Source organism: Chiloscyllium plagiosum, unplaced genomic scaffold, assembly GCF_037043375.1.
Source record: "Chiloscyllium plagiosum isolate Xiang-an unplaced genomic scaffold, Cpla_swu_hap1 HiC_scaffold_26, whole genome shotgun sequence".
Classification (NCBI taxonomy): domain Eukaryota; kingdom Metazoa; phylum Chordata; class Chondrichthyes; order Orectolobiformes; family Hemiscylliidae; genus Chiloscyllium; species Chiloscyllium plagiosum.
Genome location: NW_028270164.1, coordinates 36,745,605 through 37,899,037, shown reverse-complemented (window position 1 = coordinate 37,899,037; position 1,153,433 = coordinate 36,745,605). Strand labels below are relative to the sequence as shown.

Here is a 1,153,433-nt window from a genome sequence, read left to right as displayed (position 1 = left end):
GAAGAAAACATTTACATAAACCCATGCTCATTCATTGTAAATCCACATGTTCGTATGTTTCTGCTGAAATTATTTTAATTCAAACCTTTTGCTCAGAGCGTTTTTATTTATCTGAAACTTTAATACTTCTCAATTCAATAGTGAGAAATTGGAATCCACACCTACGGATTATGGCAGTGATATTAAAGTAATGTTTATACCTCATTGTCAGTCAATGACTGGATTAGAACACAAACACTTTCAACCGGCAGCATCAATTGGCCAGACAGGAGGTTGCTAAAATGAAGGTGAAAGCCCAGAGCAGCAGGAAAACAGTACAGGCTTTGTTTTCATGGATATTGCATAATCTGTCAGGACATCCATTAGGTTGGCAGCACCATTAACCAAATATTGGCCAAAACAGCACAAAAGATTGGGAAATTCCACAAGCAAACCAAAACCAGTGCAAAACAAATTTCCTTTGCACCAGTTCAAAAACAAAACTATGATAGAAGATGGTCCTAAATACAAAATCGATCATTTTGTGAGACTAGCTAAGTCACAATGGTAAATTTCTGTCAAATTCATCCAATGAGGACTTTGAGGGGACTCTTCAAATTAAGATTTTTATTTTGATATAAGGATACAATTAAGAGCATGGCATTTTCTTGTAATTCATGAAAAAACTGATGTTTTTAAAAATCATTTCCAATTGTTTAGAATCAGGTTACTCACAGGCAGTTAAAATTGTCTGTTTTATGGATGCACTTTCAGCTGTTTTACTAAAACTGCACAATGTTGCCAATCTTAACTAAATGAAGGAATTTTTAAAAATTATGTTCTAAGTCATTGCCTGATTAATGAAAGGTGTTTTATGTTTTGTGAAATGTAAGTGAATTCGAATGAAAACTTGAGCAAAAATGCTCTGAAATTGGGTGCAATTTTGAGCACACTTGGGGCAAGATTACAAATTGCATGTAGAGCTGAAGGTTTTGCTCCTCGAGGTTCTGGATAATTTTTACCACAGTAATTTAATCGATCCAGGAGGATCAATCATAGAAATAGAAAATGAAAGAGGGGAAATATTTGAATCAACATGATTTGACTTGGGCTGCAGGAGTTATGGATCTGAGAGCAAATCCACTCAGATCAGGGTGTTCAATGCTAGCACATCTTTGCAGGCTCTAAACTAAGTAAATGAGTCTGTCTCTAGATAAAGCCTTGGGCAAGGAAAGGTGTCTGATTTAGTCTACTATATGAACTATTGACAGAATGAAGCATCATGCATTTACCAGATTCTATTGATAAATCTCATATTGCCATGTCTTTTTGCACTTTACAAATAGTAATCCTTGCAAAAACTAACAACTTTCACCATTACATTTTGAAACGTTAAAAAAAGTAACTATTTTCAGTTTGATGAGGCATGAACTCATCACACATGGTTTAACTAAATCTATGGCATTTGTGACTTCAATCTCACACTGACATGCTCGACATCAATACAGGCCGAGAATGTATATCAGAGATTTAAATGCAGATTTTGCCATGGTGTGATTTGAGGACATTGCTTACTTATTAGGGTCAATAATGTGTTAACCTCATCTCAGGCACAGAAGTTGTGAGTTCACACTTCAGTACAAAGTCAAAGAGTATAATATAGGCTGGCGTTTCAGTGCATTCATGATGGGTTATTTCAGTGATGAGTTAACGGCACAAATCATCGTGAATGAACATGATTTGGTAGCCATCACGGAGACTTGGTTGCACAATGGTCATGACTGGGAATTAAATATCCAGGGGTACCAGATAACTTGGAATGACAGACAGGAATGCAAGGGAGGTGGTGTAGCTCTATTATTCAAGGACAACATCAGGGCAGTGCTGAGAAATTATAGAGGTTTGTTGGAGCATGAGGCCGAACCCATCTGGGTAGAAATTAGAATTCCAAGAAGAAAATGTCACCATTAGGTGTTGTCTATAGGCCACCAAATAATAATATCACATTGGGGCAGGCAATAAACATGGAAATAACTAAAGCCTGCAACCAGTCCACACCGCCCCTCCGAAGAGTAACCCACCCAGACCCACTTCCTTCTGACTAATGCACCTATCACTATGGGCAATTTAGCATGGCCAATTCACATGACCGGCACATCTTTGGATTGTGGGAGGAAACCAGAGCACCCGGAGGAAACCCACGCAGACACAGGGAGAATGTGCAAACTTCACACAGACAGTCAGCCGAGGCTGGAATCGAATCTGGGACCCTGGTGCTGTGAGGCAGCAGTGCTAACCACTCTCTAATCTACAGGTCGATTGGTTGAACCAGCTCGGTCAAGGTAGCCTTGAGGAGGAGTTCATTGAGTGTATCCGTGATAGTTTTCTTGAACAGTATGTAATGGAACCGATGAAGGAGCAAGCTATCCTAAATCTGGTCCTATATAATCAGACAGGAATAATTACTGACCTCATAGTCAGGGATCTTCTTGGAAGGAGTAACCACAGTATGGTTGAATTTAGAATACAGATGGAGAGTGTGAAGGTAAAATCCAATACCAGGGTCCTGTGCTTGAATAAGGGGGAACATGATAGAATGAGGGAGGACCTTGGCTAAAGTAGACTGGAAATAGAGACTTTATGGTGCACCAAGCAGTGGAGGACCTGCAAAGAATTTTTTCAAAATGCTCAGAAAAAATATATTCCTGTGAGAAGGAAGGATGTAAGAGGAGGGGTAATCTGCCATAGTTGTCTAAGGAAATAAGGCAGGTTATCAAAGTGAAAGAGAAGACGTACAAAGTAGCCAAAAACAGCAGGAACCTAGAAGATTGGGAAAACTTTAAAAGTCAACAGAAAGCCACAAAAAGAGCTACAAAGAAAAATAAGATAGAGTATGAGAAAAAAACTAGCACCGAATATAAAGACAGACCATAAAAGTTTCTATAATTATATAAAATGAAGAAGAGTGGCTAAAGTAAATATTGGTTCTTTAGAGGATGAGAAGGGGTGGTTAGTGGTTAGGGTTGGTTCAAAGAGGTGAAGGTAGGTGAGGACCTGGAAATAATAATTATTATGGAAGAGTTATTGTGGGGTAAGCTAATGGAGCTAAGGATAGATAAGTCTCCTGGCCCTGATGGGAATGCAGCCCAGGGTACTAAAAAAGATGGCAGGAGAAACAGCAGGTGGACTGGCGGTAATTTTCCAAAATTCGCTGGACTTTGGGGCAGTCCCAGTAGATTGGAAAATAGCAAATGTGATGCCACTGTTTTAACAAAGTACGTAGACAAACGGCGGGGAATTATAGACCAGTGAGCTTAACCTCTGAAGTAGGGAAGATGCTTGAGTCTATTATCAAGAAAGAAATAGCAGGGCATCTCAAAAGAAATTGTCCCGTTGTGCAGACATGGCATGTGTTGATGAAGAGCAAGTCATGCTTCACAAATCTTTTGGAATTCTATGAAGACATTTCAAGCAAGGTGAACAATGGGGAACCCTTTGGATGTGGTGTACCTAGATTTCCAAAAGGCCTTTGGCAAGGTGCTGCACAAGAGGCTGCTGCATAAGATAAGGATGCATGGTGTTAGAGGTAGAGTATTAGCGTGGATAGGGGATTGGTTGACTGACAGGAAGCAAAGAGTGGGGATAAATGAGTGCTATTCCGTCTGGCAATCAGTGACTAGTAGTGTGCCTTAGGGATCGGTGTTGGGACCACAATTATTTACAATTAATACAGATGATTTGGAGTTGGGGACCATGTGTATGGTGTCAAAATTTCCCAATGACACTAAGATGAGTGGCTGAGCAATGTGTGCAGAGGACTGTGAAACTTTGCAGAAGAACATAGATACACTGAGTGAGTGGGCAAAGGTCTGGCAGATGGAATACAATGTTAATAAATGTGAAATCTTACATTTTGGTAGGTGTAACAGCAAAATAGATTATTACTTGAATGGTAAAAAGTTGCAGCATGTTGCTATGCAGAGGGACCTGGGTGTCCCTTGTGCATGAATCGCAGAAGGATGGTCTGCAAGGTACAACAAGTAATTAGGAAGGCAAATGGAATTTTGTCCTTCATTGCTAAATGGGTTGCACTTAAAAGCAGAGAGGTAATGTTGCAACTATATAGGGCACTGGTGAGGCCACACCTGGAGTACTTTCAGCAGATTTGGTCTCCTTACTTAAGAAGGGATGTACTGGCGCTTGTGGGGGGGAGGTGGGTGGGTGCAGAGTAAGTTCACTAGGTTGATTCTGGAGATGAGGGGATTGGTTTATGAGGAGAGGCTGAGTAAATTGGAATTATATTCATTGGAGTTCAGAAGAATGAGGTGGGGGGTTGATCTTATAGAAACATATAACATTATTTCTATCTTATTAATTCCCTTCATAGAGAGGATGTTTCCACTCATTAGTGAAGCCTGGAGAAGAGGGCATGGCTGAAAATGTGTTGCTGGAAAAGCGCAGCAGGTCAGGCAGCATCCAAGGAAGAGGAGAATCGACGTTTCGGGCATAAGCCCTTCTTCAGGAAACCTCAAGATTAGAGGAAGCAGGTTGAGAACTAAACTGAGAAAGAACTTCTTTACCCAGAGGGTTGTTAATCTGTGGAATTCCTTGCCCAGGGAAGTAGTTGACGCTACTTCAGTAATCATTTTTAAAGCTAAAGTAGAAATTTATTTTGAAAAATAAAGGAATTAAGGAAAATATGGGTAAGTGGAGCTGAGTCCATGAGAAGATTGGCCATGATCTTATTGAGTGACAGAGCAGGTTCAAAGGACCAGATGGCTTACTTCTACTCCTAGTTTATATGTTCTTATGTTCTTATGCATTATGAGGGTGGGTAACTGTAAAAAGTGCTACTTTTCAGTCTAGATGTTAAATCAAGCCTGTATTCCTTGATGAAAGTAAAAATTTCCATCTTCTTATTTGACAAATAGAGGGTTTCCCATTGTCCTGGTCATCGCTTATAGTTCAACCAACATCCTTCAGAGTATTGTCTGGCCATCAATCTCACTACTGTTTAAGGGATCTTAGTAAGTGATAATATACCAACTCAATTTGCATATATTACAACAGGGGGCACATTTCAAAAGTGCTGTTGTGAAAAATCTTGTGGTATCCTTAGGATATTCAAGCAATGTGTTGTATCTTAATAGAAATCAGCTCAGTGTTATTTTTGTTGAGTTTGATGCAGGGTTTCTCTTTGCAAGGACTAGTGAGTTTTCTCACAGTATTCACCTCATGAACAAGTTACCAGCCTCACTCATCTGATAAGTCTGATTCTCCTACTCACCATAAATGGAAGTACAGAGTTAAGACAGATTATGGGATGTCTGACTTTCAGCTCCTCCACCCTGTGAGGAGAAGAACCTGACTATAACCACCTCAAGAGGCGGACTGTCACTGCTCAGGCCCCTGGACTGATACTGGACACTTTCACTTGACTTGCAGTGCCTGGAATCTCTGCTTGAAGGGTATTTCCTTTGACCTGGTGAAGTCTTTGAGACATTGAGACATGCCCATTTCATTGATGCACATGCACTCTGCTGGCACATGGTGCAGCTATGAAATTGGTGTAGCATGGCAGTGTACTGAAACATCCCCATACCACCACACCGCCCTCCCCCCTCCCTTTGACTAATGATTCCTGATGATGATGAGAACCTGTCTAGCTTAGTGGTTTCGGTTTCATGGATTAATAACTGCAATGAGCAGATTGCCTCATGAGAAATGGCTAGACATTCTAAGCCTGCATCCTCTAGAGTTTAGAAGATTCAGCGGACACTTAATTGGAACTTACAAGAACCTGAGGGCACTTGACTTGGTGGATATTGGAAGGAAGTTTCCTCTTGTGGGAGAGTCTAGAACTAGATGTCATAGTTTAAAAACAAGGAGTCACCCATTTAAATCAGAGATGAAGAAACATTTTTCTAATCTCTGAGGGCTGAGTCTTTGGAATTCCCTTCCTTAACAGGCAGTGGATGCAGAATCTTTAAATATTTTTAAGACAGAGTTAGATTCTTGGTTATCAAGGTGATGAAAGATTATTGGGAATGCAGGAATGTGGAGTTGAAGCTAAAATCAAATCAGGCTTGATCTTGTTGAGTGGTGGAGCATGCTTAAAGGGTTCTCCTTGTTCCTTGCTCTTCGGTTTGCATTATCATATGCTCTAAAGGCAAGTCAGGACAGGAGTACTGTGAGCCTGCTAGCTCTGAGTGAGAGGACAAAGCACAAAACTGAAACACAAAGGAAGACAAGGCAGGACAGAGATGCTGTGAGCATCAAAGTGGGCACAAAGTAAGTGAGTGCTAAGAGAAGAAGCAAGCAATATTAAGATAGGACCTGGTCCAATCCATGAACTGAGCACCTATTTTGTCCTTGCAGTGGCAATCCAATGACAGCTGTCACTCACCCTTTTCCTTCTCTCCCTCATTTTTTGACCCTACCAGTCTCCACATTCAAGGCAAAATGGCACCACCAAATGCATCTTGCCCGCTTGTCCACTGTCAGTCCTGCACGGGGGCCATTCCCTCTGTGACACCCTGGTCCACTCCTCCATCACTCTTACTACTCCCTTGTTCCACCATAGCAACTTCCCATGTAATCTCAGAAGTTGTAACATTTGTTCATTCACCTCTTCCCTCCCCACTGTCCAAAACCTTAAACACACCTTCCAGGTGAAGTAGAGTTTAACTCTTACAACTTTCAATCTTGTCTATTGTATTAGCTGCTCACAATGCAGAGTCCTTTGTGTTGGTGGAGTCACATGCAGACTGGGTGACTGCTTGTAGGAATGATCCAAACCTTCCATTGTTTGTCATTTCAATACACCGTCTTGATCTCATTCTAACATTTCCATCCTGGGTCTGTGACAGTGTTCGGATGAAGCTCCACACAAGGTGGAGGAATAAAACTAGAATTGAAAACTCTGTTTCAAAACTTCAGAGCATAACCTCAGTCATCCATTTTTCTTATATCCAACACCCTCCCCCAGTTATATGCTGTTCGTATCTTATTAACGTTGGTCTGAGCAGGGAGAACCCATTTTTTGCCTTTTCATGCTTTTATTTTGCCAGCTTTATCTCTCCCTTACCACCACAATCACTCCCTTTGTATTTTGCTATGGGGCAGCCTCACAGTTTCACTTACTCCTTCCCTCCCTCTGTCAGCAGCATAACAAATATCATTTTCAGCTCTGTTCAATTCTGAAGAATCACATTGAACTCAAAGCATCAACTCTCTGTGTCTCTCCGCAGCTGCTGCCAGATCTGCTATGTTTCTCCAGCATTTTTGTTTTTATTTCAGATTTTCAGCATTTTGCTCCAGATGCTATGCAATCCTTTACATTTACCTTATCCACCTTTTGCCTAGTTTAGGAAAATCTATCCACCAGAATCTAAAGAAATCTACAGTTTCACTGACTGATTTGGCAGTTACTGTGTTATGAGAGATCACTAAACAGTTTGCATATTAATGGTCAGAACTTTAGATAATAGTAACATTTGAGGTTTTCAGAGCTCACCTGTACATAGAGTAAGTTAGACAACAATTTCTGGTGGTGGAACATGAACTGTTAAACAGTTTACTTGGGACAGTGTGAGGTTATGCACTGTGGTAGGGAAAATAGAGAAAGACTCTTTTCTCAATGAGGAAAGGCTTTGAAAAGATGAAGTGCAAAGCAATTAGGCCCTAGTTCAGGATTTCCGCAAGGTTAGCATGCAGATTCAGTTGGTAATTAGGAAGGCAAATGCACTGTTGACATTCATTTCCAGACGGCTAGAACACAAGAGCAGAGATGTACCACTGGAGCTGTATAAGGAGAAAATGAGGACTGCAGATGCTGGAGATCAGAGTCGAGAGTGTGGTGTTGGAAAAGCACAGCAGGGCAGGCAGCATCCGAAGAGCAGGACAATTGATGTTTTGGGCATAAGTCTTTCATCAGGAATGAAGCTTGTGGGCCAGGGGGGCTGAGAGATAAATAGGGCGGGTGGGTGGGAAGCGGGATGGGAGAAAGGTAGCTGAGAATGCAATAGATAGATGAAGGTGGGGAAGAAGGTGACAGATTGGAGAGGAGGGTGGAGCGAATAGATGGGAATGACAATGGACAGGTTAAGAGGGTGGTGCCAAATTGGAGGTTTGGGACTGGGATAAGGTGGCGGGGGGGGGGGGGGGGGGGGGAGGAGAAATGAGGAAACTGGTGAAATCCACATTAATTCTGCATGGTTGCAGGGTCCCAAGGTGGAAGATGAGGTATTCTTCGTCCAGACATCTGGTGGTAAGAGTTTGGAGATGGAGGAGGCCAAGGTCCTACCTATTCTTGGTGGAGTGGGAGGGGGAGTTAAAGTGTTCAGCCACGGGGCAGTGGGGTTGGAGGGTGCGGATGCCCCAGAAATGTTCTCTGAAACAATCCGCAAGTTGGTGTCCTGTCTCCCCGAAGTAGAGGAGACCATATTGGGTGCAACAGATACAGTAGATGACATTGGTGGAAGTACAGGTGTATTTCTGTCGGTGCAAGGGTCCATTGGGACCTTGGATGCAGGTGAGGGGAGAGGTGTGGGTGCAGATTTTACACTTCCTGTGGTGGCAGGGGAAGTTGCTGGGAGTAGGGTGTGGGCTGGTAGGGGGAGTGGACCTGACAAGGGAGTCATAGAGGGTATGGTCTCTCCGAAATGTTGATAGGGATGGGGAGGGAAATATATCCCTAGTGGTGGGGTTTGTTTGTGGGTGGTGGAAGTGGCGGAGGATGATGCAATATATATGGAGGTTGGTCAGGTGGAAGGTGAGGACCGGGGTGTTCTGTCCTTGTTGCATTGGGAGGGGTATGGTTCAAGGGCAGAGGTGCGGAAAATGGAGGAGTTGTGCTGAAGGGCATCGTCGACCATGTGGGAGGGGTAATTGCGGTCTTTAGAGAAGGAGGCCATCTGGCATTTTCAATGGTAGAATTGGTCATCTGGGGAACAGATGTCGTGGAGGTGGAGGAGTTGGGAATAAGGCATGGTGATTCTACAGGATGCAAGGTGGGAGGAGGTATAGCCCAGGTAGCTATAGGAGTCGGTGGGTTTGTAGTAGATGTTCGTGGTTAGTCAGTCATAGGAGATGGAGATGGAGAGGTCCAGGAAGGGGAGGGAGTTGTCCGAAATGATCTGGGAGAATTTGAGGTTGGAATGAAAGGTGTTGATGAAATTGATGAACTGTTCAACCTCCTCATGGGAGCACGAGGTAATGCCAATACAGTCATCAATGTAACAGAGGAAAAGGTGGGGGCTGATGCCTGTGTAGCGGCGAAACATGGACTGTTCCACATACCCGACAAAGACCCAGGCATAGCTGGGTCCCATGAGGGTGCCCATGGCTACCCCTTTGGTTTGGAGGAAGTGGGAGGATTGGAAGGGGAAGTTATTAAGAGTGAGGACCAGTTCAGCCAGGCAGATGAGGGTGTCAGTGGAAGGGTACTGGTTGGGACAGCGTGAGAGGAGGAAATGGAGGGCTTAGAGGCGTTTATCATGGCAGATAGATGTATATCGGGACTGGATGTCTATCGTGAAGATAAGGCAGAGGGGACTGAGGAAACAAAAGTCTTGGAGGAGGTGAAAGGCATGGGAAATGTCCTGAATATAGGTGGGGAGTTGCTGGATTAAGGAGAACAGGATGGTGTCAAAGTATGCAGAGGTGTGTTCAGTGGGACAGGTGCAGGCTGAGACAATGAGTCAACCGGGGAAGTCTGGTTTGTGAATCTTGGGTAGGAGGTAGAATCAGGTGGTGTAGGGTTCCCGGACTATGAGGTTGGAGGCTATGTATGGGAGATCCCTAGAGGTGATGAAGTTGTGGATGGTTTGGGAGATGATAGTTTGGTAATGAGAGGTGAAGTTGTGTCGAGGGGGCAGTAGGAGGAGGTGACTGCGAGCTGGCACCTGGCTTCAATGATGTAGTAGTGGACAGTGTGCCAAATTACCACAGCACTCCCTTTGTCTGCTGATTTGCTGGTGATGTTGGGGTTGAAGTGGAGGGAATGCAGGGCTGCGCATTGTGAGGGTGGGAGGTTGGAGTGGGTGAGGAGGGTGGACAGGTTGAGGCAGTCTATGTCATGGTGGCAGTTAGAAATGAAGAGGTCAAGGGTGGGTAATAGGCCAGCAGGGGATATCCAGGTGGATGGGGTGCATTGGAGGTGAGAGAAGGGGTCCTCAGCGGGTGGCTCGGAGTCTTGATTGAAAAACTAGGCCTGGAGGCAGAGGCAGCAGAAGAAATATTGCAACGTGTGTCAAATCCATTAATTTGGAAGCGTAGAGGGATGAAGGTGAGACATTTGCTGAGGACTGATTGTTCATTCTCAGTAAGGGGGAGGTTGGGGGGCATCAAAAAACACAGCAAAGCTGGGAACTGGGACCTGGGTTGGGCTGGAGTTGGGAGTGGGGGTGGAAACTGCCACTGGAGTGGGCGTGGTTATAGGATCCGGAGTGACATCACCAACGGAAGTGACGTTCAACATGGGGGTGAAAGTGGAGTCTATGATGATGCCTGAGGGGGCAGAAGTGATGTAACGTGTGACTTCAGCAATGTTGCCGGCTGAGTTCTGGTGAGTAACATCACTAGTCCCACAAGTGACCTTAGCAATGGGTATTCCATGTTCCTGTGAGTGACATCTCTGGGGGGTGGAAGTGGCTGTGGCAGCGGCATCTGCGGGTGCGGAAGTGACGTACAGGGTAGGTATTATGTTGGTGCTGGCAGCAGTGGATCCTGCGGCAGTCGCAGTGGCGATGGATCCTATGGTGGTTGTGGAGGTGGTCATCTTCCCAGTGACCATGGAGGTGATTGTCTGGCTGGCGATTGTGGAGGTGGTATGGTCGGCAGTGGCTGCGGTCTGTGGGACGGCGGGGGTGGAAGTGATGTCATAATTCACTACGGCGGACATGGCTGGAGAGGCAGTGTGGCTAATGGCATTGGAGCAGTTCCAGATGCCGGGAGAAGGTTCTGGAATGGTCGAGGAAACCCGTGTATTGAGGTAAATATATGTAAGTTTGTTTAACCTACATTCTTTTATGTCTGATATGGTGGAGAAAAAACATTTGTTGAGCGTGTGTGAAATCTTCTGAGGATGTAAAACAGAAGAGGATCTTTGTAAGTCTGGATGAGTGTGGCACTGAGCTGTGGCAGGGCTGACTGCAGGGAGAGTAGGTGGCAGAGCATGGCTGCAAGGGTGGAGCAGAGGATCCAGAAGGAGAACCATTTCTGAAGATTTCAGATTTGTAGTAGGTACTGGTTGTCCTGTTCAGGTCCAAATTGTGTTAGTCTGAATGTAGTCTGGAGTTCATGTGGGATCAGTAGGTTCCGTGACAGGCAGTGAAGAAGGGGATGTGGCTGTGGGAGCTTTGGTCAGACTAAATTTGGAACATTGTGAGCATTCTTTGGCCCCTTATCTAAGGAAGGTTGTGCTGGTCTTGGAGGGGGTCCAAAAGAATTTCACAAGGTCCTGTGAATGAAGGGCTTATCATATGAGGAACAGTTGGTGACTGTGTCTGCACTCGATGGACCTTAGAAGGATGAGAGGGGATCTGATTGGAACTGACAGAATACTGGGAGGCCTAGATAGAACGTGCGTAAAGATGTTTCCACTTGTTGGAGAGACAAGTACCCGAGGGCACAGCCTTAGAGTGAAGGGTCGACACTTTAGAACTGAGATAAGGAAGAATGTCTGTGGAATCTGTGAAACTCGTTGTCGCAGAACGATGTGGAAGCCAAATCACTGAGTGTATTTAAGAGAGAGATGCATAAGTTCTCAGTTAGTAAAGGGATCAAGGGTTACAAGGAGAAACATATCAGCCATGATCCTATGGCAAATCAGTTTCAATGGGCCAAAAGGCCTAATCCTGCTCCTATAACTTATGGTCCTAATCATGAATTTGCACTCGGAATTACCCTGCTCCTCCACAAGCTTTGTTAAAGTGGGACCTTGCATAGACAATTAACATTGAAATGTATGTCCTTACTCACTAAATACTCCTTAAAACATCCCAGAAAATCTTACGGCTTGGCCATTCAAGTGAAAATGAATTTTTAATAGTGTGATAAGTTAACTACTGTCTAAAAACATCTCTGAGTCTGAAAATTAACTTTTATTAATATGGAATCTTATTCATTTATGTTTTAATTATTGTTGGCCTTCCAAAATACACAATTTTTGTTTCAGTCTAAATACTCTCCTAATCTCCTTCTCTTTTCCATCACTTTATTCATGTTTCCTGCACATGACTTTATATTGAATTCAATATTCTAACGTACTTCTCCTGATTTAGGCTTTTTGAGTGAATTTTAACATGGATGTGTGCACAGATCGGGTGTAAGTGTTTAATGGAGACAGGACAGTAAGTGGGCAATCAAACAGGAGGTGGTTTGAGATTTTAAATATTTATAATGGAGCTAACAATTTCTAACTTAACCTACTTAATCTAAGTGTGCATAAACTATTAGGAATTTACATTCGAGGTGATTACTTAAGTGTGTGAAATGTTTAAAAGACCAAATGGAAGACTTTACATAATGCATCTTCTCAGGCATATCTCAAATTTACTCTGTTTAATAGTTACATTAGATCCCTTGTTGACTGTGCAGCACCTGCTTAGAATGCTGAACTTTGCAAATAGCATGTCAATAAACTGCAAGCCACAAACATTGAAACTAATGTTATGGACCAGGCCAGACCCCTTCAAAACATTTTAAGAAGGTAGCCCAGACCCTAGCTTTTTTAATTGTTTTAGGGAGATGTAAGATGGATATCCTAGGAGTGATGCAGTTGGTCAAACCACTTGGCTTCAAGTAAATCAATTTATTTACACACCACTGAATGAAACACAAGCAAAACAAAACAGAATTTAGAATAACAACGATTTGAAATCCCAGCCAACATGATATCCCTGCAACTTAACAAGGGAGCTGTTCCAATTTCCTGCAACATTCCCATAAATACATCCCTTGGCAAAAAAGAAGTAAGTTCTCACACAGATTCTTACAGGAGAGATGTTAGAGAGAGAGTCAGCCAGAAACGTCTGGTGAATCAGGAAATCATTCTTTTCCCCAACAGCTTTCTTTGACTTGCAGCTTCATACAGACTGCTGCAACCAAAACAAACCAAACCAAACCAAATCCGGGGGGGGGGGGGGGGGGATCCCTGAACTGGGAGAACTGGCCGCTCCCTTTTCATTGTACAACTGTTTTTAAAAAGAACCTAAAAGCCTTTTCCCTGATTGTTGCCCTAGGCAGCATCAGTTAAACCATTTGCAAAGTCACTAATTCCAGACAAATTGGTACCTCTGTCAGAGTGGCACGGTGGCCCAGTGATTAGCACTGCTGCCTCACAGCACCAAGGACCTGTGTTCAATTCTAGCCTCGGGTAACTGTCTGTGTGGAGTTTGCACATTCTCCCTTAGTCTGTGTGGATTTCACCCCACAATCCAAAGATGTGCAGGTCAGGTGAATTGGCCATGCCTGGTCCTCACCTTCCACCGCAACATTTCCGCCACCTACAAACGGGCCCCACCACCAGGGATATACTTCTTTCCCCACCCCTCTCTGCAAGGACTGTTCCCTCCATGAATATCTGGTCAAGTCCATGCCCTCCAACAACCCACCTTCCCCTGCCACCACAAGAATTACAAAACCTGTGCCCTCACCTCCATCCAAGGCCCCAAAGGAGCCTTCCACATCCACAAATGTCATTTATTGTATCCATTATTCCCGATATGATCTCCTTTATATTGGTGAAACTGGACACCTTCTCGCAGAGCGCTTTAGGGAACACCTCTGGGACACCCACACCAATCAATCCCACTGTCCTGTAGCTGAACATTTCAACTCACTCCCACTCTGCCGAGGACATGCAGGTCCTGGGCCTCCTCCACCACGACTCCCTCACCACCCGACACCCGGAGGAAGAACGCCTCATCTTCCGCCTTGGAACACTTCAACCCCAGGGCATCAATGTGGACTTCACCAGTTTCCCATTTCCCCTCCCCCTACCTTACCCCAGTTCCAACCTTCCAACTCAGCACCATCCCCATGACCTATCCTACCTGTCAATCTTCCTTCCCACCTATCTTCTCCACCCTCTTCTCCGACCTATCACCCTCATCCTCACCTCCATCCACCTATCGCACTCTTAACTATCTTCTCTCCAGATCCACCCCCTTCTATTTATCTCTCCATCCCGTAGGCTCCCTGCCTCATTCCTGATGAAGGACATTTGCCCGAAACGTCGATTTTCCTGCTCTTCGGATGCTGCCTGGCATGCTGTGCTTTTCCAGCACCACTCTAATCTTAACTCTGATCTCCAGCATCTGCAGTCCTCACTTTCACCAAATTGCCTATAGCGTTAGGTACATTAGTCAGAGAGAAATAGGTCTGAGTGGGTTACTCTTCGGAGGATCAGTGTGGACTTGTTGGGTTAAATGGCCTGTTCCACACTGTAGAGAATCTAATCTAAAAAAAACCATAACCTTGTCAAAGGAGCAGCACTGTCACACTAATCTTAGATAACATATAGCAAAACAATTTCATATAATCAAAAAAAAAACTGTCCCTTGCTGAAAGTCGGATAAAGCTCTGACTGGATTTTGGTACAAAACTCTTGAGTCTCTACTCCCATTGCCATGATCTCTTGCCATAACATCTTAAAGTCAATACATTTAGTACAATTATATTTCTTTTTATATATTCACTTATGGGATGTTAACATTGCTGATAAGGCCAACATATATTGCCCATCTCAAATTACTGAGAGGACAGTTAAGTATTCACCACATTGCAGTGGATCTGCAGTCACATTTAGGCCAGACCAGGTAAATTTCCTTCCTTAATAATAGGTGAAGCAGGGCAGTTTTGTATGACAATCAACAATAGTTTTTTTTCCAGAATTTATTGAATTCAAATTTTACCATGATAGGATTCAAACCTATGACACTGAAGCATTGGTATAGATTTCTGAATTACCAGCCCTGTGACATTACCGCTACACCATCACCTTTCCCTAAGTCCCATACTGAAGAGAAAAGACAACATTGTGGCAAAAAGATGCAGAACGAGTAGACTACAAAGTAGTCCAATCCTCCATTTTATAAAACTTATAAATGGTTTGTTAATTGAGAATTTACTTGACCCAATCTAACAAAATATGTTCTATGGACTTTACAAAATGCAGACTATAGTATATCTTTCATTTTATTTGAAGTTAAGGAGAGGTGCATGCTGCAACATATTGTAATCATTTTTGCACAGAAGTGATCTTTGTTGTAATTCATATGAAGCGCACTACATATGTAATGATCCTTTTAACACTATATTTTGTTTTCATTTTTAATTTAATAATTGTCTACAACTGTATTATGAATTATGATTACTTGTTTCATCGCATTGTTATCGTGGTTGGGTATATGCCAGCATGATAGTTTTTCAGTAAATTATCTATCGTTCTACATTACAGGTTTTAAAGTGGATGGTCAGTTTTGCCAATTCTCAAGAAACTGGAGAGCTTCTGTAAGACAAGAATAGTTTCAGGAAATAGGTAATGGCTTTTACAGCACTATAACATAGAACATTACAGTGCAGTATAGGCCCTTCGGCCCCCGATGTTACGCTGACCTGTCATACCAATCTGAAGCCCATCTAACCTACACTATTCCATGTACGTCCATATGCTTGTCCAATGATGAGTTAATTGTACTTAAAGTTGGCGAATCTACTATCGTTGCAGGCAAAGCATTCCACACCCTTACTACTCTCCGAGTAAAGAAACTATCTCTGACTTCTGTCCTATATCTATTACCCCTCAATTTAAAGCTATGCCCCCTTGTGCTCGCCGTCACCATTCTTGGAAAAAGGCTCTCCCTGTCCACCCTATCTAACCCTCTGATTATCTTATATGTCTCCATTAAGTCACCTCTCCACCTTCTTCTCTCTAATGAAAACAGCCTCAAGTCCCTCAGCCTTTCCTCGTAAGGCCTTCCCTCCATACCAGGCAACATCCTAGTAAATCTCCTCTGCATCCTTTCCAAATCTTCCACATCCTTCTTGTAATGCGGTGACCAGAACTGTACACAATACTCCAAATGTGGCCGCACCAGAGTTTTGTACAGCTATAGCATAACCTCATGGTTCCGGAACTCAATCCTCTATTAATAAAAGCTAAAACACTGTATGCCTTCTTATCAACCTTGTCAACCTGGGTGACAACTTTCAAGGATCTGTGTACCTGGACACCGAGATCTCTCTGCTCATCTACACTCAAGAATCTTACCATTAGCCCAGTACTTTGGATTCCGGTTACTCTGACCAAAGTGAATCACCTCTCACTTGTCTGCATTAAACTCCATTTGCCACCTCTCAGCCCAACTCTGCAGCTTATCTATGTCTCTCTGTAACCTACAATATCTTTCATCACTATCCACAACTCCACTGACCTTAATGTTGTCTGCAAATTTACTAACCCACCCTTCTAAGCCCTCAACCAGATTGTTCATAAAAATGATGAACAGCAGTGGACCCAACACCGACCCTTGTGGTACACCATTAGTAACTGGACTCCAGGATGAACATTTCCCACCCATGAACCACCACCCTCTGTCTTCTTTCAGCAAGCCAATTACTGATCCAAACTGCTATATCTCCCACAATCCCATTCTTCCGCATTTTGTACAATGGCCTACTGTGGGGAACCTTATTGAACGCCTTGCTGAAATCCATTTACACCACATCAATCGGTTTACTCTCATCTACCTGTTTGGTCACCTTCTCAAAGAACTCAATAAGGTTTGTGAGGCACGACCTACCCTTCACAAAACCGTGCTGACTATCCGTAATCAAATTAATATTTTCTAGATGATTATAAATCCTATCTCTTATAACTTTTTCCAACACTTTACCAACAACTGAAGTAAGGCTCACTGGTCTATAATTACCAGGGTTTCTTTACTCCCTTTTCTGAACAGAGGAACCACATTTGCTATCCTCCAGTCTTCTGGCACTATTCCTGTAGACAATGACGATTTAAAGATCAATCCCAAAAGCTCGGCAATCTCCTCCGTGGCTTCTCAGAGGATCCTAGGATAAATCCCATCTGGCCCAGGGGACTTATCTATTTTCACACTCTGCAGGATTTCTAATACCTCTTCCTTGTGAACCTCAATCCCACCCAGTCTTGTAGCCTGTATCTCAGTACTCTCCTCAACAACATTGTCGTTTTCTAGAGTGAGTACTGTCGAAAAATATTCATTTAGTGCTTCCCCTATCTCCTCTGACTCCACACGTAACTTCCCACTACTATCCTTGATTGGCCCTAATCCTCTCTCATCATTCTTTTATTCCTTAAATACCTATAGAAAGCCTTAGGGTTTACCCTGATCCTATCTGCCAACAACTTCTCATGTCTCCTCCTGGCTCTTCTGAGCTCTTTCTTTAGGTCTTTCCTGGCTACCTTGTAACCCTCAAGCGCCCTAACTGAGCCTTCACATCTCATCCTAACATAAGCCTTCTGCTTCCTCTTGACCAGAGATTCCACTTCCTTCGTAAACCACAGCTCCCGCGCTCTACAGCTTCCTCCCTGCCTGACAGGTACATACTTATCTAGGACACTCAGGATCTTTTAGAGTCATAGAGTCATAGAGATATACAGCATGGAAACAGACCCTTCGGTCCAACCCGTCTATGCCGACCAGATATCCCAACCCAATCTAGTCCCACCTGCCAGCACCCGGCCCATATCCCTCCAAACCCTTCCTATTCATATACCCATCCAAATGCCTCTTAAATGTTGCAATTGTACCAGCCTCCACCACATCCTCCAGCAGCTCATTCCATACACGTACCACCCTCTGCGTGAAAAAGTTGCCCCTGAGGTCTCTTTTATATCTTTCCCCTCTCACCCTAAACCTATGCCCTCTAGTTCTGGACTCCCCGATCCCAGGGAAAAGTCTTTGCCTATTTATCCTATCCATGCCCCTCATAATTTTGTAAACCTCTATAAGGTCACCCCTCAGCCTCGATGCTCCAGGGAAAACAGCCTCAGCCTGTTCAGCCTCTCCCTGTAGCTCAAATCCTCCAACCCTGGCAACATCCTTGTAAATCTTTTCTGAACCCTTTCAAGTTTCACAACATCTTTCTGATAGGAAGGAGACCAGAATTGCGCGCCATATTCCAACAGTGGCCTAACCAATATCCTGTACAGCCGCAACATGACCTCCCAACTCCTGTACTCAATACTCTGACCAGTAAAGGAAAGCATACCAAACGCCTTCTTCACTATCCTGTCTACCTGCGACTCCATTTTCAAGGAGCTATGAACCTGCACTCCAAGGTTTCTTTGTTCAGCAACACTCCCTAGGACCTTACCATTAAGTGTATAAGTCCTGCTAAGACTTGCTTTCCCAAAATACAGCACCTCACATTTATCTGAATTAAACTCGATCTGTCACTTCTCAGCCCATTGGCCCATCTGGTCCAGATCCTGTTGTAATCTGAGGTAACCTTCTTTGCTGTCCACTATACCTCCAATTTTGGTGTCATCTGCAAACTTACTAACTGTACCTCTTATGCTCGCATCCAAATCATTTATGTAAATAACAAATAAGCTCCTTGAATAAGCTCCACATTTCTAATGTGCCCATCCCCTGCAGTTTCCTTCCCCATCCTATGCTTCCTAAATCTTGCCTAATTGCCTCGTAATTGCCTTTCCCCCAGCTGTAATTCTTGCCCAGTAGTATACACCTAACCCTTTCTATCACTAAAGTAAACATAACAGAATTGTGATCGCTATCACCAAAGTGCTCACCTACTTCCAAGTCCAACACCTGGCCAGGCTCATTACCCAGTACCAAATCTAATGTGGCTTCACCCCTTGTTGGCCTGTCTACATACTGTCAGGAAGCCCTCCTGCACATACTGGACAAAAACTGACCCATCTACAGTACTCGTACTATAGTGTTCCCAGTCAATATTTGGAAAGTTGAAGTCCCCCATGACAACTACCCTGTCTCTCTCACTCCTATCGAGAATCATATTTGCTATCCTTTCCTATACATCTCTGGAACTATTTGGAGGCCTATAGAAAACTCCCAACAGGGTGACCTCTCCTTTCCTGTTTCTAACCTCAGCCCACACTACCTCAGTTGACGAGTCCTTTCTACAACTGTAATACTGCCCTTGACCAAAAATGCCACACCTCCCCCTCTTTTACCATCTTCTCTGTTCTTACTGAAACATCTAAATCCTGGAACCTGCAACAACCATTCCTGTCCCTGGTTGAACCAGGAGGAGCATCCTTAATCTCCACCACCTGACATCTCTCCTTCATTCATTCACTAAATTACAACCTGACCGCTTGAATCATGAGAAATGAACATAATATTTTAGGTTCATGCTCTGGCAGCCTTCTTTGTATTGCTCCTCCCCACAATGCCTGTTATTCCTCATTTATGAAGAAGCTATCAAAGCCAAAAGACACATGCTGTGGAGCTTAAACTCCCACAGAATGGACAGAATTCAGGAGTACTTCTTGATATCCAGTGGACACTCTCTGTAACCCATCCTTTAACATATGTGTTCCCATGAGCATTCTCCGTTCTGACTGTTTGAGGAAATATACTGTTCCTTGTTCTGTTCAAAAGTGTCATAGACTCCCTGCACATGACATTGTTATCAGTGAGTGCTCAAAATATCCATAAACATCTACAGGAGTAATGAATTGTAATAGCTGCTCAAATCCACACTATTACCTCTATAACGCATTATTAAGACATCAGTTCTGTTCTGTTCTGTTCCTTCCTTTATCCATCCACAGAATGATGGTGTCGCTGTCTAGCCAGCATTTATTGCCCATTCCAGAGGGTATTTAGGAGTCAGCCACATTGCTGTGAGTCAGGAGTGTCACATGTTGACTAGACCAGGTAAAGATAGCAGGTTTCTTACCTAAAGAGAATGAGTGAAACAGATGGGAGTTTCTGACAACCGATAATGGTTTTATGGTGATCATTAGATTCTTAATTCCAGACTTTTATTGAATATTTATTCCACTATCTGCCATGGTGGGAATGAAACCCAGGTCCCCAGAAAATTAACCAAGTACTCTAGATTAACCCTCATTGATAATGCCACTGGGCCAACACCTCCCAAAGTACACTTATTCTTCCAAGAGCTGAAAAATGTGTTGATGAAAAAGCGTAGCAGGTCAGGCAGCATCCAAGGAGCAGGAGAATTGATGTTTCGGGCATAACCCCTTCTTCAGGAATTCCTGAAGAAGGGCTTATGCCCAAAAAGTCGATTCTCCTGCTCCTTGGATGCTGCCTGACCTGCTGCACTTTTCCAGCAACACATTTTTCAGCTCTGATCTCCAGCATCTGCGGTCCTCACTTTCTCCTATTCTTCTAAGAATCAACATCTCTCTACAGATCTTGGGGGAAACATGTGAATTACTTTGGGCACTTTGCATTTTACCACATGGGTATGCTTTTAAAGGTTCTTCCTGGTACTCCCAGTGAAATAACTGCTCAAACATTTGCAAAAGGATTTGTAATATTCACTCGCAGAATAGCAAGGGTGAGTGGAAAGTGTCGGTTGCTGTTCTCTTTATTGTCCATATATTGTCTCTGGATTAATTTGCTGGTTATTTACAAATGAATACTAAGTAATGTATTGCAGCTGAGTTACTGGAAGGTGAGTGCTTGGCGAGAGGAGTCAGATTCATTTCAGAACGTATTAATGAAGGAGCTGAATTTTACCTGAAATTGGCTAGGTGTCAATTTCGGTGACTTTCTTGGGGAGTTTCTCTCCATGAACCCTAATGAGATTTCTCACAGTATTTTCTGAAACTTACCTCATTTGCTATGCGTTATGTCCCTAGTCATATCTTTTATTTCATAATAGGATAGTCACTATTTTTGGGACTCAGGATTCCAAGCAGCATTTCCACATCGAAAATGCAGTTGTGCGGCAGGCTAAGTGTTAGCAGTCTGTAGCTGCCCTGCACAGTTCCTCATATCTAGAATTGGCCTGGGTATGGTGGATAGAGGAAACCTGGCAACCCTACTTTGCAGAGGGTGACCTGGAGGCCCAAGCTAAGTGGGTGGTGCAGAGGAGAGCTGTCTTCTCCCTTCAGGGCCATGTGAGTAAGTGATATTTCCATGGATCAGAAGAACACACAGCAATGCAAAAAGAAAGTTAATGATCTTATGTGCTCCACAGAGCTAAGGCCTGCCATCTTCTCTCTACTACCTCACAATTGTCTAACTCTGCTAATGCACCTATCTCCCCCCAGGGCGCATGTGCTACCATCCTCACTCTTGTATGCAAGACCTTGCCTCACTCATCTTCATCCACCATACCCCTACTGACTAACTCTGCATGGCTTCTGTGTTTTCCAGTTACTCACTTTCATGATATGCACCAGCACCAATGGCTATGGCACCCACTTTCACCACACTCACTCCCTTCTTTTGTCTCATTCCAGAAGAAAACAGTCCACTGGCAGAAAGGGCCAAGGCAGATGATGGGGTACCTGATGAGGAGAGGATCCATACACTAGGTGATGAAGTCTGTGACCATTCCTGTGGTAATATTGAAATCATTCTCCCAATAATCAAGTAAGAATCATTTTCCTTCTCTGTGCTGTTGTCCCATACTGACACTGTGAATGCACTCCTAACATGCTTGAACTTGTAGTAAAGTCATCATCGGCTTAACGGACCATTCGAGAGAGATAATTGGTGGTGGTGGGCCAGCAGAGCTCAGGCAAGGGGAAAGGTTGCAAAGAAGAGTCTTTCGTGGTAACCTCAGCCACTACAGGGATTGAACCCTCATTGTTGCATCGTAAATAAGCAGTCAACAAATTCTCCCTTTGCCTCCTGTGGAATTTAAATTCTCTCTGCCATTAGGAGAGCAAGCCCACAAGACATCTCCTCCCTCTAAAGAAGAAGCTGCAGATCCTTCATGAGGATGAACCAACAAGGCTCCTGTATCCTTTACTGGCTCAAATTATAGTATTGCAGGTCAATTATGGTTGGGAGCACAGGCTGGTGAGCACATCACTGCTTCATCTCATGCAGGTGGCCAAGGAGAAAGAAGCCTCTCAGTCACTGGCACACCGAGGACTGCCAGAGAGCAGGCAAAGAGGACCCCATGGTGTTCATAGACTCGCACAAACAGACACAGGAGCAGCAGACAGGATTGTCAGAGGCACTGGGCAATCTGACTTCAAAAGCTGCAGGATTCCACAAATGCTGGCATGCTTCTGTGGACAGGGAGCTGCCATGGAGAATTGGTCCAGCAGTCTCAGTGCCTGCTGGATATATGCTCAGACCTGGACCTGATTGCTTTAACCATCGGTGCTCAGCATCAACCCCTGACCTCAGTCCGGATGCCTCTTCCTCACATGGAGACAAAGGCATGTCAATAGCCACCAAGCAAGAGGAGGAACTGCATAAAGACTGTCCACCAGTCTCCACTCAGGACACCTCAAAGATGGCTGGGCGTTCATCCTCACCCTGCCTGCCACCCTCAGCCCTGAGGTGCACCTACCTCTGCGTAGGACACACTCAGCAAATCTAGGCCCTTTAGTCACAAATTCTTCTCGGGTGGGAGGGGGGGTCACCTGACCAAAACGCTCCAGTGCAAGAAAGGCTCCCTGCACACCAACTGCGAAATCTGGCACTGCCCTGTAATACTGAGGAAGGGAAAGAGGGAAGAAGTCCTTCTCAGGTGGCATGGGTGAAACGCCCATTATCAATACGTACTCACGTGTATAAATATACATTCACTTTTCATGATTGGCTGCATAAACAAAATGTCACTCTAGCTGTAGCTACAAGAATGAAGTCACAGAGCCAAGCTATTCTTCATGCTGCACAATGTTTTATAGTCCAAGATTTGAAGTGATCAGGCTATGGGACTTTAGTAAGTGTTCACTACTTTGGTAATTAGTGGGAATCTTTCCAGGCCACAATACATTGCTAATAGTGGGATTGATTCATGTTGTGAAGTTGCCTCCCTTCATGATTGCTATCCCTCTACATACCAGTCACCACAATAATGTTCTCCAGCTTATCTGCAACAACACTGGCCCCTGATCAACCTCTTCCCTTTGGCTTTTAATGGGCAGACCCTTAGGGTTGATAGTAGCCGGTTTCCGTCACTGACTCAGACAGCACCAACTGATAACTGACCAGACTCCTTGCCTTTTCTCTGTGCAGCTTCCTGGCTGATGTTCTGTGGCTCCCTTGATTGGTTGCACTGGAACTGCAGGACTGATAGTGTCACATATCCTGTACCGAAGACGTAACAATCCCTGATCCTGACCATCCCAAGTGGGCAACTGACCATGTCCAAGCCTATGCATTGAGATTGGGCTTCCGACACTGTGTGAAGTATGTCTTCCTTGATGGGCTATCATTTGATCTCTTTAGACTTTGAGACATGGCTATTTGGTTGATGTACATACAGTATGTTTACTGCATAACCTACTGGCACGTAGTGAGATTTATGTAGCCTGGTAATGTACAGCAACATGACCATTCCTTGATTGATGACTGTGGATCTCCATGAGAAGCTGCTTGGATTTGTGTCCATGCAAAAAGGTAAGTCATAACAATTATATCATGAGTCCTTAAGCTCTAGCTGAAGGGCTAAAACAGCAAAGTAAGGCTAGGCAGAGATGGTGTGAGTACCCAGGCAGTCACAAAATGGGTAAGCATTAAGAGAGCAAGCGATGATTTTACCACATTTCACCTCAGGGCTCAATGTGATGTGTATCTCTCCCTGTCAACAAAGCGACCTGACAGCAGTGTCACAATGAAAGGTGCTGCTCCAAAGTGCAGCATTAAAGTGCAGAGCCATATTGGAGTGGGTCAGAGATGTGTCATGAAGGCACAAGATGCCACCTGACTTCTCAATGTGTGGTTGCGCCTTGTTTCTCAGACCCATACCCACAAAATGTCAAACAGGCCGTTATCGTGAAGAAGGGAATGCCACACAGCGCTAGGCTGCCATAGCCTATCATAGTTTAGAGTTTTAATGAAAGTGGAGAGTGTTTCAACTTCCTGTTTTTTGGCATCAAATGTTGCAGAAAAAAGTAGAGGAGAATTTTTAAAAAGTATGAAACCCTCTGCACCCATCATTGAGTTGCCAAGTGCATGATAAATTCTGTCACAAATATGTCACAAATTTCTGACTGTTTTTACAACCTTCAAGGTTGGGGACTAGTCTATACAATTATGATTTTTGTCAGGCCTAAAACTGAGAGTACAATATTTATTGCAATAGCTTTGCAATTATCTCTGTGAAGTACTACTTTTCATACAAATGCATGATAAAAATCCTAGATCCTCCACAGAGGCTAATGTGTGCAAGTCTGAGTGAAACTGAGTGAAACTGAGTGCTACTGGATAGGTTAACAGGTAATTAAATACTTGGTAGTGATAAGCAATTGACCTAAAAAAATCTTTAGTGGTAATATGTGCCATAGGGGGTAAAATGGTACAGACTCTGCAAAATAGAAGGGATAATAATTTGAAATGGAAAGGATTATAATTGGCATGAATGTTATTGAAGAGTCCTGAAATCCAGCATGTGAACTAACAGCTCAGCACAGAGAATGCTGCTGCCTTAAAGTACTGCAATGCAGTACTTCCAAAATTCCAGCATAGTGCCCAGCCCTCTTACAAATGTTCCACTGATTAAAGAATACAGTCCAATTCTGATAAAAATCACCTTCAGTAATAGATAAAATAATTTTGATATTGATGAGTAACAAATAATAAAACAGATGAAGGATACATATTGAATGTATTTTTGCTTCTCAACAAGGTGACCTTGAGTGTATTTGGCATTAGCAAGGAACTTAGGTAAATGAAAATAAAAATTCTTTTTTTGCAACTGTTCTGTCAGTTTCTGGTACTTATCTTGTTCTGTTATGGTCTTCAAAATAAAGAACATTTCCCTCCTAAATAAATAATGAACTGCAATAATTAACTGTTATTGGAAAACAAGGTACAGTAAACAAGGTCACATTAAAAGCGAGTTTAATTTTGATGTGTTTGCTTTAACTTGCGACCCTTTAACTTTTATGGTATGTTTTGTTTGGGAAATGTCTCCAAAATCCCATAGCACAGACTTAGTATATGTTTTTTATGAGAAAAGAAAACACTACTGGCTATGATCAGAAGGAGGAAATTCCAAATAGTTTTCCTTTAAAGTATTAAAGAAAGGAGAAGCCAGTGACCGCTTTCTGCCTTCCAAATGATGGTAGTTTATTTCCCAGAGAGAGGGACAGATAAAATAAACATTATGCTGGGAGGAAAATTAGTGCATCTCTCTAGCATATGCTTCAGTTTTTAACATCAAAGCTTGATTGCTCTGGTTTACTGCCAATTAAACCACAATAATTATAAAACCAAAATACCACGCATGGTGAAAGCCTGGAATGGAAAGAAAAACATGTTGGAAATGTTTAAAAGGTTGGCTACAATGCTGGGAGAGAGAAACAGTGTTAATGGTTCCAAGCCAATGATCTTTAAACAGAGCTAACTCTTCTAGTTATTTACAATTGCTAGACTAGATACGCTGATTATTTTTGTGATAAACATACCTTTAGCTGTGCTAACTAAACTGCATCAAGTAATCACTGTTAGTGCTGGCTCGAACAGAGACCTTCAATTTACTTCAAGGAGAAGATTTGATCATATATCTAGGTTAGAAAATGGGAGCAGCAGGTACTGTATTAGTCGAAGGTCTAATCCCCACACTGAACAGACAACGTTTGAATATATTATGTAAAGCATATATTATGCAAAAGATGTGTTAAGTAATGGTCCCACCAGCAAAGGACCTACAAAATTACTACCAAGGTTTGTTTCCTAGATCCACAGATTAAATCTAACAAATAGGTACAACCCACCTGCATCAAGCACTGATGAAGGTAACGGTATGCCTGTTGACCCTGCAAAGCACCCCTTGCAAAAATCTGTCCGAAAACTGAGTGAGTTGTCACACAGACTAGTTAGGCAACAGTCTGATATGATCATTCTCATGGAATCATACCTTGGAGATGATGTCCCAAAACAACACTGTCACCATTCTTAGGTATGTCTCATCCCATCAGCAAGAATGACACACTAGAGGTAGTGACACAGTGATATGCAATGGGGAGGAAGTTGCCCTGTGAGTAGTCATTATTGACATTAGATCCTGTGAGATTTCATGGCATTCAACCATGGGTGGCCAAAGAAGCCTCCTGCTGGTTAAATCTTTTGTTATCCTTTCTGCCCCATCTTTCCCCACCCATGAATCAATTTGTGTCCATGTTGAACATCATACAAGCAAGAAGACACTGTGCCCCCCAACACACTGACCACCCTACCCTACATTAGAAACATCTCAGAACTAACAATCAGATTTCTGTGTGCTCTGGGAATAATGACAGCACACAAAACCATCAGGCAAACACTTCGCCAGCTACTATCCAGTGCAAAAGACCCCATAACCCACAGTACGCAGGATAAATGTGATATATAAAATACCTTGCAGCAACTGCGAGAAACATTACGTAGGATAAATGGTCAGGAAACACGCCACCAGAATACACAAGCACCAAAAACAACACAACCAGTTCTTCCTCATATCAATACACACTGATAATGAAAGACACCAATTCAACTGGGACAACATTACGTCACTGAAACAGGCTAAACAAAAACAAGCTTGGAAATTCCTGGAGGAGCTGGTATTCATCCACTGGTTCCACAAACAAACACATTGCTATAGACCCCATCTGCAGACAATTACAGTACAAAACCAGAAGTCAATCCACCCATTACAGCAGACAGAACAGTGTAAATTTGTGGCAGATCACAATGACAATGCTTCTTCCGGAGGCTACACAACACTGAAGATGTCACCCAGGAGGGAGACAAAATGTTTGCAAGAAAATCAACTGGCTCGGTAAACCAACCAACAACTTCAACCACAACCCAAGCTACAGATTTTTACTAAAACCGTAAATCATGGGAAGGAAGCACTGAAGGTGACATTGAACATACTCTGGCTTGGGGGACTTCAATGTCTACAATTAGGAAAGGCTCACGAGCACCACTACTAACAAATCTTGTCAAGTCCCAAAGCACGTTGTTGGTCTGCACCTCCTGTAGTTGATTAGTGAAACAACAAGAGGGAATGATATCTTGACCTTGTCCTCATCAATCCACTTGTAGTAGAGACGTCTGACCATTACAGTATCATTAGGAGAGACCACCAGCTAGTCCTTACAGATGTTATGAAGGTATAGAAGTGAACTGTACCTTTAAGAGAGTTAAGGACTTGGCAAGCACACAGAGTGTTGGAGAATTTACAATGTAACATTTGGTTCAAAACAGATAGCACATGCTGAGTTGCTATGAGACAAAAAATAAATTCGAATTCAGGCGATCAGTTTAAAATATACCCCAAAAATACCAAATTCCAATCAAGTTTGAATTTATTATATTGACAACCTTAAGAGCCAATGCCACAATCTGACGCTTTGGGGGTATAAGAATGGGGGAAATTGAACAGTTGGGAGGAAAACTGCCAAGCCAGCACGTAGAGACTGCCCAAAAAAAATCTCTCTTAAAGGTACCTTCATCAATCAGTAACCTGTGAAGCAGAATCCCCAAGAAGAAGAACAGAAGACCGGAATACAGAGAACCGAAAGCTGCCTGGTTTTGAGATAAAAAGTTTTGTTTTGTAAATCTTAATCGGTATTTTTTATCAGACCAGTATTGTAAAATGGAAAGTAAAGGATAGGTTAGAGGAAGAAGTTGTAAATAGTTAATTCATCTCTGTTATATTTCAAGAAATAAAGTTGTTAATTCAAAGATTACTGCTCGGGATAAATCTTTTCTGTGTTACTGGTTTAAATTGAGCTGGAGAATTTACTCCATGTCATAACGCAGATCAAAAATCACATCTTCATATCGAGTATACACTCCGTCATGTTGTGTGGCACCATCACTGTGCTAAATGGGATAGATATCAAACAAATTTAGTACTGGGCGTTCATGAGGCACTAACATTCACTTTAGACTGTTGCGTTATTTTATATAAAAAAAGAAAATCTTCAGCTCATTTCAAGAAGAAATGTGGAAACTACTGCCTACTCTAATTTCCAAACAAATACACTTGTGGAGACAAATTCACAATTGGCCCACTTGTTTCTGCAGATCCATTTGATGCTGAATAAATGGAGGAATGAAAGTGCGTTCAACTCTGTTGTTAGTGGCTATTATTTGCAATGTTTCTGATTAAAACTATGAATCATTATCTGACACCAATACCTTTAGCTGCCCATAAATCACAAACTTCTCGAAGCACCAAGAATTTTGGCTCTTGTGGTATTGGTTATGGATTCAAGATTTGTCCACTTATTATAAGTATTGACAGCACACTAATTCTGAATAATAATCACATCAGGCTCAAAATGTTAACTCTGCTTCCCTCTCAGATGCTGCCAGACCTGCTGAGTTTCTCCAGCAATCTTTGTAGTTTCCTTTAGATTTCCAGCAACCACAATATTTTACCTTAATTACACTACTTGACTTCGACCTCAAAGAAATCAACAGGCACTTAGAGTCATACAGCAGGGAAACAGACTCTTCAGTCCAAACAGTCCATGCCAACCATGTTCCCAAACTAAGGTAGTCCCACCTTCCTGCACTTGGCCTATATCTTTCCAAGGCAAAAGTGAGGCAAAAGTGAGGACTGCAGATGCTGGAAACCAGAGATTCCTGATGAAGGGCTTTTGCCCAAAACGTTGATTTTCCTGTTCCTCGGATGCTGCCTGACCTGCTGTGCTTTTCCAGTACCACTCTGATCCTATATCCTTCCAAACCTTTCCTAATCATGAACTTATCCAAATATCTTTTAAATGTTGTATCTGTACCTGTATTCATCACTTTCTCTGGCAGTACATTCCACACATGCACCACGGTGTGCAAACAACTTGCCCCTCATGCCCTTTTAAAATCTTTCTCCTCTCACCTTGAAAATATACCCCCTAGGTTGGAATTACACCATTCTCGGGAAAATAACCTAGTCATTCACCGTATTTATGCCACTAATAATTTTATAAACTTCAATAAGGTCATCACTCAACCTTTTACCCTCCAGTGAAAGAAGTCCCAGCCTTTCCAATCTATTTTTATGAAGGATGAGAAAGTGTTGACTGCAGATGCTGGAGATCAGAGTCGAGAGTGTGGTGCTGGAAGAGCACAGCAGGTCAGGCATCATCCGAGGAGCAGGAGAAACAACATTTTAGACGTAAGCACTTCATCAGGAGTGAGACTTGTGGGCTGGGGAGCTGAGAATGCAATAGGTAGATGAAGGTGAGGGAGAAGGTGATAAGTTGGAAAAGAGGGTGGAGCGGACAGATGGGAAAGGTGATGGACCGGTCAGGAGGCCGGTGCCGAGTTGGAGGCTTGGGACTGGGATAATGTGGGGGGGGGGGAGGATAAATGAGGAAACTGTTGAAATCCACATTGACCCCATGTGGTTGCAGGGTCCCAAGGTGGAATATGAGGCGTTCTTCCTCCAGATGTCGGCTGGTAAGGGTTTAGCGATGGAGGAGGTCCAGGACCTGCATGCCCTTGACGGATCGGGAGGGGGAGTTGAAATGTTCGGCCATGGGGCAGTGGTGTTGGTGGGTGCAGGTGTCCCACAGATGTTCTTTGAAATGATCCACAAGTAAGCATCGTATCTCACCAATGTAGAGGAGACCACATCAGGTGCTACTTATACAGTAGATGACATTGGTGGAGACACTGGTAAATTTCTGTTGGATGTGGAAGGATTCTTTGAGGCCTTGGATGGAGGTGCGGGTAGTGGTGTGGGCACATGTTTTCCATTTCCTCCAGTGGTAGAGAGTGCAACCTACATTCGGGACACCACCTATGCTCTTCACCTCCAAGATTTTCGTTTCCCCAGCCCCAGTGCCTCATCTTCATCATGGACATCCAGTCCCTGTACACATCCATCTGTCATGATGAAGGCCACCAAGCCCTCCATTTCTTCCTCTTATGCCGTCCCAACCAGTACCCTTCCACTGACACCCTCATCCGCCTGGCTGAACTGGTCCTCACCCTTAACAACTTCTACTTTCAATCCTTCCACTTTTTCCAAACCAAAGGGGTATCCATGGGCACCTGCTTGGGCCCCATCTATGCCTGCGACTTTGTCAGCAATGTGGACAGGCTATCTTCTGCTGTTACACTGGTACCACACCCCACCTGATCTCCGCCACATTGATGACTGTATTGGCATGGCCTCATGCTCCCACGGGGTAGATGAACAGTTCACCAACTTCACCAACACCTTTCACCCCAAATTCAATTTCACCCAGACCATCTCGGACACCTCCCTCCTCTTCCTGGACCTCTCCATCTCCATCTCCGGCGACCGACCATCCATGGACATCTACTACAAGCCCACAGACTCCAACAGCTATCTACATTATACCTTCTTCCAATCCACCTCCTGTAAAAATGCCATCCCCTATTCCCAATTCCTCCGCCTCCGCCTCATCCAGCATAATAATATCCTTCCTGGATGTAAGTTTTCTCACGGATTTGTTTTCAGGTGTTTCATCATCATACTAGGTAACATCATCAATGTGCTTCCAGTGAAGTGCTGATGTTATATCCCACTTTCTATTTATATGTTAGGTTTCTTTGGGCTGATGATGTCATTTCCTGTTGGTTTTTTTTCTCTCAGACGGTGTTCAAATCAATGTATTTCTTGTTAGAGTTCTGTTTGGAATGTCACGCTTCTAGGAATTCTCATGCATGTCTCTGTTTGGTTAGGCCTCGGATGGATGTGTTGTCCCAGTCAAAGTGGTGTCCTTCTTCGTCTGTATGTAAGGATACTAGAGAGAGAGGGTCATATTGTTTTGTGGCTAATTGATGTTCATGTATCCTGGTGGCTTATTTACTGCCTGTTTGTCTAATTTAGTGTTTTTTTACAGGTCTTGCAATTTACTTTGTAAATGACGTTCTTTTTACTTGTTGTCTGTATAGGATCTTTTAAGTTCATTAGCTGCTGTTTTAGTGTGTTAGTGGGTTTGTGGACTACCATGATGCCAAGGGGTCTGAGTATTCTGGCAGTCATTTCTGAGATGTCTTTGATGTACAGGAGAGCAGCTAGTGTTTCTGGACATGTTTTGTCTGCTTGTTTGGGTTTGTTGCTGAGAAATTGGCAGACTGCGTTCATTGGGTTCCCATTCTTTTTGAATACACTGTTTTAGGTGATTTCCCTCTGGTCTTCCTCTGTGCTACAGTGTGTGGTGGCTCATTGAAATAATGTTCTAATGCAGCTTCGTTTGTGGGTGTTGGGATGATTGCTTCTGTAGTTCAGTATTTGGTCCTTATGTGTTGTTTTCCTGTAGACTCTGGTTTGAAGTTCCTCATTGACAGTTCGCTCTACTGCAGCATCTAGGAATGGCAGTTTGTTGTTGTTTTCCTCCACTTTTATGAATGTTATGCCAGTAAGGGCATTATTGATGGTCTTGAGGTTTCCTCTAATTTGTTTTGTTTAGTGATGACAAAGGTCCTTCCTATAACAGGGGACCAGAATAGCACATAGTACAGCAGAAGGGGCCTCAACAATGTCCTGTGCAACCTCATCATGACACCTTAAGGATCTGAGCAATAAAGGCAAGCATGCTTAATGCCTTCTTAAGCACCCTATCTATCTGTAATGGAAATTTCAAAGAATTATGTACTTGACTCCCCCTACCGCTGTTCTATGACATTACCAAGGCCCCACCATTAATTGGATAACACCTGCCCTTGTTTGTTTTATCAAAATGTAATACCTCACATTTATCCAAGTTAAATTCCATCTGCCACTTCTCAGCCCATTGAACCAATTGAACAAGATCTCTTTGTAATCTCAGATAACCTTCTTCATTATCCACTATATCACCAATTTCAGTGTCATCTGCAAGCCTACTAATCAGGACTCCTGTATTCTCATCCAAATCATTCATATAAATGACAAATAAAAGTGGACTCAGTACTGATCCCTGTGGAACTGCTGGTCACAGGCCTCCAGTCTGAAAAACAAACTTTCATCACCAAGGGCCTGTTCTGTGCTGTACTTTTCTACCTTCAATCTAATTATCCAAATGTAACCAATTAGCAAGCTCAACTTGATTTCCATGTGATTTTATTTTACCAATTAGTGTAACATGTGGACCCTTGTCAAAGGCTTTACTGAAGTCCAAGTAGCAAATGTTTACTGCTCTGCTCTCATTAATCCTTTTGGTTACTTCATTAAAAAACTCAATTTTGAGACACAATTTCCCTCACACAAAACCATGCTGACTGTCCCTGCTCAACCCTTGCCTCTCAAAATGCATGTAAATTTTTACCTTTCAAAATCACTTCCAACAACTTCCCTACCACTGATGTCAGACTCAGGTCTTTGGTTTGCAAGTTTCTCCATACAGCCGCCAGTCCTCTGGTATTTCACCTGTGCTTATAGAGAAACAAATATTTCTGCTGGGGCCCTGCAATTTCCTCCCTAGCTTCCCAAAAGATCCTGGAGTCCTAGAAATTTATCTACCTGTATATTTTCTAAGACCTATAGCACTTCCTCTTCTGTAATGTGAACAGTTTTTAAAACCTCAGTACTTATTTCCCTGAGTTCTCTAGCCTCCATTCTTTCTCAACAGCAAAAACTGACCCAAAATATTGATTTAATATCTCTTCCCATCTCTTCAGGTTCAACACAAAGACAACATTGTTGATCTTTAAGGAGACCTACTCTCTCTCTACTTGTTCTCCTGCTCTTAATGTATTTATAGAATCTGTTTGGATTATCTTTAAACTTATTTACCAAGGATATCTGATATCTCTTTGCCGTCCTGATTTCCTTCTCCTTGCGTTTCTCTATGGAATGAAAGCAACTTGGTTGGATGATTTCTCATTCTGAGACACACTTCACAACTTTTTAACAAATTCTTCATATTTTTTATTTCTCTCAGGTGGCATGTGTCACCAAAAATTAAAGCACAGACACAGCATGTAATTAGCATGGCTAGTAAATGCACATAAATATAAAAATGTTTTGTTCTATCTATACAAGGCGTTGATGAGACCACAGCCTGAATAATGTGTGCAACATCAGTCTCCTTAGTTAGGGAAGGTTGTGAATACATTGAACAGAATTCAGAGGAGATAAAATGTGTTGATACCAGAGATATGTAGAGTCAAGATTAGAGTAGTGCTGGAAAAGCAGCAGGTCAGTCAGCATCCGAGGAGCAGGAAAATCGGTGTTTCAGGCAAAAACCCTTCTCGAAGGGCTTTTGCCCAAAACGTCAATTTTCCTGCTCCTCGGATGTTGCCTGACCTGCTGTGCTTTTCCAGCACCACTCTAATCTCCAGCATCTGCAGTACCCAGTTTTGCTTTCGATCAGAGATATGTAGACTGTCTTATGATAATCGTTTGGAAAGACTGGGCTTGTTTCAACTTGTTTTTAAGAGGACAGAGGGGTGACTTAATTGAGGTATATAATATCCTGATTGCTCTTGACGAGGTGGACATGGAGCGGGTGCTTCCCCCTATGGATCACTCCCGATCCAGGAGACACTGTTTTAAAATTAGCGGGAGGCAGCTTTCAGGACAAAGATGAGGAGAATTTTGTCTCTCCAACATTTGTGAGACTTTGGAACCCAGATGGCAGTGGAGGCAGAGCCATTGAATATTTATGAGATAAAGGTGGATGGCTTCTTTGCAGGCCCAAGAATCAGGGAATCCTATCAGGAATAGGTGGGAATGTGGATTTCAAAACACAACAGATCAGCCGTGATTTTATTGAATGGTGGCACAGGTTCAAGGGACTGAATGGTGTATTTCTGCTCTTATTTTTTATACTTGCATGTCCAAATGTTTTTAAAATCCTTCAGTATGTCTACCTGACTTTACATATCTATCCCAAAAATAATACCTTGCTGTAGCTTTTGTATCGTCAATCCCTGTACACTCTTGGTGAAATTCCTTTTAACAATCTTTCTCAAAACCTGGTGGAATAATGACTCTTAAACTCCATGGGAGGCATCCTTGATTTACACTCACTTTATCCCTACATGTGAATTATTTCTGTAATTTCTCATCATCATCACACTTTTTAGGCCAGAGACTCATGATAAAATGTGTTCTTTCCAGAGCAATACATCCTAATAAGTATTTTTTTCACTAATTTCGCTTGAAGGCATTATATGTCATTTAAAGCAACTCACACGTAATTAAGTAGCCAGAGGTGAATCAGTATTCATGGAAAGTCTGAAAGCTTGTTCCATTTGCACAATCTCCTAATCTATGATGTTTAATATCATATTAATGGTTAATTTTATCATTCAATCCTTTTTTCTCAAAGAAAATGTTCTGCTCTCTTGACATCCCCATACCATCAGATATATGCTTACTGATACCTACAGTAAATATTAATACACAGGACACTATTCTTTGCAAACAGGAAGTACATATACACATACTGTGCTTTTTTCAACTCAACGAAATAGGTGACAGCAATTTGTCTGCTCATATCTGAGCGCAATATCCTGACAATCAGCATCCCCCGGCCTGGTGTAAAAGTTAAACAAATTTAACGGTCAATCAGCATCAATGAGTGCATTCTTCATGGCAGTTCCTCTATCAGATACAGTTCACTTGCCAATCAATCAGCTATCACCAAAGCTTTCACTGAGTTGATGGTCCACTAGGTGCAGTTGATGTTTGTCTTGGGGTGTGTCTAAGGAACAGACAGTATAGCACAGAGTCCTGCGTCACGGAGCTGCTCAGTACAAACTTCGACACAAACCACTGCATCTCTCTCCAGAATTCCTTTAAAAAGCACATTCCAGAGGAGATGTGTTACAGTGTCTACCACTGCCCCCGCCCTGCAGCCACTTCAAGGGTGGCATGTGGTGGCACAGAAGTAGGATCTGACAAATAGAGCCCCTCTCACCACCGGTCAAGTGATGTCTTGTTGCTTGTTGGAAAGCTCTGGTGATGAGGCATTCTGCCAAATGATTTTGACCGTCTGCTCAGGAAACCACCCACAAGGTGTCAAGGAAACTGTGCTGGCCACGCTCTGATGAACTAGTGGTCTAAGGTGTTTTTCTTTCCAAATTTCTCCACAAGGACAGATGACATGGAACGATTCAACTACTTGGAGCATTCCATGCCAATGAGACCAATCCCATCCTTCACAACACTGGTAGAACCTCAGTACCTAGTGACACTTGGTGTTTGCGTACTGAGGGTCTGCATACAGCTAATGCAGGCACACACATAGGTGGCCATCAGGATGACAGCAGCATTGGGTATGTTCTGATGACCAAGTTTTTACCCACAATGGAGAGGGAGCAGTGCTCCCAAAAACTCAGTTTCTGCCTCACTTTGTCAATACACTCCTGTAACAAAATGTTCAGGTCTCACATACATGCTACTTTCTGACTATTTTGTCAGAGAACTTCATAATTATTTTAGTCAAGGTGAAAACAGGAGCCAACTGAAAAATACTAAAAAGACAAGTCTCAATTTAGCACACAATCAACCCTGATAATTGATCACTATAACTTGAATTTGTTTTGAGGTGTAAAACCAAAAACAAAGGTTTAGCAACCAAATGCTGATTAGATGCAGATTTTATTGATGAGTATATTTGCATTTCTTACACCTGTTTCCATTGGAGATAAGGAGTATATTTGTTGATATACAGATTCATGTTGCAGGTTGACTCAGCGACTGATTGAAAGAAGCAGAGTTTTTAAATAAGGAACTGGGCAAGGTCAGGAAGAGGTGGCAATGTCCCATCACAGTGAAAGAAATTAGGAGACAAGGACAATGTTCACCCTGTTATCTCTCTCTGTTGCAGTAACTCATATTATACAACCTGATTTCATATAAATTTCTCTCTACTCCTACAGACCAAGGAGGCTCTCTATGAAGATGTTTATAACCAAATACTCACTTTCCCCTGATGGTTCATATAGTGTGCTTTTTTTTCTTCTCAGGATGTCCTTCATGATCAAGGATACCTTGCTTTTACTCTGATTCTGAGATGTCTATTAACTCCAATACATGATCTGCATACTCTGCTCTTATGGAGCAGATTTTATTAGTCTTGACGTTTGTCTTCACTTCTGTAAGTTTCCAATTATGTCTCTCATTACGTTTCCCAAATGAAGCATCTCCACTTTTGAAATAAAAACAGAACGTGCTGGAGAAAGTCAGCATGTCTGGCATCATTTGTGGAGAGAGCAACAAAGTTCCATTGTGCATCCATTGATGCCGATTGAGAGTTAGTAGCTAGGCTTTGTTCTGAAGATAAGTCATATCTGACTAGAAACAAATGTTAACTCCGTTTCTCTTTCCAGACCTGAAGTATTTCTCCATGATCTCAGTAGTATTGCAGGCACGCTATGATATCTGACAGAACTTAACCATAATAAGACCACAGTCTTGACTCAAGTTGAGTTTGGAAAATTTTGAGACAGGGCTGAGAGTGGGTCATGGATTGAGTTTTGTAGAGTAGGCAATAGAAAGGAAAGAAAGATACCAACATTGGGCGTTTCCTGCTTCCCACATACTTCCTGATATTTTATAAACTTCTTTTCACAGTGAGCCCATTTCTCACTACACATATTGCTTTCGATATTTTTAATCAATCTGTGCAGTTATGCTATAACACACCTTTAGAGGAGGCAGTTCTTGAACCCAGGCCTTGTGAACTACAAGTAGGACAGTACCATTGCACTACTAGAGTGATGTGTGAATTGCTTTATGATGTAGCAAAATATTATCAGTGCCAATTGAGCTGTCAGCGAGCTCAGTTGAACCTTATTTATTTATGACAGGCAGGTTGACAATTTCCATATTATGAGTACGAGTTCAGGGCTGGGAGAGATGCTGATGGGCTGAGCACCCAATTACGTTACATGGTCATGATATCCTGCCCCATGATTGCCTTGTTCAGAAGATGGTTCCATGCTGTAGGAAAGTGCGCAGGTTTCCAGGATACTGCAGTCGCTCTTAATTAAGAGTGAGGTGTTGTTATGTGAGAGGTGATTAGTAGATGATCTGAAATTTTTAGGTGTTTAATTGAAGCACTGAACTCAAAGAAATGCTGTACAGCCTCTTCCTAAATGCTAGGATGTGACAGACTACCCCTTAATGAGCTTTTTCAAGTACAGGTTTCAACACCTTTGCTAAATTGGTGTCCTGCCTGACATGAAATAAACCACCACTGCCTCAGAGTTTTTTTTTAACACTTTCATAATTTTGACAAATTACTCCCTCCTGTCAAACCTGCTCTTTCATTCAGATAAGATGCATGCTTCAGGAGGGAGACAAATAATAAAGGAAATTAATGTCACACAGGTAAATTGCATTAAATGTATTAGAATCTATTAAGGTATCTTGTTTACAAAGAGCCAACCATTTTAAAGTGTTTGTTTACAAATCTCACAAAATTGATTTATTCCGAAATGTTGACAACTCGCGTACTCATGAAGTTAAAAAAACTAACTGCTTATGTCTGCTACAAATAACCTAATAATTAGCTTATTGACTGGTTCTGTAATTTGAAGGAACATGCAGTGACTTTCTGTTGACAAGTTTCCAGATCTTGATAACTAAATAGCAGGTGAACAATCTTCTGTATAATCCAGTCAGCAAGTCATTAAAACAACAAAACTGCTGAAATTGATTAAGAACAACTTGTTGATATAAGTGCTTTGTGAGAAAGAGGCAATTAGTGCCGGATATTGCTTTATTCTTCAGAAGGAACTACATAATTTAAGAGAGAAGTCATTGGAAATACATAAGGCATTACAATGAACTCCTATAAAGGGGTATCGAGAGTGTGGTGCTGGAAAAGCACAGCTGGTCAGGCAGCATCTGAGGAGTAAGAGAATCGATGTTTCAAACATAAGATCTTCATCAGAATGAAGAGCTTATGCTCGAAACATCGACTCTCCTGCTCCTCAGATGCTGCCTGACTGGCTGTGGTTTTCCAACACCACACTCTCGACTCTGATCTCCAGCATCTGCAGACCTCACTTTCTCCCTACTATAAAGGGGAACTGATCTTCATAGTATCTCAATTAACAAGCTCTGTGATTGGCGTTAAATATTCAAGTTCAGGATTATGTCAATAGGTTGCTGGACAACACTAAAAGTAATAACTAAAAATTATTATTGACTACAAAAATTAAGACCAAATTATCCTTCTGCCAAACTTGACAATGCAACACCAAGCGGGACAACAGATATGTAAAACAGTGTGGAGCACTAAAGAAGACTGACCGACTAGGCAAAAGTGAGGACTGCAGATGCTGGAAATCTGCCTAGCTTTATGATTGAGGTTGAAGAACTAGATTTGTTATGAGGTGCTAAGATGGTTCACCTTGCTCTTTAGATAATTTGCAAGCAGATGCATACCAAATACAATCAAAGAACTGCAGATGTTGGAAATCTGAAACCAAAACAGAACGTGCTGGAGGAGCTCAGCAGGTCTGGCAGCATCTGTAGAAAGAACCAGTGTTAACATTTCAAGTTCATTGACCCTTCATTAGAATTGATGATTTTTTCACTCTACAGATGGTGCCAGACCTGCTGAGTTTCTCCAGCTGTTTCTGTTTTTATACCATATCAGATAAGATGGCCTCATCTGGACCAGCTTACCATGCAATATTTGCTGCAAACCTGCATAATTGTAGCAGACTTACTTTGCCAGTATACTTGTGTAACCTTGGAAGGACCTATAGTTTATCTCTTAATGAATTGTGTTGAAACTCTTTTGACTTAGGTAACTGTAGTATGTTTCATTAAAAATGACTATGCACTCCGTTTCATATAAATACCTGTGCCCCTTGCATAAATTTGTCTGTGATGTACATTCTGTACTTGCTAATAAAAAAAAGTGAGCTTGCTCCAGCTCGATACAAAATAAGGAAAGACTGCTGCAAAGAAAATTAAGCACATGTCACTTTAAGTTAGTGGCTGTTCATTGGAATCCAATGACTATGTATAAAACTAAGAGATAAAGAACCACTGATCAGACTTGTGTGGCATTTTCTTTTTGATATGGATGCTCTAATATTTGTCCAAAGCTGCATTTGAATTATTGGCTTAAGGTAAGGAAGCAAAGAACATTTGATGGAACACAAATTTGTGATTTATTTAATTAACTGCATAATAGTGAATTAAGTTAAATATTGTTATTATCTCAATCAATATTTATCCCTGAACCAACACCTCAAAAATAGATTACCTTGTGATTTATCAGATTGTTGTTTTTGGGAACTTACTGTGTGCAAACCTATTACCATGAGTCCAGGATTACAATACTGACTATACTTTAAACATATTCATTAGCTGTAAATTACTTTGGAACAGTCTGAAGTGGGGACGCAACAGCTTAGTGTTATTATCACTAGACTTTTAATCTAGAGACCCAGGTAATGTCTGGGGACCTGGGTTTGAATCCTGCCAGGGCAGAAGGTGGAGTGATAAAAAGAAAATCTGAAATTAAGAGTCTCATGATGGCGACGATTATTGTCGATTATCGGAAAGACCAATCTGGTTCACTAATGGTCTTTAGGAAAGGAAACTGCCATCCTTAACTGGTCTGGCCTGCATGGACTCCAGATCCACAGCAATGTGGTTGATTCTTAACTGGCTTCTGGGAAACTAGAGATGGGCAATAAATGCTGGCCTAGCCATCAATGTCCTCAACCCATGAATTAATAAATAAAGTTCTGAAAGGTGCAATATAAATGTACGTCTGTTTCCATCACAAAATCAGACATAAAATTTCTTATGTACTTCTTCGTCTCCAACAAGGTGGAATCTGTTTATTGCCTCTGTATGTTCATCATTGAATCTCTCATTATCCACATCCTGAATATTACGATTGACCAGAAGCTGAACTGCACTAGCCATGTAAATATCACGGTTACTAAAGCAAATCAGAGGCTAGGACATCTGCAGGAATCATCTCACCTCATAATGCCCTAAGGCCTGTCCATCACCTACAAAATACAAGTCAGGACAGTGATGGAATACTCTTGACCTGCCTGGATGGGTGCGGCTCCAACATTGCTTAAGAAACCTGATGCCATCTGCTTCATTAGGACCTCATCCATCACCTTAAATATTCTCTCCCTTCACTTCTAACACACAATGTTAGTCATATTTACAACAGAGTACCTCTCCAAGTATCCTTTGAAAGTACATTCCAAAGCTGCAATCTTTACTATCTAGAAGGCCAAGGCTGGCAGCTGTTGCCTGGGTTTGCAGTAGTTCAAGAAGCCAGCTCACCACCACCTTCTTAAGGACAATTAGGGCTGGACAACAAATGCTGGTCCAGCCAATAATGCAAGTATTCCATGAGTGAATTAAAACAAAACACTTTGCACAAGCCTAATTCCATGTCTGCAGCTCAAATAATGCTCTTCCACATTTGAGGACTGAAGTGAAAACTTACAGCAATATCAGACAATAATTAATTGCGATCAGACAAGGTATGATTTTAATTTTTGAGTACATTATGGAAACTCTACACAGATTTCAAGACAAGAATAAAGATTCTTGAAGAAATCGGCTTGTGCTTATGAATGTGATCCAAAGTGCAGAAGCTGTAATCATTTTGGTTAGAACAACAAAAAAGACCCAAAACTAAATTCTATTAAAACTGAACATTTAGGAACATTCCAAAATAATTATTTTACACCCAAGCACAATCAAAAAGAATTTCCATGTGACATAAATTCTATGTGGCTATGCTTCCTTTTTTATCTATTCAACATAAAAGCATTTCCAAGCACTTGCCCGGAATTTAACAGGTGTTAATTTCTGGGTCTTTTTGATATTTTGACCATAGTCCATCATATTCAAAAGCATATCCATGTTCTCTGTACCTTTAAGGATCATTTTCCTTATCTTGAAATCTTGATATATATTTTTCAGTCCTTATTCAGGACAAGCATGAAAGATATTGTATAATATACGATGTAATTTAACTAAACAAGTACACTTGTGCTATTTTGCAAGAATTAATTTGATAATTATTTTAATCAACCTGCTCAGATGTGTTGAAAAGGTTCAGAAAAGACTTACAAGGATGTTGCCAGGGTTTGAGCTATAGGGTGAGGCTGAATAGGCTGGGCTGTTTTCCCAGGAGCACTGGAGACTGAGGGGTGATCTTATAGAGGTTTATGAAATCATGAGAGGCATGGATTGAGTAAATAGACAAGGTCTTTTGCCTGGGGTGGGGAAGCCCAGAACTAGAGGACATAGGTGAGAGGGGAAATATTTAAAAATGACCTAAGGGGCAACTTTTTCATGCAAAGGGTGATGCGTGTATGGAATGAGCTGCCAGAGGAAGTGGTAGAAGCTAGTACAATTATAACATTCAAAAGGCACTTGGATGGGTATATGAATAGGAAAGGTTTAGAGGGATATGGGCCAATTGCTGGCAAATAGAACTAGATTAGGTTAGGCTCTCTGGTCGGCATGGACACGTTGGACTGAAGGGTCCATTTTCGTGCTGTATGTCTCTATGACTCTATGTTCCTCTGACATAAGTGAGATTTGAACACAAACCTGCTGAACCCAAGGTATGAACCATTCTGCCACAAGACTACAACAGATAATTTGCTATCCTTTTGACCAAAGAAACAGCTCCAACCTGACCCATTGTACTGATGATGTACAATGTGAAAGTGAACTGAGGTAATGGTGTTCATCTCTCTGACATTGTGAATTATACCCACCCTAATAATAATTCTACCAATTACATGGTGTTTCAAAACAAAGATCCCAGATTTTTTATTCCTTTTATATTACGTTAGGATTTGCAGCATCCGCTATAGGAGTGTATCCTGTAACAATCTAAAATCTTTGGCTTCTAAGTATTGGATTAGAATGAAGGATGTATGTAATTGAAAGAAAAGAAATGTGACTGATGATGATAGGCAGTGGTGCTGTGATTTGTAATCCATTAGTGTGGTATTGTGGGGAGCATTGCATGATGGGAAAAAGGGCAAACTCTCGATAGATTTGCAAGTTAAACAGGATTGTGGCAAAAGGTCAGAAACAGCTTTCAGAACCAGCTGAATGTAAACAAATTCTACAAGCTTGATAAAACTTCAGTAATCTTCTTAATGGCTCCTTGTATATTTTGAACTGCAGATTTTAGCCTAAACAAAATGTCCGTACAACAGAAATAGATTTATGGAATGACGCAAATGATTAATGTTTTGAAAAACCAATAAGACAAAGGTTCAGTGCTACAGATGATGTACATTTTATGATAATCTGTAATTTCTCAGCATATTCTGAAGTATATAATGTTACTGTTTTCTTTGTAAAGGCGCAAACAAAACTTGGAGTGTGCTGGGATCCTTTGGTTTCCCCCTCTTTTATGTTTTTTAGCCAAAAAATAGCATGTGGTGTTTCTTTTAATAAAGACTGAACATCTTTCAGTTCAAAGTTGTTTTTGAATCTTTGTCTAACATTTTGAGTTTTCTCTTACAGATCCCTGCTAATTAAAATCCGATTTGACATCAGTAGATAAGTCAGGAGAGTGATATAATAAGCCGAAGTCTAATTTGAGCACTTTTTGTATAGACTGTCTATGTAGCAATCGATAGTGATAGGGAGCACTATGATCTCCTGAATGCCAGCTGAATATATGTTTATATGACCCAAAGTCCTGAAGAAGGGCTCATGCCCGAAATGTCAATTCTCCGGCTCCTTGGATGCTGCCTGACCTGCTGCGCTTTTCTAGCAACACATTTTCAGCTCCTTATATGACCCAAAGCCTGGCATAAATTATTCCTTGATATAATAAAGTCACACAGAACCACAACTTGAAGGACACAGTGAGAGCTTCAAAGCATTATGCTCTCAAGACTCATATTTATCTCAAGAGAATAACAGTTAACTATGTGAATTGTTTTAGTTAATTTACAAATGCTGCTCAGAAGGAGGATCAATCTGAAAAATAGAACCTGCTGGAAATGTTGTTTATCTTTCAGATACTCTGAAGTCCAACTTGTTGCAACATTTATTTAAAATCATTACAGTTTCATAGCAACCTGTTAATCTGTGCCCACAATATAAAATGTACCACAAGATTGAAATAGAGGAAATATGGAAGAAATTATTTTTTAATAGTTCAAGAAAATACTATGGATGCTAAAAATCCAAAATAAGAACAAAAAGTGCTGGAAAACCTCTTTTCCCAATGTTGTTTTTCTTTATTTTTGTTATGTTCTTCTTTTCCAGTGCCATCAAATCTAGTGCAGCGACATCATGTGCCATATTCCACAGCATTGAACAATTAAAACAGAAACTTCCAGAAACACGGTAAGAAGGCATAGGCCCTATTTTGCTTCCTTCATGGAAAACCCATTGAATTAAGTAGCAGTCAGGCATTACATGGCCAGTACCAGGCCCTATCTGAGATCAAAGATACATGAGATGGAAATGTCGGTATTTCTGGCCAATGTAGTTCATTTCCACCACCCAGAGAGCAATGGTAGATGACAGCAATGTCTGTGCCAGTTGCCCAGGATCAGCGAAGAATCCAGGCCACACGTGAGTGAGATTAGGATTAGGATCATGGAGAGGGATTATGGACTGGGACTGGGGCAGTGTTTCAGCAGAAATGGCAGGGGAATGGCTCACAGCAGACCCCTCTTCTTCTGAATTTTGGGTCTGTCAGTCTGACAAGTGTCCAGTGTCTATCAGGGAACCCCCATTCTCTATATCTCTCAAAGCATCGTCTTACCACATCCCTTTATCCCCAGAGAGGTTTGCTGATGATGCACCTCAGGGAGCATCTATTTTGCCTTATTCGATCACCTGATGGCCTCAACTGGCATTGAGACAAGAAGGCAATTTCTATGTTCTCCTGCCCCAGACCTAATCAAAGTAGAGGTGGGAAAATGATCTGATCCCCATCTGGCATCCTTTCAGGCAACAAAATGTCCAAATTTACTTGAGAGAAGAGCTACAGCACTTTATTAAAGTCACCCTTTGCATTTTACCTTCTGCCTTCTAACCCTGACCCTAACCCTATCTTCTGGATGACTGGAGATGTCCCATATGGAGCAGCAATTAAATATTTGTCTCAGTGACCTGTAAAAAAGTGCCCATGTGCTCAGTTAATCCATAGCTAAGGAAAGGAAAGCACTTACCTCAATGTTGCAGGTGAAAAACGTCACATGAGTGGTACCTTCGGAGTTGTTACTCTTCTGCTTGGATGATCTGAGACTTAATAATCTTTCAACTAACTCCGCAATTTTCTATGCACCTTTCAGCAACAGCCATTAATTTACAGACTATCACAGATCAATCATGGATCAACACAAGATCAGTGCATCTCATCCACGAGAATCCTCTCTCGACTCTTCTAATCATCTGATATTACATAATAACTCCAACATAATCACTTAGCTGCATTCGGTGAATCTATTATTTCACATTATACCCCACTGTTAGATTGGGGTCAATCTCAGCAACAACGTTCCAAGAGAAATATGTCACCAGAGTTGCTTATTTATTTTTGGCAGGAAGTTCAAATGTAATTGATGTCCCTGTCTCAATTTCACTCTTGAACATTCATTCTCAAGTTTCAGAGTCAACAGCTATTTAGGTTTGAGAGGAAATTTTATATATCCTTTGGAAATGGAGAACTCTTTTGTTCTGTATGCACCCATTAAAAGGACACTGGTTTTGGTGAATTGTATATATTAATGAGATAAGAATTTCTGGAGGAATGGGTAGAACTGGGATGAGGCAGAATCTGAACTACTTTAAACTTCGTACATAAAATAACCCTTTAATTTTTCACTTACACTGGTGCCTCATCAGAGGGTTGTTTGATTTCCAGTAGTAAAATCAAGAACTTTTACTGTGCTTGGTGTACAGCCATGATCTAAACTAACCAACTTGGCAGTGTTAATACTGCAGTGCTTAAAAGATGGCCACCTTCTTAAATTCTAATTATCATCCTTTTTTTCAAAAGTAATAGCACTGTATTGAAACTTTAATTTCTTTTTAGCAGGTTTGCTGCTAAATTTCTCAATCTAACTGTGACAATTATAAAATAGCCTTGATACCATGATGCAAGATTAAAATTGAGCTGTATCTTAAAAAGGCAAACAGAAATTCGAGCTGATACCTTTACTCAGCAAGGAATTAAATTTAAGGATTGCTTTCAAATTAAATGAATACACTGAGAAATGTAGCATCAAATCTGGAATTATAAAAATGTATTTACTTTGTAAGTTTGTAACGTGCAACTATAATACATGTCTGAACTACAGAAACCATTTACACACTGCTTAACTACATTCTGGCAGGTGAATCATAATTGCATTCGCTCGGTATCCTGTCCCCAAGAATTGTTTTTAAATGCTTCCTTGCTGAATATGGATAGAGATGAACTGAGTTTAAAATTAAACACTGCAGCTTTTGCATTAAATAATCCCAATTTGGTTTATCCTTGAAAGGTTTAGATGTGCTGGGCTCTTATCTAATCCACATTATCAGGTGCTCAAAGTATGAGTCAGCATCAGTCTAAAAATAGCCATCTCCTCACATATGTCACCATAAAATTGATGAGTTTGCACTCAAAGCTGGAACCCAAGCCTGTCCTGTGATTGAAAATGATTTTTTTCCATTTTGTTCAAATAAATTAGTTCTGATCAATATGTTTCCTGGATCCTACTTTCAAAAGTTAGCAATTGCTGCCAAATGTTATTATAAGGATGTTTGAAAAAAAAGAAAAAAAATTAGTGATGACTTGGATAAAAAAAAATCAAAACCATTTAGTGAAAGAATCAATTATAATTTATTAAAGTGAATAAAAAATGCTGTAGTTCTACATTACTGTAGAAGAATTCAAAAGCACAGGATATCTTGACTCATTGATTGGAGATCCAAGGTAAGTCCTATTTTTTGAGTCAGGTTTGTAAGGTTACATCTCAGCTGATGCTTGCTCAGATATCTGCCTTATTGAAATAATTAGCTATTACTAATTTTCATGATCCTTCCTATAACTGGGACACTTGAGCTGCAGCAACATGTGAACATTGGTGTAAACCCTAAGCCATTGCTTTTCCATCAAAACAATAATCTGGAGAAACCCAATGGAAAGCCACTCGCTTTAAGCTTTGGTGCCAATAATAATTTCGTTCAATCCAAGATTGAGTCTGTGTGCTGTGGCTCACGTATGGAAATAATTATAATTTAAGTAGCTCCACTACTGACAGAGTCTGGAGTAATATTATCCCCTTAATTCTTTTCTGCATGAAATATATCTCAAAATGTTTCAGTGGAAATTGGTACTTTGGTAGAGTATGGCCCAAGGAAGAACTGATTAGTATTTTGACCAAAATCTGGTTACAGAGCCACAAAACCAAGATGGAATGTTCTAAAGAAAAAGCTGAACCAGAATTAGAACAGTGAAGTAAGGTTGCTCTGATATTATGCCTTCCACAATCTTAGGAGCTCACAAATTATATAACAGTCAATGAAGCCTTTTTGACAAGCCTATAGCGAATGATATATGGTAGCTATTTATGAATAGCATGATCCAACACATGTGAGATAAGTAAATAGACAATGGCCCACATTTTCCAATTACTGTTAAAATAGATTCAGGTTACTCATGACTTTTCTGGTCAAAAGTCAATGTCCGATCTGTCCTGAATGTACCCAGCAGAGGAAACTGGGGAAAAATCTACACAGTAGCATTGAGGGCTAAAACATGCCCCCTATTCTACAGGACTTTTTGCTAGAATTTAAGAAGTTAAGTTGTTTAAAGATTTCAGAGGCACTTTTGACAACTACTGAAGAAAGTTAACTGTGTAGTCTAAGTGAGCGATATGGGAGAGTGAGGGTGTGAATTTAGGGTAGCAGTGAGTCTGTAAGAGGCTAGTATGCCAGCTGCATAAGGTGGTAGAATGCCAGATGGATGGGGGAATAGTGCAATAAATATGTTAAGGATGGAACGGAAAGTGGGTGAAGGATGACACAGCTGGAGTTGGAGGGAGTAGGCTGCCAGATGCCTTGGGGCATGGTTTGAGGATGCTATATGAATCAGGGGGTAGGTTGATAGTTAAGTGGAGGAGTGCTTATGGTAGATCTGGGCAATCGTGTCAGGGAAGGGGGCTGATTTAGGTCTGCAGCTCAAAAGGTGGATGGAGGGTGTTGGGTAAGACGAGCCCATTCTCCCACTGCGGGTTTGGCAAATGTCTGATGACAATGTACATGGATGAAGGCTGTGTGCTGTGAATTGTGCTTGGAGGTATTGTGTGGTGCTGAGCAATATGGAGACGCTTCATCTTATCATTGTCTGTGAGGTCTCCAGGAACTGACTTCTATGTTGAGAATTCTCCACATCCAGCTTGTTCAGGTCTTCGGGAAGTTGGGAAACAGAATCTTTATAATGGCCTAAATCACCTGATTAAGATGTTTTACAAGCAAAAATCCTTCTAAATTGGTAACTTGCCACTGCCGAGCTAAGAAGTCACCTGCTGGGTGCTTGAAAGATGCAACGTTTGCTGCCAACGTCAAGGTAAGCCTCACACGATTCTGATACATTGCTCAGGCCCCTCTAACATTCTGCTCAGTGTGAATGTTTTACATTGGATATGACTCTTCAGAAATACAAGAAATTTTGTCTTGCAGAAGTGTCAATGCTTTACAAAGTTCTGCTTTGTCACTGAATTGGACATATTTAATGCGCTTAGGTCAACACTGGCTGAAGATTTTGTGATTAACAATGCGAAGATTGTTTTGAATTTATTAATCTTTGAGACTATTTCATTTAATTTTTAGTAAGATGCAGTTGCAGGATATTTTTTCATACATGGCAATATCCTTTATAATGGCAACTTGGAAAGGGATTGGTGCAACCTGGAAACAAAATGCTCGATAGTAAGCAGGGAAGAGCCACTATCAACTACATTAAAAATAATTAACCAGTGAGCAAAGGACAACAAATATGGTTCATGCAATATCTGTCCTTATGTGTAAATGGATAGAGAACCAACAGTTACAAAGAAGGGTATTCCATCTTTGAAGACTTTTAGCAACCTGATTTAAAACATAAGGTTATTATTCTGTCAGCTAAAGCCTGATTTCAAGGTGTTATACCTAAACATAATCCCCACCTCACTGAGGGAATGAAAACTGGCCCCAGATGGATTTCCCAGTGGAAATCTATTTTAATAGTTTCTCCAGGTTTCTTGCAGTTTTTACCTGTGTCAGAGTCCTTAACACAAAGAGAGTGAAAAATTCCACTTGCAGCAGCTTGATGTCATTTTATGTGGGTCTCAGAAAAAGAAATGTAAAAGTAGTGCCTCCAAGTGTGTTAATCTATACATGATCAAATGCAGGGACAGAATGATTCTCAACAATTACATTGACTATAACGAAGCTAAATGCCAGTATGTCATTACTAGTACCCAGTGTTACTGAGATGATAAGCATGAAAAGAAAATATTTTAAGGAATTATGTTGTATAGAGTCTTCCACAATCTGGAAAGGTGTCCTTTGGCTTTTTTCAATGACTGGTCACTAGGAAATAAACAAGAATAGTTCAGTGATCTCTCCTTCTCCATCTCCTTTTTCCTCTTCATCAAGAAGCTTCAGAAGCCTCCAGAAAAGACCATTTCCTATTCTTTCATTGATTGGTCTTTGCTAATGACACACACAATGTTTGTTGTCCATGCTTATTTGCCTATTGACCACTGCAGTCCATGTCTTTGATAGACACCCACTGTGTTGTTAGAAAGGGAGTTTGGGATATTGATACAGTGACAATGAAGGAACAATGTTAAAGTTCCCAGTCAGAATAGGAAGTGGCTTGGAGGGGAACTTGCAGCTGGTGGTTACTCACCACATAATTCCCTGTCTCTGATCTGCTCTTGTACCAAAGTGTTGAAATGGCTGGTCCAGTTCAATGGAAAACCTCAAGATGTGTTCAGAAATGGAAATGGAAAGGGGAGATGGTTAAAATATATGTTTTGTTGTAGATGTCGTCTGGTCTTGAGACATACAAACCTGGACTGTTTCAGTATCTGAAGAGGTGCAAATTGTAATGAAACTTTCATATTTGTGAACATTTGAGCTTGCAAACACTGATACTGGGGTTTCTAGGAGGAGACTGAGTTAGATCAGCTGCTTGTACTTCTGACCAAAGATGCATGCATTGACCATTGCAATGTTGAACTTGTCTCTCATTGGGGATGGAAATGTTTGTGCAGCTTCTTCCTCCTCATGTCAACTGTTTAATTTTCCACTGCTCTTCAAGGCTGTATGTAGTAGGACTTCAGTCCTTTGCTTTGATTTAAATTGTACCAGACTTTTGAATAGCATTTGCAAAACTAATTATGCAATTTGAAATTGTTGAATTATATCATGGCATGCAGATATATCCTAGATTTTATTTATTTTTCTTAATTCATCAGATTTTAACTATGATTAGATAAATTTGCGGTAATTACTTCATGGTTCAACATGAACCTCAATTACATGGGCACACTGACAAGTATCAGTCACAGATATTATAAGGAAATGCAAGGACCACAACCAAGATAAAATACATATCATAGGTATTTCTTTCTATAGCATTCAGTTTCTCCATCATAGGCACAGTAGCAGCAATGTGTACCACCTACAAAGGTGCAGTGCAGCATTAAGTTGAATCTTCTTCAACAGCACTTTCAAAACCCATGACCTCCAAGAACTAGTACAAGGGTTGCAATTGCACAGCACACTAGCAGCTCCAGCTTTCTCCCCAACCCTCCAATCATTCTGACTCAGAACTACATCATCATTGCTTTACTGTTGCTGGGTCAGAATCCGGGAACTCCTTGCCTACGAGAGTTTTGGATGTACCTACACGACAAGGACTGCTGTAGTTCAAGATGACGATTCATCATTACTTTCTCAAGGAATGAACAGCAAATGTTTGCCTTACCAGCAATACTTGTACTTCATGAGTGAATACTATGTATATCAATAAACAAAATATCCTTGGAGAGCTAGCCAACCAATAGTATTTTTGTCATCGTACAAACTCCGTAATAAAATGTTTGTCTAGTGATCACTTTCTGCTAACATTCAAAACAATCCGAATTTTAATGAAACAAAATCAATTACAATGGCCAGCTGCTCTATATGTAGTTAGTTTGATGCAGACACTGCAGAATTGAGAGGGATTCCTACTTGTGTATTTTTCTCTGAAATGAAATCATAATATTCATCTCTACAGATTTATTGTTCACCATTCTCCACAGAAATGAGCATTTTAAAGACTTCACTAAGCAAGGTTTTGAGTAAAAATGGTTATTTACTCAGCAGTACTCCCCAGCACTCTATCAGCAATCCCAATCCACGGAAGTATTCTTGGACATCTGCAGTGCAGTACTAGCAGCAGGATGAGAATTATGTTACACTAGGGAGCTCTTTCCGAGACTGATGATTCAACAGAGGAGTTCCAAGATAACATAGAAAAATACTGCATAATGCTATGGATAGGAAGCTGGGATAAATCAACACTAAACCCTCTCCATCTTTACCAATACTGACCTATGCCTGTGTGGTGTTAACAAAATGCTGTTTACGTTGCATTAAATACAAGTTTAAATGTCAGTCATGTAGCACATCAATACAGAAATGCTTTCTGCATTAGCTGTACTTCACCAGACCAGTGAGTGGAATCTATTAAACCCAAACACCTGTAACAGAAATTCTGATAATCACTTAGACATCAGCCTGTTATTTTAGTACATGAAGTCTGGCACCTCAAGCTACACTTAACTTGCTCAAATTGTTGTTTTCTGAGCCTTCAGTTTCAAATAGGGCTAAGTCTTGTCATGTCAATCATGCCTGACTTACATTTCAACTTGCTTTGATACAATTGATGTCAATCTTATAATATTCCAGTTCCAAAAGAGATGAACATCATGTCAAAAACATTTGAAGGAATGACAATTTTATTTGACTCAATTTGCACTCTGTCATTGTAATAACATTGGAAAGTTTAACTTTTGTAATGTGGTTTCAGCTAGTTTCTTTCTAAGAATGTTGTCAGGTAGTGACTTTTATAGTGAAAGAGTTCACATTTATTCAGGCATCCTTCTGTTCAGCTGGTAATGTTTGTACTACCCTTTTTCCAGCCAACACAGTAAATCCTCTACTTCCTTTCTCGATTAAAATTTGATTCCGTTCAGACCAGTGCATTGCAGGATGATAGGAATATACAGTTAAGATTTAGAGGAAGGCCAGAATAATTCGTCTATGAAAAAAATCTCATAAACAAGGACAATGAGCCGAGAAGAAAACATATGCTTCATTTCCATTCTTACAGAGATGTTATAATTCAATGATATTCCACAAGGATTCTGTGAGTTTGAAGTTATTTGTATTGCTGGTTAGCAATCTGTTTAATGCAATGCTGGTAGTTCTTTTATGTATTTCAGAGTTAGATACTCATGTTCCAGCGAACTCACTAATCAGAGAGGGCTACTGATTACATAATGAAAATAAAGAAATTAATGATATTGTTATATTATTAAAATGGGTGGCACGGTGAATCAATAGTCAGCATTGCTACCTCACAGCACAAGGGACCCTGGTTCTATTCTACCCTCGGGTGACTGTCCTTTGCACATTCTCCCAGTGTCTGCATGGGTTTCCTCTGGATGCTCCAGTTACCTCCCACAGTCCAAAGATGTCCAGGTTAGGTGAGTTGGCCATGCTAAATTGTGCAGGGTGTGCAGATGAGGTGGATTAGACATGGAAAATGTATGGTTACGGGGGCGGTGGGTGGGTCTGGGTGGGATGCTCTTCGGAGGGTTGGTGTAAACCTCAATGGGCCAAATGGGATTCTATACACTAAAGATAGTGCATCTATATAGGGAAATGTTGTGCAATGAAGTAAGCATATTCCAGATAACTAATAAGTGTTTTGTACTGGGTATAGTGAGATTTTTGTTCCATTTATAATCAAGAAACAACTGCAATGTTGAGAGGTCAATGATGCATTGAAACAACTATATTTTCAGAGGTGAAACCCAACTTTTGTTTTTTGTAAGCTGATTTTCCACTTTGGTACTTTTTTTAAAACAGTTTTATGTTTTCAACAGACAGGATCTGACAGCCTTGACTGGGAACATCACAGATTTTCATAAGTACTGAGGTTTCAAATGTAGTTCCCAATCAAGACTCCCATTTACAACCATCACTGTAATTTCAGCCTTTACATTTTATGTGACAAAAGAATAAAATAAAAACATCCATTCATTTAGAGACTCTCAGAGAGAAGAATGTCTGAAGAATGGTCCATAACATAGGGAAAAATTGCTGATCAGGACAGAAAGGATTGATTGATCCACCAAAATCTGGAGGCATTCAATGTACAGAGGCAAATCATAATCAAGGGGACATGGCCAGCTCTCTAGCTGGGCAGGTCAATTCAGTCTGGGGGTTATTTGAGTCAGGGTCACAGTTGAAACTGGACACTACCCCACCCCCCACCCCCTCCCTCCACCTCCTTCTGCCCCCCTGACTTTGTAACCTGTTGACTTTTTGTGTCATTTACTTCATTTATTTCCAATAAGTAGAGATTTAGTAACTAATTGCTGTATGGAGAAAGAGCAGAAATGTCCAGACTTTGAGGAGCAGAGCTTGTTGCTTACCAATTAAGAGGTATAAAACAGTTAATACCAAGGTCAATAATTGATGAACTCCGATATATTTGTCTATGGTTTAAACAATCAACCTTAAAAAAAATGCTTTTCATTGATGCTAGTTATTCTGAGCTCATCACAAGCTGAACTTTCACTTATACAGTTCAAAAGAGGTATACATAATACATGGGATGGATAAAGAGCTTCAAAGGACCAAATACTGTGCATTGAAATACTGCTATGCTTCTTCTTTTTGAGATAGCGTGCAGAGCTTACAAGAAACCAGTTCAGATCATAAACTATTTATTATAGATCACATGTCTTGCATTAGTCAGTGCTTTCCATAAATCAATGCTGTATTGCTTAGATAAACAGTACATCTTGTCCAAACACTCCTCATTCAAATCATTCTAAAGAATTATTTTGTATTAAACTTACCTGAACTAATTAGTACATTGTTTTATTAGTGCATTCTACACTAGTAGCATGTTCTTGGCATATTAAAAATAGTGGAGCATTTCAATCTTCACTTTATTGACTGCTGTCTTTGGTGCAATTTGTTGTTCCATCATTTCTCCCTTCACCACAAATTGATGTGTACATTATTTTCAGTATCCAACCTTACCTCATACTATTACACAGGTCAAATCTATTATGCTAGATGAAAGACAAGAAATGGCCTCATTTTCTGCATGTTACTCATACTTTCTGATACTTAAATCTTGTGGGAATTATCATAATTATACTACATGCACTTACTTTCAATTAGAGATTTAAAAGAATTTAGTGTGATTTAGACAAGACCAAGTAAATGCTAATGGTGTGTAGCAGAATGACCCATATAGCTACTGAAAGGCAGAAGCATAATTTTGAACATTATATTGTTACAATGTGACACCCAATGCTATCATGCAGGAATATGTCTCAAAAACCTATGAAAGTTAGTTGAGATGTGCAATGTTGTGTAAATGTTTTAGTTTTAAAGAAAGCTCTGACAGTTTTTTTTAAAACACTTACCGAGACTGTCTATATTATTATCTGATTTAATTTTGAACTCAGTGGGTAGGATATTAGGCTGTGAGCAATGATCATTAAAGGACCTATGTCTCGTGTAACTGAATGACATTCACACTGATATTGTACCAAGTCAGGTAAACCTTGCTCAGATGTTTCCTTTCATAATCTCAATAGAAAATTACATTCTAAAACTGTAGTCTGAGCAGATTAGTCTTTTTGGTCTGGACCCTTTGCTCACAGGCTATTTATGGAGCTAAACCAAAAAACAATAATTATTTATAAAGTAGTAAAGTTAATGTGAATTGTCACAAAGCTGGTCCTTTTCCATGGTTATGTTGTCCTTGATTTTTTTGTTTCAGAGAGGTTCTAAATGACCCATAGTTCCATCATGTCTGAAGTTTGACTGATTCACTGACGCCCTTTGGTTTATACAGAACATATAATGTTTCAGGCAGAAAGCTTTCAAGTCTTTCTTTTTAAAAAATAGCTGGTTCTCTACCTGGGCTGGTCAATTCAGTTCAGGGGTTAGTTGAGTCAGGGTCACAGTTGAAACTGGACATTAACCCCCGCTCCCCCCCAGCCCTTCTGACTTTGTAACCTAGAGGTTTTTTGTGTCATTTCTACTCTTTGTGCTAAGGGGTTTGTTTATTGGAATTATTGCAAGTATTTCAGAACAGCACCATTAAGTCGGGATAGCCTGTTGGGTTTGGATAGGATAAGTTATTCTGGTATTCTATTATTGGTTTGTTGCGTTTCATTTTGTAATTTTGTGAATAAGTTCTATTTGTTTAAAACTCTGCAGTCTGACCAGCTGATTCACATCAGGAATATCCACTTTCCACTTACCTGTAACAAATAGCAAAGTTACAGTCTGGGCTACCTGCTTATAAATGTTTTGAGGGGTCAGGCCTGGTCCATAACAGAATATAACTGTAGGACAAAAAGTTAGTAGAGATCTTTCAGAGTGCAGGATCCTTCTGTGAAGAGAGATTAATTTAAAGATATTCCATGAATTCACAAATTGCTTTTTTGGAAGATCTGAGGACATTCCGTTTTAAGAGAAACTGGAAGAACAAAGAATGGACTGAGAAGGAAAGAAGGTAGGTCTCAAATTATTTTGATTCTTCATGGACGACAATAACAACATTCTATGATTTCCATGTTTACATCCTAATTAAACATTTTGCTCATGTTTGGTTTAGTCTTTTGTGTCTCTCATTACTGCCCACGTAACCAGTCAAATGATATCTTGGCCCTGCACCTTTCAGTTCAAAACAGATTTGTCCATGAAGTTTCTGAAAGTGTGAGTGAATTATAGCATAGCAAAGGAAACAGGGCAACTAGGATCTGACCAAACAGGCTAAGGAGAGAGTGTCTCTCTTTAACACTAAGGTTTAAGACATCTGAAATAAAGAGTAGAAAGACAGAAGAAGTACTGATTGGATTGGTTAAATTATTCTTCCATAATAGAATGATTATTTCTTTATCTTATCAGTATATTTTAACAAAAAATGGGTTTGAATAAGTATACATGACCCATAAAAAATTTGGTGTTGCTTATTTTGGAACAGAGAGAGGATGGAAAGAGAAACACAGAAAGGGAAATGGAAAAAAAGCACAAGCAAAATATATACTTATTAATAAATATTTTATGCTTGCACTTTCATTTCCAATAGCAACTAATAGCTGAAGCAGTGAGACCCCACACTTTGAATAGTGATTTGTTAGTAAGAGAGAGGTTAATTAGCAGTGATGAACAATTATCACATCATTAAAAGTGTACCTATGCTCATAGTGACAAGGTTTAACATTCAGCGGGGAGAATAAAGGCATATTTATGTAGCATCTTTCAAAACATTAAGATATTCCAAAGTATTTTACAGCCAATTATGTACATTTGAAGTATAGCCACTGTTGTAATGTAGGAAAAGTGGCAGCGAACAAATTCCCATGAATTGCAATGTGATAATGATTGGATAAAATGTATTTTATTGAGATGTAAATATCAGTCAGGATATTGGAGAAAAGTCTCTGTTGCTCCTCTGAAATTGTATCATGGGAAGCATTTGATAAAGCCTTAATTTTATGTCTCCTCCAAAACACAGCACCTCCAATAATACAGAATCCCATCAGTACTTTTGAACACAGCAGACTCGAAATGTAAACTCTGTTTCTCTCTCCACAGATGCCACCAGATTTGTTGGGTTTCTCCAGTATTCTCTGTGTTTATTCGAACAAAATCACGCCAGTCAACACTTGCCTAAATGTTGCAGCTGTTCCACTCCCCAGGCCACCCCTAGCTTTTCTTGCCAGTCCTTTTGTTTTTTTCTTTCCTGATCAACCTCCTAACTATTTAGATGTGGGCCTCTTCTTGTTGGTTTGAAGAACAAATAATGAGTGCACCTCAGGATTCATTGTTCAGATACAGAGATTATCTCTGTGATTTCAGCAATCCCTCTCTATGTTCCAAAATAAACAACACCAAATTTTTAATGGGTCATGTATACTTATTCAAACTCATTTTTTGTTAAAATATACTGATAAGATAAAGAAAGAATCATTCTATTGTGGAAGAATAATATTAATTTGAAGGCTTTGGCTTCTGGAAATGAAGTTTTACTCGAGGAGAAGGTAATGTCACCATAGTTCTACTCTTTCATTAGAGAGACAACTGGTGGTGGTTTAACCTAGAGATCACCACGCATCATACAAGAAGGGAGGTTCCTTCATAATAACCTCAGGCATGCAGGTATTGAACCCACTCTATTGGTATCACTCTGATTTGAACCAATTGAGTTAACTGATCCCTGAGTTGTCCTCTGGCAAACACAGTTGAACGGGTCTTTTTTTGTGAAATCATTTATTAGGATTGGGGATTGTTTAGACCTGTTTGAAAATGAAGATCTTAATGTTTTGGCCTGTAGAGGTAAAGAGCATAAGCTTCAAAATATACAGTTGTGCAATGGTTGAGCACTGCTACCTCACATTGCCATGGACCTGGGTTCAGTTCCAGCCTTGGGTTACTGTCTGTGTGGACTTTGTTTATTTTCCCTGTGTCTGTGTGGGTTTCTGCCAAGTGCTCCATTTTGCTTCCACAGTCCAAAGATGTGCAGTTAGGAGGACTGGCCATGCTAAATTGCCCTGTAGTTTCCACAGATGGGCACTCTGGATTCACCATGGTAAATTGAGGTATGTCTGGGTAAGGATGTCCTTCAGAGGATCAGTGCAAATTTGATGGGTCAAATGGCCTTTCTCTGCACTTTAGGGATTCTCTAATTCACAGTAAAACAAAGAAAAATGCCGGTGAGGTTGATGATGTTTCTTTTGCAGCAAAGTTCTGTTTTTCCAGAAAGTCTCCAAGATTGCTGAGATGAAAAGTTAGTTGAACAACATATGATGCGCAATGAGCAACTGGACAAACATCTTCATGTAACCTCTGTAATTCTTTCAATATTTATAGCATTAGTTCACTATTTATGCACATCAATGAATACCTGTGCTGAGAATGGAAAATATTTCTACTTAAATATTCAACATCAGCATTGTATGGCCCCAGGTCAGGCATTTCAGTTTATTACAGTCAAAAATTACTTAATGACACCGAGCAGAGCTGCAAGGTAAGAGCCTGATTATCACTGTATATATATTCCTTTGACATGCTATTTAAGAATCCATATCTGATGTTCCATCAAGATGGTGATAATTCAAGCAGACAAGATCAAATTCAAGGGATTGGGATTGTATGCACGTGGCATTTTTTTTCAAGTAATTGCTCACCATGAATGTTCTTCCACATATGTGCATAATAGATAGTGAAATTGCTCACCTTCTTTAAGTTCAATAAAGTGCACATAGAGGCCATTCAGCCCATAAAGTCTGCACCAACTCTCTGAAGAGCATCCCACCAGGCATCAACTCTACCCCCATATGTCCCATGGCTAATCCACCTAGCCTACAAATCCCTGGATGCCATGGACAATTTAGCATGACTAATCCACTTAACCTGTATATCTTTGGACTGTGGGAGGAAACAAGACCATCCAGAGGAAACCCATGCAGACACAGGAAGAACATGCAAACTCCACGCAGATGGTTACTCAAGGGTGGAATTGAACCTGGCTCCCTGGTACTTTGAGGCAGCCATGCTAATCAAGCAGCCCATTTACTTTCCTGATAGGTATTGACTTGAGAGCACTTCTTGCTGCTCAGGCAAATGCATAAGTGTTACACAGTTATTGAAAAGCAGGCTGTATTTGCACATGCATTTTTCAAGCAGTACACTGAAAGTTATTAATTTTCTGCTGGAAGAGCAGGTTCATAATGGCCCCAGGAGCACAATATCTTCTCATTAATGTTTGCAAGAACGAGTAGGTTTTATACATTCTGAAGGTGGTGATTAGTCAGTTTGAGGAGGCAGAGCATGTGGGTCACAGGTGAAGAGAAGCAAGCGCTATTAGCACAGAGGGCTTTGAGCCAAAATGGCCACATGCACAATATCAATAATATCCTGATCTATGGGCAAGTTGTCACACAGTTAAAGTGCAGCCCTTTTCCATATTGATGGCAATATTCCACAAGAAAGAAAATAAAAGATTTGGCATTGATATTTCTCTCTCCAGCAACGGTCAACTACTACTTGTGATATTCCCTGTTATTCTTGGAATAAACCAGTTGTATAGTCAATCAGACTAGTGGTCAGCTTAACAGCCAGTAACATTCAGTCTCTGGGTAACTCTGCCTAAATTCTTCCTTTCCTAGTGATTTGTAAGTGATAGAAAAGTATTTGCTCCCAAGTATGCAAGCGAGTGGATTTGTGTCTCTAAGCATGGATGATTGGGTATTGACAGATATGTTAGGACTACCTCAGGTGTGATTGAATGCCTTCTTCACATACCATCTCCATAAAGCTGCACACAGTAAAGGTACAATATTTGGTTTCCTCATCCACATATTCTGGCTGTAGCAGCTGAAATTACAGCAGTAGTAACAAGAAAACAATTAGAAAACAGAGGTCAACAATTAAAATGAAATGTAACTATCAAAAAAATCCATCAGAAAGCACTATGAAAATGTACACATTAACTCATATTAGCAGTAAGTGCTCAAATAAAGTAATTGAAGAAATGATAAATAGATTCTTCATTAAATCCTGTGATATTTAGATTGATGTAAGTGCTTTAATTGCTGCATTCATTGTAAATGTATGCTCAAAATCTACAGTGTATTCCTAACAAAAATGTATAGGATGCTGACTTGAGTATATTCACATAATGCTCCCTATGAAAACAAAAACTAGTGGCACAATAGAAAATCATTCTTTTATGGTATTAGAGAACTGAAATAGCTCACTGTGACTGAGCAGGTATCCTAGCGACTGATGATCCAGACTGGGAATTGGGCACAGCATACACCTGACTCAATGATCCCCCTTCAATTGAGCATTGCCAGTGCTGCTGAAGCACACAATCACATGATCATCTCTAGTGTGTCCTGTTGGTGTCATTGTGAACTGCACTTGACGAATTCACCAGCATGAGAGCGCTGAACTAATACCAACTGAAACTAACCTTGCTTGAGCTACAATTGATCTAAGCCATTTACAATAAGGATCCTGATGATAGAATTCTAAAGTTAACAACACACACAATATCTTAAGAACATAAGGAACATCCCTATAAAATTTGACACCAGAGACCACAGAAACATATACAAGGACATATTATGCTTATGCATTCACAGAATATATGTATCACTGGTTCGGAAAACATTTATTGGCCATTTCTAATTGCCTTGAGAAGGTGGTAATGAGCTGCTTTCTTGAACTGCTGCAGCCCATTTTACACGTACCATGTTGTTTCAAGATTTTGACCCAGCAATGCTAAAGGAAAATAGATACATTTCCAAGTCTGGATGATGTGTAGTTTGGCAAAGAATTTGTAGGTGGGTGTGTTCCACACATCTGCTACCCTTGTCCTTCTAGGGAATAGATGTTGTGAGTTTGGATGATGCTGTCACCTAAATGTTTGGATAAACAAATTGGTTTTAAAGCATTCCAGAGAGGGGGAAAACTAGCTATTCAGACACATGGAATGGGAAGGGGTTGGAAATTTGAGTGCTTGGGGTCTAGATAGATGAAGATCACTAATGTTTGAATAGTGAGTCAGAGACATCATCAGAGAACCAGATTGGTTTTCCTAACAATTGACATGGTCATCATTAAACTTATAATTCCAGATTTTTAGTGAATTCAAACTTCACCATCTGCCATCATGTGACTTGAACCCTGGTTCACCTGACCATTAGATGGGCTTTCTGAATTAGTAGCTTGGTGATAATACAACTTAGGCCAACACCTGCATTTCAAAATGTGGCAGCTGATTGCTTTGGAAAAGGGACATATTTAACCTTTCCCCAAAGGTTTTGCACTACAAGAGATCTGTCAGAATGGAAGTAGGGCTCCATATTTCTGAAGGTATCCTGACCAGAATTTTCCAGAAAGGTGGAGCTCATGCCTTTCATTCAAATCAAGGGGCAAAGCAGCAATCTGCATGTGATTGTCAATCCTCAGAAATTTCTGGCCTTTGATTCTATTCATTCCAAACCTAAATAATATGGAATCAGCACAGCACATTTAAACACCAGAATAGTCCTTCCTTCTTTTCTTTATATGTTTTCCTTTGAAGAAACCAATTAGACCACGAGGAGTCTCCAAAAGAATCATACAACAAAAGCTTAATTAGTATACACACTGCTCTAGTGTACCGAAACCAATACAAAACCAAATATGAATGTAGTGCATCATTAAACACATTTCTTATCTCTTATTGTGTTTTTTTCAGATATAAAGAAAGTCTGTGGACTCAAGAGATGTAGCTTGTATCACCCTATAGCCTTGAATGTTCTCTGCTCTGAATTTCACATGCTGCTGATTTCCATATCAAAAGCTTGTTTGAAATTAGTTATAATACACCTGGTTTTACAGATAAGTCTTAAAGTCAGTTTTGTGGATTACTAAAACATTAATTAGAAGCAGTTCTGGAAGAAGACAATAAATATCATTTTTAAATGTTGATTTATTAATTATTTTCATGAGTGCTTTAATGAATTTCCTTGCCTCAAACCTTCAGAAGCTTCAAACTAGAATTTTACAGGTCATGCAATGATCAAAGTACTGTAATCCCAATTTTCTCCAAACCTCCCTGGCATTCTGTAACCCAAAACATCAATTCAAGTAATTTCATTTTCAAAACAATCCCACCCCAACCATCATTTGTGTGTCATACCCTCCACTCCTTCATTAGATTAGATTAGATTACATTACATTACAGTGTGGAAACAGGCCCTTCGGCCCAACAAGTCCACACCGACCCGCCGAAGCGCAACCCACCCATACCCCTACATTTACCCCTTACCTAACACTATGGGCAATTTAACATGGCCAATTCACCTAACCTGCACATCTTTGGACTGTGGGAGGAAACCCACGCAGACACGGGGAGAACGTGCAAACTCCACACAGTCGCCTGAGGCGGGAATTAAACCCGGGTCTCTGGCGCTGTGAGGCAGCAGTGCTAACCACTGTGCCACCGTGCCGCCCACTATTTTTTAATGACTTGCTATCGTAACTTACTTCAGTTCTGGGATTTTCTTTGTTCTCTACTCCCTCTTAAGTACTGACAGAAGTTTGTGAGTTTATTATCCTGCCATGGCTTTTGGCTCTACTCCATTACTTTTAAACTTCGTCTCTATTTCCAAAATATTTTTAGAAAGTCCCTGCGGAGTTTTGCCAAAGAAAGTGACCTTGAGGTGCAGGTTCATAACTCCCTTGAAAGTGGAGTCACAGACAGACAGGGTAGTGAAGAAGGCATTTGGTACACTTGCCTTAATTGGGCAGTACATTTAGCATAGAAGTTGGAATATCACATTGTAGCTTGGTTAGAACACTTTTGGAATACGACATTCAATTCTGATCCCTCTGCTCTATGAAAGATGTTAATAAACTTAAAAAGGTGCAGAAACAATGTACAAGGATGTTGCTAGGGTTGGAGGGTTTCCGTTATAGGGAGAGGCTGAATAAGCTGGGTAGATTTTCCCTGGAATATGGGAGGCTGAGGGGTGACCTTATAAAATCGTGAGGAGCATGGACAGGGTGAACAGCCAAGCTCTTTTTCCCAGAGGAAGGAAGTCCAAAACGAGAGGGCATAGGTTTGAGATAAGAGGGGAAAGGTTTAAAAGGGACCCAAGGGGCAATTTTTTTCATGCAGAGGATGGTGTGCATATGGAATAAGTTCGAGGAGAGAGTGAGGACTGCAGATGCTGGAGATCAGAGCTGAAAATGTGTTGCTGGAAAAGCGCAGCAGGTGAGGCAGCATCCAAGGAACAGGAGAATCGACGTTTCTGAAGAAGGGCTTATGCCCGAAACGTCGATTCTCCTGTTCCTTGGATGCTGCCTGACCTGCTACGCTTTTCCAGCAACACATTTTCAGATATGGAATAAGTTGCCAGAGGAAGTGGTGGAGGCTGGTACAATAACAACATTTAAAAAGCATCTGGATGAGTTCATGAATAGGAACACTTGAGAGGGAAATGGGCCAATTGCTGGAAAGACTAGATTAACTTAGAATATCTCTTCAGTGTGGATGAGTTAGACCACAGGGTCTGTTTCCATACTGTACAACCCTGACTCTCTAATTATAATTTGCTCTAAAGTGATTAGCTCTGGTGTGAGGAGCACTACAATAGGAAAAATATAAATGGTTAGAAAGCTCAGGCCCCATTGTGGGGAAAAGCACTTGTCATATCCCATTAGTAAATATATTTGTTAATCTTTCAAATTCACCTTTCATCAAACTGGAAATTCCGTTTCTCTTTCTACTGATGCTGCCTGATCTGCTGAGTGTTTCCAGCATATTCTGTTTTAATTTTATTCAGATGAATCCTACTCTTCACAAATCAATGCTGACTCCTTTTGATCAGCTCATTCCTTTTGTGGTCCTCATGGCCCTGTTTCTGATGACACATGCTGTTACCTTTGCGCATTACTAATACAAACTAGAGGGATTCCAGATATGGGAGTTGAGAAGAGCGTGTGTACAGTCTCAGAGGCATTGTCAATTGCTAGCACAGTGGTGGAAATCTCCAAATAAGTCAGTGCAAAAACCAAGGTAGATTTAGAGCCCAAATCTCTGCCTTTCTGATTAATCACAGAGCAATCCAGGCAGAATAACACAGGCAATAAGAAGGTGAAACTTCCTGTCTAAGTATTGCAGTTGTGATAGATATGGACACTTCCTCAGGGTCCCAATGTACATCAGCAATAGAAGTTGTGTCCAAAGCTTCTTCCTGTATTGGAAGATCTGGGCCTTTACGCGTCAGTTTCATTGTAATTATTATTTTCTAAGTTAATTTTGTCCAGAATTTTTGTAATCCTTGTAATTCAGAATAATCACTGAAAATGACTCAACTGAAGTTGACATCTCATTTACACTGGTCCAGCTTTAATGTTTACACAGTTGTTGTTTAAACTATTTAAAGTAGCCACACAAACAGGAAGTCCAAAATAATAATAAATAATTTTCTTTTAATTCAATTTTCATGATTTCGTTCATCACTTTTGGAAAGGTTTGAATTAAACCTGTATATCATTTAATTTCCCTGCACAAAATGCAGCATTGCATTTGAAACAAATATTTAAGTTGAAAGATTATTCTTTGGAGCAATTTATTTAAGGTGCTTTCATGAATCACAATGTATCTAAACCTAATAACAGTTGTGAATAAATTATTTCATGTTTTATCCTAACTCTCAAGTTTACTGAAAATAATGACTTAGCTACAATCACATGCTGTGAACAGAAAAAGGTTCATTCTTAGTGGTTTATTTATATATATGTTGTTGATTCCTGTAGCTTCCATTTTATGCCTCATGCTGTGATTGCCAATAATTCTAAAATCATTTTTGAAGCCAAGGTTGCAAAGTCAGCCAACAGAAAATGGAGATGCTTTTTTTCAAAATTACATTTTCTATTCTCAGTCAATATCAGCTCAGTCCTATAATTCTCCACGGATTTGGATCCTCTGTTAACTTTTACTCACACCTGCAGAATATCCAGCCAACAGTGACAGAGTCAGCCTTTGTGTGTGCATTTTTTTCTCCCTATTGAGTTCATCTCATTTACTAACAATGGCATGTCATTTATTCTTTGATAGAGAAGCAGTTTGGAGTCTCAGTCATTACTGGGGCTTGAATTTGCAATCAAGGACTTGTGAGATGAACCTTAATATGCAGCTGTAGGAATGTTATGTAGCCTAATGCTACCAAATGGAAAACATCATTTGTGATAATAGACAAAAACTGTTTCAAAACTGAAACCCTTTGTACTGACCAATAAAGGCAAGTGTACCATACGCCTTCTTCACTACCCTGTCTATCTGTGACTCCACTTTCAAGGAACTATGAAACTGCACCCCAAGGTCTCTTTGTTTGGCAACACTCCCCAGGACCTTTTTAAAAACCTTTTGGAAATAGCAAGTTTAAAAGTTGTGGAGTAGAGCTGGGAGCAATAGCAGGAAAATAAACTCATAAGCTACCGTCAGTATTTAAGAGGGAGTGTGGAACAAGGAAAAGCCCAGACCTGAAAGTGACTTTTTGTTGCACTTCAGGAATAAAAACTGTACATTAATCAAGTAGATTGAGTTCTGAAACTGACAATTGACATATTCTGAATTCTGAGCTGTTCTCAGCACCTAATTATTGTAATGTATAAAGTGCAACTAATTCTAGAATACCTTTTTGCAATGGTATTTTAATAGGTTCAGTTAGAGTGCAGATCAATTTTCCTTTTGTGCTGCATACAAATGAAGTTCTTTTATGTAATAGGAGAGGGCACTTTCCTCAAAATCGTCAAACTTAGGTTTCACCTTACTATTCTGCTAAAGCAAATGGATTATTCTTTTTCAAGATTTAAAAGTTAAGTAAAAGATGGCGACACTGAGAATGTAATTTCATCTCAATTTTTCAATGAACTCACAGACAATACAAAAAAGGTCAAGTAAGTACTAACTATAAGAATTATATTTAGTGACTCATTAAAGCTTTCTGTAGAATCCGATTTATTTTCTCCTTGGAGGACTGCATTATCAGTCATCTCTGGTTGCCATGTGATTCTCTGTAACCCTAGTACTGAGGCTTGTTCTGTATTCCTCCTTCAACCCTTTCACTAAGATGTCATATATGTAGTAATTGCCAGAATTTTGTCTAGTTTTGATTAAGGAAGGCAAAATATGTGCAAGTCAGCATAGTGCGTGATGTGGAGAGCAACCTGGAAGTAGACGTGCTCCCAGATCAAGCTGCTCTTTTTCTTTGAGTTAAAGGTTGTAAGGCTGAAAGGTGTTGCCAAAGTATCTATGGTTATTTGCTTCAGTATATCTATTTGAGTCTATATACTATTGTCATAATTTGTCAATACTCAAGGGCATAAATATTGAGTGAAGTGTCCAGAGTCCTAATAAAACTGACCATTTTGTTCTAGATCATGTCAAGTTTTTTTTTGCAGTATAGCTATCACTGCATCCATCCAAGTAATAGGTGAGAATTTTACTAAGTGTGACTTTTAATCCTAGAGTTGATGTCTGAGATTTGAATAACCCAGCAGTGAACTGTTCATTATAAAGCAGCCAGGCTCTGTCTTGCTGTTGTGACTTTATTGTTGATGAGGCAGTTCCAAGATAGTGTCATTGAAGATATTGCTGATTGAGGCACTCATTCATAGTGGAAAGGTCAAAGTCAGCAGGTGAGCTATTTCTTATTCTCTTTGTGGCCTCCTATATAACAAATTTTGTCTTTAATACCTTCATTAAAGAGGGTTAGCAAATAGAGTTGCTAATCTAATCAGTACTTCCAGCACACCCTTGCCTCACCCAAAGTGGCGCCTTGAAATACTACTCCATTTTATGAGATAACACAATACAAGAAATAAGTCCAAATGTAGGCCATTCAGCCCTTTAGATCTGCATCACCATCATGACTAATCTGATGGTAGTTTCAAGTCCACTCCCCTTTATCTTTAATTTTAGTGCAGATCAAGCTCATCATTGAAAATAATATAAATGACCTATACTAAATATAGTGAGTAGCTAAGACCCCTATGCAAGTCCTGCAGGGCATCATTAACAACACCTTGTACCTGTCTACTACCCATACTACTCTTTTTACTGCTTCTCATTTTACAAATGGGGTCAACAATATTCAAAGTACTATACATTAACAGTCTGTTATAAAGGACATTGCCTTCCATAACATGTACAGACATTTCCCCCATCAAATACTTTAATTGTCTTTGCATAAAGTTCCATCTGCTTTGATTAGTATGAATTGAGAGTGTGGTGCTGAAAAAGCACAGCTGGTCAGTTAGCGTCCGAGGAACAAGATAATCAATGTTTCAGACATGCTCTTCATCAGGATTAACATGACCTTATCCTTTACAAATCCATGTAGCTCTGAGTAACTAACAAATTGAGGCATTCAGTCACCCTAAAGTTCATATTAGATTCCAGTGATTTCCATGCAATAAATGTTCTGTGATTTCTTGACTTATGTTTTTAAAAATATTTCTTGCTGAAAACAGCAGGAACTAACTCAGCACAATGATTCATAGGAAAATTTAATGACCCAGATATTGCTGCAGGAATAATAGTGAGGTTATCATGCTCAATATTATTATGGAGTAAATCAGACAGCAACTGCGTGTCCATTCTATTAGAGTTTAATGGAGAAGGGAGGAAGCATGCTCTGTTCCTCAACAGGCTGCATTACCCCAGTATCTTACTAGGGGACATGATATTAAAGCAGATAAAAAGGCATGAAATTGCTATAGTTACCCCAACATACCCACTAATTGCATCAAAATGTTATCCATTTAAATATAAGTGAATTTTTAACACCACGAGTAATAATTGCTGAACAACCATTCTGGTACTAAACAACTCTTACATAAATGCACAGTCCAATTCATTCATTCAGATTTTAATTTTGGAGATTTTAAAATGTTGAAAATATTTCATCTCTCATTTGTAATCTCATCTTTCTTTCATTCTTTATTTCACTTCCAATATAGATTTTATATTTGAATGTTCAATTCAACTTACATTTCTTGATTCAATGCTAGAGAGTAAAACTGGGTTTTGCCTGTTTCTTGGACCTCCATAGGGCTGTAATTTATAACCAGGACATACTCAATCCAAGATAGGTGGTCAGTAAGAATGGTTGGTGCTTCTACCTCATCCCCATAATTCATAAAATAAGACTGAGTGGAATCTGTGCTCTTGGCTACACATTGACAGCATATGGCTCAATAACCATTCTCTCCTCAAAGGCAATCTGTCGCTCTGAAGGGAACAGGTGACCAGAAAGTCAATTCCTAGCACTTGGATCGGAGGACCTGGCAGCAGTGTAGCAAGAAATCTAATGATGTTACAGGTGGTTACATTTCCATATAAAAATCACCTACCGACTGCAACACCAGTAAATAAGATGGTTTAATGCAACCCCATTTATAGCACTCCTCCCCCTCACTCATCCATCAATACCTCTTGGCAGTCAGGACAAATGTCTTAGATCCAAAAATTCAACTTACCCTCATACAATTAACTATCTTACAGATTTCTTCACCAGTCCCACACTCCTTCAGCTACTCAGTTAAAGCAGGTGCTTCACACAATTACCAAGACTTTTCCCTCTCTTTTGTAATATAATGCAGTATGCAGTAGAAGACAGCCATTCTGGAGAAGATACATCACACGGGTCCAGCAGGACACAATGATTCAGCATGCCTGGCAAAGTGGTGACAGAATGAAATTCACAGTACAAAACATAGAAATGGGGATAAAATTCATGCCCTCCATATCTCAGTAAGAAATTTCAATCTGCTTTGTTAAGACATGGTTGCCTGCTCTGTTCAAAGAGGTCCCATATCCCCTGTAGTAGGAGTTGCCTGGATAATACGCACCTGAGCTTCTACTGGAATATACATGAAACAGCCCATGGACAGCTAAAAATATAATCAATAGTGAAATAACCGCGCAGAAGCTGGTATCTGGTCTCCAAGTCACCCTTTATTTACTTGTGCACAGTACTGTGGCTGTGGCCAGCCAGCTCAGAGTCAGTCCCCGGAACTGAGGAGATTCTAATCTTCTGGTGATACTGTTTTACTAAACAGTACAAAATACAAAATCAACAATAAACAGAAAGCAGCAGTTCACAAAAAACATTTATACAGGGGAAAGGGCAGCAAAGCAAATCCCAAACCCCACCATTCAACCAGATTTCAGGGAGAGGAGGACAAACCTCAAATTCAACCTTCAGTCATCACAAAGATAACAGTAACAAACCTAGGCAAGACTGTGCTATCAAATGAGAAACAGTGCATAAAACACAGACCCAGTATAGCATCAAAATGTTATCCATTTAAATATAAGTGAATTTTTAACAACACGAGTAATAATTGCTGAACAACCATTCTGATACTAAACAACTCATCCTCACCACATACTGACCAGACCATCCTTGGTTATCCTTCCTGCAGGACAATCGTCAGCCTCCCAGTCTCTGGCCACCCTTTGTACTGACCGACCCTCCCCAGCCCCCTTTCCTCCAGGATGGCGTCAGCCACCGGCTCCCAATCACCCCACGTACTAACTAACCCATCCTCGACCTGCTTTCCTGCAGTCATGCTGTCGGCCTTCCAGCACCCGGCCGCCCCACATACTGACTGACCCTTTCTCCTGGTCAGCGTTCCTATAGACCAGCAATTGGCTGTCCAGCTCCCAGCTTCCCTGTGTACTGACCAGCCTGCCCTATACTGGCTTTCCTGCGAGGACGCTATCGGTTGCCTGGCACCACCTACTCCACGTACTGACAGGCTCCTCCCAGTCTGCTTTCCTGCAGGCTGATAATCAACCCTTTGACCCCAGCCAGCTTGCGTACTGGCTACCCCTCCCTGACCAGCTTTTCAACAGGCACACTGTCAGCTGCGTCCCCCAGCCTCCCTGCATACTAACAGAGCCCCACCCCCGCAACCCCAGCCCGCTTCCCCCAGGCCAATCATTGACCCTCCAGCTTCTGGCTGCCCCATGTACTGACTAGCCCACTCTGTCCTGTTCTCAATGCAATTAATTACAAAATCCACATACATTAACAGAATTCACAAAATTCTCACAATATGTTTCCAGCACCAAGGTAGAATCCACACCCAAAGGCAGAGTCCATGCCTGAAGGCAGCAAGTGCACACCCCACAGCACACACATTAGTGTTCAGTCTCCATAGAGGCCTGTTTATTCACAAACAACCAGACCCACTCACAGGAACGTAGTACATTGTGAAGGTGCAGTTAATTCACAGGGGTTTGGTCCACTCCCAAAAGGCAGAGTCCACTCCAACAAATGCTCACCTCCCAGCACACACACACACACACACACACGTTCAGTCTTTTGAGGCCTAGTCCACCAACAAAGTGCCAGGCCTACCCACAGGACAAGTTCATCTGGAAAGGTGCATTTTCTCACAAGTGCTCAGCCCAAACACCAAAAAAAGTGAAAACATCATATATAAAAAAGAAAGAAAACCAGAGTGCAAGGGCTAAGCTTTACCACAAAATCAACATATGTCTCTTTGGCAAAAGGACAAAGAGTAACACACAGGCTGTAACCAGCTAGCAAAACAACAGTTCCCTAATGAGAGCTGAGTTACACCTGAAACACATCGACTGTGTAGATCAGGCAGTTTAAAAATCAATCCTTAATGAAAAATGGAATACTAGTTAACAAACTGGCTATATAATTCAGCCAGTTCAGAAATCAGGTTTCCCCCAAAAAAGAAGCAGAAACCAATAGCAGCAGTAACACACTGATTGTGGCCCAGTCAACACAGAGTCAGTCCCCTAAAACTAAGGAGATTCTAAATCTCATGGTGATTTTTTTTTAAAACATATTTTCTCTTTTTCTTTTTTTTTAACACCCACGCTACTGCCTATCTGTGGTAGTGTTTATATTTTCTCCTAGTGATATCGGTCAGCCAGGGCTTTCCTGATTGGTGCAGGTTAACAATCCCAATCAACAATCTCATAGTCAACTACAAGATCACTACAAATAGCAAGTGCCATTCCTTTGGCTGTAGCTGGCTACAAAACATTTGATTGGAAGACAGGCTGCATTTCAATGGTTAGCTTTGTTTTTGGTCTTGATTTGGCTTCCGTCTTCAACAGCTACTTCTGCAAGCTGGTACTTAACCCTTGGTGAAGACATTTTAATGTAAATATAATCCATTAACATAAATTGTACCCAATCCTGTGGTAAAATAGTTGAGATCCCTGAATTGACAACAATCAGACTATAAATGAATATGAAACATTCACTACAAAGTTAAGCCAGTGTGTGTTGTAACAATCACTTATCTTGGTAGTCAGTATGAGAAATATTGGGATTCAGAAAGACATAATTTATTTATCTCAGGGATACTATAGAAACAATAATCCTTACTGGATATATGAGAAACTATGAAGTCACTGGAAAGAACACAAAAAAGACCACCAGGCACAGAATATGATCAAAAATCACTGAGCTTTGAGAAATATCTAAGGCTCGCATTATAAGCAAAGTGATTAGGAAAAATGTAATTAAGTTCTTAATGTCATGAAAGGAATCATTATATTTAACTCAATCAGTTGCGTTGTGTTGGGAGATGTAAGTACTAGCTGAGGAATCTTTGAATGAAATGTACCTTCAATAACAACAAATGATAAGAGAAGCTATAATGGAAGCTATAAAAGAATAAACATCCAACTCATCTTTTCTCGACATGGAAGCAAATGCAGGCAAAAAATCATGGGAATACAATTAACATCATTCTTACACTTTTAAGGTAATGACACTGGAGAAAATCTTGGTCTTAATGGCATCTGCCCTCCTGAAAAGCATTTGTAAATGAGAGAACTGAATGAGAAGAAAGCAAATGGAATGCTGGCCTTTAAACCTAGAGAACTGGAGTACAAGGATGAAGAAGTTATGCTGCAGTTATACAAAACCCAGTTGGACCCCCCACTTGGCACACTGTGAGCAAATATGGACACCACACCTTAAGAAGGATATATTGACCTTGAAGGGGATACAATATAGATTTACAAAGGATGAAAACTGGGCTTTAGGGGTGAAGTTGTAAGGAGAGATTAAACAAATTAGGCCTTTTTTATCTAGCGTTTATAAAAATTGATCTGATCTTACAGAAATTAACAGGAAAGGACTCAGATGAAGATAAACAATTTCTAGAACTTAGGAGCACAGTCTCAGAATTAGGGCAGACCAGTCAGGAGAGATGTTAGGAAGCACTTTTACACACAAAGGATAGTAGATATTTGAAACTCGCTTCCACTAATGTCAGTCAAAGTTAATCAAATGTATTAAGGCATATGGTCCAAAGGCAGACATATGGAGTTAGGCCAGAGATCAACCGTGATCTCATTGACTGTTGGAACAGAGTTGAGGGGCTGAATGGTCTACTCCTATTCCTAGGTTCCTAATGTTTTTCTTGCTTGCTTTTGTTTTTATTTATCCATTTGTTCTTTATTCATTCCATTTTGAGATAACCCACATTTCTGATAAGTTTTTATGATTCTCAGCAGGCACAGTTGAGGTCAACCATTCTGCACATTTGCTAGTTAGATGGAAAAGTTGTGCAATAGTTGGACTAAACCAGTCAGCTGTCAATCCTGACAAGTTTGGCTAAGGCTGATAAGAAGCATGAACATGAGCCAAAAATTGACACCTCACCTTTCATAAAATACAAAATAAAATTTCTCAGAATTCTTATCTAAACAGTCACATTGCATCCTTAGCTTTCAATGGGCATCTTTCCCTCATTCGGTTAAAGCTGCAGTTCAGTCCAAATGAAGTCAACCACCTGACCCTGTTTAATCCAAATGCTGTTGAGGATAATTTCTTGCTCCTGTTTGTAATCATTCCAGCTTCATTGTACATTGAATAAGAACTTGTTTTAATTATAAATAATAAGGCCTAGTATCATCTTCTCCATTGAGACTTATGCTAATTCAACAACACTCACTGATTTTGATTTCTGAGCCAAAACCCACAGGCCTGAGAGCTCCGTGGGGCTCAGCTTATTAACAAGACGACTTTTCCATTTTCTGCCTGACTTCACAATGCTTTGCTTTCAACTAAATATTTACTTTTAAATTGCAAAACCAGAAATCAGATATTACAAATTGAGCTATTTATAGCTTGCTTGTATTACCTAATATGAAATGAAAGGTGGGATTGTGCATTAAAGGGGGTGATGTGATTTTGTTCAATTATGTAAAATGGGTGAAAACAAATCAGTGAAGCTTACTTATTTTCATTTGATTCTATTTTCAATAACAGTCCTCTCCCTCCCGTGCCCTGGGAGAGGTTGAGCATGACATAGCGGGTAGAATGACGTGGATAATTGGTGTGTAAGCCCCTTAGTCACCATTTTAGTCCATTTGCCCTGAGTAAACTCAATTCAAATATAGGTTTATATCTCTGTTGTTTACTTACCTTGCTTATTTGTTGCAATGATGTTCTAATTTTTTTGGCTCATTTTTATTTGATGATTCACTCCATTGACATGAAACTTATGAAAAAAAAACCTATCAAATACTTCTAGATTAAATATCATGTTTAAATACAGTTTCATAAACTGTTGTCAACACATGTTTAAGAGAATTCTATTGATTTTTCTCTTTTGATTAAAACTGTGGGGCAATGGTACATGCAGTATGTGACATGAGATTTCAACACATTGACAGTCCAAGGATCATGAAGCAGGGATTCTCTATTCAACTGGTATCTGGTCATTGCAATTATTTAGGGAAATTAAGGTTAATTGTGGAAGATACATAATTTACAAGGAATTAAGCCTGTGGTTTACAACTGGTCGAGGAAATCTGTTTTTTCTCTCGATGAGGCCGACTTCTCCCAAAGAGACCCTTTCCCCCAGAAAAAGTCCATTCCCCTTTTCCTGCTCAGCATCCTCCTTCATCATTATCACTTGATTCAAAAGGCTTCAGTGTAGGTATTTAGAACTGGACTGATTCTAATACATTTGTTTCTCTTCCTAATGTTTGTCCTCACCAAATATCTTGTGGTTTCTATAAATCTCTATTATAATATAAATTCAAAGATTATGACCATATTTCAGAGTGACACTGAATTTATTTTTCTGTCAAACCAAGTATCAGACCAGTAGTTTTATGCTATGAAATAAAGTTAATTTGTTAAATCAAAGCTAATTTATGTGTTGTACTCTTAACAGTTTTCCCTTAACATTTAAATGGCAAAGAAAGGAAAGCAAAAGACAATTCTGCTTTTAATAGAAATGCACTTGAGAACATACTTTGTAAAAATGCACGTCAGTGAAACGGACTCGTAACACAGTTGACTAATTTTTTTTAGTCTGAATTCTACAGACGTTTATAGACTTGGTAGCCTAACATAATTCAGTCTTCGATGGCAAGGCAGATGTGAACTGTTTTTATGGCTTATCATCGAAAGATTCTTGACGATTTAATAGACCTGAGCAAAAAGGATAAGCTGTAAGCCAGGTGTTTCTCGATGATGCTTTTGCTTATGAAGGTCAATGATTCGAGCAGCTGAGCACTTGATTCCTAACCTCGAGGTTACAGATTGAACTTTACTGATACACTGCAGCGGAGGCTGTACATGAAGTGCATGAAAGAAAGGATACAATGAGCTTCACGAAATAGCAATTAGGTATCCTATTAAGGAATCCTTATGTGGTCACTTCTCTTATTCTTTACATTTAATGTCAGCACCAACTGGCTCAGTTAGCTGGAAATGTCACGTTGAGTTTGAGTTCTCCACCTAGTCAGGAAATAGTATGGGCAGAAAGCATCCTCAACCTGTCGGAGAAATAAAGGTCAAAAGTGGAACTGGAACTAAAGTAAAATGTGAATTCATTAGAAGTGCACTGAGCTTGAGTGACTGCATTAATGAGGATTATTTTTGAAATTATAGAACAGTAACCAACTTATCGCAGCATCAGTACTTACATTTATGGTTATTCATTTAATTAAAAATCCACATACAGAACCATAATTGGAAGCCAATTTCCTGAAGCAACTAACTCAGTAAGCTGACACTGATTAAATAAAATCCCATTTTGCTGTTGGTTAAGTAATATGATTTTCCTGAATGCATAATGGTCTTTAAATTGCATTCAATTTTACCTTTCTACATATTGCATTGTGTGGAGAGAAATATTTCCTTTTGAAGATATTTTTTGACCGATAGATACCCTGTAACATTCTCTGACATGACAATATCTTTGAATGTGTAGTTTTGCAAATTACTAAATGGAAAATAAAACATATCAAACATGCTTCTCATTACAGACTATGTGTTGTGTTAAATCCAAAAAAAAGGGTCTTTCATATTTGATTGGGAGAAATGGGTATAGATTTGAAAGGTTTCAAGGATCTCTCTCCAGAACAAACAATTAAGACCGAGCGGTACGACACACCTTTGTATAATAATAATTAAAAAAAAGATCATGTATTTTCCTACATCAGTAGTTTGTTTATCTGGTATATAAGAAAAATAACCTCTGCCTATTCTCTGCATTCTAACTTTTTTTTATTGACTTTCCAGAAACTGATTGCTTTCACGGCTTTTTATCAAACTGATTTACAGCCTTTGCTGGCCTTGAATGACTAATGTTTTCACATCATTCTCTGCAAATACAGCGAAAGCACCAAAATGCATCCCAACTGAATGTATGTGAGGTGTTGATCATATGCTAAGATAGGCAAAGGTAAATCGCTGATATGTGTATAATTAGCTTTAATGCATTTTAGTTGAATCACACAGAATATTGCATCAACAATAACCATGACCCCTGCTCACGTTCACATCATATTTCATGTGTTTGCCTCAAGCTTGGGAGGATTCAGAAGTAATTTATCAGGATGTTGCTGGGTATGGAAGGTTTGAATTATAAAGAAAGGCTGGGACGTTTTTCACTGGAGCATAGGATGTTCAGAAGCAACCTTATAGAAGTTTGTAAAATAATGAGGGGTATAGGAAGAGTTAATGGTAGTTGTCTTTTCCCTAGGATGGGGGATTTCATGACAAGGGGACATTTTTTTAAGCTGAGAGGAGAAAGCTTCAAAAAAGAAATGCAAACCACAGAGAGTGGTTTGCATGTGGAATGAACTTCCTGAGGAAGTGGTGGAGGTGGGTACAATAACAATGTTTTAAAAATATTTGGATAAGTTGTGATGATGTTTCTCCTTTAACAAGGTTATGTTGTCCTTTTTTTTCAGAGGGATCTTAAAGGCAGAGGTTCTGATATGTTTGGAAATATCTACTTGAAAAAGCTTTGAAGTATTTTATTTTAAACCTTTTGTATAATGAAAGGGGAATGGCCAGTTGTCCGAGTTCAGGGTTTGGTTTAGTTTGGTTTTAGAAAGCTGTTTTGTTTTTAGTGCTGATCAAGTTTTAGCTCGGAACCCAGAGATGCTTCTGGGTATCCAAAGAAGCAACTCCATGCTGATGCCCTTTCTCTCTCTGCAATCTCTCTCCTGTAAGAACCTGTGTTTGAATTTACCCTTTTGCCAAGGGTGTGTTATGGGATGTTGCAGGAAATTAAAACAGCTCTTTGTTACATAGTGTTTCTGTATTGGTTAGGTTTTCTGATAAGTTATGTTATTCTAAATTTGGTTCTCTTTAGTTCATGTTACACTTAGAAGTTTGTAAATAAATTCTGTTTTGTTTAAAACTGAGTAGTTGGGCCACCTGCATCACTCCTGGAATATCCACTTTCCACTTGCTTAATACAACTAGCAACATTAAGGTCTGAGCTACCTTCTTGAAATGTTTTGAGGGGGTCTGGCATGATCCATAACAAAGTGCATGAATGAGAAAGGTTTGGAGGAATATGGGCCTGGAGCAGGTAGGTGGGACCAACTTAATTTGGGATTATGTTCAGCATGCATTGGTTAGACCGAAGGTTCTGTTTCCCTGCTATATGACTCTGTGACTCTTCAAATTGACCTAAGATTGAGACAGTTTTCATGTTTATCATTCAGGCTGAATCTCAGGGCATTTCTTTGGCAACGCTATGTGAAACAAAGATCATGAAGACTGTTTTTGTATTGAACTTCAGGTGATGGGAGAGATACTAAATTAATATTTCCCATCAGTTCTTACTGTGGAGATAGAAATGGAACCCAGAGAACTCGGGAAATAAACTGTTTTGAACACAGTTCACATTACAGAAAAGGAAATGCTGGTGGTCTTAGAAATCTCCAGGACTTGATCAGGGGTATTCCAGGATGTTGTCTTATGTTAGGGAAGGAATTGAAATATTTGATTCATTAATAATCACGGGAGAGGTGCCAGAGGACTGGAGGATGGCTAATGTTGTGCCTTTATTTACAAAAGACTGTAAGGAGAAGTCTGAGAACCATTAACCTGTGAGTCTGACATTGGTGTGGGTAAGTTGTTGAAGGAGATTCTGAAAGATAGTATTGATATGCATTTGGAAAGGCAGGAGTGATTAGAGATAGTTAGCATGGCTTTGTGCAAGGGAAATCATGTCTCACAAACATGATTGTGTTTTTGAGGAAGTAACCAAAAAGATTGATGGGGGCAGAATGGTAGACATCTATGTGGACGTTAGTAAAGCCTTTGATAATGTTCTGCATGGTAGACTAATTAGTAAAGTTAGATCACATGGGATTCAGAGTGAGCTTGCCAATTGGATACAAAATTGGCTTGACAGCAGGAGACAGAGGGTGATGCTGGAAGATTGTTTTCCAGACTGGAGGCTTGTGATCAACAGTGTTCCATGGAGATCAATACTGGGTCCAATTTTGGTTATCATTTTTATAAATGATTTGGATGAGAATATGGGAGGCATGTCAGTAAGTTTGCAGATGATACCAAAAAGGAAAAAGGTTATCTAAAATTACAAGAGATCTTGATCAATTGGGTCAATGGGCTGAGGAGTGGCAGATGGAGTTTTATTTGGATAAATGCAAGATATTGTATTTGGGCAAAACAAACATACAATTAATGGTAGGGTCATGGGTAGTGTTGTAGAACAGAGAGGTCTAGGGGTTCAGACATATAAATTTTTGAAATTTGCAAAGGTTTAGATTCCCTACAGTGTGGAAACAGGCCCTTTGGCCCAACTAGTCCACACCAACCCTCCGAACAGTAACCCACCCAGACCCTTTCCCCTACCACTATGGGCAATTTAGCATGGCCAATTCACCTGACCTCCACATCTTTGGATTGTGGGAAGAAACCAGAGCACCCGGAGGAAACCTATGCAGACACGGGGAGAATGTACAAACTCCATACAGACAGTTGCCCGAGGCTGGAATTGAACCTGGGTCCCTGGTGCTGTGAGGCAGCAGTGCTAACCACTTTCAGACTATTGAGTATAGGAGTTGGCACCTTGGGTTGACGTTATACAGGACATTGGTGAGGTATCTTCTGGAGTACCTTATACAGTATTAGTCACAGTGCTATAGGAAAGATATTATTAAATTGGAGAGACTTCAGAAGAAACTTACCAGAATGTTGCTAGTAATGGAGGGTTTGCATTATAATGATAGGCTGGGTTTTTTTTTTCATGGAACATCGGAGGTTAAGAGGTAACCTAATAGAGGTTTACAAAATCATGAGGGACATAGATAAGGTGAATAATGAGGATATTTTCCCTAAGGTTGGGGAATACAAAACTAAGGGGGGTGGGGCACTTTTTAAGGTGAGAGGGGAAAGTTTTCAAAAGGACATGAGGGGCAGCTTTTTCACACAGAGAGTGATGTGTGTGTGGAATGAACTATCAGAAGAAGTGATGGATGCAGGTACAGTGACTACATTTAAAAGACATTTTGGGTAAGTACATAAATAAGAAAGGTTTGGAGGGAAATAGACCAAATACAGGCAAGTGAGACTAGTTTAGTTTGGGAACATGGTCAACATGGACTACTTGAATCTAAGGGTCTGTTTCCATGCTGTATGATGCTATAAGTCTATTATTCTACAGGTAGTTCTGGGATAACACGCGTTCTGGCAGCGCGATTTGGCTATAGCGTTGCTGAAGAATTGGGGGTGGTGTTTTGGAGAATACTTACCTCTGTTCGCAATACTTTGATTTCAGCAGTGATTGGTTCACATGCTTGACTCTGTGGACAGGCTGATGTGTGCGCTGAAATCTCCACGCCATTCAGCACATGCGCTGGTGTCCGCGCAGGTCTTTATACTATTCTGTGTATGCGCTAATGTCAGCTGCTGACAGAGCAGGTTTCTGTGAGAGGTACTGTACAGGAAGTAGATTTGCTACATTTTTAAGATGTACTGTGTTAATTTTTTGTTTCATTAATAAATATGATTTCAATCTCCATGACTGTGAGTGATTTTTTTGCTGGTCTGCCCCTAACCCCAGTTTTCCCATTGGCCCCATTATTTCTAATAAGTGATTCTCTGTTAAGCGAGATTTCCCTGGAATGTAACTATGACATTATAGGAGAACGACCTGTATTTCAAGTTTAGTTAAGCATTCTTGCCATAAGACCAAATACATTTTCTCACATCACATCTTATCAAACTCACAACATTATTCAATGCTTAAGCCATCACACACAATTTTCATCCCATCCTGACATGCACCGATCAAAGAGCAACTCGTCATTCACTGGGGATCTCAGTATTGACCAGCATCCCTGGTGTCAGTACCATCCATCTTACATCCAGACAACCAGTGTCAGTCTGGAGCTCCTCGGCACGATTCCTGACATTTACCCTGAATATGGCAGCTGGAGGAAATCAATCCCTCACTTTGTGGGCATGATCTTGGAGTTCCTGCTGGAAAGAGTGATGCACAGATGGGACTTCCTCTTCCCCCATTATAGGCCCAAACTGCCTGCCTGGTCTAGCATTGCCACCCAGGTTAGAGACATTTCAGCTGTCTAAAGGAATGCCCAGCACTGTTAGAAAGATCAATGCTCTTCTCCAGTCCACCAGTGTAAGTGCTGCCATCTTCTCCCCAACACCTTTATCTCTGCTTCTGGACAGACCTCCCACCAAATCCCATGGTCTATCTGCAAGAGCCAACATCACCAACCCTGCATTCCCTGTGTGCTCCCTGCTCACTTGGCCAGGACAACTTCCCAATTACACATGTACCTCCCAATTTCAATTTTGTAATACCTGCCTTTCTCTCATCCCAGAAAGAAATCAACCACAATAGACAACAGTGTCAAGATGGGAAATGTGTTACTTGTCATTTGGGTCCTCACTACTCCTTTGGAAAGCACGACTGATCACTTTGATTGAGGCCTGGACTAATATCAGAGACCACCTTTGACTTCCTGTGCTAGGATGCCCTGAGTAAATGCTATCCCGCTTGACTTGATTGAAGTCTGTTAACAATTATGGCAAGCTGTCTGGCTTTCTGCCTCTGCTAAATGGTACAGTAAGATTGTAGTAACGTGAATCCAGTCTTTCTAGCTGAGGGGGGACAGCGCAAAAGACTGGCAGGGGAAATCAAGCATATTGTGAGCATCCAGGTAGGTTCAGAATAAGTGATCACTATCATAGCAAACGAAGAGACCAGAAATGCAACCTGGTCCTGTCCCTGAGCTGTGTCTGTGCCTCTGAGCATATAGTGTCCTTTTTGCAACATTACAATGCTAGTTGCTGGTGCAACAAAACATGAAGCATTGAAGTACAGAACGGTTCTGTTAGTGGGTCAGAGTTGCGTTATGAGAGTACTTAAAGGCTCGCACATGTCAGATGCCAACATCTGTGAAAGTGGGGTTTGTGTGTGGTGTGTGCCCAGGAACTATGCCCGAACTGTTGGCTTCTGGCATTCATCCTGGAGGTCATTTGATAAAGTTGAACTCACCATGAACCTGCTTTGGTTAGCATGTTGATTTTTTCTGATAGCAAATTTGTGTGGTAAGATGGAAAAGATTGCAATCTGTGGTGAGTTGGGCTACAAACAAGGTATTTATAAAATAATAATGAGTGTAAATTGGGAAGTTACATTTACCCTGTGAGAATCTTGCCTTACCATTTGAGAAAAGTGAGCAAGATAAGGTGGTGAAATGATGTCAGCATCAAGATGGGCCTCACCAAATATTTTATCCCATTCTACCATTTCTCATCTCTCCATAGCCCACATCACTCAAGCTTAATAGGATTCCTCCCCAAGTTTTCCTGCTCTTTCATCTTGTCATGATGGAGATATCTCAATGAATCTGCTTAAAATCTACGGCAGAAAATTTGGCTTCCCTATCGGAAATTGTTTTATTGAGGTATTCTACTACCTCGATGGAAGATGAACAGACAGCTATCTACAGATAAATGCTGCCTTTCTTGTTGAATAAATCATTGGATCTACCTTGTCAGAGTCAGTGAGATAGAACAGACACTATTATGAGTTTCAGCAGATTTTTCTCTTCCCTTGAACCAATCATGTAGTTTTGTATGTTATCTTATTTGACCACCATATGGCTTATTGAACACACTCTGCATTTCCTAATGTCTCGCTCCACACTAAATATTATTCCTAATGTCAGCAGCAGCATCAAAGTAGTAATCATTAAATGGATACATTGTCAAAAAATCAACTCACATTACACTGATAATTCATTTTTTTTAAGTTCAGTATGATAAAATGCATTCCTTTCAGGCAGGATTTTTAATCAGACTGTAATTTGCCATGAAGCAGACATGGTTACATTTTGACCCAGAATTTGTTGACAATTTTCAGTGGGAGAACTTAACATTGGAATTGAGCCATTTCTCGTCGTCCAGGAAATTTGCAAAAACTGAATTTCACTAGCTTTGTACTAAAGCATGCACAATTTCCCTCAAAAGGTTGCAAAGTTTTCTTTGATGCCCTAAGTTCCTAATATCCAAAGCCTTATCCTCAAAGTAAAAGAAGACGTGAAAATCGATTGCTTTTATGACAGTTACACTCAGGAGATAGAGGCCCGGTAAATGTTTCAGCCAATCTTAAATGTCCTGATAAGGCCATAAATCCAATAAAGCAGATTTCATGATAGAACCATTCGTGACTGGTCAGAGTCTCTGAATTTCACCAGAAATCGACAAATTGTCAATTTTTGCTTAGAATCGTGGAAAGATTCTCTGTGAACCCTAACATAGTATCTCACATTAGTTTCTGAAACTCATCTCATTAGATCTGCACAATACCCCCAGAGTTATACCTTCCATTTTGCCACATGGATATGCTCATCACTCTCTGATACTTGCCAAGTACCTGTGTTTTATTTATATAGTGTATCCATTTGTGACACTAATTCAAGCACCCTCAGTCTGGAACTCCCCTGCACAGTTTGTGTAAATTTCTCAGGATGTGGTAGATGAATGAAGGGAAGTGCTGTTCTCTTCCCTCAAGACTAACAGATGATATCAAATTGGTCCAAGGTTGCCATCGAGGTCCATAAAACCATAAACCATATGCTGTTTCTGTGCTCTGACGGAATGGCCAGACAGGAGATGGTCCCCCTGCATGTGAGCAATTAATAACTTCATTGAAATGCATAAGTAGACACAGGAAGATAGGTTTAAAGGCAGCACTGGCAAAATGACTCACGGTTGGAGGATTCCACCAATGTTGCCTATGGCATATATGCATCTGGCGGGCTTCATGGACAAATTGGTGGAAACCATGGAGAGCCAGATCCAATACACTCCATTGCTCCAGTTGTTGGTACTCAGCATCACTGGCTCAGAGCTTGAGACTCTAGATGCTGCAGACATCTCAACTCATTGAGTCCATGAGAATTGGACAATTGCTCTCTAGAATCCTCCAAAGGAACAAGGACACCTGTCAAACGTCAGAAACTTCGGACACTTCTATTTACCTAAATATTTGACCAAGAAATGTTAAACAGAAAAATCCTCATCTAGATCCCACCCGCCCCAACTACACTGATTTCCCCAACATCCGTCTGAACACCCCACTGAATGCAACTTCCCGTTAGCCGCAGCCCCCTACCCCACTGTGCCCCTATTCCTTCACCCAACCTGATTAACCTTGACCCGATGAAGGGCTTTTGCCCAAAATGTCGATTTTCCTGCTCTTCAGATGTTGCCTGACCTGCTGTGCTTTTCCATCACCACTCTAATCTTGACTCTAATCTCCAGCATCTGCAGTACCCACTTCTACCTAGCCTTGACCTGACAACCAGGCTATTTGTTCGCTTTCAGGTATACTCAAATTTCTGAAGAAGCCAGCAACAAAGGGACCGAACAGGAAGGTGGAGATTGGTCGTGACTCAGAAAAGTAAGAGCACTGCAGCATTACAATCGTTACTGCCACTTTACAGCAGTCCTGGGCCAATTAATTTGTGAAATTTGTCCAAAATGTTTTACATGAAATTCACATGGGGTGAAATGACTGTAGATTGTGTTAATTTCTCTGAATTTACTGTCGGATATTAGTTGGCCTGACCCAGCTGATCCTGTGAGGTTACCATTTGGTACCCAACCCACCTGCTGTCCTACCCACCTCCACAGCTATACATTTACTCATGCTCACAATGAAAAGCTGCTTAAATGTGAGGTAAATTCATTACAGTCTTACCAGACCATAATGCTGCTCTCTCATTTGTTTATCCCAAAGATCACCAAACCTCAGGTGAGGGGGGAGGTTGAGAAGGACAGTCCTTCTCAGCTGGTGTGGGAATTAAACCCACACTGTTAGCATCATGCTGCACTGCAAACCAGCCATCTGAGCTCACCAACCTTCACTTTTCAGTCTGTTCCTGAACACTTACCAAAATAACAGCTATTAGTGCTACAAGATAAAAGAGTGAGCGGCTTGTTTTCCATCAACAACTGAGTGCTGCAAAAAACCTTTTCAGGTACTCTCCACAGTTCTGTAGTAGTTGAGATTAGACGCATTAGTCAGAAATATGGAGCTCAATTAAAGTGTAGAAAATGAAGAGCAGAGGAGCACTCCATTCGCGATTGTCACTACCCAGAAAGTCCGGAACATAGTAATTTGTGAAAAAGTTATTGCATATTTGCCTTGGCACTAAGCTATTAAAGTATAGAGATAATTTCTGTGGTTCCACAGAATTTCAGTTGGTTTCTACTGTGAAGTTGTTACCATAATGCACTCACTGATGTTGGAAAGTCATAATAACTGCCAATCCTTGTGACAATCTTGAAAATAATTCAAATGTTCAGGTGCAATCTCTCGCTTGAATAGCTTCTTTCTGTTTGATTTATTCCACACAAGAATGCATGATCTCACAGCTTATAAAATTGCCCTGACTGACTCCCCTTTCCAGCACAGCTATTCTCCAACAGGAAGTCAAATTGGATTTTAGTTATGAATGTCGGCCTTTGTTTACAGACAGCTTTACTTCACATATTGGCCTTATTATAAAGGATATTTTGGCTGGGATACTTTTCTAACCTACTGAGATTTATACTTGCTTTCCTATCTGTCATGTTTCTAAAGTCATTTATTGACAGCTTCACATTGTCTTCCTTGCAAGTTAGTCCTTTTTCAATGTAAGGTCAGGACCAAGATGAAGATCTCATAACTTTCCATTCCATTTGCTAACTTTAGTCTCCTCAAGATTTTATCATGCACTGAATCATAGACTGCATGTAATGAGACCATTCAGTGAAATTAGCTGAGGGCAATGTTAGCTCCTAAACTGGAGTGGTCAACTCTATACCCAGTACCTTTAACTTTCTTTATATTCTTTAACCTTAAGTACTCCCCATTAAGTTAGTGTCAGAGCACAAACTGAGCACAAGTGATGTCAAAGCAGGCTTTACCAGGAGGAGCATGGCTGGAGCAGGAATGGAGGAGGATAAAAAGCATTGTGGCAAAGATAGCTCCTCCAGAATGTGACCCATTGTTGTTTGGGATTTGAGAAGTGTCCTGTAATTCTTATCCAGAGGAGGATGTAAATCACCTTGCGACAGAAGGGAAGACAAGAGTGAGAAAACTGAGTACAACTGAAAGAGTGAAGTCAGAATCAGTGTAACAAGAAAGGAGAGGCACAATGTAAGAATCTAACATTGTGATTGAGGGGAAATATTGAGTTAAGAAGGCAGAGTAATCAGATATTTAAAGCTTTAAAAACTTTAGTTTAATTTTTGAAAACTTCAGTTGCAACGTGAATAACACATTGGCAGGGCAGAGCACATCGGTCCTATATGAGAACTCCAGGACTCTTCACATAGCCTAGATGATATTATGTGCAGCCTGTCATGGGTGGACCCAGCCCATTGTGGGACAGGCCCAGCGTCAATCTCCCACTGGCAACAAGCCGTGCCTAATTAAATTGGACAGAGGAAGGGACAAGAGTGGAATGCGTTGGAAAATAAGGTGAGGATGATCAAATGTGCCCCAGCTCCCATATCTATACTGGAGTTTCCTTAGGTTGTGAATTTATACAGAAAATTCATACTTAACCTGGCACCCTTGCCTTTCCTATTGACAAATGGTCAGCTATGGAAATGGCATTCTCTGCTACTAGCTGTGGGTTATCAATTAGGTCCTGATTTAAGATTGTCCTAATATTTGTACTTTTGCTCCATTTTCCATTTTTTTTCCTCATAATGCCCAATGCCTTTCAATTTGAAATCACTTTGCTTAAGAGCCCTATTTTTGACTTCTTTTAAAACCCAGGCTAGAAAGGTGAAAAGATGGTTAGCTAGAGCATTTCAGGACTGAGCCTCCACCTTTTGACGTTACATTCCAAAAATTCATTGGCATGAAGCTTCCTCCCTGTGTATCTTTAATTGACATAACACGCATCAACAGGCAGCAATAAAGAGGACAGATGTCTCACAAAAACTGATATTGCTAGATCCTAAAAGCACAGAAGGACACAAGAAACTTGTGTTGGTGCCAATATATTAGCTAAACATCTTTCTATGGCCCAATAAATAATCAAGAGACCGTGTTTCAGTAAGTAATGATTAATACATTTTGAAGTTCTGTAAACTGGCTGCTCTGTCTAGTAGGCAGCTCTAGGCACTGGACAAATGGCAAAAATCAAAAGCATTGATCTTTCCAAGTGACCTCTTTGATTAAAGTGGAATACTGCTGTATAGTTATTGCAATTCTCAATATCATGGCAGATATTATTCCAGGCAGAAAATAGTCAAAACCACTGAACAAAATTTCATATAAGGACAATCAAAGGTGAAACAGTTGAATTTTTCTGTGAAAATCAAGGTGTATAATTCAAATTACAAATCACAGTCCATATTTGGAAAGATCAGGGAAATGCAACTGTTGTTATTGGAATGGTGTCAGCCAGATGGATCTCGTAGAATATCAATTCCTTGGTTAGGGCTATTAATATGGTCCAATCATACTGGCTGGCTGACAGTACTGGCTGACAAATATAAACAGGAGTATCAATGTTTCTATTCGCTGTAGGAGCCAGCTCTGAGCTAGCTGGGTCAGTGTCATGTGAACTGCACGTGTAAATAAAGGGTGACTTGGTGACAGGATACTGGTCTTCATGGAGTTTTTTCAGTGATGACGAGAGTAGGATGCATTGGAAGATAAGGTGATGGTGACCAAATGTGCCCTGGTTCCCATGTCTGTACTGGAGTTTAAGACTTTCCTTAGGTTGTAAATTTATGCAGAAAATTCATACTTAACCTGGCATCCTTACCTTTCCTATTGAAAAATGGTCAGCTATGGAAATGGTCTCATAGCTGAGATGTAGCCTTTGTTTGCCCCGTTGGCCAGATCAATGCACGAGAACCACTTATGGTCAGGGGTCAGCACAGACACCTTTCGGAAAGTGAAGAAGCAGCTATCGTCGTTTAATGTGTTGGGGCATTAGGGTGACTTGATGACAGGATACTGGTCTTCTTGGAGTTATATCAGCAATCAACATTTTTGGTTGGTGGTACTATATCTTGTTTGGCTTCAGAATATTTTGTGTGAGACTAATTATGGTTTGATTTCTAGAGTCTGACTATATAATGATGTTTCCATTGTTGGGGAAACTTTAAAAGGACCATTTCTTGTACCTTGCTTTTCAAAGCAGCACAAACGTTTTGAGTACTATGGGGTGTTTTTTTTCAGTCAACCAATGACATTGGATAGGGATGCCTGGCCAGTAACTTTCTACTCCTGACATCTGTGCAATGTGCATTGTAAATGAGGATATTTATTTCAAATCTCATTTGAAAGTCCTCGTTAATACGTGGGAGGAATTTTAAGGAAATGAGCTTGATTCCTTCTCTATTTGTTTAATTGTAATGTCCTTCTTACCATTTGGCAGCTGGCAGCCATATTTTGCATTACTTATTTCTGATTTATAATTGGATGATGGTAATGGGTATGAAAGAGGTGACATGAAGTAATTTGATGTTTCCAGGAGAGGTGTAATTAGTGCTGAGAATTAAGAATAATGTATTTGAGCTTTTCCAAGATAGTTATTGATGAAGGTTATCTATTTCTCTATTACATTGTCACAGTTTGTATGTTAATTAATTTATTCTTTTCCCATTCTTTTCAAATGAAATTTGCAGGTTTGTTTTGGCTTACATGCAGAGTGGTATCTCAGCATGAAATAACTTCATGCAGTGCAACAGCAAGTTCTCAATGACTAAAAGTAGTCAAAATAAAATCAGTAGAACACTACGCTGGAAGTTCTGTACAATCCGAGTTAAGGTACATTAAGTTCTTTCTCTTATGGGCTCAGTTTTACTGTCACCTTTTCATTCTTCCACTCAAAAATGTTCAAAAATCATAGTTCAGCCTACCAATTGCAACCTTGCATTTTTCTTTGTTTTAAACTTTTTCCCTGCTATCTGTGATTAAAACAATTTTTTTTTCCTCTGCGTGCTTGTACGCGTTCTGAGGTTGGAAACCTCAGGTTTCCAGGTTGGAAACTTCCAGGTTGGAAGTATCCTAATTTTCAGGGAGAGCAGTGTTGCAGTGATTCAGTTCATATCCTGCCTCCTAACAAGAAAGATTTTCAATCAGTCACTCAAGATGTTTCGAGGACCATTGAAGAATTAGTTTTTAGTCAGTTGTTTGGACATGGTTGAGGCAGAAGGTTACTACATTCAAGCTACTGGTTAGTCAGGTGGTTGGCAGCAAAAAGATCAGGCTTCATCACATTTAGGTGCTCCTACAGCAGGCTTTGGGTAGTTTGGTAGCTGAGAATTCTTGGGAGCCAGTAGGTACAACTAAGAGATGGAGTGAGGGCATAGGAAAAGCTTTTGGTACCTGTCTAGAATATTGAGGGCTCATATTAAACCGACACGACCTTTACAGTTCAGTGCAGCTGATGTGAGGGTTCAAGAAGTCCCCAAGTAGTATTTGCTTGGTGCAACTGAGAAAAGATTGATTAGATTAGATTAGATTAGATTAGATTACTTACAGTGTGGAAACAGGCCCTTCGGCCCAACAAGTCCACACCGACCCGCCGAAGCGCAACTCACCCACACCCCTACCTTTACCCCTTTAACCTAACACTACGGGCAATTGGATACTGGGCAAATTTAGGAGTAGTTCTAGCTTGGTGAAACTAGCTGTCAGTGAAAGAACTGGAGTTGTGACCGTGATTAGATTACTAAAGTACAATATCTGTAATCCAGTAATATGCAGTGTGCCATGGGACGAGATTGAATTACCAGGACATGAGCAATCATTGAGGCAGTCCATGATGAATCAGCTTTTGAGGGAGTTTCAAGGCTAGATCTTTTAATGTGAAATGATGACCCACGGAAAGACTAACGTCTGTGGGCATTGCTGAAAAATCCATGGGATCAGTCTTGATTGAATTACTTATTTGATGTGCTCTATGGCAGTTTAAGTACAGTTTGCTAATCTGTAGCTACCTCTTGATAATTATGAACATCTTATTATATATTATAGAGTGTTTTATATTCCAACTTTGTCCAATGAAATCTATTTTGTTTGTTCAAAAGTATGAAATCTTGTGGCTATATTTTCTTAGTCAGTGCTTGGTATCTTACACTTTGTCTACTTTCAAGAACAATAAACTATTTTTCCTTAGCCAGTCTGTAATACAAATTTGACACACTCATCAGGGATCACATTTATTGCTTGTTTCCATACTGGAATGTTGAATTTTACTTTGCACAATACTGTTGTAACAATGTAAAGTGTATTTATACCCAATATCTGTAAACTCAAACAATTAAAGCATATTTTTAAAAATCTCTAGTACAGGCTACTACCAAACGGTAACATATCAAGTCTGGCGTAATTTTGTTTTAAGTGATGTTCTCTTTGTTGGTTATTTATTGCTAGTAACAGTTCTCTTAGATCATGACTTATATGGAAAGAAATAGATGATCTGGCAATTTATCAGTGAAAGTTGGAGTAAAGCACAATTCCTGCATTGTCAAGATATGCTGTAGAGGAATAAAATGCACTGAGATGGTGCCTGAGTCATTGACCTTCTGTTATGTCTAAGCCCGTTTCTTGGTCTGTTAGGCTTTGCATCGCTGTTCACTGTTCTAATGTCCTTCCAGTCAGTCTCCAGAAGCCATGGCCATCAATGACTGTCTCCCAGTTATCAATGTTGGTGTCTGCCACCTTCATATCTCACTTAAGCTTAGATTGTTTTCACTGGAAAGAGGTCTACAAAATAATGATAGGTAGTATAGATAGTCAGAGGCTTTGTCCCAGGGTGGAAAGATCAATGACAAGACGGCACAGGTTCCAGGTGAGAAAGGGAGACGTGTGGGGAAACGTTTTCACCCAGAGGGTGGTAGGTGCCTGGAATGCACTGTCAGTGGAGGTGGAAGCAGGCACGTTAGCAACGTTTAAGGCATATCTTGATAGACACATGAATGTGAGGCAAAGAGAGAGTTAGATACCATGTATGTGCAATAGGCAGTGGGTCTAATTAACGATTAGGAGTCAGTGCAGACTTGGTAGGCCAAAGGCCTGTTCCTATGCTGTTTTGTTGATAGCTTTGTGGAAGAGGTATGGAAACTAAGCAGGTCGTAACCCAGTGATCACTAGCTGTCATCATCCTGTTTCTGTAAAAGCATCGTGAGCTGAGCAATAACATTTCTCCCACAGTACATCAATTGGAGTTTGATAAGGGAAACTTCAGGTTCTGCTCTTTTCCTAATTTTGTCTAATACACAACTGTGAAGTACCACCGAATCACAGATTTCTTGTCACCCAGCTTGGTAGCAGAAGTAGGAAAAACAGGCTTCATGTTTTATTCCTGATGAAGGGCTTTTGCTTCGAAGCTCCTTGGATGCTGCCTGAACTGCTGTGCTCTTCCAGCACCAGATTCATGCATATCCGCTTCCCCTACGGGTAATGCCAGCTCCAAAGACTGGATTTTCATTGTTGAGGGCTGAGTGCAAGCTGAAGTCAGGGTAGCCAACCCTGAGAAATGTTTGAACACAGCCACAGGGCCTGTCAGTTGTAGAGACGATCTATTTAAAAAGCTTGCCTTGGTGGTTTGGGACTTTATCCCAGCAACAAAAACAAAATCTGTACAAAGCCTTGCAGTCCTCAACTCTCGCATCCCATCCATGCCCCATCCACTCTACCTCTTTCCATTAATGTCAATGTATGGCATTCATGTCCATTTACCCACATACTGCCATGTATAAAAGCAGTGAACGCATGGTGAGGGGCAGTGGGTATGGTGGGTGAGGGTTTGTGAGTACAGGGTGTTGACAGTAGCAGGGCAGAAGGGAAGACTGGGAGAAGAGGCATCCCCTGGTATGGGGTCATGAGGATGATCCTTGAAAAGGTTCCCTAGTGAAGACTATGTATTCCAACTCCTCTGTGCAGCCAACTGTTACCCTTTAATGAGTTGGCCCAGCTCCCTGAAGATTGTGGATGACTAAAACAGATCTTCTTCCACAATGGAGCCAGTTAATTCCGTTATGCTGGGTGTGCTTTCATGTGTCAAGTTTATCTGAAACCTTCAAAGGCCCTCATTTTAATTAGAAAGCCTAGAATTGGGGTCAGGAATCCTGGAGTCGCAGCTCCCATTTTTAAACGACTCCCAAGACCAGCTGACAAGGTGAAATTCCAGCCCTCAAGGTTCAAATAAAAGGTATGTAACGTAGACTGCAGTTCACTATTGCATTGAAGATTATATAAGTAGATTTAACATGTAAATTGACAATGGAATAGAATAGTATACAGTACTACCCCTTTCCTACATGCTGTAGGAAAGAAAATGGATAAATGTAGATTTGTATTTTAGTTAAACAGATAAATCAGCAGATTTTCCCTGATCAGAGAAGATTGATGTATTCCCTTCAGAACTTTGGAGCAACTAACCAAGGAAGTGAACTGACAAGTTACCTCCTGCCAGATATTCAAACAGATACAAAAAAACTCCAATCCTCATTTCACAATAAAAACTTGCTTCACATGACAAAAGTTCTCTCTACACATTAACAACAACTTAATTAACCTTAAGATTCTCCCAGAAAGCTATTAACCATTTTCTTTCATCAATTTGTTGATTCAGTGATGTTTCAGTATGCCAAATGGCAAACTAGTCAAAATCCTTATTTTCAACTTCCTCAATGCTTTATCTGTCTTATCATTTGTTTCACTTTTTAAAACACTTTAAATTGATTGATTGAAAACCTTATATTAAAAAAAATAATCTTCAAAATTGCCTAAAAAGAATTCTCAGAAATACACACAAGCTGAGAGAAGTATACCTTTCCAGTCAGATAATTGCATACATCTAAAGGTCATTCTATAAATAACCCCAGAGATCAGATTTCATCCCTGAGTTGTTTTGTCTTTCGTCCACTGCAATGTGTGAAGTTACTGAAAGGACATTTAGCAAATGCATTTTCAATGTTATGTTTTCATGTAAATAGCTGTTGGCTTCTAATGTACATGTTGTAAACTTGACATCAGTGCAGTAAAGTAATGTGAGTCCATCATGTAAAAAATGATTTACTATTTCAGTCTGCTTTCATTTGCTCTGAACACTCAGAAATGTTGCATTGTCCTTTTACAAAAAACATTTTTGGTATATTGATATCACTGAGTGTGTGACATTCTGTAGATCAGGGGTTTCCAAGCATTCTATTTCTGAGCCCATGCCATTTTCCACAAATCCTCTTGACCCAACAGATGTATTTCTTCTCTATGGATACCCCATTAAACAGATCTATTTATGATTGCTTTCATTTTACAAAACAAAAAGCTTGTTATGAATGATGAGTAAATGTTCTAGAAGGAAATGAAGATCTCGTTGACAAATGCAATAACTAAATGGGAAATTATTAATGAGAAAGTCAAAAGATGCATATAGAGAACAAGTCCAAATACAAAATGATGAAACAAAAAAAGGGAAGTGATTAACAAATAAGTAAAAAATAATGGGTTGGATTCCGAGAAGTGGCAATCTCACACAGATCACCATTTAGCCCCTTCATTTTTACAAAGCAAAAGAGATCCACATTTCTGATTAGAATTTCTGATCAGAACTCCTTCAGAAATGCAGAGCTGTATTTCCATTCAGACTGGTCTCTTGCAATATTGAACTGTCAGGGGGAGATGAGCCATGCACTTTTGTTCACAGCAGTTGGCAGCTGTATTCTGACACTTAAAGGCCCAGAGTCACAGACTGCCATTTTAACAGATCCTGACAAATGGTAGATACATAAAATAAGTGAGGTCAGGGCACCAAATGAGAAGCAAAAGGGTGCCTGATACATTGGGTGCTAGTTGGGTAGAGGGGAGAATGCCAGGTGGGTAGGATGTCAAGTTGACAGGGGTCGGGTGCCAGGGACAAGGCTGCCATATGAGTAGGGTGCAAGGTGGGAAGGGGACCGAGTATGTGATGCAGTGTTTAGGGTAGGTCAGGGTGAATGGGAGATATCAATCCTGCAGGGGAGGATGGATGTCAGGTCCTACAGCGGGAAAGGTGAGGGCCAGGGTTAGGTCAGAGGTGAAGAAAAGTGGAAGCAGATTGGATCTGGAGCATTGGCAGAGGGATGGTAATTGGTATAGAATAGGGAAGAATAGTGGAGGCGGGTTGGATCTGGAACAATGGAATGGGGAGTGGTGGTGGATCTAGAACAGGGGAAGGGGATTACATCTGGAGGGAGGAGTGGGGAAGGGGGTAATAGAACATTCAGAGCAAAGGCTCCATGCTAGGTGTCAGGTGAGAGGGGGATATGAGGCCAGGAGTCTGGGGTTTTAAGGGGTCTGGAGGAGGTGTAGCAGGGGCATGTTAAATAAGAATAGGGTCAATTGAAAAGTTACACAGAAGTTAGATTATCCATTTAATAATCTAATTTTTCATGAGTAATTATTTAATTTACTTAATTTAATTGGAGTCCTACAAATTGTTTGATTTAAGTTGAGACTTCCGAAGGTTCCAGGCACAGATGAATTGTCTAGCAGAATCTTCAATTGCCCTGGCAATTCCTTTGCAGTTTGCTATGATGGGGTTTCCACAGGGTCACAATTCCCTAATAATGCTGGAATAACAATTGTTTGGCAGTGGAAAGTCCAAGCCAATGTTCGGAGAATAGATCTGAAAAGGGAAAGGGAAACTGAAGTGAAACAAGAAACCAGAAGCTGCAATAGGTAGTAGATTTTTGGGCATCTTTTACAAAAAGTCAGAAAATACCTCCAGAAATCAAGTCAGAACAAGGATGCAATGGTTAACGGCAAGTCCAAAATATATTTCAGATGCTAAATATACAGTTTAATTTAATACGTTGGGACTGGAAAATTGGTTGCAACCACTCAGTGACCATTTCTGGAAGGTCGGATGGGATTTAATCTCAACCAGTCACCTATCTAGAAAGCATCAGTGTTCCGGCTCCCTGGAAGTGCTGGTTTGAAATCAATATCCTACCTCCTTGAACTGCTAACAAACCAGGAACTGGCAACTCTGTAGTAACAAGAGCATCACTGGCAATCATGCTCATTGTCCGGACTGCAATGCAGTCTACACTTGGGCTCAACACTGGAGCCCAGTGGTGAGTGGGACAGATTTACAGGGGGTTGGGGGGCTTTGGCAATGATGTCAATTTAAAGGGCAGAGCAAGTTCTTATTCTGCACCCCTTCTTCACCAATATGAGTAGCTTAATTGAGTACAGAGTGGCTGACTAGGAGAGACCACACCTTACTGAGTTATAGATGTACAGTCCTGCAATAAATCAATAGGAGGGAGAAATTCCATAACTCTCCCATCTCCAAACCCATTCTTGGAAGTGACATTAAATTCTGCCCCATGTTCCGAGAATAGGAAATTATCCAGTGTCCTTCAGAAAGGCAAGTGCTGTCCTCTGCTGGTAGCACCTGGAGTGGTCTAAATAATGATTTTTTGTACTATCATTTCTCCCCAAATTCATTTGGCCAGATTTAAACTGGGTGAGTATTTTGGGAAAGCCAGGGTGATGGAGAATCTAGTATTATCAGAACTGATCTGGTTAGCCACTGGGAAGCTGGTTCCCAAAACCTATTAGGTCAAATCTATTAAAATGTCAGTATTGGGACTATCATTTGGGAGGGCACCAGACATCTTGCTGCAATTATTGATTTTTCAGTTCACCAGCTAGAACCTCCCAGGTGCTCTGGTCAGATATATCTTCATCTTAAGTCCTGAGACTGATCTGGCAGGTCACTCAGCACCTTCTCACTGGCAAGTCTCTGGCTGAATATCCCTACATTAATTAATATACCATTTCATTTGTATCAGTGGTACAGGGGAGTGGATGTATGGGCCATTCAATGTGGTTTGGGGGTGGAGAGGTGATAGTTAAAGCATTTTGAAAAATTGCCTTTTTACGTTGTGGCAGGAAAGGCCACTCAAAATGAAGGATTTATGAAAAGTGGACAATAAATGAGGCATGCTGGGAAATTGAGATGGGCCTTGACCAAAAGTGACTGTGCTCAGAGACACTGGAATAAACATGCTACAGAATAAACAGGCTGCAGTTACAGACAGACAGTATGCACCTGACCCAGCAGCTGCAGACAATACGATATACACTTGAATTAGAATTGAATAGAATCGAGTTGAATGCCATCCCCAGGACAATTGGAAACATCGGGTTGTTCAACAGACAGCGGGGCAACTTGCACCCTTGTTTGGAGAGGGCTACCTGACCTAGATGCACCTAACAACTCCATTCCTGGCAAAACCATCCTCAGGAGCGGTAACTCACGGCCAGCTACCATGAAGAGAAGATACCCCTGAGACCATCAGGAGAAGAAGATCAAATGGATCCATCGCCACATGGATCAAGGCCAAAATTTAGTGTGATGGTATATGATCATTCAGAGTTAAGTTAAAGTACAAGATAGTTGATTAGGTTTATCGTGTAACTTGTTAGTTTATGGTGTATTTTGTTATTATAACATTAATTGTATTAAATAAATATTATCAGTTATTACTAAGAGCCAACTCACAGTTTCTTTGCTAGATATAAGAGTTAAAATGCACTGTGTGGCAGGGGCAAAATTTTGGCCTTGATCCATGTGGTGATGGATCCATTTGATCTTCTTCTCCTGATGGTCTCAGGGGTATCTTCTCTTCATGGTCATGAGTTACCGCTCCTGAGGGTGGTTTTGCCAGGAATGGAGTTGTTAGGTGCATCTAGGTCAGGTAGCCCTCTCCAAATAAGGGTGCAAGTTGTCCCGGTGTCTGTTGAACAACTCGGTGTTTCCGATTGTCCTGGGGATGGCTGCTGGGTCAGGTGCATACTGTCTGTCTGTAACTGCAGCCTGTTTATTCTGTAGCATGTTTATTCCAGTGTCTTTGAGCACAGTCACTTTTGGTCAAGGCCCATCTCAATTTCCCAGCATACCTCATTTATTGTCCACTTTTCATAAATCCTTCATTTTGAGTGGCATTTCCTGCCACAATGTAAAACGTAAATGAATAGCACCATATGCAAAATATTATGAAATCAGTCTTTGCTTTGCAATTTATTTGACAATTATTTAAAGCAGTTTATTTTTATTATGTATTTCAGATGAAATGTAAGTTCCATAAACCATGTTCATTGATTATTGTCAGTCTAAATGATAAAAAAAACACCTTTTATCTAACACCCTTTATTGGCCCATGTCACAGTTAATTGGAACTGTTAATGTACTGTACATTTATGAAGCTTATGTTGACAGAGATCTCAATGACTCTAACTTCTACAATTAAAAATTGTAGTTTGTGTGAAGATCTATTTTGTCCTAAATTTAAAATGCTTACTCAATAAGCTATGTAATTTTAACATATGTTTTATATATGTTTTACATTGGGAGATAGAAGTTTTACTTCTGAAAGGTTATACATAAAATATGTATTTTGAAATTTAACATTGTGCAACATCCAAGGGTGATATGAATTCCACTTTATTTTTCTCTTCTGTTTGCAGTCATTCCGTTCAGTGCCTCTCCATGCTTTACTTGTCAAAGTACAGGTCAAAGGTGCTGTGCTCCAGTTTAGGAGCACAGTCAAAAGAATTCTCTATTGGCCTTGTTCTCTTCATTCATGACTTCTTGCCTTCATTTACTTGACTTTGGCCCAGTTTTGTCCTTGCAGAACTCTGCCTCAGTCTCCCCACCATTGACCTCTCCTGTATCATTGCCTAAAGGAAGTGCTGCTATTTAAATTACATGTAAGTACATGCCAAACCACTTCTCTCAAGCCTACTCTTGGATTTTCTCTCAAAATGTTCAGAGTAGGCCAAGAACAGACTGCTCTTGGAAATAAAAAAGGTACTACAGCTTCCTGGTCTGCTGTTTATGTTGTTACAATCTCTGTGGATACTGTTAATGTTTAAAGAGTAATTTGGACACAAAGTGATTGACTAAAATAACAAGGTTTCATGTTTTATAACAAAAATAAGCTCTACTGTTTGCAAAAAATCCAAAGAAAACTACTAACTTAACATAGTTTGCAAGCAGTTGTTCTATACATTTTACTCCACCTTATTCCATCCAAGAATTCCCAACCCTGTCAAACTTGTGAATAACATATAATGGTCCAACTCATCTTGTAAATCACTAAATGGAGGCCCAGTAGAACCATTACATTCATTTCCAAGTGTTGTTCTTTTTTTTAAAACTGTCTTTTACTTCTGGAAATTATCCTTCACAATAATCTCGATACTTAATTTGCTTCTTCCAATAAAAATCCATGGTGTGCTCTCCAGAATACTTTTCTTCAAGATCTCATATAGTCTCCTCAGTTCAACGTTGGGCATCATTGTGTCTGTGCTCAGGGATCTAAAAACCAGAAATGCCCAATGTTGTAAATAGTCTACCAATCCCTGCCTTTGGTCTGGCGCAGACTCCTTTCTCCCAGTCTGTTTTTGGGGGTTGGTTAGCTGAGTTGAGTATGATGCTAACAGTGTGGTATCAATTCCTGCTTCAGTTGAGGTTACCATGAAGGACTCTCCATCTCAACCTCTCCCTTTGTCTGTGGTAACCCTCAGATTATGCCACCCCCTATCATGTCTCTCTAATGAGAGAGTAACCTTATACTTATTCTCTTTGATAGTTATTATAGATCTCTCTGATAAGCATGGAAACCTTCCAGGCTCTTTTTCCCACATGAATACTATCTCCAAACTGAGTATGTGTTCCTACTGCATTTTATGCTGTGAACAATAAAGTTAGTACTTTCTCTGCATAAGACACTAGCCTGTCTAGTACTTTGAAGCAAATTACCGCACATGCTAGAATCTGTACTGAAAATAACTAATGCTGGATATCACAGCAGGTCAGACAGCATCCATGGAGAGACAGCAAGCTAACATTTCAAGTTTTCCTCCCTGTTTCATCTGAATTGCTTGTTTCTATACAAAGAACATACAATATAAAACACAACACAAAAAAGTACTCCCTGTATAGCCTATGACAAATAATATAGCAAGGTTAATCCCAATAGAAATATAAATTAATTAACTCCTACTTTAAAAACAAACCGTTAATCTTCGGAATCACATGGATAATTTATATTTTTAATGGAGTTGTTGGCACTCTTTCCAGTCTTTGTGTTATTAGTTTCTTTGATCTAGGAATTACGTGAATAATTTAATTCCTTTTAAAGTAACTAGAGTGGTAATCCAGACGCCCCGTCTAATGATACGGGAGACTGGATTTGAATGCCATACAGGCAGACGGTGAAAATTGAATTCAATTACTAAAATCTGGAATTAAAAGCTACTCTAATCATGACCATCAAACCATTATCAATTGTTGTAAAAACTCATCCACTTCAATAATTTCCTATAGGGAGGAACATCTGTCATCCTCCTAGTCTGTTTTATGTGTGATTCCAAATCTGCAGTATTGTGGCTAACTTTTCAATGCTCTCTGAAATGGCCTAGCAAGTCACTTGGGTGCATCAAGCTGCTACAGATTCTGATAAAGGGAAGGAAACCGAATAGATCATATCATATCAACCAAGACATCTGAAATAACAATCACATTATAATCCAATTAATCCAGTGAAGACATCCTCACTCACAACTGAGCTCTTGACCCAAAATTAGGAGAAGTGTCCCACATGCTAGACAAGCAATAACCTGACACTACCTGCAGAATCATCGAGTCATACAGCACAGAGACAGACTCTTCAGCCTAACCAGTACATGCTGAACATAATCCCAAACTCAACTAGACCCACCTGCCTACTCTTGGCCCACCTGTAAGGTGTAATTTTTTGAATGGGAGTAGTACCAGGCACCATTATCATTACTCCTGAGTATGCATTGTCCTACTAGCACAACAGACCAATTTTGATGGAAATATACCAATATACAGTTAGGAGGGAGTTGCTTTAGGAGACTTCAACATTGATTCCAGATTCCCATGAAATCTCATGGCATCAGGTCAAGCATAAGCAAGGAAATGTCCTGTTAATCATCATCACCCACACCTCATCATCATCTCCCACTCACCCCACCCTCAGTGAATACATTATCCCACATGTTGAACACCACTTGGAGGAAGCACTCTGTGGGATTGTGGATTTGGAATGGAATTAGGCAAACTGCCTACCAAGATACAGATTAGAGGTGCGATCGGGGCTGCTGGGTTCTGAGAAATGCTGTTTAAAAGGCCTGCCTTGGTTCTCTGGGACTTCATTTCAATTGTTTCTGTACAGTTTAGATCCTCTAGCCCTGATCTCCATGTCACCTTGATGCCTCCATTCCAGTCTTGCCCCCATCTCATCTGACCCATTATAGTCCCATGCCAACTTAATGTCAATTTATTCCAAACCATATCTTTTGTCTTTATACAATGTCAACTCATCCAGGATCCACCATGAGTAGATTTCAGGAACCACATTGTCAATAGACTAAATGTATAAATATCCATTACAACTTTTAATCTCATTAGAAAAGAAGCATTTCATTCATGAAAACACATTTAAATCCTTTAACTTTCCATTATTATGTCAAACATTACAAAAGCAGACCTGCATTCCCCATGTCAAAGAAAGCAAAACCTTTGATAACAACTTTGGATTGTCAATCAAATTGTCAATTGTTTTAACAGGCCTGCACTTTGATCTGTTCTGCACTGGTTCATAGCTCACAAACTCTATTGTGATCTTAATATGAACGTGAAAAGACAAAAATGACGTGAAATTATGCATGGGTTGAGTATGCATCTTGTGAGCAATGAAAGCACATGTCAGATTTCTCAAACCCAAAGAAGATAAGTACACAATCAGGAAAGTTTTGGAGGGATATGGGCCAGGACCAGGCAGGTGGGATGAGTTTATTTTGGGATAATGTTTAGCATGGACTGATAGGACCGTAGGGTTTGTTTCTGTTCTGTTGGACTATATAAGAATTTGATCTAGACTCCAAAAGGAAAAACCCATAAAACTGAACCCTATCTACTGACTGGTAAGGATAGTCTGGTATATCTGTCAATGACAACTGATGCTGTCTTATGTTAACCTCTTTTAAAGAGACAAAAAAACTGCAGCTGCTGGAATCCAAAGTACACGAGCATGAGGCTGAAAGAACATAGCAAGTTAGGCAATATCAGGAGGTGGAGAAGTCAACGTTTTGGGTATAACCCTTCTTCAGGACTGAATGTCGGACTACAGGGAGCTACAGATAAACAGAGAGAGGGAGGTGGGGTGGGGGGAGTAGCAGAATAGTGAGGTAGTGATAGGGGAGCACAGGTAGTGGGTACAACCTGCTTGGTCGATAGGAGGGATGAATCCTCCTCCCCTCCATTGCACCTACTGACCCTTCCTTCCAGCTACCAACTGGACTCATCTTTCCCATCCATCGACCAGGTTAGACCCATTACCTGTGTTCACCTATCACAAAATCACCATTCTGCTACTCTGCTCACCCCAAACTGGCAGCCTCCCCCCCAACCCCCACACCATATCGGGAGCTCCCCCTCCCCCCACATCCATTCCTGAAGAAGGGTTATACCCGAAAAGTTGATTTCTCCACCTCCTAATGCTGCCTGGCTTGCTGTATTTTTACAGGCTCCTGTTTGTCTCCTTGAGACCTTTTTTAAAAGCTTCTTTCACTTTAATGTCTATACTTAGGAACCACAATTCAGTTCCGTGGTGGGTTTTGATTTTCACTCATGTTTAAGGCCAATCTGAGAGGAAATATTGCTCAATCCTGCAGCTCCACTGAGTCCACTATATGCTCACCACCTAGCATGGCAATTTGAGTGGTGGATAGATGCTGATGCAGCTATCACTACTCAAATTGTGCATTTGATTTCTGCTGCTTGGAGCTTTGGTTCCTTCTTCTAAATGTATTGCGTCTAGCTACATCATTTGTCTTGGATCTCTGTTGAGTTACAACACTATTGACTTCCTGAGCAATCTCTTTGTGGACTCATCTGGAGCCACGATTTTTGATCTTTAAGTAGCAGCATTATTAAATCCAGAGTCGATAGTTAACCATTGTTTCACAGGAAATCGAAACAGCAAAATTGGGAAGACACAGTGGTCTGGCAGCACCTGTGGAGAGAGAGAGAAAGGTAAACCAGAAATGTTAACTTCCTTTCTTTCTCCACAAATGGTGCTTAACCTGCTAGGGATTTGCAGAGAATGCGTTTTCCAACTTCGGTAGATTTTGCTGTTCAAGCATTTCATAAACATGGACTTTCAATTATCAGTTAACTGGATCCTATATACAGCACATACAGTGGAAGGAAATGTTTCTGGTTAATTAACACAATATTGTAAATTGTTGAATAAAAATATACGGGGGAAATCCTTGCACAACCCTATAATTTCCAATGCTTCCGATTCAAATTTTGATTTCACCAGAATAAAGTTGACCCTACATCTCTGTAACATGGGCTAAATAGAAAACATGGAAACAGTAACCAACTATGTCTTGAAGAAAGCATATTTTGGATATATTATTTGGGACTTTAAGATTGTGGATCGCATTGACATTCTTAAATTTCCACTGTTAATGATATTAGGTGAAAAATAATAAGTAATGATATTATTCTTGCATTGCTTCTGACCAAGGTGTCTAACAAATGTTTCAAACGATAGCTTGTGCTCCCAAAAATGGTCTTGCTTTCACACAAATATATAATTCTCATACCTGGGTGACAAACATATTGACAATTAGAACATCATGTCAATCAAAACAAATTGTTTTCTCTGCTGCTCATATTTCAAAATAAAAGGGCTGAACTTTTTGGCATAATAGAATGTCTTTTTGGCATAATAGAATTGGGACAAAGGTGATGAATGAGCCTGGAAATTACAAGTCCAGCACTTCCCATTTTCAAGTGAACTGTTATATTTCCCATACATGCAGTCCATGGAGGTGGTTGGCTAAGTGCCTGCATTAAGTTGGATTGTTGTAGCCCAGGGGTGTGCAGAATACACCTGGGTTAGAATAGTTCTGAACTTTGTACATTTTTTGGATAGCAGGTATAAAGTGCTCAGAACATGTGTTAAAATTGGGAAATCTATCTCAAAGACAAGACAAGCAAATGCCTGACACACATTACCTCTTGTAAACAATGACACGGTCACCATCTTTACCATTCCCGGGTAAGTCCTTTCTTATCAGTGGCCTAGAACAATCAGATGTGATGGCACAGTGTTTACACTGGAGAAGGAATTATGCTGGGAGTCATTACGGTTGAATCTAGGTTGTATAAAATCTCATAACATCAAGTCAAACATGAATAAAGACATCTCCTGCTGGTTACTCCTACCATCCATACCCTCTTGGCGGATGAATCAGTACTCCTTAATGTTGAGAACAAATTGAAAGAAGCGTAGATGGTAATAGGGACACAGGTATACACTGAGAAGAGTCTTCAATGTCCATCACCAAGAGTAACTTAGTAACACTACTACTGGCTGAGCTGACTCAGTCCTGAAGGACATAACTGCTACTCTAGCTCAATGCCAGGAGATCAGGCCAATGTTGTCTTTAATCTGTGCAGCTACTCTGAGGGTCCGTACATGGCTGGAGACCCCGACAAAATTCCAACAAGAGCACTCAACAAGAGTTCCAGAATTAATTAAGCCACAGCCAAGATGTTCTAGCGCAGTTACAACACTGACATCTTTCTGACGATGAATAAAATTGACCAGGTACATCCTGTCCAAATTCCAACCCAGCCAATTATCACCTTAATGTGTCTATTCCTAATCATCAGCAATGTGATGGAAGGGGATACTCATATTGCTATGACATGCTGAGGATAGTGCAGCACAGAGGGAGTGTGGCACACCATGACCACAGATGTCATTGTGGGAGTAACTACAAGAAGCAACATCAATTGATATTTAAAGCATAATGATACAGAACTTTATTTTCTTTCATCTCGGCAAGGATGCTGAGCTCTGTCCATGATGGATTCTGGGTGAATTAGCAGATAAGGTAAAAGTGGTATGTGGGGGCCTTGGGTCTCTGTGAATTGGCATTAAGTTGGTATGTGGCAATAAAGGAGCATGGGGGTTTATACAAGGACATAGGTTGACTTGAAGAGTGTGACGCACTATGGGGTGATCAAAAGGACATCAGGTGGCATGGGTTAGTATGAATTAGGGATGGGGAGTAAGTGGCGTTGAAAACATGTGACAGTAAGAGCTAGAGGGATTTTTATCTTTAGCCCAAAGCAGGCCTTCTGATCTACCTCCCTCTGTACTTAGCATCTGCCTTATTACTTTGAGGGACTCTGGGCCTAATGTATAACTAACCATTTCTGCCCAGACCAAAATTTTGATGTCAGAACAATTATTTTTGAAAGTTTGGTTCACGGGGCCAAAAATCTTCCAACTCTGAATGACTGACAGAAATCTAAACTAAAGACTATATCTTTCGGACTTCACACTTATTAATAAACATAAGATTTGGAAAACAGGTTTGAATTTTCTGAGAAGTGGAAATCACACACAGTTGGCCTCGCTTTTTTATGCAATGAGAAAATTCTGTATTGCTCACAGGAGATTCTGATCAGAGTTCCTTCAGAAGTGTGGAGCTGTATTTTCATTCTGCCATGTCTTTTGAAATGCAGAATAGTTGGTTGAAGACTAAATCTCATAGGTTTTTATTGCCATCAATTGCTGCATTGTGTGACATAAAGGTCCAGTATCAAAAACAGCCTCCTTGACAGCCCCTGTGAAATTACAATTTTATAAGGTAAGTGTGAACTTAGGGTGCTATGGGAGAAAACTGCCAGGTGGGTAGAGGGTTGTGTGCGAGGTAAGTAGGGCACCAGGTGGTTAGGGTGCCAGCTGCACAGGGAGCCAGATGGGCAGAGCGTAGATTGCCATGTGGACAAGGTTCCAGGTGGGTAGGGTGCCAAATTAGGATCCCATGGGTGTAAGTGTGCTTGGGTTGAAAGGTGACAAAGTAGAAATGGGTATTTCAGGATAGGTGGGAGATATTGGATCTGGTGAGGGGTTGATGTGTAGGGTCTGGTGGTGAAGAAAGGGGTATTGGGTCCCAGGCGGCTTTGAGAAGGACTTTCCAGTCATGGGGCTGGGATGCATGTCAGGTACTGGGATGTGGGCAGCACGTCTGGTGGCATGGGAAGAGAGGTTGGGCAGGGTCACTTGGCAAAAGGGTTTCAGACCTTGGTGGAGGGGTGGTTTGGTTTGGTCATCAGGAACTAAGGAGTCTGGGGAAAGTATAGTTGTGAGTGTGTCAGATATGTCGGGGGTGAGTTAGAGCGAGTATTTAATTTGTTGAACTTGTTCTGAGCAAAATTTACTTAAGTGCAGTAGAATCATCTGAATTCTCTGATTAAAATGGATATTTTTGTATAATTGCAGACCTAAGAGACTTTCTTTCCAATCTCCCAGGCAATTCCTTTAAAATCTGTTATGTTTGGGATGGCACAGGGTCCCAATATGCAACTCCCAATGATACTACAGAAATGATTGCCTGGCCATCAGATAATCTGAGTCATAGGATCTCTCAATTCTAAAGAGGGGACTCACCACCTGGAATTAACCAAAGAAATTGGGCAAAACATCTACCTTAAGGAAATAAACATATAACACCTCCATGGTAAATTACAAGTCAGAACATAAAGGACAAAAGAAAATGACGTAAGGTCAATCAGAAGGAAGAAATTAAAGCACAAGAGAATAATGTGAATAGAAAGAGTATCTACAAGTAGCTAAAAAGGAAAAGAGAAAGTAAAGTCTGAGCCAGTCCCCTAAGAAGTGAGACTGGAGAGTTAATAATAGATGATATGGGGAGTTGACAGTTTAGTAGCCCTGGGATTGCACTTTCATCCAAAGATCCAAGAATAGTTCTGGAGACTCAGGGTTAGAATCCCACCATGGCCTGTCATCTTCCCATCTTCTTAATTACCAATAAACCAAGGGATCAATCCTGGTTCAATGAAGAGTCCAGGATGGCATGCTTGGCTTAGAACAAGGCATCATTAAAAATGAAATGTCAACCGAGTGAAGCTACAACTCAGCACTGACTATCTGTGTGCCAAACAACACAAATAACAAGTAATAGACAAGGCAAAGTGAAGCCACAACCAGATTCATGATCAGATGTTGGATGACAGTCCTGCCCCATCTAGTCATGAATGGTGGTGGACAATACACAACTCTCTGGAGGAGGAGACTCACAAATATCTCCATCCTCAGTGATGAAGTTTCCCAATAAATCAATGCAAAACATGAAGCTCACATATTTGAAATGATCTTCAGCCTGAAGTGCCAAGCAGATGATCTGTCTTGGCCTCCTCCAGATGTCCTCAATGGCATGAATGCCAGTCTTTGGCTATTTGATTTACTCCGCATGATATCATGGAACAGCTGAAGGCACTGGATACCACAAAGGCCATGGGTCCTGACAACATTTGGCAATAGTACTGAATATATCTGTCCCTAGCCAAGCTGTTACTGTACAACTAAACATTGGTAGCTACACAACAATGCAGAACATTTCCCAGCTATTCCTGTACACCAGCTGCAGGACAAATCCAACCAGATCAATGGCTGTCTCAATCCATCTGCTCTCAAATATTAGACATGTGATGGAAGGGGCATCAATAATGTTAGCAAGCAGCACTAACTTAGCAATTATCCACTCATTGACATTCAGAGTTTGTGTTCTGTCAGGGCCACCCAGCTCCTGATATTATTAATTCTTGGAATTAGGAAAGCAAATGGTATGTTAGCCTTCATTGCAAGAAGATTTGAGTTCAGAAGTAGGGATGTCTTATTGAAGTTATACTGAATCTTGGTGAGAAAAAACTGAGTATTTCGTGTGCATGTTTAGTGTCTTTACGAAAGAAAGGATATACATTCAACACAAATAGTGCAGCAGAGGTATGGAAGGAAAGTGGGAATATGGCATTGAGATGGAGGATCATCCATGATCATAATGAATGGCTGTGTATGTTCCAAGGGCTGAATGGCCTACCCCTCTTTGTAGTTTTTCTGTTTCTCCCAATACATGATTATATCTGCACATTAAGGGCAGGTATTATTACCACTTCATTGCTGATTTCCAAACTGATACTGTGCTTTATGTATAGTTAGCTACCTCTAAAGCTGCTTACACTAAGTTATATTTTGTAATTTTCTGCATATTATGTTTTAACTGGCTACCTTTCTGAAGATATGTATCATATGCCTGCATATTTCATTGTTTATTTTTGGAGTGTCCATCGATACCATCAGCAGACAATGAATATTTCCCAGACACATCCTTTGTTGGTTTCTAGCCTATTGTCAGCAGGTGGGTAATGTCATATACGCAACTGAAGTTGACTTGGCTTGACATCTGGAATAAAACAGAAAAGGCTGGAGAAACTCAACAAGTCTGGCAGCATCTGTGGAGAGAGAGAGGATTAAAGTTTGGAGTCTTAAATGACTCTTTTTCAGAACTAGCCTGAAAATTGCTTTGATTGGTACAATATGGTTTTCACTTGATGTTTGTCTGAAAGATATAGCTTTGCTGCTTACTTACGACATCTGCTCATGACATCAAGCTTGAATGCTTCAGTCAGTTCTGGAAATTCATCAAAATGTACATTATGTTTTTCTAGGCTCCGTGGTACCTTTCTCGGTTTCTTGTTTTGATTTAAAGAAATTAGTGAAATTAGATTTTGCTCCTTGTTTTAAAATTATCCACTGATTTATGTTTTGTATAATGTAGCCCATCAAAATATGGTTATATGAATGTCTTGTGTTTAGCATCAGGGCAAAATGATCAGTTGGAGCATTCCTGAGACCTTATTACTAGTAGAATTCTATTGTTATTGTAGACAAATATAAATAAATGGGACATCCTAGATATATTGTTATTGACTCATTGCAGACATACACCAGCGTACAGCTAAATGAAGCATGGGTTAGTTACAGTAATTAATCATATTTATACCCATGAACTTATGTTTAGCTCCCTCTAAATTGTTAATGATACTGTTGTGAATTTTCTCAAATAATCTTAATTACCAAACTGTTGTAATTATAAATCACTGATTATCCATTTGCATGAAAGTCATTGCTTATTACAAGAAATACCACAGTGTGGTTTTTGTTTTACAGAAAACTCCTTACCCCCTCACTTGTGACTGGATGATGACAGTAAACTTGGTATTAGTCCAGCACGTTTACGTAATAGAGAAAGTAAGGTTTCCTCAGCAGAGATGTGTTTGTCTTCAACTTGTATTATTTTTCTTAAGGCACAAGTGATCAAGGAGTACATCATACATGATACAGGGGCTACGTGACCAATGTAGAACCACAGAACAGTTACAACATAGAAAGAAGTCTTATAGATAAAAGAGGAATAACAGCTTGTTCATAACCTGATTTAAGAAAATCATGTATATAGTATGCAAAATAAAAGAATATAAGTGTTGGTAACATAGGTTTCATTTCAGACATCTTTCAGTGTTGTCAGGTAAGATGCAGTCAAGTCAAATAACAGTGCATTAGAATACCTCATGGCAGAGGAAAGGGAATGTAATACAAATTGTATCAGTTTTCAGCTACTTGTTTCAAGTGGATAAATTTGTAATAATAACAAGCTGATCATGACAAAATTCACCTTTAATATAAGCGAGGCTTTTGCCATCTCACAATAGATTATGAAATTTGGTCTTGGCAAATTTCTTCATCCTTGTCGCTCTGTTGCAGATTTTAAAATATTTACAATAGGGTAAGGAGCTATATGGAAATCAGAAGATAGGGTTGAAATAGAAGTTTCAAATCATTTCAATTTTCATTCAATTTCAAGCAAGTGAAAGGATCTCAATAACCATTATGTTCAGCGCCCAAACGTAGCTTTTCTCCCCTACCAGTCATCAAGTAGTTGGAAACCAGTTCCATCATGAGATGAAAACAATTTTCAAGAAAACATTCTTTCTTCTGGACTGTGTGGCAAATCAGTCAAAAGGAATGGAATAAAAATCTTTTTGGTGAATGTAGTTCAGTGATCCTGTGTTAAATAAGCATGGCCAGTTTAATTCCACTTTTCAGAAAAAAGCACGTAACTGCACTCACGTTTTGTTATCACTGTATTAAGCAGCTTTGATCAAGCAGATCCGATTGGCAAAGAACATAGAAAGCAAATTTTCAAGAAGTTGAGCTTTGTTAGTTCATAAAGGCAATCAAGATGAAGCTCAGAATTGCATCTGCCTCATGCCACACTTGATTTAATGGTCTACTTAACAGAAAGTGAGATAAAAAGCTGCCTGATACTCAGCATGAATAAATAATTGTTTTGTATTTAAATAAAACAATACATTGCACCTTCCTGGTCCCTGACAAGTTTAAAGGAAGGACATTTTGTAGCTACTACAATTTATCATGCCTGCAACAAAGTGATTTGCTGTGGCATGTAATTTGTTATCGCTCAAATCCAGTCTTAAAGATGCATTTCACTGACACCAGTACTTGTGCAAAATTATGTTAATTGCACAGCCAATCATTGTACTTATAGTTGGTCCAAAAGCTGTAGGATTTGTCACAGTGCCAGTGCATTATATACTTGCTCTAACCATAATATTATCAAATCTCATTAATGATTCCTCAAGTATATTTTCAAATGGTAACACTTATTTCGTAGATACAATTCTAAACTGATGCCTCACTTTAGAATTGAAACAATATCATGATAAACTGAAAGTGACTAACAATTATGATATGTGGCAGATTATAAGAACAGAAGTTCTAATTCTTTCTAGACTGTGGCCTAAGCAGACACGTCAAAGGGTTTTGTGATCTGGTTGTTTCTTCAATCAAAAGAAAAAAATTCTGTTATATCTTCAGTTGAGTTTTCCTACTTTATACTCACATTAATGTAGTATCTCTAATGTAATGAAATGTTTCTAGTTGTTTCTCAAAAGCAACATATAACAAAATATTACATTAAACCACATAGGGAGATATGAGATCAGATGACCAAAGGCTTTGTCCCAAGGGCGGGTTTTAAGGAATGTCTTAGGATAAGAATTTGAATTAGAAAGGCAGAGAGGTGGCAAAGGATATTCCAGGACTTTGTTCACAACTGAAGATATGGCTACCAATGATGGAACAATTACAATTGAGTATATACAAGAGTCCAGGATTAGATAAGTGCAGATATATCACAGAATTCTGGATCTGAGAAATAAAAAAAAAGAGAGACAGGAGTGAGACCATGGATGGATTTGATTAGGGATGAGAGTCTTAAAAAAAAGATGTTACTTGACCAGAAGCCAATGTATGTCAGTTATCACAGGTATAATAGAGTATACAAGACTTGCTGCAAGTTAAGACACATGTGATAGAGGTTTGGAAGAGGTCCAATTTATTGATAACAGAATGTGGAATATTAGCCAAGAGTGTTTTGAAATTGTCAAACTGTCAGGGTTTCAGCAATAGATGTGTTCAGATAGGACAAAGTTGAGAATGTTATGGAGATAGAAATAGATGGTTTTACTAATGACTTGAAAATGAAGTTCATCAGGGTGTCAGATGTGACATAAAGTTACAAACAAAGCAAGTTAATGTAAAACTATTGCCATGGAGATGGATGGACTTGGTCATTAAGGAACAGAGTTTGGAATGGACACTAAAACAATGGCTCAAGTCTTACCGAAAAGCAATATGTTCACAAACCAGGAGAGGAAATTAATGAATAATTAAATAGCAAATTGGTGGAAATCAAAACAAAAACAGAAACCATTACATGGAGCAGGTGTGTTCCCTCCACTGAGCTGCCTGGACTGCATGAACTACCACTGCTCCATTTGTAGCTTCCTTTATCTTCTAACAGTAAATGCTGTGAAATACCTGGACATGTGTCTGCTTCCAACCCTCTATAATTTAAACAAATATGAAGAAAACCAGTGAATAGTGGCCTGTGTATGTGACTAGCAATTTGATACAATTTTCCATCCCTTTTCTTTCACAAGCCAAGCCATTTTAATTAATCTGTCCAGTCTTGATCAAACCTCAAAATATTATTTTCCTAGTTCGAATCAATGTTCTCTTGTCCTAATCTTGAAACTTCAGGTAAAATTCTGGAATTTTTTTCCATACTTGCATAGATCTCTGAAGGCAGAAGAGCATGATGGTAGAGTGGTGAAAAGGCATATGGAACATTTGCCTTTATCAATCAAGACATTGATTAGAAAAGCAGATAAATCATGTTGGAGTTGCATAGAACTTTGATGAGACCACAGCTGAAGTACTGTGTGCAGTTCTAATCACCAGATTACAGGAAGAGGGGGTCAGAGGAGATTTGCCAGGATGCTGCCTGAGTTGGAAAATGTATGTTATAAAAATGGTCAGATAGGGTTGCATTGTTTTTGTTGGAGCAGGGAAGACAGAGGGGAAATCTGATTGAGGTGTACAAGTTTATGAAGGACATGGACAGAGTGGATAAGGGACAACAGTTCCCCTCAACTGAAGGGTCAGTCACGAAGGGACTCTGGTTAAAGATGTGGGGAAGGAGGTTTAGGGAGGTTGTGCGGAAACACTTTTCTACCCAGAGAACTTTGACAGTTTGGAATGTGTTGCCTGGTGGGGGGGGGGGTGGTGGTAGAGCAAATTGCCTTTAAAAACGCCTGGATGAGCATTTGGCACATCATAACGTTCAAGGCTATGAGCCATGTGCTGGTGCATGGGATTAGTCTGAAGATCATGTATTTCTCACGTGTCAGTACAGGCTCAATGGGCCAAAGGACCTCTTCTGCACTGTATGATTCTATGATTCTTTGAACATACCTCAATAAGATTATCACTCAGATTTCCTTTTTGTTCACAAAGAATGCCAAGCCCATGAATGTCTCTGTGGTGGCCTGCAAGTGAAGTTTCAGCATAGTTAAAGAAGGACAATATTTATTAAAGTACCTTCTAAACTTCCACCCTATCGCTGAGATGGAACATTGGTAGTGGCCCGATTAAATCAATAGAATTAGCACAACATATGAATTGTTCCAAACATAAAGGCAATTTCTGCTCATGAGTTTTATTTTTTTAAACACATACATGCTCCAAACTTCCTGTTGGACTACACTGACATTACAAAGGATGTTTCTTTAAATAAAAATATAAAACCTTCACAGGAAAGAACTGAAACATGCAACACATTACTATTTCTCATCTGGCTCCCATTTGTAGAAATAGAATGGCATACTGAAAAGGAAAAGAAAATGAGACGAGTGAGCATTTTAAATACAAAACACAAATCCTTGCATCAACTCCTCTGTGATATTTAGTGCTCAGTCAAGATCTCCACTATAGAAAACCAATTGCTTATTTTGATGTATATGTGCATTTCAACTGGAAACTTTGGCTGTTTGCTTGACAATTCTGCTACAAGAAAGTGTTTTGAATTATAAATAGGCAATACCTGCTGAAATAATGATACAAAATTCAGACACTGTATAGAGAGGAGCATTGGGTTGTATTTAACACAGTCTATTAGAGTACAAACAGTGGTGACCAGGTCTACTTAACAATGGGAGAAGGCCAATGCCAGTCTCTTGATGTTGGGAGAATCTATCCTTGATATAGAGGGAAGGGACTGATGTGGAATTTCTTGACATCAAAGAGAATTCTCTGATGCTCATTAATGACCCAATTGACACCCAACATCTCTGAAACCACTGTAGTTTAGAGTTGCCTCGGGGATTTAGAAGGAACCGTATGTTTTTCCTACCTTGTCAGAGGATGGTTCATAACAACCCACTATTACCATGCATTTACCTGCAATTGCCTCCAAACTCCTTGCTCCTAACCTCACCCTCATATAACTTTGGTCTGGGATCCCACAATGTTTCTGGGTCTTTTCTGGGTGCAGTGCCAGAAAAAGCTGTCACTACTCCCTCTGGTGCTAGCCAAGACAGGCATTTGGCGAGCAAAACTTTCACTACTGGGGTCTTAATCAGATGGCAGGCCTGACACTAGCCACTTAAGTGCCTGTAGGACTCTTGATGTGGGCCTCCTCCATTTAAATAATGGAGTCCATTCTGGTTCTCCGACCAGTGGATGAAATTCCTACCTGCCTGACAAAAAAAAATCCTGCTGAATAACTTATGCTCGAAACATCAACTCTCCTACTCCTCAGGTGCAGCCTGACTGGCTGTGTTTTTCCAGTACCACACTTTTTGCCTCTGATCTCCAGCATCTGCAGTCCTCACTTTCTCCTAGTCGATTATAACCTCACTGTGAAGCCTCTTTCAAGGATGCCCACCTCGAAGAAGTTATTCTCCTTCCTCTACAAGGATCTAAGTGAGTCCGTCTTTCATGGCAAGTCCCAGGTCACCTCCTCTGCTCTGAAGCTCTTCAGCCATGCACTGAAATAGACCCGCTACCATAGCCACATCTCCATCCTCAGCGCCTGCCTATGCAATCAATTGATCCTGCATGGACTCTAGAGTACAATCAGACCATCACAATTTGGACCTGACCAGTATGACCACTACCTACAGCAAATCCAAAGTCTCCAGAAAAACATTCCTGATGAAGAGCTTCTGCTCAAAATGTTGACTCTCCTGCTCCTTGGATGCTGCCTGACTGGCTGTGCTTTTCCAGTACCACACTGTTTGACTCAAAAAGAAAATCAACCTCTTAAATAACTTTATCAATGGAACAAATGGCCAAATCCAGCACCGGATTAAAATCGCTGATATCTGTATAACAAATAAATAATTAGATACATTCCTGCAACCATTGTGTGTAAATTGATTTGAAACATCAGGCTGATTAAGCAATACTAAGAAAACTTTAAAATAAAGGTTGGGAATGATCAGAGCAATTAAAACAGTAGAATCTATAGAAAGAGATAGTCTTTCTGTTGGGTGCTTATATAAGTAACCAATTTATTGTAAATTGCCACTTGAATTTGACTTACAATAAAGTTCCAGAATTAAATATCTCAAGGAGTGTGACTTACAACAGAGTACGTAGGTTGAGAGCGGCAAGGAGTGCCCCTAACAATAGAATGCTTGAGTTGAGCATCTTGAGGTGTTCAGTGGAGGTAGAAGAGAGGTACTTGGTAGTTTTTGTCTGAACAAAGCAGTGATTGGTGAGTAGGATTGGTGAGTAGTTTTAGTCTTTAAAAGTAGAATCATTTGTTTATGTTTAGATCTTTAGCATTTTTCCCTTTTAGAAAAAAAAGCTTGTTAGGTATACAATTGATGATTAGGCTTAAAAATAAAGAAATAAAAATACATGAAAATGTTCAGAGTGGAGATTCTTCAAGCGTAAAGAGTAGGGATAAGAGAGTAATTTAATTAATAACTGGAATTTGAAAAAAAAGCGATGGTAGGCCAGACCAGGTGCCACATGTGGGAGCTGCTGGTCACCAAGGTGATCCACAGAGAGCACGACTGTAGCGAGTATGTACAGCTCGAGGAAATTTGGATTCAAGTTGGCGATCTGGGTCTGAGCTGCAGACATTGAAACACTTCAGGAAGGAAGGACCTTACTTGGACACTTTGTTCCAGGATGTGGTTACACACCTGAGACTAGGTAATTCAAAAGTGCTCTTTAATAAAAGGCCAGGAAGGTGTGATTTAAGATGAGACAGGTAGGGGGACCCAAAGGGCAGCTTTAATGGGGCTTCTGTGCCTGCAGTTGTCCAAGAGTTATACGGTTCTTACAAGCTGTGTGGGCGAGAGTGGGGGCTGCAGGGAGGATGAGTGAATTGATCATGACATAATGGTAGAATTACCTTTTCAAGTGGGATGATAGAGGAACATAGAGTAGTGATAAGAACAATCTAACCAAAAGGATGATGCTGTTCCCTATAGCAGTGAGTCCAAAGGTTCTGTCACCTGCCTTGTGCTAGCTGCAGGATATCTCCTTAGGGCTGGAAATGAGGGGAGAGATCAAATTGTCATCATCCACATTGGTACTAATAAGATTGATAGGACTGGAAAGGGTGTTCTGCTGAAAGAATTTGAACGATTAGGAGTTAAGCTTAAAAACAGAACTTCCAAAACATTAATTTTATGTTTACTACACGAACCCCAGGCAATGCCCATAGGACAAATTAAGTCAAGAAAGGCAAAAGTATGGTTGAAAGATTGATGTGGGAAGAACAGGTTTCAGTTCATGAGGCAACAACACCATTACTCGGGGGTAGAAATGAACTGTGCCAATGGTTAATCATCTGATTTACTGGGAATCTTAGCCAAATTGTATGATTTTTCTGTTAATTCCTTCATTTCCCAGGTTAACTATGGTTGGTTTAGACCCTCTTTCCTTACCATGCTGTACCTTTGTTGTGAGCCATGAACTAGCTTTCATTCTTCATCAACCACTTGTTCTGCTAAACTCCTTTCCAGTCCAGTCCAATGATCTCTGTTCTCATCTGTTTAAAGTTACTTAAAGTTAACATGGTTGTTTCAGACCCAAGTTTCTCACTTTGAAATGCATTCTCATTCAACCATACCATTGTCACCTTTTCAATAGAGATCTTTTACACTGATATTTATTAACCCTGCCTTCATTATGCATCACTGAATCCAAAGTGGCCCGATCCATATTTGGATGACAATATATTGTTCTTGCAAATTGTCCCAAATATATTTTATGAGCTTTTCCTCATAGCTACGTCTGCCAATTTGATTTTTCCAGTCTACATGAAGATTAAAGTTATCCCTGGTTAATGTAGTGCTTCTACATCTTCCAATCCAGGATCATTTCTTATCATTATGTTTATGTAATCTTATATTAAAAAAAATTCCTCCTCCACCTTTTCCTTCCTATCCATCCTTTCAAAAGATCAGATACCTTTGAATATTTAGCTCCCAGCTTTGATCTCTTTGAAATCATGTCTCTGTAATAGCTAAAAAATCTTACCCATTACCTCTCTTTATGCTATTGTTTTATTTCATTCTGAATACAAATGCATTTAAGTAAAGAACCATTAATTTTGGATTTTTACATCATTTTTCCCATTTGATTCTATTTGCTGTATTTTTCGAATGTTTGTATACTCTGTCCCTTCCAATTTTATTCTGGGTATCATTATCGAAGTAGTTTCCTGCAATGCCTTCAGATCCATTTTCTTTATAAGCCTACATATCCCCTCTCCAGAACTCTTCCTCCATCTATTTAGTTTAAAACTCTCTTTGCCACCCTGGTTTTTAGATTTGACAGGGCACTAGTCCAAGCATGGTTCAATTAAAGCCTATCCCAACAAACCAGCTCCCTTTCACTGCAGTATTGATGCCAGTGACCCATGAAACCCATTCAGCCTACACCAGTTTTTGAGTTATGCAATTAATTCCTTGACTTTACCCTGGGTCAATTTCACTGTGACTCAGGCGGTAATCCCATGGTTAATACCTCAAAGGTTCTGCTTTTCAATTTATTTCCTAACTGTTCAACTGAAAATCCTTTAAAGAACCAATCAGTGTTACAGGTATCAACATGGGCGAGAACAATTGGACCCCTCCCCTCCCTCACCAAGTTCCTCTCCAGACCCAAGGTGATGTTTGGTTACACCTACTTCATAAGTCTTGGATAACTGCTGAGAGCAAGGTTCCTGGTTGTTGTACCTGCCTCATCTGCAGCCATGTGCTCCTGTCCCTTAGCACAGACCAATTTTGAATGGCTGAGTCGGAGGTGTATATTTGCATCCTGGAGCAAAGTATCCAGCTAACTTTCCACCTTCCTGATGTGGTGCAATGACTATAGCGTGGACTCTGGTTCCTCAACATGGATCCGAAGCTCTTTGAAAGGCAAGTAATTACTATAGATGTCTTTAGCCTGGATCGTCTTGGTGTCCAGGAGCTCCCACATGCCGCAGTAGCTACACATTTCTCTTTCTACCATTACAAACACATTTAATTTATTGACTAGTGCTCCTGCTCTTCATACTTAAAGGATGCTCTATCATTTACACTTTATTAAATGATTTGTTTTCACACGAGTATTAATCAGCTGTCTTTTTTAAGTAAAAGGGAGAGAGAAAAAGACTGGGGACCTTAACACAAATTGAAAATCTGACCTTTACTTTAAAGACTAGAAATGCACACTAATCCTAGTCACAAACTAGCTGCTTTCCCTGCACACAGGTCATGTCGTGGTTTGTGACATCATTCTGCTGCTAGTCTCACTGGTGATCATCCTTTTACCCTCTCCACTGATCTCTCACTCTGGAGACTTGACTTCTCGCAATAAAACTTAATTAAGGCAACTCTTCCTTCCTTTCCACTAAATTTGCACTTTGAATCAAGTTTGCAGATACACACATTCAGTTTCTGTCTCACCCAGGCAAAGGTTCCCTCACACTGACCATGTTCCTTAGTTTCATATTTCACTACCTTATCCTCCCAATTTAAGATATGCCTTAAAGATCGCTTTTTTGACCAAATGTTTGGTTATCTGTCCTAAGACATCCTTATTTTATCTGAGAATGTTTTGTTGAAGCGCCTTGGACTGTGTTAGGTGCTTTGTAAACAGATGCGGTTGTTGAAATTCACCTGGATCTACTTTATTTCTTTGAAAATGGGTACCATGTATACCAATTCAATGCAGCAGCTCCTTCTCAATGTTCCTTGTCTTAGTCATAACTGTCAGTGCTACATAAATTTCTACCCTCGTAACAATTGCTGGATCAAAGACGAAGTTCCACTGTTTGCAGATACATTTATATAAATCTGATTTGCATATCCTATTTATTACCGAATAATGAATTGCTGTGAGATTCACGTCTGTAATTTCCTCCTGTGAATGAAGCATGCCAAAGCAATTGGCCATTGATTTACAGCAAACCCAAGCAGATGTTACATCTGATGTGTGCCCAACATGGAGAGTGAGTGCGCATGGAGAGGCATTACGTCAGTAGCTATCCAGAAAAAAACCCCACAGTAATGGGTAGTGTGCAGATACATCTTTTGACATACTTATTTGCTAAAATTATAGTTAATCACTTGATTGAATGAAATCGATGGATTAGAGGTGAGCACAAAAAAAAATTTTCTGAAATATAGATCAAACAGATTTTCCACATGATATGGCAAATTACTTTGTAACACCTTTACTTGTCCAGGTTTGTCATGCTCTAGTTAAATAATTATCAGCAGCATAAGTGGATATTTCTGCCAGATATAAGAAATCTATGCCTGGTCACGTCAAAGTTGCAGGTATTGTTTTATGATCATTTGTGTTTATTATGTGCATCCCTACAAAGCACAAAGAAGAAGTTGCATGCAATCCTGATTTTAATTAAACATCTTAGATTTAGAACCTCAGAATAATAATGAGAGCTGAACCTTCACTGATTCTTACAGAGCTGCAAATGATTGAGATTAAATTCATGACAGCAACCCTGCAGAGTGTGTGGTATATCTCTATATCATACGAAACAATGTTGATTTCTCTCTGGAAGGCTGCGAATATTTCATATCTATTTCATTTTCCACTCTGCCGGGGTGACTCAAACAAAACACTGCAGTGATATGAGATCTGGTTCAAATCTGTAGCACAAATACATTTTTGTTTTCCTGTCAGTGCTTAAACGTTCATTGCAAACATCTGTTTGGCACAATTTTTCATTTTGGTCTCAAGGTTATTTCTTTTGTCAGTGTCACAGGGGGCTTCCAAATATCCCTTCACTGCAGAACTTTGTCTTGCAGTGTATTTTATGACCACAGCATGGCATCATATCCCAGCCCTGGGATATGATTGCAGTTCAGCTCCACGATCCCTGCCTTGCTGAAGCCCCAATGCTCCAGGAATATTACTGCGACAAACATGCTCTGCAGTGAATTGATGACAGCTCTGATAAATGAGAGCTTGGGACTGCATTACATGCTGCAGTGCTTCTCTTGAATCTGAATTTATTTCCTCCAATTTTTTTTAGACCTCCGCTGTTGTTGACATTTACTCACTTTGTAACTCAGTCACTTGCAGCAGTGATTTTCTAAATATGCCATCTACTTTGCACAGGTGAACGGATTCAAGTGGTCATAAACTGGAAATTTGGAACTGAATTAGAGTACAATGTTCAATTTAAACACTCGAATGTTTCGAAATCATATTTGCAATATTCCATGGCTTTTGTTTTTGGAGTCTTTGAGACCTGAAATTAGGCAACACTTTACTGGCGAGCAGAATTTCACTGGTTTTCACATTAAAGCTAGAACAAATCATCATTGCAGTACAGAACCTGAGGATTGTTGAAAGAAAATGCATTCTGTTGAAGCTTTGATTAAACCAGCCTTATTTTAGCAACGATAGAATACAGGAATTTCTATTTGACCTGACTCCCATTTCTTTCACATGGTTCCTGGGCATCTAATTAATACATATATCAAAAAAAGTATTAAAGCAGTGTAATTCCGGAATTTATTCTCATAATGCACTGAGCCTGTTAGACTGTGAAATGTAAGGTGTAACTCTTGCTAAGTTGCAATCCACAACCTGCTCGTGAGATTCACTGATAACTGCACTGAATGTTTCGAACTTAAACAGCTTAGACTTTACAAATGAACACATACAAAACCCATTCCCTAACAAAATGGAGGCTTCTCAGTAGCAGCTCCAGCATTCTTTATTGGTATATTTCATACTATATTGTCATATAGGAGAGTAAATTGTATGTGCATGAGAGAATGATGGAAGGAGGATGCTCTTCCATGGACTCTTGCACATACATAGCATATAAAGAAAAGTACAATGTATCTTATGAACAACACAGCGATTGTGTGGGCAATGAGTGTACTTCAGTGAAGATACAATAGAGGAGTTGCATGAGCTTATGCATAAGGTTTTGAGTCACATTCACTTGCCCGCATTGTTTTCTCTGTGGCTACTGAGGCCAGAACTGCACTCAACATTTATTGTGCAGACTTCCTTCAGATAGCCATGGTGGTTTACATGGCACCAGCCAGACTGCAGGACATACCTGAAAACAACAAATGCTGGAAATCACAATGGGCCAGGCAGCATCCATGGAGAGAGAGCAAGTTAATTTTTTGAGCATAGATGTCTCTTCATCAAGACTCGAAACGTTAGCTTGCTGTCCGTCCACAGATGCTGCCTGACCCACTGGGATTTCCAGCACTTTTTGCCTTTAGTACAGATTCCAGCAGCTGCAGTCATTTGCTCCTGCGGGACAGATCTGCAGATACCAGAGAACTGACACATATTTCTATAGAGCTGGGAATCCATGTGGTTTGCTATGAAAGCAGTGATGAGAAAAGACCATTCCTGTTTTTGGGGTTACTTTGGAAGCCCCGCTTTGGGATATGTAAGCAGATAATAGTGTGCACGTTTGTCACCGTATGCTACAGTTAATCCAGTGACTGTGCTGACATGTATCATCTAATCTGATGCCAGTGACTGTGGTATCAATCTCATCACCTCCTACAGCTGAAGCAGAGTGCCTGCTAAGCAGCTTCCTGGACTGGGTGGTTAGAGGAAACAAGTTCCTTAATATGAGGTATGACCTGTTTCATCTCTGCTTCCCACATGTACTGTGTCTCAAAACTAAATTGGAGGAGTCAGTTAGAGGAAGGTTTTGCAATTACGGGCTGTCTCTCAGGAGGCATCAGACAGCTAATGTAGACGACCTGGTGATATTGATTTGTTAAAGTGGAAGAAAGATTGTTACAGTTCTGTACGCAATTAATTGCTTTTAGGGAATGTAATGTCATTTAAAAGGTCAAATTTAACTCTCGCCAGAAGGAAACAGCAATCTGCGTGGAAGTTTTCATTGGAGCTCCTGGTGATTTTAACTGGATAAGGTTCAATGGTCCACAGGCTGCCCACCTGCACCAAGAGGAGGGAGTGAGTCATTTTGGTATCGACCATATTAAGTGTGAGGGCTTGGAGTCCAGGAAAGCATATCTCCAGGCTTTCTTATGGGATTCACACCAGCAATCATGTCTCTACTTGAGGAAATTTGTTATGTAAACACCCAGCAACTTCAACTAGAGGCACTGCCAATCCAGGTTCTATACTCAGGTGAAGTTTAAAAATCGTGAGATATCCATCAGAGTCAGCAAGATCTTCATCCGTTGTCAAACCTGCTGTGGTAAAATGTGGTAAAAGTAAAATACTGCATATTCTGTAAATCTGAAACAAACAGAGTGCTGGAGAAATTCAGCTGGAAATTCAGTAGGTCTGGCAACATCAGTAGAGAGAGAGAGAGAGAGATAATGTTTCAAGTCAAGTATAAGTCTTCTTTAGAACTCAAGAAGGGTCGCTAGACATGAAATATTAACTCTTTTTCTCTCTCCATGGATGCTGCCAGATCTGCTAAGTTTCTCCAGCATTCTCTACATTTGATGTGGTAAAATGGGGAACAGATAACAACTGGACAATAAATTGAGGGGTTTTATTTCAAGTGTGCATGTACCCTTTACCACCTGATTGAGGAAGGACCAAATTCCTCATACTGTAAGAATCCTGAGTTACTGGCACTCCAGTTAAAGTATGCAGTGTAAGAGTTACTTGCACAGCCCTTAGTTTTAGAGTATGTTACATTTCTTGGCACTCAAGAAATAAAAGAGGTAATGACCAATATGTTACGATGTCTGCCTTGGAGTATTGATACACAGTTTTTTTGTTATTTGTTAAAGGAATGTGGTCATCGTTAGTTGGATGGACATTTATTGGCCACACCTAACTGCCCTGGAGAAATTGGTGATGAGCTGAAGAGATAACAACACATCAGGTGTTTGTTATCCACCCTTCATAACCCGAACTCTGATTTTATATTATGTCTGGGGGGGGGGGGGTTGGTGATGGTCTAGTGGTATTATCTCTGGGCTGTTAATGTTCTAGGGACCCAGGTTTAAATCCTACTACAGTAGAGAGTGGAATTTGAATTCAATTTTTAAAAATCTGAGATTAATAGTCTAATGATGGCCACAAATCCATTGTCAATTCTTGGTAAAAACCCTTCTCGTTCACTATTACCTGTTAGGGGAGGAAACTGCTATCTTTACATTGTCTGGCCTACATGTGTCTTCAGACCCACAGCAATGTCGTTGACTCTTAATTACCTGACCTCTTCCTGACCTCTCCGCCCCCACCCCACTCCGGCCTATCACCCTCACCTTGACCTCCCTCCACCTATCGCAATTCCAACGCCCCTCCCCCAAGTCCCTCCTCCCTACCTTTTATCTTAGCCTGCTGGACACACTTTCCTCATTCCTGAAGAAGGGCTTATGCCCGAAATGTCGATTCTCCTGTTCCTTGGATGCTGCCTGACCTGCTGCGCTTTTCCAGCAACACATTTTCAGCTCTGATCTCCAGCATCTGCAGTCCTCACTTTCTCCTCGAAGACTCTTAATTACCCTCTAGGTAATTAAGAATGGGTAATAAATGCCGCCTAGATAGTGTTGCACTTTTCCCATGAACAAATAACAAAAAAGACTCACACATATCAAAGGAGATATGTCTTTGTTATCAACATTTCACAATTGTCTTGCCATGCGGTTATGCTAATACTTGGAGGATAATCTGGAAGCAAAGTTTAGCCATAGGAGCCTCTTAAATTGTCTCTTATGTCACATCAATTAATTGCTTGTTCACAAATGTGTCAAATATGTAACATAGTATGACAATGCTCTCACTTTAAGAAGGTTATGTCCTTGGTTTTTTTTGAAGAAAGGTTATAAAGGCAGAGGTGCCAAAGCATGTACGGTATTTAACAGTTTAATAACGGCAGGGAAGTGGCCAGTTCTTCTCGTTCAGGCTTTTTTCTAGTTTTGTTAGCTGTAGCAGTCACAAGGTGTGTGAGCCCAGAAGAGTTGCAAGCTTCCGTAAAGAATTCCTCTGACTTTCTCCGAAATCTCTCTCTGGATGTTGTTCCCTTCTGTCTGCAAGAATCTGTGTTTGAATTTACCTTGTTGTTAAAGGGTATTTTTATGGGATGTTACTGTCTTGGAACAGTTCATTTGTAATAGTTACTGTATTGGGTCGGTTAAGTTTTCTAATAGTTAATTTCCCTTTTTTTGTTTGTGTTTCAACTGTATTGTATAAATAAATTCTGTTTTGCTTCAAGCCGAGTGGTTCGACCAATTGCATCATGCCTGGAACCCCCCCACCTCCACTTCACGTCTGCCTTTAAAATACGAAAACATTAGGATCTAAGCTACCTTCTTGAAATATTTTAAGGTGGTCTGGCTTGGTCCATTGCAGTAGTCCTCTTTAACATTGACAACATCTCCATTAAAAGCTCTGCATAATGATGCCATCTCCTCAATGGGGAAAACGTTTGTTTCTTGATTTCAGTGTTCCAAATGTCAGAGCAAAGCATGCTCAGTACAGTTTTTCAATCTTGCATATTAGGACTAATATTTGCACTTGTTTCATGCTAACCAAAGGTTTTACTCTAACCCACTGTGGCTCAATCAGCACTACTTTTTTTTATTGCCTGAATTTTACTTGCAGTAGATATGACATCTATAAAATTTGCATTCAATTTGCAGTTGTTGAATTATAATGAGTTCTGGAGCATTTTATTTGTTATTCCTTGGAACCAAATGTTGGCTGAAGACATACTACAGGAAAAAAGAAGTTGCTGATTTCCTGCAACTGAGCAATAGGCAGACTATTTATATTAAAATCACAGCATTGCTCTAACAAATGACAGTAAATCTCCTGGTCTTGCAAATTATTTTGCTTGCTTCTCAGCAGTCATTCCTCCTCCCTTCGAGTCAACAGGCTTGACCTACTCTTAATGTTTTAAGGCCATTACTCTTCAATAATTTCATTGACAGTAATATATTGACCAGGCAGCTTTTGAAAATTTACAAACACATTTCTTGGGAAAAGTTTACTGATTATTATGTTTTGTATTGAATGATACATCCATGTTTCTTTGAAGCCAGCCACTAGTAAATGAATAGAAATAGATCAAGACAACTCTGAGCTTTCTGACCCTTCATAACAACAACAATTAACATATGGTAAGGCAGACATGTTAAAGGAATATTATTGACAAAGTAAGAGTTTGTCCTGCCACCAAAAGTTGGGAACTGATAGTGCAGTAAATCATAGTTGCAGAACTGTCTACCAAACATCCTGCACTATTTAAATATGCTAACTTGTTTTTTAATGTATTAAAATAAAATCTGGTCCACTGACCTCTTTAATTTTTTCATCAGATAAAACTGTTACAAAGGATGATAGTACAAGATATGATCAAGATATTCATTTGCTTGTGTACATCAAAATTAGTTTGTCTTTTAAAATACTTTGTCTTGTCTCTTCCTCCTTTATGTATCTGAGCTTTATAATAAATCCATTTCTCCCATCAATTGGGAGAAAGGGTGACTGTCAGTTCTGTGCAGTGTTTAATTTCTATATTCAATTATGATTATTCTGTAAAAGGTTTGCTGTCATAGATTGGAAAACGTAATATACAGTCTCCACAGAAGTTGCTTGTTGGGAATAACTGGGACCATGTCATATGATTCTAGCAGTAAATTTGTTTCGTTATAATTGTTCCAATGTTATAGAGATAAGGAAGAATGTTTTCTCAGACAGTCGTGAGCCTTTGGAAATTTCCACCTTGAAAGGCGATGGGAGCAGAGCCATTGAATATTTTTCAGGCAGAGGTAGTTAGATTCTTGGTAAGCATGGGGGTGAAAGGTTATCAAGGTTAGGCAGGAATGTGGATCAATCAGATCAGTCAGGATCTTACTGAATAGCTGAGCTGATTCAAGGGGCCAAGTGGCTACTCCTGCTCCTAATATGTATGTTCTATATCAGATTATTACAAGTTACATAAAGTAAAAATTTACTTAGCAAACAAAATTTGTAGAAATGTTATGTTTAACAGCGACAGCCACAGGTATATTTTATCAGGTGCTCTTAGTCATGAACAATACTGTGACAGCTAAACTTAATGTAAAACTGAATATATCAGATAAAAGAAAGTGTACTGCTTGCTTTTCCTACAGTTTCTTTCCTATTTGATACATTGAAAGCTCATGTGTTTGTCTAACTCCAAACTGTTAGGCCACAAGTTTAAAGTCTTAAACTTGCCATGTCAATCACAACAGTTAACTTGTTGAGTTGACTAAGTTTAGTTGGTTCTTCCACTGGATGCATCATGGATTATTGCATTCGGGTTGAAAGTTATTTCTTTCAACCTACTTTTAACAATCCCAAAGAGCACTTGACCTCACTCAAAGAACATTTGTTCTCTCCCTGACTGAATGATGTAAAAGCAGGAGTAGGCAATTCAGGCCATCAAGTCTGCACCTTCATTCCTGATGAAGGGTTTTTGCCTGAACGTTGATTTTCCTGTTTCTCGGATGCTGCCTGACTTGCTGTGCTTTTCCAGCACCAATTTAATCTACTATCAATTAATGAGATTGTGGCTGATCTGCTAATCTTCAATTCTTCTTTCTTGCGCTTTCTGATGACTTTTTATTCTCTTTCTGTTTATATCTTAGCCTTGAATATATTTAATGACACAGCCTTAAAAGCTCACTGTGGTAAAAAACAAAATTCCATCTATTTGCTGCACTCAAAGAAGAAATTTCTCCTGATCTCTGTCTTAAATGGGTGAGTACCTTACTCTGAGATTAGCTCTCCAGTCCTAGTTTCTCCCATAAGGGGAAACACCTATCTTTGCATCTACCTCATCAAGAGCACTATAAGTGTTGTATGTTTCAATAAGACCAATTTTTATTCTTCAAAATTCCAAAGAGTGCAGACTCAACCCACTCAGCCTTCTCTCGTAAGACATTCTGTCCATACCAGGATCAGCCCCGTGAACATTGTCTGGAATACCTCCAATACCAGCATATCTTTCCTTAAATAAAGAGACCAAAGCTGTTCAGTTTTCTAGATGTGGTCTAATGAGTGCTTTTATAGGTTTAGCACAACTTTTCAATTGTTGTGCTGCAATTCCCTTGAAATAAAGGCCAACATCCCTTTAGCCTCCCTTTTATCTGCTGAACTTTGTATTAGTTTTTTTCCCAATTCTCTCTGTGCTGTAGCTTTCTGCAGTTTTTCTCCATTTTAGTAACACTCAGCTCCACTGTCCTTTCTGCCATTTTCACACATTTTATTCCATTTACCAAGTTCTTGCCCAGTCACTCAACCTATCTGTTCCTTGTCTCATCCTCACTACTTGCCTTCTCCATCTATTTTTGTTTCATCTACAAAACTTGGCAATAGTACATTCACTTCTTCTTATCCTAGTCATTGGCAAATTTTGAAAATGATTGTGGCCTAAGCACTGTTCCCTGTGGCTCTTCATTATTTTCCATCCTGAACAGGTTGCCATCCTGAAAATGCCTTCTTTGTGACCAGATTTTTTTCCTTCTTCTATTTTCCTTCTATTTTAACTAGAGTCTGGCAACTACCTCCGGGTTTGCAGAAACTGTCATTATAAATAATAGAAGTAATGTTTCGAATCCAATATTGAACTTAAATGTTAACCCTGTTTCTGAAGACACCAAGAGACTTCTGAGTTCCTCTAATATTTTCTATATTTGTTTCAGTTGTCCAGGATCTGCAGTATTTTGCATTTATTATCAATATAGATGTATGAATCTCAAAAGTGTTGCTCATTGGGGTACTTGAACATGGAGCATTCTACTGTTGAGTTAAGTCTCATCCATATCTGCTGTCAACCACCAGGACTTCAAGTGGGAATTGTTGGATAATATTCAGGAATAACAATACGGGTCATTTGTCTTGACTTATAAGGTATTTAGGTCAACTGAAGTAATACCATTATGCCTGAGGTGAGACCTTTAACAGGTCATTTGAGAGACCAAATGTGGGGTTGCATGGCTAAGAAATTGACTAAATAAGCAAGTTTACGCTATCAGGAGAACCATAGAATTGCTACAGTGTGGAAACAGGCCCTTGAGCCCAACAAGTCCACACCAATCCTCTGAAGAGTAATCCACCCAGATCTATTCCCCCAGCCCTATATGTGCCCCTGACTAATGCACCTAACCTACACATTCCTGAACACTATGGGTAATTTAGCATGGTCAATTCACCTAACCTGCACATCTTTGGACTGTGGGAGGAAACTGGAGCACCTGGAGGAAACCCACACAGACACAGGGAGAATGTGCAAACTCCACATAGACAGTCACCCGAGGCTGGAATTGAACCCAGGTCCCTGGCGCTGTGAGGCAGCAATGCTAACCATTGAACCACCGTACCGCCTCGACTGTGTTTATTTACATTTAAAGTGAGCAGCCCTGAAATAGCTATTCTCAACATTCTCTTTTGGAATGGTTACCACTTCAGTTTTCTCACAAGTTGAGAAAAAATAGGTACTTTTCCTTTAAGTTGGTTTGCAATATGCATGGGTGTGAACATGATGACAGTTCACCAATCCTTCTGTAATATATACTGTATGGGTGCTTGGAGGAAGACAACAGCAATGAACTATTACCTCAAGTACTGTAGGAGCAGCTTATAGTGTATGCAAGATAGAGTCAAAGCGATTTAGTGAAGTCTTAGCAGAGCTTATTAACAGCCTTACCAAAATAACCTATAAATGTTTGCATCATATTTTAATGTGTTAAGTTTGAGAACAAATTGTTTCAATCAAATTAGAACTTGGAAAATGTACTCAGTCAATATTTACTGAGAATATTTGATAATATTGCAATCAAGATACACATCACTCAGAGTGTTTCAAGTGCCTATCATTTCCATTGATTCATTTTGTTAGAAATGTTGTGGCATCTACTCGATTTCACTGACATTTAAGCATTTTCATTTCCATCTTACAAATGGAGCATAAAGACCAGCATAGTCCAGTTGGGCAGAATGATCTACATGCATGCAAGAAATTCTATCTAAGAGTTATATACATTTCTGTTGTGATGGATATGGAACCATTTCCAGGGTTTGACATTGTGATATTGTTAGACCTAAAGGCAAAGCATCCAAGCTTGTTACTGGTTCATGAATAACAGTCTCTTTCCAGATTCCCAGACAAATCCACCATCCAAATCTATCACATGGAGAGATGTACAGCTCCCTGCAAAAGTATTGAATGCAGAGAGCCCAATGCTCTTCCGCCTCCTCCCCATAATCTTTCCCCCCCAGTGTCTACCTCAAGTTGAAAGTACCTGGAAGATGTGACATTGAATGGCATTTGCCATTTGCTGCGTTTATACAAGTGATCTCAAAATCTGTCCATCAAAAGAGTGTCAGCTCATTGAAATCTTAACATGTTTGGAACATGAAACAAATACCTAACAAAATGGTTTGAATAGTGTAAAAAGAAATTGATGAAGAAGCCTGCAGAGAAATTAACATAAAAAAGGGAACAAACCGTTCTCATGAACTGACAACTATAAGAAAGTTGTGGGACAAAGAAAATTCACTTTCCTTCCATACATGCAATCCACCTTTTTAGGAATTATTATTTATGCACATCAGTAATACCAATTTTAACTTACCAGTTAGTTCTATATCATAATGTTGATTACAGTCCCTGAACTGACATTTTGCTTTGTGTTTGTACTAACTATCAATCATTGTTTATTTCTGTGACTATTTCTGTGACTATGACTATGACTCCCAAATTCATTAATCTATGTCACTAGTCTCAAGTCACTTTATATCAAGTACATTGAGATCCTTTAAAACATGATTGCTTCACAATGATTCTTTCTATCTCTCTTGCTTGCTGAAGCAACTCTGTATCTTTATTTCAACATGAGGACTGAGTGAAGCTGTTGGCTTATTTTGTTGTTTGCCCGCTATTTATTTGTTTATTTACTCTGCCGTCTAAAATTCCAGCACAACCATTACCATTAAGCCAATCCTGGTTTAAAGGCGAGTGCAGGAGGACATGCCAGGAATAGCACCAGGCATACCTGGTGAAGCCACCAAACAGGACTACTTGCATGCCATGCCAAGCAGCATAAGCGACAAGTGACAGACAGAGCTAAGTGACTCCACAAACAACAGATCAGACCTAAGCTCTGCAGCCCTGCCATGAATTGTGGCGGGCGATTAAACAATTCACTAAAGGAGGAGGCTCTGCAAATATCCCCATTCTCAATGATGGAGGGGCCCTGCACATCAGTGCAAAAGATAAGGCTGAAGTTTTTGCAGCAATCTTCAGCCAGAAGTGCTGAGTGGATGATACATCTTGGCCTCCTCCAGTGGCCCCTAGCATTACAGATACCAGTATTCAGCCAATTTAATTCACTCCATATGATATCAAGAAACAGCAGGAGTCACTGCAAAGGCTATGGGCCCTATAACGTTTCAGCAATTGTGCTGAAGACTTGTGCTCCAGAAATTGCCATTCCCTGAGACAAGCTGTTCTAATTGGCATCTACCCAACAATGTCCTGTGCATAAAAAGCAGGACAAATCCAATCCGATCAATTAATGTCCCATCGGTCTACTTTTGATCATCAGTAAAGCAATGGAAGGTCTCAGCAGTGCTATCAAGCAGCACCTGCTCAGCAATAACCTGATCAGTGACGCCCAGTTTGGGTTCTAGCAGGGCCACTCAGCTCCTGACCTCATTACAGCCTTGGGTCAAACATGGACAAAACAGCTGAATTCCAGAGGGGAGGGGAGAGGGACAGCCGTTGATATCAAGGCAGCATTCAACCGAATGTGGCAACAAGAAGCCCTGGCAAAACTAAAATCAATGGGTATTAGGGGACAAAATCTCCAGTGGTTAAAATCATACCTGACACATAGGAAGATGGAAAAAGTGAGGACTGCAGATGCTGGAGATCAGAGTCGAGAGTGTAGTGCTGAAAAAGCACAGCAGGTCAGGCAACATCCAAGGAGCATGAGAATCAACGTTTTGGGCATAAGCCCTTCATCAGGAATGAAGATGGTCATATTTGTTGGATGTCAACCATTTCAACTCTAGGGAGTTCCTCAGGCTTAGGCCCAACCATCTTCAGCTGCTTCATCCATGACCTTCCCTCCATCATAATGTCAGAAGAGGTGATGTTTGTCGATGATTGCACAATGTTCAGCACCGTTCATGACTCCTCAGATACTGAAGCAGTCCATGTTCAAATGCAACGAGGTCTGGATAATATCCAGGCTTGGGCTGACAAGTAGCAAATAACATTCACACAAATGCCAGTCTATGGCCATCACCAATAAGAGACAATGTAACCACTGTCCCTTGATATTTAGTGGTGTTACCATCACTGTATTCCCCACTTTCAGCATCCTGGAGGGGTTACCATTGACCTGAATCTCAACCGGACTCAGGACATGTGATGGAATACTCCCCATCTGCCTGGGTGAATGCAGCCCCAACAATACTCAAGAAGCTTAACACCATCCAGGACAAAGCAGCCCTCTTGATTGGCACTACATCCACAAGTGTCCACTCCCTCCACCATTGATGCTCAGTAGCAGCAATGTTTACTATCTACAAGAGGCACTGCAGAAATTCACCAAAGATTCTCAGACAGAATTTTCTGAATTCATCACCACTTCCATCTGGAAAGACAAGGGCAACACCACCTTCAAGTTCCTCTCCAAGCCACTCTGATTTGGAAATATATCGCTGTTCCTTCACTGACATTGGGTCAAAGTCCTGGAATACCCTCCCTAATGGCATTGTCGGTCAGGTGTACTACAGTGGTTCAAGAAGGCAACTCATTGCCACCTTCTCAAGTAACTGGGGACAGGCAATCAACGCTGCTTCAGGCAGTGATGCCTATATCCCACAAATAAATAAATAAAACAAAAATGATTACCTATAACTTTACCAATAATACCCACTCTCCAAGTGCCATTGTAATACTCACTGTTAGTTCTATCTTTTGTAATCTTCTGCGCATAGTTTCTATGATATTAATGTCAAGTCTCTGCATAATCGTCTAATTCCAAAGGCATACTCAAATGCTTCTTGCATTAATTTAAAATCATTTAAACTCATCCTTTAACACCTCCTTTTCTTTATTCGATTCTTTTATTGGCTTTCATCTTTGTAACTGGATACCATAATTTTCATCTCATCAGATACAGTTATACATTATATCGTAATTATTAAAACCATGTTAAATAATCATAAATGCAAATCTGATTTATTAATCAAGTATCAACCTCATGAATATTGAAGGAATATTCTTACTTGATTAGTCAAGTAAGAAAGATTATTTGACTTCAAACATTTCATCTATATATTCTCAAGGTATGTCAGAAACTCTTCAGTCTTCAGGAAAGCATTCAGTCAACCCATTGGTCTGCTTCAATGGCCTTCACCCTTAATTTACTCTGTTAAGCTATTGTACTTTAGGGAATAGCATTCCATTTTACTTTTGTGAACCACTACATTGAAAAATGGGATCTTCAATACTTGAGCCACTCAAAACTATGACCAATTTTGTTAACTCTCTGCAACTTTATTGCAATTATGTCATGCCAAAGAAACAAGACCTTCATTTTTATCTTTCTTTTAAATTTCTGAACTTCGAACCATCCAGTTTGTTCCCTACATAGGCAACTTATTCAACTGCTACATTGAAAACAGCAATATCATTTCTTCAGATTAGCATCTTTTTTGCAAATGTAATCCAGCATGTCAAGGGTTTTATTGATGGAAAACTAAGCACTTCTACTTGTTTCCTGTTTAATCACGGTGTTTGAAAATTTGTATAAGACATAGGGTGAATAAAGCGATACAGGTGTTTGAGGTGGCAGTGGGACAACATTTTACTGATGGCCATCCCAATACAGTGGTTATAGAAAAGAAATGGTCTGTAGAAATGGGTTGTGGATTGAGGAAGGCAACATTTATTCAAATAAGGCAGAATGTGGCCAAAGTAGACCAGGAACAGCTACTGCTGGGTAAATCTACAGCAGAACAGTGGGGTGGGGAGTCCCAAAATGCAATTGCAAAGACCACAGGCCAATATGCTCCATTTAGAGTGAAATGCTGGAATAACAAACCCTGGAAACACTGGATACCTAGGAAAATTCAGAACTAAACAAGAAAGTCAAGAAACCTTTTTAACAGGCACAAAGGAAGGAAATCAACAGAGGCCCCACTGGAACAGTGAAGGATTTAAGAAAGCAATTTGAAGTGTAAAAAGGGATATGAAAGAAACATTGATGACTAAAATTAGAGAGAATTGCAAGATATTCTATAAATATATCAAGGGGAAGTGGATAACCAGGGAAAGAGGAGGGCCCATTTTGGACCCAGATGGAAATCTGTACGTAGAGCCAGAGGACATTGGTAGAGTGTTGGAAGAGTAGCTTACACCTGCCTTCATTTTGGAGAAGGAGGATTTAGGTTCAGAATTTGGGAAAAGGGATTGTGAGATTCTTGAGCAGTTTGACATAGGAAGTGAGGAGGTATTGGAAGTTTTGGCAGACTGAGAAGTGGACAAATCCTCAGGTCCAGATGAGTTGTATCCTGGACTGCTTTGGGAGACAAGACGGAAAAGTTCAGAGGGTGTGACCCAAATTTTTAATTCATCTCTGGTCGCAGAGGAGGTCCCAGAGGACTGGAGGACAACTAATGTGACTCCAGTTTTCAAGAGTGATGGGATAAATCAGCAAATTACAGGCTAGTGAGTCTCACATTAGTGATAGGAAAAATATTGGAGAAAATTCTGAAGGAGAGGATTAATGTCCACTTGGAGAGGCAAAGTTTCATCAGGGATAGCCAGCATGGGTTGTCCAAGGGAGATCTTGCCTAAAAAACTTCATTGAATTTTCGAAGAGAAGATCAGTTGAAGGTAATGCAATTAATGTAGTTTATATGGATTTCAGCAAACCTCTGACAAGGTTCCACATGGGAAATTGATAAAGAAGGTAAAAGAACATGGGATCCAGGGTAACTTAGCAAGTTGGATACAAAATTGTCTTACTAGTAAGAGTCAGACAGTGGTGGTAGAAGACTGTTTGTGCGACTGGAGAATGGGTTCCAATGGCGTACCGCAGAATTAGTGCTGGGTCCCTTATAGTTTGTGATTTTTATAAACAATATAGAAGAAAATATGGGTAGGTGGTGATAAGTAAATTTGTTAATAACACAGAGGTTAGCTGGGTGGTTGACAATGGGGAAAAAGTCTTAGATTACAGGAGGATATAGATGGATTGGTCAGATGGACAGTTAAATGTAAATTGGAAGTTAACCCTAATGAGTGTGAGGTGATGCACTTTGAGATAAGTAACAAGCCAAGGGAACACTCAATGAATGGCAGGACATGAGGAAACTTCCAGTTCTGAAGAAGGGTCATTGGACTCAAATCATTAAACCTGTTTTCTCTCCATAAATGCACCACAGATGCTGGAGTTTTTCCAGCAATTTCTGTTTTTTATTTAAAAAGCTTAGTTGGAATTATTTGTCTCTGGGATTGAGTCATTGTAATTGATGATATGGTTAACAAGATGAAATTTGGATTTGATACTTGCTTTTAGCTCTTTCCAAAACTCTTCTCTAAGCATTGATAGCTCTGTTTGTTTGTTTCTTCTTTTATGTAACAAACACGTGTTCTTAAAGGACATCAGTGGCTACATATTAATCTGTTTTAATGCTTAAAATTGTGTGTCAAGCTAGGTCTCATTCTGGGCTTTGATTTATCTAATACAACCACTCTCTGGGATTGTAAAATTTAATTAAGATGGTCATTACCTGGAACATCTGTGATGTGTAAATTCCTTCCCACTTGTCATCACAAACCTGGCTATTGGTCTTGCTGCACATCGATGTTGGCGCTTTCATTGTCTGAGGAATTGTGAATCAAACTGAACAATCATCAGCCCATAGCCTCACTTCCTACCTTACAATGGAGAGATGAAGCAACTGAAGATAGTTGTGCCTGGGAAACTGCCAAAAGACTCCTGCAGTGATGTCCTGACCACATCACTGGTGAATGGTGGTGAAAATCTTGACCTCCATTAACCATAACCACTTTCCTTTGTTCTAGGCATTACCTCTTTGTAGTGTTTGCCCTGTAAGTGCTATTGACCCCTTGATACCATATTCAGTCTAATGCTGCTTTCATGTGAAGACCAGTCAACAACATTTCCCAGGACCTTACCATTAAGTGTATAAGTCCTGCCATGATTTGCCTTTCCAAAAAGCAGCACATCACATTTATTTAAATTAAACCCCATCTGCCATTCCTCGATGCATTGGCCCATCTGATTGTATTCTGAGATAACCTTCTTCGCTGTCCACTACACCTCCAATTTTGGTGTCACCTGCAAACTTACTAACTATACCTCCTATGTTCACATACAAATCTTTTCTATCAATAATGAAAAGCAGTGGACCCAGCACCAATTCTTGTGGCACACAACTGGTCACAGACCTCGAGTCTGAAAGGTAACCAACCACGACCACCTTCAAGCTATTGAGGGTTCGAGCAATAAGGTGAGCATGAATAGGCTGGGGCTATTTTCCCTGAAGCGTCGGAAGCTGAGGGGACCTTAAAGAGGTTTATAAAATCATGAAGGGCATGGATGGGGTAAATAGACAAGGAATGTTTACCTGGAGTGGGGGAGTCCAGAACTAGAAGGCATAGCTTTAGGGTGACAGGGCATAAGATTTATAAGGGACCTAAGGGACAACTTTTTCATGCAGACAGTGGTGCGTATATGGAATCAGTTGCCAGAGGAAGTGGTAGAGGCTGGTACAATTGCAACATTTAAAAGGCATCTGGATGGGTATATGAATAGGATGGCTTTAGAGGGATATGGGCCAAATGCTGGCAAATGGGACTAGATTAATTTAGGATATCCAATCGGCATGGGCAAGCTGGACTGAAGGGTCTGTTTCCGTGCTGCACATCTGTATGACTCTATGACCAGTCACTTACCTCACTGAGGTTCCATTCTTGTCTTAGGGCCATGTTTGTAATGGAGCCTGATTCTAAATTGCTCTGATGAAATCTAATTCAGGAGACAGTGAGCAGGTTATTGCTGAGCCAAATACTGATTCATAACACTGTCAATAACCCTTTCCATCACTTTGTCATTGATCGAGAGTAGAATGTTGGAGCAGTAATTGGCTAGTTTGGATTTGCCTTTTTTGTGCAGGTCATAGTTAGGACATTTTACACATTGTTTGGTAGATGTTAATGTTGTTACTGTAGAGGAACCCTATGGTTAGTTCAAATACACAAGTCTCGAGAATTATTGCCAAAGTATTGTCAGGGCCCACAGTCTTTGCAGTACCTAGTCTGTGTCGAAAAGTGTGGCTCTGGAAAAGCACAGCAGGTTAGACAGCATCCCAGGAGCCTGATGAAGGGTTAATGCCCAAACATTGATTCTCCTGTTCCTTGGATGCTGTCTGACCTGCTGTGCTTTTCAAGTGATACACTTTTCAACTTTGATCTCCAGCATCTATAGTCCTCACTTTCTTGCAGTATCTAGTCGCTCTAGCTATTTCTTCACAGAATGTGGGGTGAATTTAATTGGCTGAAGATTGACATTTGTGATGTTAGGATCCTCGTGAGGAGGCAGAGATGGATTATCCATTCCACACCTCCTGTTGAAGATGAATGCAAATGCTTCAGCCTTGTCTTTTATACTGATGTACTGAACTCCTCCATCATTGCAGATGGGATATTTGTGGAGACTCCACTTCCTGCTATTTGCTTAAGTGACCACCATCATTCATCACAGGATGTGGCAGCACAAAGAGCTTAAATCAGAACTATTAATTGTGACATTGTTCAGCCATATCTATCACATGTTGCTTTAGCTATTTGGCATCATCCCAAAAGCCTCCAGACAGAGGAAGACGTGTGGTCTTGTCTATCCAAACGACTTGCTGAATGATCTGCATCATGAACTGCTTTCAATGCCATTAATTCTACTTCATAATTATGAAACATGGCAGGGACTTAAATTTGTATTTCATTACATAGATTAACATTTTAGATGAAAACGTGTCCTCATTCAAACACAAATACTTTATTTGTACAAATTATTTTACTAACTGAAACAGAGATTCAAAAATCTCATGAAAGTAACATCCATTTTGTTACTCTGCATGGAATTAGAGGCATAGACACACAGAGTTGTGCAACACAATAACAGACCCTTCAGTCCATCTTGTCTATGCTGACCAGATATCCTAAATTAATCTCGTCCCATTTGGCCCATTTCCCTCCAAACCCTCCCTATTTATATACCCATCCATTTGCTTTTTAAATGTGTAATTGTCCCAGCCTCCACCACTTCCTCTGGCAGCTCATTCCATACACATACCACCCAGTTAATTTATTAAGTAAGTTCCAAAATTTTTACGAAGTTTTTTTTTAAACCTCTTTGGAGATATAAAAACAATATATTTACATGTACACAACTAATTAATTAAAGACTGATTTGGTTTAATCTTCTGTCCTGATTACTCAGAAAAATGTATTAATGTAAAAACTGTTTACTATGGTATTTGCAGAAGAGTTACCATCATTATGTATAGTTATGGCCATATATTTTCCAACTGATATTATTTTAACATCAGTAATGATTAATTTCCAACTGTAAAATCTGGAGGATGATTTATCTATGGCTGCCCAGATGAAATCAGGCAGATTGCATCTAAACTTGAACCAATTTCATAGACTCAGTCATAGAACCATAGTTGTAGAGTCGTACAGCATGGAAACAGACCCTTTGGTCCAACCAGTCCATGCCTACCATAACCCTAAACCAAACTTAGTCCCACCTGCCTGCGCTTGGCCAATATTCCTCCAAACATTCCTTGTTTATATACTTATCCAAATGTCTTTTAAACATTGTAATTGTACCCATATTTATCACTTCTTCTGGAAGTTCATTTCACACAGGAACTACTCTCTGTGTAAAACAGTTGCCCCTCATGTGTTTTTTTAAACCTTTCTCCTCTCACCTTAAAAGTATGTCCTTAATTTTGAAATCCCCTATTTTAGGGAAAAGACACTTGCCATTCACCTTATCTATGTCCATCATGATTTTATAAACCACTATAAGGTCATCCCCCAAACTCCTACGCTCCATTGAAAAAAGTCCCAGCCTATCCAGTCTCTCCTTATAACTCAAGCCCTCCATTCCCAGCAACGTCATGGTAAATCTTTTCTGAACCCTTTCCAAACTCCCTGAAGATACTGTGAATGTAAAGCTCCCAATGTTAGTCAGCTCAACTGAACAGGAGCCAGGATTTTGCTTTTCTTTAAGCTACATTTATCTTTAGTCTACATGAGTATTTATTCTACAGAATTAAAGTTCCAGTAGAAAAAACTATAAGTTAAAAAAAATTATTTTACTGGTCAGACCAGAACCATTTCTTCGGGCAACATAAGAAATTTTCAGGTTTTCTCCTGCAGCAAGAGTATCCCATCTCTCTTCCAAATCTCATGATTTCTGCAGGAAGGGATTTTGCCCGAAACGTCGATTTTACTGCTCCTCAGATGCTGCTTGAACAGCTGTGCTTTTCCAGCACCACTCTAATCCAGAACCCAAACAATCAATTTTGCCATCTGCCTGGTCTGGGAATGTGTCCTATTTTTGTGATACTGTACACTCTTTTCCACTGTAACTGCCAGTGGAATCAAATACTTCCACCTGGATCATAGCTAAAATTGATCACTCCCAGTCAAGTTCTCATTACTGAACTGCTAACCAGCTCAGTTTGGCAGAAGCTATTTCTCTCGACTATGCCCTGCTCACAATAATGAGAGTTAATATGATATTTAGCACAATTGGCTTCATTGCTCAGATCATTGTATGTAAGAGTTAGGATGTCATGCTGAGATTGTACAAGATGCTGGTGAGGCCACTTTTAGAGTATGTGTACAGTTCTGGTTGCCCTTCTACAGGAAGGATATAATTAAATTTGAGAGGGGGTTCAGAAAGATTTATCAAGACGTTGCTGGGACTGGAGGGTTTGAGTTGTAAGGACAGGCTGGATAGGCTGGGACATTTTTCACTGGGGCATACAATGTTGAGGGGTGACCTTATAGAGGTTTATAAAATCATATTGGACATAGACAAAGGGAACTGCAAATGTCTTTTCCCTAAGATAGGGGAGTTCAAAACTAGTGTGCATAATTTTGAGTTGAGAGGAGAAAGATTCAAAAGGGACCTGAAGGGAAATTTTTCCACACAGAGACTGGTTCCCATGTGGAATGAAATACCAAAGGAAATGGTGGATGTAGGTACAGTTACAAAATTTAAAAGACATTTGAATAAGTACATGAGTAAGAAAGGTTTAAGAGGGATATAGGCCAAATGCAGGCAAGTAGAACTAGTTTTGTTCGGGAAACTTGGTCAGCCTGAACAAATTGGACTGAAGGGTCTGTTTCTGTGTTGTAGGACTCGGTGACTCGAAGATTTCACTTTCCCAGTAGTATTTTCTGCAGGATAATACTTGCAGAATGCAAACATTTAAAATCCATTTATGTAAAATATTAAAGATCTTTACCAGTAATATCTGTTTCAGCTTTTCCAAGTTGGTGTTTATACTATTTGTGTGAAATTTCCATGGATGCTCTATTGAAGTTACTGCAGACAATTGGAGGGCTTCAGGGAAATTTAGTTCCCTTTTGTCTGCATGTACCACAAGTCCCATTAAAGTAAATCTTCACTAAACTGACCATTTCAGAAAATTCTCACCCAAAATGTTCAAATTTGGATAGTGACCAGTTTAATCATTTAAAACTCACTCCACATAATGTCATTCTCAGTCCTGCGACAACAAATGAATAACATACCATGTGGTTATTTGAAATCGTCTCGTGAATTACTATTTTGTGGGGCAGAGGATCGGAGACTTTGGAGAGCCATGCAATGTGATGAATACCAAGTTCATCTACCTTTTGAAAATATTTTTGAATGGTCAGGAAGGCAGGTTAAACAGTGAAGGAGGGAACCAAAACAGTAATATTTTTAGCACATGGGTTTCAGGTTAGTTGAGTGGCCCTCAGTTTTTAAATGGAATATTCAACTGACTCTATTATAACCTAATGGAATGATCACGTTCAATTCAACAACTGGTGACAAGAAGTCTTAAATGTACAGCTACTTCCTTAAGTTTTAATCAGTTTTGTCCACTATTCCGGTGCAAAAATGAGGCCTTCATATGTTTGCATATTATATAGCATTCAGATATATTTAGACTGTGATTCTGTAGGTTGGATCAGAAATCGATTTATTGAATTAAAACCTTGGAAGCTTTCATAAAATATAAAGATTTTGGAATGAAGCTGATCAACAATTAATGCTTTCTTGAAAGATCACAAAATTTCTGTCATTGATTTGCTGTTATTTTATCTAATTTCCAGGAAGACATTTCCTACAACTGCTTGTTGAGCTAGAAAATTTTCAACAGAGCATACTTCCAAAAAAACAATTGCTCATGAAATTTAAAAGGCAAAAGATTTGTTTTAAAAATGTAATTTTCCTTAGGAAGCATTTAATCTTTGATAAGGAGATTATACTGACCTGGTTAATGAAAATAAATGGATTATCAGTTACGAAGCAAATCTATCAATTATCAAGGCCTTAGTATGCTTATTGTGCATGCAGATTAAAAAAATCATACTCTTAGATTACCCTTTACTTTGCAGCTAAAAAAATTTCAGTTGAAATAAATGTGTTCTTTTATGAAATCTAGATCACAGCAAATCTTGCAAGGACTACATCATAGCAACATATAAAAGGAGGGAGACCATGAAACATAATGAGAATTACTAAAAAAGGGCTTAAATTGTAGGCAGATTAAATATTTTTCAATGTAACTTAAATTTTTAGCATTAAACTATTTCTAATAGGTTAATATTTCAACAAAAGAGAAGTAATTAATAAAGGTAAAATGATTTTGATGCACATGACCCTGTATTGATCCAAGGTAGAGAAGCGCTGAATTTACTTCAGTCATAAAAAAAAAATCCATCTAGGTCTTACCTTACCAGTAATTTCTATGAGCCCTTAGTCAATTCCATTGCATGTTTTATTCAGTAACCATCCATGTACAAAAGCCTTCATTAGGAGTATTACTGTACTGAATATTAAAACAAATCTCTAATCCCTAACTTCCTCTCCTCTGGCTGACCATTCAGACAAACATCAATATTTCTGTTGATCAACTCCACAATTCGCTTCCATTTCTGATGCCCTCATCGCTACCCGATCCCGGATGCTTTCAGCAGCTACCTTCCTGCTCTTGGGAGCTCTCTCTGAATATGCTTTTAACCTTGAAATCACTTTCCTTGCTGTCATAAAAATAGCATGAATTTCCTTGGAGCTTCTCCTGCTTCGCTGCATTAACTTGGGCCAAACCTCTGCTCTATGCATAAATGAAGCTATAGCAATACTTCAGCCTTTGGCTTAAATTTAACACTCACTGCAGGAGAGAACAATTTGCCCCAGCATTATGACTTGTACTCATGTGTGTGCATCTGTGTGTGTATCTGTGTCTGTATGTTTGCATTCCAGATTCTCAAAGTGAGATATATTTTCTAGCGAGCTATTAAAGTGGAGACAACACCAAGAGAATCACACTCCAGCATCAATGAGGAAAGCCAAGTGGTGAAATCAAACATTCGAAAAAAGGTAATCGTGCCAGTGAAAGATATAAAAGTTGAATTTTATCTCTTATTTACCTATTTTTCTCTCAGAAAAAAGCACGGTAATAATTTGGAAAAACTCCATCCAGTTTTCCAATCAAATAATATGGAATCTTCAACGTATGGAAATATGGTCACTTTAAAATTAAAACAGTTTCCTGACCTTTCAACCACAGTATTATCAATTTCTGTCACTTTTTAATTTTTTTACCATGAGATGTAGGTGGCCAGCTCTGGTTGCACTTGAACTGAATGACTTGCTAGATCATTTCAGAGAGCAGTTAAGAGTCAAACACAAACTGTTAGTCTGGGGCCACCTATAAGCTTGACCAGGTAAGGACAATAGTTTTCCTTTTATGGACAGGATTGGTGAACCAGATGAACTTTGCTACAAATGACCGGGTAGCTTCGTGGTTACCATTATGTGGCATCAATGTGGACTTCACCAGTTTTCTCATTTCCTCTCTCCCCCACCTTATTCCAGTTCCAACCTTCCACCTCGGCACCGCCCTCATGATCTGTCCATCTTCCTTCCCACCTATCCGCTCCATCCTCCTCTCTGACCTATCATCATTAGCCCCACCTCCATCTACTTATTGCACTCTCAGCTACCTTCCCCCCAGCCCCATCTGCCTCCCATTTATCTCTCCACCCCCTCAGCTTACAAGCCTCAATCCTGATGAAGGGTTTTTGCCCGATACGTCAATTCTACTGCTCCTCAGATGCTGCCTGACCTGCTGTGCTTTTCCAGCATCACTTCCCGACTGATGGTTACCATTACTGAGGCTGCTTTTTAATTTGAGATTTATTGATGAGATTCAAATGTCACTGGCTGCTGGAGTGAAGTTTGAATCCCCATCCCCAGTCATAAACCCCGGCCTTTAGCTGAACATTCAAACAAATATCAATAGCTCTGTTGATATATGCCACAACTCACCTCCATTTCAGTGATATTGCCTGTTTATCATTGCCTCCCTTTGTTGCTTCCACTATGAATTAGTAACTGCACCCTCAAGTATAGAATATCTATTGCTATTACACATGGTCTCCAATTGTATTACGTGGTTATACAAGTTTTGCAAGTGAGATTTTTGCACTCAGGCTACAGACCTCCATCTTCATCAGAGTTCATCTTTGAGCCAAATCCTTGGAGGAAGAGGGGAAGGGAACAGACTTCCAACAAGACTAAGAGACAATTTGCTTTTCTACTGGAAATTATCATCCTTTGAAAAATTGAGAGGCACAAAATAAGAAAGCACTCCATGGCTATCTGCAGAGGTCTAATACCATGTACCAAACCCCATATATGGAGGTACTGGACTCCACCATAATAGTTAACATATGTAGTGGAAGTGAACAGCAATCTTAGAGATTACAGCAAGGTTATAGGTATTACTTAAATGAATCACACAATAGCACATGAAATTTAATGCAGATAATATGCAGTTCTACAGACTATCAGGAAAAATAAGAAACAAATATGCTTTATGAAAAATGTGTAATGAGCTAAGACTGACATTGAAACTAACCTCAGTCTTGGTAGACTGACCATTTAGATGTGTATCCAATACAGATATGGAATTGAACAAGACTAATTGTATGTGAAATTACACAGCAAAAACAGTAAAGTAGAAGTCAGTGGGGGCAAATATATTATGCAGTCTTGGAGCTTTCCTGCTGAAGTATTCCAGCAGTAATGAAAATGTATTGATTGTCAAGGACATAGCTCCAGGTCTTTCGATTCTTCCTTTACACCTATAGACCAAAGTGCTATCCTTTGGGAATGGGCCGACATCAGTAGCCACCATTCTCCTGATGCCAGATGAAACAAATAGCCTGAGACATGAAAATAATACATCTCTCCTTTCATAAATTCAACCCACCGTGAAGGCTTTGCAGATCCCCCTCATGGAAGATTGTTTCTAATGAGCAAAAACCAAGCACCAGCATCTTCAAATCTAGAATAAATACATTTGCAGGTCCAGCCTTGCTTTACTATGCTTGCATCATTTTTTAAAGTAATACAAATGAAGCCATTCGATGGACAAAGCAACCAGGTGAAACAATGCTGATTATTTTACAACAGAGACATCTGTAACCTTACTATAAGTGGAGGTCTTGCTAGCTATGAATTATAAATGTGGCATTTCAAAATTTAGATTTGGGTTTGGTGAATTAATAAATATTGTCACGAACAACTAAGTCATTATGCCAGACTGACACACTTTCCTTGGGCAAGATGAGAGGTTTCTGCTGAGATTGCTGCTGATGGTACAGCTGGAGGAGGTGGAGACAGTAGGTGGGACAAGTCAACCTTGACCCTTCTTGCATGGAAACATTATTCATGCTTTCAGCAAAGAAAACTGAAAAAGAATGGATGGAATATTTTATTCAAATACAAACCAATGCAAGCAACTTTTAAGGTAGTACACTGGGGATCATTAGTTGGAGACAGCAATATAGTAAAAATATAACTGGATTAATACTAATGCAGCCCTAATTCTTTATGGACAGGGGCTCAAATCCCACCATGGCAGCTAATAGAATTCAAATTCAATTAATGAACTCTGGAGATGAAGTTAGTCTCAGTAATGGTGACCATGAATCCATCAGCAATTATTGTAAAAATCCATCTGGTTCACAAATCACAGATGCCCTTCAGGGAAGTGAATCAAAATCGTTAAGTGGTCAAAATGTAACTCCAGACCCAACATCAGTGTGGCTGACTATTAATTACCCTCTAAGTGACAGACCTTGGGTGAGGTCAAGCCCATGAGTGAGGAAGGATCTACCAGCTCAGCATTTTTACATACATGCCTCCTCAGCTGCTCACAAATGAACATTTTTAAAAAAATCTCTTCCCTTTTTCCTGCAATAAATGAATTCATGTTTTAAAATGAATTCTAGTAACTATAGGCTGGTGAGTCTCACTTCTGTTGTGGGCAAAGTCTTAGAGAGAATTGTAAGGGATAGGATTTATGAACATCTGGATAGGAATAATGTGATCAAGGATAGTCAGCATGGTTTTGTGAAGGGCAGGTCGTGCCTCACAAACCTTATTGAATTCTTTGAGAAGGTGACTAAGGAGGTAGACGAGGGTAAAGCGGTAGATGTGGTGTATATGGATTTTAGTAAGGCGTTTGATAAGGTTCCCCATGGTAGGCTACTGTAAAAAATACAGACATATGGCATTGAGGGTGAGTTGGAGGTTTGGATTAGGAATTGGCTGGCTGGAAGAAGACAGAGGGTAGTAGTTGATGGTAAAGTTTCATCTTGGAGTGCAGTTACTAGCGGTGTTCCGCAAGGATCTGTTTTGGGACCATTGCTGTTTGTCATTTTAATAAATGACCTGGAGGAGGGGCTAGAAGGTTGGGTGAGCAAGTTTGCGGATGATACGAAAGTCGGTGGAGTTGTTGACAGTGAGGAAGGATGTGTCAGGTTACAGTGGGATATAGATAAGTTGCAGAGCTGGGCAGAAAAGTGGCAAATGGAGTTCAAGTGTGAGGTGATTCACTTTGGTAAGAGTAACAAAAAGATGGGGTACTGGGCTAATGGTTGGATACTTGGTAGTGTGGATGAGCAGAGGGATCTTGGTGTCCGTGTACACAGATCTCTGAAAGTTGCCACCCAGGTAAATAGTGCGGTGAAGAAGGTATATGGCGTACTGGCTTTTATTGGTAGAGGAATTGAGTTCCGGAGCCCTGAGGTCATGTTGCAGTTGTATAAGACTCTGGTGCGGCCGCATCTAGAGTATTGTGTGCAGTTTTTGTCGCCATACTATAGGAAGGATGTGGAGGCACTGGAATGGGTGCAGAGGAGGTTTACCAGGATGTTGCCTGGTATGGTAGGAAGATCGTATGAGGAAAGGCTGAGGCACTTGGGGCTGTTTTCATTGGAGAAAAGAAGGTTTAGGGGTGACTTGATAGAGGTGTACTAGATGATTAGGGGTTTAGATAGGGTTGACCATGAGAACCTTTTTCCACGTATAGAGTCAGCTATTACAAGGGGGCATAGCTTTAAATTAAGGGGTGGTAGGTATAGGACAGATGTTAGGGGTAGATTCTTACTCAGCGAGTCGTGAGTTCATGGAATGCCCTGCCAGTAGCAGTAGTGGACTCTCCCTCTTTATGGGCATTTAAACGGGCATTGAATAGGCATATGGAGGATAGTGGGCTAGTGTAGGTTAGATGGGCTTGGATCGGCGCAACATCGAGGGCCAAAGGGCCTGTACTGCGCTGTATTCTTCTATGTTCTATGTTCTATGTTCTATGAATCAACTTAAGCAGGCTTGAGTTAATAAAAGATTGGGTTTATTATAGAAATCATAATGTAACACGTGCATTAACAGATTAGAAATGAAAGATTATCCCAAAAAAGATAATTTTTTAAAAAGATCTACTGATCAGTTCCTTGAAGAGTAGATGACAGGATGTTACAACCTTTATATTGGCTGATACTGGTAGCACTGATATTGGGAGATGGGCAGTTGATTTCAAGATTTTAGTTTTGCAGGTCAACTGAATGGCCTTTCTCCTATTTCCTTTTTGATTGCGGTTTTACTCGTTCTCTGGCTTCTCGCAAATACAATGATAAAATTCTTTTCTTTCTGTCTGCAGCACAAGAATAGAGAGGGTTTTTTTTAAACTGTTCCCCTCTCACATGCAATGTTGCCCACTGCAACATAGACCAGGCCTGAAATTGGTTTTTAGTCTCTGTTAAAGTGGGAAAGTACATACTTGTCTCTTGCACAGACTCATCTCTTTTCTTTCAAGACGACAAGAAATAGGAAGAGAAACAGGCTGTTCAGCCCCTCAAGCCTGGTCTGCCATTCAAGAGGATTATTGCTGATCTGATACTCACCATGTCTGCTTTTCCATCCTTTCCCCATTACCCTTGATTCCCGAATCTATCTATCACAGCCTTAAAAATACATAAAGGCACTAACTTCTCAGCTCTTTGTGACAAAGCGTTTCAAAGACTCACTTCCATCTGAAAGATGTAATTCTTCTTAATCTCATTTTTAAATTATGCATCTTTATCTTGAAACTGTGTCCTCTGGTCATAGACTGTTCCATAAGAGGAGTTGAACACGTAGCTACAGGGATGGTGCAGGAGGGAGGGCTTTGGATTCCTGGATAATTGGAGCTCTTTCTGGGGTAGGTGGGACTTCTACAAACAGGATGGTCTTCACCTGAACCACAGGGGTACCAATATCCTGGGGGGTAAATTTGCTAATACTCTTCGGGTCTGTTTAAACTAATTCAGCACGGGACAGGAACCTAAATTGTAGTTCGAGTATGGAGGAGGTTGAGAGTAGGGAGGTCCCAAATAAGGACTCAAGGTCATAAGAGGGCACCAGCATGCAAAACGTTGGTTTGAAATGTGTCTATTTTAATGCCAGGAGCATTTGGAATAAGGTGTGTGAACTTGCAGCATGGGTCTGTACCTGGAATTTCAGTGTTGTGGCCATTTCAGAGACATGGATAGAGCAAGGACAGGAATGGTTGTTGCAGGTTCTGAGATTTAGATGCTTCAGTAACAACAGAGAAGATGGTAAAACATGTGGGGGTGTGGCATTGTTAGTCAAGGATAGTATTACAACTGCAGAAAAGACGTTTGAGGACTCTTCAGTATGGGCTGAAATTAGAAACAGGAAAGGAGAGGTCACCCAGTTGGGAATTTTCTATAGGTCTCCAAACAATTCTAGAGATTTAAAGGAAAGGATAGCAAAGATGATTCTCGAAAGCAGCGAGAGTGACAGGGTGGTTGTTATCGGGGACTTCAACTTCACAAATATTTACTGGGAATACTATAGTTCAAATACTTTCGATGGGTCAGTTTTTGTCCACTGTGTGCAGGAGGGTTTCCTGACACAATATGTAGGCAGGCTAACAAGGGGCAAGGCCACATTGGATTTGATACTGGGTAATGAACCCAGCCAGTTGTCAGATTTGGTGGTAGGTGAGCACTTTGGTGATAGTGACCACAATTCAGTTATGTTTACTTTAGCAATGGAAAGGGATAGGTATACACCGGAGGGCAAGAGCTATAGCTGGAGGAAAGGCAATTACAATGCGATTAGACAAGCTTTAGGGTGCATAGGATAGGGAAGGAAACTGCAGGGCATGGGCACAATAGAAATATGGAGCATGTTCAAGGAACAGCTACTGTGTGTCCTTGATAAGAATATATCTGTCAGATAGGAAGGAAGTTGTTGAGCACAGGAGCCATGGTTTACTAAGGAAGTTGAATCTCTTGTCAAGAGGAAGAAGAAGACTTATGTTAGGATGAGATGTGAAGGCTCAGTTAGGGAAATTGAGAGTTCCAAGGTAGCCAGGAAAGACCTGAAGAGGGAGCTGAGATGAGCAAGGAGGGGACATGAGAAATTATTAGTGGATAAGATCAGGGGAAACCCTAAAGCTTCTTATAGGTATAAAAGGGATAAAAGAATGGCTAGAGTAAGATTAGGGCCAATCATGGACAGTAGTGGGAAGCTGTGCGTGGAGTCAGAGGAGATGGGAAAGCGCGAAATGAATATTTTTCGTCAGTATTCACACTGGAAAAAGACAATGTTGTTGAGGAAAATACTGAGGAACAGACTACTAGACTAGCTGGAATTGAGGTTCATAAGGAGGAGGTGTTATAAATTCTGGAAAGTGTGAAAATAGATAAGTCCCTGGGCCAGATGGGATTTATCCTAGGATTCTCTGGGAAGGCAGCGAGGAGATTGCAGAGCCTTTGGCTATGATCTTTATGTTGTCATTGTCTACAGGAAAAGTACCAGAAGACTGGAGAATAGCAAATGCTGTTCACTTGTTCAAGAAGGGGAGGAGAGACAATGCTCGTAATCATAGACCAGTGAGCCTTACTTCGGTTGTGGATAAAGTGTTGGAAAAAGTTATAAAAGATAGGATTTATAATCATCTTGATAGGAATAAGTTGATTAAGGATAGTAAACACGGTTTTGTGAAGGGTAGGTCACGTCTCACAAACCTTATTGAGTTCTTTGAGAAGGTGACCAAACAGGTGGATGAGGGTAAAGCGGTTCATATGGTGTATATAGATTTCAGTAAGGTATTTGATAAGTTCCCCAGAGTAGGCTACTGCACAAAATACAGAGGCATGGAATTGAGGGAGACTTGGTGGTTTGGATCAGAAATTGGCTAGCTGAAAGAAGACAGAGGGCGGTGGTTGATGGGAAATGTTCATCATGGAGTTCAGTAACCGGTGGTGCACTGCAAGAATCTGATTTGGATCCACTGCTGTTTGTCATATAAATGACCTGGTTGAGGGCGTAGAAGGACAGGTTAGTAAATTTGTGGACGACACTAAGGTCGGTACAGTTGTGGATATTGCTGAAGGATGTTGTAGGTTACAGAGGGACATAGACAAGCTGCAGAGCTGGGCTGAGAGGTGGAAAATGGAGTTTAATGCAGAAAAGTGTGAGGTGATTCACTTTGGAATGAGTAGCAGGAATGCAGAGTACTGGCCGAATGGTAAGATCTTTGGTAGTGTAGTTGAGCAGAGAGATCTTGGTGTCCATGTACATAGATCTCTCAAAGTTGCCACCCAGGTTGATAGGGCTATTAAGAAGGCATATGGTGTTTTAGCTTTTATTGATAGAGGAATTGAGTTTCGGAACTATGAGGTCATGCTGCAGCTGTGCAAGTCTCTGGTGCAGCCGCACTTGGCGTATTGCGTGCAGCTCTGGTCACTACATTATAGGAAGGATGTAGAAGCTTTGGAGGGAAGGTCTTATGAGGGAGCTGAGGCTACTTTCATTTAGAGAGAAGAAGGTTGAGAGGTGACTTGATTCAGACAAATAAGATAATCAGAGGGTTAGATTGGGTGGACAATGAGAGCCTTTTTCCTTGGATGATGACAGCTAGCACGAAGGGACATAGCTTGAGGGGTAATAGATATAAGACAGATGTCAGAGGTAGTGTCTTTACTCAGAGAGTAGTCAGGGCATGAAACGCATTGCTTGCAACAGTTGTAGTCTCGCCAACTTTACAGGCATTTAAATGGAAAGGCAGATTGATGAGAATGAAAGAGTATAGGAGAGATGGGCTTCAGATTGATTTCACAGGGCGGGGCAACATCGAGGCCAAAGGGCCTGTACTGTAATGTTCTATCTTCTATCTTCTACCTTCTATTTTCTCAGGATTTCCCTGTCAAGGTCTTTAAGAATCCTATATGTTTCAATGAGATCACCTCTCATTTTTCCAAATGTCAGTGAGTAGAGTTACAATTTGTTTGGCCTTTGATTGTCAGATAACCCCTCCATACGAGGGATCATCCTACTGAATCTTCTCTGAACTGTCTACTATGAAATGATATATCTTCTTAAATAAGGGGACCAAAACTGTTCACAGCACTCCAGATGTGGTCTGACCATTACCCCTTGTACAGTTGCAATGAGATTTCCCTACTGTTACACTTCAACCCACTTGAAATAAGAGATAACATTCCATTTGCTTCCTGATTACCTGTAATTGAATGAGAGGCAAGATGTAAAAAACTTGATCTGTTGCTATTTATCTGTAAAACAGTCACACATCAGTCTTAGTATTCTTACAATTAATCACAACCCAGTGAAGCTCTGAAGTAGATTTACAGCACTCATAATAAATATCTTTGCATGACTAACAATAGTACCTGCTAAAATGATCCTTTAATAGGCCACAAGTCCAAACAAATATTGAAAATTTTCTTTTCCCTAAGTTACCCATCTTATGTATTGAATTTAAAATACTAGGATTACAGCATTGAATTACTTTCTTGCATCACTCCCATGATGCACCATTATGGATTAATAGTGCATCTCAGCCTCCTTGACAAACAACCTCCTTTCTTTTGCCTAGTCATCCATGGTCTTCAGAAAACCACAGTATTATTGACAATCAAGGATCCCGACCTAAAGCAAAATTTACAGCATTGTGATTGCATGCAAGCATTTTAAAAAAGCCCTTACTCTATATACATGTTTGATTAAGTACAGACTGTAAGGTATGTTGGTGTTTATATGTTGTTCACAACTTTGCAACCATCACAGCCATCCTGTATGGGGTGCTGGGAGCTCACACTCTTCAAGATATTACCTCACCATGATAAATTGTTAAACTGAGTTCAATAAATGTGTTCATTTATGAACCGGCATCGGAATAAAAGATGATTGAGTTACTGAATTGCTGTGGTAATCCAACTAGCCCAGTAATGCTCTTTCAGGTTATGTCAATAACTCGGTCTCATTTGGCCCACATGTAACTCCAGTCTCAAATTATCTTTTGAGATCGAATGCCTTTAGTGAAAAAATAGGATATTAAAATGTGCATCGCTACAAATTTAAAAAGGCCTCGATGAGTCAGTTTGATAATCCAGGATGTTTGAAACCGTGCTCCTGCTGATAAAACAACTACAGTAATCACATGACAGAGAACTGACAGGAACATTTTTAGAAAGTTCCCCGAGAACATCTTTTCAGTTTGTGTGGGAGTATTTGTTGTTAAATGTGATATTTACTATAAAATATGGAATCTACTGAACTGTACATCATCAAAGAACATAGAATGGATTTAATTAGAAATTTTTGTAATGCACCTGTACAATACAGAGCACCAGTTAATTTGCTTTGGCAAGTGCTATTGTAAACAAGTCCGATAAAACCCATTTCGATACAGAAATTCAAATGATTACAATCTGTCTGAAGCTTGCACAGTTTGAATAGAATTGGGATTAGATTGCATGAGGGAAAATATACACAGTTCAAACAAATTAATCATAAGTACAGTATATAATATATGCTGTTTTGCAATGTCTTAAGTGAAAAGCTGAGATATCCTTGTTTTAGCATTTAATTAAGGGCAGCATGGTGGCTCAGTGGTTAGCATTGCTCCCTCACGGCACCAGGGACCTGGGTTTGATTTCAGCCTTGGGCGACTGTCTGTGTGGAGTTAGTACGTTCTTCCTGTGTCTGTATGCATTCCTTCCGGGTGCTCTGGTTTCCTCCCGCAGTCCAAAGATGTGCAGGTTAGGTGGTTTGCCCATAGTATTCAGGGATGTGTAGGCTATGTCATACAGTCATAGAGACGTAGAGCTGTACAGCATGGAAACAGACCCTTCGGTCCAACCCGTCCATGCCGACCAGATATCCCAACCCAATCTAGTCCCACCTGCCAGCACCCGGCCCAAACCCTTCCTATTCATATACCCATCCAAATACCGCTTAAATGTTGCAGTTGTATCAGCCCCACCACATCCTCTGGCAGCTCATTCCATACACGTACCACCCTCTGCGTGAAAAGGTTGCCCCTTAGAACTCTTCTCCCTCTCATCCTAAACCTATGCCCTCTACTTCTGGACCCCCCGACCTCAGGGAAAAGACTTTGTCTATTTATCCTATCCATGCCCCACATAATTTTGTAAACGTCTATAAGGTCACCTCTCAGCCTCTGACGCTCCAGGGAAAATAGCCCCAGCCTGTTCAGCCTCTCCCTGTAGCTCAGACTCCCCGACCCCAGGGAAAAGACTTTGTCTATTTATCCTATCCATGCCCCTCATAATTTTGTAAACGTCTATAAGGTCACCTCTCAGCCTCCGACACTCCAGGGAAAACAGCCCCAGCCTGTTCAGCCTCTCCCTGTAGCTCAAATCCTCCAACCCTGGCAACATCCTTGTAAATCTTTTCTGAACCCTTTCAAGTTTCACAATATCTTTCCGATAGGAAGGAGACCAGAATGGCATGCAATATTCCAACAGTGGCCTAACCAACATCCTGTACAGCCGCAACATGACCTGCCAACTCCTGTACTCAATACTGACCAATAAAGGAAAGCATACCAAACGCCTTCTTCACTATCCTATCTACCTGCGACTCCACTTTCAAGGAGCTATGAACCTGCACTCCAAGGTCTCTTTGTTCAGCAACACTCCCTAGGACCTTACCATTAAGTGTATAAGTCCTGCTAAGATTTGCTTTCCCAAAATGCAGCACCTCGCATTTATCTGAATTAAACTCCATCTGCCACTTCTCAGCCCATTTGCCCATCTGGTCCAGATCTTGTTGTAATCTGAGGTAACCCTCTTCGCTGTCCACTACACCTCCAATTTTGATGTCATCTGCAAACTCATTAACTGTACCTCTTACGCTCACATCCAAATCATTTATGTAAATGACAAAAAGTAGAGGACCCAGCACTGATCCTTGTGGCACTCCACTGGTCGCAGGCCTCTAGTCTGAAAAACAACCCTCCACCACCACCACCCTCTGTCTTCTACCTTTGAGCCAGTTCTATATCCAAATGGCTAATTTTCCCTGTATTCCATGATATCTAACCTTGCTAATCAGTCTCCCATGGGGAACCTTGTCAAATGCCTTACTGAAGTCCATATAGATCACATCTACTGCTCTGCTCTCATCAATGTTCTTTGTTACTTCTTCAAAAAACTCAATCAAGTTTGTGAGACATGATTTCCCACGCACAAAGCCATGTTGACTATCCCGAATCAGTCCTTGCCTTTCCAAATACATGTACATCCTGTCCCACAGGATTCCCTCCAACAACTTGCCCACCACCGAGGTCAGGCTCACCAGTCTATAGTTCCATGCCTTGTCTTTACCACCTTTTTAAACAGTGGCACCACGTTTACCAACCTCCAGTTTTCCGGCACCTCACCTGTGACTATCGATGATACAAATATCTCAGCAAGAGGCCCAGCAATCATTTCTCTAGCTGCCCACAGAGTTCTCAGGTACACTTGATCAGGTCCTGGGGATTTATCCACCTTTAATCGTTTCAAGACATCTAGCACTTCCTTCTCTGTAATTTGGACATTTTGCAAGATGTCACCATCTATTTCCCTCCAGTCTATAGCTTCCATATCCTTTTCCACAGTAAATACTGATGCAAAATATTCATTTAGTATCTCCCCCATTTTCTGTCACTCCACACAAAGGCTGCCTTGCTGATCTTTGAGGGGCCCTATTGTCTCCCTAGTTACCCTTTTGTCCCTAATATATTTGTAAAACCCCTTTGGATTCTCCTTAATTCTATTTGCCAACGCTATCTCATGTCCCCGTTTTGCCCTTCTGATTTCCCTCTTAAGTATATTCCGATTTTCTTTATATTCTTCTAAGGATTCACTCGATCTATCCTGTCTGTACCTGACATATGTTTCCTTCTTTTTCTTAACCAAACCCTCAATTTCTTTAGTCATCCAGCATTCCCTATACCTATCAGCCTTCCCTTTCACCCTGATAGGAATATACTTTCTCTGGATTCTTGTTATCTCATTTCTGAAGGCTTCCCCATTTTCCAGCCGTCCATTTACCTGCAAACATCTGCCTCCAATCAGCTTTTGAAAGTTCTTGCCTAATACTGTCAAAATTGGCCTTTCTCCAATTTAGAACTTCAACTTTTAGATATGATCTATCCTTTTCCATCACTATTTTATAACGAATAAAAGTATGGTCGCTGGCCCCAAAGTGCTCCTCCACTGTCACCTCAGTCACCTGCCCTGCCTTATTTCCCAAGAGTAGGTCAAGTTTTGCAACTTCTCTAGTAGGTACATCCACATACTGAATCAGAAAATTCTCTTGTACGCACTAAAGAAATTCCTCTCCATCTAAACCTTTAACACTATGGCAGTCCCAGTCGATGTTTGGAAAGTTAAAATCCCCTACCATAACTACCCTATTATTCTTACAGATAGCTGAGATCTCCTTACAAGTTTGTTTCTCAATTTACCTCTGACTATTGGGGGGTCTGTAATACAACCCCAATAAGGTGATCATCCCTTTCTTATTTCTCAGTTCCACCCAAATAACTTCCCTGGATGTATTTCCAGGAATATCCTCCCTTAGCACAGCTGTAATGCTATCCCTTATCAAAAATGCCACTCCTCCTCCTCTCTTGCCTCCCTTTCTATCCTTCCTGTAGCATTTGTATCCTGGAACATTAAGCTGCCAGTCCTGCCCATCCCTGAGCCATGTCTCTGTAATTGCTATGATATCCCAGTCCCATGTTCCTAACCATGCCCTGAGTTCATCTGCCTTCCCTATTAGGCCCCTTGCATTGACATAAATGCAGTTCAATTTATTCGTCCTACCTTGTCCCTGCCTGCCCTGACTGTTTGACTCACTTCTGTTCTCAGCTGTACCCGTCTCAGATCAATCTCTTTCCTCACTAACTCCCCGGGTCCCACCACCCCCCATCTTTCTCGTTTAAATTTTCCCAAGCAGTTCTAGCAAATTTCCCTGCCAGTATATTAGTCCCCTTCCAATTTAGGTGCAATCCGTCCTTCTTGTACAGGTCACTTCTACCCCAAAAGAGATTCCAATGATCCAAAAATGTGAATCCTTCTCCCATACACCAGCTCCTCAGCCATGCATTCATCTGCTCTATCCTCCTATTGCTGCCCTCATTAGCTCGTAGCACTGGGTGTAATCCAAATATTGCTACCCTTGAGGACCTCCTTTTTAAATTTCTGTCTAACTCATAATAAACACTAAAGAAAAAATTCTAAAACTGTTGGAATAGTCTATTAATTCAATATTTTGATACCTCTGATTTTTGACGATACCTTTTATTTGCATAGTGTCTAGCAAGTATTTAAATATCTGAAGGCACTTCCAAGAGCATTAGAAATCAAAGCCTGACACTGAACCATCTAAGGAGATATTCAGTTAGATGACCAAAAGCTTTGTTCCTGGGGAATGTTTTGAACAGTGTTGTAATGGATAAAAATGAGGTCAAAACGTGAAGTTTAAAGAGGGTATGTCAGAAGGTGGGTCGAAGCACTTGAAGGTAGAATCACCAATGTGAAGCAAGTAATATCCGTGATTCTCAATGATAAGAGAATTAGATCAGAATTAGATCAGCGCCGATATAAAACATAGAACATAGAAAAGTACAGCACAAAACAGGCCCTTTGGCCCACGATGTTGTGCCGAGGTCTAATCCTAATGTAAAATATAGTAACTTAACCTACGCACCCCTCAACTCACTGCTATTCATGTGCATGTCCAGCAGTCACTTAAATGTTCCCAATGACTCTGCTTCCACCACCACAGCTGGCAACGCATTCCATGCATTCACAACTCTCTGCGTAAAGAACCTACCTCTGACATCTCCTCTATACCATCCCCCTAATATCTTCAAACTATGACTCCTCGTACCAGTCATGCCTGCCCTGGGGAAAAGTCTCTGGCTATTGACAATTCCACTCATTAATTTTTATACCTCGATCAGGTCTCCTCACTTCCTCCTTCTCTCCAAAGTGAAAAGTCCAAGCTTATTCAACCTTTCTTCATAAGGCAAGCCCTCCAGTCCAGGCAGCATCCTGGTAAACCCTTTTTGCATCCTCTCCAAACCTCTGTATCTTTCCTATAGTGGGGCGACCAGAACTGGACACAATACTCTAAGTGTGGTCTCACCAGGGATTTGTAAAGCTGCAGCATAACCTCACGGCTCTTAAACTTGATTCCCCTGTTAATGAAAGCCAAAACACCATATACGTTCTTAACAACCTTATCCACTTGGCTGGCAACTTTGAGGGATCTATGTTCTTGCACATCCACATCCCTCTGTTCCTCCACACTGCCAAGAATCCTGTCTTTAATCCTATATTCAGCATTTGAGTTCGACCTTCCAAAATGCATTACTTCGCATTTATCCAGGTTGAACTCCATACCTCAGACAGTTGTGTGGTGCTAGAAGAGGTTATAGAAGTAACAAAGGGCTAGATCATCAAATGAATCAACACATGGATAAGATTTGTAAAATCAAGATGTTATTTGATTGAGGATAATGTAGGTCAGCCAGCACTGGCATGAAAGAGAGCAGGATTTGATGCAGACAAGAGATTGGCAGTAGAGTTTCAAATGACTTTCAAACCTGAAGACTAGCTTAATAAATAATTAAAACTGAAAGTGCTGGAGAAACTCAAAAGGTCTGGCAGCATCTGTGTAGTAGAAACAGAGTTAGCATTTCAAGTCCAGCATGAATCTTCTTTGAAACTGAAAGGAGCTGAAAAATGTTGGTTTTTATACGACAAACAGGGGGAGATCCATTATTTTCCAGCTTCTTTCAGTGCCAAAGAAGAATTGCACTGGACTTGAATTGTTAATGGTGTTTCTCTCTCCAGCTAACAAACAATTGCTGATAAATTCCCAAGATGTCTTATTAGCGTTACTGTGAAGCCATTCATTGTTAGCCAGTTTAGTGAACCCAGTTGGTAAAGGTCTAAAAACATGCCAATAAATTGATTACTGTCTTATGACTTCAATTATATACAGATAGTTCAAAAACTGGTCAAGATGTTTACAAATCTACACCTTAATTTGGGTTGATAAATTAGTTTGTAAAGAAATTCAGTTTTTTAAAAATTTTCCTATTAATTGTCTTTTTTTTTAATAAGGTGAAGAGATATATGGCAACATCTCCAGATTCACTATCACAGGGAACTGATACAAAGCAAACATGAGAAGGGGGTGAGAATTTCTAGAGTATTATCAAATAAAAGTTAAAAAAACTGCAGATGCTGGAAATTTGAAATAAAAGAACAGACAGTGCTGGAGAAAGTCAACCATCTGGCAGCATCTATGGAAAGAGAAACAGAATTAAAATTTCAAGTCCAGTGTGACTCTGGCACTGAAAGAAGCTGGAAAATAATGGATCTTTGCTGTTTACTGCTTAAAAACTAATATTTTTCAGCTCCTTTCAGTATTAAAGAAGATTCATGTTGGACCCAAAACGTTAACACTAAATCTCCTGCACAGATGCTGCCAGAGTTTCTCCAGAACTTTATGTTTTTATTCTAGAGCATATAATTCATCATTTATAATAAGAGATAAACCCCATTTTAAAGAGTAGCTTTGTGATATAACTTTATATACTGTACAGAGGAAAACTACCATTACGATAAATAGATTCGCACCATAGAATGTCCACAGTTGTAAAATGCTGTAACTGTACAAATGCTGCAGCCACATGAGAAAGGGATGAACCAGTTCTCCACATTTTAGCATCCTTGATTGATCATAACAACCATTTTAGTTCCTTTCAATGTGAGACAAGACCTTTCTCCAAATACTGTATAGTTCCCTAGATGTTACAGTAAGTAATAAAGAGTTACTAACAAGGTTTTCTTAAGAAAAAGGAAGAGCAATTTTATTACTTGCTAATTCAGAGAAAAATAATAAACACCCTATGTCAAGCATATGGTCTTTATGCAACAACATGAGCCCTCATATATGCACACAAGGACAAAGTTAAAAGAGAAAGGTGTGTGAAATAATTCCACAGAGGCCAATATCCCATTACCAAGTCACCTTTATTGATACGTGGAAAGTCCTTGACAGTGATCCAACTCCCTCAGAGCCAGTCCCAGAGTGAACAGAACCTCTGACAGTCCTGATCTTATCTGTCAGCCAAAGCTCCTTGATTGGACCGGTTTAACAGTCCCAGTCAGGAAATTCATAAACTATACAGTCAAGTCAGCTGACCTCACCACAGAGCATCCAACAGAAAGGAAGAAAAATAACGTACAGTTTAGAGTCTTTTGGCTGAACTTGAGTTGCAGGTTTGGACCTGAGACTGCATTTGATTTTTTATCTCTCCACCCTGGAGGCTCCCTGCCTCCGTTCCTGATGAAGGGTTTTTGCCCGAAACATCGATTTTCTTGATCCTCGGATGCTGCCTGACCTGCTATGCTTTTCCAGCACCACTCTAATCTAGACTCTGGTTTCCAGCATCTGCAGTCCTCACTTTTGCCTGCATTTTGATTGGTTGATTTGTTGGCTCGTTAATTATCTGCATAATGAATATTGCTTTTTTTGCCTCTCTGAAGCATCTATCCAGTCAGTGCTGTCAAACTGGTCACGTTTACTCATGAGAGAGAGGGCATTCATAGCTTGTGTTCAGTCCTGCAATTTAATTAATCTCTTTTAGACTACCAAAGGTGTCCATTGAAATAGAAGGCATTTGTATATTCCATCTCTGCTGAGGTCATTGTTTCCAGGCTTGTTAATTACAGGCAATGTTTCATTTCCAACATGTGAAGATGGTCATAATGGTGGGAATCAAGAAGAAAATGAAGACCTTTTGATATTCCCTATGGGGCCTGACTAATGTATGTAATGGCCTTTGAAATCGCTAATTTCATCTTTGACTGCCTTTCATATAATTCATAGTGGTTTAACAAAACTTGGCCAGTTTGTGTGGGTCACATGATTGATGTGGCCATTTTAAGCTGGTGCTTTTGTCTCCTTTTAGAGGCTTTTTCAGTCCACGAAAGCCCACAACATTAACAAACCAATGGAATGCAAAGTCCATGTTTTACATTATTGCAACAGTAACTGTGAGGGCTCTGAATTAAGTTTACCTTGAAATTAACCCTAATTAGGGCCAAACACTTGCTGTTCCATAGAATATTTGACAAAAACAAATAAATATTAACGCACCAAAAGATGGATTATCATAAAGTGATGTCCTGAATATGTTAACTCAATCGAACAACAACAAATCAGTATGCAATTGATACTAATGTGCTCTCTATTATTTATAATTGAAAATAAATTCAACATAATTCAGCATGTATTTTGAAGGACCTGGGAAATTAACTCCCTTTTCACTCCTTGAATCAACAGGGTTTAGTTGACACTAGTACAGTCATCAGTTCTGAACTTCTAATTGAAAAGAATAAACCGCTATGCTATATAATTCACAAAGGTTTGGTCACAGAGTGGAGAAGATTTGGTCACAAAAATACTCAGTAATACCATTCTGTGTGTGTGTTGTTTTTAGATGTTATACAATCACAAAGCACAGCACCAGGGATCTAGGTTTAATTGCACCCTCATGTGACTGTCTATGTGGAGGTTGCACATTCTCCCTGATTCTTCCCTCAATACACAGGTATGCAGATTTGGTGGATTGGCCACGCTAAATTGTCCATAGTGTCCAGGGATGTGCAGGTTAGCTGGATTAGCCATTAGGGTTACAGGGATTGGATGGGATGCTCTTCGGAGGATTTGTGTAGATGTGATGGGCCAAATGGCCTGCCCTCACACTGTGGGGATTCTATGAACATTTGAATGTGTTTTTGGTTATCCACAAATCAGACAGCACTCTTTGGATTGGGTTATATAAAGGCATGTACTTAAAGGGATCTGAAAGATGATATTTCAGCTTACGTTTAAGAAGTTGAATTATGTTGTAAACATTGGAATGATATCTGTACTCTGAAAGCAGAAATATATTCAGTCAATGACAAGCTGTACCCATTAATGGATGTAGTGAACACAGATTTCTGCACTTATCTTCTTGCCTGTACATTATCTCTCTTTATCTTGCCTCCCATCTCTTCATCATCTACATCCTCTGGTTTTACACTGGAGCCTGCAGACCTGCTTGTTATGCTGCTGCAGGCTCATTCCTCATTGGGTGTCAAAATAATATGGAGAGGAAAAGTTTTTAAGTTATTGGCTTTACTCATTGGGGGCATGTTGGCTCAATGGTTATCACTGCTGCCTCATAGCACTAGGGATCTGGGATTGATTCCACCCCTGGGTGACTGCCTGTGTGGAGTTTGCACATTCTCCCTGTGTCTGTGTGGGTTTCCTCCAGGTGCTTCAGTTTCCGTCCACAGTTCAAAGATGTGCAGGTCTGGTAGATTGACCAGGTAAATTGCTCAATAGTGTCCATCAATGTACAGACTGGGTGGATTAGCCATGGGAAATACAGGATTACAAGGAGTCTGGCTGGGATGCTCTTACGAGGGTTGGTGTGGACTTGATGGGCTGAATGGCCTGCTTCCACAGATTCTATGATTCTACTATAGAGAAGCACAGCCCATCCTTCCTCTACAGCAGTCCAAAACATCAAGTGATTGTTTCAGCATTCCTATGGGATACTCTGGAGTGTGTTTAGAGGAGGTTCATGAGAGTGGTCCCAGGAATGAAAAGCTTAACATATGAGGAATGTTTGAGGACTTTGGGTTTAAACTTGATGGAGTTTAGAAGGATGAGGGGGGGATCTAAATTGAAACATATAAAACACTGAATAGCCTTGACAGAGTGGATGTTGGGAAGATATTTCCACTGGGGGAGAGACTAGGTCCCAAGAGCATAGCCTTAGAGTAAAGGGAAGACCTTTTTGAGTGGAGATAAGGAGAAACTTCTTCAGCCAGAGAGTGATGAATCTATGGAATTCATTGCCACAGCAAGCTGTGGAGGCCAGGTCATTGAGTATATTTAAGACTGAGATAGATAGGTTCTTGAATATCAAAGAGCTGAAAGATTCTGGGAAGAAAGCGGGAGAATGGGGTTGAGAAACCTATCAGCCATGATTGAATGGCAGAGTAAACTCGATGGGTGGAATGGCCTAATTTCTGCTCCTATGTCCTACAGTCTTATGGTCTTAACATAGATTTGAGAGGCCTGGATAGAGTGGACATACAGAAGATGTTTCCGTTAGTAGAAAAGACTAAGTTCTGAGGGCACAGCCTCAAAGCGAAGGGATAACTATTTCAAACTGAGATGAGGAGGTGCTGGTGTTGGACTGGGGTGTACAAAGTTAACAATCACAACACCAGGTTACAGTCCAACAGGTTTATTTACAAGTACCAGCTTTCGGAGCGCTGCTCCTTCATCAGGTGGTTGTGGAGTATAAGATCGTAAGGCACAAAATTCATAGCAAAAGTTTACAGTGTGATGTAACTGAAATTATATATTGAAAAAGACGCGGATTGTTTGTTAAGTCTCTCCTCTTTTAGAATGGACATGTTGGTTTCAGTTCTTTCATTTGTAAATCCCAGAACGTTTTATTTAAAGTTACATTCTCAAGTGAACTTTAACAATAGGTACCATGTCAGCTCAGATAATGCATTGAAGATGTGAGGTGCCCTGTGTGAGGCTGTCTCTGCCCCAGTGTTCAGACTGGTGCTATTTCTAAAAATGGGATTTACAGAATCTTTCATGGATTCATGCAGTTTTTGAGCGAAATAAAATGTAATTCTATAATCTGGTATTGTGTGATTTTTAACTTTGAGATGAGGAGGAGTTTCTTCAATCAGGGTATGGTGAATCTGTTATGAAGTGATATCCTTTCCCATTCACATGCATCTTTGTGTTAACATACAGAAATGACCACTTGGATTACATCCATAACATTCCAGATTCTTTGGAAGCTTGTGAGTTGGGAAATGGGTCTCAATTCCTAGGGTGTTATCTCTTCCAACATTTTATCAATTAATTTTTTTAAACATACATGGACAGCAAGCCAGTAGGTCTGACAGCTGTCACTGGTGAATTAGTCTGATAAGATCCCATTGCACGGATTACTACTGTTATGGCTTTCACAGATATAGGCAGAGTCATCTTAACCCTTAAACCTTAAGAGTTGAAAGTGTCATAATTTGATTACAGCCTCAGCACTGGAGCAAAAATGAATTCATACTCAGAAGATTGTAAATACATATTAAGATCGATGTGGATGAATGATCACTCCAAAGAGATGCCACACCAATGCTAATTGAAATACATAGAGCATTGCTTTAGGAATGACTCCAGAACTGGACAGCTCCATCAAGATGCTGTTCCCTTAGTCTGTGTTAATTAAGTTTGATGTTTCATCTTTTTTCAATAATTCTAGGTATGTAAATATGGAGTTGGCTTGTCATTAGTTGTCCTACTTTTCTAATTACAAAACAATACCGCCCAAAATTGAGGATCCTTCAAGTCTATTTTATAATTTACCATCATCATGGCTTGTCTCGATTTCACTACAGTGACATGTTCAGCTCATGAGTTACCCTATCACCAGCTGCCTCCCATCTACTAGGGCAGCTGGCCATACTTGTCTCTATGCCCGATTACTGAACTTGTTTCATTCTTTGGTTCTCTCCTATCTCCCCTCAAACCCTCGACAAATTCATCTTGTTCATAAAATACATCCAGTTCGCTCTCCACCCTGCTCCCAAAAAGTGTACTGTCAACTCAACTTCCTTTCTTGATGACAAGGGTAGCTGATATTGTTAATGCTTTTCTCTCTTCAGTGTCCTCCTCCATTGAATTATCCCACAGAATCTCATTCTTTTCTCATTATTTTACTGTCCTCTAATATCATCCAAAAGAGTAGTATCAATCACATAAATGGCTTGTATTTTCTCAATACCCAGCTCTATCGCAGTAAAATCGCTTTTGACTCCTTCACTGTGATGTCCTAGTGGTGTTAAACTATTAATCCAGAGACCCAGGCAATTTTCTAAGACCTGGGCTTGAATCCCACATGGCAGATGGTGAAATTTGAAATCATTAAAAAAAAATCTGGAATTAAGAGTATGAAACTATTGGCATTTGCCAGAAAAATCCATCTGGTTCACGAATTAGGCAAGGAAATGCTGTCCTTATATGGTCTTGTCTACATGTGACCCCAGACCCACAGCAATGTGGTTGTCTCTGAACGTCCCTCTGAGACGGGCAATAAATGCTGGTTTGGCTGGCAATGCCTACATCTAGGAAATGAGTAAAAGAATCAAACAGCATATCCAATATCCAAATCTGATTTCTCCAATTCATTTTAAGAAGACTAAGTCCACAGTCCCATTACAAATTCAATTCCCTCTCCACCAATTCCATTGTTCTTCTTGACACGTGCCAATAATCTGCGCCAGATTGCTCACAAGTTCAATGTCATATTTGACCTGCAATGACCTTGCAATGATATACAATTGTTCCAGTCACTAAGAACACAGATTTCTACTTCTAAGTGTTATGAAGGTGTAGAGATGTTGTACCTTAAATAGAGTCAAAAAACTAGCAAGGACAAAGCACGCAGAGTCTGGAACAAGGTAACAATGTAACACTAGGTCAAAACAAATAGCTGGAGTTGGGTTGCTATGAAACAAAAACAAATTCAAATTAAGCCAATCAGTTTAAATGATGCTTTATTGCTGGAACAGCACAGCAGGTCAGGCAGCATCCAGGGAACAGGAGATTCGACGTTTCGGGCATAGGCCCTTCTTCAGGAATGGCCTGTGCCCGAAACGTCGAATCTCCTGTTCCCTGGATGCTGCCTGACCTGCTGTGCTGTTCCAGCAATAAAGTTTCAACTTTGATCTCCAGCATCTGCAGACCTCACTTTCTCCCCAGTTTAAATGATGCTCCAAGATACCAAAATCCAATCAAATTTGTATTTAGTATTTTGGTGATATTAAAACCAATGAAACAATCTGATGTTTTGGGGTATAACACCAGACATTTTGAACAGTTAGGGTGCCAAGCCACCAACAAGTACAGACTGCCTGCAGAACAGCTCTCTGAAAGGTAAGTTTGCGCAGCAGAACATCAAAAAGACGACATAGGAAAATCTGCAGAGGAAGATACAAAGATGAGATTCAGCAGCTGACTGGCTTTGAAAGTTGATTGTTTTTGTAAATCTTAATCAGGATTTTTTTATCGGATTACTATGGTAAAAAATAGGTTGGTTTCATTGTTTCATTGGAGGTAAAAGATAGGTTTAAGAGAAAGGAGTTGTAAATAGTTGTTGATTTTAATATTCTCTGTTGGACTTAAAGAATAAAGTTATTAATTTTTACTTCAAATAGTGACCTCTGGGAATAGTTCTTTGCCTCTCGAATTTTAACAGATTACAACACGAGGTGAATCTTTTCTGTGTGGCTGGGTTTAACTAGCAGAGGGATTTACCCCATGCCGTAATATCAGAAATTGCCTAAGGCAGTTCAATGACACTTGGCCTGAGCACTTCTGTTGCCAAAATCCTTATCCATGCATATGTTTGCTCCAGATTTGATTTATCTGATACACTTCAGTTCACCCTTGCACATTCTGTCTTTCACAGCCTTGAGGTGATCCAAAACTCTCCTGCATGTCTCCTAATTTGCTCCAAATTACATTGACCCATCACTACTATGCTCACAATCTATACATGCCACCAATTAACCTCAATGTTGACATTCTCGTCCTTGTTTTGGAATCCCTTCCTGTCCTCTCTCTGCTCCTAGTTCCCCATCTCTGTAATCTCCTCCAGCCATGCAGGACTCGATAATGTCTGCAGTCCTTGATTTCAAGCTCTTGAGCAGCCTTGATTTTAATTGCTTCAACAATAGTGTTTAACCTTCAGCTGCCCAGTACCCAAGCTTTAGAATTTCCTTTCTAAGCCTTTATTTATTTTCCTCACTTGTCAGTTCTATAATCCCCTTAAATCACTTAGGGACATATTTCTGATTTATAATGCCTTTCTGAGGCACCTTAAGATTACATTAAAGACCAAAAATGTACATAGTTATTTTCATAATAGGTCTTTGGGATCAGATTTTTGTACACAATTTCCCAGTAAATTGAAACATGACTTACAAGTTGAAATTACAATATGCTAAACTATTGCACTCTCAGTCTTTCCCTGAAGTTTCTAACAACACAAATCTAAATAATTCTTACAACACATACGGATGGTATTTTTTGAAAAGGCTTTGTTTTGCTTTGATGACTCAAATAATAATGTTTTTAATTTATCAAAGCCCTTATCTACAAGTAGAGAGTAATCAAAAACAAAAGGCTACCACATAATTTTTAAGAAGAAAATAAGCACAGGTGAATTTCACAGTCCACATATTTCAAAAATCTTCAGCTTGGTTTGCTTAATAAATTTAGCAAAACTACAGATTGTACAGCCAGCTGCAGGGCAGAATTGTGATGAATGTTATATAATAAAATATTAGCATCTGTCTTCCAATTCCTTTATGGTATGAGTGCACGCCAATCACCCACTTGGTCGAGCGTGCCAGAAATATTTTAACAATTGTTTATGAAGTGTTAAACACTGACGCACAAATTTTGATTGTGTTACCTCAGCAGATTGAGTTAATGAGCAGAACCTCATTCTGAATTGAGGTCATCTGAGCAATGTGCAAAACGCAGCACACAGGCTTGAACCATTGAGAAGGATTCAATGCAATGCATACATCAACTTTTGAAATGATTAATGTTGAAAACAAATTACTTTTTATAAGAATTCCATAAAATTTGCTTCAATAACTTCACTGTCCTGTTATTGCTCATGGGAATGTAGCAACATTATACAAAATCACTGTCTATTATCTGTCTTCGACAAATGACTCCAGGTAGCTAATCTAGGACATTTTTGTATACTCCTTTGATGATTGTACAATTTCTTCCATCTGTTAGGAGCCAGATGTCCTTTTGTTTGATGATAAGGTTGCATGTAAAGTGTGGCTTATGTAAAATAGCTGTAGGTGACATTTTTGTGGAGGTGAAAAAAATTCATAAGAAATAAAGAAGCTTCCACAATACTAATTTAAACCAACCATATAAACAAGAACTTCTGAGCATCCGCAATAACAAAGCATTGAAGCATTGTGAGATGATGATTAGGTGACCTCTTCAGACTCTTACCAATTGGAAAAGCTATTGCCATATGGATTCAACTGCAAGATCAACATCCCTTCCTGCATTTTAGTAAGGTGTACAGTCACTGTTTTTTTTTTGCATACATTTTCTTGTGACTCCTCGAGTATTAGAAGTGCGAACTAAGAGTTTCTGTCATGGGTGCAAACAGCTATCTGGGTGCAAATTGAACTCAGAATTGAATAGACTTCCAGAAATTTCATTTTGCTCAAGATTCTGCTTAACCACATTTGCACGTCACCAAGTGCAAAGTCCTCCACAAACCAGTTGAATCAGGAACCACTTTAGAACACAATTGCTGTAAAAAATTTACACCAAAAGTTATTCCTTGATTTATCCAAAAACAATGACTTGGTGTAACTTTGCTACTTCTCTGCCAAATGGTTTATTACACAAAAACTTAATCAATGATGTTTAGTCTAACATCTGTGAGTAACCAGATTGAAAATAATTTTGAATAACAACTGTGCTGAGCTGTTTGCTCATTACACTGGTGCACAGTAGACAATTCTATGATAAATTATAAAAGAAAGAAGGTTTCAAAATAAAAATGCCAATCTGTTCCCTAATAGCCTTCTGGAAAGCGCTCAACAGGTGGCACAGTGACTCAGTGGTTAGCACTGCTGCCTCACAGCACCAGTGTCTGAGATTCGATTCTAGCCTCGGGCAACTGTCTGTGTGGAGTTTGCACATTCTCCCCATGTCTGCATGGGTTTCCTCTGGGTGCTCCGGTTTCATCCCACAGTCCAAAGATGTGTAGGCCAGGTAAATTGGCCCTAATGAATTGCCTATAGTGTTAGGTACATTAGTGTCAGAGGGTTTGGGTGGGTTACTTTTTAGAGGGTTGGTGTGGACTTGTTGGGCTGAAGGGCCTGTTTTCACACTGTAGGTAATCGAAGTGTAAAAATGGTGTTATTAGCGATTGGCTCTCCATGGTGATTATCTTGAGATCAATTTTGCAGGGAGGTATGTTTCCTTCCAGTGTGTTTTAAACTATTGCAAAAGGAAGTGGCAACTGCATTTGCACTGGATATAATTTACACTTAAATTGAACTTTAAAGGGAGGCAACAGCCTAGTGGCAATATTGCTGGACTGTTAATCCTGAGCTTCAGGTAATGTTCTGGGCACCTGCGTTTGAATCCTGCCATGACAAGAATATGAATTCAATTTGAAAAAAATATCCTTACCAAGTCTGGCCTACATGACCCAGAACAGTGTGGTCTACTCTTAACTGCCTTTGGGGCAATTAGGGATGGGCAATAAATACTGGTCTAACCAGTGACACCCTCATTCCATGAATGATTTTTGGAAAATTGCCTGGAAATAGCAATGCCATGTAATAAAAACTGCTGCCATGCTATTTTTTGATGGACACTCACATTCATATTCCATGGCAACCACCAGGCATTCACTGCAAAGCGGATAAGTAACTTTCCAATTCCAAGCTAAGCCTTTTTTTCTCCATCATCCTCAGTAGTCTTTCTTTTACACTAAATGTTTTTCATGTGGCTAAGTTATTGATTGATCTGATGAAATGCAAGAAATTTGAAATCACAACAGCAAGCACTAAATTCCAAATGACAGTAGGCCATCTGTTTGCAGATGTGAATTTTTTTTCTGTAAAACTGTAAAATTCTAACAGGACTAGACAGTGTTAAAAGAAGAAAGAAGTTCACAATGATCAGGGAGTCTAGAACAACGGGTCACCATCTCAGGATATAGGGTAGGCCATTTAGGACTGACATAAGGAGAAATTTCTTCGCCCAGAGAGTGGTAAGCCTTCTACTACAGAAAGTGCCTGAGGCCAACACATTGAATATTTTCCAGATGCAGTTAGATATAGTTCATGGGGCTGAAGGGTATGGAGAGAAAGAGGAAACAGAATACTGAGTTGAATGATCAGCCATGATCATATTGATTGATAGAGGACAGCTCGAAGGGCCAACTCTTGTTTCAAATTTCTATGTTTCGAATGCAGAAGACTGTGGGCCAGTGGATAAACGAGATCTTTCTAAAAGGTTGGAAAAAGCAAAGCAGTGAAGCAGAAGGAAGGAATTGTCAGAGAGGGACGAAATGACTTGTAAACTGCTCAAAGGACACAGTTAGATATCTTAGACCATCACAATGATATTGAACTGGGGGAAGGAATCTAAGAATGATAGGAGTAAATGATAACAAAGAGAAAACCACTACAGTTTTATATGAAATGAAATGAAAAGAAGTACACACAAAATTCAGTGGGTTTAGTAGACAGGTGTGGAGGAAAAGAGTGGGTCAGCATGAAGGGATTAGAATCATTTATTGCTGTGTTCTGCAGAAGGAAAGTTATTTAGGAGAGAAAAACACTAGGTCAGAGAGGAAATGGGAGGAAAAAGGAATGTGAAAAATGCAATCATCGTTGGTTGTTATAATGTTTAGTAGTTGTAGAAGCTGATGTAATTAATGCAGGCACTGATAGAAAGTAAATAATTCTGTTGTTGAAGAGCATGGAGATTTAGGATGGGAATTTGATGCAGAAAATACACAGTGGATCTGGAAGCTCATTCCAACACACAAATTCCAAATGCTTCAGAGTGCAAAGTGCTTTTTGGCCTTAGTACTAAACCATTTCCAGACAGTTGTGATAGTAAAGTGAATACTTAAATCAGTAAGTTCAAAATATAGTTTTGCCTGAAACTTAAATTTAAGATGCAGGTTTTCCTTGGAATTGCCATTGATGCCGAGGTGAGAAAACTGAGAAACCCTCAGTATTTAAGTCTCTAGATCCTTCTAGAAAGCTGCTGGAGACATAGCCAGAACCCCAATGAGGGAACATGCAAATAAATGTTATATGGCACTTCGTAGAGTACACTGTGGAAGCAGGCCATTCAGCCCATTGAGTCTGCACCGACCCATCGAAGAGCATCCCACCGAAACATACCATATCCTTGTAACCCTGCATTTCCATCTAACATAGATAGACAAGCAGGAGGCTGGAAAAACACAGCAAGCCAGGCAACATTAGGAGGTGGAGAAGTCAATATTTCAGGTATAACCCTTCTCCAGGACCGGAAACATTAACTTCTCTACCTCCTGATGCTGCCTGGCTTTCTGTGTTCTTCCAGCCATCCTGCTTGACTACCTTGGATTCCAGTGTCTGCAGTTTTCTTGTTTCTAATCCATCTAACCTAGACATCCCTGGATACAATGGGCAATTTTACACAGACACAGACACAGTGAGAATTTGCAAACTCCATACAGACAATCACCAAACGGTGGAATTGAACCCAGATCCCTGGTGCTGTGAGGTGGCAGTGCTAACCACTGAGCCACTGTGACATCCTCAATGGTCATCAGTGAACTGTTTGCCAATGCTAGCAATTATGACAAATTCCCAGCCGATAATGCCTGTCAAATGAACAGGCATTGAGTGTACATTGCTGGCTGGTCTCTCAGAATGACAGACTCGACAACCTGCACAAACTTGACAACCTGAAGATCAAACAGAAATTTTGGTAAATCACAAGGGATTCTATTCCAAGTGCTCAATCCTCCTGAATGGTGGACAAATACTTCCTATATTTTGCTTATTATTGAGTTTTAATGAGGTGAAACAAAAACACTCAATAAAGTGGATTTGGATTTATCAGTAAAATGGAACTTTATTATATGAAATAAAACAAAGCAAACTTTTTATATATAACACAAGTTCAAAAAATTCAAAATACATGGGAAAATGCAATCCCATTAATTCCAAAGGTACTCCTTTACCATACGCCACACCAGAAAGAATTTCCTTCTCTATTTCACCAATGACTTAATTCAACTGCAGCTTTAATTCTCAGTCCTAATAATCTGATAGCCTCTTGATTGAGCAACCATACAGTTGAGCTCAGATTTTCTCAGCTTCAAATAATTTCTTCAAGGTTATGACCATCCACTTCTGGTCTGGAACTTTGAAACTAACCTTCTAACACTGAGAAACATATTTCTTAACAGTTCTAAACCATCCCTTAACATCAGGATCAACTGTTTTATCTACCCAGCAAAGACATTTGCAAAACTGTAACTTATAAGCTTTTTTCAAGCTATGGGCATTTCCCCTTTTCAAGGGAAAGAAATCAATCTCTGATATAAACTGAAACCCCAATACACAACTGTTTACTTGCTTGTAAAAAAGAACTCTCCCCAATGACAACAAAATGCCATTACACACCTGGACATCTGCTTTTGAGACTCTGCTTTTCTTTCAACTTTGAATTTATTTGTTAACCCTCTCAGTTTAGCTTTATTCAAAGATTTCAATTAATATATTGTTATACCTTCCACTTCCTGAAAACCCTTAGCAACATTAGAGCAATCTTCAAATTTAATGTGATAGACCTCACGACAACATAACATTTTTACATCCAGAAAAACCCTGAGATTGTGAAATAACCATGCATATTCATTTCTTTGCTTTTAACCTTTCTATCTTGCCTGCATCTTAGAGTGTGGAATAATAGCTTCAATTGTTGGATATCAAGTCACAAATACTAAAGGTGATGTGCAACTTTCAGTACGTATGCATTTTACTAAGGATCTGGCACTGTTTTAGACTGTAACCTCTCACAAAAGTAAAGAAAAAGTACTACAACCTTGCATAACAAACCCTCAAGAACACTCACATTCGTTACATGCTTCTGTGCTAATGCTGCAGTTATCCCACATTCAGAGATTAGAATCAGCTGCCCCTCTCTGCAGAAGAGTAAACCTGCTGGGTCTGTCAAATGAAGCAGATATATCCTGGTTCATACTCTGAATATGGACAACTTCTATTGAAGGATCAGTAGCACTCTGCATTTAGTTGGACAGGTGAAATGACAAGTCTTAAAAAGCAGATATCTATACTAGTATAAATTCAATAACTTTGGTTGAAGATTCAGTTCATTACTCAACCCAACAGTCATTCTTTTTTCCAATTATACTTTACATTAACGGCCTGATTCTCGTTAGTTTTGTTCTGTTGAATGTGCATTCACGTTTTGATAGACTTGTACAAATTACACTATTAAAAATGAAACTTTCAAATATAATTGGTTTTCATAATAGCTATTGCAGAGTAATAGCTTCCAGCAGCTACCTTTTTCATTATGGACTTTCTAATCTATCATCAAATATGCATGGAAAGCGATTGCTGTAAGGTAGAATTTCCAATATTAAGTTGAGGTTTTGTTTGGGTGAACACAATGGATTTAGAAAGTGTGATATTAAAATGTCAATTGTACCTATAATTCAGAAATTGGCTTATGTCCAATTTGATCTAAATTTCTGGTAAGACACAGTTCCACAATGAGGGAAGGAAATGTGTTGGATCCATCATTGCATCATATGGGTTAATCCCCTAGCAATTGGCTAAGAACTGGCATTTGCAAAAGACAGGAATTAAGTTGGCAGCCCGTTCAAATCATAGAGATCTCTAAGGGGAGGTAATAGAGAGAAAAAAACTTCAGATAGGGTTACACAAACAAAAATAAGGATTCATATCTTTTGCAACTTCAGGGTGCCCCAAAGAACATTGTAGCCAATTTTGAATTGTAATCATTATTTAAATACAAGAAACACAAAGATTAATTTGCACATAGTGAAGTCCCACAGTAGTAATGATAATGGCCAGATTTATATTTTTTAGGATTGAGGGATAAATATTGACAAGAACAACGGGATTACTCAAAAGCAGAAATTGCTGAAAAACTCTATTTTTCCAAAGAAGGATCACTGGACCCGAAACATTAACTCTGCTTTCTTTCCACAGATTCTGCCAGAATCGTTGAATTTTTCCAGCAGTATCTATTTTTATTTCTGATTTCCAGATGCTGCAGTTCTTTTTTTTTAACAGAGATAGCTTTTCTGCTTTGCCTTGAAATAGTGTCATGGGATCTTTTACATGTTTGAAGAGAGGCAGTGTCTTCGGTGTCAGTATAGTTTGATTTATGAGACATCTAGGTTGCAATCCCTGGAAAGGTCTTATCCGCTTGGCTGGACAGACCCAGTACAGATGGCAGCACTGTGGTATGAGAGGGAATTGCCCTGGGAATCTTCAACATGACTCTAGATTACATATCGTTTCATGGCATCAGGTCTAACATGGGCTACTTCCACTGACTACCCAACCCCACTTTGTCTGATGAATCAGTGCTCCTGGCAGAAGTGCTGTGGGCTGCAAAGTTGCAGAATATAACTTCATGTCTATCACTGAGAGTGGTTTGGCTGGACCACCGATGACACTGATGGCATTTTCATTCATATTTTGTAGATTATAACTCTTTGTAGATATCTAGGTTACATGAGTATTTAAAGAGTAATTTGAATCTAGAAACTTGTTTATCTGCATTGCATTAACAACCCCATTTTTTTAAAAGGTAGCCTCATCTGCCATTGTTGTAAAATCATTAAGGAAGGAAGAAAATAAACTCATTAAAACCCTCTCTAACAGGAAGCCCTAGGTGCTGCGTTACAGACTGTGAACTTCTCATTAAACTGATCCAAGCTTCACCCAATGTGTGAAATTGTAAAAGTATTAAATTAAAACTTATCAATAATTCTACCATCTAAAGTTGTCAAGAAGTAGGGAAAGTCTCACTTGAGGAGCGGTTTTTGTTTTAGGGTATGCTCTCGTTAAGGGAAGTGAATTTAGTATTCAGATAAGAGTCAAGGCCAACAGTTATAATAAGGATTATGCCCTCCCTTGTTTACATATTGTTGGCACTAACTGTGGTAACTCTAAGTCTGAATTGTAATCATGCCGAATCTCTAATCCAGCCATTCAAATTAAAATGCTTTGACAGCACAGGTGGGCACATCTGCATTTCTGAAACATTTACAAAAAACTGCAGATAGATTGAAAGTACCTCGTTGTTCAAACAATCCCATATGTTTCTTATCCAGGCATTATACCACAATGTTGTGTTCAAACCATAAAGACAAAAACCAATTAATACATGATTCATTCCTCAAGAACGGGCTGACTCTGGATCCATTTCTGTCACAAAACAAGTTAGTTTTTCCTAACTGATGATGTATTATTCAATATTTAATTTAGTACCAGTAAAGGAATTGGAATTGAACCACAGGGGAACACTAACATTTCAATATTAATATATCCTTACTAAAGATAAAAATTACATGGATTTAATTTTCCAACATAGCAAAACAACGTAGAAAAATATTTTGAAATAGTTGATGGAGACATGAGAAATGCGACAGTGTTGCATTGTTAAATGTAAAATGTTACTGCTAAGTATGTATAGACAGTAAAGTTGATAAAATTGTGAATTGGAATAAATTGCTTTGTTAAATTTAATCCTAGAAAGAAAATTTGAAGGAACTGCCAATCTTTGATACTGTATGCATGTTCTGTCACTAGGTTACAGAATGAATCAAGAGAGATTATAATGCAGAGTAGCAGACTGTATAAAGATGGTACATAAAACTGGCGTAAATAGTGAGGAAGACAAAGTTGAATAGGTGTGGGTGGGTTAAGAAAGAGAAAACAAAAACCTTAATAGTATTGGGCATCAAATTCAAATTCATTCATGATTGAGAAATTAGTGTGGAAAGGATGATTCATTAATTAAAATGTGTGTTCATGATTCAACTTGGATCACAACAAGAATCATAAGTGTTTGGACTAATTGACATAGTGTTTCATGTAGACTTCCTGTTTTAAAATTCATTGCAGTTGTTATAGTTACAACTCAGTTAAATATTAATGAAATAATGCACAATACATAATATCTGTGTACATGATGAGAAGATATAAATCAAAAGAAAACATGTTACAAATAGTGCTTCATGCATAAGGTTTAGCTGAGGCAAGATCCAAAAACATTTGTACCACTGGAGTTCATGGAAGAAGTTGATTACCAATCATTAGGTTTACAACTCCATGTTGTAAATGCGTTTAATATAAATACAGTGTACTTTGTGTATGGCTTCTGTTTGGATTTTACAGCTGTGACCTCTGTAGTATTAATTTTTTGATGTGATTTTTGATACTTGGGCAGAATCTAATGGGACCTTTAGGAACAGAACGGGGAATGAGGGAGCATTGCAGCCAGAGAAACATGAGGGAAAGTGTCAGAGAAATTAGCCCAATAAATTAGAGATCACCAAGCACAGTTTGAAGTGAAATTAACAAACAGTTAATTAGTACGGCGATATCGCAGAAGAGAAATTGACTACGCTGAAACAGTAGAGATAGTCTGTCCAGGTAGTTGAGAATTCTCTTCCTCGAGCTGAGGATGAAGCCAGGTTTTATCGGAACCTTGTGAATGAGGTTAATTAAAATGAGGAAAGATATAATGTACTTAGAAAGTAAATAATCCAGTTACAATGATGATAATTGAAAAACAGTTATCGGATGAATGTCCTGATTGTTGACACAATGTAACATCCTTACAGTATCAATGAGTTCTTGATGGGATCAGGAGATTCAGCTCTCTTTGCAGGTAGGTGAGAATGCCTCTTTTGTAACAATAAGATGCTCTCATTGTTCCTGTCTGGGAGCAAGGTCTTTGGTGGTGCCTTTCCATCTGACTTGTCCTTTGTGTGGCTTTGGTATTGCTGTGTTATGAGACTGTCTTCGGGGCTTTGGGACAGTTGTGTTGACTGGGTATTGTTAGTGTGTTTTGGGATGTGTATTCCCTTGTCTGTGAGTGACCTCTAGTTCTGTCTGGTTTTACTTGTGAGCCTGTTTGGTCACTGCTGTGGCATTCTGGACATTTCTGGTATAGTTTGGCCAAGTTTACTTTCCTATGTTCTGTGTGGGCCTACTATGGGTAGGTTGGGTGGCAGATCTTTTCCCACAGAAAGCAAGGCTCAAATGCGTGCCATTTTCCCATGCCATGGAATTTTCTTAGTGATTGGAAAGGTGGATTATGATCATTGTCATATTCCTATCTTTAGGAGTCTGCTGAATGCAGTGAATGATTACTTAGCGGTCTGGAGAAATCTATAGTCTGGTAGCCACAATGTATCAATATTGTGACTGCTACAGTATGTAATCAATGACTCTGGGTCTGTTAGCTCAATTGGCTAGGTGATTAGATTGTAATGCACAGTAAAGCCAACAACATGGGTGAGTTCAATCCCTGTGCTGGTTGTGAAAGAGCTTGGCAGCCTACCTCCTCTCTTCATCCCAGGTTGTGGGTTGGTTACAATCAAGATGTATGTATCCAATTCTCTCTTTCTAATGGAGAGATGTCTATGTTCCCTATGGAATATGGGTCCAAACATACAAGTCAATGACCTGGACTTGGGTTGAGTGAACTAAATTTCAAAGTTGATAGATGAAACAAAACTTGTAAATAGTATAATAGATAGTAACAGACTTCAGAAGGACATAGACATGTCAAATTAAATAAATATAAAGAAGAAACAATTGTAACTTCCATAAAGCAGTAAGTACTTAACATGAAATGTTCAACTTATAGGGCAGTGTGGTAATTGCAGCAAAGTGGAACTAATTTGATACCTTTTCAAAACGTTTCAACAGAACTCGATTGGGCCAAAAGCCTCCTTTTTGTACGATTCCATTATTAAGACAAAATTATTTAATTTTACACCATCCTAAAGATAAAAGAATAGCTTAAAATGGGAATAGACTAAGGTATGTACACACCAACTTGATAGAGATGGTAATATAGGAGAAAGTGAGGACTGCAGATGCTGGGGATCAGAACTTAAAAATGTGTTGCTGGAAAAGCGCAGCAGGTCATAGATGGTAAGAGATGGTAATATAGACAGTCCCAGGTTTGTGAGTAGGTTCCATTCTTAAGTCTGTTTACAAGTCGATTTGTTTGCAAATCACAACACAACACATGACAATGTAACATAGCAATTTGCACATATGAGGAAACGCTCACATGTTGGATGATTAAAATTGATATCGACATTAATACATCCTTGTATGGGATTACACCTGTAACTTTAAGCGTTTGTAAGTGGGATATTGGAGTAAGACCATAAGAAATACAAACAGGAGTGGACTGTTCAGCCCCTTGAACATTTTCTGTCTATAGGATCATGGCTAATCTAACATTCCTCATATCCACATTCCTCATTTTTCCCCATAACCCTTAATTCCCTGACTGATCAAAAATTTATCCATCTCAGCCTTAAATATACACAAGGACTCTGCCCTCAAAGCTCTCTGTGAGTTCCTTCTCATTTTGTTTGGATGTCAGTGAGTGGAGTATAATCCTGTTTAGCCTTTGCTCTTAAAACAATCCCTCCATATCAGGAATCATCCTAGTGAACCTTCTCTGAACTGCCACCAATGAAATGATATCCTTTCTCAAATAAGAAGACCAAAACTACACACAGTACTCCAGATGTGGTCTCACCTGCACAGTGTACAATTGCAGTAAGACCTCCCTACTCTGATTCAGCAATCCCTTTTAAATAAGAGCTAGCATTCCATTAGCTTTCCTGACTATCTGCAGCACCTGTGTGCTAACTTCCCGTGTTTCATGCACAAATAATACTCTATTCTGTTACTCTCCTTTCCAAAATAAGCAACTTTACATTTTCCCATATTATACTCCATTTAAATCAAAATTCATAAATTATAATGTTTAAGTACTCCATTCATAAATTGGGGACCATTTGCAGTGCACTGAATTCAATCAGATATCGATTCATTTTCATGAAGGATTTCTCTCCATGGTTCCTCATGCTATTCTCTGCAACTCTGCCACATAAGCTACACACCACATCTCTGTGGTGGCCTATTTTCCACTCAGCAGTGGCAGAAGTACTCACCATTACAAGGACTTTCCCAGGATTCCTGGAGCCAGCACAATTTTTAAAACAAAGACGATCAGAATGATAAAGAAATGTTTTGAGGGCACTTAGGTGGCACCAGTTGACAATATATTGCAAATATAAGTGCACGTTCGTAAACGTATTGCTATTTAACAACCAAGTGACATTTTGTACCATCCCTGTGTAAGGGTGTGCTACACTTTGCTTGTTGCCAAGCTGGCCTAACGTTTTCTCACTGTTCAGTGTAGAAGCATTACACACTGGAAATCCCTCAAAGGGTTGAGAAAATTCTATTTTATTTAGCGACAGCTAAATAATAAAAATGCACATAGAAACTGCATTTGTCTCTCCGAGCAGAGATGGACAGCTTGTCTTTAGGTCACCAACAAGTGTGCAGTCAATGATGGCTGACTGCAGCAAGCGCCACCTACTGGTTCTAGATTGCAGCACATCTCACTGGAAAATGAGATAAAGTGTTGTAACTGGGCACAAATTACCTCAGTGAAAGCCTTGATACATTGTGGGCACGGGTTTTGAGATCACACACTGGTCCCTCATGGAATCTTGGATAAAAATCTTAGCTATCACCAGATTAGGATGGCTGCTCATTCATTCAGGTTGCAGTTCCTTCTCCAGAAGTTGGAATAGTCCTGTGCCAGTGTCCCAGACATCTACAGCTTGTACAATGTGCCACATTCATCTGGAAGAAATGGCACACAGGATGATAGATTCTAAATCTCCTGGAACTCTTGCCCCTCCTGAGAAGACCTCCAGCTGCAAATTCTTCATGTGGAGGCTGCTCCATAGTCACTGGAAGTTGTTGCTGTTCCTGGGCTTTCTGACACTTCTGTGCCCCCTCTATTTCTCTACGTCTTTATTGTGCCATAGCAACAATGATAACCCCTGCTATGGTTGGATTTGTTGGCCATGGATCCAATGAACCTATGTGTGGAATATCAGAAACAGAACAGAACCTTCGTAATGTGAGCAGTTAACATTCCCATCACACACAAATAACAGCTTAGCATACTCTTCCATTTAGTGGGACATGGGTCCATGAGGCCATAAAACATAGGAGCCTATGCTCTGCCATTCAATCATGGCTGGTAAGTTTGTCAACCCTATTCTCCTGCTTTCTCCCCGTAATCTTCGATCCCTTTGATACTCAAGAACATATCTATCTCAGTCTTAAATTTCGTCAATGACCTGACCTCCACAGCCTTCTGTGGCAATGAATTCCACAGATTCACCACTCTCTGGCTGAAGAAGTTTCTCCTTATCTCCATTCTAAAAAGCCTTCCCTTGACTCTAAGGCTGTGTCCTCGGGTTCGAGACTCTCCGACTAATGAAAACATCTTCCCAACATCTACTCTGTTCTGGCCGTTCAGTATTCTGTGTGTTTCAACTAGATCAAGGCAAGTAGCACAAATACAGTAAAAGATTGGAAGAACTGAATGATTACTGATACCTTGCCAGACTATTCCAACCCCATCCTTACATCATCCAAGAAAGGCAGCATCATATGTGAGAGCATGTTGGCAATACTAACAGTTCAAGGCAAGAGGAAACCATTTCCATGCACTGGTGCAGCCATTGAAACCTTTGACTGTTTTTGTGAATTGTGGTCTGCAGATGACACTTTTAGGGTTTACCTGTGATTACACCTGCTTCACAGGGGTGACTATATTCATTCTGTAATGACCAATAAAATGGTCAAGATTGCCTGCAGGCAGGATTTAAATCCCACATCCATTTGACCTGCAGGGTACGATCATTACAGATGTCTCCAACCTTTACTGTGAAAATATCTGTTTTTTTAAAAAAGCACTTATTCTGCTCCCTTCAACTATGATTACTGCCATTTTTTGCTTTCATTGCACGCTTGCATGAACAGAGAAGGTAACACAGGTCACGCTTGACACAATGAGTCACAGGACCAAAGAGCCCCCCCCCCATCCCCCAAGAAACCTACATGTTTCCTTCTTCCTTGCAATCCCCATTGAGCCTATCAGTACTGAGCTATCATACATTCTCACATTCCTCTTTCAATTCAGACTTCATCTGCCAACATTCCAACATTCTCCCTAAGCTCTGGCCCTACAGACTAGTCATGCGAAGCCCATTGTGCTGCGCTGTCCCTTCATCAAAGCCAGGATGGTGATGACTGTAAATGACCACCCTTCTACAGTAACCCATGTCCTCCATTGCACTATTGTCTCTGCCCCCATATTTTTCAATTAATCTGTTCAGACGGAAACCTGAGGGACAGGATGTACATGTATTTGGAAAGGCAAGGACTGATTTGGGATAGTCAACATGGCTTTGTGCATGGAAAATCATGTCTCACAAACTTGATTGAGTTTTTTGATGAAGTAACAAAGAAGATTGATGAGAGAAGAGCAGTAGGTGTGATCTATATGGACTTCAGTAAGGCGTTCGACAAAGTTCCCCATGGGAGACTGATTAGCAAGGTTAGATCTCATGGAATACAGGGAGAACTAGCCATTTGGATACAGAACTGGCTCAAAGGTAGAAGACAGAGAGTGATGGTGGACAGTTGTTTTTCAGACTGGAGGCCTGTGACCAGTGGAGTGCCACAAGGATCGGTGCTGGACCCTCTACTTTTTGTCATTTACATAAATGATCTAGATGCGAGCATAAGATGTACAGTTAGTAAGTTTGCAGATGACATCAAAATTGGAGGTGTAGTGGACAGCGAAGCGGGTTACCTCAGATTACAACAGGATCTGGACCAGATGGGCAAATGGGCTGAGAAGTGGCAGATGGAGTTTAATTCAGATAAATGCGAGGTGCTGCATTTTGGGAAAACAAATCTTAGCAGGACTTATACACTTAATGGTAAGGTCCTAAGGAGTGTTGCTGAACAAAGAGATCTTGGAGTGCAGGTTCATAGCTCCTTGAAAGTGGAGTCGCAGGTAGATAGGATAGTGAAGAAGGCGTTTGGTATGCTTTCCTTTATTGGTCAGAGTATTGAGTACAGGAGTTGGGAGGTCATGTTGCAGCTGTACATGGAATTGGTTAGGCCACTGTTGGAATATTGCGTGCATTTCTGGTCTCCTTCCTATTGGAAAGATGTTGTGAAACTTGAAAGGGTTCAGAAAAGATTTACAAGGATGTTACCAGGGTTGGAGGATCTGAGCTACAGGGAGAGGCTGAACAGGCTGGGGTTGTTTTCCCTGGAGCGTCGGAGGCTGAGGGGTGACCTTACAGAGGTTTACAAAATTATGAGGGGCATGGATAGGATAAATAGGCAAAGTCTTTTCCCTGGGGTCGGGGAGTCCAGAACTAGAGGGCATAGGTTTAGGGTGAGAGGGGAAAGATATAAAAGAGACCTAAGGGGCAACTTTTTCATGCAGAGGGTGGTACCGTGTATGGAATGAGCTGCCAGAGGATGTGGTGGAGGCTGGTACAATTGCAACATTTAAGAGGCATTTGGATGGGTATATGAATAGGAAGGGTTTGGAGGGATATGGGCCGGGTGCTGGTAGGTGGGACTAGATTGGGTTGGGATATCTGGTCGGCATGGACGAGTTGGACTGAAGGGTCTGTTTCCATGCTGTACATCTCTATGACTCTATGACTCTATGACATACATCTGAAGCAGGTGGGACTTGAACCCATGCCTTCAGGTCCCAATGTAGACATGCAGCCATTATACAAAAATGCACCAAATTATTATCCCCTTTGCATCATAGCATGTTCCTCTTATGCCCGAAATTGACCTCCCCAAATTCCCGATCTATGGCCGCTGATAAAGCCCCCTGACTTTCATTGAGCTGAAGCCCCAGCTGACTGTGAGCCACCCCTGACTTGGACGAACAGCTCCATCTGATGGGTGAATAGGACCCTAATTAATTTGTACAGCTCCCAGACTAACTGAGGTGAATCTCAGTGTGGTTGCACTGGCCCACTCCCCAAGCTGGAGAGATATGGACCCCCTGACCCTGATTATCCCAAGTGGCTGACTGGCTTTAGCCTGCTGAGTTTCTCAAGTGAATTCTGTTTTTAATCTGCAATTCTTTAATTTATTGCCACATTGTTTGCAGCTATGTTTGTAAATAACCAAACACTTTTTAAAAAATCCTTTTCAGAATTGAGCTAGGTTGTTTTTAAGCATTGCCCCTACATTTATTATTTTGATTTATCTATGCTGATGAACTCAGCTATAAAGAAAATGACTTCTAATACACCTGGTATATTATATTTTAAATATACTATTTGTCAGTGCACTGTTATACTGTATGAGTCTCCATGTTTTCTTGCAAATAAAAACATTAATAAAGTTGAAAATAATAATTCTGAGTACTTTTTCAAAGCTCAAATACTTTTGTAACTTTTCCCTTAATTATATATCTAATTACATTGTACAGTATTCAGAGTATATTTATTGGGATTATCAACGATGATGGATGTGGAATATCAAATTAGCATAACAAAGAGAACTATCTGTAGAAATTCCAAACTCCTGAGTGAACTGAACTTGTAGCTGAGGTGTACTATACAGGATGGCCTATAAATGTCATATTTTAAAAAAAGCTTTACGCAGTCATCCATCATTCTTCCAATCAGTCATTTCATCTGTGCTGATTGCAATCAGTTGTAATGCTGGCATTAGCTTGCAAAATAGCCATGTCTTTATTGGCAGAGAGTGGGTGGATAATAAGATAGGACAGAGCAAATCATATTCAATTTTCAATCAACAGATAATATGATTTGAATTCACTTTACAGGTGAATCCTTCATATTTATATCCCAATTTCATACTTTGCTACGAATTTTCACAAATCATCACTCATGTCATCCATTTCAATACTATTAAGATGTAACTTATCCATAAACTTTAACATGCTTTAAAACATCAAGACAAAAGAAACTTACATCACAGCAAATAACTAAATGACTTTCAGACAATTTTAAGGCAGAAAGCTAACATAACTCATATTAACATTTATTTTCAGGCGTACAGTTAACAAAAAAAATCAATCAACCTGCAAATTCTTACACACATTGGACTTTGCCTTTTAACAGTCACCAATAGGGCCACAATTATTTATAATATATATTAATGATTTGGATGAGGAAAGTGAATGTACTGTAGCTAAGTTTGCAAATACCGCAAAAATCGATGGGAAGGCAAGTGGTGAGGATGACACAAAGAGACTGCAGAGGGATGTAGAAGGTTAAGCGAGCAGACAAAAACTTGACAGATGAATTATAATGTGGGAAAATGCAATGTTATGTTCTTTGGCAGGAAGAATAGAGGAGCTGAATATTATTTAAATGGAGAAAGAATGGAGAAAGCTGTGGAAAAGTGTTTTTTTTCATTTATTCATTTTGTGGGATGTGGGCATCGCTGATTGGCCAGCATTTATTGACTAGTTGCTGTTGAGAAGGTTGTGGCGAGCTGCTTTCTTGAACCGCTGCAATCCACCTGCTGTGGGTTGACCCACAATGCCACGAGAGAGGGAATTCCAGGATTTTGACCCAGTAACAATGAAGGAACTGGAATATATTTCCAAGTCAGGCTGGTGAGTCATTTGGAGGGGAACTTGAAGGTGATGGTGTCCCCATAAATCTGCTGCCGTTGTCCTTCGAGAAAGAAGTGATCAGTTCTGAGGAAGGGACACGACACCAAAATGTTCACTCTAATCTTCCTTCACAGATGCTGCTAGACCTGCTGAGCTTTTCTAGCAACTTCTGCTTTTGTTTTTGGGCTTTTACTTGTTGCAACATAGAAAAATGAGAGGTGACTTTATTGAAACATGCAAGATTCTTAGGAAAAAACACATTCAAAAATAGCTGTAGAAAGCATATGTGGAGAAACAACAGAGTTAACATTTCAAAACCAGTGACTCTGTTTCAGAACTACTTTGGAAAATATGGTATTTATACTGATGATAGGGGTGAGGTGGGAGAAGGAGTTAGTGGATAAATAGAGACAAAGCTCAGGTAGACAGAGCAATGGTTGATAATAAGCCAAGGAAGACAAGAAGCTACACAGGTGATAATGGGCACAATGTGAAAATTAGTTAGCTTTGCTGAAAGGTATTCATTTCATGACAGGACCTGGGATTGTGGGGGTATGTAATAGATAAGAAAAGAGATTTTCATGCTCTGAAATTGTTAAACTCCATTTTGAGTCCTGAAGGCCGTAAGGTACCTAAAATGGAAGATGAGGTGTTGTTCTTCCATCTTGCACTGAGCTTCACTGGATCACTGAAGCAAGCCTGAGACGAATTTTGTCCAGAAAGCATGGTGCTGTGTTGAGAGCAACTAGAAGCATGGGATTATTTTTATGGACAGAATGTTGGTGTTCCATAAAGTAGTCATCCAGTCTACATTTCATTCCAATGTAGAGGAGACCACATTGTGAGTAGCGAATACAATAGACTAGGTTGGGTAATATGCAGTTCAAATGTTATGGGGAAAAGACAAAAAAATGCAGTTGAGGATGATCAGACCAGCCATGATCTTATTGAATGGTGGAGCAGACTCACTGGGCTGATTGGCCGACTCCTACATATTATGGTCATATGGCCTGACAGCCTTGCATTCAAATCAAACAGAACATTTATGATCAAGTCCCCCAGTCCTGCAAAATTGGTTATTGTTTTTCTGCCTCATAATTACAAACATTTTGCAAAAGAGTGTTAGATAGGCAAAAGAATGATCAGAAGACCAAACATGTTTTACAGATTTAAAGTTTTAATGATTTAAAATGAAAAACTCAAGAATGAATTCCAACGTGTATATATAATCTGCAAATGCAGGTATGAGTCTCACAATAGACTGTGGGCTGTGACATTCTACTGATTGATGCCATGCCTACACAATTATACATTTTGATCTACTTCATCCTGTTTAGATAAATGAATCTAATCGTATGTTATTGCTATGATCACAAGTCCATTGGATAATGCATTGGATGTAAGAAGCATTGATGTATATTTTAAATTAGGTACAATAACTTTGATTTCCATACCACTTTACAAGATAATAAAGAGTTCACACTAAGTTGGGGAGAAAGATGTCAAACAAAGGAAAACTTAAACAGAAACAGCCTAAAATTAAGGCTTTGACAATAAGGAGGTGAAATATTTGTGTTGTTAAGGAAGGGAGATATGGAAGGTGATGGCAAGGTGGCTGAAGTAACCCATGCAATGGGACAAAATGAGGAGGGGATAAATCAACTAGATTACTGTCAAAAAAGTTTTTTTTTCTTAGCCACAGAGGAAACCACAGAGCTATAAAAAAGGGATGAGAAGAAAATTATGTTGGAAGTTTACTCTGTGATATGGGTAGTATGTTTCTTGAAAAAGTTAGGTGTTTGTGGCAGATGTTGTAAGATGAATTGTACATTCATAAGTTGATAATAAAGCCATGAAACAGCTTACACCTTTAAAGTAATAAATGAACACAGAGTGCTTCATGACCATATATGCAACTATGTATGATACTGAGCTACATAAACTGATATTAAGATAAGTGATCAAAAGCTTGGCAAATGATGTAAGTTATAAGGAACACCTTAAAGGAGGTCAAGAGTTTTAAAGGGGAGAATTCTGGTTAGCACCAGGTACAGTGACATAGTTTTTTAGAATGTGGATGCACAAGAGGCTGGAATTGGAGGAGGGTCATGATCTCTGGTGAGTTGCAATGTTGGAAGAGGTTACAGTAATTGGGAGGGGAGAGGTCATAGAAAGACTTGCAGCAGAGGATGAATGTATTTTAACACAAACATTGACAGGCAATGAACCACATTACCTGTTCCTTAATTGAAAGTAGCATGAACCGATAAGTGTAACAGCGCTACAAATTTCCAGCATTCTCACATGTAAAGTAGCACCAAACAATCTATATAGCTAAAGTTCAAATTTGACAAATAAGACACTCTGAAATATTTTTCCATTCCAAATCTGCCAACAGAAGGGATTTGACTCATGCTGGTAAATTAATTGCCTAGATTTCAATTGCTTTGTGTTATTTCTAACATTATGCTCCACACTTCTTTTTGAGACACTGGTCTGAAGTTGTAAATGTGTGTAGATTGTATGTCAATCAGCATACACTGGTGTTGCAGTCATAAAATTAATGCTATTGGAATTCCAGCACTAAATTAGCTGTCTCACAGCATGCATGACTTCAAATATTGTGCAGTCATAAAAGATTGTCTGAAGTATTGAGCTATCTCCAGTTGTGTTTCATACATTTACATATTTAAGTAGATTACTGCACAAAAACATTGAAGGACAATCAAGTGGAAGTGAATCCTGGAAAACTTAAAGTACTGCAGCATGCTGCTGACAGTGACAGAGCAAGAGTTTTTTCAAACGCATAAGGAGTTTTAAATTTTTTTTGCATACTGTTAAAACTGTTGTTACTCTCTTAGCTTTGCATTTTGCTAGGTTCCCCAAGTAAAGAAAAAGTTAATGTATAGAATAAAATAAAATCCAAGTTTTCTTTGTAATTTGTTCTCCAACTTAAAAGACAGCACATTAGCCAGCTATTTTTCTTTAAGTTTTCCATCATTGTTCTAAAGGTATAGAGAATCTTTGAGAGTAATCTGTTGCTTTTAAAAACTATGAACCAATTCAAAACCAGAAAAGATAGTAAGAAAATGTTATCAAAACAGAGCCTCAGATTTGTTTTCCAGATAATTACAAGAAAGCTCAGATAAGCATGCTGAATTGATCAGTATGAAAACAGTTTTAGTGACTTCTAATATGTAGTTGAACAATATTGTTGAAGCACCATACAATTTTCCAACATAATTGCTACGTGTCACTGCTGATTGCAACAGCAATTTGTATCAACAAGCCACTAAAATGTATTTCATTTAGCAGCACACTATGAAATGTGCATTGTTAATGTTATGTGCAAGGGTATCTTATTCTCACATCCTTCCTTTGCAAGGATCAATTACTTTACCATGGCTCACTCACAGTTTTACTTCCCTCTGGCACTGGAATTAGAGCAGAGAACTGCATTCAGGACCCAATCTGACAACAGTCTGAAAGAAGTGAGAATTTCTGAGAAGGAGAAAATCTCAATACATTTGCTCAAAGTCAGCATATATCTTAACTTTCAATACTTGCTTAACAGAAACTTCTTCACATCAGCTAAAATTTATCATTTCAAAGTGTTGCATAATTGTTTGCATGTTAATTTACCTTATTCACATGCTAATTCTATGACTGACCGCATTCTCCCCATAGATAAATAGCCCAGTACTCCACTACTGCACCCAAGTAAATATCACATATGCATTCAAATATGGAACTAATCTATGATTGTTTGAGACTGTTGCTCAGTCTCAGTGAAAGGTAATGCCAAGATATCAGAGATTCAGAGTGAAACTTGTTTTGTTAACGATAATGGTCTAAAAATCAACAATAATGCTTAATTGATTAAGTCCACAGGTTAATTTATTTCAAACAGTAAAACACATGACAAGTTATGAAGCAGACACTACAGTAAATCAATGGATTTCTGTCAATATGTGTAGGCTCACAGCAGACTAACTGCAAGACAAAGTGATATCATTGTATATACACAGTACATGGTATCCTGAGAGGTGAAATCACTTAAAGACAAGATACACATACAACATCACGATCTTTTCCAAGAAAATATCTACAATAACAAGTGAGCTCATGAGTCTCTATGATGCATAGTTAATTAGCTGATACATCCAGATTTCATGACGGTCACTTTGACTTCAAATGCTGTGGATCTACACAGTCATCAGTGATATTGGCTATCATTCTTATTTGAGTTTTCATCTTTTTCCCTCATGGGCAGCAGTTACTGTTCAGAGTTTGTTTATCCTAATGCCAAGTTTTGTTCCTGATTAGCTGCTGACTGGTCTCATTCCTTGAGCAATTTTGAGTCGTTCAAGCCTTCTTGAAATTTGCTGTTTTGTTCAGTAAGAGCTTCCAGCTATTTTGAAACTCTTGGTTTTATGCCCTGGGTGCTTCTGATTCGATCAAAGATTTAATCCTTTGTATGTCCACTTCATTTTCCCCTTTATAACATGCTCCAATAATTGTCCAGACTTTTATTTCTTTGAAGCCTGGATCTTTTTGACATGCTGCTTCAATTGATGTTTGGCTTCATATGTTCTGCTTTAACTCTTTCACTGGAGCACTATGGATTGCCTTGTCAATGATTTTCAGCTCTTGCTGTGTACCTGTGCACTTCCATGTGTTCTTCAAGGTTTTTCAATTTTTCCAGCATTGCTTTGAACTCAAACCAATGTCTTTATGGCTGTTTTCGATCTGTATTTTGTGAGAGTTGCTCCTAAGCTTTCTGTAAATGAACAATTTTTTCAGTTGATTATTGATTCAGAACTTGATTCAGAACAGTTCATCCTGTTTACTTTCTTTCACTTCCAGCTCTTCATTCGTTTTCATGAGCTGAGCAGAGGTATCCCCTAGACTTTATCATTGCAAAGATGGGATTCTTGTGTTTGGATTTATTCTGAGTGTTCACCTCCATTCCTCTCGAACTTTCCTTTTCCTCTACACATCAGAAAGCTGAGATTTTAGTTCTACTAATTGACATGAAAGTGGAGTGTTCCCAACTGCTTTCATATTCAGTTCAGTTCTTGAATAGTGTATTGTGGCTCTGATGTTTGTCTGATCCCGTGGATTGTGACTAGTATGAACTCCTATTATGCTGATATACGTTCAATTGCTTGTCCAGCAATACCTATGACATAGATCATCGGTGATGTCCAAGTGAATTGATTGTATTTATTCTCTAGCACTATTGGTCGTGCACATGGAATCAGTGGACCAATTGTAAGCTGAAAGTTTTACAATCATACATTTCGTCATGATTTCTCATGTCTGTGGATTCAGATCATTTAGAATTTTGCAGAAATATTGGTACTTGCCCTGTGTCAATCCCAGCCAATAATAAATAGTCACCAGTGTTTTGAGGAGAGATCATTTGGATTTTTGCAAACACTTTAAATGTTGTGGTGACATTGTTGGTTTCCACAAGATTGGAAGTGTAAACAGACATACACTATTTTTTGTCTCATTGTCTACATAGTTAGATTCTGGTTTGTTGATCACTTCACACATTTGCCTCTGGTAGGATATCAGTTGATCTTCATTGTAATATGAAGGTACATCTTGTAAATGGTCTTGTTTTAGTCGATGAAAGGCTCTTTAAAACTGCATCAGCCTTTGCTCCAGTGCAGTGCCTCCGCTAATAGTCTTTTTTGCCACTTGCAAAATTGATTGAAAGCTAAGTGTTTTCTTTGTGTTTGCACAAGGCCACACCTTCCCCATTTTAATTTGTTCGGATGTTCCAGTGATTGTGTCAAACATTGAGCTTGGTATTAGGACCTGTAAGCTCAATCAACCTGCGAGGATCACTTCATACTTACATCCGTAATCGTGCTTCCACACCACCAGTCCTTGGTTTGTCTCACAGAATTTTCTAGAAATTTTTCATGGGGTTGGATGTAGTCACAAACTCAACAATTCTGCTTGCTAGCTCACCATCTGAAAATTCACACAATGAGTTCTCTATTGTACACTTTCTCATAAAACACTCTACAGCTTGAGCCAATTTCTGTCAAAATCTCGTGAATTATTTTCAATGAATACAGAAGGTTTTGTTTCTGATTTTCAGTTGGTCTTTTAATGTGGCCCATATCTTTTATAGATCTTTTACTTTTTTGGCTGTTAAACCTGAAATGCTCAGTCTGTGCAGATCTCGATTCCTAATTGCTAAACAAAGCTAAACAGCTTGCTTTTCTGTATCAGCCACACCTGAATCTAGAAACAATACCTATGAACACTTTAAAAATTTTTAATTATTTTGGGAGATCTGCTGCATGTCAATTTAAACCAGGAAATTTTATGGACTTCTTAGCAATATGCCTTTGACCTTGAAAGTTACAAATCACACAACACCAGGTTATAGTCCAACAGGTTTAATTGGGAGCACTAGCTTCCAATTAAACCTGTTGGACTATAATCTGGTGTTGTGTGATTTGTAACTTTGTACACCCCAGTCCAACACCAGCATCTCCAATTTTTGACCTTTAATCCCTAGTTATCAATCATACACACACTCCAAATCACTTGCCTTTCTCCACTGTTTTAAACTGGCCTCTCAGTGAGGAGTTGTCTGTTTAAAGTCATTTATTTTGTTAACAGTCATGAACAAAGATGTTGAGGGTTGACTCATGCACTGATTTAAGACAATTGACTATGCGTCCTTCCTGTAGGTTGACTTGTTTGTTGACTGTTCAAGCACAGTAGGTATTTTCAGCAAAATGTTTTCTACCACTGTTCACCATGTCAAATTGCTGATAATGGTCTGATAATCAGTCACTCATCAGGGTTACGTTAACTCTATAGGTTAGTTTATTTAATCCAGTAAAGCACATTACAAGTTATGAAAGAGACATTACAGTAAACCAATGGACTTCTGTCAGCATATGCAGACCCACAGCTGACTAACTGGTAGGCATAGTCACAACATTATATGCAAACATCACATACAGTCTTTAAAGATGAACTCCCTTTAAGGCAAGGTACACATACAACAGAACTCGTCAATAACTCTGAACCATGGACAATGTAATGCAATCATCTTTATATTAGATCAGAGAGAATATGCCTGTCCTTAACCACTCTGTAACATTACATGGTAAGCAGTTTGCATTATTATATTGAGCCTGTATTTTCCAGAGTCATAGAGTCTTACTGCCAAGAGGCAAGTACATCATGCTAATATTAATCATCCCATACTCAGAACCATGACACAAAATAGATGTAGTGAAAAGACTTTTAACAAAAGTGTGGCATATCTACTCAGAACCCATTCAGAGCTATTATTGATTATAAACTGGAAGCATAACTTTTGTTTTCTCTTTTTAAATGAAGCAAGGAAGGTTGCAGCAGAAGATCAGAATTTATTTGGAACATCACTGATGTCTGTACCCAATGACTTATGAAATTTTCATACTGCTTTCAGTTTAAAAGTGATCTCTCGTTGGACTTCTATCGATATTTCAAACCTAATTCAATTATATATTTTGAAATATGATATGAATTGTTTCACAATTTTATATTTTATCTATTCCTTGTAATCTGGCAGTTTATGTTTATGGAATAAGCAATGATTTCCAGTGAAGTAATTAAAGAATGCACTGATGATCTAATCAATATCCAGAAATATTAGCCATTGTCATGATAAACTCTAACTGATCAGATTGCATTTCATATATTTAAATAGTGATCCATCTAAAGCGCTTAAATTATATGAAGTTTAAGTATAAATTCTGCACTTATCTAATCAAAACCAAATTGTGCGCTTTTTTGGAACCATCCTTCCATCATGAATGGAGAAAAATCTAGAAGCTGATCAGTTGGCGAGAAAGTCCATGACCAAATCATATTATTTTCAACAGTTAAAAGATTCAAAGTGTTTACAATAAGTAGTTGTGAACCTCTATAGAAGTTTGGGGAGATGTGAATGTAAGGACGGGATGGTGGCACAGTGGTCAGCACTGCTACCCACAGCACCAGAGACCCACGTTCAATTCCTGTCTCGGCAACTGTCGGTGTGGAGTTTGCACAGTCTCCCTGTGTCTGTGTGGGTTTCATCCCACTGTCCAAAAATGTGCAGGGTGGGTAAATTGGCCATGCTAAATTGCCTGTAGTGTTAGATGTAGGGGAATGGGTCTGGGTGGGTTGCTCTTTGGAGGGTCAGTGTGGACTTGTTGGGCTGAAGGGCCTGTTTCCACACTGTAAGTAATCTTAAAAAAAACTAATCTAAAATACTTGAAAATCTAGTATTTTGAGCGCTTACACCAATATATCTACCCCTAATTTGACTGTGATTATATTGTAATGTACTGCAAAGCTTTGAAGTGTAGCCTCTTACAGTATTTTATTTACTTAAGATCTAACACTCTATACTCCAATTTGTCTATTCATCCAAAATTAGCAACAGCTGAGTAACAATTACATCACAACCATTGTAGTTATGTTCTCTTCCTACAGTGCTCTCTAAAAGCAAAAGGGCAACAAAATTACAATCCACGAAAGATTTTCACAACTTTAGCGATAAATGAAACATTCTCTAATGACGTTCTGTTTCTTAAGAAAAATCAAAGTTGAGCATTTGAAGCAAACTTAATTTCAAGTCATCTTCAGGTTTGTCCGGGCCACTTTTGAGTTTTTGTGCAGATTATTCATAGCTATCAACAAAATGCACAACCTGCCACAGATGTATCATAATGGGATGGACAAAATATTCAACCAATTGTTCAGTTTTCACTTATTTAATAAATTGACAGTATCAGAAATATTGAAATTATGATTATTTATTCAGCTCATGATTAAGCATCAGCAGTAATCATCTAAATACATACATCAGAGTCTAGTTTCAGTTAAATTAAACAATGCAGTAAAATATTGTTGTCAGCAACTCTACATTTCACTTAGTCTGATTTTAATGTTAGTAACATACAGAAGCTAATGTTTCATTCTATAGAATAACAGGAAATGTTTCACCTTTTAAAATTACAGAAGTATTGCTATGTTGGCTGTGCAGCTTCATCCAGCCTGAGAAACTACAACTATGAAGAGAAAGACAGTAGGATCTTATAATGTTAACACAGTCTATTTTTTCTAATCAGAAACTATATTTGAGGAGAAACAGTCCAGTTCAATTTTCTTTCTCCTTTTCAATCATTATGCTTGGCTTTCTCATATATGTCATGCATGTCAATGTGTTACAAAGGCATCAAACTCTTACCCAAATTATATTCAACAACACCAGGAGAACTGCAGCTTTGTATGATACTGGGAAACCTCTGGCTGCAGTGCAGTGCGGACTGAGACAGCAGCAGTCTGACAATGATGCATGCAATTGAGAGAAGTACTTTCAATCATCTATTGCAGATAGGCAGCCTTACCTTAGTCTGTGCTCCTTCTAGGGAAGTTCTTGTCAATAAGATTCTCAGGACAGTCTGTCAGACAGAGCAGAAAAAGAAAATAGCTTCCTAAAGACTTAGGACAACTTTACCCTTTTAAATGAAGACTGATCCACAACACACAAAAGGCAAGCTGAAGGAGAGAGAGAGAGAGAGAGAGAGAGAGAAGGAAATGAAAAGTGCTGAAATGTTTAGGTCAGCATCATAGTAAAAGCACTGCAGTTTCCCAGAAATCCCTCTAGTGATACATTGCTGTATTTCATAGTGCTGGCTACCGATTGGCTGCTGTGTTGTTCGGTAATGTCGAATCTCAGCATTAATTGGGGATGGTCCCTTTTGTGGTGCACTCTCCACCCCTGCATCAAGTATTGCTGGATCAGCACAATGAGGGAAAATCAAATACAACTGAACTGACAGCAGACACAAGCACTAGCATACGGTATAAGGAATCTATGTTTCAGTGGTAATGTTCTATGCGTAACTGATTCAGCAGGGCAGACAAACAGAACAGATCAATGGATAATGCAATTTGCACAGAAGCAGCATCTTGATTTTAAAAAATAGAACAAGAAACACATTTTGGCTGCTGTCAGCCTAACACAGTACATTATTAATTGTTCAGAAAAAGATGGGTTAAGCAGCTCACTAATTTGATGTATAGGTTTACATTTACTGTCATGAATTATACTACACAAGTATGGATTAAATAGAATGTAAATAAACATCATTATGTGATGATAAAATGATTAAATGAATTAATTGTTTTTCCTGTTTAGGAATACATATAGCGTATGCTTTCCATATATTACACTATTTATTATGGGTTTAAAGTTACAATTTTTATTCAACATGCAAATCATATTTCACTTAACTGTTTATGGAAAGAAAGCTTAACTAATCAATATGCCACATTATGTTGTGCTCAAGAAATGTAATCAGAACCAGCTCAGTGTACGATGAAGCATGAATTAGTTTATTTAGGAGCTCCCCTGTTCTCCCATAAAGCAGTCAAGTTTGTTTGAATCAGCAATCGCAGTGACAAACATCCAAAAATTAAATAGTAGTTACCTCAAATGAGTATGGTGTTACATACAAACATATGGCTGAGTCACCTTGCAAAATCTTTCACAAGCAAGCCAAATGACCAAGTCTATCCACATGTTTAGAGGAATAGAAATCCTGCAGGGAAATTGCTGTGAAGTAAATATTGAATCAACTAAATCAGTTAAACATCAAAAATTTAATAAACTTGTATTGGCTAAAGTTAAAGTTAGAGCCACTCTTCCAGAACAATATGATTAGATTAGATTCCCTACAAGTCCACACCAACCCTCCAAAGAGAAACCCACCCAGACCCATTTCCCTCTGACTAAAGCACCTAACACTATGGGCAATTTAGAATGACCAATTCACCTGGTCTGCGGGAGGAAACCCACACAGACACAGGAAGAATGTGCAAACTCCACACAGACAGTTGCCCGAGGCTGGAATCAAACCTGGGTCTCTAGGGCTATGAGGCAGCAGTACTGCAGCACTGAGCCACCATGCCGCCCCATATGTTGTTCCATTGAACCTGAAGAAGCATATTGTGGTTTGCATTAATTAGTTAATAATTAAAGGAACACATTACAATTATCACATTCACAAATGTGACTAGTTCGTCAATTGTTTTGGAAATTTATAAAGTATTAAACTGGGGGATCTTCAAGTACATTCCAGACCAGTTTTAACACCAATGATCATGCTTTACTTTTATTTAACTTAGTTTTATAAATATGAGGTTTCTGAATACCACAACAGTGGAGTGTCAATAACTTGAAATAATCTACTGGGACACCAAAAGCAGATGTTGAAAACCTATCTGAGACCTGATTGGCTGTGATCAGTGGTGACAGGAATGGTAATGCAGATGCTGCAAATTTGCAATAAGATTAGAAAATAGAGTATCTACTCATCAGGTCAGGCAGCATCTATGGAAAAAACAAAAAACAGAGTTAACCCCCAATGACCTTCAGAACATTACAGGAGACTATTTCAACTCCAAACCGACATGTCCTGTTTGAGAGGAGCAGCAATATTTAATGGGAAGAAGTTTCAACATAGAGGCAAGCTTTCACTAACTTACTTGGAAATTTTAAATAAAAAAATAGTGTTTGCAGCCAAGATACCCATTGTGCTCCTGGGCAGTGGGGGGAAGAGAGTGGTCATGGCTGGTTTGGGGATGGGGAGTGGAAGGGGAATTGTGAATGGGGTTGGGGGAGTACCTTTACAAGGTGGCATCTGGTACTGATGTATAAGTCAATTGGAACCTGAAAGGGTTAGCTGACATCACAAAATAGGCTCCACCCATATGGATGTTCCTGGGAAGAAGTAATCAGTTTCTGTTTTTTTCTATTAGTGTTAATAACATGCAGCTAAAATCGCATTGAACACTATGATTATAGATATAGCATTTGGATTTCAAATAGAGGCAGAAGAGTGTTGGTCTATCTTGCTAAAAGATGAGGTTAGAGATTCTAATAACCTGCAAGCGCAGGGAATGGGGGCTGCCGAGCCGTTGCATCTACTTGTTATATGAAAAGTGCTTGTGGTGGCTGGAAGTACTCAACTCAGGTCACTGTTACCAGCACAATGTACATTTGAAAAATGAACAGCTGGGACTGCTATTAAATACTGGTACACCTGGCTGCAATTGGTGATCTTGTCTTTATTGATAAGGTAACTCCCTTTCAATAAGCATCTAATCTATTACTCCCTTCCAATATTTAAAACCAATATTGTTTCTACTGTTTTGTACTGCTGTAGAAATTCTTCCTGAATATAATCTATGAGCATTTGCCCTCCACCACACTCTATACACAGCAACCATCCCAGTGTACATTTGGGTAGTTAATGTCCTCATTATAATTAGACTGTAATGCTGGCATCCCTTTGTAAGTTTCCTGCAGGTTTGTTCCTTCATCTCCTTCCTAATAGTTGGTAATCTATCTAACCACACCAAGCAATGTAAGCACACCATTTTTGATCCTTAGTTCTAGCCAGGATTCTGTCCTTGATATCTCTGGGATGGTACGGTTTCCCTGGCACTGCAATGTTTTTCTTCGCAAACACCATTACTCCACCTCTTTTCCTTTCTTTCCTATCTCTTCTGAACACCTTGTACCCAGCACTATTTAACATCCAGGCCTGACCTCCCTTGATCCAGGTCTCTTTTATCACCACACATCATACTTCCACATGGCAATATGTACCTGAAGCTCCCAATCTTATTTATTGCATTCTATACACTCAAACATGCACACAGTACCTCTGATTCAGACTTCATCATTTTCTCCCTTATTCCAACTTCATCTATTGACTTTCTACTTTCAATACTAGTGCTCTTCAAATTGGTTGTGCTCCCTCATATTCCTCTGTAATATTCTCTCTTGGTTCCAAAACCACTGCCAAGTTAGCTTGAAGACCTACCAGCAGCAATATATCATTCAAACAATTCAGACCTGAGCTCTGTTCAGGTACAAACTGTGCAGATTAACCAGTCACTACTTCCCCAAGTACCAGCCCCAGTGTATCAGGAATCTAAAGTTCTTTCTCCAGCACCTTTTTTCCAGTCATTCAACTAGCTTCTTATTCTATTTCAGTACTGCTTTACACTGGGGGTAATCTGGAGAATCCTCATTTGAGGTCATGCTTGCCAATTTTCTACCTAGTTCCTGAAGTCAGATTGCAAGATCATACCCTGCATCCTACCATTGTCATTGTACTAGTGTGGCTCAGAAACTCTAATGGCTCACCCTCCCCCCAGAAGAGTGCCCTACAGCTGCTCTGTGATATCTTTGACCTTGACACGAGGGGCATGATACTATCCTGGAATCATATGTGTGGCAATAGAAATGCCTACCTCTTCCTCTAACCAATGAATCCCCTTTCATTATTGTGCTTTCTTCCTCCCTTCCTGTACAGCTCTTTAGATTCCCTACAGGGTGGAAACCGGCCACCTAGTTCAACAAGTTCACACTCACCCTCCGAAGTGTAACCCACCCAGACCCATTCCCCAACATTTACCCTGACTAATGCACCGAACACTATGGGCAATTTAGCATGGCCAATTGATCTGATCTGCACATCTTTGTAACTGGGGGGAGGAAACCCATGCAAACATGGGGAGAATGTGCAAACTCTGCGCAGACAGTGGCCTGAGGCAGGAATCAAACCCGAGTCCCTGGTGCCGTGAGACAGCAGTGCTAACCACTGAGCCACCCATGCTAGTGTTTCTAGTGCTGTAAACTAATCTCTAACTGCACTCCATTGAGGAACAGCACGATGGCCAGCTTCCAAAAATGGACAACCGATTTGTGAGCAATAGCCCAGGGGTCTCTTAATTTAGCTGCCTGTTTCTTTTGGACTGCCTGGTGGTTACCCATCCCTTTCTACCTGCAGTCCACATCTCTGAACATCTTACCCACTGATAAATGGCTAATTTATGATTGGCCAATTGCATTGTAAAGATTGTCTTGAGATTTGACTCAAGTATGAACACAGAAGGATTATGTAATATAATCACTCTTCAAAACGTACCATAAAAATAGTCTGCTTCATTCCAAATTCATCTGGAAAACCCATTAGCAGGATCACCCATAGACAGGTGAAATTCACAAAAGGAAACAAGAAAGTACCTTGGAATATCAGATCATTAATGGATAACTCAGGACAACTTGAGAGATGAACAGGTGATACCAACTTACAGGATTTAACACTTAGACATTGACAAAATAGGCCAATGTGAGAAACATAAAGAAATCAAGGAACAAATCAAAGTGAATAAATAAATAAAAATGATTTTACTTTATTCCAGAAAGGAAAATCATAAGAAAACAGACTGAATGGGATTGCATTCATCATGAAAAACAAGTTCAATAAGAGTCTTCAACTAATATTCTATTTGTATCCAAAATGTGTTGTACAATACTTAGGGTGAAAGCTCATAGAGGTCTGGCCAATGTAGGCTATGGCAAGGTCTGTGGCTGAATCAAATGAGAGGTCTGGCAAGACCCATCTCAACAATGGGAGCACCTATACGATCTTCTATGCTTTTGACAACTGGTGAAGCAAGATTCTCACTGGGCAATGGTGAAATGTCATTTAAAGGGGAATTTGAAAGTTTGAACATTTTGTTGACACATCTCATTAATATTCAGTTTTCTATCAAATGTGGCAAACAAGCTTGATGTTAAGAAAACTCAACATGGAACTCTGAACAGGTATCAGGCAAATTCAACTCACCACTTGCTCTGAATGACCTCTGTGTTGGACACTAGGCACTAACATCTCAGTGTTCCTTTCATGAGGACCAGCAACATGCAGCCACATCTCCAAACTTTGACATTCCACATATGCCAGCGTCTAACAGTATTCAAGGCACATTTCTGAAATACTTACAGGATGCTCCTGCACTTCAATGCACACTTCAGACTGTACCAGCCCTATTATTGCAATGCTGCTGCAAGGACACTGTACACTCAGGAACATGCACCAAGCTCATGAACTGGACCAGGCTGTATCCCCTCTCTCTTTGCTCACTATCATAGAGCTCATTCACTCCCAGCCTGCTTGGAGCTCACAGCACTCCTGCATTGCCTTGTTGCACTTTACTCCCTCAGCCTATGATACTAGGTTCATGCTAATTGTGTCAAAAATTGCCACAAAATACAACATACAACCAGGAGGTTCATCATGGTTGTCAGGTGGCCTCAGTCCAGGAGGATAGCGTCCTGTCAAGGGTCCTGGTATATTACTAAAGGGAAGCCTCCAATAACAGACCCAGGGGCTTGAAAATGTGTCAATCAGCTGCTAGAGGTAATCAGACTCAGGATGCTGTCCGCACAAGGGATGAGGAAATCGGTGTTGAGCAGCTCACCACCTAGCCTCAATCTTCTTACTCTGTTGTGGGCTGTTTTCTTCCTGAATGAGAGACAGAGAGATAGAGAGAAAGGGAGACATGTATTAAGGGAGATGAAAGTGAGTGGTCCAACTGTTACGTTTGCTACAAATGAGTGAGTAGGCAGTGCAGAGGTCATGGTGTTGAAAATTGGGGTGGGTGAGAGGAGAGGTGAGAGTGGTAAAGGATGAGCAATAGTGGGAGGTAGATCCAATAGCAGAGAGAAAGTGAGTGCGAAGTCTTGGAGACATGATGGTGGCACTTATTGACTTTCTTCCTACATTGATGGGCATTCCTTTAGACAGCTGAGACTGAACTGATGCAGGTGGCACTCTCAGACCAGGCTGGCCTGGTCTGATATCATGGTTGGTTCTGGGAGATGATGAAGTCCATCCTCTGCATTATCCCTACCAGTAGCATATCAGCGTTCCTGCTCATAACATGGGTGGCAATGTCTTTCTGTCTGCTATATTTACAATGTGACAAACCATTCAGGGCAGCTCTGGCTGACAACATTTGGCAGGGTGCACTATGGTCTCTTAAAGATGGCGCATGGGCAAAGCATGTCAGTGAATTCCAGAATACTATGGAGTGGCGAATTGTTTTGGGATTGGTGTGCTGTGAGGTGGAGCCATAATTAGAAGTGATGGGGTGGATAGGTAGTTTGATGAGGTGCAAACAAACTCACTTGGCTCATGGCTAAATCCTTCTAAAATATTTGGTGCAACTCAGACTTTGCTAAAAAATGTAGTCAGTCTTAAATTCAAAAGCAATAAATCAGCCAGCCTTGTCAGTGAATCATAGAACCCCTGCAGTGTGAAAGCAGGCCATTCAATCAATGGGGCCCACTCTACCCCTTCGAAGACCACCCCACTTAGACCATTTCCCCTACCTCCCATAACCCTGTGATTCCCATGGCTAATCCACCTAACCTAAACATCCCTGGACACTATGGCGACTTAGCATGGTCAATAAACCTAACCTGCACACCTTTGGACTGTGGGAGGAAACCAGAGGCCCAGAAGAAATTTATGTAGATATAGACAGTTGCCCACAGCTGGAATCGAACCTGGATATCTGGCGCTGGGAGGCAGTATTGTGAGCCACTGAGTGTCTGCACTGCCCCAGTGCTTATGCACTTTCCTTAGACATCAAGAATAAAAGAAAACTTCTCTTTCAAACATGACCAAGCTCTCTCAGTTGTATCAAGATTATCAAAGACTATATTTCTCTGCATTCTCAGTGCTTAAGTAATGGACAACCATATACTTTGGATTCACCCCATCTTACAATGCTGTGGTCACTTACACCTTTTTCTGGGAACATCCAAGATCAGAGAGCATTGGCATTTAATAGACTATGTGATAGTCTAGACCAGAGACCTCAAAGAAATCCCTGTGGAGGGTGGCATCTGAAGGTAGCTAGGTAGCTGGGATGACTAATGTGACAGCAAATATGATCAAATTAAAGTGGATGATCGGGTTAACGTGGATGATTCAAGGGGCGTATGACAGCAAATGCTGTCAGACCTGTGAGAGTCATGCTGACTGTGTAAGGAAGATAGAATAAGTAAATTCTCTGTAAAGAAGACATCTGTAAATCATAGTCGGGACAAATAATGGCAAGATTGTATAAACTAGCTTTGCATGCAATTACCAGTTGCAGTGCTGTAAACTTAACTTAAGCTTGAAGATGTACTAAAAATGCTTTCAATAAAGACAACCTTTAAGACTCCTGCCTGGTCTCCTCACTCCTGTTCGCCAGCCTTGGAAAGCACCCAACATTACACATGGTATGGTTATGGCTGATGAATCCTGGATGGACTATTGACTTATTCATTCCAAATTGAACTGCTGGGAAGCAAACAGAGATGGTTTGAGGTTTCTGGCTGTCAGAAAAAACACCAAGTTCAATAGATTTCAAGTAAAAGATTAATCAGAATCTAAAAAAATGGATGTTCAATCACTGAAATATTTCTTCATTCATTTATGTCAAAAACTCCATGGATTCACCATCAAAACATATCAAGTCCCCTTAATGACTAAAATTGGGGAACAAAAAGGAAGCGGACCAATTAGATGCATACTAAGATTCTGTCCTCACAATGAAGAGCATTAATAACCCAAAAATGTTTAGTGAGAGGGAGGAACTGAAATAGATTAGTTTGAATCACAAAGTGGTTTTGCAGAAATTGATGGGATTAAAGGTCATATATCCTCAGGGCCTGATAATCCACATCCCAGAATGCATAAGAATGGGCCCTAGAAATAGTGGATGTATTGGTAGTCATCTTTCAGTTTTGTATAGACTCTGGAATGGTTTCTTTGGATTGAACTCTGCTATTTAAAAATGGAAACAGAGAAAACACAGGGAACTGTAGACTAGATGGCCTAGCATCAGTAATGGGGAGGATGCTATGGCTTATTATAAAAGGCTTATTGGATGTCAGTGATGGAGTCAGACAAAGTCAACATGCATTTATGAAAGGGAAATCATGCTTGACTGAGCTACTGGAATGTTTTGAAAATGTAACTAATAGAGTTGATCAAGGGAAGCCAGTGGAAGTGATTAACTGGAGCTTTCAGAAGACTTTTGATAAGATCCCAATAAAAGATTGCCATGTAAAATTAAAGCCCGTGGGATTAGGTGCAGTGTACTGACGTTGACCGAGAACTGCCTGGCACACAGGAAACAAACAGTAGGAATAAACAAATCTTTTTCTGAGTGGCAACCATTAACAATTGGGATGCTGCAATATCAGTGGTTGGAGCACAGGTAATCACATATATATTATTGACTTTGGTAAGGGAAGTGAATATAATATCTCCTAGTTTGCAAATGACACAAAGCTGGGTGGGAGGGTAAGCCTTGAGGAGGATGCAGAGATGCTTCAATGTAATTTGAACAAGTTGAGTGAGTGGGCAAATAAAACTAAAGATAAAGTCATCCATTAGGCTGCTATTTCGTTAGAGAGAGATAACTTGTGGTGGTTCAACCTAGGAGTTGCCATGCTCTCAGGCATGGGGAGAGGTTGAGAAAGAGAGGCCTTCATAATGACCTCAGTTAATGTGGGAATTGAACCCACATTGTTAGCTTCACTCGGTGTTACAAACTGTACAGGAGCTAGCTTGGTTTGCTGCAATTGTACAGGGCCTTGGTGAGACCACACCTGGTGTATTGTGTGCAGTTTTGGTCTCCTTATGTGTGGAAGGATGTTTTGGCATTGGATAAGTAGCAACAAAGATTTACTAGACTGAATCCTATGACTGACATATGAAGAATGATTGGATTAGTTTGGACTGTATTTATTGCAGTTTCAAAGAATGAGGAGGAATCTCATAGAAATTCATAAAATTCTAATAGGACTATACAGTTTAAATCCAGGAAGGACGTTCCATAATTGTTCCACAATAGTCCATCCACAATGTGCAAATCATACTATTATTTCTGGTGCTGACATAGCCCGACAGAAGCACTGGAACAAAATGGAGACATCTCTCAGATACATTGCCAATTTGAGAAGCTGTGATATGAAAAAAAAAGTCCAACTGATCATTAAAATGTCACATGATTACAAACTTTAAAAAGGAGTAAGGTCAAGTTGGGGCAATCACACAGCATAGTACAGTCCTGTACTGTTGTCAAAATCCTAACCAGATTGCTTCTTAATAATTCCTTGCCAATTGCAGAGGAGATTCTTTTAGATTCCTAGTGTGGGTGCTAACTTTGCTGAGAGATGACCAACATGATCTTGTAACAATGTCAGAGAATGTCAGAGAAATTGCAGTGAACAAACCCTCCTATTGCAAATGGCTTTCTTTGATCATATAAAAGTCTGTGACTCAGTGAATTGACTGCTTTTTGTAAGGTGCTACACCAATAAAGATGCCCAGATAAGTCTACAAACATCATTTGTCTTCTACACGACAATGTGCAAAGAACACTACCATGTGGCGGTTCCACCAAAGACACTTACTATGTCAAACAGGTGTGTATAACAAAAGCTGCAACTATCCCATTGCTGTAGTAATAACGTTGTGCACAAATGGCAAATTCTTCCACCTCAATTGGCAGAAGGCATTAACCAAGGTAATAATGATTGTATCTATTGACACTATGCTGATCACGTACAGGTTAGTGTGAATTTTGAAGAAGAACAGACATTCAATGGATTTGCCGAAGCTTTTGAGAACACACGATTTGTCCTGAGCACCAGGAAGAGGAAAAACCTTGATGTGTGAAAATTAATTATGTTCAATTCTGTATGATTCAAGAAAGTAAAGATTGTATTTGAGTTTATGCAAAAGAGAAGTTCATCTTGGTCAAACCCCACCACCACCCCCCCCCCCCCCCCCCCCCCCCCACAACTCCCCCATCACTAATTCAGTCCTCCAATTTGGAACTCTGGCCAGACTCAATCTTACTGAGGGAAAACTTGTATCTGAATCTGTACCCACCGATAGCTCCATGCATCCTGCTGGAGTTTGATGGGCTTCAAATGTTCTAATTTACAGTTCTCCTACAGTTTCCTCGAACCCAGATGATCAAGGCATGGGGCATGGCCTGAAACTGTCATCTCATTGGATAGCGAGATCTTTATTTTCATATTCCCTGGAGGGTGGTTTTGATTATGATGGATGACTGGGGTGTAATCTTTATTAGCCAGCATTCCCTGTGCACCACTGGGAATACCACCAGTCTCTAGTAACCATAAATGCAGAGTCTGACTAACAGGACTGAATTGGGCACAACAGTCTCTGCCCCTTTCCTACTCAGCTGCATGGAAACACAGAAAGTAGTAGCAGGAATAGTCCATTCAACTCATTCAATCCAATGAGTTTGCACCGCCATTCAACATGATCATGAGAAAAGATTTACCCATAGTCTTTGACATGTTTTCCCTGTAGAAATCTATTTATTTCTGTCTTAAATATAGTCAGTGATTTTGCCTCCACAGCATTCAAAGGCAGAAATTTCCATAGGTTCGTCACCATTTAAGTGTAGAAACGAATCCTCAGCTCAGTTTAAAATTATCTATAACATTCCTAAGATACCCCCACTTCTGGACCTCTTTGAAGGGAAACATCATATCCTTATATCTGTTATGTTCAGCTCTGTGGAATATTATATGTTGCAGTGAGATGTCCTCTCAATCTTCTAAACTGCAGCGATTACAGACCCAGTTAGTTCAATTTTTCCTCATACAACAAACTTGCCATTCTAGGAATCAGTCTGGTGAACATTCTCAGCACCCCCTTAATGGAAAGTATATCCTTTCTTAGGTAAGGAGATCAAAACTTCACACAATACTCCAGGAGTGGTCACACCAAGATTGTGTATACCTGCAGTAGGACTTCCTTGCTCTTTACACAATTTCTTGCAATGAATGGTAATATATCATTTGCATTCACAATTGTTTGCTGCATCTGCCTGTTTGCTTTCAGTGGCTGGTGTACAAGGATACCCAGTTCCCTTTGTACATCAGATTTTTCTAATCCATCCTTATTTAAATAATACTCCATCATTCAGCTTTTCTTACTGAGTAGGAAACTTCTATGTTGTACAGCATCTGCCTATTTACTCAACATGTTTGAATCACTCTCCTTGCCACTCAGAATCTTACCTAGTTTGGTGTCATCATCAAACTTGGAATTATCGCATTTGATCCCTTTATTGAAATTGTTTATATATATAGTGAATAGCTGGAACCCAAATACAGTATCCTGCAGTACCCCACTCATTGTTTCCTTCCACTTCAAAAATGACCTATTTATTCTTACTTCCTATTTTCTGAATACTAACCAATTCATAATCCATGCTATTATGTAGCCACTGATCTCAAGTACTTTGGTTTTGCATAATAGTCTCTTATGTGGGCCATTATCAAAAGCTTTCTGAAACTCTAATACACTACAACTATTGGTTCTCCCTCATCTCTTTTACTAGCTACATCCACAAAAGATATCATAGGCTTCTCAAGCATGACTTCTCTTTCATAAATCCATTTTGATTTTTGTAAATTCCATTGATATTTTTAAGAATCACATTATTATGTCCTTTAATTAACTTTCTAGGAAATTATTTGTGTCTGCTTCTGTGAAGAAAGAACTAATGTTGCTTTATTTTTTAAAATTTCGTTCATGGGATGTAGACTTCACTAGATCGGCCACCATTTATTACCCATCCGTCAATGCTCAAAGGGCAGTGAACAGTCAACCATATTGCTTTGGGTCTGCAGTCATGTACCAGCCACACCAGGGAAGATTGGCAGATTTCCTTCCCCAAAGAATATTAGTGAACTAGATGTGTTTTTAAAACAATTAGAAGTGATTACATGCCCATCCTTGAGGTAAAATTTCAGTAAACTCAAATTTTGCCATCTATCATAATGTTTCTAATCTAAATGACTCTTCTTCGGAGCACTAGCTTGCTCCCTCTCTCCACAGATGCTGCCTGACCCGCTGTGATCACCAACATTTGTTGTTTCCAGTACAGATTCCAGCATCTGCAGTAATGTGCTCCTTCATCATCCATCATGATGTGATTCAAAGCCATACACCCCTGAATATTAACCAGAGGTTCTGGATTACTAGTCCAGTGACATTGCCACTTTTCCACTGTCTTGTTATTTTGTTGGTCTCCCAATCAGACTCTAAGGGACCTATACTTATCCATGCTAATTTTTTCTACTTCCCGCCTATTAGACTACAGCCTTGCCATCTCGGCTCATTTATTAGCTGAGTGCTTCAATATGCTAACTACATCCTTGGTTTGGTCCGACTGCACCCTACCCTTCATAATTATTTAATAAACCTCTTGGTGGTGGCTTTACTCTTTCACCAAGACCTGAGGCATTCTTCTCTGGGCATTAATAATATTTACAGACCTTTCCACTATAGGGTGAACATCTGAGCCTGCCTACAAAATAAAACACCCTCACAGTAAAGTGGTCTATGGCGTATAAGCAGAACATGTGATTGTTGTCACACGTTAATCTGCATTGGAGGAATCACATCCTATAGAATCCCTACAGTGTGGAAACAGGCCATTTGGCCCAAAAGTCCATACTGACTCTCCAAAGAGTAACCCAACCAGTCCCATTCCTCTACATTTACCCCTGACTAATGCACCTAACTTACACATCCCTGAATACTATGAGCAATTTAGCATGGCCAATTCACCTGACCTGTACATCTTTGGATTGTGGGAGGAAACCAGGGCACCCAGAGGAAGCCCACGAAAACACAGGGAATATGTGCAAACTCCACACTGACAGTTGCCCAAGGCTAGAGTTGAACCCAAGTTCCTGGCGCTGTGAGGCAGCAGTAATAACCACTGAGCCACCATGCTGTCTCCTAGCACCCTATCTGTCAGAAGTATTACTACATAAGGAAAAGCATGGATTGCCTTAAATGCCTTTTCTGATTGATGTCATTATTGCAGAATTATCATTAATGGGTTTGGGTATTACAGGAGCAGATGATTATCCCTGAGATCCAATACAAAACACTTGTCAAAAGAGTACTATTTAAACCTGAAGTATTTTACTCCTAGGATCCTATACGTTATACCAACCATTCTTTTCCACTCACATTTATATCCTCCTGAATAAGTTGTCATTATTAAAACAATTTAATAAACACACAAGCTGCTCCTCAGATTTAATGTAAAATTGAAAGAAAGGTTTCTGATTGCTTTGCAAAATTTACTACTTTTCAATGTCAGTTCAGGGATCTCAATTACATTAATTGATCATAGTTGTAACATTTAGAGTATGGGCATCACACTGTCTATCTGTGACAAAAATGATCAATGGTGGAGGTCATGAAGTACTTTTTAACTCAGTGTCATTAAATGCCCATGAATGACTGAAATGATATTGCCTTTATGCATTAACTTGGAGCTTTTTGCAAAACTGAATGTGAACTATAATCAGCCAATGTATCTTATTGTAGCCACTAATTATAAATGTTTAACTACTCATTCTGAAATGTAAGCATTAACTTAGTCATTGCAAGATGAAAAGGATGTAACTAATAATGAGTGGAGTGTTAAGGTATCTTATCTTTTCCTGAAAAGATCAAGTCAGTAAGTAAGTGAAGAAAGTTTGATCATAATGTCAAACACACAAGAGAATGCTGGAGAAAGTTAGCAGATCTCACAGCATCAGTGGAGATAGAAACAGAATTAATGTGTCCAGTCTATTATGACTTCTTCAGAAAATCTTTGTATCATAATGTCACTCATCCATTCTCTAACATGGTATCAAGATCTCTTTAGTTAGGGATTTTTATTTCTTTACCTTATAATCATTTCCAAGTTGTACTGTGATTAATAAAAATTGCCAGGGTGGAGGAAATCTTCATAAAAAGTTTAGTAGTGCTAATTGCAATTGGTGAGGTTTGATGTCAATAACAAAGCTCCATTCACCCACTAAGAAAACAAACCTGATATGACATGTTGTGATAAGAACCCAGATCTCACTGCTGTATTTTGGTGCATTTTAGAACCATTAAATTTCAATAAACTGGTAAGAATCTTTTACTGTTTTTGAATTGTTTTTGTTTGTGCAAGGTTCCAAATAACACAACTTTTGCTGCACTTCAATCTTACATATTTTAACTCTGTACCGACCATCTTTGCTCCTTAAAATTCTTTACTACATCAAGTAACTGAAAGCAAGTCCAAGTCTGCCATCACCAAATGTTAACATGGGGCCTTTCCAAAGGGTTTGTAGCTATTAACCATAAATGGAAAATCTGTGACAATCAGAAATAATCTGCTGCTTAGTTTTAATATATGTTCCTTTATTATATTTTAAACATATAAATTGATTCTAGCTACTTGTTCTTTCACTTTGTTCAATGTAGAAATCAAAAATAATTGTTTTCTCCAGGAGTTCGAGGGTGTTTTATGATCCATGCACAGCGCACATTAAATTCTCAAGAAGATTGTAATGCAACAGTGCCTGAACAAACTTTCAGGTAGATACATATTGCGCTGACATTAACATTTATTATATTGCAAATATTTCACAACTTTACTTGCCAAAATTTTAGAAACAAGTTTAAAGAAATATACCCATATTAAAAATATTTTGCCTATATGCAGTTGCTGTCTATGAAACTTTATTTATTTTTGGCAACTGTTGAGAATATCAATCTCATATGACATTTAAAATGAAGTCAGGAGTCAAACGACACCTGGTTACAGTCCAACAGGTATATCTGAAATCACAAGCTTTCAGAGTGCTGGTGGTATGTGACTTCTGGAAGAAAGTGAGGACTGCAGATGCTGGAGATCAGAGCTGAAAATGTGTTGCTGGAAAAGCGCAGCAGGTCAGGCAGCATCCTGCTCCTTGGATGCTTCCTGACCTGCTGCGCTTTTCCAGCAACACATTTTCAGGTATGTGACTTCTGACCTTGTTTACCAGTCCAACACTGGCACGTCGACAGCACATTTAGAATGAAAATGGCTGAGATAAACTGAAACTGTAGTTATGATGAGATACTGTATTTGGCCTCAGTTTTGCATGTGTCAGCTCCTTAACCTCAATTTCAAAGGAATGACTATTATCTCACCAAGTCTAATCCTTTGCCTCAGAACCTGTATAACACTGACTGGTTAACTATGAATCTTGTGCAACTGAAGGGATGGGCAAATCAAGGACAAAATGTCTGATCAAAGAATGGGGATTAAATTACATCTGTGCACTGATCCAATTATTCCCTGTCCTCTAACATTACCTCACTTGAAGAACAACTAATGCCATTGGGAATGAGCTAGTAATGTATTAGAATTAGTATTTATGTCACGGTTTAAAGTTTAATAGATATGTCCTATTAGTTTTCCAAAGCTAAGGGTAATCACTTTTGAGCATTACAACTCCTTCTTGCTATGCTTTCAGGTAGATAACTCAAAATAATTTCTCACTGCTTAAGTGAACAACCATTAGCTGCATGTTTGTGCCAGAGACATAATGACCAGAGGCAGTTTCAAAGACCCACTCAACTCCTCCTCATCCAGACCACCATAACGTACTTCCAGAAGTTCCATAGTTCAACAAACTATACAGCCTCCTCATCTGAATAGAAGCAAATTCAAATGTGTTATTGAGTAGAACATAAATAATTTTAATTTATGAAGCATTGCCATTGCTTTGCAAATCATTCTTCAAAATTTTCTCAACTTTTGGCATCCAAGCCAATTTCTGTTAGATCTGTCTCCTATCAAACAAAGCTTTCCCATTTGGATTTTCATAGGCCGCCCCAATGATCACACACTCATGAGTAATTGATGATTTTGATATGTTTGGATTATTCCTAAAATCATAACCCAGGCCCCTCTCTTCCACTGTTTAAATCCTTTCCACTATAATATAAATCTTTCAAGTTTTTTTTATTTTAAGAGTTTTAAATCAAATTTTAATGATGTGCTCTCATTTGTACATTGATACTCACAAATGGTTCTTCTCCACATGATAATTGTTAAATTAATTTCAATTAATCAATCAATTTGCAATTGAATACATATTTAAACACTGCTCACTCAGAAATCATTTTAAAAAATACAACTTCTAACATCCCTCATTATGATGGATAACTGATTATTTTAATATTTTACTTAATGACATTTCATCATCGTTTCCACATTTAACTCAGTTACATGCATTAATTATGAATTTGATACTCAATGAGTGAGATTTGGTAAATAGTAATTCTTAGTTTTCCTTTATTCTAAACAGTATCTTTCACTATTTTATCAGGCATCTGATCAATAGTATAATAAGACTGGAGATTGCAAAGCAACAGGACAGCTTTGTAATGTGAATAACAGTGTGATACCTATGGAACAGGGACAATGCAATAAGATAGCAGACGCCATCAACAACTTCAGCAGGATGTCAGCTAAGCATGAATGACAGACTCTACCCTTCAACTCAGCATGGGTAAAGCCACAGCTGATTGCAGTTGTTTATTAAGTTTCAGTACAAAAATAACAATTTTGTTTCCTAAAATCTGGAAGGGCAGAGACAAAACGTTTCTTTCAAAATTTTGTAAGTGTAAATGAATGTATACTTTGTACAGGGCAGGGTGGGTCTGACTCTAAGTAAGGCAGATAAAGCAATGAAGAAAATAGAAGAGGAGGAGTCTCAGCCTTGCAGCTGACCAACAGTTTGGAGGTTCTTGAAGCTTGCATTGATGAAAATGGGTCTGCAGGATGCATGAGCAAACTCACCACGGCATTATGGTACATGATGCTATTTACATAGGGTGGTTAATAGGACTGTTGTATAGTATGGGATAATACAGCTAGTGGGGCAGATCATAGCTCTTAATGCTGACAGTGAGACCAAAAGGTTGTGTTGCCTGTGCAGGATCACTGTGTAGGCTATCAGCTCTTACTCGTGAGGAACTTGCAATGGGAAGGGGAGGATCCAACTGCTGGGATTCAAGTAGGTACCAATGGCAATAAATTAGAACCAGAACATCAGAGAGAATAATCTCTGAATTAATATCTGAGCCATGAGCAAACGGGCAGGGTCGATAAGATTAGAGAGGTAAATGTGTGCCTCAGAAATTGATATGGGAAAAATGGCATGTGAAAAATTGGTTTTTAATTCATTGGGAATTGGCACCCTGGTAAATAAATTACCCTACACTAAGAGCTTTTATTTTCTGCACTGTCCTCTTGAACTGTCCTACCTGTCCATCTACCTTCCCACTTATCTGCTCCATCCTCCACTCTGACCTATCACCATCACCCCCGAAATGCATCTATCTATGGTCTTCCCAGATACCTTCCCACCAGCCCCCCCTCCCCTTCTATTTAAGTCTCATCCCCCTTCCCCCATCCCCCCACCCCGACACTGACATTCCTAATGAAGGACTTGTGTCCAAAACGTTGATTCTCCTGCTCGTCAGATGCTGCCTGACCTGTTGTGCTTTTCCAGCACCACACTTTTCAACTCTGATCTCCAGCATCTGCTGCCCGCACTTTCTCCTAAGTTATCAAGCACCTACTTAAAGAACGAAGAAAAATTACAGCCCAGGAACGGGCCCTTCAGCCCTCCAAGCCTGTGCTGATCTAATCCACTGTCTAAATCTATTGCCCAATTCCTAAAGATCTGTATCCGTCTGCTCCCTATCTACTCATGCATCTGTCCAGATGCATCTTAAATGAATCTACCCTGCCTGCCTCTACTATCCCACTGGCAATGAATTCCACCTACCATCCTCTGTGTGAAGTACTTGCCGTGTGTATCCCCCTTAAAATTTTCACCTCTCAACTGAATGCGTGACCTCTCGTTATTGAATCCCTCACCCTGGGAAAAAGCTGATCTCTATCTACCCTGTCTATACCCTTCATGATTTTGCAGACAACAATCAGGATCCCCCCTCAATCTCCTTCCTTCTAATGAAAACAATCCTAACCTACTCAACCTCTCTTCATAGCTAGCACCTTCCACACCAGGCAACATCCTCATGAACATTCTCTGCACTCCCTCCAAAGCATCCACATCCTTTTGGTAATGTGGTAACCAAAACCTACACAATATTCTAAATGCAGCCAAACCAAAGTTTTGTACAATTATAACATGACCTGCCAGCTCTTACACGCAATACCCCGTCCGATGAACGTAAGCATACCATATGCCTTCTTGACCATTCTATCCACCTGTGCAGCCACCTTCAGGATACAATGGACCTGAACTCCTAGATCTCTCTGCTCATCAACTTTTCCCAATGCTCTTCCGTTTACAGAATAGTTCACTCTAGAATTAGACTTTCCAAAATGCATCTCCTCACATTTGCCCAGATTGAACTCCATCTAACACTTCTCCGCTCAGCTCTCCAATCTATCTATATTCTCCTTTATTCTTTGACAATCCCTTATGCTTTCTGCTACGCCACCAATCTTCGTGTCATCTGCAAACTTACTGATCAGACCAATAATGCCCTCTTCCAGATCATTTATGTATATTACAAACAACAGTGGCCCCAGCACTGACCTCTGTAGAACACCATTGGTTACCTTTCTCCATTTCGAGAAACTCCCTTCAACTACTACTCTCTGTCTCCTGTTGCTCAATCAGTTCTTTATCCACCTAGCTAGAACACCCTGCACACCATGTGATTTCACTTTCTCCATTAGTTTACCATGGGGAACCCTATTAAATGCCTTACCAAAGTCCATGTATATGACAACTATAGCTCTTCCTTCATCTATCAATTTGGTCACTTCCTCAAAGAATTCTATTAAGTTGGTAAGGCACAATCTCCACCGTGCAAAACCATTTTGCCTATCACTGATAAGTCCATTCTCTTCCAAATATAAATAGATCCTATCCATCAGTACCTTCTCCAACAACTTTCCCGTCACTGACATCAGACTCATTGGTCTATAGTTACCCGGAATATCCCTATTACCATTCTTGTACAGGGGGACAACATGAGCAACCCTCCAGTCCTCTGGCACCTCACCTGTGTTTAAGAATGCTCCAAAGATATCTATCACGGCCCCAGCTATTTTCTCTCTCGCCTCCCTCAGTAACCCGGGATAGATCCTATCCAGTCCTGGGGATTTGTTCACCTTAATATCCTTCCCTCCTTATGTCAATGTGATCCAGAGTAAACAAACTTCTATCTCTAATCTCAACATTCGTCATGTCCCTCTTCTCAGTGAACACTGATGCAAAGTAATCATTGAGAATCACACCCACTTTCTCAAGTTTGACACACAATCTTCCTTCCTTATCCTTTAGTGGACCAACCCTTTCTCTAGTTTCAACCTGTATGCCCTAAATATGGGACTCACTCTGTCAACCAGGATGTTTGTCATAACATTACACTCTAGTTATCTTCATAGATATTGCTTGCCTAGTCTTTCCAGAATTTTCTCTGCTTATTTCTAATGTCTGCCATCTGCAGTACTTAACTTTTGCACTGGTATTTAAATGTGGCTTTAAGCAAAGGTCAGTTATGATTAACTTGGAAACTGATAATGAAACCACCTACTGGACTGCCTGGAACTGTGACATCTCTTAAGGCCAATGAAAGAATTCTGCTTGAGGCTTCTACACTCTGGCATTTCAGAATAGAGTTGTTTTTCTCTCTTTACAAAAAGGGGGTCATGCTGAGCAGGAAAACTACACTGAACTTTGCTGATTCTATGATGGAATTACTTTGAATGCAGAGTGAACACTGTGGAATCCTTCAAAAAATCACAAAGAGCTAGATTGTGCAGTACATTTGTAAATGAATGCTGGGTATAACTTTATTCAAGATTGCAGAGTGCCGTAAGGAGACACCTATCTTGATTTCAGCAATTACAGTAAAACTTTTGATCTAACAGCTTATGGAGTATTTGCAACAAAGTTAGAAATAATGAAAGTACATGATTAAATTTTGATTTTTATCCATGAGGTGTATAGCTCCTCTAAAACATACGGATATTCAAATAAGAGTCTTTCATCTCTGAAAACACAAGTAAGAAAACTCTTATAAAGAGCTTGGGTTCACCAATCACTGGAGCTTGGGGTTGGGTTAGTTTCTGCCATTATTGCACCTTTCCATGTCATGTCTAATTATCAATAGTAGAGTCTTAACAAGACAGGATAATTGTCTTATGGACAAGGTGCAGTTTCGTTTTTGATAGCAATATGTAAAATTAACATTAGTTGAGTACATCATATGTATCTCCAAAAATACCTCTTGCACTTTTTTTTTCACCCAATGACTATGTGACATTATCATACTGGGTGGACCTTAATACACCTCCAGAATTAGCTCTTTCAGAAATTTATATAACATCTTTCCCAAGCTTTTATTTCCATAATAAACAATTATATATTCACATATATGGCCACATTTACAGTCACCAATATCCCATCTCCAACAATTCTCTAACTTCACAAGTGGAAGCAATCTGAAGGTCATACAATTTTTCCATAATGCACTTTCTGTTGACTTGAAGGAATGGTAAGTTTTAGCTTCAGGACAGTTGTCCTGATTCAAATTATCCAAAAACCATTTCTCGGATGGGGGGAGTCTTTAATTTTTTGGGTGCTTTTCATGGAAGGATGTCATTCTTGTTGTTATTGAGTTATGCTACCTACAGGTCTCTGAACCTTATGAATTCCCTCTAAATGTGAACTCTGCCCTCCTAACTCAGGTAGGTGCACTGTACATCAGAGGAAACTTTCATCTCATGAATGTCTGAGGATCCAGGGTGGACTATTTAGGACAGAGATGAGGAGACATTTCTTCACCCAAAGAGTAGTGGGCCTGTGGAATTCATTGCCACATCATGTCTAGATATAACACTTGGGGCAAATAGGATCAAAGGTTATGGGCAGAAAACAGTATTGAGCTTTTGAGTTGAATGATCAGCTATGATCATGATGAACAGTGGAGCAGGCTTGAAGGGCTGAATGGCCTACTCCTGCTCCTACCTTTCATGTTTCTATGAATGTCTTCCATTATATTATAGCAAGCACTTTCTTCCTTGTAGTAACCTGGATTTCTGGACGGGCCAACTGATTTTTGATTCAAACATGTACACAACTTTTTGCAGTATCCTGGATGTTCAAACCAGGTAATTTCCTCTTTTTGACCATCTCCTGAATTTGTGGATGTTGGTCTGGCTTCCATGGAGTCATTTCCATTGTGTTCAAATAAAATTTCATTCTCAGTCTGCTGATGCACCTGAGTTGAAATATATATGTTCTTTACTTAAAATTGTTGATTGGATTGGATTCTTCATTCAAGTTCTGTGGTTCTCACACTCAAGAACCATGCATTTAGATATTGTCAGTCATGTTATTGGGGGATTGCTGCTCACTTAGCATTACTGTTGTCATTGGCAATGACAGTTCTGCTTTGAGAGGCAATGGATTGCAATGATTTTGCTAACAGCAGGAAAGTAAAACATTTCTGTCAGTGTTGTAAAGTTTTCTCCTTGTTGACAGGGTGAAACAATTATCTCATGTCAACATAAGTAATCTCACCAGATTGTTTCTTCCTAATGGATTCTGCCAGGAGTTTAAGAAGCCTGATGAAATTATTTACCAATTGCTCTTTGACTGGTTGGTTGACAACAATCTAGTTCTAAACCAGTTGAGGTCTTGAAGCCAAAAGGACATTGAAGCCAAGACATGCGTGCAAGCTCAAAAGTGAGGAATGTTGACTGTGAACCACTTACATGATTTTCACCCTTCAATACTAATTGTGTTACCAATTAATTTGTAAACATTTAATTTTAGATATTATTTCAACTGGATCATGTGGTTTCATCTACAAAGTCTTTAACCTTTATACCTTCAGCCATCTTACCTGGACTGACAGAATAGTGACATTTGTTCCTATATCAAACTTAAAATGAACATTGACAGAAATAGGTCTATGAACCTTGAGTCAGATGTATCAGTGATTTTACTTGAATAACTGATTTCCATTAGAAATGTCTTTGTTACTTGCAATTCAGTAATATTTATTTACTGGGTATCTTGGTCTGAATGCTCAAAATCATACCAAAATGACAAGTTTAGTATGAGATATACCTGCACATGTGGGTATTTTTTTCTCATTAACAGGGTCTAAATGAAATAATCTCTTTGTAACAGGAAGCATTTTGCTTTAAACTGGTCATCTATGTCTGATCATCTTCTGGAAGTAAGCTACAGCCCCACAGGTGTAACATTCATTTATCTTGGCTGGGCATTACCTGTATCTGTGAGGCTTGTTTTTGACCTATAACACTGATATGACTCTTAGCATCTGCCATTTGGCTTAATCACTGTGTTACTTGTCACATACCTCTTTAGAATGTCTGTACTCTATAAAATTAATGGGTTCTGATAACCTCTTGAGTTGGGCTTGTTCTTGTGCTCTGAGAATCAGTCTGTGAATCCTCCTTGTTTCTGCTTCCAATACAATTTGTATTGCTTTATTTAAACTTAAATCTTTGTTACAAGGTAACATATCTGACAAAGACTTATTAATAATTCCAACAACAATTCTGTCTCTCAATTATGATTTCAAAACTCCAAAAGTACAGTTTCCACTGATAGACAGAGGCTCCCAAGCACTGAGGATGTCACCTAAAAACATCTGCAACACAAATTCCCAGCTCGGCGAACAGAACCACAACAGACAGAGGTCATTAATGGTCATCTACAGATAACTGTGGAAGCTGTACTCTTATGTCAAATTATTTCCTTTCAGATTGATGTAATGATAAAAGACTTTTAAAATTTTTCAAGAGTACCTGTGTTTTTGTGATATCTCAGTAATTATAATGCCATCTGCAGTATGAACAAATGGATAGAGTATTAATTAGTATAACTTCAGACAATGTTTATTTGCAAAACAATCCTGTATTCTCCAGGATATGAGTAGCATTCTTAAAAAGGTAAAAGCTCTTCTCTTCAAAAAATTGTTTCTTCAGGATTGAATGGTTTCTCTCTGCCTTCCGCTGCTCACCATGTTATCAAGTACTCTGGGCACCAACGACTTGTGGCTGGTGATTGGATAATTTACTGCCACCAGTTTTCTTTTCTATCTTTCATTTTAAAAAAAAACTGAAATGGTTTAGATATCTCCTAATCTTAGAATCCTCCTTTTTATGCTGAGTCTAAGGATCTAATTATCATAGCTGGAGGTTTGACCATTACAAAGTCTTAACAAGAAGAGATGCTTGTCCTACTTCCTCCCACAGTCCAAAGATGTGCAGGTTAGGTGAATTGGCCAAACTAAATTGCCCGTAGTGTTAAGTAAAGGGGTAGGTGAAGGGGGGTGGGTCTGGGTGGGTTGCTCTTTGGAGGGTCGGTGTGGACTTGTTGGGCCGAAGGGCCTGTTTCCACACTGTATGTAATCTAATCTAAAACAAGTTGTAGTTTATTGCATCATAGCAATTGATAAAATTAACTAGTTTGGCATAAATACAATAATACAATTGTAAAAACAAAAGTATGTCATGTCTGTTTCCATCAGGATCTTGTGCAAGACTGCTTTTCCACTGAAAAACTGTTTCATGATCGGATTGGTTACTGCTTAACACAACTTCAATATTTGCTATTTCAGAACCATTACATTGTATAAAACAACCCCTTTATCGAGTATCCTTTTTCACAATGGATGCTCCATAAAATTTTAAGGGAGTATCTGTACCTGACTCTTTTGATGTTTCATTCTATAAATGATGCTTGTTATTAGCAGACTCTCTCATAGATCATTAACATTTTACATTTAACATTTTGAGCAGAGGGCAAACAAATGGGATTTGTCGGTGGCTGCACTCAAGTATGGAATTGCTTAAAGAGTTCGAAGGGAAAAGGCTTCAACTGGAAGCTACAAGGGCTACTTGTCACAATTGTCATCTCACAGAAATCTGGAACTCCCAGTGGGTGTAACTTTCAGTGTCAGCTCAATCTTCCAAAGCTACAGTGAGAACAAGCAAACAGCATTTTCTGCATTTTTCATTATTCTCCAATTACAGCAGAAACTGAGTGCATGTTAAACTTGTGGCGTATGCATGGTCTCTTAAAAAAACACTTCAAAATGGTTCAGTGCTCATAGGGTTGCAAAGGAAGGGCTTTAGATTTGAGCAAACCACAGAACTACTTATTGAATGCTTCATTTGACATTTGTTGTTTTTGCATTAGATCTTTCATTGTTGTCTGTATGTAATAACTTCCAACAGTCAATTAGGGGTCAATTAGAATTCATAGCAATAGGCTCAGAATGAATTTAAAATATCTATAACCTTTCCAGAATAAATTACTTCTCGCAGACAAGTCACAACCACGCAAGACTCCAATTAAGGATGGAACATTTCCTGTGGGGAGAAATGACCCAGTCCCTCATTTTCAGCATAAATCTCTCTTCAGAGATGTTGAACTTGATCTCTGCAAAAATCATTATTTTGTATACTTCAGCCTTCCCCTGAACTCCAACAGATGGAGTATTGAGGAGACAGATTAATTTGCAATAAGGTCAAGTTCCAGTACAATGTTTTTTCTATATATTCTGCATGATATGGAAAGAAGCTTCTGCTTTTGATTTTCAAAGAAAAATAAAAATGGCCAACATTTAAAGTCAGATCCTAAATCAACAATAAAAGATGTGGTATTCTATGTTAACATTAAACTTAATATTCATAAATCATACAACACTTAGTATGAGATGTGTTCAGTACAGTTTTTGAGTTGTTGATTGTTTTATGGATCATCTGTGCCTCTGAAGCTATTTGTTGGATTTTAAGAATTTAAATGGTTTTAAATGCTAATATTGTGATAAACAAGATTTCACCGGTGTGTGGTTGGCAGTTCAATCCTTCAATACAGCTAGTTTTCATAATGTTATACCTAATTATAGAGTAACATAAGTCAGGCATGTTGTGTGCCCATTCAGTGTTTCGATCTGCAATTTTAAATTTGAAGGGAATTTGAGCTTAAGGCTGGATGGCAAATGTAATTCTCCAAGACATTCTCAACATGAGCTTGTCAGAAACTGCTGTTAATTACACCACAAAGGGAGAACTTGAGAAACCTGAAAGACAATGTGGGAGTCATTGTTACTTGACTGTTGCCATCATTAAAACTAAAAAGGATCTTTGTTTCTAAACAGAAAAAGCTGAGAGAACCATGGGCTCTTTCAGAAAATGCAATTAAAATTTTGTCTTATGCTTAAAGAGTTGCCAAGTTATTAACACCAGTAATATATGTCATTTGATTAGTAAACAAATACTCCTATACAACTCCTATTTAGACTGTGATTTCTGTAGCTGAATAAGTTAATGACCAAATAGAAATCCCTTCCAAATTGCTATGCACAATTTGCCTTTGTTTAGGTTCTTAATTAGAGTCGAATCACAGCAGGGTCTGGAATGGACTGTGCGTAAGAAACAGTCTTCCTGATTGTGAAGAATAAATCTGACTTCCAAAAAATTCTACACAGCATTCCACTAAGAAAATTATATAAATGTTCATATTGTGAGACCCTGACTAGGTTTGTCCCCTCTCATAGTCATGAATACAAAAGACAAATATAGCACTTTTATCACTGCCCTGGCTAATTGAGCAGAGACCTGCATGAACACAATAAAGCAAATAGCAGCTAAATGGTTTCAGGAGACCCTGCAGTTTTGTCTTAACTTTCTGCTTTGCTGTTATCCAGTTTGACCCCAATTGCTCCAGTACAATGACTCTGCATGTTATTCTGTAAGTTGATAATCACATTCACAGCCAGAGATCATCACAAACTGATTCATTAATAGATGTGCAATCACTCCTATATTAAACATCAGCATGCCAGACATGAAGATCTTTCACAAAAAACACTATTATGATTTGTAAAGATTATTTCCACATTTCAACCAAAGTAATGTATACCAATCTTCTGTCTTCAATAATTGTAATGGTGGATCAGTAATCACATTTCTCAAGAAAAGCTGATACCTGCTTACAAATACTCAATTTAATTTTCATGGAACATTTGAACTTAAAGATTACTATTGTGGCTGTGACTCAAATGATGACAACCTTATTTGGCACATTTGTTCTTATAAAATTGTGGATTGGCTGATTCCAGCATTAAATTAGCAAAGATACTTATCAGAGCAATGGGTTAAGTATGTACAGGTATTGCCAATTTGTAGTCCCAGTGTTATATTCGTGTTTACTTGCTGCAATTAAATTGTGTAGTTTTTAGCAAACACCAAATGGTTTCTTCATATGAAATCCTTTTCAGAAATGTATAGAACCACTCCAAAATCCATTCCATTGACAAAGCAAATGAGTGCCATTTTCAGATTAAATGGAAAATAGACTTTTAATGACAATTATGTGCCTGATTGAAAGAATAGATTCTGAATGCTTTCCTTGAATTAAAAGTCCTACATGCTAATTTAGAGTCGATCCAGAACACTAATTCAATTATTTGTTTACAAACATTCATAATTACATAATGGCTTAGGGTGTAAGTTTTGAGATTTGTAGCTCAGGTTGTGGCCAGCTTGTAAGTTTGTTCGCAAGCTGGAAGGTTTGTTTTCAGACTTTTCATCATCATGCTAGGTAACATCATCAGTGAACCTCCGGTGAAACACTGGTGTTCTGTCCCACTTTCTGTTTGTGTGTCTTGGTCTGTTACAGTGGGTGATATCACTTTCGGTTCTTTTCCTGAGAGGTTGGTAAATGGGGTCCAAATCAATGCGTTTGTCGATGGCGTTCTGGAATTCCCGTGTGTGTCTTTCTTTAACCTGTTTCAGGATAGATGTATTGTCCCAGTCGAACTGGTGTCCCTCTTCGTATGTGTATAAGGATACTAGTGATAATTGGTCTTGTCTTTTGGTGGCTAGTTGGTACTCATGCATCCTGGTGGCTAGTTTTATAAACACGAACAGGAAATTCCATGCCAAAAACTCTGTACACCAACATGACCGGCAAGGAATGGACGAGTACGCTTGAACGATCTATCAACACTAAACAACAGCAGACCAAGACAAATAAAAGACTAGCCCTACAAGAATAAAACTGGACAAGCTCTCACGCAACAATAACATAGATAATTCAGAGACCTGGATAAAGAATCTGTCAGACCAACCACTCACAGACACAGAAAAAGCTGTCTTAGCATGAGGGATGACCTACATCTACAGGAATGTGGACAAAAATGACTTCCTCGTAGCACTAGAATCAATCCTAAAGGACAACGGACTTACTGAAGAAACTCAGCAGGCCATCAGACAAAGGGTGCCTGACCGTCATCCTGCACAGAACACACAACATTGAAAAAGCAAACAGACTACTTGCAGATACTGACAACTACCAATAGGTGGCGCTGGACCTGACTCCACAGCTTGAAACCGCATTATAGCATCACTGAAGAAACTCCACAAGACAGACCTCCAAAGAATGAAACCTGATAGATCCAATGCACTCGTTTCTGCAGATTACCAAAGGTACATAGACCAGGGGTCCCCCCTCAGACCCATAGTCTCACAACCTGGCACACCACCAGGGAAGGAACTGCAACACAAACTGAAATCCCTAGTAGAAGACTCATGCCATTCCATCCACTTCAGGAATTCCTGAACATCATCAAAGACACCAAGGTAGAGGATGATGAGGTCATGGTTTCCTTCGATGTGATGGCCCTATTCACACAAATAAGCATCACCCTGGACAACGAACGCTGGCCTCACTGCTAGACATACCAAGGACACAAACACCAGACAGTATCAACTCCATCAGCAAGGACAGCATCCTCAAACTACTGGACATGTGCTTCACAACCTACTTCACCTTCAATGACAAGACCTACAAACAAATCAACAGGACACCCGTGGGATCACCAATATTAGCACGTATAGCAGAAGCAGTTATGCAGAGGTTAGATCTAACAGCCAGTCCCATGACCCAGCCCAAGCTTTGTGTCTACTATGTCGATTACACTTTTGTCATCACGAAATGGAACAAAATAGAAGAAACACAAAAACACATAAACAACATCCTTACTGACATAAAGTTCACCAGAGAGGAAGAATCAACAACAAACTACCCTTCCAAGATGTCACAGTAGAACAAACAGCGAATGGAAAGCTGCAGACAAGCATCTACCAGAAAGGACACACATAGACCGGATAATCAACTACAGCAGCAATCATGCTTCGGGCATAAGCCCTTCTTCAGGAAGCCCTTCGGCTTATGCCCGAAACGTCGATTCTCCTGTTCCTTTGATGCTGCCTGACCTGCTGCACTTTTCCAGCAACACATTTTCAGCTCTGATCTCCAGCATCTGCAGTCCTCACTTTCTCCCCTACAGCAGCAATCATCCCAACACCCACAAATGCAGCATCATCAGGACATTATTTAAATGAGCCACAACACACTGCAGCATTTAGGAACTATGAGAGGCCGAAGAAAACCACCTCTATGAGTCATAGAGTCATAGAAATGTACAGCACGGAAATAGACTCTCCAGTCCAACTCGTCCATGCTGACCAGATATCCCAATCCAATCTAATCTCAACTCTCAGCACCTGGCCCATATCCCTCCAACCCTTCCTACTCATATACCCATCCAGATGCCTTTTAAATGTTGCAATTGTATTCAAGAACAACATGTACCCGATAAGCCCAATCCGCTGATTCTTATAAACAAGCTTAAACAATAAGTCACAACACGCCCAGAGAATCTAACCACACTACTATACATTAAAGACATCTCAGAGATGACAACCAGACTACTCCAGCCCCTTGGCATCATGGTAGCCCACGAACCTACCAACATATTGAAGCAGCTACTGATGAATCTAAAGGACCCTGTACCAATAACCAGCAGAATGAATGTCAGATACAAAATACCCTGCAGACAGTCAGCAGGAAACTAGCCACCAGGATACACAAGCACTAACTAACCATCAAAGACATGACCAACTATCAGTAGCATCCTTACATACAGACAATGAGGGACATGAGTTCGACTGGGACAGGCACACATGGGAATTCGTATAGGCCTGTCATTCAAACCAGAATTCCATTAACAAACACATTGATTTGAACCCCACTTACCAATCTCGTAGGAAAAGAACCGGAAGTGATATCACCCACCACAACAGACCAAGACACATAAATAGAAAACCAGCGCTTCACCAGAAGCTCACTGATGATGTTACCTAGCATCATGACGAAACGTTTGAGACAAATCTACCAGCTCAGCGAGCAAACTTACAACCAGTAAGAAAGTATTTATGGAAGGGGAAATTATATTTGAAACATATATACTGACATATAGAAGGTTTTTCTGATCAGCATTAAAAATAATGCTTCTGAACAACATAATTACAAATTATGTCAACTCATAAATTAAATACATATTATATCTTGGTATTGATATTTTATGTCGTTAAGTCATCTCATAACACCAATACATTGGTGTTATGACATGACCTAATGACATGAAAAATCCATACCAAGATGCAATAAGTATTTTTTTGTTATGAATTGACAATGCATTGATATCAGTGATTACCACTGTATAACAATGATTGCTCAGCTTGTGCGTGTAAAAATTTTCAAAAATTCCTTCTAAAAACCAGTATAAGTTGTAAAAGGCTAGAGACTGATTCATTACTAATGTTCAACAATTTAATTTTCATGGAACATTTGAATCTAAAGATTACTATTCTGGCTATTTACTGATTCAAATGGAACAGCCTTATATTTTGTCCTGTTTAAGCTAATGCTAGCATTAAATTAGCAACGATAAATATTAACGGAATGAGTTAATTATGTATAAATATTGCAAATAACAGGGTTTAAATAGATGATGCGCTCAGAATGTGAGTCAAAGGGCTGAGATTTACATGAAATTGGGCTTCAGATTGCATCAACATCACTCTGGCAGATTGTCCAATCAAACACCCAAAGGTCACAATCTGGTGGTATGACCATTGATTATCAACAGTAAGAGCAAATGCTGAAAGGCTTGAGGACAGAGGGCATGAGAGAAAAATAGGTGGAGGGCAAGGTGCATTGATGGGTGGGAGGAAGGGAGATGACTGGGAAAAGAAAGGATGGAGAAAGGAATGAAAAGGTGTAAATGGCAAGGTCAAGAACAAGAAACAATGGATGGAGGAGGCAAGAGGGGCAGCTGGAACAATTGGGGGAGAGAAGGGGGAATTTATGAATGTGGAAGAAGGAGGGAGTGAGGGTGAAGAGAGGGGAAATATTTTAGGGCAGAATGGTTTTTTAGGTATACAGTGGATATTTTCTGGCTTTTCATGAAGGCAAATAATTTTTAAAAAGTTATCATTTCCTTGGTTAACATTATTTTCGCTGCATCAAACATAGAAAAGGTACAGAACATATCAAGCTTTGCTCAAAGTTGTTGAATTTTGGAGTCCATTAATAAGCATTAGGGGTTAACATAGAAATATGGATGATAGACTGGCTTTCTGATAAAAATAAAACACAGAGTTATGCATAAACAGGTTTTTGTCTGTTGGGAAGGATGTGACAAATGGAGTCCCACACAGGTCTGTGCTGAGGCCTCAACGTTTTGCAAGTGACTTAGATGAGGGAGTAAGTCAGAAACTGTGTTGTGAAAACAAATGGAGGCAACAGAGGGTATAGATAGTTTGACATAAATGGTAAATGGTTGAAGAAATCTGAGTTGCAGAGGGATTTAGTGCATGAGTCACAAAAAGTTATTATGCAGGTAGAACACAGAATCAGGAAATGTAATGGGATGCTATCCTTTATTAGGGGATGAATTGAACATACAAATAGGGGCATTAATTATTCAATTATGCAGGGTATTAATGAGACCACATCAAATTTTCTGATAGTTTTGGTTTCCTTATTGAAGGAAGATTGTATATACACGAGAGGCAGTTTACTATATCGATACTTAGAAAGAATGGGTTGTATCATGGAAATAGTTTGGACAAACTGGGCATGCTTTCACTACAAGCGTTAGAGTTGCCTTGATTGAAATGTAGAAGACCCTTAATGGTCTTGATAAGGAGGGTATGAGGTTACCATCCAGGTTAAAACCCTATGAGCTGAGGAATGCCTGGCATAGTAGGAAAGGCTTTTCCACTGGATGGCCAAACTCAGAACTAGGGTACGCAGTTATAAATCTAGATGTTGTCCTTTTAGGATAGAGATAAGGAGAATTATGCTTTCTCTTGTGTGACTTTGGAACTTGCAACCTCAGAAACTGATCAAAATGAGGTCATTGAATATTTTTAAGACAGAGCTATACAGATTTTTGTTAGACATGAATCAAAGCTTATCAGGAATGTAAAATTCACAAAACCACCAAATTAGAAGCGATCTTATTCAATGGTCAACCAGACCGAGAAACCAAATGGATCTATTTTGCTCCTTTTTTGTATGTTTGCATGTTGGTGTGTTCATATCAGACCTCCTCACATTGTTTGACATGAGGCTTAGAATGTTCTCTCACTTCCAGATAGCCAAGCTTGCTTCATCAATTACCTACCTCACCCCTCACATCTCTCATTTCCACTTTGCGCACTATCTTACAACATGCCATTCCCAGAACAACTCGATATTCAGTGGATACCCCAGAATTCACCAGCATCTCTTGCATCAATGCCATTTTTAAAAGCTTGATGTGCACCCAGACAAGCACTGTCAGTCTGAAGCTGGCATTTGCAGCTGGCAGGGCTGACCAAGGTGCAGGTGGGAGGGGAGAATTGTTGCCCTGCTTTCTGGATATGGTCCTGAATTTCTTCTTCCTCCAGCACCAAAAGGAGTCGACATGACAACAAACCATGTCAGCATGTTGTGAGATTGCCATCCAGTTTGAAACCCTCTCACCTGTCTTGAGGAATGCCTGGCACTGTAGGAAGCAGGTCAATTACCTTTTCCACTCCATTAGCATGTGCATGTGTCTCCATCTTTGCCTGACAACACATACTCACTCTATCTCTGCTACTGAACCCATATACCTAGCAAGGCTTGTGCTATACCACATTCAGCATTGCCTGCAGCATCTTCCCCTCATGCTATCACCAACCCCAATTCCTGGCCCCACTAACCCTGCATGCGCTTTGCACTGCCTACTCACTTGCTTAGATTACCTCCTGACTTCCACTGACTGCGAAAATGTGTCACTCATTTTCATCTTCTGTAATACTGCTCTCTCTCTTTTGCATAAGATAAACAGACCAAATCCAGCAGGAAGATCCAAGTAGGTGGTGCACTGCCCATCATTTGGGCTTCTCACCCTTTATGAGGGGAAAGTTCTGACCTGGCACAGCCCGATATGGTATCAGAGGTTGCCCTTGACTTTCTGTGCCGGAACCCCCTGAGTGAAGGCCACCTGGCCGATATGACAAGCTTATTGGCCTCATGTTAATTCTAAAGCTACAATACGAGCATGGAAACTCTGGTTGTGCTGCAAAATCCGTAAAGCAAAGGCAAGTTAGGGATGCATGCAAATAGGGTGAAAGACAGTGAATGCTATGGTCTAGTCCATGAGCTGGGTGCATGGCTCTGAGCAGTCTTCTTGATGCAGAGTACTGGTGCTGCCAAATATAAAGTATTCATGAGCAGATGCACAGAAGAAGCCAGAAGTAGATCAGAAATGTACCCTGAGAGTTCTTAGAGACTGGCACATGTCAGATGCCTCTGTTTGTGGATGTGAGGCACATGTAGCTGGTGCCCATGGACCATGCCCTGAGATGTTGGTTTCTAGCATGGAATTTGTTCACAGCAAGTGGTGAGCTGAGGTCGCCGACTGAGTCTTAATGAGTCTAGCTGGTTTGGCATTTTCGTAAAATGGAAGTGTAGATACTAATGAGGCAACTTTTAGCATTGACAAGGCATTTACAATCCCTGATGTTATGGACCAGGCCAGACCCCCTCAAAACATTTCAAGAAAGTAGTCCAGACCCTAACTTTGCACATTGTTTTATGCAGGCATACAGTCAATATTCCAAGAGAGATGCCACTAGTTAAACCAGTTAGCTTTAAAAAAAGCAAAATTTATTTACAAGATTACCAAATGACACACAAAAGAGAACAGAATACAGAATAACAACCTATCTGAAAACCTAATAGATTATCCCAACTTAATGATGCTGTTCACAATACTTGCAACAATCCTCATAAACACCCCTTGGCACAAAAGGTAAAATGAAACCTAGGGCCTTACAGGAGAGAAACCAGAGAGAGAGGAGGTACAGCCTAGACCTGCTTCTTTGGGGACCAACAGCTTTTTCAACACTACTGCTAAAAACCAAACCAAACCAGAGAAAAGCTGAGTTGGGAGAACTGGCCACTCCCCTTTCATTGTACAAGTATTTGCTTTCAAAAACTTGAAAGCCTGTTGCCTGAGGCAGAATCTGATAGTTATAATCAAACTGGCCCAAAACCCCATCAATTTAGACTTTTCAGACCTCTCCAAATAAAATCAAGGACAATATAACCTCGTTAAAAGGAGTGATGAGCATCAATCAGCATCTTCTGTGGTAGTGATAGAGAGCAGAGTATTACTGAGGCAAGTTGTGCTATTAAAAACATGTTTAATATGTGATAATTCCCCTTAACTGGCTGTTCTCCACTGTCTTCTGTGACCATAAAAGATGGAATGAGATTATCTTGATACCAAGATTGGCCTTGCCACACTTGTTGACTGATTCTCCACACATTTCACCATAACCCACATCACTCAGACCCCTATATGATTCCATCCATTGTTTCAGTTTGATATCAGCACATCGCAAATTTCAGAATACCACGATCGATTGAAGATAGCTGGCTGAATTCCTGACTATTATTCAGTTTCGACATGGTAATGCATGTTTTTCAGATGGCCTTGAGACGTGATGATTATCAGCACCATTTTACACCCGGGAATCTGAGAAACGAGGCCCATTTTCTCATTTTCTGATGAACTATGAGACAGAACATGCAAGGTTCACTCTCTGTTTTTAAAAAACCTAATTATTTCCTGCTAGTATGCTGACCTTCAGAAGGAACCAGGGATTTACAGTCGACAGAAAAAGAAACAATTTTCCTCTAATTGACCTCAGGATGTATTTTTCCACAGCTATTAGACCTAATGGCCAAAAGACATACAGTTCCAGGAGCAATTTTCATTATATATTATAATGCTCCTGCCTAATGTTAAATAAAACATTTTGGTAAATGCAGCAAAAACAATGTATATTTAATTCCAGGAACAATCACGTATCTTTCTCATGGGATATGGGTGTGACTGACAAGTTAATATTTATTGCCCATTCCGAACTGTTCTTGAAATGAGTTACATGGTCGGCCATTTCAGAAAGTAGTTAAGAGACAACCACGTTGCTATGGGCCGCTCATCACACCTGGTTCAGACAAAGTAAAATGGCAGGTTTCCTTCCCTGAGGACTTTAGTAAATCAGATAGTTACTCAAGACAAATGGTGACAGGTATCATGGTCATCAATACAAAGACTGGCTTTAAGTTCAAGGGTTTGTATTCTAATTTTAATTCCACCACCAGATAGATTAATTTACAAAAGGAGAAAATGTTGGAGAAACTCAGCAGGTCATAGAATCATAACAATGTGGAGGTAGGCCATTCATCCCACTGAGTCCAGACCAACCCTCTGAAGAGCATTCCACCCAGACCCACCCACACCCCCCGCCCCATGCCTGCATTTCCTAAGGCTAATCCACCTATCCTGCACACCCCTAAACACTATAGGCAAGTTAGCATGGGCAATCCACCTAAGCTGCACATCTTTGGACTGTGGGAGGAAACCGGAGCACCCGGAGGAAACCCACGCAGAAGATGTGCATCTCCACACAGACAGTCACTTGAGAGTGGAATCAAAATCAGATCTTTGCTGCTGTGAGGCATCAGTGCCAACCACTAAGCCACCAGGTCCGGCAGCATCTATGGAGAGTTAAAACAGGGTAAACCTTTCCAGTCCAGCATGATTCTTCTTTGGAAACCCAGAGCATTAGCTAAACATCTGGATAAGTAGTCCAGTGCAACAGGAGTATTGTGATTAAAGTAATTAAGTCTGTAATGTTGCCCTAAACATGCAGAGTGGCCAAACAGTCTAAACAACTTGGCCCAAGATAAAATTGGCTCAGCAGTTTCTGTAAGTTATGCCCTAATGGAATGAAAAGAGGCTAAGGATACAGCAGGCCCAAATCAAACAAGAATCAGCCCAGACCTGTATTGCACAATGAACAATGGGACTGTCATCATGACCTCAAACAGTACAGCCAGAATAGTAAGGAGAGATATTATGTTTGTGTATTCCCCATTTTTGGCCAGACCTCTTGGCACCATGGAATGATCATGTCTTGGAAAGGGGATGTGTACATCTAGGATGACCTGACCTAACCCCATTGGGTGCTGTGACCTGTTCCCTGAGAACCTATTGGCAGAAGTTACAGAATGTTCCAGAGTGGCTGAAAAAGAGGGGGCCGGGGTAAGAAGGTGGCCGTTCCCTCAGCGAAGATTCTGCCAGCGATTACTTCGTGTGAGACCAACCATTGTACCAACAAGACCCTGAGTACACCTGTCGAAAGAATTCAGTGAATTGTATCTCGCAGCTCAATCAAATTCACTAGAGCACGTAGTGTATGTGTTTCTCAGTCAGTCAACCTCATTTTGGGAAAAGTTAACTTAATTTGTTGTGTAAGATTTGTTTCTTTAACTTGCAAGTATTTTAATAAGACTAGGTGAGAACCACAGTCCTTTGTTTAGCTCATACAGTAACAGCATTTTGGCAACCACATGTTATGAGCAATAAACTGGCTAAAGTGTCTGTATAGAACATTTCACAGGCATCAGTTGCAGAGAAAGATTGAACAAAGAAAAAGAGGGAGAGAATGCATGAGAAAAGTCATTTTTTGTTTTTATTGTCATGTAAGCTACAGTAACCATTTACACACAGTAAAGGCCCATGAACATGCATGAGAAAGCGACCATTTAATCTGTTTTGGTGCTGATTAGGAGACAGATATTGATCAGGAAACAGGAAAGACTTAGAAAATGATGAGTTAAATGGCATCTATATAAGAGTGAATCACAGACAGGCAATTGCGTACAACTATCTGTCCTAGTCTGCTGTCTTCATGTGACCTCTCCAATGTGGCACACACACATTCTCGGCAGTAGATATCCTGAGTTCACTTCAATGAAGTTTTGAGTCAACACACTGCTGCTGGGCTGTACACTTGAACATGGTATTAGCAGAGCCAGTGAAATGAGTGTCCAAAGCTGAAATGAAAAGCACAGCCGCAGAACTGTGAGCACCACTGAAAAGATAACAAAGATCAATAAAGCCAGCCACAGTTCAACCACTGCTTAAAAGAAAATGACGGCAGCTTTTTTCCAAACAGCTCCTGTTTGAATGACAGGCAGTATGAAGTAAATTTGGAAGGTCCTCCATGCACAATAGCAGAATTATGCAGTAACATTGGATTTATTGAGCAAACAAGAACAGCTGCAATTTGTTTCAATATTATGACTGTTTGGAAGAGACTGTTTCAAAATATATTACATCATAAATCTATCTGAATGACAGAAAACGATAAAACCTTTGAAGACATGCTTTTAGCCCCAAATGTATGTCACTTATGAATAGTACATGTTCAATACAGGGATCAACCTTGGGGAAGGAAAAGACCATTGATCAATATATAATATCATTAACTGAGCTCCTTGAAACCATGAAGTTGTACAGCTAAAAAAAGAGACAGTGAGAGAAGGAATCGTCTCAGATGTAAGAAATTCTCCGACCACAGCACAACTGCTATGATAAGATAATTTGATTCTTGAAGAAGTTGGAGGCATGTGCAGAAGGTCTGAAATTGTAAAACAACAGCTATGGTACATATATGGGAGACAAGTGAACACGTGCATAGTGTGGAGAAACAGCTCAGACCTTTATACTATGTTGAAAAACAACCTACACTTTACACCTGAAGAAACATGGAGAAAAAGAACAATTATCTGCACAAAAGCTGACAAAAAGGGCAAACTGCAAATATTGCGGAGGTCATCCCATTAAGAAAAAAACATGTCCAGTTCAGACAAAATGGTGTTTTAACTGCAAGAAGATGAACCTTTTTTTAATGCAAGTGTTTAACTAGGCAGCAGATAAACAGCACCATAAAGACAATAAAGACGATTGTCACTACTAGAAAGATATCAAATGAAAGTTCGGATGATTCAATTTACACCTTAGAGCAGGTTGAGAACATCAAATATAAAGGTGAAAGGTGGTTTGCAACTATTGCAATGAAGACAGCAAAACAAGAACATCAAATGAATATTAAGTGCGAGACAGACACTGGTGCTTCCTGCATTTTATGAGCTTCACAGACCTGAGTAAAGCCTAGGATGGCAATCCTAAAGTGAAACCCTCAAAAGGCAAAGCTGAGACTCAGTGATAGAACAATATTCTCAGAGATCAAATTACTGTGACAGCCTAATGCTGTGGCAAATCTGAAGATCTAGAATTCCAGGTAATAGACATGAATCTACTCACCGCAAAACACAAGCCAAAAACTTGAGCTAATTATCTTAAACGCTGTGCAGTGTTTCACAGGCCACATTGACTGATGAACAAATGACACAAGTCAGAGAGGAGCTGACGACCTAAATACAAAAAAGCAACAATGCCAAAATCACAAGCTGAAAGAATTGCCTTGTCAGACGCAACTAATGAAACTAAAGCAAAGAGATGTCTGAGGCAACAGTTTAAGTTAGCAGAGTCAGCTGAGAATATTGTGAAAGTGAACAACCGAAAACATCTTTCCAACAAGAGCCATTGGAGAAAAAGCCAACAATCCACATTGTGTACTGCCATAAGGTATAAACACTTTAACAATCATATGTATCCTGCTTGTAAACAAACGGACAAAAGTAGGGCTAGTTGGAATTACAGTTTTTAATGCACAAGAACAGTCATGTATATAAATTCAGCTTGCAACTTCAGATCAACCTTGGACAGAGCGCCTGCATTTGCAGGGTGAGAAAGCCTCTAAATCTTTTAGTTGTACAAATCTAATGTAGCCTAATTTAGGTTGTAATTCGTCATTGACATTAAAGTAAAATCTGCAGTTTAAAACTCTATAGTCGTGAGCTTTGAGCAGGTTGATTGTCAGAGGGCGCCTTGAAAGAAAAACCACATTAAGAACCAGCTAAAACTGGATATCACTAAGTGAACAAGCTATACCCTTTGCCTTGGGAGCATGTAAAAATAACTTGAAAAGTGTAACTGAGCACTTGCGGGTAAGACTTACTGAGCCAGACTTAGCACCTCAATGTGGAAAGGAGAAAGGTGTTTGTTTCTTTTTCAAACAAAGCAACTGATCAGTGAATAGAATTGGTGATTATTTCTAGTCTTTAAACTAAAAACCAAGTTCTTTAGCTTGTGTTTAGATCTCTAGTTCTTTTCTCTCCTTTATCTTAAAAATGCCTTGCTAGGTATCAGATTGATAATAATGTGTTAAAAAGGATATAAAAGTACAATAAAGTTTTCAGAGTAATGATTCTTTGTTCATTAAGAACAAGAGTACTAGAATGATTTAAATAATTGAAATAAAATATGATAGAAATGGCAGGTCAGGTGATATGTTGCAGCTGGAGTATCTGGGAGCTGATATACAATAAGATGATCCACAGTGAGCACATCTGCAGCAAATATTTGCAGCTCAAACAACTTTGGATATGGGATGAGGAGCTGGCACCTGAGTTGCAAACACTGAACCATATCAGGGAGAGGGAAAGTCACCTGAATACTTTGTTCCTAGAGGCAGTCACACCCTTCAGTTTAGGTTAATTCAAATTTGATCTGTGTCAAGGACAGAAAGGTGTGATTGTAGCTGAGACATGCATGGGGACTAAAAGGGAAGCTCTTGGGGACTCACCATGCTGCAATTGTCCAAAGGCCATAAGCTGTGTGAGTGAGGATCATGATGCAAGGAGGATGAGCAAGTTGACCACGACACATTGGTAGAGGGAGCTATTCAATTTGGGCAGGATATAGTAGCAGTTGTAACAAACAATATCATGAGAGGAATAGATACTGTTCATTGCAGCCACGAGCAGAACTCTCAAAGGCTGTGTTGCCTGCCTGATGCTAAGCTTAAGGATATCTAATTGCAGCTAGACAGGAGCTTGGAATAGGAGGGGTGGGATCCAGGTATCATTATCCATGCTGGCACTAATGACACTGACAGGGCTGGATAGGTGTTCCTGTAAAATAAAATAAAAATTGAACAGTCAGGAGCTGAACTAAAAGCAGAATTTTCAAGGCAATAATCTCAGGAATGCTAACTGAGCCCCAAGCAAACTGGCACAAGGTAAATAAAGACAAGGAGTTAAATGTATGGCTTAAAGAATGGTGTGGGTCAAATGGGTTTCGGTTCATGGCATACTTATGGGATCGGCTTCATTTGAACTGTGCTGGGACCAGGGTCCTATTGAATCAAATAGAAAATAGTTAGAGGGAATACTAATTTTAAAAAGCAAAAGGATATGGTGGCATTGTACGTAACTGTTTTGATGATGTTACTCAGAGAAAGACAAGAAAGGACAGAGTGTAAAAACATATGAAACAGCAGCAAATAGGGTCAAAGGAAAATTAAAGTAGCAAAAGTAAAAGTTATTTTTAATTAAATGCACATAATATTCAGAACAAAATTAATTAATCATTGGCACAAATAGATTTGAATGGGTGTGTTATTACAACCTTTATAGAGTCATGATTAAAATGAGTTCAAAACTGGGAAATAAATATTCAGGGATTTCTGGATTTCTGAAAGGACAAGCAAAAAGGAAAGGATAGTAGAGTATCTTTGTCAGTATATGATGGAATAAGTGTGATAACAAGAAATGTATTTGAAACAGTTTTCCAGATGCAGATCTAGTTGCAGATCCAACTAGAGATCAGACTATTTTGGATCTGGATGTAATGACAGTATACAATGTGGCAAAGATTCAGAGTTTTGGAAACATTGTAATAGCCAATAAAAGATGAATAAAGAATCATAAAGGTGAAGAAAATAATTATGTGTGCAAATTAAAAGTAATATCAAAATAGACTGTAGGAGCTTGTTTAAATACATTCTAAGAAAGAGAGAGGGCAAAGTGGATGTAGGCCACAGTGAATGAGGTTAAAACCCTGCAATAAGCAACTCATATCCTGACTCCCCAAAGCCTGTTGACCATCTACAAGTTATAAGTCAGAGCGTGGTAGAGTATTCCTTACTTGCCTGGATAGGTGCAGCTCCATCAATACTCAAGATGCTTGACACCATCCAGGACAAAGCAAACCACTTATTGACACCAGATGCACATTCACTCCCACCACCACTGACATTCTGTAGTAGCAGGGTGTACCATCTACAAGACACAAGCAGAAATTTTCGAAGGCTTTTTAAATTGCACCTTCCAAACCCACAACCACTACCATCTAGAAGAACAGGGGAACATGGGAACACCAGCACCTGCCAGCTCCCCTCCAAGCCACACACCACCCTGATGTGGAAATATATCACTCGTCCTTTAGTGATGCTGAGTCACAAGGAGCAAGCATCCAAATTCAGTGGATGCAAATGGACAGTTAGCTTTCATTTCAAAGGGAATGGAAAGTCTTACTAAAATCATACCAGGCATTAGTCACACCACACCCAGAATACTGTTAACAGGTTTGATTTCTTTTTCTAAAAGACCAATCCATCCTTGATATCCTGCTCCCTTCCCCAGTTCCCCACCCCCCTCAACATCCCATTTGCTCTTGCTATTGCACCTTCCAGTGTAACTACAGGACGTATTGTCTAAGGCCTCAGACAACAGTTGCAATGAATTAATGATGTATGGTTTTTTTGAAAATTTGAGGGCCAAAAGGAGAGCTGGCACAAAAGTAGAATTTAGGTCAGGGCCAGATCAGCCATGATCTTATACAATGGCAGAGCTAAGTGGCCTACTCCTGCTTCTATTCCTTAAGTTCTTATAACATGGAATTATTTCAATCTAGGCTATGAATTCATTCTTCAATGTAGTATATTCTACACCGAGCAGACAAAACACAGGTTGCTTTACAGAAAAATTCTGTCCTGTTCACAAGCAACTGATCCTCAAGTTTGGGTGGCATATTATTTTAACAATCCATTTTGCTCTCGCTGACATTTCTGTTCTCAGCACAATGTACTGTTCTAGTGAGGTTCAGCTGAAGTGAGCTTCAGGACCAACACCTTCACTTTCAATTAAGCTTTGTGGACTCAAGGGTGTGTTCAATAATTTGAGGCTATTAATCCAGTGCTTTATTTAGTTGTGCCTTGTTTTCCTTGTTTTAGTTTTTTAAAAATTACAGATAATAACATACCTACCCTGGGCACAGTTCATACTTCTTTGTTTCTTTTTTTGCCCCATCCCCATTTCTTTCGGCCTTGAAATATTCATTTTGCTGACGCTCAATTTCTCCCATTTTCCATTTTGTCTTTTTCCCACCAATTTCTAGCTTAAAACCTATTAAATGTGAATGTTTTGCAGTTCTGATGAAAGGTCGCAGACCTAAAACATCTGTTAACACATAAACTTAAATAAAATGAACTTGAGACATGTGCCTAAAACATGTGAGCATCATGGTGGAGGTCAAGTGACAATGGCAGACTGGGATGGGTGTGAATACATAATTGCCTTTCAATCCAAATATCTATCTTTTTATACAAAAAGGGAAAAAAGATTGCATGCATTGTTATGCACATTTTGAGTTACCCAAGTTACCAAATAAGAAAATAAGGCACAGGTGCAGAAGAAGGCTATTGGCTCAACAAATCTGCTCCACCATTCAGAGCTGATCTGATAATCCTCAGCTCCACATTCCTGCCTTATTCCCATTAACCTTGATTCCCTTAATGATTAAAAACCTACTTTGAACGTTGAAAGCATTTAATGACCCAACCTCAATAATTCTCTGCGGCAAAGAATTCCACAGATCCACTATCCTCATAGAAATAATTTCTCTTCATTTGTATTTTAAATTTGTGAACCGCACATTGAGATTCTGCCCTCTTGTCTGTAACAGTCCATTCCATCCATCCCCCTTAGAATCTTCATTTTCAATAAGGTCTCTGCTCATTCTTCTAAACTCCAATGAGTACAAGTCTGATCTGGATTCATTGAAGCAAACTTAAACCATCCTGATAAGAAAAGGTAGTTGTATTTTTGAAGTCACTGTCATTCAGACTGCTGTAGCAGTGATGCTAAGCTAAACTATGATGGCTACATTCTTGTTGGTGGTACAAGGTTAACTGAACAATTAATCAACCAATCAGTAAGCTGTGATCCAGTGGGGAGAAAACTTGCTGTTTTGTCAGAAAGTGCTGGGTTGAAGGCCCAATCCCAAAACACAAGGAAAACCAAGGGCAATCGATCAATGCAGTGCTGTAAGGTGAGGCATTAAATCATCACCTCGTTTACCCTTTCAGGTGCATGTAAAATATCAAATACCACCATTCAATGGTAATTTCTCTCTGGTATTCCTCACCATAATTAGCCCTCAACCAACATCACTAAATCTGATGAACTAGTCGTTACTGATTGTGTTGGTGAGACCTTGATGCACTCAAAATCAGTTGCTATATTTCCAATTCTAAACCTGTGCCGAGCATTTCAAAGTTTCTCATTGGTTATAAAGTGCTTTGGGATGTTGCGAGGTCATGGAAAATCCTCTAAAAATGCAAATCTTTCTTTTTAGAAAGATGTTATTTAAAATGTCATTAACAGTAAAATGGTGAGTGTAACTTGATTAATTGATGTCATCTGAGTACAGAATACTAATATAAACCAGTTTGTACGCATGATGAATACCCTATGCAAGACCCTGTTCATTCAATACTTGGATCAAACAGCCTGGGAGTGGGTTTATGAGACTACTAAGTAATGAATTTGACAGTAAGAGATGCTGTGATTGATGATTTTCTTACTTTTGCAATTAGAGTCATAGATTGAAGGTTTAGTTTCTAACACCGATTAACTAAACCACGTGTTCAGATAACTGGAAAAAGAAGAACGAAAGGTGAAATCAGAACACCATTAAAGCAGTTGTTTTCCCAGGTGCAAATATTATACCTTTGTATGAAGTAACAGAATGTTCTGAAAGTACTATTTGGCAGATATGAAGAGCACAAATCACAGAGTTGACTTTTGATGTACAGTATACCTCCTGCAGAGAAGCAGCTTTTCTGCCTAAGCATAGTTCTCCAAGATCTCCAGCAAACATTTTGGTCTTTTTTTTTAAGTGACATCATGTAGGATATGATTCAGAATTCTGGAGAATCACAAGACTTTTTGATGACTAAATCTTAGCTTATTAATAGATAAATCATAAATTAGTATCACAAAATGTGTTTTAAATCACAACTTGAGAGATATTCAAATAAATTTCATCACAACCTGAAAATATCCATGGGATTCGTTGACATGGTGCTCAAAAGGCAAACTATCCATAGTTAGATATTCCTGATTGGGCTAACTATGCAATCTGGACACTGTGTTGTGCTAGTGAACTGTATGATTCTAGCTGAATAAATATCATGTCTTCATTTTTGTCAAGTCACACATGGGCTCTTGGCAAGTGGACTGAGTCCCTGCAATGAAAAAGTGGATACTTTATATTAGGCAAGCAAAAAGCAATAGACTTTGCTTACCAGTCTGATTTTGAAGTGTTTGCACAGTACATGAGTTTCTAATCAAGCTGGATTACCAACTGATCAAACAAAAGTACAAAACATTTTGTGCATAAATAAATTACAGACTAGCAGTTTACATACCTATATTAATGAGTAGTAGACAACTGAAGTGGCAGTTAGACTTTGCAAGTCAACTTAAGGAGCACTCTAAGAGCTAATGTAATTTACATGCAAGTCAAATTCTATACTGAGAACTAAATTATCTTTTGCTGCATTAGCATCTTACAGTATTTGTCTCACTCACAGCATCTGTCCCTTGAAAGGTGTCTTTAAAGTGAAAATGCTAGAGCTTCAAAGGAGAACAGCAAGAAAAATTAATGAAAGCAATGGTAGTAGAGTAAAAGGATCAAAAGCTGCTTTAATTATACTTGTACTGATTTCTGATTATCAGTAGAGTACATGGTCATGGATGGAGTGAGTAAAAGGCATTGAAGTGTTCAATCAGCTTTGATCATATTGAATGGTGAGACAGGTTACACGGGTTGAATGGTCCACTCTTGTTCCTCTGTTCTGAACAACAGGAATAAGCAGATAAACAAAGCATTAACTGCTTTTCTTCTGATATATTCTGAGAGCAGCCAATGCATTTCCATTTGGATAATCATGGCTGTTGTACAGTAGGGAAACAGACCCTTCAGTTCAACTTGTCCATGCCGACCAGATATCCCAAATGGATCCAGATATCCCTTTTGCCAACATTTGGTCCATTTCCCTCTAAACCCTTCTTATTCATATACCCATCCAGATGCCCTTTAAATGTTGTAATTGTATCAGCCTTCACCACTTCCTCTGGCAGCTCATTCCATATACGAACCACCCTCTGTGTTTTCTGAAAGTTTATTGATGAGCAAAATTGCCAGAAGATAAAATGTTGTCTTCACTATATACTTTCATTTGTAAGCAAACGTCTGTAATATTGGCATTTTTATATTTATAATATAATATTCATTATATATTAACATTGAATGCATGATTCTGGATAAATATTGTCAATATATTTTGTTGGAATAAATACGACAAAATCAATACAAAAGGTTCATGGCAGATAAGAATACATGCACTTGACTGTATTACATCAAAAGGTGAGGAGATATTTGAAAACCTACACTGATATTTCTAACCCTTACATGGCAAATAATCCTGAGCTTCTAGGTGATGAGTTTTAACATTTCCTTGGTTTAAAAATATTTATTATTATGATTATCTAGAATAATAATAAATTATTATTGACATTACCTAGAATTACACTATACTGCAGCTTCATGCATCAAGGCAACCTCTGTTGCCAGACGTACTATTGTAATACAGGAACCTACAGGCTATAACTGCTTTTCCTTTAATAGATCCCAGCAGTTTTACGCAGTTTATTTTGTACTGCTGCAATTTGTAGTTCACTGGCTCCGTAATAGAAAGATGAAATGAAAAAGAACTATGAATAAGTTAAGCTGGTAAACAGGGAAGAAAACCATCAGATTGAGGAGAGAATTGCACAAGGGAATGTTATATTCTCCTCAGAGGCAAACATTCTATACAGTCTGATGTGCTTGTAAATTACACAGCTCTCATCGTTGCACTACCTCCCTCCCTCCTTCCAATGAAAATTTGGTTTTGTATTTGAAGCATTTACATTTCTCTTCAAAAGAGTGACATGCCATAATGGATACCTTCTAGAAATCATAAATACAACTCCTCAAAATTGTAGACATGTTTGACATAAAGAATATTTTATGAACAGTTATGGAATACAATCACATTTATTCCTTTTCCCATTCCTGCCATAAAATCAAATGTATCATATCTCCCTGTTCCCAGGTAAAAAGGCTTGTTACATATTCTGAAAAGTTGTCATTTAGATAGATTCTTCATAATAGAAATCTTCCAACAATAAGACACACAGACACAGTGGTGGTGACATAACTAATAAATGTACAACGTGACTTTGCGCTGACAGAATCCTAAAGTACCAACTGAGAATCCCACTCAAGAAAGAGACCCCAATAGAAATGACTTTGAATAAATTAAACAGGCATTAACTTTTTGTATTCATGTGTGAATATCAGGATCACTGACTAGGCCAGCATTTGTTATACATCCCTAATTGCTCTTGACAAGGTGGTGTAGAACTGCCTTCTTCAACTGCTGCAGTCCATTTGGTGTAAGTACCTTCACAATGCTGTCCTTGAGAGAGTTCAAGATTTTGACGTAGTATCAAAGAAGGAATGATGATATATTTTCAAGTCAGTGGTTTGGAGGGAACTCGCAAGATTGACATTCCAATGTATCTGCTGCCCTTTGGTCTTGAAAGATGCTGTGTAAGAACGATTGAGGAATTTATGCAGTGCATCTTGCAGATAGTACCCAGCTGCTAGTGAGTGTCAGTGGTGGGGGGAGTGAATGCTTATGGATGTGGTGCCTATAAAGTGGAGTGCTTTGTGTTGGATGTTGTCAAACCCCTTGAGTGATGTTGGATCTGCACTCACCCAGGCAAATGGTGTTTATTCCATTGTACTCTTGACTTTGTGCTTTTAGGTGCTGGGCAGGTTTTGAGGATTCAACAGGTAAGCTACGAGCTGCAGGATCCCAAGCCACTGATCTGTTCCTGCAGTCATAGTGTTTATATGGTTAGTTTAGTTCAGTTTCTGGTCAATGGTAACCCTTGTTATGTTGATGGGGGTGGGGAATGGGAGAGGGTCAACATTCAGTGATTTTAATGGCACTAAATGTCAAGGGGCACTGACTGAATTCTCTTATGTTGGATATGGAAATAGCTGGCATTTGTGTAGCACAAATGTTATTTGCCATTTGTCATCCCTGTCTAGATCTTGTTGCATTTGAACATGGACTGCTTCAGTATCAAGGAGTCACAAATGGTGCTGAACATTGTGCAATTATCAACGAACATCCCCACTTCTGACTTTATGATGGAGGGAAGGTCATTGATGAAGCAACTGAAGATGATTGGGGCCTTGACACCATCCTGATGACCTCCTGCAGAGATATCCTGGAGGTGAAATGACTGACCTCCAAAAACAACAGCCAACTTACTTATGCTTGACTCCAACCAGCAGAGAGTTTTTCCTCCAATTCCCATTGGTTACAGTTTTGCTTGGGCTCCTTGATGTCACACTTGATAAAATGTAGCCTTGGTATCAAGAGCTATCGCTCTCACCTCACCTCTGGAATTCAGCTGTTTTGTCCATGTTTCAACCAAAGCTGTAATGAAGTCAGGAGCTAAGAGGCCTTGCCAGAACCCAAACTGGGCATCAGTGAGCAGGTTGATGTTGAGCAAGTGCTACTTAATAGCACTGTTGATGACACCTTCCATTACTTCACTAATGAAAACTTTACAAACTTCACAATCTTGGTCAATCCCATTCTGTATGGACTATATCACCACGGTAAATCTTCTGAGCTTTTCAAGATTGGAGATGAAATTAGACTTCAGTAAAACCTGCCAGCAGAGACAAAATGAGAATACAGTCTTGCTGGACATGCAAGTGTTAAATTATTTTACTGGCTGCATCTGAATCCAATGACGCTTGTTCAGAAATTAAAACATTTTAGTTTGAAGTAATTGGAAGAGGTCCGGCAGGCAATGTTATGTCCTTTCATTAATTACATACAAATTTAGATCCATATGCACTGAAAGTGAGGCAGTGAAATGTCTGCCAGCTCAAGCATTAGGACTATTGCTGTTGAGACAAAGAACATTAGAGGTCAGAGAAATGAGGTGTGTCACAATGTCTGTATATTTTCTTGTCCATGCATAATAATCTGGGGCTCTGTTCATGAAACTTTGCTTGGTTTTCCTAAATCCTGTTCACTGCAAGAAATTCAAACATAAGATCTCAAAATCACCGTTTGTATATAATAATTAAAAACGTGATGAGCAAATTGATGAAGGTTTTATGAATGGAGATTTGACATCTTAAACATATTCAAAGATTATATCCTCTCCATTGAACCTTTTGCAATAAGGCTGATTTTTGACTTATTGGGCTGGAGCTGGCTCCCAGTGTTTCTGTTACAGGGTCAGCAATCATAGTCCTGGACTCATTGGTGGTGGATTGTGTGGTGCTTCCTCCCTATCACTTTTGATTCAGTGGAAGCACTTTCATTTTGAATCAGAATACCATAATATAACATTATATCATAAATATACTATGACCTCCATTTTCACCTGGATACAGGGTACCTCCATCATGGAGAAGATGTCCAAATTTGTCTGGAATCACAAATCCCACTCCCCCATATCCCGGAACATCCTCCATAACAACGCTGAGTTTATTACGCCACAAGAATTGTAGTTGTTCAAGAATGCAGCTCACAATCACCTTCCAAAAGGGCAATTAGAGATGGGTAATAAATACTAGACCAGCTAGTGACACCCACAATGAGTGAATCAGTTAACCAAAAACTCAAGGGCAGTACTTTTCTCAATATAATGTGGTCTATAGGACAAAAACTTAAGTAATACACCTATTTTGTTGCTCCTATGAGTTTGGATACATGTGTTTGTTTTTGCTCATTCATAGGATATGGTATCACTGACTGGGTAAGGATGGTGACCTGCCTTTTTTGAACCATTACAGCCTTTGGTGTGTAAGTACATTCACAGTGCTGTTAGGGAAGGAGATCTTCATTTTTGAAGAAAATGTGAAGAAATAGCAAGATAGTTCCAACTCTGTATGGTGTGTGGCTTGGAGAGAAACTTGTTCCCATGTATCTGCTGTCCTTGTCCTTCTAAGAGATACAGCTTGTGGGTTTGGAAGGTGATGTCTACGGGGCATTCATGAATTGTTGCAATGCTTCCTGTCAATCATACATAATGTTGCAAATGTGTTGGAGGAAGTGAATGTTCAGGGTGTTAGATTTGGTGCCATTCAAGCAGCCTGCTTTATCCTAAATGGTAGAATTTTGTTGGAGCTGCAGTCATTCAGGTTACTTAATGAGTTGTCATGATAGGTGGAAGCAGAATGGGTGGTAGGTGAAAGTAGACACTAAATTGGTATGAAGGTATAAGGAGCCATGTGGAATAGGCATAGGGCATTGGTCCACATGGTTTGAAAGGATGGGGCATGAAGAATATGTTTGATGAAGGGGTGTGACAGATCAGTGCTAGAGAAATAGTTTCTATATCTTGACTATATCTTGTCCAGGGATATCTTTGTTAGAAGTAAGTCAGCTTTTGGAAATTGTAAAAAGCATATTTCTGTGCAAAAAAATTATGTCCAGCAAAGTTGTCAAGAAACTATCCGAAAAAAGTACAGTTGAAGAAAAACTGCTATGATGAGCAGCTCTGACTATTAATTCAAAGGAAATTCAGAGACATTGAGCACTTCAACAAAATGTTTAATTTCATAAGGGATTTGTTCTTCAATTTCACGATATTGAAAGTGTGTTTTGTATCAATGAGAGAGTGTGTTCTTCAATATTGATAAAAACAATAAACTAATAACTCTGATGCCTCCAGATTACTGTTTGATAGTAGTTGCATTGACATGGAGAGAAAAGGATAAAGGGCGATGGATGGGAGATAAGTTGGCACTATGATAGCACAGGAGCTGCAAGAGCCATGGAGATGGCAGGGAAAATAGAGGCTATGAGGCGGCCATAGCAGATGGTGCAGAGGTATGGGAGGGCCATGGGGAAAGGTTGAGAGGCATGGGTGGTGCATGATTACAAGGAGCCGTGGCTTTGTGTAGAGAGACATAAGTGGGTCTACAGGTGTCATTAGCATTGGGTGCACACCAATGGTTATACAAGGTGTACAGGTGGCCATGGTAGAGGGGTAGATGGTCATATGATGGATTGGCCAAGGGGATTGGTTCAGAGGAATAGTTGGAATGCGAAGGGCTATAGAGAGTAGGTACAATGGCAAAGGTTGATATAGTGAGTATGAGTGCCATTGTGGATTGGTAGATACACATTGATTGACATTTTGGGAATGGTTAGATGAGATCAGTGAGTCACAGTTGGCATGAAAAGACATGGGTCTGTCTACAGGGGCATAAGTTGGCATTACTAAGGCACAGAGAATGAGAGGGATGAGGAGGTGAAAGCAGACAGATGCTTTCCGGATATTGAATCTCAAGGCAGACCTTCTGCCCAGACCAGCTTAGGAACTGGACAGCCCCTTGGGCCATCCCAGTTGACCTGGCCTGACTCGTAAATTGGTTGTATAGGTTGAGGCCAAGGAGCCAGGATTCATCCTGATTGTCCCCTCTCCACCAGAAATCAAAACTGGGGCCAAACACTTCAGTGAAATGTTAAAGGTGTGGATAATTATCGGAAGTGCCTTATTTTCCAAATGAGATGTTAAGATCTGTTGGTTCAGGTGGATGAAAAACATACTACAGTTGATTGGAAGAACAGAAGAGTATTGCAGATAGCATTTATAATATCTCTCCCCCAACCAGTGACACCAAAATAGGCGAAGGGACCTTGTTGTTTATGGGATTTTGCTGTGCATTAATTGTGCTTGTATAAAATACACGTCAACAAGCAATTTGCTGATTCACTGCAAAGCATGTTGGGACACCCTGAGGTTGTAAGATGCACTATGTAAATTGCAAGATTTTTCTCTCTCCTCATCAATAAAATTTAAACGAGAGTCCTTGGAACAAGAGAGCTTCAAAGACAGTAAAGTGGACAGCTGCCATCCTGCTGAGATGTATGAGCCAATACATGACCTCTTGCTATTCATTTGTCCTAATTACATCACAGTATCAGATCCTCACTTGGTAGGTAGCAGGGGAGACAATTTCACAATTAAGAAAAACCTGTGAGTTGAGCAGCAGATATCTTTTTTAGCAGACTTTGGATGTTAGTTGTTTGGACCCAATCTGAATAATTCAGCCTTATTATGTTGCAAGACACATGGGCTCCAAGAAAAGCAAAGACTGCTCCTGACTACATGATTAAGTTGGGACACTACATAAGAGAAACGAGTCTTGTGTGCACAGTCAGAGCTGATTTGGATACTGTGATCTGAAATCTAGTCAGGTAGTGAAGGCAGGAACAGAGATGGATGGGCCTGAAAAATCCTACCGATGAGTGGCATGACTCTTCTGAGGCACTGCAATTTTGAAAACAGAGTCAGGAAACGATAAGTTGTGACTTCTGCATTTGAGATGAAAATGAGGTCATTATCAGCTCATTGAAGAGCACTTCACAATTTTTGGAGGAGGCAGGGATTACACGGAATATCTCCAATTCACCCAGGAAAAAGTAACAGCTTCATGGCAGGGAGCCAGCTGTCAATGTGGATGTTAGTCAGAATGGGGAAATGGCACAGGGATTACCCGATTCATTAACATACAATTACCTTTCATTGCTCCCGAGAGATTTCATGCTTCCTGGAGAAATGGTGAGACGGAGGCATAGTGAAAGAAGAAAGCAAGGATCATGTGGACTCAGTAGAGGTTCCAGGAGACTGTGATCAAAGACATAATATTCCATCAAATGGACATTAGTTTCTCTGAATTGGAGACAAACAATAGTAAGGAGGATCCCTCACAGCAGATGCATAATCTTGGTCATGATAAGAATGAAGGGCTGGGTAATAATTAAGGCAATACTCTGTGGCATGCTAAGCTAATGAGGAACAATTTCCTGAGGACTATCAGAGCATCAGTATCAGGAGGCTGCACTTATCTTGGTATTTGGTTTCTGATTTACCTGTCCTCATTGAGGATCATCTCATGCCTAAAAGTCTCTTGGGTACGCCCTGCCATTAGGTATGAAAGTCATTGTGGATCTGTACATCTGTATTTTGGATTTTTACAATGGTGGAGAGATGAAAATCATGGATGAGAAAGGCCAAAAATTAATGTGTGGAGAGTTCTCAGGAAGTTGTTGGGCTCATGAAGGTTACAAAGACAAGGATGTGTGCAAATGTGGAATAATTTCAAGTCACAATTTGTACGTGCAAGCTTATAGAATATCAGACAACATCAGGCAAATATAAAATGTGTTCATAAGCCAGTTTGTGACATCAGTCTGTGATGTGACACTCATAAATATCCCAGTTAATTGGATGATGACTTGCATCTCTGCCTATTACTGATAATTAGTCAGACATCCAGACAGTGTCACAGTGACCTTCAACTATGTTGTTTGCCATTTCAATGTAACACACAATTTTATTATAATATTGGAAATGTAAAAATTACTTGGGAGCTGGTCATTTTGATTGCCTGAGCTGAAAGCTTAGAAACACTAAGGTTTGTATATATTCACAAATCAACAGAACATTTTCTCATCAGAATAAACTGAGCATTCAATAGTTATGTGCAATTAAGTTTGTACGTTACACAACTCTCTTCAGATTCAGCATCACAAACAAGATCCATAAGCAACATCATGATCCTTGAATTGCCATATATCTGGGTAAATAAAGCAATATTGAGAGACCAAATGCAGAACAGAATTAATTGAATATATGATGAGATGTTATCTCCAAAAAAGCAGGAGCATAAACATTCACCAGACTCTGTATTCGAATGACAAACTAATAGATTAATATGAAATAGAAACTATGAAAAAAAACGAACAGAGCTCAGTTCATAGTATTTACAGTAATTTCAGACTTTGCTGTTCACCTCAATGTCACAACCAAAATTCTTATTCTGCAATAACTTTCAGCATTGAATTGATCCTTGAAACTCTGACGTCTCAATTCTTATATTGCAGTATATTACCACAAAGCAATTTTATTGACTGAGTCTCAGCTCTAGATGATCGAAGTCTTCAGTTGGAAACACTTGACTATCAATCAAACATCTCTAGCCCAACAATCTGACAATGGATGTTTCCAATGAATGTCTTAATTAATTTACAAAAAAACCATTCCTTCTCTTCCACTGTCCATCTCAGTAGAATTACACTCATTGGTTGTTCACTTAAATCAATCGCAGTAAAACAATTCTACCTGAGTCTTAGTGAAGGACAGTGGGCTGAATCTAAGCCAAAACTGTGTAAGTCTAAATTGCATCTGGCTTTTGGAGAGTTATTCTCCATGAAGCCTAATGAGTTATCTCACCGTATCTTACCAAAGCTGCATTATTAATTACCTATGAAATCCCTCACATCTCATTTCCATTCTATCTTAACACACTCCATTCATGCAACAACTCACCACTCAGAGGCTTTCTGCAGGAAGCCTGGCCTCCTTTGCACTCATGCCATCATTGAAAGGCTGCTGTGCACCCAGACAAGCATTGGCAATCTTGCACTGCAACTCACTGAGAATAACATGGCACATAAGTTTCAAAGACATGTTGCTTATGACACACAGCAGGCATGGCTGACAATCACTGGGACATACATCCCCACTCTCTCAGCCTAGTCACTAGTCTATTAGGTCACACACTTTAACAGTCTGTAGCCACATCCTGCCTAACTACTCACATTGGGTCACTGCTTCTATGTCTCCAATTCCACTGGGCACTCCGAGTTTGCCATTTCCCAGTTGGAGAATATCACATGTCCAATATCCTTGTCCCGCTCCTTGAAATACTGCTCCCATTACCCCGGTTCCACAATGTCCAGCACATTGCATCACTGCCACTCCAATTGTGAAGAACACAGCATGCCAAGATAAAGTGGCACCTTTGTTCTGGATATAGTGGCAGCTTCCCAGACTGGTCGAAGTAACAGAAACACCAGCAATTCCATTGCCCACTCCATCTTGGCCTTGGTTGAGACATAGACAGCATTTACGCTGTAATCTGCATTAGTCAGGGGATGCACAATGATATCATTAGCTATGGTCACAGTAGGTAGCCCTTGCCCCTCAGTAACAAGCCTTGTAAGGCACTCAGGTATGCAGAATGTATGAATCATGCTTCACCAATCATGGCTGATCATGCAACTCAATGTCCTGTTCCTGCTTTCTGCCCACAGCCAGGACTTGTTCTGTCTTTGGAAGAAGTGGATATTTTCTTTTTGCAGTTCTGATTACATTTCTAGATATAAAATGTTAACTTTTTAAAGCTTTCGGCAGATGCTGACAAAATATCTGAATTTCTATCATCTTGGGATTTTGTTTCAAATAACTCATACCTTAAGCACAACGAGTCTGCTTCTCAAGATATTTGTGGCAGCAAGGAATGAAACATCATCCATATAACTAAGAGATCTATGTACTATTTATAAGTGATACAGTGAGGATAGAAACTGGAGTTAGTATCCAGGAGGCAGCTCCTATACAGTAATAAGACACAGTAAAACACAACACAGTGGTATTTTTTGGCCTCTCTGTCAAATAACAGAGGACCACCACAATTTTCTTCATCACATTCTTCACCATATAGTAAAAGACTTCCTTTAGCACACAATGTCTTATCATGAGACACTGACAGATAATGCATTATGTATCAAAATTCAGGTGGTGTAAGTGTCTATCTTCTACCTATATCCTTCAGAGTATTGCAGAATTAGCCCACTGAAAAATATGAAGTTGTGTTGAGTTTATGATTCATGTGTTAACAGTTTTATGGTCAGAATCTTATAAGGCTGTAAGCAGCATGGGCTATTGTGAGATATGTGACAAAATTAGGCAACATTTGCAATGAGATCCATCTCAACATTGATATCAACTATCACTATTTTGTTTTGGAGATAAAGCAGAGTTAATATTTTGAGTCCAGCAATCCTACTTCACATCAGTTCTGAGGAAAGATCATGGACTTGAAATGTTAACTGTTTTCTCTCCATTAACACTGCCAAACCTGCAACTTCTGTTTTTGTGTGTTTCACAATGCTACTGTTTGGCTGGCTGTGTCGTGAGTGCAAGTTATCCGAGAGAAGATGGCAGCACTTACACTGTTGGAGTGAAGACGGTCATTGACTTTTTCTCCTACAGTACTTTGCATTCCTCCAGGGAATGGAAACTCCTTTAAACTGGATGGCAACCTCGGACCAGACTGGCATGGTTTTGCATCTTCGATTCCACTGCTGACCCTGGCAAACAGGAAGTCCTTATCACCTCATGCTGCAGGATCTCCAGGACTCTATTCACAAAGTGGGACATTGATTCCCCATGTTCTACCATGCTCGGGGCAAATGCCAGCGAGCTTGCAGGGCAGTTTCAGTCTGAAAATGCTTCTCTGGGTACACATCAGGCATTTAAAGATGGCACGAGCACAAGAAATGCCTGTAAATTCTGGGATATCCCCTGAGTGGTGAGTTGCTCCAGGCTCAGCATGTGTTGAGATGGGATGGAAATTGGATATGAGAGACACCTTAGTGGTGGGCCAGACATTGAATGAGGCGAGTTTGATAAGATAGGGTGAAAAATCTTGTTAGGTCTTGTGGCAAAAAAGCTTTCCAAGAAACTCAGCAAAACTCAGATTAGCCAAAAGAGTATAAGATTCAGCTCTGTTTTCCAAAGTCACAGTTTCAGGTCACAACAGCAACTCATGCAGGCTCCATATATATTATTAAAGTTGAATGATTTTCTAGTTGTCACAACCAAATTCAAAGAAGCAGAAGTGTTTCATTATCTCCAGCTGTCAGATGCCTTTTCTATTGAAGTTTCTTTGTGCACTGTAAACCTTAATATTTCAAGAACAGATTTTGACAAGACAATTATGGTGCAGGAGATTCAAGCTGCAAGATGGTAAGAAATATCAAATAAATACCAGTATCACATTTAATAGGTTTAAGAGTTCTGATGTAAAAACTATTTAGCACAGAACATCAAGAAGAAATTAGCATCTACATTTCACTCTGCATTTACTTTCATCTGCATCTCATATTATAATGACTTTTCTATACCATCATCAACAACTATTTTGTACGGATCACCAAACTGCACTTTTGGTGGCTCATCTTGTGAAGACAACAGTATAAAAACTTCATCTCCTGCCTTGAAATTTCTAATTGCCACATGTTTAGCTGCCCAGACTTTCTTTTTATTTGCAAGATTTACAAATGCTCCTGTGTATTGCTACACACACCGGCATCCATATTTATCTGGGTAAGATTGCAGTAAGGTATTGCATAGTTTTATAAATCATGTCGTACATGTCATATTATAGGTAAACCTCAACATGTAATTAAACCAACACCCCTGATTCCCAAATCACTTTGTGAGGAACCATTCAGTTGTATATTCATGAATGTGTTGGACCATTGCCTAAAGTGAAAACTGGAAGTAAATACATCCTTAACAATTATGCATATGACCACTCAATTCCCAAAATCATTCCCCGAAGGACAATTTAGAAATGTGGGCACGTATGCTAACTTTGAAGGTTCACTTCACTGGTTTAAAAATTCATCTCTAATTTCATGACCATAAACTAATTCAAGTGGAGTGCAGATTTATTTGGAGAATCTCTGATCGCAATAAGAGTAAGTTTAACCATTTGTCCCAATCCCTTGGACACTCATAACAATTGGCTTTGATCATAGTTTTTAAAAGTTCAGTAATATCTCTCCAAAGTGCTTTGGTTCTGTGGATTGTATGCAATCAATTTCAGTTGTTTAATCCCCAAACTACTGATGACACCCTGAAAGTGTTTTAATATTAAGTTTGATCCTTGATCATACTACACTTCTATTGCACACTATAATGGGTGACAAACTGTGTTAATTTTTCCACTGCTACCTCAGCTCTGATTGTCCTTCGGGGAATGATTTTGGGAATTGAGTGGTCATATGCATAATTGTAAGGATGTATTTACTTCCAGTTTTCACTTTAGGCAATGGTCCAACACTGAAGAAGGGCTAATGCCCGAAACGTCGATTCTCCTGTTCCCTAGATGCTGCCTGACCTGCTGCGCTTTTCCAGCAACACATTTCCATCAATGGTCCAACACATTCATGAATATACAACTGAATAGTTCCTCACAAAGTGATTTGCGAATCAGGGGTATTGGTTTAATTACATGTTGAGGTTTACCTATAATATGACATGTACGACATGATTTATAAAACTATGCAATACCTTAGTGCAATCTTACCCAGATAAATATGGATGCCAGAAGTTTTCAGATCCCCACATGTTCTGTCACGGGAATTTCATGTACTACTCACAATAACTCACTCTGATAGCTGGGTGGCACCACCATTTGGTGAACAACTGTCCACTCTTCATCTGTGGGTTTGTGAGAAGGGGTCTCGACTTTCTCATCAGCACTCCATTCTTCAAATAATAGCATTCCAGAATTCGTTTAGCCTCTACTTTATGACCTTTATTCCTACCATATCATTACTGTAAAGTAAGTCTTATCCATCAATAGGTTATATCTTTACTACTTCAATAATTACTTTGCCTAATAACAAATCACATTCCAGTTGTATTTTGTATAAAGGAACAGGAATATATTTTCAACAAATCCCATGTAATACCCTAGCTCCTACTGACCTCTCTCGAGGAAAACCTAAGTTTTTCGCCAGTAAAAGTGATTGCATTACTGCTGTATCTCTCAGTGTGGTTCTGGGTTCTGCTACCTCACCTGAAGAAAAAGGATCACATTCCCTTTCAATAAAACCCTGTGTACCTCTCATCTACCTTGCCTATTTTTACAGAATTGGACAAATAGGACCACAAAGTGGCTTATAAGAGTGGGCATTTTTTTTTAGAAGGAACCAAGTTAAATACAGTGGATGGCAAACAAGATTTGAGGATTCAGGTGCATAGCTCTTCAAAATGACACGAACAAGTGCAGAAAATAAACAAGAAGTCGAATGGAATGCTGATCTTCATACCTAAAGGGCTGGAATATTTGGGATGCAGACATTATGCTGCAGTTATAAGTAATCCAAGTTAGACTTCACTGAGAATATGAAGTTCTGCACCTTACAAAAGATGTTTTGGTCCTGGAGGGAGTTCAAAGCAGACTTACAAGAATGATGCCTGGACTTCAGGGGTTAAATTGTGAGGAGAGATTAGGCCTTTATTTTCTAGATTTTAGAAAGCTATGGGGTAATCTATTCAAGGTCTTCAGCATATTAACAGGGAAAGACAGGGCAGATAAAAATAAACTATTTCCACAGGTTGAAGATTCTCGAACCAGGGGGCACAGTCTAAGAATTAGGGCCAGATCATTCAGGAGAGATGTTAGAAAGCACTTCTACATGCAAAGAGTAATGGAGATTTGGAATTCTATTCTTCAAATGGTGGTCGATGCTAATTCAATTGTTAAATAGACATTTTTTTATTAAGCAAGGGTATCAAGGGATATGGGCCCAAGGCAAGTATATGGAGTTAGGCCGCTGATCAGCCATGAACTTGTTGAGTGAAAGAGCATGCTCAAGCGGCTGAATGATCTACTTCCTATGCTCCTTAAACATCTCCTGACTAAACCGTTGATTATGACTTGGCCTGTTCTCTTCCAAATGTCAGCTTTAGCTTGCCTAATCTGGATAATTTGTATTATATTCATTTTAGGAACAGGAATATTTACCAATTTCTAACAAACTGAAATTCTTTTCTCAGAATATCAACAATTCAATAACTGGAGAGAAAAGTAGAGACAGCAAAACAGAGCAGCCCACCTGAATGCTTCCCAAAGCATTCTGTCTCATGTAATAAAAAGCTCGGAACTAATTCTTTCTGTTTGTTTTTCTTTTTAATCAACATTCTCTTTGCTTGGCTAATTAGCAGCAGTTCTCCTTGATTGACCAATGTAATATCCAACCACCTGCCAGTCCTGCGTACAGCAACAATTTGGTGCCAATTCATCTACAGTTCTCTTAGATAAGTAATGAAGTTGAATTACTTCCCAGGCCAGTTCACAACAGATAACATCTGTGTTTGTTCTCTTCTCTTTCAAAGCAAGTAGTTAGTCCAAAGTTCAACTCTTAAGATCAACTCACAGTTCTAAACCAAAAACGTGAGAAAAGGAAAAGCGAAATAGTGATTTTCTTGTCAATATTGTATACCGTTGAATACTTGCAGAAAAATTTCTCTCTCTCTGCTTCTCAAGAACAAAAGTGTTTGGATAGAAACATCAGGAAGCCAAGAACCTGAAAGATAACTGTAATATCCTCTTTTGCTGACAGGCCAAGAAACCATCTAACCCAATGGTTAAAATCTTATATCTCAAGATAAGGGATAGCATTACGGCTGTACTTAGGGAGGTTATTCCTAAGAATACATCCAGGGAAGTTATTTGGGAGAAACTGAGAAATAAGAAAGAGATGATAACCTTATTGAGTTTGTACTATGAAAATTCAGGTTTTGGTCAAGAAAAAGAAGGAAGCATATGTCAGGTATAGACAGCAGAGATCGAGTGAACCCTTAGAAAAGGATAACGGCAGTAGGAACATACTTAAGAGGGAAATTTGGAGGGCAAAAGGGGGACATATGATAGCTTTGGCAAATAAGTTTAAGCAGAATCCAAAGGGATTTTATAAATACATTAAGGACAAAAGGGTAACTTGGGAGACAATTGGGTTCCTCAAAAATCAGCAAGGCAGCCTATGTCTGGAACTGCAGGAGGTGGAGGAGATACTAAACAAGTATTTTGCATCAGTGTTTACTGTAGAGAAGGACATGGAAAGTACAGAATGTGGGGAAATAGATGGTGACATCCTGAAAAATGTCCATATTACAAAGGGAGTGGTGCTGGATGTCTTAAAATGCATAAAGGTGGATAAATCCCCACGACCAGATCAGGTGTACCCTAGAACTCTGTAGAAGCTAGTGAAGTGATTTCTGGGCTGCTTGCTGAGATATTTATATCATCAATAGTCACAGGTGACGTGTCGGAAGGCTAGAGGTTCACTAAAATGGTGCCACTATTTAAGAAAGGTTGTAAAGAAAAGCCAGAGAACTATATACCAGTGAGCCTGATATCGGTATTGGGCAAATGGTTGGAGGAATCCTGAGGGATAGGATTTACATGTATTTGGAAAGGCAAGGACTGATTTGAGATAGTCAACATGGCTTTGTGGATGGGAAATCATGTCTCACTAACTTGACTGAGTTTTTTGAAAAGGTAACAAAGAGGATTGATGAGGGCAGAGTGGTGGATCTATATGGACTTCAGTAAGGCCAAGGACAAGGTTCCTCATTGTGGACTGGTTAGCAAGGTTATATCACATGGAATACAGGGAGAACTAGCCATTTGGATACTGAACTGGCTTGAAGGTAAAAGCCAGAGAATGGTGGTGGAAGATTGCTTTTCAGATTGAAGGCCTGTGACTAAGTGGTGTGCCACAAGGATCAATGTAGGGTCCACTGCTTTTCGTCATTTATATAAATGATCTGAATGCGAACATAGGAAGTATAGTTATTAAGTTTGCAGACAACACCAAAATTGGAGGTGTAGTGGACAGCAAAGAAGGTTGCATCAGAGTACAATGGGATCTTGATCAGATGGGCCAATGGGCTGAGGAGTGGCAGATGGAGTTTAATTTAGATAAATCTGAAGTGTTGCATTTTAGAAAGCTAAATCAAGGCAGGACTAATACATTTAATGGTAAGGTCCTGTGGAGTGTTGCTGAACAAAGAGGCCTTCATAGGTCCTTGAAAGTGGACTCTCAGATAGATAGGACAGTGAAGAAGGCGTTTGTTATGCTTTCCTTTATTGGCTAGATCATCGAGTGCAGGAGTTGGGAGGTCACATTGTGGCTGTATAGGACATTGGTTAGGCCATTTTTGGAATATTGTGCAATTCTGGTCTCCCTCCTATAGAAAGGATGTTGTAAAACTTGAAAGGGTTCAGAAAAGATTTACAAGGGTGTCACCAGATTTGGAGGATTTGAGCTGTAGGGAGAGGCTGAATAGGCTGGGGCTTTTTTTCCCTGGAGCATTGGAGGCTGAGGAGTGACCTTATAGAGATTTATAAAATCATGAGGACAAGGATAGGGTAAATAGACAAGGCCTTTTCCTTGGGTTGGGGGAGTCCAGAATTAGAGGGCATAGGTTTAGGGTGAGAGGGAAAAGATTTAAAAGGGACTAAAGGGGCAACTTTTTCATGCAGAGGGTGAATGGGCTGCCAGAGAAAGTGGTGGAGGCTTGTACAATTACAACATTTAAAAGGCATCTGGATGGATATATGTTTAGGAAGGGTTTAATGGGATATGGACCAAGTGCTGGCAAATGGGATTAGATTAGTTTAGGATATCTGGTCAGTATGGATGAGTTGGACTGAAGTGTCTATTTCCGTGCTGTACATCTCCATGACTCTAAGATCATGAGAAAGAGTTCTCAGCTCTATATTCTTTTGATCTTTCATTTCATCTTCCTTCTAAATTTGTCTTCATGTTTGTTTGATGTTGCTTTTTTATTATTTCGTTCTTAGGATGTGCAGGTAATCAACTTCCTTCACTTAAGAAAACCTTATAGATGGCTATTTATTGTTTGCTGAGAAACAGCTAACTACATTTTAATTGTGGAATCATGTAGACACCTGCTTAAAAATCTTAAAACTAACCCTAAAAGCATAAACCTTAGGGGCCTCTACTGGTGTAAAGGTAGTGTCCCTACTCCTAGACCAGAAGGCCTGGGTTCAAGTCGTACCTGCTCCAGAGGTGTGTAATAGCATCTCTGAATAAGATTGTTTAGGAAATAGATTAAACAAAATAAAACCTTAAACCTGAGGGGCCCTGTTGTGGAACAGTGGCAGTGTCCCTACCCCTGGACCAAGAGACCCACTCCAGAGGTGTGTAATCTCTGAACAGGTTGATTAGTAAACATAAGTTTAAAAGTAAATATACACTTAAAACTTTGCAACCAACTGGGGAGGGCGAAAAGGGAAGAGTAGAAACAACTTTCCTTATCTGGTTGAAATCCTTGTCTAACCTTCACTTTCTGATTTTAGGAATCTGTCTTATTCTCTTTGACTACATTAATATTTAGTATGCCAGGTGGTAGGCTAATCCATAAATTAGTCAAACTAATCTCTCAAATCTGTTCCCATCATTATATATTTTTCAAAATGTTCAGCATATAAATGACTCATCCCAAGAGTTATTATCTAGCTAATCATGTCAACATTAATATAAGAGGACTTTTTTGGCAAAAATAAGTTTTGAATGCTCATCCATCACATAGCTTTTTTTTTGTCTTTTGGCTGGGTCCGAATTGCTTTGAGATTTTTGGAGGGATCTCATTCCATATTTGAAAGGTCATCATGCATCCAGATAAACACTGTCAGCGTGGCGCTGCCCTATAAAGTTCCTGACATTTGTCATGGACATGGGGGACAAGGGAAAATTGGCACTCTGCTTTATAGCATGGTTCTGAAGCCCCTGCAGGGTGGAGGAGTTCCTATTGACAGATGCCAATGTTTGTGGACACAGGGTGCTTGTGGTCAGTACCCATAGAGTACACCTGAGACGGTGATATCCAGTTTCAAACATGGAGGTGTTTTGGATGACTCAGCAAGTTTTATAGAACTCACTCTGGTTTCCATGTTGTCTTGTCCCAACAGTCAGTTTGTATGTTGGGTTTGGTAAGATCACAACCAAAGATGAGCTAAGCTGTTAACAAGGCATTTAGCAGGCGACAATGAGCAACACATGGGAACTCACCACTGACTGGGGAGAATGTCATCAGGCCTGCTGAGAAAAATGTATGAAGTGCATCTCAGTGTTAAGATGGTGGATATAACACACACACACACACACACACTTGCATATCCATCCATATTATACTTACATAGATAGGTCGTTAAATTTTCAGCTTGTGTATCAAAGGGACTAGATTTTTGCCTCCCAAAGGAGGTAGGAATTGGATCTTGAAACACTAAAATAAATTTATTTTTGTTGGGGAAGCAACTTTCGTCTGCCATTCTGATCCCACAGCATTTTTGTTCATCTTTTTCATGTGTCTGAAAGGTCTCCAGCACCAGTGCACATCTCCCGATTCTGTAAGGGTATTGTTGTGATGACTCTACAATATTTGAGTTTTCTGCTCTGTACTATTATCATTCGTTGATGTGTATTCTAGATTGCTGCAGGTTATTACTGGGTGAGTGTTTGATTAAGATACATGGGGATTAGTACGAGGTTGCCTTGGAGATTGAGGAATGATGTTTAGGGACATAAGAACGATATTGGGAGCTGCTCTCAAAAATTGAGGTGGACCTCCTGACTAGTCCATATCAGTGCCCCACACTCCTCCCACAATGCATTGTGACTCGCAAACCACACATTATTTCTGTTTGTGCAATGGCAATGTGCAACCTTGTGCAAAATCTATCATGATTTGGGTGTGTGCTTGCAAAGCTACAAAGGGTCCATCTTTCATGTGGGAAGTTCAAAACGAAAATCCCGAGCCAAATGTTAATTCCAAGTAATATATGGAGACAAAAATGATAATAAATGAGTTACAAGTTTACGAGAACACACAATGTCATGTTTCTAACTGCAGAAACATTCTTCAGGAATCCTAGGCTCCAGTAATATATTCAATACCCCAAAAGCCAACAGTAACCTAAATAATCATTTATTGCTGCTTAACTTCAGCAATTGGTATTAAATGCAAAGTCTTTTTTTTCCCAATACCACATAAGTTTTGACCTCCTGAGGTTTACAAGTTTATATAGTGATAGTGAGGACTGCAGATGCTGGAAAGTTAAAGTTAATAAAATGTAGAGCTGGAAAAGACACAGCAGGTCAAGCAGCATCAGAAGAGCAGCAGAGTCCATGTTTCAGCATATGTGCCCAAGGTCACAGTCTATTAAATATTGTATGGTTGAAGCGTTTTCCAAACTACATTGGCATAACAAAGCAATTAAGCAAGGAGAATGTCAGTTTTATTGTACTGTCAATAAGTGTTTTTGAACAATTTTCAAGTTATCGAGAATTGTCTGGATAGATTGAAAGTTATGAGAATAGTTAGTGTCCTTTGCAGATAGAAACTGAGGTCCAATAATGTGTATAGATTCCCTATTATACACAAAGAAATGCAGATTTCCAGTGCTGTACTTATCTTGTATATAGACTATGTTTGTTCTTATGGGAGTAGGTTCATTTCACCCATCTCACCTGTAGTTGCTAAGAAACTCCCAGATTTTTTTCAATCTCAAATACATCTTATCAAGGCAGAATCTGCTATGTGTTTGTTTCTACTTAAACAGTAATGAAAATTTTTTTGGAGAATGAGTATTTGTATTGAACAGAGAAGTCTTTTCAAAATAGTACACATTTAAGTAATAGCTCAGGGAGGTGAGGGGAATGGAATTCAAATTTACACATGCTAGACTTGGGTTCTGTTTAAAATAGCCACATTTAACAATGCTCATTCATAGAAACCTACAATGCAAAAAGTGACCATCAAGTCTGCACTAACCCTCCGAAAAGCACCCATCTCCATAACCCTGCATTTATCCTGGATAATCCACCTAGTCTACACATAATTTAGCATGGCCAATCCACCTAACCTCTACATCATTGAACTATGGAAGGAAATCGGAACACCTGGAGGAAACCCTCATAGGCACAGAGAGAACATACAAACTCCACACAGACCATTGCCTGAAGCTGGAATTGTGATTAGCTCTCAGGGCTAACCACTGAGCCACTATGCTGCTATCATCCATAATCATTGGGTCATAATTCTAACCTATTAGATTCATATGTTTACTGACAGGAACAGTCAAAACTCTGGACAAGTTGGGCTTCCTTTAATGCAAGCAAATGTGATTTGGCCTTTAAAAATCACTTAACCTTATTTTTGGCCAAAAAATGTAAATCAAATTGTTTGTTTTTGCTTATGGACAACAATTAATGCAGATTCACTTCAGTTTTATCACATTCACACTTGACATTTTTTTTCCCATATAAAGAGGATTTTCAACCACTTAAGGCAATGTTGGAAGATATATCAAATGGTCTAGCAATTAGACCATTTAGAGTCCACTTTGAAAGGTGAGAAACAAATGCTGAAAAATTCAGAATGGCTTTCCTGCTATGTTCAAAACATTCACAAGTACCTGTACATTTCAATTCAAATCAAGCCCTCCTTTACCATATAGGTTTGCAAAGAGAGCACTTAGATTAATCTTCGCATTATTTTCACTAGTTTTACTGAGTGACCAAGTGCGTGCTCAAAAGAATTTAAGCCCATCAAAGTCTTGAAAGTAAATATTTGCTTTCCTTAAATGTGCAAGCATTTGTTTTGAAAAATCAACTTTTCATTCACGTAAAGTCCACTAATGGCAAATCTAATTACCCAGGATTGATATTTCAATAAATTTGCAAACCAGGAGTATATCCTAGTTAAAATATACATATGCATGCACAGAATTCCGGTATGATGACAAATGTTAACTGTAAATATTTAAAACCCTCTTCCTCACTTGATTAAGAGGTGGAAAAGGGCTTAAAATTCTGTTATTTGCTCAGCCAAGTGATAGTGCTTTCATATTATCTATTGATTTTGAACACTGAATAGATGAAAATATTCTGGCATGTCACTCACAATATATGAGGATTAGTCATGTAAAGCAAAGCATCTTATCATATAATGTGTATTGTGCTTTTGTTTTCAATTTGAATTTCCCCAACATTGAAATCTGTTCAAATAATCTCTGAAGAGAAAAGAAAATAGTAAGATTGATGGGCATCTTTGGTTAGTGCCTGTCTGGAAATTCAATTGAGGTAAAATAAAACCATTTTTTCAAGTGACAGCTATTGAAAAGCATAATGTCTCCATTTACTTTAACATCAGATCTATTGGCTAGTTCAAATCTGTAAAAAAGGTGGTTGACAAGATAAGGAAACCTCTTTTCTTTTCTCAATGGTCCAGTTTTATTTTAAGAAGTTGAAATAAGACCTGACACTGTCAGACTCCATATCAAGGAGAGGGAAGGTACGATAACAATCTTTACCAATCATCTAATAGCATTGTCTAATTCTGATAGAAATATTTTAATCAAAGTGAATTAAACGCTTCAGAAAGATTAGTAATACTAAATAGTGAATGTGATATAACTTATTTATCAATAAGTAAAACTTATTTATAGCAAAGAGCTTAAAAGCCGCAACCTCTTTACTATATTATATAATCAAAACAGATTTATTATCATAACTCACTCCTATCTTTTTCCCAAAACTTTCTTCACAGGCTTTTTAATACATGTGCTGCTGCACAGTATTTCAAATTCTGCTATCCAAAAATTAGCAATGTCTAAAACTGGGTAATTTTTAAACTTCCATGCATGAACTTAACTTATTGTTAGAAGAGATGCATTATTCACTAGATTGCTCAGTTATGTGCTGCACCAGATACTTAAAGGTAAATCGCATGTCACGTTTCCTATGGTCTTAGTGACCCTTGATCGCACCTCATTCATTCCAAAGACTCCGAAGATCTGAAATCCAGCATTGACTTGATCCTAAGTTTGCTAATCTTGAGACACAAAGAGAATCTGATTTAACTTAAAACATACAGAGGGCAGGAAAAATTTGAGTAGCCAAAAGGAAAAAGAAAGCACTTGCCTAACTGGAAGAACATAACTAATAGAAGCTGCAGTTGGCTTTTCAGCTGCTCGAGCCCACTCTGTCATTGAATGAGACTAGAACTTCTTCTTCAACACCATTTTCTGAAACTATCCTCATATCCCTTGATGCTTCAAATATCTAGAAATTTATAGATCTCAGTCTTGAACATAATCAATAACTGAGCCTCCACAGTTCTCTGGGGTAGAGAATTAAAAAGATTTGCATCCTATCAGTGAAGAAATTCCTTTTCATTTCTATCTTACGTGGCATAGCTCTTATTTTATGTTCTCTGATTCTAAAGATCCCACCAGGAGAAACATTTTGTATCCACTTTGTCAGTCCATAGAAGAGTATTGTATATTTGACTGAGATCACCTCTCCTTCCTCTCAACATGGTCAGATATGTATACTAGAGTAAAGGAGGGATTGTCAAAAGCTCAATAGTATTGCTACCAATAAATCTGAACAAAGCTATTCTTTTCTCCTTTGTGGCACAAATAGAACTTTGAAAGTTCCCTCAAAAGCTCTCAAATTATTAAATGAATGATAGTAACTCATGGAGCAGGAAGATTAGTTTGACACATTAATCTGGAGAGGTGATGGTCCAGTGGTGTTATTCCTGAACTACTAATACAAAAGGTCAGCTTATGTTCCGGGTTCAAATTCTGTCATGGAAGGTGATGGAATTTAAACTCAATAAAAAATATCTGGAATTACGAACCAATGAAGCCCTTGTTAATTGTTGGAAAACTCTATCTGGCTCACGAGTGATCTTCAGGGAAGGAAATCTGCCATCCTCACCTGGTCTGGCCCACATGTGACTTCAGACCCACAGCAGTGTGGTTGACTCTTTTGAGATGGCCTAGCCAGCCATTGAGTTGTACCAATCACTATGAAGTCTCAAAGAAATGAAACCTGATGAACCGCCTGGCATCGATCTACAGAAACAGCCCTATTGACGCTGCAAAGTCCTCTTTACTAGTGTCTGGGGGGCTAGTGCCAAATTGGGAGAGCTGTCTCATGAGCAAGTCAAGCAATGGCCTGATAAAAGTAATTCTCATGGAATCATGCCTTACAGAATATGTCCCAGACACCATCATCTCCGTCCTTGGATATGTCCTGTCCCATCGGCAGAACAGACCTAGCTGAAGTGGGGGCACAATGGTATACAGTTGGGAGGGAGTTGCCCTGGGAGTCCTCAACATTAACTTCAGACCCCATGATGTCTCATGGCTTCAGGTTAAACATAGGTGGGGAATAGGTGGGGTTACCACATACCATCCTTCCTCGGCTATTGAATCGGTACTCCGCCATGTTGAACAACAATTGGAGGAAGGGCAGCAAGGTCCAACATGTACTCTGGGTGGGTGCTTTCAACATCCATCACCAAGAGTGGCTCAGCAGCAGTACTACTGATCAAGCTGATCAGGTCCTAAAGGACATAGCTTCTGGACTGTATCTGCGGCAGGTGGTGAGGGAGCTAACAAGAGGAAGAAACATACTTGACCACATCCTTACCAATCTGCTGGCCGCAGATGCATCTGCCCATGACAGTACTGGTAAGAGTGAATGTCACGCAGTGAATGCACCAGTGGAGACAAAATCCTGCCTTCACATTGAGAACACCCTCCATCCTGTGTGCCACTATCACCGTACTAAATGAGACAGTCTTTGAACAGATCTAGCATCTCAAGACTGGCCATCCATGAGGCACTGTGGGTCATCAGTAGCAGCAGAACTGTACCCCCAGCACAATCTGCAACCTCATGGTTTTGCAAATCCCCCACTCAACCATTACCATCAGCCAGGGGATCAACCCTGGTTCAATGGAGAGTGCAGGAGGGCATGCCAGGAGCAGCACCATGCATAGCTAAAAATAAGGTGCCAGCCTGGTGAAGCTGCCATACAGAATAAGCAGCAAATGATAGACAGAGCTAAGGAAGCCCACAAACAATGGATCAGATATAAGCTCTGCAGTCCTGTCACATCCAGTCATGAATGCATAGATTTAGGGTGAGAGGGGGAAAGATATATAAAAGGGACCTAATGGGCAACTTTTTCACACAAAGTGGGGTGCGTGTATCAGCTGCCAGAGAAAGTGGTGGAGGCTGGTACAATTACAACATTTAAAAGATATCTGGGTGGGTATATGAATGTAATGGAAAATTAACAGAATTAACATTTACTGTGAGAGTTGTGGCTTAAGTAATCCTATACAGAGGCTCATTCTAAGAGAATAAATAAAGCAGGAAAAGGGTCCAGTGAACTCTCGCACAGTATTCAGGTAAAACCCAAGGGAAACCCAAACTCTAGGATGTTTAAGAGACAGCAAGTTTAAGGGTGGTTTTAGACTTGGAGCCACCACCGGCTGAGTTAGACTCACCAAAGATGTACTGGGTGTGTGGTTTCTTGGTTTACGAAGACCAAGGCACGAGGTGGAAGTGCCCAATGCAAGAGGGAACATCGAGAGGTAATAGTAAGTCAAAGCGAAAAGATAACAGTACCACAAGAGAGAGAGAGAGAGAGCTGAACACTTTTCCAGTAACGCTGAAAATGGGCTCTGGCAAGAGCAAACAAAAAGAGGGTCCACAGACGACTTGGAATGGCTAATCAAAAATACAATACATGCTAAATAATTACGGCCCAGAGTCTGTAAAGCAGTTGGAATTGTGGATTAAGGAATGTGGTTTTCTGGAGGGAGGAGGTTTTAGTAAAAGGCAGTTGGAAATATTGAGGTTGAGGTTGAAGGAGAGAGAGAAGGAGAAATGGAATGGAAAAATAGAACCCGTGAATTGGAGTGCTTATAACATGTGGAAAGCTGAGGCTGATATCAGGGAAAGGAAAACTCAAGTAAAAGATAGATCAAATACGCAAACAAACACTAGTGCACATGCAGACGCACACGGAAAACAACCTAACGAAGCTGTACAGTGTCTTAAGTCTGTTCCAGATCCGGACCTTGATGACTGCCCTCTGAGACCTACAGTCCCCCTACGAGACCCGCCTGGCAAAGGTTTCAAGTCAGCGGCCACTGCTTCAGGGTCTGCTGAATCACTGATAGCAAGTCATACCCGGAACCAATTGAAGCAAGAAGCCCAAAATGAGGACGGCCACTCCAAGACGGAAAGGCATCCAGGGCCTGCTTGCGATCTCCCCACAACAGATGATGAGTCAGACAGTGAGAGTATTGGCGTACGATCATCTAACCAGATAGTTCTGCAAGCACCAATGGTTGAGGTTGCAGGTCCAGAAGGGTGCCTAGTGCTGGTCCACCGACCATGGATCATGAAGGATTTGGAAAGTGCCTATGGGCAGTTGCCTGACCCACACGAGGTTGGAGGTAACAAGTTCGCCGAAGAAGTGACAAAGTTCTGTACCGAGTTCCATCCCACGTCACATGAGATGAGACATCACCTGGGGGGAAAACTGGGTGCCAATGTCACCAAAATCAAGTATACCTGGCCAGCCATAAACATCCATGCTGGTTCAACCGACTTGCAAGTGGAAGAGAACGGAGACTTTGATGCTTTTGTTGCAACGCTGGCAACCGCCTATAGGGAGGCATTCCCAGTGCGAATGGACATGACCAAAATTGCAATGTGTAAACAACAGGAAGGTGTGATAGTGTCCCAGTACCTTACTCACCTCACTGAAGTCCATAATGCCCATAGTGGACTGAGACCACCTGAAGACATAGCGGCGGCAGCAATTACGCCATATGAAGCACATCTGAGGAACAACTTCATCATTGGAATGAAGGATGAAATAGCAAAAAAGAATCAAGCGAAAACAGCACTACCCCAACTAGCAGAAGGGAAGCAGCATGATCTAGAACCTGGAGACTGGATAGTGGTGAAAGACTTCAGGAGGAAAAACTGGAAGGCAAAGAGGTGGCTGGGACCGTTTCAAGTGCTCCGTACAACACAGATAGCTGTTAAGATCGCCGAAAGAGCCACGTGGATACACGCCAGCCATTGCAAATGTGTAAATGGGCCTGATGAAACATCGGACAACACCGGAACCAATTAAGTGCAAGTAGTTGTGAGAAGCCTCATATAAATATGGGGCTGCCCCAGCGCAAGAGCCCTGGTAGGACTATTCATAAGGGCAGGGGCATCTGGGATACAGCTGCAGATGGTAATCTTAACTGAGGGTGCTAAGGGGACCTTCACATGCAACCCAGAGCCTTTTCGAAACCAGGACGACTATAGATAGGATAATAAATATTTAGGCAGGGATCCTTGCGGCGCCAGTGACTGGCACTTGTAGTAGCCACCACGGCCAAAGGGACACCTGACACGAGCAATAGATATTTTATGATCAAGGTAGGAGGTGCCAGGGCACAGGTGATAATATCCAAGACTCAGAAGAGCAATGAGGGAGCCTGATGGTGTGGAATAGATAGACCCTTCTCCGACATCGAGAGGCAGGAGAATATAGTGATATAGTTGTCCCCTCGAGATGCAGTGCAGAAGGTCCTACAGAAGATAGTAGCACCGGGGCATGGCAACCAACCAAACCAGATTATGGACCTAACCCCAAACAGGGCAGAGGGCATTAATGTCACGCCCGAACCTGAAGGAAGTCGGCCGGGGCTAGAGAGCGAGTCTAACTCGGTAGTGGAATTGGCCCTTCTGGAAATAAATGGCGTAAATGTGACGCCAGTAGGTTGGGAGGTGTGAAGGGCCATTGCTAGATGTGAAGGGAACAGAGCATGTGCTTTGGTCCTAATACAACACCGGAAATTAGACGTTGGCTACCCTTGTTGGATATGCTTGCACACAGCCCAATGGTGGACTGCCGAACCAATCACAGAGAGCCTGGTGAGAAATGCTAGCTGTCTGCTTCCACGGGTAGTGACTACCCTGACCCTGATAGGGGGAGCAATTAGGGCAAATCTTGCGCCACCACCCGAACCCAAGGCTAACTGCAGTCCCAATGCTGACACACTGCCGACCACAGCCTTCCACTTGAACAATGACTCATGCTCAGCAACCTATGCAAATGGTACGATCATAAACATTGCTTGTTCCTTTATCAATAATCAGACCATGATGGCAGGTATAATATGGGCCTGTGGAGAGAAAGGGTACAACCACCTTTCCCTGGGATGGAAGTGGTGCTGCTACCCCGCGATATCGTCCACTGTGAAGAAGATATGGCCAACAAGAGGTGAGGCCATACTGGATTTGGTTCTGGGTAACGAACCAGGCCAGGTGTTAGAATTAGAGGTAGGTGAGCACTTTGGGGATAGTGACCATAATTCGGTGATTTTTACACTCGTGATGGAGAGGGATAAGTGTGTACTACAGGGCAAGAATTATAGCTGGGGTAAGGGAAATTATGATGCGGTGAGGCATGACTTAGGATGTGTGGCTTGGAAAAGTAGACTCCAAGGCAAGAGTGTAAATGATATGTGGAACTTGTTCAAGGGGCAACTATTGAGTGTCCTTGATAATTATGTACCGGTCAGGCAGGTAGGAAAGGGTCGTGCGAGGGAGCCGTGGTTTAATAAGGAATTGGAATCCCTTGTTAAATGGAAGAGGGCGGCCTATCTCAAGATGAGACGTGAAGGTTCAATTGGGGCGATTGAGAGTTATAGGGTAGCCAGGAAGGACCTGAAGAGAGAGCTAAAAGCAGCAAGGAGGGGACATGAAAGGTCCTTAGTAGATAGGATTAGGGAAAACCCTAAGGCTTTCTATAGGTATGTTAGGAATAAAAGAATGACTAGGGTAGGAATAGGTCCAGTCAAGGATAGTAGGGGGAAGTTGCGTGTGGAGGCGGAAGAGATTGGGGAGACACTGAATGAATACTTTTCTTCAGTATTCACTCAGGAACAGGGCATTGTTGTCGATGAGAATACTGAGGCACAAATAAGTAGAATGGATGGCTTTGAGGTATGTAGAGAAGAGGTGTTGGAAATCCTGGAAAAGGTGAAAATAGATAAGTCCCCTGGGCCTGATGGCATTTATCCTAGGATTCTCTGGGAAGCAAGGGAGGAGATTGCAGAGCCATTGGCCTTGATTTTTATGTCCTCTTTGTCTACAGGAGTAGTCCCAGAAGACTGGAGGATAGCAAATGTGGTTCCCTTGTTCAAAAAGGGGAGTAGGGATAGCCCTAGTAACTATAGGCCGGTGAGTCTCACTTCTGTTGTGGGCAAAGTCTTAGAGAGAATTGTAAGGGATAGGATTTATGCACATCTAGATAGGAATAATGTGATCAAGGATAGTCAGCATGGTTTTGTGAAGGGCAAGTCGTGCCTCACAAACCTTATTGAATTCTTTGAAAAGGTGACGAAGGAGGTTGATGAGGGGAAAGCGGTAGATGTGGTATATATGGATTTTAGTAAGGCGTTTGATAAGGTTCCCCATGGTAGGCTACTGCAGAAAATACGGAGATATGGCATTGAGGGTGAGTTGGAGGTTTGGATTAGGAATTGGCTGGATGGAAGAAGACAGAGGGTAGTAGTTGATGGCAAAGTTTCTTCATGGAGTGCCGTCACTAGCGGTGTTCCGCAAGGATCTGTTTTGGGACCATTGCTGTTTGTCATTTTTATAAATGACCTGGAAGAGGGGTTAGAAGGTTGGGTGAGCAAGTTTGCGGATGACACGAAAGTCGGAGGAGTTGTTGACAGTGAGGAAGCATGTGGCAGGTTACAGCAGGATATAGAGAAGCTGCAGAGCTGGGCAGAAAGGTGGCAGATGGAATTCAATGTAGCTAAGTGCGAGGTGATTCACTTTGGGAAGAATAACAAAAAGATGGGGTACTGGGCTAATGGTCGGATACTTGGTAGTGTGGATGAGCAGAGGGATCTTGGTGTCCATGTACACAGATCTCTGAAAGTTGCCACCCAGGTAAATAGTGCGGTGAGGAAGGCATATGGCGTACTGGCTTTTATTGGTAGAGGAATTGAGTTCCGGAGTCCTGAGGTCATGATGCAGTTGTATAAGACTCTGGTACGGCCGCATCTGGAATATTGTGTGCAGTTTTGGTCGCCATACTATAGGAAGGATGTGGAGGCATTGGAACGGGTGCAGAGGAGGTTTACCAGGATGTTGCCTGGTATGGAAGGAAAATCGTATGAGGAAAGACTGAGGCACTTGGGGCTGTTTTCACTAGAGAAAAGAAGGTTTAGGGGTGACTTGATTGAGGTGTACAAGATGATTAGGGGGTTAGATAGGGTCGACAGTATGAACCTTTTCCCGCGTATTGAGTCGGGTATTACAAGGGGGCATAGCTTTAAATTAAGGGGGAGTAGATATAGGACTGATGTTAGGGGTAGGTTCTTCACTCAGCGAGTCGTTAGTTCATGGAATGCCCTGCCAGTAACAGTGGTGGACTCTCCCTCTTTATGGGCATTTAAGAGGGCATTGGATAGGTATATGGAGGATAGTGGGTTAGTGTAGTTTAGGTGGGCTTGGATCGGCGCAACATCGAGGGCCCAAGGGCCTGTACTGCGCTGTATTCTTCTATGTTCTATGTTCTATAAGATAGCACTGACAGGGAATACTTGCGGACACAGAGATGGGTTCAAGTGCGTATACTTCAACGCAAGGAGTATCAGAAATAAGGTCGGTGAACTTAAGGCGTGGATAGGTACCTGGGACTACGATGTTGTGGCCATCACGGAAACGTGGATAGAAGAGGGACAGGAATGGTTGTTGGAGGTTCCTGGTTACTGATGTTTCAGTAGGATTAGGGAGGGTGGTAAAAAAGGAGGGGGGGTGGCGTTGCTAATTAGAAATGGTATAACAGCTGCAGAAAGGCAGTTCGAGGGGGATCTGCCTTTAGAGGTAGTATGGGCTGAAGTCAGAAATAGGAAAGGTGCAGTCACCTTGTTGGGTGTTTACTATAGGCCCCCCAATAGCAGCAGAGATGTGGAGAAACAGATTGGGAAACAGATTTTGGAAAGGTGCAAAAGCCACAGGGTAGTAGTCATGGGCGATTTCAACTTCCCAAATATTGATTGGAAGCTCTTTAGATCAAGTAGATTGGATGGGGTGGTGTTTGTGCAGTGTGTCCAGGAAGCTTTTCTAACTCAGTATGTAGATTGTCCGACCAGAGAGGAGGCCATTTTGGATTTGGTACTCGGTAATGAACCGGGACAAGTGATGGGCTTGTTAGTGGGTGAACATTTTGGTGATGGTGACCACAATTCTGTGACTTTCACCTTGGTTATGGAGAGAGATAGGTGCGTGCAACAGGGTAGGTTTTACAATTGGGGGAAGGGTAATTACGATGCTGCAAGACAAGATCTGAGGAGCATAAGTTGGGAGCATAGGCTGTCGGGGAAGGATGTCGTGGAAATGTGGAACTTTTTCAAGGAACAGATACGATGTGTCCTTGATATGTATGTACCTGTCAGGCAGGAAAGAAATGGTCGTGTGAGGGAACTTTGGTTGACGAGGGAAGTTGAATGTCTTGTAAAGAGGAAGAAGAAGGCTTACATAAGGTTGAGGAAACAGGGTTCAGACAGAGCAGTGGAGGGATACAGGATAGCCAGAAGGGACCTGAAGAAAGGGATTAGGAGAGCCAAGAGAGGGCATGAAAAATCTCTGGCGGATAGGATCAAGGATAACCCAAAGGCATTTTATGCGTATGTGAGAAACATGAGAATGACGAGAACGAGGATAGGTCCAATTAAGGACAGTAGTGGGAGACTGTGCATTGAGTCGGAAGAGATAGGAGAGGTCTTGAATGAGTACTTTTCTTCAGTATTTACGAATGAGAGGAACCGTATTGTTGAAGAGGAGAGTGTGAAACGACTGGTAAGCTAGAGGAATACAAGTTAGGAAGGAAGATGTGTTGGACATTTTGAACAACTTGAGGATAGACAAGTCCCCCGGGCCTGATGGGATATATCCTAGGATTATGTGGGAAGCAAGAGAGGAAATTGCAGTACCGTGGGCAATGATCTTTTCATCTTCACTGTCAACGGGGGTGCTACCAGGGGACTGGAGAGTGGCGAATGTTGTGCCCCTGTTCAAAAAAGGGAATAGGGATAACCCCGGGAATTACAGGCCAGTTAGTCTTACTTCGGTGGTAGGTAAAGTAATGGAAAGGGTACTGAGGGATAGGATTTATGAGTATCTGGAAAGGCACTGCTTGATTAGGGACAGCCAGCACGGATTTGTGAAGGGTAGGTCTTGCCTTACAAGTCTTATTGAATTCTTTGAGGAGGTGACCAAGCATGTGGATGAGGGTAGAGCAGTGGATGTAGTATACATGGATTTTAGAAAGGCATTTGATAAGGTTCCCCATGGTAGGCTTATGCGGAAAGCCAGGAGGCATGGGATAGAGGGAAATTTGGCCAATTGGATAGAAAACTAGCTAACCGGTCGAAGTCAGAGAGTGGTGGTAGATGGTAAATATTCAGCCTGGAGCCCAGTTACAAGTGGAGTTCCGCAGGGGTCAGTTCTGGGTCCTCTGCTGTTCGTAATTTTTATTAATGACTTGGATGAGGGAGTCGAAGGGTGGGTCAGTAAATTTGCAGATGATACGAAGATTGGTGGAGTTGTGGATAGTGAGGAGGGCTCTTGTCGGCTGCAAAGGGACTTAGATATGATGCAGAGCTGGGCTGAGGAGTGGCAGATGGAGTTCAACCCTGCCAAGTGTGAGGTTGTCCATTTTGGAAGGACAAATAAGAATGCGGAATACAGGGTTAGCGGTAGGATTCTTAGTGAGGTGGAGGAACAGAGGGATCTTGGGGTCTATGTTCATAGGTCTTTGAAAGTTGCCACTCAGGTGGATAGAGCTTGTAAGAAGGCCTATGGTGTATTAGCGTTCATTAGCAGAGGGATTGAATTCAAGAGTCGTGAAGTGATGTTGCAACTGTACAGGACTTTGGTTAGGCCACATTTGGAGTACTGTGTGCAGTTCTGATCGCCTCACTTTAGGAAAGATGTGGAAACTTTGGAGAGGGTGCAGAGAAGATTTACCAGGATGTTGCCTGGAATGGAGAATAGGTCATACGAGGATAGGTTGAGAGTGCTAGGCCTTTTTTCATTGGAACGGCGAAGGATGAGGGGTGACTTGATAGAGGTTTATAAGATGATCAGAGGAATAGATAGAGTAGACAGTCAGAAACTTTTTCCCCGAGTACAACAGAGTGTTACAAGGGGACATAAATTTAAGGTGAAGGGTGGAAGGTATAGGGGGGATGTCAGGGGTGGGTTCTTTACCCAGAGAGTGGTGGGGGCATGGAATGCGCTGCCTGTGGGAGTGGTAGAGTCAGAATCTTTGGTGACCTTTAAGTGGCAATTGGATAGGTACATGGATGGGTGCTTAAGCTAGGACAAATATTCGGCACAACATCGTGGGCTGAAGGGCCTGTTCTGTGCTGTATTGTTCTATGTTCTAACAGTGTTTGTCCCAAGGGCCGGTAACGGACACACCTGAACGGACATCGCACGGCATTGGAATGGGTACACACTCGCAGACCCCTGGACTACACCAGGAGCGAATATTGGGTGGTCTATTCTCTTGGGAGCAGGGACAACGATGGCAATAAACAAGATTAATGGCCTCACATATAGTGTATTACTGTTAGCAAATGAGATGGAGGAAGGCCTAACACTCATGAACACTGAGTTAACGGCAGTTAGGGAAGCAGTGATACAAAATCGATTAATACTAGACATTTGGACAGCCGAGAGAGGGGGCGTTTGCAAAATGTTAGGTACCTCATGCTGTTTTAATATTCCTGATGAGTCCCAGAATATCACTAGTGTAATAAATCATACAAAGGCAGTGACATGACTGCCTCCCCCAGCAGATGACTCCTGGTTTTGATGGCTCACCTCCCTTTGGGGAGGATGGGGGTATTGGATCCTACACATCCTACTAGTTGTAGGACTAGTCTTACTCATAGTGCTTTGTATAGGACCCTGCTTGTGTACCTGCCTACGCCGCTTGCTTATGAGCCCAGTAGAATACCAAATGGTAAAACTATCAGTGGCCCTATGGTAGGAAGATCCGATTGCGTGGACCCCACCATACAGTGATGTTAATGAGTGTGAGGTGTGAGCATAGGCTGTGTACAGGACACACCAGAGCAAGTGACGATACCACCACAAAGCTGTACCACAGGTAGGTGGTGTCTGAGGAAAGGCGTGGTGCTCCCTAAGCATTTTTGATGTATAGCTATTCTGGCTCTGTTTTTATTTGGTGTTGTCTTTGTTGTCATAAAATGACAAAAAAAGGGGGGAAATGTAATGGAAAATTACAGAATTAACATTTACTGTGAAATCTGAAAGAGAATGCTTTGCTAAATGTAACACTTTTCTGAACTTTGCAAACACTTTGCTATATTCTGCAGTCAAGGAGACAGCTTGTCTTTGCTTAACTTTGTAAACACTCAACCTGGTCTTGCGAGCAGTCGAATTCAGCAAAGAAGCTAAGGAAAACATAAGACAGTTATGTCTATGGCAAGCGAATGAGAAAATATGAATTCAAATGTTTTCCAGCCCTTGTCCTTGAGAGTGTGATAAGAATGGTATAAAAGGAATATATGAATTTTGTTCATCACCCTTACATGAGGCATTTTTGCCAGGTGTATTGGTCCTGGGTTAAAAATAAAGCTTTTTCTTTGCTCTTGCTAACAGTTGAGTTGAGTCAATTTAATTTCCACAACAATGAACAGGAAGGATTTAGAGGGGTATGGACCAAGTGCTGGCAAATGGGACTAGATTAGGTTAGGATATCTGGTTAGCATAGATGAGTTGGACCAAAGGGTCTGTTTCAATGCTGCACATCTCTGTGACCCCATAACTCACTGGAGGAGGAGGCTCCACAAATATCTCCATCCTCAATGATGAAAAATTTGTTAAAAGTTTTTGTTTAGTGTTCACTATTAGAATTAGGAAAATAAATTGTTATTTTTCTTTAAACTGTGGAAATTAGGAGTTCTCCTTCACTCACACATTTTAACAGATTATGAGGCGAGATGAGCTTTTTCTGAGTGTTTGGTTTTAATTAACAGATAGGTTAGACTTACATGTCATGACAAATCCAAGCCTCCGTTTTTAACTAATGTCTCTCTGACCCCAATTCTATAAAAATGTTGCTCCAATAACAGAATTATTAAACATTACATTAACTTAATCTCGAGTCCACACAGTCTCTTATTCTGTCTTCTTTCTAGTCTTCCGATTCTGCTGTCTTTTCCCTGGGTCATCTTGGTTCTTATCGCTGTAAGTATTTTTACAGGGAAAGGTATCTTCTGAAATTTCTTTGAGAGCAAGATGGTCAATGGGCAGTTAGCTCTCTGGCTCTATGGCAGTTGTTCCGACGAATTTTCAAAATGCCCATGTTTTTTGGAGGCCTGCATTGTTCTCTTTCATTGTTCCAATGTTGCCAAAACAATGAATTCCATCTCAATTGGGTTTTAGAATGCTGGACATAAATTAATTGGTTGAATTTGAATTATTGTCAAAGTGGCAACTGGAACTCAGTTATCTTTTTAATAGCCAATTGTCACATGTATCTATTTTAGAAGTCTGCTTCTTAGCTGTTCTGTTCGGGCAGTTGTGGCTGTACTTTAGCTTCACTTTAAAATTCAGAAAAGACTTTCTATCTTCAACTTTGTAACACTAGGATAACATAAATGTGGACTCATATTTAGAACATAAATCATAGAACAGTACAGGCCCTTTGAACCTCGATGTTGTGGTGATCTTTTATCCTACTCTAAGATCAAACTAACCTACCTACCCTTCATTTTACTATCATCCATGTGCCTATCCAAGAGCCACTTAAATATCCCTAATGTATCTGACACTACTACCACTGCTGGGAGAGCATTCCACACATCCACCACTCTCTGTGAAAATAACCTATCTCTGGCATCTCCTCTAAACCTTGCTTCAACCATCTTAAAATTATGGCCTCTCATGATAGCCATTTCTGTCCTGGGAAAAAGTCTCTAGCTATCCACTCTATGTATGCCTCTCATCATCTTGTACACCTCTATCAAGTCACCTCTCATTCTTCTTCACTTCCAATGAGAAAAGCCCTAGTTCCCTCAATCTTTCTTCAGAAAACATGCCCTCCAGTCCAGGTAGCATCCTGGTAAATCTCCTCTGCACCTTCTCCAAAGCTTCTACATCCTTCCTATTATGAGGCGAGAAGAACGGAACACAATATTCCAAGTGTGGTCTAACCAGGGTTTTATAGAGCTGCAGCATAACCTACAGCTCTTACTCTCAATCCCCCTGCTAATGAAAATCAACACACCATACGTCTTCTTAACAACCCTATCACCTTGGGTGGCATCTTTGAGGGATCTATGGTCATGGATCCCAAGATTCCTCTGTTCCCCCACTACAAACCTCGAATCTGCATGCAAATTTGACCTTCCAAAATGAATCACTTCACACTTTTCCAGGTTGAACTCCATCTGCCAATTCTCAGCCCAGTTCTGCAACCTGTCAATGTCCCTTTGCAACTTACAATAGCCACCCACACTATCCACAACTCCACCAACCTTTGTGTCATCGGCTAACTTACTAACCCAAACTTCCACTTCCTCATCCAAGTCATTTATAAAAATCACAAAGAGCAGAGGTTCCAGAATAGATCCCTGCGGAACACGTCTGGTCACCAAGCTCCAGGCTGAATACTTTCTTTCTACTACCATCCTCTGTCTTCTATTCACCAGCCAATTCTGTATCCAGACAGCCAAATTTCCCCGTATCCCATGCCTCCTTACTTTCTGAATGAGTTACCATGGGGAAACTTATCAAACGTTTTGCTAAAATCCATATATACTGCTCGACCTTCATCAATGGGTTTTGTCATATCCTCAAAGAATTCAATAAGGTTTGTGAGGCATGACTTGCCTCTCGGAGAAAGTGAGGACTGCAGATGCTGGAGATCAGAGCTGAAAAATGTGTTGCTGGAAAAGCACAGCAGGTCAGGCAGCATCCAAGGAGCAGGAGAATCGACATTTCGGGCATAAGCCTGAAGAAGGGCTTATGCCCGAAATGTTGATTCTCCTGCTCCTTGAATGCTGCCTGACCCACATGACCTGCCTCTCACAAAGCCATACTGACTATCTCTAATCAAACAATGCTTTTCCAAATAATCATAAATCCTGTCTCTCAGATTTCTCTCCAATAATTTGCCGACCACCAATGTAAGACTGACTAGTATATAATTCCCAGGATTATGCCTATTATCTTTCTTGAACAAAAGAATAACATTTGCCACCCTCCAATCATCTGGTACTACTCTAGGGTAAAAACAATGACTGCAGATGCTGGAAACCAGATTCTGCAGTAGAGTGGTGCTGGAAAAACACAGCAGTTCGAACAGCATCCCAGGAGCAGGAAAATCGACATTTCGGGCAAAAGCCCTTCATCAGGAATACAGGCAGACTGCCTGAAGGGTGGAGAGATAAATGAGAGGAGGGTGGGGGTTGGAAGAAAGTAGCATAGAGTACAATAGGTGAATGGGGATGGGGATGAAGGCGCTAGGTCGGGGAGGAGGGTGGGGGAAGGTAGCAAAGAGTACACTGGGTGGATGGGGGTGGGGATGAAAGTGATAGGTCAGTGAGGAGGGTGGAGTGGAGAGGTGGAAAGGAAGATAGGCAGGTAGGACAAGTCATGGGGACAGTGCAGAGATGGAAATTTGGAGTTGGGGTGAGGTGGGGGAAGGGGAAGTGATGAAACTGGTGGAGTCCACATTGATGCCCTGTGGTTGAAGTGTTCTGAGGCGGAAGATGAGGCGTTCTTCTTCTAGGCGTTGGGTGGTGAGGGAGCAGCGGTGAAGGAGGCCCAGGACCTCCATGTCCTCGGCTGAGTGGGAGGGGGAGTTGAAATGTTGGACCACAGGGTGGTGTGGATGATTGCTGCGGGTGTTCCAGAGATGTTCCCTAAAGCGCTATGCTAGGAGGCTTCCAGTCTCCCCAGTGTAGAGGAGACCACATCGGGAGTGACGGATACAATAAATGATATGTGGATGTGCAGGTAAAACTTTGATGGATGTGGAAGGCTCCTTTAGGGCCTTGGATGGAGGTGAGGGAGGAGGTGTGGCCGCAGGTTTTGCAATTCCTGCGGTGGCAGGGGAAGGTGCCAGGAGGGAGGGTGGATTGTTGGGGGCGTGGATCTAACCAGGTAGTCACGGAGGGAACGGTCTTTGCGGAAGGCGGAAAGGGGTGGGCGGGAAGTATATCCCTGGTGGTGGGGTCCGTTTGGAGGTGGCAGAAATGTCGGCGGATGATTTGGTTTATGCGAAGGTTGGTAGGGTGGAAGGTGAGCACCAGGGGGGTTCTGTCCTTGTTAAGGTTGTAGGGGTGGGTCTGAGGGCAGAGGTGCGGGATGTGGTACTACACCAGTGAACAGTAAAGACGCAAAGATCATCGCCAAAGGCACAGCAATCTCTGCCCTCACTTCCCGTAGTAATCTTGGGTATATCCTGTCTGGCCCAGGGGACTATCTGTCCTCATGTTTTTCAAAATTTCCAGCACACCCTCCTTTGTTATGTCAACCTGTTCGAACATGTCAGCCAGTTTCACGTTGTCCTCACAAATGACAAGGTCCCTCTCACTCGTGAATACTGAAGCAAAGTATCCATTAAAGGCCTTCCATACCTCCTCCGATTCCAGGCACAAGTTCCCTCCAATATCCCTGATCGGCCCTACCCTCACTCTGTCCATCCTCTTTTTTCCTCACGTAAGTGTAGAACACCTTGGAGTTTTTCTTAATCCTATCCACCAAGGCATTTTCATACCCCCTTCTAGCTCTTGTAAGTGCATTCTTCAGTTCCTTCCGGGCTACCTTGTAATCCTCTAGAGCCCTATCTGATCTTGCTTCCTCAACCTTAAGTAAGTTTCCTTCTTCCTCTTGACTAGATGCTTCACATCTCTTGTCATCCAAGACTCCTTGACCCTACCATCCCTTCCTTGTCTCAGTGGGACAAACCAATCCAGCTCTCACAGCAAGTGCTCCCTAAACAACCTCCACATTTCTATTGTGCCCTTCCCTGAGAATATCTGCTCCCAATTTATGCTTCACAGTTCCTGCCTAATAGCATTGTAATTTCCCCTCACCAATTAAATACTTTCCTGTACTATCTGTTCCGATGCTTCTCCATGACTATAGTAAAGATCAGGGAATTGTGATCACTATGGTTCCCTACCAAGAGATCTGACACCTGACCTGGTTTGTTGCCAAGCATCAAATCCAATATGGCTTCCCCTCTAGTCAGCCTATCCACATATTGAGTCAGGAATCGTTCCTGGACACATCTAACAAAAACTGCTCCATCCAAACTACTTGCTCTAAGGAGATTCCATTATTAGGGATATATTTGTGGAGAAACCTTAACCAAAAAGGTCAGGAAGGAATTTTGTCAAGTTTGTGATTAGAAGTCAAATAGTTAAACCATTGTAGGTGAAGTAATTTGTGGAAAAAAATGGAAAGAGGTATCCAAAATTGTTAATGTAGTGACCATGTATCTATAAGTTAAAACACAGTCTGTTCCAGAGTAGCATGCCAAACAGTTTTCACTGCAGCCTTTGAATCCTCCTCAGACTCTTCCTACTTGTCTTGCTAACATGGTCTTAATATTGATTTAACTGGTAGAGTTTTGCAGCAGGCAAGTTTAGTTCATTTGTGTTGCATGAGGTCCATCCAAATATTAGACATAGCACTTTGATATTCCGGTGGCATGCTTGAAGATTACTCATGCCATGTCTCAAATGTTTTTGTTTAGTTTTGCTAGATGCAAAGGTTAACCTTCAATGACCAGGACAGAGTCAAGTAGTGATGGAATAGTGGATTATTTTATATAGTCCATTGTTAAAGGGAACTAGACAGTTATAGAATAAAGGCTTTATTACTCACTATATATTTTGGAACTCCGTCAATAATCTTGTTATTTTGTAAGCTCCACAGGTCTATCATATTGCACACAAAAGTTTTTTTTTATTCAACAAGAAGATGATAATTTGCTTTATTTAGCTGTTTGTGTCATGTTGTAGTGTGACAATGCTGTGGCTTTAAGAGGTTATGTTGTCTTGCTTTCTTTTAAAAGAGAGATTGAAGGAGAGATGCCAGGCTGGCTAGTTAAGACCAGTTGAGTAAACAGCCTTGCGAGGCCTTGGGTTTTTTTTTTAACAGTCTGAAAGGATGTGGCCAGCTCTCACAGGCCAGGAATCTGGGGTTTGGTTTTTCTATAGCATCGGTAGTATCAGTCTCAACAGAGTTGGAGGCTTCAGTAAGTGTCTTCTGACTGCTAGTCTCTGAATTTTCTCTCAAAGTATTTTCTTTCTGGTTTGAAGAATTGCATATGAAAATCTGTGCCTAAATTTACCTCTGATGAAGGGGTGTGTTTATGAGATGTTATTTTATTGGAACAGTTAATTATTTATTGTTACTGTATCTATTATTCTGTTATGTTTTTGAATAGAGTCAAGTTATTCTAAGTTCCTCTTTCTTTTGCTTGCATTTTAACTATAGTGCTTAAAGAAATTGTGCTCTTGCTTAATGTCATGTAGTTTGACCAGTCACATCACATCTGGAGCAGGGCACTTTGTATTTGCCTTTTAAATAAGAAAAAGTTTGGGTTTAGGCTGCCTTCTTAAAGTATTTTGAGGAAATCAGGTCTGGTCCATAACAGTAGGAGTCAATCTAAAACATAAAAGGTATAGAATTAAGCAATATCAACAGTTACAACATCACCATTTGATTGAAAAAGCTTGGAAATCATTAACGTAAAGCAATCAGCACCATATTTGTTGCTACTCATCTGATACGTTGTGGGATACAGTGGCTCAATGGTTAGCACTGTTGCTTCACAGCGCCAGGGACCCAGGCTTGGCTCCATCCTCAGGCGACTGTCTGTGTGGAGTTTGCACATTCTCCCGTGTCTGCATGGGTCTCCTCTGGGTGTTCCAAGTTTTCTCCCACAGTCCAAAGATTGCTGGTTATGTGGATTGGGAAATTGGGGTTGTGGGGATAAGGTGGGGGGTGTTCTGGGTGGGATGCTCTTCAGGGGGTCAGTGTGGACTCAATGGGCTGAATGGCCTGCTTCCACACTGTAGAGATTCAATGATTCTATGAAGCTGAGGTGCAGTGATTTCTTGTAGATGCAGACAGCACATTAAAATTAGATTAGATTAGATTAGATTAGATTAGACACATACAGTGTGGAAACAGGCCCTTCGGCCCAACAAGTCCACACTGACCCTCCGAAGGGCAACCCATCCAGACCCATTCCGCTACCCTACATTTTGCTTCACCCCTGACTAATGCACCTAACACTACGGGCAATTTAGCATGGCCAATTCACCTAATCTGCACATCTTTGGACTGTTGGAGAAAACCGGAGGAAACCCACGCAGACACGGAGAGAACGTGCAAACTCCACACAGACAGTTGCCCGAGGCAGGAATTGAACCGGGTCCCTGGCTAAACCAGTGCTAGCTACTGAGCCACCGTGCCTCTCATATAGTGTGCCTCTCATTTGCCCTACATTGTACCTCGTCTTTCAAAAACAAACATGCAAAAGATAAAATCCATTGTGGAATTTTGGTAATTGATGCAATCAAAGGATTCTTGTTGTAAAGTGGCAGAATCCCTACCTTTGGGTCAGGAGGCCCAGCTTCAGGTCCCACATGTTCTAGAGGTGTGTAATAATATCTCTGGTTGATTAGGAAATAGGTTAAAGAAAAAAACACAATCAGAGGATTCTTTTGGTGCAGCAGTAGTATCCCTTCTGTTGGGCCAGGAGACCTGGGTTCTAGTCCCAGCTGATGTGTCATAGTTTCACTGACCAGGTTGAATAGAGAATGGATATGTTTTAATAATAAATACATGCAAATTTAACAGTTTTACCAAAGGTTCTTTCTAACTCAAGTGCCTCCAAAAAGCCTCCAAAGGTTGCTTTTACACTCAAGGATTTTGAAGTTTCTCCAAGCATAGCAATATCTTCAATGATTATTTTCCATGAATAGGTACATAAGATATCACCATAACAGCATGGCAGCCTAGACACTGCATGCAAGGTGCAACAATTGCATTTGTTCATAATAAAAGAATAACTGCTTCAGGCACTCTTCTAACACAGGATGGAGAAATGGGTCAAGTTTGCAAATTCTTCCACGAGTTAATGGACAAGAATAAATGTAAAGAATAAGCAGCAACATTTTTCACACTCTGTCTTTTCCTCTCCCAGCTAGCTATAGTTCTTTTCCAGGTCATCCTGCTTGTGGCAAGTGTTTGAAAATCAATTTTCTGTGAAAGGCTACTTCAAAAAAGGAAACATGCTGAGTTTAATTTGTGTCATTTGTTTAAAAAAAAGAAAAGAAACACATTTACTGCTACAGGGTGAAGAAAGCAGGCTTCAAGTTGTTCTTTTGATGTTTGGTCAAATTAGTTGTTGATCTTGTTAAATTAATGTGACTCTTAACTGCACTCATTGTGCACCTTGTGAAAATTCCCAAGTGGAAGATTGCAGAGGGAAAACTTACCAAGTACCAGGAAAACCATTGATATATATTAGGATTTTTGCCCAGTGTCTGAACACAGATTATATGATGAGTTTGTGGGTTACAGTTTTTTAGGTTTTGATATCAACAAAACTCCAGCTATATCACAGGTCTTTAAGAGTTACCTACTTTGAATGTGTAATTAAATATAGAATCCTCTTGTGTCAGAACCACCTTTTATTTCAAACAGTACTCCTTGGACAATTCAAGTTCCACCTTTTAAAATTTACCTACAACAAAGTCAGACCAGGCAATATAAGTTCCAGCTCCCAAAACCCATTTTTTTAAATTGCTGATATGTTACTGAGCTTCTGTTAATGTCACCTGACTGGAGAAAGTCTCTTCCTAATTAACGTAAGCACGTAAGAAATAGGTTAAAAATCACACAACACCCGGTTAAAGTCCAACAGGTTTAATTGGAAGCACTAGTTTTCAGAGTGCTGCTCCTTCTTCAGATGGTTGTGGAGTACATGATTATAAGATACAGCATTTATAGCAAAAGTTTACAGTGTGATGTAACTGAAATTATACATTGAAAAATACCTTGATTGTTTGTTAAGTCTCTCATCTGTTAGAATGACCATGTTAGTTTCACTTCTTTCATATGTAAATCGCAAAACTTCTTTTAAAAGTTACATTCTCAAGTGAACTTTAACAATTGGTGTCAGCCCAGATAACGTATTGAAGGTCTAGATTAGAGTGGTACTGGAAAAGCACAGCAGGTCAGGCAGCATCCGAGGAGCAGGAAAGTCGATGTTTCAGGCAAAAGCCCTTCATCAGGAATTAAGCTCCTCATTCCTGACGAAGGGCTTTTGCTCGAAACATCAATTTTCCTGCTCCTCGGATGCTGCCTGATCTGCTGTGCTTTTCCAACACCACTCTAATCTAGACTCTGATCTCCAGCATCTGCAGTTCTCACTTTTGCCTAATGTATTGAAGGTGGTAGACCCCTGTATGCTGCTCTCTGTGCCATAATGTTTAGATTGATGCTAATCTAAAAATGAATTAACAGAATTTTACATGGATTCATGCAGTCTTTGAGCAAAGTACAATGTAACTCTGCAAGTACAAATTCTGTCAGTATCCCAGTCTTGAGTCAGACTGGTTCTATTTCCAAAGTAGGATTTTATAAGATGTTATATGGATTGACTGCCTGCATTGACTGCCTACAGGTTGTGTGCTTTTTGAGCAAAAATAGAATGTATCTGCAAATGCAAATTCACTCCATAGACTTATATCTGTGTGTGTGAATGTGAGAGAGAGAAAGCACAAGAGAGAGAGAGCAAGAGAGAGAGTGTGCATGTCAGTGTATGGGTGTGAGTGTGAATGTGCCTGAGAGAGTGTGTGTTTGCATGTGTGTGTGCTTGGTAGAATGTGTGCATGAGTGTGATGGAGTATAAGCCTGTGAGAGGGTGTGTGTGTGTGTCTATGTCTGAGAGTGAGCATGTGGATGAGAAAGGGTCTTGTGAGTGTGTGAGTATGTAAGTGTGCATGTGTATGTGAACTTATATGTATGTATAAGAGTGTATAGTGTAGTGGGTTCACCTGTAGTGTGACATGAACCCAAGGTCCCAGTTGAAGCCATCCTCATGGTTACTGAACTTAGCTATCAGCCTCTGCTCACCCACTCTGTGTTGTTGCGTATCCTGGAGTCCGCCTTGGAGGACAGTCACCCAAAGATCCAAGGCCGAATGTCCCTGATCACTGAAGTGTTCCCTGACTGGGAGGAAACAGCTTTGTCAGGCAATTGTTGTGCGGTGTCCATTCATCCATTGTCGTAGCATCTGCTTGTTTCACCAATGTACTGCGCCTCAGGGATTCCCTGCCTGCCTGCAGCGTATGACATAGGCAATGTTTGCTGAGTCACATGAGTACCTGCCGTATACATGGAACACAAGACCAAGCAGACACCGTGACAACTGATGAGTTATTTTGAGCCCATGCCCCCTAGTTCTAGTTTCACCTGCCTGTGGAAACAACCTTCCTGCTTCTATCTTATCTGTTTGCTTCAAAATTTTTATGCGTTTCAATAAGATCCTTCCCCCCCAACCATTTGTCTACATTCCAATGAGTATACTCCCAATCTCTCCTCATAAGTCATCTCTCTCAATTCCAGAATCAACCAATTGAACCTCCTCTGCACCCCCTCCAGTGTCAGTGCATCAGGTACAGTTACCTATAAAGAAGGGCTCCTTAAAGAAGCAGTATTTTTATTTTGGGCTCAGAACCCTCAATCTCCCTTTTGCACAAAATAGTTGCAACACAAGAGCAGATTCTCAAATAAACTTTCTTCCAAGGGAGAGTCAGGAAGTCACATGTAATTCTATACACTTTATAAAGAACCTCCTTTTAACATGATATAAATATTATTTTTAAATGTAAGTTTTCTGGTGAAAAATCAAACATGCTCACACCAAGGCTCAGAATATTGTGAGTTATTTGATGCATGTTGATTTTCCTTGGCTTTATTGTCAATTCTTATTAACTTTTCTTTATAGATCTGTAGTTTTATTGACCTACACGATAGAGTTTTTACAATTTTGTTTCTTGCGTATTGACAGAAGAATCACAGACATGTTACAGAACAGAAGGAAGCCATTCCGCCCACTGTGTCTCATTGGCACTCCAAATGAGCATCACAACACAGCACCAATCAGTCATCTTTTCCCCTTTCCTTTGGACATCATTTCTATTTAAATAATCTTCAATGTTCTTTGTAACTCAATTGAACTTGCAACTGCCATACCTCCCGACAGTCCATTCCAAATCCAAACCACTTCTTGTGTGAAAAAGACTTTCCCTCATCACATTTGCTTCTTTTGCAAATCACTTTAAATCTATGCCTGGTCATCCTTGATTTTTTACAAGCAGGAATAGTTTCTCCATATTTGCTATGTCCAGTCCCATCCTTCTTTGGAAATAATTTTTATCTGATCTCCTGCTAGTCTTCTTCCCTCCAAGGAGCATAATCACAGCCTCTCCAATCTAAATGCATATCTGAATTTTTTCAACATTCTCGTAGACTTCTTCTGCTCTGCCTCCAATTCATACCCTTCCTTTGGTGTGACACTCAGAACTGAAACACAGTACTTCAGCTGAGTTCTTACAGTGCCTTACACAAGTTCAGCATAACTGACTTGTTCTCGCACTCTATTCCTCTATTAATAAAGCCCAGGATACCGTTTGCTTTATTGCCTGCTTCCTTCGTGTGCCTCAACCTTCAGAGATTTGTGCACATATCTACCCAGGACTTTCTACTTCTGCATTCCCTTAAGTATTGTATATTGTCTGTCCACGTTGTTCCTACCAAAATGCATTACCTCACATATCTCCACATTGCACTTTGTGTCAAAAAGTGTGGTGCTGGAAAAGCACAGCAGGCCAGGCAGCATTCGCGAAGCAGGAGAGTCGATGTTTTGGGCATAAGCCCCAATACATTCCTGATGAAGGTCTTATGCCCGAAATGTCGACTCTCCTGCTCCTTGGATGCTGCCTGACCTGCTGTGCTTTTCCAATGCCACACTTTTCAACTGTGATCTTCAGCGTCTGCAGTCCTCACTTTCTCCTATTAAACTTTGTGTGCCCAGGGAAGGGAGCGACAGAGGTCACATAGAACATTTTGAAAATAAGGATGAGGTTTTAGAATGGAGGGATTGCTAGACTGGCACTCACTGGCACTTATCAAAAACATTGGTGACAGGTGAATAAGCTAGTGAATCTGGATATTGGAAGCAGAGTTTTGTGTTGAAATTTACTGAATATGATAGCTGGGGGCACTGATCAGGAGTGTGTTGGAGTATTCATTCTGTCTGCATAACTAGTCTAGAAGTAGCAATGGAATGGATGAACATTTCAGGAACAGCAAACCAAGATAAGCATGGACATGAGGGATGTTATGGAAATGGAATGGGAGAAAATGATATTTTACAATCCTGCCTTGCAAAGGAATTAAACCACCTATTTAAATTCTGCAGCTTTAATATATGTCTGTAACAACTGAAGAATCATAGCTTAACCCCTTAGTGAACCCTCGTAACTTTACCTTTCATATGTGCCCATGACTGCTTGAAACTGTACTGAACTAGTCAAAATTAGTACATAGCTGAAAATGTGTTGCTGGAAAAGTGCAGCAGATCAGACAGCATCCAAGGAGCAGGATTCCTGAAGAAGGGCTCATGCCTGAAACATCGATTCTCCTGTTCCTTGGATGCTGCCTGACCTGCTGCGCTTTTCCAGCAACACATTTTCAGCTCTGATCTCCAGCACCTGCAGTCCTCACTTTCTCCTAGAAAATTAGTACATAACCAAGTACATGTCTGGATTTATGAGAATTTTCAAATGTTATATATTAGAAACTGACAGCCAAGATAAGGGACTAATTAAAGCTCAATTACGTCTCTTGGTAATTGTGAAAGTTTGTAAAGAAGATGTCTACTTGGCTCTTTAGACTATAAGAGAAAAGGTTATACCATTTGATGCAGAGGAGAGGTAAAGGGAAGGGATCTGGAATGTGAGAATTGGAGAAGACTGAGAACTTTGCAGACAGTTTTAGCCAAAGATAACAAACATTGGTCTTTGACTGTAGTCTTGAAAAATAAATATTTGCCCCTTATCTACTAAAGAAAGGTAAAATCATCATAGTCTTACCAGACCAAAGGGCTGCTCTGTCATTAAAGAGAGACAAGTGATAGTGGTTTAACCTGAGGGTCACTATACCTGAGGTGAGGGAAGAGGTTGAGAAGGAATATCCTGCAAGGTAACCTCGGCTGGTGCGGGAATTGAACCCACGCTGTTGACATCACTCTTCATTTCAAACCAGCCATCCAACCAACTGAACTTTAACCACCACAGCTACAGAAACAAATAGCACATATTTCTGCAAATGAATATTCGGTGTGAGGATGCTGGTTAGTTGAAATGACTAGATAGCAACTCTGCGAAGAATATTGTCTCAAATTCTTGTGTTTTTTAGAATGTTAACTAATTAAAAATATTAACTGATTCAAACATAGTTTCATAACTTTAATCATTTTATAGTGAATTATACCATGTTGAGAAGGTATTACATTGGATAAATGCCAGTGAAACTGGCCATTTGGCCCAACCAGTCCATACTGCTGCATATGCTCCAATCAAGCTTTCTTCCATCTTCTTCCACATCAGAAGCAAAATCCAGTAAAAACTTGCGAATGAGACACTCTAGTCTGGCTCATCGAAAGGCAATTGTTTCTGCAACAATTATTGCAGCTGTCAGCAAGAACAGTAAACTGTTCAGGACGTGTATGAGATTTAGTCTGTCTCAACTGTCTTAAAACAACAGACCAGCTCTGCATGACACACGCAAGGTATATTCACCAAGAGGAAGGACATTTGGTAAACGTGCAAGAAATCCAAGTGCTTACTGAAATCCAAAGTGTAAAGCAATTCTTCACAGCAGCATGTGAAGAAAAGCCACCCAAGGAACAATGAGAAAATAAACTCTGAAATTCCATCCCTAGCACATAAAAATATGAACAAAGTCCAAGAGGTAAATGCTTACAGCTAACAGACTCCAGTCAGACAGTGTGTGTGATCAAATTGACATGCCATATGGAAGGCATTCAAGAAGCTGACACCTTTACCTCCTGCTCGGTATTGTACCCAAAAGGAACGGATAATCTATGCCAAATTTGACACTGGTGCAAGTGCAGGTGTCATCCCTTGAAAGTTCTTATACAAAATTAACTCAATAAACTGGTACAATGTGGTGCAGTCCACACATCGTAATCTAACTGCTTATAATAGGTCTGACATCACATGTATTGGCATTATTCTTCTTAAATGTCAAAATGGTTCCTCAAGACGGACACCTGAAAACTTTTAAATTGTGACACAGCAGGTCCTACCAGCATGCATTGATCTATGTACATCGTGATCCATGAGGTAATAAACACATTTGGTTCCAGCACCAAGATTCCAGACTACAACAGTGAGTCAAAAAGTGTGGTCTTGAAAAGCACAGCCAGTCAGGCAGCATCTGAGAAGCAGGAGGGCCGATGTTTCGAGCATAAACTCTTCATCGGGCAGGGGTGGGATGGGGGGAAATGGGGCAAGGGGGATGAGAGATAAATGGGAGGGGATGTAGCGCTGGGGGGATGGTAGCTGGGAATGCATTAGGTAGATGCAGGTGGGGGGTGATGGTGATAGGTTGGAGAGGAGAATGGAGCGGATAGGTGAGAAAGAAGATGGACAGAGCAGACAGTTCAAGCAGGAGGTGCTGAGTTAGAGAGCTTCATCTGGAATGAGGTGGGGGGAGGGGAGATGAGGAAACTGATAGAATCTCCATTGATTCCATGTGGTTGGAGGGTCCCAAAGTGGAAGATGAGGCATTCTTCCTCGAGGCGTTGGGTGGCTAGAATTTGGCGATGGAGGAAGCCCAGGATTTGCATGTCCTTGGCGGAGTGGGAAGAGAGTGTTCAGCCACAGGCAGTGGGTTTGTTTGGTGCGAGTGTCCCAGAAATGTTCTCTTAAATGTTCTACAAGTTGGCGTCCTGTCTCCCGAGTGTAGAGGAGATCATATTGAGAGCAATGGAGACAAAAGATGACATTTGTGGAGGGGCAGGAAAATCTCTGTTGGAGGTGGAAGGATCCTTTGGGGCCTTTAATGGAGGTGAGGGTGAGATGTGGGTGCAGATTGTATACCTGGTGTGGTGGCAGGGGAAGGTGTCAGGAGTGGAGGCTATGTTGGTGGGGGGCGTGGATCTAACAAGGGAGTCATGGAGGGAATACTCTCTGCAGAACGCTGATAGGGGTGGGAGGGAAATATATCTCTGGTGGTGAGGTCTGTTTGTAGATGACGGAAATAGCAGAGGATGATGCATTGTCTCCAGACATTAAGTCAATCCATGACTCAGCAAACATCTACCCTGAATGGTTTGATCTTATTGGTAACTTTAAAGGGAATGCAGTATTCTATCTAAAGCATGGTGCTCAACCAGCATCACCCCCTCCCCTGCAATAGTGCAATATTTATGTTCAGAATTAGCCCCAAGCTGGATCTGGATTCTGTGGTCCAAAACAATGTTAAGCATACAACTACTTTCCTGGCACTTTAAAGAAGTATGGTATTTTTCATGTATTCTTAGATCAAGGGACACTAAATAATACACTAAAGCTAAGTCCATGCAAGAATCCTACTCTGGAAGAAATTGAAAGTGTAGTGGACAGCAAAGGAGGTTACCTCAAAGTGCAGTGGGATCTTGATCAGATGGGCCGATTGGCCAATGGGCCAAGGAGTGTGTAACATGGGAATTCTCAGTTGTACCAAAAATCTCAGCAGTGCTAACCACTGAGCCAATGTGCTGCCCCTGAGTCCCCTGCATTGCAAGTAATAAAGGGACTTTGTGCGTAACAAGAAATGTATTTTGGAAAAGCAAATCAGAGCAGGGCTTATACATTCAATGGTAAGGTCCTAGGGAGTGTTGTTGAAAAAGAGACCTTGGAGTGCAGGTTTGTGGTTCTTTGAAAATAGAGTCACAAGTAGATAGGATAGTGAAGAAGGCATTTGGTATGCTTTCCTTTATTGATCAGAGCATTGAGTACAGGAGTTGGGAGGTCATTATGCAGCTGTACAGGACATTGGTTAGGCCACTTTTAGAATATGGCATGCAATTCTGGTCTGCTTCCTATCAGAAGAATTCAGAAAAGATTTACAAGGATGTTGCCAGGGTTGAAGGGTTTGAGCTACAGGGAGAGGCTGAACAGGCTGGGGCTGTTTTCCCTGGAGCATCGGAGGCTGAGGGGTGACCTTATAAATGTTTATAAAATCATGAGGGGCATGGATAGGATAAATAGACATGGTATTTTCTCTGGGATGGGGAACTAGAAGGCATCGGTTTAGGGTGAGAGAAAAAATATATAAAAGGGACCTAAGAGGCAAATCTTTCACACCGAGGATGGTGCATGTATGGAATGAGCTGCCAGAGAAAATGGTGGAGGCTGGCACATTTTCAACATTTAAAAGGCATCTGGATGGGGATATGAATAGGAGGGGTTTGGAGGGATATGGGCCAGGAGCTGGCAAATGGGACTAGATTAGGTTCAGATATCTGGTCGGCATGAACGAGTTGGACAGAAAGGTTTGTTTCCGTGCTGTACATCTCTATGACTCTATGAACTTAATCCCAAATTTTCAAGCATGAAGCATTCATCCAAGAATGATGTCCATAGTGAATACTGGTCTGTGTGTTCCTCTCCAATGTCATAGGAACTAACAACTTTTAGAACACCTTTCAGTAAATATTGGGGATTACCTGTTAGCCAGGATATATTCCAAGAACATATAAATTATGTCATTGAGAATCTATCAGGTTGTCACAGGTGACATTACAGCTCTCAGGAAAACTAAATCTGAGTATGACACAACTCCATCAGCAAATGGAAGCAGAATGGAAACAAGGCTTCGTTTAGATCAGCCAAAACTTCCAGCTCAATATGAACCAAATCAACTTCTTTGGATCCATATGCTCATTAATGTAATCCAACACCATAAGACCAAGGTGACTCACAAAGGTATCGTGGATTCTTCAACTTCTAATCCCAGAACATTCAAACTTTGTGACCAAAGTATTTTGAGAGTTGCTTTGCAACTATAGCAGCTCAAGAATAACATTGCCAGCAAGTGGCTCAAACTGGTCCCAAGGGAAGTACAGAAGGATTCAAACACAGGGCCAGGACATAAAAATAGATCTCCTAAGCCTATCGAGAGCAGGGACAGTAAATGTGCAGCAAAACACATGGACAAGGTAGGGTTAATCAGACTTGATTCCACTTAAGCAAAGAAACATTTAGCCAAGCATGTATGCGCAAGACAACAGGAAACTAAATCACATTGAAACTGTGTTGCAGAGGTTTGAGGTAAATGAGCTAATGCTAAATGCCATATACCCAAAGCTCAATGTGATAAGTCAATTATGTTGCCTTGACTTGAAGATCAATATTTAAATGGTCGATAAGAAGGAACTGATCCATGATTGATACTGAGTTGTGTATAACAATACGATTGTAACCCCTGAAAAGCAGTCTCTCGAGGCAAGGGTGACTATTGTCCTTTTAAGGCTTGATTAGATTAGATTCCCTACAGTATGGAAACAGGACAATTGGCCCAACAAGTCCACACTGACCCTCGGAAGAGCAACCCACCCAGACTGATTCCCCTGATTAATGCACCTATCACTGTTGGCAATGCAGCACGACTAATTCACCTTACCTGCACATCTTTAGATTGTGGGAGGAAACCGGAGCACCTGGAGAAAACTCATGCAGATAAGGGGAGAATGTGCAAACTCCACACAGACAGTCGCCCGAGGCTGGAATCAAACCCAGGTCCTTGGCCCTGTGAGGCAGCAGTGCTAACCACTGAGCCAATGTGCAGCCCCTGAGTCCCCTGCATTGCAAGTAATAAAGGCGCTTTGTGTGTAACAAGAATATTATCGTCTACCTGAAAGTCTTTCTGCGCAAGCATGTTCTTTCTAGACATTCAGAGATGAACCAGGACACTATAGAAATGTAATAATCAAAGGCAGATAAGGGATTATTCCACACGCTCTACACAAGATATGCTTAACTGAATACAGATAGGTCACATGGGAACAGGAAAAAACAAGAGATTAGCACACAAATCTATTTGCAGGCCTGGCTACCATAAGGACATTGATCAATGAATCAATCATGTGGAACAGATCAAATCCATCAATTTCAACAACAATAAAAACTTTTAATTTCTCACAAGATTTCTTCTAAAATTCAGCGCAACATTGCAACTGAGAATTTCCATGTCAAAGGATAAGAATGCTTCCTGACGACTGAGTATTTCATCAAACATCCTTTTATGACATAAATCAAAGATACACTGGTGCAAGACTTGTTGACACATTAACCATCATATTCAGTCTATTGGCTTCCTCAAAAGATTGTGCCCATTAACAGTCCTCAATGCACGAGTGGCTCTTCCAAGAGATGTGGAGAATTCAAAACATCACCATGTATTCACATTAACCTCAGTCTAGTGATATAACAGAGGGGTTTGAATGGTGAAGTCCATAATCATTACAAGTAAAGCTTGTTGCCAAGATTTTCAGATGGCTGTGATACTCCTCAAGCCAATGTTTATCCTCGCCAACAATTCTGATGCTTGGAAGACAGATATACACAGTCCTTCAATCACACATTTATGACTTAACTACATGCACATGATACATTGTTGAAGAAAAGGGACAAAATGGCACAAGAGATTGCAAAATGTAATCCCAACTTGAACTAGGAGGCTAGCTAACGTAATGCTTAGTATTTAATGTTTGGCTCTTGTATAGTAAATTTCTTCTGTCATAAACCAAAGAATCTTGTGGGCTTGGAGAGTTCTGAAAAAGGGTCACTGGACCTGAAATGTTAACTTTCTCTCCACAATTCCCAGCAATTTATATTTTTGTTTCTGATTTCCAGCTTCTGCAGTTCTTTGGGTATTTGTTTAATCTTTTAGTAAATAACTGGTTTATTCTTTTAATAAATAACTGGGATTTTGGATATCATTTTTCACGTAAAGATCAGTGACTGGTCCCGACTGAGGGTGTAGAACCATAAAAGCTTCTGGTTCTTGCCTCCTAGATCTTATTGAATGGAGCATCCATGCAACTTCTTTATTCAATAGACTGAAACAGTCCAATTGGCCCAACACGTCCACACCGACCCTCAGAAGAGCATTGAGTACAGGAGTTGGGACATCATGTTGAGGTTGTACAGGATGTTGGTGAGGCCACTTTTGGAGTTCTGTGTGCAGTTCTGGTCACCCTGCGATAGGAAGGATGCTATTAAATTGGAGAGGGTTAGAAAAGATTTACCAGCATGTTGCTTGCATTGAAGGGTTTGAGTTGTAAGGACAGACTGGAGAGGCTGGGACATTTTCCACCAGAGCATAGGAAGTTGAGGGGTGACCTTATAGAGATTAATAAAATCATTAGGTGAATAGCAAAGGTCTTTTTTCTAGTTTAGGAAAGTTCAGAACTAGAGGGTATATTTATAAGGTGAAAGGGGAAAGATTTAAAAGGCATCTGAGGGGCAATGTTTTCACACAGAGGGTGGTTCTTATATGGAATGAACTGTCAGGGGAAATGATAGATGGCAGGTACAGATGCAACATTTAAAAGACATTTGGACTGGTACATGAAAAGGAAAGAGTTAGAAGGATATAGGCCAGATGCAAGCAAATGGGACTAATTTAATTTGGGAAACTTGATCGGTGTGGACGAGTTGGACTGAAGACTCTGTTTCTGTGTTGTATGACTCTTGACTCAATGCATTTGTGAGGATCCTAACTGGTTCAGGTCAATGTCTCAACTGCACAAGAAAAAAGCAGCATTTAAATAGCAACTTGCTTTAACTCACATCCTACAAAATTCTTGTCAGGCAGGAAGGGAAATTATTCCAGTATATGAATATGAGAGTTATACAATGTAATACTTCTCTATTATTTTATGCTTGGGGCAAAGCAATATTAATTTAAGGCAAAATAGTTTCATTGTGTTAAATAAATACAGTTTTAGTTCAAGCTGAAATGTCCTTCAAATTTTGTTTATCCCTTTCCTAAAACTTGTGATTGGCACGAGTTGTGAGGAAACACAAATATTTGTGTTTCTGGTTTATTATATTGGCATGGCATTGCCATGGAAACTTGGTGCATTTTAGAATTAGAATTAGATTTTATTGTCATGTGTACTCAAGTACAGAAGTACCTGAGTACAGTGAAAAGTGCAAAGTATCACCATTCCTGTTTTCTTATGTACAAACGAACCTTGGTACAAAATCTTAGGCACAAAGTAGAAAAGTAAAGAAATGAAGTTAAAAGTTAAACAATATAGCACATCTTAATATAAAGTAGAAAATTAAAGAACTAAAGTTTAAAGATCAACAGTTTATCTTACGTGCTTAGCCATGCTGAGCTCGCACTCCCTACAAGGGTTCGAACTCCTCAGCTTTGGCTGCTTTCCGAGAGTCCTCCTGCTCTCGTCATCTCAGCAGATGCTGGAGGACTACCCTAACCGCCACATTAGGCTCGGTCTTCCCGCATTAGGCTCAATCTCTGACCATCCAAGATCTTATCCAAGCCCCCAGCAGCTGCCACACTCTGGATCCGACGACGCCATTGGGTCCACTGCCTCCATGATCAAGGTCTCTCCAGAAGGTAAGTTTGATCTCCACCACACTGACCACCACTGCAGATGCTGAAAGAGCTGGAGCTTTCTGTTCTTAATGCCACCCTGGATGTTGGTCTTGCTGTCCCAGCAATTGCTCAATCTTCCCCACACTGTGCTCACTCTCCTCTATGCTGCACCATTCACTGCCATCTTGGTGACATGTGCTTTTTAATAGTGTGACATAAACAGTGATATTAGAAACCAATTTATTGTTATAATCTTGTATTTCTAATTTCATTGTTTATGAAGAGTTCAGAGATAAGCGAGTGTGCAAGTGGAAGATGGATACACATTTCCAGTGAATAAACTTGAGAAAAAATGTTTAAGAGTCCTGCTAAAAGATGTTGAGTCACAAACCTTATTTTTCATTTGATGCCATTGGAAAGGAAAATCAGGGTCCACTTCAAAATGTATTTCTAATTCATTATTGCTCAATTTTCTTGAATACCTGAGATAAATTTCATTCTCATTAATTGTTATCTAAGCCAGATCAGGCAGATCGATCAAGGAATAAATGAAAACATCATGACACTCATGAATACGGAGCTTCAATGAGATGCAGTAACAATATCTAAATCAATAAGATGAAAATTACCTTGAAGTTCAGCAGTTTTAACAAAGCATATTGATCTTAACATCAAGTAACAGTCTCTTCTTCATCAAAAGCACAATCAAAACTGAATTGTATTGTATATCTGCAATATGTGGATCTTGTTCAGTTGTGGAACAAAGATATGTTGACTGCCTGAGAATAGCTAAAGGTGAGGAAGGTATAGTTTACAGTGTATATTTGTCACATTACTGCTAAATTTCCATTGGTAAGTGTGTTTCTTTGTGTGGTGACCATAAAGGTATACTGTATCTGGCTTTGAGTAGTGCATTTGTATTGTTGGGCAGCTTTGCCTTTCTGAGAGAGACTTTGACTTCTCTTTGAGGGACATCATCAGTGAGTCATCAGACAAGGTTATTATCTTCTATTCCTAGCTTTAGCTGATTTTGAAATATATATATGCACACTGTCTACTAGATGGCACTTTTATTTAATATCTGTAGTTATTCATTTAACCATTGTGGTGCATTTCCAACTCCCAACTCCAGTTTGGAACAAAACTGTAATGTTTATTAAACACTCCAAAGTGTTTGCTGTTAAAACCTCCATCTCTTAAAGATGTTGAGTTCATTACTGAACATTCAAACAATTTCTAAACACTTTCTCAAAGGAAATCACTCGAGTCACATCACAAGTGATGAGCAATAAGAATGCTAATTCAGTCACATTGAGCACTCTCCATGGTGGCATTAAACTAAACAGACTTGCTTCAGGAGCTGGAGCTGCTCAATTTTAATTTGTTTGAGGCAAAATATAAATAACAATCCCCAACTCTATTTTACTAGAGTTTGGGAGTTAAATTGGATAGCCCCTGAAAAAGAGCATGGAGAGCATGCTGTGCAATTAGCTCATGTTGATTGTTTGAATTGCAATCAGCATGCCATCTTGGTGTTGCCTGTGCGTTGGCATCATTGCTACATGCAGCTGGCATGAACTACGTTTTTCATCATCTGCACTCATCAGCGTAGGGCTTCAAATTCTAACTTGTTAGAACCAATTAAAGCTAATGGTCAAGGTCAGGCCTGTACATCCTAAAAGTAAAGTACATTAATAGCAGTTATCCGGAAGTGAGTTTTCCCTGGAGAACAGTTAAGCATCACACAACAATGGGAGGGAGTGAGCTCCAAACCTTCAGATGTTACATTGGAAGTTTTGGATGAGGAGATTATAGAAAGGTGCTCAGATGCTCTGAATATATTCTCGTTCACCGAAGATTGGGAGTAGTGGGAACACTTATAATGCACACTCACGCTTTAGCACAAAAGACCTTGATGTCGTGGTGAAAAATGATCACAGACAATAGTACAGAATCAATACTGTCATAATCTATGAGAGAACAAGATTAATTTGGGACTACTGTTTTAAGTTAAGAAAAAACATCAATGAAAAATCTTCAGCTTTGGTTCCATCATAGCACTTCTACCTCTGAGTCAGGATGTCTCACCTTATACTCCCAGTGAATTTAGCACTATTTGTAGGTTGACAATATAGCCAAACATTGAGTGAGCATAGCATTATAAGATATTAGCGAGTTTTGAGAAGATTTGTAGCTCAGGTTGAGGTTCTGGATGTAGGTTTGCTCACTGAGCTGGAAGGTTCCTTTTAAAGATGTTTCATCATCATACTAGATAACATCTTCAGTGGGCCTCCGAATGAACCACCAGTGCTTCATCCGGAGGCCCACTGAAGATGTTACCTAGTATGGTGATGAAACATCTGAAAATGAACCTTCCAGCTCAGCGAGCAAGCCTACATCCGTTGTAAGACATATTGCCTTTATATACTCCTGTCTACCATTCCTCCTAAGAAATTCATTAGTATTACTTGCAAAAGAGCAGAAATATTCTTCCAAAGTTTATCTTCAAAATTAGATGATCTATTTATCACATCACTGTTTATTGAACCCTATTTTGTGCAAGCTGGCTGCTATGTTTGCCTACAGCACAACGGTGATTACATCTTTTTCAAAAAGTATTTGATTGAATATAAAGTATTTTCAGACAGCTTGAGGTTGTCAAATACATAATCATGAAAGTTCTTTCCGTGAGGTAGTTATACATTTGTGCATGTCAGTTTTAGGGTTCTCTGGTGTCTTGAGCAAAACTGCAATGCACCTTTTGAATAAGTCAATTATTTTCTAGAAACAGTGGTATTATTATGCTTGTGTGCCGGGTCAGCTGATGTAACTATCAGAATAATTCATTCCCATTGATATTTCAGAAAATTAACAGATTTTTAGAATATTGAGACTTTTTAATGGGAATTAATGGGAATTATTTAGTAGAAGTCAGTCAACAAAAGTCAGTCAACAAAATATTAATGCTTTTTTTTTGCAATATTGTCTGGATGCTACATTTAAAGTGCTCATAGACAAAACATTTTTCTTAAATCCATCAGATTTCCTACTATCTGTGGAAGGTGTAGTGATTGGAATGAGGTCAGCTGGACAGACCTCATAGAATATGAGTTCCCTGATTGGATCAGGTTAATAGCCCCAATCAGGGGACTCATATTCTATGAGGTTCATCTGGCTGACTTTGTTCTAATCATTACAGAAGGCATTGCAGTACATAAAGGATATTAGAAATCACTGGACTGGCATTCACAGGAAATGTGGCTGTTTTCTTTACCAATCCGAGAGTATTAGGTGATGCCGCTGGCAAGCTATTTTCCTCACATACCAGGAAACAAAATGATATTTCAAGGTTTTCAGTGATTACTAGACAAAACCAACAACACGCGACTAAAATTAGTTTCAAAGAATGCATTGAATGCTAAAATGCTTCATAGTTAATTTCTCAATTTGGCAAAAAGATTTCTTTGCATATTTTGCACCATCTGTAGCCAACACAACATGTCGCCTAATCCTTCACAGACCTATTGCTGGCATGTGTTTCTTCCACTGGGAGGATAGAAAAGTTAATGCGAATTTTTTTTATTATTCTGCAGTTAAATGCTCAATTGCTGTTCTCCATCTCCCACAGCAATAAAGCTGAAAGCAGAAGTCACTGTGTTGTGAATCAATTATGTGGTATGAAGAATTGTTAACTCTTTTTGCATGGCAACCACATGCACTTACACAACCTACTTCAAAATAATTATCTGGAACAAATAGTCCAATTCATCACCAAATCCATAAGATCGGTTTGTTTGCATGGTGCCCATTCAAACGCAATGGAGAATGATCAGGCCTAATTAAATGTATAAATTACTCAACCAATCACAACTCCGATACCAATGAGGAAAGTTATTTCCGACACTTTGAACTGCGTTAGCAACTTTAAAAAATTGCCAAAAGATCCTTTAAAATAAGTCCAAAAAGTGTCAGAAACTAACTAACAGATAAGAGTGGTGCCTGTGCAACGTCTGAGAATAGAGAACTGGAGGAGTTAATGGAGTTGACCCCGAGTCGTGCCTTCAGACATCAACCTCTCTGCCCTCAATTTCCCAAGACTCTACCATCAGCCTTCTTTACTTCTTAACTAACTGTTCTGTTATCATCTCTGACTCAGGAGTGTATGAAATGAGAACTTGGCCAGTGCTGTCCATCCTGTCTGGACACACCACTGCAAATGAAATAAAACCTTGTGTATTTCAGGCCTTAATAGTATGATTTACCTTTCTCACTGTATGGTGCAGAGACTGTCTGTGCTGTTTCTCATCCATGATGCAGAGCCTGTACGTTTTGAAAGAATCTCCTTCCACATTCTTGCTTAGTTCCCTCTCCATTACCTGAAATTATTAGTATGCTTTACAGAAATCTTATAATAATGTTTTTTGTATTGACTGAGGCTGTAGCCAGTGATGGGACTGAAACCATCAATGGTAATTGCATCTTTATATCAAACCCACCTTTTAATAGCCCACTCAGCCCCTCCTATTTCAGAATGGCAGGCGGTGACCAGTGGGGTACCGCAGGGATCAGTGCTGGGACCGCGGCTTTGTACAATACATATTAGTGATATAGAAGATGGTATTAATAGTAACATTAACAAATTTGCTGATGATACAAAGCTGGGTGGCAGGGTGAAATGTGAGGAGGATGTTAGGAGATTACAGGGTGACCGGGACAGGTTAGGTGAGTGGACAGATGCATGGCAGATGCAGTTTAATGTGGATAAATGTATGGTTATCCACTATGGTGGCAAGAACAGGAAGGCAGATTACTACCTAAATGGAGTCAAGTTAGGTAAAGGGGCAGTACAAAGAGATCTGGGTGTTCTTGTACACCAGTCAATGAAGGCAAGCATGCAGGTACAGCAGGTAGTGAAAAAAGCTAATAGCATGCTGGCCTTCATAACAAGAGGGATTGAGTATAGAAGCAAAGAGGTTCTTCTGCAGCTGTACAGGGTCCTGGTGAGACCGCACCTGGAATATTATGCGCAGTTCTGGTCTCCAAATTTGAGGAAAGACATTCTGGCTATTGAGGGAGTGCAGCGTAGGTTCACGAGGTCAATTCCTGGAATGGCGGGACTATCTTAAGTTGAAAGACTGGAACGACAGGGCTTGTATACCCTTGAGTTTAGAAGACTGAGAGGGGATCTGATTGAGATGTATAAGATTATTAAAGGATTGGACACTCTGGAGGCAGGAAACATGTTTCCGCTGATGGGTGAGTCCCGAACCAGAGGACACAGCTTATAAATAAGGGGTAGGCCATTTAGAACAGAGGTGAGGAGAAACTTCTTCACCCAGAGAGTGGTGGGTGTGTGGAATGCTCTGCCCCAGGAGGCACTGGAGGCCCAGTCTCTGGATTCGTTTAAGAAAGAGTTGGATAGAGCTCTCAAGGATAGTGGAATCAAGGGTTATGGAGATAAGGCAGGAACAGGATACTGATTGAGGATGATCAGCCATGATCATAATGAATGGTGGTGCAGGTTCGAAGGGTAGAATGGCCTACTCCTGCATCTATTGTCTATTGCCTATTATAATTGCTTCTGATTTATAAACTGCAGGTGGTGAAAATGTGTGCCTCTTGATGTTTCCCAACCTAAAAGAACACCTAACTGCAAATTAAAACTCTATTTACTTCTATAAAATGCCATGTAGAGCAATTTACTTCATTTATTTAAGATAAAATAGCAACGATCTTACAATACAAAGGATTTCTTCAAATCTACTAGTTAGATTGGATAGAAAGGACCTTGATGAACTTTTTCATTCTTTCATTAGACTACTGCACTTAAGTCATCTGTGGAACACATAAAACTGTTCATTATAAATTGTATCAAAACTGGTTTCTTTAGTATACCACAACATTACAACCAATAAACCGGACAAAAGAGCTCTAAACTGCAAATGAAGACAGTGTGCTTGAATGATTCTGGCACAGATTCTCTGCTACAGTTGGAGCAGTATGGGGTCTTATGGACTTTTCAGAATTGAAATAGTTCAAAGGATGCCAAGAAAGCCATTATCCTAATGCTGTTCCCAGAAAAAAAGCCAAGAACTGGGCATCTTTGTCAAAGAGAAGATTTTTCTGTTGTAATTTGTATTTTGACAGAAGCTTATTATGCTGAGTCAAACATGGAGCTATCTCAGAAATGCACTTTAAATAGGCCATTATTTTTTTAAAAAGGACATTTTAATTTCAAAATTCATATACCATTGTTTTAATTAAGTTTTATTTTTATGATTTCCAATATGAAGCAAGGAGAGAATGGGAAACAAAGAGGAGGCAGAGTTGACTTCTTAGTTCACCCCTCATCTATTTTAAGGATGTATGCTATAGTTTTGAATTTTCTGAATATGATGTCTGCCAAAATTTGATTAATTTCATTGTTAATGCATCTAGAGAAAATTAACCCTGCAATTTCCTGAGAACTTCATTTACCTATACGCAAATAGTAAAAGTCAAGGTAAAACAAGCAGGAAGAGTACGAACATATGCTGCATATCTATTTTACGTCATCGAAACGCAAGACTCGGAAGGAGCTTAACTGAGAGGCAGTTACCCCTCAGTTTGCAGTTTAGAACATAAGAGCATTGTCTCATATTAAGGCATCAATCGTTTAGGACTGAAATGTGGAGACCTTTCTTTGTACATAGTCTTTGGAATTGTCTATCCCAAATGAGTGTCATGGTGCAGAGGTGCCAGTGTTGGACTGGGGTGGACAAGGTCAGAAGTCACATGACACCAAGTTATAGCCCAACTGTCCTGACGAAGGAGCAGCACTCTGAAAGCTTGTGATTTTAAATAAACCTGTTGGACTATAATCTGGTGTCATATGACTTCTTACCAGATGAGTGTGGATGCTTAATTGCTGGGATTGACAGATGTTCGGTCTCTCAGGGATGCAAGACATGCAGAGAGCAGGAGGGAAAGTGGACTCTAGGCTGACAAGCAGCCATGATCATAGAGAATGGTGGAACAGACTTGTGGGGCTGAATGGTCTCCTCCTGCTCCTCATTCTTACGTTCACATAAGTCTCCTATTCCTATTAATGCTACGAAAGTGAAACATGGAAGCCCGTTGAAACACTTCTACCCTGTGTTAACTGCAGGTTCCAATACTGCACAAAGGTCCTGAAAACTGTAGAAAAGCTGTGCAGGCCTGAGTACTGACAATATATCTACTTCAGTGGGTAGCTTAGAGGCAGGATCTATGTATGGTAAGAGAATGGATATGAAAAGCCTTCAGCCAGGGCATGAAACAAAGGAATACAGATTCCAGTTTGCCAGATGGAAAGGTCACACAGGGCACTCATGTGAGGATATTGATCACTTTAGAAGCAGATTACTTTTAATTCACAATGAAATTCTTGGTGCATTGGCAGCAATTCTCGAAATATATTCTGCCTTGTGCTGATCAGTGGCAACTAACATGTGTTTTGCCTCCAATGAGAGCAAATCTAACCATCTCCACCAGACAGTCAACTAGTCCTGTATCCAACCATTTCCAGCTGTTTCTTCAATCATCTCCTTCGAACCTAAGGTCAGAAGAGGGCATTGAATGATGTTCAGCACCATTCCCAACTTCTCAGATACAGCAGCAGTCCATGTCCAAATTCAGAAAGACTCGCACAACGACTGAATTTGGAGTGACATGTGTCGAATAATATTGCATGCCACACAAGTGCCATACTATGACCATTTCCAACAAGAAAGCATCTGACATCATTGCTTGACTTTCAATGGCATTGCTGTCACTGAACTTTTCACTACCAACATTTTGGGGTTACCGTTGACCAGAATTTGAACTTGACTAGCTACATAAATACTCTAGCTGCAGGAGCAGGTCAGGAGAAGAATCTTGCAGCAAGTAACTTACCTCCTGTCAGCCCAAGGCCTGTCCACCATGCATGAGGCAAAAAAACACGAGTGTGACAGAATATCCCATATTTGACTGGATAGGTGCAGCTCCAATAACACTCAAGAAGCTTAACACCATCTTGGACAAGCAGCTGCTTGATTGACACCTCATCCATAAATATCCACTCCCTTCCCCACTGATATTCAATAGCAGCACTCTGTACCATCTACAAGGTGTGCAGCAGAGGTTCACCAACCCTCCACAGATATCACAATTCCACAGCCATTACCAACCAGAAGGACAAGGGCAGCAGATACATGGGAACACCACCACCTGCAAATTCCCCTCCAAGCTACTCACCATTCTGACATGGAATTATATCACAATTCCTTCACTGTCACTGGGGCAAAATCCTGGAACTCCCTCCCTAACAGCATTGTGGATCTATTTACACCAAATGGACTACAGCAGTTCAAGAAGACAGTTCTCCACTATCTTCAAGATAGACAGCTAGGGATGGATAATAAAATCTGACCCAACTAGTGACACCACAGTTAGGAATGGAAATTAAATTCTTATAATCAAATATTCTCCCATTGATGTCCGGGGGGGTCACCATTGATAGAAATCTAACTGGTCCAAACCCATAAGAACTGTGACTGCAAGATCAAGTCAGAGTTTATGAACTGATTCCCCAAGGCTGTCAACATCAGGAGTGTGATCAGATACTCCCTATTTGCCTGAGTGAATACTACTCCTACAGAAGTCAAGAGATTCAACACCATCCAGAATAAAGCAGCCGATTTGATTGGCGATTTGTTCATTGGTTTAATTATTATTTCTCTCCACCACAGAGGCACAGTGGTGGTAGTGTGCAATGTCTAAAAGAAGCACTGGAGCAATTGCCAAGTCTCCTTCAGCAACCTTCCAGAACTGTGATAGTGCCAAATTGTTCAATGTTTAATTGTAAAAGGCTGTACACTATTGATGATCACTGTGCTTTATTGATCAAGCCTGGGTGTGGACTCAGGGAAGTAAATAAAATAAAGTAAGAACTGCCAACCAGACCTTGAGGATAGAGTAGACATCCTAAAGCACTGTGAATACAACCTAGTGACTCATTGAAGCTAACATCATCTCAAACCAGCTCGGAGAGCTGTAAAATATACAAGAGCTTAAGGTTTCCATCATGTGGAACAGAAGGGACAGGATTACCACTACCTGCCACCTCCTCTAAGCCACTATCCTGATCTGGAAGTACATCACTCTTCATTCACTATCACTGAACCAAAATCCTGGAACACCTTTCCTAACAGCACTATGGATGTACCCGCAGCACACAGATTACAGCGGTTCAAAAAGACAGCTGACCCAACTTTCTCGAGAGCAAGTAGAGATGAGCAAGTAAATTAGCCTTCCCAGTAATATCCATGTCCAGAGAATGAATTCACAAAAGGCCAGCCAGAAAGTGGCATGGTGGCTCAGTGGTTAAAACTGTTACCGCACAGTGTCAGGGACCCAGGTTTGATTCAACCCTTCGGTAACTGTCTGTGTGGAGTTTGCACATTCTTCCTATTCCTGCGTGGATTTCCTTCAGGAGTTCTAGTTTCCTCCCACAATCCAAAGATGTTCAGGCTGGATGGATTAGCAATTACAGGTTAAAAATCTGTCTATCTCATAATGTACTTAATCACCCATCTTCTATGCTCTCTGCGGTGAAGAATTCCACAGATTTACTAACCTTTGAGAGAAGAAATTTCTCCTCATCTCTGTTTTAAGTTGTCCCCTTAACTTGAGATCACGTCTTTTGATCCTAGACTCTCCCACAAGGGAAACAATCTTTCAGCATCTTTGCTCCCAATTAACCTGAGAACGTTATACGTTTCAATGAGGTGACCTTTCATTTTTTAAAATTCCAGTAAATACAGGCCTAACTTATTCAACTTCTCCTCATAAGACATCCTTCTATACCCAGGATCACGTAGTGAACCTTCAATGGACTGCCTCAATGCCAGTATATTTTTCTTATACAAGGCAACCAAAGGCGTTTACAAAATTCCAATTTTTATACTTCATTCCCTTTGAAAGTAAGGTGGAGAGTCCATTTGCCTTCCCTATTACCTACTGAACATACATGCTAGCTTTTGGTGACTTATACACAAAGACACTCAAATCCTTCTGTTCTTCAGCCTTTTGCAGTCTTTCTCTGTTTAAATAATATTCAGCTCTTCTATTCTTTCTGCCAAAATGCATAACTCACATTTCCCCACATTGTATTCTATCTTGTAAGTTTTTGTCCATCTTCCTAAGCCCTCTGCAGACTCTGTGTCATCTTTACCACTTGTCTTCCCACATATTTTTGTGTCATGTGCAAACTTGGTTATAGTACATTCACTTACCTCATCCAAGTCATTGACCAGCAGAGTCATAGAAATATACAGCAAAGACCAGAGAGCACAAGTTTAAGATGAGGAGTAAGTGGTTTGCAGGAGATCTAAGAATATTTTTTTAACCAAAGCGTGGTAGAAATATGGAATAGCATTCCCAAGAGAATGGTGGAGGCAAGTACACTCTCAACATTTAAGAAGAATCTGGATGAATACTTAAAATGCTGGGGCACATTTGGCTATGGACCAAGTGCAATGATCAGTTCATTAATATTTATTATAAATAATTGTAGTCAAGCACCAATTCCTGTGGCATTCCACTAGTTACAGCTTGCCATTCTGAAAATGCATCTCTGATTTCATCTCTCATTTTTTTTTTTTAATTAGACAGTCCTCTATCCATATTAAATAATTCCCCCCAACACCATGGTCTCTTATCTCATTATATAGCCTAATGGGTGGTGCACCATGTGAAAGACTCAGCAGGTCTGACTGGTCTATGGAGATAAAAAGAGAGTAAATATTTCAGTTCTGTGACATCTGATCAAACTTCCATCTCCTCACCACTGGCACACCGCCATTGCTATTGTTGCCCTCAGTTACCCAGCTCATGTATTACTAGAACCATTTGGTTGGAAAACATGGTGCCAAAAGAAAAAATAACAGATTTTTAAGCAGGCAAATATCACAGACCAAAGAAACAAAAGCACTTGGGCTTGCTATTAGTTATAAGATGCAGCAACCATCCATGTTCTAAGGAACAACATCATTTAGTCTGATTAAGGGCATGTTGCCAAGAAATGACAGTTAGAAACAGTAAAGAACATTAGATTATCAAGAGATGTTTGGAGTTAGGCAACTACAAGTTTTCAAATGTGTAAAATTAAGTGATTTCTTTCCAGAGCATAAAACAGCATGCTGAAAAAATTAATTCCAAAAGCACAAAATCATATATCAAGTTTGTGAGCTGTGTGGCAATGTTATAACTCATTGCTTTTCTTTAATAAAGTAAGCCTCGAGTTTACTCTTATTTGTCTTTCTCAATCAGATGTAAAGCAAGGTATGCATTTGAAACGATGCTTACCCCATTTCCTGGAACAATGTTAACTTCATTTCCAAGATGGGTTGAAAGCAGAAACCTCACTCATAATTAACTCAATGCCATAAAGACACAAAAGCGCAGTGCTGCTGCAGACATGTTAATTCACAAGAATTATTGAAGGAAGAACCACTTCTATGCTAACAGTACTGGCCCAAAATTTGCTGGTGCACGTGTGAAGGAAAAATGGACAGGTCTAGAAGGTGAAGGCTGGAGAACAAGCAAAGGTCCTACAGTTGGGTCATGGAGACAGGTGCCAAAGATTATGTGCTCTCTATCAGACACATGTGCCCACATACTCGTTAAAAATGTTTAATGATGTTATGAGGCTGACTAAGGTAAGTGATACACTCATATACACATGCCTGCATGCACACAGATAATTTTGGAATTATATGGGAGGGGAACAACCTTCACATGCTGCTTGAAAGAAGCTTGAAGTGTACAGAACTAACATTCGCCTTTCCGAACCTAACATTCAGTGTCTGGGACCATCTTTTAAGCTTCCACATTATTTGACTCCAGCAGAAGAGCTGGAGGCTCAAAATGAATGCCCCATTGCAGCTTAATTGTCAGCTTGTGTGAAAATGACAAAGTCATTTGGCTTCTACATAACCTGAAGGAAGATTAGATTAAGGATGGCAGGAAACAATCCTGGAGAAATGTCAGCACAATGGCAGTGAGTAATTGTATTTTTCTAAACAACAGAAGAACATTTTAACTTGACCCAGGCTTACAGAAATCCAAGAAAACAAAAACATTTGTGATCCTTGGCGTTTTCAAGTCACTCATCAGAAACTTCAGCACACACTCCAGACTGACAATATAGGAAAGTTGCTTGGGGGCAAATGTCACCTAATGGACATGAGGCCTTTCAAATGAATGTGAAAGATCCAATGGAAGTGAACAGGAGGACAGTTATTCCAGGTGTCCTTCTCAGTCTGGGTTCCTCAACCAACACTGAATTGGACTATCTGATCATTACAACATTGATTTTTGTCAGAGTTCAGTATACAAATTGGCCTCTTTATTTCCTACATTGCAACAGATAACACTTTACAAAATGCATTTCATTGATTGTGTTGCACTTTGGGTATAATATAATGCAATATTTCCTACTTCCTTTTGTATGGTAGCCTTCTTTATTCACCAACGTTTTGTGTTTATTCATTCATGGCATGTGGACATTACTGGCATTTATTGCCCAGAGGGCAATAGTTAGAGCCTGGAAGCACGTATAGACTAGACCAGGTAAGGATGGCAGTTTTTCTTCTCCAAAGAATGTTAGAAAACCAGGTGGGTTTTCCTGACAATCTGGAATAGAGTCATAGACTCATAGAGCTGTACAGCACAGAAACATTTCGGTCCAACTTGATCCATGCCGACCAGGTATCCAAAATTAATCTAGTTCAATTTGCCAGCACTTGGCCCATATCCCTCTGAACCCTCCCTATTATGTATCCATCCAGATGTCTTTTCAATGTTGCAATTGTACCAGTCTCCACCACTTCCTCTGGCTGCTCATTCCATACACATACAACCCTCTGCATGAAAAAGTAGCCCTGTAGGTCCCTTTTAAATCTTTCCCTTCTCACCCTAAACCTATGTCCTCTAGTCCTGGACACCCCAACTCAGAGAAAAGACCTTGTAGGCTTTCCTTATCCATGCCCCTCATGGTTTTATAAACCTCTCTAATGTCAGCCTATTTAGCCTCTCCCTACAGCTCAAACACTCCAACCCTGGCAACATCCTTATAAATCCTTTTTGAACCCGGTCAGGTTTCACAGCATCCTTCCTATAGGAGGGAGACCAGATTTGCATAGAATATTCCAAAAGTGGTCTACCAATGTCCTGTACAGCCACAATATGACCTCCCAACTCCTATATCAATGCACTGACCAATAAAGGCAAGCATATCAAACACCTTCTTCACTATCCTATTTACCTGAGACTCCACTTTCAAGGAACTATGAACCTGCACTCCAAGGTCTCTTTGTTCAGCAACATTCCCAGGATCTTACCAGTGAGTGTATAAGTCCTGCCCTGACTTGCCTTTCCAAAATGCAGCACTTGACATTTATCTAAATTAAACTCCATCTGTCACTCATTGGCCTACTGGCCCATTTGATGAAGATCCTGTTTTAATCTGAGGTAACAACCTTCACTGTCCAGTACACCTCCAATTCTGGTGTCATCTGCTAACTTACTAACTATACCTCCTACGTTCATATCCAAATCATTTATATAAACAATGAAAAGTAATGAACCCAGCACCGATCCTTGTGACATACCACTGGTCACAGGCCTGCAGTTTGAAAAACAACTCTCCATCATCACCCTCTGTCCTCTACCTTTGAGCCAGTTCTCTACCAATTGGTTAGTTCTCCCTGTATTCCATGTGATCTAACCTTGCTAACCAGTCTACCAGGAGGAACCATGTTGAATGCATCATTGAAGTCAATATAGATCACGTCCACCACTCTGCCTTCATCAATTCCCTTTATTATTTCTCCAAAAAACTCAATCAAGTTGGTGAGACATGATTTCCCATGCACAAAGCTATGTTGACTATTCCTAATCAGTCCTTGTCTTTCCAAATTTGTGCAATTCCTATCCCTCAGGATTCCTTCCAACAACTTGTCCACCATCGATGTCAGACTCACCGTTCTATAGTTCCCCAGCTTTTCCATACCACCTTTATGAAGTAGTGGCACCATGTTAGCCAACCTCCAGTCTTCCGGCACCTCACCTGTGACAATCAATGATCTAAATATCTCAGCAAGGGGCCCAGCAATTACTTTCCTAGCTTCACTCATACATCAAGGGTGGCATGGTGGCACAGTGGTTAGCACTGCTGCCTCACAGTGCCAGAGACCTGAGTTCAATTCCTGCCTCAGGGCAACTGTGTGTGTGGAGTTTGCACATTCTCTGGTTTCCTCCCACAGTCCAAAAAAAAAGTACAGGTTAGGTGAATTGGCCAAGCTAAGTTACCTGTAGTGTTAGGTGAAGGGGTAAATGTAGGGAATGAGTCTGGGTCGGTTGCTTTTTGGAGGGTCAGTGTGGACTTGTTGGGCTGAAGGGCCTGTAAGTAATCTAATCATACCTGATCAGGTTCTGGGGATTTATGTGTTTTAAGATATCCAGCCTCTCCTCCCCTGTAATATGGACATTTTTCAAGATGTCACCGTCTATTTCCCCACATTCTGTATCTTCCATGTCCTTCTCCACAGTAAACACCAAGGCAAAATACTCATTTAGTATCTCCCCCATCTCCTGCGGTTCCACATATAGGCTGCCTTGCTGATCTTTGAGGGGAGAAAGTGAGGTCTGCAGATGCTGGAGATCAAAGTTGAAACTTTATTGCTGGAACAGCACAGCAGGTCAGGCAGCATCCAGGGAACAGGAGATTCGACGTTTCGGGAAGAAGGGACTGTGCCCGAAACGTCGAATCTCCTGTTCCCTGGATGCTGCCTGACCTGCTGTGCTGTTCCAGCAATAAAGTTTGATCTTTGAGGGGTTCTCTTCTCTCCCTCGTTTTGTCCTTAATGTATTTATAAAATCCCTTTGGATTTTCTCTAACCCTACTTGCCAAAGCTATCTCATGTTCTCTTTTTGCCCTTCTGATTTCCCTTTTCCGTATACTCCTACTGCCTTTATACTCTTCGAAGGATTCACCTGATCTCTGCTGTCTATACCTGAAATATGCTTCCTTCTTTTTCTTGACCAAAACTTCAATTTCTCCAGTCATCCAGCATTCCCTACACCTACCAGCCTTGCCTTTCACCCTAACAGGAACATAATATCTCTGGACTCTCATTATCTCATTTTTTGAAGGTTTTGTCCTTTACCTGTGAACATCTGCACTCAATCAACTTTTGAAAGTTCTTGCCTAATGCCATTAAGATTGGTCTTCCTCCAATTTGGAACTTTAACTGTTAGAGCCTACTTATCCTTTTCCATCACTATTTTAAGACTAATAGAATTATGGTCACTGGCCCTAAAATGCTCCCTTGCTGACACCTCGGTCACATTTTAGTTTCATGATCATCATGAAAGTGTTATTTCCAGATTATTATTGAATTCAAATTCCACTATCTGCCATGGGTGGGATTCAAACCCAGAGCCTCACCTGAATTTCTAGTCTAGTGATAATGCCACTATGCCATCACCCACTGCTGACAGCAAAAGGGTAGCGATTGTGCACTATGTGCTCCATCATTTTATGCATCAAAATAACAATCTGGGACCTTAACAATAATGGGACCCTAATTTGGAGATTCTCTTCTTTAAGGCGACCCTGGTTCACCCCATGCTGCTCCCAGTTTGCCTTCCTGACCTTCAGTAAAATGGCTCAATACTGTAAATTTAAGACATTTTGTTTCTATTACAGCAGAGAGAATTCTAACAATTCTCCTGCGCAGTTGCTGAAGTTTCAACATCTGTGTGAATCATTTTTTAAAATAATGAAATGTATGACAAGCATCAGTGTTTTGTATTCACAAGCCATATTTTGGGAACTCAGTGAATTGAACTGCCTTCAGTGTCATCACTCCTCTCACTCTCTCCTGCTCCCCTCTCACTGCTTAAGCCATGAAGCCCCCTTTCCTCATTGTTAAAGAATGGAATATGAGGTTATCTTTCTTTCATGTAAAAATCAGCATTAAACTTGCGTGTTTTTATTGTGGATGGGAATACAAGATTTTCAATATATATATATTACCTGGATCACTACAAATAGCTGCAGAATCAGAAATTTCCTGTTGTTTCTCAGCTATACCTTCTCTGCATTGGTATTGCCAATAGCCTTCATCCTTTTGCCCAGTTACATTCTACATTGAGAGATCAATTCTCAAAGTCTGGCCTCAAGAACCTAGATACAGTGATGGAAAACCTTTAACAATTTCACAGGCGTGATCAAGGTCAGTTAACACAACTTCAAACGATAGTTTGTACCAATCATTCTACCAACATGTCACACTGCTCAACTGCACTACAATGCCATCACTGTCACGTTACCAATCTGCACTCTTGCCTAACTAGTTCTGATATACTCTCCCTTACTCTCACATACACCCCAATGCTACCAGTCTCACACACACTGGTGGTTCAGCTGCAGCAGCCAATTGACCCAAATACATCACAATATACACTCATAGTCATTTTCTCTCTCTCTTGTAGAATAAGGATGAACATAATTACAGGATGCCCAATCAGTGGGGCACAGGCACCCTTGTAACATTAAAAAATTTTAGGTTAACTACATGTTACTAAGTGCAACTCCTTCAATCCCACCTCATCCTCATGCTTTTGGACATGAAGTACAAGCTACAAACAATCATCACTCTTTCCTTCCACCTTCTCCCATTCCCTTATCCCAGTCTCTATTTCAGCATTCATGTTTTCAGCTCATAAGCTCTTCTGTGATACAGTCTTGAAGACAAATTGCCAATAAAGAAATCAGGCAGTTAACAAGAAAGGATGACGTGTTATGTGGTATTAAACAAGGAGGGGAAATTAAAATGTGGTTTCAGCCAGCTGTACTCGCCTAAGAGGGTTTCTTTACTTTCAAATCAGGAGTATCCAATGCAAGAACTGATGAGATCCATCAGTTTGTTCAATGAGAGTTGGCTCATCTCCTGTGTTGGTGACATTGCTCCTCCTCAGGAAATAATTAAGTTAAAAGGGCAATATAGCTCTTTAGATTTGGAGAAAGACATGAATTTATTATCTTGACATTATTATGTTATAGAGAAAGATAATTGGCCAGATTTTGCTGCAGAAAAGCATGTGATGACATTTTGTCAGTTACTTTGCCCTTGCAACTTTAGAATTTTAAGATTGAATTTTACCTAAAATCTGCCATGTATCAATTTTAAGGAGTTTCATGCAGGGTTTTCTTCCTTGAGCTCTAATGAGTTGTCTTGCACAATCTTCTGCTGCTCACCTCATTATGTATGCACCATGCCTCTGTCCCGCCATGCTTGCACTATCCTGGGCTCACTTGCAATGGAAATACTCACCTCTACTGGTCTCTACTGGGATTCCTGGTGCCATATTTCAAGTCCAACTGTGCATCAAGTCAAATGCTGCTAGCCACAAATGTTCCTTCACAATGTATGTAGTGGGAGGAAAATGGAAAAGGACTGCTTCTGAGGACACATATATTACACAGGTTACACTTCATTGCGAGCTGATGCTCACATTCATCAACAGATTCCTGTTTTGTATCATCACCTGCCTGACTGAGTGTAATTGTAACTGTAGCTATGGAATCAAGTGAAACAGGCTATTTTTCCTTAGTGCCTTAAAACGCCGTCTACGGGATTTGCCCAAAACCCAAGATAGCATAGCATCTTGTCGTCATTCAGTGTGGGGCCATGATATGCTGGAAAGCTTTAAAACAAGTGCAAGTGGTAAAATTTATTGAACCACAACATAAAAGCGAAGGAACAAACAAAAAGACGTGCATTTGCTTCTGGGAATAAACAGGGGCTGTTTGTCTTTTCAGCAACAGGTTTTGAACCAGTGAATGACCACTCAATTCACATCTGTTGGAATGTATTGAAGAAAGTGCAAAAGTGATTTACTAGAATGGTTCTAGGTGTGAGAAACTTCGGCTGTGTGGATAGATTGGAGAAATTGGGACTGTTGTCCCTGGAGAGAAGCAAGGTCAGAGGAGATCTGATTGAGGTTTTCAAAATCATGAATGGGCTGGACAGAACTGATAGGTTGTAGTTGTTTCCAATTCTAAAAGAAAGAAGAATGGGAAGGCATAGTCTTAAAGTCACATGTGAATGAAGGAAGTGTGATGTAAGCAAAATATTTTTCACACATTGAGTGATCAAGGTATGGATTATACTACCTGGAAATGTAGTGGAGACTGATTCAATTGAGGCATTCAAGAGGGCATTTTGTGTTTTCTTTTACAGTAATATGGTGCAGGGATGTAAGGAAAAGGCAAGAAATTGGCACTAGATACTAAAGTCAGATTAGATAATAGAGTTGGTGCAATCACAGTGGGCTGAATAGCCTCATTCAGTACCAGGGATCAGGGATAGTCAGCACTGATCTGTTAGAAGGATATCCTGTCTGATAAATTTAATTGTGTTTTTTGAAAACGTAATTAAATATATTGATGAGAGTGTTATAGTTGATGTGGTTTGACAAAGTGCCACATGGAAGGCTGGTCCAAAGGATTATAACCCATTGGATCCAAGGCAAGCTTGAAAACTGAATTTAAAGTTGGTTTGCAAATAGAAGGCAAAGAATGGGTGGTGGAAAGTTGCTTTTGTGTTTAGAAACCTGTGACCAGCGGTGTACCACAGATAACAGTGCTGGGCCCCTTGCCGTTTGCTATGTATAGTAATGACTTGGATGTGAATATAGCAGGATTAGTAGAATTCTTAGTAATATTACTAAGTTTGTAGATGTCACAAAATGAGTGCTGTTGTTGGTCGTGAGGAGAGTGGTCTCAGGTTACAATCTGACGTTGATCAGTTGGTAAATTGGGCAGAGCATTGGCAGATGGAATTTAATCCTGATAAGTGTAAGGTAATGCATTTTGGGAAGCATTTACTCAATGAACAGCAGGTCCCGAGGGAGTACTGATGGACAGAAGGATCTTGGTGTACATGTCAATAGATCCTGAATGTGTCAGCCAGGAAGACAGGGTGGTGGAGAAAGCACATGGGATTCCTGCCTTCATTAGCCAGGGCATCTGAACATAAGAGCAGAAAAGTCATTACAACTTTATAAAACATTAGTTAGGCCACTGATGAATACTGTGTGTAGTTTTTGGTCGCCACACCATCAGAAGGATATAATTGCATGGAGAGGATGCAGAGGAGATTCACCAGAATGTTGCCTGGGATTAAAAGTCTCTGTAATGAGGAGAGACTGGGTAGATTAGATTTGCTTTCCTTGGAGCAGAGAAGACTAGCAGGACCAGATTGAGGGATGAGAGGCACAATGAGAGGCACAGACAGGGTTGATTCTGAGCATTTTGTTTTTACCTTGGCAGACATGTCTAAGAGCAGAGGACATATGTTTAAGGTGACGAGTGAGTAGTTGAGAGGAAGTCTAAGGAAAAATCTTTTCACCAGGGAAAAGGTAGAAATATGGAGCATGCTACTTGAGAGGGTGGTAGAGAAAAGTACTTTTGCAACACTTAATAAGCATCTGGATGAGCACCTGAAATGCTAGGGCATGGTAGGCTAAGGACCAAGTGCAGGTAAGTGGGATTAGTGTAGTTTGGTGTTAGTTGGTCAGCATGGATATGGTGGGCTAAATGGCCTGTTTCTATGTTGTATGACACTATGACATAGAAATGTCATGGCACTGAACCAAACTTTCAATTGGGATTATACAGGGGATGTTGGCCTCAGCAACATCGGTTCATTTTCAGTAAGTGAGAGATGGCTTCACACAACTCGGTTCCAATGAACAATGTTCACAGGAATGTACTTCCTATTCTGCTTTGGCCAGTGGTTTGGAGCAGAGACTCCTATTCCAGTCTCTGGCTGGTACTAGCAATGAGCCCTAGATGTGATGTACATACAAACCTGGTGTGTTTAAGCTATCCTATGGCCTTCAGTAGCCCATATGGAAGAAGGTGTTGTATTGTAAAGTGAATAAGCACTAAGCAAGCAATCCAGAGCCCTGAGTGCATTCTAAATGACCACTGTTTTTTTTTATATGATGTCTGCTGTCACATAAACTGTTGTATTGTGAAGATCTACATTTATTTCATCCATAGGCCTCACCATATATCCTATGAAATAAATATCTTATTGTAAAGTTATTTGACCACTTCAGTCTATATGGAGAACATTATGGTTTTTCATGTATTAACAAAATTGATACTATACTGCAGTATATAATTAAAATTGTACATATATACGGTTATAGCTGGAATATAATGGACTGTGAGTTACCACTTCTAGGAGAGGTCAGGAAAACTGGGGAATATCTTACCTAATGACCAGTATATAATTTTTGCAATGAGGAGGTACTTGTTGGTCCTATGGCATGTTAACACAATCACATTGTATGTGAAGCTGTCAGCAAATTAGTCTGCTAACACAAACTGCTTCCCAGACATGAGGACAAAAAATCAAGCTGAGTGGAATCCCTGAACTGTAGCAATAACAAAAAGCTTTATGTAGCTTTAATAAAAATTCATTAAAAATCACTTGCCGAATTAACCAGTATCCTGAGATTATACAGAAACCCCATATACCCAAGACAATCACAAAGAGCTCTAAAGAACTAAGTCATATTTGAGGGACAATGGAGATTAGCAGTGCCACTCTCACATTGATCTGCAGTTCCAGTTTTTTTCTCTAGTTTTGAGTTTGATGATTTTATTCCACCAATAGCTACTTCTGAGTTCATATACTATCCGTGGCAATTTTATCAATTTTAATAATTTAAGGATTAGCGTCCAACCTGCTTGCTGAAATATCTGTCGCACATACAGATTATAATTGAATAATTCATTTTAAATATGAACTGAATTGCATTTGGAAACTATAAGCTTTTGGTGCCCTCTTCTGTATTAGATGCATAAATGCAACTTTGAAAAGTATTTTTACACTGAACTACACTTACCATCTTTAAAACCTTTTCTACCAACGCAAAATGAATTTCCAAAAGCTTAACTGATGGGTTACCCCGCTATGACCTGTGTGGGCTGTTTTTTTGTTCCACAATTCAGATTTACATATTCCAGTTCATTTGGACAAATGAATTTGAAATACCAGGGAAAACAAAATATTCATGTCGATGATATTACTTACTTTAATATGTGCTGTGTGGGAATTGAACTGAAACTGTCAGAGGCTGCAACAAATCCCTGGATTTAATTCTTCTTGGAATGATGGGCTAATATTAGGAAAGCCCAGTATTACATACACCTCAGTAGTTCAATAACTCTTTTCTAGCAAGTTTGGGGCAGAGAAATGTTGCTCATTTTGCAAATTGTTTACATTCATGTTTCTCTGAAAGGAGAGGGACAGCACAAAACACTGGCTTTGGGGAATAGAGTGAAACAGAAGATAACAAATCAATAGCCGCTTCACGCAATTTTCATTTATGTTTGAAGTAACTTACCCAATATTCTTAAGTCCAGCAGAACCCCACCACCAAACACATCTTTCCCTCAGTCCGTCATATGCACTTCATAGGGAATGTTCCTTCTAGGACACCCTAGTCCATCCATCGACCACTAACACCACCACCCCCTTCCCACGACACCTTCCCATGTAACTGCAGGAGGTGCAACACCTGTTGCTTCACCTCCTCCCTGCTCACCATCTAAGGGCCTAAACAGTCTTTCTAGGTGAAGCAGCATTTCAACTGTACCTCCTCCAATCTTCTGTATTGTGTTCGCTGCACTCAATGTGGCCTAATCTACATTGGAGAAACCAAATGCAGACTGGGTGACTGCTTTGTGAAACAGCTCAGGTCTGTGCGCAAGCAGGACCCTGACCCTCTTGTGGCTGGTCATTTTAACACAGCTTCCTGCTCGCATGCCCATGTGTCTGTCATCAGCACTTTGCAGTGCTCCAGTGAATCACAGCTCAAACTGGAGGAACAACATCTTTAAATTAGGCACTTTACAGCCTTCTGGACTTAATACTGAGTTCAACACCTTTAAATATTGAACCATATCCCATTCCTTCTCTTTCTTTCAGCTTTACTTGTTACATTCTCTGTCACTACATCCTCTCTTCCCTCTCCCCACCCCAGTGGGACTGCCTGCTCCTTCAAGTCTGACAGTTAGACAGACCATTGTTCAGCCATTCTCACATTCGATCACTTAATCTGAAGTATCAACACCTTTTCTCCATCGGCACTTTACACCCCACCACCCCCAAAACCCCTACCCCAAATTTTGCCTAAATCCTGCCCACTTCACTTCAGCCCTGATGAAGAGTCATCTAAGCTCGAAATGTTAGCTTACTGTCTCTCTCCATGGATGCAGTCTGACCCATTGTGATCTCCAGGAGTTGTTGTTTTCATTCCAGATTCCAGCATCTGCAGTAATTTGCTGCTGGCAAGTCTCTTGCACTGAGTGGGCAGGGGTTGGGGGCAGTGGTGAGGGGGTGTGACCAGGGGATGGGGGTGCGGGTGTCGGGCTCAGTACTTTATTACACCCAGTTTCTTTAACTGGAGATTTGCTTTCAGCCAGGGTCTTTTCCAGTTCTAACCAAATGGGTCCAGGAGGAGGCAACAAGAATGTGGGTTAGAATGCCAGATCCTGTCTCTCTGCTACCATCATGGGCTGGGGAGCAGTCATAGTAAGGATCTCTGTGGAATCAAGAGAAGGAAGGCTCCAGATCAAGGACAAGAGGCAGCATTACCTCCATCATCCTATTTGTTTTTTAACAGAATTACAGAGGTGATTCTGGCCTAAAATATCTCCTACTGTGTTGCATTTATTCGGATGGCTCCATAACTAAAAACCACAATGCTCAAGGCCAATAAATAGGAATGTCAAAACAAAGCTTTCAGCTACATGACAACCAATAATTAAGCTCACTAGTCTCAAATGCACCGGCACCAAGCAAAATCTAAAATAGGATACATAATAAAGAAATAGAAATGAAAAGATTCTCAACAAAATGACCAGCCACAAGAGGGTCAGGGTTCTGCTTGTATCACCACTTCACCATTTGTAATTTTGACAGCAGTTTATAAGATTTACTGCTGCAGGTCAGACTTACTGCGGCCTGCATGCAAGTGTAGAATAACAACAACTCTCAAAGTGAGCTGATATTCTTGTCAAAAAGTCTTGTAAGAATGAAACTAGCAATCATAGAATGAATATTAAAAGCAAATACTAAAACTGTTGAATTGTATTTGGTGCTGGGAGCTTTGAACCAACTTGAGGAAAATATGAGCAAAAAGTCTGAAAAAAATAAAGCTACCGGGTACTCTGAGGATATCAAAGGCTCTCGCTGCCATAAATGTGATTGTGAATGTGGAAGATGGATCCCAGAGGCCTGAAGAAGAAGGTTAGCTCTGACAAAGTGAGCTGTGTGTTTAAAAAATGTACAAATAAGAACAAGAAGGTGAGATATTCATAGCTTAATCAAATATCAGCTTTAATTTGAATCATACAACACAGTTTGTCAGGAGAAATAGAGGGAGAGGGATTGAAACAGGACAGGTATAAAATGTACATTATATTATAGTCACACAAAGAGCCCAGAGAAAAATGCATTAGGCCATTTGACGTGCAAGTCATTACCTAATAGATATTCCATTGTGATATTCCAGTCCAACTGACCACAGTACACACGGTACATGGCAGCTAAACTAACAGTTGCCAAAGTGAGGTGGGGAGCAGCAAGCAAGTATGTTTTCTTTGTGTACTTGAATATTGAGCAGATAGGACAAAGGGAATGTCTGTTAGTACTCATTTAAACTAACAGACACTACTCCCTCAATACACCGCCTCAACATTATCCACCCACTCCAAAATACCCTCTCTATTCTTCTCTCCCAGGACTCTACTATACATTTGAGGCACATCAGTATCAATCCCAGTAACTGATTTTCATCTTCTTGCCTTCGGTTTGCCCAGATCACACAAAAGGTCTAATTTTGCATTGTCTTCTTGATCATCAGCTTTTGTACATACCAGTCCATGAGACTTCAAACCAATTTTTAGATTGATAAGTCACGGATCTCTAAACTTTTCAATCAAGAAAAGTTACCTAATTAAACAGATTTGTGGATGATCACAGTGTTAATTTAGTAAGGTCATACTTCTGGTCTTTTGGATGCCAATTAAATTTCTAATTTATTGTAATGCGCCCATGCAATTAATCTGAGAGATTATGATTCACATTCTCTTCACCTCGCAAATAATTTAATATTATTGTTGTACTGGGACTTAGATTCTATGCTACAATCCAAAATGAGATATTTAGGTAGCTTACACAATTTATGCAGTTCCATACACTCCAAAAGTAGGTACTTTCCACCTAAGAAAATGTATGCTAAGATCTGTATGATGATCTAATTATATAAATTGGGATGATGTCATCATAGTTAAATCAAAATGCAATATTTTCTCTATTTCTGCTATAGAAGAGCTGCAGCATAACTTTCTGATTCATGCCTCACTGTTGCTTTGAATACTGCAATAACCTGACATGACTCCAAGCGAATCATAGAATTCCTACAATGCAGATAGAGGCTGTTTGGCCTATTGGGTCTGCACTGACCTACTGAAGAGCATCCTATTCTCCCACCATGTCTTAACCATGGCCAATCCACCTAACCTGCACATTTTTGGACTTTTAGAAGACACTAGGGCACCTGTCAGAAACCCATACAGACAGAGGAAGAATGTGCAAACTCCATGCAGACAGCAGTCCGAGGCTGGAATCAAACCTGAGCCCCTGGTGCTGTGAGGTAGCAATGTTAACCACTGGACCACTATGCTGTCCAAGAATTGGAAGTTAAAACCTTGAATCACTCAAGAGCAAGATAGAATACTACCTTCGACTTTTTCCTTTTCAGCAAGTGGTCCAAGGCAGATCCTCAAAAAGAACTGTCTTAATAATTACGTAACTCACTTGCTTTCTCCCTAAAGCTATTCACATGGGACAAGTCAGGGTCTTAACGGAAAACTTTTAATGTGCCTATAGCAGTGCAGCTCCAGCAAGATCCATAACAAAACAGCCCAATTAATGGCACCCCATCCCCATTAAATATTCAATAAGAATGGGGGAGATGACACATATGATGGAGATGATGAGAATGAATGGGAAGATGATGGAGATGATTAGAATGTAAGAGAACTGAGAAAGGAGTCGGAACCAGACTATTAGTTCATAGCTGTCTTTTTGAATTGTAATTTTCCTTCTATTTTAGATATCCTAACCCTTGCCACAGAAATGATTAACAGGATCAGAACCACTTTCATCCTAATATGTGGACTTGCCTTGGCCAGCATTAGTACACAAGAGAGGACCCTCTATCTGTGTGATTCTGAGCAACAGCAGACTGTATACCACCAGTGCCAGGATGTTGTCCTTGTATGCCAAGAGACGGATTCCTTCAATGTGCAGAACATTGGGCGGCACGGTGGCACAGTGGTTAGCACTGCTGCCTCACAGCGCCAGAGACCCGGGTTCAATTCCCGCCTCAGGCAACTGACTGTGTGGAGTTTGCACGTTCTCCCCGAGTCTGCGTGGGTTTCCTCCGGGTGCTCCGGTTTCCTCCCACAGTCCAAAGATGTGCAGGGTCAGGTGAATTGGCCATGCTAAATTGCCCGTAGTGTTAGGTAAGGGGTAAATGTAGGGGTATGGGTGGGTTTCGCTTCAGCAGGTCGGTGTGGACTTGTTGGGCCGAAGGGCCTGTTTCCACACTGTAATCTAATCTAATCTAATCATGTAATCTAATCTAATCTAATCCAAACATTACCCAAGATGATTGTTGTTACAGTCAACTATATCAACAAGATCGAACAGTCCATTTACAGAACAACACCCAATGGTCTTTACCTTGTCAAGGTGTTATATGTCAGTTTGATTTCAGTTGTACTATGGGCATCACTGGTAAGCCTTGTCCGCGTTCAGACAGATCACGTAGTAAAAGAGACAAAGAGGGGATATTATCCTTCACCAACAATTTGTTTCTAGAAACACATAATAAAATATTTGGAGAGGATGAAGTAGTTTGTTACGGTCTTACTTCAGCAAGAGACACATTGACCCCTTTTATCCTTCCAAATCCTAACATGGGAGTATGGAATAGTTCTAAAGTATTTGCAGGATGTAATATCTCTTTTGATTATTACCTATCCCCACCCGCTACTTGTTTATGGACTTCCTCCAATAAATCCATGATATCCTATCCAAATTGCTACAATGGTAAGGGATGGGGAGGGACTTATGTAAAAGTGCCAAAAATTATCCCCTGTGCTATGATTAAATGTATCAGTCTTCACTACTTCCCTGAAGGACCTCACATCTCATGCGTATGCCTTAAGGAGGAATGTGTCTCTATTACCACTGGTATTCAAGCCCTTTGTGGGGTGGGTAGCAACACCCACCTTCATAATGAAACCCCTAATGGCACTAATGTTTTCCCAATCATGGGATGGGTAGAACTAATTTGGGATGTTGACCACGTCTCATATCAAGAGACCCACCTCATTTGACTGAATGATTTTCACCCTTTACGTTCGGGACCAAACTATGTAATCATGGATTACCCGCTACTCCAGGAAGTCACAAAGATAGGCCCACTTCTTATTTGGAAGGTCCCCCCATTATCTATACTAAACCTGGATATTATTTTTTCAGTTATAATAAAGCATCTAACTACCTTGTCCTGAATAGAGCAAGTACTCCTCGTGTTATAGCTGTAGGAACACTATTTCCAACTACTATTCCCTGTCCAGTTACCTGGCAATGAGATTCAAATTCTCCTGTTAAACGTTCAGTTTCTCCTGACTTTTGTGCAGAATGGAAGAATCCAAAGGTTCTATCAAACAGTAAAACTCACACATTGGTATATGCAGCTCTTAGTGTTTTTTGTTTTCTGCAGGAGTTATTAGTCATCAAAACAGTAATTATCTCATTTATGGACTCACGATTTTGGGAAATGAGACAACTGCTGCTCTATTAGAAATAAGGGACATGCTTTCAGAATTGTCCCTAAATACCCAACAGAACCAATACGCCCTCGATTTCATACTTGCAAAGGAAGATGAAATTTGCACCATAGTTAAAGGTAAATGTATCATGGGGGTCACTGACTCATCAAAAACATTACTAGGCATATAGATAACATCTGTACCTTTGTCAATCAAATAAATGAAGGCACACAATGGGGAGATTGTGGATTCAGCTCATGGTACAACTGGTTAATCAATATGGCTATATTTGCCACTATTATTTTAGGTGGACTTTTTGTTGGTATTGCTGTTGTTAAATGTATTATTGCTATGACATTAGCTTCTATTGACAACATTGATTCCACCCTGAAAATGCTTCTTCTCCACTTCGATGAAGATGAAGAAGCACCATTGCCTGCCCCTGGTCCCTCTTCAGAGGGAGAGGAGGTATGGCAGTCTTTGGCTGCCATTGAATTAGATTAATTCAATCCATGCCTTCATATTTATGATGTGGTCATGGAATGACCAAAGGGGATTGATGAGGATTCAAATTTTGGATCATATGTTGTTGTCAGAAGCAACAAATATATGTAGGGTCTTTTTAATTAACAACAAAATGGCTTTTCAATTTAAAATAACACAACAAAATGATTTGACTTTGACTTTGTGAACCTGTACTGCTGCTTTGCTGAATGAGCTGAAATAGAAGATAAGGCAAACAATGGTGTTTTCATAAAATGAATACTGATACATTAATTGACCATTTGAACTAACCTTGAACTCTGAACATAAGATAATGATTTACACAAAACAAGAACCCTTTCCCAAGAAATATCATTGGATTAGCCTGCTGTCAATCATGTTACTATATTACAGTTGATTGGTCTTTTATTGTAGATTAGAGTGGTGCTGGAAAAGTGGTGATTTTGCTGCTTCTTGGATGATGCCTGACTGGCAGTGCTTTTGCAGCAACACTCTAATCTAGACTCTGATTTCCAGCATCTGCAGTCCTCACTTTTGCCTGTTCTTTTATTATAATTAAGGCTGTACTGTCTCTCAAAAAACATTAAAAATGTTTATTGTTCAATTGTAATTATGTAATTACACTATGGAGCACAGAAGCTTTAACCTCTGTGTTGCTGGACAGAATTGCACCAGGCTGCCTTACTTTATTAAACTGATAACCTTGCTTTGTACAGACCGCATTCTGTTGATTCTTTGACCGATCTCGAAGCTGAGGGGTCCCACTGGATTCCAGATCTTTACCTTCACCACCGACATAATAAGAGCAGTGTGTATCATGAATAAAATACACCACACAACTCTGGAAGCTTCCTTCAGCAACACCTTTCAAGCCCACAATATCCAGCAACTAGAAGTGGAAGCATGGAAGGTGAATAGGAACATCAAAACCTGCAAGTCCCCTCCAAATCACACACTATTCTATCTTGGAAATATATCTCTGTTCCTACATTGTCATTGGGTCAAAATCCTCTAATACACTCCCTGATAACACTGTAGGTATACCTGCATCAGATGGACTGCAACAGTTCAAGAAGATGGTCCACAACACATTAATGAGGGTAATTCGGGATGGGCAACAAATACTGGCCTAGCAGGTAAGGTCTATATCCTGTGAAAGAAGAAAGAAAACGTACAAAACAAAACTGAAATGAAAAATATGCAACTTCATTATATCACTGATGTCTTTAACAAGTTAAAGTATGCCAGTAATCACATTTTAGGTCATCTATCATGAGAGACATGATTACTTCCTGCCACTGTACTATTTTTTAAAAATCTGTTCAATGTTCTGTGTGTCTTTAAAATATAGTAATACAGTATTTATATTTCATTGGGTCACTCGTTTTTATTGCGTCTCAACGATTTATTCAGAGATGTAGCTTTATTTAAGCAAGTGAATTCTAGGATTACTGGAATTTAATTGAGAACTTCTGCTATTTCTTTCTGATAATAGACTGTAATTCATCTGTCAGTACTTCAGTGTTGAAGGTACAGGGTGCAGCATCATAAATAGAAATTATTCATTTAACTAATGAGAATTTTCCTGTTCAGCTTAATTTTTGTACTTCTGTCTGAAGTGGTTTTCTCAACACTTTTTCTTCACTCTGACGTTAATGAAAGGTTTTCAAGTCAGAGCCTTTTAAATATTCATACTAACCTACAATGTTTCAAGTATGTCTCCAGAAACTTTTAAATCATATTTGTTAACTCTTTGTTGCCACTGGATGTCTAGATGGTGCATGCATTTGGCTCATCTCATGGCTTCCATTGTCTACCACTCAGTATCAAACTGATTGTTAAACTGTGTCTCTTTGTCTGCAGACTGGGCTATTATAGAAATAAAAAAAATCAGTTTTCATTAGGTAATTAACCAGTAATTTGCCTGCAGCTCTCATCCAATCACTTGTTTAAGAAAAAGATTACATGTATACACAGGATACTGAACACCGCCTGTAATGCATGGCCAAAAATGTTAACAACAGGAAGGAAGATCTGTGGGCAGGAACTGGATATTAATGCATTATTTAAAGTGATACACCGTCAGTTGGCTCACCGTAATATCCCATACACAGCAATACAAAAAGTTACCTAATGTCTTTTTTGGCCATAACAGTTCAAAGATAATTATTTGTTGTTATAGCTGAATATGCATGAGTACAAGATAGAAAAAACGCATCATATAAAACAGCTGCACTGCGGAACGCTGACAACCAAATACAAAGTTAAGAAGACTTTTACATCCTTGTAATAGTATTTATAATATGTATTATAATAATATATTCTTTACTCAAAATTTTAAAAATGGCAGTTTATGACTGTGAAGTCTGTGCACTTGGAAGACTGACTCTCCCCAAAGTGTAGGAACCCCAAATGTGGGAGCATCTGTATCTCCCAAGCCCTTCATTTTTGACAACACACATAACAAGACAAGAAATAAGAGCATGACCAGGCCAATTGCTCCCTCAAGTCTAGCCAGTCATTCACAAAACCAGGGCTGATGTGCCCCAGGCTGTTTCATGCCTATTCCTTATGGTCCTCAATTCCCTTTCTAACAAAAATTATCTAAATCCTTTTCAAATACCTTCAGTGATCTAGCCTCCATAACCCTCTGGGGATAGAGAATTCATACATTCACTGCCTTTTGGGAGAAGAAATTCCTTGGCATCTCAATTTTAAATGAGTGTTCACTTATTTTGTATCTATGCTTCGAGTTCAAGATATCCCCAACAGACACCAAAAACAAATTTATAGGAGGCAGCCCTCTAGCTGATGCCCATTTAAGGATGGTGATTAGAATGTATGGCTGGCCAGCAGACCCATAGGATGCAGTATGTGCTTCTGAGACAGACAGAGATTGGGAGGAAGGGGCGTTCAGCAAAATGGAAGCGCTCATAAGCTGGACGGATGACTTGTTTAAAACTGAGGTCCAATGCTGTCAGTACAGAGAAGGACAACTCCACAAGAATGCATCTAGCCACAAATATATTGACTTGTTCCTTGTTGATCATTAGTCAGGGTATATGCATCAGCCCATAATTTTCCCTTTGACCTTCCCCCACAAGGCGGCCCCAAGTGTTACTGGTCTCTGAACACAGAGGGGAATCCCAGAAACCACACTTCTGATCCTTTCTGTAAATGGCTATTAATTGAGATCTTCTAAGTCCATATATAGATGCACTTATGGCAAACATGCTCCAATTCCAATGATAGTCTGTCTCTGGGAAGCACTCCCTTCATATGGATGAAGTGTGGGTTACATTCTGACAAAGTGTTTGAATAATATCCCTGGCTCCAGCCACCAAATTCATCTCTAACAGGCAGTGGAAATTTTCCCATTGAATTCACTAATTCCTTTTGTGTTTCAGTGTAAATAAGTGACATTGGTATTTAAGACTTGTCTACTTTGAATCGACAGGGCCATTAAAATTTAACAGATTGGGATCTGGAAACTGTTTACAAAATGTTATCCGTTATACAGACCCTCCAGCAGAATCAGCAGAAAAAGCCACATTTCCAGGTCAGCTCAACTCTGATCTCCAGGATCTGCAGACCTCACTTTCTCCTATGTTGTGATTAATGTCTAAAGATCCTCCTGACTCTATTGGGTTTCTTTGTTCTGATTCACTGGAGCCAATCTACCATTACCTTTTAAACAAAGATCCCTCCACTTGTTTATGTATAATCAAATGGACTTTCCATTGTAATGTATTCTCTGGTGATTGCATGATCTTTAAGTCTTCCTCAAACAGTGGAATTTGCCCTCATCAGCCCTCCACTGAATGATTATCCCCAAAAGAGTTCCTTTTTGTTTGCCTGGTATATTAGCACCCTTCTGAGGCTTCTTCCCTCAGCTCTTCTAGTCTAATTGCCAAATATGAGTCATTGGAAAAATTCAAAACTTTGGCAGGTAATGAAAAATAGGTCACTTTTTGCTCAGTAATGTTAGAATGGAGCATGGTGCAAATGTGGAGAAATAAATTACATCTCTACCATGATCAAATTGAATGGAGGAACAACTTCAGGGTGTCTGAATTACGTGTTCTCCATCTAATGTTTCTTACATTCTTCTGTGATAAGCACAAATCAATCAGTACCAAGAAATGTTATGCACCATTCAGTCTAATCACAAGTAAATAAAACCTGCTGCCTAATATGAGTGGATGATTAATTCATTCTTTTCCTTCATCTGCCTCACTAATTTATGTTTTTTTTTTAATGTGTCATCAGATTTCAAGTGTGCCAAAGTCTAGCATCTATGCTATCTATACTAATTATCAATAAATTGTAGGCAGAATGTCTAGACTGAGGACAGAGAATCCAAGTTTTAGAGCATTTTATGTTTGCAAATCTATCCATAATAATGTGCTGATTATGTGTCGATAGCACTCAAACACAGAAATATGTACAAGTACACTTTCTAATTGGCAAGAAGTTAGGGATGATGGATGAGCAGTGTTACAAGGACTTTTATTCTTTGAATCTTCCTTCCCTTACAAAAGATAGTCATTGAACAAAAAAAAACTCCAAGTTCCAAACACCATTTTGATGGATACACAAAGCCAGCCTGTTCAGTTCCTTCAATTCCTGTCTCTTTTAAACTTAGGTACCTCTAAACCTCCTTTCTCTTTGCTCTTCAGGTTTGGCTAAATTACCATCGAGGTGCCAATATCGTAAAGAGGAGTTTTTTAAAGTAGGCACTTCCTTATTTGAGGAATAGAGACCTCTTCCGCATGGGGGGGTAACAGTACAGCTAAATGTGCCCAGAATTGTGTGATGCCAGCCAGTGTGCCAGTTGGTCAACACCACCCTGTCCTCAACCCATTTTCAATAAGGCTGAGTTGCATGCAGTGGCTAGACCAACAATGTAGCTCAGGGGCATTTGAGGCTCTTGGCTCATGTCAAATTGAGTTTTACAGCCCCCAGAAATTGACTGGAACATGATGTCTGAAAGGAAACTGTTTCCAGGTAGTGGACAGGGTAGGGAAAACTTCATCTTCCATTCCCACTCCTTCCCTGAAGGCAGTGATGGAAGACAGCCAGGAGTGGTTGATGTCCAGTGTCGCAGGAGGTGCAAGATCCATGTAGTAGGACCACGTTCAGCTCGATGATGGCAGAAAACAAACACATCACCAGGACTGCAGGGACGATTCCAGACAGCAGTGATTGGATGAGTAGAGAGGGTAAAGTCTACGGAGAGGGAAAGATGAACTTTTGAACTGTTTCAGTTCCAGCAAAATCAATTTAATATCAATTTATTCAATATTCTATAATTTGTATAATTTATTCAGTCATTTATTCATTAATTTATTCTGAAATCCAAGATGGCAGTGCGTGGCAACATTATACACTTTTTACTGTACCTAAGTACAAATGACAATATTAAATAAATTAAATTAAATAAATTAGATCCTGCTGGGAACCTCTTATAGCTGCTCTGGTCATTGGCCACAACCGCAACCTCTAGCCAACCAATGAAGAGGCTTCCCCTTTGTAATCTCAGCCTGGCTACTTTTTCATTTTAACAGCAGGGGTGTCCCTGAAAAGCCACCTTACTACATCTCAAATGCAGAGCAAATCAACATTTCATTTCGCAGTTCAATCACAACAAAAATAATGAGAGCTTAACTGCATCTTACAAAGTGCAATTACAAAGGACAACTCCAGTATGATGGGCTAACATTCTCCCCTTAGTAGCAAAGTGACTCCCATCTCAGACTGTGCAGCTGTTGTGTCATTTCTGGAGAGCTTCTTGCTAGAGCTCAAGGTCAGAGAACCCACTCTCCATCCTTAACTGGTTGCTGAAACTGCTTTTTGGCTTCTAATCGTCCAACTCACTGAGCATTGTCATCAGATGATTGTTCCTAACACAGTGCAGGATCAGGATCCGCATTCAGTCCTGTCATTAAACAGAAAATCCAGTCTAGCACTCCTCAGATACTCTACTGCCATAGTAATAGTCCATGAAGTGAATCACTAAAAGCTAATGAAAAATATAATATAAAAGACTACTTTTATTTTGGATTTAATCTCAAGGGAACTACAATACAAAAAATGGAAATTATGATACAGATGTAAAGAGCCCTGGTTCAACCCTATACAGAATATACTATTCAGTTAATGGCACTGCAACACTGGAAAACCACATTAACCTTGGAAGCAGTGCAGTTCAAAGTTACCTGAATGATGCTGCAGCTATATAAATTATATGGACAGGTTTCATAGGCTAGGCTCATATTACATTATGAATAGAAGATTGAAGGACAATCTAACTAAAATGATTATGAATTTAATAAGAATTTAAAGAGAAATTATTTTCTCATGCAGCAGATTCCAGAACTGAGGGGCATATCCCTAAAATGAGAGACAGACTGTCTAAAGGATGAAGTCAGAAAGTACTTTTTCACACAGAGGCAAGTGGAAAGCTTCAATTCTCTCTCTCCAAAGCAGCAGTCGAAAGTAGGTCAATAGCAAATGCGAAACAAAGTTTCATAGCGTTTTGTTAGCCAAGGTTATGAAGTGTTATTGAATTAAGGTGGGTAGATGGAATTAAGACACAAATCAGTCATAATCTAATTTAATGGCAAGGCAGAGTCAAATCATTAATTTGTCTGCTCCTGTCCCTCTGTTTCATTTGACTGTGGTCAAAATATATTAAAAAAGTACGTGGCAAAAAAATCAACTAGGTCAGTTAAATGAAAGAAACTCTATTTTGCTTTCATCTGTTCGCACTGTTAAAATTAATTAGATAAAAAACCTTGTAAGATGCAATGAAGCTCTCATTATTTTTAATGTGATTGAACAGTGGAATAGGAATATTAATTTGTCCTGCACTCCACATGTTTTAAAGGTGGCTTTTTAGACACAACTGTGCTGTTAAATATTTGCGACAGCTGACCATCTTCTGCAGCATAAAATGCATCTCTTTTGGTTTTCCTGTCATTTATTTGCAGGTGCAGATTTTAGGAAGCTTGTAGTGACTGTTTGCAGGCCTGGTGGTGACTAGTCAGGCCTAACTGTGACTAGCAGACTCTTCCACAGTGGGTGCAGGTAAAGGCCAGTCACTGCTGGGGACAATTAGACCTATCCTTCACTTTTCCTCTTTCATGCTGCTTTTTCACTTGAAGTCAATGGTGCCTGTCGTTATAACATCTGCAGGTACCTTGTCAGTGAGCCCAGAATTAGGAGGGCATTTTTTAAAATTAACACTAAAGGTCACCCTTTCAGGATAGAGATGAGAATTTTTTTTATTTCTCTGAGGGTTATGTGACTTTGGGACTTCCTGCCTCAGAAAGCATTGGAGGCAGAATGGTTGAATAGTGGGTGGCACGGTGGCTCAGTGGTTAGCACTGCTGCCTCACAGCACCAGGGATCTGGGTTCAATTCCCACCTCGGGCAACTGTCTGTGTGGAGTTTGCACATTCTCCCCGTGTCTGCGTGGGTTTCCTCCGGGTGCTCAGGTTTCCTCTCACAGTCCAAAGATGTGCAGGTCAGGTGAATTGGCCATGCTAAATTGCCCCTAGTGTTAGGTGCATTAGTCAGGGGTGAATGTAGGGGAATGGGTCTGGGTGGGTTGCTTTTCAGAGGGTTGATGTGGACTTGTTGGGCTGAAGGGCCTGTTTCCACATTGGAGGGAATCTAATCTAATCTAATTTCAAAGACAGAGGTGGCCAGGTTCATGTTAGACAAGAGAATCAAGGATTATTGGAATGAGATGGGAATGTGGAGTTAAGAGCACAGACAGACTGCCATGATCTTATTGGTGGTACAACAGGTTTGCTCCTCCTTCATATGCTGATATGAAGAGGACTTTTTTCTGTCAGTCAATCTTTGCAATTTGCTTGCCCAGGTCGAAATATAGGCTGGGTCATTGAATGTGATTAAGGCTGAGTTAGAGAGGTCTTTAATCTATGAGGCAGATACGTTGTATGGAGTGCAGGCAGAAAAGTAGATTTCAGGCCAAAATCAGATCGGGTGTGATCTTTTAGAATTGTGAAGCAGACTCAAAGGGCAGAATGGCCTACTCCTGATTCTATTTCTTATGAACTCATGATGCCTTTGGTACTGAACCTGCAGTCAGTACTACTTCATCTCATTCATAAAAGGAAAATAAAACACTCATGTGCAAGGTAATAATTCCATCAGGTCATTTTTTCCTCAATGAGCATGTGCAGACATGTGGCCAACTATATCACACAGATGGCTGGTGACAAGAGAGCTCTCACTGCTATTATGATAAATCACAACATTTACACAGAGCTCCAGGTCTGCAGATGAACTGAAATTTTATACTATTACAACAGGATATTGAGTTAACTACAGGATGAAGTAGATTGCTTTACACAATGCACAGTAATAAAGACTGTCTGTTTCAATCTGAATTGGGCCAGGTCTCGTTTAAACATGCATTCGGTCTCTTTCTATTTTGGGTTTTAAGTGCAACCTATGCACACTAATCAAATATCCTGCGAGGTAAATATATTAACTATTGTTCTGATTCCATTTAGAAACTACCATTGTTAATGTCTCTCAAGGTCAACAGTAATGAATTCTAAACCTCTGACTGTAAAATGATAAAATACTGTTGGGAAACTAAAGGTTACTTTTCAGACACCTGCTCTCTGCCAATACAAGCCTTTTCTAATTGCCCAAAATTGAAAAGTAATTACCAAACGATAATAAATCTAATGTGTTTTTGAACATAATGTACTGTGTGTTCTGTTTTGTAATGACGAAGAAAAATACCAAGGGCAGAGAGTCGTATAGCAGTCTGATTGATGTAGAATATACGGAAATGTGTGGAAGAATCGGGAGAACATTGCAGCAAGACTCACCTTGATGTCAGGATTATCTCACTCCATCTTTTATGTTTTTCACAAGCAGTGTGATGAGATTCTCACTGGACAACATTGAGATGCCGCTGACCCTCATTATTAATTGTCAAACATCTTGTTAAAGCCATAATTCACCTCATTAATATTCAGACTCCTATTCGACCAAACTCAATAAATAAGTTAGATGTTGGGAAAACCCAATAAGGAAACAAGAAGGTGTGCCTGCTGGATTCAGCTCATCACTTGATCTGAATGAAAACCAAATTAGAAACTACTTGGTTTCTAACTAACTCCAACATCTCTGGGTAAACTCCATGGTCACCAACCGCCCAGACCCATCTCCACGAACAGTGGCATTGGACGTGTGCCAGCATCTATGGAATCTGATGGCAGATCTTTGATCCACTTACAGGACACTTTTGCATTTCAAAGCTGTCCAGGATAAATAAATGCCTGAATGATATTATCACTGAATTGTTAATGCAGAGACTCAAGAATGTTTCTGGAGACCAAGATTCAAATCCCGCCACAGCAAATGGTGGAATTTGAATTTAAAAAAGCTTGGAATCAAGAGTGGAAGGATGAACGTGAATCCATTGCCAATTGTTGTAAAAACCCTTCCGGTTCACTAATAAAATGGAAACTGCCATCCTTACCTGGTCTTCTCTGCCTTACATGTGACTCCAGATCCACTGCAATATGGTTGGCTCTTCACTCAATGGTCAATAAATGCTGGCCTAGCCAATGACACACTCATCCCATGAATAAATAATTTAAAAAAGGGTTGTACTAGCAACTGGCATTGTAACGTTGTGTACTCAGGGACATGTACCCAACTTATGAACTGCACCTACGAGCTCTTGGCTTGCTGTCATTGTGCTTACTACCTCTGAGACTACCTAAAGACTCACAGCAGTCCTGCCTTACATTGCTTTGTCTTGCCTTTTTGCATTTTCGTCCTCTTTCAGAGATACTATTGACCATACCCTTGCTGTTTAACCTGGACACAAAGCCAGGAAGCTTGTCATAGTTGTCAGCAGGCCTCAGGCAAGTAAAGGGGGATCACTTTTTCTTAAGGGGTCCCAGCACAGTAAGTCAAGGACATTGTCCTATATCAGACCTGTTCAATACACTCATCAGGGGTGAGGAGCTGAATGATTTTTGATTCTGTCAAAATAGTGAGAGTAGTCGAGCATGAGCCTTGGTGAGGAATGAATATAATAGCTAGGATAGAGTGAGTATATGGTATCAGCAAATCTGGTGGGCTTTACTCTGACAGAGGAGAAAGACAATGACTTTCTTCCTACCTTGGTGGGCAGTCCTCCAGATGGCTGAGACTGCTTTAACCCAGGTGGCTACCCTGGACCAAGCCATCATGGTCTGGTGTTGCAGCATCCAATGGCGGTCCTGGGGAGAGGAGGATATCCTACCTGTATGCCACCACCAGCATGACCTCTAGAACCTGTCCCAAGACGGGTGCCAATTTCTCCCTCTCTGCCATCATGCAACATTAGGCACCCTGTATATCTGCTGAGTAGCGAGTTGTTTTGGGAACAGCACGTGGTAAAATGGGGCAGAAATCAAAGGTGAGAGATGCAACTGATGGGCCAAGAGAACTTTCTAGGACTCAAAATAACAAACCCTCTAAATAATTTGACTCAGCATGGATTTAGCCAAAACAAATAGTAAAAATTAGCCCCAAGAGTTCTAGTGAACATGGCTAGGGTAAACAAACATCAAGGACTAGTACTTCATCTTTCAGTAGTTAGCACTGCTCCCTCACAGCGCCAAGGACCCAGGTTCGATTCCAGCCTCAAGTGACTGTCTGTGTGGAGTTTGTACATTCTTCCCATGTCTGCGTGGGTTTCCTCCAGGTGTTCCGGTTTCTTTCCACAGTCCAAAGGTGTGCAGGTTAGGTGGATTGGCCATGCTAAATTGAGCGTAGTGTTCAGGAATGTGCAGAGTAGGTAGATTAGCCATGAGAAATGCAGGGATACAGGGATGAGGGGAGTGGGTCTGGGTGGGATGCTCTTCGGAGGGGTGGTGTGGAGTCGATCAGCTAAACAGCCTGCTGTACACTGTAGGGATTCTATGATCCTAAAGTTTAGACAATTGTATGACAATACTTCCAAAAATATCCACAACATCAGTACTGCTCCCCTTTTTTTCAGATAGAATATGCTTGAACTGAATCAAAAAGTGAAAGTGCTAGAGAAACTTGGCAGGTGTGGCAACATCTGTGCAGATAAAGCAGAGTTAAAATTTTGAGTCCAGTGGCCCTTCTTCAGAACTGGTAATGCTGGTAATGAATATTCTATGACCCCTGCGAAGCAATCTATTTTCTGTCTTGTCCCATTACCATTTCTTTCTGCCTTCTGCCATCAACTCTTCTGTTGTTTAAAAGCCCTTGTCTTCGCCTTTTCATCAACCAGTTTGTTTTCCCTCTGTACTTGCTTGAAAATTATAATGATATTGACATTTTCTGCTGAAGCAGCATTGACTTGGAATTTTAAGTTTAGTTCTTTCTCTACAGATGCAGCCCAATCTTCATGATTTCCTAGTTTTAATATTGTCAGAAGGTTTATTAATTTTGTTGCAAATTCTCTAAATGTATATTGGAACCACAGAACTTGGATAAAACATGTGTCTGAACTGGGAAATGGACTAATGTTTGTAGAAACCATGCTCTCTTTTCTATGTTCAGTAAACCCCCAAACTTCAGCCTACAAGCTTCCAGAACCAACTTCAGTTTTTCCAACCTAGAACAATCACACAGAGTAACACTCAACTTCGGGAATGTTGACAGGAAGTATTGTTAGTGCCTGGCTGTATTTAAGCAGAAAGAATTGCACCAGTGTAAATTAAAATGTGTCACTGTATGGCATAAAGGATAATTTTGCATTGTATTTTAAAGTAATAACCAAAATCTCAGGAATGAGGGTTCTACATTGCTTCAATTTAGCAGAGAATGCTAGAAATATGCATGAAGCATCCATGAAGAAAGAAACATAGCAGTATGTACAGCCACCCCCTGCATTGATATGTTTGAAGTCAGAGGAATTGAAAAATGCAGTACCACATTACCATGCACCTTTACCTGGCTCCCATTTTACAAAGAGGCATTAGGGATACTACCAAAGTATGATCTACCTGTCGAGCATGCAAAACAACATTTTTAACTGTATCTCAGCACATGTTGCAAGAATAAATCAAATCAAATCAAATTAATGACTATTGAACTGCCCAATTCTATTTCTGCTGCTTTTTAGGAGGAGACATTTACAAAGTGGTTTGCCTGGCAACCTGTACTGCATGGTTTGACGTCAGGCAGGGGATTGACCTTCCTTTCCAGTTCCCTTGTGCCTACCAGAGCTACCCATCCCTTTAACTCTCTTCTTGTGGCCTCTTGATCCTGCACCCCCACCATCGTCACTGTTCCTCTCAATCCCGATTAGGAACTGGGAGGCAGCCTTGGTGATAGCTAGAAGTGCCTTTAAGGTCTTGGCTTTGTAGCTTCTCCAGTTGTTCGGATTCTGCCTGAAGTCCCAGCATAACCACTGCTCGAAATGGGTGCTGCTGAGACTGCAGTGCTGCCAGCCAATCAGACTGGCCAGGTCGGAGAAGACACCAAATTATCAGCACTTGGAAAAGGAAATTTTAAATCTCACGCAAGGCAAAGGCACATTCTTTTTTGGATCATGATGGGGACTAGAGGCAAATGGTTTGGAGAGAATAACTCCTTGATGAAACGTCTGGGTATACAAAATTTTATAACGTTTACCTGTGAAATCTCTAACCTCCTCAGTTTTTTGAACTTAGATTTGCTCCAAATTTTTATAGATTGTTAAAGGACTTCCTGAATGCTCTTATGATGTTAATAATACTATTGCTTTAACTTTAGTTTAATAGTTTTAGATTTAAGATTTTAGAATTTAAATTTTAATTGTTCTCCATTCTCCTAAATGAAACATAAACAGAAAAATCAAGTTCCTGCAACATCATCCCCATCAAACACTCCTAGGATATGGACTGAGGTGTGTTAATGCAGGGTAAAGCTCACTCTACCTTTTAAAAGTAAAAAATAAAGTTTCCTTGACTCTTTGGAACTCCAAATTCTTTCTACTCTTTTGAACTCAAAATAAAGTTCCTTTGACCTTTTAAGGTTCCCTCAACTTCATCACCATCAAATACTCATGGAATAGGGACAAGAAGGGGTTAATATACAGAGTAAACTTTTCTCTACTGATTTGAACTCAAAGTAAACTTAAAGTCCCCTTAACTCCAGCCCTATCAAACAACACCCAGGACAGGGACAACAGGGCCAGCTGTTCTCTCAGCTGGGATTGCCTTCTCAGATACTGGAGTAAACCTCAACCTTTGCAATGCAGAGTGACACCAACCAGGTGGGTTCAATTCCCGCAGAGACTAAGGGTGCCTGAAGAACATTCCTTCTCAATCTCTCCCTTCACCTGAGACGTAGTGGCCCTCAGGTTGAACCACCAACAGTCATCTCTTTCTAATAAGAGGTCAACTGTATGGCCCAGTTGGACAATCACGACTTTACCTTTCTTTTAGAGCACTCCCTTGATTATCTATCATGGAGTGACTCCTCCATGCTTCTTGGCAATGACATGGGGCTGTCTGGAAGCACTGGGTTGGCTGAATTGATTTTCAAAACCAGTTACTTCACATGAAAAGCTCATGTAAGTCTGTTAGAATAGACTCTATGACCAACCAGGATCCATTAGAAGTTCTATTTTCATGGATGCAATGCATCGCAAGTTGGCAAAGTATTGAATTGTGGACTGAATAACTTTGATGCAGTAAATGTTTGGTGCAGTCCATGAGTTGTACAACAATTCAACAGGAATTTCAGAAGTCTGGCTTTGTGACAAAAGTTATAAAATAAAATTTGATGTAACTGGCAGAATATAAAATGCTTCTGACAGGAAAACAATAAATGTTTGCTACATGGGCAAAAGCACATGACAGGTACTACTTTGCACCATGGTTAAAATTTTAATTTTTGAAAAATTAAAGCAAATCACTGGTGCTGAAGGGAAAATGAGCTGGGGACAGAAATATTGAGCCATTTGCTGAGGAGACTCTAAACAGCGAACACTGGCAGAATGCTGCCTAACCAGCAGGGAAAATTTAACAGCTAATCATCAATATTTAATAAAAATGAAACATTGACCTTCAATCTACAAACAGCTCTTGATGACCTACTCCATGCACATTTTTAAAACATAGAACTAGCATTGTCCTTGACGTTGACTATATTTATTTGACTTTTAGTTTCATAAGTCTTTTCTTCAACTGAATTGCAATGGTTAGATTAATACTTGATCAGCCTGCCCAGTATTTGTTACACGATTGGGAGTTTGAAGTCTTATTTGAGCAACTATAGAATGCAATATACAGTAGCAGGAAAAGGTGCTCCACCTGCTGTTCAATTAGGGTCCCTGCGAGACTTGCAAAGATAAATGCTTTGGTGGTACTGTAGTTAGATTAGAAGACAAGCATTTCAGAGGCCTGGACAAAAAATCTGACAGATGTGAGTTCAGCATCCCACCATGGCAGTTTATAGATTTAAATAAATCTGGAAAAAAATTCTAGAATCAGTACTAGCTATGAAACTGTCAGTTTGTCATGAAAATCTAACCAATCTATCAGGGAAGGAGTCATGTTATTTTTGATAATATTTGCTAATTAATCCTGAGCAAGTAAGGAATTATGCTCAAGGACATCCAATTTTAGATGGTCAGTCAAGCTCACAGTGCGGCCACTTGTGTGGACTAGAAGCTACATATAGAGAGAGAGCTGTACAGTACAGAAAGAGAGCGATAGAGTCATAGTCATAAAGGTGTACAGCATGGAAACAGACCCTTCGATCCAACCCGTCCATGCCGACCAGATATCCCAATCCAATCAAGTCCCACCTGCCACCACCCGGCCCATATCCCTCCAAACCCTTCCTATTCATACACCCATCCAAATGCCTCTTAAATGTTGCAATTGTACCAGCCTCCACCACTTCTTCTGGCAGCTCATTCCATACCCGTACCACCCTCTGTGTGAAATAGTTGCCCCTTAGGTCTCTTTTATATCTTTCCCCTCTCACCCTAAACCTATGCCCTCTAGTTCTGGACTCCCCGACCCCAGGGAAAAGATTTTGTCTATTTACCCTCGCCATGCCCCCCATAATTTTGTAAACCTCTCTAAGGTTACCCCTCAGCCTCCAACATTCCAGGGAAAACAGCCCCAGCCTGTTCAGCCTCTCCCTGTAGCTCAGATCCTCCAACCCTGGCAACATCCTTGTAAATTTTTTCTGAACCCTTTCAAGTTTCACAACATCTTTCCAATAGGAAGGAGGCCAGAATTGCACGCAATATTCCAACAGTGGCCTAACCAATGTCCTGAACAGACGCACCATGACCTCCTGAGCCTTCGCTCCAACTCATCCATGCTGACTATATATCCTAAATAACTCTCGTCTTATTTGCCAGCACTTGTCTCATATCCCTTTAAACCCTTCCTATTCATATACCTATCCAAATGCTTTTTATATACACTGATACACAAGGTCTGAACAGCCATTCTCTGATTCTTTTCACAGAGCAATGTCTGGATTAACTAAGTTAAAAATCACACAACACTGGGTTATCGTCCAACAGGTTGATTTTGAAGTACAAGCTTTCGGAGTGCTGCATCTTCCATCAGGTAGCTAGTGGGACAGGATTATGAGACATAAAATTTATTGAAAATGATTGAATTGCCATAGAACTGATGTGAAGTATGGATTAACTAGAGTCAACCTATCTGGTTTATATTTAAACAAAGCTTTGCAGTTAACTGTCAGTCATCATCTAACTCATGCATTCTCCATGGCAATACTTCTACCAAGCGAAGTCCACTTGCCAATTAATTAGCATTCTCTTTTCATAAAAAGATTGCACTTCCATTATGTAGATATGTCTTACAGGCTAAAGCGATTTGACAAAATGTGCCTTTTTCAGTCACACTTAGTACTGTATTTCCAAATGACTGGAACACTTCCACTAGCAGCATCGCATAGAATGCTGTTCAAAACTAGCTCAGCTGCTATTTCTCAAGTGCAGTTAGGGTTGGGCAATAAATGCTGGTCTGCCCAGCAACATTCCCTGAATGAATAAGTGAAACAGCGTCTGGCAAAAATTGGATGTGTAGTGGGTAAATTGATAGTGAAAGAAATGAAAGCAAAAGATTTATTTCAGGAAAAGATAAAGAACAGAATTCAAAAAGTACAAGGCTAATATTAAATAAACCCAATGTTATCAAATAAATTTAAAAGGTCATGTTGACGTATTGCATTATTGTACTAAAGATAAACACGATTGCAAACAGATTAATAATCAATGTCAATGGCAATTAATAGACAACCAACCACACTGGTAAAATATTAAATCAAAATGAAAAATGCCAGAGTATTCTACTTCAATGTAAATTTGCTCAGGCAGCCATAGCTGTAGCATTCAAGCAAAAGGTTAATGGAGCAGGCAACCATCAGCACCACTTGACTGAATGGTATCCTTTTCACTGGTGGTTTGTCCATAAAATGTCACACAGCTGCAGTTATTTATTATCTTTTCAAGCAGAGGCAGACAAGCATGCAAACTGAAATCCACATTTGTTCCTCTAAAGCCATAATATGACAAGGTTCAGTGTCACTTGAGATCATAAAAATATACACTTTTTATGTGTGAACCTCACCCCATAATGTACACTGCATGCCTAATTGATCTCTCAGAAGCTGTGCACAGTGAGCCTTCTAGCAGTAAGATTCTGCATGAATCTGGAAAGTCCGGCCCTTAGAATCCTGGCAGTCTGTAAAATTAAATGTATCAGCACATTCTTAATTCCTATCCAACAAAATGTACTTGTGCTTGATTACATCAGGAACAAGAGCCATTCTCCAAGTTTTCTGGAGCAGATATATTTTGCAGCTTCAAGATGACATGTTAAACTTCATGTCTTGATTTGCAACAGAACATAAACAGACATGCAATTACCTAAATGTGGGTATACTGCATCAGCAAACTTTGTGACAAAACAATAAACACTTTCAAAATCTGAACTGTTAGATTTTGCTCTATTTCTAAAGATTTCTGTATGTATCACAAGAGTAATATCATGCTCAGGAGACACACCAAACAGAATTTTCATTGTGAGGTGGAGTGGGGTTTGGAAGCAGGCAAGCCAGGCCAGCAATGATTTGGTTCCAACTGGCATGCTGCTGGCATATTCCTGCCCTGGCACATTTTCAAAGCAGCAATGTCAGTGGAGGTTAGAGCTAGCCATGATCCAGCAGCAGGCAGCCAATTAGGTCAATCAAAGTGCCATTTGAGAGTATTCTTTCAACACACGGGGGTCCCAGCAATCTGGGGCTAGAGTCAATGATGGCATGGTGGCTGGCCATAGTCATCATTCTTGGAGCTGTTGGGGACAGAGACATGACCTAAAAGGTAGCCCAGCCTGGAGACAGACATGATTGCAAAGCATCCTATAAAACAGTGTCCCTCAATATTGTTGGCTGGAAACTGTGTCACAATGTATCATGTATCATGAACAGGTCTTCGGAGGGTGTTTTATTTTGAAGTGTCTTTGTCAATTGTCCCTCCCCACCACTATCCCCAATCCAAAGCCTCAATAGCGACTCCTACTTCTCTCAGTGGGGCTGCTAACCACCCAGAGCCTCGTTCACTCTCATGGCTCTCCTGACAGTGTAGGGTACCCACAGTCCTGAAACGGAAAGGGATCCCAGAGGTAGCACTTCATTTGTAGCTGCTTCAACATGGGATACATAGTTGATTAATGGATTGGAACATAGAAACATAGAAGATAGGAGCAGGAGGAAGTCATTCAGCCCTTCAAGCCTGTTCTGCCATTCATCATGATCATGCCCAACTGAATAGCCTAATCCTGCTTTCTCCTCATAATCTTTGATCCCATTCACCCCCAAGTGCTATATCTGTCCGCCTCTTGAATACATTCAATATTTTGGCATCTACTACTTCCTGTGGTAATGAATTCCACAGGCTCACCACTCTTTGGATGAAGAAATGTCTGTAGTTGCAAAGTTACTGAAAAGTCTCCAGACTTTCTGTTGGATATGAACAATGGTCACTATGTAAGATTGATTGTATCAGACTTTATTGATTTAAAAGCTATTTTAGAGCTCAAAATCAATTGCATTGATTTCCAAGGGGCAAATTTGACATCTTTTTCAGCATTTTACTGTTTTGAAGCTCATTAAATCACATGTTTTCCACAAGGCATAGTATTAAGGGTGATAAAGAAAAATAAAATAATAAGAAGAAAATCAGGAAAACACAATTCAATATGATCAGTTTTAATGACAGGATTTAATTAATTGTTTTCTTTTCTTCCTTTCAATTCCTTTTAAGACTTTTGCCAATGATATGTGGTTATTTGAACACAGATGCTGTTTTTCATTTGCTGGTTGAGAATTTGTCCTCTCGCTGCATTTAAATGTATCCAATTTCTCTTTCAACAGGGAATTTGCAAAGAAAGTTGAAAGGAAGGCAGCTTGCAAATTAGAATCCCAACAGTATGGAAACAGGCCCTTCAGACCAACAAGCACACACCAACCTTCTGAAGAGTAACCCACTCAGACCCATTGCCCCTGAATGATGCAGCTAACCTACACGTCCCTGAACATGATCGGCAATTTAGTATGGCCAATTCACCTAACCAGCACATCTTTGGACTGTGGGAGGAAACTCATGCAGATACAGGGAGAATATGCAAACTCCACATAGACAGTTGCCCAAGGCTGTAATTGATCCTGGGTCGCTGGCGCTGTGAGGCAGCAGTGCTCACCACTGAGCCACCATACTGCCCCAACTACTGAAGACTTTCTGGTACCTCTATACAGGGGTAAGAAAAACAGAGACAGAGACATTTGGATGTTTTCTCTTTACACTTGGTCAGGAGCCAATCAGAACATTGTTGTCATGCAGTTTTCCCTTAATTCAGAATCCCTTGACTTTGCAGTGTCTGCCACAACATTCTATACAACTCACAACGTGCTCTGGTAAAACGGCAGCCATGCATTTGAACAGTCTCCTTGTTTTAAAGCAGTTCCCTTTTTTTTCAACCCACTGTCTGAAAATAAAGGAAACAAAGCAATGTGGCTTTTACACAACAAAGTTATTGAGCTAATAAATTTCACACCCATAGATGTTTCTTAGTGATTTCCATGCTTCCCTCTCCTTGGTGTTGAGGTTATGTGTTTGTCTTTTCCTTGTTATCAGAGGTACAATATTTTGTCTCACTGTTGAACTATGAAAGCAACCACCCCAACACACACAAAAGAAATTGCATCAAGACACTATTCAAAAGGGCCACAACACACAGCAGCACACCAGAACTGCAAAAAGAGGAAGAAGAACCCCCAAACAATGTATTCGCCAAAAACGGATACCCGCGCAATTTCGTCAACAGATGCCTAAGGGAAAGACAACGGAACGAGGACATGCCACAACCCAAAGGACTAGCCACACTATCATACATCAAGAGCATTTCCGAACTGACAGCCAGACTACTGCGACCACTAGGACTCATAACAGCACACAAACCAACAGCCACCCTCAGACAACAACTCACCAGAACGAAGGACCCGATATCCAGCATGAGCAAAACCAATGTAGTGTACAAAGTCCCATGCAAGGACTGCACAAAACACTACATAGGACAAATGGGAAGACAGCTAATGATCCGCATCCATGAACACCAACTAGCCACGAAACGACACGACCAGCTATCCTGAGTAGCCACACACGCAGATGACAAGCAACATGAATTCAACCGGGACAACACTACTTTTATAGGACAAGCCAAACAGAGACAAGCAAGAGAATTCCTAGAGGCATGGCACTCATTCACAGATTCAATCAATAAGCACATCAACCTGGACCCAATATACCGGCCAATGCAGCAGATAGCTGGAACTGACAACCGGAAGCGGCAGATTCAAACCACTATAAATGCCGGAGGAAAGATCACAGAAGTGCTTCACAGGAGGCTCCCAAGCACTGAGGATGTCACCTAGACAGGGGACGAAACGTCTGCAACACAAATTCCCAGCTCGGCATTCAATCATATGTGTTTCACTAGAAAATAGTAAATCTGTCCTTAACAGAAAGGGAACTGTATTAAACAGAAATATTGATTTGCTCCAAATTGTCTTGAATCAGTTGAATCCAGAATTAGACTTCAGGGAACAGGTTTCATGAATATTGATAATGAAAAATCCATGTCCTTTGTACAAAATTGAGCAATTCTGCAGTGTTGAAAGTTTTCAAGTACTGTATCTGAAAGTACACCTGAAATCTAACAATGTTCTTTACCCCTGACAATAACATGAGCCAACCTGGAAGAGCAGCAATAGCTTATATTCTAATGACTTCACCTCTGTCTCTTTCAGTTCATGGTTCTCTTCTTCCACTCCTTTATTCATTCTAACACTCTCTGACCACTCTTCAGTTCATGCTGATACAATCCTGACATTTTCTCAGATTATACAATCACCATTATTAGTTAATTTGATGATTTTCCACCCGTCTTCCTACAGCTGATTCTAACCTACTAAAAGGCATAAGTTGGTATAAGTCAAGACTTAATTCAGCATCAATAATCTTTACTAATAATTGAATATAATTAACAAGCTATTTATGGATGTGTGAGATCACTTTGTGACCCTAACCTAACCTTTCTATACTCCCCAATTGCTCTATTTGTTTCTTAAATGATCCATAGTTTTTTTTTGTATACAATATATTGCCTGTTTTAGTGACATTCCACAAGAATTAGAGTCTCTTGATGTCAGTCCTAATGTTAGTTTATACTAGATTGCACCTATGTTCTCTTGACCTACTCCACTCTCTTGCTTAATTTAAAGGAGTATTCTTCATTAATCTTTTTCATACTATTTATTATATTACATATCTGTATAAAGTTATCTTTGAGTTGCCACCTAATCTTTTTGAATATTCTCTTCGGGCTTTCCACATAATTTATTCCTGACACCAGAAAGGAGCATTTTCTTGAGTCCTTTCATTTACTTTCCTCAAAATTGATGGAGGAGCGACTAAAATCCTCCTTTATAGATGAGTGAGAAGATCTATTCTTCCCACTGTCTTCTGAGTTTGAATGCTTTCTTTGTTTCATGGACATTGGAACTGGACAATCACTTGTAAAGTATGGCCCAACCAGAGCATTGGGCAAATAAAAGCAAAATATTGCAGATATTGGCAATCTGAAATAAAAGAACAGAAATTGCTGGAGAAACTCAGAAGTGTGGCAGCAGCTGTAGAGAGGCTAAAAGAGTTGATATTTTGTGTCCAGTGTGACTCTACTTCAGAGCTAAAATGATGTTATAAAGGAGGTGTAGGAGCAAACAAACCAAATTGTGAGGTATTCAGAGTAAAAACAAATGCAGTTCCAATGGTTGTAAAGGAGAGAGACAGATGTAAAATGGTATCCATATTTTTACTGAAGACTCAAATTCATTTGAAAAGGTATTCTTCTAAGGTTGGTAACTAGATTGATTTGTAATATGTAGGCCAGCTGTGAGACATTACAAATTCAAAAAAACAATAATGTGAAAACTTGCATTTATATCTACCCAGTCTGCTGGTGTTGCTATAAGGACTCTGAATCTCAATGAAGATAAACCTGGTTTTCAGGTTTCTTCATATTCCGTCTAAATGTCTATCTGACTAAAATAACATGATTACAATCATGCAATCTTGTTCAAGACAAGAGCGTCTTCTCATTAGACTACCAAGTGACTGTCCTTTATCTCTTTAGATCATAGTCACCATATAAATCCAGTCAGAAAACAAGGATGGTAGTAACATGTTGGCAGTGCATGTTCATACAACAATAGGATACAACCTATACTCTGTAATCATTCTTTAAATGATATTTAGTCCTGTGAAAATCAGGGAATTGTGTGGTTAGTGAGCTTGCCAAGTCCTATATATATACTCCCCAACAGACACACCATTGTAACTTATCAATCAGATTTCATATTACAAGTGCTTGGTTTTGCAAATCTGTTACATGCCTCAAACTATTTTCTGATTTTTGAGTAGATCAGAAATCCCCTTATGCAAAGCTATCAAGGTTAAGGTGCAATCTCTCTTGAGGTTGTGTCTTTAAGAGATGTATTTTGTCTTGGTTTCTTTTTAGAGGGAGATTGAACGAGAGTTAGTGAGCAGTCTGTGGTAATGTAAACAGCTTGTGAGGCCTTTTCTTTTAAAAGTTTGAACAATAGAAGCTGCCAGGATGGGTGTGGCCAGCTCTCACAGATCTGGATTTCCAGCTTCTTTCTTAGCTTTTAGATTCAGCAGAAGCTGCAGGAGTCTTAATGAAGTAGAACATTTTTCTTTGCCTCACTCAGTTAATGAAGCTAGGGTTTCTCTTCCTATTGCAGGTATTGCATGTGAGAAATCTGATTTCTGAATTTGCCTCTTTGCCCAAGGGTATGCTTATGGGATGTTACTATATTGGAACAGTTAATTAGTAATAGTTACTGTATCCACTATTCAGTTAAATTTTCTAATAGAGTTATTCTAAGTTCTTCCTTCTTTTGCTGTATTTTAACAATAACGTTTGAATAAATTGTGTTTTGGTTAACATCAAGTAGTATGACCAGTTAAATTGCATTTGGACACAACAATTTTGCCTTTAAAATAAGAAAATGTTGGGATCTAGGCTACCTTTTAAAATGTTTTGAGGGAGACTGTTCTGATCAATAAGAAATCAGAAAGCTATTAAGGAAATTTTGCCATTTTAAATTAAGAATTTCCAATGGAATTTGAAACATTTTTGACAATATTTCTTTGGATCAAGAATACTGCAGGATATGTTGCTGTACAAAATTTCAAATGGTCATAATAATGGAAACTGAGGTATTGATTCAGACAAGTGTTCCAAAAAAAAGGAAGATCTTACAAGCAACTTTCACTGCAGAAACTGTGAGGATACCTAAGTGTGAGCTACGGAGTTCAATATGATATTGCACAAATCAACATGCAGTTAATGGGCATTATTTTGAAAGCACACCAGCCGTGGTTTTCTATGCTTAACATCCTACAAAGTGTTTGGTAGGAAACTATGAGCCATCAACCCTAAAGCTTCCTGCTGACAACACTTAAAATGATGTGACCACAATAATGCATCAGAGGATCACCTCAAATAGCTAAATGGGTATTACTTTAGGAAATTCAGCAATTCAATTGCAGTATGATGTTGGTGAGAACTTTGTGCGTTGGTAAGTAGATCAATTATTGTGTGACTAATATTGCTGCCTGTTCGGTAGGAGTTACTGATCACTAAATAAATATCAAATGTGTAGTATTTTGGACAAATCATGGGATGATTAAAAAGGCCTAGGCATGCGTATGTTTACAATTGTTCATGGGATGTAGATGCTGCTGCCTGGGCCAGCATTTATTGCTCATCTCTACTTGCACTGGAGAAGGTGGGGGGTCAGGCGCTTTCTTGAATCACTGCATTTGTTGGAAGCATAGGGACACCTACAGTCCTATTAGCAAAGGAGTCCAGGATTTTGACACAGTTACAGTGAAAGAATCCAATTTTGGATGATGTGTGGCTTGAAGGGGAACTTGCAGACCCCAGTGTTCCTACGTATTGATGCCTTCACCTATAGATGGCACAGGCTGTAGGTTTGGAATGTGCTATTGAAGGAGCCTTGGTAAGTTATCACAGTAGATCCTGTAGATGGTATGCACTGCTGCTGTGTATCAGTGGTGAACAGAATGAATACTGAAAGTGGTTGATGCTGTGTCAATTAATCAGGATGCTTTAGCCTGGATGGTGTTGAGCTTCTTGAATTTGTTAGAGCTGCACTGATCCAGGCAAGTGGGGAGTATTCCATCACACTTCTGACTTGTGTCTTGTGGACAGGCTTTGGAGAGACAGGAGGTGAGTTACTTGCCACAGAATTCCTAGTTTCTGACTTTTTCCTGGAGCCACAGTATTTATATGCTTCTGCTTGATGCTCCTTTTTTACACTTTGCTAAATAACTATTTAGCTATTTGCAATGTGTCTGTGAAAATGTGTGTTCACACAGATATAAAGGATTCTGTACAAGTAATTTAAATATAACAACCACTCCTGGTTCAGGATTTGGTAAAATTACATTTAAAAGTTTTGGATGTACATTCAGTTAAGTTGTTTTCCTCAATTACAGTCCATCTAGGTGAGGTTGGTATCCTGTTTCTATGCTGAACAATGGATCAATGATCAGATGAATGATAATTGTTGATCAGATTACCCAGACAACAGAAAATTTGTTAAACATGTCTGATTATTCAGAAGATTATTTTGTACTGAGTTGGAAACCTTTATTCGCAGCTATAGGGTAAAAAGAACCTCTTCAGAACATAGACAATTAAAGGGTTGAATGCATAATATGGGCTGAATTTAAAAATATGGGCAACAGGGGTCAGAACCATTCGCTGTCCAGCCATGGGAAGCCCTCATTGTGTGATTTAGGGAAGGCCTGGTGAATTAAATGTCTCTCAGGCACCTTAAGCAAGTTCAATAATGCAAGGGGCATTAGCCCTGTTAATCAAAGGCCAGCAGCTCTTTTGTGTCCAGCAGCACCACTTGGAGGTGGTGGCTGTTGCTGGTACTGCACCCACTTGAGACTTTTAGATTAGATTAGATTACTTACAGTGTGGAAACAGGCCCTTCGGCCCAACAAGTCCACACCGACCCGCCGAAGCGTAACCCACCCATACCCCTACATTTACCCCTTTACCTAACACTACGGGCAATTTAGCATGGCCAATTCACCTGACTTGCACATCTTTGGAGTGTGGGAGGAAACCGGAGCACCCGGAGGAAACCCACGCAGACACGGGGAGAATGTGCAAACTCCACACAGTCAGTCGCCTGAGGCGGGAATTGAACCCGGGTCTCTAGCGCTGCGAGGCAGCAGTGCTAACCACTGTGCCACCGTGCCGCCCACATCAAGTGAATCAAGTGAAACCAAAGTACAGGTGAGTGATGGCAGGAAGGGAGATGCAGGGTAGCGATTAGGGGTTTGGAATGAAGGCCAAGTGGCTGTCAGTATCTTCCCATTTCTGGATACCAGGACCCTTGTTTAGGCACCGAGCACCTTTGATTGAAGGATTTGCTCTGGGGTTCTGTAAGCAGAAATGCAGACATGGGGAGGTGATGGCCTAGTAGTATTATTGCTGGACTGCTAATCCAGAGATCCAGGTAACATCATGGGGACCTGTGTTTGAATCCCACCATGGCAGATGAAAATATCTGGAATTAAGAATCTAATGATGATCACAAATCCATTGCTGACTGTCGGACAAATCCATCTGGTTCTTTGATACCCTTCAGGAAAGGAAACTGCCATCCTTACCTACATGTGACTCCAGATCCACAGCAATGTGGTTGACTCTTGGGCAGTTAGGGATGGGTAATAAATACTGCCCAGCCAGTTATGCCTACAACCTATGAATGACTAAATTTAAAAAAAAAGCAAGAATATACTTATTGTGCTGGCAGCAGAGTAAGGAACCTCTTAAGTGGACTCTAATTGCTTACTCAATGTCAGGGCAGGAAGGCCATCCACAAGGCTTCTTGGTCTGCACTTAATCAAGGTGGATACGAGAAGGTGTCTGGGTCCCCAGGTGCTACTCTCCCACACAATTAAATACCCTCCCTGCCTCTAAGCCTGAGATGGAGAGAGGGCATTAAATTCTGCCTTACATAGAACATAGAACATAGAAAAATACAGCGCAGTACAGGCCCTTTGGCCCTCGATGTTGCGCTGATCCAAGCCCACCTAACCTACACTAGCCCACTATCCTCCATATGCCTATCCAATGCCGTTTAAATGCCCATAAAGAGGGAGAGTCCACCACTGCGACTGGCAGGGCATTCCATGAACTCACGACTGAGTAAACAATCTACCCCTAACATCTGTCCTATACCTACCATCCCTTAATTTAAAGCTATGCCCCCTCGTAATAGCTGACTCCATACGTGGAAAAAGGTTCTCATGGTCAACCCTATCTAAACCCCTAATCATCTTGTACACCTCTATCAAGTCACCCCTAAACCTTCTTTTCTCCAATGAAAACAGACCCAAGTGCCTCAACTTTTCCTCATACGATCTTCCTACCATACCAGGCAACATCCTGGTAAACCTCCTCTGCACCCGTTCCAGTGCCTCCACATCCTTCCTATAGTATTGCGACCAAAACTGCACACAATACTCCAGATGCGGCCGCACCAGAGTCTTATACAACTGCAACATGACCTCAGGGCTCCGGAACTCAATTCCTCTACCAATAAAAGCCAGTACGCCATATGCCTTCTTCACCGCACTATTTATCTGGGTGGCAACTTTCAGAAATCTGTGTACATGGACACCAAGATCCCTCTGCTCATCCACACTACCAAGTATCTGACCATTAGCCCAGTACTCCATCTTTTTGTTACTCTTACCAAAGTGAATCACCTCTCACTTACCTATATTGAACTCCATTTGCCCAGCTCTGCAACTTATCTATATCCCGCTGTAACCTGACACATCCTTCCTCACTGTCAACAACTCCACCCACTTGCGTATCATCCGCAAACTTGCTCACCCAACCTTCTAGCCCCTCCTCCAGGTCATTTATAAAAATGACAAACAGCAATGGTCCCAAAACAGATCCTTGCGGAACACTCCTAGTAACTGCACTCCAAGATGAACCTTTACCATCAACTACTACCCTCTGTCTTCTTCCAGCCAGCCAATTCCTAATCCAAACCTCCAACTCACCTTCAATGCCATACCTCCGTATTTTTTGCAGTAGCCTACCATGGGGAACCTTATCAAATGCCTTACTGAAATCCATATACACCATATCTACCACTTTACCCTCGTCTACCTCCTTAGTCACCTTCTCAAAGAATTCAATAAGGTTTGTGAGGCACGACCTGCCCTTCACAAAACCATGCTGACTATCCTTGATCTCATTATTCCTATCCAGATGTTCATAAATCCTATCCCTTACAATTCTCTCTAAGACTTTGCCCACAATAGAAGTGAGACTCACGGGCTTATAGTTACTAGGGTTATCCCTACTCCCCTTCTTGAACAAGGGAATCACATTTGCTATCCTCCAGTCTACTGGCACTATTCCTGTAGACAACGAGGACATAAAAATCAAGGCCAATGGCTCTGCAATCTCTTCCCTTGCTTCCCAGAGAATCCTAGGATAAATGCCATCAGGCCCAGGGGACTTATCTATTTTCACCCTTTCCAGAATTTCCAACACCTCTTCCCTACATACCTCAATGCCATCCATTCTAATTAATTGTGACTCAATATTCACATCGGCAACAATGTCCTGTTCCTGAGTGAATACTGACGAAAAGTATTCATTCAGTGTCTCCCCAATCTCTTCATCCTCCACATGCAACTTCCCACTACTATCCTTGACTGGACCTATTCCTACCCTAGTCATTCTTTTATTCCTGACATACCTATAGAAAGCCTTAGGGTTTTCCCTAATCCTACCAACTAAGGACTTTTCATGTCCCCTCCTTGCTGCTCTTAGCTCCCTCTTCAGATCCTTCCTGGCTACCTTATAACTCTCAATCGCCCCAATTGAACCTTCATGCCTCATCTTTACATAGGCCGCCATCTTCCATTTAACAAGGGATTCCAATTCCTTATTAAACCACGGCTCCCTCACACGACCCTTTCCTCCCTGCCTGACAGGTACATACTTATCAAGGACATTCAATAGTTGCTCCTTGAACAAGCTCCACATATCAATTGTGCCCATGCCTTGAAGCCTACTTTTCCAAGCCACGCATCCTAGGTCGTGCCTCACCCCATCATAATTTCCCTGCCCCCAGCTATAACTCTTGCCCTGCAGTGCACACTTATCCCTCTCCATCACTAGAGTAAAAGTCACCGAATTGTGGTCACTATCCCCAAAGTGCTCACCTACCTCCAATTCTAACACCTGGCCTGGTTCGTTACCCAGAACCAAATCCATTATGGCCTCATCTCTTGTTGGCCTGTCTACATATTGTGTCAGGGAAACCCTCCTGCACACATTGGACAAACACTGACCCATCTAACGAACTCGAGCTATAGCTTTCCCAGTCAATATCTGGAAAGTTAAAGACCCCCATAACAACCACCCTATTACTTTCACTCTTCTCCTGAATCATCCTCGCAATCCTTTCTTCTACATCTCTAGGACTATTAGGAGGCCTGTAGAAAACTCCTAACAGGGTGACCTCACCTTTCCTATTCCTAACCTCAGCCCAAACTACCTCAGTTGGCGAGTCTTCATCCATCGTCCTTTCCACCTCTGTAATACTATCTTTGACAAGCAATGCCACACCTCCCCCTCTTTTACCCCCACCTCTGACCCTACTAAAACATTTAAACCCTGGAACCTGCAACAGCCAATCCTGTCCCAGTTCTACCCATGTCTCCGTAATAGCCACAACATCGAAATCCCAGGTACCAACCCACGCTGCAAGTTCACCTACCTTATTTCGTATACTTCTTGCATTGAAGTATACACACTTCAAGCCACTTTCCTGTTTACAGGCACTCTCCTTTGTGATTGATGCCATGTTCCTAACCTCCCTACACTCCAGGTCCTGCACCCGAAAGCTACAGTCTAGGTTCCCATGCCCCTGCAGAGTTAGTTTAAACCCCCCCCCCAAGAGCACCAGCAAACCTCCCCCCAAGGATACTGGTGCCCCTCAGGTTCAGGTGTAGACCATCCTGTTTATAGAGGTCCCACCTTCCCCAGAAAGAACCCCAGTTATCCAGATACCGGAATCCCTCCCTCCTGCACCATCCCTGTAGCCACACATTTAACTGTTCTCTCTCCCTATTCCTCGACTCTCTATCACGTGGCACCGGTAACAAACCAGAGACAACAACTCTGTTTGTTCTAACTCTGAGCTTCCAACCTAGCTCCCTGAAAGCCTGCCTAACATCCTCAGCCCTCCTCCTACCTATGTCCTTGGTGCCAATGTGGACCACGACTTCGGGCTGCTCCCCCTCCCCCTGAAGGACCCGGAAAACACGATCAGAGACGTCACGTACCCTTGCACCTGGGAGGCAACATACCAAATGTGAGTCTCTCTCGCCCCCACAGAACCGCCTATCTGTGCCCCAAGTCCCCAATAACTATTGCTCTGCTCTTCTCCACCCTTCCCTTCTGAGCAACGGGGACAGGCTCCGTGCCAGAGGCCTGAACCCCATTGCTTGTGAGTTCAAAGATAGAAAGTGAGGGGTTTTACTTTGCTTTGATAACCCACTGGGTCATGCCAGGTCTGGCATGTTCTTTACTTCTTGTAAAAGCAGAATTTGCACCAATTACATCAGGTGACTTTCCAATCTCATGTTTGGTTTCTGGGCACTTTATCAACTGTGCACTAAAATGAAGGATTAGTGCACTGCGAGCTCAGGAGTTACATTGTTACACCCTTGAGACTGTACTTCACTAATAATAGCTAACAATTGGATTTAACTTTGACTAAAAATAGGAAGCCAAAGGACCTAGGGAGTGGGTAAAATTAAGTAGACAGATGTGGTAGATCTGCATTTGTAACAGATCAATTTTCAATATGAGCAGGTCTGTTCTAATGTTACTTGGGTCTGTCTAATGCTGAAATGTACAGAGAAATCTGTTCATGTGTTATTTCAGATTCTACTGATGGCGTTTTGGGAAAATAATAATTCTTGCTGAGTCTGAAATAATCTGCAGGTTTACTCTACTTGACAAAGATGGCGCTGTTTTGAGGTTGCTTTGACTTTTGCCAATTAAACACTGACATTTCTGAACTTGCTGTTGTGGGCTTATTCATGTTGCTCTCATTTAAACATATGAATCATTATGATGATAGCTATGATGGTAAAAGTTTGAGGGATAAATGCTAAAAGTCAAACTAAACCTTTTTGTGAACATCAGAAGCCTTCACTGGTTTTAGATCTAACCACCACAGAAATAAACATGATCTTCACAATCCTTTTGAAGAATTTTAATCTCCTGCTCCAGTGATCGCACTCCACATCTGAACTTCTAAGGGCTATAGCTAGACCCAAAGCACAAAATCCTGGCACGTGGTTGTGATAATCAAGTCTGGTGACAAATCATTGTTTCTACAAAGTCAAATCATCAGTTTTTCAAAACAATTAACTCATTCCCAGCTTTCCTTCAGCATCCCTATTCAGAAAGGTTTCACATAGATAGTGAACAGCAGAAGTTTTGTGAAAAATCAGACAGAAGTGGAACTGAAATAGTGAAAGAGAAACCATAGAGCTTCCATTAATCCAAGAGGAAAATGTCCTTTGGAACAGGTGAGTCTCATATGGAAGTTGTTTGCAAAAGGACAAATTAATGACCCTTGTGCCATTTCTTTTCTCTGACCGGTAAGTTATCATATGTTCCCTGCTTCCAATCGATTAAGTTACTTGCTCCATGTCTAGAAGTAGCCACTTTTTGCAGGGGTTAGCTCCAGTCGGGGAAAGGTTGATGCAAGTTTAGATTGCTTCTGTGTGTCAATCATTAGTGTATTTTGCAACTTTTAAACTTCCAAAGTTAATGTCTTTGCTGTTGTGAGTGATGCCAAAAATATTCACTTCTCCTTCATTTGTGCTTCCTTTCATTCTCACACTTTTATCTCTTCCTTTAAAAGCGTTTCTGGTTATGAAGCAGAACTGGCTGCCCTGTTCAGTTTCTGAGCTCACAGCAGAAATTCATCCCAAGGAAAAAGAAACTTCCTAAGGGCAGGAAAAGGCAACCATGCCTGACAAGGGAAGACAGGGAGAGCATAAAAGGAAAAGAAAAAGCACACAATGTGGTGAAGATTAGTCGGAAACCAGGAGATTGGAATGCCTTTAAAAACCAGCATACCCCAACTATAAAAAAGTATTAAGAGGGGGAGAAGATGAAAGATGGCCATAAAGGGGCAGTCATTTAAAAGAGGATTGCAAGAGCTTTTTTTTTTAGCTATATAAAAGGTAAGGAGAGTCAAGTGTGGACATTGGATCATTGAAAATGAGGCTAGAGAAGTAGTAATAGGGGACAAAGGAATAGCAGAGAAACTGGATAGGTACTTTGCATCAGACTTCACAGTGGAAGACACCAGCAGCATACTTCAAGAGAGTCGGGGGCAGAGGTGAGTGTATTAGCCATTAATAAGGAGATGGGGTTAGGTCTAAATGTTGAAAAATCACCCAGACTGGGTTGATTACACGCTAGGGTTCTGAAGGAGATATCTGAGAAGATTGTGGAGGAATTGATGGTGACCTTCCAGGAATCACTGGAGTCAGGAAGGTTCCCAGAGGATTGGAAAATGACTAATATAACACACCTGTTAAAGCAAGGAGGGAGGCAGAGGATGAGAAATGATAGATCGATTAGCCTGACCTTGGTCATCGATAAGATTTTAGAGTTCCATTGCCTGATCCACAACCGGAATTACAAATCTTCTCCAAAATCTCAAACATTTTACAGTCCATTATTAAAGATGAGATTGCAAAGTTCTTAGAAGTGCATAGTAAAATAGGGCTGAGTCAGCACGGCTTCGTCAAGCGGATATCATGCCTGACAAATCTGTCAGTATTCTTTGAGGGGGCAATGAGTAAGTTAGATAAAAGAGAGCCAGTGGACATAAAAATTCTTTGACAAGGTGCCGCACAGGAGGCTGCTAAATAGGATGAGTTCATGGTGTTAGGGGAAAGGTACCGGATGAATAAAGGATTGGCTGACTGGCAGTAGACAGACAGTGGGGATAAAGGGGTCTTTTTCAGGATGGCAGCTAATAAAGAGTGGAGTTCTGTAGGGGTCAGTGTTGGTACCCCAACTATTTGTGTTATGCATTAACAATTTGAAGAAAGGAATTGAGGGCATTATTGCTAAGTTTGCAGATAACACAAAGGGAGGTGGAGGGACAGGTAGTGTTGAGGAGGTTGCAGAAGCATTTGGACAGGCTAGGAGAGTGAGCAAATAAGTAGCAGATGGAATACAATCTGGGAAAGTGTGATGTTGTGCACTTTAGTAAGAAGATTAGAAGCTTAGACTATTTTTTAAATGATGGAAGGTTTTGGAAATTGAAAAAAGAAGACTTCAGAGCCCTAGTTCAGGATTCTCTTTAGACTAACATACAGGTTCACTTGGCAGCTAGGAAGGAAAATGCAATGTTAATATTCATTTTGAGAGGACCAGAATGCAAGAACAGTAAAGTTCTACTGAGGTGTATAAGGCTGAGATCAGAACAAAGTGATTGAGATCTCTGTGTCTGTACTTGATGGAGTTCAGAAAGATGAGGTGAATCTCATTGAAACATACAGAATACTGAGATGCCTGGATAAAGTGGATGTGGAGGAGATGTTTTCACTAGTAGGAAAGACTAGGATCCAAGCAGACAGCCGTAGAGTTAATGAATGCCCGTTTCAAACTGAGATGAGGAGGAATTACTTCAGCCAGAGGTGCTGAATACATGAAACTGTTTGCTGCAGAAAGCTGTGGAGGCCAACACTGTGTGTATTTAGGACAGAGACATTACATTCTTGATTAGTAAGGGGATCAAGGTTATGGAGAGAAGGCAGCAGAATAGGATTCAGAAACACATCATCCATGATCGAATGGCAGAGCAAACCTGATTGCTTAATTCTGTTCCTATCTCTCACGGTCTTATTGTTTTATATCAAGAAGCTACTTTTAATTTTAATTTAACAATTGCAACTACATTGTACATACAACATTAGAAAGTCCATCAAATGAAATAATAACATTTTTTTAAATTGTTTGTTATGGTCCCACAAGACACCAGAATGGTTCCCCATGGGAGACTGATTAGCAAAGTTAGATCTCATGGAATACAGGGAGAACTAGCCATTTGGATACAGAACTGGCTCAAAGGTAGAAGACAGAGGGTGGTGGTAGAGGGTTGTTTTTCAGACTGGAGGCCTGTGACCAGTGGAGTGCTACAAGGATCGGTGCTGGGCCCTCTACTTTTTGTCATTTACATAAATGATTTGGATGTGAGTGTAAGAGGTACAGTTAGTAAGTTTGCAGATGACACCAAAATTGGAGGTGTACTGGACAGTGAAGAGGGTTACCTCAGATTACAACAGGATCTGGACCAGATGGGCCAATGGGCTGAGAAGTGGCAGATGGAGTTTAATTCAGATAAATGCGAGGTGCTGCATTTTGAGAAAGCAGATCTTAGCAAGACTTATACACTTAATGGTAAGGTCCTAGGGAGTGTTGCTGAACAAAGAGACCTTGGAGTGCAGGTTCATAGCTCCTTGAAAGTGGAGTTGCAAGTAGATAGGATAGTGAAGAAGGCGTTGGTATGCTTTCCTTTATTGGTCAGAGTATTGAGTATAGGAGTTGGGAGATCATGTTGCGGCTGTACAGGACATTGGTTAGGCCACTCTTGGAATATACACAGACGGTAGTACATGTATGGAATGAGCTGCCAGAGGATGTGGTGGAGCCTGGTACAATTGCAACATTTAAGAGGTACATGAATAGAAAGGGCTTGGATGGATATGGGCTGGGTGCTGGCAGGTGGGATTAGATTGAGTTGGGATATCTGGTCAGCATGGAAGGGTCTGTTTCCATGCTGTACATCTCTATGATTCTATAAGTGCTTGTCATTGGCTAAGGGATCATTTGCTGTCCACCTTGAAGGTGTTCGAGAGATATCATCTTCAACCACTGCAATCCACATGGTATAAGTATACCCACTGTGCTATTATGAAGACATTTACAGGATTTTCACTGAGCAACTCTGAAGGAATGACAAATATTGCCAAATCAGTTGGTGAATGGCTTGGAAGAGAACTTGCAGGAGGCAGTGTTTCTATGTATCTGCTGCCTTTGTCCTTCCAGGTGTTGTGGGTTTAGATGGTGGTGTCAAAGGATTTCAGTGAGTTGCTACAGTGCATTCTGTATATGGTGCATACTGCTGCAATGGTGTTTCAGTGATGGAGGAATTGGATGTTTATGTTTATGGAAGGTGTGCCCATTAAGCCGGCTGGTTTGTCCTGGATGGCATCATGTTTCTTCAATGTATTTGGAGGTATATTGATCCAGGCAGTGGGGAGTATTTCATCACACATGTCACTTGCGATTTGTAGATTGCAGACAAGTTCTGCGGAGCCAGGAGGTGAGTCACTCACCTCAAAATTTCCAGCCTATGACCTGTTTTTGTAGCTACAGTATACAGATAGCATGTCTGGTCAATAGTATCCCATAGAATTTTCAAGTATTGACAAGAAAAATCAGGCAGCTGAATGTTCTAAGTATTCTATCACAAAAAGGCAGATATGCCATAATGGCTTCCAATCAAGCTGGTAAAAATAAAGATATTGAAAGACATTGGAGTAAGTCAGTCATGATGCTGGGTGATGATGCAATTTGTTGTCCAGAGGATTTAAAGAAGGAGAGAATATTAATTGGAGATATACAAAATAATATCATTAAAGAGAATTGAATTAAAGAGGTTTGTGGTAAATTGAGAAGTTGCAGTATGAATAGTGAAATCTTTCTAGAAGAAATTGACTTTATTCTGGGAAATGACCTGGCACTTCCAGAATATTGGATTCACCAAGGACAATTTGTGTTCTAAGTAAACAGTCTGCTGAGCAAATTAGATGGGTTAACTTGTCTATTTCTACGCTCATTGTCTGCTTTATTCTATTTTAATGTCATTCCTTAATAAACTTCTATCTTATTGTTAAAAGTAAATCTGCAACATTTTGTGTGTATGTTTCAGTGAGAGACCACCTCTTTAAAACCAAATACAAATCTGGTCTAAGACATGATTGGTTTGGTGCAAGGTTTGCTAGACATTTTACTTTGCCTGTTGCACAAAAACAGTAAAATCTAGCTCATGGATTTTCACAACTCTCTGCAACACTTTGAAGAACGTTTTGTCAGATGGACTTCCTTATACCACCTGATGACTATGCAGATTATATTATTTACTCTGGTGTAATATCCAGACTAATATTTCAATTAGGAAATATCAAAAGTGAGAAATGAAAACAGGCTCCTCTGAAAATTGATTAAGAAGGTCAAAACTGGACAGGAAAGAGAAGATTTATTAATTCTGAATGGATTCTTTCTCCTCAACAGGTGAAAAACATGCTAATATTATAGCTTGGCTTTCATAATGTTTTTTGTCTGATGTGACTTTAAAAGAATCAATTTTTTACTTCAAAAGAAAATAACAGGCTTTCATTCTCACAAAAAAGCATTATGCAGTGTTTTGACATTTTAATAAGAAAAAGAGAATAGGTGTTTAGTTCCAAACAATTGAGTTTATGTGGAATGGAAAAATGTGATCACATTGTTTATCTCCATTTCCCTGTTACACCATCATGGACGTAGATAGTTGTCTTTTGATCATATCTTCTAAATTATAAAGTCTCCAAGTGTGTTAAATTGTAAGGCAAATGTTTGCGAATTCTGATTTGAAACACATACACAAATAACTCCTGTTAGTTGTAGATTATAAAAGGTGGGCTGTATCACAATGGTATCGCAATTGCTTCCCCCTATCTTCATTCTATATTTGCTGAATGCTATACTTTCAATCAAACCCTGTAATTTTTAAAGTTTGCATGGTTCCATTACTGTATCCTGAAGATGTGCCTTAAAATCCCTGAAGGTGACTCGTGCTATTTTTGGTTTATTAAATAAAGCCACTTTTATAAAAATGAAAACCTATCTCAGAGATAAATTGAGGATTGACAGATTCACAGCATTTACCAGCATGCAGCTGGAAGTTTCAGCTGACTTGGATACCGTTCAGTATTGGTGGTATTGACCTTGCCATTGAAATGTAATGTTTACTGAGAGGTTATCATCCTTCTTAGAAAATAAGTAATTCTTGACCATTTAAAACTATTACGACTTTCTATATTCTTCACACAAGTAAAAAGCTTTTCTTGAGATGCTAGCTTAAATCAGTGGATGCCATTCTGCAATTATTTCTTTAATATAACACAGAGTGCCCATTCAGTATAGTCCTACCCATGGCCTGCAATAAATAATTCCTGAAGAAGGGCTAATGCCCGAAACGTCGATTCTCCTGTTCCCTAGATGCTGCCTGACCTGCTGCGCTTTTCCAGCAACACATTTCCATCTCTGATCTCCAGCATCTGCAGACCTCACTTTCTCCTGCAATAAATAATGTACTGAGTAGATGCTTTTGCTGTTCAAGTTTTAGAAGACACAAAGTTCAGCACATCAAGACATCAACCACTTCTTTAGTGCACTTCAAAGGAAAATTTGCCTCAGAAGAGACATTTTATAGTCAGTTGTAACATATCTAGAGTATCTGCTTCTAGTTTAGCTACTTTTTGAAGGATTTCGTATTTTTCATCACTTAAAAAAGTCTTGTAATTCAGCTTGAATGAATTCCTGGGTAGATCTATCTAGTTTACACCTACCCAGTGACAGATTGGTGACCCTGATTGTGTTTTTGGGGTCAATGTTCATTTTCCAAAATTTTCACTGTGTTTCCCTTCGCCACAAAGGCTAGCAATTGTGGGCCAATTACTTGGCAGGGTGGGGAATGGAGATTGGGTTAACGAAAAGTGATGGCTTTGGAGTTTGCATGATGCTGCAGGCCTTAAGATGATTAGGAATAAAAAAAAAACAAAAAGCTTTCCAATTTAATCAAATCTGCAAAATTTATATGAGGTGTAGTCCAGTTATGAACCAATATTGACCTCCAAGAAGAGTAACAGATCAACATTGAAAAGAGGTAGCCAGGGGATTGAGTATTGTAGCCAACTTCTTAGCACTGTAAGTTAAGTTATTTTAACATAAGTTGTTCAATCACTGACCATGATGACAAAGGTCAGCCCAATCTCTGGATAGCCAGAATTGAAGTTACTTTCCACTTTCTTCTGTGCTGGAATTTGAATCCAGATCCTTGGAGCATTAAACCAGGCCTCTGGATTGTTCATCCAGTATAATTATCACTGTGTCAACATCTCCCCAGTATTTGTGACGTGTAGCTTGGCGTGGATAAAATCAAGGGTTTAGATTAGAGTGGTGCTGGAAAAGCACAGTAGGTCAGGCAGCATCCAAGGAGCAGGAAAATTGACGTTCAGGCAAAAGCCCTTCATCAGGAACAGAGTCAGTTTTTCTATCTTGTTGGTTCCTTCAACACCTGCTGCAGACTCAGGATAGCAGTAACATCCTTGAGATCTCAGCCAGCTCTACTGAGCCACTTTTGGACACTGAAGACCCCCATCCAGAGTCCATTCTCACCATCATCACTGCTTCTTCCATGTGGTGTTCGAAATGAAGAAACACCGATTCATCAATATGGCGGAGGTGTTGGTGGTGTTCGGGTTGTGGCTGTTGGTCATTAGCAGAATGTTTCCTTGCCCACTTTTGACATGGCAGAGCGACAGTGGAATTTAACTTTAATTCTGGCTCTCCAGAGATTTGAGTTACCCTATACCGCTGTGGTCTGGTTCAGAACAATTTTTGCTAAAATAATTAAATTTTAAGTGATATTGAGTTGGCTATGTCAATGCTCAGTCCCCAGGCTATCTCCTGCCAATGCTGATCTGCTTAGCGGTCAACGCTGTTTCATGATCTTCCATTAGATTAGTTACAGTGTGGAAACAGGCCCTTCAGCCCAACAAGTCCACACTGACCCGCCGAAGCGCAACCCACCCCATTCTCCTACATTTACCCCTTCACCTAACACCACAGGCAATTTAACTCGGCCAATTCACCTAATCTGCACATTTTTTTTTGGACTGTGGGAGGAAACCAGAGCACCCGGAGGAACCCACGCAGACACGGGGAGAATGTGCAAACTCCACGCAGTCAGTCGCCTGAGGTGGGAATTGAACCTGGGTCCCTGGCACTGTGAGGCAGCAGTGCTAACCACTGTGCCACCGTGCCGCCCACCACGATGTAATTACTGTGCTTCAAATTGAACAATTTCTGCAGCTTTTTCAGAAAGCATGTCATGAGACCGGAAGGGGTCTGAAGTAAATGTTTAGGACTCCCGAGTCAACTCACTCCTCTCTATATATCATAGTGTCATCATCTCTGGGGGGTGGCCTGTCCTGGTCGTGAGGCAAGACACATCCAGGCATGATGATTATGCTGTCTTGGACAATGTTTTCCAGGTATGAATCTGTAAGTTGTCAGACTTTGGCTCAATCTGCCAACTTACTTTTTCTATGTGTGAGCCAAGTCCTGCGTGTTCTTTAAATGAAGCAATAGGAGAAGATATTTGGTCTCACACTCTTAATTTATTTTAAACAGTAAGTGGATAAAGCATTCAGAGCTCTGGGTCTAAACCTTTTTGTCCCTGACAAACCACAAAGTGTGCCAGTTCAAAAAGTAAGACCCCGTTCTGTCCCTGATCCAGTCTTTTTATATAATAAAAAACGTCATACAATCACTGAGGTGGAATTATCTTCTGATTGACTGTTGATCTGACTCCATTCTCCGCCTCCTTACGTACCCGGATGTCCGACCCCATGTGACCTTGTTTTGCCCGCGGAACAGAAAACCACGTGACCCCCTGCACGCCTCCGGCGCGTGAATCGGAGCATCACGTGACCCCGCTGCACGCCTCCGGCGCGTGAAACGGAGCATCACATGACCTTGTTCTGCGCGCGCGCATAACGGAGCACCCCCAAAGGCTTCCGAATACCGAGTATATTTACACTCGCAGCCAGCCATATATTTATAAGTAAGTCATATATTTACAAAGTGTGACTATGAATAGTCAATGCTTGACTAGTCTGTGGGACAACCCTCCCATTTTTAGCACAAGACTCCAGATGTTAGCAAGGAAAACTTGGAATTGGTTACAGCACTGAGGCTGCTGTCGCTTTTCCTGGTGTTTAGGTCAATACCAAGTGGTCCTATGAATTTCACTGGAAAGATTTTGAAACAACTATGCAGTTTGCTAGGCTTGGTCTGGAGTCCAACATAGGTTAGACCAAGTAACGATCTCAGATTTCATTCTCTAAAGGACATTAATGAACAAGATTCATTTTTACAAAAATCAACAATGTTTTCATAGTAACCATTAAGCTATCTTATAGAGTAGGGGGTGAGTCTGGTTGGGATCCTCTCCAGTGAGTCGACGTTGGGCCGAATGGGCCTGTTTCCACACTGTCAAGATTCTATAGTATTTTCTGTAGTTACTGTCATATGCTTCTTAAGTGCCATATGCCATTACACCAGTAGGTAGCAATGTTATACCACATATTCTCTGTCATGTAACATGTCTAATTTCTTATGAATAGAAGGTAACCTTGTGCCCCTAGCAATTTTTCACGAGAAAGGGTCAGAAAGGCTATCAGTCACAAATGGCAATTATATTGAGGGCAACTGTCAGAGGCTGACTAGAGGGAGCTAGCGGCATGTGAGCCTGCCTGACTGGCTGTTGTGGTCATTTTTCGAATGGAAACATGTCAAAGTACTTAATGATGGAGATGTCCTCTCTTTCAGCAGGATCATGCCCTGAGATCACTTTTTCTGTTAACCAGCATACTCTTTATAGCCAGTAGTAAACGGATGTTGCCAGGTATTTGTTCTGGTTTCCATGTTGAGAATTTGCAACATGTACCTTGTTTGGTGCCCTTCATAAGGTAGGAGGTTTAATATTTGTGAATTCTGGCATTAATAAAGCATTAGACAAGCGCTAATCCTTGAGTTACCAACTCCACCACTGTCTTATGAGCCACTCTGTAAACACATTAAAAATGCAGCAAATTGTTCGTGACATCAAGATTGGCTTCACAGACTTTTCTGCAACAAATCTCACCATAGCACATATCACTCAAGCTCCTATAAGATTCTAGGAAACAGTGAGATCTGCAGATGCTGGAGATCTGAGTTGAGAGGTTGTGTATGGTCTGGGAGATGATGGTTTGGTGATGAGGGGTGGGGTCATGGTCGAGGGGGCGGTAGGAGGAGATGTCTTCGAGGTGGCGCCTGGCTTCAGTGGTGTAGGGGTCAGTGTGCCACATGACCACTGCACCCCTTTGACCGCTGGTTTGATGGTGAGGTTGAGGTCGGAGCAGAGGGAATGGAGATCTGTGCATTATGAGGGCGAGAGGCTAGAGTGGGTGAAGCGGTTGGACAGGTTGAGGTCACAGCAGCAGTTTGAAATGAAGAGGTCAAGGGCGGGTAGCAGGCTAGCACAGGGTGTCCAGGTGGATGGGGTGTGTTGGAGGTGGGAGAAGGGGTCCTCAGTGAAGGGTGGTTGTCTTGGTTGTAAAGGTAGGCACGGAGGCGGAGGCGGTGGAAGACCTGTCCCACCTGCCAATCTTCCTGCTCACCTATCCACTCCACCCTCCTCTCCAACCTAACACCTTTATCCCCACCTCCATCCACCTATTGCACTCTTAGCTACCTTCTCCCCAGACCCACCCCCTCTCACATATCTCTTCACCCCCGAGGCTCCCAGTCTCATTCCTGATGAAGGGCTCTGGCCTGAAACATTGATTTTTCTGCTCCTTGCATGCTGCCTGACCTGCTGTGCTTTTCCAGCAACACACTCTCAACCCCTATAAGATTCTGTCCATTATGTTTGGTCATGTTTTTTTCTCCTGTTAAATGAAAGACCATTTAACATATTCCTTATTTAAATGGCTCAAGCCATTCATATGAAAGTTTTCTGATCATTAAGAGTTTCAGGCTGTTTTGTTTGAATGGTCGGCCTTGTGACTATAAGTTTCTCATGTGGGTGTTGCAGGTGAGTGAGCAGTGAAATCAGTAGCTACTTCATATCAACAGAAAGGTTGGACGATTCAGCAGGTCTGAAGTGAACATCTGTTTTCAATGTTCCGTGTTTGTTTAAAAATAGCAAACAGGAAGCATCTTAAATATTTTCAGATCTATAGAGTAGAAAATAATGGTCTGGAGTTATTGTAAAAGGCACCTTTTTGCACTGTATAGTAATCAATACCTGCTCTGTGAGTTGTTAAACTTGAGCTCCTTTCTACCGATGCAGCTGGATGTAGAATATTCTGTGGCACACAGCAAACATGATCAGGGAAATTGTGGAATTGTACTGGCCAACAGTTATGATTCAATATTTATTTCCAATTTATCATCTGTGGTGGGGTGTTGGGGGGGGGGCGGGGGGGGGGGGGTCGGTCAGTTAACAGGACAGTTGGTTTGCAATGTAGAATGACACCAACTGGTTCAATTGCTACACTAGTCGAGGTTACTGTGAAGGATTCTCCTTCTCAACCTTTCCCCTCATCTTGGGCATGGTGATCCTCAGGCTAAACCACTGCAACTCATTTCTCTCTAAGGAGAGAGCAATCCTATGTTCCGGTAATGCTATGGTGACTTTATAGTGTATTGCATGTCAGCAAAAGATATAATTAATATTAATGAGCTAGACATAATTACAACTATCAGGAGCTAGGTATGTCAGGTCTGCCTCTCACAGGACCTTGTTCAAGACTAACTGTTTCCCCATCCAAAGAATGAGAGATGTCAGGCTGGTTGGAGCTAATGTAATATCAACATTAACTCTTTAAGGACCATTGTGTTACACAACAACTAGAACAACTATCATTGATTCTTGCAAAAAATCCATTAGTTTAGTAATATTGTTTAAGGAAGGAAGTCCATCATCCTTGTTTGATCTACATGTGACATCAAACACACAACAATAGGGTTGATTCTTAGCTGTTTTCTGAAATGGTCTTGTAAACCACTCATGTCAAGAATAGTTGGAGTTAGGCAGGTAACAACTGATAGCTCAGATCTCTTGAAAGAATAAAGAGAATTAAAATATACTAATTAATACTTCAGGTCTTCTAAGTCCAAAGCTCAAATAGAACTGAGGCTTGATTCCTCATTCTCTATAGTAGTTCTTCCCAATCCTTCTCGTTTTCCTCTATTTAATATAAATCTTAACTTAATAACTATTTTCATACATTCTTTATAAATAAGGTTCAACATTTAAATGTTGAAGAATTTGTTGCATGTGGAAAATGTACTGGTCATACTCACAAAATAAGAAATGAGAAAATATTCACAAATAAATTTTACCTGTTTATCTTAAGAATATTTATAAAAATAGTCAAAACTTATTTGCAGAGAGTAAATGTAAATCAGAAGGCTTTGGGGTGATATTGATATGATTTATCACAGTAGTTTATGCTTTTAAATTTTAAAATAAGTACATAGTTTTCTCTGCATGGGTGTGTTCCCAACATGCTCTTTTTTTATAAAAAAGGTGACACCTGTTGGACAATCTTTTTGATGGTAAGGATGAGGGGAGTCGGAGGTGCTTGGGTAGGCTCACACGCTGTCCCTGCCAGGACCATAGAAAACATTGGTATCAGCCCCCATCTCCCACCTTAAATCTTCTCATAGTGGAGCACCTTTCTGCCTGAAACCATTCAACATTCTAGCCTCCATAAATATACTCAATTCATCAAGGTTAAGGAAGTGAAGATTCATTGTCCTTTATTACGTCCTCCAAGCCAGTCTCCCTGATTGGGCAAACAAGGCTGCTGCGATCCCAAATAAGGTAAGAGGAACATCCTGTGGAAATCTGGAGTCTATTGTTACATTTGATACCTGTTTCTCTTATTGAATTTCCAATTGAGTTACAGAAAGAACTTATTGAATTGGTCATACAGGTTTGTACCCGTTGTTGGTTAATAAGGCAATTATTAGTATTTGTGTTCCCTCATGTCAGTCACAATCCAAATGTTTGTGAATTCCCTCGAGCTGTAAATGACGGAAAATCAAAAAAAAATACAGCTTTTTCAACCCATAAGAAAAAATGGTTGCCAAGCAACTGAATGCAAAACCAATCGAAACTGTACCCTTATTGCTGCAGACTTAGATATGCAATCAAGATGTTGCAGTTTGAAACTGAAAATTTCACATCACTAGCATTGCATTTTTTGAGTATTTTATTTTTTCACAATCTTTTATTTCATTGCCTCTTCTCTTTACAATTCCTAATGTCCTTCTTAAAAAATACAGTTCTATTGTCGATTAAATTTTCTATTTTACGTTATTTTCATTCTTTCATTTCTATGGTTAGTGATCCAGTGATTTTCAAGCCTGTCTTTTGCTGTCTCCAAGCTCAGTTATGATGATATGCTCATTATTCCCTTCAATCAGTTTTGCCCACTTTATATTCAATACAATTAAAGTATTGATTCCACTAATATATTTTAACATACTAATGAATCCACCATTACCTTTCCTATTAAGAATGTCTAAAAATTCACTTACCTTTCATATTAATAATGTTTTAAAATTCACAATCTAAATCGTACTACTCTCTTTCCTCAGTGTTAAATATAATAGTTGGGGTGCACAATATCATCAAATCCTGGTCATTAGTTCTATTGACAAGGGGAATGAAAAAAACATCTAGGATCCACATTTAGGTCTTCAATGCATTCCTAATTCAATGTTTCCTTTATTGCCCGTGACCAGTATGTTTATGTGTAAAGGTGTGTGTTTTCTCATGCAGCTGTGGACCCTGATTTAAATAATCTCATCAGTTAGCTTTTATTCAGGTGCAATACGATGACTTAGCAGTTTCTTATCTTAGAACATAAGAGCAAAAGAACTAGGAGCAGGAGTAGGCCATCTGGCCCTTCGAGCCAGCTCCACCAATCAATAAGATCGTGGCTGACTTTTTTGTGGCCTTAGCTCCACTTACCCGCCCTCTCACCACAATCCTTAATTCCTTTATTGTTCAAAGAAAAACTGTATCTTAGCCTTGAAAACATTTATTGAAGTAATGCCAACTACTTCACCGGTCAGAGTATTCCATAACTCTCAGCCCTCTGGGTGAAGAAGGTCTTTCTCAATTCAGTCCTAAATCCGCTTCCCCTAATTCTGAGGCCATGCCCTCTTGTCCTACTTTCACCTGCCAGTGAAAACATCCTCTCCACATTTACCTTATCTATTCCCTTCATAATTTTGTATGTTTCTATAAGATCGCCCCCCTCATGCTTCTAAATTCCAATGAATATAATTCCAATCTACTCAGTCCCTCCTCACAAGCCAACCCCTTCAACTCCGGAATCAACCTTGTGAACCTCCCCTGCACCCCCTCTAATGCCAGTTCATCTTTTCTCAAGTAAAACTGCACGCAGTACTCCAGCTGTGGCCTCACCAGCACTTTGTACAGCTGCAACATAATCTTCCTGCTTTTAAACTCAACCCCTTTCATAATGAAGGACAAAATTTCATGTGCCTTCCTAATTATTTGCTGTACCTGCAGACTAGCCTTCTGTGATTCATGCACAAGGACATCCAGGTCTCTCTGCATAGCAGCATGCTGCAACTTTATAACCATTCAAGTAATAATCTTTTTTCCTGTTACTCCTACCAAATTGGATGACTTCATATTTATTAACATTGTATTCCATCTGCCAGACCTTTACCCACTCACTTAAAGTATCCATGTTCCTCTGCAAAGTTTCACAGTCCTCTGCACACTTTGCTCTGGCATTCATCTCAGTGTCACCTGCAAACTTTGATACACTACACGTGGTCCCCAACTCTAATTGGGAGTAATTGCAGTCCCAACACTGATCCCTGAGGCACACCACTATTTACTGATTGGCAACCAGAAGAGCACTCATGTATCCCCACTCTTTGCTTCCTGGACCAATCCTCTATCCATGCTAATACATTACCCATAATGCCATGCATCTTTATCATATGCAGCAGCCTTTTGTGCAGCACCTTGTCAAAGGCCTTTTGGAAATATAGGTACATCATACCTACTGGGTCCCCATTGTCCACCGTATTCATAAGGTCTTCATAGAATTCCAAAAGATTAGTTAAGCATGACCTGCCCTTCATGAACCCATGCTGCGTCTGCCCAATGGGACAATTTCTATCTAGATGCCTTGCTATTCCTTCCTTGATAATAGACTCAAGCATCTTCCCCACTACAAAAGTTAAGCTAATTGGTCTTTAATTCCCACCTTTTGTCTACCGCCCCTTTTAAACAGTAGTGTCACATTTGCTGATTTCCAATGTGCTGGAACTGCCCCAGAGTCCAGCGAATTTTGGAAAATCACTACACGTGTACTTGCTATTTCTCTTGCCATCTCTTTTTGTACCCTGGGATGCATTCCATCAAGGCCAGGAGACTTGTCTATCCCTAGCTCCATGATCTTGCCCAACACTACCTCTTCCGTGATTATAATTGTTTCCAGGTCCTCATCTACCTTCATCTCTTTGTCAATTACTGGCATGTTGTTCGTGTCCTCCACTGTCAAGACTGACACAAGATACCTGTTCAATGCCTCAGCCATTTGATCATATCCCATGACTAAATGTCCCTTCTTATCCTCTAAAGGACCAACATTTTTTACTTTAGCCTCTCTTTGTTATTTTATATATTTATAGAAACTTTTGCTATATTCTGAGTTAGATTTTTCTCATGTTCTATCTTACTTTTCTTTATAGCTCTTTTTGTGGCTTTCTGTTGACCTTTATAGCTTTCCCAATCTTCTCGTTCCCCACTGATCTTGGCCACTTTGTTTGCCTTCTCTTTTGATTTGATAGCCTCCCTTATTTCCTTAGGCACCCATGGCAGATTACACCTTTTCTGACAGCCATTCCTTTTCACTGGAATATACACTTTGAAAAATTGCTTTACAAGTCCTTCATTGCTCCAGTCCTTCATTCCTCTTGAAAGCTCAAATCAAAGTATTATGCTATTTCATAATTCAACTGTTGTATATCAAAGGAATATTTGCTTTGTATCCACTGCTATTTGAGCAGGAGCTGGTGAGGGAAAAGTTCCAGCCATTTTCCTTTAACTAATGTTTCAACCATCCTGGCTTCTTTGTTTTCCTTAGTGGCAGTTCACAGCTTTGCGTATACCTGTGTATCCCTATCAGTGTCTGTGTTTTCTAACAGCTGCATAACAGTCATATCAACGAAGCTTCTGAATTCATGTTGAGTGCACCAAGCAGCAGGGTTCAAGATGAGGTGTTTATTAAAGTAAATTGAAGACGACTGCCTACAGTTTGTCTTGTGGTAGAGGTCAAATTACAAGTGCAGACGAGGATGGCTTTTATCTTTGGCTTCCTTTTCAATCCAAACTGTTAACAAGGCACATCAAGGACATTTAGCGTCTGCCTGTAAAACAAGAAGTCACCGATTGTATCCCATGCAAGTTTCACTCTTCTCTGCTATCCAACAAGAGGTCTCTAAATACAGTTGGCTGTATTGGTGTTCAATACATTATATTCCTGAGATTGATTGGGCCTTCTCAAGCATACTGCGTTTCAACCTTATCTTTTGTTGGTGAGTTTCAAGGAGCCCAGTAAACCCATTAATGGACCATTAAATTTAAAAGTCAGTTGAAACATCATCTCAATTGAGCCATTAATGAAAGGTTAAGGGCCACTCATCTCACAGATAGGGTGCAAGCAGCTCATCACTCGCCAGTGAAGTGTAGAAGTTGGAAGGTTGGTGTTGCTTTACAGCATATGAATAGTTTTGCTGAGTCTACCCACCTGCTACTATTCCAGTCACCACATGCTCAAAATCACACACTCATTTGGGTTATGATTCTTCTCCTCAAATTTGAGGCAACAGCACAGGCTGATCTAGTATTGGTCTTAAATTACAATAATACCTGAGGTACATGATTTTCCTTCAGCTTTCATTAAAAGCTTTGCAGAGATTTGCAAGAATCTATTTGCTATTCTAATTTACAGTTTTTATGACTGCAATGCTAATTTATAGATAAAAAAATGAAAGCCATATTTTTCAGATGCTGGAAAGCTGATTAAAAACAGAAACTACTGGGGATTTTCAGCCGCTCTGGGAGCATCTGTGTAGAGAGGACCATTTCTTCCTCCTCTTTTGCCATTAAAGAAATTCTGCAGCATTACATGAATACATCACAATGACTAACCACCAAGTTTACGAACAAAAAAAAAACTCCATCAAGCCAGATTTTATTCAGAGATAATGCACTTTTAGTTGGCTGTATTGGTGTCTGATTTTATAAAATTAATTGAAAAAGAAAATTCCACAAGATATTTGGTTCAGAAATAGCTTTATCTCTTTTTGTTTTGTATAAAATACAAAAACCTGCAAACAGATTATGCTGGTATTAAAAACTTGGGGAAATAGTTCATGATATAAGGAAGTAAAGCATCCAAGGATGATGTTATGTACATTACTGCAGCAAAGTTGATTGGGTGGGTTATGCCACAATTAGCATCCAGCAAGCAGAGGCTACAATGAGTGAAATGAAATAGGCTGTACAACATGAAATGCAATTGTCTAGAATTATTGCATTGTTTTTAACATGTTCACCCTATCACATTTCCAAAGCAACCATTAATATTCCAGCATATTATGACCTTCAAATGCAGCCAGACAACTTGTCTACAAACACAATTCATATTAGAAAAACACAGTTGTTTTTCCATAATTGTAATGGCACATCATCCATTGGGAACCTCGTAATGAGAGAAGTATTCATTTTCTTCATGAAAGAAAGTAAAATGAAAATGGACAAGTGAATAAACTGGTACAGAATCCTGCTTTTCATCATAGGTTTACTCTCATTAACTACCACAACTAAATCAAATTTGAGGCAACAGCACAGGCTGATCTAGTATTGGTCTTACAGTACAATAATTCCTGAGGTACATGATTTTTCTTCAGCTTTCATAAAAAGCTTTACAGGGATTTGTAATAATCTATTTGCTATTCTAATTTACAGTTTTTATGACTGCTATGCTAACTTATAGATAAAGAAATTAAAGCCACAGTTTTCAGGATGCTGGAAAGCTGATTAAAAACAGAAACTACTAGGGATTTTTAGCCGCTCTGGGAGCATCTGTGTAGAGAGGACCATTTCTTCCTCCTCTTCTGCCATTAAAGAAATTCTGCAGCATTAAATGAATACGGCACAATGACTAACCACCATGTTTACTAACAAAACAAAACTCCATCCAGCCAGATATTATTCTGGGATCTCTATTATTCAATAGTACCATCAGCTGATATCATTACGGAAGATACAAACATAACTGTGACGTAGGATACTATTACTCTGTATTGCTGAGAAAAACACGATTTTCAGGCTCTTCCATTTGCAACACTAATGGAGAATGTGGGGAAATTCAAGAACAAAGACCCCAGTTTTCAACAAATCTACAATGGGAGACTAAAAGGGATCCCAAAAGACTTTCTGGTATTTTGTTTCCTTAAGGGCTTCCTCACATTTTACCATTTTGGAGGTTTTAAACATCATTAATATAGGTAATTTTAAGAATTTGAATTCTGAGTGAATGAAGGTCCATGGATAGGATAGAAATTTGTCAAATCAGTTTCACATAGAATCTAAAAGCCATAGTGCTTTCACTAGATTTTAAAAAAAACTTACCAATTCATCTCACTCCCCATTGTGTCTTTGAATTTATTCAAGACTGAGTTAGTTGGATTTATAGCAGACAAGTGAGTCAAGGATTATGTGGCAAAACAAGAAAATGGAGCTGAGCCCACTACAGGATCAGCCATGATCTTATCAAATGGACTTGAAGAGCCAACTTGTTCTCCTAAATTCATGCTCTTCATCTATTCCCATAGATTGGCAAACATTTACTTTTATAGTATCTACTTAATTGTCTTTTAAATGTTACTATTGAAGGCTTAGAACATAATTGATCACTGTATCAAATAATTCTGTTCATTTCCCTTTTGGTTCTTCTGTCAATATTTTGAATTTCTATTCTTTAATGCCTGACCTATCTGCCAGTAGAAACATTTTCTCTTTATATCCTTAAACCCCTCATGACTGTAACACATATATTATATCTCACTTTAATATTCTCTGTTTCAAAGAAAACAAAACCAGTTTTCTAATCTGCTTGTGTAATTCAGGATCTTCAACATAAAGATCTTAGTAGTTCTCAGTACTATCTCCAAGGTCATTTACATCATTTACTGTACTATTTTCAGTTGTCTGTTAAAATAATCTTCAGAAGCCTATCTTTAATGCTGATCTTTCACTGTCCTCTGTTGTCCAGTGCTCAAAGTCATTCAAGACTATTTGTTTAAAGTATTTTTCATTTGAATCTGAGATTCTAAACCTTCACAAGGACACACTGTGCTATTTTAAGCATTATTCTTGGCTGCTTCCATATATCCCGTGGCTATATAGTAACAAATCATTAGGTTAAAATGTACTTTGAAAGATTCCTTTGCTATAATCTAATTGTTTTCACTCTCACCTGGTTCTTATCTGAACTGTGCGATGTTGGTGAGTCATATATCGACCAATATTATAATCAATATTTCATAAAACTATTAAGAATTTTCTGGTACAGCCCTAAACCACTGAGTTATTTGATTTCTGTGTTACAGTAGTGACAGCCTCAAAATGTGAAGAGAAGCTTTATATGGGATTCATGGTCCTGACGCGAACGAGCTAGAAAAAGATTAACACCAAGATTCATGATCGTTGTACAGCAATGAATGTCACTTTGAAAAAGATAATTTAAACTTTGAATGGTGCACAGTTCATTATTTTATTTTCAGATAGAAATCATGGGTATGTAGCAGCTATCAGCTGGATGCTTGAATGATCAGTTGCCTCCAAACAAAATCAGACAGTGGAGTTTCTGGAAAGGAGAATGGAAACCAAACCCCATAACAGCAGGTTTGTTCTCATTGCCATTTTATTTGGCATGTTTCCAGGGTACCCCTGGATACCTTTTTTAGGTGGCAGGCTGTTCTCTGGTCAGGCATGCTTGTGTGTATAGAGGGTTATACATAATTTTTAAAATTTGTTCATGGGATGTAGGCATTGCACATTAGGCCAGCATTTATCAACGATCCCTCAAGATGGTGGAGAACATGAGCTGTTGTCTTCAACTGCTTCTATCCTTGGGGTCTAGGTGCACTGTATTAGAGAAAGAGTTCAAGGACTTTGACATCGTGACAGTGAAGGAACAGAAAAATATTCCCAAATGTGTGATTTGGAGGAGAACCTGCAGGATGGTAGTGGGTTTCATTCAGCTATTACTCTTAGTCCTTTGAAATGGCAACGGTCATGAACTGATACTGTGCTGCGGTACGATACTTGCTGCTGGAGTGCATTTTGTAGATAGTATGGCATCAATTCAAAGTAGCATCAGTGTGAAGAGAGCGAATGTTGAAAGTGGTGGATTGCATGTTAATCAATGGATTTGATCATCTGGAAGGTGTCAAGCTTCTCAAATGCTATCCAGGCAAGTAGAAAGCATTCAATCACCCATGATTTGTGCCTTGCAAATGGTGGACAAAGACTGCGGAGGCAGGAGAGCAGTTATTCACTGCAAAATTCTCATTCTCCAAGCTACTCTTGTAGCCATGTCCAACTCAGTTCCTGGCCAATGGTAACCACCAATATATTGATAATAGCGGATTCAGCACAAGTGCACCAATAATATTATTGGCACTTCACTGTGACCCCAGCACCCCCAATCATTTACCAAAATGTTGCCTAGATATTATCCAAGCTTGCTGCAGATGAACATAAGCTACTGCAGTATCTTGGATTGAAAGATAGACCTGAAGTGTGAAAGCATCAATAAAGATCCCTACTTCTGACCACTTCATGAAGCTATGGTAATTGACAAAGCAGCTGAAGATGGTTGAGCCTAAGACAGTACTCTAAGTAAAGAGATATCATCTGGTGCAATGCTCGTGTCCCTACTTCTCAGCCAGGAGGCCGACATATAAGTCCCATCTACTTTAGATGTATGTAACAACATCTCTGAATAGATTGATCAGAGGAAAGATATTCTAAGGAAAGAAGGGGCTGTTGTGGCACAACAGTAGTGTTCCCACCTTTCAGCCAGGTTCAAGACCCACGTACTTCAGAGGTTTGTGATAACATCTCCAAACAGGCTGATTAGAAAATATCTACCCTAAGGAAAGGAGGGCTGGTGTGATAGCATCCTTGCCTCTGAGCTAGGAGAGCCAGGTACAAATCCTATCTGCTCCAGAGGTGAGACTTTAGTTCATTTAAAAAATATCTACCTTAAAGAACTACAGGGTTCTGGTGGCACAATGATAGTGTCCCTTGGTTTGAACTAGAAGATCTAGGTTCACGTCCCACCTGTTTCAGAGAAGTGTAAAAACAAGTATGAATGAGTTAATCCAAAATATCTAGAAAGGAAAATGGGTGATAGCACTCTCCCCTGACCATAAGCCAACATTGATGCTACTGCAGCCTATCCTAAGGAACTCCTGTAGTAGCATTTTGGAATGAAGATGACTGACCTCCAACAATTGCCTTCTTCTGTTAGGTAGGACTCCAATCAGATAGGAGTGTTCCCATTCCTCACCCCAATGATCCCTATGGCTGTGGCAGAATTTAAACTGAGCATCACTGAGCAGATTGATACTAAGCAAGTGCTACTTAATAGCACTGTGGGTGACCCCTCCCATCACTTTGTGGGTGACTGACATGATGACTGACAGCTTTTGCAGTGCCAAGAAACTGTTCAATTAAAATATAGGATTTAAAAAATAACTGCTAAACAATGCAGGGTGCCTGATGACGTAAGCCATTATATATGTGTTGCATGACTGACTACTCAAGGTATTATCCATTGCTGCTTGAACTGGCTGGCTTGCTAGGGCGAATTAAGAGTCAACCACTTCACAGAATCTGGAACCACATATAGGCCACACCCAGTAAGGATGACAGACTTTCTTCCTTCAAGAATATTATGGGAGTTGGGAAAACATGTTGAAGTTGTACAGGTGATTGGTGAGACCTCTTCTGGAATACTGCATCCAGTCCTGTCAGAGGAAGGATACTAATAAGTTAGAGAGGGTTCAGGAGAGATTTACCAGGATGTTGCCGGGTATGGAAGGTTTGAATTATAAAGAAAGGCTGGAGAGGATGGGACTTTTTCACTGGAGATTTATAAAATTATGAGCAGTGTAGATAGGGTTATTGGTAGGTGTCTTTTACTTGGATGGGGAATGTCAAGATTCGAGGGCATATTTTTAAGTGAGAGGAGAGAAATTTTAAAAAGACATGAGTGGTAAATGCTTTTACACAGAAGATGGTTCGCATATGGAATGAACTTCCTGAGGAAGTGGTGGATGTGGGCACTGTTACAATGCTTAAAAGAAACTTAGTTTAAGTACATGAATAGGAAAGGTTTAGAGGGATATGCACCAGGAGCAGGCAAGTGGGACTAGTGTAGTTTGGGATTATGTACTGCTATGAAGTTGAAGGCATGTACTGTACCTTTAAGAGAAAGTGAATGCTGTTTTGCACTTACAGCTTACAAACACCTGTCATATGACTAACTAGCAGTCTCAGAGTATACTAGAAAATTGAAAATATGTAACATTTGGCTATGAAATAGACACCTGAATTGGTTGCTGTTTTGACAACAATTTGAATTTAACCAATTAAGTTAAATTAAGCGCCTGGATACTAAAGCCCAATCAAGTTTGAATTTCTTGTTTTGCCAACATCAAATCATTGACATAATTCGATGTTGGGGGTATAAAAAGGCTGATAATTTGAAAGTCAGACAGAGCAACTGCCATTTGAAACACTCTCTATCAAAGATACCTTTTCATATGAAACATCTTTGTAGTAAAAAGAAAGAAGATGACCCAGGGAGATCGTCAGCCAGAAGAAACATGACTCAGGGATGGGCAGGACTGGCAGCTTAATGGTCCAGGATACAAATGCTATAGGAAGGATAGAAAGGGAGGCAAGAGAGGAGGGGGGAGTGGCATTTTTGATAAGGGATAGCATTACAGCTGTGCTGAGAGAGGATATTCCCGGAAATACATCCAGGGAAGTTATTTGGGTGGAACTGAGAAATGAGAACGATCACATTATTGGGATTGTATTATAGACCCCCCAATAGTCAGAGGGAAATTGAGAAACAAACTTGTAAGGAGATCTCAGCTATCTGTAAGAATAATAGAGTAGTTATGGTAGGGGATTTTAACTTTCCAAACATCGACTGGGACTGCCATAGTGTTAAAGGTTTAGATGGAGAGGAATTTCTTAAGTGTGTACAAGACAATTTTCTAATTCAGTATGTGGCTGTACCTACTAGAGAAGGTGCAAACTTGACCTATTCTTGGGAAATAAGGCAGGGCAGGTGACTGAGGTGTCAGAAGGGGAGCACTTTGGGGCCAGTGACCATAATTCTATTTGTTTTAAAATAGTGATGGAAAAGGATAGACCAGATCTAAAAGTTGAAGTTCTAAATTGGAGAAAGGCCAATTTCGATGGCATTAGGCAAGAACTTTTGAAAGCTGATTGGAGGCAGATGTTCGCAGGTGAAGGGACGGCTGGAAAATGGGAAGCCTTCAGAAATGAGATAACAAGAATCCAGAGAAAGTATATTCCTGCCAGGGTGAAAGGGAAGGCTGGTAGGTATAGAGAATGCTGGATGACTAAAGAAATTGAGGGTTTGGTTAAGAAAAAGAAGGAAGCATATGTCAGGTATAGCCAGGATAGACCGAGTGAATCCTTAGAAGAGTATAAAGAAAGTAGGAGTATACTTAAGAGGGAAATCAGGAGGGCAAAAAGGGGACATGAGATAGCTTTGGCAAATAGAATTAAGTAGAATCCAAAGGGTTTTTACAAACATATTAAAGACAAAAGGGTAACTAGGGAGAGAATAGGGCCCCTCAAAGATCAGCAAGGCGGCCTTTGTGTGGATGCACGAAAAATGGGGGAGATACTAAATGAATATTTTGCATCAGTATTTACTGTAAAAAAGGATATGGAAGATATAGACTGTAGGGAAATGGATGGTGACATCTTGCAAAATGTCCAGATTACAGAGGAGGAAGTGCTGGATGTCTTGAAACGGTTAAAAGTGGATAAATCCCCGAGAACTCTGTGGGAAGCTAGAGAAGTGATTGCTGGGCCTCTTGCTGAGATATTTGTATCATCGATAGTCACAGGTGAGGTGTCGGAAGACTGGAGGTTGGTAAACGTGGTGCCACTGTTTAAGAAGCGCGGTAAAGACAAGCCAGGGAACTATAGACCGGTGAGCCTGATCTCGGTGGTGGGCAAGTTGTTGGAGGGAATCCTGAGGAACAGGATATACATGTATTTGGAAAGGCAAGGACTGATTCGGGATAGTCAACATGGCTTTGTGCGTGGGAAATCATGTCTCACAAACTTGATTGAGTTTTTTGAAGAAGTAACAAAGAAGATTGATGAGGGCAGAGCAGTAGATGTGATCGATATGGACTTCAGTAAGACGTTCCCCATGGGAGACTGATTAGCAAGGTTAGAACTCATGGAATACAGGGAGAACTAGCCATTTGGATACAGAACTCGCTCAAAGGTAGAAGACAGAGGGTGGTGGTGGAGGGTTGCTTTTCAGACTGGAGGCCTATGACCAGTGGATCGGTGCTAGGACCTCTACTTTTTGTCATTTATATAAATGATTTGGATGTGAGCATAAGACGTGCAGTTAGTAAGTTTGCAGATGACACCAAAATTGGAGGTGTAGTGGACAGCGAGGAAGGTTACCTCAGATTACAGCAGGATCTGGACCAGATGGGCCAATGGGCTGAGAAGTTTAATTCAGATAAATGTGATGTGCTGAATTTTGGGAAAGCAAATCTTAGCAGGACTTATACACTTAATGGTAAGGTCCTAGGGAGTGTTGCTGAACAAAGAGACCTTGGAGTGCAGGTTCATAGCTCCTTGAAAGTGGAGTCGCAGGTAGATAGGATAGTGAAGAAGGCGTTTGGTATGCTTTCCTTTATTGGTCAGAGTACGGAGTACAGGAGTTGGGAAGTCATGTTGCAACTGTACAGGATATTGGTTAGGCCACTGTTGGAATATTGCGTGCAATTCTGGTCTCCTTCCTATCGGAAAGATGTTGTGAAACTTGAAAGGGTTCAGAAAAAATTTACAAGGATGTTGCCAGGGTTGGAGGATCTGAACTACAAGGAGAGGCTGAACAGGCTGGGGCTGTTTTCCCTGGAGTGTCGGAGGCTGAGGAGTGACCTTATAGAGGTTTACAAAATTATGTGGGGCATGGATAGGATAAATAGACAAAGTCTTTTCCCTGGGGTCGGGGAGTCCAGATCGAGAGGACATAGGTTTAAGGTGAGAGGGGAATGATATAAAAGAGACCTAAGGGGCAACATTTTCACGCAGAGGGTGGTACGTGTATGGAATGAGCTGCCAGAGGAAGTGGTGGAGGCTGGTACAATTGCAACATTTAAGCGGCATTTGGATGGGTATATGAATAGAAAGGGTTTGGAGGGATTTGGGCTGGGTGCTGGTAGGTGGGACTAGATTGGGTTGGGATATCTGGTTGGCATGGGTTGGACTGAAGGGTCTGTTTCCATGCTGTACATCTCTATGAGTCTAAGAAGAGACACCGGAGACGACAGCCGCTATACGGTTTTGAAATTAAGTTGATGTAATTTTAATAAGTGTTTTATTGGAACAGTATATTTTTATAGAATTGGAGGCATGTAATAACTAGTTAAAAGGAAGGAGGGGCAGAGAATTGTGAAGTTTTTAATGTTCACTTTTAGCATTAAAGAATACATTGATATTATTTTCTTCAGATGGTGGAATTTGGGAGTACTCAGTCACTCATATTTTAACAGATTATAAGGCAAGGTGAGCTTTTCTGGGTGCTTGATTTAATTAACACAAGGGTTTACTGCTGTCTTGTAACAGTACAGCATGGACTCGTTGGGCCGAAGGGTCTGTTTCCATGCTGTTTGACTCTAGAGAACCACACTTTTTTTTTTCAAAACAGCAATGGTCATATGGTTACCACTTGATGGCTTTTAATTCTAGATATTCATCGATTCAAATCTCTCCAGCTGTCCTGCTGGAATTTGAATTTATGTCACTAGTACATTAGCCTGGGTCTCTGGATTATTATTCCAGTGACAACACCATTACGCTACCAACACTCATCTCTGAGGTTTCAACACATCGCTCCAACTACTTACAAAATGGAAATGCCTATTTCCATAAGGGGTTAGCTGAAGGAATTTCAGTGTATTGAAATGTTTGTACTGAGAGGGAAGGGCAAAGTGTTACAAGTGGAAATAGAATCAATATAAGGCGATAAAAAGGCAATCGGGCTAATTGGATGTGACGGACTGTGGTGATGGGCATGAGAGGTATAATTGACCATGAGAGATGAGACCACAGGTTGCATAAGAGGTTTGATGGGCAATACCTGGCACAGAGGTACAAGAGACTAGGGCTAGGGGAATAGGTCCATAGGTTGGCATTAGGTGGGCATAGTTGGCACAAATGGGCATGGGAAGTGAATGGCAGATAGCTAGAGGGATTGATTATGCTTTAATCTTAATTTTTCAACTTTGAACAGAGCCAGGGCTATGGCGACTTCTGCCCTGCCCATCCAGGAGCCAAACTTCACTTTTCCTTGGGTGACCTCCCACACCCGCTACTGAAATTGCAAAGTCCATGTGGCTAGTTTGTGGAGCAGGCATATTCATATTACTATTGTCAGTAACAGGAATATAGTCAGACATATGAAAGTGCACCATATCATACCTTAAAACACATTCATCTATTCAAATTAAATTAGCTGTCCGCTTTAAAGGAATAAACAAATGCCATATAAAAGCATTGCATAGTCATGAATAACCCAAACAATTACTTCCAGCCTCATATCTGACTGATTATTTCCATGCTGAGTTTCCAATGCTTATATTAAATATACTGATTGATAAGAAACACTCATCATCACTAACAAATTGTCCAATAGTTCATTTTAGGCTTTGTTGAGGCACATGCTGCAGTTAGATTTTCAGTCGAATGGTCTCTAACGATCAAAATTATATTTTCTGCTTATGTCAGCTTTTATGTTCCTTTAATATTAGTTGTATTTAAGCATCTTAGGTTTATAGGGATTATGCTGAGAGAGAGTGAGGGAGAGAGAGAAGTTCACAAGTTCATGGTTCTAGATTTCTAGAAAGACAAGTGTGAGCAACTATGAAGCTGGTTCTAGCTGCTCCATACAACTTTGCAATAAAGTGCTGTAGATCAGCAAAATACAGTATTTCATAGATTATTTTATACTAATCTATACTGGCTGCATTTATTTGCATCTTTAAGTTTGTCTTCATGACATGCAACATAGAATTGAAATGTAAATAGCCCAATTTAACTTCAAATTGATAGCAGAAAAAAACCCAACAGACAGCTATGTAGCATCACTTTAATGGACAGAAGGTTAGACAGATGATAATTTTGTTGTCGAAGAAACATGCTTCAGGTTGGTATTAGGCCAAGAGCAAGGGTGGTCAATAACTTACTCTGGCACAAAATACAGAATCCATTAGTTTCTCTGAAAGACTACAGACATTTTAAATGATTGCTGTCGCTGACATTGCTTATTTACATTGTATACATTATAATGTACAAAATATAAAGCGAGTTTACAAAGAACTGCTTTGCAAAACTTGTTCATAAAAAGTAACTGAAAACTGAGCACCTAGGCAAACATAATAACATGCTAACATGGGAGTCTATGACTTCACAGTTTAGTAAACATTGTAATGTTAATGCTTTTAAATTCTAGCAAATCCAATTTAATGGCATATAAACAAGACCATTCAGCAATCTGTATTGGCTGTGCTGCTCCACTTTCAGTGGTTGGGGTAGAAACTGAATCATACATGTGTTCTTTTATGATCCGACACAGATGTATTTCTGGGATTAGAGAAACATCGATCTTTCCAATTCAGATTATCAAATCAGTTTACATTTTAGAGGACTCTCCCAGTGGATATTATTTCACTTTAGCTGTTTTAACAAATAAAATCACACGTTAATTCTGTGTTTAAGTAAATATCAATGTATATGGGTTGTAAAATTAAAACTGACTTATCTTTAATTGTTAAAATGGATAAAAGAGGAAACAACATCCTTTCTGTGTGGCCTACAAAGGGTTTGAAAACTATTAAAATATTATCATATTTGTTGATATTTCCAGTCTTAAGATATTTCTAATTTCTTTTGGATTTTAATATATCACTTTAAGGCTGAGGCATTACAGCAAAATTGCATAGAGTTTTGGATACTCATCTTACTAAAGTTTAAACATTACACCCAAGTCTATGTATAACTAAAGAATAAAGGATGTTGTGCATTAAACAGTCCATCACTGACTGAACATACTTCTAATATCTGATGAAAGAGAATAATGCCTGACACATACCTCTTTAAATCTCTTACCCTTATATCCAATATGTTCATTGAAGAAGATGAGAACATTTGAGTTTTATCGGACCACAAATCATCCAATCAAAATTAGTATTTCAGCTATCTAATTGAATACAATTAAACCAAAGGGAAATGACTCCACTAATTTAGTTAATTCCTTAAATATTTGCTTACAAATTCTAAGGGTTTATCAAAAAGGAGCTTTATGAGCAATCTAATAAAATAGGTTTCCAATCATCTATGTGGAGCGGATCTTTAAAATGCCAATAGAAATTGTTGCCTAGCCTCTCACAATAAATCATTGCTTCTGTTTAGCACATTAATCCACACACACTATCAGAAATAACCATTAGAAGCACATCACATAGGCTTGATTGAAAGTGGTAGTCCAAACTCTATACGTACAGAAAAAACCTCTTCAAATATATCCTACAACTCCAAAAACATGACACAAGAGAAACCTGTAAAAAATTCTATACTGTAAAAGGCAGTTTTCTTTTTAATTACCTAACCAGTAACTGTGCAAATACTCTGATAATAAATTCAGAGTAACTGTTCACCTCTACATTTGTATAAAGAACCTTTTGAATTATAAAAGTAACACAAGTAAAATTAAGAGTTTAACTTCATTAATAACATTTCTAGTTACATTGAATAACATTCAAAAGAAATTAAATAGCAAAATATTACGATGCCATGACATATTATCATGCTTAACAGATAGTTACTGTTTATATGATTTCAGCTTTCTTTAAAATTCTGCTCAATTGTCTTCTTATACATAAACACAAAGGAACACCCGCTGGTCCACAACTGCTTCACATAAATTATTTATAGTGCATCTATCAAGCACACTGTCTAAATATCACAGATACCTTCCAATACCAGAAGGTATCAATTAAGAAAAATAATGAAATTACTTGCATGTAAAGAGCCTTGATATTCATCTCTATCAATTGCCATGACCTTGTTTCACTAGTTATCATTTAGACAAGGTCATCTGCACTAAAAAGAAACAGCTGTGAGAGACGAATTTTTCTTTTAAATGCCAGAAATGCAAGTTATTTGTGGACAACATTTGAGGGCAACAACAGACCATTGTCAATGAGTTTTTCCATACTGCATATTTACACAGTTGACCAGGATTAAACATTTCAATTTTTGGTTGCTGCAGTGTATATTTACATGAAGAAACAAGCACCAAATATATGTTTATATAATTGAAAACTGTGGCACAATGGTGAATACTTAATCTGCATTTTACTTTTTTTTTGCTTTTATAAGAAGTTTCATGTTGCTGTAGCAACAAATATTATAAACTGATGCAGATACGTTTCACATGAATAAGGTTCAAAATTAACTTGAGGAATATGCTCAAAATTTAATTAATTCAACTAAATTACTTTATTAGATAAGATTGCATTCTGCAACATTTTGCTCAAAAATAGTATTTTTTTAAATATATGACCAGAAAATGTAAAGGTACTGCCAGCAGATTCAACCATAGGAAACACAATTTGTAAACATTTGCCATCTTTTAAAATTTGAATCTTACTTTGATTATTTCATTGGTAATATTTAATCACTTCTAAATGGCAGCCACTCATTACCTGTAGGCATTTTGCACAAAATGTTTTTAAAGTTATAGTAAATTTCCACTTAGTGACCGGTTCAAAGAACTGTTTTCACTCTTAACAGAACATATTAACATGAATAATAGAGGAAGAAAATTAGTTCTATTACACATTGGAAAACATATCAGAGTGCAAAAAACAACAAAAAAAAATTACACGCTTAAACATAAATGATTGAAAAAAAGGTCAGAACTGAAATCATATGTATATCAGATGTGGTAGGGAAGGAAGCTCCCTTTTCTTCTACGACATTACAAAGTCAATTGGGCATTTATGGTACTAGATATATGTATTAAAAAATGTTTCCATGGTCATTTTGTAGTGTCACAAATGAACAGATCTGCAGAAATCAATTTTCAACCATTTACCATGGTTTCAAATGAACTCAGAACTTTTTTTGTTGTAAATTCCATAATCATTCTATAACTACAAGTCTTAAGACAATGTAAAATAATTTTTGGTAATTAAATAAAAATAATTTGGGCCAGACTAACGGATTACAAATCAGAAGAATTCTCCAAACTTGCTCATTTAGAATTTGTTGGTGTTTATTTGTGGAAGTGGTGCCAATTTTATATGGTTGGATATTTGAATATGATGTTAAAATTTCAGTGCTGAAATGTGTAAGATTTTAAGAGAGTTACAGAAATCCCTTAAACAACAGGTTTGTATAATTTCCTCTAAGATTACCTTTGCTTATAATTTATTTGATGGCTAGTTTGACAATGGTGTGTCTAAAAATATACAACCAGAAGACATAATACGTCTTGAATGGTAGTAGAAAGTGAACAGTATTGGACCAGCCACTGATATGTGCAGTATCTGGTATTTGATTCCATTAGCTGTAATTAAACTCAGTATTAGGCATCTGTATCATGAATGGACAATCAATCATGGCCCTTTATGTACCACTGTCCAAAACAAATTATTACTGTGTGACTTTCTGAATAAACAATTTTGAGTGACTATTGAGTAGGAACACACCTAAGACACAAATAACATTTGCATTAGAAACAGAAAACAACTCAAAACTAACCATACCTTTATCGTCCTAGATGCTAATTTACTATGCATTCCAAATTGAGAGAGATATATTTTGTCTTGATTCACATGAATGCATTCTTATCTCCCACCCAAATATCAAACAATGTATATGCAGGAAGGAAAAATATTTGGATTTTCTAAAGTGCATTTCAGTCAACAATGGTTCAAGAAGGAAACCCCCAAAGTTATCATTTTAAAAGTAGTTACACTGTGAAAGCCAGGGAAAAAAAACAGCATTCAAGTCATCCCCAGCCATCCACAAAAAAAAATCTGGTATTGGTGATCATTGTCAAACATCCAGGTTTATAACTTCCAATTGTTTGATTTTCAGTGAAAACAACTGTCAGCAATCGGATATTATCCATATGAATCCAAAGATATACTTTGGAGTAAATATAACTCTCGACTCCAAATTTCTTCTATTTGGACTGTAAAGTTTCTTTGTATTCCAGCTGCATAATGAATTATGATGCTGTTACCCATTTTATTTAACATCATATTCACAAAGTTTTCCATTAAAGTTTGCACCACGTTCAAGGTATATATCAAAAACCATTGAAATTTAAACTAAAATTACCACTCTGCTGCTAGCCAATTGCAAGGAAACTAAAAGCTTTTTCCTTCCCTCACTGCATGGCAAGACCCAGATGACCAGATAATGCAGTGTATTAGATGTTGATGATAAGTAGCATGGGAAACATCTAACCACCACCTGGTGCAAATGTGACTTATTGGAATTCATAGTAATAGGTGGATTTCAGTGTGCTCAGCCAGGTTGAGTGATGTGTAAAACTTTTGTGCTTTGATTCATATTTGCATGTGCTTGTTCACTATGAGGTTGAAGAATTGAGAGCAGCATAGTAAGACATCGATATGAAATTACGTGTGCATGTAGTGACACACTACAAGACCTTGTGTAATAGTCCTACAGAATATGTAATCGAATGTATGCACCTGGCCAATCCTACGGAGTGAAAACTTGAGAATTAATAAAACACCAAAAATTAAAATAATTATTGTCAGTCAACTATTGTCATCTTTGCCTTGATTTGGTGTCACTATTAAACAAAAAGCTTCCACATCAAGGAAACTAAATAATGCTATGGAATTACAATTACTGATATCATCCCTTTCTCTAGATTTGTATTTGATTTTACAACATTCCCCTTCACCCTTTTAAAAGCAACTCTTCGCATTCACTAAGAGTTGGATGTTACAGCTTGATATACAGCGCTTGGCCATGGTTGAATTATTGGCAAAAGCAATTGAATACTGCAGAAAGAGATCACACCCCATTCCACTTTTTCCACATTACAAATTGTATACAACATGATCAGCTTGCTTCCGGCGGGAAGCCTTAACAATTCTGTCAGAATTTTCTATTCAGAATTTAGTGATATAGTACTGAAGCTACTGGGACACCTCACAGATACAACTGTCATTCACTTTTTACAAAGTATGTTTCAAAAACATCAAAATAATTTAATAGGTTTCTGAGAGAAAGTATGTTACTAGTTTTAAATTCAAACCAATTAAAGAAGCTGTTGGATAATTTTTGACTCTGTGCCAACTCTCACCTGTGTATTCGAAAATAAACATTTAATATTTATGATAGTTTTGTTCTGACAAACAATAGTATAAATGTAGTACTTATTCATACACAGAGTACACTCAAAATGTGAACTTGCTCTTAATCTAAGACTACTAGACATTGCAGAGGTTTTAGGTTAATATTTTTGTATACAGTACTTCTAGCTGGTTTGAAACAGTACTATTAACCTTGAGTATTCCAATAGAAAGAATTGGATCAGGTGATTAAATTGTAATCTTTAAGGCGTAGTTTCAGCACCATACAGTTGATTTAAGTACAGAAAGGCTTGATATTAGAATGTCAAAGGAAATCTTCAGGCTCTAAGTAATTCATTACAATATCTGGTTCATTACAACAATTTGTCTAAATCTACCTGCACAGTAAAATTAACTTAGAGGTGTTTTCCACTCACTCTTCCCAAATACTTTTTGAAGAGAAATTGTTATAACTGAAATTCTGTCAAATTAAAATGTGTCCTTCTTAAAATTATAAAACTGATGTAATTTTTCAGATGTGAATAGACCAACACAACCAAATGTTGCAGACAGGGCATGCATTGGTACTTAGGAATAGATAGGTTAAACAAGAATGAACAAAAATGAACTTAAATCACACAAGAGGATAGCACAAAATAAACCACACAGTTCCATAATTTCAATGTCCAACCTTTTCATGCCTGCTTCCTTGTTGCTTATGGGGCTGTTGCATGTATAGCTTAATAAATCCCAATTTAGTTGATTTGCTGAAATGACACTGCTCAGTTGAAGTTTAATGTTTCAGCTTTTAGTTAGCTAAAGAATCTACCTAAGAATGTCCCAGTTTTAGAAAACAGAAAGATAGTTTGGATGCAAAAGTACAGGCTCTGAATAAATCTGACCAAATAAAAGTCAAGATTATTAATACTAGAGTGAATAAGAAAAAAAGGCTGAACATTTATATCTCAGAAGGAACTGTTCTAATACTAGTTATTAAAATTCAAATAGCATTACTTCAATGGATAATTTTCATACTGTGGGAACTGGTTTTCCTTTATTATTATAAATGGATGATTTGAAAAGAATGAAATTTCTTGTAGAATGATATGTAAAGACCATCAGATTTGGAAAGAATAAAGATTTTACTTATCAGATGAAAAGGCAACAAAAAAGTTGTGTGTTTTATTCTTAAAAGGATTGCCAGAATACCATCTGCCTAATCACCAAGAGAAACACATTGTCTGAATTTTGTTTCTTTCTTTCTTTCCAATAGGTTGATTTTGTTCTAATCAAAGTGGAAAGTGCGTGTTCTGGTGAATGGAACCCATTTTCATTCTGAGCATCAACAGCAAGCATTACTAGGACAAAAGCACAATTTCCAAGTTCTGTTTAACCCTTCCCAAACACCAGAGCATCACATCTTCCTGCTGGTAAGCTGTGGAGTTTTCTACTTCCTACATTAATGAATCATGTTACTTCATTAAATGAAATTGCCAATTTGGCAATCCATGTCAAATTAAGTATCACTCCATAAGATGGATGTTGTATTGAAGTAAAAGCTCACTATGACTACTAAAAAGTTTTAAATTTTTGTCAAAATATATTATAAAAGGGAAGAAGTTTTCATTCTATCACCCTTAAAAAGACTGCAAAATGTAGGAATCCAGATCCAGGATGATAAATGAAATAGCAAAAGGCTAGTTGTCTGTCCAAACTAGGATAAAGCAAAACTAATAACTATTGATATATTTAATTTCAAATACATTTCAGTCAATGATATTAATATTTGATATTCACTTCAATTTCCTGAATTAAATAATCCATGAGTGAAAATCTTTACTCAAACATTATTACTGTGTAGATAAACAGGAAAGTAATTAATGACAGAAGATAGAATCTGTAGAGCCTTTCATATTTTAAGTTTGAATTGCTTTGAGGCAAGCAACAGCCAAGCCTGAAGCTTTCCTTTGAGAATGTACCATATATTTAGCTATCACAGCTTGCAGTACCTCTGAAGTGAATAATGGGAAACAAATTTACTTCAATGTGAGCACCTCAATTTAATAGTAAAGTTGGTATGCTTTGTTTGATATATCAGGCCACACTGCAATCAAAAATTTATCTTGAAAATAGACGTTAGGTCAAATTAGGATGTGCTATCATGGTTTTGGTGGTGGATCACTCTAAAGTACAATATTTTAAAAAGTCAGAAATATGCAATGCAACTGCTTCCAAACTGTTTTCTACATTCAGCGCAAAAATCAGAAACTTGAGGCAAGAAATTGTGCCAAAGAATGCTAAGTATTTTGCTAAATAGCACAGAAGATGAAATCCTAGGCTCATTATGGCTGAGGGGCAGACTTCCATCTTGACGTAAGAATAGAGAAAGCTCAATTTTAAATTGGTTTGTCAAAATGAAATAGGAGTCATTTCAATAAATGATTCTTATTCCCCATTTTCTATTTTTTTAATTTTCCCTATTGTAATTGAATGTTTGAGATAATTTTGTTGTATTTCTTGTTACAGTGAAATTATGAATTGAAATGAAACAGGGTGCAACATTTCCATTCTCAGGATATCATTTTAACAGCAAAAGCTTCATTGTGATAATTGAACATTTAATAGATCTGATTTTTTTTAAAGTAAAGTCTTTTTGTTGAAATTAGTGAACTTCAAACATTTATCCTTGAAGTGCGAAATTCCTGAATCTGTTTCATTGAAATTAATGAAACATTCTGAATGACCAAATTGTAGAAAACACTCTTTAATGTTTTCCTAAACAGCCAGCAACAACACTTGGTAGAAATGTTGGAAGATTCATATGTCCAACTATGTTGTAGTTGAATATGGCTGGTTATAAATAAAATCCTATGACCTGAAATGCACTTTCTTTGCTCAGGTTCATAATCATAATCTCCACTTTCCTGCTGAAGATTGGTCAAAAATGCAGCACAAATAAAAATTCTTATTTTGACAGGCAGTGTTTCTATGCTGCTGCCTGATGAAACTACTCTGATGTACTGCAATACTTTCAGAATTTTACATTATTTGCATATCTAATTTTGCAATATGCCATTTCTACTTGAATATCCTACAAATCAGTAATAACTTCTGCACGATGACAAGCTTCTGTTAAAATGGAAACAGTTGCAAATAAGGACAGGGAGTATTGTTGCTAGATCAGGAGGCAGAAGTTTAGAAAATGGTAAAAGGTTTCTTGAAAGAGCCAAGTTTAGAGTCCCATGGTATAGTTGCACATCTAAACGTCAATTACATAAATTCCAGAACCTTGATAGAATATCCTTTAGAAAATTGTCATTTGTAATCAGAAATGGATGTTCTTTGTTGTCAGATTTGGCTGCAAGAAACCTATGCTACTGATATTCATGATACCATAGTGTATAGATCACATTTGAAAATAGCGACCACTCGAAAATTCTCAGAAAGGATTAGTAGCCAGCAATTTTCCCTCATGTAAAATTATCTTTGGTTGCCGATTTCATGCCATTGTATAGGACTAATGTCTAGTGTTAGATGTGAAATGGAATGTTACTTTAGTAAGATTTTAGCAACTGTTTCCTTGTTTATATAGTTTTCATCTTTTTATGAAATAGTAATTGGATTTAGCAGGACATTAAATCAGAGAACACAGCCACACTGCTATTTATTTGTTGATGATCTTGTGCTTGACGGTTGATTTTTCCTCAAATTCTGGAAATTTTGGAAGCTAAAACATATGCAGGAATCAGGTACAATTCAATGCAGAAGAAAAAATATTTCTTCTAATATGATGGCCGTTATCTTTAATTTATGCCTCTCCTGCATCCAGAGTGCATAGGATGGGAATCACCATTTTTAGTACTAATGCATGGAATGCATTGCCAGCAGTGGTGGTGGAAGCAGAGTCATTAGGGACATTTAAGCAACTGCTGGGCATTCACATGGACAGCAGTGAATTAACGGGTGCGTAGGTTAGGTTATTTTATTTTAGTTAGAAATCACACAACACCAGGTTATAGTCCAACAAGTTTAATTGGAAGCACACTAGCTTTCAGAGCGCCGCTCCTTCATCAGGTGGAAAGCTAGTGTGCTTCCAATTAAACTTGTTGGACTATAACCTGGTGTTGTGTGATTTTTAACTTTGTACACCCCAGTCCAACACCGGCATCTCCAAATCATGACTATTTTATTTCAGATTAGGAATAATCTTCGGCACAACATTGTGAGCCGAAGGGCCTGTTCTGTGCTGTACTTTTCTATGTTCTAAACACTTTCACTGCACCTTTTAAGTGCCTAGTAACCTGGAATATTTCACCCTACCAAGAACAGAGTGATAGAATATATTCTCATTACCACCTTAAAACTGAAAGCACATCCTAATTTCAGAAAACGATTCACTTTTAAATTCAGGGCACAAAGATATTTCAATTACAAAATGAACAATTACTAGCTTAGAACTTGGAAAACAACAAATTTCTGCTTTAGTGGTTTCACCATGATTCACATCTTAGCTGTGTGAACTAATGAGGTGTTGAGCTCGATAAGTGGTAGAAATTAGTGGAGAGGTTCTCCAATCAGCACCAGTGTGACATCTGAGATGGCAGCAGTAGTGGAACAGCGATGGCTCCTATAATTGTTTGAGTTGTAGATTAGGAGTTAACCTTAATAAAGCTCACTAAAATCTTATTTGTTTCTGCTTAAATGATTGCCATGCACTTTTGAAGTTTGAATTATAAAGTACAAATACAGCATTAACAGTCCATATAGTTAGATGTTTCTTTTTCTTCCAGATGGCTAGGTAATATGATTTACAATAAATGATCACAGTTAACTTACATATGATTTTGGGCATTACATCTACAATTTTACCCATCCATTAATTTAGCCCTCTACCTAACTACATCTATGACAGAATATACTTCTGTTTCAGGACTACAATATCCAAAGTGTAGTTGTGGCATGATTAAAAACAAGATGGCTCCCATATTCCTTGATGTATTTTTCCTCTCAATGTGTCGATTGCAAAGACGATTCCATGATGTTTTCGCCTTCACAACTTTGGGTATAATTGGCTGCTTCCTGGAGCCTCAGTAGCATTGTCATCTGCAAATAAATATAAAGAAACAAAGCTTTAGGATTGAACTAAAAAGTTCTTTATTTCCTCAGTTCTGCGGAAGGATCACTGGACCTAAAAGGTTAACTGATTTTTCTCCACAGATGCTGCTGGACCTGCTGTGCTTTTCCAGCAAATTTCTGTTTTTGTTTCTGATTTCCAGCATCCACAGCTCTTTCGGTTTTTAATAATTTGGCAGTACCAGCTTGTGTGTTTTACAGGATCACAGAATTGTTACAGCTCAGGAAGAGGGCACTCAGGCCATTGTATGTGTGTGCCAGATATTTTGCACTGTTAGAAATGACATTATAAAGTTTTAACATCCAAACTCACACAAAACACTTTTTCACAGCAACACCACAAAACTTTTTTTTCACAGAGAAGACCTCAGCTCAGGGGCTCTTCGCAGGAACAAGCTCTACGAGGTACTAGTCTCTGCTAACTGTTCAACACATCCGCCACAAACATCTTGTTGGTTCAAATTTGCATATCTATTTCATTTGGTTGCAGGCAAGTGAATCATGTGGGAGACTGAATTACATTCCAGTAGCCAGTTTAGAGAGACTGAGATATTTGCTTCAAGCTTTTGGTCTCACTGTTGCTCACCCAGGTACCACAGAGGAAAAAAAAGTAAAAAATTGGAGGGCACAGGTGGTATTCTCATAGGTGCAATGTTGTATTATGTCTGAGTCAGTTTTCCCATATACCTTTAAAAGAAATGCCCATGATATCATCACTGCACCATAGCATGTGTATAAAGAGATGTAGGAGAAAGTGAGGACTGCAAATGCTGGAGATCAGAGCTGAAAATGTGTTGCTGGAAAAGTGCAGCAGGTCAGGCAGCATCCAAGGAGCAGGAGAATCGACATTTCGGGCATGAGCCCTTCTTCAGGAATGAGGAAAGTGTGCCAAGCAGGCTAAGATAAAAGGTAGGGAGGAGGGACTTGGGGAAGGGGCGTTGGAAATGCGATAGGTGGAAGGAGGTTAAGGTGAGGGTGATAAGGTGAGGGTGATAGCCCGGAGAGGTCATGAAGAAGATTGCAGGTTAGGAAGGTGGTGCTGAGTTCGAAGGTTGGGACTGAGACAAGGTGGGGGGAGGGGAAATTAGGAAACTGGAGAAATCTGAGTTCATTCCTTGTGGTTGAAGGGTTCCTAGGCAGAAGATGAGGCGCTCTTCCTCCAGCCGTTGTGTTGCTATGGTCTGGCGATGGAGGAGTCCAAGGACCTGCATGTCCTTGGTGGAGTGGGAGGGGGAGTTGAAGTGTTGAGCCACGGGGTGGTTGGGTTGGTTGGTCCGGGTGTCCCAGAGGTGTTCTCTGAAACGTTCCGCAAGTAGGAAAAGTCCAACCAGACAACAGACAATTCTGACTTGTGGAACGTTTCAGAGAACACCTTTGGGAAACCCAGACCAACCAACCCAACCACCCCGTGGCTCAACACTTCAACTCCCCCTCCCACTGCACCAAGGACATGCAGGTCCTTGAACTCCTCCATCGCCAGACCATAGCAATACGACAGCTGGAGGAAGAGTGCCTCATCTTCTGCCTAGGAACCCTCCAACCACAAGGCATGAACTCAGATTTCTCCAGTTTCCTCATTTCCCCTCCCCCCACCTTGTCTCAGTCCCAACCCTCGATCTCAGCACCACCTTCCTAACCTGCAATCTTCTTCATGACCTCTCCGCCCCCACCCCCACTCCGGCTATCACCCTCACCTTATCACCCTCGCCTTAACCTCCTTCCACCTATCGCATTTCCAACGCCCCTCCCCTAAGTCCCTCCTCCCTACCTTTTATCTTAGCCTGCTTGGCATACTTTCCTCATTCCTGAAGAAGGGCTCATGCACGAAATGTCGATTCTCCTGCTCCTTGGATGCTGCCTGACCTGCTGCGTTTTTCCAGCAACACATTTTCAGCTATAAAGATATGTATTCTATCTTCCCAAAAATCATTCTAAGCGTGACATTAAGCATGTTGTAACTGTTCTCTGTTTAACTGATTAGCAGAATGTCAGCTCAGTTATGTACCTGTGAAGGTAATGTTTGTACGTAACAGTTAGTTTTAATAACTCTTTGTTGGAATCTTAAATACCATGACATCCCCACACTGTTTATTCCTTGAGGAATGGTATATGCAACAAGTTAGAGGAAGTAGCGGTAGTCATCTATAAATGAACATCAATATCTTAGTGGTGGAAGTTTGGAAAATAAATTTAAGTCCAACCAGACAACAGACAATTCTGACACGATAGCTGTACACATCTGTAGATAAGGCATTGACCCTCCCAAAAAATAGAATTAATATCTTTTTTCTGATTAGAATGCAAGTTCTTCCAAAATAAAGTATATTTCTAAGTTTGTCTTAATTAAAAGAAAACAAAACTAAAAAAAGGCTGACGTACATTTTTGAAGTATAATACAAAATAAGTGCATTACAAGCTAGAAGGTGCAGGTAAGAACGTTCTGTTCTTGATAGCTGGTTAATCAGTTACAGTTTATCAAAATAGCAGCTGCAAAGTCTGTGTTCTTAAGAAAGGAGTGTTTGCTCTGCAATGGTACAAAATTAGCTTAAGGTGGCACAGTCCGATATATAAGGCAGAACATAACAGAAACCTTACTATTGACTCGGTATTCAATGACAGCTTTACTGAAATAAAACTATTCAAACAACGCGTAGTTCTATTTTGTAGATCAAGTGATTGATGAGCCCAAAATACAGCTTTAAAAATCATCTTCTTCACTGGCATAAACCAGCTCCAGAAAGAACTCAGGCCATTTTCATTCACTCTCAGAAGGAAAGTGCAAGCTACAGTTGACTCATTTCCACTATCCTACCTAGATGATGGAGTTGTGGTTCTTGACAATGACATAGACCTTGAAAGGTTTCTGCAGGATCTTTGTCCTGAAGGTGTATTCACTCGTCTCTGTTGGTGCATGATTGGTTTGTCTATTTCATCTTCATGTTAATTTCACATTCTAGCTATTGGTCAGAGGTAGAAAGGCCTGTATGAACTTGATAAGGACATGCGTTAGTACGAGAACATGCTCAGTCCTGTTACTCCTGGGCTTGAAGACTGTAAAACCCATTGTTAGTGCCTCTGGAGGTCACCTGGCAACCAGGAATCCAATTTCAACAGAAGTTAATCAAGAACAGAAGCAGCAACAAATGGCACAAAGAATATGAAGCAGGAATTCCCTTTCCCACTGGCATCAAATCATTAGAAACATAAAGAGAGATTAAGGCTAGACAAAGAAGTATTTACATGGAATGAAGCTTGTGGCTAACACTGGTTTAAGAAATTCCATCTCCCAAAGGTACTTGTTTCTAGAGAAGGTGTGCTTGACTTCTTCACTTGCCTTTGTTCACCATCTCCACCTGCTGCTGAGGGTCTCAGCACAACTGCTTGATCTCCTCTGTTCAGTGCTCTCCCTCACCATCACCAGCTGTTGCTGGAAGTTCTGTAACACTCGGATGAGGAATGTTTACAGATTCACTTCAAATTATCAAGGGCTTTGACACAGCTATTTGATTTGAAGTCCACAAAGAGTTTGATTAAAACTGTTACTATGAGTGACGATGTTTAAACCCTGCGGCAGCTTAAAGATACACAGCTGTCCAATCAGCTCTCCATGGAAGTTGAGCGTATATTAGTGAATAAAATAATCATCCATTGAGTAACATCAAGCTTCATATCATCAAGGAGCACAATTAATCAGACTCAGGATGTTCCCTTAGATAATTTAAAACTTACAATTTAGTGACCAGCACCAAATGAAGAGGCAACTTAAAGTTCAGGCAAGAAACGAAATAGTTTTGAGATTAAATCTAAGTTTTCAACACTATCATACATTAAGGTTATAACGAAGTGAAATTCTTATGTGAAATTAATACTATATCTCCTGTGTCTTCTAATAAGTAATTAATTTCTGGTATCAATATTTGGTTGACAAAAACATGTTTATTGTCCATGACAACTTACGTTTACCAGTAATACACAAAAATATTAAATTATCTATGTTAAAAAAATGTTGCTCTGTATATTATTCCATAAGAAATGGGCACAGGAGTCGGCCATTTAGCCCTTTTCACCTGCTCCATCATTTAATAGGTTCATGGCTGATCGAAATTCCTCATGCTCACTTTCCTGCCTTTTCCCTGTAACCCTTGATTTCCTGACTGATCAAGGATCTATCTCAGCCTTAAATCTAGAAAAGTACTGTGCCCTCTCAGTTAATGAGTTCCAAAGACACTCAAACCCTCAGAGAAATAATTCCTCCTCATTTAGTCATAAATTGGCAATCCTTTATTCTGAGACTGTGCCCTCTGGTCCTGGACTGTCCCATGAAGGGATCCATCGTCTCAACCTTTAACCTGTCAAACCCTGTATGAATCCTATATGATGGGAGTACCCTTCCCCTTATTAAATTAGATTGAATTATATTTCAAGTAAAATAAGTATGCACATTTCTAACTCATGTAACTCTGCAACATTAGATGAGAATTTCCTATTCAGTGCATTGTGATCAGTTGATGCTACATTTGATTTTTATTACAGTATGTATGAGATGAAAGATGAAGACATTTTTTCAACGAATTTGGTAATTAAACAGTTTTCAGCTTTAACTAATAACATAATTAATTCCAAGTTAATGTTGCTGGCTTCTGCAAGCCACTAACTTGATATATCATAAAGATGCGAGTCTTCATCAACATTCAGTGCATGTGCTATAGAAAGGTGAAATTCATTTTAACTTGTCTGAAAATATGAGATAAGTCTGCCAAAAGTTCAGAAATGAGAAATTTAAAGATACTTATGTTATTTAAACATTGGTTCGATGTGGAGTTCAAGTCATGTGGTGCTTTGCTGAAATGACAAATAATTGCTGAGTTTGGATAAAGGGGATAGATCTGATTTTCACCTCAATATTGCTCTAACTGAGTTATCAGACTGTGAAGTTGGAGCACACATAATTCCTCTGAATGAATGATCCGCATGTCCCTTACATCAAAAGTTACAAACCAATGTGAATGGAATACTTCCACAACAATTGGTCTTCAGTGAAGAGGGTTTTAGTTTTCTCTTAAATTCAGTGTGCATGCTCAGAGATGAAAGATCATTATATTTTTTAAGGAGTAGCTAATAAGTTATGTCATTTGTTAGACATAACTATACTTGAGGTCAGGGACACATTATGCAGGATCGGTGCTCTGGAGATGAAAGAATATATGAATAAAGTACAGAAAAAAAACAGAGATTGTCCATCCTAGAATAGAATTTGTATAATTCAAAGATGGAATAGAATTGCAGGGTTGATTGAATGACTCACTGGTTCCTAACTCAGTGAAGCAAACTGAACTTCTTTTGTTCTTCCACACAATTGCCTCTTTTTTTGCATTTGTCACATGTATTTCCTCTTTCTTCTCTAAAGTACAGTTAATATTTTTCTCTTCCCTCATTCTATATCCTTGTGCTGCTTCATCACTCTCAGTTGACCAATGCTTGGCTGAAGCAACCATTCCTTCTGTTATATCTTGGAGAGTGAACATTGGTAAGCTACTTCCTCAGGAGATCATCATAGCAAAGACTGATAGACAATTAAAAGAGCCCAAATGCTCTCAAACATCTTACCGTATATACTTGTGAGAGAGTAGTATTTCTGAGACTAAATTTTTAGAAGAAACTTAAAAATGAGACATACACGAGTGCTGATTTTGAGAGGGTGAAATCCACCTCTCTATTGTCTCACCACCTTGCAAATGCTTGCAGAGTTGCTAGGTCAGAGACTCTTCCTGCCAACACTGCCACCAAAAATGAACACAGAAGGAGCCACATTGTAATTTTATTATTTGGCACAGACACAGAGAACTGAACTGCTGCCTTCAAATGCAGAGGCTCTCATCAGCTCATGTTTAACTTCAGTGACAAGTGATGGTAACTAGAGTGTGACTGAACTTTTTGGTCAAAAATCAGGGTTTAACATATAGACAAGATGAGTGAATGAATTTTTTAGGCAAAATGTATAAGGAGACATGTTCAACTTAGCACAATAGAAATGAATGTAATATAGCAAAGATTTTGCACATTACCTTTTCTGAAAATAGTGTTAAAATGGTGATTGAAGTTGCACTCTATGTGGACTTCAAACTAATTTAACACAAGCAAAAAAAACAGAAAATGCTGGGAAAACTCAGCAGGTCTGACAGCATCTGTGGAGAGATAGCAGGCTTAACATTTCCAATGACCCTTCTTCAGAACTGTTTTGGACCTTTATGATGATATTCCACAACTCAAAGAACATCAAGAGATTTCCCACCAAGCATTCCTTTTCAAGGCAATGACAATTTTTGTTAATATCACAAAAATAATAGACAGTGTTATTTCAACATTTGAGGCTCATGTCTACTTTTACTCTGTAGCTAGTGAAGCTCTGAATTTCACAGCCACTGAAAGATGATAGCCATGATGTGGAGGTGCCGGTGTTGGGCTGGGGTGGACAAAGTTAAAAATCACACAACACCAGGTTGTAGTCCAATTTGGAAGCACTAGTTTTTAGAGTGCTGCTCCTTCATCAGGTAGCAGCACCCCAAAAACTTGTACTTCCAAACCTGTTTAGACTATAACTTGGAATTGTGTGAACTTTAACAGAATGAAGAGGCATAGCTGCAACACTTACAAGTGGGTCTGATTCAAGTGAAGTCGGTGCTGTCTCTTTGATCTTTCTTTTGTCTGATGGAGGACCTGGAACCTGGGATCCCGTACTTGGTGGAGGCAAATGGAAGATCTTGGAGCGATCTTGTGAAGCAGTTGACCAAGGTAGAGTATCCTGCACCCACTTAGCGGGATCTTCCCACACTGCCTTTCGTCCATATGTCTAAGACAAAAATGGAAAGATTAGAGACAATCAAAAGGTCATCAAGTTTATTGCAAAACTACTTTCTATCAGACATATCAAAAATGAATTTCTAAAGTTAATTGTGAATTTCAATGTAAATGGATGCACGATACTGACATGTATTGTTTTTTTTCTCTTAAATGTCAATTTAAATGTTTGCTGATGATTATACATGTTCCCTTTCTTCAAACTTCAGACAATTGTAAACTTCAAGAAATTTTAACTTCAAAAGGCTAGTGAAATCTCATTGACCCAAGTATTTGACTGCTCTAATTCTCAATACAAATATTATTAGTAAGATGTCTCTAGATAACTTCCTCGAGGTTGAAGTACTCACGTAGACAATACTTTTGAGGAGAGAGACTTAGCGTGACACTGCAGTTACATTGTAATCAGTTTTAATTTCTTTTCTTAAACTTGTGAATAATCAACACTAAATGTCAAGAATCAAACTGATACTTAGAAAAGATGGGGTAGAGAATTACATTAGGAATGCAAGAGATAAGGGGGGAATGATGCTTGTCCTTCTCCCATCTAAGGACAAAAGTCAGTGGTGGTCTACGAGTTATTAGAATCACCACAGAAGAAGTTCAATGAATCCCATCCTGAAAAGAAGGAAGCCAGGAGTTCTGAGCAATTGCCCACTCTGGGAAGTGTGTACTGTATATAAATAGGAAGGGAGGTGAACACTAGCTTAAAAGCTCAATTAACCATGAATTATTCATTTACATATTGTGACTAGGCTGTTGATTTTGGTGCCTTCGCATTCTATTCTCAGGATGAGCTCAGGGGGTTGGATGGATGAGGGCTGATGGGCTCATCATTTAAAATATTTTGTGAATCCCCCGTCAAAAGCACACTCTATGAGACATAAAATCCAGTACAAGGATGTCCTCAGATTTTATTATCTCTGGGTCTCGACAAAGAAGGGGAACAAGTTTGTTTTCTTTTATTTGAACATTGGCGCTAAGATATGGTCCTGACACAAACGGGGACAGATGAAAGGAATTAGGTTAGAATATGGAAAACTGCTTTTTAAATTAGGAGCAGCTTTGAAAATCCAGCAGACCAAAATGTCAGACGATTCCATCCAAACCCTGAAGAATTCAATTTCAAGTTTTATTAAATCAAAGTAGATTTTGATGAAATTGGATTTTGTTTTTGTTGGTAATAGCAATCGGAATATAGTAACTGACAAAGTTCTTCATTATGACGTTAAATTTTCAAAAGCCTCAGTTTTCTGTACAACATAACACTTTTCACCCGGGGTCCAGGAATCACCACCTCCATATAAATCTCACACAGCTCCTGCATTTGGAAGCAGGATTCACACTGAATTGGCACTGGTTGTAATCAGAATTTTAATTTGCATTTGAACCTCAGCCTTTGACATGTTAAATTTCCCTTTCTTTTAAACATTCCCAGACAGGTTACTAGATGATAAGATGCAATGCTGAATGTTTTATTGCATTAGAGTTCCTGTCTGTCAGACCAGAAGATAGTGAAGTCAACCGTAGTCCCAGAGGAGCATAGGGTTGCTTGCAAAAAAGCGAGATGGCCACAAAGCCTCAGGTGAGGGCAAGGTTGAAAAGGCAGGACCATCATGCCAACCTTGGCCAATGTGGAAGTTGAACCTGCACTGTTAGTGTCAGTCTGTACCATAAACTAACCATCCAGCCAACTATTCTCAATTAATGTAGATATTTAATCAAATACATATAATCACCTTGATGCCATCATTAACTCCTTCCTGAAGATAGGGGAGAATGGAATAATTCCATAAGTCAATAAACCATTCCCTGAACTCGGCCACATTGACTGGAGAGGACAGGAAAAAACAAGGACCTACAAAGGAATAGATAAAAATAGTCATATCCATATCCTAAAATGGCTACATGTCTCAGACTTTTATTATTTTAGAAGTTAATAAGATGAAGGAGAGGGTATACATTCAAATATTTGGTGAAGTAGACAAATGATGGCTGACTAACTACCAGCTCTACATGACACTGCCAATCACACTGAGTATGTGGACCAGAAATCAAAGTGAGGAAGAAAGGTGGAGTAATAAAGAGTAATAAACCCTGACCACAAGGGAAACAGATGAATGGGAACACCTCCATATCTACGCTCCCCTCCAAGTCACATGAGAACTTCAGACATATGGATCCCTGTTCCTTTGTTGCCTGGAACTCCTAATGACATAAGTTTTTTTTGGGGGGTGAAGGGGGGAAGAGCATGGGGAGAGGCACCTTTATCAAATGGGCTGTAGGGGGTGTCAGAGTGCTTACCATGCTCTGGAAACTAGGAACAGTCAGTAGATGTCAGTTTGGCACCAAATTCCACTTCACAAAGAAGGAAAAAAGCAAGAATCAGGCCCAAGTATTCTTCCTCCCCCACACAACTATCAATGGAAATCTCTGTACATTGATGTTGATCACCTGAAATTTCCATGACTGGGATCCTCAGTGACAGTAGCTCTCTGACACCCCAACAGCCCATTTGCTGAAGGTATCTTCCCCCACCCCATCCCTCCTCACCCAAAGAAAACTTCTCTAATTCCAGGCAACAATGGAACAGGGATACACATGTCTGAGGTTCTCCGCCTCTACTTTCCAGCAACTGACTCAACACGAACATCTACTTCAAACCCACCGACTCCCACACATACCTGGACTACACCATCTTCCCACTCACCCTCCTGCAAAAATGATGTCTCTTGCTCCCAATCTCTCCTCCTCTGCCTCCGCCGTATCTGCTCCCAGGAGGAACAATTCCACTCCAGAACATCCCAGGTGGCCTCCTAATTCAAGGACCACAATTTCCCCTCCCATATGGTCAACAATGCCCTCCAGTGCATCTCCTCCACTTCCAGCACCCCTGTCTTTAAACCCCACCCCTCCAACTGCAACAAGGTAGAACCCCTTGGTCCCCACCTTCTACACGCCCCCCAATCTCTGGACACAACGCATCATCCTTTGCCACTTCTGCCACCTACATTCAGACCCCACCAGAGATATATTTTCCTCCCCACCCCATCTGCATTCCACAGAGACCATTCCCTCCGTGACTCCCCGTTAGGTCCACGCCTCCCACCAACTTACGGCACCTTTCCTTGCTGCTGCGGGTGGTGCAAAACCTGCTCCGACACCCACCCCCCCATCTCCTTCCAAACCCCCAAAGAATCCTTGCATGTCCAGCAGAGATTTTCCTGCACATCCAAACACCTCACCTACTGTGCAAAAGTGAGGACTGCAGATGCTGGAAACCAGAGTTTAGATCAGAGTGGTGCTGGAAGAGTACAGCAGGTCAGGCAGCATCCGAGGAGCAGGAACATTGACGTTTCGGGCAAAAGCCCTTCATCAGGAATCTGCTCTTCAGATGCTGCCTGACCTGCTGTGCTTTTCTTGCACCTCATCTACTGTGTCTGTTGCTCTTGATGTGGTCTCCTCTACATTGGGGAGGCAGGATGCCTACTTGCAGAACATTTCAGAGAACATCTCTGGGACACACTCGCCAAACAACCCCACCGTCCTGTGGCCAACCACTTGAACTCCCCCTCCCACTCCACCAAGGACATGCAAGTCCTGGGTCTCCTCCACTATCAAATCCTAGTCACTTGGTGCATGGAGGAAGAATGCTTCATCTTCCGCCTTGGGATCTTCCAACCACACGGCATCAATGGCGAATGCACCAGTTTCCTCAAATTCCCTTTCCCCCACCTCATCCCAGATTGAACCCTCCAACTCAGCACTATTCTCTTGAACTGTCCCACCTGTCCATCTTCCTTCCCGTCTATCTGTGTCACCCTCTGCTCTGACCTATCACCTTCACCTCCCACCTGTATCTACCGATCACCTTCTCAGTTACCTACCCCCAGCCCCACTCCCCACTCCTATTTATCTGTCAGCCCCCTTGCCCCCGCCCCCCTCCCCCCCCCAATATTCCTGATGAAGGGCTTATCCATGAAACGTTGATTCTCCTGCTCCTCGGGTGCTGCCTGACCAGCTGTGCTTTTCCAGCATGACACTCAACTCTGATCTCCAGCATCTGCAGTCCTCACTTCCTTCAAATCGCTCGGATCAAAAGCAGATCAATTGCATCAAGGCATAGATCGATTCTGATTAAACGGTGGAGTAAGCTTAAGAAGATGAATGGCCTACTGATAGTCGTTAGCTCCCCTCAAGACTGGCTTATATGTATAACCCTACTCTATTCAGAAACGCTGAAATCCCAAAGTCAAAAACAATGTGGGCTGAACATCAACTAGGAAGGGTTGGGAGCTCTTGATCATAATGGCACTCAGTGTGTTATGGAGGGAAGGGAGAGGTTGCTGAGAGCCATCACCACTGCACTTGTGGTCAACTCCATGGCATCCCTCGACTCTCAACCCTGGACCTCCCCACAACAACCCATATCTCCACAAATCAACACTGGGTTTTTTTTTCTGGTCAGCAGCCACTGCCTCCTATGAGTGGCTGTTGAGTGCCGGATCTGTCAGTCAGCTTCTGTTTAGGAGGATTTTCACCCACAAGGACCTGATTCTAGACAAAGGCTCCCAACTTTCGTGGAACTGCCCAATTGGCATAAGGTCTGATGTACCCTCTTCAAAGGTTTAGTGTGCGTTTCTCACTGGCTTTGTAGTTGATAGTCAAGAGCACACACTAACTGAAGCTTTTGCCCAAGACATTAGCAAATTGAGAGAAAATGTCAGTGCTGTTTATTAATTCAAACATTTTTCATAGACCCAGCTAGATTTCACAAGAAGTGTTCAAAGTAAGACGGACTATGACTAAAACACATGAACTTTAAAATATTAAGATTTAGATGCCTTTTCAGCAAATTAACAGACAATAGTTAAAGAATCAGCCACTGATGGTCATCAAGTGATCTTTAATGCCAAAGCATGAGCACTTACCAATAAGGAAGTCAGATGTACTATACATTTCCAGAAATGTATGGAGATGGTACCATAACTTTGGCACCCAGTTAAGAATATTGAGCATTTCATTGTTGTTTGCATTTGCAACATTTTCTGATTCAATCAGTTTCCGTTGTAAATAGCGACTTAGAAATCCGTTGGCAGGCTCTGCATTGTTTGAAAATGGCACCAGCCTAGAGATCAAAATTAGGCGTTGTTATTTAATATTTTCTATTTGCAGATAAAGAAAGTACTATGGGAAAAAAAAATTGTTTTGATACAAGCTCAGGAGAATAATACCACAATTATTCATATTCATAATAGGAAGAGAAATACTCCCTACTCATCAAATACAATTCATCAACTGATTTTCTGCAATTATTGTTGTTCAACTGAAGAACATGTAATTAGTTCAATGGAGCCCAACTGTCTCATTGTATTGTAAAGAAAATGTTGGGACTTCAATCTGTTAATTGTCCAGTTTGCCTTTTCTTTAACTTTCATAAAACAATTCTTCGCAGAATTTAATTTTAAGTAAAAAAACTCCAAATATTATGTATGCTACAAATCAAAGTATAATACAATTTAAGGAGGTTTTGACTTGACTTCCAAAACATACAGCCCTTAATTCCTTGGGAGTTGCTGGTGCAAACACAGCAGAACTGAACTTCCAATTAATCCAAGACAGAAATCTGCACCAAACCTCAAGGGATGAGGTCGCTTGCATAGTCAGCTCAGATACACCACAAGCTGCTATGAGATCTACCAGCCAAGAATACTACAGCAGCACAGTGTTACTTCAAAAGTATAGTGAGCTCCTGAATAAAACTGACCCCTTTTTATCAACCTCTCATTTGGACAATTGCATAATGTTCAGCACTACTCACAACTCTTCAGACGCTGAAACCATCTATGTAAAATGCAACAAGATCTGGACAATATCCAGATTTGAGCTTCCAATTGGCAAATAACTTTGATGACACATAAAGATAGGCAATGACAACCTGCAATAAGAGACAATCTAACCACCATACCTTGAAAATCAATGGCATTACCATCACTGAATCCCCCACTAACAACATCTTTGGCATTACTATTGACAAGAAACTCAAATGGATTCACCACATAAACATAGTGGCTGCAAAAGGTCAGAGGCTATGAATACTGTGGCAAATAACTCACCTCCTAACTCCCCAAAGCCTGTTCACCATCTATAGGGCACTGTGTGAACTACCTACAGGATGCACTACAGAAATTCATCGAAGATCCTCAGACAGCACTTTCCAAACCCACAACCACTTCCTTCTCAAAGGACAAGGAGAGTAGATACATGGGAACACCACCACCTGCACGTTCCCCTCCAAGCCACTCACTATTCGGACTTGAAAACATACAACCATTCCTTCAGCATCGCGGAGTTTAAATCTGGGAATTCCCTCTCTAATGGCATTGTGGGTCAACCCACAGCACATTGACTGCAGTAGTTCAAGAAGGCAGCTCACCACCATCTTTTCAAGAGCATTGAGAGACAGGCAATAAAAATACCGGCCAGCCAGTGACGCCCATGTCCCATGAATGAATTATTCAAGAACCAAATGGGCATGTCTCGGAATGTACTCAATGTTTTCCCCAGGATTAGTTGTGTTTCCTAAATAAAACTTGATTTGTCCAGCCATCAGCTCTACTGAAGTTTGCAGGGAATGTTATGAGGCATATTTCCAGGACAGCTTGGGTACAAGTCCTTAGTGTAAGCAGAAAACCATCACAGCACTGAACTAGTGGAAGGGAGGAAAGAAAGACACTTCTATTGGCATTTGGTTGAGGTCAAATCAAGTTTATTTGGGTACCATACTAAATTCCTCCCTCCACTTAAGCCTTCTCTAGCTCCAGACATTTTAAATAAAATAAAACAAAGAACTGTACAATCTGAAACAAACAACAGCAGAAATTGCTGGAGAAACCTATCAGGTCTGGCAGCACCTGTGAAGAGAAAACAGAGTTAACATTTCAAGTCCAGTGACCCTTCTTCAGAATTGATTGTAGATAGGAAATTGTAGTATTTAGGTTGTCTATTATCTTGCCTCACACCACAGGTCCTGCCATGAAAAAAGCCAATCCATTTTCACCTACTCATTTGTACCTATTATCATTTAAGTTAAAAATCACACACCAGATTATAGTCTAACAGGTTTATTTGGAGGCACTAGCTTTTGATGCGCTGTCTTTTCATCGGGTGGTTGATGAACCACCTGATGAAGGAGCAGCCTTTGAAAGATAGTGCCTCCAAATAAATCTGTTGGACTATAACCGAGTGTGGCGTGATTTTTAACTTTGTCCACCTCAGTCCAACACTGGCTGCTCCAAATCATTATTATCACCTAAGCAGCTTCTCTTCTCTCTTGCTTAACACCAACAATCCCTTTGCCTGACATCTTTCTTTTCCCAGGCGAAAGTGAGGACTGCAGATGCTGGAGATTAGAGTCAAGATTAGAGTGGCGCTGGAAAAACACAGCAGGTCAGGCAGCATTCGAGGAGCAGGAAAATCCTAATGAAGGGCTCCTGCCCAAAACGTCGATTTTCCTGCTCCTTGGATGCTGTGCTTTTCCAGCGCCACTCTAATCTTGACTCCTTTCCTTTCCCCCCTCCCCTCTCTCTCTTGCTCCCCCTCCTTCTATCTGTTCACTCCTTTTCTGTTTCCAACTCTATCAGCAACACAAATACAAAGGTTCCCGTGCTGTGATCAGTTCTGAAGAGGAGACACTGGACTAAATGTTAACTCATGTTTTCTCTTTACTGATCTTGCGTCTCTCCAGCAATTCTTGTTTCTCGACATCGAGACGTGCATAAAAATCAAATGATGCTGCAGAATACAGAAAAAACTATCAAGGGAGATAAAGATCAGAAAAAATTAAACAAGTAAGAGTTCTAATTTGTAATTAATTAGTTATTATTACAAATCTTCATTGTATGGCATCATGGCAATTTGAGACCAAAACATTAACTCGCCAATTTCCTTTCAGTGATTGACAGATCAGCATGGTTTATTTTGAATTCAAACATTCAGTTAGGGAAAGATTTGGCCTAAATTAGTCTAAGATTTATTCATTTATTTTTCTTTTATGAAAGGTCCAACTCACCTATGAAAAAGGTATGAATTCTACTTAGTACATACACAGATCTGCACTTTACCTGAAACTGAGGTGAAGGCCATGGTTTGGTGTTGTTTTGACAGGCTGGTTAGTCGTTCCAATTACATATGGGCTATATTGTAAGAAAAATAAAAGAAAATACACTGTTTAAACTACCATGTTAAATGGTTATCAATTTCAGGATCGTCATTAACTTCTGAAATGCATGTTCTGTAGTTGCAAATAGCATGGAGTTTTTGAATAACTATTTAACACTTGGAACAACTCCGGCTAGAAAGACTGGTGATGCTCAGAAAAATCAGTGTAAGAGATGTAGTGCACAAACAGTCGACAACATCCACATTTAATAACCATTTCATAGTTTGAAGCACTGCAGCTTTTTTTAAGCACCCCATGATCAAATTATGGTGGTCTGTGCACATTGTTTAAATGTTCCACTTTTTTGGTGTGAAAGAAGCTGTATGTTCTGTGTCCTGTTACTCTAGCAATAACACTGCAAATTACTTTAGTCCAACACTGAATTGCCTTGTTACTCTGGAGCTTTTGACTTTTATGATTTCTCAACAAACGCTAGGTTTTATTACAAGCTTTTAACAATTTGATGTATATTTAACTGTAAAGGAGTTGTAGCATGCATTAGTAGATCGAAAAAAAACACACCATTTATGATATTTGCATGTAAGAGCACCATTGACAAGTTCACTCAAGGAACCAGGCTCACTGAGGTCATCAAGGATTATCACCAATGGGACATTCCCAGTGCTGGTTTCTCTGTCAATTTGATTGGCAAGATTGGAAAGGTACAGCTGCAAATCCTACAGAAATAAAACAAATATGTTTTTAAAAAAAATGATTGGATTGGATTTTTCATCATAAAAGTATTAATAAATGAGGCTCCAAAGTGGTTTCACTTAATTTATAAAATTACATCATGTTCATCCAGACTTATTTGTTTCTCCTTACAAACTCTCTTTAAATCAATGACATTGAAGTTTTTGAGAGTCTTGAAATATGGCTCCAAATATTCAAGACCAGCAAAATTTAAGTTCACTTCAAATTTTTTGTTGCCAATTATAACTGAGTTGATACTTCTCTATGATATTGGTCAGCCATTTTGAAGAAAAGTTAAATAATAGTCAGAGAGGGCAATTTCAACTCACTGCTTTCTGCTCTATTCTGCATAGATTATATAGCGCAAACTGGCCATTCAGCCCACCACTCAGACTTGCAGTTTTGTTTCACATGAGCCTCTTTCTCTTTCTTTAGATTAGATTACTTTACAGTGTGGAAACAGGCCCTTCGGCCCAACAAGTCCACACCGCCCCGCCGAAGCGCAACCCACCCATACCCCTACCTTTACCCCTTACCTAACACTATGGGGAATTTAGCATGGCCAATTCACCTGACCTGCACATCTTTTGGACTGTGGGAGGAAACCGGAGCACCCGGAGGAAACCCATGCAGACACGGGGAGAATGTGCAAACTCCACACAGAGAGTCACCCGAGGCGGGAATTGAACCCGGGTCTCAGGCGCTGTGAGGCAGCAGTGCTAACCACTGTGCCACCGTGCTGCCCATGTCCAACCCTATCAGCATTGGCCTTCATCCTTTGGTATTATGTACTGTATGTTTGGTCTCAATTATCCCACTTGATAACGATGTTCAAATTCTACCATGTGAAGAAGATGTTTGTCCAAAATTCTCTTTTGGATTGTTTTGGTGACTAAGTTAGATCTCATGCTCCAGATTTTGGTCTCCTCATTAACACTTTCTTGACAACTAACATACTCATGTGGGTTGTGCCTCCAGCACAGTCTTTATTACATGATGAGGCGAGGCTCATATTCTCACTTGTAATATTAGAAACTGGTCTTGGATAAATGCACCACTGCTGGCACGTTGAAGAAAAGAACATTTATTACTGCTAACTAATATATACAAATATTATATATACAAGTAGTGTGCCTGAACTCAGAATAAACTACTCAGTTCCAAAGAAAAGCATGCTTTCAATTACATCCTACCTCAAGTGATCACAAAGATGATTGCATCTGAGACTTTTATACCCTTAGGTCACATGCTATAATAGTCATAATATCATGAAAGGGATACTAATCATGAGACATAATACAACACCTAGACAACCCATTCAAAATTTGAAGCTTATATTTTAAGTCTTCTAGAGAAAAGAAGCCCAGGCTACTTTCTACTCTAATCAAAGTTGGTAAGTTTGAGTGCAGTTTAGTTATTCTATCTCCAAACAGCAGTATGAAGTAAGCAAGCACTTTTACAATTTTGGCTGTCTTCCAATCCCTTAACTTTCACTACACACTGGAAAAAACAGGTTCCATAGACAGCTCCATGACTCCAATACACTGAGTAACAGGATTTGGACAGAATCCATCGCGTGAATTGAGTACCATGACATAATACCCACAATTATCTTTTTCACAGTATTATGCACCACTGACTATTCTCTGATGACATTCTGACTCCACTGTCAGACCACAATTCTCAAGCTAAACTGATTTATTTACAAGTCAATTACACAAAAGCAGAGTATGAGGCAAGTAGAGAACTTTTCAATTTGCATTCTTTTCAACTTACCTGACCCATGATGAATAGTGCTCTTTAAGTGTGAATGACAAGGGTTCTACGCTTATATGGCCTTAATTTTAAATTATATTTGCCATGTTCTTGAAATTCCATTCCTACCTGGGATGGTGACTTGTTTTTCCTTCTGTTGCTCCCCCACTTTGGAATGAATGTTGGAGAAGAAGGTAAGGCTGGTATCCTTGTAAATGAGTGGTTGACCCAAGGAAAGCTGGGATTGTGTCCCAGCCACTGTCACATGCTGTGGAATCCTATGTTCAACCAGTTGGCTGAATCTTCCAAGGGGACATATCAATTTTATTGAACAAAACCTGACCCTGGAATTGGGGTCAGGGTACAATCAGACAGTGAACATGAAATCCTGCTCTGTCTTTTTGGCAGAACAAGATTTGAGCTTCTGGAATTCTTCCTGCTTTCCAGCTACACACTTGTGTGTACTTGGCTTCCACAGACAATGACAAAAGACCCTTTTAAAAATACAGCTGACTTCAGTCAGTTTTTAAATCACATTATCTTGTTTAATGACGCCGCCATCAAGAAACCAAATAGAAAACAGAAATCTCTCTGTTTGAGGCATAATGGAGCTTTGTTTCACCACAGACTTAAACATGCAGCAATTCAGAGCACATGAAAGAAAATAATTCAGCATGCCTACGGATTTAAAACTTCAAGTCACTCCATTTCTTGCAATGTCTGGGAGACAAAGAAACAATACAAAGGAGTTTCATCAGCTTGCAATACCTTCTTATAATTACCTTGCATGAATGTGTGTCCATATTAAATGTTACAATGATTTCATCTGTGACCTCTCGTCCTGATCTCTGAACCAAGTACTCGGCCAAGCGAATGGATAGGTAGGACTTCCCAGTCCCACTGGGCCCTGACAAAATAAGCCTTCGATGTTTCAGGAGAAGGCTGATGTAATGCTGCATCATCGGTTTTGGAATTAGGGTTTCAAAAACCAAACTGTCCACACTTTTCTCTTTCAATCCTGAAAGAAAACCAGTTGGATTAATTCTCCAAAAAACATCCTTTTTTTTCAAATATTGTTCAATGCACAAAGAAAGCTTAAACAGAAGTAAAATTCTAAAACATGCTCTACGTACTAGCAACTCATTATATTGTGCATTCATTAATAGATCTGTGAGTTTTAATGTCATAAGCTTCCTATATAAAGTACCAGCTAAGTTTGTCTCCACAATTGCCTCTTATAGATTTTTTTTTGTGTTGCAGGACTGATGCAATCTGGTTCCAAAATTTGCAATATTAGGCTTAAATTTAAAAAAAAATTCTGTGACATCACAAAAGAGATTTTCCTTGATTATGCAGTAACAGTGCAATTGGAAGGGCACATTGACAATAAAATTTCAACAAGTTGAATTGCAGGGGGCCTGCCCACAAATTCATGTTAAGCTGAGCTTTGGGAAAGCCAAGGAAGCCCATTTGCAATTGGTTTCAGCTTACAAATGCACCTCGTGTCAAAAACAAAATGAACATACAATGGCACAGCAAGCATGCGATTGGGGTCCTTATTTTACTATTTATTCAGATCTTAAAATGGCCTGAACTTTTACAGTAAAAAGCATCAACATTGTTCGAAGTTAGCTCTGGAAAAAAAATCAGTAAGTTCTTCCTGTTAATGGAGTGGTCTTCAGATGATTGTGATACAGTCCGTAACATCGTCAATGCAGTCAAACGTATTTTCAGCGTTTTGTTACTGGAGTGCAAAATCCAGGGGCAACTGGGCAGCCTTTGTTGTTGCAGCTCGACAAACAGGAGGGGAAACAGGCAAGTACTGTATTCAGACTCTAGGTCATCAACCTCCTCAAACTGACCAGTGAGGTGCGGGGGGTGGGGGGTGAGGAGGTATTGCAGGGAGACAGAGACAGGGATTGGACATTAAACATGGCTTTTCTATTATTTTGCTCTGTTGCCTGGTCTAACTCTGCTCCAACTTGCCGAAGCTCAGCCGATCAATCTGGAGTTACCAGTCTGGAATTTTGATTGATTAAGGGTCATTCTGTCAGTGGAAATTGCTGACAATTTGGACCCAACTTGGCTTGAATTTAGATGATGACTCATATTAAACTTGAAATGTTAGCTTTGTATTTTTTTTCTCTCTCTCCACAGGAGCTATCAGAGCTGCTGAGTTTCTACAACACTTTGCTTTCTATTTGGGTTTATCTAATTTTGACTCATCATGTTTACACTGTACCGTGCATCATGGGCATGGGGAGTAAGCCTCCTGTTATTTTCAAAGGTCTTCTTATTTAACACAGCATTTCTAATCCCGATTATGCTATGTGCTGGAAGGGATTGTGAGAAGCATGAGGAGGGAAGCTGGATATCCAGGGCACATTAGAAAAGATCAGAGGCTGCATCTTAAAATGGAGGAGCCCAGGGGGTACAGAAAGCTGGCTGGGATTAATGAAGCAGGGAAGCAGCAGTGGGGAGCCGGGGTGTAGGGTAGGGGGGGTGGTAACAGCTAGAACAGCAGAGAATCAGAGTAAATGGAGCCAGGGATAGAGGCTGTACAGAGCCATGGGGTGCTGAGTGGCATCAATGCATTGGAGATAGATGCCAGCAAACTTTCGAAGGTGTTACAAAAATGCAGATGATATTTAAATAGTTTATAACAGGTTTAAAAGTGTTACAGATGTGTTTGAAATATTTGAAATCATAATTATTTGGATACTGGGTAGATACTCAAGTGCAGAACCAGCCATATATTTTCTGTCTCATTGATTCATTGAGAATCAATGTTGTGTGGTTATGCCATGTCTAAATAATGATGATCTTGGACCAGTTTCATTTGGGTTGATATTATTGAGTCAGTCTCAGCACAAATAGAGACTCATTGATACAGCTAGACCATTATAACTCTCACAGTATAACATACATTCTCTATGACTCCCAAAAATCAAAACAGTGACCAACAATCTTGAACTGATCATCAATGAAAAGCAAGCACATTTTATAACAAAAAAAGGGTAAAATTTGAGTGAAGTGTTTGGAAATTGTGTGTTATTTCTTTTATTCACTGACCTTTCAAAGTTACAGAGAATGTAGAATCTTTTCCCATATATCTATAGGGCAGCATGTCTGGTGCATCTGTTCCAAATACACGTTTTACGTGATCAATGCTGTAGCAGTAAATAGCGTCTGTGTTCAATCCAAGACTAGAAACTGGATCCACCTTTGTAATGTAGTCCTATGAGAAAAGTACAGCCTCGTAAGATGGGGGCACATTTTACTGAATATTTTGTTTAACTTATGCAAAATTTCCTGGGTGTCTATTTTGTGCATACAGTAAATGTATTTACAATTAAAATCATTATTGAACCTTAAATTTGAATTGAATCTTCAAATACAAAGTATGCACTTGGTTCTATATTTCATTTGAAGCAGTTCAGACATTTCTGTAAAGTGAGATGGAGCTAATTTAAAGGAAGTGCAGAAATAGAGATTCTTCTCTGTATAATGTACACAAACTTTCAAGAAAACATGATAAGGCTATTAAGTAAACATATCTGATCCTTTGCTTTATTAGAGGAGTCGGTTATTAAAACACTCATGACTACTCACAGACTGATGCAATGCATGCAGCAAGTATAGGACAATATTCAAGTCTGAGCTGACAAGCTGCAAATAACAACTATGCATGACAGTCATGACCATCTCCAACAAGAGAGAATTTAACCATCTATCCTTGACATGCAGTGACATTACTATTGCAGAATCCCCTGTAGCAATATCAGGGAGGTTACCATTGACCATAAGTGAACTGAGTCAAGATTAGAGTTGTGCTGGAAAAGCACAGCAGGTCAGGCAGCATCCGAGGAGCACTTCATCAGGAAGTAGCCTGGAACCAGCTATCTAAACTGCATCTTCAAAAGGTCAGAATGCTGTAGTAACACACCTCTTGATTCTCTAAAGTTTATCTATCATCTAAAGATACAGGTCAGGAGTGTAACAGAATACTCTCCTCTTGCTTGGGTTCAACAAGCTTGACATCATCCTGGACAATGGAGCTCACTGAAATAACACTTTATCCACACTTTAAACATCGACTCTGTCGAACACTGGCACAGAGTAGCAGCAGTCTGCACCATATACAAAATGCAATGCAGCAGCTGCCCACTTCCAAACCTGTGATCTCTATCAGTAAGATATGATCAGCAAATGCACGTGAGTATCACCACTAGCAAGTTCCCCTCCAAGCCAGTGATCACACTGACTTGGAACTATAGCAGCCTTCCTTTAGTGTTCCAGGGTCAAAATGCCCTTCCTAGCAGCATTATGGGTGTACCTATATCACAGACTGCAGTGGTTCAAGAAGGTAGCTCCCACCACCTCCTCCAGGGCAACTGGGAAAAGTCAACCTGTGCTTACCTAAACAGTGAGGCATTTTTAAAAAGTGTCACATGCAAGGCCAGCATTTATTGCCCATCCATAATTACCCCCAAGAAGTTGGTGATAAGCCATCTTCCTGAGCTGTCACAGTCCATGATGTGTGTAAGGGAGAGCGCAGACATGGTTGAAGGTGGAAACTAAAAAAAACTGGAAGAAGCTTGAAAAAATAAATCTTATTTAAAATATGCAGTTGACAGTACTCGGCAAAAATAGCACCACTGTTTAAGGACACATTCAGTTGTTCATAAAATAATCACTGACAGTAATAACCCAGTCATACTTGATTGAACTGGTGTACCTTTTTTTGAAAACAAAGGAAGGGTATGTCGGGTAGTGTGATCTTACAGTCGGATAAAAGGTCAGCACAACATAGAGGGCTGAAAGGCCTTACTGTGCTGTACTGTTCAATGTTCTTACAGTGACAGGGAATGTGAATATTAAAATACTCACTGATTTTAGTGGGTGCTGATTCTGGGAGGGTCCACAGTTTAGACTGTGTCAGAACCCCGAGTGACAAAGTGTGGATTTAGTACCTGGGCAACTGCCTTTTGAAATTACTTATGGAATTATAATCCAACACTACTTCAGTTACAGTGGATCCAGATCCCAACAGATCCTGAGTGACAGCTGCAACTTCTGGAATCTGCACCGGCCCAATATCCTGAGCTTGAATCAGATTCTAAAGGGATACAGACATTGAATGTTGGCAATTTGTCAATCCTTCAGCAAGTAGACCTCCACCCTCCAAAAAATTCACCCCTTCTTTACAAAATGGGCAACTGTATTCCATTACACACAAGTGGTGGGACTGTGCATTCCGTGCTGAAGAAAGAGCTGTAGTTTATTTCATGGTTTCTGGGATGTGAGGTAATTTGAGGTTATGAAATCAATCAGCATTCCCACTTCCAATTATTAGCCAGTACCAACAGCTGATTCCACAATTACAGATTGGACAGTGAGTACATGTCTATCTCCATAATTTTAAAACAGGAGGCAATAAGTTAAGTATAAAAGTGTTGGTTTGATACATTGGTTATGTGGATATTGCCTTTTTTTTTCAAACCTTCAATTTTTTTCCCTTCTTCTGTTCGCAACCACTACAACAACCCTGCCTGATAGTGGACTCTGGTGCAAAGGAGACAAGCTCCTCAAAGACAATTATGGAAAACTCACATGGAAATCAGAATTATATTCTTGCGTCCAGTAAAGCTTGGATACTGCCAGTGACTCAACAGGATAATGAGGGGTACAGTGTTGGCCAGATCTTCCAGCACACAGAATGCACAGACTTATGCAATTCAGAAGTGCATTGGCCTGTAGAGCAGAATATATTTATTGCCAACTTGCTCTTGAAGAGCTGAATTCCTTGCTGAGTTCTGGCAGCATACCAGCCAACTGCTGCCAGTTACCTTGCTCGACTGGTCACCACTCACATGAGGCTTGGTAATGCCTGTCAGCAGAATGTTTGATCATGAGTGAATGCCAAAGGCAGACCAACCTTGCTATCACTTAAAGATAGGAGGAAGTGAGGACTGCAGATGCTGGAGCTCAGAGCCGAAAATGTGTTGCTGGAAAAGCGCAGCAGGGCTCCTGAAGAAGGGCACATGCCCAAAACGTCGATTCTCATGCTCCTTGAATGCTGCCTGACCTGCTGCGCTTTTCCAGCAACACATTTTCATCACTTAAAGATAGATCATCAAACTGAAACACTGACTCGATTTCAGTCTTCACAGATGCTGCCTGCACAGTTTTTCCAAGATTTGGTTTGTTTCCTAAACTCACTGACTGTCCAATCTGTACTGGCCCAAAAGTCTGCTTTCAACTTGCTACTTGTTCTACTTGCCTCTAATTTGTCATTTCTTACTCACAATACCTCACTATCAATTGCTCAACGACTCTCTCCTGTTTACTAATTCATTCTGGTTGCCTTACTCTCTTTCTGTGCTTCCCCCTCTCACTCCCCTCTCATTCATTACTGCTGTCTGGAGGCCTCACCTGCAGTGAGAAGGAACAAAATGGTCAAGTGAGACGGTGAGAATCAGTGAACTGGGAGCAACCTGGTGGTCTGTTTAAAAATGCAGACTGGACAGGTGCAGTTACAATACCATCTTGATAAAAACACACATGGACTGCAATGAAACTAAAATGGAGTAACACTTCAGACAAGTTCCCGAACTTATAAACTGTATGAAAACAAAATATGCGACTAGTGCATGCTTTGCCTGGGCATATGTGTGCTGAGGCTATCTAAGGTCAGCTATCTCAGCTAAGGGTGGACATAGGAGGCCACTGCTCATACTTCAAGCTAAGTCTTGAGTTTAGCAAATAAGTATCAGGGTCCAGCAGAGTGCAAAATTTAAACACACTCACCAAGAGACAGTCTTTAATAAACGCAAGTGTGGTAACTTAGTGCATGCAATTTGATTAATAGGATTTGGTTTATCGCACATAACACCAACTTTTAAAAAAAAACACTAAGTAACCTAGTTTTAAGTAACCAATTGTTATGTTACTAAATTACATAAAATTTATTCAAAGCTTACTTTCAAACCTGGCAATTAGGGCCTTTTTGCACTTTAAAAAGGTCAAGTTTAACACCTGCTGTGAAGGCCTGCAAAAGGCATGTGATTGGCAGAAATGTGCAATGGTGATGAACTAGATCTGGGGACGTAGCTTGTTTTGCGGGTGAGGTCAACATCCAGTATGATTCCTTTTAATCCAGGGCAAGAGATCATTAAATTCAATTCACACTGGCTATACTTGCATTGAAATTCCACAATCTTTTGGCCTGCTCTAGGGAACTGCAATGAAAAGAGAGCAGCAGAGAGGCCTATATGCCTGGTATTAATTTTGAATAAGGTATTTATTTGGAACAAGTGAATTATACTAGCATTTCACAAAACAAGCCTATTTTATAGTTAGAATGGAGCCATTATTTGGTGCTGCTGGAGACCACCAAATAAACTTAATGACTAGTTTATTGCTTAACTGTCCAGTTTTATTACGTAGTTTAAGAATCCTTTACATGCTGTGGCAAATCTTACAAAAATATTTGGAGCATGGAAAGTAAAACTTTGCTAAATGTAGGCATGAAACTTGGCAATGGAAATAGATCACATGGTTTACAACTTCGAACAAAGAGATTCACAATCAAATCACTGTCAACCAGTGTCTGAATTCTAACACAATTCAAAGCATAATAGTTCAAAATAACATTACAAAATGGGATCAAGGAAAGATATCGGTAAAACAAAACAATTAATGTTATAGTGCCGCACTAGGGATTGTCTCACCTGATTAATGATTTGTTTCAAAGACTAGAGTCATAGAGTCATAAAGATGAACAGCATGGAAACAGACTCTTCAGTCGAACACATCCATGCCGACCAGACATCCCAACCCAATCTAGTCCCACCTGCCCGCACCCGGCCCATATCCCTCCAAACTCTTCCTATTCATATACCCATCCAGATGCCTTTTAAAGTTGTAATTGTACCAGTCTCCATGACTTCCTCTGGCAGCTCATTCCATACGTGTACCACCCTCTGTGTGAAAAAGTTGCCCTTTAGGTCTCTTTTATATCTTTCCCCTCTCACCCTAAACCTATGCCTTCTAGACGAGAAAGGAAGATTGGTGGCAGCACTTACACCCCAACCGAAAGCTGTCAGTGGTTGTTAATCCAGAACACAATATATTATTGCTTTATTTTTGTCACACAACTGAAATTTACCAAACACATTTGCTCAAATAACTCTTCTTTTGACTGTGTTATGCACCACAAAACCCACCCAGCAATATAACACCCCCTCTCTATTCAACTCTAATTGATTCATTTATAGAACAAATGAGTGCATTTAGAACATAGAACAATACAGCACAGAACAGGCCCTTCGGCCCACGATGTTGTGCCGAACATTTGTCCTAGCTTAAGCACCTACCCATGTACCTATCCAATTGCCGCTTAAATTGCTGCAGAAAGGCAGTTCGAGGGGGATCTGCCTTTGGAGGTAGTATGGGCTGAAGTCAGAAATAGGAAAGGTGCAGTCACCTTGTTGGGTGTTTACTCTAGGCCCCCCAATAGCAGCAGAGATGTAGAGAAACAGATTGGAAAACAGATTTTGGAAAGGTGCAGAAGCCACAGGGTAGTAGTCATGGGCGATTTCAACTTTCCAAATATTGATTGGAAGCTCTTTAGATCAAGTAGATTGGCTGGGACAGTGTTTGTGCAGTGTGTCCAGGAAGCTTTTCTAACTCAGTAAGTAGATTGTCTGACCAGAGGGGAGGCCATATTGGATTTGGTACTTGGTAACGAACCGTGACAAGTGATGGGCTTGTTAGTGGGTGAGCATTTTGGTGATGGTGACCACAATTCTGTAACTTTCACCTTGGGTTATGGAGACAGATAGGTGTGTGCAACAGTGTAGGTTTTACAATTGGGGGAAGGGTAAATACGATGCTGCAAGACAAGATCTGAGGAGCATAAGTTGGGAGCATAGGCTGTCAGGGAAGGATGTCGTGGAAATGTGGAACGTTTTCAAGGAACAGATACGACGTGTCCTTGATATGTATGTACCTGTCAGGCAGGAAAGAGATGGTCGTGTGAGGGAACCATGGTTGACGAGGGAGGTTGAATGTCTTGTAAAGAGGAAGAAGGAGGCTTACATAAGGTTGAGGAAACAAGGTTCAGACAGAGCGCAGGAGGGATACAGAATAGCCAGGAGGGAGCTGAAGAAAGGGATTAGGAGAGCTAAGAGAGGGCATGAAAAATCTTTGGCGGGTAGGATCAAGGATAACCTCAAGGCCTTTTATGCGTATGTGAGAAACATGAGAATGACGAGAACGAGGGTAGGTCCGATCAAGGACAGTAGTGGGAGATTGTGTATTGTGTCGGAAGAGATAGGAGAGGTCTTGAATGAGTACTTTTCTTCAGTATTTACATTTCTTCTTTTCACAACCGAAATATCATCCTTGATCAATATTGTTAGACCCACTTCTATCATTTATGAATGAATGCAACAACAACACAATCTTAAGCAGGAATAGCTCTAACATACTAATTACACCATAAACATAACAATACATAATTACATCCGAAGGCAGCAGAAATAATTATTTTATTTATTCATAGAATTTTTTGGCTGGGGAACATTTGTGACCACCTCTAATTACCCTTAAACTGACTCATTTACTAGGCCATAACAGGTAAAGATGGGAGATTTTGTTCTCTGAAGGACATTAATGAGTCTTTTCCTTTTCATACAACAATTGATAGCGGTTATTTGTTGCTATTACAGATTTTTTTTATTGAATTCAAATTTCACCATCTTTTATGACTAGATTTGAACTCGAATCCCCAGAACATTAGCCTGGGATTTTGGATTACACATCAGGAGACATTAATGCAACATCAGTTCTGTTTATAAAAGAAAAATAAATCTTATTTTGACTTTATGCACTCAAGGGAAAAAATCTGTAAAAAGAATGTCAGTTAGTTATCTCAGAAAACTAGATGTTGTGAAAGGTTGTCCTCACAAACACCGTGGTAAGGGACAACTGGAGTAAACAGACTCTACAAAGGTGCAGAGGGACTTGGGGATCATGTGCATAATTCTCTAAAAGTGGGCAAGCAAGTTGGGTTTACGAATAGCGGCATAGAGTATAAAAGCAAGGGAGTGATGTTGCACCTCTACAAATCAATGGCCAGATTACATTTAGAGTATTGTGTTCAGTTCTGGGCACTGAATTTAAGGAAAGATGTTGTAGTCCTGGAGAGAGTTCAAAAGAGATTTACTAGAATGATACCAACAATGAAGGATTTTAAATACAAGGAAAGATTATTGACAGGGTAAAGAGGATATTCTGTTTCCATTTGTTGGTATGTCAGTAACCAGAGGTCACAATTTCAAGACTGTCAGTAAGAGAGAATGAGAGGAGGAGAAACTTCCTTACTCAGAGCTGTTAGGAAATGGAATGTACCACCCGAGAGAATGGAGGAGGTGATTTCAAAAGAGAGCTGGATGTATGTTTGAAAGTGATGAGGTTAAAGGGCTATACAGATAGAGTTGGAGCATGGGACAAGCTAGGTAGCTCTTGTGGGAGCTGGTACAGACTTGATAAGTCGAATGTTCTCCTCTACTGTAAAATTCTATGATCCTAAATTGTGTCACGTCACAATTGAAGGATGAAATTAGAGCCCAGATGCACACTTGGAGCAGTGGTCTCCTCCTCTAGAAAATATTTCAGTTCAGGCACGCTTCCTGCCAAATTTGAAAATGGCATATATCAAGTGTGAAATGCTTTGCAAAATACTACTGAGTCCAAACACCTACATTTTTTTTGGATTGAGGTCAGCTTTTCCAGATCTACTTTGATTATAACCAGACCCATTCTGTACCACCAGGTGCTGCCAATCTGGTTTCATAACCCTCTTGCCAAACTTCCCCCCTTCAAAGGCTTGCTCCCAATCCAGGTTGTCATTTGAGCTGACTGATATTCAGATGCCCTTGACTGACAAGCAGCATTGGGAAGCTTGATTGGAGTCTGCTGCTCACTAGCTTTACATACATGAATTCTTCCACTGCAAACAATTGTCAGAAGGATGCTAGGTAGAAAAGTCATCTCAGATAACAACAAAACAGACAAACCTTAAATACTTGACAGATAACTCCATCTAACATAGTCCAGTCAGTTGTTGCATTTACTTTGGTGGAACCAATGAAAAATTCTTGCTGCTTTTGGGTCTGTTGGGGAAGAAAAAGAGGTAGGATTGTGTCCCTGATTGGAATAGTTTGAAACAACACACACAACGATATGGAGTAAATGCAGTTATTTTGTAATTGGAGCTTAAGGTGCCAGAGGATTGAAATAGGAAAGTCTTTTCCAGTGTCCGGACATTCATGAGATCTGCACATTAAACAAAACATATCAAGTGTGTGTACAACACTGGGGACGAAATAAAAAGATTTGATTGCAAAATAAGCTGTTCAATTAGCCAGTTCAACATCAACTCCCAGACAGATCAGACACAGGTTATTCCAACTTACTTAAAATGATAGAGAAATTGTTGGTTTTGCTGAAGAAATAACATATTTTTATGTTTAAAAAGCGCTATTTTTGCCTCAAATCAAAAACAGCACTGTGCAAAGTGCAAGTTCAGACAGGTTTTTTAAGAGACCAAGAAAATATTATCCTCAGTGTTACATGCTTCCTCTTTTCAGCAAGGGATTCAGAAGAAATGAAGTTTCGGTCACATCTGTACTCAATGCAAATGATGTGGGAGCGTTGTCATAACATTTCCTGTCATTTTGCGAGGGAATTCAAAAATTAATCTATCCTCAATTACTATTTAAGAACGCTAAGCATTAGAGGAGTTGCAAGTGTTAAAATTTCTTTTAAAGGATAGAACTGTCTTACAATGGTTATGCCAGAAGGGTTCAAATGTGGCAAGAGTTAATAGGCTTCAACTTCATCACCAATTAACACTGAATTAGGCTCTTAAGGAGGAATATCAATAAATTTCCTTGGCCTTATTTGGTATAACCACCAATTTTAAACCCATCCACTCTTTATCTCACATGCACACACAAATGCACATAAGTCTATGGGGTAAATTTGCATTTGCAGATACATTCTGTTTTGGTCAAAATCTGTAGACCCAGTGAGTCAGTGTAGCATTTTATAAATTCCTGGTTTGAAATAAAACCACTCTGACTTCACACAGATGGAGGCCTCACACCTAAAATATATTGTCTGACCTGAGATGTCATCTCTGGTATACACTGATAAAACCTTTAGTTATCATGGGGCAGTGACTTGAAAGAAATTCTGGGATTTGCATTTTCATCAATTGAAACCGGCATCTCCTTTCTAACTGAGTAAGGATTTAATGGGAGGGAGTCAGCCATTTAAGGTTTGTTAAATACATTTGCATCAGTTGTATGACCCTTTGATCTTTTACTTATAAATTCTGTGTCTGATGCCTCCTCCCCCTGTACCTCTGATGAAGGCTCAATGCTCCGAAAACTAATGTTCTCAAATAAACCTGTTAGACTATAACCTGGTGTAGTGTGATTTTTGACTTTGTTCAAACCAGTCCAACACTTGCGGTGCAGGCTCGAAGGGCTGAATGGCCTACTCCTGCACCTATTGTCTATTGTCTAACACCGGCACCTTCACATCATAATATACTCTCACCAGTTTGGATCAACAACAATCAAGTGATTATGAAAAGTTTACGATTGAATTTAGGATGAGAGAAGGAAAGAAGGAAAAGTGCTAATTGTCAATCAAATTGTGATGTTTGAGACCAAGGTTATCATAGTCTTATTTTATTGTAATTTCACGTGAGAACTGACAAGTGGGTAAATCATTCATGAGATGCCTATTTCTTTAAATCTAGTTAAATTGTATTACACTCTTTTGCCTTGCATTGCAATAAATTAAAACCGCAATGAACGTTTTTTTGCTATTAACCACGAAGAGGCCGTTTGATGCTTTTGCCCAATAAAATGCTTCATTTAATGTTGTTCATCCAGTGTGCAAATGATACAAGGGTCAATTTAAACAAAAAAATCAAAATATATGTTTAATAATGAAGAAGGTGAGAACTGCAGAAGTGTCAAGATTTTCCATGTACTGTACATTGATCATAAACTAGTTCAGACAAAAAAAAAAGGAACCAGATCGGATAATAGAACAATATATTACAGTCTTATTAGATGACTGTCTAAAGGGGAGCATGTTATACTTCAGCTATGAAGGGCTTTAGTCAAATCAATGGAGAGAATTTGTTCAATTTTGGGCACTGCACCTCAGGAAATATATTTTGCACCAGTGCAAATTCACTAGAATTATTTCAGAAATTGAAAAGGATTAAGTTAGGAGGACAGGTTGTGTAAATTTGGCTGATACTGTCTCTCCACATAGTCCCTAATTAATCCTTTCTACCAGCATTCAGCTCCATTATCCCTGCCAGCGAACCCTAATTCCTGTTGTGACCACAGACTACGTGTGTCCCTATGCACCTGTGTGTGAATGCAGCCACTGAATCCAGAAGGGAGCTTTTTAAGAAGACAACCACATCCTTCCAAATAATGGGGTGAGCACGAAAATCAACAAACAGTTCAGTCTGCAATGCAAGCACTTTTAACAACAGTCAGGGGAAAACTGCTGATGGCATCACTACAGTTGAGTGAATTCTGCAAATTGCTGTATCTTTGAAGCTCATGGGCAATAATTCCTGTCGGGGGAGCTGTTTTACCAGCAATCTTGAATCTGTGGCCAAGCATAGTGGGTAAGTTATGAGCCTGCTGCTCAGCTCATGTACTGCCAGCTTGCCTGCAAAAGAACCATAGTCTGAAACAAAGAAACTATTTTGCTACTCAATTCCATCTGGTCTCCCAACTTACAGCAAAAATCATTTGAACTTTGGAGAATACAGAACAATGGACAATCAAGGTTCAAACATTTTAAAAAATGAAACATAGAACAAGGAGTTTGTTTTCGTCCACTCTACTTTTTTATTCAAAACTTTCTCGTCCTTCGTTCTTGTTTTAAGACGCTAACTCTTCATGGGATACCACTTCCTAGATGCTAAACATTGCATGCCTCTTCACTCATATTGGAATACTTCACAAGGAAGCTAAGATAGGTGGGTACATTCTCCCAGTCTTGACCCACTAGCAGCAAACATAGAAATATTGGCAGAGTAATTTCTGGATATAAAATCTTGATGTGGAAAACACAAAAGTCATAATAGAAGATCCTGACTGTGTCCACATCCAACAGGAATGTGTGCCCTGGGTGATAGCAAATGGGAGCATGAACATTAACTCGTTTTTATCTCCTTCACGAAGACTGCAGATGTCTACTCATTGCAAATAGCTACTTCAGCTGATGATCAAAGAAAATAACCAGAGATTGTCCTGACTACATGGTCTGGATTTTACAAAAAGTCAGGCTCTCTGCAGCCCAGTGTTCATTTTAAGCAGCGATCCCATCTTTGCTTAGCTGGCTCCTTTACTTTACTTTTTCAGGGGAAATCACGTTTTGATTACTATGAGGCAGGACTTCAATCTGTCTCTCCATTTCACTGAGCTGTGGGCCAATTGGAGGCTGGCAGCTCTGCACACTGCTAGCGCCAATCAGGTGCAGTGGTTATCACTGGTACTGCAAGTAGATCAAGGAGGTGGCATTCAGCGATGGGCATAGGTATGTCTGGGATCCAAGTGGAGCTATGCCAAAAGGCAAGGCTAAATTTGCTTGGCTACATAATAGTGGGAATCCTGTCCCACTGCCCATTAGATTGGAGCAGCACCAGGACGAGGCCCTTAACTGGGCATTCATTGTCCACTCAAGAGCCTCAGTTGGGCCACAGATGGGCAATCCACCCAACAGCTCCCTTAATGCCTACAAAACTATGGTATGGGCAGGATGAGTGAGTCAGTGGTGAGCCCACTGCCAATGACATGGTGCCCTAATTTAATCATACCCCACCTAATCTTCTGCTCATGAGTGCCCAGTAAAATCCAGCTCTATGATTCAACTATTCATGGCCTTGACTGGAGAAAGCAATCATGTTTACACATAATATCATAATTCCAAACTATGTCTACATTAACATGCATCTTACTTCATTGCAAATCTGCTCCTCGGTGAGATGAACCACAATTCGAACATTCCTTTCCTCTTTCAGGGATGAACTAGTCACCCCATCCATTGGTGATACATCTGAATTGGAAACAAGACAAAATACTGCAAAAGTGCATTTACCAAGTGGGAGCAAACCTTAGCATTCTTTTTATATTGCATTAATTACACATCCATAACAAATGTTGGTGGAAAAAAAAACTCCATTGTATTGAAGGAGAACAGCTCCCCAAGTAGGCACAAATACATTGCTTAATAGCATGACAGACTTACAGTTTACAATAGATTGCCCTGGAAACATCAGGGAGTTTCCGAACTAAAGGGTAATCGTGAAATGTAGATTTTAAGTCAAATGGTTGAGCACCTGAATCCTGTCAGGTTTCTATAATCAGTGTCTAATTTTTCCTTTTAAGCAAACTGATTAATCTTGAGTAAATCAAATAGGAGGCTGAACTGGAAGAGGCCAAGCAACAATGACACGAGGAGACGACAAAAAAACAACAACTGCTGGCTGTGGGGACAGCTGCTTCAGTTTTCGAAGCTGACTTCCTGTAGCATGCCAGACCTTACTTTTTATGAAGTCAGTTCTGGCAGTCTTAATAGTGTTGTAGCTGACGAGAAAGGTAGTGGATATCAGAGGCTTTTCTGTTTTGTGAATCAAAACTATTACCTTGATCAACGGAATCTGTCAGACTGAGACTGAATGAGTGAGCTAAGGTGAGTCCCAATGATCGCCGAGGAGAGGAGGTGGCAGATGATAATGTGACGGTCTGTGATGTCCCAGAGCCGGTATCTGCTTTGAGACGGTCATTCTCCAGTTTTAATGCCTCAATTTCCACCTGGGGAAAGGCAAGAACAACTTAATGAACACATTTGTCTCTTATTGTGCTGGGATCACAGGCCAAGTATTAAATCATAAAAAGAAAGTCTTTGAAGTCCTCACTTCCGATATTACTTTGACAAGAGTTTTGATATTTTCAATACTTGGAATTGAAAATTGCTCTCTGTAAAATTATTCAATAGAACTGATAAAGCCTCATACTTTAACAGATTTTACTTAGAGGCTTATAATGCAGATTGTTATAAATCTATCACCTCAAGACTGAAGACAGAAAATTTAAAAAAGTTATCAACTGTTTCACAAATGAGAACTATTGCAACTATTGAGAAAACCATTATGTACTTTCACATCTTTGCTGCTTGGATGATAATCTACAAAGCAGAAAGTCTAAGTACTGTCAAACTCAACTGCTTTACATTTCACTGAAAGCAATATAATTGAAATCAGTCAGTTTTACAATGGACAAGCAATCCGTAATATCAGGGTTCCACCAAAATTGTTAAAAAGGAAACCTATCCCCATAAAGTTACTGTGACCAAACTACGTAGTTGTAGTCACATAACTAAGAACATGAAGTCAATTACATTCCAATCAAACAGCATTGAATCTTCAAACTTTGGTTCACAAAATATAGATGAAAAAGTGGCACGCAAAGAAAATTCTCACTCAGTCACACTATCACAACTTTTAAAAATAAAATATCATTATGAGTCAGATTCAAGCAGATATCATTGTGCTCTGAGAAAAGTAGTCTGACATATTGTTCAAAATGTGAAGTACAAAGCCGCAGCAAAAATCTGTTTAATCAGATTATCATTATTCAACACACTTTGTTTTTAAAACATTTTTTCTCAGGATGTAGGCATTCTGAACAAAGGCAGCATTTATTGCTTATCACCAATTGCTGCGTAAATGGTGTTGATAGAACTAACAGTGATACCATCCTCAACTTTATTGATAATTGAAGAGAGGCCCAGGTAATTAAGTTGGATTGGATTTGTCCTACATTGTATGTACAGGACATACCTGGTGATTTTTCACATTGCCAAGTGTTGTAGATCCCCTGGCACACTGTGGCTCAGGGCACAGTTAGTTCTGGAGCAGATGTCTTCAGTACTATTTCTAAAGTGTTTCAGTGCCTAAAGCCTTTCCAGTATCAATGGACTTCAGTTATTTCTTGATAGCACATGGAGTGAACTGATTTGGCTGAAAATTACATGTGCGATGCTGGGGTCTTCAGGATTCAGAAGGGGATTGCGCTCTCCTCCCTTGATTGAAGGTAGATGCAAATGTTTCAGCCTTGTCTTATGCAGTGAGGTGCTCATCACCTCAATGGAGATCAGCTTACCATTTCACAACTAGATGTGGCAGTATTGCAAAGATTTGTCTGATCCATTGTTCGTGGGAGTACTGAGCTCTATCACATGCTCATTCTACTATTTGACATGCAGGTAATTTCACCTTCTCAAGGCTGATGCCAGATTTTTAGGAATGCTTGCTGCCCCTGGCACACCCTCCTTTCAGCCTTCATTGAACCAGAGTTAATCCTCTGGCATGAAGGCAACGCTAGAGGGAGAGATGTGTCAGATCATGAGCCCTAGGAAGTAGAGAACAAGAGTGGACTTGATATATGTCCATATATCCTTGAAGGTAGGACAAGTACATGAAGTGGTTCAGAAGGGATACAGGCTACTTGTCTTTGTTAGTCTAATCATTAAATACAAGAGAAACGATGAGATGTATAGAATGGTAGTCGGGTCACAGCTAGAATACTTTGTACAGTTCTGGTCATCACACTATAGGAAGGATGTGTTTCCACTAGAAAGGGTGTGGAAAAGATTCACCAGGATGTTGCCTGGGTTGGAGCAATGAAGAGAGACTACATGATAGGCTGGGCTTGTTTTCCTTAAGAGAAGAGAGGGGTAGGTGGGAGTCTGACTGACCTGTACAAAGTGCTGAGGTGTACAGTCAGGGTAGATATGGAGAAACTCTTCCTTTTAATAAATGGGTCAATTTGGCACAGTTAAGGTGATCCTTAGCAGGTACAAGAACTGAACCTGCATTGTTGGCACACCCTCAAACCACCTAACTGAGCTAACCAATCCCCTATAGGGAGTATGGCTACATTATGCTGGTACTGTCTGAGAGAAGATGTTAGTAAGAATGTTAATAGTGTTAAAGCAAGAAACATAATGGCTTGTGTTATCAATTTAACTATACTTTACAATGTGATCATGTCACGCCTGTTATATTGTTATATAACTTACGAAATACACACCGGAGGTGCCACATTAATTGTTGCACTGCAGTCAGGTGCCAAGCAAATCATCCCACCAGGCACATGGAGATTTGCAAGAAATATTCTCCAACAATCAATTTTGAAAGTCTGATTCATCAAAACTCACATTTAAACGAGACAACATAGCATGGACAGTGTTATAATAATACAAGAATAACTGGATGTAAATTTCTGACAACAGATTTCTGCACAGCAATTTTTGCTTTCATCTGGACTGTCAAGTACTGAATGAAGGAGGGATGTTTCTTCATGGGAGGGAAAAGAAAACCAATGGGTGGTCTGATCTTGGCTCCTCTTGCATTACTCTCAGGAATCAGTTGGAAGAGATTGCATGCAGCAGCCCACTGTTCTCTCAGCTGAGAAGCTGTGTATGGTAATTGGAAGTTTCAAAATAGCTTTTAAATGTGGGATGAACATGGTTGCCATTTCAGACTTTTCTCTCTGTAGAAACCTTTGGGATATACTAAAGGTAGGAAACCTGGTTGGGAGACTGGTTATGTTGTGGCATATATTGAGTGTAATTTTAATGACATGGATAATGTAAGGAAAGATGAGATGACATTATGAACAATGCTTTAAAAAGATTGTATTTCCTCACTACTGCAACGTCTCAATCTGAAAATTATTTCTGACATATTCACCAATGTAACATGTTTACACTGCATTTATCATCATGTGATGCAAAGTGCGTTACCATCTGGTGTATGTGCCAATGAGAGTTGCTTGATACTTAATCAACCTTTTTTTCAAAATGTCTTATTTTCAAAATTATTCCTTGCAGCAAGAATTAGATTTAAATCAGGTTGTGCTTCAGACTGAATCTTAGAAAATAATTTAGTTTGAATAGCCATTTGTTTCAAAATTCCAAAAACAACTTTCAACACAGTCTTTTTTCAATAATACTTCAAAATATACGAAAAACACTAATGGCATATCCAAAGGCAAATGTTAAATAAATCTGACAAACTGAATTTTGACTTATGACCATAATAAATTGAAACAGGTTCCCAACAACAAAAGCTGGTTAAAATATTTACAGATGCTGGTGGAGAAGATACCAGCTTGTCCCTCAAATCTTGCCAAATACAGGTGAGGGCTTATCCATTCATCGAGAACAGTATCTGTTGTTGTCAGATTCATGTGTCCTTCAGCAAGGCAAATATTAACTGCTTCCACCTTAAAAATGACAGGTTCGACAAAAACTCTTAATGTCAACTGTTCTTACACAATAGGCAATTTTGACCAAAAAGGTACTTCATAACCGGACAAAAGTAAGCATAGAGTCTGCATTTGTACAGGATTGATTCCCTCACTCAATAAGGAACATACCTGCATATTATGCATGGCTTCTCGTAACTGCTCCAGCTGGTGAGCTGAACTAAGAGCCTCAAGGCGGATATCTGTTAATTTCCTTTCCTTATCCCACAACTCATTCCGTAGGTTTGATACTTCCTTCAACTCAGGTTCACGGGAATCATAGACCCTGCATTAAAAACAGTTTACTTTCTTCTCAGGACAATAGCAGTGCTTTCACACCATATCAGAAATTTGAGTTAGAATGATGAGTTTGGTTAATTGCTGTCATTAATAAAATGAAACTCAAATGGGAACACGCAACAAGCGTAGGCTATTTAGTCCCTCAATCCCATTTTATCAATTAATGTAATCATGGTTTTTCTCTAACTTCATGAACAACTGTATTTATATAAAGCCTGTAACATTGTAAACATCCAAGATACTTCATAGTTGTACAATAAAACACAATTTTCACACCTAGTAATATAAAGAGAGATTAGGAGTTTTGCAATGTTCAAATACATAGCATTTAAGAAATAGAGAGAGAGAGACAGAGAAAGAGAGAGAGAGAGAGAGATACACATAGACAGATAAGTTGAGGGGTTTACAGGGTAAATTCTAGACATTCAGGTGTCAGCAGCAAAGCTAAGGCTCCCAGCGGTGTACTAATGGAAACAGGAGGTGTAAGCGCAGGGATACCAATGACCTTCACATGTTAGATTAGATTACTTTACAGTGTGGAAACAGGCCCTTCGGCCCAACAAGTCCACACCGACCCGCCGAAGCGTAACCCACCCATACCCCTACATTTACCCCTTACCTAACACTACGGGCAATTTAGCATGGCCAATTCACCTGTTGTAGGGTTGGAGGAAGGTACATACATAGATTGAAAGAGGCGAGGGCAACATTTGAACACAAGGATAAGAATTTTAAAATTGTTGCGTTGACAGATTAGGACAGTGATTGGTGAAGCCGAAACTCAGTGGTGAAACCACAAATCATGAAACTATTATCAGTCCTAATACTCCTTTTAATACTGCACTTATCCCTTTTCCAACTTATTTCCTTATTTACAAGCTACAGATGATGTAAGCACATATTACTTATTTGAACACATTTTCTGCAACACAACCTTAGCCTTGTGTTGTTTTGTTTCCCTTTCAGACCTTGAAAGATATGGCCTGCCTAGGTGCTCTAGGAACAGCAAGAGGAGAGTGATAATAAAGATATAACACTCACTGGATTATGTGTTTGCAGTTGCTAGCTCAGAGTTATATCAGACACTGCACAGATCATAAGAGGATAGATTAAGGATGGGATCTGCACATGGTCATGAGTAGACTGAAGGAAAACTAGGGACAAGGGACATATGGATGCCAGCTGGCTGAGGGCAAAGTTGCTCAACGTATTAGCTGAACAAGATTCATCTGAGACCTTTGCTTGTTCAAGGTGCAGAAGATGAGTATGTATAACAAAATATTCGTTTGGTTAGACCTTCGGCCTGCGACTGTTATACCTACTGTGTTTTTCCAGCCATTTGGTTTGTCTCCAGCACCACCTTATTTTTAATTTATTGTAATAATCTCTTTGCATCAATTAATTGGACTATAGGTCATTCTCTTCACTTATTATTCAGCTGTTGACACTTTACTCACACCGTCTGACACTTTTGATCACCTGCAAAGGCTTTTCATTCAGCCTGTTGACACTGCAATCACACTATTTGTACGATCTTTTGATCTCTCTGCCTGTAAATTCTGTGCTTCTATGTTTTTCTTCTCCTCTCCTGATGAATGGTCAGCACTCCAAAAGCTTGTGATTTCAAATGAACCTGTTGAACTATGACCTGGTGTTATATGATTTCTGACTTTGTCCACCCCAGTGCAACACTGGCACCTCCACCTCAAGAACTTCCACAGACTACCTGAAGAACTTCAAAAGATTTTAAAGCTGTCTAAGCTAATCAAAGCTTTGTTGCCAAACCACACATACCACCAATGACAGAACCCCAAATTTATTACCTGCAACAAAGATTTTGTTTGTCTTGAGCATACATCATTTAAGTGGTAAACATATCATTTATCACCACTGGATGCAGGCTCTCACACAAGGCAAGGTTTGGAAAACTTCACAATTACGAAATATTTTCTACCATTTCACATTCTAACATGGGGCGGCATGGTGGCTCAGTGGTTAGCACTGCTGCCTCACAGCGCCAGGGACCTGGGTTCAATTCCAGCCTCAGGCGATTGCCTGTGCAGAGTTTGCACATTTTCCCCGTGTGTGTGTGGGTTCCTCCAGTTTCCTCCCACAGTCCAAAGATGTGCAGGTTAGGTGGCCATGCAAAATTACCCAGAGTGTTCAGGACTGTGTAGGTTAGATGCAATAGTCAGGGGTAAATGTAGAGTAATCAGGACTGGGCTTGTGTTGCATATTCTTTGGAGGGTCGGTGTGGACTTGTTGGGCCAAAGGGCCTGTTTCCACACTGTAGGGATTCTAAGATTCATAATTAAGAAAGGAATCAATGACCCCGCACCAAACCCCCACAATCCCACCAAGAACCTCTGCAAGTATAGTTCTTACGATTCAATGCTTCGTGACAAATAAATCAAATCAACACATAAGGCAAACAAGCTTCATTGCATCCAATGAGGCATTAAGCAAAGGTTTCATTTACCCTCACTGTAAAAGATCCCACAGCACTGTTTGCAGAAAAACAAGGATAATATTTATCCATCAAAGAACACCGTTAAAAGGGATTATTTGGTGATCAGCATAATTCTTTGAGAGAGTTTGCTGTTTAAATTGGCAGGTGTGTTTCGTACATTTGAACAATGTCTACACTCTAGAAGAATTTCACTGGCTGCAAAGCAGTTTGTGAAGTCCTGAGGTCATGAAAGGCGTTACATAAGTGCAAAGGTTTACATGTCAATTGAATAAAATTAACTCCACAAGTCAATTATAATAGTTCAATATATTCTATATGAACAGCTAATAGAACTGCGAGCAAAAAAGCTGAAAATAGTTTTATTTACTCAGTGGATGAATGTGATGGTTTGGTGGAGGCTGATGAATCTGCATCTTCACGCTGTACTTTAGGGGAAGATGGCACCGAAGAATCGGGTGTTGCTATTTCTTCAATGTCGGAATAGGAAGATGCTGATTTCGGAGCCTTTTTGAGGGTAAAGGCTTGCTTAAATGAGCTTCGCAACTGAAAAATAAAGTAAAATTTAACAGCATGGAACAGCATTGCTTAGAAACATACAAAGGAAACAATGTGCAAATATAATGGGCTTCATTTCTGTGTCTGCATCTTCTGTTTGTGGAAGGTAAAACAAAGAAAAATGAAATAATTTTTAAAAATATACAATCTATAGGTATCAAGTTCATTTCTGTGGAAATCTCAGCAGGCCTTTAAAATGATGGGAAGATGTTTTTTTTAAAACTAGAGAAAGCTTCAAAAATTTGTTTTCCTTTTTCAAACATTTACTTTTGTCAAGAGTATTCACTGAGCGAGGTAAATTGTTCTGGGACATGAAGTCCGACATATCAATGTGCCGTATGCTTTATCAGCTGTTTCCAACTTCAGAATATTGTATTTTAAATATTCTCTGAATCTCAATAAGGGAATGCCACGAAGGAATCCTAATTGGCAAAATTTGGCAAAGCTGACTCAATGGTCGCAGAATATGAACTGAGGAGTCTCACATTTTAAACCCAAGCCTGTGAGGTAATGTCCAATACTTTAGATGTCTGACTATCGTTGACCCTTTAGTTTTACTTGAGTGAAATAAACACCACTTTGTTCTCCTAAAGATTATGCACCTTTGCTCTATGTCTGCCAAACTCAACCTGCAGCAGAAGTGGAATTAGCAGTTTTACAAGCCCCAATTTAGATCTGTCAAGTTGATTTGAATTTAAAATGATTGTCCAAAAAGTTATGCTGTAGTAACATACATAAAAGTAATGACATTTATGCTACACCAGGGAGCTAAGTAAGTCTCAGGCACATATTGTAAAATACTTAGATGTAAAAATGTAACAACTTTAGTAATACACAACATTACAAAGGAATACAAACTGGAGTGACACATGATGATTTTAGGGCTGTCATGACATGGATTCTTTGAGCTTCATTATAGACTTTCCCTCAAGAAACAAAGCACATTCTCTAAACCCTATAGGGATGCAATACAATACATCATATTCAAAAATATGCACATCAAATTGCAATGAATGCTTTGTAGATGGCACTTAAAAGCAAAAACAAAAGTTGATGGAAAAGCTCAGCAGGTCTGGCAGCATCTGTGAAGAGAAAGCAGGTCCAGTGATCCTTCCTCAGAACAGTTTTCTCAATGGACCCAAAATGTTAACTGTGATTTCTCTTTGCAGATGCTGCTAGACCTGCTGAGCTTTTCCAGCAACTTGTGTTTCTGATTTACATCTGCAGTTCTTTTGGTTTTAGGAAATAAAAACGTGTTTGAAATACGCTGGAATCCTGAGGCATGAATTTTTTGTCCAACCACATAATTGTTCATGTAAGATTCCATTTTGTCATTTGCATGTAATTAGTTTACTGTGAACTGCAATGGAATAAACACAGAACAAGCAGAATTCCTGGATTACAATGGGTACAATTGAAAAGGGATGCACAGATCAAAAAAACAAGTTTTCTATTTTTTTCTCTACTGGTTGTTCACTGAATCAGGTGAACGCCAAATTGAATGTGTTTAACACTGAATGGCAATAGAAAGAGAATTATAACCTATCTGTACTTTCCATTTGTATTAATTTTAAAGTTCAATCATAATCAAAGTATCTGCCTGACAACAAAGCAGATGGTTAATATTGGGTTAAAGGTTCAGTGAGTCTTCTATTTTGGGATTTGCGTCTTGAGCCACAAATACTGTGGATGTGATTTATATCCTAGCACAATTTAATTCACAATTTTTTAAAGCCAGAAATGAGATGAGGAGGAAATGTATCTATAGAAACAAAGGCAAATGTGTCAAACTTCAAATAAAACATTGGAAGTTCAGTCAGAGTTCCTGTGAACCATCCCAACCCATTGGGTTGGAATGACTCTATTCATCCTGTGAGCAGTGGGTAATAATAGCTGCTTTGATCCAGGAGGTGCTGGTTGGCTTAACTAATGGCTCTGATAACTCCTTTTCCTTCTGCTGCTGGGTTAAGAGATTGAATAGTCAACTCCCTGTTCAGGAGCAAAACAAAAGAAGATTAAGATATCATCAGTGAGTCAATTCAGAGAACGGCTGCCAAAGGAGACATGTAGGAGACAAGATGCCATTAGGACGACAGCTGGGAAAATCAGTGATAAGGCAGACTAGAACAAATCAACTAAGCCTACTAACAGGGTAGCCATAGCATCCTTTATTGCTTCATGTGTTGAAGGAGGAATCATAAAATAAGTTAATCATCGAAAAGTATTATGCTGTTCTGTCAATTAAAATCCATGAACAAAGCCAGCTTCTTTATGTTTCATTGACTTTATTTGACCAGGACATGCGTTGGCTCTATCTTAGAAGACTGAAGTATTACACAGAGTTTATATGAAAGGTTATGACATCCAGTTTCTTTTATAACATGAAACTATTATTGTTACAATCCCAAGTCACGCTATTAGAATACTACATATTACTATTCATGATTGTAAAGATACCAAATCCAGTACATGAGACTATTAATTCTGTTCTGAGGGAATAGTCTGAGCAGATCTGAAATTTTTTAACTGTGCAGTGCATTCACTTTGTTTTCATACAATTTGTGTGTATACAGGGGAATCTGTGAAACTTATTCATGCCACACAACAGCTCAGGAGAATTTTGCTGGGCAGGCAAGTTAATCAGGTTGTAAAGTATTTCATAAGGTGCTTGTAAACCAACCTAACTAAATACCTGAATCTTTTGAGACTTTCTGCAAACTGATACAAATTGTGTAGTTTGAACAAATAAATACAACTTCAACATCGAAAATTTTCCATGTACTAATGAGCAGTTTAAGCAGTAAATTTCAAGCTGGGGCATACAATTGGTTTTTTAAAAAAGAAAACTCCAGGTCAGAAATTGACAGATGGTTAAATTTATTTGAGAGATTGAAGCTTATTGGTTAATGTGTACAGCTCTGTTTCTAATAAAGTCCAAGGGATGAAATTCAACATAAGCTCTGGGATGAATACATCACATTATTTCCAGTAGACTTTCTGAAGATAATGAGAGTTACCCAAATTTGATTACGTTTAATGCATGTTGAAACCATCAGGTCCACACCTCAGTCCTGATTGAAGGGTTTATGGGGATGGACAGTTTGGAAGTGGACAGGTATGAAAGTTCTTAATGCTAATTCGGATGTCTACCATCATTCTGATGTTTGGTTATTTTTGTGGGGATGAGACAAACAATAGGTAATGTGTTAGTGATAAGCCCCATTCCTGTATCAAATTTGTCACTGTTGTCGAATTTCCCATTGGGGAACCTACTTGCAATCCTGAACTGATCATGAACCCACTTACTGGACATTAACTAAATTGACACTTTAATAGTAGCAATGGGCAACTATTTCCCTTCTGAACTAGTTCTGAAAAAGGGTCGCAAGACCTGAAATGTTAACTCTGCTTTCTCTGCACAGATGCTGCCAAGTTTCCCCAGAAATTTCTGTTTTTGTATCGGTCTCCCTTGCATGTCTGAGTCCTGACTCTGGGGGTGAAAATCCACTCTGTCATGTGCTCATCTATCAGCATCTAAAGTATTTACTCACGCAGCAGGATGCCAAAATACCACCTCACCCCAGAAATGCATGAACGTGTTTATGATTCAGCCATTTTACAAAAGAGGTGATGATTCCATCTTTGGCTGTTGGAACATATATTCCTTACTATTAAAACTTACACTGTCCTCCCTACATACTGACACCATCTCACACAAATCCAAAGCAAATTGCCTGTTATGGGAAATAATATGTGAAATCTCCACTCCATCACTGCACTCAACCAATTATAACAAAAATCCTCAGTCTCACATCCCAACCCAACAGCACTTCTAGTAAGTGAGCAACACTTTACATCATCTTGCCATTCGATACATTAATTACTCTCATTTATAATTAGCTTAATTATTCACTAAAATATAGAAATTAGTGATTCACTAAATCAGTTACTCACTCCATGTAGCTTAATGCAGTTTGCAAATTAATGAAATTGTATCACATTAATTACCATATTCATACAAACCCAAATTTACAACATTTTATACATATTCAATTTGTTGTCAAACTTAATTAACACATTCATACAAATTATGACAAAACGAGCCATTCAGCTCAGTTAGTCCATTTGGTCTTTATCCTCACCCTATGTAAATTATTCCAATGTGCCTATTCTCTTCCATTGCTCTTATTCCTTCAAGTACCTACATAACTGATGCTGAAAGGATTCCATAACCCCTCTTGATCACTAATCATTGTTGTATTCCACACTCTGTGGCCGGTGAAAAAAATGGTACGATCAGTGAATGAGTCAACCAGTGCATGGCTGTGAAGCCACAACATATTTAATTTCTCTAGAGCCGTAACTGCCTCAGATCACAGCTAGTTCAGAGAGTTGCTGATCACCCTGATAGCCAGTAGCTGTCCTGCCGCTTCAGTGCTACCAGAAACAGTAGTCACAATAAATAGTCAGGTCTCTTCCCTCTACCCTCTCTTAGGCTGGAACAATACTCTGCCTGTGATCTACTCAGACATTCTTAAGGTTTTAACACAATATTCCTGCTTGTTTATTCAATGACTTTAGTCATGATAGGAGAAAGTGAGGACTGCAGATGCTGGAGACCAGAGTTGAAAAATGTGGTGCTGGAAAAACACAGCAGGCCAGGCAGCTTTAGTCATGATAGCCAATGTTTTGTAAATTACTGTATTATCTTACCACTGGTAAGGATCAGTACAAATAGACCCCAACTCCCTCTGCACCTGCACACTTTTTAGAACTATGACATTAAGTTTATATTGTCTCGCCCTGCTGTACTGGATTCAACCTTCTACTTGTCTAGCTGACTCGCTAATATGTGAATTTATGCAGTCATCATAAAGTTCTGAGATTTTACTTTATATTCCAATAACCAATTATATCTTGTGTTAAAAACCAGTGGTTGCAGGACCCATTCTTTGTGGATCATGACCTCATCCTTCAATCTAAAACACAGACAATAATTTATCAGGACTGTTTTTTTTGTCGTCAACCCAAAATTTATCCAAGCTGACAATGACCTCCCCATTTAAACTGTACCCCAGTTTAGGTGGCCATCTTTTTTGTGAAATTTTATCAAACGTTCTGATAAAATATCCATCAACATTCTCTGTAACTTCATGAAGCAAGATCAACCGTACTGGCCAAATCACAATGTGCCTTTTATAAATCTCTGTTGGTTATAGAGTCAGAGATCTACAGCACAGAAAAAGGCCCTTCGGTCTATTAAGTCCAATCCCACTTTCCAGCATCTGCTCCATGGCCTTTTATGTTTTGAAGAGAAAATGAGGTCTGCAGATGCTGGAGATCAGAGATGGAAATGTGTTGCTGGAGAAGCGCAGCAGGTCAGGCAGCATCTAGGGAACAGGAGAATCGACGTTTCGGGTATTAGCTGAAGAAGGGCTAATGCCCGAAACGTCGATTCTCCTGTTCCCTAGATGCTGCCTGACCTGCTGCGCTTCTCCAGCAACACATTTCCACCTTTTATGTTTTGGCCTTGCAAATGCATGTCTAAATGCTTTTTACAAGTTATGAGTGTTTCTGCCTCTACCATGACCTACAAGCAGACAGTTCCAGATTCCCACTGCTCTCTGGTTGAAAAGAACGTTTCTAACATTTCCTCAAAACCTCCTGGCCCTTAACATAGATCAATGCCCCTGTCATTGATCTCTCCAGTAAAGGGAAACATTTCTTCCTGTGTACGTTCTTCTGTTTTATGCATCTCAATCACGTTCCCCCTCAGCTTCTGAAGCTCCAAGGGAAACAGACCCAGTCTATCCAATCCCTCTTCAGAACTGAAACTTTCTAGCCCAGACTACATCCTGATAAATCTCCTCTCCAGCTCTCTCACATCCACCCTATAATGTGGATTCCAGAACTGCACACAGTGTTCTAGCTGTAAATGATATAACTTTTTTATACAGTTCCAGCATTACCTCCCTGCTCTTAAACTCTATACGTCAGCTAATAAAAGCAAGTATTCCATATGCCTTCTCAACCACTTTACCTGTCCTACCACCTTAAAGAACTAGTGGACTTGCATATCAAGATCCCTCTGGTCCTTGGGGATTCCCTGGGTCTGACTGTCCATCATGTATTCCTTTGCCATGTTTGACCTGTCTGACTGCATTACCTCACATTAATCCAGATTGAGTTCCATTTACCACTGATCATCTGACCAGACTGTCTATATCCTCCTTTAATTTAAGTCTATCCTTGTCATTATTTCCCATTTGACCAATTTTCATATTATCTGTGAACCTACTAATCAACTCTTCTACATTCAAGTCTAAGTCATTTATGTATACCATAAATACCAAGTACCTCACTTGATCCCTGTGGAACTCCACTAGACACATGTTTCCAGTCACAAAAACACAGCTCACCCACACACTCTGCTTCCTGCCTGTCAGTCAATTAGCCAAATATCCTTAGACTCCATGGGCTCTTACCTTTGCTATCAGCCTCCCAGGTGGGATCCTTTCAAGAACCTTCCCTCTTCGAAAAATTCAATCAAGTTGATCTGACATGACCTCCCATTAAAACCCATGCTGACTGTTCTTGATTAATCTTTGCCTCTCCAAGTGTAGATTAATCTGTCTCCCTGTATTGCTTCCAATAGATTCCCCACCACTGAGCCCATCAACCACTTAGACTGACAGGCCTGTAGTTTCCTGGTTTATCCTTTGTTCTCTTCCTTTCTCTGAATTAATGCAAATCTCTTTAAATGTTTGTTGATATTTTCCTGGACTATTGATTCTAAAGGAATTAAAGATCCTGATGGAAAATTTTAACATGGGTGAGCAAAAGATGGAAGTGTGTCAGCCTCAAACTGCTCAGCTCTTACTGAGGCAGGACAATGGTCAAGCGGTTAAATCAGCCCCAGAAGGTGGGTTTGCATTCTGGATGGCTTAAATCAAGGCATCCACACTCATCAACTTGGTTTGCAGGTTTAACTGTGGCCGACTGTGAATCCCAGGGCACAGTAAACCCAGAAGTTGTGATAAGGTGGAGACAGCCTCAGGAAGGTGCTAAATATCTTCCCAACAATATTTGTTGGTTTTCCTGGGGACGTTTGTTCCTCCTGACATCAAGCTCCTGTCCCCTCAATTGATCCAACCCAAAGATGTTAGGAAATATGCCTATACATAAAGGGTGGAGGAAGTTTGGAGTTCTGTTCCACAAATGGCAGCTGATACTAAATCGGTTGTTAGTTTTAAATTTGTATGAAGGGATATGGGCCACAGATCAGCCATCATCTCACTGAATGGTGGAAAAGGCTAGAAAGGGTGAATGGTCTTGTCCACTTCTTATGTAACCCTGTTTATCCTGGAATTATGGTCACATTGCAAATGTATTTATTTGTTCTCATGATAGATTCTGTTTATTTTATCTTAAGCCATGCAAGGGCTGTAAATATGTACTTTGCGGGAACACAGCAACGGCTGAGAAAATTAAATTGAAAATTCAGACCTTTGTTTTCAAAGAAGATCAGAAATAAAATAATACAGTTTTAACACAAGACATTCATGACAGCCCTAACTGTGAAATTACCTTAAACAGCAAACAGAGTGCAACAAATAGATCATTATTGAAATATCCAATTCACTCTGTTCAGTGATAGCAATGAATGCATATAATTCATACATATTGGTTATACCTACTCTTAAAGCACTTGTTATGAAATACAATCACATTCATTACTTAAATTTCACAACTTAGTAATGTGGAATTAATACCCTGGTAATGGTAGTCATGGCAATTCCAAAACCAGTAATAACAAAAATTTTGCACAAAGCTACAAAGCAGTCAATAATGAAATGCTATGATACATAAATAACAAGCTATTAAACCACGGGGATATATATTATTACTGAATTGTGAAAGTAGTTCAAAGTGCTTTAAGAGTCTTGATGGGTCTGATGGATTCAGATGTCAGTGAATGGCATTCATCCAGACTGGATGTATTATGCGATTTCCTCACATGGTTGACATATTGAGAGCACTTACCTCATAAACCTGAAAAAAAGTTTGTGTCAGCATGGGAGGAAGAACAAAGCAATACTTGTTACCCTTAGCATGTATTTCATTAATCCAAATGAAGTTTGGTTTTTTGATTATGAGATTTAACTGTCTACTATAATTTTGATTGAAAAACATTTGCTCATTTATAATCATTTCTTCTGAACTATAACCATATTTTTAAAAATATGACACTTTTCCTTTACTAAATTACTTAGTTACTAGTGAAAGTTTTGTACGCACAATTGGATTTCAAGTTGACTTGATATTCACACTGCATTACAGCCCCATTTGTAAAATCTAGATTACTGATACTTAAATTTTGTCATCTGACTTCAACACCAAGGACTTTCATAGACTAATACAGTTCTAAAAATGAAAAACCATTGACTTAAATGGTCACAGTGATCAGATAAACACACAGTTTAGGCAAAATTCATGAAGTCAATGTGAAATAGACAAAATAATCTGAACTGAAATTAATATTTTGGGAAAGATGTGGCTCACCAATTAGGCATGAAAAGGTCACCATCGCCTATTTTGATTAATACCTGTATGATAAGTTTCACATATTGGAGATGAAAGATGTCATGCGCAATTATCAAGCTGAAAAAAAATGAACTCAGGCATTGATGTCAACAAACCAGCCAGTATTTCACAGAACTGCATTTGGTACAGCAGTGGAAATGGATTTGTGTTTGCAGAATTTGAGAAAGTGCTTTTTCTCTCTCTGCCTTTCAAAGAACACAGCCCTAGTAAAACACAAATTGGAAAGGAACTGCTGGTAACGGAGAACTTAGAGATCTGCAATATTCATGAATAATGTTGATTCAAGACACTGCTAATCAACTGTGCTCTCAGGTTAAAACCTTATACCTCAAGGGAACCAAAGACCTTAAATTATATTTTGATTTATCTTTCTTTTGCACTGGATATTATCCCTCTAACTCCATACCTGTATGTATGTATACTAGACATAGTCTCTGTTATTTTACTTGGGGTTTGTTCGATAATAAGCCTGTTATTTCCTTCATTCAAGAAAAACTTGGAATTGGCTTTCTAAAAACTTCATTCGGGGGGAAGGTGTTGCTGGTTAGGTCAGCATTTACTGCCAATCCCTAATTGCTCAGAGAGCAGTTAAAAGTCAAACACATCGCTGTGATTCCAGGCCAGACCAGGTAAGGAAGGCAGTTTCCTTCCCTAAAGGACATTAATGAACCAGATGAGTCTTTCTGACAATCAACAGTGGATTCAAGATCATCAGTAGATGCTTAATTTAGGACTTTTATTAAATTTACATCCCATCATCTGCTGTGGTGGGATTCGGGTCCCCAGAACATTACGTGGGCATCTGGACTAACAACCCAGTGATAATACCACCAGGCCATTGCCTCCTTACCAATATAGTAAACATCAAATAACTGCATGTTTATTAAAGAGAGTTCTAGCCTTGTTCTACAAAATCATAGGGCTATGTTTTAACCAGAAATAAGCCAAGGATTATTTTAATTGAGTTTCTTTTCACAGATTGAGTGAGTATTCCTGAGCGATCATCCCAAACTCACTCCATTAACTACCCACCAAGTTTTGATGCTATTCTGATTCTCTACTTTGCCGTATGCAGAAGTACTCATTGCTGCTGGGATATTCTGGGATCCCTGTAGTCAAATCTAACAGGCTGTCACACAGTCAGTCAGTCAATCACTGGCAGTCTGGAGCTGCCCAGCACATATGGAGACATTCACTTCAGAGGTGGCAGTCAAGGGGAGATTGGCACACTACCATGCATAGGCACCTGGATCTCTTGGTAGACAGCATGGAGAGGAGTGATGTGTTCTTCCCTCAGGACCAGCAGAGGATGCCATGACAACAGACCATGCCAATCCAGTCAATGGTTACCATCAGGATCAGTGCAGTCTCCAGAGTTATGAAAAAACAGGGGAAGCATAGGAAGAAGGTTGATGACTTCCTCCGCTCTGCCAGGGAAAATCACACTACCTTTATGTGTTACCTCCCAATCATTTGACCTCTGCTCTATACCCATCTCCCACCAAGGCTCACGTGCTACCGCTCTGTTACAAGCAACACGTGGACGGCACAGCGGCTCAATGGCTAGCACTGCTGCCTCACAGTGTCAGGGACTAGGGTTCATTTCCTGCCTCAGGAAACTGTCTGTGTGGAGTTTGCACATTCTCCCCATGTCTGTGTGGGTTTCCTCCTAAAATCCAAAGATGTGCAGGTCAGGTGAATTGGCCATGTTAAATTGCCCATAGTGTTAGGTGCATTAGTCAGGGGTAAATACAGGGTAGGGGCATTGGTCTGGTTGGGTTACTCTTCGGAGGGTCAGTGTGGACTTGTTGGGCCGAAAAGCCTGTTTCCATACTGTAGGGAAGCTAATCTAATCTTCCCTCTCTCGTTTTCACTCATTCCAAACCACTCAATATTAAACATGCATGGCCTCTGCTCTAGCCCACTCACTCAAGACAACTCATCACCTTACTTGAAGCACACGCAATTACAATGGTAAATGCAAAGCTGGCACATGGTGCTGGTATAAAGCAACATGTTCCCCCCTATTGACAGATGACTGCTGAAAACCATGCCAGGCTACCTGGCTTTGTGTCCATACGAAACAGCAAGGCAAGATGGAAGTCATGTGAGCATCTAAGGGAGAAAGTGCAAATAGGAAAGACAAGGGAGGAATACTTTGAACACTGAGGTAGGCGCTAAGTGAGTTAGCTAAAAGAGAGGGTTAGCAGCCCTGAGGTCCAGTCTGGTCCATTCTGTATCTGTCCCAGCATGCACAGCATCTTTGCGGCAGCATTCCAATGAGAGGTGTTGGTGAACTCCAGAGCGCAGCATCGAAGTGCAGCAACATGTTGCAAGTGGTTTGGAAATGTGCCATCATGATGTGTGGAAACTGGTACATATCAAATACCAAGGTCTGTGGACACAAGATGTGTGCAATCATTACCCATGAAGTGTGTCTTGGTGGTGCCTGGTGTCCAAGGGAGGTCTGGGGTTGGCAGGTACTTGTATGTCAGGAATTCTTGGTGTCTAATTTTTATCTGGCAGGTGGGCGAAAGGAGACTGTGTACAAATGAGTTAAACCAATGAAATTAACCAATAATGATGGTGACAATAAGTGAATATCCATGTTAGTGAACCTCTTATTGCACACTACTGAGAATCTTATCTTAAGATCCAGGTCTTAGTTGGAAATTGCAATGTTTTTGGTCTTAATGAAAAGAAAGCCCCTTTGGATAACATGCCTGAATTCCTTTTCCAAATTTCTCACCATGCCATTCAAGCACTGGGAATATTCTGTGTCATTGTCAACTTGGAAGACTGAAAAGTAAGGAGCCAATTCCACCCTGGCTCACCTGATCATAACAAAAAAAGGAAACTATGATTTGAAGGACATTTCTAATTTGATGGAGATCAGCAACTTAATTTGTGTGCAGTTCGGAGTTGTTGCTTCTAAATTAAGGAAATCTCAAACTAATCACATTTCTGCAAAGGTTCAAACCTCAGTTGTAAGGCAAATGCCAGCATCTATTGGAAGGTTACGAGGGATTGCATGAAATGTTAACTTAATTTGCTTTTTCAAAAGCATAAGCAGAGGCAAGGTTCTGGGTCTGTGCCCAGATATACTGGAACTTTTGGCATATTAGAAAAGCAGATATATCAAAACATGTCAAAGTTCATTGAGTTAAATGAATGACAGAAAATCAGAAGATGTCTGCTATAGGTATTTACTTAATGCTCTGATACCTGCTGCATTTGTTTGTTCCATTAATTAGATGTAAATGCAAGAAGATCTCCCATATGAGGGCTAGTTATGTTCTCAGTTGTAAGGTCTTGCAGGAATTACTGGCAAGAGCAGTAGTATAAAGCTGACAAAACTTGGTTAGGATGATTTATTCTGCAATAAACTTTATTGAAGGTACTTTGGTTTCTCATGCTCCTTGGAAAATTAGGTAACCCCCAATTTCCACAAACCCATCATTAGAAGCAGCGACAGCACCCACCATTTAAACAAGTAGCAATTAGATTGGAAAAGAAAAAAAATGGAAGGGTTTCAAATGTTAGTGGCAATTCAATTTGTGTTTCTGTATGATGATTTAGAAATCCACACCAAAATTTGATGTGTGCACTTAATGACATGATCAGTTCAAATCACTCTCCCAATTGCCTGGAAAATCTGACATTTGGAAATGCTTAAGTGAACTGAGACCAAAATTTATGCATATGGGATTCATTTCAATAATGTGCAGCAGTATGTAAAACAGAAAAGGTCAATTTTATTATTAAAATGAAATTATATGGGCAAACATAGGTATCCTTCAAAATATTGTTTGAAGCTATTTGATATGCCATCGATATTATAATCATGCATCTCAGTCACATTCCACAGATGTACCTTTTAACATTATGGTGTTAGTGGAGACCATGAGAGGAGTAAGAAACTGAGCAGCATAGAGGGAATTTCTAGAGTTTCTGATGGGCTAAATATAAACACTTCGCTGCATGCCTTTAAAGATGTGGTTGACAGTATAAAACATGAATGTTTAAAAGTAATAACCTTAATAAATTATTGTTAACTCTTACTGACATCACAATTCTAGTCTGGAGTGGCATAGCAATAGTGAGTAGTTGTTTAATCAGATCTGCAACTTTATTTAAGTGAATGAATTAAGAAGTTTCATTCACGTGTCATTTTCATCAAAATGTGACAGATGTGTTCTAAACTAAAGATTTTTCTTTCTTCTCAAGCATGCAACAGTAAATTAAGAATTATGTTTTCTTAGTATCACTCATATAGAGTGGAATATAATTCATCGCCCATGCACTGATTAAGTTCATAGTAGTAAGCCTCACAAATGTTCTTTCTGCCTGGCTATCAACTGAGGCCTTTAAAAGCATCAACTAGCTGTTGGCAATAATCCAATGGTGATTGGGTAACTTCTCATGCAGAGGGAGGTAAAACAAACTCCCCATCCTACATCAGTGGACTGAGACTCAGCAACAACCCTAGCCCTCAGACAGGACATTTAAACAACAACCACTGCCTCCCTAGCCTTTGCTTGGCTGACAGCTGTTGGCATTCAGGACTTAGACCCATAGAAAAGGTACAGCACAGAAGGCCCATTAAGCCCATCTTGTCCATGCTGACCCAAAGACACCCAGATGCCCTCTCTAATCATGGTGTCGGTTCTTGGTTCCTTGGGAAGAGCCAGGCTGTCCAATTAAGTGCCTGAGAGGGATACCATTTGGCAGGTTTTCTTAAAAGAGATAAGTCAAGGCTCTCCAACAGGTAGATGAGACCCTGTCACCTCCATTAAATCCAGATTGTGGTTGTTCCTGAGGAAGAATCAATGTCCAGAAGGATGAGCTAACATTATGTGCCATTTTTCACTTTTGTTTGTAAAACCTGCAGCATTTTACTTTACTGTGATTCTCTTTTTCATTTTACATACTTTGTCTTGATATGGTTTAAACTTGTTTTTTTTTAGGCTGCATGGTGCTATTACAGATTTTACTCACATTTGTTTAATAATCACATCAATATACAAAATGTTGTTTCATGTATTATCAATAATACATTTTACCCTGTAAAATGTTCATGTAGGATGTAGAGCTTAAAAATATTACTTCTTTATGTGTTCTTACATAAACATTGACAACAATTGAATTATTTTGGAAGATGTTGATATATCTAATGGGACATCAAGACACAATTTTAATGGACTGCAGCAGGACGTCTGTTTTCATACCACAGCTGTGCACAATAGCCTGAGAAAATGGTTAATGTTTTGATATGAATGACATCAGCTTAGAGACTGGAACCAATTTACTAGCTCCTGAAGCTCAGTGTTACCCAGTTCCATAAAATAACTCAGCATGAGCATTTTCTAAAATGTCCAGCTCCGGTGGCAGGTTATTATCCAAAATGAATGGGTTTTACACATGGCTGTACTTGGTGACACTAACAGCAGAGGGTACACTTTCTGTGTATGAGCAGTCAATCTAGACAGGTGTCAAGTGTATCACATTTGACCTTCACGTAAAGAGAAATGCATGAACTTACCCAGCTTTTCTTCTTCTTCTTTTTGGCATCAGCATCTTTACCACTCCCTATGCTGGAATGGCTTGTTATGCTGTTGAGACTGGAGATACTGTCTGATGAATTCTGCCTTTTTATACGCAATTCTGTTAAAAGAAGACGATATAGTGGAAGCACGTTACAGCTATCTGTTGACAAAGTAGATCCTTTTCAAGGGAAATTTTGAATATTTCTCATTTATCCCACAGTTAACATTTGTTCTTTTACCAAAATCTTAGAAAGATATGTTAAACCAAAATCTCAATCAATCTTTTCTGAGATCATTCAATGTAATAAGATAATTGACACACAAATTCACATTTCAGCTGGTGAGTTAAGTTTCAGAAATATTTTGGCATTTAGTCCAGTTAACATAGCTCAAGTTAAGCCATAAAATGCTACACTGTAATTAAAGTTACTGTTGTGTAGGGTTTTGCATTAACAAAGATACACAGTTTGTAAGCAATATTTTCTGTTGTTATGATGCGTGGCAACATGTTTAAGCATAGCGGGAGGATTTGTTTAGTTTCTGATTTCCAATTGAATTATAGACCACACACTAAGGACTGAACTTTCCAGCCCAGGTCTGCCATGAGCCAGAGTGAAATTTCTCACATGTCCTTTCACTTTTCACTTCAGTAATTTACATGGTCACATGGTCAGAGAATTGTTCATCACTGGTGAGACTGATGGAGTCACACACCTTTGTTACCATATTTTAGATTATAAGTTGTGCACTACTTCAGATATTGCAAGACAGGAATGACCTCTTGAAGTGAGGTTCTTTGAATCTGCAAACATTTTAAATGAAAGACAAGCTAGCTCTCCACTTCAAGGACATGAATCTGGTGGTGAAGAGAAGGTCAATTCTTTGCACTGCTGACTGTCATGCCAACAGACACAGCCAGCCTAGGCAGTGGCATAAGACAGAGTTGTGACCTGTAGTAATGCCACAAGATGATCAATGATCACCTGCAACCCGCCCAAGGTAAGTGCCACAGTCCTTTTTACTACCTCACACTCAAAACCAGCATTTATTACGTCTAACTCAGCACATGCATCTTACCAAGGCTGAGGGACTACAATCATCAGTATTGCACGCACCATGTCCACTGAAGGGCTCTCACCCACCTCCGTGTCCAGTTACTAACTGTACTGGCCCTCTGCACTTCCTACCCCCTCACTGAGACGTGTCACTGTGTCTCCTGTTCACGCATGACCACTAACTGCTCTTGCATTCACTCCCATTATACTTAATTTCTTTGCCTCACTGCAGGGTAAAAACTGCACCACTTGGTCTGATGTCTCAACAGCGTTCTGAATGACCTACTTGTAATTTACTGACTCCTTTCATGTTGCTGGAAAACCGCAGCAGGTCAGGCAGCATCCAAGGAACACGAGAAGGGCTTATTCCTGGAGAAGGGCTTATGCTCGAAACGTCGATTCTCCTGTTCCTTGGATGCTGCCTGACCTGCTGCGCTTTTCCAGCAACACATCTTCAGCTCTGATCTCCAGCATCTGCAGTCCTCACTTTCTCCTCTGACTCCTTTCATGATCTGCAAGGCTGACTGTGGCCAACGCCCCAGGACTTGAATAGGACAAGCTCACTGACTGAGATGGTAAATTCCCAACTTACAAATCCCTATAACCCACTAAGGTTCCTGTTATGGATCACACTAACCCCCCCCCCCCCCCCCACCCCCATAAATATATAAAGGAAATGGCCTAGACCCTAACTTTTTCTTATCAAAAAGGCAAACGTAAGGGACTGTGTTCCAGATGTAATCTGATTGGTTACACTACTTGGTTTTAAGCAAAACACGCTTTATTCTTGTTCTACAGTTAAAATACAAACAAATGAAATAAGAATTGGTCTAGGTTTAATTTTATTGGAAAACTTAACAGAATAACAGATTGTTTAACTCCTAAACAAGAACTGTTCCAATACAGTAATAAACACACCCTTAGCAAAGGCAAATTCAGTAAAATAGATTGCCGCACATGCATAGTTTCTCCAGTCCAGGAGGGAAGAGCATCAAGAGAAAATTCTAGCAGAGATAGAGAACCCAAGCTTTTAGGTGCACAGCAACTTCAAAACCCCAACTGCTATTCAAAGCTAAACTAAAATTCTGTGGGAGCTTGACCCTACACATTCATGCTACTTCAATTTTTCCAACGGAAGAAAACCCAAGGCCTCACAAGCTGCTTACTTTATTGGCTTGGAACAGGCTGATTGCCGTCTCTCTCTCAATCTCTCTTCATTAAAAAAAAAAGGACAAAAAGCACCTCTTAAAGCTATAGTATCATCACAATCCCTTTTACACTTGGCCATTTGCTTGCAGCTCTTGCAAAGTGTTTGCCGAATAAGCTGCTGGCACATGCTGCAGCTCTGAATCTGAGATAGCATCGTCCTATACAGGGACAAGTTGATTCCTGTCTGTGTTGCTAGATTCACTGTTCGAATGCTCTGTATTGTCACAAGCTGCCTTCCTCACCATTTGTGCGAACAAGTTATGTTAAATAGCACAGGGTGGCAGACAGTAACTCACTGCTCATCACCTTGTGCACAAAGAAAGCACTATTACCCAGAAAAAGAAATAGAGAGACTGGCAGCTTCCCATAAGTGCACAAGGCAGAGAGTGCAAACATGCCGTGTGTCATATCAGCACAAAAAAAACCTGTGCAGATACATCAGGTGCATATGCAAAGGGACCTGGCATGAAATATGCAAGTTATCAGTGTCAGCTCCAGAGTAAAATGCTGAAGGGTCTGATCTACTGCTGTTAGTCCAATTACAGACATAATGATTCTGGTAGTGGTTCTCTGATGCCAAATGGTGTGAATGAGTGGCTGAGGAGAATGGCAGTCTATAGGAACATTGAGCAGATGAAGCAGTTGCGTGATGACTGGGACAGCCATTCAATAAGCTGCAGCTGCCTGCTAGCCACTCAGTTTTATATGTCAGGTTTTGCATCATTTACTTTCTCAGGAGAGGTATTTTGGAAGTGAGCTATAAGAAGGTCGAGGTGGGGTTTTAATGAGATGCAAATACGCAGAATCAATTTAGTTATTGCTGAAGAGTAAATTGGAAAGTTGCCATTTATGGCTCAGGAAAATATGTCTTAATTTTCACATTAAGAATCTGATTTCTTTCCCCCATTCTGTCCCTACATTGAGACCTTACTTGCCATTACTCTCACCACACCAGGAAGGAGAAAACTTTGCCCAGAGGATCTGCTATAGCAGGAATAACAAAAGCAGGGAAGCATATGATAACTCTCAATATTAACATCCCAACAACAGGCAACGTGGGCAGTGGAATTTACAGCTTTAAAAATGGCTTCCTCAACACTTCACAGAATTTTACTTCTGAAGGCAGGGACCAACATTGGACAATATTCAGGTGTCAAAAGTATGAAGGAGGATGACAGGAATTCCACCTCATTTGTACCAATGGCAACTGATGAATTTGCTGCTGCCAAACTTGCTAACTGAGAGGCATGGGCAGGTGTGCAGCCCCACCTGTAATGCAGCCACTGCTGAGGTGTGCAAAAGCCTTAAAGCCTTCATGAGAAAGGCTAAAGAAACTACTAAACCTATAAAAGTATAAATCCATTGAAAGCCCTCTGATCTAGTTGCTGGGGCCATTGCGACTACATGCAGCTGATAGCCTCCCTGTAATGATTGTAATGAGGTCAGCCAGGTAGACCTCTCAGAATATGAGTTCCCTGATTGGCGCTCTTAATCCAGTCCAATCAGGGAACCCTGGCAAACAGACATAAACAGGAGTGTCAGACTTTCTGACATTCTGATGGCTGGCTCTGAGGGAGCTGGAGAAGTGTCAAGGACTTTCCATGTGTAGATAAAGGGAGACTTAGTAATGGGATATTGGCCTGTGTGGAGTTATTTCACTCTGCATCCAGGGGAGCGAAAGGGAGTGGTTCCTGGGCTCAGTTCACCAATGTTGAAATACTGATGACCAAATTAAATGGATCACTTTATTACTTAAATTTGCTTCCTGCTGGATCATCAAACAGTATTTTCTAAACCTACAACCTCTACCATCAAGGACAAAGGCAGCAGATGTATGGTAAAACCACTGAAAGCACATTCCACTGTAAACCATACATTATCTTGACCTGGGACTCTCGCTAACTTTTCATTGGCATTGGGTCAAAATCCTACAACTCCCTCCCCAACACCATTAAGGGTGCAACTACACAGGAAGGATGGCAGCAGTTCAAGAAGGCAGCTCAATACCATCAGCAACATAAAGATGGGCAATAAATACTGGCTCAGATAGCAGAGCAGTAATTAGTGGCTTTAGATTTGTCTTGCTTTTTTGTAAGCAGGATATATTTGACCTATGTTTGACATTCCAGGGTAGAACCCAGTGATGTAGCTGTATTGAACAGCTTAGTAAGAAACAAGGCTACCTTAGGGGCTGAAGTCTTGCATACTATCGCCAGCACATTGTCAGTATCCAGCAACTTAAGCTGTTTCTTGATATCATGTGAATTTGATCCAACTGGCTGAAGACTGACAACTGTGATGCTGAGGAACCGAGGAGGAAGCTGTGATTTATCATTGGCATTTCTGGCTAAAAGATACTTGCACCTTTTCCACTGACATGCTGGTTACTCCCATCACTGGGGGGTATTTGTGAAGTTCCCTCCTACATTGAGTTGTTTAGTTGACCACCACAATTCAAAAGTAGATGTTGCAGGACTAGAGAATTTAGATCTGATCCATTGGTTGTGTGATCACTTAGCTCTGACTATTACATGTTGCTTAGCATACAGTAGTCTTGTGGTGTACCTGTACCAGGTTGATACTTCATTTTCAGGAATGCCTGATGCTGCTCATTGCGTATTGTATTGCATTCATCATTGAACATGTCAACATGGTCTTTGTTCCTAATCCTTCCACACCTTATTTCCTCTGTGTAATGTTGTTAAATTTGATCATATCGCTGAAGACTTCATCAAGACACTTCATTCACTAGAAATGGTATAATCCTTTTTACTCAGTCATATCTCTTCACTATAGTTAAGAGCGCTAGTTACTAACTTTTTAAATCACTTGCAATATAAGACTCAAATTTTAATTTTTTTAAATTGTTTCGCCTTACCTCTGATAGCATGCTGGAAAAGCTGCTTTGTGTCCTGTTGCCTCAACATTCTTTTTGTGAAACTACAACTGGACGCAGCACACAGCAATGGTCTTATTGGATTTTATAAAGATTTACCTTTACATTTCAATATTCCGTTTGCTTTAAACCAGCATTAAACTTGTTTTTTTTTGGTGCATGCGAATGACTTTAGCTACATGGAGAAATGGTTTTATCAATCATTTTCCTACCCCATCCAAAATGTGGCAACTTGTGCACACACTCACAAAATTTCCATATAGCCTATTTCTTCCATTCCACCATAACAATTATACCACCTTCATCTTCCTTTAGTCCTCAGAATTATGTGCCATGTCTCCTATCATGTTAATAGCCCAAGAGAAAAAGCCATTTTGAGAACAGTCTACCAGTTCCAATTATTGAGAAAATATTCTTCAGTTCTATTTTTAAAGTCCTCCCTTTTCCCTCATTGCACAGTCTTAAATCTTTATCAATAGCTTTCTGAAAATCTTTGACGAGTTGCTACACTCAAGGAGCAAATATATCATTTTCAGTGCATTTCTCTTATCCAGCACTTCTGTTCGCCAAATTCCTTATGGGGTTTGTCAAGCACAGTCCTTCTTTATGAACTCAATGTTGATTGTTTCTAGTCACCTTTACTTCCTCTAGATATTTAGTAATTCATCCTTAATTAAAGAGGGAAAATATTCACCACACACATTAAGCCAACTGGACTATAATTGTGAGAGTTTGTCCAGTCATAATTAACAACAGTTTTTCTACAATGAATATAGCCTATTTTAGAAAGACAGAGGGAGAAAGAAGAATAAAAAGTAAGGAAGCATGGGAATTAGAACACTTTGCTAGCTAAGGGTTAGTGACTGAAAGGAAGCTATTGTCCAGTTCTTGTACTAACAGATTAAAGCTTACCTTTGGGTGTCAAGTCTGGATTGTTCAATGCTCCCTGTATAACAGCTTGTGCTTCTGCATTCTTTTTATGCAACATATCAATTGTTTCTTTGAGATCAAATAACTCTGAATCCTGTTAGAAGTTAAACAAAATAAAGGAAGAACTTTACAGAAACATCACAGTGCTGAACCTGAAAATAGTATCAGTAAACAACACCACCTTATATCAAAAATAGTGTGCAATATTTAATCTTTGATAAATTGACTGCAACCTTTCTAGTCAATAGACACAGCACCATGCAGAACATCAGTGAAAATAATCCAATTACTGTACAGGGTATGGGAATAACTTAATTCAAGAAAAGTTATGATTAACTGAGATTAAAATGTTTTTGCTTAAATCTGTAGTGAGAAAGAAACACTGAAATCGCTTGCCGAGTTTTGCAGCAGTATTATAGAGACTTTGCTCAAAATCAGTTTTAACAGTCAGTCCTTATTACTGAAATTTAAATATTAATTAGATTTTGATCGAAAAAAATGAAAGGATCTTTGCGTCAGATATGCTTGTGTGAAGCCTGTGTATTGTCAAAGTGTTGCACAATGCAGGAAGGTACACGTCTTCCAATGCCCTCATTGGGAACGTCCTTAAAGCAGCTCTGAATTATTGGTTTCAACATGGTTCAGTCAATGTTCAGGTCAAGTAGGAGCCATCTGCTTCATTGTTTCTCTTTTCTTTTTCCATAAAACCTTTGCATGAGCTTATAAATAGAAGACAAGATGTGTTCAACCAAAACATTGTGTTTCTTTGCTTGAGAAAAAAATGGAAATGCAACTTTTGTTTTCTTCAATAAAATAGAAAGAAAGATAGTCTCAGCAGCAATATTAATATTACTGCTCAAAAACTACAGATGGCTGACTGCAAATAATAAACTGTCATTCACCAATCAATTCAACCATTTTGAGATGTAACCTTTTTGGTTCATAAAATGCAATTGCCATTTTGTACAACAAATAGACCATTCTGTATCAATGTTGCACCAGCCATTTCCTGTTCTTGAGTGATGGGTTACAGCAAAATATGTTTTTTTTAATCTGTCAGCTTAACAACAAGACAGTTTATGCCATTTTTGCTTGTTAAGGCTTTTATCAGATTGAAGAAACCCAAGTCGGTGTATTAGAATATCTGCCTGGACCACGTTTCCTATTGATAGTTTACCAGTATTCAGAAGCAATCTCGGTTGCTGCATTACTCGGAGGTGTTCATCTGTTCACCACTGACATACAGTGCAGTGCTCAATTGTACTTCTCTAAATTTTCATGGTAATGTCAGAAACTGTCTTCCTGCTTTTCATTTGTAAATACCACGTTGACACAGCATCCAAAATATCATTGTGGCGATGAATGTTCTGTATTATTTACCCTATTACAGCAGAAAAACCTGCTGTGCACCATCTGCCAATATGATAGAACAGATGGTAATTCTCCACCGAGTTTCTTTCTCTTTCTCAGTATACTCCTACACACGAGTACTTAGGAACTGAGATCATAATCTGCCTCAACAATGTAGAACTTTACAATCTATGTAGATGGAATGATCTGATGTAATCTTAGTTTAAACAGTAGTGATTATTGGCTATGGTTTCATAGCACACTACTTAGACATTTAATGTCATCAACCCAGTACTTTGTCAATAAACCTAAGGTTGGGTTTTAGAGGCAACCAAGTTTGATTCTCACAGACCTTCTGCTCTGCTGTCAAAGCGAGGCTCTGTAAACGAGATGTCATGTTCGTCAAACTTTGTTCAAATGCTGCCACAAGATGAGCCTAAAATTTAGGAGAGAAACAACCAAAGAAAACAACTTTTTAATTTATCTTTTTCTGAAACACATTCTAAAATGTTCAAAAACATTTACACAAAGTTAGTTTTGCTTTCAAAATTAAATTTGTTCCAGCTCCGATCAACTGAATTCCTTGACGTATAGTTAACAAATTATCACAGGTATATCTTGGGTACTCAGTGTAAAGTGCACCTGATAACTTGTTGAGTAACCCTTTCTTTGATAATTTTTTTTAGATCAATAAAAAAATTGTGACTGAAATACATTTCATGATGATATCATTTTGGAGCTAACAATTGGTAAAGAAAGGATTATATGGTGCAAGGGATGATCATGATGTTGTAAATGTGGATAAATTCAAAATAAATACAATAAATCAAACTGAAGCCTTGATAAAGTGCAGAACAGAAGCACTCTGATTCAATTCTCGTCCTGTTATAATGATTTGCTAAGCTTAGGTGAGATACCACTGGTCACAATGGACTTTGGCTTCCTCAGATCAGTGAGCAGAAAGTTTACCTGCAAATGGTCTGGATTATGAATGAGAACAGGCAGGTCCTTCATGGGCAAAGAGATGGACAATGCTCCCACATGGATTTGAAAAATGGTAATTTCAGCAAGGAGCCAATTGTATCATCAGGTTGTGAATGCAGCCCAGCAGCACCAGGGACACATAGATGATGTGAAAAGCAAGGTCTCGTTAGCATCCCACTTGCTGATCAAAAATGTCCAGTCGTCAGCATTCATGAACCAATTATTCCAGCTGGGAAGTTGGACACCAAATGTTAATTCTTCACTCTATCAACTGTTTTGAGATTAACTTTCACTTCATTGTATTAAATTCCAATGCAGATTCCAAATATTAAAATGAAACAGTGAAGAAGTGCAAAGAGGAGGGGCTTATATGTTGCCTTTGTGGCTGGTTTTGCAACCATGAGAACCATTTTTCAGTCAATAAAATTGCCCAGGATAAAGTATTGGAATTACAGGCACAGAGTAAGCATAGCGGGTATTAAGAAAACAAAAATATTTAAAGTAGGTTTCACTGCAATGGAACAGGAGTAATACATTGGCTGAAAGGCATTTAGTGCCCATTGGAGTGGATGTTTTAAAGGAAGTAACATAGAATATAAGAACCTGTTAATAAGTTATTAACTTTAGGGTGTAGGTTTGCTCGCTGAGCTGTAGGTTTGACATCCAGACATTTCATTACCTGGCTAGGTAACATCATCAGTGGCGACCTCAAAGTGAAGCGAAGCTGTTGTCTCCTGCTTTCTATTTATATGTTTGTCCTGGATGGGGTTCCTGGGATTTGTGGTGATGTCATTTCCTGTTCATTTTCTGAGGGGTTAGTTATTAACTATTCTTCCATGGTACCTTGCCCCATTTACAGGGAACCTAGCCTGGACCCTAGTGGTCTGTTTTTCTATGGATACTTTTACTGGGCATTATGATGATATTGGCCAAAATCAGAATCTAGAATACCCTGAATACTCGTTATAGTGTACTGCTCCACGGCTTTAGTCATTATCACATTACTTTTGACAGAAATGCAACAACAGATGTGGTTTATTAAATAGAACATTGCTGTGAAGAAAGTACAAAGAAACAACTTACATTTGTAGATAGTTGTGATGTAAGTGCAGAAACCTTGTCATGTGAGGACTCCAGTTCCCTACGCAGTTTGCGAATATGCTGCAACAAATATTTCCACACTGACTCCAAGTTGTTTATAAGATTGCAAACACCAAATGAAAGACAGATTTTATTTCAATATGTCTCATCAAGCAAACACTTTTGATATACTGAATCCTCTTACCAGTAAAAGATCTTGGCGGAGCAGAAATTGATATAAATTGCTACTTTACATTAATGTGCACAAGGAGGAGTAAAGAATGTGTCCATTTTATGGTGAACAAATATTTAAATGAATATGCTAATGAACAAAATCTCCATTACCTATTACATTGCACAGAAACAAATCAATAAATCACTGGATGCTCCTACCTCTCCTTGGGCCTTGTCTTCACTCTGCAGGAACGGAAAATAAAACATATTCAAACTCTCAAATTAATGATGGAGGAAGGCTTCTAAATGTTGATATGTTCCATCTAAATACAGCTGATGTTGGAAGGGAGCACGCAAGCTCTGAATGTATTTTATGGCTCAGGAAATTAAAAGCAACAGCAAGCTGCAGTCAATATTCAATGTATTGACACAGTAAATGTCAGTACACAAAATCAAGCAAGACTGGCTTATTGAAGTGCAGGAAAGATACTTCTTTTCTGAAAAGGCCATAACTCTTATCTCTGCACTGCAGACTCTATATTGACATTTTGTAGTGATTATTTTGTTGCATTATGCACACAAATATGAGACAATCTGGGACTTTTTAAACAGGCAGTTCTCAGACTGATAATAACATGGAGTCAGAGATAATCATATTCCTTGCAGAATTCATGTCCATTTAATGTTCATCTCAATATAAATTTCAAAACGAGAAAATGTCTGACAAAGTAGCTTCTTTGTGATAATCAATTTGTATTCAAATTGCATTTATTTCCTCTAACATACCAACACAACAGTTTGTTTTCAAGAAGCAGTGTTATACTCTCCACAATGTTGGCTGAGGTTGTCACATGACAACCAAATGGCCAAGGCAATTACACATAGCTGTGTAGGAGGTTAGCAATAGAGGCATGATGGGTATTAACCATTCTCCTCCAAACAGAGTATCTCACTACTGTAAATCACAATAGCTGCCAGTGGGGGATTTAAAGATGAGAGAAAGTGACTACATTTACTGCAATTTTCAGACTAAGGAATTACATTCTTCTCCCCCAAATTTCAGGTGCTGGCATTAGATTTCTGCTATTCTATTATGAAGAACTCCCATATGCCTTTTGATCTTTTCCAATAGTTGAAAAAATGCAGCAAGCCTGAGATTGCTTGCCTTAGAGCAGAGTGGGTTGGGGGGAATGGATTGAGGCCTTGAAAAAGGAAATAGAAAAAAAAAACTTTACATTCACAGGAGCATTGATGACCAGAAGACAAATGAATTGCAAAAATTTCAGGAGAGTTAGGCAGGTTTATTAATGTGGAGAAGTCTTCTTAAAACAGCAAATTGGTGCAATCTAGAATTCACAGCCTGAAAGGATGATGAAAGCAAATAAAATAATAACTTTCAACAGAGAATAGGATATACATGAGGAATTTTGAAAGGTTATGTGGAAAGAGTAGGGCAGTGAGATGAATTGTATAGCTATATTAAGTACCAACATGATCCAATGAGTGAGCTTTTTCATCGATCTGGCTGGGGTTTCACCCATTGGTTACAGACCTGGTGGGGATCCCTGTCAATACTGTGGAGGAGACCCAACAGAAGTCACAATTAGGCACCATCCACCATGGAAGACAAACATGCAGCATTTCCTGAAATTAAGTGGGCCTACTCAGCTATTTTCTCACCATAGACAAGACTTAAATCCAACCTAATGGGTCAACTGGCCTCTAGACTCATTCATTTTCTCATCACAGAAAATTGCAAATCCACAAAGTATTGCATGTTCTCTGTACCGCACACATTGCAGAGCTGCTAAGAACATGTTCCTCTGTTAAGAGACAGTGGATTGATTCAGAATGTAGATTTTACAGAAACAGAATCCATAAAACTATTCTACTCTTCAGCATACTGCAGAATATTTCAAATCAAATATTGATACATGAACAAAATAAATGCAATTTTATTTTATATTTTCAGAATTGCATTGAATCATCAACTCATGCCTGTGAATATTTCTTGTTAAATATGGATACAATTAAAGTCAGAGATTTAATGGCACTAATAAAACTTAATTCTCAATTTTAAAAAAGCAACAGGTTAACAAGACTTACTGTGGAATGAACAGATGACGTTGTGGAGGAGAGTGAAAGCACTGAGCCATGAACTGCAAAATAGTTTTTCATATGCGATTATTGTACCAAAATATATTTACATCACAAAATAGAAACATAACATGTCCCTATTCCTGATTTATAATAATGCACATTGTAATACTAAAATACAGTCACTCTTCTTAAAGACGATTTAAAAAAAAATACTGAATCAGTGTTTGCAAACATCACTATGTCATAAAGTCTTCCCTGGTCCAATGTTACTTTTCTTTGCTAATGTTTTCTGCCCATTTCTTTGTGGTACATCGCCTCACCACCTCACCAAGTCTCCAGGTTGAGAAAATGTCTGATGTCCACTTCTCTGTCACGTCTTGCTTGAGTAAAGTTGCAGTTTGGAGAAGCACAATGGATATTAATATTTCTAGCTCTTCCCTTTCCAAAAGGGAAAACTCGCCCAGTGAACAAATCTGGCTGGAGTGAGTCAGACACAGGAACATTTTTCTCAGTTCCCTTTTGTGATTGGACACTGAATGACTAACAAAGACGGACTCAAAGACACTGCTGGCTGGGCAACATCTGAGAGGCTGCACAATTCCTGTTTAATCCCCAAGCCATCGTTAACTTCTGGTGAGCTCAGAGATAAATAGTGATAATGGACTGATTAACGAGACTAACTGACCTGTCACTGCAAGTGGGCAGATTTCCTGTATGGGGTCTTTTTCACCTTAATCACAGAATATTTTCCTATAGCTGAGGCACTGATGTGCAGGAGAAAGTGAGGACTGCAGATGCTGGAGAAGTCAGTGCTGAAAAGGGTGGCACTGGAAAAGGCACAGCAGGTCAGGCAGCAACCTAGGAGCAGGAAAGTTGATGTTTCCTGCTCCTCGGATGCTGCCTGACCTACTGTGCTTTTCCAGTGCCACCCTTTTTGGCACTGATGTACAGCCTGACTAAGGGGGTCTAACAACTAAAATGGTTTGATTAAATTCTACCCTTTTAAAAACTGAATCGGAGATGCAAGAAGAGGACTTGGGAAAACCTTATTTGTGCAGAATTGTTATACACTCTCAAATAGAGAGTTAATGAGGAGCAGTAAGTCAGCGGAATTAATTTGGGATTAATGTAGTTAAGAGATGGTGCTCCAAATGATCTCCAAATTTTGATTACTGTTGAAAGCTATGCCTGTTATGTAGGCAAACATGACATCCAATTGAATAGAACAAGAACTCTCCAACAATAGGTTTGTGAAAAAAAAATCAATATTTTTGTCATCATTGGCTAAACAACAGAAGAATTCTCTGCTCTTCCCTGATCCAAGTTGAAGGATTTTTTACATCTACCTGACTACAATGGCCTCTGTTTAATAACTCTGTCAGTTGGCTGGACATATTGGTTTATGATGCAGAGTGACACCAGTAGTATGGGTTTAATTGCTGCACTGGCTGAGGTTACCATAAAGGACTCTCCTCCTTAACTACTCGCCTGGCTGAAGTGTGATGGTCCTCAGGTTAAACCACCTCTAGTCAGGTCTCTCTCTAATGAAGCAGCAGCTCTATTGTCTGGTCAGACTCTGGCACCTTTACCTTTTAAAAAACAGATCTTTGAGAGTACAGCACCCTCTCAGAATGAGGTAGAGAATTCTTTCTTGACATATACTGGCAGTTCATGTTGTTTGAGGATGGTAAAAACACTTTTATAAGTCCTAGAGTCCATTGTGCAAATAATGGGACACAGATCCCACAAAACTGTGGCACCAACATTCAGGTCTTCATGGCCAGAGACACTAAGCATTTATGTTAAAGGCTGTATTTCAGAGACACCTCAATGAAGCCTTCCTGCTTAGTTCTGTCATGGTTACAGACATCAATCAGATGTGTATGTTTGCAATGATCGGTGAGCTTGATATAAATGGGCATGATAGCATCCTCAATATTTTATGCCATTTCTACAAAACCACAGCGAATAAATGGTTAAATAACTCTGCAAGACCAGTTATCTGAATACGTTGCGGACTTCCAACTCAGCTACATTTCAAAGGGTGGAGCTTTGCATTCCCAATCAAATTTACACGTGGACCCCTCACAGTCAGTACATAAACAGGAACACATTCAGTTCTCCAAAGCTTATGTTGCTATTCTGATTGGGTCTGACACACTGATGTATATATTCAAGGGAAACAATTATCATTTTATCAAAATGTCAGTAAAACCTGTATAGCAATGGAAATCGTGAAAATTAAAATCTTTGCAGTTGGCTCTTTACAAAGATCTGGAAGTTTAACCTTGCACCACTGCAGGATAGTGTGATTTCTGTTAATGAATCACTCAACGGTAATGGAGTTAGTTTTACTGACAGGGAAGAGAGTAACTTTGTTTCACATCAACATTTATTATCTAGTTTTCACTAGTTAAATTCTGAAACAAATCAAAAGCCAGAAATGCGGGAGTCATTGGTTCTTAGAAATTTCCTTATTAGGACACTGTGTAGAGATACAAAACGTTCAGACCTACCACAGGCTCATCTTGTGATTTGTGATGGTAACTGTGCTAGTTTCATTATTGCATTAGAATGAATATTAAAAGGGAAATACAAAGGAAAATTTAACGCAAGCTTTGATTTTATTAACAGGACTGTTGTTAACATATTGCACACAAGTCTTGAGTGGTAACATTCCTGACACATGGTTAGCAGCTTAGGCTTCAAGATGCACTCTAGACTGTTATAACCAAGGTAGCTGTATGCATAACGCAATCAAACAAGTTGTGTACCAGCTAGTAAATTCTACATCCAAAGGCATTTAGTAAAAGGAGGGCTTCTTGCTCAGTCATGTGATGGAAAGAAACTGGAGCCTCAAACATTAGTGTAAAAGTGTGCACAGTACAGCAGCTTGGATTCTTTTTGAAGGATCTGTTGGTTAGACAACGTGCATCAGAATGGAGCCAACCGTGTGGGGTTCGATCCCCCATTCTGGGCTGTCATTGGTCTGGGATTTGCCTTCTTGCTCCATCTGTGCTGGGAATTAGTGTGAGGGTTAGATCTGGCATTAGGCAGAGAACTCAAGAAGAAGAAAAAGTATTATAAACAACTAAAGCCTTTTACATGAACGTTTCTAGCACCATTGCAGTGTACTGGTCCAACGAGGAGCCGTAATAATGGGATTGGGTAGGGGAAGATGACCTAGTGTTCAGACTTCCCCAGTTTCATGCACATACATTTACTAAATATATGTAGCTTCAAATTTATCATTCTTTCTTCGGCTTTGCCACCGTTAAACCATGACACAGTCTAACATATTAGTCAAAGACACAAATGGAAAGGAAATCCATCACAATAACAGGGATGTGAATGAATAGGAATCTGTAAGCCAATTTTCTTGAACTAAAACTTTAATTACAGTCTTTTTCACAAAATTTACGTAGCTAGAGGCAGGATTGCTCTCTTAATTACATGCCAGACTTAGGGAAGTTTTGGAAAAGCATGCAAAATGAAGGACACAATTTAGTCCGGTCCATGGGAGCAGACAGAGAGGAAGAAGTGGCTATGCATCCAGAGATTTGTAGCAGAAAGAAGCCATTCTGCCCTTCAAGTCTGCTTCACCATTCAATAAGCTCATGGTCGATTCATTTGTGGTCTCAAGTCCTACAATCTTCTCTGCTCCCCCAGAACCCTAGAATTCGTACAAATCAAAAATCTAATTCGGTCTTGAATAAAGATAATGACCCGCATCCATTGCTTTGTGGGGAAGAGAATTCCTCAGGCTGAATATTCTTGACTTCGTAAAAGTGGGAGCTCTTAATCTTAAACTGTGTCATCCAGTTCTGGCCTCAGCAAGGTGAAACATCAGAAAGACAAACCACAGAACTGTGGATGTTGGAAATCAGAAACAAATACAAAAATTGCTGGGAAAACTCAGCAAATCTGGGGAAGGTGGAACATTCTTTCACAAAAGGACTCTGTTCAATAAAAGTACAGCCTCACTGAAATAGCTCCACAGAGGTCAGTATCCTGCCAACAAGTCACCCTTTATTTGTATATGGACAGTCCTTGGTCTGACCCAGCTCCCTCAGAACCAGTTCTCACAGTGAACAGAATCTCTGACACTCCTGTTCTTATCTGTCAGTCAGGGCTCCCTGATTGGGCCAGATTAACAGCCCCAATCAGGAAACCCGTTCCATGTGGTCCACCTCGTTGACGTCATTACAATCACTACCCTCCTTGTAGACTGGGGAAATGGGAGTGAGGGGTTACCATGCTGATTAGGAACCCTGTTGCTCTCCTCTGTTGCCGATTCTGCACTCCTCACCAGTATCTTGACTGCTTGACTTGTCTTGCCTGGGTTCTGGGGTCACTTCCATCTTGGTGGTCACAGTTCCAGGACTGGCCACCACTTTGGCTAATGGCACTGCTGTGAATGAAGAGCTGCTGATAGAGCAGCAGTTTGAGGGGGTAGGGACAGCAGCTTTTATTTTAACCAAGAGGTACTTTCAAACACTCAGGGCTGACACTGAAAATAATTTTAAAAAGTACGCACAAAGACAGGGAATGCATTCATAACAGCCCAGAAATTCCAATCATGGCCAAAAATCCTACTTTGGACCTTGGCCAAATAAGAATACACAGATACATTAGATGATTTTTAGTCTGTTAGTATTGGACAGGAGTTTGCTACAAATCAATGGAGACCAGTGCATAAATCCTCAGAGACAGCAAGGGACAGGATCATTATAGATACCACATGCCCCTTTAGCAGCAGATAGTGAGTTTTAATTCTGATTTAAATGTCCAGTTATACAGCCAACTATTTGACAATTGCTGTGAAAGGATGAGTGTGTAGGAGAAGTCTGGAGATATGTTGCCAGGTGAGAGAGTGAGAAAAGGTACGGTTGGATGGGATAGATTGGCAGGTAGGTGGACAGACATTTACGGTAACTTGAGGGGACAGGCAGTAGGGAAGGATGGGGTAGCTATGAAGCCAGTATGAGGGGGAAAACCACATGTTGGCCATGGAATAGATTTCAAGTCTGTCAGAATCAGGGACTGTTGTTGAGGGACAGTTCAGTTTTAAAGTTACTCAAGGGATAAGAGTCGGTCTTCAATCCTCTAACCTTTCCTGAGTAACTATTAAAACTTAAGCAAATCAGAATCCTCCAGCATCTCAGGCTTTAAGATGCAGAGTAATTACCAATCAGAATATTTAAATTGCTGGTCAATCTTCTCAGCATTGGAATTTTTATATGGCCCCCAAACATAATTTTAGTCTGTGCTGCAATGATATTTATCTAGCTCAGATATTCCGATGACCAACCAGTCAAAAATTGAAAAGTAAAGTAGAGGAATAAAACTGACAGAAAACTGCTAACCTCTGGGTTCTGTAAGCAATGTACGTGGAGGGCCCTGCACGATTACCTGTGCTCTCCATATAAATTACAATACTGCCGGGCAGTGACAAAGCAAATATATTTAGCCTCAGACAACAGCTCATGTCTTTGCTGACAACTCTTTCACAGTTTATCGGCGCTAAAGCACCTCCACTGAGTTCTCCATCTGTTTTTTATGAATAGTACAGAAATCCGTAGGGTAGTGAAAAAAGAACCCGTGAAAGAATAATTTAAAGGCTTGGATATAAATAGCATTTGCTGATAATGTTAATTGTACCCCCAAGGTAGACACACAATCTTGCTGTTATCTGATCGGTGTAGTGTGAGGCCATTTCCCAGTGGGATGTTTGAGTTGGAATGCTGTAGTGGGAAACTCAAATAGAAAGTAGATATACTATAAACAGGCAAGTGCACATTTCACATCAAATATCGGAAAATGTTCCAGACAACAATGGAAAGGCAGCTCCATTGAGTTGGAGCCAGGTAAAAGAAAGAAGAGAATATAAAACAGCAAATACATAAGTGAGTGCTGAAACACACACAGAAATTTAATAAAGATGTGCTGCACAAAACATTAAACAAGGTATGAAATGGAAAAGAAAGAGAATAACTCCTGGGAAAAAAAGCAATTACCTCCCCTGTTTGGATAATGTTCCAATTGTGCTCTTACTCTCAGGAGTTCTTGGGCCATAACATTGATATGTCTGTTTTGTTTCTATGAAAGATAAGACATGCTGGAGGTCTGGAGCACAGTCACTACTTCAATTAAATGGGAGCTGTGTGCTCTAGTACAGAATTATCGTTTCCTTCCTCAAAATACATTTTCTACTGCCTTTCGAGAAGGAACTTATCCATGTTAACAGTATACAGATCTTCTTTATATGAACATGCAGTGCGAGCTATAATTTAAATCTTCCAGCTGAGACAAGGCAGTTTGCAACCACAAGGGAGTCAATCCGTGTTACGTGTCATCTGGGCCAAGACGAATAGAATTATTCTTTAGAAGACATGCATTTCAAAACATCCGTCAAAAATAGGACTTGTATCAACAGCTTGATGTCCAGATTACTTTAAACAGCAACAATTCCTTCTTCAACATAATATTCTTGGTCAATTAGTTTACTCATTATGTAAAGCAACAGTTGACACATTTATATTTTGTTAGGATTAAAAAATTTTCCCAGTTAAAACTGGTGATGTTGTTGCCAGGATAAAAACAAAAGACTGCCCCATTTTGACAGGTGATGGGACCTACACTACATTTCACTGTGTAGAAGTCAGTTGCAGCCAGGCCTACCATCCCATTAAAGGTAATAGGCATCTGTGAAGAGCCAGCAGCCCAGTCAGAGGGCTGGTAGTTCAGTTAGGCTACAGAAAACACAGCTGTTTCTGCACCTAGATAAAGGCAACATACTCATACATTTATGCTTTCACCAGCACGTCTGTTTAACCTACAGGTACTCTGGTTAGTCAGGCAGACCCCACATATGAGATTAGATTACAGTGTGGAAACAGGCCCTTCGGCCCAACAAGTCCACACCGACCCGCCGAAGCGAAACCCACCCATACCCCTACATTTACCCCTTACCTAACACTATGGGCAATTTAGTATGGCCAATTCACCTGACCCTGCACATCTTTTTGGACTGTGGGAGGAAACCGGAGCACCCGGAGGAAACCCACGCAGACACGGGGAGAATGTGCAAACTCCACACAGTCAGTCGCCTGAGGCGGGAATTGAACCCGGGTCTCTGGCGCTGTGAGGCAGCAGTGCTAACCACTGTGCCACCGTGCCACCCACAAATGATGGGTTGAAGGGGAAAGGGTCACCAAAGGGAGGTGACTCCAATTTTGTCTGAGTGGCCATTTGCACTGGTAAGTTACTTTGTAGGCCAGGACTGCCCAAGCAGGAGAAGCTCTTCCGACATAGTTTTGGATAAGGCTGAAGATAACAGGAACTGATATGATGCTCCATAATTGGCTACTACGTGAGTGGAATAATGCTGAGTCATTCAGAACTGTTACAAGCTAAGGTTGCAGGAATTCACTAACTACTGTCTCTATCAAATAAAGATGAAATGTTGAGGATTGGTTCACGTGCACAGATAATTCCAAATAAGGCATACACTTGGCACAAAGACCTATGTACAAAGAGCCTGAGAAAACCTTTTGTTCAGCAGAACTTCAAAGATTAACAATGCAGGAGTTACCCTATGACTGCAGGCGTGGTGAAGACGTCAAGAAGAGTTCCAGCCTGGCACGCTGTCAATTATCTCAGTAATAATGTTTGGGGTTAGTTACAGAACCCAGTGGTGGAATTATCTCTAGTAGTTAAAAGCATTACATTACTCATTTAAGTACTTAATAAATTAATCAAGGTTTACAGAGTTTTAAGTGTTGCTGATCTATCTTCTATGCTTAGCGTCGGAGGCTGAGGGGTGACCTTATAGAGGTTTACAAAATTATGAGGGGCATGGATAGGATAAATAGACAAAGCCTTTTCCCTGGGATCGGGGAGTCCAGAACTAGAGGGCATAGGGTGGTACGTGTATGGAATGAGCTGCCAGAGGGTGTGGTGGAGGCTGGTACAATTGCAACATTTAAGAGGAATTGGGAGAGTATATGAATAGGAAGGGTTTGGAGGGATATGGGCCGGGTGGTAGCAAGTGGGACTAGATTGGGTTGGGATATCTGGTCGGCATGGACGAGTTGGACCGAAGGATCTGTTTCCATGCTGTACATCTCTATGACTCTATGTTGTCTCTCAGAGACAGGCAACAGCAGAGTACACTGGAAAGTTGCCAGGGTTTACCTTGTTATTCCCACATAATATCATCCCCACAATGTGACCCCAGTGGTAAAAAACCAGTAGAGCACACGATTACTCACTGATATGGCTCAATTTAGCTTCAGGAGGGCCTTTCTTCCTCGAACCCTATCCTGAAGGTCGTGGAAAATTCAGCCATTCTCTGAGTTTTCTGAATGATATGAAATATTTAACCTAGTCAGAAGGATTCAATGTCAATGTATGTAACTGGAAAAAATGGGCAGCATAGTGGCTCAGCAGTTAGCATTGCTGCCTCATAGTGTCAGGGACCCAGGTTCGATTCCAGCCTCGGGCGACTGTGTGGAGTTTGCGCATTCTCCCCATGTCTGCATGGAATTCCTCCGAATGCTCAGGTTTCCTCCCACAATACAAAGATGTGCAGGTTAAGTGAAATGGCCATGCTAAATTGTCCATTGTGTTCTGGAATGTGTAGGCTAGGTGCATTAGTTAGGGTAAATGTAGAGGAATAGAATAGGGGAATAGGTCCAGGTGGAATACTCTTTGGAGGATGGGTGTGGACTTGTTGGGCCAAATAGCCAGTTTCCACACTGTAGGGATTCGAATTGGCTTGTTAATGCATTGGGATTCTGATGTTATGGAAGGTGCCAAACAACTATACATTCAGAGCATTGTTTCTTCCTGGCTTTAACCCTGAGAGAATTATTCAAAATTCAAGGTATCTTGTACAAATCACCTACAAACTAATAATGACTTATGCGACTATGTAATCATGCAACATCAAACAAGATAAATATATTTTACATAATATTGGCTGAAAGTTTGAACATTCACTCCTACCTTCATCCACAGGATCCCTAAATGATCCAGAGCGGATCATTCCTTTTGGTCTTTCTGCCAAAGAAACTGTGCTTCCCATCTGCAAACTTCCATACAAATCGAAAGAGGAATCATGAGTTGGAATGCTGTTTGACCGCATCATTTTCGGGGTGGGGCTGCCCAGTTGGGACACTCCAGTGGGGCTTGCTGTTAATAAAGCAACAATTACCTTCATTAAAACAGCACATTGCAAAGTGAGAACAAGGTGGGATATGTTGTGAGAAACTATACAGAGAAATTAAAGGAAAAGATCTGGCAGAGTATTTTGCACTTGAGTAAGGTTGCTTATTAACCTGAATCTCATTTGTTGAACTGGACCAGGTATTTCCCTAGCTTTACCTCTGTTGTTGTTTATAAGGTGACAGTTATGTTACTTCAAATTCTGTTGTCACTGTCAGTAAACTTGCTTTAACATTTGTTTGACAGTTACACACTGGCAAACTGGTAAATGAACAATACATATCACCACAAAACTAATTTCATTCTTGAGGCATATACAAATACGAAAAAGACTATAAATGTCAGACTGAAGTAAAAAAGTTTGTTAAAAATACAGCAAGACACATTCCCTTGGACTTTTTTACAAACATGGTGCACCGCACAACAGACCATTTTTATAAGGCATGGCAGCCCTACTTGAGTTATTTGGATATAGATTTATCAGTTATCCTAACTAGGACGTTTGTCTAACCAGGTTGGTTAGATTTGTCAAGCCCTGGGCCCTGGAGGGAGTCTCCTGAGTTAATACAGGTATCTATACAATGTTCCCATTCCTTTGTTTGGGAGCTTTGCGCCGAGCATAGCTGTTCTGTATTTTGAGGTTTTTTATTTTTTTTTTGCTTTTCTTTCTTTTTTGTTGGTGTTGCTTTGCACAGTGTTAGGGTTTGTTTTGTATTGTAGGGTAGGTTAGTAGACAGTAGTTGTATTGTAATTTGTGTTTTTTTTTGTTTTTATTATACTGATATTTGTTATTGATAGTATTTTTCAATAATTTTATAGGTTTGTAAAGTTAAAAAAAATTGCAAAATAAATATATTTAAAAAAACAAAAAAAAAGCAAGAAACATTTGCAACATTGTATCCTCAGCTATCTTAGAAGAGTTCTGGCTTTAATGAGCTTAAGACTTTTCAGGGTCATTTATCTAAGCAACATTCATATTGGCGACTTATTTAAACTTTGCCACCTTTCTTTTTAATGCCAATCTCAAAACAACTGACTGTATAATGAACATGCTTTCATTACAGTTAACAATAATTAAAATGTTGTTCTAGCAGTTTGAACTTGCGTGTGCTACAAACTTAATACAGAAAAGGGTGCAGCAATTTAAGACTCTGTTAATCAGTTTTGATAGTGTACAAATGTGAAGAAAGTAAGATGCTTCACTATTCAGTACAACAGTTTGTAAATTTGCATATCCACACTTGCAAGTGTTATTACAGCACAGCACTCAAATGCAATTACATGAAGTTATTATCTTTTTGCTACTTCTTAGGATTTGTGTTGCAGATGCTTTTCATTCAGGTATAAAGGTAAAGATCTGTGAACAAGATCATATGTAACCAATGCAAGTCCCATGTTCCAGTTTGTAATCATTGTTTGGCATGCATTCCTTTGAATGTCACATCTTTTACACACTGACTACTCTGTGAGAAAGAACCCTTCGTCATGTCTCACATGAACGAATGAGTCTTCTGATCTCAGCAAACTGTTCATTCCAGTATCACTTCATCATACTGCCAAATAAAACAAATGTTAGACTTACAGAAGTCAAATTCTGCCTTTCAAAAATGTAACAAGATAGCTGCTTCTGCCAATGAAATTAATTCTGAAATTTAGGAGAATTTGAGAAATTCCAAACTGCACACAAAACTGTTTAAGATTTCAGTGCACAGACAGATATTGTTACAAAAGGCAGTGTTATAGTAATTACATTGCTTAAGAACAATACTGACCTAAACTTTGATATTTGGTGTAACACCTCTTAGAGATCATTAAATATATTTGATGGCAAGAAAATAAGCTTCTGGAAATAGAAATATAGAAACAGAGGAACAGGATTAAGCCACTCAGTCGTTAAGCCTGCTCCACCATTAAATGAGATCATGGGCCTAATTCACTATATCTGCCTTTGGCCAATATCTCTTTACACCTTTGCTTTACAAAATAAAATCTCAGCTTTAAAATTAACAACTGACCTAGCACCTATTGTCATGGGATTGTGGAAGAGTTCCAAAAATCTACCATCCTTTGGTGTGAAGAAGTGTTTCCTAACATCACACCCAATTCACAGATTGCGTCCCCTTGTTTCTGAATCCCAAACCAATGGAAATAGTTACCTAACTGGCCTTTTCTTGTTAATATGTTGAAGACTTCTAAATTCTAGAGAAAACAGGCCTAAAATGCTACAACTAAAAAAGAATTGCGGATTTTGGAAGACAGAAACAAAATTGCTGGAAAATTTCATTAAGTCTATCAGCATCTGTCGAGAAAATGCAGAGTTGTCTTTTTGGGTCCAATGACTCTTCTTCAGAATGCAATTTGTACAAATCTTTTCTTATACAAATTTGTACAAATCTCTTCTTAACCCCTAACATCCAGGTATCATTCTCGCAAACCAACGTTGTATCCTTCCCAAATTTTAGTGCCCAGATCTGTTCACAGTACTCCAAGGGAGTCTATCCAGGGTTTTTGCATAACTTCTGCAACCTCAAGCCCTCTAGATGTAAAGGCAGCATTCCATTAGCTTTCTCTTGTTTATTTGCAGTTCCCATTTAAAATACCACAAAAATCTATGCACCCAAACCCCTAAATATCTTTGGACATTCATTAATTATAACTTCTTACCATCCAGAAAACAGCCTGATATATCCTTTTTTGGTCCAAAATGGATAACCTTGCAGTTACTTACATTGAACTCCATTTGCCATAGTTTTGTCCATTCACTTAGACTAACTTCGTAATTTTAAGCTATCATCTACATTGTCTATAATGCCACTTACCTTTGTGTCATCAGCAAATTTACATATGACTTTCTATGCCATTATCCAAGAGACATCAATCATAGACAAGTTATTTGTTGTTCACATTTATACTGAGATTTTATTTTTATTTCCTTTTAAAACCAAAATGATCTCTGAAAGTGGAATGCTTCAAATGCTTGAAATCTGAAATACAAACAGAACTTGCTGGACTTTGCAAGTCAACATTTCCAGCATTTTCTGCTTGTACTAATCACGTCAAATACTTTAATTCTAAAAAGGTACTTTGACGTATCGAGTTTTCAGTTTCTACACAGTTAGGAAAGGGGCGTTTCTACTGAAAAAACCCTTTTTGAGAAACAGTTGAAAGCATTGCAAGCAACAGGTTATTTTTATGGCAAACTAGAAGATGGTGAGTTTTTGACCTGCAGGATACAATGGGGATTCCTGAGATCCTGTTCTGTAAATTGTGAGCAATGATTCCAGCAATAATATTATCATTCACTTCTTCCTACCATTTGCAAAGTGCAATAATCATGCAAACAAAAGCACATCTAGCAGCAGCTGTGGAGATGAAAATAGAGTTACCATTTTGAATCTGATATGACTCTTCTTCAGAACTTAATAACTACACTTTTTTGGTAGCAGGATTATACCATGTGCATTTAGTTATAAAATTCAGAGAATTGAAATGCCTATCTATCAAAAATATGGCGCCGTGTCAGATACTTGTATGGAAATGTTATCAGATATTTTATCTTATGATATTTAAGTTGTAAAGTTAGTCAAGTTATGCCTTTAAGACATCTTAAACAGAGACACAGTAAAATGGGAGCAGCATTAAATAAAACTTGTTATTTTTAATATATTCTACACTCACCTGGTTCAGGGCTGAAATGGTTAATTTTCAAAATAGCTAAACAAATTAATTGGTAAAAAAGAAAATCTAAAATGCAGCTTCTGGATGTAGATTTGCGCGCTGAGCTGGAAGGTTCGTTTTCAGACGTTTCATCACCGTACTAGGTAACATCTTACCTGAGAAAAAGAACAGGAAATGACATCACCGTAGGAAATGATGTCAACACAGGAAATGACATCACCAAACCAAGGAAACCCAAACACAAAAATAGAAAGTGGGCTACACACCAGTGCTTCATTCAGTGGCTCACTGAAGATGTTACCTGGTATGGTGACGAAACGTCTGAAAATGAACCTTCCAGCTCACTGAGCAAACCTACATCCAGAATCTCAATGTGAGCTACAAATTTTCTCCAAACCCGCTAAAATGAAGTTTTTCCTACAATTTATTTGGTAATCAAAAATATACTGACCCAAGTTTGATAATGGAACTGCTGACGGGGAAGAGAGTAACTGACTATCCGAGTCTATAGGACCTCCAATAGAACGTGCATGGAGCCATTCCTTGTCTTCCTGCTGTGAACTTGTTCCATATCTATAAATGAGGGGAGGCCATGTACAAATGAGTTAGATCTTGACAAGTGTGTAAGCCATGCTAAGAATGTGAAAGTTAATGGAGTAAAAACAGACGTTAATATTTCAGTTCACAATTTCAAAATGTTTGTTATCACTAAATGAGCTTGAGACAAGATCACTTCAAATGTTGCACCATTAATGTATTAATAATAGAACAGTGTGAACTTTACTATGTAACTTGAGGAACTCCGAGTCAAACAGATATTTTTGAGCAACCAGTTTTTGGTTGCTTGCTGACCCCCATGCCATTTTATACGGAGTTCCCCAACTCCCCCAGAATTAACATGCTTTTGATTGAAAGAGAAACAACATAGTTAAACCAGAGAGGAAGGAGAACATTGTCAATTCATTGCTCACATTTCAGAAATAACACATAAGAAAAACGTCAAACTCTAAGTTTTCTGTTTAGAAAGCAAATATCTCTTGTTTGGGCTATTGCTGAGCTACACAGAACACAAGTGTGTCTGTCCTCGATCTCAGGTATGCGAATGAACTAACTTCAACAACTGTCTTTCCTGTGTGTGCTCGGTATCTACAATGCCCAAGTATAGCAAGTGAAGACATATAGTCCACAAAGGAAATAAAGTACTTTCTGACATATGGGAAAAGCAAAACTTGCATACTTGTCTTGTTTTAGCCAATAATGAGATGTGGAGAAAGACATTAATGCTAATAACACTTCGATCTGGTGTTGAATCAACTGCTAACATAATAGGGCCCAATCCATTACAGTTCATAAGATGCATCGAGCATAGAGGGTAGTTGCTATGTTGCTGATACTACCACCACCGGGTTATTAGCAATCCAGAAATAAAAATAAAAAGTATTGGAAACATTCAGCAAGCCAGGCCCAATCTGTGGGAAGTGAAGTTGAGTTAAGTTCCAGTGAATGGAGATGGCCAGTTAAGTTTTGAAACTAGAAAAATAGTAGATAAGACATGAGATGTTAAGATGCATTCACTGTGCTTGATTATACATGTAAGATCATTAGACCAATACAGTGTTAAACTTCTAAATGTGTCTTCAAAATATTTATCTATACACAAAACAGTTTGACAGGGATGAACAGTGGGAGTGAAATGGCTTCTCTAATTCAGGAAGTTATATTCATGTGGGTGCAGTTGATTGTACTTTCATATTAGTGATTGCATCTCAATAACGCATTAGCAATGCTACTTTCATACAGGGACTAATTTCTAAACTTAGAATCATCTGGGATAAACCTAGCAAGATGGCTACATGAACTAATAATCAAAGTCCACTCCAAAGTATATCTTGTTTATGGGACGTACTCATCCTGCTACAGAAATTCCTCAAAGTCAAAAGCCAATAGAACATATCAAGCAAGTTTTATAATTAGGAGCCAAAGTGACACCATTTGTTTTAGCCAAGGAAAGTTTCACTTTCAATATTGATGAATCCCAGTGAAATAAATGCACCTGTTCATGTTTTAAGTATTCAAAGCATTATGCAGCAAAAGCATTGTAGAAGTGTGAGTTATATGACTAGTCTTTGTATTCATGCTTTCCAAGTCTTCAAGCTTTTAATTGAGAAAGTATCCAGGAAGAATTATCTCATGACAAATTGCTTAGGAATTTAGCTGAAGTTCATCCACTTTGTAACTTTCAATCCAGGCAAAATGAGGCTGATAAATATGAAGCAATTTGGAGATAACTTGTTACAAAATAAGAAAAACAAAACAATGCATCAACATCAAGTATATGTACGTTATATGAGATGGTTATGGATTATATGTATGTTAAATGAGATGGGTATGGATCATGTGAGGTCCACATTGCAACACACAACAGTTTTATCAATGGATTTGTTTAGTTTGTGAATTAATGACTGAAACCCCATTTGCTTGTGCCAGTTCAGATTTACTTAAAACTAAACAGATGCAAAGAGGGTGTGGTTGCCATTTTGGTCTTCTTTCATAATCTGTAGGATAGACATAAAATTGTGGGATTTACATGGTTTTTCAAAAAAAATTCTCACTCCTCCTGAAGTTTAGGGGACAAGTACGTGAACATGGGTTACCAAGCCCCAGTTCAGCTGTTCATGTGCAAGACTCAACACTCTAATTTCAGTTTTCTACTCTGTAAACATAACAAATTGCTCTGGAGGTCTAGCTAGTGTCTTTCACAAACTTTCTCCTCTGTAGTGACCTCAATGTTGCTTCAGCTGAGAACAGCTAATACAGCACAATACAACACAAATCAAACCGGAGGTCTGTATTGTTCACCGACTTCTTGGACATTAGCAGACATGTATTGTGATTTTGAAGTACGATTTTCAGTGGCATAATTAATTAAATTGAAATGAATCAATCATATTGCTGAGACCATATTTTTGAAGTGTAGTGCAACCTGTCTTAATCATAATTATTTTATTCTTCAATATTACGTTGTAATTTCAGATTTTTGATCCAGGGATGTTATTTAAAAATTGCTCAACAGGGTGTCTGGTTTTGTCTGTACATTAATCAATAGACATCAGTCAACCCAGGTTTCAAATTCAGTTTCTCTATTGTGCCATGACATATAGTGATACAGGAACTTGGTCTGGAATTTAGAGTTTGCAACAAACCGCACGAAATGGTAGTTTACCTTAATCCTTTTTTCGGCAGAGTATTTCTGTCACGTTGTGCACTACAAAAACAAACATGGAACACTGATACAACATCATATACAAGAACAGACAAAACATCTACAACTTAAGTACACAGTTACTAACAAACAACTGATGAGAAAAGAATGGATGCAATTTTGATGGGAATATGACTAAAAACAAAAGTGGAGGCACACATTACATTCATACCCAGTTAACCAATATTACTTCAACTTTATTGACACTTTGATTTTACTGTTTATTTCTGTTGCTCTATTTCCAGCATCATCCTCAGAAAATTCAGCTAGTCATCTATTAATCTCATGTTTGGGACAGCTGTTTCAACATGCATCAAGCCTGACCTAGAACCACTTTACCAACAGTGTTTTTGTCTGTTTTCGTTGGATGAATCCTTCATCAAGATAGTCTTCAAGTTGAGGGCCTACTGACCAAATCCAGATCAAATAAACAGCATGATGCACTGTAGCACTAACAATTCATGTTTCTGCATTACAGATTTCCTCAATGGTTTTATATAAACGTACCTTAAATTAATCAAAAACTATACTTGGGACTCATTTGCATTTATTTTTTAACCTTAAAGTCTGTAGTTCATTTTTGGAAAAAGAACAGAAGTGCAATTACAAAGCAATGCTAAAAGACTAGTAAAACAAGACATCTTGATTTTTACTGTTTTGTGTTTCAAATTCAAAACCTGTTCCTTTGTGAAGAAGTTCAAAGGATAAAATAACATTTAACTAATCTAAACATTCACAAAATTCGCAGGGAAATACTCAACTAATAGGCAAATTATTCTGAATTTATTCTGTCTGAGTTTTCCCTCAGCAGATGGGCTGTTTTTATGGGGTCAGGGAGAGAAATCATATGCCTTGGTACTTCCTCTGTTACTGAGCCCCTCTGTTATCTGCCAGCCAGCCAATCTTCTATCTATGCTCATAGTGTTACCCCCATACCGTGATCTCCCCTACCTTGTGCAATAACTTTTTTATGCAGAACCTTGTCAAATGCCTTCTGGAAATTCAAGTACAGTACAACAATGGGTTTACCTTCACCCACAAATCTTCCTAAGTGACTACAATTTCACTAAATACCTCTCTTCTTTCAAGTTCTGAAATTACCGTTATTGCGTTTTGTTTCCCTTGTTGTGCAAGACAGAATTATTAAAGCTATCATTTACTTTCCATTATTCCTCCATTTTGACTTTATGGTGGACCAATAATCACTTTAAACTTCTCCTTTTTAGAATCCTGTAGAAATTCTTGCTATCTAATCATGTGCTTTTAGCTTCCTCCCATACCCCAGCTTATTAGCCTTGATTATCCTTCTAAAGGTTCTCTGTTGTGCTTTATATTTTGACCAGTCATTTGGCCTTCCACCCACCTTTATAGAATAATATGCTTTTCCTTTAAGTTTGATGCTGTTTTTACTTTTTTTTAAGCTTGGATGTTGGGTCTGCCCCTTGGAATTTTCCTTTATTGTATGAAGGTACCTATTGAGTACTCAAAAATATCTCCTTAAAATATCTGTCACTATTTCTTTACTGATCTCAGTTCACTTCAGCTAGCTCAGCTTTCATGCTCACTTACATAGTTGCCCTTTTATAAGTTTAAAATATCAGCCTTGGACCAACTTTTTTACCTTTCAAGCTGATGTAAAATATATTGATGCTATAACTGTTGCTGGTTAGAGGTGCCTTTACTTTGATGTCACTAATTAATCTGTCACAGTGCACAATACCAAGTCTATTATAACCTGATCTCTGGTCAGTTCATTAATATACCACACTAAGCAACTCTCTCAAAAGTGAGCTCATGGCAAGGCTAATATCACCAATTTGATTTTTCCAGTTATTATGTAGGTTAAATTAATCCATAATTATTCCTGTCCCTTAATCACATCAACCCAATATTTCTCCTTGTGTAATTTGTCCTACATTGTGGTTAGTGTCAGGGAAACTGTGGATCACTCTCACGATAACTTATATCTTATACACACACACACACACACTATTCTTTTTTTAAACAAAGTTTTTTTGATTTTTCCAGAGGATGTGTCTATTTATAAAGCCCATTAAAAGCTCAGGTTTCACTATGATATACTTTACAACCACAGCTTTTACAGACAATTGCACACATCTTGGTCATTTGTATCATGCAGCTATTCCTTTGACCCTGGACTGATTCAATATCTGGACAGCAACAATATTTCACAAAAAGCACAAGTAGTAATAATTCCATATGGAAATGGGAATATCTTGAAAACATCAACATATTGTATTGTATTTAACTTTCACCAGTTTAACTTTCCAAGATAAAATATGGCTAAAAACACTTTCAGTAAATGAGCAACAATGCATTGACCATCAAGAATGTATTATTTCAATCCAAGGAAGAGTGGCATTTGGTAATGGAAAAAATACTTTGCAACTGAGTAATATATTTTTGTTATGTTAAACTGAAACTAACCATAATTAAATAATGCCCAGTCTGGAGCTATTAATTGAATTGCAAAATACCACTGATTCTAGAACAGGGCACAGAATATTTATTTTTGGGTTGCTACTTCTTTGCTTTCAGAAATTCCTTATTTGAGTTCATGGATAGAGCATTTAGACATGCACAAAAACAGAGTTCAAGAAGAATTCCACAATGTCCTCAATAATCATCATCAGCATATTATGTAAACCTCTGAGGTCCATGTGGGGCAGCAGCCTCCAGAACTATTTGTCAATGCTGCAGTCTATGTCGGCACATTTATCATGGAACACATGCACAGCCTCGCATCTCAGAGTGAAGGTTTATCTTTGACTGTCCATCAAATGTAAAGCCAGGCACACAAAGTATTATTTTCATATCTCCCACAGTATTTAAATTGCCATCATTTCAACAGGTATAAAAGTTAACAATGAAACATTAGTTTTTCATTTCACTGAAACATACTAATAAACCAACACATTAAACACACCTTCCACAGTCTAATGAGGTCACAGATTGCATTCCCATCACATATGCACAATCCTGGCAGATATTAAAGCAGTTACTTCTTTGTCTGACATCTCAGGTTTGACTTCAAAATTCAACCTGCTAGAGTATACATTGCAATAACATTCACTGCATCTTCTCCAGAAAGTAGCTCCTGAACACAAGCAAGCTTAATTTGAGATTCCAGATTTATTTGCAAGTAACTAATCACCTTAGTGATTTTAAGCGTTCCTGGTTCCCAGTTAGCTGAATGTTCATTTTGTTGACACGAGTACAACAGTTCACTTATTTGAAAACTCTTTCTTCCTTTACTTTTGCAGTTCTCCCTCTCTTCACATCCCTTCCATCCTTTCACTCTCTTCCCACCACTCTCCATTCCTTTGTTGTTTTCCCATTTTCGCCCATCTCTCTTACATTGCCCCTTTCTCCAAACCCCTTGCAGTCTCCAACTCCCACCAGATAACTCTTATAACCTTTATCTCTGACACATCCCTTGCAACTTCCCCGCAACACCATTAGTAACATCGATTGTAGGGACACATCTGCAAATGACAGATGGACATAGCAAATGGCAGATTATATCATGAAGGGTACTTCTTTTTCTAAACAAAAATCATTAAATATAAATAATACAGGGGCTTGCTCCAGAGCAACTGCATCTTGATGTTTGGAAATTTGTCCCAGAGTAGAGCACATTGTTGTGAGCACATGGAGGCCATTGAGAGAGGGGCAGTGGTGCCTGAGCCTTGGCCCTGCTGAAACCTAGGACCCTCTTGTTTGGCACCACTTGCAGCCTTTTCTCCTAGCCCTGGCTTCTGGTGAAGTAAGGGCAAATAGAGAGACACTTTCTGATTGCTTTATTGAAGAACAATGGAATGGTGAATTTATTACTCAATATAACTGGCAATCAATTATAATGCTATGTCATCCATCATTATAATATTGCAAAGTATCATATTGGCCTCTTTCTGCTCCATCACCCGATTCAGTTTATTTTAATTCAAGTAGAAGAGTAAAGACGGATTACAATATGGCTGCAAAGAAAAATAACAAAACCACTAATTATAGAATTCAATGCCATCATTTTCAATGTAGCAAGTTGATTTTCATTATGTGTGTATCACTATACTATTGCTCCTGATAATGTTACTGGGCTAGTAATGCAAAGGTCTGTGCTAATGCTGTGGAGACCGGAGTTTAAAGCCTAGTATAGCAGCTGGGGGAAATGAATTCAATTAAATAACTCTGGAGTTAAAAAAAAAGTAGTTTGAATAACAGTGATGACTGAATTGCTTTAGAAACCCATCTGCTGCATTTATACACTTTCAAGTAAGGATAGACAAACTACTCTGTTGCTTCAAACTGCTATGGACAAGTCAAAGAAAAATAAAACCAACTATCGACCAGGAATAGTTTACCCAGTTAGTCCTAGAAAGTCCACTTCATTAACATTATGAGATTTGTGCCAAAACTGGGAAATCTGACAAACATAGCAACACTCTGACATATACTAGTCCATTGAAATGTAGAACACTCTGACTCACTCAGTTAGAAAAGTTTGTTGTCAGTTCAACTGCTGTGTATTTTTGGCTATTCAAGGGTACTGTCTATAATCAACCAGCTCAGACATGTAAAATCCAAAACAAAAGGATTGGATGTCACATACTTAAAAATCCTGAATGTGCTAATAACTATACTGACAACAAATTAAGTTAATCAGTTGAGTTTGTAACATGATCTATTTACCTTTGCTACAATGGCATAGATTAATACACAGAAATTCATTCTCTACACAAAAAATGAATATCTTCACAATTTGTGCCAGTTTTCATTTGCCAAGGAGCTCGAGGGCCAGTAGCTCACTCTTCCTTTTTCCATGGCAACACCTCAGCAAGAGTCAACTTGATAATTAATCAGGGCCTTTTCCTCTTGTAGTATAAATTGTGATCACCTGAAATTTACATTCTTGTATTTTGTCCTGATGTTTCAATCAAAAATTATTGGCCAAAAGTCTTCCCTCATTATGACCCACATTTGTTGACGAGTCCTCCTGGGCTTCTTATTAGGACTATTTCTTTGCCTAATGGAGATTAATGACCTAGACACTTGTGAACAGGGCACAATTTTAAATTTATGTCTGATCCAAAAGCAGTGTGATGTTTGGGGTCATTAGTGTAGAATTTCATAGCATACAAACACATTGGTGGAATGGATGGCAAAGTGGCAGATTAATATCAATGCATAGAAGTGTAATTTGATCAGATTTGATAGGCAGAACATGGAGAGACAAAAGTAAAATAAAGGGCACAATTCTGAGGGTGATGCAAGAGCAAAGGACTGTGTGTCTAATAATTCTTAACTCTTTGATGCTGCCTGGACAGGTTGAGAGAGCAGTTAATTTCGCATACAATCACTTCAACTTAGTTAAATGATGATTGAGTACAACAGCAAGAGTTGTCAATGCTGTGGATCACAACAATGGATCACCTGTGGGCATGTTGAACTTCTTCATGACAAAGTGTTTTATTTTCTTAAAAGAAAGAGCAAGATAGATGACTGAGAATATCAATTCAGTGATCACCTGGAGTGGAAATATAGAATGTCACACCTTGTAGAGTGCAAAAGCAGTTTTAAAGAATGAAATTGCAAACGTTAAAAGGTGGAAGACAAACTAGTCCCCTCTTCTCAGCAAAAATACATACCCTGTGGGTTAAATTCCAGATCATGGGCATGAGGCAAGGGACACAACTGTGTTTTCCCCTTTAAGAATATACAAAAGCAGGGATTAAAAACCAATTCCAACTCTGGTCTCTACATGTTAGTGGATACTCTGAAGGTCACAGCAAATCATGCCTACACTTCAAATAAAAAGGAAGTCTCTCTACTGTGTGCAAGCAAGTGAACCATAGTCATAACGAAATAGAATTAAGGCCTTTCATCTTGACCTGCAAAGTCAAGCTTTTCAAACATTCATTCACTCACCTAAAATCAATGCTATTTGTGTCTGTTGCAAAATATTTCTTCTTCCATTTAGTAACTAATAAATTCACTCTTTTGCTAACTCAAGAAAGCTTGATTAAATTGGCTCCTTTTAAAACATAAACACATTTAATTGAAAGAAAGATTTCCAAAAGGGAAGGGATCCTCTTGAGACTTGTTACAACCAACAATGATGGCAGATTAATAAAGGGGAGACAGCTCATCCTCCTTTACCTGGGAGTGTGACAATTTGAGATGTCTGTCCCATGTGAAATGGTAATAAATAGGAGAACATTGCCCAAGGGCTGGTGATAACAGTGGTTATGTTAATTTGTGGTCAACTGCAATATTGTGTCCAGTTGCAAATACCACACTTTAGAATAAAAAAAATGGAGGCAAGAAAAAGCGTGTATGTTTCCAGGGATAAGGAATTTCAGTGGCATAGATACACTGGAGGAACAAGGACTATTTTTTCTTGAAAAGAGAAAGATGGAAGCTGATTTGATGGAGGTATTCAAAATCAAGAGGCACCTGAACAAAATATGTTCCCATGGAGACATCAATAACAACAGAGCATAGATTTTAGGTAATGGGCAAAAGTAGTAAGGAAGTACGAAAAAAAACTTTTATCACACAAGTGATTAAGATCTAGAACTCATTTCCTGCGAGCATGGTGGAGGTAGGTTCAATCAAGACATCGAAGAAGAAAATTGTAATATTATTATCCAAAAAGGAACAAAGTGAAGTCTCAGAGGAATTAGATGGAAGAACAGCTTAGATCCTGCTGGTGAGAACATACAGATGTGACTTGTTACAAGAGCAGTAACTTTTAGACATGAGTGCATGAAGCAGCTACACAGAACAATAAGTCCAATAAGTCTTCACAAACATTTTCGATGTATCCAGAGAGAGACACATGAACAGGCAGGGAGCAAAGGGATACAGATCCTTAGAAAATAGATGGCAGATTTAGATAGAGGATATGGATCAGTGCAGGTTTGGAGGGCTGAAGGGCCTGTTCATGAGCTGTCATGTTCTTTGTTCTAGAAGCCAAAATACACTAAGGATTTGGAAAGTAATTGGAGCACAGGGCAGTTTAAACTGGTTTGAATTAGTCTGAAACTGTTAAAATGTTTAAGTATGTGCAAAACTATCACACAGTGAAAGGGGGCCAGGGCTCGACCACCAGGGACTAATCATGTGCCTCTTCATATAACCATATGAAGGCAGACCCAAATACCGAAGCCTGTGTGTGCACGCGTGTGTGTTAAAAAAAAACAAGCAGTAATGAGCACAGAGCGAAAGGGAAAACTATAATTGGAGACGCAGTGAGGACATTGGAATAAAAAGAGCAGCACACCAAAGTTGAAACATGAAAACAACAGTAAAAAAGAATGAGACAATCTAATAATTACTGCTTAATTCTGTTAATTGTTTTCCTTTTATACTTAAAAAAGTATCTTCAATTTGTTAGAATTTGGAAGTCTCATGTCAACTCTTTTGTGATGTCTGAAACAACTAAATACTTAACACCATTCATCAGAAACTGAAATGGACCAGCCCATATAAATTCTGTGACTACAAGAATATTTCAGGGGTAAGAATGTTTTGGCAAAGAAACCCACAGAATGCATGAGCAATTTTCCCACTACTGGCCTTCATGTTCTGAGAAGTATTGCACTTGATTTTGAGAGTTGCATTCATGTTCCTATAATCTGTAGATGTTTGGCAATTCCATCCAGTTAGGTAAAAACAATGACTGCAGATGCTGGAAACCAGATTCTGGATTAGTGGTGCTCGAAGAGCACAGCAGTTCAAGCAGCATCCAAGGAGCTTCGAAATAGACGTTTCGATTCAGTTACAGAGTCATAGAGATGTACAGAATGGAAACACAGCCTTCAGTCCAACTCATCCATACCGACCAGATATCTAAATTAATGTGGTCCCATTTTCCAGCATTTGGCTCACATCCCTCTAATGCCTTACTATTCATATACTCATCCAGATGCCCTTTAAAATGTCAAAATTGTACCAGCTTTCATTACTTCCTCCAGCAACTTATTTCACTCTCTGCATGAAAACGTTGACCCTTAGGTCCCTTTTAAATCTTTCCCTTCTCACCTTAAACCTATACCCTCTAGTAAACAGTACTCAGACTCCAATCCCAAAGGCCTTGTCTTGATAAATTCAAGCTGACTACCTTTGAAAATATTGCATGCCATAACGTGCATAAATGTAACCATTAACATTAAACTAATGACATAAGCCAAAGGTCGCATTAATTAGACACAAAAAAATTGCAGATGCTGGAATCCAAAGCAGATAGGCAGAGGGCTGGAAGAACACAGCAAGCCAAGCAGCATCAAGAGGTGGAGAAGTCAATGTTTCAGATATAACCCCTCTTCAAGCCTCCTCAAAGGTCACATCATTAGCAATTAAAACGAGATTAATTAAAAGCAAATCCCAAATGAGAACAAAAACCAGAAATTCTGAAGGTTCACTGGGCTCAAAATGTTAGCTCTGCTTTCTCCCAACAGATGCTGTCAGACTTGCTGAGATTTTCCAACAATTTCTGTTTCTGTTTTTAGATTTCTAGCAAGCACAGTTTTATCCAAAGATAGACTTGTGTTTTTCCAGTTTATTTGACTGCATCCACTTGTCACAGTCACCCAACAACTATTTCAATATTCCAGTCCTATATAAAGTTAAGGTTAGTTAGCAATGCTGCTTTGGTTATCTGCAATTAATTCAGGAAGATTTAGTGAGTTTAGATACATTTCATTTAATTGACTGAAAAATAGTTGCCATGCATGAAGGTGGTCATTAAAGGATGGTTCTAGCTTCTGAAGAACAGAATCTCCTTAAACTTAATTATACAAAGCAATATATATGAGAGAGAAAGCAACATAGAATATCTAACATCCAATTTAACATGTCTATATTTGCTCTTTTCTGTACATTTTACAATTTTGCAGGACATCTAACAAATTTATGAATCACAATTTCACAAAACTGTAGAGAGCAGATTGAATTCATACATATTTTAATGGAATGTATAGATATTTGGGTAGTTGACAGGTCCTGATTCAACTCCAACAGTCCTACTACTGCTATACTACTGCATGACTTTACTGGATTCAGATTTGAATCTTGATCTGGAGTTGTTGTCTAAATTTAAAGAGATTTACAATTACATGTAGATGTTAGAAATAAAATAGTGGCAATCATCATAGCACATCTAAGAAATGCTTTTGGGGCTCTTAGTTTTATGTAGAAAGATTTCTCAAGGTGCAAGCTCAATTATAAAATGATACTGAACATTAATGAGGCCAAGTACAAGTACCAAAGGTCACAGACACAGTGATCTTCAATTTAAAGGAGACAGTTCTTCAGATTTCAGAATTTCAATTCACATTTCAATTGTCACTTCCATGCACCAATATATTCTGGAAAGGAATGAAATTAAATCAGAGTTTGAATGTTGAAGACTATATTGAGAAAGAACTTCTTCACCCTGAGGGATTTTAATCTATGGAATTCCTTGTTTAGGGAAGTAGTTGAAGCTACTTCAGTAAAATTTTAAAGCTAAGGTAGATTTTATTTTGAATAATAAAGAAATTAAGGGATACGGTGAGAGCACGGGTAAGTTGATCTAGGTCCACGAAATGATCAGCCATGATGTTATTGAATGACGGAGCAGACTTGAAGGGCTGGATGGCCTACTCCTGCTCCTAGTTCTTATTACTCATTATTATAACGCTTCTTAAATCGATTGCAGATAGCAAAAGCAGCATCCACAAATAAACTTGGTTTATCAACAGAATGGAATGTTGTAAAGTTTGATACGAAACTATGGCAAATGGATGCTGTCAAAGGAACAACAGCTTTAAACTGGGAAAGCACAAATCTCTATGTTGGGCTTTACGTTTTGAATAAATGAGACTTCTAGGCAAAATTGTCCTTTCTTCACTTTGATGGTATTTTTATTCAAATACTGTATACAACAGTGCATAGTTCTGGAATGCTATGCCAATCATACTTATGTAGCTAACTACTCGAGTGTGGCAAGATAATTATCGAAATATTGTATTCCCACTTAAAAAAAGAGATTTTGAAAAGTTCTATTTTGATTGCAAGTTATTAAATCCTAAAAAAAAAGTTAAACCTTTTTCACATAAAAAAAAGTTAAGTAGAATCCTAAATGACTAAGACTTGTCAGAAGTTGTCTTTGAGTCAAGAGTCTGTATGCATTTTTCATAGAAAATGATTTCTGCTTTTTTATTCAAATACATAATAGGCATGGTGGAATTAAAGAACAGAAGTTTTAAATACTTATGGTCTATACTTTCCTGAATAAATTTTGTTCACATTCAGAGACTTCATATTTTAAAGTGTATTAAGTGCTAAGAGAAACACATTACTTTGTGTTAATCTTCTATGTCAAAACTCTGCTGTATCGTGTCAGCATATGATTGAATAAATACAACTTCCAGTAGAGATTGTAGAATGTAAGGAATGCATAGGGTTATATAGCAGGAATAGAATGACAATTCGATAGCTGCTTTATCTAATACTGCAAATTCTAGTCCATTTCTCCAGTTATTCCTTTGACAACAGAATCCAAACTTGCAACCTTGACCACTAGAAGGATCAGGGCTGCAGATCCATAGGAACATTACAATTTTTAAGTTTCCCTCCAAGCCACACATCATGTTGATTTGGAAGCACATTGCCGTGCTTCCACTGACTGTACCTATCTGTTTGGCTTGCCAGTGGTTCAAGAATGCAGATCAATGACACCTTCAAGGGCAACTAAGGATAGGCAATAAGTGCTGGCTGAGCCAAGAATGCCCACATCCTTTGAATGAACTTAAAAAAGGTTGCTGCATTTCTTATAAAGGGACAATAATCATGTGCTCTCTGTAAATATAATTCCTTGAAAGTGAAGTCACAGATAGATAGGATAGTTAAGAAGGCATTTGGTATGCTTGCCTTTATTGGCCAGTCCACGGAGTAGAGGAGTTGGGAGGTCACTTTGAGGCTGTACAGGGCATTGGTTAGACCACTTTTGGAATACTGCATGCAATTCTGATCTCCCTGCTTTGGAATGACATTTTTGAAACTTGAAAGGGTTCAGAAAAGCTTTACAAGGCTGTTGCCAGGTTGGATGATTTGAGCTATAAAGAGAGGCTGAATAGGCTGGGTCTGTTCTCCCTGTAGCGTTGGAGGCTGAGGGGTGACCTCAGAGATTTTTAAAATCATGAGGGATATAGATTGGGTAAATAGACAAGGCTTTTTCTCCAGGCTGGGGGGAGTTCAAAACCAGAGGGCATAGGTTGAAGGTGAGAGGGGAAAGATTTAAAAGGGACCTCAGGAGCAACATTTTCATGTGGAATGAGCTGTCAGAGGAAGTCATGGAGGCTAGTACAACTGCAACATTTAAGAGGCACCTGGATGAATATACTAGGAAGGGTTTAGAGTGATAGGGCCAAATGCTGGCAAATGTAACTCGATTATTTAGGATTTCTGGTCGATATGGATGAGTTGCACCGAAGCGTCTGTTTCTGTGCTGTACATCTCTATGATTCTATATTTTCACAGCACTAAAATAATTAGGGAACATGCATCATAACAAATTGACAGTTTTATAATAGAAGTTAAATGTTGTGGACCAAACTTGATCCTTAAGCAAAGGTACATTTACTTATACTCAATTAGATTTTCCTGTCGAAAACGTAGCATGTTTTTTCCACTTTAAAAATACACAAATGTGAAACACTGATCCTAAATCCTTTACCATACTGTATTTTAAGAATATAAAGCATTAGTGATTACGTATGGTACAGTGATTGCTACTTAAAATACTTTTTCACGCTTTGATGAATGAAACCTGTTAAAAGTATGCAGATATATTTTTATAGATTTAACTCTATTGTTCTACTTGATGGATACCTATAGAAGCAATTTTCTTGTGCAAGAAACACAACACAGGCAGTTTAAAGCATTATAAAATATTACTGATTTGTGAATTTTAATACTATCAATTATGTGTGAACTTTGTCAAGCACGAACAATGAAAACAAGTCCAGCTTCTTCTGATGCCTTTCTACAAATCTGATCAGGTGCTTATCACACATTTGTCATGCATTAAATTTAGAAGCTGTGTTCATTTAATATAGGTAAAAAAATTGCACATTCCTACTGACATGGAAAGTAAACTCATCTAGATCAATCTATTAAAAGGTTTACAACATCAGTAGTAATATCCTGTGGAAAAAAAAGCATAAAAATTTGTTCAAGCAACAGATTCATAGATCCTGATTAATTGAGAGAATATATACATGACATTTTCTGTATCCTGGGAGCCTCCTCTCAGTAAAGGCCAACATAGGCAATGAAATTTATCATTGCCTCCAATGTGCCAGACTTTGGCTGACTGAGAAAGAGAACATTTGAGAAAGAACTCAAATCGGAGACTAATGGTTTACCAGGCAGTTGTGATCCGTGTATGGCCTGACGACGTGGGAAATGTACAACAGATGCTTCAAAAGCATTGGGCAATTACCAAATGCAATGCATTTACAAGACCTTGCAAATCCAGTGACAAAAATGATGGTCCAACAGCAGCATCCTTTACCATTTCAGCTTGCTCAGCATTGTGTTGCTAATCAAACACAATGAGCTCCACTGGTTGGGACACATTATTCATAGCTCTGACCTCCAAAGCAATTGCTCTACTCTGAAATTCAGTTTTAGCAGGCAATGCCAGAAGGATATCAAAAATGCTTTAGCGGTGTCCTCAAAACGTCCATGAGAAGGTCAAGCATACCCACCAAGTTCTGGGAGGGTTTGTGATTCTTGAAAATGGAGAAGACTCGTTCAGAATAGTATAAAATGACTACAAAAGGAATGTGCACAGACTAAGCCAAGGCATTGGAGGGAGTGCATGAGCATTCAAAACAACCATCCAGCCAACCCTTCAAGCACCACTTGTATACACATGACAGAGTCTTCAGTTCGCACAATGAATCTGCAATTCTTCAAATCTTGTGTTCTATAGTTCAAGCAAGACATCCTCTATCCTGATTGACTACTTAAGGAGAAAATTTAATTAAAATGACAACTCAACTTTTCATTGGCTGAGAGCTTAAGAGATCACTTGTGGTTCAAATATTTGACATTATTTCACATTTTGAAATAGCTATAAACATATTTTAATTCAACAATGTAAAATGACTCAATGCTCTATTAAATCAATCTAAAATAAAAGAGTTGAAATAAATTAGCATTATCCACCTTAAAGGTTGCCAAAGATACTGCCTTATTGTATCCAGTTCCATACCTCTAAATCAAACTTAGTCAAATTACTCACATACCTCTCCATTTGTGAGAATCTGGAACTCCCAGTCCATGTGAGCCCACTGTGATCCTCTTCCCTTGAAAGTGTACCACTCGCAGAGAATGAACAAGGAACACTCAATGGGAGATCCAACGATTCCATGCTGGTATGTAGGCTACTAAGTTTAGGGTACATTAGACTTTCTTTGTTGCTTGTGAAATTACTAACTAGACCAAGGCCCTGACTAAAGGTACTAGAATTTACATTAAGAACAGGGGCAGGACTAGGTGTTAAACATGGAGCCAAACTGATTGCAGTTGACTGGACATCAGGGGCTTTGGTCACAGTTTCATTGGCAACATTGCTAGTCATAGAGACATGTCCTGAGGTTGCAGAGTCCAAGCTATTCGAGTTGATTTTGTCAATATTGGCTATTGGTGGTGGTTTGCTGATTCCTTTTGAACTTATCACCCTGGTGTGGAAGAGAAAAAAACACACTTGGTTAATGTAATATAAAGGGAAATTTGAAATAGATCTTGGATGAACATTGAAAAGAAACATGGCGCTTTCTCACTAATCATAAAGTTGAAAATGAAAACCACTTAAAATCAGACATCAATACTAATCAGTTTAAAAGCATGTAAAAATATTAAGATATTTGAGTTCAGTTGTAAATTATTGTTTTTAGCTTAACTAGATTGTAGATGAGCTACAATTCTAATTAACTTCTTAGAAAGGTGACAATGTGCATTTTAATCAAGATTAGTGATGATATTAATCATAAACAAGATCATTTTCCACTGTTAATATATTAAGGATAGCATAATATTTCACTAAGTTTTAAAATAAAGACACTAAACACCATCTTTAACAGTACCACAACTAGGCACGTGGTGAATTTGAACACATTCTGATGAGCATTTTTTTTTTGCAATTCTATTATATAGCTGTAATTGTTGACAAGGCAGTTTTAAAATCAGTATCAATCCATATTAAAAGCTGCAGAAGAGAAGTTATTGATCAGATTAAAGATGAGAGATATTTTGCCATCTCTAGTAGTTAGTCTCAAAATATTTTGGATTTGCATGATTGTATCATTGAGATACCAAATGAATTCCTGGAGTCTTGCATAACGAAAAAAAGTCTTAATATCCAAAGAAAGCAGGAGTCATTTATGATTCTTATAAAGATGAAAAATTAAGATGCAAGAAGCTGCTTTGTTGTTCAAGTTAGTGCAAGTTGCAGCTGCAATTAACATTGCTAGCTAGGCCTTGCAGAGTGTAGGTACCAAGCAGAGATTTGGATATGTAGTGTAACAGAACTTATAATCACCTCATTGATCTGTTCAGAGCAAAAACATTTCCAACTCCATGTTGGCAGAGTTTTTTTAAAAATTGGATCAATTAACCAGAAAAATGGTACCATGGAACTTGTGATGACACTTAAAGCAAAGTACTTCTGCATAAATAAATTTAGAACACATTGAAGAATAAAGTAATCCAGAATGCTTTATGTCAAATGAAGTGCTAAGATTAGGCCTCAACAGTACAGGATTTGCACAGATATAGTCAGGCAGAGTTCATTCAACCCTTGTTACGATCCGTAGATGTTGACCTTTGTAGCCTCTAATTCCCTTTAGAAATGTCGGTGAACTTAAAACTCTCTGTACAAAAACAAAGTGTACTGCCAGGTGTGGATGGTCAACATTTTGAAATGTTATCTGCATCTACTGCATTTAGTGTATGAGTCTTAAATGACCAAACATATTTGCTCTACAGTCTATATTGTTTGTTCAATCCTGTGCACCCAGTTGTAAAGGTACCAGGAAGCATTTGTGGGGTTAGAAACTGAGGCTGTCCACTAATGAGGATAGTATGCCTTGCTCGATTTAAAATACAAACCATATACCAAAACATTGATTTTTGGCATTGGAAAACTGTAGTTGTTTTATAATTTGCAGTTCAAAGTTTCAAACACGAGGACTCCTTGAGTAAGTTAATAAAAGACAAAAGCAAGACACTTCGATGAAGGCATTAGAGGAACTGTATAAAAAAAAGCAAACACAACATTTTAAGCAAGGTTATGCATTTAAAACTGCTCGTAAATAAAAACAATGTATTAATAGAAAAGGAGAGATCATTTTTACGACACACAGGACAAGGTATAAAAGTTGCTTGTAATTTATTGTTATGTATTAGTAGACTGATCTCTTGGGAGTAATAAAAATGAATTATCTCCTTTACACATCAAGTAACTTAAATTTCCGACAGCAGCCAGCTTCATACAAACACTCTAAGTGGAACATAAATAATGCCCCATCTTGTACTGTGAATCAACACTGGCTGGGAAATGTGTTTTGTGTACTCCATTTATGTAGGACTCCTAATTAAGAGTCATACAACAGTTATCCTCTTAACTGTATTCAAAATGCACCTTGAACTTCATAATGCCAATGGACTAACCTAATGTTATAAACACAGCTTTCTGACATGGTAGGCTTATTGAATTTTACATTGAAGGGGAGACTCCACTTAGTGGCTGTAATGTCAGCAATGCAGAACCGAGCTCTTGCAGTCTATGAGACACAATGCAAACACGTGCTTCTGCCCACATGGGAGAGGATGTCCTGTTTGGATGAGCTGCCAATTAGACAGGCAGCAGCTATCCAGTTCTAATAGCAGCACCAAGACCAGAGGCTGTAGTCAGTCCTTGAGCAGGAACAATACTGGAGACTTGATGGAGGCAGGAAGGCCTTGCCAGGGCTAGTTGGGCAGGCACCAAGAGAAGGGATGAAAGGCATAATAGGTTGGGTGGGGGTGTTCAAACAAAGGGTTAACACTCCAGCTTTGGAGTGTATGCATCCTTACATTGGATACAGGCTGCCTGACTAGTGGGGAACCCCCATCCTCAACATTCTGAGTTTGCTTTCTCATGCGGCAAACCCCTCCTGTTTTCTTTCTTAAAAACAATTTTACTGTCAGAGTCAGCAGATAGCGCTTTCAAGTCCCTAATAATTGGCTCAAGCATAGTCACGCCAGCCCCACACCCCTACATAGCCACTGATTTATATTAAACAGCAAAGAGAAATAGGTGGCACACATCATGTTCCTTCCATACCACATTGTTACACACACGACCCATAACCCATTACTACAGAGGCATGAGATTCCAACCATTACACCTCAATACGGTAAAAATATAGAACAGCTATTGACCATGTTTTGTCTTTCATATTTGTTTCTAAATCTTCACTTTGAAAACTTATAACTGCCAAAATGGTACTGAATGGCAAACCATGATACATCAAATAACCCAATTGTAGTTAAAATGATAATTCATACTGAGTTGATGAGTTGGATGAGTCTTAAATTTTGTTTTTTATTGGAAACATTTTCCAATTTGGAGACATTACCCAATTAAACATTCCATTTCTAAATCACCAAATTTGCCACTGGGAGAGTGTTAAATTTAGTCCAATGTGTGTGTTTGCCAGAATCAGGATGTTAACGATATAGGGAATTAGTTGGCAGGTTTCCCCCTTCTCTGCGCCTTCTGTTTTGCTATAAATGTTCCTGATACTTTCATACTGAGGATTGACAGGAAAGACACTACGATTTTGGCTGTGCCTACTATAGACAGAGTTTAGTCTGCACTATTAATATGACATGGCTTTCCATTATAACTTATAATCATATACTGAATTATATTCTAACTCTCCCATCTCCAACATCTGGGACCAATATTAGCTTCATTCTGGTGCACAGTGAAGACTTATAAGCACAAACATTGTAGACCGACTCAAATCACTGTCAAGTGGTTGGCCAGTAGATGGCAAGAATAGGCATTGAAGTAAAGGTAAGTCAGAATCTTATGGCACAGTTGGATCATCAGGCTGTTGCTTCAACTAGCATTCAAAAGAACATGACTGCAGAGGCCCAGCATAGGCAAACTCAATGTCCTTGAGCTTGGAGAGAACAAAAACTTCAGCTACACTGCTCCTTCCTAAATGGCAGGAAGTGTGTCCTTAAAGTTACCTGATCAAGTGATAGAATACAGCATTTACATTGCTGGTTTGTTTAGCAGTTAAGGGTTTTGTTTTATTTATGTATAGGATGTGGACGTCACTGGCTAGGCCACAGTCGACTGCTCATTTGTAACTGCCTTGGAGGGGGTGGAGGAGAGTCGTTGCCTTGAACTGGAGACAAAAGGACACCTAAAGTTCACTGAGTCATAGTCATACAGCATGGAAACAGACCCTTCAGTCCAATTAGTCCATGCTGATCAGAGTCCCAAACACAACAGAAGAAATAATTATATAATTCCAAGTCAGGATCATGTAGGACCTGGAGGGGATGTTTTAGCCAGTGGTGTGCTCCCGTACATCTGTTACCTTTGCTCGTCTAAGCAGTGGAAGTCATAGGTTTGGAAGACACAGTTAAAGCAGCCTTGGTGAGTTACTGCTTCTTGCAGATGGTACACACAGCTGCTATTGCGCATCCATGAATGATGAAGGTGGCGGCTGGGTTCCAGTACCAAGGTGGCAATGGTTAAACTAGTATTGTTGATCCTACTATTTGTGAAGGCAAAGAGAATAGGTGAAACTAATGGTAAGAGTGAAAATACACCAGACTTTGCATCAAGAGTAACGATGATGCTAATAATATTCATCGTTATTATTACGGAGTGAATCAGATAGCAACTTCTGGAATATGCACACACATAGTTAAACCTAAACATATTCAAATTGTGCTCCACATTAACTTGCACCTCTATTATTTTGCTACCTCTCTAACCAGACCTCAATATTTCTACCAACCTAAGTTGTGCCACTACTCACCAGTTATTTAATGAACGCTGCTGGAAAAGCATTGGGATGCAAATGAATTTTAATGGCATCATTTAATTATTGTCAGCACAAATAGCTCTTAATAATGTTATTTTACAAGTGCAGCATTTTATTGTTTCAGAATTTAAGCTGTGTTAGTTTTTTCTTAAACAAAAACTTCAAGTGTCTCTCTGATATCTCTCAGTTACATCTTTCTTTCCAGAACTTTGTTTTCTGTATACAATTTTAATCAAATTTACAATTCCTGGTTTAAACCCTGCAAGCATCAGTAAGAAAAGCTCAGTTTGAATGATTATAGAGTGTTGCTGTTCGTTGTCCTGATCACCTGAAAATGGCACTGGATTGGATTATTAGCACAATGGCAGCAACTGTCAGTTTAAATATCAGCACAATCTCTTGTTGACAGCTGTCAGTATTGTGAAGGGTGGGCACTGTTCCTTTACTGCTAAGCACAAAGCCTGGTCAGTAAGTTTCAAAAGCACACATGCCTGTCTGATCAGTATGACACTTTGGGTGAGGTTACACACTTACATATGTTTAAGGTTTGCACAAAAGGAACAGTGTGACAGAAGGAGCCATGAATCACCCCAAAGCCATGTGATGACAGATCTCATGCAGGAGGCAATCAGCTTAAATGAATGGTTATTTATAGCTACCAAAGTGCATATGATAATAATTAATAAAGTGATGAAGATAGAGCACCACAGAGATAAGGCTGGAGAGTGGGACTAGCTGCATAGCTCTTTCCAGAGCCAGTCTAGACATGATGGGTCAAATGGCCTATTGTAAAATTCTGTGATTGTAATAGATGATTATATAATCAGGCTATGCAACAAAATCAAACTTGGATAAGGATTTAATTGCCCAGATCTTCTGATTATTTGAAAATGATCAAATTGCTGCTCCCCTCAACCTTTCCCTCTTGTTGGCTCCAAGCCCAAGATCCCCAGAAAAGCAGAGCACATGTCTTGGAGAGATCAGTTGGAGTGTAATGTGAGGAAGACAGGAAACAAACCCAGGTGTTGCCCCCTGAGCTACATTCTCAAGCTCATCTTTGTTTTTTTGGTGCTGACATTAGAGCTTGAAATTGATATCCATGGAGGTGCCAGGTACACTCCATGGGAATGTCCTCCAGACTCTGGTAGACTAGGAAGAATGTGACATTCACATCAATTTAGTGACAGTGTTAGTATTCTACAGTTCAAGGATCCAGCTGATCTTCTCTTAATGTGCCTTCATCTGTGTGAGGTTCAGTGCAAGAATGGACAACCCCATTTAGAAATAGTTACCAACTATTTATAGTTTGGTTGCTGGCATCAAGGCTACCCCTGCTACAACTGGAAGCCAGAAGACCTGTTTGCTCCCATGTTCAACTTTTCTCCTCCTCCCAGAGGCCTCACAGCATTCACACTAACCACAATGCATCTCCCACACAAGAGGCACAATTTAGCTTTAAGTGGTAGCACTTGTGCGGTCAGTCAATACTGGGTTTAGAGTTGGCTGCATACAGATATCATATTGAGAGGCATCATGAAGAAGCGGTCCTTCCTGCACTTCATTTAACAGGCCAAGAGTTAGACGTGCGTTGTGGTCACTGTACCCAGTCTTCAGGGCTTAGCTGCTGATGTGTTAAGTCTTGTGGAAAGAAAATAGTTTTAAAAACTTTCCATTTTCTTGGGTAGTTTTTGGATTGCCTTTTGTGCTTACTTTCCATTTGTTTCCTATTTTCTCTTGTCCATTAACAAGCAAATCTTGGAGCAAGCCAATTTAACAGTTTAATTGTTTCCATACTTTATGTGTTCTTACTTGGATGTCTATGATGGAAACTGTGCCAAAGGAACACAAGGGAAAACTATAGTCCACAGGAAAATCAAGTATTATTCAAAGAACGTAACAGAATATGGGAATTTTCCTTTTGCATCATTTTAAATGACAAACTTACTATGCAAGAATTTTCATGCAAGAATTAGGCTGCACTGTATTAGATACTGTTGACGTTAATAAAAACACTGAATATTCATAATTTACAGCCTTGAATATTTTGAAACTCATATGCACCGTTTATTATTTAAAAAGTTAAATGTACTTCTACACAGAATGATCTTTCAATTTCAAATACCTATGACTTTAGTTTGAAACCATGAAAACACAGATTGGTGAGGGAAATGTGGTTTATGGACTTCTCAAAGATACCTTCCACAAAGTTTAACATAAGAAAGAAAACATAAAAAAGCAAAATTGAAGTCCTTAGGACAAAAGGGGAAGTGGCAGCATCAATACAAAATTGGATAAAAGATCGCAGTAGTGACTAATGGTGACAGTGTAGCTGGTACTTCCTGGGCCTAATATTCGGACCACAGTTTCTTTCAAGAGATATTAGTGACTATGCAGGGCATAATTTTCACATGTGCAGATGGTTCAAAATTTGGAAATGTAAGAAACAGTGAGGATTCTGAAACAAATTTCATCATGATGTAGACTAGTAAAATGAACAACACATGACACAGAATGAAATGGTATGCATTAGTAAAAATACTGAGTGGCAAAATAAGTGAAAATGGCACAGAATAAAAAGAGGTGAAGTGAACAAAGAAGCCTAGGAGTACAGTTCAAAGCTTTGAAGGTGGCAGGACAAGTTGAAAAGCAAAACAACAGCTTTGGCTTTACAAATAGTGACTTGGGAATTTCGTGCCCTTCCCCTGGCAAGTCTGGTTGCATGGGTGGCTTTTAACCAAGTGAATGTGTGTGTGTGTGTGTGTGTGTGTGTGTGTGTGTGTGTGTGTGTGTGTGTGTGTGTGTGTGTGTGAGAGAGAGAGAGAGAGAGAGAGAGAGAGAGAGAGAGAATGGAGTTGGGAGCCCAACCACTTTCCCACTCCTACCCTGATGAAGTCTGTGGTGGGAAAGCCTACTGTACTCCACAGCATTCCCACTCCACTGGCAATTGAGGTCCTCTTATGGGCAACTAATGAACAATTATTACTGAGGAGGAAAGGGTGAAGCACTTACCATGCGGGTGCCTGAATTACAAAGCCCGCACTGCAAGATCGAAGATCACAGCTTTGGAAAACACACCCTCAACCCCTGCTGCTGACCACCATTTCTCCTCGACACAATATCCCCAGCTCTCCTCCCATTACCTTCCACCAGTTCCTGGGGCGATAGCAAGCTGACCTTCCAATGGGTGTACTACCAATATCCGTCATTACCTCCCAGTGGCGCTGCCAAGCTACTGAAGAGCTGCCTACTGTTTGAAAGGCAGCTCTCAATAGGCAGGGCTTCCATCCTTAAGATGGAACTGCAATACCCTGCCCCATTAAAATGTCTGGTTAGCACTTATTGCAGAAGGCATTCCTGAAAAGCAACAACACAGGGAACACCTGAGGGAAAGTTTTCTTTCATCTGACCCAAGATTGAAAACTGACCTCAATATTCTAAGCCAAACACTTACTGCTAAGAAAGCATATATCCCAAGACTACATGCCCACACTTCCTTACTATTCCCATTTGCAGCTAAACAGAGGCTACACCATTATAGTTAATACATTAATCAGAAAATACTTCCTCTACTGTTCAGAGTTGATGTGCAATAAATGGTGCTGAGAAGAATTTCAGCCAAGTACATTAAGTGCTCATACTCTGTTCACACACTAATTTTATGCCAGAAATCCATTAATTTAAACTTCCAACCTCAACAGCATTATACAATTATTTCCATGAAAAATCCAATTCAATTAGGTCAATTAAGCTTTCAACAGCATGAAATGCATTATTAGCTCATAAATGTACATCCACATCACAGTCTGAAGTATATCGCATGGCACCAGAAGCGTACAATTAGAAGTTTAACTTCCAAACCACCACATTCATACACAATAAGGCTGTGTGGCCTAATGTTAGTGTCCCTACCTCTGGGCCAGAAGATCTAGATTCAAGCCTTGCCCGTCCGAAGTATTTCACAAATTATTTTTAATCAGTGTTTGGATATGTTATATTCATACATAATTGAAGTTAAATATCGTAAATTCAAAAATTATCTTCCTTAAAGTCACAAATTAAAATTTACAGTAGCATTCCAATGTAAATCATTTGATGCTGATAGATATCAGGGGGCAAAGTCTCCACTGGTTGGAGTCATATCTGGCACATAGGAAGATTGTTGGAAATCAGTAATCTCAGCTCCAATGCATCTCTGATGGAGTTCCTCAGGGTACTGCCCTAGGCCCGAATATCAGCAGTTGCTTCATCGATGATCTTCCCTCCATCAAAAGGTCAGAAGTGGAGATGTTCGTGAATGATTGCACAATGTCTGCAATTGGTCAACATCCAGCCTTGAGCTGACAAGTAAAAGTAACATTCATACAATGGGCATCCCTAATGAGAGACATTCGAACCACCAGCCCTTGACATTCAGTGGTGTTTACCATCACTGAATCTCCCGCTATCAACAATCTGGGGGTTACCATTGACCAGCAACTCAACTGAACTCACCACATAAATAAAGTGGCTACAACAACAGGCTAGAGGCTAGGAATACTGTGGCAAGTAACTCATCTCCTGACTCTCCAAAGCCTGTACAAGGTGCATATTCTGCACTTGCCTAGATGGGTGCAGCTCCAACAAACTTCAAGAGCTTGACACCATCCAGGACAAAGCTGCCCATTTGATTAGCACCACATCCACAAGCATTCACTCCTGCCACACTGACGCATACTTTCCTTCAGGACACTCGTCATTCTTACTTGGAAATATATCACAGTTCTTTCACTGGGTTCAAATCCTGGAATTCCCTTCCTAAAGGCCTTCTGGGTCAACCTACAGCATGCTCACTGCAGCAGTTCCAGAGGACAGACCAACGTCACTTTCTCAAAGGCAAGTAGGGATGGACAATGAATGCTAGCCAGCCAGCAACACCCACGTCCAATGAAAGAATTAAAAAAACAACAGATTTGGATTTTATAGATGCTCAAGAAAGTTACTCATGGTGATGCAATGTGAAAGTGGATTAATCTGGGACAGAAGTAACCCCAAGTATTTTTGACCTATGTGGAAGTATGCTCCCACTTTTCACTCCATAGAGATGTAACTTGTACAAAGTGCTTTGCACCATTTTGAGCAGTCTCTGCCAATATCTTAATTAATGAGTGGTTAGTCCTCTTAAAATTTGGAATACCTAGTGCGTGCATTGCACTATATTTCTACCCATTTCTGTATGAATATCAATCCAGATTCAACAAAGAGCATCAGCTTCCTGAACTTCCTGTACAACGTGCACTTCCTGTACAACGTGCATGCATTTGTTTCAATCAGCCAATCTTTGAAGTTTATCAGATTCCTACAGTGTGGAAACAGGCCATTGGCCCAACAAGTCCACACCGACCTGTTGAAGAGTAACCCACCATGGCCTATTCACTGACCCTATTACCCTTCATTTACCCCTGACCTACATGCCCCTGAACATTATGGGCAAATTAGCATGGCCAATTCATCTAATCTGCATATCTTTGGGTTGTAGGAGGAAACCCATGAAGACACAGGGAGAATGTGCAAACACCACATAGACAGTTGTCCGAGGCTGGAATCAAACCTGGATCCCTGGTGCTGTGAGGCAGCAGTGCTAACCACTGAGCCACCGTGCCACCCTTTCCAACTTGCAGATTGGTGCAAAATTTACACCAATAGTTCAGCTCAACCAGAAATCCATTCCCATTTTCATTTACCAGAAATAGATAAAGAGAGAACAAACTTCTCTTCATATGATCATATGGCACTTCAACTGTCAAACTGTCACCTTCCAATGTTTCTTCTTTATTATTCCATTCAGTGGGGCTGACCTTGTCTATTCTTTCTGAACAAATTTTGTCAAGAAATTTCAAGCAATACCTTTTCTTCCCACTGTCGCACCATTAGCTGTGAAGTCCTGAGGGTTTTGGCACTCTCCTCATCAATATCTATTGGATGCACCATGCCAAAAATGTCCAAAATAATTTCAGATTCTGCACATAGGTTGCAGGGCACCCAACTCCACCTCTCTCAATCTTTCCACTGCCTCAATTGTTAAGTTGTTTCCTTAATATTTCATCATGGAACAGCTGAACTTTCCTCCATTTAGCCATGGGAAGATTAAAGCTACAGTCATCAAAAACTCTAACTTTACCTCTACTTACATTAATTTTCCCAGCTGCTATCTCAAGTTGGATCAGTCTGCTCACAACTTCAAATGTCCTCAGTCTGAGTTTGTAAATCCACATTCTGTCCATCACAAAAACTACTCTAAGCATCTTGGCCCCCATCCCTACCTATCACTCAACCAGCTACTTTGGAAGCTATCATCTGTGCATTTCTTCTCTCCACACTCCTCTGTTCCAATTTTCCTTTGACCAGCCTTTGATCCTCAACTTCACCAAATGCAGCTTCTGCATAATGTAACAATATTGTCATATTCCATTTTGACATTTCAGACACCATTAAATTGGAGAGGTACTATGTTTTCCAATATAAATGCAGTTTCTTCTAAAGCTGAAGTCAAGGGGACATAAAATACTTTTACAATGCTGAAATTCAAGATAACTGGCATATTTCAGACAATCCACCATTACTGCCATAATAGGAGGATGGTGAAATTCAAATTGCCACCTTGCCTCATGCAATGGAATTAAAGCTGAGCAATTTCACTTCTTAAAATAGGAAAATAGAATGAATTAGACTAGTAAATGCTGGAAACTAAAAGCAAATCTAATGGGATGTGTGGAGAGAGAAAAAAAGTTAACTCCGAGTTCCAAAGATCACCAATCTGAACTTTTCGCTGCTTCTCTCTGCACATATCCTTCAAGTACTACAGAGTACATCCAGCTATTGCTGCTTTTACTTCAGTTTTTGCGTATATACAGGATTTCAGAGATGCAAGGGACACGAGAGGAAGAATTTAATTAAGTGCCTAGTTGCAACGACTGGGAATGTGCCTCCTATGAGTTCAATAGTAGCAGAAACAATCTATGATTTCTATGTTTACATGCACGAAGGAAATAAACTTAGAAGGGCACAGGAGAAGGTCAGGGGATTACCACTGACTGATTGAGTCCAAGGTATCTTTGTTTGACAAAGGTTCAAGGGGCTCCTACTGTGCTGTAATTAACTCGGAGACTGTTGTTAAGGCAGACTGTAGTGATGAAAACAGGTGGGGAAAAGTTTAAAGAAAAGTTGGTCTGATTTTCCTTAATTTTAATTAAATCTAAAAAATTGGGATCTCTTGCAGCATGGCATCATCCCTGTTTAATTTGGTCTGTGTTTCAAACTTATTTTAATTAAGCCCAAGTACTGTCGTTCAAATTGTTCTTTTTTTCACAAATAGAACTAAGTATACAAAATGACCATATTTTCTTTCTGTCAAGTGTCAAGTTTAAATCTCAGAGTTCAGTCTCTGGTGACATCATATTGAATAACTGGGTTCCTCAAAGATTTTGTACAGCATTGTATGCAAACGGGAATATATTTTATGGCTGATGCAGAATGCATTTGCCTGCTTTATTCCCAATGGTGCTTAACACTTCTTCAGCATAAGCGCCCAACCATATAACCTCTACTACTAGAGGACATGGACAACAGCTACGTGGGAATAGCATTAACCATACATTTGCATCAAAGACACAAACTACCCAGAACAGTTCATTATTTTGTCATTATTGCTGAATCAAAATCTTGAAAGTGCTTAACCATATTATGGGACCACTTTTACCAGAGTGCAATAATGCCTAAAGACCCACCAAGGACACCTGGGGATAGGTCACAAATGCTACAGTTAGTGTCAGTGACTCCCACATGACAAGAACAAAATTGGAAAATGTGAGATAGCAAAGATTTACATATGCTGAGCCTAGCACCATCTGGAAACCCAGTGTTTGGATAGATCATCATCACACTGTGTACTGGATTATTCAAAGTCAGAAGTCACATGTTACCAGTTATAGTCCAATAGGTTTATTTGAAATTACAAGCTTTCAGAGCGCTGCTCCTTCATCAGACCTCACCTAGACTATAACCTGGTGTTGTGCAACTTCTGACTTTGTCCACCCCAGTCCAGCACTGGTACCTCCACATCATAGATTATTCAATGTAGTGTCAACTTTAGCAGCTACATCTCAAACTGCCAGAGTGGCTCATTTGGTTCAGCAGTTCTTTATGGTAAATTCTCATGCAACATTTCTAGTATCATTTGGATCAGAGAAAAGCTCTCCACTGGTTGGAGTCATACATGGCACAAATGAAAATTGTTGAGTTTGTTGGAGGTCAGTCACTTCAGCTCCAGGACATCCTTCCAGGAGTCCCTCAGATTAATGCCTTGGCCTAACCATTGTTTCAATGATCTTTCCTTCAAGATCAGAAGTGGGGATGTTTGCTGCTGATAGTGTAATATTCAGCACCATTTGCAATTCCTCAGATACTGCGGCAGTCCACGCCCAAATACAGTAACACCCAGACTATATCCAGATTTAGGCTGAGAGATGGAAATTGATGTTCCTGCCGCACAACTTCTAGGCAATGACTGTTTCCATCAAAGACAAAACTAACCATCTTCCATTGACAGTCAATGAGTTTACCATTGCTGAATCTCCCACTACCAACATCCATTGAGCTGAAACTCAACTGAACTAGCCATGCAAGAAAAAGCAAAGTACTGTGGATGCTGGAAATCTGAACTGAAACTGCCAGAGCCATTCAAATACTGTGGCTACTACAGCATGTCAGATGCTATAAATCCTGCTACAAGTAAATCATCTCCTGACTCCACAAAGCCTGTCCACTATCTTCAAAGTACAATTCAGGAGTGTGATGGAATAATCCTCGCTTTCCTAGAGGAGTGCAGCTCCAACAATACTCAAGTAGCTTGATACCATCCAGGACAGGCAGCCCACGAAAGTGGCATTGCATTTTCAAAGCATCCACTTCCTCTACCACTGACATTCAGTAATAATAGTGTCAACCATCTACAAGATATAAAAATACTCCAAGGCTCCTTAGACAGAACTTTCCAACCCCAAAATTGCTATCATCTGGAAAGACAAGGGAAATAGATAAATAGGAATGCCACCACCAACAAGCTCCCCTCCTCTATAAAGCAATTCACCTCCATGACTTGGAAATATAATAGCTATTCTTTCAATGTTGCAGAGCCAGAACCCTGGGACACATCCCTAATGTCATACCGGGTCTATCTATACTAAATGAACTACAACAGTTCAAGGCAGCAGCTCACCACTATTTTTAATGGCAACTAGGGAAAGGCAATAAATACCGACCCAACCAGTTCTACCCACATTCCAAAAATTAATTTAAGTAACAATACAATTCTAAAACAGTACCACAGAGGAAATCTGCATTGTGCAAGGAAATGAAGAACCCCAGTGGTATATATGGACTAAAAAGCATGTGTTGAGGAACGCCACAATACGCTCAATTCACAATGATCACAAATAAATCTTAAATGATAAATGGTTTGCATCTCACCAACAATTTGCTCCACAAGTAATGAGCGTTCCCTTATTTTGTTCATGTAGCTAATATAGGTTTGCAGTGCCAAGTGTATTGGATCAGAAATGCCCTTATAATTTAAATCTGACCAAACTGAGACATTTAGAAAATGCTACATAGAAGAAAACATATTTAGACAATTACATCAGGCATGTAAAAATCTCGTGGTTCTATTATTAACAACAAATGATCACTGTCAGAAAATTGCATTGTTCTTTGTGCCCTTGATTGTTTGGTTGCCTGTACTAAACGATAGTGAATGCAAAGACGAGAATATTTTCAGTTTGTACTGTCTATATTTTAATGATACAGAAGTACTTGGACCTGCAATATACATAACTATCAATTAACTAATGGTTGGCTTGGTTGTTCACATGGCAGATCCTTCTGTGAGGTTTTGTTCCTTTTCTGCATTACAAAATGAAGTTGATTGGAAAATACAGAAAAACAATTTGTGCATGGGATTGGAGAAATCCTTACAAATTAGATAATAGTGAGCCATCAAGGTAGGTGCCATCTGAGACAAAACCAGAAACCAAGCAAAGAACAACAATGGGAATCAATCTGGTTTGAAGTAACTCAAAATTGTGTTCATCTTCCAGTATTTTAAGAACATGTAACAAAATGTTGAGGAAAATTATGATTGTGAATAATTAACCGAACTACAGGGATACTAAATACACTAAGTAAAGGCATGCAATATGTGAATTACATTACTAAACTTTTATTCCAATTACATAAATCTAAATATCCCTCCAGATTACCTTTGTGCCGTTGGAGAAGATATCTCTGAGAATTTGGAACTTTGCTGTCGCATTCCTTGCGGTTTACTGTGACTTTCTGGAGCTGGAGAGGCCTTTGTAGAACTTGATGTAGTTGTGCACTCAGAATCAGAAGCAACTGCCTTTGCTTTTGCCTTCTCCTTCTCACGATCAGTTTGATTCACTGGCACTGAATTTGCTCGCCCCATACCAATTTTTGAGGGTTCTTTCAGTCGGGAAACTGGGATGCTTCCATGCTTGCTGCTAATGAGGCTTGGGTCAATGTTGCTACTAACAGGCCTATTTACCCCTCCGCGACCAGTGACGCTAACAGAACTTGATTTGGCTGGACGTGGCAAGCTACGATATTGCACAGCTGTCCTCGCTCCTGATGACATAAAGCCATCGTGGTTTTGGGAAACATCAAGGCTGGTTTTCCTGGAGTTTGTTGGTTTCACAGGGATGCCTGTAGATTTCTGAGTTTTTGTTGTTGATGCCGTGTTTCCTCCAGATGTCATCACTGTTGCTGTGCCTGTAGTGGGCTTCTTGTAACCAAAAGATCCACCAGTAGAAGGTCTTGAAATGCCTGATGGAGGTTTGCGTGTTTCTCCAACTCTGTCTCGGCTAGCATCAGATGAAGATCTTTGCAAAGTTGTTCCTTTGAGAGCCAATTTTCCTTTGTCTTGTACTTTAGAATCAATTTTACCTGAAAACGCAAAAGAAAGAATGAAGGAGAAATAAATTAAATAAATACAGACAATATAATGATTTTCACTGCTAACACAAGATATTACATCTTGTTATCTACTGTTCAGGTTGGATTTAGAACTCCCTCACCAAAAGCTCACTAATTTACTAAGAGTTCTCAATGTTTTTTCTTATTGCACTTACCTGCTATTCTTATTTCAATATGCAGCTTTTTCTAAAAAGGAATTTCTTTTCCTTATTACAACAGCAATGGAAAAAATGCTTGCTTGCAATTGGTCAAATAATGTGCAAGGATCTATTGATTGTTCCTTATAGCGAGCAATTCTTCAAAATGGTTATTTTTATTAATCTTAAGTTATTTGTGGCACAGGTGCCACTGGTGAAGTTGCTTTTAGTCACTATTGCTGAAGGCAAGACCGCCGAAGATGTTGTAATACAACTGGGTCAAAGTTGTTTTCCAGCAACACATTTCCATCTCTGATCTCCAGCATCTGCAGACCTCACGTTCTCCTCAACTGGGTCAAAGTGTCAGGTATGTGAGCACAACTTCTAACCAGCCAGCATTGGCAATCAGTCACCCTACTGACGGCAATCAATCTGTTACCCCTTGACGGTTTGCACAGCTTTCAGGGATTATAGACTCAATTCCATCAAAATGTTCAAAAGCACTTTAAACATGAACTTTCCTAACTTGATCCACCTCTCACTGTGAAAATCCAGCATAGCGTATCTAAACAAATTTAACTGTCTGCTGCTCAGAGAGAGCCAGCATGAATTTGTAAATGGTCATGCCGAACAAACCTGACTGAACATTTGAAGAAATTTGAAGTAATAGATGGGGAAATGCCTATGGATGGCAATTGTATGGGTCTTCAAAGGCATTCCATTAAGACTTTCAAGAATTTGCTTGCTAAAATGAAAGTGTGTGGAATTTAAAGTAAATTATTGATTTGGTGAAGAATTGGCCAAATGACAGAAGACAGGGAAAACAGACAAGTAGACTAATTAGCAAATTGTGATTTGGAGTGTCCTTTATTGGAGTCTGAATTATTCACTGTACTTCTTAATGACTTAGATAATAGGATAGAGAGCCTCACATCCAAGTTTATCAATAACACAAACATAAAGGCATATAAGTGATGTAAATGAAAGCACAAGATATTACTGGATTAAGCAAAACAGTGGCAAATGGATTTTAAAAAGGATGACATAATGCATTTTGTACCTAAAAATAATACATCAGTACTTTCTAGTAGTGAACAGAAACATTGCATAACAATGCACATCATGAAGGCATATAATGAGATTAGAGCTGATGACTAAAAGCAAGGTCCAATGTTAAGGAAACTCTCAAAAGGAGGAAAGGTGAGTCAAGGTGTTTAAGGCTGTATCCCAGATCTTAGGGTCTAAACAGCTGGAGACACAATTACCAGTGGTGATGCAATTAAAATTAAGGGTGTTGAGATGCCAATATTAGAACAGCACAGATATCTCAGCCAGTGTAAAACTGGAGGAAGCTGCAGAGATAGGAAGTGGCCAAGTAATAGAGGGATTTTGAATAAAGGTTAAGATTTGTAAGATTGAGCACTGTTTAACAGGAAGGCAGTGTGAGTCAGTGAGCACAAGAGTGATGGATGAACAACTACAACTTCAAGAAAGGACACAGGCAGAATTGTAAGTGATGCCAGCTTTGTAGAAGGTAAATATGGAGAATCAGCCAGCAGCGTATTGAAATAGTCAGATCTGGAGGTAATAAGGGTACGAAGAGATTGAAATCAGAAGCCTTAGTGACTGTGGTTTTGTGGATGAAATCTCATTGCTGAGTCAGTCATGAAACTGAGCTGCAGCAGGTCAGCCCCAGATAGGAAGAGGAAATGGAGTATGTTATAGGGAATGAAGACAATATATTTGATCTTCCTAACATTTAACTGGAAGCAATTTTCTGCTCAGAGTACTTATACTGGATATGTAATCTGCCAATTTAAAGACAAAGATGGAATAAGAGAGTTGTCAGGAAGGTTGATCTGGAGAATCATAGAAGCATTCGGTATAGAAACAGGGCCTTCGACCCACCACATCAATGCCGACCAACTAACACCAAACTACACTAATGCCAGTTACATCCAGTTGGTTCATTGTCTTTGTTCTGGCATTTTAAGTACTCATCCAGATACTTCTGTGACACAATATTTTAAAACAGAACTCCCAAGAAGTCTTTGAAACACAATATAAATCAGGAAAAAAAATAGAAAAAGTTCTCAATTCATAAGAAAAAGATTTGCAGAAATTAGCCATAAGTTCTGCCAAACGAGTACAGGCAACCTGAAAGTGTTGTAGCCACAGAACTAGTGAGGACCAAGGAGCTTACTGAGTGCGCACAAACAAGTAACCTCCAAATATGCCATCACAGCTGCTGAATTTAACCTTCATATTTAGAAAGTCAATCTACAAGTAACATGCTTGCAATGATAATGGACTAGTCTTTTTAAGATGATGGGCTCCTACCCAAAATGTCGATTTTTCTACTCCTCTGATGCTGCCTAATCTGCTATGCTTTTCCAGTTCCACGCTAATCTTGACTGTAATCATCAGCATCTGCAGTCCTCACTTTCACCTGGTCTTTTTAAGTGTCTGTTATCTAAATCTAATTTTAGATGTATTTTAACACATGATAAAGTTATTAGATAAATATTAACCATCAGCCATAGTTACATAGTAAGCTAACCTTTGATTTGATTTAAAACTAAAAGTTTGCTATTTTAAAATTCAACTAAAGTAACTAAAATGCAGACCAAGTAAGCCCAGATATATTCACAGCTCACTGACCATGCCTGGTGTGGTCAATGCAATGTTATAAAGAGAATAGTACATATTCATGCATCTACAACTAAAGTAGTTTTAGACGGTATAGCCAAACTAATTAAAGACTCAGAAAGGTGTATGTCCATTGATATTAATAGGCACTGTGAATACACTTATGGATGTTGAGATCATATGTGGCTCAAATTGTAAGACACTGAAAAATTCTGCTTCAAGGGATCCTTCAACTCTACTTGGAACCAATCATATGAACAAGCTAAATCAATAGCACAGCAAAATTTGATTCATTTACTTTCTCAACCCCATTAATCAATCTAGATTAAAGTGTTACAATTAGAGCTATTTCCTTATTTAGCATGTGCGTAGCCACAGAAAAAACACCTTGTCAAAGGCTAGATGGAGTTCTTTAAGCTCACTCTAAAGTATAGACAGTTGATACCCTTGACAATGAGTTATGGTTTGGACTGTATCACTGCAGCTGCCTGGGTGGTTTTGGTGACCCCACTGATGTTGGGTGGCTTCACAGAAGCCTTTGGCCAGTATCAAAACACTTTTTAAAAAGGGCACTATAATGAGAAAGTGATTGTGTGCCAATGTCTTCTCCTGCCAATGAGGTCCTCAGCTGGAACTCCTTGGCACGTTTACCCATACACAATTGTTGGCTGGTGGAGAGAATCACTGAATAGAGTTGGAATAGGCCTTAGGTGGTTCTTCCCTAAGGAGAATGTTCCAGCTCAGGACTGGAAATCAGACACGGGTTTGAGTTGGTCTCAGGGCACCTGTGCATTGAGTTCAGTTGTAAATTGATAAGTTTGAGATGGGTACACTGGGGCACAGGATTTCACAGTTAGGCAAGTGATGGAAAGAGCAGAGGTCCTCTGGGTCTTGGCCTCTGATTCTGCTGCAGTACTGACCAGTTTCCTGAGGAGCTGTATCGTGTTTAATTTTTTTTCCTGCAGCTTTTACGAAGTGCTGGCTGTTTACAAGAGTTCTGACAAAAGGTGACACATAGATAAACAAGGTGGGGAATGTGCTTCCATCTCTGGTGATCCAGCAAATGTTCAATTGCCTCTTAGATCAAGCATTGAGAAAGTTTTAGGCAGTTTTACTGATGCTTGCTTTTAGGCACAGTACATTGGTCAGATTTGTAACATTGGTGTTTAGTGCATTGTCCAGGTCAGGGAAAGTATGTGCCTGCACACTATATCAAATGTTGTCCACATAGGTAAACCTTATAGACAGAGTTAGGGAAGGTCAGGATATTGATCAGTAGTTTGATGGACATTTTTCAGGCTTCGCCTGGTTTTGGGAAACCAATGACATTAGATGTGCAGTAGAACTTCGGCACTTCTCCCTCGCAAAGAATTCGGACAACCAGGTGTGGTCCTATGAGCTAAGATGTTTTAGGGACTTGGGAGGATGTTGTGATAACAGTGCCCAGTTTGGTGGCTGTACATTATCCAACTCCTGACTGGTGAAATTTCAGGATGTGATCTACAGCTGTGCTACCCACAAAAGGATCTCCACTTGCTCAATTAAATCTGTCTGCACAGCTTATGATTATAAACATGAAGTTACATGCCAAGATTTTTTATATAATTTGAATTCTTCATAATTAAGAAAAAAATCACTACCGCATTAATTTAATTCACTAAGAAACTCCATCTATGAAAAAAATATATAATTTTAACACTAATAGTTTGTTTCTGAAGACGTGAGTTGTGCCACTATTATATAGAGGTCATAATGCTGCAGATTTGTTTCCTAATCCAAACTGACTTGGGATTGCAAGTGTCCAACAAATGTGAGCTAATGGAGGGGAAAATGGATGAAGCCCACATTCTATGTCTTGCTTGATTCCCAATAATCTACTGTACATATATACTTGGGTGTCAAATAAATGCATGACTAAGTATGCATTTAGTAACTGTCATGACAGAGTAAGATTTAAACAATCACTGTATTGGTTCACCTAGAAAAAGACTGTTTAGGTAAGATACCAGTGTAAATTGTTAAGCTTCGATGGACTATAGAACAACATGAGTCACTGCCGACAGGCCCAAATACATTTGGAAGGAAAAGAAACCTCAGCATTATTCACTGGCCCAAAATTTTAACGATGTAAAATTAAAATAATTTGAAATTTGAACTGTGGATAAAGAATCCTGCATTAATTCTGCACTAGAGTATGAGAGAGCTGTTTATAACAAACATAATTTGGCTGAAGACATCAATAGGGTGATACCACACATTTGGAGGAATGGAATGTAATGGAAGGGATCCCATGATCTGCAAAACAAGATCGAAAATGTCTCAAGGGCAAAATGCTATTGTTCTGAAAACATAGACACAGGATCAAGATGGATAATTAAACTGTGCCTATTGCATCTAATGGAGACATACTGACTTTGTAATAATTTGCATGGTTGCTGCCTGCAACTGGTACTTAATGTTCTGGTGAGCAGCTGCACACATAGCATCACTTGCATTTAGCCTACACTTAAAAGGGAGAAGAGGGGAGTTACATTCTGATAGGAGCAGGTGTTGGTAATATTTATGGAAGAGTACAAGTGCAGGAATGAGAGTGCATTATGGGGCATCACCATTGTGGCAGAGGTGGGGGCAATGTCTTGCCATTGACGATATGTTCAACTATGTGCACTCAGGAGTTAGAGCACTGAATTCCAAAATGGCAATGCTGCCCTTAAGTCAGGATTGAGTATGGATACTCCATTTATTTTTCCTTAATTTGTTCATGGGATGATTTACTGCCCAAGGGACAGCTAAGAGTCAACCACATTGCTGTTGGCTTGAAGTCACATGCAGGCCTGATCAGGTAAGGAGGGAAGGGACATTAATGAATTAGATAAGCTCCCACCTTAGGTTAGCTTTTTATTCCAGAATGTTATTCAAATTAAATTTCAATATCTGCTATGGTAGGATCTGAACCCACATCCTTAGAACATTAGTCTGGGAATTTGGACTACTGGTACCACTACACTGCCACCTGCCCTGTGGTTGTTCCTGGTATCTGTTAACACCGTCAACAAAACTTTGTCCTATGCATCCTGCTCCAGGGGTATGTTAGCACTGGAAGCAGCAAACACATTTGAACGTGGAAAAAATTAATTTCCAGTCCTTGCCTCAGCCTAAACAAGAGGATTTATATTTCAGTCAGAGCCTTGTGCTTCTAACTCTAAAATGTAATTTAACCAATTAGCTTGTGAAATATAGCACGTGGGGCCATATGTTTTAGTATTTACTAATATAGTCATAACTTCCTCGTGTTTTACAAAATAAGGCTGAATGTGGCTGAAATCCAGTATCCACACTTAGTGTGCATCTTTTTCAGTTGTTAATTATGGATAAAATGGGGGCATCAGGTAGATATTAACATTTAGGATCTGAAAGGACGATGATCAATGTTTAGATTTTATGTTAATTTACTTCCTCTCAGGAGAAAATGAAAGCATTAGCAGTGCAAACTTCTGTGCTGTAAGTGTTACACGATTAACACCTAATTTTATGGTCAGCTGCACAATAGAGCATGTGTAATGACCACTGGCACAATACAGATATAAAACAATGGCAGCAGTCTGTTTCATGAATTAAGAAAATTAACAACCGAAGATTAAGTGGAAACATTGTGGGTGGCTAAAATAATTTTCATGAATTGAAATAGTTTCCAAGCAGTAATTTTCCTAATCGCCTTTAAATTCAGAACACATGGAACCTTGTGCAATCTGTGTAGCTAGCAGCTCCAAGCTTGAGCTAATGTCCATTCCAAAGAGATGGTAGCTTCAACACTGCAACTAGGTTACTCTTGCCTTCGAATACAACTAATGCACTACTGACATTGGCAGACTATGTCAATGTTAAAACTGAGTGAATGGCAATGAACAAATTCCACTTGACAGAATTATGTTTTGTTTGCAGTGAGACTGACCGGTATAAATCAAGATGTGGAGATGCTGGTGTTGGACTCAGGTGGACTAAGTCATTCCTGAAGAAGGGCCTGTGCCCGAAACGTCGAATCTCCTGTTCCCTGGATGCTGCCTGACCTGCTGTGCTGTTCCAGCAATAAAGTTTCAACTTTGATCTCCAGCATCTGCAGACCTCACTTTCTCCTGGACTAAGTCAGAACTCACACGACACCTGGTTATAGTCCAACAGGTTTATATGAAATCACAAGCTTTCGGAGCACTGCTCCTTCGTCAAGTGAAGTGGAGGGAAACACACAGGCACAGAATTTAAAGGCAGAGGGATCATTGCAAGATAATTCTAGGTAATCAAGAGTGTCAAATGGTAGTACACACAGTGTGAGTGGAGAATCGACAGGCTGAATAACAAGTCTTTACAGGTGATAAAAAGTGTCAAATAGTGAGAGGAAAGTGTCAACACTTGAATAGCAAGTGAAGGAATGGTGGCACCATCTTATCTTTAATTTTCTGTAATTATCTCTCTGCCTTAACTAATCAGATCATAGGTCATCCCTTCACTTGTCAATGGAGAAAATCTATCCTTGACCTTCGAGTTGCAAACATTCTCCCATTTCACACTCCTGTGATGACATTTAGAGAAAAAAAAGTGGTATGTTAAGTACACCGTTGGCATTTCAATATTGATGACTGGTTTAATACGATTTAATGCAGCTATCTAAACAAAGATACTTGATGAAAATCTGTAGTTTTAATCACTGCGAAAGCCCTTAAGGGCAAAAGAACAAAACCAACAATTAAGTTTGTTAATCTTAGATTTTTATGATTGATTTCAGATTTCTTTAATTGCTATTCAGTGAATTACTCATAGTTGGACCTCCAACAAGGAATGCCTTTTGAAAAGAAGCGTAAGCTAAAGAACCAATGTTACTGTCCTGTAGATCCTTTTCTGACCTGCACTATAGCTCCCTAAATGGGAATATAAATCAGTGACTTTACCATTACATGCAAATGACTGAACAAGTTATAACTAAAAATGTGGCCAACTGAGGTGTAACATTGCATCAAAACCCATGCAAATGATGATGGCTTAGATGGTTAAAAATGTTCCTCCAGTCATAAATTCATTACTACATGATGTATAGATTATATAAAGAGAAGCAACACCACTTGGTAAATCACAAGACAGTAATCCATTAAAGTATAAAACATTAGATTATTAACTATAAAATGAAGAAAGATGTTTATTTTATCTATAGCAGCTTTCTTCTGCAGATACTAAATAAAGGAAGCCAATTAGTCTGTTCTAACACATTTACCTTTATAATGCATTTGCCAATCAAACATTCTGTGAACTGACTGCACGAGGGCTCAATATTCCATACACAATTGGCTTGGATTTGATGAGAGCTCATTTTGGACTTGTGCTGCCTTTTCATAGACAGAATAACAGGATGCATGCTTGATGATGGACTAACATTCGATCACGACCAACATGCTTCGTTTATTGCCCCCAAGTAGACTTGGAAGAGTAATAGAATCACAGGCTTTACTGAACAAATATATAGTGATATCTAGAGGAACCTTGGTAACTTTAATGATACAAATCTAACTACTTGGGAAACATGTTGTTGTCAGCCCTTCCATGCCTCCCAGTAGGTTTTCCAAGTGGCAAATCTTCATTTTGTAAGGCAAGAAACTGAATAATAGTCATCTCATGTATTCAAATCAATAAGCATATCTTTGAATTTGGCTAAGTCATTCAACCATCCAGAGAATCCATTAAAAAAGAGATCGCTCTTGATTCCAACTGCAAAACATCTGATGTGTTTACTACAGCATGCTCCCTACTAAACTCTGTATGACAGGAACCATGAGCTAAAGATTAAGAGGAAAATAGTAAACTAAAGACCACTATTTGTCAATTTAAAATTAATAGAAGCCCCACATCCTTAGTTCACAACAGTATTATTGATTCATACAGACTAAGATGATGCACGATTATACTTCTATGTTGACTTAGCCAACTTCAAGGAGAAAGTGAGGACTGCAGATGCTGGAGATCAGAGCTGAAAATGTGTTGCTGGAAAAGCGCAGCAGGTCAGGCAGCATCCAAGGAGCAGAGGAATCGACCTTTCGGGCATGAGCCCTTCTTCAGCCAACTTCAAAGTTATGTTTATTGACTTGAATACATGACATGGCTTTTATTTGGTTTCTTGCCTTATAAAATGAAGATCGGCTACTTGGAAAACCTATTGGGAGGCAGGAGAGGGCTGGCAACATTTTTCCCAATTAGTATTTAGATTTGTATCAGTAAGATTATCAAGGTTACTCCAGATATCAAATCCATTGTTCAGTGAAACCTGTGATTCTACTTACTCTTCCAATACATTGTTAATTGCACCAGTAGTGTTCATTCCTTTCAAAACATTTAGAAATAGGATTTCTTCCTAACATTCACATTTATTCCAAACTCTCATTCTTCCCACAGTTCTTCATTTCAAGCTTCACTCTATTATATTTCATCTAAAATCCAAGAGCACGTTCATTTGAAGTCACTTACAGGAACTGGTTCTCACCCTGAACAACGTCTCTTTCCAATCCTCCCACTTCCTCCAAACGAAAGGAGTAGCCATGGGCACCTGCATGGGCCCCAGCTATGCCTGCCTCTTCATAGGATATGTGGAACAGTCCATCTTCCGCAACTACACTGGCCCCACCACCCACCTTTTCCTCCGCTACATCGATGACTGTATTGGCGCCGCCTCGTGCTCCCACGAGGAGGTTGAACAGTTCATCCACTTCACCAAAACCTTCCACCCCAACCTCAAATTCACCTGGACAGTCTCAGATTCCTCCCTCCCCTTCCTCGACCTTTCTATTTCTATCTCAGGCGACCAAATCAACACGAACATCTACTACAAACCGACCGACTCCCACAGCTACCTGGACTACACCTCCTCCCACCCTGCCCCCTGTAAAAACGCCATCCCATTCTCCCAATTCCTTCAACTCCGCCGCTTCTGCTCCCAGGAGGACCAGTTCCAAAAACGTACAACCCAGATGGCCTCCTTCTTCAAGGACCGCAATTTCCCCCCTGACGTGGTCGACGATGCCCTCCACCGCATCTCTTCCACTTCCCGCTCCCCCGCCCTTGAGCCCCGCTTCTCCAACCGCCACCAGGACAGAACCCCACTGGTCCTCACCTACCACCCCACCAATCTCCATGTACAGCGCATCATCCGCCGTCATTTCCGCCACCTCCAAACGGACCCCACCACCAAGGATATATTTCCCTCCCCTCCCCTATCAGCATTCTGTAAAGACCACTCCCTCCGTGACTCCCTCGTCAGATCCACACCCCCCACCAACCCAACCTCCACTCCCGGCACCTTCCCCTGCAACCGCAGGAGGTGCAAGACTTGCGCCCACAACTCCTCCCTCACCTCCCTCCAAGGCCCCAAAGGAAACTTCCATATCCGCCACAGATTCACCTGCACCTCCACATACATCATCTATTGCATCCTCTGCACCCGATGTGGCCTCCTCTATATTGGGGAGACAGGCCGGCTACTTGCAGAGCGTTTCAGAGAACACCTCTGGGACACCCGGACCAATGAACCCAACCACCCTGTGGCTCAACACTTCAACTCCCCCTCCCACTCCACCAAGGATATGCAGGTCTTTGGACTCCTCCATCGCCAGACCACAACAAAACGACGGTTGGAGGAAGAGCGCCTCATCTTCTGCCTGGGAATCCTCCAACCACAAGGATGAACTCGGATTTCACCAGTTTCCTCATTTCCCCTCCCCCCACCTTGTCTCAGTCAAATCCATCGAATTCAGCACCGCCTTCCTAACCTGCAATCTTCTTCCTGACCTCTCCACCCCCACCCCAGTCTGACCTATCACCCTCACCTTGACCTCTTTCCACCTATCACATTTCCGACACCCCTCCCCCAAGTCCCTCCTCCCTACCTTTTATCTTAGCCTGCTGGACAAACTTTCCTCATTCCTGAAGAAGGGCTTATGCCCGAAATGTCGATTCTCCTGTTCCCTGGATGCTGCCTGACCTGCTGCGCTTTTCCAGCAACACATTTTCAACTCTGAAGTCACTTACAACCTTCTTCACAGGTCACTACAGAATAGAAAGGTTTTTATTTGATATTTTCCATCGTTGGGAGGGCTAGAAGGGCTAGAATCTATCCAATCCCTTCATAACCTTCATCAAGGTTAGGTTGAGGCTACTGATAGCTGTGTAGGGTCCTTCAATCTTGCAGTAATCCAGTGTAGATAGGATATCCACCCTTCTGGTCTAACTAGAAAAGTTTTGAGTCATGAGCTTTATTGTACTAATGAAGCTATTTACAGTTTACATGAATATGACCTGCATTACTAAGGAAAATATTGAGAAGTAAATTAGCCTCAGGTCTGACTCCTACAAGCTCCTTCTTTACTCATACCATCACAGCAGGTGGTGCTTAAGGCCATTCAAGTATAAACCCTGGTGGAAATTTCCAGGCCTATAATCAACTTAATTCCCAAGCATCTTGTTTTGAACCAATTTGGCTCCAAAGTTTCTCACAAGCATTGTGGGGATTCCATACTAACTCTGATGGGAGAGGGGGGTATGAAAGCAGCAGAATGGAGAGGATCAAGCAGTGTCTGCTATTTCTGGAATCTTCTTGACCCAGGCTGTCTATCACTTCTCTAGGACACATGCAAAGATGCAAAGCTAAACTCAGAATACAAGCTAACAGACTGCCATGTTAAATAAACAATCCTCAGATGAACATGAAGACACATCCAAGCACTCAGTGGCAGGGACAACTGGTAAATTTTAGGAAATTGTTCTAACGTATTTCATAGAAATAGACACAGTTTTGGTGATTATTCATTACACATGAAAAATCTCCTTGGAATTGTTCACCTTTGAGACTTCTATCAGTCAAAATGCTTGGGATAACTAACCTCATTCACCCCAAATTCCACTGTGACACATAACATGCCAGTACAAAATGTACTTGCCTCATGTTTAATCAATGTGTAATGGAGTCACACACACACACACACACACAACAAATGACTACACCAACACCATTACACCAAGTAACTAAATGAGAGGTGGGTACCTTTATACTGGCATGCTGTATGTGACAATGTCATCTAATGGTAATAAAAAGATACAGGCCTGTTTGGTCTCTAATTCATATGAGCCCTATCTTCTTAGCCAGGCCTGTCGGGGTAAATTCACCACCATCACCACCTCCTTCTAGTGAGGGACAGAACATGCTCCCTTAGGCCCAGGGTAACTTTCACTTCAATCCATGCCATCTTAAAAAAGTTTCTACATCAAACAATTCACCAAACACTGCATAATGGAGACAATATGTTGTGGAATTGTAAGTGCTAATTGCATATAACACAATTTGAGCTCACACCATCTTTTGCGCTAGTTTTAAAACCACTGCTGGAATCAAAACCTTTCCCACAAAGCTGTTCTCAAACTCATATATGAACTAATTATCATTGTTGTTTTAATCAAATCAAAACCTGGCCACAACCATTCATGTGAATTATATATATATATCTATATGGAGAAAGGGAATCAATATTTTCATATATTGCCAGTTTGTCTGTGATCAATTTTAATTTTGTCAATGCACAAAGGAGTGGCAACTTCAGGGAGAAAAGTACTTTTCAAATTAGGTCTAAAATTAGAACCTCTACCATTATGCTTCAGCATCCACTCCATGATTAAAAAGAACAGGCTCACAGCAGGATGAGTGGGGAGAAGAGAGAAGAGAGAGACAAACAGAAAACAAATTCTGCACCTCACAATCGCAAAGAGAAACCAGAATTGGAGTCAACTTCTGGCATGAGATAGAGCATGGTCAACATTGCAATTGGCAACTTGTGTGTATTCTACTTCATTCACAAAATTTAAAAAATAATTATTCCTCCTGAGTACACAGATGTAATACCTTGAATTAGATCCATAAAATATAATGCAGCAATTTTTAAAAATCTTACCGATTAACTTTTGATGAACAGAACATGAATCCATGTAACTGCAATAAAGTACACTTTTTAATGTGTACTGTTTTTTTTTGCTAACTGCTGTAGTAAATTACGTATATTAATAAACGACTCAAATGCCCTCCTGCTGTAATAAAATAAGAATGCACATTGTGCATTGTACAGTTTTCATAATTTTACATAAAAATCACCTTGGAAAAAGGGGAATATTCTTCTCTTAGCTGAACATGTAACTAATAAAATGATCAAGAAAGAATGCTGTACTCCCTGGGCTGGATTTTGTTCCAGTGTTACAGGTCCCCCTAAGTGCTTATCAGGCATTCACTGGTATGGGGCTAGCTACACAATTAGGGTGGAAAAGGCCTCAGAGAACCTCCAGCCAAATAAAGGCTGGCAGCATCATCCAGAGCAGTAGCAGCTGTTGCTAATATTTGAAGCTTAACATTGGATCTATACTGGATTCCAGGACACAGGAGAGAGGGACTGGGATGGGTTCATGGACAGCGGGCGTCTCTTCGATGGCTTTCAACTGGCCCATCCATTCCCAATGGGAACTATTTGGCTGCACACAAAGTGTTTGTCTATAAGTGACCTACTATCCCTAATACGGCAACAAGCAGGCTGACTGATTTCTGGGGTAATAAAGCAATTCTTGGTGATATGACTTTGTTGGGCTGCATGCTCTGGTAATAAGAAAGCCTCTCTAGTCTGCCAGCAGTACCAAAAGCTAGCAATAAAGTAAATACCACAGTAGTTAGAATCTCTACAGAGAGAAGAAAAGGTTAGTTCTACTGAAAAAATTGAGAGTTACATTTCTCACATGTCACAAATCCAGTTCATGCATTATCAGCTGAATAAACACTGCAGCTTGTGACTTCCATGAGAAGATTGACCTGATGGAGGCTGGACATTGCATAAGCACAGGGGCCAGGAGAAGTATCCAGACATGGAGAACTTTTAAATTGGGTTGGAACTTTTAATTTAAAGGGGAAGGAAAGTTTTAAAAGGTTGTAATGATTGTATGAAGGTACATAGAACATTACAGTGCAGTACAGGCCCTTTGGCCCTCGATGTTGCGCCAACCTGTGAAACCAATCTGAAGCCCATCTAACCTATACCATTCCATTATCATCCATGTTTATTCTATGGCCATTTAAATGCCTTAACATTGGCGAGTCTATTACTGTTGCAGGCAGGGTATTCCATATTCCTACTGCTCTCTGAGTCAAGAACCTACCTCTGACATCTGTCCTATATCTATGACCCCTTAATTTAAAGTTATGCCCCCTCTTGCTAGCCATTGCCATCTGAGGAAAAGGATGTCCACCCAATCCAAACTTCTGATCATCTTGTATGTCTCTATTAAGTCACTTTTTAACCTTGTTCTCTCTAACAAAACAGCCTCAAGTCAATCAGCCTTTCCTCATAAGACCTTCTCTCCATACCAGGCAACATCCTGGTAAATCTCTTCTGCGCCCTTTCCGATGCTTCCACATCCTTCCTATAAGGCAGCGACCAGAACTGTACACAATACTCTGTGTAGCCACACCAGAGTTTTGTACAGCTACAACATTACCTCATGGCTCAATCCCTCTACCAATAAAACCTAACACACCTTCTTTAACAACCCTATCAACCTGGGTGTCAACTTTGAGGGACCTATGTACATTTACACTGAGATCTCTCTGGTCATCCACAGTACCAACAATCTTACCATTAACCCAGTGCTCTGTATTCCTGTTACTCCTTCCAAATTGAATCACCTCACACCTTTCCGCATTAAACTCCATTTGTCACCTCTCAGCTCAGTTCTGCAGCTTATCTATGTCCCTCTGTAACCTGCAACATCCTTCTGCCTAATCGCATTATAATTGCCTTTCCCCAGCTATAACTCTCGCCCTGTGCTATATACCTATCCCTTTCTATTGCTAAAGTAAAAGTAACTGAGTTGTGGTTACTATCACCAAAGTGCTCACATACCCTCAAATCTAACACTTGGCCTGGTTCATTACCCAGTACCAAATCCAACGTGGCCTCGCGTCTTGTTGGCCTATCTACATACTGTATCAGAAAACCCTCCTGCACACATTAGACAAAAACTGACCCATCTAAAGTACTTGAACTATAACATTTCCAGTCAATATTTGGAAAGTTAAAGCCGCCATAACGACTACCCTGTAACTTTTTATAAAGGGAATGAAATGATTTTGAGAACCTAAAAGGACAGAGAATCAACTTGCAGACATGGGAATAATGCTGCTGACAGTGGTTTTACTTTCACAGTGCACCCAAACATTGGCCAAACCACACAGAAGACTTTAGAATTACTCACACAAGTTAGGTGCTACACAAATTGATTAAAAATGGCTGTGCTGGAAGCTGCCCACCCAGAAAACTGATTGGTTTCCAGATTAAATTAATGATCGTGGAGCATCAACTGGGCCCTTTGGAGTAGGATGCTCAAATTAAATTCATTTTGAGGTTTAAAATAAAAATGCAATTTAAAAATTACATCTAATATTTAAAAAAACAATTAGAGAGTACTATTGAAACAAAAATGATTTAGTATAATTTTCAGTTATTTGAAATCATGTTTAATCTTCAAGAATTATACATATTAAAGCATTGTAAAACTATCATGTGGTTACCTATTGATGCACAGTTTCAGTTTTAGCACATCCCTCACTAAGCAAGTATTCACTTAATACAGATTAACTCCATCCTGAATCAACCACAAGGTGGCGGACATTTCAAATGAACAAGTCCCAGCTGAAGAAAAATTCAAAGGTTTTGGACTCCCTTGGAGGAAATTACTGTGGACATCATAGCAAGTTATTCAGGCTGTAGGCAGCACGGCGAGTGAATATTAAGTTTGACATCAAATAAAAATGACTATGTAACATAGAGATGGAGAGGGGAAAGGTGAATGGAAAACTTGATGAAAAGTTTGGGGTGGGGCTTTAGACAATGCAAACAATATGAGCATCATCCAAAAGGTGACAGAAAAGTTCTAGCTAAAGGTAATACACTTGAACAAAAAAGTAGCAGAAGAAAGAATGAGGAGCAGGAAATGGTAACTGTATATCAAGTAGGTGTTTAATCATATTCATGTATGAACCAGCAACTTTTATTGTTTTAAAATTCATTCGGGGATGTGAGTGTCACTGGCTGGTCTTTCCTAGTAGCCGCTGAAAAAGGCGGTGGTGAGCTGCCTTCTTGAAATGCTCAGTTCCATTTGGTGTTGGTTGACCCAAAATGTCATTATGGAGGATGTTCCAGGACCTTGACCCAGTCAAGGAACAGTGATATATTTCCAAGTCAGGATGGTGAGTCGCTTGGAGGGGAACTTACAGGTGGTGGTGATCTCATTTATCTGCTCCCCTTGTCCTTTGAGATGGTAGTTGCCATGGGTTTAGAACGTGCCAGCAAATGAGCCTTGAAACATTTTTGCGGTGCATCTTGTAGATTGTACACACTGCTGCAACTCTGCATGAATGGTAGAAGGATTGAAGATGATTGCTTTTTTTTCTAGATGATGTCAAACTTCAAATGTTGTTAGAGGTGCAGTCATGCAGGCAACTGGGGAGCAAAGGTTTGTTCAAAAAGGGAGAAGATGTCACAATGCAAGAGCCAAAGATTCAGTCAAAGCCATCCACAATAAACGTCTGGTTGGGATGCTCTTTGAAGGGAGGGGTGGTAGGGAGGTGTCAGTGTGGACTTGATAGGCAGCATGACCTGTTTCTCCACTGCAGGGATTCTATGATTCTAACAAAACTTGTTTTAAAGCAACTCCAACAGATGAAGCCACATTAACTTGCAAAGGAGTTGTAATAATTGCCCACAATCGCAAAGATGAGCTTTATGTCAAACAGTTACTTCTAGTCCATCAGGTAGAAACACGAAACTGAAATTTTAAAAAAAGAACATTTTAAAAAATGACCCAAAATAATTTCAGCTCATAGTCAAGATGGCCACCCATCTTGCATTGCTATACCACCTAAATTCCAACCCCATTGGAATGAAAACAGTTAGCCTGCAAAACCGCCACAGACAATGACACCCTGAGGATTATGAAAGGCAGTAAATTTTCTACCTCCTTAACAAGGCACCTATGGAAATCTGAGATATTTACTTTTTGGAGATAAACCATTAAAAGAGCAATTATTAAGACAATGGAACTTTGTTTGAAGATAGATCATGTCTCAAAAACTAATCCAGATTACAATCAGAATATATGATTATGCTTGAATTATTAGCCGTCAAAGTGATAGCATGACAAGCCAACTCTTAATGTGTTAAGCACGCATTTTCTCTGCCATACAAGAGAAGTAAATGAGAATCTCAATGGAGTCACTGTTGCCCCTCTCTCTTTCCACTCAACTCAAATTTGGAGCCTGTCTCCTAAGGTATACCATCTCACCTCATGTTCAAGAGACAGATTTAAGAAAGTTCTCAACTCCACAGCTTTGTCTCCAGACAAACAATCAACTTGGTTGTCTACATTGTTAAGTCAGAAGTTACTGAACTCAACCTGAAGCTGAGTCGCCAAACTAAGAACCCATGTACACTTTTACAGATTCTAATTTAGCCAATGAGTGGGGACAAGTGCATGCGCATGTGCAATAAAATATGTTATTGTTTTACCTAATTTTATTACACTTAAAACTAAGAGAACCCTGTTCTTATGATCACATTACAGAAACAGTTAAGTTCTTTCTGAATTGGCAACAATCCTGTTCAAACAAAAAACATTTTGTAGTTAACCAGAGGGTAGCAAAAACGAAGGCATTCGATCCCTCACCTGGTCACAGCAATATGAATAACGTTTGATGATTTATGATTATTCATTCCTATGTGCAATGTGATGACAGTCTATAAAGTATCCATTGTACTGAAACTAAATTCACAATGATTCCATACTTTATCTGGATTTTTTTAAATGAGATTACAAACTACAATCAGGTCAGGTCACCTCGGTAGTATAATAGGAAGTGGTTTAGCTCCAAGTAAGGTTTGTTTTATTGCCATTGAAATGTCTCATGATGAAAACAATGCCTTCAATCAAGTGTTGTAAAATCCTACACAAATCTTTTAACTGCTCAAAAAAGAGCACACAGCATGAGTCTAAGTCTGTGAATAAAACCCTATTATAAACATACCTCATTTTAATACATAGTGTCTTGAACTTCCAGGCCCTTGTAACCTTTCCATAGTGTAATTTGGATTCCAAATGTGCCCAGTTTTTAACTGCTTTACCAGAAATGTTAAATAAATTTGTTAATCCCAAAGCCATGTGGGAGCTTTAATAAACTACTGGCATTGCCTCCAACCGTGCAAGTGGCTTCTAATGCTCTTGTTATATAGACTGCCTGCTCTTAAAGCAGACCACCGGTGCCTCATTTATCCTACAAAGTGAATTCCAAAATAACATGGAACAACAGGTATCAATCATACACATGAACCAACAAAGCTGTTCACAAGCTGCTATTCACAACTTTGTTTTCTGGTCACAGGATCTTTACCAATGACGGGCAAGTTTCTCAAAATGAACACATTAAAAACCACATAGACTGCTTCAGTATCTGAGAAGTTATGTTCAAATGCAACAAGATCAGGACAATAAATAAAACAAATTACTGCGGATGTTGGAATCTGAAACCAAAAGAGAAAATGTTGGAAAATCTCAGGTCACCTTCCCAGCTCCACCAGAATCGAGTTCTGCGCAGGAAAATCAATGGCTGTCCTTCCCCCCCTCCTCCCCTGATTAAACCACCATCTCAGCCTGCCACCATTTGGAATAACAATGGTAAGCAGATCTGTCACCAAATAGACTTACTGGAGTCAAAGAGTTTGGGCTGGCTGTCAGCTGTGGGTGAGGTGGCAACCTCAGACAAAGATATAGTGCTTCATTGAAGGCATAGTCGTCAGTCTTGGGGAATGGCCACACACCTTTCCTGGATTCCAAACCCCCAGATGCCTCTCCCTAACCATTGGCAACCTACTCCACACAAATCACTTGCCTTTGTGCTTGATTCTCAGACACAAGTTGCTCTCCTAGCAGCTGCTACAGCTTTACACCATGTGACACAGTGCTCTGATTAGGGTCAGTTAGACTTGAAACGTCAGCTCTTTTATCTCCTTACAGATGCTGCCAGACCTGCTGAGATTTTCCAGCATTTTCTCTTTTCGTTTAAGATCAGGACAATATCCAGGCTTGGACTGACAAGTGGCAAGAAACACTCCTGCCACACAAATGCCAGGCCATGACCATTACCAATAAGAGACAATCAACCAATGCCCTTTGACATTCAATGGTGTTACCCTCACTGAATCCTCTACTATCAACATCCTGACGTTTATGATTGTCCAGAAACTCTACTGGAATCACCACATAAACACAGTGGCTGCAACAGCAGCTTAGAGGCTGGGAATATTGCAGAGATTAACTCATATCCTGACTCCCCAAAACCTGTCTACCAACTACAATGCATTCATCAGGGGTTTAATTGAATGCTCCCTACTTGCCTGGAGGAGTGCATCCCCAACACCACTCAAGGAGTTTCACATTGTTCAGGACATAGTGCCAATCAAGCAGGCTGCTATGTCCCAAAGCATCCACTCCCTCCACCACTGACACTCAGTAGCAGCAGTGTATACTATCCACAAGATGCACTGCAGAATTCACCAAAGATCCTCAGACAGCACCTTCCAAACACACAATCATTTCCATCTAGAAGGGCAAAGGCAGCAGAAACATGGGAACACAAACACCTGCAAGCTCCCCTCTAAGCCATTCACCATCCTTACTTGGAAGTATAATCGCCATTCCTTCACTGTCGCAGGGTCAAAATCCTGGAATTCCCTCCCTGGGGGCATTGTGGGTCAAACCATAGCAGGTGGATTGCAGCGGCTCAAGGAGGTAGCTTACCACCACCTTCACAAAGGCAAATAGGGACAGGTATTAAATACTGGCCAGTCAGTGGACACCGACCTCCCACAAATGAAAACAAAACTTGTGCAATCTACTGCTCCTGGAGGAAGCAAGGCAGGAGAAGGGAAGTGTTTTTAATTTGGCAACATGGCGTCACCGTCCGGTCACCTTCCCAGCTCCAACAGAATCGAGTTCTGCGCAGGAAGATCAATGGCTATCCTTCCCACCCCCGACTAAACCACCATCTCAGCTTGCCACCATTTGGAATAACAATAATAAGCAGATCTGTCACCAAATAGACTTACTGGAGTCAAAGACTTTGGGCTGGCTGTCAGCTGTGGGTGAGGTGGCAATCTCAGACAAAAATATAGTACTTCATTGAAGGCATAGGCGTCAGTCTTGGGGAATGGCCACACTCCTTTCCTGGATTCCAAACCCCCAGATGCCTCTCCCTAACCATTGGCAACCTACTCCACACAAATCACTTGCTGTTGTGCTTGATTCTCAGACACAAGTTGCTCTCCTAGCAGCTGCTACAGCTTTACACCATGTGACACAGTGCTCTGATTAGCCTGGTCACAAAAGGCTTCCACCTACAATGATCTGATTTCCAGATGCAAGTGGCTTTTAAACTATAGCAGCAGATCCAGTGAAGCTTAGAAGATGCACTTGGTGTTTCCGGCTGGTTTTACAGCTGACAGGAAATTGTTAACAGAAAATTCAACCCAACAATTTAAAAGAGTTGAGCAGAGAGTTTGATTTACCCACAGTCGTTGAATGATGTACTCAAAGAATGAAAAAGTGCATATTTTAAACTCAATTTTCCTATGAGCTGCTGTAAAGTGGATCTGAATTTCAAATGATAATATACTGGCTCTCAAAAGTGCTTACAATCAGGCACCAAATTTCTTTGATAACCAGGAAAGCTCAATGGAATTTAATACAGGTCGTTGAGGTGAATGAGGTGGTAGATGGGAGATAGCAGGTAGAGACACTGCCACATTTTACCAATTTAGCCTATGACTGGTGTTGAAGCCATCCATTGAAGCCAGTAGGCATGGAATGCTCATGTCAAAGCCTTACTGCTTTCAGGCTTGCAAAAGAACAAGCCCTGTTCAAAGGCGCTGCCAATGTCAATGTGCCAACTTCTGATTGGCATGTAGCTTTTGATCCCAGGAATGCCCTGCACGGTTGACACTTTATGAAGTTAGGTCTTCCTGGAAAGATGAAAGACCGGGTTCTCTCCGGCCAGTGGGCAACACCATCACGGTTGACATTCAATTCCATCTAACGTGTCACATTTTCAAGACATCAAACAGAAAGTCAAAATGTCCTCCTTGGACGTGAGGCATATTTTGCTTCCTCCCTGCCCACGTGAATTGACAAATTCCTGAATTCTGTTCCACACACTTAGGTTGGATGGTCTGCTTTCAGAGGTGAGTCAACCAGCAACAACTTGAATAACTCGCCTCGAGTAAAGGAACCTAAAGCTTGCACTCACTTTCCACTGTTAGGTTGAGAAAGGTCTTCCATTTAATAGATTAGCACAGTATAGCTGTTTTCCATGAGAAGTATGTTCTTAACATTTCTAGTTAAACTAAGTAAGAAGAATCCACAGAGTTGGTTTTCTAAGCAAGAGGCATTGACAGCTGCACTCGATCACTAATGACAGTCCCTTGCTCTTTTTGCTCAGAATGTCTGAAGGATAGTGAATAGTTTCTCTACTCACTTGCAAAAACATATTTGTGGAGAACAGCATTTCCTCAGTCATCACTAATTCAGTCAATAAATTAGCCCATTTCAGTTTTCTGCTTTATTTACTTAGTCCCTGTGATCCCTGTATTTATGAATTCAAACATGAACACTATATTTATAAACAGTCACAGTTCAAAAGCTAGCCTTGTATTTATGAACACAGATTCTCTGTATTGCCAAATGCTTACCAGTTTTCCATTCCAGAGGACTGCTCTGTATAAGAGCAGATTTATTAGCAATCAAACAGTATTCTTCAACTGCCTCAGGCTGGTGCATGTGTACAAGGTACACAATTAAATTTCATGAAAAACAGGAAGATCAAAATAAATAACTAAACCCAAAGTTAAAGTAGCCTTAATAACATTTATTACACAATATTAAACTGTGGTTTCAGGAATAGTGTGTCCTCTTGTTGAGTATATAGTTTACTGTTGAAATTCCAAGTGCAACCTCGAACCACTCATTTCTGTTTCTCTACACTTTCTAACAAAGCAAAAAGAACATTGATCAAAGTTGCATCATCAATGATTGTAACTGTGGCTGATTTTTATTGCAAGTTGTTCTTGGACCCTTAGCATCATCAGACTCTCGGGGCAATGGTGTGTTACAGTTCATTTGGAATGTGCATTGCTATGGCAACATGCACGTTTATACATGGTGTAGTGTAAACTTATGGAGAGTGACACTGGGGAGGCTCCAATTTTTTTTCCTTCACAGGAAGAAGGATCTCTCATACTCTTACTGCCTGCCAAGAGTATGGGTTGGAAGGAGTTGCAGGTTGGTACTCAACATGTAAATGCATGATGAACATATCTGCTTTAGCTACTAACTCACGGGGTTGGAATAAAACCCAGAGCTTCAGGCTCAGAGCCAGAGATGCCACATAATGGCACAAGAGAGAAGAATAGAATATAACAGAATCCCTACAGGTCCTTCGGCCCAGCAAGTCCACACTGACCCTCTGAACAGTATCCCACCCAGATCCATTCCCCTATTACTCTACAATTACCTCTGACTGATGCACCTAACTTACACATCCCTGAACACTATGGACAATTTAGCATGGTTAATTCATTTAACCTGCACATCTCTCTCCCAGTAGACCCTCCAGGCACTCAAATTTCCTCTACTAGATCAACCACAGCATCGAGGCAGAAATTTATTGAATTAATGGCCAGTCAAGAGCCTTATTCCACTGCTACTGGTATTCTACCAGTGACAGAGGGGCAGAATGCCATATGGTGAAGCTGGCCAGTAAAAGATGGCAGCTCTTTTTTTGTTTTTTCATTCATAAGATGAGGGCATCACTGGTTAGGCCGGCATTTATTGGCCACTCCCAATTACCCAAAGAGCAGTAAAGAGTCATCTCCATTGCTGTGCGTCTGGAGTCACCTCGAGGTCAGGTTCCTTCCCTAATGCGCATTAGTGAACCATACGGGGCGTTTTTTTTCCCCTGATGATTGGCAATGGATTCATCATCATCATTAGTGTTTTAATTCTTCACTTTTAAAAAAAAATCACTGAAATAAAATTCTATCATTCACTATGGCAGAATTTGTACTGGGCTCCTCAAAACATTATCTCGGTCTCTTGATTAACAGTCCATCAATAATACCACAAGGCCATTGCCTTTCCTGCATGTTCAAGGAGGAAGGAGGACCATTCTGATCTGACACACCCTCTAACATCAGGTCAAAAATGACATTTACCCCCTCCAGCCATCAATATATAACCCCAACCTGTGTAACTTGGTCTGACCAGAATAGCTCAAGTAGGTTCTACAAAGGTTCTGCATTTTAGGCCACCTCCATGGCTGTTTCAGGAGTTAGCTGCAGTCCTAGCAGAAAGAGCTCTTGGCAGGACAACCTGCAAACTCAGAATTGGAATCCCTGAAAGAAGGCAGTTGACCATTGACTTAAATGAGCTGGTGCTCAGTGTAGGCACAGTGGGCTGAAAGGCCCCCTTCTGCACTGTAATACTGTGGTGATCCAGTCAAAGCCAGCTCTGGTCAGTACAGACTGCTTAGTGGCTCTCCAGTGGTGAGCAGGGAAATTCCTGGTACCATGAGATTTAGCTGCTGATTTCCTCACTTCTGCTTTCACATGGTTCCACTCCAACCAGTCTTGCTTCAAGCTGGAAGAACTTCTACGAATTAACTCTTCACCTATACGTCACCTTCAGTTCATCCCTTAATATTCACAGCTAGGATGAATCATGGCTCAGTTCTTGTGCTGTAAACTGATGGCACAAAATTCACTGAACGCAACATTTACTGGCCTGAAAAGCCTGGGTGACACGTATGAATAACAACTCTTGTCAGCTACAAAATAGTTAACACTATCAAATTCGTAATGGCTAGTTTGTCAGATTGCAGTAACTAGCTAGGGTTGTTCATTGCTCACCTTTTGATGGATCCAGGCAATATCATGAGGGGAATCGTACCAGCTAAAACTAGTCAGCGCTACCGAATGTTAGTATGCACCTTTTCAAGAGGAGACACACCATGGTTGGAGAAGATGCTCGCATCATCTATCCTTATTTTGTACTTATTGTCAAGGTGGCAGTTTTGAATTTTCCCCCAACATTTTCCAAATGATCCTGAGATTATAATCAGCACTTGATCACAACAGTACTAAGAACTTTCCCTTAGAATGACCAATGGCCAGCTGTTCACTTAATGGCTTTACAATCAAAATTGATATTTCTTATAAAACACTCCCTTAGAGCACGTTCAGTAATAAATGGAAACAAAAACAGAAATTGCTGGAAAAGCTCAGCAGGTCTGGCAGCATCTGTGGGGGAGAAATCAGAGTTAATGCACTGAAATTTCCAGAAGCCAGGGTTAGAATAGATCGAGAACAATTAATAAGGAAATCACAACCGGAAACCTCAGCTTAATATTTTGATGTTACTAATTTTTAGGGTACTATACATTGGATTGAAGTAACATTTTAGGGTTTGGTTTTGGCTATCTTTTTAAATAGTTTTGTTTCAATTTCACCTATTGAGATAGCTAACGGTTAGAGCAGCTAAGGCTGTTTAAATTATCTAACAGCTGAAAATCAATTCCACATTTGACCAAGTGTGACATCAAAGGGAGCTAGCAAAGAAAGAAGGCTATAGTTGTTTGAGACCAATCACCTCCGCCTTAGAGTAATGCTGCAATGCTTCCTCAGAGATGCTCAAACATTTTCATTGTTTAAATTGGCAATGTTTGCTGATTATACAGTATTTGGAACTGTTAGCAACTCTTAAACACTAAAGCTGTTTGTATCCTCAGATCAAGACATGGCAACATGCAGCACTGCTATGATAAGCAGGAATTAAAATTTGTTTCACACAAGCTCTAGGTAATGGCTACTGTCTACAAAAGGTAATGCAGAGTAACTTGGGTCTGATTGGGATATGATCTCATCATATGGGATCTGCTAGAAACACACCATCTGTCCTGGTTGCTACGGGTCAGGGTCCCACATTAAAATTTACTGAAAATGGCCAGCTTTAACACCAACAGGAAAAAAAAAACAGCAACTGAGGCTAGTAATTCAACTCTGGATTCCCCCAAAGCTTTCTTCTACCTATTAGGCACATGCCAGGATTAGATTAGATTCCCTACAGTGTGGACACAGGCCCTTTGGTCCAACAAGCCCACACTGACCCTCCAAAGAGTAACCCACTCAGACCCATTTCCCTCTGACTAATGCACCGAACACTATGGGCAATTTAACTTGGCCAATTCACCTGACCTGCATATCTTTGGACTGTGGGAGGAAACCGGAGCACCCGGAGGAATCCCACGCAGACATGGGGAGAATGTGCAAACTCCACACACAGTCGCCCAAGGCTGGAATTGAACCTGGGACCCTGGTGCTGTGAGGCAGCAGTGCTAACCACTCAGCCACCATGCCGCCCTTAAATAATGGATTATTTCCCATTTTGCCTGGATGAATGCAGCACCAATAATGCTCACAAGGATGCAGCCTACTTGATTATCCATTCTCCATTCACCACCTTTAGCATTCACTTCCCTCACCACTGACATATTAGAGACTACAGCTCACACTGCAACAATTCACCAAGGCGTTTTCAACAGCATCTTCCAAACCCACAACCTCTACCACAAAGGAGATTAAGGGATTCAGATATATTGGAACCCCTCCAACTCACACACCAACCTGACTTGAAAATTTCTCCGTTTCTTTAACATCATTGGGTCAAAATCCTGGAATTCCTATCTTATAACACGGTGGATGTACCTACATTATCTGGATTGCAATGTTCAAGGCAGCAGATTACCACCATTTTGTCAGGGGGTATTGGGGGTTGACAATAAGAATTAGCCTTTCCAGTAACATTCACATCACATGAACAAACAGAAGAAACTAATGAAGTCTTTCACATCTACATAAATAGTTAAAGCGGGACTGAGTTTAACATTTCTGTCATCTCAAATAAGACAGTTTGACCAGTGGAATACTTAACCATCAGTATTGCAGTTTAGGTTATGCTGAGGCCACACTTTTCAAACTGAATTATGAGCGCATACCTTATCCAAGTCTAGCTGAGACTTGTAGATAAATGGTCTATTCCTTGAGCAAGGTGTGATATTCAGAAAATAAGAGGGTGGAGAGCTGATTCCGATGTTATCAACTCCACACTTCTATGCATTTGCTTCAAATGCTGTCCATTAGGTCTGAGCACAACTATTGCTAAGATGTGGTGATGTGCTGTACTTAGAACAACTTGCATTTGTTCATTCACAAGGACCTCAGTACATTGTGCAAGAAATTCCTAAATTTGAAATGATTTTTTGATTCAAAAGTAAGTAACAATCAACAGAACATTTCAGACTGAATGCTGGCATAGTAATGTACAAAGTATAGAGTTGTGATTTAGCAAGGTGATATTCCGGACTTTATATTAAAATATATAATTATGCCTTGTAAAGTATATTATAAAGTCACAGATTTTCTAGAAAAGATGGAAGAAACTAGTAATGAAGCAAACACGTCAGATACAGTTTCACCTACTTGACAATAAATGATGATTACAGCAACTCAATGCTAAGGTGACTTCAAATTAGAAGAACATCATTTTAAAAAGCAGATACAGCATTAAGATGCTTATCTACCAGATTGTTATCTTCAAATAGTTTGGGGTTATTAGTGCAAGCACTGAAACATAGTTTTATTCAGATACTTAAAATATTTTGCTAGGTTTCCAGTAATGCAAGGATATGTTTTCTTTTTGAAAACTATTCTTGGTACTTACCAGCAACTTTCAGAGAGCCTGCTCCTGAACTGGTCATTGGTGAAGTTACTCCAACTGGTGCTGCACCCTTTTTCAGTGAACTGGTTTGTCCAGTGGATTGCTGTTTCTTTAGTTCTCCTTTTGTCGTTTCTTCTGCTGACTCAGTGCGGATACGTCTCCACTTTGTGTTTTGATCCATCTTAAGATTGCTGGCATCATAGCCACCCTCAGACTTTTTCGGGCCTTTACTTTCAGAACCACTGTACCAGGTCAGACCACTCTCAACCATGGAACGCTTTTCTGCATCAGTTCGGAGCTGCAAAGTAATTTATACTGATCAGTCAACAAGTGTTCAGCACAAAAGTGAAAATCCAACCATTCACAGCTATAAAGTCAACATTGTAACAAGTGTTAAAGCTAAATTCTGTTATGTAAATTATGTACCAACTATTAACAAATTGAGGTGTTGTCACTGTCAGAGGAAGTCCTTACAGCAGAGGGCTGTCAAGGCTGCATTGTTAAGTCTATTGCGGTGGAGACAGACAGATTGTTAATTAGTCAGAAATGAATTAGAGGGAAAGAGGAGTTAAGGATGATTAGGTCAGTCATGATCTCATTGAATGGCAGAGAAGGCTCAATGGGTGAATGGCCTATATCTGCTCCGACATCTTATGGTCTTAAATACAATATCTGATTTAAACAAGATTCAATCAAGTCATCTGGTTCAGGATTTATGAAATTCTCATGTGGTATGGAGCCAGGCTAAAGGTTATGAAAATAGACATAACTGTCTGATAAAATTGACTTATTATCCTTTCTTCAGTTGCAACAGCTAAGTGCAATTATACCCCAGATCAGTTTGTTGAGAGTCCAATTTTAAGTCTTAGAACAGTTACAACAGAGTCGGAAGCTTTTGGTCCAGCACATCTGTGCTGTTTCGCTGTCAGTTCCACTGCACCACAGCCTGACAATAATTAGCAGAAAAGATTTGCAAGGACCATGCCTTTTTGAAAAAAACCCAATAGCCAGAAATGAGAAAGCGGCATTGTAAACCGGTATTTGAAAGGATACTGATTGTTTTGAAAGCAAGTAACTAGACTTCCATAGCAAACATCATATATAGAACTGTCCGAACAGGCAGTCATTGAAGTTTGAGTTGCAGACAATTTGGGTCTGAGGCAGGGTGTGTGGACGAAGCACTGGCTGGCAAAAAGAAGTTCATTGGTCTGTGAACAAGTGACCAGTTATCAATGACAAAATTACAGAGAGCAGAGACGGAAAAACACATGGTCAGTTTTCCTCAGCTTGGGAGTGGCCTGCGTTCTCTGCATAACCTGAAGAGAACTTGTTTATGTTTCCTTCAACTGTTATTATGAGCTGTGACTTTTAACTGATAAGTTAGAGACTTTATTGAAAAAAAAGTGAACCAGCCACCTTGTGCCATTTATCATGTAGTAGAAGCATATGGTGAAAGAGGACTGAAGCATTTGTGCTGACCAGCCAAAGAGACAAAAGGTTCAGCTGAAAACAGAACTTGGAACACAGACTAACAAACTCCTGTCCAGTGTTTCCATCTATCCAACAACGTATGTCCCTTGTCTGATGGTCTGTGTGCATGCAGTGAGACAGAGAGAGAGGAGGGGAGGGAAAAAGAGAGGGGAAGGAAAAAGAGAGGGGAGGGGAGAGAGGGAGGGGGAGAGAGAAAGGGGTGGGGAGGGAGAGAGAAAGATAGATAAGGGGGTTTCAGTGTTATTATGTAGTGTTTTATCCTGATGGCTTACCTGTAGCTAATTACTTGAAAAACAGTAATTCTTGTTCAGTATATAAACATGGTTCATGTTTTCTATTAACCTGGGTCTGAAAGTCAGGAAACTTTGCAAACTTGATAAAATGTCTAACTTTTGTGATGACTCTGGGAAAAGAAGGGTTTAATTCCAAGCTGGCTCCTCCATTTACCTTATGAAAACTATTATTGAGTATGCTCGACAATAGTTTCTGCATTCTAGATCTGAATCATTCATTGAGTAAAAAGAATTCCTGTATACCTTGATTCTTTGGTCATTCATACTGACAAGGAACAAAAGTAGGTCACTTTGATCTTTGAGTCTGTTCCATCATTCAATAAGATCATGGCTGGTCTGATTTTAACTTCGACCATCCTGAATATCTCCAACAGATTCTTAATTACCAAGGGGATGAAAGACAATCTACCTGTCCATTAAAAATATTTAAAGATTCATTATCCAGTATCATTTCAGGAAGAGGATTGTACAGCTTCTAAGACCTTTTAAAAAAAAAAGTTCCCATCTGTGTCTCATATATTCATCTTAAACCAGTGTATCCTGGTTATTGGAGGAGAAAGTGAGGTCTGCAGATGCTGGAGATCAGAGCTGAAAATGTTTTGCTGGAAAAGCGCAGCAGGTCAGGCAGCATCCAGGGAACAGGAGAATCGACGTTTCGGGCATAAGCCCTTCTTCAGGAATGAGGAAAGTGTGTCCAGCAGATTATTGACCCTCAGAACAATGGGATTAGATTTTCCAATGTACTCTCTGATAATAGTGGAGACTGGATAGCGTCGTCAATACCTTCCCGCAAACAGACCAAAATCAAAACATCCTGATTAAACTCTTCTCAATCTTTTTATTGCTAAGGAGGAGCACAACCATAGCTTCTTGGAGAAAGGTTATCAAAAAGAAAGATGAACATTGTTCCTCTCACCACAGCTGCTGCTTCACTTGCTTCACATTTCCAGCTTTGTCTGTTTTTATTTCGGATTTTCAGAGTGCAGTATTTTGTATTTGCAATGAAGAATATTTACATTTGTTCAGTCAGCAAACAAGCCCATGTATAATTGATTTGAGAATATTTAATGTGTTTAAAACTCCATAGAGCACACTTGCATTACATCAGCCAGACTAAGGTTTGCATGAGGTCCCAGAAGATGAATGGATAATCTGCAAGTCTACGTTGTTACTGTACTTCAGATCTTTCACATAACTACTGTAACCAAATATATTTGATCGAATAGTTAGTATGCAAATGAAAGAAATATATAACATTGACAACTGACTTCTTGTCATGTCTTGATGTCATGCACTGACATTTTTACCTTCTCCATATAATTGGGAGTAAGAATATAACGTTAGCTTAACATTCAGTATTCAATATTGAAAAGGTCACACCTAGATACCTTGGATAATAAACAAAGGGATAAAATTGACCACTAACACTGAAGTCACATTCTCCTTTTTGTTGCTGAGACTAACCACTTTGAAATGGGATGAGGACAGTTTGCTTGGTCAGATTTCCAGGGAAAAAGAAATGACTAACATGTATAATGCATTGAATCAGATTCTGTTATATTTTCCACAACTATGATCTATCCTTTTACAATTAATGATGTTCCATGAGAAATATTTTACTGGTAAACATGTAGGTTTGGCATGTGCAAGAAACAAAACTAACAATTTCCAAAATTTACAAATATGGTTGACTTTATTATGCCTTATTAAACTCAGATTAAACTTGACTAAAGTCTCAGCAATGTGCTTGATAATGTTTTGAGTCTTGATTGCCAAATATCAATTTTGCAAATTTGAATTGTGTGGAAAGTTTGAGAATATAATTTCAAAACAAAACAGATTAACTCATATTTTTATCATCCTTTCATTTCAGAAAGGGAGAGATGGTGTTCTACAAAATGCACAATTTGGGAAACAAAAATGCTTTCTGCATCGTGCAAGCTGAAAAAACCTTCAAAGATGGAACATACACAAGTGTCTGGGCAATTCCTCAACTACTGCTGCCAAATACACTTAAATAAGTCACAAAAAAATACAACTTAAAACAATCCTGGTTGCTGGGATACAGTTAGTTGTGCAAGTACCTACAAAAAAAAACGCTCAAAAGTTTAAGCTTCTCCATTAAATTGTGTTCAAACAGATCTCCCACAACAGTACCAATCATGTTTTAACTTTTCACCCAAGGTTTCTTTTGCCAGGACCTTTGCAGGATTCTCTCAACATTGTGCTTTGTCTTTATGCAAAATATTATTTCTGATCTTTTAAGTGCTTCTTTTAAAAAAAAGGATTTAGAACAAAGTCCTTAAGTGACCTGTCCTGAATTTTCTGTTTATTAAAATGCAGCTTCATGGCTGAAGCATCATCATCTTCAACACTGAAAAGCTTTCTAGATTGCAGGTTCCTAAACATATTGTGCCATTTGTGCAAAAATATTGGGTGAATTAGTTTAAAATTGAAATATTAGGACATGATGAGAAAATAAACTTGCTTGAGTTCAGTTTTGTGTACTGCCTTCAACATCTTTATCTGATTTGGTAATATTTATGTTATCACATCAAGTACAAGGACCCAGTTTTTATTTTTACATAAGTTAAATCTCTCAAACTGTCAGAAACCGCACCTTGACGGTGTACTGGTTGTGTATTTCAATGTCTTGTTTCATTAATTTCAAGCTTGATAACTGTAGGGGATGTCTTTCATCTCCAATATGTGAACCTTATCATAGAGGTGTAAATCAAATTAGGAGATACAGGTTTTTTTTTTACTCGTTTTAAATCTTGGTAAAAATGCTAATTTAAGCTCAGATGACTTCCTTTATTGCACTGGTTTCACAAAACAGTTAACCTGTGTATTTAATTTGATCCACAGGAGTCCCAAGTAATTAAATCCCAATGATTAAAAAAAATCAATAGTCCATGTTTTACCACTATCATGACACCTATTTCAGATTTGAAAATAAGAACCTATTTTTTAAAGAACAACCTTGGTTGGTATGGTGCACTTGTATGAGTCAACTTTGGAGTGCAGAGTGGCTGATATGGATATGGAGCTATTGGCCAAAGGGTCCTCCCCACACCATCCCTTTTTCCAACCCTACCACGTTGACTTGCTGATGTCCTTTTGGAGAAGAAATCTGCTGTCCTTGCCTAGTTTGGTGATTGACATTCCATTGATTTATCAATATCCTAAAGTGTACATTCTAAACAAACATATGTTATGAGAATCTTTATAACTAACAGGTGAAGTATTAAATAGAACCACAAAAGACAAAACACACAAGTGAGCATAAAAATGTTTTTCAATCTACTAGATCAATATTCTACAAATGCCCTTTTAAAGTTTGCAAGTTCTGAAGTACAGGCAGTACACGACCATCTCATTGTATGCAAAATTTGCATCTTCCACAAATGATAAATACTGATCTGTGGTCAGTTCTTACGGATATTGTTAGCTATAAGTCAACTTTACATACATTGCCTCTTGAATACAAAAGATTAATTGTTGTGAAACTTCCAAGAAGTCATATCTATCTGGAATCTGTAGTTTTCTAACCTTCGATATTCTGAAAAAATACTCTGCAATTAAAATAATCTCTTACCAAAACAGGTTAAATCAATTGTGAACCAAAAGCAAGTTTGCCTTTTTGCTTCTCCATGGGTAGGAGCAGCTTTGGAAGGACAACCAGTTCAATGAATAGTAAAACTGATGTGGTTGCTGCACTCACTATTTTTTGTTAATTCAAAAGATTTTGCCTTTAAAAAAGGACAGAATGAGGGTTTTCCTTAATTTATTAAGGATTATGACTTGCACGCGGTCTCTAATTTAAAATTATGCTTTTTGGGATAAAGTTGGCAGATGCTGCTGCCATTCAATCCGCAGAGAATGTAACTTAACAAAAAGAGACTGTGACCACTTATTTTAAATTGCAATATCTAATTATTACATCTCTCTCCCAAAATTCACTGTTATCATCTGTTTTGACCAAAGATTTTAAAAGGAGAACAAATGGACTAGAGTCAGCATATTGTGAACATAATTGTCATGGATGCTATCCATATTGTCCATCATCATACTGTACATTTCACCAACAGTATCATATGTTCTATCTTGCAGACGTGAATGCAGAGGTTAATGCTATCCCATCACCAGACAAGGATATGCTTAACCACAGTGGCACAACAGCTGATTGAGACCTCTCTATCATATTTTAAATAGAGATTCTTGCTCTCTAAAAGAATCTTCAACATAATTAAGCAGTATAATTTAATTTTGTACTGTGTCACACATCTGCTCAAATTACATTTAAACAATATCAGGGTGCATCTTCCTGATTTTTACTGCCAGCTCAATGAGGGAAAAGATGATGAAAAACACAATTCTCTACCCCTTTACGCATCAAACAACTGAGAGGGACAGACACAGAGAAATCTAGGGAGCATGCAACACAACTGTGGCCATGAAAAGGGCAGATGGGCCTCAAAGCCTGCTTGAAGAATTGCTCCCCTGGTCTGCTGCTAGGATGTGGGTGTCCCTGGCTAATCCAGCATTTATCACCCATTCCTAATTGCCCAGAATGCAGCTTAGATTCAACCATATGGCTGAGAGTTTGGAGTGACACATAGGCGGGACCAAGGAAGGATAGGTGATTTCATTCCCTAAAATACATTAGTGAACTAGGGTTTTTACACCAGTGGTTATATGGGTACTATGAGAAACACAGAAAACGGGATAAGTCTAATGTCATTCAGCCCTTAAAGCCCACTCTTAGGTTAGCATTTGTTTTCCATTCCAGACATTTTTTGGGGTCTCAGAATTCCACCAGCTGCTGTGCTGGGATCCAAACCCACGTCCCTGGAACATTAGCCGGGTAATCTGGATTAACGTCCAGTGACAGTGCCACCATCTGAAAGTGATAACCACTAGTACCGTGCCTCAGCTGGTGAATCATTACTCCATGTTGAACACCACTTGGAGAAAACACAGGGAATGGCAAGGGCACAGAATGTACTCTGGTTGGGAAAATTCAATGTTCAATGTTCATCACCAAGAGGGGCTCAGCAGCAACACTGCTGACCTCGTAGTTTGAATCTGAAGGGATTTGCCTGTTATATTAGGTCTGCCACAGCTGATGCGGGAACTAACAGGAGGGGGTAAAACATCATCCTCAATCTGCATGCATTTGTCCATGACTGAATCACTAGGAATAAACATTGCACAGCCCTTGTGGAGACAAAGTTCTGTTGAATTATTAAGGACACTCTCCAATGTGTTGTGTGGCACTCTCAATGGGCTTAACTGGACAGACATTGACCAGATCTAGCAACTCAAGACTGGGCATAATCTGCAACCTTATGGCTGGCATATCTCCCACTCTATTATTATCATCGAACCAGGGGATCAACCCTGGTTCAAAGAAGAGTGCAGGAGGGCATACCAGGAGCAGCATGAGGCATTAACCCCATGAGGTTACAACACAGGACTGACTGACACAAAGCTTGCAAAGCAAAATCAGCAGCAGATAATAGAAATGATGAGCTATTTCACAACCAGTAGATCAGATCTAAGCTTTGCAATCCTACCACATCCAATCGTGAATTGCGGGGTCATTTACTAAACTCACTAGGGCAGGAAACTCTACAAATGATGAAGGGTTTGTCATATGAAGAGAGATTGAACACTTTATGCCTATACTCTCGGGACTTTAGAAGAATGAGGGTAGATCTAATTGAATATTCAAGATGATAAAAGGTGTGGATAAAGTAGACGTGGATCAGATGCTTCCTCTTGTGGGGCATTCTAGGGTGAGAGGTCATAGTCTTAGGATAAGGGGAAGCAAATTTAAAATAGATTTGAGGAGCAACTACTTCTCTCAAAAGGTATTTGAACCTGTGGAATTCACTACCGCAAAGTGCAGTGGATGCTGGGACAGTGAATAAATTTAAGGAGTTAGATAAATTTTTAATTGGTAATGGGTTGAAGGGATATGGAGAGAAGGGAGGAAAATGGGGGCGAGGGTATATTAGCCAAGATCGAATGGCAGTGCAGACTCGATGGGCCGAATGGCCAAATTCTGCTCCTATATCTTATGATGTTATAAATGTTATAGAAGCTTCAATGATTGGGAGCCCAGCACATCAGTACAAAAGATAAGGCCAAAGCATTTGCAACAAACTTCAGTCAGAAGTTCTGGAGGTCCCAAACATCACAGATGCCAGTCTTCAGCCAATTCAATTCACTCAAGGCTATGGCTTTGATGACATTTTCAACAACAATACGGCAGCACAGTGGCACAGTGGTTAGCACTGCTGCCTCACAGCGCCAAAGACCCGGGTTCAATTCCCACCTCGGGCAACTGTCTGTGTGGAGTTTGCACATTCTCCCCGCGTCTGTGTGGGTTCCCTCCGGGTGCTCCAGTTTCCTCCCACAGTCCAAAGATGTGCAGGTTAGGTGAATTGGCCATGCTAAATTGCCAGTAGTGTTAGATGAAGGGGTAAATGCAAGGGAATGGGTCTGGGTGGGTTGTTCTTCGAGGGTCGGTGTGGACTTGTTGGGCCGAAGGGCTGTTTCCACACTGTAAGTAATCTAATCTAATACTAAATACATGCAGTCCTGAACTTGCCATGTCCAAGCCAAGCTGTTCCAGTACAACTATAACACAACACTGAAATCTACCTGGCCACATGAAAAATTTCCCAGCTATGTCTTATACACATAAATCAGGACAAATCAAACCCTGCCAATTACCATCTCATCAAATCTACTCTTGATCAGTAAAGTGATGGAAGGTGGTATCAATAGTGTTATCAAACAGCACTTCCAATGCAATAACCTGCTCACTGACACCCAGCTTGGATTCTGCCATGGTCACTCAATTCCTGGCCTCATTGTAGTCTTGGTTCAAACATGGTCAAAAGAGCTGAATTCTGGAGGGAAGGGGAGAGTGATGGTCATTGACATCAAAGCCATATTGGACCGTGCATGGCATCAATGATCCCAAGCAAAACTGGAGTCAATGTGAATCAAGAGAAAATTCTTTGCTGGTTGGAATCATACCAGGAACAAAGGAAGATGGTTTTCACTGTTGGAGGTCAGTCATTTCAGCTCCAGAACAAGTTTGCAGGCATTCCTCAGGTCATTTTCCGAACCAAAATGTTCGGAGCAGGTGGGACTTAAACTCAGGCCTTCTGGCTCAAGGGTAGGGACTTCTGAACAAGCACCCTCCGTGCCTCAGGATAATGTCCTATGCAATATCATCTTCAGCTGCTTCAACAACGATCTGTCCTTAATCATAATATCAGAAATGGGGATGTTTCATGATTTTTGCAGTGTTCAACACTATTTGCAACGCTGCAGATAACCGAAGTAGACTATGTCCAGATGTAACCAGGCTGGGACAATATTCAGGTTTGCGAGGATTGGTGCCAAGGAATATTTATGGTACCTAATTGCGAGGCAAAGAACTTTCTTGATACGAGATCCTAACCATTGCCACTCGATATTCAATCCGCCCCAAATTCAACATCCTGGGAGAGTGCCATTGACCAGAAATTGATTGAGCTATATAAATACAGTACCTACAAAATCAGTTCAGAAACTAGGAACCCTGCAGTAAGCCATTCACCTCTCAACTCCTCAAAACCTTTCTGCTATCTACAAGTTACAAGTCAGGAGTGTGATGGAATATTTCCCCACTTGCCTTGATGAGTGCAACTCCAAAAACAAGCAACTGGTGCCATCCAATGCAAAGTAGCTGAATTGAATGGTATCACATTCACACTTTCACAATCCCCACCATCGACACTCAGTAGCAGTGTGTACCATTGACAAGATTCATTGCAGAAATTCATCAAGGCACCTTATACAGCATCTTCCAAACCCACAACCACTACCACCTAGAAAGATAAGGGCTGCAAAGATGAACATGCCACTTGGGAGCTTCCCTCCGGGCCACTCACCATCCTGACTTGGAAACATAATGCCATTAATTCAATGTTGTTGGATAAAAATCCTGGAACTCCATTTCTAACTTCACTCTGGATCTATCTAAACCAGCAGTCCAAAAGGCAGCTCATCACCACCAACATCTCAAGGACTATTAAGGATGGGCAATAAATGTTAGTCCACCATCAAAATCCCATGAATTCATAAAAATAAAAGGACGTCCAAAGGTAGCAATCTAGATAACTCCCTGTACCATGTCTTGAATCCTCTGGGTCATCTCTCTTCTCAGCACTGCCATTAATTATCTAGACTTTGTTATGTAGGAGAGAATTTCAAAGTTTGCACTCAATATAAACCTGGAAAATTGTGAGGAAGATAGTGTAGAACTTTAACTGACAAAGTTGGTGGAATGCTGAAAATGTGTTGCTGGAAAAGCGCAGCAGGTCAGGCAGCATCCAAGGAGCAGGAGAATCGGCGTTTCGGGCATGAGCCCTTCCTCAGGAATGAGGAAAGCGTGCCAAGCAGGCTAAGATAAAAGGTAGGGAGGAGGGACTTGGGGGAGGGGCTTTGGAAAAGCGATAGGTGGAAGGAGGTTAGGGGAGGGTGATAAGGTGAGGGTAATAGGCCGGAGTGGGAGTGGGGGCGGAGAGGTCAGGAAGAAGATTGCTGGTTAGGAAGGTGGTGCTGAGTTCGAGGGTTGGGACTGAGACAAGGTAGGGAGAGGGGAAATGAGGAAACTGGGAGAAATCGGAGTTCATGCCTTGTGGTTGGAGGGTTCCTAGGCGGAAGGTGAGGAGCTCTTCTTCCAGCTGTCGTGTTGCTATGGTCTGGCAATGGAGGAGTTCAAGGACCTGCATGTCCTTGGGAGGGGAAGTTGAAGTGTTGAGCCACGGGGTGGTTGGGTTGGTTGGTCCGGGTGTCCCAGAGGTGTTCTCCGAAACGTTCCGCAAGTAGGCGGCCTGTCTCCGCAATATAGAGGAGGCCACATCGGGTGCAGCGGATGCAGTAAATGACGTGTGTGGAGGTGCAGGTGAATTTGTGGCGGATATGGAAGGATCCCTTGGGGCCTTGGAGGGAAGTAAGGGGGGAGGTGTGGGCGCAAGTTTTGCATTTCTTGAGGTTGCAGGGGAAGGTGCCAGGAGTGGAAGTTGGGTTGGTGGGGGGTCTGGACCTGACGAGGGAGTCACGGAGGGAGTGGTCTTTTTAGAACGCTGATAGGTGCGGGGAGGGAAATATATCCCTGGTGGTGGGGTCCATTTGGAGGTGGCGGAAATGACGACGTATATGGAGGTTGGTGGGGTGGTAGATGAGGACCAGTGAGGTTCTGTCCTGGTGGCGATTGGAGGGGCGGGGCTCAAAGGCGGAGGAGCGGGAAGTGGAGGAGATGCGGTGGAGAGCATCGTCGATCACGTCTGGGGCGAAATTGCGGTCTTTGAAGAAGAAGGCCATCTGGGTTGTTCAGTATTGGAACTGGTCCTCCTGGGAGCAGATGCGGCGGAGACGAAGGAATTGGGAATATGGGATGGCGTTTTTACAGGGGGCAGGGTGGGAGGAGGTGTAGTCTAGGTAGCTGCGGGAGTCGGTTGGTTTATATTAAATGTCCATGTTGATTCGGTCGCCCGAGTTGGAAATGGAGAGATCTAGGAAGGGAGGGAGGAATCTGAGACGGTCCAGGTAAATTTGAGGTCGGGGTAGAAGGTGTTGGTAAAGTGGATGAACTGTTCAACCTCCTCGTGAGAGCACGCGGCAGCGCCGATACAGTCATCGATATAGCGAAGGAAAAGGTGGGAGGTGGTGCCAGTGTAGCTGTGGAAGATGGACTGTTCCACATATCCTACGAAGAGGCAGGCATTGCTGGGGCCCATGCGGGTGCCCATGGCTACTCATTTGGTTTGGAGGAAGTGGAAGGATTGGAAAGAGAAGTTGTTCAGAGTGAGGACCAGTTCAGTCAGTCGAAGGAGGGTGTCAGTGGAAGGGTACTGGTTGGTACGGTGGGAAAGGAAGAAGCGGAGGGCTTTGAGTCCTTCGTGATGGGGGATGGAGGTGTATAGGGACTGGATGTCCATGGTGAAGATAAGGCGTTGGGGACCGGGGAAGTGAAAATCATGGAAGAGGTGGAGGGTGTGGGTGGTGTCCCGAACGTAGGTGGGGAGTTCTTGGACTAAGGGGGACAGGACCGTGTCGAAGTATGCAGAGATGAGTTTGGTGGGGCAGGAGCAGGCTGAGACAATGGGTCGACCAGGGCAGTCAGGTTTGTGGATTTTGGGTAGAAGGTAGAAACGGGCAGTGCGGGGTTGTGGGACTATGAGGTTAGAGGCGGTGGATGGGAGATCCCCTGAGGTGATGAGGTTATGGATGGTCCTGGAGATGATGGTTTGGTGGTGGGAGGTGGGGTCATGGTCAAGAGGGCAGTAGGAGGAGGTGACCGCGAGTTGGCGGAATGGGCAAGTAGATAACAGATGAAGTTCAATGCAGAGGAGAGTAGGAAGTGATACATTATTGCAGAAAGAACATCTAGTTACGTTATAAAGAGTACCACTCTAAAAAAGGGTGTGCAAGAGGAAATACCTGGATGTGTGTTCATGCATGAGGCATTAAATGCATCAGGGAAGTTTGAAAGGGCAGTTATTAAAGCATTTGGTATCATGGGCTTTTCCCACTTCACACTGGTAAACCTGTAATGTGTTCTTTCCGATCCATTCACACCCTTCCTCACATGTGATGTCCAGAACTGTACTCTAGCTGAGGATTAACATGAGGAGAAAGTGAGGTCTGCAGATGCTGGAGATCAGAGCTGAAAATATGTTGCTGGAAAAGCGCGGCAGGTCAGGCAGCATCCAGGGAACAGGAGAATCGACGTTTCGGGCATAAGCCCTTCTTCAGGAATCTGATCATAAATATAATCATCTAATAGGGGCACCAAGGAGGTTATATTTAACTTGTACATGTTAATCCTTAGCTACAGTACTGTGTACAGTTCTGGACATCACAGGTGAGGAAGGGTGTGAATGGATTGGAAAGAACACATTACAGGTTTACCAGTGAGAAGTGGGAAAAGTTAGAGGATATTTTGGAGGAGCTGGGATGGTTTTTCTTCGAGAGGAGAGGATAAGAAGATACTGAATACAAGTTTTCAAAAATCATGATTATTAGAAATTGTTTCCACTCAAAAATGAGAAGGCACAGATATGATTCATTTGCATAAGAAACAAATGCAATGTGAAATAAAATGTTTTTAACACAATGAGTAGATAGTGTCAGGAATGTACAGCCCAGACATATGGTGGAGGCTGGTTTAAATGAATGATTCAAGTGTCTGTTAGTTGGATCATTTCAAAAGCAGTGTGCAGTGTTACTGGGAAAGTGAGAGTCTAGGACTTAGTCGTAACGCTTACTTGGCATGCAGGTGCAGACAGGATGGGTTGAATGGCCTCCTCTGAAATGCAACATTTGGGAGATTTAGTCCCTTGAGCCTGTTCTGAAAACCAATAAGATAAAGGTTGTTCTGGCTGTTGTTTGAAATCCACTTTCCTATGTTTCCCGCAACTCTTGACTCCACGGTCATTAAAAAAATCTAATTCTGTTTTGAATAAATTCAATGACACAGTTTCCGTTGCTTTCTGTAGAACAGAATTCCACCCAACAATAGCTAAGAAGAAAATTCTCTATTTCCTTTGTCCCGTTCCCCCCTACAAGATTTCTACAGAATCTGTTGTGTAAAGGTATAAGCATTGAAAAGAAGTAATACACAGATATGTTTTAAGCAGCATCCACTATGATAAAGTCATACAGACAGGCAGGATCAAGGTGGCTCTCAACATTTAGCTCTCACCTTTAGATTCTGGAATGGTATCTATGAAAGTGATATAACTTGTACATAGCTGCTATCCTGCAATAAATCATATTTTGTTTAGACAAGAGTGTCTTCTTGTTAAACTACCATGAGGTTTTCTTCTCTTACCAAACATGCCTTGCAGATTCCTTCCAGAGGATGGATGGTGTCAGCTAATCAAATAGACAGCTCACACAACATCCAGTGGATATAGGCCCGATCTGCTCATCCTTTCTCCATCAGAAAAGTTCTTACCTCGTATTAGTCAAGTGAACTTTCTCGGAACTTCGAACAAAATTATTTCAAAGAGAAAGGAACACAAAAAAAAACGTACATGGTACTCCAAGTACAGTCTCACTCAGGGCCCATACAACAGCAATAAATTTCTGACGTATTTTTCATTTCTCCTGCAATAAATTTCAATGTTCCATTTACCTTACTAATCACTTGCTATACCTAGACTAACAATGTAAGATTGATCAGGACACTCCGCCTCTCCACGTATCAATACATTGTGTAATCTCTTTGCATAAGGGTGGCAAATCCTTCCATTACAGAAGCTGCATATTTATACCATCTTTCATTAGAACCAGACAGCTTAAAGCACTTCACAGACATTAACATTCTTCTGAAGTGTAGTCTATCACTACGTGGGAAATATGGCAACCATGTTGCATACAGCACACTTCCACAAACAGCAATGTGGTACTGACTAAACAACATGTTTTCCAATGTTGATTGAGAGACAAATACTGGCCAGGACATTAGATACAAATCTGCTGCTTTCCCAGCATGGAATATTTTACATCTACCTCAGAAAACAGATGGGACATCGGTTTAATATCCCATCTGAAAGATGGCACCTCTGACAGCACAGAACTTCCCCTGTACTGTACTGCAATGTCAGTTTTGTCACCAATCATATCATTTGCCAACAGAAGAGATGGAGATCAAGCCTGGGCACTGATACACATTCAATATTTTTGAAAAGAAGATGGAAAATCTGTTTCCCTTTTTTTGCTCTCCTTCATAGAGGAGTTAGTAAAACACCTCGACACATGGTGCTCTATGATAATGGCAGACTTGTGACTCATCTGTTGTCAGCTGTGGCTAAAGTCCAGTGCCAAGCTACTTAATTAAATAACCAATGCAGCACTAGTTTAGAACAAGTTGCTTTAGCAGCAGCTATTAGTGCTGCATGCCTGCACACATTCAGTTTCCTTGACTTTCTTTGCTACAATTTATACAAGTAACCTCATTCAAGGCACTTTGAATCAAGGTTTGAATCAAAGCACTTTATTGTGGCCTGCCTTAGAGTCGAAAATGAACAGCTGACTATCCACAAAGGCAGTGAAAGTCTTTAACCCTATCACTGCTCTGGCTGATTCAAAATTATTTAACTGTGGAATGTATACAAATCCTACACTTTTGTTTTTAATTATCTGCAAAAAAGTTAAATTGCTTATAAAATAACACGCATCTGATCTATTCTACATGAGCGCAAGCACTTGTACAGTTAGTGAGAGCATTACATTTCAAACTTTGACAAAAGTAAACTGCAAGCTCGTATTTATAAACGCACCATATTTAGAATCAAGGTTTCATTTTAGTAAATTAAACATTTCAGAACACATTTCAACACTGACATATGACAATTAAGAGCTCCCATTTCGTTTCAAGCTACTTGGATACATGCTACAAATGATTGAAATGCTTCATAAATTGGAATCTGGTATTTTAAACAGACCACAATATGTACAACAACAGATGTTTAAACTTGTGGTGCACTTTATCAGAATTTTCAGGCATCTGTTCCTGACAGTACAGTCTCTATTTGACTCCTTTCCCTCAAACTCATTATTGCAGGAACATTACTGAATGTAACTTAGCCATTTGATACCTCATGAAATTAAAACTTGAAAAGCTTGAAATTTAAGTTGTACAACTGACATATACACTCTCTCTCAAAAGTTACTGAACCTGTGCCGTGTCTTACAATAATAAAGCTACTACATGTTTCAGCAACCTCATAACTAATTTCAGCCTACAGTTATATGTTTTGTCTCATCATATGGACATTATATTAAAACTATGTAGCTTTCCACTGTTGTATGAACACACTACTGTTTATTTCATGGTTACTGTCCACTCCTCCCTGTAGTCCTACCACTTCAAAAGCAGAGCATAGTTTGTCTAGGTGCGTGGTTAAGAATATTCTTCACAGTATTGTTATACTTGACTGGAAAAAAAAAACAACTAAGCAAGAGCAAAGATTTTGCTTCAGGATTAATGTCCAAACTCACGACTGAAAAACTAGCATCAGAAAACCAGCTTTTTTTTTTGTCCAGACTTACTTCTCCTACTGGTATTTACAGCTTGCCACATTCACCGTCTGCAGTATAGGTAGTGGATGTCAGTTTCAGAAGACAATCTTCTTTCAGTCTCAAAGTGGAACACCATAATTTATACACACACACACACACACACACACAGACATTTGTGTGCTAAAGAAAGCACCACGTATCATTGCTGCATCTGGTAAATGTCTTTACTGTAAATTCCTGACTACAGATGAGCAGTTACAAGCAAATATAATCATTGCTATATATGTCTTTCAAAAGTTAACATTAATACAGCTGCACTACTGTACAAATTGCTCTGCTTTCTGTTATAATACACTGGATCATAAATGTTTATTTGGCTGCTTTCCACATTACATATTACGAAGCATAGACACAGTGGGCTCTACCGCCTGTGCAAAACTATATAGCTTCAGTCCCTTTACTTCCCATTTGCATGAAACATCAATCATGCCCCTTTGCCACTGTCCTGTTGTGTGCCAAAAACAAAGTGTTATAACACACTTCTTGGCTTGCACCCAAGTAGTATGTTCGAACAAAAGGGGATTGTGTAAAACAACACAGTCATATAATACTTGGCAAAAATTCTCAAATAAAAAAAAGGAGGGGGTTTGTTAAAAAGCTTGAGAAATGCACAGTTCTTTATTTCTTTCATGATTGATACAAAAACATGAGATTAAAAAAACAGGAGATGGAGAAACATCACATAAATAAGGGTTCTTTTCTCACAGGTGGAACTACGTTCATATTACAATATTTAATTCAAGCTAGTGGACAGTAAAATTTAAAATAGGCACCATATGGCTCTTTGTGATAAAGATAAAGACAAGAACAGTAGCAACTGTTACATCCTTGAAAATAATAGTTCTCCAATAACAGAAATAATTATAGCCTCTCTAGACCGGCAGGAGGCTGGAAGAACACAGCAAGCCAGGCAGCATCAGGAGTTGGAGCAGTCAGTATTTCAATGTATTGCCACAGCAATTCTTGGCTTCCTTCATTGCCACAGCAAATCAGACCGCAAATTTGAGGACCAACACCTCATCTTCTGCCTGGGCTGCCTACAGCCCGGAGGACTCAACACTCTGTTCTCCAATTTCAAAATTATTTCCCTTTCCATCAGCCAACCCCTTCCCAGCCCCTCCACCTCCCTTCCATTCCTCTCATCGACTGTTCCTTCCAACGACCAACTGGATTCATTCCTCTCATCAACCAATCAGGTCGTACCCTCTACCTGCGTTCACCTAATGCCACCTGACCATCCTGCCTCCCCCCACACAAAACCTGCTCTCCCCACCCTTTAACTGCAGCTTCCCTTACACCCACCCCCTAGTCCTGAAGAAGAGTTACACATGAAATGTTGACTTCGCCACCTCTTGATGCTGCCTGGCTTGCTGTGTTCTTCCAGCCTCCTGGTTGTCTACCTTGGATTCCAGCATCTGCAGTTTTTTTGTCTATAACTTTAGCCTCTGGCAACAGAGGCTAGAATTATTCTGATTTCAACATATTGTCTAGCTAACATCAATTGTTACAGGTAATCTGAGAATGCAACTTTTAAGAAAAGGTTTTGTGACTTACACATGAAAGAAGTGAAACTATCATGGTATTTGAACAGATGAAAGATTCAACAAACAATCAAGGTATTTTTCAATGCATAATTTCAGTTACATCACACTGTAAATTTTTGCTATAAATTCTGTGCCTTACAATTGTGTCCTCGACAAATACCTGATGAAGGAGCGGCGCTCCGAAAGCTAGTGTACTTCCAATTAAACCTGTTGGACTATAACCTGGTGTCGTGTGATCTTTAATCTAGAATTATCCTGATGATCCAGAGAAGGATGTTTTTGAAGAAAATCTTGAACATGTTATTAAAACAATATTTTGCTTACCGCTATCCCAGAATTTCTTCTGGAAGCAACTGGTGTAGTTGGATAAGAGTTGAGAGATGAACTTGCATTTAAATCTTCAGAACTAAGGTTGTCAGAGGTGTCACTGAGGCCACTGCTTACAGAACTACTTTCATCCCAACTGCAACAAACAATGAAAATAAAGTTAAAAAAGATATAATAAAAACTTGATACACTGATCAGCAATAAAATCAATTGTAAAAGTCTCTGCTATCAGGTTTCTACAAAATATTTGGAACATTTGATTAAACTGTCAAACATTTTATATGCATTGCTGCAAAGATGACAAAAATAAGCACAGGTGGAATACTCCTTTTGGTCCATCCAGTTCACCCCTCCACATAAAATTCCAATTCTTCCAGTTGGACTGGATAATTCACAAGAAGAAAGTGAGGGCTGCAGATGCAGGTGAGGATGAAGAGCTTATGCTCGAAATGTCGACTCTCCTGCTCCTTGGATGCTGCCTGACTGGCTGTGCTTTTTCAGCACCACACTTTTTGACTCGAGATAATTCATACTCAATCTGACCAGTTACTATAACCGATCAGTGGAATTCAACACCTTCAATAAACTAATTAGAGTTAATCATGGCTGTGAAAATCAATGCTCTCATTCACTACTTAATCCATTGCCATGTCTATTAGTTCTGAAGAAAATGTAATAATTCATTATCTTTAAATGTACAATTTAACATGTACAGCACCTTAGGGGTTAGATGCAAATGGAAAAGACAGATATGAGATATAAAGTCTATGTTTAAAGCAACTGTTCATTATTGCTCGAGGTCCAACTTTGGACTCGGTTTCCTTTTCCTGATTTTATTTCTGACATTTGACATTACGGTTATGTTAAATGGTTTCTCGCATTAACTTTACAGAGTTCAAATCTGACATTTGACTTCTCCATTTATTGTTGCACAAATGATGAAGAAAACCTTATCAAGATCATCTGTTCATTATTTTAATGAAGGATAAAATAAATGAATTGAGTACAAAACAAATTGTCATTATTTACAGATTTCAGTACAAACCTGTTCTATAACCAAAACCACCTTTTACCCCAATTCAATAAGCTTGGCAACAGAGATGTTGATGAAGCTGCTGAGTTTATCAAGTTTTTTTTATTTCAGATTTCATTAGTGATTTTGCAGAACTTTTCAGACAATTATTTCCAGTAAAATAGCGGGGAGAGATCTTGATACCAGCATATTACATGCTCAACTGAGAAGATTACCTACAACAGCTTCTACAGTTAGATTTATGAATCTAATCATTATGGGGTGATAAAGTTATTTTGCAAACAAAATAGAAGTGATAATGACCTGAAGACCCATGGGCTGGCAGACAACCAAATCTTTTCGTATGATCAGCATTATTTTAACATACACAGGAACCAGTTTAAAACAAAATGACACCACTGGAAAATTGAGGCTTAAATATTGAAGTGAGCCTTCTAACTGAGGATTGTCTAAGGCATCATCAGCAGAACAGCGACAGCATGTTGACAGGTTTTCACTGTGTTGTAACATGGTGCATTTTTGGCTTGGGTAAGATTGTCAGTCAAGAAAAGGGATCATTCATCGAAGGAACTGTGTGCTTGCAAATCTTCTCACACATAGCTGAGGAGGACAGTAGGTGACTAGCTGAAGCGTATCTGCCAATTAAGCTTGTACATACATGCCAGAGTTGGGAGGGATGAGGAAGGATGCCAAATTAAAATAACTTTTGCAAATAGAAAGTGGAGAAATGATAACTATGAAATGATGCCTATAAACAATTATAACAAGGAGAAAATGATCATGGTCCAGAAGCAGATAGCAGTTTAACAAGAATGGTCACAGAAGCACTAACATTTCCTGTTGAGAAAAATAATTTAAACTGAAGTATGTATGAAACCATCAAACATAAACAGAAATAAAATAGGTAATGCTAAAGGTGCATGAGTTAACTCTATTCAGGACAGGTTAATTTCTGGAATCGGCAGGAATAAATCATGTCTATTCATGCTGAGGCTAAACTATATTGACATTTATATGCATGCAATCATAAATTATTGCAGGAGGAGGACAGTAGATAATGAATTTAACAATTCAAATCAGCATTATAGCTTAAAATATTAATGGCAAAGCAATTTACAGGATAAAATAAGCATATTGAAAAAATATTTTCTGCCTGTAATTCCAACATTTTGTAGACAAAGAATGACCTTCAAAAATAAAACATTAATTTTAAGTTCTGCATAACCTTTAATAATTCAAGCCTTGGAATTACACGTTTACTAATATTTTGAATTATTTTGTAAATGAAATCATAGATTGTGTCACTTTGTGTTTGTTGCTTACTGTTGGAAACCAGTAGATTTCATGTCAATTGATATTTTATCTTTAGGCAAACTTACAAGGTGAATTGATATTTTATCTTTAGGCAAACTTACAAACTTAAAAGCAGTCTGTGTCAATCATTCTTGTTTTTGGACAAATCTTCTAGCTTTTTATTTGGGTTTATTGCTCAACATGTATGGAAATTTGATTGTCAAATGTCCAAGTGAGCGACATTTACATATGCAAAATATATTCGCCAATTCAACTTAAAAAGTTATGCTCTGTTTTTGTACATTTACTCTCATTTAGAATTGAAAGGGATAGATTTTTTTGACTGCAGTTCTGGTGATTAATCTTACCTACTGAAAGTGTAAATCAGGAATATGGACACGTTAATTTCAACTTTAGGAACAAAACGTTTGGAGAGGAACCCTATTAGATATTGAATGTGAAGTGCAAGTTAGAATTTTAAAAGTTTTTTAAAATTATCCAATTTTCTCCACCTCTAATCAACCAACAAGATAATGGAATATTAGTCAAAGTAAATTTTATTTAATTTGTGCTTATTTAATCCCAAATGTTTGTTATTTCAATTCAATATATGTTGATACTGCTGTTGATTTAAACTAATTGAGAATGCTTGTGTGATTTAACAGCCTCTTAGATTTTTATAAAACTTCCATACAGACACGCCAGAAACATTTATAACAATGCCAATTACCACACTCACACAGTATACTTAAATACATTTTCAGAGGTACAACTAAAGCAAATAGGTTCTATTTATAATTTTATGAATATTTTAAATAAGGTAGAATTAAGTTGTAAAAGGACTGGCTAGTCATTGGAGGCCACATAACAATAGCACTGATTCTGCTGCCAAAGGGAGTTTATAGGCTTTTGATATTATTAATAAGTCGATGATCAACTTCTGGGGAAGATGTGAATTGCAAATTATTATTGCCTGGGAAATTTGCACCAAGAATGGTTGATTCTCAATCCCCCATGAGCTTCATAAAATTGCATCATTCACACACTGATTACCAATTAAAGTGCCACAGAAAGTTGAGCCAATTACTAAACATGTTGCATGTGTTTTTCTCAATGAAAAAAAATTGTTTTTGTAATACCAATCGACTACTCCAATTCAGGAAACAAAAACTATTGAAATCATTCCAACAGATAATTTTTTACTACAGCTTTTATTGAATCAACTTAAAAGTCGTTAATCTTTTCACAATTTTCCTTTTCTCTCAATTCAATCTTTATACACGCTTTTTTGTTCTAATGCACATTTCTTAATGCAGTCAGTTATTCCTCGGTTTATCGGATCTTAATTCGATAATTGGAGTCAGGTCTTTGACTAATCACCAAAATTCGTACTACGGTAAAAACTTTATCAAACTCAAAAAGGGAGAGAAAGAGGAATACTGGAAGAGTCTTGCTTTACAACGGTTTAATGACTACTCTAAAAGAGGCCAGTTGCCCCGTTGATGGAATGTTATTACAGTAAAGATCTATTTAAATATAGTGCTATTAAATGTTCAATTAAGTGAATAAAGCCCATTATGGCATCATTTTACATTTTAACAAAGTGTTATTCTTATTGCACACTGGTTTAGGAAGTTTTTAGTTCTGAATTGAAAATAGTTTCCGGTCAGTAATTTTGAGAATTTGTGGCAAGATTCTACATTAGAACTATATAGTGGAAGTTTCTTTCGTATCAATTTAAAGCAAAATCATTACATACAAAAAAGAATGAGTATATCATGAAACTTATTTTCTAGCATAAAGTCACTAGAAAACTTACTACACAAATTAAATATTTTTAATTGATTAAGTGGCACTCCATGCCATTTACAGTTACGTTCTGTGTGAAGTTAAAACAAACTGAATACAGGCAATTAAAGGGAAGCAGACAGGTCTGAAGAATAAAAGGAATAGACAGTGATGAGAAATTTGGATGGGGAATGGTGGGAAAATGGTTGAATGGATTATAAATCACTGGCATGGATAGACTCAGCCAGATTTCCTTTGTAATCCTCCATATGCATGCCTATTGCATGATTAAATTTATCACCATTCTGTCAGTCAGATTACTACGGGGTGTTGTAATTGTACAATTTGACATTTGGTAAAATAATGCTTGAAACACACAGATGTGAAAATAAAAGTAGAAAGTATATTTTGTTACCAAGGTACTTTGTTGGAGTCAATTTGGCAGACCCATTTTGGTTTACATTAGACCCAACTTTCCCATTGGAAAAGACAGGCTGGTACTGTCAGGAAGCAGATCCAAGGAGGCTGCAGGTGGACAATCGGATGGTCTGTTTTGCTTCTTGGTTTCATTAAGCCAGTTGCCTTAGAAGATACGAGAATTTATAGCCCTCACTCCTCGCACCATCTGTGACACCTCCATACTAGTCATGTACTCTACCCAGAATCTCACTGGCCCATCATTCCCCCATACTACTCTCATACCAACTCAGGCCCCCTAAGGTATTCCCCTTCAAATCACCCACTCAACTTCTGTAACTACACTAACTATATTCAATATGTACACTCTTCATGAGCTGCATGGAGATGAAGAATAAAATGGAATACAATTTCTACTCCTACACAAATAGTGTAAAAAGTTTTCATGACGCTCATTGGAAGCTTTAAAATCCCCCACAGAAATAAACACCTATGTATTCAGATTTTACATCAAAAACAGCAAATCCTTTAATAGCCTCTTGAAATGGTCAACAGAACTGCTAACTCTGAACCCCTTCTGAAATAACTGCAGCTTTTGGAACTGACTGAGTGTTTTATGATGTAAAAAATAGCCCTTGCTTAAGTGTCAAGGACTGCTATTGAAAATGCAAAACCAGATAATTTATTTCCTAACATACACCATGTGCCCTGACTTCGTTTTAAAACTCCCACTGACAGCTTTAGCCTCTTGCTTTTCATGTTTAAAGAGTGGGGTTAAAGAACTTCAGTCATGACAGTTGAACAGAACTTATTCAACATTCATGAGGCTATCATCTACTGCATACATGTGTGACTCCCACTATGTGGGTTAAGGCCTCTGTAACAGCCAAAACAAAGTATGTTTAAAATTAACACCAAGTTTCCTCCTAACAGTCATGCCTGAACTACACCCCATTGTGGCAAAAATTGGATTGTCAGAAATGGGAGCATGACTTCCACATCTGGGCCTTGGCTCTCCATTTTAAAAAGGCTGAGGAATCTTTCCAGTCTGCAAAATCTGTCCCCTGGCATCAGAGTAAAATCAACTGTCCCAGTAGAAGAAATCTGAAACAATCTGTTTTAGGTAGTATGTTATGATAGGATATCCGTACCCAAAATAATGCAAGTTCAGACCGTTTTGAAACAACATTTTAAAAATATCTGGACACTGCTTTGCAATTATAGGCATACTGTTCTCTCATAACATAACTCAATTGCTTCGACGTGCAATGCTGTGGTCAGCAGTACAAATCATCTGAGATGGTGATTGGTAATTACAATATATCATATAAAGCCAACCAGCCTAACCCAGTCCAACTTTGCACTTTTTAGGGCATCAGTAATTCACAATCTGATCCCAAATCTCTGCAAATGTTGCTCTGCAGCAACTGTTTGAATTTACAGCACATGTTTGTGGACAGACTCAGTCTGCCTGACATGTCTATAATAGAATAGGTGGGGGATCTGAAATACAATCCACCATGACATATTGCATTGGGGTTCTAGCAACGCTGTGTCACCATTCTGTTCACTAATGACTTCAATTTGGTCAAATTAATATAACCTGATTATTAGATTACTATAGGTGAATTAGCACCTTTTGCTGTTCTCTAAAAACAGAAAACATGCTAACATTTCTATAAGCAAGCAGCACTAATGTTTTAAATGTTTAAATGACAGAATCCATTTGCCCTTTAGTGACAGCACCTTTATTTTAATTAAAAATGAAGAATAGCTCCTTAGCAAGAGAGAACATGGCAATGATCAAATCAGATTTTTCATAACAGAATCACTGATACAGCATTGGGGCGCTACCTCAGCGCTGTAAAGTTTTATGGATTGTTAGCCAGTCTGTCAGGAACAAGAGGGTGGGTTTCAGAAGACCCTGAACCCTACAGGCCATTTACCCTGTACCACTTCCCAGGAAGGCAAGTAATAAGGGCAGTGGTGCATTGACATCATTTAGTGGTCATTAAGTTGCCACTTTAGGATCAATGCTGGCAAATTGATTAGAGCTTAGAATCATAGAATCCCTATGGTGCATAAGCAGGCCATTCAGCCCACTGAGTCTGCACTGACCCTCTTAAGAGCACCCCAGCCAAACCCATCCCTTCCTAGCCTATCCCCAGGCCAATCCGCCTAGTCTACACATCTTTAGACTGTGGGAGGAAACTGGAAAACCCAGAGGAAACGTACGCAGATACAGGGAGAATGTGCAAACTCCACGCAAACAGTCGCTCAAGACTCAAATCAAACCTGGGTCCCTGGCACTGTGAGATGGCAGTGCTAACCACCCTGGCACTCCTACTGGTGATCAATTCACCAGTGTACACAGTCTCTCCCAGCACTTAATTGATGTCATAGTGAAAAATCTCTATCCAGGACCAACTCACCCTATTATTTCTCCTCCCTACCATTTCTCTCACCAACTCAAGGGAGGGCAAAATTACACCTGCTTGTTCTCAAGGATTTGGCTTAATGAAGCTTTGAAGGTGAGAACTGTAACCTAGCAGGGTGAATAGAAGATCAGTTCAAAAAATGTGAAATCTCTGCCCAATCAGCTTCCAACATAGATAACATCGATTTTATTTCCATAAGACCATAAGACATAGGAGTGGAAGTAAGGCCATTCGGCCCATCGAGTCCACTCCGCCATTTAATCATGGCTGATGGGCATTTCAACTCCACTTACCCGCATTCTCCCCGTAGCCCTTAATTCCTTGTGACATCAAGAATTTATGCCTTGAAGACATTTAGCGTCCCGGCCTCCACTGCACTCCGCGGCAATGAATTCCACAGGCCCACCACTCTCTGGCTGAAGAAATGTCTCCGCATTTCTGTTCTGAATTGACCCCCCCGCTAATTCTAAGGCTGTGCCCACGGGTCCTAGTCTCCTCGCCTAATGGAAACAATTTCTTAGCGTCCACCCGTTCCAATCCATGTATTGTCTTGCTTACAGCTGGATTTTGCAGGGAGGAGGAGTTCAAAATTCTCGAGAAACAGTCCACCAAATGCTAAGAGTAATTCTTTAGATGCTTTAATCTATATGGCTTTAGAAAACTTGCTAAAGGGCAGATATAATGAAATAAATGAGGGTTTATTCAGCATTGTGTGTGGACCAGAGTAATTCACCTGCTTTATATATTTTGTTTTATATCCTACCCTTCAAGATAACCCTTTTCTGTCCCTGCAATTCAACTCCTATTGATCCATCCATGGCCTCTGTTTTCTCTTCAACATGCAAGCCTGCATCTATCAATAACTCTCCCAATCTCTCCATAGTCCCTCCTCACTGCACCAATTTATTCACCAAATCCCCCATTCAAACCACATTTGCCGCCAACCACCACCGCTCTCTCCCCATTTTTGTAATGTCACTCCACAGCAATGGCGTGGGGCTAAAATTCTAGCCACTCTGCAGACTGGGAAAACTGAGTCAAAACATTTAAATCAGTTCTGGCCCTGAGATTCAGCCAGATCTCAAGACCGTTCATTTGGCCTGGCTCTCTGAAGGGTACAAGTACTTGCCAGCTCCCTAAAAACACAGGGCTCAATTAATCATTCTATTGGTTAGAGTGCCATTTATTGTGACGAGGTTCAATGTGAAATTACGCTGTTCATTTTACTACAAGAGTAATAGAGATATACAGCATGGAAACAGACCCTTCGGTCCAACTCGTCCATGCTGATCCGATATCCTAAATTAATCTAGTCCCATTTATCAGCATTTGGCCAATGTCCTTCTAAAACCTTCCTGTTCATATATATATGAACTAAAGTTCCTATCTGCAAAGTGATCGATCATCAAATAACTGAAGTGAATTAAGAAAAACTTAAACAATTTTAAAATTTTGTTCCAAATTCTATCACTTTGCTGAAATTATTCTGAAGAGCAGATTTACAGTAGCAAAAAACCCTTAATGACCGATTCACCTCTTTAAAAAATGTAATATGGGCCCTGTGGCATTTACGTGACAGCTGTACAATGAATGGTACCTAAACTTGTACAGGATATTGGATAATGATGCTCGGTTTTAATCTGTCTTTTAGTTAAGAAAATCTGTCAAAATCCTTTCCCGTTCAATATCACAGTAGGTCAGACATCCCCAGAGGAAAATAGCTTTCAACAATTCTTTGAAATGAGTACTTAATTGCACTTGAATGAATTCCATTAAATTTGTTAGCACGTATTCCCAAATTTCTTGCAATTTTGCCTCACTTTTGGTGGTGAACTGAAATAGATTATTATTAGTTTGTTACAATCATGTCAACCTTCTGCTAGTGTATGAAGTTGATTATGTGATTAATATATAGGATGATATAAAAGCAGCTTGGTCCAAGTTTGTGACACTGAATATTCATCCTTTGGGATGAAATTGCTTTGTTCTGTACAGCAAATGCTGTGTAAGTGCTGTGTGTTTTATATCGTGTGTTACCATTTGTGGAGTAATATTTGCTTAAAATGAAACTAAAATTTTATACAATAGAAAATAGAGAGACAAATGAATAGTGCAGCACATATTCTATAAAAACTGTAAGCTATCCAGATTTTTAAAAATGTTCATATGCCATTAATGTCCCTTTTGGGTGCCTGAGGGATAATACACTACAAGTAGATGAATGATGGTTCTGTGTTGCAGCAGATGTAATGATAAAAAGCATGAGGTGAAGAAAAATACTACTCAATTCTATAAAGAGGAATAAAAATTTAGGAAAATAAAGGAGAATTCACAACGCATTGCTACTTATGAGTAAAATCCACTTTTAAATTCAGAAATTTAAAACATTCTCATTTCTGACAGGATGACCTGGCTCCAGATCACACTGTAATTTTCATCCAACCAAACATGGACAAAATAGTAGAATTCAAGGAGAAGTTGAATGAGTTGCCCTCACATCAAAGTAACATTAAACTGAATGCAGCATCAAGCTGCCAGAGTACAACAGAAGGGAGAAATGCGAAGGAATACCTCTGACTTCTTCGGAAGGGTGCAGCTCCAACAACACGCAACAAGCTTGACACCATCCAGGACAAAGCAGCCAATTTCATTGGCACCATATCCACAAACATTCACTCTCTCCACCTCTGACATTTAATAGCAATACTATGCATCATCTACAAGATGCACTGCAGAAATCCATCCAGACTCATTAGACAGCACCTTTTAAACTTTTGACTAGGACAATCTGGAAAGATTATGGCAGCAGATACATAGGCACACAACCAGACGAGACGTAAGCCACAATACAATATACCGTTGAGTCAAGGGTTGCAACACCCTCCTCAATAGCACCGAAGAAATTGCAACAGTTCAAGAGGGCAATTCACCACCACATTCTTAACAGCAATTAAGAATGAGCAATAAATGCTGGTCGAGGCAGTGACATCCACATCACATTAATGATAAAAAGTCACTGGGAAAACTCTCCACTGTCTGGAGACTCAAGTAGCACAAATAAAATTAGTTGTGGCAGTAGCAAACCAATTGCTTCAGCCCAATACAAAGGATTACATGGGATGTACAGCTCACAAAGATCCATTCAGCCCAACCATGCTCCACTTAAGCCACTCTCAACTAGGTAAAAACAACGCAGATGCTGGAAACCAGATTCTGGATTAGTGGTGCTAGCAGCATCAGTTCAGACAGCATCCGAGGAGCAGTAAAATCGACTTTTCGGGATCCTCACCTAACAGCCTTATATTCCCTTCTCTCATGTTGACTTATTTAGACTGCCCTTAAATGTGATGCAATCTGCTCAATCAGGGGAGATGGTGACACAGTGATAACATCATCACTGATTGAGTAATTTAGAGACTGAAGCTATTGCTTAGGAGACACTAGTTCAAATCCTACCAGGGCAACTGGTGGAATTGAAATGTAATTAATAGTTCTATTGGAAGTGGAAACAATTTGCAATAATTAAGACCATGAAACTGCCAATTGTAGTAAACCAGGTGGAGTTATTGAAAAAGTTATTTTGAAAATGAAATAGATCCTCACCTGATCTGGCCTTTTTACATGTGACTCCAGATCCATAGCAACATGATTGATCCTGAAATGCTTTGGAAAATCACTTAGTTCGAGGGCAATGTGGAAATGGATAACTAAAGCAAGCACCTACATTTCATGAAAGAATAAATTCAAAGAATGCCACTTCTTATAAGAGTGTGTCTCAAGTGTCACAATTCCCCTAGCTATCTTACATCGATACCCTGTAGTTTTATACATTGACACATGTCCATTCTGTGAGAGCCTTTCATAATTCATTAAAGAGTCACCTTGTTGCCTTCCCTCATCAAGAGAAAAGAGACCATCACTTGCTCTTGATAAACATTGCCACACCACTCTGGATTTGTTCTTGCCAATATTTTGCCCCTAATCAGTACTCAAAGTTACCTTCTAATATGACAATTGGATTGGTATTCAATATGATAAAATTCACAATTTCTAAAGAGTTGAAGCTGTCCATGCTCATGTGGAATGAAATATTAGATGGCAAAGAATATTCACACCACACAAGTGCTGGGTAAAATATTAACTACCTCTATTTGACATTCAACGTCATTACAATCATGAAATCCCCATCATCCAAGGGTCTCCACTGAACAAAACCTTAACTAGACCGACCAGGTAATTACTGTAACTATCCCATGGTGAGGTGATAAATCAATGAATACATTCCATTTGCTTGCATGAGTGTGGCTTCAACACACAATAAATTGGACTTCATCAAATTCATCATCCAAAGAAGCCTACTTCCCCCAACTTAAAGACTTTTCTGTTCTTCAACCTCAATACACTGTGATTTCAATACATTATGTCAACATGATGCTCTGCAGTAATTTGCCAGGATTTCAACAATACTTCACAAACCTGCAACTTTTACAATCTCGATGGGCAAGGGCATCAAATGCATCAAGGGCATCAAACTCACCACCCTTTCTTGGTATTCTACCTTTCATTGTCACTCAAAATGCTGGAATTCCTCACCCTATAAAGTATTGCGAATTCACTGGGATCAATGACTGCTGTAGTTCAACATTATTACCATCATCAAATTGTCTAGGCAATGAATATTGGTCTCACCAGTGATGCCCACATGAATCAACATGAAACAAATACACCATGAGTCACAAATCACTATAATATATGGATTTACTTGCACCATTACATCATTTGCTTCATGCAATTGATAATTCACTCTTATCCTCCACATCATTTTTAAGAAGTGCTGACTTTCTACATTTGCCTTTTAAACTCACCATAGAGAGTTAAGCTTCATACTCAGCACTATAAGAATTGTGTAAATGACATTGTTATTTTATGTGCAATTGTCAATCAAACCTTTCTGGCCCAGAAAGGACACACTGTAAACTGCCTCTTGGCCAATGTGTGTCAAGACAGGTAAGCATTCACTAACTGGCAAACAAATGAAAAAGAAGATAATTATTGTGGTGAAAAAGAGATGCAGGGAGAGAGGGAAGTCATCTTAACCCTCCCCATCTCATCATAACATTATTTCCCACTGATTTCTCAGCTTCTTCCCAATCCTTAACACATAGTCCCATCTTTCACAAAGATATCAGATATCCCATTGATCCCTATAGGATTGTCAACTTACACTACAAGTTATGGTACAAAATGTTCTTTGCACTGAAGTGCAAGAAAAACTCTCGAATATGAGACACTCATATTGACACTTGGCCAAGTAACAGTTAACTGCAAACAATTCTGTCCACAGGGCAAGCACATTTATTACAGTGCAACAAATGTTGGAGAAACCGGTCTAGATCCGATTTGCTCATCATGGGATGATTGTAGTAAATTATACATACACTGTTTTGAATCATGAACAGAGAAATGATGCTTCTGCATTAAATAATACTGCCATGTGTTAAAATGTCACCTTCTGGAGTGAATACAGGCTGGCTCCCATATAATTAGCCTTGTAATTGCTTGGTAGCATAAAAATTGAACATTGCTAAATCTTCAGCAACATTAATCTTGTATGAGTAACTATAACAGCAAGTGAGTGTTCAATATTGTACTTTGAAGCTTTTGCTCAACATGGAACCTTGATGACTTGCTTACTGGTGTGTTACATTCAGGCATGGAAATAGGTCAGTTGTAAGCGATTAGGAAATGGTTCAAATCTCAAGTACAGGTTCAGAAAGGCATGATGATGGGTGATTAATATTACGTGCGCCAAACTTTAAGGGAATGGGGACAATTCAAACTGAGCCTGGTGCTAATTAAGCAAATATTCAGAAATTTTAATATCTGAACCGTGTTTCAACATCCATGAAAGTCACCTTGACAAATTGAAGATGGAATTAAAACCCAATACGCAAAACCAGGAAAAAGGGCTAGGGAATGAGCAAAATAACAAAGTAGTTTCACACATGGCCCTTTATAGGATGCTACTAAAATGGATTGATATGACATTGGCTGCAAGAAACATTGTTTATTGGGGCACTCCACAGTCCCTTTCATGTGGGTCAGCACTGCATATGTCCATCTGAATCTACGGCCAAGTTTTAGGCTAAGCTGACCATTACCATTGCTTGATGTAACAGACGCATGTTACATGGCAGCCATTCTGATTGCAGATGGCACAATTCTGCACCTGCCTCTCTGCTGACCTGTTCCATGAGAGGACAGATTCCCACACTCTTTGCCAGGTAAGTGCGCCAGGACCTTAGTTGGCAGAGGCACAGCTTAACAGACCCTTTCGACAGTCTTTGAATGTGCCTTCTTTTGTAGAATCACACAATGTACACTCGACTGTTGCAGAGGAACTGCTGATTAGGGTCAAAACTTAGACACTAGAGGCAGGAGTAGGTCATTGGGCCCATTGAGCCTGATCTGCTATTTAAAAGACCCCTTGCCTCCAATGTATACCCTTTCAAATGTCTCATATGGAAATTCTGTCTCTAGCAATTGTGGAAACTGAATTTTAATATAACCTTGATCTACTTTACAACCTACAGATCAGAGTTAACAAAGTCAAGACAAAATAGGTGAAAAACATGGAACTGTCTATTTTAACATTTCAGTCCATCTAATTTTCCAGGCATAAGATTCCAGCCAGCTTTAAATGTTATATAACATTGATTTCAAGGGTTATTATTTTAAAAAAAACTAGGTTTGTCATAATGTTGACTCGTGGATCAGCAAAAGATCGTGCAGAATGTCCACAATTTCCAAATGTTACTTATTCCTACCATTGTTCATACAGATTACTTGAAGAATATTTTAAAAAATTTATGGACTAAATGTAGAAACTGGGATTGATTTGATGAGAAAGAAAGATGAGGAAATAAATGAGTGGGCTTATACTTGGCAGAGGTCAGGGTCAAACGATATTCTGTACAAAAATATGTCAATGGTTTCAATCTTAACATCCAGACAGGAGCACAGCGAAGTGGGTGGGTGGCCTAAGAGCTATTGCAGGGAGCTTTGCTACATTTTAACAGCTGGATTTCATTTACATGCAGCTTTCTGACTTCATGGGGAAGGAGAGAGCGGGAATCAGCTGCCTGCTGCTCACAATCAGCTGATAAGAAGCTATCCCTGGAGACTAAACTCTGAATAAACCCTGAAGTGATTCAGGAGTGGAATTGCAGTCAGGGTAGGCCCAAGACAGAAAAGAGGCAGACAAAATGTTTCACTTAATTTTTGAACTCAGCTTTTGGGGCTTTTTGCCTATTTATCAATTAGGTTGAGCTGGGTGGGCAAGGTTATCACTGCCAGCTTCTTCAAGTCTCAATTTAAAGTGGCAGATTGAGTGCTGAGACATTAGAGTCTAATCTGCATATTGAGAAGACCCCACAGAGTTGGGGCAGGTGCACAAGTGTCAGCACAGCTCACTTGGTAGCACTGAAGGTTCTCGGTTCTCGGCTCACCTGGGACTGGAACACAAAAAAACAAGTTTGGTGTTAATGCACTGTGGAGGTGTGTCTGTTTCCAAGGCCCCAGAACGCTATTTCAAAGAAAAGCACAAGCTTTCCCTCAGAAATCAGACAATATTTACCCCTCAAATCAGCATCACAACAAACAGACAGCTGTGTAAAAACCTGCTGCAATGCTTCCAATACAGTTAGTTCTGACATGACTCGATAGCTTTGTTCTCATACAATCTTGTGTCATAACAAAATTATGCAACAGCCACACCATTTGAGCTAATGGGGCTGGAATTGCGTCATAGCTAACACTGGTAAGGAAAGTTCACGTTCTACAAGTAACGGTCTAAATTTTTTTATCGTGTTGTGGAACCAACTGCATTACACAGGGATCAGCCTTCAAAATTACTTCACTGGTTATAAAGTGTTTTGAGACATCCTGTGGTCACAAAAGAAGCTACAGCAAATCTTCATTTCTTTGCTTGCATAATTCCATTTGGTCAGGTCAAGTGGGTCAGCTGTTTCAGGTTAGCTGTTCTACTACAGAATCATACAATTGTTACTGTGCAGCAGGAAGCCATTCAACTCAAATGTGTCTACACTGGTTCAGGTGAGGCTGAGGATATTAAAAAAACTCTTTACTTCACATCCCTTTCTGGGAGTTGTCCTGTGCATGGAAAGTTCTAGAAAGAAAGTGAACCAAAACTATTATTCCTCCTGTACTCTCTACTCCATTCAAGTAGTCACATTTGCATAGCACAATATCACTGGACAATGCATACTGATGACTCTTGACAGGCCATTTTAATGTGCACCTAATCATTTCCCAATATCACTAATTTCAGAAGCATTATATTCTCTTTATTGCAGCCCAAAAATGATAGCCAGGGTATGTTGGCATTTCCTGCATACTGATTTAAACAATCATTTACCTAATTTTGGTGCTGGCAGATATGCATTTGGAACTGATTTTTAAAAGAAAGATTGAAATATTAATAATGTTATTCCATTAGGAGTCAACAGCTTTTTATAGGGGGTATAACTTTTCTTTTGTTTAATGCAAACTCAATGTACAAAGTGGAAATGCACCTGTTGGAGAAGCAAAACGTATCGGTTTTCAACAAGAGAAAGTAAACTTCACCAGCTTTCCCACATGGAACTTGTTGTGCCTGATATCAGTGCCTTTAATGGATGTTACCAATATCTGTTGTGATGAGATAATTTACTGAAAAGAAATAGTTACTTGCATACTCAGTGATTTCATGAGAACTAGTACTGGAGTTGTGTTTATTGCTACTATGCCTCTTTATCCAAGAGCAGTGTCTCTGTAGATACGTCTGGTATAACTTCTACCACTAATCATTTAATATTCCCAAGACAAAACAAAGATTAAGGAGGACTGGTGTCAGCAAATTCCCTGAAACAACATTTACCCCATTATGACAAGTTGGGAAGGATAGCAAATTCCACAAAGTATCAGGAGTAATCCTCTGGGAAAACACAAGTACCAGCATCTCCTGTAGAGAAGCTGGGAATCTCGTGACGGCAATTTCTGGATTGGCACATTTAACTGCATGTTTGTTTGTGTACAACAGACATTGCTGTCAGCTTTTGCCATTATAATGATGAATACTGCTGACTTCAACATTATTCTAGTTATAAAGTCTAGCCACTGATGTTTAGTGTTCGGGTAAGCAACATGTTATATGGTTTTGCAATAAAGAAGTACGATTCTGAACTGAAGAGGTTATGAAGATGGCATTTTGTTGCTCCCTTGAGATTGATACATGGCAGAAGAAATGCACTTTTAGGTACATAAATCTGCAGTAGGATTCAGAAATCTCAGTTGAGTCATTCAAAGTTCAAATACTTTTCACGAACAGCTTACTAAGAGAAAAATGAGAATAGAGAGATGAAAAGAGCTTGTGAACGAAAATAAAGTTTTATATTGCCTCAATGTTCACTAATATCTGTGACTGACAGATCAAAATAGCCATTATACAGTAAAGTACATCTTGTTTTATGCAATGGTCTTTGAAGATCAACTACTTTTTTCATCTACTACTATTAATCGAGGAGGTCCTTACACCCAGTAAAAGGAAAGATGATGGGGGTAATAAGATGCCCCAATGCAAAGCTAACAATGGTTGGCATTGCAGCACAAACAAAAAAGTGACCTGCGTTGTGGGCTGGAATCATTTTAGCTAAACCATGACAACAGTAAAGGGCACCACTGTGACCTTTGTGGTGTTAAACAATGGGGAGAATTCTGGGGGACCCGGCAGCAGTACTGAACACTTAACCGGCACAGTAGCTCAGTGGTTAGCACTGCTGCCTCACAGCACCAGGGACCCAGGTTTGATTCCAGCCTCGGGAGACTGTCTGTGTGGAGTTTGCATATTCTCCCTATATCTGTGTGGGTTTCCTCTGGGAGCTCTGGTTTCCTCCCACAGTCCAAAGATGTGCAGGTCAGGTGAGTTGGCCATGCTAAATTGCCCATAGTGTTAGGTGCATTAGTCAGGGTAAATGTAGGCGAATGGGGCTGGATGGGTTACACTCCGGAGAGTCAGTGTGGACTGGTTGGGCCGAAGGGCCTGTTTCCACACTGTAGGGAATCTAATCTTAAAATTTTAAAAAGTTCTCACCTCTCTGACAGCCAGTCGGCAGCTGCAGCAGCCTGCAGCCAACTTCATGGAAAGATGAACAAGAGAGAAACAGCAATTAATGGCAAGGCCTTTTCCTTCAGACCAGGTAAGAGAAGCATTGAAGCAAACATAAGCTAGAAGCTAGTCACACTTGGCTGTTACAGATTCTGTTCTTGAGAAAACAGTTTAGTGAGGAAGAAGTGAACAGGCATCAGAAATCCACATAAAGTTAAATATGCCTGGTTAAAAAAGACCAAAATTTTTAAAATTGTACTCACGGCTCGCAATAAGCATTAATTGCTTGGCAAGTGTGATCAGTGGAGTGCCACAAGGATCGGTGCTGGGTCCACTACTTTTCATCATTTACATAAATGATTTGAATGTGAGCATAAGAGGTACAGTTATAAGTTTGCAGATGACACCAAAATTGGAGGTGTAGTGGACAGTGAAGAAGGTTATCTCAGATTACAACGGGGTCTTGATCGAATGGGCCAATGGGCTGAGGAGTGACAGATAGAGTTTAATTTAGATAAATGTGAGGTGCTGCATTTTGGAAAAGCAAATCTTAGGAGGACTAATACACTTAATGGTAAGGTCCTAGGGAGTGTTGCTGAACAAAGAGACCTTGGAGTGCAGGTTCATAGCTCCTTGAAAGTGGAGTCGCAGGTAGATAGGATAGTGAAGAAGGCGTTTGGTATGCTTTCCTTTATTGGTCAGAGTATTGAGTACAGGAGTTGGAAGGTCATGTTGCAGCTGTACAGGACATTGGTTAGGCCACTGTTGAAATATTGTGTACAATTCTGGTCTCCTTCCTATCGGAAAGATGTTGTGAAACTTGAAAGGATTCAGAAAAGATTTACAAGAGTGTTTCCAGGGTGGGAAGATTTGAGCTATAGGGAGAGGTGGCTCAGTGGTCAGCACTGCTGCCTCATAGCACTTGAGACCCGGGTTCAATTCCAGCCTCAGGCAACTGGCTGTTTGGAGTTTGCACATTCTCCATGTGTTGGTTTCCTTCGGGTGCTCCAGTTTCCTCTCAAAGTCCAAAGATTTGCAGGTTAGGTGCATTGGCCATGCTAAATTCCCCATTGTGTGCAGGATAGGTGGATCAGCCATGGCTAGGGTAGAGGGGATGGGTCTGGGTAGGATGCTCTTTGGCAGGTCAGTATGGTCTAGATGGGCCGAATAGCCTTCTTCCACATTGTAGGGATTCCATGATTTTACTTGTGCAAATGGAATAAAAGATGAGATATACATAACTTAGGCATATGTTGTACAAAGCTATCAGAAGGCTAATTGATGAATTTACAGGAAGTGAAGTCAGGTCATGTGACACAGACCTTACCCCATAATAGCCACAAGTGAATTTTACAAAAAAAAGAGTCCCTGAGGAATCTCTCCATATTCTGTTTAAATTGGATATAGTTCAACAGATAGTTCTGGCTACCAAGACAAACTCCACATCCACATCCATTTCTAAGCTTCGTATGCATACTCTTGCCTCAGCACATTTACCAACCTTATGTGTATGAATGATATTAAGTCATAATTTACTATGAAGAAACAAGACGGATAAAAGATGTGGCTGAATGCAATACAGCCTATTGCTGAATATAACTGCCTATTTAACACTTTAAACAGCAATTTTAGTAAAACTCCCAAAAACCAATTCTAGCCCATTGCTGCAATGTTTAGTAGATTTTTGTTACATGGTTAGTTGCAAAATCTCAAAATAGTTCCAGCTGTTCTAGCTTTAGAATATTTCAACATTGGGTATAAGCAAAGCCAAAAGACCAGATGCCATATTTGTAAACATTCAAGAGGACAAATCCAATCCTGTGTTTTCCTGGAGTTGTGAATTTTCGCATGGCAACAAAAGCAAGAAGAAAATCACAATCTATGATTATTCCACAATCCTGTTAATTCAACCATTAAAAACTGAAACAGGAGTAATGGGTTTTACAATTTCACCTCACAGAAAAGACCTCAGGAAGATTTACCAAAGCATTAATTTTGTATTTATATCACAACTTGGAGCAAAAACTAACCTTGTTGATGTGGCAGTGGATTTCCAATTTACCAAAAATAGAATTTTTTTTTCATTTCAAGTAAGCGGAGGAAGACTTTTTTTCTTTCACAATGCTTCCATACCATTTTTTGGCTTCTGGCAGGTAGTCCTTTTGTAAAGAAAATTATTTTTCCTATCACAAATGGCAACTCAATGGCTATCTAAAGCTAGGAACAGTTGCTGGGATATCAGTCTCTTCTACAGCAAATTTTGGCACTCCTTGGTCGTGTACTAGAGCTAAGTGACAATTCAGCCACAAATCTTCTTCAATACCATCTTTCTGCCCTGAAATTATTCAGCAAAAATGTGAACCGGCATTGCTCCATCACGTGGCACTAAAACTCAGTAATTCCTCAGCAATTCATTATGTGCAATACATAATGTGCAATACATAATCTTCTTCATCAGCTACTCAGTTTCACAACTAGGAAATTCCTCATTAAATAAAAAAAAAACACATGGGGATATTCAAACACTCAAGTGAAGTAGACTTAAGTGGAGATGCAACTAGAATTCTCCCATTTTAAATTAAGCTTCAACTGTGAATTTATTTTCACTTTCATTGTCCTTCAAAGTATTATTTCTTGAATATCCTTAACAAAATGAAAACAAAGTCACATTTGATTACATAACTACTTGAAACTCAAGACATATCAAATCTAAAAGGTCTAACCTGTATGGTGCCAGTTAAAATGTAGTTTCCTGTACTTCTGTCTGGCTTGTTATTTGTGCACATATTGTTAATCATTAATGAAAATATACTTAGTTGAAACAAAACCAAAACAAACTAAAAATGACAGGTGATGATTTTCTAGTAAAAACCCAATTCACAACTGTCACCCAAATTCACCCAATTGGTATTGTGTTGAATAAATCCTATCAGGTCAATTGTGAAATGTTGGATTTTTGGCTAGTTTTCTTTTAGACATTTAAGTTTTGTTCAGGCTTGTTGATGTTATGGTTGTTGAAATGGGGCTTTAATATTGTGCGCAATTCCTCCTACCTACACAATTAAACAGGTTGACAATTTGGGGTCCTTGTGGAGCAATGGTAGCATCTCTACCTCTCAGCCAGTGGCCTGGGTTCAAGTCCCAACAGTTCCAGGAGGTGTCATAACACATCTGAATAGGTTGATTAAAATAACTGCAATTAGCAAGTAAGGCAAGGATCAAGGGAAAACATTTGGGGCATGGAGAATGAACCATGAGCAAGAATACAGTGGCATTTCAGAAACTTGTTTGGTGCCAGAAGGTGCAAAGGCTGTGAAATTATTTTTAATTTGCAATATTCATTGGTTTCTACTGAATACCACATAATAGACCATAGAATTTCTACTGTATTAACAGCAAATAGGGAGACAAAATGCTAGTAGTAGCAGTAATGTTATTAATGCATTCAATATTTCAAATGCTAGATAAGGTATCATTCATTACTCTGGTACATTCATTCAATACAGTCAACAATGGAGCAATTACCTAGGGAGATAAAGATAAATTAAACAAGATGCTATGAATGCTATTAATGCCAAAACCTCATTTTTGATCTTGCACACAGCAGCAAGCAATATTGCATAATTAAAAAGATTTAGCATTTTAGGATGCAATCCCATTCTGGTGATCCTTCGATGAACAAGATAAGGCATAGTTTACACACTATTACTGAATTTTGAAGTGATTTACCACCATACAAGTTTGAGAATTTGTTATGAAAATGATATCTTTCATCAACTCGATCACTCATGAAATGATAACAGATAAACTCTTAAACCAAGGAGGCTGTTTGTTTTACATTATCTTAATACTCCAAAAGCTATCAGATAAAAATCTGCTGCAGTCAGTGTATTTTCTGAAAGAAATTATTTTAGTTCCAACTGTTTATAATTCACCACGACTTAAAATAACATTAATGAGCACGAATCCTCATGTGAAGCACAACTTCAAAACTAAGGTCGATTGTAAATTAATTTCATGCCCATACTTGACAAATATTTGATTTCTTCCAGTATTCAAGGTCAATACAATTAGCAGAAAGTCACAGAATACTGTTTATGGCCAAAATATTAATGTGCACGATTGAAACACACTATTTTCAAAATAGCATTTTATATTTGAGTATTCTATCACAAGAATGACCAAGATCAGAGTCTGTAAAATCCTAAAGTACTCCTGAAAGAAGTAAGAACTGGTGTCAGCCCTTTTTTTCTACGTTTGAAGGAATTTGATGTCAATACAACAGCGTCCCAAATACATCAGGAAATTGGAGCACCATTAATTAGAAAGTAACTAAAGGAGCTGGAAGAGAGATGGGAACTTTGGTGATTACAGAAGTTTGCACCAATATGGAGAGTAAATTCACCAATTTCACACTCAGTCTTGATTAAATACTCACACACACAAGTTGAGTCTGATCTTTCTATATTTTTACTAGTTAATACCAGTCTTCAACTGAGACCATTATTCATATTGGTTTCATGGTTCCAATATTAGTTCTTAAAGTTGAAAAATATTGCAGGCGGAATTGGGACCTAGAAACTGTTTCAGTTTCTGTTTCCCATCCCTAAAGTGAAAATTTCACCCCAAAGCTGGTACATTGTTATTAAATCCAAAACAGAAAGAGAATTTCAGAGTTCCCGCCCTATTTCCTAAGTCATCACTTCCAAAATGACAATATTCTGAATTCACTAACTCATGTTTGTGCAGTTTTTAAAGGGGATATCAATAGCTGGTTAATTAGTTTAACTGGTATTTGATAAGGATTAGATTAGATTAGATAGATTAGATTCCCTACAGTGTGGAAACAGGCCCTTCGGCCCAACAAGTCCACACCTACCCTCCGAAGAGTAACCCACCCAGACCCACTATGGGCAATTTAGCATGGCCAATACACCTAACCTGCACATCTTTGGACTGTGGGAGGAAACCTGAGCACCTGCAGGAAACCCAGGCAGACATGGGGAGAATGTGCAAAGGAGATAAAGAGCATTTTATACAGAAAAAAAACATTCCAATTGTTTGAATCTGGATTCTCATATGGAAAACAAAATGGGAACAGAATCTTTTTAGTGATTAGATGTAAGATTTTATTCTGCTGCTCAGCAGATCATAAAGCTATTGAAGTAAAACAGAAATGCCCTTTTGACGGTGGACAATGCCTTCTGATATACACAGTTACGAAGGGCTGAGACTAATAGTACAAATGCTAAATGCTACTGTTGAATTTACTCTCTACAGAAAAATAGATGACTTTGTTGATAGGAAGTCCATTTAAAATTAGACATATATCTTGAACAGGAGAATGGTTCTAGCCAAGAAATATTCTACTAAAAAGGCCATTCATAAAATTGCACTGGGGACATTTGCATATTCATGAAATCACCCCCCCCCCCCACAAATTTTGTAGCGGAAATCACCGTGGCGACTGGGTGCAGACTGTCCCACTGCTACATAGGTAAGCTTTGTTCTTTTACCACCCCCATCCCACATCCCTCTGTAAAATAGACACTATTCATACCAGTTCCTACCCCTGCATGTTTACTGGGAATTCTCATAAAAAAAGATACCATAAAGTAGAAATTAATACCAGTTGGTGCTGAATAAAATAATGGCTATCCATAAAGAAGAATGAAGTACATGACATATCTTGTAAATCAAACTATACATGTGCACAGAGGTGTATTGTGTGTTACAAAAGCTCTTACTTGGATGGCTTGGCGTTAAGGCTTATTTGGAGAAAAGCCAGACATCCACTGAATGGTGTTATACATCAAGTCCTGCTCAATTTATTCTAGTGCTCTCATGCACTTTATCAAGGCTTGTTCATTGACCTTGGTTGCAATCTGACACATGGGATTGTTTGAATATCACATAATTGTTCTTTAGAGATATCCAAAAGGGACAAGAGTAACCTACTTGATCAATTTCACTCCATGATATTATTGTAGGATAATCAGAATGATTAGCTACCTTTATTCTAACAGTCAAATACACTGTTATGAATTTTTGCTGTTTTGTAAAGTCATTATCCATCCATACATCATTGATTAATGTAGGTGAAGATATTACGTATATGCCAATGCAAGTTTTCAAGTGTCTCATACTCTAACACATACTGTGGAACAATGATCAATTCAGGAATCAAGATAAAATCAAAAGAGAGTTTTCCCACATGAGTAAAGGTTTACATTTGTTAGCTCGGCATTTGTTTGGCCCAAGGGTTCTCCTTATCAGCTTTACCTATCAAATGTAGTCAGTTCTCAGCCACATACATGCATAGGCGTATGATTCAAAATATTTATTGATTCATTTGGAACACAAATATATGCATAAATATTTGCAGAATTCAGATCATTCTACTGTATAATTTTCAATAACTGTAAACACTCATGACCTAAATTCAATAGTGCGTGTGAGTGTTAATATGAAGGGATGGAGCTTGGAGACAGAGTGAAAGTGACCCATTTCTATGGGTCAATGCATGAAGAGTCTGATGGAATGTATGAGGACAGCTGCCAAGAACTGACCATGGTATTCATATGTATTATAATTTAATATGGATATCATCTCAGGAAAAAATAAATGTCCCCTACAGTTTTATTTTTAATTACCTCTCAGCCAAGTTGTACTTATGAAGACTACTATTATCCTCAGAGAAATGGAATTGGGGGATAAAATTAGTTGGTTCAGTGATTACTTGGTAATCTATTTAATGTGCATATTAACAAGAACAAAGGTGATAAAGCACTCCTTCATTTTCTTTGTTAGAGTATTGTGTTCTGTCCATTCATACATATATGTTTAAAAAATAACAATATATACATGTTTGAAATAATAAGCAAAAATAACCCATGCTGTGCTAAGAATTGCACTGGATGTCAATTCAAGATCATCAGCCAGGTCTGTAGTGTGATGTATTTGCACGTGCTGGAACTGACATACATAAATACTCCAGGCTTTTGCTTTATAAAGGCAAGAAGGAATTTGTACATTGATGGGGCCTTTTTCAAAGGGGTCTTGGAGACCATGAACTTCTGTTGCATCCACATGGTAATGCCATGTCTGATCAGAATCTACCTGTCTGAGAATTAAGATTGGCTGTTAATGATTCTTAGGTAAAAACAATGACTGCAGATGCTGGGAACCAGAGTCTAGATTAGAGTGGTGCTGGAAAAGCACAGCAGTTCAGGCAGCATCCGAAGAGCAGTAAAATCGATGTTTCGGGCAAAAGCCCTTCATGATTCTTACTCCATGCCACAGTACTCAACCAGTCAGCACCCACTTCACATTCTGCATAAAATTGGGGTCTCTTTTATTCACCCTGCTCCCCCCCCCCCCGCGAAGTCTGTATAATTTTGATGAGAGCAAGATGAAAAGCTTGAACTTTTGGTTTCCTTTTAGCACTATCAAATTCTGTGCGACCAAGGATTTATTTATATACCTCAACCTTTGTTGCATGTTTTCCTCATGTATATGCTGAGGCTTGGCAATAATATTCAAATCATGCAATCTATTTCTCCACCTCAGTGACCGTCCCAATGTAAAAGCTCTTTTTTCAGTTCTGGGGCTAATGCTGAATGAATTGGAACCCATTCTCCTCCCCCACCCCCCCCCAACAATCTTTGAACCATGCTTTTACACCTCTAATCTTATTTACCCTGTGTCAATTTGCATGTGGGTCAGGTTGTAATCCTAAGATTACCACCTCAGTGGTTCTGCTTTTTAAAGAATCAGCCCTGAGCTGCTTTTAATATCTCAGTAGAACCTCTTTCCTAGTATTACCCATTTCATTGGTACCATAATAACTAATCTTTCTCTTGACAGTCAAAATTCTTGTCCAGTACAGGCAACAATTCCTTTGGGACTCTTTGTCTTAACATAGTTAAGAGAATAGATATTGTTCTCTGAAATCTCTATAATGTTTCTCAGTGTTCACAGCTCAGATTCCATCTTGTCAACTTGGAGCTGCAGTCCCTTAAGCTTACTGTTGATGTAGTCACCATGGATCACACTAGCATCCATCAGCTCCCACATTCGACAGCTCATCACATGTCCAGCCATCCCTATTCTATTTAATTAATTTGTATGTTGCAAAGTTTAAGAATATCCTAACTGTACTCTTAAGCTGAAATATCAACTCCTGAATTAAACTACTTAGACACTCAAAATGGACATGGAAGAAATACCCACCAATCATCTACTTTCTTACTAAATTGTACTTCAGCTATGACAGGTAGAAATAGACTGAAGTGGTTCTCCCAAAATCCACTTTGTTTATTTAGTTTATGTCCATGCTCTCTTGTGCTGATTCAAAAAACACAGGGTCCTTTTCTTAGAAGCTGTCCTCTCTTCCACTCCTAACATTTTGATGTAATCAGGCATAATAATTTGAATTTATAATTTATTAGTACACTTTGCTTTTATCTTTAGTTAACTAGTGAAATTGATTACTTTTGTTTTTGCTATTATCCTAAAATGTAAGCAAGGTTCTTCCTCCCAATGTGGACAAGGATACAGACTGCTGGGCTGATGAGCAAACTGACCAAATATTTCAGAGTTATAATCTTGACAAAATCCAAAATCAATAAGTTTTATCTAAATACAAAAAGGAAAATCTGGCCAGCTGGCCCGTAAACATCCCAAAACTTTTGTAGAACAGTAATGCATCTATCCCATTACAGTCAAAAGGGGAAGAATGATAGAGAGAGAGAGAGAGAGAGAGATTTGAACCTTGCTATAATTTGAATGCAATCTCCTGCTTCGTAAGTCATCAAATGCAGAGAGCATCTGTTCGAAGTTTGCCAAGGGTTGAACCCTTCACACTAGGTCACTTACTTACCACCTGCTCTAATGACAGACAATACAATGGTGCCACATATGTTCAAGCTGCGCACCATTATATGTTAACCACAGTGTAAGGCATTCTGTAAATGATCTATTTGGACACCATTTGCATAATTGAAAATCTGTCTACAATGCTATAATCCTGATCACTCCCCTTCAATTCGCTGAAGTTTTGCAGTGAACATATGAAGAGTTTCTTAACGGCCATGCTAACATTTCAGAGTTCATGCACGAGAAAATGAGAGTCAATACTTTGCTTTTTTCCTCCTCCCATTTATTTGTTCAGGAGAATGTGGGCATCACTAGCTGGGCCAACATTATTGCCCATCTTCAGCAGTCCTGAAGAAGTTGGTGGTGAGCTGCTGCCTTGAACCACTGCCATCCATTTGGAGTATGTATATCCACAAAGCTATTAAGGAGGAAACTGGAGGATTTTGATCCAGCAGCCCTGAAGGAACAGTGGCATATTTCAAAGTCAGGATGGACAGTGGCTCAGAGGGGAACTTGCAGATGGTGGTGCTTCCATATATCTGCTGTCTTTCCCCTTCTAGACGGTAGCAGTCAAAGCTTTGAAAGGTACTGTCCAATCAACCTTGTTGAACTGCTCCAAAATATCTTGCAAATGGTACACATTGCTGCTATTGTGCAACAGTAGTGGGAGAATGATTATTTGAGGTTTTAATGCCAATCCAATGAGCTGCTTTGGATGGTGTCAAGCTACTAGAGTGTTATTGGAGCTGTGACTGCCCAGGCAAGTAAGGAACATTTCATCACATTCCTAACTTGTGCCTTATGATGGACATGCTTTGGTGAATCAGGTGGCAAGTTATTTAATGCAGAATTCCTAGCCTCTGACCTGCTCGTGCAGTCACTGTGTTAAGATGGCTGGTCCAGTATGGCTTCTGGTCAATGGTAACTTCCAGAATCTTGATAGTGGAGTATACAGAGATGGTAATGCCACTGAATGTCAATGGGCAATGGTTCTTCCTTGTTTGAGATTAATATTGCCTCATTCTTGTGTGGGACGAATGTTACTTTCCACTTATCAAACTACACCTGGAAATTGTCCAGATCTTGCTGCACTTTGATGCGGACTTGTTCAATACCTGAGTCATTGCAAGTGGTGCTGAACATTGTGCTAATCACCAGTGAACATCCCTACTTCTCTATCCTTGTTGGAGAGTCCAGGACAGGTAGCAAAACCTCAGAGTAAATGATAGCCCAGTTAAAACAGAGATGAGGATGAATTTCTTGTGAGGGTAGGAAGTCTGTGGAATTCTTTATTGCAGGGGGCTGTAATGGCTGGATCATGAAGTATGTTCACGTAGAGATAGGCAGATATTTGATAAAAGGGAATCTGGCATTATTGGGAAAAAACAGGTAAGTGGAGGTGAGGATCCGGCACAACTATTTTCCTTTGTAAATCTCAATTATTTTTGAATGCTGATTTCCATTCTTTTCATTATATTTTTGATCCGTTCTGATCACTGAAAATAAACACACAAAAATCAAGGAGAATTATTAAGGTGGATGAGTAATGCTCCCATAAATGGCCTCATCCTGGAAGGGGTAGGTGGTGACTCATCATGTATGAAGCCTGAAAACCAAAGCTTTTCATCCTTGCAGGTTCAGGGCAGGAGGGGACCCTCATTCAAAGACACTCAGTGCACTACTGAAACTGGCCACTGCCTCCCTGGTGCTGCTAAGCAGTGAAGTGATACCAGCCTCTGAATGGTTGGCATCGCCCAGTTAGCAGGATTCCTTGATTCTGGGTAAAGTCAGCTGCTGTCCAATTATGTACTTGGGTGGTCTTCCCAAAAGATGCCAGAGCATCCTGCCTCTGTCTTGTCTATGCACTGAGGTGACAACATTCAAATTCAACTATTTTTATATACTTGGAAAAATTTGTTACAACTCATTTTTACATTCCTGTCTCGTTTCTTTTACGTTTTCTTTTTTTGTAAAAGCTGACACCCTGCACAGGTCTCTATAATATTCCCACTCTTTAGGCTTACTATTCTATCCAAATCTCTTATTCTAAAAGTTGCGAGATGTTGTTTTATTTATTTAATATGACTATTCTCAAAATTTAAAAAATGGAATGTATTTATGTAACTAAGATATGACATTAAATTCCAAAAAAAGAAAGATTGTGCCATATCAAGACCACAGCGTCCTCACATTTCTCAATGTCAGTTAGTCATATTTTAAAAAGACAATTTTAGAGAGTCAGGGTATTTTACCACAAACTTCAGAGCAGTATCCACACAGTGACCTTTAAGCTTCTCATACTAACAATCCTGGAGTGAGACATTTCAAATGTTAACTTCACTCACTAGAAAGTACATTGGGATAACCCACAGAAAAGATCATATCACTATAAAATGCATTCAAATCCAAGGATGCTTAGACACAAAGGTCGGGTTATTACCTATACAAGCTTTGATTGTTAATTGGGCAAGAGGTAGTGTTAAATGCCAGCAATAAAGTTTTCATAAGAAATAGCTCATATTTGTGTGCAAAAGTAAGTGGCTCAAGATTCAAAGCCATGAAATTTGACACAGGTAAAAATAATGGCATGAAAAATAAAAATGAATAAGGTTATTTCCAGCATGGTCAGTTAAAACCAAAAACAGCGATTGATCTAAATCTCTATTTAAAAAACAATGAGCATCCTAAAGCAAATAGTTGAGATTGTTTCCTTACACAACCCATCTAACCATTCCAAACTGTGTAAAAAAAAGACCCTGACATAGGTTTCTCCACTGCAGTATGCAAATGGAACTTGAAGTGAGATCTCTGACAGTGGATCAATCACTCATGGTAAAAAACAGCTGAATAAATAGGTAGCTTATTTTAAGACTTAGAGACTTTAAGTGAGATCCCATCAAAGCTCTTGGTTCTTTCTGAATATTGAAATTATTTATTTTAAATGTTGACTTCAGTTTGGTGGGACTTGAACAGTAACAAGGTGATAGTGTTTACAACTTATTAGCAGGACGAAAACAAAACTGATGTCTCTATGTCCATTTGTTCTAAAACGGTGAAGCACACACTGCAATGCATTATGCAAGATATCTAGTGTAATTATAATGGTCCAACAATTTACTGTAACATTTGTAATTAGCCAAGTTTGCCATATGGTTGTTCCCACAATGTATGCTTTAAAACCTCTTTGTCCCCATCAGTTCTGGTAGCTATTAGTTAACAGTGGGAGGGTGAATTCTTTAAAAAAAATAATTTCTGATGTAACTGATACTTTTTCTGACAAACATACTAACTTGTTCTCAGTTGTCATAGTTTGCTCCTGTAAACACCAGAAGTGTATTTTGCTTACCTAGAGTTTTCTTTTGACAAGGGGAGAAGGGAAATGTGTCACAGCAATTATACAAGAGCTGTTTTCTGTTATCATTTCAAATGATAAATAACTCACACAGGAATTCCCACTGCAAAGAAATGGAGAGAATCTAAAACACTTTAGACAACATCCAGGCATTATTTCCATTGCTAATTCATTCATTTCAGAGACCTTCCTTGCTAATTGAAGAGGCTCTTATAATGAAAGGCAATAAAGTTAGTTACTGTTTTTCTTATTTCAGCATTGTATGCAAGTGACAAATATCACTTCAAAACTGCACTTGCAAATAGATAGGAGTTACATGAAAATAACATCTTCAATTCAATCATTCCACATTAACAATGATCTTCCATGAAAGCAAGTATGGATTATGGACACTTGATTTGAAAATGATCTTGTATTCAGAATTTTAAGGTCCCCAATATTAGCTTGTATTTGGAGATCTATTATGTGAATAGAGGGATAGAAAATGGGGGGAAAAAGCAACCAGGGAGCAGAGAGGAGGAAGGAATTTGAAAGATCAAGGGAGAATGTGGAATATTTGATTTGATTTGATTTGATTTATTATTGTCACATATACCTAGGTACAGTGAAAAGTTTTGTTTTGCATGCAGTATAGGCAGATCATAACATACAACGTGCATTGGGGTAATACGGCAAAGCGAATAATACAATGCAACAGATGCAAAGCAGGTACACAAAAAGTGAAATCAACATTAAATTTAAAATTTGAGAGGTCCATCCAGAAGTCTAATAACACCAGGGTGGAAGCAGCTCTTGAATCTGCTAATACATGTGCTGAAGAGTTTGTATTTTCCCCTTCTGTGGAAGAGATTGGAAGAAGAGATAAGGTGTGCCATCCCTGGATGTGTTGGGCTGGTGAACTAGGTCTGCTGGGTCTTGCAATTAAGAGAAAAGAAAATAACTTACCAATTGGAACCAGCATTTCTCACCTCCCTTTAGCTGCTGGGTTTCCCCAACCTGGATGGCCAGGATTAAATTTCAAATAAAAACTACATCTTTACCATATAGGCTTATAATAATATTTAATTGACCAGACCATCTCTCATGAGTAGGTTGGTCCCCCTAACCTTTTTCCCTTTACCTTAAAATTGAAGTTGATACTTTGGGGCAAGTTATATTCAAGTTTGAATCTTTTAAGGTTACATTTCAATGTCTTACTTAACCCCACACCCAGTGGTTTTGGAGGATTACAATTTTCCTCACAGTGTTTAATTTTACCAAAAACCACCCAAGGGTCAATTTTGGGGAGATTCATGGAGGATTTCTCTCCGTGAGCTCTAGCAATTTTTAATTTCTCCACATTATGTACACATTTGACCCCTATTGCAACACACTTGTTATTGTGCATTCATCAGTGGCAGAAGTACTCCCACTGCCAGCGCCTTTCAGATTCATGCCAGTGACACCAAAATTAGACAATAAATCATGCAAATAGGCCCCCCTTCTCCATACCTACTAACCAGCTTCTCTTCTCATCATTAATATTTCGGGTAGAATATCAGATTACTTTTTCCTCAGATATTAACAGTCACAACTTTTCTGATCTCACTATATTTTACCAACAGATCAATCCATGGCTCATGTCATTCAGGGGTTGTGAAGGTTCTGACCACAGTTTTTGTACTGCATTGTTTTTCAGTTCTCTCTCTATTCCCTTTACTCAGTCTTGAGAACATGAGTGTCAGTACCATGCAGAGTGGTTGAAAAAGGTGAATAAACTTAAAAGGTTAAGTAAATAAATGCACAGAGAAGAAAAGGAGCTGAGAAATATATTGAAAGAATGACATTAATTAAGGTGGGAGGAAGAGTGTGAAGTGCATGCACTAAATATTTGTTGTGCTAAATGGTTGTTTCTATGCTCTAAATGTTATGCAATTGCATTTGAAAGTTTTCATACAGCTAAAAGTAGAAATCAGACTTTACTAAAAGCTACTGCATACATTTTACACACACACACACTAGATGCATTTTAAAACATTTCAATCAGTATTTATGATTTAAAATTACAGAACCACTTGCAGGAATTCATTTCCTGACTTCAATATAGAGATTTTTTAGATAAATTTTAAAACATTTTGAATTACATAGACTGAATAAACGAGAAGTGTTTATTTTGTTAGGAATGAGTATCTTCCGATGTCAAATTTATTCATAGGTAAGTTGACAAATACTCCCAGTTCTCTGAGTTCCATGACTCAGCATTTAAAAAAAAGGTTGTACTAACTAGAAAGGAACCTTAATTAATCCTAAATTGCGGGGCTGAACTCTTGTGGAACATTAGTAGTGCCTCTACCTTTGCACCAGAAGACATGGTTTCAAGTACTTGCTCTAGAGGTAGGTGATAACATTAATGAACGGACTGATTTTTAAAAAATCTATGCGCTCAATGGTACAGTATTTCAATGAGCTTGGAGTTAGAAAGTGAAATATCTATTCTTAATTCTCGACATTAGCTTCTTTGAGCACCCTGGGCTTATGGGCATTAGTTGAAACTTTATTGCTGGAACAGCACAGCAGGTCAGGCAGCATCCAGGGAACAGGAGATTCGACGTTTCGGGCACAGGCCCTTCTTCAGGGCATTACAGTAGAATTGGGTAATATTCTGCAGAGATGTCTCTCCAGTACATACCATAGCCTGCTGACAATCAGAACCAAGATTTACTCATGCACTGTAATCACTTGGGTGAGGTGCATAACGGCCAGCACCTAGGAAACAATATTAGATTCAGTGAAGCAAGAATGAATCAACTTGTGACCTGTTCAAGAATCAGCACATTTGATATGCAGTGAAGGAAAACGACTTTAAAAATTTTACAATGTGAGGTTTGCAATGTAAAACATTAATTTGAAATATGCAAATAATAAATTGGCTACATAAACTGGGGGAAGCTTCAAGGATCTTGTATTTCAGGAAGCTTTACACCTGTTTTAGGTTAACAATTGTGATTGCTGAACTATATTAATGGAAAAAAAGTACAAAATTTTAAAAATGACTTTGAATATTGCCACAAAACCTTTTCTCTTTATTTTGCACCTGAAGAAGACAGATGGAATATGGATTAATATTTACTTTGAAACATAGAACCTGCAACAGCGCAGCTCTATGAGTACCGCAATAACGTCAATCCCATACCCGAAATGATCTTTGACTTGGGAGCAATACTGCCAAGCCTCAGCCCACTACTAGCAAAGACACATCCAATTCCTTTATTCCATACAATGATATATTTCTATACTAGACAATAAACTTTAAGAGTACTTCATTGGCTATAATAGCACACTGGAATATACAGAGGTTATGAAGTGCACGAGATAAGGACCAGCTGGTAAATACATTTCTCAAGATTATTATTTCAAATGATAGCTCATGGGTAACTTGCATGCATCCTTTTTTCTTTAATGACTATTTACATCACATGCAAAAAACACGTTTATTATGCTACATAATGTATGCTAAAACAACAAACTTGGCAATGAACAATTTATCATCAGTTAAATGTTTTTATTTAGCTGAAGAAAATATTGTTTTCATTTCAATTTCAGTCAAAGGGATCACTACATACTTCATACTGCTTTCAGACTGTACAATGTTTGTAATATATTTTCTTAGATTATTGGTCTGGTTAAAATAACTCTGAAATTAGGCTCTTACTGCTTCAAATTCCAATGGATAAAAATGGAGATAAAACATCATTAAAAACATTATGCATTAATTGGTCAATAATAATTTGCAAGTGCCCAGAAATTAATTGTAGTGATACAAGATGAAAAAAGCATTATATTTCAATGATGGATCACTTGGTCTGTTAAAATTGGTATTAAATAACTCATTTATTTTACATGATTAACTGTCACCTCTTTAAACAAAACACACATAATGGTGAATGAACATTAGTTCTTTATCCACTTAGTGGATAACTTTTTGATGGATTTTCTTTTGCACATAATGAGCATTTCTACACTGAATAGATATGATTTTTGAATCTCATTAGATGTCTCACACAACAGCCAATCACAGGTTTACTGTTGGTTCTCTTGCTTTCAATTGACCTGCACTATTTAACTTACAAACATGGTACAACTTAGAAACTGATCAGTTGCTTACTGTACTAGCTATATTACTTAGCTGATAAACACCTATAGCTTTAAAACACTCTAGTCAACAACCCCACCCTCCCGCATACAGACACACCGCTGATCTGCTACTTTCTTGTTCAACAACAAGTTGCAATACTGATGGAAGGAATGCGAAAACCAAGACTACTGTGGTGAGCACCTAACCAAGGAATTATGTTGATCATGGCTGTGCTGAGAGTGCAAGAGCAAAGAGAGTTCCATTACAAATTTAACCGAGAATAAAAATGCTAAGTATAATTAAAGAAATGGATACAACAAAGCATGAATATAGCCAGAAAAGGTAAATAATAAATACAAATCAACCTTAAAACCAGTCAATATTCACAGCAAAACTAAACAACAATTCTGGTCAATTATGGACTGAGTGTCAAATAAAAATTACAAAGGAGAATTTATTCATTCATGGGATCTAAGTCATAGAATCCCTACAGTATGGAACAGGGTATTCAGGCCAAGGAGTCCACACCGACCCTCTGAGGAGCACTGCACACAAACCCATCTCCTGCCCTAGCCCTGTAACCCTGCATATTTCATGGCTAATCCACCTAACCTACACATCCCTGGACAATATGGGCAATTTAGCACAGCCAATCCACCTAATCTGCACATCTTTGGACTGTGGGAGAAAACTGGAGCACCTGGAGGAAATACATGCAGACATGGAGAGAATGTGCAAACTCCACACAGACAGTTCCCCATAGGTAGAATCGAAGCTGGGTTCCTGGTGCTATGAGGCAGCAGTGCTAACCACTGAACTACTGTGCTGCCCAGCCTCACTGGCATGGTCAGCATTTGGTTCTCAGCCCTACTTGCCTTGAACTGAATGGCCTGCTGGGCCTTTTCAGAGGGAAGTTAAGATTTAGCCATATTATTGTCAATCTGGAATCATATGTCAGCCAGATGAGTTAAGAATGGCAGACTTCCATCCTGAAAAAAAAGACAAGTGAATCAAGTGCGTTTTAACAATGCAAGTTTAAATTTTCATTACTACTGAGACTTATCAGATTTTATCAATTCAATTTAAGTTATACTACTTGCAATGGTGGGAATTGAACCAGTATCCCCAGAGCATTAACTTGGGCCACTATTATCAGCACAGTGACATTATCACTGTGCCATCATGTCTTCCTATATCTTTGCTGTGGAACATTAGCTAATGCTAACAAATGAGAAAGAACAAAACTGTAAGTTTTCCTTGGTGCACATTATTTAACGTACACGGAAAATGAAATTTTCAGGCAGCCTCCCACCAAAATATAACTTGTTGCATCTCCATGAACAGCCTGTGAAGAGAATTAACTACATAGGAATGACAATGAAATATTTAAATTATTTGCACTGCTTTTAATCACGTAAGTGTACTGTTTAATTTTAGTTCATGCTAGAAAACTTGCAAAGCATGAATCTATCATTCATGTTTATGGAAAATTGAACATTGCCTATTAAACAGCATTTTATCCACATAGAGTAGCTTGTTGATAGCTTACTTTATGAATATGCATCTAAAAGATTAAAATTATATATCTGAATTGAAATATTTGATTTAGCACAATCGCTTCATGGGCTAATTTAGTGAACTATAAAACAATTAATTGCATATAGTTTCTTCCACCTTTGAGACATTTGCACAAGCTTTTTGTAATATATTACATGTTCTAGTGACAAAATAAGTACATTTTATCTTAAAAGGTGGGCTATTATTCCCTCCCCTCTACCCAGTACAATACTCATTCAAAGAATATTTGAAATTGGCCCCCAGTGGGAAGTCAAATTTCAGGCTCACTACAGCTAAGATTACGGCCAGATCCCCATCTTTTTATATTTTGCTTAATTGGATGACGTTTGTGTTCCATCTCATCCTTTCCATAATAATTTCATCATTCTTGAAATCTTCCTAGCTGGAGGAAGTGGCACGTAGCACATAATTTCAGAGCTGCTTCACAACTGAGCCACATGCCAATAATATTAAAAAAGGCTAATAGGGAGAAAAATAACCAAAAACAGATACAAATGACTCACATTCCCAGTATTTAAATTGGATTTTAGAAATCAAGTTGAACTCAAATTTAGATGTAACAATGTAAATTAAAAAAAATACATGTTAAAAAAGGTACCGAAGTGAAATATTTTAGTGTACTGCTCTCAAAAAGTAAATAAACATATTCGATTGCTTTGTATTTTTTCCTTTGGTTTTACTAGTGATCGTGTGAACACATGGCTATAAACACAGCTATAAACGCTTTAATATACAGAGGAGAAAAAGAGGCTGTTTGGACTACAGATCAGTATTTAGCAATCTATTCCCTTTTTGCCAGACTCTCAGTCTGCAAAGGTAACACCAGTAAGAAATTTTTAAAAATTGTACCATTACTTACAATTGAAATTTGTTATGGTGCTTCAACAAGAACTGATAAAAAAAAATGCATGGAAAAATATTAAACATGAAAACGTAAAGAGACTACTAAAAAGGTCAATAAAAGTGAACACATACTGTACAAGGGTAGTCATGCAACTTAAGTGCAACTCATTGTTTCAGTTATTCCACTGATTCATAACACAATATTTGTATGTCACCCTTCCTTCAGTCCTCGACCTAATTCCAAACCACAGTACTAGACTGACATTATTTTAGGCTGAACACAGTAAACTAGCAAGTTTTTGCTACCTGTGCCAAAAAGAAAATCCAGTGAAATTGTTTCTTCTCTTTGCAAAGCAGCGTGGCTCATCACCTTCACATTTACCATGTTTCGGAGCTATTTATTGTGTGAAAATCGAGTGGCTTCATTAAATGCTAAACAGCATGAAGGTATACATGGATGGAACTTTGAAACAAATTTGGATGCAGTATCAAACAAAATGTGCTAATGTCTGATGGACTTCAGACTCACTGGGAAACAGGCTAGGAAATGCAACTACTCCTATAAATAGATGCACAGCAACTAAAATGCATGAACCTGCCTGTTGAGTAGAGAGAAGCTGTTCCCCTTGGTTGAGGACTCAATCATGAGAAGGCATTGTTTTAGGGTAAGGGACAGGAGATTCAGAGGGGATTTGGGATAAAACGCTTCAGTCAGCGAGCGTTGGGAATCTGGAATGCATTGCCCGGGAAGGTAGTGGAGGCTGGAAACCCTATAACTTTAAAAAAAAATTTGAATGAGTACTTCAAATATCATAACATTTAAGGATATTAGACAAGAGCCTTTAGCTATAGTTAGGTTGATGCAGACTCGACGGGCCGAAGGGTCTTTACTGCGCTATATGAATCCATGCTAGTAGTGTCACAGGCAGAATATAACACTCTTGCTGACTGCTTATTATCATGAGACGCTGATAATTAGCACTCCTCTGCTATTTATAGGCTGCATGGCCACCAGGTGCTCCAACTAAGAATAGCCAGTCCTTCAAATGCTAAGGTTCACTCTATAATCAAAAAGCATCTCAGTGGTTCTACCTTTCATTTATTTCTTGCTAGGACTGCCCATTTATGATTGAACTCCTTGACTGAGGTGCATTATTGGAATCAATAATTTTTTTTCTCTCTCCCAGCTATCGTTTATGGTGTTTTCTCAGTATCTTTTGCCTCCACTTTTCCACAAACAGATTTTGTACAAGCACTTGTTTCGTTTCTATTAGTTTACTGCAGTTAGTAAATGTGGGTAATGTGGAGCTGTTCTTTTTCCTTCTAACTAGCTCTGCACTGCCCAACTGCCTGATATCAAGTCATGGCAAAGTCAAGCTAGGGCGGCACGGTGGCTCAGTGGTTAGCACCACTGCCTGACAGCACCAGCATCGATTCCAGCCTTAGGTGACTGTCTGTGTGGAGTTTGCACATTCTCCTAGTGTCTGCGTGGGTTTCCTCCCACAGTACAAAGATGTGCAAGTCAGGTGAATCGGCCATGCTAAATTGCCCATAGTGCGAGGTGCATTAGTCAGAGGGAAATGGGTCTGGGTGGGTTACTCTTTGGAGGTTTGGTATGAACGGATTGGGCGGAAGGGCCTGTTTCCACACTGTAGGGAATCTAATCAAAACTCTCAACAATTGAATAGTAGATAGAATACCCTTTGACTTTGCTTCAGTTTTGCCACTTGCCATCACATCTGCCACCCTTCTCATCCACGCAGTCAAGCTCAAATAGAATTTATATAAGTCTGACCTTCAGCAGACATTCAAATTTTATCGAGCATTGAGATCACTTGGAAAACTGCACTTTTCCATGCTCAGCTCTGGTCCATCACAGATGAAGTCATTATACATGTTACTAATGGTTTTAAGCATCTTGCAACTTTTTTTGTAAAAACTTTATGAATTGCAATGCTTAAAAAAAAACTTAGTGGACTGTATCCTTTCCAGATAAATTATTTGGATGAGTAGTTCAAATATCATAACACTTAAGGATATTAGACAAGTGCAGGAAAATGGTGCTAATGGGAGTAATATATTGTTATTGTACATCAAACACAAACAAACACAAACAAGTTAAAAACTGCAAACTGAATATTCCCCATTCATCAAATATTGATATCTTGCTTACTAAAATTGGAAGTGTGCATTTATATATTCCAGATACAATCTTAGGTACTGAAAAAATTGAAACCATGGAGAATGACAATGTTTAGATTCTGGAATAACATTTTCCATTTCTTTCTGACAGGTTGGGTACATTTGGCTGTCAATGACAACTCACAGGACACGAGGTGACATTTTAACCTGAATCTAATGTGCATCATTAAAGAAAGAGAATCTTCATGTTCCATGTGATCAATGCAAACAGTTGGTGAGACCTGAGAGTGTGTCGCGTAAAGGTACTCAGTACATTTTTTTGTCCAAACTTTCACCCTTTTTTAGGGCATTAAACAAGTGCTCCAGTGCTGCCATCCAGTTCTGAGCAAATTGCAGCTGGTCAGCTCCTAATAACTGCCTGCCCCCATTAGAATCTTGGCAGGTCACAAAGCATGATTGTAATGAGTTCCCAATGACCTCAATCTGCCCAATTAACAAGGAGTGACTTTGATTTTCCGCCCACCCCCTGCTCTGCTCCTCGCCTCAGGCAGAAAATGGAGACAGCAAATTGCCTAAGCAGGTCACCAGCATTTTTGTTTTGCTATCTTGTCTTTGTTTTATCTCGATTTGCAACAGGGGAAATCTTGCCAGAATTTTAGCCCATTTTGCAATGATAAACTCATTGCCAAGACACCCACACAAACTCACAGGAGACATTTACTCAACTCATTTCAGCGTAATCCATATCATTTTTGCTAAATGAGGCAATAATGGATTTTCCAGACAACATCAGCTCAGATTAAACTGAATCTGAACAGCAACACTAAATACTGCAAGGAACTTGTCCATCACCTTCAGATTCCAGAAGTTTTATCTTCTTCAAATAAGTGCCAGCAATGTTATCATCCCGTCAGTAATTGCTCACCTTTGATGTTTCCACAGTACACTGCCAAGCTAATGAAGTTGTGGTTCTATATAGGTCGAAGCTACAGAGACCAAGTAAAGAAAACCAGACTGTTCATTACTTCTTCTAACAAATACTGGTTAAAAATTTAATAGTCCCCTCTCTTACAGTGACCAAAGGGACAACAACACATCAGGCTGTACAAATCCATCAGCAACAGCATCTATGTTAAGATGTACACTTCTCCATATAGTTTGTCTTTTGAAATCGCATATTGTTGAGGTTAACATGCACCACGTATTCATATGCAGTGTTAGCTCCTCTAAACCTCAAAAATTAAATGCACCAAACAAGCAAAAAAGCCAACGTATTTAGATTTAAGACAGGAAAACTACTTAAAATTCAAAATTATTGACTGGGGTTTTCAGCAGCAAAATAACTGTGCCGTTGTTTCATTGTCTACAAAGATCTAATTATCTCTGGTGTGAGGTTTTACTTTTTGATTTTGTTTCAGGCCCTAAGTCAAGGGGGTCTTGTGGCCAGCAACTGGGATGACATCAAGTAGATTCATCCCCTAATCACAGGAAGAATGACTACAAATATTAAACCAAGAACAAGCTGTGGAAAACAGATGCAAGTATATGCTTTCATTAGTCTCATATAAAGTGGCTCAAGTAAACAGTAATCGATGTCTGCAGTGATAAGATATCACATGATGAAGAGACCGAAGACAGATGTTGTGTAAGCCTGGTGCTAAGTCTAAGAGTGTGAATAGTTCATAGGATATTAAATAAATAGTAATCTTAAAAAGACACCTTAGATATGAGCCGTCCTAGTTTATCCAGAGTACTTAACCACTTCCAAATCTACCTCCACAGTAACAGACATTGTGCGTTTCCTTATGTTTTCATGGACTAGGTATTACTGGCGAGGCATCCACGCTTGTCTAGGAGAAAATAGTGGTGAACTGCCTTCTAGACCATTGCTATACTTAGGCCATTGCAACATCCACAGTATTGTTAGTGAAGAAGTTCCAGGATTTTGACGTAGAAGTAGTGACGGAAGAGCAATGTAGTTCCAGGTCAGGATGGTGTGGGGCTTGGAGGGCAACTTACCATGCATCTGCTACCAAAAGGAATCTTGGAGACATATTGTACAGCATCTTCTAGCCTGGCACCCTGCTGTCATGATATATTGGTAGTGAATGCTGAAGATGGTGGATGTGGTGCCAATCATTGTGAGACTGCATCCTGGATGATGTTGAACATCTTGAATGTTATTGGACCTACCACAACCTAGCCAATTAGAGAGTCTTCCATCATATTGTTGACTTGTATCTTGTGGACAGGCATTGGGGGATGTCAATTGAGGTCAAGAATTTGAAGTCTTAAGTCAAAACCAGAAAGTAAAATTAACTGATGCCCTAAAAAGTGCATCTAACAGAGCAAAATAATGATTGATATTGCATAACTTGTATTTGTCCCAAGATTTATTGGTTTTTAAAATTGCATTAACAACTATTTATTTGAAAAATCTAGAAAGTCAGCACTCCAAAACTGAAAATAGTTATTCAGAATCAGAGAGGTTGTTTAGCAGTAGTTCTGACTCAGAAAACAGTTAACAACCTAATTCTCCCAAAGCACAACATTTATATTGTTTCTTTTCTATTTTCTTTTATGTTGACATTACAGTGTAGGAGGGAATATTAATCAATGCATTTCCAAAGATTGCTACTCAAGGGGAATTTAAGATCACACTTTCTGGAGAATTATTAAATCAGTGTCAGCAACTTCTGGATTTTTACATTCAATGCACATTTGAGGATACAATAATTACTGTCAAGTTGCAAATTTGTAATGATGGCAAATGCTCGATTTTCCTATCATTACAAAAGCAAAATCTGGTCCTTGGTAATTTAATGCTAAGCTGTTTCAACACAATTCTTTACACTTATTCACATGGGCAGGAATCGTGTGCATTTCCTTTAAAATCGCTGGAGAATCTGTGAATCATAGAACACAGAACATTACAGCGCAGTACAGGCCCTTCGGCCCTCGATGTTGCGCCGACCTGACATACCAATCTGAAGCCCATCTAACCTACACTATTCCATGTACGTCCATATGCTTGTCCATTGATGACTTAAATGTACTTAAAGTCAGTGAGACTGACCTCCTGCAAGTTAGAGTTGCAATGGAAGTTATCTCTTAATTAGTCAAATGCCTCACCTCAGCGAATCATTGTTACTTATTTAAAAATATGCTATCCATTCCATTTACTTATCACTCTTTGCCACTTGTTGAAATCAGGTGAAATGGTGTTTGGCATGTTTTAATCCTTTTTCATTCTTATTTACCAATGATCCCTGTGCTTCATCTATTTTAGTTCATATTTGAGCAACTTCTAGATTTAAAAAAATTCACTCCATTTTTCAGACCTCCATGGCCTCATTATTTATCCTCTACAGCCCCACAATCCTCAAAGTTATCAGAAATCCTCTACTGTTGAGGAAAGGGTGAAGTGCAATGAGACCTGGGTATCATGGTGGAACAGTCGCTGAAGGTTGGCATGCAGGTGCAGTAGACAGTAAGGAAAGCCAATGACATGCTCTCCTCCATAGCGAGAGGATTGGAGTATCAGGATAAGGATGACTTATTGCAGGCTTGGCTTTGGTAAGTCTGCACCTTGAGTATTACATACAGTTTTGGTGTCTAGTTTGAGGAAGAACTTTCTTGCTAATGACAGAGTCTAGCGAAGGTTCACCAGACTGATTCCCGGGATGGCAGGACTGAGATGTGAGGAAACACTGAATGGACTGGGTTTGTACTCACTGGAATTTAGAAGAATTAGGGGGGTCTGATAGAAACATATAAAATCCTGATGCGACTAGACAGGCTAAATGTGAAAAGTATGTTCCTGATGTTGGGGAAGTCCAGAACTAGGGGTCACAGTCTAAGAATAAGGGGTAAGCCATTCAGGACTGAGATGAGAAAGAATTTCTTCACTCAGAGAGTGGTGAACCTGTGGAATTCATTCCCACAGGAAGCTGTTGGACTTGGTTCAATAGATATATTCAAGTGTGAGCTGGACTTGGCTCTTGCGGCTAAAGGGATCGAGGAGTATGGGGAGAGGGCAGGAGTGGGATACTGCGTTTGCATGATCAGCCATGATCATTGAATGATGATACAGGCTCAAGGGGCTGAATGGCCTACCCCTGCACCTATTTGCTATGTTTCTAGATCATCCCAGGTTTTGAAATCATTCCATCATTGGTAGCCATAGCTAGATCTTAAATCTAGAACACCCTGCCGAAACCTTTTCAACTCTTTCCTATGTGAGGACGGTCCTTAATACTTGGCTCTTTGATTATGCTATTGGTTACCGGTCCTAAATTTTTTTGGCAAGCTCTCAAGTTTTGTTTGATTTTGCAAATTTGAAATATCTTGAGACACCTCACTAAATTAAGGCTACTATATTAATATAAACTTATGTTCTGTGAATACTCAGTTTGATGTATACACAACCACCTGATGAAGGAACAGCGCTCCGAAAGCTAGTAACCCTGTTGGACTATAACCTGGTGTTATGTCATTTTGAACTTTCAGTTTGAAGTAATATTCGAATTATCTTTTTGACATAATGTAGAAGTTTGAAACAAATGATAAAAATCATTAGTTTTACTGTCAAGTTTGCAAAATCCCCAATTCTCTAGTTTACCGTAGACGAACACCAAGTTACCAGCTTTGTGACTGAATAGCTCCCAGTGTGTTCCTTTAGGTCTTCGTGGCCTCAACTGGGCACAATTCTCAGTACATGGTTCAGCATTCTACTTGCTTCTTTATTTGGAATTCTGTATTTGTTCGACATGTTGAGTACCATGTATGGCAAGATGACTTGCAAATTTGTTGATTATATTTCATATCTATTCATGCAGTACTCATATCATTTGTTATTATTCCTACAGATAGGAGTTAGTTCAAAGTTAATTCTATAATTTGCCAAATGGATTGAAATAACATTTTGAAAACATTGGCATTTAAAATTTACCAACATGAGGAGTCAATGTTAGCCATTTTAAATGTGAGTGCACTGTTGGAGTTATGAACCTGTGCCCTTAGCAACATGAAGACAGAAGGTAAAGAGTGAAGAATTTTCGATAGTTTATTTTTCCCTTATTTAGTTATATTGAAATTGGTCTATCATTCATAAAATGGTAAGTTGCAGATTAATATACCATACACTGCTAAGCTATATTTTTCTCTGCAAAAACTGATTAATCTATTAGCTATTTCCAGCATTTTTTTTAAAAGAATACCTACATTGTGGAAACAGGCCATTCAGCCCAACAAATCCACACACCAACTCTCAGAAAAGCATCCTACCCAGACTCATCCCCCGACACTATTCATGCATTTCCCAAGGCCAATCCACCTAACCTACACATTACTGGACACTATGGTCAATTTAACACCTACCCTGCACAGCTTCAGACTGTGGGAAGAAACTGGAGCACCCGCAGACACCGGCAGAATCTGTAAACTCTATACAGACTGTTTGGGACCCTGGTCCGGTGGGGCAGCAGTGCTAACCATTGAGCCACCGTGCTGCTTTATGTTATGCTTTAGAGATACTCAAAACAACAAGAATGCTGAGTCCAGGTCAGTTTCAGTGGATTAAATAATTATACTCCAAGTTCATCTTGGAAAGTTATAACCAAGAATTTAGGTGAAATTAATGAGTGGGAGAAAAAGCCTAAGACTAATGTAAAAGATTAAAATAGGATGGCAGCTTAGCCGAGTCACCTCAGAAACATGTACACACAATCTAAGCTAACACTCAAGTGCTATACCTACCAAGGACCAAGGTTGTGGCAAGTGCTGTATTTTGGATAACAGAATTAACCTTGGTTTGTCATCTCAGTAAGTATGAAATAAATCATGGCTATTTGAAATGGAGAAGTGGAATGTTCCCAATGGCCTGTTCAATATTTTAACATTTAGTCATATTGAAACAGAAATTCTCATCACGTATTTGGCTGTTCATGAATTTTACGGTGCATAAAAATGGTCACGTTTCCGAGATCATAACAGTAACTACACTGCAAAAGCACATTGAATATGAATACTTTGAGATATCCTAAGGCCAGGAAATACAGTACATTAGACACAATTGCTTTCTTTCCATGACTTAAATCAAAAATTATTATTTGACATACACCTTCTGCCAGCTGGTGAACTAACCAGCAGTGATCATTACTCCATGTAAATGCACTTAGCATATATATCATTACATAACCGTTGTGTCACAAACAATTACATTTTCAAATGGATTGAAAATATCTTGGGAGATCCATTGACTAGACTGCAAGTTGGAACAAATTCAAGATCAGAGTTTCCAAGAAGCTCTACCCAGTTTTGTTGCTGACACAGAAACTAGTTAATTCTCTCTTTGGCAACATTGTATCCTAGTTTTAAAAGTTGGTTAAGTTTCATTTAGTATCAAATTAACATTAAACTTTTGTTTTCTCCTCCTTCAGAGTTTCAAATTTCTTCAGAAATTATTTGTTTGCATTTTATTCAGTCATTGACTAGACTATGCTTATAACTTTATAATTAAATCAAATTTCAAATCTTCCTGATACCGGCTTATCTTGTTTCTCAAAAACAGATATAGGTTTACAGGTGGATTTTGGGGAAGATTCTAAGTGATAAATGCTTTCGCAGAAAACTGTCCAATTGATGCCAATCAATCACTATCAACTTGAAGACTATTAAGTCATTTATTTCATTTTAATTCTCAATGTGTTTTATTTTCTTCACTTTACAAATGTTCCTTTTATATAATTTCATGAATTTGCCTTCGAGAAGACATTGATCTTAAATAACTGCCGTCCACGTGATGTAGCTACACCTACAGTGCTGTTAGTGAGGAACTTCCATGATTTGACACACTGATGAATAAATGTGATGTACTTCCATGTTGGACTGACCTATCATTGGAGAGGATGTGGTAGCATTTCCATGTGCCTCCCAGCCTTGTTCTAAGGCAACAGAAGTCAAGACTTGGAAAAGTGCTGTTAAAGTTCCATCAAATTGCTTCCTTGTAGCTGGTACTAAATTTTGCCACATTGTTTATAACACAGAAGCAGGCCTATTTTTCAACTTGCCTTTGCTGGCAATTATGCTCCACATAGGACTCCTTTACCCTTTCTTCATTTAACTCAAACAGCAAATTGTACTGTTCTTTATCCCTCTTATGCTTATCTAGCTTAACTTCAAATACGCCTAGGATATTTCTCCTGAATTCTTGAATTGATTTATTTGTGAACTCATATTTGTGGTTTCTAGTTTTGGATTCCCCCCCCAAAAAATGTATTTCTCTTTGTGTATAGTCCTGAATATTTAGGTTGTTTTTATCAAAAGAGCAGAGACACTTGAGAACTGAGAAACTGAATTCCCAATATGAACATCAGAAATTGGAGCATCAAGCTTGATCTGCAATTTAGTGCCACCATAGAAATTCTCAGGCTTCAACTGTAGCTCCCTACCCACTCCTCACGTCCTGTGATTTCCTTAGAGACCAAACTCAGTCCAACCCAACCTTAGATGTAGTCAGCAATGAAGTACCAACAAGCTCTTGGAATGGAGACTTCTGAACGTTCATAACCATTTGAATAAAGTAATTTCTCCTTATCTCAGGATAAAGGGGCTGATCACTTGGGGCTAAGATTATGCCGAGGAGAAAGTGAGGTCTGCAGACGCTGGAGGTCAAAGCTGAAACTTTATTGCTGGAACAGCACAGCAGGTCAGGCAGCATCTAGGGAACAGAAGATTCGACGTTTCGGGCACATGCCCTTCTTCAGGAATGAGCAGAGAGTGTTCAGCAGGAGAAGATAAAAGGTAGGGAGGAGGGACTTGGAGGAGGGGCGTTGGAAATGTGATAGGTGGAAAGAGGTCAAGGTGAGGGTGATAGGTCGGAGTAGGGTGGAGGCGGAGAGGTCAAGAAGAAGACTGCAGGTCAGGAAGGCGGTGCCGGGCTGGAGGGATTCGGCTGAGACAAGGTGGGGGGAGGGGGGGATGAAGAAACTGGTGAAGTCCAAGTTCATCCCCTGTGGTTGGAGGGTTCCCAGTCGGAAGATAAGACGCTCCTCCTCCGACCGTCGCGTTGTTGTGGTTTGGCGGTGGATGAGTCCAATGACCTGCATATCCTCGGTGGAGTGGGAGGGGGAGTTGAAATGCTGTGCTACAAGGGTGATTGGGTTGGTTCGTCCGGGTGGCCCAGAGGTGCTCTCTGAATCGCTCCGCAAGTAGGCGGCCTGTCTCCCCAATATAGAGGAGGCCACACCGGCTGCAGCGGATGCAGTAGATAATGTGGGTGGAGGTGCAGGTGCACCTGCACCTCCACCCACATTATCTACTGCATCCGCTGCAGCCGGTGTGGCCTCCTCTATATTGGGGAGACAGGCCGCCTACTTGCGGAGCGATTCAGAGAGCACCTCTGGGCCACCCGGACGAACCAACCCAATCACCCTGTAGCACAGCATTTCAACTCCCCCTCCCACTCCACCGAGGATATGCAGGTCATTGGACTCATCCACCGCCAAACCACAACAACGCGACGGTCGGAGGAGGAGCGTCTTATCTTCCGACTGGGAACCCTCCAACCACAGGGGATGAACTTGGACTTCACCAGTTTCTTCATCCCCCCTCCCCCCACCTTGTCTCAGCCGAATCCCTCCAGCCCGGCACCGCCTTCCTGACCTGCAGTCTTCTTCTTGACCTCTCCGCCTCCACCCTACTCCGACCTATCACCCTCACCTTGACCTCTTTCCACCTATCACATTTCCAACGCCCCTCCTCCAAGTCCCTCCTCCCTACCTTTTATCTTCTCCTGCTGAACACTCTCTGCTCATTCCTGAAGAAGGGCATGTGCCCGAAACGTCGAATCTTCTGTTCCCTAGATGCTGCCTGACCTGCTGTGCTGTTCCAGCAATAAAGTTTCAGCTAAGATTATGCCCCCAACTTATGTTCAACTCCACAAACAGTGGGGACAATCTCAGTGTATACCATGTGAAGCCCTTGGAGAATCTTGTATATTTCAAATGCAACACAGGCAGGCTTTGAAGAGGTAGTTGAGCATTCACCACCAAAACTGTGTCCACTATAACTTTGTCAGAGTGCATAAAAAGATTTACACAGGATTACATACCCATTCAATTTCCTCAAAAATATATCATTTCCAAGTAGATTCAGGTCTCATCCTGGGGAAAGCTGGAGTAAGATGTAGTATGAAACTGGAATTCCAATTGAATGAATTTCCGACACATAGAAACCATCTCTACTTGGGTGGGGAAGCACTTTGATAGCTACCCTTTCAAAACCTCTCTTCATACAAAAAATCTCTCCCAGGCTTCCCCGAGCCTTCTTTTTTCTAAAAGGAACAGGCATTCACCATTTCCTGATATAATAATATCTTTTACAGTTTGAATATCAACCTTGCAAATCTGTTTTCACCTTCTCCAATGCCTCGCTATCCTGTAGATAACACATATTATTTAGAGACATAACTATCTGTGCTCCTAGATCCTTTGATCTTCATATCAACTTGGACTCTTATTTTAGCAGTATATAATTTCATTTTCATAATGAATTAAATAATGCAGTTATTTGGTTTATTTTGCAAGTTTATTAATGTTTTCCTGTGTTTTGCCACATTGTGCATCAGCTACACCTTCCATACAGTTATCCACAGATTTATTCAAGCTTTTGTCTTGCATACATCAGGACAGAATCATAAACACAAAATCTCAAAGGCTACAACAAGTTGTACTATGTAGGAAAAGGGTGTGAATTGGTTGGCAAGTAGACCCTGATTGCAAGATGAACTTCCATGGAAAATGTACAGGGGTACAGTTAACTGTCAGGGTTTTGTTTAAATTCAAACCAAGGAAGTTGATTCTCATTGGTCAACACATTACCATGGGCAATGTACCAGGGAATGGCTGTCCTAAAAGCTTTCACTGAGTTAAAATATGCATAAAATGTGTGATCTATGTTTTAGCATTTGTAAGAACAATATGTACTGTCCAACTGATCATTCGGTTTGTATAAGCCTTAGCATAAGCAAGATTAATTAGTCAGTGTTCTCAAATTTTGGGATCTTTTGAAAGTGTATTTTAATTTCCCAGTTGAATCTGATTATAAATTTTCAACAACAGTGGTTCACAGACTGATCCCTGTGAATAACCACTTCCCACTTTTTCTGTCCTGAACAGCAACCTTAAACAGAATACTGTTTTGTATTTTTCTAGCTCAAGATATGCTAACTATCTTGTAACTCTAGTCAGGATTCTACTATACAGTTGTGTTAAAAACCCAAATATATTACATACCATTGTTTACATTTGTTACCTCTTTAAATAATTCAAAAAAATTGTGACCAATGACTTTTCCTTTGAAAATATATACTACTATAGTTTTGTCTCCTATAATTATTTCAACCATTCAATCCTTGAGAAAAGTGTTCTTTATCGATCTAAGTCAACTCACCCATAGAACACATCCAAGAAACTATCTTCCTTTTCAGGTGCAGGAACAACATTAAGGGTTCATGAGTTCTGGGGCACAGTTCTTATCACTAGTTTATTATTATACACATGTAATAATGCTTCTGACATCTTTTTCCTAGCTTCTAACAAAGTACGTTGACTCAAATGCCTAAATATATTGGTATATTTTCTGTCTTACACATAGGACAATATAATTGTTTTCTCATCTTTCATAGAACGATTAGATTTGGGTCTTATGTCTTTCAGATGGTGCTGAAGAGCAAGAGACAGAAGGCCTCAATGCTAGCAGATAGGAGTCCCTGAAGGTGCATAGCTTCTATTCAAGTGAGTCATAAAAACCAGGAACACTGAGTGCACTCTTCATCTGAAAATCTTATTTCACCCTGATAAATTGCACAACTCAGTCATGTAGCAGAAGCCCAATGAGGAAATATGGTCACAAATATTCTGTATGCTTATTTAACTTAGTTGACACAGTAAACTGCTAAAGATGCAATTGTACCGAATAGGTAGCTCTGCAGTCAACTTCCAGTTTCACTCTGTAGTGTAACTTGAACCCCACAAAGATCGCAATCATATACTGTGTGACACCGTAGAAAGAGCCAACTCCAATGGACATCGAGACTGATTGTCAAAGTGTTCTCAAGGATGAATGGGCAATTTGGAAACTTACAAACTTGTCGTTTTGAATATTTTGGAATGCAGATATATCATGGCTGGGAACATTGGACTTCACAAGGACACAATGAATTGCAGGTTGGAAACCACTACATTAAAGTAGTTTAGGATTTGAATGTTTCTTTTTATAAATCGTAGAATGAAAAAAAGTAAAATTTTTTGGCTTCTTTGACGTAATTCATTCTTTCTATGCGTATGATATTAACAAGCCATACACTTCAGGGAATTTTAACTATCAAAAATAGGTGCGTTTAAACTGATGGAAGGTAAAAATGTTAGGACTCAACTCTAACACATTCACTTCTAGATCTAATGGAAGTAAGTTGGGGGTTAGGCCAAGAAAACTGCACACACACTTCATCTCTTACACACATTATACAGTCCTGCAACGCTGCAGAACTCCAATAATTTGCTGAGGGCCAAAAAAATGGTTTCCAAAAGAATTGGTAGAACTAGTTTCCATTGGGAGAAACCATGTTTGTTATTTAGATGTTATAATGAGACTGCATGCTTTGTAATTAAATTCAAGTAAATACTATATGGAGGTAAGGGGCTGTTATGGCGCAGTTGTAGTGTCCCACCTCTGAGCCAGTAGCTTAGGCTGAAGTTCCATCTGCTCCAGAAGTCCGTCACAACATCTTTGAACAGGCTGATTCAAAAATACTATGTGAAGATGATAGCATAGTGGTAATATCACTCACAGTAATACTGGACTAATGCTCTGAGAACATCAGTTCAAATCCCAACTTAACTTAAATTCAATTAATAAATAGTGGGCATGACAACTATCATTCATTTTGTAAAAACTCCATCCGATTCATGAATATCTTTTAGGGAAGGAATGCTTGATGCCTTATTCTGTCTGGCCGACTTATAACTCCAGACCCACAGCAATGTGGCCGACTTAACTAAAAACCGAACGAACAGCGGATGCTGTCAATTAGAAACAAAAACAGAAGTTGCTGGAAAAGTTCAGCAACTCTGGCAGCATCTGCGAAGAGAAATCGGAGTTAACGCTTTGGGTCCAGTTCTGAGCAAAGGTCACCAGACCTAAAACGTTAACTCCGATTTCTCTTAATTGATGCTACCATTTTCCAGCAACTTCTGTTCTTGTTGGTTGACTTAACTGCACTTTGATCCGGGCAAATGCGAGGTGATGCATTTTGAAAGATCCATATGGTAAATGGAAGAGCCCTGCGGAAAACTGATGTACAGAGAGATCTGGGTGGTCAGGTTTATTGTTCCCTGAAGGTGGCAACATAGGTTGGTAGAGTGGTCAAGAAGGCATACAGCATGATTTCCTCCACTGGATGTAGTATTGAGTACAAGGGTTGACAGGTCATGTTACAGTTATATAGGACTTTGATTCGGCCACATTTGGAATACTGCGTATAGTTCTGGTCGCCATATTCCCAAAAAGACGTTGTTGCTTTGGAGAGGGTGCAGAGGAGGTTTATCAGGATGTTGCCTGGTCTGGAAGGTACTAGCTATGAAGAGAGGTTGAGTAATTAGGATTATTTTCAATAGAAAGACGGAGGTTAAGGGGGAAACCTGATTGAGTTCTACAAAATCATGAGAGGTTTAGACAGGGTGGATAGCAAGAAGCTTTTTTCCCCCAGAGTGGGGGACTCAAGTACTAGGGTTCATGAGTTCATGGTGAGAGGGGAAAAGTTTAAGGGAGATATGTGTGGAAAATTCTTTACGCAGAGGGTGGTGGGTGCCTGGAACACGTTGCCAGTGGTGATGGTAGAGGTGGGCATGATAGCATCATTTAAGATGTATCGAGACAGATTCACGAACGGGCAGGGAGCAAAGGAGTATAGATTGCTGGAAAATAGGTGACTGGTTTAGATTGAGGATCTGGATCAGTGTAGGCTTGGAGGGCCGAAGGGCCTGTTCCTATGCTGTAATTTTCTTTGTTCTCTCCACCTACTCTGTCTCTTTGTATATCTCCAGCCTGGTGCTGCCTATAACTCAACCAGTCTTTAAATCTGGCAAGCTTTGGTGGTGAAACAGAAAAAAAGCAGTATTTAAGTCTTGTTAGCGAAGATGGCAGAACCTGCGGAATGCAAATGAAATTCCCACCCCTGCTCCTTCCTCCGAGATAAGATCAGGTTGGTGCTACTGAGCCATGCAGCTCATATTTCTCAGGACTCTTAGAGGTGACTTGGTTTCACACCTCAAACAATGACACTTCTCTTTCTCTTCATTCTAGTGCAAACAAATGTATCTCAGCTAAGTTGCCAATACTCTGGACTCCTCTCTCTCTGCTGGTACATGCTGATGCCCAACAATGCCTCCCAAAGTTTAACAATCTGTAAAAGCAGCAGTATTTGATTCCCTTTGCCCCAAGCTTTCAGTATCCAATGTTGACATAAACATGTTTTCAAAATAAATAAGTTATGAAGCCTGAGTCATGCTTAAAGAGGTTTATCTGAAAATGTAAATATTATTGTAGTTTGTCCACAATCTGATGAAAGGAAAATCAATTAAAAGATACAGAACAAAAAAAGTGTTTACTGGATCAGACAGAAATGTTGTGTAAACACATAAGTAAAGCAACCACAAATTTAATACAAAGGTCAGGCACCCACAACTATAATACTATCCCTCAAAATGATGAAATATGTAATGGAAATAACACTTGTACATTGGGAAAAATATGGCCACCATCAATGGAACACAGGAACAGGAGTAAGCCTTTCAGGCCTTTGACCCCCAAGCCACTGTTCAGTACAATCATGGTTAATCTGTTGTCTAATTCCATCTGCCTGTCTTTGGCCAAATCCTTTAATATCTTTGCTTGACAAAATAAAATCTCAGATTTAAAATTAACAACTGATCCAGCTTCCACTGCTGTCTGTGGAAAAGAGTTCTGGACATCTATTATCCTTTATGCATTGAAGTGCTTCCTAACGTCGCTCTTGAATGGTCTGACCCTAATTCTCAAACAATGTTCCTGAGTTGTGGAACTTCCAACCTGTGGAAATAGTTTGCCTTCATCTACCCTGTCTTTTCCTGCTCATATCTTAAAGAAATTGATCAGATAATCCCTTAATCTTTTAAGTTCTTGAGAAAATAGACTTGATTTATCTAATCTCTCCTCATAACTTAACTCCTGAAATCCTAGGTATCATTCTTGTAAATAAATGCTGTACTCCATCCAAAGCCAATGCATCCTTCTTAAGGTGTGGCAATTTCTTAAGGTTCTTAAGTATCCTGCTCTGTCATTTATTGGTACAAAATGGATAACCTCACACTTGCTTACATTGAACTCATCTTTTTACTTTACTGATAGCTGCTTGAAATTTAATGCTATCACCTGCACTGTCTACAATATCCCTAAATTCGCGACATCAATAAATTTGGATATATGACTTTCTGTGTCATTATCCAAGTTGTTAATAAATATGAGTAATTGAAGCTCAAACAGAGATCCTTTTGGAACACCATTGGTTAAATCCTGCCAATTTAAGTATTTACCCATTATCCCTATTTTCTGTCACCTGCCACTCAATTTCCCAGCCAGGTCAATAATTTACGTTCAATTCTATGGGGTTCTCCCATAGTTAACAGTCTCTTATGTGGAATTTTATCAAATACCTTCTGGAAATCCACAGAAACAATATCCACAGACATTCCCTGTCCACTATCTTAGACACCTCTTCAAAGAAATTCAATGAGGTTTGTCAGACATGACTGACATCATAAATCTACATTCGCTCTTCCTGAGTAACTGAAAATTTAAGGTGTTCAATTACTCCATCCTTGATTATAGACTCCAACAATTTCTGCACAATTGCGGCTAACTAGTCTGTAATTCCATGGGTTTCCTCTTTCACTCTCCTTAAACAGCAGACTGTCAATCGAGGAGGAACAACTCTTGTATCTAGGGTACTTGGAGAGATTATCGGCATCTACAATGTGCTCCCCTACTTTCTTTAACATCTTGGATGGAAATCATCAGGGATTTATCACTCTTTAATGCTATTAATTTTCTCATTGGTGATGAAATTTATTTAGTACCTGTTCCCTATCCGCTATTAAATTTATCGAGACTTCTGTCAAACATATCCTCCTTTCCTACTGTAAATACCGAGGAGGCAAAGTAATATTAAACGTCTCTGTCATTTCCCCACAGACAATGGTTATTAGCTGCAGAATTATAAAGTAACATTAATATGCAACTTTTGAAAGAACAAAATGAAAGCACATAATGGTCCTGTCTACATTTCTACTTTGGATCTGCATAAACAGCTGTGGGATCAGATTGTGGAAATATTGCATTGTCACTGATTAAATAATGATAAATAAGTGAAACATTATAGACCATGTCACAATTGAAATATTCAAATCACTGAATCAATCATTCATCCTACAACTTTTATGTTACTGCCAGTTGTGTACATAACTATGGATCAAACATTGGAGATTAAGGTCTGCAACATCAATTTTCCAAACTAAAAGGCAAAAAACCTGGGCAACAATTGGAAAATTCATGAAAGATTCAGTTCTTGTGGCATATAAGGTGGCAGAGTCTTACCTGTTTACTTTTCTAGTACCTTTTAACATTCCAAGCCTTCTTTTAAAAGATGTAAAACCATTTGAAATCTCTATTAAAATTTCAATGTATCATTTGATCCCTTCTCTTCAAGTTCCCAACCTACTAAGAGACACTTATCTGGCAACAATATGCTTTACATGATTAAAAAAAAAAGCATATTACAGCTTTAACAATTTGCATTGTCCTCCTACACTAATGCTTACTTGTAACAAAATAAGGAAATGTGAATTGCTCATCCTCTAATCAAATTCTTATACCAAAATTATTACCATATGGTGTCTGAATTTTAAAAACTTGTATTAACCAAATGAACAAAAATTATCACAGGTTTTCAAACCAGAGCAATCTTTTTCTCGATATTTATTACAATCTATAAAAATTACATCTTTACAAAATGCATTTCCTGGACATATGCTATGATTTTAGAACAGTTCAGAGTGCTGAGAAATTTTCATTTGAAGGTAAAAAATGACTCAAAATGAATTGAGTGATTAACTCTGCATTAACTTTCTTCTATTTACCGACAATGACAATTGTTCACAAATACTTGACGGGGGACTTGGGGCACCCTGAAATCATGCAAGGTGCTGTACAACTTAAGAATGGTCTAACAGCTGATGGCTACTATTATCCATAACAGAAACAGTCTAACATTTAAATTCTCTGCCTAAATCTGCTTTTTATTAAACAATTATGTGAAAAGACTTATCATGAAATCATTGTAAAACATTACAGCAGCACAAAGCACAATATGTAGTGTATTTCAGCACCACAAAAATGTGACGCTTGGCATGAATACAGTGACTGATACATTTGCAAGGTCTGTGGTTTCAAACAGCTGTAATGTCAACCTTTCTTGTCAGTACTTTGGAACAGCTTTACGTGCTATTCTTACTGCCCAAAGTCATTTGTAAGCGCACACAAAAACCTTGGACTTGCATTGTTAGTCTCACTACTACAGAAATAGGACCATAACACAACTCTTGTGCATTCTCAGAGTAAAGAAATTGATTGTAAATTAAATGAAAATCGTTTTCCAGCTAAACAAATATTGATCCAAATTTTAGAAGCAAAAATGTTTTGTTCTTAGCATCACCTCATAGAAATGAGTAGATGAAAACTATGCTTTCAAATAACATTTTCAATTCTGAAAATAACAGAGTCGTGGAGAGTCAGAGTCACACCTCATGGAAACAGACCCTTCGGTCCAACCAGTCCATGGTGACCAGCTTCTCAAACTAAACTAGTCCCACCTGCCTGAGCTGGCCCATATCCCTGCAAACCTTTCCTATTCATGTGCTTATGCAAATGTCTTTTAAATGTTGTAACTGTCGCCACATGCACCACGTTCGCTAGCAGTTCATGCCACACACGAACCAATAGACAATAGGTGCAGGAGTAGGCCATTCTGCCCTTCGAGCCTGCACCACCATTCATTATGATCATGGCTGATCATCCTCAATCAGTATCCTGTTCCTGCCTTATCTCCATAACCCTTGATTCCACTATCTTTGAGAGCTCTATCCAACTCTTTCTTAAACGAATCCAGAGACTGGGCCTCCACTGCCTTCTGGGGCAGAGTATTCCACACAACCACCACTCTCTGGGTGAAGAAGTTTCTCCTCACCTCTGTTCTAAATGGCCTATCCCTTATTTTTAAGCTGTGTCCTCTGGTTTGGAACTCACCCATCAGCGGAAACGTGTTTCCTGCCTCCAGAGTGTCCAATCCTTTAATAATCTTATATGTCTCAATCAGATCCCCTCTCAGTCTTCTAAACTCAAGGGTATACAAGCCCAGTCGTTCCAATCTTTCAACTTAAGATAGTCCCGCCATTCCAGGAATTGACCTCTTAAACCTACGTTGCACTCCCTCAATAGCCAGAATGTCTTTCCTCAAATTTGGAGACCAGAACTGCACACAATATTCCAGGTGCGGTCTCACCAGGGCCCTGTACAGCTGCAGAAGAACCTTTTTGCTTCTATACTCAATCCCTCTTGTTATGAAGGCCAGCATGCTATTAGCCTTCTTCACTACCTGCTGTACCTGCATGCTTGCCTTCATTGACTGGTGTACAAGAACACCCAGATCTCTTTGTACTACCCCTTTACCTAACTGGACTCCATTTAGGTACTAATCTGCCTTCCTGTTCTTGCCACCAAAGTAGATAACCATACATTTATTCACATTAAACTGCATCTGCCATGCATCTGTCCACTCACCTAACCTGTCCCGGTCACCCTGTAATCTCCTAACATCCTCCTCGCATTTCACCCTGCCACCCAGCTTTGTATCATCAGCAAATTTGCTAATGTTACTATTAATACCATCTTCTATATCGTTAATATATATTGTAAAAAGCTGCGGTCTCAGCACTGATCCCTGCGGTACCCCACTGGTCACCGCCTGCCATTCCGAAAGGGAGCCGTTTATCACTATTCTTTGATTCCTGTCAGCCAACCAATTTTCAATCCAAGTCAGTATTTTGCCCCCAATACCATGCGCCCTAATTTTGCTCACTAACCTCCTATGTGGGACTTTATCAAAGGCTTTCTGAAAGTCCAGGTACACTACATCCACTGGATCTCCCTTATCCATCTTCAGAGCTACATCCTCAAAAAATTCCAGAAGATGAGTCAAGCATGATTTCTCCTTCATAAATTCATGCTGGCTTTGACCTATCCTGTTACTGCTATCCAGATGTGTCGTAATTTCATACTTTATAATTGACTCCAGCAACTTTCCCATCACTGAGGTCAGACTAACGGCTCTATAATTTCCTGATTTCTCTCTCGCTCCTTTCTTAAAAAGTGGTACAACATTAGCCACCCTCCAATGCGCAGGAACTGATCCTGAATCTATCGAACTCTGGGAAATAATCACCAACACATCCACGATTTCTCGAGCTACCTCCTTCAGTACCCTGGGATGTAGACCATCAGGGCCCAGGGACTTATCAGCCTTCAGGCCTAACATTCTCTCCAACACCAATTCCTGGCAAATATAAATTCCCTTCAGTTCAAGTCCTTCAGCCACTGTTACCTCTGGGAGATTGCTTGTGTCTTCCCCAGTGAACACAGATTTGAAGTACCAATACAACTCTTCTGCCATTTCTGTGTTCCCCGTAATATATTCCCCTGTTTCTGTCTTCAAGGGCCCAATTTTAGTCTTAACCATTTTTTTCCCTTTCACATACCAAAAAAAGCTTTTACTATCCTCCTTTATATTTTTAGCCAGTTTACCTTCGTACCTCATTTTTTCTCTGCGTATTTCCTTCTTAGTAATCCTCTGTTGTTCTTTAAAAAGCTTCCCAGTCCTCCATTTTCCCACTCATCTCTGCTATGTTATACTTTTTCTCTTTTGACTTTATATGTTTCTTAACTTCCCTCGTCAGCCACGGCCACCCGTGCCTCCTCATAGGATCTTTCTTCCTTTTTGGAATGAACTGATCCTGCATCTTCTGCATTATACCCAGAAATATCTGTTATTGTTCCTCCAATGTCATCCCTGCTAAGGTATTGCACCATTGAACTTTGGCCAGCTCCTCCCTCATAGCTCCATAGTTCTCTTTATTCAACTGAAATATTGTCACTACCGATTCTCGGTGTAATAAAGTTGCGCCTTATGTCCATTTAAATCTTTCTCCTCTCACCTTAAAAAAATCCACCTGGTATTGAACTCCTCCACCCAAAGGAAAAGACTCTTAGAATTCACCTTATCTATGCCCCTCATGTTGTTATAAACTTCAATAAGGTTTATGAGCTCATCCTCAATCTTAGATAACCTTCTCCACTATCACTAACTTTGGCATCATCTGCAAGATTATAACAAGATCTTGATTAACTGGGTCAATGGGCTATGGAGCGGCAGATGGGGTTTAATTTGGATAAATATGAAGTTTGCATTTTGGTAAAACAAACAAGGACAAGTCTTATAGAATTAAAGATAGGGTCCTAGGTAGTGTTGTAGAACTGAAAGACCTAGGGATTCAGGTACATAATTCTTTGAAATTTGCATCACAGGTAGACAGTTGGTAGACAGTTAAGGCGGCATTTAGCATGCTTGCCTGCATTGCTCAGACCTTTGAGCGTGGAGTAGCAATGTCACGTTGTGGTAGTACAGGACGTTGGTGAGAACCCTAGAACAGTTCCGAGTGTAATTCTGGTCACTATGTTATAGGAAGGATATTATTAAACTGGAGCTGGTTCAGAGAAGACTCACCAGGAAGTTGCTGAGAATGGAGGGTTTGAGTTAAAAAAATAGACTGGAAAGGCTGGGACTTCTTTCAATGGAGTGTGGGAAGATGAGAGGTGATTTTGAGATTATGAAATCATGAAGGCATAGATAAGATGAATGAGAAGGGCCTTTTTCCTAAGATGGGGAAGCTCAAAACTGGAAGGCATACTTTTAAGGTGAGAGGGGAAAGATTCAAAAAGGACGAGGGTCAAGTTTTTTTTGCACAGAGAGTGGATCATGGGTGGAATGAATTGCTAGCGAAAGTGGTGGATGTAGGCACAGTTACAACATTTAAAATACATTTGGATACATTCATGAATAGGAAAGGTTTGGCGGGATATGGGCCAAGCGCAGGCAGGTGGGACTAGTTTAGTTTGGGAACATGGTCAACATGGACTGGTTGGACCAAAGGGTCTGTTTCCATGACTTGATATGACTCTATTTTAGAACATAGAACATAGAACATAGAAGAATACAGCGCAGTACAGGCCCTTCGGCCCTCGATGTTGCGCCGATCCAAGCCCACCTAACCTACACTAGCCCACTATCCTCCATATGCCTATCCAATGCCCGCTTAAATGCCCATAATGAGGGAGAGTCCACCACTGCTACTGGCAAGGCATTCCATGAACTCACGACTCGCTGAGTAAAGAACCTACCCCTAACATCTGTCCTATACCTACCCCCCTTAATTTAAAGCTATGCCCCCTTGTAATAGCTGACTCCATACGTGGAAAAAGATTCTCACTGTCGACCCTATCTAAACCCCTAATCATCTTATACACCTCTATCAAGTCACCCCTAAACCTTCTTTTCTCCAATGAAAACAACCCCAAGTGCCTCAGCCTTTCCTCATACGATCTTTCTACCATACCAGGCAACATCCTGGTAAACCTCCTCTGCACCCGTTCCAGTGCCTCCACATCCTTCCTATAGTATGGCGACCAAAACTGCACACAATACTCCAGATGTGGCCGCACCAGAGTCTTATACAACTGCAACATGACCTCAGTACTCCGGAACTCAATTCCTCTACCAATAAAAGCCAGTACACCATATGCTTTCTTCACCGCACTATTTACCTGGGTGGCAACTTTCAAAGATTTGTGTACATGGACACCAAGATCCCTCTGCTCATCCACACTACCAAGTATCCGACCGTTAGCCCAGTACCCCATCTTTTTATTACTCTTACCAAAGTGAATCACCTCACACTTAGCTACATTGAACTCAATTTGCCACCTTTCTGCCCAGTTCTGCAGCTTATCTATATCCCGCTGTAACCTGCCACATCCTTCCTCACTGTCTACAACTCCTCCGACTTTCGTATCAGATATTTTTAAAAAGTATATTCAAGTGTATTCAGACATCTGTACCCTTTCCCAACTTCAATATTTCTTTTAAAAAAAAACAAAAATGGATAAAATCAAGATTTTCCCCTTTGATTTATCTTCAGTTTGTAAAATGCTATCCATGCCTTAAAGTGGGGCAGCCGGCAATTACAATTTAACCCAAATGATCAACACCAATTTGAATTAAAGGTAATATATTTTAACCTCTTGAAAAATCTGTTGGTTTAAAACAATGTTTAATACATTCAGAGGAATAACACAAGAAAGGTAGTTTCATTCCTGTAGCGTGAGATCATCAGTGGAAACAATTGATACTGTACATCAAATCACAGTACAAAACACACTAATTGTTGAAATGATGGCCCAGAGTTTTCTATCAAATTAAAACATGAGTCTCATTGCACTGTTATTTTTGCCAAATGACAAAGCAACCTGAGGTGGGTCAAATGCGTAGTAAATGCAAATATCCATGAGTTAGTCACCCAGTTGCCTGTTTAGCAGGAGGTTGATGAATTTGCATTTTGCTCTCTGGCTTACTACTTGTATTGAAATAACACAAGAACAAGCAGCAGGAGTAGCAAATCAGCCCCTCAAGCTTCCTTTAAAATTCAGTACGATCATAAGTGATCTCATTTCAACCTCAACGTGATACTCTATAACCCTTCAACCCATTACTAACAAAAGTTATGTCTTTCTCCTCCTTAAATTTACTCAATGTCCCAGCATCCACTGCAGTCTGGTGAAGTGAATTCCACAAATTCATAATCCTTTGAGAGAAGTATTCTCCTCATCTTGGTTATAAATCTGCCACTCCCTATCCTAAAACTGTCACCTCTTGTTCTAGATTGCCCTACATCTACTTTGTCATTCCACTTTGCCAATATACTATGCCTCAATGAGATTTTGTCTCATTCTTCGGAATTGCAGAGTGTTTACGCCTGAACTGCTCAATGTCTCTTCTTAAAACAAACCTCTCTTCATGGCGTCATAGAATCTCAACAGTGTGGAAGCAGGCCATTCGGCACATCGAATCCATGCCAACCCTCTGAACAGCATCCCACCCAGACTTATCCCTCACCCAATCCTCATAACCCTGCATTTCCCACAGTAACCCACCTAATTGGCACATCCCTGGACACTGTGGGCAATTTAGCATAACCAATGTATCTAATCTGCAGATCTTTAGACTCCTCTCTGTAATCAATCTACTCAACCTTCTCTGAAGTGCCTCCAACTCAACTACATCCCTCCTTAAGTAAGGGGCCCAAAACTTGCACACAATACTCCAGGCGCAGTCTCAGTAATGCCATGTACAGTTTCAGCAACACTTCCCTAGTTTTATACACTATTCCTTTAGTAACAAAATGCTTTATCACCTGGAGAACATGCATGGACCCCCAGAGCGGTCTATACCATAACAGGTATTAAGTTTCAGTCGTTCCATGATATCCATGAACTAATAGATGGCTGTGACTTTGGTAAACTATCTCTCCTCATCCTTATTTACTTCTCCACAGTACTGACACACTTCACTGCATTGTGCAGCTTGAATACCTCTCTCCTCCACTGTCTGACTGGATGCAACTGCACACACCCTGCTCCTTTCTACTTCTTCAGCCTTACATGAAGATGAGATTTAAATATACAGAAGGCCGAGGTTGTGAATCAGGGATTCTTTACCGTTAGCATCTGGCCATTCCAAACATGAAGAAGAATTAAGGCTAAAGAAGGAAGTATTTACATTGAATAAAGCCCATAGTTTACATTGGGTTGATGAAACAATTGATGCTTGTTTGCTCCTTCTTCACATGTGGCCTCCTTCCCCCAAGGCAAATCTTTTGCAAATAGAGTCTGTTCAACCTTCAGCTGCTCTGCTTCACAGTCACCACCTGCTGGTGGATGTCCAGGCACAACTGCTTGTGCTCCCTTTGGAGCCTTCAATGATCTGTTCTTAGTGACGTCTTAGTTCTCATCTATTTGCTATTCCTCAGTAACATCACTATCAAAAAGATAACTTCAACATCAACACCAATGTCTAAAAGATAACTTGAAATTACACCTGTGAACTGACAACATCTAGTTTTCCTTTATCAATAACAGTGTTGTATTTCTCACAGTTTGTTCTACACCCAGTACCGAACAGCAGAAATTTCCTTCAACCGGCTATTCAGAAACTGTTGCAATTGTTTTCAGTCCCTGCCTTGAAAATAATTTCCTGGTTGCCAACTCCAATTCTCTCTGTGGTATAGTGACTGTTCATAACCTGCTGTATTAGCTGGCCCAGAGATGAGCGTCCAAACATTTCTATTTGATCAATGGAGCCATCCAGTGCTGAGGTATTATCCAAGTCTTTATTGCTTCTCCCTGGACTGGACTATTCTGATGCTTCCTGGCTAACATCCCATTTTATACCTGCCATAAACATGAACTATAAGTTCATTTACCCAATGCTCACTGACTATATACTGCCTCCCACTTTTAAAAATTCATTCATGGGATGAGGGCTTCATTGGCTAGGCCAGCATTTATTGCAGTTAAGAATCAGCCTCATTGCTGTGGGCCTGGAGTCACATGTAGGCCAGACCAGGTAAGACAGTTTCCATCCCTAAAGAATACTAGTGAACCACATGAGTTTTTCCCCCAACAGTCAATGGATTCATGGTCATCATTAGACCACAGCTGAGCCATATCTCAACTTTATAATCCTTACTCTTCCTTTTATTCCTTCCAAGGCCTTGTTGCTCTATAATTGCGGCCATCTCCTTCAATCTCAGGATCCTCCAAGACAACTGCACTATTCTAATTCTAGTTACTTACACAACCTCAACATTAATCATTCCACTGTTGATCCCTGTGCCTTCATCTGCCTTGGATGTTTTCATAGGAATTCCTTCACTGAACCCACGTGCCCCTCTACTTCCCTTTGTTCCTTTAAAATGGTCCATGCAAACTCCCTCTTTGGTGAAGCTTTTGCATAATCTGTCCAAGTTACTTACTACCAGATAATCTGTGGAGTAAAAGTTTTATTTTGAAATAGCATTACATTTAGGGACTGTTACTCCTTCATGTTTTAATGGTTGTTAGATATTTTAAAAATATAAGGCATTAAACATTAAAAATAGTATTCCGATTATTTTGGTCTCTAACACCTTGTATACATTTCTTTCCATACCCAATTTAGCACCGAGTTCACAAAACTCAATTTATGCTTCCACATCAGTCCTAACACTGGTAACCTCACAATCTTTCAACCTGATTAGTTCAGGAGAGACAACACTGCTTACTCTGTTCATTCAGAATTGGTTTCACGTGTGACATAACCAGTTTGCACTTCCAGCAATTTGCTACGCAAAGTATTTAAGAACTGAAAGATGCAGAACAATGGCAATTGGATGAACTACTGCAGCAACTTGTGGGTCCATTTCTACAAAGAAATTATGAAAACTTTCTGCAATTTCTTTTATGCTAATATCAGATGTGGTTTGCTTGTATTTGACATCACAATTATTCCTTTTGATAAGCAACAGTATCTGTCCAGCAAATATATCCTTCACAAACCTCATAATCCAAATAAGGGAAAAAAATGTTAATGGTTTATACAATATGCACAACAGTTATTTGGGGAATTGAAGTAAAGATTTTTGTGGATCCTTATTTATCTATGATTATTATGTTTTGGATCAATTTACAGAAGTTATAAATAGACCACAAGATAGACCAGTAGCACTTGAACCCGAAACAATTTATTCAATGCATTTACAGCTACACAGTCAGACCGAGATCAACTCAATGCTCCCGCTGTGGGTCACCTGACCGACCCTCTTGAGGGACACCAAGCATCCCCAAGGACATACATTACACCTCTACCTCTTTATTTCAAAAACTCCCATTAATGAAGATATATTGTCAGGTGTGTTCAGGAGGGTTTCCTGACTCAGTAGGTAGACAGGCCGACAAGGGGAGAGGCCATCTTGAATTTGGTGCTTGGCAATGAACCAGGACAGGTGTCAGATCTCGCAGTGGGAGAACACTTTGGTAACAGTGATCACAACTGCCTCACATTTACAATAGCCTTGGAGAGGGAGAGGAGCATTTACCTAGCGAAGATATTTAATTGGGGAAAAGGAAATTATGACGCTGTCAGACAGGAGTTGGGAAGTACAATTGTGCCACAGAAAGGACACAGCAAACATGTGGAGACTATTTAAGGAGCAGTTGTTGCAAGTGATGCACAAATTTGTTCCTCTGAGACAGGCAAGAAGGGGTAAGATTAGGGAGCCTTGGACGATGCGAACAGAGGAGCTTCTCGTCAAAAGGAAGAAGGCAGCTTACCGTAAGGTGGAGGTAGCAAGGATCTAGCAAGCTTTAGAGGATTACAGGCTTACTAGAAAGGAGCTCAGAAATGGACTCGGGAGAGCCAGGATGGGGCACAAAAAGGCTTGGCAAGAAGGATTAGGGAGAACACAAAGGAATTTTGATCAGGGAGAAGGTAGGGCCAATCAGGGATTGCAGAGGGAACTTGTGCCTGGAGTCGGAGTAGATAGGGGAAGCCCTATCTACTCCGCGGCACGGTGGCACAGTGGTTAGCACTGCTGCCTCGCAGCGCCAGAGACCCGGGTTCAATTCCCGTCTCAGGCGACTGACTGTGTGGAGTTTGCACGTTCTCCCCGTGTCTGCGTGGGTTTCCTCCGGGTGCTCCGGTTTCCTCCCACAGTCCAAAGATGTGCAGGTCAGGTGAATTGGCCATGCTAAATTGCCCGTAGTGTTAGGTAAGGGGTAAATGTAGGGGTATGGGTGGGTTGCGCTTCGGCGGGTCGGTGTGGACTTGTTGGGCCGAAGGGCCTGTTTCCACACTGTAAAGTAATCTAAAGTAATCGTAATCTAAAGTAAATGAGTTTTTTGCTTTGGTTTTCACCAAAGAAAGGGACCTTTTGTGAATGAAAACTTTGAGGAGCTGGGATACAGTCTTGACCAGATCAAGATTGATGAAGTTGATGTGCTGGAAATTTTGGAAAGCATTATGTTTGATAAGTCCCCAGGGCCAGACTAGATTTATCCTAGGTAGCTCCGGAAAGTGAGGAAGGAGGTTACTAAGCCACTGGCGAGGATATATGCCTCCTCACTCTCCACAGGAGTTGTATGGGAGAATTGAAAGGAGGCAAATGTTGTTCCTGTTTTCAAGAAGGGTAAAAGGGAAATCCCTGGCCATTACAGACCAGTCAGTCTTACATCTGTGTTCAGCAAAGGTTTGGAAAGAACTCTTGAGGGATAGGACTTATGACTATTTGGCAAAGCATAGGGTGATTAAAGGCAGTCAGCATGGTTTTGTGAGTGGTAGGTCATGCCTCACAAATATTACTAAGTTCTTTGAGATGACAAAACAGGTCGACGACAGTTGAGCAGTGGATGTAGTGTATATGGACTTCAGCAAGGCATTTGATAGGGTTCCCCATGGTAGGCTCATTCATAAAGTCAGGAAGTATGGGATACAGGGAGATTTAGCTATCTGGATTCAGAATTGGCTGGCTGACAGAAAGCAGAGAGTGGTTGTAGATGGAAAGTATTCTGCCTGGAGGTCAGTGTTGAGTGGGATCCTGCAGGGCTCTGTCCTTGGGCCTCTGCTCGTTGTAGTTTTTATAAATGACTTGGACGAGGAGGTTAAGAGATGGGTTAGTAAATTTGCAGATGACACAAAGGTTGGAGGTGTCGTCGATAATATCGAGGACTACTGCAGGCTGCAGCACGACATAGACAGGATGCAGAACTGGGCTGAGAAATGGCAGATGGAGTTCAACCTGGATAAATGCGAAGTGATGCATTTTGGAAGGTCAAACTCAAATGCTGAATATCAGATTAAAGACAGGATTCTTGGCAGAGTAGAGGAACAGAGGGATCTGGGTGTGCAAGTACATAGATCCCTCAAAGTTTCCACCCAAGTGGATAGGGTTGTTAAGAAAACATATGGTGTTTTGGCTTTCATTAACAAGGGGATCAAGTTTAAGAGCTGCGAGGTTTTGCTACAGCTCTACAAGTCTCTGGGGAGACCACACTTGGAATATTGTGTCCAGTTCTGGTCGCCCCACTATAGGAAAGATACAGAGACTTGAGAGGGTGCAAAGAGGGTTTACCAGGATGCTGCCTGGACTGGAGGGCTTGCCTTATGAAGAAAGGTTGAATAAGCTCGGACTTTTCTCTCTGGAGAGAAGAAGGAAGAGAGGAGACCTGATCGAGGTATACATGATAATGAGTGGAATAGATAGAGTCAATAGCCAGAGACCTTTCCCCAGGGCAGGATTGACTGGTATGAGGAGTCATAGTTTGAACATATTTGGAGGAAGGTATAAAGGAGATGTCAGAGGTAGGTTCTTTATGCAGAGAGTTGTGAATGCAGGGAATGCGTTGCCAGCTGTGGTGGTGGAAGCAGAGTCATTAGGGACATTTAAGCGACTGCTGGACATATACATGGATAGCAGTGAGTTGAGGTGTGCGTAGGTTAAGTTATTACATTTTACATTAGGATTAAACCTTGGCACAACATAGTGGGCCAAAAGACCTGTTCTGTGCTGTACTTTTCTATGTTCTATATAAACAATAATTGTAAATATTATACAGGTACTGTAGCCAACATGTGTACATAGTCAGCAATATTTACAAAAACATGGAAAACATGGGTAAATAACCACTCCCCCCATTCGACCTCCCATGTAAGAAGTCTGCATCAACATGATTAGGATCTCAGGGGGAACAGCAGTTTCTAGAAGATTATCTCCTAGTCTCAGCAGCCTTTTTTGGTGTAGTCTCCTGGACTTCCAAAAACTCCTGCCACTTGGTAGAGGAGTCCCTCTGGTGGCTATTGTTGTTCAAACTCTGAATGTTGAGGAACATCCCTCCGTTGGTGAGGTGCAGCAACCAGCCGGTCCACCTGTCTCCTGCAGACCTGTTTGTCCTTAGTCTGTGGCTTTGGTGCAAAATGACTTTACAATACTTCACATAGTTCGCCACTGGGTTCTCTGATTGCACCAGACTCCTCAGAATCTGGAAGGTTTTGCTCCAACCGGTGTTTAAGTAAACTGGTACCATTAAGTCTTCAGCCACTTCATGTAACGTATAAAAATGTCCAGGTTACAGAATCCAACTTTCTGCATCTTTGTCAAACAGTCCCATTGCTCCAAATTATGTCACCATTTGTCTTCCTGCCGGCTGGAACATTTCCTGCCACTCGGATCTAGGTAGGCGGTAACCACTTGCCACCCAAATCCTCTTAGTGATACTCTCCACAATGGTATTAGTAAGCCCCTGGGTGAGTACTCACTATCTTAGCTGTTGCTTGCAACCTCAGTCCCCTTGCGACCACTTCCCTCGACGTTTTGCTCTGTCTTGTAGCAAGTCTATCAAGTGCTCTCCTCAACTGTGTGCCCATTTCCAAAGGTCCGGTTGACATCTGATCTCCTCCCTTCTTTCTGAAAATGATGGTAGCACACACTCTGTGGGCCGTGACTCAGCCTCATCACCAGTTATGATGTTTTAGGGCAATTTGTAAATTGATTGTGCGGTCAGCCTTTAGCACTAGAACCAGGAACAAACTATTCCACTTCTTTACAGCGACACAGTAAGACTGAGAATAACCTAAAGCTTCCATCCCAGGCCACCTGACCCATCTTCTTAAAAGGGGCAGCAAACACCCCCAAAGACAAATATAATGATCTGGTAGGTTTACTGTTTATAATTACTTCAAAACCAACTCTGCTCGTAGGTGCATCATCCTTTGATTAAGCAGAATTCTCCTCCATTTCCTTGCACAGTTTGTAATCAATTACATGGTGATAATTCAAACAATATCTTTACCCAGGTGATTTTTTTTGTGTAGTGGAAGGAATTCTGTTGCAGATGTATTTTCTGTTGTATGCAAAATGGTTTTTATATGCTGTTTGTGTAAGAATAGTTACTTTCATCTCTTTTGTGAAAGCCAATAAAACAATCCAGTCCTACTCTCCTGAATTTCTGCTTTTAGCCACCTAAACTAGAAGTGAAAGTGAGGTACTTCCCTCCATAGGGAAACAGGAAGGAAAACAAATTCAAGCGATGTCACTCTAAATCTATACTCCTGGGCCCAGAGCTAGAGCGATACTACTTATTGCTCATCTATCATCGTGATCGGAACATAGTGAATTGAACAGGAAGATCGAGAGAACATCACATGGACAATGTTACAATAATTCAAATTGAGTTAAATATGTGGGATGGAAAGGAAAAATCTTAAGCAATTACACTGTTATGACTAAAACTGCACAATATACAAACTACTTAAATTAAAACAAATCTGGTTCTTGTATTATAAAACTAAAATATTTTTAAATGAATGCCAATAAGGGCATCACATTTGATTTAAATATAACTTGCAACAAGTTATTTCAACTTTCAATACCAGCATCAAAACACCAGCACAAGATACCAATCACCTGAAAACATCTCCCCTATTGTCAGCTTAAAGGACTTGGATCTTGATTAAAGAATTAAGTCAGATCACTACTCCATCTCAAGAAATCATTTTTGCGAGCTCAGAGCTCCTCTGCCATGTCCATTATTAATGGTTGTGCTGTGAAGAACGGTTATGTTTCAACTTTGTACTTCAGTCCTTCTTGAAATGGTTAATGTTTTCAATTAAAGTCATGTAATAGCTTCATGTCCACCAATTCCAACAAAGTAACATTTATATTATACTAACTTCGAGTGAATCAGAAGGAAGTTGTACAAATATACATTTATTTTACTTCCAAAGAATTAGATCTTGTTCTTGGCCAAAAATATATACTGCCCTTGAAGAATATAAATCAGAAAGTACGACTGTAAATCAGATTGAAATAACTAGGTCAAATAATCCATCATAACTACTGTGCAGACTTCATACCGCTGAGTTTAAATGATCCAAAACAAAGTTCTATTTCACAGGCAACACGTAACAGGAATCATGAAAATACTTACAACTATTAGGACTTTAACAGGTGAAGGAGAAAAGGTACCAGGAAGGCCAGGAGCAATAGAAATCCACTCATTTATTCAGCAACAGCCTTTTATGCTTTTAGACTCTTGTAATTCATGCGCAGAGGAGGTAAAGATCAAGAAGGCAGCCTTTGTGTGGAGCCACAGAAAATGGGGGAGATACTACACAAGTATTTTGCATCAGTATTTACTGTGGAAAAGGACATGAAAGATATAGAATGTAGTGAAATAGATGGTGACATATTGAAAAATGTCCATATTACACAGGAGGAAGTGCTGGATGTCTTGAAATGCATAAAGATGGAAAAATCCCCAGGACGTGATCAGGTATACCCTAGAACTCTGTGGGAGGCTAGGGAAGTGATTTCTAGGCCACTTACTGAAATTTCTAGGCCTCTTAGGGCAGAGTGGTAAATGTGATCTATATGGACTTCAGTACGGCGTTCGACAAGGTTCCCCATGGAGACTGGTTAGCAAGGTTAGATCTCATGGAATGCAGAGAGAACTAGCCATTTGGTTACAGAACCCGCTCAAAGGTAGAAGACAGAGGGTGGTGGTGGAAGGTTGTTTTTCAGACTGGAGGCCTGTGACCAGTGGAGTGCCATAAGGATCGGTGCTGGGTCCACTTCTTTTCGTTATTTATGTAAGTGATTTGGATGTGAGCATAAGAGGTATAGTTAGTAAGTTTGCAGATGACACCAAAATTGGAGGTGTAGTGGACAGCGAAGAGAGTTACCTCAGATTACAACAGAATCTGGACCAGATGGGCCAAGAAGTGGTGGATTGAGTTTAATTCAGATAAATGCGAGGCGCTGCATTTTGGGAAAGCAAATCTAAGCAGGATTTATACACTTTGTGGTAAAGACCTATGGAATGTTGCTGAACAAAGAGACCTTGGAGTGCAGGTTCATAGTTCCTTGAAAGTGGAGTCAAAGGTAGATAAGATCATGAAGAAGGCATTTGGTATGCTTTATTGGTCAAAGTATTGAGATGCAGGAGTTGGGAGGCCATGTTGCGGCTGTACAGAACATTGGTTAGGCCACTGTTGGAATATTGCATGCAATTCTGGTCTCCTTCCTATCGGAAAGATGTTGTGAAACTTGAAAGGGTTCAGAAAAGATTTACAAGGATGTTGCCAGGGTTGGAGGATTTGAACTATAGGGAGAGGCTGAACAGGCTGGGGCTGTTTTTCCTGGAGCGTCGGAGGCAGAGGGATGACCTTATAAAGGTTTACAAAATCATGAGGGGCATGGATAGGATCAATATACAAAGGCTTTTCTCTGGGGTGGGGGAGTCCAGAACTAGAGGGCATAGGTTTAGGGTGAGAGGGGAAAGATATAAAAGAAACCTAAGGGGCAACTTTTTCATGCAGAAATGGTACGTGTATGGAATGGCTGCCAGAGGAAGTGGTGGAGGTTAGTACAATTGCAACATTGAAAAGGCATCTGGATGGGTATATGAATAGGAAGGGTTTGGAAGGATATGGGCTGGGTGCTGGCAGGTGGGACTAGATTGGGTTGGGATATCTGGTCGGCATGGGTCTGTTTCAGTGCTGTACATCTCTATGACACCATGACTCTAAGAAAAGACAAACATAAAGATTACAATGTCCATAAAATAACCATGCTTTTTTTTACCCTTCTGTTTTTTTTTATTGTTACCCCCACACTACCGAGGAGAAAGTGAGTCTGCAGATGCTGGAGATCAAAGTTGAAACTTTATTGCTGGAACAGCACAGCAGGTCAGGCAGCATCCAGGGAACAGGAGATTCGACGTTTCGGGCACAGGCCCTTCTTCAGGAATCCTGAAGAAGGGCCTGTGCCCGAAACGTCGAATCTCCTGTTCCCTGGATGCTGCCTGACCTGCTGTGCTGTTCCAGCAATAAAGTTTCAACCCCCACACTACCGCCTAACTGCAGTAGTGCTTATTTTTTTCCCCCAGCACCCATGTTGTGTGTGTGCAGGTGTGAGACACAGTGAAAGACACAAGGTACACAAATCTTTATTCAGTTTCCACTACCAGGAAGACAGGAAATATCTAAGTGGCCAGTGACAAACAGTGCCCTTCACATCAAAGGGCAATGCTGCATGATCAAACAGTGAAGGGGAGGGCAGGGGTTAAATCAAAATAGAATTTGATGGGGAAATGATACACTCCACTCCGAATGGCGCCCATCTCTCCCTGAACAACTGTTGGTGGACACCGCGTGCTCCTTCTCCAGGGACCCCCAGGCTCTAACATAACCGCCGAAGAGGACCAGGCAATCGGCCCTAACGACCCCCTACACGGCCCGCTGCCTGGACCTGTTTATGGCCAGTTTGGCTAGGCCCCGGAGCAGAACAACTGTTTTGATCAATCTTCTGACCATCACTGAACTTCACAAAGCTGATTATCTCACTAATCAATACAAATCTCTTCAAACAGCTCGGTGGCATTATGATAATCATTGCTCAGAGAACCATGACCAAATGGGAGAGGGACAGAGACTAGGATGTGTTATGGAGTCATACAGCATCGAAACAGACCCTTCAATCCAACTCCCCCCATGCCAACCAAGTTTCCTAAAGTAGTCCCGTACTCTTCTAAACCTTGCCTATTCATTGGAAGCTCAATATGTGGTTTAAGAACGGTGATGCGAGGGGATCTAAGATGGTGGTGATCTGAGAAGATCACACTGCAGAGCTTCGCATTGCAGCAGGATCAGGACAGTCCTTTAACCCACCCAACCCAGGTCATCAGGATTTTTTGGGGTGTTGGAAAGATTGTGGAGCCCCAAGAAACATTCAAAAATTGACTTACCTATATTTTCAGCTGTCCAGAAATGCCTAAAAAGGGAGGAGGAGCATCTGAGGCCAGGCCTGCAGCTCAGCCTGCAGCAGCCTCAGAGCAGATTACTCTCCAGGACCTGGTGAACCAGCTCTCGAAATCTCGTGAGATGTGGGGAAACAGATTGAAGATAAGCTCTCTCATGCTGCAGAAGCATAAGCAGCAGTGGGAGACCTGGAGAAGAGGACAGATGAGGTGGAGCACAGGGTCACAGTGGTGGAAGCTGATGCCAGTTCATTCAAGGAAGAGATCCAAGCCCTGAAGACGCAGGGATGATCAAGTGGATGATCTTGAAAACAGGGGCAGGAGAAAAAACATTCGGATCATCGGTCTGCCTGAGGGTAAGGAGGGTGAGTGGCCTGCGGAATTTGTTGAAGATTGGCTTCCGAAATTCCTTGACTTGGAGACTGGCACGAGAGAATTGAAGATAGAGAGGGCTCACCGGGTCGCAACACGGAGGTCGGGTCTGAGTCAACGCCCTCGTCCTTTCCTGGTGCGGTTCCATCATTACCGGGATAAAAAGAGAGTCATGGAGGCTTCCAGATTCCAGGGGAAGGATCCAAAGGCCCTAATTTACGAGGGGTCTAAGATCATGTTTTTTCAGGACTTTTCAGCGGCGGTGATCCAGAAACGAAAATCATATGATGGTGTCAAGAGAAGATTAAAGGAGCTTGGGATTCAGTACTCCTGGAGATATCCGGCAGTGCTTCAGATCACCTTAAATGGATCCATGCATCTCTTTGACACATCGGAGAAGGCAAGAGACTTTGTGGACAAACTAACCTAAGTTAAACAACTGTAGTATGTATAAATATCGTTGGTTGGGTATGCGTTTATCATTCTGTCAAAGAAATGGAGGAAATCCGGTTGGAGCTTTGTTTTTCCCCCTTTTTTTAACCTCTATTGATAATAATTTGGTTCAAACTATGTCTGGCAGTGGTTAAGATGTACATTTTAAACTTCTAAGTTAGGACATACCAAAGGATGGGTGGGGTATTTATTCCCCTTTTATTTATAAAAGAATGTTTTTTTATTCATATTGATATTCTATGGGGTGTTTATTCTTTTTAGCTTGTGCTTGCAATGTGGCTCTAACTGGGAGAAGTGAAGGTGGTTGAGATGGTTAGATGCCTATTTATGGGCAGTTTGGGACAGTAGTTGCCCCCTCCGGGCAGGGGGTGAATTCCCTTACTCAGCGCTATTGGTGCTTTATATGTTGGTTTGTTTTCTGCTTTTTGTTGTTTTTTTATTTTTAATAATTTTGTATGTTTGTAAAATGTAGTGGTTTTAGTTTATGTAGTTTTTATATTTGGTGGATCATGCGACACTAAGGTTCAGCAATTTGTGGTTCGGGTTCCTCCTGTCTGGAATTTAAATGTAATTGCAGAAGATTATGGCTAATGATTTGATTAAATGGTGTACCTGGAATATCAAGGGAAGTCACCCACCAATTTAAGAGGAAGAAGGTACTCATGAGTCTTAGAAAGGAGAAGGTGGATATTGCTTTGTTACAGGAGACACATTTGGATGACAAGGAGCATCTGAAATTACAGCAGAATGGCTTTGACCGAGTTTATTTTTCATCATTTAATACCAGAAGTAGGGGAGTGGCTATATTGGTTAGGAAAAATCTCTCACTTAAATTGTTGGAATGTGTTAAAGACACATACGGAAGGTTTGTAATTCTTAAAGCCTTAATAAATGGGGAAGAATATGGCATTTTAAATGTTTATTGTCCCCCAGCTCATCCTCTTAAATTCTTGGTAGATGCTTTTTCTAAGCTGATAAGTCTCAAGTCTCGGCACATCATTATAGGGGGAGATTTTAACTGCCTCACGGACACCACAGCAGACTGGTTGCCTAAAGGTCTCTCGATACCCTCTGCACAAACTAAACAGTTATTGGGTTTGTGTGGGGAATTAGGATTGGTAGACGTCTGGAGGTGTCTCCACCCTACAGGTAGGGATTTCACATTTTTCTCCAATCTGCACAGATGTCACATGAGGATTGATTTTTCCTGACCCCTGCGGTAACCCTGGATCTGGTGCCATCCTGTACGATTGGTAATATTGCCATCTCTGATCATGCTCCAGTGTACCTCATGGTTAAAATTAAGGATGTTACAGTGGATTCAAGGTACTGGCGAATGGACTCCTTTATTCTCATGGACCGCAAGTTTGTGGAGTATTTCTCTAGGGAATTTCGGGCATTCCTAGACATCAACGTAGGCTTGGTCGATAGCTCATCTGTTCTCTGGGAAACTGCCAAAGCTTATGCCAGAGGGTTAGTTATTTCATATTCCACAAGTAGGAAGCGGCAGAAGGGTGAGCAGCAACGTTTCCTTGAAGCATGGTTGAAGGCAGCCGAGAAGGCCTATTTTGACAGACCCTCGTTGGTCAAACTACAGAGGATTACGGCACTGCGGTCTGCACTAAATTCCGTGCTCACGCAGATGGCAAAGAAGGAGCTGGCTTTTGCAAAGCAAAGGTTATACGAACATGGTGTCAAGCCAGGCAAATACTTAGCATACCTTGCCAGAAAGAGAAGTGCCCCACAAACCATTACAGCGAATAGGGAAGGGTCTGGGAACCTAACATGTGATTCTAAAAAGATTAATGTGGCATTCCAGAGATTCTACTCTAAATTATATCAGTCTGAGAATTGTGAGGAGGGGCAGGCCAAAATGGAATCCTTTTTTAGAGATCTGAAGCTCCCGGGTGTGACTCCCGGACAACAGTCCTTTCTCAATGCCCCATTATCAGAGCAAGAAGTGCAGAAAGCTGTGAGGCAGCTTCAGAGTGGAAAGGCGCCCAGTCCTGATGGACTTCCCAGTGAATTCAATATGGAATTTATAAGTATACAGTCAGGCCCGATGCTGAATATGTTTAATGATTCATACAGTCATGTTTGTCTCCCACCATCTCTGAGAGGGGCCAATATTTCACTTATCCTTAAAAAAGGGAAGGATCTGGAAGACTGTGCTTCATACAGGCCTATCTCGCTCTTAAATGTGGACTTTAAGATCCTTTCTAAGGCTCTTGCGTTATGGCTGGAGACTGTGTTACCTTCTATTATTAAAGAGGATCAGACAGGCTTTATAAAGGGTCGCAGATCCTCCAATATCGTTAGGAGGCTGCTTCACATAATTCAAGTATGGCAACAGTGGTCAATACAGGGATTGGTGATTTATTTAGATGCAGAAAAGGCATTTGACCGAGTTGAGTGGCAGGGCTGTCCCCTTTCACCATTACTTTGTATGTTGGTGATTGAACTGTTGGCAGAGGCCAATTCGTGGGGATCTCAATATATCAGCTCCAGAAGTGGGGTCAAAATTGCATAAGATCTCGCTGTATGCAGATGATGTTCTAATTTTCTTGACAAATCCAGCAGTTTCAGTGCCTTGCCTAAGACAATGCATTCACGCGTTTGGCACTTTTTCAGGGTATAAGATTAATTTTGCTAAATCAGAGGCTATGCCTATGGGTGGTCTTATGAACGAGTTGGCTCTTGAGAGCGACTATAGATTCCCATTTAGGTGGTCACAGCGGGGTTTTGTGTATTTGGGCATATTCATTACTCCAGTTCTGGATTGACTGTTCAAAGCCAATTTTACTCAATTATTTGAAAAAATTAAACAAGATCTCCAAAGATGGGAGGCACTTCCAGTCTCATGGTTGGGTCGGATAGCGCTTATTAAGATGAATATTCTCCCTCGTTTGCTATACCCTATACGGATGCTCCCCCTGATTTTCAATAAACAAACACTCAGGAGACTGAACAGTTTGTTGAGCTCCTTTATCTGGCACCATAAACGGCCCCTCATTAAATTAGCCAAATTTCAGTTGCCTCACAGATTGGGGCGAGTAGACCTTCCGGACATTAAAAATTACCAATTAAGCTCACTTTTGACCTACATAAGTGATTGGATTTGTGGGGACCCTCTTTCAATATGGCTAGATATTGAAGTCTCCCAGGCAAGGTGCCCCCTTACCAGTTTGCTGTTTTTGGACAAGGTGAGGACAGTTAGAGAATATTGCCATAACCCAATAGTCATCAATACTGTTAAAGCATGGAGGGCAATTTGGCAGAAGGAAGGTAATATTGGCAAAACATCTTTGTTTACACCTTTAGTGGGTATGCCGAGTTTTCAACCAGGTATGATAGATTCAGGATTTAAACGTTGGGCAGCTGGGGGTATATCTTGCATGGGTGATTTATTTGAGGGAGATGTAATGATGTCCTTCGATCAGTTAGTACGGAAGTACGAGTTACCTAATAGAGACCTCTTTCATTTTTTTCAAGTTAGGGATTTTATTCAAAAAAGGACCACACTTTTGACTGATCCCTACAAATCTGACATAGAAAGGGGGGTACTAAGGGCTAAGAGTACACTCTCTGTCAGTACTCTATATCACCAATTGGGGGGTGCCACCTCAGATGAGTCTGATCGACTCTGCAAGATGTAGGAAAGAGAGCTGGATGTTGAAGTTTCTTCAGAGGCATGGGAGGATATTTGGGAGAATGCAAGGAAGATATCAATTTGCAATAGGACCCATGCTTTACAGTTGAAGATTCTCCACAGGGTTCACTTAGCCCCAGATCGTTTGTCAAAATTTAAACCAGGGGTAACTTCAGCATGTCCCAAGTGCAAGGTCTGTACGGGTACTCTTACCCATTGTCTTTGGTCTTGTGACAGGCTTCAAACATATTGGAGCGCTGTGGTGGGTGCAATAGAGAGGATTTTAGGTGTAGGGGTGGAGAAGGACCCTATTTCGCTCCTTTTGGGCCTACCCATTGTATTTCCTGCAGACTCGCATAAGGCAAAACTTTTCAATATTCTTACATTCTGTGCAAGGAAGAATATCTTGCTGGGTTGGATATCAGAAAACCCCCCCAGGCCTGTCGGGTTGGCGGAAGATTATTATGGAGCATATTCCCCTGGACTTTCTCACAAATATGGTACACCACAAAACTGAGAATTTTTATAAGACATGGCAACCCTTTTTGAAATACCTGGACACAGATTTATCTTCCACACTAACAAGGGCTTTTATATAGCCGTAACGATTGTGTTTCATGAGTCCAATATCCAGGGAGGAGGAACTGTGAATGTATGAGTGTTTTGTTTGGCTGGGCTGAGTTATTACTATTTATTTGTTTGTTGTTAGGTATTTATTTAGTTAGTTAGTTAAATAGCTAGTTTAGTTTTTTTTCAATTTTATACTTCTCTATATATGTTTATACATTCGTATAGGAAGGTGGGTTGGGGAATTTTTTTTATTATTTGGGTTTAGTTTTGTGCTATTTTTGTACTATTTTGAATTGCATTGTTTTGTATTTGTTGTAATATTTAAAAACCTATTTTTTCTTAATAAAATATATTATAAAAAAAAACGGCGATGCACTCATTGATTGAAACACATGCAACTAGGGTTTGTGGAAATAAAAACACTGAGCAAAAGCCATTCATAAAAATCATTCAGAGGATCTTTAGGCCACTCAGTGAATCAGAAATGTTTCTGCAAAACCGCAACTTTTAAACTTCATATATTCAAATTATAAACGTTGGGACAATCATTCAAAATTCATGGCTTTCATCAATGAATATCTTAGTCACACAAAGATAAAACTGTGTCATTTTACAACTGCTCATCCGATTAATGAACTACTGAGGCAGAAGAAATTTAACCACCCGGTATAATGATTAGGTCTGCAACATGTTTGATAGTATATCTGCTTGAAGTACAGAGAATGTTGTTTAAATACAAAACATGATTAAAATTCAGGTATAAATACAATCAGAAAATGTTTCTAGCAGAGAAGGAGGTCTTTTAACCCATTGAATCTATGCTGGTACTTTAAGAACAACTCGGTCCCACAATCTCACCTTTTCTTCGGAACACTGCACAAGTGTTTTCTCCACAGATAATAATTCAATTCCTGTTTGAAACTAACTGAATCTATTACAACCACATCCTCAGGCAGTAGCACATTCCAGATCCTAACTATTTGTTGAAAAATAAAAGTCTTTCCTTGTTGTTAGTTGCTTTCATGTACAACACACGTCATTCTCTTGTAGAAAACTATTACCACAAACAAGTTGTCTAAAATATTTATTTAGATTTACCTGGATGCAGCTGCAGTGTCTAAGAGAGGACAGAAAGGGCCCCTGACAGTGGCACATACAGCTCTCCCTGCCACCAGATTCCACCTGTAGGTTCAACATGGCAGCTGGCTCAGTTTCTACCCTGTCATCACAAAATGGAATGAGCTCCCTATCTGGCAACTGAATCTTACTTACAGCACACGAATGAGGTCCAAGCTGAAAATGGTTCCAGATGCTGTTGCTGGATAAATGCGCTAGATTTCTATTGTTCCTGGCCTTCCTGATAAACAAATACCAACCTTTTCTCCTTAACGTGTTAAAGTCCTAATAGTTACAAGCATTGCCAGAAGAGGAGAGAAGTTGGAGCTTTTTGTTTTACAGTCCTCAGGACTTTGGTCCATGAAACAGATTTGAGAAAAGAGACACCAATTGATGGAGCATGCTTGGAGGGGGGGGGGGGGGGGGGGGTTGATGGTGTGATTGCCTGTGCCATCATTGGCATGGAATTGCCCCCACCTCCAAGTCTGTTTCCAGGTCCCGATGAGTGCAAAACAAGAAAACTTTAACTTCTTGTCTCTCATTACTCAAAATTAAAGTTCTGGATGACACAACTGGTCAATTATTTCATGCCAGTTTTGGGCAGACGCTCAAGATTGGAAGCAGCGAGGATTGGTTTATCAGGACTGGGAGAATCCTCAGTTCAGTAATTACTCTCCCCCGAGATTACTGATGAAAGGTTTGCACGGTAGTAAGTGCAGTTCAAATGGCCTCCCCACTTGAGAGGGGGAGGGCAGAACAATAGCCTTGTTTACTCTAACAGGAAAACTTCTGTATGAGGAAGGACGAGTTCAACATTAGAGCCAATCTGCTTCAGGAAAGCAGAAGGCAGAATAAGGGAGGTGAAAAACGCTTGAACAACAATCACATTATTAACACTCAGCTTGAGTCAAATATGAAAAACTCAAATTTACAATTCAAAAATAATGAGACTGGTGAACTCTTTCCATAATTTTCCTTCCACAAAGTACACATCAACTTGTAATACGAGTAAAAGGATTTTCTCACTATCTGCTCAGTAGAGCAAACAAAACAAATTTTAACCTTATCTCTCAAGTTTTGTAAGAACAAGTCAGTGCTGCTGTGGAAATGTGCCAATTTTTTGGTCATCTGTTATAATATTAAATTACAAAGAATTGTACAGCGCAATACACAGAACATGTTTTGATGAATGGATTCAACAGTTTTCAATGAGGAAACCCTAGAAGCATTCTGAGACAAGTCACTATAGTCCCAAGCCCTGGAATTTTTAAACAAAGGTCAAGCAGATAATTTAAGTTATCCTACCTGAAATTGAAATGCATTGTCCGGCTCATCTTCACTAAAGGGCTGTGAATCATGCTCTCAATAACAACGCAATACTTTCTTCAGTTTCATTTGGAACACATAATGATATTCATTAACGAGCACAGAGTTAGGCCTAATCACATCCATTCAACTGTTTCACAATCAGAAAATGAGCCACATGGAGAAGTGCAACTTGAGCTGCTCCCAGTCACTCCCTTTGATAGCTTTCAGCTGCAGCCTTAAATTCAAAACAGCAGACTGACCAATAAATTTTCCATCCACCCTTGTGGATAAACGCATCGCTGTTCAACCACGAACAATGTATTTATGGTTCTGTTTTTTTTGCTTAGTTAAGCCAGGTCTTCAATTTGGAATAAATGATTCGAACAAAATTCTTCCACCAATGAAGTGACCCCTCTGTTTGCCTGAGACAACTGTGTTAATTGAATCAATGTGGTTTATCTGGGAGCACAATCCCACCCCTGACCAGCATACACACATTTTCCTGGATTCTTTTACTTCAACCGAAACAATATTCATTTTTTTAACCACAACCTGTTGCTGCTTTTTGAGCCAAAGCACACTTATTAGAAAACCAAAAGGGACAAAAAGAGAAAGTCTTCAGTGAATGAATAAGAAAAAGGGTTTGAAATGGAAAATACAAACACTATCTGCTCCAAAATGGAAATTTAGATTATCTTTATTATTTGCAGTGACTTTTTAAGTAGCTTTTTGCATTGAGGGAACTGATCGCAACGCCACAAATAACATAACGAACTTCTCTAAATATTTGACTCTTTTACACTCGCCATTTGTCTATCTCATTTATGTACTGTTTTGAGAACATACTGACCACGTAGGTGAACACTGCAATCATTCTGCACTGTTTTCTCCCATTATCTGAAAGCCATCGGAGAAACTTAACAGCAAAAAAGCAATCCACAACAATGAATTAAAAATAAGGGGGAAGAAAATATGAGCAGGCAGTAAACAGTAAAGTAAGAAAGGAGAGTTGATTAATGAATGTAATAAAAATGGACAAAAATGAATGAAACCCCAATGTTTGAAAGAAAGATAAAGAGCTAAAAAGGTGAACAATTGATGAGAACCATATTTAAACATACATGATCAAAGGGAAAGTTATAATGGTGGACTTTGCCTTTACCATAGTTATTGCCACTTCATTAAGATCTTTTTTACGATATATTACAACTGACAATCTTTTGATCTTACATCCAAGCCCTAATCAGAATTAGCAATGCATTGATTAAAAAAAATTGAATGCCTGTCGGCAGTCAGAATAAAGGGATGCTCTCAAATAGTTATTTTTAAAAACTGAAATATTTAAATGAAAAATGTTAAATTTTGCATTTTGAGCTAAAATTAAATGTTGCCCCGAATAGCTGTTATTGCTAGCCATCTACGTTTATTCCAAAATAAATTGCAACTTTTCATTCCATAGCTAACTCTGATTATGCTAAGATGTAGCGATGTTTTTAAAGTCTTTTAAAAGTGAATTGCAAGACGTTGTTTAATTTTAAGCAATAATTCCAATTTTAGTTCCAAATACTTGTCAAAGGAAATTAATATTAATTCACAATTAACATTATAACTGTTAAGTATGTTGTGAAGTACTGCACATACAATTTTTAAACATTGCATGAGCAAACTTTATTGCACATCAGCTGTTAATGTGGCACAAGACAAAAGGATATTAGATTACCATTTATCAGTTGGGTGCATGACAACTAAAACTGTTTCTTGAGGAAATATTAAGTGTTGAAATGAATACTTCTTTCCTTAAAACTGACAGGAAAATAATCCATGACTTGAACAAATTAGCTGCAGTTTGCCTGTATTAGTATATAAATATCATGAATATATATAAATGGATGCAATTATTTCAAAGTGTATTTTCAAACAGCGTCTTGGAGAGTTTGAATAATTTTACTCAACTGAACTAATATCTTAGTGCTGCTTATATGAAATAGGCAATACGTTATATCCCAGCTCGAGATAGTAAAGGAGTGGAGTTGAAATATTAAATTCAGTATTTTTACAAAGCAATGAACTGGCAATTACAAACAGTCTCACTGCTAAGAGCAGCGTAACAGTAAAAATAAAATTCTATCCACCATCAAATATTGATACGGTAGTAAATGGTGCAAAGTGAGCAATCTGCAGACCATGTCCAGTTCGATTTGGAAACGGTTATTTGAGAAGTGGAAATGCCAAATAATTTCTCTTAATGCCAGTGGTAAAATTAATTGCCTGGCTAATCCTTTTTTTTGCAAACACGTGTAAGAATTACATAAACAATATCAAATGCAATTGAGCTGATGACCCTGTAACAGGAATAATACTGATCCTCTCCCTTTACAAAAAGTAAGTTATCTAAACTCTCCCTGTAAAGTGACTGCTTTTTATATTTCTTGTGTTAACTCTAACCCTTCCCCTCTGGCTGGGTATTTGGATCTTTTCCATATGAAAGCATGGTAACTTTTTACATTGTCATGTCCAAACTGGTTAAATATAATGCAACCTCAGTGACGCATATATAATTAACACTATACTACTCATGATTGCCCGTGTAGTAACAGAATAATTTATTTCTGGAAACATTTTGAGTTACAGCTCTCCCACAGAGCACTTCCCATTGGTTACACATGGCCCACAAACTAAATAGATACCACTGAAATCCAAATGCTGAAAGATGTGTTCAATTTTATATTAGACTATTACATTGAATGGCAACTGTACTGATGGATTACTGTGGTTCATCATAATGTAATATATCCATCATTTCATACAGACATTTTCTTATTTTCCAGAGGATTTTATGACCAATATATGCCTGTGATTGGTGTTAGGGAATTCATTCTCCAAATTTCAATTCTAACTGCCACCAAGGCATCTTTTGTTTCAACACTAGGGAATTGTACAGTGGTGAGCCAACTGGCTGGGTTCCATATGAATGTATCTGCAGCTGTTCATCTACAAATGTACATCAGTTAAACGCTTCTTAACCCTTTGTGAACTACAGTGGTTTTACATAATGTTGGTGCACTGTGGTGAGGCCATAAGACCATAAGATATAGGAGCAGAAATTTGGCCTTACAGCCTATCGAGTCTGCTCTGCCATTCAATCATGGCTGATAAGTGTCTCAACCCCATTCTCCCTCTTTATCCCGTAACCCTTAATCCCCTTGATACTCAAGAACCAATCTATCTCCGTCTTAAATATCATCTGCAAACTTAGCCAGAATACCCTCAGTTCCTTCATTAGATCGTTAATGTATAAAGTGAAAACATAGAACATAGAACGTTACAGTGCAGTACAGGCCCTTTGGCCCTCAATGTTGCATCGACCTGTGAAAATAATCTGATGCCCATTTAACCTACACCGTTCCATTATTATCTATTTGTATGTCCAATGCCCATTCGAATGTCCTTAAAGTTGGTGAGTCTACTACCGTTACAGGCAGGCTGTTCCACACCCCTACTACTCTCTGAATGAAGAAGCTACCCAAAACAGTCTTAAATCTATCACCCCTTAATTTAAAGCTATGTCTCCTTGTGTTAGCCTTCACCATCTGAAGAAGAAGTCTCTCACCGTCCACCCTATCTAACCCTCTGATTATCTTGTACGTCTCGAATAAGTTATCTCTCAACCTTCTTCTGTCCAATGAAAACAGCTTCAGTTCCCTCAGCCTTTCCTTGTAAGACCTTCCTTCCATCTCCTCTGAACCCTTTCCAAAGCTTACACATCCTTCCTATAATGCAGTGACCAGAACTGCACGCAATACTTCAGGTACGGCCTTACCAGTGTCTTGTACAATTGAAGCATGACCTCGTGGCTCCTCAATTTAATCCCCCTACCAATTAATGCCAATACACTATATGCCTTCTTAACAACCCCAACAACCTGCATGGCAACTTTCAGGGATTTATGCACCAGGACAGAGAGATCTCTATTCATCGCCACTACCAAGAATTTTACCATTAGCCCAGTACTCTGCATCCCTGTTATTTCTTCCAAAGTGAACTACCTCATGCTTTTCCACATTAAACTCCATTTGCCACTTTGCAGCGCAGCTCTGCATCTTTTAATGTCCCTCTGTAACCCACAACATCCTTCAGAACAATCCACAACTCTGCCTATCTTAGTGTCATCCGCAAATTTACTAACCCATCCTTCTATGCCCACATCAGATCATTTATAAAGATGACAAACAGCAGTGGTCCAAAACAGATCCTTGTGGCACACCACTGGTAACTGAGCTCCAGAATGAATATTTCCCATCCACCACCACCTTCTGTCTTCTTTCAGCTAGCCAATTTCTGATCCAAAACACAAATCACCTTCAATCCAGAAACTCTGTATTTTGTGCAATAGCCTACCATGTGGAACCTTATTGAATGCCTTACTGAAGTCTATATACACCACATCAACCGCTTTACCTTCGTCCACTTGTTTTGTCACCTTCTTGTAGAACTCAATAAGACCAGCAAGACATGATCTACCCTTCACAAAACTGTCTATCAAAACTTACTATCCCTAATCAAATTATTCCATTCCAGATGATTATAAATCCGATATCTTATAACCTTTTCCAGCACCTTACCCACAACCAAAGCAAGGCTCACTGGCCTATAATTACCAGGGTTATCCCAACTCCCCTTCTTAAACAAGGGAACAACATTTGCTATCCTCCAGTCTTCTGGCCCTACTCCTTTCGACAATGATGACATAAAGATAAAAGCCAAAGGCGCTGCAATCTCCTCCCTGGCTTCCCAGAGAATCAGAGGATAAATCCCATCTAAACTACTTGAACTATAGTATTCCCAGTCAATATTGGGGCAGTTAAAGTCCCCCATAACAACTACCCTGTTACTCTCACTCCTATTGAGAATCATCTTTGTTATCCTTTCCTCGACATCCCTAGAACTATTCGGAGGCCTATAGAAAACTCCCAACAGAGTGACCTCTCCTTTCCTGTTTCTAACCTCAGCCCAAACTACCTCAGTGGGGGAGTCCTCAAACATTCTCTCAGCTGCCGTAACACTACCCTTGATTAACAATGCCACATCCCCTCTTTTACCATCATGTCTGTTCTTGCTGAAACATCTAAATCCCAGAGTCTGCAACAATAAATCCCAGGTACCAACTCATGCTGCAAGTTCATCCACCTTATTTCAGATGCTCTTGACAATTGAAGTACACACATTTCAAGCCAACATCCTGATTGCCAGTGCCCTCTCGCGACCTTGTAAACCTATCCCTGACCTTACTACCCTCAACTTCCTGTACAGTGCAACTACAATTCAGTTTCCCATCCCCCCGCTGCATTAGTTTAAACTGCCCGGAAGAGCATTAGTAAACTTGCCCCTCAGGATATTGGTGCCCCTCTGGTTCAGATGAAGACTATCCTGTTTGCAGAGGTTCCACCTACCCCAGAAAGAGCTCCAATTATCCAAGAATCCAAAACCCTCCCTCCTGTACCATCCCTGCAGCCACATGTTCAGCTTCACTCTCTCCCTGTTCCTCGCTTCACTAGCACATGGCACAGGTAATAAACCAGAAATAACAACTCTGTTTGTTATAGCCCTATGTTTCCAACCTAGCTCCCTGAATTTCTGCCCAAGATCCCCACTTTTCTTCCTACCATATGCGGTTGGTGCCTATGTGGACCATGACTTGGGGATGCTCCCCCTCCCCCTCAAAGATCCGAAAACACGATCAGAAACATCACTAGCCCTGGCACCTGGGAGGCAACACACTAATTGTGAGTCTCTCTCGTTCCCACAAAACCTCCTATCTGTCCCCCTCTCTATACAGTCTCCAATGGCTAAAGCTCTGCTCCTCTTTCCCCCTCCCCTCTGAGCAGCAGGGACAGACTCTGTGACAGAAGCATGTGCCCCTTTGATTATCCCTGGTAAATCACCCCCCCACCCCCCCACTCAATCGTATCCAAAATGGTATATTTGTTGTTGAGGGGAACCACCACAGGAGATCCCTGCACAGCCTGCCGGTTCCCTTTCCTATCCCTGATGGTAACCCATCTACCTTCTTCATGTGGCTGTGGAGTAACTACCTCCCTGTAACTCCTCTCAATAACTCCTCCCGAAGGATCTGAGTCCATCAGCTCCAGTTCCAGTTCCCTGAGACGGTTCTCGAGGAGCTGGAGTTGAGTGCATTTCCCACAAATGAAGTCAGCAGGGACACCAGAGGTGAGCCTTACCTCCCACATACTGCAGGAGGAACATTCAACTGCCCTAACCTCCATTCTCACTATGCTAAATTCCCAAATAAACTGCTGAGAAAATGAAACATGAGAAATTGAAAAGTTGTGGTCCCAACACAGTCTTAGGGAACACCACTCGTCACTGGCTGCCATTTAATTCTGCACTGTTGCCGAAATTAGTAACTTCTGCCATTTCAGTTCTAAATCATAGAATTATAGAATCCCTATGGTATGGAAGCAGGCTATTTGACCCACTGAGTCCATATTAACCCTCCAAAGAACATCCCACCCAGACCCATCCCCCAACACTGTCCTGAAACTCTGAATTTCCCAGGGCTAATCCACTTAGCCTACATATCCCTGGATAAAATGAGCCTTCTTGGCACGGTAGCACAGTGGTTAGCACTGCTGCCTCACAGAGCCAGAGACCTGGGTTCAATTCCAGCCTCAGGCGACTGACTGTGTAGAGTTTGCACACTCTCCCCGTGTCTGCGTGGGTTTCCTCCCGGTGCTCTGGTTTCCTCCCACAGTCCAAAAATGTGCAGATTAGGTGAATTGGCCATGCTAAATTGCCCGTAGTGTTAGGTGCAGGGGTAAATGTAGAGGAATGGGTCTGGGTGTGTTGCTCTTCGGAGTGTCGGTGTGGACTTGTTGGGCCGAAGGGCCTGTTTCCACACTGTAAGTAAGTAATCTCATTTCTCCATCGCCAAACCATTATCATCAGATGCCTGGAGGAAGAACGCCTCATATTCTGTGTTGGGACCCTGCAACCACATGGGATCAATGTGGATTTCACCAATTTTCTCATTTCCCCTCCCCCCACAGTATCCCAGTCCCAAGTCTTCAACTCAGCCGCACCCTCCTGACCTGTCCGTTGACTCCACCTTTCTCTCCGACCTATCACCTTCTCCCTCACCTTCATCCACCTATCACATTCTCAGCTACCTGCCCCCCCCCCCCCCCCCCCAACCGCACCCACGTCCCACTTATCTCTCAGCACCCCAGTTCACAAGCCTCATTCCTGATGAAGGGTTTATGCTTGAAACATTGATTCTCCTGCTCCTTGGATGCTGCCTAACCTGCTGTGCTTTTCCAGCACTACACTCCTGACTCTGGACTGTGGGAGGCAATTGGAGCACCTGAAGGAAATCCATGCTGACATGGGGATAACGTGCAAACTCCACCTAGACAGTTGCCAGAGACTGGAATTGAATCCGGGTCTCTGGCGCTCTGAGCCACCGTACCACCCAAATATTTCAAGAATATTCCCAATACTGATATTTTGGACTAAAAACACATACTAATGTAATCAATTATGCTGTAAGTGCTTGGTGTTTTCTAGGTTACAATATTCACTGAACTCAACTAGTATCAAGCAATATTGTACCAAATGACAGAACATTAAAGAATATTCTTTTGTGAAATTGATTTTTTTAAATATTCATGCCTAACACACCGTCCTGGCTTGGAAATACATTGCTACTCCTTTATTGCTTCTGAGACTAAATCCTTGAACTCCCAGCACTATCAACATTGTGAATATGCTTATATCACAAGGACTGCAGTAGTTCAAGTAAGCAGCTCATGACCACTTCTCATCAATTAGTAGGAAAAGACTACAAATGCTGGCCTTGTCAATGATGCTCACATCCCACGAATGAATTAACAACCTAATCCTTGTTTATAAAAACAATGATCAGTGTTCTTTGGTGTTGATCCAAAGGACAGTATTTAAAGAGTGTAACTACAATTTGTCTACATATTATGCATCTGTAAAATGAGTTTCACATGCAATGCACACTGACTTAATCAGTCAAGCAACTTATTAATTACTATTTGTTTGTTAGACAACACTATTCAGCACAGCCCAATATCAAACCTGCACAATATATTCTCAATACTATTTGTCACACTCCGAATTGGACAATAATGCTGATATCCAGTAAGTGAGCAGGAACATATGGCTGCATTTTTAAATAGATAGTGAATTTGTAATTATGCTCTTGTCAGACATTCCTCATGTCAACTTATATCAACTATACTTTCAGCACCTAACTGCTGTTCTTTCAGCACCCAATTTCCATCAACCTGAAAGTAATGCACTTAAATTGGTGGAACAACGCAACTGTCTGAGCAATTTCAATCATCCTTGTGATTGCCTTAGTTCTGAAATTGCTTTCTGATCTTGTTAAGCACAAAAGATTTCTTGATTGTGACCATCCTCATAGAGATTGAATGCTTTTAAAAAGAATGAATCATGAATTTCCAGTTCATGGTTGAAAGGACAACACAACAAAGTTTTATGTTTCAAAGATTTTACTGTAACACCAAACTGAACGAACTATTGATTAAACATTATTTTTGAAGGCTGCTTTACATCAAACCACAGAACAGAACTTTTCCCTTCTTAATTTCAACAGATCAAAAAAAAATCTTGAAGGTATGCTTTATATTTTCCTTGAAGTTGATTTTCAATTTTCCCAGAATCAGTCCAAAATGATTCTTAGTACTCCAGGGATTAAATATGATCATTTCCTTTCCCAGCTTGATTTTTTTTTTAAACTCTAGCGCTTTCTTTCATGATGGAAATTTTCCAGATTTCTTCCACTTGTTATCACCAGGCAAATCTTCGAACCTCATTATGACATCTCAGTATGTGCAGTTTTCCATGGTGAACCACAGAAATATTCAGCATTTGGCTGACAAACTGTGTACAGGAGTTATCAGGGATACCTCAAGTATCCTTCCCCTCTCAAAAATCATTTCAACAGCATTGTGAATCACATGGGCCTTATATCCATATAAAAAAGAGAAAGTAAGGACTGCAGATGCTGGAGATCAGAGTCAAGTGTGTGGTGCTGGAAAATAACATCCAAGGAGCAGGATGATGCCTGACCTGCTGTGTTTTTCCAGCACCACACTCTCATCCCATATAAAAGTGCTAATTTCCCCTGTGAACCCATCTCTGTTTTTCATCTTGGAATAAATGAACATTTTTAAGCATAAGAGTTTACAACCTAATATCCCCAATATGTTTTCAGGAACATTGGAGACTTCCACTTATTATACAGTATGCTGTTTCCAATCATAAACGCGTTGCATTTTTTTTTAAGGAACACAGTTTTGTCCCTCCGATGAAGATGTGCTTAAGAGCAATAATGATTTTAGTTCACTGAGTGGACTATGAATTGGATTTTTACAAAGAGACTCTTTTACAATACGTTACAATAATTTGAAATCACAGCTAAGGTGATGATAGAATTTGCACTTCTGCACATTTCAGATTCCAAACCCCATTGTGATCCGAGACAGCCTGCAAAATGCAAAGACTATAATTTCAAGGGATTGTCAAGGACTGGCATCTTCCATCTCATTAGCAAAGTAAACATGGAGCAATTAATTGAGACATTTCACAATTGGAGATAAGACCATAAGACATAGGAGTGGAAGTAAGGCCATTCAGCCCATCGAGTCCACTCCGCCATTCAATCATGGCTGATGGGCATTTCAACTCCACATGAGTTCAACTCCAGATGAGACTTTAAGGTTCATTGTTTAGACAATGAGGTTTTGGCGAGGATGACTTACAAATATGAGCAAATCTAATTAAGTTTGGAATACATTGGCAATAGCTTTTCCCAAATTTTAGACAGTTGGAGAAAGCAGGTCACATGACAAGCCGACTCTTCATATGTTTTAAGTACATGTTTTCTCAGTAATTGAGAGCAAGCAGCTGAGAGAAGAGTCCCTCCTATTTCTCCTAGTCTTCTACCTGATAAGCTTTGAGCCTTATTTATTGACAGAGAATACTCTGGGTCAGATATTGGTTGACTGTTATTTCTTAAAAGAATCCAATCTGATATTATCGTCTCTAAAAAACAATCAACTTTTTTGTCTACATCTAGAAATCTGAAGAACAGAGACTCCAAAATTTAGCTTGAATTCACCATGTTACTGAAGTCATTGTCTGCAAACAGCAAACTCATTTTTTTTAAACACATTATGATTTGGCCAATATATCCCTACTCTGTAATTTGTATTTAAGTACATGTGAACTTTAGGAGTGGGTGAGTGAGTGACTGTGTGCAGGTGTGTGTATGTATTTATGTACATTTGAACTTAGAGAGAGAGAGAGTGTGAGAAAGGGGAAAAGAGAGAGAGAGTCAATTTCATATTCGATAATTTCACTGAGATCAATCAAAGTTTAACTGACTAGCTTTCCCAGGAACTGACAATCTGTCAGATTATCATTACACTCCTATTTTTCTACATTAAGAAAGAGCTTCCCATTACTGGCAGGGGATTCCAATCACGGTTCTTGCAGAAATTCAGCGTACACCTTAAATACAACTGTGTCCTTGTAATGCAGGTCAGGACAGAGGGAAACTACATGTCTTTTCTCATGGCAGCAGTTGCTGTATTCTGTGATTTAAATGTACAGTAGCACAGATAGATGCTTTGACAGCTTCTGTGAAAGGCTATGTATTTTAGGGAAGTGAGTTAGAGTGCCAGATCAGTAGCATGCCAGGGAGCCAGTAGAGAGGGTGCCAGTGAGTGATTGAGTATTCAGCGTTAGTAGGGATGGTTGGTGGCCATTAAGTTCAGTGGGGAAAGAGATTTTGAGTCCAATAAGGATGTGTGGGTGGTGTGGTTTTGAGTCCCAGTCGGAAGGGCAGTCAGGGCAGGGGAGAGGGGTGTCAGATTACACGGGCTGGTATCAAGTTCCAGGAGTTGAGGGGAAGTCAGTTCCAGGCAACTGGGGAGAGGTATTGGGTCAGAGTCTGGGACTGTGAGGAGTCCATTGAAAATGTGCTTGGACACATGTGGCAATTGTTTGTGTGTGTGTGTGTAAGTAATGGCTGAGCCACAGTTAACTATTAAGTGGAACCTTTTGAATTCTCCAATTTAAATGTATACTTTCAGTAGTTTCCTGCAGAATTGTCCTTCAAAATCTTCAAATTGTCTCAGAGTCTGCTACATCCTCGATTCCCAGTGTTCTGATATGCAACTCCCAGCTTACTGCAAAAACAATTATATGGCCTTTGGAAACTCCAGGCCAATAAAGTAAGCTTCATTCTTTGTTCTAGTCAAGAAAATCTGGTTTTAAAATTGGTTATTGGTTCTTTCATGATCACAATGCATAAATAGTTAAGTACTCATTGAATTGACAAGTAATCCTTTTCAAACAAAACAACCTACTGCAGTCAAATGAGGAGAGGGAGCAAAGGGGAGCCATTTGACCTCTTCTTATCAGATTGCAACAACCCCCTTTTTATTGCAAGCAATTAAACTAGGCTGACTCATAACAGGTCAATGACCCATTTCATTTTACCTTAAAATTAAAAACCCAATCCTAAAACATAATAATTTTATTAACCATATAATTATAACATTTCCTGCAAGAAATGTGTGACCTACATCAAGTTACTGAATATGATACTGAATTTTCCATTAATATATTTAAAAGAAGCAATTTAGTAATTGTGCGCATGGTTTCCATTCTGGTATAGTGCATTAAAGTTGATGTATGTTTTGCAATATAAGTCTGTTCCTCACTAATCTAATTCAATATTACACTTCCCCACCTCATAGTAGACAATCATACTGCACTGGAACTTTGCCTATAATGTAATAAAAGAACCAAAGAATAAGCTAAAAGAAATTCTTGAAACCACCCCCTACAAAGCATGCAAAAGCCAAGTAAAGCATAAGGCAGTCCTTAGTATATTATCTCAAAATGGACCTTCAAAGAAATGGAACAGAACTCTGCAAAACTCTTAATGTTGAAGACAGAAACACTTGTATAAACATTCTCCATGAATTTTGTGAAATTTGCAAACAAGGAGCTCATATGCTGGGTGAGGATCAATTTCATTCACCACATGTGCGATATTTAGTTCTGTGTTGACTGGGATTCAATTTTGTATAACATGCTTACACTTCTATTATTAAGGATTTTAAAATAGGATGCAGAATTATTCTGTAATTCAATAAATAAATTATCTATTTTCAAAAACTATGTTTTATATTTATTACTGCTATGTAAGTCAAAACTTTACTTGGCCAACAATAATCGAGTATATAAATATTCCAACCTGCACATCTACGCTTGAAATTAGAGAACATTAAAATACCCAAGAACACCAAGTGCCTTGAGAATGGAACATATTCAGTTCTTTAAATTAGCGTTAGTTTGAAAGTTGTATTCTTTCACCAGATGAAGATTTTTAATTTCATTTAACAGACACTTCATGAAAAAAAATCAGTGAGGAATCCCTTATTTATTTGAAAATGAGAAAGACCAATTTATCATTCAGGCACCTTCAGTGCAATTATACCTTACGATACATTAATATATTTGATGTTTCGATCAAACATTAAACATCCTTGCAAAGTCATTTTGGATCAAATTGGATAAGCCCCAAAATACAGGTGCTGACACTGCAACGCTAGATCTATTGATAAATGCAAAGCCTGGCAGCTGACAATTTTACGCATCTTGTTCGTTAGAATGAATTTGCTCCTGGACCATGCTAACTATTGGCCGTGTGCACCAGTTCAGTATCATTATCATGGGCTGATGGGCTTGAAGGCAGGGAAGAGCTGCATAGTAAATCCAGGAGACAACCTGGAAAGCAGCTAACTCCCCACCCCTGCCTCTATCAGTTATACCAGCAACGTGCCTGACAACCCACCAGTGTCTGCCCACTCCCAGGCCTCATCCCATGATTGTGTTGGCTAGTGGTGGGCAAGGCTGGGGAGGGTGGTAGATTAGCCTCTATTTAACTAGCCCTCAGGGCCATTGGATGTAACACCCTCACAGGTTTCCAATCCCCTTCTCAAACTATGTTCTCCAAACCACTTGCCAGCCCACAAATACTCAAAGTTCCAGTTCATTGAAGTGCTCCTGACTGTCTGACTGCAGTAGAGGTAGTGCCCTTTGTTCCTCTCGGCATGGCCAGCACATAAAGAGCAGCCAGTCTTGGACTGGCACTGGCCCAGAAAGGATTGGAGACTGAAAGGGAGCGCAATGCCACATAGAATAAATTCAGGACCACAAGTAGCTAGCAGAACTTAAAGCTAGTGTGCACTGTGAATTAATCTATCCCTCTGCACACCTTCCCATAGGATGTGGTACAGCCTCTGACGAGCTGAGGGGCTGAGCCAGATACCAGGAGGCAAAAGACAAAACATAGAGCAGATGCCCAGAACATGTGAGTTGGAAATCTCCCACGGTGGGTGCATGAAGCTGCTAGACAACTAATGAGTTCAATAGTCCGCACCCCTGAGCCAGAGAAGCCTTATACAGAGACACAGTGAGAGACACAGAGAGGGAGAAGCAACCAGGATTGAGAGCACTGTTCCAGTCTGTCCAGAATTGCCAGGGTCATAAATAGCACAGACAAATGGCATTGAAGGTGGCTGTGAACTAGGACGTGCTAGTGCAGAGGTCAACTGGCTGCAGGTGACCTAGATGGACCATCTAGGCAAAATCAGAGTGATAGGCTGTGAGGAGGTGGAGTTGCTCTTTGTATCTAGAGACAAGGTAATCTTCATCTCTTAGTCATAGGAGGTTTGACGTTCCATCAACTAAACTGGTTAGGCTGATTAGGGATCAGAACTACACTCAACAACGGTATCCCAATGGATCTCGAACACTCCGTAAATATTTATTGCAGATGGTTCATTCCTTTTAGTTAGACTTTTCTATTAATGGCTATTCCAGTGAAATAAAGAATCCTTGTTTTATAATCCTCATGCAGCATATGCTTAAACTGCCAGTCTCAAAAGGGAAGTTACATTGTGACTGCATCAGCTGCTGGACATTGTGGCTGAAGAGAATGGGGCCTGGCCATGAGGGAGGAATGACACAACTGGAGAGAGAACATGTTCCAAAGTTTCCAGGTGCTGTGCTGGAAGGTTTGGTGAAATAAATAGAAAGGAAGAAAGGATGCTGTGTACCCTCAGGGGTGCATGTACATGCAGACTCTTACACAGATGTCCATGGGATCAGATAGCCATGGAGGTCAGCATTAGGCACAAAGCCCTGAGGATCAGGGTGACAGAGGTTACAATGAGTTCCCACAAGTGGTTTCAGCTGGCAGATGATGTCTCCATATGTAATACAGTAGCAACAGCACCACTCACCCCAGCTACTGTTCAAACACTTTTATTCATCATTTTGTTGAGTCTGAAAAACAGGCCTTCCACAACTGAACTTAACCTCATAAAGAATGGGTTGATACATAATGAACAGTTATTATGAAATGATTACTTTGTTAAAGTTTACAACACAAAATGCAATATTTCAGATCTTGTTACAAAAGAGGTTCATGAACTGAATGGGTTCCCCATCATAATCCTTGCAGAGGAGTGACCACTCCAGATTTCAAATACTGTCACTTAGTCTAATAAATTGGACCTGCTTACATAGCACCACCCCACATCTCCCAGCAGTTCACTAATGACAGGGATATTAGCCTAACAGATTATATGGAACTTACTGATGCACTACTCTCTCTACTGCATGACAGAAGTGACACACAAGCAGGAAGTGAGGGCACACCTCCATGACTCATCCCACTGAAGCATTAGGACATGACCAGCAACAGAGCTTGAAAGCACTAATAATAGTATCCACAGACTTAATCCTCCTCCTTCTCAGGACTCATTACCCCTATCCAATACTCTCTCCTGATTCACGAGCTGAAATGCATGTGCTCAGCCTTTCTTCTGTTCCCTCGCAAGAGAGAATAAAATATAGTTTCTTCTCATCAAGTTGGGAGCCTCAATGACCTCCCTAACATAACAATGAATAAAAATCTGTGAATTGCTGCAAATATTTCAAATAATTTTAAAAAGTCAGATACATAAAAGTTCATTGTCACAGTCACCTTCATAACCCGATGCAATAATCTTTGGTTTGCTTTGGTATTTTAGTTGTGATTGACTGATGGCAATTTTAATGGAAATGCCTTTACAGCAGCACAGAAATCACAGTTCTTTGTTAACATTCAGGTGAGTGAACAGTTGATGAACATCCTGGGTGGATATGCTCTCCTTTTGAAAGACCTTTCATCTTTACTCCTACTCCTTCCAGCAGCTTGCCCTGCTCTGTGAAGTTTCTAGCTTATTCACCCAGTTATGTTTTGATTTTAAAGCATTGCTGCAGATCCACCCATATTTTGAAGAAACTGGTTTATACATAAGCCTGACAGTCAACAAAAAGAAAGTCCTTTAGCATTTGTCACATCATTCCTATAAACGTTTTCAACTTGAAACAACATGGAAAACACAAAGCATTTTTAAGAATCATAGCAAGAAGAATCAGCTACTAATAAACCTGTAAAGAACTGAGAATTGCTTTAAATCAGATAGTGGAGTTTTCCTTTTGTCGATGCATGTGTTCAATAGTATGAATTAGAAGGGGCACTGGCGATGCTACTGAATCTCAAAATGGCAGGCAGATGCTAAGTTAATACTGATTGGAATCATAATCTGCCTTTTCTACATGGATTCAGTAGACAAACAACTGTACTAATATGACAAGGTATGATTCAGTATTATTGCCAGTGTATGTCACTGATGCCAAAAAGATTGTGTTAATCAGCTGGATCTCTAGCTCTGTGTTTTGAAAAGTTGTAATTTTGTGAAAAGGGATTAACTGTATCTAGTAACTATATTTTAGCACTGATAGATACCTTTAATAACCATGGACACTCATTCTACTTTGAAGGCTGGGACTCAATAACGTTAGAATGACAGGCTACAGGGAAACCCATTGAGTCTAGTAAACTACTTTTAAAACTTAACTCAAAACATTTACAATGTATAAATAAGAAATGTTTCGTATGGTCATGGGCTGCTTATTTACACTTTCTGAATGTACATCTAACTTGGCAAGTCCCAAACAGAAAATATATTTTAGATGAATTTGAAACTAAAGAACAGGAGAGCTTAATGTAATTGACATGGGCAAGAGTCAATCAGAGGGAGTCTAATCAACTGGCTTGAAGATGAATTTGCATTAAGTAAAATCCAAACTGATAGGCAATTTGACTTCATTTCTGAAATATAAAACATTCTGAATAACTATCTTTATTTGCTTTTTTCATGGTCAACTAAAGAAAGGCTAAGTGCCATAAAACGTAAACTGCATGCAGTAATATTCACTTTTAATATTTCACAATAAATCAGCCAGAGAAACAAATAGCTTTCCAATTTAAATTGGAAATCCATCTGCACAACGATGCAATGGTTCAAGGAAAGACCCACAGCCACTCCCTTCGGGTAAATAGAGATTAGCACTAAATGCAGTTTTACCAGCATCGCCCGTAACCTGTGAATAAATTAACAAACAGCACTAACCTTTGCTTCTGTACAACTTCAAAGGGAGCAAGATTAAGACTTAAATTTTTCTTCCGTACAGTTTTCAATCAGATGCCCCATTATGGCAATGGGAAGCTCAATCGATTATGAGCATTGTCCTTTATTAATATAAAGCTGACAAACTGCAGGCAAAGCAAAGGAGCCCCAGGGAAACCTAACGGCTCCTAGCTGCTGACTATCACCTTCTCCTGTGTCCTATTGATAGGTTTGCCTGACTGGTCATTCGGAACTGGTTATTTTCATGTCCTTGGAAACATAAAAGTTAACAGCATAATGAAGGCCATTTGGTCCATTATGTCAGAACTAATCCTCCATTAAAGCAATCTAAAATTAAGCCCACAGCCTTGTACGTCTCTTAAGTTCAATTTTTGATTTGTCTTTGTGTGCCTAACCACTTTTCCCTTGAGAGAAGAATTGGTTTCTGCCCCAGTATAATAGTTTGTCATTGTCAGTTCTACAGCCATTTTCCTCACTTCTAATTTGCACACTTCCTGCATACTCAGCCGTGACTTGCTGCTGTTTCAGACAAAACAATCAATGGATTGTGTTTGGAAAGATTTTGCAGGAATTAGATGCCACTGGAAGTGCTCGTTATATATATCTTGCACATTTAAAATTATCTACTTTATCTTTCAATTGAACAGTTTAATGTAATAATTTAAATTTGTGTAATGTTTTGATTTTATATCTATACTAACTTCCTGCTTATTCAAAACAGGAGGCCTCACTACAGTTTGCTAATGAATGACTAGTTCTGAAGCCAACTTGCTTTCTAGCACTTAGGCAGCATGAATGGCTTTGTCTTACCTAATAATGTGAGACAACCTCAGTTAACTGTGTTGAGAGCACCAAGGGTAGCAACTTGAAATGTCAGTGACTAGCAGTCATTAGGTACAAAGTTGATCGTTTTCTGTGAATGTTTCTGTTCAAAGGCTGCATGGTGAGGGAAGACCAGCAGCAGCAGGGTACATCAATCAGTTTAAGCAGAACTGCAGTTGATAAGGCAACTTGTGTGGTTGTAGGTAAAGGCAAGAAGAAAAAAATGTTTTGGAAATGCTTGATAATTATTACGACTAGTTGGCCTTTTGAATCAATGTTGTGGTGTGGGTTTTTATAAAGACTGAGAGCTATTAGCTATTCCCTCACCATTACCCTTTGAACAGAAACATGCACAGGAAATGATCAACTTTGTTCCTAAAGACTGCTAGTCACTGACATTTCAAGTTGTTGCCCCTTGCTGCTCTCAACACAGTTAACTGAGGTTGTCTCACATTATTGGTCATCATTAATGGCCGCTATGTACTGGAAAAAGGTATTGTCTTCAGAACTAATCATTCATTAGCAAACTGTGGAGAGGCCTCCTGCTTGAATAAACAAGAAGTTAACGTAAGTACAAAATCAAAGCATGACACATTTTAAAAATAATTTCATTGTTCAATTGAGAAATGAAGTAGATCATTTTAATATTTGCAAGAAATATATAATCCGCACTTTCACTTGGCATCTATTGCCTGTAAAATCTTTCCAAACTGTTGATCAGATGGATATCAGGGGTCACTTAGTAGGATCACCATTTAATGGGATCAGTATCCAGTGATGCTCCACTGAAAGCTGCTCTCATGATGGCAACAGTGCAGTTACAAAATGCCAAATGATCCTCACTGGTGACAGGAGGATCAGGACTTTTGCAGCAGAAGCAGTGGCAGTACTGCACAGTCGCAGGTGGTTGTCACAGATATTCCTCCACCTTCTTAATTTTCTCCATGGCCATCTGGAAGAAGACTTCGAGTATGCTCCAATTTTTAAAAACTGTTGATTGGAAAGAGCCCTCAATTGAGAAAAGCAAATGATTCACTCCTTTCCCAGCTTTCTGCACTTCATGAATTTCAAAATGGTTTGGTTTTTTGCTCCCCTACATCATTCCTGTACTTGCCACTGTGTGCAGTATAGAAATATCTAATGCAGTGCTAAGAAATAGATGCAAAGAAAATCCTTTTTAATCTGGGATTATAGCAACTAAAATTTTCATTGTTTTAACCAATGTCAAAACTCATAGCAATCAGTACGCTAGATCACATTCTCCTTTGGAAACCCCCAGCAAGGCCCTGTACTCCCTTATCAAAATGCTTTTTTTTAAACTGTCCCTTTATTCAGGGGGTTATGGAGGTTGAATCGTTATGACCCTAACTCAGGAGGTCATCATGATCATTTTTATGCATCACATTCCATGTCAAAAAACTCCAGTAGGGTTGCACAAAAACATGTCTCACTCTCTCACACACACAACCCATTCGTTTATAGTAGATTATTTGCATTTAAGTAGCCCCTTTAATGTAAGCATTTTTATAGAGCTTTAATCAAAAAATACTAAGACACTCCAATCTCACACTGATTGATTTACTTATTGTCACGTGTACCAAAGTACAATGAAAAGCTTTGTTTATGAGCAGTACAGGCAGATCATAGTAAGCAAGGATGTACAGAACAAAAGATTTAGACAGAGGCAGATAGGTAACATTTTACAGGGCATACATGAGAAATCAATGTTAGCAAGGTCAGCATTATTTGAGGCTGAAGAGTCTATTCATCAGTCTAGTAACAGCCGGGCAGGGCAGTGAGCCGTGGAATTAGATTCCACGGATGGAAGGTTGGCTCCTGGGATGGCCTGGGCTGCGCACACCACCCTCTGTAGTTTCCTACAATCCTGGGCACAATAGTTGCCATTCCAGGCCGTTTTCCACGCGGACAGCGTGCTTTCAATTGTGCATCTATAGAAATTGGTGAGGGGCTTTATTGACATACCAAATTTCCTGACCCTGAAATAACTGCACAGAGGCCTAGATCCTGTCATTAAGTCACCCTTTATTTAGTTGTGCACAGTACACTGGCTGTGGCCAGCCAGCTTGGGGTCAGTTGCCTAAACTAAGGAGAATCTAATCTCCTGGTTATATTTATTTCTCAGATCAACCTGATTTACACACCTCTGGAGCAGGTAGGACTTGAACTTGGGCCTTCCAGTCCAGAGGTAGGGACATTACCACTGTACCACAAGAGGGCTTGGTCAGAGACTGCTTTCCTGATTAGCCCAGGTTAACCACCCCAATCAGGGGTCTCATAGGAAACAAGTTCCATTCACTACAGACTCCTAATTCAAAAATATTTTATATTAATAAAGTGCCTTGCATGTATTTTGTACAGAGGATCACAATAAGCTTTTGGCTGAGGAGCTGGAAGTTAACCCAAGTCTGAAAAGTGAGGGGCCTGAGCTTTAATCTAAACTATAGGCTAGATTTTCATGGAGCTGTGGAGACTTTGAGGACCACCAGAAATGAAGAAGAGGACCAGGATACAGAATCCTACTCTCAGTTCTGGCAGATTTCCATTTTGCCAGCAGGGGAAAGTGAGCATTGTATAAACTGCAAAAGTGAATTATGATAATTTGAGCAAATTAAACTCAATAGACAAAACAAGCACAAAAGAGATTGTAAAACCATTCGGTGTCATGAACACACATATTTGTTGACATAAACACTTAAGCACTTGAAGAGGCTGAAACGTATTGAATGGACTTTTATGAATAAGACTTATTAACCCAGTGAACTCTGTGATGGTTGTTGATGTTTTACTATGATGTGAACTGGTGAGTTGGCATGGAGGATGTAAGGGCAAAGGATGTGTTGGGGAACTTGAATCGTGATGAGCTGTCACTAAGTTGCAAGATGTGCTGTTAAGGGCATTGGTGTGAGCTGAGATATAGGTTAGAAGGGCCATGGGAAGTGGGTTGGGTTGTATAGATTAGGCCTAGCAAGTGGGTGGGTAATGTGTGGGAGATGTGAAGGATGAGGTATAAAGGATAGATGGCCTAATATTTGTCAAACTGAGATAAAATCCCCGAAAAAAGCCTGTAACTATTTCCAATCTGTGTCAGAGGAGATGACAGACTGAATTCCATCCCACATCCATGTATACCACATCCCGGTTACTAACCCCTCCCACTGAGAGAAAGATCATACCATCTGTGGCATGTTTTCTTAAGGTGAGTGTGTCAGACGGGGAGCTCCTAACTGGTGTCTACCTTGTGAAAGCCGTGAATATCCAGCCCTATATTTTTTAAACAAGACTTCTTCACATATTTAATAAAAGCATTATCTTCATTCAATACACATTAGGTATTCAGTCTCTATTAAGTCAATCCTTAGTGTGACATTACTTAATAACTGGACCAAAACTTGATAAATTTGCAAAACATAAGAGGTGTCACTTCATCTTCACCACTGGAAAATACTTTGCTTCCTTCTGTAACTGATGTTGACAGACAAGTTTAGTTCTTCCAGTCTATGGGATAGTTAGGGACTGGACATATGACTCAAGATATGGGACTAAATCCAAAGAGACATTTTTACCCCTTGGAAATTGGCTTAGAAATAAGCAACTCCCTTACTCCCTGGGCCATCTAGAGACTGGACAGTTCTAACTCACACCTGGATAGTTACTGATCAGATGGAAAAGTTCTAGCCTGACTCCTGCATAACTATACAACTGATCTCCCAGACTCCCATTCCCCTCCTTCAGTAGCCCCTCCTCCCCCACCCAAGCCTCCTCCAAACATGGCTGCCCAACTTGCCTACTTGACCCAACCTGACTATCACTGACCTGACAGCTCATCTCAATCTGATTGTCAACCTCAAATACCATCCACCGAATCCACCCAATCGCTCATTCACTAGCACCCAGAAAAACAGCTTAAATTTCACATCGGTGTTCACTAACACACTAAAATCTATCAAAATGCAACAGTTAATGCTGTAAAATACAGGCATGGCTTGTCTTCTCTTGACAAAGTTAAAAATCACATGCCAGGTTATGGTCCAACAGGTTTATTTGGAAGTACTAACTTTTGGAGCACTGCTCCTTTGTCAGGTAGCTAGTGGGGCAAGATCATACGACACAGAACTTATAGCACAAGATCATTGTGTCATGCAACTGAAATGATATATTGAACAAACCTAGATTGCTGTTAAGTCTTTCATCTTTTAGAATAAATTGCAGGTTTCAATTCATTAATATATAAATCCCAGAACTTCTTTCAAGTCACATTCCTAAGATAACTTAAAGTTTTATAAAAAAATGGTGAATCTCAGTTCAGACAATGCATTAAAGGTGTGAGGTTAGAGTCTGTCTGTATTCCAAGCTTGACTTAGACTGGTTCTATTTCCAAAGTAGGACTTTGCCATCGCACTTCTCCTCACAAACCAGTGCTACATAGAAGCAGCCTGATTTCAGATATACTCCACATTTTTGAAGATGCTGACAGTGTAAGACAAACATGTGGAGATTGGCTAAGACACAAAAATGCAGGGTCAAGGCAGCAATCCAACAGTGACTGCTGTTCCTCAGAAGACTTAGGCCAATGGTTATTGCCAGGCAAAATCAACCTTTAACAAGCTCTTGAGAAGCTAAAGATTCACTCTGGCCCAATTCCATTAATAATTGTAACCACAGGAGAAAACTGGATAAAATTGACTCACAAAAGATATAAAACTCCTTTGCTTTTTTTTAAGAGATTTCCTCACTGATTTCCTCAAATCCATTTTCCACTATAAAGTGGCTTTGACAAGGGAAATATGCTATTAATAAAGAAGATGCAATTCAAGTTCATGTTGATTGAACCTATTATATTTTCTGAAATAACTTATTACAAGAAGTCTTTTTTACAGAATGATTGCATTAGATTAGATTGTATTGCAATGTAATGACTTCTGTAGTATTTAATTATTAAGGCTTTTCAGAATCAATCCTCAGGACTACAACTAGCTTTGAATATCTGGATCAGATAATTTATTGCAAACGGCAAATAAATAATCAGGTAAAGTCATGAATTGTGTTTCATTACCTGTAGAATATACATTGTCACTTCAGTACAAGGATGCAAGTACTTACACAATGTATTTTTAAAAGTGCTGTAGTGATTGCCCTTGTAATTTGAGCTTATAATGAACTTAATATTGCATTGATGGTTGAATAAATCTAAAGGAAAATGTTTGCTGATGCTGCAAAGAGAGTTTTCGGATTTAAAGGCTCTTAAATGGGCTGAAAATGTTTACACAATTTATTAACTTTCTACAGCTAACTGAAGGCTTTAAGGCAAAGGCTTTTGCATCTATTTCACAATTAATTATCTGACATCTTGGAAATCTTACGGTGGAGTGGGTAGAACAAGAAGTTCAGGCTCCAAGTCCCACTCCAGAAATCCATGGCCAATTTAGGTACTTTCATCATGCAGCCAAAAAGACTGCTTCTTCCAATATTTGAATATATGCCAATGGCAGGCGGCAAGGAACAGAAAAAGTCCTGGTCAGCTATATGATGGAAAGACATTAAAGCCTTTGCCATCACTATCCATAGCTCCAAGCTACAGTGTGCATGAAAAAATGTTTGTTCCTACAACAAAACAGATTCGGTGGGAGGCCACTGGATGGCCAGCATGGATCACGTTGCTGACAACATGTGCTTCGATTCCTATTTGTGTTTGGTTGGATTCAGGATCTGCCTTCTTTCCCACCCATTACGAAGGTTGAAGCAACATGGGCTAGATCTGCCTTTCAGCAACGAACCCGAGGAGAACATATCAACATTACAGTGAAAGAAAGAGAAAGTAAAGTCCTTTAGTTTTGCTACCATGGAATTACAGTCTTGTTTTGGCTTTCTTTGGTTTAAAGTTTAAAGTTTAAGGGGAATCTGAATTACTTGCTCAGTGAAAGTTAAGCATATGTACATTGGATTAAAATTTAAACTATAGAAAGTGAAAAATAAAATATTGAAAGGTCACAGATCTAAAATATTCATTCTATTTCTTTCTCTACAGATGCTACCGGGTAAGATTTTCCACAATTTCAGATTTCCAATGTCCACAGCATTTTGCCTTTGCTCAACGTAATTCATATTTTGAAAAAAAAATCTATATTTCAAAGCTCCATCTACAAGTTTTATCTCAACCTGCATTCTGTATGTCGAGGAGTATATGTATACATCTATTTTATCTGCTAATATCTTTCTTTATCTTTCTATGGCATTAACATAAAATCAAGCAGTAGTAATCTTCAATGGTATATGGACAAAGCGACAATTCTGATCCACTTATAAATGAAGGTAGAAAATGTTATTCAAAGTAGATTTAAATTTGTTTAAAGTTCTTGTTGTGACAAATCTCTTGTTCCACGAGCAACACAAAGGTGTTAATATTAGACCCTGGTAAGATAATTTGCACTGACATTGCTAAAGTGTAAAACCACACCCACTGACATGCCACTTCTAACACAATTTTTAATGTCTGCATAACACTATGTGAATTACCTATGATTTGCCAAGGAAGTGCTGTATTATAAAGTGATTAACCTTACATCAAGAGTTTACTAGGATAACATAATTATAGCTGTGTTATTTGTGTGGGATTGATGGAATTTGCGAAGGGATTTTGGGAGGGCAGGGTGGCACTGTGGATGTTGGAACTAAAGTAAGTTAACGTCAAATCTGACAAAATTCCTAATTTAATAGATTAGGCATTCCACCTAGGCTTTAACTTCAAGTGTAAGATCATGGTAATAATAGTTCAAACAATGCCATCAGATTAATGAAAACACTTATCCCTGAGATAGGTTGAAACTTTATTGCTGGAACAGCACAGCAGGTCAGGCAGCATCCAGGGAACAGGAGATTCGACGTTTCGGGCACAGGCCCTTCTTCCAGGAAGAAGGGCCTGTGCCCGAAACGTCGAATCTCCTGTTCCCTGGATGCTGCCTGACCTGCTGTGCTGTTCCAGCAATAAAGTTTCAACTTTGATCTCCAGCATCTGCAGACCTCACTTTCTCCTCCCTGAGATAGACCAGGTATGGCGGGAATTTTACATAGCAACGGTTGAGTAGGATGCTAACAGATGCAGATGTACCCAAGAACTAAGTATGACATAGTAAAGTCCCACTGAAATACTAACTGGGTATGAAAGATTGGCTTAGTGGATGGGACAACATAAAGAAGTGTTATTTTGCAACTAAAGCATGGGGAGTTTTTCTCACTATAGACAGAAGTGTCAAACACCTAAAGGAACACCATAATGACAACCCTTAAGAATTACACAAAATGATATCTGACAAATTTCATTGTGAATCATAGGGCTCAACATTGGAAGACCCGTTTCGTCAGAGCTACTGGCAAATCAGAGGGCAGCAGTTTCTGGGTCCTTCAGATTGTCATGAGAGGACTAATCTTCAAGGCAATCAATGATAAGACTTCTCTCTTTGGGGTCATGCACAGTCAGGGCTGGGGTACAGGAGGATTGAGGGGTTGAAGGTGACAGCATCAGGGTCATTTTCAGTGGCAACTCCATTGGATCCTCATTCCTTCACCTGAATGATCCCAATTTGGGGTAAATGGTATCCCACCATAAAGTTGGCCGACAGGTCACTGAAGTTTCCCAGAGTCAGCCACTTTTCTTATTTGCTAGGGTGACAGATAATCTGACCAGTGGTGAGTCAAAGTCTTAAGTAGCTGTTAATTGAACATTTAAGGTTCTTAATTGCTGATGAGTCAAGAAGGTCCCCAGTGGACCTTCTTGACCAGCATATGATTGATGAGGAGGCAAAAAGGGACTGAGTATCTATGTAGATGAAACTCGCCCAATTACTTGGCTTCTTGCAACCTTCCTAGCCATTTCCAGGTAACAAAAAATTGTACCCATTATTAATGACCTTAATTACAACATAGATCCTGTTTGATTAAAATATATTCTAACTCATAGACTATCCAATTTGAAATCTGACAATGATAATAGAAAACCAAAATACTGTGGAATTGAGAAATCTGAAATAAAAACAGAAAATGCTGAAGAGAAACAGTGTCAACATTTCAGGTTGGTAATCTTTAAAACTCATCAATCTGAAATCCGAACTCCTACTCCTCTACACAGGTGTCACCAGACCAGATAAGAACCTTACCTTGGAGGACAAATTCATAAAGTCAGTCTTTCAAATGTTGGAGGTGATATAGGGTGCTCAATTTGACAGAAGCAAAACTGAAAAGATTTAAAGGTAGTAACAAGATCAAGAGAGCTTTAAGAAGGTTCAAAAGCTGCTTCACTCAACAGTTCATCACAATATTTCAGTTGTTTTGCTGTGTGCCATTTAGCAATTATATTGTACATAAAACTCTCAGCAATATATGTTATTCAATACGTAACTCCTTTCTTTATTTTATTCATGTTTTCATACAAGTAACTGCTCACTTGTCACGAGTAATTTCTGTTTGCCTCGAGCCCACAGAGCCCATCATCTACCTACATGTTAGCAAATACATTATGGAACCCTCTTTTCAAGATTAATTTTTTAGATGAATGATTCAGATGAATACTTTGTCCAAAATAAATGGAGAGTATAGCTACATAATAATTCCCCCAAATAATTCACTATATTTAAAAATGGAATGAAATTTGATTTTTTTTGCAGATTTATAAAGTAGTAACCTACTATTTATATTTAGATGAGTCATTCAGTATTAGAAGGATAAAAAGAAAACCTCTTTAGTTGATAATAGCTGTTGTGCATCCACGAATGAATCCAGATTACATTAGCCTTGAGATGAAAAATGTGGTGCTGGAAAACACAGCAGGCCAGGCAGCATCTGAGGAGCAGGAGAATCGACATTTTGGGCATAAGCCCTTCTTCAGGAATCTGCCCGGAACGTCGATTCTCCTGCGCCTGGGATGCTGCCTGGCCTGCTGTGTTTTTCCAGCACCACATTTTTCAACTCTGGTCTCCAGCATCTGCAGTCCTCACTTTCTCTTACGTTAGCCTTGACAAAAGGCATGACTCGCGATGTAAGTACTGTCTGAGAGTCCAAAAGCATCAGGATGAGACTGAAAAATGTCCAGTATTGTCATGAGTATTGAATGTTGCAATCTATGGATGCAAGAGTCGAACCCTGAAGAAAGTGGACGAGAAGCGAATAACAGGAAATCCAATCAGAGGAAAGTGAAATGTTAGCATTCTCACCTTATTATAAAAAAGAGGAGCAACTCATCTCTCTGGACACAGATTCTGAAACCCTGAGACCTGAATATTGAGGAAGCAGAGATGTGACTGCTGAGAGAGAAGAATTATTTCAAGATCAAGTTTTCTGTTCTAAAAGAGGACAGTACATTTGGATTTTTACTAGTCAAAGAGTCACACGACTAAACCTTGCAACTGGAATTCCATTCAAGGACATTCACAGGATTGAACGAAGGGGTTTTCAGAAGCCACAGGTGACCTGTCTTGATGTAGCATGGAGAAGGGAGCCGATTAGAAAGTCTGGGAGGTGTTCAATTTGAATACATAAGGTTATACATCTGTAGATTGCATGGCAAAATGTTCAAGTGGGTGAAGAAGAATTTTGGTCATATTTGATAGTTATTGGGGAAGTTCTTTCCATGTTAATGTATTAGTTGCCTGATAAGTAATGGTTATTCTGTGGTGCATTTAGTTTGTGACAGTAAAAGACCCAAATGTGAAATATTGTTCTGTAATTCTGTCAGTTGTTGAGAAAATTGTGGTTTTTTTTTAAGTTATCTATCAGCAGGCAGATTGTGCTACTGACCGACCACAAGATAAATGAGATGAATCTGCTGAAGCTACCGAGGAGGACTACTTGCAAGTCAAACAGCATAATCAGCAAGTGATAGATAAAGCTAAGCAATCTCACAACTAACCGATCAGGTCGAAGCTTTGCAGTCCTGCCACTAATTGTGAACAGTGGTATACAACTAAACAACTGGGGCGGCACGGTGGCTCAGTGGTTAGCAGTGCTGCCTCACAGCACCAGTGACCCGGGTTCAATTCCAGCCACAGTCTGTGTGGAGTTTGCACATTCTCCCAGTGTCTGCGTGGGTTTCTTCCGGGTGCTCCAGTTTCCTCCCACAGTCCAAAGACGTGCAGGTGAGGTGAATTGGTCATGCTAAATTGCCCGTAGAGTTAGGTGCATTAGTTAGGGGGAATGGGTCTGGGTGGGTTACTCTTCAGAGGGTCGGTGTGGACTAGTTGGGCTGAAGGACCTGTTTCCACACTGTAGGGAATCTAATCTAATCAAACTCAATGGAGGAGGAGTAGGCTCTACAAATATCCCCATCCTTAATGCTGGCCAAACAGCCCAACACGTCATTGCATTCGCAGCAATCTTCAGCCAGAAGTGCTGATTAGATGATTCATTTCAGTCTCCTCCAATGGCTCCCAGAATCACAGATATCAGTTTTCAGTCAATTCAGTTCAATCCAAGTAATATTAAGGCACTGAATACTGCAAAGTCTATGGGCTCTAACAATATTCCGGCAACAGTACTGAAGACTTGTGCTCCAGAACTTTCCGGCCTCCTAGCCAAGTTCTTCCAGTGCGGTTAGAACACTGGCATCTTTCCAAAAATAGTCCAGGTAAGGCCTGTATGCAAAAAGCAGGACAAATCCAACTTGGCCAATTATCGTCCCATCAGTCTACTCCCAATCATCAGTAAAGTGATGGAAGGTGTCAGTAACCTGCTCAGTGATGCCCAGTTTGGGTTGTGCCAGAGCCACCCAGCTCCTGATCTCATTGCAGCCTTAGTTCAAGCATGGAAAAAAGAACTGAATTCCAGAGGTGAGGTGAGAGTGACATCACGGTTGTATTTCACAGAGTGTTGCATTAAGGAGTTCTAACAAAACTGGAGTCAATGGATATCGGGGGCAAACTCTGTACTGATTGGAGTCATAAGTGGCACTTAAGAAGATAGTTGTGTTGTTTGAGGGCAGTCACCCCAGCTCCATCTCTGCAGGAGTTCATCAGGGTGTGTTCTAGGGCCAATCAACTTCAGTTGTTTCATCAATGATCTCCCCTCCATCATAAGATCAGAAGTGGGGATAATTACTTATGATTGCAGAATGCTCAGCACTATTCGTGATTCCTCAGATACTGAAGCAGTCTATATTCAAATGTAGCAAGATATAATCAATATCCAAGCTTGGGTTAATAAGTGGCAAGTAATATTTGCATCACAACAAATGCCAGGCAGTACCATCTCCAAGACAATCTAAACACTGCACCTTGATATTCAATGGTGCTATCATCACTGATTTTCCAACTATTAACACCCTTGAGGCTACCGTTAACCAGAAACTCAAATGGACCTGTTATATAAACACATTGGCTATAAGAACAGATCAGAGGTTATGAATAATGCGGTGCGTATCTCACATCCTGACTCCCCACATCCTGTCCAGCACCTTTAAGGCACAAGTCAGGAGTGTGATGGAACACTACCCACTTGCCTGGATGCGTGCAGCTCCAACAATGCTCAAGATGTCTGACACCATCATAGACAAAGCAGCCTAACTGAGGGCACCACATTCAAAACTATCTACTCCCTTCACCAACAATCCTCAGTAGCAACAATGTGTACTACCTGCAAGATGCACTGTAGAAATTGGCCAAAGATCCTCAGACAGCACCTTCTAAACCCATGAACACTTCCATCTAGAAGGGCAAGGGCAGCTGACACCACCACTTGGAACACCACCACCTGGAAACAACTCACCATCCTGATTTGGAAATATATCATCGCTCCTTCACTGTTGCTGGACAAAATCCTGGAACCTCCTCGTTAAGGCCCTTCTGGGTCATCCTACAGCACACAGACAGCAGCTGGAAGAAGGCAGCCCACCCCCACCTTCTTAATGACAACAATGGATGGGGAATAAATGCTGGCCAGGCACCGACACTCACATCCCATGAGTGAATAAAGACACAAGAATTCTATGACAAACATGAGGATGAAGATATCAGCATTTATCATGATAAAACAGCAAATCAGACATCAACTCTTGGTATCATACATGCAACTAACCACAAACATTTGGAAGTTATTGTCTGATTGGGCCTGCTGAATCCAAAAGCTACACAAAGTAGCTACATTATTGAAAGATGTGCCATTGAAATCCATGTCAGAGTATGAGGTTGCAGTACTTAACCTTTAGGTATACGAGAAAAAGTTAGAACTGGTGCATTCAGGTGTAAGTGAAGTCTTTCACTGCATGATTTTAAATTAACTGGCATAACCTTAATTTATACTATTTATATATAATGGGGCTGCACTTTTCCATTAGGATTTAGACCCTGATGCTGGACTCAAATGCAGGTCCTGACCCCACATCATGGCAGGGACAGTTACTTGACTCTCGCTCCCACTCATTCTCAATCCTGTTACGAGTGGGAACAGTTTCTCCCTATCTACTCTGGCCCAGTGCCTCAAGCTTTTGAAAATTTCTATTAGATCCTCTCCTCCTCCCCCTGGATTAATTCTCACAAACCTCTTCTGCACTCTCTCCATGCATTCACATCTTTCCTAATGTGTGGTGTTAAGCACTGTACACAATACTACAGATGATGATGAATTAGTATCTTAGATTACTTAGTATGGAAACAGGCCCTTCGGCCCAACAAGTCCACACCGACCCGCCGAAGCGCAATCCACCCAGACTCATTCCCCTACATTTATCCCTTCACCTAACATTACGGGTAATTTAGCATGGCCAGTTCACCTAACCTGCACACTTTTGGACTGTGGGAGGAAACCAGACCATCCTGGAGGAAACCCACGCAGACACGGGGAGATTGTGCAAACTCCACACAGACAGTTGCCTGAAGCGGGAATTGAACCCAGGTCTCTGGCGCTGTGAGGCAGCAGTGCTAACCACTGTGCCACCGTGCCGCCCCTTCTTATATAAGTTCAGTACCAACTACTTGCTCTTGTCCCATGTTCTCCTACTAATAAAGTCTAGGATACTATATGCTTTATTATCTGTTCACTCTACCATGAATTACCACGTGTAGAGACTTCTGCACATACAGATCCAGCACACCCTTTAGGATCGCATCCTTTATTTTGTGCTGCATCCATGTTCTTTTCACTGAAACATTATCATGCCACACTTCTCTGCATTGGAGTTTGCTTACCACTTACCTGCCCATTCCACCAACTTGTAAGTGTCCTTTTGTAGGGTTTACATGATCCTCCTCAGAATTTACAATGCTTCACGCACAAACTGCTCTGTATACCAGCATCTAGACAAATAATTAATAAGAGGACAGGGGCCCCAAAACCTAACTAAAAGGGTCTCTAGCATTGAGACAACTGTAATCTACAGCTGTCAGTAATAGAGCGATTGATATTCTTTATTAGCAGTTTTAACATTGTCGAAGTTAAAATTAAGTCATAACTGCCACGTGCCATTGCAGAGAATCAGCTATTGTCATTTGGAAGTCAGCTGTGAGTGGGAGTGAATGTTTAAAAAGGGTACGAATTGAACTCCCCTTCCTTCCCTTACCCAGGTGTGCCACTGGGAGTCAGACACCTTTTCTCAGTGCCCAATACTGCAGGGCCAGGATCCATCTGTCTACTGGAAAATTCCAACCAGTGTGGAAGAGGGATCTGCCCTTTGCAGCCTCTTTCTCAATGTTGCAGAGGTGTAAAGAGGCTGCGATTGAGCAAACGGTTTAACTACAACAATTCTCCTTCCTACCCACCTCTGGATCCAACGCCATTGGACTTCAAAAACCCAACCCCTGGAATCTGTCTCTTGCCCTGGGTACTGACTCTTGAGGCTACTGGATTGAGGAAGGACCTGAAATATCCTCATCACTGCTCAAAGGAAGTCCATGTGCAGCTCAGTGTACTGTGAGCACTGCCCATTCAGTGCTGACCACAAAATCAGGAGCAACAATTCACTGAGAAATAACAGGAAGCAACTAGACGTGAATTCAGTCAACTGAAGTAGGTTTCTCAGTAAACTGCTGCATAAAAATACTGCTGATAAAGCTTTTATCCAAATATCATTGTATGAAATGTCATTGTTAAGAAGTCACATGAAACCTTAATGAGGAAATCAAGCTTAATGTCACTAGGTACAATAAAGTTCTTTGAAGAGAAGGACAATTCAATAAACTTTGATTAGATTAGATTCCCTACAGTGGGGAAACAGGCCCTTCGGCCCAACAAGTCCACACCGATCCTCTGAAGAGCAACCCACCCAGACCCATTCTCCTACATTCACCCCTTAATGCACTTAACACTAGGGGCAATTTGAGCATGGCCAATTCACCTACCCTTCACATCTTTGGACTGTGGGAGGAAACCGGAGCACCGGGAGGAAACACACGCAGATACGAGGAGAATGTGCAAACTCTGCACAGACAGTTGCCTGAGGCGGGAATTGAACCCAGGTCCCTGGCACTGTGAGGCAGCAATGCTAACCACTGAGCATCGTGAGTATGATAAAGATTCTAAAATCAGATATTCAAGGCAGATACATAATTGAACCAAAAGCCACACACACAGCTTCACATCAGTGCCTCAGGCATTGGTCACCAGGACTGAAGCCAAGGTGAGGGGGTAGCAGGGAGCCTTGTTTGTGACGCAAATGCCCCATTCCTCACTCGAAGAGAGGGAGAGGGTGGTGCCAGGAAGACACTCACTCAGAGGAGGAAACACATATGGGTTCCTCAGCAGGACAAATTAAAGAGGCTGCAGATGTGGCTGTATCTTCCACCTTCACCCTGCCTGCATCCCTGAACCCCTCCCCTCCTCCCCCCCCCCACACCTCGTCCAAACCTTGTAAATTCCATTGGGAAGGGTCAGGCAAAAAGATCCTTGACATATCTGGCTCATCTGAACAAAAAAGACCCCAGGGTCACCTCACAAAATCTTCAAGACCTTTGGGTTCCAATACGCCATCTGCATAGCAGAGGAGGCCTGTGAGGCACTGCAGGAGGGGAAGGAAAATAAAGTTTTTTTTGTGAGAACACATGGGGCTCACAGCTGACAGTTATGTAAGTAGCTGGAGTCTATGTTAAACATTTATGTTATTGTCTATGTCTCTGTTGTAGGGCTCAGATGCTTTACTATGCCCTGTGGCATAGAGTCATAGAGATGTACAGCATGGAAACAGACCCTTCGGTCCAGCCTGTCCATGCCGACCAGAAAAGATGCACTAAGGTAGGGGTCAGCCTCAGCTTTAACATGTCACTGTAACTTTCTACATCACAGTGGCACGGTGGCTCAGTGGGTAGCACTGCTGCCTCACAGCAACAGGGACCCGGGTTCGATTCCCACCTCGGGCGACTGTCTGTGTGGAGTTTGCACATTCTCCCTGTGTCTGCATGGATCCCCTCCAGGTGCTCCGGTTTCCTCCCACAATCCAAAGATGTGCAGGTCAGGTGAATTGGCCATGCTAAATTTCCCATAGTGTTAGGTGCTGAGGTAAATATAGGGTAGGGGAATGGGTCTGGGTGGGTTACTCTTTGGAGGGTCGGTGTGGACTTGTTGGGCCAAAGGGCCTGTTTCCATACTGTAGGGAATCTAATCTAAACTAATCACCCTCTCATTGCCAGATACACATTCTTATCAAAGCTGCAGCTTCACATTCCCTCAGGTCATCATCCAAACTGGTTAAATATACCTACCCCTACCTCCCATCCCTTTCCTTAATCACCACACCCCTTGTCCCTGTTAACTGTGGTGTTGCGCAAGCCATGAGCAACCATCTCAGGTGACTTCACTAGCCACTCCCATTAACACTTGCCACACATGTCCCGACTGTGTCAGTACTGCCCCCCAGCCCAACTCGGCCCCTTCAATGGGAACTTCCCCTACAGATACAAAGGACCAACTGTGACCCTAAGGATATAGCCATAGAACCGCTGTGCAAAGGCCCACTGACTGAACGATTGTTTGTGGCTACTACCCAGGATAGGTATGGGAGGATGCCATCGACCAACCACTCTGGACCCCTGACAGATTGGTACACCAATGGAATTGGGTCTGGACTACTCCCTGAAAGTTTTCACATGTGTCTCACTGCTTGGTGCAAATGCATGAGTTTGGCGTGATAGCTGCTGCCATGTGGTATTGGTGGGGGGGGATGGGAATAGCCTGACACCACTCACTGATGTATAAGAAGCTGTAGGTGCCCTCACCTGAGCAGTGCTACACAGCTTAACCATCTGTCTGGCTGTGGAACTGCCCCAAATTTCAGTTCAAGGCACAGCAGAGCACAGCATGCTGTGTGCTTACAGCAGGTACAAGGTGAGTATGCATTGAGAGAGCAAGGGAGTTTGTTGGTAGCCTGACCCACTCTGTAAACTGAATGTCTCTCCTTGTGATGCTATCATATATTGTAAGGTCCCTATGTATTACTTCCAATGCCTTATCCCCATCCACCATATGTCTTCTCCTCAAACAACCCGGTTGGGTTTGTCAAGGTACTGTCTTCCTATCTGAAAGCTATATTGACTGCTTCTAATTAATTTCTTTTCGGTAAGATGTTTAGTGAATTCATCTTTAATTAAAGACGCCAACATTTTCTAATCACAGATGTTAACTTAACTTGCCTGTAATAACCTGGGTTAGCTCTGTCTCCTGCTTTGAAAACTGTTATTATATTCTACTCCTCCAGTATATATTCACTCCTCATAAAACAGTGACCTTTTCATCTAAATTATACCTTGTAGCAGAAATGTGGTGTACAGTGATCCATGTGAATGCTGATCTGTCTGGTCACCCACGGTGAGAGTCAAGAGATTTTAACTTCAGGACCTTACATAAAACTTCGAAGAGGTTACCCAGCCAAAGCCAGATGTTGGTGGGGAGGAACAGGAAAATTTCTGATAGTTAAATGAAGAAAACAGTTGTTTAATCTCAGGAAAGACCCTGAGATGACCGGAGATGAGGGAGAAAGATAGCCAGTGGATTTTTGTGGGTCCCCTGGCAATACTTATTACTCGTGTCCATAAGAAAACATTTTTGAAAAAGAAATAAAAAGTTACTTTGGCATCATCTGGCCCTGAACCTGATTTGAGCTTCTTTTATAGGAATAGACCAAAAGTACCCATTAAGTGTTCCCATTTATGAAGCAAACCTCCATTTAAGTGCTATCACCATCACTAGAGAAGTAGAATTAGACAAACTAATGGTGCTAATGGCAGATATGTCCACTGGTCCTGATGACTTGAATCCTAGGATTATTAAAGAAATAGCTACAGCGATAGTGGATGCATTGGTTGTCACTTTCCAAAAAAAAATTTGAATTCTGGAGCAAGTGCCAGAGGACTGGAAAACTCCTAATGTGACATCCCTTTTCAAAAAGGAAGGCAAAACATGGGTAACAATAAGCTAATTAACCAAAGATCTATTTTTCCTTAAATAAGTAATAGCAGCACATTTGGAAAATCATAATCCAGTGAAGCAGAGTCAGCATGGCTTCATGAAAGGGAAATCATATCTGACTAATTTGAGTTTTTGAGTGAGTCTCAACCAGACAGGAGAGAGGGAACACCAGTGGGTGTGTTGTATTTGGTGTTCCAGAATGCATTCGACAAGGTACGTTGCAAAAAATTAAGTCATAAGATGAGAACTCATGGTGTGGGAGGTGATATATTGTCATGAATAGAGAATGATGGGCAGGAAAAGTGAATGGAGATTGGGGGTTCATTTTGAGGTGAGCGACCTATAAACAGTGGAGTTTCACATGGATCAGTAGCTATTTACAATATATGTAAATAACTCAAAAGAAGGAAGGGAGTATACTGTATCCAAAGATGCAGATGACACAAAATTAGGAAAGGAAAGGAACAAGAAGAATATAAACGTTTTACAAAGAGGTAATTACAGATTAAGTAAGTGGGCAAAAAGTTGGCAAATGGAGTATAAAGGGAACTTGTGCACAAATCACAGAAAGCTAGCAGGTAATCAGGAAGGCTAATGGAATATTGGCTCTTATTTCAAGGAGCTTAGAGTATAAGAATAGGAAAGCCTTACTGCAACTATACAAGGTGCTGGTGAGACCACATCTGAAATATTGAGAGCAGTTTGGTCCACTTATTTGAAGAATGATATTATTTCATTGGAGACAGTGGGATGATTGCTGGTATGGAGGGATCATTTGAAGAGCAAAGATTAAACAGGTTAGAACGCGACTCACTGGAGTTCAGAAGGATGAGAGGAAATCTCATTGAAGCATATCAGCTTCTTAAGGGGCAGGAGAATCGTGATGAGGGGCTTATGCCCAAAACATCAATTCTCCTGCTCCTCGGATGCTGCCTGACCTGCTGTGCTTTTCCATCACCACTCTCTCGACTCTGATCTCCAGCATCTGCAGTCCTCACTTTCTCCAGGCTTCTTAAGTGGTCTGACATGGTAAATGCTGAGAGCATGTTTCCCCTTATGGGACAGTCTAGGATCAGAGGGTACAGTCTCAGAACAAAAAGAGCACTAATTTAAGATTGAGATGAGGAGAAAATGTTTTAAGAGGGCTGTGAACTTTTTGAACTCTTTGCCATAGAGAGCTGTGGGAGCATAGTCCTTGTGTATATTTAAGGCTGAACTAGATTCCTGATCAGTAGGGGAATCAAGGATAATGGGGGAAATGGTATTATGTGAACATGAAGAATGTTGGTTCAGGCATGTTCCTGTGGAGTGGTGGAGCAGACTCTAGAGACAAGATGGTCTACTCCTGTTCCTACTTCTAATGGTCTTACACTCCACTGGGTTAATATTCTCTCCAGTAAAGGGTCCCCTCACTTGGAACGATTCTTTTTTCACTGCTACACGTACAAAACTGAACTGTCTTTTTGATTTTCATTTTTATATTCCCTCCTTTTCAACCCTCTTTGACTCACTAACTCCCTTTCTTGTATTTTCTTATCCTTTATTCTCCTTGTCATTCCTGCACTTTCATTTGTGAGCTTCTTCAATTTTATTTTGTTTCTGGACTCAAATGGCTGAATTTAGTTGTGGGCATCAGCAACCTGACTTTTCAAGGTCCACAAGTAGTGGCCTGAGGGCTCTTGAGGCAGAGTGGGAATGTCCTTACCTCTGAGCCAAAAGATGTGAGTTCATGTCCCACTTGCTCAACAGGAGTGTCATAACTGATTGATTAAAAATATCTACAAGCTGTGGTCTCGCCAACTCAAATTTACATATTTGCCATTTAATTAGCATTACAAGCTCATGGACTGGGGAGGGTAAATTAGTCGGGCTGGGGAGAAGGGAGCAGAGTGGCCCGGTGGCTCAGTGGTTAGCACTGCTGCTTCACAGCACCAGGGACCCAGGTTAGATTCCAGCCTCGGGTGACTGCCTATGTGGAGTTTGCACATTCTCCCTGTGTCTACGTGGGTATCGTTTGGGTGATTCAGTTTCCTTTGACAGTCCAAAGATGTGCAGGTTAGGTGAACTGGCTGTTCTAAATTGCCCATAGTGTTCAGATTGTGTAGGCTAGATGCATTTGTCAGGGGTAATTATAGGATAATAGGGTAGGCGAATGGTTCTGATTGGGTTGCTCTTCGGAGGAACAGTGTGGACTTGTTGGGCCGAAGGGCCTGTTTCCACACTGTAGGGATTCTATGATTCTAAAAAGGCCACTCAATGACCCCAATGTGACTTATGGACACTACTCAGGTCAATGGTGACAATAAAAATGGAGGCATGCTACAAACAGTGAAACTGACATCTTAATGCTACATCCAGGACTATCAGCTAGTTTGGTCTTCAAAGTGAAATGCTTTCATTTGAAAGTATTTGCCTGCAGAAGTGCTAAAAAAAACTAAGGTCTTTCCTCGTTTAAAGATCAGTTTGTATCCATTGCCTGATGCTTCGATCTCCAGCTGTGCTGTCCCCTGCAGTGAGGATATGAGCTACAGACACAGTCGGATACCTGTGCACCTCGAGCAAAATACTACTGTCTTTGGAAAATGAGTCTTAATTGCTACTTTAAATGGCTTCAATTAGCTCCCCATTGCTACACAGTGGACAAGCAATCTACCGTTTGAAAAGCAGGAGAAGACAGAAACATGCCACAGAGTATGCTTCCTAAAAAGAATTTCCCAACCTTCCCTCTTCCAAGTGCACCTCCAGACAGCTTGGAAAATGTCCCCATTATCACAAAACTGTTACAGCACAGAAGGAGGCCATTTGGCCCACTGTGTCTGTACTAACTCATCAAGTAAACATCATCGCTTAGTGCCAATCTGTGAACAGTTCTCAAAATCCTTGCATATTATTTCTTTCCAAATAATTACTGAATGCTCCCTTGAATGTTTCAATTGAACTTGCTTTCATTAATCTTACCCTAAATACTCACTGCGTTAAAAGGCTTTTATACATGCTCTTTTTGAAAATCAGTTTAAATCTATCCATGACTTCTCATTGTCTGAATTTAATAACTAACAATATTCATCACAAATACAGTATAAATATAAAATATAAACAAATAAGTGTTGCTGAAAAATGAAACATGCTGTCAAAGATTTCTGTCCTGTGCTCATCAGGGTGATGCAAGAATGCCCTGGTTCGAAGGAAGCAATGGTTTATATTGAGAAGGGGGTGCTGATCCTGTGGCAGAGCAACTTCAAATGGATGAGATATTGTCATGGAGAATGCGCCATGCAACAATTATACTCTAAGCTTTTGCTTAATTTAAAAAAAATGCAATGTCTGTATATGAACCATTTTTTCTTGATGAGGTCAGGCTCTTGTTTTTGAGTATATGTAGCTACTCACAAGTATAATTGAGCCACATTGCGAGCTTGTCTAATAATCTTAAAATAGTTATTCGTAAACTTCTTAGTACAGTTAGAATTGTTCAAACACGGAAACGCGTCTAATGTCTGTTCTGAGTTTTGCATGTACTGCGTGTGTATGGCCAGTACTTTGCTATTGCCAATGGCCGAAGGGACATTTTATTTGACACGATCCAATTATTGAGTAGGTCCATTAGTCACTAATGTAAACCTGTGACACGCTCACAAAATCTGTAACATGCTCACAGTAAATAAAATGGAGAATGGATAATACTTTAAAATAGAGTGGAATCAAGAACTCAAGTGACCTTTTCTTTCCTGTCATTACACAGATTCCTAAAGTAATCTTAAGGTCATTAAAATGCGAATGAACTTTCAGTGCATATTATTGAGAAGTAAGTAAAATGTGATAGACTTTTCTTCTGGTCAATGGCTGTTGCTCTCCAAATTATGAAATACACTTTTTTCACAATATTGCTTGCAGACCTTTTCACTTCAGAGATGAAATCTAGAGAATGGTTGTGAACAAGGCCTTGTTCCACCACAGTGTTGTGTGAATGGGTGAAACCTGGACCCCATTTGTAAGAACAATAGACAGAAACACTCCGGTCACAGAACAGAATCGAGTTGTCTGATAAGGACATTTGATAAAGGCACGTTTTGGAACATAAAAGGAATAAGATCCAAACCAATGAAGGCTAACACCTTGCCTAAGAGCAGTCTGTATCCAGAGATATGAGGTAGCTATTGACTCCTACATTCAAGGAACAATACCAGGGTTTCACTACAGGTTTACAATTGTAACTCCAGTGCTACAAGCAATAAATCACAGTAAATTTGTCCTCCCTATACCCAAAGATTCTATTCTTTAGTGGACCTAAAAGGAATTAGAGACCTGCAATGGTTTCAAGACTTCAGTTCAGGAAGACCAAATATGATAGAAAATATCTGAATTTCTAAGACCCAATTGCATGTACCTTTGTGTAATCACAATCTTTTCTTCAGTCTGTGTATGTTTGTATGAGTATATCAATGAATGTACGAGTGGGTGTGGCTATGAATACATTTCAGTGTTGAATGAGAAATATTTATCTTTCTTTTTAAAACTTATGAGGATACTTGCAATCATGTGTCTGTTGAGGGGATTAAAACATCTACTTTTAAAGTACATCCATCTTCACTCAGTCACAAAGTGGGAAAAAAGGGGGAACCACCCCATCATCCCTCCTCTATCTGTAACATCTGTTTTTTTTAATGAATTAAGTGAAATTTAATACCTGATTTGGCTATAGTTTTAAAATTTGAAGACTTCTTTTATGCCCAAATATATCTTTACTGAACAACTGAAACAACTCTGTTACTGAAATCTTGATAAATATATCAAACAAATGTATTTACAAATACATTTAAAAATAAACATTTGGGAAACTAAAGCAACTGTTCATTGTTGAATAAAGGTTCTTTTTCAGATTATTTTTACCATGGAAAGAAGTCATAAGCATCACAATCATATACATAACAATATATTCACTGCATAGAATTCTGTTTTCAATCCGTTTTACCATCAAAATGAATACATTGTAATCCATAAAGTATTGATATTGATTCAGTCACTATTCCATCTGCTTAGCATTGTTATTTTATTTGAATGCATTTAAACTGAGATTAGATTATTTGTTGAACCACTATATGTACATATCCATAGTTGAAACTCAAGTCATTTTATATCATGTTTTATGATTTGCTCCGTTATTTATGTTTACCATTCTTTCAGTTTTCTCGCAAAGTTCCCTATTTTTCTTCGGGAATTGGACAGTAGCAGCTGCACCTGCTTCAGTACTGGCTAAATTCTTTTCCCTCAGGTTCTGTAAAATGCAATAAGCACTGGTGCTCTGCCAAAGTAGTCACAGCTGTAGTCCGTGAAAGAAAGCAGCATAAATCTGTGTATATCAATTTTATGAGACTGAAGTGTCAAATGTTTCTTATTCATCGGAGTATAAAGCCATAACTGCTACTCACCTACTCAGCAATGAATCATTCTTATTGACACTTCAGGCTGTTCCACCAATGTTGAAAATAACAAATTTGATATAATGACAGTCCTTACATTTTTGATTGCATTTCTGTCCTTCTTCCCAGCCATTTGGCTCTGATCCACACTCCACCAGCCAGTTTAAAAGCCTGTGGTCTGTGGTCTACTTTACTGTATCTGACACCAATGCTGCTCCAAGAACCAGCTGCATCCTTTTACTCACACATTCGCAGAATTAGTTATTTCTAGATCAGTGTTGCTCCTCTCAGCCTGACTAAGAACAAACTAAGTTTATCTGCAAACGGAAATGTGGACTAATCCATTCTTAGTGAATCAAGACTAACAAAAACAGTATATTTCCATTGCAGATAACTCAAAGTCTGAAACATATGAAGGTTAAAACTGTGAATGGCGTGATTCTTGTTGAAAATTCTTCACTCATTTAACCCATGGTATACAGTATAATAATCTTGCCAAACATATATTACTGGGGTATCAGTTGGTCTTACATTTGGCTAACTGTACAGAATGATGTCAACAGCATGGGTTCAATTTCCATACTGCCTTTGGTTATCATGAAGAACTCTCCTTCTCAACCCCTCCCCTTGCTTGAAACGGACTGACTGTCAGGTTAAACTACCATCAGTCCTCTCTCTCTCTCTCTCTCTCTGTCTCTGAAATCAGACACGGCCCTATGGCCTAGTAAAACTGTGGCGACCTCGCTTTTACTTTTAAGATCTTCCCTTTTCTGAAGATCACTAGGTCCATTGTTGAAGAGTGCAACAAAGAGAAAAATCCACAAGCAAATAAAAAAGGCATTATCATTGAAAACTGTTTAACTGTTGTCCAAAGAGGTTCAAATCCTGAACTGCATACTTACATTTGGGTTACGGCTCAACTATAAAAGACAGAGTTTCCACAAGGCCTTTAGATAGAATTCGCTGTCAGCCAAGTTGGGCAGAAAGTATAATCAGTCTCACTGAACACCACAAAACTAAGCAATAGGTGGAGGAGCGAAGAAACTGTGTGTCAGCATAAATAATTATGGTTTGGACGATTGCAAGCTGTTGTATTGACTGTGAGGATTCTCTTGAATGTCGTCAGGATGTGGAGAATGAGGGTGGGTGATTCATTTGCTGTGGCAGGGAAACAGTTGTCAGTGGCTCGGGAGAACTCGAGATAGCCATAAAGGGAGCTTTTGGGTTCTTACCACTGTCTGCCTCCAAATGTGGTCCATCATAATGGCTTGGTACGGTATTAACTAGCCAGTGTGTAAACTAGCATCATTCAACAACAACCACTGAAACAGATATATCCATTTTCAATCAAAAAACTAAAGACCTAGCACACTTGTTAACTTCTGATAACGTGTTAGCAGCACTACCAAGTTTTTATGGATGTGGTCTGACAGTGGTCTTCTATTGCAAGAAGAAATCCTGGTGCAAAGAACTTTGCGGTTTATTTGCATGTAGCTACCTGGTTACACTGCCATCAAACACAATCAACTGCAAATACTAGGAAAGTCATAGAAAAAACCCAAGTCCAGTGCTAATCAGGGAGGGAATATAAGCAAAGGATTGGGTCTATTTTTCTCACATTTGTCAAACACGATTTTCTGATATTCCAATGCGCACTGCAAATGATCCTTTAAATCTCCATCATCTTTGAGTACATTTTCCCAAACACATTAATTTCAATTTTGACATTGCTAACTTATTCATGATAAAATCAGAGAAGCAGTCAATAGAACTAGAATCTCCTGTATTTCAAACTAGTCACGATGTAAAGCAAGTCTACAGAAATATTGATGTTTCGGGCAAAAGCCCTTCATCAGGAATGCTCATTCAGGATGCTGCCTGACCTGCTGTGCTTTTCCAGCACCACTCCAATCTTGACTCTGATCTCCAGCATCAGCAGTCCTCATTTTGGCCAAGTCTACAGAAGACTCAAGCTGCAATTATTAGGCCTTAACAATGTATGGACTGGGATAATTTTGCAGTTTGCTTTGGAAAACATCATCTTACATTTAATTGAGCTCCATTTATAAACTGAATAAAAAACAGTGGAAGCATTTAGAACAGAATTTATCAGGTGCTGTTAGGATCAAGGATGATGAAAAAGCCAATTCAAAAATTGAGAATATTTTAAAATAGGATTTCTGTGCAATTACATAAGAACTGCAGATATTGGAAATCAGAAAAAAAAAAACAGAAATTGCTGGAAAATCTCAGAATGTCTGGCAGCATCTGTGGAGACAAATCAGAGTCAATGTTTTAAGTCTAGTGACCCTACTTCGAAATTGATGGAAACGAGGAAATTGTTGGGTTTTATGCAGAAGAGAAGGTTGGGGGGAGAGAGTAAGGAGAAAACAATAGGTGGAGATCAAGCCCAAACAGAGAGAAAAATGCAGTAGGGTACTTTACTTCTTCCCTCCTCAGTATCTAAGGCCCCAAACACACCTTCCAGTTGAAGCAGCACTTTACCTGCACTTCACTCAATCTAGCCTACTGCATTTACTACTCACAATGTCGTCTCCTCTACACTGCGGAAATGAAGTGTAGACTGGGTGACTACTTTGCAGAATACCTACACTCTGCCCGCAAAAAAGGAGCCTAAACTTCTCATTGCCTGCCACTTTGACACACCACCCTGTTTCTCTGGATACCCTGTCTCCCTGTTTCTGGAAAGGGTGAAAATAGATAAGTCCCCTGGGCCTGATGGCATTTATCCTAGGATTCTCTGGGAAGCAAGGGAGGAGATTGCAGAGCCATTGGCCTTGATTTTTATGTCCTCGTTGTCTACAGGAATAGTGCCAGAAGACTGGAGGATAGCAAATGTGGTTCCCTTGTTCAAGAAGGGGAGTAGGGATAACCCTAGTAACTATAGGCCGGTGAGTTTCACTTCTGTTGTGGGCAAAGTCTTAGAGAGAATTGTAAGGGATAGGATTTATGAACATCTGGATAGGAATAATGTGATCAAGGATAGTCAGCATGGTTTTGTGAATGGCAGGTCGTGCCTCACAAACCTTATAGAATTCTTTGAGAAGGTAACTAAGGAGGTAGACGAGGGTAAAGCGGTAGATGTGGTGTATATGGATTTTAGTAAGGCGTTTGATAAGGTTCCCCATGGTAGGCTACTGCAAAAAATACGGAGATATGGCATTGAGGGTGAGTTGGAGGTTTGGATTAGGAATTGGCTGGCTGGAAGAAGACAGAGGGTAGTAGTTGATGGTAAAAGTTCATCTTGGAGTGCAGTTACTAGCGGTGTTCCGCAAGGATCTGTTTTGGGACCATTGCTGTTTGTCATTTTTATAAATGACCTGGAGGAGGGGCTAGAAGGTTGGGTGAGCAAGTTTGCGGATGATACGAAAGTCGGAGGAGTTGTTGACAGTGAGGAAGGATGTGTCAGGTTACAGCAGGATATAGATAAGTTGCAGAACTGGGCAGAAAGGTGGCAAATGGAGTTCAATGTGGGTAAGTGTGAGGTGATTCACTTTGGTAAGAGTAACAAAAAGATGGGGTACTGGGCTAATGGTTGGATACTTGGTAGTGTGGATGAGCAGAGGGATCTTGGTGTCCATGTACACAGATCTCTGAAAGTTGCCACCCAGGTAAATAGTGCGGTGAAGAAGGCATATGGCGTACTGGCTTTTATTGGTAGAGGAATTGAGTTCCGGAGTACTGAGGTCATGTTGCAGTTGTATAAGACTCTGGTGCGGCCGCAGCTGGAATATTGTGTGCAGTTTTGGTCGCCATACTATAGGAAGGATGTGGAGGCACTGTAACGGGTGCAGAGGAGGTTTACCAGGATGTTGCCTGGTATGGTAGGAAGATCGTATGAGGAAAGGCTGAGGAACTTGGGGATGTTTTCATTGGAGAAAAGAAGGTTTAGGGGTGACTTGATAGAGGTGTATAAGATGATTAGGGGTTTAGATAGGGTTGACCATGAGAACCTTTTTCCACATATGGAGTCAGCTATTACAAGGGGGCACAGCTTTAAATTAAGGGGTGGTAGGTATAGGACAGATGTTAGGGGTAGATTCTTTACTCAGCGAGTCATGAGTTCATGGAATGCCCTGCCAGTAGCAGTGGTGGACTCTCCATCTTTATGGGCATTTAAACGGGCATTGGATAGGCATATGGAGGATAGTGGGCTAGTGTAGGTTAGGTGGGCTTGGATCGGCGCAACATCGAGGGCCAAAGGGCCTGTACTGCGCTGTATTTTTCTCTATGTTATCTCTTCTCTATGTTCTATAACATCTCTGCATCAGGCTTGCTGTAGTGGTCCAGTGAAGCTCAGTGCAACCTGAAAGAACAGCACCTAATTTTCTGCTTAGGAACTCTACAGCTTTCTGAATTCAATATCAAGTTCAACAATTTTAAGTCTTAAGCACCTTCCCCATGCTTTCCCCCACCCCCACTCATTACACCTTGTTACCACAGGGTCTGCTATTATACACATTGTCAGCCACTAAGAGTCCCCATTAGCCGCTATTCATTCTACGAGGCTGATTGTTATCTGATATTTATCTGTCCATCTGCTTTTCTCTCCCTATGGACTCTATCTCCACCTATTGTTTAATTTTTACCCCTTCCCTCCCTCTATCTCCTGCATTAAAACCAACACATCCCTAGCTACCATCAGTTCTGAAGAAGGGTCATTAGACTCAACACGTTAACTCTGATTTCTCTTCACAGATGCTGCCAAACCTGCTGAGTTTTTCCAACAGTTTCTGTTTTTGTTTCTGTGTAACTGCTGCACTTAAATTCCTGATGGATTTGAATGCTGCATTCCCTTTCAGGACCCCCACTGATCCCATCTCAAGTCAAAATACGACAGAAAACAAGGACAAAATAAAAACATTTACAGACCTGCCTTTAAAAAAATGGCAATGTGAAAAGAAACTCATTAATCATTCATTTCTAATACAGAACGTGTTTTGTGTTTACTGCTTGAAAGAAAACATTGTTCATTGACTCACGTTTGTAAAGTTTTCCAGGAAAGTAAAAAGCTAATTGAACAAATGTGGAGTCCTCTTGGTTTGCCTGAACAACTAAAAGTTGTATTCAACTGGTGTTCAGGTTATACTTCCTGGTCACTGAAGCACCAATGTTTCCATCATTTCCCTATGTCACAAAGTAAGTACCCATTACATTGTTCAATCAAATTATCTGAAAAACAATTTTAACACGTTTAACATTTTTATACTTGTTCACAGGTTGCAGCATGTCTGATAAAGCCAGCAACTGTCACTCATCTCTCGTTGTGTTTACCTTCAGGACAAAGAGAAATGTTCCATTGTACCAGCTTGAACCACAACTTTGAAGCTAAAAGATCAAGAATCTGCTGTTTCACAATTTGTATGTCTTGACGGAAACCAGGCAAACCAAATGTTCCTTCTAATCTGGACTTGGAACTTGAAAAATGTTAAGGCTGAAGGATGCCATTGATCAAATGGTGAACAATTTAGGAATCCTGTTCATGAGAGTTTCAAAATCATTTTGCTCCAAGATGTATTAAGGTTTTTTTTTCAATTATTAATATGGATTCAATGAAAATTTAAGAGCACCTTCACAGAAATAGTAACTGAAGTCAAAACCAACTTGGTAAATGGGAAATAATTTAAAAATTGTGACTCAATTCCATAGTTTGGACAAGATTTTCAGGATTTACAACCACATAACAACAGAAGCAAACAATCAAGTTCCATTTATACATAAAGTAGGTACACATAATCCCAAATTTTCATTTAAAGGATGAAGACTTAAAAGGAGATAACAAAGAAATATGTATTGGGGTGGGGGGGGAAAGATGGTGGAGTTGGAGTTGTGCTAACTTGTTAATGTTTCTGCACTCATAATTCAAAGTCCCAGACTTGCTTTATTGGGTCATGCAGATGGTGAAATTTCAATGCAATAATATCTGAAGTTTAAAAAAAACAACCTAATGGCAGCCAGTTAACCACTGTCCATTATCATAAAACCCATCTGGCTCAGTAATCTTCTCAGCTGGTTACAGCAGCATGATTGACTCCTAACTGCCCCCTGAAATGACTTAACAAGCCACTCAGTTGTAAAACCAAACAGATCACTCCTGGCATCAATCTAGGCACCAGAAACGAACAGGGCAAACAGGAGAATGGGGGGCAGAGGGGGAGGGGGCGCGGTGGTGGTGGTGAGGTGAGGGGATACATGACTGTAAAGTATGAATCATGGTGGGCATAGACAGGGATCAATAACCAAGGGAGCACAAATTTTTGATAAGGGGCAGAAGGGATGTGAGCAAACCATTTTTCTACCCAAAAGATGGTGGAAATTTGAAACATATTGCCTGTAAAGGTGCTAGAGGTGAAACCAACATAACTTTTATATAGTATTTAGATGTACACTTACAATACCAAGGCCTACAATGCTATGGGCCAAGTACTGAAAATCGGATTATAATAGTCAGGTGGTTGTTTATGACCAGTGCAGATTCTCGATCTCTAGATTCAGAGAATCCCAACAGTTTAGAAGCAGGCCAATTGGCTCACCAAGTCCATACCGATCCCCTGAAGAGCATCCCACTCACTTACTCTATTCTTGTAACCCTGCATTTCCCATGGCTAACACACCTAACCTACGCAGGCCTGGATACTATGAGCAATGTAGCATGACTAATCCACCTAATCTGCACATCTTTGGACCAAGGGAGGACCCAACAGAGACATGGGATGAACATGCAAACTCCAAACAGTCGCCAGAGGTTGGAATTGAACTCAGGTCCCTGGCGCTGTGAGGCTAACCGCTGAGCCACTGTGCCACCTTGATGAAAAATTGATATAGATTGCTCAGACACCATTGTTTTTTCATCCAAACTGGATCATATGTAGAAAACTTACAATTGCCTGTATTTAATTAATGAGGATTTTCAATGTCATGGCCAGAAAAAAATCTCAAAAATAAAGTTCACTGGTTTACTATGTAACGTTCATTTGTTAGCTCTATTGCATTTGACATTCTCTATATTAATGAATGTAGCTAGATGAAAGAAATGCTGACATGTACCATTAACTATATATAAAACAGGGATTCACAATTTTCTGTATTCCTTGAGTTGTCTTTTCTATATCCTGTTTCTTCCTAGGTTGCCATCAATTTGACAAAGAAATTCTGAGCAAGCAATAAAATAATATTTTGGTAAAATTCATCGATGACTGAATAAGACAGCTTTGCCTTTAGAAGATACAGAAAACTGAGATCTAATTTTGCACATATCATCTTTTTTCCCTTCATTTTACTATGCATCTCCTCCCACATCAAAAAGAAGCTTCTGGGATTCAACATTACGTGTATCAAGTGATTTATAATGCATAATCCTTGGTGCTTCTCCTGTACATGTGGTTTCAATTTGTGCAAAATTTAAAGGTAAAAGGTGGTTGATTGGTTGAAGAATAAACAGGAATGACACATTAAAAAAAGTGTAAACACGTTGGAACAATATCTTCCTTTCCCGCTCTTGTTCCCATTCCTCCCAATACAACTCATATGACTAGCAGATGACCGACTGCAGACAGTACTCTTACAGTTAGTTATTTTTAATGCAGTCAACAGGCATGATACCGTCTTTTATCAACTAAAGAAGAACTTGTCCTGAACAAAAAGCTACTGTACTTGTAGCAGTATACTGTTTCCTACTGCACGTAGACTATTTGTCTCTGTTATACATCTTTCAAACGAAATGTTGAACTGATTTTCAGTTTGACCTCTCAGGTGGACATGAAAGATCCACTGGCACAATTCTAAAAAGAGGAAGGGAGTTCTCCCAAAGGTCCAGGCAAATATTAATCCCTGAAATAAGATTGCCAAAACAGATTATCGACGCAACGTCACATTGAACAGCAAGTCCGCAATGTACAACAGTGGCTAGTATTTTCCATTTTACAAAAATAACTACACTCAAAATACACATCATTAACTAACATGGTAAGTAGTATCCAAGATATATCATCATTTTAGGTTTAGATTTTAAAAAGAAGTAGATGAATTGTGGTTAATTCTGTGAAGGTATCCTTTTTAAAGGTCAGAAAGTTGGTTGAAACAGAGACCTAAATATATTCTCCAGAATGCAACTGCACCATTTACAAGACTTTGGTTAAGTGCTGGGCTGGGTATCAGTGATTTTAATGGACAAAATGTTTACACTGTTGACTATATGATACGCAGTGAAAACAAATCAGTGCTGCTAGTTTTGGTCTGACTTCAGAACAGAAGGTCAGGATTTCAGGGAAGAATCAGTCACTTTTGTAGAGATGGTTTTTGTTTGTGAAACATCCAGATTGTGAAAAGGTATACAGTTTTACAAAAATCCAAACTGAAAAGAGGTTTAAGCCATTAGAATTAAATCCAGATTCATTGTATCCGACTTGGAAACAAATTGTCAAACTCTCTCCACTCCAATGATAAGAAGGAGAAAAGAGTCAGTTAGTAGAGAAATGACCGTTGTGACAGGAATAATATTTCTCTGGGTTTTCATCACTGTCAAGGATAGTGTTAGGAAACAGGCCGAGATTTTGTTTTCTTCTTTTTGTTAAAATCTTTTTAAGCTGTTCTCTATATTTGGTTTGTTTCTTTTTCTTCTTTCACATAATAAATGTGGGCTCTGCTGTTAAAGAACACTTGCAGCCTTATAGATAAAAGTTCAATGACAAACCCCCAATTGTAAAAATTAAACAAATGATCTATCATGCCAGGTTTCATTCTGGTATCTGACTGGAGTAATTAACATCAGCTGGGACTATAACTACAACATAGAGTAGGGGAATGGGTTTGGGTGGGATACTCTTCGGAAGGCCAGTGTGGCCTTGTTGAGATGAAGGCCTGTTTCCACACTGTATGGATTCTATGATTCTATGGATTCCACGAACATCTACAGACAATGCATAAATGCAAGACTCATTTATAATGATCAAATATAAGATACTACAGAATTGCATCATTCTATTTTGCATCATTCTAAGTCACTGGAACGATAAATTCTTGCAGAAGTACAACAACCTGGAAAACTCAACTACAATATAGAAAAGCTTTTTTTTCTGCAAAGCAACAGAGTTCGAAGACTTGAATTGGGAAAAATATTCCATTCAGTAAAATGGTTTTGGATCGTACCGAGACTTCCCTGTTTTCAGTTATTATAATCAAAACGGGTTTTTGGAATGCATGGCAAAAATGCTGTTTTTGGCTAATATTGCTCAAGTAGCCATCATTTTAAATTCAGTCAGACTATACAAGGGAGAAGAGAAGTACAAATGGCAACATTGGTATAATGAATGTACCCTGGACTCATGGGAGTTCCTTCAAGATGCTACATAATAATAATACTGTTGATTCAGTTGAATGATATAGTTGGCGGTTCTTTTACACATCTGCAAACATCAAAGAGGCAGTCCTTTGAAGAACTAGCTTGTTAGAAATTCTGTGATAAAAAATTGATTGAGTTTGGGGACTACTGGCCCTGATGTACAGTTGTTGCCCATTGGTCTTGCTGAAGGAAATCAAATCGTTCTGTCAGTGAACTTCCGACCACCTTGGCAATTCTCTGCTGTCATCAGCAATTATCTATACCTGATACTGCAGACTCACAGGGCAAGGTCAACCCCTATTTTAATCTATGTGCTGACATCATGTACCCAACTTCTGAAAGTGAACCCATGCAACTGTAATTTTGAATCCCCACAGTTGAAGAAGTGCTAAAGTACCAGCAGGTCTGAGGTGGAAAAAGATGCATGGGAATGTCGAGACTGACAGGTTAGAAGAACTGGTTCCATTTAATGAAATATTGGCACAGTATCCCATGTAGCTGTTCGGTCCCTTAGCTCTCACCTATCCCTTAGTTGTTACACAATATAAAGTAATCATTGCAAGAACTGGGCTAGCACCTGAATGTCAATTCAATAAAATATCTGTCAATTATGTCAAACATCCCAATGAAAGTGACATGGTTTTGTCCTTATAGACATTATTAAATGCATTTTCCTACTTTAAAAAATGGAAAAATAATCACAAAGCATCATCCAACGGTCCAAAACCTCAAGAATCGCTTATCACTAAAACAACACAACTGACAGTCTTTCTACTTCTTAAGATCTGAAAGAAGGATTATATAGCAAGCAACAGATTCATGGTGTTGCATGTACAGCGTAGAGTATTTTATGCATAATGATTTTATAGTCAGAGATAGAGTATTTATTTCACCTCATAGCAGCTAATCTACAAAAAATAAATAGCTTTCCTAAAGCACATTATGTAGGTTTAACATATATCTTGTGTTTAATATGCAACACATCAATTTTCTTGGGCAGATGCATCTCACTGCAGAATCTTTACAATTTATTCCAACTCCTTTCAAAAGATGCACATCTATAGTAATAGCTGACCAGTGAATCTACTGTAGATTGATCTTATCATATGAATGTTACTGGTAACATCACTTTGCTGATATATTTTTGTCATCAGATAAAGAATGTGGAATGTGGAATGTTATAGCAAAAGGCCTCCACCACAAAGCACAATGTAGATACAATGTCTTCCTCATCATGTTAAACTGTATGCTTGAATAGGAAAATTGCTGGCCTTTCATTAATTTTGTAAATTCACATGAATTCTTTCATTTTGGTTTTGTTTTTTAAAATCATAGACCTATTTCAAATGTTCGCATCAGAAACACTACTCTCTGTGCTTGCAGTCCCATGAGAAAATATGAAGCCTTTGAGAACAGTCACACCCACTGACAATCAATATAGCAAACAAACTGTACCTGAACCGTGATGAGAAGTTAATACGCCCTTAACTGACAATGATCCACTTTTTTTATTCTTATCTGTGATAATATGTTTCCAGCTAAGGGCTTTGATATTACAGTCAAAGACAACTTGTCTCCCTTTTGTTCATAGTAATTCACTGTTGATAGAGTAGTGTTCACTCTGTAAATAAAGTATTATGCACCAAAATACATATGGGCTACATCACAAATAATAACTTTTGGACGGAAATCCTCAAACAATATGCTAGAAATTGTTTCATGCAACTTAGTATGTATCTTGAAACTGGGTGTGTCGATTCATTTTGTCCCAGTAATTTCAATTATCTTCTATCAATTCTCAAAAATAAACAAAGTATTTGGCGTTAAACACTTCTCAGATTCTGATCTTGTTAATACATTTCACAAACAGATGTAATCTAAAGCAAACATTTGACAACTGAGATTCAAATCTAACCCAGAATTTTCTGTTTCACAACTTTATTGGTACCTGGTATTTTATTGCTACATAATTGATTAAATGCTGCAGAGGAAGACAGGAACTTTCAAAAATAAAACAAGTCTGAAACACTTAGACTAGAAATATCATCGAAAGTATTACTTAATACAAAACAGATGTTTTTCGGGAAAATATAATGATTAATTGTCCTAAATTGCACCACTGATTTCCCAGATTGTGATATCAATACTTAAAACTAAATAAGGGAGATTTTTTGAATATTTAACAATGTTTTGCTTCTTACTATTGAATTCAAATATATTTGAGTAGTTAATCTATTATTGTTATCTAATATTGGGTAAAGATTACTGCTGAATCAATGTCAAAGAGAAGTCATAATCACTCTTATATTCACCCCAAATATCAAGAACATTCAGGAAAAAAAAGCTAAGATAAAGATCATACTACCTCTGCAAGAAAAACAGACAAAATATGGTATACAATTTTTCTCACAATTAAAACTCAATCAGTTAATGTTAACATTAGTTATGAAAGGTGAATAAATAAAGAGTTAAAATCAGGAAATGACTGGAAACGCAGAGAAAAATGAATCAGGTTAAATTACCCACTGCTGGATAAGTCATCTATAGTTACAGGTCGCTTGGAGAGTATCATAGGTGAGTGATGTCACATATTGCCATTTAAGGAAGAATTTCTTAAGGATCCAATAGTTTTGTTGTTTAAATGAAGGTTTCTCCCACAGGATATGATGGAAATGATTTGAATTCAGCATAGCCCAGTGGGCAACCTTTCAGGATGTCTGTTTCTATATGAGCACTCCACATCATCTCTTCATGTGACCTTCCTTTCCTGTGACTTACATATTATCTAAGGCTATTTCTTCATTTCCTTTCAACTGGAACCCATGGTATATTTTTAAATCAAAGGGCCTATTTTCTTTCCATCAAAGCATACTTTGTTAACATACTGAATTAATATATTAAGAATTAAACATATGTAATTATGGCCTTTTTCTTAGATGATAAGTAGTACAGCACTTCTTTTGGCAAACTTGTAATTCACAATATACTTACTTCTTATAATGACAGTGATCATCTCAGTAATTCTCACTTTATCTTTTCATTTCTTAAAGAATACTGACTGAAAAGATTCAATGCCTCTAAATTAATGCCTTAAGGACCATAACCATATAAAAGAGTACAAACAGTTACTCATTTCTTATACTTCCCTCCTTTAGTATATTAAAATATATCAAAATTAGTTGATATTATTGGCACCACAGTGCTATAGAAGGCGGTGCTACAGCACAAGACCCCATTATACATACACAATTTTTTGGCAAATGATTAGAGTACCATTAATAGAAGCAATGATGCCACTGAAAACAGACTCTTTCAACTTCCAAATAATTAACAGGTCTGATATCAACTGGTTATTGCAGGAGTAAAAAAAAAGGAACCACAAACAACACAAATTCTGAACCGCATCTCGTGATCAATTTAACAAAAGATCTCAGACCATTGGTTTTAAATAGTGGGGAGGTGGGTTCCGTTGCATGGAAAATTATGGAAAAAGTTAAAATGGGGAGGCGAAGCACTGCAAAGGGATACAAAAGTTTCCAGAACAGGTAACAGGACAGAGAGTATGGAAAGGATCAGGAATCTGATTTCAGGCACAGCAGATAAGAAGTCAATTATGAGGAGGAGAGCAGTCACTCCCAGGACTGACAGTGTTGTGCATAAATGCATGCAAACAAGGTGAATGAGCTTGTAGTGCAGATTGAAATTGGAACGTATGATGCTGTGGTATGATGGAGATATGGCTGGAAGATGGTCAGGGTTGGGAACTAAATATCTAGCCATAAGCATCTTATTGAAAGGATAGGAAGATGGGCAGAAGGGCTCAGGGTTGCCTTGCTAGTATGAAATGCAAGAAGTGATATATTGTCAGAAAGCATAGAATCTGTGTGGGTAGTGTTGGGAAACTGCAAAGTAGAAAAGGACCTAATAGAAGTGGTGTACAGGCCACCTAGCAAGAGCCAGGATGTGGGGAAGAGAATAAATCAGATGAGATAGAAAAGGCATGTAAGAAAGGCACTACTACAATAATCATGGAGGACTTCATATGCAGGTGGACTGGGAAAATTAGGTTGGCAGCAGATCTCAAAAGGAGGAATTAGTGGAATGTCTATAAGATTTTTTTTTGTAGCAGCCTGTGAGAGAGTCCATTATGGAACAGGCAATTCTGATTTGGTGATGCATGATGAGGCTGACTTGGTTAGGAGCTGAAGGTGAAGGAACCCCAATATGACAGAATTCATCCTGCAGTTTGAAATGGAAAAACTGGAATCAAATATAACATTAAAACAAATGAAGTAAAGGTAAATACAAAGATATGAGGAAGGAACTGGCCAGAACTGATTGGAAGGGGAGCATAGCAGGGAAGATGGTGAAGCAGCAATGGCAAAAATTTCTGGTGGTATTCTAGGAGGCACAGCAGAAATTCAACCCAAGGAGGATGAAATAAACTGATGGGAGGATAAAGCAACTGTAGCTGAAGTCAGAGACAGCACTACTTCAAAATGAAAAGCATACAATGTAGCGAAGATCATTGGGAAGCCTGATGATTGGAAAACCATTAAAAAACTGCAGAGGAAAACTGAAAAAAACAATAAGCAGGCAGAAGATGAAATATCAGAAGAAGCTAACGAGTAGTATAATAGAAGACTGCAAGAGTTTTTCTGAGATATCAAAAATGTAAGAGAGAGTAAAGGTTGGACATCGGACCACTGGATAAGTAATAATGGGGACCAAAGAAATGACAGAGGTACTGCACATGTATTTTAAATCAGTTTTCACGGTGGAAGAAACTAACAGCTACCAGAACTTCAACAGAGTCAGAGAACAGGTGAGAGTAGTGGCCATCACTAAGGTGAAGGTGCTGAAGAAACCTAAAGGTTTGAAGATAAATGGGTTCCCCACACCAAATGGACCACAGCCCTGAGTTCTGAAGGACATAGCTGAAGAGACTGTGCAGATATTGGTGGTGGTCTTTCACGAATCACTGGAGGCAAGAAGGATGCGAGAAGACTGAAAATGGCTAAGGTAACACCCCTATTTAAGAAGGTAGGGAGACAGAAGACAGCAAGAAATTATAGGCTGGTTAGCCTGACCTCAGCAATTGGGAAGATATTAAGGATGAAATTGAAGAGCACTTGGAAGTGTTTCACGAAATAGTCAGTATGGCTTCATCAAGGGGTAGTCATGTCTAACAAATCTATCAGAATTCTTTGAGGAGTTAATGAGCAAGTTAGATAAAGGACAGCTAATAGAAATTATTTATTTGGGTATCTAATAGGCTGCTAAAATAAGAGCCCATGGTCCTAGGGGCAAGGTACTGGTATGGATATAGAATTGGCTAACTGGCAGAAGGTAGATAATAAGGATAAAGGAGTCTTTTTCAGGATGACAGCAATTGACTAGTGGAGTTCCGCAGGGGTCTATGTTGGGACCACACGATTCATGTTACACATAAACAATCTGAATGAAGGAACCGAGGCCACTTTTGCTAAATTACAAATGAAACAAAAGCATGTGGTGGGGCAGATGGTGTTAAGGAAGCAGGGAGGCTGCAGGAGGACTCGGACAGACCAGGAGAGTGGGCAAAGAATTGGCAGATGGAATATAATGTAGGAAAGTTTGAGGTTATGCACTTTGATAGGAAGAATACAGGCATTGACTATTTTCAAAACGGGAAACGCTTCCAAAATCTAAAGCACAAAGGGGACTTGGAGGTCTTAGTTCAGGACTTTCCTAAGGTAAAAATGCAGGTTCAGTTGGCAGTTAGGAAGGCAAATGCAATGTCAGCATTAGAATACAAGAGCAGAGATATACTGCTGAGACCATATAAGGCTCTGGTCAGACCACATTTGCAATAGTTAAGCAGTTCGGGGCCCCATATCTTAGGAAGAATGTGCTAGCATTGGAGGGGGTTCAGGGGAAGTTTATAAGAATGATCCCAGGGATGAATGGTTTGTCATTTGAGGAATGGTTGTGGACTCTGGGTCTGTACTCAATGAAGTTTAGAAGGATGAGGGGGGAAATCAGATTGAAACTTACAGAATACTGGAAAGCTTGGACAGAGTTGACATGGAGAAGATATTTGCACCAGTAGGAGAGACTGTGACCTGAGGACTTTAAAACTGAGATGGAAAGGAATTTATACAGCCTGAGGGTGGTTAATCTATGAAACTCATTGCTGCAGAGGGCTGTGGAGGCCAAGTCATTAAGTGTAATTAAAACAAAGATAAATATTTTGTTGATTATTAAGGGGATCTGAGTTGTGAGAAATGGAGAGGAGGCAGGAAAATAAGGTTGAGAAACATATCAGCAATGATCGAATGGCAGAACAGGCTCGGTGGGCCGAATGGCCTAATTCTGCTCCTATATATAATGGTCTTTCCTCCCTGCCAAGAGGAATTGTAATTCTTACCCTTTCTCAAAATTCAAATGCTACCACATTCACTTAAAACCGAGTTGGCTCGTAGCGAACAGATTTGGCATGTCATTCAAAACATGGAAATGGCATAGCAATTCACTGGGTGAAAGTGAGGACTGCAGATTAGAGTCAAGATTAGAATGGGTGCTGGAAAAGCACAGCAGGTCAGGCAGCATCCGAGGAGCAGGAAAATCAATGTTTCAGGCAAAAACCCTTCATCAGGAACTTCATCAGCAATGTACTGGCACAGCCAATTTTCGCCAATAATTGAAAACTTACACAGGAATATTCTGGATCTAAAATATTAAGGCTCCACAAAATCTTGAAACACTGAAAAAATGTTTTAATGAAAACGGTGTCGTTCACATTCAGAGGCTCTTTAAAGCTCACCCACATCATTACTAACCATTAACTTCTTTGAATGCTGATTAAATCACTATTCGATTCATGGAAGAGTCACCCATGCATATGCTTGAATAAGTGTGATTTTGCCCAAGTATTACACAGCAGAGTCTGCATCAGTATATAAACTGCTGACCTCTAGATGCGCTGAAAAGTTAAAACAAGATGATGGGAATTTAAAATGAAGTATCTCACTAGTCAGTTCAGCACGGAATGTTTGATGACTGAGTCACATAGTTCACAGACGTTGAAAGATTAGATGTTGGCAGCTACAGGATATCAAAAGCAGACAGATAGGGGAAAAAAGGGAGAATGTGTACATAAGTCCAGTTCCGATAGATTTTCAGTGATGGGGGAAGAGGGGCGAAGAGGGGGGAGGACAAGGGCAACTTTCACAGAGCTTCTTCTTTCTCATCCACTGCCCTGTGGCCAAACATTTCAACTCCCCTTCCCACTCAGCCGAGGACATGAAGGTCCTGGGCCTCCTTCACCGCCACTCCCTCACCACCAGACACCTGGAAGAACGCCTCATCTTCCACCTCAGAGTACTTCAACCCCAGGGCATCAGTGTGGACTTCACCAGTTTCCTCATTTCCTTTTCCCCCACCTCACCCCAGTTCCAAACTTCCAGCTCAGCACTGTCCCCATGACTTGTCCTACCTGCCTATCTTCCTTTCTACCTATCCACTCCACCCTCCTCTCTGACCTATCACCTTCATCCCACCCCATTGTACTCTTTGCTTCCTCCCTGACCTATCAACTTCATCCTCACCCCCACTCACCTATTGTACTCTATGCTACTTTCTCCCCACCCCCACCCTCCTCTCATTTATCTCTCCACCCTTCAGGCACTCTGCCTCTATTCCAGATGAAGGGCTTTTGCCCAAAATGTTGATTTTCCTGCTCCTCGGATGCTGCCTGAACTGCTGTGCTTTTTCAGCACCACTCTAATGCAGAATCTGGTTTCCAGCATCTGCATTCCTTGTTTTTACCTTCTTTCTCATCCATGCCTTGCAGCACTTGGAAACCAGTGCTTTTACATCCAGCAAATTATTCTCTATTTCTCAAAAAAGGACCTTTTTTATGGGGACAGATTGTTAGCCTGACTCCCAAATGGCTATCAGAAGGATCCGTGAGGGAACCAACACTTCACTATGATCAGACGTGAGTGTCAACTCCGCGTTCAAAGGCCAAAGCTTTGATCATCTGCTTATCCAGGCTACATGGACTTCCAAAAAACATGTAAATGAGAGGCAGGTAAATCACTGGACACCAACTAAGTATCTAGTGATTGGAATTCTCAACTTCATTCACTTGGGAGGCTTTCACAAACCTGACTGACTAAAATCTATTCAGTCTTCAGAAGCAGTTTAATCATTTGGACTGTTGTTTTTAATCTTCTTGTTGGACAGGCCTGAGATAAGATTGTTGGAACCACTGAGGATTCTGATAAATTGCCTTTGTATCAAAAAGCAATTTTTAGACTTCTGTTACACATCATTTGTTTGATAGTTATCTTTTGGACATCATTAGAATTAGATTCTCTTTCTTCTGTTGCCTTTTACCCTAAAATATTCAGTTCAAGATCAAACAATATACCAAAACCTGCTCCCATCGGTGTTGGAAGGAATACATATAAATATCAAGTGGACTTGTGTGTTCAGTGCAAAACAATTACAATTGCTTCCCTGACATTTTAAGAGATGGAAACATAAGAGATACCTCTTTTATCATTATCAATGTCTAAAATGCTTTGCATATTCATAAATAAGCTTGAAATCCTCTCTCTTACTTGCTTCAATTGATTAATTTTTATTACTCCGCCAGTGTGGCCAGACAGATAAAATGACTGGGGACAATGCACAAGAATTCTAAAGCATCGCTCAGATTCAGCTCTGTTGGTTTCCTAATGAGTTCCTTGGGAAAAGTAAGTACCTCAATGATTTTGCTCTCACATGTACCTTGCCTTTTGGTGGAAAAAAAACAAGTGTATTGTGGTAAAGAAGCTTAAGTCACTGCTTAAAATAAAAATTCAATTTATGCTCTGTGCTCCACATGAAGCTAACTCTCTCTTCCTTCAGCAATAACAAATCATTAAAATGAACGAAGTAATCCTTAGGCAGATGTCCTTGCTTCCTGAAGATTAAAATTGCGATCAGTCAGACATGGTTGGAATGTCCATCTCTCTATTTTAGTTGCTCATTTGTATGAATAATACTGGGAAATGGTAATGGTGTGACTGGTAGTTAAAATTGATTTATTGGAGTCTCTGCATTTTGATTCCTGATGAAGGGCTTTGGCCCGAAACGTCAATTTTCCTGCTCCTCAGATGCTGCCTGGCCTGCTGTGCTTTTCCAGCACTACTCTAATCTTGACTCAAATCTCCAGGATCTGCAGTACCCACTTTCGCCCTCTGTATTTTGGTCCCAATCCATCCCAAATTCATCACTACAAACAATGAAGAGACACTGCACAAACTTTAAGAATCCCATTCCCTTAATTTAATCATCGACTGTCCCTTAACCTATCCCTAATCCTTGATAAATGGAGACAATAAAACTACAGGCTTGATGAATCTGTGAATGACATTCGGTATGCAGAATTAACATCTATAGCTCCAACATTTTTTTCCTACAGATAGAAGAGGTGCAATATTTATTCATTGGAATAATACCAGGAATCAGTTGATATGGTTATGAAAATTGAAAGCTACAATTATATTCAAGAGGATAGGAAAGGTGATACAAGAGAATATTTTGAAAACTAAATATTAAATGCTTTGGTGGATTTATATCAGTCAATTTTCCCAAGTGCTTAAATGGTGAGGACCATCTAATAGTTTCACACACCATGTTGGATATGAAATGAAAATGGGCATTGAAGCTCATCAATCATGTCATTTGAGAGAAATTTAAATACTTGAAGGGAAATAATACATATATTCTTTGAAAGGATGTGAAATGGGACTAGAATAGAAAGTTTTAATGAAGGATCAGCACCATACAGATATGGCAGAACAACTGGCTTTCACTGAAACTCAACTGATTTAACATAAAATAGCAAGTGATTCCAAAAAGCATTATATAATTAAATTTTGTTGTACAACAGCTGCCCTGCTGCTGCAATCCAAACTGACTATTTTTAAACAACCACTAATGAGAATTACTAAATTCTGTATTCGCTTTTTAAAAAGTGATTTACCATTCAAGATAAATCTACAAAGCTTATACAGCAACAATAGGCTTTAGAATTCAGTTGCACAGTTCCTCTATCAGCTCATGGTCAGCACCTTTGAAAGGGAGTCGAAATTAATAGTGGATTAATTAAAAGAATTACATTAATCTGGCTGTTTAAATGTTCAATCTATTCCAAGTAACACTCCCTGTAAAATTCAATCCATCCAAAAACCTGCCTGCATCCCAATTCGCACGAAATTCACAGATTTGTGTTATGGTTGCTGGTTTTCATACGTTCCTGGTCTGGAAATATTTCCATTTAACAGTTCTCATCTTTGTTTACAAACGTACCCATGACCTTATTTCTGTAATCTCTTCCAACATTATAGTCATTTGAGAGGCCTGCTTTTCTTTAATTCAAGTCTCTTGTGCAATTCTGATTATCATTGCTCCTTACCAGGCGGTCAAGTTTTCAACTCTGGAATTCACTTCCTATGTATTTTTTTGTAGCCCTTCGTGCCTTCTTTTAAGATGCTCTGTCAAATTCAGGTCATGCACAAGGTTTTGCTTTATGTCCTCATCTCACTTTTTTGTAGCTCAGTATTCAAATTTATTTGTTATTACTGTGAAGCTTTGTTGTGTTACTTTGTTACTTTGTTGTGTTAAAGACATTATACAAGTATAAAATGTTGTTATACTTTTTGTTTAAAATCCAAAAATGCAGGTCTCAATTATTGAAGTTAAAAATCACCCAACACCAGTTTAAAGTCCAACAGATTTAATTGGAAGCACACGAGCTTTCGGAGCGCCGCTCCTTCATCAGTTGGTTGAAGGACACAACCATCTGATGAAGGTGTGACGCTTCGAAAGCTAGTGCTTCCAATTAAACCTGTTGGACTATAACCTGGTGTTGTGTGATTTTTAACTTTGTACACCCCAGTCCAACACCGGCATCTCCAAATCATGTCAATTATTGAACGTTTACAGAATCACAGAATTGAAAAGGTACAGGAGGCCATTCATTCCATCATGCCTGTACCACCTCTCTGAGCATTTGAACTTAGTGCCAATCAGCTGCCTTTTCACTTTGCACCATTTCTGCCTAAGTCATCTGATGCCCTCTTGAAAGCCATATTGAATCTGCATCTACCACACTCTTAGGCAGTGCATTCAAAGCATGAGCCATTTGCTGTGTGAAGATGCTTTCTCTTGCCTCATGTTTAGTTTCTTTTGCAAAACAGTTTAAAAAATGTGTCTGGTTTTCAATCATTTTAAGAGCAAGAACAGTTTTTCTCCACTCTGTCTGGACTCCCCTTGACTTAAAAACTTTAATCAAATCTCCAATTCCTTCCTTCTTCACTCTCATCTTCTCCACTTGTTCCTCAAACTGTCGTAAATTTGGTTGTTTCAATTTGAAGGTGACAACAACTGAATGTAGAGCTATGATGGTAAAGGACTGCAGCAAAATACAGGATGATATAAACAGGCTGACAGATAGGATAGGGAGACGGAAAATGGAATTCAAAATGGTGACTTGTGACAGTAAGTTTGCTCTTAGCTGATGAGGATAGACTATTATTCTACCTCCCAGGGGAGTCTGCGTTATTTCAAAAGGGGAACAGCAGAGTTAAACTCAACAGATATTTGTCCCTAAACCAACATCACCAAAACAGATGCTGAAAAACAGTTGTACTGGATTCAAAACAACTTAAAACAACTCTGTTGCTCTCTCCACAGATGCTGCCAGTCCTACTGAGTCATTCTGGTATTCTCTGGGTTTGTTTCAGATTTTCAGCATCTGCAGCATTTTATCTTTATTCAAGTGAAAAAAGCAGATTATCTGAAATTATCACATTGCTGTTTGAGAGAGTTTGTGGCTTGCAGGTTGGCAGTACAGTTTCATACATACAACCAAGAGTCCACTTCAAAAATTACTTCGTTGGTTCCAAAGTTGTATGAGATGTCTTGCAGGGAAAAAGTGAGCTTCTATCCAAGATCCACAAGCCTGACCATCCTGGCCGACCTATCATCTCAGCCTGCTCCTGCCCCACTGGACTCATCTCCACCTACCTCGATACTGTCCTATCCCCCCAGTCCAGGAACTCCCCACATATGTTCAGGACACCACCCACGCTCTCCACCTCCTCTCCAAGACTTCCATTTCTCCGGCCTCCAATGTCTCATCTTCACCATGGACATCCAGTCCCTTTAAACCTCCATCCACCATGACCAGGGCCTCCAAGCCCTTCATTTCTTCCTCTCCCAACGTCCCCACCAGTACCCTTCCACTGACACTCTTATTTGTTTGGCTGAACTGGTCCTCACCCTTAACAATTTCTCCTTCGAATCATCGCCCTTCGTCCAAATGAAAGGGGTAGCCACGGGCAACCACATGGGCCCCAGCTGTGCCTGTCTCTTTGTTGGCTACATAGGACAGCGCATCTTTTGGAGTAACACCGGCACCACTCCCCACCTCTTCCTCCGCTACGTTGATGACTGCATCGGCGCCACCTCGTGCTCCCACAAGGATGTCAAACAGTTCATCAATTTCACAAACACCTTCCACCCCAACCTCAAATTCATCTGGACCACCTTTGACACCTCCCTCTCCTTCCTCGACCTCTCCATCCACGAGGACCAACTCAACACTGACATTTTTTACAAACCCACCGACTCTCACATTTACCTGGATTACACCACCTTCCACCCACCCTATTCCTAACTGCTCCTCCTCCGCCGCATCTGCTCCTAGGACCAGTTCCACCACAGATGGCCCCCTTCTTTAAAGATCAAAATTTCCCCTCCCACGTGGTTGAAGATGCCCTCCAATGCATCTCCGCTCTTGAATCTCATCCCTCCACTGCAACAAGGACAGAACCCCCTTGGTCCTCACCTTCCACCCCACCAACATCCGCATAAAGCGCATCATCTGTCAACAGTTCCACCACCTACAGGGATATATTTCCCTCCCCTCCCCTATCCACTTTCTGCAAAGACCATCCCCTCGGCGACTTCCTAGTCAGGTCCACGCCCCCTAACAAGCCACCCTCCCGTCCTGGCACCTTCCCCTGCCATCACAGGAATTGAAAAACCTGCGCCCATACCTCCCCCCTCACCTCCATCCAAGGCCCCAAAGGAGCCTTCCACATCCATCAAAGTTTCACCTGCACTTCCATATGTGATTTATTGTATCCATTGCTCCAAATGCAGTCTCCTCTACATTGGGGAGATTAGATGCCTCCTCACAGAAAGCCATAGAGAACATCTCCGGGAGACACGTGTCAATCAACCCCAATGCCCTGTGGCCGAACATTTCAACTCCTCCTTCCACTTTGCCAAGGACAAGCAGGTCCTGGGCCTCGTCCATCACCACTGCCTCACCACCCAATACCTGGAGGAAGAACGCCTTATCTTTCACCTCTGGACACTTCAACCCCAAGGCATCAAAGTGGACTTCACCAGTTTCCTCATTTCCCCTTCCCCCACCTTATCCCAGTTCCAACCTTCCAGCTCAGCACTGTCCTCATGATCTGTCCCACCTGACAATTTCTCTTCCCACCTATCCGCTCCACCCTCTCCTCTGACCTATCACCTTTAACCCCATCTCCATCCACCTATTGCACTCTTAACTACCTTCTCCGCAGTCCCACCTCTCCTCCCAATTATCTCTCCACCCCCGAGGCTCTCAGCCTCATTACTGATGAAGGACTCCGGCCCGAAACATCGATTTTCCTGCTCCTCGGATGCTGCCTGACCTGCTGTGCTTTTCCAGCAACACACTCTCGACTGAGATGTCCTGCAATACTGAAAAGTGTGTAACTACAAGATTTCTTTTCTTTCTCAGAATTTCGTAGAGGCTGGAGCCTGGCTGACACATAAAAAATTTGTTCTTTGAAACATCAATGAATTTTATCCCAATAGCTATTCAAAAAGTGCTTCATCAAATACATAAAAGAACAGTGATCCATCAAGAATATTCTGAAATTAACAATAAATAAATTGCATCTAACAAATCTTAAAGATTTTTTTCCTACAAGTCAAACTTCACAGGTTAAATGAAGAATAATTTTACCCTTGTGTAATGTACTAATCTACAAGCATTTGTTTATCTATTATGTAATGACGACAAACTATAACAGGGTATTATGGAGGCTCAGTAGTTAGCCATGCTGTCTCACAACACCAAGGACTTGGGTTTGATTCCAGCCTCAGGTGGTTAGCTATATGGAGTCTGTACGTTCCCAGTGTCTGCATTGCTAGGTACTCCTGCCTTCTTCCAAAGTCCAGTGTTCTACCAGTCAGCAATGCTGCTGACAAGTTCAGTGAATTGACGATGTTAAATTGCCCTGTGGTGTCCTGGAATGTGCAGGCTAGGTAGATTAGCCATGGTAAATGCAGAGACACAGGTATAGAGTAGGGAGGCTGGGTCTGGGTGGATTGCTTTTTGGAGGGTCAGTGCAGACTTGATGGGCTGAATCGCCTCTTTCTGCACTGTAGGAATTATGTGATTCTCTGATGCTAACATATTTTAAACAGAATTTTTTTTCCAATGTTTCAGATGCAGTAAAAATAATGTTTTTTGCAGCTAATTGTATCAATAGCCTATTCCAGTTTAGACTACTGATTCAGTCAATGAGGATAATTGCTAAGGAATGATATTTTTCAATGATCAAAAACCTAATTAACAATTGATTGTGACCTTAATTTTTAAACCAAATTCCTTTAAAATCTGCCACATTAGGTGTCATGCCACAATGTGAATTTCACAGCATCCAACAGACAATAAAGTGTAAAACAGCTCTGAAAATGACAGCGTATGTCGTATCTCTTGGTCATTGCTCGACCAAAATTGCCTGCAAGTTCTTTCCAATGATTGCCCCCTTGCTGTGTAGTTGCAGTTAATTGTCACACTGATGTCACTGAACTTCAAATAAGGGAAGTAAAATAATGCCATCCATCACAGCTGCAACAAAAACGAGCAGTTGTCTTGCAGAACTGAGTGGATTTAGTTCAAATTTAAATTCTTGTACATGAACATAGTAACATTGGAAAGCAAAACTATATTTTAAGCTTGTTTGCAATTATGAGTAAAAACCATTCACGTAAAATGCTGCTGCTGCGACAAGTACTCATTACAGATTAAATAGCAGGCACTAGTCACATACAAAAGAATAATGGATCTAAATTGGGCCATTCATTCCCCCACTGACACCTGGCACATGCCCCACCTTGTTCCATGGCTTACCAACTGACAGCTCCAATTCTTCCTGGCATTGTGTGCACACCCTTGTTGATTTACATTTTCTTTCTTTTCCCAGATAATAGATGACACTATCCTCGCCTAAGACAGGAAGCCAATATCAAATATGTGTTTGGATACAAAAATACCTGGAACTAAGCAAGGTCAGGCAATTTGGCAGACAGCTTGTGCCAAGATTCACAAGTAGCAGTGAGATAAATAATCTCTCTCACAATGTTAGTTGAATGCGTGAATATTTCCTAGGATCTCAGGAAAACAATCTAGTCTGGCTTTGTATTGTGCTGTGGGATTTTCTGCATGGACTCCATGGGGCAAATTAGATAAATGACAAAGTGATCACTAATTCATTTTTGATACACAGCAGGCCAGGCAGTATTTTGTGAAAAGAGAAATAGAACTAATTTTTCGGGTTAGTGATCTTTTGTAAGAATAGTTTATTGCCTGTATTAAGCATTAAATGTATCAACACTTATTGAGTTCAAATGGTGATAATGAATTCACACAGTTAACATTAAAAAACAATCAGTGCAGGAGTAGGGAATGTGGTGGAGATTTGTGGAAAGCCAGAGGATTGGGAAGTCTTTAATAACTAGGAGAGGATCATAAAATCCGTACAGTATGGAAGCAGAACATTCAGCCCAAAAGTGCAACACCGAACCTGTGAAGAGCATTCCCCCACCCTGTCCCCATAGCCCCGCATTTCCCATGGCTAATTCACCTAGCCTGCACATCCCTGGACACTGTGAGCAACTTAGCACGGCTAATCCAGCTAACCTGCACATTTTTGGACTATGGAAGGAAACCAGAGCACCCGAAGGATACTCTCACACAAACAGGGAGAATGAGCAAACTCCACAGAGATAGTCGCCTAAGGCTGGAATTGAACCCAGGTCCCTGGCACTGTAAGGTAGTAGTGCTCACCACTGAGCCACTGTGCTGTCCCTATCCCATAGGATAAATGAAAAAGCAATAAGGGAGGAGAAGATGAAATATGAGGGTAAGCTAGCTAGTCGTAAAAGATTGCCTGATGTACCCACATGCTAAATTTCTTTGTAACTTGTACAGTTTTACCCAAGTCCATCCAAACAACTTTTATGCCTTTTTAAAGAAGAAAGAAAATGTGTTTTCTATTCTCAGTACTCCATTGTTCCATACATCTGCCTGTACTGCTGAGTTATCCAGAGATGACAGAGAACTGAAGCCCAAGTCCATTCCATTTTGCTCTCAATAATTTGTGTATCCTTTGTAAAGGAAGATGTCATTGTTTCTAAATTCCACTCTGGCAAATTTGATAACTAAGAGCAAGCTTTTGTTTAAACAGAGATGATTATTTATTCACGCATTCACCTTGAAGTTTGAATGGTTCAGAAATACATAGATACTCAAACACCACAGAGACTTGAGAAACAAATTAAGTGCACTGTTGCATGTTGCAAACAAAAAATAGTTCACAATTCACATATTGGTTTACATAAGAAAATAAAAACAAGCCTTGCAAATCCAGCATAGAACATACTTCACTTCTGATGCATAGTCTAGGAGGAGTCAATAACTGTAGCCATACATTAGGGGTTCTGCAGGATTCCCTGAGATAGATGATTTTCCAACAGATCAGAAACTTAGTTGTTTGTAATCTTATTACCGAGAGGTTGATATTTCAGATCTGGTGGACTTAAAAAGAAATGGCTGCAGAGGTTCAATAATGTCTAGTTTTAAAGACATTTGTGCTGTCATCTTTTTCTACTTATGTCTCTGCAGCTGTGGCCACTGAGGGAATGGTTTTCCCCTGTTTCTGAGGGCAAAAAGGTTTATTATCTGTAGCCAGTTTGGGTCACATGGTCAATACTCCTATTATCCAACCAGAATGGTTTGAAGTTCAAAGTCTTTGTTATACAGAGGGGCAATGATGGTGGATCATTCACACCTACCGGTTTCTGCAGCTCTCTTCTGTTCACTATTGGGTGAAGTCCAAAAACAATAGAAAGTGTGAGTTTTACAGGGTGTGATTTGTCAAGGTATGACCGTTCATAGGAACACACTCAACCACTGGTCAATCAACTATAAACTTTCTGAAGTCTTGAGGTAGTCAGTGCAGAAAGGCAAGTCACTTTGCTCTCAACAGCCATCGAACCTTTAAATGTTCATTATCAGAACAGAAAGCCATTTTCAGAAAATTCTGTCCTCAACACAGTCCAATTTTATAGTTATGAAAAGGACACAACATTACAGGGCATAGCAGCAGCAATATCTGTTTTTCTTTTAATTTCATATTTCATGCATCCATAGTATTTTTGGTTCTATTATTTACTGGTGCTGGTTGATGGAATAAGTGTTGCTCAGGCCATTGCAGAAATTTGCTAGTTTGATTTAAAAAGTGCTGTTTGCAATAATGGAAGGACTTGCAAGTGGGCCCGGAGGGGCTGGGGAACAGAAGAGGCCAAGGCTTTATCCATCAGCCTGGCGAAGCAACACTGCTATTTCACGATCCACAACAAAAGAAACCAAAATAAGACTCAGAAGATTTCTTCTTCCTTTCACGGAATTGGGTTTATAATGGATGGTTTGGTCAAAATGCCAGTTTTGATCTGCATTTTTAAAGAAGGACCCTTTGATTTGCTGAAGTTATACTCTTGCTTCTCATTAAACTGTGGCATGTGGGATCAATGGATGGAGAGTCACTGAGTGAATCCCATGCATGATTTTAATTACCTGCCTGCTTCTGATGAAATGGCATGATTACAATCAACTTCAATCTGCTATTATCCTGTGTATCAACACTGATAAAGATACAAGAACATTCAAAGTTCCAAATGCATCAATAGACTTCTTCTTGCATTATTTTATCAATTAAAGTTCTCCTATCTTTTTAAAAAATGTATTTACTATAGGTGTCAAGCTAAATTATTCAAGTTACTAAAATACTTAACACCTCAGCAGAAGCCAACAAAGATGCAGGCACACAGTTGAAGTCTAGTGCCTTCGACTGGAGAAAAAACATAGTCAATTGTCTTGAAGGCATGTCAACTGTCAAGACCCAAATACTAAATTGTCTGAATTGGAAAAGCAGTTGCTTAGCAACCAATGTTCACAGCAATTCAATAAACAGGCCCATGAAAAGCAAGGAAATAAATAATTTGGTGTAGGCCTTTTCAATGCATAGATAACGTGAACAGTGCGACCTGACTTTGAGAGGAAATACATAATTCGTGTCAACTTTTGAGTTTTCAGTAAAAAAAAATCAGCATAGAAAATGTCATCCAAACTATACATATGGTTCCTATTAGCTCTGCACATAAAATGGAACTTTCAAAAGTGGAGTCAGGAGCCAGGTTCTATGACAAATGACCATGCACTGATTCACACATTATTGTAAATAACCAACACTAGCTTTCTTTGTTCCTCTGTTCCTATCATTCAGTTTTCTACGAACCTGACTACATGCTGGACAAAAAATCCAACTATCACTGTTACCAAGCTGTGCATATTAAAATGTTACTGTCAGACAGAGACAAAGTGAATAGTCCCCTAACAATGATAATTTCTAGTTCCATCTATGAACTCCAACCTAGAAAGCTAATGAACATAGAATAACTTGGGTTTAACATGGTGCCATATGCTGTTATGTTAAGGAACATAGATTTTCACGTGTTGAAATTTAACAGATTCCTAATCATCACTACATGTGTAGTGCAATAAAAATAGAGGCAATCGGATGAGGCTTGGTACCACCAAAAATAGTCAATAAGAATTTCCATACAAGCTGTAAAATAGGGCACACTGAAAACCGTAACCATGAACAAACACAATGCCAGTGAGAGGGCTAATGAGTTGAACTAACTCCTTCCAGCTGTGAAATATCAGAGAAAATATGTTTTTAAACTTCCCATAACAATCCATGGGAACCATGGATGCAGAATGATTTGTATAGCACGCACCTAATGTGGCAAAATGTGAAAACAATTGAAAAAACTGAGTGAGGATTGTGCGTGTGTAGCTGGTGCATGAGATTCTTTAGCACCAACAGCTGCTCTGACAGAATTGAGTCATGCTGGAATAATTAAAAGTCCTGAAAACAAGGACCCAGAAGGACACTTTTATACAAAAAAAAACAAGTTGCTGCTAATTATCCTGCTAGGATGAAAAACATTAATAGCAATTCAGATGATGACATATCTGATGGATCTATGATGTATTGTTAACAGCACTAAAGACTTGACCTCTGTGAAATTGATTTTGCTATCATTATTGCAAATGCTACACAAAACTAATTCCTTGACTAAGAATTGCTAAAATGCCAGGTATCTTAAATTTTCCTGAATTTCAGAGAGTTGGAAGTTAGACTTAGTAACAGGAGCAGAGAAGTATAGACCATAAATGTCATGCCATCAGTTCTCATTCCCCAGGATCATCAATCCACCAGTGAACATCTGGGCATCATTTTAAAGATTACCATTGACCTTATCCCCTCCGAGATTATAGAGAACAGATTTCAAAGCCCAACTCTACCTCCATTCTAAGATCTACAATTATAACCATTCTGATACAACTATCATTTCAGTTTAATCTTGCTGCATTGTATTAATTTCTATCTATCTCAACTACATGAATCTCCCTCTCTTTAGTCTCTTCCCACATACATCATTAGAAGAACCATTACCACCAGTCACAGCTTCCTGTTACAAGGCTCTAACCATTTAATTTTCACTTTGGACATCTAATCCCTTTACACCTCCAAACCCCATCAGGCTCTCTTTGTCCCAGACACTCCTTCCAGGTAATAACATGGTGTAATAGCACTTCTTTCCATTTAGTGTATTGTATTTGCTGACCATACTGTAATCTCCTGGTTTTCTCAGAGGCCAACCACAAATTAGATGATTGTTCTGCAGTTCACCTCTATTCAACAAAACAGTGCCTTTGAGCTCTCAGTCTCTTGTTACTTTATTTATCTGCTCCATTCCCACTTTCTCCTCCTACTGAAGTCTAATATAACTTCAAGAGTTCCCACCTTAATTTTGTCCAGTTCCATTTTTGTTCCTTTGCTTATCCAATTATCATTTTTTGGATTGCATCATCATCTCTTTTGTCATTTCATCTTTGCTGTCTTCCACCCAATCACAGACCTCTGCACTCCCTCATGGATCTAAAACCCAAAATGTTAAATCTGTTTCTTTCTCCTCACACACATTTTCTGTTTATATTCTTTCAAACATGCTGATCTCATGTAAATAGAACAAATCTGATCAGCATTATCACTCTGCAAAAACTATTGTGTTCACAATTAATATTTCTCTAAACTGGGACATTGTAGATTTTCTTTTGAAAAATCAGCTGTATAGATGTGTTATGGCATACCTCCGGAGCAGGTCAGATTTGAAACTAGATTTTCTGGCTCAGATGTAAGGACACAATTCTGTACCACAAGAGCTTTTACTGTTAAGAAGGAATAATAACATCCTATTTAATCGGTAACTAATTCTGATTTCTGTAAGGACTGTGATTATTTTCTATCACATGCACACTCAACTTATTTTGCTGAAACATTTAGTGAGCATTAAATTTATATCAGGCACAAGCAACCCTTCATCTGACTAAATCAAAGAGATCTATGAGTAAAACCACTGAACATTTTTCTTGTGGGTAAATAGTAAATGTCACTATTTAATTGCAAATCACTTCTTTCAGTACTCTATGATATAAAGAAAGAATTACAAGATCAGCTAATTCAGTCATACTGACTGAAGACTTCTGCTTCCCAAACAATTGCTGTGGCATACCAATGATGCCATTGGCATGGTGAAAATTGCAGGACTTCATTTCCTATTGATTTCAGGAAATAAGGTTCGAACAAAGCATCATTTGTCAGTGCTTTCAAAGCTTTCTTCCCCCTCTGCTTTGAATCTGTGAAGAAAGATGTAATGTCATTTTTAAAATAAACCACATTTGGAATCTAACTGTTTTCCATTAAATTCCATTTTATGTAATTCCTTTCTTTTCCTGCTGATGCCCAGCATTTCTCCTTCAAAAGCCCTTCATGTAAAGAAAGCAACAGCATTAAACATCTGAGATTCTAAGTAAGATTTACAATGGACCGAGTGTCTGAAATAATAAGCATATTTCAATGACATTGCATTGTGGGACTGCACAACATATGCAACGTACCACATCTAAAGTGCAAATTATTGCAAAGTTCTGATCTCCAAAATGTTATGGATACATGTCAGGATCAGGTATACATAAGAATCTTGATATTTAAATGGCCTGCCTTAAGGCATTATGAAACTTAAGGATTTAGATATCCATTCAAATAGATTTGATAATAAAACCATGGACAAATGTCTCCTATTTTAACTTCTCATTTCTTTGTACTATGATTACAATAAGTAGAATAAAGTGATCCTTACAAACTAATACAACAATAAATCAGATTGCATTCACTGAGTAACATTCCACTGTTATGTATATTTCTTGGAAGTTATTTCATATTCCTCAGTCCCCAACTGTTCTTCTCGTACTACAAATTTAGTAGATGGATGTGAACACCACTGTCTGGACTTTTGTGGAATCCCTGAGACTGCACAAACTTTTAAAAGTGGCAGACAGAAGCCACATTGACAGTCCAGCCCCTATTTCCGACAAATTCATTTTTGCTGGCAAGGAAATAGCAGTAGAACATGATTTACAGAGGCCAAAACCAAAACTCAACAGGGCCACTTGAACTTGGTACTGTTCAAAGAGACCCCACAGTAGTATGGAATCATAGGTTGATCAAATGGATATAAGCAATTCTGAGGGTAGATATGGTCTGTTTAACTATCACGGTCAGAAGTTTTTTAAAGCATCCAGTTTTTAATATTGAAAAAAAGAAACACATATGCCATTGAAGGCCAAATAAAACCTCATTGGACTACTATAATTGACAGGTTGTCAAGTGGGAGTCATTAAACAAAATAGCATTGAGTTATGCAGCTTTAATAGTGGTTTTTGTTGATATTTTCTCAAGGACTATTATGTTATTAGAAATGCTTGGCTGTTTAAAAATCTAGTGGGGGTGTTAAGTTCACAATTTTATTGACAGTTCAGATAGACTATTCAAGGAGTAGCTTTCACATGAACTCTGGTTAGAATTATGTGTAGTTCTGGTCACCACAATATAGAAAAGACAGATTTGCAGATTTGCACTAGAGAGTTGCAGAGGAGATTTAACAGAATATTGCCTCAGTTGTAAGAGCCAAGCTATGAAGAAAAATTGAATTGGCTGGGCTTGACTTCCTTTGAGCAGCGAAGGTTGAAAGGGGACATTTTAGAGGTCTGTAAGACTATTAGAGGCATTGGTAAGGTGGATAGGCAGCACTTTTTCTATTACTGAAATGGTCAATAATCAGGCAGCATGGGTTTAATGTAAAAGGTAGAATGTTTATAATAGTGTTGAGGAGAGTTTCTTTTCAAGGAATCTAGAACTCACTGCATGGAACAGAGGCTGAGTCAAAAGCTTGGATAACATTTAAGATATTCACTTGCATTGACATAGCCTACAGGGCCTGGACTAAGAGCTAGAAAATGGGATTGATGTAGTCAGATCTTTGTTGACTGGTGCAGAAATAACAGGCCAAATGACTTCATTCTGTGCTGCAAACATATATGAGTTTGAGTCAATAAGAGATTAACAACTTGAAATTTAACAGCTTTGTATGAGATTTCAAATGGGAGTTTCTTCAATGCCACGAGTGTAAGAATGAGAGATTGTTAGAAGCTAATTTTCTGCATTTCCACATTGATCCTGAGGTCTATTCATGGTTAGTACTGGGTGAGTGGCCTTGGAGATGGTGTAGGGGTATGAGGTGGCATTAAGGTGGCATAGGTGGATGGGAGTCAGAAATGAGGTTGTGTGAGGGGCGAGGGCTAGAAGGACTAACGTTGTATAAACCATCAGGGACAAGATCTCAGAAAGTCAAAGTTTTACCAGTCTGCCCATGCACTTAGCCACCTTGGCTTTTCTTTCAGGTTGACAGGGCCTGATTCTATCCCATCCTAATAAAGTAAAATCTGGGTGTTTTGTAGCTCTTTAAATGAAGCAGAGATGTCGGGTCAGGAAATGTCCTGATTCAAGATATTTACCATGGTAGCAATAATCCAGTCTAATGCATTTCTAGGTTTTTCCTATCACTGATGTTTAATCAGTGTTCAAGGTTCACAAAACACACACGGGGCTTATACTTTTTTCTATCTGAGTAATTGCTATCTCTGTCAACACTGAAAACTGATCATGTGACCGAAACTACACCATACTTAAAGAGCTCCCAACTCCAGTAACTGATCTTGCATCTTTTGATTTCCCAAGATATTTGTCATAATGGCAATGCACACTGCGTATATGTATCTGAATATTATGTCCTGACTGATCTGACCTCAATACTGTTCCCTCATTGTTAGGCTGGCCATATGCTGGGCGATGGGTCTCTGGGCCTGGGAGACCTCTGCTGAATGTAAATTTTGAAAAATCAGTGTTTGGTACAGTACAATATGATGTGATTCTGGTTGAACAAAATTTTTGAACTAACATTCAGATTTCTTTCACAGAATTAAGCCCTACTGTGAATAACTTGCATCCTAATCTGTATCATTATACAGATAGTTCTGAATATTTCTCCTATGTTTGAGAACACTAAAACAGTACTCTGTTTAGATAGTATGAAATTAAATGTAGAGACGTTACATAAAATAGTAAATACATCTGGTGTGCTTCTTGTGAAATGTACAAGTGAAGAATTTTCATTTAGTTCAAAATTCCACGCTGTAATTCACTCGTAGTTTTTTTTTCAAACACATCGTTAAATTTCTGACTTGGAGGTGAACACGAAACAGGTTAACTACACAATAAAGGGAAAGACTTAAATGCCATTTCAGACTCCATCAGAAAAGAAGTTGCCAATCTCAACTAGTTTGTTATTTATAGCAAATTGAATTTGAGAATCTAAGCATTTAATACTTACTCAAGCGTGGAAAAGTCATTAATTATATAATGTTGTGAATCTTACAGGCAAGATCTTTTAAATTTAACCAGGCAGTGTTGTCATTTTACTGATCATCTGTCTTTATAATACATGACTTATCTAATAATTGCTAAAAGACTGAAAGGTTAATTTACTTCGAGCAGTATTAAGACACTGTCAGCACGACTCGGGCTAACATGATGATTTTAGGTTTGAATCTAGCATAAATTAGTGGCATGAAAGCTTCCAACATTGAAATCCCTCAAATTTCAATGGTACAAATTCACTGATGATTTTCTCCTGGGCTTGTAATGTTCCTTGGAGCTGCTGGATGTTTTTTTAAAGTTAATTTTGAATTTTGTTTAAGGCAGCCCTGTGGTGCAAATTACCACAGATTTACATCACAGAACAGCAGAACAAGATCCCGCACTCCGCTCCTAGCCAAGCATCCCCAAATAGTAACCTCCTAAGCCATCTGGAGATTGTACAGACATGAGGCAGAGGGCTGCCCCTCTGGGAAGGAGAAAGAGAACAAAACAACATGAAGCTAAGTCAACTTGTGCTACTCAGACAGACTTGCCAGCAGCTGCCTTTCAACAGACTGCCTACCTGCCTTCATAGTTTGAGAACATCTGGCATTGGAGAGGAAGATATATATGACTTTATTTCATCACAGGATGAAGGTGATGAATAAAAACTTAAGCATCAATACTGCAACACAATCAAGGTAGTAATTTTAAACTTTTTCCGCATGGGTCATTGGAGAGTTGAGCTGCAAAGGAACTGTGAAGCATTTTTCTTTCTTCAGATAAATGCACACATTTTGTCACAAATTATTTTCAGAAGCTTATGGCAACTTGAATATTGAAAGAATTTGGGCCAAGCAGTTGGACTGAATAAATATGAAAGAAATGACCTGCGGGGTCATCTTTTGTTTTGACAGGATACTTCAAATGTCACTACAAAATTAAAGACTGAATGGATTCATTATTAGACAAATGATTTGGAGATGACGGTGTTGGACTGGGGTGTACAAAGTTAAAAATCACACAACACCAGGTTATAGTCCAACAGGTTTAATTGGAAGCACTAGCTTTCGGAGCGACTCTCCTTCATCAGGTGGCTGTGGACTTATTAGACAAAGTTTGTGATCTTAATGGAAATGGCTTTCAGTGAATTAAATGTAGTTATTTACTTAAGACTTATATTAATATAAATGGTCAGATTAAATTCATGTAACATCATTTTCTCCTTCAACTGTACAAATAATTTCTTGCTGTCTTTAAATACTATTATTGTTTATAATAAATAGTGAAGATACTGTGGCTTTAAGAGGTGTATTTTGTCCTTTTTTTAAATGAAGTTTGAGACAGAGGATGTGGGCAATCTACTTAAAGCCTATAAAGTAAACAGCTTGTGAGGCTTTGAGTCTTTTTTTAAAAAGTTGTTACAATAGAAGCAGCCTGAATGGGTGGAATCAAAATCCCATAGAACCAGGATTTTTAGTTTTAGCTTTCAGCAGTTGCTGGGGTCTTAAGCTGAATGTGCACGCTCTTATTCCTCTCTCTGGGGTTCTCTTTCTGCATCTAGAATTGCACGTGAGACAATCTATTTTATTGAATTTCCCTTTGCTAAGGGTGTGTTTATGGGATGTTACTATACTGGAACCGTTAATTAGTCACAATTAATATATATTATTGTTAAGCGTTTTGATATTTACAGTTAAGCCAATTCTTTTATTTTTATTTTGTCTGTATTTTAACTGTAGTGAAAAACTAATGTGTGCTTTGCTAAAAGTTGAGCAGTTTGACTAATCGAATTGCACCTGGAGTGCAACGCCTTACACTTACTTTAAAATAAGCAAAAATTAGGGTCCAGATTATCTTCTGAATATATTTTGAGCGTGTTTGGTCTGGACTATAGCAATATCAGTCTAAGTTATTATAGATACATATAACGTTTTAATTTGAATTTTAAATTACAAAACATGTCTAAAATGATTCCCTTTTATTGTCCCTATGTTTTACTACTTTCAAAAAAATATTCTTGATAACTTTGGAGATGAAAAATCTACTTCTTCTGTCATAGGTAAAAATGCAACTGTGATGTTGATTGATGTAGACATTGAAGCTTCAGGCAATATCTTCAGGAAGTAAATAGGCTGCAAGTAGAACACAAGGTCAAGAATGATGAGAATTTGACTGGATTGTCAAGGGGCAGGAGAAGTCCTGCCTGTTGGAAACAACAAGTAAGTTTGGGGCATAGATGAAATGAAAAACAAGGAACGTTATAGAAAATATGAGAAGAAGTAGGTACAATGGGCATGCAATTCATATCTGGGGAAGTGTTAAATTCGAACAATAATAAGAAATGATTATGTGATAATACTGAGGAAGTGGTGGAGGCTAGTATAATTGCAACATTTAAAAGGCATCTGGATGGGTATATGAATCGGAAGGGTTTGGAGGGATGTGGGCTGGGTGCGGGCAGGTGGGACTAGATTAGGTTGGGATATCTGGTCGGCATGGACAAGTTGGACCGAAGGGTCTGTTTCCGTGTTGTACATCTGTATGACTACCACTCTATGAGTTTCAATCCCTATATACCAGTTCAGGTAACTTTTGGTAGGTTAGTGGCTCTATTTTAGATAGGAATAGCCTCTGGTGGAACATGTTACGTTGACTGCAGCACAACAAATTGTCTTTACATTTCCATTAAATTCAGTCTTACTTTATATTAATTACTACTAAGACAGAGATCATCCTCTGCAACCTCGCGCTATAGAAAATTGCGCTATGAAAAATCATTAGAGAAAATCCTGCTGTAGAAGATCACTATACTCATTTAGTAGAAAATTCACATTATCCAAACAACGTCCACAATTCATCAATCATGCTATAGCCGACTTGTGTTGATGAAATAAGTGTTATATCAGAACAACCTGTATTAGGAACTAGAATATTCTCAACTCTGCAATCAATCTGATCTCACTGGTAATGCAAAGAATCAATCTGTCCCAAACACAAAACAACTTAAACACAGCCACAGAAACTAAAACTGAAATAATTAATTCACTTTCATATAACACAGTATTCATTATTTTAGCATCTAGTAAAACAATTTCAAAAGCTGATTTGAGTCTGATTCCTTTGTTAAGTTGCAAGAATTCAGTTTTAATTAACTTACCCAGTTGTAATGTCATCATCATTCATTGTCTTCCCCATCAAATCGCTGTCACTCATATAGCCAGACATGTCAGCACTGATGGACTTCAGGTCTACATCATCAGTATCCAGAGACTCCAAGTCCAAGTGAGAAATATTACATGATTTACTGGAACTCCGCATGGGCATGGAATGTGAGTAATGAGATGAGTCTCCCCGAACAAACCAGCCAGAATTTCCTCCAGGTTGGCATCCACTGCCTACAGAAGGTGCATCCCCTGCCTGAAGACGTGGACTTGCTTGGCCGTACCGCCAGGATAATGGTGAAGATCGATTAGATGAACTTGTGCCACGGCTTCTGGCATTCATTTCAGCACTAATGTCACTATCAAAGGTTGAATCTAAAGCACTGCAATACAAAAAAGACACAAATTGAATGTGAGTACATTTTAAAGGAAGAAATATAAACATCGATAGGCTGTTGCAAATGACAAAATAGTTAGAACGCTTACAGCTCTGCCTGCAATATTATACGTTTTATTAGTCTGAACCATGAGATATAACAAAATAGCAAAGATCATATATGCTGGGTCAAAGGATGATCCAATTGTGCAAGTCTACCTTCTACAAAATTAGTATCTACAATGCAATGCGATTCCTTCCCTATATAACACACAAAGATGTTATGTTGATACGAAATGATTTCTATATAAAAATTATTTCTCCTTTGTTTCTATTTGGTAAGTAAGGATCAATGCTGAGCTTTAAATTTCCTAAAAAGAACTATGGCCTTTTTCCCTGTCTTTCAGAATATTAAAAAAAGGAAGGTGACAAAAACACATTGCTGTAAATATTAAATAAGTTTTAATCTGTCTCATGTATACGTATAGCAGTTAATTTAAACAAATAATCTGGCAAATTTGTCATGCATGTTGATATTGATAGGATAGGAAATAATTAACAATACTTGAATTGCATAGCTCATATATTCAAGCTTTCCAGGGCCTACACTGAAACCCTGTAAATAAAGATGATGTGCTATTTCTTGGCAAACTGATTTTAGCTTCAATCATGTCATTTACATAATCATTGATAATCCAGCTATCCGCTCTCATATTATTACATTTCTCACATCTACTCCCTCAACTAAGTACTTTGTGATAAAATTAAATTGACAATGAAAGTGGAAACAGTAGGAAGAAAACAAAACTATAAAACTTTGTGCATTCACTATAGAATATACAAAATTGAAGAATGTTTTCTGTACAGCTTAATCAGATCATTGAATCTGAGTGGCATTATGTTCTAAAAATCATATATAGGTCTCTTTCTGTGTTTCAATGATTCTGTGTTTCTAAGCTTCTGTTAACCATTTGTTGGCTATTTGGAATCAGGCACAAGAACAATGCAACTTAACAAAATAATCATTCAAAAACCAAGACTGAATCGTGTAAGTTGGAACAAACAATCCAATTGAGCAACAAATGGACTACTAAAGCTCACGAAAACTAGAGAAGATCATCACGCGGCCCTCAAGTACAGGTAAAGTGATGACATCGGCACTGGCTCTACTAAATCCACTATCACAGAATAAAACCCATCTGGATCACTTATGTCTTTTAGGGAAGGAAACTGCCATCCTTACCTGGCCTTCACGTGACTCCAGACTGACAGCAATATGGTTGATTCTTAACTGCCATCTGAAATGGTTTGGCAAGTAAACCACTCAATTGTGAAAAAGTCAAAAGTCTCAAGAACAAAACAAAACTAGATGGACAACCCTGCACTGATGCATGCAACAGCAACGACACTGGCAAAACAACCCTGTTACAGCTGCAAAGTCCTCTTTCCAAACAATGGGGGGCTAGTGCCAAATTTGGGACAGCGGTCTCTCAGACTTATCAAGCAACTTGGTCACACTCATGGAATCATACCTTACAGAAAATTTCCCACCTTCTTGTTGATAATACATTGTGACATGCTGTGTGGTACTACCACCTTGCTAAATGGAACAGACTTTGAGCAGATCTAGCAACTCAAGACAGGGCTGTGGCTCATCAACAGCAGCAGAATACTACTACAATAATATCCTATAGCTTGGCATATCCCCCACTCTACTGTTACCATGAAGCCAGGGGATCAACCCTGATTCAATGGGGAGTGTAGGAGGGGACACAGAGCAGCATTAGACATACCTTAAAATGAAATGTCAACCTGCTGAAGCTACCAAACAGGGTTATTGGCATGCTAAACTCTATTAACAGCAAGTGATTGATACAGTTGAGTGAGCCCACAACTAACAGATCAGATTTAAGCTCTGCAGTTCTGCTACATTCTGCCATGAATGGTGGTGGACAATTAAACAACTTGTTGGAGTAGCAGACTTCACAAATATCCCGATCCTCAATGAGGGGGTAGGGTGGCAGCATATCAATGCAAAATATAGGGTTAAAACATTTGCAACAATCTTCAGCCAAAAGTGCCGGGTGGATGATCCATCTTGGCCTCCTCTAGTGCTCCCCAGTATCACAGATGCCACAATTCAGCCAATTCGATTCACTCCATGTGAAACAGTTGGAGGCACTAGATTCTGTAAAGGCTATGGGCCCTGGCAACATTCCAGAAATGGTCCTAAAGACTCATGCTCCAGAATCCCTAGCCAAGCTGTTCCAGTTCAGTTACAACACTGACATCTAGAAAAGGTGTAAAGTGCCCAGTTATGGCCTGCACGCAAAAAACAAGACAAATTCAATTCGGTCAATTACTGCCCCATCAGTCTCCTCTTGATCATCAGCAAAGTGATGGAGGGTGTCATCAACAATGCTAACAAATAACATCTGTTCAGTAACAGGAAGCTCAGTGACGTACAGTTTGGGTTCCACCAGGGCATCTGAACTCCTGACCTGATCACAGGCTTAGTTCAAACATAGCCTAAAGAGCTAAATTTCAACGGCAAAGAAAGAGTGTCTGCCCTTGACATCAAAGTCCCATTTGTTCAACTGTGGCAGCAAGAAGCCCTCGAAAAACTGGAGTCAACAAGCTTCAGGAGGAAAACGTTCTGCTGGATGGAGTCATACCTGGCTCAGAGGAACTTGGTTATGGTTTTTGGAGGTCAGTCATCTCAGCACCAGAAGCGAGGACATTCGCTGCTGATTGTACAATGTTCAGCACCATTTACGACTCCTCAGATACTGAAGCAGTCCATGCTTAAATGCAATAAGATCTGGACGACTTCCAGGCTTGGGCTAAGAAGGAGCATTTTACACTGGAGCCACATAAATGCCAGGCAATGACAACTTCCAATAAGAGATAGACATTGACTCTTGATATTCAGTGATATTGCCATCAATGAATCTCCTTTTTGGAGGTGGGGGGGTTGCCGGTTGCCATTGAGCAGATACTGAACTGGACTTGCCAGACAAATAGTTGCTACAATTGCAGGTCAGGTGGTAATTGCAGTGAAGGAATCTTGCAGTGAGTAACTCACCTCCTGACTCACTACGGCCTGTCCATCTGCAAGGAACAAATCAGGAGTGCAATTCAACACTCCCCACTTGTCTGGGTGAGTACAGCTCCAAAGACATTCAAGACATTTGACACCATCTCGGACAAAGGCACCATATTTACAAATATGCACCCTCTTCACCACTGATGCTCAATATATACTGCTGCTGCTATCGACAAGATGCACGGCAGAAATTCACCAAATTGACCAGACAGCACATTCCAAACCCACAACCACTTCCACCTAGAAGGACAAGTTTAGCAGATACATAAAAAAACACAACCACCTGCATGTTTCTCTCCAAGCCACTCAACATCTTGGAAATATATTGCTGTTGCTTCATTGTCATCGGGTCAAAATACTTACATTCCCTCTCTAATGTCATTGTAAAGTCTACCTAAAACACATTGACTGCAGTGGTTCAAGAAGGTAACTCATTTCCATCTCCTCAAGGGCAACTAGAACTGGGCAATAAATGTTAGCCCAGTCAGTGATGCTCACATGCCACGGGTGAATAAAGGATGCATTGGCTGTAGCACTCTTACAGATTAAATCCAGACACATAAACTCAAGTGATTGAAGGGATTAAGTTTGTGATGGACAATAACATTATGGAAGTGAGCCATAGAAGGTAAAGCTCACTTATTGTGATGATGCTGCAACCAGATAGGTCAGAAATGTTTTGTACTGATCATTGCAAAATTGGCTTGACAACAAAAGCTGAAATTGGAGGACTGTATTGAATAAATTGGAACCACATGAATTGTCACAAATATTACCTTACTAAAGGCAAGTTCAGTTGACGGATAGTGCCACAGAAATACTGCCTTTTATAACACCAGATGGAATTTATCAATGGAATGTCATATTGTTTGGAATGAAAAATGCATTGGTGACGTTCCAATGATTAGCCAATACAGTCATTGAAGGACTATATAACTCCGTTGCTTACATTGGAGATTTGGTGATTTTGGACCAAAGCTGGGGGAAGAGCATTTACACTACTTGACTGAAACGTTTGATTGGCTCCAAAAGCCAATTTGGCTATACATCCAATTCATTTAGCCAAAGCAAAATAGATTTAATTGGGCCACACTATGGGAAAATGGCAAGTAGCACTTGGACAAGTCAAATAAAAGGCTATTTTGTATTTTCCCATACCATAATAAAATGTGAAAATTTGTAATGAGAGGATTGTATCACATGTTTCTCTTTGAACCTTTAACAAATTTGTTGAAAATTTCCAAAAAATAATCAAATGGACACAAGAATGTCTTTGGGCCTTTGAAATGTTGAAGGCTGTGCTGACAATTACATTAGTTTTGACTGCGCCGAATTATGAGAAGCCATTCAAACTTGCTGTCTTTGCTCACAATGTAAGTGTGAGGGCTGTCTTACTACAAGAGGACAAAATGTGCGGCCTGTCAATTAATTTTCAAAGAAACTGACCACAGATCAGCAAAATATATTCAGCAATTGAAAGAGACATCTTGCGTTGGCTCTACATCATTTTGGAAAATATATTACCACAAATGTAGAAGAAATTATTATTTATATGGAGTACAATCCTTTGATTATCTTGGAAAAGATTTTGTTTCAAAGTCTTATGAATGGTTTGCTGGAGCTTAATTCACCAACATATAATTTGAAAATTAGTGTCTTGTGGCACAGTGGTAGTGTCTCTACCTCTGAGCCAGGAGACCCGGGTTCAGGTCCCACTTGCTCCAGAAGTGTGTAATAACGTAGTTGAACTGGTTAATTACAAAAAAACTGCCTAGAAAATACAGTGTCACACTGCATGCTTTATTGAGGACACAGATGAAGTTCACAAAGGACACTGTGCTCTAAACTAAAATATTGTTCCTGTGTAATCTTCTGCATGTTTAATGTTAATATGTTACCTTTCTTAATATAATATTGAAATGGAGTTAAAATAGTTATTGATAGGTAATGGAGTTGCATCTTAAAGATATATTTTCATTCTTCATTGGGAGGTGGTGCAATGTAAGATGTGTGATTGTATATATTTTAATATTGCTTATTTTAAAGTTTGGATTTTGAACCAGTGGCATGGAGGTTTTGTTCTGTGTGTATGAGAGGGTTAAGTGAGTAACTTGTCAATATTTCTGGAGCTAATTTATTTTTAGAAACCATTATGAGAAAGAAAGTTCCTAAAGTGCTCATGGGAATATTTTCCTTAACTCTAAGATAGGTTACTCTAAGATAGAAGATCAGGAATTGATTTTCCTTTTTGAATTACTTAAGAGATATATCCATAGCTTGGAAACCTTTTGTTTTCAATTTTCAAATGTCCCAGTTGAATTTAAATGTATGAAACAGTTCTCCTGAAGCAAGGAGTTAATTCAGAAAAGTCAGAAATAGGTTACCTTCATGTAAGGGCGTTAGTTTGAATATTCTAGTCCAGATGTGTCTAGTTAGAACCCTGAAAGGAAACCTTGAAGGAAGTTTAAACTCACCTGTGTGAATATTCAGGGAATAGAATATCAGATTGTCAGGACCATGGATCAAAAGCACAAGTCATGTCAAACATATTGAGGTAACAGAGTTCTGTTTGAACATTGTAAAGGTTTGTTGTTGGGATAGATGGAATATTCTATTTACTGTGTGTTTTGGAATCTTTCCAATTATGTTTCATGCACATAGCATGGCTTGTTCTATATTTTGCATAACATACTTCTATTTAATTAGTAAAACTGCATCTATAGTACCTTCTGTTTGTCTTTCAATATTAAATAAAAAATAGTCTATCAAGCCAGATTTCAGTCCATGATCTGACTTGTCCAATAATGGCATCAGATAAGATCATAACACTTAGCTAATATACTTATCAAGTTGGTCACTGAGATTTCTCTATATTAATGCATTATTTTTTCTCCTTGAATGCTTCTTTTGAGAATTACAAAATGCATATGTAGAAAAATAGATTTGATGCCCAATATATGATCTAAATACCAAAAAGAATTCCAAGATTCATAAACTAAATAGTTGAAGGTCTTGAAGGTCTCTTAAAACTTTTTGGAATGATTTTGAGTCAATGCATCCAAGTGAAAATTTTCCATAGGAAGCCAATATCATCATAGCACAATTTTCTTCTGTCCTCATAAAACTACTGTAATCTCAAATTTTGATAATAATGATGTCCTAGTGCAACTGCTAAAGACTCAGTCATCATTAAATGAGTATATGAAATTGCCTGTGTTATCCAGTTACTTTATTTAGTAATTGATGTACTGTAAGCATTGCAAATACATAAACACATATATTGGGGATGATAAAACTTTGACTGTGGATGTACGGTATAAAATAAAATTAAAAATGCACATTTTTTATTCTTCAAGTATTATTTTAAATGCTTTAAAAGCGACAAATGGTTTTCTTACTTCCCTTAAGGGATCACTGAATCTATTTGTCTGTCAGCAGGCTTGACTACATTCATTTTGTCAGAAATTTGCAGTTTTTAGCTACATAAAAAGAAAATAGCTTTTGGAGATGACTTAGAACCAGTAAACACTGTCTTGAAAAGTTACACTTACACCAAAAGCCCTGCTGAGCCATAAAGCAAAGCAAGTGAATTACTTCAAAGGTAAACTTCTGACCTGACAGTGGGAGGTGGGCAAGTGTTAGAAAGATAAAAATCTGGTAAGAAACAGTGAGGAAGGGAAGTGGGAGAAATAAACTGGAAAATTGGGATGACACTACCAAGGAGAAAGTGAGGACTGCAGATGCTGGAGATCAGAGCCGAAAATGTATTGCTGAAAAAGTGCAGCAGGTCAGGCAGCATCCAAGGAGCAGGAGAATCAACGTTTCAGGCATGAGCCCTTCTTCAGGAATGAGGAAAGTGTGTCCAGCAGGCTAAGATAAAAGGTAGGGAGGAGGGACTTGGGGGAGGGGCGTTGGAAATGCGATGGGTGGAAGGAGGTCAAGGTGAGGGTGATAGGCCGGAGTGGGGGTAGGGGCGTAGAGGTCAGGAAGAAGATTGCAGGTTAGGAAGGTGGTGCTGAGTTCGAGGGTTGGGACTGAGGCAAGGTGGGGGGAGGGGAAATAAGGAAACTGGAGAAATCTGAGTTTATCCCTTGTGACACTACCAAGTACATTATGATATTTTTTCTTTATATAACTTGCAATGTAGTTCCAAAAATACAGCCCCTCATATTGAAATACCTTTTACATTAATTTTAATGCTCACTTCAATACAACATTGAATGAAAGAATGAAATAAAACTTTACAGTTCTCGAAGACAATTTTTTTTCCTGAACTTGCCAATGATGCATGATTAAAGAAGTTTATTTTGAGGGAGAAAAAACTATGGAAAATGAAGTGAAACTGTTACCAATGGTGTTTAAGATTTGAGATTTTAAAAACCCATAAATTTGAATAGAAATTTAGCATTACAGATCATTAGAATAATACCTAAGCTCTGTAATTAGAGATTGAAGACTGAGAGTTATAATGACAACTTTAACCCCAAGAACTTATTACGCTATTCAAGGAGAGAACGGCTGGACTGAGACTTAACTCTATATACCTGCCTAAGCCCCCACATCCCGTAACAGACTGGTAACAAAGGGGTGCCATTTTAAGACTGAGATGAGGAAGAATTTATTATCTTAGTAGGTTGACAATCATTGAAACTCCTTGCGAGAGAGAGCAGTGGAAGCAGAATCCTTGTATATATTCAAGACGGAGATAGATAGATTCTTGATCAGGAATCAAGGGGAAAGCACCAGAAAATGGTTTCGATGAATGCCGGAGGGTGTGATCCTATTGAATGACAGAGTAAGCTTGAAGTATCAAATAGTCCAATCCTGTTCCTCTTTATTATGACCTTAAAACCTTTGACTAACTAAAATCTGTCAATCTCACATTTAAGATAGACAATTAATCTAGTATCAATTGCCATTTACAATGATAGTTCCACACTTTTAAGATCCAGTACTTGAAAGTTGTCAAGGGGATAGAACTTTATTGGACCCTGCATGATGTGGGCTATGGTGAGAAATGTAGGACAATCACATGAACATTTAGGAGTGGTCTTTCTGAATGTCAAGAACAAGAAGCATTTTCAAACTGAGTTCCAGGTGTCAAGAGAAGATTGTTGCAAGGGAGCAATTATTGCTACTAACAAGGATTATTGCTTGTTCTCAATCCTATTAACTGCAAATCTCACCATCATAATATGGAGCTTCCTATCCTTTCACCTGCTGTGAGGAATTTCAGTGTTGACAATTTCTGAAAGTCAGAGCAAGTACATGGTGATGTCAGCTCACTGCTCGCTCCCCTGAACCACCATCTTGGATACTTAGCAACATCTCAGGGTACACTCAAGGTGACCTGCCACACTCAGCCCCCAGCTGGTATCCAACACTTGACATCTTCTCAAGACACTCTGCAAATCCACTTACAGGACGTTGCTGCATTTTAAAGGTGCATCTTGGGTGCAAGGTAACTAGCATTGTAATGCTGCTACAAGGACACTATGCACAGGGACAGGCACCCAGCTCACAAATTGGACCAGACTCCATCTCAGGCTGCTCACTTGATCTCTTAGCATTCACTTAGCTTGAGTTCACCCAAATGCTCACAGAATCCTTGCCTTGCCTTTTTGCACTATGCCCACAAGCCAGAGATACCAGGCTTACATACTTCTGTCTTGCCTTGCCGTTTAGTGGGGACAGAAAGCTGGGATGCATGTTATGGTAGTCAACACTCCTCAGTCACATCACTAACTCTAGTTTTTTTAGGGCTCCCTGATACCACACTTGGCCAAATCGACTGCGCTAGAACAGCTTGGCCAGGTATTTAGCTAGTTTTAGAGCATAAATCATCTGTATTACAATCAGAACATTATCAGACTACTATAGCTTTTGCAGTATCTGATGCTTTCAGCTGCTTCCTCATATCATATGGAGTGAAACACAGTGGTTGAAGATTGGCATCTGTGATGCAGGGGACCTGAGAAGGAAATTGAGATTGATCATCCAATTGACACTTTAAGATGGGAGATAGATTCAAACCCTTCAGCTTTGTCTTCTGGTGTGCTTGGCTTCTGCATTAAAGAGGATGGGAATATTTGTGGAACTTTCTCCTCCAGCTAGTTATGTAATTGTCTACTACTATTTACCACTGGGTGTGACAGGACTGCAGAACTTTGAGCTAATCTGCTAACAGTGGGATTGCCTTATCCTGCATATTGAATGCCGCTTCCATTGTTTAATATGCAAATAGCATCATGTTGCAGCTTCACTAGGTGGACACCTCATTTTTAGATACATCTGGAGCTGCTCCTTGCATGTCCCCTCCCTCATTCTTGATTGAACCAGCTTGAACCCTTAGTTTGATAGTGACAATAGAGCGGAGGATAGGACAGGCCATGATGTTATAGAATGTAGTTGAATAATATTCTGCTGCTGCTCACGACTTCCCAGCCTTCAGTTGCTAGATCTGTTTGAAATCGATTTCATTTTGCACGGAGGCAACACCAAACACAATTAAGAGTATCCTCACTGTGAAGACAGGAATTTGTCTCATACTTAGTAAAGAATTTCCTTGTCCATGTTTGACCCAATGCCATGAGACATCATGAGGTTTGGATTCAATGTTGAGGATTCCCTAGGCAACACCTTCCCAAGTGCAAACAACTGCATTACCATCTCTGCCTGAACAATGTGACAGGATATACTTGGGATGGTGATAGTGGTGTCTGGGACAATGCCTTTAAGGTACAATTCTATGAGCACAACTGATTGTTGCTTGAATATTCTGCGATACAGCTCTCCCACCCTTGGCACAACCACCAATTAGTTAGGAGGACTTTTAAGAATTGAAAGGGCTTGGTTTGCTGTTGTCATTTCCAGTGCCTAGATTAATGCTAGTGGTCCATCCAGTTTCACTCCTTCCAATAAATTTAGTAGCAGTTTTTCTGGTACAACAGAGTGGCTTGGTAGGGCAGTTAATAATCAATCATATCGTTGTGGGTCTGGAGTCATATGTTGGCAGAACAGGTAAAGATGGCAGATTTCCTTCCCCAAGGATATGAGTGAACTTGCTGGGGTTTTATGACAATCAAATTGTCACCATTTTACTTAATAAAAAAGAAATCTGGAATTAAAGTGAGTTGAAATGTTGAGATTTCATTTCAAACCCACGAGCTCCAAGTATTAGCCTTGTGCTTTGGATTACTAGTCAGGTGAGGATTCTATTACGGCCTTCTCAACTAACCAAAAAGTTTCCAATGCTTGCTTAATTTCAGTTACATCCTCCCCTATTTTGAAATGATTTCATTCTTATTCACTGGCGATTTCTTCCACCCTAGCTCTTTCCATATGTTTTCAGTCAACCCTAAAAGTTGGTTTAGTTCGTTCCAAGTTCTGACCATCTTGAAGCCATGATTCAGTAATTATCACTGTGTCAAATCTGCCAAGATGAATTTTCATCTTCAAATCATTCAATTAGTTCCTTCACTTCATTTAATTTGTTCCATGTCTGTGTATAAAGAACACATACTTAGGTTAAACACCCAATCCTGTCCTTGTGCTTCTACTGTTATGTTTTATTTCTCTTGCTTGTTCTAGTACAAATATAAAACAAACAGCAGGGTAGGCCAATTGGCCTTTTTGCTATCCAATAAGACCACAGTTAAGTAGACTGCAGCCTCAAATTCACATTCTCAAATCCCTAATGACCTTTCACCCACTTGCTTAACAAGAATCTATCCAGCCCCACCTTAAAACTACTCAAAGACTCTGCTTCCATCTCATTTTCAGAAAGAGTTACACACCCACGAACCTCAGGAAAAAGTAACTGCCTCATCTCGGTTTTAAATGGGCAATGCACTGAGTTTAAAATACTGCCTCCAATTTTTAAAAAAAATTCACTTATGGAACTGATGGCTCGGTCAGCACTTACTGCCAGTCCCTGGTTGTCCTTCAGAAGGTGGTGGTGAGCGACCTTCTTGAATGACTGCAGTCCACCTGCTGTAGGTTGACACACAATGCCACTGCGGAATGAATTCCAGGATTTTGACTGAATGACACTGAAGGAGATGCAGTATATTTCGAAGTCAGGATGTTGATTGATTTGGAGGGGAACTTGAAGGTTGTGGTGTTCCATATATCTGCTGTCCTGATCCTTTGAGTTGTAAGTGATCATAGGTTTGGAAGGTACTGTCTCAGGATCTCGGGTGAATTTCTGCAGTGCATGATGTAGAAAGTATACACTGCTGCTACTGACTGTTGACATCGGAGTGAGTGGAATTTTGTGGATGTGCTGCCAACCAACTGGCTGCTTTGTCTTGGATGATGTCAAACTTCTTGAGTGCTTTTGTACTCATCCAGGCAAGTGGAGAGTATGCCATTACCCTTCTGATATATGCCGTGTAGATGATGGAGAGGCTTTGGAGAGTTAGGTGGTGAGTTACTCACCACAGTATTCCAATCCTCAGACATCGTCTTGTAGTTACTGTATTTATTAGTGAGTCCAGTTGAGTTTCTGATCAATAGTAACCCCCTGGATGTTGATACTGGGGGAATTCAGTGATGATAATGCCATTAAATGTGAAGGGGAAATGGTTAGGTTGACTCTTATTGGAGATGGTCATTGCCTGGCAATTATGTGGCACAAATATTATTTGCCACTTTTCAGCCCAAGCCTGGATATAGTCCAGGTCTATGCTGCATTTTAACCTGGACTGCTTCAGAATTTGGTGTGTTGTGAATGATGTTGAACATTGTGTAATCATCAGCAAATGTCCCAGTTTCTGACCTTACAATGGAGAGATCATCGATGAAGCAATTGAGGATCGATAGGCCTGGGAACTAGTATTTGATCCTCCCATAACAGAAAACACCCTCTCCACATCTACCCTGTCAAGACCCTTTCAAGATCTTAGAATGTTTCAATAAAGTCAAGTTTTACTCTTCTAAAGTTCATATTTTCTTTAATATAACAGAAACTGCGAGAGAAACTCAACAGGTCCAGCAGTACATGTGGAGAGAAGAACAGAATTAAAGTTGCAAGTCCAATATGACTCTTCTCTGGACCCAAAGGGTGCTAGAAAGTGTTGCCTTAATGCTATTGATAAATGAGGAGCAGAAGGAATGCAGTAAAGTTGGTGAGGTATCCAGAACAGAGGATAATGGGTGTGCTAATGGTAAAAGAGGAGAAATATAGGTGCAAAATAAATGTTACTGGTAGGTGTGATATGTAGAAAACAGATCAGCTTGACTGAGTGTGAACCCATGCAATCAAGATATTTGTGGGAGAGATGCGACAACATCAGATTTGAGGAATGTGTTCATGAGCTGAAATTGCTGAACTCAAAGTTGTACCCTGAAGGCTGGAAAGTGCCAAAATGGAAAACATACTGCCATTCCTTCACCTTAGATTGGGCTTCATTGCAGCAGGCCTCAGACAGAAATGTGCAAGTCTAAGAACAAAGTCATGCATAATAAAGGAAAACAACTGAAGATCCAGTCATTATAGACAGAGTGGAGGTGTTCCATCAAGTGGTCTCGCCATGTACAGGAGATCATATTGTGAGCAGTGAATACCTGACTAGATTTAAAGAAATATAGGTAAACCACTGTTTCATCTGGAAGGTGTGTTTGGACCCTTGGTCGGTAAGAAGGGAGTAGGTAAAAGGTGAAGTATTGTAACATTCAGCGCCTCACTCCACTCAGGGAGAAAATACTGGAGGTGACCAAACAAGAGCAGGACAGTTCACATAGGGATGGAAAGACAATAATGACCACCCAACTCAGCAAGGTCCTTTATACCATGTCCCATTAATGCAATGCTTAGTCATTTTTAACTTGCACATTTACCCTTTTTATACAAATAATTGCTTCATTTCCCCTGTTCAGGCACCAGTGAAAAAGTACCAAGTACCAAGAAGAAGCTTCAGCACAATCTCCATTCTGAGGAGGAAGCCACTCAATCTTCAGAGAATGCATTGGGAAGGATTTCACCTGTACGCTTCACCATCTTGGATACTTTCGCTGTGGTGCACTCTCTACCTTGGGAGCAGAATCTAGTAAGAATATCAATGACTTGTCACCATAGCTGGCTGATGAAGAAATGCCCTAGGACTCTGGCACTCAAAGGACTGCCAGGGATCAGAAACCTGGTTAGCCCCAGGCTGAAGATAACCCCATAGTCCTGGCCAATAATGGTTTTGTCAAAATGTACAGAGAAGCAGAGAAACAGCAGAGGTTTGTCAAGGGTACTACGGAAGCTGGATCAAGGATAGGGAGTGCACTAATGTTACTGATACTATGCTGGCTCCTGCATGCATGCAGCCCCATGAATAGGTTACGGACCGCATTGTAAACCCAGGTCTACACGCTGTGTGTGCCAGATATGCATATAGACTTACACTCCATCACTCTTACTGAAGGTATTCAGCATTAATGGCAAAATGAGAAAGGGACAAGGGATCCCGACTCACTCCTGTTACCCCTTCTCCCCAACACTTTGATCCTCTTACCGATCAAGGACTTAACTATCCCTGTTTTAATTACACTCAGTGACTTGGCCTTTGTGACAATGAGCTCTACAGATTCATTCTGGATGAAATTCCTCCTCATCTCAGTTAAAAAGGGTTGTCCTTTTATTCTGAGGCTTTGCCCTCCCTCTACCTCCATGTGGAGTCCCAAAGCCTGCAGAATATTCAGCCAAGGAGCGTGACCATGCATCTGGACAGGACACTCGAAGCCTAACAAGTCAAGGATTCAGTAATCAAGTCTTCCAGGCCAACAGGGCCATCTACAGAGGAGGGTCTCTCCATTCCAATTGCTGCCTCAGGAACTGCGCTTGACATAATGGGGTGAAGAATATGAAAAGAGAACTCACTGAGGCCACATGGGTTTCACAGATCTTACTTAGTCAACCTTACTTGTGTAACTATGCCCTCATTTGCACTCTTAAAATAAATACTCTAATGCAATTTAGCTGTTGAATCTGATTAAGTACAACACAGGTGAGAGATGAAAAGTTTGTTTAGACATCCGAAAAATGAAAGAAGTTGCAATGGCCAAGCACTTCTTATCTTCTACAAACAACTGGCTCCTTAACAGTAATAGCATCAGACGTTAGGGATCCTTGAACTGCCACATTGATGACCACAGCCAAGTCATTGCACTTTGTAGACAACACAATGCAGTGTGCAGGGATTGTGTTAAGACCTGGCCTGCACACATCTTCTATATTTACACCCATTTTGTCAGTGGGAATATGGAATGAGCATTTTTTTTCTTTTTTATTTGTTCATGGGGTGCAGTAATTGTTCGGTAGGACAACATTTATTGCCCAGTTCTGAACAGCAGTAAGATTGGTCTTGAAAGGTTAACTCTGCTTCTCTCTTCACACATGCTGCCAAACCTGCCAAGCATCACCAGAATTTTCTCTTTTTATTTCATATTTCCAGCAACTTCAGAAATTACTTCACTGTTATTTATTGTCCATCCATCATTGGATACACCCTATAGAACACTACTGAACCAGATGGAGTTTTACAGCAATTGTATGTGATTAGGAAATTTGACAAGATTTTTATTACAGATTTCCACACAGCCACTGGTGAAGTTTCTATTATGTCTGACTTTTCAAGGAAACTATTCAAGGCTGGAAGATAATCGACAGGCAGCTCACATGTCCACTCCCTCTTGACTGGTCTGCTGGGAAACCTGCAGAAGGCCCTGATACACACTGTTTAACTTTGGCCCAGCAAGTGTTCAAACATTCAATGGCAATTCTTCAGTCAACGTAAACTCTAAGCACAGAAGGATTAGCAATGATGAAAGGATCAAAAGAAGATCCCTCCGGGCTATCTGTAGAGGCTTTACTGCACAAGACTCTGACATGATATGCTGATTAAGCCTTAATAGTTACCTAACCTTAGCATCATATGGTGTTAATTTCCCTTCTCACTGACTGCTGCGTTTTCCCTAATAGTCAGTAGGAAATATAATGTGTATATACTTGAAAGTGGAATCTGCTGAACATATCAAGTGATCAATCAGAATAATAACTAGATATTTACTAAGCAACAGCAAAGGCTAAGGATGCAACAATAACAAGATTTGCATATTCTTTGCACTTAACCAGGATTGCTTCCAAGATTAACAACCAAATTTTCAACAGAAAAATCCAACTGAAGTGAAAACCAGCTCATTCATCATGAGTGGGTTTCAATGATGTTATCTCTGGCTTCTTATGCTCAGTGATGCATCACTCTGTCATGCTCTCTTTGATGTCCCTCCTGGTCAATGACATGACCTTTATCTTCAGATGTAAATTGCTGTAACTTCTCCAGATCATGTGCATCCAAGTCATGCCAGCTTTGTCAGCTTCAGTTGTAAAAGTGCACAGCATGCTACATTGCTCCAGGCAGTGGGTTCTTACAGTAAGGAACCCTATGAGTCATTCTACAAATGCTCTCATGTTAATATGGACATTGTTGCATCTTCATGTCGCTTTAATCTGGGGTTTTCTCACACCATTTGTACAGTCAGTGTGACTCTGTGATAGGAACTTTGTATTTAAGTAAGAAGGTTACGATTCAAAGCTCCCTCCAGAGACAAGAACAGATCTCCTACGCTCTGATGTGGTAATGTATCTTCAGCTGATCATCTTTCAGATGAGGCATCAATTTGAGATCTTATCACCCTCTCAGGTGAATGTAGCAGATCCCTATTCCAGGGAACACCAGGAAGCTTTCTCTGGTGAGCGGGGAAAATATTTAGTCCCCAGTGAACTCTCCGCAGTGAACTCTCCTAAATCTGGATATTATCAGTTTGCTGCTCGTGTGAGCTTACGATGTCTAAATTAGTTGCTGTGCATTCTATGTTACAACCACAACAATTCTTCAGAAATTACTTCACTGCTTTGATATATCATGAGGTTTCTTCAAGTGTCATTGACATATAGGAGGGGGTAGCCTTTGCCTCCCAGCTACCTTCACTGAATGGTCCAGGGCACAAGGCAGGAACCGGAATTTTCAATTGTGTAAGATTCATGGCCCCTCCCTGGATATTTGGCACAGATTGCCAAAATCATGGGTCACATGTAAGTTAACCATTGGAATGGAAGCCGTTTCTTTTGGTGAACTTTGCAGGTTTGTCATTGGATGAATGTAAAACAATGTGGGGACAATTGCAGTACCCTACAGGTCTCATGTTCCTTGAAATGAGCCAAGGGCATAAAATTCCGATAGCTGGAAGAGCCACAGGATGGGCTTGCCACCCTTCTCAGCATATACCCTGATCCAGCAAACAACACAGTTCAGTGATGTTGGACTGCGACATCCTTAGCTAGAGCATGGTTTAAAAGAGTGAAAGAAAATGACAGTGAGGTGAGTAGACTGGAGGTCTCATCATTCTCCTCCATCTCCTCAGCTGATCATCACTTGCTTCTTCTCCCTCTGAAGGTGACGTGGTAGCTACTGGTGGATGCTGAAAAAATTGTAATTGCTGTCTCCTTCTACAATATCTTCATCAGAAATCTGCTTTGTGAATCTTCTCTGAACTGCTTCCAATGCAAATATATTCTGGCTCATTTAAGGAGACCAAAACTATTCACAATACTTCAAAGGTGGTCTCACCAAAGCCCATATGACTACAACAAGACTTCCTTGTTTTTATACTTCATTCCCCTTGCAATAAATGTTAACATTTCACTTGTCTTTGTAATCACCTTTACTATAGCATACTAACTTTTATTTTTCACGTGCAAAGACACCCCTTACTGCAGCATACTGCAGACTCCCTCTATTTAAATATTATTATTCTTTTCCATTATTTCCACCAAAGTGGACAACTGTTCATTTTCCCACATTGTTGAAATCTTTTGCTTAGTCACTCTGCAGATACATGCAACGACTGTAAAGTGACCTGCATGGAATCAATGGCATCCTGAACAGAGAGAGAAATCTCAGCAAAGCTGTATGCTCTTTCCACTTCTGCCAAGAGAAATGGGATGGAGGTAGCTTGCATTGAACACAGAGATTTTGTAAGCTCCATTGAGCAAAATGGTGGCAGAGATAGCTCTTCTCTCTTCCTTGCTTCTTTCTACCGAATCTTACTGTGAACACATTCTATTCATTTTCCTCAGCATACTCAATTTCAAGGGGATTCCCTATTAATTTATACATGGCTAGGGAGATTTTCTTTTTAGAATCCTTGAAGGCAATGCATATTCCATCACCTGTCACACCAACTCCATTTTCTACAGTGGTCAATATTTCCATGTTTTAATCAAGAAAAATCACCAAACGCTAGTTCAGTTGATACAATGGCCAGAAATAAATTAAACAAACCTAAAAGCAGTTGATGATCGCTTTAAACAAAGCTGAGGTTGGGGTGGACGTTCTTGCAGTTGAACACATATTCAGCTGTGTGAGCATTTGCTTCTCAAATAGAACTGAAAATGTGTTGCTGGAAAAGCGCAGCAGGTCAGGCAGCATCCAAGGAACAGGAGAATCGACGTTTTGGGCATAAGCCCTCCTTCAGGAATGAAGGCTTATGCCCGAAACGTCGATTCTCCTGTTCCTTGGATGCTGCCTGACCTGCTGCGCTTTTCCAGCACCACATTTTCAGCTCTGATCTCCAGTATCTGCAGTCCTCACTTTCTCCTCTTTCTCAAATAGAACTCTGGTATCAAAGCAAAGCACTGCTGCACACTGTTTGACAATATGAATGCCCTTCCTAACATAATGTACAGTGCCATTCATTCGGCAGCTCCATGCTTATTTCTAATAGACAAAAACTAGCACAAATGATTCCGATTTCAGGATTAGATTAGATTACTTACAGTGTGGAAACAGGCCCTTTGGCCCAACAAGTCCATACCGACCCTCTGAAGAGCAACCCACCCAGACCCATTCTCCTACATTTCCCCCTTCATCTAACACTACGGGTAATTTAGCATGGCCAATTCACCTAACCTGCACATTTTTGGACAGTGGTAGGAAACCGGAGCACCCGGAGGAAACCCACGCAGACACGGGGAGAATGTGCAAACTCCACACAGACAGTTGCCTGAGGCGGGAATTGAACCCAGGTCTCTGGCGCTGTGAGGCAGTAGTGCTAACCACTGAGCCACCATGTTGCCCACTGTTTCTTATTTCTCACCCCTTTTTTTTGAGTTATCTGATTTGATTTTCTGACTAAATTATAAGCCATTATATTTAGCAAATAAAAGTGTGCTTACAACCAATTACTGAAGCAAACTAAATTTTAATTTTATGGAGATTTGGTAAATCTAAATATTCAATATTATCCAAGTCAAATACATCGACAAAATCTGAATAAATGAATACATGATAGAACAGGAGGATTTGTTTTGTTTTGTATTGTTTGTGTTTACCTTTTTGTAGCCCAATTGTTTCCCCTCTCTTCATTCTTTTTTATGTGGGTATCACTGGCCAGGTTAACATCTTATTATTCAATCCTAGGGCAGTTAAGAGTCAACCATTTTGCTGGAGGTTTGCAGTCACATGTCTGCCTGGACCACATAATAACGGCAATGTCCTTCCCTAAAGGACATGAGTGAACCATATGGGTTCCTCCCAAAATGGGCAATCATTTCATGGTCATCATTAATCATTTAATTCCAGATTTTTTTCACTGAATTCAAATTTCACCATCTGTCATTGTAGAATTTGAATGTGAGTCCCCAGAAATAGTCCAGTGATAAAACAACTAGGCTACGCCTCACCCAACTATGAAGAGATTTAGTATTTACTTGTCCATACAATTCTTTATATATGAGTTATGACAATGGGTGTTGAGTAAATATGAACCAAAGCCATATTCCCTTCCTTACCCAGGAGTGTATCTAGCTCAAGGATTCTAAGACTGACTTGCACCCATCTTGCAAAACCACAAAAAATGCTTTACTTAGATTTAAATACGTACTAGTTTGTTAAAGATCACTTCAAATTTGGAGGGGAATGGCACAGATGTAGTCATATTGGAGCACTGACAGCTTATTCATAAGCCTCACACAACGCCAGTTCCCATGACCAAAAATCAGATACCAATTATCCTCGCTTAGACCAAATTAATGCAAGACAGCAGCAGACATCCCTCACATGCAAATCCGTTTATTACAACATTAACACAACCCATTTCTGTCTAAAAACATTCTGCATGCAGATTAACAGACAATAACAAAGAAAAAGGTTTACAAGCTAAATTTTTGTTGCTTCTGCAAAATGTTAGTGCATGTAACGTTATATGAAGCCTATGGTAGCTGACAGTTTATGACAGTAAAAGGACACCAAAATCATTCAGTCTGCAAATGATGATTTAATGTTTATGATGTTCAACGTACATTTCTTCTGAATGCAGGCAACAGTCATTTAAAGAATAAAGTTACTTTAAAGCAATTCACAAGATATAGAATAGATATTTACTGCATTCCACGTGCAATGATTTTGTCACAAATTGGATTAAATAGTGAAAATGTCATCATGCATGAGGTGGAATGGGGCATCCTAGCCACTGATGTTGGTCACTGAATCCGGAAAACAAAATAATTTCCAACAGGCAACAAATTTAATGCTGTTCCTTTAAAATTATTATACTTGTGGCATGCTAAAGATGCTTAAAGCTTCTGTTGGAGAAGTGTTGGCTGATCAGTTGAACTACTACTGAAATTTTTCTGTGTAATACACTTGTGTCTCAAATCACATGATTTAATATAACTACATTTTGTCTTCCTGATTGGAAGATTAAAATTTTAAAGTCAGTTACAATACTTGCAGAAGTATAAGACAAGTTTAGATCCTTTTGAAAAAAATAATCAAATAATTTGCTATACAAGTAGGTAATGTCCATACATCAAAAACAACAAATTAAGCAGGTTTCCAATGTAACTGAGTCAATAGACTTTATTGCTGTACTGACTCAAGCTACTGTCAATTTTGTTCTCTACAAACCTTCTTTGAATATTCAGATGGAATTGCTAAAGATGCAAATAGGCATTGCTTCCAAAATATCAGTTTCAATATTTTAATCTGTGGTGAGAGGTGTTTAGAGTGGGAACACTGACATCAACTCAAAATTATTCACAGCTGCCTGGCTGAGAGAAACCAGCATCTTGCACCAGAGTGGTTGTTAGAAAGAGCAAAACCAGTGGTATCATTAGCCAGTGACAAAGGAATTAGCTAGTCATGGGTCAGATTGTAAACGCACTCATGAGGTATTTCAGTCAACGGTCTTTTCTTGAAACTAGTGACGAGAAATTCCATACTTGTTCTCATCCTCTTTACATTTGGTAGGTAGTCTGGTAAGTCAAGAAGGTAAGATGTAGCAGTGTTGCCATGAGATTATATTGTAAGATGTAGCAGAACAAGCCATGTTGTAATGTGTGGAAAGGCAGCTCTTATGCCACTGTGTTATAATGCATTAGTTAACATCTTACCTCTTTTCCGATTCCTTGGAGTTAATCCCTCTTTTCTAGCTGGTGAACCTAGTAATCCAATAAAAAGGGGAGAGTCTGTGGCCATCCTTGCCTTGGTTGAGGATTGAGGAATTTTGATTATCTCAGTCTTGGTTGGGCTCAGGAAAAGATGTGATCTATGATCACATTCATAGACACAAATGATATGAAGGTAACTACAAGTAAATTTAGCAATATTGAAGTATTGTCCTCCTCAAAGAGAGAAAAAATAAATAGGCACGTGCACATTCTGAAGAACAAAAATCAGTTGCCTCACTATTTTCTAAGTGAAGTTACTGACAAACTCATTGAACATTTCACCATTATTATGTGAATGTCCATGTAACACTTGAGGAAATAAAATGTGATTGAAATATCGAAAGATAACATGTTTTAGGTCAAGCATGCTTTGGAAAATACTTTGCCAGACCATGAGGCAATGCAGTACTAATTTGCAAGCTTTATTAACCTTAGAAAGGATGTCAAAAATAAATATAACCTTACATGGATATACATACAACATGCAATTCTCTTTTGTTCACATTATAAGTAAGACATTTGCTCATAGATATAAAGACATACCTATGGGTTATCTGGGATCCCCTCAAACTCGACATGGTGTCTTCCAGATTCTGTCGAAGATCTACAATATTTTGAACAGTTCGTTTTCTCTGTGTCTCTGGATCTTTTAATCAAAAGAACGAAAACAAATCAATTACATTTATTACAACCTTGCTTTTCTACACAGTTCTGAAATTGGTCAAGATTAGCCAAATATCATTCATTTCTGTCTAATGGGCGCCAGACGTACACAAGGAAGCAAAGAAGATGATCCAGTGTGGTGTATGTGGGAAAGCTAACAAAACTGGTTTCAGTTCAACCAATAGACTCATTTCCCTCCAATTTTTCATATCCCCCCCCCAAAAAAACTTTAAATTAGATAGTATTGCATCAGGACTGAACGGAAGAGAATACGAAGAAGAAAGGTTATCAAAAACATTTGCTCAAACCTAGTTCCAATTTGAATGAATATTGTTAATGCTTATGTATTAGATTTAAAATATCAAATGATTTGGAAATTCCAGCAGATTTAACAATAAACACAAAAGAAACCAGAAGTTTGTAGACTTTCTGCTTCAGTTACTGTATATTTAAAGTAAGGAATTGTATAAGATTCTAGTTGTTTGATTTTGCTTTCGATTATTTACACTAAGAAAGACATTGTAAACGTAGGGGTAAGTCAGGGCCTGCAGCCAAAAGTGCCAAACTCTTCACTCCTCACCAGATGGATGGGAAGCTTGAAGCCAAAGACAGTCTGCTACATCAATTCAGTTGTGTTAGTTGAATGAGTTTAGGTTGTTACCAGCCTGATTACTGGCTAAAACACAGCATGAAACTCTTGGGAGGAAAGAATGACATCACTTTACCCTACATAAATTCCACCCCCACTAAACTGTTGCAGGCAGTTGTATGAAAGTCCACAGCCAACAAGATCCTCTATATGGTTGTGTTACATACAATGCAAACAAGTGTTACATATTGATGGAGGAACATCAAAACAAATATTGTGCATGTTATAACAATGAAATCAGATGGTATATTATGCAGCCAGCTTAAAAAGATAAAATATCACCAAAAGGAGGCAGTGTAAGTATTATATTTTCCAAAATGACAGGAGGGTACATATCAAGGCAATCTAAACAGAAGGAACATTTTAAGTTCGAAGCATAAATTTAAAATACACAGTTATTAGCAAGAAATTATGAATGACAGCAACATCCCTCTGTTGTCTACTTCAGTTAATCTTGTGAATGGTTGTTTGAATAACAATTGGTGATGAGATTACAGGAGGTAATGAAGTTGAAAGATCAAAGACTGAGAGAGCTGAATTAATTCATACAAGTGGTTCAAAGTAATCTCTGCATCTCCACCAATGGAGTTTCAGATTCCCAGGATATTCAATAGCTCCTTCAAGACAATAATCACTATGATGTCCTCTGTTGTATTATAAGCAAAATACAAAGAAACGGATGAGATTGTACAAAGTAACTTGATTTAAATTCTCCACTAATGAGACTGAAGTTCTCTGTTTAATAATCTCGTCACAATATTCCAGGTTTTGTTTTAAAAAAGCAATACATATGAACACTGCACACGGCATTGGTTTCAGCTGGTGATCGAAAAATATTTCCAATGTGATGCATCTTGTACACAGTTGATGAATAACAGACTATTTATGTTTACAATATTTCAATTTACTGTTTTCAAGGAAATAGGTTTGAAATAAGCACTTTTAAATCAATTTCATCCCTCTGATTTAGAAATTATCAGGATATAACTTTGAATATTCCTCATGTGTCAGGACAGTTCAGTTTATATAGCGTAGCTATGCTGCTTGGATAGAAATGCAATCATCTGTGAATGTTCTAGTCTGCTGTAGTCACATTATATCTACCATGAGGGACACATACTGTTGGTAGATTTTTTTTAAACTTCATTTCAATAAAGTTCTTATGATGTACACACAGCTGTGTTGTACACTCAGAATATATGCTTAAAATGTTTATGTGTGCTTAAATATATATGGGAAGGTGTGTTTAAACATGGGGAATGGGGTTTAGGATACTTTGGCCACCATGTTGTTCAGGCAGGCTTGGCAGATCAGTTGCTCTTTATCTGCCAATCAATTCTGTATTCTTGGATTACCTTCTTTTAATTAGATTGCTATAGTGCACATGTTATCTCACACTGCAATCCTGGTTTGGAGTCTCACTTACTGAAGAGCACATTCTCAGAAAATGTTTGAGTACAGAACTTGATTTTCCATCCATACTGGATTTCAAAAGATAAGGGAAGCATGGACAAATTTGTCAATATCTGCTCCTTAAAAGGTGAATCTTCAGGTGGCAGAGGCAGGAAATGATTGCCCTGTACTGCTCATCTCAACACGTAGCGTAATGCAAGAGCTCAAAGAACTGCATGCAATCATGTTGTTTCTCTTCTCTCAAGTGAGGTGTGTTCAGTATCTGTTTGCTGGCCCAAGTATCTCACTTTTCATTTCCTGTTGTCCTTGTGTTTCACAATTACAGCCATTCACGCCTCATTAAAGCTGCATCCTCCATGCCATCTGTGGATATTAGGCAACTGAACTGTTCTTGAACATTGCCAAAGAGCAGCTATAGGGACAAGGATCATAGATTCCCTCCAATGTGGAAGCAGGTCATTTGGCCCATCGGGTCCAAACCAACCCTCCAAAGAGCACCCCACCCAGACCCACCCTCCTAGCCTATCCCTGTAATCCTACATTTAGGATAGCTAATCGGCCTAACCAGCACATCCCTGGACACTATGGGCAATTTAGCATGGCCAATCCACCAACTTGCACACCTGTGGACCGTGGGAAGAAAATGAAGCACCCAGATGTGCAAACTCTACACAGACAGTCGCCCGAGAGTGGAACTGAGCCCAGGTCCCTGGGACTGTGAGGCAGCAGTGCTAAGCACTGACCCATCGTGCCGCCAGATTAATTTGGGCATCCTCCTCTGTCTGCGAGCTCTCTACTGTCCTTAAATAAAGGACAGCAAGATTGTAAATGTTGTACCTTTGCGACAAAAAGACAGGAATAAACTTGGCATTTAAAGGTCGGTCAGCTTAATTTGCTCATGGGTTAACTTTTAGGAAAAGTAATTCAGACTATTAAAGGACACTGGGTCAGTATGGATTAATAAATAAAGAAGTGATGAAGAAAGAAATCTAACTCAACCAATGATAGTGGAGTAACCTACCACATATGCTGAAAATGTGTTGCTGGAAAAGCACAGCAGGTCAGACAGCATCCAGGGAACAGGAGAATCGACGTTTCGGGCATAAGCCCTTCTTCAGGAATGTCATTCCTGAAGAAGGGCTTATGCCCGAAACGTCGATTCTCCTGTTCCCTGGATGCTGCCTGACCTGCTGCGCTTTTCCAGCAACACATTTTCAGCTCTGATCTCCAGCATCTGCAGTCCTCACTTTCTCTAACCTACCACATATCCCATATGAAGGTTTGCGAGAAAGCATTGGGAATGCTTCATGTTCAATTTTGTTATTTTTCATGGTTCAGGGCATAACACGATGATAAAGCCAATTACAGAGTGTAGCAATCAAAAATGGCTATGCATCTGCAGTGGAAAAAGATGACTGCAGCATTCATCTTTTGTGATCATCCTTCAAATCGTGAGTGAAGTATGGCTAATGTACATTATAAGACAACATAACTATTTTAAGCAACTGCACATGAGTACAGTTAACTCAGAATATCTGAAAACAAGCAAATATCTCCCTCAGCTGCTGCAAGAATCTGGTCACTGGCAAAACGGCATTCATTCTTTTGCCACTTATATCGAAATGCTCCTTCATTACTCTTCAGACTGCTTCCAAACTGGTTCCCTCTATTCTATCCTCAGCTGTATGTTATTGTTCGCAGATGCAACATTATGAAATGCATTTGTTGTCTGATCCTGAAAAATGATTACTTCTTCACAATGATTTATTCTGTGTTAATCAATCACTTGCTAAGCTATTTAAACAGATGCTGGGTAGAAATTTTCCCAGTGGCATGGGCAAGGGCAAAGAAGTTTGGAAAGTGCAGCAAGAGTGAAAAACTTTGAGTCTTGATGCCAAGAAGACAAATTCCAATTTTCCCCTTCAGGTATCATAGATCACAGATTCCCGACAGAGTGGAAGGAGGCTATTTGGCCCATCGAGTCCACACCCAACCCTATCCCTGTAACCTCACATTCCTGGACACTATGGGCAATTTAGCATGGCCAATCTATCTAACCTGCACAGGTTTGGACTGTGGGAGGAAAACAGAGCATCCAGAAGAAACCCACACAGACACGGGGAGAATGTGCAAACTCTATATAGCCGCCCGAGGGTAGAATCGAACCCGGATCCCTGCCACCGTGAGGCTGCAATGCTCGCCACTCTGCTGCCCTATGTGCCATCCAGTGTCAATGCCAAGTTTTGAATCTTGCTAATAAGCAGTGACTACCTTATTTCTATGATTTGCATCTCATTATTAGCTAATCTCATCTTGCGTGCACATATAGTTCATGATTCTCCCATGCATTGCTGAAAAACTAGATGGCACCAATTCCTGTTGTGAAAGTCAGAGCAGTTACCTAGCAGAAGCACTTTGCTGTTTGCCTCTCTACCTTAACTTCCAATCACCAACATCTCACTACATAGTCAATCTCAGACCAACATATGATGCACCATTTATTCATCATTGTACACTGGAGCTCACAGACCCCTTACATTGCAATGCTCCCGTCAGGTCACTCTGCACGTAGAGACTCATAAGCTTCTCTTGCGCCTGCAAGGACTGTATTCCTTAGCTTTTAGCTTGATTTTGTAGTAATCACATACTCTGTACTTTTGAATGCTCATGACATCTCTGGCTTACCTTGCCATTTAGCACATCACTAGAATTTACAGGCTCACAATACTTCAGTCTTGCTCGACTTTTTAGTGCAACCAGAAAGCTAGGCATTTGTCATGGTGGTTAGTACTCAATAGTCAAGGGGGTGGACTTGTTTCTATATGACACCATGCTACCTCAATGTCACATGAGGAACTTACCTGGCAAATACACGGAATGTGCTTCAAACAAATGGTCATATTTGGCCATGTATGAAAGTTAAAGACTTTAGTGGACTGTAAGGGGACAATAGTTCATCATGGATTGCCACAACACCCAATAAAGTGCCTCATTCAATTGCAGTCCAGGAGGTATACCATAGGCAATTAGGCACTTGGTGCATCCAGGTTCAAGGACCTGACTCTTGCAGGTCAAATCCAATCAGTCCAGGGATCACAGATAGATCAGTAAGGGAGCTATGGAGAAATCAGTCTGTGTGTGCCCTCACAAGTCAATTTGTAGAGTGGGCTATGGTAGTACTGGATGTTTGGGTATTTATGATCAGGGGAACACTCCACCTTTGAACAAACTTCAATTGTACAATAAAGAAAAAATGATTGCCAACAAGTTCATAGTGAGCAGAGTAAGATTTGTTTTTGTCTGCAGAGTGGGGTGGATTTATTTGCAACTTGAAATTGTGGTGGAATCTGACACATCTTAGAATGGATGGGGTTTATCAAATCATCACCACTCTGGTTACAATAGAAGGTTTGTGGTTGGAGGATACAGAGCAGATTTACCAGGATGCTGCCTAGGCTGCAGAATTTCAGTTATAAAAAGAGAGTGGGTAGACTGGAGTTGTTCTCCTTGGGCAGAGAGGGGTCACAATTGAGATATCTAAAATTATGTTGAACATAAATCAGGTCTACAGGAAGAAACATCTCCCTTCATGGAAGGATCAATGAATAAGGGGCATAGAGTTAAGGCAAGACGCAAAAGGGTTGGAGATGAGGTGCAAGGAAAAGCTTTTTCATCCAGACGGTGGTGGGAATCTGGAATTCACTACCTGGAAGGGTAGTGGAGGCAGAAACCCTCATAACATTTCAGAAATTTTTAGATGTGTACTTGTGATGACAAGGTATACAAGGCGAATGACCAAATACTGAAAAATGGGATTAGGACCAGCACAGATGTGATGAGTTGGAGGATCTTCTTCATTGCTGAAGATCTCTAGGACTTCACAGCATGGCAATGAGCTCAGTGAACGACTTGGCGAGAAAGTAGAGGATATTATCCATTAGTGAAGAGGATGGACTAGGGATATGACAAGCCTGAACGCTGATGGTCTTGATAGGAACAGCAACACAAAACAGAAGTAGAATACGGTGGGGGATGGCGGAGCGAATCTTAACTAGCAGGCAGAACCAGGAACTCTCAAAAGCACAAACTGGATTTCATATCATCCTCCACCAAACCTCAGCTGTGCAGCAAGGAAGAACAGTAGCTGCCAACAGCTTCAGGGTGGAGCAGACTTAATTATGCAAGGTTTGTAGCTCAGGTTGAGATTTAGGGTGTAGGTTTGCTCGCTGAGCTGTAGGTTTGATATCCAGATGTTTCGTTACCTGGCTAGGTAACATCATCAGTGGCGACCTCCAAGTGAAGCGAAGCGGTTGTCTCCTGCTTTCTATTTATATCTTTCTCCTGGATGGGGTTCCTGGGGTTTGTGGTGATGTCATTTCCTGTTCATTTTCTGAGGGGTTGATAGATGGCATCTAGGTCTATGTGTTTGTTTATGGTGTTGTGGTTGGAGTGTCAGCCTCTAGGAATTCTCTGGCATGCCTTTGCTTAGCCTGTCCCAAGATAGATGTGTTGTCCCAGTCGAAATGGTGGCTTTTTTCAACCGTGTGTAGGGCTACGAGGGAGAGAGGGTCGTGTCTTTTTGTGGCCAGCTGGTGTTCGTGTATCCTGATGGCTAACTTTCTTCCTGTTTGTCCTACGTAGTGTTTGTGGCAGTCCTTGCATGGAATTTTGTAGATGACGTTGGTTTTGTCCATGGGATGTACTGGGTCTTTTAAGTTTGTTAGTTTTTGTTTGAGAGTGTTGGTGGGTTTGTGTGCTACTAGGATTCCGAGGGGTCTTAGTAGTTTGGCTGTCATTTCTGAAACTTCTTTGATGTATGGTAAGGTGGTTAGGGTTTCTGGCTGTGTTTGGTCTGCTTGTCGTGATTTGTTCTTGAGGAATCTGCGCACTGTATTTTGTTTTGAGTATCCGTTCTGCTTGAATACGTTGTATAGGTGGTTCTCCTCTGTTCTTTGTAGTTCGTCTGTGCTGCAGTGTGTGGTGGCTTGTTGGAATAGTATTCTGATACAGCTTCATTTGTGTGTGTTGGGATGGTTGCTGGTGTAGTTAAGTATTTGGTCCAACCACAATGCCATAAACAAACACATAGACCTAGATGCCATCTATCAACCCCTTAGAAAACGAACAGGAAATGACATCACCACAAACCCCAGGAACCCCATCCAGAAGAAAGATATAAATAGAAAGCAGGAAACAACAGCTTTGCTTCACTTGAAGGTCGCCACTGATGATGTTACCTAGCCAGGTAACGAAACGTCTGGATATCAAACCTACAGCTCAGGAGCAAACCTACACCCTAGACTTAATTATATTTTTGGTCTGTGGATCAGAGTGTACATTTTTGTGCAATGAAGCGGAGCCTGGATGGTAGTTGAGATTTTGTCATCACCTACCCCTGAATGTGTGTGGACTCTCCTGTTAAACACATCGGTAAAATGAACCTTTGCCTTCAAGGGAAGTTTGCACCCATGCACGATCATATACTCATACACACACAGCAGCTGGCAATTCCACCCGTCATGGCACATGGTTGCATGAGAGGAGGTATCATATTGCGCTGATCATAATGAATAAGATGAGCAGCAGAGGCTTACCCACCAAATCATCCATGAAACTCTCCAAAGGCAATGCATGGCCTAAAAACATGAAGATTCAGCGCATTGAATCAATCTTTAACAATGAACTAGTCACGTGCAAACAGACTAGTAGAGGCAGCAGGTTCCATTTTCTGAAGAACATCGATGAATCAGTTGAAGTTTTCTGTCAAACTGAAAGTTGCCTTACTCTTGGGCTGGATTTTACACTCAGGGTGGTCTTCTGGCTTTCATTTTTCAGTCAAGAGGCCTCTCCCCACCCCCACCCTTCTCTCACTTATCTCTCCACCCTTCAGGCTCTCTGCCTGTATTCCTGATGAAGGGCTTTTGCCCGAAAGGTCGATTTTACTGCTCCTCGGATGCTGCCTGAACTGCTGTGCTCTTCCAGCACCACTAATCCAAACTTTGATTATTACCAGGTGAGAGGTCTGGTGCTCTCTCTGGAAGAAGATCAATCCATAGTTTTGTGGCACTGCTGAGATCGGTAGACACTATTGGTACTAAAGGAGGCTTGGGAGGAAGAAAAATCAACAATGGGTCTGTCAAAACCAAGGTAAGTCATCTCACCAAGGCTCGGCTTCAGCCAAGTGTTGATGGACAGTGCATGTTGAACAGGGGAAGGGGTAATGAATAGGTCCAGTTTGTATGAATTACTGGACAAACCAACTCAAAAGTTCAAGGACTCCACCAATGCTATTTGCACCATGTTCATTTCTTAACAAAAAAACCGGCATAATCAAAGGGGAGTAGCTAGCTAGCTGTGTAGCTAGCCTTTGTTACAGCAGGGGATGTGTAAAAAAAGGCTGCTGAACTCTCTCCTCTGCCTTAAAATCTGTACGCCTTTGTTTGATTTTACCTTTTGTGCCAAGGGACATTTCTGGGGATCATTGCAAGTATTTTGGAACAGTATCATTAAGTCGGGATAGCCTGTCAGATTTTTGGATAGAGTAAGTTATCCGGTATTATATTTTATGTGCTTTGTGTTTCGTTCCATAATTTTGCAAATAAATTCTGTTTTGTTTAAAACTAAATCAGCTGACCAGCTAATTCTCTCCAGGAATATTCACTCTACAATTGCTTAAATCAACTAGCAAAGTTAGGGACCGGGCTACCTTCTTGAAATGTTTTGAGAGATCTAACAACCGTCACAATCATGGTCCCCTCTGCATCCCAAAATGCTGCTTCCAATACCCAGGCTCTTCCAGCTTTCCTACCACAGCAGTGGCTCCTGATAAACTGACCTTTAGTAGACAAAACCTACTCTCTGACTGTGGTCATACCCTTGACTGACTTGGACAGACACTGTTGATTCATGACTGACTGGACCCGTGACTGACCTGCTTGAAGCTCCCCGACTAACTTAAGCCGAGTCCCAGACTGAACCTACAGCATTTACTGGAGTTCACTCCTCAGATTGTTGTGACATGCTTTGACCATGTCCATGCCCCTGGACAGATGTTGAATGCTGCCCTTGACCTATTATTCCAGATACCCCTGGCTGAAGATTTGAGTTGAATGAGGGCAACATTCTGAAGACTTTGAGACATGAAGATTCAGTTGAAGCACATGCAATGTATTTGCTCCATCTGCTTCTGTTACATGGTACAGGTGTGAGATAGACGTAGCACAGTGTCAAAGAGCAACATATCCATCCCTTTGATTGATCATTGCTGGCAATCATGAAAAGCTGCCTGGCTTTTGTCTGTGGTGACAGGAGTACTGTGGGCCTTTCAGCTCAGACTGAGGCATCAAAGCATAAAAAGACAAGGCAAAGCGAGACAGAGATGCTGCGAAGATTAACATAAATACCAAATGAGTAATAGTGAAGAGAGCCCGTGAGGAGTTCAGAGATGTATCGTGGGCGAATCCATCAGCTGGAGCATAAAGTGTCCTCGCAGCAGCATTCTATTGAAAGATGCCTAAAATTCAGTATTGAAGTGCAGAAAAGGTTTGAAGGTATGTCTGACAGGGTGCCATAAGGATGTGGTGGGGCAGGGACGTGTCCAATGCCAACATTTGTTGAGGCAGGATGATGACAATCACCCCCACGGAGTGTGCCCTGAGATGTTAGTGGCCACTGTCCAAAACTGGGGCTTGGAGGAGCAAGCATTGAGCTAGACTGTTTAGATACCTGCTCTGATTGTCACTGTCTAGTTTCTATTCGGTGAGTGAGAGAATTGGAAACTGCATATTAATAAGATGAAATTAAGTAATAATGATATGATAATACTTGCAAATTGATTCAAACAAGGTTCTTGCTGCTCATTAACGATATTCTCGCCTCAGCGTTAAACACTTAGTTGGAGAATGGAATTTTCTCTCTCAATGCCAAGAATCTCATTAGTACCAATTTTATCCTAATTTCTTAACTTTCTCTGCAAACTCCATGATATTCAGGGGACTGAGAATATTCTGCCCAATGAGTTGATGGAATAGAACCCAATGCATGTCAGCGAAGAGAAGCATTATGGTACAAGGATAGCATGAACAGTACAGATGGACTAATACCAACATAATATTTCTTTTTAAATGTGTTCAATGGCACTAGAATCTAGCTGAAATTAGATAATGTACCCTAAGTTTGAATCACATTTCAATCATTGCAAAATGTAAGAAATTCCGTTTTCCAGAACTATATATAAATACTTACTCTGTTAGACTGACACCAAGATCACTTGTTCACCAAGGGAGATACAGGCCAACTTCTTGTGTGCAGTATACAAATTAAACAACAAGCAGACAATGTTGCCAAGCTATTTATTCATTGCTGCAGTTACTTACCTTATAATTCAAATCTCTATTTGCTTTGACAGCATCTTTTTCAGTTTAATATTGTTCCATAATTATGACTAATGAGGAAGACTTATGACTGGGCACTGTAGATGTCTAACTCTTCAAAATACAAATAATAAATGTGAGTTTCAGCTTTTTATTCAGTGAGTATTTCCTTTGACTGGAAGGCTGCTTGTCAATTCACTGCAGACATGCAAATGTTTACTTCAAGTTCATTCATTTATCAATTTTAAAATTTAATTGCAAAAATCTGTCCTCCATGAGTACTTTATGACTTTTGACATAACTGGATTAGAAAGTCTCTATGAACCATAACCATTTAAAAATACTTGCCACAAGATTTCCTATGCTGATGATAGAGAGCTGCTGTTTGTTTAATGTAATTGGCATTACTCTAAATGGTTCTTTCTATAGTTGTACTGTAGTTGCCAACTAGCAATTAGAGTTCAGACATTAGTAATATCGCCTGAAGTCCAAGGACATTTTTTACCAATTCGATGTTCATGAGGGATAGGGATGAGGGCGTTCCAAGTGATTGTCACTTATATTTAATTTTTTATTGCTGGCAAATCAATGTTTTTATTGTGAATTTTAAGTAATAATGTAATGTCTTCTGATAAAACAGCTAAACAAATACCTACCCCAACAAATAAAATCATGGAATCAGACCAGCTTTACCCTGCCACCTGGGTTGAACTGAGATTTCAACTCGTCATAGCGTAAGATATCACAGCTCTTGAGCAAACATACCATCTGAGCTCAAGGGACTGACTTCCAATATAATCACAGTAAAGTATATTGACGCCCTCCATTATATAGTTGGAATATTTCACCATATTTGTGATTTTTTTAAATTCGGTGTGATGCATTTAATTTTCTGGCACTGTTATACAAGTATCATCTTTACATTGTCAGAAGTACAGCCTTGAGATTTAAACAACCCTGACACAATATTGTCAGTGTCTTTTAAAAAAGTATATTTGAAAGCCTTAATTCAGAAGAAACCAACTTACTTCCAGTTACTTGGGTTAATGCCCTTTTGTGAAGTGAATTACAACTTTGGAGAACTAAGCTCTTTATAGAAGGTTCTAATATAAAAAAGTACTTGTTTAGCAATAAATATTAATGTCTATAACAGCAATTTGAAAACAGACAAAGTATATCAAAAATATTAATGATGATCATGAATATATGAGGACATCAAGAATCAAGGTAAAGTAAATACAAATCAATACTGTCCTTCTAATGACGTGTGAGGATGTATTGGGCAAGAGCTAATGTATGAAAAAATTATTCATCTAGTGCTCCAGAAATATTATACATCCTGTTTTGTACCTCCCAACAAGCTCTGTGTATCATCTGCTTTCTCAAGAGGAAATCTTGATGCAGAATGAGATCATATTCATAACATGAGTGCATAATTCAGGTTATTTGAGAAGTTTTTGCAGAGTACTTCAATTGTATAAGCTCAACATGAGTTGAAAATAAGCCTGTGATTCCTACATTGTGAAAACAATTTCATCCCTTTCAATTTCACTCGAGTATTTCAGAATCATACAATTTTATTAGTGAACATTGTCTGCATTCATGAATAATTATTAGCTATCAATATTGTTATTCATAAGTATTTATACTAAAAATTTTAGAAATGACAGATCTGAGTGAAGAACATTTTGTTTGCAAAATAATTGGACTTTCTACATTTAAAATACGTCTCAAGTGTCGACCAATGCGAACTCAATTTTCTAGTTGTCTAATGTTAGACTGAAGTAGAAACAAATTCCTGTATTTTCAGCTGCATGCAACTTTCCAGCTGCAAGCAGAGAACAGCCAAAAATCTGTTCAATTTTACACAGGGGATCATTTCTGGATTTTTGCCTCAATCGATTATAAAATGCTGTAATGGGTCAGTTGTTTTTTTGTATTATAGTTGTTCTAGTTCAACTCTACAATTTATTTAAGTGAGTAACATTACTCACATTAAGTATGGAGTAGATAATAAGCATGTAGCCTCTAAGGTCAACTGTACATTCACTTTTACTTGTAGAAATCCATAGGATATCTCAATCAGAAACACAAAGCTGCAAATCAGCCTGCTTCTCAATAGAGTTGATTGCGTGAAGATTTCAATTCAAACATTTGCAGTCTTTTACATTTCAATAACTACCATCTGGTGTAATGATATTCTAGAACTGTGAGAATAAAGGCTGCACACACACAGCTAACAGCAGTTGTAAACCAAGAACTTTCAAATAATGGGGGAAGATTTCCTTCACACAATAAGTGTAATGGAATTACAATCACATTCCTTATGAATGGGTTATTAGAAAAGGCATGGGAGAAATGGTCTTTCATAAGTTGGCATATCATAGTCATTTCTAGTGTCAGGGTCATTTATAGCGTAGAGGGAGGACATTCAGTTCTGTAAATGTAGTCCATCTCCCCTACAGACCCACTCTTTGCTCAATCCCCAGAGCCTAGCAGGTTTATTTCCTTTATGGACCCATTCAATTTCATTTAAAAATCATTATTTCCACTTCCTCCACCCTCACAATTAACATATTCCAAGTCATTACCACTGTAAAATGTGTCTCCCACTTGCCCCCACCACATCTCTTTCCCAACATCTTGAAAAACATTATGTCATTTTGTCTTTCTACCATCAGATGACAAGAAGAGTCCTTCCTTGTCCAAGCCTATGACAATCTTGAATACCTCTTTAAAACCTTGTCAATCTTCTTTGCTCCGAGATGAGCAACCCTGGCCTTTCTAATGTAAACTTGTAACTGAATGCCCACACCTATTACAACCATCCCTCAAGCCATTGTGGTACATTTTCACACCCTTTGAAGGGCCTTCACGTACTTTCTAAAATGTTAGGATCGGAGCTGGACACAAAACTGTAAGTGAAGACTAACTTACACTTAATAAAAGTTCAGCATGTATTCCACTTTTTTGTACTCAGTGTGTCTATTTATGAAGCCCAGAGTTTTGCTGACAACTCTCAATATGTGCTGCCATCTTCAAAGATTGATGCACATGCACCCCAGAGACCCCATGTTCCTGAAATCCCTTCACAACTTTTCCACTAGATCTATATTGCCTCCCATGATCCCTTCTGTCAAATTTGCCATCTGACATTTTCTGTTTTTAATTCTGTTTACCACTTGCACGTCCATTCTGTTAGCCTGTACCTTGTTGCAAGCAATATATAAAGCATTTTTTTTAGTATTACATAAAGAATTTCTATCTATCCCAAGGGATAGGGTAGGGGAATGGGGATGGGTATGGATAGGCTGCTCTTTGGAGGGTAAGTGTATACTCAATGGGCAGAATGGCCTGCTTCCACATTGTAAGGCTTTTTATGATTCCAAACTGCCCAAATGAGTATTATCTTGCATTAAACCATTTCTTAAAAATAATAATGTTTTCCATTTTTTCCACATAAAGCATCTTTCAAAGAAAGACATGCATTTACGTAGCATCTTTCACAACCTCTGGTTGTCCCAAGACACTTTACAGCCAGTTGACTGGGCATCCCAATTGTCATCCAGAAGTTCTGTATTTACACACATCAAGTTCACCAATGCACTGATTTGATAACAACCGGTTAATCTGTTTTTTTATGATGTTGATTGAGATGTAATTATTGGCCACAACAATGAGGGAACTCCCCTGACATTATTCAAAAATAATGTCATGGGATGTTTTATATTTGAGAGGACAGACAGAGTCAGAGCTAAATGTCTCAGCCAAAGAATGGCACCTCCAGCATTGCTGCATTCTGTGCTGAAGTATTAATGTAGATTTTAATCTCAAGTATATAAGTAGGTTTTGACTCTACAATCTTCTAAATTTGAAGCAGGAATCGAACTGCAAAGCTACAGTTTCACTACCTCACTCCTTTCTTGAAGAGGTTCATGTTGACTTCTCCGCTCAGAAGAACGAACCATTTGTGGAATCCTGAAAACAAGTTTGCTTAAAAATAGCTATTCCTCAGCAGACTAGTACACAATAAATGACTCAGGCTGCAGATTTGTGACATACAATGCACTGTGTGGGATCTAATGTGTGTGTAAGGTACAAAATTAGAGCAGGTGAGAAAAAATTGTCAACATAACATCTCAAGTCACTTTTCACTGCTATTCTGTGATGGAATTGGATTGGTAAAACCCATAACGAAGCCTGGGATTATCCACTCATATTGTTGAACTCAAGGGTGGATGCCCCAGAGAGTACAAAGGAAGGAAAATGAAGATACAAAAAGGACTTTATGTATTGAATAACTTGAAAGGGGGAAGGGAGAGGAAGTAAGACATGGCCCAATAACATGTTTGCACTGTAATTACATTTTCTTCTGCATAAAGCCATATTATTAAGCAATTTACATACTTGAACTATGCTGTAATCAAAACTATAAATGCATTGCATTGACAGATTTTAAAAACTACTTTACTCCAGTATAACTGCAAAAAGAGCATGCTCTCCATCTCCATTTCTATTTTAGAAGAGGAATTTTTCCCATTTTCTCCTGTCTCCTCCTCAATACATAATGTGTTAACGGAGGTAAACAGTTGGCTACCAGAGCACTATCAATATATGTTGCTTTCGGTTGGGCAGAGAAATATTGCAGCAGTACAAATGTAAACTTCTCAGTTTGGTTGTCTCACCAGTCTGTGCACACTTTTCTGGCCTTTGATCAGTGGTTACTCCCAAACAAAAATTCACACAATTTTGCAATCAAGCCCTTCTCACCATGCTGAACTGGCATTTCTCATTTCTTTCCCTGGGATTCAAAGCCAATGACACTGGTCAACTGAGCTCCATTAAGTCTAGGTGAACCTGTGGCCTTCCTCATATGGCACAGAGAACATTATGCATTTTCATAAAAGCGTGAAATTAGATTTATATATTGCATGTGTTTTGTTTTAGGCAGTCAAGATAGAGTGTTGCAATCAGTACTGACTTTAATAATGGTTTATATTCAAAGTTAAAAATCACACAACACCAGGTTATAGTCATATGTATAATTGGAAGCACACTAGCTTTCGGAGCGACGCTCCTTCATCAGGTGTTTATATTCAAGGTATTTAGTAATTTTGTGGATTGGTGTCCATTAGCCATAAATAGGAAGTTAGCTCAAATATTTTATTCTTCAGCTATAGGATGTTTTAAATGTTCATGAACCCGAACTTCTGTCTCCTCCTCCTCTAATGTTTCAAATTATAGTTTTGTTATGATTCCACTTTAAACTCTATTTACTACAAGAATTAATGTTTGACTTGTGTTAAACATATCAAGCCATATATTAGTTGCTGGTTTGAAGTTAGAGCAAATGTAACTAACTTAGGTACCTGGAGTAATCTAGTTTATGCAATGTGCAGAATACAAAATATTCTAACAATGCTCACAGTTGAATTCAGACACAAAAAAACCCACAGTCATTTAAATGCAGTGGCAATGTTGCAATTGTACATTATCAATCCTTAATGTGTTATGAACCTTTTAATGGGAGGTCCATATTTCAGCCATGTGCATGGCAATTAAGATAATATAGGAGAAATGGAAAATTACAGTGTCATGCATTAAATTAAACACTGAATCCTTGAAATCCCTTGCTGAGATAATAAATCAGTACCTAATCAGTCAATCTTAGCTGCCACATAAATGTTTCAAACTATTTTGTCTCTCCACATTCACTAACAGCATGAAATGAGATCAATATATTTCACCAATAGCTTCTTAGAATGAATGAAAAGAAACAAAATTAAAATAACTTTGCGTTTATTCAATGAGTGATGTGGGCCACAATCTGTTCAAATGCATGCATATACACACTCAGAACTTGGTCACCTTTCACTCTTGAGTCCTTTTAACTTGTAAAATGTAATAGCAAAACATCATGAAATAATATATGATAAAAGGAAGGTTTTCTTCCTGACACAGAAAGCTATTTTAATTTGACATGAATATTTATCATCAAAACGTCATTTTATTATGTGATGCTATTAATATCTGGATTGTGAATGGATCAATAAAATGTACTTGTAGAATATAATGTTTATTGTATTATAATACATATTCAAAGTCAATTTGAAAAAATATATAGAATCAAACTACCCTATGGTGCAGTAATTCTCACTTTTAACAACAGCAAAACCATGTCTGACATGAAGCAACATTTTAAAAAAATGTTGAGTTCATTCCAAGGAAATTAAGGATTTACAAAAATACGTTTAAATGGTTAATCCATTTCCTAATTCAGTTTTACACACAGTGTTACACCTGATTAAATTTCCAGTTGCTGTACAAGATAAAAATTGTGAATTTGGGTAAAAACATTTTTTTTGTTTATTGACAATTCTACACTAAATAAAAAGCAAGTATTCAAGCATGTGATATGAACTTTTTTTTGAAGGTATATATATATAATCATCTAGTTGAAGTAGTGCACATGATAAAAAGAATGCTTTGAAATCTCCTTTATAACTTAAGATGCAGATTGGTCAAAAGAATGGCAAAAATGAATTATGTTTAAAGAGAGTAAACATTGTTTTTAGCACATTGATCATATGAAACCTAATGGATCAACTCCTATCAAGTAACAAAACCAAAAATTGCTTTAGATATAGCTCAACAATTTAGTAAGGAGATATCAAGTAATATTAGTCAATTGATTTCAATTGCTTCATGTGTAATATCTGGCAAACACCTATTTGTATCTAGAAATCGATTTTATTCTGATTTTTAAATAAAATCGCTCACAAATTAAACAATCGTATAAGGCATCTAACGGAGCAAGCAATTTTAACCATCAATCATTTGATAACATGTCGATAATACATAACTGAGGCACAATTAAAATGCATTATGAGACAGCAAATGCAGCAATCTGTCCATCATAATAGCATCACTGCACTGCATCAGTAATTTAAAGGGTCAATTTTAACTTGAGTCAAGGAATGCTATTAATACAACAATGGTCTAATTATAGACATCCTTCTTTAAACTAATTAGAGTGACAGTTCACAAGTGAGATCACTAAGTATTTATGCAGTGTAAAAAGATAGCGGTGCTGTAAAGCGTGAAACAAATAAAAGATTATTCAGGAACGGAGTGAGAGGCAGTTTAAATCGCCATGTATTCTGTGCAGCAAGCGAAAAACTCACCAAGCATCTGGCTGAACAGAAGCTGTTCTAGGTCACCCAGCACTGTGACAACAAGCTCAGGATCCACCTTCAAATAAGCTTTCTCTTCAGGCTGCTGGCTCTTGCTTGTGGCCGGAGTTTGTTTTTTAACATTTTTAGCTTTGCTGGACAATATTTCATCGTCTGACTTGCTGCCGTCGCCAGTGCTGGCTTCGGTCGATTTGCTCAGTGGCTTGACTTCAGCCCAGGGTCCTCGTGGGATCCTGCTTGGTATCCCACGGGTGGAGGGTGCTGCAAGAGGCTTGTTCACACTCGGGGCCAACTTGCCCTGAAACAGCGAGTGCTCCGATTTTGACAAAGATTTAGACATCGGTGCATCTTTATGTTTGAACCCTCCCTTCCCTAGCGTTTGAGCCGACTTTGACATATCATCGCACCATTTCGGCTCGTACAGCTGCATCTTCTTCTCTGCATCAGTCAGGAACGAAAGATTCGTGAGTGATTTTTGCTTCCTCAGGTTGGTTCCACCTTTAAACACCTTCAGCTCTGTCGCTCGGTGCATCGTTGGAGGTTTCCCCTTCTTCCCGTGTTGCCCTGTTCCCTTTCCATCTGCCTGCCGCTTATAAACCTTCACATCTTCCGGATTCTCATCACAAATCTCAGTCTCACAACACTTGACATTTGCACCGAGCATCTTGTCTGCGAGTAATCATTCGCCTGCGGTGGAATTGTTGGAGAGCAGGGAGCTTTCCAGCCCCGGTATTCAATCCAGATAACCCTCCCTGAAACAGCTCCCTTCAGCACAGCCCGCTTGTTGCAACATCAGATGATCAGCTGCCGCTAGCAGATTGATCACTAGAAGAATGTCATCACCAAACGCCCTCCCCTGCTTCCAAGATGCTATGTGCTAGGAAAGAAAAGGCTATTCCATCATTACCAGCAAAAGGGGGAAATCAGGGAGCAGCTTCTTTCTTGTTCAATGTGTGTGTGTATCTCTCTCTCTCTCTCTCTCCAGAATCTCACAATTGAGGAGAACAGCCATCAATTTAAATAGCTGTTGTGGCAACAGCTTTCAGTCCGGCATTTACATCAGCTCAATTAGCAAGACAGGAAATACTGGGAGCGAGAGAGCTACAGCATGGGCTGGACTCAGCCCTCTCAGTATTCAGCCCACATCCCCTAATGTATCCCAGCTTCCTCCACTGCAGTGGCTGCTCCTTGCTGCCATGGTAGCAGACATCTCAGTAAAAAAATAGACCAAGAGCACAGCATAAAACATTTAAAATGTCACCAACATGAAGGCAAAACACACAAGGAGCAAGTCCCATCATTTTAAGTTTAGCTGACCACAATTTTCACCCTTCCACTAGTGAAACCTGCATTGATGTTGCCATGTAATTATTAATTTCAAAAGTGCATGTAAGGATGGAAGATACCATGCCATAACTGTGAAAGGGTGAACGGATGTCTTTAAATAATTCCCAAAATGTCTTCAGAAAATTATTGGAAAGGTTACTGGCACGCTTTTATACACATCCAAAATATTTCCTTCATATTGCATAAAATTGTGCATGTTATTTTAGAAAATTGAGACGTATCTAATGAATGCCTTGCCCCAGCACACAGAGGTGTATTGTCTCAGAGGGTAACACACATAAAGCATAACACATCTCTGACGTCTCAGTGAAGTAACTGGGGAGCAAGTGGAGAAAACAATAGGTCTATATGAGGAATACAACATTAATATTATAATTCCTGTCTTCCAACAAGAAATAGCACAGTCCCACTCAGAACATATTTGAATCAATTTTCCCAGCTTTCAACTTGCATTTGCATCTATTCACTCATGTTCCATGTCAAGCCACTTATAAATCAGCTCCATTTAGATTACTGCCATGGAAAAAATACATATGCAAAGCAATCTTATACAGAACATATTTGAAGATCCTTTGAAACCATCTTTTTTTTCAGCAATGAATGTAAAAAAAAATCAAATATTTAAAGGAGAGGTTCTTTACTATGGCAGGTTATCCTTACAAAAAAAAAGTGTCTGCTGACCTTGCAAAATAATCCATTTGCAACCCAGTTACACAAATAATGAGTAGCTCAGGGATCCAGGGTAGCTTGGTAAGCTAGATCTAAAACTGGCTTAGTGGTAGAAGATTGAGGGTGGTGGTGGAAGGCAGTTTGTGTCACTGGAGGCCAGTGTCCAGTAGCATACCAGTGTCCAGGTGCTGGATCTCTTTTTGCTTGTGAGAAATAGATATTCTACCTCATATATGCAAACAAACGATATACATGGGAATGTTGGGGGAAGTTAGTTTTCAGACGACATGGTTAATAGTGAGGAAGAAGATTGTAGGGTACAGGCAAATATAGTTGGGTTGATCAGACAGGCAGATTAGTTGGAGATGAAACTGAACTCTGTAAAGTGTGAGGTGATGCTTTTTGGAACAAGTAACAAGACAAGGGAGTACTCAATAAAAGGCAAGACAGTAGGAAGCTCAAAGGAATATAGGGGCCTTGGATGTTTGTCCATACATCCCTGAAGGTGGTAGGGCAGGCTAAAGGTTGGTTAAGAAGGAATAAGGGGCACATGCATTTATTAGTTGTGGGATAAATTACAAGAACTGTACAAGACTTTGTTTGGGCGACAGCTGGAGTACTGTGTGCAGTTCTGGTCACCACACTATAGGCAAGATGTGGTTGCACTGAAGGGGGTGCAGAGAAGTTTCACTAATATGCTGCCTGAGTTGGAGCATTTTCACTATGAAGAGAAGCTGGATAAGCTGAGGTTTTTCTTCCTTTAAATCTGAGAAAGTGGGAAGAGGTGGATCTTTTTGAAATGCACATGATTATGAGGGGAATGGACAGGGTAGATAAAAAGCAGCTGTACCCCTTAGTTGAAGATTCAATAACAAATCTGCATAGTTTTAAGGTGGAGGGCAGAAGGTTTAGAGGAGATTTCATGAAACAAATTCTCATTCAGTGAGTGATGGGAATCTGAAATGCATTGTCTGGGAGGGTAGAAGAGGCAGGAAACCTCACAACCTTTAAAAATTACACGGATGAGCAGTTGAGATGTCATAGCTTTCAAAGCAATGAGCCAAGTAGTGGAATTTGGGATTAGTGTAGAAAGGTTGGTGCAGATTCAAGGGTCGAAGGATCACTTCTGTGCTATATGATTCTATGACTCCACATTATTATAAAAAGAGAAGTTTGCAAAGCACAGGGTGAAATGTATAGCACAATAAATAGGGCAGCACAGTGGCTCAGTGGCTAGCACTGCTTCCTCACAGCGCCAGGGATCCAGGTTCGAGTCCAGCCTAGGGCGACTGTGTGGAATTTATACATTCTCCCCATGTCTGCGTGGGTTTCCTCCAACAATCCAAAGATGTGCAGATAGGTGAATTGGTCATGTTAAACTGCCCATAGAGTTGGTGTATTAGTCAGGGGTAAATATGGGGAATGGGTCTGGGTGGGTTACTCTTCGGAGGGTCGGTGTGGACTCGTTAGGTCGAAGGGCCTGTTTCCACACTGGAGGGAATCTAATCTAATGTATCATTTCTTCCTCACACCAACATAGAGGAGAAGACCTTGAAATTCTTGAGATGTCCTTAGTGCAAGGGAGTGAGTGAGTTGTGGGATGGAATAAAGCGTCATGCACCATGGAAAAGAGTGACCTTGTTGAAAATACTGGGGTCAGGCTATTGAACACACCTCGAGTGAAGCATTCCCACATTTTCATCTCCCTGAGAAATGACAGAGGAATTTTGCAGCACCAATTCCCTGCCATGTCAGTGGGCTATCATATTGATGAAACCTCCAAAAGGGAGTTTCATGAAATATGAGCATGACTTCCTCTGGCAGGGTAGACAAATCAATCAATTATATTATAAATCTTACCTGAAAACCTAAAACTTCCTCTGTTACAATCCCCCATGCCTTCCTTCAATAACCAACCTTGCAACAGTGGCACTTGAAATTTACAGATATCAGAATATTCAGAATAGTACTACACTAAAGAAGGTCAGACAGTCCATCGAGTGATTTAGTTCCAGCACCAGTGGGTGCCCCTAGTGAAGAACCTGTAGGAAGCATACACAGCTTTTCACTGGAAGGCACAACATGGTGAGGAGGCAGAAAACTGGCTAGTATTGAATCTCCTTTCAGATTAAGGACTCAAGGGATCAGCAATCCAGTCCCATAGTACTCCTGGCCAACCAGAATCAGACTGTTCCCCATTCCCCAGTGTCACTGGAGACTTTAGCCACTGCCGGTAACTTTAGAAACTATTTACCAGGGATCATTGCCGGACCCTTCGACAGAGGTGAGTAAGGCAACAGGGGAGATGCCGGGTGCAATGTGTCAGTGAGGGGTTTTGAAAGGTAAGGTTAGAGGGTGAGCTTGTAGCAGCCCCTTTCCCCCAGTGTTAAGTTCTTCAATTGAGCATTGAGTATGTGATTCCAAGAGGCCTCCCTGATAGGCTGATGGTAGGTCAGCTTCTGAGACTTACGGGAGGACTCATTGAATTTGTGTGCCATTTAAATTCCAATGTCTGGACCATGGGTTTTAAGCAATTTTTTTAAGGTACCTAATTGAAATCTTACCAGGAGCAGAGAGAATTCCTCTGTGGCCTTCGCACTCCCATTAATTAGGAGCAGTACTCCTGCTTGATTCTGTTGGACCACTTCTGTTTCCATTCCAAAATTAAATCCAAATAATTGTGTCCATATCCACTCTTTTGACAAACAGGCCATTTAGTCCCACTCCCCAACCCCGGAGATGTGATATTGAACCATGCAAGACACTTGTTCAACCTCAGCTGCAACACTGTGCACAGTTGTTGGTGTCACATTATAGGAAAGACACGAATGCATTGAAAAGAGTGCAGAAGCAATTTGCAAGAACAGTTCCAGGAATAGGAAACTTCAATTAAGAGGATAGATTGAAGAGGTTGGGTCTGTTCCCCTTGAAGAGAAGGCTGTTGAGAGGAGATTCAATTGACATTTTCAAAATCGCGAGCAGGCTGCATATAGTAGATAGGGAGAAACTGTACCCACTCATAAGGGAAGAAAGTACAGGAGGGTATGGATTTAAAGTGAAGTGCAAACTAATCAAACGTGATGTGAGAAAAACTTTTATACACAGCAGTTAGTTAGGCTATGATATGCACAGCTTGGAAGTGTAGCAGTGGCAGATTCAATTGAGAGATTGATGAGGATATTGGGTAGAAATAGTGTGTAGGGATATGGGGAAATGGGAAGAAGTTGGCACTATGTAAGAGAACAGGTGCAGGCACGATGGCCTGAATGGCCTCTTTCCGTAAAAATTATTTAATTTAGAGTCACAAAGATGTACAGCATGGAAACAGACCCTTCGGTCCAACTCATCCATACCGATCAGATATCCGAACACAATCTAGTCCCACCTGCCAGCACCCGGCCCATATCCCTCCAAACCCTTTCTATTCATATACCCATCCAGATGCCTCTTAAATGTTGCAATTGTACTAGCCTCCACCACTTCCTCTGGCAGCTCATTCCATACACTTACCACCCTCTGAGTGAAAAAGTTGCCCCGTAGGTCTCTTTTATAGCTTTCCCCTCTCACCCTAAACCTATGCCCTCCAGTCTGGACTCCCCCACCCCAGGGAAAAGACTTTGTCTATTTATCCTATCCATGCCCCTCATGATTTTATAAACCATTATAAGGTCGCCCCCTCAGCATCCGACGCTCCAAGGAAAACAGCCCCAGCCTATTCAATCTCTCCCTATAGCTCAAATCCTCCAAACCAGGCAACATCCTTGTAAATCTTTTCTGAACCCTTTCAAGTTTCACAACATCTTTCTGATAGGAAGGAGACCAAAATTGCATGCAATATTCAAACAGTGGCCTAACCAATGTCCTGTACAGCAGCAACATGACCTCCCAACTCCTGTACTCAATACTCTGACCAATAAAAGAAAGCATACCAAACGCCTTCTTCACTATCCTACCTACCTGCGACTCCACTTTCAAGGAGCTATGAACCTGCACTCTTTTCCCCCACTTCCTTGTAAGTTTCTCTGCTTCAAGTTTTTATCCAATGCATTATTTGTTGAACTACTGTATCCACCATCCCATCAGGCAGTGCAATCCAAATCACAAAGAAATCCTTATGTTAAGTAAGTTTTCCTCATGTTGCCTTTTCTTCTTCACCCAATCATTCTAAGTCTGTGCTCTCTTATTAAAGACACTTCAGCCATTGGAAACAGTTTATTTTTATTTCACATGGAGTATTATGTACAGTTCTGGGCACCACGTTTTAAGCATGTGAACATATTGCGCATAGTGCCGAAGAGATTTACGGGGATGGTTCCATGGATGGCAAACTTCAGTTATGAGGATAAATTGCTTTCCTTGGAAAGGAGATTAAGAGGAGATCTGATCAATGTTATCAAAATTATGAGGGGTCTGGGCAGAGTAGATAGGGATAAAAGGGTCAAGAACCAAAAAACACCAATTTAAAATGTTCTGCAAATGCAAGATGAGAAAGAATCTGTTTTACACAAAAAGGAATACACTGCCGAGAAGTAATGTGGACACAGGCTCATTCGCGACTGTGAAAAGACATTGATTCTGTTTCAATAATCATCTAATGTGTAGGTTAGCATGAAAATATAAGAAATTGGCATTAAGCCAGTATACTCAGAGATCTGGTGCAGTCATGATACTTAAGTGGCCTCTTTTTACACCTTGACAATTCCATGATTCTGTGATTTACTCTTGTCTAAACACATCTGTCAAGCCTCCATTTAGTTTTCTCTGCTCTAAGGAGAAACATCCTGGATTATCCAGTCAATCCACATAACTGTAATCCCTCATCTTTGGTTACATTCTATAAATCCCTTCTGTATCCTCTCCAATGCTTTCATATGCTTCCTAAAATGATGCCAAAATTGAACCCAATACTCCAGTGGGGACCAAATGAGTGTTTTATACAGAGTTAGCAGAACTTCCTGGCTTTTGTACGATATATTATGCCCCGGAATTCCACATTCTTTAATAGGTTTGTAAATCAGTCTTGCCACTTTGCAAGATTTGTGCATGGAGGGTCTGTCTTCTCGTACTTTATTTAAATGATGAATAAGAGTTGTAGGGTTTCCAAAAGAGTTAGAAAAGACAGACACCTTCATTAACTTGAGGCTTCCAATGAGCATTGTGCTGAAAATCTGACCTCACTTATCATTATAAACATAGGACCTAGAATTTACAAATAGTGACTACTTGGAACTAATTGGAGCTATCCATTGTTTTCTGACTAATTGCCCAATCCTCAGTGAGAAAAGTCAAATCTTTTATCAATACAAGCTTACTTTATAATTAATTAATCAAGTTATTGCACTTACTAATATCTGTGAAAAAGAATCAAGTCACAGGTAACAGTTTTGGTTCATATCAGAGTAAAAGTGCGATATGGGGGTGAAAGGACAAGCAGCAAGCTCACATCACTGCAGCAGCATGAGGCATGACCTACTGTAATTTCCATTTCTCATCTGCACTCTGGATGTCAAACTCTTGGCTACAGTTGGAGAAAGTGAGGACTGCAGATGCTGGAGTTCAGAGTTGAAGAGTGTGGTGCTGGGAAAGCACAGCCAGTCAGGCATATCTGAGGAGCAGATTCCTGATGAAGGGCTTATGCCTGAAACATCAAATCTCCTGCTCCTCGGTTGCTTCCTGACCAGCTGTGCTTTTCCAGCACCACACTCTTTGACTCTTGTCTAAAGTTATTGGAGGTAGGAAATAGCAGCAACTAAAGAAATTAGCTGATTTGAGGAAACATTAACCATGAGGGAGGAAGGAGGCAGGACATTGTAGTCAAGTGTAGATTGGGATAAGGAAGGTTCTAAAGTTTCCTTGCAGGAACACAGAGGCACCCTTCCTTATTGTGACTGAGAAGAAACCTAAAAAGTGATGTTCTCTTCTGAGGTAGGAGGATTCAGCCATCACTCCTGTTTGCTGTTAAAGTTCACCAGCAAGCCCGGCACTGTGTAAGACTTGTGTGGCCCATTGTTAAAATGGTGCCAACGTCCTAATCATGTCACAGGAACCCAATTTCATTACAGCCTGGGGTTCTGATTATTGCAGGGAAAGTGCAAGAAAAACAATTTATTACAAATTAAAGTGCAGCTGTTCTGAATATCATGTTATTGTAAAATAGGAATAAAATAAAACACATGGAACTGAACCTTACTTTTTTTGGCTTAGTCTGAGGTGTGTCAAGTTTTTTTGGGTGTTTAGCACCATAAACTCTAACATGTTTTATCACCGTTTCTTACCAAACTCACCTCATTAATTACCTATCCTGCCCCATGGCATTTCTGACATCCATTTTCTGCCCTATCTTACCACACATCATTCCTACAAGTATTCAGCACTCAGCAGATATCCTCCGTCATCTTTAAACTCTTGTGGCAGACTCAGACCAGCACTGTCAGTCTGGTGCTGGCCTGCGTAATTGTCTGATAATTGCCTAGGACATGGCAGACAGAGGATAATTAGCACAATGCTGTGTGGGCAGGAACCTGGAAGCTTCTGCGAGGTGGGGTTGTGTACAGAGAAGACATCCTCTTCCCTCCCAACACCAGGAGTGGGTCCCATGATACCAAACTATGTCAACTTGGTCAAAGGTATAACCCAGGTTAAAGCAATCTCAGTCATCTGGGGCAATGCCCAACAATGTAGGAAGAAGGTTGAATCCTTCTCCACTCCAAAGAGTAAATTTTACCCTATTCTCTCCAATTCCTCACACTTAGTCTATCTCTATAATGTATCCATCTCCCATCAAGGCTTATGCTCTACCGCTCTCACTATCACTGTGAACATCTTCCCCATTCCCTCAGTCCCACCAACCTTCAATACCACTAACCCTGCATGCTTTCTGCTCTTTCTACTTGCCTCACTTGGGACACCACCCCACCTGAACCAACAATTATATTTATGCTACATACTTACTTCTCCTGTAATGTCTCTCATTCATACCATGAGGACAGCAGCCCACTATAGAGTAGAAAGAGTGAAGACCTGCCATTCAGCTCCTCACCCATTATGAGGAGAGATTCTGACTCTGAGCAGAGTCTGGACTGTTGTCTGAGGCTGCCCTTTATTTACTGTGCTGGGAACAAGCTTCCTGGTTTTGTGGCTGTGTAATACGTAAGGCAGTGTAACATGTTCTGGCTGAGGAGGCAAAGCACATGGTAACACAAGGCAGGGATGCTGTGAATATCCAGGTAGTTGTAAAGTGAATGAACATCTTGACAGTGAACAAAGAACACAGAAATGCAACCTGATCTGGTGCATGAGCTGGGTGTGTGCCTCTGAGTGCACGGACTGTGCTGCAGCATCACATTGATAATTGCCAGAGCAGCCCAAATTGCAACACTGAATTGCAGAAGCATCATGCACATGGATTGGAGATGTGCCCTGAGGGTTATTTGAAGATGGCACAAATCAGATGCCAATCTGTGCGGACATATGGATTGTCTTCATGGAGCAGGACCTGAGAGGTTGGTGCCCAGTTTCCACCATGGACTTCATTCACAATGAGCAGCAAGGTGCAGTCATCAGGTGCTCGCTCTGTTTTCCCTGTCAAAATTTCCCAAGATTTAGCTGGTTTGGTAAATTTGGTAAGGGTCTGAATATTGATGAGGTAAGTTGTGGTGTTAATTGGCAAGTTGTTAATCCACATCGACTGGCATTTCACATTACGCAGGGAGAAACTCACCATGTCATTTGTGAAAACCATAAAAGATGGAGTGAAATGAGCTTGATGTTCTGATGAGTCTTGCTGCATTTGCCCCATAGCCCCCATCACTCAAACCACTATATAATTCAGCCCATAGAAACAGAAGTGACATGCAGGTACACAGAGTCCCATGAATCTGCATTGACTCTGACAACAATCTAATGATTGAGAAAGAGGTTGTTTCAGTATCTAATCCGGTATACTTGTGTCTCCACTTTAATTGTAGAATGAGCATATCTGAATTCTAAATCTTGACACTTGTGGCAATAATTATTACTCCTTAATTATTTTATGGGATATAGACATTCCTGAAGACACTGACATTTCATGCCTATTCCAAAATGGCCTCAGAAAGGCCATTTTCTTGATGCGCCAATCTATAAAGATTCTGCTGCAGTTTGGTACAATTGACTGGCTTCCTCAGCGATTTCAGAGGTAATTAAGATTCAACCAAATTGATCTTAGTTACATATAGGTCAAGGTGGGTAGGAATGACAGATATTCTTTCTTAAAGGATCAAGGTGAAACAGACAGCATTTTACAACATAGCCAGTAGGCTATGGTCAGCATTACTAATACTAATTTTTTTATGACATCTTTTTATATAGAGCAACAAATTGAAATTCCCACTTGTTATGATGGGATTTGGTCTTGTGACACAATGTATCTGATCTACCAACTACAGTGCTATTTTACCCCACATTTACTCAACATTCTGCTGCTGATCCAACCTGGTTGCACAGCTGTATTAAGAACATGGCAAATTAGTTGCTTTTTAATTAATCAGTAATTTATCTTTTATTTTGTTTTTCAACTTCTGAGGCTCAATCCTGTATCCTTCCAGAGATGTAATTTTTTTGTGTAACCCGTGTAACATTGAAAAGACAAATCCATTTACTTTTTTTTCACACTGACTGCAATTTGTACAATTGATTGACATAGTAAACCTAAACTATGCTCTATGTGACCTTGATACTGGGCTTGAAACAAAACAAAAATCCAAACAGGGTCTAAATCACTATGTGTAAAGGTCAAAATATTAGTATTTATGTAAGCACAGTATCGTGGATGAGCTCAGCTCATGTGGTCTCCTGTCTGACATGTTGTCCATTGAATCATCTGCTTTATATCATGATCATTTCCTGTATTTGTTCATCATTTTGTTCCCCCTTGATCTATTCCTCACTCTTCAGCCAGACTTCTGTATTTCCTCTCCAGATATCTCAATCACCATAGGAAACTGGGAGCAATTTAGTCATTATGTTTTACCTAATTTCTTCATCCCATTATCCACATTACAAGGAATGATGTGATATGATCATTAATCTACTTCCTTAATGTTAAATCAGTAAAATGAGGTGCAAGAACTGTTTCGAGAGATTTCTTTCACCCTTTGTTTTATTTTATTGAATGACTAATCATAAGAAGTAGTTATTTCCCTAAATCCCTAGGTTCACAGATGTTTACAATTTAGCAGGAGCCCATCTGGTCCCTTGGGTCCACACTACCTTTTTTGCTGGAATAGTCTGAAAAGAATACAACTGCCCTCTTTTTGCTCATAGCCATGATTTAAGTGCTTATTCATTTTTAAGTGTCTGTCTCGCTGTGGCAAATAATTAAAGTCTCTGCACCAACACATTTCTCATATCGTTGCCCCCCCCCCACCGTGTTAGAATCGTAGAATCCTTACAGTGGAGAAGAAGGCCATTCAGCCCATCGAGTCCACACTGACCCACGAAGAGCATCCCACCCTAGCCCTGTAACCCTGCATTTCCCATGGCTAACCCACCCAGCCTGCACATCTCCGGCCACTATGGACAATTTAGCATGGACAATCCACCTGACCTGCACAACACTGGACTGTGGGAGGAAGCCAAAGCACCTGGAGGAAACCCATACAGCAACTAAGTTAAATAGCGGCTAGGATGAGAGACTGGGACTGCAATCTGTGAAGGCTCTCAGCCATGTCAGCTATACGAGATGACTTTGTCACTGCTGTACCAATACGCTGCCAAAGAGTGGAAACACCAGATTGTCAATGTTTGTGCAAGTGCACAGTGGCTTTTCAAAGATGGTGTGGGCCAGTCATGCTAGTTTTTCAGTGTATCGCCAGTATCTCTCAGTTACAGTGATTCGAGTAAGAGAGGTACCATTGAGGCTGGGTAGGTAATCAATGAGGTAGGTTTGGAAAGATGCAGTGATGAAATTTATTTGACCTTACAGAGATAACCTTCTCTGAAACTCCACAAAACAGACATTTAGCCAAAAATCCTAAGATTCAGCTCATTTTCATTATATTATATATTGTATACAATAGTGTAAATGTATGTGTGTGTGCAGAAATCTACTAGAGCATACAGCAGTCATTGTTAGGTCAAAAAAAAAAAACAGGCTACTAAAAGGGGTAAGGATAGTATCTGCACTTTGAAATGATGGCTAAGTCACAAGTATTAAGACAGTCTAACCACAGCAGACTGCCAATGTGCAACAGGAAGAAAAAGCAGATCATGGAGGTTCTCACAGGGTAATTTTTCTGCCAACAAAAAAAATGCACTTGCTTCAACTGAGGGTCACAAAATTAACATCTGAATCAGAAGCCTTGAGAGCCAGTTCTTAGCCCACATGTTAACCCTAGAAGCACTAGACCACTGCTCAATGATCTGTCCGCCACCAACACCACTCACATACCCCTACAGCATGATCAACCATCTCACCACCCTCTCCTTCCATTATCAATATATGCCACCATTCCTCTGACACATTATTATCACCCCATCATCACCTCCATAACAATGAGATCCTACTTGGCTACCAACTCTCTACATCACCCTCATGCTGGACATGAAACAGCAATCGCTCTGATCCAAATGACCACTGCATCCTTCTATAGAAGGCTTTCCCAACTGGCAGGCAGCCAGCAAGAAATTTACAAAAAAAGATTGGAGAGAAATGATTTTGACAATCTTGTACACCTGGGTTTCCTACATGTGACACCTTTCCACAATCTGGAAATGGCACCAAATGTAAGAGTCCAAACCAAGAAGGAAGTAGAAATTGGATTTCAACCATGGCTCAAAAGTAAATGAAAGCTGTAGAAGAAAATATTACATTTCCAACACAGACGTCTGAAGGATTAAGACTCCACACTTGTAAAATTACCTTGTGAGGATCAAAAAGGTCACGTGAACGTAATGACAATTGTTGTGCTGTTTAAATTCACTGTGAAGACATGAGTCCTAGCTTTGTAAGGTTTCCTTAGCAGGAAACTAATGGACAAGACCCCAGTTACATCCCACTGCATGTCTTTCACTTTGAATCTCGTGATAAAGAATTCTACAGCACAACCTGTGAAGGAGCAAGGTATTTCTGACTGCACCTTTAAGGTCTTCAATGTTCAAGTGAGCATGTGTGGTCACTAAAAGGTGTTGTTTTATCTAATTTATGATAAGGTTAAGGACTGTTAGTATCACCATTGCTACTAATGTAAATATGTGCCCTTAATAAAAACATAATGAATCAAACCGCATCTATAGCTCCAGGGCTAAGACTTCAGGGTTAAAACTTAACATAAGGAACAAAATGTATATAAATATGGAATGTTCATTTTCGTTTTCTTTTATTTAGCATTGACAATTCAAATTAGAACTTGAACTACAATGATGACATGCTGAGCAAACATGGGATTTCAGTGTTTAATCTAGCACACAAAATCATACAGATACGTCACTAAACCTCAAGCTTTTCCTTTCCTAAGTATAATCATTTTCTTTCATAACATATAAGTAAACTAGATCATCACATCCTTGTAATTTGGGATGTCTCTGGGGCAGGTAGCAATTAACATTCAAAGTTTTGTTTTTCTATGACTGAAATGTTCAAAATAATTATACCGAATAGAAGTAATAACACTGTTAAACTGTAACATTTTAAAATATATTAAGATTTAAACAAAAATATAGCACAGTTTTTGAGTACGATTTGAATGTTACTATTTTAGGCTCAAACCCATTTACAGATGTGGTTGACTTGCATTTATTTTAATCTTTATGCTGCAATGTCCTCTGATGTAAGTGCCATTTGTGAATCAAGTGTCAATCTAGCCTGCGTAACCACTGCAATGTTGTGATGATTGGCATCAATAATTGGTCAAACCAGAAGGAACATTTAGGCCTTTACACTCTTTCAAAAAGAGCACCAATTTTAACATAAACTATAAAGAAAATTTTGCTGGATGTCCATTTGAACAGTGATGCAAAGCTTTATTTACAGTAATTGATGCTATTGCAGCATTATCTATTTTTTGGTTGTCAAATAGTCCATTATTTTTCATAATGGCCTGAGAGACCCCTCGTTGTGCTGACCAATTTGAATTACATCCCACATGATGGTGCCTCATCATTAGTCTTCTACCACTCATTCTGCCATGAAAATCACAACTACCAATTTTTTTTGACAGTAGGGAAGCCCATAAAGGCATAAAACATAGTTTCAATAGGGTCACAGTGTGGGGCTGTACCTCCTTTAGAGAGTGCACAAGGCGATTTTCTTATTAATATTAGGGTGTTGTTATGCCGAGGCAAATTACCATGCCAGCTGGTTTGAAACAGTTGCAATTCTCATACTAGAAGACTATTAAAAGCAAGTCAGGGAAACAAGTATACTGAAAGAGGAGTATCTTTATTTGATACTATTAACCTTACAAACTTAGTACAAACACTAGACTTATAATTTCTGCTTAATACAGAAATTTCCTCAGCTCGTATGTGTTGGGAAATCCTAAATCCATTCTAGATGGCATTCACTCCCCAGCCCACACAAAAAATCCTTTATCTGATTGGTTTCTTCCCAAACTTTAACCTTGCTTTTTGGCTATATCATCTATGTGCTTTGAAGAACTGATGTCTAATCATTTCATAATTGTTCTGTCACCACCCATTTTAGAGTGAAAGCAACTTCCAAAAATGGGCTATCATTGGTGAAAATTGTTATGCTGTGGGCAGCTGCTGCATTTAAAATATGGATAATGGGAAATTTGGTTCACAATTGCTATTTACTGGCATTACATCCAAGTTTATTGGAGGTTAGTAAAGTCAAGACAGGCTTCTTTATTTGGAAGGCTAATATAGTTAAACACAGAGCATTGGGACACTTGACATCTTATTTAGTTTACAGCAAAGGCCAAGCCGAGGTTACAGATTGTGGTTTATGTGTTTTTTCTTTATTTTAATATATAATTGTCAATATGCAGTTTTCTGATGATTTTGTCAAGATAAAAGTAATATTGTTTTGCTCAGAACATCATTAAGTTGAAATGAAAAAACAGGACTGAAAAATGCCTGTACACTGGAACCAATGACTAAACTTGCTGTCAGGATGATAGTGTTCAAGCAGGGTTTGCTGGGGGTGAAAACTGACCAATCGTTAACCATTGCTCATTACCTCGGAGTTGTTGCTGCTGTGGTTGCAAAGGGGAAAGAGGGAGACAGCTTGGTCAACTACCAAAAAACAGATCAGCAGAAGACCGGCTTCCCAACTATTTGTCTATATCTTGGCGAAACTAAAAAATTAGGACACAGAATAAGTGTTGAATCTCATATCTGAATTGTTATTGGACTGTTTACAGAACATAATTGACAGTCAATAAAGGTATAAATTTTTTTGGGGGAAAATTGTGAATGTGATTCATTTATAACAAGAGTGTGTCTTCAAATCAAGGTACTTGTAGAAATTTTCGAGGAGAAAGTGAGGACTGCAGATGCTGGAGATCAGAGCTGAAAATGTGTTCCTGGAAAAGCACAGCAGGTCAGGCAGCATCCAATGAGAAGGGGAATCGACGTTTCGGGCATGAGCCCTTCTTCAGGAATGAAGAAAGTGTGTCCAGCAGGCTAAGATAAAAGGTAGGGAGGAGGGACTTGGGGGAGGGGCATTGGAAATGCAATAGGTGGAAGGAGGTCAAGGTGAGGGCGATAGGCCGGAGTGGGGGTGGGGGCAGAGAGGTCAGGAAGAAGATTGCAGGTTAGGAAGGCGGTACTGAGTTCGAGGGCTGGGACTGAGACAAGGTGGGGGGGGACGGGAAATGAGGAAACTGGAGAAATCTGAGTTCATCCCTTGTGGTTGGAGGGTTCCTAGGCGGAAGATGAGGTGCTCTTCCGCCAACTGTTGTGTTGCCATGGTCTGGCGATGGAGGAGTCCAAGGACCTGCATGTCCTTGGTGGAGTGGGAGGGGAAGTTAAAGTGTTGGGCTACGGGGTGGTTGGGTTGGTTGGTCCGGGTGTCCCAGAGGTGTTCTCTGAAACATTCCGCAAGTAGGCGGCCTGTCTCCCCAATATAGAGGAGGCCACATTGGGTGCACCGGATGCAGTAAATGATGTGTGTGGAGGTGCAGGTGAATTTGTGGCGGATATGGAAGGATCCCTTGGGGCCTTGGAGGGAAGTAAGGGGGAGAGGTGTGGGCGCAAGCTTTGCATTTCTTGCAGTTGCAGGAGGCCATCTGGGTTGTACGGTAGCATGAGCACCCGCATGGGCCCCAGCTATGCCTGCCTCTTCGTAGGATATGTGGAACAGTCCATTTTCCACAGCTACTCTGGCACCACCCCCCACCTTTTACTCCGCTACATCGATGACTGTATCGGCGCTGCCTCGTGCTCCCACGAGAAGGTTGAACAGTTCATCCACTTTACCAACACCTTCCACCCCGACCTCAAATTTACCTGGACCGTCTCAGACTCCTCCCTCCCCTTCCTAGACCTTTCCATTTCTATCTCGGGCAACCGAATCAACACGGACATTATCTATAAACCGACCGACTCCCACAGCTACCTTGACTACACCTCCTCCCACCCTGCCCCCTGTAAAAATGCCCATATTCCCAATTCCTTCGTCTCCGCTGCATCTGCTCCCAGGAGGACCAGTTCCAATACCGTACAACCTAGATGGCCTCCTTCTTCAAAGACCACAATTTCCCCCCAGACGTGATCGACGATGCCCTCCACCGCATCTCCTCCACTTCCTACTCCTCAGTCCTTGAGCCCCGCCCCTCCAATCGCCACCAGGACAGAACCCCACTGGTCCTCACCTACCACCCCACTAAACTCCATATACATCGTATCATCCGTCGTCATTCCCGCCACCTCCAAACAGACCCCACCACCAGGGATATATTTCCCTCCCCTCACCTATCAGCATTCCGAAAAGACCACTCCCTCCGTGACTCCCTCGACAGGTCCACACCCCCCACCAACCCAACGTCCACTCCCGGCACCTTCCCCTGCAACCGCAAGAAATGTAAAACTTGCGCCCACACCTCCCCCCTTACATCCCTCCAAAGCCCCAAGGGATCCTTCCATATCTGCCACAAATTCACCTGTACTTCCACACAGATCATTTACTGCATCCGCTGCACTCGATGTGGCCTCCTCTATATTGGGGAGACAGGCCGCCTACTTGCGGAACGTTTCAGAGACCACCTCTGGGACACCCGGACCAACCAACCCAACCACCCCGTGGCTCAACACTTCAACTCCCCCTCCCACTCCATCAAGGACATGCAGGTCCTTGGACTCCTCCATTGCCGGACCATAGCAACACGACAGCTGGAGGAAGAGCGCCTCATCTTCCGCCTAGGAACCCTCCAACCACAAGGGATGAACTCAGATTTCTCCAGTTTCCTCATTTCCCCTCCCCCTACCTTGTCTCAGTCCCAACCCTCGAACTCAGTACCGCTTTCCTAACCTGCAATCTTCTTCCTGGCCTCTCTGCCCCCACCCCCACTCCGGCCTATCGCCCTCACCTTGACCTCCTTCCACCTATCGCATTTTCAACGCCCCTCCCCCAAGTCCCTCCTCCCTACTTTTTATCTTAGCCTGCTGGACACACTTTCCTCATTCCTAAAGAAGGGCTCATGCTCGAAACGTCGATTCTCCTGCTCCTTGGATGCTGCCTGACCTGCTGCACTTTTCCAGGAACACATTTTCAGCTACTTGTAGAAATTCCCAACCATGCCAAAGATCAGTTTTATCCAAAAATGTGTCAAAGCATAAAAATGTGCCCAAGAATCCAACTTGTTCATAGTGTTGTGAAGTTAAACAGAAGAAGTTAGCTTAGTGCATAAAGACAAGAGATAAGATGCATTATTACCAGTTAAATGCTATGTATGGTTACATTAAAATGAGACATGCAGTTTATAATGCAATTCTTTTTGTTTGGTTACACGATGAAGAAATGGAAAATGACAGAATAAGTAGGATATAATATGATAAATTGCTTTAAGTATTCCTCCATTCACCAGTCTTTGATGTGGGTTCATAGAAATAGTGATGTCCCAGTCATGCCATCTTAAATTGCAGCTTCACATCATACTCAATTTTCCAACTCCGAAAGCATTACTGCATCAAACATTTCATAAAATAACTTCACAGAGGCCGGTATCCCGTGGGCAGCACGGTGGTACAGTGGTGAGCACTGCTGCCTCACAGTACCAGAGACCCGGGTTCAATTCCCGCCTCAGGCGACTGTCTGCGTGGAGTTTGCACATTCTCCCCCTGTCTGTGTGGGTTTCCTCCGGGTGCTCCGGTTTCCTCCCACAGTCCAAAGATGTGCAGGTAAGGTGAATTGGCTATGCTAAATTGCCCGTAGTGTTAGGTAAGGGGTAAATGTAGGGGTATGGTTGGGTTGTTTCCACACTGTAATGTAATCTAATCTAATCATGTCACCCTTTATTTACATATGCACCGTACTTAACGCTGATCCAGCTACCTCAGAGCTACCTCAGAGTGTCAGGATGTCTGACGGTCCTGTTCTTCTCTTTTCTTTTGTTTCCTTTTTTTTTGTGTGTGCAGGTGTGAGACACAGTGAAAGACACAAGGTGCATGAATCTTTATTCAAATTTCCACCACCAAGAAGAAAGGAAACACCCGAGTGGCCTATGACAAGCAGTGCCCTTCACATCAAAGGGCAATGCTGCGTATCAAACAGTGAAGGGGAGGGCAGGGATTAAATCAAAATAGAGTTGGAGGGGGAAATAATGCACTCCACTCCCTGCGGCGCCCACCTCTCCCTGAACAACTCCAGGGTGTCGGTGGACACCGCGTGCTCCTTTTCCAGAGACACCCAGGCTCTAACATAACCGCCGAAGACGGGCAGGCAGTCGGCCCTAACGACCCCCTCCACGGCCCGCTGCCTGGACCTGTTAATGGCCAGTTTGGCCAGGCCCAGGAGCAGACCCACGAGGAGGTCTTCAGACCTGCCCTCCCTCCTGCGTACCGGGTGCCCAAAGATCAGGAGCATGGGACTGAAGTGCAACCAATAGCAGAGGAGGTGGTTTTGAGAAAATCAAAAAGGGAGTGCAAGCACCCACACCCAATATATACATGGTCGACGGACTCCATAGCATCACAGAACAAGCAGTTGGGCTGGGAGTCCGTGAACCACCGCAATCTGCGGTTGCAGGGGACCACTGCGTGCAGCACCCTCCACCCCAGATCCCTGAGAGAAAGGGGGAGGACTCCCGCGAAGAGAGTCCTCCACTGGGGATTCCCACCGCCCGGTGGCAAATGGGCACACCAAGGGGTGTCTGGGTGGTGGATGAGGGAGAAGAGGTGGACGGTGTGCAGCAGCAGTCGATACAGGGCCCGACTTTTTATGTCCTTAAAAGGGACAAAACTAAAATTCCGGAGGCGGCTCAGGTTGTGGGGCACAGGCTTCCGTGGGAAGTACGGGACCTTGGGGCCAATGTGAAATTCCGTCCAGGCAGGGGTGAGCGTGGACGGGATTCCACCGCACACCTGAGCATCCTCCAACTGGTGCACTACGTTGGGTCCCAGCACTGCAGTTTTAAGGCGTCGGATGACAGTGGCCACGTACTGGACGTCTACCATTGCTCTGCTCGCTATGTCGTGTGGCAGTGTCCAGTCCAGGCCCCCGCCACCCAGCACGTCCCCGACCCTGGTCACCCTCACCACCACGGCCCTCCCCTCCGACAGCCACTCGAACCCGCGAGTACGGAGATGCGGATTGCTGAGCCGCTACTCCTGTCGGAGGGTAGACGCAACGCAATTCGACCATGTTCCAGACAGTGATCAGGTCCAGGCAGCGTCTTGAGGGCGACCTCCAAACCATCGCGGTCGACGAACAGGAGCTGCGTGTCGTAGTTGAGGTTACGCCAGGGCGCACCACCTAGGAGGAGGCTCAACGTAAAGGTATCGCTGCAAGGTCTGAAGGCGGAACGTCGCGGCCTGGGTGCGGACAACAGTCGTGTTCTTTTTTTTATTGCAGTGTTGTTTATTGATACAAGTTAAATTCAGTAATAATGCCTTCATATAGTGTACAACTAAAATAATTCTGTTGGATCTAGAATTTTAGAAACAATTTCAACAAACTATCAAACCAGTAGTCCTTATTTCAAAGAAGAAAGTTCATGGAAGTAGGCACCAAGCACTTGGATTCCCTGAATGTAGTTAGACCGGTTGATTTTCTCATTCTATGAATGAGCACCATCATCTGCAGATCCAAGCGGCAGTAACAGAACACTTTTTCCTGTAGTTTCCTGGAATGTCAGGGTAACTGGAATACTCCCATCTTCCCTGGTCATGTCTGGTTCAATTCCAAATACGGTTTTCATTGCATTCCTGCCAGCTTTAAAGTGAGGATGGTTATAGTTTTCCAGCCAGGCCTTTGCACCGTGACCCATGTAGGCATTCAGTTTGTTCAGACTTCCATATTCAGCAAAAATCTTCTTGATATAACCTACCACCTGCTTCTCCACCACTACTGGATCCATATTAGGTACCAATCGAATGGAAAACTTTCCAATAACTTTCCTAGGAATTACAGTTTTAGCTCCCGAACCAGCAAAAGCTTCCTCAATGCCATGTAAAGACAAGCATGGATATCTCCATTTGTGCATCAGAATTTGTTCCTTAGTGGTATGCAGCAGTTGGCAGCCACCTGTATCTTTGCAATATTCTTCCACATCAAAGTCTATTTTCTCATACAATGCCTTTTCCTCCTCAGTGAGTGGTGCTACTAATTCATCAATACCAGGAATGAGAATTTTTCCTTTCTTGTCCACCAACTTGCTTAATACATAGATCAAGTGTGTCATCGCTTCGTGCACAGAACCACCAAAGACACCGGAATGCAGATCCTTGTAACAGTCTTGTTCTTTTTTTCTCATAGGCTGGTATCCATTCACCAACTCATCCTTTATTTACATATGCATAGCACTTGACTTTGGTCTGGCTTCCTCAGAGCAGGCTTTCAGAGTGAGCAGAACCTCTGACACTCCTGTTTATTTTTAAAACCAGATTCCTATTTTTGATAATTTTTTTTTTAACCCCCCCCCCAACACTACCGCCTAACTGCAGTAGTGAATAGTCTTGTTCTGATCTGTCAGCCGGGGCTACCTGATTGGAAGAGATTAACCGCCCCAACCAGGGATCTCATTGTATGAGGTTGTCCTGGCTGATCTTGTTACAATCACTACATTTGGTTTAGTGAAGTAGAAACATTCTTGCTAACACAGGAGTGTGCAAATATCAGAAAATAAAGCACTAATTTTGACTCAGTACATCTGGATATGCACATTGCATTATTTTCTGGCCAGACTTTTTCGTCAATGTAAATTGCTCTTTCACAGAATGACTCGTATACTTCAAATATTTTCTGTGCAATTTCCCATTCATTGTGGTGGCGTTACACATTACATTAGACCAAACCACATGCAGAATGCATGAAGGGAAGTTCCATGTGTAAAATAGCTCTTAAAGTGGTAAACACATAGGTTTTCCCTGCTTTATTTCAAATATTCTATTTCAGAGTCATAGAGATGTACAGCACGGAAACAGACCTTTTGGTCAAACTCATCCATGCCGACGAGATATCCCAACCCAATCTAGTCCCACCTGCCACCACCCGGCCCATATCCCTTAAATGTTTCCTATTCATATACCCATCCAAATGTCTTTTAAATGTTGCAATTGTACTAGCCTCCACCACTTCTTCTGGCAGCTCATTCTATACACATACCACCCTTCGCATGAAAAAGTTGCCCCTTAGGTCTTTTTTATATCTTTCCCCTCTCACCTAAACCTATGCCCTTTTGGTCTGGACTCCCCCACTCCAGGGAAAATACTCTCTCTATTTATGCTATCCATGCCCCTCATAATTTTGTAAACCTCTATAAGGTCACCCCTCAGCCTCCGACACTCCAGGGAAAACAGCTCTAGCCTATTCAACTTCTCCCGATAGCTCAAATCCTCCAACCTTGGCAACATCCTTGTAAATCTTTTCTGAACCCTTTCAAGTTTCACAACATCTTTCCGATAGGAAGGAGATGAGAATTACATGCAATATTCCAACAGTGGCCAAACCAATGTCCTGTACAGCCAGACGATGACCTCTCAACCCCTGTACTCAATACTCTGACCAATAAAGGAAAGCATACCAAACACTATGTTCACTAGCCTATCTACCTGCAACTCCACTTTCAAGGAGCTATGAACCTGCACTCCAAGATCTCTTTGTTCAGCAACACTCCCTAGGAACTTACCATGAAGTGTAGAAGACCTGCTAAAATTTGCTTTCCCAAAATACACCACCTCACATTTATCTAAATTAAACTCCATCTGCCACCTCTCAGCCCATTGGCCCATCTGGTCAAGATCCTGTTGTAATCTGAGGTAACCCTCTTCACTGTTCACTACACCTCCAATTTTGGTGTCATCTGCAAACTTACTAACTATACCTCATATGCTCACATCCAAATCATTTATATCAATGATAAAAAGTAGTGGACCCAGCACTGATCCTTGTGGCACTCCACTGGTCACAGGCCTCCAATCTGAAAAACAACCCTCCAACACCACCCTCTGTCTTATACCTATGAGCCAGTTCTGAATCCAAATGGCTAGTTCTCCCTGTATTCCATGAGATCTAACCTTGCTTACCAGTCTCCCATGTGAAACCTTGTCGAACGCCTTACTGAAGTCCATATAAATCACATCTACTGCTCTGCCCTCGTCAATTCTCTTTGTTACTTTTTCAAAAAACTCAATCAAGTTTATAAGACATGATTTCCCATGAACAAAGCCATGCTGACTATCCCGAATAAGTCCTTGTCTTTCCAACTACATGTACATCCTGTCCCTCAGGACTCCCTCCAACTACTTGCCCACCACCGACGTCAGGCTCACCAGTCTATAGTTCCCTGGCTTGTCTTTACCGGCCTTCTTAAACAGTGGCACCACATTAGCCAATCTCCCATCTTCCAGCACCTCACCTGTGACTATCAATGATACAAACATCTCAGTAAGAGGCCCAGCTTTCCACAGAGTTCAAGGGCACACCTAATCAGGTCCTAGGGTTTTATGCACTTTTATGCACTTCAAGACATCCAACACTTCCTCCTCTGTAATATCGACCATTTTCAAGATGTCACCATCTATATCCTTGTATTCTATATCTTCCATATCCTTTTCCACAGTAAATACTGATGCAAAATACTCGTTTAGTATCTACCACATCTCTTGTGGCTCCACACAAAGGCCCCCTTGCTGATCTTTGAGGGGCCCTATTCTCTCCCTAGTTATACTTTTGTCCTTACAGTTTTTTTTTAAAAACCCTTTGGATTCTCCTTAATTCTAGTTGCCAAAGCTATTTCATGTCCCCTTTTTGTCCTCCTGATTTCTCTCTTAAGTATACTCCTACTGTCTTTACACTCTTCTCTGTCCTGTCTATACCTAACATAAGGTTCCTTCTTTTTCTTAACCAAACCCTCAATTTCTTTAGTCACCCAGCATTCCCTATACCTACCAGCCTTTCCTTCCACCCTAACAGGAATATACTGTCTCTGGACTCTCGTTATCTCATTTCTGAAGGTTCCCCATTTTCCAGCTGTCCGTTTTCTTGCAAACCTCTGCGCCCGATCAGCTTTTGAAAGTAGTTGCCTAATACTGTCAAAATTGGTCTTTCTCCAAATTAGAACTTCAACTTTTAGATCTGGTCTATCCTTTTCCATCACTATTTTAATTGAGTCGGTAGATTTAAGGAATGTTATTGATGAGAAGCAGCCGAATATTCCAGTCTTCGGAGAGTGAAAGTAACTAGAAATATCACAGAATGCATTGTAAAAGTCGAGCCAACTTAGCTGACAAGCCCATTTTCACAGCACATTAGCCTATAATTGGTGTACAAGTTGACCCCTAATTTTCAGCTAATAAATGCAAGTTTAGAGCTAAAATATCTTTTGAATTTGGCCTCAATTTTCCAGTTTAGGAATACATGTTTGGGGTTATACTTCCTTAAAATTGAATGCATGGAATCAAACAAGTGATACGGGCTTTGTTGCCAAGAGGATACGAAATGGGTGTTAGAGCAGACTCTGCATTGGCATGAATGATCAGAAATGGGTCAGTGTGTAAAAAGAAAAATTATGAAGCTGCTTCCAAGCTAAAAGTCACATAACATGTTAACTCAAATAACTGTGTTGCAGCAAGGAAATATGGTGGCAGTGATAACCTGGTATGAGAACAGAACAATGTAACAAAAACAAGATGCCCAAATGCCCCATTTGAACAGGAACAAGTCATTGGTCTGATCCTGCACAGCATGTGACAGCATGAATCCTTAAAAGTCTCCAGAATGGTTACATTGTCACCAGAAATTCTGAGGTGGTGCATTTTGAGCGGTCACAAGCAAAAGGAAAGCACTTCAAAATGCAGGACCCTTAGGAGCATTGAATACAGGCATCTCAGGATCCTAGTCTATAGCTCCCTGAAACACAAATGGATAAGGTGACAAAGGAGGCATATGACCTGCTTGCCTTCATTGGTTGGAGCATCGAGTATAAAAGTTGGCAAATCATGTTGCAGCTGTGTAAAACTTTCGTTTGGGCACATTTGGAGGATTGTGTGTGGTTCTGATAGTCACACCATATACTTTGCAGAGAGTGAAAAGGAGTTTTACCAGGGTGTTGCCTGAATTGAAGTGTATTAGCTATAAGGAGAGATTTGACAAACTTGGATTGTTTTTGCTAATATCAGAGGCTTAGGGGCAATCTGATAGAAGTATATAAAATTGATGGGCGTGCTTAGAGTAGATAGAGATCTGTTTTCCAAGAGCAGAAATGTCAAATAGTAGGGGATGAAGGTTTAATGTGAGAGGGGGAATGTTAAAAGGAGATTTGTGAGGCAGTTTGTTTTTTACACAGAGCATAGTAGATGCCTAGAGTGCACTGCCAGGGAAGATGTTAGAAGCAGATATGATAGAAACATTTAAAAAGAATTTATAAAGACCTATGAACAACCAGTGAATAGATGAATAAGGACTATCTGCAGGCAGATGGGATCAGTTTAGAATAGCATCATAATCAGCACAGGTATGGTGGGCCAAAGGGTCTGCTCCTATGTTGTATTGTTCTATGTTGTTAATTGCAATGTATATGATATACTTAAATGGTCAATCCTGCAAAGTTTTGAAAAGATTTAGGACTAAAAACTAACCAATGTTATCACTTGTCTTGTGTTATACCAGTAGACCAACATGCTCTGGAATTACCAGAAGGATTTGATGCCAAAGTGACCAGTTTCTAGCAATTTTTCATCAGTCAGCAGCAAAATGTAATGTTGTCATGGCAGCAAGATAAACAAAAAACCCTTGAATTTCAATAAGCACTGCAAGTGAACCACAAAGAGAAGTCAAAATTCACAGTGATTCTAACCTTTATGATCAATGAAACTGAATTAGACCCAGTAGGCAATTTTACAATTGAAGACCATGTTGAAAATCAAGTTCTATTAAGAGAATTTGTGCATGTTCATGAGAACAATTGAATGGTTGAAGATGGAGATTGATAACATGTGAAATGTGAAATAATGTGGAATATCACATATCAGTGCCTACACAAAGAATGCAACTTATCAGTGTGGGACATGTTTAGGTCTCATATAATCGATGAGCTCAAGAGGTACCTGTGAACAAACAACACCCACATTATAGTTAGTAGCAATTTCGTTCTACTCTTTTAAGCTAACAGTAAAGCTCTCTCAACACTTGCCTCATCAAACACTCCCAGGACAGGAACGGCATGGTGCTAAATACAGAGTAAGACACCCTCTACTCTTTTTTAAACTGAAAGGAAATGGAAATTAAAGTACCTTTGATGCCATATCCATCAAACTCTCCATGGACAGATACAGCACACGGTTAAATACAGATTAAAACTACCTCCACAGCGTCCCCAACAAACACTCCCAGGACAGGTAGAGCATGGGGTTGGTTACAGAGTAAAGTTCCCTCTATTCTTCTAAAACTGAAAGTAAATGGAAAATAAAGGTCCCTCGACACCAACTCCATGAATCAGTCCTAGGACTGGACCAGCACTGGGTTAGATGCAGAGTAAAGTTCACTGTACTCTTTGAACTAAAAATAGACAAAGTTCCTTCGACACCATCCACATTAAACACCTCCCAGGACAGGGTTCAATACAGAGTAAAATTGCCTCAATTCTTTTATTAAAAAATGTCATAATAATAATAATAATAATGAAAGAGCCCTTGTTGGGGGCAATGTTCACTCTAAGCTGTGCAGCCACACGGGGGGTGTGCATACACCAATCGCCATGTGGATGCGCTGACTTCTGGTTCTAAACATCGCTGCTGTGCACAGGTCTTGGAGGCCTGTGCAACCATAGGAAAGCTTAGAGGGAATATAGATCAGGAGGACTAATATACATATGAAAGCATTTGGATGCGTGCTTCAACAAGTTATTCACGAACCACACAGATTCGGTGGATTGTTGACAGCAAATAAAGCGTCACAAAGGCTGGCAATAAGTGTACTGCCCTATTTGATGTTTTGTGTGATCTTACAAAATCATGGATACTATAAATCCACAAACTGTCAACAAATCATTGAAAAAAATGCTTCATGTCCAAATCAATGGATGGAGAGGAATCTGATTTATTGTGAATGGATGAAAAGTGCCACATTTTAAACAGACCAGGATCCTTGCTGTGAGGCCATTGCCAAATCAATTTAGGATAAATTTGGTAAGCACTTTGCGTCAAGTGCCAATAATGCTTTTGACAATTTTTAAAAATAATATTATTGTGGCTCAAAATATCATTGTACAATTTATCATTAGTAACTTAATAAATTTTAATAAAATCAATGATTTACCAGTGTCATTTTTTCCACATTTCAAAATGATGATGACCTACACTAATGCTGATAGTTTGCATTTTACACTCAGCATGTAAGTTGATCCTGTATAGAGAAGAATATTTAGAAGCTTCAAAGGTCAACTTATAAATGTTTTCTCATGGATCACAGTGCAAAAGAATTTCAAAGGGCAAAAAGATCATTCAAGATGAGATTTGAAAAACGTCTCTTAGAATACTTAACTCTGTAGTTCTGAACTTCAATATTGCTCAAAGGAAACTAGAAGCTGAAGATTGTCATCTTGCATTCATCACAACTAAGGAAGCAGATTGAAAATGAGGGACACTACTTTGTACAGCATGAGAAGAGCATGCTGATTTATTGGAGCCATCACTGGCATGGAGTTGCAGCAGCTTCAGCCAATCTTACCGCTCAAATCAGGCAAGTAGATTCTCATTGGTCAGAGCATTGCCTTGGGGATGCAGTAGAGTTTGGCTCTCTCCATGACCACTTTGGTTGAAACAGCTGAAATTATGCAAATCACTTTTGCTTCCATAAAACAGGTTCTCAAGTATTTATGCACACAGCTCACAGAACACGCATCATACTGCAGGCTTGGCTGATGAATGTAAATTGTTTTCCAGTATAACTCTTAGCATAGTCCGAAAGATGCCTCAAAAATTTTGAATACCAGGTGCATGTAGCTGTCCCAACTGCAGCTCTGCAGTAAATCCAAAAGTGGTTCTCTCCACTAACAGGTTGCTGCCATCAGCTAGAATGACATTTTTCATCCCACACAAACAAGTCAAGTGATAAGAGTTTTAGCCCTGGTGTGATGTCAGGTATTTAGTCCCATATCCCAATGACTAGTGGACTATATCAAACCATAAGGCTTACAAAGCTCAGAAAAGTACATCCACCATTAGTTATGATTTTGCTACTGAAAATTATTTATTAAATAATCCAGACTAAGAGTTACTAAGAAAAACCAATTTAATATCATCAGCTGAGCCCCTAGCAAGCACAGTTGCATCTCCATGGCAACAGCAAGCAGAATCCACATGTCTGGTCTCTCAGAATTAACATTGATGGTTAACACTTCTTGTTGAATCATCTTGCCAATGGTAGCCCAACCCATCAGCACTTCCTCCCACACTGTTAATCATTGCAGTTCACCGCTAGATGTCAAATTTTAACCTGGACTGTCTCACTTTGCAAATTTCATTAACACTAATGACGGAGAAGCTTACAAAGTCCCCTAATCACAGTATTAAATGTTGAAATGGTAAATAATGTGAAGAAGGGATGCCACATAGATCAGGTGCCACAAAAGCTGGACTACCAACCATTATGTTAGCAAATATATGCTTGGGCATTGACTCTTCTCTCTGACAATGTCTGACTAAATCTGCATATGCTATGTGTCAGCACAAAGCCGTACCATCAGTTCTAATCAAGTTTACAAGCGTGGCAGCTCACCACTTCTTTCAACATTGCTAAGATATTTTCTGCAATATCAGTTGCCGTTTACGATGTCAAACAGATAACTCATGCTTTGTTGAGCATAGCCATGCTCCATTTTAACAGAGCAGTGATCCACTCCATACTCCCTTAACTATTACCTGGATGCCCAAGTATTTAACTGTTGTGCCAAATAAAATATTCTTGGTCTCATAAGTAAGTTTAGTCTTTCAAGGTGTTTGGAATATTAACTTTATATAAGAAACACCATACTATGGATTCAAGTTTGCATGTGTGGTTGAGAGCGAGAGGGAGAGAGAGAGACAGAATGTGTGTTCTTCTGGAATATGTAATGCATGATAAGAGAGAGAAAAAGCTGCAAACCCTGTTTGAGAGCAATGACTATGTAGTAGATTGAGGGGCAACTCTTCACAATATAACCTTTCCTCCAGGTAGTAAAATAGCCTTTGCATCAGTTTCAGATTCTGGAGATAGTGAACTCAGCATTTATTTGATCCTGACTTCCCAGCAGGAATGATTCTCCTCCAGGTTGTCTACTCGAGGATAACCATTCTAGTATTCAACTCACGTGGCACCTTTTCCAAATCACCACTAACAAAAAACATTTTGTGCAAGTCCTGAGCTGCTCCATGAATTGTGCATCAAACATTCAATGTTTTGCCTCAATGTTTTGTTGCTTGAAAATATAGCCCATTATTTACACTAAGTAGAGCTGTTGCAGAAATTCTACTTTCCACTGTAGAGAGTCCTTATGAGATGCACGTTTCACGTTTGGAGGATGCACAATTTCAAACCAACTCTCGATGATTCAGTGGTCTGTCCAAGTTTGACAGAAAGCCACACAGATTCGTTAACTTTTCATATATCATGTTGAGAACAAATTCAAGCTCTTCTTAAGGTGCTTTCATATTGTTTGAAAAATACCTGCCCTATAAATTACTGAATTATTACTCAATACCAGGCTTAGCTGCAGGATGCCAAAGGACACCAGTTGATGTGTCATACAGAGGATGTTTTCCTGTGACCAGAATATATTACAATTAGAAATTGCTATTGGAATTAGCATATTAATATTTAACACATTCATTCAACTTCCCTTGTTTATAACATGCTATGGGACAATGTTAGTTGTTTGGGTTACAGTTTCACTTCAAAACTGAACTAGCAGAAAAAAAGGATTGGTTTATAATGCTACTAAGCATCCATTAGCAAATAACTCCAGTAGTACTTTAAGGCAGGAAAATACTTCCAGATTGATATTTTATTGCTAAGTTGAATATAACAATCCCATTTTTTTGCCAAGGTCTTAATGAAAAATAGAGCAGAAACAGAACCACTTGCTCTCTCATCCGAAAATTCAACCCTGGCACAATATTTCCTTGTCTTAATAAAAGCCAAATACTGCAGCTGCTCCAAATCAGAAATAAGCACAGAAAATGCTTGAAATGCACTGCAGTCCTTAAACATCTGTGGAGAAAGAAGCCTGGACTTCCATCCTTGACAGGCGGCAGGAATCAAGAAAATTCCTGGCTTCGGTGACCTGGGGTCGGAGAAAGTGACTTTCGAGGTACAATCGTTATTGCGAGGGGAGGAGGGTGTGGGCTGCAGTTGGCCAGTTGACCCAGGGAAGAGGTCAGATGCTGCTGAATGTCAAAGGCAGACTGCTGAAAAGACTTACTTAGTGTTGTGGATTTCCTTCTCGTTGTAATGAAAACCAAATGGTCTTTTAAACCTCACCCATCACTTCTGCTCAGACCACAGACACTCCCAGTTAACCAATATGCTAAAAAAATGTCCTTTCAACCATCCATGGTGGTTCCTCAATCCTGCAATGTCAAACAATGGTGCATCCATTTCTATTAACCCACCACACACTGCATAGAAGCAATGAACCCAACATTGACAATAGTATACGCTAAAAAATTCTAATAAGTGTCCTTTTTTCTTTTAACACAATTTGAATGAAATACAGGGGAAACCTGGCGAATACTCCAGATAGTGACTTCAATAGCATGGCAGGATCAGCTTAATTGCCCTGCTACTGACTGAGCTCGCCAAGGTGTAAAGGACATAGCTGGTAGACTGGGTCTAAAGCAGGTGGTGAGGGAACCAAACAGAGGAAAAAAGTAATCTATCTAACCTCTTCCTCACTAATCTGCCTGTTCCTGATATGCCTACGTATGACAGAGTTACATATCAATAAGAATGACAAATAGTCACTGTGCAGACAAAGTCTCCATATTCATTGTAAAGACTGTATTGTTTCATTTTCTTGTATTTTTGAAAGTGGACTGAAATGGAAAAATTATGGTTTTCAAAACCAAGGGTTGTCAAAAGGATTGCTGCATTTTATAAATGCAAGCATCAGTGTTTATTGTACTCTTATATTGTTCATCCACTGGGGAATGTTTAGTTGTAAGCGATTGCCACCAGGGATTGTACACAAAATGAGATTTGGCCAGCAACAGATAGCTGATTTGCCTGTCGAGTTGTGACCAGTTACCACTTTGTCAATGACAAAGGCATTTTGTTGAATAACAAATATACGATTCTTAACCAGGTAGCTGAATAGCTTGTGGGTGTGAATTAAATGGTCAGAATCCTTTGGACATCTGGAAAGTACTGTCTTTGTCTCAGTCTCTGCTGTAAAAAAAAATTCTAAAGTTTGAACAAAATCTGTTTATTTTCCCTTACCTGCAAGCTATGGTTTTTAACCAGTAAGTCAGAGACTTTATAAATTGTGAATAAGTTGCTTTTTGCCCTCTGCAAACAAGTTAAACTACCTGAGAAAAAGGATCATGGGGGAGCAGGTCCTGACAGACCAAATAGATAACCGCAGTGAATTCCATGGACAGCGATCATTTAAATAGCTTCCCAGTTTATCCCTTCACCCATTACACTAGTATTTAGTTTTCTTTCTGTATGTGTACAGGAGGAGTTTTATAAGTGGGTTAGAATTTAACTCGTACAGTAATATGCAGACAGTTCATAGTTGTTTACCTGTTACTATAACAAAAGAACAAAGAGAACAAAGAAAATTTACAGCCCAAGAACAGTCCCTTCAGCCCTCCAAGCCTGAGACGATCCAAATCTACTGTCTAAACCTGTTGCCCAATGGCTAAGCATCTGTATCCCTCTGCTCCCCACCTACTCATGCATCTGTCCAGACACATCTTAAATGAATCTACCATGCCTGCCTCTACCATCTCTGCTGGCAACATGTTCCAGACACCCACCACCCTCTGTGTAAAGTATTTGCCGCGTATATCCCCCTTAAACTTTTCACCTCTCACCTTGAAAGTGTGACCTCTCGTTATTGAATCCTTCACCCTGGGAAAAAGCTTATCTCTATTTACCCTGTCTATACCCTTCATGATTTTGTAAACCTCAATCAGGTTCCCCTCTCAATCTTCTTTTTTATAATGGAAACAATCTAAAACCTATTTATTTGTAATGCATCATCATTCTTGTTAAGTTGAGAAACTGAGTTTGTGGTTTGCATCAACTTGATTCTAAAAAGCAAATTTGAGAATTACATGACATCTGATCTTTACGTTTATGATGATTCTGGGAACAGCATGGCTTGACTTCAGTGGGCTACTTTCCATCATGTTGTACAGCACTACAACTGTGCTATAAATGGGACAGATTTCAAACAGATCTTGAATTCAAAACTGGATATTCATAAGGTACTGTTGGCTATCAGCAGCAGAATTGTGATCATCACAATGTGTAACACCATGGCCTGGTATTTTCCTCAGTCTGCCATTACCATCAAACCAGGGGATAAAATTCAATGAAGAGTGCAGGATGGCATGCCTGAAACAGTACTGGGCACACCTAAAAATGAGGCATTAACCAGGTGATGCTACAACACAGAACCACCTGTGTGCCACACAATGGAAGCAATATGCAATACCCAAGACTACAGGATCTCAGAGGGATCAGATTCAAACTCTGCAGTCCTGCCACATTTAGTCATGTATGGTGGTGAGCAATTAATCAGCTCACTAAGAAAGATGCAGGAAGGTTGTTTCCACTGGCAGGTGAAACTAGAACTAAGGGGCATAGCCTCAAAATAAGGGGGAGCAGATTTAGGACTAAGTCGAGGAGGAACTTCTTCAACCAAAGGGTTGCAAATCTGTGGAATTCCCTGCCTAGTGAAGCAGTTGACACTGCTTCAACTAATGCTTTTAAGTCAGAGCTAGTCAGATTATTGAACAGTAAAGGAATTAAGGGCTATGGTGAGCATGAGCGGAGACCACAAAAAGATCAGCCATGATCTTATTGAATGGTGGAGCAGGCTCGAAAGGCTACTTAGCCTAATGCTGCTCCTAGTTCTTATGTAACAGGAGGAATAAACTCCACAAATATCCCCATCCTCATTCAAGGGGGAAGCCAGCATATCTTTGTACAAGGTAAGCCAAGAGATATTTGCAACAATCTTCAGTGAGAAATATTAAGGGGATAATTCAGCTGGAAGTTCCAAGCATCACAAATCCCAGTCTTCAGCCAATTTGGTTCACTCCACATGAGATCAAGGAAGTTTATGGGCCTGGCAATGTTCTGACAATATTCCTTAAGACCTGTGCTCCAAACAAATAGCCAAGCCCCTAGCCAAGCTGCTCCAGTACAAATACAACATAAGCTTCTACCCAGCAATGTGTAAAATTGTTGTAGACAAAGATTAGGACAAATCTAATCTGGCCAATTACTACTCCATCCTGACTGTTAGCAAAATATCAGAAGGAGTTGTTGATAGTTCTAACAAGCTGAATTTGCAAAGGAACAACACATTCACTGACACTGGTACCCACTCTGGTTACAACAGGGCTACTCAGTTCCTTAATATAAACTTTGCGAAAAATGCTGAACTTGAGAGTCGAGGTGAGAAAGACTGCACTTAATATCAAGACTGTATTTGACCAAGTGTGGTATCAAGAAACACTGGCAAAACTGAGTCATTAGGAATCTGAGGAATATTCTCTGCTGATTGAAGTCATATCCAACACAAAGAAAGATAGTTGTGGTTGTTGGAGGTCAATCAATCTCAGTTCAAGGCCATCTCTGCATGAGTTCCTCAGGGTAGTGTTCTAGGCCCAGTCAATCTCAGGTGCTTCATCAATAACCTTTCCTCCATCATGAGGCCAGAAGTGGGCATGTTGCTGGCAATTTCAAAATGTTTGGCGTGATTTACAACCTTTCAGATACTGAAGCAGTCTGTAACCATATGTAACAAGATCTGGACAACATCCAGGTTTGGTCTTATGAATGGCAACTAACTTTCAGGCTGTAAATGTGCTAAGCAATGACCATCTCCAATGAAAGAATGTATCTATAACCGAATACGCGACAATCCTGCTACTTATCATTGACCAGAAACTGAACTGGACTAGACTGTGGCGACAACAGCAAAGCAGAAGCTCGAAAATTCTGTGGTGAGCAAGTCACCTTCCCAGTGTCTGTCCACCGTTAACAAGGCACAAGTAAAGAGTGTAATGGAATAGTCTTTATTTGCTTGGATGGGTGCAGCTCCAACAAAATTTGAGAAGCTTAACTCCATCAAGGACAAAGCATCCTACTAGTTTGGCACTCCATCCACCATCTTTGATATTTACTATCTTCACCACTCATGCAGTGTCTGCAGTATGCATCATCGAGAAAGTGCACTGCAATAAATCATCAAAGCTCTTCCAATAGCACCTTTCAAACCTGAACCCCCACCATCTAGAAGGACAAGGACAGCAAATGTATGAGAACACCACTACCTTCAACTTCCCCTGCAAGTTGCACATTTTCCTGACTGGAAACTATATTGTTATTCTTACAGTGGGTCAAATGCTACTATGCAGCTTTGTGCATGCTCCTACACTTCAAGGATTAAAGAGATTCAAACCATCTCTATTCTATTTGGCAATTAATTATGGACAACAAATACTGATCTAGACAATGTAGCACACACGTCATGAACAATTTTAGAAAAGCCTCAAAACACAAGTCAAATCTGATCAGCATTTCAATACAGGAATTCCCAATATAGGAACTACTAATTGAAGCTCCTGTACCCCTGAGTTGTGGTCTTATTAGGAGGTTCCAAAACAACGAAGGTCACAGTTTGTTTCAAGAAATGAAGTGCAGTCAATACCAGCTGGCTGGTCATAATCATGTGACCTGGACCTCTGCTGTAGCTTGATTTCATTTCGTCTGTAGCAACCATTGAACACATGGATTGCAACATAACGTCTGAAGTATCCAGCTGAGACTGTGAGAATTTTCAGAACAGTAAGACAGCCAACTACTATTTTAAAAAATCAAGGAAGGTCTGAAACCACTTAGATGTGTTCGGTGAGTCAGAATGTCGGTGAACTTTTCACTCTCTGCTACGACGGAAATGAGAGGAGAAATGAGACAGAATTGGGATATTTTTCCACTCCCAGTAGGAAAATTGTGAGATAGCTACAGAATTGGACAAAAAGGCTGATCAACCAAGAATGTTATTGCTATGATACCAGCTATGGTGCACACTGCTCACAAATGACCCAAGAATGCAGATAGTGAAGAATATGAAAGCCTTGATGACATACATTGACCTCTATATTAATTTTACAGAAGGACAGTCTGTATCCCAAACCTGAACTTCGGCGGAGAGGGGAAATGATTATTATGTGAATCCAATGACATTTCGACCTGATTTTGGGAGGTGCAGGCTGTGGAGGATATTTGCGCCTGCAGTGAATGGGGGAATATAATGAATGGGGTGTCACTGGAGCTTGGTGCATATAGGTGATGAGGTGAGACTGGGAAGATAGCAAAAAACTTGCTCAGACTCAAACCTTAATAAAACTTGACAAAATTGAAAATTGAGAGTGAGTTACTGGAAAGGTACAGCAGGTCAGGCAGCATCCGAGGAGCAGGAAAATCGACTTTTTGGGCAAAAGCCTTCATCAAGAATTTCGCCCAAAATGTCGATTTCCTGCTCCTCAAATGCTGCCTGACCTGCTGTGCTTTTCCAGAACCACACTCTCGACTCTAATCTCCAGCATCTGCAGTCCTCACTTTCGCCAAAATCGAAAATTGGCCAATTTCTCATAGCATTCAGGCCTTAGTTGTCTTTCTTAAATTCCATCTTACTCTGAACAAACACCATGCAAACAACAGTCCACAGGGAAGGCACATCCCAAAGGAATGAGCAGATAATAGACAAACTACAAACAACAACTCATATTTATGTCATTAAAAGACCTGAATGCTGAGATGATGGATGACATGCAAATGCAAAGACTGATAAAAGTGGGAAGAAAATAACTGATTGTTTTGTCCATTAATGTTTTTTCTTGGTTGAATATGCATCTTGAATAACTTAGATAACTTATAGCCAAAATTGAAAACACATGCAAATGTTTTTGTTATGAAATAGGGTGTTTGGAAAAATGTATTTGTACATAGTATAGATATTAAAGTGTTCGCTTTAGTCTGAACTTCAAACAGTTTTAGCATGGTAATCTCTGGCATAAGGAGAAAGTGAGGACTACAGATGCTGGAGATCAGAGTCGAGAGTGTGTTGCTGGAAAACACAGCAGGTCAAGCAGCATCCGAAGAGCAAAAGAATCAACGTTTCGGGCATAGACCCTTCATCAGGAACCCTGATTAATAGCTTATGCTTGAAACCTCGATTCTTCTGCTCCTCGAATACTGCCTGACTTGTTGTGCTTTTCCAGCAACACACTCTCAATATCTGGCATCACTTCCAAACCTTTAGCCCCCTGGGTACAACAGAAGTCCACTGTCACTGCTGAATAAATTTAGCCATCTAACAACTTGCAAGAATAATTACAACCACTCAGGAAAACAGATTTAATGTAGCTACACTCATTATATTAAATGAACTCATCACTTGCAGGTGACAATTGAGCCACTACATGACAGGCACTTGAAGGATGTTCTTATTTCAGAAAAAGTCAAAGGGCTCTGCGCACACAGGTTTTGTAATCTGACCATGTAATAAAGTGGTCAGATAAATAATATTGCAGTATTAGATGAGTCACCAGTTTGCAATCAAAGATATGGTTTCTTTTTGCACTCTACTTTTAAACCTACTGGAATTATCTTGATTCTAGTTCATACACAACACTTAGACCTTCACATCATTTTCAATACAACTGAATTACATTACAAACCAATTTAGTCAATTTAGCATTTATATTGAATGTGTTGATGAAATGGATACGGTGGAATAAAAGTCATATATCGAATTTGCTATGATTAAAAGCAGTATGAAAATTTACTCATTCTACTAACATTTTAAGATAATTACCTATACTTTGCTATGAGATTGTTGTGCATGATGAGATTTATAATTTATTTGCAGGCTGAAGCCTGTGTGTTCAACATCAGATGACCACTTCCTTCGTGCAGAGAAAACATGAAGACGCAGCAGAGGATAGAGCTCAATCCATCGAACAAATTCTGTTCCTATGGCAACAATTAATGGCTGCCAGGCCATGACTGCCAGAATAATTCACTAAAGGTTACTAATGAAAGACAAAACAAATATCTGTCATTGTTACTAAATGATCTCCTCCTAAATAATCATTTTTGAAACCATTTGGTAGCTAATATCTCTAACATATTTCTATTAAAAGTTTTGCTAAAATCGATAGGCTAGTAACTAGTTTGATGGAAAAGCCATAACGAGACAGTTACGTATTAGTTCCCATTTTAATACTAGAGCATAAAGCCTTTACAAAGGCATTTTTTTTATAATTGTAAGAGGTCCTGAAGGAAGCAGTGCTTACAGATCCATGACCTTCATGCTCCTCTGCACATTATTTTAATCATTCTCATTCCCATTGTTCCAATTGCAATCTTGTAGGGCTAGAGGAAGACAATTTCCATAACTTAAAGTAAGAGCATCCACCTCAATTCATTTTTTCTTTCTTAAATGTTCTTGTTATCTGTTTCAAGGATATGGCTACTGATATAAAAGCTGCAATTATTCTAGTTGCACTCAGAAGGTAATGGTTGAATTTCATAGCAATTATTTGTATAACTGCATGGTTTGCTAGACCTATTCAGATTGCATGAAGAATCAACTACATATTGAGGACTGGGAGCACATGACCAGAGACGAGAGAGGGCAGATTGCCACTTTCTTTTATAGTACTTATGCTTCTCAAATTTTGAGTGGTAACTCTCTCAATGTGTTTTCTCATGTTAGCCCTCAATAGCTCAACATGAGATTAACCATTGAGTACATGTTTTCTGTTAAATGACTAGAAGTCATTTCAATAGGCATTGGATAACAAAAGATTATCTCTGTTTACAGGACTATCTATCTAGTCTCCAAGTACATCAATCCTCAAACTCGGAAAGTGATATCCGTAACAACTGACTTGCATCATTTGTTAGCTGGATTCAAGTTAACAATATTTCTGTCATTAGATGGTGAAGAAGATTATTTTCTTTTGTATTTATAAACTGCCAAAATACATTTTCTGCACTATAAAATGAAGCTTTGTGATGGCAGGAACAGCCTGACTAGCACCATCAAAATGGAAGGATGGGATCTCATTGTATCTATCTCCTGAAGATACAAATCTCAAACCTATTGTTGTGTTCCACAATCATTTTGACTTAGTTTTGCATAATATACTCAACTACGTTTTGCACACCTGGTATATTTAGCCATTGTTTACATTTTTTTTAAAGAGGACTTGTCAAATAAACAGCAAGACTGAAGATTTTCCTAACTAATTCTGCTGGACAATTAAGAACATACAAAATATTCTATAAAGTTGGATTTGATTTGTATTCCAGTATTGCTGAAAAACATCTCCAAAAAGCAAAATGAATTGTTTTTGGCTTATGTCCACATTGCTTTGTAATTTATTATAAGACCATTTTTGAAATCATTCAAGATAGCCGCCAGAACCACCAATTTCTAAAAAAGACCCAACTGATTGAGCATTGGGCTAAACACCCATGTGTACTGGTATCTGATTTCCAGCCTGCTAACATGATTACCATTCTGCCTGTTTCATGAACTTAAACCTAGTATGTCAAACAGCATCTGTGTGGGGGAAGACAGAGATCAAGAGTGAGAATGAGAGCGCACACGAGAGAGAGAGAGAGAGAGAGCGTGCGCAAGAAAGAGCGCACACGAGAGAGAGATAATGTTTCAGACCAATGACTAGTTCTCATGAAAGACACCAGTTGGCCTGTGGGCTTTTGGGCAGGTGACCCTAAGCTATTTGTGGCTAGAGAACCCAAACATGCTGGGAGTATCTTTGACACAGGCAGGCCCACCCTCCTTCCTTGAGCTTCCATAAAGTTGAGGATCACAGGCAAGGTGGAGGTGAAGAGGACTGGAACCTCTCGGGTGTTCTAACAGAAGATTTTTAGGTCATTCCTCTTCTGTCTGTTGGCACCATCCAGTCCCCTTGTAAGGATGAGGCAACTAGAGTGAGGTCAAGGTCCCTCATCCCTGAGGTTTTGGTGTTGGCTTGACCAGAGTCAAAAAGTGTGGCGCTGGAAAAGCATAACCAGTCAGGCAGTATCTGAGGAGCAGGAGAGTCACCGTTTTGAGCATAAGCTGTTCATCAGGACCAGTGAAGAGGTTATGCTCGAAACATCGATTCTCCTGCTCCTTGGATGCTGCCTGACCTGCTGCTCTTTTCCAGCTTTGATCTCCAGCATCTGCAGTCCTCACTTTCTCCTTTTTGTCTCTGATCTCCAGCATCTGCAGTCCTCACTTTCTCCCTGTTGGCTTGACCACCAATGGCTAGAGTGATAAGATTGCAAATCCGTGAGCATGGAGTGCAGCACACACTTGAGTGTGTGGAACCTGTCTCTCAAGGCTTCCCATGGTGATAGCCAAACACATGCATATGTAACTCTGCTCCTGCACTCAACTCCCACCAAGGGTTGTGGCCTACCTTTCTCACTACTGCATGTAGCGGTTACTTTCAATAGGGCCAGTATAATGTAAATGGCATTGGTGGACTCTTACAATCTTTGATCCAGTTTGCTGGATGTCTCCAACAAAACTGACTGCTGCTCCTTGGTCAGCTTTCTACATTTTGACAAAGTTTTTAATGGCTAACAACATGGAGTTCTCTCCTGCCTGGAGCTGAGCAGGTTCCTGGTTTCTGGCAGTACTCTAAGTGCCAGCAACCTGGAACATTTCTTCCTTAGCCACCAGGCAGGGATGTGCTCGCCCGAATGTGCTCCCGAGTCTAACTTAGCTGAAGAACCCACCAAGATATCAGTATCTGAGTCGATGGAGGGTACAAGAGATGTTACTGGCAGTGCTTCCTTTGAGGTATTTGTGGCTTCTTCCTTAGAGTGGAGGAGGAGATAATGTCTCAGCAGCCGATCTCTTCATGAGAGTCATTGTGCAGATGCCCCTGGTGCCTGCAGGAGACAAGAGATAGAGTGAGTTGTGACTTAGGGTTATAAGTTTGGGTATGTTCAGAATATATTCACTGTGGTGGTAATGGGAGAACATCATGGCATTTGACAATGAATCTTACTTGGTTGCCAGGACATGCCAGGATCTTGGCATCACCGCATCATCAGTCTCCATTCGCATCCACTTAGGCAAGGGTTCTCTCCAGACAGAGGGCAAGGAGTTGAATGTTGGGCACCCACCACCTGTCTTGAGTCGTCATCTTCTCTTGCAGTATGACAAGGTTGAGGACTGAGTGAGGTTAAAATGGCTGCCACAGCTGTTACCGTTGGTGCACATGGGGTAAGGTGATCCCAAGTGAGTAGGAAATGCAGAGAGCATGCATTGTTAATAATGTGGAGGGGATGAGGTGGATAAAAGCCATTGGTGGTAGATGTCATATGCAATAGTGAGAGAGATAGGTCTTGACCCTTGGTGGATAGTGTTTGCAAAAGCAGATTTTCAGGGAATGTGAGGTATAAAAGTGAAGACAGTGACACTTAACCTTGCAGAGTACCGAAGGTCATTAACCTTCTGTGGCATAGCCACGGCATGTTCCTCAGGAACCTCAAGAATGAAGTCCAGATCCGTGGATCCACTTAAACAGAGCATATCATCGATTGTAAACTGTGCTACATTACCTAAAGGAAACAACACTTAAACTCAACAATAACTGGAAATTCTTACCACTGACTGTCATGTTCCTTGGGCATAATGTAGGTGCATCTGGTGCCAGTGTTAACTCACAGAAGACAAAAGCAATCAATGAGTTTCCTGCTCCTTAGAATATAACTGAGCTCCAAAGCCTCATGAGTACAATAAAACAAGTCAGAAAGTTACTGCTGTCATCGATCAGTCATTATATCAGCAGTTACAAAAAATTATAGATGAAGCTGGAAAGAAAAACAACACAGGTCTTTTGAGAAAATCAAACAGATGTTAATATTTCTTCATATTTTAATACATGGTGATCTAGAACTATCTACTATTGTTACTGCAAATGTATCTTGTAAAGGACTGGGAGCTGTATCCTTTCAGATATAGATGCACAGGAAGCATAGACTAGCTTAGTCCATAACCCATGCACTGTCAGATTGAACAGAGGTGTGCAGTTATTGAGAAAGAAGCACTAGCTGTTCCATGAGTTTGTGAAAAGCTCATAAACAATTGTTCTTAGTCTCCACTATTACAGACAGTTCCCAAACCGTTAATGACACTCAAATTCTAAGCAAACATTCTTCTATAAATACAATGATTCACACTGAAGATAATGCAGTTTTGGATGTAGGTTTGCTCGCTGAGCTGGAAGGGTCATTTTCAGATGTTTTGTCACCATACTAGCTAACATCTTCAGCTTGGTCTGGAGGCTTACTGAAGTTGTTACCTAGTATGGTGATGAAACGTCTGAAAATGAACCTTCCAGCTCAGCGAGCAATCCTACATCCAGAACCTCAACCTGAGCTGCAAATCTTCTCAAAACCTGATAATGCAGTTTGATGGAAAAACAGGGTACGTACCCATAAAGTAGCAGACTACAACAGATGTCTTGTCCCATATCCCTCTGGTGAGGCCTGACCAAGGAGATATGATTTTCAATCAAGGTGTAGAAATCTTTATGTTGATATCAACCACAATGCTAACAGCAACAACTCAGCAACTGAATGAAACTGGAGATGCACAGAAATCTGACAATGAATGTCCTCAGGCCAGAGAATACTGGCCAGCAGACACATGACACAATCCTGCTATCAAACAGTGCTAAGAACAGAGAGCATATCTCAGTATAGCAGCTGAATCTCTCATTTATATTGAAAGATTGGCCACTCAGTTTTCATCTCCTGATTGACTAACACTTCTCTATTACCACCTCCTGCCAGATGGTCCCAGCAAATTTTTGATTGGAGGTGGGCGGCCATCATTGATGTTAAATGCTGCCACAGTAATCCAAAATAAAAATACACCAATCCCAAATGACATCTGAATTCCTCCGTCTTCAAATTGGAAACCCATTCTACTCTCTGGCTCAGCTTTCTGGCCTTGCAGTCTGAGACAAGACATACTGCAACAATTACAGCAAAGACATCAGTGTAACAAACTGTCAAGTCATAGCAAGATATTTGCTTTGGTGGTCAGGTCTCTCAAAGTCATTGGAAGAGATGATAACAAGTTGTGTTGAATGTGTTTCTCATCAGCAGGAAACAAGCTAACTGTTGATGTTGTCTTCCTTTCCATGAAGATCATGGAGCTAACTTGAAATGGACTACTTTGAATGCAGAGGTAGGATATTCATAAAGTAGTGAACAACTATTTGAGATGGAAAGAGGTCAAATAACTGTATGGCCACATATTCAAAGCAGTAAATGAAGTGCTGAAGGAGATCTCCAACAGGTTGAAGCTCAGGTGTGCAATCCCTTCACACATCCATCTCCAATCAGAGTGGTCTTAGGGCTCTCTTTCTGGAAAGAAGGCCTGAACCAACCCCATCCATCACACTCTCCTTCATCTGGTCAAGCTGATACCCACTTTGAACAACTTCTCTTTTATTTCTTCTCACTTTCTTCAGGTCAAAGAATAGACCCCAGTTACGCCTGTCCCTTTGTGGGGTACATGGAACATGCCTTGTTCTGATCCTGCTCCAGCCCCCACCCAATACTCTTTCTCTGGTATATTGATGACATCATTGGTGTTGCTTCCCCCTTTCATCCTGAATTGGGAAATAAACATATTGATTTTGCTTTTAACTTCTATCCTGCTTACAGCATCACCTGGTCCATCTCAAACTCTAGCTTTCCCTTCCTTGACAACTTTATTTCCATTTCTCAGGTTAAGCTGCTCATCAATATATACGGCAAAGCCACTGACTCCAACAGTTACCTTGACTATATGTCCTCACACCCAAGCTTCGTGGAATGACTCCATTCCATTCTCCCAGTTTCTCTGTCTCAGTCATATCTGTTCTGATGGTGTTACCTTCAGCAGGTGGGCCTTAGATGTGTCCACCTTTTTCTTCAACTGAGTGTTCCCTGCCACTATGGTTGATAGGTCCCTTAGCTATGCCCAACCCATTCCCGACACATCTGCCCTTGCCCCTTTTCTTTCCTCCTCCAACAATGACTGAGTAACCTAGTATTTTCTTTCAGCAGCATCCACTTTCAAAGGATAATAAATCATCATTTTAACCACCTCCAGTGACACGTCACCACTAGGCACCCATTCCCCTTTCCATAGGCACCATTCCCTATGGGACATCCTAATCCACTCCTCTTCCACTCCCAAAACCTCCATGGCACCTTCCCTTGTAATCAAGAAGGTGTACCATGTACCTATTTACCTTCACCATTCTCACTATCCATGGCCCCGGATCTTCCATGTGAAGCATGGGCAGCATGATGTGGCTCAGTGGTTAGCACTCCTGCCTCACAGCGCCAGGGACCCGGGTTCAATTCCAGCCTCGGGTGACTGTCAGTGTGGAGTTTGCATGTTCTCCTATGTCTGCGTGAGTTTCCTCCAGGTGATCCGGTTTTCTCCGACAGTCCAAAGATGTGCAGGTTCAGTGGATTAGCCGTGCTAAATTGCCCATAGCGTTCAGGGGAGTGTAGGTTAGGTGCATTAGTCAGCAGAAATGTCGAGTAATAGGGTTAGAGGAATGAGTCTGGGTGGGTTACACTTCAGAGGGTTGGTGTAGACTTGTTGGGCCAAATGGCCTGTTTCCACACTGTAGGGATTCTACGCAGCACTTTACCCACCCTTCACTTAATCTAGTCTACTGTATTCACTGCTTATAATGTGGTCTCCTCTATATTGTACAGCCAAAATGCAGACTGGGTGTCCGCTTTGCAGAATACTTACTTTTTGTCTGCAAAGACATTTCTGAGCTTCCAGTTGCCTGTCTCTTCAAAAGACCACCATGTTCTCATGCCAATATATTTGTCCTGGGATTGCTGCAGCGCTCCAATGAGGCTCAGTTCAAGCTGGTGATACAGCATCAAATTTTCCATTTGGAGACTTTACAGCCTTCAGGACTCAATATGGAATTCAACAATTTTACAGTCTTAACACCTCCGTGCATTTTTTTTTTTACCCACCCCGAATGCCAGGTTCTGTCATGACTTGGGTTGCTTTCAGTACAACCAACTTATTTTCACCCACTCACATTCCCCAGTAACACCTCAATCTCTTAGTTCTTCCCTCCCTCTGTCTCTCTACACTCCATATCCACTTATCAGCTCACTCATTTCCCCCTTACCCCTTGTCATCAAGATAAATACCAATTTTTTCCCAAATGTTATTAGTTCTGGAGAAGGGTCACTGAGCTCGAAATGCGAAACTCTGTAATTCTCTTCACAGACGTGCTGAGTTTCTCCAGCAATTTCTGTTTCAGTTTCATCTATCAATTATTCCTCTCTCTGAAGGATTCAAGAGATCCTATGAAAGTATCACATTCTGAAGGAGCTGAACACAAGTTCAGGTAGACCAGTGAAACCATCACAACTGTTGTTCCAATAAAAAAGTTGAGCCGGAGTCTTGGTGGGATATATATAATTTAACAGGTAGAATCAGAGCCTTAGGGTAGATATAGCTTAAAGGGTTCATTCTGATTTTATAATTTATAAGAATTGAAGCAATGTCACATGATCTTGCTCTCTCTTGTAGCCTTGTGGTAAGATGAAGCCACGGTAGGATGTTTTTCTCAGTAAAGTTAATGCCTTTCTTTGCTCAGAAAACTAATAAAATATATTTTTCCAGCACAAGGAGATCAAGAATATTGTAGAGCAAATTTTAAGAAGAATTTAATTCAATTCAGAAAATACAAATTTTCCAGCCAAGGAATTTTTAGAAAACATTTCTAAATGCTGTATTAACTGCAAAGTGCAAATTAATTTAGTGTCACTAATGCTCTGACATTCAGGAAGCATGTTAGCCTCATAATTGCATAACATTTGCTGGTTTTGTTTCTCAATTTGACATAGAATTCTGACTTGTATAAAATTTACATGTCAAATATTTGACATGCTAACAGTGTTACCAGCTTCCTCAGGCAATAATTGAGAAGACATTCAAACGTATTAAAGCAATGCAATGTTTAAGAAAATACAAATTATGTAATGTTTAAGAAATGTCCATCTGTTATTTTAACTAAAGTTAATAGTTTTATCTCGAAAGGTGCATATTAACTTCTGTGGAAGATTATAAACAAAATGTACACATAAAGCACAGTCATATTATCATTGTATCTGTTAGCTACAATGATTACATAATAGACAAGCAACTACACCAGCCAGCAAAATTTTATGAATTGCAGTCTATCCATCACACAGGTGGAGATGTTGGGAACATCCAGCAGCTGTTGTAGCCATGAGTAAGTTACTGTAATTTAGCACCTTTCAATTAGAATTAACTTTGAAGCAGTGTATTTCTACAGTTCCAGCATGTTACACTTTGCTACAATCACCACAGAGCCCCAGATGCAGCCAGAGTATCAATGTGGAAGAAATCCCCCTGCACAATGAAGCTTAGCAGCCATGAACATCTTTGTATTTAAAAAAAAATCTTCAGGGGATACCTTCACCCTGAAGTTCCTTTGAATCCATCTAGCCATATTGGCAGATGCCACCAATGACATTGGGCTGTCAATATTTCAGTGCCTCCAATTCATCATCTGACATTGGGATGTTTAATTGGATAGAGGGCTGCATCCTCAGAAATCACTTCCATAGGAGAGCCTCCCAGCAGTTCCAGCTTCCAAATCCAGAATTCAGCCCAGCATCAGGACCATGGCTCTGGAATGAAAACCTAGCCCATTGGGTCATTCAGACAGAGAGAGATCATCCAGTTCATCAAGTCCATGTTAGGTCTCTGTCAGGAGCCAATCGACAGACCATCCCATTCAAGCCCTAAAACTTGCTTTCCCTCAAGTCCTATCCAGTGTGCTTTTCAAACTTGTAATGCCTTGACCCATGTAAACAGCAAGTTCCAAACCATTATCATTCACTGGGTTAAAAACATTTTTCCTCATGTATCTTTCCTGCATCTCCTGCCTAAAAAAAAATTAAGTCTGTTTCCGAGTCCTTGTACCATCAGCGATGATGAACTACTTTTATTTATCTGCCTCACGTAAGCTTGTCATCATCTTGTACACCTCAATCAAACTTCCCCTCAAACCTTTTAGTTCTAAGAAGAAGCATTTGACCTGATCCAACCTCATGTCTAGCTAAATTTCCTCATCTCTGGATTTAATCCTCTACAATGCAGCCAAACCACATAATATAGCATGGAATTTTAAGTGCAAGTTGAATTCAGCACAAATCGAGATTCTGTGATCTTTGGCTCTATTTCCAAAAAAATATTGCTTGAAGTCAACCCCACCCACAAAACCGCTACCTCTCCAGTTCAAACTGATCACCATCGGAACTTCCATCAACTGCATTAATTTATAACCTTCAAAGAGGTTCTTAAAATTAAGCTGTTTTTCTTTTAAGTTCATGGATGCCAATATGTACATATTAAAAGCTTCGATGTTTTGTTTTAATTTTACAAGAATTAAGTCATTGAGAAACTACACAAATATCTGGTAATGGCTCTGAACATGTTTTCACAATAATTTTCAATTATTTGAGATTAAGTGGTTGACCAGAAACGAACACAGAATGCTTATTTTTTGTGGCAACCTCGTTTTCAGTTATGTGAGTAAAGCTGCACCAGATTACTGCTGGTAAACATCTCAAGGAATAACTCTAAAAAATATTTTAAAAATAATTCCATTCTCAGTGCCCCATTACACTGGTTGATGGCAAAATACCATTGAATTTAAATGAAAACTTGACAAAAAAAAAAAATTGCCAAAATTAACAGGACTTTGAGCGCAATGTGCCTCTGCATCACCAATTATGCTCAAGGGAAAGATCTCTGTATATTTCCAAAAAATGATGTAAATCCAAAACAATTCATAGCAAATGCTTTGAGCCCATCTGTACTGCTTGAAAGTTGAATGTGTAAAGGGTAATCCTCAGTTATGCAGATCTATCTTAAAAAGTTATTTTTGTACCAAAGTTGTACAAGCATACATCAAGTGCAGACTTGTCACAAAACAACCACAAAATAGTTTCCAAAACAAGTAAAGTAAAATGATTGTTCTGTTTTACAGAACACCATTGTGCTGCTAAAGCTTTTTCTTTACTGCTACGAAGCATGAAAATGTTGCACTAAGAAATCTGTTACACTTGTGTTTGCCTCCAAAGATCTGACACCGAGACCTTTTCAGAAATATGTATCTAAATACCACAGTTTATCAAGATGGCACAGAGAAATTGAACTTTTTTTTTAAATTACAAGTTCAGAGAAAAAGCATTTTTTTTAAATTATCAACTGAAAGCAAGGATTACATCAAAATTCATTATACCTATATCATCAAGATATTTTTTGGATTTCCAATTGCAGTCCTCTGCATTCGAGTGGCCAGCAGGGTCCTTTGATTCAATACTGCTGCTGTCTTGCTTTGTTTCTCCTCTGAAAGATGATAACAGAAAGATTCAATGATCTGAGACAACATTCAATTTATGAGTAAAATCTATAACTCATCTTTGAAAAATAATTCCATACAAGACCTTTCCGAAGATCATTGTTCTTTTTAATCAAATTATCAATGAATCACAATCTTTATTTCTCTAATAATTACATTGAAAGTTATCATCGTAATACTGGGCAGAATTAATAAGGCTAATACTGTAAAAAATGCAATAGTTGTTGGAAAGAATAGTCATTTGCAGAAAAGACAAGTTCTGGCTCTAATCACTAGGAACTAATTCCAGATATTAAAGAACAGTCAATGGACAAACCATTACAGAAAGCACAATGCCAATGTAACAAACCCTGCAAAAGTTGTAGAAATTCATCGTATGGCTGTCATCACTCTTAAACTAACATAGGCAAAGAACAGGGTTGTATTTATTGCAATGCTACAAGAAGCTTTGACTTCTGGGATCTTAAAGATGCAGGAGAACATCTCAAGAAAACATTCCTAATTAGGGTGAAAAAGCTAGAATTAGGCCTTTTGCTTAGAATGTGAACAGACTTTTTGGGAACCAAATGGTGAAGGTCATTCACTGACCTGCTTGTTACTTTTTCTTGCTTTATTTTGTACCTTCTATCTGCAGAAGGTATTCCTTTAAGCTGAGTATAACCGAATGGCCACTTTGTAGGTAATATTTAGGAAGTGGCTATAATCTGTGGTTGAAGTTAACAATCCTTAATGGCTTCAGATGACAGTGTGAATTGCTGTGAGAAGATCTGTAGCTCAGGTTGAGGTTCTGGATGTACGCTTGCTTACTGAGCTGGAAGATTTGTTTTCAGATGTTTTGTCACCATACTAGGTAACATCAGTGAGCCTCTGGTGAAGCACTGGTGATAATAGCCCACTTTCTATTTACGTGTTTAGGTTTGGTGATGCCATTTTCTGTGGCAATGTCATTTCCTGTGTTGATATCATTTCCTGTTCTTTTTCTCAGGGGGTGGTAAATGGGATCTAAGTCAATGTGTTTGTTGATCAAGTTCCGGTTGGAATGCCACGCTTCTAGGTACTCTATCAACACTATCAACAAACACATTGACTTGGATCCCATTTACCAATCCCTGAGAAAAAGAACAGTAAAAGATATCACCACAGGAAAATGACATCACCAACCCAAGGAAACCTAAACACATAAATAAAAAGGGGGCTATACTACCAGTGCTTCACCGGAGGCCCACTGAAGATGTTACCTAGCATGGTAACAAAATGTTTGAAAACAAACCATCCAGCTCAGCGAGCAAACTTACATCCAGAACCCACCAGGAATGGATTGCTCAGGCAGAAGTACAGTATATAACTGATAATCTAACTTGAATGATGACATAATTTTGTGTAGCAAGTGGCTACCTTTCCCCTGGTCTATTCTCTAGATTTTCTAATTGAATCTGAAATATTGCCAGCCTAGGTCATGGTTGATAACCAGTGCTGTCAACAGGAGGTGTGCAATTGAGGGGAGGTGGGGTGAGGGATGTTGCCAGTTTTTGGAATATGGTGTGTATTTCAGCAGGAGCTATGGGAATTTAGATGGATGCCTGTTTTGTTTTGAGGCCTTGTGTTGGTGGTAGTGATTTCTTAATTGTCAGGAGGTGATGTTCCTTGAGAAGGATGCTTTCCACTTGGACATCAGGAACTTCAATTCATGCTAACACAAGAAGCCACATTTGCTGTGGTGGTCTATTTTAAAACAGTGCTGAAAATGTGTTGCTAGAAAAGCGCAGCAGGTCAGGCAGCATCCAAGGAGCAGGAGAATCGACATTTCGGGCATGAGCCTTTCTTCAGGACCTCATGCCCGAAACGTCAATTCTCCTGCTCCTAGGATGCTGCCTGACCTGCTGCGCTTTTCCAGCAACACATTTTCAGCTCTGATCTCCAGCATCTGCAGTCCTCACTTTCTCCTATTTTAAAACAGTGACCCTTTTCATTCAAGTCGAAGATCTGGAAGCTTGGATTTTTTAATAGTGTTTATGCGGATGAAGAGTTTTGAAAATTATATCTTGTGCATCAGCAAACTGTTTGACTGTGAGGATTAATGCCAACACGTGTTTCAGTGAGTGACGCCAAGTGACAATTTCCCCTTAATTTTGCTGTTGCCTGTCGAGTGTTATTGAAGTAAATTGTTGTTCATTTAGTACTGACATCATTGGATGTAACACATGCTGGACACCAAACTGGGATAAGCCAACTTTGACTGTCGCTGAAAAACACACATTAAAACTATAGACACTAAGAAAGCTGTGGTAAAGTTGATAATATGAAGGCTGCAGAACATTAATGTAACATAAGAAGGCTTTTTGTCCAATTATCTATTTCAAGTCAATATGTCAATTGATGTATTTTCTTTAAAATAATGAATTCATCAAATTTCCAGCTGTTTCATACTAAGGCAACACTTAATATAATAAGATTTACCTTCAATTAACAAATATGCCTTTTACGAGACTAAGAAAAGAGCTGGTATTTTAGAGTGGTTTCCCTTATTTTGCGCATGCACTTTTTAAATATATCAAAATTACATGTATAGCAAACAGTAACTGAAGTTGGTGACAATGAAATATTTTCAGTAAGCCTGAAACTGTGGCACAACTGACCTCTCAGTTAGGAAACAGTGAGGTCTGCAGATGCTGGACAGCAGACTTGAAAGTGTGTTGCTGGAAAAGCACAGCAGGTCAGGCAGCATCCAAGGAGCAGGAGAATTGATGTTTCGGGCCATTGCCTTTCATCAGAAATTAGTCTGGGAGCTTTGGGGGTGTCTCTCCACACCCGAAGCTCTCAGCCTCATTCTTGATGAAGGGCTCCAACCTGAAACATCGACTTTTCTGCTCCTGGGATGCTGCCTAACCTGTGTCTTTCCAGCAACACACTCTCAACTATGGCTTCTCAGTTAGTATTAGCCAGAAATGAACTTTCATCAATGCTAGTCTGACCTCACTCAAGAACATTAGCCAGATGAGCAAAGTCAGTTGACAGGCTGTTGTAGTATAGGAGTGTGAAAGGGTTCATGACTGGAAAAGGATAACACGTTGCTGTTGCAAGGGGTCATATGAGAGAGAGAGAGAGAGAGAGACTTAAGTGAGAAACACTGTGGCTTCAGAAGAGTTAGCTTACATCTGTACAGCTGTATATACTTCCTTATTGTTTACATCTATTGAAAAATTGGTATCCTATCTTAGTTACACTAACCAGACACACACCAACAGTAAAGGAACCAAATGGTGTTGTTGTTATGATGCCATAGTCTTTCCAGACCATAGGGGGTACTCTCATCTGAGAGAAGTGGTGATTCAACTTGCCCTCAGGCAAGGGAAGAGGTTGAGAAGGAAAATCCTTCACGGTAACTTCAAACCAGTAATGGGAATTGAACTCACACTATTGGCATCACACTATTCTGTAAACCAACAATCCAGCCAACTGCGCTAAACTAATTCCCAAAGGAACCAGGACAAGTATAAAATGTCCTAATATTATGAATCATCCTATTATCAATTGGCTGATTTTTGGACTCATTCACAGTGAGGAAGGTCAACATCAAGTGAGGAAGCTAAGTGAATTTACTCTGGCTTTTAACTCAGCCACATCATTACGTCAGTAACTCAGCAGGTCTGGCTGCAACTGTGGAGATACAAAAGAAAAAGTTACATCAAGTCTACATTAAACTTGAAACATTAACTCTGTTTCTTTCTACACAGATACTGCCCAACCTGCTACATTTCTCCAGCAATTTCTGCTTTGTTTCAGATTTCCAGCATCCACAGGTCTTTGTTTTATTCCATCATTTACATCCTGAATTAAAATTTCCTGACCAATTGTAGCTGTTGAGTTTGATTGTGACCCACATCTGACCATTCATGCCTCACCATTTAAACGAGCCCATGCAAAGGACAAAATCGATTCTTTCTAAGATTATCAGAAGAGAGATATGGACAGGAGCTTTTGACCTCATCAAGGACTGAACAGAGGCAGGTGGGGCCCTGAAGAACACTTGCACTGGACGACATGTGGGTTTTCCAACCCCATTTCTCATGTTGGCCAATTTGATTGACATTAGATTAGATTAGATTCCCTACAGTGCGGAAACAGGCCTTTCGGACCAACATGCCCACACCAACCCTCCGAAGAGCCACCCACCCAGACCCATTCCCCTACATTTACTCTGACTAATCTACCTAACACTACGGGCAATTTTGCATGGCCAATTCACCTAACCTGCACATCTTTGGACTGTGGGAGGAAACCGGAGCACCCGGAGGAAACCCACGCAGACACGGGGAGGATGTGCAAACTCCACACTGACAGTCGCCTGAGGCAGGAATTGAACCAGGGTCTCTGGCGCTGTGAGGCAGCAGTGCTAATCACTGAGCCACCATGCCGCAGGACCATCTGCCCTCAAAAGGGGGAAGCCAATTACATTTAACAGCCTCATAAAAGATCAGTAAGTCAGCCTGCAGTTTCCTAACACAGTTCAATTTTCTGAAGACTGGCAGCCAGCAACAGGACACATCATAAACCTTATTTCAAATCTCTTTTGTTCAGTCATCCCATTGTAATTTTTCACCCATCCAGTAATCACCAGCATTAAAGGTAGCCTCAGGCTACCTGAATGATTCCACCCCAGATTTGTCACTGGCACCTATTTGAGCTGATATACGGACTTAAGTCATGTCAGGTTGATCCTCCTCTTCCTGTTTCTCCTCCTCTCTTTTTTTCTCATCCAAAACTAGAGTGGTCATCACCTTCTTCCTCCTGTGGTTCTAATCCTCTTGGTGTAATATGCTGTATCAGACATTGCAGGTAACTATCAGTCATTAATTCCCTGCTGCCATGTGCTGAAGAGTACTCCACACTTGCCCAGTCATTAATACCACATTTTCAGCAACCCAATGACGTGTTTAATGATCACTATTGTGGCTTTGCTTACACATTTCCTCCAAAGTGGTTGGGCTCCCAAAGGAAGATGGTTGTAATTCCTGGAGGCAAATCATCTTACTTTTAGAGTCATAGTGTCTTGGAGATGTACAGCATGGAAACAGACTCTGTGGTCCAACTCATCCATGCCGACCAGATATCCTAAACTAATCTAGTCCCATTTGCCAGCACTTGGCCCATATCCCTCTAAACACTTTCTATTCATATACCCATTCAGATGCCTTTTAAATGTTGTAATTCTACCAGCCTCCACCACTTCCTCTGGCAAGTCATTCCACACATGCACCGAAAGTTGCCCCTTAGGTCCCTTTTAAATCTTTCCCCTCTCATCCTAAACCTATGCCCTCTAGTTCTGGACTCCCCCACCTCAGGGAAAATACCTTGTCTATTTACCCTATTCCCATGCCCCTCATGATTTTATAAACCTCTATAAGGTCACCCGTCAGCCTCCAACATTTCAGGGAAAACAGCTCCAGTCTATTCAGCCGCGCCCTATAGCTCAAACCCTCCAACCCTGGCAACGTCCTTGTAAATCTTTTCCCAGGATATCACTGCAGGAATTTCTCAGGGTAATGTCCCAAGCCTAAAAAAAATCAACTGCTTTATCAATAACTTCCCTCTGACATAAGGTAGTAGTGTGGGTTGTCTACTGAACAATGTTGCATCCCATTCATGAAGTCTTAGATAGTGAAGCAGGCCATGTCCATTCCTGAATAACATTCAGAATGGAACTTATGTGTCAAGAGAGCCTGACATCACATGAGTGCTGCCACAACCATCCCCTAAAACAGACAATCTAACCATTGTCTTTTCACATTCAATGGCATTACCATCGCAGAATTATCCACCACCAACATCCTGGCAATTACCATTGACCAGAGACTGAACTGGACTAGCCATATAAACACTGTGGCTGAGAAGAGCAGGTCAGAAGTTTGGAATACAGCCGTGTGTAACTCACCACTTAACTCCCCAAGAGCCTCACCACTGAATGAGTGGCACTCCTGAAGCAGGTCAAAATAGCAGCTGGCATGATCAATATTCTATCCACCATATTAAATACACTCTCCCTCCACTATTGATGCATGACGGCACCAGGGTAAACAATACGCAAGATACACTGCATAAACTTGCCAAAACTCCTACAACCTTCTGAAGCTGTGGTGGCAGGTGAATGGAAACTTCCCAACGTGCAGGTACCTCCTCCCCTGCCAATCATACGCCACCTAGAAATATGTCACCATTCCTTCACTGGTTGCTGGAAAAAAATCCAGGAACTCTGAACTGTACTGCAGATTCCCTAAATGGACTGCGCCGAATTAAGAAATTGACTCCTGCTATCTGCTCCAAGGCATTTATGAATGGACCATTAATGTTGGCCTTACTCGTGACACACACAGCCCGTGAAAGATTTGAAAAGAAATCACAGGTTAAAAGCAGCCAGATTCTCAAAGGGTAGCCTTTTTCTCCAAGGAATCATCTGCTGACTGAACTTGCAGATGCAAAAGATCTGTAAGAGACGTGATTGGCGTAGAATGAAAGCATCATGGCAGTTCCTTCCACAAACATGCAAAATAACTCCATGCATTTATGGAGTGCAATTCCTTTTTTGACTGAAAGAAACTTGTTGGGTGATCTGAGGGCTCTTTGGCATTGTGTTGTTCATTTGCCACATGGGCGTTGCTGGCAATGTGAGCATTTGTATGCCCTGCCCCAAAGTGCCCTCAAACAGAGCTGTTGTTAGGGTGTTTCAGAGGAAAGTTAAGAATCAACCACATTTTGGAGACTGTCAAGCCAAACTAGATGAGGATGAGAGATTTCCTTCCATAAAAGACATTAGTGAACTGGATGTGTTTTTAAACAGGTTAAAAATCATTAGCAGGCTGGATAGGTAGATTCTTAAAAGGAACAAAAATAGGAGGGTATAAACGGTGTAAAGTGATGTGCAAAAGAAGCAAGGGTGATGTGAGAAAAAAAATCATCTTCACACAATGAGTAGTTAGGGTACAGAATGCACTACCTGGAAATGTGGTGGAGGCATTCAAGAGAGCATTGGATGATTATTTGGATGGAAATAGTGTGCATTGGTATCAGGGAAAGAAGCAGAGGACTGGTGATGATACATGTTGGAAAAGCTGGTGCAGGCATGATGGACTGAATGGCCTACTTCTATGACACAATAATTCCATGAACATATGGCACCACTAATAAGACTAGTTTTCAATTCCAGATTTAATTTTAGATTAGATTCCCTACAGTGTGGAAACAGGCCCTTCGGCCCAATAAGTCCACACGACCCTCCGTAGAGTAACCCACCCAGACCCATTTCCCTCTGACTAATGCACCTAACACTGTGGGCAATTTAGCATGGCCAATTCACCTAACCTGCACATCTTTGGACTGTGGGAGGAAACCAGAGCACCCAAGGAAACCTACGCAGACACAGGGAAAATGTGCAAACTCCACACAGACAGTTGCCCAAGGCTGGAATTGAACCGGGGATCCTGGTGCTGTGAGGCAACAGTACTAACTACTGAGCCTCTGTGCCTCCCCAACTGCATTTATTATCTTCATTTGTTTCTTGAATTTTAATTTAATCGGGATTTGAACCTATGTTTCCAGGTCATTAGCCTGGACCTTTGAATTACTCATCCAAGTAAAATGCCACTAAGCAACTGTCTCTCCCTCTCCCAGTCTAGTTCTTGAACTCAAGTTTCTAATGGATAAAAGCATGAACCAGGGAAACAGGTATCAGTCACCTAGGAGGTGAACCAATGCGCAGAAAAATATGAATGTCAGCACCAGATCTCTGTAAGGAACCAGAGTTAAAGAAATTCAAGACTCTGGTGATCCCAACTATTACAGGCAATAGATGTCCACCTTCTTTACTTGTAAGGCATTCACATTCCAGGAAGCTGCAGGTGTTAGCAATGACTTGCCACGAAAATATGAGGCACTTATGCTCAGTCCTGTCCATAAAAACAGATCTTTAGCCTTTATATCCTGGTTAAACTATCACCCCTGCAAACTGCAGTTCAATGTTCATTTGCTCCAATCCACATTCAGTGCAGTGTCAGGTGATTGAGAAGAAAGCAACCGTTTGGTCATGCTGCTGTTACAGCCCTTGCTCCTCAGTAGAGGGCCCATGGTAGAGATGTTGCTGTTCTGCAAAGAAAGCAGAGAGCTGTGAAACGTGGATTACAGTCAAAAAGCCCCAGGTGGCAGAGATGACATCCAACATTTTAGTCATTACCTCAAAGGCAAAAACAAAGATGCACTCTCAGAGTAGCATGGCCACTTTCGCAATGTATGGATTCTATGATTCTATATCTGGGAGGCCAACCAGTTGACAGAGCTCTGCACTTAAATGCTTTCCCCCCTTGTTAATGTGAGATTCTGGTCAATCCCCGTCACATTCTTGCCTTGTTGAACCTGGCATATTTCGAACAGCCCATAAAATCTCTGAGACGCAGAAACAAGCCTTAAAGCTGTCAGTAAATTGTTTGCATAGTTAACATTCAAAGCAACCTGTCCCCCGTTAGAATCATGCAGTTAAATATAGAGATTGGCGTTTCCCACCAGACTCCTGATGTGCTGGTGATTGTACTACTTTCATGTTCGCACTATCTAGTACATCATGCCCCATGCAGCTTTAAAAGTTGACCCCATTGCCATAGAGGCTCTCAAACATTTTATTTAAGTTGAAGACTAGGGTTATAAGTTTTTCACAAAAAGAAGCATAAAATACTTGCTAAAATTTAAAATGCTAGCTGGAAATTTAAAAACAAGTTCCAGAGCTTTTTCTTCTTGCATAGTTTCAAATACACACAATTCTTGACACTTCAAACTAGAAACAAGCTTTTACAAATCTGTCCAACATTAGAGTAGAAAGCTGTCCAAGCCTTCTTTTCCTTTATTAGTACATGTCTGTCCAGTTACAAAGTCATATTGAAACACTAAAATTGCAGATTGTTTTTATACTTATAACGTCACAAATACGCAGGATATAATTGCCCCCCCCCTTCAAAGCCGACTTGGGAAATTGAACTTTGGGTGGATTTACTTCGAGAAAAGGGCACATTCCATGTATCTGGGGGAGGTCCAAGATACGTGGAACTAACATGTCTAGAGTGAGAACAATCAAGCCGAATCTCAAACGTCCGCCAACTTGGTTCATCAATGCTGCCGCATCAAACCCCTTCATGGACCCCCCTCAATAATGACTCAGTGCCTGTATTTGATTTATTTCCTGGATTCACTTTCAAATTTGTGCATTCATCATAATTTGGGCTCTGACAGTGCATGAGTTCTGTAACGTTATGTATTAGTACTTAAATTGCCAAAATGTGAATGCAATCCAAGTAGAATTGGCTGTACCCGATATTCAGCTGAATCCGACAGTTCTAAGAACAGTAATGTTATTTTTACAAAAGTGAGGCGTACTCTTGCCCATCTCCATCCCATATTAAGACATTGCTTCATTGTGAACAGATCAGAACACCGTAGATAAATTTTACCATTGCCACTCTAATCAATATTTCAAAATACCCTTCAATATTTCTCCAGAAGTAACCCCAAACCATCCACATCAGTGGCTCAGATTTGAGCTCAAATCAAGGATAAACTGTTTCCGGTGACAGAAGGCTCAGTTATCAAAGAGAACAGGTAATAAGTTAATTAGCAAAAGTACCAGAGACAAGACAATGAGCATTATTTTACATGATTAGTGGTTTTATTCTGAAATGCACTGATTGAAGGAAAGGTAGAAGAAGATTCAAAAGGGAATTAAATAAATGCTTCAGGGAAATAAAGTGCAGGACTATATGAAAAAAGCAGAACATTAGGAGTAGTTATGCAGTGCTTTCAAAATATCATAAAAAGCACAATGGGCTGAATGTGTTTAGTCTGTGTTAGACCATTCTGTGACTCTATGTACTTCAGAATATTATAACTGTCACTTACTAAAGTAGTCCTGCTTTAGACTGAAGAAGTAATCTCACCTTGTGCTATAGAGAGAACAGAGTACCTCTAAGTGTCATTCAAACAGGAAACATTGATCTGCAGTGGGTCAATGCTTCCAAAGTACACTAAATGTGGTACACACAAGTTACACTTAAGCTCAGCCTTGTCAGGATGCAGGACATCTGCAAGATTTCCCCCCAGGCTTCATTACATCCTGTCATAATGTGTATCCTGCTCATATGTTGGCCAAACAAAAATAGAATGCACCTTATTGTCTTCAAAGGTTTTGCACAGGACAGAGACTGTGCTTCCCTTCTAAGTGACAATTAAAAGTGGTTCAATGTTCCAACTTGTTTTATTTTCCTCTCCAGAACAGCTGCTTGTTGAAGGAAGGATATTAAAACAGGGTAAAGGAAACACCTATTTCCCAATATTTTTAGTCCCCAAAGAAGCACAAAAAGGGCACTTGAGCTGATAGTTAGGAAATGCAACAAGAAAAATACTCAAAACCGTTACATCCATTTAAATTCACAAATATATTAATGTTTTCTTACAGGACATGCTATGGATATCCAACTAATTTCTCAACAAAGCTATTTCCTAAGTCTGATGGTTTCATTGACAGCCGATAGTGAGCAGAAACCATAGCCCTCTCGGTAGTGAAAACTAAAGAAAATTCTCCCAAGTGGACTATCGTACAGAGCACGGCAACCTGTTACAGAGAGACATTAGCTACAATTTGGGTCATTGAGTTAGGACAATAATGTATGGTACACAATCACATATGTCATTAGATAAGAATGTAGAAAGCAAGAAGTATTGCTGTTCACCATATTGTATGAACTAGGTCATTCTTGGTCACCATAGGCTAGATTTTCTGCCATCATCCTACTTTCAGTTTGGAATCTACAAGGCCCACTTGATCTAGTGTCTTGGAGGAAAACCATTACGTAGTCTAGCGAGAAGAATCTCTTGCCATGAATATAGTTTCATTTATTGTGTAATAGCATCAATGTACAATTTACATTTGCATGACAGGCATTTTTGTGAAGACTATGAGAGGAGATGTTGATAGTGGTTCTACCTCCTTCAAAATCGAGTAGTTCTCCCTACTCTTATAATATTATCACATTGGGTGCAGCTTAATACACTCCTCAGCATTAATCTTTTCAAAACACATGCTCAATGTTTACCTCCTCCCAAACTTCTATTCCATTTATGATTTATATCTATATTTTAAATATTATTTAGTTCAGAGATGGATTTTAAAGCAGTGACATGTGGGTTTGGTCTGTGTCTATAAACAGGTTTAATGATTAATACTTTAGCTTTTCTACAGCCATGGTGATTTGTTTTCAAACATGTTGTTATGAGAGAGAGATTTCTTGGAGAGTAAGGGGATTATATTTTCATTAGAAGAGGTTTTACAAGCGAACAAGGTAAAGTGTTGCACGTTAGATTTCAGTCAGAAAATTGTGGAATTGGCTTTTTAGGTTGGGGGAGAAAATACTAAAGATTGAAGAATGCCCTTTTGGTTTCAGTTTTTGCAGAAAGTTTGGCTGAAGCTGGATGTGTAAGACAGTTGGTCTCGACGAAAGGGGATAAATTAGCACATTAATAAATATATTCCTCCAGCGTAAGGGGGCTTGGTTTGAAAGCTTCAGAGCAGGTGTGTTGGGTTAAAAGTCTGAAGGGATGATTTGAAGTTGTGAAAATTTAAGCTCAGTTGCATGAAGACTGAAGGAAGACGCTGTCATATTCTCAACACTAGGATTTGAAACCCCAATTAAATGAAAGTAGTAATTGAGAAGGGAATTCGCTAATGTGATTACTGTGAAGCAGTGCTATTGGGTCAAATAGAATTGTATTTTTCCCCCTGTTTTGGTATCTTTAAATGTGTATTATATATAAATAGCTTGGGTTAATCTACTTTGATCATCATTTTTATGTAATAAACTTTCATTTTAATGTTAAAATCAAATCTGCAGCATGGTGTGCTTGTAATTCAGTAAAAGACCACCTCATTAAGATCAAAAGAAATACGATCTATCAAGCCAGATACCAGTCTGCTTGCATTTAACAGATTCATTAATAAGATCAGCCAGGATCAGAACTCCTCAGAAACATTTGTATACTCACATACATAACTTCATTTACCATGAGCCCATCTTTGCCCAAGTCTCTAACTTCATAAATACAAGCAGTCAGAAAGTTTCCTTATTCTTCTAGGAACCAATCTGGTCAGGCTTGGGACAGCATTTGATGTTTGGTTGCAAGACTGTTCACTTGGATTCTGTCCATGACACTGTGAAGCGTGCAAGTCCCTTTCAGCACTGCATTCTTCATTAGATTCATTCCAATCAAGTATTCATGGATAATCGAGTCACAATGGAATGGGATTCCGTTGGTTCCATTGTAAATCTCTGCTGCATGAGCAACGACTCCCTACCACAGCGCAGACACGATAAGGGTCCTCCTTCCTAGCTTAGCGGAGGTACAAGCGTAATCTAGGTTGGAAGATCACTGTTCTGAACTTTTATTTCTGCCATGCTGGACATTTTATTTCTCTACTTTCTTAGGTCTTGTGATTGAAGCTGTACCTAGATACCTTTGTACCTACGATGGCACTGTAAGTGGTGATGTATAAATGTTTCACTGTACTCATTTGAGTACATGTGACAATTAAGTTAATTCAATATGCAATCATTGCTGGTCTGGATGGACTGTCACCTTTGTGTTGAAATCCCATATCCATACCTGCTGCCCTCAGCTGAAATGTGTCAACTGTTGTACATGGTGACATCTATTTTTGTGGGCAGCTTGCTGCTCCTGGTAAGACTGTTGCTACATTACCGCCCCATACAAGTGACAATGGAGTTAACCTCTTTGGTAGAATAGGAAAATAAGTCTTTAGTTTTTTTACCAAACAGGAAGTCTGATGGTGATAAGCCACGCACTGGAGTAGAGTAGACCAGTAATTTCGCAATGATGTATAAAAGTTAGACTTTTATCAACAAACACGACTTGATTGTTTGGACCAAAAACTTGGCTCCCCCAATCTAATATGGGTATCTTGGCCAAATGTTTGCATGTTTAAGTCTAGAGTTAGTTACAAATTGGCTGAAGGCCTAGTTAGCAAACTGTGATCGCTATCAGATATGAACACATCCAGGAACCCATGTACAGTAAAGATTTAATGCAAGATCCTAACAACTGCACCTTGGTGGTTGAAAAATATATATTTATTTCTATCCACGGTGAAAAATAGTAAACAGAAATAAGGTAAACCATCTATCAAACATTTTAAAAAAGCCTGGTCCCACTCATTTTTTCTGGCCTGGTGGGAAGGTTGTGGGTATTAACAGCCCACAGTGATCAGGTCTGTGAACAGAGCAAATATGACAGTCAACTCTGAGATCCTCACTCCTTGTAAGATTCCTGGCCAACACACTGATAATCCCTCAGTATCCTTGGTGAAATAACTCTTCAGAGGCTGGTATCTCATCACCAATCACCCTTTATTTGCAAATGCAGAGCCTTTGACTACAGCACTGCCTTTTACTTAGTCTGACACCAGAGTGTCAATATCCCTTACATTCACCCTTTTCTGTCAGCCAGGGCTCCCTGACTGACCAGATTAACAGTCCTAATCAGGAAACTCATTTTCTATAAGATCCAGCTGGCTGACCCCGTAACAATAACTATACCTGTTATAATCTTGTCCAGGAAATCTTCCCTTGCTGTAGCCATACCTCATGTCGCCTGCTTGGTTTAAAGACAATAAGACCATAAGCAACAGGAACAGGGTGAGGTCATTACAGCCCCTTGACCCTGCTCCGCCACTCAATAAGATCCTGGCTGATCTAACGCCTCTCGTCTACTTTCCTGCCTTTTCTCCGTAATTATCAATTCCCCTAATAATTATGAATCCATCTATCTCTGCTTTAATATATACAAAAATTCTGCCCCAAAGCTCTCTTGGGCATGCAGTTCCAAAGACTCAGCCCTCTAAAAACTTTTGCCTCATCTCCATTTTAAATTGGTGTCCCTTTATTCTAAGACTGTGTCCTCTGGTCCGAGATTCTCCCATGCAGGGGAACATCCTCTCAGTATTCACCCTGTCAAGCCCCTTAAGAATCCTATTTACTTCTACGAGGTCTCCTCTCATTCTTCTAAACTCCAGTGAATAGAGTCCCAAACTCCTTAATCCTTACTCATAAAACAATCCCTCCATACCAGTTTTCATCCTAGTGAACTTTCTCTGAAATATATTTAAGCAAATATAATATATTTGCTTAAATAAGAGAACTAAAACTGCTCACAGAACACCAGATGTGATCTCCCCTGCACCTTGTACAGTTACAATTAGATTTCCCTGCTCTCATACACCAATTCCCTTGAAATAAGAATCAAACAATCCACAAGTTTTTCTGATTACACACTGAACCCACGTTAGCTTTCTGTGTTTCATACATATGTACCTGCAAATCCATTTGCCAACATTTTGCCCACTTACATAACCGGTCAATATCTCTCTATAAATTGTTTGCAACCCTCTCCCACCTAGCCTTTCCACCTAATCGTGTGTCATCTGCAAATGTGGCTACAGTACATTGGTTTCCTTCCTTCAAATCAGGAATATATAGTATGATGGCAATGGTCACTCTGAGCTGTAAGAACACTGCTTGTATCTAACTTAATCAGTTTGTAACAGTGCTATTTTATTTTAAAGTTTCCCCATGCCCACCTTGGGATTTCAACTTTACCACAGAGCCTCTGAATTCATTCATTCAGCATCTGAACACAACTCAGGATAGTCATTGGCACTCAACGCTATCTCTTATTGCCAGTGTGACTAATTTCAAGTTGCAGGTGACTTTTAGCTTACATTTGCTTCAGCAATTTTCTTACTAGGTCTGAAATATTTTCAGCAATGACTGTCATTTTGCTTTAGTGAATCTTGATTTTCTCTTCTGTAAGCTTCTGGACTGTCCAGCTCTTTCAACCGTTGAACGTCTGCACAAGTCATTCTCTTAAACTTTTATCTGGACCAATCTCCTGAGTTTGTTAGAGTTCACACTGATGTTTAGCTACATTGTGTGATGTAGCTAAATTGAATTACAAGTTATACTACTGCTCACCATGATATATGAAGTAGATTACTGCATGACAGCAATCAGGTACAAGTGGCATTGGTATAATAGACATTGTTACACAGGTTATCATGGTACTTGAAGGAGGTAAAGCTACCATCTAAGATTGAGAGCTGTTCGCAACACCAAAGTTTTGTGACATCATTAGATTGGGTGAAGCTTAATGCGCTCCTCAGAATCAACCTCGTCAGAACCAAACCCCTCATATAACAAGCCTATGTAACAATGTGCTGATAAAGAGATGTAAGTAAAATACTTTTCTTCCTATCATAAGCATTCAGTCTTAAGAGGTTAATGAGCCACAATATATATCATCATAGAAAATGATAAAATGTCACTTTCTTGCTGCCTCATGGCAAGATGAAGCTACACCCCCTTTAATAAGGCTGAAGTTAATGACTTCCTGACCTCCACAGACTTTAAATATTCGTTAGCAGCATGAGACCGAGACTACCATATTAGTGCCCATTCTTTGGGCACTATGGGTAGTGTTCAGAGAACAACGTGGTTTTGATTTAACACACGCACACTTTTGCTGCAAATCAAGCAAAATGCCATCTTGGGAAAGCTTTGGGTGTGCATGTGGAAAACATTACCAGGAAGCAGGCAGAGACAAGGACCGTGACATCCATTCAATATTGACTTCACTTGAGATCAGTGCACTGGTCAAGCCCTGAGGAAGTCACCACCATAGCTATCTAGTCCCACTGTCTTTTGATTGAGGGAGGTTTGAGGGCTTCTTCCTCTCCTGATGATTTTGGACAGCTCTCTATCTTTACTATCGAGACCTTCAGTGCAAGTGTCTGAAAATCTTAGACAGTATCTGAGTACTTGGTGCCATAAAATGTTCTTTCCTATACTCTCTACATCACATTCGTCAGGCAATGGTCCCACTAACTGCTCCAACTAGAACGCACCTCCCTTTCGGGTGAAGGATACCTTTAAGCAATTAGATTAGATTTGATTACTTACAGTGTGGAAACAGGCCCTTCAGCCTAACAAGTCCACACCGACCCGCCAAAGCGCAACCCACCCAGACCCATTCCCCTACATTTACCCCTTCACCTAACACTGTGGGCAATTTAGCACGGCCAATTCACCTAACCTGCACATTTTTGGACTGTGGGAGGAAACCAGAGCACCCGGAGGAAACCCACGCAAACACGGGGAGAATGTGCAAACTCCACACAGTCAGTCACTTGAGGCGGGAATTGAGGCAGCAGCGCTGTGAGGCAGCAGTGCTAACCACTGTGCCACCGTGCAGGCTGGTTTTATGCAGATCTAAGAAGCTAACAATATACAGTCTGCTGCAGATGCAGAGAATCAAGCAACAGTGGAGTTAATAAAAACTGCATTTTAATACAGCTGCATTTCCATCAATAAATGTGTTTAGTTATGCATTACTGCACCCATTTTCAGGGGCTACCAAATTGAGAGACCAATTATTTTATAACAACTGTATTTTTTAATTGCCCTCTGGATTAGGCTATGCTTGCAAAATCACAATTTTTAAATTGTCCATCCCCTTTTTGTCCTGAGAAAATGGTCAATCTGTCTTGAACCACTCTTTCCTTATGTTCCTTCCTCAATGGAGGTCAGCCAAGAAAATACACAACTTTCATACACATAAGTGTAAAAATTGCACATTCTATTAGAATTGTTTGTGATTTGAGGGGAAACTTGCCTCAAATGGTATTTGTTATGCTGCTTTTGTTCTCCTCTATGTAAAAGGTCAAAGAACTTGGGCTGATTTTGATGTTAGCTTGATAAATCATTGTGAAGCCTCTTTTAAACTCCATACTATTACTACAGGTGCATCCCGCCAAGAACATTATCTTATCTCTGTGATAGCGTCTATTCATTTAGTAGAATCCTGGAATAAGTGCCAGTTATATCAATGCAGTGGGTACAAGAGTAGGTCAAAAGCTGGGATTCTGTAGTGAGTAACTCACCTCCTGAATCCCTAAAGCCTGTGTACCACTTATAAGTGTATAAGGCAGGAGTATGATGAATACTCCTCACTTGCTTGGATGTCTGCAGTTCCAAAAACATTCAAGAAGCTTGACACTATTCAGGACAAGCAGACACTATCTGCTTGACTGGCACCTCATGCAGCAACTTCAATATTCACCGTCTCCCGGACAAATGTACAAGAGGCAAAAATATGTATCATTTACAAGATGCACTGCAGTAATTCACCAAGGATCCTTTGACAGCACCTTCTAAACCTTTGACACAGACCAGCCCTAAGTAAAACGGCAGTAGTTGCAGGAAACATCATCTGTAAGCTTCTCTCCAAGTCACTCACCACCCTGACTTGGAAATATATCGCTGATGCTTCACTGTCACTGGGTTGAAACCCCTGGAACTCCCTCTCTAACAGCATTGTGGTGTATCTACATCCATAGACTGCAGCAGTTCAAGATGGCAGCTCATCACCTTCATAAAGGCAATGAGGGATGAGCAATAAATGCTGGCTTAGTCACAATACCCATATCCTGTGAACAATTCTAAAAAAATGCAGTAATTGTGAAGGAGGTTTCACATGCTTGGATCAGCCTGTGGAGTGTTCTCTTAAAGTCTCAAGTTATCTTTTTTTGATGCTTGCCTGACAAAGACACCTCATCATGCAGGCCTCAAAGAGAGATGGCAGCCATGAGCAGAAAGGGAACTGCCCAATGAATTACCATGAGCCTCAAAACAATGCAGAGAACAAACCACTGCCAACTGGAAGGCAATGCCATGCCAATTAATGATCTCTCTCGACTACTAATTCTGACTAACACAGACGAAACCCTATCTCTTTTTCATGACTTTGTGCACTTTTAGCTCTCATTGTTTAAATCCATGCCACTCGGCAAAATTACTTTGAAACACATTTCCAATCCATGCTTCTTCTTGGTGTGGGTAAAGATCATTATCTCTTAACATTAACCTTAGCATTCCAAAAATGCAACCTGAAAAGGAGAGCACTATTTCAGTTGTCTATCAAGTTGAACCTCTTGGGATTCAAAGAACTTTTACAGCCAGGAACGGGATGTTATTTGTCCTTCTATGCAAGTGGCAAGCTCTCAATCAAAGGCAGCACTACTGCCAAGAACTTGTCTCAAGAATTAAAGTTCTAGAATTGGAATTGAAAGATGTAGTTAGGAGAACATACCTATCTTCTCATTATTCTGCTCAATTTCTTTTGCCAAAACAAAAACTCCAGCTTACAATTTCTGTAGTTATCAGTTAATATTTTTAAAAACTTTATTCACGGGACAGGAGCATCATCGATTAAGCCATAGCACTCATTGCGCCTGTCAAATTGCCTTGGAGATGTTGATGAGGAGCTGCCTTATTAAACCTCTGTAACTGGGATGTAGGTGCATCAGCAGGGCTGTTCAGAAGAGAATTACAGGATTTTGACGCAGCTATATGAACGAGTCAAAAAGGGTGGTGCTGGAAAAGCACAGCAGGTGAGGCAGCATCTAAGGAGCAGGAGAGTCAACATTTCAGGCATAAGTTCTTCATCAGAAATGTGGGGAGAAGGGAGCTGATTGACAAATAGGAGGGTGGGGGGTGAGCGGAAGGTAGCTGGAAAGGTGGTAGATGGATGTAGGTGGGGTGTAATAGTGATAGGTCAGTGGAGAGGGCGGGGCATATAGGTGGGAAGGAAGATAGACAGTTAGGACAGGTCAAGAGAACAGTGCTGGAGAGGAGATGCCTGGGGGATGCAGTGGGAGAGAGACTCACTGAGATCCTTGTGGAAGGAGGAGGACAACATCGTCACGGTGGGTATCCTTGGAAGTGCCTTCACAGTAAGGTTTTCAGCAACTAGGAGAAAGTAAGGACTGCAGATGCTGGAGAGTCAGAGTCAAAACGTGTGGTGCTGGAAAAGCACAGCAAGGTCAGGCAGCATCCGAGGAGGAGAGTCGACATTTCGGGCATAAGCCCTTCATCAGGAATGTGGAAGGGAAAGGGGGCTGTGAGATAAATAGGAGTGTGGGGTGAGGCTAGGGTGGAAGTAGCTGGATGCAGGTGAGGGGTAATTGTGATAGGTTAGTGTGGAGGGTGGAGCAGATAGGTGGAAAGGAAGATGGACAAAATGGCAACATACTTCCTAGTCTAGCGAGTATTTTACTTGGAGGGGCATTTGCAGGTGTTAGTTTATCCATGCATTTCCTATACTTGTCCTTTCAGATGGTAAAAGTCATGAGTTTTGGAAAGTGCTGTCAAAGGAGCTATTGCAGTAAATTTTGGAAATGATGCATGCTGTTGGAACTTTGCATCAGTGGTAAAAGGAATCAGTTTGAAGGTTGCAGTTGGGGTGCAAATAGAGAGGGCTGTTTTTTCCTGGAAGTTGTCAAGCATTTTGAGGATTGTCGGAACTATGCTCATTCAAACAAGTGCAGACTACTCTATCAGATATCTAATTTGTGCTTTGTTGAAGAAGGATAGGTTTTATTATGACCAGACCCCAATGACAGTCTCCAGTATATTATAGATCCAGATAGGATACCCAAATTGTGAAACCCCATGTGAGCAAGGATGAACTGACTTCCCTGTTTATTCACCCACCACCCCAGTTGGTTGCAATAAAATTAGTTAGAAAAGGATTCTTTCCCTTGTGGATACTGTTTTCCCAGATTCAAATGAATTTAATTTAAAAAAAGCCAATTTATCCAGGATTTCTTGAGTTAATGAATCAGAGAATTTATTAATTAGTGAACATGAGAAAAAATAGTAACACAATACACATAGATTAGAAATGAGAAGTGAGGCCAGAGACAAAAAAAATCAATAGGTCAGTCTTTGAGTCATTCATGAAGAATCAGTAGTGAAACATTCAATTTCAGTGTTCTTGGTAATAGTAAATCATTTTGTCCTATTTACCTTTGAGCATGGTTGGCAAGCAACACTCAATGTGAGAGCCCTTCTTACAAAGTTTAGTTTTTGATTGTCAGGCTGGCTTTCAGCATTCAGAGCAACACAATCTTTAACCTGCAGTGCAGGGTTGACCACTAGATGCTGATTTGACTGTGAGCTTCATCTCGTGAACCCTGGCTAATACACATGAGCACCTCAGACCACTAGCGCATGCAATCCCCTCAGCGCACTAGCATTTCTTCTTCCACTGGCATACACAAAACTGACTTCTAACTCCAATTATGTATTTTGAAACATAGAAGACTCAAAACATGCCTCTTGCCTGAATGTTGTTTAGTCTCACATCATATTCATAGTCAGACATAACTCCCAGGAGTTTACAATCCTTTTTAAGCCCATTCCTTTGAAGCCTAGTTGACACCTTACCAGGTCAACATTCCAGAATTCTAATTTCCAGAAAGCCACTGAATTTCCATCTACAGCCAACAGGCTGCATGCCTTTAAAAAAAAACATGTAAATAAATTTCAAGATATAAATGATCAGGGTTACTATCAGACATCATGACAGTACTGGGCAATCAGGAGGTGAGTTGCTTGTTGCCAGATTTCTAGATCTGCTCTTGTAGCCACAATATTTATAAGACTGGCCCAGTTTATGTTCAGGTCAATACTAAATGTTGGTAGTGGGGAATTCAGTAATGGTTGTGTTATTGAATGTCAAGAGGTAATGGTTAGATTTTTGTGTTGGAGATGATCATTGCACAAATGTTGCTTGAATGGTGTCCAGGACTAAGGAAATATTTTACTCTGAAAGTTTAATGCTTGTACTTTCTTACTGTGAAAGCCTTACAATGTCATTCTGACCAACTGATCCACACTTTAATGTAATATTGTGATATTAGATTCAGCCACCAGGTGGCAAAAAGAGAAATAGGACTTTAGCATCTATTCAGAAGCAAGAATACAGGAAATTATGAACAAATGTTAAAAAGTCAAGGGGGAAGGAAAAGAGGTGGTGTGGTTTAAGAACTAAATGAAAGGTGTAACAAGTGCAATAAAACAAAGAAAAATAAAATGTATTGAATTGTTTAAAGTTTAATAGAAACACATTATTTGTCAGGCAGGTGTTAAAGATAGCAACTGGTAGAATTTAATTTCAATTCATAAATTTGGTATGCAAAACTAGCCTCAGTGATAATAATTAATGAGTGTCACAGTTACTATAAAAACCCATCTGGCTGACTAATAACATTTTAGGGAAGGGAACCTGCCACTCATAATTGCCCTAGTTTACATGTGACTCCAAACCTACAACAATGTGGTAGATGCTTAACAGCCCTTTGCAATGACCTGGTAAGCCAATAGGTTCATGGGTAATTAGGGATAGACAAAAACGCAGACCTTGCCAGTGATGCTCACAGCCCATGAAAATAAATAGGAAAAGGAATCTGTAATTTCAGGAAATGCAAACAACTGTGTTCATGTCCGATGCCAACGAGTGAGTTGTGCAAAATTCTAGAAGGACCAAGTCCTTTTGTCCCTGTAGACAGTCTGCAGACATTACAAATAAAAACAAACTCTTGAACCCATCAAGTCTTTCTCCAAACACACCAACAATCAGTATATCAACCTGCAATTAGCCTGAAAGGCAATGGGCCCCTTACACTGAACTGGAGGCAGTGGCATTTGGGAGTTAGGGAGGTGAGGAACCTTCCTGTTCCTGAACATGCATACAGCTATGCATATCTAAAAGACAATGTTTGCTGCAGCATTGATCACATATTGGTGGACTTCATTATATGCATAGTTTGCACATGTCCAAGACTTCCAACAAATGGCATCCAGCTAGGCTCACATTGGACATCAATGTGCAAGTGCCAGGTATGCCATTGTTGAGCAAGGACAGCGCACACATCAGCAAAGCTTGGGTGCTAAAAAACTGCATTTTGCCACTTACATCTTAACTAGACATCAACTGTGGAATTTTCTGCAATACACAGGAAATAACTTTTTATTTTCCAAAATATTGAAAGGGAACACTTGAGATAAATGCAATTTTAAACTTAAAAATCTTTATCATTTTCTATTATGAATTCTTTCAACAGTCAAACCTTTGTGTACGATCAGCAATGAGTTGTATCTTGCCAGTGAAGGGATTATATCTTGAAACATAGAACTGCAAGCTAATCTTTCTTCAGAATAATGAAAACTAAACAGGTGAGACAAAATCAAAGTCATGACGTGGACTCTCTCCTGATACACTAATCTGTTGCTCATAGCAACAAGGTGACTTCTGCATACAGTCTGAATGAGAATCACTGAAATGCTGCAATTGAGGTATTTTGTTATTAGATGGTCAATTACTATCTCCTGATGGCAATGATCATTACGCAACGGCGGTGGGGAGGGGTGTGCTTTTGTGGTGCAGTGGTATGTCTCTTCCACCAACTGGGAGGTCTGGGTTCAAGTCCTACCTGCTCCAAAAGTGAGCAATTACATCTCAGAACAGGTTGATTCAGAAAAATAGGTCATTCAGGAACAGGAAACCAATTCAGGATCACAAAACCATTTGTGATCAGTCTGTAGTGTTCATTTATTCAATATTAATCTTAGTAGATACCAATTATTTCTCTCAGAATTGTAAAATGATATGTCAGCAATGTCATTTATCTTTAAGATTTATCATTCCAGATCAATGTCCTCAGTGATTCATTTGTTTCTTGTTTGTCATCAAATATTTATTGAATAGATTTCTCAACATAACCGATGTAATAATGTGGACCAATAACACAAGCTATTACAGATTGTAATTTGTTTCTGATTATATAATTAATTCCAGCAATGGAAAATGGCAGCCTTACACAACTGTACAGTGTAGGAGTGCTGGAGGATGAGGATGTGGTCAATAGTGTGAAATGTTTTAGGTAAATCAAGAGGACCGAGAAGTTGTGCTCTACCTTTGTTACTGTTCCACAAAATGCAATTTGTGACTTTGATAAGAACCATTTTGGTATTACTGAAAGGGTAGAAATCTGTTTGGAGAGATTCAAATGCAGCATTAAAAAAGGACTTTAAAGAAGAGAGGGGGTTGGAGATGTGATAGTCATTTTCTAGGATAAAGGGATCTTGTGTTGTTTTATTGAGCAGAAAAATGATGATGGCAGATTGAAAGCAGCAGCAAATAGTATCAGTAGTGAGAACTGTTAACTACATCAGCCAATATGGGTGCAAGGAAGTGAATGAATAGATGAGCTTGAACTTTATTTAGGTGCAAGGTCATCTCTCATTCAAGTGTGCATCAAGGCCACAATGTCAATGCAGTTGTTCACAATTAAATCAGGATGACAGTGGTTTCATTTACGAATAAACAGACCTTCTGGAGGTGAAGGAAGGATATCTTGAATCCTTGGCTTTACTGGTAGAGATAAAGAATTAAAACAAGGAAGTTTTGCTACAGCTTTATATAAAGCTTAACATAGTGGTTCAGCCTCATTTGGGATATTGTGAAACAATGTGGCCACAAAACATTACTGTCCAGGCCTTGGAGAGGGTGCAGATGCACTTAAACAGGATAGACCAGAGCTGAAGGAGTTACTTGGTGGGTCTGGGGAAACTGGGATTGTTCCCTTAAAGTAGATAAGCTAAGAGGAAATTCAATAGAAATGTTCAACCTCATTAAAAAATTTAATAATATTAATAAGGAGAAACTATTTCCAGTGGATAAAAAGGTGTGATCCACAGTGAAGATTTAAGATAATTAAAACAAAGGACTGTGGGCACTGAAGATTCAAATAAAAAAGAACAAAAAGTGCCAGTGCAATGGATCTGGCAACATCTATGGAGGGAGAAACAGACTAGACATTGCTAATCTAGTATGACTTTTCTTCAGAACACATTTATAGAACAAATTTAAGGAAATTGGCAAATGAACTAGAGGGGACATGAGCAACATTTGCAACGTAGGTCAGGAGGGAATATTTTACTTGACATAATATGTCGCTGTGATTTGGAATGCACTGTGTAAAAGAATGGTGATTAAATTGCACCTTTTAGAAGAGAATTAGACAAGTATCTAATGGGCTGTGGGGAAAGAGCAGAGGAGTGGAACTCATTGCATAGTTCTACTTAACAGCCAGCAAACACACAAGGGGCTAAATGGCTTCCCACTATACTGCATCATTCTATGATTCTATAACTATCTGCTCATGTCTTATTTTTCATGAGTAATCAACAGAAAACACTTGGATATGATATTTAAGTCAACCTTATGGAGAAATGGTTATGTATTTCACTAAACATTCCAGTTTATATTTATCTTCATATTGGTAAAGGTAAATATCAAAATCAAAATCCTCCTATCATGTTAGCATGTTTCTGCTGCACAGATAATGATTTTAAGGAAAATGTTCATATTAACCATATCAAGTCTCATTTTCCTTATTTTCAAAACACGAATGCAATTTGACTGTTATATCCAAATGAACAAATCTCTTCCAAACTGCATTTAAATTACTATATGCTAAGTTAAAAACACAATAAGATGTAATCTGCCCATGTAGCATGTTACTTGTTAATAATCTGTGCTGCAAAATGGAAGATTTCCAACAGTTGGTTCTTAATGCCGCCCATGATTATAGAGGGTCATTAACTTACCACCAGAAGAGGGTACAAAATCTGATGGAAAGTCTTTCTAATTATCCTTGTGCAACTAATTGTAGGCACCCTATACTGTTAGAGGTTTGAGTACAGGCCGTGTTGTCTAGAAGTTTAAACAATGGCCAAAATAGGAAAAAGAACACACACATAAATTACTAAAAAGGTCATAATCATGTCTACAAAGTTCTTTTCCCAGTTCTTGCAACATTTCAAATATATCATGTAACATTGCACCAATCTGATGCCATACCAAATCTATGAAGTCATGTCGGAGTACAATTTGGCTAGATTAATAATGGCTTAAACTTGGCAGTATGCAGACAGTACAAGTTAAGTTGACTCTGTACTATCACCCTTCTAGCTGCAGAAGGATCAACTATGAAGGGTCAAATGACTCCTCTAACTGTACTTATATTTTGAATTGCAACTTTGCACATTTTCATAAGCACAGTTAGTTATGAAAGAAAACTTACTTGTACATGAATGGAGCCACTGTTGCTGTGTTAGGATGACTATTTTGTGTTGGAGAAGGAAGTTTAATAACATTGCTGTTGGCAGATGATTTTACTCCACCAGTAAATGTGCGTTTAGGAGAAGAAACGGAGGAGACAGACAATTCTGAAAGATCTTCATTCTCATCTAAAAGTAAATTGGAGAAACTGTAGGATTTCCAACTAACATCAGATTTCCATTGCCTTTGGCTTGAACTGCTTTTCGGTCTCTCTGTATCTGCTGTACCTCCACAGTTTGACAGATGTAACAGATTATCATTTGAAATACTGAATCTGGATTTACACTTTCCTCTGGGAGGGAGAGTTACAACGCCTTTTTGTACATCGTCCAAAACTTTGTTCCTCGTGTGGGTCAAGCCTGCAATTCGAGAGCCTTTTGTAGGTGCAACCTTTCTTCTAGAATTGATTCCATTACTATCTTTCCTCTCTTCTTTCTGACCTCTGTCTGGGATTTTTGAAGCTGACTTCTGCATGGTTGCAGTCTTGTTCAGAGAGTGAACAACTCCCTTTTGTGGTATCCGTGGACTGTTGTATGCAGGTCCTGCAGTCTCTATTTCAGTATTGCACAATTCAGTGTTGCCAAGTTCTAATGAACTATCCTGCCCTTGATTGTTCAAAAAAGTCTCAGTTCTATTCTGCGTAGCATTTTTCGAAGTTTTACTGTGATACTTCACTTCCTCCACTGGTCTATTTGCATTGGATAAGCTTTTTTCATTTCCTGAGGCAGGTACCTTCTGTAAATCATTTACTGAGGAAGAGACTGAAGCATTAAGCTGCCTAAGAGTCTGTTTGGAGGATGCCTCGGTGGTTTGTTTTCTATTAGGTGGTAGATGTTTGGCCTGAGAAGTGGTTGAAACATGATGATGCCTTGTGGTTGAACCTAATTGTATGTTCCCGTTCATAACTGGCAGTTGAGATAGATGGTCAGATAAATCTGAAAGAAAATTGAAAATTCAGTTAAGGGATTATTCGTGCCTTGTGGGAGTGTTACTAGTTTAAATGAGTAGCTAAAGTTGAAAAAGCACGTTGCTTGGGACTATTAAATATATTCTGCATCTAGATTTTTCCTGTTTTAGTTCCTGGGGGAGGCTGATGATGCAACTTTTTTTTATAACTACAGGGAGAAAAATAATGGATTCATATTTGAACATATTTTTAAAACTGTTTGGGTGAATGAGCAAAGTTAAAACAGAGATATATCATAACGCTTATAAGTCTATATTAATGTGCTTATATGCATGGCTTACTTTTTCCTAAAAGAAATTTGGCTTCATCACATTCCTGCTGTTTTTTCTGGAAGCCAAAGCAGACTTTGCTACAGTTGTATTAAATAGGAACCGCCTGTAAAAGTGACATTTCCAAGTTAATCTGTAGGCAAAAACCTCACAAATTATGCAGCTGTAGCAAACCAAGTAATTGAAATGGGCAGCAACTTTTAAAACTTACGTCCTGGAAAATTACAAATATATTAATGTAAGAAATTGAAAGAAGGGAATTCCACTTTTAATTGCAATATAGTTACCATATCACAAGATGCCAATGTTTATTATCACAACTTAATTCAGCTCATTGCCAAGTTAAATGTATATTGATAAGTTTGGTCATAGAATTACCCTAACACATTTAAATGTTCAAAGTTTGTGAGAAGACTTGTAGCTCGGATGCTCATTGTTGTGGTTCTGTTCGCCGAGCTGGGAATTTGTGTTGCAGACGTTTCGTCCCCTGTCTAGGTGACATCCTCAGTGCTTGGGAGCCTCCTGTGAAGCGCTTCTGTGATGTTTCCTCCGGCAATTGTAGTGGTTTGAATCTGCCGCTTCCGGTTGTCAGTTCCAGCTGTCCGCTGCAGTGGTCGGTATATTAGGTCCAGGTCGATGTGCTTATTGATTGAATCGGTGGATGAGTGCCATGCCTCTAGGAATTCCTAGAGGCTTGGCACTCATCCACCGATTCAATCAATAAGCACATCGACCTGGACCCTATATAGCGACCACTGCAACGGACAGCTGGAACTGACAACCGGAAGTGGCAGATTCAAACCACTACAATTGCCGGAGGAAACATCACAGAAGCGCTTCACAGGAGGCTCCCAAGCACTGAGGATGTCACCTAGACAGGGGACGAAACGTCTGCAACACAAATTCCCAGCTCGGCGAACAGAACCACAACAACATTTAAATGTATGGGACAGTGGATAAATTCTACCTTCTGAAGCTAGAACAAACAAAGCCATAACAACTATTCAATCTTATGTTTTACTGTAGTCACTCTTGATTTACTGCTTTTCTTGGTATGACAGCTATACAATCAAGTAGCGGGTTTTGAGAAGATTTGTAGCTCAGGTTGAGGTTCTGGATGTAGGTTTGCTCGCTGAGCTGGAAGGTTCATTTCCTGTGGTGACATAATTTCTTGTTCTTTTTTTCCAGGGGGTGGTAGATGGGGTCTAACTCAATGTGTTTTTGTTGATAGTTCCGGTTGGAATGCCGTGCTTCTTGGAATTCTCGTGCATAACTCTGTTTGGCTTGTCCTGGATGGATGTGTTGTCCCAGTCGAGGTGGTGTCCTTCCTCATCATTAGTTGAGAACTACTCAGACCCCTTGGCATCATGGTAGCCAACAAATCCATCAACACACTAAAACAGCAGTTAATGAACTTGAAAGACCCTATACAGACAACAAGCAAAACTAATGTCATTTACAAAATATCATGCAAGGACTGCAGCAAACACTACATTGGACAAATAGACAGAAAACTAGCCACCAGGATACATGAACATCAACTAGCCACAAAACAACATGACCCTCTCTCACTAGTATCCTTACAGACTTTGACTGGGATAACACATCCATCCTAGGACAAGCCAAACAGAGACACACACCAGAATTCCTAGAAGCATGACATTCCAACTGGAACTCTATCAACAAACACATTGAGTTAGACCCCATCTACCACTCCCTGAGAAAAAGAACAGGAAATGACATCACCACCAGAAATTATGTCACCTCAGGAAATGACATCACCCACCCAAAGAAACCCAAACATATAAATAGAAAGCAGGAATTATCAGCAATGCTTTGCCTGGAGGCCCACTGAAGATGTTGACTAGTAGGGTGATGAAACGTCTGGAAATGAACCTTCCTGCTCAGCGAGCAAACCTACATCCGGACTACAATCAAGTAATTCAAAAAAACATCATGTCCCACACATTACTCATCAGCTCTAAGGCATATTTCCCCTAACATCCTTACTGCCATTTCCAATGAGAAATGTGTCAAGGCAGCTTTTTGTTTAAAGTTAACGATCAGCTTGCTGGAAAGCTCAGTGAAATCCTTGTCTCCCTTGATTGACTGGCTTCATTTGTTTATAGCTCATTTGCTACTCTTTCTGCAATCATTAGTATGACAGTAATATAGATGCAATGTTTTACAGTCTCAAAATAACAGACACTTGTCCATCATTTCACATTGAAACACATGGCCATTTTTTTTCCTATGGTTACCATGGCTTTCCACTTTCGTTTTCTATTCTTTCTCAAAATCAGTCTGCAATTTAACTATTATCTTAGATTTCAATATTTTCAAATCCAATCCTTTTGTATCAATTTAATTTACTCTTCTTCTGTTTGCACTGTTCATTTTAGAGCTGGGAACAGACTTTATAAAAATATGTTTAACAGACTTTAAAAATAAAATAAAGATTGTTTAAATCACCTGGGAAGTTACATACTTGCCTAGAATTTAAATATTTCAAATTGCACTGGTAAATCATGCAGAGCAAATTAAAAATGATATTCCAAAATTAACCAAGAGTATAACATTCTTTGCCAGGAGCACAGCAATTTTTTTTTTTAAATTCAGCACTTTCGCTCATGAAAAAAAAAGGATAACTGGATGTGATGCAGGAGATTTACATTGGGATGAGTTTCCAAATGTAAAGAATCGCACATGACATCCATGGGACAGTAAGGCTCCTCATTGAAGCCACATGAATAACTAAATAGCCAAAACATCATCCTCCATTTTTCTTCAATGAGCCACTTTATTATTACACATGCCTAAGGTCCTAATCCTGGAAGACACTTTGATGCAATCAGTATACAGCAGTCTGTGTTACTTGCATTTTGGGGAAGTGAAGAAACAGTGGAGCAAGACTCTTTTAAGGCCAAGTCACCTTTGTATGCACATTGCTCACCTCACTCAGAAACGTCTTAACAGAACTTTGTAGAACTTAGAACAATTAACATCAATAAGGAAAAGGTACTCAGCAAACTATTAGGATTGATGACAGATGAGTCCACCAGGCCTGATGGCCTACATCCTAGGATATTAAAAGAAGTGACGATGGAGATATTGGATCCATTGGTTACAATATTCCAATATTCCTTGGATACGGGGAAGGTTCCAGTGAATAGGAAAATGACTAATGTAACGCCCTTATTAAAAAAAGGAGGGAGACAAAATATGGGAAATAACAGACCAGTTAGTTTATTATCTGTTGTTGGAAAAGTGTTAGAATCAATTATGAAGGAAGCAACATCAGGACATTTGGAAAGTCAAAACACTAGCCATCAGAGTCAGCATTATTTTATGAAGGAGGAAAAAGTGAGGACTGCAGGTGGAGAGTCAGAGTCAAAACGTGTGGCGCTGGAAAAGCATAGATCAGGCAGCATCCGGGGAACAGGAGAGATGACATTTCAGGCATAAGCCCTTCATCAGGAATGATTTTATGAAGGGCAAATCACATGTGACTGATTTGCTAGAGTTCTTTGAAGCTGTAACAAGCAAAGTGGATAATGCGATTCTGTAGATGTAATATTTCTGCACCTCGGGAAGGCGTTTGATAAGGTGCCACACAACAGCTTGGATCATATGGGATTACGGGTAATTTATTAGACTGGATAGATGGCTGGCTGATGACAGAAGACAGAGAGACGAGATAAATGTTTTATTTTTCTGGATGGCATGATCTAACTAATGCAGGGTTCGGTCCTTGGACCCCAGCTATTTAAAATAATAAACATTAACCACTTGAACACAGGGATAGAAGGCTCTATAGCCAAATTTGCAGACAACACAAAAATAAGATTAGATTAGATTACTTACAGTGTGGAAACAGGCCCTTTGGCCCAACAAGTCCACATCGCCCTGCCGAAGCGCAACCCACCCATACCCCTACATTTACCCCTTACCTAACACTACAGGCAATTGAGCATGGCCAATTCACCTGACCTGTACATCTTTGGACTGTGGGAGGAAACCGGAGCACCTGGAGGAAACCCACGCAGACACGGGGAGAACGTGCAAACTCCACACAGTCAGTCGCCTGAGGCGGGAATTGAACCCGGGTCTCCGGCGCTGTGAGGCTGCAGTGCTAACCACTGTGCCACCATGCCGCCCATAAGCAGGACAGTAAATTGCAAAGAACAAATAGGAACCTTACAAATGGATATAGATAGGTAAGGATAGTGGGCCAAAATGTGGCAGATGGAGTTTAACGTAGATAAGGGCAAGATCATGCATTTGAGTAAAACAAAAATGGAACAGTGACCATTTTATCTTAATGGAGTGAGACTTCAGGGTGCTCCCATGCAGAGATAAGTAGGAGTATTCGTTCATGAGTCACAGAAAGCTAGTATGCAGGGACTGCAGCTAATAAAGAAACCAAATGGAATATTGGCTTTTACAACTAAAGGAATAGAATATAAAGGGAAGGAACTATTGTTGCAACTATACAAAGTATTGGTGAGACTCCACCTGGAGTATTGTGCACAGTTTTGCTCCCATTATTTGAGGAAAGATTTTGTGGCATTGGAGGAAGTTCAGAGGAGGTTCACTGGATTGAGCCCAGAGATGAGGGGTTTGTCATATGAAGAGAGATTGAACAGTTTAGGCCTGTACTCTCTGGAATTAAGGAGAATGAGGGGAGGTCCAATTGAGGTATTCAAGATGATTAAAGGTGTGGATAAAATAGACATGGAATGGATGCTCCCTCGTGTAGGGCATTCTAGGATGAAGACATAGTCTTAGGATAACATGTAGTAAGTTTAAAATAGAGTTGAGGAGAAACTACTTCTCCCAAAGCGTTGTGAATCTGTGGAATTCGCTACCCTAAAATGCAGTGAATGTTGGGACAGTGAGTATATTTAAGGAGGAGTTAGACAGATTTTGAATCGGTAATGGGTTGATGGGATATGGAAAGAAGGCAGGAAAATGGGGGTGAGGAGCATATCATCCATGATCGAATGGCGGAGCAGACTTGATGGGCCAAATTCTACTCTTATATCATATGAACAGTAGAGAAGGGCTTTAGGCTGAAAGCCTGAACTATTCTTTGGTCTTCCATATCTTCCTTTCCATTGGCAAGAAAACTGTGCTTCCCAGTTTTGGCACAGTGGCCAAAAGAGGAAACTCTAACCTCAGAACCTCAATATCAGCCCTCTCAGTCATATTGGTATCAAAGCATTCTACAACATCTGGCTCATTCCCTCCTGCAGAACATTCTGCAACTTCTCTGTTAAGTTCTTTAGTTTGGCAGCAGGGAGGCAAAGGCTATGAGAGACTCACAATGATGGCAACAGAAATGTCCATCTGCTTCCAAATAATCTCCTATTGGATTTCTAAATTTTGTTGCTCCCTCCTGTGCATTGTTATGCAAAGAAGAGTCATGGTTTGGACTGCTATCCTCAAGAAGTTGTCATGTCCAGCAATCTCCCATGCTGAGTAAGGATTTGAGAGTAGAATGGTACCTGAAAGATCTAATAACTCCTGCCTTTCCCTTCCCTTTCAAGTGGACATCCATCTGTTAACCTGAACTTGCACTGCCCCTGGGCTGACCCTTCTGGAACATAGGATGCAGGAAATTCTCATCCTCACTGAAGCTCCACAAAGGCTCCAGTTCCCCCTCCAGTTTGGAAATCCTGAATTCAAGTACTTTGAGATACATCTAATTCCCAAGACACAAGGAGCCTTGAAGTTTCCACTTGGTGGGTGGACTGTTTCATTTTCATACATTATCTCACTTGCTTGATGCAAAGCTGGCAAGACACCCAAGGTGGCTCATCAGAACAAGGCCTGCCATTTCTACCACCTATAAGGCATCGTGGAGGGTAATGGCAGCCATTTCTCTGCATTCAATTTCATGGGCAGGAAGTTGCAACCAATGAGAGCTGCTAGCTAATCAGAGGCCTGCAGCTCTCACACTTGGCAGTGCCACTGAGAGACCATTGCTGCTAACAGGAGGATTACCAACGCCACATGTCAGCTAAGTGTTTTCTGTTCAGTTTGAAAGTTCCAGGGTTCAGGCTTATGGGGCAAGTGGGGTACAGACATTGGAAACAAGAGCAGGAGTTTGGCTATTAGTAGTCAAACCTCACCCACTCTTGGTCGAAAGGTCCAATCCCTCAATCATGCACAAATTAGTGCTCATCATGGGATCACCTTTCCAAAACTGACTGCACCAGTTTGCCAGCAGGTAGGCTGACTTTTATTGACTTATTGAAACTCAGATATCTGCAACCAAGCCCTTCATTAATCATTAATTAATCATTTAAGGGTCTCAACTGATAGTGGCTAGAAATGTAGATCTTGCGCCTTTCTGCCCAGAACTCAATTCAGGTAGAGGCTGGCAGTGGAGCTCTGGTTACCCAACCACCCACCTAATCAGAGAAAAGCCAAGTTAATGTTTCAAGTCCATTATGCAAGCATACATATAGGTGCTAAATGAGTGAGTGCTAAGAGCTCAAATGAGTAGCCTTGAGATACAGCCTGGTCAAATCAGTAAACTGGATGCATATTCCTTTGCATGGAATCCCTGCAATAGCCTTTCAATGCTAATTGCTGGTACACAATGCAGGTTTGTGATAACACAGCTGCCTGCCAGTGCTGCAGAGAGTTACCATCATGGTCCTGATGGATGGCAGATGCCAACATCAATGGCCAAGGGGTGCATGTGACTGCTGTCCATGGATGGTGCCCTGAGCCACAGCTCAGTTGTACATGACATGGAGGTTGTTAAGAATAAGTGGTCATCTGAAGGCTCCAAGTAAATGCTTTGGTTTCCATGATGAGTTTTCTTGACGTGGGGCTTGTTTGAAATGTTTCGTAAGATTGGCGCCTGAATATCAATAAGGTGAGTTATCCAACAGCAAGGCACCTAATAAGTTATAATCACTGTCAACTGGCAACTCACTGCTGCCTAATGAGGATCTTTCCACTCATGCAAAACATAAACGGTGATGCGACCTGCTCCCAATGTTGAGATGGGCATTGCCACATTTCTCACCCAACTCTGCCCCAATGGATATGCTATTATATATTATTTTTAGTGACATTTCATCTGAGATACTTGTTAGTCTGCCATGAGACACCAGGCTCAATGTAGGAGTAAGACTAAGTTCATATTTTTACTACTGAAACATTCTTATACAGCTTCAGTAATAAGCACAGCACTGAAGACCCTTAGAAACTCTGGTTCACTCCTCCTAGGAGCCGTCCTTTATATTCTCGTAGGCAGACCTTGCTCATGGTCACTTTACCCTTTCAGGTCCTAACTGTCTTTCACAATATTCCCCATTGATACTCCATCACTGCTTTTAACAATGACTCTGTAGCTATGTTCACTTTAATGCTCTCTAGCTCACTGACTCCTATGATCCTACTTGCAAGTTTCTGACATGGATATCTCTCAGATTCTGTTTTTTTTATTTTAAACACTGGAATACATAGATGCCAGCTGTAACAAGTGGGGAATCAGGTTTCGATAGGATATCATTCAATCCAATCTATTATGTGCTCTCAAGTACATCACACTACATCATTCCTGTGTATGTGCAGGGGACCATAATGAGCTTATGCTCAATATGAGAAGTCAAGCACTTTATATTCTAGGCTGACTACCCAAGTATAATGCTTCACTCACAACTATATTATTATTTCTATCTTTAATCTATTTGTTCCATGTTACCATTAAATTACTGTAGAAAAATACATAGAAGTCTCACTAGCAAGACAGCAAGGTGCACTTAGCTCATTTCCTAATTATTCTGTTATCATGGTTATTTGGATAATTTCATTTGATTATTAAAAACACCAATAAACAAGCCAACATTCCCACTCATTCAATGAGTGGCTTCCATCAGCTCCTCGTCCTTACCTTAGGTCCATTACAGAAGTACCTTATGTTCAGCAGAAAGCTGACTTTCAGTCATTTTGTGCTGATCTGACAAACTGAATGAAACATTTAAAAATAGATAGAAGTAGTATCCACTTGCAACATTTACCAGCCCTAAATAGGGGCATCCTCATTGGCACACCTCAAGTCATTTGAAGAAAGATCACATACCTGAAATGTTAACTGTTTCTCTCTCCACAAAAGCTGCCTAACAGGCTGAGCGTTTCCAGCTGCTTCTATTTATATTTTTACTGATGTTGCTGGAGACATTAATATCTCTCTTTTCCAAATAGTACCATGCCAGCTTTCACATTCACTGAAGGGACCTTGGCTAAACATGCTGTCTGAATAGCACCACCTTCAACAAGACAATACTCCTTTCAATACTACATGGATGTATTACACTACATTGTGTTCAAATCTATGAAGTGAGAATTGATTTCTCAGCTTTAATTCAGAGGACAGGCTTCTACCATGAACTGGATCAGTGGTGCTGGAAGAGCACAGCAATTCAGGCAGCATCCGAGGAGCTTCGAAATCGACGTTTCGGGCAAAAGCCCTTCATCAGGAATAAAGGCAGAGAGCCTGAAGCATGGAGAGATAAGCTAGAGGAGGGTGGGGGTGGGGATAGAGTAGCATAGAGTACAATAGGTCAGTGGGGGAGGAGATGAAGGTGATAGGTCAGGGAGGAGAGGGTGGAGTGGATAGGTGGAAAAGGAGCTGGGCAGGTCGGACAAGTCCGGACAAGGGCACAGTTTTGCTGGAGGTTAGAAACTAGGATGAGGTGGGGGAAGGGGAAATGAGGAAGCTGTTGAAATCCACATTGATGCCCTGGGGTTGAAGTGTTCCGAGGCGGAAGATGAGGCGTTCTTCTTCCATGCGTCTGGTGGTGAGGGAGCGGCGGTGGAGGAGGCACAGCACCTCCATATCCTCGGCAGAGTGGGAGGGGGGAGTTGAAATGTTGAGCCACGGGGCGGTTTGGTTGATTGGTGCGGGTGTCTCGGAGATGTTCCCTAAAGCGCTCTGCTAGGAGGCGCCCAGTCTCCCCAATGTAGAGGAGACCGCATCGGGAGCAACGGATACAATAAATGATATTACTGGATGTGCAGGTAAAACTTTGATGGATGTGGAAGGCTCCTTTAGGGCCTTGGATGGAGGTGAGGGAGGAGGTGTGGGCACAGGTTTTACAGTTCCTGCGGTGGCAGGGGAAAGTGCCTGGATGGGAGGGTGGGTCGTAGGGGGGCGTGGACCTGACCAGGTAGTCACGGAGGGAACGGTCTTTGCGGAAGGCGGAGAGGGGTGGGGAGGGAAATATATCCTTTTACCTTTCTACCATGAAGTTGAAGTCTTTTGAAAAGGCAGACAAATGATTCCAGGATAATTATTATTTATTGAATATATTCCTTGTATGGATCATATGTTTGTTGAGACATGACTCCTATTCCACGGACAGCCTCAGTTTTGCCTTTTGCTTCTTCTAACTTAGTACCTTGTAATCCTCTTGCTATGGTTTTGTTTTAAAGCTGAAAGATACAAGTTCTTCTGTCTTTTATTATAATCCAAAGCTCTGACGTCTGGGATTAGTTTTGTGGTTCATCTCTGTGCTGCTTCCAAGATTTGAATATTTCTCCTGTGTCTCAGTGACCAGAACTATACATTGTCTTCAGGGTTTGATCTGAGCAGAGGGTTGTAATAGCTTGAGCATGATTTCATTCAACATCTCCTTTGCAGTTTCTGTTAAATGGGTCAGCCTGGCTGATTGCAGCTTGACAGTGATTAGTCGCATTAAAACCTGATTAAACTAATAACCCAAGATTTCTTACAACTTCATCTTATTAATTTCTGCTTCACTCTTGGGAATACATATGAAGCTCATTATCATCTTTCCACGTGCAATATTTTGCATTTGCCTGTATGACATTTAATTTAACAATATTATATGCACTTATACATATTATATCCAAGTAATTCTGTTTCAACATGAACCAAACTGATCATAGTGTTTGTACTAAGGTAGGAGCATGGACTGGAGTATGCTACTCAGTTCTCAAGTGTGGTGCTAGATAAGCACAGCAAGCCAGGCAGCATCCGAGGAGCAGGAGAATATACATTTCAGGCATAAGCCCTTCTTCAGGAATATGGGGAGGGAGTGAGAGATAAATAGGAGGTGGGGTTGGGGCTGGGAGTGAAGGTAGTTGGAAAGGCAATAAGTAGGTGCACGTGGGGGGGTGATTGTGATTGGACAGGCAGAGGGTGGAGTGGCTAGGTGGGAAGGAAGGTGGACAGGTAGGACCCCGGCAACCCACCCTCCACTCCTAGCACCTTCCCTTGCCACTGAAAAAGGTATAAAACCTATGCCCACACCTCCCTCCTCATCTCCATTCAAGGCCCCAAAGGATCCTTTTCCATATCTGGCATAGTTTTTCCCGTATATCCACACACCTCATCTACTGTGTCCATTGCTCTCAAATGTTGTCTCCTCTATATTAGGGAGACAGGACACCAACTCGTGCAACATTTCAGGGAACATCTCTGGGACACAAGCACCAAATAATCCCATTGCCCTGTGGCCAATCACTTTAACTCCACCTCCCACCCACCAATGCAAGTCCTGGGCCTCCTCCACTGTCAAATCCTAGCTACCCGATGCCTGGAGGAAGAATGTCTCATCTTCTGCCTTGGGACCCTCCAACCACAAGACATCGATGTCAATTTCACCAGTTTCCTCATCTCAGATCCAACCCTCCAACTCAACACCACCTTTTTGAACTGTCCTACCTGTCCATCTTTCTTCCCACCTATCCACTCCACCATCCACTCCAGGTTATTACCATCAACCCACACCCCCATCTGAACTATTGTCTTCACCCCTCCTCCCCCACCCCACATTCCTGATGAAGGACTTGTGCCCGAAACATCGATTCCCCTGCTCCTCGGATGCTGCCTGATGTGCTGTGCTTTTCCAGCACCACACTTTTTGACACTGATCTCCTTTATCTGCAGTCCTCACTTTCTCCTATTCAGTCCTCAAGCCTACATTTATGAAGGAAGTGCAATGGGAATGTTTGAAAATGTAGTGAATAAGTGGTAATGATCTGGAACAAACTGTCTTCAACAGAGGAGGAAACAGAGATGATGAAAGATTTCAAAAGGAAATTGGTTGGGCATTTGAGAAAAATAAACTTGGAGACAGATGGGGGTAGAAAAGGAAAATGGGACTGACTGAGTTGCCGTATTAAGAGTTGGCATGAACTTGATAAGCAAAATGGTCTCATATGTGGCCTGACCACTTATGCCTCTCTGCTGACCAATAAACAATAGCCCAAGTAATGTTCTCAGAACCTGGGTTCAAATCCTGCCACAACATACTTGAATTTGAATTCAATAAAGAACCTGGAAATAAGAGTCTAATGATGACCAGGAATCCATTATCAACTGCTGGGAAAAAAAACCCATCTGGTTTACTAATGTCCTTTAAGGAAGGAAACTGCCATCCTTACCTGGTCTGATCTACATGTGACTCCAGATCCACAGCAATGTGGTTGACTCTTAACTGCCCTCGGGGTAATTACGAATGGGCAATAAATGGTGGTCTAGGCAGTAATGCCATTGACCCACGAATGAATAAAAAAACTTCGATTAACAATAAGATGCAGTATTTCCTTTATTTTTTCATGGAATGTGGGTGTTGCAGCAAGCCCAGCACGTTTTTTATGAACACATCCCTGATTGCGGTGGGACTGATTAGCTTCTTATGGTTTTATTTACAGCAGATAAGAGTGAACTCATTGCTATGGTGTCTGGAATGACATACAGTGTAAGAATGGAAGAATTATTTCCCTAAAGAGCATTGATAAATCAAACACATTTTTACAAAAATCCATAGCTAGCTCACGGCACCATTACTGAAACCAGTTTTATATTCCAGGTTTAGCTATTCCAGTGGTTAGCACTGCTGCCTCACAGCGCCTGAGACCCGGGTTCAATTCCCGCCTCAGGCGACTGACTGTGTGGAGTTTGCACGTTCTCCCCGTGTCTGCGTGGGTTTCCTCCGGGTGCTCCGGTTTCCTCCCACAGTCCAAAAGATGTGCAGGGTCAGGTGAATTGGCCATGCTAAATTGCCCGTAGTGTTAGGTAAGGGGTAAATGTAGGGGTATGGGTGGGTTTCGCTTCGGCGGGTCGGTGTGGACTTGTTGGGCCGAAGGGCCTGTTTCTACACTGTAATGTAATCTAATCTAATCTATTGAGTTCTGTCAACTGCCATGGTGGGATTTGAACTTGGATCCCCAGGCCATTAGTCTGTGCATTTGGATTACTACTCCAGTGTCATGACCACTACACCACCATCTCCCCAAAGTCTTTAATGAACATGGACACTATAACTCTTCCCATTATGTAGTAACACAGTTTACTCATTACACATATGTGAACGACTTTGCAAAAAATTTGGCCCAGACAATGTAATTTATTTTACGGAAACTTTACAAAAGAGGTAAGCAATGGAATAATGAAGTAACTGTTCTGAACTATCAGAAAATAACATTAAAGATTATTTTTGGAAGGATTACCTAAAATGTCTAATGCTTCATATAATAATGTTTTGCCCCTGTTCCTGCACGCTATACTCCATTCCCCAGGCAGACAGGGTGGGCAAGTAACTTCATTTAAGGTCAGCTGTCACTTGTTAAACAAGTGTGCCCCCGTTGATCTCATTCTCCAGTTTTCCCTCATTATGGAAATTACTTTGGCTGCTTCCCTTGATGGTCCAGCCAAGAAAAAGAAGTCACCATGCAGGAAAATATGTAAAGACTCGTGTCCAATCCTGAATTCCTCCTGTCTGAACTGTAAACACAGAAGAATTTCAGGGTTCCATTATTAGCATCAAACATTCCCAGGTTAGGCTGCTTGCAGCATAGCCAAGATGCAGAATAAAGCTTTCTCCACTTTTCCACAGCATGTTCCACCTCAGATAATAACTTGTATGGTGTCATTGTGAAAGCTCTTTTCCTCATTTGGAGTTTTGCAATGAAAGTTCATGATATGTCACAATTTTGGGGGGATATCAGGTTCTAAAGTGGAGAAAAAATAGATTTTAGTTTCCAGTTCTGTAAGTGTCTGAAAGTTCAGATTGAACAACAAGTTCAAAACAGCATTTATGAGAAACTTGCAGACTAGGGCAGCATGGTGGCTCAGTCGTTAGCATTGCTGCCTCACCATGCCAGGGACCCAGATTCAATTCTATCGATTGTTTGGATTTTGCATATTCTCTGTGTCTGTGTGGGTTTTCTCCGGGTGCTCCAGTTTCCTCTGAAAATCCAAAGATGTGCAGTTTAGGTGGATTGGCCATGCTAAATGCATTGTATCCAGGGATGTGTAGGTTAGGTCGATTAGCCATGGGAAATGTGGGGATACTGGGATAGGGTAGGTGGGTGGGTCTAATTGGGGTGCTGTTTGGAGGGTCAGTGTGGACTCGATGGATTCGGTTTCTAAACTATAAGGATTCTATGATTCTATGATCTTGAGTTACCTCGATTGGGTGAGGGGTGGGTTTGGATTGGAAGCTCTTCGTAGAGGTGGTGTGAACTTAAAAATCAGAGATACACGGGATAGAAGTAGACTCTTCAGTCCAAGTCGTCCGTGCAACCAGATATCCTAAACTTATCTAGTCCCATTTGCCAGCACTTAGTCCATATCCCTTCAAACCCTTCCTATTCATTTGCCCATTCAGATGTCGTTTAAATGTTGTAATTGTACAAACCTCCACCACTTCTTGTGGCAGCCTTTTCATACACGCACCAGCCCTTGCATGAAAACGTTGCCCCTTAGATCCCTTTTAAATTATTCTGTTCTCACCCTAAACCTATGCCCTCTCGTTCTGAACTCCACCAACCCAGGGAAAAGACTTTGTCTATTTATCCTATCCATGCCCCTCATGATTTTATATACCTCTACAAGGTCACCCCTCAGCCTCCGACACTCCAGGGAAAACAGCCCCAGCCTATTCAGCCTCTCCCCACAGTGAAAACCCTCCAATCCAGGCAACATCTTTGACAATCTCTTCTGAAACCTTTGAAGTTTCACAATATTGTTACGGTGAGAGGGAGACCAGAATTGCACGCAGTATTCCAAAAGTGGCCTAAGCAATGTCCTGTGCAGCCACAACATGACCTCCCAACTCCTATACTCCATGTTCTGGCCAATAAAGGAAAGCATACTGCCTTCACTTTCCCATCTACCTGTAACTCCACTTGCAAGGAACTATGAACTTGCACTTCAAGGTCTCTTTGTTCAGCAACACTCCCCAGGACCTTACCATTAAGTGGATAAGTCCTGCTCTAATTTGCCTTTCCAAAATGCAGCACCTCACATTTATCTAAATTAAACTCCATCTGCCACTCCTTGGCCCATTGCCCCATCTGATCAAGATCCCACTGAACTGTGAGGTAGCTTTCCTTGCTGTCCACTACACCCCCAATTTTGGTGTCATCTGCAAACATAATAACTATACCTCCTATGTTCACATCCAAATTGTTTAGATAAATGATGAAAAGCAGTGGACCCAGCACCGATCCTTGTGGCACACCACTGGTCACAGGCCTCCAGTCTGAAAAACAACCCTCCACCACCACCCTCTTCTTCTTAATGGGCCAAATGGCCTACTTCTATGTTGTAGGGATTCTATGATTCTGTAGCATGTAATACTGTTATGACACCAGTAGTGCTATTCTCAATCCCACTGCTGGAGCACAGGTTCCATTGTATCTGGAAGTAGGTTGCAACAGGAAATTGACCAGCAGTGCTATTTCATGGGTTTGGGATTGTGGTCTTGTTACACATGAATGGAAATTGACCAGGACTGGTGCTACAAGTGGTGAAACATTGGTCTATGAACAAGTGGTCTGATTCAAACATTGAAATCAGAACCAGTGTACTGTTACTAGCCTCTGTGGCCTGCATTATGGCAGGAGGAGGAGTAGAAATGACACAGATGTGGGCACTTACTCACAGGAAGAGGAGGAGGAGGAGGAGGAGTGGGAGAAAGGCTTTCAGTTGGCAATATAAACCACTAAGGGTTTCCATGGCTCATTACACTGACTTCAACCTGGGCAAGAGTATGCAGTATGTCCATTTAATACAAGAGGTGTTTGTTGAAATCAGATTCCTATTGCACATGCAGGAACACTGCAACCACATAGCAAGGTGTGGATCAAACTAGCAGTGGTTGTGAAGCTAATTGTGGCTATAAATTCAGGTGTGTTGACATTCTTCCAGGTTGGAACAAGAAACATCGCTACCATCTGCCATTTTGTCAGTCAATGCTACATATTGGAGGCATTTGGTGCTCTATATGCTAGGATATGTTGTGTTCTTGCTAACCAGAAGGAAACATAGGAGTACGCTTCCCCGAACAGAGATATTCTCTATAGTTCAGTGTTATGCACTAGGCCAGACCACTCAAAATATTCTTAAGCAGGTAGCCCAGACAGTAACTTTACAATTTGTTTCAGTAAGTATACAGTGAAAATTACATCAATTAAGTTAGCGAGGTTGACTACAAGGTTTAAAACAATCAAAACTTTATTCACAAATTTATACAATGCAACACAAAGAACAGAATAAAGAATGCCTACAGAACTTGGTCTATCCAAACTAGACTTAAGTATGCTGTTCAGAATATACACAACAGCCCCAATAAGCAAACTCCCTTTAAAAACCAGTATCAATGGAATACATGCTTACAGGTTGAAGTTGAAGGGCAGAAACAGAGAGAGAGAGAGAGAGAGTTTCCACACAGCTTACTGTTGAACTCCCAACCAGTTCAGGACTGAAATAAACATGCTCAGCTAGAGAGCTGACCACTCCCCTTTCATTATACAGGTCACTTATAAAACATGACCACTTTGGCCTGAAGTCTCATCTGTTTATATATCAACAAATGACCTCTCAAAATCCTTTTCATCTCTGTACCAAACCAGACTGATCAGAGCCCGACATGGTTTATTACCCCTCTACAAAAAAATCAAGGACAGAGCATCCTTGAGCCAAGGAACCGCTTTTAGGGGAAAAAAAGGGACTAGCTTTGTGACATTCAGGCTGTCATCAATTGTGCACGTGGCTTTTATCATTTGCTGAATGTCCAGTTAGAGGGTAATCATACTCATCACATCATGCTGGTGAAAGTTCAGAGAATGACGGGTCTTTATTCTGCACTAATTCATTTGTTCCTTGGTATTTGAGCAACAGCAGAGGATGGCTGCTGGGCAAAAGTGATCCGGTCTACACCGAGTTCATGTCTCTGGGTTACAGTTGAACCTAAGGTGAAATGAGATGGAACTATCTACCCTGACATCAAGGCAGCATTTGACCAAGTATGACACCAAGAAGCCCCAGTGTCAGAAAGGAATTGGGTAGGAATTATCCACTGGAGTCATACTTAGCACAAAGGAAGATGGTTCTAATTGCTGAATGTTAATCATCTCAGTCCCAGGTCGTCATTGCATAGTTTCCTCAGACTACTTCCTAGGCCAAGTGATTTTCAGCTGCTTCGTTTTCTGCAATTTTCACTACTTCACAAATAGACAAAAATGACCTTCCTTCCACGATAAGCTTTGAAGGGATGTTTGTTGATGATTGCAATAGATCTTCAGTATTATATGCAACACATCAGGATCATAGAATCCCTACAGTGTGGAAATAGGCCATTTGGCCCAACAGGTCCATACCGACCCTCCAAAGAGTAACCCACCCAGACCCATTCTCCTACCCTACATTTAACCCGACTAATGCACCTAACCTGCACATCCCTGAATACTATGCGCAATTTAGCATGGCCAATTCACTTAACCTGCAAGTCTCTGGACTGCGGCATGAAACCGGAGCACCCTGAGGAAGCCCACAGAGACAAGGGGAAATGTGCAAACTCTACACAGACAGTTGCCAAAGGCTGGAATCAAACCACTGACCCTGACACTTTGAGGCAGCAGCATTAATCACTGACCCACTGTGCCACCAGGATCTGAAGGAGCTTCCATCTCTACACAACAAAACCTAGACAATATTCTAAGTTCATGGGTAACAAGTAACATTCGCACCATGCAAGTGTCAGGCAATATAAATCTCCAATAAATCTAACCATCTCTCCATGACAATCAATGGCATTACGATTGCTGAAACTCCAACTATGAATGTCTTGTTTGATTAAGGTCATCTACCAAAAATGTTAAATCTCTTTCTTTTCCGTTCTCTATTATACCTCTTTTCCAGTATTTTCTGCAATTGGTTTTTCACTAACTGGGCAAATTAAACATCATAAATAGAGGAAAACGTATCTCAACGTTCCCAAGCTTATTGTCTAATTCCACCAGTAAAGGAACCACGCAATAATAGATCACATGGAACAAGCTAAAAGATTGAAATATATTGCAGTCAAATCACTTCACACAATAAACATTTGATAGAGCCTCATACCAAATAAAATCTGGATACAGTTTCAACATTCAAACTATTTGTATATCTAAATATGTTGTGGTGGTAAACTATTTAGGTAATGGATTATGTACTGTGTTTTATTCTAAGACATATACTGAGATAATTATAGAGCACCGAGATGAAATGCTATTAGAGCCTAGTTTCATTAAATTATTATCTGAAAGTCATTCCACAAACCTTCTAAGATACGTCACCAGCAATGCATCCTGTGTGCACATGTGTGTCTGCACCATATAGTGCAGAGTACATTTTTCCATTGTTTTTTGATCCAGCTGAGTAGTTTGCTATGCCATTCCATAGGGTATTTAAGAATCAGCTACATTGCTGTAATATTTAAATTAAAATTTAGTTAGGAGAACCAGATGAGTCAGCATTTATTGCCCTGTCCAATATTGCCGTAAGATGATGACGAGGAGTTGCCTTCTTGAACCACTGCAAACTGTTTAGTGTAGGTACACCCACAGTACTGGTATGGAGGGAATTCCAGGATTTTGATCCAGTGACAGTGAAGGGTTGACATTATATTTCCATGCCAAATGGAGAGTGGCTTGCAGGGGAACTCACAGCTGATGACGTTCAGATATATCTGCTGCCTTGGTCCGTCTGAGTGGTAATGGTTGTGACTTAAAAGGTGTTCTCTAATCAGTCTTCATGAATTCAATCTTGCAATTGATGCTCACTGCTGCTATGATGCTTCAGAGGTGGAGGATGTGAATTTTTAAGAATGTGATAACAATCTTGGCACTTGTGTGACATGAATGTTAGTGTCCACTTGTAACCCCAACCATTAAAATTGACAAGGACTTGCTGCATTTGGACATGGACTGCTTCAAGGTTTAAGGGATCATGAATGGTGCTAAACACTGTAACCATCAGCAAATAGCTCCTCCTCTGACTTTAGGATGGATGGAAGGTCATTGATGAAGCAGCTGATGATGGGTGCACTTACCATGTGGTGCAGTGATAGTGTTTGTACCTCTGGGCCAGGAGGCCTAGGTTCATGAGACAATAGACATACGAGTGGAAGCAAGGCCATTCGGCCTATTGAGTCCACTCTGCCATTTAATCATGGCTGATCTGCGTTTCAATTCCACTTACCCAGACTCTCCCCGTAGTCCTTAATTCCTTGCGAGATCAAGAATTTATCAATCTCTGCCTTAAAGACACCCAATGTCCCATCCTCCACTGCGCTTCGTGGCAATGAATTCCACAGGCCCACCACTCTCTGGCTGAAGAAATGTCTCCTCATTTCCGTTCTAAATTGACCCCCTATAATTTTAAGGCTGCGCACACGGGTCCTAGTCTCCCCGCCTATGGGAAACAAATTCCCAGTATCCACCCTTTCTAAGCCATGCATTATCTTGTTTCTATTAGATCTCACCTCAACCTTCTAATGCATACAATCCCTGGATCCTCAGACGTTCATCATATGTTAGGCCTACCATTCCAGGAACCATCTGTGTGAATCTCTGCTGGACACACTGCAGTGCCAGTATGTCCTTCCTGAAGTGTGGGGACCAAAATTGGACATAGTTTCTATATGAGGCCTAACTAGAGCTTTATAAAGTCTCAGAAGCAGGTTGCTGCTTTTATATTCCAACCTTCTTGAGATAAATGACAACATTACATTTGCTTTCTTAATCACGGACTCAACTTCCAAATCAACTTTTAGAGAATTATTGACTAGCACTCCCAGATCCCTTTGTACTTTGGGTTTATGAATTTTCTCACTGTTTAAAAAAAAAGTCCATGCCTCCTCAGAACTACCTGCCTGTCCGCCTAATTTTGCATCATCAGCGAACTTCATCAGGTTGCCCCCAATCCTTTCATCCTGATCATTAATATATAATGTGAACAGCTGCAGCCCCAACACTGAACCCTGAGGGACCCCACTTGTCACCAGTTGCAATTCCGAAACTCTCTGCCTTCTGTCAGACAGACAATCCCCAATCCACGCCAGTAGTTCACCTCGAACACAATGGGCCCTCACCTTACTCAGCAGCCTCCCGTATCGCACCTTATCAAAGGCCTTTTTTGATTTTAGATAGAAAACATCCACTGGATTTCCCAGGTCTAACCTACTTGTTACCACCTCTTCAAAAAATTCTAACAGGTTTGTCAGGCACGACCTCCCTTTACTAAATCCCTGTTGACTTGTTCTAATCCGACTCTGCACTTCCAAGAATTTAGAAATCTCATTCTTAATGATGGATTCTAGAATTTTACCTAAAACTGAGGTTAGGGTAATTGGCCTATAATTTTCCATCTTTTGTCATGATCCTTTCTTGAACAAGGGGGTTACAACAGCAATTTTCCAAGCATTTGGGACTTTCCCTGACTCCAGTAATTTTAGAAAGATCACAACCAATGCCTCCACTATTTCCTTAGCCACCTCCCTCAGGACTCTCAGATGTAACCCATCGAGACAAGGAGATTTATCAATTTTTAGACCTTTTAACTTTTCTAGCACTTTGTCTTTTGTAATGGCTAGCATACCCATCTCTGCCCACGGACTCTCTTCAATTGTTGGGATATTACTCCTGTCTTCCACTGTGAAGACTGATATAAAGTATTATTAAGCTGTTCAGCTATTTCCTTATCTCCCAGCACTAGCCTTCCAGCATCAATTTGGAGCGGCCCAATTTGCCTTTCATTTGTTTCTTATGTATTGAAAGAAACGTTTACTATCATTTCTAATATTAATATTAATGGCTGGCTTACCTCCATATTTGATCCTCTCCTTCCTTATTTCTCTCTTTGTTATCCTCTGTTTGTTTTTGTAGTCTTCTCAATCTTCTGATTTCCCAGTGCTCTTTATAGGCTCTCTCTTTGTCTTTGATACATTTCCTGACTTCCTTTGTCAGCCATGGCTGTCTAACCCCTCACCAGTTACTCTTTCTTTTCTTTGGGATGAACTTCTGTACTGTGTCCTCAATTACACTCAGAAACTCCTGCCATTGATGTTCTACTGTCTTCCCTGCTAGGCTCTGCTTCCAGTTGATTTTCATCAGTCCCTCTCTCATGCCCCTATGAATTACCTTTATTCAACTGTAACACCATTATATCCGATTTTGCCTTCTCGCTTTCAAACTGCAGACTGAACTCTACCATATTATGATCGCTGCCTCCTAAGTGATCCCTTACCTTAAGATCTTTTATAAAGTCTGGCTCATTACATAGAACTAAACCCAGAATAGCCTGCTCCCTTGTGGGCTCCATCACAAGCTGTTCCAAAATGCCATCCTGTAAACATTCCATGAATTCCCTTTCTTTGGATCTACCGGCAACATTATACACCCAGTCGACCTGTATATTGAAGTCCTGCCTGATCACCGTGGCCTTGCCTTCCTGACATGCCCTACCTATTTCCAGGTACATCTTCCACCCCTGGTCCTGACCACTGGTTCCTCAACTCCACCCACACAGACTCCACATCATCTGACCCTATGTCATTCAATGCCATAAATGTAATCTCTGCCCATCTCCCTGTCTTTTGATAAGTTGTAAATCCTTGAATGTTTACCTGCCAGTCCTGAACCCCCTGCAACCAAGTCTCTGTGATACCTGCTACTTCATAATCATTCACGATGATTTGTGCCATTAATTCATCTACTTTGTTATGAATACTACGAGCATTTAGATAAAGCGCCTTAATGCTAATTTTCTTATCCTCATGATTTCCAACATCTCTAGCAATATATCCTAAGTTATCATTCCTTTTGTGCTTCATTCCTAGTCTGCCTTGAACTTAAACCCTGCGAACCTGCTGTTTACCTTTCTACTTAACTCCATACTCCCTGTCACTTTCGCTTTCCCTCCCCCTGACTCTGAAGTTTAAAGACCTACTGACCACCCTATTTACCCTTTTCACCAGAACATTGGTTTCAGATCGGTTCAGGTGGAGACCGTTCCATTGGTACAGATTCCTCCTGTTCTAAAACTTATGCCAATGTCCCATGAAATGGAATCCCTCCCTCCCACATCAATCTCTTAGCCACGCATTTACTTCCCTAAGTTTCTTATCCTTATGCTAATCAGCACATGGCTTGGGCAATAATCTAGATATTATGACCCTTGAGGACCTGTTCTTCAATTTCCTTCCTAGTGCTTGATAATCCCCAACCAGGTCCTCATTCCTAGCCTTGCTGATATTGTTAGTGCCAACGTGGACAATAATAACTGGATCTTTTCCCTCCCACTCCAATATCCTTTCAAACTGGTCGGAGATGTCCTGCACTCTGACACCGGACAGGCAACACACCATTTGCTCCACCCTCTTGAATGGCCTTCTGCAGGTTCAAATCTCATCTGCTCCAGAGGTTTGTAAGAACATCTCTGAACAGGCTGAGTTGAAAAAACACTCCTACAGTGATGTCTTGGACTGACATGATGAACCTCCAACAGCCAGTTTACTTTGTACTTGGTATGATTTTAACTAGCAAGAGATTTCACATTGATTCCCACTGACTCTTGGTTTATTAGGGTTCCATGATACTACTCTTAGTCAAATGCAGCCTTGATATCAAAGGCAGTCACTCTCACTTCACCTCTGGATTTTGCCAAAGCAGGCAATGATGGAATATTTCCTCCCACAAATTTCATTAAATGAAACAAATGGGGTTTTATGACAATGTTGTATTTTAATTATCATTATCATTATTAATGGGACTAACATTTCATTCAGGATTTAATTAATTTAATTCCTGTAACTGTGAAGAGATTTTGAACATATGATTGTTCAGCATGCGTCCACATCTCTGAATTACTCGTCCTGTAATATTATGAGTATGGTATGGCCCGTCATTCTATTTACAGTAATGCACACAATCGGATACCGTTTCTTAGACCTGCACGATAGAGTCAATCAGGGTTGATTTGTTTCTAATTGCAAAGTGATCAGTGGGAGTAGGGAAACAACATCAGCTTGTGAACTTCAAACATTAGAATACGTCACATTTTATAATATGTTCAATTTATTTGAAAATATTAGACAGAAGATTTGGGGAGAGAGATTTGGAGAAATAAAACAAAACAGTGCAGCCAACTAAATATGTTTTAATTTTGTTTTAAGTTGCTTTAAGTATCACGGTACAGAGGAACCTCGATTATCCGGCATTCGATTATCCAAATATCCAATTCTCCGGCAAGATCGCAAGGTGCCAATGCTCAGCTAAACTATGCTATCCGGCATTCGATTAATCGAATGAAATACTTCCCACCTGTGTCCTTCAGATAATCGAGGTTCCTCTGTATTTAATTAACAACTGAATACAGTAAAATACAATATAATACAGTGAAATCATCAGGAGTCAAATTTGGATAACCCCAAATTCTGGTTGTGCCGAATTTGTCAGCATTCTTGCTGAATGGCAAATCCAATGGAAAGATGCTCATAATAAACTAAAATTCCAGACTGGCAAGTCTGAATTAGCTGAACCATGTTAACCAGAGCGCCGTTAGGCTCCATCAGTGTTGCATCATGTCTCATAGTTAATATGTCAGCGTACCTTTAAGAGACCTGATCATGATATCATCACTATATCATAGCATGTGGCCCAAGGGTATGAAAGTGTCAGACGCCATCTTAAATTGGACCACTTAAAGCATGATATCCTGATGGCAGCATGCTACTTTTTGTATCAAAATAGCTTATTAGCCCAGACACACGTGTCTCTTAACACAAGGTTTTCTTAATAATTAGTAAGCTGTACTAAGCATCTGTTCGATCTTTCAATACCCTAGTTTCTCATGTTATGAAGCATAACATAGGGTGGCACGGTGGCCCAGTGTTAGCACTGCTGCCTCACAGCACCAGGGTCCCAGGTTCGATTCCAGCCTTGGGTGACTGTGTGGAGTTTGCACATTCTTCCAGTGTCTGTGTGGGTTTCCTCCCACCATGCTAAATTGCCCATAGTGTTAGCTGCATTAATCAGAGGGAAATGGGTCTGGGTGGGTTACTCTTCGAAGGATTGGTGTGGAATTGTTGGGCCAATGGGCCTGTTTCCATGTTGTCGGGAATCTAATTACCACATCAGGTAAAGGTACGCTACTGGAGGCAAAACACACTTTGGCCAATGCATGAAACCATAGGCTTTGATCAAGCACCATTTGACAAAATCCCAATGTGGAAGGAAGTTCAAACCTGCAAATCTGGCTAAACCTGCTGGAAGATAACAGCGTTGTCAGTTAGACGAAGTTAAGTCGGTGCAGTGAGTGTAAACCTGTGGTACAGAGTGAAAAGTGGACATTGCTAAGGATTGGGAGATTCCTCATTGAGTTTGTTAACCACTCTAAAGGACAAAGCAAACAGCTCAGAGCAGTTTGACAAGCTAGTGTTCTTTCTGGCAAGGATGAAGGGCAACTTAAGCTAATATCGAAAAAAGCCCTGCCCATGTAGTTCACGGCAGCTTAAACTGAGAAAAGTCTCATCTCCCATTGAATTCTGCAAGGGTAAATCACCTTGACAAAGAAACAGGCCACAAGGAGTTGTCCTGCAGTGATGGATGGCGGGACTTTTTTTAGACAAGGTGTGGTGTGGTCTGCAGTGGGGTAATCTTTGTTTTGAGGATGTGACTATTGCAGCAGTAATGATTAGCTGCAAAATAGTCTCACATGATCTTGAACGGGTATTTCCCAAGTCATTTTTACATGTGTGAACAAACAGTAAATATGAGAAAAAAATATTTATTTTCGATGTTACTGAATTACAAATTTTTCACAGAGAACTGTCATCTGCAAATCCAGATACATAGGAGCCTCCTCAGCTCTTGATTCTCTGCCTGACAAGATTGTGTGGGCTGATCCCTTACAATTCAATTTATTTATGACTTCACTACATATTACAATTAACAGTCTTATTTTTGTTGCTCATGTGCAATATCCCTCATAAAGCTCCTTCTGATGTTTGAGGAGCATTATTACTGTAATTACACGTTTGGATGGCAAGAGCCTCAGTAACCAAGAGAAACAGCAGTTCCTTTAAATCTGCTGAAGACAAACAATATTATAATAACATTCAAAATTCTAGGGAAAAAAAACACATACACAATATAGGCAATTACTGTGTATTCCACACGGGGAAATGATGAGGTAGCACTTGTTCTATATGTTCCATTGCAAATCAACAAAAAATGTTTAACTGTAATATGCATAAATGTATGTATTAACCAGAAATATCCTTCATACTGCTAAGAAAATAGTAATAATCCTGAAAAGGATTCTGGTTCTGTTAAATTGCCAAGTCTGGGAATAGACTGCATTACAATAAAATAAGTGCATTCTCATTTGCTGATGGCTGTGGAAAAAATATAGGTCATCTCTTGCAGAGCATCTGTAGTCCTCAGATAGCAGCGAAAAGTAATATTAGTAATCCAGCAGCTAAATCAAACCACTGGTTTATACGATTTTCAAAACATACAACAGCTCCAAATCCTTCTTGATTATGTGACATTTCTATATTTAACCAATGCTTTTCGGCTTTTACCATCTGGTCTTTCGAGACGGTTTTCTTCAAATTACATATTTTCTTCAATTTGATTTTGAAAAATAAGTTGCCAAAACTGGAAAGTGGGGGAACAGTCGGTTGAAGTTGAAGTCAGTTTTGCGCTGCTTAACTGTTCTATATGCAGTCGCAAATGTTTATATCCCAAATAATGTGCCCTAGTTTCATGAATACTCTTTATGCATACCTCAAGACCAGATGTCACAATTAAGAACTAATTAAACTGCATAAAGTACAGAACAGTTGATTATGATGGGTCTTGAATTTTCCCTCTCATAGGTTTACTCATACAAATTGATATTGCACTCATAGCAACCACCAACTAATGATGTCCCTGAAGCATGTATGAATTTGCAAATTTTGAATCGAGCTTAGGAGGGATAAACTTATTCTTCCAATTCCCGAAAAAAAATCTCCCTTCAAAAACACAAAATTACAAATGAAATCTCCGAAAACACTGATCATGTCACTATACTTCACAATAACTATTTATTACAAACAAATAATTTATAGCCACAGGTAAAAAGAAGTCTAAACTATCATATAACTCTATTAGTAACATCTGTTGTTATAATAGACAGATGCGGACCACTGGGCACACACAGGAGAGAGAGAGAGAGAGAGAGAGAGAGAGAGAGAGAGAGAGTGTGTGTGCGTGTGAAAAAAAAAGGGAGAGAGAGTGAGAAAATAATATTTACTTTTACTGCAGAGAAATAGCAAGAGAAAGACAAAGTCTGCTCGTTCAGCAGTCCAGAGATTTCTCTCCTTCTATTATAAACAACAAAGCTGTTCACCTGCCCAGGAGCAAATTAGAGATGCTGATTTCCAGCATCCACAATTGGTCACATTTGCACAAACTAATCAGCAATCTGTTGCAGAAGGAATCTCACTCTACACACACCCACTGCCATGTTTTATTATCTCTCCTCCTGCACTGCTTGGAATGCAACACCATAAATGCAATCCTTCTTGTTGGCAGTGGTCTAGGTTACTGATATCGTGTGGGAAAGGATATCAACGTAACATCTTGGCCAGAACATAGGCTTAATCTCGATGAACATTCTCATGAAGAATTAGTAACAAATACTGAACTCTAACAGCTCACTAGAAAGTCTGGCTAGCGTCTCCCAGGGTCAGTCCTTGATATCTTGATGGGTAGAGACTCTCTCATATTGCCAGTTTACCCGTTCAGTTCGAAACTGCCTGTTACAGGTTGTTCTGCTATAATGTGTGTTTCGTTACCGAGAATTTGCTGTAATGCATTTGACGAATTAGGGGACACTTTCTAAAATGTGAAATTTTTAAATGTGTGTTGTCTGTAACATGATTACATTAGAAACAACGCTTAAAGTGTTGACAAAGTGTAATTTTTCTATAATGCAGGGTTGCACAAGAACACAACCATCGTGTTCTAGAAGATACAGAAAGATGGCTCAGAAATGGGCAGGACTAGCAGCTTAATGTTCCAGGATACAAATGCTACAGGAAGGATAGAAAGGGAGGCAAGAGAGGAGGGGGAGTGGCATTTTTGATAAGGGATAGCATTACAACTGTGCTTAGGGAGGATATTCCCGGGAATACATCCAGGGAAGTTATTTGGGTGGAACTGAGAAATGAGAAGATCACATTATTGGGATTGTATTATTGACCCCGCAATAGTCAGAGTGAAATTGAGAAACAAACTTGTAAGGAGATCTCAGCTGTCTGTAAGAATAATAGGGTAGTTATAGTAGGGGATTTTAACTTTCCAAACATCGACAGGGACTGCCATAGTGTTCAAGGTTTAGATGGAGAGGAATTTGTTAAGTGCGTACAAGACAATTTTCTGATTCAGTATGTGGACGTACCTACTAGAGAAGGTGCAAAACTTGACCTACTCTTGGGAAATAAGGCAGGGCAGGTGACTGAGGTGTCAATGGGGGAGCACTTTGGGGCCAGCGATTATAATTCTATTCGTTTTAAAATCGTGATGGAAAAGGATAGACCAGATCTAAAAGTTGAAGTTCTAAATTGGAGAAAGGCCAATTTTGACGGTATTAGGCAAGAACTTTCGAAAGCTGATTGAAGACAGATGTTCGCAGATAAAGGGATGGCTGAAAAATGGGAAGCCTTCAAAAATGCGATAACAAGAATCCAGAGAAAGTATATTCCTGTCAGGGTGAAAGGAAAGGCTGGTAGGTATAGGGAATGCTGGATGACTAAAGAAATTGAGGGTTTGACTAAGAAAAAGAAGGAAGCATATGTCATGTATAGACAGGGTAGATCGAGTGAATCCTTAGAAGAGTATAAAGGAAGTAGGAGTATTCTTAAGAGGGAAATCAGGAGGGCAAAAAGGGGATATGAGATAGCTTTGGCAAATAGAATTAAGGAGAATCCAAAGGGTTTTTACAAATATATTAAGGACAAAAGGGTAACTAGGGAGAGAATAGGGCCCCTCAAAGATCAGCAAGGCAGCCTTTGTGTGCAGCCGCAGAAAATGGGGGAGATACTAAATGTATATTTACTGTAGAAAAGGATATGGAAGATACAGACTGTAGGGAAATAGATGGTGACATCTTGCAAAATGTCCAGATTACAGAGGAGGAAGTGCTGGATGTCTTGAAATGGGTAAAGGTGGATAAATCCCCAGGACCTGATCAGGTGTACTCGAGAGCTCTGTGGGAAGCTAGAGAAGTGATTGCTAGGCCTCTTGCTGAGATATTTGTATCATTGATAGTCACAGGTGAGATGCCAGAAGACTGGAGGTTGGCAAACGTGGTGCCACTGTTTAAGAAGGGCGGTAAAGGCAAGCCAGGGAACTATAGATCGGTGAGCCTGATCTCGGTGGTGGGCAAGTTGTTGAAGGGAACCCTGAGGGACAGGATGCACATGTATTTGGAAAGGCAAGGACTGATTAGGGATAGTCAACATGGCTTTGTGCGTGGGAAATCATGTCTCACAAACTTGATTGAGTTGTTTGAAGAAGTAAAAAAGAGGATTGATGAGGGCAGAGCAGTAGATGTGATCTATATGGCCTTCAGTAAGGCGTTTGACAAGGTTCCCCATGGGAGACTGATGAGCAAGGTTAGATCTCATGGAATACAGGGAGAATTAGCCATGTGGATACAGAACTGGCTCAAAAGGTAGAAGACAGAGGGTGTTGGTGGAGGGTTGTTTTTCAGACTGGAGGCCTGTGACCAGTGGAGTGCCACAAGGATCGGTGCTGGGCCCTCTCCATTTTGGCATTTACATAAATGATTTGGATGCGAGCATAAGAGGTACAGTCAGTAAGTTTGCAGATGACACCAAAATTGGACATGTAGTGGACAGCAAAGAGGGTTACCACAGATTACAACAGGATCTGGACCAGATGGGCCAATGGGCTGAGAAATGGCAAATCGAGTTTAATTCAGATAAATGCGAGGTGCTGCATTTTGGGAAAGCAAATCTTAGCAGGACTTATACACTTAATGGTAAGGTCCTAGGGAGTGTTGCTGAACAAAGAGACCTTGGAGTGCAGACTCATAGCTCCTTGAAAGTGGAGTCGCAAATAGATAGGATAGTGAAGAAGGCGTTTGGTATGCTTTCCTTTATTGGTCAGATTATTGAGTACAGGAGTTGGGAGGTCATGTTGCGCGTGTACAGGACATCGGTTAGGCCACTGTTGGAATATTGCGTGCAATTCTGGTCTCCTTCCTATCGGAAAGATGTTGTGAAACTTGAAAGGGTTCAGAAAAGATTTACAAGGATGTTGCCAGGGATGGAGAATTTGAGCTACAGGGAGAGGCTGAAAAGGCTGGGGCTGTTTTCCCTGGAGCGTTGGAGGCTGAGGAGTGATCTTATAGAGGTTTACAAAATTATGAGGGGCATGGATAGGATTAATAGACAAAGTCTTTTCCCTGGGATCGGGGAGTCCAGAACTAGAGGGCATAGGTTTAGGGTAAGAGGGGAAAGATATAAAAGATACCTAAGGGGCACCTTTTTCACGCAGAGGGTGGTACATGTATGGAATGAGCTGCCAGGGGAAGTGGTGGAGGCTGGTACAATTGCAACATTTAAGAGGCATTTGGATGGGTATATGAATAGGAAGGGTTTGGTGGGATATGGACCGGGTGCTGGCAGGTGGAGTAGATTGGGTTGGGATATCTGGTCAGCATGAACAAGTTGGACCGAAGGGTCGGTTTCCATGCTGTACATCTCTATGACTCTATAACTGACTGTAGTCTCAATAGCTTTTTCTACACCGGTATGCAGTCAAGAAAACTATTATTAAGTTCGCACAAGTTGATTTTATGAACTTAGTCCCAACACCAATTGTCATTCATAGACTGGGCATCCTGAGCTGAAAACTGATTGATTTAAAATTTGCAAATACAGTCTTGAGATTAACTATAGATTTGTTTAAATATTTACTGTTCTGCGAGCCACAAAATTAAACAGTTAAGTTAAATTACTAAGAAAACCAAAGGAAACATATGTATGCAATTTGGCCAGTTGAAGCTGCAGTGATTGCCAGGTGAACTTCAGAATATGAGTTCCCTGATTGGGGCTGTTAATCGGGTCTAATCAGGGAGCCCTGGCTGACAGATAAGAACAAGAGTGTCAGACATCCTGGTCATTCAGAACTGGCTCTGAAGGAGATGGATCAGTGTCAAGGACTCTCCATGTGTAAATAAAGGGTAACTTGGTGATGGAATACAGACTTCTCTAAAGTTATTTCAGAAGCCAAATTGCTTCAGATTTAAATGGTCTCAAAAGCAGAAAACAATATAATAATATAATAATATTACTGGATAATGTAATGAAAAATGGTTCTTTATGAACATCTAAATCAGTTTACAAATTTATTTAAACTCACTCTATAAATAAATATGTGATAATCAGCAGTACAGAGCCATAGTTTTCTTTACTATTGTTTTCAAGTAACAAGAGAAACATTGATAATTTAACTAAACAGTCTCTTATAAACTGGTGACTTCAATGGAAAAGGAAACCAAGCACAATTCAAAAGGGGCTGTTAATTTGCCAAGAACATGTTTCAGATGACTTGCAAAGACCAATCCCACCTGCTGTGTGGTAGCACTCCATTCTACCGTGGAGCTGTTTTAAAAACAACAAAATTACAGTTTCTTTCACAACAGACTACTGTTTTAAGACTTGGTTCTTGACTTTGCAGAACTTCTAACATAATGTTCAACGTGTTAACATAGCTTCACAAAGGCTATGGTCTATTATTATTATTGGCAATCATTCATTAATGAGGATGATTGCCTTCCACGAGTCTGAAGATGGCTGATGAGGTGAACTCAGGAACTGCAGACTTTATGACACGCAGGGCATTGTTCTAATCTAATTGTGTAGTCAGGTATTCTTAGCCACGGCTTATTCTTTATTTTGCCGCTTTCACTTTCACTCTTCATTTTGTTGCTTAGTATAGAATTGCTAGGGGACTACCTCAGTCTACCACCTCCTGGCTCAGTCCAAGGTGATGGTGGCCAAAGACTTGACATCAATATTCCATTTCTTCATGTGGGCCTTCAAACCAGCCTTGAAACATGCTCTCCATCCTCCACTGGGGCATCTGCTCTGATTAATCATGGAGAAGAAGATCTGTTTCTGGATCATAGCTTCTGTCATCTAAATTATATGACCAACCAAACAAAACATGATGGCAAGTGATCAGAGCTCGATGCTTGTGGTGCCTGTATTTAAGAGGACATTGATGACCATGTTTAGCAGTATTTAGTACTCTTCCCTAATAAGTGGCGCTACTCTGAGGTCTAGGCCTAAAACCGGTTCTTGACTTTATCTTCACCTCAACCATTCTACAACAAATATTCTCCTTAACGTAGAACATTCCACACAGCTTCTTGTCTATTTAAAGCATAGTAAACCATCTGAGCAAAAGAGATCAGCCTCCAATTAAAACAATATAGGTTGTCAACATCAAAGACAATTTTTCAGCAATCGAAAACTCAAGTACTTCAGATTTAATTTTTAGATTTAGGTTTTATTGTCACATGTACTCAAGCAAAAGAGTACAGTGAAAAGTGTACAACGTCCCCCCACACAATGTTATCTGAGGTGCACAGTACCTCATCTTGAAATCTTAGTTACAGCAGTAGAAAAATAAAGAAATAAGTTAAAAAGTTCAGCACTACAGTCTTATTAGTATAAAAGTGGAAACATAAAGAAATAAAGTTAAAAAGTCAAACATTACAGTCCATTCTTAAGCCATGGATTAGCCAACACTCTAAGATGGACTTTCCCAAAGAGAGCTTGCTCCTTGCACCGGCCATGTTTTTAACCACGCTGGGCGAAGACCCACCGGCATGTTTTTAACCACGCTGGGCTAAGGCCCACCTATGCTTGCCAGCCGCCTTTGCCACCACACACCTCTACTGGGCCCACCAGGCTTCACCATCACCCACAGTTTGTTAAAGGCATGGTTTCAGAATGTCACATCAGTGAATATAGAAGTGGTCAGCCTTCCACCAACTCTATACTGATTGTAACAAAAGAAGTCACCTCTTAACAAGGTGCTACAGTCTAAGGAGCAAACTAAGCACTGACTCAAGCCAGGCAATAAAAAAAAGGCAAAGGTTGGTGGTGTCTTGCTAATCTGAATTGTTTAAATGGAAGAAAATTACAAAGCAACATTGAGAGACTAGATGAATGAGCAAAACACTACTAAGTAGTATCTGGTCAAAAACAGCAAGGAGACATTTGGACACTAAATATGGTACAGAAAAAAAGAAGAGCTAGAAAGCTACCCTACAACAGAGAACCACAGAGACAGCATGAAAAAATAAATAGGACAAAATTAATGTACTTATAGGGGATGGAGAGTTGACGTTATAGTTGAGTTTGCATGAGAATAAAAACAATTTGCATTCACCACCTCAGGATGTCTCAAAGCATTTCACAGTCAATTAAATACTTTGAGATTGTAATTATCAATGTAGAGTAAGAATCTCTGTAGCCAGTTTGCACACAACTGGTCACAGAATCAACAATGAAATAATTATCAGATAATGTGTCATATAAATATTAACTCTGGAATAAATATTGACCAAAATACCAGCAATGATTCCCTGCACCCCTTCAAAATGGTGCCATGGGATATTTTATGCTCATGCATGGGGCAGACAGGGGTCTTGGGTTTGACATCACCTGTGAAAAGCAGTATCCCTGACAATAAACTCCCTCAGAGCTCTGGAGTGTCAGCCTCACATTTTGCCCTCAAGTCTCTGGAACAGGGTTTAAATCCACAGCTCTTTGCCTCAAGAGACAGGTGTGCTACCAGAGAAGAAAACTTCACAAGACAAAGAAAATTCTGAGAGAAATAAATTTGAAAGCAGAAAAGAATATTGTACAGTTAATAACTTATTGCTTACACAGGACATGATTTCTAATATTTCCTTGATGATTTTCCTGTACACAAAAACCTTGGGGCGATTAAAAAAAAAGCTTAATTGCTTCCGTACTTATTTTGGCACTTTGCAATTTGTGTTTGTATTTGAAGGGAAAATGGTTAATGGCAAACATCTGGTCATAATGCGAGAACATTGTTATGCTTGTATCAGGCATTATTCTATTGTAATTGAATTTTCATGTAACATTAATGATTTAAGTATAGATTTGAAGGAAGGCTTTTGTTATCAAGAATATATGTTAACACACAACTTTATGAAATATATGTTCATCAAGTCTATTCATTTGTACTTTATGCTATCTTTGATTGTAGTTGTAGAGGTTTCTGACAACATTTCCAGTTAAAATTACAAATTTATATATGTTAAAAGGAGTTGTACATTTGTCTTTTATAGACTAGGGAACATTTTGATTTTCACACATTATGAGAAAGTGAAAAACATAGTATTATCTGCCGGTTATAAATTTAAACTGACTTCTATGAAAACGTAAGTCAGGAAAGACATATAACACGTGGCTGAGTCATTCTTCAAATGTCCCCTCCAAAACAAACACCATCCTGTCTTGGAACTATATTGTCATTCCCTCACTTTCATTTGGTCAATGTCCTGAAATTCCCTTCCTAACAGCACTCTGCATGCATCCACAGCACATGCATTGTAGCAGTTCAAGAAAGTGGTTCATCATCAAATAGATGAGACAAATAAGGGATTAACAAATAAGCTTTGGCCTTGCTAGTGAGCTTCACATCCTATGAACAAACAATAAAAACTAATACCCAAGGCATGTGTTAACGTTTGTTGGCTAGCTTTCCATGTCTGCACTTTGTTGCCAATATTTTACTTTGCAGCTTAAATAAAATTTGCACTTTATTCGGATTTGGTTTCAAGAATCGAGAAATTAAGCAGTTTTATTTTACTGTTTATCTACAACTTGAATAATTCAACAGAGAATTAACATGCTTTGAATACCAGCAACATTGATGCAAGTTGTAAATTGGAAGCTCGTATTGCCAGTGTAAATCTGAATTTGGTACAATTTTTTGATTGATTAGTATGTTCGTTGCAGAATTATTTTTATACCAAAACATAAAACAAAAATGTCTGCCATTGGACTTCAACTATGAAATGGGAAATGTAAATTTGGAGTACTGAAAATATCAGGAAGTCTGCATTTGTAACCAGATTGGGTATTTTAGTGCATGCCTTGGGCTGGTAATTTAATACTGGTGAACACATGAACTGAATGAGGCAGCTGTAGATATAATCCTCTGACATCTTATTCAATCCAGATCATCCTTAGTTAAGCTAAAAGCAATCTCAGAATCTACAGCGTAAATGTACCATAACTGCTATTCTGTAAAGTTCTACCTTTATGTTAAGAAAAGGCATTTATTTCAGATGAAGGGTTTTGCTTTTCCCTGCCTTATGAAATACGTCAAGACTCAACCCATGAACCATGTTTATTCTTGGGGCTTAAAGTTACAATTTTACACATCTGATTCAAATCAATTTTATCTACAAATGGATTTAATCAACAACTAGATTGGAACCTTTACATCATAAGAACATCAGAGTTAAATTAAATGCTCTACCTTCACATTTAACATAAAACTGTTTGACTATAACACAAAATCATTAAAACTGTGTATGTTTTATTATTCTATTACTTAAAGTTGAACACTGATGTGGATGCAAATACATAACAAACACTCTAAACAGTAATGCTATAGAGGTCTTCATGACCCATTGTTGAACTATTGATCTGACATTGTAAGAATGATTGATAGCATTTGAAAATTTTACCCTTGCTACAGACAACTGCAGAAAGCCAGTGTGGAAATATTTCAAAATTGTTAAGATTAAAGTTTCAACCATCCTTATGTTATTTTATCATATTTTTATTTCAATATAAAGAACTGGGTAGCTTGTCACCTGTTCTCACTTTCAGTTTGATCAATAATTGAAGATTTGCAAGCTACAATTCAGTATGTGTATTCAAGTATGTATGTGCCTTGCTCCCTATTCAATATCAAATTGACATTCCGATAACTAACACTATTGTGAAGTTGAAGAATCCTAATGATATCAAGTTAATACATAATATGAGAAGCTGAAAACTTTGTTGCTTAGTACAGTAATTGAATATGTTCCACCACCATTCAAATTTCTAACTTTGAAAATCCACCAGTACACATTTAATCCTTACCTTTCTGGCTCCCAGATTTACACGATGGGGGGTTGTGCTTGTTCAAACTGTTACTACTTTGACTTTGCCTGTTCATAGTTGCAAGAGCCTTCGTATTACTGCTGGTTGCCGTTGCTGCCCTTGCAGTGGGGCCAGGAATCCTAAAGGAAAAAACATAGTGTCTTGACTGTAAATGTAAAGCAGATTCACAAGAGAATAACGTCTTGCAAAAGAGCAATGAGACTATCTGGGTTTAACCACAAATGGAAACAGCACTGGAATCTGAAGGGAGGGGAGAAAAAAAGTTCAATTATGCTGATCCACATACTGAGACTAAAGTAAAGAAATTACCTCATCACTCTTCAGAGAGAAAGATGATATGTCTGCAGCGTTATAGAACGGTTTTATTTTAGATTAAAAGTTGCAGTTCATGACCATTAGTTCAGCTGCCAGCTTAATAATAAATATGAAGGTGGGTTTATATCTGCTGGGGATTGACAAATGCCCAACCCAATTTTAATATTAACCACACACCATCCACTTCTAAATAACAACTAAAGCCCAGACATTGCTGAGCACAGAGTCTTAATCCCTTGGTTGGACAGTAGCTTGAACTAATCAATGGAAATAATGCCACAAGGACTGAGACTGATACTCAGAACCAGTAATTTCTCTTCTGGTCGGTTCACCAAAAAATGTCGGAATGATTGACTGTTGAATCACTTATGAGCAAAGAATATTACACATAAATACGAGAAGGATTGAGCAATCAAAATTAAAATTACTCTGAAGAATATTGTTCCATTTTCTTCTAACTAATTAGTTGAGCCTCAGCATCAAATATATAATGTATTTTACAGGTATTTACAGCACCTTTAATTATTCTTCAATATCACTTAGTTTGGATTTCCTCATACCACTGAAACTCTTCTTATGTACTCTCAGTTCTTTCAAGCTGGTTGAGAGATCCAGAGAGTAGAAGTTGGTCAGGCAGATTTCAGCCACATAGGCCCAGATTTTCCAATGGCCAGCTATTCAATTCTGAAGCACAGATTGGAATTGGGCATGGGATTTTTCAAGATCCACACTGTAGCAGAGTCTGAGGGAATTGCTTGGGATTTAAACTGAAGATTTTGTTGAGCAATTACCCTATACTGGAACCTTCTGAATGTAGCCATTAAAATTAGAGAATTCAGAGGATTCTGATTCAGTTAAGTAAGCAGTTTTTGAGGAAAAGTCAGACTATTAAATACCTAGTCTAAATCCAGAGTAAGTATTCAAGTGACATCTCAACTTACCTCACACACATCAGTGCACCTTCCCAGATACCTTAAATGGCACAGCATGACCCAACAAACTCCTTCCTCTGACACCAATTTGGCACGATAATGACAACTCACCCATTCATTCCCAGTTTACAACTCGTTGTCTTCTCTTCACTTCACCCAAGCCCCCGGCCACCAATTGTACCACCAACACTTCTTCAACTCTGGACTTGATCCACTCGCCCAACAGCCAGACCTAACCACCTCTCAACTCAACAGATACCCGCTCCCTCTGAGATCCAATAACATATGCCCTCATCCCGCAGGGGATCTGACACAAACCACCTTGCCCCTCAATTTCCCCAACTAAGGGATCTAAACTCTCCCTTTGTCTGATCACTGTATCTGACTCTGCTGCACATTATCTGGGACTTGACGCCCGCCCCCGACCATTTTCTCCAACCAACTGAGGCCTATCCTAAACATTCCATCATTTACCTGGCTCCCTTACCACTTTGCACTGTGGCACTGTGCCACTTGGCATCCTACCCCCATCCACTTGGCAACCTACAGCCCCAGCATCCATACCTCAGACTTACCTTGCGTATTGGCCATTTCACTGCAGCTGCCAAAATGTGAAGCTGGACCTTTAAACATCAGAGCACAATGCTAACCAAAAGGTTAAGTTTCTTGCTGTGCCTCAACTGTTCTATGCTATGGTGAGCCTGTCAGAATGGATGGCTATGTATTTTCAAAGGATCCTTGATCAGAATCTCCTGTCAAAAACGCAAAACTCATGTTTTTTAGAAGACGGTGAGTGGCAATCTGCGTCGGATTGCCACTCTCAGAAAATTCATATACTTTTCTAATCAGAATTGCTTTCCAACTCTCACATTGCAAAACACACTGATCACTTATTCTCGACAATTACCCCCTAACTAACATGTAAAAATCACCAATCTCTTCGTTCCATTTTGTGTCAGGTATTCCTGTTAGATCCTACTAGAAGGTAACAGGTTCCCCTTGCCTATTTTCATAATAAACAACTTATATATTATAATATTCAGAAGAAGATGATGGATTTATGAATCAAAGAGATGACATTATTTTGGCCACAAAAGCATTCAGCTCAATGATTAATACAAAGTGATGGCATTTTATGCAAAATGACAATATCTTACATTCCAACTTGCTTAAATGGATATTAGAGTTTCAAATATCCTTTTTCTGGTATTTGAAATGGATTCTCAGAGCTCGCTTCTTTCTTTATAAAGCAATCAGTATGTTGACTGCTACTATGCACGCATCTCAATTTTGAAATTTCACTATTCTCCAGCAAATGTTTAAAACTGCAATATTGATACTCAGTGTTCTTTTGTCTTCATGCATATTGTTGGTAGTACGATAGCCCATAGTGACATATTATTAATGTGGCGCACAAAGGATACTTGGACTGAAACCCTTTTTGCAATTACTTCCAACATTCTACTGAGGAAAATTCCATACCTACTGCATCAACAAGAGCAAGAATTTCTGTCGTTAAGGAACTTCTTAACTATTCATCTGATCTTTTAGCTCCCCAAGCTGAAGGACACTCACCTCACTGTTCCAAAAAAAATGCATAAACTCTCCCGCACTTCAGAACCTAACATCAATGTTTACGTAAGAAATATCACTAAAAATGGTTAGCACAGTTGGCTGGATGGCTAGTTTGTGATGCAACGTTTTGCCAACAACATAAGTTTAATTCATGTACTGTTCAAAGTTTGTACAAAGGACTCTCCTTCTCATGCCCTGCCCTCGCCTGAGATGTGGTGTCTCACAGGTTGAACCATCACCAATTATCTCTCTCTGATGAGAGAGTAGCCCTATGGCTATCGTTCTTTAACTTATATTCCTGCATCCTTTACTTGCCTTGGATTTAACATGATCAACTTTTGTTTCCTAAATTTCTGCAGGATGATGTCAATAATGTTTCTTCAATTTTACGAGTGTGCAGTTTATGTTCCATTAAAGCAGTACAATAGAGTTACTATTACACAAATTGCGAATCACAGATTTTTCAAACACAATAGCTTTATTGTCTTCCATACTTATTTCATCTCTGCTTTTTTTCTTTAATGGCCCACTTAATAACAACTGTATTTCACTAAATGCTATATCCGTGCCAATAAAATGATTGATTCAAATATTTTACAAGGAATGACCACTCTTTTGAAAGATTTGAGTTGCTATCATCCCCAAATCTGAAAGTGGGAGAACTTTCAAATTCCTTAACTTTGTTCTGAATCTGATTATTCAGAGTCTAGGTAGCATTTCAACCAGTCTATTCTACACTGTATATAGCATCAACTGACTTGTTCTGACTTGAACATATTCATCATTGACCTGAATGTTTTTGTGGCCAAAATAATGTCATCTCCTTGATTCATTTCTCCATCATCATCATCATCTTCTGAATCTCCCAAATTGTGTTCAGTTTTGAATCCTGTATTTATCTTTTAGGATTGATCAAGGCAAAGTGGCACTCTGAATTGTACCTGAAATACTGACTGACTACTGTCTGAGCATTTCCCTACATTCACACCTTTATTGTAAGTGAACAATTCTCTTCACTTTTCAAACATCAATAGCATACTTGTCCTAATTCTTCTTGATTAAGCATGGGAAGCACGCTGGCTCAGTGGTGAACATTGCTGCCTCACAGCGCCAGCGACCTGGGTTCGATTCCAGCCTCGGGTGACTGCCTGTGTGGAGTTTGCACATTCTCCCTGCGCCTGCGTGGGTTTCATCTGGGTGCTTCGGTTTCCTCCCACAATCCAAAGATGTGCAGGTCAGGTGAACTGGCCATGTTAAATTGCCCACAGTGTTTGGTGCATTAGTCAGGGATAAAAATAGGGTAGGGGAATGGGTCTGGTTGGGTTACTCTTCGGAGGGTTGGTGTGGACTTGTTGGGCTGAAGGGCCTGTTTCCACACTGTGGGTAATCTAATCTAATCTATTCTATTGTTTGCTGCATCTGGTTTTCACATGTTTTTGTCAGCCCATTACGTTTTCCACTTTCTGCCAAAAGGCCAATTGCCCTGTTTGTGCCATGAATCCTGCTGGAAGGGAATGCTACCCAGAACTTTTTTTTTAGTCCTTCTGACATATGTTCTGGCAGAATGCGCTGCTCTGCAAATTTAACTGCAAATCTAAGATGGCAGGAGCCGAGTCGCCGTGTTGCGTCCAAGCTGCTCACTAGGGCTCTCTGTTTCTGCCTGTTCGCTAAAGTGCTTTTCTTTTCCCTTTTTGCTTTTGCTGTCTTTCTTGCTGCATTTTTTTCCTCTTTGGAAGCTTTTGTGGCATCTTCAGCAGGGCAAATGTGGGCCTGGCCACGCGAGTATGTGCAGCAGCGGTGGCAGGTGTCAGCTCCTCAGGGAGAAGGAGCCCAGCTCAGAAGAGAGCAAGCCCTGAGGGAGCTTGTGATGGCAGCCATTGAGGGTCCAGCGAGCGATGGCATTGGAGTGTGGTAACTTTGATGTTGGTGGGCCCAGCGCAGGACACAAGGTCGTGCCAACGGTACCAGCCTTCAAGATGGTGGTATCGGTCAAATGCGGCAATATGCTAGGCTCGAATCGATACTCCTGCAGGATCAACAAGAGCAGCGGTTGCTTTGGCAGTGGCATGGTAGGCCCAGGGTGGGGCCTCCTGGAATGGACTTGTAGGAAATGCGGTCCCAGCATGGCTGAGCTCTTAAAGAAGACTGTAATCTTTGAACTTTTTGCTCTATTACTTTATTTTTTTAAACACTATACTAAAAGTGACTGCAATGTTTAACTTTCAATGTTGTTCTTTCTTTCTTTCTACCTTGTTCTTCAGATTTTGTGCCTAGGTGCTTGTACCTAAGATGGCAGCATGTGTGGAAAGTTAAAAATCACACTACACCAGGTTATAGTCCAATAGGTTTAATCGGAAGCACTAGCTTTCTGAGCGCTACTCCTTCATCAGGTTCATCTGGAGATTGGAGAATTTCTGAATACAATGTCTGAAGTCTTGAATCTGCTGAATTCCATGGCATACCCTTCAATGGAAATATCTTCAGTCTTTCTGAATTTGTCAAAATCTGTCTACCTCTCATTGGCAGTTAATAAATCATGTTTTAACAAATTTTATCCATGGAAGTTAATAATTTGTAAAAACTTCATCTGTGTCAAAATCACAACTCTTCAGTTCTGGTGGGAAAAAGAAGCATTGCTTCTTATCTTGTTTTTTTATGGCAGAAAAAGTGCCAAAGTGGTGCCCTTCTTCCTTCCTCAGTAAAGAGGCAATGAGGGTCCACGTGTTTACTTCATTGGTCATATTCAGAAAACACGGGTGAGTAATCATCCTATGAAGTAAGATACTTTGGATTTTGATTCAGTTATCTCTCTGAAGTTATCTCCAAATTATTCTGATTATAATAATCTTTGTTCTCAAATCATTGATGTTTGAACAGCTAACTATCCACTGCTACTACTGTTAAATACCAGAGGATAAAAGGTTGGAGTGACAGAATTTCAGGCACATACTGGTCTGAGTTTTATGCCAACTCACATATCACAACTCTCCAACACATTCCTGCCAGACCCTACTAGATGAGAAGATACATTATAAGATGAAAATTATTGATCATTACAAAAATATCAGTATTTTCTGGATATATTTAAAGAAAAATGTCAAAGCTTTGCATTAAAAGGTATTTTTCTCTGATGTACAGTGCTTTTCATCTTTCCAAATCTATTGATTTGAACTCAGTCTCCCAGATTGTACCCCAGGTCCCAAGTTTTAAATCTAATTATTTCAACAGTGACTTTCAAAGGCATAAACGTATCAGTACTAGCATTGTGAAGCTATTTATAGTTGTGCTAAAGGAAGTGTTTTTTTTCTAGGATTTGTTCTTCCTGTCCATAGCTATTCCAATAAGCTTCTGAATTGAAATGTAATCTGACAATTGCTTTGCGCACAACCCTAACCACTCAAAGAAATTTCACTGAGTATAGTTCACATCTTCAAGATTAATGAAAATTATCCAGTTAAACAATTACTTTTTTAATCAACTCGCTGTTCAATTAGGAAGACTTAACAAAGAGCAGCAACTTTTGAGAGTACAAAGTTAAAAATCACACAACACCAGGTTATAGTCAAACAGGTTTAATTGGAAGCACTAGCTTTCGGAGCGCCGCTCCTTCATCAGGTGGTTGTGGAGGACACAATTGTAAGGCACAGAATTTATAGTAAAAGTTTACAGTGTGATGTAACTGAAATTATACATTGAAAAATACCTTGATTGTCTGTTGAGTCTTTCATCTGTTTGAATACGATGATAGTTTCACTTCTTTCATGTATCAATCACAAAACGTTTTCTTAAAAGTTGCATTCTCAGGTTAACTGTAACAATTGATGTTAGCTAGACAATATGTTGAAGGTGTTAGCCCCCTCCAAGGTGGACTTCGGGACAGGCAGCAGTGAAAAGTGGCCAAGCAGAGGCTGATAGCTAAGTTCCATACCCATAGAGAGGGCCTCAACTGGGACCTTGGGTTCATGTCGCACTTCAGGTGACCACCATTGCACTACACACACACACACACACAAACACACACACACACACGTGCACCCCCTCACAGACTTAAGACACTCTACACTCATATACACACACATATACACTCACAATCACCCCAACCCAGACAGACAGACACACACACACACACATATACTTATACATTTCTGAGGTGAATTTATACTTGCAGAGTTACATTGTACTTTGCTCAAAAATTACATGAATTCATGTAAAACTCTGTTATCTCACTTTTTAGATTAGAATCAATCTAAACATCATGGCACAGACAGAGAACACAGGGGGCTAACACCTTTAGTATATTGTCTAGCTAACACCAATGTAACAGTTAACCTGAGAATGCAACTTTTAAAAAAAAGTTTTGTGCTTTACACATGAAAGAAGTGAAACTATCATGGTATTCGAACAGATGAAAGACTCAACAGACAATCAAGGTATTTTTCAATGTATAATTTCAGTTACATCACACTGTAAACTTTTGCTATAAATTCTGTGCCTTACAATTGTGTCCTCCACAACCACCTGGTGAAGGAGCGACGCTCCAAAAGCTAGTTTGCTTCCAATTAAACCTGTTGGACTATAATCTTTGTACACCCCAGTCCAACACCAGCATCTCCAAATCACATCTTTTGGGAGAGTCAGTGAGTAACATGCCCAAGTTCCTCTGGGTCTTTGAAGCCAGAAACAATGATGCTACCACCAAGACAACTTAACAAAGATTGATCCTCTGTTATAATCACATGAATTGCTGATCTACAAGAGGAGGCAAATCAGGAAATTCAGTTGGTTTAATTGACAGACAATCACAATCAATGCAATCATATTTGCAAAATGTGACTCTCACTGCTCTGGAAATTCTCAGATGGAAACAATACAGCATTAGACTATTTCCTCCGAAAGTTTGAAAAGTCTACATTCCAGGATAACAATAAACAAAACATGAGTCCCAAAACATCAGAGTTGTACAGCATGAAAACAGGCCTTTCAGCCCATCTAGTCCACGCCAATCATGTTCTCAAACTAAACTATCCCACCTACCTATGTTTGGCCCATATCCCTCGAAACCTTTCCTATTCATATACTTATCCAAATGTCTTTTAAGCGTTACAACTGTACCCATACCCACCACTTCCTCTTGAAGCTCGTTCCATACATGAACCATTCTCTGTGTAAAAAAAGTCACCCGTCATGCCCTTTTTAAATCTTTCTCCTGTCATTTTAAATATATGCCCCCAGTTTTGCACTTTCCCACCTTAGGGAAAAGACCTTTGTTAGTCACCTTATTTACGTCCCTCATGATTTTATAAACCTCCCTCAATCTCCTACGCTCCAGTGAAAAAAAGTCCCAGCCTATCTTTATAACTCAAACCCTCTATTCCAAGCAACATCTTTGGAAACCTTTTCTAAACGCTCTCCAGTTGAATAATGTAACCTATAACAGGGTGACCAGAATTGCACAAAGTACTCCAAAAATGCCTCACCAACATCCTGTATAACATCAACATGACGTACCAACTCTGATACTCAAAGATCTGAGCAATGAAGGAGAGCATGCAAAACACCTTCTTAACCACCCTGTCTACATGTGATGCAAATTTCAAAGAATTATGTACCTCAACCTCTAGGTGTCTCTGTTCTACAACACTACCCAGGGTCTTATCGTTAACTGTATAAGTCCTGCCCTTGTTTGTTTTATAGAAATGCAACACCTCGCACTTATCCAAATTAAATTCCATCTGCCACTCCTCATTGATCCAATTGGAGTCATAGAAATGTACAGCATGGAAACAGACCTTTCAGTCCAACTTGAAAACATAATGACTCCACTGGGGATCGAACCAGAACCTCCTGTGTGTAAAGCAGACGTGATAACCACTACACTTTGTAATCTTAGATAACCTTCTTCACTGTTTACTACACCACCAATTTTGGTGTCATCCACAAACTTAGTAACCATGTCTCCTATATTCTCAACCAAATCATTGATATAAATAGCTAACAAAAGTGGACTCAGTACTGATCCCCGCGGAACGCTGCTGGTAACAGGACCCCGGTCCAAAAACAATCGTTCACCATCACACTCTGTCTCCTACCCTGAAGCCAATTTCGTAAACTCACCCCAAATTCCCTTTGATCTTACTTTACTAATTAGTCTACCATATGGAACCTTGTCAAAGGTTTTACCAAAGTTCACATAGATATCTTCCGCTCTACCCTCATCAATCTTTTTGGTTGTTCCTCAAATAAACTCCAAGTTTGTGAGTCACAATTTCTCTTGCACAAAGCCATGCTGACTATCCCTAATCAGTGCTTGCCTCTCCAAATGTATGTAAATCCTCTCATTTAGGATCACCTCCAACAACCTACCCACTACTTTGTCAGGCTCATAGGTCTATAGTTTCCAAGCTTCTTCTTAAAGTCTTTCTTTAATAAAGGCACAATATTAGCCACCCTCCAGACCTCTGGCAGCTCATCAGTGGTTACTGATTTACAAATATTTCTGCTAAGAGCCTTGCAAGATCCTCCCTAACTTCTCACAATGTCCTGGGATACACATGATCAGCTTCTGGAGTCTTATCCATTTTCACATTTTCTAAGACTTCCAGCACGTACTCATCTGTGATGCAAACAGTTTTCAAAACAACAACATTTATTTCCCTGCATTCTTTAACCTCCATTTCTTTCTTCAGTGTAAAAACAGATGTGAAATATTCATTTAATATCTCTCCCAACTCCCGAGGTCAACACAAAGACAACCTCATTGATCTTTAAGGGACCCACTCTCTCTCTCTAGTTGTTCCCTTGCTCTTAATGTAATTGCAGAATCTCTTTGGATTATCTTTAACTTTATTTACCAAGGCTATTGCATATTCCCTCTTTGTTTCATGATTTCCCTCTTATGAATGCCGTCACACTTTTTCTATTCTTCAAAAGATTCATTTGATCCCATTGTCTCTATCTAACATATAATCCTTTTTTTATTATTGACTAGAACCTCAATATCTTTACTTATCCATTGTTCCCTAATTATTACCAGCCTTATCTTTAACTCTAACAAGAACATAATTCCTCTGAATGCTCGATATCATATTTTGAAAGCCTCCCACTCGTCAGTCATCCCTTTACCTGTGAACAATCTACTCCACAGCTACCTAGAATACGTCTCCTCCCACCCTGTCCCCTGTAAAAACGCCATCCCATATTCCCAATTCCTTCGCCTTTGCCGCATCTGCTCCCTGGAAGACCAATTCCAATACCGAACAACCCAGATGGCCTCCTTCTTCAAAGACCGCAATTTCCCCTCAGACGTGGTTGATGATGCTCTCCACCGCATCTCCTCCACTTCCCGCTCCTCCGCCCTTGAACCCTGCCCCTCCAATCGCCACCAGGACAGAACCCCACTGGTCCTCACCTACCACCCCACCAACCTCCAGATACATCGTATCATCCTTCATCATTTCCGCCACCTCCAAAGAGACCACACCACCAAGGATATATTTCCCTCCTCACCCCTATCAGCATTCCAGAGAGACCACTCCCTCCACGACTCCCTCGTCAGATCCACACCCCCAACCAACCCAACCTCCACTCCCGGCATCTTCCCCTGCAACCGCAAGAAATGCAAAACTTGCGCCCACACCTACCCCCTCACTTCCCTCCAAGGTTCCAAGGGATCCTTCCATATCCGTCACAAATTCACCTGCACCTCCACACACATCATTTACTGCATCCACTGCACCCGATGTGGCCTCCTATACATTGGGAAGACAGGCCGCCGACTTGTGGAACGTTTCAGAGAACACCTCTGGGACACCCGCACCAACCAACCCAACCACCCCGTGACTGAACACTTTAACTCCCCCTCCCACTCCGCCAAGGACATGCAGGTCCTTGGTCTCCTCCATCACCAGACCATGGCAACACAACGCCTGGAGGAAGAGCGCCTCATCTTCCGCCTAGGAAGCCTCCAACAACAAGGGATGAATACAGATTTCTCCAGCTTTCTCATTTCCCCTCCCCCCCCACCTTATCTCAGTTCCAACCCTCGGACTCAGCACTGCCTTCTTGAGCTGCAATCTTCTTCCCGACCTCTCCGCCCCACCCCCTCTCCAGCCTATCACCCTCATCTTAACCTCCTTCCACCTATCGCATTCCCAACGCCCCTGCCCCAAGTCCCTCCTCCCTACCTTTTATCTTAGCCTGCTTGGCACACCCTCCTCATTCCTGAAGAAGGGCTTACGCCCGAAACGTCAATTCTCCTGCTCCTTTGATGCTGCCTGACCTGCTGCGCTTTTCCAGCAACACATTTTTAAGCAACAATCTACTCCAATCAACTTTTGATTGTCCTTGTCTCATATTATGAAAATTTGCCTTATTTCAATTAACAACTTTAATTTTAATGGAAGGCTTATCCTTTTCCATTCGTATTTTAAAATTAATAGAATTATGATCTTTAGTCCCAAAACGTCCCCATACTAACACTTGCCCTGCCTTACTTCCCAAGAGAAAGTCAAGTTTTGCTCTTTCTTTGATAGAAATATTCATATATTGATGAAGAAAATTTTCTCGAACACATTTAACAAATTCACAATCCAAACCTTTACCATTATGGCAGGAGCAAGTGAGGACTGCAGATACTGGAGATCAGAGTCAAGAAATATGGTGCTGGAAAAGCACAGCTGGTCTGGCAGCATCCAAGAAGCAGGAGACCCGACATTCCAAGCATAAACTCTTCGTCAGTAAACATCGACTGTTCTGCTCCTCGGATGCTGCCTGTCTGTTTTTCCAGCACTACACTTGTTAACACTATGGTAGTCCCAGTTAATGTTTAGAAAATTGAAATCCCCAACTATTACAACCCCAATTATCCGGGTGCTCCAGTTTCCTCCCACAGTCCAAAGATGTGCAGGTCAGGTGAATTGGCCATGCTAAATTGCCCGTAGTGTTAGGTAAGGGGTAAATGTAGGGATCTGGGTGGGTTGCGCTTCGGCGGGGCGGTGTGGACTTGTTGGGCCGAAGGGCCTGTTTCCACATTGTAAGTAATCTAATCTAATCTTTACACTTATCTGAGATCTTGCTACATATTTGCTCCTCAATTTCCCTCTGACTTCTTGGGCGCCTATAGTACAATCCCATTAAGGTTATTATCTCTTTCTTATTTCTAATGTGAACCCACAAGTTTTCATGGACGATCCCTCAGAAATACCCTTTCTAATTATAGCAATAATATTTTCCTTGATCGAAGGTTACTCCTCCTCCTCTCTTGCTTCCTTTTGTATCCTTCCTCCACCACCTAAATCCCAGACCATTGAGATGCCATTCCTGTCCTTACTTCAGCCAAGTTTCTGTAATAGGTATAACATCCCAGTCTCACAATCCCATACGTGCCCTAGGTTCAATAGCCTTACCTGTAAGATCCCTTGCAATTAAATAAATGCAGTTTAGTTGTTCAGAATTATCTCATTCTCTAACTTGCTCTTGTCTCTCTTTTCTGATTAACTTGCTCTTTTCCGATTCAGAACCACCCTCATCTGTCTTCCTATTTTCACTGTTTCTTAGGAATCCACCACCCTGACCTAATAATTTACAGGCTCCCGAAACAGAAGTAGCAAATCACCTCAAAATGATATTGGTCCCTTTCCAGTTCAGGTGAATCCCATCCCTTTTGAACAGGTCTTTTTGTTTGGGAGTAAACCAGAGATTACTACTTTTGAGGCTCTGTTTTTTCACCTTCTCTAAATCTACTCGTCATCACACTCTGTGTCTCTTGATGTCTTCAGTGACAGCAAGCCTGAAAAGAACCTCTCAATAGCATCATGTATATAAAAACAAATTACCCTGCTTTAGTCACAGATTTTAATCTTAATCCTGTAGAAGATAAAAAAAATTAAACACCTAAACCTTTAAACATAAATCAAACATTTGGCTGAAATAATCGAAAAAAAAGTCTCCTCCTCAAATCCTCCAACTATCAGTTTTCAATCTTCAAATTTAAAAAAACTCTCCAAAGCCATCCACATGTCGTCCTTTCCACATGCTCTGTATGTAAAACAATCTCTCCTTCTTTGCTTATATTCTTCTTATGCAAATTTTTTTTGAATTATAAAGTTTCAAACATTAAAAAAAATCCTTCTCCAAATCAAAACTTGACAAATGCTTGGAGGCCTCTCCACACAAACACTGTTTGAAAAACAATCTCTCCTTCTTTGCATAAATGTTGTACCTTTTTTTTGCGGGTATTTGCTGAAGTGTAAAAGCTTGAAACAGGAAAAAAAATCCCTCTGCAAATCGACACGCGACAAACACGTGGAGGCCTCTCCCACACAAACCCCCTGTGAAATAAATCCCTCCTTTACATTTTTTCTGCGCTTTTCTTTGGACTAAAGAAGTTCCAAACAATGATTCAAATTGTAAGATCTTATCCCTTTATAATACATTTTCAAATATCTTCCTACCTTTGATATTCCAACTTTCCTCCACACCATGCCACTTAACATGAGATTTCAGAAACAGGAGGTTTGAAATTCAGCAAAGCCATGGGTAGATAAAGGAACTATATCAATTTGGTTAACTTATTGCAAATGAAGTACTGGTATACAACTGCTTGAAAACATTTATTCACTGTTGAAAATAATTGAATGTGTCCTGAGGGTGTGAAATACAGGCATATCATTTGCTTTCCCTCTTTCATGTTTTATTAATTTCTAATAAAGTCACCCTGTGCTTCACACAGCAAATTCCAAAATCCATCCACAGTCTCAGCTTGGAAACCGAATTGTGCTGAGATTCAGTCCTGGGATTTGCTTGCTATCTCACTTTCAAAGTCTGGTCAATCTCACTTCGACCCAAAATGTAGGGGTATGAAACTAACGTTGATCCCATTATGTTAAAAACAATGCTATTGGTTCATAATTCATTCCTTCAAACGCAAAATGCTCAACTTTTTTATTGTAAAATTGGCAAAAAGATCAACAAAACAACAGCAGAAGTGTAACAACTACTGCACATACTCTGTCAACCACATTCCATAAAACAGAAACACACTTGTAATCTTAATTTGGAACACAGTGCTGAACTTCTCAAGGGCACAGACAGTCAGTCATGATCATGATCAAACAAAAGCAGAGATGGCACATGTTTAAGGCCAAGTTTGCAGGGAGCAGAAATTAAGTGCAAACAGGATTCTGACTTGATGGAGCCACCCATAACAGACTAGATTAGATTAATTACAGTGTGGAAACAGGCCCTTCGGCCCAACAAGTTCACACTGACCCGCCGAAGCGCAATCCACCCATACCCTTACATTTACCCCTTCACTTAACACTACGGGCAATTTAGCATGGCCAATTCACCTGACCTGCACATCTTTGGACTGTGGGAGGAAATCGGAGCACCCAGAGGAAACCAATGCAGACACGGGGAGAATAGACAATAGACAATAGACAATAAACAATAGGTGCAGGAGTAGGCCATTCTGCCCTTCGAGCCTGCACCGCCATTCAATATGATCATGGCTGATCATTCCTAATCAGTATCCTCTTCCTGCCTTATCTCCATAACCCTTGATTCCACTATCTTTGAGAGCTCTATCCAACTCTTTCTTAAATGAATCCAGAGACTGGGCCTCCACTGACCTCTGGGGCAGAGCATTCCACACAGCCACCACTCTCTAGGTGAAGAAGTTTCTCCTCATCTCTGTCCTAAATGGTCTACCCCGTATATTTAAGCTGTGTCCTCTAGTTCGGCACTCACCCATCAGCGGAAACATGTTTCCTGCCTCCAGAGTGTCCAATCCTTTCATAATCTTATATGTCTCAATCAGATCCCCTCTCAGTCTTCTAAACCCAAGGGTATACAAGCCCAGTCGCTTCAGTCTTTCAGTGTAAGGTAATCCCGCCATTCCAGGAATTGACCTCGTGAACCTACGCTGCACTCCCTCAATAGCCAGAATGTCTTTCCTCAAATTTGGAGACCAGAACTGCACACAGTACTCCAGGTGTGGTCTCACCAGGGCCCTGTACAGCTGCAGAAGCACCTCTTTGCTTCTATACTCAATTCCTCTTGTTATGAAGGCCAGCATGCTGTTAGCCTTCTTCACTACCTGCTGTACCTGCATGCTTGCCTTCATTGACTGGTGTACAAGAACACCCAGATCTCTCTGTACTGCCCCTTTACCTAAATTGATTCCATGAGGTAGTAATCTGCCTTCCTGTTCTTGCCACCAAAGTGGATAACCATACATTTATCCACATTAAACTGCATCTGCCATGCATCTGCCCACTCACCTAACTTGTCCAGGTCACCCTGTAATCTCCTAACATCCTCATCACATTTCACCCTGCCACTCAGCTTTGTATCATCAGCAAATTTGCTAATGTTCTTGCTGATACCATCTTCTATATCATTAACATATATTGTAAAAAGCTGCAGTTCCAGCACGGATCCCTGCGGTACCCCACTGGTCACTGCCTGCCATTCTGAAATGGAACCGTTTATCACTACCCTTTGTTTCCTATCAGCCAACCAATTTTCAATCCAATCTAGTACTTTGCCCCCAATACCATGCGCCCTAATTTTGCTCACTGACCTCCTATGTGGGACTTTATCAAAGGCTTTCTGAAAGTCCAGGTACACTACATCTACTGGATCTCCCTCGTCCATCTTCAGAGTTACATCCTCAAAAAATTCAAGAAGATTAGTCAAGCATGATTTCCCCTTCATAAATCCATGCTGACTCTGTCCTATCCTGTTACTACTATCCAGATATGCTGTAATTTCATCCTTTATAATAGACTCCAGCATCTTTCCCACCACTGAGGTCAGACTACACCTGTGCAAACTCCACACAGTCAGTCGCCTGAGGCGGGAATTGATCCCGGGTCTCTGGCGCTGTGAGGCAGCAGTGCTAACCACTGTGCCACCGTGCTGCCCACTAATTGACTATGACATGAGCAACAGCAGTTGAATCGGTCTCTTGTTCATGTTACAATAATAATGCAGCTGGGCTGAAAGCAGTCGTAGAATACACCAACCATTCACCAATTCAGCAAATGCCACTGAGCAATATACAACAGCACTGATTCAGCCCATAAACCGACAGGATGAAAATATTGCAGTAGTAGGAATGCTCTGACTGGTGGTTACAGATTGACGTCTGCATTCCACAACAATGATTGTTTGCTGAAGTTGCCAGTTTACAGAAAACTGTGGACTGGGTTTTCATGGGGTGCTGGTGTCCCTACTCTGCCCTACATGCACAGGCGAACGAGTCAAACACGACTGGCAGGCCCCCAGATATTTATTCTAAAAATTGGTTTCATGATGAAATTCTGCACACCAACCACCAACCACCACCCCCCACCCCGTGTCTATATTCAGTCCCTCGTGCTGAAGCGATGTGGCACAGGGAGAGAGATAACTCTACAGAGTTCGGCATCCTGTCACTATGTCACCCATTATTTACATGAGGAGAGTCTTTGACACAGAGCCAGCTCCCTCAGAGCTGATACTCCTGTTCCTATCTGTCAGCCAGGGCTCCCTGTTTGGACCAGATTAACAGCCCCACTCAGCGAATTCATACTGTGTAAGATCCACCTGGCTGACCTCATGATAATCATTACATCCCTCCCCCTCTGAGTCCGAGGGCACAGCCGGTTTTTTTTGTAGCTCCTCCTGGAGGCATCTAGCACCTGGTCAGGTTCCTCCAACACTGCCTCAGTCACGGGTCACACACAATGTTACACACAGAAGCTCACCTCTTGCCTCCAGAGTCTCTCAAAAGAAATTCATTCGCATTTTCAGGTGGCAAAGATGCCGAGGCGGTGACAATCTCAGTGTCCATCTCAGATTCCCAGGTATCTTCAACACTGGACAACGAGGGAGAACCCATGGGTTCCAGAACATTCATAAAGGTGGTCAAGGAACCGGACATGTTTTGCACCTGCACCGTTCGTGAGATAGCAGCTTTTATGTGGTCCATGTGCTTGTTCAGGATTGTTGCACCTATCTGCCATTTCTACATCATTGGACCTGACCTCGTATCAATCATGCCCCTTATCCAGGTAGGGCCAGTCCCATGGTTTCGACACCAAACTTGGTGCCCAAAGTAATCTTTCTCTCTCTCACTTTGTGGAGTCATGTGTCCAGCATTGGTTATTCCTGATGCCATTTCACCCTCCCCCTGCTGGTCCAGGAAGATCAGATTTAATCTGGTGTGGAGTCTTCTCTCCATTAGCAACTCTGCCAGAGCTATCACTGTAGTTACATGAGGGGCAGTCCAATAATCAAATAGGAACCGAGACAGTTTGGTGTCTAGTGAAGCTGCAGGCTGTTTCTTAAAGCTGCCTTCAACGTTTGGACTGCTCTTCTGCCAGACCATTGGATAATGAATGGTTTAGAGCTGTCCTTTTTGTTGAACACCATTCGACGTCAGGAAATACTCAAACCCCCTGCTGGTAAACAATGGCCCGTTATCTGTGATCAGCACCTCCAGGAGTCAGTGTAATACAAAATCTGTGCACAGTTTGTCTATTGTCGTCCCAACGTATGACAGATGAACTCTTTGCATGTCTAGCCACTTTGGATGGGCATCCACAATGACTAAGAACATTACAGCCCATGAAAGGACCTGCATAGTTGACATGTAACCAAGACTAGAGTTTACCCAGCCATTTCCACAAATGTTGGGGAGCTGCTGTTGGTAAGTTTTGTCCTTGTTGGCACTCTGGGCACTGTCTCATCAACTCAGCTAAGGCTGCATCCAATCCTGGCCACAAGTCATAACTTCTCGCCAACACCTTTATTTTGGAATCCCCTGAATGACCCTGGTAGAGTTCAACCCTTCCTTGGGACAATCACTCTTGCTCCCCAAAATAATGTGCCATCCTCTACAATGATCTGGTCTCACCAGGTCCAAAATGGTTTCAATTCTAATTGTGATGGCTCTTTGGTTTCCCTCACACCACTAGCTGCTTCAGTTGTACCAGGACCAGATCTTTCTGTGTCCAAAGTCTGATGTTGTCAGCTGTGACTGAATGTGTGTCCAGAAAATGTAAAACCCTTACAGACTCGTCCAGTGGCTGTACCTCTGGTGGTGTATCTGCTAATGGAAAGCAGCTCATTCGTTACTTGGATTCCTGGACAGTGTTCCAACTCATAATTGTATGCACGTAGTATTAGAGCTCACCCACTGAATTCAGCCTGAAGCTATGGGAGGCACTCCCTTGTCATCTTTAAATAGACTTAGCAGAGGCTTGTGGTCTGTTATTATTACAAACACATATCCTTAAAAGGTATTGATGGAACTTCCAAATATGACTGTCAAACCTTCCTCCTCCATCTTGGCTTATCTAGACTCTGCAATAGCCAAAGTCCTGGATGCATAGGCTGTTCGGTGTTCCTCTCCATTGGACCACTTATGAGCTAATACTACCCTGATGGAAATATTGCATGTCAAGACCAGGTCTCATTTGGGATCATAGTGTGCCAACACTTGAGAGGATGATAACTGTTTCTTCACTTCCCAGAAAGCTATGGCTTGGCTACCCAACCATTTCCAAGGCTGACTGTAATTTTTAAAAAAATTGATGCCAAGGTATCAGATTGGAGGCCAGGATATCTATGTGCTTTCCCTAATAATTCAACAGCCTCAGGAAAGATGTAAGCTCCAGTGCAGACGTGGGAGCCGGGGCACCTTTGGTCGCCCTCACTTTATCTTCCAACAGGTGTAGCCTGGTCTTGATGACTCTGTAGCCCAAGTAAGTCATTTGAGGTGCCTGAAACACACACATTTGCCTTCTAAAGCATTCACTGACCAGAGAGAAACATCTAAGGACTATGTCCAAGTTCTAAGTGCTCCTTCTTGGTCTTCCCTGTAATTAACTCATCATCAACATAACGGCAACCTGGGGCAAACTTTGCAAAATATTCTCCATTGTCCGCTGAAAAACTGCACAGACTGATGTTACCCCAAATGACAGTCTCGTAAATTGGTACAAACCTTTATGGATATTAATTGCAGCATAATTCTGGGAATCCTCATCTATCAGTATTTGCAAGCATGCATGACTCATGAAGGACAACCCCCTACCAGCTTTGTCTATTAGTCCTCTTTGTGAGGGATTGGATATTTAACCAGATGCGAAAAGTGTTTTGTCCTTTGTTTAGAATCCCCGCAAAGGCCAACCAACCTGTCGGGCTTCACAATCAGTACGACCGGTGCTGGACTGGTTTGATGATTCCTTCACTTTCCAGCCTTCAGATTTCTGCTTTTACTTTTGCCCGTAAGGCAAATGGCCCTGGGTGGGCCTTGCATATTCAAGTAATTGTTTCGTGCTCGACATGCAACACCTCGTGCACCCACAAGGAGCTCAAACAGTTCATTCACAATAACCTTCCATCCCAACCTTAAATTCACCTGGTCCATCTCTGACACTTCCCTTCCCTTCCCGGAGCTCTCCATCTCCAGTGACCGAGTCCAAACAGACCTCAATGACAAACACACTGACCCCCTCAACTACCTTGACTACACCTCCAACCAACCCTTTCCTGTAAAAACGTGATCTCCTACTCCCAATTCCTCTGCCTCTGCTGTATCTGCTCTCAGGATGAGCGATTCCATTCCCGGACATCCCAGATAGCTGCCCTCAAACATGTCTCCTCCATTTTCCACACCTCCACCCTCAAACCCCACCCCACCCCCCCAACCCCAACAAGAATAGAATCCCCCGGTCCTCACATTCCACCCCACCAATCTCAAAATCTTCTGTCACTTTTGCCACCTACAACTGTTCGTAGGGACAGTTCCCTCTGCGACTCCCCCGTTAGATCTACACTTCCCACCAACACCCCCTCCACACTCAGTATCTTCCCCTGCTGCCATAAGAGGTGCAAAGCCTGTGCCCACACGTCCCCCGCTCACCTCTGTCCAAGGTCCCAAAGGGTCATTCCAATTCCGGCAGAGATTTGCTCATACTTCCTCCAACCTCATGTATTGCAGCCAGTGCTCTCAATGAGGTCTCCTCTACATTGAGGAGACCAAGCACAAACTCGTGGAATGGTTCAGGGAACATCTCTCGTCTTGCACACCAACCAACTCCACCTTCCTGTGGCCATCTACTTCAACTCTCTCTCTCACCTCCCTGAGGACATTTCCATCCTGAGCCTTCTCCATCATCTAAATAAGGCCACCTGCAAACTGGATAAGGAACACCTCATCATTCACCACGGGAGCCTACAACCGCATGGCATGAACATTGAATTCACCAGTTTCCATATTTCCCCTCCCCCCCCCACCTCCCACCCCATCCCAGATCCAACCCACCGACTCAGATCAGTCTTCTTGACCACAGCTACCTATCCATTTTCCTTCCCACCTAACCGCTCAACACTTCCAACTGACCTATCCCCCTTACCTTCTACCTTTGCCCACCTATCATCATCCCATCTAACTTTCTCCATCCCTTCCCCCCTATTTATCTCTGTCTCCGTAACCTCCCCAGTTCTGGAGAAAGGTCCTGCCCAAAACGTCAACTCTCTTGCTTCTCGGACGCAGCCTGACCGGCTATGCTTTTTTTCCAGCACCAAACGTTATCAGCATGTAAGGTGGCCTTGGCTCCTTTGATAGCCCTGAGACATTCCTGAAAAACCTCCAGGTATTTAATTAGGATTTCACTCAGGCAGCCACTTTCTCATCAAAAACTGTGAAATCGAGATAAATCTTTCTCAACCAATTGCGCACCAAACTTGGGCCCGTTTGGTAACTGAACCAGCTGCTTCTCAAAAGAGACTGAAACTTAAGTTGTACCCTAAATCTGTAAAGGTTCCCCAGTGTTGAAGTCTTGCACAAATCTAACAGCTGGAGTCCAGAGCAAATTTTGTTAAAGACTCTAAAATGGCCGTGCTAGTATTGACTTCCATTAGAACCAGGTGATCATTTCACCAGATGTTGTTTTGGTTGGTTCTGTTTGACTGCCAAGCCAGTTAACAGTTCCAAACCAGACCTAGGTGGACTTTCCAGGATGTGCACTCTGGATACCAGCCTATGGGTTCTCTTACTCGATTCAGATCGAGTGGGACTCTTTTGCTGTCTTCAGTCTGCTTACCAGCAGCAACAACAATGGCTTGCTGGCCTGGATCCTGAAGAAACCTTAAAACAAGGCTTGGCCTGGTTTTGGGGCTTTGTAGTAGGCTGACCCAGAGTCCCTTTGCTCAGGATTTGTCCTGAGTGAGGCTAAGCAATTGCCTGCACTCTAGTGGTGCACCCCAAGCTCAGTCAGACTGGTGATAGTCTCCACGTCCATCAGAATACCCTGAAACTCATATGCTCTACTTGCAGCATTTCCCAATGATAAAGCCAGTTGTAGTGCCTGTTTGAAGTCTAGTTGGGCATCTACTAGTCGGCGCTTTTGCATGGTTACATCCTTATCCCACATACCAAGTGGTCTCTCAGCATCTCATTAAGCACTAAACCAAAGTCATAAGCTTCTGCCAGTCTTCTTAACCTATTCAAAAATCCTGACATGGATTCCACTGGTTCTCGAACTGCTGAGTAAAACCAATAACATCTCAGAATTAGAGAAAGCTTGGGGTCATAATATTCATTGACTAAATCTGTCAACTCTTGAAAGGTTTTAGTTTTCAGTGCCTCAGGGTAAGTTAGGCTCATAGCAAGTGAAAAAGCTGCAGCTCCACAAGCTGTCAACAGAATTCTCGTTGCTTTCATCTACCCCAATGTCATTTACCTGGAAACATTAACACATTCTTTCCAAATACTGAGCCCAGTTGTTGACTGCAGGATCGAATGAGTAAATCTACCCAAATAATGGCATGACAACAGAAATGCTTACCCCAACTCAATAAAGACTGTTGCAAATGAATTTCCTCAGGAGGTTGCTTTTCTCTGATCACCACTGAGATAACTCCACAGAGGCTGGTACCCCATGCCTAAGACAGCCTTTATTTATACATGGAGAGTCCTTGACACTGATCAAGCTCCCTTACAGCCAGCTCTCAGAGTGAACAGAACCACTGACATGCCTGCTCCGCTCTGTCAGCATGGACTCCCTGACTGGACCAAAGTAACAGCCTCAATGAGGGGACTCTTATTCTATGAGGTCCATCTGGCTGATCTCATTACAATCACTACAGTGGAAGGTCACATTGCTGGAGTCAGGCAGGATGGCCCGTTTGAGATCAAAAATGAAGAGAAGAACACAAGTGAGTGGAACAGGAAGCTATAAGGCGGGTGATGGGGGACATCCATTGGACACAGAGCCAGTTGGCAGAAAAGTCCTTACCTTTGCCCATCGCTAGCTAACACAGTGAAAGATGCCAAACTGGACAACATACAACCACCTGTCCTAACATTGGATATATCTGAAGCAGTAGTGGGTTGAGGCCCCTACATGGTCACCAAGTGGTCAAATTTGGTCGAGTGTACAGGGAGACACAATCAGAACACCCATGGTCTTTTATGGGCTCCACAGTCCTGAAGGGATCTTAATCCAGCTCTATTTTCAATTCCAAATGCCAGATACTTCCATTAGTAGGTGGTAAATCTGAGGATTTGCCTTCCATCATTCTGTGCTGAAGCATTGATCCAGATAATAGGTTTCATCTAAAGCTCTAAGTCACAACAGTGTCATATTTTACCAGCTTCTGTTGTTTTACAATATCATCTTAATAACTGGAGTAACCATGATAGTGGATTCAGGACATGCAAGTTTTCAAGCCATTGTGAAAGGGGAGAGGTTCAATTTGTTGACAAATGATTTTGCATTGATACAGTGTGCGATGATGCTGTCATTTTAAAAAGGTTATTTTGTCTTTGGTTTTTTTTGAAGAGAGGTTATAAAAGCAGACTTGGCAAAGAGTCCAGTTTAACAATGGGAGGGGATGGGCCAGTTTTCTTTTTCATTTGTTTTGGCTGTAGCAGGCCCTAGATGTGAGAGTCCAGGAAATGCAAGCTTCAGTGTAGAATTCCACTGAGGTTTTGCTGAAATCTCTCCTTGGAGGTTGTTCCCTCCTGCCTGTAAGAATCTGTGTTTGAATTTTCCTTTTTGCCAAGGGGCATGTTTATGGGATGTTAACGGATTGCCACAGTTGATTAGCTAAGTTGCTTTATAGCGGGTCAGTTACATTTTCCAACAGTTAAGTTGTTCTAAATTTCATTTTCATTTGCTCATTTTCAACTATAGTTTTTAAGTAAATTTTGTTTTACTTCAAGCTGAGTGGTTTGACCAGTTGCGTCACACCTGGAACACCCAGTTCACTTGCCTTTCAGAGAAGAAAAGGTTAGGGTCTAGGCTGCCTTCTTAAAATATTTTGAGGGAGTCTAAAGTTAAAAATCACACAACACCAGGTTATAGTCCAACAGGTTTAATTGGAAGCGCCGCTCCTTCATCAGGTGGTTGTGGAGGACATAAGTGTCGTTCTTGATCTCAAAACTTTTCAAAGCGCCTCACCAGCAATGTAATGGAGAGCTTTTGTCCTGACAGAAAGGGGAAGCATGCTTGAAATGGGCAGGTGTTGGTCCAGACACAAGATAACCAAAAGCTTTGTGATTGAGCTGTTTAATTTTGTGATATGTTTTAGGAATGGCAGTTGAGGCATGTAATAAGCAGCTGAAAATGACTAATGAAAAGTTGGATGGACACTGCCAGACTAATTCCGAACCAATCATAGTGGACTCAAAGTATTCGTCACTATCATCAGTACTGACATGATGGACATGAATTTAGCAGCATTCTAATGAAGCATCAAAATTGTGAGAGTCAATGCAGAAGGACAACTGCTACTTGACACCATGCATACGTGTGTTTCACTGAGATGATTTGGTACTGCAATACAATTCAGGAGGTTTCAATAACCTTTTGGCACTCATCACAAACTGCACAATAAATTAGGAACACACATGGAGGAGGCTACCCCCCATCATTAGTTGTGAAATGCCTTTTACAATCAACGTGGAAACTGATAACACTTTAAAAAGAAATTTAAACACTCTAGTTCACAGCTAAAAGAATGAGATGGCAAGATTTCACTTTTTTTTGGTAACAAATGACTAAAAATGCATATTGACTCAACCTACTGCAGATAACTTAAACTTCAGACCACAGAGAGGAGCATGCCCCATTTTTATTTTATAAAACACTAAACTCTCGAGAGGATTACATTATTTATAGATAACACTCCACAATTACTTCCACATTCCAATGGGCTTACATTTCCCTATATCATAAAGTAGTAGCTGTGAGTAACAACGTCCAGGTGATTCTTGCCGTTTTCACAGGGTTTCCTAAGCCCATTACCAGCAGTAAAGCCAGTCTCAATGATTTAACCGCTTCCATCTTTGGGTGAATTTCCTGAAATTACTCAAATGGACGCAAGAGGAATAACTTTAATAAGAGACTGCTTTCCTCTTACACTTGACGGCAGTATTTAAAAAAATAACAAGTAGCCTCTTTTCTCTGTTAATGAGACAATTACACAGCGCTGATGTGAGATATCTACTGGATTGTAGGGAAGTCTGTAACCTGATTTCAAACATGGCTTTTTCTTCTGTCTTTCCCATTGCAATGTAAACCAAATTAGCCTTGTATCTAGATAGCAGTGCAGAGTATTTAATGTTAAGCCCAATTCTGTTCCATTTTGTAAGTAAGTAAATACAACTGTTTTATATCTAATACTTTCAATACTTTTCTTGGACTTTGGGAGATTCAAAATCTACGCATTGTGAACTCAGACTGTTGTAATTGACAACTATTGATACTGTACCCCATCAATCCTGTGACACAATCAGTGCTTCTCTTTAATCTTTAACTACTGCAGGTCTATTGTCAAACAGACTTCAGAACAGCTCACATGATCTCCGCTTCAAATTAAAGACGCAGGATGGAATCTTATAGTAGTCTGTAAGACAAACATTATGCTGAGATTTGTCACTGAATACTAGAAGTCTTCTGAGACCAGTTTCAAACATTGGAACCAACTTATTATACATTTTCCGCATCAGCCCCATGGCATGGCAAGTTTCATAAATAGGTTGTCAGCGAGAGGAGATTCTAGCTTGTTAAACACCTTATAGAGTCATAGAGATGTACAGCATGGAAACAGACCCTTAGGTCCAACCCATCCATGCCGACCAGATATCCCAACCTAATCGAGTCCTATCTGCCAGCATCCAGCCATATCCCTCCAAACCCTTCCTATTCATACACACAACCTAATGCCTTTTAAATGTTGCAATTTTACTAGCCTCCACCACTTCCTTTGGCAGCTCATTACATACATGTACCACCCTCTGTGTGAAAGGTTTGCCCCTTAGGTCTCTCTTACATCTTTCACCTCTCACCCTAAACCTATGACCTCTAGTTTGGGACTCCCCCACCCTAGGGAAAAGACTTTGTCTATTTATTCTATCCATGTCCTTCATAATTTTGTAAACCTCTATAACCTCACCCCTCATCCTCTGACGCTCCAGGGAAAACAGCCCCAGCCTGTTCAGCCTGTCCCTATAGCTCAAATCCTCCAACTCTGGCAACATCCTTGTAAATCTTTTCTGAACCCTTTCAATTTCACAACATCCTTCTGATAGGAAGGAGACCAGAATTGCAAGCAATATTCCAACAGTGGTCTAACCAATGTCCCGTACAGGCACAACATGACCTCCCAACTCCTGTACTCAATACTCTGACCAATACTCTGACCAATGCCTTCTTCACTGTCCTATCTATCTGCGGCTCCACTTTCAAGGAGCTATGAACCTGCACTCCAAGGTCTCTTTGTTCAGCAAAACTCCCTAGGACCTTACCATTAAGTGTATAAGTCCTGCTAAGATTTCCTTTCCAAAAATGCAGCACCTCGCATTTATCTGAATTAAACTCCATCTGCCACTTCTCAGCCCACTGGCCGATCTGATCAAGATTCTGCTGTAATCTGAGGTAACCTTCTTCGCTGCCCACTACACCTCCAATTTAACTCACATTATTGATATTCAGCTTCCTCAACAAATAAGCAAGATTTCAAGAATTATCGATATGGAAGTCCTGGCAACTTCAGTTTGTCACTTGTTCCAGATGATCTCCAAGTTGGATGCTGGGCACCAACATGTCATGCCACGTTCCATGGGCACCGGCCAAATTCAGCCCATGCCAATGGACGATGACATATGACATGTACCTTGTTAGAGCTCAAAGGAAAATGGAGGTCGATCTTCTCAATCAGATTTTTTCTTCAAGGTAGTGCCCTCGGTCCAAAAATGATGGTGGCAGAGTAACATCCCAGGAGCCCGGTGCTGGTCCATTCCATCCATTTTTTCTTTTTCTCTTCCTTCAATGCTGTCTTTAAAATGTACCCTGACCTCTCTTCTTGAGGCCAAGCACATTGGAGGCAAGATTTGATCCCCGCAGCAGCAGAGGGAGTCGGGTTGTGCTCCCAGTGGCAGGGAAGCGAATTTTGGCCTTGTGCACGGTGCAGGACTGGCATCTTCAACCAAGAGACAGCCACAACATGGCATCATTGGCAGAGGCAAGATGACGTCAAAGAATGGTGACAGGTTTCTGCAGTGTGCGAAGGGGATCGAGACTGGATGACTGCTTTGTGCTGATGCTGATCTCACGTCGGGCTGGATGATCCCGGATCCAGGCCCACAGATAAGCACTGAAGGAGGACTGTACTGCCGAACATCTAACTGTACTCCTTTATTTTTCTAGCTTCTTACTCTATATCTGGTTTATTTTTGTATTTCAGGAGAGTGGAGACATTGTACAACATTATTCACTGTATTTGTAACAAATGCATCCAACAAATACACAGGACAATAAACAAGTCAATCAATAAACCTTCATCAGCTACTTCAACAATGACCTTCCTTCCATCATAAGATCAGAAGTGGGGACATTTGCTGATGATTGCACAATGTTCTGCACCATCATGACTCAAAACTATTTTCAACCAACCTGTCTGGAAATGTTATGACACACCTTTAGGCAGAGCTGGGACTTGAATCTGGACCTTCTGGTATAGACTTGGGGATATTTTCACTCACTACAAGAATCCTCAGCTTCTATTATACACTCATTTTATTGAGCAAATAAAAAACAAGTTAACAAATTAAGTAATTAGTTGACAGTCTCTTCCAGAGACATTCTAACGAAACGAACCTTCAAAGCAAATTCACAAAATTATCTAATTTTTATATCCGCCCAAAATAAGTAATCACTCAATATTAATGTACTCTTCAACTTGACTATGCAATGGACAAATAATACCCCATTTTCCTTCTAATGAACACTGTCAGAATAGAGCTTTGGTAAACTTTAACTAAACAGAAGTAGTCTTTTCTCTCTCATAAGTTAATTTGTTTTCAGCAATGTTATGATGAAACCCTTGAAGCAATGGTAATTATAGATAAAAAGAGCAAAATTTGTTTTGGGTAATCACCAAAATGGATGACAACAACTCATCAGTGCTTTTTACTTCTGCCTAATTCTCTGTGTGAAATGTAAATCAGGTTGTCAATTTGCTGTTGCCCATTTTACACATGAATTATACTTCCAAGTTGTCTGCGATCACTTTTAAAACATCTTGCTCACCCTTTCACTCCTATCTACAATTTATTTTTACAAATAACCAGAGTAAAATCGACAACACACTTAATCCTAAATCAAAAATTAAATTCAAATAGCAAAACACCCTCAGAAAAAGTGAGTTCAAGGCTGAGATTTTATCTTCAATTAAAACTCTTAATCCGACAGCATATTGTAGCATCTGAATGTATTCCTACATTAAAATTCTCTGACAGAAATCCATCATTCTCCTTGTAGTCAATATATTAAAGAGTCAGCACTGACAGAGGAAGAAATCATTAACTCTATCACAATGCACATAAATTCTGAAACCAAAGCTGTCTAAAGGAAATAACATTGAATGTATAAAATTTGACAGTCTCAGTTGTTCTTAAGATTCTAAATGCTAAAACATAATCTTGCTAAAAGTGCATCCATTTACTAAGGTGAGAATCCAGGATTATAGAATGTCACGAAAACCAGAAAGGCACTAACCTGGACTGCATGTTTAGGTGCTTGTGGAGAGGGAATTGTCAGTCTGAATCCTGAATCAGCTGATGGGATATTGTTTTAATAATGGCCATCAATGTTCAGTTGTTTATCTCTGGAGGAAAAGAAAAAGGGACATAAATTATGCTTTAAGATCTATAATAAATTTAATCCAACATTCTTGGAATCCAATAGAAAAGAGCAAAAGCAACCAAAATGAAACACAGAGGCATAAGTTTTCAGGTAAAGGAATGAACAACCAGACATCTGACCTGTTTTTTGATAATTGCCGGAGACAACCATGAGTACGTATAGTGATCTAGTGCTGACACTGAAGTTATAGGTGGCCTTGCAGCAGCTGACCCTGCTCCACTGTAGCACTCTGCTGACCTGGAACTTGTCCATGATTATTGCCAGGTCGGCATAATGCAAAGTGTAAAGAAATCTTGGTGTGTGACTCAAATATGCTATGTCAGCTACAGTGTACCTTTGTATGTTTTGTTTTCTTCAGTGTTACTGCAAATACACATATTGGATGAGGGCACCTCAGACAGGTTTCCAGCAACATGATTGGTCAAGCACATACACATCGACGTGACGCTACTGATAATGTTATCCTCTTTTCTTTTGGGAACAAGATCCAATGCATACACTTTTGACATACCAAAGAAAGTAAGTGTTGGCATTTCATTACACAGCATCATGTCCTCTGGGTGTCCTACACTGTTTTGCAACCAACACGTTAAATGCAGTCACAAGTAAGCATCAGACAGTTAATGTACACCACAGAAAGGAAAAGGATGACCAGCTACAATGTGTTGTATGTTGTATGTTGGTTCGGGGAAAAACATTAATCCATGTTATTTACTAAATTGTGCCATGGATATTTTACTAACCTCCAAAAGAGTAAGTCTTGGTTGAATTTCTAATGCTGACAATGCAACACTACCTCATTGTCATGTGATCAAGTCTGAACTTGCAACCTTCCGGCTGAGAAGTAAACATTTAAATCAGCTGAACAAAGCTGAGAAAGTGACATTTGTTCCTGCCCTATCCTCAGATGAGACAGAGTACTGGAAGGTGGGTAGAGAGATATTATGCGGCTTGTCTACCATCTCTCTATCAGTCATTCCAGTTTATCCATTCTTCTGATTGGGAAATAACTAGCACAAAGGGTCACACAAACGTAATTGTCAGCAGACAAAAAAAACAAAATAAAAAGTTTTTCTCTAAAAAATGTTCCTTTGAAATGCTCCAGGCCTCTCTGCCTTCATTTATTCTGATTGCGCTTTAGACTGAACATCCATCTCAAGTGCTTATGAGGAAATTGCATGGAGGATGTCTCCAACTCCACTATCAATTTTTAAAAATGAAACATCTGCTTGCACTGAATGGCAGCTGCTGCCAACCAACCAAACATGCTCACCACAAATCTCCCCAGGACACAGGATGTAGGGACTGGGATCATCACTCAATTTCAATTTATATCTATGGACAACAAAGACTAAAATTAGCTCTACGTAATTTGAGAGCTGTAAGGAAATCCAAGATAAAATGTATTATACTGTAGCATGTCGATGTAATCAATTTGATTGCAAGATGCTCCGGTATCTAGAGTTTGCTAGAAAATAACTGAGGGATACAGCTAATCCAAACAGAACCAGGCACAAAAAAATTAACACTATAATTGGGTCACTGATTACTTCTGCATTATGGCCAAGGATAAAATAAACATCTTAGGGGCTCTTGTGGGGCCGAGGGTGTCTCTATTCCTCCAGGAGACCCGGGTTGAAGTCCCACCTCTGGAGGAGGTGTGTGATAGCATCTCTGAACAGCTCGATGTGAAAACATCTGAAACAAGAGATTTAAGCTCTTCCATATTGTGCTTAAGTTTATCAAAGTGCAACATGAGGCTAGCAGCTGTGTGGTAGCAAGATCATCACAGATGAGATAAATTAACACAGTTTGACATCAAATTATTGTCTAAAATAAAAGCGTTTCTTGAAAAGCTTCAAGCCAGATTGCAGAATGTAGTGAATGGTTAAATAAATCAATCTAGGACATATGGCTAAAATGTGAACTATCATCAAATACAAGGCATCCGTTTTGCAGATAGATATGTCGGTTTAAAAGGCTTTTTTTTCAAATTATAGATACCATAATGTCAGAATTATAAGTAAATTTGTGATGAAATCGACTTTTACAGCCATATTTCAAACATAAAATTAGATGCTTTTCCAAGTAATCCATTGATAAAATCTCATAAGTAGTTGCTCTAATCCAGTGGCAGAAAGTCATTGAAGCAGTGTAGAGTGGGGTTATATTCTGAGTCCATGCAGAATTTCTGTTGTAGTTGATTCCAAGGAAATTGTATGGGAAATTGAAAATTATAATGTACAATTCCTTTCTGTCTGGAACCATCTAAACAAAAACATCTAACATTGGAGAATTCAGAATCATTTAACCCTATTAGTCACCTTAAACCTATTAGTAGAATGAGGAGGTGTTGGACTGGGATCGACAAAGTTAAAAATCACTTAACTACAGGTTATCGTCCGACAGGTTTATTTGGAAGCACAAGCCTTTGCAGCTCCTTCATCAGGCAGTTATTGGGGCAGCATTATAAGACCTTGATCCTGGCATGGAGTGCATGGGGAAACTGCAAGAATTGTTCATGTCTGCCTGGTACAAAATGGGAAAGTGGCCTGGTCGTGGTTAACAAGGGAGATTAGGGACAGTATTAGATCCAAGGGAGGTACATACAAATTGGCCAAAAAGAACCCAAGACTCAGAACTGAGAGCAGATTTCAGCAAAGGAGGACAAGAGGATTGATAAAGAGGGGAAATTAGAGTACTAGATAAGCTTGCAGGGAAGATGCAAATTGATTGAAAAAGCTTCTTTTGGTATATGAAGTTAAAAAGTTTAGTAAAAACAAATATAGGATCCTTCGAATCAGACTCAGGAAAAATTATAAAGAAATGACAAATTAATTACATTCATATTTCGCATGTCTTCCCAAAGGAGGACGCAAATAATATTCTAAAAATGTTTCAGAACACGTGATCTATTGCAAGAGGGAAAGTAAGGAAATCATTATTGATAGGAAATGGTGTGGGAGAGGTTAATGGGATGAAAGGCCTACAAGCTAATAATTTACATCGCAGCGTACTGAAGGAAGCTGTCCCTAGAAACACAGGCTATATTGATGGTCATCTTTCAAGTTTCTACAGACTGCAGTTCTTGGGGCCCAGCTATTCAAAATATATGTTGGTGGATGAGATGAAGGAAAAGGGTAAGGGGAATTAGGGGGTACGGGTATAAACTGTGAGAACAGAGATGCTTCAGTGTGATTTTGACAAGTTGAGCAAATGGCAAACACACAACAGATGAAGTTTAATGTGGACAAATATGAAGTTATCCAGTTGGCAGGAAAAACAGGAACACTGATTACTACGTGAATGGTAATAGATTGGAAAAGGGGGAGGTGCCATGAAACCTAGGTGTCCCTATACACCAGTCACTGAAGGCAAACATGCAGACAGTGAAGATGACAAATGATGTGTTAGCCTTCATAAAGAGAGGATCTGAGTATATGATCCAGGTGTCTTGCTACAATTGTCCAGGGGCTTAGTGAGACTACACATGGCGTATTGTGTGTAGTTGTGTGAGGGAGAATGTTTTGCCCATGTAGTAAGTGCAGCAAAGGCTTATCAGACTGATTCAGACCTGGGATAGCAGAATTGATGTATGAGAAAAAAAAGAGGCTGGATCAGTTAGCACTGTGGAGGTGAGGCCGAGTGGTATTATCGCTGAACTATCAATCCAGAGACTCAGGTAATGTTCCCTGGACCCTGGTTTCAATCATGCTCTGGCAGATGGTGATCTGAATTCAATAAATTAAAATCTGGCATCAAAGATTGATGTCCATGAAAACTGTTGTCAATTGTTGTAAAAACCCACCTCGTTCACTAATGTCCTTTCGGGAAGGAAACTGCCATCCTTACCCGGTCGGCCTTACGCTTGACTCGAGACCCAAAGCAATGTGATTGACTCTTAACTGCCCTCTGGACAATTGGGGATTGACAATAAATTCTGGGCTAGCCAGCAATGCCCACATCCTGTGAATGAATATTAAGAAAAATATCCACTGGAGTTTAGAAGAATGAGGTGGTTGGGGGGGTGGGGTGGGGGGGGGGGGAGGTGGAATCTTATAGAAACCTTTAGAATTCTAAAAGATTAGGAACGGTAAATGTAAAAAGAATGTTCCCAATAACCAGGAAACCTAGAAACAGGGGTCACAATCTAAGGATATGGGGTAAGCCATATAGGACTAAGATGAAGAGAAATTTCTTAATCCAGACAGCGGTGAACATGTGGAATTCTGTCACAGAAATGGTTGAGGCCAAAACACAATGTTTTCAAGATGATGCTAAATCCAGTTCTTAAGATGAAATGGATCAAAGGATATAGGTGAAAGCAGGAACAGCTATGATCACACTGAATGGCAGCACAGGCTCGAAGGGCCGAATGGCCTACTCCTGTTCTTATTTTCTGTGTTTCTACATTTGTAAGACTAACTCGTGAAATAAGGCTGACTGAAAACTAACAGTGAATAAAGCATAATTTGAAACAATCAAAAAAATTCTGTACCATTGAATGTGCCACAAAGTAAAGGACCAGATAATTTCACCTCTTCTCAGAAAACTACTGACATGTTAGTTTTTCCTAACAGGCATTAAGCAGGATGGAAACTCTGGCCGACTGAAGTCAATGAGATAAATTTTAACTTGCAGTAGTGTGAGAATTTGACGTCTGTGCGCGGCGGTGCTTATTGTGGAAAGCTAATCAAGAAGTTAGTTCCCAACTTTAAAGCTGCCTTGTTGTGTGATTGTGTGCTCTCCACAGTGTCTGTGCTCAAAACAAGCTTCCGACAAGCTCTGTCCACACTGTAAAAGTACAGTTAGAGCATTCTCCTTTAAATCACACATTCTCTGCCTCTCCAGCAGTATCCTGGGCATTGCCCATCTCTGTGGAACAGCATCTTGCACAGCAGTGCTTAGTATACCCTATTACGTAAAGTGTGGATTCTCCAATTCTCTCACTTGCACACCATTCGCTGTGTTGCTCAGTTATATGCAAGTCACCAGGTGAAAACTCATCTCTCTTCCTTACAGATCTCAACAAAGTGCAAGGGCCTCAGCGGATGCATGAACAGCCAAGTCCTGTAACCATCTCCTCAGAGGCAGAGGAACCACTTAAAGATATGAAAGGCTCGTAAGAGATGAAAGGAATGAATTTGAACATGGGATTTTAATTGATCAGATGCACTTCTTGTATTCATTGGTAACATCAAGTTAGAATGAATATTACTTGCCATATAATATGGTCAGTTGCAAGTAGTAAAGGCCTCAATTTCCAACAACCAAAAATTCAAATCTCCAGTGATGCTCAATTCCTCCTCCTTTTCAGTTATCACTTGTGAGATTTGTAAAGGCCCAACTTTAGCTCTGCAGTTCTCCTTTGTGTTATACTTTATTTAGCAACAAGGGAAAGACGAGGTCTCTTTCCAGGAATAATGTTGAACTGACTGATGGACAACATCTTTTGAGAGTCACTATGAGGGAGAGGCATTTGCTTGCAAATGGTGAATATGTCAGTAGAGGTTAAGCAGATGGGGATGTGAGGAAGTAAACATCGAGAGAAGGATTGATGCAACTGCACAATTAGTTGGTATGAGGACTGATGTGTTGGATCAGGAGTAGGAAGACATTTTAAAGGTTTGGGATAGTACAAACATTTTCAGGTCATTGAATGTGACACATGGCCTACTCTTCCTGTTTTATTTAGTTCATTAAAACACTTGCAATATTGAATTCAGGCCTGTTGCTGGTCACGTTTTCTATCTCTGACTATGTTTCATCGGTCGTCTTTTTCCCCTCAGTAGGGAATAGCATATTCTTGAGGATTCTTACAGTCTCTAGGTTTGTGCACTTCAATCTGTTATTTCTGTGTGTCCTGCTCCCAACTCAGGAATCCATTCAATTTCATCCTCACTTTTCCCACTTTCACTTTAATTAGAGACTACAGTCAGTTATAGAGTCATAGAGACGGACAGCATAGAAACAGACCCTTTGGTTCAACCCGTCCATGCCGACCAGATATCCCAACCCAACCTAGTCTCACCTGCCAGCACTCGGCCCATATTCCTCCAAACCCTTCCTATTCATACACCCATCCAAATGCCTCTTAAATGTTGCAATTGTACCAGCCTCCACCACTTCCTCTGGCAGCTCATTCCATACACATACCACCCTCTGCGTGAAAAAGGTGCCCCGTAGGTCTCTTTTATATCTTTCCCCTCTCACCCTAAACCCTCTAGTTCTGGACTCTCCGACCCCAGGGAAAAGACTTTGCCTATTTACCCTATCCATGCCCCTCATAATTTTGTTAAATTCTCTAAGGTCACCCCTCAGCCTCCGACGCTCCAGGGAAAACAGCCCCAGCCTGTTCAACCTCTCCCTGTAGCTCAAATCCTTCAACTGTGGCAACATCCTTGTAAAACTTTTCTGAACCCTTTCAAGTTTCACAACATATTTCTGATAGGAAGGAGACCACAATTGCACGCAATATTCCAGTGATCTAACCAATGTCCTGTACAGCCGCAACATGACCTCCTAACTCCTGTACTCAATATTCTGACCAATAAAGGAAAGCATACCAAACGCCTTCTTCACTATCCTATCTACCTGCAACTCCACTTTCAAGGAGCTATGAGTCTGCACTCCAAGATCTCTTTGTTCAGCAACACTCCCTAGGACCTTCCCATTAAGTATATAAGTCCTGCTAAGATTTGCTTTCCCAAAATGCAGCACCTCACATTTATCTGAATTAAACTCCATCTGCCACTTCTCAGCCCAGTGGCCCATCTGGTCAAGATCCTGTTGTAGTCTGAGGTAACCCTCTTCGCTGTCCACTACACCTCCAATTTTGGTGTCATCTGAAAACTTACTAACTGCACCTCTTATGCTCACATCCAAATCATTTGTGTAAGTGACAAAAAGTAGAAGACCCAGCACCAATCCTTGTGGCACTCCATTGGTCACAGGCCTCCAGTCTGAAAAACAACCCTCCACCACCACCCTCTGTCTTCTACCTTTGAGACAGTTGTGTATCCAAATGGCTCATTCTCCCTGTATTCCGGGACATCTAATCTTGGTAATCAGTCTCCCATGGGGAACCTTGTTGAACACCTTACTGAAGTCCATATAGATCACATCTACCGCTCTGCCCTCATCAATCCTCTTTGTTACTTCTTCAAAAAACTCAATCAAGTTTGTGAGACATGATTTCCCACGCACAAAGCCATGTTGACTATCCCTAATCAGTCCTTGCCTTTCCAAATACATGTACATCCTGTCCCTCAGGATTCCCTCCAACAACTTGCCCACCACTGACATCAGGCTCACTGGTTTATAGTTCCCTGGCTTGTCCTTACCACCCTTCTTAAACAGTGGCACCACATTAGCCAACCTCCAATATTCTGGCATCTCACCTGTGACTATCGATGATATAAATATCTCAGCAAAAGGGCCAGCAATCACTTCTCTAGCTTCCTAAAAAGTTCTAGGGTACACTTGATCAGGTCCTGGGGATTTATCCACTTTTATGCGTTTCAAGACATCCAGCACTTCCTTCTCTGTAATATGGACATTTTGCAAGATGCCACCATCTATTTCCCTACAGTCTATATCTTCCATATCCTTTTCAACAGTAAATACTCATTTAGTATCTCCCCCATTTTCTGTGGCTCCACACAAAGGTCGCCTTGCTGATCATTGAGGGGCCCTATTCTCTAGGAGAAAGTGAGGATTGCAGATGCTGGAGATCAGAACTGAAAAATGTGTTACTGGAAAAGCGCAGCAGGTCAGGCAGCATCCAAGGAGCAGGAGAATTGACATTTTGGGCATAAGCCCTTCTTCAGAAATTAGGAAGGTGTGCCAAGCAGGCTAAGATAAAAGGTAGGGAGGAGGGACTTGGGGGAGAGGCATTGGGAATGCGATAGATGAAAGGAGGTTAAGGTGAGGGTGATAGGCTGGAGAGGGGGTGGGGGCGGAGAGTCGGGAAGAAGATTGCAGGTCAAGAAGGCGGTGCTGAGTCCGAGTGTTGGGACTGAGATAAGGTGCGGGGAGGGGAAATGAGGAAGCTGGAGAAATCTGCATTCATCCCTTGTGGTTGGAGGGTTCCTAGGCAGAAGATGAGGCGCTCTTCCTCCAGGCGGCGTGTTGCCATGGTCTTACGATGGAGGAGGCCAAGGACCTGCATGTCCTTAGCGGAGTGGGAGGGGGAGTTAAAGTACCAATATGTCCAACATCAGCACTGCTTCTTGCCAAGTGTATTTAATGAAAACCCATTCTTTAAGAACACCACAAACTGCTTAGAACTTAACATTACATTATTGAAAAGCCATTGCAATATACAAAAGCATGCAGATTACATTGGTCATATTGGTTGTCCAATCTGGCATTCCACTCAGGAAACAACTTAATTAATATTCCAAATAGTTTGGGTTTTCTTCAGATTGAATACTTGTGAACTGAAGCTAGTGTTATACCATGTTGTAACACTAGTTTAAAATATTACTGGCTGAATGCAGTTTACTTTTCACACATATTGTTTCTTCTTTTCCCTGTTAAAATGGCCTTTTATTTTTCTCATTTCATTCGACAATCGTTCTGGTTATTCTTTTACCATTAGTGCTCCAACAACCTTACTCTGATCTGGCTATACTGTGGTGAATAATAAATTAAAAAAAATTGTACATTGTGTTTGTTAATTGTATTACTAATTCCTTTTTGACAATTAAATTGATTTTTTTTTGCTGACTGTATTTTCTTCCTTATGATCACTACAAAATTTCTGCACACACTCAAATACCTCACTGAATTAGCTTCGACAGGTCATCTACTCAAATTAGAATGGGAGACAGGAGTTGGTGTAGCTCACATAAAACAGCAGTATGCAAAATCATGAATCACGACAGTAGTTTTGTTAAAATACCATTGATTGACACGGTCCCTTCTTATGAAGTTTTCCCTGAATTTCAAATGTTATTCAAATGTGTAGAAACTAAAAAGAAATTGACAGCAAGCTCACTCAAAGGCTTCAGTTGTGAAAAGACAAGTTCATAGCACTTCATCCCGAGAGAGCTCCTAATCGAAGTAAGATAGCAACACCCAAAAGGGAAGCAGTAAAAGTAGTGGCTGTGATATTTCTAAAAGAACATGTTAAATAGAACCACAACACAATGTTTTAAAAACATCAATGTGTTTATCTGAAAGAAGAAAATTCAGGTTAAATATCAATGGGAAGAAAGATAAAAGAGAAGTTACCACAGACAAAAGCTGGCAGGAGAATAAGAGGAGGATCATTCAGGCAAAGCTATAAACGAAACGAAAATAACTTGTGCAATAACATGGACAAAATTACACGTCAGTACACTGCAAGCCGTCCTAAGCACCAGTTTAAAATTCTTCAACATTCCTGAAGGCAAGCTGGTTACATGAATGAAAAGAGGCCCACATAGAATGTGAATGAACACAGTAAGATTAAGAATAAGTTTTACCTTATTCCAGCCAAGTGAAGTCCACCTTCCCAATATAGAATGTTGCAATTCATGAAATGATGTCTGGTAGCAGACTAAATATATTTTCTTTCTGAATATCAATAGTTCTTTTTGATCCCTACTGGCTTGATGCTAGGAAGATTTACATTGTTCTATGTTACCCTCAGTCAACCTCCTCGAACTAGCTGTGATTGTGTTTCTGTCTGTTGGACAGGAAGCCAAGGATTGACTTCCTCCCAGATCTTATGAGCCAGGGATTGGTCAGTAAAGGAACCTAGTAAACCAGAAGCTTCCCAGATAACAGAGGGTTTCTTTTTTTCACCCCTGCCATGCCTCCTGCATCAGTAAGTTATCTGTCCTGGATGGATACATTAATCTTTATATCTCAACCCTACGTTTGCAAGTAACTCAATCCTGACACAAAAGATGCACAGCTTCACTGGACTATTTAAATGGGCCTCCATTTTCTCAGGAGGATGTGGAGTTAACAATCTAGTTCACTTAGATTTAATATATATTTCCTGAACCTTTTGGCTGCTGAGAGAACTTTATTTCCTTGTGTGCTAAATTTGACTTACCTTCACCATGTTGGTACAAATTACATCAAATTCCATCTACAATGATATAGTCAGAGAACCTATATTTTGACAGGAACAAATTTATAAAAGACTGATATACTTTGCATTGAGCTGCATTCAGAATACAGCAAAGTGCGTTGTTCAACTCAACTCGACTGCACTCCATATGTGCCTCCCTGCACCCTATTCCACCATACTTGACATCAAATCCTTCTACTCCTTTCTCCTTCAAGCTAATAGAGTTTAGGCTTTAAATAAATCTTTATCATTTGCCTTGTCTGCACCTTCTGAGAGAATTGTCCACATTCTTGCCACAATTTCTCCTAAATTTTCAAATGAATTTAGTAATAATGATTTTGGTAATTTTTTTAATCCTCTTTAGGTTCTTTGGAGACACTCTGTTCCTTGTTTGCAGGTCAGTTCTTTCCACCCAGCAGCAATCGACTTCCAAACGGGAATTGTCACTTGTTCAAAAAATGACAACACGCTGAGGAGTACTGAGCAGGTCTACTTGCATGAAAAGCATTTTATGTGCACCCATCAGAACACACCTCTACAGTTGAATAGAACCATCTCTCTGAGGGAGGCAATTAGTGTTGATGGAGGCTTCACTTACAAAAATAAAAACCATCAGGCAACTGACAGTATCATTGTAATGTGGGAATTAATGATCTAAGTATGATGTTAAATGATTTTTCAACAATACTTCAAAAGAGATTTAGTTGGTTAATTTATTACATTGCTGCACCACATCACTAAACAATACTTGCCATGGTTTAGTACAAGTGCGTGCCTCAAATTGCAAGCAACATCTGGAAGATGAAGGTAGTCTCTTTGGAGGTTAATGATCAATATAACATGATCGAGATTTAGAAATATCATTTAGTAGCCAGATACTTTATTTTAAATAGCTTACTTGAAGGAAATGAAGACACAGTTCAAACAAATTAGAATAGAGTGGATTTTTTGGCACTCCATTAAAGCAAACATTTTTTAAACAATGCCTGACATTGAGTGATGCATAGTTATCAAATCTCATAACACGATTAAGTGAAACTATTCAATTGCTTTAAAGGGAAACCTAAGGTGGACAATAAACTCTGGCCTAGCCAGAGACACCCACATCCCATAAATGAACCGAGAATAAACAATTCCCGCTGCTTCTTCCAGATTCTCTTATTTACTTACACTTTTCTCAATCCACTAACACTTTTTTTTTTCAAATGGTCCATTGTGACTACAAATTTCTTTCTAATTAGATATGCATTTTACAAAACTTACCAGGGATTTCAGCATAGATTCGATGGGCTAAGTTTTACCAGAAATCGGCAAAATATCATTTTTGTTGAGGATTTCTCTCTGCACACCCCAGCAAGTGTTATCATCACAAAGTCACCTCATTAACTAGATAACACACTATTGTGCCTCACTTATACAATACTAACCCAAACTTCCCAATCATCATAGGCCCAAGTACTCACCACTGCCAGGTGTCACTTCTGTCAAGCTTGGGCATACAGAGCTGACCTACATAGTTCAACTGATGTCCCCAGAAATGGCAGATAAAGGGAAATTGGCATTCTGCTTTGCATACAGGGACCTGAAACTCCTGATTGATGCTGTAGCCAAAGCCAGCCTGGTCTAAGTACTGGGTGTTCAAGAAAACGACAATTACCAAGGAAATAGTACTGAGTAAATTATTTGAATTGTGAGTTGGTGAACAACAAAAATAGTTTCTTCCTGCCTGGCAGAACAGAGCAGTGTCCAAACTATGGCTTATAAAGCAAGTTACAGTGAGTATTAACTGTAAAATTTGGCAAGAAGAAATAATAGAACTGAGGATTGGGAACAGTTAAGAAGGCAGCAAAAGGGAACCAAGTCATTGATAAAGAAGAGAAAAGTAGAGTATTGGGGTGAGCTTGCAGAGAACATAAGAACTGACTGAACAAGCTTCTATGGCTGTGTAAAGAAGAAAAGATTGGTGAATAGGTCCCCTACAGACAGAAATGGGCAAATTTATAAGGGGAAACAAAGAAGTGGCCGACCATCTACGTTAATACTTCACTTCTGCTTTGACAATGAATGACATGAATAACATGCCAGAAATGATGGGAAAAACAGGGTTTAATGAGGGGGAGCAACTGAAGCAATTTTGTATGAGTAGAGAAACAGTGTTGTAGAAATTAATTGATGGAGGACTGATAAATCCCGAGGGCTTGATAATGTACATCCCAAAGCACTTAAGGAAAAGGCTGTAAAAATAGTGGATGCATTGGTGGTCACCTTCCAAGATTCATAAGACTCTGGAACAGATCCTAAATATTGGAGGGTACCTAAAGTAACCCCACCTTTTAAAAAGGGAGGTAGATAGAAAACAGGTATTAATAAACAAATGAATCTGATTTAGGTGTGTGTGTGGGGGGGGGGGGGGGGGAGAGATTGGAGTCCATTATGAAGGATTTAAGCGAGCACTGAGAAAATAGTGGTAGAATCAACACAGTCAGCATGGATTTACGAAAGGAAAATCATGCTTGACAAACCTACTGGAATTCTGCGAGGATATAACGAATAGAATTAAACAGAGGAGCCAGTGGATATGGTTTATTTGGACTTTCAGAGGGTTGTAAAATTAAAGCCTATATGTATTGCGATAGTGCATTGAGATGAATAAAAATTGGTTAGCAGACAGGAAACAAAGAGTAAGAATAAATGGGTCTTTTTCTGAAGGCAAGCAGCAACCAGTGGCATACCACTACGGCCCCAGCTATTCCCAATGAATATTAATGATTTTGATGAGGGAACTAAATCAATTTCTTAAACTTTGCAGATAACACAAGGCTGGGTGGAATGGTGAGCTGTGAGGAGAATGCAGAGACGTTGCATCGTGATTTGGACCCCTGAGTTAGCGGGCAAATATATGCGAGATACAGCATAATATGGATATATGTTAGGTTATCCACTTTGGTAGCAAAAACAGCAGGGCAGTTTACTATTTGAATGGCTGTAAATTGAGAGAGGAGAATTGGGCTGCATGGTGGCTCAGTGGTTAGCACTGTTGCCTCACAGCACCAGGAACCTGGGTTCAATTCCACCATTGGGCGACTGTCTGTGTGGGGTTTGCACATTCTCCCAGTTTCTGTGTGGGTTTCCTCCCACAATTCAAAGATGGGCAGGTTAGGTGAAGTGGCCATGCTAAATTGCCCATAGTGTTCAGGAATGTGTAGGTAAATATAGAGTAATGGTTCTGGTTGGGTTACTCTCCGGAGTGTCAGTGTGGACTTGCTGGTCTGAAGAGCTTGTTTCCACAGTGTAGGGATTCTATGAATTTTCAATGAGGTCTGGTTGTCCACTCTACCCATTGCTGAAAGTAAGCACATGGGTGCAGTAAGCAGTAAAGAAGGCTGTTTGTATCTTGATCTTCATAGTGAAAGGATTTGAGATTGGAATGAGGATGTCTCGCTGCAGTTGTACAGGGCATTGGTGAGTGCGCACCTGGAACACCATGTGCAGTTCTGGTCTCCTTATCTTAGAAGGGATATTCTTGCTACAGAGGGACTACAACATAGTTTGAACAAATTGATTCCTTGGATGGAAGGACTGAATTAAGAGGAGAGGGTAGGTCAGTTAAAATTGTACTCATGGAGATTAGAGGAATGGTGGGGAAATCTCAGAGAAACTTATAAAATTCCAACAGGATTAGACAGGTTAGATGAAGAATGTTTCCAATATTGGGGGGGTCCAATAATTTAAGGATAAGGGTTAAATCTTTTCAGACTGGGATGAGAAGAAATTTTATTTACCCAGAGAGCAGCGAGTCTGTGGACTTCATGACCAGAGAAATCAGCTGTGGCCAAAACACTGGACTTTCAAGAGGGAGGTAGATGCAGCTTTTTGGCTGAAGAGATCAAGGAATATCAGGAGAGGGTAAGGTTAGGATATTGAATTTGATAATCAACTACGTTCATATTGTTTGATGGAGCAGGTTTGAAGGGTAAAATGACTTTTTCCTACTCCTTTGTTTCTATGACAAGTCCCCAGGTCCCAATGGATTTCATCTAGGGACCATAAAAGAAGTAGGAGAAAGTGAGGACTGCAGATGCTGGAGCCATAAAAGAAGTAGCCAGTGAAACATATGACACCTTGCTCTTAATCTCCAAACTTCATAAGATGTAGGGAAGGTTCTTTTCGATTGGAAAATAATTAATGAAAATTCTTTATTCAGTAAAAGCTTGCTAATAGAAAGTAGAGAGTACAAAAAGTGGGTGTTTTTCAGGCTGTCTGGATGTCATGGGGTTGGTTCTGGGACCTCAATCCATTATAACTTATATAAATGACTTTGATGAAGGGATCAAAGGTATGGTAGCTAAATCTGCTGATGACACAAAGATAAGTTGGAAAGTGAATTGTAAAAAGGACATGGGGGGTTTTGGTGTGCATGTTGGTGTGCATGTCTACCAGTCCCTTAAGGCAGTGAGACAAGTAAGTAAAGTGGTTAAGAAGGTATATGGGATACTTGCCTTTATTTAGCTGACACAAAGAGTTTAAGAGTGGAAAGATGATGCTGGAACTATATATAAAATTGATTAGGTTACAGCTAGAATATTGTGTGCTATTCTGAAGTCTACACTATAGAAGTGATGTGATTGCACTTGACAGGGGGCAGAAGAGATTAACCAGGATGTTGCTGGGCTCGAGAGTTTTAGTTATGAAATGAGAAGGGATAGACTGGTTGTTCTCCTTGGAACAGAAAGGGGTGGGGGGGACATGACTGAGACATATAAAATTATGAGGCCATAGATAGGTTCCTTTCTGCTTGATGGAGGGATTAATGACCAGGGACATGGATTTAAGGTAAGAGGCTGGAAATTTACAAGAGATGTGAGGAAAATTCTTTTCACCCAGAGATTGATGGGAATCTGAAACTCACTGCTGTAAAGGGTGGAAGAGGCAGAAAACCTCACAACATTAAGGTGCATAAAGTTTTGTGCCAGGTGCTGGAAAAGGGATTCGATTAGGTAATTGGTTGTTTTTGACCAGAAAGCATTTGAGGGCTGAAATACGTTTTTGTGCTGTAGACCTCTCTGACTCTATGAAATGAAGAGACAATAAAGGAATGTAGACACATTAAGTAAATGGGCAAAGATCTGACAAACAGAGTTAAATGTGGGAAAGTTAAAAATCACACAACACCAGGTTATAGTCCAACAGGTTTAATTGGAAGCACTAGCTCTCGGAGCGCTGCTCCTTCATCAGGTGGTTTTCAACTACAATGTTGACAACCACCTGATGAAGGACCGGCGCTCCGAAAGCTAGTGCTTCCAATTAAACCTGTTGGACTATAACCTGGTGTTGTGTGATTTTTAGCTTTGTACACCCCAGTCCAACACCGTCATCTCCAAATCATAAATGTGGCAAGTGTGAAATGTCCATTTTTGCAGATAGAATAAAAAAAAAGCAGCTCATAATATAAATGTTGAGAATATGAAGAGCTTGAGTGTCCTAGTGCATGAATCACAAGAGATTAGTACAGGTGCAGCAAGTAATCAGGAAAACTAATGGAATGTTATGATGCATTGTAAGGGGAATTGAATGCAAGAGGAGGGAGATTATGTCTCAGTTATCCAGAGCATTGGTGAGACCATGTCTTGAATACTGTGTACAGTACTACTCACTGTACCTCCAGAAGGATGTTAATGCTTTGGAAGTGTTTCAGAGGGGATTTACTGGTCTAATATCTGGTATGGGCAGATGCCTTGTGAAGAAAGGCTAGACAGAGTAAACCTGCATCCTGTGAACTTTAGAAATGCCAGAGGTGACTTATTTGAAACTCAGAATCCTGAGTGGACTGGATAGCGTGGACACTGAAAGCTTGTTTCCTTTTTTGAAAGGATCTAGAACTGAGGTCATAGTTTAAAAATAAGAGGGCGCCCATTTAAAACTGAGATGAGGAAACATATTCTTCTCTCAGAGAATTGAGTGTATGTTGCACTTTGTTCAACTTTCTAATCAGACGAGTGGGAGTATGCCTGTCTAACCACACTACAATGTTGAAGCTATGTAGCCCAGTCATCCTTAGAGATGCATATGTTCCAACGTCTGAAATGAGTAGCTCCTGCACCATGTGCAGGCTCTGGGTAAACAGAAAATTCTTGCTACATTGGCAACTCATGTCAATCTTTCATGGAGGCAAAACATAACCACTGCACCACAGCCATTTGTTAATTGATTTATAAGGTTTCACCATATTGACAAGAGTGGTTCGGGAAAGGATTTTGACTGCACACAATATGTCTAGCTTCACATCGCACGTAGCACTCGCATTAATGTTTTAGCTTCATGCATAGCTGTCAGTGTAATTCTGCTGCCCTTTGAAGGGGTGCATAAGTCTCAAAACTGAACCCCTCTCATGTAGAATGAAACTCACCATCTACACTAGGTACGGTCAGAGCCATTTTTATCTCCATTGTACTTGTTAATTCAGTATGATGGAAAGAAATAGCACTTGCTTCTCTAGCTGTGAGTTTAAAGATCAGCCTTGTACTATTGGTAAATCCCTGAATCTACACACTCCATTCTTAGTAGCTGTCCTAGTGGTGCACTGTTCTCCCATGGAAGCCAGGGTGATACTGACTGTCAATGATCGTGACCCCCACGTTAACTCTGCCCTTTAATGCTCTATCAACTCTCCACCTTATTTTATGGAGTCCAGATCTGCCCCCTAAAACTTCACAAATATACTCCCCTCTGCATCCCATCCTTCTGCTACCAATCCAAATAATTAAGTTCTCCTGCTTCCTCCTACAGCATTGGTCCCTGATAATCACTCAACTTTTAGTGGACAGAGCCCAGAGGCTGACCACGATCCTCCACCTTGAGGAGCTTAGCCAGATAGTCCTGAACAATGAGTGACCAACCCCCTGAGACTGTCTTCCCATGACTCTATGGCTGGTTGCATTAGACCCTCGGGACTAACTGTAGCCTATTTCCTGGACTGTAAAGGTATGGACCTCCTGACTGTGGCCTGTACTGACATCGGAGGCTGCCCTTGTGTTACTGTTCCAGGCCCCCCAAAGGACAGGTCATCTACCTTGACTTGACTGAGGACTTAGACTTTGAGACAAGGCCATTTGAGCCAAGCAGACTGTGTTTGGCACATACACTACTGGTACGTGGTGCAGGTATGACACTGACATAGTTTGGTGCCATATAGCAACAGATTGCCTGAGACCATACTAGTTTGAAAATGCCTGATCTCGTCTGATCTCGGAAGCTAAGCAGACTCAGGCCTGGTAAGTACTTGTGATGGGAGTCCACCTGGGAATACCAGGTGCAGTAGGCTTTTGGGGCCTCACGGTGGCTCAGTGGTTAGCACTGCAGCCTCACAGCGCTAGGGACCTGGGTTCAATTCCAGCCTCAGGTGACTGTCTGTGTGGAGTTTGAATGTACTCCCCATGTCTGCGTGGGTTTCCTCTGGGCGCTCCGGTTTCTTTCCACAGTCCAAAGATGTGCAGGTTAGGTGGATTGGCCATGCTAAATTGCCCATAGCGTTAGGTGCATTAGCCAGAGGGAAATGGGTCTGGGTGGGTTACTCTTCGGAGGGTCAGTGTGGAATTGTTGGGCCAAAGGGCCTACTTCCACACTGTAGGGAATTTAATCTAATCTACATTCACCCATTGACTGATGACTGCTGACAACCAATGACAAGCTGCCTGGTTTCCTGTCTGTGTTAACAGGCAAGGCGTGGCGGAAGTATTGAGAGGCTTTGAGCTCAGGCTGAGGGCCCTGAGTGCAAAAAGGCATCGCAAGACATGGCACGGATACTGTGAGCATCCAAGTAGACAAAATCAGTGAGCAATAAGGGTGAGCAGGCTGAAGGCCCATTCTGTGAGCTAGGTACCCAACCCTGTGTGCTATGGCTTTGCACAGCATGACAATGAAAGGTGCCGTTAACTCCACAATGTGCAGTACTCAACTGCAGTGAAGGATACTGTATATGGATCAGAAACATGGCTCAGTGATGGCATAAGCCTCGTTGTGTCAGCTCCTAAATTCCATGGATGTGGTGTATGTGCAGTCACTGCCCACGGAGAGTGCTTTGAGCTGCTATTGACTGGCATCTAAGATGGACATCCAGAGGAGCATACAGTGGGCTGGAGTTCCTGCATGCCTGCTCTGACCTACACGTGACAGGGTCTTGTTTCTAGCGGGTAGGTGGGTGGCTCAACAGGAAACTGCATATTACTGAGGTGAGATTAAGTAAAAGTTAAGCTGGAATGAATGATCATACTAATATCCTCTCACTGTTCACTCGTGAGAATCTCAACTTCATATCGAACATATGTCTTAACATCAAGGTGGGTCTTGGGGGACATCTTGCCAACTTATGCAAATATCTTACTATGGCCCATGTCATTCAATAGCTGGAAAGATTTCACTGCATCATTTTCAATCCATGATGGAAATAACACTGGTTCTTTCATAAGTTTATTGTTGTTTGGTAACTGTTAAAGCTTCAACTATTACTCAATTTTCAGTTGCAATGACTGACATTTTTTGTCATCACTGTTCAGATTGTATTTTTCCATAATCCTCCTAGATATATGTCTATCATCATATCTAGATTACTTATGTTCTGGTGTGTATATTCACAACACTAATACAATGCTGTGATCATCTGCACATATGTAGTCATGTCCGTGACATCATACTAGTGCTTAATTTATGCTCATAGAAGCTTTTAGCTCAAAAGCCTCAAAGTTAAAAATGTGAAAGTTAGGAGAATTAATTTATACCATGTTCTGTTGCATGTTAATAATGCAATTATTTTCAAATAGGTTAACATTGTACCCTGGAGGTCATACACTTCCATAACCACACATTATCTGCCAGAAACAGGGGGTGACTTAATCAATGCTCTTGTATAAATAACAAAACAAAACCTTATGAACCTCCATTAGCACTGCAAATATCCTTAAGAACTTCACTAGGGTGCAATGGGAAATAAATAAATACCTGTTGTGGTTCTATTCGCCGCGCTGGGAATTTGTGTTGCAGACGTTTCGTCCCCTGTCTAGGTGACATCCTCAGTGCTTGGGAGCCTCCTGTGAAGCGTCTCTGTGATCTTTCCTCCGGCATTTGTAGTGGTTTGAATCTGCCGCTTCCAGTTGTCGGTTCCAGCTGTCCGCTGCAGTTGTCGGTATATTGGGTCCAGGTCAATGTGCTTATTGATTGAATCTGTGGATGAGTGCCATGCCTCTAGGAATTCCTGGCTGTTCTCTGTTTGGCTTGTCCTATAATAGTAGTGTTGTCCCAGTCGAATTCATGTTGCTTGTCATCTGCATGTGTGGCTACTAAGGATAGCTGGTCGTGTCGTTTCATGGCTAGTTGGTGTTCATGGATGCGGATCGTTGAGCCACAGGAGGAACTATTGTGCTTGCACACAGTTGATTCTGCCTAGCAGTGATGGTTACTGAAAATAAAGGCTGCCTATATGCCTATTTACTTTCATAGCCATTTGCTTATTGTGTATCTTCCATATTTTAGTATGACCAATAAGTGGTGGTATTAAAAGATCATTCAATACAAAATTTGTTTTGACTTGTTAAAAAAAAATTAAATGTACATACACTCACTTCATTACACATAACTTGAATATTGCTAAAAGTTGAAAGATGGAGCTGAATTTTACATCTCTCCTCCTCCCCCGCCAACCATTGTATTCAATTGTAGAGAGTTCGTATGGCCTACACCTCAAACTGTCTCCAATTTTAAAGAGGCAGGAAGCACGTGGCTCACTTACTCTTGGGTCCATTGAGGTCCTTAGGTCATCCTACCTGTCTTACAATTGAGTAATGTAGTGTATGACTTTCAGTGCCGGTATGTGCCTGGTTTATGGGTTGTACATCCCAGCAACTGGCTAATCAAATTATGTTGAATGTGGTACCACTCAAGGGGACCAATTTGTCCTGGACAGTGCCAACTTTGAGTGTTGTAGTTGCACGCATTCAGGCAAGTGAAGAGTATTCTCATACTCCTGATTTCTGTCTTATAGATCACCAACAGGTACTGGGGAGTTAGGAAGTGAGTTACTTACCACAGAATCCCCAGCTTCAGATCTGTTCTTGTAGGCACTGTATTTAAATTGCTAGTCCAGTTTAGTTTCTAATCAATGGTAACTGACAGGTATTGATACTGCAGGATTCAGTGATCTTCATGTGAATTAATATCAAGCGATGATAATTACATTCTCTATTACTGAAGGCTGACATTGTCCGGAACTTAATGCGGCACAACTATATCTAATAGCTCCACTAACAATTTAAGATAATCAGTCGAGTTTCTAATGTCACTCAGGTTTGCTTAGTAACATATTTTCATAGTCAACTTAAAGACATATTTTAAGCTTTGCACATTTTTAAATTAATCTGGACTTTGGGAAGCCTGTATTTTCCCTTTGTTTTCATCATGATAATATTACAGCTAATCAGATGTGACATGCCCATGAATGAATATTAATTTTATCTTGTAGCATAAATTGCTGACAGTGTTTGAAATTTGGCGTTCCTGTTAAGTGTACTTTTAAACACTTCAGCAACATGGATCTCTTTTCAGTAATATGATTTACTTTGATAAATAAATCACAAATAAATGCCTCTGTTTTAGATTGATTACTTCAAATGAGTTTTTAGACTTTATAAAATAGTAACACAAGATTCATACAACTGATACAGTGTATAAGTAGAGAAAATTTAAATCCATCCAACACAAAATGAGAAAATTAGTTAATTCTGAAATATCCCAAAGAATGTACTTATCAGTTTTGTTTTATTGGAGGTGAAATTCATCTCAGATAAATGACATTTCCAATTTGTGACCTATACTGCTTAATCGTCTATCCCATTGAAGTTATTGAAAAGAAAACTGGACAAAGTATAACGGTGCTGACATGCTATTACCTCGGGAGCTTTCAAGGTGCAGTGGTAGCGTCCCTGTCTCTGAGGCAGAAAGCCCGAGTTCAAGTTCCACCTGCTCCAGAGGCGTGTCATAACATCTCTAAACAGGTTAACTATAGTATCTATACCATCACCACTACACAATGACACAAATTCAACCTTTTGTTTCCAATAACATGGCTGCAGACGCAACTTATGAGAATAAAGATGATTCTTTTCTTTTGTCAGTCCAGTTCACTCAGAAGCAGATCTCCACAGAATAACAAGCCACAATGCAACTTTAAACTGGCAGATTTCTGAATGCTGGATGAAGTCCAAACTGCATCATGCTTGGCATAGCCTTCCAGCAAGCTTTAATCAGATCACACTGTGTACCACTGAGGTACCAATTGAAAAAAAAAAGGAGTAGGTAGAAGACCATTTTTTTAAAAATAGCATCTTGGATTTTAACTTACATTTGGAATTTATTGATTCATATGTAGGTAAATGTAATTAACAGATTGGACATAATGGCACGGATAATTAACTAATCTCTTCCTGGTGACATCTGGTGGTGGAAATGACATCCACAGAACTTCTTAGTCGAGTTCATCAGAACTCACCCTGCCAAAGGTTCTTTCACCATGGAACTCAATGCTCTGCCAAAGAACTACATTTAAAAACTGGGAATCATTGAATGATTTGCAACCAAAGCAGCTCATGATATCATTCATGCAATACAATAAGTCAGCAAAACTTTGTGGTGTAATTGGCATGGGTCTACATTTGGTTTTACATATGTATACTTCATTTATCAGGAGTTATGGTACTTCTAACATCTCTATTTCTGTTATATTTATTAATCTTTATTTGATTTTTAAATCATTTCTTTCCTATTACAGGAAGCCAATAAAACCACACCACAATTAAGTCAGTGTAAATTATTTGAAACATGAATTCCTGGTTTTATTTCAAGAAATACACATTATCAAGACATCTCAGGGGGAGAAATGTTCTTTTGTGCTATAATGTTGACAAGGCACCATTAAAAAATGCCAGATACAGGCAGTACGTGCAGCTTCTGCTATAAAGAAAGAGCCCTCCTTATAAACAAAATATTTTCAACACTAAGAAAAATTGGTACAATAGTGCCAGTAGGCTTAGAGAGCATTAAAACTAAATGGAAACATGCGTCACACCAGCTTTTCTTTTTCTAGGTTTATAGGGCGTGAGCAGTGTCTCACTGTGGACAAGAAATGATTAATGTTATCTGGCCTTAAACCAAGCATAAGCACTGTGCTTAAATGTTCTCTGGCTCACAGCTGCAACAATTGAAAAGAAAACTAATTTCAACGAAACATGCAACAAAGAATGATTTCATTCAACGCCCAAAAGATCTCAATTCGTAGCAATTAGTTTTAATTTATATCTACACAGATAGGCACTCAATGAAATCTGCAATTAGAAAGTTACTTCAGAGATGAAAAGGAGTAACTATTACAAATGCAGTATTTCACATGAAAACACGCAACTTTGAACTGAAATTATAAAACACATTAAATCAAGCAAATATTTAGTTTCAGATTTGCATCAAACAATTATAATTTCTGAACTAAGTTGCTTTATATTACAGGCCCACATAATCATAAATTTTCTACAAATGTGACATAATTTTTTTGGATTTGCAATAGAACCACTTCTATTTTTTTTTAACTGCTCTCGAGTGAGAAAAGCATGTGAAACAAGATTAGTTGGCACCTTTAAGAACTAAATCAATCTGAAGAAAATTTCATCAGACCACTTTTTCCCCCACATAAGAACAGAGGTTCCCAAATATGTGTAAACTGCTTGGTGGACCACTCATGAACATGAGATTCTACCCACATTAAATAAAAATCCCCATGATCTCTAGTAGCAGAAGCAGCAGAGAAGCAAGATGTAGCAAGAATAGAAATGAATGGGATTGGATGGGATGAGCAGATTCCAAAAGTCAAAGTTCATGTGTCTTAGTGGAAGGAGGCAAATGGATACAAAGTAATCAATTATTTACAGATCAGAATGTTGACATTAAAATGACACTGAGACCATAAAGTATTGAAACAAAATTTTGATGAATGCCAACTGAAAACATTTTGTCCTAGTCCTCCAGTATGCACATTTACATTGCTCTAAGTCTGAATCAGCTATTTGATGCTAATCAACACAATATTGGTATTGTTGAGTAACATTCTCAGAACAGATTGAGACAATTACAAATAGATGAAACCAAATTATGTATACATTACACTGTACCATATTCTGAGTTAGATTCAAAAATATGATTGCGGCTTGCCATAACTGTAACATGTATGTTATTTTCTTTGGGGCTTTTAGAATGAAAACCAACTAATTAAATTTCAAAATAATAAATGAGGCATGTGCAGATTAACTGACTTGGTTTAAACTTTGGTATTTCACATTAGTTTTACATTTAAACATTGATACTTGGGGGGGGGGGGGGGGGGGGGATGGCAAACTACACATGCAATTTATTTTTGGATGTATATGTAAGATCAACATGCTAAACAAACAGAATCATACAGACATAACACAACATAGAGGATTAGGCTTTCAACATATTTATACTGCAAAAGTGCACTGAAACATGAACATGTAGAACAATAGGTAAATTTTCTGTTTTATTGCAAACTGTGGATTATAATCGGAGATGGTGCATACCATGTGTAGATGGCAACTAGACTATTGTCAAGCTGTTGATTTATCAGGCACTGAAGGTTCACTGCTTGCAATTTATTTTAAGTCAGGCACCATGGTTCAAATTTGTAATATTAAGTACAGATGGGGAATGAGATTTATTAAGGAAAACAGACTTTGGTAGGCTGGAATCCAATAAAAGTCAAGGTCTTTTTTTTCATTTCAAGTTATGAGAAGAAAAGCAAAAGATTATCAACATATACAGAGAAAACATGTGAAAGTCTGAACATAAGCCCCACTGAGCTTTGAAGAAAATGAACAAAAGTAAAACAAAAGGAAACGACAGTGAAACACAAAAGAAGAAAGAGGGGTCTGCGGATATGTTTCTGCATCTCCCAAAGAAAATATTGTCCTTAAAAAGCAACCACAGTGAACCAGTTTTGTTTGCATACTTGGTTCAACTTGACCCAAAATGACCACATTTCTCTGCAGGAAGCCAAACTCAAACCACTGAAATGGCTATCATAATCAACAGCACAAACAAAAACCTGGCTTATCTCCAAGTGCCTTGTCAATTTAGTTTCAGATTTCTTGTTGACTAGACAATTTTGATGTTTGATAAAACGTTGCAACCTAAACTTTGGCCAAAGCAAACCTACAAAATTCACGGTGGTTGAGATTACGGTCTCAGGTTAGTGCTTATCCCTATGTAGATTTGAAATGTTTCTTCCTGATTCTAATATTTATACATGTCTAACCGTTCTTTTCCTATCAAATCAATCTGCTTTCAGTGAGGCTGGTTAAAAATTATGCTTGCACAAATAATGTAAAAATAGTTAGGTAGTAACATTGTTCTCTGTTTTGCACCTACAATAAATAATGAACATGTTTTGAAATAACTCGTTTATGACTTAATGAGGATACTAAGCAGGAGAGGTTTTCATAACCATGTATTTTAGGTCATTACCAATAATGAACAGATGACTTGTCACCCCATTATTTTCATACAAAAGGTACATTTTAAATGCTCCCCCATGCTACTCCACTTATAGTTCATGTTTTTGAGAAGAAGCAGACAGCATGAAGATTTTGATCTTCCCGTGGTCATATCCATTAATCGCTGAATCTACTAACAATAAAAATACACACTCAACAGGAACAAAAGTACTAAATTAAGAGAAATTGTTCAACTTAAATCTTAATATATGGATTCGAATAAATGATATTACCCAATATAGCTTCAACCTATATCAAAGTATAAATTATTATGCATTTATAACTGCAAATTAAGCAATTAAAAGTAATATTATTGATCTTTTGAGCATTGCAATGTTTCAGAGAACCTAGTAGGAATTATGAATAACAATGTATCGATATTTGCATCCATATAATTTCAGGTAAGTCTTCTACAGTATATGACAACAGGTATTATTCAGTTAGATTAGATTAGATTAGATTACATTACAATGTGGAAACAAGCCCTTCGGCCCAACAAGTCCACACCGACCCACCGAAGTGCAACCCACCCATACCCCTACATTTACCCCTCACCTAACATTATGGGCAATTTAGCATGGCCAATTCACCTGACCTGCACATCTTTGGACTGTGGGAGGAAACCGGAGCACCCGGAGGAAACCCACGCAGACACGGGGAGAACGTGCAAACTCCACACAGTCAGTCACCTGAGGCGGGAACTGAACCCGGGTCTCTGGCGCTGTGAGGCAGCAGTGCTAACTACTGTGCCACCGTACCGTTAGACAGGACTCAGAATCAAAGAATTGGATACAGCAGAAAATAGCCATTCAGCCCACGTTGTTTACACTGGCTCTCTGAGCATTATAACCTAATGCCAATCCTTTCTATACTGATAGGTCAGACAGTACACAATGTTTCAACTAAGTTTTCGTTAGAGTCATATATAAATTGATCATAATTTCCCTGCTCCTGTACTCTATGGCCCTGTTAATGACACCTCTTTCGACATGCTCTCCCACTTATACTGACTTATGTACATTTACACGCAGCTACCTCTGTTCCTTTACATTCTTTAGAGCGATACCTTATTTTATACACTTCTCCATGTTCTTTGGTTAAAGTGTTTCACCTGACACGTCTCCACATTGAGCTTCATCTGTCCCATCTGCCCATTCCACCAACTTGACATTGTTCATCAGAAGTTTCACATTGTCCTCCTCAGTTTAGAGTTCTGAAGTTTTATGTTATCTACAAATTTTGAAGTTGTTCCCTTCACACTAAGATCTAGATCATATCTGTATATTTAGAAAAAGCAAGGGTTCCAACTATTTTCCCTGGGGAACTCCATTAGAAACTGTTAAGCAGCATTAATAAATACTCATTAATCAATTACTCTCTGGTTCCTATCCCCCAGCCAGTTTGCTATTCAAGTTGTCAATCTCTTTTATTCCACAACCTATCATCTTTCTCACAGGTCTGTTGTGTGGCAATGTATTAAATGCCTTTTAGAAGTTCATGTACACCACATCAACCATCTGTTACCTCTCCAAAACTTACAGTTCGTTAGATAGTTATGAATTTCCCTTAACAAATCAACACACATTTCCTATGTAGCTATTAATTTAATCCTGAAATATTGATTCTGGAAGTTTCCCCATCACTAAAATTAAACTTGAGTGGCTATGGCTGCTGAGTCTACTTTTATAACAGTTTGAACAAGGTTCAATGTTTGCAATTGTCCATTCTCAACAGCATACCCAAATCCAGGGAAGATTGAAAGTTTTTTTGCTAGTGCCTCTGCAATTTCCACTCTCATATCCTTCAACATCACTTGATGTATCACATCCAGTCCCGGTGCCTAATCAGCTGTTAGTAATAATATTTTTCAATATCTCTCAAACTGTTTCTATCCTCTATCTGTAAAACATTCAAATGCATTGTAAACACTTCTTGTAAATGATGTTCCTCCTTAGTTACCATGACCAGGATAACATCTGTCTCAAATGCAAAGTATTATTTTAACACCTCTGTGATGCCTCTATGTGTAATTTCCCATTTTGATCCTTAATTGGCCCTACTTCCTCCTTTTTAAACATAGTCACTCATGGTATGAAGGATCACTAGCTGGTCCAGCATTAATTGCCCATTCTTAAATGCCCAAGGGGCAGTTAGGAGTCAACCACATTGCTGGCAGTCTGCAGTCACATGTCAGGCAGACCAGATAATGATGGTAATTTCCTTCTGAAATGGCATTAATGAACCAGATGCTTTTTTCCCCCTCATAATTCAGCAATTGTTTCATGGTCATCGTTGGACTCGTCATTCTATATTTTTACTGAATTCAAATTTCACCATCTGCCATGAAGGAATTTGAACATAGGTCCCCAGAACATGACATAGGTCTCTGGATTAATTATCCAGCGGTAATACCACTAGGCCATCATCTCCCCGTACTACCACCCCTTGAACACCCTTTTACTATTGATGTATCTCTAATTTGCAATTTTGCTTTAGGTTAGCTGCTGTTCATTTCCCATAATCCCGTTTTACTTCTTGTTTTTGGAATTTTCACCTTGTAAGAGGTCACGTTTTTTTCCTTTTTTGTGGACGAAGAAATGGAAGTTGCTATTCAATTGAAATACCAGGAGGGTTTTGCAACTTGAAAATCGAGTGCTGCATATTTTTGAGCTGTGCAATACAATGTTATTTTCTTGAGCAGAGACAGTGAGTGAGTGAGTGAGTGAGTGACTGACACTGAGAGTCTTTTGATTTAAGGAAGTTCTAACCAACAACCACCCACTGATTGGTTCAGCTGCTGAGAGTTAACAAGGTGTAGGTGCCAGGAAAGCAGAGAGAGGGGGAGAACATCCATATCTCTCTCCCTCCATGTAGCAAAAAGATAGAAGACCAAAGAAAATCTTAAAATAAAGAGTCCTTATCAAGCAACAACCTTAGTCCAACCAATCATTTTTCAAACTGAAGAGCAACCATCACTCTATGGACAAGTGTTTCATCATTGCTAAAAATTCAAAAGATCATGTAAGATGACACAACCAACAGCGAAATTTGGACTTGTGATCTTCAGAACATTGTTTGCTTTTTTTCCACCCAAAATACCTGTGTCAAACTATCTGACGTTTGTTTGTCTTGATCATGAATGAATGGATGCATACTGGGGTTTTCAGAAGGTATTGTTAAAGTTGCACAATAGTAGATTACCAAAAAACAGAGAAAGTAAAGGTTTTCTAATGTTAACTATGCCATAATAAATGGTGTTATTTCCTGTAAATGATGGAACCTGGCATGAATTGCTTTTATCCTTAACAATAGTCAGGGATATTGCTCATCTTGGTGCTCCAGTTGGCATTTTATCCATTGTTGCATGGCATTTGTAATGTGGGGCATGATCATTGATTAACACTTTCCAGTTAAGCTGTAATAGCATGAAGAACTCTCCTTTTCAACCTCTCCCCTCATCTGATGATGATTTAACTACCATACATTTGTCTGTCTCTAATGAGAGAGAAGCCCAATGGCTTGGTAAGACTATGGTAACTACAACCTGAACACTTACTCCTGGAATGTTGCCCATTTTTTAGTTGACGATCTTTCCCCAACAACCGGTTATATAGAATATAAACAATATATAACATGTATATGGACCAACAGCTGGAAAATGGATAGGTGTCATTGATCTTTGTTGACTAGCACGATATACGGGTTTCTATAACCTATGGTTCCAGCCCATCTTACTTAGAACTTGTCCCAATGAAGTCTGCTCGACACCAGCTGATCAATCTTCCTCTGGATTGACAAATGTCATTTCCATGGTTATCCTAAACTTTATGAACATCAATCACAATCTTCTAACCATTCCTCCACTATCATCTACCTGTCCCACCTTAGTCCCAAATACCAAATCTCACAGTATCTCCTTCTTTTATTAGACTGGACACATATTGTTGTCAGAGTTTCTCTTAAACAGAATCTAGGAACTCGACACTGCCTTCCCTTTATGCAACCAATCTCCCATTCTACACAACAGCAAATAAATTCCACACTATAACTTGTTTTTAATGTTTATACCTCTGCATAACTTCCTTGCAGATTTGTTTCTTAATATCCTTCACATTGGTGTTGATCTGCCAACACACAGGGCAATGGAATTGGATCCTTCTTATTCCTTGGCACCAGTTAAATCAATCCTATCCTTGAAACCTCTCACCAGTTCTGCGATGTTCTTCTTAACCAAAAATGTCACCCCTCCTTTTTCTTCCTTTCCTACCTTTTCTGAACACCTTGTAGGCTGGAATACTTAACACCTAGACATGCCTTCCTTTAGGCAAACCTCTACATTGCCACATCATCAAAATCCCACAAGGTGATCTATGCTGTGTAACTCAACATTATTATCTGTATTCCATGCATTTACCTAAGTTCAGTATAACCATGATGTAGATTGCATTGCTTTCTGTCTTACTCTGACTCCACTTATTAATTTAGTATTTTGTGTTTTATTGATATCCACATTTTCCAGCATTTTGTGCACCTTGGTATTACTGTCAAATATTCTCTCCCTCTAACAGAAGTAGTAAAATGCCCTGTAAGGAACATAATTCTGTTCTTTGTGATGATACCATGGCTTTAAGATGTGTATTTTGTCCTTTCTTTAAAAAAAAATGAAGAAAGGTTGAGACAGAGATACTGAGCAGTTTGCTCAAAAACAGTAAAATAAACAGTCTGTGAGGCTTTGGGTTTCTTTAAAGTTGGAACAATAGAAGCAGCCTGAATGGGTGAGGTCAAGCTCCTACAGAACAAGGATTTTTAGTTTTAGCTTTCAGCAGTTGCTGAGGTTACATTAGATTAGTTACAGTGTGAAAACAGACCCTTCGACCCAACAAGTCCATACCAACCCACCAAAGCGCAATCCATCCAGACCCATTCCCCTACATTTACCCCTGCCCCTAACACTACGGGCAATTTAGCATGGCCAATTCACCTAACCTGTACATTTTTGGACCGTGGGAGGAATCCGGAGCACCCAGAGGAAACCCACACAGACACGGGGAGAATGTGCAAACTCTACATGGTCAGTCGCCTGAGGCGGGAATTGAACGCTGGATGTGGAAGCTCTTATTCCTCTTTCTCTATTGCACCTAAAATCTGGGGTTCTCTTTCTGCTACTGGAATGACATGTGAGGCAATCTATTTTACTGAATTTACCTTTGCCAGGGGTGTGTTTATGGGAAGTTAAAATATTGGAACAATTAATTAGTAGCAGTTATTGTTTTGTTAAGCATCTCGAGAGTGTTACAGTTGACAACTTTTTTTTTTAATCTTGTTTCTATTTTAACGGTAGTATAAAAATAAAATGAGTTTTGCTAAAGTTGAGTAGTTTGACCAATCAGATAAGAAAATAAAAGGATTTACACTTTCCTCTTAATGTACTTTGAGGAGGTTTTGTCTGGTCAATATCATTATTGAAATTTGGTTTGTACAGGTACCATCTCCCCACCCCATAGCCACAGCTCTGCTACAGCCTTCTCTCCTGCACCGACTTTCCAGTCACATATTCATCTATCTTATCCTTCTATTTCTGAAAATCACTTGTATGTGGCACCAAGAGTAAATCAGAGATTACTACTTCAGTGATACTACTTGTAAATTATCAACCTAGCTCCGTCAATTCCAATTTTAGGATCACACGCTCCTTCCTATCTACATTGTTAATATCAATGTAGACCATGACCTCTCTCGATTCACCATTTCCCGGGAGAATGTTATGCACCTGTTTTGTGATATTCTTTGTCCCAGCACTAACAGGGCAACACAACATCCCAAGTCACGTGCACGAACAGAGACATCACATAACTAAAGAATCCCCAATCAATACCATTCTTCTCTCCTTCCTCTTGTCCTGTACATCTGGGCCACCCATGGGGCTCTTATTACACTCATTCAAGAATCCATCACCTTAACTGGGCCATATTAACGGCCAGTTTAAAGTTAACCATATTGCTGTGGTTTGGAGTCACATGTGGGCCTAATGAAATAAGGACAGTAGATTTCATTCCCTGAAGGATATTAGTGAACCATATGCATTTTACGATAATCAGGCAGATTCATGATTCATGTTAATGAGTCAAGATTTATATTTCCTTTTTTCAATTAAATTTAAATCCTCCACTTGTTATGATGGGATGTGAACACATCTCTAGAGCAATAATATGAGCCATCAAATAACATTGCCACAGTGCCACTGTTTTCAAGTATATATTAATATTTAACATTAGAAAAAGTGGTTCTAATAACAGAAGGAACACCACTGTGTCCCATCTTACAGAAAAAGCCATTCACCCTTATTCTCTGTTTTCTGCCATTTAGCCAAATTCACACTGTCCAATCAACCCCTTTGTTTTTAATGGTGCAGAGTATTCCTTGATGAAAAAAGCGAGCATGTTTTGTATTCTTATCATGATAAATCAAATAATCTGATCTACAAATAAGACTTGCCTCGGAGGTCACGTTGTCACTAATTAAGAACCAACAAAAGGATTCCTTCCTGATCTCAATTAATTGGAGTCTATGTGGAAAAGTATAGTAAAATATACTTGCTTTGTTTCCCCAAGGTAGGGCATTAGAATAATACTTTGTGCCAAATAGATTGCCATTCAAGCCTTCTTGAACAAGCAATCTAAAATTCTTCAGATAACAAATAGTTTTATCAGCATTAATTTCAACTCTCCAAATTGGTGAACTACAGGAAAAAAACTTTGTAAATCACCTTGCTTTGAATTAGCATGATTAGACACTCCAATAAAATTGAAACTAACTGGATTGAACAGGACTGGTGATAGGGATCTAAAGTATGCTAAAGGACCAACAGTGAATCATAGAATTCCAATAGAATGGAAGCAAACCATTCAGCCCATAACTCTGCACTGATCCTCGAAACAGCATCCCACCCAGACATATGCCCCTACTGTATTCCTGTAACCCCACATTTCTCATGGCTAATCCACCTTTGGACTTTGGGACGAAACCAGAGCACCCAGAGGAAACTCACGCAGACACGGACAATGTACTAACTCCACACTGACAGCCACCCAAGGCTGGAATTGAACCTGGGTCCCTGGCGCTGAGGGGAATCAGTGCTAACCACTGAGCCACCATGCTGCCCTGAGGTGAATATCTTTTTTTTAAGAAAAGATGGAGATATATACAGAGGAACCACGATTATCCGAACGAGGTGGGCGGCCTCTTCTTTGGAGCTTGGAGTTTTCTGAAGTTTTCTTTTTCCTCACTCTATCTGCTTTGCTCTCTCTGTCGCAGGGTTTGTTTCTGAGCAGAGACACACTTGTGTGTAAGGGACCTGTAGCATTGCTGAAGCCTCCCACCCAAACCCACTCCCTCAATCAGTTCAATGGGATAAACACAGCAAGCACTTGCTAAGTCCACTCCCTGTCCAAGAGACTAGACAGGAGCACACTGCGCAAAAACGCCTCACCACCCTGCCCCATCCACAGAACCCCATCACCTGTCCACCCCCTCACCCACCCCAAGCACTCCCGCGAGCCCCCCAGGGCAGCCGGACTGGGCACCAACTGTAAGACCGCTTCTGCCTTTAGGGGTTGAGTCTCAAAATAGCGCGTGCGCGCACACAAATACACACACACCTTTTTACTGTGAGTTGACAGGTTCCACCTTTGTCCTGTACAGGACAATGTTGGAGAGATTATCTGGGGAAGGGAGGAGGTTTAGGGTACACCCCTGTGTAGAACTCCAGGGGAAGTGTGGGGGGGAGAGAGTGAGAGAGCGAGAGCGAGAGAACACGAGAGAACACGAGAGAGAGAGAGAGAGAGAGAGAGAGAGAGAGAGAGAGAGAGAGAGAGAGAGAGAGAGAGAGACAGACAGAGAGAGAACATGCGAGCAAATGAGAGAGAGAGAGCGCGAGAGCGAGAAACAGCGAGAGCGAGAGGGAGCGAGAGCTACAGCGAGAGAACACGGGCGGTCAGTCATTTCGACACAGTGCCTGGGCTCCCATCGATGTCCCGGACTTGGCACCATTTCAGTAAGCGGAGTTATGTTTAATCATTGTAAATAAAAGACGCGATCAGTGTTGAAACACCTCTTTGATGTAATGTTTCTATCAGGATCTTGAGATCTTCTTTGGATAATCCGACATTCGGATAATCAATATTCGGATAACTGATGTTCCTCTGTAGTGGTATTTTTCAGTGGTCAGTATGAATAGCACTGTTCTTTGCTGAATATTAACATACACGTACGGTGTATCATTTCAAAATCTGCAGATGACCAAACTCAAATGTATTAAACAATGAAAACAGTAACAGATTTCAGAGCAACATATTGGGACATAGGCAGATTCATCGAATTTAACACAGAAGTGAAACTCTATAGAAGAATAAGGAGACAAAATATATGAAACTGTTATGCAAATGTCCACTTCTGTGGAAGTAAGCAGGAGGTTGAGTGGGAAACCAAAACCAAACAATTATTGACTTTATTAGTAAAGGCAAAAAAAAATGTTATAGTTAACTTGATATAAAATTGATTAGGAGAAAGGGAGGACTGCAGATGCTGGAGATCAGAGTCGAGAGTGTGGTGCTGGGAAAGCACAGCAGGTCAGGCAGCGTCCGAGGAGCAGGAGAATCGATGCATAAGCCCTTCATCAGGAATAAACCCTTCATTCCTGATGAAGGGTTTATGCCCGAAACATCGATTCTCCGGTTCCTCGGATGCTGCCTGACCTGCTGTGCTTTTTCAGCACCACACTGTTGACCCCTCAGCTAGAGAGAGTGTTATGTTCAAGTTTTGTAGAAAAACGTTGAAAAATGTTTGAACCTAAATTTTCAGAACATTAGACTGGAGCTTTGGATTTCCAGCATAGTGATATACCACTATACCACTGCTTCCGCTATGAGGAAACAACAAGGTAACAGCTAGCTCCTTCAAACAGTCCTAGTCTATATTAGGAAATGTTATGGCTTGTGATTTTTTGAATATATTCAACTGAGTATAATAAATGATGTGATTAAAATATCACCCAAAAAGGAAGAACCTACAAGGCTATGGGGAGCAAGCAAGGGAGACCTCACAGCTACGACAGACAAAATGACTTGCTGGTGTGCTATGATAAGTCTGTGATACCATGAAAACAGATAAAAGTTGCAGGACTGCAAACAAAACAAAAATAGCACCTTAAAACTGTTGAATTCATGTAGTAACAGTCTCTGCCCCTGTCATCAGGGCCTGTACGATGATTTTAATTCTGAACTCGCATAAATAGTCACAGGTCATTATAGCATTAAAATGATATGCCATTTATTGTCTTTATTTTCTATGGCTTGAAACATATGAAGCAAATTTGTAATTTGTGGATTAAAATGTATCTAATCACCATGAAAGCATCAAAATTTAACTGGATTCATCCCAGATGAGTTACTCTCAAATATCAAGTCACCGAATATATTGGTGTTAGCCTTTCGGCACCTCTCCACTTTGTTCAGCAATGGAACAAACCATCTTCCACATAGTTTAGCTTCAAATGATGGATAAAATATGAAAATAAAAAAAAAATTGAATGACTCAGTGTACTTTATGCAGATCAAAATATGTTTTCATTTCTACATCACTCATTCAAAACATTAGTGTTATGTTGTTCTATTATCAAACCACATGTCTACCTAGAAAATAATGATACAGGTTAAAACACAATCAAGTCTTAATAAGATATAGATTTTTACATCAAAATAGATACAAATTACATTGTAATTATGGTTAACTAGTCAAAGACGATCAGAAGTCAGAGACCATATCTCTCTCCATCAGGACTTAGTGCTTGACTCTTCTTCTTTATCCCACAAGTGTGTGACATTATCAGATTGGATGGAGCTTAATGTAGTTTCAACATTAACTCTTTCAGAACCATTACCTCATACAACATCACACCCCACCACATCCCCTCCCAAGCTTTTTCACCATTGTTAACAATTATACATCTAAGTAGTTAACTACTATCATATTTATCATTACCCTATCTCAAACCTCATGAATTCTAACTCTCTGGAGTTTCACAATTCTTTCAGAACGTCTTTCCTATGGACTTCAGAGATTGATATACTTTTGACTCGAGGACTCTTGACCTTGATTCTGATCATCTGTGAATTAGCATCCGCATTATGAAGTTACAGTGCACATTGATAAGCAGTTTTCCATTTTCCCACTCACAGGATAAAAACCAAATGGCAACAAAGTCAGGGCAGTAACCTCCAACTCGCCGCTTGCTCCTCTAATCTACCATCAGTCACTAGCATCTCATGGCATGCTCCAATGACAGATCCCATTCCAACAGGACCTCCAGGTTCCAACTGGCAAAGGGGTTTGCCAAATACTCTCTGTTCAACAAGTCCAATACATGTCTGCACAGCTGAGCTTTACAGATAGCACCACCATCAGGAATGCTGTGTGGTCACAACAGTAGCCAGCAGCTCCTCGTTTGGTCACTGGGAGAACAGGATGAGCATGATGCAGAAGATGCCATTCATGAAACTTGACCAGAAGTAACAATTTACCAATTTTGGATAAGATTCAGTTCCAGGTGTAAATGATTCCATTATTTTAAGCCCCCTCTTCTCAAAAATATAAAGCCTGAACTGAGAGTGATTTCAAATCATTAAAAGGAACTTAGGCAACGTTACCAGCCAGAAACTTCATCTTATAATAAAATATCCTTCCTCCTAGGAGTTTTTAGATTAGCTATATTTTCTCAGGATAGAATATATCTCCATGTATATTAAACAGAAGCAACATGACTCAGTTAATCAATACCAGTACACAGAATTGTAATATAAAAATTCTAGAGTACTGTTATCTTGCATTTTTAAGGTATTTAATGTGATACTGCAATCTGTTCAATACTGTTTCCAATTAAGAACAAGTGTTAGCTATATATTCCATTAAAAATAATTATAACATTACAACCCTATTTTAAACGAAAACACAATCTTCACATTCACCTAAAGAAAAATTGGAATATATTCAAATAAATATCAAAACAAATTCTCAAATTCCCACTATCACTTTTAAATATTGGGATGTGGCTTTACCTCAACCTTTCCTCAGGAGCATTTTAAGAGGAAATCTAGTCAAACCTCATATCTACTCACACTCAAAACATGGCTGCTCTGGGTCTGCCTCTCCCAGTCCATAAAGACCAATCTTTAAACACACTTGTACCACTGTGTTTGGATGTAGAGAAGAGCTGCTATTATTCATTGATAGATCAAAAGTTCTTGATGGACCATAATTATCAGTTTTTGAAATTCTAGTTCATAGTGAACCACCAAAAATATTCACACCTCTCAGCTGTCTGCAATACCAAACTTGCCCCTGACAAAATTTCAGATTTTTAGACTGCCTAATTCTGTATTACCATTTGGATTTTCATTTGCTGGATTAATTTGGTGATTTTTCTTTGATGTAGACAATTTCTCCTTTGCAGCATCCTGGGTTTTCAAACCAGGGGATTTCTTCATAAACATGTCATAATCTGTGGATACAGTCTGGTTTCCATGGAATCACATACATCTTATCTCCATTTTACATGAGGCATGTTTCAGTCTCATCATAACCTTATAATTCTGTTTACTATTAGATTTGGACTTCAAAATCTTTTAAATTGTCAAGTTGCCACCTTAAGTGTGGATGTTTTGGTCTTTCTGATTCTGCAGCCTTGATATAAATTACTTTTCTAACACATGCTCAGTATCCAGTTGCTATGTTTCATGGAGCCTGTTCAAGATGGTGATGATGCTCATTTGAGGATTGAGTTCTTCTATTCATCTGATTATTTACATCATAATTTTAAAGATTCTTTCCCTTACTCATAGGAATTGTTAACTTTACTCAAGGAGCTTCAAACTTCTCATTCAGAACTCTCCAAGAACTTGAACACTGTGTCTAGTTTTTACTCTCCTCCTAGCTCATACTGTTTTCCCTATTACACAGAACATCATAGAGTTGTAGAATCCCTCCAGTGCAGGAAGAGGCCATTCAGCCCATTGAGAACAGATGTTAATAAGATCTTGCTGATCATCCACTTCAATGCCTTTTCTGCCACACTATTGTTATACCCATTTATAGAGGCATAGAGATGTATAGCATGGAAACAGACACTCCATGCCAACTAGATAGCTCAATCTAGTCTAGTCTGATTTGCCAGCACTTGGCCCATATCTCCCTAAATCCTTCCTATCCATATACCCATCCAGATGCCTTTTCAATGTTGCAATTGTACTAGCCTCCACCACTTTCTCTGGCAGTTTGTTCTGTACATGCATCATCCTCTGCATGAAAAAGTTGCTCCTTAGATCCCTTTAAAATCTTTCCCCTCTCATTTTAAACCTATGACCTCTAGTTTTGGGCTCCTCGATCCTTGGAAAAGACCTTGACTATCCACCCTATCCATACTCCTCATGATTTTATAAACTTCTAAGGTCATCCCTTAGCTGCTGATGCTCCAGAGAAAATAGCCCCAGCCTATTCAGCTTTTCCCTACAGCTCCAACCCTGGCAAAATCCTTGTAGATCTTTTCTGTACCCATTCAAGTTTCACAACATCTTTCCTATAGTTACATCATTGTTACTTAGAAAGCAATCAACCTCCATTTTAAACATGTTTACTCAAAACAGGAGTGAACTAGTTCCCCGAGAGTCCATTTTTAATGATGTTGAATCAGTTGTTTCTCTGAGGACATATATTTTAAAAATAAAGGTGTTCTTCAGTGCTGTTTTGGTCTGCAGTGATGCACACTTGGGTAAAGTGAGTGTTTGGTGAGTGAGAAAGTTTACTGAAAATGAGATGAAAGTGATCCTTTCTCGAGTTCAAAGATGAATCTCATTGTTCTACACAATGGGTTGTAGTTTATGACTTGATTGCAATAAGTACAAATTATATTGACCAGCTAGGCATGATTATGATGAACTTCAGGACCCAGCCATGACAGATATTTCTCCATCAGGACCTCATCTTCTACAGCCAAAGACTGTGTGACATCACTAGATTAGCTGGAGCACATTGCAACTTCAGCATCAACTCAGAGAATTATTGCCTCACACAACACCAGCCACTAATCTCCAGTACTGGTGAAGCATCTCCAAATTTCTGCATGATGTTTTGTAGCTATAGGCTCGCCACATTATAATCAGGCACACAGCCAGGTCTCACAAAGAGTTTATTTTGTTTTAATTTAACCTGAAAAGTTATCCTGTCCTGAGAGATTTCCAACAGTAACCCAGATACACTTGAAGTAGTGTCTGTCTGATCTATATGAATGAGTGTCTTTCAATTGACCCTACATACTCCAGAAAGGTCAATGCGAGAGGGCATGAAACGGATGTAATCCTGATGGAATGTCAGGACCTAAATCTGAACAATGCGATTGATAAATGAAGAAAATTGGATCCCTCAGCTGCTGATGCTCCAGGGAAAATAGCCCAGTCTATTCAACCTTTCCCTACAACTCCAACCCTGGCAAAATCCTTGTAAATCTTTTCTGTACCCTTTTAAGGTTTGAATGTTTCTTCAAATAGACTTTTACATGGCAGTATTAACAGGGTTCAGCAAGAGATTCCCAGCTCCAGCAAGTTCTGGTCAACTATTTTGTTACCAATAATTCTGGCATAAAAATCTGTTAATGATATACTGCTGGAAAAACAGTGCAGGCTATTTTTTTGTGTTTAGCGCTCCCATAATGACTGCTCTGATAAAAAAAATGTATACATTGTAAACTAATCAAAATCAGGCTCATCATTAAATTGATGTTAAAAAATGTTCTTTTAAATTCTCAGTCAGCTCATCTAGAAATGTAGTGGACAGAAATAAAATATTTATCTCTGATATAAGCCTGAGACCAAAGATTAAGATTATGAAGTCATACCATAGCAATGACAGAACAGACTAATATCGAGGAACAATCTATCACAGGCTATTTATGTAGCCTTTGCCAGGTATTTTAAAGTGCGATGGAATGTTTGAATGAATTTAGAGTACATCATTTGACACAACCAATTTGTAATGGTTATTTTGAGCAGCTATCGAATCCAGTGTGCCTGCCCTTTCTCCTTATCCTTTTATCTTACTTTCCATCTCTAGCTTGTAACTACTGTGGTGTATTTCAGGCTCACTGCACTCTGTATTTTTTAAAAAAAACTTCTCATATGCTATCTTGCATCACCTAGATATGTGCCCCCACCCCCCAACTCCTTTATCACATCACGCGCAACTGAGCAATTTCCACATCACCAAAATCACGGTGAGTTTTTTCCCTTTTTTAAACTACTAACCACCACCAACAATCGCCCATGCACCCAATCAAATATTTACAAGCAAAGGCCACTATGGGCAGTGCAAACCTCTAACTGAGGGTGATCCTAGCCCCTTTTTAAAAAAATATTTCCTGCATCAATCTGTACAGGGATGTTATTGCTCACCTCTGGAGAAGGTGGGACTTGAACCCAGGCTCTCCTGATTCGGAGGAAGGGACACTACCACTGCACCACAAGAGCCCAACACCTTCCAAAACCCTCTGTCAATAGAAATAACATGATTCCATTTATTCTGTTTCATGACCTACCTTTACTCTCTTCCACTTTAAAATTCCCCCCAATTTCTCAACTATTTGTGTTTGACATATCTGGAGACCAGACTTTATCCCAGTGAATGAGTTGTATAAGTCTATGAAACCTCAATATTCTTCTTGATGAAGCCTTTGACCCAATTCCAAAATTGTGCTTTTACTAAGACTTGTGATCATTACACTATGTATCTTTAGTTTTATACTTTATATGGCTTGCCATAAAATCCAGTATTGTACTCACTTTTTGTCCTTCCAAATTTTATGTGATTATTTTAATATTTCACCAAGCCAATACCTTCAAATCTCTTCATTCATCCACTTCCCCATTCTACACATTTTCAAATGTATAATTGATGCTTTCATTTTTGTTAAAATGCACATCAAGATTAAGTGACATCAAATTCTGCCTACTACCTTTAGCTCATTCCATCAATAGTTCCTTGTGCATTTCTTTAGATCTCATAGTTATTTACTGAGCCTTTGGTGCCATGGGGGCACGGATGAGTGTAGGAGTTGCACAGCTCTCAACAAACAATCCTATGCAGGCAGGATATCGGTCCTCTGGACATAAAAAGTAGTTGATAAATACACACAATTTTACACTGCACAACATGTCACATTTACAGTGGTACTATGGTGGCACATAAGACCAATATAAAACAGTAAGGTACTAAATCAACAGTAAGCTCAGTAAGGCCAACTATATTTGCCCATCAATCTAAGTAAACATTGAGTTGCTTCATTAAATTGTTGCAAGATTGTTGTCTCCATTGTTCTGTCCTGAAGTCCATTTGTACGTTGCTCCCTTTCTTTGTAACGTCAGTCTTAATATTGTCTTTAAAAATTGAACCTGATTGCGTGTACCAAAATGTCTTTTTAAATTTCGACAAATGCTTTTAAGTAAATCTCGCCAGATGATCATCTTTCTGCCATCATTTCAACAATTTGCATTTATGTAGCACCTTTAATGTTGGAAAATGCATCGGATAGATCACAGGATTGAATCAGATTTAAATTTAACACTGAATCACATAAGGAGATATGCAGGTATTGAGCGGTGCATTGTATCCTTAGAGATTTGAGATTGTTTACATATATGCACACATATGATGGATGCCACACCAGATAATGGTTAATTAGGGTATTAGTAAACATCTACTGGAAATAGATAGTCAGATCATGCGTCAATGAGCATGTCTAATGCCCTAGAAAGCACATGCCTCAGCACCCGGACAGATATATTCAAAGTTTGTGAGAAGATTTGTAGCTCGGGTGCTCGTTGTTGTGGTTCTGTTCGCCGAGCTGGGAATTTGTGTTGCAGACGTTTCGTCCCCTGTCTAGGTGACATCCTCAGTGCTTGGGAGCCTCCTTTGAAGCGCTTCTGTGATCTTTCCTCCGGCATTTGTAGTGGTTTGAATCTGCCGCTTCCGGTTGTCAGTTCCAGCTGTCCGTTGCAGTGGCCGGTATATTGGGTCCAGGTCGATGTGCTTATTGATTGAATCTGTGGATGAGTGCCATGCCTCTAGGAATTCCCTGGCTGTTCTCTCTTTGGCTTGTCCTATAATAGTAGTGTTGTCCCTAGTAGGAAGCGGCAGATTTATACCACTACAAATGCCGGAGGAAAGATCACAGAAGCGCTTCACAGGAGGCTCCCAAGTACCGAGGATGTCACCTAGACAGGGGACAAAACATCTGCAACACAAATTCCCAGCTCGGCGAACAGAACCACAACAGGACAGATATATCCTGTTCCCACCACAACACCAGCATGACTAAAAGGAATTATCAATAATTATAGGTTTGCCAGTTCATGGATGTCTGTCACTTCCCCCAGCCCATATTACAATGGATAAGCAATTGTTTTACTGTAATGAAGAGAATTGCCTATGGTCCTTTGTGGACTGTGGCTAATTACTTATTTGGTCAATATTTGACAGATTTACAATGGCTTTTGCCATGAATTTCCACAGGTTTGGTTGTACGTAGACTCTGTACAACTGCTAAAGTGTAAAGGATTGACGTGGCAAGTGTTGAAAGAACCAGTTGCAGACTTCTGAACTATCAATTGCTCCCTGGGATGGTTGTAGACATAGACACTCTCCCTGAATTACACATGGATTGGAGAATGAGTATCAGCAAAGAAGTGTGAAATAACTCCACCAGAGGCCAGTATTCCGTCACCAAGTCACCCTTTATTTGCACATGAAGAGTCCTGGACACTGATCCAGCTCCCTCAGAGCCTGCTTTCAGAGTGTACTGGATATCCTGTTCTTATCTATTTAGCCAGTCCAAATTAACAGCCCCAATCAGGGAACTAATATTCTTTGAGGTCCACCTGGCTGCTGGTCTCGTTACAATCATTACAAAGGGCAAGTTTGGGAAAAATGGAGGTTTGCAGTTGGAGGCAAATAGAGTCAGTGTCATACAGCAGATAAACAGGCCCTGTGCCCACTACCGTCTATGCCGACCAACAAATACTAAACTACACTATTCCCATTTACCTGCACTTTGTCCATAGCCTGCTATGTCTTCGTATTTTAAGTGCTCATCCAGATACTTCTTAAATGTTGACAGAACCTATCTCCACTAACAGTTCAGGCAGGACATTCAATACTTCCACCACCCTATGGGTGGAAAATGGTTCTCAGATATCCACTAAACCACCACCTCTAAAATATATACCCTCTGGTCTTAGATATGCCTGCCATGGGGAAAGGAGTCTCACAATCTGGTCTGTCTATGCCTCTTATAATTTTGTATACCTCAATTAGATCCCCCCTCAGCCTCCTCTACTCCAAAGAAAACAAATCTCGTTCATCCAGTCTCTCCTCATAACTGAGACTTTCCATTCCATGCAACATCCAGGTGAATCTCCTCCACACCCTTTACCATAAGTACCCATAATGGTGTGTGTGTGTGTACGTTTACTTGCATCTGTGTCTGAGAGAAAGAGAGGGGCTATTGGTGTGTGTGAGAGAGATGGAGTCTGTGCCAATGAGTCTAAGACTGAGAGAGAGCGCTCGTCTGTGTCAGAATGTGAGAAAGTGTGTGTGTGTGTGTGTGTGCGCGTTGGACAATTCACTACAAACTGCACAGCTGCTAAAATCACATCTGCAACCACATTCATCCATAGAAAAGGGCAAGAATTGCGCTGTCTACACTTGAGAAATTTATGGCCATGATATTTTGTGCATCAGGAGCTGCAGACACTTAACAGCATCTCAGTTTGCCTCTCAGTCTTGCATAAAGGAGGCCAAAAATCAGCAAGCAGTCAAATATGAGGCTCTGCAAACATTGCTGGATTCCTCTCTTCAAACCCGATATGCACCTCAACTGAAAATGATGCTGTTTCCTTCGCATCCACTGGTGCACAAGCTCATGGCGACAATCATGCAGGTACATATCCTGTATCACTGTAGAAATTGCAATGTCTCTTACTGCAGTTGTGATCAATATTTCAGCCACTGCAAAAAGGTTGGATTGGTGAGTATTGGGAACACATTCCAGGCGCATATGGGCAGCACACAATACAATGAAAACTATTATGTCATCTGAAATGTGATAGACGCTCTCAGTATTTCACCATAAACCGTTTTGTCTTTGAAAAGCATACATCCGCCAATTCAGGGAGTACTTAACTCGTTATGTACTGTGATATAAGCATGACCAATCATGCAGGCTTTCTTGAGTTTAACAAAAAGTGAGATGTTACTGTTTGCCCTGGGTTTTAAAGCTCCTTAAAGCTCACAATGTACTGCCTTATCATGTGACTTTTCTTCTCCTCCTGCTGGGACATCAAAACAAAAAGACACTGTCCTTGCATTCCACAGATGACTTGACTTGTGTGTGTGGGAGCTCTCCGAGTCAGAATACTACTTCCCCAACTGGTTCACCTTCATAGCCCATTTCATTAACATACAAGATATGGGTCCTTCACAGAACAGGACTCTTGCAATGCAGTGCTAGTGTCCCTATTCCTGAACAAGGAGGTTTGGGTACAACTCCCACCTGCTCTTGAGCGGTTTATAACATCACTCAATTAGAAAATACCTGAGCCCTTCACAAGTGCCTGGCTGCCATTGGGGAGGAAGCACACCACGTACACCAACATTCAAGATGCCTTTCGAGACAGGTGGGCATCACAGGGGGTGAATTGCCAAAAAGCCCCTTCCAACTGTATTCTGATTTAATCCTGTCCCTCTCTCCCTAACACTTCCCTTACCTTTGGTCATGTTGCATTGCCCCAACAGGGTCTGCAGGCAAATTGATTAATTGGAAACCCGTGTTATTTAGTGTTGGGAGCAAAATAATTTTTCAGTTGTGCGTGATAGTACTTCTGGATAACAGGGAAAAAAGCTCTCTGTAAAAGCTGTTGTGGTGCAGTGGTAGTTTCCCCATCTTTGGACCAGAAGGCCTAGGTTCAAGTCTCACCTGCTCCAGGAGGTGTGTAATTACATCTCTGAACAGGTGGATTAGAAAAGATAAAATAAAAAGGATAATGTATTCGATTATGAAAGTTATTTGTTCTGAAGGCATCAATGTTCATGTTTCATTGGCTTCACCCATTCTACTGCTGCTCCAAAAGCTAAAATGGAAAATTCACGACTCCACTTACAGACTGTGTATGACATCAGTAGAATGAGAAAAACCTATGAAATATGGACATTAATGCTTTCAGAACCAGAAATTTATAAAACAGAATGAACAGTAATGCTAGCTAGAGTTAGCCGTTTTGGACTGAGAGTTCCTCGCATTTTAATCCCTGATTTTCTTTTAATTTAAAAAGTCTGTTTGTAAAAGTTTAACTCAGGTTTCCAACTGATTGATTAAAAATGCTTATTTAGCGTAAAGCTCAACTTCATGACAATATGCCAAAGCAACAGTTTCTCTGCCTGGATCACTCTGGAGTTGTCCTATGGTACTTGCTAAAACAGGTGTCAAGATTCATGGTTGGCTGGCGGCACAGCATTATCACTGGGAACTCACTTGTCTTGCCATCAATCAAAACAGCAAGCAGCCAAGGAGAAACTGAAGGGAAAGGAGGATAAGGGAGCACGCAGGCACTTAGCAGTGTCCCTCTGTTTTTGCACAACTCACTGGATTGTGATGAACACATCCCCAATTCCCTATTCACCAATCTGAAAATTATCTTTCCTCTGACACCAACAATCAGAGTATCCAATTAGCTGCAAAAAATAAAATGAGAATGTAAAATAAACATATCAAATCAAATGTATAAATTAAAACAGACTAGACTGCTTACAATTGTAAACTGATCTCCTCAGTATATTCCTTCAGTGGCCGTATTAGTGCTTCTGAGAAGTACCCGTTCAGTGGCACTAGAATGTCTAACATAAGGTTACTGCATTTTTTTTTTGGGGGGGAGCAACAGTAAATAGCTTCAGAGGACAACTTTGGCACTAGAAGGATGTTCAGCTGCAAGCCTCAACATCTCAGTAAACACTATAGCAGTCTGGGCACTTGCGAGATAGGCAACAGCAAAGACGATGGAATAATGTTGTGCAGACAAATGCGGCCTTCGGGAGAGCGGGTGAGAGGCAGATGAAACAAACACACACACACCCCCCTGGGACATTGGCTAGATGCTTCCTCCCTAGACAATTCAAATACCTTTCCAACATACTCAATAATTGGAATATCACATCGTAATTAAAAAAACCCGTCTGACATCACCACCGCCATTGACATGTTAGACCAGCTTACTCCCTGGCCTACATCATTCGTCATAGTACACATGACCTTCTCCATGGGTCTCCTAAGTCCTGTCACACTCATGAATGCTTCTATGCACACTCCAGCCTCCAATCCTTCCAAATCCTTCACCAGCTTCCAGATCGTCTTAGATATATTTACAAACTATGAATATGTTATTTGATTTACCTAATATTCGCCTTACCCTGCTTCCTCACACAAACTGAAGCTCGTCCAAAACTCAGTAACATGCAACAATTTGCATCAAGCTACACATTCACTTATCATCTCTGTACTTACTAACCTACACGACCTCCTGATTGGTTCATGATATTTAAGACCTGTAGGCTTCATTTCAAATACCTTCACCCTCCTTTCCCAATTATGTCTAAATTCTTCAGCCCTGGGAACCCACAAGATCTCTGCACTCTTGTAATTCTGACATTCTATTCATTATCACATTTATCACTCCACAGTTGGCTGCTGCAGCTTCAGCTGATGGTCTCCCCAGCCCTGGAACTCCTTTCCAAAACCTCTTATGTCTCTTGACCTCCTTTAAGAAGCTTCTTAAAACTTACTTTGGCAGTCATAATATCTCTTTATTTTGTTTGACAACATTCCTGCATAGTCCCTAAATAAGTTTTATTATAGCAAAGACACTAAGGATTGTTCGCTTGCTTATATTCTACTGGAGTTACGGATGGGAACTTGCATTTTACTTTCTGCACAATTTGGAAATAAGTCCACATAATTTGTATTCACTTGCGTGCAATTCAAATTTTGAACATTTTATTCTAGATGGGCAGCTTGAACCTTTGCATGGATAACATGAATATGTGGTCTTTTAGCCAAAGAATATACTTAACAAATAGCTGCAAAATAAGTTGGCCAACTACTAGTGAATGATGCAATCCAGCTAACAGTATCTTTGATGAACCAGTAAGTGTCAGTTCTCATGGATCAGAGTTGCTGAGGACTCTTTACTTTCAGAAACAGGGCCTATTATTATCTGTACAAAATCTCACAGTAGAAATGATATCAACCTTGGCTTGGAATCATATTGGGAGAAAGTGAGGACTGCAGATGCTGGAGATCAGAGCTGAAAAAATGTGTTGCTGGAAAAGCGCAGCAGGTCAGGCAGCATCAAAGGAGCAGGAGAATTGACGTTTCGGGCATAAGTCCTTCTTCAGGAATCCTGAAGAAGGGCTTATGCCCGAAACGTCGATTCTCCTGCTCCTTTGATGCTGCCTGACCTGCTGCGCTTTTCCAGCAACACATTTTTCAGTTGGAATCATATTGCCACTTTTTCACTGTTGCTACATCAAATTCCTCAAACTCCCTTCTTAATAGCACTATGGATGTCCCTAAATCCCAAGGGGACTTAAACTGTTATGGGGGTCACTCAAGTAACACATTGGAAATCAAACTCCACTATTCCCTGAGTCAACAGATTAAAAACTCGTGTACTATGCATGGACAGAAAGACAGCTCAGTGGTCTCTGTCCAGAGGGTTTGCAGAGATAATGTTTGTGCTGGATTGAGCGCAGCTTCTTGTTATTCTTTCTCCTGATACTTTCACTTGTTTGTAGGAGGCAGTGGGTGACTGGTTCATGTTTATAAAGATCTTTGACTTATCAATTAAAATTCATAACTTACAGCAACTGATGAGGGAAAATAAATATCTTCAGGCTTTTTTTTATTCATTCACAAAACGTGGGTGTCACTGGCTGGGCCAATGTTTGTTGCCCAGAGGGCAGTTAAGAATCAACCACATTGCTGTGGGTCTGGAGTTACATGTTGGCCAAGCCAGGTAAGGATGTAGTTTCCTTCACTAAAGGACATGAGTGAACCAGATGCCTTTTTTCCAACAATTGACAATGGCTTCACGGTCATCTTAATAACAGATTTTTATTTAATTCAAATTTCACCATCTACCAGGACAGCATTTGAACCCATATCCCCAGAACATTACCTCGGTCTTTGGATTAGCAATCCAGTGATAATACCATTAGGCCATCGCCTCCCCTGAAGACACTTTGTACTGCAGAGCAAAAAGAGCACTTTCTCCTCCAGAGCTCCAAGGCGAGCTGTCAAAACTTTCAGATTATGAGTCGGTCATAAAGTTGTTGGCACCATCAGGAACAGGTCACACAGACCAACCTGTTGCCAGCCAAAGCTCTTTTTGTACACAAGACCTAACTCCAACTCAGCTGCAAACTAGACTTACTATATTGATTGCATTTTAAAACATTTCTTTTCCAGTTTCAGTCCACAAATCAAAACTACAGAAAAATTAAAAAGATAGAAACTCAAGAAATCACCTCACATTCTTGACAGTAATTAGCAATGTGTAATAAGTGCTGGTCTAGTTAGTGGTGCCCACAGCCCATGAACGAACAATAAAAATGTTGAGCTGGGTGCTCTGGTAGTGTAAATGATGCAAAAAAGACCCTGAGCTTCCAGTTGCCTGTCACTTCAACACACCACCATGTTCCATGACCAACATCTCTCTCAGGCTTGCTGCAATGCTCCAGTGAAGTTCAGCATCAGCTGGAAGAACAGCACCTCATTTTCTGCTTGAAGTCCTTGCAACCTTCTGGACTCAATATCGAGTTCAAGAACCTTAGGGTGTGAGCTTTCTCCTGTTGTTAGCCACTATAGTCCTGATGCACAGCTATTCACCTTTCTAGGTGGCTTGTTATCCAATTCTTTGTCTGTCCAGCTGTTCCCTCTCTTTGGGCTCTATCCCCACCTATCATTTACTCCTTTCACCCTCCCCTCACCCAATCTTCTGTAAATAAACCAACAATTTCCTAGCCACCATCAGTTCTGAGGAAGGCTTACTTAACCCGAAATGTTAACTCTGATTTCTCTCCACGAATGCTGCCAGACCTGCTGAGCTTTTCCAGCAATTTCCGTTTTTGATCCCACGATGTTCTCTGATCTATGCGACCATGCAGCACTGCAATGACAAGATTTCCAAATCCAATGGTGACTACTTCTTGGCATTTGAAAACGGAGGTTAACAGGATATGGCAGTAATATTTCTATGGACTCACTTTACCTTGGTTGACACACCAGAAATCACTGCTGTCACCACATATTGAACAAGATGACAGAAGGATGCTCATATGTCTAAACTTTTGGAAGCAATAAAGAGAGAAAAGGGAAGCAAATTGGCAAAAAAAAAGCTTTAATATTGTAATATTGATTCACTGCAGATGTATTTGTCATATATTTTCAGGATACAATTACTTCTTTTAAGCAGAATTTAGCCCTTTCAAGTAATAACATTCAAGATGTTTTGAATTACTTGGGCCAATTCTTATTAAACTGTTGCTCTTTTATTTCTCAAACATTCAAATTTAATTTATCCAAAAATGTAAAATATTTGCTTTCATGATCGTGACAGTTTTCTCTTTCGATAAAGCACTCACGTTTTAAAGTACCTTACAAAACTGCAACAAAAATCTGTGAGAATTCTCAGACTGTGGGCTAGACTTTAAGTTTATGACATACTTGTGGTGGGATTGCTCAGTTGTAGAGTAGGAACAGAAATCTCAGCCTGCTTTTATCATTGACCTTTTAACAAAGCCACTGCATTTGTAGCTGACTTCCGGATGTCCAGACAAATTAGATCATGTAGATATGAGAAACACCCGCATCAGTGTCTTTCAGCTCAACTATTTAAAGGATCCCTGCCCTCTGAAACATCATGGAAAGCATTTAGACAGAGCAAAACTTTGAGCAATGGATGTACGACACAGCAAAGTAGCACCATACTTTAGCAATGCTTGCTTCTCTACAGGTGATAATATCCAGGGACCCATAGGGAGAGCCTCTTGACTGCTGATGGGTAAAAGCAGACACACATAGAAAACAGGACCACTTGTTGAAAGCCACAATCCTAGGTACGGTGCTGAAGAGGTTTCGGCCCTAATTACAGAAGGAAAGGCAATTCAAAAATGTCCTGATACATGTTTTACTCCAACTTACTGTGCATTCCCAAGCCATGACCTATGAGTGGTGCTCCTCCCACCACATTACTTTGCAAGTGCACACAGTCCTCTCAGTCCAGACCAGGCAGACACACTTTGCTCAATTTGACGCAGATGCAAAGCCTCCAAGTTTGATGATAAAAGCTTGAGGCAGCAGCAAAGAATGTGAGAGATTGTGCCAGCCTCTCTACAGGCACTCTACACAACTGGAGAGAGATTGGAGAAAGCCATTTTGAGTGTTAGTACCATGATGTTTCAGCTCTTTATGCTGATGTTCATTTCCTTGCAAAGAGTAGGGTGCTGCGTGGAGCATCAGATGTGGCTGTCAATTGTGTAGGTTCTGGGTCTCAATGAATCCAATGCACAGAATGTCTTTTTAAATACCAAGTGATAGAAATGTAGAGCAGGTAATATATCCTGATCATGGGCATTAGGCAGGCAATACAGCCTTCGCAAATCTCAATCTTGGCCACCAAGAATAGTGTCTGTTCTCCTGACTGTACTATCCTAAAATATAATGACGTTTCTCTTTTCTCCCTGCCCTTGAATGGCTCTCTCTGTCATGGAGCTATGGTCAGTACTCTCATCCACTCAGGGAGCAAGAATCTCAAAGAAGAGGCTCCTTCAGCACTACCTACTGGACTCCTCTATCTGCCTCACTCGTAATCATATCTTTCTGTCCCTGACCACTGACCGAATTCGAGAGAGTTAACCTAAGGGATGTGACAGCCCCCTGAAACACAGCCTCCTGGTAACTCCCTCCCTCCCTGATGTGTCGCAGTGTTCGAAGGTCAGACTCCAGCTCATCTACTCTGAGCTGGACTTCCCCAAGCATTTGAGACTTGCTAACAGATGTGGTCACTATAAACCCCATCGGACTCCACTAGCTCCCACACCGGGTACAACACATCGCCTGGCCTTGCTTCTCAATTTTATTTACTTAGTTAGAGTCATAGAGATGTACAGCACAGAAACAGACCCTTCGGTCCAACTCATCCATGCCGACCAGATATCCCAACCCAATCTAGTCCCACCTACCAGCACCTGGCCAATATCCCTCCAAACCCTTCCTATTCATATACCCATCCAAATGCCTCTTAAATGTTACAATTCTACCAGCCTCCACCACTTCCTCTGGCAGCTCATTCCATACACGTACCACCCTCTGCATGAAAAAGTTGCCCCTTAGGTCTCTTTTATATCTTTCCCCTCCTACCCTAAACCTATGCCCTCTAGTTCTGGACTCCCCGACCCCAAGGAAAAGACTTTGCCTATTTATCCTATTCATGCCCCTCATAATTTTGTAAACCTCTATAAAATCACCCCTCAGCCTCCGACGCTCCAGGGAAAACAGTCCCAGCCCGTTCAGCCTCTCCCTACAGCTCAAATCGTCCAACTCTGGCAACATCCTTGTAAATCTTTTCTGAACCCTTTCAAGTTTCACAATATCTTTCAAATAGGAAAGAGATCAGAATTGCACGCAATATTCCAACTTTGGCCTAACCAATGTCCAGTACCACCACAAGATGACCTCCCAACCCTTGTACTCAATACTCTGACCAATAAAGGAAAGCATATCAAACACCTTCTTCACTATCCTATCTACCTGTGACTCCACTTTCAAGGATCTATGAACTTGCACTCCAAGGTCTCTTTGTTCAGCAACACTCTCTAGGACCTTACCATTAGGTGTATAAGTCCTACTAAGATTTGCTTTCCCAAAATGCATCACCTCGCATTTATCTAAAATAAACTTCATCTGTCACTTCTCAGCCCATTGGCCCGTCTCATTAAGATCCCATTGTAATCTGAGGTAACCTTCCTCGCTGTCCACTACACCTCCAATTTTGGTGTCATCTGTAAACTTACTAACCACACCTCCTATGCTCCCATCCAAATCATTTATATAAATGATGAAAAGTAGTGGACCCAACACCGATCCTTGTGGCACTCCACTGGTCACAGGCCTCCAGTCTGAAAAACAACCCTCCACCAGCACCCTCTGTCTTCTCCCTTTGAGCTAGTTCTGTATCCAAATGGCAAGTTCTTCCTGTATTCTATGAGATCTAACCTTGCTCACCAGTCTCCCATGGGGAACCTTGTCAAATCTTAATTTGTTTTAATCAGATCTTAATTTATTTTCTAAAAAAAAATGTTCCTACTGATCTTTCAGTTTGTAATCTGTAAATATTTCTCTTAAACATCTTCAGTCTGGATGTAGGTTTGCTTGCTGTGCTGGAAGGTTCGTTTTCAGATGAGCCTCCAGATGAAGCACTGGTGTTATGGTCCCCTTTCTATTTGTGTGTTTCGGTTTCCTTGGGTTGGTGGTGTAATTTCCTGTGGTGATATCATTCCCCTGTTCTTTTTCTCAGGGGGTAGTAAATGGGATCCAAGTCAATGTGTATGTTGATAGAGTTCCGATAGGAATGCCATGCTTCTCGAAATTCTCATGCATGTGTCTGTTTGACTTATCTTAGGATGCATGGTAGAACAAGCAAACCTAATGATATTTACAAAATACTTTACAAGAACTATAACAAACACTACATTGGACAAACAGGCAGAAAACTAGCTACTAAGATACATGAACATCAACTAACCACAAAAAGACATGACCAACTCTCACTAGTATCCTTACATACAGATGAGGAAGGACACCATTTTGAATGGGACAACTCATCCATCCTCGGACAAGCCAAGCAGAGACATCCACGAGAATTCCAAGAAGCATGGCATCCCAACTGGAATTCTATCAACAAACACGTTGATTTGGATCCCATTTACCACCTCAGAAAAAGAACAGGACATGACATCACCACAGGAAATGATGTCACCTCAGGAAATTACATCACCAACCCAAGGAAACCTAAACACAAATAGAAAAAGGGCCATACCACCAGTGCTTCATACAGAGGCTCACTGATGATGTTACCTAGTATGGTGATGAAATGTCTGAAAATGAACCTTCCAGCTCAGCGTGAAAACTTACATCCAGAATCTCAACCTAAGCTACAAATCTTCTCAAAACCTTCAATCTGTAAGTAACCTATCACAGCTTTAATTTATCTTCATTTTTAAAAAAAAAACTTTACAAACTGTGAGACAAAAAAGCAAACAGAAAGCACCTGTTCTTCTCTGCTCTGAATTCCCAAACTGCCTCCAAAATCCCAGAACTATATACTCCCTTGGGCTGTGTCCCACTCAGAATGTGATCTCTCCTTCCCCACCATGAGCTTAACATTTGCTTTCCCCTTCTTCACAAGGCAGAAGACCACTTGTCAAGCAGCTGGAGAAAATGGAGCAAACAAAGATATTTTATGGAACAGAAGAATTTGACAGAAATGTTATAGTTAAATACCCGTATGTATATCCTTATATGATTGTAATTCCTCACTATTTCATTAAAAACTCCAATGAGCTTCTGTCCTCTATGTTTTAAGAAGTGCAGGCTGATCCTAATCACCTCTGATTGCTTCAATACTGTAACTGATGTCGCCTGAGGTTTAGGAGCTTGTGATGGCTCTTCATAAAATTTCTCTTTCTGCACCTTTGCAGTTCTGGTGGGATGGAATTCACCTGAAATCATGATAGGACCAGTATCCTGGCAAATCGCATAGCTATGGCTGCAAATAAAGCTTTAAATAAATAGTGGGGGTTTTGGATTCAGTGGCCTAGAACATTTTAAAATCAAAAGTAAAGGAGAAGATAGGATTGCTGGTTCGTGGTGGAGTTGATCGTCAACAGAAAATAAAACAAAGCAGCGTAATGTGTCAATGTCATATTGTAGCGAGGACCATAAAAATGTCAGGAAATACGATAACACAACAACTTAAAGGCTTTGCATTTAGAATATTTGGAATAAAGGTGGGATGAAGTGATGCCGCAAATTGAGGTAAAGATATCACAAGAATTTTAAACTAGTTAAAGTCAGGGAGGGCTCAGCAGAAGTTTCCAGAATAAGCTGCAGGTCACAGTCTGGAAAGAGTCCGAAATCTAACTTCAGGCACAGCAGGTATGGGGACAAATATAGAGAAGGTAAGAAAATATTGGCAAGGTGAGAAAGGCAATTCCAGACATTGATCTGCTGGAAAATGAGGCTGAAAAAGAAACGGCAGAGAGATTTTGCATCAGTTGTAATGGTGGAAGATGCCAGTAGAATGGCAGAACATCAACAGAGACTGGTGCAGAGGTCAGTATAGAGGCCATCACTTAGGAGATGATGCTGAGGAAGCTGAAAGGCCTAAAAGGTGGATAAATCACTTGGACTGGATGGACTACACCCCAAGGTTCTGAAAGAGATAGCTGAGGAGATTGTGGAGGCATTGGTGGTGATCTATCAGAAATCACTGGTGCCAGGGAGGATCACAGAGGACTGAAAAATAGCTAATGCAATACCTCTGTTTAAGAAAAGAAGGAGGCAGAAGATATGAAATTATAGACAAGCTCGCCTGACCTTGATTGTGTTAGAAGATCTTAGAATCCATTATTAAGGATGAGTTGTACAGTACTTGGAAGTGCATGATAAAATAGGGCAGAGTCAGCATGGCTTTGTCAAGGGGTATTTATCCCTGACAAATCTGTTAGAATTCTTCGAGGAGGTAATGAGCAAGTTAGAAAAAAAAAGTCAGTAATTGTGACCTATTTAGATTTACAGAAGGCCTTTCACAAGATGCTGCACAGAAGACTGCTAAATAAGGTAAGAGACCAGAGTGTTCAGGTCAAGGTGCTCACATGAATAGAGGAATGGCTGCCAGAATGCAGAGAATAGGAACAAAAGGGGTCTTTTTCAGGTTGGCAGCCAGTGACTAAAAGAGTTCCACAGCAGTCAGCGACCACAACTCATGATCTGGATGAAGGAACTGAGGGGAGTGTTGCGAAGTTTGCAGATGACACAAAGATATGTGGAGGGTCAGGTATTGCTGAGAGAGCAAGGAATTGGATAGACTTGGACAGATGAGGACAGCATTGAATACAATATGGAAAAGTGTGAGGTTATGCACTTTTTTTTTCGGAAGAATGTCGCATCAACCATTTTCTAAGTGGGGAATACCTTCAGAAATTTGAAGCATAAAGGCACTTGGGAGTCCTACTTCATGATTCTCTTATGGCTAACATGCAGGTTTAGTTGGGAGTTAGGAAGACAAATGCAATGTTAGCATACAATTTGAGAGGAGATTTTTAAAAAGCAGGAATGTACTGCTGAGGCAATAAGATTCTGGTCAAACTGTACTTTCAATATTGTGAGCAGTACATCTAAAGTAGGATGTACTGGTCTTGGAGAGAGTCCAGAGGAGGTTTACCAAAATGATCCCAGGGACGAAGGGCTTGTAGTATGAAGTGTGGTTGAGGATGCTAGGTCTGTATTCAATGGAGTTAAGGAAGATGAGCAGGATCTCATTGAAACCTACAGAATACAGAGAGACTTGGATGGAGTCGATGTGGAGAAGATGTTTCCATTAATAGCTGAAACAAGAGCCTGGGGACACAGCCTCAGACCCTTCAGAACTGAGATGAAGAGGAATTTATTTCGCCAGAATGTGGTGAATCTGTGAAACTTATTGCCACAGAGGGCTGTGAAGGCCAAGTCATTGAGTATATTTAAGACAGAGAGTGATAGGCTCTTGATTAGAAAAGGGATCAAGGGTTATGGGGAGAGAGCAGGAGAATGAGGTTGAAAAACATATCAGCAAACATAAAATGGCAGAGCACTCTTGACATGATTGGCTGAATGGCCTAATTCTGCTCTTATATCTCATAGTCTTTTAAGTAATGAATGGATACGAACAAGACAAATTGGGATTGTGTGACTGCTTTGTGGTAAGGCTTGATAGTGACAATGGCAAGAGTTCAGATGCTGTATGTTAGGATGCTGCACTGCCTGAATCAGGCTATCCTCGACACCTTTATGTGATTCCTGTGAACTTTGGTACATCATGGTCCTGCTCCTACTCCTCTTGTTGCTGTTTTAATCAAAAGGCAATGCCCTCCTCAATGCTACAGCACAGGGCTAAGGTACCATGTTATACAAGATGTAGCAAACTATTATCATTCTCAATTCCTGTGCTGAGTATACTGAGGCACCTGAAGTATCCAATTATCTGCCCTTTCACAGCTCTGTTGCTGAGTTAGTTTCTATTGTCCACTTTCTAGTCATCACTGAGCTCCTATCAAATCTTTTAGAGTATTGCCCCGTGCTTCACCTCACGAAGCTATCAGGGAGGCCTGAGAGGCACAACAGAGCATTAAAGCAACTTCCTGGGTATCTCACACAAACAAACATGATTGTCCTTCTCTGGCTGCAGATGAGCTGGACATTGCTGGTTTCGAATCCGTTTTAGTTAGTGAAGACTCCAGGGTGATCGAGGACCATCATGATTGCCAAATAGGTTCACTCAGCAACAGAGCTGTGAAAGGGCAGATAATTGGATACTTCAGGTGCCTCAGTATACTCAGCACAGGAATTGAGAATGATAATAGTTTGCTACATCTTGTATAACATGGTACCTTAGCCCTGTGCTGTAGCATTGAGGAGGGCATTGCCTTTTGATTAAAATAGCAACAAGAGGAGTAGGAGCAGGACCATGATGTGCCAAATACGTGCAGTCAATAACTGACTGCATGCACTGGACATCATCCAGTACAGCAAAGCTAAGCCATTGCTCAGTTCTGACTGACCTCTTCCAGTGAGAATGGCTTTCAGTTCTCAGCCGTGACAAATATGACACTAATCACCTATATGATGCATTCGGGGACAACGGACTGTGAGGAAAATCTCCCTGGAAGGACTGTGGTGACTTTAACATCCACTTGAAATATGTGGCCATTGGGTTCAATTGACAGGTCTTCTTTCTGCTATAAAGCTACCAACTGTTTTGAAACTCTTAACTCTCCAGAGCCATTGGTGTTTGGTTAAGACCAGCAAGCTGATCCTTTAGCTGTAGATTTTGTTAGAATCCTGAGATCATTCTCTATGGAGGAGCATGTAGCTGAGGAGATTGCTGCTGCTGCTTCTCATCTTGTACCACATTGAGTGTGCCAGGCTAAAACTGCATATACAGCTTCCATGCTGAATAGAAGGTTGGAACTGTGGAGCAAAAAATATGGATCCCAAAGCAATGGAAATGACCTTCAAAATCATCTCTAAAGCAGTCAAAGTCTATGCGCAGAAATAGTCATGTGAGCAAAAAGCTCCACAAGGAAGCAGACAGAACATCTCAGTCTTTAAGGTTTTCATCCGTCACTTAATCAGCCCACTTAAAGTCACACTATCCTCTTGCCTTGATTTCCCTGGTAAGTACCACAACATGAACTTGCCACAGCACAAATGGTTAAATTCATAAATCCTATTTAAAGCAACTAGTAGCTTACAAATAAATCCCACTTTCCCAAAGGAGATTCTCCACATTTAGCAGTTCACACGGGGTTAAGAGCAAAGGTTGTCGGGTTCCGACTGACAGGACTGTGATGTGTCGGCAAATGCAGTCTTTTTAACCAGTCATTTACTCAAAAACCTACCTACCGCATCAAATTAAAACTAAACACCATCAACATCTCTCCGACATATTTCCCTCTTTTATAATCCACAAACATAATGGCAGGTTAAGAGCAATTTTATTGTATGTTGTTCCATCTAAAATGAGTGATAACATTATGGATGTTGAATCAAACACGATGTACCTGTAATGATTGTCTAAGCACATCTTAGGCACCTAACTAAGCAGTTAACTGATACAAGTGTCAAAAATGCTAAGGAGTCCAGATGAAAAGCACCTGACACTTAAGAGTAACTCAGTAACAGCCAGGAAATGAGGTATATCAGCCATGGCCTGAGCATTTATTCAGAGGGCTGCAAACAGCAACTTAGATAAATGTGGTAAAAATGGAAATTAAAGTCATGGCTTTTACAATAGATGGGTGATCCACTCCAGAAATGTACTTTCACACACATTGATTCTCTAAAGCTGCAAAGAATTCATACATTGATCCAACGCAATAAGCCCAAACTCAAGTCCCTAACTGATAGTTCCTCCTGTGCAACAAAAGATTGACAAAAGTCTAAAAGTTCTTTTCTAATCTGATAAACAAAGGAACCAGAACAGAAGAGGAAAAGTTTGGTCAGACGAATTGGACAGACGGATGAGAAAATGATCTGAATGTGATTATTGACCATTCCCTGGAAACATGCAACAAAACCAAGATGAGTTAAATATCTCAAGGTCAATTAGTCACATGTTTAACCAGGTCACTTAAAGGCCAACAGAATTTACAATTTCAGTTTTGTCCAATTTGCATCCTTCTATCTTCTTCAAAAAAGGGAAGTCATGGAGTCACACAGCACCAAAACAGATCCTTCGGTCCAACCAGTCCATGCTGAGCATTATCCTAAACTAAAATAGTCCTCCCTGCCCACTCCTGGCCCATATCCCTCCAAACCACATCTATCCAAATGACTTTTAAATGTTGTAATTGTATTTGCATCCATCACTTCCTCAGGAAGTTCATTCCACACACGAATTACTGTCTCTTTTTTTAAAAAGCCTTTCTTGTATTTTTTAAATCTCTCACCTCTCACATTAAAAATTGCTCTCAGTTTTAAGTGACCAATGGCAGCAGGAATAGGATTAAATGCGACAGAACTTGATTTTATGTAAATAAAATGTTATGAACGATGGGTAATATAGATTGTATTACTGAGCCACTGATGTAAAACCAATGGCATTTTTAAAGAAACCCAATTTATCAGGTGGATTGAAACTTGCCTGACCCAAAATGACAGTACAAGGGGAATATCTTTCCTCAGTAAAATTTCTATTCACTGAGTTAGAAAGGCAGAAAGAGAAGATCCAATGATTTAACTGGTCAATTCGTAGTATAAGTAACCTCTGTTGCATATATCATCCAGTAGACTAAATTCTGAACATATCTCTATCACATTAAATGATGCAAAGTCAAGACCATAAGATGTAGAATCAGGACTAGACCACTGAGTCCATCAAGTTTGCTTTGCCATTCAACGGGACCATGGTTGATTTGAAGATCTTCAAACATCCACTTTAGGTTCCATTGGCTCAATCCTGGGATGAAGGGTTTATCCCATGAAGAAAGGTTGCATCCATTGGAGATTAGAAGAATGATGTGTGATTTTATTGAAACACATTAGACCCTGAAGAGACTTGAAAGCTTTAATATTGAAAGGATTTGTTTTCTTGTGAGGGGAAACTAGATTTCAGGTACACAGTCTAAGCAAGAGTTCTTCCTTGTATGATAGATTTGAGGAGAAATTTCTTCTTTCAGAGCATTATTAGTCCATGGTGGTACAGGCTGTGTCATCAAATATATTCAAAGCAGAGTTTGGTTTTTGACAGGCAAGGGAATCAAGGCTATGGGAGGGCAGAGTTGAGATGATAAGTTATTACGGTCAGAGAAGCTGGAGAAGTTCAGGCAGTCTGGCAGTTGAGCTAACACTTTGAGCCTGGTATGACTCTTGTTCAGTCAACTCTGCTTCTCTCACCACAGATGCTGCTGTGGCATTCCACGACTCTCTGTGGTTGTTTCCGATTTCGGGATCCATAGTATTTTGGCTTTATTCAGGTTTTACAGTGCTTAGCACTGAATGTAACCAAAATGCTAACTAGGTCCTGTTCCACAACTTGGTGATACCACTTGCAGACACAAAAGCACATTATGTGCTGACAATATCAAGCTCTGCCTCTTCAGTAACTCTCTTGGACTCCACACCTTTATTCCTTAAAGAGCGCGAGTCCGGTGATCAGTAATGATTGAGCCATAACTTCCTTTGGCAATACCCTGGGAACACTGAAGTCAGCATCCTCTGCTCACATCACAACACACGAACATAGAAAGGTATGAAATAGGGGCAGAAGTAGACTCTTTGGCAGCTCAAGCATGCTCTGCCTTTTCATAAAAGATGACTGATCTGTTTGCATTTCGAATTCCATGTCCCCATCTACTCCTGATGATCCTGGATTCGCCTGCCTAATAAGATTCTATCCATCTCTTGAAAATATTCCATGACCTCAACTCCACCAGAGCATTCCAAAACTGCACAACGCCTTGCGAGAAAAATTCTCTCATCTCTGTCCTGAAATAATGTGCCAAAGTTTAAAACAATGCCCCCTAGCCATGGACTGACCCACAAAAGCAGGCATCCTTTCCACATCCTCCTTACTCAGATGTTTCAGGATCTTGAATACTTCAATCATGTCACCCCTCATCATTTTAAATTTGAGTCGAAACAAGCTTAGCCTGTCCAACCTAGCTTCACAAGATATGGGCCAATCTGGTAAACCTTCTCTGAAGCAGCACCAATGCACTTACATCCTTCCTTAAATAAGGAGGCCAACACCACACACAACATTCACAATTTGGTCTCACTAATACTCTCTTAATTACACATTTGCACTTTTATGTTCAAGTCCTCTCATAATAAAGAATAGTATCCCATTAGCCTTCCTACCCGCAAAACATTTTTATGGGACTCATGCACCAGCACATCTGTATCCCTTGGATTGTGGAATTTTATACTTGTTTTTTCTCTCTAAGCAATAATCTGCTTTTTCATTCTTGTCAAAATGTACAACTTTAAATCTTCCTATGTTCCACTCCTTCTAACAGAACTACTCCAACTCACTCAACCTAGCTATGTTCATCTGCAATTTTCTTATGTCTTCTTCACAACATACTTTCCTGATTATCTTGCTGTCAGCTGTGAACTTAGCTGAGGGGAACAAAGGCATGGAAGCTAAGTCACTGACGTAAATTGTAAAAATATATGTGAGCCAGCACAGCCCTCATGGGACTCCACACATTACATTCTGTCCTTCAGACGATGAACCATTTATGCACACTTCGTATTTTCTGCCAGCCAGTCTTGTATCCTTGCTAATATGTTACCTTGCACTATGACCTTATATCTTCCATAATAAGCTTTGATGTGGCACTTTATCAAACACCTTCTACAAATCCAAATATAGAATGTAAAGAATGTCTACTTCCAGGGCATGTGTAACTCCTTCAATAAATTAGTTAAACATGATTTCCCTTTGATGAAATCATGCTTACTCTTCCCAGTTAGCTTCCTCCTTTCTAAAGCAGGAACAATCATTTATTTCACAATTGATTCCATCAGTTTCCCCATGACAGATGTCAAGCAAAATAGTTTCTGGTTTTCAAACTGCCTCCCTTCCTGAATAGAGGGGCTCTATTATGTTACTTTTCAGTGAGACGGAACCCCTCTTGCATCTGGGGAAATTTGGAACAGTAACACAAATACAGCCACTACCTCATTAGCAACTTCTGTGAACATCTGGGACATATCCATCTCGATTCAGAGGCTTGTAAACCAACAGTATCATCAGGTTGCTCAGTGCTGCTTCCTTCGTTATTATAGTTTTACTAAGTTCCTCCCTCCCACCTCTTGATTTACAGCTATTAATGGATGTTGTACCCTCTAGAAACGAAGACAGAAACAAAGTATTTTTTCACGCCGTTTGCCATTCTTCATTATCTGCCAATACCTCTCTCTTCTCAATCTCAATTTCATCTTACTTACGCTCTTTCTTTTTAAATACTGGTAGATGTTAATAATGTAAGACTGTAAGACACAGGAGCAGAAGTAGGCCATTCAGCTCACTATGTCTTCTTCCATCATTCAATGAGATCATGGCTGATCTGAATCCTCAAAGTCACTTTCCTGCCTTTTCCCCATAGCCTTGGTACCTTTGAATATACTCAACATCCAGCCTCAACAGCCCTCTATAGTAAATAATACCACACATTCACTATCACCTGAGAGAAGAAAGTCCTTTTCATACTTGTCTTAAATGTGTGACTCTTTAATCTGGTTGTAGGCTCTCCCACAAGGGAAACCAACCTTTCCACATCTACCCTGTCATGTCCTGCAAGTACCTTGTGTATTTCAATAAGGTTGCTTCTCATTTTTCTATATTCTAATCACAACAGGCTCAACCTAATCAGACTCTCCTCATAAGACAGTCCCTCTATACCTGGTATCACCCGAGTGAACCTACTCTGACTGCCTCCAATTCCTATATATGTCTAATGTCCCAAAACTGTTTATAGTATACCAGCTGTGATCTGACTAGTGCCTTGCACAGTTTTAGCAAAGTCTTCCTCCTGTTATATTCCATTCCGTTTGAAATAAAGGTTAACACTTCATCTGCATTCCTATTATCTGCCAAACTTGAATGCTAGCTTTTCGGAATTCATGGATTAGAGCTCCCAACTTCCTCTGTTCTGTACCCTGATTCTACGTAAATAACATTGAGCTTCTCTATTCTTCCCACCAAGATGCATAACCTCATATTTCCCAGATTACATTCCATCTGCCAAGATTTGATCCACACATTGCAGTCTCTTAGTGTCATCTTTAATACTGGCCTTCCCACCATTTCTTTGGCATCCAAACATTTGACTACAATATATTCGCTTCCCCATCCAAAGTCATTAATATATCTTGCAAGTAAATTATGGTCCCAGCACTGATCCTTACGGCACACACTTGTTAGAGGTTGCCAGGCAGAAACTTCCCCTCTTAGTCCAACTCTCTGTCTTCTATCAATTGCCTATTCATGAAGTACACTAATCTAACACCATGGGCTCTTACCTAATCGGTGATACCTTTTCAAACATTGTCTGAAAATGCAAATATATTACATCCACTGTTTCGCCTTCATCAATCCTGCTTGTTACCTCCTCAAAGGCACTTTCTCCTCATCACATAGCTCCTTATATACATCCTCAGTAGCTGTTAGAGAATTGGTGCAGTTTACCTTTACTCTACAGGTTTTCTGAGGAGTGTGGTGATAGTTTAAGGGAAAGAGGGCTGAGACAAAGGAGCTGTTACCAAGATCAACTAATATTGATCCAAGGAAGGGAATGACAACACTTTGGTGGAAAGGGGACAGGGAACAGGAGGTGGGTTTGATATTTAAGAATGAGCTTGGAGTGGTCAGGGAGGCAGTAAGCAAATAAGCTGAAATAGACTGATGCTGCGGTTTACAAAAATGAAAAGGAAGTTACATCCCAAAATAATAAGTCACTTCAAATTATAATAAACATCTGTTGTCAAATTCTTCAAATGGTACAACTGACAGGAACAATTATTTTCTGGACCAGCTGAATATTTTCACTTGCTAGCTCGAAAATACAGAACTAGAATGACTAACAAAGCACAGTTTGTTCCCTCATCACCACGTAAAATGAAACCATCTGTTGGAAGAGTACTTGTGTTTATTGCTTTGAAGGAAACAATCTCGTCCCAATAAATTTTACTTCAATTATTAGATTCAAAGTGTAATGCTTTATGAGCTTGTATAGACTAAATAAAAAACCTTTGGTGGTTTTGTTTATTGTTCGTATAGATAAGTTAAGTTCAGATTGATTATCTTTTGCTCATGCACGGCACAAATCCCAAGAAATGGCAACATTGTCAAAGTTGATATGTTTCCAAGAAAGCTTATTGCTGGCTTGAGAGTAGACAAACTTGGTCATTTAGCTCCTCAAACCTTTCATCATTCAATTACATTTGTATCTCAACTCCATCTTGATTCTTCAACTTTAATCCATCTGTCCAACAAAACTTCATCCATCTCAATTTTGAATGTCTTAATTTCACCCCAAGCATCCATAGACTTTTGAGAGAGAGAATTCCAGATTTCCATTATGATCCCTACATCATTACTGACTGGTACAGCTCTAATTCATGATCATATCCCATGGTTCTAGTTCCCCAGCCAAATGAGACAGCTTCTCTCCATCTATTGTTAATGGGAAGTGTGAAGTTTAGCAGTGAGGATCTAGAGAGCAGATGGATGGGGTGAATGGTCAAAGCCCAGTAACCCAGGGCTCAGGGTGAGATGTCGGGTGTGTGCACGGAAAACTGCAGTGCCACACCCTCTTTGCACTGGAAAGATCAAGGTCAGTGATGGGCTGGTCAGAGGCATAGTTTTGTGTCTGTGATGGAAGGGGTAGAGTTTGCAATGGAAAACTGATGGACTCAGGGCAAAGAGAAGCCCAAGAGCCAGGGAAGGAAGCTTCATCTGGTGAATACTGGTATACTGAGTGGTGCTGTTGTGTGATTGTATTGAGTGAGTGCAGGGCAAGTTTCAGTAGGGGAGAGTTAGTTCTCTGACTTGGGTTTTAATGTGTGTTTAGTGTTAAGATGAGAGTTTACATAGGGAGTTTGAAGTTTGTCTAGATTTCATTGATAGGGTTTCATTGTGGAGATGTGAGGTTTATTGAGGGAACTAAGTTACTGAGCTGCGCTTTGCCAAACGTTGCTGCGGCATTAGGTTGCTGTTAGGTCACCTTAGGAGGGACTACGGACTGGTCCACATGGGTGATGAGATTTGCCACTGAAACCCACCCCAGGAGATAGCTCTCTATTCTAATAACTCACATCTGCATGCCGGCACCTACTGTTGGATAATGCCTTTAAAGTCATAACAGCATTGCAAGTTAAAGGCGAAGGAAGTAAATCTAACAGAAAATTTGGAGTGTAGTCTCATTAGGTGGTTGGTGTTTCCCCCAGGTTAGAACCTTCTGCCAACTCCTGCGATTGGCTAGATCCTCAAAATATATTTTTCCTTGGGATACTCGTCAACACCCGATAGGGGAGATTAGGATGCTAGGTAAATCTGCACCTCCTAAAACCATGGCTAGATTAATCTGTTATGTTCTTCAAATGTTTTAAACACCTCAATTAGTTATCCCTTAATCTTCTACTTTCAATGACATTTAAGGCTGATCAATATAATCTGTCATAGAATCCCTATGGTGCGGAAACAGGCCCTTTGGCCCAACATGTCTAACCGACCCTCTGTACAGTGACCCACACAGACCTATTCCCTTATTACTCTACATTTACCACTGACTAATGCACCTAACCTACATATCCCTGAACACTACAGGAAATCTAACATGGCTAATTCACCTAACCTGCACATCTTTGGATTGTGGGAGGAAACCGGAGCACCCGGAGGAAGCCAGCGCAGACACAGGGAGAATGTGCAAACTCCACCCAATCGCCTGAGGCTGGAATCGAACCCAGGTCCCTGACACTGAGAGGCGGCAATGCTAACCATTGAGCCACCATGCCACCCCTTCAGAAAGCGTTTTAAAAAAGATATGAGGCAACTTATTGTTTGTTTTTAAAACACAGAGTGCTTCGTATGTAGAATGAACTTCCAGAGGAATTGGTGGATGTGGGTACAGTTACAACGTTTAAAAGACCTTTGGATAAGTACATGAATAGGAAAGGTTTGGAGGGATATGGGTCAAGCGCAGGCAGATGGGACTAATTTAGTTCGGGATTACTGTCGATACGGACTGGTTGGACCAAAGGATCTGCTTCTCTGCTGTATGACTCTATGCCTCTATAACAGCTCTAATCTGTGTAGAGGTGTTATTTGGTAGGGAGCTCCAGAACTTTGACTAATGTAACTGTTTTAACCCCAGTGTCAGTCTGTTATGTCTACACCATATTTACTCCTAGGTCAATATGCCTTTTTGGGATGCCTGATGCCCAAAAATGAATATAGTACTTGGGAATAACCAGAGCTTTATACATCTGTAATTACATGCATGGGACATATTCCAAATAGGACAATGGTTGTGAGAACACTTTAGAGCCAAAGCTTACCAAACCGTCATCAAATGCTAAACTGAATGGGAAGAGCATGAAAACTAAATTCACCTCTGCACAAACCAATTATATATATTAATATAATAAATAGCAGTAATACTGCCAAAGAAAATATACAGTGCATATATGCCAGTGTGTACCTGACACACAACATAATATTACAACTGCCTGCAGCACATTCATATTAGCTACATGCAGCCTCTATTACCAGCACATTAAATTTAACAAGCAGCTAATTATAAACAGTTTGCAAACAATTTCTGGATATGGACACCCACAGTTGTAGTGTCTCTGTATTATGTGACATTTTTAAACCAGCTCTTAAAATCGACCTTCTGCCACAGGTTAAAAAAAAGACTGGATAGACAATGTGCAAACTAACTTTACGGTTTTGTTCCCTTGTCTTAATGGCGCAAGTCAAAATTTTCAAGTGGTAGCCATATCTTACAGAAAGCCACCTTCCAGTGTATTTGCAACTCGTAAAATAAATGGTTGGATGAATAAGTATGTACGTAAATATGATTGACAAACACTGACAGAGCATGTAGAGACAACTGGTGATGAGTTTAACCTGAGGGTCACCAGGTTTCAGGCGAGGGGTGAGGTTGAGAAGGTTAGACGTTCTTGGTAACCTCAGTCAGCACAGGAACTGAACCAATACTGTTGGCATCACTCTGCATTACAATCAGCCATCCAGCCAACTGAGCTAACTGACTCCTACTTCTAATATGTATAGTCATCCATTTAAATTATCTGGTGTATCTTGGATACATTCACTGCTCCTTATCCTTCTTGCTGGTATTGAACAAAGTTACTGGATACTCTGTGAGAAAAGAAATCCAAACAACATCTGAGGAAGAAGAGGGGCTCAATCTAGATGAACAGTAATTAGGTTTATTACACATTGCTTAATAACTATTTAAATCATATCTGAGTGTGATAATGATCGCTTGGGTGGCATTAGGCTCACCTTAAGAGCAGTTCACAATACTATTGCTATAACTGAAACATTCTCACATAGCAATGAAAACACAAACAGAACCAAAAATAGGGCTAAAGATTGGTTAGTTCCTCCCGCTACATCCTGATAGAACAGATCTTTTGTCATTGTGTTAGTTAATCCTTTCAAGTCCTGAATGCCTTTCACAACATCTCCCAAGCACCTTTTCTTTCTGGTTATTATTTATGCAATTGCTTCAAATAGGCAGATTACCAAGCAGCCACCAAACAGCTCCCTCTCCAGGCCACGGACTTTCTAAGTAACTATCAGCTTGATTGGTTTGAAGGTCTGTTGGATGAAACAGGCTGTAATATTCTTTTTGATACACTGGGACCTTGTTGGATCATTGATTTCCTGAATGCTTTTACTGAGGCTGTTCTCCAACATCAATGTCACTGCTGAATGTTAATGCTTTTCTCTACCTCAGAATGCTGTGGAGAAAAGTCACTGAATATTCAAGAAAGAGATAGGTAACTTTCTAGATTTTAAAGTCATCAGGAGGTATGGGGAGAAAGTGGGAATATGGCATTGAGATAGATATGATACTACTGAACTGCAGAGCAGCCTTGAATGTCAGAATGGCTTACTCCTGCTCGTGTTTTTTTATATGTTTATTGACCATTGAGCATCTTTAGTTTCCTCAAATCATGTCAGAGAAAAATAGTGGTGTCGTTTTTCTTCTAATATTCAGGGGATATGGGTATCATTGACTCACCCAGAATTCACTGGTCATCTCTAATTGCTCTTGAGAAGATGGTGTTAATCTGCCTCTTGGATTGTTGCAGACAATTTAGTTGAAGCACACTCAAAAATGATGTTTATGGAGCAAGGTTTCAGAATTTTTGACCCAGTGACTCCAAAGAAACAACGATATGTTTCCAAGTAAGGATGGTGAGTGGCTAGGAGGAGAACTTGCAGATGTTCCCATTTATCTGCTGCTCTTAACCTTCCTCATGGTAGTGATCACGTATTTGGAAAGTGCCACCTAAGGGGAATTGTTGAAATCCTGCATTCCAAAAATTTAAATTTAAATTTCATTAGTTTAATTCCTTAATAATTTATCTTCCCTTCTGATGTAAACAGGTAAACTCGCACGTGAGCTTTCCATTCTTGATTGTATTCTTTTGGATATTGTCATTTTTATTAGATTCAAATCATGGAGAGTAAAGCTGACTACTGCTTGACACTGTTTCTTCTAACCAGCAGAATTGCCTGTATCAGGCATCTACTATTAACTCCTGAAAGCTGTGCTATCAAGGTTATACAATGATAAGAATTTGAAGATTCGTCTGTGGTCAGAAGATAATTCAAAGTTTGTGCGAAGATTTGTAGCTCGGGTGCTCGTTGCTGTGGTTCTGTTCGCCGAGCTGGAAGTTTTTGTTGCAAACGTTTCGTCCCCTGGCTAGGCGACATCATCAGTGCTTGGGAGCCTTCTGCGAAGCGCTTCTTTGATGTTTCCTCCGGTGTTTATAGTGGCCTGTCCCTGCCGCTTCCGGTTGTCAGTTTCAGCTGTCCGCTGTCGTGGTTGGTATATTGGGTCCAGGTCGATGTGTTTGTTGATGGAGTTTGTGGATGAATGCCATGCCTCTAGGAATTCCCTGGCTGTTCTCTGTCTGGCTTGCCCTATGATAGTAGTGTTGTCCCAGTCGAATTCATGTTGCTTGTTGTCTGCATGTGTGGCGACTAAGGATAGCTGGTCGTGTCGTTTCGTGGCTAGTTGATGTTCATGTATGCGGATTGTTAGCTGTCTTCCTGTTTGTTCTATATAGTGTTTTGTGCAGTCCTTGCATGGTATTTTGTACACTACAGGGTATACAGGAAAGCCACACACACAGACCAAGTCCTAAACTATGAAAGTAACCACGCCAACACACACAAACGAAGCTGCATCAGGACAGTATTCAAAAGAGCCACAACACACTGCAGTACACCAGAACTGCAAAAAGAAGAGGAGGAACACCTATACAAGGTATTCGCCAAAAACGGATACCCGCGCAACTTCATCAACAGATGCCTAAGAGAAAGACCACGGAACGAGGACATGCCACAACCAAAAGGACTAGCCACACTACCATACATCAGGAGCATCTCGGAACTGACAGCCAGACTATTGCGACCCATAGGACTCATAACGGCACACAAACCAACAGCCACGCTCAGACAACAACTCACCAGAACGAAGGACCCGATACCCAACATGAGCAAAACTAATGTAGTGTACAAAATACCATGCAAGGACTGCACAAAACACTATATAGGACAAACAGGAAGACAGCTAACAATCCGCATACATGAACATCAACTAGCCACGAAACGACACGACCAGCTATCCTTAGTAGCCACACACGCAGACAACAAGCAACATGAATTCGATTGGGACAACACTACTACCATAGGGCAAGCCAGACAGAGAACAGCCAGGGAATTCCTAGAGGCATGGCATTCATCCACAAACTCCATCAACAAACACATTGACGTGGACCCAATATACCAACCACTACAGCGGACAGCTGAAACTGACAACCGGAAGCGGCAGGGACAGACCACTATAAACACCGGAGGAAACATCAAAGAAGCGCTTCACAGAAGGCTCCCAAGCACTGATGATGTCGCCTAGCCAGGGGACGAAACGTTTGCAACAAAAACTTCCAGCTCGGCGAACAGAACCTCAGAAGATAATTGAATAATTCCTCAACGAAAGGCAGACTTCACAGGTCTGAGAAAAATGTTTGCAGAACTAGAGAAAAATTTGAGATGAATTACATTGATGTCCAAAAACCCTTCACAAATATCAGAAGATAATCTCCAGTGAACATTTTACTGAGACCTAAAAAGCCTTCCTCTCCTTCAGTAAAGCAGTCTTGATCACTGATGTTTGGCTTCCGGGCTGCTTGTGGTTTTTCAACATACTATAGAACTTTCAGAACAAAGCATTTTCTGTACAGAAGCGAGAAGGATTGGTGCCTGATAACCTACAAAGAATGCTCCACATAAGAATCATCTCGGAAATTTAGAAGTGCTCTCAGCGTTCTCTTTATTTTAAGCAGTGTCTGTCTGTTTTGTGCAACTTTAAATGAGGACGAAATAATGTTATTTTCTTTACCAAGGATTTTATTTTTTTAAATGATAAAGCAATCGTCACCCTAGTGTCAAATTTGAAATGAGTTGGACGACTGCAAAATCATATAAATCGTAATAGATGAGTCACCTATTACCCTAGGAAACAGTTGATAGTTATCTTTCTTAGGTGGCATATCATCATACAGTGATATTGGCAGTCCCTGGGTTTTGAATAGGTTCCTTTCACAAGTCGAACGTTCAGAAATCAGGGACCTACATGTTCTAATGAAGGCATGCCTGGGTATTCTGGATTTTCTTCCAAAAATGCTTGCTGTAAGGTGTTATCATTAGCATTATTAAGTGTTATTCTTGCACGATCTGGCAATGTCCCACTTTCATGTATGAGTTGTACTGGTATTGTAAAATAGCAGTCGAATAAGACTATTGATAAAGGTGAAGACAAGAACAATACTGTGACAGCAATTGGCACTAAAACACAAATAATCTTCAATACTGACAGTGAGAGCAGCTTTCCTGGGTTCAACATTTTGATCATAAACAAAGTAACTGGAAGCCAAATGCATTAGTTTCCTTTTAATGTACTAAGCTCCTTTTAACCATGTAACTATTTCTTTACATTAACGAGTTAAACCAATGGAATGGCCGTGTGTGCAGATTTATCTCACCGTTGGGACATTGAGATGATTGCATGACTTAGGAGCAAGAATGGGCAATTCTGCCCTTCAAATCTTTATTGATGGAAGAATTCAAATTGAAGATACCAAAGAATTGTATTGTGGACACAAAAACTCAAGTGAGGATGGTTATTTTGGCCAGGACAAAACCTTGCTAAAAATGAGCAAGTTCTGCAAAGTAGATTAAATGCAGAAGTTTGCATCAGTGAAAAGATACAGGCTTTGCCCTGCTATGTCTCCTTCTTTTAGCTTGAAGATTGTTCTCCAGAATAACACTATCAAAGTAGAATCAAACTGCCTATCTTAATTAAAGCCTGACCTTGGTAATCGAGTATTGGGACCAGGGCAGGAGATATCTGGAAAAGGTACACAAAGGGACAGTAATTGAATACCATTGAAATGGGTTTAAAACAGGTCTCACTCATTGGGCAACAGCAAACAAGGTTTAAAGAACAGAACACAAAAACATTAGTGCTACAGAGTGATTAAGTCAATGTCTCAGAAGTTTCACATCTGCAGATCAACCACCCAAGATGACTCCAACTCACAAGAAAATGTACCAACTATTATTGAGAGTATTGTATAATAAAAATGTTCCACATATAGTGGAAACAATATTCCTTTTATTGCATGTCATTCTTGCCCAGAGTAGAGGCAGAATCTTACATTAATATATTTTATTGTAGTGAAACAGACTTACTCATATGATGAACAAATACTGGGAATTTGTTACTCAATGTGGGTAATAGCAAGCCTTGAAGCATTCTAAATTTAAATGACCTCATTATTTTCTATGTTTCTTCCTTCAATTTTTTGGTGTTTTTTTAAGAATTTTAGATAATAAAAATTTGTAATAACAAGTGAAATAAATAATATTGACAATTTATTGTACGTTGTTGCTACCTTGTGTAATCACATGCTAATAAAGGTTATGGTAGATTAGATTAGATTAGATTCCAACAGTGAGGAAACAGGCCCTTCGGCCCAACAAGTTCACACTGACCCTCCGAAGAGTAATCCACCCAGATCCATTTCCAAATATTTTTAAAGAAAAATTGCATGTCTGAAAAATAGCAGTGTCCAAACAATCCATGGTAATCCAAAACCAACAATGAAAACAAAATGTTTTTTTTCAAAACACCAAATGAACTGTATTTTTCTGCTCAAACTATATTTTTTCAACAAACATCTTCTTGCTGCCACCATGGCATCAATTAATACTGAAAGATGAATGTGCAAGCTCCCCATTTATAAATAGCATTAATTTATTTTTCTGTTGCAAGTCTTCGAAGGAGAGAATCAAATTTACCACCAAATGTTTCGACTGAAAGCTTGGTTGTTAACATGACAAAGATATGAACCATATGGAAGTTCAAGTACAGGTGGAAATTATACAACGAATGGCAGAATCCTTAAGAGAATTGATATGCAGAGCAATCTGGGTCTGCAGGTCCACAGATCACTGAAGGTGGCAGCGCAGGTAGATAAGGTAGGAAAAAAGGCATGTGGCATACTTGTCTTCATTGGAAGGGGCACTGAATATAAGGATGGACAAGTTATGCTGCAGTTTGACAGAACTTTAGTTGGGAGAAAGTGAGGACTGCAGATGCCGAGACTTAAAATCAAAAAGTGTGGCACTGGAAAAAGCACAATAGCTCAGGCAGCATCCGTACAACAGGAGAGTCGATGTTTCAGGCATCAACTCTTGATCAGGAATGTAGAGGGGGAAGGGGGCTGAGAGAAAAATAGAAGAGCGGAGGTGGGGCTGAGGGGAGATGGGATGGCAACAGTGGAGGGGTAATTGTGATAGGTCGGTGGGGAGAGTGAAGCGAATAGGTGGGAAGGAAGATGGACAAGAGGGTGGTGCCGAGTTAGAGGGTTGGATCTGGGATGAGGTAGGGGGTGGGGAGATTTGGAAATACAGCATCAATACTGACTTCACCAGTTTCCAGAACATTAGTTCGGCTATACTTGGAATATTGCATACAGTTCCAGTCACCACACTACCAGAAGGATGTGGATGCTTTAGACAGGGTACAGAAAAGGTTTACCAGGATGCTGCCTGCAATAGGGGATTTTAGCTATGAGGGAATGGTGGATTAACTGGGTTTGTTCTCACTGGAACACAGGAGGTTGAGGGGTGACCTGATAGAAGTTTATAAGATTCTGAGGCTTTTTCCTAGGGTGGAGGGGTTCATTATTAGGGACACAGGCTCAAGGCAAGTTTTCACACAGAGGGTGGGAAGTGCCTGGAGCACGTTGCCAGAGGTGGTGGTAGAAGCAGGCATAATAGCAGCATTCAAGAAGCACCTGGGTGAACACAAGTCGGAAGGGAATACAGGGATATGGATCCTATAAGTGAAGACAGTTTTAATATGGAAGGGCAAAATGTATCAGCGCAGGTTTGGAGGCCCTAAGGGCATGTTCCTTGCTGTATTGTTCTTTGTTCTTTATATACCCCAGAAAATTTAATGGTGACCTGTGTTGACTTAGCTCATTTCAGCTGCTGTTTTGGGTCAGCAGATACATGATGTACCTTTAAGGGGACATGGTCATGGTGTCATCAATGTATTATTGGATGTGACCAAATTGTATAAAGGTCTCAGTCTCCATCTTATTGAGCTTTGTTCTCCTGCAACATGCCACAATAAGAGGAAAGTGTGCTACTGTTTATCTGAATTGCTTAGCTAGAGTCCAGTGCCTTCAATTGTAGTGTACGTATGTAAATAGGGAGTCGGTTGGCTGGATGGCTGATTTGCAATGCAGAGTTAAACTAACAGCATGGGTTCAATTTTTATACCAGCTGAGGTTACCATAAAGGACTATCCTTCTCGACCTCTCCCCTCTCCTGAGCATGGTGTCTCTCAGGTTAAACCATCACCAGTGATTTCCCTCTAATGAGAGAGCAACTCGATTATCTGCTAGGAATATAGTGTTTTTACCTTTACATATGTAAATAATAGGAGCTATAATAAATGTTAATTAAATTCTTCAATTATACGTTAACCACATCTCATATTGATGTTGCAGAAGTTAACATAAATGTCTCTTAACATGCTTGCTGTAGGTTATCAGTACATCTCACCACATCAAATCATTAGTGAGGCCAACACATTGTTTCCTTTCCTCTGAGCTGTCCAATGAGGGTCTTCCAAACCTTAATTCCTATTCAAAGATCCCTGCTGGATATAGGTCAGTAGTACATGGACTCTGGGTGAAATTTAAGATGGTCACAGCTGTGATGTCCTCACATTTAAATTGCCTTCCATTTCATGCAATTTAAGCTAACTCCCAGCAGCAGCTCGCACCGGTAAAACCCATTACCCAGCATCACACTGCATTCAGCAGAGAAATGAGGACATTTGATTACCAATGCCTGATGTTTTAAAATTTGAAACTGCAATTCAGTCACATGCAGGGTTGCACACAGAAGTTCTATCCTATTTTGTTCTCATTTGAATGGGATGGACTTTGCCTATGTTAAGCAAATAAAAATTTCTTACAGGTTTAAGAACAATTTCTGTAATTTTGAACCAATTATAAAAAAAACTAAATTGATAATACAATTAAAAGTGAATGGTGTTACTTTGAGAAGCTATGGTAGACCATTGTAGTCTGTGAATAAAGCCATCTGCCACACATATGTGGATTTTCAAGGCCTGCAGCTAATCATTGAAAAGGAAAAAGTCCTAAAATCTCTCAGAAATAGCCGTGTGATTTCAGTCCAATCAATCACTCATGTACTGTACTGTCAACATTCCTGCCTCTCCCATGCGGCTATCCAAAATCATTCACATCTACTATACAAAAACGAACAATATGGCCTTTTGGAATGAAAATAAAAGGCAACTATATTTTTAGATTTATAACCATTTTTATACAATTGTCCCTTGACTAAAAATTTTAAACAAAGAACATATTACACAACACTACTTCTGCATCACTATATCTTAGAAGTGTTTCTAAGCAATACGCCAAAATATTTCATGCTTATAATGTGTTGCTGGAAAAGCACAGCAGGTCCGGCAGCATCCAGGGAACAGGAGAATCGACGTTTCGGGCATAAGCCCTTCTTCAGGAATGAGGAAAGTTTCAGGAATGAGCAGGCTAAGATAAAAGGTAGGGAGGAGGGACTTGGGGGAGGGGCGTCGGAAACGCGATAGGTGGAAAGAGGTCAAGGTGAGAGTGATAGGTCAGACTGGGGTGGGGGCGGAGAGGTCAGGAAGAAGATTGCAGGTTAGGAAGGCGGTGCTGAGTTCGATGGATTTGACTGAGACAAGGTGGGGGGAGGGGAAATGAGGAAACAGGTGAAATTCGAGTTCATCCCTTGTGGTTGGAGGGTTCCTAGGCGGAAGATGAAGCGCTCTTCCTCCAACCGTCGTGTTGTTGTGGTCTGGCGATGGAGGAGTCCAAAGACCTGCATGTCCTTGGTGGAGTGGGAGGGGGAGTTGAAGTGTTGAGCCACAGGGTGGTTGGGTTGGTTGGTCCGGGTGTCCCAGAGGTGTTCTCTGAAACGCTTCGCAAGTAAGCGGCCTGTCTCCCCAATATAGAGGAGACCACATCGGGTGCAGAGGATGTAATAGATGATGTGTGTGGAGGTGCAGGTGAATCTGTGGCGGATATGGAAGTTTCCTTTGGGGCCTTGAAGGGAGGTGAGGGGGAGGTGTGGGCGCAAGTCTTGCACCTCCTGCGGTTGCAGGGAAAGGTGCCGGGAGTGGAGGTTGGGTTGGTGGGGGGTGTGGATCTGACGAGGGAGTCACGGAGGGGAGTGGTCTTTCCCCTCCCCCCACCTTGTCTCAGTCAAATCCATCGAACTCAGCACCGCCTTCCTAACCTGCAATCTTCTTCCTGACCTCTCCGCCCCCACCCCAGTCTGACCTATCAGCCTCACCTTGACCTCTTTCCACCTATCACATTTCCGACGCCCCTCCCCCAAGTCCCTCCTCCCTACCTTTTATCTTAGCCTGCTGGACAAACTTTCCTCATTCCTGAAGAAGGGCTTATGCCCGAAACGTCGATTCTCCTGTTCCCTGGATGCTGCCTGACCTGCAGCGCTTTTCCAGCAACACATTTTCAGCTCTGATCTCCAGCATCTGCAGACCTCACTTTCTCCTCAAATATTTCATGCTTATATAAGCTCTTGCTCTGATATTTATAAAATATGGGTTCAACCTTATCCACTAAAATATCAGACAAACTAAGGTCTAATGAACACAGTATAATCCTTCATCTGTTAATTATCAGCAGTATTTTTTTCAGTTAATGTGTTAATAACATGCGCTATAAAGGAATTGTAAGGTGTATGAGCAACATCTAGTGGTGGACAAAGGTTAAATAATTAGATTATTGTCAGCTTCATACCACTGACATTCTTTAGAATGATAGACAGCTTTGCAAACATGTAGTCAATAAGAGGGAGGGTTCATACATGAGTTAAGATTTTATGAATTCATTTTTAAAATTGTAGCGTTCCCACCACTGACTGATACCACACCTGCCACAGCTAAACCCTTGGCCAAAACACGCACATTTGTAAAAATAGCTTTTGGAATTTGGAGGACAAGACTGTAGGAAAAGTGTGAAAAATGATCAAAATTTAAATGGTGATTTACAACGAAGGGAAGATTTTGGCTTTTCTGCCCAGTCCCTGAGGCAAACCTTGCCAATAAGCCTTTGAAAAACATGGGAAGGTCAGCCAGTTAACTGATTATCTCTCTGAATGCAGCCAAATGCATAGCTTGTGCAGATTGCAAAGACATTTCAATGGTCTTCTAATCCTTTAGATTAGGCCTCTTGTATTGAAGAATGTGAAAAGCACAGCCCACAATGATGATTTGGTGCACTGGAATGACTACTACCATTTTCCCAGAGCTGACCAAAAATCAAAGCACTGTCTCATATAGGAATTTTGTATCCCACAACAACTCTAGTAGATGCATACATATCATCATATTTATTTAGATGTCTATAGTCATAGATCTTGTAAAGGCATCATTAATCTGATCTGCTGAGTCTTTGTCTTCTTCAAGCATCCTTCAAAACCACCTTCTTCGTCAAATAACCTTGACACAGAGAATGCTCTTCAAATAAAACTGCCAGCACTGCTGTTTAGGAAATTGCTCTTTGTACTGGCATTGAGTGACCTAACATGTTACCCTTAATTAGGTTACAGGAAATTGCTCAAAATACAGCCAATGTCTCTTATTCACCCTTTAATTTTATGGGACGAAGAAGAGAAGATTGCATCTGCCGAGTGTTCTCTTCCCAAAAATGTTTGAACATGTACAGCTGGAAACTAAAGATAAAATACCCCATTAGCATAGTAAAGTGATCACTGGTGATGCTTCCTAAGAAATTATATAGCTCACAATTTATACTAATGTCAGAGGCGCAGACTTGGGCGAGGTTATAAAGTCACTGTAATACTGAAGGAGTCAAATAACATTTTCCCCTTAATTGCTTGAAATAACAATTATGTGGAGTGCTCACAGGCTGTCAATTTGATATCACCATTTTTGTGCTCCCCTTCAGCTCTTTAACTCAGATCCAAATGTTGTCCATTTCTCACTCGACATGGTCAGAATCCTTCCTTGCTCCCATATTGACTAGAAAATTAATGTAAGGCAACCATGGACTGAATTTTCTTCAATAGGATGGAGTCACTGCCTCTGACCTAAATGTCAGGGTAGCCTAACTCTATTTGCTAGTTCATCTGTAGCCATTTAACTGTTTTCAGGTTGTTAACTGGCTTGAGGTGAACCAATCTCCCGTAAGCTGCCCTCTAACCCCCCAGTCCGCATCCCTCTGTCCAACACCACTGGTTAGGTCCGACCTCTGAGAATTACTTGCTCTCATATTCTGGGTATCATTTTGAGCTTTTGAATCTGCTGATTTGACGAAAACATCAACTTCATTCAATGAACATCTTATTGTGGTAGAGCAAGACATGAGGCCACAAGACACAAAGTCATTTGACTTTACGTCACTTCTGGTTTTGACGTGGAGCAGATATTGGGGCATAATATTTTGGATGGCATTTGTCTACCGTGTCTCTCACACAGCAGTGGAGATCTATACTCTTGTCATGCAGCAACAGGTTTTACTGAATGTGCCCAGGCATGAAAGATGGTGAGACAACAGTGTCTGGAACACTGCAGATCCGGGGTCCAGTTCTATGTGATCTGAAGTCACTACAACATAGCTCCCTTTTTTTATAGTGTCAAGCCACAATTCTGTTCACACTACCATACTCTCCTTCCCAAATACCGATGAATAAAAAGTCTTATAAGACCATAAGACATAGGAGCAGAAATTAGGCCATTCGGCCCATCAAGTCTGCTCCACCATTCAATCATTGCTGATAGGTTTTTCAATCCCATTTTCTGCTTTTTTTTCCAAACCTTTGATTCCCCTGGGCAATCAAGAGCTTATCTGTCTCTGTTTTAAAATATTCAATGATGTGGCCTCCACAGCCTTCTGTGGCAATGAATTCACACAAATTCATTCTCTGGCTAAAGAGATTTCTCCTGATCTCTGTTCTAGAAGGTCTTCCCTTTAATCTAAGGCTGTGCCCTCAGGTCTTAGTCTCTCCTATCAATGGAAACATCTACCTAACATCCACTTTACCCAGGCCGTTCAGTATTCTGAAAGTTTCAATCAGATCCCCCCCTCATCCTTCCAAACTCCATCGAGTATAGTCCCAGAGTCTTCAAACATTCTTCATATGTTAAGCCTTTCATGCCTGGGATCATTCTCGTGAACCTCCTCTGGACCCGCTCCAGGGCCAATACATCCTTCCTAAGGTGTGGGGCCCAAAATTGCTCACAATATTCTAAATGTGGTCTGACCAGAGTGTTATAAAGCCTCAGAAGTACATCCCTGCTTTTATATTCTAATCCTCTTGAGATGAATGACAACATTGTATTTGCCTTCCTAACTATTGACTCAACCTGCAAGTTTATCTTAAAGGTTGGGGGCAGATAGTTAGACCTCACCATCAACATACATAGCAGACCTCAAGAATCCCTTCCAGTCTTCCCCACTCATTCACTCTAACAGCCTTGCCTACTCTGTCTGCTATGTTATTGTAGTGCTGTAAGATAAGCATTATACCTTTAACACTGAAGGACTTGTGTGGCAATACAAAACCTCAAGAGCCCCCAAACTCCTACACTCATCAACTGAGCCATTAACTCAATTATCCTCCAATGATTTAGCTTCATTTAAGCCACTCACTTTTCTTATTCTGACCTGATCCCTACACTAGCTAATGTTTCAACCAGTCCAAACCCCCAGAAATTGCTGCAAAATCTTAGAAGGAAATGAAGGAAGGTCACAGGACTTGAAACATTAACTCTGATTCCTTTCCACATATGCTGCCAGACCTTGCTGAGATTTTCCAGCAATTTCTGTTTTTGTTTCAGATTTCCAGCATGTGTTCTTTTGTTTTTTTTCCCACATCATCAGTATTTATTAATCACCTAATACCTATTCGTTCTTCATCCATACAACTACTTTTTCTTCCAGGTCTACCTTTCTGCCCCCAACGTTTAAACCTGGAACTCCTTTCTTAACAATACTGTGTGTATATGACACCTCAAAGGGCTGCACTTGTTCAAGAAGCCCTTGAACTGTTCATCCCCATCTTTCTCATGGCCATGACGGATGGGTAATAAATGCTGGCCTATCCATTGATGCTCACAAACTACAAATGAATAAAATAAAATCCTGCTTATTCTCTGAATGCTACATTTGGTCTAGTTTGTACAAAAGGTGCTCAGGAGTTGCACTATTCTCTCCAACAAAGATGTGTCTCTAAAAATATAATTATTGCAAAGCAACCTTTGAAATGCAATAAAATGGTGTGAGAGAGACACAAATTCCATGCTGTCAGAAACTTAACAATTAATGTTGTCGTAGTTCTTTTCCAGAGTTGACAGATGAAGGGAAACTAACTATAAAGAGAAAAAATATATATTTTTGTAAAGGTCAATTAGATCATGCAATAGAACTGAAGGTCAAAGAGGAAAATGAGAAGAGTATCTCAGGTAATAATGACACATATAACAGAGCTGTAAATACTGATTTAAAGCTATGGAGTTATTTCATTATATAGCTTTCCAAATATGGAAATTATTGCTTTTATCTCTTTCTTTTTGCAATTAATTTTGTCTAGTTAGAGTAATCATTTCCAACCAATGCTGCCAAATGACACTGAAAACATTTTACAAATGATGCATCATAATCATTCATATACATCAATCACTGAACAAACTGCCCAATTTATGGCTTAAAATGGTTTTAAACATCTATTAGCTGAATATCAGATTTAAGACTTAGCAAACATTAAAATTAACTCAGAAATGTCAACAGACAGAAACAGACTTGATTCTTCTATCTGGATTTTAAAGTTGGTTAATTTCCAGTTTTTTTGCCTGTACAAACTAAAAGTTATTTCAATTGTCCCATGGGCCATCAAACATTTAAATTGCCAGCTATTGAATTTACTTTAGGTTTAAATACATTTAATAAGACCAGGTGCTCAGACACAGCTGTAAGCCTTAAGCACCACCCAGAAATGGTTGCTGAATGAAACAACAGCTTGACTAATATTCTGAATGGTCTCTGTATAAAACTTATTAAGGAATGTGTTAGAAAAACTTATGTGAAGGTCTGAAAAATGAGAAGTCTACTTTTAAGTTGCAGTTTTCAGTGATAGCAAAACCTTGATTTTATAACGTAACTTCAAAATTAGTTTCTTGATTGTAAGTAGTATCTAGAATTTTAGACAACCTTTACTTAACTGGACCAAATAGAAAGTTATGCAATAATCAAGTTAAATTAAATTAAAGCACCTTCAGGGTGGTCACTCAAGAACCTACAGACCCCACAACAGCAATTAAATGTTTCTAAAAACTATTAGTACCTCTTCTATTTTGATAATACTAATGTTAATAAATATGAGTAACTTAAATTTAATTAATTAACTAATCTATAGCAGAAAATATATAAACTCTGACTTTTTAATAAACTGACCTATGGCATGGAATATTTAAACAAGCAATCAACAAGTAGACCAAAAGCCTACAAATTTTTAGCATCTTACGGAGTCTTCCATTACAGTAGCGCCTCGACATACGAACGACCCCGTTCATGAACAAATTGGTTTACGAACAGGATTGAACGTAAAATTTTGCTTCCACGTATGTACGAAATTCAAGGTACAAACGAAAGTGAACATTTTAAATGACAATGTGATGTCCCATTTTCGGAAAATTCTGCAACAAAGAAAAAACAAGTTTCTCTGGATCGTTTTCTTGTGGCATCACCAACCTCCAAGAGACAAAAAAAGAGAAAAGACTCCAGAAATATCCGAACAGTGGGAAAATTGATTCAGTTCGCGAACCGGGTCCCGGAACGGATGAATTTCGTAAATCGAAGCACTACTGTATATGGATAGTTCATTAATCCATGGAAAAGTCAAGACATTATGGCCTCTGACCATTATTTTGTTTGAATTGGTCACTTCCATTGTTTTGCTGAATGTTAATTATTTTCATATCACCTTGTTATATTCAATTCAGAGTTCGTTTTACTCTAATGGCCATAAAGCTGTGCCAAATTCACCATTTGTTTTTAGGATTTCATGCAAGCAATGATATTTAAGAATAGTGAAAAAATATATTGTTGTGAAAGCCAGCATCCACCATTACAGTTCTGGAGTACTGTCCTATAGTACAAGATAATGGCTTAAGCAATGCCTTAACCAGCCAAGCTGTCAGCGAAGCTTCAAGAAGCTTCGAGAAGCAGTTTCCATTGCCACATAGAAGCAATGTTGCTATGGGAACACAAGAATTTTCAGAAGAAAACAGGTCATTAGGTTCAACCAAACCATTAATTTTTATTTAATCTCAGCCATATCATCAACCTGCCTATTGTCTAACAATATTTCCCAATTATGTTCCTATTTTAAAATCTTTAGAAGTTTCTCTAATTGCTTTTTAAACCCACTAATATGTTCTTCCCTCGTAGCCAACTTCACAGTCAATGTATTGAAATGAGTTGAAGTCAGACTTTGTGACAAATGGGTGCAGGAAAGAGTCAGATGAATGACCATGAGAAATTGGTTCTTGGGTTTCAGCTACATAACCGCACTGAGCTGTTAATGACTGTTGTAACTCCACAGCCAGTGTACCTGACTCAAGAATAGACCACCCCTGCTTTTCAACTGTGGACTTCAAGTGTGTCTCTGGGGTGGGTTATAAGCAGAATGGTAGGAAGTGGAAAGATTACCAGACACCAGCAATCCTCCAGAGAGCTCCCACTCCTCCTGGCGGTCTGAATGTTTGTCTTGTTGGCAGTTTTTGCTAAGGCCCCCAAGAACTTCTGAAGAATACTGAGCACCACTCATTATTATCCATTATCAAAAAAGGAACTTAAAGTAAGTATTATCAGCCCCTCTTTACATATGTTTTCAGTGGCTACCTTCCAATGGAGATCTCCCTGATCATTTTTATTTGATAATAACCTTGCTTCTTCAAATAAAGAAGAAAAGCTTTGTCCCCTTGTGCTAGCCATCGCCAGCTGAGGAAAAAGGCTCTCACTGTCCACCCTACCTAACCCTCTGATTATCTTATAAGTCTCAAGTCACACCTCAACTTTCTTGTCTCTGATGAAAACAGCCTCAAGTCCCTCAGCCTTTCCTCATAAGACCTTCCCTCCATACCAAGCAACATCCTAGTAAATCTCCTTTGAACCAGAACTGTATGCAATACTCTAAGCTTGACCGCACCCAGAACTTTGTACAGCCGCAGAATGACCTTGTGGCTCCAAAACTCAATCCCTCTACCAATAAAAGCTAACACACCATATGCCTTCTTAACAACCCTATCAACCTAGGTGGCAACTTTCAAGGATCTATGTAACTGGACACCAAGATCTCTCTGCTCATCTCACTACCAAGAATCTTACAACCCCCACCCCAGACAGACACACACACAGACAAAGACCCACATATATATTGTGTGTGGTGAATCTTTTTGGTACTTTCAGAGTTACATTGCACTTTGCTCAAAAACCACATACATTCATGTAGAACTCTGAGCTCAAAAACTGCATGAATTTATGTAAAACTCTGTTATTTCACTTTTTAGATTGGAATCAATCTAAATATCAGGTCATAGACAGAGAACACAGGGGGCTAACACCTTCAACATATTGTCTAGCTATCACCATTATTAACAGCTAACCTGAGAATGCAACTTTAAAAAAAAGGGTTTTGTGATTTACACATGAAAGAAGTGAAACTATCACTGTATTCTAACAGATGAAAGGCTTAACGACAATCAATTCTTCAATGTATAATTTCAGTTACATCACACTGCAAATTTTTGCTATAAATTCTGTGTTACGATCGAGCCCTCCACAATCGCCTGATGAAGGAGCGTCGCTCCGAAAGCTAGTGTGCTTCCAATTAAACCTGTTGGACTATAACCTGGTGTTGTGTGATTTTTAACTTTGTACACCCCAGTCCAACACCGGCATCTCCGAATCAAGAATCTTACCATTAGCCTAGCACCCTGCATTCCTGTGACTCCTTCCAAAGTGAATCACCTCACACTTTATCATATTAAACTCCAGTTGCCACCTCTCAGCCCAGCTCTGAAGGTTATCTATGGCTCTCTTAACCTACAGCATCCTTCGTCACTATCCACAACTCTACCTATCTTAGTGTCATCCGCAAATTTACTAATCCATCCTTCGATGCCCTCATCCAGGTCATTTTTAAAAGTGACAAGCAACAGTGGACCCAAAACAGATCTTTGCGGTACTCCACGAGTAACTGAACTCCGGGTTGAATATTTCCCATCAACCACCACCCTCTGTCTTCTTTCAGCTAACCAATTTCTGATCCACATCGTTTCCTGAAAGAAAATTATTGAATCAAACGGACTTTTCATAACAATTGACAGCGATTACATGGCCATCATTAGACTTATTTTTCAAATTCAAATTCCACCACCTGACATGGTTGGATTCAACCCCAAATCCCCAAAGAATGATCTGGATCTCTGGGTTGCTAATCCAGCAACATTGCAATTCTTTGTCCAAATGACAGAGCTAAGACCTTCCTCGGGTAGCATGCCGGCAGTTGTAAATATGTTGCCAATAAGACAGGGTGAACAAAGATGCTTAACCTAATAAGAACCTGAAGAACTAGAAGCAGGAGTAGGCAATTCAGTCTCCCCAGTCTGCTCAGCCATTTGATACGATCATGGCTGATCTATCTCGGCCCTCAACTCCACTGTGGTGCCTGCTCTCCTTCAACGCATTACTAAATTAAAAACTTCCCATCTCTCTTCCTTAAATTTACTCAATGTCCCAGCAGTGACCACACTCTGGGGTATTGAATTTGCGACCCTTTGAAAGAAGTAATTTCTTGTCCTGTTTTAAATCTATTACCCCTTATCATAAAACTATAACCTCTCGTTCTAGACTGCCCAACAGGAGGCAACAGCCTTTTTATGTCTACTTCATCAATCTCTCAACTAAATCATCTCTCATTCTTCTAAAGTCCAGAGAGCATAGGCCTAAACGGCTCAATCTTTCTTAATGAGACAAACCCCTCACCTCTGGAATTAATCTAGTGATGTTCCTCTAAACTGCCTCCAATGCAACTACATTCCTCATCGAGTAAGGGGACCAATATTGTATAATACTCCAGGGTGTGGTCTCAGTAATGCCTTGTACAGTTGAGGCAATACTTTCCTACTTTTATTGTCTGCTCCTTTAGTAATAATTACAAAAATTTCATTTGCCTTCTTCACTGCCTGCTAATTTACAGAATGAAGTAAAGATTTAAATACTTCAATACGGACACATGAGCAGATTGAGGAAAAGAAAAATTGCTTGCACAAAACTGCATGCATTACCATGGCAGGCAACATCACAACTTCTTTCGTTTTCCTCTGTATATCAGGCTTCCTTCTTGTATGAACTAACAATGCCAAAAACACTAATCAAGCTGAATATACGCTAACAGCTTCTATGCAGCAAAATCAAATCACAAGCAATGGTAGGTGCCCGAGTGCTGCAACATGACAAATGCAAAAAACAAAAATGCATTTGCAAAAACCTATTCAAACCCACACGCAGAATGGCACCAAATGATATGCAATACATATATGACCACCTTTCACAGAGGTGAACTCCCCTTCATTCACTGGGGCCTATCCATCCTCAAAGTGTTAGCATTCATCCTGAACTATAAAATCTAGGAGATGATTCCAGAGCCGGGTCTGCCTGTGAGCTTAGCACATCACAGCAAATACTGAAGGAATGGTGGTGATACATATAGACTGCTAGTGATACAGGCAATAGGATCAGGACCTGAGCTTGGGGGCTGCATGATTGGATCAGCCAATTGTAGTAATTGAGGGGCTGCACAGGAAACTACTTTAGGATATCCTCAGGGTCAAGTCCTAGGACTAACCATCTTCATCCACTTCTTCACTCCATCATAAGGTCAGAGTAGGAATGTTCACTAATGATTGCACAATGTTCAATATATTCATATGTGGCAAAACGTGATCAACATTCAGTCTTGGGCTAATAAGTGACAAGTAACACCCATGTCATAAAAGTATCATGCAATGACTATTGTCAATAAAATGGCATTACTGTTACTGAATCTCTCATCCTGAAGATTAACAGTGACCAGAAATTGAACTGGATTACAAAGCCAGGAATTATGTGGTGAATAACTGACCTTCTGACTCACAAAAGTCTTGTCCACCACGTGCAATACACAAGTCAAGTACATGGAGTAAATACTTTGCACGTCTGGATGTGTGCAGCTCAATCAACAGTTTTGACTCCATCCAAGTGGTGCAGCCCTTCTTGACTGGCAACCATCCGCCACTTTAAACACTTACTCATTCAGTCCACTGACACTGGGTGGCATCACTGTGTACCATCTACAACATACAATGCAGAAATATACCAAGGCTCCCACAACAGCACCTTCCAATCCAATAATATCTATCACATTGAAGGACAAGAGCAGTAGATGCACGGGTACACTACCAACTACAAGATCCCCCCTCAAGTCAAACGTCATTGTGATTTTGAGTTACATTATCATTCTTTCACTGTTGCTATATTAGAATCCTTGAACTCCTTGACAAACGGCATTGTGTGTAGCTATACTGTATGGAGTGCAGCTCACCACTACCTTCTCAAAGGCAATTAAGCATGGACAACAAATTCTTGCCAAGCCAATGATGTCCATGCTCTATAAAATAATAATAAAAAAAGAACAAGGTGATCAAGACAGTGGCTCTGGATCAGTCATTGGCAGCTGTGACATTGTGAGGGTGCAGCTTAGTGATTTATTCAGTGACAATGATTGGGATAGGACTATGAGAACCATCATAGGCCATGAGGTTTGCAGAGTTGATAACACTAGAACTGTGGAACGTATAGACAGCTCAGTTGGTGTATTAGGGTTTGCAAGAATCGGCTGGATGGGTAAGAAGCATTCACCAAGATTGATAGAACCATGACCAGAAGAGGAAATCTTGCAATCAGTGCAGAAGAAAGAGACATTGTAGCATATAGATCTATTGATCCAATAAGCTGTGCAACGTGGTTGGGAACCAATGATGTTGTGACTATTTCACTAGCCATCTTCAACAGAGGCATCCACATAGTATTGTCCAGCCTGTGATCTGTTGCAACCTTTGCAAAGGTTAACCAGATCACCAGCAGCAACAGACATGAACATTGTTTGCAGTCCTGACCTTATAGGGGCTTAGATTGTTGACTATACAGGTTTTTGGTCTGTCAGTGCCCAATGGCAGACAGGGTAATCTGCACAATGATATATTAATCTTTTGGTGGCTTTCATTCCCTGACGGAAAGGCCTTGTGAACAAAGGCAGGAGTTGAGTCATAAAGTGATGATAGGTCCAAATGTGCAATTGGGCCTCAATGTGGTTCATGGTGTAAAAGCTTGCCTACTGGTTCCTGTATTTTTTTCTGTGACTGTATTTTTATTGGATTCTTCAATCTCCTGGGCTCAATAGCATTATAAGCTTCCTGAAGCAGCCAGTCTCCTAATGATGTGAAAAGCCCAGGACAGGATCTGTCCATACAACAGCTTAGGGACCATTTGACAGACAAAGTGCAATGCACAACAGACATGGAGCATCCTTTGAGAGGTCACCTCATTTATTTGCAATAAGACCAGCTGATGTGCAAAGACCGACACACTCTCATATGACTGAGTTGTCAATCAAGTTGAATAACATGGGTAGCCATTAGATGCCAACCACCTCTGGATGGTCACTTGAAGACTGAATAATTAGGAGTGTATTCTTAATGGTCTGCAGGGCATATATGATAGTTAGGTGCAGCCTGTTAAATAGAGGCCTCCATGTCCATGTGAAGAACATAGAAATATCAATGGGCAATCGACTTGAGCTGATGACATGATGGGATCAAGATTTTTTTTTCAGACAGTAGTGACAGGTCATTTCATGACATGACACAGAATGAAGAACCATCCTCGGTATGAGGAAGAGGGGGGACTCATTACACCGAGCTTTAATACAACCACAAAAATCGACTGCAAGATAGGCAATACTAAATATCTGCACACATATAGAAACAGGGGTCCCAGTCACCAGAAAATCTTTACATTAACCATTATACATTCAGGCCCTCTAAATTCACTCCATCTTTTGCAAACTTTTACGATCTTTCTCAAACAACTTGGATGTATGTCATCATGTACACCATACATCCACAACAGGAAAAGAAATTCATACTGGGAGCACGGGTGATAGTGGGGCAGATGGGGAAGCCCACAAGCTTGGCACATGTTGAGTTTAAAGCCACTGTCTTCATTGATTACATTAGAGACTACCCACAATGCTGCTGGAAATTCTTCCAGTTCAATAAACCTCACAAGAGCTATTTTTCTTTATTCATTCATGGGATGTGGGCATCACTGGCCAGGCAGCAATAATTGCTCATTCGTAAGTTGCCCAGATGGTTAAGTCAACTCCATTGCCGTGGGTCTGGAGTCACATGTAGGCCAGACCAGTTAAGGGTGGCAGTTCCTTCCCTGAAAGGAAATTAGTGAGCCAAATGGGTTTTTCTGACAATAAACAATGGAATCATGGTCATCATCAGACTTTCAATTCCAAACATTTATTGAATTCAAATTCCACCATTGCTGTGGCAGGATTCAAACCCAGGTCCCCAGAACATTCCCTGGGTGAACAGTTCAGCGACAATACCACTTTGCCATTGCCTTCCCAATACTAGAGCTATTCTGACGATGGTAAGTCTGAATTGAATGAATGTTTAAAAAACAAACAAGACGTGTTCAATAGCTCAGGTTTAAGTGAAGGTATTAACAAAACCCATGAGATTCCAAATGGCAGGGGAGGCATTATATCAGGCTAAATTAAACCAGTGTTGGAAGCTGAATACCTCTCGGTAGAAAAAAAGATTCTAACAATATTTGGAAAAAAAATAACATGACTATAAGATTAAGTTGTTTGGATAGCAAATATTTCCATATTAAAGAGAATGATATGCACTTATAATCAATCATTTTCATAACTCAGGATGTCCCAAAGCACTTCAGAGCAAATTAAGTACTGCACATTCAAAATATTTCTGCCCAATGCTTTTAGGTAAAAGAGCATCAAGCAAAGTACTTTCTGCTCAAACATAAAATGAAGGTAAAATTTATTTTTATTTTACGTATCCAAAACATTAACACAAATTATTAAAGTTACTCCAGTAATATTACTGAAGTGGAAGGACCCCCAGTACTTCAGATTGGTTTAATTGATTGCAATAGAGACAGTTAGTTCAACAGGTTATCCAAAATGGGAAGTTACAGGGAAGCATAGTAAAGTGTCAATCATTTAGTATTTCAAAAAAGATTTGATTCTTTTCTAAAATAATAAAGATAAATATTATAGCACCTTGAATGAAACGTATCCACCCTTTCATGTTCTTTCTAAGACTAGCTCTAATGACCTGAAAAACCAAACACTTAGACGACACAAAAACAAAGTAAAATGTATTTTTGAAACACCTTTACCCCAGTAAAATTTTTAAGGTCCATCGTAAGATGATTTTCAAATAAATATTGACACTGTGCTACAAGGAAATCTCAGGTATGACTTTCAAAATTTTAGTGAGGAAGATAGCAGCATCTTATAGAATGAAATAGATGTGGAGAAGTTTAAGGATGAAATTCCAGAAACCTTTATGGCCCTATCAATTGAAGGCAAGACTGCCAGTGGTGGAATGATTGAAATCAAGGATGTTCAAGAGGCCAGACTTGGAGGAGATGTGTAGATATCTACAGTTCATAGGCCTGAATGAGATTCAAGACAAAGGGAGTGGAAAGGCTGAGGGAATGGAGGGATAATACTTTTAAAGACAAGGCATAATTTAACCAGGAGCCAATGTGGGTCATGTAGAAATGTTGGACAACATGATGGATGCACATTACATTGATGCAAATCAGTACAGAGTTTTTATAGAAATTAGAACATGAGGTTAGTCAGGAGTGTGTTGGAATACTCAAGTTCATAGGTTACAAATGCAGGAACAAGAGTTTCAACAACAGCTGAGCTGAGGCAAGGGCAGAGTTGAGTGATAGAAAGGCAGTGCAAATACATAATCCAATTCAAGGCATAAATATGGGGTCAGAATCAAATTTCTGGGTTAAATATAACACCAAGGTTGCAACATCTTTAGCTCAGCATCAGACAGTGATATAGATAAAGATGGTGGTTGAGGAAGACAGTTGGCAGAGGGGTTTGAAAACAATAGCTTTAGTCTTCTCAATATTTACCGAAGGAAATTTCCTTTAATCAATCTTTGGACAGTCGAATAAGCAGCTCAAATCATTTAGAGACAGAGGAAGGATTGAGAAAAAGACTGAGGAGACAAGACTGGATGGTATCAGGACATTGACTCTCTGTATAGATGATGCTGCTGAGGGACCAGGGTTGTGCGGATAGTGCATGAAGTACATAAGGGAAAATTGTTCTCATGATGGAAAGATTGAGAACAAGTGCAAACAGATGCAAGGCAATTGACAAATTAAACAGTGAGGACACAAAGGAAATTCTTTTCAGTGAATAGTTAGAATCTGAAATGCACTACCTGAAAGTGTGGTGGAAGCATATTGAATTGAAACATTCAACTGGGAATTAGATTACTATCTGACCAGAATCAATATGGCAAGAAGGCAAGAGATAAAGCTCTATAAGGTCACCTCCCAGCCTCCGGTGCTCCAGAGAAAACAGCCCCAGCCTACCCATATCACACAAATCCTCCAACCCTGGCAACATCCTTGTAGATCTTTTCTGAACCCTTTCAAGTTTCACAACATCATTCTGATAGAAAGGAGACCAGAACTGCACGCAATATTCCCAAAGTGGCCTAACCAATGTCCTGTACAGCCACAACATGACCTTCCAACTCCTGTACTCAATACTCTGACCAATAATGGAAAGCATACCAAACGCCTTCTTCACTATCCTATCTACCTGCGACTCCACTTTCAAGGAGCTATGAACCTGCACTCCAAGGTCTTTGTTCAGCCATGCTCCCAGGTCCTTACCATTAAGTGTATAATTCCTGCTAAGATTTGCTTTTCCAAAATGTAGCATCTCGCATTTATCTAAATTAAACTCCATCTGCCACTTCTCAGCCCATTGCACATCTGATCAAGATCCTGTTGTAATCTGAGGTAATCTTCTTCGCTGTTCATTACACCTCCAATTTCGGGGTCATCTACAAACTTATTAACCATATCTTCCACGTTCACATCCAAATCATTTATATAAATGACGAAAAGTAGTGGACCCAGCACCAATCCTTGTGGCACTCCACTGGTCACAGGCCTCTAGTCTGAAAAACAACCCATCCACCACCACCGTCTGTCTTCTTCCTTTGAGCCAGTTCTACATCCAAATGGCTAGTTCTCCCTGTATTGCATTAGATCTAACCTTGCTAAGTCTCCCATGGGGAACCTTGTCGAATGCCTTACTGAAGTCCATATAGAACATGTCTACCACTCTGCCCTCATTAATCCTCTTTGAAGTTGGTTGTAGATACTATCATAACTCTCCCTCTACCCGAATGTTCTCTCTCTGCTGCCAGAATCGCATGCAAGACAATCTGTTTTGCTGACATGCCTTTGTCAAGGGTGTATTTATGTGATGCTACTATATCGGAACAGTTGCTGTTTAGTAGTTAAACAAGCTACTATTCCATTAAGTTTTCCAATAGAGTTAAAGTTGTACTAATTCATCTTTTTTTTAAATTGCATTTTAACTGTAGGGTAAGAATAAAAAGCTGAGTGGTGTAACCAATCGAATCACATCTAGAATATAGTACCTGACACTTGCCTTTTAAATAAGATAAAAGCCAGGCTCTGGGCTGCATCTTTGATATAATTCAAGGGGCTTTGCTCTGGTCCACAACAAATGGAAGCAGCTGAGAGCAGTCCAACTCAGTTGGAAGACAGTGTTGTAGCAGGATGGTGCGGACAACTTTGCTAATGGTTGCAGACAGTTTGAGGTGGAGGAGGATAGTGACAGTCTGACAGGATTTTGCTTTGTGATTTTGATAAGCATTTCAGTATTAAGGGGAGGCAGAAACTCAATTGGAAGGACTTAAATATGGAGTTGCACAAAAGATGGCCACAGACTAGGGAGGTGATGACAACTTGGGAGAGGGAGGAAGGTTGGATGCAAGTCTTATTCAATTTGGGGAAGGTTCCTTTAGATTAGAAAATAGCTAATGTAACTCCTCTATCCAAAAAGAGTGGGAGCCAGTAAACAGGAAGTTATAGGCCAGTTAACATCTGCATGGCAAAATGTTAGAAACTAATTATCAAAGACATTGTATCAGGACACTTGACAAGTTCAAGGCAATCAGGCAAAGCCAGTATGGCTTTGCAAAACAGAAATCATGTTTAACCAATTCATTGGAGTTTTTATTTTGAAAATGTAACTTGTGCTGTGGATAAAGGAGAACATGCTGTGCAGTACATAGATTTCCAGAAGATACAAGTAAACCTCTTATTAACCGGCATCTATGGGACCAGTTGATCAAATATCCTGTTTGATCCCGAGGTCCACAGAATCAATGTAAGAACACACACTAAGTCATAGAAAGGTAATGCAAGAGATATACACATCAATGTTATACTTTATTTACAGCATAAGCCACTTATATAAGAATGCAACTTTGTCTTAGTCAAAACTTCCCAGCAGAGAATCCTCTCACTCAATCACCCTTGACTAACTACACGGACATTGCAGAGATCATAATAATACAGTAAACATATGGTATTCCAGATTTTTTTGCCAGTTTATCAAGCGAGCTGATTCATTAAGGTGCTAGTTAAAACAAAGTTTGCTATATTTAATAAGGTGTCACATCAAAAGCTATTGTAAACTATAAAAAGTCAGAGTGTTAGGGTTGACATATTGAAATGGGCAGGAGATTGGTTAGCCAACAGAAAACAGAGTAGAAGTAAATGGGTCTTTTTTGAGCTGCTGGATATCACAAGTGGCACATCAGAGAGGTGGTTCTGTGTCTCAACTCTTTACAATTTAAAGGATTTGGATGAAGGGACTGAAGATGGGGAGCTAAGTTCGCTGATGGCATAAAGATAGCTAGAAAAGTGAGTTGTGACGAGGCATAAGGGGCTTCAAAGGAATATAGACAGGTTAAGTTAGCGGGCAATGATCTAGTAAATGGAGTATTGAGTAAGAAAATGTGAAACTGTGCATTTTGCCAGAAAGAACAGAAAAGAAGTATGTTATCTACATGGTGAGAGGTTGCAGAGCTCCAAGATGCAGAGAGAGCTGGGTATTCATAGTACATGAATCACAGAAGGTTAGTATTTAGGTACAGTAAGTAATTGTGAAACCTAATAGAATGCTATGGTTTATTGTGCGAGTAACTGAATGCAAGAAGTGGGAGGTTTTGTTTTTATACAGGGTAACAGCATGTCTGGGGTACCGTGTAAGTATTACTCACTGCTTTTGGAGGGATATTAATGCCTTGGAAGCAGCTCAGAGCAGGTTTGCTGGATGAATACCTGCAATAAGCAGGTTCCCTTATGAGGAAAGGCTGGACAGATTAGATCTGTATCGACTGGAGTTTAAGAATCAGAGGTGACTTAATTGAAACAAACTAGATCTTGAGGGGACTTGACCAGGTAGATGTGGAAATGATGTTTCCTTTTCTGGGAGAATCTAGAACTAGGGATCACAGTTTAAGAATTAGGGGGTCACTCATTTATAATAGATATGGGGAAAATAAGCTTCTCCGGCATTCCAAGTCTTTGGAATTTTTTTCCTCAAAAACAATGAATGTTGAATCTTTTTTTTTAAAGCAGAGGTAGGCAGATTCTTAAATCTCCAAGGAGGTGGAAAATTACTGGGGGCTTCAGGATGCAGAGTTAAGATTGAAATCAGATCAACCATGATCTTATGGAGTAGCAAAAGGTTGTTGGGCCGAGTGGCTGATCCTGATCCCTATTCATGATCTCACCCCATTTTGTAAATGTATAGGAACATCGTAAGAAACTTACTATGGTCTGATAAGACCACAAATTCTTTACAGGTAACAACTGAAAATGGTTAATCTTTGTTAAAGCACAGAATTGTAACAGCAACAGATTAGTAAAGTCATAGAGAATATAATCCAAAATTAGGAAGAAATGTTCACATCAGTAAAATTTGAATCCATGTTTTAGTTAAGGATAAATATTAATGCTAGATGACATTTTTTTAAAATAAAGAAAAACAGGCCAAATTCATAGTTTCAGAGCTTAACTTTTCTCAGATCTTCAACACAGATCTTTCGCAGATCTTCAATTCCCACCTCAGGCGACTGACTGTGTGGAGTTTGCATGTTCTCCCTGTGTCTGCGTGGATTTCCTCTGGGTGCTCTGGTTTCCTCCCACAGTCCAAAGATGTGCAGGCTAGGTGAATTGGCCATGCTAAATTGCCCGTAGTGTTACGTAAGGGGTACATGTAGGGGTATGGGTGGGTTGCGCTTCGGCGGAGCGGTGTGGACTTGTTGGGCCGAAGGGCCTGTTTCCACACTGTAACTAAGTAATCTAATCTAATCTAATGTTCTCACACCTTACAATGCTTTATTCCATTTTTCTTTTGTGCTCATCTTTTCATACAGTTGGTTCACTCCATTTTAAAACAGAATTTTCTTTTTCTGCAGTAACTATGTTCTGCCTTTCTTCCAATATGCATGCTGTATATTAATGTCTTCTTTCCAAGGGGAATTTCAGCCATACACTGCCCCCTGTTGCTCAAACTTAAATTAACATTAGAAATTGACATACAGCTAACATTTCCATAGGAAATGCCAACATTAATAATTGGTTAAAATGTGTTTACAGAGAATGCAATGAACACCACCTGTTGGCACAGAGTGCGCTGTCTGTCACTTCTCTTATGTAGCATTGAATAGGAAACTGGGAGAAGTTACACATAATGTCTGCTCCAGCCTGGAAGTGTCCAAACATGGAGAAATTCAGGGCTCTGGTTAAATTCACAGCCATTGTCAGCACTGTCTCTGCCCAGCTCTAAACATACCTTGTGCATGAAACCTATTTCCTGCAGACTTCCCCTTCTCATTAACCCTGCTTCCTGATCCCCATTTAAACTCATTCAGGCACTGATAAGCTCTCCTCAGGGACTGATCTCTCGCTTTCAAATCTTGTCTCTCTATTCCTTGCAAAATATGTGCTCTGGACCCCTGTGTCTTGGCAATATATTGTCCCTTCTCCAACTAGTGGTTTCTCTCCAAAGTCAAAAGACCTCGAAAGTAGGGACAGATGGCCATTTGGCCCTTTGAACCAGTTCTACTATTTAATAAGCTAACGGCTGATCATCCTACACACTGTTCTCACCTTTGCCTCATATCCTTTGATACCTTCTGCCCTAAGAACTGTATCTAACTCCTTCTAGGAAACATTCAATGTTTTGGCCTCAACTACTTTCTGTGGCAAAGAATTCAACAGACTCAGCACTCCCTGGGTAAAGAACTTTCTCCTCACCTGAACGTTATTTCACTGAGCACGTGTTTTCTCTCAAATCTGCACCCATTTTTTCATGAAATGCATGTGTGACTCCCTACAGTCAGTTTCAGCCCTGACACAGGACAAATTCACAAACTATACTTATTTTCTTCATTTATTCTTTAATGGGATGTGGTCATCGCTGGCAAGGGCAACACTTGTTTCCCATTGCTAAATGGCCTTGAATTGAGCCAGGCTATTGCTGTGTCTGGTCACAGGTAGATTAGACCATGTAAGGGCATATTTCCTTCACCAAATGCCTTAGTTAACCAATTGAGTTTTGACAACAATGATAATTATCAACGGTTACCATCACTAACTAGCATTATTATCAGTTGACTATAAATTCCAACAACTATCATAGTTATATTTAAACCCATCTCCCTGGGCATTAAACATGGGCTTGCAGATTATCAATCCAATGACATTACCATTGTCTTCTGTGAGCACAATGATAACCAAAGTGAACTAGCTCCCATTATTATTATTGACCTGTCTGGACTATCAATCACATCATCCTCTTCAAGTGGTGCTCACTTGATTCTTCCCTGGGAAGGGGGCATTATTGCCTTCACCAGTGTTCATGGCCCATCACTGGCTGTCCTTCATGAAGGTGCTGGTGAGCTACCTTCATGAACTGCTGCAGTCTAAATGGTGTCAGTACAATCACCGTGCTGTCAGGAAGGAACGAGATGAGCCTGACAGAAAAACGGAGATGATACCGAGAAAAAACGAGAGGCATACCAAATTCAGGGCTAAAGTCAGAGGGTGGTGTGTGGAATCGTGAAGAAAGCTTGGCCCAGTGAGCTAGAGGAAGGGAGGGAAGTACAGGAGTGTCAGAACTGTTGGCCTCAATCTTAGCAACAAAGAGGTTGTCGAACTCCTTGGGCAGAACCTTATCGGAAGCTGAGCAGTGTGGGATCTGGTAAGGTGTGTTGCAGCATTAGAATAAAAATGTGGCAAGGTTCATCTCGAAGTTGAGATCATCTTGTTCCATTTTCCATGAATGACGCGGTCAGATTCTTGCGTGGCAATGACAATGTGCCAATAACAGGGATTAACACTTATTAGACACCTTGTATTCAGATTCCCATTTTACCAATCTCACCAAATAAATTAGGCACCTAGAAAACTTGACAACAAAACCAGAGAATGCAGCTCACAGATTCAGCCCACCACTTACTCTGAACAACCTCCATGTCGGACTTCAGGCAACATCTCAAGGGGACTATCCATACACAGCAGTGAAATATTCCTCCACCAAGGAGACTGGGACCTGTGGAATCAAACCATCATGACCATCCTGACACCTGACTATACAGTGCAAACAGATTTGCATTGTAGAGTGCACTAGCATTGAAAGACTGCAGCTGGGACAGCTTGTATTTACAGACTGGACCGGGATGCAACTCAGGGATGTTCATTTCCTCTCTTCGTGCTCACACACTTAGCATCTACCTAATTGTTCACAGCACCCTTGCTTTATTTTATGGTGCCAATTAACACAGTTAGAAAACCAGAATGCTTGCATTGTTCCTAATCAGTCCCTAATCTAGAAAGTATATATCTTTATAGAATCATAAAATCCTACAGTGTGAAAGGCGGCCATTTGGCTCACTGAATCCACACCCGACCCTTTGAAGAGTATCCCACCTAGACACCTCCCCCCGCTATTCTCATAAGCGTTCATTTCCCATGGTCAATCCACACAGTCTACACAACCCTGGACAATGTAGGCAATTTAGCATGGGCACTCCATTAACGTGCACATCTTTGGACTGTGGGAGGAAATCAGAGCACCCAGAGGAAGCCGATGCAGACACGGGGACAATTTGAGGATATGCAAACTCCACTCAGCCAGTCGCCAGAGGCTGGAATTGAACCCAGGTCCCTGGTGTTGTGAGACAGCAGTGCTAACCACTGAGCCACCATGCAATATCTTCCTGTCAATCTTACATCTGCACTATGTGTCAGCAGCATATGGAACAAACATCCTGCACAAGTCCATAATACATATAATGTGAAGTAGGTCAATTCAGCCAATCGAGTCTGCTCTGACAGTCAATGAGATTATGGCTGATCTGGATTGAGAGCAAGCAAAAAGCTCTGCGCTCAACTCTTAACGGAGTAATACTCACTGAAATCTGTTGAGGCACTGTCAATCAGGGGACCTGACACAGTAAGTCAAGGGCAGCTCTCAAGGGGGTCTCAGTCAGAGGTCTGTCTCACTGCAGACCAGGAGCTGAACCACAATCAGTCAGTCAGTCAGCTCCATTGCTGCAACTCCAAGGGGGTAGGGTTAATGCAGTCAGCAAGGTTTACAGGTAGGAGCCAGAGGTCTGGACATGGGGCTGTCTGATCATATCTGTCAAAGGGCTGGGCCACAATCAGTCCATTGGGTCCATCCAGAGAAACAGAGGAGGAATAGGTAAAGGAGAAGGCAGGGACCAAGACCAAATATGGCCATGTTCACAGCAGTGAGCCTCAGCAACCCGGCCATGGGCGCCAGCTCGGTGTTACAGGCTCCTGGGTAAGTGCACAGTAGGAGCTGCAAGACATGCAAGGAGGGAATACCAGGTCGCGCAGCTGGGAATGGTCTCATGCTGGAGAGGTGTTGTACATTGTCAGGAGCTTTGGGTTGGGGTGGGGGGGGGGGGGGGGGAGTTGCTTGAGGGGACAGGGGCAACACATGATGACATCAGGCCCGGTGACCTCACATTCCAAGGTCTGGGAAAGGAAGGGTAGGGTCATGGAAGCAAAAATGTAGAAGATTTAGGTTGGAAAATGGGGATATGCGAAGTGTGCAGGGATGGGCTACTAGAAATCGGGATGTGGATAGTTAAGGGCTCACCAACATGGTCAGGATGGAGATTGGACACCATGTGTACCTAGGTACCTTTGTATTTAAGATGATGCTGTAAGTAGTGATTTATTAAATTTTCATGGTGGCTCAGTGATTAGCACTGTCTCACAGCACCAGGGGTCCGGGTTCGATTCCAGCCTCGGGCGACTGTCTGTGTGGAGTCTGCTCATTCTCCCAGTGTCTGTGTGGGTTTCTTCCCCAGTTTGAAGATGTGCAGGTTAGGTAGACTGGCAATGCTAAATTGCCCATAGTGCTCAGGAATTTGCAGGTTAGGTGGGTTAGCTGTAGGAAATGCAGGGAAAGGGTGTGCGGATGGGTCTGGGTGGGATGCTCTTCAGAGAGTCAGTGTGGACCCAACAGACAAAATGGCCTGCTTCCACACTACAGAGCTCTCACTGTCACGTTCCATCCTGCTGGACATCCAAAAAGTGTATAACAGGGAGGAAAATGGCTGCAAGCACACTCCGAGCTGGTAGGGGAAGTGACCCAAACTGCAGGGGAAGAGGCTGCAGCACTCTCCATTCACAGGACTTTCAAAGGGGAACAACGTTGGTCACAGGCCTTCGAAAAGGTGGACCAACTCCCTGGCCATCCTACAGCATTGACCCTCTCTGTATTTTGCACCTCCTTGGCCTTGCTACAAATCTTTGATAGCTGCACCTTTGTACAAGAGGGAGGCAAACAAGGAGCAGCAAAGGTTTAACCAGGACCCAATTCCGCATGTACGTATCATTGCCCATGCTTCCAGATGGTGCAGTAAGCAGTCAATGCAGAACTTCCATCCATTCAGCCTCATGTGTAGCCATGACATACCAACAGATGGTGTGAAAACATATCGAATGCTCACACAAAGCAATTCACAAATATTGGCAAGAAAGTTGGCATCATGAACCTTTATACAGAAGCTGCTATTTCCAAAAAGCTTTCTTCATTTGTGCCCTCAATAGGTTTTCTTCATTTCTCACGCCCCCAACATCTCAGTATACTCGCTGCTTCCAGAGTGAGGTGGATGGAGCCTGTTCTGTTCTGCAGCCCTGGACGGTTGACCAAGTGATCTGAGGGCATGAGAGTCCAGAGTGGTCAAACATGCCAAAACAAAAGCTGAAACTCTGAAACAAACTGAGAAAATGCTGGAGAAACTCAGAAGATCTGGCAACATCTGTGGAGAGAGGAAAAGAGTTAGCGTTTCAAATGCAGTAAGACTCTTCTTCAGATCACAGCCACAAGGTCCTTTGTTGGATAGCCTCTGAGTGGCAAGTTATTCTGTGAACAGCACTTGGCACAGTATTGCAAAAATTGGACAAGAGCAATGCCATAACGGTGTGGCAAGCAAAAGTTACACCTCACTGGGGTAATCAAGGCCCACTATTCCCAGAGCCACCACAAAACTTAACAATTTTATAAAGACATGCAAACAAAACTGGTGAAGGAAAATAAACCGGCTTTCCTCAGGCTTCAAGTGTTTGTTTTTCTCTTGCAGAGATAAAGAAAGTATAGTCCTCTCTTGCGTTCTAAAGGCTTCTGACTGTCTCATTCACGCTCACAAGTTGCTCAACTTCCAAGGAACCAATTATATAGTTGTTGGTGGGCAAACAGCCCAATACAGACCAATCAGCTACTTGTTACCAGCCAAATCTCACTTGGCACACATATTCAGATACCAGTTCACCTGTAAGTAAACTTTCCCCACCAGTTGTACAAACAACAGTGTGAACAATATTTGCAGTTAGTGATAGTGACTTACTTTTAAAATGTGCAGCAGTTTCTTTCACAATCCTTGGTTTCCAAAACAGTACCTTTCCCACTTCAGTCCACAAGCAAAAATACAAAAAAAGGCTTTACATAATTAATGAAAGAACTTTACTAATATAGGCTAAAAAGAAGCCCACCAGACGTCCCTGTGAGAACTGTTACAAAAAAAGCAACACAAACCTAGCCAAAAAATTATTCAGCACCTTATATTTGGTAAGGGTTAAAGAGGCAGGAGTAAGGGTTTAAGAGGACAATTTACAATTGAGAAAAGGAAGAGAGATTATGAGCTGAGAATAGTCAGCAATTTTGGCAGTGGAAGCAAGTATCCAACTCTCCTTTGTACAGTCCAGACAGCTCTAGCAGTAAATGGCCAAGCAGATGTCCTTCATTGACATTCAAGTCTTTATCCCTTGGATTAAAGTGAGTAAAGAGGAGTACCAAACTTGGGAAACAATTTGGGAGAGAGAAAGTTATAATTTTAAAGCTGCCAGGGGCATCAAACAGTGGAACGAGTGTGTGGTTGAGCTGATTTGTTACAGTAGATATGACATGGTAAGTGGGGAAATCAGCATCCAATGTGTGAACTGGAGTGTTGGGTCACAGTGTAATGTAATTTGCACCTTATGAACATTGGAATTAAATCAAAACAAGTGTGGGAACAGGGAAAGAAAATAGAACAAATACTATTGGACCAAATAGGCAATGTAACATTACGACCAATTTCCCTTTGTATTGATCCCAAGAATTAGGCTCCAAGAGTGTTCTAAACAGAAGAAATTTTACCCCGTAACATGTTTTCCTTCATTTACCGCATCAGTTAAAAAAAGCAATGCAACACGGAATATTTATAAACTGCTGTCAAGAAGAAAGAAAACAAGTGGTAGATGCAGCAGAAGGAAGGACAGAATGCTGAGCAGTAAGGGCTGACTATTCCAGCACTTTTACTAAAAATTACACCGTGAATAAAACACCACAACTTTGTGCAACAAAAGAAAAGTTGATTATATTATTTTGAAACTGGCTAATTTGCAACTAGTAAGTAATGAAGCATGCATCAATTGATTGTAAGCAGAACCGAATCTCAGAGCTATAAACTATAAAAATATGTGCTACGACTTACATTTTAAACAGCTGTTGACCTTGCAAGTCTGGACTCATTAAACACAAGTTAGCTTCCCCACCCATCACCACCAAATTCACATTTCTGTTAAATTTTAAATGTTTTGCCTTTTCCTGTAAACAATCAGAATTATCAAAACGTGGCAACATGTGAAGCAAAGAATAATCTCTTTCTGCAGCGCCACAGCTTCAAAGTTCAACCATCCATTTTGATGTTTCATGACTGTGGTTTGATATTTTCAAACCTGCTTGTGTGTGTTCCTTCTCCCAGTTCTCTGGTACTCCCCCAGATAATTCCATGAGAATGAGGACCTCAGACAGAACTTGACTTTTCTTTGCGAAGCCGTAATAGATCAATTGAAAAATGTGTTTTCACTTAATTGGATATTATAAATGATTACACAAGTTGCATTGGGTCTAGGAAAATAATACTGCAAGAATAATAACATACATTTCAACTTTGCTCATTTGTCTGTAAAGCCATGGATTACTGTATACCAACCAGATACTAACACTGGCTTGTGCAAAGTAAATGGCAGCAAAAAACAAATGAGGACTCCAAGAGAATAAGACAGATATTTTCAATTGAAATCTTACTCCAAGCATTACTTCATCATTTTTACCATACAATTAATTTGCCTCAATTACCTACTTTTGTTTTTACCAGTTTTTTTTTCATTTATTTTAGGTTTGCTGTAGTATTTCCTACCTTATTCCAGACAGCCTGATCATAAACCACTCAGGAACTCTCTTCCACCCAAATGTTCCTTTCCTCCCCCCACTGACGCAGACTTCTGCAACTGGGAAGACTTACACAGCTGAATGATCCCAATATGAAGTTGCTGCTAACTTACAGTTGTTTCTTCTCAAGACCCTCATTAGCTAGGCACAGCACTAAGAATGCCAGAAAAAGATGCCTCTTGCATGTGAAGAGAAGAGAAGAGAAGAGAAGAGAAGAGAAGAGAAGAGAAGAGAAGAGAAGAGAAGAGAAGAGAAGAGAAGAGAAGAGAAGAGAAGAGAAGAGAAGAGAAGAGAAGAGAGAAGAGAAGAGAGAAGAGAAGAGAAGAGAGAAGAGAGAAGAGAAAAGAGAAGAGAAGAGAAGAGAGAAGAGAAAAGAGAAGAGAAGAACGGAAGGAAGAAAAACACAGATGCAGAAACTAAAAATGGTCACAGAGGACCCAGTAGTCTCAGGCAATGCACCAGCAAAATAAGACCTGAAGTTTTCAGTAGAGATACTCCTCGTAGAAATTACAGTAAAGAAGGACACTGGAGGCATAAGGTAGTCACGCAACCTCTACCACACTGAGAATTGCAAAACAGGACCAAAGAATTTCAATTAACCTGCAAAGCCATGAATCTCAAAATCAACTGCCTAATTATAAAAATCCAGTATCTATGCTTCTCAAATAACCCAGAGGTTAAACTGGAGATCTTTGAACTTGTCACTTCTTTTGGACTCACCTTATATTTTTAATCTGTGTTATGTGCGTTGTATTATTCATTATTCTCACATTTGGCAACTAATAAACTCACAGAAGAAAGTTTGATTAATTTGGCTTTGTTTAAAACAGAAATCACTTGGGATGGGAAAAATACCTCCGCAATGGAAATGATCTTTTGTGCATTACCCTTGTTATGATCAACCAAGGGGATAGTGAATGAAGAAGGGAGCTGGTTCATCACTCTGCTTCTGGTTATCCTGTCTAGAACTGCAAAAAGTTGGGGAACCTAGCTTAGGGTTTTGTTGCAACACCAGTAGTGGTGGTAGTGGTCCTGGTGGGGGTTGGGGGGGGGGGGGGGGGGGGGGGTTGTTGTGTGAATCCAGTCAGACTGGAAAAGAGGGGGGTGAGTTGCTCCAGTCAGTCTGTGAAGTGGCATCTAATGTGTCAGAGGCTGGTTTCGTCAGTCAGTCAGTCAGTGAAGGGTATGTCCAAGGCCCAGTTCCAATTCATGCTAAGGCAACTCATGGCTGGGCATTAGTCTGAGGTCTGGTGAACTGGAGGAATGGCCACAGGGACTGGGGTGGGGAAAGGTGATGGTCGAATGTTGTTGTCTGGAATTGGAAGTGGTGGCACAGAAAGCATATTTTCAGCGAGTATCTGACCTCTGGAAGTTCTTGGATGGTCAGAAATCTTGGCTGTTTCCTCCTCCTCCAGCTCTGGATATTTGCCAGTGACATGCTCACCAGATCCTGTCCCTATATTTAATCTAGATAACGTACTCTCAGAGGTGAGAGTACTCTCTGTGCTAGAGGTGGGTGAGTGTTAGAGTGTGCTAGAGTGTTCTCAGGCATTCTGCTCAGAGGAAATGGGGCTGTTGGGCAACCTCTGTGCCCACTTTCATGTGGCTGAGTATTGACTAGTTGTACCTGTGGAAGAGGAGCGTGCATTGGTGACGCTGCACAAACTGTTCCAGCTGAGCCCTGTCCTTCCTGTTGTGCAGCAGCTTCTCCTGCGGTGAGACACAGAGAAGGATTGTGTGACGGGAATGAGTTTGTGAGCACTTGATGAGGAGGCCAGGCAGTAACTCCTCTCCAGTACATGAGAAGGGCAATGCCCAGGAAGTGTTAAAGGATTGGCATAAAGTGGGTGTGAGCATGTGATGGTGAGGTTGGTCCACCGATGTGGCATAGCTGTGCAGTTGCAGAGTTAAATTGGGTGATGCTTCAATAAATGGACTGAAAAGACAGTTTGGGGAATTAATCTTGTGGAGAACAAGGTATTGTTCACCATCTTTCAGTATTAGGTTCTGCCTTTTTTTATACCTGCTTGGATTCCTGACTTCCTGTGTGACATGGGCCCTAACTACAAGTGTCTGATCGGAGGACCACTTTCACCCATCTCTGGGTAGAAAGACCTCCTTTCTGGGCCACCCAGCCTGGAGCTGAGTGCCGGGTGAGACTTTATTAAATCACTGAGCCATAATTTGATGGGTTGCAGACATCTCCGGCAAAGTAGGCGAAAGTGACAACCACTGATTATTGTCATGCAGTGAGTGAATCAGTACCTGGATGGTAAGAACCTCTACCCACCGGCTGAATGTGGTTCACAATTTAATTTGTGAAAAAAACTGATTACAGAATAAACTGAAAAGGTCCATTATGCAAGAAAACCTACCACGGGCTGTGGTGAATTGATAGTTTACACATTTCCACCGTATTTGAAAAACCGAAGAACATTCTTGCCCATATTGTTAAAACTGTGATGATACTGATGCAATCAAGTCCAAAGAGAGACTATTTTCAACAATGAAATCTACATTTAACCCTAGAGTATGCAAGGAATTAAGTTCATATCTAAATACACACATTGGTAGAAATTTAGTCAAGCTTATCAGACCTGGCTTTTGTTGCACAGCAATAGAAGACACTCAATAAATTTCCAATCTACAAAGTTAGAAGCATGAACCTGGGAAGTATAGACCTACCAGCTTGACAGCTAAATATTCAATTTGTACGGACAGTTTCGAGGAAATGATGCAGACAATAGAAAGAAGTGCCAAAACCACACTTGAAATATCATTTCTAAGTTGTCATACACTCAGAAGTATTGGAAAGGATTCAAGGAGACTGGAGCTTAGATTAAAGAAGTGATTGGCAACCCCCAAATGAGGTGAACACTGATGTGATTGTGTCAAGAAACCCCAGAGAACATAATTGGTTGAGGAAACCACAGGTTAAAATGAAAGCAGCAATTCCCAAAATGTACTCTTTCATCTGACAGGACTGCAATGGGTCACAATAAAACTATGACAAACCAGGATGTATTTATAATGCTGATCCTCCAACAGTGCTCTGTACAAAAAAAGCCAATTAACCAGTACATAAATGTCTAGCGATATTTCGACACAAGCAGTTTGAAAAGTTTAGAATTATGAAAAACAGATAGCAGTACCTTTTTGATGCAGGAGGATGGATCTTGGGGCTTTAAAGAAAGTGCAGTGAAGACAAATTGAATAATATCTGATATGAAAGGATACAAGGAAAATAAAGAACTTGAAAAATCTGTGCTGTTTTTAGTAAATGTTAGCCACAAACCTCTTATGTAGTTAATAAATAAAAATGAATTAGGAGTGACTCTCATTGGACATGTGACCTGAGCACCAGTTGTTGCACAGTACACATGTACTAAAGATTTTTGTGCACTGGATTGTTGGATGTTAAGATGAAAAGCAGTGTTCAGACCGAAGTACTGCAGTCTTGCTGATCCATCAATGTGGAGGTCAGGAGTGTGATGGAATACTCTTCTTGTATTAAAATGTGCCACTCCAATAATATGCAAGAAGCTCAAAACATCCAGGACAAAGCAGCTTGCTTGACTGGCAATACCTTCAACATTCACTCCCATTACCACCATCACCAACACTAACACATTACGGCAACAACACGTACCATCTCCAAAGTGCACTGCAGCAGCTCAGCAAGGGTTAGTACATTCCAAACATGCAATAACTACCACATAGAAGGACCAGGGTAACAGAAACATGAGAGCAGTATGATCCCAGGTTCCCCTCCACACTAGACAGCATCATGACTTGGCACTCTCTCGCCATACCTTCAATGTAGCCAAGTCAATCTCTAGGTATTCACTTCCTAACAGCAAGGTAGATGGACTTATTGCATGTAAATTGCAACAGTTCAGGAAGGTAGCTCTTCACCACCTTTCAGTGGAATTTTAACATTGGGTGATAAATGATAGTCAAGCCAGTAATGCCTCATGATTTTTTTTTTGAAAAAGCAATCTGTTTCCTGTGGTTAAGCAGTGAAAAAGGAAAAGACAGTGATTCAACATTAAAAGGCAAAGTATTTAGAACAGAAAGCGAGGGCAAGCTGCAGGAGTTGGTTGTAAATACAGAAATTGGATCAACATTGAATATTTGCTTGATAAAATTGATGGATAAAGTGATATGGATACAGTGTGCATAAATATAAGTAGCACTACTGCCTCATGTTGAACAGATTCTGATATGGACCAATTGGGCCAATTGCTCGGTTTCCATGTTAAAATTTATGGATGAAAATATTGTGGGTTGTCATGTAATTCCATCCAATCCAGAATATTGTAACATTCAAGAAGCACATTACAGAAGCAGCATTAAGATGATGTTCCATAGATTGGGATCCCATCCAGAACATCCACCTCAATCCAACACAATTACACCATAGCAGTCATATGTAATATGTATACGATACACTGCAACAGCTCAACAAAGCTTCTTTGTCAGTACCTTCCTAATGCCTTTGCCAGCATCTTCCATCTACCACTCGGAGAACAAGGGCAGCAGGTGCATGATAACACCACCTCCCTTCAAATCACACACCATCCTGACTTGGAAATGTATCATCATTCCTCCATCACCTTTTGGACAAAATCTTGCAATTGCTTAGTTCCCCACACTGTGGATGTACATACACACAGATCAACCGTAGTTCAGGGAGGTTCATCACCACCCGCTCTGGAATCGTATTTTTCTATATTAAACTCCATCTGCCAAGCTCTTGGTTTTAATGGGGGCCAAGAAAGGGAAAATGACTATGTTTGTTGTCATTACTAAAATTCTGGAGTCTACATTGGTAGAGAATTACATAATAATTCAGAGTTGCTGTCAGTGATTCTAAGCTTCCCAATGTGTCCTGTTGCAGCAAACCCAACTACCCCTATATCCAGTTGCCGCAACCTGCCCTCTACCATACAACACAGATTACAATCAATGGGACATCTTCAAACTAATGAGAACCTCCATTCTGAAACAGCTAGTATGTCTGCACTCCTTATTAAATGCAGAGTAACTAAATTATTTGTCCCATTCTAATTTCACAATCATTGCTAAAGACCCTCACTGAAAATATCATGTTATACTTGTGGAATGTCAAGTTTTTCCAATATCATATTAAAGTACAGTTTTTTTCAAAAAGTACTTTTCAAAAGTTTGTTTATTCTTGTTTTAGCTTCTATCTTAACCAACCAGTACCACCAATTTTGCTATCTGAAGTATTAAATTAGAAATAAAACTTGCAGTATTTTTACCTTGCTGGGAGAATATTTCAAAAGGATTGTCTGTAATCAGTGTAAACAGCTATCATTGCTGCTACGTAACTGAAAATCTTCTTGACTTGATTTCAGATTTAAATTCCCATGGGGATTGAGGACATCCCTCATAACAGAGACTCCCAGACCATTGTGGACAGATTTATTCAGATGCTAACAGCAACATTCTGGACCAATGTGTCTTCTATTCTATACAGCACTAGCTTGAGCACCAGGCGGGATGGTCTTAGATTAGATCAATTACTCCAAAGTAATCTTTTTTTTTCGAGAATCAAATTTCTGAATTATCAAGTCAGGTGGTCTTTTGGCAAGCTCGGGCTGAAGTTTATTAGGTCTCTGTGCAACTTCATGAACTAACTTCTTCTTTCCCCCCCCCCCCCCAACAAAATCAGATGGGCACCTTTAGCCCTGCTCTTCCAAATCAATTTTGGGACAAATTGGCAAAGGATGTATTAGCCCTACAGCGGGTCAAGAGGAGGTTCTTGAAAATGATCCCAGGAATCATACGCTTAACATATAAGAAATACTTGAGGACTCAAACAATATTTGAGAGAGGTTAGAATGATGACGGGGGATCTGATTGAAACTTGCAGAATACTGAACAGCCCAGAGTGGATGTTGAGCAGAGATTTCCATTGGCAGGAGAGACTAGTACCCATGGACAGAGTCTTCAAGTAAAGGGAAGACCCTGTAAAACAGAGATAATGAGAAACATCTTCAGCCAAAGAGTGGTGAATCTGTGGCAACTTCGTTGCCATAGAAGACTGTGGAGACCAAATCATTGAGTATATTTAAAACAGAGACAGATAAGTTCTTGATTGTTAAGGGGATCCAAGGTTACGGGGAGAAATCAGAGAAATGGGGTTTAACAACATATCAGCCATGATCAAATGCTGGAGCAGACTTGATGGGCCGAATGGCCTAATCTCTGTCTTCTGGTCATAAGTATATTTTCAAACACGTTTCAGGAAACAAAATCTGAATATACTGCAGCGTCGACTAAGGTCAGCTTAAACATGTTATTTTGATTATACTGAAAACAAAAAATGCTGGAGCACACAGCGGGTCAGGCAGCATCCATGAAAAGAAAGCAAGCTAATGTTTCAAGTCCACGTCATTCTTCATTGGAGTCATCTAGATTCAAAACATGAGCTTGCTTTCTCTCTACAGATGCTGCCTGACTTGTGATCTCCAGTATTTTTTTGTTTTCAGTACAGATTCCAGCATCTGTGGTAATTTGTTTCGTATTTTGATTATAGTGGGGCATTTCCCCTGCCCAAAATTGCAACTCCATAATTACTGACAGTCCCCCATGTTCCTTGCAAGGTCTTCTTCCAAAAGCTCCACAATCTCCTCCTATCTCTGCACCATAACCACCTGCCTTGCCCCATCAAGCAAAGTCACTCTACCCACCAAGCACAAGCTTCTGCTGAATAACATCTGTACACTCCTCGGTTCCTAACCATGGTAACTGAAATAATTCTATAGAGTCCAGTATCCCAACACCAAGTCACTCTTTATTTACACATACACAGATCTGGACAATAGTACTGCCTTCTACAGAGTCAAGCACCAGAGTGTCAGGATCTCTGACACTCAACTTTTTCATGTCAGCCAGGGCTCCCTTATTGGAGCAGATTAACAGCCCCAGTCAGGGAATTCATATTCTCTGAGGTCCAGTTGGCTGACCTTGTTACAATCACTACAGTAAGTACTAGCCTGCCATTTCGCTGTGCCTTTGTGATACAGGGCTGCCACGTGGCAGATAGTCAAACTGTTAGTCGCAGAAGAGACTTGAAAATTATCTGAACCATATCCAAAATGCTTTTAGTCATTTTACTGCAAAAGCATTGAATAACATCAGAATGAACAGGCAAAATATTCCCAATCCCTGAATGGTGTGGGCAATGGCAAAACAGTTGGGAAAACTTATGGGTGGCATGGTGGTTAGCACTACTGCCTCACAGCACCAGAGACCCAGGTTCAATTCCCACCTCAGGCAATTGGCTGTGTGGAGATTGCACATTCTCCCAGTGTCTGTGTGGTTTCCTCCGGGTGCTCCAGTTTCCTCCCACAGTCCAAAAATGTGCAGGTTAGGTGAATTTGCCATGCTAAATTGCCATTAGTATTAGGTGAAGGGGTAAATATATGGGTATGGGTGTTGCTCTTCAGAGGATCGGTGTGGACTTGTTGGGCTGAAGGGCCTGTTTCCACACTGTAAATAATCTATCAGATGAGAAAGGAAAAATTGGATTCATGATAAGAAACAAAATATCTGATTTTCCTCAATAGGTTTCAATGGATAAATGAGAATATCGCTAAGGAGTAGGCAAGGTCCTACTCTTACACGTTAACAACTCATTGCTACCATGCCTCTTAGCAGCAGTGAGTAATTTGGCCGTGGGTGAGTGCAAGACACAATGAAAGTGATGCCTAAGAATTGTGGTGCCTACACACAACGAGTGTGGAGAAATGAGTGAGAAAATATGTTAGTGCTCAGAGAGAGAAACCTTACTCTGAAATTAACTCAATCAAATCTTAGGAAAATGCAGCTCAGTCTCTTTTGTTGACCTTCAGCATATATATATATATATATATATTGAACTACAGATGATAAAGAAACAATGATTCAAGTCAGAAGTCAGGGTGGTCTGGGACTTAAAAGAGGAATTTGTTTGTAATGAGTGCATTACAGTAGTAATAGCATTGGTGATTTGTTTCAATGAATCATGCATATCCCTCAGCATTGGTTCACTGCTAATAGAGGGTATGCAGATGAAGCCAGAGACAAGGATGTAGATCAAATTGACCTGGACAGCATCAACGTTTGAGTGTGGTTGCAGCTATATATGATCTGTTGTATGTTCTTGTGAATGGTGACCTTGTAGATATTGAAAGTGGAAGAATCAGTGACAGGGATTTGTATTCCCTTTTTCAACGGCAAGTCTGGAGCATTCCAAAAATTTTCAAGGATTTCATTTTTTTTTAAGTCATCTGTATTTGAGTATTAAAACGGAAATAGCTTTCATGACATAGATTTGATTTCTTAAACCAGTGTTTACCTGAAGCAATTCAATGGATGCCCAGGATCACCATGCACTGCTGGTTCTTCATATCTTGATCAACAGTTTTGTTGTTTCCTGTATGATCATCAGAAACAATTTTTTAGTTGTTAATTTTGATTTCATCAACATTACCTGTAGAATTGTAGTGTAGTGACAATGGCACTGGACTATGTGATGCATGATGTAAGATTTATAAATAGATATATCAATACAATTTATTTTGGTGGCATGGATTTTGAACTCGTGGCAGATGTCTTTGCTCTGTGTTTATAAGGGATTTATAATTAAATTGTCAGTATTCCCAGAGCCATGCCTTTTCTTTCCTCCCAAACACGAGAGGGGAAGTCCCAAGTGAGAGATTGAGAATTTGCTTCCTGTGAAAGAGTTTTACCTACAGACACAGAGTAAACATCATGCAGCATTAGCTTGGTTTTTATTAAAAGCATAATTATTTTTAACGGGGAAAAAAACTCATAACTTTTGATTGAAGAAGTGTTTGAAATTGTAACTGTACAAAATAATTTCTTATAGATAAACAAGTTAGTTCAAAGAAGTTCAGAAATCAGTTACCTTAGCATATGGACTTCAGTTTGAATGTTCCAAACCTGTAGTGTTTGGTTAGAATCATGAATGAGTTATTTGAAGTTCAGGAAGTTTAAGCTCAGTTGTGTGACTCATCAAGAAAAAGATTATCTCAAGGCCGGTAATTGAAATGAACGATAAAGTTGAACCTATAAGTGTGAAAGAAAAGTAAATTCTCTCTGACATTTGTGTACAGTAACGTGATATAGATGGGATGGCATTTTTACTGTGTTTTGAAATAAATAAATATTAAAACAGTTTTGGGTATTGTACTTTATTTACTTTTCTTTGATATAATAAACATGTTTTATTCTTAGAACCAAACCTGCAGCATTTCATGCTTCTGTTTCAGTAAAAGTTCACTTCAGTAATTTTTTTTTAGAAGTGCATCAAGCCGGATCCCAGTCTGGTTGGATTTGACTCGTTCAGTAGTAGCATTATCTGAGATCATAACTGCTAATCCAAAATAGAGTGAATAGGTGGGAATTAAAGGGAATATACTTCACTAGTTGGAGTCATACCAAGTATAAAATAAAATGGTGATGGTTATTTAAGATTAAGCATCAATCCCCAGGACATCAATACAAGCCTTCCTCAGGATATAGTGTCCAAGGCCAACCATTTTCAGTTGCATCATCAATGTCATGAATTCAATCATTAAATCAAAAGTAAGGATTTTTTATGCTGATTATATAATGTTCAGAACCGTTCCCAGCTCCTTGGATACTGAAGCAGTCTGCCTGCATGAGCAACAAGATCAAGACAACATCCATAAATGACCAGTAATATTTTCATGACACAAACACCAGGGAATGACCATCGCCAACAAGAGAGAATTTAATCATCTCAACTTGACATTCAATGTCATCGTTATCACTGAACCCCTCACTATCAACAGCCAGGGGATTATCACTGTCTAAAATCTGAAACGACCAGAGTCATATGAACACTGTAGCAAATTCTGTAGCCAGTAACTCACCTCCTGACTTCCTAAAGGCTATCCATCCTCAACATGACTGGATAAGTGCAACAGGGATGGACAGACAGATGCTTTTGAATGAATGAATTGTTTTATTATCGCATGCATTTTACATTGAGAAAAATACTAAAACACAGTAATACAATCATTACCTATTCACTGTTACCACAATCCGGTACCATTTTGATTAGTTTAAGAATAAGAAAACAAAATAGAAAGATATTGCTTAACAAGAGTCACAATATTTCAGAGGCTAAGCACCATCCAAGAGAAAGTAACTCACTTGACCAGCAACCTGCTGAGCACTGTACACCTTCACTCCCTCCACTATCGATGCATAGTGGCTATAATGTGAACCATATACAAGAGGCACTGCAGCCACTTGCCAAAATTTCTTTAACAGCATCACGGGGTCAACCGTCACATGAGAAAACTATCAGCTGCAGATTCCCCTCCAAGTTGCACACCATCCCGACTCAGAACGATATCACAATCTCTTCACTGTTGCTAGGTGAGGAGCTTGGAAATCCCTTCCTAACATTGTAGGGATTACTACATCCATGCAATACAACAGTTCCAGATGGCAACTCACCACCATCTTCTCAAGGGCTTTTAGAGAGAGGAAATAAATGCTAGCCTAGCCAGTGACACCCACATCCAATGAATGCTGGCAGTTTACAATATAGTTACCATTTTCAAAAGCAAGAGAGCAAAAATGCAAAACTATAACTGCATAATATGTCCATTCTCTTCCCCTTCCAAATCCTTCCACTGTCTTGCCCTGAGATAATGAAATGATGGTGCTACACCATGGGCACCTCCACAGCTAGAGAACATTCCTGGAGTAATGATACTTGTCACATTAAAAAAATACGTACCGTAGGAATTTTCAGTTGCTGTTAAACAAATTGTAAGTGTGGGATTAAATCAAAAAACAGCACAGACACGTAACAAATTTTTTTACTGCAAGTGATGAGCAACAGTATTAATAGGTTTCGGTTCTGTTGGAGCCCGTTCGTGACTTGAATATTATGGCAAATAACCATAGTGACAATATTACTCATGACAAAAATATACACAAAACTGCTATATAAATATTACAATCCCTTTGACTGTATTAGATTATTCACGTAAAGTGCACATATCTCAGTAAGTACTCAAAGCTAAATGTTGAACTATCAGTTAACTGCATCGAAGATCTTGTCATCAATATCAAATAATAAAAAAACTTAAGTATCCGATCTGCAATTTAATTTGCACAAGTCTGCTTTAATGACATACTTACTGCCCTAGGCATCTGCATTAGACAAAAAAAAATTGAAGTGATGACCATGGTAGAAGAGACAATTTAATGTAGTACTATTTTCTGATTGAAGCTCTCCCTCGTGAATTGGTTTCTAATTAAGCCAAAGGCAAAATACTTGAAATAAAACATGAGCCATGACTGTTACAAGGAGGATCTAGTCATAATCATCCACAGAAAAAAATCTAGCCTGATACTTCAGTAAAGTATTGAAGCTGGGAGGGGTCATCCCAAAAACAAGAGATCTCATAACTCCAAAGATCAAGGGAATTCTTCCAATATATCTTAGCCAATATTTATAGTGCAACCAACAATACTGAAAGCAGACAGTCTCATCATTATCACATTGCTGTTTGTCAGACTTTACTGTTAAGAAAACACATATCCTGTATTAGAACAGTGATTATACGTTAAAGGATATCCTGAGATTGTGAAAAAGGTAAATTGACCTTACATTGTATGAAAGTATGTGTTTGCTGAGTGACAGGCTATGCCTGCCCTAAACTATAAATCTGCAAAATTTTAATTTTGGTCTGAACTGAGATACTGTGAACAACAGCAAAACCAATTTTCCAAACCTTTTTGGTTGTCCTGGATTTTGCTTCCTCAAGTAACTTTTCAGTCTCATTCTGGATTGCTGTCTTCTAGCATTTTAGTCATTTCCGCGGATCCTTTTAACTTCAATTCTAAGCCACAACTCAATGCTCCAGTCCTGAATTGTCACTGCATTTAATGATCAGTAAACCTGACAGTGTAGATATAGTCAAAATTCTAAAGAACTTAATTGTCAGCGTGTATGCACAATTTGTAAATACAGTTTCGAAAATCTTATGATCTTCTAGATTCAGCCAGCTTATTTTTTCAAGTTAACAATTTGTGCCTCTCTGATCATCATGCAACCATTGATTTTTTTTTTTAAAAACCCATCTGTGGGAAATTATTTCTCAAGCAGGAACCTGCTCCTCCAGCAAAATGCATTAAAATAAAAACTCAACGTGAATACTGCATAATTTTCCAACTGAGTCATTTCCAGTATACCAGCAGGAGGTTTACCATTGGTAACAAAGCTAAAAGAATGATTTTGTATTTCAGAACAAGCTGGTATGTGATCCATAAAATGTTTGATCATTTTTAAATATATCAGAAAGATAATGTGCTAAATGATTGGAAAAGACCAGTTATCAGGCCCAGGAATTAGAATGTGAAATTAACATGTCTCTTGAAATTAATACGGGCAGCTTACAAACTTTTGTGCTTCGTTTTTGCTTTCATGATAATGAAGTACAGCTCAGTCCTGGGTGCAATGCCAAAAGACATATAACCTCATCTGAGTGCTGAAGGTCAGTAAATGCATCAGCAAATTCAATATCCCAGTAACTGGATAACCAGCCTCTCACTGCTCAATGCAAGATGCACCCACCATTGTACACAATAGCAGCAATCTTTACTCGTCAAGATACATGCCTAATGTTCAGATGCACCACCTCACAATCTGCTTCATCCTTACTAATACCGACACTTCCTTATGCTTCCACCTATTTGGCTATTATAGGTACATATTGAAATATATCGCAACATATTTAGTCACTTTTTTTCTCTCTCTTGTCCTGGATAATATGCCACAATGGCCGAGTACAGGAACAAACCAATGAGGGACAGGTATAGCTGCATTTCTTAGTTGCTTCAGAGAAGAATGTCCAACATTATTGGTATGGCTATTACTGAAGCTGGATCATTTGTGTTAACATTTCAGCATGGTAGCATGGTGGTATATTCCTGCCATAAGTACCTTCTGCATTACCACATCGCTCACATTTTGCGATCCAGTACAATGGAGCATAACCATTAACCTATTGTTTTTAGCTCATTCACCTTTGTGCATTTATGCTTTCAGGTAACTAAGGACTGCCACTATGATACCTATGCTCTTGAGGTTAAAAGATCCAAAGAATATTAGTCATCTGAACAAAAAACAGACAGGTGATCGGACACTTGCTGGCTTAGATAATAAGCACTGCATAAATCTTAGATAGCTGGATCTGCATGTAATGAATTGCACATTACAAATGGCACATTACAAATGGACTGCAGCCTTATCAGGAGAAAAGGACAGCTCATATTCCACTGCAGAGAACCCAAGTCAGGATGAAGAAGGGACAATATACAGATACAGACTGATGGCTATGCACAGAAATGTCAGGTGCACTGTGAGACCTGCCAGAAAGCCTGTTGCCACTGACAATGAGCATGAAGAAATCCAAATGTAATTTAGATTTGGTGTTTGTAGAGAGGGTAGGACCCATCCTTTCTCATGTACAAGTGGCAGCCAACTCTGAGGGTATTTGCAGGCCCAGGGTTGCTGCATCAAATAGCTGATGTCACAGTTTGTATACGTGGTGTTTAATGGCTTTGGTGGAAATTTAGTCAAAAGTCCTGAAATTTCTACTTGCTGCCATGCAAGTTCAATTTGGTATCATGTATGTTCAGATTACTGTCCTTGTCGATGTTATACACAAAGACACAAAAGGGCATGCCAGCCCTCGCGCAAGTCCAGCCATCTGTGGACTAACTAACAGACTAACATCTGTTGAACACTATTCTGGGGAACAGGAAATAGTCCCGCACATTATGAATTGTCATGACAACATTCACCAGTGTCCTGTTGTTGCCTGTTAGCCAGTGGTATGGACCAGGCTTGACCCCTCAAAACATTGTTAAGCAGGTAGCCCAGACCATAACTTTGTCATTTGCTTTAGGTAATTGTATAGTAGATATTCATAGAGTGAATTAGCTGATTTGACTGCCAAGTTTTAAACAAACAGAATTTATTTACAAAATTACGGAAGGAAACACAAAGAACAGAAAACAGAATACCAGATAACTTAGCCTATCCAAAAATCTGACAAACTACCCCGACTTAAATGATGCTGTTCTGAAAATACTTGCAACAGTTCCAATAAACACATCCCTTAGTATAAAGAGTAAACATGAAACAAACCAGGGCTTACAGGCTTTAAGGTAGAGAGAGAGAGTACCTGACTGGAATTGCCCCACCAGCCTATCTTCACACACACACTGCTGCTGAACTGCATCAAAAACTCTAATCTAAATGACTGCGAGCTACACATTCCCCTTTGATTATACCGCTTTTTAAACATGAAAACCTCAGGCTGGAGGCATTATCTGTTAGGGGTAAAGAAACAAGGCCCCAACAAACCATTCAAACCTGGCCAAGTTGGAGCCTGACCAATTACCCTCCTCGAGAAAAAAACTCAAGAGCATTGTAACCTTGTGACTCCAGCCAGTCAGCTGCCATCCATGCAGAGATGGCACACAATTTAAAGCAGTGTACTCATGTTCAGAGTTGCTTGATAATGCGCAGCAAGACCAACTGCAATGTTCCCAGTTAAACATCAATTGCCTTCTACCAACCATGTTGCAGCCAAAGGGGTAGCACTGTGTAGAATAAATAGCTCAGTTAAAAGCACCCAGAAGACAGATCAGGAAATTAGAAATGCAAAAGCTGTGTAATTTTAATGGAAGTATTGTTAGATACAGTTGATGTGCAATTGTTGTATATGAACTCTTGGGCCAACAGAACGCTTTGATAGTGCATAAAAGAGAGGGGGAATTTGGGCAAGTTTGGAACAATGGTCATACAGGAAAATGTTTCAGGTCATAGTCTAAGGAGACATTCACAGACAACCAGTTTGGAACGATGACGTGCTGAATTAGTCTTCCTCCTCCTGAAGTTGTGGAAGTCCTTCTTTTACGGTTTGTGCCAGTTATAGTCCAGGCCAGACCCCTTCAAAACAATTCAAGAAGGTAGGCCAGTACCTAACTTTTCTACTTGTTTTGAACAGATGCATAGTGGATATTCCAGGAGCGATTCACCTGGTCAAAACCCCTCAGTTTTAAACAAAACAGAATTAATTTACAGAGTACCGAATGAAACCCAAACAAAAGACAACAGAATACAGAATAACAACCTAACCGAAAACCCAACAGACTATCCAATTTCCTGCAACAATCCCTATAAACACCCTTGGCCAAAAAGGAAAAATCAAACACAGGGTCTTCCAGGAGAGGAATGGCAGAGAGATTCAACATGGAACACTTTCTTCCACGTAGTTATTTCTTTGACCAGCAGCCTCAAAAACTGACTGCGAAAACCAAAACAAACCAGAGAAAAGCTGAGCTGGGAGGCCACTCCCCTTTAATTGTACAAAGTGTGTTTTTTTTAAAACTTGAAAGCTTCTTCAAGTAGATAACTGAAGGCAAAGCAGAACCTCTAGTTTTACAAACTGTCCAAAAAAGAAAACCAAGGACAACATAACCTTGTTAAAGGAGCAGCATCGTCACACACCCTCCTGATGGTCAAGTTATGAGGGCCACAGTCAGCAATACAAACGGAGTATCTTCTCCTGTGACCACTCAAGGGGCAACCTAAGTGGTCCGTGATGGAAGCACTGGGGCTGCTGTCTGAATAGGGAGAAATTGCCAACATGACAGTTTGCATATGACTGCACACCAATAGTACATTTGGTTACTGGATCTCTTCATAATTGCTGATTCTCTCCCATGGAGATGTAATGCTTGCAGATCCACATGTATGCAGACAATAGCCCCTCAACCACTGACAAATCTGACATTCTACTAAGTTTTGTACACATTCCAAGAACAAAAACAAAGATTGCTGGAAACAAACTGCTCAACAAAAGGAAAGGGTGAGGAGGAATTCTCTGCGGTAAGTTGAGATGATCAGTTCAAGGAATGCAGAAATTATGCCCGTTTCAGAAAATTATCTGAGTTTCAAGATAAAAACTATTCTGACATAACAGATGCTTCCTTAATCATTAACCCTTCCAACTGTATCTAAACTGAAGGTGATACCAAAGTTAAAAGCACACTAACTACTGCAATTACTTAAGAAATACAATCACAACTTTTCTTAAAAGTGTTATACAATATTGAGGGCAAGGATAAAGTAGAAGATTTAACTTTGGATGTCAAATAATATTCACAAACAACTGGATGTAGGTTTGCTCGCTGAGCTGGAAGGTTCATTTCTAGACGTTTCATCACTCTACCAGGTAACATCCTCAGTGGGCCTCCGGGCAAAGCAGTGTACATGATTCCTGCTTTCTATTTGATGCAAGAGAATTCCTAGAAGCATGGCATTCCAACCGGGACTCTATCAACAAACACATTTGAGTTAGACACCATCTACCACCCCCTGAGAAAAAGAGCAGGGAATTATGTCACCACAGGAAATGACATTATCAACCCAAAGAAACCCAAACATATAAATAGAAAGCAGGAATCATGTAAATTGCTTTGCCTGGAAGCTCACTGAAGATGTTACCTAGTAGGGTGACGAAACGTCTGGAAATGAACCTTCCAGCTCAGCGAGCAAACCTACATCCAGAACCTCAACCTGAGCTACAAATATTTTCAAAACTCACAAACAACTTGAAGAGGATTCCATATTAATGACATCAGTTGGATGAGTTTGTTAAATCCTTATTACTCCTAATCACAAAATATTATTATTAACGAAACATCCATAAGTCATTTAAATAAAATGGGAAGTGGGAGAGGAAAGCAAGAAATCCAATTCATTAGTGAAAGAGAGAAAGTAAAATGACGAGAGAATTATTCCAGAATTTACTCTGCTTCCTGAAATTAGCATTTGCCACTATTTTCCCCATTTAGTGAGACTGTAAATGGTTGTTCTCTCTCTTTGAAACTATAATCATAATTAATTGCAGTTTTTGTAACATGTTTTAAATGATTCAACATCGTCAGTACCTGTGTTATTCACTCTTATACAAGCAACTGAAGCCAAGTAAAATTGTTGTTTTAGCAATCAAATCAGGGCAGTGTCTTAGCTCAAATTTTAATGAGCATGTAGATCTGGAAAATGAACAGTTGCTTCTCTGAAATGTGAAAATCATGGCATTTAATAACCGACTATTTGAGATTTCCATCTCAATTTCCTGTTTACCCAAGGAAATTTCAGCACATATTATTTTTACCCTTTGTTCATCAATGTGGAAATGTTGGTATATAGTGTGCAAAGAATTATACACTCCTGTACTCTACCAGCATCACCAAACCTAGCCCAGATGCAGCCCAGTTAGAGGCAAAGCAAACATCCCTTTTTACTGTAGCACCAACATCAAAATCAGACTTATTGTGGTTTCTCTTCACCAACAAATTAGAGGTCTGTCTCAGTGCAAAATTAGAGTCAGTTTTGTGCTATAGGGCAACATGAAAGCAAAGTTTGATGTTGGATGTTGTTAATCAAAACAGGAGGAAGTATTTCATCCCATAATTACGATAGAATTTGAATCCAGGTCACAGTGAAAAAGGTCCAGTATCTAGAACACTATATCATCAAGTCCATCCTCGGATTATTTTCCTATCAAACTGAAAACAATAATTTTCTCAGCATCCACTGTTAAATAACCTACAATAGATAACCAATGCCCTCAAACCAATGTGATACATATTACTGCTACCCTTCAGGTTAATGTCATAATTGATGAAAAAAAAGTTGGACAACACTGAATATTGTACAACCGGAAAGAGGCATTGTATAATTTTTACTTCAAATATGTTTTAAGCTAAAATGATCCACAGAATAAAGCGGCTTCTTTGGAAGATACTGGATTCAGCATAGTTTTGAGTGAGAATTAATGTTATCCATAAATGATGAATCATTGTTCAAAAGAGGAAGTATCTTGAATTCAAAGGAGAATGTTGTAATGAGGACGAAAGTCAAAAGCAGCCAACATGATCAAAAAGTCTGATGATATTCTGCTGAGGTAACACATTTGTGGAGTACTTAGACAAAAAGACAACATGGCCAAATGAAAGTTAAGTTGAGAAAGAAGGTGAATGTTATTCAGCCAGAGACTACCAGTTGAGCATAGGAACGGGCCCATCAATCCATAAGGTTGTGCTGAACATGACCACAAAATAAACTAATCCCTTCTGCCTGCCCTTGGTCCATATCCCTCCATTCACTGTATATTCAAGCACTTAAAGTTGCTTAAATGCCCCTATTATTTCTGCCTCTACCACCACCCTGGCAGTGCGTTCCAGACTCTTACCACTCTGTGTAAAAAAGTTGCCCCTCACAACTCCTTTAAATGTTCCTCCTCTCACCACTAATTTTGCCCACTACTTTTAAACATTTCAACTCTGGGAAAAAGATTCTGATCGTTAACCCTAACTATGCATCTCATAATTTTATAAACTTCTATCAAGTCAGCCCTCAGCCTCTGCCGCTCCAGAGAAAATAACCCAAGTTTTTCTAGCCTCTCCTGATAGCTCATACCCTCCAATCCAGGAAGCACCCTGGTATACCTCTTCTGCAGGCTGTCCAAAGCCTCCACATCCTTCCTGTAACGTGGCGATCAGAATTGAATGCAATATTCCAAACGTAACCAAAATCTTATAAAGCTGCAGCATGACATTTTTATCTCTCCACTCTGCAGACACCCTGCCTCTATTCCTGATGAAGGGCTTTTGCCCGAAACTTTGATTTTCCTACTCCTTGGATGCTGCCTGACTTGCTGTGCTTTTCCAGCACCACTCTAATCTAGACTCTGGTTTCCAGCATCTGCAGTCCTTGTTTTTACCAAGATCTTTGCATCGTCATTAGCCACCAGTGAGATCCTGGAGGACTGGCAAGTAGCTAAAGTTGGGAAATAAGAACAATCCATGAAACTATTGACCAGTGAGTCTCACATTGATGGTTAGGAAACTATTTGAGAGAATTTTTAGGGACATTTGGAAAAGCATGGCCTAATTAGTGATAGGCAGCATAGCTTCGAGCAGGACAGGACTTGTCTTACTAACTTAATGGAATTTTTCGAAGAGATGACAAAGGTGATCAATGAGGTAGAGCCTGTTGGATGTTGTCTGGATGGATTTTAGTAAGGCTTTCAACAATGGTAGGCTCATCCAGAAAATTAAGATGCATGGGATCCACGATTACTTGACTGCATGGATTCAGAATTGGCTTGTCCATAGAATGCAGAGGGTAGTAGTGGAAGGGTGTTTTTCACGCTGGACAATTCCACTGGGACATGTACTGGGACCTCTGCTGTTTGTGATTATATATAAATAACTTGGATGAAAATATAGATAGGTGGGTTAGTAAAGTTTGCAGATGATACAAAGATTGGTAGAGTTGTAGATAGTGTGAAAGGTTGTCAAAAGATACAGTGGGATACAGATATGGGCGGAGAAATGGCAGATGGAGTTTAATCCGGGTAAGTTGGAGGTGCTGCACTTTGGGAGATCAAACGTTAAGGAAAAATACACAGTTAGTGGCAAGATCCTGAACAGCATTGATGTGCAGAGGGATCTTGGGATTCGTGGCTACACAAGTAGATAGGATGGTAAATAAAGCATAATCCATGCTTGCCTTTATTGGTTGAGGAATTGAGTACAAGAGTCAGGATGAAGGGCTTTTGCCCTAAACATCAATTTTCCTGCTCCTCGGATGCTGCCTGACCTGCTGTGCTTTTCCAGCACCACTCTAATCTAGATACAAAGATCTTGGGCAAGAGCTCAGCCATCTCCTCTCTTGCCTCTCTCAATAAACTGGGGTAGAGACTATCAGGTCCTGGGGACCTATCCACTTAAATGCTCTTCATGAAACCCAACACCACTTAGAGTCATAGTCATAGAGATGAACAGCACGGAAACAGACCCTTCCGTCCAACTCATCCATGCAGACCAGATATCCTAACTTAATCTAGTCCCATTTGCCAGCACTTCGCCCATATTCCTCTAAACTTTCCTATTCATATACCTATCCAGACGCCTTTTAAATGCTACCAGCCTCCGCCACTTCCTCGGGCAGCTCATTCCATACATGCACCACCCTCTGTGAAAACGTTGCCCCTTATGTCCCTTTTATATCTTTCCCGTCTTAACCTAAACCTATGCCCTCTAGTTCTGGACTCCCTCACTCCAGGGAAAAGACTTTGTCTATTTATCCTATCCATGCCCCTCATGATTTTATAAACCTCAATAAGGTCACCCCCTCAGCCTCCAACGCTTGCCTTCTCCCTAATTATCCTCTTGTTTTTAATGTATGTATAGAATACTTTGGGATTCCATTTAACCCTACTTGCCAAGGTCATTTCATGGCTTCTTCGTGCTTGTCTTATTCCCAGCCTGAGATATTTCCTGCTTTCTTTATATTCCTCATGGGCCCTGTCCGATTTTAGCTTCCGAAATCTTATATATGTTTCTTCTTTCCTTTTGACTAAATTCACAACCACCCTCATTATCCAAGGGTCCCTTCCCCTGCCATCCTTGTCTTTCTCCTGACTAGAACATACTGGTCCTGAACTCTGATAAGCAGGTCTTTAAACAATTCCCACATATCAGATGTGGACTTATCTGACAACAGCTCCTCCCAATTAACACTCCCTAACTCCTGCAATTTGCCCTCCCCCAATTTAGTATCTTGCCACAAGGTCCTGACTTATCCTTATTCATAGCTATCTCAACACCTAAGGAGTTGTGATCTCTGTTTCCAAAATGCTCTCCCACTGAAAGGTCAGTCACCTGGCCAGGCCCATAAGCCAGTATAAGATCCAGTATGGCCCCTTCTCTAGTTGGACTATCCACATACTGTTTCAAGAAACCCTCTTGAATACACTTAAAATCTGCCCTGGCTAAGCCTCTTGCTCTAAGGGATTCCCAGTCAACATTGGGGAAGTAAAGTCACCCACTATGACAACTCCATTTTTATGTATCTTTCCATAATCTGCTTACATAGTTGGTCCTCAATGTCTTGGTGGATGTTGGGGGGTTTTTAAGAATGATTATTATTTTTGAGCTCTACCCATATTGCCTCAGTGGACGAGCCCTTCAGTATGACCTCCGAGTGCAGATGTAGCATTCTCCCTGATAGTATTACAATTCCTCTACCTCTTTTAACTTCCTCTCTATCTTGTCTACAAAATGAACCCATGGAACGTTGTGCAGCCAGTGCTGTCCCTCTCTCAACCAAGTCTCTGTAATGGCCATAAAATCACAGTCCCATGTACTGATCCAGACTCTAAATTCATATGTCTCACCTATAATACTCCTTGCATTGAAATAAACACACTTCAGCCCATTAGTACCATTGGGTTTATGTACCTGTCTCTGCCTGCCCTTCCTTTCTGATTTACTGGTCCTTACATCTCCCTTCCCCTCAATCCCTCCACTTGCTGACCTGTTGCTCTGGTTCCCAGCCCCCTGCCACTCTAGTTTAAACCCTCCTGTGTAGCACTAGCAAACCTCCCTGTGAGGATATTGGTTCCCCTCTAATTTAGGAGCAACCTGTCCATCTTGACAGGTCAACCCCTGCCCCAGAAGAGGTCCGAATGATCTAAGACCCTGAAACCTTGCCCCCTGCCCCAGCTCCTTAGCCACACATTCATCTCTCTCATCTTTCTATCCCTTGCCTCACCAGCACGAGACACTGGTAGGAACCCAGAGATTACTACCTTTGAAGACCTACTTTTTAGCCTCTTTCCTAACTCCCTTTACTCATTCCACAAGACCTCATCCCTCTTTCGATCTAGGGTGCTGGTACCAATGTGCAGAACGACCTCTGGCTGCTCATCCTCCCCCTTGAGAATTTCATGCAACCACTCAGAAACCAGGGAGGCAACACCATCCTGGAATTTCAAACAGAAATGCCTGTCAGTGCCCTAACTAGCGAGATTCCTACCACTATCGCTCCTGGATTTTGTCCAACTTTGCTCTAGAGCAGAGACGGTTGTGGTGCCACAGGCCTGGCAGCTGTTGTTATACTCCCAAGAGGTTATCCATCCCACAACAATATCCAAAACAGTGTACCTGTTAGAGAGGGGAACAGCCACAGAAGACTCCTGATCTACCTTCCTGCCTCTCCTTGTGGTCACCCATCTACCTGACTGAACCTGTGGTGTGACCACCCCCCTGTAACTAGTGTCTATCACACTCTCTGACCCCTGTATGCTCCTCTCTGTCCAACTGCTGCTCCAACCAAACACCACTGTCTGTAAGGAGCTGCAATCGTCACACTTCCTGGTAGACATAGTCTTCAGGGACAGTAGACTGCTCCCTGATCTCCCACATCTGGAAGGAGGAGCTCACCACTGCTCTAACTGCCATCTCTTCCGCTTTACACTAAAAAAGATAAAAGAATGTTACCTTGCCTTTTCCTTGTTCATCTTACTCACTGAAGCCAAGTATTCACCTAAGACTACACTTATACCAACCAGCAGCACTAAATTGTACATTATAAATCAGACAAGATATTGTCACCAAGCCACTAATTAACCCACAGCAAGGTCTCACAAATACCAATGACCAGAAAATCTGTTTGGTGATCTTTGTTTGGGCAATAGCAAACAAGCTGGTTTTGCTGGTATGTTGGTGAGCTTGCCAATTGGACAGAAGATTGGCGATAGTAGGAGACAGAGGGCAATGGTGGAGGGTTGTTGTTCAGGCTGGAGGCTTGCGACTCATCTGTTCCACAGGGATCACTCCTAGGACCACTTTTGTTTGTCATTTCTATCAATGATTTGGGTGAGAATATAGGAGGCATGTTGGTAAGTTTGTGGATGACACCATAATTGGTGGCATAGTGGATAGTAAAGAAAGTTATTTAAGATTACAAAGAGATCTTGTTCAATTGGGTCAATGGACTGAGGGGTGGCAGATGGAGTTTGATTTGGATAAATGCAATATCTTAAACAAACAAGGGCAGGACTTATACAATTAATGGTAGGGCCCTGGGTAGTGTTGTAGAACAGAGAGACCTAAATATTTAGATACATAATTTTTTGAAATTTCATCACAGGTAGATAGGGGGGTTAAGGCAGCCTTTAGCATGCTCACCTTCATTGCTTAGCCCTTTGAATATCAGAGTTGGGACGTCATGTTGAGGTTATACAGGACATTGGGGAGACCTCTTCTGGAGCACTGTGTGCAGTTCTGGTCACCCTGTGATAGTAAGGACATTAGTAAACTGGTGAAGGTTCAGAAAAGATATGCCTGGATGTTGCTGGGAATGGAGGGTTTAAGTTATAAAAATCAACTTGGACTTTTATCAGTGGAGCATAGGAGTTGAGGGGTGATCTTATAGAGGTTGAAAAAAATCAGGAAAGGCATAGATAAGGTGAATAGCCAAGGTCTTTTCCCGACGATGGTGGATTTCAAAACTAGGGGACATATTTTTAAGGTGAGAGGAAAAAGATTTTAAAAAAAGGACATGAGAAACAACTTTTATATTTTTCCCCCGGAGTGGTTAGTGTGTGGAATGAGCTGTCAGAAGTGGTGGATGCAAGTACAGTTACAACATTTAAGACAATTTCGGATAAATACATGAATAGGAAAGATTTGGAGGGATATGGGCCAAACATAGGCCGGTAGGTTCAGTTTAGTCTGGGAACACATTCGACGTGGACTGGTTGGACCAAAGGTTCTGTTTCCATGCTGTATGACTCTATGACTCACTGATTCTATGAGCACTGCTGCTTTTCATCAATGTGCTTTAACTCTGGGATATCTCAAATTAAAAAAAACAGGGCATTGAGAAGCACTACACAACACTGTAATAATGGAAAAGCATGAACAAACTTAATTTATAGTAGCCTTCTGCTGTATTTTGTTTTACAAAAATGTACCAATCATGCACGTACATATGACATACTTCATTGTGGGATGTTGGGGGGGGGAGCTGCCACAGAGGACAAAGAAGGAGGGAAGGGAAAAAGATTTCAGCTTATACAAGTGACTGTGCATTGTAAATTATACATAAATTACTGTATTATTCCAAAAGGTTTCATCAAAAGTATTACATTTTCAATTGTATGTGTATAGTTTTGAATTCTAAATAACAATGATGTTAATTTTAGATTTGTTAGCATTTGTTCTGCAATTGTGTAACTACTAAAAAAATCAATACAATTAACTTACACATAGATATTTGATTTATAACAGTGATTTCAAACAGTTATTCAAACTTTCAAATAGAACTAAACTTATCTTTTGTGGCTTCCAATTGCACCTTTTCCTTAAATGAAACACCATATATCTTTGAAATTAAAAAACGTCTTTTTAACATTGCCTGCCGTAAGTCACAATCCAATTGTCCTAAGTGGACTCAAAACATGGATGTTTGCAAATATACAAAAATCTCGAATCCCGAGAGTTTTTGAATCAAGAATATTTGTCTAAACGTTAAAACAAACCCTTTAAGTTTATCAGATATTCATCAACCCTTCAAAACTCGATGGCTCAACACAATGAATTCTTTTACCATGCAACATCAACCTCAAATGATGACAGATACCTCACCAAGAGGATCCCAAACTGCTATATTTCAAAAACGAGATCAAAACTCTAAAGTTATTATATTTGCAGCTTATTCAGGAAGTTACTTTTCAATAGTATTTCTTAAAATTCATCCCTTTGATGGGTCATCCATTCTATAAATCTTTATTAACCAATGTATTTTCCTTACTTTGTTTGAAGAAACACAAGACTCTTTGTTGTGTAAAGATGATATCTAACATAAAAGTTGTTGCTCAAACAAGAAATGACGGTATAACAGCATTCTTAAAAGTCCTAATCATTAATGGAGACTGATAATTTGATTGCCAGATGGAGGAAGCCAAATGGTTTGGAGCATAACATTTATTTTTTAGGGTTTTCAAATATTCAGAAAGATGAGTACCTAATCTAGTTTGTGATTTGAAAAGAGAAAAAAGTTTACTTGCTATATGTACAGCTATTAAAATAGAAAAATATTAGTTAAAAAAAAGTTTCAGAAAATGCAAAGAAGAGGGAAAGTTGTTTGTTCACGTGAAGTTTATTTAATGTTATTCCCAAATCATTCACAAACAATTGAAGAATTTACTTGTTCTACAAATCTTATATGAGAGATTTATCAGAATTTACTTACTGTTAAGAGGAAGCCAATAACTAATAAATCCATTCAATTCAAAAGCCAACTTCATCCATAGGAAAGTTCAGCACAATGTCTCACGTAGAATTCCTCACAAGACTGAAAAAGTCAAGTTCAAGGATGGTCAGTCTCAGGTTTTCAATCCCTCCAAATCTGAATACAATATTTATCTCCCTTCGCATTGCACTTTGATTGTAAATCAGCTTCTTCATTTAGAGTACAAAAGCTGCCTTGCAGCTGCAATTCACAATAGAGGGTCTTGTGCCATTTTGAGAATACTAATCTCTACTGTGACTGTGTCTCATTGCACATCAGTTGTGTGCATTTAGGAAGATCTCATTAATTACTGCAGCAGTTGCAAAGGGAACACCCTCATAGCATTACACAACAAAGCTCCTTTCACAAATTGTCAGCAACCACAAAAGTTAAATGCAGGCAGGGCAACAGACGTCAGCCAAAATAAAGCAAAAACAGAGTTTCTCTATCAATATTCTGGATTCACCATTGATAACCTAATTGAGGAAACAATTTTACAGCCATTAAGGCTTAGAGTACTGCATTTAAAGCAGATTTTTGCTTTTGGAATGCTTTCTATTATAAAAATGTTCAACTTCCCACTCACTCTATAGAAATTAACAGAATTAGCAAGTATTGTAAACAAGTATTAACTTATAAATCACAGTAACAAAAAAAATTAAAATTAGACAATACAAGATCACCCCAATATTAAATACATTTAAGAGAAATCATTCTAGGATGAATTCATAAGCAGAAAAGACTAACCTTAAGATGAGCTTTCATACACACTCCAATTTTACTATATTCTAGCAATAAATGAGTAACAATCACCCATTATAGTGATCAAATTTTATTCTAAACCAGTTTATTACGACTTGTTTGACCGCACGTGCAGCCGTAAGCTTGGACACAATGAGCCTGCAGGAAAGACAGCAAAATGGGCTTAGTTATAATGTACCAGCAGGGTCCTAATGACAATAGCTGCATCATACAAACAGAAAAGCTGTCCAAATAAAACCAAAAGCTAATTATGAAGCCTCAATAAAGGCATCGGAATTTGGCAGCAATTCGTTGTCATGTACCCAATTATTTCTCATTTATAAGCTAAGGCTAATGTTCTTAATTTTTGAAGAGGGAGGAGGAAGAATCTGTACAATAATTGATATAGTCGGCAAACAAAGGCATGCTAGTTACAATGCAATATTAACTCTTAACACAATGGTGGTCAATTGAAAGCTCCAGAGTGGGATAAAATTTGCGATGTTTTCTCATATTAATACTTACAACCAGATATGAACTGCATGCACTATCCTGGTAACTTTGACAATAAACTTCAATAAACAAGATGACAAGCTCTCAAACTGCTTTGTCTCCAAAATGCAGTTGACAGGATAAAGTCGATGATGAAACAAAACTAGCTTTGATGACTTCAAAAATGAAAAAAAGACATCCATATCTATAAAAGTTAACCATTTCTAATAAATATAACTTCAGTCCATTATTAAACAGGATCCTTTCATCAAAACTAACTGTGTAATAACTCATTTTTGCATAGCTGGATAGATTTTAGTATGTAATTTCTGGACCTAGGCACAGCACTGAGGAGGGGAAAAAGAAATCAGACAGATAGAACACACAACTATAAACGGAATCAGCCTTCATGCATTTAAATTAATGGAAGTAAATCAGATAGGTGTCTAAACTCCCTATGATTTTCCTCACTGCATGCCCCAAGGCAATACCTCACAGGCAGTACAAATCAAAACCTACGAGAATGTATCTTAGATTTTTATATCCATGAAATTAACTAAAAGCAATTAGCCGATTAGAATTTACAAATGCAATTTTCGCTACGTGCTACAAAAATTGGTCAAGGCTAATTTGAATAGACCCCAGAAACAGACAAGATGATTGTGATGTACAAATCAATCCCAATCCATCGATTACAATACAAACTGCACACTGACTTCTTGCTGAACGCTTATATGAATGTGCTCTGCATCCTGCCAATATAAAAGAAACACCGTCGCTAACACCCACACCCCTTCCTCCATAGACAGCATGCATTATGAATACCTAGCGTCACTTAATGCAAGCCAGTGCTACTTGATACCTATCAACACCTCTTAAAAAGAGGATGATGCAGTTGAAGAGAATCTGTCCTTGGAAACAGAGCATGTAATTACACAAAAAGGGAGGGGACAAGTTGATGGACAAAGTGGAAAGGAGGTTCCAGGTGTTATGGACTAGACCAAACCCCCTCAAAAGTATATTTAGTAGATAGACTAGACCCTAACGTTTTCTTATTTTAATGGTAAGTGTAAGGTGTTATGTTACAGGTCCAATTCAAGTGGTCAAACTACTTAACATTAAGCAAAACTCGCTTTATTATTACACTACCGTTAAAACATAAACTAAAACTAAAAGAAATTAATTGGTTCAACTGTAACTCTATCTGAATATGTAACAAAATAATGGATATATTAACTACTTTTAATTAAGTGTTCCAATGTAGTCACATCTCATAAGTACACCGGTGGCACAAGGTAAAATTCAGTGAAACAGCAACACTCCAGTCCAGGACAAGGGAAAGCTGAGAGATAGAACAGCAAGAAAAAGCATGGAGAGAAATGTGCTACAGCTTCTCAAGAACCTAGCAACTGCTACTGACAGCTAAAACTAAAACTCCAAGCTTTTTGGGAGCTTGTCTCCACCCATTCAGGCTGCTTCTATTGTTCCATCCTTCAAAAAAAAAACCCAAGGCAAAACAAGTGTTTACTTTATGGGCTTTGAAGCAGATCGATCAGCATCTCAGATCTAACCTTTCTTCATAAACAGAAGGGCAAAATACACCTCTTAAAGCCATAGTACATCACTTAGGGGAGAGATCGAAGGTGAATCAGACCCTCCCGTCACAATGAAAAAGGTGACGAGAGTGGATAACTGTGGAGATCAGTTCCAGGAATCAATCAAATCAAATGAGTACCAGGGCTTGGATCTTGAGTCACAGCTGAAGTTCAATGGCTCATAAGATCAGTTAAAAGCACTGAATGTATCTTTAAAATGATGTACCCTACCAATTCGAGCAGCACTTTACAATTTACCACAAGCCCATTATTCACCCATAAAACCTTTCTATCATTCAGGGCTCACAAAAAATATACACTTCATTCCTTGGACACTTTGTACTGCTCCAACCCTCACATCTATATCTTACTCCTTGTACACACTGACAGGGCCATCACTCAAGCGCAACATTTACTGACATCACTCTGCTTCTTGCAGGATAAGGAGGCACACAAACATCGGAACTAACCAGAGGAAGACGATGCATCCATAGGAACATATCCTCATGGAAATCGAATATAGTCTGAAGCTATAGCCAGCTATGGGATGGATTCCTCCTACCCAGTCTTGCTCCTCACATTCTACCTACCCTTATACTGTGTTCACTACCCTAATAAGAAGAGTGAATTTGAAGTGATCGCCCACTATTCCACAAGCCATCACAAATAAGACAGTGACAAATTGAATTACTAAAGGTAGTTTGTCAATTTCCATGACTATGACCATGAAGATAAATTCACAGCAGGTTTCATCAAGAAAACAAAAAGTTATAAAGAAACATCCTTTAACAAGTAGCAAAAAAGATAATGGCTAAATATGAAAACTTAAACAAAATCCTTTTTAATTCCAAACATGCTCACATTAATCCACAAATAGGAAGACAGTTCTGCAGAAATATCATGAGTCGTAAAACTAGGAATAAAAAAGAAACTAGTTTGGTGGATCATGAGTCCAAGCCATGATGGAATGATATCATTTTCTCAAAGCTCTTTTGTTATGAGGCCACATTGTTGGTGAGGGCAGCAATCCTTAATACATTAGCTGGTCAGTTGGACCTAGGCTTTTGCTTGTGTTAGAAGTCTTCTTTATAGAGTGGTCAAGTACTCATTTTCCGTGACTCACAGAGGGACAGAGGAAACCTCCCTTTGCTTGTCAACTCCTTCCTAACCTGCAATCTTCTTCCTGACCTCTCCGCCCCCACCCCAGTCTGACCTATCACCCTCACCTTGACCTCTTTCCACCTATCACGTTTTCCGACGCCCCTCCCCCAAGTCCCTCCTCCCTACCTTTTATCTTAGCCTGCTGGACAAACTTTCCTCATTCCTGAAGAAGGGCTTATGCCCGAAACGTCGATTCTCCTGTTCCCTGGATGCTGCCTGACCTGCTGTGCTTTTCCAGCAACACATTTTCAACTCTGTAATATCCAAATGCATCTGCTCCCTGCTGTATTCCGTGACAAAACTGCCACTTAAATTCGACATCTTGCTAGGTACATGTTTTCCAACCCTAAGGCTCCTGGTAAACAATGCTCTCAAAAAAGTGAAATGATATAGCATTTTGCAAGTTATAAGATCTTTCGTAACCAATGAGTGAACACTATATTGCATAACATTAGTTAAATGTGCAACAAAGAGCTGCAGAAGGATTTGGACAGGTTAAGAGAGTAGGCAAGGAAATGACAGATGGAGTCGAACATGGGAAAGCGTGAAGTGATGCACTTTGATAGAAAGAATAGAGGCATGGACTATTTTCTCACTGGGGAGAAAATTCAGAAGTCTGAAGTGCAAAGAGACTTGAGAGTCTAGGATTCTCTCAAGGTAAACTTGCAGGTTGAGTTAGTAATTAGGAAGGCAAATGCAATGATGGCATTTATTTTGAGAGGACTTGAATATAAAAGCAGGGATGTACTTCTGAAGCTCTAGGAGGCTCTGGTCAGGCCACATTTGGAGTATTGTGTGCAGTTTTGGGCCCCATATCTCAGGAAGGATATATAGCCCTGGAGTGTGTTTAGAGGAGATTCACGAGAATGGTCCCAGGAATGAAAAGCTTAACATACGAGGCACGTTTATACTCAATGGAGTTTAGAAGGACAAGGGGTGGGTTGAATTGAAACGTACAGAATACTGAATGGCATGGACAGAGTATATGTTGGGAAGATGTTTCCATTTGTAGGAAAGACTAGGATCTGAGAGCACAGCCTTAGAGTAAAGGGAAACCCTTTTAGAACGGAGATAAGGAGGAACTTCTTCAACCAGAGAGTGGTGAATCTCTGGAATTCATTGCCACAAACAGCTGTGGAGGCCAGGTCATTGAGTATATTTAAGACTGAGATAGATCGGTTCTTGTGTACTAAGGGGATCAAGGATTATGGGGAGATAGCTGGAGAGTGGGGTTGAGAAACTTATCAGCCATGATTGAATAGTGGATCAGACTCACTGGGCTGAATGGCCTAATTTCTGCTCCTATGTCTTATGCAAATAGTTTGCTTTCTGCAACACAGAAATTCAAGCTTCCACTTCCCAGCTAATAGTTCCATGAAAAAAAAGGCAGTTCTTTCACTTTTACAGGCAGCAGTTTGTTTAAGCATGCATACTTTATTTTACCTTAACTCCTTCCTGGAACACAACCTTAACCTGGTGCCTTTTTCCTTTCATTTGGCTGAGGTCCATCCTGGCCAAGCAATCAAGGAACACCACAGAACAGTCTGATGAAGGTGACACTGAGCTGATACTTCAGGCTGGATTTTCCCTTTGCGTGTGGGGAAACAGCAGTCAGGATTGTTCACTGGCCACAATTTGCACCCAGAGGAAATCGTTCCTTGGGATTTTCACAGTTAATTGGCAGGCAGGCAAGTTACGTGTCAGGTTCAGTGCAACAGGTTCTGGATCAGTGGTGCTGGAAGAGCACAGCAATTCAGGCAGCATCCGAGGACAGGCAAAAATCGACGTTTCGGGCAAAAGCCCTTCATCAGGAATAAAGGCAGAGAGACTGAAGCGTGGAGAGATAAGCTAGAGGAGGGTGGGGGTGGGGATAGAGTAGCATAGAGTACAATAGGTCAGTGGGGAAGGAGATGAAGGTGATAGGTCAGGGAGGAGAGGGTGGAGTGGATAGGTGGAAAAGGAGCTAGGCAGGTCGGACAAGTCCAGACACGTCAGGGGATCATATTGCTGGAGGTTAGAAACTAGGATGAGGTGGGGGAAGGGGAAATGAGGAAACTGTTGAAATCCACATTGATGCCCTGGGGTTGAAGTGTTCCGAGGCGGAAGATGAGGCGTTCTTCTTCCATGCGTCTGGTGGTGAGGGAGCGGCGGTGGAGGAGGCCCAGGACCTCCATATCCTCGGCAGAGTGGGAGGGGGAGTTGAAATGTTGAGCCACGGGGCGATTTGATTGGTTGGTGCGGGTGTCTCCCTAAAGCGCTCTGCTAGGAGGCGTCCAGTCTCCCCAATGTAGAGGAGACCGCATCGGGAGCAACGGATACAATAAATGATATTAGTGGATGTGCAGGCAAAACTTTGATGGATGTGGAAGGCTCCTTTAGGGCCTTGGATGGAGGTGAGGGAGGAGGTGTGGGCACAGGTTTTACAGTTCCTGCGGTGGCAGGGGAAAGTGCCAGGATGGGAGGGTGGGTCGTAGGGGGGCATGGACCTGACCAGGTAGTCACGGAGGGAACGGCCTTTGCGGAAGGCGGAGAGGGGTGGGGAGGGAAATATATCCCTGATGGTGGGGTCTGTTTGAAGGTGGCGGAAATGTCGGCGGATGATTTGGTTTATGCGAAGGTTGGTAGGGTGGAAGGAGAGCACCAGGGGCGTTCTGTCCTTGTTGCGGTTGGAGGGGTTGGGTCTGAGGGCGGAGATGCGGGATGTGGACGAGATGCGTTGGAGGGCATCTTTAACCACGTGGGAAGGGAAATTGCGGTCTCTAAAGAAGGAGGCCATCTGGTGTGTTCTATGGTGGAACTGCTCCTCCTGGGAGCAGATACGGCGGAGGCGGAGGAATTGGGAATACGGGATGGCATTTTTGCAAGAGGTAGGGTGGGAAGAGGTGTAATCCAGGTAGCTGTGGGAGTCGGTGGGTTTGTAGAAAATGTCAATGTCAAGTCGGTCGTCACTGATGGAGATGGAGAGGTCCAGGAAGGGGAGGGAGGTGTCAGAGATAGTCCAGGTAAATTTAAGGTCAGGGTGGAATGTGTTGGTGAAGTTGATGAATTGCTCAACCTCCTCGCGGGAGCACGAGGTGGCGCCAATGCAGTCATCAATGTAGCGGAGGAAGAGGTGGGGAGTGGTGCCGGTGTAATTACGGAAGATCAACTGCTCTACGTAGCCAACAAAGAGACAGGCATAGCTGGGGCCCATACGTGTGCCCATGGCTACCCATTTGGTCTGGAGGAAGTGGGAGGATTCAAAGGAGAAATTGTTAAGGGTGAGGACCAGTTCGGCCAAACGAATGAGAGTGTGTTGGTGGAGGGGTACTGTTGGGAACGTCTGGAGAGAAAAAAACGGAGGGCTTGGAGGCCCTGGTCATGGCGGATGGAGGTGTAGAGGGATTGGATATCCATGGTGAAGAGCAACAGGTGGCCTGTCAAAGTTACAGCTCCAATCAAAAGCCTTTCAGCTTGACAGGATCAGCAATTTGCAGCAAAGGGTAAATCTCACCAGGCTATTTAAAAGTTTCAGCGGATTACAAACAGAAGAAATAGTAATACCACTGTGCACAGTGGTAGGGAGAGGCATGAGGTGGAACGGAGAGGGAAACAAAAATCTGCAAGGTGGCCTTTGGCTGTACCTATACCCAGGCTGGTTGGGAGGGCAACATCACCTGCTTGGATTCTGCCCCCTCTCCCTGCCTCATTAATTCCAGGCAGTTCCACTCCCCCACTCCTATCAAGTGAAACCCAACAGGCTATCTAAGGGACAGCCTCCTCCTTTGTGTGCACACTTCGACACGCAATGATCACCACCTGTGATAACACTACTGGCTGTTCATCAAGATCCACAACACACTCCCCAACCCAGCTACAAGGGCCTACCTACAAAGTCCTGGATATCTCCAGGACTAAGTACACCTCCCAGAGGACAAACATCAATGAGCCCTCATTCTGCAAGTGCAGCCCCAGAAATTTCCACAATTAGCAAGAGCGGAGTAAAGGTTGTCTAAACAGTTGGCTACTGATTGGGCCAGCAGCACTCGGGGCATCAGTCACTGTACTGACAAACCGCAGCCATGGATCCTGCTACAGACATCACCCACTTATCTGCTTTTGGCTGCTGAAGCAGAACCACTACAATGTCTGCAAAATCAGTTCAAGGCGCAGCCCAAATCTTTCCAATGTATGCCTGGAATTCAAATCCCTCGTCCCTGTAAATATTTGTGTAAAACCTGCTTGCAAAGCTATCACATTGTCCCTGAAGTGTCGTGGCCAGGATTAGATACAAAGCTGCAGCTGAGGCCAAATCTATGCTTTATAAAAGGTGCACCAGAACGTTCCTGCTCTTATGCTCTATGCCTCCGTTTATAAAGGCAAGAATTAGTAAATTTGTAAAGTACTTCTCTCAAGAATTTACAACTTTTTTAGAAATTAATTCAGGTACAGCTAGCAACCCATCAATGATGTGGGAGACCATCAAAGCTTACACGCGAGGTTTGATCATCTCCTACTCAGCGACCCAGAAGAAATTGAAGGGAGGACAACAGCGTCTGCTTGAAGCTCGCTTAAAAGCGGCTGAAACAGCATACACTGATAGACCTTCTATTATTAAATTGCAAAGGATTACGGCTCTTAGGACAGCTCTAAACACTACGCTTACTCAAACAGCTAAGAGGGAAATATTATTTGCAAAACAATGGTTATATGAAAATGGTGACAAACCGGGTAGATACTTAGCATTTCTTGCAAAGAAAAAAAAGGCCCCTCAGACTATTACATCTATCAAGGAAAGTACAGGTATTTTGACTCATAATCACAAAAAGATTAATGCGATCTTTAGAGAATTTTATTCTGAGTTATATAAATCGCAGGATTGTGAAGATAGGACGAGGAAGATGCAGTCATTTTTTAAAAATTTGACCTTTCCAGGCCTAACTCCGGAACAGGTATCGGTCCTAAATGCTCCTCTTACACTCCAAGAAATACTTGCTGCAATTAGGCAACTTCAGAGTGGCAAGGCACCAGGCCCAGATGGTTTTCAAGCTGAATTCTATAAAGAATTTACAGAAATATTGGCTGGTCCACTTATGGACATGTATAACAATGCATATAGTCAGGGCTGTCTCCCGCCTTCGCTGAAAGAGGCAAATATCTCTCTTATCCTTAAAAAAGGAAAGGATCCAAAAGATTGTACATCATATAGACCAATATCCTTGCTAAATGTAGATTTTAAAATCCTTTCTAAAATGTTAGCACTGAGACTAGAAAGGGTACTGCCACATATTATAAAGGACGATCAGACGGGGTTTATTAAGGGCCATGGATCATCCAATAATATTAGAAGGGTTTTGAATATGATTCAAGCCTGTCATCAGGGAAAGATACCAGGAGTAGTAGTTTCATTAGACGTGGAAAAGGAATTTGATAGGGTCGAATGGTCATATTTGTTTTACACATTGGAAAGGTTTGGCGTTGGACAGGTGTTTACCAAATGGGTCTCAACATTGTATAGTGATCCCAAACCAGTTGTGGTTACCAATGGATTAGGTTCAGATAGCTTCAGTGTGGGTAGGGGCTGCCGTCAGGCATGTCCCCTCTCGCCATTGTTATTTACGCTAATAATTGAACCACTAGCAGAAGCTATACGAGCTAATCCTAATATAACGGCCTCGAGGATTGGTACAGGTAAACATAAAATTACCCTTTATGCAGATGATGTTCTTCTATTCCTCAGTAATCCTCTGATGTCCGTACCTCGCCTAATCCAAGTTATTAATACATTTACCGCATACTCAGGCTATAAAATTAATTTTTCAAAATCAGAGGCTATGCCAATGGGTGGCCTTGCTATGACACCCCACTTAGTGGACAGATCCCTTTTTCCCTTTTGTTGGTCCCTGGAGGGCTTCTTATATTTAGGCATTTTTATTACTCCAGTATTTGGTCAGTTGTAGAAGGCTAATTTTGTACATTTACTGGAAAGGATAAGGCAGGACCTCCAGCGATGGGGAGACCTTCCAATTTCCTGGTTGGGTAGAATAGCACTAATCAAAATGAATGTCCTGCCCCGTCTCCTATATCCTATGAGAATGTTTCCGGTGATGCTGCCGAAGACGGCTCTACGTAAATTATATGGCTGTCTGGGTTCCTTTATCTGGAATCATAGACGGCCCCTCATTAAGCTGAAGAAGCTACAACTTCCACAGACAAGGGGAGGATTGGACTTCCCAGACTTTAGGAAATATCAGTTAAGTTCCCTATTAAGTTACATAGCTGATTGATTGTGGATCAGACTAGGCCCAATCTGGTTGGACATCGAGGCCTCTCAAGTAAAATACCCACTTATTAACCTTTTATTTTCAGACAAGAGGAAAATCATTAGAGACTACTGTAAAAACCCTATAATACTAAACACAATTAAGGCTTGGAATATAATGCGGCAAAATGAGGGCAACTCACATAAAACATCCCCCTATGCACCGATAGTGGGAACATGGGGATTCCAATCGGGGTTTACAGATGCCACTTTTAAACTCTGGAGATCCAGGGGTATCTCATGTTTAGGGGATCTATTTAAGGATGGGGTCCTGATGTCTTTTGAACAGCTGCGTCAGAAATTCGGATTACCTAATGGAGACCTTTCTCGATACTTCCAAATTCGAGATTATATACAGAAGACGACTAAGTTATTAGATAGTCTTTATAAATCAGATAGAGAATGTAGTGTCCTACGACCAGTGGGGGTATCTTCCGTCAGTACTATTTATCATTTACTACATGATGAAGTATCGGGAGATATGGATAATCTGCTTAAAACATGGGATCAGGATTTGGGACTAGATATCTTTATAGAAAGGTGGAATGATATTTGGGAAAACACTAGAAGAATTACTATCTGTAACAGAACCCAGGCTATCCAGCTGAAGATACTTCATAGGGCCCATATAGCACCGGTTCGATTGGCAAAATTTAGGGCAGGAGCATCTCCAATGTGTCCCAAATGCAAAATAGAGGTGGGCACTCTTGTACATTGCCTATGGACCTCTCATAAGATCCGTAGATATTGGACTAAAGTAGCAAGTACCCTGACAGAAATTTTAGGAATGGAAATTAAAGTGGACCCTGTATCTCTCCTTTTGGGCTTTTCGAACTTCCCCTCCCTGGACATGTACGGGAAGAGACTATTTTCTATTCTCTCTTTCTGTGCAAGGAAAAATATTTTGGTAAACTGGATGGTGGAGGGCCCCCCCTGGACTTTCAAATTGGCACAGATTAATTATGGAATGTATTCCCCTTGACTTCCTTACAAATATGGTGCACCAAAAGACCGAATTATTTTATAAAATATGGCAGCCCTTCTTGAATTACATAAATACAGATATTTCGGCTATCCTAACAAGGGCTTTTACTTAATTGAGATTACAAACCTGGCTGGCCCGGGGCTCCTTAGGAGAGGAATCCCGCACGAATACGGGTTTTATTACATCTGATGTTCACACATTCCGAGCATGTAAGAGACTTAAATATACACTCTGGTTAGTTGTAGGCTAGATTAGTAGATAGTTGAGTTTTATTTTTTTTTTCTTTTTCGGTATTTTTTTTCTTTTGTTAAATTTTGGCTATTGTATATTTGATTTAATTGTATATCAATGTTTATATTCGAGAGTTTTGTTTATTTTTGTAAATTTGTAAAAATGTTAAATTTCTAATAAAAATATCTATATAAAAAAAAAATAAAGGCAAGAACTCCACACAGTCAGTCGCCTGAGGCGGGAATTGAACCCGGGTCTCTGGTGCTGTGAGGCAGCAGTGCTAACCACTGTGCCACTGTGCCGCCCATTGGTGCTGTGAGGCAGCAGTGCTAACCACTGTGTGGAGTTTGCACATTCTACCCGTGTCTGCGTGGGTTTCCTCCGGGTGCTCCGGTTTCCTCCCACAGTCCAAAGATGTGCAGGTCAGGTGAATTGGCCATGCTAAATTGTCCGTAGTGTTAGGTAAGGAGTAAATGTAGGGGTATGGGTGGTTTGCGCTTCGGCGGGTCGGTGTGGACTTGTTGGGCTGAAGGGCCTGTTTCCACACTGTAAAGTAATCTAAAGTAATCTAATTATGCTTGCAGTTCCTCAATCTGCCCTGCATGCTTCAATGAATTTGTACACACACCTCACAGCCCTCTGCTCCGACACCCACTCAAGAACAGGATCTATCATGTTACATTGCTCTCCCCCATTCTTTAAGAACATGTAAGATTTCACATGTCTTTGCATTAAATTTCACCCACAATGTGTCAGTCTATTTGGTCGCATTGTTACACCATACCACCATCTGCTAGTTCTTCTTACATGCTGTATTCCAAGGGAACTTTCTACAGTCACAAGCCATTTTTGCAGAAGACATGCATCAAACCAAAATCCCTACTCTATCTCTCACAACATTCTCTATAGAGGTTTTCAACTTGATGGGTTAATACCTGATTGTGTGCAGTAAGCACCAGCCCTTGTTATGGTGTCATGACGACCTGTGATACAGCAAGTAGATGTTAATGGATGAAAAACGTGGAGGTAGAGTATTGTACTCATAAGTAGGACCTAGGACACAGGAAACATCAGGACCTGATAACTGGGGCTTGAGCTCTAAGGAGGCAGCCTGTGCCCAGGTAGGGGACAATGTACTATGCTCAGTTCAGGAACTGGTGACGGAACCAAATCGAGCACTCCAGACCACAATTTCTGTCCTTCCCCTGCTTCCAAACACAGTCTTTGGAAGAATATGGATCGTATTTAAATACAGTAAACAGCTGCAGAACTGAAGACTATTGGCAAATCCTGAAATGTAGCTACCTGCATTCATCAAGTATCACTTCAGGTGTGAAGGAAATCACCTCCCCCCCTCCCCCCACCCCCCACCCCCCACGTTTGAAATAATCATAGAAAGCACCAAACACAGATTTCTTCAATTTTTGCAAAACTATTTGTGATACCTTGTGGCATTTGCCATCTCTGTCTGTGTTGTGGCACTCAGGGAAGGGTTGCTTAAGTTAATTCCTTGCTACCAATCCTTCTTTGTTTCAGATGTATCAAGGGATTTGTAATAGAAATTACACCAGAAATATCGACAGAAGATGTACCGGGCTTAGATAACAAAACCTTTTACTCCATTACAAGTTCAACTATATTCATTCATGCATGATTAATTGGACCTTAGGGAGCTGGTATAGATGCATCTGCTCCCTCCAAAAGCAAGAGTACAACTGGGGGTGCCAATATCAGTGGAACATTAACCGCTCCGGAACTATTATTAACTATGCAACTAGAATCATAGTAATAGCCAGAATAAATTAATCAGCAGCTAAGCTGCAAACAGAGAGTGCTCCCTTTAAATATTTACATTTATTTAGCTGCGAAAGGCTGAAATCAGCTGAAGCTCCAACTTCCAAGATTGCGCAACCATGCAAATCAGAGTTAGAGACAAAAAAGACTCCAGATACTGGAATCTAAAGTAGAAAAGCAGGACATTACAAGTGCATAGCAAACCAGGCAGCGTCAGGAGATACAAAATGTTGACTTTTCTATGTAACCCTTCTTCAGGAATGGAGGTGGGGGAAGGGGGGAGGTACAGATGCGTTGGGCAGGTGGGTTGTGGAGAGAGGGGAGGAGTGATGAGGTGGTGATAGGTGAATATAGGTGGTGGGTACGACCTGGTAGGTCAATAGCAGAAATGAATCTGTTTGGTAGCTGGAAGGAAGGGTCACTTGGAGAGATGGAAGGGAAGAGGTGAGGCTGGAAAGGGAATCGGGGGATGGGTGAAATTGGAGAACTCAATGTTGAGTTCTCCGGGCTGTAGGCTGCCCAGCCGGAAGATGAGGGGTTGTTCCTCCAATTGGCAGTCCAACTGTGTAAATCAAAATTGTATATGTCATAAAGAAAGGTCACTGGACTCAAAATGTTAATATTGTTTTCTGTTGACAGATTCTGCCGAAGTTTCTCCAGCAGTTTCTGTCTGTCCTTGTTTCAGATATCCAGTATCCATAGTTCTTGGTTTTATCATACACTGATTCGTGCCCTGATCTGCCTGGTCTGCATACATCTAATTGATACTCATCACACACACAAGAACGCCTGGAACAATATGACATCTGGGGCAATATATCTCCCGCTACACACCATTTTCTTCTTGCTCTAAAGGAGTTCAGTGCTAAAGTAAAACCCTTCAACACTAAGGCCAATTATTTGTACATTTTATCTCATAATAGTTTTCAATTAATTTGGCCATAAATCCATTGACCAATCTGTTAGTGATCCTGAGTGGGTTACACACACGTGCTGAAAAGTGAATTTACACAAATAGCAATGGTGTGATAAGTTGCTTATTAGAAACTTCGTTTAGCACAGCTTGAATTAAAAAACCTGATAAAACTTTAAACATTTAGACAAAATTGTAGCTCTTTATCTTCTAATGTTTAAATGAATCTACTCATTTTTAAGCAACTTGTATTCTGTTTTTTTTTCAGTAAGACAGAATTTATGTACAATTCAAGAGGTTTGGTGACCCAGTTCTTTAGTAAACTGCAGTACATGAACTGTTAACAAGTATCAATGCCATAAGTGTGTGGCATTTTACAAGTTCCAGAAAACAGAAAACAATACAGTTGTTCTGTTTTAATTGGTTATTAAATCATTTAGAGCTCATATCAACATGAAAGACAGATCCACTTCACCATGGAAAATCTACAGAATGCTGCCAGCTTCCTTTCATACAATCCCACCCTCTCCTAGTTTGTTGAAAAGCTATGGTAGATTATAGCAAAAAAAAGGCAGATGTTATTTTCCCCTCATTCAGCCAACTGCTACAAATAAGTTACTCCCCTCTCCTCGGAGGACCACTGCAACAATGTACTTCCAATTGGGATTATCCCAACACATCTGGATGGAGAAGAGGAACCACATAGGAATCCCAGGCAAATCAGACTGCACAATATAGTGAGAACCATGAGCTTTCGCAGATTATTGCGGAGACTAGCTCATCGTCCTGAAAGAAAAGATGGCAAATGGCATTAAGATATGTCAATAACTGGCAAACTACTATGTTGGATGCTTCAGAGGAACTCCCCATTCTCAGGTGATAATGTTTTCAGTAGAATTGTATGAAAAGAGGGGAATAAAGCTCACTCTACATTCTACACCTGCTAAGAAGTCAGTGTTTATTTATAAAAGCCCATTTATCAACAATCAGAAAACATTCCTGCACAGTCTAGTTGAACAGAGAGTCAGATACAGTGCAATTTCATCTCTGAAATAATACTTGCAATTCCCACAGAGGATAGGATTAGGACGAGGAAACACATGGTCGGCTCTGGCATTCTGACCTCATTCTAGCATACTATTATGCTGATCGACGGAGAGGGTACTGTGGAGTGGCAGAGGTCAACCATCTTTGCAATCAACCTTTTTACATAATATCAAATCTGGCTGAGAACCCAACAACCATGTGACTCAGTGTTGCATTGTTTGGTTATTTACTTGCAAACTGACATTTGAACCTAAAGTTCACTTCCCTGTCATTTTCATTGCAAAGACTGAAGATACTGGGCATTCAAATGTGTTCCAATATCTAGAGTTTCTTAAAAAGGTTCTGCAATTTTACCTCCTGAATATAAACCATCCCTTTATTATTTCATGCATTCAAAAGTTGCCAAATACCCAAGTTTACACTGCCATGGGTCTTGAACATGTCACCATCTCCTAATTTTACTTTTCCAACAACTTGTTTGAGTTTCTCCAATCAGCTTAAGATGCTCCAAAGTCTCGTCATCAGTCATTCTTGAGCTGTTATCTGTTGCCAGAAGACATTCAGGGATCGGTGGGGTACAGACCCACTGCAGAGCAGGAAACCTGTCAATTTGATAACTTTAAAACTAGTCTATTTAGCTTTCATAGACCAGAAGCTAGTGTCTCATCAAGAGCTGTATTGTGACATCTGTGTACTTCAATACACTTGTCGTGAACTCAAGCACAATGAGACGGAGAGATCTAGAATGATCACTTACCTTTCAGGGACAACTTCACATCCTCATCAGTAGAAAGCAATAGCAATTGATACATGCAGCATCATTTAAACCAACTGAGCAACAACAATTCATTAGGAAGGATATGAATGGAATCACATTTAAGTTTAATTGTTACTAACTTGAAATTCAAAATCTGCACTTTTTGGCAATGTGGACTATCACAATTTAACTTATCAATGGAAACCTTCTGTCAAGAGATCCATATGTTCTATTCTGAGAAACTGAATAACTAAATTAGGGTCTATAAAGATTACTACTGTTCCAAGAAAAAGCTGTCACCTGCAATTTGCACTCAAGAGGAAATGGCTAGATCATCACCTGCAATAAGTCCACTACATTGTAGGATGAATAAAAAAGATCTTTTACAATAAATGGCTTTAAGTTAAATAGTAATTAAACTACAGTTATACTAGCCACCTATGCGATAGTCATTGTTTTTCTGTCAACTTCTATTCCTCTCTATTGTGCATGAACTGCAACAAATCGATATTCATAGCCTATTTTGCCCATGAGGCAGCACAGTGGCTTAGTGGTTAGCATTGCTGCTTCACAGCACCAGGGTTCCAGGCTTGATTCCAGCTTTGGGTGACTGTCTGTGTGGAGTTTGCACATTCTCCCCGTGTCTGCGTGAGTTTCCTCCCACACTCCAAAGGTGAGCAGGTTAGGTGAATTGGCTGTGCTAAATTGCCCATGGTGTTAGGTATATTAGTCAGAGGGAAATGAGTCTGGGTGGGTTACACTTCAGAGGGTCGGTGTGGACTTGTTGGGCCAAAGGGCCTGTTTCCACACTGTAGGGAATCTAATCATTTTACAAATGTATGCTGATTGTAGAAAGCAAGATTGGTGATCTAAGCATTTTAGCAGACACACCATTCATAATTTTGTGTGTGTGTCACCTATTTATACAATTCAACTTTTCCACGTCAAATTTCACCATCTGTACGAAAATTGAAACTTAGTCCCATTTCATTAGGGCACTCTGTATTCAGGTATTATAAACCAGGGATTGCCTTTAATCTCCAGCCTGGAGCTGCTTAGGAAAGTATGATTTCATTGTCATGGGTTACATCCAAGGTTTCTTCTGAGTCTCACTTTGAAATATCCACAAAGTGGAGAAACCTTAGTCGCATTTTTAAACAATCATCTAGCCAGCAGCACCAAATAAAGTTGAGTAATTATGTTTTTTATATCCTAATTGACATCCTAATGGTGGGTCATTCAATTTCTCGGCATCTGTCTGTTTCCATTCTATTAAATGGAGTGATTTACAAATCTTCAACAGATCTCCAGTCTGAGAACAGAGAAATGTATCCAGAGTCATTGTCAGATCATCTCTAACTAAAATTACACTATGCAATTTAAGAATCCAGCACTGAAGAAATGATCGTCAGAGTGCACGCATTGTAGATTCCACAGGGATGGGGTATACTACAATCAGCATCAGATGCTGGGATTATTTCCATCAGTCTCCTTTGTAAATGTCTATGGGTCTATAGGCAAATGTGTTGAGTAATGACAAACAAAAATAAAACTAGGCCTTTTATTTGCAAAACAATACCCTTGACACGGTTAGGTCAGTTCTACATCAGTCAATTAGTTTGGCATGGGTCTCGTCACCCTACTGGACCCCTATATTTTATTCTTCAACCTAACCGTCCTGAACTGTGGATTTGGACTTTTGGTCCTCTTTTTTGCACCTATTCCTTCCAATGCTCAATAACTGACAGCACCCCACATACGCACATTATCCTCCTCTCCCTCACACCTCCCAAATGACTTTTGTCCAGCAAATAAAACTAAAGTGTTTTCAAATATTTTGCATTCTATGCAAACAAGCAGCAAAAACAAAAATCGGAGATTGGTTAAATGATTGTTGGTTTAAGCCAAGTTTTCAAATAGGAATACAAACTGTTTTTCATTCAAAGTACCAACTCCAAAATGTTCACCATAATCTGGAATCTCTACCACATGACGTGCCTTTTTCAGAGCTGGGTTATAAATAAATCCCTCATCCTCAGAGCGAGAGAGCGCGGTCAATGGAGAATCTCCACGACGTGAAGAGGCAGTAAGCCTCGCTCTTTGCCTTCAAAGGTCTCCAGGGTAATCCTTCAGACCAGGGTCCACTCCATGGAGCAGGATGAGGTGTGCCTCACATTTCTTCTTTCAAAAGGTGCACAGGAAGAGGTCTGTGCCCAGCAACCTGAAGGAAGGAGATGGCTCGCTAACATCATTTCAGTCGAACATCCTAAGGATCAGCAAATCCTCTTCTGCCAGTCTGTATGACATGAAGCCCACTGACAGCATGCCCACCCAGCTGTTCCTGTTCTCTATCGCAGAGGTCTTAGGCAACAGTACATGTGAGCAGCTGTTACCTCCAGATGGGTTGACCAAAGCCTGAGTTCTTTGGAAAGAAAAAAAACTCTCAGTAACGACGGCTTACCAGTCAAGTTGTACACACCTCTGTCGGACTTGATTGGCCAGGACCTGCTGGACGTGTACAACTGTATGATTCTGGCAAGTAGCATGTGCGAACCCATAAGGAATGTATCATCACCCTAATCTACAAAGCTGAAGGGAGAGTGGGAAGGAATCAGAAAGTGGCAACCAATTTCACTGCTGAATGCAGATGACAAAATCCTTTCTAAAGTCATCACAAACTGAGTCACGTCTGCTCTGAGATTGGTGACTCACCTGAGCAAACCTATACTATACTGGGCAGGATGATCTCAGACAGCCTCATGTTCCTCAGGGATCTGATCGGATATGTGCAGGATAGGAGGGTAGATGCCTGACTCATCAGCCTGGACCAGGAGAAGACTCTGACAGGAGATCACAGACCTACATGTGGGGCTTGGTCTCCAAAATGGGCTTTGGGGAGGGTATCTGCAATTGGAATTGATTGCTCTACACTTTCGTCGGTAGCGCAGGCTCAATCCATGGGCAGGAATCAGAAAGTTCCCTGATCAGAACTGGCGTCAGAGCTGCTTTCTCTCTCTTGCCTCGTTTGTGTGTTGTTTGATACTTTGCCGAGTTCATCAAGAAGGATGCGAGCCTGAGAGGGGTGACTATTCCAGGCAGCGGAGGCCTGCAATTCAAAGCTATCCTGTACATGAATGACATTGCCGTTTTCCGCTCGGATCCACTGTCAGTGCACAGACTCGTGAGCATCTGTGACCAGTTCCAACTTGCCTTAGGAGACAAAGTAAATTGAGGCAAGAGGAAGGCCATGTTCTTTGGAACAGGTGGATTGATCTTTACCTCTTTCACGGTCAGGTCTGATTACCTGAAGGTGCTGTGAATATGGTTCGGAGGGGCTTGGGCATGTGCTAAAACTTGGGAGGAGAGTATTACCAAGGTGAGGCAGAAGCTGGCCAGTTGGGAGCATTGCTCCTTCTCTGTTGCAGGTAAAAAAAACCTGGTCATCAGTTGTTAGGTACTCTTGGTGATGTATGTGGCAGAAATCTAGCCTATTGCCCGACCTGCACCCTTAAAGTCACCTAAGCCATTTTTCATTTCATCTGGAAGTCAAAGATAGACAGTGTGTACAAAGTTCTGAGTAAGGGCAGGGAAAGGCATACCAACATTGTCCTAATCCTGAGAGCCACCTTTGTATGTGACAAAGCTGGGGGTTCTACACACTGAGCATCCACCTCAGTGTTACAAAGGATGGGTCTGGAACAGCGTCATGGAACACTAAGTATTTGGACTGTTCCTTATCACCTGTACATAGTGGAAAAGTTTGCAAAGAAAAACATCTTTGACCACAAGTTATTCATGCAGTGTCCTTACAGGAAAAGGAGAAGGTGGATCCTGTCAGGTGGTTCCCTAAGCTGACTGTCAAAGTCATTTAGCAGAATGCTTCATTGTCAGAATTTTCCAGAAAGCAGTAAGATATCGCTTGGCTGATGATGAGAAGGATACTGCCCGACAGATCCTTTGTATATGTTCAGTCTCTGTGTGCCACCGCATGCTGCCCTTGAAGCGGCTGCAGAGGAGGTAAAGACTAGCACCCAGCTCCTGTGTCTTTACAAAGGAGGTCTGGAGAGAGATGCAGTGGTTTTTGTCAAGGTTCATCCTGAGCAGCTCCGTGACGCCGGATGGTCTGTTCCTCGAGATGCACACTGAAACAAACATCGACTACAAACATCAACTCAGTGAAAGGTGCTCTTTGGTCTGCCCAAAATTTGTTGGCTTCCAGTGTAAAGAGTTCATCTCAGCTGAGGGATACAGAATGGGACATTCCATGGTCCAGGACTACATGCTGAGTGGCACACTAAAGGGTGCAGGTCGGGCAATAGGCTAAACTTCTGCCACATACATCACAGCTGCCACCAAGGCCACCATCTAAGGTGTTTCTGCTAAAGTTCAACGATGGTCCATTCGGTTATCAGAGACTCGCTTTGCCTCAAGATGGAGGTAGCTAGTGTCCTGCATGAGGAGGAAATGCTTTTGGTTTCTGCAACTGCAGGGAATGTCAAATTCCAATGTTTGTTTCTTCAAATGCAAAGACTGTACACAATCACTTTAGTACCTGTGTACATGCATAAAGATTTTTTTTTTAAGAATACGGTATACTTTTGCAATTTAAAAAAAAATTGGTCAACAACTCCCACATTCTAAATCAATTTCATATAATCCAACTGTACCAATCGCTTTTGATGGCATTCACCTTGCCTAACTGATAAAACACAACCTTGTTGCATGTTACTCATGGAAAATAATCCTGATTAATGTGGGGTGAATATTTACTACCAACTCTGCAGTCACTCTCTACGAAAAAAACATCAAACTACTGATAGTAAAATTTGCATTTATCCTTCAAGCTTACTTTCCAAATCTAAGTCAACACCAAACCTAGTTTTTCTTTTAAGAAAAAAGAATGTTACATTAAAAAAATGAAGGGGATACATTTCTAAAGAAGAAGGCTTTTTCTAGAACTGTCCCAATAATTGTGAGTAGAATTAGACATATTTAATGGAATTGCCCATAAAAGGAATTGCTTGGCACCATTCACATTGTGAGAAATTTACTGGAAGCATTACCCCACTGTTTGCTCCGTTAAGGAAGCATTCATCTGCAATTCTTTTTTGCACTAAGTGTTCACCCACCATTACTGAATGGCATGATTCCAATATCACCTATTTAAAGAACTTAAAAGCTTATTACATGGTGATATGAATATTCATTACTGGATAAGCATCCTTGGACACTTAGAAATTGACATTGAATGATAAAGGAATTCAGTAAAGTTTAAAGTTGCCAGGAATTCGTCATTTGCCTTTTCAATACAGCAAAAGATATTATAATATTTCATCTGGAAAGAGTATTATCCAGCACTGCATCAAAAACAAATCACTCCTGCAAATAAGTTTTTAGAATGCAGCTCAACACTTGCTGACAAATACAGCGTGCATACTTTTTTGTCACGTCGTTGGCCAACTTTTCTTTTACAATTAAGGTTTTAGTGAAGATTTGTAGCGCCAGTTGTGGATGCGGTTGCTGGTTTGCTCACCCAAACGTGATGCAAACGTTTCGTCACCACGCTCAGTAACATCATCAGTGCAGCATCTGTAAAGCATTGTTGTTCTATTCTGCTTGATATTTATATGACCGCTCTGGTTTTTTCCCTTTTTTTAAAATTATCCCCCACACTACCGCCTAACAGCGGGAGTGCTTATATTTTCCCCAGCACCCATGTTGTGTGTGTGCAGGCGTGAGACACAGTGAAAGAACAACTGGTGTATAAATCTTTATTCATTTTCAAGACAGAAACACCAGAGTGGCCAGTGACAAGCAATGCCTTTCTCATCAGAGGGCAATGCTGTGTGTTGATTTGATCTATTAAGGTCTCAGTACACACAGACAAGGAGGCCATCAACTTGACTGGGACAACGCAACAGTTCTAGGACAAGCTAACCAGAGACATGCACAGTAATTCCTAGAGGCCTGGTTTTCAACCCGAATGCCATCAACAAGCCTGTGGAAACTGACCCCATATACAAACTACTGCAGAGCAAAACCAGAAATGACACCATCCACCTTAACTGACCGGATCATATAAATATCAAGCAGCGCAAACAACAACACTTCACGGACATCGCACTGATGATGTTCCCTCGCATGGTGGCAAAACATTTGCAATGACAACCTGCCAGTTTGGCAAGCAAACCAACAACCGCCCCTTTTGTTATGTTCTCTCCATGAAGACTTCAGGATGTCCTTTTCACAAATACCACTCATTTAGTGCACTTCAAACTCCAGATCCTGTTGAATAACGTAATGGCTTTGAAAGGGTTCATGTTGGAGATTGATTAATTTCAGCAAATCTGATGGCATCATGCAGTCTTGGGTCACTATGAAGCAGAACATCTTAGATTCTCATGGAGCAAGACAGGTGTCCATAAATCTTTTCTGTCTTACAACTATGTCTAACTAGCTAAAGTAACTTCTACCTGAATGCAATAAACAACATCTGTTCAAGACAAAACTCTGCTTCTGGTAAAACCTCAAGAGTGGCTGATCCTCCAAGCTGTAAACTAAGTAGTTGAAACTTTATTGCTGGAACAGCACAGCAGGTCAGGCAGCATCCAGGGAACAGGAGATTCGACGTTTCGGGCACAGGCCCTTCTTCAGGAATGAGCAGAGAGTGTTCAGCAGGAGAAGATAAAAGGTAGGGAGGAGGGACTTGGAGGAGGGGCGTTGGAAATGTGATAGGTGGAAAGAGGTCAAGGTGAGGGTGATAGGTCGGAGTAGGATGGAGGCGGAGAGGTCAAGAAGAAGACTGCAGGTCAGGAAGGCGGTGCCGGGCTGGAGGGATCCGGCTGAGACAAGGCCCCTCCCCCCACCTTGTCTCAGCCGGATCCCTCCAGCCCGGCACCGCCTTCCTGACCTGCAGTCTTCTTCTTGACCTCTCCGCCTCCATCCTACTCCGACCTATCACCCTCACCTTGACCTCTTTCCACCTATCACATTTCCAACGCCCCTCCTCCAAGTCCCTCCTCCCTACCTTTTATCTTCTCCTGCTGAACACTCTCTGCTCATTCCTGAAGAAGGGCCTGTGCCCGAAACGTCGAATCTCCTGTTCCCTGGATGCTGCCTGACCTGCTGTGCTGTTCCAGCAATAAACTTTCAACTTTGATCTCCAGCATCTGCAGACCTCACTTTCTCCTGTAAACTAAGTAGGCCCTTCAAAACAGTCAAGTGAAAAAAAAAAGAGGACTGGTGGCAGTGTGTTGCAACCCACAGATGAGCTACCACATTGTTTGCTCAGAGGTTGATTTTAACACGCAGTTACCTGAGGTTTGGTGAGTGGAGGCTGAGTACAAAGTGCACTGTATTTTCAGGCCTGGGTTATTTCATTGTTAGTCTTACCTGCATATAGTTGGTCAGCCAGAATATGAAATCCAGTGGTCAGAGGTTATCTGTCAAGAAAACGAAAAGGTGACAGCGACCAGAGAAGTCACGGGATGGTGGTTTCAGGATAGCTACCTCATAAGGATGGGTACAAATCTATGATCCAATTATATGGCCCTTAAAGGCAACAAAGACTCCAGAATTAACACAAGTTCCTCAGAGACCTGACAAAAAAATCCAAAACTCTGGAAGACAAATGAAAATCGATCCACTTGGATCAAATCCACCTTTCAAGGATGAATTAAAATCAATTCTGTTGATACATGTGGGCATTGACTTCAAAAAAGTAACACATTAATGAACCCACCTTGCAATGTGTAATGCTGTCAGGTTCATCAGACATAAATATACATTGACCTGAACTCCACTAGATACTCAACAATAGCCTGGAGTTCTCCTCTAGGCCAGTGTGACCAGAATAGCAAAAGCAGGAGCAGAAAGAAACTAACATTAAAAGGTTGAGGGCCAGACCATAGAAGATTAAAATGAATTTGTCTCTTTAGATTAGATTAGATTACTCACAGTGTGGAAGCAGGCCCTTTGGCACAACAAGTCCACACCGACCCGCTAAAGCACAACCCACCCAGACCCATTCCCCTACATTTACCCCTGCCCCTAACACTACGGGCAATTTAGCATGGCCAATTCACCTAATCTGCACGTTTTTGGACTGTGAGAGGAAACCGGAGCACCCGGAGGAAACCCACGCAGACACGGGGAGAACGTGCAAACTCCACACAGTCAGTCGCCTGAGGCGGGAATTGAACCCGGGTCTCTGGCTCTGTGAGGCAGCAGTGCTAACCACTGTGCCACCCTCAATGAAATATGAAGTCATGGCAAATAAATAAACAGGTAGAGTCTGAAGGGGGAAAGAAGCAACCTCTGAAATCTGAAAAATAAGAAAAACAAAAGTTGAACCATAAAAACAGAAGGGAGTTCTTTGAAGACGAAAGCTAAGATGGGACCCTGTGCTGAACCATTAAAATGGAAGGTTGAAACATTACAGAATGACAAAAGTGTTATGGCACAGAAGGAGGCCATTCAGTCCATCTTACCTACACAAACTTGTTAAATGAGCATTATTACCTCGTACCAATCTTCTGCTTTCATCCCCATATCTTTGCCCATTATTTTCATCCAAATGGATCATCTAATGCCTCTTGAATGCTTCAACTGAACCTGCCTCCCCCCATACTTCTGGCAGTGAATTCCATTTCTGACAATTCACTGACTGATAAAGGTTTTTTTCTCAATTTCCCCTTGCTTCTTTTGTTAATCACTTTCAATCTATGCCCTCTCATTCTTGTCCTTTTTGAATGCAGTGTGGTTTCTCCATCTAACCTGCTCTTGATTTCAAAAGCCTCTGTCAGGTCTACTGCTTCACTCCAAGGAGAACAGTCCAAATTCTTGAATCTATTCTCATAACTGAGGTGAAAATATATGTAAGAGGTTGCAGAGATAACAACACAATGCACAGTTTCTCTGGTCAAAATACTTATGGTTGCTTGGTTTGTAACTTAAATAATTTTGAAGTTGTTAAACTATATAGTAGAGTATCTCAATAGTACAATGTTGTTCCAAACTATAGAATTACAAGTTTTTAGGGGGCTTGCTTTTCTTATTAAATCCATTTGATCATTTATTGTTCCTTCATCTCCCAATGTCAAATATACTTACTTAACTAACTAACTGGAAAACCAAATTGCTTCCTGATTCTTTTCCTGTATGAATTCAAGTAAATGAGCAGAAGTAATCTAGACTGGCATTTTTTTTCCATTCTTTGTGGAAAAATAATCAACTTTTCATCTATCAACATGTATGCAACAAAACTTGTACAAAGGTCAGGCTGGGCTATGAGTGGTAAGATTCATAACATACAAGTACAAGGCAATGACCATCACCAACACCAACAAGTGAGAATCTAATCTTCTATTCTTGATGTTCAATGGCATTGCCATAATTGAATCCTCACCTAATGATCTGGGCATTGTAATGGATAAAAAAAACTTAACAGGGCACAAATTAATCTTAGTCTGATCAGCAGAACATGACAAGAGGAGTCCCACAAAGGTCGATGCCAGGAGCTCAGCTTGTTACAATTTACATCAACGATGTAGATGAGGAATGAGAAGGCATGGCAGTTAGATGATAGAAAGATAGGTAGGGGAAAAAAAGTCACTCTGTTTCTCTGTTTGCAAACAGAAATATGGGTTGATTAAGCGAAAATCTGATATATGAAGTATTATGTAGGAAAAAAATGTAAAGTTGTTCAGTTTCACAGGGAGAATGAAAAAGCAGAGTATTACTTAAGTGGAGAACAACTGCTGTTTTCCATGGTGCAGAGGGATTCAGGTGTTCCAGTGCATGAGTCACAAAAAGTTAGAATGCAGGCATATCATCAAGAAAATCAGTGGGATGTTACATTCTATTATGAGAAAAATTCAGCATGTTATTCTTCAGTTATGCAGAGCATTGGTGAGGCTAATTTGTGCTTTGGTTTCCTTATCTAAAGAAGGAGGTAAATGTATTGGAGATGGTTCAGAAAAGATTTAATAGAGTGACATCTAGAACATGCAGGTTGTCTTTGGAGGATAAGTTGGATAGGCTGGGTTTGTTTACCTTGAAGGTTTGAAGAAGGTGAGTGACTTGATTCATGTTTGTGAGAACCTGAATGGATTTAAAAGCTGAAAGTGGAAAGAATGTTTTCCCCTTGTGTGTGAATTCAGAAATAAGGGACTCTGTATCAAAATTAAGGGTCACCCGTTGGACAAGACAGAGATAAATTTGATCTTTTTTCTTTCAGAGGGTTGTTCAACTTCCAAACTCTCTGCCTCAAAATCAGTGGAGGTGGGGCCATTAACTAATATGAAGGTGGAAGTAGAGATTCTTGTTAGGCAAAAGGAACAAGCTGTTATTAGGGGCAGATGAAAATGTGGAATCCAAAACACAAACAGATCAGGCACGATCTTATTGATTGCTCTTAATTTGTATGTTCATATGTCTAGAAGGGAATCATATAAATAGTGTGGATACAAAAAAAGGACAGAGGCTATGAACTTGGTGGCAAGAAACCCACTTTCTGACTCCTCAAAGTCTATCCAGCAAAAGGATAGAAGGCACAAGACAGTAGTGTGGTCTAATCTCCATTTGCCTCAATGAGTGCAGCCCCAACACTCAAGAAGCTGAAAACTATCCAGCACAAGGCAACCCCCTTAATTGGCAGGCCATTCACCATTGGCACATTGTAACAGCAGAGTACACCATCTACAAGACATACTGCAGTATTAGCCTTCTTTAACAGCACCTTTCAAAACCATGATCTCGATCACGTAGAAAACAAGGGCAGCAGGAAAGGGAATACAATCACTTGTCAACTCCTGCAAACATAGAACATCCTGACCTGGAGCTATGTCACTTTTCCTTCAATGTCAACATTCTGTAACTCCCTTTCAGCTCTGCAGTGGACAGACACCAGTTGGACTGCAACTGTTCAAGAAGGCAGCTCACCTTCACCTTCATAAACACAGTAAGGTTTGGGCAACAAACACTCATTCCCAAGAATGAATAAACAAGAACAATAGTCATAGTCATAGTCATAGAGATGTACAGCATGGAAACAGACCCTTTGGTCCAACCTTTCAACGCCGACCAGATATCCCAACCCAATCTAGTCCCACCTGCCAGCACCCGGCCAATATCCCTCCAAACCCTTCCTATTCATATACCCATCCAAATGTCTCTTAAATTGTACCAGCCTCCACCACATCCTCTGGCAGCTCATTCCATACACGTACCACCCTCTGCATGAAAACGTTGCCCCTTAAGTCTCTTTTATATCTTTCCCCTCTCACCGTAAACCTCTGCCCTCTGGTTCTGGACTCCCCGATCCCAGGGAAAAGACTTTGTCTATTTATCCTATCCATGCCCCTCATAATTTTGTAAACCTCTATAAGGTCACCCCTCAGCCTACGACGCTCCAGAGAAAACAGCCTGTTCAGCCTCTCCCTACAGCTCAAATCCTCCAACCCTGGCAACATCCTTGTAAATCTTTTCTGAACCCTTTCAAGTTTCACAACATCTTTCCAATAGGAAGGAGACCAGACTTGCATGCAATATTCCAACAGTGGCCTAACCAATGTCCTGAATAGCCACAACATGACTTTCCAACTCCTGTACTCAATACTCTGACCAATAAAAGAAAGCATACCAAATGCCTTCTTCGCTATCCTATCTACCTGCGACTCCACTTTCAAGGAGCTATGAACCTGTACTCCAAGGTCTCTTTGTTCAGCAGGATAAAGCTAAAATGTAAGCAAAAGACAGATAAAAAGCTTGCACCTTCTGCACTCACTATCTTTGGGCTGGAATATAAATAAAACTGAAAAATCATACTTTGTCAGAAAAAAAATTTTCACAGTTGAAAGCATTTAATATACAGTCTTGCATAGTTAATTTGAGTAATATTTAAAATGGTAATTATCCACATCTGCTTTCATATCCATTACATTTAAGGAAGGATAGGAGACCAATGTGTTGAAAAATAACATAAGCTTTAATGTATGATCTATTCACCCTACTAAAACCATTTACCTCCAAAGTGTCTGACATTATCACCATATCAATCACTTGATCTGGCTCAACGCGACAGTCCAAATTACGAACACAAGTACACAAAATACCACAATGTACAGTAGCACTATTATGCTGCATAGCCTTTCCTTGCCTCCCCATATCCAAAAGATAGGAGTTGATGACAACCAGCCCCAGTGATTTGGAAACAAACACGAACCTTCTTGAAACTTGGACAAGTATATTTAAGACAGAGATAGATAGGTTCTTGATTGTAAAGGGGATCAAGGGCAACTGGGAGAAAGCAGGAGAATGGGGTTGAGAAACTTATCAGCCATGATTGAATGGCAGAGCTGAATGGACTAATTTCTGCTCCTATGTCTCATGGTCTTAAGTCATTGATGTCAGCATGTGAGCCAGACAATGAACTTCTGAACGGTGGGATTCAATGAAATTAAATCAAATCATGCCCCCTCAACCTCCAGTAAATGTACAAGTACACAACTAACAGGGATACTGCAGCCAGTGACATTCCTAATTGCACCATCGCTGAATGCAGCTAATCAGTGCAATCGAGGCTTTGAACCTGCAACCTTCTCGGTTTGCTTAATTCAATCCTCACTGAAACCATACAATGTGCTGTTTCTGATGCTCAGTTCAGAGAACAGGAAGCATTTCCACCCACTTTAGCTATTGTTCTACTGCATACTGACATCATTCACTCAGAATGTAGCATTCTTCATGGTACAAATCTTGCTTAGTAATTAGATTCTATCTCATGCCTCTTAATGCAATGAAACAATCTTTAAAAGGATTATCAATTACAACCACAGCCCACTAAAGACAATTATTTTAAGTTATTTTTCTTAGTTCCTGTGAAAGCAGTTCCAACCTTGGGCTTCTTCAGTTTCAGTTGGTATTTCAATCCCAAGGTAATCAAAGATAAAGCTTTACTATCTTGTGCTTTTGTCCCCAGTCATAAAACCTGACAAGTTATTGGTTATTACACAAACAGAAATAAATAAACCTTCTCAATCCAAGTGTGAGAATTTCAGAATGCTATCAAAATGCATAAATTTCAGAATAATAGTTGCAAATATCCATCACCGAAGGGCAAAGTTAAATTCACATAATACCAGGTTACATCTAACAGGTTTATTTGGAATCACTAGCTTTTGAAGTACTGCTTCTTCATCAGATGGTCGTGGGGTAGAATTTTATGATTCTCTTCCACAACCACCTGATGAAGGAGCAGTGCTCCAAAAGCTGGTGCTTCCAAATAAACCTGTTGGATTATAACCTGGTGTTGTGAGATTTTAAACTTTGTCCACCCCATTCCAACACCGGCACCTCCAAATCATCACTGAAGGGGGCACTTAGCAGAATGCATACCTCTGCCACACTTAACTCAATATTATCACCCAGGTTTTCTTAGAGACCTTTCCCTGCCTGATTGATGCTCTTCAATTACAGTGGTGAAAACAATCTTTCAATTAAGAGCAGCCATCTCACTGATGAGGGTTCAGGCCAACTGAGAGCCAACAACCTGTTCTGAAAACTCTACTCAGATTTGAAAAGCGATGACAAATTACACCACAGCAGATGAAATAATAAAAAAATATCCTAAAAGTCAATTCACCCTCTCTTCCAAATTTAGCTGTTGTTTAATTTTAAGAAATCAAGGACTTTTGGGCTGTTTCCCTCTGTGTACGAAGTTCTGTTGAAATCGGTGTTCGTTTGGAGATACAAATGAACAAACAAGGCCAAAATCATTACTCTACCCACCTCACTACAGGAGGTATCAACAACATAACTCAGAGAGGACTCAGTGCCTATAGTGCAAAGGAAAACAGCCCACAACATATGACCGAGCAGACTCTTTTGGTTTTAAAAGTTGGTATCTACAAATATACATTGTTTTCTTGATAACTGGAATCCCAGTTTATAAACTGGCACTTCATCAGAAATTAAATTTAAAATGGTTTGTTTTTGAGGAAACATTTTTAATATATTTCAGAGGAATACTAAAAAAAAATGCTCTGCTGTAAATGTTAGCATCCCAATGTTGTCCAAAGATCATCTACTAAACCTGGCAATTAATGCAATTTTAAAATAAAAACCTATATTAGAGAATATGGAAACCTGGTCACTGCTGGAGTTGCTACACAGTATTTCATTATTTCCTTTACTGGTGATACAGTTTATTAGGGAAAGCAGCCTGAAAGTTTCCCATGGAGACACGCCACATCTGCGGCTAGATCAATCGACAGTGGAAATTGAATCTCCGTCTCCGCTGTTATGAGGGCGCTGTTTACACTCGCCCCTCGGCTACAAGCTTCTATTGTGTGACTGCAAACAAATACGCACTGATTTTAAAGCGCGGCACATTTCCTTTCTTTTCGCTCCCAAGTATTTACCTTTTTCTCTCTCTCTCTCCCCCAAAATATCGTCGCCAGGAATTTCCTGATCCGGGCCGTGGAACGCAACGAGACACACTTCACTGCAACACAGCGACAATTGCAACACGGCGTTCCACTCTGTCTGTCTCTCTCTCCCTCCCTCCCTCTTGAATTTAACTCTCCCCTCCCACACATACACACGTTTCTTCAACAAGACGAACAGCAGTCGGTGACTACGCGCTGTAAAGCGTTTACCTTCCCGTAGCGGATTGGTGCTACCTCCTCACTCAGAACTCGCACCGCCTCCGCTATCTCCCTCACCCAGAGCCAGCTCCTTTTTTTTTGTCAAAGCAGTGGCCCCAACCTGTGAGAAAGCACAACCTACAATCTCTCAGACAGAGCATGAGGGAAACCCAAAAGGGTGACATCCCCCACCCCATTTGCTCTCAACACGCAGTTTAAATGTTTTGGACAATAGAGTATTGACTTATTTCAAAAACTGTTCTCTTATTGCACGACTCATCTGTGAAAGGCCAACTGGAAATGATGTTGTAAGTTCCCTCAGTAGAAAGATCTGCGGATGCTGGAAATCTGAAACAAAAACAGAAAGTACTGGAGCAACTCAGCAGGTCTGTGAGTTCTCCGGTTGCAGCTCTGCATGCTTACATTTTTTATGATGTGAGTTTAGGCAGGAGAGTCAGCTTTTGTCAGAAAATTAAATAGACAGTAAAAGTATAAAATTTCAGGAGCTCCTAAGTGATGTGTGTATCCAGTCAGACTTTCACCCTGCACACAGAAGTTAAACATGTGAACACTAGCATGCCACATCATGACGTCCTTATAGAGAGGTCTTTACACAATTTGGCTTAATTAATATTCCAGTGTCAATGCAGAAGCTAATTAACTCTCTGCTGATGTTTAGCCAAAGCCAACCCACTCTGCTATTGAAATAAACAGTGAATCTGTACTCTTAACAGAGCAATAGGAGTGTGGCGTATCTGCATATCACAGACCTGCCAATTGTTGCTCACTTGAGATGAAATTTATCTTTCTTGCTTTAAAAGTTTTGATGGCTGTTGCTCTTAAAAATAAATGCAGCTCCAATAGCAACTATCCATTCCACTCTTAATAATATCCAACGTTTCTTGAGCCTCAATGTTTATCATCCCTTGTCATGTTTGGCAGGATATTTGGAAACAATGTAAAACTTGAAGGATTACTTGGAGTGTCCTTTTGCATTTCAGAGATTCTCGAAGTACCAATGCACATTCTAACCACTCTGATCCAACCAGTGATATCCAACTTTCTCAGGTACTGCTGTAATCTATCACCTGTAGTGAGGAGCTGAGAGGAAATGCACTGAAGAAATTCAGAAAGTGGCCTGTCACTTTTCACAGTTTCATTGCATTTTGAGGATCCGATGCAGTGATTCGGTCCCGGCTGCTGTTCAAGCAAAGACAGCTGTGGTCAGAAAATGGAGCAGCATAAATTTAAATTTTCATGTATATATTTTCACTTGGGGATGTGGGTATTGCTTTCAAGGTCAGCATTGATTTTCCATTCTCACTGCTCTAGAGAAGATAATGATGAGTAACCTTCGTGAGGGGGTTCCCTCCAGGATGTGGAGGACAGAGGATTAGCATTGGCAATACAATTGAATGTTAAGGAGAGCTGGTTAGATTTTTTCTTGTTGAAGATGGGCATTACCATGCACTTGTGTGGCACAGATGCAACTTCAGTGGCAGACTGAGTGCTGTCCAGGCCTTGCTGGTTGCAGGCATGGCTTGCTTCTTTATTTGAGGAGGTTATGAATGGCTTTGAATACTGTGCAATTATTATGGAACATCTGAATTAATGATAAAACAAATCTCATTAATGAACAGTTGTTTGTGGTTTGTCCTCCTCAATGACAGCTCAGACGAAAGTGGATGGGCATTAACAATGATCACCATTTTCCTTGGCGCTAGATAAAGCTTCAACAACTAGGGACGTTTCCCCGTTATTTCCATTGATTTGAAATGTAGCCTGGATAATTAAATAATAGAATTTATGGAATGTTTGGAACCGCCAATGACTACTGCCCGTTGACTCTGACCTCATCATTATGAAAAGATTTGATAATTGATCATGGCTCACATCAACTCCAACCTCCCATATTGCCTTGATCCTTTGCAATTTGCCTAATGCGCAAAAGGTCCATGGCAGATGCCATCTCCCTGGCCCTACACTCATCCTGGAACATCTGAACAACAAGGATACCTATATCAGGCTCCTACTTATGGACTACAGCTCCACCTTCAACACCATAATTCCAAACAAACTCAACTCCAAACTCCAGGACCAACGTCTCTGTTACCCCCTCCCCCCAACACTCTGTAACTAGATTCTCGACTTCCTGACCAACAGACCACAGTCAGTAAGGATAGGTGACAACACCTCCTCCATGATAATCCTCAACATTGGTGTCCCGCAAGGCTGCATATTCAGCCCCAACTGTACTCCTTATACACTCAACAGTGTGGCCAAATTCCACACCAACTCCATTTAAAAATTTGATGACAATACCACCATTGTAGGTCGGATCCCAAACAATGATGAGACAGAGTACAGGAAAGAGATTGAATACTTACTGGAATGGTATAAAGGCAACAATCTCTCCATCAATGTCAGCAAAACAAAGGAGCTGGTAATTGACTTCAGGATCTGGAGTGGAGGGCACACTCCTGACTGCATCATTGGTGCACAGATGAAGGTGGTTGAAAGTGTCAATTTCCTGGGAATGATGATCACCCACAATTTGTCCTGTACCACCCACATTGACACTACTGTCAAAGCACAACAATGCCTCTACTTCCTCAGGAGGCTAAGGAAATTTGGCATGCCTGTAAAGACTCTTACAAGTTTTTATAGATGCACCATAGAAAGCATCCTATCTGGATGCATCGCAATGAGGTATGCCATCTGCTTTTCCCAAGACAAAAACAATACAGAGAGTTGTGAACACAGTCCCGTCCATAACGCAAACCAGCCCTCCATCCATTAACTCCGTTTATATTTTCTTCTTCATCGGGAAGGCAACAAACATAATCAAAGACTACCTCCCATTTATATTCTCTTCCAACCTCTTCCATCAGGCAGAAAATATAAAAGTTTGTATATACATGCGAACAGATTCAAGAACACCTTCTTCCCTGCTGTTATCAGACTTTTGAACGGATCTCTTTAGTGTTAATGTTGATCTTCTCTGCAGCTGTAACACAATATCCTGCACTCTGTTTTGTTCCCCTGATCTAGTTGTATGGTATGACATGCCTGTAAAGCATATAAACAAAATCTCCCCACGCCTAACCGCATCACATGTCCAGCCCTCCCTCTTCTCCTCCTCCCTGACCTAACCTGTCCATTTTCCTACTCACCTATCCACCCCACCCCTCCCACTGACCAATCACCATTACCTGCATCCAACCATCACCACCTCACCTACCCTTCCCCCAGCCCCAGCCCCCTCCCTCTATTTATTTCTGGGCTCCCTTTTCCCTTCCCCAGTCCTGATGAAGGGTCCCGGCGCGAAATGTTGACTTTCCTGCTCCTCTGATGATGTCTGACCTGCTGTGCTGCTCCAGCTCCACATCTACTGACCTTTCATTGTACTTTGGAATACATGACAATGATAAATCAAATCAAATCAAATCAAACCACAAGAAATCCTGAAGCATTTTACAATTAGATACTTTTGAAGTGTAATAATCATTATAAAATGAGGATCGTGTCAGCCAATTTACTCTTCCAAACAGCAATATAATAATGATAAAGACCTTCTGTTTTTGTGCCATTGTTCGAAGATAGATAACCCCCATTTTCTTGAAAATAGGTCTTGAGACCATCTTAGAGGACAAATGGACTTGCAGTTCAAAGTCTTATCTGAAATGTTCCCTCAGCATTTGGTATTAGCCTTGATTTATGTGCACAGACTTTAGTAAGAGTTGAATGTCTACCTTCTGACTCAGGGGCATGAATGCTACCTGGTCTGGTATGGTTACGGTTTGGCCACATTTAGTTAAATGTTCTTTTGGGGGGATCTAAGATGGCGGCAATCTAAGAACTTCACACTGCAGAGCTTTGCATCGCAGCAGGTCCTTTAACCCACCAACCCAGGTCATCAGGATTTCTTGGGGTGTTGGAAAGATTGTGGAGCCCCAAGAAATATTTAAAAATTGACTTACCTGTATTTTCAACTATGCAGAAATACCTAAAAAGGGAGGAGGTGCATCTGAGGCCGGGCCTGCAGCTCAGCCTGCAGCAGCCTCAGAGCAGATTACTCTCCAGGACCTGGTGAACCAGCTCTCAAAATCTCACGAAATGTTGGGGAAACAGATTGAAGATAAGCTGGCTCTAGTCTCTCTCATGCTGCAGAAGCATGAGCAGCAGCTGGGAGACCTAGAGAAGAGGACGGATGAGGTGGAGCACAGGGTCACAGTGGTGGAAGCTGATGCCAGTTCATTCAAGGAAGAGATCCAAGCCCTGAAGACGCAGGTTCGCAATTTGCGTGTCCAAGTGGATGATCTTGAAAACAGGGGCAGGAGAAAAAACATTCGGATCATCGGTCTGCCCGAGGGTAAGGAAGGTGAGCAGCCTGCAGAATTTGTTGAAGATTGGCTTCCAAAATTCCTTGACTTGGAGACTGGCACGAGAGGAGTGAAGATAGAGAGGGCTCACTGGGTTGCAGCACGGAGGTCGGGTCTGGGTCAACGCCCTCGTCCTTTCCTGGTGCAGTTCCATCATTACAGGGATAAGGAGAGAGTCATGGAGGCTTCCAGACTCCAGGGGAAGGATCCAAAGACCCCAATTTACGAGGTGTCTAAGATCATGTTTTTTCAGGACTTTTCAGTGGCGGTGATCCAGAAACGAAAATCGTATGATGGTGTCAAGAGAAGACTAAAGGAGCTTGGGATTCAGTACTCCCTGCTTCGGATCACCTTAGATGGATCCATGCATCTCTTTGACACATCGGAGAAGGCAAGAGACTTTGTGGACAAACTAACCTAAGTTAAACAACTGTAGTATGTATAAATATTGTTGCTTGGGTATGCGTTTATCATTCTATAAAAGAAATGGAGGAAATCCGGTTGGAGCTTTGTTTTTCCCCTTTTTTTACCTCTATTGATAATAATTTAGTTCAAACTATGTCTGGCGGTGGTTAAGATGTACATTTTAAATTTCTAAGTTAGGACATACCAAAGGATGGGTGGGATATTTATTCCCCCTTTTTTTAATAAAAGAATGTTTTTTTTTATTCATATTGATATTGTATGGGGTGTTTATTCTTTTTAGCCAGTGTGGCTCTAACTGGGAGAAGTGAAGGTGGTTGAGATGGTTAGATGCCTATTTATGGGCAGTTCAGGACGGGTAGTTGCCCCCTCCGGGCAGGGGGTGAGTTCCCTTACTCAGCGCTATTGGCGCTTGATATGTTGGTTTGTTTTCTGGTTTTTGTTGTTTTTTATTTTTAATAATTTTGTATGTTTGTTAAATGTAGTGGTTTTAGTTTATGTAGTTTTTATATTTGGTGGATCATGTGACACTAAGGCTCAGCAATTTGTGGTTCGGTTCCTCCTCTCTGGAATTTAAACGTAATTGCAGAAGATTATGGCTAATGATTTGATTAAATGGTGTACCTGGAATATCAAGGGAAGTCACTCACCAATTAAGAGGAAGAAGGTACTCTTGAGTCTTAGAAAGGAGAAAGTGGCTATTGCTTTGTTACAGGAGACACATTTGGATGACAAGGAGCATCTGAAATTACAGCAGAATGGCTTTGACCGAGTTTATTTTTCATCATTTAATACCAGAAGTAGGGGAGTGGCTATATTGGTTAGGAAAAATCTCTCATTTAAATTGTTGGAATGTGTTAAAGACACATACGGGAGGTTTGTAATTCTTAAAGCCTTGAAAAATGGGGAAGAATATGGCATTTTAAATGTTTATTGTCCCCCAGCTCATCCTCTTAAATTCTTGGTAGATGCTTTTTCTAAACTGATAAGTCTCAAGTCTCGGCACATCATTATAGGGGGAGATTTTAACTGCCTCATGGACCCCACAGTAGACAGGTTGCCTAAAGGTCCCTCGATACCCTCTGCACAAACTAAACAGTTATTGGGTTTGTGTGGGGAATTAGGATTTGTGGACGTCTGGAGGTGTCTCCACCCTACAGGCAGGGATTTCACGTTTTTCTCCAATCCGCATAGATGTCACACGAGGATTGATTTTTTTCTGACCCCTGCGGTAACCCTGGATCTGGTGGCATCCTGTACGATTGGTAATATTGCCATCTCTGATCATGCTCCAGTGTACCTCATGGTTAAAATTAAGGATGTTACAGTGGATTCAAGGTACTGGCGAATGGACCCCTTTATTCTCATGGACAGCAAATTTCTGGAGTATTTCTCTAGGGAATTTCGGGCATTCCTAGACATCAACATAGGCTCGGTTGATAGCTCATCTGTTCTCTGGGAAACTGCCAAAGCTTATGCCAGAGGGTTAGTTATTTCATATTCCACAAGTAGGAAGCAGCAGAAGGGTGAGCAGCAACGTCTCCTTGAAGCATGGTTGAAGGCAGCCGAGAAGGCCTATTTTGACAGACCCTCGTTGGTCAAACTACAGAGGATTATGGCACTGCGGTCTGCACTAAATTCCGTGCTCATGTAGACGGCAAAGAAGGAGCTGGCTTTTGCAAAGCAAAGGTTATACGAGCATGGTGACAAGCCAGGCAAATACTTAGCATACCTCGCCAGAAAGAGAAGTGCCCCACAAACCATTACAGCGATTAGGGAAGGGTCTGGGAACCTAACATGTGATTCTAAAAAGATTAATGTGGCGTTCCAGAGATTCTACTCTAAATTATATCAGTCTGAGAATTGTGAGGAGGGGCAGGCCAAAATGGAATCCTTTTTTAGAGATCTGAAGCTCCCGGGTGTGACTCCCAAACAACAGTCCTTTCTCAATGCCCCATTATCAGAGCAAGAAGTGCAGGAAGCTGTGAGGCAGCTTCACTGTGGAAAGGCGCCCGGTCCTGATGGACTTCCCAGTGAATTCAATAAGGAATTTATAAGTATACAGTCAGGCCCGATGCTGAATATGTTTAATGATTCATACAGTCATGTTTGTCTCCCACCATCTCTGAGAGAGGGCAATATTTCACTTATCCTTAAAAAAGGGAAGGATCCGGAAGACTGTGCTTCATACAGGCCCATCTCGCTCTTAAATGTGGACTTTAAGATCCTTTCTAAGGCTCTTGCGTTATGGCTGGAGACTGTGTTACCTTCTATTATTAAAGAGGATCAGACTGGCTTCATAAAGGGTTGCAGATCCTCCAATAACGTTAGGAGGCTGCTTAACGTAATTCAAGCATGCCAACAGCAGTCAGTCAATACAGGGATTGGTGATATCTTTAGATGCAGAGAAGGCATTTGACCGAGTTGAGTGGCCGTACTTTTTCTATACTCTAGACAGGTTTGGTCTGGGCGAAGTTTTCATAAGATGGGTAAAGGTTCTCTACAGTGTACCTCTCGCTACGGTCATTACCAACGGGGTATGATCAAGCAATTTTAATATTTCTAGGGGCAGCCAGCAGGGCTGTCCCCTTTCACCATTACTTTTTACGTTGGTGATTGAACCGTTGGCAGAGGCCATTCGTGGGGAGCTCAATATATCAGTTCCAAAAGTGGGGTCAAAATTACATCTCACTGTATGAAGATGATGTTCTAATTTTCTTGACAAATCCAGCAGTTTCAGTGCCTTGCCTGATACAATGCATTCACGTGTTTGGTGCTTTTTCAGGGTATAAGATTAATTTTGCTAAATCAGAGGCTATGCCTATGGGTGGTCTAACAAAAGAGTTGGCTCTTGAGAGTGACTATAGATTCCCATTTAGGTGGTCACAGGGGGGTTTTGTGTATTTGGGCATATTCATTACTCCAGTTCTGGATTGGCTGTTCAAAGCCAATTTTACTCAATTATTTGAAAAAATTAAACAAGATCTCCAAAGATGGGAGGCATTTCCAGTCTCATGGTTGGGTCGGATAGCGCTTATTAAGATGAATATTCTCCCTCGTTTGCTATACCCTATACAGATGCTCCCCCTGATTTTCAATAAACAAACACTCAGGAGACTGAACGGTTGGTTCAGCTCCTTTATCTGGCACTGTAAATGGCCCCTCATTAAATTAGCCAAACTGCAGTTGCCTCACAGATTGGGGGGGAGTAGACCTTCCGGACATTAAAAATTACCAATTAAGCTCGCTTTTGACCTACGTACGTGATTGGGCTTGTGGGGACCCTCTTTCAATATGGCTAGATATCGAAGTCTCCCAGGCAAGGTGCCCCCTTACCAGTTTGCTGTTTTTGGACAAGGTGAGGACAGTTAGGGAATATTGCCATAACCCAATAGTCATCAATACTGTTAAAGCATGGAGGGCAATTTGGCAGAAGGAAGGTAATATTGGCAAAACATCTTTGTTTACACCTTTCGTGGGTATGCCAAGTTTTCAACCAGGTGTGATAGATTCAGGATTTAAACGTTGGGCAGCTAGGGGTATATCTTGCATGGGTGATTTATTTGAGGAAGATTTAATGATGTTCTTCGATCAGTTAGTACGGAAGTATGAGTTACCTAATAGAGACCTCTTTCGTTTTTTTCAAGTTTGAGATTTTATGCAAAAAAAGACCACACTTTTGACTGATCCCTACAAATCTGACATAGGAAGAGGGGTACTAAGGGCTAAGACACTCTCTGTCAGTGCTCTATATCACCAATTGGGGGGTGCCACCTCAGATGAGTCTGATCGACTCTGCAAGATGTGGGAAAGAGAGCTGGGTGTTGAAGTTTCTTCAGAGGCATGGGAGGATATTTGGGAGAATGCAAGGAAGATATCAATTTGCAATAGGACCCATGCTTTACAGTTGAAGATTCTCCACAGGGTCCACTTAGCCCCAGACCGTTTGTCAAAATTTAAACCAGGGGTATCTTCAGCATGCCCCAAGTGCAAGGTCTGTACGGGTACTCTTACCCATTGTCTTTGGTCTTGTGACAGGCTTCAAACATATTGGAGCGCTGTGGTGGGTGCAATGGAGAGGATTTTAGGTGTAGGCGTGGAGAAGGACCCTATTTCGCTCCTTTTGGGCCTACCCCATTATATTTCCTGCAGACTCGCATAAGGCAAAACTTTTCAATATTCTTACATTCAGTGCAAGGAAGAATATCTTGATGGGTTGGATATCAGAAAACCCCCCAGGCCTGTCGGGTTGGCGGAAGATTGTTATGGAGCATATTCCCCTGGATTTTCTCATAAATATGGTACATCACAAAACTGAGAATTTTTACAAGACATGGCAACCCTTTTTGAAATACCTGGACACAGATTTATCTTCCACACTAACAAGGGCTTTTATATAGCCGTAACGATTGTGTTTCATGAGTCCAGTATCCAGGGAGGAGGAACTGTGAATGTATGAGTGTTTTGTTTGGCTGGGCTGAGTTATTACTATTTATTTGTTTGTTGTTCGGTATTTATTTAGTTAGTTAAATAGCTAGTTTAGTTTTTTTTAAATTTTATACTTCTCTATATATGTTTATACATTCGTATAGGAAGGTGGGTTGGGGAATTTTTTTTATTATTTGGGTTTAGTTTTGTACTGTTTTGAATTGCATTGATTTGTATTTGTTGTAATATTTAAAAATCTATTTTTTCTTAATAAAAATATATTATTAAAAAAATGTTCTTTTGACATCAAGGGCAGTCACTTTGCCCTCATGTTTGATAATCGGCCTTTTTTGTCAACATTTGGACAAATGCTGTACTGAGACTTGAAGCAGAATGGTCTTAAAGGAATGCATCTGAGCATCAGAGAACAGTCTCATGCTAAGGGCTACTTTATAGCACTTCCAGTGATGCCTTCTGTCCCATTACTTTTGGTAATTGGGAATTGACTGATGGATCAATAACTAGTGGGATTGGATTTGTGTTCTTTGTGGAGAGACAGTTTGGCAATTTTCTACTTTATTGAATAGATACCAGTATTGTGGCTGCAGTACTGGAGTTCAGGTAGAAGCACGGCCAATTCTGGAACACGTGGCTGTAGTGTTATTGCAAATCTCAAGGTTGGTGCTTTTGTTGTATCCAGTGTGGTCAGCCATTTCTTGTCATCGTGTGGGGTAATCAGATTTACTGAAGACTGGTTTGTGTGATCTGGGGAATTTCAGGAGGATATCTCGATGGATCATTTGTTTGACATTTCTGGCTGAAGATGGTTGCACGTGCTTCAGCCTTGGTGCAGTGGGGGCTGTCACAGCATCATCATTGCGATTGCAGAAGTTTCTGGAGTCTCCTTTTTCCATTGTTGTTTAATTACCCACCATCTTTTGTGACTGGTTTGAACAAGACTGCAGAACTATGCAGATCTGCTTATTGTGGGATTGCTTAACTCTGTCCTTTGCATATTGGGATGCATGCATGTCTGTGTGTCTAGCTTCAGACAGTTGGTACCTCATCCTTGGGTGTGCATGGTGCTATTGCTTGCATGCTCTCTTACGAACTTCATTGAACCAAGATTGATCCTTTGGCTTCTATTCCCAAAAAGAACAATCAGATGCAACTCAAAACATCAACTCAATCTCTCACTCCATAGATGCTGCCTAACCTGGGTGGCACGTTGGCTCAGTGGTTAGCACTGCTGCCTCACAGTGCCAGGGACCCGGGTTCAATTCCCGCCTCGGGGAACTGTCTGTGTGGAGTTTGCGCATTCTCCCTGTGTCTGCGCTGGTTTCCTCCGTGTGCTCCGGTTTCCTCCCACAGTCCAAAGATGTGCAGGTTAGGTGAATTGCCCATACAGTTAGGTAAATGTAGGGGAATAGTTTTGAGTGGCTCTTCGGAGGGTCGGTGTGGACTTGTTGGGCCGAAGGGTCTGTTTCCACACTGTAGGGAATCCATTAAAATAAAACCTATTTGAGCAGTCTCCATTTCTACACTAGATCCCTTGGTTCAGTAACGATTGAGTAAGGGATGTGCCAAATCAGGAAATTACAGATTATGGTTCAACAAAACTTACCTGGTGATGGTGCACAACACTCATGAATCCCCAGTGTTGAGCTCTGAGGTCTGCTCTGAATCATTAGTCACTCCCTATAATGTAAGTGTCCTCAGAGTGAAAAGGGAACTTAGTCCCCTTATGACTCTTACCAATACTGCCATGGATAGATCCATCTGAACAGGGGAATTGGTGAGGATGATGTCAAATATTTTAACTTTTTTTCCCACCTGTTGTTGCTCTCAGTGCCTCAGTATGTCGTGTTGCTGCCAAACCAATCTTCAGTGATGGACGTTGAAATTGCCCACTCGGCATTCATTCTGTGCCCTTGATATTCTCAGTACTTCTTCTGTGTGGAGATCCATATCAGCTGAGGAAGGGCAATAGGTGATTATTAATGCTTGCTTACCCATGTTTGGATGGATCTCATGAAATGCCATTGGGTCCAGTGTCACTTTTGAGGACTTCCGGGGCTAATCGCTCTCAAGGTGTACCATGACACCACACCTTTGATGAATCTGCCCTGCCAGTGGGAGCAGGCAGGAAAATGGAGTTGAAGATCAGAGTGGTGCTGGAAAAGCACAGCAGGTCAGACAGCATCCGAGGAGCAGGAAAATCGACGTTTCGGGCAAAAGCCCTTCATCAGGTATAGAGGCAGGAAGCCTCCAGGGTGGAAGCTCATCTTTCTCCTCGGAACACTTCAACCCCAGAGCATCAATGTGGACTTCACCAGTTTCCTCATTTCCCCTTCTCCCACCTTACCCCAGCTCCAACCTTCCAGCTCAGCACCGCCCTCATGACCAGTCCCACCTGACAATCTCCCTTCCCACCTATCTGCTTCACCCTCCCCTCTGACCTATCACCTCCATCCCCACCCCCATTCACCTATTGTACTCTTTGCTACCTTCTCCCCAGCCCCACCCCCTCTACATTTATCTCTCCACCCTGGAGGCTTCCTGCCTGTATTCCTGACGAAGGGCTTTTGCCCGAAACATTGATTTTCCTGCTCCTCGGATGCTGCCTGACCTGCTGTGCTTTTCCAGCACCACTCTGATCTAAACTCTGGTTTCCAGCATCTGCAGTCCTCACTTTTGCCGAAATGGAGTTGAAGTCATGCTCAAATCAGCCATGATCCAATTGAATCGATAGAGCAGGTCCAAAGGCTTAGTTGTTTTACTAAGTGTTTATATTAATGTTCTTCTGAAACTAGCTAGAATGTTGGCAGGAGGGTGTTGTTTGACTAGTCTGCAGGATAACGCTCCCAGTTTTGGTGCAAGCCCCCAAATGTGGGTGGAGAGACATAGGTCGGGTTGATTAGGCTGGGTTGCCTTTGCAATGTGTGCTGCCTAGGTCTATGCTTGGTAGTACACCTGATTTTATTCTGACTGACCAGTTAGGCCATTCCAGAGGATAGAAGAATCAACCATAACACAGGGAGGCTGAAATCAGATAGGTCAGACTGGGAAACATCACAGATATCCTTCCCTAAAACGGTACGAGTGAGCCAGGTTGGATTTTATAATAATCCAGTAAGTATATGACTATCTTTATCGATATGTATTAGCTTTCATTATTCCAAATTTAACAACTAACTTATTTTCCTAGTTGACATTTTGGGATTTGAACCTCTTAAACATTCCCAGTAGTCATGCCAAATGTCTCATCAGGCCAGGATTCTCTTGTGTTCCCAACAGCACACTTTCACCAAAGTCAGCATTTGCAGTACTGTTGGCTACCCCTCTGGGGACAGCCATAATCCAATGAAGAAAGATAATTAGATATTTCTGCCCCATTCCAATTTTCTAGGGTATGACTGGGAATGTATAGTTCACCGACTCACAGGAGGCAAGTGTACAGCGGAGTTATCCATTGGCTCCAACTTTACATGAGCTTAGCCAATAATCAGAAGACAACAGGAAGCACTGTTTCAAAGCTAAATGGAGTCTTGTGTCTTTCGGAGGCAACTGCCATTGAGAGCTGTGGGGATTAGGAAAATCATTGTAGTTCTTTCCTCTTCATCTCTTATAATGTTGTGCAGCTGTAAAATTACATTTTGTGCGTAGTGTCCTCTTAAAGTTGCCATAGGGACCCACTTTCACAGATGGAGCAAAAGAAAAAAATCAGGGGAAATTACTGAGTAATTGTTCAATAAAGGATCCATTTTATTTTCTTGCAAACTTCTAATGCTAACTCTTTAGCTATTTGAAAGTCCCATGAAAACCAAGGGCCTCACACCTCCTTCTGTAACAACACTTCCATTGCAGTTACACAGAATGTTACTGGCTATTCCAAACTCCAGCTCCTGACTGACACTTCTGTTTCCATAGCCCAGCTGATGTCCTTAATCTGATATGATTGTGGACTGATTCTACTTTTTACCGTCCCCCTTAAAGTTAAGCCAACACTGACTGTAGAAACATGCAGGGTCAAGGCCTAGAAATTATCTTGACATCAGGTTCCAAATATCTACAGCAAGACCTAACCCAATGTCTCTGGACTAATAGTCCAGCCTTTGGATTACTGTCCAGTAACATAACCACCCTGTTATTGTACCCTTATCTTACAGATTAATGGGGACAGGTAAAAAGTAGAAAAGACTCCTATAAAGTTATTGTGATATGTCAAATAATCACACACAAACCAATATTCTAAAAAAAACCATTGTGTATGTTGTTAAAGCTCAGCAGACTATATAATACAAATCTGCCTTCTAAATGGATAAGGAAACTACATGTTATAGCAACGCTATGAACTTTGAAGGATGCTAGGTAAATTTAAGGGTTACACCAAAATGTCGATTTCTCTGCCTCCTCATGCTGGCTGGCTTGCTGTGTTCTTCCAACCTCCTGCCTGTCTATGATGGATTCCAGTTTTTTTTTGTCTCAGACCAAGTAAATTTCTGCCAGGCATAGCAAGAATTGCTCAATTTCTGGACAAATTATTAAATAATCACATTGCATTGCAACTCTCCTTCTGGAAATAGATCCATTGTGAAGAACAATCACCAGACCTGAAACATTAATGCTGCTTTCTCTCCACATACACGGCCAGACCTGCTGAGTTTTTCAGGAACATCTGTTTTCATTTTTGAAAATTTCTATGTTCTACACATTCAATGGAAAATCCTACCATAGTCACTGGAACAATATATCAGGGATATTGCCAAAATTTAGCATGAGGTCCTTTTTGATCTTTATGTATCAGGACTGAAACGTAAGAAAATGAACTTCAGAGAGGAACCAACAATTTATGAGAAGAGGTGTTGCGTGCCTAGCCATAGCTGGCATGGAGATACAACAAGAACAGCTCTCAATCATTCGTAGTCTACTGAATCAAACCATGCAACCTGCTCCTAATCAGTCAGGCATTATGGGAGCACATTCACCAAAATCACTGCAGCAGTACAAAAGGGCTGCCCACCCCCTACTTATTCAAATGTAACTAATGAATGTGAATTGAATTTATTGTCACATATACCGAGGCACAGTGAAAAGCTTTGTCTGGCATGCAAGACAGGCAGATCACATCGTTAAATAGCATAGATAAGTAAATAATAGGTAAACAGCGGCAAAAAAACAAAACACAGGTACAGGCGAATGTTAAGAGTTTGTGAGTCCATTCAGTAGTCCAACAACAGTAGGGTAGAAACTGTTTTGAAACTGGCTAGTGCATGTGCTCAGGCTTCTGTATCTTCTCCCTGATGGTAAAGTTTGTGGAAAAGCATTGCCAGGGTGGGATGGATTTTTGACAATGCTGGCGCCCTTGACTGCGGGCCTGCTGGATGGATTCTATAGATGGGAGGTTGGCCTTTGTGATTGTTCAGGCCAAGTTCACCACTCTCTGTAACCGTCTCTGATCTTGAATGGTACAGTTGCCATACCAAGTAGCGATACAGAATGCTCTCGATGGCGCACTTAGAAAAGTTGGCAAGAGAATTCACCGTCATGCCAAATTTTCTCAGCTGAGAAAGAAGAGACGTAAAAGCATCCAGCCTCTGTCTCAGAGTACATCCAGCTTTTCATAACCTTGGCAACCTATTTGAACTAGTGTGAACTTCAAACTCTATGTCTTTTTGTCTCCCCTATCACCCGTTTATCTGGCAATGAACCTTCAGTTCTCCATTTGCCATCTCTAAAGTTCCTGAAGAAGGGCTTATGCCCGAAACGTCGATTCTCCTGTTCCCTGGATGCTGCCTGACCTGCTGCGCTTCTGCAGCAACACATTTTCATCTCTAAAGTTGACTATGCTAAGTCCATGTCCCTCCTTATTTAGTAAAATTCAGCTCACTATGAATTCCACTGTCTACCTCTAAACCCACACCAAGTCTCATTTGCCTTTCACCTTTCTCCTCACTAATGGCTCAGTCAGTGAGTGCTTCACATGTAAAATGTTCACCCTGATCTGAAATTCAACCTGATCAATTTTGTATTTATTTATGTCGGTTCTTACTGCATCTCAACACCTCCCCAAAATTCCATTTTCTGATTCCAGCTCCTTACGAATCTTTGCTCTTGACCTTCTCTTGGCAACTGTATCAGTAACTGCTTACATCCAAAATATTAAAATTGCCAATCTACTTCCTTCCAATCCTCCAATTTGCTCTATTTTTACCATCTTCCTGTCTTTCTCAAAACACATTTCTTTGAGCAAAATTCAAGTTATCTATTCTTATAACTCTCTCTTTATAATTGCATCCTTTCTATTGCTTACAGTACTTCGAAGAACCTTTGAAGAAGAGTGTTTTTCTACATTACAGACAAGTTGTTGATGTTGTATCAATAGGAAAATCAATCTTCAACATATTGTTTATCTGTAGTGCATTATAATACCTGTAGCTGAGCTGATATTGGCCTTTACAGTGTTATTACAACAAATACAACAAAATCAGTTGATGTTCTTAGCCACTCATGATGCATACTTAAGCAGTTCCAAACGTTTACCACTGGGTGGCGCTGAAACTGTGTCCTGTACTCTGCAACGAAAACAGATGGGTTCTGAGGAAGGGTCACTGGATTCGAAACATTAACTCTGAGGTCTCTCCACAGATGCTGCCAAGAGCAGGGTTTCTCCAATAATTTCTATTTTTGTTTTGGATTTCCAGCATCCGCAGTTTTTTAAAAAAAACTCTTTGTAACTGCATATTTTCAGATTCGATTACATTCCCTACAGTGTGGAATCAGGCCCTTCAGCCCAACCAGTTCACACTGACCCTCCAAAGAGTAACCCACCCAGACCCATTTCCCTCTGACTAATGCACCTAGCACTATGGGCAACTTAGCATGGCCAATTCACCTAACCATCTTTGGACTGTGGGAGGAAACCAGAGCACCTGGAGGAAACCCACACAGACACAGGGAGAACGTGCAAACTCCACATAGACAGTCATGCGAGGTTGGAATCGAACCTGGGACCGTGGTGCTGTGAGGCAGCAGTGCTACCACAAGCCACCGTGTCTGACATTCATGAGTTAAGCTATAAAATCATAGAATCATTAGGACACCGCAGGAGGTCATTACAGACTATTGAATCCATTTTAGTTCTCTGTAGAGCAATTTGGTTTGTCCTAGTCCCCCCCCCCGATGAAGGAGCGGCGCTCCGAAAGCTAGTGTGCTTCCAATTAAACCTGTTGGACTATAACCTGGTGTTGTGTGATTTTTAACTTTATACCTCCATAGTCCTCTAAATTAATTTCAAATCATTGATGATCTCCACTTCCATCAGCCTCATTGACAGTGAGTTCCAGATTATTATCTGTCAGTATAAGAAGGTACTTCTTTACATAATTAATAAATATTTTAAATTAATCTTTTTTGCAGATCAGTCTACCCTTTAGCGCCCGAGGCCAATGTCTAACATATTTTTATGAAGATATTAATAATTTCACAGAACTACAGTGTTGCCCCTATCCAATCCCTTCATGTGAAACAGGCCTTTCTTCCCATTTACAATGCTGTTGTTTTTATCACCCCTTCACCACCCCCAATTGCTCCTCTTTCACCGGTGGTACCACTGCTTCCATTCTCCCTATTATTTTCCAGTGCTTTTGGCACAAACTGTTCACAGGTTATCGACAACATGGACCCCCATCCTCATGTCCTCTTTTAGATAAGACATTATTTGATCCCCTGTACTTTACCAAGTGGCAGTATTTCTGCCATATCTCAATGAAAACAATAACTGAAATCATTTGTCTCCATCATATACAGAACATTAAAGGAGCTAAAGAAACCTTCCTACTCAGCCGCCACGATTGCACTCCCCATACCCCCCCCCCCCCCCCCCACACACACACATATTTTCCCAACTCCAATATATTTGCCATTTCCAGTACCTGCAGCCCAGGCTGCATTTGAGGTCTGGCCACTCCAGTGCTGAGGAAATGCTGTGTTGCAAAGCTGGAGTCTTTTGGTTAATACATTGAACCAGGCCCCTATCTGCCGTCTCAGGTGGATAGAAGATCCTATCCCATCTTTTTAGGAAGAGCAGGGAAGCTATCTCAAGTGTCCTAACTAAAATTTATCCTTCAAACAATACAACAAAACAGATTATGAGGTTATTAGCAAATCTCCTTCTGACTGAAACCTCCTTTAGCCTCATTACCTTCCAAAGTGCCTGCACTCCTCCAACTCTGATCTCAATTTTAATCACTTCACCAGTGTTGATCACACCATAAGTTGCCAATTCCCAAGTTCTGCATACACCTCCCTATCTCTCCATCACACTTTCCCCCAACAAGATAATCCCAAAGACATATATACAGAACTAAGCTTTTATTCAACTGACTTATATTAAAACTTATTCATTTATGGGATGTGGCTGGTCCTGACTGGGCCCATACTTATTGTCCATGCCTAATTGCCTCTGAGAAGGTGATGTTCAGTTGCCTTTTGAACTGCTAAAGTCCATTTTTTGGAGGTAGACCCACAATGCTGTGAGAGAGGGAATTCCAGAATTCTGACCTAATGACAATGAAGGAACGGTCATATATTTCCAAGTCAAGATGGTAAGTGGCTTGGAGGGGAACTTGCAGATGATGGTGTTCCATGTATCTGATGCCCTTGTCCTTCCAGGTGGTAATGGCTATGGGTTTGGGAGGTGCTGTCTAAGGAGCCTTAGGAAATTTCTGCCATATGTCTTGTAGATAGTACACACTGCTGCTCCTGATCATCGTTGGTGAAGGAAGTGGATGATCTGGATATGGTGCCAATCAAGCAGGATACTTTGTCCTGTATTGTGTCAAGCTTCTTGAGTGTTGTTAGAGCTGCACTCATCCAGACAAGTTTACTCTTGTATCACTGATCTGGGCAAATGGGAATGGTCACAAGTCGCTCCAGAATTCCACATCACTTCAATAATGCACTTCACTTGAGCCATCACACACTGACACTACAGGTTCTACAACACTGCTAAGTGATGTTGCAAAGCTGCTGTGGGACCTTGCTCTTGAAGTTACCCCTCATCAATGTGATTCCAACATTAGATGTCAACACAGACAAACCAATCATGTGTTAACATTTTGAGGCCTTGAGATCACTTGAACCTGTGATAGCACAGTTCATAGGCCAAGGAAACGGAAGTCAGTTCCCAGTATCATAGGGAATTGGAAATCTGGACAGTCAAGGAGAGGTGATGAAACTTGAGGGTTCAAAAGGCATCTTCACATGTTGGAGTTCAATTGCCTGGGATGCTTTATGAAGTACGATGCCTTGTACATCCTTTCCCACACAGTCCTTTGCCATTCTGCAATTTTCTTAGCAGATTATGACATGGGGCAATCAACAAATTTCCTAAAGTAACCAGCTAGAGCAAGAAACCCACAGAGTTTCTCCCTATTAGACTGATCCACTTGGATTATCTCCTGATCAGGAATAATGCCTTTCTTGGCATCAAAGTGCTTAAGGTCTTGTACCTTTGGTGTAGATATGTTGGCACTTTTAAGTTAAACTGTGAGAAACTAAACTAATGCCTAGTGTTACAAGGGTCTCCTCAAATGTTGAGCCAAGATGGCAGTGTTGTCCAAATAACCAGAAGGGGGTGAAAATTAAGGCCATCAAAAGCTTTATCCATTACATGCATGAGGTGGCAGTGGCATTACAGAGCCCAAACAGCTTTAAAGTCCCCCAGTGCCAGTTTAGAATGCTATATTTTCAATGTTTTGTGCAGCAAGGGGTAGCTGGTTATAATCATGAGATAAATCGAGCCCAGTAATTGACACAGATCTTCAATTTGCTGTCTTTTTTCTTCAGAAGTACTATGGGGAGGCATACACATAAACCCTCTGCTGTATGTGTCAGGTAATTGTTTTCCACAAAAGCCCTTGTCAATACCTTGAAGATTTACTGTGGACTTCTTTGAATATCTGCATCTCTTTCCAGCATTTCCCAATCGCTTTCCCATACAGATATTCACTCATAAGTGTTACTTGCGTTGAGGCACCTGGACACCAAGAACAGCTGTGTGTCTGCATTCCAGTCCTCAACTATCAGATCGTCAGGTTTTCTTCGTCTATTCCCAAATCTGTCCAAATTTCCACTCATCAGCATGTAGAATATCCAACTTGGAACACTGTTTCCTTCCTCCATAGCGTCATGGGACGATGCAGCCTCTGTCCAGGTTTGGCCTCAAGGTTGAATTCCTTCTTCAGCCCCCTCCCCCCCCCCCCCCCCAACCAATAACACTCTTCATTCCCAGGCAAGTTCTGTTTAGTCAAGCTGCCTTACCTCACTATTGCCATCTGCTGGTGGTGGAGATACAACAGAACTGCTCAGCTCCTTTGCACAATGCCTTCCATCAATATCACTGCATGCCTCTGGAGGTCCTGTTACAACAACGTTTTTCTGGATTAGATTACTTACTGTGGAAACAGGCCCTCCGGCCCAACAAGTCCACACCGACCTGCTGAAGCGCAACCCACCCAGACCCATTCCCCTACACCTGACACTACGGGCAATTCAGCATGGCCAATTCACCTAACCTGCACATTTTTTGGAGTGTGGGAGGAAACCCACGCAGACACGGGGAGAATGTGCAAACTCCACACAGACAGTCACCTGAGGCAGGAATTGAACCCGGGTCTCTGGCGCTGTGAGGCAGTAGTGCTAACCACTGTGCCACCGTGCCGCCCTGTGCCACCGTGCCATTATGAAGTAACTTGCAACGTTTCATTCAGTGAAGGTGACATATAATCGTAAGTTGTTGTTTCTGTTAGTGGGAACCGGCATGCAGAAAGTGGATGCCACGTTTTACAAAATATTACTGCACTTCCAAACTACTTTGTATTATGATCACCAGACTATATACTTATGTTCAACTCTTTTTTTTTGCTCTTGAAAGTAAAAACAGAATGCCCCAGAATTAATGGCAGAGGTGTGGGGATTAGTGAGGGCTGGGTAATGGTGTGAAGTTACACTAAACTCAGCATGGCAATAAACCTATGTGACCTGGTTGGTATGTAAACAAGTGATCAGGTTAAAGCTTATATAAAGTCAGGTGCAACCGAGCAAAAGGAAATGCAACTGACCTGCTGCAAGCTAGAATTCTTTCTGCAGTATCCGGCTGGTGGTTATGGAGGCAGGATGTGTGGGTGGCTCTAACAGTGGGATCGAACATTTGATAAGGATAATGCAATTTCCAGAATAAAACCCTTGAATCAAATGTTTAATTTCTCTGAGTTTGAATTTAACTGCAGTGAATCAATTACTGCACTTCAACCCACAGGTCGATTATGTTTCAAGTGAGTTTTAGTAAATAGACCCTCACCAACAGTGTTAATGCACTTCTGTAGTTGATAATGAGTTTCTCATTATTAAGATCTCATGCACCACTTTACATGAGACTATTGCATCTGCTACACTGGGGCTAAGCTTTAAGAGGTTTACAGAGTCTTAATATGATTATGGCACTTTGTCCTTCACAGCTCCCTGATCATCCACAGGGTACAGCCAGAAGCTAAGGAATTACAAAAATATAGGAATTTTCAAATAATCTATGATTTCTTGAATCAACTGCACTCCAAGCTGATTAATTTGGTGAAGTGAAGAGAGTGTAAGTGACATGTGGAAGCATCTGACTTGACAGAACATCAGATTATCGATTCAGAAGCATTGGATAATGAATGAACGTTGATCAGGACATGGTGAAAGCCCCATTGCTCCTCTGTCCCTGGTTTACTATATTGTCCATGGGAGGTGTTGAATCTCCGCACCTTGACTCTGACTCTTCTACTCCTGCATTAGGAGGTCACTGGAGAAGGAAACAGATTCCCAGTCAATGCCTTCCAATGTACTTCATAAAATATTTGCAGAAGGCTGTAAGGGTGGGCGAGATTCTGGATCAGTCACATTTGATGCTGAGTGGTGGCCCTCAAGCTATACCCCAAGGAAAAACAAACATAGACAAAACAAAAAGTAGCACATGGAAATGAACATCTCGGTGATGTACTGATCATCCATTTTGAAGTGTACGAGACCAGTCAGACCAGTATGAGCCAGTCACAAGTTCTATTAGTTTTTCCTTCTGAGTAACCACTTGTCTCCCTCCAGACTGGATCACCATTTGTTAAAAGGGTAACTCGAAAATACGGCTAAAGATCCAGAAGAAGCAGAAATGTTAGCACCACAAGTCCTGCTGGTGAGGGCTATTCTTCAGAAAATCATCCCAAACACTTTCTCTGGATTTCCTCAAGAACTTGTATCCAGTTTTGATGTCTCTGAGAATTTTTGCCATTTCCTATATATTAATCACAAGCCCTAACTATTGTAAACTTCTTCAGCTTCAGTGAAATCATCCCTCTCCGTAATAAACATTGGCTGCACCTGCTTCAGTTATAGAACATAGGCCAAATCTGCTGCATCCAACCCATTTACTCAACACAATGTGTAAGAATGCCATGCCCTTTCTCACATTCCTGAACTTCCATGTTACTGAGCTTATATTGTCTTCGATTAACCTACCCGGTGTTTCATCTCAACACAGTGGGATAACTTTTAGCTGTGTTTTGAGGGGGTCTGCGATCAAAGTGGGTCTCAGACCCCAAAAGCATGGACAGCAGATCAACCTGGGAGTCTAATTCCACTGGGGTAGGGATAGTTAAGGCCTCTCTATTTACTAATTTTTAAAAACATTTTAAAGATATAATTTATCCATAAAAAATCTTTTATATTTGTATGTAAATATCACTAAAGCAGTTCAGTTCTGTACAGTAGCATATGAAGAAACAAACATTGGAAAATGACTCTATCCAGCAAACAAACCCAAGGCATTTCTCACTTGTATAAGATTACATTTACATATATTTGAGGAGTCGGGAGGATCCTGTCTGCTTTCTGATACAATGGATTCACAGGGCCAGTTGGGTGCGGACTAGTTGCATAGCCATTGGAATAAACACCAAAGTGTTCATCATTAACATTGTGCTCATTGATTTGTGGGTGACTTGATCTTATTGCAGAAGTCTTAACTGATCTCTTGACAAACATGGTCAAGTCAAAGAGTTAATGCATGGACGAAGGAAGTAATGTTGCATATAAAACTTTACAGTTTCAGCGATACACAGACTTGCATTAGTGCTCTCAGCCACATTCAGCTGACTGCAGATCATTCTTGATCCACCATTCACACTGAGATGAGATTCCCTACAGTGTGGAAACATGCCTTTCGGCCCAACAAGTCCACATCGACCCTCTGAAGAGTAACCCATCCCAACCCTATATTTACTCCTGACTAATGCACCTAACACTATGGGCAATTTAGCATGGTCAATTCATCTGACCTGCAAATCTTTGGATTTTGGGAGAAAACCGGAGCACTCGGAGGAAACTCATGTAGACATGGGGAGAATGTGCAAACTCCATACAAACAGTCGCCCGAGGCGGGAATCAAACCCATGTCTCTGACCAGTGCTAACCACTGAGTCATCATGCTGCCCCCAAGCCACTGTGCCGCCCCCCCCCCCCAGCACTGATACAGAGGCTATCGGTATGTTTGAGAAGGTAAGCTCTCTTTTAGTGATCCCATTGACCTATGATGTTCAGAACTCAACTTTCTTTGAAAATCTAAATTCTGGAGATTTAATCACTAAATATTGGCAGAAATATCTTTACCTTCTGGTCAGATTTTGTCCACTCCTCCTCAATTATCTGTTCATCATGTTGGAACATCACCTACCCTCAAGTCAAATACTTCAAACCTCCTTTGAATGTCTCTCAGTATCAATCGGATGGATGGTATATTGCTTGAAATGTCAGTTGATTCCAGTTATGAAGGTCCTGAGCTAATTTATCTACTGAAGCATAATGAGGAAGATTGTAAGGAGCTCACCCTCAGATCAATTTATTAAACAGAAGTCTTTTGCTAAATGACTGGTGAAAAGCTGTTGATTTATTCCAACTTGACTGTGGTACTTAGTGACTAAACAGCATTTAGCTCAGAGAAAGGACCATGCAGTACCGGCTATGACCTCGGGTCATTCCTCTAAGAGGCATCACTGAAATTAGAGAATCTGATGTTTCCCTTTAATTAGCTCAAGGAAAATATATCACAAAATCTGAATTCTTGTTGAGACAGTTATCTTGTTAAGGTTTATTTATAGAACTAGTTACTTACACTGTTACAATATCTCAGACTTACACATTATCTGGGTTCTGTATATACTGACTATTATTGTTAAATTAATATATATGACTGACTGAACATACTACACTGAAATAATTGCATGTAGCCAGGAGTGACTGAAAGTGAGGACTGATGTACCAGAGAGTCACACATTATGAGGTTAGGTAACTATCTTATGTTATTGCTTATTGGTTAGCTAAGTTGGCTGGTTTGTGATACAGGGTGACACTAACAGTGTGGGTTCAGTTCCTGCACCAACTGAGGTTACTATGAAGGACTCTCCTTTTCAACCTCTCCCCTCGTCTGAGGTGCGGTTTAATCTCACCTTTGGGTAAACCACCACCTATCGTCTCTCTCCAATGGGACAGCAGCCCTATGATCTGGTAAGACTATGGTTGCTTTACACTGCTTGCCTGGTGTAGACTGCTACTACAACACCCATTCCTTGAATGGAGACAGGTCATGAAACAGTGCAGTATTTTTTGCATCATCATCACCATCACCAGTTTTCCCTGTCCATATCAGCTGTCCTCGATTTGCAGACATCTGCCTCCTGTGACATGCTGCTTCCTCCTGTAAGAAAGGGTGTTTTCAGCCACCAATAATGTTTATGATGGATGTGTCCATATCCGTAGGCACAAACGCAGGTATTGTGCCAACAACAATGGAAGTAGTGTTTGGGAGTTGGCAATGGATGGAGTTGTCAGAGTTTTCTTCTGAGATTTCTTGTGTTGAAGCGTAAGTCTCTGGGCAAGTGAGCTGATGCAAACTTCACGGGTAACATTATGTATTCACATGCAGAGGCAGGAAAAAGAAAAACTCAAGGAATGGAGAGGATCTAAAAAGTGCAAGCCATGGATAAGCAATAACACTGTTACAACACCTAGTCCCTCCTGGATAATTCAAAGACAGAAGTAAAGTCATCATAATCCTACTAGACTATAGGACTACTCTCTCATTAGAGAAAGGTGATGGTGGTGATTTAACCTGAGGGTTACCATGCTTTAGACAAGGGGAAGGATAGAGAAGAAGAGTCCTGCATGGTGATTTCAGCCAGTGCAGGAATTGAACCCAGACAGTAGGCATCACTGTACATTGCAAACCAATCATCCAGCCAACTGAGCTAACTAACTACCCTGTGCTTCATAGAAATCAAAAGTCATAAACGGCCTTTATTCATATGACAAAATTAGCTTTGTTATTATTATTTTTGATTGGTAGTTCTTAAATGATGTGGAGATTAAGGGAGGAACCTGATGAGGGTCTGAATGATGTGGGATATGCTGGGAAGTGTGGCGGAATCACACAAAGTGAGGCCTGAGTCCAGTCGGAAAATCTTGCTGCCGCTTTGTACTAAGTTTTTGGCATTGAAGCAAGCTCTTACTAGACAGCAGTGAGCTGCCTAGAAATGAATCATTGCTGGTAAACAACCGTCATAATGGCATATCTCATCTCATTAATATGCAGCTTCCTATTCTATCACCTGCTGCGACCAAACTAGATGCCAGGAAATCTTGCTATGGACTTCTACCTTCTGAACCTGGTGACTGCTAACTGCTGACCGTGAAGAGCTTCTATATTGGTCACTACACCACAGCATCTTAGGGCATGATCCATTGACATCAGCGGCATGAACCCATCATCCATGGACATTGACATCTGGTATTTGCTTACACCTCAGAATCTGCATGGCATCTCTCTAATCCATGTGTAGAATGCGAACGAAGCACAGATCTGCATTGCAGGGTGCAGCTGGAGTTACCGTTGAACAGGCTGCTGCAAGGGCACTTTGCACAGAGTCAGGGAGCCAGCTCACAAACTGGACCAGACTGCATCTTGGAGCTGCTCATTTGCTTTCTTCGCACTCGGTCACTTTGCGCCTACCTCCATGTTTGCACCATCACTGCCTTGCCATGCTGTGCCGTAGCTGTTACTGTGTTGGCGCTTCAGCCAAAGCTTAAAGGATCTCAGTGTGGCTGCATCAGAAACATAGACAGGAACATCTTACTGTGCAACACACCAAGACACCAATCTAATGCCAGCAGTATGTACCGGCTGCCAATGTGGCAAACACAGCATATGTTTAGTTAAGAGGGGAACCACTACTGGTCAGGGGTCCTGGTACTGTTAATCATAGGCATAGAGCACACACAATTCAGGAGCGTGGCCACGTTCAGTCATTGACTTGGGCTGATCACAGTCATGGGATATGTCTGACAACAGAATGGGTCGTGATCCATCCGATAGAGCCATCACAATCAGTCAGGGGAATTGTTCATCATTAGTCAAGGAGTTGCAAAGACAGTGGTCAGGGGCCTGATCATTCATGTCAAACGGTTTGGTCATTGATGCCAGTCAGAGGCATACAGCAAATACAATCCTGGGGGTTCATACATCAATCAGTGGGGATGGTGCAGGGGCAGGTGCTGTAGGGGCAAAGGAAGGGGCAAAGGAGTGGAGCAGTCAAGCCTGAGGAAGGAGAATAGTGACATGTATTGAGGTGGAATAGGATGATGATTGGGCTGGGGCGTGTGATGTCAAGATGAAAGGTAAGTGTGGAACAGCATGGTAGGCAGTAAGAGGAAATTATTGGCATTTACCACCATTGTGGCCTCTACAAGGAGAATGCAAAGCACCACAGTGGGCATTAGCAAGATGGAATGCCAGGGTACAAGAAGCAAAGTCGGAAGCAAAGTTCAATGTGATGCTTCTCTATATGAGGGGCAGTGGGTGGGAATTGGCTGCCAGGGTATTACAAGATAAAGCAGGATATGGGGGCTTACCTGATGACCAGACAGACCCCAGTGCCATTGGGGAACACCGTGGTCTCTGCCATCACTTGGTGCTCATTAGATGCCAACTGTATCTAGAAAGTGACTGAGACAATGCTCAGAATGGATGGAGCTGGTGTCAAGTTTTGATGGATGAAGACATGGGATCCACATTTGCTGGATGCTAGGGAAATAGACCTCCAAGCTGAAGTTACATGTAACTTGCAATCTTATTTGCAATACACACAGAGTGAATTTGCTTTGGGTTTAAATGCTGATCAAAGGTGATTTACACCATTGGTCCTTGGAAATTGAATGCTGGCAACTCAATGATGTAGATATATTTTGTGTGGTGAATTTGTACTTGCAGGGTTACATTGTACTTTGCTCAAAAACTGCATGCATTCATGTAGAACTCTGAGTTCAAAAACTGCATGAATTTATGTAAAACTCCGTTATCTCACATTTTAGATTAGAATCAATCTAAGCATCATGGCATAGACAGAGAACACAGGGGGCCAACACCTTCAAAATATTGTCTAGCTATCACCCATTGTTAACAGCTAACCCGAGAATGCAACTTTTAAAAAAAAAAGGTTTTGTGATTTACGCATGAAAGAAGTGAAACTATCACTGTATTCTAACAGATGAAAGGCTTAACAGACAATCAATTTTACAATGTATAATTTCAGTTACATCACACTGTAAATTTTTGCTATAAATTCTGTGTTATGATTGAGCCCTCCACTATCACCTGATGAAGGAGCATCGCTCCGAAAGCTAGTGTGCTTCCAATTAAACCTGTTGGACTATAACCTGGTGTTGTGTGATTTTTAAATAAATCTGAAGTCATCCATTTTAGTCGGAGTAGCAATAAAAAAGATTATTACTTGAATGGTAAAAAGTTGCAGCATGCTGATATGCAGAGGGACCTGAGTATCCTTGTGCATGAATCACTGAGGGTTGGTCTGCAGGTACAACAGGTAATTAGGAAGGCAAAGGGAATATTGTCTATCATTGCTAAAGGGATTGAGTTTAACAGCAGGGAGGTTATGTTACAGCTGTATAGGGTGCTGGTGAGGCCATACCTGGAGTACTGTGTGCAGTTTTGGTTTTCTTACTTGAGAAAGGATGTACTGGCACTAGAAGGAATGCAGAGGAGGTTCACTAGGTTGATTCCAGAGTTGAGAGGGTTGGCCTATGAGGAGAGACTGAGTAGATTGGGATTATATTCATTGGAATTTAGAAGAATGAGGGGGGATCTTATAGAAACATATAAAATTATGAAGGGAATAGATAAGATAAATGTAGAGAGGATGCTTCCACTGGCAGGTGAAACTAAGTCAAGAGGGCATAGCCTCAAGATTAGAGGGAGCAGATTTAGGACTGAATTGAGAAGGAACTTCTTCAGCCAGAGAGTTGTGAATCTATGGATTTCCCTGCCCAGTGAAGTCGTTGACACTACTTCAGTAAACGTTTTTAAAGCTAAGATAGGTTTTTTTTGAACAATAAAGGAATTAGGGATACAGTGAGAGCACGGGAAAGAAGATCTGAGTCCACGAAAAGATCAGTCAAGATCTTACTGAATGGCTGATCAGGCTCGAAGGGCCAGATGGCCTACTCTGGCTCCTAGTTCCTATATTCTGTTTAGCTTCTTCTGTTCCTAATGGAGGCCATTGCCTGCCAGACGAGTCAGATGTGGGAGGGCCAATCTTGACAGCCAGCCAGGAGCAGTGGCACAGGATGATGAGCACTCAGCTCAGTCATTTGACCCCTCATGGGGTCCTCAAGAGGACCAACGTTTTTCACTCTTGACTTCATTTCCTGAAGATGAGTGAGGTTCAGTGTCAATGTGATCTCCATGTGGCCTGGGACTGTGCGACAGAACTATACCAGAGGCTGGAGCAGGTTCTGAGGGCTGCAGAATGTCTTCTCCCTGTGTCCAGCACCCATTACCCTGGCAGGTACCATGTCTCCTACATCCTGGACCCCTCCTTGTACCTGGTGACTTGCAAGAGCCTTACAAGGCTGGCGGACAAGGAGTACTCATTATGAAAATGGTTTATGACACCACTGCACAGAGCCCTGATTAATGTGGCAAGCAGACACAATGCTGCTCAAACTTGGACCTGTGTCATTGTGGAGCAGATGATCAAGCTGCTGAAGATACAGTTCCATTGCTTGACTTGTCAGTTGGCGATATGGTCTGGACAAAATGTGCCACATTAACCTGCCATTCTGTGCGCTGCACATTTGGAGCAGGTAGCAAGGCAATGTCCTGGACGTGGGCGACCTAGGGTCACGGGAGCTGTTTTCCATGTGAGGCCAATGAGAAGAACAAAACTTGACAGAGGGACTACAGGCCAACCAGGGTGTGACTGACTAAAAGCAAAATACTGTGAATGCTGGAAATTTGAAATAAAGAACAGAAAGTGCTGGAAAAAAAATCAGCAGGTTGGCAGCATCCACAGAGAGTGTGAGAGAGAGAGAGAGAGAGACATTTTGAGTCCAGTAGCCTCTTCCGCGGGATCAAAAGTAGATGAGGGCGGGGTGCAGCAGACAATCACGGATTGCAAAAGGGTCACTGGCCATCATACCTGCCTTTGGTTAGTATTCTGGGACTGAACTGTAGTCTCTGTATCCTGTTCCTTTTGTTTGTTTTCAGTTTTGGTGGCTGTAAATAAAAGTTCATCGAATCCTGTTCACTTTCTGTTTTGTAGATCATATTTTTTATTTCCTTCGAAGAATTAGCTGCAACCCTGAACATATATCAGGTGATAAGGTATTACACATCTTTTCAATGGTATTCTGCAACATGTATTTTCAGTTAAACAGGCAACAATCTGTTGGACAGTTGACAGGAGGAAGTGAACAGCTGCTGTTCAGCATTCCACCTGGTGGCAGTATTGCAATAAGATTTTACTCATCTCAGTGAGAGGGACATTTATCAGGGCCTGAGTGACATGAGCTAGGGTGAGATTTGTAGCAAACTCAGGCGAGAATTTCACCCATCAGTAGCCTCTCACTCCATTATTTATGTTTTTGACAAATTTCTCATTAGAGTGCAAGGAGGTGCCAATTAAGTGGATTAACACTTGCTAATGACTTGCATTGCCTCATTAATATTCAGCTTCTCACCTTACCATACGTATTAACCAGGCTAGATGGAGAAATTAGACACCGAGCTGGTGAATTCAGCTCCCTGCTCACTCCAAACAACTTCCATGTTGGATATCAGGCTGCAACATCTCAGGGCATCCTCCACGGGCATCCTCCACTGACACTCGACACACAGAATATAGAACAGTAGAACACAAGAATAATCCCTTCAGTTCACTATGTCTGCACCAACTATGATGCCATTCTCTTCTGCATATGGTCCTTTTCCCTCAATTCCCTGCCTGTTCATGTGTCTGCCTAAATGTCTATTAAATGTTGCTATCATATCTGCTTCTACCACCTTGCCTAGCAGTGCATTCCAAGCATCTACCACCCTCTGTGTAAATCAGCTTTCTTTGTACATCTCCCTTAAACTTTCCCCCTCTCACCTTAAACCTGTGGCCCTAATAGGTCATGTTTTCACCTTGGGAAAGAAACTCCATTTATGCCTCTCATAATTTAATAAACATGCTCAGCCTTCAACGCTCTCAGAAAAACAATCCAAGTTTGACCAACCTCTCCTTATAGCTAATGCACTCCAATTCTGGTCACATCCTGGTAAACCTCTTTTGCATCCTCTCCAAAGCCTCCACATCCTTCCTCTAGTATGGCAACCAGAACTGTGCAAATGTGGCCTAATTAAAGTTTTATGCAGCTGCAACTGCTAACTTTTATGCCCCATTAAATGCCCCAACTGATGAAGGCAAGCATGCCTTGTGCCTTCATTACAACCTTATGAACTTGTGTTCCCACTTTCAGGAGCTATGGACTCGCACCCTTTTATGACAATCCTCCTAAGGGTCCTGCCATTTACTATACAACTTCCTCTTACATCTGACCTCCCAAAGTGCATCACCACGTACTTGTCCACGGACATTGGCGTTCAACATGTGCTACTCTCTAAGTGCTCCCTTGGCACATCTCTGATCCACTGCGGATGCTGCTGGAAGGACCTTTTGCATTCAGGATCATGTCAGTTCATAGACTGGAGCAGGCAGCATCTCTGAGCCCTTTGCATGCTGTAACAGCACTCCTTCATTCTGACCCTACCTGGATGCTCGCAGCATCCCTGCCTTGCATTGTCTTGCCTTGACTTTTCGTGCTTTGCTTCCTCAACCAGAGATACAAGGCTCATACTGAGGAGGCAATGGCCCAGTGATGTTATTGCTGGGCTATTAATCTAGAAAACCAAGTAGTGGTGTGGGGAACTGGGTTCAAATCCTGTCATGGCAGATGATGGAATTAAGAGTCTAATGATGACCATGAATCAATTGTCAGGAAAAAGCCCATCTGGTTCACTATTGTCCTTTAGGGAAGGAAACTGCTATCCATACATGGTCTGGCCCATGTGTGATTCCAGACCCACAGAAATGTTGTTGACTCTTAACAAGTAGGAATGGGCAATAAATGGTGCCCTGACCCTCATCCCGTGAATGAATTTAAAACAATATATTATTTTTGCCATTTGACACAGACATAAAGGCAGGAAGCTACTTATGGTTGTCACCAGACCTTGGTCAGGTCAAGAGGGACAGCCTTTGGTTAGGGGGTTCTGGCAGAGTAAGTCAAAGTCAGCCTCTGACATTGATTCAGGGGCTTGAAAACAGTCAGTCAGCTGCTTAGGGTGGTCAGATTTATATTGCTCTCTACACAAGGGGTGAGGAGCCCAATGTCGGGCATTCCACTGCCCGCCTTCAGCCGTTCTGCCATTTTATGGTCTGTTTTCCTCTTGAAGTTTGAGAGAAGCAAGGATTAAGGGATTTGTAAATGGGTGGCACAGCTGTTACTTTTGGTGTAGGTGGAGAAGTGTCCCGAGCAAGTGAGTAGGCAGCACAGAGATCACTCAGGGCTCATGGGATCAGGACTGAGTGAAAGCTAGTGAGGAAATATAATGAGGCTGGTAGAGCATGAGTCTTGGTGCAAGGTGGGTACAATAGCAGAGAGTGAGTGTGACATACTTGAGAGAATATGGTGGCACTTACCCTGGCGAGTGGAGAGGACATTGACCTTCTTCCTATAGCTCTGGGTACTCCCCCAGATGGCTGAGGCCATTTTAACCTGGGTGGCAAACTCGAAATAGGCTGGTATCATTGCCCACACTGCTGATCCTGAGGGAAGAGAAAGTCGTGACTTGGTACAAACACCAACATGACCTCCAGGCTCCTGCCCACAAAGCAGAACCCAATTTTACCCTGTTGTCTATGTCCATGATGAAGTCAGGAACTATGCAGAGCAGCTCTGGACTGAGAGTAACTTGTTTGAGTGCACAGATAAGAGCACAAGGGATGACCATGAATTCTGAGATATCTTCTGAGTGTTAAGTTGTTCTGAGAATCATGCATTATAAGATGGGGCCAGAGTTGGACATGAGGGACATCAGGGGGGTGGGGTAGGCAGTTAATAAGGCACGTTTGATAAGATATGGTTAGAAAACCCATTCTGACTCATGGTAGGAAACCTCCAAAAAGAACTCAACACAACTCAAATTTGTCAAAAAGGTCTATACTTTCACCATCCTCACCCTCTGGCTCTGCGCAATAGCCTAGATTTTGTGATCAAAGGCAAAGCACCAGGTCTTACCTTGGATCTTGAAGAAAACTGCCCAGAAAGATCGAGCAATCTTGATAGCCTGGGTTCCCCTGACGTGACATCAGCTTGTTTTCAGTTCCAAAGCAAGGGGATGTCCAGGCATCCAGCAGCAGTTACGTCAGCATCAGCCAATCACATTGAAGCATGCTCACAGGCAGAAACTCAGGAAGTTCAAGCCATTCAAATGCTTCACTTTTAATGTTTAAACAGTACAAATAGAAACTAAGTGATTGAGATATAAATGTGTGATTAAGGTAGAAGTTAAGTTTTTTTGGAAACCTATTACCTGAAGGAATATGTAGTAAAAAATCTTCTTATTCATCAAAGGCAAAATAAGTTTGTTTCAGGGTTAGGGTGATGGTGGAGTTATGAATATGAGAAGTGTTGAGAAAACACACTTTCTTGAAGTCTTTTGTCCAAATAAAATCAACATGAAAAGCTTTAACAAAATGTCTTTTTTCAAGAAATACTCAAATTATGAACACCCAAGTGATTAATTATGAACTTAAAACTTCATTTAAATCTCAGTAACACCCTGTAATAATGTGCAGCACATTGAAGTGATTGCAGTTATGAGACAGTAGAAATGAAATGGAATTTTCACCAATCAATGCTTCCAATTGATCTTAGGATGAGATGGTACTCCCACAGCACATCCTTTGTAGAAATGTAAAACCAGCAACTTCAGAATATCTGCATTTCAATTCAAATCTACAGACTCCAAACAATGCCAGCAGTTTGAAGGGAGTAGTGTCAGGAAATAATGACATTTCTTTGCCTTTATTCACGCAGAATTTTGATCAATTGTCTGGTCTAACCCTGAGCACAGAGTGTGGTGCAGGATAAGCACAGCAGGTCAGGCAGCATCCGAGGAGCAAGAGAACCGATGTTTCAGGCAAAAGCCTTTCATCAGAATGTGTCCGAAACGTCGATTCTCCTGCTCCTCGGATGCTGCCTGACCTGTTGTGTTTTTGCAGCACCACACTCTCAACTCTACTCTCCAGCATCTGCAGTCCTCACTTTTGCCTAACCCTTAGCACAGACTATTTCCCATTTAAGGGACAGTTTGTTCCTAGATTCTTGTAAATGATGTATGTATATTCAGCACAGAGAGTGCACAGTGCAAGTTTATCCTTTAAACATTTTCGTCCATCCTTCTTGTCTTTTTATTTTTCTTTCTTTTAATGAGCTGCTTTAATGCCAGTGTCTGAAAGGATAGCAGCATGCTTTGCAAAACAAGAAACTCTCACCAGTAGTTACATAGTCATTCTTAGACTTTTAATTCCAGACTTTTATTGAATTGAAATTGCACCTTTTGCTACGGCAGGACTTGAACATAGGTCCCCAGAACATTACCTGGGTCTCTAGATTACTAGCCTAGCAATAACACCACCTGGGCCATCACCTCCCACTAATCAAGCAGCTTCCTGCTGGGAACAAGAGAGTGGGATTTTTTTGAGTCCCACAAGTACAGGGGCCATTTCTCTGTTCTCTGCAGTCAAACCCACTTTTAAACTTGAAGTAAACAAGCTCATCTTCCGCAGGTATTGTAAGCTGTGACTTTTCACTGACAAATCATTGATCTTTTTAAAGCAAACCAGCCACACACTGAACCTTGCAAACCAGTAGAAACATTTCAAGAAAAATGACTGAAAACCAACATCTTGACCAGCATAAGAATCATAAGGATCATCCCATTAATAGAAGCGATTTAAGTGCCTTCCATTTTTCCTCTACATTTCACCTATTTTTAACTGTCTTTTTTTTGTCAGTATGTGAGTGAGAGTAAGGACTTTAGAATCCAGACCTGACCCTGTTTGATTCCACTAAGGTCCCTCCATTGACTTAACTCAGTCTGATTTTCCATTGGGACCTTCATTTCAGACAGCTGCAGTGGTACTGTTTTGATCAACTAATTAACTTGTTTTTTCCCCATAGATGCTGTAATATTTATATAACTTGCATAGTTGACAACTGCCAGACCCTTTAAGACCGACAAATACAATAGCCGTAAAACATCTGTATAAATAACCTTTACTAAACATTTGCAATGGGAGGAGAAAGTGAGGACTGCAGATGCTGGAGATCAGAGCTGAAAATGTGTTGCTGGAAAAGCGCAGCAGGTCAGGCAGCATCCAAGGAACAGGAGAATCGACGTTTCGGGCATAAAGCTAGTCACATGAAAAGTTTCAGGTCAACAAATAAATATATTTGCCTTGATTCGGGATCGTAATCCCAAAGTTGATGTCTGTTTTGTTTCTATGCCTCTGTGATTTAATAACATTGAAAAATAGTTTCAAAACTTGCCAAATTTTATGATAATAAGTAACAAAACCAGTTGAAAGAAGTAATAAACTTTGTCAGTTATTACTGCTGTACTGATTCCAGAAACAAGCTTTCATATAAAAGAAATTCTTGTTAGGCCTGTTTAAGAATTATTAAAATCAAACATGAATAACTGGAGCTGAATTACATGAGGAGGCTGAATTGGAGTTATTTGGCATAACTTTTTGATTTTATATAACGGTGATTTGGGATACTTATTCTGCCAAGAAAGCACCCGACAAATCCTTAACCCTTCACCTTAACTCTTCATCAAATAACCATCTGATTTATTACCCAATTTATGCATAAAAATGAAAAATGCCCAAATAAGGCACACTGAATGATATTAAATCAACCAATTTGGATTGTGTTAGCATTTACTGTGCCAACCACCCATTAGAGACACACAATTAAAAATAATAATTCCTTCTCACCAATTATTAAAGAAAATGTCTGACATCACCAAATGTCAAAGGCAATTATGTCACAGAAATTCAGCCTTAGCTACTTGCTAATTATTAATTTACAGGTAAAGTTAATGCTTCAACTTGTCTTGAATTGGTTAGATGTAGTATAGGATTGGATTCTTTTTATAGTTGACATGTTAGCAGCATTGGACAGGTAGTCAATTGAATGGATTAAAGCTCTCAGGCACAAAATCCAGCTCTGTAGTAATCTCATCTTTGGTGCTATAGCTGCCAATTTGTTCCAAATATGGCACTGACACAGGTCATTCTCATTTCTAGCAGCACTCACACAAATCGATGGTGGTCGCAATATAAACATAGAAGTTTGTGCTGGAAGGACAGAGTCGGAAGATTGTGACCTCAGACAGTATGTAGCACTGAATTTACACGTGTGCTACCATTTGGGATCTTCCTGCTTCAGTTAACACCTACTCTTCAACACCTGAGTTGATAGAGTAGTGAGAAAGATGATGAGGGACAATTCAATCTCTGCGTCTATCTCTTCCCTCACTATCCGAATTGCACCAATACAACCACCACTGCTCCACTACTTCATCAGGAGTGACCGCGAAGGTGCAAGGGTTTGGAACACTGGATATTTCTGCCATCCATCTGTATTGCTGCCACTTACAGGAGGTTCGTAGTAGTCCACATGAAGATGTGGTAATGGTTTACTTTGAAAAATAAGGAACTTGAAGCAATTTCCTCTCATTATTTTCTGCTGTCACTACCTATTGAAGGCTATAGTCTCAGAGGAGCCTTCTGGTGGTAAAAATCTTTTGACATTTTCTATCAGTACATCCACTGCAGCAATAACATAATTTCCTTCTCAATGCCAACTTTCCCCCTCCTTTCAGTCCCATAACTGCAAGTCAATGCTTGAGCAACCTCATTCTGCCAAATGAGATCATGGAAGCAGGCCATTCAGCCCATCGAATCCACATCAACCCTCCAGAGAACATCCCACTCAGACCTATCCCCCTACCCTATTCCTGTGACCCCCACATTTCTCATGGCTAACGCACCTAGCATGGAAATCCCTAGACATTTTGGGCAGTGGCCAAGCCACCTAACCTGCAACCTTTGGACTGTGGGAGGAAACCAGAGCACCCAATTTGAAGCCCAAGCAGATAGAGGAGGAATGTGCAAACTCCACACAGAATGTCACCCGAGGTGGAATCAAAACCTGGTCCCTGGCATCATGAGGCAGCAGTACTGACTACTGAGCCACTGTGCCACCCCCATTAGTGAACCCAATCATGGAAGCTGGGAGACGAGACATCAGAATACTATCAGACTCAGCATAAAATTGCCATGAGCATGAAAATCCCTAGGTTCTATGTGTGAATGAATCTCTGACTGGAACAATGTCTCCTTAACTCATTCCCTGTCATCTTAAAGCAATTACTTTTGAAGTATTAAAGTCTAATTCTAACTGGAGGAGGGCAATCGTTGAGGGTTAGGCACTTAGAACATAGAACATAGAACAATACAGCACAGAACAGGCCCTTCGGCCCACTTAGGTGATGGCAAACCACATAGATTTATGCATTATGAGACACCACTGATGTTATTTTTGGACCTCATCTGCATTGACTGTCCATTAGTCTCAAACCTGAACCTTGTTGGGAGCAACAATTGTCTGGTAGCTCTAAGAGAAAGATGGATTACTAGGTTGCTGCTGACAGGTAACTATGGGCATCCAAGAAAGAGTTAGAATACGAATGAATGGCATCTTACTGTTGGGGTGAGGATATGGTGGAAAACACAGGAGACTTGAGCCACAAATATTTAAGAGGAACATTCCTAAGGTTGCAGCAAAGGTGCCCAAAGTGTGTATCTGGGAGACAAAAGGATCAATTCATAATGAAGCAAGGAAACAAATGGCTGACCTGTATTCCTGAATTCACATCAGAACTGGATCATCTAACCATAGAAATATTTTCCGACAGATGAGAACATACTTTATAAGTGCCAACCTGTGTTATAGCATCAGCACCAAGACACCTACTGCAATATGTGTATTAAAGGTTAAAGGTTCTGGTATTAAGTATTAAATTGGAAGCATTCCAATCTTATCATTGATGGTTCAAATTGCCTTAAGTGCTTTTGATCTTGAAAATAAGCAGCTTTATTAGATTCAAAGCAATAACAATAAAAGATATTCAACCTGAGAGAGAATATAAACAGAAACATCTATTTAGAGACAATCAGCAGAACTCAATTCAATTCTGCATTTTAATCATCAACAGCAAGACTTTCAATTTATATAGGGTCTTTAGTATAGACATGCCATTCGGTATAAATATTGTCAAAGCAAATATGCTGTAAGAATGAATCACTGAAGAACTAGCTAAAAACATAGACTATAAAGAAAATTTAATAATGAAGTAGAGAGGTGGAAGAATTCACAGGGAGTTACATGAGAAGGGACTGAGATGATTGAAACTGTGGTCCCAGTGGTCGAATGAAGGAGGGGTAAATCAACACAATGGAGAATTTGAGTCTGGACATACAGTGCTGGAGAAGGATACAGAGGAAGAACTAACTGAGTCCAATGAGAGAATTAAACACAATACTTTTGTGATGAAGAAAATTTAAGAACTCACCATTGGGCTAGTTAAGATATGACAACATCTAACAAGTATGAGGAGAATCTGAGCTTGGGGTTAAGTTTAATAACAATCTGGTTCAGTTTGACACAATAATGGAGATAGAGTGGAATCATTGATGCATTTACAAACATAAAATAGGAAAAAATCAATGGCTTTTGGCAATCCAGAGCAAATTGTTGCTTATCCAAGACTTAATTTTGCAAAAAACAGCATAATGACAGTGGAAGGGAGAACAGAAGTGATAGTGACAGGGAGCTGGTACCGTCAACATGCATATGCAAGATTGCATGAGGTAAAAGAGGAATCCAACGGTGATTGTTTTTGGAGACCTCAACGGGTAGTGCAGGGATAGGAAGAGAAACCACCACCAATGATACTCTAGCTGAAATGGAATAGCTCAAAATGGAACTAACTGATTGTAGTCTCAGTGGAGGAAATGTTTGCAGGAGGGTAGTAAAGAGCAATGCTTTGAAGATTATAGATAACTCAGAATTGATCAGAAGGGATAATTCACCATGATCATGCTCACAGGTAGAATGTGTTATATCCTTCAAAATGACCCCACATAGCTCCGCAAATATCTTTCTGTGCATTGCTAATTGTTTCTGTGCAGCATACTTCACCCTTCCAATGTTCCATTTGTGTAACTTGTACACCAAGTCTGATCTAACTCTTGGATTCCCAGAAAATAAAGGCAATTTCATACTTTTAATGTTTGCATATGGGTCTGAAAGGGTTCATATTTAATTAAGACAATAAGCATCAGCCATTGTGATGATGTCATGAGGAATTGGTGAGTGAGTAAATTAGGATTTCATGGAAGACAGGCCAAAGACTAGGATCCCCCCGACTAATTTTTACATTAATGTAGGGTCTATTCTTGTACCTGTAAATAGTTGCAGAGGTACGATATACTCCTGTTGTTAACTTCACAAGAGTATTCTCATTAGATGAGAAGGTATCCATATCAAATGCATTAGTCAACACAAACTTCAAATGAATGCATAAACATAGAAGAAATGGATGGAAGTGCACACAACATGGTGATCAGTGGGGACATTTGAGGATTTAATTAGTAGCATAAGTTCCAATGAGAAAAACATGCTGATAGCACATAATATTTCAAGAAAATATAAACTTGCTGATGGATGAAGACAGCGAACACCAAAATTCTTCATGAAAGCACTTCACAATGAAGAATGTTCAAGAAAAAAAATCCAGAAAACATTTCAGACTTAGTAAGAGATACATTGGGGGCAGAACAATTCTGTAGCTCTATGGCTTGGTACAGGCTACAGATTGAGGTGGTGGTCTACAGTATTGGTTCCAGGTTCAGATTCAGCTGATAAATGAATAAATATCAGGGGTTGCATGTCCAAAATAAAAATTCCTGGTAAAAAAGGGTGAACTTTAAATGCTGCAATAATTAAGGGTGAGAGTTCAAGAAAAGTAGCTTATACCTCAGAATGGGTGTCACTATATTGGCATGAGGTGTGGCTAGGAGAAATGGAACTAATAGGATTAGCGCAGAATATTAAGTAATCCAGGTGAGAGAGTCAGTGATATTACAAAGACCATCATTGAAAGCAGATTAAGTGTTGGACAATTTATAAGAAAGTAATTCTGGTCTAATACAAAAATATTTTCAGTGGATACTATTACATTGTGAAAGACAATGATGCTGCAGTACATCTGTAAAATTATGGCAATTCTCCATTAAAGCTGCTAAGAGTGGGCAAATTCCTCAGAACAGCAGCAAAGCACAGAAGTCTCAAGATTACTGCAAAATATCTTCAAATGGAAAACTAATAAAATTCTTGAAAAGGGAAAAAATTAACAAAGGACTACAGCATCCAGGGAACTCCAGGGATTACTTCATTATTGATTTCTACAGATGAAGAAAGCATGTGACTATATTGATATAAAGCCAGAATTCATAAAAGTCTGGATTATTGCGGGCTTCATTGTTGAGTCTATGTCAGAATATTACAGTCCAAATAGAATAATTCAGATGGTAAGTGGAACAAAGCACCTAGAAGCATATACTCCAAACTTCACTGATATTCATTGCACCCTCACCATCAACGTGTTGTGCACCTTTACAATCACTGTCAGTCTGGAGATGCCTTAGACAGTTCTTGACTTTTTCCCAGACATGGCAGACAAGGAGAAAGTTGACTTTGTGAGGGGGGACTTGGCAAGACAATTCAAAGTAGGATAATGTAAACATTTAGGTAGGCTCGGAATGAGTGAGCACAATGCGAGCAAGTGAAGAGTGCAGGATGTAACCTGGCGCAGTCCATGAGCTAGGCATTTGTTCCTCAGTACCAAGAGTCTTTGCTGCAGAATCACAGTGATAGTTGGAGGTGCAGCCTGCAGTACAACACTGAAGTTCAGAAGCATTGTGTAAGGGGATCTGAGATGTGCAGTAAGGGTTCAGAGAGGCTACCATATGTTGTTTGCCTAAGTCTGTGGATGTCAGGTGTATGTGGTCACTGCCTATGGAGTGAGATGTTGGTGTCCAGTTTACAACATAAACGTAATTTGGAGCAAATGGCGAGCTGAGTCCATAGCTGTTCACTCTGAAATCCTTGTTGAGTTTTCCCAACGCCAAGCTCATTTGGTGAGTTTGCTAAGATTGGACACAGAATGATTATGTGGCAAATAGTGTGTAAACAAGATGTTTAACAAACATTAATCCCTCTCAATTGGTATCTCACTGTTGCCTGGCAAGAATCTCATCGAGGAGAAAGTGAGGACTGCAGCTGCTGGAGATCAGAGCTGAAAATGTGTTGCTGGAAAAGTGCAGCAGGTCAGGCAGCATCCAAGGAGCATGAGAATCGACGCATGAGCCTTTCTTCAGGAATTCCTGAAGAAGGGCTTATGCCCGAAACACCGATTCTCCTGCTCCTTGGATGCTGCCTGACCTGCTGCGCTTTTCCAGCAACACATTTTCAGCAAGAATCTCATCGCAATGCTTGTGAAAAGCATATAAGATGGCATGAGTTGATTGTGACGTCGAAATAAGCCTCACCAACTTGTGCTCAATTCTGCTACATGCATCACACTTAGATCCTTATAAGATTCCACCCATACTGGAGAAGTTGTTATAAATATTTACAATATGCTAGGGCTTTTCTGTGGAAAATGAAGGTTGCGGGATAAGCTAAAAGTGCCTTTTATGTTTATAAAAGAATTTGAAAGATTGATGTGAAAAAGATATTTTGGGAGGAAACTGAAAATTTGGTATGATAAATTTAAAACAGTAAGTAATAAATCAGGTAGGAATCTTGCAGAGTTCTTTACACAAACAGTGATAAGAATGTGAAACAAGCTGACACAAGGAAACCAATGAGGTAACTAGCATCAAAATATTTAAAAGAAAAATACATAAACACAAGGGAGAAGTGAATAGAATATTATGCTGATTGGGTTAGATAAAGAAAAGGGAGAAGAGGGTTGTCCACAACATAAACACTAGTGAAGACATGTTAGACTGAGTAAATTGAGTCCTTGCTGTAGGTCATGTGTAATTCTAGGAGAAATGAGGACTGCAGATGCTGGAGATCAGAGCTGAAAATGTGTTGCTGGAAAAGCGCAGTAGGTCAGGCAGCATCCAAGGAGCAGGAGAATCGATGTTTTGAGCATGAGCCCGTATGTGTAATTCTAGCAGACCTGAAAGCATTTTTAAAGAGGGAATGATGATGGTGCATTTGAAAAAGAAAGACATTGTTTTTTTGAAGAATGAGAGACATTCACCACCACATTTAGCATGGGAGTCAGATAATGGCTACTCTTTAAAGTACAAGTCTGAACCCGATTTTACACTTGTATGATACATTAAGCAGTATTGGTCACATATATAGGTGTACACTTGACGCAATATAGACAGCTGCTCTGACTAGAACTTTGAAAAGACTGTGGGCATTGTAAAAACGTGGTCAAAGAATGTGGCATGCAATGTTATGTTATTGCACATATCATAGGAAGGCAAAATGCTGATATTATATTAATCTAAGTACTAAATGTATAACCCAGGCTGTATATGTAAATCTGAAATGTCATATTAGTGCACATTGCTAAGTTATTAATAAGTTTCTGGATACCTGTCTCAAAAAAAAATCTGAGTCTCTTTGCTATATATCAAGCAGGCCAACATATAGAAACAAACCATCTCTGTTTATATGACATACCTATTTGGGGATAAGGGGAAGTCCACTGAAACATTAAAAAGGAAGTTGTGGTTGGGCCTGAAATTGATCACTGTCGCATAATGGAAATGTTGGTACAATTAAGACTGAATTATGGCACAAACATAACCTTAACGTCATACACTCTCTTGGAAAGATGGTTTCAAGTTTTGTGCAAAAACCATTGTCACTTTTGCACGTTCCTCCATGGTATTCTGTCTTATAAATGCTTAACTATTTCCCCTTTTGGATTAGAGCCCTAGACAAATTTTTTGATGCTTTAGGTAATGATTTCATATTTTTCAATGCATTTTTTCATGGAATGTAAATGCTCAAGCTTTGTGCTCCTGTCATCTTCTGCTGTTGGGAGGTTTCTCATTTGGGTCAACAGATTACAGCTGTGGAGGTTAGCTTAGATATGAGGTTCATTCTCTCTCTGCATTTTTCTTTTCCCAGAAGTGTAACCTGATTTGATTTGATTTATTGTTGTCATTTCTACGAGATACAGTGCAAAGCGTTGTTTTGTCTGCTCTACAGGCAGATCATACTAATCAGATAGCAGAAAAAGTGCAGAATACAGTGTTACAACCACAGAGAAGGTGCAAAGAGAGAGAGGTCAACATTAACATTTGAGAGATCTGTTCAAAAGTCTGATAACAATGGGAAGAAATAGTTCTTGAATCGTTGTATGCATTCAAGTTTTTTTTTTAACTTCTGCCTAATGGAAGAGGTTGGAAGAGAGTAAAACCAGGGTGAGAGGGGTCTTTGATTATGTTGGTTGCTTTCCTGAGGCAGCAGGGAGTTTAGATTAAGTCAATGAATGGAAGGTTTGTTTGCATGATGGACTGGGCTATGTTCACAACTCTCTGTAGTTTCTTATGGTCTTGGGAAGAGCAGTTGCTATACCACACTGTGTGGATCCAGGTAGGATGCTTTCTATGGTACATCTACAAAAATTGATAAGTCTTTGTGTACATGCTGAATTTCCTTAGCTTGCTGAGGAAGTTGAGATGTTGTTCTTTCTTGAATGTTATGTCAACATGGGTGGACCAGGACAGATGGTTGGTGATCATCCCTCTCAGGAGCTTGACACTCTCGACCATCTCCACCTCAGCACTACTGGTGCAGACTGGGGCAAAGGAAGGGTTGTGGCATTTCCACTCCGCTTCCTGAAGTTAACCACCAGCTCCTTTGTTTTGCTGTTATTGATGGAGAGACCATTGTCTTTACACCATCCTGCTAGGCTCTCAATCTCTTTTCTATATACTCCATTTCATCGTTTATTGAAATCCAATCCACAATGGTGGTGTTGTCAGCAAACTTGTAAATGGAGTTGGTGTTGAATGTGGCCATACAGTTATAAGTGTATAAGGAATACAGGAGGAGGCTGAGTACGCAGCCCTGTGGGACACCAATGTTGAGGATTACCATAGAGGAGGTGTTGTCGCCTTTCCTTACTGATTGCAGTCTATGAGTCAGGAAGTCAAAGATTCAGCTACAGAGGGGGGAGCCAAAACCTAGGGCCCAGAGTTTAGAGATGATTTTGTTCAGAATGATGGTGATGAATGTGGATTTATAGTCAATAAATAGGAGCCAGATATAAGCATGTTTGTTATTCAGATGCTCTAGAGCTGAGTATAGGCCAGGGAGATGGCGTCTGCTGTGGACTTGTTGTGCCAGTAAGTGAATTGCAAAGGGTCAAGGCAATTTCGTAGGTTGGAGTTGATGTCAGCCACGACCAACCTCGTGAAGCACTTCATAATGATTTTTCTTTGGCACAGGATAATGATGGTCTTTTTGAAGCAGGTGGGGACTTCAGATCAAAATAAAGAGAGGTTAAAGATGTCAGCAAAGACTCCACCAGCTTGTTCCCACAGGATCCATGTGTGCCTGGAGACTCCTTTTGGGCCAGTTACTTTCCGTGGGCTCCCTATCAAGAAGGCCGATCTGACAATCCGGATGGTGACCATGGCTAAAGTGCATCCGAGGCTGTTGGAACAGGTGACATATTTCACTGACCTTCTGATCAAAGCGAGTGTAGAATGCATTGAGCTCATCGGGTCGGGATGTACTGTTGCCTGCGACTCTGTTCGACTTCGCTTTGTAGCCTGTTATGTCATATACATCTTGACACAAACAACGTGTGTCTATGTGGTTAGTCTGGGTCTCATGCTTAGTTTGGTATTGCCTTTTAGCCCTGATGGCCTTGCAAAGGTCATACCTAGATTTCCTGTACAGGTCATAGTCACCCGACGTGAACATCTCAGACCTGCACTTCAGTAGTGAGCGGGTCTCCTGGTTCATCCATTTCCGGTGGGGAACATTCAAATTAACTCCTTTGGCATGCAGTCTTCTCACACTTACTAATGAATTCTGTAACACTTCTGTAATAAGTGGCCAACCCATATGCATTTAGGCTGGCCACTAAGTTATTAAATATAGACCAGTCCAAAGACTCTAAGAAATGCCACAACCCTTCCTTTGCCTCAGACAAAATGGCACTACTTTCTATACTGGGCCCTCACACTTCAACTTCTGCTTGAAAGCCAGGAGGAGCAGTACAGCATTGCAATCTGTTTTCCAAACTGTGAACAGGGAATGGAGCTGTGGTCATCTTTGATACTTGTATAGTCAAGAACGTTCGGACCTTTGGTGGAACAGGAAGTGTGTTGATGGTATTTTGGCAGCACATCCTGAGATTGGCCTGGTTAAGGGCCAATTAAAAAGGGCAATTAATGGAATAATGATATTTCTATGGCCAAATAGCAACTTAATATTAATTAAGTACAAATCCTTTCATTTCATATAGGCTCATACAATAACTTCTGCAACAGTTTGAACATAAAATAAACATACCAGCAGTGAAAGTTCTATGAATCATTCATGCACCTTATGCTCATGGTTCATTTTTCTTTTCAACTGTGGAGAGCTTTAGTCTCTGTGTTGCAGACTACTGCTGTACATAAATTGTGCCTCAACATGTTTGCTATTCCTTAGATCACTTTGAGGTAACAACCAGAGAAAACCTCTCCAAGTATTGCAGCTGTTGGCTTTATGTTATGTCTTCAAAGGATCATCTGTGTATTTGAAAAGCAAAATAATAGCACTATGCCAGAAGCAAGCAAATGCAAAGCAAGCTTATGAAACATTTGCAAAATGAACAAATATGGCATTGAGACAATATTTTATTATTATAGTTCAACTTTTGCTGATTTTCTACTGAAATAGGAAATAATAAATACTTCCCAGCTGGTATGCTCACTATAACTAATTTTCATACAACGAATCTGTTTCATTTCCTTGGCCACTTTAGTTCTTTAAGCATCTCAACAGACTCAGGCAACCTCACTAACATGAAAAGGACAAACCCAGAATTACCCTCAAACAAGTCACCAGAACCCAGTGAATTTAGAAAAGCCCATTTCATGATCAGTGTTGGGCTGGGGTCCAGGGTCTGGAGTCTGAGGTCACTGGTGGAAATGTTTCCCTTGTTGCTGACCATGGAGGAAGCAGTCCATGAAGACCTAATGAGATTTGTGGACTGAATTGCCCTTTCCTGACACCATTTTGACTCTGGGGCTGAGTCTAGGACATTCCCTGGTGGGGTACACTAATAGTGTTGCAATCAAGCATAATAAGCAATAATTCCCTTTGAAGAATTGTCGCATACAAAAATCAAAAATAAAAATGAAAAGATTATCTTTCATGTTAAATATTGTGACATGCTTGGTAATTGGCAGACAGTTTGTTCTGATGAATGAATGGTGAAAAATTGCAGCATGCTGCTGTGCAGAGAGTCCTTGGTGTCTTTGTGCATGAATCACAAAAAGTTGCTTTGCATGTACAGCAGATAATTAAGAAGGCTAATTGAATACTGTCCTTCCTTGCAAGAGAAATGGGGTTTAAAAATAGAGAAGTTATGCTGTATAGGGTTCTGGTGAGGCCACACCTGGAGTACTGTGTACAGTTTTGTTTCCATTAATTAAGAAAGGATGTACTGGCACTGGAGGGGGTGCAGAGGAGGTTCACTATGATTCTGGAGTTGAGAGAGTTGGCTTGAGAGGAGAGATTGAAGAGACTTGGACTATGTTCATTGGAATTTAGAAGAACGATGGGAATCTTCTCAAAACATAAAACTATGAAGGGAATAGATAAGATCGAAGCAGGAAGGTTGTTTCCATTGGTGGATAGAAGTGGAACTGGGGGGCATAGCCTCAAAATAAGGGGGAGCAGATGTAGGAATTTGTTGAGGAGGAACTTCTTTACCCAAAGGGTTGTGAATCTGTGAAATTCCCTGCCCAGTTAAGTAGTTGAGGCTGCCTTGTTGATTGCTTTTCAGGCAAAGATAGATAGATTTTGAACAGTAAGGGAATTAAGGATTATGGTGATCGGGTGGGTGAGGGGTGCTGTGCGCACGAAAAGATCAGCCATGAGCTTATTGAATGGCGGAGCAGTTTCGACAGGCCTGATGGCAGACTCTTGCTCCTATTCCTTATGTTCTTATGTTCTTCCAAGAGGACCCTTCAAACCCAATGTATTCTGGTATTTGAAGACAAATGCAATTCTGGATTTGACGTAATTTTATTTAAAAGAAATGAATCTCTGATTGAAGTTGCAAGGGGGATGCAAGTTGAAAACAACAAATAAAATGTAATACTCGAGGGATATTGAGGGAGAATACAATGCCTGTATGTGGTCCCTCCTCCAGATGGGGGTACTGACTGGCACTGTCCTATCGCCTTGTGAGAAAGGGATAACTAGAGAGAGATCACAGTTTACTTGAGCATTTCTGGGCACTGTGGAAACTGTGCCCAGGTTCAACTGTGGAAACAGTGTTTGATCCTATTAATGACCTTGGACCAGGTTGGCAGCATCTGCTGTTGTGGTGTCCTCTGCCAGTCATGAGGTGATAGGATGGCCCTCCTCTTCACCACCCCATCAACCAAGATCACCAAGTCCTTATTGGCATTGCAGGGAGTCAACTTTCCTCTGCACACCACCTCAGGAACAATTCACACAAACTGTGCAGGGGAGCTTTGAACCAGCAGCTGATGTACAACTGGGTTTTAAAATGGCGCTAGTGCTGGGAACCCAGCAATTCCTGGCAGTGGTGATTCCTTTTGCTTGTGGCTCAAAGGAAAATACAAAGAGGGGGCCACTGTCAGGGTATAGTAGAATGGGAGATGAGGCAAAGCTTCAGAAAACAACATGTGGAATCCCGCGAGGCCTCCTGGAGAAAAACTCTTCATGAAACTCAACAAAATTGTCACTTAGCAATTCCTGGTAAAATTCAGCCAGCAGGTTTTTGTGGAATACCATTTTTCTGTTAATATTTTATGTCAAGTTTTGGTTTGATTGTGACAGAATAAGTTTTAAAAAGTGAACTCTTGTCCACCAGGTCCTTTACATTGTGGTATTTGTAGATTCCGTTCATTCACGTGATTGGTCTCCATGGGGATTGTAATAATATCATTTTCCAGGAAGCAAAATAATTAGGACATGAAAATAAATACTTAAATATCAAAAACAAACTTAAAAGGAAATCACTTTAGAAGTATGTTGGATTGCTTTTATGTTGTAATGGAGACATTTGCAATTCCACAAATGTATGACTCGACTTTTCCGGTACAAAAGGTAAAAGATTGTGTTTTGGAAGAGGAAAATACTATGAATATTGTGAAATAAATCATAGATTACACAGAGATGCTATTGAAGAGTAAAATCTTTGAAGCAATTCTCATGCACTATATCCTGTTTGACAGTGTAAATGCATCTTTATGTCTTGTTTGACCAAATACAAAGGTCAAACCTACCAACCCATTACATTGATTGAAGACTCAAGATCTGAAGTATGTAACATTGACCTTTATAATATGTACTTGTTAAGCTTCACATTCAAAATTATGTAGGCAACCCATAGATTGAAAGTAATTGGTTTAAATCCATGCAAGTCCACTACTAATGATATTTTTTTCTGGTTTTTCATACTCCAAATTCTTTTCCAGAAGTTCGGGTATTCTGGCATCATTAAACTACTATCTGAATAGTAGTCACAGTGTTGATGATCCCAGTGGATGAACAAATGAATAATTTGTATTTAAAATCATAGAATCCCTACAGTGTGGAAACAGGCCCTTCAGCACAACAAATCCACACCGACCCTCCGAAGAGTAATCCACCCAGACCCATTCCCCTACCCTATTATCTTATATTTACCCCTCACTAATGCGCCTAATCTACACATCCCTGAACAGTATGGGTAATTTAGCACGGCCAATTCACCTAACCTGCACATCTTTGATAGTGGGAGAAAATCGGAGCACCTGAAGGAATCACATGCAGGCATGTGGAGAACATGCTAACTCCACACAGACAGTCGCCCAAGTGCGAACCTCTCAGGGTTTTATTTTGAATGCAGTCCCACTTCCTCAAAACATATTACGTATATATAATATACATATGTATTCTGTCTTTCCTTAATAGTTTTACAAAGAAAGGTTAAATTACATCTGCTTACTCCATGTAAGTATGGAATACTGAGAATACACAGCCAACAGAAATGCCTAGTACACAGTGTTATTTAACAATCAGAAGTTCTCATTTCAACTGCCAAACATGCATGTGGCAATGGTAAACATATTCGACAATACTGCATTATACATAGCATTATGATTTTATGTTACCCCAAGTAAATTAATGGACTATATGAATGGTGAGCAAAATGTTATATTTAAGTATTTCTTTAATTAACCTTTTCGCAGGCACCATTAGAAGAACATGGAGACAAAGAAAAGTAACTGTTTCAGGTGTAAATCAGAGTATTCAGTTCTTGATGAGAATACTAGAATATTGTAAGTTGTTTTTCTTTCTCTTTGTAGGAACTGCATTGCTGAATGCAAGATTTCAAATGATAACCAGCTGGCACCACATAGTACAGGTACACAACCTTTTATCTGAAATCCTTGGGGCCAGTTGTTTTTCAGAATTTGGAATTTTTTTGTATTTCGGAATAAATGACATTTTCACAGTGAAATGAAAAAAAAGTACCTGACAGCAGACGCACGTGTGAATAGTACGAGCGCTGAGACACAATTGACGCCTGTCAGTGCTGGGCCATGCCGCTACGTCACATCTGAGTGATGTGGTTTGAGTGGGTGCGGAGTTGGATCACCTGTTCACATGCCAAAATGACGCTCCACACGCCACAAGAAAAATTTCGGATTTCGGAATTTCAGATAAAGGATTGTTTACATGTAACTGTCACTTGCCTGGTCCATGGCTGATTTCACGGATTATATTAAAATTCCAACCTAGATATTTGAACTTTCACTTTGGTAAGTATTAGAAGTCCAGTAATACAAACATTGACAGCTTTGAATAGATGTTAAGGAGATTGTCAAAATCAGGACAGGGAAATGAAGGGGGTTGGGTTTAGGATTTCTAAAGTCAGAGCAGGTACCTAACAGATCTAACTCATCCCAGCTCCTCCGACTCTCTGTTGATCACCAATATTTCAGGAATATTCAATGGGCAGCGAATGCATGCAAATCCAAGGACCTCCAGCTCTCTATTGGCAAGGCAGTGTGTCTATTTCCCTTTGTCTGATATTCCTAGGAAAATAAACACTGCGGACTGCTCAGACGTACAGTCTGGAAGGATGGCACCCCCAACACCAGGAATCCTAGCCATGGCCAGTACTTTGCCTGTGCCAAATGGGAGTATATGACCAGCAGTGGTGCTAGAGGGGCAGGGTGCAGAAGACAAGTTTTGGAAGATAGCATGCAAAATCTTACTAGCCCTCAGAGAAAGAAAGTCTGCATGAAACTCACCAAAACTGACCTTTATCTTATTTCTGCCAGCATTCAGCCTGGAGATACCATATGGGTAAGGATTTAGCAGCAAATATGCTGAAGCAGGAATGGAGGCAAGAGGTGGTAAGGAATTGAAGGAAGGTATTTTTGTGTGGTTGGTGATAGAGAGTCAGAAACTCAGTTTAGAAGCAATGTTCAAGTAGCCTGCTTTGTTCACAAATATTGACTGGAAAAATAGATAAAAGCAATGACAAAGGTACTGGGTTTGTGGTCATGGAAAAAGATGGAGGTCAGAATCTTATGGGCCCGCCGGGAGTGTTTAGAAAACCTTTGGTTGTGAGGACAAAATTAAGGTGCCTAGCAATGGATTACAACCTTTACACTAAGTTCTCAGAACCTTTTAGGTGGCTCAGCTTTCCTGATTGTAAAGGTTGGGAACTTACTCTGCATTCATTAGCATCCCATGGAGAGTTATTAATAACCCAGCCTCCTGAAATTACATTTACAGTCATAATCTTGTTAGACAAAAGAGAGAAACAAAATGAGTGATGACAAATCTGACTGTGTGTAAGTATTTAAACATGCATCAGGTGGGATAGACTTCTTCCTGGAATCCTCCCACAATCCAAAGATGTGCTGGTGAGGGTGAATTGACTAAGCTAAATAGTAGTCAGGGATGTATCGATTAGGTGCATTAGTCAGGGATAAATATGGGATAATAGGGTAGGGGAATGGGTCTGGGTGGGTTATTCTTCAGAGAACCAGTCTGGACTTGCTGTGCTGAAGGGCCTGTTTCCACACTGTAGAGATTCTATGCATTTCTATATATGTAGCCTGGGCACTTCATAAACAAGGTATATCCTTAGATCACTGAAGTGTAAGGGATGTATGCTGCCCAATGGTGTCTCTGAGATTATGATTCTTTGTTGTGCCCTGCATAGTCTAGTTCTCCAACAGCATGACAGCATACTGGGGGGTGGGGAGAGGGGGGTGGGGGGGGGGATGCTGGGGGAGTGATGAAGCAGCCTCCTAGCTCCTAAGATAAAGAAGAAGGGAAATCTGGCAGAGATGCTAAGGGAGATGAAGCTGATGATATTGGTGCTGGAGAAACTAAGGCAACAGCGAGGCTTTGCAAACTGACCCAGTAAAAGCTAGATTTGATTTTAGAACAACATTTATTGACATTCAGAGCAAGGAGCCAACTATGATGTTTTCTACCCTGAAGGGAACATTTGATATCCAACATGTCGACTTTATGCTTTTTTTGTCTGGCATGTTATTAAAGCTATTTGGTATCTTTGCAACAATGATTTTCTATTCAGTTTGCAAACCAAATCATCAGGATGGAGTTCTCCTGGACTACAAGGGCAATATTCATACATTCCTAAGTGAACAAGGAGAACAAATCTATTGCAGAGATGTAGTGAGCCTACATGTCCGGACTAACTCTCCAAATTCACACATCTAGCTGAAGGTTGTGCTTCCCTGAAGTCATGTTCCTCCCAACAGGCAGGAGAGACAGGCACCCTCAATTCTCCAGGTACAGTTCGATGTGATATACATGTAAGCAGGAAGCGGGAAGAACACAGCAAGCCAGGCAGCATCACGAGGTGGAGAAGTCAACATTTCGGGTGTAACCCTTCTTCAGGACTGGGGGTAGGTGTGAGTGCAGCTGCAGATAATGACCTGACCTCCCGGTCACTTCCCATTTTAATTCCCCGTCCCACTCCCTTTCCAAAATGACTATCCTCAGTCTCCTCCATTGCCACAGTGAATCAGACCGCAAATTGGAGGAACAACAGCTCATTTTCACCTTGGCAGCCTACAGCCCAGAGGACCCAACACTGAGTTCTCCAATTTCAAATAACCTCCCTTCCTACCCCCCGAAGGTGGGTTACATCCAAAATGTTGACTTTTCCACCTCCAGATTCTGCCTGCTTTGCTGTGCTCTTCCAGCCTCCTGCTTGTCTACCTTGGATTCCAGCATCTGCAGTTGTTTGTCTCTAAATATACATGTAAGAACCTACAAAAAACAGCATCCTTTAGGTTTGGCTATAAGAGAAACAGAACCAATCAGAAGCTTCACATCAGCTCTGATGAAGACTCATCTTGACTCGAAACGTTAGCTTGCTCTGCCTCCATGAATGCTGCTTGACCTAATGAGATTTCCAGCATTTTTTATTTTCAATCAGAGGCTTTAACAGGTAGAAAGAGATGACACTAATGTAATATGAAGAGGTATTGTATGTTGTTACTATGTGTGCATGTGTGAGCTTGTGTATTTAGAGGGGTAACATGTGTATTTTAATGTTATCAACTAAGTATATTAATCAATTTTATATCTGTGTATTGACTTCCACATTCCTTTCTCCCTACTAATCCTGATTCCCCTACCAAATATGAACCTATCCATTTCAGTTTCAAAAATTGTCTTTGTTTTATTACAAATCAATAGTTTTGTGATTTTAAGAAACTTAGTTGATGCAGTTTTTAAAGTTAATTTTTTTGGGGGATCCCCACCGCCCAGTGGCAAATGGGCACGCCAAGGCGTGTCCGGATGGTGGAGAACGTTTGTTTATCTTTTTTTTTACCACAGTCCTGTTTTTCTTTTTCATTAAACCCCCACACTACCGCCTAATTGCGGTAGTGCTTATTTTTTCCCCAGCACCCATGGTGTGTGTGTGCAGGTGTGAGACACAGTGAAATTCCACCACCAGGAAGAAAGGAAAACACCCGGGTGGCCAGTGACAAACACTGCCCTTCACATCAAAGGGCAGTGCTGTGTGATCAAAACAGTGAAGGGGAGGGTAGGGACTAAATCAAAATAGAGTTGGAGGGAGAAATGATGCACTCCACTCCTTGCGGCGCCCACCTCTCCCTGAACAACTCTAGGGTGTTGGTTGACACCGCGTGCTCCTTCTCCAAGGACACCCGGGCTCTAACGTAACCGCGGAAGAGGGGCAGGCAGTCGGCCCTAACGACACCCTCCACGGCCCGCTGCCTGGACCTGTTAATGGCCAGTTTGGCCAGGCCCAGGAGCAGACCCAGAAGGAGGTCTTCAGACCTGCCCTCCTTCCTCCCTACCGGGTGCCCAAAGATCAGGAGCGTGGGACTGAAGTGCAGCCAAAAGCAGAGGAGAAGGTTTTTCAGGAAATCAAAAAGGGAGTGCAAACACCCACACCCAATATATACATGGTCCACGGACTCCACAGTGCCACAGAACAAGCAGTTGGGCTGGGAGTCCGTGAACCACCGCAATCTGTGGTTGCAGGGGACTGTTGCGTGCAGCACCCTCCACCCCAGATCCCCGAGAGAAAGGGGGAGGACTCCTGCATAGAGAGCCCTCCACTGGGGATCCCCACCGCCCGGTGGAGTTTTTAAAGTTAATTTTTTTTTTCTCTTTTTTTTTCCACTACCAGTACAATTAACAAACCTGTATATATATTTATTTCTTTCTTTATTCAAATTCCAGCACCAGGAAGATAGGAAAACACCCGGGTGGCCAGTGACAAACACTGCCCTTCACCTCAAAGGGCAAGCACACCTGTTTTTTTTTATTTTAACCCCCACACTACCACCTAAGTGCGGTAGTGTTTATTTTTTTCCCCAGCACCCATGGTGTGTGTGTGCAGGTGTGAGACACAGTGAAGGACACAAAGTGCACGAATCTTTATTCAAATGCCACCACCAGGAAGATAGGAAAACACCCGGGTGGCCAGTGACAAACACTGCCCTTCACATCAAAGGGCAGTGCTGTGTGGTCAAAAACAGTGAAGGGGAGGGTAGGGACTAAATCAAAATAGAGTTGGAGGGAGAAATGATGCATTCCACTCCCTGCGGCGCCCACCTCTCCCTGAACAACTCCAGGGTGTTGGTGGACACCGCGTGCTCCTTCTCCAAGGACACCTGGGCTCTAACGTAACCGCGGGAGAGGTGCAGGCAGTCGGTCCTAACGACCCCCTCCACAGCCCGCTGCCTGGACCTGTTGATGGCCAGTTTGGCCAGGCCCAGAAGCAGACCCACGAGGAGGTCTTCAGACCTGCCCTCCCTCCTCCGTACCGGGTGCCCAAAGATCAGGAGCGTGGGACTGAAGTGCAGCCAAAAACAGAGGAGAAGGTTTTTAAGAAAATCAAAAAGGGAGTGCAAACGCCCACACCCAATATACACGTGGTCCACGGACTCCACAGCGCCACAGAACAAGCAGTTGGGCTGGGAGTCCGTGAACCACCGCAATCTGTGGTTGCAGGGGACTGTTGCGTGCAGCACCCTCCACCCCAGATCCCCGAGAGAAAGGGCGAGGACTCCTGCGTAGAGAGCCCTCCACTGGGTATCCCCACCGCCCGGTGGAGTTTTTAAAGTTAATTCTGATTAGAGAAAACAGCTGATTGGCCATAATACAAACTGGCCAAAACAATTACCTTTATGTAGTGACCCAATGGTAGTGGACTGAAAGAAAGACAGTGCACTTGATCATAACACTGCCCATGTGTGTTGGCCTGTGTACCCACCTTGGTCCAAACTGCTTATACTATATCGCTTGTCTCCAGGTCAGCTTGCATGAGAAGGTTTAGGGGCATAGTGTGTAAGTGTGGAGCCACGTTCGACATCTCTGGAGTGTCTGGGAGTGAGTACCTGAGGCTGAGTGTTGCTTCTGGCTTGAGGATGCAAGGTGCTGTCCTTTTAAACATGGCACCCAGAATTTGGAGCCTGGGATGTCCTTATGGTTTTTGGAATTCCCTCTCGATAAGATTTGTCATTCTACCTATGAAGGCATATGCAATGAGCTGAGAAAAATAGAATGATCATGTGAAATAACTCTCCAATGAGCAATGGTGCTTTTACACACAAAAACAACACAGTCCCAAAAAAGATTTTGCCTCTGGATTTGGTATTTCCAATGCCTTAATGGTGGAAATTACTGCTCATCCAAGACTGGATCTCAGAGAAGTAGTTTGACAACACAAGCAGCGAGGAGGTCATGAGAGGTAGTGGGAAAAAAAGCTGTGTTCCATTAACATGCATGTAGGAACTAATCAGCTGCCCATAGATAATATCACCTAGACACAACATATAGATAACCAGAAGATGTAGAAGCAGAGGCACCCATTTAACCCACCATCCCCTGCTCTGTCAGGAGATTCTCTTTTATCATTATAAGGAATGGGCACATTCGAATGCATGAAATCTGGGCAGAAGTAGACCATTTGGCCCCTTGACCCCGCTCCTCCAATCAACAGTATCATGACTGATCTACTTGTGTATTGATTTCCACGTTCCTACCTCCCTACTAATCTTTGATTCCCCACCTAATAAGAATCTATCCATTTCTGTTTCAGGAATATTCAGTGAGCCAGCCTTCATCACTTTCTTAGGCACACAGTTCCAAAGCTATGCATGATGCTCTGAGAAAAAAAAAACCTCATTATCAAAAACAACTCATAACTTTAAACATTGCCCTCTACTTCTGGACTGAACCACAAAAAAGAAACATCCTTTCCACATCCATCTTGAAAGTTATATTTAGGATCTCAAAAACTTCAATCAAATCACCTTCACTTGTTCAGAAATTCCATGAGAAACTAGCCCAGCCTGTCTAGTCTATCCTTATAAAACAACTGCTCACTCCAGATACCAACCTAGTAAACCTTCTCTGAACCACCTCCATGACAAACTTCCTTAACAAGGACACCAACATCACAAACAGTATTCAAGATGTGGTCTCACTAATGCTCTGTATAGTTAAAGCATAATATCCTTACTTCATGTTTAATTTCTCTTGTGAGACAGGATAGCATCCCATTAGCATTCTTGACTATTTACTATATCTATGTAGGATTCTTTTGTGACCTACATCTCTCCACATCTTAGAGTTCTGCCATTTTTAAAAATAATGTAAGTGGTAATCTACCTTTTTATTATTCCTGTCAAAGTGAACAACTTCACATTTTCCATCTATTAGATTTTTGCTGATTCATTCAACTGATCTATATCCATCTACAACTTCCTGGCATTTTCTTCACCACTACTTTCCTTACTATTTCCATGTCATCTGTAAATGTAGCTCATTCATTCCCCTCATCTAAGTCATTGATGTAAATTGTATAAGGACTGTGGCCCCAGCACAGGCCACCATGGGACTCCACTTTTACCTCTCCTCTGGTGGTTTTCGGAGGTGACAGAGGGGGAACAGGAGAGAGGAGATAGAAAATTCAGAGCAGTTCGGTGTGATTAGGATTAATGTGATAGAGGACAAGGCATTACCTGGGTAATGTGATCAGTTGAATTTTAATTGCCATTTAAGGTAGGAAACGCACAGTGTACATTCCAATCAGTTCCATGACCAGTTGGGGAAACAATGCCCTCAAAAGGCATCATTTAAATTATTTTTCCTCATTCATATAGAGAAAATAGGCTCAGCTCGTGACAATGGGGAGAGGGGGCATAAAGGGGTAGTGGGCTGGTGGTACTCAGGAGGAGAAAGTGTTGGGGAAGTGAGGTATATCCATGGAGTTTTCAACAAGCTCGATTTGGGACGAATTGTAAACGTACAAAAAACAAACTGAAATAGTTTGCTGTGTGTGGAAAAGATCTCACTTGATCAGGAGCCGATCAAAACAAACAACAATAGCTTGACAAGTATTTGCTCACAGAGATGACACTCTGGATAATTAAGCAGAAACAGAATCCCAGCAATGTTTAAAATTAGGGCTTTTAAAGAAAAACTTTGAAAAAGAAATGTTTTGGCATGAGAACTTCAGATAGTGATAACGTCATCTTTAGTGCTGTGTGCAAAGGCGACGAGGCGTTGTCTTTGGCCACAGTTCCGCCTTAAATTGAGTGTTAAAGGCACGGCCAGATTGTAACGGGGCGAGCAGGATTCAGAGCGTTGTAAGATACAGCTATTGCGAGCAGGTAAACTTGAGAAGGGACAAGCCAGAGCTGTTTGCGGTTAAATGTATTGGTGCAGCTCTATCCGTTTCAGGTGTAGACTGCAGGTGTTTGCACGAATGAGTTGGAGCACGGGCTATTTAGTTTGTTCTGAGCGCTCCCAGCACAAGTTTCTGTGACAGTCCGGTTCTCCTATATCTGAGGCATCCTTCTCGCTGAAGTTGAGGGGTTTATTTTTTTTTGTTTCCCCAGCGCTGGGTAGTTGGATTGTTGCGTGCAGCACTGTCTGTTTTTAGTCCAGTTTCCATATAAGGTAAAACTCAAGATCCGGAGGTCGAGATGACTCTTGTGCAAACCTGTCTCCCCAGAAAGGGAGCAGCAGGAAACTTGGCGGCATGATTATAGTTGGCAGTCCCAATTCATGGGGGGGGGGGGGGTTAGCAGTGAAGTAATCTCATTAAAAGCATGAGTCAAAGTTAATATTGAATTTTTAGGATTATAGTCGTATTAAACAAACTGAATAGCTTTTGAGTACTAGTTTTTAATTTTATTACACACTTAATTTAGACGCACTGCTTATTTGCAAAGTTATGATTATTAACCGGCTTTTAACAAGAGCAAAAGCATTAATTGGCGTGTTCGTTCGTCTCTTTAAATTGCACTTTGCCCGTTGGAAAGTATTAGGACACTCCGCGAGATTAAATGGCGGTTTGGAAACTGAAAAAGAGATCTTGTGCTAGAGTAAATAGATAATTGGTGAGGGGAGAGAAAAGCTTACTAAGCAGTACGTGTTTTACAAACCTGCGAAAACAAAACAAAAAAAACTACTTCAGAATGGGTGGGGCTATTGGCTCTAAAAGGAAATCTTATGGAGACAGGGCATGGCTAAATGGATCCTCTGCATCTGTCTGCCTGTCTTTATTGTTTCCAGTGTCACAGTGAAAAGGAATGGAATTGTGAACTTTGATAGGATAAAAGGATGTACTTGAGTAGCTGGCAGCACTTAAAAGTTACCCAATGCAGATGGAATGTATCCTAGGTGGCTGAGGGAAGTGAGGGTGGAGTCTTCAGTCTTTCAGTCCTGCTTGGCACCCGCCTGTATCTCGAGAACCGGGAGTCAAACACTTCAAAACTCTGCCCCAAATAAAAGGGGAGTGAGGGGGATAAACTAGTGGTCAGTCAGTCTAACATCAGGAATGAAAATCCTGAAATTATTTTCTCTAACAATTTTGTCTTTTCACTTGGAAGAATCGCAAGTTAATACAACTGTCACTGTTCATTTGTTGAAGGGAAATTTATCTGGTGAAATGGAGGATTAATGGAAGTATGATGCAAGGATAGTTGAGGAATGTGTTTATGCCTTCAGGAGGTATTTAGTAAAGTGTGCAGTTCAGGTATGGATTCGGTTAAGAGACTGAATAGTAGTAAGCAACTGTGTTTTAAACTAGAGGGAAGTATACAGTGATGTGCCTAGACCTCCGCTTTAAACCTCAACTTTTATTTTTTGTTTGTGTTACCAAGACTGGCATTTAATTTCCAAGTGTGCAAATAAGATAAAATGTAAAGGTTGGCTGTAGATTGTTAGTGAAGTGGACATTTGCCAAGTCAAGTAACTTCAGAAATATGAACGGAGATGAATGAAGCACATTGTCTTTCCAACCTAAGACAATTTTAAATACTTGTGTTAAATCTATCCTTCTTTGATAAGGGGTGTCTGAGATTGGTGTCCTCAAAATGGAATCGGCAGCCTTGCCCCTCTTGGGATGCAGTCCATTCAGCTTGTGTTTTTTTTAACAAAAGGACCTGAAAGGCATTAGATATTCTGCTTCAGACAGTGGTCCATGTTGATGTGAAACATGAAAACTAAGTTCCTATGTGATAAGTTGAACTTTAATTGCCATTTAAGGTAGGAAATGCACAGTGTACATTCCAATTGATTCGATGACCAATTGGGGAAACAATACCTTCAAAAGGCATCCTTTTTTAAGTTGTTTAATATTTTTTCATTAGTCATATAGCACAGAATCAGTCCTTTGGTCCAACTGATCCATATTGAACATAATCCCAAATGCAATTGCAGAGGCAGCTGCAAAAGTATTGTAGTCCAGTGTTTCCTCTGGAATCATCATGTCTGGGTACATTTGTAAGGCAACTTTCCTTCCTGTCAGCAGCTCAGTCTTGGGCTGGGGGATTGAGAACTGGCTTTCTGTATCTCTTAAACATACATGATAAGCTTAATTCTACAAATCGTATGCAAAAAAGCATCTTCAGTGCCTTGAGTTTTCCTAGCCCTTTCAATTGAATATTTCCTTGACCAGCTGCTTGCTCTTCTCTTTATTACTGCCTACCCCCCCCCCCCCCCCCCCCCCCAAAAAGCAAAAACTCCTGCACTGGAAATTTGCTCACTTACACTCCTTTCATAGCCTGCTGGCAGCTGCTCTGATCACAGGGAGGTTCCTTGTTCCTTCCTGCATTTTATTTTGCTGGAAAAGACCGCCTGCCAGTAGTGGGGGGAAAAAAACTTTGATATTTGCCTGTTGTAGGACACTTTTTTTTTACCTAATGTTGTATTGCGAATGTTATCTTCAATAACACAAACTAGCTATTGTGGTCATGAAGAATCCGATGAGGAGAAAGTGAGGTCTGCAGATTTCCTGAAGAAGGGCTTATGTCTGAAACGTCGATTCTCCTGTTCCCTGGATGCTGCCTGACCTGCGCTTTTCCAGTAACACATTTTCAGCCATGAAGAATTCAATGAATGCCTATTATAGTGAAGTATTGTATGCAGACATAATTTGAACCACATGTTTCCAGTAGAGAGAGATGCTTCAAATGATCCTGGGGTAAGGTGGAGAATGAGAACTGTGTACTCTGGTCAAATCCTACATTGCAGCAATGAAGTAATGAGCATGTCTCAGATTTGTGGACCAAGGCATCACCCAATCAAGGTGATATTTCTTTGATTTGTTTACTTTTTCAAAAAGAAACACTCAAACATCTTGGACTTCCAGAAGATGAATTCATCTAGCTTTTTGGGCTCAGCTTACACATTAGACTTTGCTTTTACAAAGAAAAGTAATGCAAATTCGTTTATAACTTCTCATTTTCCCCCTCCACTCTTAGAATGAATAAGCAGAGAATTTTGGAACAGTGGGACTTTCCACTTCTGTGCACAATTAGCATGTGTTAAACAGTGTCAAACAAATATGTTTGAATACTTCTGATGTTAGTTTTCAATGTTTGTTAATAAAAGCCTATTATAGCCATGTGGTAAAGAGTCTTCAGTTCCTAAATTTCAAGAGGATGTTGAATAGAATGTCCATAATGGTTTCTTTCTCTTTTTTTTAAGAGGGAGATTGCTGTGTCACTTTTTTGATGCAGAGGAGCACACCGTGACAGATTTGATGAATATTGTCTTTATTTTTCAGTTTGTGCACAATTCCTGAGAGGCACTAAGACTATTGGGCTATCTGCTGTGATCACATTTGCTATACATTGCTATACATTGAGTTTGGTCACTTTGACTCAATGTTTTTGAAAAAGGCTTTAGGAAGTCAAATACAATGGCAGTTGCAGTAATTAAATTAATCTTCTCATGGGGCTAAGGAGAAAAACTGCAGTCCATTGTAGGTATGTTATGTCTCTTTTAACGATATAAAGACAACTCTCTCAAATGACAATCTTGAAGCCAAATAAGCTGTTACGCAGTATAATTGATCAAAGTTAGTTGTACCCATTCTACCTCAACGCAGGTGATTGGCATGGGTTTGATGCTTTAAGGACATAATAGAGCAGATATTGACTGCCTGCTACACCTTCTCCCTGTTATCTCACTTATTTAATGTTTGATAGTAGCAGTGTATGTCCTGAATGTTCACCTCTCTCTTTTCCAGACTGAACTGTCTTATTTCTCAACTGATATACAATTCTGCATTTGGGATCTGAATTGTAAGGATTCTGTCATTGTTCATAGCTTAGAAATCACAAGGTCAAACTTAAAATTTTTAATTAGGGCAACAATTGGTCTTCTTCTTTGTGTGGAATTGTTTTGTCCCTAACATAACTAAATAAATGCTGATTGACTAGAATAACTGCCTTACTTTCCACATGTCTATGTGCACCCAACTGGTCATTCTACATCCATGTTGTCAGGCTTGACCGATTTTGTTATAGTAGAATGCACCCCTGTCCTTTACATGCCTCGTGATAACTTGCATTCAACAAGGTTAGGAACTAGTCATATTACTACTGTTTCAGGTTAATTTTGCCTCCAGGGCAGTAGGATGTAAACCCCTGACTAGGGATTTTGGCTAGCTGTATTGATGTGGAATAGAACTAAATTGTTCTTTCGGATTTAAAATAGCGCCATAATAAAATGGAGTCAGAACAAGATAACCCTTTTTTTTATGTATTTTAATGCCCTTCAGTCAGATGTGTATACCACTCAATGTAATGAGGGAGTAGTCAGAAGATATCCCTTACTGCAAATCCAGTAAGAATAACATAGCTGGAACTTGCCTCTAAACTCTTGTAGTAAATTTAAAAGGCATCTCTTGAAAATAATTCACATTGCAGGAATACTGGGCTTGACTGGATTGCACACTTCAGCAATTGAAAGAATATTTGTCTTTTTCATCCTGAATATACAGGAAGCAGATTTTTAAAATTTTGTATTCAAGTGAAGGCCACTTGCTGCCTCTTCTTGCAGATGGATATATCTTTCCTACACTGGAAGTTCCAACTTGTGGTGTTACCACATAGTGGATTGAATATAGGTGGGGCTGCTTGCAAAAAATCTACAATGTGTAGTATTCAGAGCAGCATGCACTTCATTCTAATTTGTCTCGCCTGACTGACTCTGACTCTACTTGCATCTAAATTATGGTGAATTGCTAGTCCTTCCTTCCATTGTGCAGTTTGAGAGAAACGCCACTTGCTGTTGTATGGTTTTAGGCCTGTCCTAGTCCTTTTCCTGGAATGAGAAATGTACCTAATAAAGTCAAGCTGCTTGTTTTGTATAACTGATTTTTCATCATGCTGTTTCAAATGGCTGTGTAGATTTGCAGTTTGTTTTAAAATTTGAATGAATGTTGAGCCTGCTTTGCTGGCATATTTTGATAGCTAACTTTGTTTTATTGCAGTTATACTTCCTTGTTTTACCAATTTAAAAATGTTGTCAATGTAAATTCTGAGGGTGTTACCTGCATGTCGACTTTCCATTTGGTGGAAAAAATTGCTGTTGCCATAACGTTAGAATTTTTTGGCTAATTACCTGGCCTATTGATTCCTTACTAGATGTCTTTAAACTACAGCAATATCATAGGTGTAAGCTCTGTATAATAACTCTCCTTTCATATGAAAGATAAAGGACAATTTATAGCATAACTGTTATGACTTGGTCTGTTATACCTCACTAGGGTAGTGCACTGGAATAAAGTCTTGATATTCCTAGACTATTAATGCAATAAAGATTATATCACAGTACACAGCATCCCCATTTTATTGACAGACCCATCTTCACAGAAACCAAGGACTGTTTTTTATACAGACAAATTATTCTTTTATTACAAAAACTAACCACTGGGTCAACTATGATCTGCTGACATTTAACTCAAATTCTAACCCCTCCTCCCAAAACACAACTCCATAGCATCATTTTCTTGTGTATGAATGGAGGAAAGAGGGGAGGAGTAAACCAGGAAAATAGTTCAGTGGTGTCAGTCTATGCACTTTTTTCTTTCCATTTCCTTCTGTTCTTTCCCATCGGGATGGGAGATACTGAACAATAGTTCACAAATTGTAAATGGGGAATGGCTTATTGCAGCTGGAGGGAGCAGATACTTGAGCTCGTATTTACAGGCATGAAGTGTTATTTTACACCATCTGCCTTTTTCAGCTGTCCAAAAGCTTCTGCTTCTATCATTCGCAACCACAAGCTGTTCAATCCTACAGGAGCCAATCAGATAGTGTCAGGCTGATAGCTATTGGCATCCATAACTAGTCAACGTCACAAACCAGTCAGGTAAATTTCACCTGTGTCCATATGCTGATGCTAACCCATCTACAAACAGTTTCCTTTTCCTTTTTGACATGACATTTTCCATCTCCCACCCCCACACCCCAAACAAAAGCTTGGTAAGAAATGTAAATTTTACATGCAATGGGTTTTGGTCAATACTTTAACAAATTTAAAGAACAACAGGTCCTTACCTTTTGTAAGAGTCCTTTTTTTCTTTTTCCTGTTTTGAGCACGCCATTTAAATAAAGTGAAATAAAATGGTATGGTCTCTACCGTTTAAAACCTTGGGCGACTTTGGCTAGACAGTTTCAGGAGTAGGTCTTCAAGTGCGAAGACCTTGCATTTTCCTTTCCTTAATAACTAAACCCTTTCTTGGTTAATCTCTAACCCTCCAGGTTTACAGTCAGGTGGAAACGCAGAACAGGAGACCACTCACTTTAATTTACATTAATAGTCCAGAAATATTATCTGGTGATTTCACTTGAAAATTAAATGAATTCAACTTAACTTATTCAAGCAGTTATTTTTTTCAACTAAACTTCAGTTGACAATGCTGTTGTGCTCCCTGCACTGTACCTAATACAGTAATGATTTTGGTCAGTTTACTAATTGATCAGCATAGGGACAAAAGGCCAACACCTGCATAATATCAAAGACATTGGATTAAAATCAATCTGGCCCACAAGAACAAGACCTGTTTGGGTCACAGCCCTCCTTTTTCACTTCACTTGAATGTACCTGTCATTGAATCAGCAATACAAAGTCAGCCAAAGTATAAGACGATATCTGATTAAATCTATTCCATTTTATATTAAACTTAAGGCAAAAATCCAAGTGTCTATTGCTTGCTCTCTCTCTCTCGCTCTCTCCCTCCCCTCTGTCAAAGTTGCAAATCATAAAAAAAATCCATCAACTGTCTCTCCCCTTCACAAATTGCATCAAATGTTGTGAATCACATACTTTTGTTAACTTCCTCCTTTGCATGGATCAAAGCATTTGTCATAAAACTATTTTAAAAAAAAAATGCTTGCCTGAAGCAAGTTCTGCACAAACTTGATTGCAAGGCAGACTGCATGTTAACTAACCATTGTTCAATTATTTTAAATGGATTCTTCCAGCACTTTGAGTAGAAGGGACTTTTAAACATCTCATTTATTGTCTGTACTTCATGAAAGTTTGGTTTTTGCAGCAAAATCCACTTAAAGTATCTTTCACACCACCTTTCTAACCCCTCATCACCTAACTTGCCAGTTACCTATGCTATTGTGAACTGTTTACTTTATGTAACTTTTTATCCTGTCACTGAGACTCCTAACAGATGATGTAATGTCTTTAAGTTTGACTGCACTCCAGAAAACCACCTTTTTTTTTGCTTATCAGTTTTGCAAATACTTGGGGGAAAAACGGTGTTGGCTTATTCTTGGCAATAAGCCTGAAAATGGCTAGCTGAATGTAGGAGCAAACTACTGCAGATCCTGGAATCTGTATTGAAAGCAAAAAATGCTAGAGATGACAGCAGGTCAGGTAGCCTCCTTGGGGAAGAGAGGGAGAGAGTGCGCAAGCTAACCTTTTATAAAAGTAATGATTTTTCATCTGAGCCGAAGTGTGGTGAGGGCAGCATTCGTGCTTTAGTTTTGGGTGGGGGTAGTGGCTTGGAGTGCTGGTGAAGAAATGGTGTTGATAGTTCTGATTTTAGCGATCAGAATGTGAGAATGACAGAACAGAACAGTGGTGTATTCTGCCAGACTTAAAAGGATGAACAGTCCCACTGGGTGGAGGGAGGGGAGTGTGGACATGATGATCTAACAAGCTGAAAGAAAAGGAAGAATTGGTTCACGAGTTGAACTCCATACTAAGGCCTCGAACTGGCCATGGATATTTTGTTCTGTAGGGGTGACCTAGTTCGTTCACTTATGAAGTGGTCTTTATTTTGAGCTCTTAAATCTCCCACTAGTTCTGCTTTTATTGTGCTGCCTGGAAATGTTGGCAGTTGCTTGGTGCCTTGCACACAAGCTTGCAGGATGAACAGGCATTTGTCTTTATTGCTAGAAAATAATCTTGCAAATTTTGGGAATTGAAATGATCAGTTTATGCATGTTAATGTTAGCAATCTTTGAGCATCAATTAGTAACTTAAGGTTTCTGCTTAACTGTATAAGGAATATACCAATTGTGATTTTCAAGCCCATAAAGAGTATAGCTGAAACAGTGGATTCTCCTTTCCGCACGTGGTAAATTTCTGTTAACTTTTTAAAACTCTATTCCAATGCTCTTCCCCCACCCCTCATCTCTGATCTATCTGTGTGACTTGATACTAATTCAGTTTCCTCCTTGGTCCTTCCTCTATTTCATTCTCCATCCTCAAATCTCCATTAACCGAAAGTATCCTGTCTCCTTTGCTGAATCATTCAGTTCATGTATGTTCAGGGTGATTTGGAACACAGATTGAAATCAAAAAGCTTTTATAATACGTTATATTGTACAATATGGTGTATTTGGTAATTTGGATTGGTTTGTCTGTTTCCATATATCATCATCATCATCATTTAATGTAAAATGTGGCATCTGCAGAGGAAACCACAATTGCACATGTGAACAGGAACTTGGCAGGTCAAGTACAATGTTGAGTTCTCTATCTTTTTTGGAATAAAACTTTGTTTTTGAGTCTTTGTACATGAAGTATTGGAATATGCAGGGTCGCTGATAAATTTTTGAAAGTTTTTTTTTAGTTGCTACAAAGTGGTTTGGGATCCAGGTGAGCAAGGTTTTCAAGACAAGTATATGATGTATTGATTCCTTCCCTGGAATACTATAGACAGTGATGTCTTTGGGTGTTGAGACTTAACCTGTCTCTGTTATAGTGCAGAAGGCCACTGTCTACTAGTTATTTGGACTTGAAGATAATGAATACTCCTGCACACTCTCCTCGAATATTTGAAGAAAACAAAAATCACTTAATGAGAGGCATTTGGATGGATATATGAATAGGAAGGGTTTTGAGGGATATGGGCCAGGTGCTGGCAGGTGGGACTAGATTTGGTTGGCATATCTGGTTGATGTGGACAGGTTGGACCAAAGGGTCTGTTTCCATGCTGTATATCTCTGACCTTTTTAATGCCTCAATTGAACCTGCCTTCATTAAATGTCCAGATAGTGTGCATCAAACCATAGTATACTGGCAGTTGGGGGTGGGGTCTTTTTGTAGAATGCTTTAATCATTGCCCTCTGGTTATTTATCAGTTTGGGTCTGAACAGAATCTGTTCTGCAATCATTATTTTGAAAGTTATCCAATTTTCTCACCAAGGAAAACATTTCTAACTTTTCAGTCCTCCACTAAAATGTTTAATCTCTAGAAGCTTTCTCTCAAACCTCTTTTATTTATGTGCCAATATATGTTGTTTTGTATAGTGTTGCCCAGAACTGTAACTCCAGATGAGGTATAACCAGTACCCTATATCAGTTCATCCTATCTCCTGTTTTGCACTGTAATCTCTTGCACAGTTTTTTTAGGTTTGTTAAGTAAGCTTTAACTGCTATCCACCTATCCTGAACATTTTACTGACTTGTGTACACATAAACAAAGGGCTTACCCTTCAGAACAGTATTTTTATTGTGTACTGTCTGTGTTCTTTGCCAACTTACAGTAGGCAGACAGACTTCAATGACATGAAGGCATACACTTCAGTACAATGTCCCCTCCAGTTCTATACTGCTCCTTCAAAACAAGTCTCCTCCTAAATTTTGTGACTCTAGATTTGAATTTTATTCCCTGCATGCTATGATCTAGGGACTCCATATCAACCCTGGGGAACTCCAGAAATCTTCCACCCTGAAAACTACCTATTAACCATTACTATAAACTATAGTTTTCTATCCTTTTTAACTTTATACCCATATTGCTACTGTTCTTATTTCATGACCTATTTGTTTCCTCCAGTCTATATAGACTACTTTAAATGATAAAACTGGGTAAGTTGGGCTGAAGGGCCTGTTCCCATGCTGTAAGTGTCTGACTGACTGCATACCTCCTCAGTCTCATCGTCCTCCTTTCACTTCAACCCTTTTTCCCCAAAAAAAGTACATCAGAAAGTTGGTTAGACAACTTTGTCTTAACAACTCTACGCTTACATTCATGATTTGGTCTTTTTCCATGTGACTATAATTTTCACTTCCAAATTTTACCAGAAGGTGCTACACCACTTGCTTAAAGGAACATAATGAAAGTTTTTTTTTTTTGGTTAAAACATTGTTGCTTATGACCTTTTTTATGTTTTGCACTTTGTAGTGAGATTTGAATAGATTGGTCCAAAAGAATAAAATGTGATCTAATTGAAATATATTTAAGGACTTTTAAAGCTGTGGTAAGTACTGAAAATGTTTCTCCCAAACTGCAGAGTCTAGAGATAAGTTACAACCTCCAACCAAGGGGTTGCCCATCTAGGGACTGAGATGGAAAACATTTTCTGCTCTCAAAAGATGGTAAATCTCTGGTATTCTGTATTATCCTACAATATCAAATGTACTACTTGCTTCTGTTTTTGTTTGAGACATAATGCTCCATCAAACTTTGAGTTGATAACTCTTGACTGAGGGAATCATTGTATCCAGATTCACTAATTATTCCCACTATGTAGCTTTGGCTTAGATCAGCTAACTCTAACCAGGGTTGCCCAGAACCCTTTTTTTTTTCTGATCTCTCTTATAAGGTACATTTGAGGTGCATGAGAATTTTGCACTCCTGTAATTTGCAGAGGCAATAAACAAATTATTTAATCTCTTGGGAGATTAAAAAAAGACAGTAATTCAATAAGTGGTCATCTTTTTTCCTTGCTTGCCACTTAAGCTTCAATCACTTACTACTTGATTATCCAATTAAGACATCAGACTTTTAAATTGTTTGTTCTTTCTTGTAGAATGCCAAACTTGGGTGGTGGAAATAAATGTGGCGTCTGCCAGAAGACTGTTTACTTTGCTGAGGAGGTGCAGTGTGATGGGAGGTACTTTCACAAGTCCTGTTTCCGGTGCAGTAAGTATCTGGTAGAATTTGAATTTTCTTTTATCTGGATACCTGCTCTTTTCAAATGTTAGATTCTTGCAAGATTGACAATTCTAGAAGAATTCCCACTTGAGTTAAGAGCAGGAATAGGCCACTTGACCTCTTAAGCCTGCTCTGCCATTTAATTAGACCATGGTTGATTGGACCAGGGAGTTGAAGTTATAGCCTCCTCCTATAAGGTTTTGAGCAGTTATAATCAAGACCACAAACAGTTTTACTGTCTCCTAATGAAATTTTTCAACAAATCCCATTTGAGTTTTGGAGGATACGCTATTCTCCATTACAATGGGTTTCAATGGGCACCTCTCACTTGTACTACAGTCTGTAGTGGCCCCATACATGTAATTAGTTTCTGATAACATTTTATAGGTTACTAGTATACTCAACAATTGGTATCAGCACCAGCATTATTTTTTTTCTCTTGTTCTTCACTATCTTGCCCCATTCCACTGATTACCGATGACCAATCAGTGCTTTTTTCTTTTGTTAAAGAAACATGTAGGCCAGGGGAAACAAAAGTCCTTACCTGGGAATTGAAGATGTCTGGGAGCCTCAAGTCTAGTGTTGACTATATCACCCAGAGCCAGCACCCTTGGGGTTTTTTTAATATTAGATTCCCTACAGTGTGGAAACAGGCCCTTCAGCCCAACTAGTCCACACTGACCCTCCAAAGAGTAACTAACCCAGACCCATTTTCCCCTCTGACTAATGCAGCTAACACTATGGGCAATTTTGCATGGTCAGTTCACCTGACCTGCACATCTTTGGGCTGTGGGAGGAAACCAGAGCACCCAGAGGAAACCCATGGGGGGGAATGTGCAAACTCCACACAGACAGTCGCCTGAGGCTGGAATCAAACCTGGGACCCTGGTGCTGTAAGGCAGCGGTGCTAACCACTCAGCCACCATAGGTGCTTGATTCCCAGCACTGACTTCATACTGGGATTCACTTTTTCTTTGTGCTTCTGTCTCCTGTCCCAATAATACTTTTCCAATCACTGTTTAGATTATTAATGTATCCTTGGGTCAGGGCCTTCTGTTCCCAAGATGGGAACACTACCATCAACATCACAAGTGTCCTTGTCTCCACTTGCATGCCTGCCAATCATGAGTTGTAGATATTGTAACAGTATTTTAAAACAAAAAAAACTAATAAGAATGGGTCTTGTGCTTCTACCTTTTTTCAATGTATCCCTCACAATAAAATGAAACTTTGTTTCAACTCCAGCATTTCCATGAAAATGCTGGTGTGCAGTTTGTATTCCTGTTTAATTATTTTAAGTTGCTGACCATTGTTTTAGCTGAGCAGGGCTGATGTAACCAAGGAAAAGCGCACACTGATCAAAAAATTCATCCAGTTCTGTTCTTCATAGAAAATATCTACTGAGCCCCTCCCACTCTCACTCCTACCCAATATTGCCTCCTATTTGAGTTGCTTAATTGGAATGGTGGAAACTGAAATGTTGCTGGCCAATCTGGTTAATGTTAGGAAGCACTGTTTACATTGACTGTTCAGCTAGTTAGTTGCTGTGCAGTAATGTTCATTTCCTATACTTAGTGCTTCAAAGGAACTGGCTCTGTGCATTCCTAATCTCTTAGACAATAAGAAGTCAAGATGAAAAGTTTTTCCAACTCTCCTGTTAGCAATTGAAATTGGAGTTCTCTCAATTTCTGATATTTGATTCCCCCAAGTGCTCTTAGATTAGTGCCCAAATCTAAATCAAAATTGTAAGAATGATATGACCTTGAGCACTGATTTGTTTTTTAATCTTCATGCAGGACCCCACTGGTACTATTCAGTTGTGTATGCCCTTAGTTACATGGCTGCAGCCAGTTCCCCATCCACTGTAATTGAGTCCTAAACTGAGTTCTAAATCTGTGATAAGAGCACTTCAAAACTATCTAGAAGTCAAGCTTTTATTTTAGCAAATGGTGGCAATCCAGTAGATAACTTGACTTTCCTCAAATGTAAATTTCTGAAACTACACTGAATTATCTAACACTTTAATTACCTGAAATGAATAAGTCCTTTAGGTGTAATAGCTGTTATTACACTGTTTTAGATAAGGTTACTATTCAAAGTGCAACCATTTGTTTGTACTGCTTGCTATTTAATTAGCTTGAGACACAAAATTGCAGATGCTGAAATCCAAGATAGATAACACAGCACGTCAGACAGCACCAGGAGGTGAAGTCAATGTTTAGAGTAAAACCCTTCCTTGGGGTGAGGGGAGCTACAGATAAGATGGTGGGTTTTGGGTGACCATACACTGAGTGTGGCCTGGTTGGCCAATAGGAGGAATGAATCCAGTTGGTGGCTGGAAGGGAGGGGGGAGGGGGGGGGAAGAAAAGAGAGGAGAGAGAGAGAGAAGGGGGGGGGGGAAAGGAGCTGGAATAGGAGTTTGGGCAGGGGAAGAGGTTATTTGAAACTTACAGAACTCTGGAGTCCTGTAGGCTGGCCAGGCAGATGAGGTAGCATTCCTTCAATTTGCAGTCTGATACACAGTGGGAATGGTGAAGGCAGAGGATGGTCATGTCAGAGGGAATGGGAAGGGGAATTAAAATGGGCAGTGACTGGGAGGTCAAGTTGGGCCTTGCTGAGATGTTCAGAGAAATGTGCTCTTAGTTTAAGTTCAGTCTTTCTGATATGGAGTAGACCCCATTTGGACACCTGGATACAATAAACTAGGTTGGAGGAGAGGCAGGCAAACCTCCTTCTCAGCTGGGCAGACTGTTGGGGCCCTGGATAGAAGTGAGAGGAGTGTTGTGCTAGCATGTTTTGCATCTTTTGTGGCTGCAGGGGAAGGTACTCGGCAGTTGGTGGGGAGTGTGGCATGAAGCAAGGAGGACAAAGGGAGCAGTCCTTGCAGAAGACAGGGTTGGGGAGAGGAAGATGTGCTTGGTGATGGGGTCTAGTTAGAGTTGGTGCAAGTGTTTCAGGTTGATATGTTGGCTGTGGAGACTGATGGGTTGGAAGGTGAGGACAAGGGAGGGTGCATCCTGTCTTTTTTGTTTTAAATTCCCCACACTAACTGGTGTTTTTATTTTCCCCCATCACCCATGATGTGTGTGGAGGTAGGGGTTTGTCTTTATTACGTTTGGAGGTAGGGGTTTATTTTGAAATGCAGTTAAATCAGTTCAACAATGATCATCCTCTGCCTCCTCCACTGCCACAATGAATCAGACCACATATTGGAGGGACACCACCGTATCTGCCTGGGCCACCTGTAGGCCTCCACATAGAGTTTTGCCAAACTTTTAACTAAAGAATCTACACTTGCTGCCTGCTGGAATGGTTCAGGTGCTGACTTGTGTTTACTATGCTCAATATGTGCATACCATGTTAATTTATCACACCCAAGTGTACTTCTGGCTGACAGAAATGGTAGATACTATTTAGAATCTGAAGACTAAGATAAACTTATGGTTGTTGAACACTCTTGGGATCCTAGAAGTTTCAGACTCTCAATATAGAGACTCCTGTCTATAAATGTTGAGCCGGATGAGAAATAATTCATCCGTACTGATGCACAGATCACTTAAACCCATTCTTTTTGCTTGGTTAGATGTGTAATATGACACTCTCTCGACCCAAATTTTTAAAAAAAACTGCCCTGATAGTAAAGTCCTTAGTAAAAACCTCTAATGCACATTAAGTATTGAGACAAGAGGACTAGGTTTACTAACCATGCAGAACGCGTTCTCCCTTGGATGCCTATCCGTAGGTTCTGATAGGTGCCTTCAATTTTGAAGCCTTCATAGAGGTTTTGCCAATTTTGTGTCCCAGACTAACAATTGGCACTTTTTTTAAAAAAAAAACACATGCAGCCTCTAAATGCCATGCATGGCTTGAAAAGTAAGCCAAAATATTGGAATGTTTCAGTGAGCATAAGCTGGCTGATTTGAATATTTGAATTCCCTTTATCAACTAGCTTCTTGAAAATGCTGAGTTATTTGGAAGATGTGCTAGCTAAACTGATCTAGACATAAACTATATTTATCCTATCCTTCAGTAATAATTTCCTCACTTTAGTAATATTGGGAGCATTGTGTGGAATTTTGAGAGCACTGGCTGAATGTAAAATTTTAGTTTTTGCATAGCAGATCAGAATAACCTTCTTGCTGATGCAGTGAGCTTTTAATCTCTATTAAAACTACCCTGTTTATCACCTTTGGGGAATACATTAACCAACCAGAACACTAGTAAGTGGAATTTCAGAAACAGTTTAGCTATTGTGACAACTTTGGCATTTAAACTCTGTTCGAAGCAAATGAAATTAGACTCTGTATAATCTTTGATTTTTGGAAAAGTAACAACTTGTTTAAAGTGGAGTTTCGAACATGGATCAATAGCATAGAGTTCAAATAGAAGAGTGCCATTTAGTTTTCTTATTTACCACTTCCTCCATATTCTCTCATTTTATAGAATCTGTATAGACTGTAGGACATTGGAGCAGAAATTAGGCTGTTCAGCCCATCGCATCTCCTCCACCATTCAATGGCTGATAAGTTTCTCCACCTCGTTCTCCTGCTTTCAAGAACCTATCTATTTGTCTTTAAATGTGCTTTAAAGATCTGGCCTCCCCAGACTTCTGTGGCAAAGAATTCCATAGGTTCACTACTCTCAGCTGAAGTATTTTCTCATTTCCGTTGTTTAAGTCTTCCCTTTACTCTACTCTAAGGCAGTGTCCTCCGGTTCTAGTCTCTCCTACCATTGAAAACATCTTCTCAACATCCAGTTTGTCCAGGCCATTTCAGCATTCTGTTCAAGATTTCTTTCCCTCCCCACCTCATCCTTAAACTCCATTGAGTACAGACCCAGAGTAGTCAAACATTCATGTGTTAAGCTTTTCATTCCTGGGACCATTCTTATGAACCACCTCTGAACGTGCTGTAGGACCAGTACATACTTCCTGAGATATGGGTCCCAGAACTGCTGACCATGTGATCAATTAGCTGCAGAACTGTCTGAATTTACTGGGGTGGGGTGGGGGGGGGGGGGGGGGGGGAGAGGTTCTAATTTACTGCTTTGCTCACTTTGTGAAATCCCTGCAGTTTTATTCTAGTAATTAAACAAAAAATGCATACCTTGCAATTTATATGCAAGAGGGAAGATTTTTGGAGTCTCAAAATAGCACTTTCAATGGTGCATCTGGCTTTGGTCATGTAAATGTTTTTTAAAACAGCTTTCCAAGTTTCTACTGCCTTGGCAGAGACTTGTGGTTTATAGCCAAAACAAATTTGCACTTCAAGCTCTGAACCATGGCAATTCATTGAAAAAGTAGCCACCTTTTTAATCATGAAGGTTCATTTTTTTAGGTTTAGCCTGAAAATAAATCTGAACTATTTTAGTGTCTAGTTTCAAAGTTCCTGGCTCCTGTGTGACTGACGATGTGATAGTTAATTCTAATAGATTAGAATTTGTGCTAACTTGCATTTCTCAACTAAGGGGGCTAAGCTGCATGCCCATCATAGATGGGTTTTAACTTCTACTGTTATGAAGGTGTAGAGGTGTACTGTACCTATTTTGAGAGGAAGCTAGCAAGGACTGATTGAAAGCAGTGTGTCTTGAATGAGATAAAAATGTAACACTTGGTCGAAACAAATTGTGTTGCATGGGGAGGGGGAAAAAAAACTTAAAATCAGTTTAAATTATGCCCCAGATACCAAAATCCATTTGAATTTGAATATTACTGTTTGGGATGACATCATACTAATGAAGTGTGAATTTTTTTTGTTTTTTTTGGGGGGTATAAATCCAGACATCTTGAAGTTAGGGGGAGAACTACAAAAAGCAGCCAGCAAGCAACCAATTGCTAACAGTGACTCTGAAAGGTAAAAGTCTACAGGAAACTTCAGCAGAACACTAAAGTCTACCTAGAGGAATGTGCAGAGCAAGTTCAACATCTGAATACTATACTGGGGTTTGGATTTTTTTTTTTTTTGCTATAAACTAAGGGGGAATTTATCAGACTAGTATTGTAGAGTGGGAGGTAACAGGTGGGTTTAAGAGAAAGGAGTTGTCATTAGTGGCTTGCATGTTCTCTGTTGGACTTAGTCAAAATTTAACAATTTTATTCTTTAAACAGTGAATTCTGGGATATTCTTTGCCTCTCACTGTGACAGAATACAATGTGAGGTGAGCTTCTGTGTTGGGTTTAAATTGGCATAGAGGTGTACTGTCTTCTAACAGAATAACTAGACAAAACACTTGCTGACTAATGCAATGTCACTGGCATGAATGCAGAACTTTCTGGTGGGGTGGGGGGGAGAAAAGAGGTTAGGAAGGAAAATTGGTGCCAAAATTTAAAGTATTCAAGTCCCAAATTTTGGCATTTGTTGCTGGTAGTTGGGGGATGGAGGTTTCAGAGAAAGGGAAAGCCTTGATTCTCAAACCAGGAGTGTGTTTTGGCTTCAACAGAAATGGGGAGTAAACTCACTCTGAAAAGAGGCTGGTACTTCATTAATTGTAAAAACAAAACTTTGTGCCTTGTTTGTAATCATTGTGTGACCTATAACTTGGGTGTGTCCAGAAAAGTACCCTTTTTCTTTGGAGCAGTTCTTCGTGCTCTGTATAGGCAGAAATTCACAATGACTTGTGTTCTTTGCTCATTCTACTAGCACCAGCTACTCCGATAATATGGTTTCAAAGATCCTCCTCTGGGAAATCTTGTATTCTATAAGCTTCTAAGCTTAATGATCTTTTTTTATTTCAGGCTTCAATGATGAATACTACATAAAAATAAAACCTAACGAGTCTACTTAGCCTGGAAATCTGACACACTCTAACTTTGTACTTCACTTGTTTCAGTTTTTATTGTATGAAATCTATTTTGAGGTGGGAACATGTATTGTGATAACAGTTTATTTCACTGATGTAAACTGGTGCTACTGGAGAAATTGGTGGATTATGTAATTCTGGAACTCTGCCATTCAGAAATATTAGTGGCATACCAAACTCTAATGCCATGTGCACAAACTGAATTTTTTTTTGTGGTTAGGCATTTTGACCTCTTTCTCCCTACTTGTCAGCTATGTTCCATGTACCAAGTGCTGAAAGACTCCATCTGTTCATAGTTCTTTTTTTGGTTTGTTTGCAGTGGCATGTAAGAAGAATCTCGACAGCACCACATTAACTGTGCATGCAGACGAAATCTATTGTAAAAGCTGCTATGGAAAAAAGTATGGACCCAAAGGCTATGGTTACGGCCAGGGTGCCGGTACTCTGAGCATGGACAGTGGAGCAAGTGTGGGAATAAAACCTGTGCAGTAAGTGAAATCTCATTTCCATAAATTATCAGCTGATGCAGTCCATGTTTGTCATTCTTTGTTACCTTGCTATAGGCAAGGTATAGTCAAACCCCAGAACATATGATTCAGACAATACTGTGATTTCTTTATTTTTCTCTTGCTCCTGCCATCCCATCACTATTGCCAACTTGACTATAAGTTTGTTACCATAATGGCATATCACTTATTTTCTCCCTGGCAGCGGTCCCATCTAGCCTGTGGCAAATCTTTTAGTTTTGGGCTATTAATTAATATATCAAACTGAAGTGAGCATGTTTGTCATTTTTGTTAATTTTGAATTGTTTATACCTCAGCAGTCCTTTTTTTTTATTTTATTTTAAAATTCCTTCCTTCTTTCTGCCATGCAAAAAGACATAGTAGCTCAGTGGCTAGCACAGCTGCATCAGTGCCAGGGAGCTGGTTCGATTCCAGCCTCTGGTATCTGGACTTCACACAGACACGGGAAGGATATGTAGATTTCCTCTGGTGCAAAGGTGTGGGTGAGGTGGATTGGCCATGGGGGAGTGCAGGGTTACAAGGGTGGGGTGGGTCTGGGTGGGTCAAATGGCCTGCTCCGACACTGTAGGAATTCCAATTCTTCTAATCCTGAACAGCAGGGTCAGAAACCAGGTTGGGATTACTTCCTGCTCTTCAAACTCTACTGGAGAAAATAATTTGGGTTTTAATTCCAAAATGAAGGCGACTGAAAATGGGAGTAGTGTCCTTGCAGATGCCAATTTTATAAAGTGTTTGGAGGGGCAGGCTGCACAAAGATTAGGCTTGGTGCTCTGAGACTTCATTATCATTCTGTGTAAAACCAATAATGGCTCTTTCCACCCCAGCACGTTTTTTTTCCTATGCCACACAATTTCCCTCTTGCCAGTATTAAGTGAGTAGACTCTGGACCAATACTGAGGTTAATTTAGTGAATTCCTCACTCTACATTTTTATTTCCAGAACTTTTTTTTTTATTTTTCTCACCCTCTTCAAAGCATTTATATGCATTTTGAAGCTATTGTTTATGAACTGACTAGCACCTGGCTTTGATAATGTAGGTTGTGAAATCTGGAATGCAGCATTAGTCTTTAAAGATAAAACTCTGGCTGACTGCAAATGAATAAGATTTAAAGGATAGTAGATTTAAATAGACACTTCTGATGCATTTATCTGCTTTTTGTGCATGATTGTTCCAATTTTTGAGCCCAAAAGATAACTAGTGTTTAAGTATTATCCCAGGACCAAATCCAAACTAGTGTGCTACTGTCCCAAAAAAGTAGGCTGAGACCGATGTCTGTGTTTTGGATGCTCCTTCACTATCACATTTGGGTTTTGGGGGTGGCTAAATTCCAACATTTGCAATTATTTCCATGAATCATAATTATACAAAATGGTATCTATCCCATTTTTTTCCCTACCCAGCGCACTTGTGCTTTGCATCCAATTTGAAGTAAAATGTTTGATATTTGAGTTGCAGATATTAATGGTATGCACCTTTTTTTTAAAATAGATTCCGTTAGGGGGTAAATAAAGATCAAGTAAATGCACTGTTTAATTCAAAAATAAAATCTCAAGGAGCTCTACTTTGTGTAGACCCTCTAGCCAATGAGTACAGTCCTGTACTTGTGAACTGACTAAGTATAGGCCATTTGGCCCCTTGAACATATCCTGACCTTTTGATAACAACATGGCTGATCTAATTATGACCTCAACTCCTCGCTCTCTCACTCTCTCGCTTGTCGTTTACTCCTAATGGCCTCATCCAGACTCTAGTAAATGCTCCTTAAATGGGACCCAGTTAGTTCCACTCTCTGGTGACTGTCTGTGAGGAGTTTGCATAGGTTTCCACTGGGTGCTCCAGTTTCCTTGCACATTGAGGATTTGCAGGTTAGGTGGATTGGGCAATTCAGCATGCCCATGCTTTCCAGGAATGTGTGGTTAGTTGTTAGCCATGGGTCATGCAGGGTTAAGGGATAAGGAAGAGGGTTGGGTCTGAGTGGGATGATATTCAGAGGGGTGGTGCAGACCTGTTGCCAAATGGCCCTTTTCCACACTGGGGATTCCATGGAATCCTACTCCGTCCAATGTCAAAACAGTCAAATCACCTGTGAACACAAGCTGGTACCAATGCAAAGCAGTCCCAACCTTCTAAGGATACCAGTTTCATAGCCTTTACTACAGAACAGTACAATCTCTAATCCTATTTGCTGTCTCACGTTGCCATACTTTCACTCGTAGTGACAGATTCTCATTTACGACTTGCTGAAGTCTGTCTCTTTTTTTTTCTATTTAATGACACTTTTTTAATATAATCCTATGAATTTGTGATTCAGAGTACTTGGAATCCCTCTATCTGTTCTACACTGTTTCTCTATTAAACATTGCTTTTCTGTTCTTTCTGCCAAGTAGCACAGTTTCCATTCTCCTACAGTTTATACTTTATCTGCCAAACTTCTGCCCACTTGCTTGATCCATCTATAATCCCACTGCAGACTCTGTTGTCTTCAACTTGCTTTCCTAGTTATCTTTCGTCACAGCAGATCCAGCATCCATGTAAATGGCTGGAAGCCAGTACCATCAAATCTGACTCATTTGCCTCTTGGCTTATTGAATGCTGGCAATAAGCAGCATACTCTGAATGGCTACTGTGTGACTTTGCTAGAAAGAAGTTGGCATGCTCAGATGCTGTGTGCTGATTTTTAGTGGGTCAAACACTGCTACATATCCCAGAGTGAGTATGGATTGGCAACAGTATGTGGTATCTTTTTAAGATGGTTCCTAGTCTTCCCCCTTGAATGCTGTCAAATGACACCCCTCCACATCTGCATTCAAAATTTGATTTTCAAATGAAGATTGTGCATGTGATGTAGGATTCCTATTTGCTTAGTGAATAGCCCTGAGATGGGTAGATAAGCTGCTGTCTTCACTTGTAGAACCAGCTGAGCAATACATCTGATAGCTGTAGGTCTTGCGTATTGGAGGATGTGGGATATGCCCTTTACTCCACCTTCCTCAAACATTATACCTTGCTCAAATTAGGAACTGCTAGTTGCCCATTTGTTCAAGTGATAAACAAGTGGCAGTTGAATACTGTCCCCTCACTGAGTCCCCAACCAAAATTGAGAGATTGAGCTCTCTAGTCTTCTAACTGCTAGTGATTTGATGCTAGCCTTGCAGCTAACTTATCTCCCCTCTTTATTTCTGGGAGGAATCTAGCAGTCTTCAAATAATTTTTTTCCCAATTGCCAGCTATGACAATTGAAGTGTCAGCATTTGTCGAAAGTGAAATTTTCACATGCTCAGTATGGCCTTTTGTTTAAATATTGACCTCTTGCATGAAGTGGACTTTATGGTTTGAAATTTAAAAATATTCAAATGGAGAACATCTCCATTTGGGGGCAAAGATTATAACAGGTTAAAAAGGGCTACTTTAACATGACATTTCCTCAAGGACAACTAGAGGTGGGCAGTAAATGCTTCCTTTGCAAGAGAACAAATATAAGTTACACTTTTTTCTCTTTTTAAAATAAACCCTACTAACTTGTGATTCAGTACCTTGGACCCCTCTTTCTTAGTGCAGCCTATGATTCCTTTGTCCCATGATTGATTCTTAAAAGCTGCACCAGTTCACTACAAACTAAATTGTACTCAGTATGGTCGTTTCTGAGCTTTGTAATGCTGCTGTTTTACCTAATTAGTCTATTCAAAACTTGGCATGCTGTAGGCACATTGCAGGAGTATTATGCATATTTCTTTTTAATTGGAATAAATCAGGATTTTTTTTCTATTAGAACAATTCAGCCTCTAACAGGGTTTAGGGTGTTTTTTGGCTCTCCTGTGTTGAGTCTGCTGTTGATATTATCAACACCAGATAGCTGAGTGCAGGATGGTATTGATATTTTAGTTGAGCAAGCAGAATAGTGGCAAAAATGACTTCAGTGAGTAGATTAAATTTGAGATTTAAAAACCAAGCAAGAGAATGCAAAATAAAATGGGAGGGTAGTGAGACCTTGGCATGCATGTCCATAGGTCCCTGAAGTTGGCAGGAGAAGAGGGTAAAGTGGTAAACAAAACAAATGGGATGTAATCTTTTTAAGTCAAATGAGGTATTCGCCACAAATGTAAGGATCAATTTGCTAGAACAATGTAAATACTGCTTAGGCCACAGCCTAGTCATCATATAACCAAAAGGATATTGCCCTGACATTGCCAGGACATAAGAAGGTTTGGATAAGCAAGGATTCTTAAGGTTGAGGTGTGACTTTAGCAAGGTGGACAGAATGAATGATGCATTTGGATGATGTGGTAGGGAAGACTTTTTTTTTTCACAAGCAGAGCGGTCTCACTAGGGGTCAATGATAGGATTGGAAGGACCATGAGAAATAGTTTCTCTCTCAGTAGGTGGTAGGTTTCTGGAATTAGCTGCCCAGCTTAGTGATTTGAAGAATGAAACCCTTGATTCCTTCAAAAAAGGCATTTGAACCTATAAACAAAGGATTATATGCTGTGAATTGGGATTAGATGTGAGCAGCTGGTTCATTCAGACAAGATTGTTTGTCGTCTGACAGTTTTTCTATGGCTTAAAACTATGTCCAAATCGGGAAGTGAAATAGTTTTCCATGTCTCCGTTTGGGTTTCATGATGGTTGACGCAGCAACCTTATAGCAATATTCCTTGGCTTGTTCTAGAAGCTTTTTTCTTTTAAGCTTTCAGACTCCGCTGCTGAACTTGGTACCGCTTACAACTTTTACTGTGTGCTCGAGCTCTAATGCATCAGTTGAAATGAGAGTACAACAAATCAGAAGTAGCCAGGCAATTCTTGGTGTAGCCTATTGACCCTCTTCATAAATCCAATGGGTCAATGATTGTTTACCCTGCTTTAGCTGTTAAGGTATGACCTACTCTAACTTGTCAATTTCATTTGGCCTTTACAGAGCTGCGACTCACTGCCCCACCACTAATGTCAATGAATCCAAATTTGCTCAGAAGTTTGGTGGTTCAGATAAGTGCCCTAGATGTGGACAATCCGTTTATGCTGCTGAGAAAGTTATTGGAGCTGGCAAGGTAATGTTTTCTGGTAAATAATTATTTTTATACCATACTAGATTTATAGTTGTGAATACAAGACCAAGATGATCTTTTTCTCTCTATTAATATCCAATACCATCCTTGTGGCTTAAACAAGATAACATGGATGGGTATTTTGTATTCAATTTCTAAAAATTCCACTCTCCAATTGAGGATGAATGATGTTAATTGATGTCAATTACCTGCTTTTCAATGTGTCTTTATGCTACAAGACACCACCCTTACCACATCAACATATGTGCACATGCTATGGGCAGCACTTACATGTTGCTGTTTAATTTGTTCTATCTTTTTTTATTTTCCAGATAATTAAGTAGCCAGTCAAATTTCACTGTTAGGCTAAAACTACAACGTGAGGAAATCCTCAATCCAATGTAGGGACCTAATTAGTATTACTCTAAGGGTTAATATTAAAATTTGAATGTTTCCTCAGCACTGAAGGGCTGCTGTTCTCAATTTTATCTTTGGATGAAATCTAGCAGTAACAACTTTATTGATTTTTGACTACTATTAGTGCATGGAATCCTAACTGAAGAATTCTAAAGTTTATTTCTAAGTGTCCAAGATCCAACACCTACAAGAATAACTCATTGTATTTAAGAATCACTCCTGGGCTACATTTTATAGTATTGGTAACAAACTTTAATTTTTCTTTAGACATTAGGACTAACTTGAATAAATCCAAACAGCTAAGATAACAACCTATTTTGTTTATGACAACAGATTCACTTAAATTCAGACTCCTATTTTACTAGCACTTGCATATTTGATCATGCAAATAACACTAGCTTTCTTTTTTGGTTTTTGTCTTAGCTGTTTTTTTTTCTAGAGGTTCTTTGCCCTTGGATCTTGATTCAATTTATGTCAAAGCTGGCCAACCTATTGATTTGAATAAAGTGTATGCATGCAATACAGCTCTAAAGTTATAACAAGTTAACAGCAGTATGGAAATGCCCATAACACTGGCACATTGTGGCTGTATCTTAGCAGAACAAATTTCCACTTTTTTTTATAGACATTTATCTTTCTCAATTTGAAAACAAACATCTTTCTTTAATTAACTTTATCACTTTAATATCTTGGCATTCTGAGGCTTTTTTTTTGGCTGGCGTCTCTAGATGTTTGACTAGATGCCCATAGCTTCAAGGTTTCCTAAGTGTTCCTGTACCTTTTTTGTTTTTTTGGCAAACACTTCACACCTGTTTAGTGTATTTAAATGATTTAACTGTCATTAAAACAACAATAGTGCTAATACAACTGTTTAGTCAAATGTTATTTTAAGTTTATTTAATTGTTCTTTGTTTTTTTTTTTACTCATTGACTTTGACTTTGCCTGTTTGTAGGCTTGGCACAAACAATGCTTCCGCTGTGCAAAATGTGGGAAGGGCCTGGAGTCTACAACATTGGCTGACAAAGATGGCGAAATTTATTGCAAAGGTTTGTTTTAATTCCTATCCACAAATACAAAACTGCATTTCTTGATTTTGTGGAATTAAGTTTGATATTCTGGACATCAGTCCACTGCAGAGTTGGATATTAGTTAAAAGCAGAATTAAGATATAATTCCCATAATTGAAATTTCCAATTTTGATAAGATGTTTTTATTACCAAAAAATATCAAGATTCTGATATTCCTGCCTGACCAATTTTTAACATTTTGTGTCCTGGAGTAACATGCTCAAATTGGACTTGATGTTCTTGCCCTGTTAAAGATCCTTCAAAATAAGGATCTCCATTTTGGTAATGCAAAAACTACACGTCCCCTGCAGTCTTGGGTTACTTTGTTTAATATGCAGTTCATGATTACATGAACATTCTGATCGTTTTTTTTCATGATTTGTCAAATTTGCTCAAGCAATATCTCCAACTTTAAAAACTAAAGATGTTTTATTTTATTCACACTTTTTTTTAAATCTGGATTACACAATATAAAATTAGATATTGTTTAGTTCAGCACAAGGCAAGATGTAATTCAATCCATCTAATGCAGATGGGCATTTACTACTTTTTTTATTGGAGTCTTGGAATTTCTAAGCAGAATGCAAATCTACAAGTTTAAGACTAAGTTGCTACGTAAGTGTACAGGTATGGCAACCAATCAAGGCAAATGGAATGTTGGCCTTCAAAATGATTTGAGCACAAGAGCAGTGATGTTTTGCTGAATTTATAGAGCCTTGGTAAGACCACACCTGGAGTATGGTGTGCAAGTTTGGTGTTTTATTTTTGGTCTTAAGATCTCTGGTTATGGAGAGTGCAACAAAAGTTTACCCACCTGATATCTGGGATGGTAGGACTGAGCTTAAAAAGAGACTGGATAAATTAGAATTTATATTCGCTTTAGAAGAATAAAGGGGAAATCTCAAACCTATTAAACTCTTAACAGGACTAGACCAGGAAAATGCAGGAAGGATGCTGTAACTGACCAACTCACCCACTTTCTTGCATGCATCAGTCGAAATGGGGATAAGCCATTTGAGGTGGAGATGTGGAGAAATTACTTCCACCAGAGTGGTGAGGCTGTAAAAATTGTCACCAAGCAAATGTGGCTAAAGCACTACATCCTTTCAAGGATAAGATGGATATAGTTGTTTGGGGCAAAAGTGGGAACTGGGTACAGTTGAAAGATTGCCCATTAACTTGAAGAGCCTGCCCCACTGTTCAGCATGCTAAATGGCCTACTCCTCCACCTATCTTCTGTTTTATGTTCAAGTACCTGAAAAATGATTAGTAATTCATTTTTTTTAGTTTCTTAATTTTTTTTTTTTATAATCCCACCATCCAATTTCAAAAGTATGACTAATCTATCAAAAGGTTCCACAGATGAATCAAGTGACCATTCCTCATGAATGAAGTTGGACAAAAATCTGGTTGTAGGTGGGGCTGGGCATACACTAGTCATACAACAAGGAAATCGACCCTTTGGTTCAAAGTAGTCCCACTTGCCTGTGTTTTAGCCCATATCCCTGCAAACCTTTCCTGTACCAGTCCAAATGTTGTAACCTACCTGCATCCACCATTTCCTCTGACAGTACATTCCACATGAACTATTGTTTTTTTAAAGTTGCCTCCTCATCCTTTTTTTAATAAAAAAAAAAAAATCTTTTCCCCCTCTCCTCTTCACATGTGACCTGGTCTTGAAGTTCCCCCACCTTTAGGAAAAGAGACTTGCCATTCATCTTACCTATACCCCTCATGATTTTGTAAACCTCTAAGGTCATCCCTCCCCCTCCTACACTTCAGTTGGGGGAGTCCCAGCCTCTCCTTAACTCAAACCCTCATTCCCAGTAATATCCTGGTAAATCTTTCCTGAACCCAGTCTGGGAGACGGTGAGGCCTGGAGATCAGAAGAGTGTTATGTTGGAAAAGCACTGCAGGTCAGGCAGCATCTGAGGAACAGGAGTCAGCATTTCGGTTGATTCTCCTGCACCTTGGATGCTGCCTGATGTGCTATGCTTTGAGTACTACACTCTGAACCCAGTCTAGCTCCATATCCTTCCAATGACTGGGTGACCAGAACTGTACATAGCACTCCAAAAGGAACTTCACCAATGTTTTGTACAACATCAACATAATGCCCCAACTCCTATACTGAGCATTTAGTAGACTTGCATTCACTGCTGCCTTAACCACGGTGTCTACGTGCAACACAAATTTTAGAGAATTATGTACCCAAAACCCTAGGTGTTGTTCAATTATGCTACCCAGGGCCTACTATTAACCATGTAAATCCTTAATGTCTTCTGAACCTGTTTTATTTGCTTCACTGGGCCTCCTTATTAGGCAGATTTTCAACCATTTATGAAAAGTATGCCACTTCCCAACCCCCAAAATTTGACTGCAGTCTTTCTTTCTTCACCACTTTTGAGTATTTTATTTTCTTAGTTTTTGCATGTTGTACTTTATTTTAAATGATTATTTGACAACTTTATGTAGTTCTTAACTTGTATAATTTTTTTCTATAGGTTGTTATAGCAAAAACTTTGGACCCAAAGGATTTGGCTTTGGCCAAGGAGCTGGAGCACTTGCCAATACCCAGTGAAGTATGGTGAAAAGTCTGATCCAGAAGCAAGCAGCACTTAATATCTGTGTAAACCATAGCTACACTATATGTGCTGAATTTTGATGTTCCCTTAACAGTAGATCATGTAAACCACTATTATAAACTGCACATTTTTCTAGAATTTCTATATTGCTTGCCACAAACTGTTTAATGTCTGTATTAACATCACAATGATTACCCTAAATCCAATGACTAGCATTTTTTAAGGACAAAGTGGAAATAAAGGCTAATCTAATGTTAGTCCAGAAACTTAACTTTAGTGCATTGAATTCAATAGTGAAGATTAGATACATGGGTATTGGATTTAGATTTTTGACTATTATAACTTTTGCCTTCTAAGTTTTTTTTGCTGAGCACCATTTCACAATCAAAATGTAGACAAAACCTTTTAATTTCAATTTGTCTTTTTACTGCATGTTTTTGACTTGTCAATGTCATTGAATTGGCATAGTAGTGTGGGTAAATCTTCTAGAAAACTTGGAGAATCCTCCTTTTTTATTTTTAGGCCAGCTCGGATCAACTTCAGGTTAATCTGATTTTTTTTTAATATAACTGGTAGTTTGTGCGGGTGAAGAAGGTTCCTCCCCAAATGGAGGGAAGTTTTCATGGCTGTGGGGAGTTTAAAATGACTGAAATTGACAATAGGTAATCTGGTAATCTGAGAAGAGGGATTGAGGATTTGAGTGAAGAACCCCTCTAATTTGACTGGTGGGTTGTGAACTAAAAATCCAAAAAAAAACAAATGCTTCTGAATTTTTGAGCTAGCAGACCTGTTTTCCCAACGCGTCATGAATTTGTGAGTATCTTTGCTCTCCTGCTTCTCTTTCTCTCCCCCTCCCCACAATCCCTGTGGTCACCCTTATGCACAGTGGGAAGAGCATCTTGATTGAAACTGGAAAGGTTTCCATTTTTGAAGTTGCAATGAGTGACTGACTAGTTTGATCTGGGCAATAGGCTATGAATGAATACTGACTACTTGGATGAGGTTTCATTCCCTAGAGAGGAATGAGGGGAGTTGTGAAGAGTTGACCTGAAATATAGTATGCAGGAAAATGTGGACATTTTCTATATGGGATTAGCTCCTAAACACTACATGACTTTTCACCAACCTTCAATCTACTTATCAGTGTTTGTCATTATTTGGGGAAAAAAAAGACTATGCTTAAAATAAATAACTATTGAGTGCTGAGTTTACTTGAAATTTCCACAAAATCTACTTGTTTAGTGTTGTGTATAACTAGTGACTATTGTAAAATTTGCCCCACTGTTTTTAGCTGGTAGTTTAATGATTTAAAATACTGATACAATCACTAATGAGTGAAACAGTGCATAGCTGCAAGTGTTTTCCAAAGAATCTTTTAAAATCTGTAAGAAGATTCATTTTGGTTAAATTTCTTTTATTTCCCTTCAAGGAAACAACAGGTTATAAATCTAGCCCCAAACAATTAGAATCATAGTATTCTTATTCATGCAAACTTTTATTAGCTGTATTGTAAATTAAACCTCAATTGTATCTTATTTCCTGCAGTAATAATAGAAAAATGGGTGGACAGTATCTTTTTTTACCCCTGGAAGAAACTAATTTTGATCAGTAATTTGGTATACTTCTGTTGCTAGGTTGTTTAATTTTTTTTTCCACATGCATAGAAGCAGTGGGTTTTCAAGTCTCTCGAGGTTTGAGCCAACTGGATCCCTCCCATTGCAAAGAAAATCTTTGGTTTATTTATGTCATTGAGTTTTAGTTACATATACTGAAAATACCAAGGACCAACATTTCAAAGCTTTGTGTCAAGATAAATTCACAGGATGAGAAGGAAAGACTTTATTGTGTTCAGTATTGTGTGCTGTTATGATCTCTAACATTCATTAATGATATTATCTACACTTTTTGTACTCTAATCAATTTTTTAGTGGTTCATCTTGGGTGGTAATCTGGCAATCTTGTACAATATTGATTACATTAACAATATAAATGGATGGGTGCCATCCTGTCAGTTTTCTGATCTACCCCAGTTGAGCTTCTACCCAATTATTTAATAGTGTTTTCAACAGTGCCAAGGGCTTTAGTAATCTATTTCCAATGTCAATTAACCATGTTAAAGATGATGCCTTTAAACAGGAATTGTTCTTTAAAGTATTGGCTTCCTGTATTTACTATTATGTGCTTATGTAACCAATTGTAAGTGAACTAACAAACTGTTAACTAACCTTCACTGCCTTTTTACAATCTTCCAAATTAAGTATTAAATAAATGTTACTTTTGCCTGGTGATTTGGTAATTCAGAAAGCAAAGTTGTCTTAATTCTTTTGTATGACCTCAGGAGAAAGGATGGACAACCAGATCCAGCTTCATTTAAAGTACCACCACATTGTGACATTCAACAGCGAGAGCACTGGTCTACTCTGGGTACTGATTTAGCAATAGTGGTCTGATGCTGACCATCCCCACTAGCAGGCTAATCAGCCTGTGATTGCTGTTGTTCTGAACATATTTATTTATTTTTTTGGATGTCCTAATGGGCCAATGATTTTTTTTTTTTGCCTGCTATATATTTTGGACCACTCTCTCCATTAGAACTTGCTTGACCTGGTGGGTCTCCCCTAAATGCTGGTTGTAAGTGATTTTTTTTTTTCCCCCTCTGTTAGTAAGTATGTGAGTATTTTCTTACTGAATATTATTTGACACCAACACCGCCAAACTGTACTCTCTCTCACTCCCAAATCAATGGAAAGATGTGGATCCTGACAAATTTCAATCCTTTAAGTTATGGAGAGAGGGTAAAAGATTTTAGAAAACAATGAGCTAGAGGATTTTAAAAAAAAACTCCTCCTGCATCTACCAAGTTGTCTTTTACCTAGCAAACTGCAAGCTCCATGTGGGTGGAACAATTACAATGGCTACTGTTTACAGGTAATTTCTTTCTTGAAGTAGAAAACTAATGCTGGTGCAAATCTGGGGAGAAGAAATAATTAGTTGTCATGTACAATGGAGCTTATTGGATTGGCAACAAAGTGCTAAGATTCCATTGGTTAAAAGGTGTCTAACCAATGGGTGGATTTGTTCAGCAGGCAGCTGATCTAATATTGCCAGTTGTTACCATTTTGAAGATTATTTTCCAGCCTCTAGTTTAAACCCTTTTTTGTACTGATTTTTAGCTTTAACTATTTTAAATATAACTGCAGCATCATAAATAGAACTGTTTCTCTCTGCATAAAACAAAAAATTTAAGTGAATATAAACTTTAAATTAATTGCTGCACAAAAGGAATCCCCAAGTCTGTTAGGTATAAGGATACTGTAATTTATCTTATTTTGCCTGTTTCCTGCCTGTTATCACTTGATTTTTATAGCTTATTTGGACTGTGCTAATTAGTAAAGGCAAACTATTGAAATATTTGCAGTTCAAACTTTCACTTTTTTTAAGTCAACATTTTACAGAACTAAGATGACCTCCAAACAGATCCAGTCTGATTTCTAAAGTTAGATCCACTCTCTGCTTGTGTATTAAAAAGGCTTAACTACATAAGATGTTAATAAGCATGTGCTTTGGCCATTTATTTCTTTTAGCTAAGTTTCCCAAAATGACTTCCTGTGCAGCTCACTGTTAAGTTTCATAACAGGAAATTAGTAACCAAGAGGCTTCTGTTAAGGTCATTATCATCAGGAATTCTTGTAATGAAACATCATTCAAATATGACTGAATTTACACATGATCACCGTGACTTTCAATGTCCCTGGGAGTGTTTGCAATATCTTTTAAACTGTTAACAGAACTTTTTTTCAAAAAAAAATTGTCATAGCACTAACAATGAAATAGCTGCATTAGTTACTGAATTGGTGACAAATGTAATTTATAATACAATGAAATTTGGAAATGCTTTTTGTAGCAGCTGTTCCTTGTGTTTTAATATGCACTGGAGTGGATTTTGCATTTTACTTGACAACTTAGGCAAACAAAAGTGATCTTCCTGTGAAGAAATGGAAATCTTTTCCAAATGCACAGTATTAAATAATTTAAACAAGCAGCAGTCATGGATTAAATGCAGCAGAAACCCTTTTATATTTTCCTGTAAAATGTGAAGTATATTGATGTCCTAGCTTTAAATTCATTTTAGTATGCTAAATATTTCAATTTGAGTGGTCTTCCTTATTAGTTGATTCACACTGCTAATTTACCAAACTTCCTTGATCCTTGGGTTAAGAGTATTGTCCAAAGATAAGAGGCTGAATTAAACTTAATTTGAAGGATGATCTAATTGAAATATAAGATGGTGAAGGGGCTTGACAGGATGGCTATGGTGATGTAGTTTCTCTTAAGGGGGAGTTTATACCAAAACTGTGCACTTTTAAATTAATAAATTATTTAGTACTGAAAGGGAGATATTTTCTAAAAGGTTGTGAATTTTTGGAAATCTCCAGAGTTTTGAAGATTACAATAATTGAATATTTTAAGTTTTTTTTTATCCCATAGGGAGCAGGTGGGAGAATTAAGCTGGAGTCCCAGATTAGCCATGATTGTACAGAATGGTGGAGTAGGCTTGTAGAGCTGTATAGTCTCTTCCTGCTCCATTTTATTCTGATTATAAGTATCTCCCCCTCTATGCGTACGCGCATAGAACTGATCAGCTCAGGAGGAAATTGTGAGTGTTTGACTGACTTCAGAATAGCTGTGAAGGTCATGGAGATGTATAGCATGGAACAGCTCCTTCAGTCCCACTTGTCCTTGCTGACCAGATATACTAAATTAATCTAATCTAGTTCCGTTTACCAACATTTGGCCCATCTGACCTGCTGTACCTTTCCAGCCCCACACTCTTTGACTCACTACCCTCTGTGTGGAAAAAGGTGCCTCTTGGGTCCCTTTTTTTTGAATCTTTCTGCTCTCACCTTGAACCTATAGCGTCTAGTTTTCTCGGGGGGGGGGAAAAAGAAAGATCTTGGTTATTCACCCTATCTATGCCCCTCATGATTTCATCAACTTCTATAAGGTCACCCCTCTGCTTCTGCTGTTTCAGGGTAAACAGCCTCACCCTGGAGCTCCAGAGCTCCAAACCTCCAACCCTGGCAGCATCTTTGTAAATCTTTTCTGAACCCTTTCAAGTTGTACAACATCCTTCCAATAGGAGAGAGACCAGAGTTGCATGCAGTATACCAAAAATGGCCTAAACAAAGTCCTATATAGCTCCACTATGAGCTCCCAACTCTTACGCTTAATGCACTGACTAAATAAAAGCAAGCATACCAAACGCTGTCACCATTACCGTATCTACTTGTGACTCCGCTTTCAAGGAATCATGAATCTGCACTCAAGTCTCTCTTTTTGGCAAATGTGTGCAAACACACACTCTCTCTGCTGCTGTTTAACCTTCAAGCTGCTGGGGCATGGATATATGTGTGTGTTGTAACTGCTGCTGTTAACTGTGGTGTCCCAGACCTCCAATCACTGCCATGCTCCAGGGGCCATGACTGGGAGACAGCAGCACCGTGTGGCCAGAGAATGGAACTTGTGGACACCAAAGAGCTGAGTTTCTTCATAATCCTGCTGCTCTTCCAATCACAGTACATTCCTTCCCCCATATTTACTAATGATAGGGTCACTGCTGCAAAGCATAAGTGTCTTTATGGCTTCCTTGCAGTTTTGAGCACGACTGGGGGAAGAAAAGCAGCCGCTGTCCAGAACACCACTGCTCAAAACCCAAGGAGGTGGAAGTGGAAGACGATGGAATAAGGTTGAAAGCTGCTACCTGGATAGTACCTTTCTCTAAATTAATGTAATATCATAAGCAATGCTAGTAACTTCAAAATAAAAACCAAAGGACTGCAGTTGCTGTAAATCAAAGGCAAAAATAGAAATTGCTGGAAAAGCTCAGCAGGTCTGGTAGCATTTATGGAGAGAAATCAGAGTTAACATTTCAGGTTGTGTGACCCTCCGAACTAGTTCGGAGTTAACACTAGGAACTTCAAGCCTGCTCACCATGCATCAACAGACTCATGAGCCTTCTCACTTGTCTTTCTGACTCTCATGTTACCCTCATGAATACCCAGGAAATCTGACATAATATGATTCAAATCATACATTTGAATTGAAATAAGTGCATACAAAAATTCAACTTCCTCATATTGTCTTAGTGCCCCTTCCATGTACCTTTGCCTATCTTAGTGTCCTTATGAAGTGCTACCACATGGATGGTAGAAAATTGCTTACATTCATTGGAGATGACAGGAGGTAGAGGAGGGCAAGTTCAAACACTGTAAAGTGTACCACCCTGGGCTAGCTGCTAATAAAGGTTCAGACCAGAGTGTTTTTAGTTAATACATTGATACCAAGGGGAACAGTGTGCACAGAAATGCACTGGTTGGACCAGATTTTACCAGGATAACTGGGGCAAGGGCCTAACCTTGAAGGAAGTAAGGAATGGAGTTATCTTTGCATCATCATGACCTTTTACTGACAGCAGAGAAGATGGAGAACAATCGTCTGCAGAGAGTCTGCTCTGCCATTCAATCACCCCCATATTCCTACCTTCACTCCATGTCCCTTCAACCCATTACTGATTAAAGATCTGTCTAACTCCTCCTCAAATTTACTCACTGTCCCAGCATCCACCACACTTTGGGGTAGCAAATTCTACAGATTCATTAATCTTTGGAAGAAGTAGTTTCTCCTCAATGTTGTGGTTCTGTTCACCACGCTGGGAATTTGTGTTGCAGACGTTTCGTCCCCTGTCTAGGTGACATCCTCCGTGCTTGGGAGCCTCCTGTGAAGCGCTTCTGTGATCTTTCCTCCAGCATTTATAGTGGTTTGTATCTGCCGCTTCCGGTTGTCAGTTCCAGCTGTCCGCTGCAGTGGCCGGTATAGAACATAGAAGAATACAGCGCAGTACAGGCCCTTCAGCCCTTGATGTTGCGCCGATCCAAGCCCACCTAACCTACACTAGCCCACTATCCTCCATATGCCTATCCAATGCCTGCTTAAATGCCCATAATGAGGGAGAGTCCACCACTGCTACTGGCAGGGCATTCCATGAACTCACGACTCGCTGAGTAAAGAACCTACCCCTAACATCTGTCCTATACCTACCCCCCCTTTATTTAAAGCTATGCCCCCTTGTAATAGCTGACTCCATACGTGGAAAAAGATTCTCACTGTCGACCCTATCTAAACCCCTAATCATCTTATACACCTCTATCAAGTCACCCCTAAACCTTCTTTTCTCCAATGAAAACAACCCCAAGTGCCTCAGCCTTTCCTCATATGATCTTTCTGCCATACCAGGCAACATCCTGGTAAACCTCCTCTGCACCCGTTCCAGTGCCTCCACATCCTATAGTATGGCGACCAAAACTGCACACAATACTCCAGATGCGGCCGCACCAGAGTCTTATACAACTGCAACATGACCTCAGTACTCCGGAACTCAATTCCTCTACCAATAAAAGCCAGTACGCCATATGCCTTCTTCACCGCACTATTTACCTGGGTGGCAACTTTCAAAGATTTGTGTACATGGACACCAAGATCCCTCTGCTCATCCACACTACCAAGTATCCGACCGTTAGCCCAGTACCCCATCTTTTTATTACTCTTACCAAAGTGAATCACCTCACACTTAGCTACATTGAACTCCATTTGCCACCTTTCTGCCCAGTTCTGCAGCTTATCTATATCCCGCTGTAACCTGCCACATCCTTCCTCACTGTCTAATGTATGTTGGGTCCAGGTCAATGTGCTTATTGTTTGAATCTGTGGATGACAAAACCCTAGCCAGAGAAACAATAGCCAACCTGCTAGACATACAGAACAGACAACAGGACATTGAACCTATCAACAAAGACGGCATACTCAAACTACTGGACCTGTGCCTCACAACACATTTGACATTCAACAAACAAATATATGAACAAATCAACGGCACACCCATGGGCTCACCCATCTCTGGACTCATAGCAGAAGTGGTAATGCAAAGATTAGAACAAACAGTCTTACCGCAAATTCAACCCCAACTCTGGGTCAGATATGTGGATGACACCTTTGTAATCATTAAAAACACAGAAATAGAGAACACATACCGACCACTGCAATGGACATCTGGAACTGACAACCAGAAGCGGCAGAGACAAACCACTATAAATGCGAGAGGAAAGATCACAGAAGCGCTTCACAGGAGTCTCCCAAGCACTGAGGATGTCACCTAGACAGGGGATGAAATGTCTGCAACACAAATTCCCAGCTCGGCGAACAGAACCACAACAACGAGCACCCGAGCTACAAATCTTCTCACAAACTTTGAGTTTCTCCTCAACTCTGTTTTAAATTTGCTATCCCTTATCCTAAGACTGTGACCTCTCATCCTAGAATGCCCCACAAGAGAAAGCATCCACTCCACATCTATCTTATCCAAGTCTTTTATCATCTTAAATACTTCAATTGATCTCCCCTCATTCTTCTAAAGTCCAACATCTCCAACTTCCAGCTTCACAATCACTTTGCCCAGTAACTCCAAGTCCCAAATACCACTGTGTGAATATGGTATCCACAAGTACATCCTTTTGGCTCTGTGCAGTACCAGCATTGGCCACTAGTCCCAGCAGTGCTATTGAAGCTGGAAAGCTTCTGGTTTTCCAACTTGACCAGCAGCTGTTGAGGGACAAACTCCTGCTTTAAAAGGGACAGGAACCTCAACAGCTACTAGTTTGTTCTTAGATGGGGCCTGGGCCATAGATGTGGCTGTGGTCTATCAAGTATTTGCATTGGGGTTTCCCTAGGTTTTCCACCACCTACATCTTCCAGGGGTTTTGCGGGATGACACTGATGGAAGCTCTAATACCCAAGGAGGCAGCCTCTAGTGGTAAAAGCTACCATCATGGTGCTAATTATGCCACTCTATTCACTGGGACCTGGATGCCTGTTCTCAGCAGAGTAAAAAAAAACAATGCTAACAGTGAGTGTATTGTATTAATATTAACTGGAATGCAAAGAAAATAGGACATTTGTGTTCCAACTGGTAATCATCTCTTTAGCCTTGTGATCCTCATTCTTTAGAATCTTATTTTTCATGCAATTGAACTAATTTTTGCATTCTCAGTAAACAATACCAATTACAGCTAGTTGCTTTCTTGCACAAGATGGGGAGCTTAGATTTATTCATGTCCAAAATTTGTGTCTCTGTCTACTCTGGCAGGTTGCTTGGAACTGGTGGTGGTGGATGATAATTGGGTGTACCTACGCTGGCTGATGATGGTGACTGGGTGACTTCTCGAAACTAGCAGTTAATATTAACATTCTAGTAACTGAATTCAGGTGGCTGCTTGGATGAAGGATGGAGAACTTACAGCAAACTGGGGAAAGTGGAATGTAATTGTATGGTCCTTAAGACATTGAATAATTATTACAACTGACTAAAACACTTTGAATATCTTTTAGTGAACATTACTAATTCTGTTACGTGTGTTGGATCATAATGAACAACAGTGTTTCACGTGACCAAACTGGCAACTTGTTTTCTGGCAGGCTGATATTTGGTGGTTAATGGTGGTTTGCTGCCAATAATAACTAGATTGCTCTGGCAAGTAGATTTATAGGTTGGCTAAATTTATGGATGTGTGTAGCTTAGGTTATGGGCTGAATCAACAAGGGAATATGCTTTCCTCATAACTGAAACACACTGAGTGGAGAATGAAGTACAGTTCCCACCACTTCTGGAACTTTCCACTGCAAGTGGTAGGGATTTGTAGTATATCCATCCATACATGGGCAGGCATGTTGCAATACTATGTAAATAATAGGAATATTTTCCATGATTCATGTAATTGCAATGCTGGTGCCAGTAATTCCTATTTGTCCCTGAGCTCTGGTAATATGGGAGTGGAATAGGTGTAAGATATTTAGATTTGTTCTAAGGGCATACCCAATCAATTATGGGACTAATTTATTGTCAATGCTTAAGGCAAACTTTTAAACAAAGAAAAAGATCGTGCTCAGTCCAGAGTGTGACAGGTAAGGGTGGTTTATTGTAGTCAACTTCTGTTAGGATCCAGCTAGGATTGTAGTAAAGGCTGACAGCCAACTAAAACATGCAAAGAACTCTGATCCTGGAAAGCTGACTGGGATCATGTGTGCATCATCAGGAAAAGTGAAATACTCAGTATGATTAAGATGTGCCACATTCATAGACTGTGTTTTGCTTGTTACAGGGCTTAAAAAGAAACCTACTTCCTGTAAATTCTATAAATTAAATCTTTCTGTTTCTGATTTCATTTTCTTCAAAATATCATCTGTTGAGGATCTGAGGCACCCAGCAAAAACAGTCTGAGCAACCAAAGACAGTAAACCACAAAGTTATGAGCGTAATCATTTTAAGGAGAGTGAAATAAAAATGGGAACATATGCTTGGGATTAATTACAAGCTGAAATATTTAAACAAACTTTAAAACAAAAATAAAATTTTAATTATTTTTTTTAAATCATGCGCAATTTTTGTCCAGGAGTGAAGGAAATTAAACTCCACAATTAAAATTATTTTTCAGGACCAGAGAAGTTGTTCAGAAAATAATTATGACTTATTGCACAGCTAAAATCTCAACAACACCCCATTAAACAAAATTTTGTTTTAATGGTTATTACTATGTGAATCATGCATTTAATGTCAAATGACTAATATGCATTGATTGAATCTGCACAGACTGAAATATTGCAACATCTGGAAGAAAAGATGTTACTGACAGCAGCATCCAGATTTCCATGTTTAATTGTGCATGTTCCAACAGTGCTGGAAGTTACTGTCATTTTGTAGTTATGGGAGTAAACACTAGTATTTTTGCTACCATTACAACTGCAAATTCTCGGCCATTCTTTCTGAAATTCAAACTTCACTCCAGAGAACTGAACACATAATCTGAGCTGACTTTTCAGGGCTGTATAGAAGGAGTACTGTATTGTCAGAGGTGCTACATCTCAATAAGTTGTTAAATAGAGATTCCACCTTTTCTGTGAGGTTGACCTAAAAGATTCTGTGGCAATTATTGAATGGTAACAGTGAGGTTCTTATGCATATACACAAGATTCATTATAATTTAGAAATTTATTCAAATAAAAATTGAAAAACTCCAATATGCCTTTCTAAAAATTCCTGTATGACTACTTTTCAAAATAACCTTTCTCTGTAAAAACTGAAGCAGAATCTATATTGGAATAATCTATTTAATGGCAGGTTATTCCACTTCTCAAAACATTTTCAATATCCAGTGTTCATGATCTGCATTTCAACTTCATTTACCTGTACTGAAACATATTCCTTTATACCATTCCAGGAATAAAAAAAAACTTTTGATCTTAGGCTTTGTGTGAAAAAAATCTTAATTTTTCTTCCAAATGACCTAGCTGTAATTCTAAAATTAATTAGATTCCGCCGAAGTCCACCCTAATGGACTTGTTGTCATTTTTAAAATATGCTAAATGTTTATACAATCTGTCCTCAACTGAACACAGATGCTGGTAACATTCTGCTGAACTTGCACTGCACGCCAAACAAGTCCATTATTTTCTTCCTGAGGTAGGGTGTCAAAAATCTGAACACAATATTTCAGACAGAGTCTGACTAATGCTCTGTGCAACTGTCCTGCCTTTTGCATTACAGCCATCTTGAAATGAAGATAAATATTCTATTAGGCTTTCTGATTAATTAGTTTCCAGAAATTTGTTTGCCTGGACACCCCAAATCCCTTTGCTGCCAAGTACATGATTTTCTGCTTTTACCAAAATATTAGAACCTGGTGCTCTTGAATCTAAAGTGGCTCATTCAGCAAAGGAAAATGAGTACCACACCCGAGATGTCTTCAAAACTTCACAGTAAGTGCACGCATGTGCATACCAGTGGTTATGACATGCCTCATACATTAGCAGTCTGACAACCGCATGCAAGGATGAGAGAGACTGTATTGTTTAATGTGGCTCAATCATACCAGACTTCTTCATGCATCAAGGGTGTAGATAAGTATTATGTGACATCATTCACTCAAAGGTCACAGATGAACTAAAGATGCTGGTAACTTAAATCTTATAAATAAATTACTTACTGGATGAATTTGCAAATGCTAAAGGGCATTAACAGCAGACTGAGGAACATAACTCAAATCATGAAATGAGTGAATGACAGTCATTAAAATTTGGTGCTCCTTTCAAACTGATGAGGATAAAGACAAATTAAGACTGAATTCAAATCTGTATATCACCAGAAATAAGAAGCAACAGAGCAGTACTTCCCAGAAGTATTGGCACAAGGAGTACTTAAATTGGCACAAATCCTTCATCAGAAATGAGGCCTCATTCCTGAGAAGGGCTTTTGCCCGAAATATCGATTTTCCTGCTCCTCGGATGCTGCCTGACCTACTGTACTTTTCCAGCACCACTCTAATCTTGACTCTGATCTCTTGTATCTGCAGTCCTCACTTTCGCTTTAAATTGGCAAAAGTGAATCTGCTTGATGTTCATACTTTATAAACAAGTACTTATGACCAGTTCAGTGAATAGAATTGACTCGACTACACTAAAGCATTCTGTCCTGTAACTATATGCCTATCTCATTTGTAACTACCAGACATTTTGCCAACTAAGATGTCAACATCTGCAGTTTTGAATAGCAAAATAAAACTCACTGACATTACTAGTAAATCTGGCATTACATCAGAGACTGGGGTCATGCCACATTTCCAGTATTTCCAGATTTTGTGCACAGAGGATTGGTTGGGTTCAAAGATCATTTGGAGCACACAATGAAGCAATGCAAAAAGTGACAAAGCCAACAACTACTCTGGAATGATAATGCATAAATACAGTGCCTAAGTGACCACTGAACCCACCCAGTAAATTATATTTTTAAAATTGATATCGGGAGAATTATAAGAATGTGCAGTTTTCGGGTGTTTGTGCAGCTAGATTGGAGGAACTCTACCTGTGCATAGCTCAGCACATATTCTCACTAAATGTCTAAAGCTTGCATTAGTTAAGAAGAGCTGGAAATGCACCTTATAGAAGGAATCAAAGCACAATGTATATTTGTGTAAATTTCAGACAGACTGACAATTTAATTTAAAAATTGGGAATTAGTGAGTTAGCTTCACTTAACACTTAAACAGAATTTACTGATAGTGGACCAAGATTCAAACTAGAAATATTACTACCTTCCTATAAACAGTAAAACATTTCATTTCAGAAATGTAATATTATTTTAATGCAGGCATGGGAGGGTGTACCATTGGGTGGCATGACAGGGCTATGTAAGTGCATCCTCTCACCACTGCTGGCATTTTCCCAATGAATTCTCATCAACCATGTGGCAAATCCATTTGGCTGCCCAATAGCTTGAGAAAGTCAACCACTTTATCAATTATGAGCCCAACTGAGGTTTTCAGGTCATGTGGAGACAGACTGAATTCTAATTTTTAAGATAGGACATTACAATCTCACATGAAGTTATGAATAAAGGGTATGGAGTTTATAGTGGCATTGAGGGTCTGAGTCATTCAAATGTTTAACTGGAGAAAATTAAAGTTCATTCAAGTCTAAATGTCAGTGGTCTGAGAGCACAGAAATGTAGAGAGTGAAGGAATCAAAAATAATGAAAACCTAAAAGTGATTGTCTTCAGCAATGTATATGGCAATTCTTTCCTACTGCCATGAAAGATATCTTCAAGAGGCAGAATGTGGATATAAAGAAGAAGAAGATAGGAAGGAACAGACTCCAAAAATATTTGGGATCAATACTGCAACACTGAGTAATAGTTAAAGGAAAATGTATTTGAACAGAGGACTTCTTTGTAAGGACAAAATGGTGAACTCCCTTCAAAAAAATGTGAAGTTGCTGATAAGAAATACACAACATTAATATTCTGTTGTTCTTACTATCACACGGGCATGTAAACATGCAACAATATCTCTTATAAGTAATACCACAATCAGACAACGGCATACTAAACTTCAAGTCTTATTGTGTTGCCAATGTTGTAATTTATTAAGGAAAATTGACAAACATGACTGCTACCTAACTCTAGTTTTCAATAGCAAATTCGAAGTAACATTTAGAAATTGAATGGACACATTATTATAAATAGATGGTCATTTCACAAACTTGAAATAATAATTAAAGTGGCCTAACGGTGATGAACATGACATATTTTACATAACCATTTATTATACTCTCCAAAACTTAATTATACATATCTCAACATAATTTGAATAATAATGAATTTGTTAGAATTGCTTAAATTCACAACAGATTCGTTCCTTGGAGAATCAGGATGTCCTTATATTAATATTGCATGGATATTCTTATCTTCCTTTAAAATCTTATTTTTTGTAATAAATTAAATTTAAACTTTGGATTCCCTTTGGATTTCATTTGGATAACAGCTATCTTTTCTTTTGGTGACTTAGCTAATTAGTGATTTATTTCTTTCATATGTCCAATAGGTTGTATGCATGTTCATTGCAATAAATTACATAGAACATAGAACATAGAACAATACAGCACAGAACAGGCCCTTCGGCCAACGATGTTGTGCCGAACATTTGTCCTAGCTTAAGCACCCATCCATGTACCTATCCAATTGCCGCTTAAAGGTCGCCAATGATTCTGACTCTGCCACTCCCACAGGCAGCGCATTCCATGCCCCCACCACTCTCTGGGTAAAGAACCTACCCCTGACATCCCCCCTATACCTTCCACCCTTCACCTTATATTTATGTCCCCTTGTAACACTCTGTTGTACCCGGGGAAACCTCTATCAAGTCACCCCTCATCCTTCGCCGTTCCAATGAGAAAAGGCCTAGCACTGTCAACCTATCCTCCATTCCAGGCAACATCCTGGTAAATCTTCTCTGCACCCTCTCCAAAGCTTCCACATCTTTCCTAAAGTGAGGTGACCAGAACTGCACACAGTACTCCAAATGTGGCCTAAACAAGGTCCTGTACAGCTGCAACATCACTTCACGACTCTTGAATTCAATCCCTCTGCTAATGAACGCTAATACACCATAGGCCTTCTTACAAGCTCTATCCACCTGAGTGGCAACTTTCAAAGATCTATGAACATAGAACCCAAGATCCCTCTGCTCCTCCACCCTACTAAGAACCCTACTGTTAACCCTGTATTCTGCATTCTTATTTGTCCTTCCAAAATGGACAACCTCACACTTGACAGGGTTGAACTCCATCTGCCACTCCTCAGCCCAGCCCTGCATCATATCTAAGTCCCTTTGCAGCCGACAACAGCCCTCCTCACTATCCGCAACTCCACCAATCTTCGTATCATCTGCAAATTTACTGACCCAACCTTCGACTCCCTCTTCCAAGTCATTAATAAAAATTACAAACAGCAGAGGACCCAGAACTGATCCCTGTGGAACTCCACTTGTAACTGGGCTCCAGGCTGAATTCTTACCATCTACCACCACTCTCTGAATTCGACTTGTTAGCCAGTTTTCTATCCAACTGGCCAAATTTCCCCCTATCCCATGCCTCCTGACTTTCCGCATAAGCCTACCATGGGGAACCTTATCAAATGCCTTACTAAAATCCATGTACACTACATCCATTGCTCTACCCTCATCCACATGCTTGGTCACCTCCTCAAAGAATTCAATAAGACTTGTAAGGCAAGACCTACCCTTCACAAATCTGTGCTGGCTGTCCCTAATCAAGCAGTGTCTTTCCAGATACTCATAAATCTTATCCCTCAGTACCCTTTCCATTACTTTGCCTACCACCGAAGTAAGACTAACTGGCCTGTAATTCCCGGGGTTATCCCTATTCCTTTTTTTGAACAGGGGCACAACATTCGCCACTCTCCAGTCCCCTAGTACCACCCCCGTTGACAGTGAAGACGAAAAGATCATTGCCAACGGTTCTGCAATTTCCTCTCTTGCTTCCCACATAATCCTAAGATATATCCCGTCAGGCCCGGGGGACTTGTCTATCCTCAAGTTGTTCAAAATGTCCAACACATCTTCCTTCCTAACAAGTATCTCTTCTAGCTTACCAGTCCATTTCACTCTCTCCTCTTCAACAATACGGTCCCTCTCGTTTGTAAATACTGAAGAAAAGTACTCATTCAAGACCTCTCCTATCTCTTCCGACTCAATACACAGTCTCCCACTACTGTCCTTGATCGGACCTACCCTCATTCTCGTCATTCTCATGTTTCTCACATAGGCATAAAATGCCTTTGGGTTATCCTTGATCCTATCCGCCAAAGATTTTTCATGCCCTCTCTTAGCTCTCCTAATCCCTTTCTTCAGTTCCATTCTGGCTATCCTGTATCCCTCCAATGCTCTGTCTGAACCTTGTTTCCTCAACCTTATGTAAGCCTCCTTCTTCCTCTTTACAAGATATTCAACCTCCCTCGTCAACCAAGGTTCCCCCACATGACCATCTCTTTCCTGCCTGACAGGTACATACATATCAAGGACACGTCGTATCTGTTCCTTGAAAAAGTTCCACATTTCCACGACATCCTTCCCTGACAGCCTATGCTCACAACTTATGCTCCTCAGATCCTGTCTTACAGCATTGTATTTACCCTTACCCCAATTGTAAAACCTACCCTGTTGCACGCACCTATCTCTCTCCATAACCAAGGTGAAAGTCACAGAATTGTGGTCACCATCACCAAAATGTTCACCCACTAACAAGCCCATCACTTGTCCCGGTTTGTTACCAAGTACCAAATCCAATATGGCCTCCCCTCTGGTTGGAAAATCTACATACTGAGTTAGAAAAGCTTCCTGGACACACTGCACAAACACCGCCCCATCCAATTTACTTGATCTAAAGAGCTTCCAATCAATATTTGGGAAGTTGAAATCGCCCATGATTACTACCCTGTGGCTTCTGCACCATTCCAAAATTTGTTTCCCAATCTGTTTCTCCACATCTCTGCTGCTATTGGGGGGCCTATAGTAAACACCCAACAAGGTGACTACTCCTTTCCTATTTCTGACTTCAGCCCATACTACTTCCAAAGGCAGATCCCCCTCGAACTGCCTTTCTGCAGCCGTTATACCATTTCTAATTAGCAACGCCACCCCCCCTCCTTTTTTACCATCCTCCCTAATCTTACTGAAACATCTGTAACCAGGAACCTCCAACAACCATTCCTGTCCCGTTTCCGTGATGGCCACAACATCGTAGTCCCAGGTAACGATCCATGCCTTAAGTTCACCCACCTTATTTCTGATACTCCTTGCATTAAAGTATACACACTTGAACCCATCTCTGTGTCCACAAGTATTCCCTGTCAGTGCTACCTTTTCCACAGCCTCCCTACATTCTTGGACATCCTGACAAACAGCTAACCTACTTGCTGGACTACAAGTCCGGATCCCATCCCCCAGCCCAATTAGTTTAAATCCCCCCAAAGAGTACTAGCAAACCTACCTCTCAGGATATTGGTGCCCTTCTGGTTCAGGTGCAACCCGTCCTGCTTGTACAGGTCCCACCTTCCTCAGAATGCAGTCCAATTGTCCAAATACCTGAAGCCCTCCCTCCTACACCATCCTTGCAGCCACGTGTTCAACTGCACTCTCTCCCTATTCCTTGCCTCACTGTCACGTGGCACCGGCAACAACCCAGAGATGACGACTCTGTCCGTCCTAACTTTTAGCTTCCAGCCTAACACCCTGAGCTCCTGAATGACCTCCCCACCCCTCTTCCTACCTATGTCGTGCACCACGACTTCTGGCTGCACACCCTCCCCCTTGAGGATTCTGAAGACACGGTCCGAGACATCTCGGACCCTGGCACCCGGGAGGCAACAAACCATCCGAGAGTCTCGCCCATGTCCACAGAACCGCCTGTCCGTCACTCTAACTAGAGAGTCTCCTATAACTAGGGCTCTCCTCCTCTCCCCCTTGCCCTTCTGAGCCTCAGAGCCGGACCTCGTGCCAGAGACCCGGTCACTGCAGCTTACCCCTGCTAGGCCTTCCCCCCAACAGTATCCAAAGCGGTATACTTATTGTTGAGGGGAATGACCACAGGGGATCCCTGCACTGCCTGCTTCCTCCCCTTCCCACCTCTAACTGTTACCCAGCTACCTCTGTTCTCTGGCGTAACTATGTCCCTGTAGCTTCTATCTATCACCCTCTCAGCCTCTCGAATAATCCTCAGTTCATCCAACTCCAGCTCCAGTTCCCTAACGCGTTCTGTGAGGAGCAGGATCTGACTGCATTTCCTGCAGATGAAGTCGGCAGGAGTATCGGTGGTCACCCCTACCTCAAACATCCTGCAGGAGGAACATTCCACTGCCTGCGCTGCCATTACTCTACACTTAGTCTCCAAAAGAAGAACACTGAGTAGCTTACCTGTGGACTTTAAAGTTAGGTTAGAGGAGGAGGATGGGAGGGAGGCCCTACTTTGTAGGGCCTGGGGTCCAGAACACACCCACTCAAATATCAATCACTTACCTTCCCGACCAGCTCTGCGCTCCAACTTCACTTCCGCCCAGCTCGCGCTGCTCTCTGCTGTGAAAAGACTGTTGGTGTCGAGATAAGTTCTTAAATATCAATCACTTACCTTCCTGACCAACTCTGTGCTCCATTGAATCATTTCATTTGGTATTTTTAGTATCAGAAGGCTCAGTGTATCAAGCTCTTAATTCCTTTGTTGGGGAGTTATTTACTGAAGAGGTTAACCCAGCCCCTTGTAACATTGGGTTGGTTAGCTCAGTTGGCAAAAAGGCGGGTTTGCAATGTAGAATAATACCAACAGAATGGATTCTGATGATGCTGTCCATTTTGATTTATTCCCCTCACCTGTGGTGCAGTGACCCTCAGGTTAAACTACCAACTGTCTCTCTCTTTCATGGTACAGTAGCCCTATTGCTATGGACCCGGCCAGAACCCCTCAAAACATTTCAAGAAAGTAGCCTCAACCCCAGCTGTGCTAGTTGTTTTAAGCAGGTGTACAGTGGATATTCCAGGGGTGATGCAGCTGCCCCAATCACTTAATTTTAAACAAAACAGAATTTGTTGTGGTTCTGTTCGCCGAGCTGGAAGTTTTTGTTGCAAACGTTTCGTCCCCTGGCTAGGCGACATCATCAGTGCTTGAGAGCCTCCTGCGAAGCGCTTCTTTGATGTTTCCTCCGGTGTTTATAGTGGTCTGTCCCTGCCGCTTCCGGTTGTCAGTTTCAGCTGTCCGCTGTAGTGGTTGGTATATTGGGTCCAGGTCGATGTGTTTGTTGATGGAGTTTGTGGATGAATGCCATGCCTCTAGGAATTCCCTGGCTGTTCTCTGTCTGGCTTGCCCTATGATAGTAGTGTTGTCCCAGTCGAATTCATGTTGCTTGTTGTCTGCGTGTGTGGCTACTAAGGATAGCTGGTCGTGTCGTTTCATGGCTAGTTGATGTTCATGTATGCGGATTGTTAGCTGTCTTCCTGTTTGTCCTATATAGTGTTTTGTGCAGTCCTTGCATGGTATTTTGTACACTACATTAGTTTTGCTCATGTTGGGTAACGGGTCCTTTGTTCTGGTGAGTTGTTGTCTGAGCGTGGCTGTTGGTTTGTGTGCCGTTATGAGTCCTAGGGGTCGCAGTAGTCTGGCTGTCAGTTCTGAGATGCTCCTGATATATGGTAGTGTGGCTAGTCCTTTTGGTTGTGGTATGTCCTCGTTCCGTGCTCTTTCTCTTAGGCATCTGTTGATGAAGTTGCGTGGGTATCCGTTTTTGGCGAATACCTTGTATAGGTGTTCCTCTTCTTCTTTTTGCGGTTCTGGTGTACTGCAGTGTGTTGTGGCCCATTTGAATAGTGTCCTGATGCAGCTTCGTTTGTGTGTGTTGGGGTGGTTACTTTCATAGTTTAGGACTTGGTCTGTGTGTGTGGCTTTCCTGTATACCCTTGTAGTGAATTCTCCGTTTGGTGTTCTCTGTACCATCACGTCTAGGAATGGGAGTTGGCTATCCTTTTCTTCTTCTCTCATGAATCGGATTCCTGTGAGTGTGGCGTTGATGATCCGGTGTGTTTTTTCTATTTCCGTGTTTTTAATGATTACAAACGTGTCATCGACATATCTGACCCAGAGTTTGGGGTGAATTTGTGGTAGCACTGTTTGTTCTAACCTTTGCATAACTGCCTCTGCTATGAGTCCCGAGATTGGTGATCCCATGGGTGTTCCGTTGATTTGTTCATATATCTGGGTTGTTGAATGTGAAGTGTGTTGTGAGGCACAAGTCCAGTAGTTTAAGTATGCCATCTTTGTTGATAGGTTCATCGTCCTGTTTTCTGTTCTGTATGTCCAGTAGGTTGGCTATTGTTTCTCTGGCTAGGGTTTTGTCAATCGAAGTGAACAGTGCCGTCACGTCGAATGATATCATGGTTTCTTCTTTGTCTATGTGTATATTTCTGATGATGTCCAAGAATTCCTGTGTTGATTGTATAGAGTGTTTGGATCCGCTGACCAGGTGTTTCAGTTTCTGTTGTAGTTCTTTGGCCAGTTTGTATGATGGGTGTCCCTGGTAGTGATACTATGGGTCTGAGTGGGATGTCTGGTTTGTGTACTTTAGGTAATCCATAGAATCTGGGGGTGTTGTTGCTTTCCGGTTTCATTCTTTGTAGGTCAGCTCTGGTTATCTGTCCATTATCTGTCCAACTCACCAATAGGATAAATAACACACTAAGGAATCTACAAAAAAACGGACAGAAACTGAAACACCTGGTCAGCGGATCCAAACACTCTATACAATCAACACAGGAATTCTTGGACATCATCAGAAATATACACATAGACAAAGAAGAAACCATGATATCATTCGACGTGACGGCACTGTTCACTTCGATTGACAAAACCCTAGCCAGAGAAACAATAGCCAACCTACTGGACATACAGAACAGAAAACAGGACGATGAACCTATCAACAAAGATGGCATACTTAAACTACTGGACTTGTGCCTCACAACACACTTCACATTCAACAACCAGATATACGAACAAATCAACGGAACACCCATGGGATCACCAATCTCGGGACTCATAGCAGAGGCAGTTATGCAAAGGTTAGAACAAACAGTCCTACCACAAATTCAACCCAAACTCTGGGTCAGATATGTCGATGACACGTTTGTAATCATTAAAAACACGGAAGTAGAAAAAAACACACCGGATCATCAACGCCACACTCACAGGAATCCGATTCACGAGAGAAGAAGAAAAGGATAGCCAACTCCCATTCCTAGACGTGATGGTACAGAGAACACCAAACGGAGAATTCACTACAAGGGTATACAGGAAAGCCACACACACAGACCAAGTCCTAAACTATGAAAGTAACCACCCCAACACACACAAACGAAGCTGCATCAGGACACTATTCAAAAGGGCCACAACACACTGTAGCACACCAGAACTGCAAAAAGAAGAAGAGGAACACCTATACAAGGTATTCGCCAAAAACGGATACCCACGCAACTTCATCAACAGATGCCTAAGAGAAAGACCACGGAACGAGGACATACCACAACCAAAAGGACTAGCCACACTACCATACATCAGGAGCATCTCAGAACTGACAGCCAGACTACTGCGACCCCTAGGACTCATAACGGCACACAAACCAACAGCCACGCTCAGACAAAAACTCACCAGAACAAAGGACCCGTTACCCAACATGAGCAAAACTAATGTAGTGTACAAAATACCATGCAAGGACTGCACAAAACACTATATAGGACAAACAGGAAGACAGCTAACAACCCGCATACATGAACATCAATTAGCCATGAAACGACACGACCAGCTATCCTTAGTAGCCACACACGCAGACAACAAGCAACATGAATTCGACTGGGACAACACTACTATCATAGGGCAAGCCAGACAGAGAACAGCCAGGGAATTCCTAGAGGCATGGCATTCATCCACAAACTCCATCAACAAACACATCGACCTGGACCCAATATACCAACCACTACAGCGGACAGCTGAAACTGACAACCGGAAGCGGCAGGGACAGACCACTATAAACACCGGAGGAAACATCAAAGAAGCGCTTCGCAGGAGGCTCTCAAGCACTGATGATGTCGCCTAGCCAGGGGACGAAACGTTTGCAACAAAAACTTCCAGCTCGGCGAACAGAACCACAACAATGAGCACCCGAGCTACAAATCTTCGCACAAACCTTAAAACAGAATTTATTTGCAAGATTACCGAATGAAACACAAACCAAAGAGAACAGAATATAGAATAACTTAACCTATCCGAAAACCCAACAGACTATCCCAACTTAATGATGCTATTTCAAATACTTGCAACAATCCCCATGAACACCCCTTGGCAAAAAAAGGTAAAATCGAACTCTGGCTTTTACAGGAGAGATGTCAGAGTAAGGGAACATCAGCATAGACCTGCTTTTTTTGGGTCCAGCAGCTCCACAACTGACTTGCTAAAACCCAAACCAAACCAGAGAACAGCTGAGCTGGGTGAACTGGCCACTTCTCTTTCAGTGTTGAAGTGTTTTTAAAAAAAAACTTGAAAGCCTTTTGTCTGAGGCAGTATCTGTTAGCTATAATCAAATTGGGCCTAAACCCCTGCAAACCTAGACATTCCGGGAGTGTCTGGGTTTACGACTGCTCTGAAAAAAAAGCAAGGACAACATAACCTGTAAAGGAGCAGCATCATCACACATCCCCCCTTAACAAAAAATGAACCATCAATATTCAAAGATAGCTGCAATTTGAAACTCTTTAATCTTAAATTGTTAGTACACGACAACACCCATATACATTACGCTGACAATAATCATGCAAATTATTACATTTTGTTTCAGCTGCCACTGAACACCTCCATTTTTTCATTCAAGTTTCAAAGATGCTTTGGCAATCACATTTTCTCATCCTGCCACATGCACAATTTTCAAATTGAGTGGCGGTAACAACAAGTTCCATCTAAACAGTCTGGTATTTTTGTCCTTAAATTTATCCACAAACTTTAATGGGTTATGATCAGTGTTTATGATTGTCTCAGATACATTACTGGTAGCATAAATATTGAAATGTTGTAACGCCAATATCAAGCTCAAAGTCTCCTTCTCAACTGTTAAATACTTCTGCTGATGAATGTTGAATTCCTGGAGAAATACTCAGTAGGTCCTTTTATCTTCTGACCATCTTCCTGCAAGAGCAGAGCACCAACACCACATTACTTGCATCGATAGCCACCTTGAATTGCTTTACGTACTTAGGTGAGGCTAATACTGCAATAATGGTTAACACATCTTTCAGGCTGTCAAATGCCTTCTGACAGTCCGCTGTACACGGAAACTTCTTGCCTTTCTTTAGTGAGTGGAACAGCTACACTGCTAAAATTTGGTCTGAATTTTTGATAAAATCCATTAAGCGCATCAATCGTAGAATTCCTCTTTTCGATGAGGTTATGAGAAACTCCCCAATTCCCTTTGTTTTTACATTCCATGGGGCCATTTGTCCATGTCCAAAAACATGGCCCAAGAAGGTGACTTGGGCTTTGGCAAATTCACTTTTAGCCAGCTTTATCACCAAGCTGGCCTCCTGAAGTTCATCGAACAAGTCCGATAAATGTTGCAAATGTTCCTTTCATATGTGTCTAAACATCACCAGGTCATCTATCCACATGACAAATTGGGTTATCCAGGAATGACCTTATTGGTTAGTCGCTGACATGTGGCTGGCCTACTTTTCAAATCAAACAACATGACTTGAAACTGATACAGAGCTGAAAAATGTGTTACTGGAAAAGCGCAGCAGGTCAGGCAGCATCCAAGGAGCAGGAGAATCTACGTTTCGGGCATAAGCCCTTCTTCAGGAATGAGGAGGGTGTGCCAAGCAGGCTAAGATAAAAGGTAGGGAGGAGGGACTTGGGGGAGGGGGCATTGGGAATGCGATAAGTGGAAGGAGGTTAAGGTGAGAGTGATAGGCCGGAGAGGGGGTGGGGGCGGAGAGGTCAGGAAGAAGATTGCAGGTCAAGAAGGTGGTGCTGAGTCCGAGGGTTGGGACTGAGATAAGGTGGGGGGAGGGGAAATGAGGAAGCTGGAGAAATCTGCAATCATCCCTTGTGGTTGGAGGGTTCCTAGGCGGAAGATGAGGCGCTCTTCCTCCAGGCGTCGTGTTGCCATGGTCTGGCCATGGAGGAGGCCAAGGACCTGCATGTCCTTAGCGGAGTGGGAGGGGGAGTTAAAATGTTCAGCCACAGGGCGGTTGGGTTGGTTGGTGCGGGTGTCCCAGAGGTGTTCTCTGAAACGTTCCGCAAGTAGGCGGCCTGTCTCCCCAATGTAGAGGAGGCCACATTGGGTGCAGCGGATGCAGTAAATGATGTGTGTGGAGGTGCAGGTGAATTTGTGACGGATATGGAAGGATCCCTTGGGACCTTGGAGGGAGGTGAGGGGGGAGGTGTGGGCACAAGTTTTGCATTTCTTGCGGTTGCAGGGGAAGGTGCCGGGAGTGGTGGTTGGGTTGGTGGGGGTGTGGACCTGACGAGGGAGTTGCGGAGGGAGTGGTCTTTCCGGAATGCTGATAGGGGAGGGGAGGGAAATATATCCCTGATGGTGGGGTCCGTTTGGAGGTGGCGGAAATGATGAAGGATGATACGATGTATCTGGAGGTTGATGGGCTGGTAGGTGAGACCAGTGGGGTTCTGTCCTGGTGGTGATTGGAGGGGCGGGGTTCAAGGGCAGAGGAGTGGGAAGTGGAGGAGATGCGGTGGAGAGCATCGTCAAACATGTCTGAGGGGAAATTGCGGTCTTTGAAGAAGGAGGCCATCTGGGTTGTTCGGTATTAGAATTGGTCCTCCTGGGAGCAGATGCGGTGGAGGCGAAGGAATTGGGAATATGGGATGGCATTTTTACAGGGGGCAGGGTGGGAGGAGGTGTAATCTAGGGTAGCTGTGAGAGTCGGTCGGTTTATAGTAAATGTCTGTGTTGAGTCTGAGACGGTCCAGGTAAATTTGAGGTTGGGGTGGAAGGTGTTAGTAAAGTGGATGAACTGTTCAACCTCCTCGTGGCAGCACGAGGTAGCGCTGATACAGTCATAGATGTCGCGGAAGAAAAGGTGGGGGGTGGTGCCAGTGTAGCTGTGGAAGATGGACTGTTCCACATATCCGACAAAGAGGCAGGCATAGCTGGGGCCCATGCGGATGCCCATGGCTACTCCTTTGGTTTGGAGGAAATAGGAGGATTGGAAAGAGAAATTGTTCAGAGTGAGGACCAGTTCACTCAGTCGGAGGAGGGTGTCAGTGGAAGGGTACTGGTTGGGTCGGCGGGAAAGGAAGAAGCGGAGGGCTTTGAGGTTTTCGTGATGGGGGATGGAGGTGTATAGGGACTGGATGTCCATGGTGAAGATAAGGCGTTGGGGGCCTGGGAAACGAAAATCATGGAGGAGGTGGAGGGCGTGGGTGGTGTCCTGAACTTGGGTGGGGAGTTCTTGGACTAAGGGGGACAGGACAGTGTTGAGGTATGCAGAGATGAGTTCGGTGGGGCAGGAGCAGGATGAGACAATGGGTCAGCCGGGGCAGTCAGGTTTGTGGATTTTGGGCAGGAGGTAGAAACGCGTGGTGCGGGGTTGTGGGACGATGAGGTTGGAGGCGGTGGATGGGAGACCCCCTCCCCCCACCTTGTCTCAGTCCCAACCCTCGGACTCAGCACCGCCTTCTTGACCTGCAATCTTCTTCCTGACCTCTCCGCCCCCACCCCCTCTCTGGCCTATCACCCTCACCTTAACCTCCTTCCACCTATTGCATTTCCAACGCCCCTCCATCAAGTCTCTCCTCCCTACATTTTATCTTAGCCTGCTTAGCACACCCTCCTCATTCCTGAAGAAGGGCTTATGCCCGAAACGTCGATTCTCCTGCTCCTTGGATGCTGCCTGACCTGCTGCGCTTTTCCAGCAACACATTTGTCAGCTCTGATCTCCAGCATCTGCAGTCCTCACTTTCTCCTAGTTGAAACTGATACAGTTCATTCGCCATTATGAAATGGTCTTCGCTCTTTCGGACAAAGTTACCTGTAGGTATCTTCTGAGCAAGTCCAATTTAGAAATATAAATTGCTTGTCCCACCTGTTCAGCACAGTCTCCCAAATGTAGAATTAGATACGCATCAGTCTTTGTAATGGCATTGACTTTGCAATAGTCCACACATAACCATTTAGTACCACCTGGTTTTGGCACCGTTACTATAGGCGACCTCCAGTCGCTGTAACTCACATCATCTTGGAGCATGTGTTCAGTCTCCTTTTGAACCTGTGCCAACCTTAATGTGTAATGCCTATAAGGATGTTACTTAATCAAAACAACATCTCCTACATCATCCAAAGTTAGTTTACTACTTCCCAGCTTATTTCCATATATCTCCCTATGTGATAGTATTAACTCTTTCAGGTCATTTTGGTTTTCCTCTGGAAGATAACCCAATAATTTATTCCAATTTTGACAACTTCTTCATTGTTCAATTTTATTTGAGCAATGTCCAATTCAAAATCCTCTGAACCCGGTTCTTCATTCTGTGATGTAACCAATAACACAGTTTCCTTTGGCTTTCCTGCCCTGTCAAAATACCGTTTGAGCATATTCACATGACACACTCTGTAAAATTTCTTTTTGTCTGGAGTCTTTATCAAATACTTCATGTCACTCAATTTTTTTTGACTTGATAATGTCCACTAAACCTTGCTTTCAAACGTTCGGCTATCACTGTTAGTAACACTAACACCTTAACTCCAAAGCAAAACTGCAAGTTTTTGATTTCTTGTCTGCTTCCTGTTTCATTGTAAGCTATGATACTTCTCAATGCTGTCTAGCCAACTTCTCCACTCTATTTAATCATTCCTGAAAATTTGACACATTGTCCTAATATGTGGTCTCTGAATCATGACTTACCAATTTCTCCTTAATCAGTTTTAGCCATCTCTCACTTCATGCCCAAAAACAATTCAAATTGATTGAATTCGGTCAATTGATTTGGTGCATCTTTGATTGCAAAAAGGACAAATGGAATCCCCTCATTTATTTCTGGATAGTCTTGACTATAAGCCTTCAACATGGTCTTTGATATCTGATGCCACTTTTCTAGCTCTGAATGGTACGCAGTAGGTTTGAATTGTTTTATTCCTAAACTGTCCTTAACTTCCTTGAATAATCTTGCGGTGAAATTCAACCCTTAATCTGATTGCATCTCTGTGGGTAGTCCATATCTAGTGAAAAATGTGAGTAACTCCTCTACAATACTTTTAGCTATGATATTGCATAATGGAAAGGCCTCTGGAAATCTAGTGGACACATCCATTATTGTTAACGAATACTGATTCCCATTTTTTGTTTTAGGTGGGGTCCTCCTCAATTTATTAAGACTCTTGTGAAAGGTTCCTCAAATGCAGGAATAGGTATTAAAAGTTTGGGTTTTATTACTGCCTCTGGTTTTCCAGTTACCTGACATGTATGACGTATCTGGAAAAATTCAACTACATCCTTATGTAGTCCAGGGCAATAAAAAAATGTTTTTGTACTTTAGCTTGAGATTTTCTCACCCCTAAATGACCCCATACTGGTAGTTCATGTGCCACTCGCAATATCTCCTTTGTATATCCCACTGGCAATATGACTTGATGAACCTCTGCCCATTTCTCATCTGCCTGAATATGTGATGGTCTCCATTTCCTCAATAAGATATCGTTTCTAAGATAGTAGCAGTCAGGGATACATTTAGATTCTTTTTCCGCATATGCCTTTTGATAAGATTGCTTTAAATTTTCATCTTTCTGCTGTACCTCAGTTAATTTATCTGATCCAAAGATGTCTACTTTGTCATCCATCTGCTCCTGGTTTGTGTCAAGCATTTGATCAAACAGGGTCTCCTCTAATTCTACTTCAAATTTCCTTTCTGCACTTTTTGATCTCTCCTGTTTCAACTAATGACTTTGTGACCTCGTTACCACACAGTCGGGAAAAATCAAAGGATACGTGTCCTGCAATAGTTCAGTTGCCTGAGTTTCCACTGGCTTTTCAACCACAGTAGGCAGCACTCCTACCTGTGAACCAGCTATATTGTTAGCAAGGACAAACTATTCCTGGAGCTGAGAGTTTGTCCAGTACTCCTACTATGACTTTTTCACTCTTCAGCGAGCCCTCTAATTGAGTGCTTTTTGTCTCACCGTGAATTCCTGTTACTAGCAACTTTTCTGGCAATTGTCCTTCAGAGGTACATATCTCCTCATCTATCAACATCAAAGATTGAGAGGATCCTGTATCTCTAAATATTGTAGCCTCCATATCTGTGGCTTCTAGCCTACGTGAGTAAAGTTTACTTTTGCAGGTATATGGTTTAAGAAGATCTGGCACTTCCTCCTTAACCACTCTCTGATCAGCTTGTACAGTCTGGTGCAGTTTTCTGGCCTCCACTGCGTTTTCTGTTATCACTCTAACAAAATGCAATAGCATACCCTGTTTTCCGACATCTGACTTCCCACTGCTGTTCCTAACCTGCCAACATTATGATTTTATATGGCTTACTTTATTGCAGTGAAAATACCAGAGCTTTTTAACTTCTCGTTCCCCTTCAAGGGTTTCCTTTTTACCCCTGTGGTAAGTTATCCTTATGATCTTCACTGAGATCTACCTGTCCCTTTCCATGCAAGGATTTCTCTTTTCCCCAATCTCCATCCTTCACCGATTGAAACTGATTTTGGAAGTCTAACATTGATTTATGGACTTACACATAATCATCAGCCATTTTAGTTGCTAATCTTCCTATTTTAATTCTGTGCTCTTTCACATGAGTTCTCATTACTTCAGGAAGTGAATTTTTGAACTCCTCCAAAATAATTGTCTCTCTAAGAGTGTCTTAGGTTTGCTCTATTTTTAATGCCCTTATCCACCTATCAAAATTATGTTGTTTGATCATTTCAAACTCAGTGTAGATTTGACCAGGGTCCCTCCTTAGATTCCTGAAACATTAGCTGTAGGCTTCTGGCACAAGTTCATATGCACTTTAGATAGCTTTCTTCACCTCCTTATGTTCCCCAGATATCTCCTCTGATAGTGATGCGAATACCTCATTCGCTCTACCATCAAGTTTTGTTTAGATCAACAAAACCCACATGTTCACTGGGCATTGCATTTGTCTGGCCACCTTTTCAAATGAGTTGAAAGAGGATTCCACATCCTTCTCATCAAATTTAGGCAATGCTTGGACATACTTAAACAGTTTCTCACCAGGCATTTGGCTGCCATGGGTTTCTCATCCTCACCCCCTCCCTCACTTAGGTCACTTTCAGCCTTTATCTCCATCTTTTAAAGCTGACCTTCCTGTCTAAGTGGGAGAAAGCGAGGACTGCAGATGCTGAAGATGCTGGTGAAAGACTTATACCTGAAACATCGATTCTCCTGCTCCTTGGATGCTGCCTGACTTGCTGTGCTTTCCAGCAACACACTGTTGACTTCCTGTCTAAGTGCCAATTTCTGAAGTTCAGACTCCCTCTCTTTCTTCCTTTCCTCTGTCTCCTTTTCTCTTTCCTTCTCTCCCTCTTTTTCTTTTTGTTCTGTTACAGCGATTCTGCCCTTTTTATTCTGGCAGGGCCATTTGTTCTTTTTCTCTTTCCTCTGCCTTTAATCATAATTCAAACCATTTCATTTCTGTTGCCCTTTCCTTAACTTTGCTTCTAACTCAAGCTGTTTCATTTTCAGTTGAATTTTAGCCATCTTCCAAGATTCTGATGGTGTTTCCAGCAAATTTAAATGCTGAGCTATTGCAGTAATTATCTTTCCTTTCCTCATGGAAGGAGGCAGCTCCAGCTCCAGCTCCAGTTTGTCTGCTAATTCTGGCAGCTTGGCCTTAATCACCTTTTCCAAAACTCCCAAAGTCACTTCTTCTACCCCCAGAAAACTCTTAGTGACTTGTTTTTCCAAGCATTGTTTCAACCAACTGAATGCAACACCCAAAACAAAAGACACTCTCACTTACCACTCACTGCCTTTGAGTCCAGTAATCCTAATCCCAAGAGGAACTATAGAACAAATCTCAGTCAAGGGCCCAATCTGTTATGGACTAGGGAAGATCCCCTCAAAACATTTCAGAATGTAGCCTGGACCCTAACTGTGCTATTTGTTGTAAGCAGGTGTTAGGCGGATATTCCAGGAGAGATGCAGCTGGCCCAACCACTTAGTTTCAAACAAAACAGAATTTATTTGCAAGATTACCGAATGAAACATTATATAGAATAACTTAACCAATCCAAAAACCCAGCAGACTGCCCTAACTTAATGATGCTATTCCAAATACTTGCAACAATTTGCAAACACCCCTTGGCAAAAGAGGTGAAATCGAACGCAGGTTCTTATAGGAGAGATGTCAGACAGAGGGAGGATCAGCATGGACCTGCTTCTTTGGGTGCAGCAGCTTCACAACGGACGGCCTGTTAAAACCCAAACCAAATCAAAGAATAGCTGAGCTGAGGGATGAGGCCACTTCCCTTTTATTGTAGAAGTGTCCTTTTTTTAAAAACTTGAAAACCTTTTGTCTGAGGTAGTATCTGTTAGCTATAAACAGATTTATCCTAAACCTCTGCAAACCTCGACCTCTGGGAGTGTCTGGGTTTATGACTGCTCTGAAAAAAAACCCAAGGACAACATAACCTGTAAAGGAGCAGCATCATCACACCTATGGTCTTTACTATATTTTATCCTAGAAAATTACAATTTAGCTAAAAACAATTTGAAACTAAGGTTATTAGGAAAGAGGGTAAAATTCTTAGATTACCTCTTTCAGCTGGCAGAAGCATGGATCCAATGAAGCCAATTATGTACCTTTTAGCCTGGATCCCTCTAGCTGATGTTGAGAGGAGTCCATTAACAGGTACATCTGAAATTGATAAGTCAACACACTGCCCAAATTTTAGACCTTAAGAAGCAACATCTTCATTATTTTCCAATTGAAAAAGTTATCAGAAGGGCAGAGAACAGAACTTTCATTGGATTGCATGGTTCCTCCACTATAATACGGCAGAAATATCCAATGGGTGATGATCTTAAATGTAGTTTCAGTTGTGATTTCTATTGTGGGTAGCTTTCAACCAGATCAATGGCCAATTCCCTGCAGCAGGATCACAAAATCTTTGAATGTAACAAGGAATAATTTTGGTCAGAAAACTAAAAAGTGCTGGAGATCACAGCGAGTCAGACAGTAGCTTCACTTCTCTGAAGAAGTGTCATCTCGACTGTTAGCTTGCTTTCTCTCTACAGATGCTGCCTGACCCATGGTGATCTCCAGCAGTTTTTGTTTTCAGTACTGATTCCAGCATCAGCAGTAATTTGCTCTGACGTTGGGAATAATTTTGGCCACACGTCTTTGCTGTACCAATGCAAAACCACCTTCTATTTCCCTGCCCCACTACAATTGTCTTTCTTTAATAACTTGTAGACTCTCAGCAGTCACTATCTTTTGCTGAATCTATGCTTGATAGCCAAGTGTATTATGGATCAAGCTCGATAGAAAAACTTGCAAGTGTTGCTTATTTTGTTTCTTTATCCATACTTAGTGTCCACGAGGCAGACAGAGTATGTAAATATGTTTGTTCTCATAGCCACAATTTCCTGGATCAGGAAATCAGAGGCTATCAGAGGCTGTAGTTTGAGGGCTGCCACTCTGCATCAAGCTGAGCTGACAAAGAGACTCTCCCATTCTTATCACCTGTCATAGCCTTATTGGAAGGATTTGAATGGTTGTAGTGTCCATAATTAATTTCTGGACTTGGATTCGAACTGAAAATTTCTGGTTTATAGGCAACAGCCCACAGCACCACAAGACCTCCCCTGTGTGTTACACTAATTAAGGGAAGCAATCTTGGGGGATTTAATATAATTTGCTCTGTCACCTGCCATGGTAAGTGGCTAGTTTATTCCTCTTCAACTATTTTCAGACAAACAACAAAAACCAATAACTTTAGGATTGAGCAAAGGGTTTTATGATACTTTAATAAAAATAACTTTTCAAAGCACACAGCGCATGAAATATAGGTGAAAGGAAAATTAATTTATGAAGAAATCATTCTTCCAACTACATTAGTCATTTTATTCCCTCTCTTTAAATAGTGAGAGTATTTGAAATTCCTGTGGTTAAGGCATAGGTCAAAGATCCAAATGGCTGACACCCAATCGCTTTCTTTTTCCAGCTGTATCTAGCTCTGACCAGAATGGTAAGAAACTACTGATGAATAGAATGTGCAAATAAACTTAGTTATCAAATAGGTCAAGCTCCCATCAGGTCTGATTTATTTTTTAAAAAATGTTGCAGCTTTTCCAATAGAATGATTACAGCTATTTTCAAAGATCTGTGTGGTATGTGTTTCTGGTAGTATTTCCTGAATATTGACTTTTTTTTATTTCAGAGCAAATGATTGTGCAGATTAAGCTTGAAAGCCTGTTTGAAATGGATCCTTGCCCAAGGACTTATAAACAGACATAACACAATAGAGGAGACAAATTACAGAATAAATCACAATGACAGTAGCAGATGCCATTTGAGTTATAGCTGTACTAATGCAACCAATAGTTTAGAAAAAATGCAATAATAATTGCACTCACAATTACTACAAGATGGTGCTGGGAAAGAAAATGAAACAGTACAAGATAATTACCTAAAACCAACTGCAAGCATTTTGACAAGATTCCTCTCACTGCTAACTATGAAGTAATTAAAATTCAAAATTATAGCACACATAAATCATGGGGTTTGATTAAATATATTTGTGTGTGACCTTTATGCTTCAGATACTCAACTTGACAAAAGTAACATCAGAATAGAAGTGAAGACAAGCCTTTCATCTCACAATCTTTTCTAATCGCTATTTATATTGTTTGATCAAATGTTCCAAATACAACCGAAAAAGATATCTGTTCCTCTGGAAAGATGTTCTGAGGTGGCTCACTGTGAAAAGCAGTGTGGTTTTGTTGCTATGGTGCTTTTCACGGTTTAGCGTTGCTATGTAGCTCATAATAGGAGATGGACTTATATAAAAGATTATGGCTGCAATTTACACCAAACCTCTAAAGGGTGGCAATGGAAGAAAAGAATGTGATAAACTGACAGGCCTGAAGATCATTATAAGCACGAGATGGGGAATGCTGAATTAGCTAGTCCCTAAAAACAGCCGTGGGCATACATTGCATGATTAACCTGTGTCCATTAGTTGTAATGCAGGCAGCAAGCCAACTTAATGTTATCTGACTATTCAAATCTTCTCTGCATCCAGTCACCACTAGCTGTGCAGTTGGTCAGCAGGAGTGAGCACCAGTTAAATTGGAATAGGAAAGGAAACTAGCACAAAATACACAAACAAACAAAAACTCTGACAAATACATAAGAAAGAAAATGGCACAGCGAGAGTGAGCTCTGAACTCTTTGTATGTGAGATTAGATTAGATTCCCTACAGTATGGAAACAGGCCCTTTGGCCCAAAATGTCCACACCGACCCTCCGAAGAGTACCCCACCCAGACCCCTTCCCCTACATTTACCCCTGACTAGTGTACCCAACACTATGGGCAATTTAGTATGGCCAATTCACTTAACCTGCACATCTTTGGACTGTGGGAGGAAACCAGAGCACCCAGAGGAAACCCACTCAGACATGGGGAGAATGTGAAAACTCCACACAGAGAGTCACCTGAGGCAGGAATCAAACCTGGGTCTCTGGTGGTGTGAGACAGCAGTGCTAACCACTGAGCCACTGCGCCACCCTGTGAGGCACTTAATAATGGGAATCATGGAAATTACAGACCTTGATCAAGTGTGTTGCATCCATCTTCATAAAAATAAACATAAAAAAATTCAAGAATAGTACAAAAGCAGAAGGCAAAAGGGAGAGAGAAACTCAAAATAATAGTGGTCATTAGAAAAGAAATACTAGAAAATCTAATGGGACTCAGGGCTGACAAGTACCTAGGACCCAATGGCAGCTTTGATGATCAGTTTTAATTGTTCAAAATTCACTAGGGTATAGTAGCATGGAAATCCACAGATGTAATACCATGATTTGAAGAAGGGAGACAGAAAACAGGGAGTTAGTCTAACATCCTTCATTAGGAAAATGTGAAAAACGGTTATTAAGAAGGTAGTAGCAAAACATTTAGAAATTCATAATATAAATTGATTTTATTGTCAAGGAAGCCTGTTTGACAAATTTATTAAAGTTTGTTGAGGATCTAACAGGATGGACAAAGAGTATGATCTGTTTGGACTTACATAAAGATATGATAAGGTGCCACATAAAAGAATACTAGAAGATACTAGTGATGGTAATGGGGTGTTATATTTGCATTGTTAGAGGATTGGCTAACTAACAGAAAACAAAGAATTGGGGTTAATAGGTCATTTTGAGATTGCAAAAACTGGAACTGGTGGAGCACAACAGGGATCAGTGTTGGAGCCTCAAACATTAAATATTAAATCAAGCAGCCAAAGGTGGAAAGGAAATAAATAAAATAACTATCACTAAAGAAAAAGCCCAGGGAAACTAATGGAGATAAAGGCTGATTAATCCTCCAGAGCTGATGAGTTATATTCTAGGATTTAAAGGAAGCAACAGAAATAATGCATTGATAGAAAACTTCTAAGAAACCTTACATTCTGGAAAACTCTAAGAGGATTGGAAAACTGTTCATATATTTTGGGTAAATATAGGTCTTTTAACTTACCACCTGCCTTTAGGAAAATGTTAATATCTATTCTAAAGGATGTAATAGCTGAACATTTAGATAATCAAGCAGACACAATGTGACATCATGAAAGGAAAATGTTTTTTACCAAATTTGTTGGAATTATTTGAAGAGATGATAAGCAGAATAAATAACGGAGAATCAGTAGATGCGCTACATTTGGATTTTGAAAAAGTGTGCAGTTAGGTACCACATTAAGGCTACATTATAAGCTCAGAGCCTATGCTTTTGGAAAACTTCCAATGTTAACGACATACTGTGTAGAAATTTGGGGAAAACAAAGAAGACTGAAAATTGCGATAAAAGGGATACTTTCAGGGTGGCAACCTATAACCAGGGAAGTGCCACATAACTAGTGGGACCATGGTAATTTGTCATCTCTATGTATAACATGGATATGGGTAATGAATGTACTATCGCCAAGTTTGCAGATGACAAAAAAAGGTTGTTGTTATGAATCAGGTCAGACCCCAGCAAAAACTTTCAAGAAAGTAGCCCTGACCCTAACTTTGCTCCTTGTTTTAAGCAGGTGCATAGTGCATATTCCAGGAGGGATGCAACAGGTCAAACCATTTAATTTCAAACAAAACAGAATTCATTTGAAGATTACTGAATGAAATGCAAACCAAAGAAAACAGAATATAGAATAACTTAACCTATCCGAAAACTGAACAGATTATCCCAAGTTAATGATGCTGTTCAAAAGTCCTGAAACAATCCCCATAAACACCCTGTGGCAAAAAAAGTACAATTTCCAGGTCTTACAGGAGAGAGAGAGAGATGGTAGAGAGATTCCACAAGGAACACCCTCTTCCATGTACCTGTTTGTTGGACCAGTAGTCTCAAAACTGACTGAAGGATTTGAGGGCCTTGTGCACAAATCACAAAGAGCAAGCATATAAGTTCAGCACGTAACATAGAAGGCCAATGAATTGTTGGGCTTTAATTCAAAGGGAATTACATTTAAAAATAGGGTGATCTTCCTAAAACCAACCCAGGCACTAGTCAGACCAGAGCTGAAATACTGTGAAGTTTTTGGTCTCCTATCTAAGGAAAGATGTCTGGCATTGGAGGCACTTCAGAGAACTAATTAGGCAACACCTTCATAAAGTTGGCATTGTCACCAGCAAATGGCCAGCTTGTAAGCAGTAGAATTTTATGAAATAGTTTGTGGAATCTAATTTTTGGATGTCCAATGTTAAAAAAATAATTTATGACTTACAAAGGTCAATGAGTTCTGAAGCACTTGTTCAGACTTGCAATATTGCAACCTTTCTCTTTCGCGATGTCAAAGAGATTCATACAAGAGGTGTAAAGTTGTGATTTTACCAATTAACCTGTATGGCAGGACTTCTATGAAATCAATAAATTTCAATACAAATATTTTGATGACAAAGGGAAATTCAGACCACCTTCCAACAGCAAGGTTGGATAGGAAGTGACTTCTTGTGGCCAGCATTATGGACCAGGTCAGACCCCCTCAAAACATTTCAAGAAGGTAGCCCAGACCTTAACTTTCCTTATTGTTTTAGGCAGATTGAAGGTGGATATCCCAGGAGTTATGCAGCTGGTCAAACCACTTGGCTTCAAGTAAAACAGAATGTATTTATACACCACCAAATTAAACACAAACAAAAGAAAATAGAATTTAGAATAACAATGATTTGAAAATCCGATTGACATGATATCCTCCACATCTTAATAAAGAGCTGTTCCAATTTCCTGCAACATCCCCATAAACACATCCCTTGGCAAAATGATAAATTCAAACACAGGCTCTTACAGGAGAGAGAAATGGCAGTGAGAATCAGCTCCGGATCATTTACTGAAGCATAGAATCTCTTTTTACTCCAGCAAATTTAGCACCACCCACAGGGCTTTATCTATATGGAGGGCAATAATATTTTACTTCTCTGTTGCCATTGATGCAGGGCCTCTCCCAGCATGAAAATCTAATGTTAGTAGGACAATTAAAATGTGCTGAGCCTCCTACATGCTGTCTATAGCCTATATAGAAAAGAACTTTTTTGGTATGAGTGGTTTCCCCAGACCTGTTCTCCATCTGGTTACTGAGCTTCCTTGCTCCTATTTTTCTTTTTGCTGCTTTTCCTCTTCAGTCTTCAGTCTCCTGGGGAATGTTGACTTCACCATTGAGAGTCTCCTGCATGGTGACAGTGGGACTGGCTAACATAACTGCTCCTCAACCTTCAGTTACTGCCTCCTGCTCATCCTCCAGAGACTGGATGTATAAGTAAAGGAGAGTGAGAATGGCAAGGAGGAAACCTGTGATGGGAGGTGATAGACTCTATGATTTGAGGAAAAATGCTTCTCAGATTGGCTCACTTGCACAATTAGGGGCGAATTTTCTCAACTTCCCTCGACTATCTTTGACTCCTTGTGGGCTGATTTGGAGTCTTTGAAGCCAGATTCACCCACTGCTGCTTTGTCCTTTGAACCCTGACCTTAACTATAAAGTCCCTAAGAACCTGCACAGTTTCAGCAGTGTAGAAAGGAAGCGTAAGAGCATATTTGATGTTGAGGAAGGACATAGAGGTTGAACGTACTGAACACAGTTAATCATAATGAGGCTATAGTCTTGAACTTTGGACTGGAAAGCATACACAGTGATAATGTTTAACTTCATCGAGTGTGGTGTAGCCAGTAGATCCCTTGCAGATTAGTATAACGGAATTTCAGAAAAGAATACAACTTGATTGATGTAAGTATAAAATAAACAAGTGTTTCACTGTAATGAGTCCATGTAAATAATAAATAAATATCAATAATACTCATTCTTAAATAATAACTGAAGTTTTGGTAATGCTTTACATTTTTCCGTAACACATTGTGTGTTCTTGTTTCTGGGTAATTAAAGAGGCAAAGGGAACAGAAACCTTGTTCCAAAGAGTCTGCACCCCTTTTTAGCAGCACCTGCTAGCAGACACCCATTGGATTCAGAAATGTATTATCATTCCTTCAACACGCTTGGTCAATATCACGGAACTCTTGACCAGATAGCACAATGCATAGCTCTTCATCATTCTGACTACAGCAGTTCAGCTGAATGCGATTCACCACCACACTGAAGATTAATAAATCCTAGTCTCACCAATACTATCCACGTTCTGTGCATTTCACACAGTGTGTCTCCAGTTTCCTATTGAAGAGTTTGTGAAAAGCAGCCTGCAGCCTTGTGACAAACAAAAAGCCTGTCCTTCCACTGCAACGTTCCTTTGTTGTGGTGATGATGATGAGAAGGGTGAGTGCTGCAATGAAAAATCAGCACTAAAATATAAAATGGAAGTTTGCATTTACATCTTGCTTTTGAACAGGGGAGATAATCCTTTGCAGAGCTTCATCAAATATCTAAACTGCATTCAGACAAAATAAGCTATGGTCAGCTGAAGTGATTCTGCGAACCACACTATCTGATAAAGAGGTGAGTCAGTATGAGCACGCCTGCTCAATGTCAGAAGGCTGTGGCTACAACTCTTATTTCATAGATGTGAGTTTGGAATTATTATCAGACCCCCCAGGTATCTCAAATATATGTAAACATAATCTTTTAAAAGTAAGAAATGCCTTTTTTTCACCCAATAGAGTCAAGCTCCAATGATTGTTTGTTTCTTCATTTGCTACTATACAGAACCAAACTACTTGAGTGAATATGTACATATATAAACTTTTTTTATGAATAAAGTATAATTTTGAAATTACAAAAATCAGTGCATTATTGGGAACACCATCTTTCAAATAAGACATTAAAGTAAGGCTCTGTCTGTCATGTCCTGTGTCTGTAATATACCCCTTTGCACTTCTAAAGAAGAACACAGGAGTTTGCCTGGTGCCCTGAACATTACTTATGCCACAACCCACGTCATATTTGAAACAATTGTGTTATATTGTTTTTATACCTTTAAGACTATTTTTAGTTACACAATGAAAGTTATTTTCATTTCAAATCAATAATTTTGATGAATTCTTCTTCCTTGATATTTTAACACTAATTAGTTGAATTATATCATTGATTTGACAATTTTCTGAAAGTCTCTTTTTTTTAAAAGGTTTTTGCAACTTTTTAACACATTTAATGGTGCTTATTTATTATGTATAATGATATAAGCCTTCTTTTAGCTTCTTAGTCTAGAATTTTTTTTATTAAATGCAAGGATTTTCACCAACCCTCTAATGGATTTAACAAAGTTGGGTGTCTGATATGACCACAAAATCTTAGGTTTATGATTCTGTTACTTCCCCTATAACAGTGTGGCCTACACAAGCTTTTTCAGTAGTCTGTGTGATTTCTATCTGTTTTGCACTTCTACAGTCGGGTCTAGAATTGTTATTGCCTCTGCAGACTTTTTTATCTGCTGCCCACTGATTTCACAGAAACTGACTGACTCCGTCTGCTATTAAGCTGCTGAATATTTAAAATTACACTCACAATGTTCTGACTGGATTTTTTCCTTCTTTCTTCTCTTCAGGTGACTGTAAATCTTGTAATATTGAAGATATCCTCAGAAGTTTACTACTGCTGGCATATTATATCAATCAGTTATACCTGCTTGCTGCTACTCTGGTATTGATGGTGAAATACGCCCATCTGTCAACATGGTATACTTGTGGTAATGTTCACTGGAGCCATTTGAGATTGCTTTGGAGATTCACAACCTCAAATCCTTCTTATTGACATTAGTCTAACTTACTGATAGCATGCAGGGATAAATACCCACACCAAGTATTTGGCAGAAGATAGGCTCAAACTTGATAAATAAAATAGGCTTATTACACGATAGCCTCTTGTGCAAACATTAGGCTCAATTTGAGTAAGTGCACATTGCTGTTAGCTATGTGGACTTAGCCATAGGACTAGTCTTGCAACTCAGAACAACTTGTTTACTAGTCCTAGGAATAGTTCTTTATAGCCTGATGGGTGGAATTCATTTCATGACATCAATTAACCCTTTCAGATACCAACTGCCAAGTACAACAATAATCAGCTTGCTAAATCTGTGAACTTACTATTTAAAGAGTGGCCACCAAGCTTTCTACAATGCAACAGTGAGTACAATTTGGAAGTGATAAAAGGTAAAGTTGCCATAGTTTTACCAGAACCGAGGGCTGTCCTCTCATTAGAGAGAGATGTCTATTGGTGACTTACCCTGAGGGTCACCACTCCTCAGGTAAACAGAGAAGCTGAGACCTTCATGGTAACCTCAACGAGTGCAGGAATTAAACCCAGTTGGTGTCACACTGCATCATAAACCAGCTGCCCAGCCAACTGAGCTAACTGACATTCCATTCAAAAGTATTTTGTTATCTGTAAAGTTCTTTCAGATATGCTGAGATCAAAGGAAGTGCAAAACTAATATGTAGTACAATTTTATAAGATCCTACATGATAAGGTGACTTTTTGGAATGAATTATAGGAATTATATTTAGATTCTAGCAGTTTTGGGAAAAATCGACCACAAACATCTTGACTTGATAAATGACTGCATGTTGCACAATCTGCAGCATGTAGGAAGTATGAGAAACTCTTTGCAGTCTGGATGACCATTTTTGTAGGAGATTCCACCAGTTTGACCAACTTGAGCACTAGGTTTATGTGTTTAAGCATCAGCCGAGGCACTGCAGTGCATCCACAAGGCTGTGAGTTACACAGAAGCAGTTTTAGATTGTATTACTATATAGTGGGGAAGAGAATAACCAGGGACCAAAGTGGCAAACTGTGTGCTGAGCTAGAAGACATCGGTGAGATTTTAAATGAGTACTTTGCATCTGTATGCATAATAGAGAAGAGCAATGTAAATATAAAAAAACAGGAAAGACAACGTGATATACTCGAATAAATTGTAAATGAGTGGGAAGAGATATTAGCCGTCTTAGCTGACTTAAAATCAGACAAGTCTCCAGGTTCTAATGAGATGCATTGCAGTCTACCATGGGAGGCAAAAGATGACATTGAAAGGATCCTGACAATAATTTTCAAATCCTCTCCGGCCACAGGAGAGGTGCCAGGGACCTGGAAAAAAAAAACTAATGTAACCTTATACAAGTGGGTTCTGCGATAAACCAGGGAACTTTAAGCAATTGAGCCTAACATCAGTGGTAGGAAAATAATCTGAGTGACAGAATGAATGTCCACTTGAAAAGGCAAGGATTTAATCGATGATTGTTAGCTTGGCTTTGTCAGATGGAGATCATGTGAGGTTTGATTGAATTTTCTGAGGATGTGACTAGTTGTGTGAATGAGAATACTGCATTTGGTGTAGTTTACACAGACGTTAAAAAAGCTTTTGGCAAAGCATTGCATAAGACGCTGGTCAAGAATTAAGAGCTGATGGTATATAGGGGAACTTGCTGTTTTAGTGTATAATAAAGAGATTAGATTAGATTACTTACAGTGTGGAAACAGGCCCTTCAGCCCAACAGCCCAACCAACCCTCCGAAGAGCAACCCACCCACACCCATTCCCCTACACTTACCCCTTCACCAAACACTACTGGCAGTTTAGCATGGCCAATTCACCTAACCTGCACATTTTGGACTGTGGGAGGAAACCGGAGCAAACCCACACAGACACGGGGAGAATGTGCAAACTCCACACAGACAGTTGCCTGAGGTGGGAATTAAACCTGGGTCTCTGGTGTTAGAAGGCAGCAGTACTAACCACTGTGCCACCGTATTTGATCATTAAGTTTGGGTATGACACAAGGTATGGTTGTAAGATAAATAGGAGGAAAGCCTTAGACAACAAGGTAATACAGATGTGCTAGTCAAATGGGCAGAACAATAGTAAATGGAATTTAATCCTGAAAAAGGGTGAAGTGATGAAGTTTTGGAGGGCTAACAATGCAAGGAAATACATGATAAATGAGAGGACCCTAGGAAGGACACAGGATCAGAATGACCTTGCTTATAGATCCTTGAAGGCAACAGGAGAGGTGGAAAAGATGGTTTAGAAGACATATTGGATACTTGTCTTTATTAGTTGAGGTATTGAATATAAGAGCAGGGAGATTATGATGGCACTGTATAAGAGAACAGCTGGAATACTGTGTGCAGTTCTGGTTGTCATCCCATGTGATTGTGAGGAGGAAACTTTTCATCCAGAAGGTGGTAGGTATCTGGAACTCTCTGCCTGAGAAGGTAACAGAGGTGAGAACCATCATCACATTTAAAGTATTAAAAATACTTAGATGAATACTTAAAGTGGCATAGCATAAAAGGCTAGAGTCAAAGTGCTGGAAAATTGAACTTGAGTAGATAGGTGCTTGATGAACCGTGTGGTTATGATGGACCGTGTGGACTGAAGGACCTCTTTCTGTGCCCTAAAATTATATGACTCAAATGATTACTGCATTGCAAAAACATGCAAAAGACGCCTCTTTGGTGTGGTGAGGCTGCTGCCATTGTCCTCAGCACCCTATGCTTAGAGAAGGAGAAAGAAAAACAGGCAGGGCTCCTATTTCCAATTGCTATACAGTGGTCCCAATGAAAAGTGTAAGTTGTAAGAGTCCATTTTATAAATGGCTTTGATATTCCTACTAGAATCCCTGTTGAACATCCAACTAGTCTTCATTGTCCAAAGATCAAAAATGACGATCTCAGTGAGCTACTGATGAGCTCCCAGCTGTCTCCATCACACACTTCACCACATTCTCTTCCACCCCACATATCCCTCTTATTTCTCTTATTTATTCAATGCTTCCACAAGCTTCACTGATCCCTAATGTCGGGACTCCTGATCTCATCCTCAATTGCCTTTAGAAAAAGAAGAAAATAACAGGAAGACAATTGAAATGAAACATTATGTTTATCTGTCCCTGAGTGTGTTATTGTATTGCAACAACAATGTTCTGTAAATTACTAAGCTAACTATTAATTTATCTTTGTGTTAATGCAGAATGTTAAGAATTCACTTTTTATTTATCATGTGAGGTGTTAATGATTACATTCAGAAATATTCATAAAATTGTCAATGGCTTAGTCCCTTATACGTCCTATCTACAGATTTTCCCAAGTATCAATGCATAAACTTCTTTCAGTTGCTCCATTTTACTTTGTGTCATTTCAATTCTGATTGATCCACTTTGCATCTCCTCCTGTCAGTCTTTCATTCATTTTCTAACCCCAATTAATGTAAGCCTCTCACCGATACAATTTTCCATTTGGTATTAGGACTCCTTCCTGTCATTCTTCCTGGTAGTGCTAACTCCATCACACACTTCACCACATTCTCTTCCACCCCGCATGATCCTCTCATTTCTCTTCTTTATTCAATGCTTCCAGAATCTTCACTGATCCCTCATGTAGGGGCTCCTGATCTCATTCCCTCTCGGTATTTCACATATTTCATCACTTGCAAATAATTGGCATTACAGAGGAACCTCGATTATCCGGCATTCGATTATCCAAATTTCGGATTATCCAAACAAGAGGGCAAGGTCCCAATGCTTGGCAAACAACGCTATCCAGCATTCAATTATCCAGCATTCGATTAACTGAACAAAATATTCCTCACCCATGTCCTTTGGATAATTGAGGTTCCTCTTTATCATTATTCCCCTCTACTTGGGTTCCCAAGTGTTTTCACACCTTGAGCTAAAAAAAAATACTAGACTCACAAATGTTGTTAGATTCTTCCTTTGGGTTTTATTGTTACTTTTCTCTCCCAAAACACATCACTGCACTCCTAATTATGCCAATCAGAGCTAATCCTTTCCTCAATCTCAAACTCCATACTTCCATTTATCACCATCAGTGAGGTGAGGTTCTTGAAGCTACTGAATTCAGGTTTTCATCAATAATATTGGAACCTGAATTCCTGTCTTGTTCTCTTAGCTCAAATTGACAGCACACCTATTGGATCTTTTGTTATTAGTCTTCATCCCTAAACTTTTACTGTTCTCTTCAGTTGCTCAGAGCAACAGTCATGTTCTCGTATCCCCATCATATATCTCAATGTCTTGCTCAGTTAGAACTCACAGGACCATCATGAAGGGGAAAAGACTCAGTGCCCACCTTTGCAGTAATCTAACATTGCCTTTAAAGCTCTCAGTCTCCCCACACTCTCTCTTCTATTTGTGACCTTTTTATGACCTGTAATACATGTCCTGAGACATTTGCTCATGAACTCAATGAATCTTACTTCGTTCCGGTCCAAGATGGCGGCAAAGTAGGGCTCCGATGCCGGAGCTTGTCTGCTCTGACCGCTTTCCCTTTTCTTTCTTTTCTTTTGTCCTCTCTTGTCTTTTCTTTCCTTACTTACCTTGTCCTGAAATTGGATGGCATTGGCGGAAGTGAGAGTCCAACGTGCAGACCACGCGCAGGCTCAAGCTGGGACAAGTTGCGGACCATGAGCAGTCTCGCGCTGGGACGAGATGCGGACCATGAGCAGTTTCGCGCTGGGACAAGACACGGAACATGACCAGTCTCGTGCTGGGACAAGACGAGGACCATGACCAGTCTCGTGCTGGGACAAGACGCGGACTATGACCAGTCTCACGCTGAAACAAGACACGGACCATGAGCAGTCTCGCGCTGAAACAAGACACGGACCGTGAACCAGTCTCACGCTGAAACAAGGCACGAACCATGACCAGTCTTGCGCTGGGACAAGACACGGACCATGAGCAGTCTCGCGCTGAAACAAGATACGGACCATGACCAGTCTCGCACTGAAACTAGACACGGACCACGAGCAATCTCGCACTGAGACAAGACATGGACCATGACCAGTCTTGTGCTGAAACAATAGACAATAGACAATAGGTGCAGGAGTAGGCC

The 1,153,433-nt window shown here is 40.2% G+C and overlaps 3 protein-coding genes and 2 pseudogenes across 10 annotated transcripts in view; 2 read left to right on the top strand and 3 right to left on the bottom strand.

Annotated features, from left to right (window-relative positions):
* The window catches only part of LOC122563239 (synaptotagmin-B), a 644,946-nt gene extending 456,315 nt beyond the window's left edge, over nucleotides 1–188,631 (bottom strand). For 2 of the 4 annotated variants that reach the window (XM_043716847.2, XM_043716850.2), the window contains exon 1: nucleotides 188,452–188,631. The gene's annotated coding sequence lies outside the window, so the exon portion shown is untranslated. Of the gene's footprint in view, nucleotides 1–137,590; nucleotides 137,735–188,451 lie in introns of those variants that run through there. The other 2 variants (XM_087973631.1, XM_043716848.2) reach the window with 2 other exon arrangements.
* Nucleotides 188,632–371,436: 182,805 nt separating this feature from the next.
* On the bottom strand, nucleotides 371,437–1,024,987 carry LOC122563237 (neuron navigator 1). Of its 5 annotated transcripts, XM_087973627.1 has the most exons (34): nucleotides 1,024,929–1,024,987; nucleotides 994,453–994,554; nucleotides 869,011–869,119; nucleotides 841,110–841,249; nucleotides 805,295–806,267; nucleotides 780,088–780,194; nucleotides 715,100–715,202; nucleotides 693,574–693,960; nucleotides 537,895–538,033; nucleotides 520,089–520,383; nucleotides 492,630–493,332; nucleotides 477,532–477,966; nucleotides 464,174–464,215; nucleotides 461,402–461,523; nucleotides 457,054–457,239; nucleotides 448,051–448,103; nucleotides 446,164–446,187; nucleotides 445,774–445,851; nucleotides 444,059–444,142; nucleotides 442,339–442,450; nucleotides 436,263–436,384; nucleotides 421,929–422,104; nucleotides 418,924–419,077; nucleotides 415,125–415,293; nucleotides 414,438–414,535; nucleotides 410,452–410,547; nucleotides 402,440–402,605; nucleotides 400,150–400,385; nucleotides 397,442–397,596; nucleotides 396,822–396,893; nucleotides 393,630–393,826; nucleotides 390,438–390,556; nucleotides 388,493–388,690; nucleotides 371,437–381,810 (listed from the first exon to the last, which is right to left on the bottom strand). In XM_087973627.1, the coding sequence occupies exons 3-34, from the start codon at nucleotides 869,019–869,021 to the stop codon at nucleotides 381,715–381,717; spliced, it is 6,048 nt and encodes a 2,015-aa protein (XP_087829753.1). In that variant the 5' UTR covers nucleotides 869,022–869,119; nucleotides 994,453–994,554; nucleotides 1,024,929–1,024,987; the 3' UTR covers nucleotides 371,437–381,714. The 5 variants fall into 5 exon arrangements, with proteins under 5 accessions (XP_087829753.1, XP_087829754.1, XP_087829755.1 ...); XM_087973628.1 differs by lacking the exons at nucleotides 994,453–994,554; nucleotides 1,024,929–1,024,987 and adding an exon at nucleotides 878,628–878,646; XM_087973629.1 differs by lacking the exons at nucleotides 464,174–464,215; nucleotides 1,024,929–1,024,987.
* LOC122563238 (cytosolic non-specific dipeptidase pseudogene) lies at nucleotides 752,821–753,743 on the bottom strand (annotated as a pseudogene).
* Nucleotides 886,425–886,544, top strand: LOC122563365 (5S ribosomal RNA; annotated as a pseudogene).
* Nucleotides 1,024,988–1,081,298: 56,311 nt separating the features above from the next.
* Nucleotides 1,081,299–1,111,196, top strand: LOC122562943 (cysteine and glycine-rich protein 1-like). Its single transcript, XM_087973626.1, has 6 exons — nucleotides 1,081,299–1,081,440; nucleotides 1,092,349–1,092,461; nucleotides 1,099,591–1,099,759; nucleotides 1,104,712–1,104,841; nucleotides 1,106,209–1,106,302; nucleotides 1,108,828–1,111,196. Exons 2-6 carry the CDS (start codon nucleotides 1,092,350–1,092,352, stop codon nucleotides 1,108,902–1,108,904), a joined length of 582 nt encoding a protein of 193 aa, XP_087829752.1. The 5' UTR covers nucleotides 1,081,299–1,081,440; nucleotide 1,092,349; the 3' UTR covers nucleotides 1,108,905–1,111,196.
* The last annotated feature ends 42,237 nt before the right edge of the window (nucleotides 1,111,197–1,153,433 follow it).

Coding starts and splice junctions, on each gene's coding strand:
- LOC122562943 (XM_087973626.1), top strand. CDS start 1,092,350: ATGCCAAACTTGGGTGGTGGAAATAAATGTGGCGTCTGCCAGAAGACT. Junction 1,099,760..1,104,711: donor GTGGGAATAAAACCTGTGCA/GTAAGTGAAATC, acceptor TGGCCTTTACAG/AGCTGCGACTCACTGCCCCA. Junction 1,106,303..1,108,827: donor TGGCGAAATTTATTGCAAAG/GTTTGTTTTAAT, acceptor TTTTTTCTATAG/GTTGTTATAGCAAAAACTTT.
- LOC122563237 (XM_087973627.1), bottom strand. Junction 410,548..414,437: donor AGGAGCAGATTTGCAATGAA/GTAAGATGCATG, acceptor CTTCCCCAACAG/ACCCAAAAGCAGCAAGAATT. Junction 400,386..402,439: donor ATTCTCTGTAACTTTGAAAG/GTCAGTGAATAA, acceptor GTTTTCTTTCAG/GATTGAAAGAGAAAAGTGTG.